Source organism: Stegodyphus dumicola, chromosome 7, assembly GCF_044657685.1.
Source record: "Stegodyphus dumicola isolate Sdum_Otavi_A_Nest chromosome 7, ASM4465768v1".
NCBI lineage: Eukaryota > Metazoa > Arthropoda > Arachnida > Araneae > Eresidae > Stegodyphus > Stegodyphus dumicola.
The window spans coordinates 185,913,942-187,059,395 of NC_140774.1; the positions used below are offsets into that span (position 1 = coordinate 185,913,942).

Sequence of the window (1,145,454 nt, forward strand, 5' to 3'; positions counted from 1 at the left end):
TAGCCGTGGGTCTATCAGCGCAAGCGCGAATAAAATACACAGACACACACATAGGTAGACTCTTTTTTTTATTATATGTAGAGATAAACTGATATAATTTTTGTGAAAGATCATTTTAAGTTGGCAACAAGCTCAATGATGAGATAATTTTTGTGAAAGAACATTTTAAATTGGCAACGAGCTGAATGATAAACTCTGAAACGTTTAACCTTCGAAAACCTTGAAGTACGTTTAATTTTGGAAGTTGCTTTTTGTAAAAATGAATTTGTATGAAAATAATGTGTTTTGACTAAGAGTGATTATTTCAAAAACCGTATTGACTTTCCTGTAATTCTACGGAAAAGTTTTGCATAGTCACAGAAATGGTTCAAGGTCAACAGAATGGTGAGTGAATATTTTCCATATTTTGGTAATTAAAAATTTTTTAATTCTGGGGGGGGGTACATTGGGAAGATGCATTTACATCTATCATTTGATTATATTTGAATAACTCAGAATACAAGTACACGTTAAAGCTTATGTTATTATGTTTAAGTTATTATGTGAAGAAAATAGCACTACCTTATTAAAGCAGCCATAGCAGATGTCTTTGGCAAACAAACTAACAAAAAATTCAGAACAATAATTTACTGTAAACTGCCTACCAGTGTCAGAGTTGTAAAATCCCTGAACCCTGATTTAGCGTCCAGGTTAAAATTCCACAAATGGTTTTCTGTATGGATAAGATGAGCATTTTATTTTTTCCCTTTAAAAAGCACATTTGTTTAAACAGGTATATCTCATATGCTTTGACATAATCTAAATAATCCAGTCAAATACAGTCCTTATTACAAATCTGGCGATTAACCAAGAAGACTGCTTTAATAGGGAAACAGTGAGAGAATTTTGGGTACTATTCGGTTTCGAGGGTCGTCAAAAATCGCCAAACTATTGTTGATGCCAATGCTGCCAAAAATAATTGCGGCAACCCTAATAATTGCGGCAAGAAAGGAAGTATTTAAGAAGTAAATAACTATTTAAGATTGATGCTTTAATTTAGATAAAAGGTTAATTTCATATAATACTTTTTTATTATTATAATTTATATGAAAAAGGCTAAACATGACTGAATGGAAGCATAAGAGTAAATAACTATTTCAGATCATTATTATAATTTATATAAAAATATAATAATGACATAACTAATATAATAAACTATAACTAAATTTAATAAACATAACTGAATGGATGCCTACATCGCTATTTCGCTACCGACTTATCGCTAAAGCGTAATTTTATCTCGTTGGTTGTTCAAACGTAATTTTCTATAATGAATGATGCCTTTTCTTTGAAAATAAAGTATCTCGGTAAAGTGCAGAATTGCTCACTTATTTGTTTACCGTTTTTTTTTACAAGGGTAAAAACAATTGGATTTTTATCAATTTTCTTCTACTTTTTAAGTGAAAATAGGTCGATGTACATAGATAAAATCAAGGGTGTGCGCAGTGCCATTTTTGTACAATTCTAGAATTTTTTTTTTTTTTTTAATGAAAATAGGTCGATGTGCACATGGATACCGAGTATGTGCAATTCTTAAAACCGCGTCAAGCAGTGGGGGATTCTGCACTTTACCCAAAATTCTATTGCCGACTTTTCGTCATGGGCAATTCCCAAATTGTTAAATCCATAGGATATCAAGAAAGGATTTAAAATCAAAAAAGGATTTAAAAATTAAACTAGTATTTCAATGACGTCTTAAGAAATATATAACTATATAAACTTACGCAATCTGAAATCAGCGCGTACGCTAGATTTGGCGCGCTGTTAAGTGGGCGCGTTTGCTAGATTTGGCGCTTTTGCGCATACACTTTCGCTGCAATTTTTTAACGGCCCTCGAAACAGAATAGTATCGAATTTTGTAATATTTTTCTTCATAAATTTATTTATAGAATAGAAACATGGGTACTTTTCCATTTTGCCGGCGCAAACGATAAAGTCGCCAATTATGGTACAACTTATGCCAAAAGGAATGTCTTCGCTGGTAACCATTTACGCTTCATTTTCAAAACAAGTCGCAGCCATTTCTTATCAGATTGTTTCTTTCAATACTGGCATATAATTACATAGAAATTTTACAAAAGATGGTTAAATTTTATACCCTAAGATCATTTGCGATAATTAAGCCAATTAGGATGCAATCAGACCGCTCGCCCAAAGACGAAAATATAGGAAAGGCAAAATTAAGAGTTCATCAATTTAATGAGAATGCACTAGCGAAGTAAAGCACTGGGGTTTTGCATAATTTCTGAGTAACCTATTCGTACGAATTGAAATAATTCTTGCATTTAAACTTGTACTCCAAATAAAGATTTAACTTGAAATTAATGCAGATAATTACCGAGAGAATTATATTTTGTAGCGTAATTTACGTGAGATGAGATCACTTTGGGTCACGTGATACGAACCGGCGAATCAGGATGTTGAACCATGAAAGCATAGTAAATTCTTAAATTTGTCTTTACAAATTTATTGCCTTTTTACAAAATTTTAAGTCGTATTAATATGTTTATGCCTTCAAAATAAAAAATTTTAGTTCTAAGAATATTTTATGTGTATACTGTATGCTGTAAGTCTGCTTGGCGAGATTTGCGCCGGCGAAACGGAAAAGTACCGAAACATGTTTTTGAAGCTTTCTTGATTAACTAATTATTTACATGTATGTTTAGTTAATTAAAAATGTTTATTTTTGTTTATAGTTCATAAGTTATCCTCATCAAATAAGTTATATTGAGAATGAATCTAAACTTACATATTTACTAGAATTATATTTATAGAATAAAATCTCTTTCACTTCCTTTCCCGCCAATTTACCACCGAAAACTGCCCCATCTTTTCATGAAAACAATCAGACAAATTTAGACCACAGTTTGTTTGAACTTCGAAGAGCTGCTTTTTGTAAACTGGCTTCATGGAGTAATCCTGCCTGGATCGGGTCCTCTGAAGAAAATTCTCTGCATTTGACAGCTGCCTCAGAATGGGTTTTTCATCATCGCACGTGGATGGCTGAAGGTACTACGACAATATCTCAAATCATTGGCGGAGTTACAGGAGTCATTCCGTCTAGCAAGTTAGCCAAGTATGGTGATTACAAGTGAGTTTTCTAATTAATATTTTATCCACCATGTCTATAATACTTAACAGAATCAGTAAAATTTCAACTCAAAAGACATCTTTCTCTGGTCCCGTTGAATCTAATTTTTTCCAGACTACTGATCAACATTTAAATGTATGAATTCATTCATATGATTTAAATAATGAATACAGTAGAAGTCCGATAATCCGGCACGTTCGGGACCTGCTCGGTGCCGGACTACCGAAAATTCCGGTCTATCGGGCGGTAATTATAAGAACAAATAGGTTAATAATTAAACTAAAAATACAGTATGCAAATACATACAACAAAGTTTATTTGTATTTTTCTGCAGAGTTTTGGTTTGCTGAAAGGGTTTCTCCAGTTACATCAAGTCTTCGAATTCCATGCCGAAACTTAAAGTTTCTGAGCCAACCATCAGAATAATTACATTCACTTTCAGCAACTCCTAAATCTTGGCCGAATTTCTTTGCCTTTTCAACAATCATTGGCCCTGTTACCGGCTTTCCTTCAGAACGTACTGCACTAAACCATTTGAACAATACACTATCTAGCTGTTCCAGTTTTGGTTTTTTTAATGTTTGTCTAGAAGCCAATTTTTCAGTTGTTACCGATTGAGAAGCAAATTTCATTAGTTCATCTTTTTGTTTTTTAATGTCATAAATAGTTGATGAGCCAGTATTAAACTCATTCATTAAAACATTTCTATTCTCGCCTTTTTCTAGCCGTTTGATGATTTCTAGTTTCTGATTGAGAGTCAGTGTTACGTGTTTTCGTTTCTCTCCTTTTGAACTCGAAGGCTTAGGTTTTGAAAACATGGTCACTGTACAGTTAGAACGAAAATCACTTTTTTTATAAACAGTTTCAAAAGTTACGTTTACTGCGATGTGAAAGGACACAAAACAACAACGCACAAAAAAATGGCGAAGACGCTTTGTGATTGATTAACGGAGCTACACTGCACCTGAATTTGTTGTGACAGCTGAGACTAGCAGGCCGCTAATTGTTTCCGAACAATACCGAGCGCTTCCGGATGATCTCGAACTACCCCGAAAACTTCCGAATAGCTCTCGAGCGGTTTTATTTGCTTTAAAGACACACTTTTGGAGAAAACCAAAATTTTTACAATTTTCCGGAGCGATGCCGGACTATCGGGCATTCCGGACTGTTGGATGCCGGACTAATGGACTTCTACTGTACTTCAATTAAATGTATAATATTAGAAAACCGTTACAATAGCGCGGCTTTGTTCTACGCTGTTCCTACAGTTTTAATCGAGCCTGGTAAACTTTTGAAGCTTGAACCAAAATTACAAGGAAAAACACTGCCTACTTGAGATAAGTTTCGAAAAACTACCCACATTCCCCTAAATCAGGGCTGTCCAACTGGCGGCCCGCCAAATTATTTTTACGGCCCGCGATTACATTTTACCATGAATAAATTTATGTTACTAAATTATTATTATTAATATTAAAATTATTTTACTATGTGAAAATTTAAATCTAATTTGAATTTAAAGTAGGTACTATTTAGTTTGTGTAACTTCACCCAACCTGGCTGAATACAGCAGCAATCTGTTTAACGTCTGATGATGGTTGGTTCAACGTTGGCGCCACGTATTATATTTGTGGTTGGTTGTTGTTTATCTATGGTTGGCGCACGTGATGCGCACACTACCCTGCGCTATTTGGTTGATCATGCAATTGTGCGAGTGCAGTCTTGTCTAGAATTTGTTGAGGGGTGACTGCGTTATAATATTATTTACTTAATTTCATATTTATTTATTAATTAAAATAATTATTGAATATGAGTGCTGCTAATAAAAGAAAAATAGACCTCGAAAATCGAGAATTTCAAGATTGCTGGGAGACAGATTTTTTATTTATTGTGAACAAGAATGGTAAACGACAGTGTTTGGAATGTTTACAAATCATAGCTGTGTGTAAAGAATATAACTTGAAGCGCCATTATCTTTCAATGCATGAAAAAATGTATCGTTCGTACACGCGAGACATGAAAATGCAACTACTGAAAAAAATGAAAAAGAAGCTGGATCATCAAACGATTTATTTAAATCAAGAACCAAAATTTCAAGAAGCATCTGTAGCTGCATCGTTTGAAGTTTGTTTAGAAACAGTAAAGGCAAAGAAGGCATTTTTGAATGGAGAATTCATTAAAAAGTAGTGATGGGCAACTTCGGTACATTCTTGTACCCGGTACGAGAGTAACGGGTACAGACAAGTACCCGGTACAAAATACCCGTTACTCAAGCAACCGTTACTTTGAAAAGTACCGAAAACCGATTTCAAGTACCGAGTACCCAAGTAACGATTTGGAGTACCGAAGTAACGAAATACCGGAGTAACGGTTTGCTGTACCGTAGTACCCTAGTAACGGTTTGCTGTACCGGAGTATCCTAGTAGCGGTCTGCTGAATCGGAGTACCCTAGTAACGATTTGGAGTACCGAAGTACCCTAGTAATGATTTGGAGTGCCAAAGTACCCTAGTAACGATTTGGAGTACCGAAGTGCCCTAGTAACGATTTGGAGTACCGAAATACGCAGCTAACGATTTTGCGCACTGAAGGAACTCTGCCACGTCACTACGTGTTTGATTTTATCTGTACGGAGTAAGATTTTGAATATCAGAAAACATGTCAACTACGGAAGTGTCTGAGGAGCAGACCATTCATGGACACAAGGAGCGCATATCGCCATTTCGCAAATACAACCAGATACTACTGTCCTCGTACCAAAACCGAAGTGAGCTGAACCCTCATCGATCCTCCAGTAACGATTACCGAGAAGAGACGCATATTTTCGTTACAAAGAAACGAATACCGAAAAGTGCCTGTTTCGGTACAGAAGTAACGAATACCGAAAAGTACCCGTTTCGGTACAGAGTAACGAATACCGAAAAGTACCGATTTCGGTACTGAAGTAACGAGTACTTGGATGTACCGATTTTTAGTACCCGTTACAACTAAGTACCCGTTACAAAATACCCGGTTCGGTAGTACCGACTCATCACTATTAAAAAGTGTGCCATAAAAATGGCTCAAGCATTTAACGACAACGAAATGGTAAGAAAATTTCAAACAGTATCACTTTCTTACCAGACTGTAAGCCGACGTGTAAACGAGATTAGGATGCATGTCACTAATAAATTAGAAAACCTAATCGATAGTTGCTGCTATTTTTCGGTAGTATTGGATGAAAGCACAGACATTTCCGATACAAGTTAAATGCTTATCTTTATAAGAACTGTAAATGAAAATTATAATTATTCAGAAGAACTTTTAAAATTACAATCATTACACGGAACAGCAAAAACATGATTTAGAATTACAAATTATTTAAATATTTTGAATAAATCCTTGCAAGGATAAGATCAAAATGTGTGTTCCCTTTATAAATATGTTACTCGATTTAGAAACAAATTTAAATTGTTAAGGTTTAATTTGGAGCAAAATAATTTATTTCATTTTGAATCTTGCAAAGAGATCTATGAAGAAATGAAGGAATGTGATATAGAAGCTAATTTTAAAACATTTCTACCAAAACTGGATGTGCTAATTACAGATTTCAATGAAAGATTTTCTCAATTTGATGATATTAATCCGTCTATTGATTTATTTTGTGATCCAATTAATATTGATATCAACTCCGTTGATCTTAAATATCAAATAGAATTATGCGACCTGCAGGCTGACCCATTTTTTATATCTCGTGGAGTAACTGGAATAGAAATATTCAAATTTTTAGATAAAGAGAAATATCCAAAATTGAGAGATTTTGGACTTCAAATTTTATCAATGTTCGGAAGTACATATATCTGCGAGCGTGCATTATATGAAATATATAAAGTCAAAATATAGAAACAGTTTGAAAGATTCCAGTCTTGAAGATATTAATTAGACTTGCCACAGTAAATATTGATGTGGACATAAAAGATATTGTTGCTAAACAATTATGGCCACAATGTTCTCATTAATATGTTACGAATATTTTAAAGTTTTCTTTATAGTATTATGATGTTGCGTGGCCCCAACTAGTCAGCAACAGTAGTAGTGACTGCTATAAACTGCAAATTATACAAACTCGTAAGAAGGGTTTAAATCCCTTTTTATTTCACTTTAGAAATCACAGTTGCGTTCACTTGACGCTCACAAACTACGCCGACCCGGCGGTGTAACAAAATAGAAAAATTCAACTAAAAATAAATGACAGAATGAATAAATAACGAAAATCACTATCTACGAGGCTCTATAATCGTAACTAACTTAACCGCGTTCTGAGATACAGCTGAGATTCAGCAAACTTTCTGATTAAGAAGTTGAAAGATTCAACGAATTGCCGAAATAGGCATGTAAGGATCCTAAGTTTTACTAACGTTTATTTTATTTTAAATCTTTACTATCACTTCTTATTTTCTACTTCCGGCCAGAATTAAAAAGCTTTAACTTATTTATGCAAATTTGTCTTGCTAACGCCAAGTACTTAAGTTGTGGCTTTTTGCCAAGCAAGAGAGAGGAAGGAGTTATTAGAAGCAGGCCGCTTGCCATAGTAGTTTTACTCGGTTGCTGGTTGCCTTCAAGGCCAGAGGTTTAGTCCTCTTGATAATTTCAAACGTATCGTAGTTTTAGCAGCTCTCTGTACTACATACGGATTTTGTTAAATAACGGCCAATCTTAAAGTTAGGCACTTGTATATTAATCCAAAGTTTAGTTAAAGTTTTAGTTAGTAGTTTTATATTCTTACGTTCAGATCACAAGTGGTTGGTCTCTGTATTCCGAAGTTCCGGAAATCTCTATAAAGATAGAAAAATAAAGGGTTTCGTATACCCTTCCTGTGTGTATTGTCTACTTCACAATTTATTGAACATAGCTTGAGTAAGCTCCCTGTTCCGAGTCAGGACAGTTCATGTTTCCAAAGCAAGTAAAGAGGAACACAAGTCCTGATAGGCACACAGGCCGAAACGCGTAGTTCTTAAATTTCTACCCAACAACCTTCACGCTCGGGATTCAAGAAGCACACTTTATCAGGTTCAGTGTTTCTCCTTACTTGCTTGGGGAGCATTCAATGACCTGACTCGGAACAGGGAGCTTACTAAAGCTATGTTCAATAAATGTGGGAAGTAGACAAGATGCACAGGAAGGGTATACGAAACCCTTTATTTTTCTCTCTTTACAAAGATTTCCGGACTTCGGAATACAGAGACCAACCACTTGTGGTCTGAACGTAAGAATATAAAAATATTAACTAAATTCTAACTAAACTAACTTTGGATTAATAAACAAGTGGCTACTTGAAGATTGGCCGTATATTAACAGAAAGGCCGTATGTAGTACAGAGAACTGTTAACACTACGATACGTTTAAAATTATCAAGAGGATTAAACCTCTGGCCTTGAAGGCAACCAGCAACCGAGTAAAACTGCTAAGGGAAGCGGCCTGCTTCTACTAACTCCTTCCTCTCTCTCTTGCTTGGCAAAAAGCCACAACTTAAGTACTTGGCGTTCGCAAGACAAATTTGCATAAATAATTTAAAGCTTTTAATTCTGGCCGGAAGTAGAAAATAAGAAGTGATAGTAAAGATTTAAAATAAAATAAATGTTAGTAAAACTTAAGATCCTTACAACTTATAATCTCGTTTCCCTTCTATTTAAACTCAATTTACTTCTGCTAAAATTTGAATACTCTGCTTGTTCTACTACGATTTACATACTCTGGCATTGGCAATTCTAGAGGAAAGTAAAGGCTTGACAGGAAAAATAGCTTAAACTTAAAATAAAAGTTAGTTAAAATAAATGTAAACCCTACAGCATAAATAAATTATTTTTAATTAACATAAAACTGACTTTTTATTTATCAACCTTCTTGGCCCCCGAAATATTTAGTGAAGAAAATGTGGCCCGCGGGCTATGATAAGTTGGACAGCGCTGCCCTAAATAATGCCTCTTCTTTCTGCGTAAAGCCTTGGGAATGCCGGGTACTTCAGTTGGTTATTTATTATTTGGTAACCTTTCATAGGTGCCAAAATATAGTTAAGTCCTAGGTGCCAAAATACTCGCACTATTTCCTAGGTGACAAAATATTTCATAGTTGCCAAATTGTAATATAACTAATATTACCTACAGCGGATTTGTGATCGCCGAATTGTGATTTCGTTTTTCTTTTCCTAACATTAGAAACGTCCTTTCTACTGAACGTCTTTTCTGCTTTATACAAGCGACATTAGGCATTTTTTTCCTCTTCGTTAATGAACTAAAGGAACATGATTGTTATTAAAAGCAGGCATGATGACTAAGTAGTCTTTCTTTCACTGACTGTCGCAAGTTCAAGGAAATGAAAGTTCCCTCAGACAAATAGCAGTTGATCACCAGAAACCTGCTGAGATGAGTCATAAGGTCAAGGATATATTAAGGAAAAAAATTTGGAATTTGCTTCATTTATCTTGATAGTAGCTTGGGATAATAAGAATGGGAGAAATTGGAAACTTACATTGGAAAATGTCAGCAAAGTAATGAAAACGTCATTTGAAAGGAAAAACGGAAATCTGAAGGAAAAGCTTCGAATTATGAGGAAGCATAAAACTTGTAATATAATCTATTCTTTAGTTCAAGCAATTAGTTACTAAATAAAGATATTATTTCCGCAACACTTGTGGGAAATTGCGTTACCAGTACAAGATGTGTGTAATATAAGAACATCCTCGCTCGTTTGTAAAAATTAAAATTAATTTTTTTTAATTTTAAAAAAGTAAAATCTGAGAGCTTTCTGATTTTATATTACTCCCAAACGGACGTTTGCTTCATTTACAGACACGTAAAATTTTCGAGAGCGTTAGGGCCAGCGCCACATTGGGCTAAAAATATTTAGAAACAACATATTTTTACTTCTTTGTACAAAGTAAAAAGGAAGTATTGTAATCGCGAAAAGTTTCAGGCAGCATATTTCAACGAAAATATCCATTTTAACCGCTATCGAATGAAATTAAACGATGTTTTTGCGTCATATCTGTACGTAAGGACAGAATAAAAGACTCGTTTCCTTCAAAAAAAAAATTGTAAAACTGCTTTATAATTAATTCTGAAGAGAATTTTTCGTGGCGTCTGTACGAACGTATGTACGTATCTCGCATAACTCAAAAACGAGTAGCCTCAGGACGTTGAAATTTTGTATATAGGACTGCTATAAAATGTAGATGTGCAGCTCGTATTTTGGTTGCAATCGGCCGCACCAAACGTATATAAATATATTTATATATATATACACTCTATTACCCGGCTCAGTAATCTCAGTTTCTTTACTCTTATATGTTTGTAAATTGTACATTTTTTGCCTCAAAAATGATTGAATTATGTTGTTTTTATCTTCGATCAAGGATTTTATGCCTTTAATAAATCTGTGTGCAATATTTTTAGAATTATCAGCAATTTTAAAGTTGTTTAATTGCCGCTAAGCCTGTTTTTAATGGCGGCCATTGATGTTTCCATTTGAAACAGATACTAGTGGATTTGTTGCCAATCTAGAGAAACTTAGCTTCGCAACAACAAAGATAACGCATTCATTTATCATTGCCAATTAAATCATGCTTAATTCTTTCTGGAATTTTTTCGAGGAAATAAGCGTTTGAGATTTACTTCGTTATTTTTAATATAGATATTTTGAGTTTTTATGTATTTTTGCCTTCTCGCGAAGTGAGAACTGAATTAATTAAATGAGAAATACTCAATCGTCTGTGAGAAACTGTTTCTGTTTTGTTTTGTTTGCTTAATTTCTTTTATACATAGTTCTAGCTTTATTATAGTATTTGAATAGAACACGTGGCAACGATTAGATAATTCTTTAAATGATATACATTTTGTGCATTCTGAGTTATAATATGAACGAAATATAATACTGTTAAGTAAACCTAGCGCCAGAGTGTCGCTATGGTAAACAAAGTGAATTTTAAAGAATGCATTTATTCTATTGTGGTTTATGCGCTGTCGGCGAAGTAGGTTTAATTCAATCTAATAAGTTTAAATAAAATGCAAGAAAAAACGCGTATAATTTAATATTCCGTAGAAGGAAGTCATGTGGTGTACACATCAGATTTTTTTAATTAAAAAATTCCTTAGTTTCAAATTTTGATGACTTTAGGTACAGATGTCTTTTCACAATGTGAGAAACGTACATACAATCATGCAGATTCTTCATTATTTAGTTTCTTCAATTACAAGACAGAGCGGTAATAGTATTTGGTGGCAACAATCTGAAAAGTGTGTAGAGATATTAGGTTTTTTTGGGAAGCAGGAAAGATAAAAAATGAGCAAAGCCCTCGCCGGGACTCGAACCACGGATCTCTCGCATACACGTCGAGCGTGCTGAGCACCACACCACGAAGGCATGCCAAGAAGGCGAGAGAAATACCTTATAAGTGATACAGCCGTTTATAGCTATTCGACGCAAAATGCTGTTTCGAGACTAATAGCCACTCTGGGCTATAACGACCATTTGATCTAATAAAAATGAAAGAAAGAAAAAAAAAATCAATCAACCAAAAGCAAACGGTAATAGATCTGATAGATCTGACCTTACTGTATAGTTTTTCTCGTGAATAATTCCATTTTATTCTGAAATTTTACAGACAAAGAATTTTTCACTCTCCAGATTTGAAATCATTGAATAACTTAAGAAATTGATTTATGCTAAACAAAAGACTGAGAAAAAAAGGGTAATCATCTTAATAGACAAAAACGAGATTCAAAAGTTGCGGGTTTCATTTAAAAAATCTAAACTCCTATCTATGGAAGAGTGGTCAGCGTATAAAATCCGCAGTTTGAAGACAAGGGAATGTAGAATTTTTCTTATTTTGCATAACAAATTTATTTTAAGTTTGATAGCTTTACTGAACTTCTCAACTTCCCCTCACATTTTCTCGCCAGGTTGTAAATTTAAAGTTAAGTGAAGTGCGTATTTAAATGGGTGAATCTCTGAGTGTATTCAGGGCGTGTTTTCGCTAGGCATATTTTAAAGTGTTAATCCAGCACTGCTTTATTTTAGATTTTGACTGAATTATTCTACGTTTTAATTTTACTGCAAGTTGACGGTGCCATTGTAAAGCACAAAGATCGTTTTTTTCTGTTTATGATGTCGCGTGGCCCCAACTGGTCAGCAACAGTAGTAGTGACTGCTATAAACTGCAAATTATACAAACTCGTAAGAAGGGTTTAATTCCTTTTTTATTTCACTTTAGAAATCACAGTTGCGTTCACTTGACGCTCACAAACTACGCCGACACGGCGGTGTAACAAAATAGAAAAATGCAACTAAAAATAAATGACAGGATGAATAAATAACGAGGTCACTACCTACGAGGCTCTATAATCGTAACTAACTTAACCGCGTTCTGAGCAGATACAGCTGAGATTCAGCAAACTTACTGATTAAGAAGTTGAAATATTCAACGAACTGCCGAAATAGGCACACAGGCCGAAACGCGCGGTTCTTAAATTTCTACCTAGCAACCTTCACGCTCGTGATTCAAGAAGCACACTTACAATCTCGTTTCCCTTCTATTTAACTCAATTTACTTCTGCTGAAATTTGAATACTCTGCGCGTTCTACTACGATTTACATACTCCGGCATTGGCAATTCTATGGGAAAGTTAAAGGCTTGACAGGAAAGATAGCTTAAACTTAAAATAAATGTTAGTTAAAATAAATATAAACCCTACATGTTAATTATTTGAATTAATTAAAGAGTTACTTTTCACCCTTCTTTTTGTGCTGGTAATTTATTCACGCATATACGAGAATTCGCCAAGTTCATTGCAGGATCTAATTTAGTTTATGTGGAATAGCAGAGAACGATCTTACAGGTTTAATTGCTTACAGCATATTATTTTCCACTCCTAAATTCCTCTTGTTCTTTACAATAATTAGTCTATCAGAAGTGAATTCACTAAGACCGGTTAATAGTAATAATTCGACCGCGGTTCACATCCCAGCGAACGGATTGGCTGAATGGCGTTTTTGAAACTTTCGCTACTGTATAACGTAAATATGAGCCATTTTTCGTCCCAAACTCTTCCACGAAGGCACCTCTTTCAGTAGGCAGATCATCTTTCCGTGCTTTGACTAAATCAATTAACCAACGGATAACTACAGTTGTACATGGTATAAAAATGGTGGATCACCTCTTTTCCCTCATATAACGGGATTTATTCATTGACAGCAAGAGATAGCACCCTCTGCATGGACTGAAGTGGGGATTGCAAATTTTATTATCACTTTTCTCACTTGTCTGACAATAACATCAGAACTATCCCACGATTGTTATTGTGACGGAGAGGGCAGAATTGCGTCTGTTGTTGTCATACACCCTCGGCACTTAATAGGAGATAGTACGCCAAGAACTATCTACAGGACATGTCTGAGAATCTCTTTTGCCTCTTCCTCTATCATTGAATCACCCGTGGGAACTTTCTGCTCGCCATGTGTTTTAAGTGCCCTTATTCCGCAAAGACACTATACACGTACAGACATCAAATCATTGGCTGGATTCGAACTTGGACACAAAAATACAACAATCAGCAATGCTAATCGCCGTACCGATCAGGGCGAATACAGATTTTGATGCATTCTAAAATCTACAAGGGCAATTTTCCTATGTCATTACCCACGATTCTGAATTTATAGAAATTCTTGTAAATTCAACCAAATAAATATTCATCGTAAGTTTAAATTGGCAGCAATTACAAAATAAAAAAATCTGATGTGTGCACCACATGACTTCCTTGTACAGAATATTAAATTATACCCATTTTTTCTTGCATTTCATTTAAACTTATTGGATTGAATTAAATCTACTTCGTCGATAGAGCATAAACCACAATAGAATAAATGCACTCTTTAAAATTCACTGTATTTGTTTACCATAGCGACACTCTGGCCCTAGGTTCACTTAACAGCGTCACATTTCATTCATTTTTTAACTCAGAATGCACGAAATTTATATCATTTAAAGAATTATCTAATCGTTGCCACATGTTCTATTTAATACTATAATAAATATAAAGCGATATATAAAAGAAATTAAGAAAACAAACCAAAAAAGAAATAGTTTTTCACAGACGATTCAGTATTTCTCATTAAATTAATTCAGTTCTCACTTCGCGACAAGGAAAAAATACATTCAAACTCAAGATGTCTGTACTGAAAATTATAAAGTAAATCTTAAACACTTATTTCCTCGAATAAATTCCGGAATGGATTAAGCATGATTTAATTCGCAATAATAAAAGAAGGCGCTATCTTTGTTATTGCGAAGCTTACTTTCTCTAGATTGGCAACAAATCTACTATTCTGCTGTTTTAAATGTAAACACGCAACGGCCGCCATGGAAAAAATTATTAGGCTTAGCGGCACTTAAACAACTTTTAAATTGTTGATAATTCTAAAAATATTGCGTGCAGATTCAATAAAGGCCAAAAAACCTTAAGCGGAAGATAAGAAAAACATAATTCAATCATTTTTAAATAAAAAAATGCACAATTTACAAACATATAAAAATAAAGAAACTGAGATCACTGAGCCGAGTAACAGAGTGGTTATATATATACATATATTTATATACTTTCGGTGCGGCCGATTGCAACCAAAATGCGAGGTGCACATCTACCTGTTATAGCAGTCCTATATGCAAAATTTCAACGTTCTGAGGCTAGTTGTTTTTGAGTTATGCGAAATACGTACGTACAGACGCCAGGAAAAATTATCTTTAGAATTCATTTTCAATTAGTTTTACAATTTTTTGTGGGGAGAAGAGCCCTTTATTCTGTTCTTACGTACAGATGTCATGCAAAAACATCGTTAAATTGCATTCGATAGCGGTGAAAATGGATATTTGCGTTGCAATACGATGCCTGAAACTTTTCGCGATTATAATACTTCCTTTTTACTTACTTTTTACAAAGAAGTAAAAATAACAGTAAATTTTAATAAGCAATCAGTGGAAGGAAAAAGCACATACATACTCCCGTTACATTGTAAGGTTTATGTTAATTTTTATAACAGTTAATTTTTAGCTAAAAGTTACTTTCCTATCTTCCTGAATTTCAGCTTACAACTGCCGGACAGAGCGTATTTTTAGAATCGCGTTTGAATGCCAATGAGGAAAAGTATTTAACTGTGAAGTTCTACTGACTTCGTTAGAGAGCTAGAGATTCTGACTAGCGCGCGTTCACCTTTGCAGGCTACTCTCTCTCTCTCTTAAGCTATCATTACGCTCGGCCGTACTTTAGGCCCTTGATAGCTTAGCTTCGTCGTTAATTAGCGTTAAGCGGCCAGCTCTGTTAGAATCTTGATAGCTTCGGCTATATCTTTTTAGTTAGATTAGTTTAATTTCTTAGTTTCCTGAGTTCAAGCCCTTATTGTAAAACTCCAAGAAGGAGTATTCTGTGAACTTTATTTGGAATAATAAAGGGTATTTAACTCTTTTCACGTTTTGCTCTCTGTCTCACGAACTCAAGCGATTATTTGCTTATCAGTTCTTAAAGTTCCTCAACTTTAACTTAAAGGTACCCAGGTTGGAATCTTACAACATAATTAGGGAAAGAGTATTCTTTACGTAGATGATGATATTTTGAACTCTGTCGAACTGTAAACATTATGGGTATCCCCTCACCAGTGTTCACAAGAAATTCATTTGACTTATCTCGGAGTTAGCTGACCGTAAAATTCAAAATTTACCTCTCCACTCCTATGAAATATTCCAATGAATTTTGATTATGAAATTATAGAGGTGAACATGAGCTTAGAGATTTTTTTTTTAAATTTTCTCAGAAGATCATCTTTTTTTTTTCAGAAGAAGGTGAATATTTTGGGTTTAGAAAATTACAAAAATTTTATCTAATGTAATTTTAAAAGATACCTTTTATTTTGGAAATTTAGTACTGAATCTTTTTTTAAAAAATCTGATGTGTACACCACATGACATCCTTGTACGGAATATTAAATTATAAGCATTTTTTCTTGCATTTCATTTAAACTTATTGGATTGATTTAAATCTACTTCGCCGACAGCGCATAAACCACAATAGAATAAATGCAGTCTTTAAAATTCACTCTAGTATTTGTTTACCATAGCTACAGTCTGGCGCTAGATTCACTTAACAGTATTAATAATTATATAACAGTTAACTTATATATTTCGTTCATATTATAATTCATAATGCACAAAATTTATATCATTTAAAGAATAGAATTATCTGATCGTTGCGACATGTTCTATTCAAATACTATAATAAAGCTACAATGATGTATAAAAGAAATTAAGCAAACAAAATAAAAAAGAAACAGTTTTTCACAGACGATTGAGTATTTCTCATTTAATTAATTCAGTTCTCACTTCGCGAGAAGTCAAAAATACATAAAAACTCAAAATATCTCTATTAAAAATTACAAAGTAAATCTTAAACACTTATTTCCTCGAAAAAATTCCAGAAAGAATTAATCATGATTTAATTGGTAATAATAAATGAATGCGTTATCTTTGTTGTTGCGAAGCTAAGTTTCTCTAGATTGGCAACAAATCCACTAGTCTCCTGTTTCAAATGTAAACATCAATGGCCGCCATCAAGAGAAGTATTAGGCTTAGCGACACTTAAGCAACTTTAAAACTGTTGATAATTCTAAAAATATTGCATAGAGATTTACTAAAGGCATAAAAACCTTAACCGGAAGATAAGAACAACATAATTCAATCATTTTTAAAGCACAGAATGTACAATTTACAAACATATAAGATTTAAGAAACTGAGATCACTGAGCCGGGTAACAGAGTGGATATATATATAAATATATTTATATACGTTTGGTGCGGCCGATTGCAACCAAAATACGAGGTACACATCTACATGTTATAGTAGTCCTATATACAAAATTTCAACGTTCTGAGGCTACTCGTTCTTGAGTTATGCGAGATTACGCACGTATGTACATACGTTCGTACAGACGCCACGAAAAATTCTCTTCAGAATTAATTTTAAAGCAGTTTTATAATTTTTTTGAAGGAAAAGAGTATTTTATTCTGTCCTTACGTACAGATATCACACAAAACCATCGTTAAATTGCATTCGATAGCGGTCAAAATGGATATTTTCGTTGAAATATGCTGCCTGAAACTTTTCGCGATTACAATACTTCCTTTTTACTTCGTACAAGGAAGTAAAAATCAGATACAGTATTTAAATAATGCAAGTATTTTTCATATTGTCTACAACTACAATTAAGATAGACGCGCTAGATATGTGTGTCTTATTATTTAGTTTCATTGTTAAGGTCGAACATTTCTAGCACCAAAGTGAAGCGTGGAATATCTTTCTTAAGTTAAAGATAATTTATGTAAGAAACTAAATGACTGTTATATAGTTTATAGCAATTAGTATTTAAAACAAACTCTGCTTTTTGAAATTTATTTAATGTTTAAATTACTGAATATAGTCACTTTTATGGTAAAATGTAAACGTATAACCATTCAAATGAAATTTACATCGCATAACGGAATGCTGCATTTCTATTTTTGTGTTCTTTATAGGTACGATTTAGATGTGGAATCAATGTATTCAATTCTTGACAACCAAAACTTGGATGAATACGGACCGGTCATATGTAGCGTAATAAATAGCCAACAATCCTGCAATACCTTTCATTCTCCTTCAGAATCAAACACTGGCAACTCGAAAATACTCAACAAAATTTCCTTCATGTCTATGAATAATACAAATGAGCGAAACGAAGCTGGGATTCATAAGCAGCAAATTGAAAGTGACAGGTCAGATCATCTTCTTATTACCAGAGTAATAAAAGTCAAATACTATCAATGGTTATATGATGATGTACTGGCAAGGATACTATCAAAAATGAAAGATCAAAATCTTCCAAATATTGCATTTTTCTAACACAAGCAGATAAAGCTTTAGGAATAGATGAATGTGAAAATGAAATATAGATATCAGTAGCTTTAATCAATTTTATTTTCTATTGACTAACACGGCTTTAGGATTTGCTGCTGTATGGTGTAACGTATTTGCGTTGCTACGCTACCAACATAATTCCATTAAGAAATGTAAATTACCGCAGATGATTTAATATGATTTAAAAGAATATCCGCAGACGATGCGCGCGCTTAAAAATGTTTTCCCAGTTATTCTGTATGTTTTGACTAATAAAGTTTGCTGTTCGTTCAAAAATGGCGAAAGTTCTTTAAAACTTCATTACAATGACTATTAGGAATCATTTGGGTCGAAGGAAAAAGGAAAAGTAACTGCAAGGCAATCATTACTGAAACAAAATTAAAAATACTGTTCTGAAAGCTTTCAGATTTTATATTACGCCCAATCTGGCGTTTGTTAACGTTTTGTGTGTTACCATTATTTATTGAATACATGTTCTTCGCACTTAAACCATGAAATTCAATTCAACAGCCATACCACAAAATAATTTAAAAAGAGCATATTTTTAGAATTTCCGATGCACAGTCTCACGCGCTGAAGATAAAAATGTCATTTTTTCCTTACAGTACTGCCACTGCTCGTTTGAAATCTTTAAGTTTCTTAATCAAAAATTTGTTAAAATTTTACAAAGTATGAAATAAATGATAAAACAAATTCCAAATTCGGGCTTCCAGATGCTCATATACGTGTGGAGGACTACGTTATTCAAAATTTGATGTCTCTAGGTTGTTTTTTCACAGTACAAGAAACATACATACATACATGCAGATTCTTTATCATTTACTTTCTTTAAATGCAAGGTGTGTTCGAAAAGTTCGGTGAATTTTACCATAAAAAAAAAAAAAAAAAAAAAAAAGGAAACAAGAGAAACAAGCAAAATAGCTTTACTGGCCTTTAAAGTATTCGCCATTCGCAATAATACACTTTTGACAATCGGGTGTACAATTGTTGGAAACTGTCTGCAAACGCTTCTTTCGGTATGGCTCGAAGCACCGTTGTCACATGTTGTTGGATCTCAGTAATGTCGGAAAAGTGTTGGCCTTTCAGAACTCCTTTGAGGAAACAGGAACAGGAGAACAGGGGAAATAGGAAAAAGTTTGCGGGAGCCAGATCTGGAGAATATGGAGGGTCATCCAAAACTGGAACCTGGTTTCCGTCTGTAAAACGTTTAAACAACTCATAAACACACTTTTTACTCACTGCTTTCTGACCGTAAACTTTCACTAACATGTCATGTGTCTCCTTCGCCGTTTTGTCTAACTTGAAGCAAAACTTTATGTTTATGCGTTGCTATATGTCACACTGACTGTGTTAAACTGCCCATAGCGTGCGCTTCCTCTTATCTGTCGTAAAATGGCCGGTAGATGGCTCTAGATGACATTTCTCTCACTGCGTCTGCGTGAGTGCAAGCTCCTAACCGGCGCGGTTTTTTAATTATGAGACCAATCACCGAACTTTTCGAACACACCTTGTATAACACAGGGCGATAATATTTGATGGAAACAATTTGAAAAGTGATACGCCGTTTATAATGATTCAACGCAAAATGCCAAAACGAAATTAATAGACCTTCTGGGCAAACTGCCCCTTTGAGCTAAAAACAAACAGTTGTATATAAAATGGATAAGTCGAAGAATAAATATATGCTTTCTGTCTGTAAAACCAATGAAAAAAGACAAAATGATACATGTGCTCGAAATCAATGTAAATTAGATTTCCAGAAGTCTCGTCGGTTTTAAATCGTAGTTTTACTAACACTTGTTTAATTCACTGTTTCCTCTTTGACGTAAATTTTGCTCAACGATCCACTGAAGTATATTTAGTTTCCCTTATTTAGTAGCAAGTGAAAATGTCGCGGAGAAAACATTGCAAGGGGAGAAAACTACTTTGGGATTTTCGGTTGAATCGTCGTCATGCAAAACATCGCAGGAGAAAAGAAAGCAAGGAGACTTGGAGTTATTCTCACAAATTCCCTCATGGTCTCCATGCACATATATGCTATTTTTCAGAAGTTTCGAGTACGTAGAGCTGAATTCTACCTCTTAACTGTTCGAAACAGCATTCTGTCTTTAACAAATTACTCATTTATAAATCCAGTCTGCGTCCCATGCTATGTTATGCCTGTCCAGTCTGTGTTTACTCTTGTCGAACAAGCAGAAAACAGTTACAAATTGCACAGAAATCTGTTTTGCGTCTAATTACCAACGCACCCTGGTACGTGCGAAAAAATTTTATGCATGAAGAACTGAATATTGTACAACTCCGCACTTTCTAATTAACTGTTGGCCAGAAAATTCTATGTTCCAATGAGGAGTATCTCAAACTCTGAAATTAGAATCTACAACTACAGAGGCTGTTCACACATTTTTTAGACGAGGTATATTGTATTCACGAAACTAAATTACATAAAATTCTTGTGTTTTAAATGTTCTATTTGACATCCCTTATTCTGAACTATCTTTCGACACCGCAATTTCCAGGATAATAATGCCTTTTGAAGTGGTAGAAGAGATACTCTATCCCATTCCCCGCGAACAGCTTTCCAGAGTCCTGTTAGGGTTTTGGGACAACGTTTGGATAATGCAGTTTTGAAAAGTCCGAAAGCACAAAAATCCATAAGTGACACATCAGGAGATTTAGTAGGGATATCAGTGAAGGGTCTTGATACCAGTTTTTTGTTCCATTTCTTTAGGAAATTTACAGTGGATTTTGATGTGTGACTGCTAGCTTTGTCCTGATGGAGTCTCACAGATGGATGGCACTGTGGGTAAAGCGACGGTATTTTATTCAGAAACATTGGCGATAAAATATGTTCCTGATAGTATTTGGAGTTAATCTTGACATTTTTTTGCACTCTCTTTATTTTTAACTTGCCATTATAAGAAAAACCAGCAACAATCATGAATCCCTTAGAAAAACTTTCTTTCGATTCTTTGAACCATGTACTTAAATTTTGTCTTGCCTTTTATGATAATAAATGGCTCTTTTTTTTTTGTTACAATCATTTAATACACCCATGCTTCATCTATTGTGACAATTGTTTTCCATTTTCCTTTGGATAAGTGTTTCTCATATAGAATTCTGCAGCGTGTCCTGCGTTCAGCGATATGCTTTGGAAGAAGACGATGCACATTGCGTTTTTTCGCTTTCTTAAGATTTAAATCAACGTTTATCATTTTGTTTACAGTGCACACCGAGCACTTTAGTGATTTTGCAACTGTCCTTTAACTAGGGGGATTTTCTTTTAAGATTAAACAACGTACCTTTGCAATAATCGAAGATGTCCGTTTTTTCCTTGGATACTTGTTTGGAATTTTTGTCCCACTTGAGGCTCCAATTTGACGTTTTTTTCCTTTCTTACTGATTTTACTTTCTTATTGATTAACTATCGACGCTTTAGATATCACAAAACCATGACTCTCGCATCGTTTTTGGATAACGGAGTATGCCTATTTCTCTTCGGAAAGAGCGTAAATGTAGCCTTCGAATCACTGCTTTGTTAAATTCGGCATTTTGAATAAAAACAAAACTTTTAAGCCTCAGACGATAACTTTGACTTTTAAAAACATAGTACAATTGCAATTACTTCTTTTGCAACAAACAATTTTTTATTACCTTTTACCAAAATCGTCTAAAAAATGTGCGAACAGCCTCTCTATAATTATAATAGTATGAACAACAGGAAAATACGAATGGCAATTTTAAACCCCAGCATTGTCATGGAAAAGTAATGTATTATGTGTTGCCCCTGAATGTATTATAAATTTTGTGTTGTATTTACATTAATGTAGCATTTGTATTTGTATTTATTAATCTTTTGTGTAAATATGTTACTACTTACTGGTGCTGGATGATTAGCACTTATGAATTATGCATCAGCTCAGCAGTTTTCGTTTTACCCTACTCTCATTTTTAGTATACAAAATTCAATTAAAAATTATTAATATTTAATCATTATTTAAAATAATTGATATAGTAAGTTATTGACAGAATTTTATTCGTAACTTCCAGTTTAATTCGATTAGAGGTAGGGTCTCGCACCCAGGGTGTTGACACCGTCAAATCGAGAAAAAAAACCTTGCAACTTTAAAACATAACGGTAGAAAATATAGCGGGGCTAAACTTTAAAATATCGTAATAAAAATTAAAGCAACTACAAATCATCGCATGATGAAAACATCGCAGATAATGCGTTTCCTGACTTAAAAAAATTTAGGTGAATTTTTTGAAAAATTAGTGAGGGCAACAAGAGGCTCGGTGGCGCAGTGGCTAGCGCGTCGCGCAGCAGCACACAGTTTCGGAGTGCGTAATGGCAAACCGCACATTGAGTTGATCATTGCTAACGAATTTCTCTTACTGCGCATGCTCAATGGTCTACCGTTGGCGTGGGAGGAAATACTGGCGACAAAGGCTACCTGTTCGTCATGTAGGTCTTATCGACCGTTTACAGCTATAATTCTACGGAAATTTGTTTGTGGTTAATGTATTTGCGTCTGTTTTATTTCATTTTGGCTTATTTTGTTCATAAAAATTACATTTATTACCAGTTATTTATAATAATTTCTTTGACTTCAATTGAACTGGATTTATTTCTTAATTTCTTAAAGTATATACGAACTTTTTTTTAGTCAAAAGGGATTTGAATCCCGAAGGACTATTAGTTTCGTTTTGGCATTTTGCGTCGGACTCATAAATGTCGGTTCACTTTTCAAACTGTTGCCACAAAATGTTAGAGTCCTGCATTATATTTGAAGAAATTAAATAATGAAAAATCTGCATAAATGTATGTATATTTCTCGTATTGTGATAAAACAACGGTACATAGAGTCATCGAATTTTGAATAACGTAATCCTCCAACGAATATGAGCATGTGGAAGACCAAATTTGAAATTTGAAATTTGTTTTATGATCGATTTCCTATTTTTTAAAACTTTGACGAATTTTTGATTAACAAACTCAAGCGAGCAATGGCAACGTTGTGCAGAAAAAACATTTTTATCTCCAGCGCGTGAGTCTCTGTATCGGAAATTCTAAAGATATGCTCGTTTTAAAACTATTTTGCGATATTGCTGTTGCACTGGATCTTATGGTTTAAGTGCGAGGAACATGATATTTAATAAAGAAAGGTAACACACAAAATGTTAAAAAACGCCCCTTTGGACGTAATTTAAAATCTGAAACATTTCAGATTTTTTTTTTTTTTTTTTTTTTTTTTTTTTGATTGTATGGTAAATACTCTTCCTTTTATTCCTCAGAAGTATAATCAACAAACATTCAGCTAATATATCTTATAATGTTTGTAATCCTTCTTAAACAAAAATTTGCGTAGTTTACAATCGATATTTACACTCTAATTAATGAAGCAACTTACAACCTAACAAAGGTTTAACCTAAGTTTTAAACCCCCAAACTGTTTACGCCCAGATAACAGAATATCAACCACATACCGTAGCTATCTTCTTTTAAAACTGCGTCAAAGTCGTTAATTGAGCCAAATTCTCTTTTGGGCATGCGCAGTATGCGAAATTGGTTTAACATTGATCAACTGAATGTGCGGTCTGCCATTACGCGTCCGGAGTTCTAACTCAGGGCTCGGCAAAGTCGACTCAACCTTTCATCCCTCGATTTCCATTTCTTGGGTCGATAAAATGAGTACCAAGTTCGCTTGGGGACTAAACACTGGGGGTCCTGCGACCAAGCTGACCACTTGTTCAGGGCATATGCTTACGCACCCCGGGGCCCACGGTCAAGAAAGCAGATTTCAGGGCACTACAGGCCTTGGCCCATTAGGGCTGTTTACGCCACTGAGTTTAGTTTTTAGTTTTAGTGAGTGCAACAATAATTAAGGAATGCTTTTATATAGTTACATATTTCATAGTTTTGCATTAAATAATAGATGTTTTTGATAAAGCAAGGAGGAAACTTAAGCATTCAAATTCTGGAAATTAGTAAAAATTAATGCTACGTATAAATGTTTATATTATTTTGAATGTATATCTCTTCCTCTTTCTAATCATTTTTGTAATAATATTTTTTCATGAAAAACTAACAATACATCCTCATAGAAGGGGTTAATTAAATAATCAGTTTTAATAATCAGCAACGTAAGTTTAAAATTATTTTAACCTATACACGCAGTATTAATTTTTACTAATTTCCTTGTCAGTAAACCTTTATTAGTTAATTCGAAAATATCAAATGTAAATAAAAAAATATTCCTTATTTTTTCTTGTATTCAAAATCGTTACATGAAAACTGATTAAAATTTTTTATAGTCAGAAAATGCATGTCTGCGATGTTACCATCATGCAATGAATTGCAGGTGCTTTATGTTTTTTTAACAACGATATTTCGTACTATGATATTTTTAAACTGCGATGTATTTGTATTACTTTATTTCCTAACAAAATTTTTTGCACCGCTTTATTCTTTACCAAGATACTTTAGAATTGGTATGTTTTCTCCTTTTCTTTTTTTTTTTTTTTCTTTTTTTTCTACGATGTTTTGTATGACGACGATTCAGGCGAACAGTGTTTGCCTAGGGAGCTCTAGAACACTTTTTAGAATACCCAGGACATTCTTTGCAAAAATTCACGAAGAGAAAGACATGGCTTTGGCAATTAAGTTTGGAAAACGTTCTTCCACAAACCCAAAACATCTCTGTTTCGAAACTCAGTGGAAGCAAAAGAGCTAAGAATGCATAATGAATAACAATAATTTTTAAGAGAAATTATAAAAATGATTTACAAATGAGATATATTATAATATACAGAATGATAAGATAGATACAATGCAAAGAATTTTAAATAACAGTTGTCAGCTAGGGCCTGATTGCCACCTAAGCCCATCTAACCCAGGCCTAAGGCATCCAATCCCTCTGGGATTTTTCATAATCTTACTTTTTCTTCATAAAAAAAAGGAGAGAAGACTAAGTATTTTCCATGTTAGTACGATTAAAATGAAGTTTCAAAGAGAGCTGGACTAAATTTCTAGACTGTCTAAATCAGGGCATGTCATTGGTTATAATACTAGAGCTAAGCATATGTCAAATAAATTTCTTATGAAAAAAAGTTATAACACACAAATGCTTAAATTTAATTTTATGGTTTTTCAGCATGGATCAATGGCTAGAGAAGATGAATGATATGCTGTGGAACCTGAGATCTACTGTTAAGCAGCAGGTGGTATTGGATGCTTGGACTGACGTTCTTCTGAAAACTTGCTTGAGCTTCTTATCTGCAATCAGAACAAACCACTCCTTAAGACAGCTGATGGAAACGCCAATGTCGTTCATCATTGATTATGAGCAAGTAAGCAGATTCTAAAGTTATATTACGTTTGAGAATTCAGCGATACCTTCATCTGTTATTCAAAGATAATTTTTAAAACTGATTTTTATTTACGAAGCATAGCTTAACACTATTCAGGTGTTTCCCAGGACAAGCTTTCCAAGTAGAAAAGGCTTATTACATAGGAAAAACTTATTACAAGCTATTTAAAGAAGTAGAGTAGTCAGTAAAAACTTAAAAGCTGCTGAAGAGACAGCTCACAGGTTATTACAAAGGTCGATTATAAGCTTATTAGTTGCGCCTGCGTTTTCGGAATTGTAAGAATTAATTCACTGTAGAAAAAAAAAAAAAAAAAAAAAAAAAAAAAAAAAAAAAAAAAAAAACTTCTTCCCATAGTGCATAGCATTTCGTGCGCTTTGCGAACATAAACTAACGAGGGAAGAGTTATCTTCAAGTCTGAAGTACGACAAAGTCCAGAGACGGATGTAAAGAACCTTCTATTAACTCAGTATAAATTTCACATACAGCACGGTGCCGTGCTTACAGAAGCCAACATTTTGGGCTTAACTTAAAAAGTAACAAGTAAGATAAATAAAATAGAATAAAATTAGCCTGACGACCTTTCACATGTTATTTAACGCGAAGGCAGACTCTGATTCATAAAAAGTCGGCGTAAACAAGTCTAATGGCTAGAAGCACTCAACGCCGCAGAAATCTAATCGCTAGTACATCAAAGATAACAATGTGACATTCAGGAAGGCATGAAACGCTCTAAAGTCACCTTCCAAAACCTTCCTTTAAATATTACTTCTTTCTACCGCATACACGTGCGCTAACTGTTTAACATTCTAGCAAGAATGCTTACATTGGAAACGAGAATTTCAGCATGGATCAATGGCTAGAGAAGTTGTTTTAAAATAAAATGTTGCTTCAAAATAAAATTAACTGTTAGATAAATTAAATGAATCCCCACAACTGGATACAACTTACGTCAATTACAGTAGTTTTTTTTAGAGGTGTAAAATTCAGCATATCGCAAATGTGTGTAAATTACAGTTCAAAGTGACACGTACGTAAATATAAATACTTAAATTGCATATTTACTTATTATTTATATGCTTATTAATTTTATCGTCTTATTAGCTGATTTAACCAACATATGGCATAGGAGAGAATTTATCGGCTACGTTACTGCATGAATTCTTGGTAAGTTTGTTGTGGCCATAGCCAAAGACTATTTTGCAGTTTAGCTTGTATCAGTAGCTTGGCATCTGGATGGAGAAGGCGAAGTTTAAAGAATTTTACATCTTAGAAAGAAATAAGATTTTATACGCATATTTTTTAAATACTATACCAGGGATTGTCAACCTGGTCCATATTGCCCACTAGTGGACGATTTCATGGTTAGCGGTAAAGGTTTTTGTCTCATGATGAAGATCGAAATACACGTTTCGGTAGTTTTTCAAAGCCTTCGGCCCAGAAATATGGTGGCTGCAAATCCAAATACAGATCAACCTCATTTTGGACGTCCTCTGCAGAATAGAAGACAGCACCAGCAAGATGTAGCTGCAGGTGCGAAGAAAGGTAGAATTCCGAAGGAGCGATTTAGGGGCTATATGGTTGAATGTGGCAAAAAGAGTCCATACGGAATCCACCCGCTGAATGCAGACGCATGTGGTCTTGCATTATCTTGATCAAACATTACTTTTATGCGCCGGAACTCAATTCGATGTTTTTCCTTGATAGGAACGTCAACACGGACTAGCATCTCGCTGTACACCTTAATATATCACACATAGCTACAGTCTCTGCTAGACGGGACTTTTCTGAGAAACGAGATTCTGGTAGCACTGGTTTAAACGGGAGGATTCCTAGAAAAAAGAGCCCCGAGCGAAATCCCGCCTAACCACGGAAATAATGTTGCGGCTACGTGGAATTTTTTCAAACCTAACCGAAAATATCTTACGAACCCGTATGCACGCAACAGTATGATCTTTCTGTTAGTCAAACTGCGCTTTCTGACGCTGATGACGGGCTCACCGGACGCAGATGAACCCCCTTTTCGGCTAGTGTTGTTGAAGTAAATCCATTTTTCTTCACAAGGACAATCCAAAATTCCAGAATTTTGTTCTTGCATTGATATTTGAGTAGATTGTGCAAGCCCGAACACGTGTGTCCTTTATCTGCTTGAATCAGCTCATCGGTAAAATATTGCCACAGAAACCTCTTTACGCAAAGTTTATTATGTGGAGGGGGCAACACCCTGCATAAAAGTGTTAGACGCAAGGCCTTGTCGCTTCTGAAGTTGAGGTAAGTAGAAACTGTTGAGCATGTAAGGATATATGAGGGTCATTCCAGAGCATGTTACAGTGCCATTATTGTAATTTTCTTCGAAGAAGAATGGCCCAAGGATAAATTGGGAAGTGAACCCACATCAGGCAAGTTGGCACATTAGGCGAGTGTAGTGAAACTGTGTGGAAGGCGCATGGACTTTCTATGGCCCTAATGCGACAGCACTTGGTGTTCACGTTTCCACCGAGATAAAAATGTGCCTCATCTCTCCAGAGGATATTCCACGGCTGAGAGTCATGGACTTCCTTTCGGGCAAGAAATGTCTGCGCAAAAGATTCAATGTTGGTAACAAGCAGATGGTCGATCTCGGAAATGTTAAAATAGACCACGGTTGTTTATTGCATGGTCTTTTAACGCATCTTGTCTGTAATGCGCCTGTAATGAGGTGGCATAAAGGTTCTTTGTCTGGGATTAGTTTTCAGAGTGCAATAGTTTTCATATTCCAGTTGAAATCCTGTGCCTTTGTTAACGATTCCGGTTGCAGCCTCGAAGGTCATTCCAGTGAACAAAGAGGTAAAAGAAGTCTTTTCATCAGGGCCAGGAGATGGACACTTCGTTATGTATGAGTGAAAGAATCATTCCCTCCCCCCTGGGAGTTCAGCGCAAGTAAACACAGAGAGATATATAAGGTGGTTTCCTGAGAAGAGAATTTTTCCTGTTTAGAGCTATGGGCATGTTGGCCTGCTGAGAACGATCATTCCTCGTGTATAATGCGTTAGAGCAATTTTCCTGTAACAAAATTGTGAAATCACAGGACTAACTATATACAAGACCCATACTATCAAGATAAGCAACTGCTAATGTTTTCATCTTATTAAAATTCATGTTATCGTTAAAACTTGAGTTAGAAGTTCATTTAAACCCTGTGTCACAACCCAGGGTTTGCGTAGTGTTTTCGGCCACTACACCACACGCCTCTAGAGGAAATTTTTTTAACTTCCCCCCTCCCCGGAATCTTTCAGTGTATTCTTTGAATTGTCTCTTTGCGAATTTTAAAATCAATCACATTCTAGTTACAGAGTGCTCAGAATAGCCCAAGTTTAATTACGATCACCCTGCCTACATAATATTGGTACTGCCGATTGCAATAAACTAGGGAGGGGCACAACTAGATGTATAAGGTATTTCTCCCGCCTTCTTAGCGAGCCTTCGTGGTGTAATGGTCTGCACGCTCAGCACGAATTGAGAGGTCTGTGGTTCGATTCCCAGCGAAGGCGTTGCATATTTTTCATCTTTCCTGCTTCCAAAATACCTAATGTCTCTGCAGATGTTATAGTAGTCCCATATATAAAATTTAAACGTTCTAAAAGGCTAACATACATACGTACAGACGTAAAAACGACGCAAAGAATCAATTTTATAACCTGTTTTGGAATAATGAGACCTTTATTCTGTCGTCACGTACAGACGTCAAGCAAAAAACTAGTCAAAATGGATTCTAGAATGATCAAATTGATATTTTCGTTGAAATCTGATATCCAAAATTTTTATGCAATTACTATACTTCCTTTAATCCGTATACAGAAATTATAATAAAAAAATTGGTTTCATATTGTTTAATAAATCTATTCTTTTCAGTCTACAAGAATCTCGCTTTTCAACACTTTCCCGGTGTTGAGATGAAATCTTAAAGAATGAGACAGCGAATTCTTCTTCCCATCCTCTCCCCTCCCTCTTAACGTCCACGAGTAGTATTCTATTGCCTTCTGCTATTTCATCTAGCATCCTATAAATATAAATGAAATACTTATTTAAAAAAGAGTGAAAGTGCAAGCTTTCACTTCTTCATTCACCCTTCTTTCACTTCACCCTTCTTTCATTTGAAAACTGCTTGTGACGTCAGAGCTTTGAGTGCACAACAAAGATTTCTTTATAAAACGGAAGAACGATAAATTCTTGAAACGCAAGAGTGATAAGACGGCGCGTGGTATGCGCTCTTTACTCGACAATGCTTAAAAGAATTCGATAACACTTGTACCTGAAGAGAAAAGTAAAATAGCCTTTCGCATAACGTAAATTATCTGAATTATTTACGGAGTTCGCGAAAAAGGATGAGTATCGCATTGCGTCGAATAGTTGCTCACAAGCTGTGAGTACGATATGAACGCATATTTAAATGCAGTAAAGAATCATTTTCAGATTTTTCTGTTGAGTTGTTTCATATCGCTTGAGCAATAATCGTCTACTGATATGATAACACATTCGCGACCGGAAAAGAGAAGGTCAGCAATGTATTAAACACTTCCGTACTGTAACGCTAGTTACTAGTACATGTCCGCCTCTATGGACGCAGGATAAATCTTTCATAATGTTGATTTAAATCATTTATATCAACATAATGCCGAATTTCTCATGTTTCCTCTACTAACTCGGGACTTTTTGTATATTTAGTATATGTGATACTATAGTATACCCATTCTGTATAGCAATTTTGATATATAGTACTTGTAGGATAAAAAAGATTGTAATATATGCCTTAAAATGTAATTGAAAACTTTGAAGTTAAATGTAGGCTTTAAGGGGGCTCATACACCTTAAACCCCTTATGATCTTCGAATATGTGACTGTTGCAAGAATTTGGATATTTTATTTATTTTAAAAGCAATTACTTCCACATTTTTACAGCTGACTACATAATATAGCTGCTTTAGAAACTAGTAACTAGATCGTTTGTGTTGCCACAAACATTTTTGTAATTTAATCCGCTTTGTGACAAAATATTTCGTCACGCTTCCACCTTGCGCGCATGATATTTTAAAAATGGCTAATGGTACGTACTTGAAATTTCATGGAATTCTTTAGATAGGCACTATTTTCTAAGTGAACCAAAAATTTGATGAATATTTTAGTATTAAAAAAATTTATGCACGAAAACATTACAGATTTTTTAATAAAATACATTTTATAAACTCAACTCCACATAAAATAAAAATTTAACACGACATTCTTAGAATTTTAGGTTCACAGTATTTTCCAAATGTTATAAAAGCTATATATTAAATATGGAATTAAATTATGCTACAGAATGTTTTAAATTGTGCGCGCAAGGTGGAAACTTGACGAAAAATGTTGTCACAAAGCAGATTAGATTACAAAAATATTTGTGGCAACACAAACTTTCTGATTACTATTTCAGAAAGCAGCTATATATTATGTAGTCAGCTGTAAAAAGTTGGAAGTAATATCTTTTAAAATAAATAAGTTATCCCGATTCTTGCAACAGTCACATATTCGAAGAACTTAGGAATTTTAAGGTGTATGAGTCCCCTTAAATGATTTGAACATATGCTTTATAAATGAGTGTTAACATTATTATATTTACATTTAACTGCATTTTTATCTAGACGCCCGAGGTTAGAATACCGCGAACGGGCTGGCTGCATGGGCGTTTTCGTGGTTTTCCCCATGTGTAACGTGTATACGAGATAGTTTCGCTTAGAAAGTCCTCCACGAAGGCTTCCCTTCCCTTAGGCAGATGGCCCTCGAGACTTTGCCGTAATTAAATAACCTAACCTAACCTTATCTAGACGCATATCTTTGTCTACAATTGTGTGTCTCCACCTTATGTAATACAATGACTAATTGTAAAACAACACCACACTGATGTTTCTACCTTCAAGAGCCTTCTATGCTCATGTTATTTCACTATTGGTTTGTAGAGTCCAATAGGTGTACTTCTGTATGAAAGACTGGAGTAGTAGGAACTACGCAAGCGAAGGGTTAAAGTACCCTTGATTAGTTTTTTAAAATTTACAATGCGTCAACTCGACGCTAACAAACTTCGGTACTTACGTATTATCGCAACCAGGTCAAAATTCGCATAAATTGCGAAATTTGGCAACCCTACTTACGGCAACCCTACGTGTTATACATAGTTTTGTAAAAAGAGCATGTGGAGATTCACAAAATTTTCCTGCATTTTCGTGCAAATTTTTGTAATTTATGAGAAAATAGCAGTGTACATGGATAAAGTGAAGAGTGTGCCCAATGCCATTTTTGTGCAAGTCTGGGATGTTTTTTTAAGTAAAAATAAATCGACGTGTACATGGTTATGGCGAATACGGTTTTTAATCAGAGCTAAAAGCAATAGCCAAAAGATTTCCGCCGAAAAAATAATTCTGCAACTTATTGAAATTCGAAACGGGAAGGGTTTAATTGCTATTTTATATTTTAAAAGAAAATAATATAAAAAACTGTATTAAAATTATCTGTAATTAATAAATGTACATTTTCTTTCTATTCATACTTTTTTACTCAAACTTACAAATAGTGTCAAAACTTACGAATAGCGTCAACCTGGTTGAGATAATACGTAAGTACCCAAACTTCACCTCTGCTTGGGCGGTAACTGAAAAATCAGATAATGAAAATAAAAGTTGAAGATATTGTTATGAAATGTACAGGCGCGGTAAGACGGCTTCTCCGCAAAGCAGTTTTAGGGTTGCCATAAAATGGCAAGGGAAGGCAGGGTTGCCACATTTGGCTACAAAATTGGCGATATACCATGGACGGATGGAGAACCTTCTGGAACGAATTCTTACCGGTTTAGCCCAGAATATCCTCGAACACAAGCCGAAAGCTATATAAACCCTGCTGGTCCGCAGTCAGTTCGTGTGGGTGCCTCGTCTAGCGAGCTGATAGTCACTCATTGAGCGAGTGTCTCGAAGTCTAGCGCCGAGGTGGTCGTCGAGTGCATCGACAGAGTCTTTTAGTGCATCGTCGAGTTTTGTCTTTTTAAAAAATTTGTGCTGAGTCGAGAGCTATACTCTTGTGCATCGCGTGGAGAGTCTCGAGAGTACGTGGAGTTCCGAGAACGACAAAGCAGAGTCGGAAGCTGTATTCTGGTGCTTTGCAGTGAAGCTTGTCTCCACCGTTATTACCTGACAGTGTGAAGGCTGTGTCATTGTAAAAATGTTTTGGAGCTGTCCTGATTAATATTGGTAAATAATGTGTGTTTCGATACTTCATCAAGTAGTATTGTCATTATTCACTTCAAATCCTCACGAACACCGTACAAACGTGAAGGAAGAAAATAACGTAACAGCTGGTGTCAGAGAAGAAAAACGTAGCAGTATTAACAAGTGATTGAAGTAACCTACAGGGCTCAGCGAGGTCCCGTAACTTAAACCCCCTTCGAAACTAGTGGCAGCAAGAAAATGCAATGAAGACACGTGAACCATCAATAAGCAAACGTATCTACGGAGGAGGTGGCGGTTATATAGCCTAACTCTTTTTTCTCCTACCGAAACTCGGCTTTGAAATACTTTCTTCAAAGTAGAAATTTGCATTCTTTCACGCGCGCTACAAAATTTAACTATCCTGGCACTGACAATTAGAGGAATGAAGGGCTTATAGGAAAGTTTGAACTTAACTTTAATAATGTAGGGTTTATATTTATTTTAACTAACATTTATTTTAAGCTATCTTTCCTGTCAAGCCTTTACTTTCCCCTGGAATTGCCAATGCCAGAGTATGTAAATTTTAGTAGAACGCGCAAAGTATTCAAATTGTCAGCGGAAGTAATTTGAGTTAAATAGAAGGGAAACGAGTTTGTAGGTGTGCTTTCTTGATTCACGAGTGTGAAGGTTGCTAGGTAGAAATTTATGAACCGCGCGTTTCGGCCTGTGAGTCTACTTCGGCAATTAGTTGAATCTTTCAACTTCTTATTAAGAAAGCTTGCTGAAATCTCAGCTGTATCTTATAGAACGCGGTTAAGTTAGTCACGTTTATAGAGCCTCGTAGGTAGTGACTTGTTATTTATTCATTTTTAGTTGTACTTTCTTATTTTTATTTAACCGCCGGGTCGGCGTAGTTTGTGAGCGTCAAGTGAACGCATCTGTAACTTCTAAAGTGGAATAAAAAGGGAGTTAAACCCTTCTCAAGAGTTTGTGTAATTCCAGTTCATAGCAGTCACTACTATTGTTGCGGGCAAGTTGGGGCCACGCAACATCACAACTTGTTAGTTAAAATAAATATAAATCCCTACCAGATTTCTCCAGAATTACTCTGTTTATTAGTAGAACAACTCCGTAAGTGTCCCTTCGCGGAAAACTGTCCCTTCTTCAAAAGCCTTGTTTGCCCATGTTATTATTATAATTATTATTATTGTCTTTAAAAACACAATAATGCTGTCTTTACTCTCATCCCAGCTATTGGCTGAGGTTTGGCTGGAAGTAGTTCAACTCCGATGAAAGGTAGGTGAAAATCCTGTGTGGTACCCTGGTCGGGATGCAAATTTCACAAGTGCACATCTGTGTAGCCACCGAGGGTGTGGCTTCTAGGATGGACCAATGGGCATCCAGTAATATTTCTGTCATGTCACATGACCTTTCGCTTAAGCAAAATGGTTTAAAATATTTTGCCACGCAATAAAGTATCGTCGATTTCTTCTGAAAATTTTTATTGCGAGGTTAGATCAAATATAAGCAAATGTGAAGATTTCAATACCTGGTTGAAAGAATTTAAAATAAATACAAACACATTTTGGATACTCCACAAAAATATCGATGTGAAATATTACTTAATAAGTGGTAAATAAGATGAAGAAAGAAATATGTGATAAACATCTGAGCCCAAATGCTATCTTTATATAAAACTATGCATATGAGAAAAATATTGACATGTAATAGAAGTAAATAGAAGTCAGCACTTTTTATTGCAGTCTATATGAAAAATTATTTAAAGAAAAACTATACACTTCCTTAATCCACAGGTGTTAAGTAAATGCATAATATTCGAAGCTAATTATAGCTTGAGTCATTTTCTCGATGTAAAGAGTGATAATATGTCGTGAACATGAATCCAAATATTAATGCGTGATAAAATCGCGAAAGTGAAATGTCAGCGATTAATTAAACTCATGAAACAAATGCACTACGAAATTTTCTTCTACTACTCCATACATTTTTTACCGCGAAACAAATGCAAATTAAAACGTAAACGACATACGCTCCCATGCATGAAGATTTAGCGTCACAAGAGCAATAGAAGCTCATTGGTCCATTTTCGAAACCCCTCTCTCAGTGGCTACCATAGAGGTAGAAAGTAAGATGGAGTCGCCCTAAACAAGTTTCTCCGTACCCTGCTCTGAAGCACCGGCGATCCCTACGTGGTGACCAAAACATTGGGTCATTTACCATTGAGTTCTGTGGGATTTGACGCGTTCGGGTGTAAATATTTTGTAATTACGTCGCAAATATACATATAAATGTATATATTTTCTTTTTCTACAACACTTCAGAGTCCTAAGTATGTGAAAACAACATATTTTTAAACAACATTTCATTCTGAACGGAATTAAATGCTATACTTTTCACAGGACAGTTTTCTCAGAATGGTTTAATTTGAATGAAATATTTTCACAAGTTTTCGTTAATTACATTAGAAAAAAAAATTAAGGTAATTCGATTTTATTCGGTTAAGGTACAAAAATTAAGATCAAAGTTTATTGTATTATTAATATTAAAATTATGCATTATTTCTTTTCTATTTATAGAGCTTCTTCCTAAAATACTTTCTTAAATATGACATGATTTTTTGGCTTCTTTTAAATCGAAAAATGTAAGTCAATTTATAATTAATGCTCTATTCGGTTCAATTTAAATTAGAGAATTATTAGGAATTAGCGAAATACTTTAAATAAGTATTTCGCTAATTCCTAATAATTAAATAGGTATTAAATAGTATTTGACTTTCTCTGAACATTTCTGAAAGGGAATAAAATAAGTTTTTTTTTTTTTTAAGAATTATTTAAAACTTGTAACTGAGTTATTATAAAATGTAAAGGGAATAATTCTTTTAATTATACTTATCAGATTTTTTTTTTTTTTTTTTTTTTTTTTACCCTTCATTTCAACAATACATATTCCAAAACTCTTTATTACGTTCTTAAGTGCGCATCTCATATCATTTGCTTTACAATACCTTTTAACAGATTGCTTTCCAATACGAACAATTCTTGCTTAAATAGTTTTATAACGTATTTGTCAACAGGATTTCAATTTATGTTTACAATTTAATATTAAGGTTATTATATATTTAGATATCATTTATAATCATTATAAATTAGATACATTTAATCATTAGATTTCTTCACAGTACTTTCACAGTTGTTTATAAGTGAATAAATTCTTCATTTCAAATACATTTATAAATAATTTAATGAATATTTAAGTATTTTTTCAAAGGCAGATACATGCTTTTTGCAAGCACATGCATAAATACCCATACATATTTCCTATTTATCATTTCCGGCATGTGCAAATCTTTAATTTCTGTGCATTCACTATATTTTTCGTGTAAAGTAATTTACACTAATTTAGCATACACCCGAAAGTTTTACATAAAAATATATATGAATATAATTTGAATGAAAATTATAAGTATTATTTTTAATACCTACTCAAAGGTCAGTTTTTCTTCAAAATTCTTCCACGATGGCATCTCTCTCTTTGGGCAGATAGCCCTTGCATGCGTTACTCTATTTAATAAAAACTTAATCTGACCTATGTGCCTAATTACAAATATTTTAACATACATAATTTTATATTTACATTTAGCCATCAAGTTTCAAACTTTTCAAATCTTCTAGAAAATAAATTTTGGCAGATCTCTTTTAGCAATTTTCTTAAAATCTATATTTTTGTAGTGCAACAGCTTAGAATTTTATAAAACAAATTCATAATCAAAATCGCTGTTGTTAGTTATCGAAAAATAACCAAGATGTGATTTTTGCGTAAATGTCAGTAAACTATACAAATTGCTATTATCCATCACACTATGAATGTTTCTTTCATGCGAGAGTGTCCCTTTTTCGATTTGTATGGAACTGTCGTGTGTCGAAATACTATCAGAATCTTGTCAAGCGAGCTTCTGAATGTAAACAAACAACACCCCGTCTGGTGACCCAAGCTTCAAAGCAGTGCTTCACTTCTAGCGCGGAATGGCCCCTCCTCCCTTTCCTACCTCCATGGTGGCTACGCTGATGGGCACTTGTGAAATATGCGGTCGAGAGCCTCCCTCAGCGGCGAGTAGTAGTAGTAGTGGGGAACATGTATTGCTCATTATCATTTCAGCCTTATTAAGACACAATCAAAAACTCTCTAAAAGTTGATACTAAATTTTAATTCATTTTAATATAAAAATAATTAAAAAAGAATTAGCTCCGGATATTACGATTGTGTTGTTTAAAATAGCAGATAATAAACGTTACATGGAATACTCGTGTAGTGAAACACTGGTTCTTTGAGATCAAAAGTCTATGAAAAACGTGGATTCTAAAAAACTTGCTTAGCCAAGACCTTGAAAGTTATGTTGAGGGGCCATATATCGCCGTGTATATACCAGCTACTCGCCGTCAAATTAGAAAACTTTTATTACACAAATGAACTGAACCAGACTGAGAAAACATAACTGAATTTTTTCACTCCACCTATTTATCGATCTAAGCATGATGGAAAATAAAAAGAGATCCGCTTAACTGGGTTAAAGAACTGCAAATTTGTTAACACTAACATTTTTACTAATTCTATCTGTTTATACAAGGTGTTTATAAAGTCCCGGTCCCATTTTGATGTTTAATAACTAATAAAATAATTGAAGATATAAACAACTTACGGCATTTATTGATGAAATTACTTATATATTTTCCTTTCCAGGTTTGAATATCTTTACTTTTGTAAATATCGTCTGCGCGTGTGTTTAATTTCAGATAATTTCATTTTCCAGTCTAAATATCTGTACTTTTCTAAATATCGTCTGCTTATTAATTGCATTTTTCTCTTTTTTGTTTTTGGCATCTTTCCGGCATTGTTAATCCCCATAATGTGCGCATATGGGAATCTGAAAACCCCCCATGAACACCGTGAGGCACAAAGGCCTTTTCCAAAGGTTAATGTGTGGTGTGGGCTCAGCACGGCCGAGCCACTGGGCCTTTCTTTTTTACAGAAAAGACGGTCTCATCAGTCGTATGCTTACACATGTTGGAAAACTTTGTATTTCCACAACTAGAATAGTTTCAGCTACATGTCTTTTTGTACAAGATGGTGCACCACCTTCATTGGGGTACCATCGTTCGTAGTTCTTTGAATGACCATTTTACAGGAAGATGGATTGGGCGAGGAGGTCCAATTCCTTGGCCACCCAGATCACCTGATATAACGCCGCTTTGTAAGAGACAACGTTTACAGGAGGACAGTGTCGAACATGGATGACCTAAAAGCCAGAATTAAAACTTCAATAGCCTCTGTGGATGCCGACATGCTTGCCGGTACCTGGCGTGAAATTGAATATCGACTTGATATTCTCCGTGCGACGAAGGGGGCACACGTGGAAGTTCATTGACAAGGGTCACGAAACTTTTTGAGTCTATCTAACCATTTATGTTATTAATTTTAATCTATCTTTATTATTTTATGAGTTATTAAACATCAAAATGGGTCCGGGACTTTTTAAACACCCTGTATTTATTTTTTAATAGAGAGTTAAAGTTAAGGATGTATATGAACTCCAGGCATTAATATCATACATAAAATCTTAAGGACTAAGTTACTAGTTTCGCTTATTAATTTATTCAAATCACGCTTAATTTCCAAAATATTTTCTTACATATTTAATCAACAAAAAAAAAAAAAAAAAAAAAAAAAAAAAAAAAAAAAAGGTCTCTAAAACGCAGCTGTGCTTTATAAATCCCTGCAGTTCAAAGTTCCACTATATTTTAAATTAAAAGAGTTAGATATATTGTCAGTTTCTTTCAAAATATTACTAAAAATAAAACAGAGATATTATGAAAACGTGTATATTACTTTAAACCATTTCCTTTGTTAAATAATGCATGATTTTAAATGTAGAATGTATGATAAATGTATAATGCTCCATAGAACGACAATAATGGCAGAAATAGCAGTTTGTCGGGCTGCATGGGTGGAATGCCAATTAATGTCAGGTTACGGGGATAATATACACCATGGTAACGTAACATAACGAATGTAAGTAACAGAATACAAAGAATGATAAATCGAAATTACAAAAGTTTCTCGAAACAGAATAATAATTAAATAATTAAGTCTAATGGTAAAAAAATATTGAGGAGCACCGTTAAATTATAAAACTTGTGGAACATAGCCATTAAATCCAAGATGCTTATATCTTTTATTAACGATTTTACAATTTTATGTTTACCAAAGTAAAATGATTTTCAAATTTATTAAAGTAAGGATATTAACTTATTTCTAAAGTTTATCTTCTCTTTCCAGTTACGCAAAGAGCCTTTCTCCAAAGTGGAATTGCTATCCATTCCTCAGCCGTATTTAGATGAAGACTGCGACCTGGATCCCAAACAGACAGACAGACTTTGGCTGAATCTGTCTTCTCCAAATATTTGCAAGCTTTGGATGGACAACGACGAACTTAAAGGCCCGCGAAATCTTTCGGATAAAGGCTGTGAATCCTTGCGATCTCTATCTGATTCTGTTGTAAGAACCAATTACCTCAGAAGACAGAGGCAGCAAAAGGGGTAAAAATAATACATGTTTGGTTGTCGCCATTCTTTTCCTTGTATTCGGGCTAGTCGGAAGAGGTGGTTTCATGTAATTTAGAAACATATTCTTTGCTTAGAAAATGATAGAAGGCTGCTAACTAAATATTGCTAACCCCATGAATAAATACATTACAACTCAGTTTTAATAACCAGTTCACAAAATTAAAAATCTGATCTGTACACTACATGACTTCCTTGTACGATATATAAAATTATACGCATTTTTTCTTGCATTTCGTTTAAACTTATTGGATCGAACTAAATCTACTTCGCCGACAGCGCATAAACCACAATAGAATAAATGCACTCTTTAAAATTCACTATATTTGTTTACCATAGCGACACTCTGGCGCTAGGTTCACTTAACAGCGTTATATTTCGTTCATATTATAACTCAGAATGCACAAAATGTATATAATTTTAAGAATTATCAAATCGTTGCCACATGTTCTATTCAAATACTATAATAAATCTAGAACGATGTATAAAATAAATTAAGCAAACAAAACAAACAAAAAAAAACAGTTTTTCACAGACGATTGAGTATTTCTCATTCAATTAATTCAGTTCTCACTTCGCGACAAGGCAAAAATACATAAAAACTCAAAATATCTGTATTAAAAATTACGAAGTAAATCTTAAACATTTATTTCCTCAAAAAAAAAAAAAAAAAAAAAAAAAAATCCAGAAACGATTAAGCATGATTTAATTTGCAATAATAAATGAAGGCATTATCTTTGTTGTTGCAAAGCTTAGTACTCTAGATTGGCAACAGGGGCCCGACAGCGGTCGAGCGGTAAAGTCGCTGAACACTGGCAGTTCGGTCCGAGGTTCGAATCCCGCGAACGGGCTAGCTGCATGGGTGTTTTCGTGGTTTTCCCCATGTGTAACGTGTATACGAGCCAGTTTCCCTTAGAAAGTCCTCCACGAAGGCATCCTTTCCCTTAGGCAGATAGCCTTCTAGGCTTTGCCGTAATTAAATAACCTAACCTAACCTAACCTAACCTAACCTAGATTGGCAACAAATATACTATTCTGCTGTTACACATGTAAACAAATATGTCCGCCATGCTATTTAAAACTTAAGGCTTAACCGCACTTAAACAGCTTTTAAATTGTTATTAATTGTACAAATATTGCTTGCGGATTTACTAAAGGCATAAAAACCTTAACCGGAAGATAAAAACAAAATAATTCAATCATTTTTAAGGCAAAAAATGCGCAATTTAATAACATATAAGAGTAAAGAAACTGAGATCACTGAGCCGGGTAACAGAGTGGTTATATATATAAATATATTTATACACGTTTGGTACGGCCGATTGCAACCAAAATACGAGGTGCACATCTGCATATTATAGAGTCCTATATACAAAATTTCAACGTTCTGAGGCTACTCGTTTTTGAGTTATGCGAGATACGTTCGTACATGCGTTCGTACAGACGCCACGAAGAATTCTCTTCAGAATTAATTTTAAAGCAGTTTTATAATTTTTTTGGAGGAAACGAGTCTTTTATTCTGTTCTTACGTACAGATATCACGCAAAAACATCGTTAAATTGCATTCGATAGCAGTCAAAATGGATATTTTCGTTGAAATAGGCTGCCTGAAACTTTTCGCGATTACAATACTTCCTTTTTACTTCGTACAAGGAAGTAAAAAAGTATTTTGAACAAGTAACGAAATTTAACTTTAAGGCTGTGTTTGGTTCCTATATTTATATTTGATCAAGATTTATACTCGTTATGAAAAAAAAAAAAAAAAAAAAAAAAAAAAAAAATACAACACGTTTAACTGCCAGACGACAAAAATTGACAAGATATCTATTTAATTTCAAAATTTGCAATTTTTGATGTCATATCAATTTGCTTAATAGAATAATTCGAGGAAATAAGTTTAAATGAAGTGCAGTAAAAAGTGTGCATAATTTAACAAGCCGTACAAGGAAGTTATGTGGTGTCCATGTAAGATTTTTTTTAATGTTAAAAGCCTGCTGCCAATAATGAAAAAAAAAAAAAAAAATCTTAACATGAGCGTTTCGTACATCAATAATTTTTCGTACATCAGAACTGCTTGATAAACATTATTAAACTTCTCAAAGAAAAACTCTCTGAAGCGTTGTGTCGCCAATGAATATACGCTGTTGCCAACCGCGATGCGTAAGGTTTTTTATTTATCACTAATATTATAACAGTGCATAGTTCACTACAGAGTAAGCTGATAGTTTAAGTAATTTTACCTGGATTTTTTAATAATATTTTATTACAAATATTATTTTATATCGTGTCATAAATAAAATTAATTTCTAAAGCTTTGTAAAATCTTTAATTTACTTCTTGTGTCCGCTGTCTTCTACGAATGGAATAGTTTTGATAGAATTTTGTAGTAACAAACAGATTGGAAGCTTTTCTTATAAATAATTCTACTTTTAACTTTGTTCGAAAGGTAATAAATAATCTTTTTTTTTTTTTTAAATATTTTTTGTCAATGTCATTGTGCATTCAAAAAAGTACAAAAAAAATACACACAGCTTTCAAAATTGAAATTCTTTTTGCAATGGGTTTTGATGTTACTCAACAGTTTTATGAGCTGGCAAAATATCTGAATAATTTTCCACATGTTTTCTGTTCTTTATAGTTTTAAACGTTTGAAGGCTGTGTTAAACTCTTCTTTGAAATATTAGATTGTAAGCTGAAGTTTTCAAAATGCAATACATTTTTTTAATTTACCTTTAATTTATATAATTAGATAAATGTATTACATACTTGTTAGACAAAAATATCATTTAAGAATTCTGTTCAGTTATTAAAAACAGTTTGGATAATGTTGCTATATAACTATAAATATTTTAATGAGAACATGTATGTTCAAATGATAACAGTAAAAAATTTTAAGAAGTTGTACTTAATTTTAATTCTAATGTATTCATAAACTTGCTTTCCATAACAACATGAATACAAACATTAGTTTTGCAGTATAAATATTTATATTATATTTTATCCGCAGACATAAACTTTCACATGAAAATGTTCAGATACCCTATTTTAAGGCCAAGGAACTTTTAGGATCGCTGCTCAACGTTATTGATGGATTTTCTGCTAGATATGGTAAGATATTATAATGTAAATTTAAAATAATGTTGGACCTTTTTTAATTAAAAATGACAAATTCAAAATTAAAAGTGTTAAAACAATTTGTCAATTGACAGTCTCTGCCTGACAATTTTTAAGTTCATTTTTGTGCATAGTGTTATTTTAGCACATTGGCCATAATTTAACCTAACCGTTGTGGTTAATAGAGAAGCCATAAAAATGTTAAAACCCATTAAGTAACAAAAAAGCAAAAGAAATAAACATGGCTCAAATTATCATAAAATCTTTCTTTTGTAAGGTTTTAAGCTATTTCTGCGGTATTCTATGCTGTGATTATTGAATTAACCGAATTAGGAAGAGATAATATGTGAATTTTGTTTAAATTCTAGAAATTCTAAGACTAAATACTCCGAAAAAAATCTTTATTTTTATTTTAAATTTATTATAACTAATATGGACAACGGAGAATATTTACTTGTTATGCATTTTTTACATAATAAAATCGCAAAGAATTTAACAGTAGCCGCAAAGGTTTAAAAAAAGAAAAAGAAACAAACAAAATTAGCTGATTAAATCATATAATTTAGTGAAATAAATATTAAAATATACATGCTGCTTTATTACAAAATAAAAGACATTTTTTCTTTAAACGAAGGAAAGCTGTTATTTTATTTCAAAAAAGAAGCAAAAAACGTCCAAATCTATCTATCTTTCCTAATATTGCTTAAAGCGAAAATTTTTCTAAAATGTAAAAAAATAAGAATTATATACTTCCGATATGTTTATTGATTGTCAGAAACATAATTTTGTAATTTAAACTAGCTTTGCTCATTCTTGTTAATGGAACCAGTAATAGTCAATTTTTGTTTTCTATAGTACTTTGATTTTATTCTATCTGACAAATTTACTTTCGCCGTTTTTGGGTTTCGATTTTGGATTCTACAAGTTCTCAAGTACAGTTTAGGCGAACGTTTTCTCGCAACTTTTGACTTGTGACAAAATAATTCAACGTGTAATTTTACGAGTTATAATTTAATGCGTAAGAGGAATCGGATACTATAACAGCTTGCAGTCTTAGATGGCTTAGTGGAAAGACGAAAAGATGGCGCTAACAACAATGAATTTTGAAGAAGTCCCAATCTTTATTTTCACGCATATAAAACCATCTTAGTAGATATTTATCCAATCATAATGAAATGCGCGCGAATACATGCAGTCTCGAACACAAGTAATAAGGCACCATTAGCTCAGGAAATTCTCCGCTATTTTTCCAAGGCCAACCTTTCTTTATAATTTGGATTAAAGCCCATGTTAGTTAAAAGGGAAATGAGACGTTGACTTATTTGCCAGGCGGTAGAAAAGGGAAAAAGCACCGTGAAAATAAGCATTATCTGGCTAGCTTCGCACCTGAAGTTAAAGCTGCAAAATACACTCATGTCCCTAAATTAAGAATAATGCAAAATCAGGCAAAGGAAGAGTTGGAAGCAAAACAAATTTGACTTATTTGTAAAGCTTATTTATTAAACAAAAGGTAAAGAGCAAAAAACGATGCTATATGTTTCATATTATTAAAAAAATTAACGATTTTTTCTCCCTGGAGCAAATTACAAAAAAAACCTATTTACAAAAAACCAATATTGCATGGTTGGTATGATTCTTAATACATTGTATGTCTCCCAGACGATGCAATACAGTCCGTACAACGCCTAGGCATGCTGAGTATCAAATTATCGATCTGATCTTGGGGGATATTAATACCACTCAAAAGGCAATGCTCTCCGAAGTTCCGGTAGATATGGAGAAGGAGGTTGACGGGCTGCAACTCGTCGGCCAACCATGTCCCACACGTGCTCTACTGGATTCAAGTCCGGTGAGAATGCTGGCCAGTCCATACGGGTGGTATCCTCCGATTGAAGGCATTCGCTTACGATGTTTGCACGGTGGGGATGGGCATTGTCATCCATAAACACAAATTGTGCGCCCATGGCGCCCCGAAACAAACATACATGTTGTTCCAGAATGACGTCCCGATAGATTTGGCTTGTCATGGGTCCAATTTAAACATGAAGGTCAGTTTGGAACCCAGAATAATTCCACCCCAAACGAGCACTCCTGCACCACCGTAACGGTGTCGTTCAATGATGTTTTCTTGGTAGTAACGGGACCTGGAGCTCTCCATGTGAAAGTCCGGCGAGAATCAGACTGCAAGATAAACCTGGACTCGTCGGAAAACATCACACAAGCCCACTGTTGCGGTGTCCATAATGCATGCTCTCTGCTCCAGGCTAACCGCAGGCGACAGTGAGTTGCTGTAAGTGGAACGCATCTGACAGGTCTACGAGCATATAGACCAATCTGCCCTAAGCGTCTGTACACGGTCTGCCTTGAAATTGTCGTACCAGTGGCTGAAGAGAGCTAACGAGACAGGTCTGAGACTGTGCTCTGCCTGTTTCTTTTGGCAGTAACTGCCAAATACCGGTCCTCAATCGGCATTGTAACTCTGGGGCGACCTGTGCTGTAACGTCTACTCACATCACCATCATCTTGGAATCGTCGCCAAAGCCTGGAAATGACACTCTGGGCAATTCCAAGCTCGTCTGATTCTTCCAGTTGGGTACGCCCACATTCCAGACGGCCGATAATTCTACCACGTAAAAAATCATCCAAATGCGTCCTTTGTGTCATAACTATTCGGTTATTGCACTGAAATGCTTATAAAGCGGCTGCGAACAATTTTACTTCTTTGCCTGTATTCCTTATATATCACTCTCTTACACTATCGTCATTGTGACGTACCATCAGTGTCATCTGGTTACTTCCTGAAATCTGCATATGATTCTTGAAGATGTGTGTAGTGATTTTACAGGTCATATATTTATTTTAGAGTTCGATTTCCGCGTTACTCCGAATTATCGTTAATTTATGGACATGATTGTACAACAAAATAATCTTGGCAGAAATGATGGGACGCTGCTGAAACTGAGAGAAGAGTTTACAATCTCTTTCCCCAAAGTAGACTCTTCTCCGATTCATGTTAGCAGACAGATCGCTTGGTTTATCACAGAGTACGACCCCTCTCCCACAGCGCAAAGTGCATATAGAGAAAGGGATCACCTTGAACATTATCTATTTTCATTCCCGTTAACAGAATCATTTCATCTAAAGAAGTCGAATTCAGAAGGGAATCTATTCCCATTCCTAAGATATGCAGTCAAGAATAAGCACTTAAAGTACAAATTTGAGAAGATAATTGACTTCATGAAAGTCAAGAGCTTTGCAGTGAAAATTAGTTGCAAAGAAATGCTTGAGCAAAACAGTGAAAATTAGTCGCAAAGAAATGTTTGAAATGCTGTTGCTGAAGCAAGGAAATGCTTCAGCAACAACAGCGAAGCAAAGCAATTAAATGCAAATTCAATGTATGCGTGTGCAATTATTGTGTAAAGCAGTAAGCACCGCTAACAATATGAAACAGGACAAAGAATACTCATAAGTAATGTCAGGGACTAATATGCACTTACTTAGAGTAAGCAATAAGGTGGCTCCTATACTTATGCATAACATAACTATATCTGCTCAATGACTTAGAGAACATACCAAGATAATAATAATTTGTGCCAATAATTTTCTCCTGTATTTAACCAGTAAAAGTAAATCGTAATTTACTAAAAAGGAAGTTGTTGGTGAAGTGAATGACAAAAGCAAGTCGAGTATTAAACACGACGTGTTCGTTGGGATCAGACGCATTAACACACCAAAACGGAAAATTATTGAGACAACTAGTATGGAAGTAGCAACAGCATTTAGTACATGTTTTACAATGAACTACTACGCCAGTATCCGAAAATCAAATTTACTATTGCACTAATTTTAACACATGTCAGTATATTGTTACGTTATTTTCTTCCTTCACGTTCGTACTGGGTTCGTAGATTTGGAGTGAATAACGACGACACTTGATGAAGTATCGAAACACAGTTTATTAGTCAGTATTGTCAGGACAGCTCCAAAACACGTTTCACAGTCGTCTATGAAATACTATAAACACGCTGGAACAATCAGCGACACAGCCTTCACACTGTCAGGCAATAACGGTGGAGACAAGCTTCCTGCAAAGCACCCGACTCTGTTTTCCGGAGTACAGCTCTCGACTCTGCTTGGTCGTTCTCGGAACTCCAGTACTCTCGAGACTCTCCACGCTACAACTCGCGATGCACTCGACGACACACGAGCACAGCTCCCGACTCTCGGTTCAGTTGTTTCCGGAGCTCAACACGCTCTCTCGACGATGCACTAACCGCGATGCTCTACAAGACTCTTTCGGTGCACTCGATGACCCACTCGGCACTCGCTTGGCCGGCTGTCAACGCGATCGCTTCCGCAGAGATTGACTCGCTGGACGAGACACACTCACTCGATGAGAGACGCACACTGAATGAGTGCGGACCAGCAGGGTTTATATAGCTTTCGGCTTGTTTTCGAGAACATTCTGGGTTAAACCGGTAAGAATTCGTTCCAGAAGGTTCTCCCTCCGTCCATGGCATATCGCCAAATTTTCTGACACCAGTTGTTGCGTTATTTCTTCTGACACCAGTTCGTACGGGTTTCGTGTGGATTTGGAGTCCACGCTACAACTCGCGATGCAGTCGACGACACACAGAGCACGGCTCCTGACTCTTCAGTTCAGTCGTTCCCGGAGCTCAACACGCTCTCTCGACAATGCACTAACAGACTCCCTCGATGCACTCGACGACCCACTTGGCACTCGTTGCCTGGCTGTCAACTCGATCGACTCTGCAGGGATTGACTTGCTAGACGAGACACACTCACTCTCGATGAGAGATACATTATCTCGCACTCTAAGACGAGGCTCTCTCGACGAGGCACACTCACCCGATGATACTCACCCGATGAGAGACACACACACTAACTGACTGCGAACCAGCAGGATTTATATAGCTTTCGGCTTGTGTTCGGAAACATTCTGGGCTAAACCGGTAAGAACTCGTTCCAGAAGGTTCTCCAACCGTCCATGCTCTAGGGTCAATTTTGTCACCGAATGGGCGATTTCTCGCAAAATGTGGCAACCCTGCCTTCCCTTGCCATTTTATGGTAACCCTAAAACTGCTTTGCAGTTAAGTCATCTTATTGCGCCTGTACATTTTGTAACAATATAATTTTTAACATCTACAATCATGCATTTCATACCTAGAAAAATTTCAATGCCTTATGATTTGCTAATTGTTTCTGGTATAAACACTTTTTATATTATTTGTTAAAAAGTCATGCTTAAAGATATAGTTTCGATATACAGCATTTTAATATAAAACTGACACAGGTGAAGGACTTTCCGAAAATGGAATGGTGAATTGCGAGAAGTACTTTCCTGAAGCACACGGAGAATGGACAAAAAGATTATTTCCTTATCACACGAATCTTGATCAAGGAGTCCTAAGTGCACAAATTCCCCAGAAATCTATTGAAGAGGGACAGCAGCGACTCCGAGCGAATGGCTATCCATTTCCATATCTATACCCGCCTATAATCACGGAGCCGCCGCCTACATTTCGACCCATTAGGCCCTTTCAGATACTTTATCCACCACCACAGGTTCCGTACATTAGACATGGTCATCATCAAATGCGATTCCAGTATGGTTCAGTTTACTCTCAGGGTCTTGGAGCAGCTTACCATCCTAGCAGCTCTATTGGACAATCAATACAGGTCGCAAACTGTCAAGCAACGCAACAAGTGAGTGTTTTTTTTTTATTGTCCAATAAATTTAATTTTGCCGTTAGAAAAGTGTATAGTTCCCAGGCTTTGGATCCGTGACTTCAAATAACATTATACTACCGGGCATTTATCATCAGTTCAACCTAATAATTTCACGAAATGTGAACTTTTGTCTTCCATTCGCCTTAGCAAATCTCGAGTACTGCTATTCAAGCTAAGATTTTTCACTCATAACTGTAATTGCTTAACATATTGATTGATTTAGAAACAATAAATGTATTCCTTAATAAATTATATCTTTATTTTTGAATGTCATATGTAATTGATATTATTTATAATAGATTTGATTGCTGTAATTTATAATATATCTCACAAATAATTCTTAATGACTATTTGTACTATTACTGTAATTCATAAAAGCTGTTTCTAACACCACATATTACACTTTTCAATGCAAAATAATCATTTGTGCGCCACTTAACCATTTTTTATCGTTTGTAACATCAAGTAAGCTAAATTCAAATTCTAATAATATTATTTTCCCTCAACATATTGTAGCGTGCGTACGAGCTCTTAATAGATGCAAGTTGGATAAAAAGTTAATAAAATTTATTCTTATGACAAGAAATATAACAAAATGCTGGAATTTTCCTCAGAGGTATTCATACAGGTGTTCACACGGTGGTGTGGCTGCAGCGGACGTGGTCAGAGCGAACACAAACGATTTCGTGGTCAGAACGGACACTACGAAACTCATCGTGGTTAGAGAGGACACATTTTTTTCCCCCAAGAACAGATAAAGGGTGCAGATAAATATGTAAATAAATATTTTTAAAAATCTTAAATATAATTTAAACAGTATTTTAAGTGGCAAATCTCTTTCAAGTGGGATAACTTTTTTTTTTTTAACCGAAGTTTTCTGTTTTCGTATTCGATTATCGAATTACAAGGCACTGGAATTACTCTTGGCACTGTAGTATGTCGGTATTTTAGTGACGAAATCATAACCTTTCTGATATAATTCTGAAAGTTCTTGAAATATCTTGGGAACGGGAACTGACGTTTCTTCTCGTACTCTTTTTCTGCAAGTCTCTAACTTCCTTTTAACTTCCATCTCAGTAATGTTGGGCACGCAGGAATGTTCAGTTTTCTTCAGTACTTCGTTCTGAAAATTTGTCTTTACATTTCCTTTACAACAAGGATGTCAAACTCGCGGCCCACAACAAATATTTTTGCGGCCCGGCCAATATATCGGCAAATAATAATATATAATAATAAAATAACATATCGATGAAGAAAAAAATGAAATGTTTACTGCTAAGTAATTAACGATAATTTATTCAGTGTTGTTAGATTACTCACAGCGAGCTGACACACACACTACTTAAATTACAAATGCGTGTGAGTAGCTTGCGTTCAGCTACCTTCGGCTTTTGGGGGGACACGTGCACTCAGAACTTGTACGCATCCCCCGATAGCCGAATGTGGCCGAACTCATGGTCTCAGTTTTCCAATCATAGTTTTGTACGATATATTGGTGCATGCACTTTGCTTTATTATTAATTATTACTTAAGTCATATTGTTACGGATTTCATAGTTAAAATCCAGATATTTATAGATGTTTCCAGTATATTCGAGAAATTAATTATAAAGCTTATAAAAGCCGAAAACAAACAACTCATCTCAGTAGTAGCTGTAGTTCTAGCGAACTGTTTCTTTACTTAATGCTGTGATTGATATGTAGCGATTTCGCTGTGAGATAGAATTAGTTTCTCTGTTTTGAATTGATTTTTGCTAAACGTTTGACATTTTGTGATATTGTCAGAATATTTTTGAAGAAATATTTCAGCATTTTGATTTATCTCTTGTGGAAAGAATAAATTTTTGTTAGCTTTTTAACGTTAACCGTGTTTATTCCAGCACTTTGTATTCAGTATGTCTATATCAAAACCAAGTGGTAGTAAAATTAAACGAAAACTCGCTGACGAACATAGAATATTCCAAGTAAAATGGGAATTAGAATATTTTTGCTGTGAAATAAAAGATAAAATAATCTGCTTGATATGTAATAATACTATTAATGTACTATTAATAATACTATTAATTCTTCGATTTTCTCCATAAGTATTCAGTACCCAGCCATATGCAAATGGAGGTGATCGATATTCAATGCAACTCAAATTTGAAAGCAAAATTCATTGAAGTGGGCGTGCCTGAATTTTACAAATATTTACCAGCCAGGTTTGAAAATACTCGAAAATTCGCATATGAAATTATTTCCATGTTTGATAGCACTTATCGGTGCGAGCAGTTATTTTCAGTCATGAAAGGTGATAAGTCTCCTATTAGAAACCGTATTAATGATGCTCACCTTGGGTCAGCGTTGAAAGTTATCACTGCAAACAAAATTTCTCCCGAAATAGGAAAGATAATAGCAGAGAAGAGATGTCAAGTATCAGGACGTAAACATTAAATTTTTCTTGTTCTTTTCTATATAAATATATATATATAAGTTTATTATTGTATTATTCGAAATAAATCTACGTTTCTATGAATATTGATTTTTTTGGGGGGCCCGGCCTAAAGTTAAACCTTGTTTGTTTGGCCCAAGTGTACCTATGAGTTTGACATCCCTGCTTTACAACGATCTGTCTTACATACCCAGCTCATTCCTAATTTATATTTTCGGTGTAAACGGCATGGCTAATCATCTACAACTAAATATCCTTTTCCTTTATTTGTAGAGAGTAATTTTGTTGAAATGGCTATAGGTTCCATCACAGACTTTTTCGAGGCTATAAAACAACATACACACTTCATAAGGATAAAACATCCACTGAAAAACCTTTACTCTTAAAATATCGGCTTATCTCTACAGCAGGTGCAAAGCTCGAAAGTACATAATAGGTGACATGTGACTAATTAGGTAAACAATAAAATAGGTGCAAAAATGTCCGCTCTAACCCACCCAGTTACCCTCACGTGTCCGCTGTAGCCACTGTCCGCTCCAACCACGTCCGCTCTGACCACGTAACCGTTCACACTATCGGGCAGTAATAATCAGTAGTTATCCTTCAAACCCCTAAAACTTTAAATAGACAGCAATCCACAGCAGAGAAAGCTAATCCGATCAAGAATAACAACAGCAGCTACCTAAACAACTAAGCTGAGACTTCTCTCTCCGGCTTTTTAAAGCTTTCAGTCGGTCGCAAGAGAGTTCTAGTAATTTCTTTGCTTCTCGAGATTTCTGGAAACCCACTAGAGGATGGAATTACGGTTACAGCTAACACAGTAGTCAATTACAATTATTAAATTTCAATACAGATAATCAATGAGATACATTCCGATGACTTCATTGATCACGTGACTTATTTTTACCTTTTGTAAACAAACAATGCAGATGACCTCAGATATCACGTGACTTATGTACAGCTAATGCAAACAAGCAAGATCATTCTTCCTCTTTTTCTCTTGCGGAATGTATCTCATTATTCAAATTCAATACAAATAAAAGACATATCCATTTATTCAATACTAAATGCACGTGTTCTTATATTTTTACTTTCTTGTCGTAGCTTTCTCTTAATATCTATCACGCGCTGCACTTCACGGGGAAATAAAACAATTTTAAATATAATTCTACTAAAATTAGCTATCTAAATACAAAATTCGTGAAAATATGATTTTGAGGTTAAAAAAACCTCATTCTACTAGGCCGATTGACGAAATTCAGCTTGCGATTTTCATGTCTCTAAAGCGTAACTTAGGATACGTATTAGATTTATATATACATCGTTGTTCTAATATTTCATTATTTTCATTAATTTGTTTATGTTAGTTATGCAAAATATGCACCTAATACAAATCCGAAGTCCTTTATCTGATGTTAAACCTGCAGTCTATGTTCAAATACATAATAATAATTATGGGCATCCAAGTACATTATACGAGGGTAAGTTGAAAAATAAGTTCCCCTGTCGACTGTGGTCAGAGTTGTGTATGAAAGTCAAAAAATAGAATGAGACATTAAAGATATGACATATGATATGACCTTTATTTTATTATTCTCGTACGAGTACGTTGAGACATTTGTCACATAGCTTGATAAGCTTCAAAAAGTCCTCCAAGAAATATTCACGCTTTGCATATGGAAGAAGCGTTGAACGACTATGGGCGAAAGGCGACACAGCAGGAAAACGCGCAAGTCACCGATACAATATTGGGTAGAGGTCGCTGCAAATCAAGCAGATGGCGCTGTTGCAGTGCCTGCGCAAAGCGGAGACCAGCCTCTCATTTGAGCCCCGGTAGGTATGGAGAGAAGGTGCGTGAAGTGAGAGCGGTTATCCGCTATGAATGGGCACGTGGAGTATCAGGAACAGAAATTCATAACCGCCTCGTGGAAGTCTATGGGCCAGGTGTGATGTCGAAGCAAATGGTGCGGAGATGGTGTCGCACATTCAGTGATGGACGTCAGCAAGTGGAGGACATACCGAGAGCTGGACGGACGCGCACGGCCACTACAGATGCAAATGTCAGGAAGGTGGATGACATGATTAGAGCGAACCGGCGTATCACCATCGATGAAGTAGCCGAAGAACTTGGAATCTCACATCAGCGAGCTCAAAACATCATCCACGACATTCTTCGATACAGAAAAGTGTCAGCACGATGGGTGCTCCGACAATTGACCTCGACACACAAGGAACAACGCATGGGGGTCAGCCTGGAACACCTCGTGCGTTACCATGAAAATGGCAATGACTTCCTGTTTCGGATTGTGACGGGGGATGAAACGTGGGTCCACCATTTCACGCCAGAATCGAAGGCCGCATCTATGGACTATCTAGTGGAAACATCCGTCATCGCCTGTCCGAAAGAAGTTCAAGACAACTCCCTCTGCAGGTAAAGTGCTCCTCACAGTTTTCTGGGACGCCCAAGGAGTTTTGTTGCTGGACTTTTTGGAGGTTGGAACCATCAATGCTACGCGCTACTGTGACACCCTGTCGAAACTGAAAGAGGCGATTCGGAAAAAGCGGCCTGGCCTTCTCACATCTGGCGTTCCGCTGTTGGATGACAATGCCAGACCACATTCGGCGACGGCAACGCAACCATATTGCAACTCTTGGTTGGGAGCGCCTACACCATCCGCCATACAGTCCTGATCTCGCACCAAGCGACTTCCATCTGTTTCCGGCTTTGAAGAAAAATCTCGGGGGAAGGCGCTTTGGAAGCAATACTGAAGTGAAACAAGCCGTTCAACGCTTCTTCCATATGCAAAGCCCTGATTTTTTCCTGGAGGGCTTTTTGAAGCTTATCAAGCGATATGACAAATGTCTCAATGTACTTGGTACCTATGTGGAAAAATAAAGGTATGCCATATCTTTAATGTCTCATTCTATTTTTTGACTTTCATACACAACTCTAACCACAGTCGACAGGGGAAATTTATTTTTCAACTTACCCTCGTAATTATTGCATCTGGAAGTTATGTCATTGGAGTATCTTTTCTTTCATAAAAGAACAAAAAGAATTATGCACGAATGAAGTTTATTTTAATTAAAATGACTCTATTCACAGCCATTTACAATACGTTCTATGCGAAATTAATCAATTAAATTTCTTACACATACTATTCAGATTACAGAGGGAACAGTGGGAAAGGTTTCTGCTGATAGTGAAACTTTTTCTCACTTGATGGATTTTTCCACATGACTGTTTTGTAAATTGTAAAGTAGTAAACTTATATAATCAAATGCCAAGAATAAACGGTGAAAGACCCTTCATAGTACCATCTTGCAAGAACTCGTGATACCAAAAAAGACTGCAGAGTTTTAATAAGAGAAGGTCTTCGTAAAAGTATGGTGTTTTGAGTTAATTTATAAATAAATGTTACCTTTTCTACTCGATCATCCGGTTAATTGCAAATCATTTAAACTGACGCACTTTTAAAATAAAGATTGCGAACACTTCTTCAAATGCAACATCCATTAAGTTCGAAGAGACCAAAGTCTCTGTTTCGAAGATTTTTCGCTTCTTAGGATTACTTCATTACTACAAACTATCAATTCACTAGAGTAACTCTAAGAGACTTTCAGACGACTCATCGTCCTCCCGTCAGCCTTTTAACTGCAAATATCACAACCAAATCATTTATAAATTCGTGGAACTGATGGTTACACAAACTAAAAGAAACTAAACAGAACTAACAGATACTAAAACTACGCTTTCTTGCAGTTAATCAAAGTATACGCTAAATTTAAATCTAATACAGAGAATCCAATGCACACACCTAAACTAAAACTTGGCTCATGCCTAACTAAATGGTAGCAAAGCAATCGCACAAACTCATGTCAGCAAGTTAACTTACAAACAGGGATGAAACTAAAGCAGAGTGACAAACGGCCAAGGTATGTTGAAAATAGTTCTATGAAAAACTCAGAACCTAGTAGTTATGGTTACTAAATTGAATTCTGGTGGAAACTGACGGAAGTCAAAACTAATATAGCAATATACAGTGGATGGACAAAAATATGGAAACACCTTGTGAAATGCATGTTTGAAAAGAAAGATTGATTTTAATGAAATATGTAGGTGGCGCTGGCATTTTTGACTACTGACGCCACCTATACAACTTCGTAAATGTGTTAAACAGTTCAGTTGTTGTCGGAGTACTGTTATGTGAGGTTGTCATTGCATTATGTCAGAGTTAAAAGACTTCGAACGTGGGCAAATTGTTGGAGCACGTATGGTAGGTGCTTCCGTAAGCAAGGTAGCCGAGGTGTTTAGTGTTTCAAGAGGTACTGTATCGAAGATTTATTCCGCATATTTGAAAAGCGGAAAAACATCATCTGCTAAATCACAGCGCGGACGAAAGTGTGTCCCGAGTGATCGTGACAGACGATCATTAAGGGCAATTGTGACGAAAAATAAGAAGACCACAGCTGCAAAAGTTACTGTTGAAATGAATGTTGTGTTACCGAACCCTGTGAGTACCAAAACAATTAGAAGGGAGCTTCATAAACAGGGAATTGCTGGCCGTGCTGCAATGGAGAAGCCACTCATCAGTGATGCTAATGCCCGTAACAGGAAAAGGTGGTGTTTAAGTCATAAAGCCTGGACTATAGAGCAGTGGAAGCGAGTAATAGGGTCTGACGAGTCTTCTTTCACATTGTTTCCCACTTCTGGCCGAGTTTACGTCTGGAGAACGCCATCTCAAGCCTATAATACAGACTGCTTGTTGCCAAGAGTGAAACATGGCGGGGGTTCTGTTATGGTTTGGGCAGCCATATCGTGGTTCTCTGCTAGCCCCATGATAACTGTATCAGGGCACATGACTGCCAAGACTTATGTGAACATTTTGGCCGATCAAGTTCATCCCATGGTACAAACTTTGTTCCCCGATGGTGATGGTGTCTTCCAAGACGACAAAGCCCCTGTTCACACAGCTCACATTGTCCAGGACTCGTTTTCTGAGCACGAGGATGAGTTGTCCCATCTCCCCTGGCCACCACAGTCACCAGACCTGAATATTATCGAACCTCTGTGGTCTACATTGGAACGGAAACTGCGTTCTCGTTATCCACCGCCAACATCGTTATCTGAACTTGCCACCATTTTGCAGGAAGAATGGTATAATATTCCCTTGGCAAACATACAGGAACTGTATTTATTCATTCCGAGAAGACTGCAAGCCGTTTTGGATGCTAACGGGTTTCCTACACCATATTAAGCAAAGAAACATGTTTTTTTTAAAGGTGTTTCCATATTTTTGTCCAACCCCTGTAGCTGGGTTAATTAAAATAAAATCTAGTATCTTTAATCACTGTCTGATTTAAGAACCGGGCCTGTCTTTCTTGAATCATTCAGCCATCTTGCTATCTCTACAGAACGTGTTTACACGTTTTTAGAACGATTTAGCGACTGTTTAATTAATATTTAAAATGTAAAGACTATTTTTTCAAAGATTCGATCTGGTAACCTTGACAGAAGAGCTCTTCGGAAGATTTCAAGGGGTATTGGTTTCCACTACTTTCCCCAGTCCATCAATCGTGGTATGTTTCAGCTTAGAAAGAGTTCTTTTCAAGAGACCAAAGGCGCAATAATCCATCAGGTACGATAATCCATCAAGGGAGTTCGCAGAAATACGTTGAAAAGGTACATAAGTGTTATATATATATATAATACATTGAAAAGGTATGTATATAATACCTATATCAGTCTTCCTTTTTTCAAGGAATGTAGTGGTACTTCTCGAAGTATGATTGTTGTTTGTCGTGACGAAGTTTCACGCTTTGAAAGTCATTGGGACAAAGAAATGGAATTTGTTGTGCAAATATTGAACTTAAAAACTTTCTCTTAATAGTACGTTGAGGTGATTTAAACATACTGTTATGAAATGTACAGGTGCGGTGAGATAGCTTACCCGCAAAACAGTTTTAGAGTTGCCACAAAATGGAAAAGACGGCTGGGTTGCCACATTTGGCGAAAAATCGCCCATTTGGTGACAAGATTGGCGATATACCATTGACGGTGGGAGAACCTTCTGGAGCGAGTTCTTACGGGTTTATTCCAGAATGCTCTCGAACACAAGCCGAAAGCTATATAAACCCTGCTGGTCCGGTGTGTGTGCCTCGTCGAGAGGGCGAGCCAGTGTGTCTCATCTAGTTAGTCCGTGCAGAGATGATCGAGCTGACAGCTGGCCAGCGAGTACCGAGTGGGTCGTCGAGTGCATCGAAGAATCTCTTAGTGTATCACGGTTAGTGCATTGTCGAGGGAGTGTGTTAAGCTCCGGGAACGACTGAATCGAAGAGTCGGGAGCTGTGCTCTGTGTGTCGTCGAGTGCATCGCGAGTTGTAGGGTGGAGAGTCTCGAGAACACGTGGAGATCCGAGAAGGACGGAGCAGAGTCGGGAGCTATACCCTGGTGCTTTGCAGTGAAGCTCTCTTCACCGTTATTGCCTGACAGTATGAAGGCTGTGTCATTGATGGTTTCAGCGTGTTTATAGTAGATCTTCGACGACTGTAAAAAGTGTTATTAGAGCTGTCCTGATTAATATTGGCTAAATAAAGTGTGTTTCGATACTTCATCAAGTGTCGTCATTATTCACTTCAAATACACACGAACCCTGTATGAAGTGAAGCAAGAAAACAACTGGTGTCGGAAAAAAAAACATAACAATACTTTTCCACTCTTCTTCTCCTTTCTTCTTTTTTAAATTTCCCATTCTAAGAGAATCCTGTGATAATCATAAACACCTTACAAAAACCATCTTTGAAATTGAGGAAACGAGGTTTCTACATTGTTATCTTTTTGTTTTCGATAATACACAGATCTTTTTTTATTGCAGGCAAAGTCATGCTTCATAAAAAATCACAACATATTTCCATTTATCTCCTGCTAAACAGTTTTCTACAAATTGTACTGCGTTAAAACATGTCTCGGCGAAAGCTGGCGAACATTACGTTTTTTAGCATTACGTTTTTTAAGTTGTAAATCTTGGTTTATTACTTTACTTATTGTGTCTACAAATGTATTAAAAGACTTTACAACTGATTTCTGCGTCGGCGAATTTTTCTCTTGTTATCAAGGGCCTAACTTTAGAAATATCAGAAATAATACGTATCAATTTCGGGTATTCATTTGGAGGCTTCTTTCCATGCAGAAGTAAATGACTGACGGTTTCTCCCCCCTCCCTTTTCTATTAACAATGTCGCTTATTTTGCACTGTAGAACTTTTAATACGATGCATTTTACAATGCTTTCGAGCTATGAAATTGGAATATTTCTCTTCGGGAAGCGCAAAACATATCATTCAATCGACAGCTTGTTTACATGCCACATTTTGGAAGAATAAATTTAACAGATGATATTTCTCATAGGATTTTGAGCTGATTTCGAGGTCATAAAAATTGCATTTTGAACAGATAGATGCTGCCATCAAAACCTAAATTAAAGTTAGCAAATCGCTTACTAGATATTTGAACAGCGTAATATCGTATTTGTATTTCAGAAGCAGTTTATCAGTTTGGAATGAATACTCATAATAAGGTATGTTTCTTTTTCATTTCGTGAGAGAATAAATGTCATTATTTGTAAGAATGAAGCAAATTGTTTTTCCGGGAGGAACTAAATTTGAAAAAAAATAATTCTTCTAGAGAAACACTTCACGAGAATTATCTTTTACAAGATTTAGATAGTTTTTCAGCTTTTGAATATCATGAAAGTTTACTTCTTACATTATAAAATCAGCTCAAATATCGTATTGTATTTCTTCAAGATTTTATAACATGTAATTTGCATTTCTTTTTAAACGTGGGTCATTTTTAGTAAGATTCTGTCTTTTAATACTAGAAGCCTTTTGTTTATTCTTGCTTGTTTCATTATGTGCATAACTAAACATAATAAAATTTTAAACGCATGAATTTTTATGTTTAAAATTGTATTATGAAGTATTATGTGGTTTTTAAAGCCTTCTTTGTTTTCAGCTCATTATTCGAGTTCCACCTCCTCCTCTTCCCCAAATGATGCCACATGTTAACTGTTATATGCCTATTGCATCTACTGTCAAGAATTACATTCCACAAAGTCTAATGGTACCGGTTTGTCCTTCGAATTTTTCACCAGAATTACCAGCAGGATCAAATATAGCAAATAGCTACCATGCTATAGAGCACACAGCACATGAATTCACTACTGCGAAGAACAACCGTGTATTGAAGTCATTTCAAACCCTAAGTCAAAACAAAATTTATACATGGAAGAACGATCGCTGTTGTCCAGAAAGTTCCAATTGGGAAAGTTTAAAAAACACCGGATACTGTGACGTAAATGCATGCAGTTGCAGAATCGAAAGTCTGCAAGAAACTTATGTCAGAACACCTTGGTTCCCAAACGTAAATTCACACGCAAGTTTTGTAACAAATATAGAAAACTGCAATTCTGAAGCTATGATCCTCCAACCTGAGCCAGATATGCAAACTGAAACGTTTCAAAATAATCATACACAAAGATTCGAAAGCGGAAAATCATATTCTGTTACTACGCCTACTCTTATGAATATAAAACTCCAGAGTCAAAGTTTAACTTATGATACAGTGTCAAGGATTACGAACAATACTACACCTAATTCAAAAATTACGAAAAATAATTTAGCATACAATAAAAGGAATTCTGTTCCAGAATTAAATATTACATATAATAACAACCTCGCAAATCAAAATTACTACGGACACCGTGGAGCGACTACTGTAAAATTGGTTCATCAGAGCAGTGGAATCAAAAATTATTCGTCAACGAATCTAATATCCGAGTGTAACGAATCCAATATTCGAAAAGGTAATTACCATCACTGCCCTAATAATTCACAATATTTTACATTTCCATTGACTCGCGGAGTTAAGGAAGAATTAAAACTTACAACAAATAAAAACCTTACGAACTCATTTGTTCCCAGTTTAACTTCATTGGATAGTATCAAAAAATTGCAAAATCAAAGTTATAATTTATGTGAAGCAGAAAACTCGTTTCATCTTCGCTTGGAAAAAACAGAGCAGTTAAATAATATATATTCTACACCAGCCTTCTCAGCAGGATATGATAAAAGCAAAGATAATGAGAAAAAAGCTGAAGACTGCTGTAAAACAAACGAAGCTCTCCCGAGAACTCAGACTGCAGTCAGTAATGCATTACTAAAAGACAAGCATGTCGTTCGTTATGAAATATCACCATCCTCCGTAAATAACAAAACATTTCGAACGCTGCTTCTAAAATGGAAAAAACGGAAATTCAGTAAAGGAAAACTGAAACTTTTAGTTTATTACATTACCGAAAAAAGTTCCGACAGTCATAACAAAGACATAATAGCAAAGAAGAAAATTAATAAATCTTACTTAAAAGTTAAATCCAGATCAATAACACTGAAATTTAATCATGGCAAATGGGTTAGGAAAAAAGTAACAGCGAAACGAAAGATTTCTCATTCTCTCAAATCGAGGAATAGAAATTTGGAGACATCGCCGTTTCCTATAAATATATCGTTTTATAAACACGTGCAAAGGACTGTTGACAAACCTGTCTTTCCTCTATACGACAACAGAAAATTTACTAAGTTTTCTTCTCAATTTTCTTCGACTGACGATTTCAAATCAAATCCAACGAAACGACTCAAAAGTTGCGGTAACATATTATCACCTGATTGTAAAAGATGTCCTCAGAAAATTAACGTTGAAATACCCACAGCTAAAAATTTCGAAGTCGTAGATGACAGTTTCTTCGACTGCGATGATATACAAAAACTTCTTAATGAAGATTTCCTAATCAAACCATGGTGTCCTCTAAATGAGAAAATAAATGGCTGGCTTCATTTTAAAATTGCACTGCAAACAGTTTTGAAGAACTGCTGTCGTCTTTTGCAGGAAGTATCCCTAAATGAAAATCGTGAAATTCTTTACAAATTTTAATGCAAGCGTAACGGTTTAATGATAAGGTGATAATATTGAACCTAACTTTAATCTTAGTATCTGAGAGATTAACTTGGATATTCCTCTTTTTCTTCTACAGAAAAAAACGTTGTTTTTAACCAAATTTGCCATATTTTTTATTTTAAAATGGTTAATAAAATAAATTCACAGTTCTAAAACTAACTATATGAAAATTGAAAGTTTTACTTCAATTAATTCAAGTAATTTCACACTTCGTGGTTAAATACCAGATAAATATTTACCTCACTAAATATTTGAATTTTTTACACATTTTAATTTCAGGATAAATAATGGTTTTAAGCAAATATAATAACGTTGTTTATATAGTTCAATAAACGTTGTTTTTAACCAAATTGCCATAACTTTTATTTTAAAATGGCTTATAAAATAAATTGAATCTCTCAATTCTAAAACTATATGAAAAGTGGAAGTTTTACTTCAATTAATTCAAGTAATTTCACATTGCATGGTTAAACACTGATTTATAGATGAAAATTTATCTCATTAAATATTTACTTTATTAATACATATTTGTCAAAGAAGATAACTTAAACTTTTCGGTGGAGTAGTGTTTACATTCGGGATAAATAAAATAATCATTTTAGGTAAATATAATTTAATACTTCAGAAAACAAAGATTTATTATAGGGCTGAAATTTTAGCTCAGATAGCTTTTTTTTTCTTCCTTCAACTCATATTAACTTTTTCTTGATGTATGGGAGTTAACAGATAATACAGCAAAACACTGTGGTATATATTTTGATGACTGATCGAAAGTGACATATGAAGCGGTGTTAGAATAAAATTGACTTTTGAGACTTTTTCTATTAATTTCAAAACTTATTTAATAATTAATTATAATATATCCAAAACAGCATGAAAAAAAATTAATTATTTTTAGTTTTTACTTTATTCAAATAACTGTCGATTTGAGTTTAATTTTGAGAATTATTTTTAGAATTTTAAACAACTGAAAAGTTTCCGACTGTTCCAAGTTTTAACCGGCCCACCAGCAGCCGAGCGGTAAAGAGCGCTTTCCTGATTTTTTCCCCATATTTAACATGTATGAGTCCATTTCCCTTATACAGTCCTCCACGAAGGCATCCCTCCTCTTGATCATATAACACCCGAGTGCTTTGTAATAATCAAATAAGCCAAACCAAACCAGGTTTAAACCATCGAACTGATGATCTTTCTTCGATTGATGAATTCTCTTTCCATTTCGCATTGAAATTTAAAGATTACTATATAACAGTAATCTTAACCAGTGATTTTTCAATGCATGAAAAAAAACCTAACATCAGTTGTCTCGAAATAGCATTAATAATAAATAGCAATATAAAAGTTAAATTTAGAATGTAAAGATCTTGTAAGCCTGCTGGATGTTAATCCAACTTTCACTATACTTATTTTATGAGAGTCACATTGAAATTTTTGAGATAAATACAGGTTTTTAAAGTTATACTTACGAGATTTTAGGAGTGTTCAAAGTAGTCTCCTCCAGCATCATTACACTTCTGTAGGAGAATTTCCCAAAGATGCAATGCATCAAGCCATTCATTTCTTTTAATGGATGAAAAAAGTGCATTTATAGCCTCATTAATCTCATCTTCGGAATGAAAATGACGTCCACTTAAGTTCTTGTTTAGATTATAATGAATACGATGGATGTTGTATCACTCTGACATGTTTTTATTCAAGAAACTCAACTGTCAATCTTGCTGAACGAGAAGATGCATTGTCATTGTGCAGCATGAGTCCTCTAACACTCACTTCTTGAAGAAATTCTAGAAGACACTTAGTGGTGTACCAGTTAGTTGTGACCGTCTCCTGTCCTTCCGGCTTGATAGCTTTGAGCAGTCCTGTACTTCTAAAAAAAACGGCATACATTACTTTTACACAGCGCATTGTCTTTTCACCATTGTGGGCATGAGATCATCTTCAAAGACCCATACTTTACTTTCTCGAAGTATTAGAACGTAAAAATGGTATGTACGTTTCATCACTAGTTACGATTTTAGAAATAATCCATCTTTAAGGAATTTAAGTGTTTCTTTGCTGATTCTGGCATGCTTATGTTTTTGATGCTCATTTAAATTATGGAGAACACAACAGCAAACTAGTTTTTTCATATGCAATTCTGCATGAATAATTTTATGCATGGGGGAGGATCCAATGCTAAGTTCCTTCTTTATCATTTGGTAGGTGCAGCGATTATCATCGATTACTACTGAAAACGACCTTCCTGGATATTCTTCATTCTGAAGAGAGTTGCGAAGTCTGTGAAATTCTATAAACCATCTGAATACAGTAGCATGAGATGAACCTTCATTTCCAAATGCTAAGTGTAGATGTTGAACGCATTCTTTTTTTATTTAATCCCACTTTAAAATCATAGCGCGGTAATGTTCTGGCGTCAACTCCATTTTTCCTTCTGCCTAAATTTTATTCTATGCTAAACTACTTGCAATTGGCCAATAAAAAATCGTCTGCTACGCTAAAATAGCTCACAGTTTCAAGTATAAGCGTTAATTTTTTTTCTGCCACCTATCGTCTGCGCGTATCTCAATTTCAGAGTGACCTCCGTATTTTCGAGTAATATGTTACCAACAAAGAAAGAAAATTCGGTTTATCTTTGGATTATGGTAACTTAACGATTTTTTGGCGAAAATTTGGCGACCAACCCTGCTACAGCAACCTGCTAGTTTTTGTTTGGACGCCATTTTGTTTTCACGAAGTAAAAGGCTTTTTTTTTTTTTTTTTTTTTTAACTCAACATTTTTTTTCCAACAATCTGCTAGCCGAATGACGCTTATGCTAGAACTTTTATGGAACAAAAGTGCTTAATCATGACAAAGATTAGGTGCGAAATTGGGAGAAAGTGCATAATCGCAAACTGCTTGCCGCGTTTTTAAGAATTGCACATACACGGTATCATCCATGTACACGTCGATCTATTTTCACTTTAAAAAAATCCCAGAATTGCACAAAAAATAGCATTGCGCACACTTTTGACTTTATCCATGTACACTGCTAAAGTCCTAGCTAGTAACCTTTATCGCCTTACCAAAATGTCGCCAAACTACCTGTTACCATATTCCAAAGATTAGCCGAATATTCATGTTGTTTATGAATACAGAAAATGCGCTTTTCGGTCGAAGTACACCAGCCCCTTTCCGTTACCATACATATCACACAGGCTTCTTCTGCTTCAATTTTCATACTCAAGAACTTGTGCGTATTTCTTGTCCATCCCCAGATACCTGTTTTAAGTTTCAGACTTAATTTCTCCAACCCAAAAGCATAGTATTAACATAACATCATGCATCCGGACATACTAGAGTTTGGTAGTAGGAGAAGAGGGTAGGGAAGCTGTAGGCATCTGCGCTGTAGATTAGTGAGCTTTCCGTGAGAACCTCATATTCTCCATTATCACAATTCAACAAGCCACTTCAGCACCTTCGCTCTATCTCTCAAAATAATTCCCTCCTTAATTACGACATGAGGAGCTTCTTGGTTTGAATTCTTTACATCTGAACTTTGACTCCTTTATATAATAATAAAAAATACATAAATAAAATAAACCTGTCCATTAGGTACTTGCTCACGTATCAAAACTCAGCGAGTTTGTAGGTTGACTGACTTGTTACTAGCAATAAAGAGCTATGCATTCTAAAAATGCATCTAATTTTTGGTGCTATCTTAATATTGCCTAATATCTTAATATTACGACCATTGCTTACAAGAAATCCGTGCTTTAATTGCAGTTTTATACAGAATAAATTACAGTGAGTAATATTAACAGTGTTCTAAAATAAATGGAACCAAAAAATTAATAACAAATTATATTTCTATTTATTTGATTTCTAAATAGTAAAAACATAGAAAAGTAACACACAAGGGAATAAAATTATCTAAAAATATATGGAAAAATTATCTAATAACCATAAAATAGCCAGTGAATTTAAAACATATCCATTAAAAATCTTTTAATAATAATTAAAGAAATAAAATCATTTCACGTATATTCAACATTAAATAAAGTTTCTGAAACAATAAATAAATTCATTAATAATTCAAATTTAATAAAATGCTACCACATGAATAAAGTATCAAATTCTTAAATATAATAGAGTTGTACATAGTAACATTCTCATGAGATCAAATCATTAAAAAAAAAAAAAAAAAAAACTGATAAATTACTGTTATCAAGAATGAAATACATGATGAATAATAAATGTCAAACTTTAAATAAAACATTTACAAAAACCTAAAAACAACATGTCACTTTTATATTTTACTACATATATATATACCTTGCATAGATATTTATTCAAAACATATTTTTAGATATAATAAAAAAATTCACACGATTTGAAATGTTAAATAGGCAGTTTACTCAGTAAACTAATGTTCAGAAAATTCAAAGTCTACTGGCCTAAATTCTGATAATAATAAATAAATTTAAAAAAAAAAAAAAAAATTTTTCTTCAATTTTGCATTATGGTTACAAAGCATTTTTAATTAAAATTAACTTTTATGAGCTTAATGTATTCTAAACACAAATGTCTTTTGCATTAATAAAGTTACATTTTCAAAATGCCTCTGAATCAATTTATGGAGCTGCATATTTCAAGAACGAAAATTTATGCCAGAATATTAGAAAGCCTCGTAGTTTGAAGTAGAATGTTTTGAAAATTGTCAATAGAGCAGAATATACTAAAAATTATAGCATTATTAATAATTATACTTACATTGGAGAAAACTTAACCTATCATTTTATGGATTGCATTCAGAGAATTATGAACCTTCAACAAAATTTCTAATTTAGATAATATTCTTCAAGATTATTAACTTTAAAACCTCATTCTATGCACACAATAGGATTCAATGAACTTTTCGTTGCTGACAAATTTTTGCATATGAAGGCCATATCCTACTGACCTGAGAAGTTTTACTTATTATGACATAACATTTTAACACGGACATATTAAAAGTAATTTTTCTCCTATTTGCAGCAAAAAAATTCCTTTAATTCCCCTTTGTACTAATCTGGCATTAAATATCAGTTTCTCAGTAACTAAATTAAAAAAAAAAAAAAAAAAAAAAAAAAAAAAAAAAAAGGTAACACCAAGTTGCTACAAAACTAATGATATTATTGTAGCAACTTGGTGTTAAACTTTTGATGCCATTCAATAGAAATCTGATAGCATTTCAACATCTTGTAGCAATTTGGTATAGCATGCAACATTAGATGTAGTAACATAACAATAATGCTCCATTAAAGGAACTCAATCAAGTATTTCCATCAGGATTGAAAACAAAATTTTAAATTTCAAAGAAGTATGCTCTCAGTTTTTAAAAGCACATACTTATTGCACCTGATAAAGCTGTATAAATGACAGCATTCTTAAAAGCTATTTTAAAGTAAAAAATTTTTTAATTTTTTTTTTTTTTTTTTTTTCAAAATTAAATAGTTTGTAATGGTGCTTTCCTAATTTACTTTAAAAAGAATTTTGCCTATCTAAAAACTAAATTCAAAGCATTCAGATATCAGGTCTTAAGCACTTTTACATTTTCTTCTAACAAAATAATAAATAAATAAATAAAATAAAAAATAACATTACCGGTATTGTGTGACCATAGGTACTATTCTCAAACACAAATATTCTTAATTCCAGAAATGCAGGTACAATACATTAAAATTCATAATGTATTAATGCAATTTCTTGTTTCATTTGACTAGATTTTTTCAGTATTTCTTTTGGTTTTTCAGGATACAAATAAAGTGTATTTAGGCTCCATTCAAACTGATTTACAGTATGATATTATACAAAGCTTCATATAAACAATCATTCATTCAGTAGTCTTCATGAAAAAACTAAGGTAGATGCAGAGTATGAAAAAAGGAAAAGTAAAATGCACACTGAAACAAATTTTACATGAAAATAAGGCACTAATGAAAGAACATTTCCTGTGGCCATATGAAAAGCCTAATAATATACGAGTGCCCCATTGAAACCAATATGGATCTTGCTGCCATTGTTGCTGGTGATATTCGGGAAATGCCTCCTGTCAAACACGAGAGATCCGGTGGTGGCCAAACTATGGGAACACCTTGATCAATCCATCGGCCTGAAAATTCAGTGGTTTGTATAACCAGCAATCCTCTCGGCAATCCACAATAGAAAATGGCACTGGCTGCGAGGACTGACCCTTTTTATACAATTTGCTTACAATGCCATCTAAAGGCTTGCCGCTTGCTTTCCGACCATACATTCTATGATGAATATTGCTCGTATAACTGCCTTCTATGCTTCTATGACCCACTGAAGGTTTGCCCTCTTGTTCAGATTCACCCTGTATAGTAACCATATAACACAAGCATAGCAGATGAGTTTGTATATCTTCAAATTCAAGAGTCATTTTTTTTTTCTCTTGTAAGGAAATAAAATGGGGCTGCAGAGTTTGTCAGCTGATGAGAAAGAAACCATTGCATTTCTTCAGAAATATGGCATATTGCCCAACAGTAAAAAATTCACATTTCATGAAGTTTTACTTCTTAAACAAGTGAATTTTATGGATCAAAATTCGTGCAATTCTCTGATATTTTTTTAAGCAAAAACTGATCTCTGTGTACAAGAGGGGCATAATGGGGGGGGGGAATACAGAAAGTTTTCCTGAAAAAGATAAGTGTTTTCTAACAGATGTTTCAAGCTTTTTACATTTTATTGATTCATTGTTGTTTCATGGAAATTTTAGAGCATGGTCATTTTCAAAATGGCTGTTTCTTTCATATATTAGCATGGTGAAAAAATTCGGTGTCAACTCACTGCCAATATTTGAGGAAAGGGTGCAGATAATCCATCATACCATTCATTTTCGTACCGCTTAGTGCTGCATTTATATTTTTCTGTTTTGTTTGTTGTTTTCATAATTTACTGTCTGAGAAACTTATAATAATTACTGAAGTTAATTTTTAAAAGCGTATATATATATATATATATGTATGTGATAAAAAATTTTTGACTAAGTTGCAATGGATTGATGATGGTTTTCTGCATTATAACTTGGAGAGACTTTACTACATTATTAGAAAGATGACACTCGAGAGACCTGTAGACAGATGTAGCCAAACTGAACATAATCTTTATTGCTGGACATTAACTAATTATCGAAAATATATATTTTATTATATATGATCATGAGTGCAATATGCACACAACTTTACAAGTATATACAGTATCACATTTTTAATAATGATATAGTTAGTAGTACGACAATTCACAGCAAAATGAAACAGCTTCCAACCAACTACAGGATCTGCAAGCTAACGGTGCATTTATCCAATATGGCAGTCTGTTAAGAGACAGGTTTCAGTTCTCAGAGTTTAGGTTCCGACAAATAACTACATCATCAGCATTATGAAACCTTTGTGGCATAGATTAATCTAGAAAAGACACTGTCCAGAGGAGTTATTACGATTTTTAGAATAGAGAGGGAGAATTAGGGGGTTGCCACTAATTTAAATTACAATTTTGATCTATATATTTTTTATCTTACACACACACACGTTTATATATATTGTTGCGTTTTTCTTTTCTGACACCAGTTGTTACGTTATTTTCCTCCATCACGTTCGTACGGTTCTACGTGGATTTGGAGTAAATAACGACGACACTTGATGAAGTATCGAAACACACTTTATTGACCGGTATTAATTAGGACAGCTCCAAAATCTCATTTACAGTCGTTGAACTGTTATGATCAGTGACACAGCTTTCAGGTTATCAAACTATCATGGTGGAGACAGCTTCACTGCAAAGCATCAGAGTACATCTACAGACTCTGCTTGGTCGTTCTGGGAACTCCACGTACTCTCAAAGCTACAACTCGCGATGCACTCAACGACACACAGAGCACAGCTCCCGACTCTTCGGTTCAGTCATTCCCAGAGTTTAACACACTCTCTCGACGATGCACTAACCGCGATACACTAAGAGACTCTTCGATGCACTCGACAACCCACTCAGCACTCATGGGCCGGCTGTCAACTCGATCGTCTCAGCACGAACTATCTAAATGAAACACACTAACTCGCACTCTAGACGAGGCACACTCTGATTGCGGACCAGCAGGGTTTATATAGCTTTCGGCTTGTGTTCGAGAACATTCTGGGCTAAACCGGTAAGAATTCGTTCCAGAAGGTTCTCCATCCATCCATGGTATATTGCCAATTTTGTCACCAAATGGGCAATTTCTCACCAAATGTGGCAGCCCTGCCTTCCCTTGCTATTTTATGGCAACCTAAACCTGCTTTGCGAGAAAACTATCTTACCGTGCCTGTACATTTCGTAAAAATATAATGTGCATGTGTGAGATGATAAAAGAGTTTGTTGCAGATAATTTTATATTAAATGACAGTTTCATTAAGAAATGCACCAAATTACTTTTTAGTCATGGCCAAGAAAATTGTTGCATAATTGGCTGTAATTTGTAGCGTAGTGAATGACCTGATGGAATTCTGGAAGAAGCACAACCAGCTTGGAATTAAACATCATGTATTTTTGGATGACAAATTTCTTAGCACATACTTTTGTAATTTGCAGAACAATAGGGTAATGCATGCGCCAGAATTTTAGATATGCAATTATGGGCAGTCTATATTTTAGGGTACCACTTGGATTATCGCCAAGTTGTTGTTTCATTTACGGTAACCTGAGTCGTTTAAGTTGAATATTATGGAAACCCTATTATGACAGGATTGGTAGTAATGCGTGGTTGCGGTAATTTTGACTGTTGGGAAAATATTTGTCAGGACTTATTCATGCATTGGATACTGGTTATGAAGAACATTGCTTATTTTATACTTTACATACTGTAAACTGCCTGCTGGTGGTACGATTAACCTGAAATTTCCGTAAGCTTTGGAACAAATGGAAAAGAAAACACTGATTAACTGTGTGTAAATAAAGATTTAAATGGCCTCAATCCCCTCTCAGTAAGTTACGCAATGAGATTTAAAGGTTTGGAAACTGGAGCTAATGTCAATACTATGGAAGGTATGTGGGATGTAATAAAAAGGGATTTTCGAAAGAAATGCTACAGGCAGTCTCGCAGTATGGAGGATATTTTTGATTTTTACTTTTGTGAATTTATGTGGCGACAGCAGTATACAGATTCTATTTCAGATAATATTAAACGGATTTGGATGCTGTTAAGGAATTCTGTTTGTCACACACCGAAGACACAGAAATTTCTAAATACGATAAGTTGATATTTCCTTTTTGTACTGTGCAGATTAGATAGCATGTATTTCTATCTTTATGTTATTTCCCTGTTTTATTTTGGTTTAAAATGCAGTTTATTGGGATTATGTTTTTTTTTAATGTTTTTATTATGTTTTGGACGCTGCTATTTTACTTGGGAGGGGGTTGCACGTAAAAAAGAATGGCACCAAAAAATTGCGATCATCGCCAAGGGTTACCCTGAAATATATTTTTCTCAAATAACAGATAACAGATAGCAGAGGCTAATCGATACGTTGCTAGTAGGAAGGTAAAGTGATGAAAGAGAATGCATAGTTGATAGGAGTACTTTTATAAGTGTTGTGAAATGAACTCAAGTAATAACTGGCACGAGGCGCTGCTGTTCATGACGTCAGCCTGCGTGCTGAGTGTTTTGAATGTTTTGCTTGTAGACAGAACGAAAGCTGATCTCGGAAGCATAAGACTGTAATGATTAAAATAAAGAAGTGTTGGCTTATTAAGTTTTTTTGTCTTTATTCATAACGCACCCAGCCTCGGGTAGGGGCAACCCGTAATTGAATGAACTGTTTTGAATATATTTTAATTATATATTTTCTGTGTTCTCCGTAACAATAAGCTTGCAGAGTCTTTGTTTTAGTTCTGAATAGTGACTAGGTAAAAGTTTACACCAATGCAGATACTGCATAGAAAATGCAGATGCCTTGAACGGGTTGTACTTTAATTAAAAATTAGCGACTTAAAGATCTATTGTCGATTTGTTCCAATTAAGTTATTTAGCCCCTTAAGTCCTCGTTTTTAATTTAGGTATTTCTCCTCTCTATTCTAAAAATAGTAACTTATTTCTGAACTGCATCATTTCTGGATCAATCCAATGCATGCTGCTGGTGGCATAACTAACTTGGAATCTGAACTCAAAATTTCGAGAACTGAAAGCTTTCTCTTCGTGAGCTTCTGTATTGGATAACTGCACACTTTTGCTTCCATCTCTGTTCTCGCAAAGACATTGCCTTACTCCTCTCTTCCTATTGCAACAGTATCAAAAATGTAAATATTCTGGAATAGGCACGATTAAAGTGCCAAATGAACTCTGGCCACAAATGTCAACTGAAATAAAGATGAATATTTAGTCTGTCTCAGCTGCCCAGTTTGCTTTGTGATGCTATGCCATTACTGCTTCTTATTTTATTTTATATACAGTCAAAAGTCGTTAATTCGGACTCCCATAATCCGGAATGATCTATAATCTGGACCTCAAAGCTACAAACTTTCTGCGCATGCGTTGCTTTGACGCACGCGCATAGGCATTTACGCGGGCGCGTAAGACCTTTACGGCTGCAAATATGTGTGTGCACACGTGCGTTTAATATATAACGGATGGTATAAGCTAAGCTAAAATTATCTAATTCAGTTAATGTTGCAGATTCCGTTGTTCCTTAATCTTCGAATTGGATCCGGCTTATTATTTTTTGCAGACTGTTGGAGCAACTTTATAAAAGTAAGCTTGAACTTTCGATTATGTCAAATAGAATTTCCGATATATATTTACTAATATGTATAGGATTTACAAAGCGAAAGTATGTTTCGAAATCCGAAATCTGTTTATCAATTTCATGCTGCTCTGCGGCGGGAGGGAAACGCCGTGGCGCGTAATGAATTGGAAGTTGATCTGTCAGCACTATCCTTATCTTCACTGCAGATGTTTTTATTTTATTTGGCTTATAATTCCTTACTAAATGTAGTATTTCATATCGTACTCCGTCTTTGATATGATTTAAAGCAATTATAGGACTTGAATAGCGGAACTTTGTAACTAAACAAGAAATTATGTCTGTTTAATAGAATTAAAGGGAAAGTATTATCACATGAAACGAAGCAACTTAAACAACTTACATTGAAAGAAATGTTTAATAAAGTAAACAAATAAATATTAAGCTTTTTTTTGTAAATTTTGATACCCTTTAGATCATAATTGTTCTTTATTTCATAAATTACAGTTTCATATTTTTAATTTTGTAATTTCTGCATGTCATCTTACAAGATTTAAACTGATGATCTATAATCCGGAAAAATCCATAATCCAGAATCGCCGAAGTCCCGACGAGTCCGAATTAACAACTTTTGACTGTATATATGTGTGTGTGTATGTGTGCATAATAAATATGTGTCATCATATATTTAAAATTAATTGACACTCTTTCTTATTCGCTCCACGACAGAAATGCTTTCGTTCTGTGATTTTTATTTCAAGAAAAATTTTTCATCCATGCTTCATTTTCATCAGAATTAAATTCAAGTTACTCTCTAAGAGAAAGGTTCCAATGTGGCATTTCACCCTTTACTAGATCTAAAATAGCTCTTGTCTTAAATCCAAGACATGACACTGCTCTTAAAGTGGCTTTTGTTAGATTTTTTTCGAAGTCTTCCAGGACACTCGGAGGAAAACCTGACTATTTCTCAAAATTTGCATAGCAGGATTAGTAAGAGAGAATCTTTTGAATCATCAAAACTTACACACATCTTTCAGAAAAAGTTAACATTTTTATAGTTTAACATTGCATAGAAACTTTGAGAAAAATATTTGTGGCAAATAAATGAGATAAATATTTTTATATGTTCACTGCATATCATTTTTTTAACTCAAAAGAAAATAATTCTATGCAAGATTTTGAAATTCACAAAAATATAGAATTTTTACACTATTTTCATTTCATATTTTTCTGACTTTGCATAGCATTTCCATACTACTCACCTCATTTATTTTAAATAAGACTTCATAATGAAGATGAAGATAACACAAGAAGGAAAAAGATTTCAATATATCACAAGAGAACAATACAAAAGTTATATATATTGAAAAAGGTGTTGGTAGTTTTTAACACATGGAGTGATCCTCAGATTTGATAAATAAAATGGCAACAATTTTTTTTTTAAATTAAATATAATCCAGTTTTTCATAAATTTCAGTCTAAATTAAACAAAATAAATAAATAAATAAAATTCATAACAAATAATTCTTCACTATATTTCTGAAACGTCATCCATGAGCTGGCTATACCTGTCAAATCAAGAAGTTTTTACATATTAGCAGTTTAAAATGCTTAAGTACCACACTTAAAAGTTGATTTTATGAGAGGAAGTTTTGAAACCAATTTTATATGGGATAAAGAAACTACAGGTATTCCTACCTGCAAACTACTGTCATTTCCACAACTCTTTTCATCAAACACTGGAATAATTCCTACAACACCATTCATATCAGATTTCATAAGTTTTTTTACATCAACCAAAGGTAAACAGAAGCCATCTGATAATCCTTTTATATTATCTGCAGAGTTGACACAATTTTGTTGATGATAATCCCGTAATTTCCTGTAGTTAAATGAACGGAAACATTTGCAACAAATAAACTTTTTCAGATGATTGGATCGTGTGTGTGCAAGTAAACTCAGCTTACTAGAACAGCTCTTCCTGCAGCATTCACATCTAAAACCTCTAGCATTTAAATGCATTTGTCTGTGATATTCGAGTGCAAGTTTTTTCCTAAATATTTTGTTGCAAAGTTTACACACAAGTAATTTTTTATGAACACTAGATGATGAAATCCCTTTATACCTTACAATGAGTTTTGTACTATTAAGATTTTTATGCAAAACATTCTGAGTCTCTTTTACAGCACAAGATGCTGCATAATACTTATTCCTAGATGCTGGAAATTTTCTCATTATAGAAGCAGAATCTGCAGCATTTACTTTTTTATCACAGCTCGTTACAGCATTTAAATTTGTTTTCTCTTTACTGCTGTTATTAATTAGAAATTTATTAATTACCTCTTTACCAACAGGAGAAATTTCTCTGCAGATTTTAGATTTTATTTCCTTGTGTGTTCCATGCATTCTTGCATGCACTAATAAAATATTTTCATCTTTACAAACATCTCCACAAAAAGGACAGAGTAATTTAAAATTTGAATTTGAAGCCTCTGTGCTGATAACAGAGGCTGAAGATGAGCATAAATCTGGTCTGTCACTAACCGAAGACTTCTGTTCACCATTTACATCACTTAACTCGGATATGTGCGAATTATCAGAATTTAAATCTGGCAACATATTAGATGTCTTTTCTGTAGCAGATTTAGCATATGAACAATTGTTAGATTTTGTAAAATCCTGATGCAAGTCACTCTGCACAGAAATTTGTAGATTTTTATTTGCGAGTGCAGAGCATGTACGATTAAAATTCAAGTTACATGTATTAGATTCATCCAAATCTGAATTCCTATCACCAAGCAGAACACTCTGTACATGTGTTCTGACATGACATTCAAATTCTTCTTCATTTGAGAAACTTTGCTGGCATGGTATGCAGAGGTTTACATTTTCTTTGGCATTCATATCATCTGTGCTTGATACTTTAGTAGGACTTGTGCAAGATGCAGAATTTTCTAAACATTCAGTAGCTAAAGCACCTGAAGTAGATTCTTTTGAAGCATGAAAATTATTTGTGGAAGAAGCACTACTTTCTGCATCATTTACAGATGAATAAATAGTAGGCTTCCTGTCTATAAGCATATCAATATTATAATGTTCCTCTTCAATATGATGATTATATTTCGTATAATCTGAAAAAACATTTAAGCACAATCCACACTCATACCTAAATGCTGGAATTGCATTTTTTTTGACACTGAAATTAGCATTATCTTTAACACCTGAAGGTAAACAAGTACTCTTTACAATATCAGAAGAATCTGCAGCCACTGAATTACAGTGAGAATCTTTCTGTGTGTAGTCTACAGAATCTTGTGACACACAACTTATTGTTTTAAAAGAAGAATCATACATAGGATTATTAAATGATTCAAAAAGCATAGCATCTAAATGTTTCTCCGAAGATGCAATTGCAGTTGAATCTGCAAATACAAAAGAAGGTAAAGTGTCCATAATACTTTGATAATCGTTTAATTCAAAGCGATACTTTCTGCGATCCAAAGTTTCAGTGGAAACATTATGCCGATGCCTCAAATGATGAAGAAAGACGTTTTTCTGTCGGAAACCACGATTGCATAGACTGCAGTGGAAAAGATTACTAGCACTGTGCAGAGCCTAAAAGAAAAGATGCAAATAAACAAGAATACAGCACACACAGAAAACAAATTTTATTTAGATAGTAATAAAAAAAAGAACATGGCACTTCATCGCTTTAAGTCTTTTAATAAATTATTATGTAATCAATTATATTAGATCCCATTATCTGATGAAATATAATATCCATTCCGAAAGAACTTAAAATTAATTTAAAGAAAGCTGATAGAATCAAGCATCTGAAATTTTCTCACACTATGAATAGAATCACAATTAAAGCTTGTTTGACATAGTCCCTTTCTCATTTTTTAAAAAGCTCCTTTTCATTAAATATTGCTTTTCTCCCTCTCTTTTTTTAAAACATAGAATAGTTTGCTCTATAAGTGGAATTTACTAAATCTAAAATGTGCTAATGGTATAAAGTTTATTGAAAGGAAATATTATTTGGATAAGCCTGGCTAGCTTAACTGTATACATAATTCAAAGGTTTATTTTGTTCAGAAAAATGTAAGAATGAAATAAACATGGTTTAATGCATGGAATTTGTTAATGTGTTTACAGCTTGTCAAATTTCTACTTCAGGCAGGAGATACATATTGTTACGAAATGTACAGGTGTGGTAAGATGGCTTCCCCGCAAAGCAGTTTTAGAGTTGCCATAAAATGGCAAAGGAAGGCAGGGTTGCCACATTTGGTGAGAAATCGCCCATTTGGCGACAAAATTGGCACTAGAGCATGGACGGTTGGAGAACCTTCTGGAACGAGTTCTTACCGGTTTAGCCCAGAATGATTCCGAACACAAGCAGAAAGCTATATAAATCCTGCTGGTTTCCAGTCAGTTAGTGTGTGTGTCTCTCATCGGGTGAGTGTGCCTCGTCGAGAGGGCGAGTCGAGAGAGCCTCGTCTAGAGTGCGAGATAGTGTGTCTCTCATCGAGAGTGAGTGTGTCTCATCTAGCAAGTCAATCCCTGCAGAGTCGATCGAGTTGACAGCCAGGCAGCGAGTGCCCCAAAGGAGTCAGTTAGTGCATCGTCGAGAGAGCATATTGAGCTCCGGGAACAACTGAACTGAAGAGTCGGGAGCCGTGCTCTGTGTGTCGTCGAGTGCATTGCGAGTCGTAGCGTGGACTCCAAATCCACACGAACCCCATATGAACTGATGTCAGAAGAAATAACACAACAATTGGCGTCAGAAAAGAAAGAAAAAAAAACGTAACAACTGGTGTCAGAAGTGGGATTTGCGAGTGAATGCCAGTGACCCGTCTGCAGAGGAAAGCCATGATTAAAGAAAAGAAAACTTTGATGGACTTCTTAGCCGAGATCATAGCCGGACAGAAGGAGTTGAATGCCGGATATGCTGAGATAATGGCCGGATATGCTGAGTTAAAAGCTGGATGTGCTGAGATAAAAACCGGATATGATGAGATGAAAGCTGGATATGAAGAAATGACAGCTGATATGAAAGCTGGATGAGAAGAGATAAAAGCCGGCCGAGAACAGGTGCGAAAGCAACTCCCACAGATGAAAGTGGAGCTTGCGGAAGAAACTGGAGCCATAAAAGAAAATGCGGAAATGACAGAAGTGGTGTCTGAAGAATCAAAGGATGAAGAAATGAAAGAAGTAGCTAATGAATTGCCTGAGAAAGATCCAGAAATGATGGAGGAAATATTTAACAGGATTAAAGGAAAAGAACGAAAACATGAAAAAATAAAAAACGGGAAAGAGGATATTGAATCTCATGTGACTGAAGTAGAGATAGAACAAAGTGAAAACGCGACTGTCAAGATCGTCGAAAGTGATAGTAAAATGATGAAGTTGCAAGCAGCAAGTGTTGAATCATCTGAAAGTGCATGTGATGCAGAGATGGGAGAAGCTGACAGCTTAAGCAGTGCGCTCCAGTATGGCAAGAAGATTCACCCACTTTGCAAACTATGTGTGTGCCTCATAGTGCAGATTTTGCAGACAAAAGCTTGATTCCAAACCCAGATACTTCTGCTTGTAAAGGATCGAATTCTATTCATGACCCTGGTGCAAACATCAGAACTGGTTTTCAGGAAATAGAGGTAAATAAACATGTACCATCTGCTAATAATACCGAGATGAATTATACGCATGCTGCGAATGATCTACAGAGTGGTGTACATATTGTTTTAGATTTTCCTGTGGATGAAAAGCCTGAAGGAACTGAATCTCCACACTGTGATATGCAAAACAGAAATGCATCTGAGAACTGCAGTGGAAAAGTATTTGACCCGGGTATATTTTAATGAAAAGACAGAGACTGAAATTCATTCAGAACTTTAATTTTTATTATTTGAAATCGTCATGTGTTTAATTTGTGTATATAATTTGTCCATAGTGTAACTGTTTGTTTCTTTAGTTATGTTATTTGTTTGTTTTATTACATTTTGTTTCTACCGAATTAGGCTTCTGACAAAGGGTTGTACTGCTTGGGACATGCAGTCCTTAGGAGGGGGCAGTGTTACGAAATGTACAGGTGCGGTAAGATGGCTTCCCTGCAAAGCAGTTTTAGGGTTGCCATAAAATGGCAAAGGAGGGCAGGGTTGCCACATTTGGCGAGAAATTGCCCATTTGGTGACAAAATTGACGATATACCATGGACGGTTGAAGAACCTTCTGGAACGAATTCTTACCGGTTTAGCCCATAATGTTCCCGAACACAAGCCGAAAGCTATATAAATCCTGTTGGTCTGCAATCAGTCAGTGTGTGCATCTCTCATCAGGTGAGTGTGTCTCGTCGAGAGAGCCTCGTCTAGAGTGCGAGATAGTGTGTTTTTCATTGAGAGTGAGTGTGTCTCATCTAACAAGTCAATCCCTGCGGAGTCGATCCAGTGACAGCTGGGCAGCGAGTGCACCGAAGTAGTCTGTTAGTGTATCGTGGTTAGTGTGTCGTCGAGAGAGCGTGTTGAGCTCCAGGAAAGACTGAACCGAAGAGTCGGGAGCTGTGCTCGTGTGTCGTCGAGTGCATAGCGAGTTGTACCGTGGAGAGTCTCGAGAGTACGTGGAGTTCCAAGAACGACCAAGCAGAGTCGGGGAGCTGTACTCCGGAAAGCAGAGCCAGGTGCTTTGCAGGAAGCTGTCTTCACCGTGATAGCCTGAAAACCTGAAGGCTGTGTCGCTGATCGTGTCAGTGTGTTTATAGTAGTTCATTAACGACTGTGAAACATGTTTTGGAGCTGTCCTGACAATACTGGCCAATAAAGTGTGTTTCGATACTTCATCAAGTGTCGTTATTCGCTCCAAATCCACATGAACCCCGTACGAACTGATGTCAGAAGAAATAACGCAACAACTGGTGTCAGAAAAGAAAAAAAAAAAAAAGTTACAATATTGACAATTGCTGGGATATACTGGGTGTTCAGCACATTAAATTACGGCAAGTAGAAATGTGTATAATTTAATTTCAGATAATGAAGAAGAATCGTGTAGTGGTTTAGAAATGGATTCTATGAACACAATGAAATTCTGAAAAACTTACTGGCTGACAGAGAATTCGATCTCATCGATCCCATCAATGTGGTTCATTTACTAATGAGCTCACTGAATTTTGGTGAAAAACTTCATACTATTTGTGAAATATTTCTTATTGCTAACCCTGGAGTGGACTGCATTTCACATCGAATGTACACAGAAGGACAGATAAAAGAGATGGGAGGCCAAGTTCAATAACCTCAAAGGTAAGTGCGAAAATCATATTTCAGTATTTCTAATATCAATATTTCTAATGTTGGATCTGTTGCTGTGAAGTAAGGAAAGCTCTGTACTAATTAAAATACCTGCTGATAATATTAAAGAATCTGATAATGAATCAAACTATGCTAAAAACCCAAGTTCTTCTAAAGATAGTCTTTTTTCTGTAGTTAAAATGGTGCAGAATTAGGTAACCCTACTTCTAACAAAATTAAGAGTAAAAAAAAAAAAAAAAAGAAAAAAAAAGAAAAAGAAAATGTGCACGGGGGGGGGGGAACACATGATCAGATGAATTAACTTCCCTTTGGAAGATCACCTGGTCATGTAAAATCCTTAAAGCCATCTACATGAATCGACATATCTCTGAGAAAGTCTCAATCGCAGACATGTCAGCTGACACAAATTCATCTACATACGGAGATTTTGTACCTAAGTTCCTCTGAGCAACTAAGCCAATCGGAACAATCAAAGCAGATGACATGATTTATATCTAATAGGAAACCTCTACTGATCTCACAATAAACAATAATTTACGGAGTTTTCAATGCCTTTATTTCTCAGAGCTTATTTTTTAAATAGTTGTAATAGTAATAATATACAGGAGGCTTAATAGCAGACAGAAAGTAACAGTGATTACAAATGCCAGTAAAAAATTCAAAAAGCAAAAAATAAATAATAATTGTACATTAAAAAAAAAAAAAAAAAAAAAAAAAAAAAATTACTTAATGAAGCAAGGAAATAAATTAATGGCGAAATGTAATACAGTCAAAAGTTGTTAATTCGGACACCCATAATCCGGACCTCAAAGCCACAAACTTTCTTCACATGCGTCGTGTTGATGTAAGACTTTTACGGCTGCAAATAGGCGTGTGCGCATGTGCATAATACGTTTACGCATGCGCGTTTAATGTATAATGGACAGTATAAGCTAAGCTAAAATTATCTAATTCAGTTAATGTTGCAGATTGCGTTGTTGCTTAATCTTCGAATTGGATCCGGCTTATTATTTTTTGCAGACTGTTAGAGCAATTTTATAAAAGTAAGCGTGAACTTTCGATTATGTCAAATAGAATTTCCGATACATACTTACTAATATGTAAAGGATCTACAAAGCGAAAGTATGTTTCGAAGTCCATTAAACAAAAAGTTGAATTGCTGCAAAAAATGGATAAAGGCATATCCTTTGTTTCTCAACCCATTCCGAAATCTGTTCATCAATTTCACGATGCTCTGCGGTGGGGAGGGGGGGACGCCGCGGCGCGCAATGAATTGGAAGTTGATCTGTCAGCACTATCCTTATCTTCAGGGCAGATTTTTTTTTTTATTTGGCTTATAATTTCTTACTAAATGTAGTATTTCATCTTGATGTACTCCGTCTTTGATATGATTTAAATCAAATTCCTCGTCATTATAATTCGCTTCCGATAGTGAAGAAAGTGACACAGAGGTTATTGAAAACGAAAAAATTTCGATTGACAAATTAGTCGGTACTTTTGACACAGCAATTATAGGACTTGAACAGTGGAACTTTGTAACTGAACAAGAAATTATGTCTGTTTATAGAATTAAAGAGAAAGTATTATCACATAAAACGAAGCAACTTAAACAACTTACATTGAAAGAAATGTTTAATAAAGTAAACAAAAAAATATTAAGCTTTGTTTTTGTAAATGTTGATACCCTTTAGATCATAATTGTTCTTTATTTCATACATTACGGTTTCATATTTTTAATTTTATAATTTCTGCATGCCATCTTACCAGATTTAAACTGATGATCTATAATCTGGAAAAATCGATAATCCGGAATCGCTGAAGTCCCGAAGAGTCCGGATTCACGACTTTTGACTGTATATATGCATATACATAAAGAGAGAAACAGGGATAAGAAATTTAAATCCAAATCCACAAAGACATGAAAGAAATGAAATTCAAAGCCAGTAAAAAATGTTTGATACTGTAACATAATACAGATGGAGGACAAAATAATACAAACACCTATGAAAAAGTATGATGTATTTCACACCTGCAGTACAGCCGCGCCACCTGCAACAGAAGTCTGCCACCTAGTGAGCGTGAAGAGGAAGGTATCGTCTCTCAACAGGAGTCACCTGCGTTGCATGCTTCGATCGAACTGTCTGTGACAAGTTGAAATGTCAGACCTGTCAGAGTTCCAAAGAGGAATGATACTTGGAAGCGTGTTTAAGTGAAGCATCGGTTACGGAAACAGCAAACCTTGTGGGGTGTGCAAGGAGTAGGGTATCAGCCGTTATGACAGCGTACATGAAAGGGGATAAAACGACGTCTTCAAGGCACAGCAGTGGCCAAAAATCAAAGCTGGCTGATAGGGATAGACGGGCCTTGAAGTGTATAGTAGCCCGAAAGCACAAGCAATCGTTATCTGAGATAACATCCAAAATGAACAGCCATCTCTAGGACCCCGTTTCAACAAAAACTGTCAAAAGGGAACTTCATGCTGCGAACATTTATGACAGAGTGGCAATTCATAAACCCTTGGTGACAGCAACTAATGCTTTCAAGCAATGTCAGTGGTGCAGAGATCAAAGGCTGGCCCCCACAGCAGTGGTAACAGGTAATATGGTCAGATGAATCGTCATTCCCTCCATTTCAAATGACCGGACGCATTTAAGTCTGGAGAATGGCCGAAGAAGCCTTTCATCCTGACTGCCTCTTGCCGACTGTGAAGCATGGGGGTGGCGCCATTATGGTATGAGGTGCGATATCTTGGGCCACTTGTTATTCTGCATGGGAGGATCACATCCAATCACTATCTAAGCATTCCAGGGAATCATGTCCATCCTTTTGTCCAGACTGTATTCCCTGGAGCGCGACCACTTTTTCAAGACGACGCCGCCCCTATCCACACTGCTAAGTGTATTCAAGAATGGTTCGAAGATCATGACGATGCAATTGAACATATCGCTTGGCTCCCTCAGTCTCCAGACTTGAATATTATTGAACATTTATGGGCATATTTGGAATCCAAACTTTGTTCCCGATTTCCAATTCCATCTGGACTTTCGGAATTAGAGACCACGCTGCAGGAGAAATGGTTTTGAATATTGTCCATAACCTTTATGCATAAAGTACAGACTGAATCTGACTAAAAGATGATTGAGATTCAATCTGACTGAAGTACAGATTGAATTCCATGTCGCATTCAATTTGTACTTCAGTCAAAGGGTGGTCCAACCACCTATTAATAAAGATTTCCCATTATTTTACAGGTGTTCCTATTATTTTGTCCTCCATCTGTATATATTACCTGTATCCCATGGCCATATTTCGTGATGCATGCCTGTGAACTTAAAGGTATCATGACAACCATTTTTAAACACATATATATGGTTTGGCTGTTTGCAGGGTTAATAAGGAAACAAATGATACTCTCATTTTAAAACTTAAAATGCATGCTAATGTAGCTTTCAATTCTCGGTCAGAAAATAATGCTGAATGAAAATAAGACTTGTTTGATTTGTTACTTGTTCCTAATGTGTTACTTCACTCTGAATTTTACAGATCTGTGGGGTTTGTCTTATAAGATTGCAGTCACAGGGAATCTTATAAATACCCCATGAATGAATGTTCAGTATGTCATTTTTTATAAATGAGAACTTAATTTTTCATGGTTAGTTTGAAGTAAATTGCAAAACCATACAGTTTAAAGCATCAAAAAAGGAAAGGGCAAAATTTAGGAATGAACAACAGAGATGAAATCAAAATGTCCTTAGTATGAAAACTTTGAAGCAAAATTGAAAACTCAAATCAAGGCTACAAATTTGCATTTTTTTAAAACTGCATTAAAAACTCTTATTAAAACTCATTAAAAAAATTACATTGCACTTCTATATTAAAGCCCTAAATGCTGTTTCCACTGACAATTTTCTGGACTACTTGTTAATGTTTTACTTTAAGAAAATAAAAGGAGCATATTCTACAAAGTAACTATAACAGAATTATTGAGCTGAAAATCTAATTCTATTCTTCCAAGTATTTTTAAATTTTTTCCTTATTCAAGCAAGTTTTTCTTGAAATAATGAATCTGTGCATTCATGTTTTTGGCACACAACAGATCAAGGCCATATTAAAAGAGATCTGGACCTCTTGCAAATCTGTCCATGTAGGCAATCTATAAGGGCGAGTCAAATGAAAGTGAGCCAACTCCTCCTCAGCAAGAATGGTTCGGTCCATCATCTGCGGCGCATGCGCGTAGCACAGAGACAGCCTTCATTTACGAAAGTGGCACGAAAGTGTGAGGTTAAAGTTCTTTAAGGCGCTCTTACACTGGGTTGAAGACGGTAGCGTGACATAATGGACGCTCCAAAAGAGGAACAGCGTGGTGTGGTCAGGTTTTTGACAGCTGAAGGTGTTTCCCAACATGAAATTAGTCGCCGTATGACTGCTGTGTACGGTGAACATTGCATCGCATTGGCCACTGTGAAGCGTTGGAGCAAACGGTTCAGAGAAGGACGTGAAAGTTGCAAAGACGATCCAAGACCGGGCCAAAGCCACCTTGCAATCACCCCCGACACAATTGCACAGGTTGACGAGCTGATTAGACAAGAACGGAGGATAAGCATCGATGAACTGGCAGAGCGTGTGAACATCAGTCACGGTTCGGTTCACACCATAATTCATGATCATCTCGGTTATCGGCTTTTGTGTGCTCAATGGATGCCCAAGATTTTGAATGACTGCCAGAAGATGGAGAGGTTCGGCGCTGCTTTGACTCATCTCATCCGGTATCACAATGAGGGTGACGACTTCTTGTCTGCAATTGTGACCTGAGACGAATCATGGTGCCACCACTACGAACCTGAAACACGCCGGCCAAGCTTACAGTGGAAACATTTGAATTCACCACCCTTGAAGAAAGCAAAGGCTGTCATTTCCTCGGGAAAAGTGCTATTGACTTTTTTTTCGATCGTCAGGGGCCATTACTGATTGAATTTGCTAAACGTGGAGAGACTATCAATAGTTCGCGATATTGTGCAACGCTGGATCGGCTGCGTGTCGCAATCAAGAACAAACGACCTGGAAGATTGACGAATGGTGTGATCTTGCTACACGACAATGCTCGTCCCCACGTCGCTGATGTGGTTAAGACACAACTGGCAAAGTTCAAGTGGGACACGCTGCAACATCCTCCATACAGCCCAGATTTGTCACCATGTGACTTTCACATTTTCGGGAAACTGAAAAAACATCTCAAGGGTACCAGATTCGTGTTGGACGCCGCCGTGAAGGAGTCGGTTACAGACTTTTTGAATCGACAGCCCAAGGAGTTTTATGAGACGGGGATCACGCGGCTCATTTGTCAATGGGATAAATGTCTCAATGTTCATGGAGACTACCTTTAAATAAAGTACTCTGTTTGTCGTATATTCGCATTGACTCACTTTCATTTGACTTGCCTACATGGATTAATCTTTAAAATTCTATTCATGAGACTGGTTTTAAATTTTTTTTAAGCTTCTTGTTCAGAATAATTCATAATTGAAAACTACCACAGTCACAGTCTTTCAAAAATAAAAGCCACTAATAATTTTGCATATAGAAAATATTTTGTATATTAAACAATTTTTTTAAATGACCATCTTTCCTTAATTAGATAAATTACTAAACTGCAATACAGCAATCAAAATTAAAAGTACATAATATTTTCAATAAAATAAACATAAAAAGTTTAGCAAACTTTCATTTAATTCAAAATTACAGCACATTTACTAGTTTTAGTGAACACGGTTTTAAAAGATACTAAACATAAGTATAACTCCAATTTACATAAGCATAATGCCAATTAATATAATGCTCATAACATTAATCAACTAAACCCCAGCTTATTACATATATAGCATAGTTTTACTTCTAATCCTTTCTCGATTACATGTTACTACATTGCAAACCTTATTTAGGAATATGTCTGATTTCTTTTTAATATACTTTCGATCAGTTTACATAAAATTTGCCTCATGCCTTCACAATGTGTTACACAAAATCAACTGCATAAAAGGGTGCACAATCTTCCCTTTTCTTTCCAGAGTTCCCTTTTTTTGAACAACTTCCCTCCCCATTTAACTGTTCACTTATTATTTCTAGCTGTCTTTTTCCACTCTACTATATTTTACAAAACACATTATTAAACCTGAAATATAATGCTGTGAGACTCTGTTTTGAGAATTTATCATTTGGTTATCCATGTACATTGACTGTCGAATTGGAATTTTAATTATGCAAAATTTTAAAAGTTTAAAGCAAAGAAAAATTGTTGCAGTAGGAAATTTCAACTGTTCTTATAACATTAATGTAAGATGGGGCCCATGCAACTAAATAGGTTCTGGCCTTGTACTACAATATTTTTATCCCTAGTTAACATAAGGTTCTGAAAATTTGTTAAATATTCACATGATTTTCCCTTCGTCAAGGCATTCAGAAAATGTGGATTCATCCATATAGTGATTATTTTCATCTAACTAATTGATTTTCTCGCAAATTTTGGGTGCATGGGCCTTGAGTAATGAAGCAATAATAAAGAGCTTCAAGAAAACGGGGATACATCATCTTGTTGATGGTTCTGAAGATCATTGCACGTGAGAACACAGACTGAATGGTGATAAAAACTTTGACAAATATTGGCAATGTCAATGAGTTACAAGCGATAGTAAATGGCACAGACAACAGATCCAGCACCACTAAATAATTTCAGGCCTAAAAAGGAGCAGTGGTCAAGAGATTCAAGATATATTAAAGTACAAATGAATACATTTTATTAGATATTGTAATATTAATATGTATTCTTATTACAATATTTTCAATAAATAATGTGATAGTTACCAGCCGTTTATACACAAATACTTTTAATTTATTTCGTTCTTTTAGTAACAACATCCTTTGAAAATTACATTATTCACATAATTTTCTCTGCTTGATTTTCATGCAATAAAATTCGAAAAAGGGGAGAGAATAAATGAGTAAATATAGCATTCAATCATCTGCAGGATTCTCTACCTGTAGAAAATACCACCTGGTACAATCACAAATAACAACAATGTTTTTCAACATTATTCTGTCATATTTATGCATTCAAAAACATACAGTTCAAAATTCCATTATATATTACTTGCAGAAATTACAGACCTCTTTCAGATAACCACTTATAGGTTCAGATGATTTTGCTCAACCCCACCAAAAGGGTAAAAAATATATTAATTCCCTGAGTGGCACGATTGCCTTAATCCAGACATGAAGTTTTGCATTACTTGGTATATATTAGTTTACAATTTAAAATATATTACTTTCTTACTTTCTTGGCTAAAGTGCAGAATCGCCCACTTATTTGGCGTGTTGTGTTTGGCGCTTTTTACGAGATTGATAAGTGTGCCAAATGTGGTATACAAATAAATTTTGCCATTCTGGAAGGCGAATTTTAGACCATTTTTTTCGCATGCGTAGTATGTATTTTAAATTGAGAATTTCTTTTGAGAGCGAAATTCAGAGCATTTTCGCGCATGCTCAGTATGCATTTTAAAATTTAGAATTTCTGATTGGTGTAAACGATAATAGATGGTAGAGGTGCAGTTATTTTAAACAATAATTCGAGAACATTCTGAGAATTCGTTACTTTTCGTTCATCGGCTGAGCGGAGTGGATTACCCACGCCCTTTTGGGCGTAATATAAAATCTGAAACCTTTCAGTTTTCATTTTTTCTTTCTTTTCTTCTTCTTGTTATTTTAGCAAAAACCGATTCCTGTGTACACAGAGAAAACAATAGGGAAAAAAAAAAAGTACTCCAGGATTTTGAAAAATTTACATGATTCATTTTTAATGGATATAAAAAGAATAGGCAGCATTGTATGCATCACTGAAATAGATAAAAAGATACCCAAATAAGCATTTCTCTGCAAAATCTTTCAGTGGGGGTTTGTTGGAGTTGCTCAGAGAATTGTGCAGTCAGTATCACTGTTTAATTATGTTTTATCACAAATACAGGTCACTTTCAGTGGTGGCCGCTTTAGAATGTTATGATGAATTTTGTTGTACTTTTTTGAAAAAAAATTTCATTTTAGAATTTGAGCCAAAGAATGGGTGATTTTCTACGATTTTAAGCTCAAAACTGCTTCTTTTATTTTTGTCAGCATATAAATGTAATGTATTTAAAAATACATATTGCATTTACTAAAAAATAAGAGACTTTTTTAGCAATATTTTTGCTCTACAATTTAGTGCAAAGTGAATATTTTGATAACTGAAATTGCAAAATCAGAGGAAAGAGTTTAAATATTACATTGCAAAACCAAAAACAGCATTAATCTTCCCTCATTCTGAGACAGAACTCTCAGGAGAGACTTTGGATCTTCCCCCCACTAAGGTACGAATTTGGACTGTAAGGCAGTTGCGTAGTTATCTTCATAGGCACCACAGTGTAACATTATATAATCCTAACAGAGCTGTAAATTTTACGTTGTTAATTCTTTTTATGTTATGTTTAAAAAGAAAATATTTTAAACAGCATTCTGTGGAGTGTTTGATTATTTATTTATTTATTTGAAGTAAGGAAATGCACGTTCCTATTGTAAATTGGCAGCCCAACGAAATGGCCAAAAAACTGATTTATGTGGTAGTAAATATGTGGCTAAAAATGTCCATATGGATTACCAAAACCAAAAGTGATGATGACGAACAGCCCATGGATAGGCTGAGGATAAGTAAACCTTAATGTTTGATGATTTCTAGTTAAGTAAATTTGGAACTAAAGGAAGAGTTAACAATTCTGGTCAACTTGAACGAATTTTGTTTTCACTCATTATCAAGATCAAGTAAATATAAGAATTTTAGTCACAATACCTACTTTCCTGAATCAGTTAAATGTTCTGTTTAATTTTAATTCTTTTATATTACCCTGATCATATTTGTACGAGTTTTGCTGCTTACCAGTTACACTGCTGACCACCCAAATTGCAACACCAAAAAAGACAAGAGATATCACAACAAAATTTATTTAGTAGATAACATGTTGACCAAGTATCAAATGATTAAATTTATAGACTTCTGTGAAGTGTGGTTCCTTTCAGAATCAGTAGTCAGAGCAGCCGCCATTGTTGGAGATCACCGCTGCCACATGCCTCGGCATTGATTCAAAGAGACTTTGGATGTGTTCTTGGGGTACAGCAGACCAAGCAGCTTCGCATCTTGCCAAAGTTGATCTGGTGTGGCAGCTTGGGATGTAATCTGGGACAATCATTCAGCAAACCATGGACCACATGTTTTCTATCGGTGAAAGATCCCGACAGCGAGCCGCCCAGGGAAGCAATTCAATCTGGCGATTGACGAAGAACCCTTGGATGATGCATGCCACGTGTGGTCGCACATTATCTTGTTAAAATATGACTGTGGGCAAGCCCTGAAGGTAAGGAAGGACAAATGGCTCCAACCCCTCGGAGATGTAGCGCTGGCTGTTTAAAATATCGGCAATGCGTATTAGAGGAGTGCGATAGTGATATCCAATACCACCCCATACCATAATACCCGGTGCAGGACCAGTGTGGCGGTGTATAACGTAGCTGTTCAGCATCCTCTCTCCACGTTATCTCCAGACTCGAAACCGAACATCGTGGTGTTGCAGACAGAAGCGTGCCTCGTCAGTAAAGACAATTTCGTTCCATTCTGCCGTCCACATCCTTTTTTCATCGCACCATTGGCGGCAGAGACATCTGTGGTTCTGCGTCAAAGGTAGACGAAGCAATGGACGTCTTGCTGACAGACCACTCTGCCGTAAACAACGTTGAATGGTATGCACAGACACTGGATGATGCGTTACAGACTGAATGCACTGCGCTATGATTCACGATGTGACTAAGCAATCCGTCACTGCCATGCGCACAATGTTCTTGTCATCACGTGAAGTGGTGCACTGAGGTGGATGCGATCGAACACGTCGGTCCATCGTACCCTCCTGCATCCAACGGTCACATATCCGCATTACAGTTGTTGGTTTTATCCAAACCAACTACCAATTTCCCTGAAAGATAATCCACACTCTCGGTAGGCCACTATCCTTCCTTTGTCAAACTCAGATACTTGATCAAATGATGATCGCTGTTTACTGCGAGGCATAATTCATCCTTTTTTTGAAGAAAAACCACAAGAAAAACACAAATTGTTGGCTTTAGTTTTCCACATGCAAATTTTGATTGGAGGTCGATCGGCGGTAAGCTAACGTGGTTGCCGCTGATTGGCCGATGACGTCAAGATCGGTGGGTTGGCCGAGTATAATATATATGTACGCCGGTATCGGCGAATCTTGGAGTTTCTTGTTCTCTTGTGTCATTATGAGTTAGCATAATGCTAGTTTGCTTTCACTAAATGATTTTAAATGTAAAGGCTACAGTGTTAGCTCTTTTATTTTATTTACGGAATAAAGCAAGAATTTTATTTAGTTTAGTCTTAGCTTTATTTAAGGGAAGCAAAACATGCTTTGCCTTTATCACCACTGCCAACAGGGTTATGGGCCCAGCGCCAACAGCTAATCAGTCATCCAATTCAACTCAGCTTTGAAGGAATGTAGGTGAAGAGGGTTGTTATCCACGAAAAGAAGCTGACCTGCCTTAGAAGTTTGTTCAAGTCGTTGTGCTCACACTTAATTGAAAATGTCATTACTACCTGAAGGTTTTGAGTTGTTAAACCATGACAACTGGGATCGATGGAAAGTTGACATGAAAATGCTGTTACTGGATAGAAATTGTTGGAACTTCATAGAAGACAAAGAAGAAGAATTAGATAAAAGTGCAACAAGGCGTGAAAAGTAGGAGTTCACACTGAGGGAAAGCAGAGCCTTCACTACATCATATTACGGAATTAAAGCTGAGTTCAAGCCGCTGATACAAGAATATTCAAGTGGTAAAGTAGCGTGGGAAGTTCTACAGAAGCAATTCGAACCTAAAACAAGAGCAAGGATAATTCAGTTACTGGATGAATTTTTTAGTATTAGATATACGCCAAATGAAGAAATAGGATTATTCATCGCAAGAATAAGAATGACTGCAAATAAGTTGGCTGAAGCTGGTCACAACTTGGCAGATCTTTTTAAAGGATTCCAGGCAATAAGGAGATTACCCCAGGAATACTCCGGCATTGTACAATTGATCTATAGGTGGAAGGACGAAGATTTTACGCTGGAAAGAATTGCTGAAGAGCTGATAAGGGAAGAAAGCCGACTTCGTCAGGTAATTGCCGATTTAGAAGACAGCAAGGTAAGCATGTTTAAATGCAGGGAAAGATAAAGTTGAAAATAAAACTAAATCTAAGAAAAAAATGGGGAATATGAGAATAGGACCTTGTTTCAGATGTCATAAATTTGGGCACTTAATTGCTCAATGTAAAGAAAATGTAAGTAAAAATCAGAAGTTTAAAATAGACGATGAAAATGGACAGTTTAAAGATAAAGAATTAATGTTAGTAGAAAATTATGTAACTACAGATAAAGGAGGTAACGCAGATAAATTTAATTGGGTCGTAGATACTGCAGCTACAACTCATTTCTGTAATAATAGAAATTTAATGACAAATTTCAAAGAAATAAACAATATACGTATGTCTTTAGATGTAGGAAATTGTGAAAGTAAAGTACTAGGAAAGGGTACTGTCAAATTTGCAGTAAAAGTAGGCAATCGAATAAATTGGATTGAGTTAGATAATGTGTTATATAATCCAAATCTAAGAAGAAATTTATTATCGGGAGGAAGGTTAGAAAAGGCTGGTGCTCATTTTGTGATTTCAAAAGCGCTGATGTGGATATACTTTAATAATTGGGATAGATTATGCTACGCTAAACGATATGATGGACTTTATCACGTAAAACCATTTAGATATGCAACAACTAAAAGGGAAGCTGGTTACGGTACAGAAATTGGAAAGTTAAATAAAGTAGACGATGCAATGCCATGGCATCGGAGATTTAGCCACGTAAATTTTGATTATATTAAGAAAACTAATAAGAATCAAAGCGTGAAAGGGTTACCAGAAATTGAAAAACGAATAGAGAGGTGTAAATCATGTATTATTGCTAAATCTAGTAGAATAACTTTTAAATCTGTTCCGAAGAAATCGGACAAACCATTGCAGTTGGTTTATTTAGACGTTTGTGGCCCACTACCAGTTCCATCTAAGGGTGGGAGTAAATATTTTCTTGCTATTGTAAATGACTATAGTAGATTAGTAACAGTGTATTGTATGAAAAATAAAAACGAATTGTTCTACAACTTTAAGAATTATCATAGGCAAATGGAAAGACTGACGAATAGAAAATTAATAAGTATATGCACCGATAATGGTGGGGAATTCTGTAACAGGCAATTCGAAGGGTACTTACCCGAAAATGGAATTAGTGTTGAACGCACGAACGCATACACCCCAGAAGAGAACGGTGTGTGTGAACGTTTTAACCGAACGGCATTAGACACAGTTAAAGCTATGCTTAATGACGGTAAAATGGAAAAAGAATGGTGGGCAGAAGCTCTTGGCTGTTTCGTACATACGTGGAACACAGTATGTCATAAAAGCAACCGAACCCCTTATGAAATGTTCCTAAATAGAAAACCCAGTGTTGTTTATTTTAAAGTATTTGGTTGTAAAGCCTATGTTGGCGTGCTAAAACAGATTAGGAATAAATTAGAAATGAGGTGCAAAGAAGGAATCATGGTAGGATATGCGAAGGAAACTAGGGGTTATAGGATATGGCTGCCAGAAGAACGCAAATTAATAGAAACCTGTAATGTGAAGTTCGATGAAAAACTGTATGCAGCAAATGGCATCCTGGAACAGAAATCAAAACCTAAATTTAAAAGACTAGAGGAATCTGAGCAATTAGCAGAATCAGATGAAGAACAGGAAATTTCTAGAGAAGAAATAAAGTTGTCAGATGACAAATCTACTCCGAAAGAAGTATCAGACTTAAACTGGCAAAGAAAAGCAGTTAAAAGGCCAGATGGAACACGTACAGACATATATTATTATGTAGAGGGAACAGACACCCGTTTTAGATCCTATAATGATATTGAAAAGTATTGTGAGGCAAGAAATATTAAATATGAAAAAGATAAGTTCAATTTTAGTGGAAAAAACGAATACTCGGGGAAAGTTAATTTCGTAGAACAGGACACTAGCTCTGTGTCTGAAGAGGCAAATTCCGTAGAAATAGTTATCCCACAAAATTTTAAAGAAGCACGAAAATTAGTAAATGCCGAAGAATGGGATAAGGCAATGAAAGAAGAAATCGACACAATAAAGAAAAGAAAGGTTTGGGAATTAGTCGAAAAGCCAGAAAATAAAACTATAATAGGAAACAAATGGGTCTATACGCTAAAAAGAAATGAAAAGAATCAAGTGGTTAGATACAAAGCACGCTTAGTAGCACAGGGATTCAGGCAGAAAAGAGGTGAAGATTTTGATGACGTTTACAGTCCTGTAGTAAATTTTTCAATCATAAGAATATTTTTCACTATACTGGTATGTTTATATGGATGGACTAATTGTCAGTTAGATGTAAAGAACGCATATTTATATGCAAACCTAAATGAGAAAATATATATGACCCAACCAGAGAGATTTATCGAAGAGAAAAATAAAGTGTGTTTATTACACAAGGCCATTTACGGTCTACATCAAAGCGGCCGTGAATGGTTTTGTGAATTTGAAAGTACTTTAGAAAATCTACATTTTAAGAAAATACAATGGCATAATTGTGTTTATAAGGGTTCAAATGTAATTCTCTTGTTATATGTAGATGATATTGTGATTTTTAGTAAAGATCAATATAGTATAGATAAAGTAATTTCACAGCTGAGTAAGTTTTTTGATCTTAAAGTATTAGGCAAAACTAAAATGTTACTTGGAATTGAATTCTTAGAGAATGAGAATGGGGTTTTTATACATCAGCAAAAATATATCGAAGGAATTTTTGAAAAATTTAAACATTTCCAGATACCAATAACTTCACTTCCCATAGCTAAGGGCACTATTCTTACAAAATTAGATTGTCCATCTACAAGTGCAGAAGTTGCGAAAATGCATACATTACCCTTTAGAAATCTGTTAGGATGTTTAGTTTTTGTAGCTAACAGGACAAGGCCTGATATTACATATGCAGTGAATATCTTATCACAATTTCAGGAGAATCCTGGAATTAGGCATTGGGAAGCATTGTTGAAATTGCTTGGTTATCTCAATAGTACTAAATTATATAAGTTAAACTTATCGAAGATTAAACATCTAAATTTATATTGTTATTCAGATGCTGATTATGCAAGTAAAAGAGATGACCGCGTGTCCATGGGAGGATTTATATTATATTTAGATGAAGTACCGGTAATCTGGAAAACTGTTAAACAAAAATGTGTAAGTTTATCAACCATGGAAGCGGAGTATATCGCTTTATCTGAAGCAGCGAAGGAATTAATGTGGACGAAAAATGTCTTACAAGATGAAATTTTAAAGTTTAATTTAAGACAGTGTAAACTATTTTGTGATAACAAGTCTGCCATTGATTTTTCCAGATCGCCAATAGAAAATCGCCGAACTAAGCACATAGACGTAAAATATTACTTTGTTAGAAGACTAGTACATGATGGAGTGTTTGACCTTGAATTTATCACCAGTAAATTAAATACTGCCGACTTATTTACAAAAGCAGCGACTGCTGTTAATTTAAGAAAGTTTTGTTTAGATGTTTTCAGTGTTTAAAGAACAATAAGTGTTTTCGTATAATAGAATTGAACTATGAACTTCTGTGAAAGTTTTGTTTTTGTCTTTGCATGGGGAAAAGAGGGCCGTTTGTTGGCTTTAGTTTTCCACATGCAAATTTTGATCGGAGGTCGAACGGCGGTAAGCTAACGTGGTTGCCGCTGATTGGCCGATGACGTCAAGATCGGCGGGTTGGCCGAGTATAATATATATGTACGCCGGTATCGGCGAATCTTGGAGTTTCTTGTTCTCTTGTGTCATTATGAGTTAGCATAATGTTAGTTTGCTTTCACTAAATGATTTTAAATGTAAAGGCTACAGTGTTAACTCTTTTATTTTATTTACGGAATAAAGCAAGAATTTTATTTAGTTTAGTCTTAGCTTTATTTAAGGGAAGCAAAACATGCTTTGCCTTTATCACCACTGCCAACAGAAATTGTCAAAAACTTCAAGCCTTAAATAACGCTTTGAAGTGGCGCCACAGGCGGGCGTGATGTGCGTCTGTGCCGAAATTCTAATCATTTGCATATCTCACCTCCACTAATGCATGTTGTAAATTTCATTTATTTGCATGCTTCCTTCAGGTGCATGCTTCCTACAGTGGCCAGCAATGTACTTTAATACCAAAAGATAAGTTTTAAAGTATTGCTGAAATTTAAATGAGGAATTTTATGGCAGCATCTGCTATTTCAGAAGTTTAAAAAAATGTTTGAATGAAAATTTTGTATAAAATTTAAGCATTTTGTTCTACGCAAGTATCAATATGAAGCAATGAAAATGAATGTCAAATATAATAAATACATAATAAAACTCAAAAACATAAAATCTGAAAGCTTTCAGATTTTACATTATGCCCAAAGGGGCACTTTATCAACCTTTATTTATTAAATATCATGTTCTTCGCACATAAACCATAAAATTCAATTCAACAGCAATATCGCAAAATAATTTAATATTTAGCATACATGTAGAATTTTCGATACACAGTCTCGCGCACTGGAGATAAAAACGTTTTTTTTTCCATACAGTGTTGCCATTCTTTTGCTTTGAAATTTTTGAGTTTGTTAATCAAAAATTCATTAGAAGTGTTACAAAATTTGAAATCGATGATAAAACAAATTCCAAATTAGGGCTTCCAGATGCCCATATTCGATGGAGGATTACGTTATTCAAAAGCTGATAGCTCTAGGTACTGTTGTTTCATCACAATGAAAGAAATATACATACATGAGAGAATTTGAGAATTCAGATTCTTTATTATTTAATTTCTTTATATAACACAAGCCAATAATATTTGGTGGCAACAAATTTAAAAGTGAAGTGGACATTTAAAGTTTTGGAAGCAAAATGCCAAAATGAAATTAATAGCTCTTCTGGGCTAATGCCCTTTGGGCTAAAAAAAAAAAAAAAAAAAAACTGAGTTTTGCTTTGAATCTGACAAAACAGAACAACAGAAAAGGTATAGAAATATATAGTCTCAAACTGCTATATTTTGCATTAATGCAAATTACTGAAAGTATTCTGTAACAGCTTATATTCTGAGAACAACACTTTATATTTTATATGGTATTTCAAGAAAATCAATAGCAATTGGTGTAAAATGAGTTATTATTTTGTCTTATGTTTTTGTTTTTGAATATGTACATTTGATGGGTACTAAATCCATATAAAAATATTTTAAACCCTATATATATTGGCATATTAAAAGTTTTAGGTGTTCATTTTGAGGCACATGGCTTAATTAGCAAAAGGGAAGAAACAAGATTTAGTTGAATTAGTGAAAATACTAGGTGTAGTGAAAGAGGAAAATTTTAGAATTATAATCACCAGTAATGTATGATACAGAGTTAATGAAAGAATGCTTGAACCACATCATGAATGATGGGAAAGAAATGGAAATAGGACAGCATCCTGAAAGAGAGAAAGAAAATTAATAGTTGTTTGAATTGGAGAAAGTTACAATCTATTATTATTGCTAGTAGGAGTCCATAACAGTGTCTTCTTCTGCAGGTGCAGAAATACCTAAGTTAGAATTGAACAAGTTAAAATTCATAAATTTGATCCTAAAAGAGCTAGTATGAGTTTATTTTTGGACTTGTTTGAGGAGCAATTAACCCTTCTGAAGGTATCAATTTTAAAATGGGTAATCTACCTTATTGGTCTTTTACCAACTGATGGTGCAAAACTAATTTGAAAAGAATCTTCAGATGATGCTCAGGATTATCAGAAAGTTAAACAAATTCTTATTTCGTCTATTACTTATTTAAAATTTTAACATTGTTCTATGTCTTAAAATTAGAAATTAAAACTTAGAAATTAAAGTTAATGACCTAAAACTGCAATAGTATATTACAGTACAAGTGAAAAAATTGGCAGTTTCACTCACGTGTGTGTCGGATTTGCGCAATGCTATGGGGTACCACAATTTTTTTGTAAATATTATGTGGTCCTGCGGGTCATGAAAAAATCTCAGTGATAAAAAGGAGGTTGCGACCGAAAAAAGTTTAAGAAACCCTGGCTTAAAGAATCAAAAGTCACAACATTTAAGCAGTTAAAGAATTGGCAGATCAAATTACGAAGAAAGCCCCTCCAGATTATAAAGAACTGATTTGGGTAACTGGAGTAAGTGGAATAATCCACTTCAGCTTGTGGACAAATTAGATTTGTATGAAGAAGTCAGACACATAGAAAATAGAAATTTTAGCAAGGTATTGTCCCAAAAAATGCAACATACTAAAAACCCCTCATCACAAGATAATGCAAAAAATGAAGATCAACCAGCTGTTATCTGGTGGTGTTGTGAAGTCTAAATGCTTTATTAAGGCTTAATGCCCTATCTGCTCCCATCCTCTCAAGAAAGCAGAAGTTGATTTCACCTTCAAGCATTCTCTGTCGAGGAACCCCAGGCTATTACTTTGAAAGTAAAAATAAACGGGATAACCAGAACTGTATGTGCCGACACTAAAGCCAGCTACACTAAAGCGGAAGAGATGATATCACCTTTTGAGAGAAAGAATATAATTTTAAAAAAACAGTATGAATGTTACCCTCAAAATGGTCTCCAGAAGGAAATAGAAGTTTATATGACCTCAGTAGATAATGAAATTGAAGAATGATTGTTCCGAATTAACTTTATTTGCATTACCTAAAGCAAAAGACAGCAGAGCACTTTTAGGAACTGATTTTCTTTTATGCAGTGCTGGAATTGTAGTAGAACTTAAAAAAAAAAAGATGGTATTTCCATGAGGATCCTAAACAGAAATTTAGCTTTAGTGATGACGTTTTCAAATCATCTGAGCATCCAGAAAACAATGCAGACTTTAAAACATTTCAATTGCAAAAAAATGATGGAAGACATATAACTGAAAACCAAAGAGAAAACACAATGCTCTGTTAACAAAATAAGAGTTTGTTTTCCAACCAGGGGGAGAAGCAACTCCCTATATTGAATACTGAAAATAATCCTCCAGTTTCAGTACCCCCATACCACATGTCTCCAGCCAGGAAGAATATCTTAAAGAAGAAGAAGTTTGATGAGCTGCTGGAAAAGAAAATAAGAGAAGAATGCGAGTCTCCATATGCTGCAATTGTGATTCTTGCACCCACACTAAATGGAAAATTTCAACTTTGCAACGATTATCGAGGACTGAATGCTGTTACGATGTCACATTCATATCCATTACCTAAGATGGATGACTTACCACATGGTGCTAAACATAGATCATATATGACAACCACTGATTTGCAGTCTGGGTACCATCAAATACATGTTTGCCTACAGAGAGAGACAAAACAGCATTTGTTTGCTTTTCAGAACTTTCCATTTCGTTTGAATTCCTTTCAGATTGAAACCTGCTCCGGTCACTTTTCAGAGATTAATTGATAAATTCTGAAGTGACCTGAAAGATATGGTTGTTCTCCCTCACTTATATGATATCATAATACTATCAGGTACTTTTGAGAAACATCAGAGGCTTTGAAAAACATATAGCTGATCTAGAAGCAGTTTTTGAGACTGTTGCGATTTAAATTTAATGCAAATCGCAAGAACAGTTTTGCCCACAGTAAAGTGAAGCATCTTGCTCACTGGATTACTGCTGAAGGAGTAGAGGTTGATCCAGAGAAACCTCTGCTATACAAAAGATGCCTGCTTCAAGAAATGTGAAAAAAGTGCAGTCTTTATTGTAAATCCGATCCTGACACATATCGAAATTTTCAGAGACAGTTAGACTTCTAAGTAATGTAACTAAGAAGAACATATGCAGGACATGGGGGTCAGATGAAGAAAACTCTTCCTAGACATTAAAATACTTCTCATTAGCTTTACCTTCTTAAAGCTTTAAGACAGGAGCAACTAATGAGTTGATACAAGAAAGCCTTGCAGGTACTTACGTATTAACGCAACCAGGCCAAAATTCGCATAAATCGCCAAATTTTGCGACCCTACTTACGGCAACCCTACGTGTTATACGTAGTTTTTCGTAAAGAAATTATTATAAATAACACTGGGCACGTACTACCACAGCAATGGGTTTTCGGCGGAATTTGCCGAGAAAAGAAAGACTTTTTTTGGTTACTGTACCTAACAGAAGCGCTGTTACCCTCATGTAAAAAATTTGCGAAAACATGAAGGAAGGAAGCATCATTTATTCGGATTGCTGGAAAAGATACAATACAAGTGAGTTCGAAAATACTGGATTTCTGCATGGAACTGTTATTCACAAATATAAATTTGTGGATCCCAACACGGGCGTTCACACACAACATGTAGAGCGCATGTGGGGCTCAGCCAAATGGCGCAACAAAAAACAGAGAGGAACAGCCCATCATCATCTTGATTCATACCTTATCAAATTTATATGGCGCCAAGCTCAAGCTGTTAATGGCGAAGACGGTTTTCAGTCAGTGCTAAAAGCAATAGCCAAAAGATTTCCGCCGAAAAAATAATTCTGCAACTTATTCAAATTCGAAGCCGAAAGAGTTTAATTGCTATTTTATATTTTAAAACAAAATAATATAAAAAAACTGTATTAAAAATTATCTGTAATTAATAAATGTACATTTTCTTTCTATTCATACTTTTTTACTCAAACTTACAAATCGCGCCAACCTGGTTGCGATAATATGTAAGTACCGCCTTGCATTATTTGAACAGATGCTAAACAAGTAATTTGATGCAACAAAGCCCTAAATTATTTGAACAGATGCCAGTCACTATGTCTTGGGTGCTGTGCTGTTACAAGAAAAAGGTTCAAAGGAACATCCAATAGAATATGCTAGCCATTTGTTGTCAGCAGCGCAAAGAAATCACTCTACAACAGAACGAGCCCATGTTGTTGCCCTTGCTGCTTGAATTATTCTGTGGCTATATTGTTGGTCAAGAGATTACTGCAGCATCTAATCACCAACTGTTGAAATGGATTTTAAGGATAGATTTGCCAGGTGAACTATGGAATTAGTCTTATTATTTATAGATGGAAAACATCCCTGGAAGAGCAAATTTTATAGCTGGTATGTTGTTATGACCTGTGTTCAACCATGAAAGAGAATCATGTGAAGACACTGATTATGTATGATAGCCATTGAAATGCCAACCACAAGTGCAGCAGAAACAGATCATAAAATTTTTCAAAAGTGACATAAAAATTGAAATTTTTTTTTTAACTGGACCAGACAAGGACCATCAAGGAATCAAGTATTGGTATTCTCCAGACTTTGACTCAGAAGAAGCTCAACTAGTAGTACCAACACATGAACGACAAAGAATTCTTAAGCAATATCATAATGCTCTTGTTGCAAGACATTATGGTCCTGAAAGGACATATAGAATTTCTCAAAGGTATTATTTCACAGGAATGCACAAGTATATCACAGATTACATGAAAAACTCTGATGAGTGCAACTATTACAAACTTGATGTCCCAGAAAACCTAATGCTGATTTCTCCTCGGGGTGACATTGGAACCAAAGGGAGAGGCTGTAACAAATCAAAAATTGTATTAACTTTTCTCCCTTCATTCCGAGGTTGAACTCTCAGGAAGGCCTTTTTTCTCCTCTCCCCTTGAATTTGGACTGTGCCATCATTCGCAGACAGCGAAAAGACAACTATGTAGTTATCTTTCAAGGGCCACGGTATAGCATTATGTGATTAAACTGTAAACATTAAACTTGTAATTCTTTTAATGTTATGTTTAAAATAAAATATTTTTAACATCATTCTTTTGAGTTTTCATTTCATTTAATTTTTGTTTCTAAATCAAGTAAATGTACATTACTGTTATAATACTATACAGAATTACAGTGTTGAAATAAATAGTGCAAGTAACTACTGCATATATAAACTGCATAACAGCCACCAATTACAATAACTACATCTAGCACAGAAATTTAAATTTTGGCTTGCATCCACTACACAAGTCACTGACATGTTTGGCATAGAAACAACTAGATAACATGTCACTAATTTTTCCTTATTTACTTTTTACTTTATAACAGAATCTGGTATTCAGTTAGTAGATTAGTTTTGATTTTAATCAGAATCAAATGCATTCTAATCAAACACATGCTTTCATTAAATATTAGACAATTATGTCACAAAATTCAGCTTAAAATTAAAGGAGAGTACTATATTTGGGGAGACCTTATTTTAAAAGGAAATAAAAACCTAAAACTTTACCAAGTCTCAAAAACCTCCTGGCTCTTTTTTTTTTTTTTTTTTTTTTTTGCACATTAGATAACAGCTAAACATGTATTAAAATTTTAACACTCATCACTCATGCACCTATTACTATTTAAAAAATTCTACAATGTATCATAATGGCATGAGATTTTTGCTATTAAAAATTCAGCTGAAAAAATGTAAATTAATGCACAAAAAATAAATTCATCGTATGCACTTATATAAATAGAATTTATATGTACATAATGTCAACATGTATATACCTGTAAATATTTATATTGTGTATAAAATTATTATCAGGGAAGCATTTTTACAAATGTTTGAAGCAATGACAAAATGTTTAAAATGTACCATGAAATTCAATGAAAGTGGAATTTCATAAAAACATAAATACTAAAACTATTTACAATAACAAAAAAAAAAAAAAGTCTAGAATATATGAGTAAACTGTCAGATTAAATTTAAATAGTGCATATACACAGAGAGACTCTTACTTTATGACGCATCAAAGTTCCTTTCTGACGAAATCTTTTACCACAAAATGGGCAAGGATGAGGTTTCACTCCTTTATGTATAAGAAGATGCACACCTAATGTGAATTTTCGACTGAAATATTTGAAACAAACAGGGCACTGGAATTCTTTCGAATGCAGATTTTCTGAAAACATAGCCTGGTCTTCCATCTTCTCATTACTAATCAGCTATATAAGAGGATAAATGATTTTAAAGGTAGCATGCTAAACTACATGCAAATAAATATATATTTATTAATTGTAGAACTGGTAAAAACATATGAAAGAAAAGTACCAAACTTCTCAGTCTGCAAAAGCCAACATTTTAACGTTTTACCTGAACATAATTAAATTGCCAGTTCAAAAGATCCAAACAGCATTTATAGCGGCAAAACATTAAATCTTATTATCATATGAATTCTTATTATCTAAATTATTTATTCTTATTATATAAATTCTTATTATCATATGAATTTTTGGAGCTTTAAGATGATCACTTAAGCCTTAGCTGTATTCACTGTTTATCTTTTTCTTTAAATTAACATTGTTAAAGACAATTATCATCTATAAAAGTAAGGATCAATTGTTTAATTTTTAAAAATAACCCCCTTCTTACATCCCGATTCAATTCAAAGAAGAAACTGTTACATTAACTAGATTAAATAATATTCAAATTACCTAAATTTTCTTAAAGTACCAACTCAGTACAGCGATAATAATAACAAAAGGCGTTACAAGGAATTATTTCACACAAAAATCCACAATATGCGGTTTTTTTATCATTGGAATTTAAAAAAAGAAATAAACTAAGTTTAATAAGACAGAATAATATCATTGATGCTTACAAATAAAAATGTTTTCTGACTTTTTCGACAAATTATTTGACATATATATATATGATACAACAGGGAACTGCCAACGAGATAATATACCTGTTATAAGAAGTCGTTGGGAACTGCCCCTTTAAAATATCAACATTATCACAGTTCAGTCTTACAAAAAAAATGGAAATAATTTATTTCGGTAAGATAGTCTGAACTCCAGAATATACAAAAAATTATCAGTAATTAAAAAAAAAAGCAGAAAATACATCGAAGGAAAACAATAGGTATAAAAAAAGTCGGTCACCACGCATAGTTTAGAATCAAAACAATGTTGTACACAAAGCGTTGAGATACTACTTTTCTGCTTCATTCATAACCGTAAAGGTGTTTTTTATGCAAAATTAGGAATACAATTATTATTTCATGACAGAAGAAATTTCTCATTTACCTTGATAAGGATCTTTTTTTATGTGGAATACGCATTTTACTCTGCAAAACGTTGGAACAAATGAAATAAATATGCTTTTAAATTATAAAATGTAAATAATAGTGTTCGATTTCAGATGCCGGGTAGTTTGTATTTTATACGTATCACTTTCATTTTATTTAATGTACTTTATGCTTTTACGTAACGTTATTATCAGTTTTGTTTTTTGTAAGTGTCCCATCCCAGAACAAAAAATCTTTTAGAATGAATTAAAACGTACATATTTTTAATTATTAAAAACATCTGTTATTTAGAAGAGAGATGTATGTATGATCCAAACCTACTTTCAAACATAAGTGGCACTTTAAGGCCCGTTTACACTAGCGGAACTTTGGTCCCAAGAAGCGTACGTTAACGTCCTAAGAAACGTAGCCTAAGTCGAGCGGTTAATCTTCAAAGGGAATTGATGTAAACCCAAGAGATGGAAAATTTTAACTCCGAACCTATGAGATGAAAGCTTTGGCCAATTACAGACTTACAAACTATCACGAGGGTTTTGTTGTTTTTTGACGAGGGTTTGATGAGGCGAAAAACATGGCGGAAGATTTGACTACGTCTGACTGCAAATTAATTGCAGAAGTGCAACAACATCCGATTTTATGGGGTAATAGAAAAAAAGAATATCGAATGAAAAGAGGACAAGACGTTGCTTGGCTACTGGTTGCCGAAAGACTGAACCGAGATGGTATGTATCCATTTATTTATTTTTTTGCTCCTTTCGGATTGCAATGTGCTCTCTTTTATCCTAGTTCTCTTTCGACTAACGCAATTGTTCAAGTACAAAATAGGTTTAATAACTATTACACGATAAAAATTTGTTGACATATATTAAATTATAGCATTTTAGAACATTTCTGAAAATCTGAGTTTTATAAAATTTCAAAAAGCTCAGTAGATGGATTTTTTAAAATTAAAGTTTATTAACTGCTTTAAACTGTATTTAAATGTACACTGTTCTATGAAAATTACATGCAGCAACCTTCAATTATATATATTTAAAATTTTTCCAAAATTATAGCAATTCAGATGATTACATAATTTTAGCTATTGTCTTTACATTAGTTTGCTCTTCTTTTTTGCAACATGTTACTAAAGGCTTATGAGAAGAAGAAAGTAAAAGTAGTAAGTGTGAAGATCAACAGTAGTAAAAATTTGATTAAAGTTTTCCTCCTCAATTTTCAGAAATACATTTTCTTCATTTCTCATGCAAATGTTTATTCCGAAATACATAAAAAATCCCTAAATATATAAATATCCATACATAAAAATATATAAGATCCATATTTCATTTTCGTATGGATACATTTTGAATCTCATATAATGAGTATAATTATGCCAGTGCCAGTGCGGTTTAATTTACATTGGCCAAACTAAGAGAGCCTTAAAATTTCGCGTCAAAGAACATGAGGCATATGTTAGAAAAAAGGAAACACAGAAGTCTTCTGTTGCTCAACATTGTTGGTCCGAAAATCACACTTTCAATTTTTCTGCTGCCAAAATTATTCAAAAAACATCTTCCATTGGAGAACTGGATTTTCTAGAGGCATTTCACATTCATAAAAATCTTTCTGTTCTAGTTAACGATCCTAATTCCAATCCAAATTTGCCTTCGGCTTTTAGAGAAATTATGTTTTAGTTCTGGTTTCGCCAACAGATGGCGCCACTTGCTTATTCTTGTCCAGGCATTCTTATCTTATCTAAACATTATTTCCTATCTTGTTCATTTGCGGTTTTGCAGCTGAAGATGATGGTTCGGTAAAACCATCGAAACTAGTCCTGTGAAAATTTTGTAAATTAACGCTGATTTTTGTTGTTTGACTTCTGAATTAGTAATTAGTATAATTGTTTGCATAAAATATTAATAATTAAACAGTAATTAATTACAGTGGTTGAATTAAAATTTCGGCTATATTTTTTTAAATTTCACAGTTGAAGAGGTTACTTACCGGTGGCAGAATCTGCGTAAGCAATATAGCCGAAGAAAAACAAAATGCAAAAGTGGAGCTAGTGCAGAGTCTGCAGAGCAGCAATGGCATCTGATGCCCCAAATGTCATTTTTGGATCCATGTATCCGCCATCGAAGGTAAATATTCAGAACCAAATTATTTAGTTATGTTAAATATAAAATGATAAATTTTCATATTAACAAAATACAATCTTACTTGTTAGTAGTCTATAATATTATAAAGCATAAATGGATTATTTAGAGTTATCCTAGGTTGACTAGCAATCAAAAATTGTAACTTATATAAATATTTAAGATATAAATTTATTAAATATGTTAGATAGTCACATATGTGGATATAAACCAATTTACTTAAGAAATTCCTCCCCCTAGGCAGATAGACCTTATATGCTTTGCCATAACTCAAATTCTATCCAAATATTTACGCTGTGGAAAACAAAAACTTCTCCTACACAATTTTTTTTTAACATTTATTGCCTCATCACTCGTTATGAATGGTTTAACACCTTGTAAATGTGTTATAATAAAACTGTATTACACATTATAGTTTTTTTCTAACGTGTTTGGGCCAACTGAAGTTCTTACCCTTAAAAAATGTTGTAGAAACTTTGCTGTTCTGTACTTTTTTAATCTTCCCAATTAAAAATAGGCCAATATTTTTGCAATGTAAACTTATTAACAAAGTACAGCATATGCATAATATAAACAAAGCAATTACTCTTTCCTTTGAAAGCTGAGTTTCTAAATATTTTGATGAAGACTCGTCTGTATATATATTTTTTTCTTTTTGTGGCCAATTTCTTTTTATAGTTTATCCCTCTATAGTTGATGCCCATATTTCTGTACTCACACAGCTCAAAACTGATGTGTTACTGACCATTTTGATGTTCAGAAGTTAGTGTTTGAGATTATGCATACCTGCTTTAATTTTATGAAGTTACTTTGCACTTAACACATAAAGCCTGGGATTAATTATGATAATATATACCATCAGATCAAGGAGTTGTGTTTAAATTATTACATTAATTCATAATGAAAATAAATACAAAAATATATATGAAACTGAATTAAAAAATGAAGTTGTAATACTTTATTACTGAATTAACTGTTCAAATCTTTCATGGCATGAAATTTTTCAAAACAGTCCCCAAAGTATAGTGATCTTTTTTTATTTATAGAATGTGAAATGTGTAAGCCAAGATTAGATAAAATTTGTCTTAAACTGTAAGATACAAAAAATTTGATAAAATTCTCGGTTGATCTTTACATTATGGTTGTTTTTGGCGAAAATTTGGCGACCAACTCTCCTACAGCAACCCTCTATTTTTTTTTCCCGCCGCCATTTTGTCTTCACGAAGTAAAGACATGTTTCTTTTCTTTTTATCTACTGAACGCTTCTTCCAACAATCTACTAGCCGAATTACACTTATGCTAGAAATTTTATCTAACAAAACTGCTTAATCATGACAAATATTCACTGCAAAATTGGGAAAAAGTGCACAATACCATACTCCTTACGCGTTTTTCAAAATAACACATACACATAAACCATGTACACGCCGACTTATTTTTACTTAAAAAAACATCCCAGAATTGCACAAAAATGGCATTGCGCACACTCTTCACTATATCCATGTACACTGCTTTTTTCTCATAAATTAGAAAAATTTCACGAAAATACATGACAATTTTCTCAATCTTTAAACCCGGTAAAAAAAAAACATATATGAAATTACCTGATCGCGAAAAAGTATTTACCCTTTCCAAATATGAACATTTCCACATATAAAATAAATAAAATATCCAAAAACTTTTACCTCTAAATCATCTATTATATTATAAACGTCACCAACGAATTCATACCGCAACCATTACAAATACTTAGTGTCAGATATTTAAATTATTTCCATGCACGTTTACTTCAACTAAAACGTATACCAAATTCCTACAAACATAAAATATAAAATTCACAAAATAACTATCATTTAATTAAAATATAATTAAATTCAAAAACACTACTTAAAATATAAATGAGCACATACATTAAATTAATAAAAATTACCTTACAATCCTAATTACTTTAAACTAAATCATTGCTAATAACAATTTTCCCAATAATACCAAATTCCCTTACTTCCACCTTACATTTAGAACAATGCATAAAAATAATATCCTCAAATAATTAAAAATACTAACTTACCTAATCTTCTTCAGAATCTTGATTACGTGTCCGATAAACTTTTCTTCTTTCTGTTTCAGGATCTTTAAAATCATACTTATATTTCACAGCAAGTTACCAGGTAAAATAAATAACTTAATAAAACATCTTTATTTCTATCTCGCACAACCTTAAAGAAACATTTATTACTACCCTTTTCAATACCATTAAATACCCATTTCGAATTCACTTTAGTTACGGCCATGGGATCCAAAAATTCACGAACACTGTTTCACACAACACAGGATAAAGCCAAATACAAAATTTCCAGATTTTTTCCCGATTTCCCCCCTTTTCCGATTAAAGAACCGTAATTCGTCCATTAATATCACATGACATATCCCATGATCTCTCATTTCCCTCACACAAAATAATGCGTAATCGGAACTGAGTACTGCTCACATTATTACCAAAGTCCCAGGTAGTAACCTTTATCGCCTCCAAAATGTCGCCAAACTACCAGTTACCATATTGTAAAGATCAACCAAATTCTCTTGTGATTGTGTTTCTATAAAAAGAAATAAGAGTTATTAGTGGCTCAATATTTTCATTTATTACGTAAGGGCTTTGTATGCATATTCAAAATTTCTTCAATGAAGGCAAGAGATTCTTCTTTTTCATCTAAAATATTGATTTCTTTATAATTACTATATATACTATAAATACTACTGTCATCACAACTGTTAAATTGCAGCCTCCAATAGTAATATTTACATCCATGTTATTTAACTCATAATCCCGCTGATCTTCACTACTATAAATTTGATTTTCTATGGCATTAATATAAATAAAGGTTATATTATAAATAACATTTATTTGGATTAATGAGAAGGATGAAACTGTTTGTGCTGAGTTGACAGATTGTCATAATTTTGTTCCCTGGTTGTTAATTTTAATCTGAGATGCGATTCCATGTCCAATAATCTGTTCCATTTTTTCGTCTTAATGTCTACAAATACAGTCAAATACCGAAAATCTGCCAACTCCTGAAATCCGCGTTGCCTCTCAGAATATAAGCATTCAGTTTATATTCTGAGTTTCTTGGTTTCGGAAACCGCAACATTGAGTACGAAATATCGAAGAAAAAATACTTACCGAATAATGACGTCATAATAACTGAATAATAATGAGTCATAATGGAAATACCAAATTATTGACATAAAAAGTTTAAGAAAAAAGATAAGTTTTTTTTCCTTCTAATCTGCATCGAGGTAAAAAAGCAGACGATTCACTCTTTGTTCAAGTTCAATAGACGATTCACTCTTTGTTCAAGTTCATGATTCACGTTGTTGTATTTTCTGAGCTTTGTTATTTCACGAGAATGTTTAGTGCTACCTTTTTTTTTTATCCGGATATTTTGTGGATAAATTAAGAATATTTTAAATTTCAGCCCTTGTTAATACAATGACAGATTTAATGCATATAATAAATTATTGCAGTAATGTATGTAATTTAATTAAATGTATCTAATACACCTTATTTATTTTGCACCATACTTCGGAAAATAAATTATTCATGTCATTTTGCCTTCTCTATATTTGTACGATAAAATTATTAGTGAGTAAATATGACAATTTGGTTGTATATTGCAGTACAAAAGATTCAAAGAGTGATGATAATTTCACCCTCTCCCCATTTGATAAAATATTATTTTAATTAAAAACAAAATGTGATCCAGTACTGCTCCAAGAACGTAATGACTAGGAATTACCCCATACAACTTGATGTAACAAACTGTATTTTTTTTAGAAATTATTCTTGCAAATATTAATAAACACAAAAGATTATGTAAGAAAAGTATCCAGTGGGATGTTATAATTCAAATTAACAAAAAAAAAAAAAAAAAGCTTTAGTTTTAGGTAATCACACTGAAGCAAGAAGACTCTTGGTTTACATTATTTTTCATGCTAAATTTTAAGATCTATTTAAATTGTCTGCAGTTCATAAGTAATAAAAATTAAAAAATAAGCTATTTAATGCAGTAACAAATAAGATTCTAAATTTGCTTATTTATCTACCTAATTACTTTGTATCACAAAATAATCATTAATGTATTAAAAATATTTTTCATATGCATTTGATTTTTTTCCCTTGTTTTCTTTCTAAACAGGACACAGACAAACTTTCAAAGAAACAAAGAATTCGAGGAGCTTAATTTCACAGTAGAATCTGTTGTCTCCAAGTCTTCAGATAATATTGAATATCCGACAGAACCTGAATATGTGGAGCCATCTGTTATTCACGTTATGCCCTCATGTGAATCACCTTTATCACCTGCATCAAGCTCCAGACAAATCTTAGATAACACTAATTCAAATAATAATGATGAAAATACTCCTAGAGGGAAGAAAAGAAAAAAGAAAGAAACAATTGAAAGTTCATTGCTTTCTGTTATTGATGAAACAAATAAATAATTAAAAAACCACCATCGATGTGAAAATGATGATGACAATGATGATAAACTATTTTTATTGAGTCTCCATAGTGATTTGAAAAAAATGACTGATGAAAAAAATTGGAAACGAAAATACAATTTTTACAAATTATGGCAAGAAATAAATGAAATTATTTCTACATAACACTAATCAGTTGTTTTATTGTTTTATTTACATATTTCATAAATATTTTCAAAAAATAAATTTACACAAGAAATGCTTTCCTTTCTTGCCATGGTACTGCTCCTTCTGCAGAAAAATATTCACAAAAATTATCTCGAACTGCAGATGCAGCATGGGATGAATTATTGGCCCCTAGACGGCCAAGAGGTTGCCATGTAAATTCTTCTGTTCTCCACATACCTTCTTTAATGGTGGCATTTGAAAGAAGAGAATCAGCAAAGTTCACTGGACAGTATTTCTTAGCTGCCTTTCCCAACTCATTTTTCATTAAGTAATTATGAAGGCAACAGCATGCCAAAACTACTTTATTAGCATGCTCTGGGTTCAGGGCAATTTTAGTACGAAGTACTCTCCACCTAGACGCCAATATGCCGAAAGCATTTTCAACGCACCTCCTTGCTCGAGAAAGTCTGTAATTAAAAATTTTTCTTTCACTCGACAGAAATTTGCCAGGATAAGGGCGTAAAATATTTTTCCTGAGTGGAAAAGCCTAATCTCCAACAAATACAAAAGGCAAAACTCGATCACTATTTAATAATGGTTTTGGATTTGGCAATGAAAACAAAGTTTCACTAACTAAAGCTTTACCTAGTGAACAGTTACTTAAAATTCCACCATCACTGATGCGTCCAGATGGTTAGCTGCCTGAATCAACATAAAGGAAAGTGTAACTAGCATCTGCCACTGCCATTAGGACTATGCTGTTATAGCCCTTATAATTATAATATGTTGATCCAGCTGACAGTGGAGCTTGTATTCTGATATGCTTACCTACAAGAAAAAAAAAGCAACAATTATTAATTGCCTAAAGAAAAATAATATACACTTTAATGATAAAAATTAATATAAATACTTTTTCCAATAATAAATTCAGTTCTTAAAAAAGTTCTTAAATTAGAAACTTGCAAAAAAATTCCTTTTTATATTAAAATTTGTTTTTCATTTCACACTTTCATTTATTTATTATGAAACAATTCCAGTCTTTTGATATTTTAAGACAGCTCATATATCAAGTTAGATGATTCTGCAATATTTTATATTTATCTTTGAAAAGAATCTTCATTTGCCTAATTTTAATATAATGCAATTTTTGTATTTCAAAAGTACTCACTGACAAATAAATATGGAATGCAAGGCATAATACATACCATCGATTGCACCAACACAGTTGGGAAAATTCCATTTATATTCAAAACCTTCTGCTATTACAGCACATTCATCTGATGATGCTGGTATAGCCATAACCAGTGGCTGTAAGACTTGCCATATGACATCACAGGTCTCTCGAATAATATGTGAAACTGAAGATTTAGAAACACAGAAAGTGTATGCCAGGTCTGTATAATTAGTTCCAGATGCTAGAAATCTATAAAAACATTCTGAATCAATAATTAAATTTTTGCAGTTTTAAAAACATGTTGTATAAAAATGAACAAAGGGCAATCTGTAGCAGTATGCAAGTTTTAAAAAAGGTTCTTTTTTTGGGGGGGGGTCAGTTTCAAAGAGATTGCAATTTTCTTTCTTATTATTAAACCACAGAAAATAAATACTTTATTTATGTAACTTATTTTGATAAAATTATGTTCCTATTTATAATTTTTTAAATGCATTACAAATTTTAAAAAAATATGAATTTTAAAAAGTTCAATTAGACAGAAGTATAAAATGTTCTGACAAGAACATTAATTTTCAATTATATATACTACACAAAACTGGAATTAGATGTAATAAAGACTTTCAAATAGAGCTGGTGCCAGAGCATATGCAACCAGGGTGACCACACCAGATGGCTAAATTATTAGAATTTAGGAAGGAATCAGGTGGCAGAATTTCGGATTTGTGGAGTTTGGACCAGGTGGTAAATTGTCTAGTGTCCACACTGCTTTCAAAACAAATGTATATATTTATATTTACCTTAAACAGATGGCAAGTCTCTCAGACACTGAAACTGATTTTCTAAAATGTGTTTCTTACTTCTGTAGTTTATCTTGCAGTAAATGTAAAAGATGATCATATTGTTTTCCCTACATGTAAATTCAATAATATTATACTTATGAGTAAATTGAATATCAGAACTATATTTATTATCTAATTAATATAAAAACGAATACAAAATAGTTTATGTTGTGCTAAAATGATTAGCCAAAGTAAGAGAAAATAATTTTGTTGTTTTGAAAAATTGCTTGAAGTATAATCTTACTATTTCTAACAATTAACACTTTTAGCGATTAATCGCGTGTTATTAACAAAAATAACATAAACTCCATAATTAGAAATGATTTTAGCCTTCTGTGAAGGTGATCACCTTCAACATGATTATTTGATTATGCACCACACACTGGGGTTACCTGCCTAAAGGTAACCCTACTAACCTAAATAATGTCATCAGGAAGATTTTTTAAGGTAAACTAATTTACATTCATATCTTGATCAGATATGCACAAAATGCCTATGTTCTAAACCCTTTCATCGGGTATTGAACAATTAATGTTCAGTGTTTTTATTTATTTAGCCACCGACGAGATATGATAGCAACCTTCAGAGAATATGGTTATCTGTGATTGTCATTACCAATGTTTGTTTATATTCTCAGGAATACTTTTGACTATTGAAGGTGCTCAACATGAGGGGCATCACTATATACTATATTGCCGAAATATATACTGTGTTGCTGCAACTATGATCAGTGAAAAATATTCAGTTATTTATCTTACAAATTTGAAAAAATAAAATATGATAATTCTGATTAAAAGGAAAATTACTCTCCATTTCAGTTTCACTCTTATACTCTAATAATTGCTTAATTTTTCAGGTAGTAGAATTTCATTAAATAATCTATTTTGATACAATTATTCTTACATTCTTTTGGAGGTAAAGTGTTTTTCATCATATTACTACAATATTCTCAAAAAATGATTTTTTAAAATATTGACATGATTTAATTTTATTGCTCATTTGTCAAATATAAAACACAGGTGGAACAGGAATGCAGAAAATCTTTTAAAAGCAAGTCTTTTTATGGATCTCACAAATTCTCTAGAATATATTATTTAAAAGCCTAATTATTTTATATTTCTGGTTCTACAAAAGTATTTTCATGACAAAGTGAAGCAATACTAATAAAATTCATGACAGTAATAATTAAAAAATCTACGGATACAGAATGCTGGGTATTTTCTAACAGAGGAACATATCCTAATACATGATAGTGCTAATTCAGAAGTCAAACAACAAAAATCAGCGTTATACCTACAAAATTTTCACAGGACTAGTTTCGATGGTTTTACAGAACCATCATCTTCAGCTGCAAAACCGCAAATGAACAAGATAGGAAATAATGATTAGATAAGATAAGAAAGGCTGGACAAGAATAAGCAAGTGGCGCCATCTGTTGGCGAAACCAGAACTAAAACATAATTTCTCTAAAAGCCGAAGGCAAATTTGGATTGGAATTAGGATCGTTAACTAGAACAGAAAGATTTCTATGAATGTGAAATGCCTCTAGAAAATCCAGTTCTCCAATGGAAGATGTTTTTTGAATAATTTTGGCAGCAGAAAAATTGAAAGTGTGATTTTCGGACCAACAATGTTGAGCAACAGAAGACTTCTGTGTTTCCTTTTTTCTAACATATGCCTCATGTTCTTTGACGCGAAATTTTAAGGCTCTCTTAGTTTGGCCAATGTAAATTAAACCACACTGGCAAGGAATCCTATAAATACCCCAGGAATTCATATCCGGAATGGGGTCCTTGAGTATAGAAGTTGGAATTTTATTGATGGGAGAATAAACAACCCGAAAGTTAAATTTCTGCAAAATATGTGCAACTTTATAGCTAATTGATGGAAAGAAGGGAATGACAACAGAATTTTTATAATCTCCTAAAATAAGAGTGTGGCTTTTAGTGTGTTGAGATGAGAATTTTTTAACTGCTTGATTAATAATGTTGGGTGAAAAGCCCCTGTCAATAGCTATTGCTTTTAAATAATTTAGTTCTTCATCAAGGGCGAATTTGGAGGAGCAAACTTGAAGAGCACGGAAAACATAGGAATAAAATGAAGCTAACAAAATGTGTATGGAAAACAAAATGTATTTTGGAAAACAAAACAAAAAAAAACACATTTTGTTTTCCAAAATAAATATTACAAACAAACTGAGGGATTAGCCATGGGAAGCCCCCTCAGTCCCATCCTGGCTGATATCTACATGCATTATTATGAATCAAAATTGTTTGAAACTTTAAACTTTCCGGCATGGTTCCGCTACGTAGACGATACTTTTACCCTGTTTGAAGGTAATAAAGATGATTTAAATAAAGTTCTTTCAACAATGAATTCTATTGATCCTGCTATTCAGTTCACTTTTGAACTTGAGACTTGCAATTCTCTTCCGTTTCTCGACATTCTGGTCACACGTAACACATCCAACTTCAGTACTACAGTTTACCGTAAACCTTCATCGGTTTGCCTTCCATCACACTTTAAATCATGTCATCCGACTAAACAAAAGTTAGCTTCATTTTATTCCTATGTTTTCCGTGCTCTTCAAGTTTGCTCCTCCAAATTCGCCCTTGATGAAGAACTAAATTATTTAAAAGCAATAGCTATTGACAGGGGCTTTTCACCCAACATTATTAATCAAGCAGTTAAAAAATTCTCATCTCAACACACTAAAAGCCACACTCTTATTTTAGGAGATTATAAAAATTCTGTTGTCATTCCCTTCTTTCCATCAATTAGCTATAAAGTTGCACATATTTTGCAGAAATTTAACTTTCGGGTTGTTTATTCTCCCATCAATAAAATTCCAACTTCTATACTCAAGGACCCCATTCCGGATATGAATTCCTGGGGTATTTATAGGATTCCTTGCCAGTGTGGTTTAATTTACATTGGCCAAACTAAGAGAGCCTTAAAATTTCGCGTCAAAGAACATGAGGCATATGTTAGAAAAAAGGAAACACAGAAGTCTTCTGTTGCTCAACATTGTTGGTCCGAAAATCACACTTTCAATTTTTCTGCTGCCAAAATTATTCAAAAAACATCTTCCATTGGAGAACTGGATTTTCTAGAGGCATTTCACATTCATAGAAATCTTTCTGTTCTAGTTAACGATCCTAATTCCAATCCAAATTTGCCTTCGGCTTTTAGAGAAATTATGTTTTAGTTCTGGTTTCGCCAACAGATGGCGCCACTTGCTTATTCTTGTCCAGCCTTTCTTATCTTATCTAATCATTATTTCCTATCTTGTTCATTTGCGGTTTTGCAGCTGAAGATGATGGTTCTGTAAAACCATCGAAACTAGTCCTGTGAAAATTTTGTAGGTATAACGCTGATTTTTGTTGTTTGACTTCTGAATTAGTATTTATTCGGCGTGTTATTGTGTCTTAACATGATAGTGCATTAAAATGTTGACTGTCCAACATCTGGCACATCTAGTAATTTTACATTATACTCCATCTGATATGTTTCATTAAGGTAATCGAATTATAAACAACCTTCATTAATAATGCGCTTAATAAACCAATTAAACTAATTAGTTATAACTAATGCTAGTCCATAATTATATAAAAAATAAAGGCTAATCTTTGGAATATGGTAACAGGTAGTTTGGCGACATTTTGGTAAGGCGATAAAGGTTACTAGCTAGGACTTTAGCAGTGTACATGGATAAAGTCAAGAGTGTGCGCAATGCCATTTTTGTGCAATTCTGGGATGTTTTTTTAAGTGAAAATAGGTCGACGTGTACATGGATGATACCGTGTATGTGCAATTCTTAAAAACACGGCAAGCAGTGGGCGATTCTGCACTTTCTCCCAATTTTGCACCTAATCTTCGTCATGATTAAGCACTTTTGTTCCATAAAAATATAAAAATTCTAGCATAAGCGTAATTCGGCTAGCAGATAGTTGGAATAAAATGTTGAGCAAAAAAAAAAAAAAAAAAAAAAAAAAAAAAAAAAAAAAAAAAACATGTCTTTACTTCGTGAAAACAAAATGGCGTAAAAAAAAAAAAAAAAAAAAAAAAAAGCAGGTTGCTGTAGCAGGGTTGGTCGCCAAATTTTCGGCAAAGAATCGACAAGTTACCATAATCCAAAGATTAACCAAAATGAACATTGAAATTATTCATTTTGTCGGTAATTAAATCGCAATGTAATCATTAATCCTATTTCCTTAGTTTAAATTACTGAGGGAAAAAATTACTAATTTACTGATATATAAAAAGAAATATTTGACAGTCTTTCCTTCAATTTTTACTTTCAGGTTTTGCTAAAAAGTAAAAATAACTTACTTTCATTCGATTATAATTGAAAAATAATTCTGGGTACTTCTGCCTCAGTGACGGAAACAATGCTGCATGAGCGGAATACGTATCTCGCTCTTGAAAAATTGACCGAACCCATTCCCGCCTTGGAACGCAAACGCTTTTGTACAGCAAATACATACATATTAAATTACTTCTCAAATGCATAACGCGCTTTCTTTATCAACTTTTTTAACTTTAGACATTCTACCGCAAACTTTCGACATTGTACCCCAAAATAGGAAATATTGCCCATGCGCAAATCAAAGCGACTTGATTGGTTGGGGGTAGTAATTCTTAGGCTTTGAGACTTACAAGTGTAAACGGGTGGGATCCTTGGGAGTAACAACTTAACGTTAGCGTATGTTTCTTGGGACTAAAGTTCCACTAGTGTAAACGGGCCTTTAGAATGTATTTATTGGTCTCTAGACCAGGTGATAGCCGCAGTCCACATCCGGAACTTCTCCGATTTTGAGATAAATCATAATTTTAGTAGGTGCGAGCAGGAGCCCTAAATAAGAGCTCCGGCACTTCTGTTTTGTAAGTAAACCACGATTTTAGCAAAAAAAAAAAAAAAAAAAAAAAAAAAAAAAATTTTAATAATAAATATGCCTTAAAAATCGATTCTAACTTCTGAACGTAGACCTATCTTTCCCTCGGACACAAACCTTGGACAGAGGATGAGACTTTTAAGGAAATAATGCCCCCACCCATATGCAAAGGCTTATTTCCTAGGAGATGCAATGAATTTATGAGAATGGGTTAATTTTTCGTTCCTGAAAGCCATCAATCTAGTCATGACGTTCCAGTCATTCCCTATTGCACAGCTCCTGTACCTTTTTTGAACGGTATAACCAAACGCAGGAAACCACTACTGTCACATATATAGAGGATTCATACGTTGTTATCGGAATGTATGAGGGAAAAGGCATAGCGATCAGAAAATATTGGACTCTTTTCTCATCAAATTTCCTTCCATATCCTGATACTGTTTCCAGAATTCTCACTATTATCCTTTGTGATACCTTAATCCTTTTATCATTTTTCATCGGTGTGCTGAAAAAAAGAATGATTTTTGTACATATCATATCTTAAAATAGTATATTATATGTATAATCAGGGTTTTAATTCAAACGGATATCGGCCTTGGTACTTCTTAGCTTCTGAGTGGATTTGTAATTCCACTAGCAGCCGATGGTTAATGATAAGGACCGATAATTTATTTTTTATTAAACTATTGATAAATAGTTTAATAATTTACGAAATCTCTATCTCTTTACATTAGTTTTAAATTTAATTTAATCAAGAGTCGTAGCTAGGGTTTTCAGCGCCCAGGGACAACTGAAGATTTCGCGCCCCCTAATGCTTGCCAAGGATGGAAAACATTTAATTCTAAAATGTCGTAACATCAGTTTGGCGCCCCTTGGATTCTGCGCCCGGGGACAGATGCCCCCTTCTAGCTACGCCCCTGAATTTAATCATATGTTTCTTGCCTTAGGACTCCGGCACTTCTAATTTTAAAAATTAAGCCCTGGTATCCTACCATTTTAGTTTGAGGCGGAAGAGGAAAAAATAAAATTTTTTTACCAGAGATAGTAGATTTTACAGTAATAATTTCCCTTTGAGCACAAATATTTATTAGACTTTTTTTTATCTGTGCGTAAAATCTGTAACAATTAGTATGTATGCTTTTTTCATAATTTTAAGTGATAATTATTCTGATACTGGTTAACCTATTATCTCTTAGCGAACAAAAAGACACACTTTGGTGCTTTGATCATTCTTAGAGACTGAATATTGATTTTTATTTAAATAATGCTTTTATTTCCTGCACTGAAGCTTGGAATTTCAGATGGCTGAATCCAAAAAGATTTTGAATGAAAAATACTGCTGGTTTATGAACAACAAAACTTCTCTTGATTGGAAATTTCTGCTATAGTTGCTAAAGTGAACTGTAGACTCTATAACAGAACACAAAAAATACATTAGAGTTTACTTTAAGCTAAAATTGTTGCAATCATTAACAGGTGGCTGCTATCAGGGCCCCATTTAGCCTAACTGAGGCTCGGGCCAAAAAACTTTTTTACCCCCTCCCTCTGCTTCACTACTTCAGCAATGAAAAAGCTAACTTTTTGGAGATATTTAAATTTTTATAATAATAAACTTTCTATTCGATTTGGGGGCCCTTCTGTGAAGTCGAGGCACCAACGTACAGTGGCGTAGGTAGGATTCCAGCGCCCAGAGACAACTGAAGAATTTGTGCCCCTTTCTGTGTGCCAAGAATGGAAAACATTTTATTAAAACATTTCGTAGCATCAATTTGGCGCCTCCGGGATGCTGATGCTGTGCCGGGGGACATATGTCCCCCTAGCTACGCCACACTGCCAACGTAGAAGACTGTGAGGAAGTGAGGAATGAAATTTTACGATTATACATCCACCGGCATTTGATTTACCGATCTTCGGGAAAAAAAATAATGAAGCAAGTAGTAGGACATATCCTGATCCTGAGGAGGAACAACAACATATAACATTCACGAATACTTTCTCTCATCTGAAGACGAACAAATTTTCAGGCGAAGCATGTTTCCAAAAATTTCACGAAACTTCATAGCTTTACAGACTATATAAGCTTTGTATTTCACTGCATTTTGCATGCCCGTTTTGGTTACCTCTTAATTTAGCAAATGTTATCACTGTGGACTCTTACTAAGTCCTTTCTCCCCTTTTCGGAATACCTTATAACCACATTAATGAAGAAAACTAAGGAGAATGGTCAATTCCTACGATTTGCTAAAATTCCCTTACACCTTCTGCACAGTTTCAGGTGTTCTTCATGTTTCAGGTGATTCATTTAACTCCAGTTCATCTGTAATTATAGAAATATAACATGCAAACGATTTTATGAAGAAATAAGGCTGAATACCTAACTGCTGTCAGATATTCAAGAAACATAGATTTGAGCAAAAAATTAACTTTCCTTCAATTTAATGTTGATACTATGTTTTCTTCTCAATTCAGAACTTTTAATTAAGTGAAAACTGTTTTTCCCCCTAACACTGTTGCATAATTATTTATACAGCAGTTAAAAAGGATATAAAAACTCTGCTTATTCAAAATTAATTACATTTGAATCTGCTATTGGCAAAGTTTTCTTTTCACATTTTAAAAGTTCTGGCAACCACAACTGTATTGTCTATAATTTGTTCAATTATTATAGATACAGGTATAAGTTAGGACAGTTCCTCTATAGTACCAAGGGTGAAGGTACTGTTATGCTTAGCTAAGTGTTAAGGTTCCGCCCAATTCGGAATTCTTAGAGATTTCGGAGGTCTCCCACACCCCTCAAAAGAATTTTGTCTCGCTGTGCATTTTGAGTGCCCTCTTGCACACATACTCTATCCCTTCTGGGATTCGAATGAAGCAGTTAGCATCATAAATCACTATATCATATGGGCGACATTTTTGTCATTGCAACAAAACATTTAGTAACACATATTTAATAATAGGATTGGTTAGCATCCATTTGATTATTCTTACCATTAAAATATTCAAAACTGATGAAATAGTTATCATTCACTTTCTTGTAGTGAAGTCAATGCTTCAAATTAGTAAAACCTTGATGTTTGCAAATATGTGACTATAATTAAACCTCTTATTATAATTTCCTTTAAAGTTTCTTGTATGTTCATTCTTACTGTGTACTCCAACTGGAACTTGAATTTCTTCCTTCTCTGGCAGCAAATATGTTGACTATTAAGAGAATTTCGGATACTGCTTAATTTACATGGATAAAAGCAGTATTTCTCAATTGAAAATTTGCTTTCTGTGTTAAACAATGAACGATTTTTTAAATTTACAAATTATACAATTTGTGGCCGAACTTTAGTGTCTACATTCTGTATATGAAGAGATAAATATTCAAAAAATAAAAGTAGCAAAAAATTTTCAAAAAGCAATTTAAAATAATGCTAATAAAATAAGACTTTTCCTTTTCTTTTTAATAAATAGATGGGGGAAAATCAAAAAAGAGATTAAAAAAAAAAAAAAACACTCCTTTTTGTACTAAGTTATGTTTAATTTGCATTTCATTGTAAAATGGTGATCATAATTTAAATAACAAATACAACAAACGAAATATTTATTTCACTATTTTTATTTCTAACATTTTTTTCTCAATAACAGAAGCACATTACAAAAACACTGCGACACACAAATCCATGGAACATACGAAATGCAATGAGCAATTGCTAATTATCATGGCAGTATACAGGGCAAATATTAAAACTGTATAACTTTGTACACAGCTACACAGAACAGAAAATTTAAGATTCCTGTTGCTAAAAATGAAACTGTAGGATACGACACAATAATGATAATTGTACACCACAATGGAGATCTAAATTTGAATAGATTGCACTAAAGGTAATCAAGAATGTATTACACAAAACAATATAATTCTGACCCGAAAATTACATGGCTGACTGGAAATGAAATGCAGGTACTAAAGAACAGTCATGATTAAATCAGACAAGAAACAAGGATGATGATAAATGTTTAACAATCATTAAATTGTTAAATAAAGTTTCCTGGGATAAGTTTAACCCTTTAAATATATGACACTTATAATCTAAAAAATATGAAATCATTTTTAATTAACTAGTTCATTCTTACCATTCATATTCAAAAAATATTTTTCCTCCATAAAAATTTGTCATATACATCAGCTGTAAAACTTCTGTGACAGAATTTTGTAACAACAACATTGAAAAAAATTTTGAGCCACCTGCCAGATATCTGCTTTATTTAAAATATTTACAGTTAAGAAACTCAACATTTATTTCCCCAAGAAAATAACAATCCTATTCCTGCAACACATACACAAATACTAAAAACTGTTTGATGTTGAGACAATGATTCAAGACTAAACAGCAACATGGACTAATAGCAACCTAAAGAGCAAAATGATTTGGGATTGTTGGTGGAGGAGAGTGGCTTCCATACTATAACTTCCCCAAACCCATATATTCATAAGTTATTTATCTTAAATTATTTCATACTCATTGTTCCCAAACCATTAAATCCTTCTTTTGGGAGAAGGGACAACTATGAGACTATTCTTAATGCAAACTTCTGTTCCCTCTTATGAACTAATGATTACTAAAGTAAATAATGAATAATAGAAATAACTTTATAGAATTTCATACACATATCAGAAAAAACAAAAAGAATCATAAAAAAATTTTTAAAACTGTTTTGCTTTTCTTCTTTTTTTTAATTCTACATTTTAATTAATTTTGTACAAACTAAATTTGCTTTTAATATTATCCACAAGAAAATGGGGGGGGGGCATTATGCTTAATTTTAGGAGGAATTATATTTCATTTTACCTAATAATAAATATAAAATTCATCTTAAATAGTTTGTGCTAAAAAAAAAAAAAAAAAAAAAAAAAAAAAAAAACTTTAAGTTTCTGGATGATTATGGAAACACTCCCAACCTTGCATTCAGTAAAATAAAATTACTTTGAAACTTCTGTTTCCTCCTAAAAGTATTTTCAGTTTTTAAGATGCCTTGAGATATTTTTATTCACTCATTAAGCAAACTTTCACAACTTCATTGCAAAACATTCTTTAACATATAAACTAATAAAAATGCATGAAACACAGCCAATAAAATGTTTAAATAGGAAATAAGCGACATACAATAATTTAAATACACAATTAAATTTCAATACAGTGTTACAAATACAATAAAAATAAAAAAATGCATAGTTAGAATATTTGCAGCTAATTACAACAAAAAAGCCAGAGATAATTATATCAGCACAATTAAACACTAAACTCAATGGTTAAGCTAATACCAAATGATACCCTCTGGTAAATAACACACTGCAAATATTTAATGCTGCAATTTTTTTTTTTATATTGGTAAAGAATCCAAATCATCATATAAATATGAGATAATCATTATATCTGTGGTTACATTAATAATGCTATACATTAATAATCTGTGGTTGATATATGATTTCAGATATTATTTACTAATATAAAATATACATATACCACATATAATTAACTTAAAGGCTTATTTAAACAGCATTCAATTTTAAATTCACAAAGGATGTTTAATCAGGTCATGTTAGGACCAACTTTAAAACTTCACACATTTTAAAATTTATATGCAAGTCTAAACACAAAGAATTAATTACTGATGACCATTACAAATGACTGAAAACTTTACAGGAATGTTAATATAAAATTCGCAACATCGCTACAGCGAACAGCGCTCTTTGTACTGCAAATGGAAACATGATCACTTTAACTACTACAGTTTTATTATTTGCAAGTATTCATGCAGTTAGAATTGTTAACAAACAAAAGTACCAGCCCTAAACAGGGAAACCTAAAAACTAATATTTTGAAGCCTTAGTAGCATCTTAAAGATTTCTGAAGCATGAATCATCAGTAAGTAATTCTTGGTGCTTGGACTAGTGAAATTTCCACAATAATTCCTTAACACTCCTTTCATCAAGAACTTTCTAATAAACAGACTTACCGCAGATTTTTTTTTTTTTACTGTTATGTGTTAATAATAACATAGATAATATACATTGTATAATCAACAATAGAGAGATTCAGTTGAAGGTGAGCAACTTTTTATTTTAGTTAGTAGTCAAAAATCAATTGAATAAACTTTGGGGATAGGGGCTCCCAAGAAATCTTTTGCAATTTTCCTTTTAAAATTAAAATTAAGTATGATGCAGCTTTTAAGAAACTTAATTCTTGGATTAATATCAGCAGAAAGAGCTGACACTGCTAACTAAATTTTCAAATATGAAGAGTAAAACCACCACTCCATTAAAATGATTTTCTCTCTCCATCAGTTAAGTTTAAAATACAAAAATTAAAAGTAAAATACTCAAGCCAAACTGTAAAGTTATAAAATGTACGTTGTTTCAACGATCTCTTAACAGTTATGAAAGGCAATAAATATACTAGAAAGATATTGGGCTATTTCTATCAAACCGTTCTAAAATTTATTCAGGGCATTTGTATGCTTATTAATACTTCATTTTTTTCTGGGAGAGAAACAGAAAAATTAATTTGCTAAAATAAATATTTAGTAGTATGGCCTCTGAATGAGCTGCACTCAATATTAGAAATTTTAGTTCAAGAAATCAGCTTTATAATTTAATTTAGTAACAGCCTGTTAATTCCTCGATTTAAATTTGATTATTTTCTCTTTATTCTAAAAAAAAATAAAAAAAAAAAAAAAAAAAAGTAATAATATTTCTGGACTGCATCATTTGTAGAATAATCTATGCCACAGAGGTTGCATAGAGCTGATGATGTACCTTATTCAAAACTTTGAACTCGAAATTTTGACAACTGAAACTTTTCTAACCTAAACAAAAACCTTCCTTGTTGGATAAATACTAGCCTCTCTGTCTGCTGCTTGAATGCAATTTCGCTGCGCTTTCTCCCTATTGCAACAGTATAAAAAATGTACATGTTCTGGAAATAGTAATGATTAGAGTGCCAAGTGAATTGTGGCAATTTAAATAAAGATGGAATTTAATCCACCTTGATTGACAAGTTCCTTAGATATTATAAACTCAACACATTAGCATACTATGAAATCAGAATTCTTCCTTTTTAATATGCCATCTATGTGCTTCGCCATCAGAATTTCTGCATTTCTACGTCTCAGTGTTCCTACATCAATATTTCTAATTTTGCCTTTATTGCAATTAGCCAGTTGGACTGGAATTACATTCCTGATGCTGATTAGTTTGCATTCTATAAGTGAAAATGTTGACAGCTGTATTTGTGAACTATATTTTCATTACCTTCAAATAACCATATGAATGTCTCAATTTACTATACATATTTTTATGCTGTTTTTTAAATTTTAAATATTACTTTTGTTTTATTTAATTATTACCTTTGCCTAATTTTTGCCTAATTAAGCCATATTTCTAAATTTTACTAATATTACCTAACTTTTTTATCTTTATTATTATTATATAATTTAAAAAATAGTAATAATTGTCACTTTTATCCATAGATTTAAACATATATATTTCTGTAAAACAGATTTCATATCAGAAATCAAGTTTAGCATTCAATTTTATAACATTTCATTTTCAGGATTCTCCATTGGAAATTAGAAACTGATATGCAATTTACCATTGCAGAAATAGTATATTTTCCAGAGGGAATAATACATCATTGCACTTTCGTCAATAGACAGAAACAAATGCAAAGAAACATTAGTTTTCTATTTTTAAGCACAAATGATGCCTAATAAATAACTATGTATAATATACAGTAAGAAATAAAAGATAACAATTATCAATTACCAACATTAAAAACAATCATGCATTGCTCATAAAAAACTTTAAATATGCAACAAACCTAAGATACCTGATAAATTAAGCATCACACATCACAGTTTTAATTAAAAATTCTTGTATTATACATAAAATATACCACACAGTGAGGATAAGACACAACTACACGATACAAGATACATAACTATAGATTTTTATTGATTAAGAATATTCTCAAATGCAAACAAATAATTTGAATACTAGTAAGAATTATATTTCATTTTTAATACTTTGAATGTGACAAAATCTTAAAAGGTGCATAACAACTATGAGGACAATGAATAATAAACTCAAAGCAGTATAAATCTATTTAAAATCATAACAATTATTCAGAAAATATGAGGTAATAAGAGGACAAATATGCACGCATTTCAGCATCTACTATTCAATATTAGTTCTTGACTATTCACTGCAATGAACAGACATGATACATGTCTAATCTACAAGTTTAAACATACTTAAACCAATTTTTAAATGTAAATTCAGGATGACCTACTCAGTTATAAAATGAAAGGGAGGGGACCACATCATTTAATGATAAGAGATATGTTCCAATGTAACTGTACCTTTAAAATTTTTATAAAAAAGACAAATAAAATCATAATTCCCTCTATTTTACGAAGGCCAGAATTGCTAAACAAACATAACTGGAGATGTTAGATATATGTGCTAAGCTTCAGCTATCAAATTTCCTCTCACTTTTCCAGTAATGTCTGCTCATTTCTTACTACTATTTTGCAAGAGAATGGATTGGAAGAGGCGTAGCATTCCTTTTACTGTGTCCTAGATCGAAAATCAAATTTTATCTGATATTTTTCAAGCAACATTTTGTTAAGTATCATGTATATGCTATGTTGGTGTATAAATGGAAGACTAATGCTACAGAATTTATGCAGCGATCAAGATGATTTCACAAAAGCTTCACAACAAATGGTCTATAGTAAAATATTACTAAGATATCTGCTGCTTCCCCATGAAAGTTCAAGCTGGACAGCAATTTAGGAGGAGGGGAACAAGAAGGGAGGGGAAAGATAATTTACCCAGAACATACATTATTCTTAAACTTCAGAAAATTAAGATGTAAAATTCCTTTTTTTAAATGCCTAAAAAATTACCCTATAGATTCTTTAATTATTCAGAGTACTGATAATTATTAAGGAAATTAAAAATATTTTGATATGTTTTCAATAATTAGATTTAAATACCTCAATATTTTAACATCTTAAAAATGTTACTATATGTACATTTCAGGAAATTCGAAAAGTTTTACACCTGAATTTTAAATGGGGTGGGGAGCCCTTTAAATATAAAATTCTTTTTCAAGTGCACATTTATTACATGAATTTGGGAAGTCTCCAGTAATATATTTTTATTTAAGTGATAAATGCAATGTTAAAAATTAAAAATAACTTGGATACGCATTATAAATATCTTAACTCATATCGCAGAATAATTTAACAAAAAATGTTTTTCATAAAGGTGCTTCACAAACTAATATAGAATAACTCTTTAATTTTTCTTCCCTCATACAAAATTAGAAAAGAACATCATATATTAAAATAAATGTTGGATGTGTAGAACAAAATGAAGGAAAAACATTTAAGTTCCAGATTAATTATGGTAAAAATCCAGTAAAAGAAATGAAATACAGTATTATTGAGTCACGAAATATTTGGACCGGATATTTATGATTGTCAAAAGCTAGCATATAATAATAATTTTTAAGACACTTTGTGAGTGCACATAATTTGATTTTGATGTATTTTATAGTGAAATTCAAAACTGATCACATAAAAAAGTAAGAGATCATTACAAACATACAAATCATACATTAAGCAAACCTTGTCTATAAATGCTTTTAAAGAATTTAATGGATTCAGGAATAGCAACAAAAGCAACTGTCATTGATTCCCCAAAGTTATAAACCAGAAAAAAACACAACATTATTACAACTAACTGAAAAACTCCTTAGCATAATTTAGGTTAATAAATTAAGAAATAAAAGCACATGTGATATGGAATGCACTTACTTGTATATTATATATATATATATCATATGTAGTTTGACTAACAGGACAACAATAAATAACTTTAAGATTTAAAAAACTATCACAATAAAGTTTTTTAAATCTCTTAAAAAAACTTGATTCCATACATGTGAAACATATGTTTCCTCCTGATATTCCAAAAACAGGAATGTAAAACACAATATTCCTTTTCATCATATATTTGCTAAATTGTCATTTATTATTTTACACGCATTTTTTTATTCACTATTGAACATACCATGGTTCCACTAAAAGCATTTAATAATTTTGATTTCCTTTAATGATGTATTGGAATGACACATTATTTTTAAGTTAAAAACTTATTATTAAAATACTTAGTGTAAAATTATCATTCATAAAATCAAGACTCAGAAACATCTTTCAGACGCAAATAAAAAAAAATTGAGAAAAAGCATTGCATACATAGTCTACCATACATAAAAATAACAAAGAACAAAATCATGCACCCTAACAAAATAAGTAAACCAAGATGAACAGATACATTAAAATACACGACATAACAAATTATAGTTTTTTAAAAACAAACCTTTGCCATTAACCGCAAAATACAACATAACAACCTGAAAATCAGGTAAAGGTGGGAGGAATTCATAAGAGGAAAGGCCTTAACTGCTAGAGTATACAAAAAAAAAAAAAAAAAAAAAAAAAAAAAAAAAAAAAAGTCATTAAAATTTTGTACAATTCATTTTCATGATAAAGATGCACTGCTTTAAGATATAATTACCATGATATAAAATTTTTATGAAATACTATTAATAACCAGCAGTTTTCTTATGAAAAAATAAATAAGCATAAATTAGCTTCAATAAATATGTTGTATTGTTATGCGCAAGAATACTGTACTGTTATTTTGGATTATAAAGATCTGGATCAAATTTTATTTCTTTACATTAATACCAAGCTATATTATGTTTGCAATCAGTTTTACAATGAGTTAAACCAAATTTTACAGTACAGTAAAAACCTGGCCATCTCAACTAATCAGTATTAATGAAATTATTCAATCCACATATAAACTTAATTATACATTATTTGCAATTAACTTTTTGCTTAGAATTGAAAGATTGGCTATTTTAAAACAATAAAACAAAAATAATTTTTAATCAGATGCTAACTATTTTTTCTTTTGATGAAAAAACTTATAATAAAATAGTTCAAAAATACAAATAAAAATCAGCTTTGTAAACAGAAATTTCAAATTTTGCTCCACCTTAATAATTCATAGGTTGTCTCAATTGGGGGGGGGACTGTTGTTTAAAAACTCAGCATAACAGTTAAATATCTAAGTGATTCCATTTTTTTAATATGAAAAATCAGAATGAATTTAAATTTAAAAATAGGTTATAATTAATGATAAGTTAAAACAACTTTTTGAAAATTACATATAATTATTCTATTTTTGGGTAATGTTATAAGGACTAAAAACCAGCCTCTGTGAAAAGAGGGAATTTTGCTTAATTTTTGTATTAAACATATTAGTTTACTACTCATTATCAAACAGTTTTGTATACAAGCAGGATCATATTCCCCATCACTTTATAGCTGTTTGACAAAATATCAATGCAAAAAGTGTTATTTTAATTTTAAGATAATCTGTAGCATAACATAAATACCTTAAGCAGCCAAATTTTGAACTTATTCTAAAACCAAATAATTTAAAATTAAATTGCAATACCAATATCAGATAAAAACATTAAGAAAAAGAGGAAATGATGTAGATAAGATAAAATTTTCGATCTAGAGTGTTACACCGCTTTAAAATAAAAACTCGGTCTGATAATTTTATAATGTATTTAAGTTAGACTATCAATGACAGAAATTTGTATCTTGCATATTTAATATCATTTAAGTTTGGTGATCCTGACAAAAATCTTATGTTCTAATTCATTTAATATTATTCATATATAAAGCACTGAAGCACCCTTTCCCAAAGTCCAATGGGTTCTTAAAATATAATTACTAGTATTTATACAACATGAAATGGATATCTTGGAAGGGATTAAACCAAGCAAGTTTAAAGAGTAACTGAAAATAACTTTTCGTATAACAGAATGGATCATGGATCAGAATAGCTGACAATAAAATCTGCCATATGAAAAAGAAAATTAAAATTATTTCAACAATGCTAGATATATAAAAATAAAATATGGTGGAAAGTAAATTTATGACACATACGAACAAACCTATCCTCAAAGAGTGAAATTTATTTAGAGTCGAAAAGAAAATTCGAAATGTCACAAAGGAAAAAAAGTGCACAATGAAGTGTTACCATTTTATTTACAAAGAAGGAAAAAGAAGACCTGTTCAGAGAAGTTTAGACATGTATTTTCTTAAGAAAGAACACATTTTGAAAATCTGCTTTACTGAATCATCTATTCTGGTTATCAGAAATGCCCTCTTTACTTGTCGATGAGTCTTCTCATCGTCATCCACATAAAGATTCGCTGGCCTCATCCTCCCCCCCATTCACACATAACACAAAAAATAGCAATTCAAGGTATATAGTACATAATACAGTAATCCTTTAGTTTTTTTAATAACGTATTGTATTTATCTGATAATATTTATAGCTCTTATCACATGAACATTGTAAGATTTGCATAGTGATCCTAGTAAGATTTTACAAACAAATTCATGCTACAAATGGTTGTTCAGAACGCAGTTCGTTCATAAGGTAGGCAATATTCATATTTAAAAAGTAGAATTAAAAAAAAAGAGTGCATAGTTTACAAATTAAACAACACAGTAATAACGAAGAAATTCTGTGTTCAATAAAATTTGTTGATTTTATTTTAAGAGGAAATATACAGTTCAATTTTTGCAATTTCAGATAGAAAATGAAAAACATTTGTAGTAAGCAGAAAGAAAATTTTTTCATATTCAACTTCAAAATAAATAATTGAAGAATCACATAACTGGGCCCTCCCCAAAATATTATGTTGATTACATGCTGAAAATCAAATATGCATACATATATAATTTTCAGCACATAAAATTTACTGAAGACACATTTCATAATTTCCAAAATGGGGGAGGGAGACAAGTATTTTACATGAGATTGGAGCAGAACTTGAAACTGGTCTAGTTTAATGCAGCTGAAGCAAGTATGGAATTGTTCAAGAAGTTTTTAATCCATATTATTTAACTTCACAGAAATTTAAATAAAAATTAGATATCCATTTTGGAAACAATATATTTTACTAGGTGGCATCTATGAATTGAGATATCAGTTGTAACTAAAAGTCTGACATGGCATCTATGAATTGAGATATCAGTTGTAACTAAAAGTCTGACATGTTCTTAAATAAATATTATAATATAAAAAAATAATAAGGGGGAAAATCAACAATATATTTTTGCCATTAAGTTTTATTCTGAATAGTTTAAGTTCTCCATTAAGTTTTCGGCACAGAAAACAAACAATACATTTTTTACCCCTTAAGTTTTATTCTAAATTGATATAAAAGCACATTTTGGACTAAAAATATAGCAATGCTATTGAATCTATGATAAAAAGATTTAAAGAGTAATTCATATTAGAAATATGAATATAATGATCATTTGCAAACAATGTTTATGATCTTTATTAAAATCACAAAAGCCAAAGTAAACTATTTTGATTATCAGTTATTTCAAATCCTATTACAAAGCTGAAATTTATTCAGTGTTATTTGAATTACATATTATATTATTATACATTGTTAATCAACTAACAGGTGATGGATTTAAAATGAAAGAGTAAATAATTTGCATTACAGACAGAAGCTCTTTTCATCTCTCTTTACAGTCAGGAATTAAAAACATTTATGAAACCTTGGTTTTACAAATTATAGCTTGATATCTTTCATAACTAAGATTTCAAGCTGAGAGCTTTTCATAAAGATGACTAGCAATGAAATCATATTAAGTAATAACAGAAAAAATGTATTACACGTATTTCACACTTTAATAAATAAATCTGAAAACTATTAAAATAAAATGTGAGAAAAATGAAAACAAGAGGCAGACTCATTTACTGAAATATTTTTACACTAAAGGATGAAAGGACTATGTAAGTATAAGTGTGAATATATGCATACATAATATTTCATTTTTGAGAAATTTTTACTATTTAAGAGCTAAAAAAAATGACACATTTATTTCCTTGCTAACTAGTAATCATGATAAAAACAACACATAGTTTATTACCTACATGCTAGTAATGGCAGTTATGAAAAGAAAATGATCACAGAAATTGTTTGGGCTACCTTTTAACAGCACACAATTTTATCCACTGCATTGCAAACCCAAAAAACAAAAAGGAAATTAGGGTTTTATTTTAATATTTATTCTATCAGGACACCTTAAAGATTAGAAAAAGACTGATGTTCTGATGCTTAAGTTCCTAAAAACCTTCTTTGTGACCAGACTAGTCTAGGAACTACTAAAATATTATTAATCCCAGCTTCCATCACTGTCTGGTAAATCATGTAAGTCACTTATATTTTCTTGATCAGACAGATCTTCAAAATCTTCATCAAAGTCTTCAATTTTTACTCTCGTATATGGATCTCGTATAGCATATGGTATTGATAGTTTATTTTTTGAAGGCGGTTTCTGTGTCTTGAATTCATACACCAACGGATAGATATGTTCAACAGCTAGTCTCACATTATCCACACTGGGAGCTAGGTAATAGAAAATGACAGAGAATTAATAAAATGAAGCAGAATTAAAATTCATTTTTTATATAACCCTGGATTTTAAATGTTGCAAAAAATTAAAGCATTTACTTTTGTAAAAAAACACTAAAACAGGATTATGAAATTTGCTGTTGGAAATAAGAAGTTTAATTTAGAAAGGGGAACACAGAATATAACAGAGAAGAACAAAAAGGTTACTAGTATATAACATAATTCCACTGATAACCACACACATACTGAAACAGAATCAAGCTAACACAAGATTTTAACAATACAATAAGAAAATATATGAAAATCACCACAAGTTTATTTAAGTAATAGTACTGTTAATAATGTTATTATTATACTACGTGTTTTTTATTATCAAAATAAAGTGTAGTCTCAATTATCTGGGTGCGGATAATCTGTTTGTGATATCATGCAAGCACACTCAATATTATATGAGATAGATTTAAAAAAAAAAAAAAAAAAAAATGCAAATTAGAATATGCTTGAAAATCTGCTGAATTATATCTTTAGGTTTAATTTCAATGATTACATCGTACAATTTGTTCTGCATATATCATTTTTTAAGAAACAAACATAAACAATATACATAAAAATTGACAGTTTAGATTATATGTTTTTCAATTATCCATAACCTGCTTCATCAGCAATCGCCCGGATAATCGAGAGTATACGTAGAATATAACAGAGAAGAACAAAAAGGTTACTAGTATATAACATAATTCCACTGATGACCACACACATATTGAAACAGAATCAAGCTAACACAAGATGTATATGTTAGATAATGCTCTCAAAATGAACACAAAGTATCAGCTGATAAACTTTCGTGCAGCATGATAATTGCTTCCCATTAAACAGGTCATTCTATCTGCAAGATTTTTGGCAAAATAAATACCACATGCAACAAAAAGCGATATATTAATTAAATGGAAATGTTAAAACTTTAACCCCGACCTGGGAAGCAAGAAAAATTGGCAGATTAAAACCGCTGATACCTCCCAAGAGTGTAATTAAACTAGTAGGTCTAGTTAGAAATATTGTAACTACATAGATTCATACAGCTTTAGGAAGCTATGCCAGACTCTTCTGCCATTCATATGACAATATGACAGATATTTGCATTTGGTTTCTGTTGGCAAAGTACAATATATAAACAATGATCAGTGAATGAAATGCTGCTTGGCTATCAACAGTTGTGAAAAAATTATGGCAGAGTATATCAGAACGATGGGAAGAACATCTTGTGGATCGACAAATCATGCTATATATAAGGAGAGGACAAATTTCAGATTTGGGAAATTTTATGAAAAATTGTTTTTAAAAGTAATGAAATAGATTTTGATGAAAAGAACTGTTGAAATAAAAAAAAGAGAGAATTTCATGTTTTTTACATGATTATTGTGGTTACACAAAAATATAATTAAGAACTTCTATTTCTCCTATTCAGGAATGTTTTTTCTTGCGACGTATGGATTTGAAACTATCATAAGATACAACTGAACATCCTTTTTGCAGACCCCCTTTCAATTACTGGCTTTAGCAGAGCTAAACTGAAATTATAAGATGGAATCATAGTAGTTTTTGCCAGTACAATATAGTAAAAACCTTTCATGTATTTGAAGAAATCAAATAATCTTGTTTAACTTATACATACTACTTTGTTTGGTTTATTTAATTATGGCAAAACCTAGAGGGCTACCTGCCTAAGGGGAGGGATGCCTTCGTGAAAGAAAGTGGGTTTATACACGTTACCACATGGAGGCAAACCATGCAGCCAGCTCTTTCACGAGATTCGAACCTCAGATTGAACTACCAGTGTTCAGCGACTACTTGGTCCATACTATTCTGGAAAGTATAAAATAAGTGAAATGGGACAGTACGCACTATGAAGAAATAGTTGTTTGGAGAAAGGTTTGTTTAGTGTAGCCAAAAGTTCTTTCTAGGAAGAAAAAAAAAAAAAAAAAAAAAAAAAATTAGAGATGAATTGAAGCAATGCTTGTGAACCAGATCACATTACCGTAAAAACCAACTATTCACTCAGTACAGGAGTAATGATGCAAAATACCTATAGATATTTTAAGAAAAAGAAGAAAATTTAAGTCAATGGATTGTATGTAATGCATTAACAATTGTTAAAAATGATAAACATTCTGGAAGAACAGTTAGCTTCATATGGCACAAATAATTTTTTAGAAATTTAACTATGTTATTGCTGGGAACAAAAGAAAAAATGGACAAACATAATTACAAGTATGCAAAAAAAGTTTCAGTAAGGGGTTTATAATTGTTGCAGAATTCTCTTACAATGGAAAATTAAAAATAGGAAGAGTGAGAAAAAATTCTTAAAATCAACATATATTCTCACACGAAAATTTTACTCCAGATATTTATAGAATAAATTCCATTCTTTATACCTATGACTTTCAAAGTGAACTTCATCAAGACAAAGAAATAAGTCATACTTCGAGAAGTATCACTGCATTCCTTGAAAAAAAATGGACATTGCTATAGTATTGCATTTATACTTTTTCAATGCATTCTCGCAAAGTCTCCTAACATCACGGTAATCACAATGTAGACTCCAGTAAGTCCAGGATAAAAAAAAAAAAAAAAAAAAACTATGACAGTGAACATTTAAAAAAATATTCTTTGGATTTTAAACATTAAATAAACCGCTCCAAATGGTTCTAAAAATGTGTAAACACTGTAACCTGTAAATGTGTAACCTCTGTGATTATCATCAATACTGGATGCTAAACATTACACTTTGTTTTATTTTTTGAACATTTGGTAGATACATAATGCTTGAAACCAATGAAAAAGAGAAGGACATGGTCTTGAATTTTCCACCCTATACTTTAAATATCTTGTGACAAAATATAAAAAACTTTAATACATTTTTTAGATTATGTCAAGTAATAACAATCCTACATGTAATCCTTCCTTATGCTTTCAAAGCATGACAGCTTTTGAGTTTCATTCAGAATGAAAGGAGATTAGACTCACTGAAATGTTAATAAAATCAATTTTATTTAAAAGAGGTAAAGATGAAGAATGTCAACAGGACATGGAAAATCTTTCTTACTCTTTTATTGAAAAATTATATGTAGAAGTGATTCTGTGTTAGAAAATAACAATATACTTTACCTGTTATGGTTATGCTACCAGTGGTAAATAATTTTAGGGTTGCTTTAAGCTCTTTAATTTTGTATGTAGCGCCAGGATGTAATTCAGGTTCATAGCTGCAGATCACAGAAAAAGAATCAGTATGGCATTTTAATGCAAACACACACATGTAACTTTATACATTTGCTTTACATGAACAAAATAAATTTGCTTGAGAAAAAATAATTAATGCTACCGCAGATAAATAAATGGGAAATATTACTCACGCTTTCTGTACATATATACATGTGTATGTGTGTGTAAGATAAAAATGGGTAAATCAAAATTATAACTTAAAATAGCCACTTTTTTCTTTCTGTTCTAAAAATATCAACTGATTATAATAAACCTTTTTTGAACTGCGTCATTTCTAGATAATCTATATCATATGACTTTTACATAATGATGACAATATAGGTAATTGGGAACTGAAAATTTCGAGAGCTGAAACCTTTCTCTTAAAAAGCTATCATAACTGATAATTATGCAATTTGCTTCTTTCTTGCTGCTAAGATGCTGCCATGCCGATGCCATTAAGATGCTCTTCATATCACAACAATATCAAAAATGTAAACTTTCTGGAAACTGGCATGATAAAAGTGCCATATTATTTGTGGCTGCCTATGTAAATTGAAATAAAAATGAATATTTAATCTGTCTCAGCTGCCAATATTGCTAATCACAATGAATTAATATCTATATGCCATTAATATTTATACATCATTACATATATGTATTATAAAATTTACAGCATGAAATAAAATTAACTAAAAATGGAATTAAAATCAGTTTTCTACAAAATAATAAACTTAATTCTTTAATTCTTGTAACAAATATTGTTTTCCCTGAGTAAACATCTGTGAAAATTATGTTAAACAAATAATTGTTTTTCTTGAGTAAACATCTATGAAAATTAAGTTATCTTAGAATCAATGGTGTCACTGATTCAAAGAAAAGAAGTCAGTACAGTACAAAATCTGGGTGTCCAATATTCAAAATGATCCAATATCTGGACTTCTGGACCAACAGAACTTTATTTAAAATTTTCCCCTCTTTATAAAGTCTACGAATGGAGAATATAATATTCAGGGAAAAGGTGTGAAAAAATGATTTGTTTCCCAACAAACCGAGATTTCAGATGTCACTTCCAAATGCCTACTGGATATAGAATCACAAATAAAAAGCATTGGATGGCAGAAACATTAATGAATGTTCATTAATTAATCATTCCATATGCGTGGCTTGGCAGGATTTGAAACTGATTGATTTAGAGGATGATGCTAAATTTGTCCTGATTACAGACAAGTGTTGAATTATTTTACCTGTTCATTATTTTCTAATATAATTTCCAAGTATTCTACTAACAGAACTTTCACATTTATAATGTACAGGCATAGTTTTTGAAACTACTAAAACTTTGCCTTTTTTATTATTTATTCTAATTAAGGAACAAACTTCACATCTATATCATAGTTGAAATACTTTTGGAACGGATAAGACTGAAACCACTCCTTTAGGCATGGCTGGATGAGATGATAGAGATTCATTTGAACAATCTTAGACCGGTTCCACCTATCTGTATCTCACAGCCAACAGGACTGAGACCAAAAACTGTCACTATTCTTTCTAGCATATGAAAGAGCCATTCATGAGAGCAGGTATTTTCTCCATCACAAATAATTTTTGGTTAAGATCTTAGTCTGCCGTGCAACTTGATCTTCTGACTGTCAGATATACCTTCTTTACCTGGGCAGTACCTGGAAGATCTGAAAGGCACATTTAGAACACATTCATCAGTTTGCCAAGAGAGGGATCAACACAGACACCAAGGGGATAAAGATGAGATTAGAGATTATTATGCCAAGTTGACAGAGAAGGAATTCAAAAAGGGTCCTACTATGTGATAAAAAAACCGGACTATGTAGTAGTGTATATACAAAGAGCTCCTTTTTGTACACCTAAGGTGTTGGCATTATGATAGACTTGCACCATATTATCGTAATGAGAGATTGTTGTTCCTGGTCTTGTTATAATAAAAATATAAAAAGTTTGAGTTGCATATAACAAAAACTGGCTGGGACATTCAAAATCAAAATTTGCTATTTTTGATACTTATGTTTGGGAAAGTTTTATATTTGTTATGAAAAATAAAAATATAAAAAGTTTGAGTTGCATATAACAAAAATTGACTGGGACATCCAAAATCAAAATTTGTAATTTTTGATATCATATTCAATGGCCTTGAGGGATCAGTAATTCAAGTTAAATAAGTTTAAATGAAGTGCAACAAAAAACATGTACAATTTAATAGGCCATTAGCAATTTCTCAACTTGGTGACTTTTTGGAAGATTTGCGAAAACACATTTTTGAAACCCTACAGCACTTTTTCCAGAACTCATGCTACAGGATATAAATATGACTTAGACAGCTAGCACAATGCAGCTGCACAATCAGTTGCAAGATTCAGCAACTAGCTGAATTACAAGTTAGGATTACATCCGAGAATGATTTGAGGAACTTTAAGATATATTTTATGTGCTAATGCAGATTTCTTCACATCTGCATTCTCCTTTAGTTATTACCAGCTATTGTTATGCTGTGTACTACTTATTTTGCTTACTTTCATTTCTTCCTGCTTATCTGAACTCATTATTATTATTTAAAGGGTCCTGTGTAGCTTTCAACAACATCGTCTTCGTCTCTATTTGCCTTTTGTAAATTAAACATATCAGTCTTAATTTTCGTGGGAAACAAAAATCAGTTATTCTAGATAAGTACAGTGAAACTTTTAACTATCCGACTTTGAATATTCTAGTAAAAACAAACACACTGCTCATAAGTGTTACATATAACAGATCCATTTTCTTGAGATATTTAGCAACATCACAGTAAATGTGTTAAATAAATAAACTTTCAAAAAAAGGGACAGGAATGATTTCTGAAAAATATTTCTGCAAAATTTAAAATGACTTTTGGATATAATTTCTAGAAAATGTTAAGGAAAGTTATAAACTTGATACAATAACAAAAAACAAAAGACAGTATAAAAAAACAACTCAGTAAATAATTAAAAGGGAAATTACCTAGCTAAGCGTCTATGCTTTTCAGCAAATTTATTCAAATTAATACCAAAATCCATTGTGCATGTACCTAACACATTGACAACTCTGTAATTGGTAAACTTGACTCTAAATCCTAATTGCTGGAGTATCCTTGCAAATTTTCTAGAAGCTCTTTTTGCATCTTCATCGCTAGAATAAAGTAAAAAAGAAAAATATAAAGATATGCTTTTCCATACACTAGAAATAAATTTCTTGGCGGTATAAGTCTTCAAATCACAGTCTAAAAACGGAAACTTCACATGATTTCTAAACATAATGTCCTCTGCTAAGCATATGATTTACTGAGAAGGGCTTGAGATTAAATTCAGTCTACATAAAATGGAAATATCATACAGAAAGAAAAACAAGACACACTTATTTCTTTTACAGTCCCAAAGTGAGCATCTTAATTATATTTTTATGTTTAATTTTTCATACAACCAAAATTATGTCGGTGAAGAGAATTTTCAAGTGTGCATATAATTACAATAGATAACATATATATGTAAAATATAAAAAATGTGATGGCTTTGCTCTATGCGAACAAGCAACCTCTAATTAACTTTCCGCAATTTCAGGATCTTCCCCCTAGACCAGTACTTTCGACAACATTCCAGTATATTGCATATCTGCTTCTATAAATGAAGAATTCGGGCCATTTTGTGTCAGAGACCGCTTTCTCCCTCTACTGCTGTTAAGACCCATGTTGCTGCTCTTCTCATCTACCTCCCCTTTGTTCGAATACTGTGACGCAGTGAATTTAATCTTATTTAGTAAAGAATAATGATCTGACTTTTTGAATTGAATAAAGATATGGAGCTATAAATTTAAATCCTTCTGTGTCGTCATTGGATGCCGCCTTACACTCAGCCACAACAATGTTCAGATTGCCAAGCTTCACTCATGTGCCTGACTTTTAAAATATTACATAAAAATATATGTATGTATATAAAAATATTTTAAACAGTTTTATATACATAAATATATTTGTACGATAAAAAATACCAAGAGTGCCAAGTAAATCAGCAATAAAGATTACAGTGCCAAGTAAATCAGTTTTATAATTTAATTTAGTAATAGTTTCTTAATTCCTCAATTTTAATTTCGGTATTTCCTCTCTCTGTTCTCAAAGCAGTAATAACTTTCCCGACTATGCCATTTCTAAATTAATCTATGCCACACAGCTTGCGTAAAGCTGATGACATAGCTTATTCGAAACTCAAAATTTTGAGAATTGAAACTTTTCTAACCTAAACCAAAACATTCCTCTTGGTGAGCTTCTATACTGGATAAATATGCATTTTTAGCTCCCCCCTCTGTGCTGTTTGGATGTAATTTCGCTGTGCTCTCTTCCTATCACAATAGCATCAAAAATGTAAATATTCTGGAAATAGGCCCGAAGAACTGAAATAGACAGCCATCAGTAGGCTTGAGGCAGGCTACTTTCAAGTGCAAGTTGATTGATGGTTACTTGGCATCTCAAAATACCAGTATTCAGGTCATGATGCTAATTCCAAACTATATGTTCATAATATATAAAATATCTATCTTTCAAATAATAAATTAATAGCCCTTTAACTTCTGTCTCCATTCCAAAAATAGCAGAGCAATAAATTTTCTAACTAAAAAAGTTCTGTCGTCTATCTCGTATTGCGCACTTATCTATAAAGGCTGAACCCAACATCTGTACATAAAACTGTCATGTGATCCAAAATGGAATTCGTATAAAAGCTTAATTACATCGCAACTCCCTCTTCTCTTTGCTTGTCTCTTCAGCTGCTTTCTGCTGTGTCACTAGCCACGCAAAGTTTACTTTTCTAAATTTGTGCATTGTTTAAGATGTAAGTCATATAAAATTAGGGGGTGCATAGCACATCCACAGAGATGATGTGCATTATCCAAAAAATAAAATTATGTGTGTTCTTCGAATGTCATCTTGCTAACTACGCAATCCTCTCCAATGCCAATCTGTTGCAACTTTCATCACCAAGTCACCTTATTTCAATAACAACACAGTTTTATTAGGCTCAGTCATGACCACCAAGAGCTATACACCATCAAGAGGATTAATACATAGCATTAAATATACGACATCACACAGAAATGAGAGATTCTATCTGGAGAGGACTTCACTGCTGGTTCTCTAACTTCCTGGCAAACTGTTGACAGATGCCCAGCAGAACAGGCTTTTTATGCCCTTTGACAAGAATTGGGAAAAAAAAAAAAAAAAAAAAAAAAAAAAAAAGGCCCGTCTGTCGAGGAGCCATGTGCCCCATTCTTGGGTGCAGAGGCTATATCCTTTCAGTAATGAGTTTAGATTTAACAGACAGAGCAATTCTCAACAAATCTTCATCTGGAGAGAGGATGGGGCCCTCCAGCATATGGGAAATCGACCACTTAGATGGAGGTAGAATCGTCATCTGTATCGGAGAAGCATCATCTGTATGGCCATACACTGCTGCATATGTTCAATGCAAACACTGTGGCTGAATAGCTTTATAGGAATGAATTCTTGGAAGTTATATGAGGATTTTCCAGGAAGCAGCTGGAGAGGATTTTATAAATGATAAAGTGAGGGCACACAGAGCTCAACCGATGATTGATTTTTTTTATCCTTGAAGAAGTGTGAAAATTCTCGAAAGACCACAAATTGAGTTTTAATCCAACTAAATCTATTGTTAGTTTTTTTTTTTACCACCAATAAGAAGATTTATAATTATCATCCAAAGGTTTTTATGAATAATTTGCCTCTTATATATGACAAACATCTCAAATATTTGGGCTTCGTTCTCGATCCAGAGATCACTAGAAACAAACATGTGGATGCGCTGGTTTTTAAAGGCAGAAAACGCCTAAACATTCTGAAGTATATCTCGGGACGTGATTGGGGAGCCGATGCTTGCACTTTGAGAGCTACTTACTCAGCTATCATACGACCTATTTTGGAATATGGTTTCCCCGTTTACTGTTGTGCCTCTTCCACCAATCTCCATAAATTGGAAAGAGTCCAACTCAGAGCTTCTTGCATTATAACTGGCTTGCGCAACAGTTGCCCGAATAAAATTGCGTTGTATGAAACAGACCTTCAACCAAACTCTCTAAGAAGAAATGTGGGCCTTGTAAAATATAATAAGCTTCTCAGTTACGGCTCCCAGAATAGAACTTCAGAATTTCTGCAGCACTGAAGTAATAACCAAAGACTTGAGAAAAATAGTCCACTTAGTCAAATTGAGTATGCTGGACACCAATGCATTACTCGATTCTTTATGCATTGCATGTAGCCACCCTTACTCCATTCTGCCATTGTGTATCATATACAATGATTTGCAGCCAAGCATATTTTCAATATTGAATAAATCATTACAGCATAGTTTTCTTTTGTTACACTTCTGACATTCAAATCAATTTGAGTGTTACTTGGGCACTGTTCTATTATTGGCACCGGATTCAAAAATGTATGTATGTATGCACGTGTGTATTGCATGTATGTGCATATATGTGTATACATATACACACACATTTGTACGTACACATATACATGCATTTCTGAATCCGGTCCTAAAAACCGAACTGTACCGTTACTTGTTCTAAATTAATTTATATTCTTTTCAAGATGTTTAAAGCAAACTATTGTTTACATAAAAATGCAAGTAATTTAAGACAAGATTTTTTACACCATGGATAATAGATCTTGATCTTCATCAAGCACTCTTTTGAAGACAGCAGTCCATTTCAGTCAAGCTTGAAATTTTACAATGATAAATGACTTCAAGGACGTGCAAAACTATCCAATATTTAAAATAATAATAATAAATAAACTCTTATTTAGTATTACACAGCAGATACACGTCTACTCTTGAATCTGACAAAATTGATTCTATGATGAAAAGCAAGATTTTTAGGAATCATATACTGAAAAAAATCAAATTGAAATATTTCACACATTACACAACTTCTGATCTGAAAATAAGTTTCAACTTACAAACAAATAATAAAGAACAGAATATTACATTTCAAAGGATTCAATTGTTTTCTAAACAAAATGAGGTGAACAAAAGGACTTCAACTTCTCTTAATGAAGATTTCTTTAAAACAGCCTTAAAATTATCATTCCATAAGAAAGAAAAACTTACTGATTTCTGCTTATTCATTGCAATTTATTAATTTTATAGTATTAAAATATTACAGTCATAAGACATGTAATGGAATACTAGAAGGGAAGACAAGAAAGTCATGCGTTTTGAAAGAGGAGATTAGAGATACTTGAAAACCATGAAGTCTTAGTAAGGAATTTTGTAAAAAGGAAAAAGGCTGCATCACTGGTGTACAGGAACTGCGCAGTTGAAAACTGTGTATTTGACTACAGCTGAAAATTGAATAAATAAGCTCAATAATGAATAAAAGAGGAAGGCTTTGCTAAGCAATTTATTCAAATTTTTATGAGCATGGAATGGCTGTTTATTAACTATTTTATGCATTTAGGAATTTTAATGAATTTTACTGAAATTATGTTTCAAGTACTAACATTTCAATGTTTATGTATAAAGAAGATCATGGTAACTGCCTAATAATGAGAGCTATTGTCCATTATAACTTTCTACCAGCTGGTTACCAGCTGGCTGATATGACTGCAGTCATCCATTTGGAAAATGACACCATGAAAGAAAAACTTGCTAAATTCTAGTCATCATTAGTGATAAAGGAAAAAAAAAAAAAAAAAAAGAATTATCTTTCACAGCAATGCTCTGTCACAAAGTTGGAGATCTAAGCCCAATGCATTATTGTCTTTTCCAGATGTTGCAGGAAATTTTTTAATTTAGCAGGAAAATGCTTTGTCACTCAAAACTCCCACAAAGATAATTTCAGATATTTCATTTCTTTCAGACTCAAGGACTCAAGGACCTGTGAAATTATCACGAAACATGTTGCTCAATGGAAAAAGTGAATACTTTACACAATAATACTTTTCATTAAAAATTTTGCTACGCTGCTATAATACACCTTTTTATTTCACACCTCAACAACCAGCATTTTATATTACACAATGCAGTATTTTCCCAACAGAGTGGAACATCTATCTTTAGTGCCCATATTTTAACCTACTTAGTTTTATAATTACAAACATTTTTAAAATCATAATATTCAATTCCTTCTGTTTATATTCCTTTAAATAATTAAACAGTATCTGTATTACAATGTTTCCGACAAAGATAGTAATTTAGCATGCTTATCACTAAAATTAAAAGCTGTAGAAACAAAGTATCTTATTTCAGAACCATATTTTATACATTTTTTACTCACAGTTTACTTACAGCACATATATAGATTCATAAAATGATTATATCTATTAGATAGAAAGTAGGGAGATCTCATCCCGCTCCCGAATATTAAGCTACTACATTACTTACACCGGAGTTATAAATTACGCTGTTTTTAATGCCTGCAGACTTTTTTTCAGAATTTCTCAATGAAACATTCTATTTCAATTTCTCCTTTCTTTGAACAAACCTTACACTATATCAGTGGTTCCTAACTTTTTGGATTTGAATTTACTGGATTATGGCAGAGCACATTTGGGAAATACGCCCAAGACGGAAGCTTTTGCAGAGGACTATCTGAAGAAAAACTAAGGAAATATCATATTCACATTATGCCTGGGGTCTGAAACTGGCTCAAATTATCAGTATTCAACAGTATTATCCATTTTAACACTAATGGTTCTCTGGAAGGGATACAACTTTAGGAAAATGGCAAGCAAACTACATAGCATGTTCAAAAATAAGAATACACTATCTGCCAACCTCAAGGAAGTGCTGTTTTGAATAAAATGATAATACTGTCAGAGACCTTGAATTTGTTATTTCACTGTCATGTTTACTGGCCAATGAACAAAAAAGGACTTGCATAAAATCTTCCTTCAAACCTCGAATCCATGATTCATAAAGCCACAGTTGAAGAACTGTGATATATGTAACTGTGTGTGCAATGAATGCGTAAAATATTAATGGAAAAGTGCAAAATTAAATTCAACACTATGCATTTAAGGCAGAAAATATTAGGATTTCTTTATAAAACCGTTGGAATACAACATATGAAAATGGCGACATTGCTTGACTGAAGGATTGTTATGAGCAAGGTTGCCATGTTATTCACATGATTCCCAGAGTTTTGCACATTATGAAAATCTGGCGACTTCTAAGGCGATTGCATAGGGGCCTTTATTGGTGTACATAGGTATACCAATAAAGATTATTGAAACTCTAATACCCTTGAATTACGAAAAATGAACATAAATTCCCCTCTAATAACTTAAATACCTAGCGACAAAATATGACTAAATGAATATTTATTAAATTTATTCTGAGGGGACAAGAATGAGGTAGTCTGCAAAACATTCTAGTATATAAAAGTGGCACCCAATTGAAAAATATTGATATAGATTATTACATGTTCCTAAATAAAATGTACAAGCATTTACATCAACAACACTGCAAGCAACAAGCATTTAAAGAATGTGTTTATATATTCTTAGAGCAACTTTAATAAAGAATTTTAAAAAAGCAAATGTTTTTCAGTAACAATTTCTGGCAACAGCTTATTATTTGAAATAAGAAACATCGTCTGCTATTTTTAAAATTTTTCTTTCGAAATATGTTTTTTTTTTTTTTTTTTGCTTTCCAAACAGAAATATTCCTATTCCATAGTTAAAAAATGTTCTGAAATGCATGGTATTAAAATTTCTAAGTGTAAAATATACTGCATTATTAATAGGAAAGGAAAAATTCAATCATTACTTCTATGTAGAAAGAAAACTCCAAATGAATACTCGAAAAAGATATGTACTATTTCTAAAGTTAAATTGTTGGTAAGATAAGAAAATCTGCCAATGCACCTATTGTAAAGTCTTTAAATACATTTGTAGCAACAATACATAAAATTATAAATCAAGATTTACAACTTAAAAAGGGTAAAATACATAATGCTTACCAGCTTTTGCCAAGGCACGTGGCTCAATGCAGAACAATCTATATAACCTGCTTTATTTCTACAGCTTTTAATTTTAGTGATTTGCTAAATTGCACAGTTCTTAAAAATCTTTTACTTGAATAGCATGATGTAACTTTTACTGTCTTTTTCAAAAACTGTTGTATTTAATTGTAAGATATATCCTAATTTTATAACAGTTATTTTAAATTAAAGCACATTTCCTCTCTCTTCTAGCTTCAGCTTACAGTTCCTTACCAGAATGAGATTTTAGAATTGTGTTAAATGCAAATGAGAAGCAGAGTAGTACTTTAAGTCAAAATTCCACTGACTTGCTTGACTGAAGGATTGTTATGAGCAAGGTTGCCATGTTATTCACGATTCCCAGAGTTTTGCACATTATGAAAATCTGGCGACTTCTAAGGCGATTGCTTAGGGGCCTTTATTGGTGTACATAGGTACCAATAAAGATTATTGAAACTCTAATACCCTTGAATAAAAGAAATAATACCCTTGAATAAAGAAAGCTGAATAGCGCCGGTTGGCCTTTTGGCTAAGTCCTTCTAACTGTTATAACGCTCGGTTGTATTCTGTGCTTTTTAATAGCTTTGCTAGCTAATTTAATATTACAGACCAACTAGATTAGAATATGTGTTAGCTTCGGCTAAATCTCTTTAATTAGTCATTAATTAGTTCTTATTTCTTACATTTTAAGTTAAGCCCAAGTGGAGGATTTGTTGTACGCCCTGAGAAAGGGACCGTCTGTGAATCTTTATTTAGAGCAATAAAGGGTAATTAACCCTTCTGAAGTTTATGTTTCTGTTCTTGCACTTAAGCGATTCTTCGCGTAGTAGTTCACTAGGTTCCTCAACACTTAGTTAATAGATAAAAGTGAGGAACATTACAATTCATTACAAAACAATCTACAATTTCTTATAGTAGTGTAAAATAGACTCTAGACATTTATAAACATAGAAAAGCAACAAAATACTATACAATAACAAAATAAATTATGATGAAAAATGGTCAAGTCCTCTCCAAGCGAATCAGATGGCTATGGGATGCTTAAATAAAATAGCAAGTTGTAAAGTATGCTAATTAACTAGTTATTTTATGATTTAGACTTCACTTTTCTCACAGCAGAATGAAAATTAGCTTAGTATTTAAGATGAGGTTTTTAGATGGTAAGTTTGTGCTCAGCCCTCGATGCCACATTAGTAGGTTGCTAGCTAAAATAAGTTTTGCAGCCCTCGGCCTGGCATAATCGCCAATATTGAAATCTCCTCACTGATTATATTGTGAGCCGACTTCACGTGAAACTGACTTGTGCAGCCTACGCTTATTAGTTTATTTAATTACAATTTTATGTTTGACTAACTCTTACTCTGAGTTATATCACTACAAGTGGTTGGCTGATCTGTAAGCAACAGATGTGCTTTCTGTTCTTCTTAGTATTAAATAAAAGGGTCTTTTGCATACTTCTCAAGTTTCAGTTGTTATTTTGGACTTTGAGATAATTCTCTTAACATCTACCATGAGTTTGGGCATTATTTAGATGATTTCAAAACATACAAATTTCACAGTGATGCCTGAACAAAGTAAGTACAGTGAAAAGTCGTTAATCCGGACACCCATAATATAGACCTCAAAGCTACAAACTTTCTGCACATGCGTCGACGCATAACGAATTGACGCATGCGCATAATACATTTACGCATGCGCATTTAATGTATAACGGACAGTATAAGCTAAGCTAAAATTATCTATATCAGTTAATGTTGCAGATTGCGTTGTTCCTTAATCTTCGAATTGGAACCGGCTTATTATTTTTTGCAGACTGTTAGAGCAGTTTTAAAAAGTAAGTTGGAACTTTCGATTATGTCAAATAGAATTTCCGATACTTGATCTACAAAGGGAAAGCATGTTTTGATGTCCATCAAACAAAAAGTGGATAAAGGCTCCTTTGTTTCTCTAACCATTCCAAAATCTGTTTATCAATTTCACGCTGCTCTGCGTAGGGGGGGGGATGTCGTGGCACGAAATGAACTGGAAGTTGATCTGTCAGCATTATCCTTATCTTCAGGGCAGATGTTTTTATTTTATTCGGCTTATAATGTAGTATTTCATCATGATGGTACATTTTAGGGTGCCCCTTGGATTATCGCAAAGTTGTTGTTTCATTCATGGTAACCTGAGTAGTTGAATGTTATGGAAACCCTATTATGACTTGATTGATTGCGTGAATTTGACTGATGGGAAAATATTTGTAAGGGCTTATTTCTGCGTTGGATGTCAGTTAGGGAGTACGTTGCATATTTTGTGCTTTGCATCGTAAAATGGCTGCAGGTGGTAAACTGGGTGTTTGGTGGTATAGAACGAGAGAGCGGAAGGTGTTTTTTTTTAAGTGGTTGAGGACAGAAGAAAAGAAACTTTGTTGGATGTAATTCAATGGAATATTTTACCTGGAACAAGGATCATATCCAACTGCTGGAAGTCCTATGATTGTCTTTATGATAATGGCTTCATTCACTTCTCAGTAAACCATACAGTGACATTTAAGGAGTTAAGGATTTTTGTGCGCCACAGAAATTTCTAAATATGATAAGTTAATATTTCCTTTTTGTAGCACATTTATGCGCTAATGTGTATTTTCATTTTTATGTTATTTCCTTGTACGATTAAAAATGTAGTTAATTGAGCTTCAATTGGGTACAAATTTTGTTCAATTCTAATGATAAGTAACTTTGTTTTATCATTATATGATGCCATTATTCTCCCATTTTTTTTTAAAGTGAAAATATTTCGATTAAATTATCAAAATAAAAATTATCAAGGGAGCGTGCAAGTTTGTGCAATTCTCTGATGTTTTTCTCAAGTGAAAATAGTTTGATGTGTACATGGACACTGAGTCTGTGTAATTCTTTGACTTGTTATTTTGGTTCTGTGTAGCAACCATCTTGAAATAGTGTCTTGCTGGCCAATCGCCAAGGGGCCCCCTGAACTATATTTTTACCCAGCTGGTAAGTTCGTTTTGGTAAATTATTTGATGATGCTCCTTGTCTGACACAAATTGTACACCTTAGACAAAGAAAGGACTACTTCTAAATTAAAGTTAGTACAGTACAAAGTCTTTAATCCGGACTCGTCGGGACTTCGGCGGTGGATTAGGGGTTTTTCTGGATAGATCATCAATTTAAATCTGGTAAGATGACATGCAGAAATTATAAAATTAAAAATATGAAACTGTAAGCTTAATATTTATTTGTTTACTTTATTAAACATTTCTTTCAATGTAAGTTGCTTCATTTTATGTGCACTTTTTATGTTTACTTTCTCTTTAATTCTATAAACAGACATAATTTCTTGTTCAGTTACAAAGTTCCGCTGTTCAAGTCCTGCAACTGCTGTGCCAAGAATACCGACTAACTTGTCAATCGAAATTTTTTCATTTTCACTAAGCTCTCTGTCACTTTCTTCATGCCTTTATCAATTTTTTAGCAGCAATTCCACATTTTGCTTGATGGACATCGAAACATGCTTTCGCTTTGTAGATCCTTTAGCAGCTTACTTTTTATAAAATTGCTCTAAAAGTCTGCAAAAAATAATAAGCTGGATCCAATTAAAAGATTAAGGAACAATACAATCTGCAACATTAACTGAAATAGATAATTGGATAATTTTAGCCTAGCTTGTACCATCCATTATACATAAACGCGCAAGCGTAAGCGTATTATGCGCATGCGTAAACGCTACAGATGTGCAGAAAGTCTGTAGCTTTGAAATCCAGATTATAGATCATTCCAGATTATGGATGTCTGGATTAAAGACTTCCACTGTAGTTATCTTTCATATTTTATATCTCACATGTATTACATACGTATGTACATTTATGTCTAAAACAAATAAATCAACAAATAGTGGTAAAAATGTATTTATGGGTGCCCCTTGGTGAAAATTGGTGGTACATGGACATTGTGTGCAAGTCTTGTTATTTTGGCTTTGTGTATCGTCAATTTTCAGAGCAAAAATCACCGCTACACAAAGCCAAAATAACAAGTCAAAGAATTGTACTAACTCAGCATACATGTACACATCATCCTATTTTCACTTAAAAAAACATCAGAGAATTGCACAAAATAGGCATTGCGAACTCCCTTGACTTTGTCCATGCACACATCAATCTATTTCCACTTAAAAAGTCAAAGAAGCAGCCAACAAAAATATATATTCTTAATAAAATGCATTTTAAATCACACAATGAAATAAGATAAAAAAAGGAAATTCATCTTAGCACTACACAAAGGAAATATCCACTTACCTTATTTAGAAATTTCAGTATCTTCAGTCAAACAAAATTCCTTAAAAGCAACCAAAAACTTCCCAAAATTATCTGAACTAGAATCGAGATACTGGCATCGCCACATAAATTCACAAAAATAAGAGTAGAAAATATCCTCCAAAGTTCGACCATATGCATTTTCTTTGTACAAACAGGACACTTATAATGGCTTCTAAGTAAACCTTTCATTTACACACCAGTCAATTAATGCTTTTCTTCCTTTTCGTTCCAAATCGTACAGAAACTTCATACTAATCTTACCACATTCAGCCATTTTACCGTGTAAACCACAAAATAACCAATGTACTTCCTAATAAACACCCAACACACAAAGAACCATTTACAAATCTTTTCTCATTATACACAATCACGCAATCAATTACGCCGTAATAGGGTTTCCATAACATCCAACTACTCAGGTTACCATAAATGAAACGTGGAGAGTGCAGAATCGCCCACTGCTTCGCGCATTTCGCAAAATCGCGAACTTGAAAATAACAAGTCAAAGAATTGGTCAAACTCAGTACCCATGTACACATCGACCTATTTTCACTTAAAAAAAAAAAAAAAAATTAGAGAATTGCACAAACTTGCCATTGGATTGGTAGGAGATTGCCAAACTCATTACTGATTTTAACTAAATGTCACTCTTAAAATGATTGTAATTTGTATTTGGGCTTATAAGCACGGTATTAGATCATCTGTCCTTTCATATAAAAATTAATACAGTCAAAAGTCGTTAATCGGGACACCTCGGGACTTCGGCGATTCTGGATTATCGATTTTTTCGGGTTATAGATCATCAGTTTAAATCTGGTAAGATGGCATGCAGAAATTATAAAATTAAAAATATGAAACCCTAATTTATGAAATAGAGAACAATTATGAACTAAAGGGTATCAAAATTAAAAAAAAAAAAAAAAAAAGAAAAGAAAAAGAAAAAGAGCTTAAGATTTATTTGTTTAGATTATTAAACCTTTCTTTCAATGTAAGTTGTTCAAGTTTCTTAGTTTTATGCGATAATACTTTCTCTTTAATTCTATAAACAGACATAATTTCTTCTTCAGTTACAAAGTTCCACTATTCAAGTCCTATAATTGCTGTGTTGAGAATACCGACTAATTTGTCAATCGGAATTTTTTCGTTTTCAATAGCCTCTGTGTCACTTTCTTCACTATCGGAAGCGAATTATAATGACGAGGAATTTGATTTATATCATATCAAAGACTGAGTACATCGAGATGAAATACTACATTTAGTAAGGAATTATAAGCCAAATAAAATAAAAACATCTGCCCTGAAGATAAGGATAGTGCTGACAGATCAACTCCCAATTCATCGTCGCGGCGTTTCCTCCCACCCGCCGCAGAGCAGCGTGAAATTGATAAACAGATTTCGGAATGGTTAGAGAAAAAAAGGATATGCCTTTAACCATTTTTTTGCAGCAATTCCACTTTTTGTTTGATGGACATCGAAACATATTTTCGCTTTATAGATCCTTTGGGAGCTCCATCATCGGAAATTCTATTTGACATAATCGAAAGTTCAAGTTTACTTTTATAAAATTGCTCTATCAGTCTGCAAAAAATAATAAGCCAGATCCAATTCGAAGATTAAGGAACTGAAATAGATAATTAGATAATTTTAGCTTGTACCATCCGTAAACGCGCATGCGTAAACGTATTATGCGCATGCGCACACGCATATGCGCAGCCGTAAAGGTCTTACGCATGCGTCACGCTTTGAGGAGAAGCACTTCAAATATAATTTTTAATTTAACTAACTAAATTTTTAAAACTATTTAATTCAATAGTGTGGTTCCCTTGAGATAGAAGCAATTATTCCAAGAAAAAAATTAATTCAAATATTTAAATACGAGTTCTAAATCCATCAAGGAGTTTTTTTTTTATAAAAAAGCCGTCAAGCCAAGTGTCAATCAGCTCAGAATCATCAGCTAATAAATCAAAGATTGATGAACAGTCAGAAGAAACTACTTCTAAACATGATAAGTTTTTAAGTACGTGGCTTAAAGAATTTCCTTCGATCCTCTTCAATAAAGAGGAAAATAAAATGTTTTGTAAAACATGTCAATCTGCCAATATGAAGAATGGCATGGGTGTAATGGGTTCATCATGTTTCCAAAGAAGCACTCTGTTTCGCCACGAAAAAACTACAGAACACAGGCTTTCTTTAAATGCCAAGAAAGATGCTAAACCTCTTGAAAATATCGTCAAAAAGGAAAAATCTACAGCAACAGATGGCGATTTGGTAGTGTTTAAAACTGTTTACACTATTTCAAAAGAACTTCCTTTAACGAAATGTTAGCCTTTAATGATGCTTATGAAATCCTGTGGAAATGAGACTGTGAAAGAGACTCACTTGAATTTACCTCAAAATTCAGTTACAGACATAACTAAAGCTATTTCGGAAGTATTAGAATCAAATTTGGACGAGGATGCTTCACGAAGCCCCTATATTTCTTTAATGATAGCTGAGTCAACAGATATTTCAGTTGAATATAAATTAATTATATATGTGAAATATTTGAAAAAACAAGAAAGTCAGAACTGTCTTTTGGCAAATTTAAAACTTTCGGGTGAATGCAATACAGATGCACTGAAAGAAATAATAATTAAGTTTCTCAACGAAAAAAGTACTGTTATTAAAAGTTGTTGGCCTTTCACAACAGATGGTGCTGCTGTTATGATGGTAAAAAATAATGGACTTGGCAAAAAATTTCAAGATATGATACCTGGTTTATTAACAATGTAAAACCTTAGTTTAGATACCATCTCTTTCTAGCTCATTTGAATACGCGCGAACTAAGATTGGCATTCTGGCAGGAAAACGTAAAGGAAGAATAACAGTAAAGATACTCAACATAAAATAGCTGGTTATATAAAATAAATAAATACCTTACAAGCTTTAAAATTTCACTATAATTATAGTCAGGATGTGGCATTTAAGTATATAATAAAAATAACAGTTTAATAAACCCAAGTTTTATTTTTGTTTGTTAATTGGTGCCAATGATAATTTCGCAATTAAAGTATGTAGCATTTATGCAAGGTAACCGCCATTTTGGACAGTCAGAAAGAAAAAGTCATAAAACAAATAATAATCACCATTAATCCTCAAAGTAATCACCATCGGCATTCAGTGCCTTTTGCCAACGAGTGGCTAGCTGTGTGATGCCATCGCGGTAAAACCTGTTTTGAGTCTTAGACGTAAAACAGGGCCTTTTCAAGTTCTGGCTGGTTGTTGAAGGATTTCACACAAAGATGATTGCCCAGAGAATAGAAAATGTGGTAGTATGTTGACACGAGGTCTGGGGAGTATGGTGGATGGGGTAGTGTCTCCTAGCACAGTCGTTGGATGGTGTCCCTGGCCTTCCGAGCCACATGCGGGGTCGCATTGTTATGGAGGAAGAGTACACCCTTACGATTGACCAATGCTGCCTCTTTATGCATCAGTGCCTGATGCACACGTTCCAACTGCTTCGAGTACAGGCCTGCCGTGATAGTTAGGTCCACTGGCAGGAGCTCATAGTGCAGCACTTTGCGATTAGTTCACCAGATACAGAGCACTGTCACTGCATAGCTCACTGTTTAGCTTTAGCTGTTTCTCAAGCTGCTGATTGAATATCCCTGTTTCAAAGCTGCCAGAGAATTTTAAGTTCATTGTATGCTTATTTTCACACGTCCAATATTGGGATTGAAAAGATGAAATTGATGCAGGATGTGTTAAATGAGCCAAACATAACTCTCAAAGACATAAATGCTGTTCGGTGGTTGTCACTTGGGAATGCAATTGATGAATGTCATATCAGTTTTGCCCTGATAGACATAATTTAAACAAGCAATCCTATGGACAAGGGCTCAGGACTACTTAAACAATGTTCACAATTTTCATTTGCAGCCACCTTGTCATTTTTGAGAGATGTGTTACTGATTATGAAAAAAGTCAGTAGAATTTTTTGGAGCAATGATGTGGACTTCTCCATGTTGGTTAACAGTCTAGAATCAACTATTAACCCTCTGACTGCTCAATTTGTAGACAAAAATCACTTCCAAAATTGCATTTTTTTTTTTTTTTTTTTTTTTTTTTTTTGTATATTTTAAATCTATATATATAGGAGAATTTAAAAATGCACTTCTTCTTCCTAAAAATATTTTTTATATAGATTTTTATCATGAAAAACTAAGTAGCCAGAAAAACCAATTTCAGATGTTATCACAAATAAATAAATAAATAAATAAATAAATAAATTTCAGTCAAATTACAGTTAATTTCTATTTATTGCATAATATAAAAAAATAAAATGTATAAAATTTAAGAAAATATAACGCACTGAGGGAAAAATACCTTAAAAATGCACTTTAGTATGACAGAGTTCAAACTTCACAGTCTTTGCACCAGATTTAATAAATCTAATTAATAATCAATCTAATAAATAATTCAATAATTGAATTAAAAAATCAAGATAATCGCTGAACGTCTTCTAGCAGCCATTTCTGCAAGAAAAAAGTGGCAAAAAGTGCCAAATACCGCAATTTAGTGGACAACTAACAATATCTGTTGGCCAAAATGTAAACTAAACAGTATTATAATTTATTTCAATGGTTAAACGGGGAAAAAACGAGATGCACTCCTCAATAAAGGAAGAGAAACATATGCCCGTGGAAATCACGGTATGAGCAAATTTTGCTACATTTGAGTTGCCCATGGAAATCGCGGGATGATCAGCCAGAGGATTAATCACATGCAGGAAATGAAAAAGGAGGAAGGTCATGGCACTCATCTAAAGGAATTTTTAGAGTCTGCTCTTAATAATGGGCATTACCGAGTTCCAGATATTAAATTATCTGTTTCTACTAAATCATTGAATGATTTCATGAGTGCTAAAAATGCTTTTTTGAGTGCACTGATAGAGAATCTGCAAGAAAGATTTTGCAGCTGATGCATCTTTTGCAGGATTTTGATGTTTTGTTGAATCCCTCTTGTGTTCAACAGAATCACCAAGACTGGAGTCCCTAGATAATGTTATTAAACATTATCATAGGCCAGATTCCACTTCAGTTTTGGGTGTATCAGCAGAAGAGTTAAAGCAAGAACCCCTTGAAGTAGAGTCTTTTTATGCACGTTATAGAAAATTCAAATTTAAACGGTTTGCCAATTTGTTGTTCTCATCAAGTTGAGTTGGTGAACTCTTATATCTAGGATTTACAGCCCTGGCACAAATAGCTATGACTATACCTTTGTCAACGGTTGTTTGTGAAAGAGAATTTTCTACACAAAATAGGACCACATCAAACAGGAGAAATAGATTGGGGGAAAAACAACTGGAAATTCTAACGAGAAGCCCAGATTTCAAAGAACAAAGGGGAAATGTTTTTTGTGATTTTAATTTTGAAAGAGCAGTAACCTTGTAGAAAAAGGAGATTAGAATTGTAATGTAACCAAGGAAAATTGTTTTTTTGTGACTTTAATTTTGAGAGGGAAAAGAGATTAAAACTGTAATGTAACCAAGAATAAGTGTTTTTTGTAACTTTAATTTTGAAAGAGTTTTGATATTGTAATCAGCTGTAACATTGTGGAAAAATCAGAGGAAAAGGATATTAAATTTGTAATATTATACAAATATTTCACTTAGAACGTTTAATGTAAAATAAGTTCTTTTATTTATAATGCTTAATATTTTCTACTAATACTTAACATATGCTGTAATTGACAAAAACCAAAATAGCATCCTCATTTTTTTCTATTTCATTTTGTCCATTAAAAAAGTGTTTTTTTATAGAAAATTTGTCTCTGTATATGTAGTTTATGCTATTTCCGTATTTCACTCCTCCTAAAAAGGTCAAGGAGTATTTTTATTCTTCTAAAAAAATCCTAGGTATAACACTGGTTGCGCAAATATATAAAGTTAAGTTTAACTGTTAGTAACAATAACTATCACAAAGAATGCTTCCAGTAAATAATAAAGAAAAACATCAGTGTTTACATGGAAGGAATATCCTGGAAACATTATTTTCTTTCTGCAAATCAAAACTTCCTGGCATGCTTTCTACAAGAGCTCTATCAATTGCTGAGTGAATAATACTACATGCTTATTTTTTTCTCTCCCCCCCAAAAAAAAAACTCATTTCAAAACAGGTTTTTTGCTTTCACCGAAAATTTACTATAATTTTGAAAATATATCACATCACTGAAATAAAATCAAGATACAAAGCAGCAGGCATGAAAATATAAAAATTAACACACAAAAGGTAATTAATGAAAAATCATGTTACATACGCATATTAATTTTCAATCAAGATTGATATGTAGCAGATCAAATTTAAAGTACTATTTTGAAACAGAACATCAGAATTACCTAGTTGCTCCAGTGCAAGTAATCTTTCCAGAAGACCAAATGCTTGCTGTAGTGTAAGGTTTTCTAATCTTCATAGTAACCATCTGTAAATATATTATTACTATTATTAGTTTATAAATTATATGCATTTACTAATTTTTGAAAACATCTTTTAAAATTTCAAGACATATGATTTATAATATGCAGTTTGACCACCATTAAAATCTAAACTTTACATAAATAAATAAACAATCAAAAGAAATAGGGGAAAAAACAGTTACTCCTTATATTAATTTGCCAGCATGACAAGATTTATTAGTGAAAACATCAATGCAAATGTCACCAAAAATCTATTGAGCATGTACACTACAACCATATATTTAGGTACTGGTTTTTACTACTACAGTACAAAGTTTGCGATCTGGACGTCAGCGATTCTGGATTTAGGATTTTTCTGGGTATTAGATCATCAGTTTAAATCTAGTACGACGAAATAATAAAATTAAAATCATGAAAACGTGATCTATACAATAATGAAGCATTTATCATCTAAAGGGTATCAAAATTTAGGAAAAAAACAGCTTAGTATTTATTTGTTTACTTTATTAAACATTTCCTTGACTGTAAATTGTTTAAGTTGCTTCCTTTTTTGTGCTAATACTTTCTCATCAATTCTATGGACAGACATAATCTCTTGTTCAGATACAAAGTTCCACTGCTCAAGTCCTTAGTTGCTGTGTCGAGAATTCCGACGAACTCGTCAATCAAAATCTCTTCATTTTCAATATTGAAGCATTGTGATCGCAATGAAAAACTTTACTATATCCTCTTCATTTATTACTGCTTCAATGCATTTCTTTACAAAATCCATTAGATAGAAAATTTCACCTGTGTTTTGCAATATCCAAAAGCCTTCAAATTCGCGGCTGTCACCTTCTTCAACCTCACCATGAAATATGGGGGTAGCTGGCCATAAATTATGCCTGCACATTCTTCCACGATCTTACAATGCTCTACACAGCAGATTTTATGCTAACGTATTTAAAAAATTCTTCACACGTCTTGCCAATATTCAAGAAATCTAACATGGATTTTAAAAATGTGACTTGTGATGTGTGAATATATTTGCACTTCACGCACACTGTTCCAATATATATAGGCTGAATGAAGGACTTGGAAGAAAGAATAACATGGATACATTATCTTTCATTGAAACTTTAAGTGAAATATGAGCCCAACAGTTATCTACAATCAGGACAATTTTTTTGTCATCAGGTAAGTCATCATCAAACTTCAAATTTTGCCGAGTCTCGGTATGAAATGATTTTCAAACATATCATACATGTCATCCGTGCTTTTTTGTTTGCATGATATATAACAGGAAAATCTTCACTCCTTTAAATGTCGCATATTTTTTCCGATTACGAAAAGTTAATATTTGTGCGTTCTTTCAGCATTTGCACCTGCTAAAATCGTTAGTCTAGCTTTCGAAGACACCAGTTGGAGCCTTTTCTGTAGAGGTTGCCATGGTATTTTGCTGCACATATTACCAGAAAAAACCAGTTTCATCAATGCTGTAAATTTGTCCTGGAGATAACGTTTCCAAACAAATGTTAACAAAAAATTCATCTGCATACAATTCAGCAACTTCAACTGAAACATTTTGAACTGTAATTTTTAATTGCATTACACCACAGATATTTTAAAATTTGGTTAATCAGTCTATTAAGTATGTGCACTCAGTTTTTAAGTTCAATTCTTCATGAAATATTTTGGCTTGGGCCATTAGCATTGGACCCATCAATGGCATGCCCTCGTTGCATCTCTGTCTCACCATTCCATCTTCACTTTGTCATGAACGTCACTTTTAGCATAGCGAATAATTTTTATGTTATTCATTTCGAATGGGGTGTTGGAATCCACAAAAATTCATAAAGTTCCTTTTTCTGTTATGTCATATACAGTTGACTTTCCAATGCCATACTCCTCGCATAATTTTGACCTATTAATACCTATATCCAATTTTTTCAGCAATCACTTTTTGTTTAATGGACATCGAAACATGCTTTCGCTTTGTAGATCTTGTTGCAGCTCCAGAATTAGAAACTCTTTTCGACATAATTGAAAGTTCAAACTTTAGTTTTCATACAATTGCTGTAATTATAACAGCCTACAAAAAATAATAAGCTGGATCAAATCAGAAAGTTAAGGAATGGCACAATCTGCTATACAGTTAATACTGAAATTCTTTAGAATCAGGTAAGTATCCCTTAAGCCTAGCTTAACAGCACCCGCTAATACATAACTGCCTTTACAGCATGGCAACGAAATGTTCCTACTTACGTCTAATTCTTGCACATGCTTACGGCTTATCTGTGTCTTGAATAAATGAATTCCTACATATACTTAAGCTTACTGACGGCTGGCGCTAGATATTTAATGCAGTCTCTGCGAGTGCTAAATTCTACTACCAAGTGCCTCCGAAAGTTCTAAATTTTTGCCGTCCCTTAATTTTGGGTTCCTAAATTCTAAAAATTTTATCACCCCTTAAATTTGTTACTTGGTGCTTCTCTAAAGTTTGTCTTACCTAAATTTTGGCCCCTGAGTGTGGCCAAACGAGCTCTGGCACCGATTCTGCGTTTATGTGAATACAAAATAAGTCACTCTTAAATAGCACTAAATTTAATCTTTTGGCCTATGAGTATCATTAACAAAATTAATTTTTAACACATGGAAAGAAATTTTTGTTAAATTCTTCCTCGGCAACACATTTAGCAGTGCATTTACCTTAAATCTGTAATCATCGTCAAGCATAATATTAACATAAAATGTTTCCATACTCTTTCTTATTCAATTACTACTTAAAAAAAAAAAAAAAAATTGTTTAGGGATCGCCACATGAGTCATTACTCAAAATGTCATATGTTGATAAACATACAGTGATGAAAGCAAAATATATTAAATAATGATTTGCCAGGTTGGCATCAGGGATATAAAATATTAGATAATATATTTGAGATGTATGCCAAGCAGATATGCAGATACTGAGCTAAATTACTGATTACACAAATTTTCGCTAATATGATTGTTTCTTTAATAACGAGGTGTTTTATTTAGTGCCAAAGTGAAATTAGGAATCAATCTACACGTTTTTTTTTTACAGGGGGAGGGGGGATCAAATCCGCATGCCTAAAGCATGAAAAGAAATTCCTAAAAATTTTTTTGTTGGCGGCTTTAAGGTCTGGACTTCAGATCATTCTGGATATTGGACGTCTGGATCTCGGACTTTGTACTGTACAGAGTTTTCATGAAGTGAAGAAAAATAAAAAGATCACCATAAAAATATTTGCCAAAATCTGATCAAACCACTAACACTGTTAAGCTTAAAATGACATAATTATAATTAACATTTCACTTATCACCTATTCATCATCACAATTCATACACAGTATCTGGTAAAAAATTAACTGGCTATAGAAGCCACCACAATATACAATTTAATAAGCAATGTGATAATTCCTTATTGAAAGAAAAATGGCTTAACAGAATTCTTACCCTTAAAAATTAAATATGCTTTTAAGCTCATGCTTGTTTACATTACTGCAGGCAATAATCTGTTGTTTAATCCCTTGCCTTTGGAGTCCCCCCCCCCCAACAACAGACTCTCAGCTGACTTCGGCTTGGCCACTACTAAGACCAGAAGTGGTGACCACTTTATTATGGAGGCACCTAATAAGTCCGCCACCTTTGCCTCCTATGAAGGGACAGACACTTACAACCACATCTTCTCAAGGATTCGAACTTGTGCCCTGTGATATTGCAACTGGCTTCCCTAACCGTTACACCGTCTGGCTTTTGGAGCAGAAATTGCTTAAAGTACTCCCACAAATGCTCAGTTTCAACTTTGTTTAAAAAATCAAGGTTGCAAATTAATGTGCAGAAGGATCTTTACAAAGTATAGTTTAAAGAATTAACCTTTTTATAAATGAAAACTATCATCCTGTGATATGAATAATACACTTACTGAATCTACATAAAGGGCAGAGATATGTAATTTTTACTTGCATACTGTGTCCCCTCATCCACTTTTTCTGTACATGATTTAGAAATATCTGATAGCATTTTGCAACGTAAAAATGGATAGCAAAGTAATGCTTAAACAAAAAGAATATTATTGAAAGCTATAACAGTCGGGTCCGTGATGCTTAACCGACAGGACATTTAGCAGACACGGACAGTTAGCCGACAAGGGCAGTAAGCCGACAGGACATTTGGCAGACACAGAGAGTTAGCCATCAGAACATTTAGCTACGGGACACTTAACTGTCAAGACATTTAGTCAACAGGATACTAAGCCGACAGTGACATTTAACTGACACGTACCCAATAATTATTTAAACTTATTGTCAATTACAAAATTTCTTGACTTCTCCACAAATTCAATATTTAAGTTATTTTTTCACCTATCAGTAAAATTCATTTTTTGATTCTTATAGATCTCATATGTGCTTTTAATTATTGTGTTAATTTAGCATTGTTTGATATGTATCGTGCTGTTTGGTATATATTGGCCAAACTGAAAAAGCGCTGAAATTTCTCGTCGGGGAATATGAATTAAATTTTGAAAGGAAAAAAGAATTTTTTTAGCTAAGTACGGCGGTCACTTAATTACATTTGGGATCTTCAAAAATTATCTGTAAAGCTTCTTCATTAAATCAACTGGATTCTTTTGAACACTTTCACATCATTAATAATTTTTCTTGTTTACTTAACGATATTAATTTTCCAATCTCGCTCTTTCAAATTTCTAATACCTTTATATTTCATTACTATTTTACTCAATACATCATGTTACATTCTTTTCTTTACAAAATCAATTCGCTCCTCCCACAAATAAAATTTCTTTTCCCTGTTATGAAAAATCTAAATAATGCAATAAAAATTGTTATTCTTGAATTATGCTTTTTATAGAAACATATGGTGGTGAAGGGTTTAGTTTCGAAATATATATTGTTTTGTTATTAGAAACAATTAAAAAAACGTGCATCAGACAAACAAAGGTATAAATTATTGACCTCTATAATGGGCTGTTCATGCCACCATACTTGAGATAAAAATTCTGCAACATTTTATTGACCATGCCTCTTTCTTAAAATACTTAGGTTAATGTTTATAGCACTAAACTGGTGCATTATGTTTAATTTAGAAGTAAAATATTCTTTACGGTTTTATTTCATTCATAACTGAATTCTATTCTTAAAAACTACATTTTTCACTCTTCATATATTGAAAACGTTGCCGATATGAAATTCCAGACGTTGGAAAATCTCCGAAGAGAAATCAGTGGAATCTGCAGAAGGAGGAGCACCAAGCAGGGCGGAGCAAAGCGAGACATCCTGAAAAGTCACCGTAATGTGGTGCCATCTATCAAAGCTAGATTTAACTAGATCAGTCATGTAACTAGATAATATTATGCACTTTTGAAAGTCGCGATATGTAATTTTCAATATAATATGTTAATACGAGTATGTTATATTGTGTCATGTTTTTCTCATAAAATGTAACTTTCTCAATATCTGTTAAAAATGTATAAATTTTCATTTCACTTTTCATTAACTTTTTTTTTTTTCTCTTTCATACCTTCTCTTTCTCATTTCTGTTGTAACTACATGGTAATAGGGAAATTTTTGGTGTCCATTTTCCTGAATGCATTTATAAAGTTCTAGCCTAAAAAGGCAATTTTATTGGAAGAGACTGGTTACATATTACGTAAAACGGTGACTTTATTTCTGTTGGGCCCAACAGCGGCCGAGCGGTAAAGTCACTGAACACTAGCAGTTTGGTCCGAATTTCGAATCCCGCGAACGGACAGGCTTCATGGGTGTTTTCCCCATGCGTAACATGTATACGAGCCAGTTTTCCTTAGAAAGTCCTTCATGAAGGTATCCTTCCCATTAGGCAGATAGCCATCTGGCTTTGCCGTAATTACATAAACCAAACCTACTTCTGGCCGCAGGCCATGAGGTACGAATTCCCGTGCCGGAGTAATCCCATATTAATAAATATGCGATGCCTACCCTGTAATTGTATAGGGTGTAAATAGCATTTTAGATAAAAAAATAGTTCCAGTGTGGCAAATCATTCTACTTCGTGACAGGGAAAGGAAATTTCATTAGTGGGAGGAGCGAAACGACTTTATATGGGAAAGAATGTAATTTGATGTGTTGAGCAAAGTAGTAATGAAATGTGAAAGTATTAGAAATTTAAAACCATTGGAAAGAGCGAGACTCATTGTCGGCTAAGTGTCCGTGTCAATTAAATGTCCTGTCGGCTAATTGGTGTCGGTTAAGTGTCCGCGACCGATAACAGTCAGTGATTTCTTTGAAGTACACAACAAACAATACATTTATTCTTAAGTACTCTTTAATTTGTTATGTTCTTTAAATCTGTTAAGATTTTACTATTACGCAGTGATACTGTTTCTCCTTGGAAACCATATCATTGTATATTTCTCTTCCAAAAATTTTTTTTTAAAAAAAGAGAGAGTTGTGCAATTAAATATGATCTTCACTTTTGTGTTTTCAAGTACTGAGATATCAGTCGGCATATACAGGCATTTTATGTCTACATAAAGAAATTCTACTTGAAAGACATGCAGAATTTTCAGAATATTACTGGGACAGCAGTAATTACATAGGACTCTCCAAAGTAAACAATACTTGAAATTGTTTATATACAAAATCTGGACTTAAAACTGGTAGTGACATTAGCCTTAGATCGGTCATCACATTCCAGAATGCCCAATCCAAACTCCATGGATATATGTGTGTGCATATGCATACATATGCCCAATTGAATATTTCAAATAAAACATTTTAGATTATACTATGATATTTGGTACTTTTCCATATTGTCGGCGCAACCGATAAAGTCGCCAATAATGCTACAATTGATGCCAAACGAAATATCCTCGCTGGTAACCTTTTACGCCTCATTCTCAAAACAAGTCACAGCCATTTCTTATCAGATTGATTGTTTCTTTCAATACTGGCATACAATTACATAGAATTTTTATCAGATAGTACAATTTTATGCTCCTAGGACATTTGCGGTAATTAAGTCAATTAGAATGCAATCACACCGCTCACCTGAAAATATAGAAAAGGCAAAGTCAAGGGTTAAATTCATCAATTCTAATGAGAATACACTAGCGAAGTAAAGCACTGTGGTTTTACATAATTTCTGAGTTCATACGAATTGAAATAATTCTTGCATTTAAACTTGTATTCTAAATTAAGATTTAACTTGAAATTAATGTAGATAATTACTGAGAGAATTAGATTTTTGTAGCGTAGTTTACGTGAAATGAGATCATTTGGGGGCTGATCTTTGGAATATGGTAACAGGTAGTTTGGCGACATTTTGGAGGCGATAAAGGTTACTACCTAGGACTTTGGGAATAATGTGAGAAGTACTAAGTTCCGATTACGCATTATTTTGTGTGAGGGAAATGAGAGATCATGAGATATGTCATGTGACATTAATGGACGAATCACTGTTCTTTAATCAGAAAAGGGTGTAAATTTTTAAAAATATCTGCTGTACAGCATTAGTTTCATTCTATGTTCTGTGAAACAGTGTTGTTTAATATTTGTATCCCATGGCCCTATATAAAGTAAATCCAAAATTTTTATTCCGTTTATGTGTAATTGAAAAGAATTGCAGGATAAGTATGAATGTCCAACATGTGGGTATGAAATGAGATTGTGTGAAAGGAAGGATATTACAGATAGTTTGAATGGTGTTAGATAAGTTTGAATGGCAGTGCAAGAAATCTGGTGAAAATGGACATTTTGTGATCCGCCATGCACTCAAGATTCTGTAGAAGATTAGGTAAGTTAGTATTTTTAATTATTTGAGGATATTATTTTTATGCTTTGTTCTAAATGTAAGGAGCAAATAAATTAATTTGGTATTATTGGAAAATTGTTATTAGCAATGATTTAGTTTAAAGTAATTAGGATTGTAAGCTAATTTTTATTAATTTAATGTATGTGCTTGTTTATATTTTAAGTAGTGTTTTTTAATTTAATTATATTTTAATTTAATGATTGTCATTTTGAGAGTTATATGTTTGTAGTATTTTGGAATATGTTTGAGTAGAAGTAAATGTGCATGGAAAAAATTTAAGTATTTGACACTAAGTATTTGGAACCATTTTTAATGTTTGCGTTAGAAATTGGTAGGTGAGGTTTATAATAGATAATTTAGAGGGAAAAGTTTTTTGATATTTTATTTATTTTATACGTGCAAATGTTCATCCTTGGAAAGGGTATATACTTTTTCGTAATCAGGTAATTTCATATATGTCCATTTTACCGAATTTAAAAATTCACAAAATTTTCATGCATTTTCGTGAAATTTTTCAAATTTATGAGAAAAAAGCAGTGTACATGGATATAGTGAAGAGTGTGTGCAATGCCATTTTTGTGCAATTCTGGGATGTTTTTTTAAGTAAAAATAAGTCGACGTGTACATGGTTTAATTATATTTTAATTAAATGATAGTTATTTTGTGAATTATATGTTTGTAGCAATTTGGTAAATGTGTCAGTGGAAGTAAACATGCATGGAAATAATTTAAATACTTGAGACTAAGTATTTGTAACCATTTTTAATGTTTTGTTATAGATTCAATGGTGACGTTTATAATAGATAATTTAGAGGTAAAAGTTTTTGGATATTTTATTTATATTATACGTGGAAATGTTCGTCCTTGGATAGGGTATGTAATTTTTCGCAATCAGGTAATTTCATATATGTCCTTTTTACCAAGTTTAAAGATTCACAAAATTTTCGTGCAAATTTTTGTAATTTATGAGAAAATAGCAGTTTAGATTGATAAAGTCAAGAGTGTGCACAATGCCATTTTTGTGCAATTCTGGGATGTTTTTTTAAGTAAAAATAAGTCGACGTGTACATGGTTACCGTGTATGTGCGATTTTGAAAAATGCGGCAAGGAGTTTGCGATTCTGCACTTTTTCCCAATTTTGCAGTTAATATTTGTCATGATTAAGCAGTTTTGTTCCATAAAATTTCTAGCATAAGTGTAATTCGGCTAGTAGATTGTTGGAAAAAGTGTTGAGTAAATAAAAAGAAAAGAAACATGTCTTTACTTCGTGAAGATAAAATGGCGGCGGAAAAAAAAAACAAAAAAACACAGAGGGTTGCTGTAGCAGAGTTGGTCGCCAAATTTTCACCAAAAAATTCTCAAGTTACCATAATCCAAAGATCAACCCATTTGGGATCATGTGATATGAACCAGAGAATCAGCTGTTGAACCATGAAAGCATAGTAAATTCTTAAATTAATGTCTTTTTATAAATTTATTGGCTTTTTACAAAATTTTAAATGATATTAAAATGTTTATGCCTTCCAAATAAAAAATTCTTAGAACTAACATTTGTTAACATTTTTTATGCATATACTGTATGTTGTCGCCAATAAAGTCTGCTTGGCGAGATTTGCCCCAGTGAAACAGAAAAAGTGTCTGATATTTTATCATACAGCTAAGAATGAAATTACTTCTCCAACTAATTCTAGGAAACTATATTAACAAATCAGTCCAATAGAAAATGTTAATACAGTCAAAAGTCGTTAATTTGGACACCCATAATCAGGAATGATCTATAATCCGGACCTCAAAGCTACAAACTTTCTGCGCATGCGCATAGGCATTTACGCATGCACGTAAGACCTTTACGGCTGCAAATATCAGTGTGCGCAGGCGCATAATACATTTACGCATGCGCGTTTAATGTATAACGGACAGTATAAGCTAAGCTAAAATTATCTAATTCAGTTAATGTTGCAGATTGCGTGTTCTTTAATCTTCGAATTGGATCCGCCTTATTATCTTTTGCAGACTGTTACAGCAATTTTATAAAAGTAAGCTTGAACTTTCGATTATGTCAAATAGAATTTCCGATATATATTTATTAATGTGCAAAGGATCTACAAAGTGAAAGTATGCTTCGAAGTCCATTAAACAGAAAGTGGAATTGCTGCAAAAAATGGATAAAGGCATATCCTTTGATTATCTAATCATTCCGAATGCTGTTAATGGGAAAATACCATCAACAGCATTCATTTATTTTATAAATGTATGAAGTAAATCGATCACAATGAATGAAATTAAAAATGCTTTAAAAAACTCAATAGTACAAAATTCTTAAATAGCACATAAATTTAAATGTTTATAAATATTAATGTAAAAATGCCCAACCCCAAAGCAAGATCATAATAATTTCTTCATATAAACAAGCTATAGCATCTTTAATGATTCGTACTTCACCTTAATAAATATTTTTGCTTAAGGAATTATTTCATTATTTTATAAATATGCGCATGCACATTACAAAAATGCAAGATATAATATCACTACATCAGTGACTAATGAATAAAAATAATGACTATTTATATCTTTTTAAATTATATTCATTTAGATATATAACAAATGAAACAATCAGCACGTGGTAGTAAATAATAAACTTACTCCACTTTCTCTTCTATATTCTACATTAGCTCCAGTTAATGCTATCTGACGGAGATTCAAATGACATCGCACATTAAAGCTACACACCACATTACTAATTGATATGTTCACAACTGGCGTATCCTCATTAGAATCGTCTTGTACATCAATTTGTTCAATAGCATTGTCTTCATCGCATTTTAAAACAGTCGAATTGGTTACATTGACGACATTAAGAGTTTGTGGATCAGTACACATATCTAGGTAATGATTGCTATAAGCAATGTTTTTACCCCCTTCGTAGGTGGTCATTCTGTGATTTGAGAACTCAAAGAGGAATCAAGAGTTTAATTGAAAGTACTATTAAGTGAGAGTTGCGTAAGTAACAATAGATCACATCAGCATTTCACCCAAGCCCTTCTGAGAATATAAAGTTCAAAACTAACGGAATTAAATTAAACAGAATCGGATGGTCATTTTAAAATAACCCATAAGACGAAAATTATACTTTATAAAGAGGTAGATCGGTAACAGCGCACATTTGCTTCCTTCACAGCTATCAAAACTAGAAGAACATCTACAGTCGCTTCGGAACGTTGCCTCGGCTCTGGCAAGGGTTGCAAGGCGAGTTGAAGACAGGAAGCAATGAACAGCAAAGTTTCAAATGCGCAAGCGCAACGGTAATAAATTAAAAAAATAATAATAATAAAAAATAAATAAATAAATAAATAAATAAATAAATTATAAATTATAAAATTTCGGTGTTTTAAAGAATATAAATTCAATTCGAGAATAATAAAATGTCGACAACTTTCATCATAAGTTTTTATTTCTCAGCTTCATCTACGAACATGGGAAAAAAAGACTTCCTCTGTACTACGCTAGACCGAATTATGTCCGAGTAATATATTAAATAATACATTAAACTATCCTGCGGTTTATGTAAAATATACGATTCCCAAGATTGTTTTTCTGCTGCTCTAATTTCGAATGCTAAAAAAATGATAAGTTCCCTAAAATGCTTAACAATTTTTTAAGAAAATTTATCATTTGACATTTCTAGTTTGTTCAAAATTAAAGAGAAAAAATTCTTATTTCTTGCTTAAATTTAAAAAAAATGTAAGAGCAATCACGATCTTCTCATCGTCATAGAAATCGCCTGATTCTATTTAAGATGTAAAAAGCACAAATTTAATTCGAAATTGTCCACCTCATTTAAACTAAGGCTCCTAGGAGCCTTAATTTAAACATATTTATTTATATTGCATTTGTTCTCCAATTATGAAATAATTCAAATAATTAAAAAATTTTTAGTGTATTATACGCAGTTTTGTGTGGGGAATTTAATGTGAGGATTTAATTTCACAATAGCTGTAATTTAATGAGAAAAAGTCTGCATTTTTTGTAATGCGAAAATCGTAAATCAAGACCTCCTTTAAGATTTGCAAATATTTGTATTTATCCTAAAATTTACGATTCATACTAACCATGTTTCTTTCTCTTTAAGGAAATTAATTAATATTAAAAAGCAAATTTATTGTTTTTATATTTTTTTATTTACGATAATTTACTTCTACTGGATGTTTCCATTGTGTTTGACCTGCTTGATCGACTGGCGCAATGTACACAAAAGCAACGGTAACCAGAACGAAGCGGAAAGGTACACAGGCATTTAAATTTCTAGGAAATTCGGTGAAGGAAGAATTTCATTGAAAATGTGGTTTCATTTGAAAGTTAAGTATAAGATGGAATTCTGTAAGCATTCCAAATAAATTATGGGATATGTGTTGATTAATCTTAAGTGTCGTCGCCCTCAACTCAGCGCAGATGTGTTTTAAGAGGTAATGTTTAATCACCATTTAGAGAAATTTGTAAATTCTCTTTATTATGAGTTTTAAAGTTTTATTACAACGTATACATTTGATGTAGCATTCTAATAGTTTTCGTTTAAATACATACAGAAAGAATTGTGATAACAACTATCAAAATGTTCCGGTCGACTAACATGTGTGTTACTGGATCGTAGGTCACAAGATGTGAAAAACAAGCATGTTTTGCATTAGCTTGCTTGTCTTGAATTAAAATGTTACTTGATCTGTAGTGTTTAAAAAGTAATGGATGTAATATATTGATGTCTGCGATTTTTTTGACAGAATCGGCGTAATATAAAACTTAAAAAATTTTATTTTATTGCCAAGCTTGCTTCCAGAAATTTTAGTAAATTACGGGTAATGAACGGAACTTTAGTTTGGGAAAAATATGAAAATATAAACGAAATCAAGTTTTTATAAAAGAGTAAGTAATATTAACTATTTAAGACATCTGAATGTTAAAATTGGGAAATTTAGGGATGGTACCTTGATAAATTATTTCATTATTCTGGTTCCTTATAATATATTTTTACATTTCAGTTAAAAACATAGGAATTACATTAAGGCAATTTTAATAAAAAATAATTCTTAAACAACCTCCTTTAAAAAAATCACATCCCCGGATTTTGTTTTCAAAAGAATGTTTTATGTATTTAAAGTAAACAATATGGTGTTTGGAAATGTATTTATGAATTCAATTTAAGTGAAATGTTATTTCTGTCCATTTGACCTCTAAATTTATTTATAATATAGCATTAAAGTATATTTAGTAGAAATTAAATATCTGTATTAGAAGTTGTTTACTGATATGTTTTTGTCTTTGCTAAGCAAAATGTACATTCAAATATTGTTAGAAGATGATTTAAACAATAAATATTCAATAAAAATATAGTATGAATTTATGAGCAACCATGTAGGCTGTTCTTTTAGAGCTTCATTAAGTACAATTTATAATTTTGTATAATAAATTACTATAATTACTTTACTCTTATTTATAAAGAATAAGCTACTAAGCAAATATTTAAATTAGCAATGAAACAATGTAGTGTATAAAGTATGTTGTGTAAAGCTGTGTATAATAATTTAACATAGGTGTATGAAAAGTTAATTAAAAATTTCAAGGTTACATTTGCAATTTTAATCATAAGTAATTAAGTTACATATGTTATGTATTTGTGACAAATTGTTTTGAAAATTGATTTATTTCATGTTGAGAAGTAACTGTATTGTTTTCATTTTTTTCAATGCAAATAAATGCACTTCTTGTTTAAAGATGAAATTGTAAAATGTATATTTGAAAATTTCTTTTGTTTCCCTATATGATATTGTTGCATAAGCATAAAGGAACAGGAACTTATATAGAATTGAAAAATATTGAAAAAATAAAACAAATTCTTGTTTTGTAGCATTCTAAATAAAGAGTAAATATTAAATAAAAAATATTAAAATTAAGGTACAACTCTGATATACGCCCTAATTTCACCAAATGTGGCGATATGTGTTCTGCGCTGGTTTTTGGCGCGACTGCGTGTTGTATGGCAACCCTGTTGACGTTGAAAAATCTTTCGCTGGAGTTCATTGGTTCCCATGATGCTTTGTGTCTGAGAAGCTGGGGGGAAAGATTTAATGGTGAAAATTGTTGAATTGAAGTTTGGCATAAGGAAATATCGTCGTGGCCATCCTGTTGAGGGGCAATGGGTATTTGGAGGTGTAGAAAGAAGGTATGGGAGATTATTTTTAGTGGCTGTGCGTGATAGAAGTAGGGATTTGTGATTATTTGTTATTTTATTTATTTGTGAACCATAATATGAATTTTCTGGATAGTGTGTCTGGCTGTCATATAAATACGATAGTGATTACGTGGCGGTATGAAATTGGTATTTCTGTTGTTCGAAAAAGCATTAATGGTAAGTGCATTTTATTTTTTTCTTGTTCTTATTTGGTAGAATTTTATGTTCATTGTTTTTTTAGTATGAATTTCTGTAGTTATTGTTGTTTTTTTTAATTGTTTGAAATTTATTTTAGTTATTTTGTTGATTAGTGCGTACCGTCTAAATTATGCAATTCGTAGATGTTTTTTAAAGTTGAAACAGAACGCTGTGTGCATGGTATTCTTTGAAATTTATTGTTGTTATGTTAATTTATTAAAGCGAGGTGTGCGTAGTTCGTAAATTCGTTCGTTGCCTAGATGGTGCCATTCTTAGATGTTTTTTTAAGTTAAAACATATCGCTGTGTACATAGACTCTTGTCAAATAATTTTGGTTAGAAACTTCACGGTTTTGCTATCTAAATTTTTTGTTTTTGTTTTGGATTTTTAGCTTAAATTGTGTGTTCAAAACGTGGTTTTTGCATTCGGGAAAACCGTGTTTTTGGAGACATTTTAGGCTTAAAGTTCGAAATGTAGACAAAAAATTTAGATAGCAATATGGCAGCGTGGAGTTTCTCACCAAAATATCGGAGTAGTTCCAAAATTAATGAGAATTATTAACATGCAAAAATGTAGAATGATCCTAAAGACTTTCCTGTGAATTATTCCCATCATTTTAATACAGGAATCGTTATTAACCATTTGAGCCATTTTAAAAGGCCAGATGGTATATTCTCTCATTATACAAGCAACAATTTCTCATGCCCTCACTTTAATTTTTCAAATGTTATTACTTAGCAGAAATATCAGGGCATATAAGTAGCCCTTAATTTGCATGTCTTGGATGAAACTATTTCTTCATTTGGAGAGTTATATTGATTCTTTAACTCCTGGTGAAAGCTACTTATTGGGCGATCTTGATGACATTTAAAAAATATTGCCAAACTTTTGATATTTATCATAAGTTGGCAGACGTTATCAACATATCAAAAGGAAACACATATCAGTAATTTAAAATGCAAATTTTTGTTATTGAATATAGATTGTACAATACATTAAAACATTAAATACTTACCTTTTCCAGGAAGTTCTGCAATTGTTTTGCACTTTTCTCCCCTTATATTCAGCAATTTGTCTGTACTTAAAGACTCGGAGGATTGTATAGACTTGGCATATAGACACAACCTTTGCACTGCTCACACCACTCACAATCATAATTACCAAAAAAAAAAAAACAGTTGAAACTTCAACATACACTATAATGAAAATAAAAGAGTCATTCTATTTTCACCATGTCAAAATAATAATTTACAATGAAAAACAAAGAATATGTGGTCGAAAATGAAATATCCCACAATCCCATCGATTCAAGCTATCAAAAAAAAAAAAAAAAAAAAAAAAAAAAAACATAGGTTTGCAGAATAATATTGTTATCCAACAATGGTGGTAAGGTTGCCAAAATAAAATCATGTAACAATGACATTGCCAAATTTGGCATACACCCTATTCTTCACTTTAGTAAACCTTCTATAGGATGATATTTTGTTACGGGAAATAATTGTTGTTTGGTGAGAAGCCACAACTCCTTTCTTTCTTAATATTTTCGCTGACATAGAATGATGGCACTGTTTCTTGCTTGAGGTAGCCTTGTGTAAACAAGAATTATTTTCGAACCTGAAATGTTGTTATTAAGTACTGCATTAAGTCATTAACTTGCTGTTAATGAAATATTTGAGTATTAATATTCTCTGACAACTTATTAAAATTTGGCATATATTTTGATACACAGCATGCCAACACCATGTTGTTTTTCGCATGCTAAATGCCAAGAAAGCAAGCCATGCCGATGCATCCAAATTTTGTTGTCTTTGGATATTAGAAATGTATCTGACAGCTTTTCAACAAATCTTGTTAAAACGTTTCTTTGACTCTGCACCTTACTTTTGAGACTGAGCTTTTTAGCAGCCAGATTTTCTTGGTGAATGGCACAATGGTAGGAATTAAATTTAGAAAATTTGTCGTCCTTCTTGCAGAGTTAATAAATCCAGTATTATTCTCAATTATAGGTGGTTCATCCTCGGCTGTGAATGCAATGAGTTTTTTTTTTTTTTTTGTTGATACATTCTCTTCAGTAATATATTTTTTTAATTGCGTGATATATGCTTTGCCTTCGAGCATATTTTGCCAAAGACAAAAGTCAACAGTGCTTGTGTGGCAGAGAAATCAGGAAACGCCATTCTTGTGAACATCAGAAGTTGTGATGAGTCAGTAATATCAGTGGATTCATTAAACTGAAGGGAAAATATGCACATTTTTCCTAATCAGGTTTTATTTATATATTGATTTCGTTCACCATATCTTTTACTTATCGTGTCTCATTGTGTTACATAATAGAGGCTGAGATAGAGGATAATTTATCGCTGAGATTATTTAATTTTTGTTTTTAAATTAACGAAATAAAGACTCCAACATTGCCAGCGTCGTTTCCTTCACAATGGCCTCGTTTGAGTATGCCTTTTTTATGTGATGCAAGAATGTAACTTACTTTAAAGAATGCTTTTGTGTGATTCGTTGCTTCATTTTTGGTGGTAAAAAGACTTCTTTGTTGAGCTTTTAGAGAAGATTTCATTTATTGAATGCAAGTTGGTGAAAACCAATGCAACATCCCTATATGTGGTCTGATGTGTAATTGTACCTTTTTTATGATTTACTAGATCAGAGAAATTTTGTTAGTTTGAGACTAAAGTTTTTGTCTTGTCTCAAGGCAATATTGTGATTGTGCTGGTGGGTGCCTAAAGATAGAAGTGCAGGCTATCAGGTGCCTACCAGCCTCTAGTTGAATTCCACTGCTCTAAGCTATGTCTTCCTTTTTTTTTTTTCTTTTAAACTATCTAGAGTAGAGTCCCACAAACTCGACATAATGTGTACTGAGAGACTGTCGAGTTTCCGAAAAGTCGAGTTATGTAGAATAAGGGGTTGCTTTTCAGAATTCTTAATATTTAACCTTTTGATGCACGCAATGTTATTTTTATAATGTTTTTATGTAATGTCTAGAAATCAAATATTATGATCCTAAAGACAAATAATATATGCATTTTAAAAAATCTACTCTTGCCCATTGATCTGAGATATTTTGCCAAAATCTGGCTGCATGTTCTTATACCTCACTATGTCATCATATATTAGCACCAGCTGTGTGTTCTCGTACCTCGCCACGTAATCATATACCAGCACCGCGTTGCATTTTTGCTCTTGCCACGTTTTCTTATATTATTAATTTTTTATGAGGGTTTTGAATTCACATTGTTTATTTAAAAATATAGTCATTCCTTTCTTTCCCCCTCTTTTTCTTTTTTTCTTTTCTTTTCTTTTTTTTTTTTTTTTGTAACTATGGCATTAATAATCTTTAATTTACCAAGTAATGAGGTAGATGATGTATCGTTTATTGCTTTAATGCACGATTCTCAACTTATATCTAAAACATTTTGGTTATAGTAGAGAGAAGGGTACTTCTTGTATTATCGTGAAGTTGTTTCATTTATCACCAAGAGTGCGCAATGCCTAGTTTGTGCAATTCTCTGATTTTTTCCTTAAGTGAAAATAGATTGATGTGTACATGGATACCGAGTTTGTACAATTCTTTGTCTTGTTTTTTTGGCTTTGTGTAGCGGTGATTTTTGTGCCAAAAAATCGCCATTACACAAGCCAAAATAACAAAAAATTGCACAAACTCGGTATCCATATACCACCACCTATACCATCTTAAACTTAGTTTTAAAATATAAACTTGTGAAATTTGCCAGCATTCTAAGAAACTTCAGTAAAATTTCTGCAGGAATACAGAATTTTGCTGAAAATTTTCTAAAGGGAACAATGAGGAAATACGTTTCCTAGATAGATGCTGCTGCCGAAGATTGCCTGAAGCTGAATCTCTGCAATTCTCTAATGTTTTTTTAAGTGAAAACAAATCATTGTGTGCTTTAGAAGAAAAATAGTGCAAAAAAGGTACAGAAAGATTTGAAGAAGAATGTAAGTGTTTTATTTTTTTAATGTATCATGTAATTCTTATTTAATAATTTAAATTTGTATTTTAAATTGCTAACATGTGTTTTCTTACTTAAGATATGATAACACACCAAACAAATATTAATTTAGAAGTCAAACGGCAAAAATCAGCGTTATATTTTCAGATTTTCACAGGACTAGTTTCGATGGTTTCAACGAACCATCATCCTGAGCTGAAAAAGCGCAAGTGAACGAGATAAGATAAAAAAGTCTTTCTTGATGATGGTTTGGTAAAACCATCGAAAGTAGTCCTGTGAAAATTTGAAAATATAACGCTGATTTTTGTTGTTTGACTTCTAAATTGTGTTTTCTTTTCATATGCTGATAATGTCTACCAACTTATGATAAATGCTGATAATTTGAGAATCTTCCTAATAAAAAAAAAATGTGAAAACTACTAATTTGCATCTGATAAGCTGATAAGTAACTTTTATCTTTTCATCTGTAAAAAATCACCAGATTGTGCCAAGATGGTTGCATTAATATGCATTTTTCAATGTAAAAGTCGGAGAACTACTTTTTGTAACCTGTTGATCCAGGAGGAAGGGGAGCATAGAGTTGCTTCACTGTATCAAAAACTCGAAATCAAATTGTATTTGACATTCAGCCTATTATTTATTACTAAAATCAATGAATGTAACAAGCACTGCTTACAAAATGCACTTGGATTTGTATTCAGTGTGTATTTTATATTTAACTTAGGAATCATGTAAATTCATGACAGAATTGCATAGCTTTGTAATTGTTTGTACTTCTACCATCGTTTATTATATTTAAAAAAAAAAAAAAAAAAAAAAAAAAAAGAATTATTCATTTATCTCTGCAAAGCTTTTAGTGCCAAAAAAGGAACATAGTATGTGTTTTATAGCTAGGTTTATAACATTTTGAACTCTCCAAACAAAGTTCCCACTCTGTCCCCCTTGTCGGGCACTTAACTGACTTAGGCTTCTTTATTGTGGAAGTTACCTTGTAGGGTATATATATTTATTTTGACTAACAAGTTAAAGTTTAATTTTAAACTTTTCTATAAGCCTCCATTCCCCTAATTGTCAATGTCAGAATATTTAAATTTGGTAGCACATGTGAAGGAATGCAAATTCTACCTTGTGAAGAAAGAGTTTAAAAACCGATGGTTTAGTAGGAAAGTTAGAAAGAGGCTATTGCTATTCACCTCTGTTGCATGAGCTTGTACTCTGTTGCATGAGTTATTGTTGGTTTACATGGCTTAACTGCATTCACTTCCTGCCACTAGCTTCGACGCAGGCTTAAGAAACAGGAATTATCTGAACCCCGTGTCTTAGTTCTACTACTTGAGCATATTTTCAAATTTTTAGTTTAGTTCGATGATTTCAGCTACCACCCAAGGGAGGCATAGTGTGTTAGTGTCAAGTTGACGCATTGTAAATTTTAAAGAGTTAATAAAGGGTATTTTTAACCCTTCTTTTGTGTAGTTTCTACCAGAACTTACTGCATGTGCGATTCTCACTTAGAAGTTAAACAAGTGAACCCTACAACCTAAGAAGTAGGCCATTATTACCACCTATGAAGGGACAGACAATTACAAACATGCCTTCTCTGGGATTCGAATCTGGGCCCTTTGTTATTGCCCTATGCAGTGACAGAGCTCGGGCTTTAACAGGAAAACATTCTGGTGTTATTTCTCAAATGAAGAAAGTCACACCTGACACTAAATTTGCTCACTGCTCCATTCATCGTAAAGCTTAAGTAGCCAAAAAAATCCCAGAAAGCCTGAAAATCGTTTTATATCAAGATGTGAAACTTGTTAATTTTATTAAAAGTCGAGTTTTAAATTCAAGAATATTTATGATTTTCCAAGAGATGGGCAGTGAACGTGAAACGCTTTTTTTGAATTCTGAAGTAAGATGGTTATCCAGAGGCAAAGTTTTAAATCATCTTTTTGAACTTCGATCAGAAATTCAAATTTTCCTCTGTGATTCAAAATTTGAATTGCAAAAATGTTTATTTAGTGAGTTATAGCTTACGCATTTAGCATATTTAGCAGATATTTTTGGAAAGTTAAATGAATAAAATTTGGAGAAAATAAATACAAGGACAAGGGGTTAATTTGTTTACCATTACAGATAAAATAAATGCAGTGATAAAAAAACCTGAGCTAATAATCAAAGAATTAGATAATAATATTTCATGTCATAAATTGTAGCCCATGAATTCAGACTTCTTCTGCAGTCCAAAGAAAGTCTCAGATCCGGAATCATTAGGACTTTGGCGATTCTGGATTTCAAATTATTTTATTAATTAGCCACAATTTTTAGTACTGAGCAGCCGAATTTAGGGATTGCAAAATTTTTAGAATTTAGGAGAGACACTAGGTTGTAGAATTTACGGGTGGCAAAGTTTTTAGAACTCGGTAAGGTAATGGGCAGTAAGGTAAAGGATCTGCAAAGACTGCACCCAGGGGCAAAATGCATCGCTTTCCCCCCACAACCATTCGTGGCTGAAAGTGGTTGGTGATTCTGGCCAATAAATACAATGTTAACCAGCGTAAATAAGTCTTACCTTGCCATCAGGTGATTTTACATGTTAGAAACTCAGTTGGGAGAAAAATCACATTTCAACACACTTTTTTGTTTGTTGAATATTATATTCTTTTCTCCTAGATTTTTTGGTAAGGGAGGAAGTTTTTTTTTTATAATTATTATTTTATTAATTTTTTTCGTTGGTGGTCTGAATATTGGATTTTTCCAGATATCGGACGTCTGGATTTTAGATTGTGTGCACTAAATACTTCTAGTATATACTTCTAGTTTGAGTGAATATTTGTGATGTAAATAAAGACAGGATACTATTTATGCTGTTGCTTTATTTTTGAGTGAATATTTGTGATATAAATACAGACAGAATAATATGTAAAATGAATTCAAGTTTGTGTTAAGCATTATCTTTGGAAGTGAAATGTCACATATGTGCATAATTAGTTATATCTTGTATGGGAATTTCCTTCCTCTCTGTGGAATACAGACTTATGTTGTGTTTTTAGCGATTAAATAAAAATATTGTCCAACATTATTAGAAATAATTTGTGTTTTGAATTCCAGGTAGTGAAACACATATCTTTACGAAGTTTCTCTGATTTCTGTAGGAATATGCGATGCAAAATAATGGAAATTTTTTTACGCTAGTGATAAAGAAGTCTTTCACATCCATTTATTTTATTTTAGAATTAATGGTCCCATACTATACATGTTAGGCTATCTTTCTTGTAGAATTTCAGTGCTTGCTCTTTCAGTTTGTTTTGAAAAATATTTTTGCTGACTGGATGACTTTCATAAGCCTCCAGAGTTCTATTAAGCCTGTTGCTTTTTAATATTTTTGGAAGTTGTATTCATTTTTATAATTTGGAGGGAGGAATGTAAAATTTCTTTTCGCTGAAAATTGTTGCTGTGGCATTTAATATTTAATTCAGATTATTTATTATTGTTTTAGGTTTTTCCTGTCTGTAAAGTGTTGGGTAAAAATGTATTTACGGGTGTGCCTTGGCGAAAATTGGCGATTTTTGGCGGCACATGGATACTGAGGTTATGCAGTTCTTTGAGTTGTTATTTTGGTTTTGCGCCAAAAATCGCCACTGCACAAAGACAAAATAACAAGTCGAAGAATTGCACAAACTGGGTATCCATGTACACATCGACCTATTTTCACTTAAAAACATCAGAGAATTGCACAAACTTGGCATTGTGCACTCCCGTGATTTTATCCATGTGCACATTGACCTATTTTCACTTAAAAAAAATCAGAGATTGCACAAACTTGGCATTGTGCACTCCCTTTATCCATGTACACATCGATCTATATTCACTTAAGTCAAAGGAGCAACGAACAAAAAATATATAATCTCACTATACTACATTTTAAATCAAGCTATCAGATAACGTAAAAAAACGAAATTTATCTTAGCACTACACAAAGGAAATATTCACGGACCTTATTTAAAAATTTCTCTTTTTTCAGTCAAACAAAATTCCTTAACAGCATCTACAAACTTTAAAATTATATGAACTAGAATCTGTATACTGGCGATGCCACATAAATTCACAAAAATATCCTCTGTAGTGCCAGTAACCTCCGACGTTCGACCATGTGCATTCATTTCCTTCTTACACACAGGATACTTATAATGGCTTTTAAGTAAACCTTCATTTACACACCACTTAATTAACGCTCTTTTCCCCTTTTGTTCCAAATCGTACAGAAACTTCAAATTAATCTTACCACATTCAGCCATTCTGCCGTCTAAACCACAAAGCAAACAATGTACTTCCTAACTAACACACACCACAAGCCCTTACAGATCTTTTCCCATAATTCAAAATTTACCACAATTGTTCAACCGATTAACAACAACTTCACGATAATATAAGGGGCACCCTTCAATCTACTCTAACCAAGTGTTGAATTACAGATAGTTTGTTGTTGTCTTTAATCCTCCTGATCTTAGGTCAGGTCTACGAACTTTTATCTTGGTCAAGAAAGAGAGGATAGTGGCAGTCATCAGCTAACCCATGGGGCACCTTGTAGGTTGTAAAAAAACTTTATCCAACTTTCTCTCAGTTTAGAAGAAGTATATTCTGATGAATGATGAGAGATGGAATCCAAGGGTCTTCTACCCCTCTTTCCCTACCACAACCCTCTCAAGAACAATTTGGCTTGATGGTATTTTAAATACCCCCTGCTACATAGATACTAAATATTTGCAAACATCCATACCTTCTCCAGGATTTGAACCCATGCCCAATTGTGTAACAGTCGGAACTACTAATCACCGTGTCCTTTAAGGGCAGCACCATAGGCAATAACAGCAATAGTAAAATTACACTTGCTTTTTTCATAACTCCCTAGAGCCTTGATATCAGTTCTCGGTTTTCAAGAAATAAAAATAAAAATTTCCTTAAGCTTATGATAACACTTTTGAATTCAGAAATACTGCTAGTAAATTTTAACAAAATATTGATAATCGTATCTCTGTGCATCTAAAGAATTTAAAATTTGCATTCTGATTACTTAATATCAAATTTAAATACATATGTAGCAATGTAACATTTTAAAGCCAGTCTGTGAATAATTTTTTGTGATACCAGGATTCAAATTATTCAAATATTTCTCCAGTTCTTTAAAAAAAATTAATATTGAAAAATTGATACTTTTTTGTTATTGAAACTGGATGCAGAAATGTATGAATGTGGGTTTAAATGTATGTGCATATATATATGTGTATATGTATGCACACAGATGCTTTCATACTCACATATATATATGCATACACACATTTCTCAAACTGGTACCGATAACAGAACAGTACCGAAAATCATTAGTTTTAAAGATAATCTGTTTTGCTTGCTTTATATTTATGTTTGGATAATTTTTTTAAAGCTTGTGTATTAGTATAGGCTATATATAACTTACTTCTGAAATTTTTTATATTAGGTTGCATTGTTTAAATTGATGTGCTGTTAGCTTTTGTATTCTTTTGAATACAAAAATGGCTACTTCCGTTCAAGCTTGCCTTCCTAATAGCTGCAAAAATCAACATCAAGTGAAGCCTGTTGCCAAAAGTCCAAATATTCTCCGACGTTCTAGCACTAAGCAAAATGCTGGTATGTATACATTTTGTGCTTGTGTTAATAACTACTCATGCAAGATGAGGGGGGGAGGGAGTAGATATCTTCTACAAAGTTTAAAGGCAATTTTTTTGCAATTAACTTTTGACCTTTTTACTTCCTTGTACGAAGTAAAAAGGAAGTATCGTAATTGCAAAAAGTTTCAGGCAGCATATTTAAATGAAAATATCCATTTTGACCAATCGCGAATGCAATTAACGATGTTTTTATGTGACATCTGTACGTAAAGACAGAATAAAAGACTCTTTTTCTCCCAAAAAATTATAAAACTGCTTTCAACTGAATTCTGAAAAGAATTTTTCGGGGTGTCTGTACGTATGTAAGTACGTGTGTATCTCGCATAACTCAAAAATGAGTAGCCTCAGAATGTTGAAATTTTGTATATAGGGCTGCTGTAACATGCAGATGTGCACCTCCCATTTTGGTTGCAATCTGCCGCACCAAAAGTATATAAATATATGTATATATATATACTAAAATACTAAGTCATCTGTGAAAATTTTTCCTTTTTGTTTTGTTTGCTTAATTTCTTTTATACATTGTTCTAGATTTATTATAGTATTTGAATAGAACATATGGCAACAATTAGATAATTCTTCAAATGATATAAATTTTGTGCATTCTGAGTTATAATATGAACGAAATATAACGCTGTAGAGTGTCGCTATGGTAAACAAATATAGTGAATTTTAAAGAGTGGATTTATTTTATTGTGGTTTATGCACTATCGACAAAGTAGATTTAATTCAATTAAGTATAAATGAAATGCAAGAAAAAACGCGTATAATTTAATATTCCGTACACGGAAGTCATGTGATGTACACATCAGATTTTTTTTTATTTATAAAAGGTTTGAAATGTTTAATCAGTCACCAAATTTTTAATTAAATGATGTATATATCTGAATTTTTTTTTGTTTTTTTTGTTTTTGTTTTTGGCCAAAGCGCATTCAATGAACGAATGACTGAATCTTTTTCAGAACTAAATTATGGGGTATTTAGTTGCTGAAACTGCGTCTAAAATAAATCCAGTGCTAAGTAACATTGTTTTAAATGTTGCTTTTCTTTTAAATATAATTATTTGTTCAATATAAAAGAAAAACGTGTTAATAATCAAATTATTCATAATTGTATATGAATCAGGATAGACTCACCTTATTAGCATTTTTAGAGTTTTAATCAGCTTTTGAAATCTGTTTTTTATATGAAATGACTGTATTTTAAAATTACATTGATATTTGTTGAAAAAAGTATTGTTTTGAGGGAAACTGACAAATGCTCCTTTTCTTTAGAAAGCAAAAGTTTTCTGTGTAGTTTTTTATGTTTGATGCTGATATATGCTAAGAATAATTATGAAGTGGTAAGCAACAATTTTAACAAAGAAGCCTCTTTTAAGCCAATAATGAAACCACTAATAACCAGAACAGGCATTTCCCGCCTTTAAATTTGCTTTTAAGGCTCTTAAAATGCAGTTCTTAAAAGTCTTAAATAGCAGTTGCAGATAGGTGTAAAAAGACGAAAGTCATTATGTAAAACATACAAAGCCATTATTTAGGTCTAAAATTTTTATGCGTATAAAGTTGAGGCACTTTTTAATTGATTACAGCATAATGATTGTTTTGCTACTTAAAAATTTTTACTTTACAAGAATCATTTATTTATTTTTTATAAATCCTTTCTCATTTATAGTTTGTCATTTATTTCTTATTTTTGTACTTTCTGATAATCCACACTTCTGCTGAAAAGTCAAATTTGTTGCCAACTTTGCAGTACATTCTAAAACTCATTGGCAATTTTTAAAAGCATTCTTGAACTCGGCAGAAGGTAATTTTTTGCCAAGTCAATGCGTAAACAGCAGTAGTACTTTTCAAAATAACAGTGTACTATATTCAATCAATAAAATTAGAAAAGCAAAAAGTATTGGTATTAAAACACTTATCTTATTCAAGAATTTTTTTTTTTTTTTTTTTTTTTTTATTTTTTTATTTATTTTTATTCCCCTGCATACGTGTGTGTTTTTCTTTTTTTCATCTACCCAGAGATCACAACTGTCATAAAAAAAAAAAAAAAAAAAAAAAAAAAAAAAAAAAAGAAAGAGAGAGAGAGAGAGAATTGCTGAAACTCATCATCTGTACAGTTCAGTACTACTTCGCACTGTCCAAAACAGACATGTGCTACATGCATACTTGGGTTTCTACATAAATATTTTTGCCGATATCATAGGTTGGTACAAAACTATTTTAGTGATATTCTGCTTTGCCTCATTAACATTTTCCTGACATTTTAGCAGGGTGTATGGCTAATCAGAAAGTAGTCATAATTTTTTATTATCTTCTTTCATAAAATTACTTTAAGACACTTTACAATTGGAATTATATATCAGAAATACATTAAGAATATGAATTCTATCCACCTTTTCAAGCAACCTGCATGAACTATCCTCCAGAACCCATAAAATATATATCGCACTAATTTTTCTCTTCATAGAAAAGTTTTTCTGTATCATCAGACTTGTTTCATGTAGTTAATCAAATAAAGGGGGAAATTATATATATATATATATATATAAATATAGTTTTAATGGGAGCAATAGATCGATTTGTTGTACCGAAATAATCTACAGTTTTATATCACAAATAATAAAAGCATAGGGCACCCTTTATAAATTTATGAAGATGATTTACATTTTTGACAGTGCAATTCAGTGAATAGATGTCGTTATTTAGGTACCTAGGCTAACCCTCTGAGCATTATGACCTTCTTTATCTGGTCATCAGAAGTTTTGCTACTTGGCATATATTAGCTTATAATTTAAGATGGTACTTACGTATTAATGCAACCAGGCCAAAATTCGCATAAATCGCCAAATTTGGCAACCCTACGTGTTTAGACGAAAGTTTATTTGTAAAAAGAAAAAATAACACTGGCCGTGTACTACCTCAGCAATGGGTTTTCGGCGGAATTTGCCGAGAAAAGAAAAAGACTTTTTTGGTTAGTGTACCTAACAGAAGTGCCGTTACCCTCATGTAAAAAAAATTGCGAAAATATGAAGGAAGGAAGCATCATTTATTCGAATTGCTGGAAAGGATACAATACAAGTGAGTTCGAAAATGCTGGATTTCTGCATGGAACTGTTAATCACAAATATAACTTTGTGGATCCCAACACGGGCGTTCACACACAACATGTAGAGCGCACGTGGGGCTCAGCCAAATGGCGCAACAAAAAACAGAGAGGAACAGCCCGTCATCATCTTGACTCATACCTTATCGAATTTATATGGCGCCAAGCTCAAGCTGTTAATGGCGAAGACGGTTTTCAATCAGTGCTAAAAGCAATAGCCAAAAGATTTCCACCGAAAAAATAATTCTGCAACTTATTCAAATTCGAAACCTGAAGGGTTTAATTGCTATTTTATATTTTAAAACAAAATAATATAAAAAACTGTATTAAAAATTATCTGTAATTAATAAATGTACATTTTCTTTCTATTCATACTTTTTTACTCAAACTTACAAATCGTGCCAACCTGGTTGCGATAATACGTAAGTACCTTTAAGATATTTTGCTTTCTTACTTTCTTTAATAATGTGAATATCATCTTCATGAATGTGCATTTATGAAAATACAGACTAAAATAAGTAATTTGCAAACTCAATTAATAAATGCTGTTTAAGTACCGGTCTTCATGACAGATCTAAAATCCTGCGCCACTCAGAGGGCCAAAGAGATCTAAAGAGTTTTCCGAATTTTATATGAATAATAATAATATAATAATAAAAGCCTGGGTTTTTAGTAAAATTTTGTCTTGAGCCTGGGTACCTAAATAATAACGTGAGAATCATTTAATCTATTGTTCCAATTAAACTATATGGTAAATTATTTTTTTCTTTTAATTCATTAATTATTTTATAAGTTTTAAATAAAAGCTAATTTTTTTAGAAACTTTTTCTTTTTTAAATCTTCTTTCAACAATGAACTCACTCTTTTACTTCGAATAGTTTTGTTACAGTTTTCAAGTCCCATAAAAGAATATACTATTATGTACCATAATAAAATTTAGAAAATAAACTTTTAACATGAAATGCTGGGAAAAAATGATTAATTATTTGAATTTATGAAATGGAAAAATTATAAATGCCACTTCAGATTTCATTGCAAATAATTTTAAACACTAACAATCCTTAAATTAAAAAAAAATATAAATTGAATTTTGAAAAACAAATGACTACACCATATTGTATTGTCATCTACAATGAATATGAGCGCAAAATTTTAGCTGGATAGCTTATCAGGAAATAGTTTGAAAAATTAGTTATAAAGTTTTGCTTGTACTGTAGCAACAAACACCATTTAAAAAAAGTTTAGTTTAAAAAAATTCTAAAAGGATTATTATTCATTCTTGTTTTAAAAGAAGATGAAGAGTTTAATTTATAATGCTTGAAATTTTGAAGTCTTTATAACTGATACATTTTTTGGTGTTAAAGAATTTTGAAATCCCATAAAACAATACAATATAACATATCAAAATAATTTTTAAAAAATCCACTTTTAAACTAAAATGCTGTGAACATGTATGTATTAAATTATGAAATGGAAAAAGAAAAATGACAGGTTAGGAACACTAAACAATCCCTAAACTGTGTCATTTTTGAAATAATATATGCAAAGACTCATGTGATATAATAACATAAATGTAGAAAATTGCCTGATTAATATTTTTTAAAATAATTTTTGTTTTTGAAGAGTGTTTATTGTATAATCTAAATAAAGTTTGTTCTATGAAGAATGTTTGTTGAAAATTTCAAATCAGTATACCTGATACGTTTTTAGATGTTAAAATTTTAAAATCATGGATATAAAATAATTAAAAAAAGTATTTTAAAAATTTACTAAAAATTAAGAAAATAAAAAAGTTTAATTTAAAGGATCCCCCCCCCTTGCTCCATTCAGTGGTAGTAGTAAAATTCTGATACTTTTAGTTTATTCTTTAAATGAAGATATATGCAAAAAATCATTTAAGCATTAAATAAGAAAAGTCTAAAACAAATTTAAAAAAATTGCCTCACTGCAATGTATTACCCGCAAACAGTATGTGTACAAAATTTGAACTCTATAGCTTATCAGGAAGTAGGTTAAAAATCTGTGACAAAATTTTCAAACATTATGAGTGAACTAAATAAAAGCTTATTAAAAAGACAGCCCACTGAACGTGAGAAGGCACAGAACTTATGCCTTAATCTTAGGCAGGATTGGCCAAATTTCATGTTAGTAAGAGGCGCACGTTTGATTTCAGGAATGTTCGAGAGCCGCATCTATATTTTCTAAAAGCCACAAGTTCATATTTACATCATTGTAGAAGTAGTACAAGAGGTTTTAAATAGAAAGAAATCCCTGATAACTTTTTAAAAAGTCTAAACTAATTAATTACTTCTTTTTGGACACTGAATAGTTTTAGTTTACCATATTTCATACATATATTAAGCACAAGCTACACAAATTGCCTGTGAGAGCCATATCAGGCTCACGAGCCACAGTTTGGTCACCCCTGATCTTAGGTTTCATTGTTTTATGTGTACTTTACTTTAAAATAGGATTTCCTATTCAAATTCATAAACTTTTTTAGATATCAAATAATGCTAAATATGGAACATGCATATAAATATTTTAGTACGATTACTGAAAGTCTTTTTTTAGAAGACATATGTTATTTTTATGTTGTAACAACTAGTAGTCAGTTGAAAGTTCACTAGCAACTTATTAACTGAGCTATGAAAAGAAGCTATGATAGCTATCTTGAGTATGGGGTGCAGTATGTGTATGTGCAGGATTTATTCTGGTTATTATACCTCATGAGTACACATTGGTAAATTGCTTAATCAATGGAAATATATCTGCCTCTCAGGAAAAATTGATAAGATTTGTACAATCTTTGGTAAAGAAGCAAAACTGTGAAAATGAGCAATGTTAGTTCATGTAGTAAAATCTTATGGTGAAGTATTTATCATGTTAGTTAACATCTGATATACTTTAAAAATTTAATAAATAGGTACTTTGCAAATGTATAGGAACTATTTATAATGATAACACTATAGTACTATATATGTTTTAAACGAGTGTGACACACACACACACACAAAAAAAAAAAAAAAAAAAAAGAGACTGGTCCAATTAATTATTGTACTTACAAAATCAGTTCTCTGTAACATTATTATCTTCAAAATAGTCCCATTCAGCATTCACGCACTTCTGCATTTGGTGCTGCCATTGCTGGTAACAGTTCTCGAATGAGGTTTTCGGAAGTCCCTTCAGGAGATTCTCTGTTTTTGCCTGAACTTAACTGAGGTAAAATGGCTTCCCTTTAAGGAAGATTTAACTTTAGGAAATAAAAAAAAAAAGGTGAACTGAGGATGTTCCATCACGGTAATTTTTTTGCTGATCAGAAACTGCTTGACAGATAGGGCCGTGTGAGCGGGTGCATTGTCCTGGTCCAACAGCCATCTATCTTCCCTAACTGTGGCTTTTTTTTCCCTAATTTTTTCACAAAGTCTTTTTAGTACTTCAGTGTAGTAGTGTTGACCACTGGGAACCCACTCAATCATTGCAATTCCATTTATGTTGAATTTATTTAATATTTATTTAAGGCAATTAACGTTGCCTTGAATTTTCATGTCTTGACATTCATCATCTACCACACTGTCCCTTCCCCCTAAAAACCCCTTATCCTATTTAAACACACGTGCATGGGAAAAAGCCATAAGCCTCGGTTTCACAATAAACTTGTTGTTGATTCGCTGTTCGTTTTTTACATTAGACATTTTCCCGGCAGAATGCAGTTGCACGTTTTCACTCGGTGACGCAGTACTCCCAACCAGCGTGATCGGTTAAGTCGAAACTGGCCACATGGATAGAGGAGGTGTGTGGCATGACCTCACCAAAACAGTTGTTGCTAACTGGTTACAGCCGAAAACATCGCGGAGAAAACAATGTAAGGTGAAAACGTCGTGGTAGAAAACATCGCAGTTCTAAAACATCGTGGTACAAAACATCGTCGTCGAAAATAAAGTGGTTCAAAAACTTCGCAGTTTAAAAACATCGCCGTCGAAAATATCGTGGTAAAAAATAAAGTATCTACAAATCATCGCATGACGATAACATCGCAGGCATGCTTTTTTCAGGCTTTAATAACTGTAAATGGATATTCCCATAGTGATTTGTTAGCGTAAGTGATGTAAGGAAGGATAATTTTTACTTTCACATTTTTTTATTAACTAATAAATTTTTGCTGAAAAAATAAGAAGGAAACTTAAGCATAGAAAATTAAATGCAACTTAATAGATTATACTTTTTATGAAAAATTACCTGTAAAAACTTTATAAAAATGATTTATTAATGGTCTTTGTTAGTTAACTATGTCGGTTTAAAATTCTATTAAGTGCTATAAGTTGCATTAATTTTCTATGCTTAAGTTTCCTTCTTATTTTCTCAGCAAAAATTTAATATTTAATAAAAAATATGAAAGTAAAAATTATCCTTCTTTACATCTTGCGCTCACAAATCATTATGGGAATATCCATTTACAGTTATTAAAGCCTGAAAAAAGCATGTCTGCGATGTTATCGTCTGCAATGATTTGTAGATACTTTATTTTTTACCACGATATTTTTGACGGCGATGTTTTTAAACTGCGAAGTTTTTGAACCGCTTTATTTTCGACGACGATGTTTTGTACCACGATGTTTTAGAACTGCGATGTTTTCTCCCACGATGTTTTGTAGCACGACGTTTTCGCCTTGCGTTGTTTTCTCCGCGATGTTATCGGTGGACACCTTGCTAACTCCACTCTTTTTCCAAGCTACACGCTGAGATTTTTTTTTTTTTTTTTTTTTTTTTTTTTTGTGTGTGTGTTTGTGTGTGTAACAAGATAGTGTAGTAAAGTCATAGTTGACCAGTGCATGTGTGCATGTATATATATGTATGTAATATTTTAATTGCGTAGTAGAAGGAATCCAATACTTTTATCAGCTTGTGGCTGTGGACAGAGCTGAGTGGAAAGGCATGATGATGCTGTAGTGGCCCAGTTATTGCATGAGAAATAATAATTTTTTATTTCATATATTTGTTCATGTGTTTAATTATTTTATAAAATTAACTTTAATATTTTGTTAATATTCATATTTATATTTCTTTTATGCTGAATGCCAATAAGTAGTTCATATTTATATTTAAATTTCTTTATGCTGAATGGCAACTAGTTCTAGTTCTGATTCATGATTGCTAGGTTTTGGTTTCAAAACGTTGCTCGTAGCGTCACATTTCGATAGCTGGAAAATAAAGTGCAATAACTTAGCTATTTGTTTATAATTCATGCTGTTACTAGTCATAAATTAATTTTAAACATTAGTAGCCAAGGCTACATCGTGGTGACCCTGATTAATTTTCGAAATGACAACAAATGACTCTTCTGAAACTGCTATGAAAGATACGATGCAGTCACCGGAGCTTCATAAGGTGAGTGTAAAAATACCTCCTTTTTGGATTGATAAACTGGAAATATGGTTTTTTCAAGTTGAAGCTCAGTTCAAAATTAGTAATATCGTTTCAGAAGAAACGAAATTTAATTATTTAGTTTCACAGCTTGATCCTAAGTTCGTCGAAAATATTTGGGACATTGTAACGAACGATAGTGCCACAAAATATTCGGATGTTAAAATTAGGTTATTACATTTATTCAAAGAAAGTGAAAATGTGCGGATTAAACGTTTGATTACTGGTATCGAACTTGGAGACATAAAACCAAGCCAACTTTTGCAGAAGTTGAGATCAGTTGCTACTACAGATGTTTCTGAAAATCTAATCAAAACTTTATGGCTGGAGAAGCTACCTGACTCCATAAAAAATATATTATTAGTTAGTGATGAAGATGTAACCAAGTTAGCGTCTATGGCAGATAAAATTAGTGATATGAATCGGAAACCAGAAGTATTTAGTACTAATGCTCCTTCCGTTCCCGCAAATGATTTGTTGCAAAGAATTACCTTTCTTGAACAAAAAATTGATCAAATAACCATTCGCTCAAGACGCAGGGACTCAGATTTACGTAATTCACGTTCACGATCTCGAAGCCGATCTCGTAAACGATATGACCCTACTGGCAAATTTTGTTTTTATCACTTTCGTTTTGGAGCAAAATGCATTCCAGAGAAATGCAAGCCTCTGTGTGCTTGGGTAAAAAACGATTTCAAAAACCAGGAAAACTCGAATCTGCAGTAGGTTCAGCGGCAAACGCTGCTGCAGAAAATATGAAGGATTGTCGCAAATTTCGTTTATTCGTTTGTGACCGAAGATCAAATTTGCACTTTCTTATTGATAGCAGAGCTGACGTAAGCATAATTCCTGCTACTTCACAGAATAAATGTAAAACTGAATATAAACTGTATGCAGCTAATGGCACAGATATTTCCACTTATGGCATAAAAACGCTAACTCTTGATTTGGGATTACGTCGTGATTTTCAGTTTCCATTCATAATTGCTGATGTCACAAAAGGTATTTTAGGAGCTGACTTTCTTCATAAATATAAATTGCTTATCGATATAAATAAGAAAAAATTAATTGATGGCGTAACACAGCTTTGTGTCCAGTGGGATGTCGCTGCTATTTCCAGTGATTACTCAGTAACCACATTAAATAAATCCATAAAAATTTTCGATTTACTGTCGAAATATCCCGAAATTTCTAAACCTAACCTTTTTCCTACACAAATTAAACATGGTGTTACACATTTTATTACAACTGATGGTCAACCCGTTTATTCAAAGGCACGACAGCTCGATCCAAAACGCTTAGCTATAGCTAAAGAGGAATTTAAATTTATGCTTGACAATGGAATAATTCGTCCATCAAACTCCCAGTGGTCAAGCCCCTTGCACCTTGTTACGAAAAAGGATGGTTCATATCGTCCTTGCGGAGACTACCGACGATTGAATGCGCAGACGATACCTGATCGATACCTAATTCCTCGCATTGAAGATTTTCAACATATTTTAAGAGGTACAAATATTTTACTATTAGCATAAAAGGAAAACATATTAATGTATCCCTGGATCGCTTGAAACCAGCATATATTTTAGCTGAGGAAAATTCTCATTTGATACAACCTGACTACACTAATTTGCAGAGACCGGACTCAAATTCGGATGTGAATCAAAAACATTCTCGCACAGGCAGAACTATACGTTTACCTGTTAGATTCAAGGACTGACTAAATTATTTTGATAGTGGTTAACACTGCAATACTAGTTACTACCTATTTCTCCATCTTCGTAACGTAACTTAGTTACTGGTGGGGGAGTAGTGTAGTGGCCCAGTTATTGCATGAGAAATAATTATTTTTTATTTCATATATTTGTTCATGTGTTTAATTATTTTATAAAATTAACTTTAATATTTTGTTAATATTCATATTTATATTTCTTTTATGCTGAATGCCAATAAGTAGTTCATATTTATATTTAAATTTCTTTATGCTGAATGGCAACTAGTTCTAGTTCTGATTCATGATTGCTAGGTTTTGGTTTCAAAACGTTGCTCGTAGCGTCACATTTCGATAGCTGGAAAATAAAGTGCAACAACTTAGATATTTGTTTATAATTCATGCTGTTACTAGTCATAAATTAATTTTAAACATTAGTAGCCAAGGCTACAATGCATTTAATACAATAGAGCTTTTAATCATAACTGAATACAGTAATGTCCATGTATACGAGTTTTAACCTATGACATCATTTTAGAGTAAGCATAGCAACAAAGCATCTTGTCAGGAGGAAAGCTTAATAAGCAAAAGTGGAAGCCGCAATTGAAAGGAAGAAGGGAGGGAGCCAAAGGTTTGGTTTACAATTATTTTGATTGGACTAGAGGTATTTGCATTAAGTGTTACATAACATGGAACGATCTCGAATTTGGGAGAACAGTTGACGTTATGGGGAGAGCATAGAATCGTTAATTTTAAGGTTGCCAATTATTTTTAAAGCTGCTATCTCATTGTATGTCTTACGTGTATCTCTCTCTCTCTATATATATATATATATCACTATTTCTAGCACTTTAACATCTATTTTGACCCTGCTTTCTTCACATAACCCATTTTGAAGCCACACAACTCTTTAGAATTAGTGTTTAGCTTTCTCAAATTAAAAATTGTACCTTCCAAAATAGATACTGCTCTTAATGAAAGATGATTCAATACTTTCCACTCCATAACACAAACTGTCTGCATACAGTGAACTCTTTAACATCTCAACATATTCTTTATTTGTTTCTGAATATTTCTTTAAATGATATTTGATCATTGCACTCAACAAAGATGCTCAACAGTTGCATCCAAATAATAATCTTTTCATTTGCATAATTTTAAAGTCCTCAATGTCATCATCAGGATACCACAAAAATTTTAAATACTGCCTATCCTTCTTTCCTACTGTAATGTCAAAAATGCCTTTTCTGTGTTGCTGCAAAATACAGTTTTAATTTTTTGAAAAGCAAGAATAATGTCCAAGATATTCAGATTTAAGTCTGAACTTTTTTCTAAGCAGTTGTTTTAACAATAGCTTCCCTTTTGCAACTTCTGCAATTAAATACCATTCAAGATTGAGTCCTTTTTTTAATCTTTAGGGATTGCTGTTTGAAGTAGCATGAAATATCCCTTTTCTATATCCTCACATTGTTGAATTATGTTATTTTGTATTTGATATTTAATTATCTCCATAAACTGTTCTGTCACAAAGTTGTAATTCTTTTAACTCTTGCTGCACCCTTTCAAACTGACTTTTTGTGAAACCAAAATTATTTTTAAAATTCTCTGGACGTCTTTTCCACAACACACGTGTTTCATACTTGCCATCTATATATTGAACCAAATTACTTCCTTACAACACTAAATATTCTATCAAATGATGTGTTTTCCTTGTTAAAATACAGTTTAAATAATCATTCCAAATTAAAAGCTGCATCTCTGTTATGTCACTCACTACTGTGAGATAAGTCAAATTCTTCCTTACCTAAGGCTCACCAGCGGCCGAGCGGTAAAGTCGCTGGACACTCGAATCCCGCTAACGGGCTAGTTGCATGGGCGTTTTTGTGGTTTTCCCCATGTGTAACATTTATACGAGCTAGTTTCTCTTAGAAAGTCCTCCGCGAAGGCATTCCTACCCTTAAGCAGATAGCCCTTGAGGCTTTACCATAATCACACACACACACACTTCCTTACCTAACTTATTTATGATCTCTGTAGTTGGCCTTGGTATCATATTGGAACAAAATGCTTTGAGTACATCGATGAGTAAATTCACTTTTATTTTTTATTGCAGGTCTTTTACCATTAAACTTTTTCCTTGGCAGATTTGAAGATGCAAAAGTGTAAATTATTAATCTTTCCATGTCAACAGTTCACAATTCTGCTTTTTTAGAAATAGACTGCCACACATAAGATATAATTTGGATGCAGAATCACACAATAGTCTAATACCAAATGTAGAATTATTTCTGATGAGTTGGGCTCTGAAATATAATAAATCAAATCACTAGGTGCAGTCAAAAGTCTTTAATCCGTACTCGTCAAGACTTCGGCAATTCCGGATTATCGGTTTTTCCGGATTATAGATCATCAGTTTAAATCTGGTAAGATGGCATGCAGAAATTATAAAATTAAAAATATGAAACCGTAATTTATGAAATAAAGAGCTATTATGATCTAAAGGGTATCAAAATTTACAAAAAAAAAAAAAAAAAAAAAAAAAGCTTAATTTTTATTTGTTTACTTTATTAAACATTTCTTTCAACGCACACATGCGTAAAGCATACATCACGCATGGTCGAAATTAGAAAATTGCAAGCAGAAAACTATTTGATGTGTATTCATGATATTTATATTGACGAGGAATTTGATTTAAATCATATGAAAGACAGAGTACATCGAGATGAAATACTACATTTAGTAAGGAATTATAAGCTGAATAAAATAAAAACATCTGCCCTGAAGATAAGGATAGTGCTGACAGATCAACTTCCAGTTCATTGCGCACAGCGACGTCTCCCCGCTGCAGAGCAGTGTGAAATTGATAAACATATTTTAGGAATTGTTAGAGAATCAAAGGATATGCCTTTATCCATTTTTTGCAGCAATTCCACTTTTTGTTTGATGGACATCGAAACATGCTTTCGCTTTGTAGATCTCTTTGGTAGCTCCTGAATCGGAAATTCTTTTTGACATAATCGAAAGTTCAAGCTTACTTTTATAAAATTGCTGTAACAGTCTGCAAAAAATAATAAGCCAGGATCCAATTAGAAGATTAAAGAACAAAGCAATCTGCAACATTAACTGAAATAGATAATTAGATAATTTTAGCTTAGCTTATACCATCCGTTATACATTAAATGTGCATGCGTAAACGTATTATGTGCATGCGTAGATGCATATGCGCATGCGTTAACGCATGCGCAGAAAGTTTGTAGCTTTGAGGTCTGGATTATAGATCATTCTGTATTATGTACCTCAGGATTAAAGACTTTTGACTGTATTTGTGTGTGCAGTTTTGAGGAACAGTTAACTAACATTAATTTCTTTCACTGTGTTGTGTTTGTGGTCGATGCATTTTTAAAAAAATTTTCTTGCACATTTGATGAGTCGCACAGGTTGTTAAAATGTGATCAAGAATTGCAAATCTTGCATTTAACCCATTTTGCCTTACACAATGTTTCTTTCTGACCTTTTTATAAACAGCACTTGCCACTTGAATTGGTTGTATAACGCTTTATGTTTCTGTGTATAACTTAAGTCACAGTCTTTTGAGGGATGAGATTTAGCACAACAATCATACATATAACTTTCAGCTGATGTATTAAGTGTCAATACTGAAGCCATTTTCTTTTTAACTGGAACAAAATTTTTATGATATTTGATGGTATTTCTTTCGTTGTTTCTCGTGAATTATTATTGGTTAAGAGCTGAATTTATAGACTTTTGACATGCTGCTACTTCTTTCTTTAGAAATGACAGTAAACCTGACAATGTTGTCTCTTTGCCAGAATTTTGTTCTCTACTAAACTGTTATATTAAATCTTTAGTACACACTTATATGAAATGGGTAATAGTAGATTACCATAAGAATCAAAATTAATATATAGTGTTTTTAAGCTTCTAGTTTTAACCATTATTAAGTCTTATAAGTTCTTTAAACTGGATAGGTCACTCGAATGAAATACAAGCTCCAAAGGTAGAAGGTTCGTGTGTACACTAAACTAATATTTCTTTCTTTCCAAATTGGTCAATTAACATTTTGATGGCTTTTTTCTCCTGTTAATGGTAATCCACGTATGACTTTTGGAGTTGAACCGGTGAGTGGTGATCTTAAATTGTTAAATTTTGCAACATCTTGAAGGATATTGTTTTTGTGAATGGTGGCTTTATACTGAGCCCAAAATCTGTTAAATTTACATAATCACCATAGAAGGTTTCTAAAGTAATACAAGGTAATTTACTCTTGTAATTAATTTTGATTTCAGAAACTTGTGATAATTTCGTTGTATTCTAAGAAATGTTTTACTTCCATTTCTCAGTGCTTTGGGCACTGATAACTTTATCATATTTTAATAAACTAGCTTCTCTCTGTATTAATCCTGTAAGTGATTCTTGCAACAGTTCAATATTTGGATTTTCATTCCTGTTTAGTTCATCTGTCCCTTCAAGACTTATTTTAATTGATAAAGCTAAATAGCATGCAAAGAGAAATTATATCACTCACCTTGTTTCAAGTTTACTTTAATATAAAATTAATCCATGGTATCTTACCCAAATAACAATTGATGCTTTTCTGAACAGCTAAACTCGTAGACTTTCCTTTTTGGCAAGATGGCACCAAAACAACATATGAGAGTAATTTGATTTACATCGGTGGTCCTTGATGTCATGGTGAAGTCAAATAAATAGTACATTTAATTTTTTTCTAATGCTTTACGAATGAAAATCTGTTTACAAATGGTTATATAAACACATTAATGCCCCATTTAATTCTCTTTCGGTCACCCCTCTTCATGACCACATCTCTCCACTCTGTCTCAAGAGCTGAAATATTTTATTAACTCTTTGTTGCATCATGTCTACTGTAGTAGACAAAAGTTTAAATTTATTTATTCTTCTGTAAATACCTTAAGAGATTCCATTCCTGTGTTTATTCATTCTGTATTATTAGAACTTTCAACTGTCGATCATAGATGGCTGTATAGCATCACTAAATAAAGCATTGCTATTTGGAAAATGGCTGCTGCTTCTGTTTAGAAGTTAATACAATTTCTCATAGTAAACATTAGATAATATTGATTGTATTTTCGTATACTGCCATTTTTTATTCATAATTAGTAATTTTAGATATTTTATTTTAAATGTCAGGTCGAGAAAATTGTTTAGTGGGTAGATAAAAATCTACCAAAAAGAGTGAATTGAAACCTAAATGTACTGCTTATCAAGCCCAAACACCACTGGAAATGTTTATGTTTGGCAAGGAATTTCTGGAACATTTGAATCCAATAGGTATTGGTTACAAAATCGTAGCAAAATGAATTCAATCACAATCGACAAAATGAAGGTATTTTGGGGGATCTGTATGTTCTGCCGCTGGTGGGTCTCATTCATTTTGAAGAAAATTAAATCCTTCTCTGATTGCGCCAGAACTTCGGGATGCTAACAGAAAAGAAGTGCTTTCTAAAGTAACTGATATTTGACAAAAGTCTCTGAAATTTTACTTTCAGCCAAGATAAGGATCCCTAACACAAAGTTCGAACTGTGAAGGAGTTACTGCTGTACAATACACTATATAATTTTAAACTCCAGTTCGATCCCCAAACTTTATCCAATCGAGCATATTTAGATATAAACGAAAAAGAAACTTTAAATTATTCAGTGTCAAAAGCATCATTTAGCCCTTTGTTGCATCATAAATTCCACTCCTATGTTTATTCATTCTATATTATTAGAACTTTCAACTGTCGATCATAGATGGCTGCATAGCATCACTAAGTAAAGAATTGCTATTTGAAAAATGGCTGCTACTTCTGTTTCCAAGTTAGTACAATTTATCATAGTAAACATTATATAATATTGCTTACATTCTCTTATACTGCCATTTTTTATTCATACGAGGGCTATCCAGAAAGTAGATTACGTTTTGGAATAAAAAAATAAACAAAGTATAGGAAACAAATTTTATTATATACAGATGAAAGCCACACTCAAATACTACTTTTCTACATAGTCACCATACAAATTAAGGCATTTATCGTAGCGATGTACGAGCTTGGAAATTCCTTCGTCGAAAAATTCAGCCGCCTGCGCCTTCAACCACTTCGTTACCTCTTCTTGCCTTCCATCTTGCACAAAACTTGTGGTAACCAAGCTTTTCGCTGATGATTTCGTGCAACAAACTTCGCGAAATTTGTGGAAAACTCAAAGAAAGTTCCGTTATTGTGAAATTTCGATTTTCACGGACTTTAGCATCGACTTTTTCGAGAAGTTCGGCGGCCATTTTGAAATCTTATGACCCACTGACGCACTCCACCTTCAGTGATAATGTTGTCCCCATACACTTCACGAAGCTGCCGATAGATTTCTATCGGTTTACAGTTTTTTGCAGTCAGAAACCTTATTACTGAGCGCACCTCGCAGCTCGCGGGATTTTCAATTAACGCAGACATTTCAAACCGTCACAGTATCTGAACGGAGCACAGCACGAACCTCTCACTAGCACGGCTAGATGCAGACTGAGCTGCGCAACGCTCTGACCCCAAGATGGCCGCGCTAGCCCCGCCCCTAGCGGACACAGACGGAAACGTAATCTACTTCCTGGATGGCCCTCGTAATTAGTCATTTTAGATATTTTATTTTAAATGTCAGTTTGAGAAAATTGTGGAGTGGGTAGATAAAGATCTACCGAAAAGAGTGAATTGAAACCCAAATGTACTGCTTATCAAGCCAAAGCACCACTGGAAATGCTTATGTTTGGCAAGGAATTTCTAGAACATTTGACATTTGAATCCAACAGGTACAGGTTACAAAATCGTAGCAAAATGAATTCAATCACAATCGACGGAATGAAGGTATTTTGGAGGATCTGTATGTACATGTCAGTTGTAGATTTACCATTTAGAAGATAGTAATGATCACTGCAAGCAAGGCAGGAAATGATTTCAAATGCAATGACTGTAAATTGTTGGGAAGATATTTGTATGCATGTACATATATCCATACTTTCCACTGTAGTGAACAAATTGTAGCAATTATTTAAAACGAAATTTGAATAAAATTATTTTTTTTTATTATTACTAAGGTTATTTTAAGTAGAAAAAATACAAACATTTTCGTTTAACTTCTCTAGATTATTTGTATGCAACAAAGGGTTAATTATATGTGTTTGGTGGAGCGTTGTCTAAAACTTTTTGCACACATATTTATAGATGGAATTTTAAGCTCTTTTAACAAATACTTTTAAACACTGAAAACATTTTATGGGGACCATGTGAATATACAATGGCTAAAGGTATTTAACTACCTAATTTAATTATTTATAACTGAATTGTTCATCTGTAGAAGGTCTCTCTATGTGTTAAACCAAGTTAGCACCTTTCCTGAATCCTTATTATAGATGCAAGGTACAACACAAAAATGTAAACAATTAACATAAAACTGTATTACTTACAGTTAATGACACTTAAAATAATACGAAACAATTTATTACTTTTGGTGCTAGTTTGGTTTATATGGTTATGAAAGCACTTGAGGGCTATCTACTTAAGTGGAGGGATGGCTTCCTGGAGAGCTTTCTAAGAGTAACTGTCTTATATGCACATTAATGAGGAAAGCCATGTAAACACCCTTGCAGCCAGCCCTTTCGTGGAATTCGAACCTTGGACCAAAACTACCTTTGTTCAATGATTTTACCTCTCGGGCACTGGTAGGGCCACCTCTGGTGCTTCAGTGACTAGTAGAAACTTTACAGTGTATTAACCTTCTGAAGAACATGACCGGCTTTATCTGGTCATGAGATTTTTGTCACTTGGAACATATTAAATTATAATTTAAAATATTTTTGTTTTTTTACTTTCTTTAATAATGTAAATGTCATCTTAAAGAATGCAAGTTTCTGAAAGTAGAGACTAAAATAAGAAATACACAAATTTAGTAAATATATACTGTTTAGGTACAGGTTTTCATAACAGATCCAAAATCCAATACTGCTCAGATGGTTAACTGGGTTGCAATTCCAGCAAAGCTATGACCCTAACTGGATCAGACAGACAAAGGGCTATTAACTATCAGCACATAGCTTCTTTGGTAACTTCCAGTACTCATGTCTGTTCTGATCAATAGCCCTGTTTCTGTAATCAAGCAACAGAAATGATAACAGCTTCTGTTATGTTTAAGCTGATTATGATTTTACCTAAGCCACTGGAGATAAAATGTGTATAAACGTTTGGACTGTATTTGTCAAAACAAGACTTAAAAGAATTGGCATGAAGCTGACTGTTAGTAAAACTTGAATAAAATGTCACTAATCATCTTTAAAATACATATGACTATTTTCATTGTAAAATATACATATTTCAAGAAATTGTGTAGTTAAATGCTAGTTGCTTGATAAATTTTATGAAGTTGATTTTATTTTCAAATTGTTGTATAATTATTTTAAATGTTAGATTGTGTTTAATAATAATGCATCCTTTTTGGAGATCTGTTTTATTCTTAGAATGGGATTGAAGTTTGGGCATAAATAATTAATTACTATATACAGTCAAAAGTCTTTAATCCGGACTCTTCAGGACTTCGGCGATTCCGGATTATCGGTTTTTCCGGATTATAGATCATCAGTTTAAATCTGGTAAGATGGCATGCAGAAATTTTAAAATTAAAAATATGAAACCGTAATTTATGAAATAAAGAGCAATTATGATCTAAAGGGTATCAAAATTTACAAAAAAAAAAAAAGCTTAATTTTTATTTGTTTACTTTATTAAACATTTCTTTCAACGCGCGCATGCATAAAGCATACATTACGCATGGTCGAAATTAGAAAATTGCAACCAGAAAACTATTTGATTTGTATTCGTGATATTTATAATGACGAGGAATTTGATTTGAATCACATCAAAGACGGAGTACATCGAGATGAAATACTACATTATAAGCCGAATAAAATAAAAATATCTGCCCTGAAGATAAGGATAGTGCTGACAGATCAACTTCCAGTTCATTTCACTCTGCGACGTCCCCCCCCCTTGCAGAGCAGCGTAACTTCAATATTTGGGTTATTTTTTTTTTACGAAAGCCGAAAAACCATTAATATGACCCAGCATAGCTGGAGCTCCATCCAAAGATACAGAAATACAGTTTTCCCATTTTAAACTTTGCGCATTTACTTTATTGTAGACATCAATTCCACGAGATCTCAACTCGAGAGGAGAACAAAACAGCAATTCTTCTTCAAAATTATCTGCACCTTTGTAGCGAACATATACCATTAGCTGTGAATTGTTACTAAAATCAGTTGTCTCGTCAAACTGAATAGCAAAATATTTAGCCTGCTTTAATGCGAAAATAACCTGTTCCTTCACATTTTCTGCTAATATAGAAATTTGTTCTTTCACAATTCTCGCAGACAAGGGCACTGAATTCAGTTTCTTCACTTCTTTTTGACCACACATAATCTCTGCCATTTTTACAGCAGCTGGTTTAACCAAATCTTCACCAATAGAGCAATCAACCAGGCTACTTCAAAGCTAGCCCTTGACTGACGCTGATCAAATGTACCAAACAAGTTGCTATTCAATCTTTGTCTTTTAACAGATATTTCTAAATTTGCAAAGTATTCTCGCGGTTTGGAAGACAGGTGTGAATGCAAATTATCTAAATGTTTCTTCAATTGACTTTTTTTGAACGATTCTGAAGTCAGTACCTTCATACGTACAACACACTGTGGTTTCATTGTACCATTGTCTTCTGTTTGTGGAAAACTGTAATTAAGGAATTCGTCTTGGTATGTTCTTTTCTATTTGCTGCCATCTGAAGGGAGACAGAAAATAATAGTTGTAATATACTTGAATTAAATTTTCAAATTGTTTAAGTTGAAAAAAATACTAACAGGTTTATAAAATAGCAAATTAAAAATATATACTTTTTACTAACAAAAGTTTCATTTTTACCCCCCAAAATTTCATTTTTACCCCATTTGGGGTAATTTACCCCGGTTCCCCGACCGCTGGTCTATTGGTTCTTGCTCTCAGGAAAGGAGGGAACTTTGGCCTCAATTTTCCTGCTTATTTTTTAAAAATGCTAGGTTTCTCTCTTCACACTTATATTTGCTTTAAAGTCTGTGGTAATTATGCACAACGTGGGCAAAGTCGTTGAGACCTAGATCGTGCATTCACCGTGTTAAACAGAAAGATGTATTCGAAGAGGAAGCCTATTAAAAGCAAAAAGTTAGTGAACAGCTTCACGCACCTGCTAAAAACTGTTAAAAAAGAGGATTTATAATTTTCTTGCAGTGATCTAATAAATTTATGAAGTAAAAACCTAATTTTTGGTTTGGTAGAACTGACTCGTTACAAAAGGAAGATAAGTAATGCAATATATAAAGATAATGGCAGCTATTTTTAAAGTCAAATTTTGCAATAAAAGAAAAACAAAATTTTTCAAAAATTACTTATTTTCTGAATCTACATACACTTTTCTGTTTTTCTGCATAGTTTTTTTTTTGTTTTGTTTTGCTAGTTTAAATGCTTATTGTAATGAGCAGCAAGCCATAACAATGAATGTTTGGAAGTTATTCATCATCATGTTCACTTTTACATCAGTGTGTAAATACTTGCTGCCTATGGAGATCTTCAGATGGCAGATAAGACTCATAAGATGACAGTGAAGTGTCAGCATACACTTCACACATTTCATGATGAATATCTGTAGATTTCATGTTTCTTACTGTTAAGAACCAGATGACTGGCTGTATATCTTCAACAGAACTCTTGATTTTCCTAAACATTTTAACCTTATGTTATGAAGCATAGAAACTGATACTGTGAATGCAAGTAGTGTCGGATTCTGCATAGAGATTGCTGGCAGCTTACACATGCATTCATTCTCACACCTGCACAAAATTTCAAATGGCATTCATAAGTGAACTTTACCGTAAATCTAATGTACATATATTAAAAGCAAGTACATAGTTTTATAGTATTACTCCAATTCCTGAAGTTAAGATTAAATGTCAACAAATATATACATATTACAGTTCAGCTGTACGTATATATATATTCTGCTTATATGCACATTACTAACTATATCAGCTGAAAACTGCATGAAATCTTTTGAAATTTAAGCTAGTGGAAATTTCTACTACTTGAAACTGTTTGCATTGTGTCTTGATAATCAGACAGTAGATTTGTCAGTCAGTTAAAATGTATTTCATCTTTAAAAGAAATAGAATTTTCAGACAAAATCCTTATACATGCGTCTTTAAAGAAATTGTTAAATTAATAAGTTTCATAAATTTTTTTTTATGGCATGGAATTTGTTTTAATGAAGTAAACAGACATTTTAAGGTGGGTAAACATAATAAGTGGAAGCTTCATCTGTAGAAAAAATATTATGCTTACCTTTTGAGTTTTGTGTCTAAACATTAAAAATCCAATTTTTAGATGGGGAACATCTAGTATTGAGAACTTTGATTTAGCAAATCCACATTTTATCACATGATCCAACCATAAAATTTGTTAAATTGAGAGATGTTAAAATAGACATTAAAAACATTACTAATATATGCACATAGATGTAATGAATATGTAACGAAACACAAAAATTATGCAAAATATATATACTGACATCTGTTTATCTAGACTGCTGTTCATCTTGCATTGAGAAAAAATTTGAAACATGTGTTCCATAATTTCATGATTCTCTTTCCTTTTTATGCACTCTGCAGTCAGTAGAGAATGACTTATAAGTATAGCAAAATCAAAAAGCTAGATGAAAAAAAATGTTGCATCGATAAAGTCCAACTTAACCAATTTATTTAAATCCAACTTATTGAGCATATGCTTAAATGAGGGCATAGGAACTACATTTATTTGATGTCAGGTATATTTTCTTCTATCTGCTAACTATGCATAAATATTGCTGTATTTTTAAGTTGTAGCTATGCTGCTGTTTGGATATTCACTGGATGTTTCAGTAACATTATGTTTGGGGTTTTAGTATATATTTTTCTTTTCCGTAATTTGTTCCGATACTAATATGTGATGGATGCTGGCAAAGGTATTATGGAGAAGCAAAAGTATACGCATTTTTACTGTTAGTGTGGTAGTGTTATATCATTTTAATTAGTGTAATACCATTTAGATTATTCATAATGTGCTCAGTACAATTAATCAGATCATTAGCTACCTTAAAAACTCACAGTGCAACATAGTCTTTTGCTAAATGAAAAAGACATGTTTTTCTGGAATTTTTTTGAACAACTAATATACTTAAATTCATTTAGGACTATTAATTGACATATTTGTCATCATATTTCCTGATGTCTAAATCTTGTTTTCAAAATAATTAGTTTTAGTTGCAAAAAATAAAAAATTTTATATTTTTGTTTTACTTCATTATGCTTAGAGCAGCAATGTTGTTTTCTAGCTAATTTAATTATCAAATGTTCATATTGAAGAAAGAACTGATTTTCTTCTTTGATTTGTTGATTTGGTACCAGGATTGCCTATCTTTGCAGCAATTTTTCCTTTTATTTTATTACCATTATGATTTATTACCTTTATGTTAAATAGCTGTGAATAATTTTAACCATGTGGAATGATTTTGCCATCTTTCAGTTCATATAATTTAAGTATGTTAGAAAATTCAGAAGTTAATAAAAATTTAGATTTAGATCTCATTAAAAATTTTAATGTAGATTGCAACTGTGTAAAACCATAAGTAATCTTATCATTTAAAAAAAAAAAAAAAAAAAAAAAAAAAAACTATTTACCATTGGTTGATCATAAAACGAACAATTTTCTATGACTATTGTAATTGCTAAGTGTGTGATGTGTTTGAATTTCATTATTAATAAGGACTTTTTTTAGGTATTTGTATGCATTCTATTTAAATGTTAATGTCTTACCTTTTTTATTTTATTGTTTTTAGCAAACAGGAAAAGTGCTGTCGAAAGGTTAGAAGAAAGTAAAGCTAATTATGTGAAATCAGAAAGAGTTTTAGACACTAAACAGGAATTTAAAAATAGTTCCCATCTTCGTGTGAGTACTGGTCCACAGTTAGATATATTTTTTAAGACACCTGCCAAACATCCTCCTGACAGCCCTAAAACTACAAGTTCATCTGAAGAAGTTAAACTTTCATTCTTGCGAATCCATCATCAGCCTGCTTCGCAAATAACTAATTCTCCACCAAAAGTGCGAGCTAGAGCCAAATCGCATTCCGAGTATCGTGAAGCACCAATTGTACGGAAACACTCTTTCGCTAGCCAGTGCAGTCGGCATAGAATTGAAGTTTTAATTGATATTGAATCACAGCTGAAACAGCTTATAACTTCTGGCTCTAGAGAAAATATTGCTGTGGCTCAAGAAACTATAGTTTCAGGCACTGCTCACACCGAAGCTCAACTTGTGTCTAAAACTATGAAATCATCTGAAATACCTAAGGTACGGAGAGGTTATTCTGATCCAGTTAGAAAAAGTTGTTGGATACCGTCAGACGTATCTCCAGAAGCAGACGTTTGCATTCATAAGAGTATGCCAGATCTTTCACCTTCTCCTTGTAGTGCTCAAGTTCCATCTTCCAGTTTGTCTTCTGGTGATTCTAGTGACCTTCTAATTACTGAACATACAGAAAATGCTAGATATTTTATACCTGAGCACAAATTAAGTGGTAAAAATATTGCTGTTATAAAAAAGACTGAGAAAGAGGATGATGTCTTTGATTCATATAAAGAACCTAGACGATTTTCTAATGGAACAGGAATGTTGCATCTTACACCATACTATTCAGCATCAAATCAACTTCAAAGGAGGCCAGTTAGCAGGTCAAAATCAGACGTTTCTCATCGTTATTCGAAGAGATGCTCTGAGTATTTTCCTAAACGGACTAATAACTATACCAGTGCTGAAATTGAAAGATTCTTTGATACTATGGGGCTTGATACAAATGCTTGGCGTCATATTACTTCTCCATCTCTAGTCTCCAGTCCTCCTTGCTTCTTTGAAAGTGTTAGCTCAGTTGATTCAAATGAAGCTAGGTCAAGTGTTTGCAGTGATGATTCCGCACCTGAAATCCAACGGGAAGGATTAAGGAATCAGGATCTGAGAGGTCATGGGCATTTAGAAACTTCTATTGTAGAAAAAAATGCTAGGGTCATCAAATGGTTATACAATTGTCGCAAAGCAACGTGTGAAACATGACTTTTAACAAAATAGTATTTTTGGCCCATCCTGTTGGTGAGTATTTAAAATTTAATTAATTTATTTTTATTTAATTTTTCCTTTAAGGAAGTACATATAAGTATTGAGAAGTCTTCTTAAAATATTTCATAAAATATGTAATATAGTATATTGTAATATTAAATGTATTAAGTTTTTCTATACATAATAATAATAGATAATTTTATATGATGATTAAAAACAGCAGTACTTTCCTGTTATTCTGTCGATCATGAAAGTTGGCTACCATCGAATTATGAAAGTTGATGGAGATTCCTTCAAGGTTATAGCAGTAATTCCCGTGGTGTTCTTAAGCAACTAATGGCTATTAATTTAGTAAACAATCATTATTCAACCCACTTTGTTTTTGTGCTTTGTAAAAACTTGTTAATTTTTACTATTTTATTATAGGTCTGATTTTATTGGGAGCTTTGTTTAGAAAGATATTAATGTTAACTTTCCACAGGTACTTGTTCCATTTTATTACTGTTTTGTCAGCCATATGCTCAGATCATACCCACGTCCTTTCATACACACTTTTTTTAATGTTAGGATCCTGTAAGTTTGAAAATAATCCACTGCATGCTGTTCTGTAGAAGAAAGTTCCCAAATTTTAATCTTTTCAAAATCCAAGAAAAATATTCAGCAGTAACAGTTAATTTGTATTCTTGTCCAGAAAGACAAAATGTGGCTTTATCCAGAACTTGTCTTGGGTTATATCGAACAAAAGAGCAAGTGTTATGAGTGTGTTGTTACTTTGCACTTATCAATAACTGTCACTCACTAAATTGCACTGCTTGAAGACTTCACAGTTGATAAAATAATATGCAAGTGCCAAAATTGCTGTCAAAAACTGAATTTTTATATATCGCATTATGATAAATTCATGAAAATATATAGGATTTAAGCCGCGTTTAGAAAACGAAAAAAACAATTTAGAAAGAAATTTGCTCATTGTGCAGCTAAATTTAATTATTCAAGAGCACAAAATTTAAAATGAAAAAGAAAAATGCCACTAAATATTTGAAGGTCGACCTATTATATTCATGAAACAAGTAAATTTGTGAAACACAAATTAAAGAGACATACCAAATGAATATACATTAAAACTGGGAAAAAATACAATTAAAACCAAAACAAGATAAATTTTTGTTAATCTTTTCTGTTTAATATTTCAAATAAAACTTGCCAAGGGAAAAGCATTTTGAAGCCTTAAACCAAGTTGATTAATGAGGGCAACAGACATGTTTTGTTTGAATGAATTCATTGAGACGTTAAACCGTTTTAAAGCAATCTCATATTATTGAAAAATTAATCTAATCAAAAAGTCTCATTGAATTCACTTCTTTTTCCGACATGCCTTCATCTTGTGTGGGCAAAATTAACATAAATGCAAATCCATAATAAAAAAATTACCAAAATACAGTACAAAGTCCGAAATCCGGACTGATCTAAAATCTGGACCTAAAAATAATCAACGTTTTCATGTACGCGTTACGCATGCACATCCGATTCCCCCCCCCCTCCGTGCATAATAAAACATTTGGAGAGTCCCGATTCTTAATTTCACTTCGACCCTAAACAAAATACCTTGTTATTGAAAAAACAATCATTTTATCATAAATTTGTATGATCAGTTCAGTAATTTGGCTCCGTTGCTGCGTATCTGCTTGGCATATATCTCAAATCAAACATTCCACACAGATACATCGTTGATCTGACACCAACCTGGCAAATAATTATCTATTATACTTGCCTTTCATCACCGCATGTTTATCAAAACATGACAAATTGAGTAATGGCTCGTGTAGCGATGCCTAAACATTTTTTTTTTATGTCAGTAATTGAGTAAAGGAGTGGGATAACCTTTTATGTTGACATTACGCTTGGTGATGATTACAGATTTAAGTTAAATGCCCTACAAATGTTGACCAGGAAAAATTTATTTAAATTGATACTCATAGACCCAAAGATTACATTTAGGGCTATTTGAATTAAGAATAACTGATTTTTTATTCACATAAACCCAGAACCAGGGCCAGGGCTCGTATGGCCACATCGAATCGCAGAATTTAGGACCCACAGAGACTGCATCAGGTGGTAAGATATCTAGCACCGGCCCTCAATAAGGCTTAAGTATATGGTGAGAATTTATTTATTCAGCTAGGGCTTAAGCATGTGCAAGAAATAGATATTAATAAATAACTAAACTAATGCAATTCAGGCTTAATTGTTTCAGTGCGTGATAGAAGCAAGATAAACTTTAATGGAACAACCTCTTGTTAGTCGGCAAGTTCATGATACAAAGCCAAATATGTATAGTGAAGAATAGCTAAATTTGATGAATATAGTCGCTAATTTTAAAGGTTTTCGGATATCGCAAAACAAAAGTGAAATTTTCCAATTAACGGATTTTGTAAAGAACTGTGGAGAAGCGGTGATAAATGTAGATGATATAAAAGAAGTTTTTCATTGGGATGACAATGCTTCTCAATCGTCAATCAATTAATGAATGGCAAAATCTGTAGTAGGGTTTTAGATCCAGAAAATGCCGCTACCGATAGTGAAGAAAGGGACAGAGAAGTTACTGAAAACGAGAAAATTTCGATTGACAAGTTAGTCGAAATTCTCGAAATAGCAGCTACAGGACTTCAACAATGTAACTAAACAAGAGATTATGTTCTAGAATTAAAGAGAAAGTTTTAGTACAAAAAACGAAACAACTTACAGAACTTACGTTGAAAGAAATGTTTAATAAGGTAAACAAATAAATATTAAGCTTTTTTTTTTTTGTAAATTTTGATGTCCTTTAGATCATAAATACTTCATTATTTCATAAATCACGATTTCATATTTTTAATTTTATAATTTCTACATGCCGTCTTACTAGATTTAAACTGATGATCTAATATCCGGAAAAATCTCAAATCTGGAATCGCCAAAGTCCCGATGAGTCGGGATTTTGGACTTTTTACTGTATCATTAAAATATCATGTGTTCATATACTTCAAATAACCAAGACTGCTCTTGTTTTTGGTTTTTATATAGGACTTTCAATGTAATTTTCATTTCTGAAAATTTATTGAATATTTAATTTGTAACGTGTTCTTTATTTTTGTAAAGGAAGTTTCAGTTTTTGTCTTTTTCATGATATTTTAATAATTTTTGGATTACTTTCTTTTTGCATTTATGTAAGTTATGTACATAGAGTACAAAGGAATGTCGAGAAAAGAAGTGAATTTAATGAGAATTTATAATGAGATTAATTTTGTAATAATACGAGATTACATTTAAAACGGTTTAATGTCCGAGTGAATTCATTTGAACGAAACATGCCTGTCACCCTCATTAGTTAACTTGATTTAAGGCTTCAAAATGCTTTTCCCTTGACAAGTTCTGTTTGAAGAGGAGATTAACAAAAATTTATTTTGTTTCGGTTTTAATTGTATTTTTTCCCAATTTTTTATAGTTTTAATGTATATTTTATTTGGTATGTTTCTTTAATTTGTGTTTCACTTATTTATTTGTTTCACGAATATAATAGGTTGACCTTTAAATATTTTAGCAGCATTTTCTGTTCCATTTTAAGTTTTGCATTCTTGAATAAATATGATAATCTTGAATAATATTATTAATTGTTCAAATGATACTTGTACAAGTGAAATAACCAGCCAGCGCTATGAGTAATCACTTTATCTCCAGTGTTTTTTTTTTTTAAACGACTAATAATTGTACTTAAAATAATACTTCTTCATTTAACCCTTTGAAGAGCGGTATATAAAATAATTTAAATTGTGGTAAAATTTTTGCATGAACTATAACTTATGGACCCTAAGGACACAAAATTGAGACTTAAAAAAAATCTAGAGTGAAATCCTAACTTTTAGAGCCGGTATATATTTTATACTGGCGCCCCTCTGAGATATTTTTTTTCTAGGTAGCTGCCATTTGTTAATTTTTGTTTTTTAAATTAATTTTGTGTACTTCTAATGTGCATCTGTAGAGATGTGTGCTCAAATATAGTTATGTAAGTCTAAAGGCAAAAACTTTTACAATTTCAGTAGAAATTTAAATTTTAAAAATTAAATTTATGTTTTTATGCCCTTTGAAGATGCAACCCGGCTGAACATACTTATGTAAAATATGGATAAAAAGCTTTTGAACTTGATTTAAATTTGATATTATTATTTTATAAAAAAAATTAGTAAATATGACACTGCATGTGTAAATCATATCCTGCTGCAACTGAACTAGTATAATATTACAAGGAGGTATAACAGCCGAAATATAAAAATAAAAATTAAAAAATGAAACACTAGGACTCAGATAAGAAAGTATGAAGTCATATTTTATGCTTTAGATAATGTGTAAAAAAAACCATGGTTCATGCTATGATACCAAGAATAGCCCCCTCCCCCCCACGCACACACACTTTAGATTATAGAGGACCGTAAGGACCCCTTTTTTTTTAATTTTTTGTAAATATAGGTTGTAATATATCTTTTTGTTCAGGAAGAAACACTGTTAAACAACTTCATTATTTTATACACCTCAAAGCTTTTATTTCGATTTTCAACTCCTTTGGCCTCCTAGGGTCTTCTTTTCAGCTTTCGGATAAATTCTAGTTTGCATCTAAAATGGGCCTTAGAAATATTTTCCCTCATTTCACCAACTGTGAAATTTATTTCAAAAACAACCTATTTGTAACCTAGCCCTAAATTTCTCTTCATTCCTTAGTCTTTCATCTGAAATTAACAAAGACGATAAGAATAAAAGCATGCTTCCAAATCAGCAGTTTTTGTGATTACAGTAAGAGATGGACCTTAAGTGCACTTCCATTTCCTGTATTTTTAACTGAGCTTTCTCTTTGTGTGATCTTATCACACCACACAAAGGGAAGAAGGCATGACTCCCGAAAGACAAATCAGTTGTCAATAACCTCCTTTCATTTTCGTTGGATTCTAGGATTTTGGAAAATGCGAAGCAACGGGTGTCTTTTGGGGGGCTAACATGCCACATTTAACCCCTACAATTGTGTAAAGTTTTGACCCCCAGATGGCAATTTTGAAATTGATGAGTCTTTCTCTTGGGAAAGGGTGAAGTACGGAAGTTAAAATTTTAGCTAAATAGAGACGAATGAAACTTGAGCAGAGTAAAAAAAGAATAAAAAGAAACAAATATACTTGTATTCAGTCCTAGTGCAGGGTCAGTAAACTCCCCATCCCTTCATGGACGTAATACTGAATCCTATATACCTTGTAAGTTAATTATAAACAATTTATTACATCATAAACTATTATAATGCGAAGAAATGCCATCATCTCACACAGTAGTGAAGGAGAAGCCTGGTGCTGCCATCTATTGGCAAGATACCCTCAGTAGGGGCACCGTTATTAAAAAGATATACATAATCTTCTTTTAATTATCAGTTTTGATTGAAATGCAATATATATAAAAGGTTCAGCATGTGTACGTCATATATTTACAGATTTTGAATTTTTTTCTTTCCCTCCAATAGAATTTATCAATCTTCGAACATGATACCTTGGAATGAGGTATATTAATTTCATAACTGCAAAATATTAAGCATTCAGAGGGTGGTGCTGCCATTTAGAATCGAAAGAAAATACTAGAAACTTACGATTATAGCTTTTGGTGTAGAGAAATTAGCATTTTTTCCAAGGTTAAAAAATTATACCGGTGCCCTTCAAAGAGTTAATGCTGTTTGCCATTTGGTTACCCCCCTTTACTATCATCATGGTTATGGTTACCAAGTATTGACATTCAAATGATGTATTGTAAAAATTAACCTCTGTGTGTAATTTAATTTTAATATAAAAGATATGAAAATTTGCTTTTGAATATGCATTTTACCCAAGCTAATCTTGGTATCTATATTTTCATATTTTTTAAATTATAAGTTTAAAGAAACACTATTGTTCAGTAATGCTACTGAACTGTATATTTGCTCGTCTTTATCATTTTCTTCTAAAAAATTATGATTTCCATTTAATAATTATTGAGTGTTTTCACTGAACACATTTGAAGTCCTGCCCCCCTTTTTTTTGTACAAGAAAAATGTAAAGTATATCAAATTGCTTGTCTCAAAACTCATAGTAATAAAAAAGGGGGCACTGAAATGCCGTGTATAAGCAAATGAAATTATGCAAAAATATAATGATATTTTGGCAAATTGATTGCTATTTTACGTTTTTCAGAATTTAAAAATTCTATTTACCAAATCTTCAGAAAGTGATTAGTCCTTTAAACAAAAATATGCAATTTTAAACAGATAATATGAGAATATTAATTTGAAGCATTTATAAATACTCAAGAACTCCAGTTGTTTAAAATGACACCAAGATTAATGCCAATTTCATATTTACTTCGTACATACTGTTTGCAGCAACCATATTTCTGCACTTGCTTTTAACATAGTTTCAAAAGCATTTCCTCATCTTAAGGACTTTTACCAGCCGTAAAGGTCTTACGCGCATGCGTCAAAGCGACGCATGCGCAGGAAGTTTGTAATTTTGAGGTCCAGATTATAGTTCATTCTGGATTATGGGTGTCCGAATTAACGACTTTTGACTGTACCCGGTCATTCAAGGGTTACTAACACTTTTTTCCGGGGGGGGGGGGGAATTAGTGTATTACTGGATTTTGCCAAGATTTGCCATGTGAATTGAGTGACCTCCATAACTGCTATATCCATGGTTGCAGCATTATGTGATAAGACACTATCTGCCAGTACTGTGAGCAGTAGGCTTCATAATTTATCATAGTATATTTAATTGCTAGAAGCCAGTTATAATCTTACTTCATGGCCATTTTCATGTATTTGAATGTGAAAGAAAATGCTTTTGCCTTTGAAGCAGCTTCCTCAGATGGTTATGAATAAAAAATTACCAACATATTTTTGAAAAAAAAAAAATATATTAAGATGGACCACCTATTCACAGTATGTGAATATAATTATGTAATGTAAGTGATTGTGAATTGTTAACATTTTTGGAAAAAAAAAATGGTAACATATGCCTGCTTAGATTTCTTCTGATGAGAGAAATATGAGTGATGTTGCTAGAACTGGCAGATGGTTTGGGAAATTTGACATATGTTTTGAGTTTATATGGGGATAATAATTAGGGAGCTCTCTCATATTTGTTTTCAGTTGGTGTTTGTTCACTTTCTTACTAAAATTGAGGCAAGAATATTCTTGGTTGTTTATAATAATCATCAAAGGTTATGATATTTTTATTGGGCTCTACAACATATTTTTTGTTCCACTGCATGTTTCAGCAAAAGCTGATGAACATTCTTTTTTGCTTAAGTTGGAAATCTTTGTTTATTGTTGTTGATGATGTATTTAAAGACTTTAAAATCGATTTCTGTATTAAGAGTTTTTCTATTGTTGTTAGGGGCTTCATTTTATAGGCATTAGAAAAAGTATGTACATTTTTTTAAAAAATTCATTTAGAGCTTTCTTTACTTGTAAAAGTAATGATTGACAGTTTTTGCTCTTTGATTAATAATGTTGCTTATTTCGTACTTAGTGGTTTTAATACCAAGTAAGAGATTTTTGAATTGAGAAATAAAAATATTTCTCTTTGTAAAAGGGAAAACATATCCTTCAATCCACAGCTTGTTTACTTGTGATATACTGAAAGAAGAATAAATGTTAAGGTAGCAGATGATATTTTTCATTTCAATTTACAATGCTGATGCCAGAAATTTTTATTTCGCAACATTTATATTTTTTAATCCTGTATCAAAATTACTCCAAAATTGTGTTAACACTCACTGTAGTATGTGTGACACATTCTTTTGATCTGAATTGCACAAAATGTTCTAGCAAAATTTCTTTCCACATTTGTCACATACTGTAAAAATGAGTAGGAGTGTTCTTCAGAGACATCCTTTAGTCACTTGATTTTGCATTTTGGAGATATATATATATGCTTGTTTTGACTTATTTAACAAGCCAGACATTTTCTGTGAGAGTATATCAAGGTATAATAGGGTATATCAGGTAGCATATCATGCCTTCTAATACCTGACTTCTGTAACCAGGAGTGTCACAGTATCTGTCTCGTTAACTGTCAAATTCTTCAACTTGAACTATCTGTGTTGCAAATTATTCAGTAAAACTTGCATTCATGCTTGCAAGATTGCATAGTTGTAATGCAGTCTTGCAAGCGTGAATGTACTGAAAGTGTTGCCTTCTTGAAGGTGGCTTGCAATTGTGCAAGTCTCCTTTTTATGTAACATCTAAGGTATGAATATGTTTTAATAAATTGCAGTATTTCAATTTCTAATAGTGCATTGTTGTGGAAACTACTTTTCTGGTGTAATTTTTAAGATGTGGATGTCTGAATAAAATTTCAATAAAGTATTTTCTTAATGTAGTATGCCTATATTCCATTTTGTATTGTCATATCATCATGCTGTACCTTATATTATAAGGCTTAATTTTTTGAAGCATACCAACATTTTAAAATCTGGTATAAAATGCATGATTTTGATGCATATTTGCTTTATTAAACATACATCAACAAAAGATGGAAACACAGTAAATCAAATATAAGCTTTAAAGAAATTAAATATTATCTGTCAACTATTATTAAGGAAAACATCCTCCGCCTTAAACATTCTTCAACAAAAGAAATAAGAAGCCAGATGTAAATAAATGTAGAAGTAAAAAATTACCTGTCATATACTGAACTAGAAAGGCAAATATTTTCATTTCTATGAATGATTTAGAAAAATATAGTAAAAATATGCTTATATGCAATACATGCATTTGAAGTTAATAGTAGCATAAATAAAATGTGCTTTCATTTCACTCTGAATGATATATGCAGTTTCTTTTACAGGTAGAAAATGGTGCTTAAGTCATACGAAATTGGAAAGGATGCTGGCGCCTTAATCATTTGAAATGATTTCAATATTTAGATATTTAAATCTGCCTGGTGCAGATTAAAGAAAAATGAAAACTTTTTGCTCATTCCTTGTGATAACTGTGTCATTGACACTTACTTGTATTTGTCTTTTGTAAAGACCTTGTAATATTAATGGTGGGATGATAGTGTTGTATTTATGCTTTCCTTATTTTTATATTGTGTTTCTAAAATGCTATTATGCTGGGATTAAATTTGCTAATCAATTTTCAGCATTGCTTATCTGGATTTAAATAAGGTCTGTCGAGTGATTTCATTTTTATTTGGTTATTGAATATATGTTGACATTTTACACAATAATTTATTTGGTTATATCTGCTCTCAGATTTATTTATAATCTTTAAAAAGGAATTTTGTAAATGAGATTTTTGTTTGCTGCTCTTCATCTGACACATAGATATATTAAATGTATAAAAAACTGGATTCTTTAGATAATACATATTTAAATGTGTTGGAATATCTGCAGTCTTATTGGTTGCATATAGTTTAAAATAGTACTAGTAATTGAAGATTTTTTATTTTGTCTAATAATTAAAAAAGTTTAGCTTTTATATATGTTTTTTATGTGTTACATATAAACATAGTTATTTAGATGTAACATTGCATTTTATTATTGCTTTTGACATATTTGTTTGCATTTAAAAATTTATGCTTACTTAACCCTTAACCAGTAATGTAGTGTCTGTCAGACTTTAGCACACGCACACAAAAAACATCCCCTAAACGAATTCAGTGGTTATGCTATTTCACCTAAGTTTTGATATATTCGGACAAACTGGTAATCAAAACTGATTTGGTTTATTTAGTACTCGAGGGCTATCTGCCTAAGGGGAGGGATGCCTTTGTGGATTACTTTCAAAGGGAAACTGGCTCATATACATAATACACATGGGGAAAATCATGAAAATGCCCATAGAGCCAACCCATTTGCTAGGATTTGAATCCCGAACTGAACTACCAGTGTTTAGAGACTTTACCACTTAGCCATTCTCAAGGTGAAAGACTGAGAATAAATACTCTTTAAAGACAACCACATCTCTGTTTGTATTTGTAAATCATCTTCATAAGTAGCTTTTGAGATGCCATGTTTTCATTCATGTTGAGTGAAAATTTATCATTTAAATTATAAAAGCCTATAAAAATGTAAAATATGCCATATTTTTCAAGTGATAAATTATTTATGCTTGCACTGTGAACAGTGCACAAAATCAGTGTGCAATAAATGCTTTGCAAAATGATTCTTGCTGGATCCCAATCTCTTTGTTGGATTTTTCATCATTTTTAGTTTATCAGTTTATCAGACTTTTATGAAACATGTAGCAAAAAATATACAAGGATAGTTTTTATTTATATTTCATACTGTAAAACTGAAAATGAACATTTATTTACACATATTTTCAGTTAATGGTTTGCTGCATTTCCTCCCCCACCTTTTTATATGCCTGTTTATTCTCTTTTAATATTTAACATATATTTACTTTATTTGGTTCTTATAAAATTTTGAGTTTATGTTTGGTTTTATATATTTATTTTTTCATTAAGAAATGTAGCTTCTCAGATACACATTTTAGATTGCATAACAGGTAATGAAGGTTATTGGTTAAGGGTTAATAATGTGATAATATTATGTTACTTATTGAGATAAATTCAGCAAAGTTATTACTATGATGCTATGGATGGATTATTACTATGATGCTTGATTTATGGTAATGCTGTGCATTAATTTTTTCATTAGTTATAAAAAATGACTGACATCCAAATTAATTTGATGTTAAGGTGTGTTTTTCATGTACTGAAACATTCAGTTGCAAAAAGCATTAGCATTTACATATATAAGACATTCCATTACTATTTTTTAGCTTTATGTTACTATGCAAATCAGTATTAAGTATGTTAGTACTATTACATCACATGCATGTTTATGTCCCTTCTTTTTATTTTCATTCAGGTTTCACAATCACGCTTATATTTCTTAAACCTGTGTATGTATATTAGTGTTTTCTGTTAATTTTTGTTTTTTTAGCAATATGTAATTAAATTTATGATATATGGCTTTCATACATTATGCATATTTTGATTTGATCAAAGATTACATTTTGGTTCCCATTACTTTTAATGTATCATTGAAAAAGCATTGAAATTTATAGAAAAGTATCTTTAAATTAGGGTTGCATAACATTGATGTAAGGTCAAAGTATTTGCTTGAAGTAACAGCAAAAATTAATGTAATTTAAAAATAAATTTGAATTTTTAAAAAATTGAAATTACTATGAATGAACAAAATTTCAAAATTATCTTAAAAATATCTATAGAGAATAATTGATAGTTAGGTAAAATGAAACGGTTCCTCTTTTGAAGGTGTGGGATATTTGATGTAGATTAATTTTCAGAGACAAGAAGGCTTGGAAATAAATATCTTCCATACTAGTCCATACATCTTCAATACTGTAAGATTCATTGGCATGTGAATTTTATCATTTACATGACATGCATGTACTTAAAAATTTGTTTTTTCTCGAAAATGAGTTATAGTCAAATTTGTTTGCTGAAAAGAAACTGGGTATTTTTATTAGCACAGAAAAATAAAATGCTTTTTTTCTGAAGTGAAATGCTTTGCAACACGGTAAAGATCTCTAGAAATAGCAATAGGAGGAAAAGATTTAATGTAAAATAATAACAGGTGAATGTTCAAGTGTTTACAGCATGAAAATAAATCACTTTATAATAATTATTTTGTGAAATGGTATGGTGCTTTGTCTGAGGCGAAAAATTACTCTCACTTGCTTTTATTGCGTGCTTGCATTCTTTTTTTTTTTTTTTTAAATATCAAATTAATTGAAGTTTTCAGGTATGTTTTTGAAGAAAATTGAGTCTAAGCTGATATCTTATTCATAATAATGCTTTTAAATAAGTTGATACAGAGCTGGTGATGAATCAGTTGAAGAATGCTAGAAAATGATTGAAAAAATCAGTTGATGCATGCTAGAAAATAATTGATAAAATAATAAAGCAAATAAAAAATATATGCTACTATTATAAGTACAATGTAAAAATGTATATAAATTTACAGTTCCTTGTAAATGAAAATTAAAGTGACAGTAGCTGTTAAATTTGCTATCTCTATTGCATGGGTGTGGTAGAGTTTGTCATATTTTTTGTTACAGGTGTGCTAGATAATAAAATCCTAGTTTTATTCTTTGTGTGAAAATATAGACCAAATCTTCTGAATCTGTTTTAGATTCTTTATAGTATTTGGCTAAGTTCTGAAAAATTTGCATGTTTTGAAAGGACTTATGCTTTGCTTTAACCTAGAAACATATATAAGTAGTGTATACTAAATGGCTTTTCTTTTGCTTTTTTAAGCATTATTTACTAATGTGTACATTGGTTTCTCCGTTTATGAAGATAGAGAAATATTCCAGTGAAAATTTTTGCAAGCTGAAATGGTATAATTTAAAAAATAATTGTTAGTCATAAATTTTATATTGGGAAGTGTTTAAGTATTGCCCAGTCTCCTGAGGATGGATTAGAACTATCATATCATATCGTATATCAAATAATGATTAAAATACATATAACATTTCACGTAACTCTTAAAAGAAAGCATGATATAATACATACACAGACCACATAAATAGAATTAACATATATATATTGCAGTTTCACTCTCCAGAATTAAAGAAGTAGCAAATGTATTAGAAGTGTCAAAAGATGGTGCTAATGACAGTGTTAGGCTGAGTTTTGAAAATTTGGTAGAGGGAAATAAGTGGACTCGAATTTTGGAGAAATACTATGATCTCTTTTATCTTATCATCATTTGTATTCATCAGGTCACTTAATTAACTGTTAGATTTACTATCTGTGTTGTATGAACTTTTATGTTTCTCTGTGACAGAAGTATTGAAGTATCAAGGTTTGTCCCGTGTACTGGCTGATGTGAAAGGTTTAAAATATGAGACTATGTTTGTTTATTTATTTAGGCAGGTATACTTATATATTTCCTGTCATATAATTCTTATAAGCATTCAAAACATTCTGCAAAACTTTCCTAAGCCAGCATGTTCTTTCACGAATAAAGCCATACTTTTATGCAGTTATTGCATAAAACCAACACAGAATGCAGTGTGTCTTTTTATAAAACCACATTAGTAGTTGTATTCATTTTCACCATTCTGTGAGAAATCCTTATTAATTCTTAAATTATAAAATGAGAAGTAAATATGGTTTATAATAATATTAATTATTATTATTTATTTTTAAATATTGTGTTTCCAATTACAGTCAAAAGTCGTTAATTCGGACACCCATAATCCGGAATGATCTATAATCGGGACCTCAAAGCTAAAAACTTTCTGCGCATGCACCACGTTGACACATGCGCATAGGCGTTTACGCGTGCGCGTAAGACCTTTTACGTCTGCGCATATGCGTGCGCGTTTTATGTATAACGGATGGAATAAGCTAAAATTATCTAATTCAGTTAATGTTGATGATTGTGTTGTTCCTTAATTTTCGAATTGGATCCGGCTTATTATTTTTTGCAGACTGTAAGAGCAATACTATAAAAGTAAACTTGAACTTTCGATTATATCAAATAGAATTTTCGATGCTGGAGCTCCCAAACGATCTACAAAACGAAAGTATGTTTCGATGTCCATCAAACAAAAAGTGGAATTGCTGCAAAAAATGGATAAAGACATGAAGAAGGTGACAGAGAGGTTAGTGAAAACGAAAAAATTTCGATTGACAAGTTAGTCGGTATTCTCGGCACGGCAATTACGGGACTTGAACAGCGGAACTTCGTAACTGAAAAAGAAATTATGTCTGTTTATAGAATTAAAGAGAAAGTATTATCACAAAATCTAAGCAACTTAAACAACTTACATTGAAAGAAATGTTTAATAAAGTAAACAAATAAATAGTAAGCTTTTTTTTTTGTAAATTTTGATACCCTTTAGATCATAATTGTTCTTTATTTCATAAATTACGGTTTCATATTTTTAATTTTAGAATTTCTGCATGCCATCTTACGAGATTTAAACTGATGATCTATAATCCGGAATCGCCGAAGTCCCGGATTAACGAGTCCGGATTAACGACTTTTGACTGTAGTTATTTTTGAGGGGAAGCAAGACACATGTCACAAGAAACTTAGTCTTTTAGTCCCAAATAAATTTTCTGTATTGAGAAAAATCAAAAAAATATCTAAAAAAAGTTTTGTATTATTTTTATTCTAGACATTTTTGCAGAAATAATTTTAATGAAAGTATAAGTGATATATTTTAATTAAAAATAATAGTAATAATATTCAAGACTAGTCTTTTTTAACATTAAATTCATTAACTCTTTAATCTTATTTTATAAATAATGCATTGAAAATATTTCTCCTAATTTCACAGACCTTTTTATAAAATGACAGGTCACTAATTAATTCAACAATTTTTAAAAATTAGGCTTGAAATTTGAATTAAGTTTTCCATCTGCACAGGTCACATTTTACCTAAAAAGACTTTATTTATTATTTGTAAGTGATTATTCTTTGTATTTTGAGTTTATTTATTTTTATATGGTCCTTAGTTGTATCTGGTTAAATGGATATCATCCATGAAAACAAAATGTAGTCATGTAGATTAAAAACTAATATGTATGCTGAAATTATTGTTCTCTTGGATACTCTCAATTTATTTGCTTGTAATTTTTTAATCAATTTGCGTAAATTATTTTTCATAAGTTCTTGTTTAGCTGATCTAGATGTTTAGATATACAAGTAATTGTCTGAAATGTTGTATGAAAATTTGTATGGAATCTTTTTGAAAATTAAAATTGTTACGATTATAATGGGAACTTCATTTTCAGTTTGCAAATGAAGTTAGGCATAAACAGTGAAGTTTATGGCTCAACTTCATTGTTTATAATATATATTTATATTTATTAATTATTTGTAATTCTTCATGTGTCTGCAGTTACAGGAGGCAGTAATTTTGATGTTTTTTTTTTTTTTTTTTTTTTTTTTTTTTTTTTTGTTTTGCTTCATTTTGTGAAACTGACTTTTATTAATCTTTTTTTTTTTTGAAAAGGAAAATAAAATAAACTATAAAATTATGCAGCAAAAGAGAAATTTTGTCTTTTTCACATAATTAATCTTTTACTAAAAATGTTAACCAGTATAAATTTTTTTAATATTAGTTTAAAAAAAATTGGACAACAGTTTTCATGTACTAAAACAATATTATATGTTTAATGTTTTTACTTGATGAATATATCAGTTTTATTGAGAGAAACCATTCTTAAATCAAATTTCATTTATTGTTTATTATTTATTTAAAAAGAATTTTAAAATAGAAAAGTACTGAAATTTGTTTCATATGATTTAAGAATGGAGTGTCTAGAGATAGTGATAATGGCAGATTTGATACTATAAATGTACATATCTTTCTGCTAACTGTTGGAAGTTGTAAGCACATACAAAATGTTGTATAGATTTTAGCTTTTTTAGAACTCAACTGATATATTCGGATCAGCTTATGTCAGAACCTGATAACTTGTGTAGTAGCATGTTACAATTAAGGTGTATATATATTTTTAAAAGAAATCATTGCTACTTTACTTTTTGGGAACAAAGAAATGTTTGTGACTAATGCTCAAGCATTTTATTGTATATCATATTCTAGTACAGGATTATACTATTTTTAGGAAGATGTGTAAATGTATGTGCACTTCTGGTGCTATGTTAAGCTTCAATTATGCTACTTGTGATTTAATATTATTTTGAAGTAATAGAAATGAATTATGGTTTGTCTAAAAGTTGGTAGTTATCAGAAACCCATTTATAGTTTGAGAATATTATGTGTTCTTGAATGTTATGTCAATGTCATTTTAAAACTATTTCCAAATATGAGTTCAATTCTTATCTTATATTTTTTATATGTATTTGGATCAACAGTAAAATGTGGCTATATGGAAAATCATCAGTTTTTCTGAAATGAAACTGTAGAGAGTGCAGCTAATAGTATTTGCATATTATAATATTATTCACTATATGACTAAAGTATTTGGATTTTTCTGAGAACAAACATCTTTTTAATCTTATGAATGAAATTCAGTAATTTGAAGTTGCATCAGTATGAAATTATTATGCTAGTCAATATCGAGCAAAATTTTCATACAGAATAATTCATTATGTGATAAAATTATTGGATATCTATTAGTGCTGAATTTTTTTTTATAAAATACATTAATATGAAGGTGTACTAAAATGAGATTACTATGTGAATAAATAGGGAAGCAAAACATTAATAATTTCTCTCTGTATTTTCCTCAAAAGGGCTATTCTTTAAATTATGTAGTGCTGTCGCAATTGCCTGTCATTCTCTCATGTAAGCTCATCAGTCTCTTGTTTTCTGAAGAGGGATGTTACCTTGTCACAGCTGCCAATTTCTTGGTTTTACTGTGAGACTCCCAAGTTTTTCATCACATCTCCTGGAAAAAAGCCTTGTTTTTTTTTTTTTTTTTTTTTTTTTTAAGTTAATAATTGTATTTAATTTTGTGTACATCAATATATAGTACATTACTAAGTTTTTTTGTACCATGATTTGTAGGTTAACTATTAATTTTGTTTTTATTATATTTAAAAGTACATTTATAAATAAAAGTTTTCCTTCCCCCTTTAGGATCTTCTCAGTTTATAAGCGTAAGGAAGTTGCAAAATGAAATTAGAAGAATCAACATGATGCTGAAACACAAGGTTTGCACATACTAAATTTCTCTCATTGTACAATACATTTACAGTACAGTACCTCATAGTATAACATTTTCTTTAGAATAAAGTAAAATCATGGTCAACCATAGCAGATATATATGAAGTAAAATTTGTAGTGGTAAAATGTTTGTATAAATATATAATTAAATATTAAATTTTGCATCAGAATGATTTATAAATAGTTCAGTAATCTGAATCATTCATTATAAAGTGAGTTTAAGTCAATTTGGAGTTCTTTTAAAATGGTGTCACATCCACACACACACACACACACACACACACACACAAAAAAAAAAAAAAAAAAACCCTTATTTTTCATATTTTGGAGTGAGTTGGCAACTATGCTTTGTTAACAGAAGAAAAGCTACAATGCTAGTATATAATATAAAAATAAAGTACTATTAGTATATTAATAAGTAATTACTCATAGTATATAGCTGTAGTATAAAATTATAGAGCTTGGAATTACTTGGCCGTCGGTGTAAGGTGACTAGTGGCAGAAACTGAAAGAGCAACCATGAAATACAATTCATACCTTCTCTATTAAGCTTTTATGTAGCATAAACATCTAAGAAAGTGGTACTTTCCTGACATTCCTTAAACCTAGATTTTGCTGAACCAGTGGTTGAGTAGTTTAAGACCACTGAATACTGACAATTCGACCTAGTTTGGGTTTGATCCCAGGTAAATGGGATGTTTTTCATGGTTTTACTTATCTGTTACATGAATGTGGGCCAGTTTCTTCGACAAAGGCACCCCTCATCTTAGGGACATAGCCCTCAGAGCTTTGCTGTATTGGAATAATCTAAAATTGGATAGATTCCCCCCCCCCTCCAGACTGTTTGGTAATGAACTTTGAAAATTTTTTTCTTTTGCTTATGCATCTTAGTACAAAAATTTTACCACTACAAATTTTACTTCGTATATATCTGCTATGGTTGATTATGATTTTACTTTATTCTAAAGAAAATGTTATACTATGAGGTATTGTACTGTAAATGTATTGCTCAATGAGAGAAATTTAGTATGTGCAAACCTTGTGTTTCAGCATCATGTTGATTCTTCTGATTGTACTTGGCTTATCAGTTTGTAGTACTGTTTTGTCTTTTGGTATTTTCACTTCAGTGTTACTGTCAGAATTGGCTATGGCAACTGAAACAAGATTTAAATCTCCCTGACTGATTTTGTTGCAGCTTAGTATTTTATCACTTTATTCATTTCTTTGTGATCCATCTAAATTATGACTTTGAAAGCCGTGAAGACTGTGTGATTGTTTTCAGAGTGGTTTGAGTTGAGCTTCTGATAAATATAGGCAGATAACTAATGTGAAGGCATATGTGTATTTTTATCATACAAAATATTAATTTCAGCAAATAAAAATATTTATGTCCTAAAACTGTTATCATTATTAATATTTCCTTGTTATTTTTCCTTTATTGAAATTTATAAACAAATCTAGAAGTAAACTTTATTTTCTGAGGCAGTGTGGTCCAACCTTTACCCGAGGGCCAGTCGAGCTTTAGTTTAGGAATGTGAGGGCCAGAGACAGTTATTTTACAGTAGAGAAATCAATGTGATGATTCGCACTGCTTTCCTGATATGAGTTTATCAGTGTCCACTGTAGCATCAATAAGTCTTAATTCCATTGCAGCACTTTTAATTTGTTTGAGAGCAGAAAAAGAACTTTTCACTCACAATGTACTGCCAAAAAGCGATAACATTTGTAGAAAGAATTTCAGCAATTTGGGGAAATGTTTTTTAGAAAACAGTTTCCAGAAATGTTCAAGGACATCACACTTTTTAGTCTGGTAGAATGGGTCTGCCTGAAGATCACAGATTTCCAATTGAAGGTTGCAGGGCACCTCACTTGCTTCAGTTTCTGTGGTATTATTTAACAATGCAAGTTTTAGTTTTGAGGAGTGAAAATCCTGGAATCTGTCCTGGAATTCTTTCTTGATGTTGTTTAACTCAGCTGTGTTATTTCCCTTAGAGGAATTTGCATTACATCAAGTTTTTGCAGAAGCCATCGATATGTCCATAAAGCTGGGATATATTCTGTTTTCTTCCTTAAAGTTTCAGGTTTAAAATATCTAAATGGAATGTTAAATCTGTCAGGAAAGCAAGATTATTTAAAGACTGGATTTCTTCCAGTTTTTTTTAATACTCATGTCGAATGTTTTCTTTGTTGAGAAATGCAGGAATTTCATCCCTCAACCCCAAAAAAACTGTTGCAAGCAATTTCCAGCACTTAGCCAGCACATCTCATAGTACAGTGAAAGGTCATCATTTGGAAGCTGCCATACTCAGCTTTCAGACTTTCCTGGAATGCAATAAATGCTGTGTGTCTCTGGGTTTTTATTGTCTCCCCTTATTAAATTTACAGCATTTAACAACAGTTTTCACTGATTGACTTATAATTTTTCACAAAATTCTTTCTGGTTATTAACCCAGTTCTATGACCAATTATAGCTTTAGCTCCATCTGTTGCAGTGCCAGAGCATTTCCCCAAATCTCTATATTTAGAAATAACGTTATCCAGTGTGTTGAATATGTCATTACCTTTGGTGTTGGTTTCTAACAATTTAAATTATTCATGAATTTCAATTTCTTCCTTTATTGTTTTACAAAGGTAAGTAGATAGTTGATGTCAGCTATATCTGTACTCTCATCTAGAGCTAGAGTATAAGATCCAAATTTTTCCAAAATGCCTTTGTGAGTACCTAAAACTTCTCTACCCATTTCATTAATTCTCCTTTTTGTCTCATCAGACAAGGACACTGTTTCAAAATTTTTATCTAACCTGTAATCTCCGAATGAAGATGCCATTATTGCAGCATTACTTTTAATGAACTCACCATCCCTAAAAGACTTTTTATTTTTAGTTAGCTCTAAACATACTTCATAAGATGCCTTCAAACCAGCACTGAAACATATTTATCTACTAGTTAGTTTTATCTTCAAATCATTAAATATACAACTGCTGGCACTTTCCAGGTGTCGGTTGTATTTTGATTAATGCAAACTGTTATAGTGTCTACTTACATTATACTCCTTTGAAACACTTAAGATTTGAGAATGGCTAACACACTGTGGTTTTTCTTTAGCTTTAAAAAAAAAAAAAAAAAAAAACTTTTCTGCTACTTGAACTGAAATTGTCATTTCTCATCTTCAAGTTAGTTCTGCCATTTTAGATAGTATTGGATGAAAGTGAAAATCAAAGCATGCATGCTATGGATTATAATGGTTGTAGAGTGAAGCTTTTTATCAAGGTTGCCGTTATAGGAGAAAAAGATTGTAAGATGCTGCCATCTCTGGGAATGGAAGAAACTGCCATCTGATTGGCAGCATTGCCATTGTCAGTGGTTCCTGCAAAATCTGCTTTTTTGTATGCCCTGCAAAGCAGCAGGAAGAAAATTATGTTTAGTATTGATCATTTTGTCTTGAATTGCTGTTGTTAACACTGCTGATTGCATTTCTTTGGATTTTATTGAAATTACCAGCTAATTTGCATCCTAGCAACTGTCTGACATGGCCTATTTTTCACAAATACAATTTATTGTGTTTATTGTTATTTAAAGCAGTAAGAAGGGTATACAAAGTTTTTCAAATGTTTAATAAATATTTTTCATCTGGCAAGAAGGGCGAGTCCCTAACCAAATTAATAAGAAGGCCATGGAGTGGAACACACGGTTCTAAGGTATGGTGAGTTGTATAATAATATTTTTTGAGGAGGGCAGAGTTAGAATTTTGAAATGTTCAAAAAGTTGATTTTATTCAAAAGGCCTCATAAAAATTTTAAGTGTTTCATACATGATTTTCAGAGATTTATGGAAATATAGTTACAAAGTAAGGGATGTTAAGTGCTTAAAAATGTTTAATTTCATAAAATGCATCATTTGTGAAACTGTACCATTAATGGAATAAAAGAATGTAATGTAATTATTAGTGTATATATAAGTTCTCTTGGGTAGGGGAATTCATTATCGCTCCTTTATTTATCATTCTCGCTTTCCTTTCTTGAAAAATTCAAATTTTGCTTATTAGTCCAAAGAAAATGAATTACAAATAGACTTTTTTTTACTTTTAGCAATTTGAAGTGACAAGAAATAAATATGTATGTTGTTATAAAATTCTTTCAGAAGTGATGCATAATTTTTGAAATATGCATTTAATTCATACTTCCTTAACCATTCTATGATTGCATGTTCAGTCTCATTTATATGCAGTCATTTTCAAAAAAGACTCAATAAATATTGTGTCTTATTCTCATTTTTTGTATAGAGGTTAAGGAAGAAAAGTCCAAACATTTAACTGAGGAGGGGGAGGTTCTAGAAACTGAATTGATAAAAATATACTTAAAGCAAATAAAAATTGGGTACAAGTTTAGTTAAATATAAACTATGGTTAGTCGCACATCTTTGTACATAGATTTTTAGCATATTATTTATTTCTAGATTTCATAACAATATACAGAATATATTCTGTAATTATAAGGAATTCATTTCATGTAAATAATCTTGTAGATATATAGTATATATATTAATTTATTGATCTAAAAATTTTAAAGAATAAATATCTAATAACTTTCTTTCATCTACCCTTTAGATGATTATATTACATTATACTTTTATATTGCTATCAGTTTCAGAAGACATAATTATTAGTTTATTAACATTTAAAAAGTCTATAATTCAGTTTTTATCTTGTGTCAAATATGTTATTCTGCCATAGCATTTATCTCCTACTAAGCAATTGCAAATGCTAATTCTCTAGCTACTGCCCAGTCTTTTAAGAGAAGATATTTATTTATCTTTCAAATTATAAAAGTTCAGTTTCATTGTAAAGAATAAAAGGGACAAATTTGAAATTAATGCATGTACTTTTTAATATTTTTAAAATTTTATTTCTTAATGATATATAAAAGCATATACATTATTGTTAAGTTTGATATAATATATATCTGCTTGATATTATAAGTATTTACACTATTAGTGTAATTAATAAAAGATGATTTAGTGCCAAATATTATATATATATATATATATATATATTTCTTTCCATTTTAAAAATCTTTAAATTTCAGTACTATATTTCTGCATACATATAAAAAGATTTTTACATAAAAGTAGTTGCTGGTTTTCAAATAATTTTTTTCCACTGAGGTAGAAAATGAAAAGAACATATTAATGAGCATTACAATATACAGTATGGGCAAAAAAATACATAAGGGGGGGGGAGTAGCTATATCAAAAGATTTTTTTAAGTTTTTTGCAAGAAATTATGTATATTGTGTCTGGCTAATATTTGTAGCCATAAAACTTTGATGTAACATGTTTTGCTTATCACATAAGTCCTGGTACTATTAATATGCAAATACTTATTTAGCTGCTAATTTCTAAGAGAAATTGGGCTTCCGTGATGAAATTGATTATGCCTGATTAAATTCATGTGGATGGCCTTAAAATGAACATATCTTTTTGTATTAGATTATGTATTAGAATTAAATGTCCATTTGTGTCTTACAGTAAAAGTGTACTTGCAATTTTTTAAATCTTTAGTATGAATGTTTTGTATTAAAAATAGAATAGATGTTATTTGGAATGTTTGTGCAATTTATTTATACGCATGCTTTATGTGGTTCAAATGTAGATTCGGTAATTTATTTTATGGATTTCAGTATTATTTCGAGTGCTTTGAAATAATTGGGTAATACTAAAAGCTCAAGGTATAAAATACTCTTTATAATTGACTATTTTAATCACTTAGGATTTTAATTTAAATGAAGTTTTTATTTTTGGAAATATATGTCATTAGTTTGAATATTTTTAAGTACTGCAAATATTGTTTATCGCTGTGAATTGATCTCTCTAATCACACTTAATTTTGTATTCATTTTTATAGGTTAATTTTTATTGAAACATCATCCCCCTTTAGTTCACTTTTTTTTTTTTTTTTTTTGGTTATTTTTATAATTTGAACATTCTGTCACATTCCAATTTTGTTACATTTCATTTATTTTATAAAGGATTTTGTAGTTCACTGGGTGCAAATTTTGAATTTCATAAACTGACAAAGCCTATTTTCACTTTATGCAAGTTCGTTATTATTATTTTGTAACACATTTACGTTTCCTGTTGTCATAAATAATAATCTTAAAAATATGAAGCTTGTAATATGGTTTTCTGAATTACAATATGATCTCTTCAATTGGGGTATCTTAGCATTTTAATATTTAAGCATATTTTTGAGTTTAAAACTCATAGTTGTTCTCATATTAAATTTGCTGTATTACTTTCATGTACTCTTATACTGCATTTCTACTACTTGAACAGAGCTTAAACTTCTGTGGCATTTGTTATCATATTTTGAAATAATTTATTTTACATTTTTGATTTGGGAAGTTATTTAGCAGAAATGAGGAGTATTTTATATTAAAACCTGATAATGTTGTATGCTTTAATTGTACTGGTACTTTTAATCACTACATAATGTTGTACTTAATGTGCTGTGTTGTTATATTTCCCTTTTTGTAACCTAGTCTATCAGATTGTTAGAAGATAATTGAAGAATGAGTATTTTATTTATCAGGGTTGTGGATTTGATCTTTTTTATGTTTTGTAAATATTGATATGGAAATATGTGAAATATTGGTTCTGAAAATATTTATACTGACACCAAATCTTGCACAATGCGTTTTATTATGCAAGCATTTTCGACTACACAACCAAAAGAAATCTGTGAATGCATTATAAACTCATGTGATCTAAAGACTAATTTTGCTTCTTAGAAACTATGAAGCTTTTACATATTTCTGAAGAAGCAATCAGTTTCGAAATTTATACTGTGAAATGATTGTAATTTTAACTGTGGTGTTGATTTGACCACATTAAGGACCAGTTGTAATTTGTATGCAGCTTGTGTTCTTAGAATAAATCTTTAAAATATCTTAATATCTTTACTGTTGTTTATTTTAAATTATCATTCGTTTTCCTCTAGAGTAAAAGATGTTAAACGTTCTAATCTCTGTTTTAAGAAATCTTAATTAAATATCAGTTCCTTTTGTTATTAATATTTCACCTGTTACATTTAAATAAGTTTTTTCATAAACTTTATATACTTAATGACTGAAATAATTTAATATGCACTGTAATTAAACAATTTTATATAATATATGGCAGAATCTTAATACATTTCTTCGATTCTAAGTCACAGTTTTTCACATATTGATTTTTTCTCCCCCTAAAAATGGAGTGAATCTTAAAATCAGTGGTGCCACAGAATTGCAAATTTTTTTTTAAAGTACTTAATTTTCTTAGAATGATTTTCATTTATAATCCTGAAATTAACGGGTATGCTTTGCAATCAATTGCATTTTTTAACTGTTATTTTATTTTTTAAAAAATTCATCCATTTTTATATAGAATTTGATCACAATTCTTTGAGGGAAAAAATCACTTTTTAAGAAAAATGAGTAAATTTTGGCAATGCATGAGCATTTATGGAAGTAAATGTTATATTTTTTTATAGTATAATGCTTTCGTTAATGATCCTGAAATATCAAAACTACAAGTATCTTATTTGAGTATTAAAAAATAAAACCCTCTGAAATTACATTTTAATATTTACTAATGTAACAGACATACAATAATCAGCTTTCCAAATTTATGATCCCTTAATATTTTTATGTATGAAATGTTTATCCAGAGGAAAAAAAAGAGATTACTAATTACTTGAATTTAGTTAATTGGGTGTATTAAAATTTATATGTTAATTAAACAAAATTGCAGTTTATACAATATATAGATGTTCTGTGCAATTAAATATGTTTTTAAAATAACAGAGTTACAATACATTTTAGAAGCAACTTAATTATTCATTGACTTAACATCTAAATATGATTAAAAGGGATTAAAGACTGTTGTCATTTGTAAAAGTTATATAATTGAAATAAATGCAGAATACTGATAGTTAGTACACAGAACACTAGTTTATTCTATTTGTTTAAAATTTTACTTTTTTTAGTATTGTATTTCTGCTTCCAAATGGGTTTAGATGCATTAAAAATTTACATTCAGTTCTTAGTGTTATCAATGTTAGCATGATAAATATGTGTAATTTTTTATAGTCCTCCAGAGCCTTAAAATATTGAAAAGAAATTAGAATGTGCATCTTATGTAACTGCAGAAACAAAGCATAAGTTTCCAATATATGTATTGATAGATATATTATAAACACTCACTTGTGCACAGAAATATCTACTGGATTTATTCAAATATAAATAACTTATTAATGATATGTTAAGTATTAATCTTTGAAAATAAACTTAAGATATGAGATTTTTAAACTAACAAATTTATTTACTACTTTGTAAGCAGTTTTAATGTATTTTGATAAAAATGGTAAAAGTCATGCTTAAGAAAAATATCCAAAAGTTCTATTCCACATTTCAAATGTCTAGAAAAAATGCTAACTTATAACAATAATTTTGTATTTGTTAAAATACTTGAAATATAACACAAGTGAAATTAATTGCATTAAATGAAAAGTATTTCTCTTAATTTATTTTATCATTAACTAGTCATATTCATTAATTAATAGAAATTACTGCTGCTTATTAGACATCAGAATATTTACCAACTAGCATGAGAGAGATGCAAAACTGAATTAAGAATTATGTTTATACAAAACTAATTTAGAGAATAGAGCAGTGTAAAAGAGGTAATCAAACTATTGCTGATAGCTTAAGATTTTCTAATATGTTAATATGCTGTACAGAAAAAGGTAACACATGAATATTTCAGTTTCATTCACATAGAAAATAACTTATTCGTTAAATATTGATTAACTAAATAATATTGCTTAAATCATTTGCTTCTTGAGAATTGTAAGTTATATTTTGATTTTATGAATTAGAATCACAGATAGTATTCTAATTTATTTTTAATTTCTCTTCCAATTAAATATACTCTGCAGTATTTTTCATCACACATAAATTATATAATTTTTATGATTCATTCATCATTAATCCGATATTACAAAAAATGATTTTCAAGCAGAAAATGCATATAGAAGTTTTGAATTGTTCATTGAATGTAATACGTTCATTTTTCGTAATTAGTTAAGTACATACTTATTTCTAAATATTTCATAACGATGTTTCACCTTCATCCCATAAATCTCGTTTTTGCTCTAAAGCTTCTTGAAGCAAAGAGTAGATCTCCGGATGCCAACGGCGTACGAAATCTTCCTCTGCCATGTCCAAAGCCGTCAGCAAGCCCTTTTCGCAGTCAGCATCACAACAAGCGTCTACTAATAATTCCACTGATTTGGTAAATCCACTCTCCACTGCATTGAGAAGTGGCGTTGATCCGCGTATATTTTGTATATTTACGTCAGTCTCGGGATGCGAGACGAGAACCTGAACCATGTCCGCCAATCCTTTGCTGGATGCGATATGGAGAGCAGTATCTCCGTTAAGATCTGTCGCATTTACATCGCACTGAGCGTTCAACAACAATGTGACCATTCGCAACAGATTCTTTTGCGCACAATGATGCAAAGCCGTTTGAAAATGCCTATCCTTAATATTGACACACGCTCCTTTCTTGATCAACATTTCAGCCATATTGCAGTGACCTTTATCTATTGCGCACATGAGACTAGTTTCCCCTCGATCGTTTTGAGCATTTAGTTCAAAATCATGTTCAATTAATATCTGCAAAGGTTCGCACCAATCAACACTTCCAGTTACAAGTTTATGCATTGGTGTTTCCTGACGTGCACTTCGGAGTTTTACATCTGCATTTTTGCACAACATTTGAAGTGTATCTAAGAGGTCTCGTTTTAATGTTTTGCTCACTTTCGACGAAATTAATTTAGCAGCAACATGCACAACTGTATAACCATTTAATTTCTCCTTTAAATTTACATCGCCACCGTGCTCCAGCAACAAGGTAACTAGTTCTTTAGAATATGTTTTAGGATGAAAAGCATTATGTAAAGCAGTTTCTCCAAGCATATTCTGGGCATTAGGATCAGCATTAGCTTCCAGTAAAACCTTCACGATATTTACATGTCCGTAGTAAGTTGCTTCTAGAATAGCAGGTCTTCCGTTGTTATTCCAGTTTGGTTCATTTGGATCTATTCCTTTATGTAATAATTTCTGAACTTTTTCCACATCATTGTCTTTAACTGCTCGGTGAAAATCTTGTATATCATTCTCCATGGCGATGAAACTGATTATAAGAAACAGCCACGCTTCTAAAGCAATGAAATCTTGCAAGAAAAATTACTGCATTGGGGGAAACCCGTAAGCACAACCTCACTTAGCGCGACTCAAGTTCTTACTGAGACGATTCTTTTTCGCGTTTTCCCCTTCTTCTCAGATTCTTCCCTCCGTTTCTTTTATCTTCCCTGTAACAAGCGCGTAGGGAAAAGAAAAAAAGGATGCTTATCCTTTTCGATCTTTCTTAGTTTCAGCTTTAAATGTTTTCAAATCGGAAGTGCATTTTGCGGAAGTTTGCGTCATTGTTTTAAGCTTAAATTAACGCAGACTTTTTTGTTTCTGCTGAGTATAATTATTTCCTACCTTCACTTTACGGTTTTACATTTTTTATGATGTCAGCTGCAGCTGTATGTTTTGAAAATTTAGACGTTTTAAAATTGGATATTTTATTTTTTTAGCAGTCGGTAATTTAATTTTTCACAAGTAAAATAAGCTAATATATATGGTACTTATAGATAAAGCCTCCAGTTTCTTATTTAAAGATAGGAAGCTAGAGTAAAGATTTTACAAGTACATTCAATAAATTCCTTTTCTCAACTGGTTTAACTTACTTTGTAGCATATGCTGCGGAAATTTTATGGCCTTTGAATTTAAAGTAAAAATTCCTGAAGATGTCAAATAAATCGAAGAAAGATTTTTCTATCGAAACATACTGTTTTCAAAATCAAAATACTAAAAGATTGTTACTGTTTGAATAAAATTAAAAATGAAATATATAAACTATTGTCTAAATGTTGCTACTAAATTTCACTGTAGCCTCTAATGCGAGCAACAACATATACAAGCAGAGGGTTTAGAAATTTAGCAATTGTCCCATTTTAAAGCGTTAAAAACCTATTTCATTTATGAGACTTATGATAAAAAATTAAACGTGATTAAAAATATTGAAATGATTTAACTTACTGTATTGAGCAACGTAGTACTTTGGAATATTGAAGTAAATTAACAAATCTTAAGATCTGCTATTTTACTATAATATTTTAATTTACTATTAAGCTACTAATAATCGACTGGAAACATCTTTTTATGTATCGTGGACTTGATTTAATCACAATCTGAAAGCGAGAAACACTTTAGAAAGATTTTTCTTCAAGGTATTTTAAAAAAGGAAGTCGAAATTTGCTTCATAAATTGATTTTTAAAATAAATTGAAGGATAAGGAAGGACTTAAGTTATGGAGGTGTAGTAGTTAAATACCCCTCTGCAGCTGTATTTTTATATGCCTATAGTAGAAGCTATATTTCTTTCATCAATTCTTTAATTTGAACGGCCAGTCAATGGGTGGGTGGATAAGTTGTAGGAGCTTTGGTAGTTCGCCTAGATTTCTCGTTCCAGCGACTGAGAAAACCGGCTATGAAACGTTTTCGAGGTTTTTGCAAAGTGGTAATATAAATACAACTCTCTTTAGACGTCCGCTATGGAAGCATCCTATGTAAGGCAGATGGCATCCTATCTAACTCTTTTAGCTTTAAAAAATAACCTAACTTTTTGATAATTATGTTCATTTGCTAATAGTTAATTTTTAGTTCTTGCACTTTTCGGTTACGCAAATTTTGTCCATTCTGAACTGCAACTTTTTGATTACTGTGGATTGCTTATGGTCTGAATAATTTGCTCGTTAGTAAAAAATTACCTGGCTGCGCTGTTACTGACGGCGGTTTTTTTCTTGGGGGGGGGGGAGGTTTTGGTGAGATTTGAATTTCTTTTACAGTACTTGTTTTCTAGTTGTCTGGTAGGTCTGAAAACTTAACTTTATTAGCTACTTTAGTAAAGCTCTTTATGTGTTGTAATTTATTTCAAATTTGTTAAATTTTTAGTAGTGGTAACTATATTTTAGTTATTTTTACTAAGTTTTTGCTCAAGTTATTGTTAATTTGGTGAGTTTTTTGACAAGTTTCAAATGACAGTGTAAGCTAGGTCGTTACGTGCTAGATAATTCGGCTGAAAGTGTGTTTAGTTAAAGTTATATCTTAATCTCTGGTGTGGAAAAATCACTTTGTTTGTCCTGAGAAGCGATATCGATCTACCAGTATTTCGAACATTTACCTTATTTTCTTTTCTTGAGGCGAAATATCAATTTACACCCTACCAGTATGTCGCAAAATTTTTCAGAATCATCTCTATATGAAATATATACTATAGTAGTAACTTCATTCGGATTTGTTGTGCATGTTCATAAAGTTATGCAGATTAATCCAAAAAAATCAGAAAACATATAAAAACTTGTATTTTAGTGTGATATCAATGTATAATAAACCAATTAATCAAAAAAAATGCTGTTTTTTCTAAAAGAAGTTTTATTGTGTAAAATCTTAGTAGCAGTTTTACTTAGCAGACGATATATCATTTGCAGTAGAACAAAAAGTATCTACAGTTAAAGTTCAATGAAAAAGCCATCAAGTTAATGCTGTATCGATTGGCTTATGTAAAATGGACAGAAAATAGCGGTCAAGATTTTAATTGAGTAAGTAGACTTTCATATCATAAATATGTTAATCTTCATAAAATTATTTCTCTTACTGCAATACTTTGTCCAGAACGTTCTCTTTTTAAAATTTTATTTGATTCATCTGCAGTTAGAAACAATTATCTGCAACTTATAATGAATGCACTTATAATTGAGTTTTGTATGTCTTGAAGAGACTAAACGGAGCGATCAGCAAAAGAATATTTTAGACTTTTCAAAGCGTTTCATAAAGACAAAAATACACATTTATCATAAGAAATTAAAATAATGTTAAATTTCTTTTTTTATTTCATTTTTTAACTGAAAGGTGTTCTTGTTGTTCAGAACCTTATGATATAAACGCACTTCTTTTGGAAACCATATCATAATGAGCCATTTTAATTTTGCCCTCAAATATAGCGAGAAATAAACTGGATATTAAAATTTAGGGAATTACTTTCATATTATTGTCACTATGAACTTAAAACGCATTTTATCATAACAAATCATTTGTTCTGTATTAACCAGATTATGTTGATATTCTGTTTCTCATTCAATTTTTTATAGTTTAGCCTAAATATGAGTTTTAAATCATTTTAAGTAACTAAAAAGAAAATATTAAGCCTTTACTATGTAGTAATTGTTCAAATTAAGCTTCTTAGTTTATTCCATGAAATAATAAATGATTCGCCTACTAAACTAAAATGAATTCCATGAATGCATGTGCTCTATGATCAGTAAAATTTTGTCAAATGAGAATAGTGAAGTAATTTCGTGTGGAGAAAAGAATTATCCGTAAATATTTTACGAAATTCATTAAAAAAAATTGTACTGATGTTCTCGCAAGTTTCTTTTCACATTATCGTAGCATTATGCTAAAGGTCATGTTTGTTATAGATTCCCCAAGGATTGTTTTTGTTAGTTCCTAATCTCGGCAAAACTGCTCTTGAATTCGAGATTTTTATCTCTACTTTCTTCATATGAAAAGATCATTTTAAAAACTGCAAATATTTATTTATTTATTTTTTCAAATTGACTGTTAGTTTACGAATTCTAGAACTACAGAAGCATTTATAAGCAAAATTGCGGCATAAAGTTTTTCATTATTTTAGTTTACTTGAAATCTTATATCATTTACATTTTATGTTTTAATAATTCTTGCTATGATTCTATTTTAACTGTTTGTGATATTTCGAAATGTTTTTATGCCTTATTTTATTCTTCTCTATGAGTGATTCTGTCCTCGTGCCAGTTTTTCTCCGTATATATTTTAAATTTTGTTTTTGTTTTTGTTTTTGTGGCAACAGATGTAAAAAACCAAACGACCCAAGGATTCAGTATTTTCATGAAAATGTCAGCACGTAAAAAAATTCTACTAATGCATATAAATTTTAAATCTTGCTTATTCTATGTCGTTATTTATTTGCATCAAAGTGTTTTTAAATTTAGGCAGCTATAAATCTATAATTCGGTGTATAGCTTTTAGGTAATTATAAATCTATAATTCAGTGTATAGTTTTTAGGTAACTATAAATCTATAATTCAAAGTATATTCAAGGTAAGCCTTTTAATAATTATTAATCATTGAACTTACCATCAAATACTGTTTGTGTTTAAAAATTGTCAATCTCAACTGGGACAATAATCTTCTATTATTATGTATATATATGTATAAGGTATTTCTCCCGCTTTACTAGATTGCCTTCGTGGTGTAGTGGTTCTGCACACTGGGCCGGTATTCCAGAGGTCCGTGGTTAGATTCCCGGCGAAGGCGTTGCTAATTTTTCATCTTGCCTGCTTCCAATTAACCTAATGTCTCTAAAGTGGCGGCTGAACTAAAAAAGGGTGTTGGATGAGGATTCTCTACACCCAGGATTTGGCGATTACGTTCTCTAAGAACCCAGTCGCCCTTTAAAAAGCGGAGTATATAAGGTATTTCTCCCGCTTTCCTAGCGTGCCTTCGTGGTGTAGTGGTTCTGAACGCTGGGCCGGTATTCCAGAGGTCCGTGGTTCGATTCCCGGCGAAGGCGGTTGCTAATTTTTCATCTCTCCGGCCTCCAAAAAAATCCTAATGTCTCTCTCTACATACATAATATAAAAATCATGTAATTCAAAAGTCTAACTTTAATTTGCAACACTGTCTTAACTCTTTATTTTAATTTAGTTATTTCCTCTTCCTGTCCTGAAAATAGCAATTGCTTATAACAAATCTTTCTAAACTGCGTCATTTCAAAATGAATCCATGTTATATGATTCCTGCATAACATTAGAGACTGTTACTTTAAAATAGGTAATTCAAGGACATGTCTTCTCCAAAAACACGGTAACAACTGTTGCGGAAAAAAGGTAGAGCTCTAATTTGCTAAAATTCTCTTATTCCCTCCGTGTTGCGATAATGACGCACGTTACGAGAATAAAAAGGGGGAAGATCGCTATAACCTTGAAGAGCGTATTTTAAAGTAACATATTATAATGATGTAGGCACTTATATAAACGCTTCAGCAAATACTGTTTCAGTTAGGGAACAAAAACCTTTTGACAGCCAATGCCGAAACGTTTTAACAGCCAATGGGAAAACTGCGAACTGAAGCTAATTAATCGTTTTTTTAGCCCAAAGGGCGTTAGCCCAGAAGGGCTATTATTTTCGTTTTGACATTTTGGCGGGTGTTTCGCTTTTCAAATTGTTGCCACCAAATATTAGAGCCCTGCATTATATTTAAAGAAGTTAAATAATGAAGAATCGCATGAATGTATGTATGTTTCTCGCACTGTGAAAAAACAACGGTACGAAGAGACATCAAATTTTGAATAACGTAGTCCTCTATTTGAATATGAGCATCTGGAAGTACGGCCCAAATTTTGAATCTGTTTTATTATCTATTTCATATTCTGTAGAACTTAAAGGAATTTTGATTAACAAACTCAAAGATTTTAAAGCGACAAATGGCAACACTGTACGAAAATAAAAATTTTTATCTCCAGCGCGCGAGACTGTGTATCGGAAATTTTCTTTTAAAATTATTTTGTAATACTGTAAGGATCTTAAGTTTTACTAACGTTTATTTTATTTTAAAACTTTACTGTCATCTCTTATTTTCCACTTCCGGCCGGAATTAAATGCATTAACTTGTGTGTGCGAACTGTACTTGCTAACACCCAAAGTTTTCTTACCAGAAAACTCGAGAAATTAAAAGAAGCTTCTCGTGCATTTAAAAAGCTTATAAAAGCTCGAGGAAAAAATCTTAATTCAGTTGTTTACTTATTGCTGTTAATGATTGTATCGGATTAGCTTTCCCTGTTTCGAATTAAGTTCTGTTGAACGTTTTAGTAGTTTGAAAGATAACTACTGTGAGATTTTGCGATATTGTACAAATATCTCTAAGAAAATTTAACCATTTTGTTTTATTTGTTGTGATAAGAATAAATTTTATTCACTTTTCATCGGACTTATGCATTCAATTTATTACGAATGCGTACTCCGCAAACGAGCATTCAATTTATTACGATATTACGAATTCGCAACAATATTGTGGAGATAAAAATTATGGACTTGCTTTTCAAATGTGAGTTATATGTGAGTTAGCTGCAAGAAGCTACTATGTGTGAGCTAGTTGTAAGTGCTAAAAAACGGGAAGTTAATTGATTAAGAAGAATCAGACGAGAGAAAATACTGGATTAATTAAATCATATCAAAGCGACATAGCTATTTGAGGGTAGGTATACCGTCTGCCTGTGGGTAGGGATACCTTTGTGGAAGACCTTCTAAGGGAAAATATCTCGTATCTCATATTCACGATACTTAACCATCAAACACTCCCATGTAGCCATTCCGTTCGCCAGGATTTGAATTCGGTCGAACTACCAGTGTTCATCGCTTTCACCGCCCTGCAGCTGGTGGAAGCTACGAAATTGGATGCCGTCGTTAAATACTTTGTAAACGAAATTGTTCGTATTCACGCTTGTGAAAAACCAGGGAAACCTTACTTCCCAAATAGTAGCAGGCTGAAAAATACTACAAAAATTTCTCTTTTGTCTTAGTGGTTATATTTTTCTTTCAGCTAAATGAAAATGGAATGAAAAATATTAAAAAAAAAATTATAAATAAATAAGTAAATAAATTCTAGTTGAATTAGAAATTAGGAGTTTAACTATTATTATAAATAGCAGTTAATAAAAATGAACATAGATTAAATTACTACACCAATGCACTTTATTCTTTCGTTTTGCTATCAAAAAAATTTTTCAAAACATTTTACATATTTTTTAAACTTAATGGAAATATAATAATTTTCTTAATTTTAAATGGCTATCAGATGGAAAATCTAAGTCATTACGAACTACTTAATGAATTGATTACATCATCAATTTTCTCTCTACTGAATAAGTTCATCATATATAGTTCTAAAAATATCCTATATAGTTCTAAAAAGTGATATTTGTGGTTAAACTTCAATATTTTTTATTTTTAATCCAGAATAAATTTGTGACAAGCGATATTAATTATTTAAACGAAACAATTTTAAAGCAAGGACTGCTTTTTTGGTATTATTTAAGCAAATTCATCAAAACCAATTAATTACTTAAGATGTTTTAATAAAAGACTAAATACAGAAATTTTGGAACTGCAGTTAAAACCATTTATGAAGTTTTTATCATTACAATTTGAAGTCGCTAGTTATTATTTAGTTATTTTTTTGTCCTAATTAAGACAAATAAATTATTGAATTTATTATACTTTTAGTTCTTCTAAGTTAATTGATCAAATATGTGTTTTATAGAAATCAATAATTCTGAAAAGGGAAAAAACAGTGTCCCGTTTTGAGTCTCATCCGTATCCATTAGTTTCCCCCTTTGTCGTCAAAACCGGCAAGAAAAATCCCTCAGCGTCAGAGAGTTTCTGATTGCCGAGAGTATTTTGATAGGAAGTGATGCAAGTCTAACAACGTCATGGAATGATTCACTTCTTATTCTGAGATCTAAGTGGATAGCGGAAAATGAGGCTGAGGTAGAGAAATAAGAGACGACACCATTTTTGACCACATCGGGCTCTTCGACTTGTTTCCCAAAGTGGAACTTCTTCCTGCCTTGGGGAATCCAAAGGAAGCATTAATTATGTCTGTCTCCAATCTAGTTCCCGTTTATGTCCATAGGGTCGTAGCAATTAACCCAAAAAGTATACCTTCTGGGTGACAAACGAACATCGTTTGATATTCATTTTGGCAAAGGTTAGGGCGCTTTATAGCCTAAAGAAATTATCTGAGACACTGGATTTTCAGATTGAGATATTTTTAGAATGCATATATACCAGATATTTAATTAAAATATAACTAGTGTGTACGTATTGATAATGTAACTACACAATTCATAAATTAAAGAAACTGAGGGCTGTTCCCTCTGAAAACAATACTTTTGTCATCCGATGCCTATTTAAATCAAAGCAATTAATAATCGTTGGTTTTACACAAACTAGAATGATCAGTTTTCATGAGTATATATATATATATAAAAACTGTCTGCAAATATGTACCGTATTTCACCATAATTGGTCACAGACATATACTAATTAGGAAAAAAATTTAAATCAGATAACTATTCATGTTTTGTCATCTTTAAATTGAAAAAAATCAGTTTTGTAAAAATTATGAAAGCTAACATTTTATATGTTACCCCGGTCCCTATATTTATTATGATGTTATTTAGAAAAATATTATGCTCCTGATAAAAAATAAAATACGAAACATTTGATTTACGTACGACAAAAATTAATCTTTTATTTTAAGGTTTCAGATAGCTTTTCGTGAAAAATCTGTGGTCGTATACAAATTGCAGAAAGCAATATTTTAATTTGTATGTAACTAAAAAAAAAAAAGTATCAGCCAAGGAAAAGATCTCTGATGTTAATGGATTATGTGAGGAGCATTAACACACAGACAGTGCTGAAAAGTTTTAATTAATGCAAATTTTTTAAAGAAATCTTAATTTTGAATCTTAATTTTGGAAAATGATTCTCTAAATGAACTGATCATTCTGTGTATTCTCCTTGATAGGTAGAAAAATTAAAGATATTCCATCTTTAATCATTTTGATTGATGTTTTTCTTTAATAATCAAAACACCGTATTCCAGAAACGTATGGGGGGGGGAACCACCTCTCTTAGCTACTGTAAAATCAGATATTAAAAACATTAGCAACGACAGCAACAAAAATTCAACTTGCATTATTACAAAATATTCTACGTTTGATAATACATAATAACGAAAGCAGAAAATAAACAAATCAATAAAAAATTTGAAAGGTTTCAGATTTTAAATTACGTCCAAAGGGGTTTTTTAACGCTTTGTGTATTACCTTTATTTATTAAATATCATGTTCTATGCACTCAAACCATAAAATTCAGTTCAACAGCATAAAATGAGCATATCTTTAGAATTTCCGATACACAGTCTCACGCGCTGGAGATAATTTTTTTTTTTTTTTTCTTCCGTACAGTGTTCTCATTGCTCGCTTTGAAATCGTTAAGTTTGTTAATAAAAAAATTGTAAAGTGTTACAAAAAATGAGATCGGTAATAAAACAAATTCCAAATTAGGGGCTTCCACATGCCCATATTTTGTGGAAGATTACCGTTATTTAAATTTTAATGACTCTTAAGTGCCGTTGTTTTATCACAATGCGAGAAACATACACACTTTCATGCAGATTCTTCATTATTTAATTGCTTTAAATATAATACAGGGCGATAATATTTGGTGGCAAGAATTTGAAAAGTGAAACAACGGTTATCGTGAATTGACGCAAAATGCCGAAACGCTCCAACTCATGATGCAGACGCCGATACTATCGATAGCCTCAACGATGCCCACTCTCGATGCACCAACTCGTGATATATTCGACGACCAACTCGGCTACGAAACAATCTCGATAGACTATGAGACATTCGATAGACTCGCGATCTACTAGACTGTAGTTTGTGTACAAGCAGGGTTTATATAGCTTTTGGCATGCGTTCGAGAACATTCTGACCCAAACCGGTAAGAATTTATTCTAGAAGGTTCTCCATCCATCTATGGCATATCGCCGCTTTTGTCGCTAAATGGGCTTATTTCTCGCCAAATATGGCAACCGTGCCTTCTCTTTTTATTTACTGGCAACCCTAAACCCGCCCTGCGGAAAAGCTATCTTACCGCAGCTGGACGTTTCGAAACAAGATATATGTTACCGGCAAATTTTGAAATCCGGTATTCTATAGAATGTCAGCGTTTCATACATTGCCGGTAATATATATATGGTATTGCAGATTCCAATAAAAAAAAGAGGTGCACTACTAGATGTTATAGCTGTCCCATGTGCAAAATATCAACGTTTTACGACTAATCATGTTTGAGTTACGGTGTATATGTGTGTATATATATATATATATGTAATATAAACAAAGTCGGAAGTAACCGAAGAGCAAGAATTTTCGGTGGTGTTGATCCAATAATGAACTAAGAAATTTGGAGGCGAATGCAGATTAAATCTTCAGGTTTATTTTCAGCAACATGTTGCGGTTACACACAAGTCGGCACATTAAATGTGCCTGTTCCAAAAGGCTTACATTTCTGATAATTTTGTAGCAAGAAAGCAGGAAAACTTAAGTCACACTGAGTTAGTTTTGGTTCTCAAAGCATTCTGATTGGATGGTTAATATTGCTCTAAAATTATTATTGGCTGTTAAGAGTTTTAGTTCCGTTTACATAATCATATTTACGTAAGAGTCATATGACATAGATCTTTCTCAAAATGACGCAATGCAGAGAGGAGTTACTATTTTTAGAATAGAGAAGGGAAATTTACGTTATTAATTTAATCTTTTAGATATTCTTTTCTTACATATATACTTATACGTATGAACTGACGTCATAAAAAAGTCTCTTTTTTGCCCGGCGAAGTGCAGCAACTCGAAGTGGCATGGACTCAACAAGTCGTTGGAAGTCCCCTGCAGGAATATTGAGCCATGCTGTCTCTATAGATGTCCATAATTGTGAAAGTGTTGACGGTGCAGGGTTTTGGGCACGAACTGACCTCTCGATGATGTCCCATAAATGTTCGATGGGATTTATGTCGGGCGATCTAGGTGGCCAGATCATTCGCTGGAATTGTCCACAATGTTCTTCTAACCAATCGCGAATAATTGTGGCCCGGTGACGTGGCGCATTGTCATCCATAAAAATCCCATCGTTGTTTGAGTACGTGAAGTCCATGAATGGCTGTAAGTGATCTCCACGTAGCTGAAGGTATCCATTTCCAGTCAATGATCGGTTCATTTGCACCAGAGGACCGAGTCCATGCCATGTAAAAAGAGTCCAGACTATTATGGAACTACCACCAACTTGAACAGTGCCTTGTTGACAACTTGGGTCCATGGCTTCGTGGGGTCTGCGCCACACTCGAACCCTACCATCAGCTCTTACCAACTGAAATCGCGACTCATCTGACCAAGCCACGGTTTTCCATAAGTAAGTAAGCCAAGTAAGGACTTCTTTTGACACTGTGTATACTTATACACTGACTACCAATAAGTATTTGGACACCTATGCAAATGACGATATCTGCGGTTCTAAGGTATTTCACGGACTCCGTCGGTATATATCGTGTAGGAAACAGCATCGGCTTTAGTCACATGCAAGATGCTTGCAGTTCGGAGCTCTCTGATTTCGAGAAAGGTATAATTATAGGGTATCACAAATGTGGCCGATCCTTAAGGGATATATCTAGCGATCTGAAGTACCCAAAATCGACAGTGGCCTATGTGATTAAGAAGTGGAAGGTGACCGGTGATTGTCGGAATGTGCCCCGAGTCGGCAGACCAACGAAACTGGGAGATAGAGATCGACGAGTGCTGTCCAGAGAAATTCGGAAGAACCGCACCCAACCGATGGCCCTCATCCACGAGGAGTTTCAACAGGCATCCGTGAGTATTGTTTCAATGAATACCACCGTAAGGAAACATATCTGCTTGGTTTTCATGGTCGTGCTGCTGCCCATAATCCTTTGATCACAAAGTCCAACCGCACTGCTCGGTTAATGTGTGATGCAAAGCACATCGAAATTGGACCATAGATCAGTGGAAACGGGTTCTATGGAGTGACGAATCAAGGTTCACCCTTTACCGTTCGGATGCCAGGGTCTGGGTCTGGCGTCTACCTGGAGAACGTCTCCTGCCAGAATGCATTGTGCCAACAGTCAAGTTCGGCGGAGGTGGAATTATGGTCTGAGGGTGTTTCTCCTGGTATGGGCTGGGACCCTTGGTCCCCATTCATGGTAAGCTCAACTCCGATGCCTACTGCATTATTTTGGATGACAATGTGTTTCCTACGTTGTGGCAGTTTTACGGGTTGGACTCATGTTACTTTCAGGACGACAATGCCAGTTGTCATGTTTCGACGTTAACCAAGGCTTGGTATGGTGCTAATGGAATTCATCGAATGGACTGGCCTGCCCAGAGTCTAGACCTGAACCCTATCGAGAACCTCTGGGACGAGTTGCATCGCCGAATTCAGGAGTGCACTACACGTGCAAAATCGGTGAAGGAACTTCTATGTCTTCTCCAAGCCGAGTGGAAGAAAATACTAATAGCTGTCATACAAAGACTTGTGGAAAGTATGGCCCAAAGGGTCCACGCTGTAATTACCTCTCGTGGAGGCTCTACCAACTACTGATTTTGAATAAAGTTAGTTTTTCTTTTTCATCACTGGTGTCCAGATACTTATTCGTAGTCAGTGTACACATTGCTTGCCATTAAAACGCAATAACTAGAATAATGCACCTATTTGACATGAAACTTACATAATGCGGTATATCAAAAAGGATAGGGGGCTCATATAAATGACTAACAGAGCACCGCATATTGAAATCATATACGCCAAGAAACTCTTCTTCCCAAAGCAATGTACTGAAGGAGGAACAAAGAGCTGTTAATAAGTTTTGGAACTTTGCTTATTCCCCTGTGGTGTCTGCCCATAGCTATGCATTAATTAGACTGGACAATAGGGAGATCAATGTATCTACAATACACAGAAAGAAACAGTAACCAATGTCGTTCAGAACCCAAACTCGCAAAGTTGATGATTTCTCTGTATGCGTGTCTTTCTAGCTTGGTTGTTTTTTGACATTTCCTCGCATTTGCATGGACTGGCATTTTCTTAACACGAATTTTAAAGATTTTATAGCTGTTCTCCAGTAAAAGATATGTCTTCCTCTAGCAAATAACGAAATTTGAAATAATAAAAATTGACAGTTTGATAGATTGAGGCTGTTGCGTTATTGTTTAATGCTTAGTTATTATATTATACTTCATTTAAATGAAAAAAATTCTATTTCAGTGAACGGAAATCCTTTTTTATTAAGGATTATACTTAGTTTCTTAAAAGTGTCCTTCAAAGAATGTTTAGCAAAAAGGTCTTTTATTTCCACACATGGTTGATTGTGTTAAAAAGGATTTAGCTTTTTATGCATTTTTTGGTTTTAAGCAGCGAGTATTTTCATCAACAGATTCTTCTCTGGACTTTTTTACACCTTTGAAAATGATGTATAATCCTTTCTTAAACTTTCCTCAATCTACTTTTTAGATTTAGAGGATGAATTCTCTTCTTCTGTTTCATACGCCAGATATTGTAACATTCCGACATGTTTTGCGGTCAAGGCTACATAATCCATTTTAGTTCTTGTTTTAAATACATCGAAATTGAGGTCACCAACCTTTTTAATAAATATTATTTTCCAAAACATTTTTCTAAATCGTGAATTTTTATTTGCTGACAACCTTAACTAATGCGTACCTCTGATAATTTCAATTACCGTATATACCCGCATATAAGTCGAGATATTTTGGACAAAAAAAAAGACTTCAAAGTGGGGGGGGGGGGGGGGTCGACTTATACGCGGGGCCATAAAAAATTAAAAGAATCGGAAGTTCAAAAATTTCTTTATATAATGCAGTTGTTTTCTTCCCGCACTCAAATTGGACAACTTATCAAATAAGTCACTTACTTGAAGTAATTTCATGACTTAAATTATGTGACGAACTAATCACAGAGTTTCATACTTTAACTAGAGTAAGTTTCGATAAAACGTACGTATAAGTCTTTATAATAGTTATTGTTCATTCATGAAATATTTTTGTTAACAGGCGTACACGTCAAAATTAAAAAAAAAATAGCCCACGCCATAACTGAACAGTTTTGAATATTTCTTTTAACCTTTAAAAAGGGGAAAGGCAGATAGATTTTACGTACGCGAATCTTTTCCGGAACAAATTCTAGAATTTTAATTCTAGAATTCTAGAATTTCCGGAACAAATTCTAGAAGAAGGATTTTGATTTTGTTTATTTACCAAGGTATTTTTTTTATCGTATATTTACTTTTTTTTTTCCTCAGATGATTTTGAATAAATGTAGTACTTAAAAAAAAATTTTTCGAAGTTTCTGGATCGATTTCGGAAGTGGGGGGTCGACTTATACGCGGGTTTCTTATTTTCTACGAATTTTTTATGTCGAAGGGGGGAGTCGACTTATACGCGGTATCGACTTATACGCGGGTATATACGATAGTTATATTATTTGCTGTTAGTAACTCTTGCACAGGGAATAGTTCCAGAATTGCGCCACTATCATTTTCCTCCATAGTGCATATCTGATATCTGTTTTACGATTGAAGGCTTGTTTAACATACCATAGTTTACAATCCTTATCTAACGGTCATAATGTTTAAATCCTATAAACTTCTAATACGCTTACGAATAATAAATTGCCTTTATTTTTAATTACATGATACAAGACAAAAATCTTTTATAAAATGCAATAATATGTGCCAGTTTAATACTAAGTTTAATAAATGCTTAGTATAACTCAAATGAATATTTATTTTAGGTATATATTTTAGTAAAAATAGTCTTATAAATATTAATATCGATGTATTTTTATAAATTAATAAAATTATCTTTAAAATGATAAACTATTTGATTTTTATTAGCTAAATAACTATTTTGCACAAGCAACTATGCGTTACCTTCTTCCATATTTTTTTCTTCTTTTTACAAATTGTAAATTGTGGTCGAAAATGGTTCTCTGAATGCTTGCTTGCCTCACCACAGTAAACTGAAAGGATGGATTGATAAATGGCCATTAAGGATTGCGTTCTGGGCCGCATCATTTTTTGCTCAGGATGTGGCTGACTTGGTTTTGACATTCTTTATTTTTCTCAGAGAACGATTTAAGAACTTTTCTTCATAATAACATAGCTTCGGGGGCTGTTTTTTTTTTCTTCGAAAAGTTACGTGAACTAGCGTGACAAAATACTTCCAACATTCCATGCAATCGAGCCCATTTCCTTAGAATCTTAGTTTCAATCGTTTCACATCAAAAAACCAGAATGCCTCAAATAAAAGGAAAAGTGATTGAAGAAAAAAGAAATTGAAGAAAGTAAGGAACTTTTGAAAGAACATATGAATTTTCATTGCATATTTATAAGTCCTACATTTTAGTAACATATTCTGATTACTGCTGTATCGGGAATTTGATGTATATGTGATTTTTAATTTTTCAGTTTAGGGCTATCTAAAATGAAGGTCATTTTATCGAAATGGTATTTGCCGGCGTATAAGATGCACTTTTTTCTTTAAAAATAGGTATGAAAAACGGGGGGCGTCTTATACGTCGTTTGTGAATGTGTCCAAGCTTCATGGAATGCTGTGAAAACAGAGACAGTGGTTAAATTATTTAAGAAGTGTGGCATGAGTATTGTATTAGAGAGCACAGAGGACAATTTGTTGTATGAGGATTCAGATGCTGATTTAGAAGAGGTTTCAAGTGACTCTTGATTTAGCTCTGGAGATGCGAGTGTCTGTGTTTTGACGAAGGAGATTAAAAGATGTTCTTTCCCAGATAGATCGGGTATTTACAGAAAGTATTTGTATTACTTTATATTTAAAATACTGTAAATTTATTTATAATGATCAGTAGTAAAGTTTTATCCTTCAAAAGTATGTATAAAGAAGGGGTTGCGTCTTATAGCCCGGTGCGTCTTATGCGTCGGCAAATACGGTAAAATGCTGAAAAACTTTCAGAATTTTTTCCGTCCCTTAGTAGGTATCGATATATGCTCCGTTTGTTATACAACAATGAACGAAACTAATTGCGTAATCTCTTGCGAAATATGTCGAATAACATCTGGAATTATTGCTGCGGTTCTCAGCCACAGATACTGGAGATCTCGAGTTTTCACCACAACAGCGTTCTTGACTTGCATTCACAAAAAAGAAATCCACTGGATAAGAATGGATCTTTTAGCTAGAATATTGATCCAATCCTTCCGGTCCAGAAGTTAGGAAACTTCTTATTCAGGTTTCGCACACAAGCGGTCGGTTGTCTTGGTCAGCATGAAAAATGACCGTGTTCCAATTCTTTGCACAAAATTTTAAACTTAAAAACCTGGGATATGTATAAAAGCATAGTCATGGAAATACTTTCAGTAATATTATTTCCCGAAAAGGTTGGAGAGAAATTGTGCCAAAATTGTTACCCCATATCCATTATAAGTGCCGCCCAGATGGTATAGTGGTTAGGGGGGAGGCAAAGGGCCCAGGCTTGAATCCCGGAGAAGGCATAGTTGTAACTGTCCGTCCTTTCATAGGAGGCAAAGGTGGCTCGCCTGTTATGTGCATCCATAATAAAGTTGTCAGGACTAAATGTTGTATATGCATACTCTTGGCAAACATAATGGTGACAGTATCAAGACCCTGATCTCGAACAGTGAGCTGAATGCAGCTATGTTCTTGTGAATGCTAGAAGAACTACATCGTCAGAAGGGTATAAAAGGCCCTTTTATTTAAATCACTATTTACAGCAACTCCCAGCTCGGGAGAAAAATAATGACCCCGCTTGGGTCTAAACTGAACAATCAAACAATTTAAAGTAAAGCTTAAGTAGAAATTCAAATAGTCGCAGTTCTCAGAGCTTGAACGCGAGATTGGCCCATCTATGGTACGTAGCAAGCCTTAGCTAAATACTAACGCACTTAAATCACTTCAATAGGTATTATAGTAATAGAGCTAAGGCGTAATAATTTAAATAATAATTAGTCTGGCAAACGTCCACCGAACTGAAGTGGTCTGAGACTAAAAGCTCTCTCACACTTGAGAAGTTTCTCACTAACCTTTAAATACAAAACTTGGCTCCAAACACAAATTAGCATAAAGCTGAACCGCGCGCTCATTCTGAAGGGAAGTTGAAATAAGAGTTTACAAGAAAGGGTAACTTAAAAAGAAATTTGGTTAGTTTAAATTAAAACCTTACAAAGTGACCATCAATTCTGGCCTTAGTAGTGACCAAGCCGAAATTGGCTGAGAGTCTGCCATTGGTTAAAAAAAATCCATTATAAGTTAACATTCTTTGGCTACAATATAACACTTTCAGATCCTTTCAATGTGTTTAACATGCGTCAATCTAATACTAGTTCAAAGGTTCGAGTAAGAGATGCATGCATGTTAACTGTCAAATTTATGACGATTCCTCGCATTTTTACTTTTATTTTTTCAAGAAAGTATAGAAACAATTCTGAAAATAATAAAAAATCCGTTTTGTTAAACTATTAGGATATATGTGTAAGCCAAAATATATGACGAATTTGAAACAAAATGCGTATAGGAAATCTGAAGAGAAATTTGGAAGTTATAGCATAAGAAATTAGTATATTTAAATGTAACTAGATTGCAGAAATAAGATATCATCGGACAATGAGGGATAAGTGACATAAATTTATTGTTTATAATTAACTTTTTATTTCATGACCATCAGTGATCAGTAAAAACTTAATTTTGATGACTTATATTAAAAACATGCCGATATTCATCAAATGGGACTTCAAGTTGGCTGATGAGTTAAATGTTACCCTGAAGAATTATTACTTTCATGAGAAAAGTTTTTCATGATTATTATAATTTTTTTATGATCTGAAATATTAGAATTTTAGTGGCGGCTGAATATCTGAAGTGGATCTTTAGGTAGTGAAATCGCGGTTAAATGAATCATTCTTCAGCGGAAAATACGTGCTTCTATAGCATGATAGCTTTGTCAGAGGAAGTGTTTTCTCATCTCCTAACCACCTACTACTACAATGCCGTATTTATTCGTCACCAAACAGCTGTTTATTGTTTCGAAATTGGCATCTGTTTGCCAAACTTGGACGAGATAAAATCTATTTCTCATCAAAATTGGATGTTCTATTCATTTGGGGAATTTATTTAAAATTGAGAAATCTATAACGAAAATTGCAAAGCTTTGTGAACTTGGATTGTCATAAAACGTATAAACTTGTTGTGCAACATACTGTTGCGTGCGTATAGTTTCATAATAAATTGAATGCACAATTCGATAACAAGATAAAATTTATTCTTATCCCAAGGAAAAAAAAATGCTGAAATTTCCACAGTAATATTCGTACAATATCACAATATCTCACAGTAGTTATATGTTAAACTACTAAAACGTTAAAAAGAACACAATTCAAAGCAGAGAAAGCTAATCCGATCTCACCGCGAATTCGCTACAATCAACAGCAAGAACTAAGTAATCAACTGAACTGAGATGTTTTAATCCGGCTTTTATAAGCTTCTTAATCATGGACGAGAACATTCTGGTAATTTCTCTTTTCCCGATTTTTCTGGATAGCAAAAGAGTAAAATTACGAGATATCTATTTATTAAATTTTAAATGCGCGTGTTCCTGTATTTTTTTACTTTTTCGGCATAGCTTTCTCTTAAAACTCGTCGCGCGCAGCATTGTGCGGGGAAATGAAACAATTTAATTACCATTCCACTAAAAATAGGAAACTAAATACAAAAACCGTAACAATACTCTAAAGCTAAGAGTTACATAGGTATCTGCTATACAAGTTAAGCAAAAAGGCTTTCCATGATTCAATATTTATTGCCTGAAAAGTATTTTAACGAATTGTATGTGGTTTTCTTGAAAATTATAACTGCGGTAACTCATATATATATATGTAATAATAAAATTCCATAGTCAAGAATACAATTAAAATTTTAACTGTTTGTTCTTTTCATTTTTAATGGCGACGTTCTCTTATTTGAAAGTACGTGGAATTAAATCCACAGCCCCGTAGTCAAGTTGTTTTTCCCGCCTTTTCTACACGTACAGTTTTAGAATGTTCTGGAAATATTTCAAGCGAACTGGATTGGCTGACGAGGCTGACGTCATTTCATGGAAGCTCCGCCTTTCCAGAGGCTATAAAAAGACTCGCAAAAGGAATATCGGGGCTTTTTCTTAAATGTCACGATGCAGTAAACTTCATACAAAATGACTGACTGGCAGGTTATTGCCGGCAATGCAGTCCTGTGAACTGCGTATCCGGCTCTATCAAACTAGCTCCAATGGCGACATCACGATAAGTCAATCGTCACGTACATACAGTAAATAGGAGGTGGCAAAGGAAGGACCGGCATCATTCGGTCAGGAGAGCCAAGCATTATGGACAGAGGTGGAGATGTTGTCATATAATACAAACAAGCTATTTTCAAATATATACAAATTTATCAAGTGGGAAAGTTTGAGTTAAAGACGTGGGCCGCGAATGGACGTAGGTCTTTATCCTCCATTAATATGACATAGTTGAAAGTCAGAAAAATATTCATGTGATCACACTTAAGTGCCTTATCATAAAAGTGCTCCTACATACAAAATGTTATTAGTAGTTCTTTTTTATTTACTCCGAAGATCAGATTTTTGTAATTGCTATTTTCTCCTGAAATAAATGGATCCTGTTTTTTAAAACTATCGTCTGATAATTTAAGCTACGACTACATTGATGATTTTTCAACAATCTATTTATTCCTGACAAAAGCTGGAACATCACACACACATATATATATATATGCTACTTTAGAAGAAAAATGCTACTTTAGTAAATTTAAGGGTTTGTCCCTTTTGTAGCTTGGAGAATGTCAAGTCGTTATTCCATTTCTTCCACATATTCTTCAACATTTATTTTATATCACTTGATACAGAGTCTTTTATTCTGGCCTCCAAAGTATCAATATCATAAACTGGTGTGACGAAGACTCGGCCCTTGATGTAGTATATATATAGTTTACATTTCATACCAATTTTTTAAACGCGTAACAATTAGAATATTGTCATACGTTCATATGAAGTTCTAAACTGTCGCTTATGGAGGATTTTGTTTCATGATATCGCAAAATACACTTAGTTCCTTTTTCTCGCATCCACGCCATTTCTTGCTAACCATATTTCTTGCCGCCATCAAATTATTTATTATTTGTGCAAATTTTTTCTAATCAGGGAAGAAATTTTTGCTCACCCTGTATTTTACGAATATATTACCCGTTGAAAAATCAGCGGCAATCATTTCTTATAACTTCAAAAACGATAATTTCTTACAGTGTGTAATGATTTTCAACGGTTTTTCTAGACTTCAAAGACTGGGAATTATATGTACAGGGAACCGCCAAATTCAATGTAAACTTATTATATAGCAAAATACTCAATACCTGTGTTTATGAAGAGTCAAGTACAAAGCTTTAAATACCTACATCTTGCGGTTCCAAGATTTTTAATTTTATAGCCCTTATACTAAGTTCATCCGATGGTATTTTCGATGGCCTGCATATTTTTACACTTATTAATAATTTATTTTCACACATATCTTCTGGCAGGACATTGGAACCAATAATTACCTGTATGACGTTATTACAAAAAGTTGGAGAGGTATTAGTTTAAGGTCAACTACGTCCTAATCGTCAATTTTGATGAAAATATTCATTAAAAAATTTATTACTTTATTTTAAAATTTATACATTAAGCTTCTCAAAACTACTTTTATTTTGTCTCTTCGGTCGTCAAAAGCAGAATTATGGTTATTCTTATTCTACCATAGTGAACCGGAAGTTTCTGTTTAAGAAACCGGAAGCTGATGTTTAAAGATACACAGCTTACTCTAACTAACGTTAAAATGAGAATTTTTCATTTGAATACTTGTTATTAAGCACAATTAGCTTTTCAATTTAGTTTTCATATCTGGACATATTTTCTTTTCATTTTGTTTATCTTTGCATCACATTAAACCTTTTCTTTTTTGTGAAAAACTTGCTTTTTTTCATGTTTTCTGTTACGAAAAACAACTTAAAATATTACTATAGTAATTTTACGTAACTTTCCACAAATGTACTATGAAATATTGTGAATTAAATGGACTAAATTTAATATATTTTTAACCCAAGATGTAAGAAAAAATCATAAATTATATTTTGATAATATGCTTATCTTTCGTTTTTATCATTTTAACTAGTATTTTGCTAAATAACACCTCTAATAGATTTATTCGTGCTATTTTCCAAAATTTGTTGTCTAACGTATTCGGATACCTTAAAAAACCACAATTCTCATCGTATGGAGACGGATTTATACAGCTTTTGGAATGTTCACTTTTATCCCAAACTTCAAGTCAAAACGAATAATAAGAAGAGGAAGATATAATCTTTTATTTCCCTGAATCGCTGAAGCATTAAATTAGGAAAAAAGTATTTTACGACTGTCATGCTGTGTCCTGTAAAGACAGCATGAATGAATGGGTAATGAAAGCCGGCTCATGAACTGAAGCTTAACGTGAGCATCAAAAGCAAAATTTTAATGATACATAAATTTTGATATTGGATGAGAGCTTCCCAAAATAAAAATGACTTGATCTGTACATATGATGTATGAAAAAAAATTAATCCTTTTTTATTCCTTTGATTATCAAATCTTTTAAGTACTAATAACTGTTTCAGAAGTCAAACAACAAAAATCAGCGTTATATTTTCAAATTTTCACGAGACTAGTTTCGATGGTTTTACCGAACCACCATCCTCAGCTGGAACAGCGCAAATGCTCGGCGTGTTATTGTGTCTTAATTACTAATAACTGTCCTTTTGTAATGATTGAATTTCAAGCCCCCCCCCCCGCTCTCCGGATTTATCCTTTCTCGTTAAACGAGGTTTTCTGTAAATTTACAACTCAGGTGTATAAAATTCCATTTCTTAATTTAAGTTGTATAAAAAATCATAAAGTAATTCGAATTTACATAAAAATATAAAGGCTTAAAAATGTCCAAAGGAACTTGTGAAATACGTTTAGATAAAATTATGTTATTTTTCAGTAATACATTTATGTTTATAAATCTGACTAAAATAAGAAAAGGAATCCCCTGGGGGTGTTTATTAATTAAATAAGGATATTTATCAGTATTTACGAGAAACTTTCGCCTATTCTAGTGCTGGAAAAAAAAAAAAAAAAAGGTAAAAGGAATAAGCTAATAATGAAATCGAATTAATTCTCTTACACGAATTTTCTGACACCATCTATTTTATAAAATTATCCATTTTTTTGCAAAATATATATTATTATATATTTTTCAAAATTATATAATAATATATATTTAATAGATAATGAACAGAAGTTTAATATACTCATTAATATATTAAACTTCTGTTCAGTCATAGAACCATGAATAAGGTAAAATAGGAGTAAGGTCTTCTCAATTCTTCAATTGCTGCTCATTTTTCTCGCAATGCTCATTTTCACGTCTTCTGTTTCTCTTTTCTTCCTTCATGCCTTCGCGGTATAACGGCAGCACACTCGGCGCATATTCGAGGGGTCCAGAGTTCGAGTTCTGGAGAGTTCATGCCTTCTGCTTCAAAATAACCTAATGACTCTACACTGGCGCCCGAACTAAAAGGTGGTGGATAATGATTTTTCACCACCAGGATTTGGCGATTGGATCCCCTAATCCCCAGTTGCCCTTTACAAAGGGGGTATATAAGGTTTGCTTTACCCTTCTTTCTGCATGCTTTCATGGTATAATGGTAGTACACTCGGGGCGTATGCGAGAGGTCCAGGGTTCGAGACCCGACGAGGGCACTGCTCATTTTTCACGTCTTCTGCTTCAAAATAACCTAATTTTACAAGTTTGGGGGGAAATTTTCTCAGGTTTGAAAAGACACTTTAAAGGTCTTATTTACATACTGTTTCAAGTGCCCCAGACACACCTTTTTCTTATTTTTATGAGGAAAAACCTGATTTACAAGTCACTGTAGAACACATTTGGGAATCGGATAATAAAGTTCCAAGCGGTAAACAGGCCTTGTGATTTTATCCATGTGCGCAAACATACAAACATGCTGCTTCGTTTTCTAAGTTTCTTCAATATTTCCGAAGTTTTTAGACTTTTTTTTTTTTTTTTTTTACCCTTCTGAAGGTTAATTAGAAGCAAACTTGAAGTAATCTGAGAAGCGTTAAAATTGAAACTGTCTTTATTTTGTTCTCAAACAATATGGTTTGACTTCTTTTATTTTGATCGGTCGAAAATAGAACTACAGCTTTCATCAGTTTCCGAAGAAACAAGACGGGGGGATGTCAAGGAATTCCACTAATGTAAACACTTCTTATCTGTAAAATGTTTATGACAATACCTGCGGGCGTTTATTACTTCCGGCATCCAAAACAGGGATTTCCATAGGAGAAACATGTGGAGCTTATTAAATTAGCTGAGTAGTCATTACTACCGGAAGTCGGCGTCATTTTCCTGTAGATAAGTATTTCCCAAGTTTTGATAATGTACACATATGCATGAAAATATCAGTAATCGAAGATAATCATTTGTTTGACCAATATAATTTTTAGTGCTCTCTTTAGATGTTTTAATTCAGATGTAATGCATAGATTTCAGAGATTAGATACGAAACAAAGGAATAAAGGTTTAATGTTATTGTTAATTATGTCAAATTATGCGCGATTATTATTAAACATAGCAGAATTATTAATTATCACAAATTATGACAAATAATTTTTAATGATTATTCGCGAATTCTTGTGTTAAAACTGAGAGCTCCTTGATGTTGATACAGAAATTATGAAATTCAGTTATTAAGTTCTTGTATAAAACTGGTGCATTATGAAAAAGGATTTAATTTTAGTTTTATAAATCGAATTATTTGTGAGTTTTTTGTCAAAGCAGTTTCATATTTTTAAATATGAAATTTTGTCAGGGAGTGCAATAGTTTATTGATCTTTTTTTTAACTTCACTTACACACATTTTTTACATAATAATACATATGACAGATTTTTCTGTATTCTGCATGGACCTTATAAGAAATGGACTAACCCAGTGGGCGGGGCGTGCGTCACCGACATGTCGGCAAGAAAGAGTAGGGACGATCTGGTTTACTTTAACATTGAAACCTATGGCGTTTGTATCACATAACTCTTTTTAATTATTAAATGTGATACGTTGTATAGTGATGAGATTATGAAAGCCACAGTTTTTTCCAAATGGGATTTAATATATCTCATTAAAGCACTTTTTACTGCATTTCGCGCACTTTTTTCACGCGTAATTCTTGTACAAACATCTTTACTTTGGTAAAACGGTAAAAACTCTAAGCACAAAATTTATGAACTTAATTTTGCGTAAAAATAAAGTAAAATTAAATAAGACTGATAGTACGTGATGCTTTGAAATAAATAAGGTAAAATTAAACAAGATCTGATAATTTAAAAAAAAAAAATTAATGAAAATTTTCAGACAGTGATTTTCCAAACAATAATACATTACAAAACGAACATATTTATTTGATTATAGGATCATTAAATTATTAACATTAAAGTGGATTATTTATTTTAATAATTCATAAAATTCGGAGCATAAACTTTTCTGAACGTAATGAAGGGAAAAAAAAGATAAAATAAAATCTAGAAGCACTCAAATTTTATATTACGCCCAAAAGGAACCCTTTTTTTAAAGTTTTGTGTGTTACCTATATTTATTGAATATCATGTTCTTCGCCCGTAAACCAAATACATTTGAAAACAGCATATCTTTAGGATTTCCGCACTGGACATAAAGCTGTTATTTTCCGTACAGTGTTTGCTCTGAACTCGTTGAGTTTATTAATCAAAAATTCGTTAAAATTTTACAAAATATGAAATAGATTAAAATAAGTTCGAAATTCGGCCGTCCAGATGCCCATGTTCGATTGGAGAATTAAGAATTACATTATTCAAAATTTGATGGCTGTAGATACTGTCGTTTTTGTCACAGTGCAAGAAAAATACGTGTATTCATGCAGATTTCTTCATTATTTAATTTTTTTACATATAATACAAGGCGATAATATTTGGTAACAACAATTTGCAAGGAGACACGGACACTTATAATAAAACAGCGCAAAATGCAGCTTCGAAACTAACAGCCTTTCTAGGCGACCGCCGCTTTGGGTTAATAAATTAAATTAACAGTAAATAAAAAAAAATCTTATGCAGAACTAAAAATAAATTAAAAAAAAATAGTCACTATAAAATACAAGCAAAATTAATTATTACGGTTAAATACAATTTTAATATTAGAATTAAATGTATAAAAATTTTTAAGGCATCAAAAGTGTTTATCACTATGATGTATTATGAAAGATAATTGAAATAAAATTCCTTTATAGAAATTGTGCTATAATACTCATCTATAATTTAAAAAAAAGCAGCACAATTTAGAATTTTAAGCAAAACTTTCAAAAATTCGTTTTTAAATATTTTAGTATTTTTTACTTATTTACACCAATAAAAGGCATAAAAGTTGCAAGAGAAAATTGCTTGTTTGAAATTTTCTATTAGTTCAGATTTAAAATATTATTTTCTAAAAGAAGTAATTACAAATTTCCTTACAGCGTAGGAAAAGCTAAAAAAATATCCAGCCCTGAAAGCATGCAATAGCTTTAAAAATTATTTGAAACGTTAATTATGCTTGATAAATATGCTAAAGTTTTAAAAATCAATCTCAATTTCAAAAATAAAAATATATAGAAATTCTAATTTGTGAAATGAGGCGCTACATAAAGCTTTTTCTTGATAATTATACGCGCTGCTATAGGCAACCAATGTTAAATTTCTGCAAGTCGTCCCTACTCCTCCGGATGTGATCAAGGTGACAGCCGACAACGCCTCAGACGAAGGAGAAAACCCGTTTGGGTTAGTCTATTTCTTATACGGTCCATGGTATTCTGACATTAAAAATACAGCTGATGTTATAAATTTATAGATTTTAACTGTTAATATTAAATTTTTTAGTATAAATTGCGCGTGAAATTCTTGGGACATCCTGATATCTTAAAGCAGTAATCATCTCACGATTTCTATTTTTATATATTATCGGATAGCTCGAAAATTAATCTTTTAAAGGAAGTTTATTTTGAATTTTTAACGTAAATGACCGATTTTTCATAACTGATCGTTTGTTCGTGCATCGTAAATCTACTGCTTCTAATTTTCAACATCGAAAAATCTGCAGTTTGTAACGTCATGAAATTTTCACAGTAGACAAACTTAAAAATTTTACTTTCTAAGAGATCACTACTAAGTTATTTTCGAAAAGAATGATTTATTATTGTACAGAGTTAAATATTTACTCAATATGTATTACATTAATTTGTAAAATTTTATAAACTTAAAGAACCAGTTACTTTTGCAATGATCACAATAAATAAACTTATATATGTTATTCAAGGTGCTATTCAAGCTTATATATGTTATAACCAAAATATGTTATTCAAGGTGATCATGATCAGATTTATTGCTTTCTTCTTGAAGTCTATATTTATATTTATTATAAGGCTTTGCAGCATTAATTCCACATTCTTTCAGGAGAAGAGTTTGTAGCCATAAATAATTATTTATTAGTAATTGAATCTAATACTGGATCTTACGCTGATGAAGCGAAGAACATTTTTTAATAGGCTAAAAAAAAAAAAAAAAGACTAGAAGAAATTTTTAGATTATATATTTTTATGAAATATAATAGGCAGATATGATAAATTTGAATTATATTGTTGTTGTTCAGTTGTTATAGTCGTTATTTTGCTTTTGCACACAGATTTCTTTTTATAAGCATAGTAGTAAATTTAATGTTTGTTTATTGTAACTCATCTCAATAAACCACGGTATATGATAGTACACGAGTGTTGCTTAAAACGAGACGTAACTCAGGCGGTATACCAATTAGTCTGTCTTAAATTCATAGTTTTTTAAGTATCAACATTTTTTTCTATGAATGGCAGGATCTTAAAATGACTCAGTTGCCAAAATTTAAAAATTTAAAAAAGAATCTCATTTTGCACGTAATACAAAATGAAATATTTTATAAGTGGGTTATAAGGGTTATAAGAGTCATTAGAATTAGTCATTTAAATTAGCTCCTAAATAATGATTTGGAACACTTATGGTTTAGGTGCTTTTAAAAACAATTTTGAAAACATGAAAAATGAATTACTATTGCAAAGATTTATTTGATTTATAACATATGACGAATAATTTTGCAGCCAATGCGTTTCTGTGGTTATCGTTTATCTGTTTACAAAACTGAATTTCCGGGAAATGAGAAAGCAGTTATCAGGTAATATCGCTAAATAGCCCAATAAACTTTTTTTTCTTATACCAATATTCAGCTTTTTTATTGGAGAAAAATCTACCGTATAACGCCGCCCCGATTTAATTTTATTTACCTCTTTAATGCATTTAACTTAATCTTAAGCGGTGTAAAGTAGAAAGGCATTTTTTGTACATTTTATTTTAAATATAAATAGTTAAGTGTAGAAAAAAGGGTCAAATACTACCTTTTTCTGTTAGATGAGCATTAATTAGAATGATTGCAAATTTTTTATTCTGCTATTTAACAAAAGTATTCAAGTTTTGTTTAAGTTTGTTTTCAAACTAGTACAATTATATTTTAATGAGGCTTTGTTATATACATTCAGCGCAGACTATCAAAACAGTGTGTGGTGTAATTTGGAAATAAAATAATTTTAGAGGCAATACAATAACTCAGAAAGTTTTGAACATATTTTATTTAAAAAGCTTAATTAACAGTGAGGTATTTAAAGAAGAAATTTCAGTACTTTTAACTGTAACAGTTTTTATACTTTCGTTTAAAGCATTTGATTTGCTTGGAAAATTGATAACGATGAGTTCATTATACTCAGATATGCATGTTATAAAATATTATGACTTTCATGGCATGCCATATAATATATGAAAATACTGGTTAATAAGCAATTTCTTCTTTCTTCTTAAAATATCAGAAGGTAGAAATAGGAATGTTATAAATATCTGCTCAGAAAAAATATTTCAAACAACACTTCACATAATTTTATAAATATAATAAATACACTTCATATAATTTTATAAATCTCATTTCCAATGTAATAGGCACTGAGCTTTAATTTTGTTTCAGGAGTAACTGCATACGCATATTGTAGGGTTTATTTTTATTTTAATTAACATTTATTTTAAGTTTAAACTATCTTTCCTGTCAAGCCTTACTTTCCCCTGGAATTGCCAATGCCAGAGTATGTAAATTTTAGTAGAACGCGCAAGGATTCAAATTGTCAGCGGAAGTAATCTGAGTTAAATAGAAGGGAAACGAGTTCGAAAGTGTGCTTTCTTGCTTCACGAGCGTGGAGGTGGCTAGTTAGAAAGTGAAGAACCACGCGTTTCGGCCTGTGTGCTTGCCTCAGTAGTTTGTTAAATCTTTCAACGTAATATTCAGAAGTTTGCTGAATTATCAGCGGTATCTTAGAACGCGGTTAGGTTAGTTACGTTTAGACAGCCTCGTAGTTAGTCACTTGTTATTATCCCTTTTTAGTTTCTTATTTTTATTTTACCGCCGGGCGGCGTAGTTTGTGAGCGTCAAGAGCACGCATCTGTAATTTCTAAAGTTGAATAAAAAGGGATTTAAACCCTTCTCAAGACTTTGTATACTTTCCAGTTCATAGCAGTCACCACTATTGTTGCGTGCATGTTGGAAGCGCGCAACATTACAATATAATACGCAATAATTAAGTTAAATAGCATTTAAACTTTCTCATGAAGAAGTTTTTAAAACCTCGCGAGACCCGTAAGTTGATCAGATAACATATAACATGTAATGTAATATACATATATACAAAATATACATGATAAAAACTGGTGTAAATTTCTCTTTCCAAATTACTCATTCTGGTGTTCACGACTGATTCCAAATTCTTATTGTAGAATAACAAACTACAAGAGTTTTCAGCTGTCTAAAACCTTTCAACATTCAGCTTTTACATTTTAAACACGTACTACTGAAAGCATATGAAAGTTGTAATCCAGATACACCAATTTGTTCTTGGAGATAAAATTATTGGATATGGCCTTGAAACAAACACTTATTTAAACACTATTTTGGTTTTCGTCACTTTTTAAACTTGAAAAATAAGCTTGAGATCAAGATGACAGGTACAATCCAGGCTATAGCCACTAAATAACCATCCCATATGCCATTGTCAGAGATGCTCCATCCACGGGATAACACACATCTCATTGTATTGGCTATAAGTGTAAGAGGTAGGCAGTAACTGAGCTGTCGTAAGTAGTAGGGCATAGCCTCCACAGGCCATATGATTCCTGAAAATATATAAAATATGCATAAGAGCAATGAAAGTTTTAATATTTTATAATTCAACTAGCAGCCTTGCTGCCAGCCTTCGTCTGGCTTTTAAATGTACCGGAAAAATGGATGAAGGGAACACAAAACGTTAAATTTAAAAACTGCATAGAATTTTACTCTGCAGAACAACTTCATAAAAAAAGTTATTACGTATAACAAAATCACAATGAAGCAATATCCCTTAATACAAATATTAATTATCCTAATAAATAAATTAACCATAATAGATAGTTCATAATAAAATCATTTTTAAAACAAATGCAAAATTATATTTTAATATTTAGCAGCCATAAATAATGTTTAAAACATTAGATTAAATTTATAGATATTAATAAAACCAATTACGTTTTAAGTAAGGTGACGCCATTGATTACATCATCCACAACATAAAATTATATAAAATATTATAAACAACAAAATTTTTATTTCAAATAAAAATGCAAAATGAAGTTGATTTTTAATATTTAGAAGCGATAAATAATATTTAAAACACAGAATTTATGCATAATAAAACGCATTATTTTTTAAATAAAATGACAACAAAGTATCGGTTACCATAAATAACTTATCCAGCAATGGGTTTACCATAAGTCGTATTACTCGCCAAAAGAAAAATTGCCAAAATCCGTGCAACCGTCTACCAAAGTAGCACCAAAAATTACAATGAAATAAGCTATATCCTTTAATACAACTATTATCCTAATAAAAAAATAACCAACTTTCCGTTGAAGAACAAAAATCATGCAAAACTTTTCAATATCTTACAAACAGTGAAGTAAGCAAAAAATATTTTATAATTCAATATTATTTAAACAACATTGTCAGCTCAATCTTTAAAAATTAATTTTTCTTTAATAGGCAGCCGAATCTTCTTAATTACTCATAAAAACTATATTCACGTAGTATAATTACTTCACGCTTATTTCTACACCCTTCTATTCATTAGGATCATAACTAAAATGTTAAGAAAATAACAGAGCAAAATGTTTTAAATATCGAAGTGATATACTGTGCAAATAGATGCACAGTGACAATAAATAAAAGTGATCGAGGTATTTGACCAGAATGTTTTCTATTACACATTAATTCTGCTTAGTAAAAAATCTGATATGAACACCACGTGACTTCTTGTACGGCCTATTCTGCATTTCATTTAAACTTATTACCTCGAATTTCATTACAGATATATTCCTCATTCAATTAAATCAGTTCCCACTTCGCCAAAAATACCTAAAAACTTAAAACATCTAAATTAAAAATCGTGAAATACAGGAAAACCTAAAATACTAAATACAGATAAAAACAGTTAAGAAAAAATATTTACAATTAAAATTAGGATTTTTACTCAGAAACAAGCAATTCGGCCAGCAGGCAGGAAGAGAGATTTTTCAGTGTACAAAATTTGTAAAGTTACTTTTGGTCCCACTCGGCAAAAAGACACTGAAGTTGGTGCAGAAACTGAATTCACTATTTTACTAAGAGTTCCAAATGTGAACAAATGGAGGCTTCGTTAGGCTTAGTAGCACTTAAACAACTTTTAAATTGTTGATAATTCTACAACTGTTGCATGCAGATTAACTAAAAGCATAAAAAACTTAACTGGAACATAAGAACAACGTAATTCCATCACTTTTAAAGCAAAAAATGCACATTTTAGCAATATATAAGAATAAAAAAGCATAGCTCACCACGCTGGGTAAGAAGATGGTTATACACGTTTGGTTGAGCCGATTGCGATAAAAAAGGCAGCTGCACCACTAGATGTTACAGTAATCTGATATTCAAAACTTGAATGTTCTAGGGATAATCGTATATGTCTCGCATACGTACAGACGTCAAGAAAAAAAATTCCCTTCTGAACCCATTTTAAATCCATTTGAGAATCCGTTTTGGAAGAAACAGTGCTTTATTCCAAGGTTTCTTAAACTGTGGGTCACGACCCCCAAGGGTGTCGCGGGACCTGCAGCAGAATTTTTCGCGGCTACAAAACTTCCTTTACTTCGTACAAGGAAGTGAAAAGAGAAACTTAAAAAATAGTGGAGAAAAGTGGTAAGAAAACTATTATAGTTTGGCACATGAAAACTAGTTTACTTCGCAGAGTGCAGAGGCGTAGCTAAGGTCTTCAGCGCCCGGGGACACCTAAAGATTTTGTGCCCCTTTCTGTGTTCCAAGAACGGAAAACATTTCATTCTAAAATGTGTATCATCTATTTGATGACCCCTGGATGCTGCGCCCGGGGACAGACCATGGAGGTAGGAACGGGAGGAGGGGCCATTCCGCGCTAGAAGTGAAGCACTGCTTTGAAGCTTGGGTCACCAGACGGGGTGTTGTTTGTTTACATTCAGAAGCTCGCTTGACAAGATTCTGATAGTATTTCGACACACGACAGTTCCATAGAAATCGAAAAAGGGACACTCTCGCATGAAAGAAACATTCATAGTGGGATGGATAATAGCAATTTGTATAGTTTACTGACATTTACGCAAAAATCACATCTTGGTTATTTTTCGATAACTAACAACAGCGATTTTGATTATGAATTTGTTTTATAAAATTCTAAGCTGTTGCACTACAAAAATATAGATTTTAAGAAAATTGCTAAAAGAGATCTGCCAAAATTTATTTTCTAGAAGATTTGAAAAGTTTGAAACTTGATGGCTAAATATAAATATAAAATTACGTATGTTAAAATATTTTTAATTAGGCACATAGGTCAGATTAAGTTTTTATTAAATAGAGTAACGCATGCAAGGGCTATCTGCCTAAAGAGAGAGATGCCGTCGTGGAGGAATTTTGAAGAAAAACTGACCTTTGAGTGGGTATTAAAAATAATACTTATAATTTTCATTCAAATTATATTCATATATATTTTTTATGTAAAACTTTCGGGTGTATGCTAAATTAGTGTAAATTACTTTACACGAAAAATATAGTGAATGCACAGAAATTAAAGATTTGCACATGCCGGAAATGATAAATAGGAAATATGTATGGGTATTTATGTATGTGCTTGCAAAAAGCATGTATCTGCCTTTGACAAAATACTTAAATATTCATTAAATGATTTATAAATGTATTTGAAATGAAGAATTTATCCACTTATAAACAACTGTGAAAGTACTGTGAAGAAATCTAATGATTAAATGTATCTAATTTATAATGATTATAAATGTTATCTAAATATATAATAACCTTCATATTGAATTGTAAACATAAATTGAAATCCTGTTGACAAATACGTTATAAAACTATTTAAGCAAGAATTGTTCGTATTGGAAAGCAATCCGTTAAAAGGTATTGTAAAGCAAATGCTATGAGATGCGCACTTAAGAACGTAATAAAGAGTTTTGGAATATGTATTGTTGAAATGAAGGGTAAAAAAAAAAAAAAAAAATTTGATAAGTATAATTAAAAGAATTATTCCCTTTACATTTTATAATAACTCAGTTACAAGTTTTAAATAATACTTAAAAAAAAAAAAAAAAACTTATTTTATTCCCTTTCAGAAATGTTCAGAGAAAGTCAAATACTATTTAATACCTATTTAATTATTAGGAATTAGCGAAATACTTATTTAAAGTATTTTGCTAATTCCTAATAATTCTCTAATTTAAAATGAACCGAATAGAGCATTAATTATAAATTGACTTACATTTTTCGATTTAAAAGAAGCCAAAAAAATCATGTCATATTTAAGAAAGTATTTTAGGAAGAAGCTCTATAAATAGAAAAGAAATAATGCATAATTTTAATATTAATAATACAATAAACTTTGATCTTAATTTTTGTACCTTAATCGAATAAAATCGAATTACCTTATTTTTTTTTCTAATGTAATTAACGAAAACTTGTGAAAATATTTCATTCAAATTAAACCATTCTGAGAAAACTGTCCTGTGAAAAGTATAGCATTTAATTCCGTTCAGAATGAAATGTTGTTTAAAAATATGTTGTTTTCATATACTTAGGACTCTGAAGTGTTGTAGAAAAAGAAAATATATACATTTATATGTATATTTGCGACGTAATTACAAAATATTTACACCCGAACGCGTCAAATCCCATAGAACTCAATGGTAAATGACCCAATGTTTTGGTCACCACGTAGGGATCGCCGGTGCTTCAGAGCAGGGTACGGAAAAACTTGTTTAGGGCGACTCCTTCTTACTTCCTACCTCCATGTGCCCCACCCAGGGTGGGGCGTAGCTAGAGGGGGGCATCTGTCTCCGGGCGCAGAATCCAAGGGGCGCCAAACTGATGTTACGACACTTTAGAATTAAATGTTTTCCATCATTGGCAAGCAGTAGGGGGCGCGAAATCTTCAGTTGTCCCTGGGCGCTGAAAACCCTAGCTACGACTCTGCCCACCCTAGCTACGCCACTGGCAGAGTGTATAAGCGGGTAGTATGTTCGGATGACATGAAATTAATTGAAAGAAGAGACGATTTCTGCTTTTATATAAATGAGTAAAACTATACGCTCTTAAATAAAGATGAATAAGTACATGAACATTTCATAATTCTCCCGAGAGAGAAATTTTACATTCTTACCACTAGGATATTTACAATAATCTTTGGTTATTAATTTCTTAAGTGACATAAAAGAATCCCTGAAATATTCCATTTTTTATAATTTGAATAGTTTGTGCTGAATAGTTTAAAATCGAGCAGTACAAATTTTATAATGCATTCTATGCAACTGGTTGTACTGTTGTTTCATTTTGACATTCTTGTCAATTGATGTAAAAATTATGGACTTAAATATTCAGAATCATAGTTATAGACTACGTCAAGTAAGCATTCCGCAGATTTGTTTCCATGAAATTTTAACTTATTTTCTTGTTAAAGGTTAAAAAAAAAGCTAATTTAGCATAAACTAGACATAAATAATTTCAATGATTTACTACAGGGAACGTTCATTATATTAATGATTTCTTATATTCGGAAAACATTTTAGAATGAAACTGAAAATTTTGAAAGAGAACTAGTATTCTCTTGCTCCCATGAAACTATATAAAATTTATAAAAAGAGCTTTGCAAGGTGTTCTTTTATTTGAAGTAATAGTTAAAAAAATGTATTTTTAGTCCAAAGGGATTTGAATCCCGAAGGACTATTAGTTTCGTTTTGGCATTTTGCGTCGGACTCATAAATGTCGGTTCACTTTTCAAACTGTTGCCACAAAATGTTAGAGTCCTGCATTATATTTGAAGAAATTAAATAATGAAAAATCTGCATAAATGTCTGTATATTTCTCGTATTGTGATAAAACAACGGTACATAGAGTCATCGAATTTTGAATAACGTAATCCTCCAACGAATATGAGCATGTGGAAGACCAAATTTGAAATTTGAAATTTGCTTTATGATCGATTTCCTATTTTTTAAAACTTTGACGAATTTTTGATTAACAAACTCAAGGATTTCAAAGCGAGCAATGGCAACGTTGTGCAGAAAAAACATTTTTATCTCCAGCGCGTGAGTCTCTGTATCGGAAATTCTAAAGATATGCTCGTTTTAAAACTATTTTGCGATATTGCTGTTGCACTGGATCTTATGGTTTAAGTGCGAGGAACATGATATTTAATAAAGAAAGGTAACACACAAAATGTTAAAAAACGCCCCTTTGGACGTAATTTAAAATCTGAAACATTTCAGATTTTAGTTTTTTTTTTGTTTTTTGTTTTTTGTCATTCAATAACAACAGTTTTTTCCCATTTAAACTTTGCTGAGTTAAAAAGAAACTGCGCGAGTGATATAGTATAATCTAATAGTTAACCCGGTTGCTGCATTGAATACAATGAATAAAATCAACACAAAATTTAAGTGCTTCTAAGTTCTATTCTTCCACAACCTTGGATCAAACGTACTGTTCACGTTTTATACAACGTCCTTCTCCTTTGTCTCTACCTTTCTCCATTTCCCAGATTTTACAGCAACAGGAATTTTGTTACAGGTAGTCTTTACATATCACCAATGCCCATATCCATTCAGATCAATAACGCATCGTGTCCTATAACAGTCATTATAGACTATTAAAACGACATTATACGCCGAATTTGTGATTAATCTATATCTGATGAATGGGGCCTAGAATGCACATATTGAAGGATTGTAATCAATGAATGAGAAACTTAAACAGTAATTGATATGCATAATGTATCCCTGTAAGGTGAGAATTAAATTTTTCATTAAATTTTGAAACAACAATCCAGTTGTTTTCAAAAGTATGACTGATTTTCCTTAACTGTATTGAATGTACAGTAAGACCCCGCTTAACGCGGGGCATACGTTCCATCAAAGTAGAGCGTAATGCGAAACAGCGTTAAACGAGGCTATCTTTACATGTAAATATTGGGGTTAGGGGAAGATGGCTAGGAAATTGGTTAGGTATTAAATTTAAAAAATATGTTTTTTAATAAAAATAAAACCAAACATTTATTTCTTAAAGCCCAAATTAATACCACATTATTATTTCTTGCAAAAATAAAAACAAAATATAAATAACAAAACGAATATTCTTAAAAAAAAATAAAAATAAAATTCTCAGTCATATTTAGTTAGCCTTCCGCGTTTTCAGTGTTCTGCCTTTTTGTGACAAAAGCATCTAATGTTGTTTGCCTTTTCCTTTTGCGTTGTTCTCTTAAAAGTTCTTCATAAACGGATAGAGCATCTCTAACACCACGCCTTACTTTTGAGCTCCTGTCAAAATTCGGATCATTTTCAATGAATTGATCCATTATTTCAGTTATGGTAGACAAACTCCTTTTTACAAACGCCATCGAAAGTTCTTTTTGCTCTTCTTCTGAATCACTGCTGTCAACATTTTTGTTTTCTTCTTGTTCAGTTAATTCCTTGAGCTCATCATTAGAAAGACTAGCCGCTGCTTCTTGAATTATTTCTTCGACATCTTCCACAGTTACCCCTTCAAAATATGTCTGTACAATACCGCACCAAACAAGAAATACAAGTACACTCTTTCGGATATGTATTTGAAACCTATCGCTGCATAATATTCCGGGGAATCCCCGTATGCTGCGAGCGATTTCATGGAATCCCCGGGTTGAAATAAAAGAGCGCTAAACCGAAACAGCGCTAAACGAAACAGCGTTAAGCGGGGTCTTACTGTACTTAATAAAAAAACGAACTGAGGAAATCCGCTTGAAAAAATTTTAAAATTGCTTTGAATACCATTTCAAAGTTAAATCAATCACACAACCATCACAATTACTGTGAAATTACTTGTTTTACAAATCTAGTACATACTGAGTGACTGTTTCATGGGGCACATTCATCTGAATCCAAGTTGTTTCCTTTTAGTTCTTACTGTGAAGGATTGTGCTTGAAGAGCTATTTAGACTTGATATTTGAAAAGACTTAAATTCGGTATCAGCGACCATTCAAGTATGTCAAATATGTTGTCACAATTTCCTGGAACTATTCTGTATGACATACCTCGTATTTACGATATTAATCTCAAAATAAAATCTACTAACATTCAAAACTTTTCAGAATAATGTTTGCAGCAGGGAATATGCAAAACGTCAAAATTCATGTATTCTGTCGTTGTTGATGTAAAAGTTATGATATAAACCAGCAACTGTAAAATATAAAAAAATATGTAAACCCTTATATAAGGTCAGAATGAAAAAAAATTAGTTCTACAGAGAACTTTCTAACAGCAGTCATTTGATGAGCATATTCTATCACAATAAAGCATTTCAGATTTCATAATCTTCTATTATGCCTCTTCTCAGATCATATGACGAAGACATGGAGAATGAGATTTATGAACATCATTGAATTTAATGTATTCTTAGCGGTTGAGATCCCTCATAGAGGGCACTGCAGTAGCTCCGACTACAAAGAAAATTATGTAAAAGCTTGAATCAGCAAATTATTGCCAAAATACTTTGAGTGAGATGTAATAGATGTTACTATGTATTATAGCTTGTGCAAAGTAGTTAACTAAAAGGTTGTAGAGTACAGGTGGGTTAACTTCTATCTGTATATTGGCTGGTTTATAGGTTTATTAGATTACGGCAAAGCACTTGAGGGCTATCTGCCTTAAGGGAGGGATGCCTTAGTGGAGGACTTTTTAAAGGAAACTGGCTCGTATACACGTTACACATGAGGAAAACCACAAAAACACCCATGCATCCAGCCCGTTCACGGGATTCGAACCTCGGACCGAGCTACCAGTGTTCAGCGACGTTACCGCTCGGCCGCTGGTGAGCCTTCTATCTGTATACTGGAGTAGCAGGAAACTACACAGGAAAAGGATTCACGTACCCTTTATTGACTCCTTAAAATTTACAATGCGTCAACTCGACGCTAACAAACTTCGCCTCTACTTGGACGGTAACTGAAAGTCAGATAATTGAAATTAAAAGTTGAAATGTTTAACAAGCGATACAACTAGCCTACAGGGCTCAGCGAGGTCCCGAACTTCAACCCCCTTCTAAGCTAGTAGCAGCAAAGCAATGCAATTAAGCCACTTGAACCAGCAATGAGCAAACGTACCTACGGCAGAGACGGTAGCTAGAGCCTAACTCTCTCTTTTCTCCTACCGAAACTCGGCTTTTAACTACTTCATTCAAAAATAGAAAATTTGCATTCGTTCACGCGCGCTACAACATTGAACTATTCTGGCACTGACAATTAGGGAAATGAAGGCTTATAGGAAAGTATCAAATAAAATTTTATATTATTACTTAAAATAAATATAAATCCCTACAAGGTTACTGTTACTTATCTTTTCTCTGTTAGGAACCAATGAAACCAGTGTTCTGTGAAAACATATACTTTGATTAAGCATATGTGTGTGCACTGATTAAGCATATAATCTCGAAACCACACGCCTTCACTCTGGCTTTTTTAAACCACGACTTTATTTTTCTACTAATATGTCGCCGATAGGAAAGGAGTTTCATTCATCGTGAAACGTTTCAAAGTTGCTACTCATCGAAATGCTGATAATCGAAATGATTACTGCGCGCAACTTCCTCTGCGTGTCTGAGTTTAATTTATAAACAAGAGAGATTTAAAAAAAAAAAGATTTTAATTTCTTACCACTTAGTAAGAGGTTTGGATAGAAGGATCCCATCGCTATCATGACAGCAATGTTTTCATCATTACAGATCGCTGATATAAAGAGACCTTGAAAGAAAAGAAAGAGAAAACAACTTAAAATAACTTTATTTGGTGTATCTGATTAGTCATACGAACTTTGTATCCAGCATTAAATTCTTAGTCATTGATGATAAAAAGCATGAATGCTGTTTCTTATCATTTCTAAGATAAATTGGATTAGCAACGTGTTAATTTATTACATGCTATTGTAGTCTTTAAAAATCTGAACAAGAGAAATTTAGAGCTATTCGGAGTCCCTGAAAAATATGGCACATGCAGTACTTACCTGACTTTTGATATTAGACATACAAATGCGTCCACAAATTTCCAGGACTAAGGTCGTATAAATTGAAAATTGAAGAAAACAGTATTCTTACTTCATAGACTTCGATATATAATTATGGTCATTCTATATTTGGATAATTTCTATATCATCATTATTACTATTATCATCATCATCATCTGGAATGAGATTTAGGAATCTGGGTTACCGTTTTCCTGAATCTCTTTCTTCACTGGCTGTTAAAATAATGTCTTTTGAAGCGAGACTTCACTATAAGGTTCAAATGCAGGGCGTCTGAGCCGCCCAAACGGTACAGGGGTCAGGGGAGCCTATTACGGCTACGAAGGGTCCGGGTTCACAGAAAATGCATGGATGTTTGTAAATGTATAATGTCTTTGCGGCATTGGAGCATTCTAAATATATAGCGAACCGAAAGTCCTCTCGTGCAGACTTGAGACCTCTTCCCTACCACCTCTTCTTACAGGAAAAGGAGAGGACTTCTTCCCTACCAATTTTTCGCGATTGCAATACAGTCAAAAGTCGTTAATTCGGACACCCATAATCCGGAATAATCTATAATCCGGACTTCAAAGCTAAAAACTTTCTGCGCATGCGCCGCGTTAAAACATGCGCATAGGTGTTTACGCGTGCGCGTAAGACCTCTTACGACTGCCCATTTGCGTGTGCGCAAGCGCAGAATATGTTTTCGCGTGCACGTTTCATGTATAACGAACGGTATAAGCTAAAATTATCTAATTATCTATTTCAGTTAATGTTGATGATTGCGTTGTTCCTTAATTTTCGAATTGGATCTGGCTTTTTTGGCAGACTGTAAGAGCAATACTATAAAAGTAAACTTGAACTTTCAATTATGTCAAATATAATTTCCGAATCTGGAGCTCCCAAAGGATCGTACAAAACGAAAGTATGTTTCGATGTCCATCAAACAAAAAGTGGAATTGCAGCAAAAAATGGATAAAGACATGAAGAAAGTGACAGAGAGGTTAGTGAAAACGAAAAAATTTCGATTGACACGTTAGTCGGTATTCTCGGCACAGCAATTAACGGGACTTGAACAGCGAAACTTTGTAACTGAACAAAAAATTATGTCTGTTTATAGAATTAAAGAGAAAGATTATCACATAAAACGAAGCAACTTAAACAACTTACATTGAAGGAAATGTTTAATAAAGTAAACAAATAAATATTAAGCTTTTTCTTTTTGTAAATTTTGATACCCTTTAGATCATAATTGTTCTTTATTTCATAAATTACGGTTTCATATTTTTAATTTTAGAATTTCTGCATGCCATCTTACGCGATTTAAATTGATGATCTATAATCGGGAAAAATCGATAATCCGGAATCGCCGAAGTCCCGACGAGTCCGGACTAACGACTTTTGACTGTACTTCATATAAAGAAGTAAAAAGAGTTTCAGAGCTAGACGGAGGACGTTTCCGAAACATAAATTTTCCTTTTCTTGGAGAGCATAAACTTCGACTAGTAGAATATTAATTAAGTCTTATGAATTAAACTCATAATACTTTATTTCAATATACTTAATGCACAAAATTCATGAAAGCAGTCATTAATAGTTTCACACAGAAACAATAAAGAATGGTACTTTTACTCAGTTCAGAGCCGTGAATTGTCAAAAGTAACTTTTTTTTTTTTTTCCCCCTAAAACCAGATCAGCTAAATAGTTAAAAGGATTAATTTAGAAGTCAAACAGCAAAAATCAGCGTTATATTTTCAAATTTTTACAGGACTAGTTTCAATGGTTATACCGAACCATCATCATGAGCTGCAAAAGCAGGGGGGGGGACCAAAAAATTGTTCGTTCGGTAAAACCATCGAAACTAGTCTTGTGAAAATTTGAAAATATAACGTTGATTTTTGTTTCTTGACTGCTAAATTAATATTTGTTCGTCGTGTTATTGTACCTTAATTTAAAAGGATGTTATGAAAATGCTCTTGCTTTTAACCATACGTGTTGTGCAGTTAGGTAGATGATTGAAACTGAATTTATCAAACGTTATCATACGTTTTATTCATAAGTTGCCTTGTCTGTATTAAATCTGATCTGATACACTGTTTAATGTTACCATAAAATGTTAAACACAACTCACAGCAGGGCACATAGTAAAAATAAACAAACGGATCTCTAAGGATAACAAACACAACTGAATAAAAGACCGAAATGTAGGCAAGTTCTTTTTCAGTTAACAAAAATTGCGCAAATTTTGCCCCAGAAATACAGGATCGTTAGTTTCGGAAAATAACATATGCATTCAACAGTGTCAGGACGTCATAAAAGAACTTTCACATAAGATATCTTTTCAATGGGTACCTTCACACTGCGGTATTTATGGGAATGAGATGATTGCTATGGTTGCGAAAAAAGGGGCTACGTTTCTGAAAAAGCCGCAAACGAGCACAAGCCTTCATTCTATTAAGCTGCTGACATCGTAAACATATCAAAAGAATTTAGAGATTTTGCCACTCGGACTTGTAAGGACGAGCCTTGGAATGTTTTCTCAACAAACTCAGCTTTTGTTTCTGACCACCCGCGAACAGTTGCGGCTGCATCTTTTAGACTATTAAAGGAACATGACTGTCTACAGAATCATTTATTTCGCATCTGACTAGCTGATTCGCCGTTGTGTGTTTTATGTAATAGTGGACAGCAAATGACGGCGGAACATTTGGAAGAGTGTGAAGCACTGACAAATTTTTCTTGTAGATTTCAGCGCTATTGGCAAGGAAGAAGTTTAATGGCCTAACTGCCAATGTAACTGGCATTTGACCAAAATATAAAATAAAGTAATAAAAGTTTCTGAAAATTATCAATATCCAATTTTTAAAAAGGCAGAGAAAACTTAATTACAAACACTTTCATAAAGTAATTCGTTTTGAAGTTACTATTGAACTCTGAAGTGAAGCGACTCAAAGTTCTGACAGGCAAGGACAGGTTTTGGTTGCTGCGCAGAAGATTCAAATTGCCAAATATCAAATATGAAAATATCGTGTAAAGTCAAAATTAACTCACCATAAGACATGCCTTCCAAACCAACCAGAAGAACACCAATGACTACCCAGACAAGAGAGCCGTGTGATGGGATGTTAAAGGCAAGGAAAGTAAAAAGAAGCACAAGTGCCACTTGGAACAACATCACGATAAACAATGTAAACAGTATAGAAAACATCACTTCCCATGACTTGACGCCTGAAAATAAATACTATATGAATACATTGTTTTAAAACATAAATTATGGAGTTTTTATATTTACTTGATTAACATGCAAGGATTTTCAAACCATTGTACGATTAAGTATTTCTGATCAAAAGGTGGATCGCGAATTTACGTTTATAATTTAAGTAATGAATCATTTAAGATATGCCCTCAGAATACTGCTTGATATTTAAAATGAAATTCAAATTTTTATACACGTTCTTTATTACGAATATTTTGATTGACCTCTTTTTTATATTCATACTGTAGTATGTAAAAATTGGCTCTGAAAAATTCGTCGAAGTTATGCAGCTGATTGACCTCTTTTTTATATTCATACTGTAGTATGTAAAAATTGGCCCTGAAAAATTCGTCGAAGTTATGCAGCGTGTGACTTCAATTACTTTTACCTAATATAGGAAAAAGGTGAAAATGTCAGCTCAGTTGTTTTATTAAAAATGAATTTAATCAGCTACAAAAATTGAAATTTAGCATTTCTATAAGTGAATATTTGAAGTCCGTATAGTCTGGAGTCTAAATAAATAAGAAATTAAATAAAAAAACACACACACGCTACAGCTATTTAATTCATTGCCTTGAAATAAATTTTTGCTGCTTATTCTAGTGATCGACACTCTTCCTTTTATGTTTATTGTAACTGCAGAAAACAACTTCTGCTATTAAATGAACTTATAAAGAAGCCACTAGTTTGGATTAGATTATTCGAATATCGCAAAGCCTACAAGATTTATCTGCCTAAAAGCAAGGATACCTTCGTGGAGGGCTTTCTAAGGGAAAAAGGGCTTGTTTTCATGTTACACACGAATAAAAAAACGAAACTAACATTGCAGCCAGCCTGCTCTTCTGCGATCTAATCCGGTTGAATTTCCAGTGTTCAGCAGTTTTAACCACTGGTAAAAAAGCGAATAGTTTTGGAATAGTGAAGATCGAGTATTATTTAATCAAAGATTCAGCGCTGAGTGATGAATTCACAGCTGAAAGTTAAATTACGCTTATCATGTAAAATTTAGAGCTTAGATTTTAACTCTGTTATGCAAGTAGAATTTGTAGTGAATGAAGTTGTTTTGTTTCATAACTTATGTGCTTGCTTAAAAGCATTTGACTAACTCCATAACTTGTGTTGAAGGCAGTTGCAAAGGAAGTACAACACAATAACAAGATCCATAAATATGTATGATATTTCTAGTTCTCATGTTGAAGATAATTTCATATTATTAATATTAAAACATTCATGATGTAAAAGGTAAACCTGATATCCGCATTAGTGTTTCATATTGATAAAAATGGAGTCAATTCATACCGAGGCGTAAAGTTTTGCGTCTGAAAAGACTTATTATAGAAGCATTAAAGAGTCCAGTCGGGAAATAAGCATTTAATATTATAAAATAAATGCAAGCAGGTAGTTTAGTTTTACAGATATTTTCTTTGTTATTTAACTCATCTATCCATTAGCGAAGCAAAATAATATTGTAAGCCTGTTCGGAATCGTTTTGTGTGGGATCGTAAATGAGTCCTTTATCCCGTAACAATAATTTATTACGAGTACAAGGACTAAGTTGCACACGGACATAACATATAATTTTAAGTTTTACAGAGCATTTTATAGAGCATTAAATTACACTAAGTTTTACAGCTCTTAGATACAACCAACTTAAGAGGTTCATTACCTGGCCTTTACTGATGGTTTTCCTGGCTACTCACCAGAGGGCACCCTACTCTCGTTGCTAGGGTGAATCCATCATAGTTAATAAAATCAGGAACGGTTACAAGCCCATTTTTTAGGATTAGGAGAAAGACATAAATTTCTTCGTAGTGATTTAATTTCCCATTGCAGAATTTAAAATTAATTCTGTAAAAAATCTCGAGCCTTTTTTTGTTCTCTCTCTCTACCATAACATCATCCAAGCGATCCTTAAGACATCCTTAAGAAAAAGGGAAATATGTCACAGAAAAGTATGTTATTTCGCCTAAACATTAGGTCTTAGAAATAACCTCCAGATGGTCATTTAGAAACAGATACAGCAAGAAAAAATACCGCTAATTAGAATTTGCATATTAAAAAGATAGGACTCTGAATTATCCGCATTATTTAACGCACATTATACGTACATGTAAAACACAGATAATCCAAAAAATGGACCGGTAAAATTGTATTTATACATGGGTACGTAAAAAAATAATGCCTTGGAGATTTTAAAATATTGATATGCTTAGATTACAGAAGAAGCAAATATTCCAAAAAGGACTCAATAAACCGGCGAGTAATGCAAAGCAAATGTCAAAAGTCAAAACTGAAATGATACTCAGTGTATGTCTTAAAGTAAGGCTTCATTACATTAATAATAAAATTCACATTTGGACATTCCATTTTTTTTGAAAGCCACGGTAATTTCATTGCAGATGAATTGGGCAAAATTATTATGTAGCATTATAGTTGAGTTTTACTGAAAAAAATTAAGTTTAATTTATATCTTTCCTGTAGGTCTCATTTCGTCACGGACTCGGTCATTGTAGAGAATCATAGAGATCTGAGCGGCAAGCAGTTTAGTACAAAGACAGGAAAAACAGTTCATAACCGTATGTGTGTTTGGCTGTACGCTCAACACGCTTGCATATTAGCGTAAAGCCCCTGCTCGAGAAGGAATTAGAATCTCAAGACGCTAGCTTGGTTGGTAAGTTAAGATTTGAGCTATCTGTTAGTTGCCTACTTGTAGCCTGTAACCTTGCTTACAAAATAAACAGGGTGTTTCAGCAAATCGGTTACAAACTTTCAGGAGAGATAGACTACACCTAGACGATGGAAAAACACGTACCAGTGCATGGTCGGTGGCACTTTCCTGGCGTGGTAGTAACGATACAAAACACAAGAAAGGAAGGACACAAATAGGGTGAGAATATACGTTTATTTAGTCTTAGTGCAGCATGAACCAAGAAATAAGAACAATGACAGCCCATTGTCATCAAAGGCCCATCGAAATCACATTCAAAACGTACCTCAACATGGAATCGGCAGGGGTATTCCGGTTCATTGATCAGCAAGATCACCAGACCTTGCTTGTATTGAGTACTTCCTCTGGGAGTACGTTAAGACGTTGGTGTACGAAATACTCGTTAGAAGTGCTCAGGAAGTTGTTGCATGCATCGTGGCAGCTGCAGGGAATGTCTGGGACATGCTCGGTATTTTACAGAACATTAGATCGTCCATGTGCCGGAGACATGAGGCTTGCATCAGGATCCGGGGTCGTAATTTCAAACATCTTCTTTGATGACGATCGTTGCCTATTTATGTTCTAATTTCTTGATTTTTTTATTTCTAATAGTTTTGTAAATACAGAAACCGTTATAGGCCAATTTAATTTCGCTATCTAATTCAGGTGACTGGTAATTTTGTTTAGTAACAATTTAATTTATCCCTCGCAAATGGTGAAGTAGAATAAACTAAAGTTAGCTAGTTGTGTTTGCCTGCTCTCACCATTTACTTAAGCTATCAGTGATAAATCACATCATTGATATTAAATAACATATGAGAGGTGAGAGATTTAAAATAGTAAGTAAGTAGAAATAGCTTCAAACAAATGTTACAATGATATCATTGAATTTGAACTCTGTTTATTAACCCATATAATCTAGGGCTGTTTCATATTTCTCTTCTGTCTCTTTTGCTGCCTCTTCCTGCATGTTTTGCTTTAAAACAATTCTATAGCTTTCATAATTTTTTGTTTTCTCCAAAACCTTTGATTATCAGAAATTATTTCAACAAGGCAATTAGTCCTGTTCATCGGTAGATCTTTCATACTTTAGAGTATCTGGAATAACTGTTTTTCTTCTACCGATTCTAACAGAAGAATGCTGTTAGGGTGGCTAGAAGCTAGCTGCTAGCTTCTAACTATTAAGGTTCTAGCTAGCTATTAAGGTTGAGAATGCTGTTCGAAACTAGCTGCTAGCTTCCAACAGAATTCTGAACCTTAATAATGAGACTTCAATGCATCAAAAATATCCCGAGTTTCTTCCAAAAAAAGCAACAAAATTTTCATCATCTTCTAAGTATCACTTCAAAAAAATAAGGTAATGTATTGATGATTCACAAATAATGCGCTCTCAGATAACTGGAAGTTAAATGTATACAAATTGAGATATAACTAAGCTAAGAAAGTGAAAAATAGAATATCCTAAATTAAAAAGAATTAAAGTATTTTCAAAGCTAAATTCAGATTTTACATGACATATATATAAGCAAATCAATATGTACGTAAATCCCAATAAAGCAACGCCAGTAGTTTGCGAACAAGAAAAAGAAATACGAGTTATTTTTCAAACTTATCTCTTTTCTGTATATAATAACTTACCAGCAATCCAAGATCTATCCAGTAAACCTTCCTTCTTCTCTATGATAATAGACATAGCGCTTAGACCGACAGCCATGATGTATGTAATTCTGTAAAGTAAAGAAATAATACTTTAAAGCTAAAAAATTCAATAGCAACTGCGAAAATAAAACAGTCACATTTATTTGAATGTATATAATTTTATCTGAGATTAGAATAAATATCTCTAACGTTGAAATATAATAAAATTGCATATTCGAATTATTTGCTTACGATATTAAAAGTTGTAATGATCAAAAATTGAAGAAAAATAGGAAAAAAAAAAAAAGTAAACGTTAAAAAATGCATCTTACCCTAATATCATTCCTGGAGCCATGAATTCAGTAAAATTGGGTTTTAACTTTCCATATATAGGTTCTTTTATCTGAAATGTTCATTATAATTTTATTCAAGGCATGCAGGTAATGATATAAGTAAATATAAGCAAAAGGTGTATGTTAACCTGAAAAAAAAAATAGAAAAATAAATTCTTTTACTTCATTTTCAAACAGAGTTTTTAAATGCACTTTCGGCAGCTACAAAGTAAAATTATACTTTCTTCAGAAGCAAATTATTCTGCATTAAGCTGTCCCGTTTGACAAAAAAATTAAATTTTAAAAATTATTTAAAATGCTGGTATTTATTCCTAGTTGATTAGGATTTTGTAGCTAGATTTTGAAGTTTATGAGGTTACATTTGTTCTAATACTGCTACTTTAGTCCTACAACCCTAACAGACATGTGGCAAGTTATTTCTATATCTGAGGTAGAAAGAAAAAATATCTTACGAAAGTTCTAAAACAATTTATTTATTTTAACAAAGCACGACTTTATGCTGCAGTAACCACAGCTCCCGGCAATGTCAATAAATAAGAATAGTTAATAAATTTAAACGTTAATCAGTAGTCAAATATTATACAATTAAATACCAAGCTCTAAAGCTGGCTCAATAAATTACCGGCCCACCAGCGGCCGAGCGGTAAAGTCGCTGAACACTGGTAGTTCGGTCCGAGGTTCGAATCCCGCGAACGGGCTGGCTGCATGGGTGTTTTCGTGGTTTTCCCCATGTGTAACGTGTATACGAGCCAGTTTCCCTTAGAAAGTCCTCCACGAAAGGCATCCCTCCTCTTAGGCAGATAGCCCTAGTGTGCTTTGCCATAATTAAATACACCAATAAATTACCGGCTCCGAGAGGATGCGAAGCTAAGATAGTTACATTTAACTAGAGCTGGCAGAATCTAACCACGTAGCGAGCATGCCACAAACACTCTATCTCTCAGGATCCAACAGCCGCAGCTTAAATACACATTCAAACTAATGTATTTTGGTGAGGAATACAGAAAAAAGAACAGACGATCCAAATCCTAATAACTGGTTAGTTAAAAATAAGAACCTTACAAATTTTGTTTATTCTTTGAAAACGTTTTAGTCTAATATTTAGTGGTAGCTAAGCCCACATGAAATTCATAGATTTTAAAATCACGAATACTACTCTGAGCAATTAATTACAAATTTATGTTATTCCTAAAAGTACTGAAAACACAAAACGCCTTCACCTCATTAATTATAAAAATATCTACTATTACACAAAGCAAACTTTTAGTTAAATTAAGCATCAAACAATGGTATATATACGAATTTAAAAACAGTTTTACAATTAGAAATATGCACTATATTTGATTCATTACTAAAGTACTACAAAAACTTAACCTCTTGCTTGGCCAATATCCTTCGTTTTATTTGAGAGATTAACCATGCGCCATCCAAACCTTAAACCAACCCCGGATGATTTCTACGTACGATGAGAATCGATGAATACATCTCAGGCAACGCAAGTACATCCGTTAATGTCATTCAGTTACGCGATCAAGTTTAGCCCGTAGTCACACAGGCGTCACGTAGTAACACACATAGATAACACACATAACATGTGTCACGTAGTAACACAGATATATACAACGAAGAGCCAAAACATTATGACCACTTACTCAATAACGTTTTGCGCGACCTTTGGCCTACAAAACAGCTGCATCTCGACTTCTTGGTAGATGAATGGAGACAGGTTGTACCCAATGTCTAAGCAGCGGTCACGCAAAGTCGAGATATTTCGACATGGTGGTATTTGAGCTCTGAGCTGCCTCTCCATGACATCCCAAATGTGCTCTATCGGGTTAAGATCCGACGAGATAGGTGGCCAGGACATTATTTGGAATTCATTTTTATGTTCCTCGAACTACTTCAACATAATTCTAGTTCTGTGACATGGGCCGTTGCCCTGCTGAAAGATTCCATTTTCAGTTGGGAAGAAAGATGCCATGTAAAATGCAACTGATCCGCAGTTATGTTCAGATAGTCCAGCTTTCATGGTCTGTTCTACACCAAGTAAGGGTCCCAGAGCCGGCCGTGAGAACGTCCCCCAAAGCATAATATCGCCACCACCAGTATATTTGCATACCCTGCTGTACAGTGGGAGAGATAGAAAAAAAATTGTTTGCGACTATCGACGTAATGAATGGAAAATCGTGATTCATTCGCACAGGCAACTTTCTTCCACTTAACCATGATCCAGTCTCGATGTTCCCGGAACCACTATAGGCGTAGTTGACAATGACGCTTATTCAACAGAGGCACACGAGTGAGACGTTTGCTGCGCAGTTCCGTATTCAACAGTGCCCTCTAAACTATATGTGCTGAAACACTTGCAGTTGGACGTGCATTGTATTGAGCTGTCAGCTGAGCCACTGTTTGGGGCCGATTTTGCTGTAGCAAGCGAGAGAGTCTCCAACGTGCTTTTTCTTTGATGAAGCGTAGACATCCAGCACTTTGGTGTCTACGGCTTGTTTCGGTGTCATTTATACACTTTGCATATATGCTAACAACGGCAGATCGTGAACAATCCACCACCCATGCAGTTTGCGAGATACTTGTTCCGAATCTTCCGGCCATTGCAGTCTGCCCTCTATCAAATTAGCTTAGATTAGCAGCCTTTTCCATCACTCGCAAAAGTAAGTGGAAGAATGCTTCTTTATCTTCTCCAGCAGCAGTTAAATATCATTCCCACATAATCACACGCTCTCTATGTCATCCAGATGAGTTCATCGAAAAATGTGAGGATGGTCATAATGTTTTGGCTCGTTAGTGTATATTCAGATACTTACTATAAACAGGGTCAAGTCCATGTAACTCCTGTTATTTAGGTGTTTGCTGAAAACATAAGGGCAAAATTATCTCGGACAAAAATGTTTTCGAGGAAATATCATCGTACAAGACATAGTGCTAAAGAAAAAATAAACAAGAAGAAAATTTCTGAAACATCGCAATATGAAACATAGTGGTAGAAAATAAAACGACAAAATTACGGACTTTGACAGCCTCGTCATCCAATCCAACGTGGTAAAATATGACCAGTTGCAAAATATCCAGTGACAAAATCATGGCAGAAATATGAATTTTAGGAATTGTTAATGGTTCATAATTTTGTGAAACATGATTCTACAAAAACAATATTTTGCGGATAGTAAACACTTTCTAAGACGGCTCTAACAATTCCACATGACTTTTGTAATTTTCAGAGATCGTCTCATCATTCGAGGATAATCACTCCGAGAGGGTTCGTTGGGTTAGAAAGTGATTATTTGTACTTTTTAGCACATTTATTTTAAAAATGTTTGGCATATTTCTAAATAATAAAGCTGGATTTTAGATTTTGTCTACCAATTAAAACGCATACTTCTTGTAAGCTCCCACCTCAAGATGACACGACCATCTCTGACGACAATCAGTACTTCTGAGAACATAAATTAACATCATGTAAGACGATTACCTCTACAGGAGACCAAAATCATCTGGAAGCGTTGGAAAGAGGTCGCTGTACTCAAAATATTGCAGTCCCGAAAACTTGTTTCATGGAATTCTGAATGTCTTAGACACGTGAAATCTATATATCTGCGATGTTTTTGCCATTTAATGCTTTGGAGCTCTCTCCCCAACAGCCGAGACGTTTTGTACGGTGACATTTCCCTTTACCTTGTTTTATTCGCAACGTTTTCGTCAGCAACATTCTCACCAGTAGCCATTATTTAAGAATGAGAACCTCAGTATGGTGACTGGCGAAGATGGCTCTCGTATCGATGGGCCTGTGTTGGAATCCTGGAGAAGGTACTGATGTTTGTAAGCGTACAGTGTCTGAGCGGCATGGGGGCGCTCAAACTACTGACAAGCTGAAAGTCCTGTGGAATAATTTATGGTAAGGAAAGAGAGGTGAAAGACCCTCTGACCGTGTTCCAGTGTGATGGCCATCAGAATTTGCTTTCCTTTGAGAACATACAGACTCCCCGTGCACCACATATGTACAACACGGGGCTTAGAGAAGTAAGTTAACTAAAACATTAAAAATTACATGCATAAATAAACATTAAAAGTTACATGCATAAATAAAGCGAACAAAAGCAGAGAACAGCAGTCTAGACTTCACGAAAACAGATAAGTTCACTCGCCAAGTCACTCCGAACATTTTCAAATCGTTCTGCAAGCATAATCGAGGGCCATCAATTGTAAGGCATGAGAAAATTAAATGTTCCACATCCTGAGGAACTCTTTTTGAATATTCACATAAATTGTTTGATCGTAGATTAAAACGAAACAGGTAACTTGCAAATTTACTGTGACGAGATAAAAACTGAGACACTTTAAAATTTAACGAAGGAAAGACTCGGAATTCAGTCTATGGTAAACAGAAGGAAGGAACTTTTTGGTGACTTCAGCATTACAAGATGAAATGTATTCCTCATTCCACATAGCTAAAAGCTTTTTATAATGAAAGGACTTCCAATAACTCTTTGGAATGCTAATGTTGATATCAATGGGTAAATTTAAGGCATCTTTAGCTAAGAAATCACCTCTTTCATTTCCGTAGAAACCATGATGAGCACGCACATAAGCAAAGCAGATATCAATACCTCTAATTCTAAGTGAACTAACAGTTACTAGTATTTAGATAACTAATTTATCGCAGCTGATAATACTGTTCACAAGTTGAAAAGAAGAAAGAGAATCAGAACAAATAAGGTACTTTGAGGATGTTGTCTCATTATCCTGGATCCATTTGACGGCAATATAAATGCACAGAAGTTCTGCTTGAAAAACTGTGCATTCATTCCGTATACGGAGTCTAAAAAACAAACCTCGGAATGGCCTCCAAAAAGAACAAATGCAAGGCCAACCTTGTTATTCATCTTGCTGCCATCTGTAAAGAAAATCATATGAAAACTTATTTCAGCAGTCTCTTTATAGTCGCAGAAATTTATGGGTTCTAAAGTAGCGGGATGAGGAAGATCAATGAAGGGGACAATTCCATTAATACAGAGCCATCAGAATTGGGGCGGAGCTGTACTGTGAGTGCGCTGGGACTATACTATCAATAGTGAAATTTTGGTGTCCCGCCCACTTGTGTAATTTAAGTCTTTTTCTAATAAAGTGGTCATGTCCGACTGTGGAGAAAAATTATTACACTGTTTTTTAAAGAAAATTTTGGATGTTTTTACGTCTAATCCTATAGTATGACATTATCTGCGTAAGTACTGTGAATCCAGAATAGCACGCCTAAAAATTGCTAGTTATATGCCATCGGATACAGATCGATTATGAAATGTGTTGCTGTGACAAAAGCGTATGCTCGTTCAAAATTTCCATTGCACAGTGAAATCTTAATCCACAGGTATTATTCTTCCTTTTTCTGCTTACGCTTGGAGTATATCTCGAGATAAGAGTCTCTTGAGTCATACTAATGCTGGCAAATCAAGGGCATGATTGTATTCGTCTGTTTGAAGCAACGACCTTTGCGGGAAATGATTCCTCAAGATGGACACAAAGCAGAAAAAAAAAAAAAAAAATCACTGTTAACATCATCTAACATTTCGATTACACTTGCCGGAGAGTATTCACGTGTCACCACTGCCAGACTGCTAATACCGCCCTCGATTTCGTAGGTTTATTCGAGTTATTCGAGTCACTGCGGCGATTCTGTTTTGAATAACCTTTTACCATTCCAAGCACGCCGGCTGTGAACGAAGCAAGCGTGCTAAATTTTGAACCAACGCGGTTTCCGTCCCATCCGAAAAAAATATATATAATCACATAGATAACAATTCGTTTATAAAACTGGTTAGATGGAATGCATTTTGTAGTCGATTTATATCCATTGGTGTGTTTAATTATGGCAAAGCACACGAGGGCTATCTGCCTAAAGGGAGGGATGCCTTTCGTGGAGGACTTTCTAAGGGAAACTGGCTCGTATACACGTTACACATGGGGAAAACCACGAAAACGCCCATGCAGCCAGCCCGTTCGCGGGATTCGAACCTCAGACCGAACTACCAGTGTTCAGCGTCTTTACCGCTCGGCCGCTGGTGGGCCCGATTTTTATATCCATTGACGTGTAACTAATAACTATTATGCATAAGTGCATTTCCAGATGTTCTATTCACAGTAGTTACCCAATGCTACACAATATGCAATTGATGTTTCTTTCTTTTCCGCTTTGTTGCACTGTAAGTTCTTATTTCTCCCATAAATTTTGCAATAGAATTCATTGCAAACACTTTGAATCGTTACATACACGTTAAAAGTTGTAAACAGTTGCATATGGATTTTCCTTTGAAACTTGTACTCATACTCACATACAGAATTATCTTTTTACTTCTTTGTACGAAGTAAAAAGGAAGCATTGTAATCGCGAAAAGCTTCAGGCAGCATATTTCAACGAAAATATCCACTTTGACCGTTTTCGAATGCAATTTAACGATATTTTTGCGTGATACCTGTACGTAAGGGCAGAATAAAAGACTCTTTTCCTCCAAAAAAACTAAAAAACTGCTTTAAAATGAATTCTCAAGAGAATTTTTCGTGGCGTCTGTACGAACGTATGTACGTACATACGTACGTACATATCTCGCATAACTCAAAAACAAGTAGCCTCAGAACGTTGAAATTTTGTATATAAGACTACTATAACATGTAGATGTGCACCTCGTATTTTGGTTGCAATCGGCCGCACCAAACGTATATAAATATTTATTTACATATATATATCCACTCTGTTACCCGGCTCAGTGATCTCAGTTTCTTTACTCTTATATGTTTGTAAATTGTACATTTTTTGCTTTAAAAATGATTGTATTATGTTGTTTTTATCTTCCGGTTAAGAATTTTATGCATTTAGTAAATATGTATGCAATATTTTTAGAATTATCAACAATTTTAAAGTTTTCTAAGTGCCGCTAAGCCTTGTTTTAATGTCGGCCATTGATGTTTACATTTGAAACAGCTGAGTAGCGGATTTGTTGCCAATCTAGAGAAACTTAGCTTAGCAACAACAAAGATAACGCCTTCATTTATTATTTAAATCATGCTTAATCCTTTCTGGAATTTTTTCGAGGAAATAAGTGTTTAAGATTTACTTCGTATAATACAGATATTTTGAGTTTAATTGTATTTTTGCCTTGTCGCGAAGTGAAAACTGAATTAATTGAATGCGAAATACTTACATAAAATAGAACATGTGGCAACGATTAGATAATTCTTTAAATGATATAAATTTTGTGCATTATGAGTTATAATATGAACGAAATATAATACTGTTAAGTAAACCTAGCGCCAGAGTGTCGCTATGGTAGACAAACAAAGTGAATTTTAAAGAGTGCATTTATTCTATTGTGGTTTATGCGCTGTCGGTGAAGTAGGTTTAATTCAATCTAATAAGTTTAAATGAAATGCAAGAAAAAATGCGTATAATTTAATATTCCGTACAAGGAAGTCATGTGGTGTACACATCAGATGTTTTATTTCTAGTTGTACGAAATAATGTATATGGAGCACAAGGAAAGCGAAAGTAGACAGCATCAATTCTAGTACCTTATTTTTTATTTAACGGAAATAATCATATTTCAGAAGAGTACACGAAACTACATAGGAAAAGTGCTTTTTGGATTAAAGTCATTAATATTATCATTGACTAATCATGTCATTTAGTCGAAATAGCAGGCAACTTTAAAAAAAAAAAAAAAATTCTGATGTAACAAACACTTCCTAAACTGGGAGAATTGGAATGGCTACTAGGTACTACAGTTTCACCAATGTATAATCTAATCTTTGAAAAATTATCTAATAATTTTTAAGATAAAAGTGCAGAATTCAAAATCCTCTCCTTGTTAGAAATAATTGAGTTGCTCGATTACGTTTGGCGAGTAAAAAGAAGAATTGGTTAAGTTATAATAAAATAAATCAGGCAAAACTTTAGCCTTAAATAAGCGTTGGTTTCTTGTAAATGTTTGGCTTATGGGATTACGGCAAAGCCTCGAGGGATATCTGCCAAACGGGAGAGATGCCTGCGAGGAGGAAAGACTAAGGAAAATTGGCTTGTATACACGTTACAATGGGAAAACCACGAAAACGCACATGCAACCGGCCCGTTCGTGCGATTCGAATCTCGGAACGAACTACCAGTGTTCAGCGACTTTACTACTCGGTCGCTGGCGGGCGATCTATTAAAAAATCCTATCGCTTTTGAAAAAATGCGGAAAAAAAAGTCTGCGTTCTTCAGGGAGGAAAAAATAATAAAAACAGCAAAATATTCAAACACGAAACTTAATTTTAGGATTATGGTTATATCAACTCTTGGATAATGTTGTAAAACTCTCTTTAAGAGAACGTTTTAAGAAAAAGAAGAATTCTCTTCAAGAAAAATGGTTTTCTATTACATTTTCATAATATATTGATCAGAAAGTAAATAACACCATTAATGCTTTTGCATTTTAAAATCTACCAGAATGCAATGCGTTGTGCCATTGTATACATCGTGTCCACAAAAGTATTTACACGACTCCTATTTTCAGAACCGGTGGTTGTAGACATATACTTCCAGTCACAAAATGGATTGGATTATTCATTTACGGCAAAGCACACGAGCGCTATCTGCCTAAAGGAAGGGATGCCTTCGTGGAGGACTTTCTAAGGGAAATTGGCTTGTATACACGTTACACAGCTAGCCCGTTCGCGGGATTCGAACCTCGGACCGAACTACCAGTGTTCAGCGTCTTTACCGCTTGGCCGCTGGTGGGCTCCAGTCACAAAAATGCTTTAGACTATGCAAATATGCTTGTTTTAGCATTTAAAAATTTTTAAAAATAAATTTTGTAAAAATTGCGAAATCTAACTGTTCCAAGTTACTCCGGTTCTTATGTACACTTTGGAAAGTTTCATATTCATTATAAAAATGATATAAAAAATTGTGATTTCCACACCACAAAAACTGATCAAAGTATTTAGTTTTAAAGCTGGAAATCATATTCAGGAGCCGTACACATAGAATGAAATGTTTGTCTTCGTGCGTAATTAATAATAAAACATCAGTTTTTAAAAATATTTTTGATGTTAATAAATTTAGTGACGAGCATTTTGTACGCAGATTATCCGGAAAAGTATTGATAAATATAATATTTTTCTAAAAGAAAAGTTTATTCACAGAATTTTATAATATTTCTATTTCAAAATATACTCAAAAATTACTCAAGGACCAGAAGTAAACTTTCAGTTTTGTGCGCCGAAAAATAGGTCTTCGTCCCCGCTGGTCGAATTGCTTGTTCGTGATTACAAACTGTAATTTTAACTGTAAATTTAAAAAAAAAATTATTTGGCGTTTTATTGTTCTGTATTTTACGGTTTTTAGGGAAGATGTTTTGAGTTTTTATGTATTTTTGCCTTGTTCGCGAAGCGACAACTGAATTAATTGAATGAGAAATTTATCTTTAATGAAATTCGAGGAAATAAGTTTAAATGGAATGTAGCAAAAAGTTTGTATAATTTAATATGCCGTTTCAAGAAGTCGTATGGTGTCCACATCAGATTTTTTAGATTTATTAGAATACAATGCGCAAAAATGCAAATATTAAACGACTGAAGTTTGAGAAGGGCAAATATAATCCTTGGTTAATTAATGTCGCATTATAATTAGCAAATTTACTTTAATTCTTTACCTTTATTTTTCTTGGACATAAATCACGTATTTGTTCTCGTCAGCCAAATCAATCCTGACTTTCCTTTTAAATTCTCGGCTCACCAGCGGCCGAGCGGTAAAGTCGCTGAACACTGGTAGTTCGGTCCGAGATTCGAATCCCGCGAACGGGCTGGCTGCATGGGCGTTTTCGTGGTTTTCCCCATGTGTAACGTGTATACGAGCCAGTTTCCCTTAGAAAGTCCTCCACGAAAGGCATCCCTCCCCTTAGGCAAATAGCCCTAGTGTGCTTTGCCATAATTAAATAACCACCTTTTAAATTCTCATTTCTCAGTAAACAGTGCTATTTACGGAAACCTTTAACACCTCCTCAAAAGAAAGTACTTTATTTCTAGGATGTGGCAAGGCATTCATAGACATTTACTTAATGAAATAACCGACATAAAACAGTAGTCATTGAAACTACGCTTTTTAATCCTTAAGAGCAAATGACTGTAAAATAACTCACTTCATTTAGATAAAAAGAGCAAATAAACTAAGCATTAATACTTTGCATGACATTTACAATAAGAGTTGGAGCTTTGAGGAAGTTAAGATTTAAATTAAACAATAAGCTCATTTTGGATGATTGTATTATATGTATAATTTATTATGCACATATTTTAAAATGCATAAGGATATTTTCGTTGTATCAAGAAAACTACCCTTTGTGTTAAAGGAAAATGAATAAGGTAATGTAAGTATAGCATTACTTCAGAAATATTTGACATAAATTATAAGATTTCGCAATATTGTCATTGTTAATTACTGCTTATTGCTGAAACAAATACAGATGGTATAGTGTATTATTATATAAAGAATAAATTTGGTTTGACTGAAACTGCAACTGCGTAAAAATATCAATAAGGAAAATTTTCCCAATTTCGAAATTCATCTACCCAAATAAAGGTCTTTATTAATTTCCTGTTCGCTTATGGCAAAAATTCTTCGCTACACGAAATAATATTTTTCACGTCAACTTATTCCTTGAAGGAACACCATAAAATAGATAATAAAGCGTTCTAAGTAAATATGCTTCAAAGAATGGATGAGTCATTCACAGAAGTTATACATTACTTGGATTCCCAATTATGCATGCTAAAAACACGTAAATAAGCATGGAAGACTAAAATGCATTAATATCCTTCCCGACAAGGCTGTGTTATACAGCAAGGAAAAGAATATTTTAGAAGTTTTAGAAGAAATAAAGACTATAATACCTAAGCAGAATTAAGTAAAATGATAATAAAAATTACGTAAGATTTTATATTCCCCCTCCCGGAGAAAAAATAATCTGTTGCAATTTTTACTTCCTTGTACGAAGTAAAAAGGAAGTATTGTAATCGCGAAAAGTTTCAGGCAGCATATTTCAACGAAAATATCCATTTTGACCGCTATCGAATGCAATTTAACGATGTTTTTGCGTGATATCTGTACGTAAGGACAGAATAAAATACTCTTTTCCTTCAAAAAATTATAAAACTGCTTTAAAATTAATTCTGAAGAGAATTTTTCGTGGCGTCTGTACGAACGTATGTACGTACGTGCGTGCGTACGTACGTATCTCGCATAACTCAAAAACGAGTAGCCTCAGAACGTTGAAATCTTGTATATAGGACTGCTATAACATGTAGATGTGCACCTCGTATTTTGGTTGCAATCGGCGGCACCAAACGTATATAAATATATTTATATATATATCCACTCTATTACCCGGCTCAGTGATCTCAGTTTCTTTACGCTTATATGTTTATAAATTGTACATTTTTTGCTTTAAAAATGATTGAATTATGTTGTTCTTATCTTCCGGTTAAGAATTTTATGCCTTTAGTAAATCTATGTGCAATATTTTTAGAATTATCAGCCATTTTAAAGTTGTTTAATGGCCGCTAAGCCTGTTTTTAATGGCGGCCATTGATATTTACATTTGAAACAGGAGACTAGACTAGGGGATTTGTTGCCAATCTAGAGAAACTTAGCTTCGCAACAACAAAGATAACGCATTCATTTATTATTGCCAATTAAATCATGCTTAATTCTTTCTGGAATTTTTTCGAGGAAATAAGCGTTTGAGATTTACTTCGTAATTTTTAATATAGATATTTTGAGTTTTTATGTATTTTTGCTTTCTCGCGAAGTGAGAACTGAATTAATTAAATGAGAAATACTCAATCGTCTGTGAAAAACTGTTTCTTTTTTGTTTTGTTTGCTTAATTTCTTTTATACATCGTTCTAGCTTTATTACAGTATTTGAATAGAACATGTGGCAACGATTAGATAATTCTTTAAATGATATACATTTTGTGCATTCTGAGTTATAATATGAAAGAAATATAACACTGTTAAGTAAACCTAGCGCCAGAGTATCGCTATGGGAAACAAAGTGAATTTTAAAGAATGCATTTATTCTATTGTGGTTTATGCGCTGTCGGCGAAGTAGGTTTAATTCAATCTAATAAGTTTAAATAAAATGCAAGAAAAATACATATAATTTAATATTCCGTACAAGGAAGTCATGTGGTGTATACATCAGATTTTTCAATGTGGGAACTAAGTTAAAGTTTCTGCAGATAGTTTAGCAAAGAGCGCACAGAGCAAAAACCTAATCCATCTGGAACTCAATTTAAATTAACCAACCATATTGTTAACAATTAAAAGTGCTCATCGTGGCTCACCTTATCTATTTTATTTTCATCTTCACTATCTTCTCGATCTCATATTGATATCTTTTGCATTACAGCACTTAGAATAGTGCACCCAGAATGTCTTGCAATTTGACAGATAAAATTTTATAATCTAAATCTTGCTTTATATTTTTCCACACAACGTTCCATGTTTTCATAACCTACATTTTTAAATCCTTGAACTCCAAAATGATTTCAAGATGATGATTATGGCATTACTCATTCAAGATGATGATTATGGCATCATTAGATTTTCTTGCATATACCATACCAGAATTACGTTTTATGCTGCATGACAGAGCGTTAAGCTCTAAACCTTTTAGGAGAGATTCATCGCATCAAAAATCTTTAGTTTCTTTAAAATTCTCCGAAAAGAGTGTCACTGCTAATATCAGTTAGAAGGTTTTGACGTGTATTGCTTATGGTACTTTGCCAGTTTTAGCAGTTGTATTTTTTCCTGGAATAAATATGCACAAAAATCCACAAAATGGATAACTGATACCTCAATCAATATAAAGAGCGCACGCACACACACGCACGCGGGGGGAAAAAAAAGTCTAGTTTTAACTTAAACCAGACTTTTTTTTCATTTTTTTTTTTAAACTTTGTCTGTAACACAGACAGTTAGCCTAAATATTCTTAGTGAAATTTACACTCATGGGGTTATTTCCCCACCTTTTAAAGCCCCGTTTTCCTTCTAACAAGTTACAATTTTCACTTAATTTGAGTTCACTATCAATGTCTCTTCTTAATTTACATTCTTTCATTCTAGAGCTACAGCAAAATTTGTAAATTTCTTTATTTTACTCCGCTGACAAGACAACTGATCCTCTTCGGAATTATACTTAGCGGTTTAAGTTCTGTCAGTGATTCTAAATACATCCCTGTGTCCCCTAGGAGATGTATATGAGTGTGTGTGTGTATTATGGCAAAGCCTCGAGGGCTATCTGCCTAAGGGGAGGAATGCCTTCGTGGAGGACTTTCTAAGGGAAACTGGCTCGTATACACGTTACACATGGGTGAAAACCACGAAAACTCCCATGCAGCCAGCCCGTTCGCGGGATTTGAACCTCGGACTGAACTGTTATGTAGAGAAATTATCTGATAGCGTTATAAAAAAATTAGGTGAATGATTTTATGATTTATGGAAATTTAAATTTTATTTTGATTCTGAATTATTTAATTTAAGGCTTTAATTTTTGGGGAAAGACAGATGCTTCTGGGAATATTATTTAGTTTAAAAGAGTATTATTTATTTTCCTCTATTTGTAAATCTTGTACAAACTTTTATTCATTGTGAAAGAAGCAGGGAAAGGGAGGCAATTTTCGCCAAGTCATGATTTCGCGCGCTTTAGAATGTTCGAGAAAGAATTTTCATTGTTAGTTGACCTTAAGAGAGGAAAGTACGTGACGGAAAGGTCAAAGGTTGCTACTTGTCTTTCAATGTAAGTCATTCAGGTTTTGGCGATTGAGGGTCCGGTTGTTGGCTAAGTGAAGAAGGGCGCGCATGCGCGATCACCCTTATTTCCGCATTCTGGAGTTGAAAACGAAGATTTTGCCATAATTAAGGGGGCGATAAGTGAAGCCATAGTGGGAGCCCGTTTGGTGAAGGACAAGAAGGAAATTTGAGTTGGACACACTTACTTTTGGCTGACTCTCGGACTGACTCGCTGATTTTTGGGCTTGCTGGACAAAATGTAAGTGACTCCGAGAGGTGTTTTCCGGCGGGGAGCGGCAAATATGCTCCCCGGCCGCGTTTGGTTTAGAGGCGAGACACACTTACTCTTGACCGGAGAAAGGAAAAGATTTAGTCGGCATCGAGCAGTGCAATTATGCTCCCCGGCCGCGGGTTTTCTCAAAAATGCGAAGAAAAAAAAACTGTTGAGAGAATAACAAAAAAAATTAACAGAGACTTGGGTCTCTATCTGTATCGGCAAAAGTCAGGACGATGTCCTCTGAACTCCGACTTGAAAACAGAAGGAATTATGTCACCTTAGTCAACTGGAAGCCTGCGTTAGCCGTTCTCTAAAATGCCTAGCTTCATTGTCTACGTTTTCCTTGGTGGAGCTGAGAGTCTGGGCAGACAGCCGTGCGGTGTAAGCTGTTCTCTTGCTTCCAGTGGGAATAATTTTCTTCTATGGAAAACAGTAGCAGGCGTAAGATTTGACGGTATAGCTGATGTAATTTATTGTCGTGCCGTTCGAGTCTCTGTCTTGCGGATTTGCCAAGTGACGTAAGGATAGAGCTAAGATATGAGCTCTCCTCCACTTCAAGATGTCCACTCAAGATAAGTATTATTTTTTTTGGTGTGTTGGAACTTTAGGCAAGTTTTTTCAAAAACGTCCTTAGCAGTAAAAACAACGTCGAATCTAAAATTTAACTCTCAGGCCATAAATTGTTTCCCTTTCCTTTCTTTTAAATCACCAGACAAACCTTAAGTTTTTTTATGAATTTAAATGAACAGACTCTCAGATGAGGTTAAGATTTTTCTTATTGTGTTGTAATTGAATAAACTGATATTTAATCTGGAACCTCTTACAGTATGTTTTCTTTATATATTTAATATGAATTTTTCCTTTATATCTTGTATATGTTTTATGTTTTCGATCCTCTCACGGCGCGGTCCCGGGATGCATTTTTTTTCACAACGCAAAAATGCTGTACACGTTTCACTATACGATTACTGCCTTTTACGGCAAGTAGTTTCATATTTAACATTTTTATATGAATTTAAGATATAACATTGGTCAAGATGCCTACACCAGATAAGTGTATATTTTTTTTGTGTTTATACGATCCTCTCACGAAATTTTCTTCATAACAGAACTACCAGTGTTCATCGACTTTACCGCTCGGCCGCTGGTGGGCCGGAGATTTATATGAAGGAAAGGACAATAGCAGTGAGGTTAGCCATGTGGCTAAAGCGTTCTAATGTGAGTGTTCAGCTGTTAGGTTGAAAGAGGCAAAAAGAGGACGACGCATGCGCCATTTTTTTTTTTTTTTAAATTAAAACTGAACTGTTTTTTTTTTAGGTTCCGGTACTTTCACAAGAGCAGCGCACCAATTAAGATTTATATGTACATCTTTAAGATACTGTTTATAATACTGTAAGATTACAAATACTTTTACAAACACACTGATGTAATCATATGAAAATAATTGATATAAATTATATATTGACACACACATAAAAACATTATTGATAGCTAAGACAAATATAATTACATATACTACAGTATGATACAATACATCAAACAACCCCCCCCCAATGTTATAAATATTTGGACGCCTATACAATGCCATCACGTTGGCACATAGGTACAAGTATACACACATACATAAATATTGAATACTTAGACCTGCTCATAATTAAACACAACAAAATTAAATTATGTGACAAAAGGAGGACATTCCAGTTTGAAACTATTAAACTAATTAATTGGAACTTTAATATCTCTAAAAAGTAATAGGTAACACTTGTTTTAACCAAATAATTAAAATTAAAAATATATGTACTGAAATAGAAGATTTAAAGGAAGAAATAATAAAACCAATTAATGTTCAAGTTAATACCCAGGTCCCAACACAATTTATTAATTTTTATATTTAAAAGGCGGGTATTAACTTTTCTTTTTAATTTTTTAACTCTTTATGGTATGATAATATTGTTTTAAACCTTAACTGGAGGGTAATGGAGGATTTTAAAGGATTACTTGTAAATATTAATTAATTATTTGTAAAAATGTATATTTTATCAATACTGGATTCTTTCCTTTTACTAATGAAGCGCCAGCTCTTTTCAAAAGTTTCAATTATAAAACGAATTGACTGAAGATTTTTATCTAATTTTCTCATTTTCCTTACCTTTGACCAGTATTTAGTTTTGATTTAACTTGTAGAACTTCAGTTTTAAATAATGCAGTCTAGCACAAAAAATTTCTTTAAAAAAATGTCTTACAAAAAAAAATTCTTAAAAAAAATTTACTTAGAAAATTTCTTACAAAAATTCTCTATTACTTCAATTTGTGTTTTTAAAAAAAATTAAAAAATTAAAATTTTCTACTCCAAATTCAAATTAAATTAATTTAATTAAAATGATTTTTCGAACTTTTAATTTTACTAAAAATTTTTTTTCAAAAACATTTTTTCAAATTTTTACATCTTTAGTAGTTTGCAACATCTATTTCACAACAGTAGCAGTTCACAATTTTTACTTTTTTACACATTTTAACAATGCCTCAAAATTAGCAACATTTTTGAACACAAAACAAGCATTTTACATTAAAGTTTACAGCATAGGTTTCTACAATAGCTCTCACAGGTAGCAGATTAACACTCAACTTTATATTGTATTAGCACCCTCTATTTTTACAGTTAGCAGTAACAAACTTCTCAACTTCATTTAGTTTAGCAAATACTTGTCCACACTCAGGAATTCAAATATGTAGTTAGTTCTAGGTTAAGTTAAATTAAAACTTGCTATTTACTGGCTTTATTATTATTTTTATATTTTGATGATTGTATATAGCTTATTTTAGGTTTACATGTTTATTCGTATAGAGGAAGTTTTCAATAGGCAAAAGTTTCTAAATTACTTTGATTTTCTAAAAGCAATTTGATTTTCTATTCTTAATTGACATTTAATTAGTATTTTGCTTGCTAAATTTCTCAAAATTCCTACTAGTTTAAATTTCTTTTTTGTAATTCACAACATTTAGTTTTACTTTTGGTTTTGAATTTTACTTTTATCCTTGCGTATGAAATGATGAAACACGAATTGAGTAATTGAAGAGTTAGGTTTGGAGGCAACTTCCCCTTGATAAGTTTGTCTCGTGCCTGCTCAACAATTATTCACTTATACAATTTAATTCGGCCTTAGAAATTCCTTAAAAATTTTTTTGAGATTAATTTTTGGAATATTATGTATTTTTTCATGGTTTTAGATACGTGCACTTAATTTACATATGCTCTTAGAATTTAAATGATATTGTAAATTAGTTCGCAGAAATAATTAATTTTATTTTTATTTTTTATTTTTGCAATTAAAATTTCTTAATTAAATTTTAAATTTATGTTAGTTTTATACGAATAGAGAGTATAATTGTTAAATTCAAACTATATATATATACGAGGCGTATTCGAAAACTAAGTACCGTTTTGGAAAAAAAAAAAAAAAAAGTAAAACAATTTTTTTGAATCCAATTTTATTTTTACATGAAAATACACGTCTTAAACTATTTTTCAACATAGTTTCCGCCAATGATCAAACACTTGTCATAGCGGGTGACCAGTTTTTGTATACCATCGTCAAAGAAACTTCCCGCCAGTTTCGATAACCACGACTCCACAGCATTTTTCGTGTCATCGTCAGATCCAAAGCGCTTGCCACCAAGCTCGCGCTTCATGTGCAGGAACAAGTGATAGTCGGACGGCGCCAAGTCCGGGCTGTACGGCGGGTGATCGAACTGCTCCCAATGAAACTGTCGAATTAACGATTAACGAGTGACACCAGCAGTATGGGGCCGAGCATTGTCATGGAGCAACACAATTCCTTTACTGAGCATTCCTCTTCGTTTGTTTTGAATGGCACGCCTTAGTTTTGTTGAAGTCTCACAATATCGTGCCGCATTAATGGTTTCACCTCTGGGAAGAAATTCAGTAAGCAAAACGCCTTTCCTATCCAGAAGACAGTGCACATGATTTTTTGTGATGACATTGTCACTTTGAACTTTTGTTTCTTCGGAGAATGAGTGTGTCTCCACTTCATCGATTGTTGTTTCGATTCTGGTGTGAAATGACACACCCAAGTTTCATCACCTGTCACAATTTGGTTTAAAAAGTTTTCTCCCTCATCACTGTACCGCGTGAGAAATGTCAGGGCACTACCAAGTCGCTTTGTTTTGTGAACATCAGTGAGCATTTTTGGAACCCATCGGGAACACAGTTTGCGATAATTCAAGCGGTCAGACACAATTTCGAACAAAACAGTACGTGAAATTTGTGTAAATGCCTCTGAAAGAGTTGTCATTGTGAAGCGTCTGTTCTCATGAATTGCTTCATCAACTTTCCTTACCAAATCATCGGTGACAACAGAAGGCCGACCACTCCGAGCCTCGGCGTGGACATTTGTTCGACCTGCATTAAACATTCTTACCCACTTTCTCACCATTCCATCACTTATCGCGTATTCACCGTAAACTTCTGTCACTTGACGATAAATTTCGGCCGGTTTAACATTCCTCGCGTTCAAAAATTTAATCACGGCACGAATCTCACAGTTAGCGGGAGAACTAATTGTCTTAAACATTTTGAATGTGCACAGCAAACTGAAAACACAACATAGAGCAACCAAAATGGCGACAATTGAAAGTCAGTGAACAAGAAAGACTAGTGCGCATGCGCGGGACGCCTACCACAGCGCTGCGACGGCGCTAGAATGAAACGGTACTTAGTTTCCGAATACTACGTATATACAAAGTAAGAAATTTAGAACTAATGTTTCACAAAGCCCAGAAATTGAAATTCATAATTAATCACTTTGAAATAATCATAGAAATGCAACAATAAATTCAAAAATGTTAAAAACCAAAACATTTCAAACAAGCACAACCCTCTTCAAAAATTATGAAATTTAAAGAAAAATGAACAAAAACATTATGTCTTTAATAAAACTTTGTCTTTAATGATAATTTTTCTGCAGCTTAATGCGCGAAAATAACTAGCCATGTTTGTGCTTTGTTTTCAAAAGAAGAAGTGATATGTAGTTATATATATATGCTCTTGCGATACTAATGCACTAGTATTATAGTATTGTTTAAATAATATTAATACTATTATATAATATTTATAGCAGAGATACAAATTAGTACATTATTTGCTTAGAGATAAAAAATCAGTGTCGTATTTGTAAAGATGGCTGTGCAATTATATAATTATCTCGAAAACCATGTATATTTCAAAGTGGTAGGAGTAAAAATGATGTTATGCAGGTCACATCACAGAAAATGCATAAGCATGTATATATGTTATAATAGCAGTTGCAAGCACCAAAGTTGTTTTCGAATGAATTTGTAACCTATTAAAAGTTGATAGATCTTTGCTAAAGTTTGACTTGTTTGGCATAACGTGAGCAGTGATTTAACTATGCTGAGGAATAGACCATGACTTAGCCATTACCAATTTTCCAGCATGATCTGCTACTTCTGTATGAAGGAAACTTAAGGGGACTCATACACCTTAACATCCATAAGATGTTCGAATAGGTGACTGTTGCAAGAATTGGGATAACTTATTTATTTTAAAAGCAATTACTACCAACGCTTTACAGCTAACTACATAATATAGCTGCTTTCTGAAATAGTCACCAGAAAGATTGTGTTGCCACAAATATTTTTATAATTTAATCCGCTTTGTGACAACATTTTTCGTCATGTTTCCAACTTGCGCGCACAGTTTAAAACATTCTGTTTCATAATTTTTTTCCATATTTAATACATAACTTTTATAACATTTTTAAACTGCTGAGAACCTAAAATTCTAAAAATTTCATGTTAAATTTTTATTTTATTTTGAGTTTATAAAATGTATTTTATTAAAAAAATTTTTAATGTTTTCGCTCATAAAATTTTTCAATATTAAAATATTCATCAGATTGTTGGTTTAGTTAGAAAATAGTACCCATAAAAAGAATTCCATCAAATTTCAAGTATGTACCATGAGCCATTTTTAAAATATCAAGCGCGCAAGGTGGAAACACAGCGAAATATTTTGTCACAAAGAGGATTAAATTGCAAAAATATTTGTGGCAACACAAACTTTCTGGCTACTATTTTCCAAAGCAGCTATATTATGTAGTCAGCTGGAAAAAGTTGGAAGTAATTGCTTTTAAAATAAATAAAATATCCCAATTCTTGCAACAGTCACTTATTCGAAGATCATGAGGGGTTTAAGGTGTATGAGTCCCCTTAATGTAACCGAGGCGAATGGTTTCAGACTTACGAGCAAGAAAATTAAAATCGTTTTAGTAATAAGTCGGTTTCAAAACGAGCAGCTTAAATTAAAAAAAAAAAAAAAAAAAAAAAATAGTAATTACTGTGAATGTAATTACGTGCTACTTCTCCAGGAGTTTATATTATTTTTTATTATAAGAAAATCTATGTTTAAATTTGTATTTTTGATAAACGGCAAACTGTAGCATTTCTTTGAATTTAGAATTGAAAATGCAAGAGAAGAATATAATAAATTAATTTGTTCTCATGGTTTACTTATTAAATTACTATTTACTTTGGTAAAAGTTTACAATCGGGTGCTTCTTGTTTCTTGGCGATTCTTTTTTGATGCCAAGATCGGCGCAGGAAAGCACAATTTCAAGATAGCCTCTACACAAAACCAAAATAAGAAGTTAAGCGATAAGCGACGGAGGACGTGGGCACTGTCCATTTACCATTTGGCTTAATCAGTACAGCACCACGTCCACCTTTATCTTACATTTCATATTACATTATATATTACGATACATGATTTACACATTGCATTATATATTACATATCAAATTAATACCTTACCCTAACATTAAATTAACTTCACATAAACTTATTACATTAAAATTCTTTCCTAATAAACCTTCAGATCGATGTTTACAAAAAAAAAAAAAAAAAAAAAAAAAGTAAAACAATTTTTTCGAATCCAATTTTATTTTTACATGAAAATACATGTCTTAAACTATTTTTCAACATAGTTTCCGCCAATGATCAAACACTAGTCATAGCGCTAGACCAGTTTTTGTATACCATCGTCAAAGAAACTTCCCGCCAGTTTCGATATTCACGACTCCACAGCATTTTTGAAACGCATCGGGAACACAGTTTGCGATAATTCAAGCGGTCAGACACAATTTCGAACAAAACAGTACGTGAAATTTGTGGAAATGCCTCTGAAAGAGTTGTCATTGTGAAGCGTCTGTTCTCATGAATTGCTTCATCAACTTTCCTTACCAAATCATCGGTGACAACAGAAGGCCGACCACTCCGAGCCTCGGCGTGGACATTTGTTCGACCTGCATTAAACATTCTTACCCACTTTCTCACCATTCCATCACTTATCGCGTATTCACCGTAAACTTCTGTCACTTGACGATAAATTTCGGCCGGTTTAACATTCCTCGCGTTCAAAAATTTAATCACGGCACGAATCTCACAGTTAGCGGGAGAACTAATTGTCTTAAACATTTTGAATGTGCACAGCAAACTGAAAACACAGCATAGAGCAACCAAAATGGCGACAACTGAAAGTCAGTGAACAAGAAAGACTAGTGCGCATGCGCGGGACGCCTACCACAGCGCTGCGATGGCGCTAGAATGAAACGGTACTTAGTTTCCGAATACGCTACGTATATTGTTACATTATAAATAAGAAGTTAAAGAGTTGCATAAACTCTGTGTCCATGTACACATCGATCTGTTTTCACTTAAAACAACATCCTAGAATTGCACAAACTAGGCATTGCGCACTGCCTTTAATTTGTCCATGTACACATCAATCTATTTTCATTTAAATAAAATCAGGAAGCTAAAACGAAGTTAAAACTATCATGGTAACCAGAAGTGAGGTTTCATCGCCAAAATTTAAAAAAAAAAAAAAAAAAAAAAAAAAAAAAAAAATGTCGTTAATCGAAGGGGCACCCAATTCTACACTAGAGTCTTTATTTTACTTTGCGTCTGAAAATAATTCTATTCAGTAAAGTGTTAACAAATTAGAAGTATTTAGTAGTGATAAATAAAGAAGATTTTCAGCTTAAAAAACTGTATCAGGTAATCATAATAATTACAATACTCGTTTTAGTATTTTTTTCTCAAATAAATTCAAGAAAAAAAACTCACTAACCACTATAGGAGGATCTGCTATGAGAGGATTTCTGTGGAACAATCTCAACATTTCCTTGGCGAAATCATCGAAACTGTCCATAATCTTTGAAAAGATAGTTGCAGCAATTTGTTGATCTAATAAATTGATAACGAAAGTATTAATTATTATATGCCTACAAATGTACGCTTTAATAATTAAGCTCTGAAAAATAATCTTTGATTTTTTACATTTTGATCACATATCATTTAACAAGAAATGGAAGCATATTTCAGTATATATATAAACATATATATATAGAGAGAGTAAACTTATATATATATAGATTAATTTGCTGTCAGAAGAAATGTCTTGAAAATTTGCTTCTTCTCTGTTCCTTATCAATAGGAATAAAGCAGGTAGTAAGGCAGGAAACATTTAACTCAAACTTAGATGACACATAACATTATTGATGCATGAAAACAGAATGCCTTTTCTGGGAAGATATCTGCGGTATCTTAGAATCCTTTGCTTCCATAATTAATTACTTCGGACAAGAATAATGTTTTGTGCACAATAATGTAAACCTGAATATAGAGAAATTAAATTAATATAGCCTTGAGTTCAAGTCTGGACCTGAATTACTACAACTTTGAATTAAAACAGAGCCTTAACAAATCATTATAAGGCCCTAGGCATACTGTTCTTTCAGGGACCAAAATGGCCTAATCTCCCTTTTTTTACTTCCTTGTACGAAGTAAAAAAGAAGTATTGTAATCGCGAAAAGTTTCAGGCAGCATATTTCAACGAAAATATCCACTTTAACCGCTATCGAATGCAATTTAACGATGGTTTTGCGTGATATCTGTACGTAAGGACAAAATAAAATACTCTTTTCCTTCAAAAAAATTATAAAACTGCTTTAAAATGAATTCTGAAGAGAATTTTTCGTGGCGTCTGTACGAATGTATGTACGTACGTGCGTACGTACGTATCTCGCATAACTGAAAAGCGAGTAGCCTCAGAACGTTGAAATTTTGTATATAAGACTACTATAACATGTAGATGTGCACGTCGTATTTTGGTTTCAATCGGCCGCACCAAACGTATATAAATATATTCATATATATATCCACTCTGTTACCCGGCTCAGTGATCTCAGTTTCTTTACTCTTATATGTTTGTAAATTGTACATTTTTTGCTTTAAAAATGATTGAATTATGTTGTTTTTATCTTCCGGTTAAGGATTTTTTGCCTTTAGTAAACCTGTATGCAATATTTTTAGAATTATTAACAATTTTAAAATTGTTTAAGTGCTGCTAAGCATAATTTGATGGCGGCCATTGCTCTTGTTTACATTTGAAACAACTGAGTAGCGGATTTGTTACAAATCTAGAGAAACTTAGCTTCGCAACAACAAAGATAACGCCTTATTTATTATTTAAATCATGCTTAATCCTTTCTGGAATTTTTTCGAGGAAATAAGCGTTAAGATTTACTTCGTAATTTTTAATGCAGATATTTTGAGTTTTTATGTATTTTTGCCTTGTCGCGAAGTGAAAACTGAATTAATTGAATGGGAAATACTCAATCGTCTGTGAAAAACTGTTTCTTTTTTGTTTTGTTTGCTTAATTTCTTTTATACATAGTTCTAGCTTTATTACAGTATTTGAATAGAACATGTGGCAACGATTAGATAGAGTTATAATATGAAAGAAATATAATACTGTTAAGTAAACCTAGCGCCAGAGTGTCGCTATGGTAAACAAAGTGAATTTTAAAGAATGCATTTATTCTATTGTGGTTTATGCGCTGTCGGCGAAGTAGGTTTAATTCAATTTAATAAGTTTAAATAAAATGCAAGAATAAATGCGTATAATTTAATGTTCCGTACAAGGAAGTCATGTGGTGTACACATCAGATTTTTTTAAGGAAAAGATTATGAGGTAAGGTTAGATGATTTTAATGCCTTAGAAAAATCTGAGTTTCTAAGACTTCTGAACCTGTGTGGTAATCAGTCTCTCAAGAAAAAAAGCAATTTTGGTTCAGTTAAAAGAGCATTCTGAGGGGGTATAAACTCAGGTTTCATAATTTCATATATAACAAAATTAATGCAAAATTTTATTCAGAACTGCTTTCAAAATTCATATGGTGTATGAGACACAATAATGGTTCCGTATCCTAGTTAATACCCTCCAAAAATAAGGAGCTGCCCAACTCGTGTAGTGGTTAGCAACGATGACTGCCGTACCAAAGAACCCAGGTTTGAATGCCGAAGAAGGCTTGGATATTTTTAAATGTATAGTGTCTGTGCGGCATGGGGCACTTTAAATATGCGGAGAGCCGAACGTACCCTAGACAGGTTGTGGTAGGGAAAGAGGTGTGGGAGACTGTCAGACAAGTTGATAAGTCACAACAAAACCCCAATAAGGGCTGGTAACTCCGAATGCTATGCGTAACGCAATATTCGTGAAGCATATATAAATACCAGTAAATTCAACTCATAAACTATTAACTATAAAAGATTATAAACCGAGAGCTAATAAAGCTTGCTTTAGGGTGCTCTTCTTTACTGTCTTTATCTTTGTCTTCCACATAAGTGTACACTTTTCAGACATTTCAGCTTCATCATCCAGGCAAAGGGGAAATATATATATATATATATATATATATATATTTATATTTATACTGTACAGTGTAGTTTCAAGAGATGGCAGAGTATTGAAATCTCGAATTTCACAAAACATAGAATAAATAATAAAACTTTGTCTGGATTATCTTCTACATTTCACAGAACAAAGGCGGAAAGATAGTGCTGGCAATATTTCAGCTATTGTAGTATTTCACCGTATCAAAAACGATGGGTACTGACTACAACTGCAATTGAAAAACATTTTGCTAAAAAGTACACCTTACCTACACAAGTCAAATACACGAAATTTTCAACGAAACTGGCAAAGTAATTTGCATCGTTTATGCCAGACTTTGTGCTTACTTTCAGATGTGATTTATATGCATATTTGACAATTATGAATAAGTGTACCCATAATGCATTTAGAATAACCAAAAATTGATGCTAAAAATTTGGTAGAAATATAATTGGATAATACATGCAATGGAAGAAGGCATCTACATAATTTTGTTTTAAATTAGTCCTTCTTCCAAAGGTAGATCCCATTTATCGATATACTCTTAAACATAAATAATAATATCAAAGAATTGATTTTTACTTGTCATATCCAGATATACTTTTATGGTACTGTTTTGAATTGTTTCGTTGTCGACATCAATACCCTGTAAATACCTGAAAAAAGAAGAAATATTTAGTAAAAAAATTTAAATATACTAATTAATGATGATAACAAGATTTCAGAATGGAACTTTTCCGAACTGTTATGAAGAAAGATGGCATTTTTAGAATGAAGTCTTTTGAGAATACTAATGAAGTCTTTTGAGAAACGAGTAAGTAAAGTCAAGTATTATATTAAACTTTTTTTAAAAAATTAAATTAAAAAAAAAATAATTTTTTATAAAAAATAATTTATATTTTTCTTATCATATTGAGTTAAATATTTAGTTAGCCAAAGTAAAAAAAATACTGTACTGATTCACTTCTGGATGCTGAAGATATTTTATAATCATATAATCAAAACATTCAGCCCTTTTTCTTTTACGTATTTTAAGCTCTAATGCTTATTTTTTTGAGCTGCACTATAAAATGAAATAATCTCGATTGGCGAAGTTTTGATGCTTTTCCCTTATAAGGTATTTCTCCCACTTTCCTAGCATGCCTTCGTGGTGTGGTGGTTCTGCACGCTGGGCTGGTATTCCAGAGGTCCGTGGCTCGATTCCCGGCGAAGGCGATTGCTTATTTTTCATCTTGTCTGCTTACAAAACCTATCTAATGTCTCTACAGTGGCGCCCGAACTAAAAGGGTGTTGGATGAGGTTTCTCCACACCCAGGATTTGGCGATTGGGTCCCCTGAAAACCCCAGTCGCTCTTTAAAAAAGGGGAGTATATAAGGTATTTCTCCCACTGTCCTAGCGTGCCTTCGTGGTGTGGTGGTTCTACACGTTGGGTCGGCATTCCAGAGGTCCGTGGTTCGATTCCCGGTGAAATCGATTGCTTATTTTTCATTTTGCCTGCTTCCAAAAAATACCTAATGTCTCTACACCCTAACCACCATTAGATAAATACTCTGTTTCGTAAATTAAAGAAAAATCATTAAATAAGAAACTGAGCAAAGAAGAATGCCGTATTCAATAAAATCTGAAACATACATGGTGTCTCATTATTAGGGTAAACTCGTAGAAGACGTAAAGCTCACACAGACGACTCAAAATCACATAGCATGTACGGTTGGAAATACATGTGCATGCGGTAGTGTGCACAATGGTACGAAGGGACACTGCATGAATGAATGTGCGTTTTAATAATACATGTACATTAAAAAATGTAACAGAGATCTAAGAAGGTGGTTGAAGTGTCCTCCACGAGCTGTGATGCGGGTCTCACATCTCTGGTACATAAAAGTTCGAATGTCTGGATAATTCTGAACATGTTTTGGGTTTTCCCAGCAGTTGCTGTGCGTACGACCAGTTCCTGGAAGTTGTCAACGGAAGGCTAGATCACCCACCAGTTCACCAGAAGAAGTAAAAAAGGCATGCTAGGTCCGGCCAGGGCCGTATTAAGTATTGTATTATTATTTCAATCTTAGAGACCCTAAGTACTTAAAAGATTTATGTGCCCCCACATACATTTTACGCCAGTTCTTTTTTTTTTTTTTTCTTGTTTTTTTTTTTTTTTTTTTTTTTTTTTCGTTTGTTGTTGTCATTCCTTCTATCTCGGATTCGGTTTAGCTGCACCGTACATTCCATGGTAAAATGAGAACGGGAAATATTTGTTGTTCCCCCTTTCCTTGATGCTTTAAGCAATAAGCATGTGCTAGAGCTTAAAAGTTAATGGTAGCTATGGATACAACGATGGAGCAGGCTAGTGCATCGGACCATAACGCCTGATATATTCTTGGCCAAATGTAACGTTTTAAATGGCACATACTTACTCCACTTACTCGTAAGTCCGCTTTCGTTCAATAACATCCGTACAATATGCCTGTACCAATGCTGTGTGCTGCGTGAAAAAAGCATTTTTGACCTTGATGGATTAATAAGCGATCTCGAGTCGTCTGCGTTCGCCCTACCCCTCGTACTGGTTTGTAATCCTACTACAGAAACACCATATATCTTAAAATTTATTTTTTTCTTATATGTATATTAATTTATCAAAATTCGTTTAAAATAAATACACATATTTTCGACTATTAGTAAGTAGTCTTCAGTTCTCGACCGTGATTTAGTAAATTTTATCAGTCCATTAGGCATCTGTGCATATGCGAATGTATCATACATCAATAAATTATGTAATTACGCATATCTGTACCCTATATACGTTTCCTTTCTTAATTTGTTTTGTAAAATTGATCAATTTTAAATTTATATAAAATACCATTTATTTTCGGTTTTGCTGTATATTGAGCATTGAACAAATTAAAATTTGATTTAAATGCGTATTTAACAGATTATTCAGAGATATTTTACAAAAGTAAAGGTAGTTCCAAAAATGAAAACTGCTAATTCTTCGGTTAAATAATTTTTTCGTTGATCATCTTACAAAAAATTTTCTTCTTTCTCATCGTGTGTTTTTTTGGGTGTAATTTCAAGCACATTCGGCGGGTAGCAATTGGATTTACCCGGAGTTCGGCGATTTTCCGGAGCAATTGGAAATACCCGGATTTCGGCGAGGGCATCGGCTGATTTTTCGTGCTTCCTGCTTCAGACTGGAAGCATTCTACAATACGTATACTTTCCACTTTCTCCAATATCAGGAATCAAATTGAAGAATGTTTTATTAATAAATAAATTAATGTTCTTAATAATTGTAGAATGTATTTATACTAGTTTCGCTTGTAAAAATTATATTAATTTTATTAACAGTTAAAGTTCCTTTCCTGTCAAATTCTTAAGTACAAATTACTACTTCCGGCCAGAACGTAGTTTTAGAATCACTTCTGTATATATAATGAGGAAGAGCTGTATTTAACCGCGAAGTTCTTAGCGAGAGAGAATCCGTCCGAGTTTCTGATTTACGCGCGTCTGCCTTTTGCCCACTCTCTCTCTCAAAGCTGTTATTACGCTCGGCCGTACTCAGGCCCTTGATAGCTTCGCAGTTATCGGGTGTTTAAGGGGCCAACTGCATTAGAAACTTGATGGCTTCGGCTATATTTCTTTAGTTAATCTCAGTTTTAGTTTAATTCTTAGTCTCTTAAGTTCAAGCCCAATTGTCGGCTTTGATTGTACACTCCAAGACGGAGTTTTGTTAATTCTTATTGGAATAATAAAGGGTTAGTTACCCTTCCATCTTGTTGTTTCTTGTCACACGAACTTAAGCGATTATTCGCTATCTAGTTCTTAAGATTCATCACTTTCTACAGTAACTGAGATTTACACAGTGAAAATCTTACACTCTTAATAATGGAGCTACTATTTATTATGTAACAGATGAAGACTTTGTCAGTTAGTTCAGCTTTCATAACTTTTGAGAATTTTTATATAAAAATTTCAGTATTTCCTTCTAATTAAAATCCAGCAACATTCAACCTAAGATTAGAGAAATGGAGCATAATTTAAACCAAATCTCACCCAACAGCCCTTTCTTTAAGGAAGCAGTTACTTTGCGTCATCAAATCAAGTTTAAGCGCAAAAAATAAGCAAAGAAAAAAGAAAAGCACAGCAATTTCACGCGCTATGTCTTGAACAAAGTAAAATAAAACCCATAAAAGTTAAACACACTTATGGAAATTTTAGGATTTATTTAGAGGTTGGACAATTCTTGAATTTCCTTGAATGCGAATTTTAATCCTATCGTAAAGAATACTTGAATCTTTTGAATTTCGAAATTCTCAAATCTGTCATACAATAAGAAGAAAGAAAAAAATTGTTGCTTATTATTAAAAATTTTTTAATTAGACCATAATTTGAAGTCTACAAGTAATTTTAAAAATACACTTAAGAATTCAGCCTTTAAGAGTAGCCTTTTGAATGTTAAGATGATATAAATGAAATTTACTAGACAAAGTACATCGTAGAAACATTAGGTTATTTTGAAGCGTGAGATGTGAAAAATGAGTAGTGATGAGTCGGTACTACGGAACCGGGTATTTTGTAACGGGTACTGAAAATCGGTACATCCAAGTACCCGTTACTTCAGTACCGAAATCGGTACTTTTCGGTATTCGTTACTTCTGTACCGAAACGGGCACTTTTCGGTATTCGTTACTTCTGTACCGAAACGGGTACTTTTCGGTATTCATTACTTCTGTACCGAAACGGGTACTTTTCGGTATTCGTTACTTCTGTACCGAAACGAGTGCTTTTCGGTATTCACTACTTTGTAACGAAAATATGCGTCTCTTCTCGGTATTCGTTACTGGAGGATCGATGAGGGTTCAGCTCACTTCGGTTTTGGTACGAGGACAGTAGTATCTGGTTGTATTTTCGAAATGGTGATATGCGCTTCTTGTGTCCATGAATGGTCTGCTCCTCAGACACTTCCGTAGTTGACATGTTTTCTGATATTCAAAATCTACTCCGTACAGATAAAATCAAACACGTGGTGACGAGGCAGAATTCCTTCAGTGCGCAAAATCGTTAGCTGCGTATTTCGGTACTCCAAATCGTTACTAGGGCACTTCGGTACTCCAAATCGTTACTAGGGTAATTTGGTACTCCAAATCGTTACTAGGGTACTTTGGTACTCCAAATCGTTACTAGGGTACTCCGGTACAGAAAACCGTTACTCCAGTATTTCGTTACTTCGGTACTCCAAATCGTTACTTGGGTATTCGGTACTTGAAATCGGTTTTCGGTACTTTTCAAAGTAACGGTTACTTGAGTAACGGGTATTTTGTACCGGGTACTTGTCTGTACCCGTTACTCTCGTATCGGGTACAAGAAAGTACAGAAGTTGCCCATCACTAAAAATGAGTAATGCCCTCGCAGGCAGTCGAACCTCCACCTCTCGAATACGTGCCGAATGTGCTGCCGTTACACCTAGAACACATGTAGAAAAGGACGGAGAAAGTACCTTATGTACTCTCCCTTCTAAAGGGCGACTGGGCGATAGGGAACCCAATCACCAAATCCTGGTGGTGAAGAATCGTCATTTACCAGCAGTTTGGGCGCCAGTGTGTAGATTCGTTAGGTTATTTTGATGCTGCAGACGTGAACAATGAGCAATGCCCTCACCGGTGCTCGAACTTGGACCTCTCGAGTATGCGCCGAGTGTGCTAACCATTACACCACGAAGGCGTGCAGAAAGGAGGGAGAAAATACCTTATAACATACCTAAATTCCAATTATCATAAGATTTATTTTCTCAGTTTAATTTCGCAAAAAAGTACAGTTAAGATTTCTTTCATTTCCTAGAATTTTAATAAATCAAAGCAAGTATAGAAACTATTATTTCGAAACGTAACGTAGATCAACAGTAAAGATAGAATGCTAAATAAATTATCTTCAGAACATGAAGAGTGTGGCTGTCAGGTAGCTGTATGTCAACAGTTGAGCTCATTTTGTTTCATTAATTCTTGTGCTGAATGTAATAAAAACTAATCTTTCTACAATATTGAGACTTAGTTATCTTTTAGATTAGGATTCGAAAGATCTAAAAATTGGGGATAAAACGCGAAGGTTAGAGTTTTCGGATCTCGAATCTTTGTTAAGATTCGTGGGGTTCAAAAATTCTGATATTCCATAAAATACTTTTTTATTTCTTTTTTTCCCTCAATATAAGTTTTAAATTTAATTTGAATGATATACGTTAAACTGTCCCGTAAATGAATATTGTATAGTTGGTAGGTTTCTAGAACATTATTCATTCAGATGTAATACTGATTCAATGTAATTAATTTAAAATTTTAAATAATAGCTAGCTTACCGATCTATCAAACTATCCGTGAAGGATGGTCCGATGTATACAACTCCCCAGTTTTCACCCCTTCTAACAGATTCAAAAGCGAGACTCAAATTCGTAAAATTATTCTAAAAATAAAAAAAGAGACATTTTTGAAATTAATAGAGAATCCCACTAAATTTAATTTGTGTTTAATGATCACAGGCCTTTGATGTTACTGTTGGCTACATACCTGATGAAACGTATGAGGACTCAAATGTTTCAGGAACATGTCGCCCTTTCCTGCTGGATCGAACTCCAAATTAACAATGGCAACCGGGAGATCGAAAGGCTCTCCTCCAACGCATAAGCAGAATACTATAACTTGAAAAGCAGGCACGAATACTTGGAAGAATACGAGCCTGTAAAGAGAACAAACATTCAAATAGAAGAATTAAAAGGGCCTAAAAAAAATCCTAAGCGAATCTACCAGTGCCAGAGGCAAAAATAATCTAGATATGTAGATATGGCTATAAAGATTCAGCATCACTTAGTCGATAGTTGCAATAAGTATACTATGTCTCCAAACTTGAAGTATTTGTGTGCGCAAGATCGTCTTATTGAGAAATACACTATAAGCAAACAGCAGTGAAAGTTCCCACTTTTGGAAATATGCTTGAAGAAAAGGTTAGTTATTGGTTTGGAAGCACTTCCGCAGAGAACCCGGTAAATGTAAACATCGCCAACTTTGGCGATAATAGTTCAAACCTGGTAACCTATCGGATTCATCGTATTCGCTTGTTTGAAGTTTGCAACCATTCCTCTTGCGTTCATTTTGTTGAATTATCACTGTCGTTGTTCGCATTTGAAGATTTATATTCTTCTCTTATTTATTATTATTTTTTCTGATTTTCCACGTTATTTTTCTGAATTTTTTAACAACGAATGGATAGAAATATTTTCGTTATAATTAAAGAAGTTTTCGTCGATAGATGCCGGTTCACGGCTCCAATTATGGCGTAAAATTTTAACAAGATACTATATTGTTAATGCTTTTCTAACAATAACCTTTCCGAGGATAGCAGGTGTGACATAAATAGCTGATTAAATTGAAATAAAAAATATCATTGATTATCTAAGATGACAGAGTAGTGTGATGCATCCCCATGGTCATCAAATTTAGCAAACCACTGCTGGTGTAAGGAATACAGTTCAAATTAGTCTTGAAAAATAATAAAATGTATAAAGTTCTAGTTTTGTTAACAATGCTACTGAAGAAAATTAGATTACTGTTGAAGGTTATTTGTATTATGAAAAATACAGCTTTATTTTCGTATATCACGTTTAACCGGTTAGTTTTACATCTACATGCTTATTATCTGTGAATTTTTACTATCATATGCTTAATATTTTGTTTTGTCTGCTAATTTGAATTTACATGCACTATAAATCACGTTTACGGCTCGGCTCATCTCTTGGCGAGTAAAAATTGCAACGGCGCCAACGGGTTCTTTACCGAAGCGCCAACGGGTTCTCTGCGGATGAAAACCCATTGGTTTAATGTAAATAGCGCAAGGGTTAGCTGCCTAAGCAAGAAAATGCTTTCGTGGAGACTTTTCTGTGGAACAGGAATACTTTATACATGAAGAAAACAACGAAACTTCTGGCCAGCCAGTCCGTTTGCTGGGATTTAAATGTGTAAGAGATATTTGAACGTGGCCTTTGGAGGGGGGTATGAAGAAAAGGCGTGAATAATTTATCCAGTATGTGGTTATCAAGGCATTGCTTTTCCTTCTCAGAAATACAAGAAACAAGAGAAGCCTGGAGAAATACTGTTGCGTTGTGCAGGTTCGTGGATTTGTAATAATTGACGATAACACTTGATGAAGAATCAAGAGCACAATTTATTCGTCAGTACTGCACAGAGCAGTTCCAAAAATGCGTTACAGCAGTCGAAAAACTACGGCAAACACGCTGAAACTGTCAGGCTATAACGGTGAAGACAGCTTAACGGCAAAGCACTAAAGTTCAGCTCCCGACTCGGTTCGGTCGCTGTCAAGCTAATCTCTGAACTCAAAACACTACTACTGAACTCGACGTACTCTCGATACTCCCCTGCTCTGCGTACAGGCGGGATATATATAGCTTTTGACATGCCTTCGAGAACATTCTCGGTAAAACCGGTAAGAATTTGTTCTAGAATATTCTCTCTCCATCTACGGCATATCGCCAAGGGGGCGATTTCGGACCAAATCTGATAAATCTGCATTTCCTTGCCACTTTATAGCAACCTTATCCTAGCTTTTCGGAGAAGCTATCTTAAAGCACCTGGGCATTTCATAACAATATGCATAAATAGCTAATAGTAAGATAGTGTTTAAAAACAGTCTGGGTTACTAATAAGAAACATAAAATCAGAGAAACAAAAATGTGATTAAAAAATAAAATAAAAAACTAAAGTCCATTTTTTGAAGTCTATATGTTGATAACTTAGGTGTAAATATCAGTGATTTTAATCTAACCATTGGCAATCAGCCAATTCCTTTGCTGTAGAGTTAGTCAGCATACCTGATTAACACTATAGCAAAGCATCCCTACCCGAAAAATGGAAAGCCTAGATTTTATATATTTGTATTCATATTTATAAAGTCAATATAACAAAAATACTGTATGAAGACGAACGTTATTTATGGAAAATTACAAAAAATAACCATCTAAAGAGAATTTATGTAACGATATAATTAAAAAAATCTGATGTGTACACCACATGACTTCCTTGAACGGAATATTAAATTATACGCATTTTTTCTTGCATTTGATTTAAACTTATTGGATTGAATTAAATCTACTTTGCCGACAGCGCATAAACCACAATAGAATAAATGCATTTTTTAAAATTCACTCTAGTATTTGCTTACCATAGCGATACTCTGGCGCTAGATTCACCTAACAGTACTAATAATTATAGAACAGTTAACTTATATAATAATTATATAACGGAAACTAAGTTAATTATATAATCCAATAATTATATAACAGTTAACGTATATATTTCGTTCATATTATAACTCATAATGCACAAAATTTATATCATTTAAAGAATAGAATTATCTAATCGTTGCCACATATTCTATTCAAATACTATAATAAAGCTAGAACGATGTATAAAAGAAATTAAGCAAACAAAACAAAAAAGAAACAGTTTTTCACAGACGATTGAGTATTTCTCATTCAATTAATTCAGTTCTCACTTCGCGAGCAGGCAAAAATACATAAAAACTCAAAATTTCTATATTAAAAATTACGAAGTAAATCTCAAACACTTATTTCCTCGAAAAAATTCCAGAAAGGATTAAGCATGATTTAATTGGCAGTAATAAATGAATGCGTTATATTTGTTGTTGCGAAGCTAAGTTTCTCTAGATTGGCAACAAATCCACTAGTCTCCTGTTTGAAATGTAAACATCAATGGCCGCCATTAAAAACAGGCTTAGCGGCAATTAAACAACTTTAAAATTGTTTATAATTCTAAAAATATTGCACACAGATTTACTAAAGGCATAAAAACCTTAACCGGAAGATAAGAACAACATAATTCAATCATTTTTAAAGCAGAAAATGTACAATTTACAAACATATAAGAGTAAAGAAACTGAGATTACTGAGCCGGGTAACAGAGTGGATATATATATTTATATACGTTTGGTGCGGCCGATTGCAACCAAAATACGAGGTGCACATCTACATGTTATAGCAGTCCTATATACAAAATTTCCACGTTCTGAGGCTACTCGTTTTTGAGTTATGCGAGATACGTACGTACATACGTTCGTACAGACGCCACGAAAAATTCTTTTCAGAATTAATTTTAAAGCAGTTTTATAATTTTTTTGAAGGAAAAGAGTATTTTATTCTGTCCTTACGTACAGATATCACGCGAAAACATCATTAAATTGCAATCGATAGCAGTCAAAACGGATATTTTCTTTGAAATATGCTGCCTGAAACTTTTCGCGATTCCAATACTTCCTTTTTACTTCGTACAAGGAAGTAAAAAAATAAAAATTTTTCCAACACAAATCAACTGGATTATTTCATTTAAGGTACTGTCATTTCGTTTATAACTTCATCCACTCTCGAACTCATACTAAACTTTAAAAAGGAGTTTTTATGCTGTCTTAGTTTAAATAATCATACTTGAGTGATTGAAAGACGTCATTCTCTACTCAAACGAGTTTGAGTTCAGAGTTTTTCTATATGTGCTAAAAATATGACTGAAAGCTAGAAACGCTTACATTAAGATTAAAAATGAAACTGAAGTTCCTAGATGTAATAGCAGTTTGTATAAAAATATGCTATTTGAATCAAAAATTAATTATAGGAGTGATTGGAAATGAATCACAGAAGTAAATATTGGTGAATTTATGGAAGATACTCACGGTATGTTTCTTTTCAGACGTACGAAATTCTTATTAATCAAAGCTGCCATTCGTTCACCGGTGCTTCGAATATTGCCAAGGCAACTCTCATCCGTTTTCAGGTCAATATCCGCATCACCTACATTGTTGAGAAGTGCCGCTTTATGATGATCTTGTCCACTGGAGGAAAATGATACATCGCCCTCATAATTGACGTGAGTCTACAGAAATATACACAAACAGCGAATTTTACTCATATAAAAGACAGCAAAACTTGTTACAATAAATAGAAATGGAAAAGAACCGTTTGAACTACCACAATAATATGTCAAGCAACACAAAGGCTTCTTCGAATTTTGTGGAAACTATTTTCTATATAAATTTTCGCGTTAGCATTTTTAGATAAAGGTTTGGCATTTTCATTATAACCGTATGCTAATATTTTGTTTTGACTGGAATGTAGATTAGATTTATTTTGGAAACGGCTCCAAAAATTGATAGATGACTCAAAGTTTACGAAAATGCACTTTTCGAGGAAAAATATTCGTATCGCCAAATTGTAAAGTGATGCAAAAAGCAAGGTTATTGCATTTCAACGAAAGATAGTTTTAATCTATTAAATTTAAAAAGGAAGCAGCAACTGAAATTTAAAAGGAAAAAATGGCCCAAAACCGCATCCTAAGACTTTTTGTTCAAATGCAGATAAATGTAAAAAGTGTACAGTTTTGGATACTGAAAGAAAATCCACCGACTCAATGATTCATTGCATCAGAACTGAGATATTCTCTGGCTGTGTAAGTAAAATCGTTCATAATGATTTGAAGTTAAATAAATGCTTAAACCTTAAGTTCATCTGCTTTTGCCAAAGCATATTGCGGAAAGAAAACAATTTGTAGAATCAAGGTCGGATTAAGACTAAGGCCGAAGTGCTTGAAAGATTTTGGTGCCTCCACATACAAATGCACCATATTTCCCTCCTCTTTCGGTTTTGCTTTAGTTGTGCAATATATTCCAGATTGAAACTTCTAATGAGAAATTTTCGTAATGCCCCCTTTCCTAAGTCTCTAAGTACCTTTTTGTGGTAACCCCCTTTCTTGATGCCCTAAGAATGCGTTTAATTTGCTTAATGTTAATCCAGCTCTGTGTAGAATATTATATGAGAAACAACTAGCTGTTGATAAATGGAAATTTGTGGTAATACTCGATTAGACATGTGTATATTTAAGTGAGTTTAATTAAAAAAAAAAAAAATAGTTTTCTCTGGTTCAACTGACCGAAATGTCTTCGTGAATGTACAGAAAAATGTTAATGTTACTGGATTTATCATAGTTGCAGAATTTTGTTACAACGATAAATTAAAGTTATGAAAAGTCTCAAATAAGGCTAAAATTAATTTATTGTACTTTCAGCAGAATATATTAGAACCAATTTTTGAAGAAGAAATTCAAATCTTATACAAAAATGCGTGTGTGATTATGGCAAAGCCTCGAGGGCTATCTGCCTAAGGGGAGGGATGCCTTTGTGGAGGGCTTTCTGAGGGAAACTGGCTCGTATACACGTTATACATGCGGAAAATCACGAAAACGGCCTTGCAGCCAGCCCGTTCGCGGTATTTGAACCTCGAATCGAACTATCAGTGTTCAGCGACTTTACCGCTCGGCCGCTGGTGGGCTATACGAAAATGATATCAATAAAATTGAGCTTCATATGAACAAAGCCTCTAGTCACACATTTAAATATATTAGAACTAATTTCTGAATAAGAAATTCCAGTCTTATACGTAAAAGGACATCGATAAAGTTGAGCTCATATGAATAAAGCCTCTAGTCACATAATTAAGTCAATTACCGCTTGTCCTAAAGACTTTTGTGCTTTAGGTTTATTACAATGAGCCTTAGGAAAATGGCATCTAAGAACAATGAACAGATTTTGGAAAACGACTCAAGAGAAGTGAGATAAAATTGACTTGAGGGTGCTAAGAAAATTTTACTTTGATGAAAATTCAAGCTAGAACTATAGCCAAGAATCAAGGTTATCAGATAAAAGCAAATCGCCACAAGACGTACAGTGAATGGACAAAAATATGGAAACACCTTGTGAAATGCATGTTTGAAAAGAAAGATTGATTTTAATGAAATATGTACGTGGCGCTGGCGTTTTTGACTACTGACGCCACCTATACAACATCGTAAATGTGCTAAACAGTTCAGTTGTTGTCGGAGTACTGTTATGTGAGGTTGCCATTGCATTATCTCAGAGTTAACAGACTTCGAACGTGGGCAAATTGTTGGAGCACGTATGGTAGGTGCTTCCGTAAGCAAGGTAGCCGAGGTGTTTAGTGTTTCAAGAGGTACTGTATCGAAGATTTATTCCGCATATTTGAAAAGCGGAAAAACATCATCTGCTAAATCACAGCGCGGACGAAAAAGTGTCCCGAGTGATCGTGACAGACGATCATTAAGGGCAATTGTGACGAAAAATAAGAAGACCACAGCTGCAAAAGTTACTGCTGAAATGAATGTTGTGTTACCGAACCCTGTGAGTACCAAAACAATTAGAAGGGAGCTTCATAAACAGCGAATTGCTGGCCGTGCTGCAATTGAGAAGCCACTCATCAGTGATGCTAATGCCCGTAACAGGAAAAGGTGGTATTCAAGTCATAAAGCCTGGACTATAGAGCAGTGGAAGCGAGTAATATGGTCTGACGAGTCTTCTTTCACATTGTTTCCCACTTCTGGCCGAGTTTACGTCTGGAGAACACCATCTCAAGCCTATAATACAAACTGCTTGTTGCCAAGAGTGAAACATAGCGGGGGTTCTGTTATGGTTTGGGCAGCCATATCGTGGTTCTCTGCTAGCCCCATGATAACTGTGTCAGGGCACATGACTGCCAAGACTTACGTGAACATTTTAACCGATCAAGTTCATCCCATGGTACAAACTTTGTTCCCCGATGGTGATGGTGTCTTCCAAGACGACAAAGCCCCGGTTCACACAGCTCACATTGTCCAGGACTGGTTTTCTGAGCACGAGGATGAGTTGTCCCGTCTCCCCTGGCCAACACAGTCACCAGACCTGAATATTATCGAACCTTTGTGGTCTACATTGGAACGGAAAGTGCGTTCTCGTTATCCACCGCCAACATCGTTATCTGAACTTGCCACCGTTTTGCAGGAAGAATGGTATAGTATTCCCTTGGCAAACATACAGGAACTGTATTTATCCATTCCGAGAAGACTGCAAGCTGTTTTGCATGCCAACGGGTTTCCTACACCATATTAAGCAAAGAAACATGTTTTTTAAAGGTGTTTCCATATTTTTGTCCAACCCCTGTACGTCACTTACGCATAAAAATTAACAATCAAAATCGTTTCCATAAAGTGAAAATGACCTTCTGTACTATGCAATGCGAGCAGAAAGACTGTTTACACAGTAACTATAACTTTCAAATAATATTATATTTTTATGAATGACTGATGTTGCACAACTGGTTTTTGTTCAAAAAACTAAGACGTGGAATAGTTTAAAAAAATTTAGGTAGATAAGACAAAGTCAACATTGATCCGCAAAGGCCTATATAAGATATGTAATTGCTTTGTCATAACCGTTTAAGACTACAATTGAAAACATGACTACATACTGTACTGAAAACATTGCAGTCCAGTTTGGATATCGTACACCTTACCCCCCCCAAAGGACAGTTCTATATTTCCTGTTCTACTGGGCCGATTGACGAAATTTAACTTGTATTTTTCATGTCTCGAAAGCGCGATCTATACGTTATATTCATAAATAGTATTGTTCTAACATAGGTATTCTGACACAAAATCGGACGTTTTCTGAAATGGCATGGAGTTTTTTCCATATTTCGATTCCATGTCATAAATTATGCCAAATTTAGGTAGATAAGAATATAACGTATAGATCGTATATAACGTATAGGTAAAAAAATTTAGGTAGATAAGACAAAGTCAACATTGATCCGCAAAGGCCTATATAAGATATGTAATTGCTTTGTCATAACCGTTTAAGACTACAATTGAAAACATGACTACATACTGTACTGAAAACATTGCAGTCCAGTTTGGATATCGTACACCTTACCCCCCCCCCCAAAGGACAGTTCTATATTTCCTGTTCTACTGGGCCGATTGACGAAATTTAACTTGTATTTTTCATGTCTCGAAAGCGCGATCTATACGTTATATTCATAAATAGTATTGTTCTAACATAGGTATTCTGACACAAAATCGGACGTTTTCTGAAATGGCATGGAGTTTTTTCCATATTTCGATTCCATGTCATAAATTATGCCAAAGTGCTAAGTTCTGGAAAAATTTCACGAGTAGTTTTTGAAACATTAGCTCTCAGTATTTTTAGCTCCTCAGTATTAATTGAATTTTGTATATATTTATTAATATTTCTTGTTTTTTATATTAAACTTACTTGATTCCTTTTCTCACAATTCGAAATCGAAATAAAATTCGCAGGTATTTTTTTGATTTTTTTTAAAAAAATTAGGAACTGTTATAAATTTTTCGAAAAATTTTTTAATTACAATCAATCATAAAAAAGAATTCATATGTTGGCATGTTTTGAAATTTGGCATATTTGTTATAATCGATAATAACGCCAAATGTGCTTTACGCACTTTGTTAAAAATTATTTGAAAGTAGGAATGAGATAACTTTTTTTTTTTTTAGCTCGTGCACAATGAAAAAAGGGAAAGGAAAATTGCTATAAATTAAGAATTTCGCCAAGTGAATTATTTTTGGCGCAAATAGAAAAAAGTGCTCCAAGATAAATTTTTAAATTTCGGTACGTTTCTCACCAATTTTACAAAATTTAACATTTGGACATAATTTGAGTCGTAGAATCGAAGTCTGGAAAAAAAAATCGGCATGCCACTTCAGAAAAAAACCCGATTTTGTGTCAAAATACCTACGTTAGAGCAATGCTATATAAAAATCTAATTTATATCCTAAATCGTTCTTTCCTGACATGAAAAAAGCACGTTAAATTTCGTCAATCGGTCCAGTAGAACTGGAAATATAGAACTACCCCCCTTTTTCTTCTTCTTCTTCTTTTTTTTTTTTTTCTTTTTTTTTTCTTTTTTTCAAGGTGTACATCTGAACAAATTTAGTAATATGTTTAAGAAGACAGGATTATATTGCTTTTTACACTTATTTAAATCAATAAAAATAAATAAAAAATAATAAATAATACTTTTTAAAAAATAAACACAATCCATAATATGTTATATTATTTTTATATCATAATTATACTTTATGTTAAATAAATTACTTTATGTTAAAATTAATATTTTTATATTAAAGTAATCGAAAATAAATAAATAAAAATTTGTAAATAACAAACAGCTCGGCTTAAAAATGAAAAACAATATCCTCATAATTGGAGTTCCAGATACCTCAGTTAATAATTGGGATAACTGGAGTACTGCTGGTTACAAAAAGCGCAAACTTACATATAGCAATTAGGCAGGACGCAAGTTAATATTTGTGAATGTTACCAGTGAACTCGTGCATGTTGTTAGTGTCCTAATTTAATTTGCTGAAATGTTGAGTATTAGTGATTTATAAAAAAGCACGATTGCTGGAACTTATCTACAAAAGACTCAATTATTAAATTTCTAGAAATCTGAAGTCGATAAATTTACTAAACTCATCAAATCATGCAGCAGACGATGAGTTTGGAAACTGTTTAAAAGTCCAGTGAGGTACTGACAAAACTTAGAATATACTTTCGCTTCAATTTTTATTCAAAAAGCTTGGAATGACAACCAAATAAGGTAAAAAATCTTAAATTTATTCAGTACAGATGATAGTTGCGTTGCTGAGGTATACTAATCGAGTGACAAATGTTGATAACGTCGCAATCACGGAAGGAATCCACAACTGGTGATAACAGAAGAAATACACAAGGAATAAGAACAGAGACTGATAAAAAATATTGATTAAAATGATATAGTAAGCAAATAAAAATTTTAAAAATTTAGATTTGTTAGATAATAATCAAACACTTTCACAAGGGTAGCAAAACGTTGGATATTTTAGAAAATTTAAAATTTTCAACATCAAACAAGCTGGTTATAGTTTATTATTATGTTGTTGCTAATGCTTACTTTGTCTGACCTATTGGCAAGGAGCCCAAATTTACGCCTGTGTGTCCTTGGCAAAAGCCATCAGCGCCTGACAGATAAAAGTGCGATTTAGCTCAGTTCCCTCCCCAATTTTGATGAACAGCACCCCGGGGGGGACGGGTCCGAGGGTTTCTCTTCCCCTACCACCAACCTCTCGAGAAGACGTTCGGCTCGCCGCATATTTAGAGTGCCCCATGCCGCACGGATACTATATATTTACAAACATCCATGCCTTCTCCGGGATTCGAACCCGGCAATCAGCGACGCTAACAACTATACCGGTTGGGCGGCCTTATTATATTACTAAACAGTTTAAAACAAATAATAATATTCTCGATCCATTATTTTGAAAATAGTGATAGCTAACTCCTTTATGTTCCTCACCAGAAAGTATTATGTTCCAAATTTTAACATTCATATAAATCTTCAAAATTTACATATAGCCTTTGTGCTTATTTAAATGTAATTGTAAAATGCCTGCATATAACTGAGCGTCTAAAATTACGGACAGGTTATGTATGTACCAGGTACTGGTTTCAGGAGTTGAAGAGGCTGGCTGTTTTGAGGTTACATACTTTTCCCATCTTAAACGTAAACACGAACCAGTTTATCTTTTTAAGTCCCTGAAGGGGCCTACTCCCTGAAGTCATAATGTCTTATAAGTTGCTAGCCCTAAGCACTTTGCCTTCATTACCCAAAGCAAGAGAACTGCAACAAGCTGAAACAAATGTTTACATTAATAATCATATGCTTATCTATTTTATTGATATTTGTTGAAAAGAAAGTTATATTTGAGCAAGTGTCATCTTGTTAGTTATTTATGATGATTTTCGTCGCGAGTTATAAAAAATACCTGTTATGATGTTATCCCATGCAAGGTCAACATAACCACAAAACAGATTCTTATTCCATCCCTTATTTTCTTGTTTTTCCCGCTTAGAAATTTGCATAAAAAAATATGGGATGTTCCTGAATATATATATATATATATATAAGACATTACGGGTAAAAGTAAACAGATTCTTGCGAAATTTCATTCAGAACATTGAAATATACGATTTTATATACACTCATGTCCATAAATTAAGGATAATGCAAAATCAGGCAAAGGAAGAGTTAGAAGCAAAACAAATTTGACTTATTTGTAAAGCTTATTTATTAAACAAAAGGTAAAGAGCAAAAAAAGATGTTATATGTTTGATATTAGTAAAAAAATTAGCGATTTTTCCTCCCTGGAGCAAATTACGAGTACAAAAAAAACCTATTTAAAAAAAACAATACTACATGGTTGGTATGATTGTTAATACATTGTATGTCTCCCAGACGATGAAATACAGCCCGTACAACGCCTAGGCATGCTGAATATCAAATTATCGATCTGATCTTGGGGGCTATTACACCACTCAAAAAGCAATGCTCTCCGAAGTTCCGGTAGACATGTAGGAGGAGGTTGACGGCTGTAACTCGTCGGCCAAGCATGTCCCACACGTGTTGTTCTGGATTCAAGTCCGGTGAGAATGCTGGCCAGTCCATATGGGTGATATCCTCCGATTGAAGGCATTCGCTTACGATGTTTGCACGGTGAGCACGGGCGTTGTCATCCATAAACACAAATGGCGCCCCGAAACAAACGTACATGTTGTTCCAGAATGACGTCTCGATAGATTTGGCTTGTCATGGTTCCAATTTGAACATGCAGGTCAGTTTTGGAACCCAGAATAATTCCACCCCAAACGAGCACTCCTGCACCACCGTAACGGTGTCGTTCAATGATGTTTTCTTGGGGTAACGGGTACCCGGAGCTCTCCATATGAAAGTCCGGCGAAAATCAGACTGCAAGCTAACCTGGACTCGTCGGGAAACATCACACAAGCCCACCGTTGCCGTGTCCACAATGCATGCTCTCTACTCCAGGATAACCGCAGGCGACAGTGAGTTGCAGTAAGTGGAACGCATCTGACAGGTCTACGGGCATATAGACTAATCTGCCCTAAGCGTCTGTACACGGTCTGCCTTGAAATTGTCGTACCAGTGGCTGAAGAGAGCTGACGAGAGGTCTGAGGCTGTGCTCCGCCGGTTTCTTTTGGCAGTAACTGCCAAATACCGGTCCTCATTCGGCGTTGTAACTCTGGGGCGACCTGTGCTGTAACGTCTACTCACGTCTACTCACATTACCATCATCTTGGAATCATTGCCAAAGCCTGGAGATGACACTCTGGGAAATTCCAAGTTCGTTTGACACTTGCAGTTGGGTACGCCCACATTCCAGACGGCCGATAATTCTACCACGTAAAAAATCATCCAGATGCGTCCTTTGTGTCATAACTATTCGGGTATTGCACTGAAATGCTTATAAAGCGCCTGTGAACAATTTTACTTCTTTGCCTGTCTTCCTTATATATCACTCTCTTACACTCTCGTCATTGTGACGTACCATCGGTGTCATCCGGTTACTTACAGAAATTTGCATATGATTCTTGAAAATGTGTGTAGTGATTTTACAGGTGATATATTTATTTTAGAGTTCGATTTCCACGTGACTCCGAATTATCCTTAATTTTTGGACATGAGTGTAAATCCGAATATTACGCGATCTATTATTCGAATTTCACGTGAGGAAAGCTGCAGGAGTCTAGTTACTTCTTGTATGAAATAAAGCAAATTTTGTAATCGCTAAAAAATTCAGGTATCATATTTCAACGAAAATATTCATTTGAGCAATGTTTTTGCATGATATCTGTACGTACGCACAGAATAAAAGACTATTGTTCCCAAATGACGTCTTTGTACGTACGTACACACGCATGTATACATTTCCCATAATTAAAAAAAAAAAAAAAAAAAAAAAAAAAAAAAAAAAAAAAAAAAAAAAAACGTGTAATCTCAGAACATTGAAGTTTTGTACAACTATAACATGTAGTTGTTGTGCAACTCCCTTTTTGGTTGCAACTGGCCGTACCAGACATTATATATATATATATATTGTATTATATATATATATATATATATGTACCCACCCTATTATTCTACTCGGTGACCACAGTTTTTTATTCTTATATGTTGGTAAATTGCGCATTTTTTGCTTTAAAAGGGATTGAATTATGTTGTTCTTATATTCCGGTTAAGTCTTTATGCTTTTAGTTAATCTGCATGCAGTAGCTGTAGAATTATCAGCAATAGAAAAAGTTCTTTCAATGATTTAAACCGCCATTTCTTTACATTTGAAAAGCAGTAGAATAATGAATGCAGTCAGTCTGCGCACCAACTTCAACGTCTTCTTGCCGAGTGGGGCAAAATCTGTTTTCCTGCCCGCTTGCCGAATTACTTGCTTTAGCGTATAAACCCTAATTTAATTGTTAAAATTGTTTTATAACTGTATTTGGTATTTTATGTTTTTTCGTATTTTACAATTTTTAATGAAGATGTTTTATGTACGTATTTTTGCCTTGCCGCGAAGCGAGGACTGAATTAATTAAATGAGAAATATATCTCTAACGAAATAAGTTCAAATGAAATGCAATAAAAAATGTGTATTATTTAATAGGCCGTACAAGTCATGTGACGTCCACATCAAATTTTTTTAAAAATCATTTTCTTGCTATGATGTAATGCCAGAAGTTTTCAAATAATGCGTCGTGAGATCCTGAACCAGTCATTGTACATCATGGATTGTTGTGTTTATTATGTAATGTTTGCTACCTGCTATACTATTGTAAATATTTAAATATTGTATTATTATGCATCATTACGATCATTTCTCTGAATGGTAAAACAATAATATTAGCAAAGGTGTTAATATTAGTTAAAACAATAATATTTTACAATAATATTAGTAAAGGAGACATTAGATTATTTCGAAGCAGGAGACATGAAAAATAAGCAATGCCCTCCTTCGGGACTCGAACCACGGACCTCTCGAATACGCGCCGAGTGTGCTGACCATTACACGACGAAGGCACGCTAAGAAGGCGGGAGAAATAACTTATTTACTCCCCCGTTTTAAAGGGTGACTGGGGAATAGGGGACCCAATCGTCAAATCCTGGTAGTGGCGAATCATTATCCACTACCTTTTTTAGTTCGGGCGCCACTGTAGAAACATTAGATTATTTCGAAGCAGGAGATGTGAGAAAATGAGCAATGTCCTCGCCGGGACTCGAACCACGGATCTCTCGAATACGCGCCAAGTGTGCTGACCGCTACGCCACGCATGCTAAGAAGGCAGGACAAATACCTTATAAAGGAGAGGAGGAAAAAATGTGTGTCCATAGACGCAGTCTCATCTGATCAGTGTTGACGCCACTGAGTATTAAGTGTTACCATACTTTTTTTAATATTCTCTATACTTTTTATATTTGGGATGTAATGAAAGTATCCGTATGATGAAGATGTCAGGATTTGCTTCGGATATCTTCTTTTGAGTTGTAAAAGAGGTTAAAAAAAGTTTGATTAATTTTTTTACATTTCTGGCATGTTTAATGACAAAGTTTAAACGAACTGTTAGCACACAAAACCACTAACTCAGTACTTGAAAACACTGGAGAATACCAAAATGTTTGATTTAATTATTCTTTGTTTTGCTATGGATGGCAACGATTGTAAAGCAATTAAACATGAAATCCTAAGTTTTAAAACTTTAGTTTTGGAAAACAGTTAAGATGCTATATTTATATATTTAAAATTGTGACTTTTAAAATTCCAATATTACAATCAATAGAATGTTATTAAGTCTTATTATTATGATCTAATTTTATGACTTCTATTTTGGGAATCGTTTACATCTTAGTTTTAAGATATTATGAAATGAATGAGCTTTAAGGCATGAGTTAACGTTCACTTCAGTTATTATATTCAGTATTAGCAGTGACATCAGCATCCTGATTGTTATGATTCAGTCAGGCGAAGGTAAAAAAAGTGTGCGTGGTGTGGATGCACTTAACTAATCAGTGTTTACAACTAATGTTTTAAGTATTATCTGCTGATACTTTAGTTATTATTTCCAGCGCTAGCAGTGACATCAGCAACTTGGTTAATATGATTCAGAAAGGCGAAGAGAAAAAAATGGCGAATTCAAAAAAAGGACCGTGAGAAAAAATTGTGTGTCGGTGGACGCACACAGCTTAACAATGTTTACTTTTGCAAGTAATGTTTTGGAAAATGGAAGTTACCAAAACCAATTTGAGAGAGATCATTGAGCAGTCTAACAATGTTAGCTCCCTCCGTGCGCTCGACGAGTTAACCGAGTTTCGGTTGTGTGATGGTTGAGTTAACATCAATATTAACACATGAAAAAAAATTATTTGAGGCAGATCACTGGGGATTGAAAACAAGGGTTGAACGTTGGAACTACGTTGACTTATCATATTACTTAAAGCATTATTCGATTTGTTAGAGAATTAGAAGCTTATTGTAGTAATGTGCGCCGAGAAATTTAAGCCTAAAAATAAAATGTTCCAGAAAATGAGAGGAGTTTTCTGTGATAAAAGAGAGAGACAATATCAGAAATATTGCGAACTAAAAACATAATTTCAAAAAGAAAATTAGGTTTGCAATTGAGTTATTTCCTTAGATTTCTGGTGTCTCTGTTCTTTCCCGTATCGATTTCCGCTCTTCTTTTTGACCACCGATGCCGACTGTGCCACACTTCCATAATTAAGCGGATGTTAATGCGAAAGAAGTGATTAGCATTTAGAAGACGATTCTGAGAAATAATCACGTTTCGGAGAAGAGGTGAAACTGATACGAGGAATACAGAAAACGATTTAAAAGTGAATGTGAGTGAAACTTTGTTTTTCATATGATCTGTTGTTTAAAGTAACGCGAATTTTTTGGTTAATATTATTTAAAATACTGTTTATAATGTTAAGAATATCATTTTAAGATTATTATTAAAGTAAAAAATAAGAAGCTTTAAATCTTCCCCTCCCTCCACCCACAGTCTGAAAAAGTTGTGGGGGAATGAAAAGTGTCTGGCATTCAAACGTTTTCATAATTCCTTTCAAGTAAGTAAAAATTCAAGTAGTAAAAATTGTAGGTATTAAAATTTCTAATGATTGATATTAATTCGAAAGTTTTTCTGTACTAGTGCAACACTTTTGGAACATTCTAAATAAAAATGATAGCTGTTAGGTCAATTTCATACAGCATAGAAAAATGTTTCTCTCTGAAAAGAAATGAAAGTAATTAGAGAAATGAAAGTAAAGACCTATAAGCATACAGTTCCCTCCTTCGCATTTTATGTTTTCATTCTTCTCCTGAAGGTTCGAATTCCGTGAACGGGCTGCCTGCATGGGCGTTTTCGTGGTTTTCCCCATGTGTAACGTGTATATGAGCCAGTTTCCCTTAGAAAGTCCTTCCCGGAGGCATCCCTCCTTTTAGGCAGATAGCCCTGTGATGCTTCTTTGGCGAAATGAAGCAACTCCAATGATGGAACACAGCAATAACTTTTATTTAACACTCAAAAAAATGGCGACATACAAACAAAAAGAGAAAAACACATTCTATCATTTAAAAATAAATTACATTCTTCGTGCGAGAGTCGCACGAGGCACTCGAGTCTGGTTTCAAATATTGCCATTCACAAATACCTTAATGTTCATCTATTTAAATTATTTAATCTACAAGATTTTAATAATATTTAAAGCTGTTACAACCTCTCCCCCAACGGAGAGACTTTTGCCTAAGGGAAAAAGTTCTGTAAAATTCGTAAGTTTATAAGCTCGGCTTGCTCAATTGCTTAAAGAGAAAAGATAACTTCTCTCATAAGTTTCCAAATTTTCAGGCCGAAAATTTTAAGTTTTAAACAAGTATTTTTACACCACATTTAAATAGGAAGAAAATGGACCAGTGTTCAAATTAGTCTTCATTTTTTTTCTTGACGGCGCCTAGATCTCTTCCATGGTGGACCAGTTCCTCGGCTATAATTCACAGCAAGGCCTTTCCTCAGTTCATCTGTGCCTTTCGGATAATATTCATTTGTCATTTGCTTTCGACAATTGTTTTCTTCGTCTATTAGTAGCGGCTTTGATATTAAATCAAAAGCCGAAAGATGATAACGCTGCATTGCAAAATGATTCTCAATATTAATTTCTTTATCGTTTTTTAAATTTTCGTGAACATCTTCCTCTTTTAATTCTAGTGATTTAACTTCTTCAAATACATCTCTGGATGCTTTATTTTCTTCCTTCATCGGTTCCAAGATCTGCTCTTCAGCTATTTTTCTTTTCCTTTGAGCTCTAGTAGAAATGGCATTAAAATGGTATCATTAAGTTTACGTTCAAGTGATAAACTAATAAAATAAGGCAGTTCAGTGTTAACAGGAAGTAATAACCTGATATCACTAATATTATGTTCAGTGATGAACTAATAAAATAAGACAATTCAATATCAACAGGAAGTTACGTTCAGTGATGAACTAATAAAATAAGGCAATTCAATATCAACAGGAAGTTATAATCTGGTATCGCTAATATTGCGTTCAGTGATGAACTAATAACAAAGCAATTCAAAATTAACAGGAAGTAATAATCTGGTATCACTAATATTGCGTTCAATGATGAACTAATAAAATAAAGCAATTCAATATTAACAGGAGGTAATAATCTGGTATCACTAATATTATGTTCAATGATGAACTAATAAAATAAAAATACGCACGATTATTCGATCTCGGTCGGTGCCTCCAAAATAATTAAGACTGTGATGCTTCTTTGGCGAAATGAAACAACTCCAATGATGGAACACAGCAATAACTTTTATTTAACACTCAAAAAAATGGCGACATACAAACAAAAAGAGAAAAACACATTCTATCATTTAAAAATAAATTACATTCTTCGTGCGAGAGTCGCACGAGGCAATCGAGTCTGGTTTCAAATATTGCCATTCACAAATACCTTAATGTTCATCTATTTAAATTATTTAATCTACAAGATTTTAATATTCTTTAAAGCTGTTACAGCCCTAGTGTGCTTTGCCATAATTAAATAAACGAAACCAAACCGTTCTCTACTGAAATATTTCTCAGTTCTATAGACGGTGTTTCAGGCTCATATAAAAATTTCCTATGGTATCCTCTCAATGCATTCAGTGATTGTTTCATTCATGTTCATTGGGGCATTCAATCATTTATGATGGTGGCGGGCTTGCTGTAAATCCTAAACTTATTATTATATATAATCTGGATCGAGCTTCTGGATTGAGCTGTAACCACCATTCTCACCTGATGAGGTTAACTAAACTATCCGTAAATTAGAGTGCAGGCATTTTTGTGGCTACGAAGGGTGGGGTGCTTGAGTCATATGTGCAAAATATAGATAAACCTCCTACAACGCGGTAGATATGTTCCTTGAAAATATCGCGTTATGGGAAATCGCGTTATAGACTAACTTAAGATCGAGTTATAGACACCAACTTAGGACAAAAACCGGGATTCTGTTCTAAAAAGAGAAAAACTGTCTTTTATGGTGTAACATTTTCATCATTTTTAAAATTCATGTACATAAAACATTTCATAAAAAGCTTAATAAAATTCAACATCACATTGTAGGGTTTATATTTGTTTTAACTAACATTTATTTTAAGCTAACTTTCCTGTCAAGCCTTTACTTCCCCCCCCCCTAGAATTGCCAATGCCAGAGTATGTAAATCATAGTAGAACGCGCAGAGTATTCAAATTTTAAGCAGAAGTAATTTGAGTTAAATAGAAGGGAAACGAAATTTGTAGGTGTGCTTTCTTCAATCACGAGCGTGAAGGTTGCTTGGTAGAAAGTTTAAGAACCGCGCGTTTCGGCCTGTGTGCCTACTTCGACAGTTAGTTGAATCTTTCAACTTCTTAATCAGACACTTTGCTGAATCTCAGCTGTATCTTAGAAAGCGATTAAGATAGTTACGATTATAGAGCATCGTAGATAGTGACTTCGTTAGTTATTCATTCTGTCATTTATTTTTAGTTGTATTTTTCTATTTTTGTTTAACCGCCGGGTCGGCGTAGTTTGTGAGCGTCAAGTGAACGCAACTGTGATTTCTAAAGTGAAATAAAAAGGGAGTTAAACCCTTCTTAAGAGTCTGTGTACTTTCCAGTTCATAGCAGTCACTACTACTATTGCTGACAAGTTGGGGCCTCCCAACATCACAACATAAAAATCAAAAAGATTATGATTTCAAGTCAAAATCAAAAAGAAACATAACGTTGTGCTCAGAAATTTATTTCTCATCGTCACGTTTGTTGGACGTTATTTCAAGATCTGAGCTTTCTCATCGACGAGTTCCAATGCACTGCTGGTAGGTTTAGGTTTTAAAAAAAATCTGTCATTAGAGATGGTTTGCTCTTGATTTGCAAATCTTTATAAGTTTCTTGATAGGAAGACAGGCAGTTTTGAATATTTCTTTTAAATATTTCCGCTCTCTCCGGCAGAGGATCGTTCTCCAGAAAATAAGATTCCATCTGTTTCGCTATGTCCACACACTTTTTTATACCTTTCAGAGTGAAGTTTTTGGTTTCTTCATTGAAAAGATCTTCAGAATTATCTTCAGTCGGTAATGTTACGGATATAACTGTCACCAAATCTGTTTTGTTTATTTCATTTTCCGTAACTAATTCTACAATATCATCAACAGTTATTTCAGCGAATTCGTCGCCTCCTATTTCGCGTGCATAGCTTACTATGTTATTACATGCACGCTGAATTTACTCAACAACATTTTCCCGACTGACCATTTCCGGTAATAAAGCTTTCTAGGAAGCATTTAGAGTCGTTATTTTCCTAAACCGCGTTGTAAGAAAATTTCCGTATTTTTCCAACCGCGTTGAAGCGAAAATGCGTTGTAAAGGTACTGCATTGTAGGAGCCTAACTATACACGCATTTTTCAACTACAAACTGGTGCAAAGTGATAGAAATGTGGAGTATGTAAAATGTAAATTAATCTTTACTAGAATTTTAATACGTATGAACTCAAATTAAATTTAAGTATTGAAACGATATCAAATATCTCAGTATTCAAACTGTTCATTTTATGACGATTAATATTTGAAAACACTGATAATTGAGAAAACATATTGGATGATAAAAAAAGTATATTAAAAGATTTTCAGTGTGTATAAAATATTAAATAATTATTATTAACATTTTAATATGCATTAATTATAATTTGAATAACAAAATGATTATCAATCAGATTTTAATACCTTAACTGCTCATTAAATATTTGAAAAACTGATACTCGAAGAAATTATAACTGAGCAAAATGCCTATAGAAGTGGCATGGATTGCAAAGCGAAAATTACGAATTTGCTGTATAAACTGGTTTTAAAGATCTACATATTGATAAGAGATACCACCATCTGGATCTGCATATTTTCTTGAGACAAGTTTCAAGTTATTGACTAAAAGCCAGTATTAAGATTCAATTGGATTGGATTGCTTAATTTAAGCAAAATAAACGAGGATTAATTACCTAAGTTCTGTATTAGTTTTGATTAATAGCACTCAGAAGGATGTCATTCGAAATATGTCATTTAATCTGTTTAAAGCTTTTTAAATTATTGCATCATTCTTTTTTTCAAATGTATTTCAACTTTTAGGCATTCCCCTTTACAATTTATATTTTATAGAATTTGTAGCCCAATTCTTGATCACCAGCATTTATTTATATTAGGAGTTACATTTTATTTGCAATAATTCCATCTTAATTTGTATATACTTAGTACTTTTTAAAAAAATATTATATACATATATATATTATATATTGAGTATTTTCAGGCCCCCAGATGGTATATCGGTTAAGGAAGCCTACAGCGGTATCGAAGCACCCGGGTTCGAGAAGGCATGGATGTTTGTAAATGTATAGTATCTTTGCGGCATGGGGGCACTCTAAATATATGGCGAGCCGAAAGTTCTCTCGAGAGGTTGTTGGTAGGGGAAGAGAGGTGGAAGACCTTCCGGCGTATCCCATCAAAATTGGAGGTGGAAGGCTCTTGCCAATGACAGGTGCAATCTTGCTGTCCTTGCCATGAAGAATTTCGTGGACTTGTTCTGATGTTATTGTCAGACAAGTGAGATAAGTTACAACACAAAAACAACACGAGTATACACATGCACATATATATTTAGGTTTACCAAATATTTTTTTTTTTTTTTTTTTTTTTTACTATTAAGATTATACTATCCTGGTATCCTTTATCATCTATCCTATATACTATACTATTATATGTATTATACCATAATATGCTTTCTCTCTATATATATATACTCTCTCTCTCTCTATATATATATATATATGAGAGATGTAAATATAAGGATTTATTACGCGTAACAATGTTCACGAAAACCTGTTATAAAGTTTCTAAGAAAACTTTGAAATGAAATAAAAATATAACATTATGCTTGTCGATAACAATTTCAGTTTTGTTCACTGAACTAAATCGAGCATTCACTTTCACTGCAATGTTGTAGCTCGTCACCTTTCGCAGCGAAACCGAATAATACTCAGCTTAATCCGATAACGCTTGTAGGGCACAGGTGGTCAACTGACGGCCAACGGCAATATTAACAAAATTTATTACCAGCATTATTGTCTGCGAAATTTTTGATATTTACAGTCCCTCCCTAATAAAATACACAGAGCAAAGTAAATCCTAAATGGCGAGTCAAATTATAGTTAACTCATTCAATCTTATATGAATATACTCCATGTACCGTGAAAGACCGAAATTGGAGAATGTCGACTTTCACCGGAGAATGTCAACATTCATCAAATACGTCGGTGAAAGACCGAATACTTCACTACATTCTTGTATATTCGGACCCTCACCGGTGTATGTCGACAATCACAGATATGCTCTGGTGAAAGTCGAAAAGAGAGGTCATAATAGTGCCATAATAGTTTAAGTTGTTGCAATAAATAAGATTTCAATCACATAATTTAGTAAGTTTTTATTACTGTTATTTTATTTTCTCATTTAGAATGTACTGTATAATTAAGTAAGTTGTTAACTTCTATTATTTTCCTTTCTCATTTTGAATGTATTGTGTGTTTTAGTTTTTCATATTCTTATTTCAAGTCTCAAATGCGTGTATTCGCGACTGAATTACGGAGAAGAAAATATAATACTGTTATATGTTTAACATTCACCATTAGTACATGGTGAATATCGACATTGACCGCGGTGTAAGTCAGAAATAAGAGTATTTGGAAAATATTTCGGACATACACCAAGAGACTATGTGAATGTTGACATTCACCGGTGAAAGTCGACATTCTCCAGATTTCGGTGTTTCACCGTAATATATACATGTAATAAAAACAAAGTGAAGACCAGCAGAATTTTTGATTGCGTAGAAGTGTTGATGCATAATGAATAGGAAATTGGAGACGAAGGCAGATTAAATTTTCTTCCTTTATTTCAGCAGCATGTTGCGGCCACAAATTGGCACATTAAATATGCCTATCGCAAAAAGTTTACATTTTAGGGAACCTTGCAGTAAGAAAGAAGGCGCAGACAGGCTGCACTCCAGCTAAGCTAAAGTGTAGGAAGCAAGTGCGCTATGTTCAGGGTAAAATCTGAATTCAGAGTGAGGAATTCAGCCAGCGGCCAGGAAGACAGATGTTTCGATGTACAGAACTGAAAGTTTACTTTTGGTCCCACTCATCAAAAAGACACTGAAGTTGAAGTTGGCGCACAAAATGTTAATTCACTAATTCTACTAAGAGTTGCAAATATAAACAAATAGCGGCCTTATTAACCTTAGTACCATTTAAACAACTTTTAAATTGGTGATTATTGTACAACTATTGCATACTGTTTAACATAAAAACCTTAACCGAAACATAAGAACCACATAATTAAATTAATTTTAAAATAAAAAAATTCAAAAAATGTATTGGTCTGCTTCCTTGGAAAACACTACAGAAAATATACATAAAATTTTATTTGGTTTTATATATGTGAATTAATGTAATGAAGATATTTTCTGATTATCTGCACCACGGTTTCAACATTCAGTAGAATTGTTATGTTGTTCCGCATTTCGAGTACACATGCGACAGCAGCTAACACAAACACGCGCGTAACATACACGTGTGTGCAACGTACGCATAACATAAATGCACGCAACTTACATGCACGAGTAATATCTATGTGTGTGGCATAAATGTCGATTCACTCGTATTTTATGCAGCTGTCTTCTCTGAATAGCGTCCTTCAGCTTTCAAAACACAATACCGGCTGTATAATTTTGTTTTCTCTAATTTTTTGTTACTTGTACATTTATTTCTGAACAGAACAAAGCCTATGAGGTATAAGGTTAGCCAAACAAACATTTTCGCCAGTTCATAACGTCGTCAGCATTCATTGGCGAATTTGTATCTAGGAGCGGATAATCAGAAAGTACTAAAGAGTCTTGTTTGGAAGAATAGGCATTCATAATGTTGCGTTTGATATATTTTAGCATAAACTTTTAGAAGCATAAAATCTTCAATTTATTAATTATAATTTTGTAAGAATATGCTGTTTTTTGTTATATTCATATATGATAAACTCGTAAGACCTTCGATTAATCAAGAAGATAAAAGTTTTGGACAAAAGCTTAATTTTATCATTATGACATTTTATAGAATAGTCATTTTTAAAGATTGAGTTACATCAGAGCAATATTAGACCGAGGTGCAGACGCTGATAATGTGCCTTATAATGATAACTATAATCGGCGAAGCGCCACTTTTCTCTCTTCAGACGCTTGAAATTAAAGCAAGAGTAAAAAAAATATATAAACATTAAAAAATTACATTTTGCTGGTGCTGCCATCTGTCGGCATTTAAAGCAACTATTACGAGCAATAATATACTCTTAAGTACATAATTAATAATGCATCTTCTTTCATCCTTGCTTTAAATTAAAAAAATCTGATGTGTACACCACATGACTTCCTTGTACGGAATATTAAATTATACGCATTTTTTTCTTGCATTTCTTTTAAACTTATTGGATTGAATTAAATCTACTTCGCCGACAACGCATAAACTACAATAGAATAAATGCATTCTTTAAAATTCACTCTATTTGTTTATAGCGACACTCTGGCGCTAGGTTCATTTAACAGTATTATATTTCGTTCATATTATAACTCAGAATGCACAAAATTTATATCATTTAAAGAATTATCTAATCGTTGGCACATGTTCTGTTCAATAACTTTATTCTGCTAATTATAATAAAGCTAGAACGATGTATAAAAGAAATTAAGCAAACAAAACAAAAAATAAACAGTTTTTCACAGACGATTGAGTATTGCTCATTCAATGAATTCAGTTCTCACTTCGCGACTAGGCAAAAATACATAAAACCTCAAAATATCTGTATTAAAAATTACGAAGTAAATCTTAAACACTTATTTCGTCGAAAAAATTCCAGAAAGGATTATCCCCATGTGTAACGTGTATACGAGCCAGTTTCCCTTAAAAAGTCCTCCATGAAGGCATCGATCTCTTAAGGCAGATAGCCCTCGAGTGCTTTGCCGTAATAATAAAACCAGAAAGGATTAAGCATGATTTAATTCGCAACAATAAATAAAGGCGTTATCTTTGTTGTTGCGAAGCTACGTTTCTCTAGATTGGCAACAAATCCAGTACTCTGCTGTTTCAAATGTAAACAAGCAATGGCCGCCATCAAAAACCTTATTAGGCTTAGCGGCACTTGAACAACTTTAAAATTGTTGATAATTCTAAAAATATTGCATACAGATTTACTAAAGGCATAAAAACCTTAACCGGAAGATAAGAACAACAGAATTCAATCCTTTTCAAAGTAAAAAATGTACAATTTACAAACATATAAGAGTAAAGAAACTGTGATTACTGAGCCGGGTAACAGAGTGGATATATATATAAATATGTTTATATACGTTTGGCACGGCCGATTGCAACCAAAATACGAGGTGCACATCTACATGTTATAGTAGTCTTATATACAAAATTTCTGAGGCTACTCGTTTTTGAGTTATGCGAGATACCTAAGTACGTACGTACATACGTTCGTACAGACGCCACGCAAAATTCTCTTCAGAATTCATTTTAAAGCAGTTTTAGAATTTTTTTGGAAGAAAAGAGTCTTTTATTCTGTCCCTACGTACAGATACCACGCAAAAACATCGTTAAATTGCATTCGATAGCGGTCAAAATGAATATTTTCGTTGAAATATGCTACCTGAAACTTTTCGCGATTACAGTACTTCCTTTTTACTTCGTACAAGGAAGTAAAAAGGGTTGCAAGAAAATAAAAGAGGGTATGTTTTACGTATATGCCCTTTTGTGAAATAAATTGATGATTCACGGACAAAAAATGAAAGCAAATCAGATTCTAGAATTTATACAGCTAAGAGTTTTCATTTTCATACTTAATATCATTTCTGAAGATCTGAGAAATTATTAAATATAATAAAAAAATTTATACCTTTTACATAAATAAATACCTTTTACATATCTTACAGCAATATTATTATTTCTCTAACCTGCATACTAATACTTTTTTAGACTGATGAAGGCATGCGAGATACGACTCGACAGAAAGTTTTCTATAGACATGCAGAAGGTCATTCACACTTTACCGAATGGTTTTCTATTTAAATTTTCTTGCTAGAAGTTTCAGATAACGATTTGGCATTTTCACTATTACTCCTCTGCTACTATTTTGTTTTGAATGGAATACAGAATAAGAGATTTATTTCGGAAATGATTCCTAAAAATTGATAGATGGCACGAACTTTACATAAATGCTCTTTCTGTGAAAAAATATTCTTATTAACAAACAGTAAAGCGTTGCAAAAATGGAGGTTATTGCATTTCGAAGATATGTATTTTTAATATATTAATTTTGAAAGGGGAAAAAGCGTCTAATTGAAAGGTGTTGGTGTATTTAATTATGGCAAAGCACACGAGGGCTATCTGCCTAAGGGGAGGGATGCCTTCGTGGAGGACTTTCTGAGGGAAACTGGCTCGTATACACGTTACACATGGGGAAAACCACGAAAGCGCCCATGCAGCCAGCCCGTTCGCGGGGTTAAACCTCGGACCGAACTACCAGTGTTCAGCGCCTTTACCGCTCGGCCGCTGGTGGGCCCGTCTAATTGAAAGTAAAATGAAGAATGGTCGCGAAACCGCATCCTAAGACTGTCCAAACTCAGGCAAATAATAGGAAATTGAAGTCTCGGCTCCTGAAGGAAAATCCACGGACTTAAAGATCCATTGCATCGGAACTAGGATTATCTTCTGACAATCTAAGTAAAGACATTCATAAAGATTTGAAGTTAAAAAAAATGTTTAAAATTGATCTGATTTTGCCAAATCATATTGTGGAAAGAAAAGCAAATTGTAGAAAATAATATGAAAGATATCTGCCTGCAGATAAATGTAAATTTTCGAAAACACTTGATGAGACTTGCTTACGAGGTGTGACACAAAAGAAGCGAGACCAAGTGTGTAGCTTGAAACTGTTTCGGTGACGTCATGCCACACACCTCCTCTATGCGTGCGGCCAGTTTCGACTTAACCGATCACACCAGATGGAAGTACTTGAGTGAACATGTGCAACTGCATTCTGGGGGGAATAAATGTCTAAGGTAAAAACCGAACAGCGAATTAACATCAAATTTCTTGTGAAACTTAAGAAGTCAGCCACGGAAACATCTCAAATGTTAACTGAGGCGGTACTATTCGGTTTCGAGGGCCGTAAAAAAATTGCAACGAAAATGTATGCGCAAAAGCGCCAAATCTAGCAAACGCGCCCATTTAACAGCACGCCAAATCTAGCGTACCCGCTGATTTCAGATTGCGTAAGTTTATATAGTTCTGTATTTCTTAAGACGCCATTGAAATACTAGTTTAATTTTTAAATCATTTTTTGATTTTAAATCCTTTTTGGGAATTGCCATGACGAAAAGTCGGCAATAGAATTTTGGGTAAAGTGCAGAATCGCCCGCTGCTTGACGCGTTTTTAAGAATTGCACATACTCGGTATCCATGTGCACATCGACCTATTTTCACTTTAAAAAAAATTCCCAGAATTGCACAAAAATGGCACTGCGCACACCCTTGACTTTATCTATGTACACATCGACCTATGTTCACTTAAAAAGTAAAAGAAAATTGACAAAAAATCCAATTGCTTTTTACCCTTGTAAAAAGCGGTAAACAAGTAAGTGAGCGATTCTGCACTTTACCGAGAATATTTTCAAAGGAAAGGCATCATTCATTATAGAAAATTACGTTTGAACAACCAACGAGATGAAATTATGCTTTAGCGATAAGTCGGTAGCGAAATAGCGATGCAGGCATCCATTCATTATGTTTAGCAATTTTTATATAAATTATAATAATGATCTGAAATAGTTATTTACTCATATGCTTTCATTCATTCCTGTTTAGCCTTTTTCATATAAATTATAATAATAAATTAAGTATTATATGAAATTAACCTTTCATCTAAATTAAAACATCAATCTTAAATAGTTATTTACTATAATACTTCCTTTCTTGACGCCATTATTAGGGTTGCCGCAATTATTTTTGGCAGCATTGGCATTAACAATAGTTTGGCGATTTTTTACGGCCCTCGAAACCGAATAGTACCACTGAGGCTTATGCAGATGAAACTTCGTCTCGTGCACGTGTGTTTCAATGGCATAAGCGGTTTTAAAAGGAAGGGACAGAGCACGCATGTCAAAATCAAAATTCAAGTCAATGTTAATTGTCTTTTTCGACATTAATCGAATTGCAATGATTGAATGGGTTCCCAGTGGTCAGACTGTTAATCAACGCTACTACCTTGAAGTACTAAAAACACTTCGTGAAAAAAAATTAGATAGAAAAAGCCATAGTTGTGGAGTTATGGATGGTTGTTGCACCAGGACAATACACCCACTCCCACGGCCCTATCTGTCAAGCAGTTTCTGACCAGCAAAAACATTACTGCCATGGGGCATCCTCCCTATTCATCTGATTTAGCTCCATGCGACTTTTTTTTATTTCCTAAAGTTAAATCTTGTTTAAAGGGAAGCCATTTTACCTCAATTGAAGAGGGTCAGGCAAAAACGGAGAATCTCTTGGAGGGCCTTCCAAAACCTTCGTTCCAGAACTGTTACCAGCAATGGCAGGCAACACCGAATGTAGAAATGTGTGAATGCTGAAGGGGACTACTTTAAAGGTGGTAATTAGACCAGTCTTTTTTTTTTTTTTTTTTTTTTTCCTATCACACCTTAGACATTAAAGTGACTTAGTAAAAGAAGATCAGTTTTTCTCTGGTTTAATTGACAAAAATGATCGTACGAAATGGCTCTGTTAATGTACAGAAAAGTTACCAGAGGGAATCGTGATCGTTGCAAGATTTTGTTACAACGGTAAATTAAAACTGGAGAACGTTTCAAATAAGGCTACAATTTATTTACTGTACTTTCAGCAGATTATTTTAGAACCGATTTTTAAAGAAGAAATTCGAGCCTTATACGGAAAGGACATCAATAAATTTGAGCTTCATATGGACAAAACCTCTAGTCATACGTTTAAATCGCTTATTTAGCAAAGAAAGAATCAAAAAAGGGAATAAAATACATGCTGTTTAATCAAATACATGTAAATTCACCTGATGCTTTTCCTACATAATTTTGGACTTTCAGTTTGTTAAAATGAACCTTAGAAAAAAGGATGTCCACCGATAACATCGCGGCATGCTTTTTTCAGGCTTTAATAACTGTAAATGGATATTCCCATAATGATTTGTGAGCGCAAGATGTAAAGAAGGATAATTTTTACTTTCATATTTTTTATTAAATATTAAATTTTTGCTGAGAAAATAAGAAGAAAACTTAAGCATAGAAAATTAATGCAACTTATAGCACTTAATAGAATTTTAAATCGACAGTTAACTAACAAAGACCATTAATAAATAATTTTTTATAAAGATTTTACAGATAATTTTTCATAAAAAGTATAATCTATTAAGTTGCATTTAATTTTCTATGCTTAAGTTTCCTTCTTACTTTTTCAGCAAAAATTTATTAGTTAATAAAAAAATGTGAAAGTAAAAATTATCCTTCCTTACATCACTTGCGCTCACAAATCATTATGGGAATATCCATTTACAGTTATTAAAGCCTGAAAAAAGCATGTCTGCGATGTTATCGTCATGCGATGATTTGTAGATACTTTATTTTTTACCACGATATTTTCGACGGCGATGTTTTTAAACTGCGAAGTTTTTGAACCGCTTTATTTTCGACGACGATGTTTTGTACCACGATGTTTTAGAACTGCGATGTTTTCTCCCACGATGTTTTGTACCACGATGTTTTAGAACTGCGATGTTTTCTCTTTGCGATGTTTTCTCCCACGATGTTTTGTAGCACGACGTTTTCGCCTTGCGTTGTTTTCTCCGCGACGATTTCGTCCGCAATGTTTTTGCCGCGATGTTTTCGGATGTAACCGAAAAAAGGTACTTAAGAACACTAAACAAACTTTGGAAAACGACCCGAGAATAGTGCAATAAAACTGACATGACGATGCCAAGAAAAAATTTACTTTTCATGGAAAATTCGAACTGAAACCAAGTATGAAGGCTATTAGATATAGAAGCAAATCGATGCAAGAAATACGTTCTATAGGCAGAAAAATTAATTATAAAATTTATTTCCGTAAGTGCGAATGATCTTCTGCAGTATTCAAATAGGGAACACTTCAAAGAAATGCAACCAAATTAGCTGAAAGTTTTTAAACATAAACGGAATTAAAATTTATGAAAACTGCATGTAATATAAATATCATTAATAGTCCAGAATGTAGTAATTTACATTACAGCTACAGAATTAAATGATATTGTTCAATAAGAGACTGTTTAAAGATTTCTCAAGCACAAGCGGTTTTATAGGGTTTCGTCAGTCTCAGTTGCAGCATGTCTTTCTTAAATCATTAATTAATTTCCAAAAAACAGTAAACATACACTGTATTTCAAGAAGAGAGACGAGTAGAGAAATTCAGGTGTATGTATGCATACGTATGTATATTAAAATCACAGCATGTACTATATTTTTTGAGATATATACCGAGTATATACGCAATATGTACTTGTATATATAACAGATTCAAAAAAGAAAAAAGGAAAAAATTATAGAAATTTTAGCTTTTGTTTGGCGTTTACGTTTTTCTGCACAATTTTGTTTTTCATAGATTTTTCATGGTCTTTGAGGAAAACTATTCATGATCCCATGGAGTGGCACTAATTAAATTCATGTTAACTATATTTACAGTATCTGAATTATTTGCGAAACATTTACATTATTATCTGGTGGGAGACATTTTCCGGGACATATCTAAAACTAGGACTTACTCTGTTACTTAGGGATCCTGTATTAACTACCGCCAAATGTGTTAAATGAATGAAACTGGTTGTGTATTGGTGGCCTTTGTTGTGACCTCAAAATTCAAGTTTATAAAGCTATTTCATAAAACTGAACATATCTAAATGCTACTATTAAATTTATTCATTGCTTTCATCTGTTAATAGTTCTTGAAATTATTACTGGTAACTGAAGTTTTTCTGCTAAAATTTCTAAAAGTAATATATCACCAGGCAGAGTTGACCTTTCACCTACCTTGGATTTTCAAATTAGGTTTGCTCTGAATACAATTATTCAGTCTTATGTCTAAAGAGAATTACAGTATGCTGTGACTAAGATATTCAGTCTTACGTTTACAGAAAATTACAGTATGCAATGACTGCACAATTAGTCTCACGTCTAATCGAACATTACAGTGTGCTGTGACTACGATATTCAGTTTCACGTTTAAAAAATTACATTATGCAGTAATTGTGCAATTAGTCTCATGTCTAAAGAAAATTACAGTATGCTGTGATTATAACATTAGTTTAAGGTTAAAAAAAAACTGCAGAATGCTGTGACTAAGACTTTCACGTCTAAAGAAAATTATAGTATGCTGTGACTAAGATATTCAGTCTCACGTCTAAAGAAAATTACAGATTGCTGTGAAAAAGATATTTAGTCTCACGTCTAAAGGAAATTACAGTATGCTGTGACTAAGATAGTCAGTGTCACGTGTAAAGAAAATTATAGTATGTGGTGACTGTGTTATTAGTCTCACGTCTAACGAACATTAATATATACTGTGACTAAGATATTCAGTTTCCCGTCTAAAGAAAATTACAGTATGCTATGACTAAGGCATTCACTCTGACTTCTAAAGCAAATTACAGAATGCTGTGAATAAGGTACTTAGTCTCACGTCTAAAAAAAAAAAAAACTACAGTATGCTGTGATTAAGATATTCATTCTCACGTGTAAAGAAAAATTACAGTATTCTCTGACTAAAATATTCAGTCTAAAAAAAAAAAAAAAAAAAAAAAAAAAAAAAATTCTAAAGGGAGTTATACTATGCTGGAATTAAGATTATTTAGATGACAGTAAAGCACTCGAGGGCTATTGCTTAAGGGAAGCTTACCTTCGCCGAGAGCTCTTTAAGGGAAACTGGTTTGCTTTCAAGTTACACATGAGACATTAGGGTATATTACATACCTAGCTGATTTTGTGCGTAAGCGAAATTCAGTTTTGCTATAATGCTTACAATTTCTTCCAAATTATTTAGCAGACAGAGCACTTCTTCAAAGACCAATTAGACAATCAGCCAATCAGACATTTAGCCAATCAGACCAAATAAATATTCATAAAAATGACAAGAATAATTGTCAAAGTAACTTCCTTAAAAATGAAGGAAAACAAACAAAAATAAATAAAACAACAAAAATAAATAAAAGCTATTTTTTGCAACATTTAAATTTGTAAAATAAATCCCGGGATGTATTTTTTAAATTTAACTTATAACATTGTTTATAAAATCATGTTTAGTGTTCTGCAAATAATTTTGATATCAAACTACCTCTTATCATAGACTATTAAAAACTCAAACACGAATTTTGACATACTCTGCGAGGCATCCACACTTGTTGTCCAGTAGAACCATTGCCATATTCATTCGGTTCCTGCAGTTGATGTTCGATGGTGCCTTCAGAAACCTCTGTGGCTTCACTATCTTTCATACATAACTTGAGAAACACATCCTCCAAGGTATAAGCTCCATAATTTTGTATTAAAATCTCGGGATTCTTTTCCGCTAATAGACGACCATCTCTCATTAAACCTACCTAAAGGAAACATGAAATTGGAACTACTTCATTGATACTGTACAGTATGCAAATACTATGTGAATTTCCAAGCATGTAAATTTAAAATGCGGTGGTAATTGCACTGAACCACATTAGATTTGTAGCGTCATTAGAATTTTTGAAGTAGAAAACACGAAAAATGAGCAATGCGCTCACCGGGGCTCGATCCTGGTTCTCTCGAATACGCGCTGAGTGTGCTACTGTTACACTGAGAAGGCATACAGAAAGGAGCGAGGAAATACCTTATAGATTACTGGGTAAAAGTATAGTTTAGGGTATCCCTTGGCGAAACTTGGCGGTACATGGATACCGATTTTGTGCAATTTTTTGATTCGTTATTTTGGCTTGCGAAGCGAAAAAATCGCCGCTACACAAAGCCCAAATAACAAGACAAACAATTACACAAACTCGGTATCCATGTACACATCGACTTATTTTCACTTAAAAAAAAAAAAAAAAACCCGAATTGCACAAAAATGGCATTGCGCACTCCTTTGACTTTATCCAAGTACACGTCGACCTATTTTCACTTAAAAAATAATCCCCCTCCCCGAATTGCACAAAAACTGCATTGCGCACTCTTTTAACTTTATCCATGTACACGTGGACCTATTATCAGTTAAAAAAAATCCCAGAATTGCACAAACGTGCATTGCGCACTCCTTTTACTTTGTCCATGTACAGATCGATATATTTTCACTTAAAAAGTCAAAGGAGCACCAAATTCTACAATATAGGCAAACAAAAAATACATAATGTCAATAAAATACATTTTAAACCAAACAATAAAATAACATAAAAAAGGAAAAACATGTTATACATTTGAGCATTACCAAAAGCAAATATTCACTTACCATGATTTTCGAATTCGCTTCGTACACCCAGAGCCCCGTCAAAATCAAAATGTCAATCCTACTCAAAATGACTTTTTTTCGAACCAGGTACTCTTTCTGATCGAACGCTTCACATAGTGACCATCTGAACCTTTCTTCCTACAAACCCATTCAAATCCATCTAAACGGTTTTAACACACAAACCACAAAAACGCTTTCAAAACATCCCATGATTCAAAATTTCCCAGAATCATGCACCCGATTACGTCACAATAGAGTTTCCATAACATTCAACTACTCAGGCTACCATAAATGAAACAACTTGGCGATAAATCAAACAACAACTTCGCCATAATACAAAGGGTACCACAAAGTCTACTCTACCCGATTACTGTTATTTATGAAAAGAGTTTTTTGAAACAGAAGGTAAAAATAAAAAATATGCCGACTAGCTAGGCTAGATATGTAAAAAAATATCAGCTATCTTGGAATTTTTTTAATATATTAAAATATTTTCTTTGTTATTGCGCAGATTAAACTGCTAAATTTTTACGAAGATAAGTAGTATAATAGAGCACCTGAGAAACATTAGAATTGTATTTTAAAGCTTTTTCAAATTTTGTGGCTTTATTGGACGCAACTCTTAAATAACAAAATTAATTTAAACAGCCCCACTATCAAACATTTCTCTGGTCCATAAGGTTTAAAACAAAGCATGATTCTAAAAACTCCATGGAATTATACCAGGAGATCTAGATGCCACCAGGACATGAACTTTTCTTCCGTCCCAATGTTCTAGAGAAATAACTGCAAGAAAATTGTATAAAGTTATTTTCTCCCTCCTTTCCGAATTCCTTGATAGTGAAATTGGACATGTGTTAGAGAGGTCCAGGGTTCGAGTCCCAGCGAGGGCACTGCATATTTTTCACGTCTCCTGCTTTAAAATCATCATCATCATCATCATCATCATCATAATCATAATAATAATTGGTTGATCTTTACAATATGGTAACTGGTAGTTTGGCGACATTTTGGAGGCGATAAAGGTTACTACCTGGTACTTTGGTAATAATGTGAGCAGTACTCAGTTCCGATTACGCATTATTTTGTGTGAGGGAAATGAGAGATTATGGGATATGTCATGTGATATTAATGGACGAATTACGGTTCTTTAATCGGAAAAGGGGGGAAATCGGGAAAAAATCTGGAAATTCTGTATTTGGTTTATTCTGTGTTGTGTGAAACAGTGTTCGTGAATTTTTGGATCCCATGGCCGTAACTAAAGAAAAGTTTATCGGACACGTAATCAAGATTCTGAAGAAGATTAGGTAAGTTAGTATTTTTAATTATTTGAGGATATTATTTTTATGCATTGTTCTAAATGTAAGGTGCAATTAAAGGAATTTGGTATTATTGGGAAAATTGTTATTAGCAATGATTTAGTTTAAAGTAATTAGGATTGTAAGGTAATTTTTATTAATTTAATGTATGTGCTCATTTATATTTTAAGTACTGTTTTTGAATTTAATTATATTTTAATGAAATGATAGTTATTTTGTGAATTTTATGTTTGTAGGAATTTGGTATACGTTTCAGTTGAAGTAAACGTGCATGGAAATAATTTAAATATCTGACACTAAGTATTTGTAATGGTTGCGGTATGAATTCGTTGGTGACGTGTATAATATAATAGATGATTTAGAGGTAAAAGTTTTTGGATATTTTATTTATTTTATATATGGAAATGTTCATATTTGGAAAGGGTAAATACTTTTTCGCGATCAGGTAATTTCATATATGTTCTTTTTACCGGGTTTAAAGATTGAGAAAATTGTCATGTATTTTCGTGAAATTTTTCTAATTTATGAGAAAAAAGCAGTGTACATGGATATAGTGAAGAGTGTGCGCAATGCCATTTTTGTGCAATTCTGGGATGTTTTTTTAAGTAAAAATAAGTCGGCGTGTACATGGTTTACGTGTATGTGTTATTTTGAAAAACGCGTAAGGAGTATGGTATTGTGCACTTTTTCCCAATTTTGCAGTGAATATTTGTCATGATTAAGCAGTTTTGTTAGATAAAATTTCTAGCATAAGTGTAATTCGGCTAGTAGATTGTTGGAAGAAGTGTTCAGTAGATAAAAAGAAAAGAAACATGTCTTTACTTCGTGAAGACAAAATGGCGGCGGGAAAAAAAATAGAGGGTTGCTGTAGGAGAGTTGGTCGCCAAAGTTTCGCCAAAAAACGCCAAGTTACCATAATGTAAAGATCAACCTAATCATCATCATCATCATAATAATAATAATAATAATAATAATAATAATAATAATAATAATAATAATAATAATGATGATGATGATGATGATGATGATGACTCTACAACAATAATTATTTTATGTCCTGTTAGCAGTTCAGTTCGGACCAATCAAGTTCGGATAAGGAAAATTTTGAGTAATTGAACTGACATACTGATATTTATTATTCCATACTGGGTGCTAGTTCTTATTTGGTATTAGTAAATTTATTTGAATGCAAAGTCATTAAGGATGATAATTAACAACATTGATCTTCCTGCTGTATAAATATGGTTTTTATAAAAATAGAAGATTAGTTACGTTTTTTTTTTTTTTTTTTAGTCCAAAGGGATTTCAGTCCCGAAGGACTATTGCTTTCGTTTTGCGATTTTGCGTCGGACTCATAAACGTCGGTTCACTTTTCAAACTGTTGCCACAAAATGTTAGAGTCCTGCATTATATTTGAAGAAATTAAATAATGAAAAATCTGCATAAATGATTGTCAATTTCTTGCATTGTGATAAAACAATGGTACATAGAGCCATCGAATTTTGAATGACGAAATCCTACTGCGAATATGGGCATCTGAAATCCCAAATTTGGAATTTGTTTTATTATAGATTTTATATTTTGTAAAACTTTAACGAATTTTTTATTGACAAACTCAATGCTTTAAAAGCGAGAAATGGCAACGTTATATAGAAAAAAAAAAAACTTTTATCTCCAGCTCGCGAGACTGTGTATATCGGAAATTCTAAAGATATGCTTAATTTAACATTATTTTGCGATATTGCTCTTGAACTGAATTTTATGGTTTAAGTGCAAAGAACATGATATTTAATAAATAAAGGTAACACTCAAAACGTTAAAAAAACGCCCCTTTGAACGTAATTTAAAATCTGAAAAATTTCAGATTTTTTAAAAAAAAATTTTTTTTATTATGAAATAGAAGCTTGGCATGTTTTGTCTTTCAAAGAAAAAATTTTTTACATTTCATATCGTGAATTCTTTTTAGTAACTTGTAGAGACATTAGGATTTTTAGGAAGCAGGCAAGATGAAAAATTAACAACGCCTTCGCCGGAAATCGAACTGGACCTCTGGAATACCGTCCCAGCGTGCAGAACCACTACACCTCGAAGGCACTCTAGGATCTTATAAACAGAAGTCAAACTAGATCAGCATCTTTCTCTTGCTCTAACAACTTTATAGCTGTTAAAGGCTTCTTTCTATATTTGAAAAGCCTGGGTCATAATCGTAGCAATACCTTAGTGTGTGTGGCCTCTTCATCACTTAAAATTTGTTCTTTGAATCATTTGCAATGACATTTAATAATTCGGTATTTTCGATATTCCCTACAAATTAAATTTTTCTAACCTTCTATGTATAATCTTTCATCTGCATTCTGATAATTATTATAACGTACTTTTTTTTATCGCTTATTGCCGTGTAACAATGCGCTAAAGGAAAAAAAAAATAGACTTTCTTTCTAAAGTATTCTAATTTCTTTTATTCAATTTTGAAACTAGAGTTTTTAGATAATTGAATAGCTGGAGTTTGGGTAGTCGGCGTTCTACGTAAATAATACATAAGTGATGACTCAGGTGTTATATACTTTAATATTAGGCTTTGACATGGGATAATTGAACATAAAATTAATGCATCATGTTAACAGACGACATTCGAAGGGCTTTTTTCGAAATGTTTGTTATATTTCTGAATTTATAATGTTTTTCATTGGATTGTTACCACGCTTATATGTAATCACTACAAAAAGTGATAAAAGTTTATTATTATGTGAAATTTATGCAAAAAAAAAACACAAAATTTTATAGCGAAATTAGCAAAAACATCTACCATAACTGACAAGAAAATCATGATGACAAATACATATTTTTGACTTTAGATCATGTATGTTAACCATAAGCATATAATTAAGTAGAATAATTGGAAAGTATTGATTCGTTAGTAATATAGGGCCAAATATATTAGTCAACACTCAAAAAATTTTAAAAAAATATGTACACTACTGAAAACAATTATGTAATTTAAATTTATTTATTTTTTTTACTCTTTCTCTACATCATGCATAATAAAGTATAAACTCTATGTGCAAAATTTCAAGTGATTCTATATGGAACTTTTAGAGTTATCATGCTTGATGTGAACATACACTATTAAAAAAAATCTGATGTGTACACCACATGGCTTCCTTGCACGGAATATTAAACTATACACATTTTTCCATGAATTTCATTTAAATTGATTGGATTGAATTAAATTTACTTCGTTGACAGCGCATAAACCACAATAGAATAAATGCACTCTTTAAAATTCACTATATTTGTTTACTATAACGACACTCTGAATTCACAAACTTTATATCATTTGAAGAATTATCGTTGCCACATGTTCTATTCAAATACTATAATAAAGCTAAAACGATGTATGAAAGAAATTAAGCAAACAAAACAGAAAAGGAACAGTTTTTCATAGACGATTTAGTATTTCTCATTTAATTAATTCAACTAATTCTCACTTCGGGACAAGGCAAAAATACATAAAAACTCAAAATACCTGCATTAAAAATTACGAAGTAAATCTTAAACACTTATTTCCTCGAAAAAATTCCAGAAAGGATTAAGCATGATTTAATTCGCAATAATAAATGAAGGCGTTATTTTTGTGTTGTGAAGTTTAGTCTCTCTAGATTGGCAACAAATCTACAATTCTGCTGTTTCAAATGTAAACAAATATGTCCGCCATGTTATTTAAAATTTAACCGCATTTAAACAGCTTTTAAATTGTTCATAATTGTACAAATATTGCTTCCAGAATTACGAAAGGCATAAAAACCTAAACCGGAAGATAAAAACAACATAATTCAATCATTTTTAAAGCAAAAAATGTACAATTTACCAACATATAGGAGTAAAGAAACTGAGATCACTGAGCCGGGTAACAGAGTGGATATATATATAAATATATTTTTATACGTTTAGTGCGGCCGATTGCAACCAAAATACGAGGTGCACATCTACATGTTATAACAGTCCTATATACAAAATTTCAACGTTCTGAGGCTACTCGTTTTTGAGTTATGCGAGATACGTACGTACGTACCTACGTTCGTACAGACGCTACGAAAAATTCTCTTCAGAATTAATTTTAAAGCAGTTTTATAATTTTTTTGGAGGAAAGGTGTCTTTTATTCTGTCCTTACGCACAGATATCAAGCAAAAACATCATTAAATTGCATTCGATAGCGGTCAAAATGGATATTTTCGTTGAAATATGTTGCCTGAAACTTTTCGCGATTACAATACTTCCTTTTTACTTCGTACAAGGAAGTAAAAGATATCAAAAATCGCACTAAAGTTTTCAGATTAGCCTTACATGATTTATTTACACAACTTTTCTCGCTGCCACACGAAAATGAGAAAATACGCATTAAAAATATTTTACCAGGCTCTTGCAGACATGTGGAAATGTTTATTAGTTAAAAAAAAGCATAAAATATCTGAAAACTTTCAGATTTTATTATTACTCCCAAAAGGGCGTCTTTTTAACGTTTTGTGTGCTACCTTTCTTTATTAAATTAATTCGCACTTAAACCATAAAATTCAATTCAACAGAAATATCACAAAATAATTTAAAAAGAGCTACCTTTAGAAATTCTGATACACAGTCTCGCGCGCTGGTGATGAAAACGTTTTCCCCTCCCACCCTGTTGAGTGTTGCCATTGCTCGATTTGAAATCGTTGAGTTTGTTAATCAAAAGTTCGTTAAAGGTTTACAAAATATGAAATAGATAATAAAACAAATTCCAAATTCGGGCTTCCAGATGCTCATACTTGGGTGGAGACCTATGTTATTCAAAATTTGATGTCTCTAGGTACTATTTTTTTTTTAAATGCGAGAAACATACTTGCATTCATGCAGATTCTTCATTATTTAATTTCTTTAACTATAATGCAAAGCCCTAATATTTGGTGGCAACAATCTGAAAAATGAACCGACTTTTATAAAGAACCGACGCAAAATGCCAAAACGAAATTGGGAAAATTGCACCTGTGGTCTAAAACGGGTGAAAATAACATCTTTAATTTGCTCTTTAAACTTTGACTTCCGGTGTGGCAAACAATAATTTCCGGTTTGTCATCTCTCAGAAAAAGTCGTACATCTAAAGAAATGAAAAATTGTTTTTGATACCTAAGAATGCGATGTTTAAAATTATATTTAAAAAATTGAGAATTTTAGCCCAAATCGATCTTTTGAACGAGGTCCCATGTCTATAACTTTTAAATATTTTTCATACAAATTCAAAATAACCCGATTAACGCTGTCACTTTTTCCCTAAAAATACATCTATTCTTCTTTCCACTATGCCAATGCATCCAACAACGCTTCCATAATTTAACAGGGTTTATGTTTTATACTGCACACTGCATTTCAAGTTAGGAATTAAGGCATTTAACTTGTGTGCTGTTGCGGTGTTACTGATAGCACATTTAGCCAGCAATTCAAAGGGTTTTTGCTATATCTTTCTAATACCTTGCTCTGAGATTTTGCTTACAGTCTAAGCGATTAATTGTTTCGCTGATATCTAAACACGATTACATCGGCTTATTTTATATAGTGTGCCATTTTTATCTTCGAAATTTACGCAAACAATGCTGTGAAAAAAAAATTTCTTGTTCCTCGTTTATCTTTTGCTTTGTATTAACTTCTACAATACTTCCCAAGGTCATAGCAATCATTTCCAATTGCTGCTATTATAAGTACAATTACCTTTGTTTCTCATCATTTCCTCAAAGCATAATGCTGATGTTAAGTGGTCCATTATGTAACTAATTACCATGACTGAGTTGTTCTTCTAAAGCATCCAATCTTTTATTCAGTATCTGCTGTTTTGCTGTTGTCGTGACTTATCTCACTTGTCTGAGAGTAACATCAGATCAAATCGAGAAATTTTATTGTGGTTAATAGGCATGCACTGCATAGCTCGTACCTATCGCTAGCCGCCCTATTGGCCGCGACGATACATATTTATCTAGCTTTATCCCTCCCCCCCTGAGGATAGGTCCGAGGATGTTTCACTACCATCAAGTTCTCGACTGTATTTGAAGTGCTCCATGCCTTCTATGGGATTCGTATTCAGGGATAAACCGGAGAAGCTATGGTAGCCGGCTTGGCTGTGACAAGTCAAAATTTATTTTTACTACTTTCATATGGCAAATTATATTATGAGTTCTGTCTATTCGGTTCAGTACCAGCAGGGTTTATATAGCTTTCGACTGGGCACATTCTGGGCTAAACCGGTAAGAATTCGTTTCAGAAAGCTCTCTATCTGTCCATGGCATATCGCCAATTTTGAAGCCAAGTGCGGCAAATGGGCGATTTCTCACCAAATTTGGCAATCCTGCCTTCCTTGCTATTTTATGGCAACCCTAAAACTGATTACCGCCCCTGTACATTTTGTAACAATAATCTACTTAAGCTGGCTCAAGATAACTACGGCGCGTATTTTAAACGTCGGAATTTAAAACATATATAAACTAGACATAGCTAGCGATAATACATAACAGAAAGACGAGGCTGCGAGTTCCAAACTTTCAAAACTTCACCTTAAATACACAAAAATAATTTGCCTGCTGGTGAAGACTACGGATAGAAGTTATAGTAAAGGCTTAAATCATAATAATTAGTTAATTACCATAAAATGCCTAAAAAGTAAAATAATAATTGTATTTACTTATGCTGCACTGCACATTTAAAATGCATTTCTCTATCTCTCATATATTTGGTAGTAAATATTTCTACCGTATTTGGTTAAACCTCAAGAGATTATACAAAAACAAACGATGCCGTACAAATGTGCCGTACGATGTAGTATCCAATACAGTCTCAAAAGCCACACTTTTCGTAAGCCATAAATCTTTGGTTCGAATCAATCTTGTATAATTGGGCTAATGATCTTGATGGCTATAAAAACATAACTGGGTTTATTTGGGTTTCTGTACCTTATCGATCTGAGACTCTTTATTGCTTGCAGGACGTTTTTATTTACGGAGATTTTTCTTTCTTAAATTATCAAAACATTGACCAGAAACCCTATAAGGCACGGATCTACGGGTTTTGAATTAGCGGACACAAAGGCAGGGCTTTATATTTTTCATGGCACAAAACTGAAGAACAGCAAATAGAGAAGAAGATCGGACGCATTCATTTAAACGGTGGAAAACTTTGAATTTTTACATCTTATTGATCCAGTCTAATATTACCCTTGAAAAAGTCGTAATAACTTACTACGTGAGCTTGTCTGGCTTCCTCCACGTAGTGCGTCGTGATTATGATAGTGGTAAAATCCATTACTGCAAGTTTCACCAAGTGGCTCCAGATACTATTACAGAAAGGAATAAAGAAATACCATTTGTTCTTGCAAATTCTCTTTTCAGCATGTGTGACATGTATGCGCATAACAACATAAGCAATACAATATCAAAATGTTAGATTTACCTTCTTCTCAAAAGGGGATCCACACCGACTGTTGGTTCGTCTAATATAACAAGAGGCGGCTTGTGTATAAGAGCAGCAGCGAATGATACCCGTCTTTGCTGGCCACCACTGGAAAGAAGGTTGAATATTTAGAAACGAAAAGCTGCATACATATATTTTACATAAATCATAAATCATAAAGAGGACAGCGCAAAATGTTTACACTGTCTAAAATGAAATTTACTAGTACTTTTTACTTCCTTGTACGAAGTAAAAAGGAAGTATTGTAATCGCGAAAATCTTCAGCTAGCATATTTCAACGAAAATATCCACTTTGACCGCTTTCGAATGCAATTTAACGATGTTTTTGCGTGATATCTGTACGTAAGGACAGAATAAAAGACTCTTTTCCTCCAAAAAAACTAAAAAATTGCTTTAAAATGAAATCTGATACGTTCGTACGTACGTATCTCGCATAACTCAAAAACGAGTAACCTCAGAATGTTGAAATTTTGTATATAAGACTACTATAACATGTAGATGTGCACCTCGTATTTTGGTTTCAATCGACCGCGCCAAACGTATATAAATATATTTATAAATATATCCACTCTGTTACCCGGCTCAGTGATCTCAGTTTCTTTACTCTTATATGTTTGTAAATTGTACATTTTTTGCTTTAAAAATGATTGAATTATGTTGTTTTTATCTTTCGGTTAAGGGTTTTATGCCTTTAGTAAATCTGTATGCAATATTTTTAGAATTATCAACAATTTTAAAATTGTTTATGTGCCGCTAAGCCTAATTTGATGGCTGCCATTGCTCTTGTTTACATTTGAAACAGCTGAGTAGCGGATTTGTTGCCAATCTAAAACTTAGCTTCGCAACAACAAAGATAACTCCTTCATTTATTATTTAAATCATGCTTAATCTTTTCTGGAATTTTTTCGATTAAATAAGCGTTTAAGATTTACTTCGTAATTTTTAATACAGATATTTTGAATTTTTATGTATTTTTGCCTTGTCGCGAAGTGAAAACTGAATTAGTTGAATAAGAAGTACTCAATTGTCTGTGAAAAATTGTTTCTTTTTTGTTTTGTTTGCTTAATTTCTTTTATACATAGTTCTAGCTTTATTATAGTATTTGAATAGAACATGTGGCAACGATTAGATAATTCTTTAAATGATATAAATTTTGTGCATTCTGAGTTATAATATGAACGAAATATAATACTGTTAAGTAAACCTAGCGCCAGAGTGTCGCTATGGTAAACAAAGTGAATTTTAAAGAATGCATTTATTCTATCGTGGTTTATGCGCTGTCGGCGAAGTAAATTTAATTCAATCTAATATGTTTAAATAAAATGCAAGAAAAAATGCGTATAATTTAATATTCCGTACATTATTTTTAATTTTACGTTAATCTGATGTGTACACCACAAGGAAGTCATGTGGTATACACATCAGATTTTTTTATATTCCACATTCAATATTATATTCCACTTTGCTCCGTCGCTTCTAATATTCAAACTGATACTACGCTGCGATCCTGATAATTATTTTAAAACTGAAAGTTCGTGCGTTGTTTCCATAGAAGATAGCATTTCATCTTATTTGTTTGTTTCATTTCCATAGATACACCCCAATGTTTTCTTGTAGTCATACTGCACATATAATTTCACTTACTGAAGAATACCTGGAAAATGCGTCTTTTTTTATCTCTTACATCACGCGCCCTGACTCCTTGCGTTTTGCGTACACTGAAGTACCCTCTGATGTCATGGTACTGATTTGCATATGCATTACCTTTCTAGAGTTGGCGTTTCATAGCATTGGCCGCAAAAAAGTCCTTTTCAACAACTTCATGGTTGTTAAAAAAGTTGAAAAATGAATTTGTTTTAGATATTATAAATTGTAATTAAAATGATTTGTGCAAAGGTGTCTGCTAATTCAAACTGAATTATCCAGCGCAGGCGTCGAGGACGCCCCTTTGCTTACTGCCCCACGCGGTTTCCCCCTTCTACTTGCTTAATTGCTCTTAAAGTAGAGTGCAATGAATTAAACCACCGGCGGTACATTTCTTAAGAGCCACAGCTAGCTCAATAAATGAAGGTGATTTAAATAATAAAATGTTAATTCACATGTCAAAGATCTCTTTGTACACAACATTTCTCTTTGTACACAACATTGTGTAGATCTTTCCATCAATTTTAAGCTCGCCTTGCAGAGTACCATCCATTATTTTTAATTTTACGTCCGTTCTTTCACAAACTCTTGAACAAGCAACATAAAGTTGACCGTGTCCAAATGCAGCCTCAGGTAAAAAAATGCCAACACGCTTAAGCGTTTGGGCCTGAGTATAGTCATGGCAAAGGCAAGTTTTACAGGAAATTGTCTATGCCTCAATGGAAACAGCAACCCTGTGCCTTGGTAACTTCAGCCCTTTGGCTAGTACAGTTACGCAAGCAACCAATAAACTATCGGTGACAAACAGACACGTAAGCCGCATATAATAAAGATATTTATTTATTTCAATTTATTTGATTTTTCATCGTTGCCGGTTTTTACCGCTTGCATATTTCCGAATTCTATTATATATATATATTAAATTGATTTATTAATTATTAAATGCACGTGCTCTTGTATTTTTAATTTTTCCGGCTTAGCTTTCTCCTAACATTCGTCATTCGCTGCACGGGGAATAAAACAATTTACAGTTACGCAAGCAATCAATAAACTATCGGCGAAAAGCACTTAAGCCGCATATATATAAGATATATTAAATTTATAGCGCCTCTTCGTTGATATTTTATGTGATTTGTTGTTTAAAATTATTTAAAAAAAGCAACAATAACATTTATAGTTGTTGATGATAAGGTTATATAAGATTTAAAATTAAGCAAAATTCAAGTCAGAACACAAGATGTAAGAACTAAGAAGCAGCGCAGCGATGTAAGTAGCGAGAAAAAGCATAAAGAGAATACGACGTGTCCAAAATTAAAGTTGGGTTCTGAGTGATTTGAGTTTCAGTTCACAATTTTCCATTAGCTGATAAAAGTTTTGATTTTCGAATCTCAAATCTTTTGAAACCACTATTGACTGAAGCCTTTATGTAAAAGTCTGCGTTATCGGGCTTATATAAGAATCACATCATATGGATTACATTTGAAATGACGCTATTAGAAAGATTTATTAAAAGCAGTTACTATTTCTAGGATAGTTAAGGGAAATACCAAAATTAAAATGGAGAGTTTAGGGACTATTCAAATCAAAATTTGAATTTTGCCCTTACATATTATTTTTCTTACACATTTTTCTTTTTTCTGTCTGTCTCTTTCTTTCTATACGTATGTACAATAACATACAAACATAAATATATTTATCTTCTTTAAGGATGTCTATTGCCCATCAATGTACTTTTGATCTATATGGTTGAACAATATGCGCCAAGTTTTGGCATTTGTTGTAGATTTTGGATGAACAAAATTATATGGATTGATTACTTTGATTACAGCAAACTATCTGCTTAAGGAAATTGCTGCACTCGTGGATGACTTTCTGAGGGAAACTTAACGTTAAACAACGATGAAAATGAGTAATGTTTCTATGCAGCAGGATTTGATCTCAAAAGTTGAACTACCAATGTTTAGAGGTTTTACGCTTCAGCCGCTGATGTGTGTGTTTGGGGGGGGGGGTAAGCTTTAAACCTAAAAATGTATAAACATAGAAAAAATTCTAAATGCTTATAAAGCGAAACAAGCAATGCGTTACTATCTAAGCAGTGCATCGCAGGCCATCCTGTAAAGTTACCACATTTTCAATATAATATTACAACTTACTTTTTAAGACATGGAATAATTTTTAATTACTTGTTTCATGATGTTACTTGCTTACAGATGTAAAAACTGTTTTGAAAGCTATTGGAATTAAATAAATATCTTGAGGAACGAAAATTGTAACATAAGCTATCCGATTTTTTTAATCACGTTTTTCCATTTTCTATTTACATAATGCTCTTATCTTAGATGCTAAGGTTTGAGAAAATTGATAACACTTTTGAAGAACTGAGTAGCTGATACCGATTTAAATAAAAATAAAAAGAAATTAAGATCGGGATTATGCGTGAGCTCCATAAAAAGAACTTTGGGTTAATCTTTGGATTATGGTTACTTGGTGATTTTTGGGCGAAAATTTGGCGACTAACACTGCTACAGCAACCTGCTAGTTTTTGTATGGACGCCATTTTGTTTTCACGAAGTAAAGGCATTTTTTTTTTTTCTTCAACATTTTTTCCCAACAATCTGCTAGCCGAATTACGCTAATGCTAGAACTTTTACGGAACAAAAGTGCTTAATCATGACGAAGATTAGGTGCGAAATTGGGAGAAAGTACAGAATCGCAAACTGCTTGCCGCGTTTTTAAGAATTTCACATACACGGTATCCACGTCGGCCTATTTTCACTTAAAAAAACATCCCAGAATTGCACAAAAATGGCACTGCGCACACTCGTCTTTATCCATGTACACTGCTAAATTCCTAGCTAGTAACCTTTATCGCCTTACCAAAATGTCGCCAAACTACCTGTTACCATATTCCAAAGATGAGCCGAACTTTGATCTCCATGTAATGCACGAAAGAGGGATCTTCTATATTATTTTAAAGTTGATTATTTAATATATGTAGCCTTAGTATGGGTAACAGTGCGAAAAATTTATATATCGATATCATTCATTAATTGCTTAAAACAAAATCCTGCAGAAATTGGCAGTTTAATAAACCTCCGAGGTTTATTCTATTAGCATTAAAAATACAATAAGAGCTCGACATTGACATCTTTCCTGTTGAAGAATCTCACATAATTTCCTTACTGATATGGATAGCTCAGAATACGATGAAATTTTCTTAAAGTAATCTGCCGCGATTACAGAAGAGTTTTAGTCTTTTATGGAGAAGTTACTATACAGAGAATATGACTATTAGTGGTGTTCAATACTGTTATTTATTTATATTCTCAGAATTACTAATCAATTTCATAGGCGGTCTTGTACAATAAGGTGTTCCCCCCCCATGAGAGATTTCATTATATTTCATAATCTTAGTTTTTAGTTGCTGTTAAAATTTTTCAAAGACGTGATTCACTTTTATAATACTGCGTCAAGATCCTGGCTATAGAAGGCTTTTTTTCAATAAGACGGTGCTTCAACAACCGAGCATTAAAGTTGCTGAATACTGGTAATTTGGTCCCAGGTTCGAATCTCACGAATGGGCTGGCTGCATGAGCGTTTTCGTGGTTTCCCCCCCCCCCCAATGTGTAACGTGTATACGACAGCTGGCGGACTTCTTACACCGGCCGCAGATTCAGCTACTGTAATGTTCACTGTGAGTGGAGTAAGGGTTTAAACATCGATAGGAAAATGGAAGTTGTAATCAGTAAAATAAGATTGCAAATGGTGGGCACGACTCAACTGTTGCACAGGTATCGCAGTGCAAATTCGCCATTTTGTGACTCATGTTATACGATTGACAGTAATGAACATGCAGTTATTCACTGCACAAAGTACGATAGCGCCAGAAACATTATGCTCAAGAAGATGAAAATCAGCAATATTGACCTCTTAGCTGATTTTTTAAATCATTGTAATAAGAAACCTTGGAGATATTATTTTTTAGGAAAATTTGTCATCAAATACATCTTAAAGAATTCTTAAGCACTTTTACGTTTGGTTTTCGGACCGACGTTCCCCCCTGAACTGGAGGGAATGCGTCCTTGTGGTTTAACTTTAAATAACTTTATTTTGAGTTGGAGCATAAGGCGCCAAAGGGAAGCCAAGCTTCAAGAAGAAGAAGGAGAACGTGTATACGAGCTAGTTTCTCTTAGTAAGACCCCCACGAAGGCATCCCGCTCCTTCGGCAGATAGTTCTCGAGTGCTTTGGCGTAATCAAATAAACCAAACCTTCAATAAAACAGCCAACAGATATTATTTCCATCTACCACTAAGAAGTTTTATTTAACATATACCGAGCTGATGCTTTTGTATTTTATTCGGTACGTATTTTGTATTTTTATCTACGAAATTAATAACTGTGATATAAATGAGAGGCCTGGTCTCCACTTCAGGAGGCAGTCCTGGAGATGTAGGCTATGTCCATCCACTGCTTGGCATTGAATATTTCCCTTTTTGACTTCTTAATCCATACATCTTTCTTAACAATAATTTATCTATTTCCAATGAATTGTCAGTAGCTTTAGCTTTTCATAATTTGCTTTAGTCAGTTAGTGTTTGGGAGCTATATCTGTCGATCTTAAATGAAGTTTCTGGTGCTCAAAACACATTAACCTGTACCTGTTAAAAGTGAGAATTCTGATACAAATGAAAGATGAATAAATTAAAAGTATACAGTAGAACCCATTAATGAAGTAAGCATGTGCCCAGATCATCAAGGCGCATCGCAAAATGGTGTCTATAGAAGCTAAAGAAAGGACACCACAGAAGTTTCCCATTGGCGGTTTTGCCATGGAAATAGTCCCACCAGCGGCCGAGCGGTAAAATTGCTGAACACTGATCCCGGGGAATAGGCTGACTGCATGGCCTTTTGTAGTGTTTTCCACGTGTACGTGCATACGAGCCAGTTTCCTTTAGAGAGCCATCCACGAAGGTAGCCCTTCCTTTAAGCAGGTAGCTCTCAGGTGCTTTGCCATAATTGAAGAAACAAAACCACGAAATGTAAAATGCAGCTGAATCATCCGGCCCCGAATATAATGATGTTCTGTCATAATACTGAGTTTCATTCCGTCAAGATAGCCACATCTACACTACTTTTTAAAATTTAAACACGCACTGCAAATTCTGAGTTTCAAAACGCGTGCTTCAATTGCAAAAGAGAATATGCGCTGTCAATGTGATGAGACAAATCAGTATTTTACTCTTCGCAAATAAACAAATGAAGTCTACTTGAAGACGACCCCTTTAAGCAGATGAATTTAACTGTTGAGAAAACATTTCTAAAAGAAGATTCTGTTCACTTTGAAATTAGGTAAGAATCATCTGGAGCTCAAAACGACCGTATACTTCTTAACTCTGAATCTTAGTCGGTTGGCTTAAAATCTGGAGAAAGCGGCCGACAAGTTATCGCTAATTTTATTAGCTTTGACTATATTGTAATTTCTTGCATTCTGAAACAATTCCAAACAAGCGTGTTAGTTATCTAAAGACATGATTTATATCGTTCAAAAGCTACGTCATACTACAGTGGCAAATACTATATGACCTTATTAGTTAAAGGCGAATGACGAGTGTTCAACAGCAGTTTTATCTTATGGACAATACTGCGCATCTACATACAATAAACTTGCTAAATAAATACCTGAAGAAGGAAGATATTGCTTCATTGAAGTGACTACCATATTCGCCTCAAACCTGTAGAAAATCTTTGAAAGGGTTTTAAAGGGCAGTTTCGTGTCTTATACACCTTCAAACTCCTTGAAAAATACTCCTAGCTGGAAATTGCTTTAAGAAATGACAATTATTGCCCTCTGGTGCTCCTGACCACTTAATTGAAGGTATGGAACATCGCTGTAGAGTTTGCTCAGAAGGCCAAAAGTGATCCATCTCTTATTGTGGCAAGTTTTATTTTTTTCGCATAGCTTACAATTGTTCTTGAAAATGAAAAATGTGACTCATATGTATGAATGATTACAAATACATCTAAATATTTTTTTATAGCTGTAATGTTTGAGTCATGAATAACCCGAATTTTTTATCTTCATGTGAAATTGAGTCAGTAAAGGCATGAATTTTCCTGTTATGTCGATTTTATTGTCGTCTGCTTAACTGTTAGGTAGATGAGTATCAACTAATTAAAAAAAAAGAAATAATTTTTTAAATGTTATGAGTTAAATGAGTTAAGTTAAAAAATGTAATAAAAATTCTCAGTTAAAAATATTATAATGAAAGTATTCTTTATATAAATAGTAAGTAATCTAAAGATGAATGACAAGAGAGAAAAAAACAGCAAAGATAAAGGAAGGTATAAAATATAAACGAACATCCAAAATTTGGGGATTGAATTTTGGATGTTCCTTTTATATTCTTGAATTTTGGATGTTTCGTTTTGGATGTTTCTCCGAATTTTGGATGTTACTATACTTACATTATGTGTCAAAACTTTATGCGTTTTTAATATTTAAATATATATTAGGCTTTCATCCCTAAAATTCCATTTTTTAATTTGGCCTTATGTTAATATTGATCTCTTACGAATGTGAAAAAACAATTAGGATATTTCAAAAATACATCAAATCTCATGGAAAATCTCTTTTATTTTTTTTTAAAGTAAACCCATATTATAGTTATTGTTGCAGCAAAATTTAGTACAATTTACATCTTTGTGAAATGAAAGTAAAAGTGTCTTGGTACTATTCCGTTTTGAGGGCCGTAAAAAAATTGCAGCGAAAATGTAGGCGCAAAAGCGCCAAATCTAGCAAACGCGCCCATTTAATAGTGCGTCAAATCTAGCGTACGCGCTGATTTCAGATTGCGTTAAGTTTATATAGTTCTATATTTCTTAAGACGCCATTGAAATACAAGTTTAATTTTTAAATTCTTCTTTGATTTTAAATCCTTTTTTTGATATGCTATGGATTTAACAATTTGGGAATTGCCCATGACGAAAAGTCGGCAATAGAATTTTGGGTAAAGTGCAAAATCACCCACTGCTTGACGCGTTTTTAAGAATTGCACATACTCGGTATCCATGTGCACATCGACCTATTTTCACTTAAAAAAAAAAAAAAAAAAAATCCTAGAATTGCACAAAAATGGCACTGCGCACACCCTTGTCTTTATCTATGTACATATCGACCTATTTTCACTTAAAAAGTAAAGAAAATTAACAAAGTCCTCTTTATCGAAATGTGACTTAAAAAAACATAGAATTAAATCCTTTAGAGAAAATATCTGCTGTACGTAAACGCAATTAGAATACTGATGCTGAATAACTTGAATGCTGCACATGAATGCTGGTCCTTTAAATAAGCAGGCGGTTAAAACAGAAGGCGAAGGTCAGTTGCTAACGAGAAATATGAGGCTTTTCATGGTGCAACGATCAGGATGACGTGACTGACCTGTACTGCCCATTGATAAGTGAAGCAGGTGGAATAATAAATAAATAAATAAATATTGTTGTAAAGTACCTAGAAATTAGATTACCAAAAAATCAATAACTAAATGAAAAATTTATATTTTTGTTCATATTTTCAATCTCTTTCCAACTCAAGGACACAGAGCTCTTTACTTTTACTGGGATCCTTCAGTTCTTTTTTATGCCTTTTCCTAGATTTCCCTAATTAATTAATTTACTCATACTTTTATGATGCAAGCAGTTTATGCACACACTTTTGATTTATATAAACTAGAGCAATTAGATTTTGATGCTATTCTCTCACTTAGTGACAATAATATTTTAATTTTTAACATAAAGGAAAAAACAAAATTTCACTTTCTTCAGCTCTATGCCTAAAGAGACAGAGATGTATTTATGGACGATTTTCCAAAGGAAACTGACTAGCACTGAAGTCAAACACGGGAAAAAACCCAGAATTACCCACATAGGTCAGTCGCAAGTTCAGGAGATGAAACCCGGAAATATAAAATTGAGACTTATTAAGTTACGTAAGATGATTCTAGAGACGAGATATTCGTCTCTAGAATCATCTTAGCCAGGCATTTAGGAAAATCATTCCAGGTTCGAATCTTTATGCTTTTTTTTTTTTTTTTTGCCTCATTCAGATCTTTTGATTTCTATTTTAAAAGGCCGTGAAACATTGTAATTAAAAACTTCGGAAAGTTAAATTTTATAGAGATCTAATACAAAACGTTTTAAAAAAAGACAGCGCGTTTTGTTATTTCAATGGCCTTGGATTGTCAATACAGTACAAAGTCCCTAATTCGGACTCGTCGGAACTTCGGTGATTCCGGATTAGGGGTTTTCTGGATTATATATCATCAATTTAAATCTGGTAAGATGGCATGCGGAAATTTTACAATTAAAAATATGAAATCGTAATTTATGAAATAAAGAGCAATTATGATCTAAACGGTATAAAAATTTACAAAAAAAAGCTTAATATTTATTTATTTACCTTATTAAATATTTCTTTCAATGTAAGTTAAGTTGCTTCGTTTTTTGTGCTAATACTTTCTCTTTAATTCTATAAACAGACATAATTTCTTGTTCAGTTACAAAGTTCCACTGTTCAAGTCCAGTAATTGCTGTGTCGAGAATACCGACTAACTTGTCAGTCGAAATTTTTTCGTTTTCATTAACCTCTTACCTTTACCTTCACTCGCATTTGGTACCAACTATTGTGAGTTATCACCAATAGATTAAGTATGCTTTAGGCCTTTCACGTTCGTATCAAAAAGACGATGCACTATTGGTACATCTATCACCCAGAGGAGTAGAATGTATTCAAAAACTCCAAGGTTTGGAGTAATCTGGTCGCGGGGAAGCAAAAGTTATAAAGCAGTCTTTTACAAATGGTCGCATTCAGTCTCTGCTAGATATTAATTCGGAGTTATTTAAGGCATTCTGAATTGAGAGCCAATAACCTCTCTGTCACTTTTTATCGGAAGCGTGCATGGGTAAACGATTTACCCGCATGGGTAGCGGACGCGCGCATTAAACACGCATAAACGTGCATAAACGCGCATTAAACGCTTTGAGGTCCGGATTATAGATCATTCCGGATAATGGACGTCCGGATTACGGACTTTGTACTGTATTACCTCGTGGCACACTGAATATCACGCACATAAATTCTTGGGAAAGAATAAAGTTTATGTTTAGTGTTTATATGTATTAATTCTAAGAATAATCTACAACACTAAATTTGATTTAGAAAGATTTCAGGAAATTTTAAAACTTTCAGTCTGTTATTCAAATATTTTAAATTTAATTTATTAAGAAAATGAACGTTAAATATGAACTTAATTCACTAAATTTAATTTGTATTTTTTAATAAACATAAAGGCACACTGCGCAAAAAAAGATAGGGGACAGTTCTACATCTCCCGTTCCTACTGGGCAGATTGAAGAAATACAACTTATGTTTTTCATGTCTCGAAAGCGCGACTTTGGATATCTATTAGAATTATGTATATAGCAAAATTGTTCTAACGTAGGTATTTTGACACAAAATCGCACTTTTTTTAAAATGACATGTTTTTTCTATATTTCGATTCTACGACTCAAATTATGCCAAACTGCGAAGTTTAATAAAAATCGCAGGAGCGATTTTTTTAAAAAAAAGCTCTAATTTTAGCTCCTCAATGCTAATTGAATTTTGATATATATATTTTTTAATATTCCTTTTTTTATTGAACTTACTTGATTCCTTCTTCCAGAATTCAGGTTTATTCCAAATAAAATTCACCCATTTTTTTCTTATGATTTATTTTCAAAATTTGTATTTTTGAATATTTTTTATAAATTTTTCGAAAAAAATTTGAATTATAAACTTTAAAAGTTTTACCATCATCTTAAAGTAGATGCATTTCTAAGTATACCTGCAAAAAAATAGGAGTTTGTTATTCGAAATTTCCTAGGATATACGTGAATTTACATATTGGCGCGTTTTGAAATTTGTTTGTTAATAACGCCAAATGTGGTTTACGCACTTTGTTAAACTTATTTGAAATAATGAATTTCACACCAAATTTCACAAAACTTAATTTTTAGTTATAATTTGAGTCGTAGAATCGAAATATGGAAAAAAAATTGGGTAAAATCCTAGTATACGGTGCAGCCTTGGCGCGATTTTGAAAATTATCGCCAACACCAAAAATGACCCAAAGAACGTCTATGTATATACTATACATTATATACTATCACTATATACACAGTATATAATATGTATAACTATATATATTCTTTGAATGACCCATAACCATATATATTCTTTGAATGACCCATTTACTACTCATCGTATATGTCCCGTTTTTACTGCTCATCATAAAAGTCGCCAAATCCCATGTGCACCGGATACTAGGATTAAACCAAAAATTGGTATGTTATTTCAGAAAATGTCCGATTTTGTGTCAAAATTCTTATGTTAGATTAATTCCGTATGTAAATCTAATGTATATTCTAAATCGCGCTTTCGAGACATGACGAACGCAATAGGAATTTCCTCAATCGGCCTAGTAAAACGGGAGATTAAGAACTGTCCTATATCCTTTTTGCGCAGTGTATTTTTAAGGATCTTAAATTTGTTGTTAGTTAAACACAGACTGCATACTTTCCTTTAGTCAAAAGCTTTGAATATTAAGTAAAACTTTTTTTTTCGAGAGTTTTTGATAGGCGAAGGATTTGTGAGATTTGAAAAATTGTTAGATTCGCATTTGGATTCCAGGAAATGTAAGATTCCTTTCTTGGCTGATCTTTGGAATATGGTAACTGGTAGTTTGGCGACATTTTGGAGGCGATAAAGGTTACTACCTAGGACTTTGGTAAAAATGTGAGAAGTACTCAGTTCCGATTACGCCTTATTTTGTGTGAGGGAAATGAGAGATAATGAGATATGTCATGTGACATTAATGGACGAATTACAGTTCTTTAATCGGAAAAAGGGGGGTATATTGTAAAAATATTTGCTGTGCTTTATAGGAGTAGTTTCATTCTATGTTCTGTGAAACAGTGTTGTTTAATATTTGGATCCCATGGCCGTATATGAAGTAAATCCGAAATTTTTATTACGTTTATGTGTAATTGAAAAGAATTGCTTAATTGCGGATAAGTATGAATGTCCAATATGTGAGAATGAAATGAGATTGTGTGAAAAGGATATTACAGATAGTTTGAATGGCGGTGCAAGAAACCTGGTGAAAATGGACATTTTGTGATCCGCCATGCACTCAAGATTCTGTAGAAGATTAGGTAAGTTAGTATTTTTAATTATTTGAGGAAAAGGGGGGGGGAATTTGGAAAACTGTAGTACTATACTATTTTGTATTAAGCTTCATTGTGTGTTGTGTGAAATAGTGGAAGTGTGCGTGCCACGTAATGAAGATTCTGAAGATTAGGTAAGTTAGTATTAATCAATTGAGGATATTATTTTTATGCATGTAAGGAGTAAATAAATTAATATGATATTATTGGAAAATTGTTATTAGCAATGATTTAGTTGAAAGTAATTAGGATTGTAATCGAATTTTTATTAATTTAATGTATGTGCTTATTTATATTTTAAGTAGTGTTTTTTAATTTAATTATATTTTAATTTAATGATCGTGATTTTGTGAGTTCTATGTTTGTAGTATTTTGGAATACGTTTGAGTAGAATACGTTGAGTATTTTCATGCATTTTCGTGAAATTTTTCTAATTTATGAGAAAAAAGCAGTGTACATGGATATAGTGAAGAGTGTGCGCAATGCCATTTTTGTGCAATTCTGGGATTTTTTTTTAAGTAAAAATAAGTCGACATGTACATGGTTTAGTGATATATTAATTAAATGATAGTTATTTTGTGAATTTTATGTTTGTAGGAATTTGGTATACGTTTCAGGTGAAGTAAACGTGTATGGAAATAATTTAAATATTTGACACTAAGTATTTGTAACCATTTGTAATGTTTGCGGTATGAATTCGTTGGTGACGTTTATAATATAATAGATAATTTAGAGGTAAAAGTTTTTGGATATTTTATTTATTTTATACGTGGAAATGTTCATCCTTGGAAAGGGTATATACATTTTCGCGATCGGGTAATTTCATATACAGTGAGTCCCAAAATTGAGGGTACACTTAATGCTAACTTAATTTGTAGGCTATTGAGAATAGAAATTATTATGCAAGTTTTCCTAGTTTTTGTCTCATTAAAAAATATACATTTTTCTTCTTAACTACACAAAAAATAAGTTATAAAACTCCGTTTAAAAACATATTATATTACTTAAACGAAAATCTTCAACTTTTGAAAGTCACAAAATTGAGAGTACACTTCTTAAATGACTGTGTAAAACTACCAGTAAAATTTTAAAAATAATTTGTACCTAAGATTTATACAAAAATACAACCTTTTAGTATCCAAATATTACAAATTTGAGCTTACTATCTTTCTGTGTGACAAATATGGAGAATAGGAAAGAAACGGCGATTGAGGAAAGAAAACTGGCCGTTAATTTGTCTAATCAAGGAAAATCTTTGAGAAAAATAGGAGAAATACTTAGAAGAAGTGTAAATTGTATTAGAAGAATCATTCAAAAATTTAGAAAGGATGGTACGCTGGAAAACCAAGCAGAGAGAGGCAGGAAGAAAATTCTCAGTTCAGCAGCAGAGAGGAGAATTGTACACCAGGTAAGGATTGATCCTACAATAAGTGCTCCAAAAATTGCTGCAAGTACTTCGGAAACTGTGGGTAAATCTGTTTCTGCAGAAACAGTGCGCAGAATCCTCAGAAGGGCTGGTTATAATGGCAGAAAAGCTCCCAAAAAAGCCCTTCATTAGTAAAATAAATAGAGCTAAGAGATTAAAATTTGCTAAAGAGCACATTCTAAAGCCTAAAGAGTTCTGGAATGAAGTTTTTTTTCAGCGATGAGAGTAAATTTAATGTTTTTGGCAGTGACGGTCATCGTATGGTGTGGTGCAAGAAAAATTCAGCTTTAGATCCAAGAAACACAATTCCAACTGTGAAGCATGGAGGTGGGTTAGTAATGGTTTGGGGCTGTACGGCATCATCGGGAGTTGGAAAGCTAGTGTTTATTGATGGAATAATGGATAAAATGGGTTATCTTATTATATTGAAAAATAATTTGAAGGACAGTGCTACTTAATTGGGACTAGGATCAAAATTCACATTTCAACAGGATAATGATCCAAAGCATACAGCAAATACTGTCAAAGAATGGCTGCTGTATCACTGCCGAAATCAGCTGAACACCCCCCCCCCTCAACCTCCTGATTTGAACGTGATCGAAAATTTGTGGTCCCACCTTGAAAAAGAGGTCCGAAAACATCAGATCACAAGTAAAGAACATTTGAAGCATGTACTAAAAGTGAAGTGGGAAAACATTTCAACGGAAATTACGAAAAATCTTGTTGATTCGATGTCCCGGCGGTTGGAAGCTGTCATCAAAGCCACTGGGTATGCTACAAAATAGTAATGTGTTGTTTTTTTATAATTTATGTAATAAAACAATTACACGTACCCTCAATTTTGTGAGCTCAGATTTTTGACGATTTCGGTTGTACATTTTGTTTCTGTATTTCATGCATTTTTTTATGTCTATTTATGAATAAATATTAAGATTAGATATCTTTCTACATCCTCGTCTAAAGGTTTTGGTGACTGTCTTTATCTTACAGTTTTTGTTTTCATTCTAAACATGAATTCTTTTGTAGAATGGAGTGTACCTTCAATTTTGGGACTCACTGTATGTGCTTTTACCGAGTTTAAAGATTCACAGAATTTTTTTGCATTTTCGTGCAAATTTTTGTAATTTATGAGAAAATAGCAGTGTAAATGGATAAAGTTAAGAGTGTGTGCAATGCCATTTTTGTGCAATTCTGGGACGTTTTTTTAAGTAAAAATAAGTCGACGTGTAAATGGTTTATGTGTATGTGCTATTCTGAAAAACGCGCAAGGAGTTTGCGATTGTGCACTTTTTCCCAATTTTGCAGTTAATATTTGTCATGATTAAGCAGTTTTGTTAGATAAAATTTCTAGCATAAGTGTAATTCGGCTAGTAGATTGTTGGAAAAAAGTGTTCAGTAAATAAAAAGAAAAGAAACATGTCTTTACTTCGTGAAGACAAAATGTCGGCGGGAAAAAAAAAATAGAGGGTTGCTGTAGGAGAGTTGGTTGCCAAATTTTCGCCAAAGAATCGCCAAGTTACCATAATGTAAAGATCAACCCATTTCTTCTTTAAGTGATCACATATCAGATTTTAGAAATGGACTTGGAATTCCAGACAAATTATATTCCCGCTCTTATGTTCCTTTCCTTGTTGTTTAAATTTTTAACTTTTTGGTTTTGTTCTCATGTTCATTTATTCTGATTCTTTGTATATGTTTGTTCTTTTTTATTATTTATCACTGTTCTTGTGTGATACTTGAGCTGTTATATATGTTTGGATTGATCTTTCCAATAAAGCCATATGGGTACTTTTCCGTTTTGCCGGCGCAAACGATAAAGTCGCCAATAATGGTACAACGCCAATAATGTATCTTCGCTGGTAACCTTTTACGCCTCATTTTCAAAACAAGTCGCTACCATTTCTTATCAGATTGATTGTTTCTTTCAATACTGGCATACAATTACATAGAATTTTTACAAGATAGTTAAATTTTATGCCCTAAAACAATACGCGGTAATTAATTAGAATGCAATCACACCGCTCACCTGAAAGCGAAAATATAGAAAAAGGCAAAATCAAGAGTTAAATTCATCTATTCTAATGAGAACGCATTAATGAAATAAAGCACTGCGGTTTTACATAATTTATGAGTAAGCTTTTCGTACGAATTGAAATAATTCTTGCATTCAAACTTGTATTCCAAATTAAGCTTTAACTTGAAATTAATGTAGGTAATTACTGAGAGAATCAGATTTTTGTAGCGTAGTTTACGTGAAATGAGATCACTTGGGGTCACGGGATACGAACTGGCGAATCAAGATGTTGTACCATGATAGCATAGTAAATTCTTAAATTAATGTCTTTTTACAAAATTTTAAACCATATTAAAATGTTTATGGCTTGAAAATAAAAAATTCTTAGAACTAACATTCGTTAACATTTTTTATGTGCATACTGTATGTTGTCGCCAACAAAGTCTGCTTGGCGAACTTTGCGCCGGCGAAACGGAAAAGTACCGCCATATGTAACAACAACATGTTCACACTGCAATGGATATTTAAAATTTTAAATTAAATAAATAAGAGTTTTGAATACCTGAGATATTTGATTTGTTTTTTCTTGTCGGGAATATCCAAAAACTCAGCCAGAAATGAGATTCTTTCTTTGATTTGTTTGTTTTTCATTTGGTAAAGTCTTCCGAAATAGGTAAGAGTCTCTTCTGTTGTGATTTCTGGATAGAGAGCCAATTCCTGCAGAAAAGAATTATTAACTGAGATGTTATTTTCTAACAGTGAAAATAATAAAGCAGTGAAAAAAAAAAAAAAAAAAGGGGGGGGGATAGAAAAATAGGTACATACGTATTAACGCAACCAGGCCAAAATTCGCATAAATTGCGAAATTTGGCGACCCTACTTACGGCAACCCTACGTGTTATACGTAGTTTTGTAAAAAGAGCATTTGGAGATTGACAAAATTTTCCTGCATTTTCGTGCAAATTTTTGTAATTTATGAGAAAATAGCAGTGTACATGGATAAAGTCAAGAGTGTGCGCAATGCCATTTTTGTGCAATTCTGGGATGTTTTTTTAAGTAAAAATAAGTCGACGTGTACATGGTTTAGTGATATTTTAATTAAATGATAGTTATTTTGTGAATTTTATGTTTGTAGGAATTTGGTATACGTTTAAGTTGAAGTAAATGTGCATGGAAATAATTTAAATATTTGACACTAAGTATTTGTAATGCTTGCGGTATGAATTCGTTGGTGACGTGTATAATGTAATAGATGATTAAGAGGTAAAAGGTTTTGGATATTTTATTTATTTTATACGTGGAAATGTTCATATTTGGAAAGGGTATATACTTTTTCGCGATCAGGTAATTTCATATATGTTCTTTTTACCGGGTTTAAAGATTCAGAAAATTGTCATGTATTTTCGTGAAATTTTTTTAATTTATGAGAAAAAAGCAGTGTACATGGATATAGTGAAGAGTCTGCGCAATGCCATTTTTGTGTAATTCTGGGATGTGTTTTTTAACTAAAAATAAGTCGACGTGTACATGGTTTTCAATCAGTGCTAAAAGCAATAGCCAAACGATTTCCAACAAAAAATAATTTTGCAACTTATTCAAATTCGAAACCGGAAGGGTTTAATTGCTATTTTATATTTTAAAACAAAATAATATAAAAAACTGCATTAAAATTATCTGTAATTAATAAATGTACATTTTCTGTACTTTATAATAATATAATTAATAAATGTACTTTTTTACTCAAACTTACAAATAGCGCCAACCTGGTTGCGATAACACGTAAGTACCGAAAAATACATCACCATGTTTTTATTTGAAATTTTTTGTTACATGAAACTTATTCTTAATAACAACTCAAATTCTTAATTAAGCAATGATAGCGATAGCATTTTATTCAAGCAGAAATGTGAATGATATAGAAATATAGCATAAATAATAATAATAATAATAATAAAACCTAATACAGAAGGTTGTTCGCATTTTGGAGAAATAAATTTTCCTAATGAATTTTGATGCACAAAAGTTTTATTTCTTACGGAGATTTTTCTCCTATCTGATAACCTTGATTCTTGGCTATAAGCTGTAGCTCAAATTTCATATGAAAGGTAAAACACCACTGTGCCAATTTGGTCCCACTCTTCTTGGTTTTTTTTCCAAAATCCATTCAGTGTTTCTAAATACGTTTCCCCCCCCCAAGACTCGTTTTCACTAACCGAAAACGCGGAAGTCCATAAGAGAAGCATTAGATGATTTTAATTAATTTATTAATTAAACTATTAATTATAATTAAATTATTATTTCATTCCTGCTTTTGATTCCTTTTTTTGGTAAAATCCTAGTATACGGTGCACCTTGGCGCAATTTTGAAAATTATCGCCAATACCAAAAGGACCCGTTTAACTACTCATTGTATATGTTCCGTTTACTGCTCATCATAAAGTCGCCAAAAGTAGCCAAATCCCTTGTGCACCGGATATTAGGATTAAGACCTTTTTTTTTTTTTTGCAAAATAAGCGGTTGTTGACTTAGATCTGTGGTTAGAAGATTTGCCCCATACGAAGTTCAACATTGCTGTTATCCTTTCCATATTAGACCCCCACCAGGGGCTGAACGATTAAAACCGGTAAATAGTGGTGATTTGACTTGCATTGGATTCAAACCCAGGCGAACGGGATGGCTGCGTGGCGAATGTGGCACTGGAATACGAGCCTAGTCTTCTATGAAAGCCTACCTCTACTTAGACGAATAACCTTCCTAGCTTTGCCATATTCAGATAATCTAACCACATAAGGCTGGAATTTCGTCTTCAAAAAATGGTTCTAAAATATTCTGCTGATAGTACAGTGGATTAATTCAACTTTGCTTGAGATCTTTTTTGAGTTTTAATTTACCGTTGTAACAATTTACTGTTGTAACAAAATTCTGCAAATCGTTTTTTTATTGCGGGCATTTCTGTACAACCATATAACTATCTCTGATAAGGAACTTAAGAAGCTTTAAGAGGTGCAAAGCAGATATCTTCGCATTATTACAAATGCCCACTTCTACGTACGTCACGAATGTTTTCACGACGACCTTAAGATCGAACCTTTGGCGACGTTTCTCAGAAAACTCAATGAACGCTTCGGTAAAATCCTAGTATACGGTGCAGCCTTGGCGCGACTTTGAAAATTATCGCCAACACCAAAAATGATTCAAAGAACGTCTATATATATATACTATACACTATATACTATGTGTGTATATACATAGCATATCTACTATATACATAGTATATACTATGTTTAAGTATATATTTTCTTTGAATGACCCGTTAACTACTCATCGCAATGTCCGGTTTTTACTGCTCATCATAAAGTCGCCAAAAGTAGCCAAATCCCGTGTGCACCGGATACTAGGATTAAACCAACGCTTCTATCAGGAAGCACAAGAATGTAATATAATGAACCAATTTGAACTTTTCAGATACGAGATTCTTCATAAGGACCGCCATCTTCGCCCTTTTGCGGCTTTCATGCTCAGCGATAACCACAACTTTCCTACATAAAGCTTTATTGTGCTTTCACATCTGTGCTCTGTCCAAAATCTCTGCTGACTATGTGTTTATAGCATGATTTTGACTTCATCCTCATCACTCATTTAATGAAAAGCAAATGGTTGTAAATATTGTGTATATAGTCTTCCAGTTCATGAGAAAGATTTCCATTTTATGTATTTTATCTTGTCTCCAGGACTCACTCAGGCATTTCTGTCCTTGTATCGCTACGTGAAGCAGCCAAATGAAGATAGCCGGTATACAGCTTACAGCTTTGCAAGCTAGATGCGGCGGCAACGGCAAACGGAACGGATATAACCATATCTCATGGAAGTTATTGAAAATTTCCAGGTAGGTGTTTATCATATACTTTCTACGATTCGTTTTTCTTTCTGCAATATGCTTCAGCCAGTCACTTAGTATAGTGAAACCTTGAGATACCAGCACTGAGCCAAGTTGTTGGTATGCGTGGCGCCATTTCCCGATCCGGCTCCACTCGGGAATTTCCTCATCAGATCAACTCGGCGTTCTTTGATCTACGTGTTTGTGGGCTTGTGAATCAATTGTTATTACATTTAACGTGAAAATAATTATTTTACGATGCCTCCCAAGAAGATTATTGCCTCAGATAGTGCTGCAAAGAAAAATAAGGAAGCCATGACCGTTGAAATTACGAAAGACATCATAGATAAACAAGCGTGGTGTAACAGTGACGGAATTGGCGAAGACTTTCGACATCGACGATTTACACTATTCTGAAGAAGCAGAAAGAAATTAAGAATCTTGATTTAGTCAAAGGAGTTGGCCGTTACTTCCAAGCACTGTTCAAAACTCCTAATAAGACGTCGAGAAGCTGTTGCTGCTGTGGATTGCATTTAGAAGGTCGGTGTCGGAAACTATCCTAAAGGTCAACTACGGTTATATTATTTACCTGTGTTATTTATTAGAAAAACGGATTTTTATGTTGATATTTTTGGGAGTGCGAAACAGATTAACTAGATTTCCATTATTTTCAATTGGGAAGTTTGTTTCTAGATACGAGAATTCGCTACATGAGCTCAATGCTGGAACGAATTAAACTCGAATCTCGAGGTTCCACTGTATATCCACACCTTATTTAGTGTCCATTAGTGCCTTTTCCTTTATCAGTAGCATGCTACTGATAAAGGGAAGGCTCTAATGACGTAGCAAAGACGTTGCAAACTGGTCCGAGAGGTTGCAAAGTGGTCGTGGTAACTTTTACGACGTCATAATAAGCCTCTTATTTAAAAAGAACTTAGGACATAAAGGCATGCTAGCAAAATCAGTTACAGCTCACGGTGACGTAATTAAACAATTACTTCGGCAAAAGTCTAATTTAAACTAAAAATGTGGACTAACGGTCAAAGATTATACAATTTAATTAAAATTTAATCTGCTTAGTAACTCTATCATATGAGGAAACAGAAATGGGAAATTATAGTAAAGGCTGAAATCAATTAATGAAATCATTGAACAATTGGATAATTTACATAATAATAACTGCACATATCTTTGAAGAATAATTTTCGGTACTTTTCCGTTTCGCCGGCGCAAATCTCGCCATGCAGACTTTATTGGCGACAACACACATACGCTTAACACATGTTAGTTCTAAGATATTTTTATTTTGAAGGTATGAACATTTTAATATGGTTTAAAATTTTGTAAAAAGACATTAATTTAAGAATTTTCTACGCTTTCATGGTACAACGCCCTGATTAGCAGTTTCTTATCACGTGACTCTAAGGGATCTCATCTCACGTAAACTCCACTACAAAAAATCTAATTCTCTCAGTAATTATCTACCTTCATTTCAAGTTATATCTTAATTTGGAATACAAGTTTAAATTGAAGAATTATTTCAATTCGTACGAATAGCTTACTCCGAAATTATGTAACACCGCAGTGCTTTACTTCGCTAGTGCAATCTCATTAGAATGGATGAATTTAACCCTTAACTTTGCCTTTTCTATATTGTCGCCTTCGGGTGAGTGGTGCTTGCGCCGGCAAAATGGAAAAGTACCCAATTTTCTTTATGTATTTAGTTTCTTTCTTCAACATGTTTTCTTTTCGTTTTAGAATTTTTGGATTTAATTAAAGATCTCTGTTATTCTAAAAAACACTAAATGCATTTAGAATGTATAGAAAAAGTGGCTAATTTTATTTTTTTAGTAATATGAACATTCAAAAGAAATATTAAATATATATGTTAAAGGCCGGTTACAGAGCTGGTGTGGCAGAATTTTTAGAATTTAGTAACACACCGAACAACAAAATCTAGAAATGACAAAACTTTTAGAATCTAGAAATGGCAAAACTTTTAGGCATTAGAAGCAGAATTTAGAAAAGTACTAGGCAGCAGAATTTAGGATTCATAGAGATTACATCAGGTGGGAAAATGCTTAGTGCCAGCTCTGTGTATTATGCATTAAGACTTATTAGGTGAATCTTTTAAATTATAAATTTTAAACCCTTTCCATAATGCCTGCCCATGTAATAAGATTAGAAGCATTTTTGATAATTTCTATGCTTGTGTCTAGTAAAAATAGAGAAAATAAAGGGAAGATAAACATGTTAAGAAAAAGATTCTAGTATCAGAAGTAAAACATTCAAATATTATGTTTTCATTGTTCTTTCAGACGTTCTCCAAAAAGTAAGAAATTCATCTCAAACTTTCTGTAAAATACATCCATTACGTATTGATACCACGGAGATATTTTTTATTCTTTCACATATTTCTCTAATCTTCTAGAATCGTGGGTTTATAAATCTTGCCTTCAAATACTTCTAAACTTTCCAAGCTGCAATGTCTAAAATCCTAAAGAAAAATTATCCCTACCAATTTGTAACAGCAAAAAGCCAGAAATATTTTGGAACAAAAAAAAGGAGAGAAAAAGTGTAAAATTAATTTTATAGAGAAAACTGATGCATATTCTGAGAATTTTGAATATCCTGAGACAATTACATGGGAAAAAGTTTTACTATGAAAAAATTAAAAAGAAGACATTTTTAACTAATTACATAGCTAATTTTGCTTTTGTTAAGAGGTGTTTCGTAAATCGTGCTTTATAGCATTATATCTTGCTTAGTTTTCAGATTCAAAATATTGTATAATAAGTTGCCAAAATGAAACTTTATAATATGACAGCGAAAAATAAAAATGCTTTATTTTAATTTTATTTTTTAAATATAATTTCAATATATTACCATTATTTTAATGAAATTTATCAATGTTACGATGTTTTAAAAGAACTCGTCAAAAAATTCTGAGATCTCCGAATTAAAAATTTCCTATAGAAACTGATTTTAAAATCGCCAAAATGTTGATAAGTCGCCAAACTTAGAACTATTTAATAAAACAACTCACAACCTCAAAAGCGAAAAGTTGTTCAAGAGCTTTTTATTAGAAAAAATGTATTTCGAAATGTTTATGTTTCACTTCTTGCTTAGAAAGTCGAGTATCCCATCATTTATATTAGAAACAAATTATAACCCATTTGAAAGATAACCATGTATGTCAATTTATCGCCAAAATATTTTCCTCTAAAATGCTAATTCACACTAAAAATGGCAGTCGTAATAACAAACAGTAATTTCAGATGGTTAAAATTAAGAACCTTCTGCTGATTTTGGTCAAAATTAAGGACTTTTAAGGACCAAAAATTGATTCCAAAAAATCTAAGGACTTTGAAGGGACCGTACGAACCCTGTTACACACTAGGTCTCGCATTTACCTTGTACTTGTTTGGCATAGCTGCTCGCACTGGCTCAATGGGCTTCTTCAGTTCTTTCCGGATCGCATTTTCATTTTTTAATGATTCTTGTATGCTCTAATTGTTATAAATAATTACCTTAATCTTATTTACTATTTTCATTAACTATAATTAAAAAAGGTTAAGTCTAGTAATTTGTACATATTTATATATTTCTGTTTTTGTAATTCGAAGTAGCCCATTTTCTATTAGAGGTAGGGTCTACGACCCAGGCAGCCTGGTGCTACACCATCACTCATTGCGTTCAAATTTTATTATAAAATCCATGCATCTGAAGCTGCAATATAATTTTTTTGTTTCCGTTCTGTAATTTATTATACACTTGCCTTTATATCCTTCTATTATTAGTTCTTATATTTCCTAATTTTTAAACTCTTACAATACTATTATGAAATTCTTCTGCAAGATAATTGATCTTTTGATGAAAATAAAAATTTATGCTTTTGATTTGTGTTTTGTTAATTTATGAAATTTTTTAACTCTATGAAAGGAATATTTCTGTGCGTGTTATGCAAAGCTCATTTAAGAACATCTTTTTCCGAATAATGTTTTAATTAATTTTTAAATATTTAATTCTTTGAAAATATAAATTTATAGGCGATGAAAGCATACATGAAGGAGTGCATGATATTTAATTAAATACAGTATGTAAGAGAAACATAAAAGTCGATAAACATGTATTGACACTAGTTGATCAATTATTTTTTGCGATCTAAATTATAATTTTTTTAAAAAATTTTCTCGCACTATTCTGTTTTGAGGGCCGTAAGAAAATTGCAGCGAAAATGTATGCGCAAAAGCGCCAAATCTAGCAAACGCGTTCATTTAACAGCGCGCCAAATCTAACAAACGCGTTGATTTCAGATTGCGTAAGTTTATATAGTTCTATATTTCTTAAGACGCCATTGAAATACTAGTTTAATTTTTAAATCTTTTTTTGATATCCTATGGATTTAACAATTTGGGAATTGCCCATGACGAAAAGTCGGCAATAGAATTTTGGGTAAATTGCAGAATCACCCACTGCTTGACGCGTTTTTAAGAATTGCACATACTCGGTATCCATGTGCACATCGACCTATTTTCACTTAAAAAAAATCCTAGAATTTGACAAAAATAGCACCGCGCACACCCTTGACTTTATCTATGTACACATCGACCCATTTTCACTTAAAAAGTAAAAGAAAATTGACAAAAATCCAATTGTTTTTACCCTTGTAAAAAGCGGCAAACAAATAAGTGAGCGATTCTGCACTTTACCGAGAATATTTTCAAAGAAAAGGCATCATTCATTATAGAAAATTACGTTTGAACAACCAACGAGATGAAATTACGCTTTAGCGATAAGTCGGTAGCGAAATAGCGATGCAGGCATCCATTCAGTTATGTTTAGCAATTTTTATATAAATTATAATGATGATCTGAAACAGTTATTTACTCTTATGCTTCCATTCCGTCATGTTTAGCCTTTTTCATATAAATTATAATAATAAAAAAGTATTATATGAAATTAACCTTTCATCTAAATTAAAACATCAATTTTAGATAGTTATTTACTATTATACTTCCTATCTTGCCGCAATTATTAGTGTTGCCGCAATTCTTTTTGGCAGCATTGGCATCAACGTGAATTTGGCGATTTTTTACGGCCCTCGAAACAGAATAGTATCAATTTTCTAAATTAAGCATAAATAATATGATTGCCAAGATAAAATAACTGCATGCATACTAGGTAAATAAGACAGTTCAAGTGTGATGTAAGAAAACATATTTTATTATGTTTCGCGACGATGGAAGTTCGATCATCGGGTTGAAAGCGTCGAGCTCAGACGAAGGTTGTGAAGTCACGCCAGAGCTTCCGTGGTCGTTCCTGTAGTTGGCCATGACAGATCGTCAGACAAAATAGGGATTGGATTGGATTATTCAATTATGGCAAAGCACATGAGGGCTATCTGCCTAAAGGAAGGGATGCTTCCATGGAGGACTTTCTAAGGAAAACTGGCTCGTATACACGTTACACATGGGGAAAACCACGAAAAAGCCCATACAGCCAGCCCGTTCGCGGAATTCGAACGTCGAACCGAACTACCAGTGTTCAGCGTCTTTACCCCTCGGCCGCTGGTGGGCTCAGACAAAGTAGAGAGACATGTTTATAGGAGCTGTCATCCCTAGGTACAGTTACAGGTAAATTAAACAACAGCGATAGATATGGCTTTAATTTTAAATAATATTTATTCTCCTAATGCCACTTGCATTTAGCAAAATTATGATGAGTTAAGTTTGCTAACTGTGTGCATTATTCATAAAACCAGCGCGATGTTTTGTAAGATCCAGTTTATTGCCCTTGCGTGTTAGCAGAGGTCAGTATCTTTTGCAACTAAAAAAAATTATTTTTTCAAATAGTTTTTTTTACTTGAAATGTTATTATGATAACTTAAGTTGTTTTCTTTACTCTGTAAGCTTTATGCTGATTGTGATATCTTGCTAATGATGAGTGATTAATGTTGGAAGCGAAATGCCGTCAACGAACTTCTAATGGCTATAGAATAGTCTTTTTTCCTGAAGTTATAGTAATACTAAATGTTATAATAATTTTTAATATAGATTAAGAAGAAAAATTACTTGCCGAATTAATTAGATAAAAAGAAAATCAAGTTAAAATTTTTTTTTTTACTAAGCAATGGTATTGGTAAATTATATGTATTTAAAGTTCTATAATTAAGTTATCAAAATGTAAATAAAAATAAAATGCTTTTGCCATAATTACTAATTGTTGAATTTAGTTAAATAAGCAAGTGAAATTAAAATACAAAAATATTAAATTAATACTGTCATGAACATTTCAGGTGACTGAAATTAAAATAGGAAACATTCTTATTTTAATTTTCTGAAACTTAAATATTTCACAATGAAATGCTCTATTAAATAATTTGTTGTCAAAAGTTTCATTGATAAATTTTATTCTTTAAAACATTGCTCTAACTTTGTGCATTTACACAATTGTTCAACCAGCATAAATAAATTTTTATAATGGATAAACTTAACGTGTTAGTTGTAAATAATTGAGCATCTAGTGCTACATTGTTAAGGGTTTACAGTTACATAGTCTTCGATTATTATTACACTTTTCAAAAGGAACGTTTTCAGTTTGGTTAGATTATGTTATGTTATTAAATTACGGCAAAGCCTCGAGGTCTATCTGCCTAAGGAGAGGGATGCCTTCGTGGAGGACTTTCTAAGGGAAACTGGCTCGTATACAAGTTACACATAGGGGAAACCACGAAAACATCCATGCAGCCAGCCCATTCGCGGGATTCGAACCTCGGACCGAACTACCAGTGTTCAGCGACTTTACCGCTCGGCCGCTCGTGGGCCCCGTTTTCAGTTAGAGTTTATAAATTTAATGAATTGCTACAATTAAACAAACACTAACCATATTTTTGGTGCATAATTAGCCATTTTATGTTGTATTGTTAAAGTTTTATTACTTTATCTATTTTGATTGATATCGTTATTTTTGAAATTAAAAGAAAAAAAAGTTTACTTATGTTCCTAATATGTGGTAAAGAAGCTTTTATAGTAATAATTTAATATCTTTGAAATGATATGGCTATTTTGCAAAGCTATCTCTGAGATTTAACAAAAGAATGTGATAATGCTGTTATAATCAAAAACGCTCTTTTTTTAACCCCACATGTATAGCTTTACTTTTATTTATGTCTGATTGAGTTTTATTTACTTACTACTATTATTTTTATATATTTATAATAACCAGTTTCATAATTACTCTCACTTACATACCAAAGGATTAAGAAAAGAAATGATGAAATATTAAATAATCGAAACTTAGACTCGGAAGTTATTTAAAAAATATAGTTTAAAGTACTGAAAATAATTAAGGCTATTATTAATTATGCATACTTATTCTAAAGAGAAAAAATTGTATTATCTTCTGGTTTTCTGGAAATGATAAAATATTTAAACTTTAGAGAAATACAAAATTTTAAAAAAGGAAGAAAAATACATTAATTATTAAGCTTATTTATCTGCATAAATCAGTACGTAACACAAAGACATAATAACGACGTTTTCACAACTGTTGGAAAAAAATTCGAATTCTGAGAACATTTAGGCGTGTTTAAGACGTCGTGATGCATAAACCTCATCTGCAAAGACGTAATAAAGACGTCTTTGCAACGGTTGCAAAACGGTGGAGTTTCGCGGACATCTGGGCGTCTTTAAGACGACATATTACAACGTTTTTGCAACATGAGCCGCAACCAGTTTGCAACGTCGTGCTGTGCTAATTGGAAGGGGGATTTTCATATAATTTTCTACAATTTGGTTTTCTTTTTGAAATATGCTTTAGGATAAGCAGACGAATTTTAGGTTAGGAGACATCTTTTTTTTACTTCAAATCTTTAGGAATGATTTTACTTTTTTTAATCTAATGGCGGGCACTTGCCTGTTCGACACCGAGTACTCCAAAGGTCAGAAGTGGTGGCCATTTTATTGTGGAGGCACATAACAGGCGGCCACCGTTGCACCCCATGAAGGGGGATGGACAGTTACTACCATGCCTTCTCCGGGATTCGAATCCGGGCTCTACCGGTATAGCAGTCGGCTTTCATAATCACTGCACCGTCTGGGCGGCTGAATAATTTTACATACAGTGCCAAAATACATTCCAAGTTCTTTTGCAGTGGATCTACGAGTTGGTGGACTTTCTTTCATCAGAGGTTTCTCTTAATATCTACCCTCCCCCAGGTTCGAATAGTTTTAGGATACGGTTTATGCCTTCATCCTTTCGTTTTTACTGTCTGCTAGAAAGTTTCAGCCTTTCATATTTACCGCAGAGCCCGGAAAGATAAGTATTTTTCTTTTCCAAGAAAAGTAATAGAATAACGCCGATTATTACACCGCTTTATTGCTATGAATATTTTTCCTCGAAAAATGCATTACGTAACCTTCAAGCCATCGATCAATATTAGAAGCCATTACCAAAATAAATCCCTTATTCTGTATTCCAGTCAAAACAAAAGAGTAGCAGACGATTAAATGAAAAATGCCAGTTTATTATGACAAAATGCTAAAGAGGAAATTTAAATAAAATATTGTTTCCGTGAAAAGCGAATGGACTTCAGTAGTCTTACGCATAGGTAAGGATATCAACAACGTTTTTATTCACAAGAAAAATACAATTGACATATAAAGCATCACATGAATACCAACGAAATAAAATAACTAGTAAATCGCAAAAAAAATCGGGTTTCAATAACTAAAATAGCCTTTAAAGGGTAATAATCAATCATTAAATCAAAACTAGTAAATAAACATGAGACACAAGAGAAATCTTCAAGAAACAATTATTACAATAAAATCACTTCGATTAACAGAAAATAAATGCAGATAAAAATTCATATCATGCAGTGAGGGGGGGGAAAGGGATCCATACACCATTGAGTAAATTTTTAAGCTTGGTTGACATAATGCTGATTAGTAAATAGCTTGCTTAGAATATGTGTTTCAAAATAACTTGAAAATTCATATGCTTAAAAATAAAGATATTTTGTATAAATATAAAAATTAATTTTGCAATATGTGTTAAAATATCAAAAATACTTCATATGGTAAAGGGGAAATAATCATACAATAAGAAGTTTCAATAATCTCGCATGCAAATTTTTTTGTTACAATAAAAAAGCTAATTATACAATTCTCAGCTTAATTCTGTTGGTGGTTTGTTAATATTTATGAAATAAGCATAAAAACAAGTGAAATGCCAGTTAATATCAAAAATATCATTAAACAAATTGCTCAAAAAGGGCAAATACCAAGGGGAAATAGGCGGTGGTATTTTGCAGAGACGTTTGAAAGCAAATGGAACTGCAAAGAAAATAAGAATCATTGTGGGAAACCATCGAACTGAACAACAAAAATTAATGATTGGTTTTGGTTTATTTGATTATCGAAAAATACCCGAGGGCAATCTGCCTAAAGAAAGGCAGACTGCCTTCGTGGAAGACTTTCTAAGGGAAACTGGTTGGTATACACGTTACACGTGGGGAAAATTACGAAAACGCCGATGTAGCCAGCCCTTTCGGAGGGTTTCGATTCTCGTACCAAACTATTAGTGTTCAGCGACTTTACCGTTCTGCCGCTGGTGGGTCTCATTCATTTTGAAGAAAATTAAATCCTTCTCCGATTGCGCCAGAACTTCGGGATGCTAACAGAAAAGAAGTGCTTTCTAAAGTAACTGATATTTGACAAAAGTCTCTGAAATTTTACTTTCAGCCAAGATAACGATCCCTAACACAAAGTTCGAACTGTGAAGGAGTTACTGCTGTACAATACACTATATAATTTTAAACTCCAGTTCGATCCCCAAACTTTATCCAATCGAGCATATTTAGATATAAACGAAAAAGAAACTTTAAATTATTCAGTGTCAAAAGCATCATTTAGCCCTTTGTTGCATCATAAATTCCACTCCTATGTTTATTCATTCTATATTATTAGAACTTTCAACTGTCGATCATAGATGGCTGCATAGCATCACTAAGTAAAGCATTGCTATTTGAAAAATGGCTGCTACTTCTGTTTCCAAGTTAGTACAATTTCTCACAGTAAACATTATATAATATTGCTTACATTCTCTTATACTGCCATTTTTTATTCATAATTAGTCATTTTAGACATTTTATTTTAAATGTCAGTTTGAGAAAATTGTGGAGTGGGTAGATAAAGATCTACCGAAAAGAGTGAATTGAAACCCAAATGTACTGCTTATCAAGCCAAAGCACCACTGGAAATGCTTATGTTTGGCAAGGAATTTCTAGAACATTTGAATCCAACAGGTACAGGTTACAAAATCGCAGCAAAATGAATTCAATCACAATCGACGAAATGAAGGTATTTTGGGGGATCTGTATGTACATGTCAGTTGCAGATTTAACCATTTAGAAGATGGTAATGATCACTGCAAACAAGGCAGGAAAGGATTTCAAATGCAATGACCGTAAGTCGTTGGGAAGACATTTGTATGCATGTACGTATATGCATGCTGTCCACTGTAGTGAACAATCTGTAGCAATTATTTAAAACGAAATTTGAATAAAATTAATTTTTTTATTACTAGTAAGGTTGTTTTAAGTAGGAAAAATACAAACATTTTTGTTTAACTTATCTAGATTTATTTGTATGCAACAAAGGGTTAGTATAAAAACAGAACGAAATTAAAAAAGAAGTATATTTGAATTTGGTAAATTCAATGCTTAAACGTTTTCAAAACTTTATTAATGCAAATGGATATAGCCCTAAGTATTCTAATGCATTTCTTTGTTTTAATATTTGCATATTATATAAATAGATATTTTCCCCATTGACTTATTATGTGCAAAATTAATTTATTGTTTTATTATATGTCTGTGTTTATTGGGTTAAGTGAAAATTTCATTCATTTAAAATGAATCATAATATTTAAATAAAAAATTCTTTAAAATTCTAAATTATTTTTTCAAATATAAAAAGTCATGAATACTTTTTCACTGACTGTATGTTCATCATTCACAATGAGTTGCGAGTTAGCTCTCCCATCATATTCTCTTTTTTTTTTTATTTATTAAAATGAAAACCCCTCATGACATAAAAACTTAACATATTCTACTTTATTAACTCCCTTTTGTTTCACTATCTTTCTCTCTGCACCAACATTCTCATTCGCTCTCCGCCCCCTCCCTAATAGTTGTAAGGTTCCTCAACGAATAATCGCTAGAGTTCGAAGACAGGAAACAACAAGAGAGAAGGGTAAATAACCCTTTATTATTTCGATAAGATTTCACAAAACTCCGCCTGGGAGTGAACAAATAAAGTCCGCACTTTGGACTTGAACTTAAAAGACTAAGAATTAAACTAAAATTAAGATTAACTAACTAAGTACAGTAAGACTCCGCTTAATGCTGTTTCGGTTTAGCGCTCTTTTATTTCAACCCGGGGATTCCACGAAATCGCTCGCAGCATACGGGGATTCCCCGAAATATTATGCAGCGATAGGTTTCAAATACATATCCGAAAGAGTGTACTTGTATTTCTTGTTTGGTGCGGTATTGTACAGACATGTTTTGAAGGGGTAAATGTGGAAGATGTCGAAGAAATAATTCAAGAAGCAGCGGCTAGTCTTTCTAATGATGAGCTCAAGGAATTAACTGAACAAGAAGAAAACAAAAATGTTGACAGCAGTGATTCAGAAGAAGAGCAAAAAGAACTTTCGATGCCGTTTGTAAAAAGGAGGTTTTTTTAAATTTTTTATTTATTTATTTATTTATTTATTTATTTTAATTGAAAATTTTAAATCCTTGTGCACCACATAGTATTACACAAGGAGTTTGTCTACCATAACTGAAATAATGGATGAATTCATTGAAAATGTTCCGAATTTTGACAGGAGCTCAAAAGTAAGGCGTGTTAGAGATGCTCTATCCGTTTATGAAGAACTTTTAAGAGAACAACGCAAAAGAAAAAGGCAAACAACATTAGATGCTTTTGTCACAAAAAGGCAGAACACTGAAAACGCGGAAGGCTAACTAAATATGACTGAGAATTTTATTTGTTTTTTTAAAAAATATTCGTTTTGTTATTTATATTTTGTTTTTATTTTTGCAAGAAATAATAATGTGGTATTAATTTGGGCTTTAAGAAATAAATGTTTGGTTTTATTTTTATTAAAAAAAAAACATACTTTTTAAATTTAATACCTAACCAATTTCCTAGCCATCTTCCCCTAACCCCAATATTTACATGTAAAGATAGCCTCGTTTAGCGCTGTTTCGCATTACGCTCTACTTTGATGGAACGTATCCCCCGCGTTAAGCGGGGTCTTACTGTATAGCCAAAGCTATCAAGGCACAATGAGAGTTGGCCCCTTAACCTATTTTACTACGAAGCTTAGCAAGGGCCTGAGTACGGCCGAGCATATAACAGCTTTGAGAGAGAGAGCGGCCAAAAAGGCAGACGCTCGTAATTCAGAAACTCTGTTTCTCTCTCTGTCTCGGTAAGTAACTTCGTGGTTTAAATACCGCTCCTTCTCATTAAATATTCAGCAAATTCCAAAACTACGTTCTGGCCGGAAGTAGTAAGTTGAAGTTAAGAATTTGACAGGAAAGGAACTTTAACTTAAAATTTAACTGTTAATAAAATTAACATAATCCTTACATAGTTACTCTTTTAAAGTGGGGCCGCACAGACACAACTTGTACTAACCCTCTGTTCTATACATACCCTATGCTACCTTTTTAAAAACAATACATTTGAATAATAAATAGGCTAAATCCTAGGGACAAATCAAGACGTTGTGTACTTGTTTCAAACTCGGACACGCCTTTTTATGACGTAATAATTAGCTACGCTTCCTTCTATAATTAGGTGACAGTTATGCTTTAACTTATTCAACATGGAATGTTTTATATGGTTATTGCTTGAAATATATAGCTTCATATTTGAAAGAACTTTAAGTTATATTTTATGAGTTGAAATACTAGGTTTATAATGTTATTACATGAGAATTATACTTATTTAAATGTACTTTTCTGTGTGTTGTGTGTTATTGTTACCGTTTAATACAGCGAATTAATACTCGAAAGAGCATTGTTATTATTTACCAAACAATTGAAATGTTGAATGAATGATTTAAAATTTATAACCTTAACTGCTCAAAATAAAGCAAAGAATTCTTTGGCTCGAAGAACATTATAATGACTAATTAGTATCTCTAATGTTGGTACTTTTTGCAGAATAAAATGAAAATTTGAATTAAGAGTTTTTTCTACCACTTGGAACCAAAGGAATGGACTGAACGTAAGTCTCATTTATTACTATTTCCGAAAGTGAAGCATCAAGTGCATTTTAAATTTGGAAATTTTTTGTCGGTTTTTTTCGGTAATTTTTTCGGAAATTGGATTTAATGGAATTGCGAGACATTTGTCTCTTGTTTACTTGTTTTGTGTTTCCGATTACTGTTTGTTATTTTTAAAGCGGCTTAGTTATAAGTGGTGAAAACAGAATCCCTTTTTACTTCCTTGTAAAAAGTAAAAAAGGAAGCACTGTAATCGCGAAAATTTTCGGGCATCATATTTCAAAGAAAATATCCATTTTGACCGCTATCGAATGCAATTTAACGATGCCTTTGCGTGACATCAGTGCGTAAGGACAGAATAAAAGACTCTTTTACACCAAAAAAATTATAAAACTGATTTAAAATGAATTATAAAGAGAATTTTTAGGGGCGTCTAAACGTACGTATCTCGTATAACTCAAAAACGAGTAACCTCAGAACGTTGAAATTTTGTATATAGGACTGCTATAACATGTAGATGTGCACCTTGTATTTTGGTTGCAATCGACCGCAACAAAAAGTTTATATATATATATGAAATGTAATTTCTCATACATTATTTGTTTTATGCAGCCGGGGCAACAGGAATGAGACAAATTTTGGAATATAAAGTGGTAGGTTTATTTTAGCATCCATCTCACAAGCGTTTCTTATCGTACCTTGAGCAGAAGCCTTATTTATACATATGTGTGCGTCATGAGGCTCATGCAATCAGCGATATTAATTGAAATCACGAGGTGACGCTATCTTCTCATCAGGAGTGTTCTAAAGGACTTTATGTAATATGACAGATTTATGAGTTTGGCGATTTGGCGGGCGCCAACAAGTTAATATATTTTATACTAAAGAAAGAATTTCGCCAAAATTTAGGAACAGGGATGCAATTTAGGTAGAGAATCGCCAACACATTATTAAGCAATATTATTAGAATTTAATTTAATCAATTGATTTAAAAATATCATTACATATATATCCACTATGTTACCTATGTTACTCGACTCAGTAATCTCATTTTCTTAATTTTTATATGTTTGTAAATTGTGCATTTTCCCCTTTAAAAATGATTGAATTATGTTATTCTTATCTTCCGGTTAAGGTTTTTATGCCTCTGGTAAATCTGCATGCAATATTTGTGGAGTTATCAACAATTTAAAAGTTGTTTAAGTGCAGCTAAGCGTAATTAATTTTGCGATAGCGGACTTGCTTGTTTATATTTCAAACTTGACAAAATAGCGGATTTGTTGCCAAGCTAGAGAAACTAAGCTTTGGAACAACAAAGATAACGCTTTATTTTATTATTACGAATTAAATCATGTTTAATTCATTTTGCAATTTATTGGAGGAAATAAAAGTTTAAGATTTACTTGGTAATTTTTTAATATAGATATTTTGAGTTTTTATATATTTTTGCCTTGTCGCGAAGTGAGAACTGAATTAATTGAATGAGAAATACTGAATCGTCTGTGAATAACTGTTCCTTTTTTGTTTTGTTTGCTTAATTTCTTTTATACATCGTTTTAGATTTATTATAGTATTTTAATAGAACATGTGGCAACGATTAGATAATTCTTCAAATGATGCAAATTTATATGCATTCTGAATTATAATATAAACGAAATATAACGCTATTAAGTGAACTTAGCGCCAGAGTGTTACTATGGTAAACAAGTATAGTGAATTTTAAAGAGTGCATTTATTCTATTGTAGTTTATGTGCTATCGAAGAAGTAGATTTAATTCAGTCCAATAAGTTTAAATGAAATGCAAGAAAAAATGCGTATGATTTAATATTCCGTGCAAGGAAGTCACGTGGTGTACACATCAGATTTTTACTTCCTTGTACGAAGTAAAAAGGAAGTATTGTAATCGCGAAAAGTTTCAGGCAGCATTTTTCAACGAAAATAATCCATTTTGACCTCTTTCAAATGCAATTTAACGATGTATTTCTGTGATATCTGTATGTAAAGAGAGAAAAAAACACTCTTTTTTCTCCAAAAAAATTATAAAACTGCTTTAAAATGAATTCTGAAGAGAATTTTTCATGGCGTCTGTACGAACGTATGTACGTACGTACGTATCTCGCATAACTCAAAAACGAGTAGCCTCAGAACGTTGAAATTTTGTATATAGGACTGCTATAACATGTAGATGTGCACCTCGTATTTTAGTTGCAATCGGCCGCATCAAACGTATATAAATACTCGTATATTTATACCCGGCTCAGTGATCTCAGTTTCTTTACTGTTATATGTTTGTAAATTGTACATTTGTTGCTTTAAAAATGATTGAATTATGTTGTTCTTATCTTCCAGTTAAGGTTTTTATGCCTTTAGTAAATCTGTATGCAATATTTTTAGAATTATCAACAATTTTAAAATTGTTTAAGTGCCGCTAAGCCTAATTTGATTGCGGCCATTGCTCTTGTTTACATTTGAAACAGCAGGATAGCGGATTTCTTGCCAAACTAGAGAAACTTAGCTTCGCAACAGCAAAGATTACGCCTTCATTTATTATTTAAATCATGCTTAATCCTTTCTGGAATTTTTTCGAGGAAATAAGCGTTTAAGATTTACTTCGTAATTTTTAATACAGATATTTTGAGTTTTTATGTATTTTTGCCTTGTCGCGAAGTGAAAACTGAATTATTTGAATGAGAAATACTCAATCGTCTGTAAAAAACTGTTTCTTTTTTGTTTTGTTTGCTTAATTTCTTTTATACATAGTTCTAGCTTTATTATTGTATTTGAATAGAACATGTGGCAACGATTAGATAATTCTTTAAATGATATAAATTTTGTGCAGTCTGAATTATAATATGAACGAAATATAATACTGTTAAGTAAACCTAGCGCCAGAGTGTCGTTATGGTAAACAAAGTGAATTTTAAAGAATGCATTTATTCTATTGTGGTTTATGCGCTGTCGGCGAAGTAGGTTTAATTCAATCTAATAAGTTTAAATGAAATGCAAGAAAAAATGCGTATAATTTAATATTCCGTACAAGGAAGTCATGTGGTGTACACATCAGATTTTTTATTTTCATTAAGTTGATGTGTGCATTGAAGTTTCAGTTGTTTCGCATTGTACATTGAAGTTTCAATTGTTCAACTGAAGTCTAATTGAGAAAAACAATAACCTATTGTATATTATGTGCAATGTTTTATATATTATGTATTGTTAATAATTTATTTTCTATTTTTAATCAGCACTGTATCTGAAATTCTGTTTTCAATTGTTTTTTCCCCTAATATGTTGGTAATACTTTTCGACTTAGTTTTGATAATTTGACGATATTTTTTAAAAAGAGTAGCAAAACTGCAAACTTACAACCCGATGAATAACTTTTACACTATTATTTTAAACACGTGGCGATTGTTGCTGCAATTATTAACTTGTTGCAATCGTTTGCGAGATTGAGACCTTGCCAACCAAAGAACTGTATGTGAGTGTTTGACATCAAATTCTGAGTTCGAATTAAAACTCGAACGCCAAGTTTTCGGTTTTATCCGTTTTGTGCACTCTCTGTGAGTTTGTCACTAAACTGATTGTGCAACATTCGGTCTCGTCCATTCGCTCCCCCAACGCTGTTGTGAGTTCAGATTGAAATTCTAATATTCTTCTTTTCTGGCTCTTAGAGTGGAATGTCATCCTATGTTCTATGGTAATTATTGCTCATCTGGATGAGTACTGATGAGTACTATCACCTTTCTTAATCTGTAAAAGTAATTAAAAATCATCCTGTATATAAGGCTCGGAGGCTCCATAGAATGTAAACAAGGCTTGTAGATTCTTTATTACAGTTCTATATCTTCCGTTCTACTGGGCTGATTGACGAAATTCAACTTTAGTTTTGCATGTCTCGAAAGCGTGATTTAGGATATGTATTGGATTTATACATAGCAAATAAATCTTTATCTCAAAATATTTATATTGTTTTAATATAGGTATTTTGAGATAAAATCGGACCTTTTCTGAAATGACATGCCGAGTTTTTCTATATCTCGATTCTACGACTCAAATTATGCCCAACTTCCAAGTTTTGTAAAAATTATACGAGTAGTTGTTAAAATATTAGCTCTCAAAATTTTAGCTCCCCAATGTTAATTGAATTTGATATATATTTATTAATATATCTTTTTTCATATAAAACGTACGTGATTCCTTCTTCGAGAATTCGAAATTTAGGCTTAATCCAAATATAATTCGCAAATTTGTTATAATTTATTTTTTAAATTTGTATTTCTAAATATGTTTTATAAATTTTTCGAAAAAAAATTACTATAACCTATAAAATTTTTAACATCATATTAAAATAGATGTATTTATAGGCATACCTGCAACAATTTAGAGGTTTCATTCAAAATTTTCGAAGGTATACCTGAATTTACAGATTGGCACGTTTTGAAATTTGGGATTTTTGTTATACGGGACAATAATGCCAAATGTGTTTCTTCACTTTCTTAAAATTATTTGAAAGAATGAATGATGACGTTTTTCCTGTTCGTCTACAGTTTTAAAAGTAAAAGGAAAATAAGTTGTTATAAATTAGGAAGTTCGCCAAGTAAATTATTTTTGGCGCAAATTGATAAAAATGCGCGAAGATGAATTCTTGAGTTCCTCCGTAAATTTCGCACCATATTTTACAAAATTTAATACTTAGGCATAATATGAGTCGTAGAATCGAAATATGGAGAAAGAAATAGTATGTCGTTTCAGAAAAAGTCTGCTTTTATGCCAAAATACCTATATTAGAACAATGCTTTATATAAATCTAATATATATCCTAATTTGCGCTTTCGATACATGAAAAATTTTGTCAATCAGCCCAGTAGAACGGGAGATATAGAACTGTCTCATATTTTTTTTTTCGTAGTGTACATGTGTGAATACTTTTGACGAAATTGGTATGCAATGTGAAGTTTCGAAACTTATGAATCACCTTATATATGCCTATTTGAAAACTGATCTACAAGATAAAAAGCAAAAATTAGGAAAGAGAATTGTTTAACATTATAAGTTTTTATTCGTCTCGTAAATTATGAAGTATTTAAAGTAAATTTAAAATACCCTATTAAAGTTTTCAGAATTACGGAAAGATATAATCAATTTTATTTGAAGAAACCATTTTTTAAAGTGATAAAAATATGAAAAGTGTTACAAATAATAATTTTGATTCCAAACAGCAGTTGACACCTTTTAGCTAAGAAGCAAGATTTAATCAGTTTATTTTTAAACAAAGTATATTATACAACTCAAAATGTGCAATGCCCTGGCCGGGATTCGAACTTCAAACCGCTCAAGTACGCGTCAAGTGTCTTCCAATTTCACCTCGAAGGCATTCGGAAAGAAGAAATAAATAACTTATATATTTCTTCTTTTTAAAGAGAGACTGGGAATGAAAGAACTTAATCACCAAATCTTGTATGGTGACGAATTATCGTCCGCCAGTTCAGACGCCACTTGTACAGTCAATTGGGTTCTGTTTTCATGCTGGAGACGTGACAATGTGCAGTGCCCATTGCAGACGTGAAAATGTGCAGTGCCCAAATGTGCAACTCTAGACCTCGCAAATACGAGGCGAGCGGCTTCCAGTTACAACACGAAGGCACGCAGAAAGGAAGGAGGGAGGAAGACTTTATAATTTCAGAATGATAAAACTGAATTCGTTATCTTGATACAAAATGCAAAATTACCGCAACAAAATAAACGTTTGAACTCCTCTTTGACCACTTGAAACTAAGAACAATTTTCTGAAATGAGCACTGTTTTTCCTCTGTGCTTTGATAAATAAGGAAAATATAGCATGCGGTAATGAAAAGAATCATTATGCCGTGTGGCGTAAGTAATTACCTGTTGAGCAAAGCTATTCTAACTTAAAAAAAGTCTTTTTTTTTTTTTTTTTTTTTTTTTTTTTTTTTAATGATCATGCTCAACCGACCCTAACTCAGTTTCAAAAGAGAATGGTTTTATACAACTTTGATAACGTTGTTGCTAGTAGAAAGCAGTTTTGAAAATAATAAGCGATCTTATCAGACAATACACTATAAATTTGAATTATGGACTTCTATTTTTTAAAGGAAGTGGCAAGTAAAGTTATAGGTCTTATTATTTATAAAGAAATAATACAAAGTACATTATGCATATTACTCATTCAAGAAGGAAAATAAATGGAAAGTTTTTTAAAAGCTAAAACAATTGCTTAGTTGCTATATACTTTTCCCTCTACAAACACATAAAATAAAATAAATAAAAATGATGAGTTTTAACTTTTATGTACTTTTCCCTTTAAAAACTCTTCAGCTAACTTGCTAAATAAAAGTGTTATGCATAGTAGGACAAAGGCTTAATCCTTGACGCAAAATTCTAAATTCTGATTTTTTTTCCCCGCAAATTTGAACTCAGTGACATTGCTCAAGTTCTGTTAAGTATTGCTCTTTAATTTATTCATTTATAATTTAATTTTTGTCGGCCTGTCGGGAAAATGGTTAGCGACGCTGACGGCTGGATCGAAGGGCCCCGGTTCGAATCCCGGAGAACGTATGATGTTTGTAAATGTATAATGTCGGTGCGGCGTAGGGGCACTCAAAATATGCGGCGAGCCGAAAGTGCTTCCGAGTGGATCTGGTAGGGAAAGAGGGGTGGGAGACCCTCAGACCTCCTTTCCCTCCGGGGTGCTCTACTTCAAAATTTTGGGTGGAATCGAGCATTCTGTCACTTGTCTGGTGCTCAAGGCTCTTGTCAACGGCAAGCACTATCCTTGCACTCTTTGCCATGATGAATTTCGTGAGTTTGTTCTCATATTACTTTCAGATATGTGAGATAAACCACAACAACAAACAGTAACGAGGTGGTCAGCGATAGCTGCCAAACTGTTTCTCCTGAGCTCCTGAAAAGGCAATGCCAATTTTACAAAGGCAATGCCTGAGATTGGCTTATATAACTTTTGACTGTGCAGATTTATTTGGTTTGACTGATTGATTTGATTTATTTGATTACTGCAAAGCACGCAAGGGTTATCTGCATAAAGGGAAGGATGCCTTCGTGGAGACTTTCTAAAAGAAACTGCCTCGTATCCACGTTGCATATGGGGGAAAACCAGGAAAACGTCCATTCAGTCAATTCGTTCGCCTGGAATTAAGCTCAGATATACCAGCGTGCGAGAACTAACAGCGTTCAGTGACTTTACCGCTCGGCCAGTGGTGGCCTGGTTGGTTCGAAAATGCTATATATTTATATCGATATTTTCTTCAATTAAGCATTATTATTAAGGTATTAAACCCATATTTATTTTAAAAAAAGGTGATAAAATGTAGCTACTTTTATTCTGTAGCATTTCTTTTCTGTGGTTAACATACTATATTAATGTAATTGAAAAGCAACTAATATCTATAAATCTTTATAGCGTATTTTAAGTGTGGCAGAACATTAACATACACTCTTTTGCAAAAAAATGTAAGCACGTGAAGGATGTGGTTGTTTTTGATGAAATTGAATATGTGTATAGCTCATATACAGATAAAAAACGGATTAAAAAATCAAAGTCATAGTACCTGTTCACGGTTCACAGTCACCCATTCAGTGTTCAAATTAGTAATTGGTGGAACCGTCCCTGGCGGCAATGCATGCTTGAATTCGTCGAGGTAAAGAGTGATAGAGGTTCCTAATGTCATCCTGCGACACATTCTGCCAGGCATTCATCAGTTGTCGCTCCAGATCCGCGATATTTTGTGGTGCCCGAATCTAGCGGCCTACCATGCTCCAGATATGCTCGATTGGTGGAAGGTATGGTGACCTTGCTGGCCAAGGAAGAGTATCAACCGCACGGAGACAGTCTAGAGATATGCGAGCGGTATGTGGCCGGGCATTATCTTATTGAAAAATAGCCCCAGAGTGACGTGCCATGAAGAGTAATGCAACCGGCCGCAGGATGGTATCAACATATCGTTTAGCTGTTAAAGATGTACGGAGGATGACTAAAGATGACTTGGTGTCATAAGAAATAGCGCCCCACACAATCACACGAGGAGTTATGGCTGTATGCCTTTGTGAAACAAAGGCTGATTGGGACCGCTGGCCCCGTCCTTTCCAGACACGAACACTGCGGTCATCTGCTTCAAGAGTGAAGCTGGTTTCATCGCTGAACACTATACGATGCTAGTGTGATGACAGCCATGTTGTTCAGCTCCAAAACCACTCCAGATGACTCCACCGATGTTGTGGGGTCAAAGGCAAACATCTTAAAGGCCTCTGTGAGCTTAACCCCGCCTCAGACAAGCGCCGTGATATGGTGGACGGTACCACGGGAGGTATAGACGTGGCTGTCGTGCGTTGAATAGTCGACAATGATACCGGTGGGGCAATTCGGGCCCTGGCGAATCTTATCTTGCGTAGCATTTGTGATCCTTGGCCTTCCAGAGCCTTCATTTTGTCGGCAATTGTCTTGTAGCAACCATTGCTGCCCACATCTTTGCACAGCAGTATCTGTACGCTGCAGGTGACGGCCTATTGCTGGATATGACCACTCAGCTTCGCGCAACCCTACAATGCCACCACGTTCGAAGTCATTTAGTTGTCTGTAAGGTCTTCGATATCGTCGTAATGGCATCTTTAGTTGCTTCTTTACGAAATTATAATGTCAGCAACAAAAAGAGATACATTTTCCGCCTCTGTTACTGGTTTTTTGCTTTGCGAATTGCGCACTAGAAATGCGCGCTACTATCGCAATTCCTGTTCATTTGCCTTGAAACTTTGATCATTTGCATGTTCGATCACGATGTTTTTGCATACCAAATTTCGTCACCATTGCTAAAGTCCTTCTTGGTGTTTCGATTTTTTTTTTTTTTGCAAAAGATGTATTTCTATCCAAATATATCGCTGGCCACACAAATCAAAATATAGCACCTGACTATTTAATTACACTCATTATCCAAATGCATTAAATATTTTTTAATTAATTCTGCAAAATTGCATTTTTTTTTTTTTTTTTTTTTTTTTTTTTTTTGTAGTTCGTTTGACTAAGATGCTATTTGTGTCTCAAGTTTCAATAATGACTGCTCTGCTATCATTATAAATTCATCAATATTCAGAATTATCACACAATATTTCCTACATCATGATTAACTTCACATATTATAAACGTTATTCTTATAGGCCTTATATAAGTATGTACTTATTCTTTATTCTACAAAGTATTCAAATTTCTGTGTAGCCTGCCGCATATAAATGAACTGCAATAAATTCCCACATAATCCAGCAGAATAAACATTCGTTTAAAATAATGACCGTAATTTCGAATTCATCTTGCAGAAGCTTATGCAGATTTTAATATCGTCGCCCACAGACAAGTCTAGACAGGGACAGGTTTGAGAGCTATCCCAGCCAGAAACGTGTTTTCTGATTCCTAATATCCCCTCCGGGAAGAAAAACCAAGCTTGGAACCGCTTTTATGATTTCTGTAATTTATTTCATATCGTACAGAAGAATAGTATTTAAACATTTTCGATAATCAAAACACACAATGTCTATATTTACCACCATTCAGTGACTTCCCTGAATGCAAGACCCACAGGGAAATGCAGTTTAAGTTATTAAAGCTATTTCGGTTGAGATTAAATGATAAATGAGGTAAAGGAATTTAATTAAGTCTTAACCATAATGCATTACAGCGTTATTTATGTAAACAGTCTATTATTTAACGATAACTAGCAGATACTGCTTAATATATCTATAATTTTGGAATATGCATACTAATGACACTGTAACTGCAACAGTCCTGAGGGAGGATTAATCATTTTTACTGCAAAACACAGCTATGTTTACGCTATTTAAAATACAGCATAGCTACCATTCTCTAAACTGTATGGGATAGAACTGATTGGGGTAATAGATTGAGACAATGGATTTTATTATTAAAAATAACTAGTAAATATGTTAACCATTTATTCACGAACATTATTTATATTACCTGAATTAAAATTTATTCTCCATTCTTAAGGATTTTATTTTGATATTAAACTATATTTTTTTTATTAAAATGAAGAGGAAAATGAGCAGTTACATTTTGAAACCTTGAAAAATATTAGAGCTTTCACTCATTTTCTTTTCCTTAAGCCCACAAGCGGCCGAGCGGTAAAGTCGCTGAATACTGGTAGTTCGGTCCAGTGATCAAATTCCGGTGAATGGGCTGGCTAGATGAGAGTTTTCGTGGTTTTTCCCACGTGTATAACGTGTATACCAACCAGTTTCCTTTAGAAAGTATCCAAGATGGCGTTCCTTCCCTTAGCACAAAGCCCTCGAGCGCTTTGCCATATTTAAAATAAACCAGACCTATTCTTTAAACAAGTCTTTTTATTCGTAGCGAGGCGTTGAAGGCTCTTGCGTCTTATTAGCTGTTTATTTCTGACTTCTTCTCGTGCCTTGGTTCAGGTAATTACAGTTTTAAGGGTTTAAGTTTTCTTGGCTGTAGGAATATGCGAATCTTCCGTATTATTTCTTATTTCCTTAACGTTTTTCATCAATTGCATTTTTGTCTTAATTCTGAAAACCTACAATGATTTTTAAGTGATAATGAGGAATTGATGATCTCGAGATAACCCGCAAGATAGCGGTTATTGTACATAACAATCTGAGTTATCTAATCCTGTCAGAATGCACATAGTAAGATTAGACTAAGAATTAATCAATTCGTACACTATGAACTGGTGGATGGGTGTAGTTTCATATTGCGGAGGTGGAAGCCTTTATCAATCAAGCGGTATCACAGACGATCGGGGATGTTGCCTCGGAAGAATGATAATCCGACAGATTTATGGGGAAAACTGTTGATGGATACAATTTAGTTGCGATAGGATGATGTGACAGAAGCCCAAACATGGCTGTATTCTAAAATTTAAACAAATTTAAATTTAATTTTTAACAAACACGTATAAAAGTAAAAAAGTAAAAAAAAAAAATAATAATAAAAAAGCAAATTTAAATCTTAAAAAAGAAAAACAGCCGAAATAATTTTTAAAAAATTTTAAAAAAATGTGCAAACATATAAAAGATTTAATTCTCGAACTAATCTATAATATCATTTAAATTCAGAAGCATAAGCAAATCAAGTGCAAAATCAATTCATGAAAACAAGTTCACTAATTTAGTAAATTAAAATTAAACTAAACAATTTTTTTTTAAAAAATGCATAAGTGAATCACCGTTGAGTAGGCAGGAGACAGACTTATCAAGGGGAAATTGCCTCCAAACCTAACTCTCCAATCATTCAATTCGTGTTTCGTCATTCATGCAGGCAAGGGTAAAAGTCAAAACCAAAAGTAATATCAATAAAGTGGTACCCTTAGAAATTAACATTTAAGAATTAAATTTAAGAATAAAGTTCTAAAAGGAAAATACTAATGAAGTCTTTTGATAAACAAGCAAGTAAAATCAAGAATTAAATTTAAAAAAAAAATTAAATTTTTTAAAAAATTAATATTTTAATTTTAAAACAATTAAGTTTTTCTTAATTACTTTAATTATTTGCAATTTTCACACAAAAAATTTTTTCACTTAATGTATTTTACAATTTTTACACAATTTTTCAACAGAACACACATTTCACATTACAAACAGTTTACATTTTTTATTCACAATACCACTTAATTTTATTTTCCTTCAAGCAAACTTACATCTCTTGATTGGCTCAGTTACTTAACTCCCTAAGTAATTGATAATTACTACCTTTAGGATTTTTAATTTTTAATTTAATTTTTAATATTAATGTTTACAAAAAGATTTTTTACTATAACAAAGATAGCAGCTTGACACTCAACTTTACCTACATAAGCGCCATCTATATAATTTGAAGAACACACTTCTCTTTAACAACACTTTTGCAGACCCCAACACTCATATAGTAGGTAAGTTAGAATTAAAACTTACTATTTACTTGCTTTAAGTATTTTTTAAAATTTTTTATGTAGTATTTAAGTATTTTCTAAATATGAAATTATATTTTTAAATATATATTTGTTTTTTAAAAATTGTGAATTAGTTCTTTTTGTTTCTTATTGGTTTATATGGATTATGTATAGTTCTTTTTTAGTTTCTTTTTATTAATATGCATATTCGTGTCGGGGAGGTTCTGTAGACAAGGGTTTCTAAAATACATTGGTTTCTCAATTATTTTTTTATTAAAAATTAATTTAAAAAAATTTAATTTAAAAAAAAATTTAATTCTTGACTTTACTTGGTTTCTCAAAAGACTTCATTAGTATTTTCCTTTTAGAACTTTATTCTTAAATTTAATTCTTAAATATTGATTCTTAAATGTTAATTTCTAAGGGTACCACTTTATTGGTATTACTTTTGGTTTTGACTTTTACCCTTGCCTGCATGAATGACGAAACACGAATTGAATGATTGGAGAGTTAGGTATGGAGGCAACTTCCCCTTGATAATCCCTGTCTCCTGCCTACTCAACGGTCATTTTTAAAAAAATTGTTTAGTTTAATTTTAATTTACTAAATTAGTGAATTTATTTTCATGAATTGATTTTGCACTTGATTTGCTTATGCTTCTGAATTTAAATGATATTATAGATTAGTTCGAGAATTAAATCTTTTATATGTTTGCACATTTTTTTAAAATTTTTTAAAAATTATTTTGGCTTTTTTTCTTTTTTAGAATTTAAATTTGCTTTTTTTTATTTTTTTTTTACTTTTTACTTTTATACGTGTTTGTTAAAAATTAAATTTAAATTTGTTTATATTTAAATTTCATTCCTTGCAGCAATGGCGCAAAGAATATTTAATTAAATTTGTATTTAAATTAATTTTTTAAAATTAAATTAAATTTATTCTTATGAAACAAGCTGTATTCTATAAGATATTTTCATAATTGGTAATTTGATTTGGCTATCCTGCTTCCCAGATTTAGCAAGCCAAGACTATTTACACCGGATTTTAAACTGAAGGGGACAGTCTTTGCGCATCGTTTGCGGGCTATCGAGGGATTGATGACTGCCATTATTCAAGAAAAACGTGTTACAAACGTGCTTGTATTTCTTTAAACATACTAAGGTGCGTCATGAAAGCTTTAGCGAAACAGCTCGATTAATACTATAATTGAAAAGAAGAAGGGAATATTTAGAGGACATTAATTACCCTAATCGTTGAAGTCTGTATTGTCCATATTGTTACGTTTTTCTCCTCACGTTAAGGGTTTATGGATCTAGAGCGAATAACAAGGACACTTGATGAAGTATAAAAACACAATTTATTAACCAGTATTATTCAAGACAGCACCAATAACCTGTTTATAGTCGTCGAAGAACCACTCTAAACACGTTGAAACAATCAGCAACACAGCCTTCAGACTATCAGGCTATAACGGTGAAGACAGCTTCACGGCAAAGCACCAAAGTACAGCTCCCGATTCTGCTGCTCCGTCGTTTTCGGAGCTCAACACACTCTCAGATAAAACTCGACGATGCACTGACTCGCGATACACTAAGAGATACTCTCGATGTACTAGATTACAAAACACTCGCTCACTGACTCTTAGCTGATTCGACTGGGCACTCTCTGACTGACTATCAATTCGATGGACTCGACGCTGACTGACTGTCCGCATACCAGCAGGTTTTATATAACTTTTTGCTTGTGATCGAGAACATTCTGGGCTAAACCAGTAAGAATTCGTTTCAGAATTCCTAGAAGGTTCTACATCCGTCATACGTACAGGATGTAGAGTGTTCTACATCCGTCTATAGCATTTCGCCAATTTTGCCGTCTAATGCCTCCCAAATGGGCAATTTCTCACAAAATATGGCAACCCTTCTTTCCAATGCCGATTTCTGGCAACCTTAAACCTGCTTTGTGGGAGAGCTATCTTACCACGGCTGGACATTTTGCAACAATAGTATGGACTGCATTAGATGCATATATATATGTATATATATGTAATAATAGAATTCCGTATTCAAAAATACACTTAAAATTCTAACTGTATGTTCTTTTCATTTTTAATGGCGACGGTCTCTTATTTGAAAGTACGTGGAATTAAATCCACAGCCCCGTAGTCAAGTTGTTTTTCCCGCCTTTTCTACACGTACAGTTATAGAATGTTCTGGAAATATTTAAAGCTAACTGGATTGGCTGACGAGGCTGACGTCATTTCTTGGAAGCTCCGCATTTCCAAAGGCTATGAAAGGACTCGCAAAGGAATATCGGCGTCTTTTTTTTAATGTAACGATGCAGTAAACTTCATACAAAAAGTTATTAGTAGTTCTTTTTTGTTTACTCCGGATATCTGATTTTGTAACTGTTATTTCTCCTGACCAATAATAAATGGATCCTGTTTTTTAAACTTATCGTCTGATAATTTAAGCTACGACTACATCTATGATTCTTCACCAATCTATTTATTCCGGACGAAAGCTGGTACATCACATATGTATTGTTATATGTATTGTTAATTTACAACCACATAAAGTTATTATAAGTAATCTCCGTGTGTCCTTTATTATTTAAATCTGGTATAATAAGCTCTCAAAACCAGGATCGGTGCTGCTCTAAATCATCTGCGTTGGAAGTCTGGGCAGTTGAACAGCGTTAAGTTCTATCCTCTGTTTTTAAATATCGATCAGGCGTCCGGACTATGGACCACGTCACTGTGGTTGAACGGCTATGCCTCATTTTAGACTTTCGCACTTAAAGGCTTTTTTTAAAATTCTTCCGTTTCAGCCTCCCGTGATGGGATGGGTAGGAACAATTCCCACATCGGCGTATTTCGTTCAGGGTCAACGCAAAATCTGAAAGCGTGATAAGAGGTTACGTGACTGCGGAGCATGTATAAAGTGATATTACGACTATTCGCCCTTTAAAATTTAGACACTACTTAAATAAACATTGATGACACTGATGACATCTAATACAGAGTACAAGATATTTCTAAGATTTAATTACGATTCAATATCGCTACTTTCTTGAAAGAAAATTCTAAATCTTGAAAACTGAAATATCGAAAATAAAAATCTCACTGAAATAAAAAACGAAAGGTTTTTGAGGATTTAGTTTGCGTTGAATCTTTATAAAAAATATAATGTTTTAAAGATTCATGAAAATCATGAGTAGTACTAGTATCATAAATTTTTAATTACCTAGATTTATTATTTTACAAGCTTTTAAAAATGCGACTTTGTTCATGGAAAAGAATGTTACCCCATATGCAGGGAAAGCTATTTTTAGACCGCAAGGTATTCAAACAAGCGATATGCCTTCCTTTCTGGCTCAAATAAATGTTCTTATGCACCTTAAGATGCTTCCGTTTTTGATTTTCTTGTCTCCCACATAATTTATTTCGAAACAATCTAAAATGCATGAACTTTTATCTTACAGTTATAGCATCCTTACATGCATTCATTTATTTGTTGCCAACATAGAAACTTAGATATCGTATTATAAGGTATTTTCTATCTCCCTTCGCAGTGTAACGGTAGCACATTCGGTGCGTATTCGAGAGGTCCAGGTTCGAGTCCCAGCGAGAGTGTTGTTCATTTTTCACGTATTCAGCATCAAAGTAACCAAACGACTCTACTGTGACGCCCGAACTAAAAGGTGGTGGATGATGATTCTTCACCACCACGATTTGGCGATTGGATTCCCTAATTTCCATTCTCCCGTTATAAGGGGTTGTATATAAGGTACTTTTTCCTCTCTTTTTAGCATGCCTTTGTTGTGTAAGGGTAGCACACTCGGCGCGTATTCGAGACGCCCAGGGTTCGAGTCCCGGCGAGGCCACTGTTCATTTTTCCTGCCTCGTGCTTCTGAATAACCTAATGACTGTACAACATTCTAAACTGACTATTAGACCTTTCATATTATCATAATGCACGCATTTCATTTTACTGAATAAAATTTCTATATAATAATTCAAGCTATTTTCTTCTGATTCAAGCTATTTTCTTCTGATTCAAGCTATTTTCTTCTGATTCAAGCTATTTTCTTCTGATTTTATTCTATCATTACATAATGTATTAAAAATGTAGAGTAATTCGAAACTGAAAGTAAAGAAAAACATTTCATTGATAATAATTTGAGCTTAGAGAAATTAAATGATTTTCGGAACATTGAGTGACCTTTCTTGTGCTGTAAAGACGTATAAATATTATAAAGTTCCAACCTAGAATTTACAGCTAAATGTGTGGAACCTTGAGAACTAGTAAGCGAATAATCGCTTTAGCTCAGAGAGCGGAAAAGTAAATTCACGAAGGGTTAATTACCATTTATTGCTCAAAATAAAGTTTACAGAAAGTTCTTTCTCAGGGCTTCATTGACTCTAGCCTGTTTCTTTCTTTCAGTGTCTTCCTAGCTATTTTTAGACCTTTCAAGCTATTTTTAGACCGCAAGGTATTCAAACAAGCGATATGCCTTCCTTTCTCGCTCAAATAAATTTTCAGCCTATAAATAAATGTTCTTATGCACCTTAAGATGCTTCCGTTTTTGATTTTCTTGTCTCCCACATAATTTATTTCGAAACAATCTAAAATGCATGAATTAATTAAGCGTATTTCCATCATCAGCGTATTTCGTTCCATCAGCGTATTTCAGCGTATTTCATCAGCGTACTTTGATGCTGAATACGTGAAAATGAACAACACCCTCGTTGGGACTCGAACCTGTACCTCTCGAATACGCACCGAATGTGCTATCGTTACACTGCGAAGGGAGATAGAAAATACCTTATAATACGATATCTAAGTTTCTATGTTGGCAACAAATAAATGAATACATGTAAGGATGCTATAACTGTAAGATAAAAGTTCATGCATTTTAGATTGTTTCGAAATAAATTATGTGGGAGACAAGAAAATCAAAAACGGAAGCATCTTAAGGTGCATAAGAACATTTATTTGAGCCAGAAAGGAAGGCATATCGCTTGTTTGAATACCTTGCGGTCTAAAAATAGCTTTCCCTGCATATGGGGTAACATTCTTTTCCATGAACAAAGTCGCATTTTTAAAAGCTTGTAAAATAATAAATCTAGGTAATTAAAAATTTATGATACTAGTACTACTCATGATTTTCATGAATCTTTAAAACATTATATTTTTTATAAAGATTCAACGCAAACTAAATCCTCAAAAACCTTTCGTTTTTTATTTCAGTGAGATTTTTATTTTCGATATTTCAGTTTTCAAGATTTAGAATTTTCTTTCAAGAAAGTAGCGATATTGAATCGTAATTAAATCTTAGAAATATCTTGTACTCTGTATTAGATGTCATCAGTGTCATCAATGTTTATTTAAGTACTGTCTAAATTTTAAAGAGAGAATAGTCGTAATATCACTTTATACATGCTCCGCAGTCACGTAACCTCTTATCACGCTTTCGGATTTTGCGTTGACCCTGAACGAAATACGCTGATGGTTCGTTAAGGTTAATTAGGTTAAAAACAGAAAGACTGAAATGCCACGATTTTTTGTTGCCGACCGTAGAAAGCCTGTATAGGATAGGAAACTGGCCTGATGTGGAAATAATACGCATCACCCTACAGAGATGCAAAAACAAGGTTATTCAGCATTAGTGGAGACATGGCTGCAAGATTTTGACGAATTGTTCTTATCACATTATCTTATTTTGAGATGCTTTAGTGTAATAGGAATATGAGCCAATATATCTTAGAAAATCTTCCACGAAAGCTACATGCAGAATTCTTTAACCAGGTAGCCTTACGAAATAATAATTTACCATAATAAATTATATAGAAATCCATACCTTTCTCAATATCTAAACAATATCTAAACCGAACAGATGATTTCTGGACAACTGAAACTATACTGTTACTTATACGTATTATACGGGTCTAAAATTTTCCCATTATTTTATGTATTTCATTTAACGCTAAATCAAGCAATAAGTGCAGTTTTGTAATTTATAGCATATCGTTTCCAGTATTTAAGTAAAGGGTTTGTTAAATCTTTTTTCCCCCTTCAAATAGAGGCTTATTTCGTATGTGATCTGTGGAGCAGTTTTAATCAAGTAATATGTTTAAGAAACAGTAACGTATAAAATCTATTTTAAGAACTAAAATGTCGGTTACTATGAGGTGTAAAATCTATTTTAAGAACTAAAATGTCGATTACAATGCCACGTGCTTTGAAAAATAAAATTTAATTCAAGGTCCGAAAATAGATTGCATTTCAGGATCTGTTATGTAATCATTTTCAGCCTTTGATTAATTGTTTTTTTAAACAGGAGATTTAGAAGATGATAAGAAATACTATAAAAGCAGTTTTAAAAATATTTACAGAGTGTTATATTTTCTATAAACTAGAACATGACAAACATATTGAGAAATTATCTTACATCTGAGAAGAGTTTTATGACTTAACAAATAAAACATCAAATATTTATAAAATCTTTTCTGTACAAACAGTAGCCATCACAAAATGTTCTTCTATACACACATTTTTGATAACTGTGAGTCATAACAAATTTTCAGTCTTTCAATATACCGGGTGATCAAAAAGTCAGTATAAATTTGAAAACTTAATAAATCACGGAATAATTTAGATAGAGAGGTAAAAATTGATATTTCATTGTATTTCATTTAACGCTAAATCAAGCAATAAGTGCAGTTTTGTAATTTATAGCATATCGTTTCCAGTATTTAAGTAAAGGGTTTGTTAAATCTTTTTTCCCCCTTCAAATAGAGGCTTATTTCGTATGTGATCTGTGGAGCAGTTTTAATCAAGTAATATGTTTAAGAAACAGTAACGTATAAAATCTATTTTAAGAACTAAAATGTCGGTTACTATGAGGTGTAAAATCTATTTTAAGAACTAAAATGTCGATTACAATGCCACGTGCTTTGAAAAATACAAATTTAATTCAAGGTCCGAAAATAGATTGCATTTCAGGATCTGTTATGTAATCATTTTCAGCCTTTGATTAATTGTTTTTTTTAAACAGGAGATTTAGAAGATGATAAGAAATACTATAAAAGCAGCTTTAAAAATATTTACAGAGAGTTATATTCTCTATAAACTAGAACATGACAAACATATTGAGAAATTATCTTACTTCTGAGAAGAGTTTTATGACTTGACAAATAAAACATCAGGTATTTATAAAATCTTTTCTGTACAAACAGTAGCCATCACAAAATGTTCTGCTATACACACATTTTTGATAACTGTGAGTCATAACAAATTTTCAGTTTTTCAATATACCGGGTGATCAAAAAGTCAGTATAAATTTGAAAACTTAATAAATCACGGAATAATGTAGATAGAGAGGTAAAAATTGACACACATACTTAGAATGACATGGGGTTTTATTAGAAAAGCAATAATCTGATCAGAAAAGCAATAATTAGCATAACAAATTAAGACAAATCAAAGATGAATTGATTGAATGAAAAGTTCTTTACAGGAAATGCTCAATATGTTCACCATCATTCCTCAACAATAGCTGTAGTCGAGGAATAATGTTGTGAACAGCACTGTAAAACATGGACACTGTTGAGGCATTGGCGTCGGATGTTGTCTTTCAGCATTCCTAGAGATGTCGGTCGATCACGATACACTTGCGACTTCAGGTAACCCCAAATCGCACGGACTGAGGTATGGGGACCTGGGAGGCCAAGCATGACGAAAGTGGCGGCTGAGCACACGATCATCACCAAACGACGCGCGCAAGTGATCTTTCACGCGTCTAGCAATATGGGGTGGAGCGCCATCCTGCATAAAAATGTACGTTCCAGCAGGTGTTTATCAGCCAGGCTGGGGACGATGCGATTCTGTAACATATCGGCGTACCTCTCACTCGTCACGGTAGCAGTTACAAAACCAGAATCACGCATTTCCTCGAAGAAAAAGTGCCGATAACAGTAATCTGTCGGACATTTTTTTAACTTTTTTTTTGGATTATAATAAAACCCCATGTCATTCTAACTATGTGTGTCAATTTTTACCTCTCTATCTACATTATTCCGTGATTTATTAAGATTTCAAATTTATACTGACTTTTTGATCACCCTGTAGATTGTTTAGAGTTGAGAAATTCTAAAAATTAACTTAAAGCATCAGCTTTCTTTATAAGCTCCACTAGTTACATTTAATATAATAAAATCAATTGAAAAGTTACAAACCTTTTTTACTCTGTTCACGAAATAGTTTTTTTAGGCTTAAACCACTAAAATTAATAAAAATCATAATTAAAATTAAAATTTAGTTTTTGAAGATAATTTTAATCAACAAAGATATTGTCAAAGAATAAGATTAATTTCTCCCATTTGTGCACTTGGAGCTTTCCTGTCTTTGAGTGAAATCACCTGTTCATATCAAATGACAACACAGCAAGTGAATATACAATAACACTTTTGAAGCAAATTTCAAAACTACACTCTCTCTATCATTAATTTTCTTAGGGCAAGTGCTTTATTACCCCCAGAGGTTAGTCTCTTACTAATGCTACTCTGTATTTTGAATTTAGCAATAAAAACATAGCGAGATTCCTATGTATCGTACATTTTCATTCATTTTGTAGCGTTGCGCGCCTCCAACTTGCACGCAACCAAGAGGTGACTGTTGAAACTGGATAAATGACAGAGTCTTGTTAAGGGTTTAAGTCCCTTTTTATTCAACGTAATAAATTACAAGTGCATGCTCTTGACGCTCATAAACTACGCCAACTCGGCGGTAAAATAAAAATAATAACCTGAAAAGAAACTAAAGACAAGACTCTAACTACGAGGCTCTCTAAAAGTAACTAACCTCACCGCGTTTTACAATACCGCTGCTAATTCAGCAAACTTGAAGATCACGTTGAACGATTAACAATACTTCCAGGCAAGCACACCGGCCGAAACGCGGGGTTCTTCAATTTCTCGCTAACTACCTCCGTGCTCGTGAAGTAAGAACAGCACACCTCGAACTCGTTTCCTTTCTATTTTACTCAGAATACTTCCGCTGATAATTTGAATCCTTGCGCGTTCTACTAAAATTTACATACTCTGGCATTGGCAGTTCCAGGGGAAAGTAAGGCTTGACAGGAAAGATAGTTTAAACTTAAAATAAATGTTAGTTAAAATAAATATAAACCCTACAATTTCATAAAAATTAATAATTCGTTACACAGTGTAAGTATTATAATTTAGGTCGCCTTAAAAGTACTTTCAAATAAACTGCCTACACATTCATTTTTAAAGGTCATGCTACCTAGACGCGTAGAGAAAGCTTGCTAAGATTATTCGAGAGTTTTTAATTTTCAATTTTAGTGTTATAATCATTTTTCTCATATTACGTTTATTCAGCATTTTAATCTGATGATTATACTGATTAAGTATTATCTCTTAGAACTTTCTTATTCAGTTTACTTCTGCACACGTTTCTATAAGAATTTTATTTTTTTATTGAACGTAACTTGTTAAGAGTTAACAGGATCAAGCATGATGTGTATATTGATAGAGAAAGTGCAGAAAATGCTAATCATTATTTGAATCCATTTTAAGAAAGGTCTAAGAGAAATGAATAAGAAGAGACTATGAAACGTTTAAGAGAAAATGTTTAATTATACTGACTAAGTATTATCTGTTAGACCTTTCTTATTCAGTTTTCTTCTGCACACTTTTCTATAAGAATTTTATTTTTTTTTATTGAACGTAAGTGTTTAAGAGTTAACAGGGTCAAGAATGATGTGTATATTGACAGAGAAAGTGAAGAAAAAGCTAATCATTATTTGAATCCATTTTTGTGGATTAAAGACGCAAAACAAAGATGGAAACTTAAAAAAATGACCTCATTTTAAAATGTTAAAATTAGTTTATTGGGGAAAAATGAAGTACAGTAAGACCCCGCTTAACGCGGGGAATAAGTTCCATCAAAGTAGAGCGTAATACGAAACAGCGCTAAACGAGGCTATCTTAACATGTAAATAATGGGGTTAGGGGAAGATGGATAGAAAATTGGTTAGGTATTAAATTTAATAACGTTTTTTAATAAAAATAAAACCAAATATTTATTTCTTACAAAAATAAAAACAATATAAACGAATATACTTATAAAAAACAAATAAAATTTTCAGTCAGTCAGATCATTCAGTCTATTCTGTGTTTCCAATTTTCTGCTTTTTTGTCAAGAAGGCATCTAATGTTGAATCTAATGAAGTTGTCAAATTCAACGCAGCACTGATTTGAGATTGACGTTCACCAGAATCTAATCTTCTAATCACATGCATTTTAATTTCCAGTGAAATGCTTTTTCTGGTTGCTTTCTTTTCTTATTTTTTATTATCACCCATGATAAAAACTAAAGATCATAATATTTGTCACTGTATTAATCGTTATAGTATTATATAAATTTATACTTACAATAATGTCAACAAATGTTTCAAATGATAAAAATGCGTCCGGACAGCACCGCACCAAACAAGAAACACAACTACACTGTTTCGGATATGTTATTTGGAAACCTAGCGCTGTGCACAATTTCAGGGAATCCCCATAGTGCTGCGAGCAATTTCGGGGAATCCCCGAGTTGAAATAAAAGAGCGCTAAACCGAAACAGCGTTAAGCGGGGTCTTACTGTAATAATCTAAGCATTCAATGTGAAACTTTAAATCAGTATGTCTCAAATTAATGCGAGCTCATAGAACTATTTCGAAAGGTTTGAGAGTTTCTTACACTACGGGATATTTTATTTAAACAATACAGCATTTTCATCGAAATTTGGGACGTGGTTTTACTATATAAGGTTACCAATGATTATTTTCCTAAAACCTTTTGAAATTGTAATCTGCTTCTTTAAATATAAGGCATAATCAGAATGATTTCATTTGAAGACAGCACTGTTTGATAATTTCTTTATATTAAGAAGAAATCACCAGCTAACATTTATGGAGTCATTAAGATTTTCCAGAAACTCGAAAAGCCAGCTATTGGTGTTGCTATTGTTACCAATTTTCCCTGTGTGACTAAGGTCAGAATAAGTCCAAGTCCAGGACATTTATCGTGACAAGAAGTCACATGTGCCTGTCATTGGCAACAGCCTTAAGCATCATACAGGTGACAGCCCGATTTCAACTCAGTTCTGCCCCTCAATTTTGAGGGAAAGCACCCCGATGAGGCAAGGCCATCTTGACAGGAGATCTCTCCTATCAAGATGACCTTGGATGAGGGAAGGGTCCGAGGTTCCCACCTCTCTTTCCCACCACAACCTCTCGAGAGGACTTTCGACTCACCGCATATTTAAGAATGCCCCCTGCCATACAGACACTATACAAATATCCATTTCTTCTTTCTCCGGGTTTACCGCCATGGAGGTAGGAAAGGAAGGAGGGGCCAGTCCGCACTAGAAGTGAAGCACTACTTTGAAGCTTGGGTCACCAGATGGGGTGTTCTTTGTTTACATTCAGAAGCTCGCTTGACACGGTTCTGATAGTATTTCGACACACGACAGTTCCATACGAATCGAAAAAGGGACACTTTCGCATGAAAGAAACATTCATAGTGTGATGGATAATAGCAATTTGTATAGTTTAGTGACATTTACGCAAAAATCACATCTTGGTTATATTTCGATAACTAACAACAGCCCGATTTTGATTATGAATTTGTTTTATAAAATTCTAAGCTGTTGAACTACAAAAATATAGATTTTAAGAAAAATGTTATGCTTAAAAGAATGAAAAATACCTTACGGTACATTTAAAATTGTAAACGTCTTTCGATACCCTTGATAGAGTATTCGCTACTTTTATTTTATTTTCCAAACGCCGAAATGTTTTAAATAAAACAAATTTTTTTCACATCCATATATTATTGTTGCATATTATTGCAAAAAGCATGTATCTGCCTTTGACAGAATACATAAATATTCATTAAATTATTTATAAATGTATTTGAAATGAAGAATTTATTCACTTATAAACAACTGTGAAAGTACTGTGAAGAAATCTAATGATTAAATGTATCTAATTTATAATGATTATAAATGTTATCTAAATATATAATAACCTTAATATTGAATTGTAAACATAAATTGAAATCCTGTTGACAAATACGTTATAAAACTATTTAAGCAAGAATTGTTCGTATTGGAAAGCAATCTGTTAAAAGGTATTGTAAAGCAAATACTATGAGATGCGCACTTAAGAACGTAATAAAGAGTTTTGGAATATGTATTGTTGAAATGAAGGGTAAAAAAAATCTGATAAGTATAATTAAAAGAATTATTCCCCTTACATTTAATAATAACTCAGTTACAAGTTTTAAATAATACTTAAAAAAAAAAAAAAAAAAAAACTTATTTTATTCCCTTTCAGAAATGTTCAGAGAAAGTCAAGTACTATTTAAAGTATTTCGCTAATTCCTAATAATTCTCTAATTTAAAATGAACTGAATAGAGCATTCATTATAAATTGACTTGCATTTTTCGATTTAAAAGATGCCTCAGAAGCCAAAAAATCATGTCATATTTAAGAAAGTATTTTAGGAAGAAGCTCTATATATAGAAAAGAAATAATGCATAATTTTAATATTAACAATACAATAAACTTTGATCTTAATTTTTTTTTGTACCTTAACCGAATAAAATCGAATTACCTTAATTTTTTTTCTAATGTAATTAACGAAAACTTGTGAAAATATTTCATTCAAATTAAACCATTCTGAGAAAACTGTCCTGTGAAAAGTATAGCATTTAATTCCGTTCAGAATGGAATGTTGTTTAAAAATAGGTTGTTTTCATATACTTAGGACTCTGAAGTGTTGTAGAAAAAGAAAATATATACATTTATATGTATATTTACGACGTAATTACAAAATATTTACATCCGAACGCATCAAATCCCATTGAACTCAATGGTAAATGACCCAATGTTTTGGTCACCACGTAGGGATCGCCGGTGCTTCAGAGCAGGGTACGGGAGAACTTGTTTAGGGCAACTCCATCTTACTTCCTACCTCATGGAGGTAGGAAAGAGAGGAGGGGCCATTCCGCGCTAGAAGTGAAGCACTGCTTTGAAGCTTGGGTCACCAGACGGGGTGTTCTTTGTTTACATTCAGAAGCTCGCTTGACAAGATTCTGATAGTATTTCGACACACGACAGTTCCATAGACATCGAAAAAGGGACACTCTCGCATGAAAGAAACATTCATAGTGTGATGGATAATAGCAATTTGTACAGTTTACTGACATTTACGCAAAAATCACATCTTGGTTATTTTTCGATAACTAACAACAGCGATTTTGATTATGAATTTGTTTTATAAAATTCTAAGCTGTTGCACTACAAAAAATATAGATTTTAAGAAAATTGCTAAAAGAGATCTGCCAAAATTTATTTTCTAGAAGATTTGAAAAGTTTGAAACTTGATGGCTAAATATAAATATAAAATTACGTATGTTAAAATATTTGTAATTAGGCACATAGGTCAGATTAAGTTTTTATTAAATAGAGTAACGCATGCAAGGGCTATCTGCCTAAAGAGAGAGATGCAATCGTGGAGGAATTTTGAAGAAAAACTGACCTTTGATTGGGCATTAAAAATAATACTTATAATTTTCATTCAAATTATATTCATATATATTTTTTATGTAAAACTTTCGGATGTATGCTAAATTAGTGTAAATTACTTTACACGAAAAGTATAGTGAATGCACAGAAATTAAAGATTTGCACATGCCGGAAATGATAAATAGGAAATATGTATGGGTATTTATGCATGTGCTTGCAAAAAGCATGTATCTGCCTTTGACAAAATACTTAAATATTCATTAAATTATTTATAAATGTATTTGAAATGAAGAATTTATTCACTTATAAACAACTGTGAAAGTACTGTGACTTTCACAGATTCCTAATAATTCTCCAATTTAAAATGAACCGAATAGAGCATTAATTATAAATTGACTTACATTTTTCGATTTAAAAGAAGCCAAAAAATCATGTCATATTTAAGAAAGTATTTTAGGAAGAAGCTCTATAAATAGAAAAGAAATAATGCATAATTTTAATATTAATAATACAATAAACTTTGATCTTAATTTTTGTACCTTAACCGAATAAAATCGAATTACCTTAATTTTTTTTCTAATGTAATTAACGAAAACTTGTGAAAATATTTCATTCAAATTAAACCATTCTGAGAAAACTGTCCTGTGAAAAGTATAGCATTTAATTCCGTTCAGAATGAAATGTTGTTTAAAAATATGTTGTTTTCACATACTTAGGACTCTGAAGTGTTGTAGAAAAAGAAAATATATACATTTATATGTATATTTACGACGTAATTACAAAATATTTACACCCGAACGCGTCAAATCCCATAGAACTCAATGGTAAATGACCCAATGTTTTGGTCACCACGTAGGGATCGCCGGTGCTTCAGAGCAGGGTACGGGAGAAACTTGTTTAGGGCGACTCCTTCTTACTTCCTACCTCCATGGAGGCAAGACCATCTTGATATGAGATCTCTCCCATCAAGATGGCCTTGGATGAGGGAAGGGTCCGAGTTTCCCACCTCTCTTTCCCACAAGAACCTCTCGAGAGGACTTTCGACTCACCGCATATTTAAGAATGCCCCCTGCCATATAGACACTATACAGTTACAAACATCCATTTCTTTCTCCGGTTTTACCGCATATTTAAGAATGCCCCCCTGCCGCACAGACACTATACAGTTACAAACAAACATTTCTTTCTCCGGGTTCGAAAGCCGAGAGTAAGCGAGGCACCCAGCCTCGCTAACTACTATCCCGGTTGAGCGGCAAGTCAGTTGTGCTTTAGACGATATCTGAACTTTAGATCTTCCATTCCATTCCATTCCATTCCATTATCGTCACCACATTTTTAGTTCAGATACTTGAGAGATATTAGATTATTTTTCAGATCAACAAGCACTGAAAACCAGCTGTCTTTCTCCGGGATGCGTAATGGCAGACCGCATATTGAATTGGTAGTGTTAAGCGAATTTCGCTTACTGCGCATGCTTGATGGTGTACATTTGACGCGGGGAGAAATATTGGCGAGTAAGCAACCCCACATTAGCTTATTCGTGATGTCCGTTGCTGTCCAGTCTGGTTCAGTAATGTTTACAATTGCAATATTATGAAACTTTGTTTACTCGTTATTTTAACGTCCTTACTGAGTAAATTTGCTTTTTTTTATTAATATATGTTTCATTTTAATTTAGGCTAATTTTCTGATAACGGTGCATTTAATATTTGTTAACATATGTTCGTAATAATTCGTTATTTAGATTTAATTTGTTTACATGTTATAATTCAGTAATGTAAACTGGATTTTCTCTCCTAGTTTGGTAATGTATGTTGGCGGGTTTTTTTTTTTTTTTTTTTCCTTATTTCAAAGAATTAAGTAAACAGCATTAAGTAACTGTAAAATTCTTCAGTGTTATTTACAAACACTTGCTATATTCCTCTGAAGGAAACAAATCATTCCTTAAAACTTTTTTCTTAATGTTACAATATATAGAAATTTAGGAAATGTAAAAAACATACATACTGTGACATAGTACATAAACATACTTGTATTTATAACATACCAAATTTACTGAAATGGGAAAATACATACCTGAAAGCAATCTTGCAATAGCAATTGGTTTGGAGCGCTATCCACTGGGGCACTTGTATTTACGCTGATTTCCTTTACCCATTTTTTGCACTCTTCAATCGAATTCATACTTGATCGTATCATTCAACTTTCCAGTTGTTCGAGCAGTACAGGAAAAAATCGTATTTTAACACAGTAATTACTTTACATTTACATTATACTCTACGAAGATTTAAACGCTAGATTTGTTTACAATCAGATGGCGGTACATTTACCGTATACGGTATTTATCTTCTTTTCAAAACGCGCCAACATAATAATTACGCCAACTTTTTTTCTGGGCATGCGCAGTATGCGACATTCGTTTAACACTGTTCAACTCAATGTGCGGTCTGCCATTACGCCTCCGGAATTGGGACTGCGGATCTTCTCATTGCTAATAGAATGCGTTACCACTTATACCATAGGAGAACATACGATGAATGCAATAACTATTAAGCAATGTTAAGAAATCTTGCTATTGATGAGTTAAATATATACCGGTACATAGACGATAGATACATGGAAGAAACACATTGTTTATTTCATACATACAACTCGAACGCCACGTTATGCCAGCTCACCTCAGTCACGGTACATACTATCATACAATCGACCTGATCACCATACAGCTCACCCGAAAATTTTAGATTTCACAATGCACTAAAAATAACCCAAATCATTTTTAAAACCTGGAATAACCTGGAAAACCCAAATTATTTTTAAAACAGCTTTAAATTTTCGTTAATTGCATCGAAGGCCAATAGTCACAACTTGCGTTTAATACTGAAAGGATGGATATCTAAGAAACACGAATCTCTTAAACATTAAAATATATATCTTAGAATTTATCACGGTTAGTTAGCATTTTTCTTTCATTCACAAGTTTCTTTTAATTGCTTTTCAGATTATTTTCTGTTTAAACTTTCCATTTTCCAGTTGGACAACTCATTTTGAATGCATGCACTGGTCTTACTTGGCTATACTCCAAGCTTTAAATTAGAACGCTGATTATCTGCTATTCAGTGGTAATTGATTAGATTAATCTTGCATCCTTTGCTGAGGTCTTACATAGTACTTACTTCGTAGTTTCGTATCGAGAGTTTCTTCACAAATGAGGTTAAAAGTATTTCAAATTAGAAAAATTAATTTTTCAGATCCGCGCTGATCATAAAAAAATTCTACAGGTTTCGAAGGTTGATCTGACGATACTTTTATTTTTTTCAAGAATTAGCAGTTTCCTCTTGAATAACTTTAAAACAGGAGAATATGAACATGCTATGGCTTAACTGTACATTTTGCAAATCGAATTTTACAATTTATTATTGTCATTCATTAGAAAGCAAAGGCAATCTAAAATTTGAATTTAATTTTAAAGTTTAAATAAACATACTTATCATATATTTATTACAAAAATGATCAGGTATTTGGGCATAATTTAATATGGAGTATATATTCATTCCGTGACTTTAGAACCAAGTGACTTTTACTAAACATATTATTCAAAAGACTTCATTTAAGAGATAAGATGAAAATTTAACAATCTAAGCATTCAGATTCCATATTAATTTCAGAAAACACCCAAACACAGATATTACTGAAATCTTAAATGTCCCGCAAGTCTATAACAGAATAAAAACGAATTTTCACAACACTTCCTTTACTTCCTTGCACGAAGAAAAGTAAGTGTTGGTTGTGATCGCGAAAAATTTCGGGTATTATAGTTCAACGAAAATACCCATTTTGACCGCTCTTGAATCCAAGTCAACGACGAACAGAATGCGGACAAATAAAGGACATTTTTTCAAAAACGGATTGTAAAATGGATATAGAAGATATTTTTTTTCGTTACGTCTGAACGTACGTATGTACGTATCTCGCATAACTCAAAAACGAATAGCTTCAAAACGTTCAAAATTTTGTGTATAGGACTACTATAGTATGTAACTATGCATATCCCTTTTTTGTTGCAATCGGCCGCACCAAACTATATGACTACCGTATTTGACGGCATATAAGACGCACTGGCATATAAGACGCACCCTTATTTAGAAGGCCACACACAAGTAAAAAAAGTTTCAATAGTCCAATAACTTAAAATGTGGTTTCTTTTAGTTCTCATGTTTCGTAAAAGCCAAATAAACAATCATTGTAACCGAACATATTTTTATTAAGAAAAATTAACAAACGGCAAGCTATTTTGAACATGATATGTAAATTTCAACAATGAAAAAATGAATGAACGGCAAGAAATCAAACATAATACAAAATAAAGCAGAAACAACAGAAAACACAGATTCAAAGAAAACGTTGCCTATCATGAAATTAGACTTTAATCACCATCAAAACCATAAAAATCCTTTTCAGTATCATCATCATCGAAAACGAGAATATCGTCATCATTACTGTTTCCGTCATCGCTAGTATCACCTTCTTCGAATAATGCGTCGTCTTCTGTTCCGTCAAGAGTATTACTGATTCCGCACTTCTTAAAGGACTTAACAATTACTTCAGCCTTTTACGTCCTCCCAAGATCTTTTTACTCACTCGCACGCTTGTGAAATAGAGGGCCGCTTCATTCTGCCTGAGGGCGTGATGTGGCTCTTCTATCCACTTGTTCCATCGTTCTCGCACTTTTTCCTTAAATGGTTTATTCACCGATACATCTAACGGCTGCAATTGGCTAGTCAGTTCACCAGGAATGACAACTATCTGGGTTTTTAATTCTCTCGCTTTATTCTTTATGGTTTCAGTTCTATGGAAGCTAAACTGATCCAAAACCACAAGAGAGGGTTTTCTTAAGAGTCCACCAGGTCGCCTCGTCCATACGTTCTGTACCCACAGTTTCATTCCAGCTTCGTCCATCCAGCCTTTCGGATGAACATGAAACTTCCAACACCCGTTGGAAGTTTTTCTTTCGGATGAGTTTTTCTTTTGAATATGAAGAACGGCGGTAGTTTTGTGCCATCAGCACAACATGTTAGAACTACCGTATATCGGTTTTTTTTCATGATTTATGGTTCTTATGGTTATTGATTTAGACCCTTTAATAATCACAGTCTTGTTGGATGCTACATCAAATGTGAGTGGAATTTCATCCATATTTCCTATTTGACCGAGCTCAAAAGTTTTCTTGTGTGCATTTATAACAAACCTATGAAATGCTAGTATTTTTTCTTCATAATCTGCTGGCATTTTCTGTACAATAGTTGTTTTTGTGCGCATTGATAAGCCTTGCCTTTTCATGAACCTGTAGCACCAGCCCTCAGACCCTGAAAAGTTCTGATTCCCATGTTTTTCTGCAAATTCTTTGGCCTCATTAATTATCATTTTAGTTGAAACACTTATCCCAGATTTCCTCTTATCTATCACCCACATTTTTACGGCATTTTCAAGTTAAAGCCAAGATGAAGCTGGGCGTCGAAGGTTATGTTTTTGTTTTTTAGCAGTCTTCTTGGTAGTTCGGTCCGAGGTTCGAATCCCGCGAACGTGCTGGCTGCATGGGTGTTTTCGTGGTTTTCCGCATGTGTGACGTCTATACGAGCCAGTTTTCCTTAGAAAGTCCTCCACGAAGGCATCCCTCCCCTTAGGCAGATAGCCCTAGTGTGCTTTGCCATAATTAAATACACCACACCACACCACACCACTTAGCAGTCTTCAGTTGATCTTTCTGCAGTCGCCAAGTACGTATCATTTTTTCGGTAGGTGGTGGACCGAAATGCCTTGTTGCTGTTCTGTTTCCATGCACTTTGGCGTAGTTTAACACTCCTAGTTTATACTGAATTGTATAGCTTAATCTCTTGTTTCCTGTAGTCATATTTTCCAGGGTATTTTTTTAAAACTAATAGTTTTAAGCACCGATACCGACACGTTTATACAGAGTGGCACCGATATCGACACGTGTGTCGGCTGAGTCAAAGAAAGTCTATGCAAAGAAGGAAAGGTTCCATAGACGTAATGTGAACGTCGAAACTGTTGGAACTTCGACATCAGCTTCGAGCTTTGGCGCTTTTTGGCGACAGATATTTCACGCATGCGCAACATAATTATGGCAGATGTAGAAAACGTTAAGTGTGTCTAGACCTTTATCCTGGCTAAAAAAAGCATTCAGTGTTGAAAGTTAACCCGTGTCCTTCACGTATAAGACGCAGGTAACTTTTTTGAGACCAAATTTAGGAAAAAAAGTGCGTCTTATATGCCTTCAAATGCGGTATATATATATCTATCTATACATCTATATATATCTATAGCTATATGTTAGGTGATAATATAATGAATATTTCTTTAGTATATTTACTAAAGTAATATTGATTAAATTATGTCCTAATATAAAGTTAGTAGAATGTATCTAAATGAAGTAACCCAGAAGTATGAAGTTTAATCCCGAAAATAATAGAAATTTAAATTTTTAAAAAGAATATTAATAAGCAAGTAATAATCGTCATTGATCGGAAATTGGTTGACTTTTCAAAGGGAACAAACCAACTCCCGTTCAATTAACAATAATTAATAAATGCGAAGGTATTTAGTCTTTTATTTAAGTGTTTAGAACTGTTTAAGTGGAACTAAGCCTAACAAAGCCTCCATTTGTTTACATTGAAACTCTCAGCAGAATAGTGAATTAAGTCAGTTTGTGCACCAAATTCAGTGTCTTTTTGCTGAGTGGGAGCAAACATTAACTTTCAGTTTTGTGAGCCAAAAAATTTATCTTTCTGCCCACATGTCCGAATTGCTTGTTTCTGCGTAGAAACTCTAATTTTAATTAAAATTTTTTTAACTGTATTTTTTTAATGAGGATGTTTTGCGCTTTTATTCATTTTTGCCTTGCCGAAGTGTAATCTGAATTAATTGAATGGGGAACATATATCGAGAAAATAAGTTTAAATGAATGTGTATAAATTAATAAGTTGTACAAGGAAGTCATGAGTGTCGACATCTGACTTTTTGTATAGTAAGAATTATACATTTTTTTTAAATACGCATATATACGTAAACAAATATAAAGAAAAAGTGGTTCTTATAATCTTTATAATAACAAACAATCTATTTTACGATATATCAACTAAACAAGAATAATAAAGATTCAAAATTTTAGGAACCGAAATTTCTGTAAATGAAAATAGAAGGAAAGTCCTCCAAACTTTAATTGCACTTTTTAAATAAAAATAATACTCACTCTTGCCGTCTAAGAAAGCCGAAATATATGCTGTTCAATTAAACTTTAGAAAGTAAATTATACGTTGGAAATTTTTAAAAATTTTTTTATGCATATGATAATGTGCGTGCAGGAGAATTAAAAAGAAATTCTATAGCCTGCATAATAACATATACCTTAAGTGTCTGTTATTTATTATAATAATTTGAGATTTTGTTAATAAAATAAATAGCCTTTCAAAATGTCAAACATACTGTTTTTTTACTGAAAATTAAATCCTAGCATGGAAATGATTTTCTTTCTTTCCTCCAAGTGATTTTCTCTTTTGGCTTGAGTGAGTGATTCAAGTACTACTTACGTGATCCAAGTGATTCAAGTACTACTTACGTAGTTACAGTGACGACGATGATTTTAGGATTCCATTCAGGTATAGTTTGAAAACACGGTTTTTCCACTGGGAATCCGACGCTGAAAGTATCTCTTTCGCAAGTGCATTGACGTGAAGGAGAATTAAGTAGAAAGCGAAGAAAATAGCATTGTTCATTGAAAACAACAATTACCCTGTAGGGTTTATATTTATTTTAACTAACATTTATTTTAAGCTATCTTTCCTGTCAAGCCTTTATTTTCCCCTGGAATTGCCAATGCCAGAGTATGTAAATTTTAGTAGAACGCGTACAGTATTCAAATCTTTAGCAGAAGTAATTTGAGTTAAATAGAGGGGAAACGAGTTTGTAGGTGTGCTTTCTTGATTCACGAGCGTGAAGGTTGCTAGGTAGAACGCTCAGAGGATTCACGAAGTGTCTCGAAAAAGCGAAGTTCCGCTGGGAACATAAGATTACAAAGACAAGTCTATTTAACATTGAGGTAAATGGCTATCTAACCAAATTGATGACATAGCGCCAAACTGACGATGATTTTGGTAACTAACTTTTGTCGCCAAATTTGGCGAGAAATCACCAGATATTACTAGATTTGGCCGACCATTCAGCGACATTTTCATCTGGTACTGATATCTGCAATTGGTATTGTAATTGAATAACTGTAACTGATCCCTATACGTAACTGTAACCCTACTTGGCTCTTATATGCAACTTTAACCGTCTCGACGACTGAGGGAATACTGTATAAGACCGGAAAGAGCATCAATTCTCAGAGTTGAGTTCAGAGTTCAGAGCTCATAGTTCAGAGTTGAGTTGGAAGTATTGAAAAATCTCCGTGCGATCTTCGCTCTTTAGAATGCGTTGTATTTAGCATTCTTAGTAGTTTGAAGTAGTAATTACTCACTGTGCTTTCATACTGAAAAGAGATGTATGAGTACTTTTGTGAAAGGTTCCAGAACTGTAAAGAGTTTCTTTTGGAAAAATAAATTTTATAAAGCCATGTATTCAATCCATTTCTAATCAATATGAACATAGCAATATATTCTTCATACAATTATAAAACAAATTCTTCATACCTGAGGCATGAACCCTACTCCAGGGCCAGGGACACAAAATCCTTTCTGCCCAGGAACTTTGCCATAGATTTTGATAATCCCACTGCTCGGCTTGTATCGTCCAACGATGCATCGTAAAAGAGTAGTTTTGCCGCAACCACTGGGTCCTAAAAGACCGTATCTGAGAAGAAAAAAAAAAAAGTATTATTTAATTTCTATTATTACGATGAATTAATTTAACTACATAGAATTACGAAAAAATTTTGTTTTTAAAAGTAGCATAATACACATATATAAACTATGGTTTTCCTTTTTCCTATGCCAAGAAAAAGAAAAAAGTTAAAAATCAGTACAAGAAAATTCTGTTGGTCCTAATCTAGAATATATTAAATGGCGCAAAGATTCATGTCCTGGCATTTTTAAATTTAAATAAATCGAATTTACAAAATTTACGAAATCTAAATTTTTATACGTTACTGTAGTCCTATATTTATATTTGGAAGACGTGTCATACTTCTCACAAAATATAAAACACCAAAACTTTGATTCACGGGTGAGAACTATTGACAAAGATGTTTATTCAAAATTTGAGAATTTTTTACTTCATTCTTCAATTTAATTTGGAGGGAGAAATCGGCTAACAAATAAATTCGAATAATTCGAGGTTGATTTTTTCCACTTAAATACTACCCAAGGATACTCTTTCGTGATTTATTATGTGCTTAATTTATAATTTTGTTACATTTCGTATGCCGAAAGAATTTTCGCACAAATAGTTTAAAAGTTTTCTATTATACTCGAAGTCTAAAAGTTTGTTATTCATATTTTTATTATGTTTTATAACTTTAAAACCATAATCTGGTAATTATAGAAAAAAATCATTAAGCTACAAATATTTGTCATTTTTAATTAATGCGATTAATCTTACCAGTTGGATACGTGCCAGCACTGAAGTCTGTCAGTGTTTTCTAGAAAAAAGATTTTTTGAATAGCATTTGCACTTTGAAAAAAAAAATACATTGATCAACGTTTTTTAGAATAATCCCCATAGAAATGTCCAGCATTTAATTTCTTAAATTCAGAATCCTTTCCTAAATTTATTTTATCTTCTCTTTCATACAAATGCAAACATTTCATTTTCAGTTTGAGTACGGTTCTGAAATATAACCTCCAAATTTAGAATGAAATATCTCGGTAAGTTTTTATCATATGCGAGTAAAACATTTTGTGTTTTATCTTTTATAATGAATAAAAAATTTTTCTAAGGATGAGTATAGGGACCGGAGCAATGTATAAAATATTAGATTTCGTAATTTAAAATATAAAATTAATATTCTTAATGGACAACATGAATCTTACATATTTTTGTCACTGGAAGAACACTCGTGTCCAAAATTAAGAGCATTTGCCTATTATGTCGGATTTCTGAAAAACTAATGGACTGATTTTAATGAAATTTCGTATGAATATATATTTATAAGAAAGAATTGTTACTACCTTTAGGATTTTTAATTTAATTTAATTTAATTTTTAATATTAATGTTTACAAAAATTTTTTTTTACTATAACAAAGATAGCAGCTTGACACTCAACTTTACCTACATAAGCGCCATCTATATAATTTGAAGAACACACTTACTTCTCTTTCACAACACTTTTGCAGACCCCAACACTCATATAGTAGGTAAGTTAGAATTAAAACTTACTATTTACTTGCTTTAAGTATTTTTCAAAAAATTTTTTATGTAGTATCTAAGTATTTTCTAAATATGAAATTATATTTTTAAATATATATTTGTTTTTTAAAAATTGTGAATTAGTTCTTTTTGTTTCTTATTGGTTTATATGGATTATGTATAGTTCTTTAATAGTTTCTTTTTATTGATATGCATATTCGTGTAGGGGAAGTTTCTGTAGACAAGGATTTCTAAAATACATTGGTTTCTAGATTTTTTTATTGTTTTTTAAAAAATTAATTTTTTAAAAATTTAATTTTTTAAGAAAAAGTTTAATTCTTGACTTTACTTGCTTGTTACTCAAAAGACTTTCCTTTTTGAACTTTAATTCTTAAAAGTTAATACTTAAATGTTAATTTCTAAGGGTACCACTTTATTGGAATTACTTTTGGTTTTGACTTTTACCCTTGCCTGCATGAATGACGAAACACGAATTGAATGATTGGAGAGTTAGGTTTGGAGGCAACTTCCCCTTGATAAGTCTGTCTCCTGCCTACTCTATGGTCATTCACATATGCATTTTAAAAAAAAAATTGTTTAATTTAATTTTAATTTATTAAATTAGTAGATTTAATCTCATGGATAGATTTGCTTATGCTTCTGAATTTAAATGATATTGTAGATTAGTTCGAGAATTAAATCTTTTTACATGTTTGCACATTTTTTTTTAACTATTTTAAATTATTTTGGCTTTTTTCCTTTTTTTAGAATTAAATTTTTTTACTTTTATACGTATTTGTTAAGAATTTAAATTTGTTTAAATTTATATTTATAAGAAAGAGATGTTCCATTAAAAAATCATTTCATGTGCCTTATGATTACCAAAAAAGCTCATAGTGCAGAGATGTCCAAAATCCACGTTATGATATCGAGCTGAAAATGAGTCTACTATGGGGTACGGACAAATCAGGCAACGTAACGGCATACTGGACAGGATGGAGTTGAGCAGGCCTTGTGACAGTCCATCCTACTCCTGCGAGAAGGTAGTTTTCAACTCTGGGATGGTTCTTAGAGGGGGATGGTGAAATAAAATTGCCCTTTCAAGAGCGTCCACACATGCTACACATGGTCACACTTGGTCCACACATGGTCAGGAGATCTCGCTGGCTAGTTCATGCGGGGAATATCCTCACTTACCAGTTAATCCTCGACCAGCTGAGCCCTATGTGGATGAGCGTAGTCTTGCATTAACAGGAATCCAGGATCAATTGCGCCGCTGAAAAACTGAACATAGAGCTCTGAGATCCCTCTACACCTCATAGAAGTGCAGGAGATTTTGTCAGACATACGCAGGGATTGTGTGGCCGTCCAAAATATTGCCTGCCAAAGCAATTACACTTCCACCATCATAATGATCTTTTTTACTGATGACAGAAGGATGATATCGTGTTCCAGGCTGCTTCCTCCAGATAATGGTACGCTGAGAGAATTAAGATCCTAGATGAATCTCGACTCATTTGTAAAAAACAGGATTGTCGACTGCAGCCTTATCCGAGCATGTTGAATGCGTTTTCTTGTATGCCACAGTTACCAGGATGCAAAGGAGCAGTATCTTCTAGCATACAACTCTATCTGGCGATGCCTTCGGGCAACTGTAGGCCATAAAACTCGTATTTCAGCGGCAGCATACTGCTCTCGAGAGAGCTGTAGAGCTATGGAAGTCCTGTATAGCTGCGCTGAGAGTGCCAAATATAGATCTTCATTCGTCATTGGGGGCCCACCAGCGGCCGAGCGGTAAAGTCGCTGAACACTGGTAGTTCGGTTCGAGGTTGGAATCCCGCGAACGGGTTGGCTACATGGGCGTTTTCGTGGTTTTCCCCATGTGTAACGTGTATACGAGCCAGTTTCCCTTAGAAAGTCCTCCACGAACGCATCCTTCCTCTTAGGCAGATAGCCCTCGTGTGCTTTGTCATAATTAAATACACACACACACATTCGTCATTGTAGATCTTGTTAGATTTGGAAGATATTTCCCATCACGTTAATTTTTTATGGGTTTGTATTAATCAATAAAAAATCCTTACTCTAACTAATCATTCAGAATTTCTAAAAGACAGAGCAATTCTTTTGATTTTGAGAAATTTAGCTGCTTGTCCTCAGAAAACTTTAATAACTGATGACAGCAAATGATGCGGAAAAAGAAGAATGCATTTTTGTCATTTTCAAGGAAAACGTAATTTTCGAGGAAACAAACATCCTTTTGACAGATGAGGAATATCCAAGAATAATAATGAATGGGGAAAACGTGCTTAAACGCAGACAACTTTAAAAAGTTTTATTTATTGATAACTTCTCGTTAAAAAAGAAATATTAAGTAGTCATAGAAATAATTTCATGGTAACTGAAGTGTTGAATGTGGTGGTAGAGAAATAATGATATTGTTCTTTCGGAAAAGGAAAGAAATTTTAAAAGCGTAAAAGTGGCCAGTATCTTTTGTAATAATTAATTTAAACCTTGCTTTAATGAAGCAATAATGCTACAGTCCTGAGTAAAGATGTAATGAAATTGCACAATACTTAATAAGTAAAATAGCATAAAGTTCAATATAAAATTCAATCTAAAGCATGTGTACATACAGCATTTTGAAAGAAGAATAAATTTAAATTAGCAGATAATATTTCTCATTTCAAATAATAAGTTAGTTTTAAAAAGCTCATTTTAAATAATAAGTTCATATAATTTAATGCCAGAAGTTTTCATTCCAAAACTTTGCTTTTTTTCAATTCTTTATTTAAATTTTCTAAACGTGTGTAAACAACGTCTGCATTTTTTTAGTAGCTTCAGTTATTTCAATTAATATTTTTAATTTGGGAGGCATGATAAGATAGATGACGGCTTAAGTATAATCTGCACACACACACACACACACAAAAAGAGATAACAAAAAAGTTTGAAAGCTTTCACATTTTACATTACGCCCAAAGGAACTTTTTTAACCTTTTGTATGTTACCTTTATTTATTAAATGTTCTTCGCACTTAAACCATAAAATTCAATTTAACTGCAATATGGCAAAATAATTTTAAAATGAGCATATCTGTAGAAATTCCGATACATAGTCTCGTGCGCTGGAGATAATTTTTTTTTTTCGTACAGTTTTGCCATTGCTCCTTTTTAGATCGTTGAGTTTGTTAATCAAAAATTCATTGAAGTGTTACAAAATATAAATATATAATGTAATCGTAATATTGTCATATGTACCATAATATATAATGTAATATGTAATGTAGTCGTAATAGTGTCATATGTATCATAATATATAACGTAATATGTAATGTAGTCGTAATAGTGTTATATGTATCATAATATATAATGTAATATGTAATGTAATCGTAATAGTGTCATATGTATCATAATATGTAATGTAATATCTAATGTAGTCGTAATAGTGTTATATGTATCATAATATATAATGTAATATGTAATGTAATCGTAATAGTGTCATATGTATCATAATATGTAATGTAATATGTAATGAAGTCGTAATAGTGTTATATGTATCATAATATATAATGTAATATGTAATGTAATCGTAATAGTGTCATATGTATCATAATATGTAATGTAATATGTAATGAAGTCGTAATAGTGTTATATGTATCATAATATATACTGTAATATGTAATGTAATCGTAATAGTGTCATATGTATCATAATATGTAATGTAATATGTAATGTAGTCGTAATAGTGTTATATGTATCATAATATATAATGTAATATGTAATGTAATCGTAATAGTGTCATATGTATCATAATATGTAATGTAATATGTAATGTAGTATGTACTGATTAATGAGCAACATTACAAACAATGCAAAGCCCAACTGAAACAATGTGAATGCAAACTTTATAATAGTATTATGCATAACGATGTAGGCAGTGTATCGAGTAACGGGTACAATTGGCATGGTTCAGATGACAATTCAATATGCATCCAGTGTATAAAGCCTATCATGTAAATAATTTATCCTGTATAATGCAATACCTGTGTATAACTAATTTCCTGTGAATAATCTAACCCGTATCGTGCTAATAACCCCCTATTGCGTATAATGTTCCTATGTATCATTAATTTTCCCGTATATAATGTAATGTGTACCCAGTGTATAAATGATACGTCAAAATAATGCGTATCCTGTGTCTAATGCAAATCCTGTGCAAAATAACCCTTTTATAATGTACCAATATAGGGTTCATTAGAAAAGAATTTTAATGTAATAAGTTGATGTGAAGTTAATGTAATGTTAGGGTAAGGTATTAATTTGATATGTAGAGTATAATGCAATGTGTAAATCATGTATCGTTATATATAATGTAATACGAAATGTAAGATAAAGGTGGACGTGGTGCTGTACTGATTAACCCAAATGGTAAAGGGACAGTGCCCACGTCCTCCGTCGCTTATAGCTTACAAAATATAAAATCAATAATAAAACAAATTTCAAATTCCAAATTAGGGCTTTTATATGCCCATATTCGGTAAAAAATTACGTTATTCAAAATTGGATGGCTCTAGGTACCGTTGTTTTATCAAAGTGCGAGAAACATACACACATGCAGATTTTTCATTAAATATAACACAGGGCAATAATATTTGGTGGCAAGAATTTGAAAAGTGAACCGCAATTTAAAGTTTTCAAGGCAAAATGCCAAAACGAAATTTACAGCCCTTTTGGGCTAACACCCTTTCGGCTAAAAAAAGGGGGGCGGACACTTTTTATCTCCCGTTCTAATGGGTCGATTGATAAGATTTAACTTGCGTTATTCCCGTCTCAAAAGCGCAACTTAGGATATATATATATTACATTTACAAACAGCATTGTTCAAGCGTAGGTATTTTGACAGAAAATCGGTCGGTACTTACGTATTAACGCAACCAGGCCAAAATTCGCATAAATCGCCAAATTTGGCGACGCTACTTACGGCAACCCTACGTGTTATACGTAGATTTTTGTAAAGAAATTATTTTTCTTACTGGTTAGATTAGATTGAATGCCCTGAAATACTTTAACTATGGGTATTTGGGATCTGCCTGCGAGTGAAAAAGATGCTGTTGAATTGTTGCGGGAATATGGAATTATACCGAACGAACGAACTTTTAAAAATCATCTTGACTTATACCGTCATCATCTTGACTCGTACCTTATCGAATTTATATGGCGCCAAGCTCAAGCTGTTAATGGCGAAGACGGTTTTCAATCAGTGCTAAAAGCAATAGCCAAAAGATTTCCGCTGAAAAAAAAATTCTGCAACTTATTCAAATTCGAAACTGGAAGGGTTTAATTGCTATTTTATATTTTAAAACAAAATAATATAAAAAAAACTGCATTAAAAATTATCTCTAATGTATAAATGTACATTTTCTTTCTATTCATACTTTTTTACTCAAACTTACAAATCGCGCCAACCTGGTTGCGATAATAAGTAAGTACCAATCCGTCCTTTTCTGAAATGACATATCTGCATTTTTCCATATTTCTAATCTATGACTCAAATTATGCTAAACTGCCAAGTTTCGTAAAAATTGCATGAATAGTTTTTAAAATATTAGTTCTTAGAATTTGACCATTTCAGTGTTTATCGAATTTAGTATATGCAAGTATTATAATATCTCTTCTTTTATTAAACTTACTTGATTTATTCTTTCACAGTTCGAAACTTAGGTTCAATCCAAATTCACAGATATTTCCTGATTTATTTTTAAAATCGTATTTTGTAGTAATTTTCATAATTTTTTCGAAAAACTGTTTTTTAATTGTAACTTATACAATTCTTACCATCACCTTAAAGTAGATGTATTTTTAGGCATGCCTGCAAAAAATTAGAGATTTTCGTACAAAATTTCTCTCCCTGTATATGTGAATTTACATATTCGCGTATTTTAAAATTTGGCATAGTTGCATAAGCGACAATAACACCAAACGTGGTGTACGCACCTCGTTAAAAATTATTTGAAAGAATGAACGACGCGCCTTTTCTTCTGCTTGTGCACAATGAAAGGGAAAGGGAAATAGGTTACTAAAAATTAAGAATACCGCCAGGTGAATTAATTGTTCATGGCGCAAACTGAAAAAAGGGCGGTTAGATAAATTTTTAAATATCGATAAATTTCTCATCAGATTTTATAAATTTAATATTTTGGCATAATTTGTGTCATAGAATCGAAATACGGAATAAATCGTTTTGTCATTGCAGAAAAAGTTCGATTTTGTGTCGAAATATCTGTTAAAACAATATAATAAATATACTGTATATACTAAGTCGCGCTTTCGAGCCATGAAAAACGCAAATTAAATACCGTCATGAGGTCCAATAGAACGGAAGATATACTAGAAGTCTGTCCCTCCTTTTTTTGAGCACAGTATATCAAAATCCAGGCATTTATAAATACATAAATAATAAGAAATGTTTAAAATTTTTTTCGAATGATTTATAAATTAATTTTAAACTGGTATACAAGTCGACCCTCAAACTTCAGTAACAAAAAATTGGTAAAACGTTTTAGCTAATACACGAAGTCAATTTGATATCTAGTTGTTTAACGCTTCAGTGAGTACTTGACGTTACAAAAATTTTTTAAATAAAGTTTTATATTATTTAAAAAATAAGCAAATTTTCTGTTCAGCCCAGAGGATGAGGGTTTTTGACTTCAACTTGTGTCAAGGAAAATTTATTGCGAAATTACAATACAATAAAACGGTATTTATCCGAATTAATTGGGGCGGAACCATTTCCATTAACACTTTTTATCGGATAACCCACAATCAAGCTTGTTTTTGCGATAAGAGTTTTTATTCATCATGTGTATAAAATATTCAATTTTATACACATGGTTTTCGATAATAATTTTATTCTCGAACATATGTTGCATAAATAAAACTTAAAATTTTCTTGTAATTTTTTTATGATCGCTTAAAATCTCACAAGAAAAATAATATGCATTAAAAATAAAAAAATTACTAATTTTAAAATTAAATTTTTTTAAAACTGTTAATTATGCTATGCAGTTTAAGGTTGAAAAAAATTCATGATAAAAATTAATAACAATACAATTTAAATGCAGTGGTATTAAAAATTGTCATCTAAAAATCACAGTTTGATACCTCGAACAGTTTACCATTGAAGTTTCAAATCCAATTTCCTATTCAATTTTTTTTTTATACTTCAGAAATGAAAAAGACATAAGAATCATAGGATTTGAATGAAAATACAATCTAATCTTGGTATGCAGACTTTAAATCAATTTTTCAAACAATTTTAACTAACTGTTGTGACTGGCTTATTAGTTTAAGAGTTATCTAACGCAAACTGAACGTAAACGTATAAAAGGGAAAATTTCATATTTGAAAAGCTGTTAGAAACGACAAAGCCAAATGGTAGAGCAAAACTAATAACAATAATTCATTATAATTAACTTTCATTATAAGTGTTATTATGCACTTATTTAATAAATAAAGGATTTCAAGACGTTGCTAGATAGTTTATACACGAGGCTAGCAAAAATGGTTTAAGCGACAGCACATTCCATTTTGTCAGGATTCCCAGTCCCTGAACTCAAAAACATTTAAAAAAAAAAAAAAAAAAAAAAAAAAAAAAAACTGTAATTTGGAAATTTTTAGTCTAGTCTAACACTTTTAAAACGCTGTTAAAATTAAAAAAAAAAAAAAAAAAAAAAAAAAAAAAAAAAAAAAAAAAAATGCAAAAAATTAAAAAATATGCAAAACCATTAAAATATTTCTCTTCTTTTTTTTGATAAAAATAGTATCTATTTGCTGTTAAGTCATAAAACTAAATTTTAACAGTTGAGTAAAACTTAACTTAAAACATATTTCAATTTTAAAAGCCTTGTTTCTTCATTTCTTCTTTTAAACGTAAAATTTTATAAACCGAGAAATACCGAAAAGTTTATAAACCGAAAAGTACTAAAATAAATTAATATTTTAACAAAATTTAAAAATAGACTGTATGGAGAGGCTTGCGATTCATTTACTACTGCAAAATTTCATCATATCCGTTAGATATCGTCCACTGTAACACTTGCTGCAAAGTATTGAAGAAGTTAAGGTAAAATGACTTCTTAAATGATTGAAGTACTCTGTACTAAGCAGGGTGCGTTTATAATACTGAAGATAAATGAAAGATCTTATGCATTTGTGACTGGCAGTTATGTCTGTTTATTCCTGAAATGGTTTCATCTTGAAGTTGTATAAAAATTGTTTTCCTTCCTTACCTGCATATGTTCCTCGCATTGTGATAAAACAACGGTACCTAACGCCATCAAATTTTGAAAACGTACGTTTCCACCCGAATGCGGGCCATCTGGAATCCCAAATTTGGAATTTGTTTTTATTATCTATTTCATATGTCGTAAACGCCCACCAGCGGCCGAGCGGTAGAGTCGCTGAACACTGGTAGTTCGGTCCGAGGTTCGAATCCCGCGAACGGGCTGGCTGCATGGGCGTTTTCGTGGTTTTCCCCATGTGTAACGCGTATACGAGCCAGTTTCCCTTAGAAAGTCCTCCACGAAGGCATCCCTCCCCTTAGACAGATAGCCCTCGAGGCTTTGCCATAATTACACACACACATATGTCGTAAACCTTTAACGAATTTTTGATTAACAGACTCAACGATTTTAAGGCGAGCAATGGGAATACTGTACGGGGGGGGATTATCCTCAGCGCCCGAGATTGTGTAACGGAAATTCTTAAAGATATGCTCTTTGAAATATTTAGTTGAACTGAATTTTATGATTTAAGTACGAAGAACATGATATTTAATAAATAAAGATAACCCACAAAACGCCAAAGTAAAGCCCCTTTGGGAGTAATGTAAAATCTGAAAGATTTCATTTTTTTTTTAAAGTATATTCTTTTCTTTTAAATCGAGATATCTGACCCTGAAAGGCTCTATTATGGTTTTTAACTAAGCTCTTTTTTTAAATTCTTACTCCTGTTTCAGCACAACTCTCTCCAAAATTATACAGACACAACGCATATTTAAGAAATTAGCGCTTGTTGATATTTCCTTCCACATCGGGTGTCGCTGTGTTATGTACTAAAAAACAAATGACATAGCAAGGTTTTTCCCGCTGCAAGGTTTTTCCTGCAGTTCCTGAAATAAGTTCTGACCTTGCCCCTTGCCTTCAATGAGACCAATGCGTAGTCAAGGATTTAATACTGTATCTAAGTGAAATGTTATTTCAGACTTACTTGCTGAAAAGTAATTTCATGAGAATTTTTAATTACCTGTCTCTGTACTAATTAAAAAAAAGCATTAAATATATTGAGTTTCTAGTACACATATTAAAAAATGGGGTTTAGTCTACGCAAACTACCGTAAACTTTCTGTTGTTAACACAATTTTCTAGGCCTTGCAAATCATAGAATAATAATACGCATTTCTTTTAATTGTAAAAAACTCGCTCTTTCTTGAGCGCCTTCTTTTTATGTAAGTGATCAGCATGTTGAGCTAGCAAATGGAAGTCCTTGAATGCTTAGACGGCACAGCTCATTTTTTCACGATTTATGCTCCAAAACATCTGTTGATATCTAAACTGATATCCAAAATAAAAATGTGGAGGGCGATAAAATCGTCACCATTTAGATTTAATTGACTGTCGACGATGACCTTTTTATCTTTCCCCAAGAGTTATTTAAGTGAGAAAGAATGTAAAGATTTTTCACATTCCAACGTATGCTGTATTGTGATGTAACTGGCCAGCTTAAAAAACTCAGAAGTGGAAGATCTATAATTCGAACGCGGGAGAGCGCAACTGATTTTTCATCTTTTTTGTTACGAAATATTTCAATGATATTCTTTCTGAAACTTGATCAGTTTTGGTCTTATTTTTATCAACAGATTCTCATATGGGTGATAAACCACCTAGTGCAGCAATATCCAACCATAATATCAATGGATTGAGATATTGACTTAAATCTACGCTAAATTCAAGGTTGCTGTGTTACTACTAGAGTCTTTTTCTTCTGCTTTCAGGATATCTTGACTTAAATCTACGTTAAACTCAATGTTGTTGCGTTACTAATTTTATAAATATCCAATCTATTAAATTTAGGGATCAGTAAATTAAAGCAGTTAAGTCAAGGCTATGACCTTTAAAATTTTACCTTGTTAAATGGGTTTTAACTCCTTGAAGGAAATCAGCTGGTAATGAAGGAAATGTAACTTTGAATTGAAAATGCATTATCTGCGTCAAACACTTATTGACTTACTAGGAAACAGGAAAGATTGTCTGTAATTCGTTTCTTACATCTTGCTTTTGAAATTTGTCTGCCTGCATAACTATTTTTAGTCCAAAGGGATTTGTCCCTGAAGGACTATTATTTTCGTTTTGCGATTTTGCGTCGGACTCATAAACGTCGGTTCACTTTTCAAACTGTTGCCACAAAATGTTAGAGTCCTGCATTATATTTGAAGAAATTAAATAATGAAAAATCTGCATAAATGTATGTATATTTCTCGTATTGTGATAAAACAACGGTACATAGAGTCATCGAATTTTGAATAACGTAATCCTCCAACGAATATGAGCATGTGGAAGACCAAATTTGAAATTTGTTTTATGATCGATTTCCTATTCTTTAAAACTTTGACGAATTTTTGATTAACAAACTCAAGGATTTCAAAGCGAGCAATGGCAACGTTGTGCAGAAAAAAAATTTTTATCTCCAGCGCGTGAGTCTCTGTATCGGAAATTCTAAAGATATGCTCGTTTTAAAACTATTTTGCGATATTGCTGTTGCACTGGATCTTATGGTTTAAGTGCGAGGAACATGATATTTAATAAAGAAAGGTAACACACAAAATGTTAAAAAAAGCCCCTTTGGACGTAATTTGAAATCTGAAACATTTCAGATTTTAATTTTTTTTGATTTTTTTTTCTTTTCCTTTCCTATTCGTAATCATATATTTAAATATCAGCAGTAATCCATAGGGGAATATTTATTTAATGTTAAATATCATTTAGAAATGAAAGCATAAAATCTTAGTTTTTAAGATAACGGAAAAAAATTAAAAATATTGATTGGGATTAGGTATACCATGTTATGAAACTGACATGAGTTAGAGAACAGAAAATAATGTTCCATGTTAGGTTTCCTGCAAATTTTATGTACAAATGTAATTCATTTTAATTGTCAAACAAATGTGTTGATTTTCTTCTTTCTTCTATTGATTTCTCACAACATTGTTCATTTAACGTATTATAACAGTGAATTGAAGCTTCCTTCCACATGAAACTACGCTTATAAATGTTACTTCATTTGCCGAAACTTTCTGCATAATAACATTTTCAACATCTTTCCTAGTAAAACAGGTCCAGATGAGTGGAATCTTAAGGAGAAGGTTTGAGCTGTAAAGAGATAAATTCCATTGAAAAGTTTGCAAAAACAAACAAAAACAAAGGTTTCTAGGCACAGCATTCTTTTAGGGGCTACCAACGCTTATTTTTCTCATTTTCGTGAAAGGAAATGAGAAGTATTAGGAGTTACAGGATAAATTTGGGCACCCGAAAACATGGGCTGCTGCACAAGCTCTCATCTTGTGGGCGTTAGCAGTAATCTGCTACTGTATGCTGTATGCCATCTTACGTTGCCATAGAAGGAATTTAAACCTATACACTGACTACCAATAAGTATTTGGACACCTGTGATAGAAAAGAAAAACTAACTTTATTCAAAATCAACAGTTGGTAGAGCCTCCACGAGAGATAATTACAGCGTGGACCCTCCGGGGCATACTTTCCACAAGTCTTTGCATGACAGCTAGTGGTATTTTCTTCCACTCGGCTTGGAGAAGACATAGAAGTTCCTTCACCGATTTTGCACGGGTAATGCACCCCTGAATTCGGCGATGCAACTCGTCCCAGAGGTTCTCGATAAGGTTCAGGTCTGGACTCTGGGCAGGCCAGTCCATTCGATGAACTCCATTGGTTAACGTCGAAACATGACAACTGGCATTGTCGTCCTGAAAGTAACACGAGTCCAACCCGTAAAACTGCCACAACGTAGGAAGCACATTGTCGTCCAAAATAATGCAGTAGGCATCGGAGTTGAGCTTACCATGAATGGGGACCAAGGATCCCAGCCCATACCAGGAGAAACACCCCCAGACCATAATTCCACCTCCGCCGAACTTGCCTGTTGGCACAATGCGTTCTGGCAGGAGACGTTCTCCAGGTAGACGCCAGACCCAGACCCTGCCATCCGAGCGGTAAAGGGTGAACCTTGATTCGTCACTCCAAAGAACCCGTTTCCACTGATCTACGGTCCAATTTCGATGTGCTTTGCACCACAATAACCGAGCAGCGCGGTTGGACTTTGTGATCAAAGGCTTATGGGCAGCAGCATGACCATGAAAACGTAGCAGATGTGTTTCCAGACCCAGACCCTGCCATCCGAGCGGTAAAGGGTGAACCTTGATTCGTCACTCCAAAGAACCCGTTTCCACTGATCTACGGTCCAATTTCGATGTGCTTTGCACCACAATAACCGAGCAGCGCGGTTGGACTTTGTGATCAAAGGCTTATGGGTAGCAGCATGACCATGAAAACGTAGCAGATGTGTTTCCATACGGATGGTATTCATTGAAACAATACTTGGGATGCCTGTTGAAACTCCTCGCGGATGAGGGCTATCGGTTGGGTGCGGTTTTTCCGAATTTCTCTGGACAGCACTCGTCGATCTCTATCTCCCAGTTTCGTTGGTCTGCCGACTCGGGGCACATTCCGACAATCACCGCTCACCTTCCACTTCTTAATCACATAGGCCACCGTCGATTTTGGGTACTTCAGATCGCTAGATATGTCCCTTAAGAATCGGCCACATTTGTGATACCCGATAATTATACCTTTCTCGAAATCAGAGAGCTCCGAACTGCGAGGCATCTTGCATGAGACTAAAGCAGATGCTGTTTCCTACACGATATATATCGGCGGAGTCCATGAAATACCTTAGGACCGCAGATATCGTCATTTGCATAGGTGTCCAAATACGTATCGGTTGTCAGTGTAGTTAGAAAATAAGTTCGGGGAAATCTCCATCATTTTCCCAAAAATTATACTGTAAGTGTTTGCATAGATAACTGCCTAAATGCCTAACAATAATCATCAGAATTTCTCTGGAAGCACAAAATCTAATCGTAACTAAATAAGGAAGATATCTAGATCTTTTGAAAGTCTTCGTACATTAGAGAGCACTTAATGCGATAACATTTATCTACGTCTAGGTAACATTTATCCGATAGAAAAATAAAAATGATGGAATTTAATTAATTTAATATAAATATAAGTATAAAAGTCAAAAGAGCTATTTTCAAAGAATTTTGATTATGAAAAATACATTAAGTTCATATACGAACTATTCATAATGTTTTTGGAAGTTATCTGACCGATGCTATACGCCTAATCTGAACACTCGGAGGACATCCCTCGTTGAAAGATAACTTGCCAGTGTAAAATTTAAAATTAATCATAAAAGTAAACTAATGAAAATTTTAATTTCAGAGGAAAAAAATTCTGACGATTTCTTTCTTTTATTTTTTTATACCTCTGAAGAAGAGGGACTTGTGTCTGATCGTTCTCACATTTAATAGAGTTATTGCAAATCTATGCCAAACTATATTTTTTTCTGTGGGGAATACTAATTTAAAATGATTGCCTAAAATCGAAACCAAGCTTTTTGGAGCTTTAATCCCATGGATATTTTTAATATCAGTTTTGAACTTATTTGGTCCTTTAATTTTAGTCTAAAAATTTATTCTATAATCTTTTGATCATATTAACCGATGATCAGAACAAGTGACACATTTTCTATGCAGTTTGATAAAAATATCCGAACATGAGCAACGGTGATCACATTACGCAGCGTCTGCTTTCGACACAATGATGGATACTTTTCGCAAGTCATTCTCACTCTATGATTCCACTTGAGCATCCTGTGGAGTGAATAATTATTTCATTTGTAGAAATAACCAACGAACTTGTCCTCGCTCGATAATTGAAATGAAGAGCATATTTCTCGACTTCTTCAGAAACAGCTTTATCACATAAGTAGTCATTACTCATAAGTCCCAACGCACATAAGTAGAAGGGTAATTATTTACGTAATTAAATATTCTAATCGGGCAATATTGCATTATGCTTTTTATTGCCTGGAGATTATTTTTTTCTATTATTCTCATAGTATTAATTACTTACTTAAAATTATGCAAAGAAAATTTTGATTGTTGCTGAAATTGTACTAGGTACAGAAATTTCACTAAGACAGCTAACTTAAAATGTCATTAGCTATGTATAAGGTAAGATTTATTGGATTGTAAAAGGATTGCTCTTATTTGTGTTGTTGTTGTAACTTATCTTACTTGCCTCCAAAATAACTCCCAAATAACCTCAATACAAGCCCTTGAAATTCATCGCGGCAAGGGGTACAAGATAAGATTGCTCCTGTCGTTAGCAACAGCCTAAAGCATCATACAGGTGTCAGCACGACTTTGCTCAGTTTCGCCCCCCAATCTTGACGGACAGCACCCGTAGGCGGGTCCGAGGGTATTCTACTTCTCTTCCCGTACTCAAAACCTCTCGAGAGGACTTTTGGCTCGCCGCACACTTAGAGTGCCCCCTTGCCGCACAGACACCATACATTTACAAACATTTAAGCTGTCTCCGGGATTCGAACCCCGGCCCTTCGGTACGGGAGTCACTATCCGCTATTGCGATTGGACGGCCTGCTCTGATTTTGTTAAGTTCAATTGTGAAAGGAAAAAGAGAGGAATAAAAATAATAAATTTCCAAATGTGCCCAAAATTACTGTTTTTTTTAATTGCCAAAAAAAAAAAAAAATACTAGTATAACGAGATGATTCTTAACTTCGGGACTTCTTATTCATATTCATGTACTACTACTCTGTTAAATACTTTATAAAAGTTTTTAATATAATAAAAGCCTATTGTTTTATATTACCGAAGTGGTTCAGAACGAACTTAATTTATTGTTGCATTTTTATTCACAAACAAATAGGTAAAATTATACTCAGTTTGTGTGCTTAATGCTTTATTCTTAAGAATTAAGTATTTGGTTTTATTTTTGAATTATCCATTATTAATTTTTTGTCAACAATAGATTATCAATTACATTGTTACTAAGAATACACTATATCTATTATTACTATGCTAAATACAGGATAATTCAAAAATATCTGGCAAAAATATTTAACTAGATAGAAGGCATAGAAATAAGCAGATTATTTAACAGAAATGTTGCGTATGGAACTGATGCGTTGAGGTGGCACATGTTGCTATTGAATAATAGGTGAAAAAGTTTCTGCTAGCGTAAATCGTCGTTCCCCGTGTGATTTTCTAGTGTTATACATCACTTTAGGAGCTTGGGGATATACATTTCATCTATAGGGTTAGGAAGCTGAGCAGCTGTTCAAGGCAGGTACTGGGAATCGTTCTCTGTTCCATTTTAGCCGCTGTATCATAGATAAAATACAATGTTCGTGTAGTAATGCATACTGCTTCATCACAAGTGCAGAAGTGCACATCCTGTGTAGCCACCGAGGGAGTGGCTTCTAGGATGAACCGATGGGAATCCAGTAATATTTCTGTCATGTCACATGACCTTTCGTGTGCTTTAAGATTCAAGCAAGATGGTTGAAAACATTTTGTCACGCGATTTTCTGTAGAAAAGCATCGTCAATTTCTTCTGAAAATTTTCATTGCAAAGTTAGATCAAATATAAGCAATTGTGAAGATTTCACTACCTGGTTGAAAGAATCTGAAATAAATACAAACATGTTGGATACTCCGTAAAGGTATCCATGTGAAATATTATTTAATAAGATGGAAATAAAATGAAGAAAGAAATATGTAATAAACATCTGAGCCCAAATGCTATCTTTACATAAAAGTATGCATGTGAGAAAAATATTTAAACCAATTATATATGTAAAAAGAAATCAGCACTTTTTATTGCAGTCTATATGAAAAGGTGTCCGCCGTAAACATCGCGGACGAAAACGTCGTGGAGAAAACAACGCAAGGCGAAAACGTCGTGCTACAAAACATCGTGGGAGAAAACATCACAAAGAGAAAACATCGCAGTTCTAAAACATCGCGGTACAAAATATCGTCGTCGAAAATACAGCGGTTCAAAAACTTCGCAGTTTAAAAACATCGTCGTCGAAAATATCGTGGTAAAAAATAAAGTATCTACAAATCATCGCATGACGATAACATCGCAGACATGCTTTTTTCAGGTTTTAATATTTGTAAATGGATATTCCCATAATGATTTGTGAACGCAAGATGGAAAGAAGGATAATCTTTACTTTCACATTTTTTTATTAACTAATAAATTTTTGCTGAAAAAGCAAGAAGGAAAAATAAGCATAGAAAATTAAATGCAACTTATAGATTATACTTCTCATGAAAAATTATCAGTAAAAACTTTATAAAAAATGATTTATTAATGGCCTTTGTTAGTTAAATAGTATGTCGGTTTAAAATTCTATTAAGTGCTATAAGTTGCCTTAATTTCCTATGCTTAAGTTTCCTTTATATTTTCTCAGCAAAAATTTATTGATTAATAAAAAATATGAAAGTAAAAATTATCCTTCTTTCCCTCTTGCGCTCACAAATAATTACGAGAATATCCATTTATAGTTATTAAAGCCTGAAAAAAGCATGTGTGCGATGTTATCGTCATGCGATGACTTGCATGATTCTCGATGATTTGACTTTACTTTTTTACCACGATATTTTCGACGACGATGTTTTTAAACTGCGAAGTTTTTGAACAGATTTATTTTCGAAGACGATGTTTTGTGCCACGATGTTTTAGAACTGCGATGTTTTCTCCCACGATGTTTTGTAGCACGACGTTTTCGCCTTGCGTTGTTTTCTCCGCGACGTTTTCGTCTGCGATGTTTTCGGCTGTAACCATATGAAAAAGATGTTCTATAATAATAGCCAATGCAGAATTTTATTCAAAGTGTGTAAGGATCTTAAGTTTTACTAACGTTTATTTTATTTTAAATCTTTACTATCACTTCTTATTTTCTACTTTCGACCAGAATTAAAAGCTTTAACTTATTTATGCAAATTTGTCTTGCGAACGCCAAGTACTTAAGTTGTGGCTTTTTGCCAAGCAAGAGAGAGGAAGGAGTTAGTAGAAGCAGGCCGCTTGCCTTAGAAGTTTTTACTCGGTTGCTGGTTGCCTTCAAGGCCAGAGGTTTAATCCTCCTGATAATTTTAAACGTATTGTAGTGTTAACAGTTCTCTGTACTACATACGGCTCCCTGTTAATATACGGCCAATCTTCTCGGAGGCCCTTGTTTGTTACTCCAAAGTTATAGTTTAGTTAATATTTTTATATTCTTACGTTCAGACCACAAGTGGTTGGTCTCTGTATTCCGAAGTACGGAAATCATTGTAAAGAGTGAAAAATAAAGGGTTTCGTATACCCTTCCTGTGTATCTTGTCTACTTCCCACATTTATTGAACATAGCTTTAGTAAGCTCCCTGTTCCGAGTCAGGTTCTTGAATGTTCCCAGAGCAAGTAAGGAGAAACACTGAACCTGATAAGTGAACTTTACTAATTTGCATTTGTATTTATTTAGCGTATTAAATTTCACATTTAATAGCTGTTCACTCTTAAATGTACTGTTTACACAAGAAATACTCATCAAACAGAATGAATTTATCTTATTCACAACGAATATATTCAATTTATTCACTTTTAACTTTTAATCTTAACAATGGGTATAATCAGATCAAACACAATATGTATTCTGAAGCTTACACTTTAAAAACCAAAAGAATGCAAGCACTGAAATAAGAAAACACTAGATTCATTGTAACACTTCCATTCCTTCTCAGCTCAATTAAATATATATATATACGCTTGAATTCTTTTAATCCACAGGTGTTAGTAAATGCATAACATTCGAGGCTAATTGTAGCTTGAGTCATGTTTTTCGATGTAAAGAGCGATGCTATGCCGTAAACTTCAATCCAAATATTAATGCGTGATAAAAATCGCAAAAGTGAAATGTCCAGCGATTAATTAAACTCATAAAAACGAAAGAACTACGAGATTTTCTACTATTACGCCATGCATTTTACAACTGCGAAACAGATACAAATTAAAGCGTAAACTTACGCTCACATGCATGAAGATTTAGCGTCACGAGAGCGATAGAAGCTCATTGGTCTATTTTCGAAACCCCTCCCTCAGTGGCTACGTTGATGTGCACTTGTGAAGTATGCGAACGGGAATGACAGTTTACGATAGCGGAGTACTTTCGCCTACCACATCAACGCGACATTTCCGAGCACACATTCCACTAAAAAGCTTGATTATTTCGGTCCCATTTACTTGCCTTTACATTTTTGCCACATATTTTTGAATCAACGTCTATGTTATAATTCCGTTTAAAATCGTTTTATATCCCCGTACATTTTAAGACATAAAAAGCAGTCAGAAACTATCTGTGATTTCAGCCATTTAAATTACCGAGAACTTGGTGTCTGATTTGCAAATTATAACATTCTGAAAAAAAAAATATTAAAGGAAGTAACATATTAAAAATTTAAAAAGAAAGTATGTTCTAAGTAAAGAAGTAAATTTTGAAGTAAAACTTCCAAGAAATAACAATCATATTAACTTTATTGAGTCATTACATTAATGTTGAAGATCTCTTAACAAGATACGACAAGCTTCATTCATATTCATTTTTATTAATCAAAGTGATTCGGTTGGAAAACAAATAGTACATAAGCAGTTGAACCAGAACAAAATTTTACTGGTTAAAAAAAAAAAAAAAATCTGAAATGTTCCAGATTTTAAATTACGTCCAAAGGGGCGTTTTTTAACATTTTGTGTGTTACCTTTCTTTATTAAATATCATGTTCCTCGCACTTAAACCATAAGATCCAGTGCAACAGCAATATCGCAAAATAGTTTTAAAACGAGCATATCTTTAGAATTTCCGATACAGAGACTCACGCGCTGGAGATAAAAATGTTTTTTCTGCACAACGTTGCCATTGCTCGCTTTGAAATCCTTGAGTTTGTTAATCAAAAATTCGTCAAAGTTTTAAAAAATAGGAAATCGATCATAAAACAAATTTCAAATTTCAAATTGGGTCTTCCACATGCTCATATTCGTTGGAGGATTACGTCATTCAAAATTCGATGACTCTATGTACCGTTATTTTATGACAATGTGAGAAATATACATACATTTACGCAGATTTTCATTATTTAATTTCTTCAAATATAATGCAGGACTCTAACATTTTGTGGCAACAGTTTGAAAAGTGAACCGACATTTATGAGTCCGACGCAAAATGCCAAAACGAAAGCAATAGTCCTTCGGGACTCAAGTCCCTTTGGACTAATAATGTTAGGGACCGAAATTAAACTTGTCACAAAATTTTAAAAGCTGAGCTTAGGGTACAATTCAGAAAAGGAAAATTTCGCAAATAACAAGACACTTAGAATTGCTAAACTCTTAAGAGGAATCAACACATTGTCAATAAAACCATAATTAAACTTCTTATGAGTCACCTCCACGAGGAAAATATTTTCTTGGTTAACTTGCAAGATAACAAAATAATAGATTTTATCATTATAGATAGTAAGTAGTTTTACCCAAACCTTTCCTGCTTAACTCGCAAGCTACTGGATATAGTGGATTAAGATGATTGTTGTTAAAATGAACAACTCTAAAATATGCAGGATTCTCACATAGCAATTTTTGCTTCTGTCAAGAGGCTCTCTACTGAAACACTATTTACTTTATTGTAAATATTCCTTTTGAACAGCAGAGTTTAATTTGTGAGGCTTAATACTTAAATTAAGCCATTATCTTATTCTTTTGCCTATACTACCCATTCTACTTTCTTTGGCTTCTACCAGAATGCAAATTAGTTAATGTATTTAAGAATGGAGCTGCTAATGAGAGCTCTTGGTAGCAACCGCTAAACGTTTAACTACTATCTTCGGCAAGCTTCTAAATTTGAATCGGCTTTTAGCATTTGTTAGCCGTGCGTGAATGCGTAATTCGAGGGTAATAAGCCCAACTTATAAACGCAATTTGTCTTGCGAATTTCACATTTTAAAATACTTAAATTTAACACCGTAATAATAGAAGGATCCACCGTTAAACTCGCAAATAGCACAGCCTTCTGTAATTACACAAGTTGTGTAAAGTTGTTAAGCTGAAGACCTAATTAAAAAAGTTTGTTTAAACCTACTCCCGAAGTGGTGTTAATTTACTGTCAGATGTAGGACAAAGCAATAAGTCGCCTGATTGTTCTTTATGGAATTGTTCCTTTAATTTAGGATAGTTAAGCTCCGACGAAGGAAACTGTTAGGTACTAACTACAAACAGTATTTTATTTTTACTTACATAATGAAAATGCCCAACCTGAATACATAGGTAAGGGAAGTAATGCTTTTGATCCGAAAATTCGATACGGAATTTTCGATGAATAAGTGCGAATTAGGGTCCTCATAGCACGTTTTTACTATTTTTACAAAAACTTATGTGTGTACGTGTATGCATGTGTCTGTGTGTACGTGCGTGACGATTTTTTTCTTTCATGATAACTTTGATATCAAACTTCCAAAAATTCCTGTTTTCCGTACTTAAACTTCCTGCGTTAATTTAAAGTATTGATTATGATTAGAACTTGGGTAAAACTCAATGTCAGGAAGTGGTGCTTTGCTTGAAGCCCGTAAAGCTTCTTAACGGACAGTCAGAAGTGGTAGCATATACCACTCATAACAGTTTTGCATCAAACACCTTAACATATTGTTGCATGTACACTTGTGCATAAAATTAAGAAAATTCCCAAATTATGTCTACTTTTACGAAAAGTATTGAACCAAAGGTACAAATAATGCCACCAAAGAATTATGCAAATTAGTTTAGTACTTAAGCGTACACATACCTGTCTGCGGAGTTGTGATTGTAAAGGACAGAGGGATGTTCGGCGATTTGCGTGCTCGTACTTCTTCACGATATTCCCAAGAGTTGGGTAAAATTTATAAGGTGCCATGTAAAATGAACAGCCCCGAACGAATGGATGACGGAATGACACAGAGGCATGGCGGGAGACAGGAGGTAGGCCAAGTACAACGTCTAGTGTCGTCCGTAGTTTGTGGAAAAAGTTTTAGGACACTGGATCCTAGAAGACGTAAACAAGGTAGACCAAGATCCTTAACAACGAATGAAGATCGTTATTTGGCACTTTTAGAGCAGTGATACGGAGCTGTTACAGCTTGACAGTTCCCATGTGAGCTGTATGCTGTCATTGAAACCTGTTTCAAGGTCTACAGTCACCTGAAGGCTTTTTGAGATAGAGCTGCATGCCAGAAAACCCGATTTTGAGTCCCTCTCACAAGACAGTGCGTTTAACATGCTGCAGACAACATGCGCTTTGTACCAGACATCAGTGGAGCATCGTGCCTTTTACAAATGCGTCCAGATTCAGCCTGGATACTGATTCTCGGAGTGCCTGTATGTGGAGAGAGCTTGGAACACGACACCATCGGGCCTTCATTAGGAAAAGAGATCATTACAGTTGAAGAGGGGCAAGGGTTTGGGCAGGCATTATATTAGATAACTGCACACCCCTCCATGCGTTTGACAAAGGCTTCCTTACTGCTAAGGTATACAGAAGAAATCTTATTATGTTCGACTTCTCAGGGACACAGTTGGTCCTAGTTTCCTGTTCGACGTTTGTCTACATAAGGCTTAGCTGGTTAACAGCTATCTGGAAAGAGAAAGTATGCATCCACATGGATTGGCTAACCAGATGACGTAAATTTAGCACTACAGAGCATTTCTGGGATGCTCTTGTTAAGACAATCCTCCTCCGCAAGTAATTTCGGAGTTGAAAACTGCCTTGCTGCAGGAGTGGGATCGATTGCTACAGGATATCCTCAATTGGCTCCTATTCAACATGCCCTCATCTTGCGAGACTTGTCTGGCTGCGAAAAGTAATTGTACTCCATATTATACTCATTTTTAGTTTGGAATATGCCAACGTGGATTTTGGATTTTTGACATACTGCACTGTGAGTTTTAAAGATAAGCATGCGTACAAAACATGACTTTTGAATGGCACGTGTCTTTCTCTGTTATAAATGCAAATTTATACCAAATTTCATTAAAATCTGTCAGTTAATCCTTCAGAAATTCGTCATAATGTTCGAATTATTTAATTTTTCGCAACAGTTTATAAAGCATAACGTATTGTTTCAGATAACGACTGCATTGTTTACTAATACCTACCTATCCGTAGGGGATATATCCGTAGATCAAAATAAATTTAGGTTCGTTAATGCTTTAAAAATAACTTAATAATGAAAATTAAATAACGGTACTGGTTTCAAGGTATTTCTTCTGAATATATTATAAACCCTTAATTTTCTTTAATTAAAAACGAAGAAATTATATATTATTCAACTGCAAAGTAAGACATAATTTTTAATAAAAAAATATTTTCTCCCTCATTCTAGCATGCCTTCGCATGCATCGGTGTAACGATAGCACTCTCGGTGCGTATTCGAGAGGTCCACGTTCAAGTCCCGGCGGGGCCCACCAGCGGCCGAGCGGTTAAGTCGCTGAACACTGGTAGTTCGGTTCGAGGTTCGAATCCCGCGAACGGGCTGGCTGCATGGGTGTTTTCGTGGTTTTCCCCATGTGTAACGTGTATACGAGCCAGTTTCCCTTAGAAAGTCCTCCACGAAGGCATCCCTCCTCTTAGGCAGATAGCCCTCGAGGCTTTGCCATAAGCACACACACACTCAAGTCCCGGCGAGGGCCTTGCACATTGTTCACATCTCCTGCTTCAAAATAACCGAATGACTGTACAAATGGCTCCCGAACTGATAGTTGGTGGACAATAATTTGCCACCACCAAGTTTTGGCGATTGGGTCCTCTAATCCCCAGTCGCCCTTTAAAAGGAGGAGGAGATAAAGTACCAGAAGTGGGTGCAGCCCGACCCCTAACCAGACAGGTTGGTCTTATGGTCATAACAGGCCACGCCCAATTCAAAAAAGGAAAATATGTAAAACATAAAATAACTAAATGAAAGTAATCATGTGTTAATAATAATTAGAAACATAAAAGTGTAGGAAAAGAATAAATACAAAAGAAAACAAAGGAGTATTTTCTTTCTCCTTCCAGCATACCTTCGTGGTGTAACGATATTACACTCAGCGCGTATTCTAGCGGTCCACATTCGAGTTCTGGCGAGAGCATTGCACATTTTCACATCTTCTACTTCAAAATAACCTAATGACTTTACGAAATAAAGGGGCAAACATTTGATTATGTTGGTATAAATTTACAGCAGGACGAAGAATTTGCGCTCAATTCCTAACCAAACCCACGGATTTGCAATCAAATTATTTTACTAACAGCGTATTTAATAAAAGCAGAAAAAAATTGTATCAAAGAGCTTAACAGTAAATTTAATGTATTTTAACTCAAGTGCTACTGATAACTCAAAAGCGGAAAACAATTGCATAATAGAAATGGCATCATAACAATTTTGTCTAAGATACATAGAATGGTAACAAAAAAGAAAACGTTCAAAATAAATAAGTTGATCTCATAATAGAATAATTTCTATTTTGTTCATAGATTATGGTATATCCGACATAAAATTAGATGACAGTATTTAGAGATAAAAGGAGCTTTTATTTTTCATAAAAATCAAGGAAAAACAAGCCACTATTCAAGGAAGTTATGATAAACGATTGATGAATATGATATTTTGTGAGAATGAAAATAGGTATTCATGAAGAATGAACTAAGTATTCATTCTTATTATAGAATTTAATTAAACAAGTAAATAATTTCTGAAGATATAAATACTTCTAAAAATCAAAAACAATAGCGCAAGTTTGAATCAGAAATACGCAAAGTTAACTATGCCATCGCTAAGATCCGAGCCACGAATATTCCCTTATGTTAGCTTGTAGAGATATTAGGTATTTTTGGAAGCAGGCAGGAGGAAAAATTAACAACGCCTTCCCTGGGAATCGAACCCTCTCAATTACGCGCTGAGCGTGCAGACCACTACACCACGAAGGCTCGCTAAGAAGGCAGGAGAAATATCTTATAAAATGTGCATCCCTAACGTGCAACCACTTGCATCAGAACAGGCACGTGGTGATGCAAAAATTTTTTATATCTTCTTCCAGCTTTAAAGTGCGACTGGGGAGAGCCTCAAGCCCCAATCAGCCAAATACAGGTGGTGAAGAGTACCGTTCTTACACCGTCTGCTGTAGGGACTATTAGACATTTTTCGAACCAGAAATGCGAAAATCAGCTACATCCTCTCCGGAATTCGAATCGCAGAATTTGTCTGCTACCTGGACCTCTAACCATTTACAATAAGATAATAGGCACGGGAGAAGCGATGATTTCTTTGATTCTTCCGCACTGAAATGGCTGCTGGAGAAAGACACAAACTCATTCTTCGAAATGCAGTGGTGACGAGTTATTTTCCACTTCTATTTAATTCGAGCGCTACTTTCAGTAAAAGATTATATACTTAGGACAAGGAACATGAAAAATCAATTCTGCTGTCCTCGGAATTCGAACTATAAATCTTCCGCTAGTTAACTGAGCATACTAACCACTTACGCTACTTCATCACTCACGGGGAAATGCAATAATTCCTCAAAACTTGAGAATAACATATTATCATTCAGAAATAGTTAAACACTTCTACGAAATCACTTTCTGAATCTCAAGGGAATTAAGCATATCTATTTTAAGTTTCTGAAAAAGTTATAGAACTTGGGAATTTTTCCGCTATTATTTATTGTAATAGTTAAGGTATTTGTATTTATTATGAAGTAACCGTAATAAATGGGTATGGGATGGCATTTAGCATTGAGAAAATACAATATATGCAGAAATCAAATATATTTTAAATAAAAAATTAGACTTAAAACTCGAAAAGTTTTAAAAATTACGACTATTTTCTATGTTTAACACGATTTTGGCCCGTAGGATGAAAATTATACAGTGACATACATGTAAGAAAATGCACATTTTTAATAAAACGGATATTGCATATTTTATTTTTACTAACTTCACACCATGAAATAACTTAAATAAATTCATTTTACACCGTTATTATTACCCCAAATGGGCGTTAGCTCAGAAGGGCTATTAATTTCATGTTGGCATTTTGCGTTGGTTCATTATAAAAGTATAAATCACTTTTCAAATTGTTGCCACCAAATGTTAGAGCCCAGCATTATATTTAAAGAAATTAAATAATGAAGAATCATCTGCACGAGTGCATGTATGTTTCTCGCAATGTGAAAAAACAACAGTACCTAGAAACACCAAATTTTGAATAACATAGTCCTCGACTCGAATATAGGCATTTGGAAGCCAACATTTGGAATTTGTTTTATTATCTATTTCATATTTTGTCAAACTTAAATGAATTTTTGATTAACAAACTCAGCGATTTCAAAGCGTTCCATTAATTTTAACATCACGTGCCATATTCAAGCACGGGTACTTTATTCGCGGGGGTTTCTTTACATTTCTCACTGGTATTATGTACCAACGCAAAGACTAACAGTGTTTTACGTCGAATGATTTTGAATGTCTATATCACTTTTCAAATCCAGTTTTGAATCCGCCCCCGTCGAAAAAACGCCTCTTTGAGCTTAATATAAAATATGAAAGCTTTCAGATTTCTTTTTATTATTTAGCTTTGATTTTGCAATTACAGATAAAATAAATGTACAAACGTTTACCCAGACAGCTCAGTTGCAATTAAAAGATATACTAATTTTTTATCGTCTAGACTTCATTATCTCTAGTTAGAGGTACAATTGCCACGAGAGACCAAATTCTATGTAATCCCTCGCTTTTATTTTTAAACAATCTTACACTTGTTTCATATGGACCGTTTCAAGAATGAACTCGATTGCATTTTGTCTCCATAAATCTAATCCCACAAATGTTATTAAATAATATTTTTTTTAAATTTACAATTTAAATATTTTTTATTTCTGTAATATATGTGCGTCAAAAAATTTAAAAGAAATCAGAAATGCTAATAAAATATCCGTTTAAAGTACAAGAACAAAAAGAACAACAACAACAATAATAATAATAATAATAATGGCATTCTTTGTTATTTTAGAAAATTATTTTTCCAAATTATTTTAAAAAATTCTATTTCCAAATTATTTTATATTTAAATTATATATATTTCCAAATTATTTTAATTCCAAATTATTTTAGAAATCAGTCCCGTTTTAAGTACTGATCAAAAGTGATTTATTGTATAAATTTGGGAAAACAATCAGTCTTTAAGCAGCTTTTTTAAGTGTTGCTACAAGAAAACCCTCGCAGGAAGATTGTTACTCAGTTACCTTTGGACCTAGAAAATCTACAGATAATGATTATTCTGATAAAAATTAAGCATTAAAGTTAACTCAGTTCATTCTGAGCAGATAAAAACTTATTACAGATAACGTGAAACGTGATAGAATATGTGAAACATGATAAAAATATTCTTTTAGCATAACCGGCTGTAAAATTTGCAGTTGGTGACAATCAAATTTACTGCAAATTTAGAAAGTTACTAAACGAGGTTCGTGTAATTTATTATTAAAAATAAAAATAATATTTTTGACCGTCTGTTTAGATTTTAATGACCAGAATTAGAGGCAAAGTTGTTTAAACAAGTATTTAAACAAAATAGGCAGAATAGAATTGTTACGAATTTGGTATTTAAAAAGCTAAGGTTAGTTCAGTTATAAATTAAATGGTTTTATTTCTCGCGCAGTGCAGCGCGTGACGAATATTAAAAGAAAGCTAGGCCGGAAAATTGAAAATACAAGAGCGCGTGCATTTAATAAATAAATATCTCTTTTTGATTTCGAGAAAGTACTGGAAAATTCTAGCGCGTGATTTTAAAATCTTATAAAAGGAGGAAAACATCTCAGTTCGTAGTTAGTTGCTTAGTTTGTTGTTGTTTAGAAAACTGCTCTTGTTGATTGTAGCGAATTCGCGGATTAGCGTTCTTTAGCTGTTTTGAATTACGTTCTATTGGACATTTGAGTAGTTGAAAGATAACTACTGTGAGATATTGTAATACTGCATGATAATTTGAGAAAATTTAAGCATTTTGTTGTGATAATAATAAATTTTTGTTTATTTTTCATTGGACTTGTGCATTCATTTCATAACGAACCCGTACGCACGCAACAATTTTGCTGTCAGAAGTGGGATTTGACTGCCAATAACAAGAGCGATGAAAGAGCAGTTAAGGCAATTGATAACAGCCTTTGCCTCGTTTAAAGAAGAAATGAAAGAAGAGATGAAATATAGCCAAGGAAAGATAAAAGGGGGCGTGAACTCCGTTAAGGAAGAAATGAAATTTAGCCAGGAATCCGTTAAGGACGAAATGAAAACCGTTCAAGCTGGTCAAGAAGAAATGAAAAGAGAGATTACCTGCATAATAGAAAATAAATTTGAAGCTATGGAAGGCAGAATTGACACAGTTGAAAATAAAGTAGGACAAATTGAAGAAAAAGTTTCTTTCGTAAAAGATCAAATTGAAGAAAGAGTTTCTTCGGTGAAAGAAGAAATAGAAGAAAGAGTTTCTTCTGTAAAAGAACATATAGAAGGGAGAGTTTCTGCTGTGGAGGAACGAATTGAAGGAAGAGTTTGTGCCGTCCAACACCAAATCGAACAACAAATTGATGAGAGAGTTTCTGCAGTTGCCAAAGAAATGGAAACTTTCGTAGCAAGGCAGGGAGCAAGAGTGATGATTTTAAATTCTTACCGATGCCTGCTCGTCCATCTCTGAAGCTATCCACATATGATGGGAAGACATCCTGGCAAGTGTATAAGACACAATTTTCTATCGTGGCAGATGCGAATGGATGGGATTCCCAAGCTAAGGCCTGTCATCTCGCCGCTTCGTTAAGAGCCGACGCAGCGGATATCCTTCAGACTCTTCCCGAAAACAAAAGGTTAGATTTCGATGCTCTGTCCGGCGCCTTGGAGCTGCGCTTTGGGGAGAAGTGTTTAAAAGACTACAGCAGGCTCCAATTAAAATCTCGTCAACAGAAGCCTACCGAAACACTTCAGGAGCTCGCCACGGGTGTTGAAAGGCTGTCCCATCTCGCCTTTTCGGAATGCCCGACAGAAACAAGGGAAATCCTGTCCTTGCAATACTTTATCGACGGCATCCGGGATACTGAAATACAGAAAGCTCTACGAATGGCGGATGTAAAAGATTTAAAAAGCGCTCTAGTGTACGCCATGAAATTCGAGGCAGCCCAGCAAGCCACTCGTCGAGACCGCCACCCAGTCAGAGCTGCTCAAGTCCAGGAGCCAGGGGATCAAGTCACCGCTCGTATAGACGATTTAACTAAACAACTGAACGCCTTGAGATGGAATATTGGTGAGAAGAAACCGACCGTTAAGTGCTGGAACTGCGGTGCTGAAGGACACATACGACGAAACTGCAGAATACCCCAGGGTACGGATGTTAAGACCGCTTCTAACAAGCAGCAGGGAAACTAATTAGTGGCCATCTCGCGGGGCGGAGGTTGCCAGATAATGAAAAGCCCCAGTTTAAAGCGCTTCAGATTTCTGCAGTGAGAGGCGGCAGTAATGGACTTTTCATAATAGGACATATTAATGGAGTTCCCTGCAATATGACGATAGCTACAGGAGCCAACGTTACCATCATCCGAAAAGATTTGGCTCAACAACTGCGAAGCAAACTTATCTGGACGCCGCTCTGCGTTACCCTACAGACTGTGTCCGGTGAGAAGATCGACATCGATGGAAAAGTAAATGTTAACATCACGTTTGGAAGTGCCGCTTACCATCACACGGCATATGTAGCAGAGATCACTGATTCTTGCATACTCTGATTAGACTTTCTAAGGAAATACAATTAAAAATAACGAATTGCATTCTACATCTGAGGACATAGCCCTATTCGGAATTAATGGAGTGCAATCTATCCACAAAATTATAGCTCAAGATGATATCACAATACCCGCAAGAACCGAGTTTTTACTTCCTGGATCCATAGCCGAAGATAGAAATTTCCGCTACGGCATCATAGAATATCTCAATAACTGTAATAGCCCAGAAGGAGTACTAGTAGCCTCAACACTCGTCGACCTATCCAGAACGGTTATCCCGGTGAGAGTCGCCAATGTAACTGAGAAGGCGAGAGTTATTAAGAAAGGTGAAGTGGTTGCAGCATGTACTCCAGTAACCACCATTGAAAGAAAGAGTAACATCCAAGAGTCCATGTCTTCAGAAAGCATTACATCAGAGTTACTTCAGAATGCGCAATTAAACGATGAAGAGAAGAATGCTGCCGATCGCGTCATTAAAGATCTTCAAGTTGTTTTCTCCCGCTCGTCTTCTGACGTGCGTCGAACCAGTTTAACACAACATAGAATCGATACCGGCGATCATCCCCCGATCAGGCAACAGCCAAGACGTCTACAGTTTGCTAAACAGGAAGAAGTACGAACACTTTTAAAGGATATGGAAGAAGGCGATGTCATCGAGCCTTCAGCAAGTCCATGGGCATCTCCCATCGTCCTAGTCAGAAAGAAAGACGGCTCAACAAGATTTTGCGTCTACTATCGCCGGTTGAATGAGGTTACGAAGAAAGACAGTTACCCTCTTCCTAGAATTGACGACATTCTAGACACTCTTTCTGGAAGTAAGTGGTTTTCAACACTTGATTTAAAGAGTTGTTATTGGCAGGTAGAAATACACCCTGAAGACCGAGAAAAGACGGCATTTACAACGGGTCAAGGGCTTCGGCAATTCAAGGTGATGCCGTTTGGACTGTGTAATGCGCCGGCAACATTCGAACGCCTTATGGAGACTGTTTTGAAAGGTGTTTCCTACGAAGCCTGTCTGATATACCTAGACGATATCATCATCGTCGGAAAGAGTTTTGAAGAGCATCTAGAAAATCTTAGAAAGGTTCTTCAGAAACTGAAAGACGCCAATCTGAAGTTCAGTCCCGCTAAATGCAAATTGTTCCGAAAGGAAGTGATTTACCTGGGACATGTCATCTCTGCAGAAGGTGTGTGCACGGATCCTGAAAAGGTGTCAGCCGTTAAATCCTGGAAACGTCCCGAAAACGTCCATCAGTTGAGAAGCTTCCTAGGGCTTTGCACATACTATAGGAGATTCGTGAAGGACTTTTCTTCCATCGCAAGACCTCTTCACAAGCTGACAGAGAGCAAGCAACGATTCTTGTGGACAAAGGAATGCGAGGATGCATTTAACAATTTAAAGGAAGCTTTAACATCTGCTCCAATCCTGACGGATCCTAAGCTCGACAGACCATTTATTCTCGACACGGACGCAAGCAATGAAAGTGTCGGTGCTGTTTTCTCCCAAGAAATAGACGGCCAAGGACGTGTAGTAGCTTACTGGAACAAGTGCCTGTCTAAACCGGAGAGGAATTACTGTTTTACTAGGAAAGAGTTGCTCGCCATAGTCAAAGCTGTAGAACATTTCCATCATTATCTATACGGGAGAAAATTCCTCCTCCGCACGGACCATGCCTCATTGGCTTGGCTTTTAAATTTCAAGAATCCTGAGGGTCAAATAGCTAGGTGGATACAGAGACTCCAAGAATATGACATCACTATCCGTCATCGTAAGGGATCATCACACGGGAACGCCGACGCCCTGTCTAGACGACCTTGCCTGGAAAGCTGCCGATATTGTTCCAGGGTCGAAGCGAAATACGAGCTGCTGACTCCCGTCGCAAGACAAATTACAACATCAACATCGGCTGATCGAGAACCGTGGAGTGATGATGAAGTCAGGAAAGACCAGCTGGAAGACCGCGACATTAAACCCATAATTGATTTAATGGAGTCATCAAACCGAAAACCTACCTGGCAGGACATTTCTATCTGTAGTCCTACAACCAAACAATATTGGGCACTCTGGAATTCACTTCACATTCGAAACGACGTCTTATACCGGAAATTCGAATTGGATGATGGGAAGACGTTCCGATAGCAACTGATACTTCCAAGATCCCGGATTCCTGATGTCCTTAAAGAACTACATAACAGCCCTACAGGAGGTCACTTTGGAATTATGAAGACCTTACAGAGAGTTCGTGAGCGCTTTTACTGGAATAATGCAAAGGATGACGTGCAAAAGTGGTGCCGATCTTGCGATGCCTGTGCAGGTCGGAAAGGACCGAGGAAACGCAGCCGAGGCAAGCTGCAACATTACAACGTAGGTGCGCCGTTTGAACGTATCGCTTTTGATATCCTGGGACCTCTGCCACGAACTGCTGATGGCAACAAGTACATACTCGTTGTCATTGATTACTTCACCAAGTGGCCTGAAGCTTATCCTATTCCTGATCAAGAGGCTGTCACAGTAGCTGAGGTAATGATACAGCACTGGATTTCCAGGTTTGGAGTGCCTCTTCAGTTACATTCCGATCAGGGAAGGAATTTCGCCTCGGCAGAATCAAAGAACTATGCAAAGTACTCGGCATTGACAACACTCAAACGACGCCATTGCATCCCCAGTCGGACGACATGGTAGAGAGGTTCAATCGAACCATCCTTAATAACCTCTCATTAGTGGTTTCCAGAAACCAACAGGACTGGGACAAGAAATTACCACTCTTTTTACTGGCTTACCGCAGTGCTGTCCACGAGACTACCGGCTATTCTCCATCACAGATGCTCTTCGGTCGTGATCTTCGTCTGCCTTGTGATCTACTGTTTGGCCGCCCTCCGGATGCTCCTTCTTCGTCTGAGGAATATATTCAAGATCTCCAGGCCCGGTTTGTAGTGATGCACAACTTTGCACGAGAGCGAGTCAACATGGCGACGGAGAAGATGAAGACCCGATCCAACACAAAAGCTACTGAACATCAATTCTACGAAGGAGACAAGGTGTGGTTGTGGAATCCGACTCGACGGAAGGGACTCTGTCCGAAATTACAGTCACCTTGGGATGACCCGTACACAGTCCTAAACAGGCTGAATGACGTCATGGTTCGGATCCGTAAGTCTTCGAAAGCTAAACCTAAAGTTCATTACGACAGGTTAGCTCATTACTATGGCCATAGTACGTAATGTAAATAATTGTAAATAGTATAAGACCATGGTCCTTTTTGTTTTTAAATGTGTATTTGATTTGATTTGTATTTTGTATTTGATAGCATTTGATTTGTTTTATTTATTTCATTTATTGTTCATGTTCTTTATTATTGTAATGTAATGCTTATTAATGCATTTATGCCACAGTTGTAAGTTTAGCTTCTTTTCCAGGGATTGTACTGCCCGGGACGTGCAGTCCTTGGGAAGGGGGCAGTGTTACGAATTTGGTATTTAAAAAGCTAATGTTAGTTCAGTTATAAATTAAATGGTTTTATTTCTCGCGTAGTGCAGCGCGTGACGAATATTAAAAGAAAGCTAGGCCGGAAAATTGAAAATACAAGAGCGCGTGCATTAAATAAATAAATATCTCTTTTTGATTTCGTGAAAGTACTGGAAAATTCTAGCGCGTGATTTTAAAATCTTATAAAAGGAGGAAAACATCTCAGTTCGTAGTTAGTTGCTTATTTTGTTGTTGTTTAGAAAACTGCTCTTGTTGATTGTAGCGAATTCGCGGATTAGCGTTCTTTAGCTGTTTTGAATTACGTTCTATTGGACATTTGAGTAGTTGAAAGATAACTACTGTGAGATATTGTAATACTGCATGATAATTTGAGAAAATGTAAGCATTTTTGTTGTGATAATAATAAATTTTTGTTTATTTTTCATCGGACTTATGCACTCATTTCATAACGAACCCGTACGCACGCAACAGAATATAAAATAAGGTTTGAAAGCATATACATACAACTGACGCTTCGACATTTCACGAACCCTGCAATAATTGAATTTGCTATTAGAGAACAATATCTTGGGTCATCCTTTGAGACACTGTAGGCTGTAAGGTAGCCCAAACGAAATACAGCATTTATCAACAACGCTGTACAATATCTAATTTTGAACAAAGGACATTAGAGCAAAGAAGCTTGTGATTCTTAAACAAATCTGTTTTTTAAAACCACTTTATTTTCAAAATCTCTCTTCCTCGAGTCTCGTTATTAGCCCAAAACGGACGTTAGTCCGGAATGGGATACTAGTCTCGAAACGGTATTTTGCGTCGTTTCACTATAAACGTCCGTTTCATTTTTCAAGTTGTTGTCACCAAATATTATCGTTCTGTATTCTATTTAAAGAAATGAAATAAAGAAGAATCTGCATGAATGCATGTATGTTTCTCATATTGTGAAAAAACAACGGAACCTAGAACCAGAAAATTTTGAATAACGTAGTCTTCTACCCGAACATGTGCACCTGGAAGCCCGAATTTTGAATTTCAAATTTGTTTTACTATCTCCTTTATATTTTGTAAAACTTTAAAGAATTTTATTAACAAAATGAACGAATTGAAAACAAGCAGTGGTAACAACGGAACCAAAAGTTATCAAATTTTGAATAACGTAGTCCTCCATCCGAACATGCGCACCTGGAAGTTCGAATTTTGAATTTCAAATTTGTTTTACACTTTTCACATTTTGTAAACTTTTAAATAAATTTATTAACAAAATCAACGATTTGAAAGCAAGCAGTGGCAACAGGCAATAATTAATAATTGAACGCACAAATACTTGAATAACTTCAATAATTTAATGCATGTAAAAAGGATATTTTTATTTGCAGCGCGTGAGACTGTCTATCGAGAATTCTAAAGATATGCAGTTTTTAAATATTTTGTGATTTTGCTGTTGAATGGAATTTTATGTGGTGTAGAAGCCAAAATCGTGATATTTAATAAATAAAGTAAATATAAAAAACTTTAATAATAAAAAGACAAAAAAAATTATCGGGAATTCTAAACGTATTCTACTATGTTACTTTTAAATTTTTTGTAATTTTGCTGTTCAGTTGTAAACGGCGTAAGTGGGAAGAAATTATTGTTTAAATAATAAATCTAAAAAGACGAAAAAAACGGATTAGTAGGAGTGAATGTAACTGTAGACTGGTAAACTGCGAGCTCGGCCAGAGCGTAAAAAACTTAACAAACCCGTTCGGGCGACCGTTAAAATCAGAAATCTTTCAGATTTTTTTCTTCTTATGAAGATGGTTCTGTGGGGTTAACCATTTCAGACAAATCAAGCTACCCAAAACAAGGGAACACCCAGCTTATGCCTCTGACGAAAGAAATTTACTTCCAGTATTTCAAGGAATGGCAGGGGGAACTGGAGCAATGTCTGTTCTGTTGGATGTTACTTCAAATTTAACTAAGTAATAATAATATTTTTACAATTCAGACAGAATGGCCTTACAAACCTTTACCTCGAGGACATAGTATAGAGCATTTTCTGTGAAATTAATCTTTTCTTGACGGATAAATTTGAAATTTATTCAGACAGTGATTATTTTCTTCGGCTATAGCTTACACAAGCTGCTAGGTACTTTGTTTTGGGATCATGTACTTGATACCGAGAAGCTGGAGCTGCATTATTTTACGTGCAGTTATTGACAATAGATGTTTAATAACCGAAGCTTCTACATATCTAAGAGTATTCATTATAACATGAAATTTCTCCGCTGAAAATTATAATACAGAATATACTCCCTTTCCATGGTCAAGATTATATCTATCTCTTTGTAATATTATAAAAAAAATGGCAGTAAGAAAGAACAGCACAGTTGCACCTTTAATTATATGCTAAAAGTTGATTTAATTATCAAAAATAACAGGATAAGGTTCCTTCGCAACGTTTTACTTGTAAACATGAATTAACCAATATAGACCATTATGTCCACGGGGACACAGGATTTCCATATCGCTATGTAATGGAATGTCGCTTAAAGAATAGATTATTAAATGTCCTGAAACTAATGTTATTTCTTTCAAAAGATTCTTTATTAAGAAAATAGATGTTATTCTTAAAATCTGTAAAATTATGAATCCCCTTTCTGTATTGGGATAAAATATCTGACAGTTAATTTAATAATATGAATATAATAGTTGAAAATTTTTCTCTTTTAAAATTTCATTATCTTATTTATAGCTCCACACATAGTAATTTTTAATGAGCTTTATAAGGATATAATGAGTTTTTGTATGATGTTCGATTTTATGACTATTTGATCGAAATTTAAGGACTCAATGAACTTTATTTTTAATGCACTTGCATTTTATTTTAGGTTTTTATTCCCCTTTCATGTATACCCATTTCAAAATTTAACTCATCTGACTGGAAGATTTGCCGGGAAGAGATATATCTCGCCAACAAATCGCTTTATTTTGGGATCTCGATCACGATCCTCTTAATTTTAATTTTACTTTATTAATAATAATTAAATAAATACAAAGAGAAATGAAATAATATGTACAATATATACAAATATACATGAGTCGAAGTCCGTTGACAAACAGAGACTTCGAAGACCTGTAGCTTGAGCATAGAGTGAATCCTAGGACTGTTACATGAGTCGTACGATAGCTACAAAAACTCTATGAATTCGAGATACGTGTCTTGATCGGTGACCTTTCTTATAATTTCTTTGATCCCTTTAACTCCTATTGGGAATCTTTCCAGATGTGCTGTCTCTAATGAGGAGAGGGAGGGCGGGAACAGACGTGATCTGTCTGGCGCTGTTATTTATTGTAATATGAAACATCTAAACGTTTGGTAATTATTATTTAAAAAAAAACTATCTAGTTAATTATTGGATGTGGGACAATACTTGTTTACGTTTGGCAAAGACCAGATGTCTCTATTCATCGTCAACTGAACCGGACTACCAAGTACCTTTCTGAACGAGGTCAACATATTTGTCAGCAATAACTCTTGTGAAAAAAATCTTTTGTAATAATACGGTAATATGTATGTACTAAGGTAATATGTATGGGGTGCCATACATATTACCGTACATATTCTTCAAAATAATAACTGTCTTAGAAAGAAAAGATTACATGGAAAATCTCTAAGATGCTTCACTGGAGCAGTAGCATCACGGGACAGTGCCTGTATAATCAATCACGTAAATGAATCCTGCTTTCCTGTAAGCTCATTCATGTTCTGTCCATTATTACTATACCTAAAATTTTATTTATATATAAGATATATATAATAATATAGAAAGTAGAAAGATAACACGAACAAGAGAGACCTATGTGGTCAAGTTTACATGGTGTAACTATTTTACTCAGGAACTACAGTATCAAATGTACTTTTAAGCAATCACTTTTGAACTTTTCTCTTCTTTGCAAATAATAATATAGATATAGATTTATATATATAATATATATAAATCATATTTAAGTGGTAGCAGGAACAAAGGCATAAGTACCATTACAGCGCCGTAAGCAAAATTGGTTGAGCTTTAGCACACTGGCTATCTAGAGCAACTCACATTCACAGGGATCCGCAATCATAGGGAGTTAATTAAAACTAAAACAAAAGAAAAGACATTGTAAAAGTAAGGCATAACTTCCACGTGACTCTGGCTCCTCTGACCCATGCGAACCAGTGTTTCTCCGATGGGTGCTCGAACAGCATGAGCAGATGTCAACATTTGAAAGAATACCAGCAACCGGACTAAAGAAAGCAGGGTGGTCAAATAGCGGGGTGGTTTGACATTTGTCGGAGCGCTGCTACCATTCGACGATGTCGGCAAGAATGGGAGAACAATGACCGTACAGAGCGTCAAGAAGTTAGCGGTCGCCAGAGATCAACGACAGAAAGCGAGGACAGTGTGATCATCCAATCGGCGCTCACAGCCCCTGATGCTTCCTTATCAGAGATCCGACGTGTAACTGGGATACCAGCGATTATAGTGACTACTAATTGACGACTCAGGAAACGGGGAAGTCACAGAGGCCATTGCGGCACTACAATTCACCATTGCTCACCAGCAGGTAAGTTAGTAGCGGTGCCGAGCACATTCGACGTAGAAGCTCTCAGAGGAGTAGAATTGTTTTCAGTGATGAGTTTCTCTTCGAATTGAGCCTCGATGATTAGCGAAGACGGAGATATCCAGGAGAGCGGTTGGACAGTAACCTGATTGTCATCCGCCACACAGCTTGACAACCAGGAGTTATGGTATGGGGTGTCATTTCATTTAATAACCGAAACCCTTTGGTTGTCATAAATGACATCATTACAGCACGGCGGTACATCGATGATATTCTACGCATCATAGTGTTGCCCTTCACTAACCCCTGCGCTGACTTTCAATATGATTATTCCTAGCCGAGCACGGCGCATCGTTATGTCTTCGTTATTCTCCAACACTTCTCTAGCAAAATCGCAAGAAGACATACACCAATACTACGAGTCAATGCCCAACCGGATAACAGCTTGGATGAGGGCCAGAGGTGGGACAACTAATTATTGCTTTTTTTTTTGGTGTTTGTTTGTTCTTGCAGTTATGATTTCTGAATAAAGCATTCATTTAATATGACACTGCTAGCGTTTCATTTTCATCACATCTACCGATTTTCGTGCATTCGAATAATTCCTTATTGGAGCGTCGCTTTTTATGTTAAAGAGTTTATATACAGACACTCATGTGTAAAATTAAGAGAATTTGCACTTTGCGCCCAATTTCTGAAAACCTAATTGACAGATTTTAATGAAATTTAGTATGAATATACATTTATAACAGAAAAAGTGATGTAACCATTCAAAGGTTCTTTACTTTACGCCTCATTAGTAAAGCTCGTAGTGCAGGAATGTCCAAAATCCGTGTTGTGGTATCGAACTGAAAATTAGTTTAATATGGTGTGTTCTCTTTCAGAACCACACGGGTCTTGCAGCTTGACGACATACTGGAAAGGAGGCAGTTGAGGAGTTCCCTTGGCAGTCGATCCACTTTTGCAGCAAGGCAGTTTTTAAAATCGGGATGATTTTCGAAGGGGAATGGCGACACAAAATTGCCCTTCCAAGATCAGATATCCTCGCTAGGTTTTGTCAGGAGATTTGGCAGGCCAATCTATGCTGCGAATATCCACACTTTCCAGGTAATCATCGACCAGCTGAGTCGTACGTTGAATATCGTTGTCGTCCATTAACAGGAACATGGGACCAACTGCAGAAAATTCGAACATAAGGCTATAAAATCTCCTCTCTGAACTTCATAGCAGTCAAGGATCTTCTGTTAAACACATGCAAGGGTGTGCGGCCGTCCAACATAATTTCTACCCAAACTATTCCCCGTACCCACTTTAATGATCGTTTTCCTTGATTACGGAGGGATGATATCGTGCTCCAAGGGTCTCTCCAGACACAGGTACGTCGAGAATCAGTGTCCATGTCGAATCCAGACTCATCGGTAAAAAGCATGGTGAAGGCATGGTCTGAGGCGCATGTTATTTGCACCATGCTGAACGTGTTCTCTTGAACGCGATGAGCAGGATGCAAAAAGCGAGTGCCCTGGCATACAGCTCTATCTCATAAAGGATTCATGCAAGTGTAGACCATAAAACTCGGGTTCCAGTGGCAGCATACATCTCACATAAGAGCTGTCAACAGTGCAGGATTTACGTATAAGCTATTCAAGCTATAGCTTAGGGCTTCAGCTTCTTGTCCCCCAAAGGAAAAACTCTCTAGGTATCCGAAAATCATATTTGGCACTGCCCTATAATATCTGGACTTATAAAAAGGCTTAATATCTCAAACAGCTTAGGACTTTACCAAGTCTAAATCCGGCCCTGCTGTGAAGCTACAGCAAGTCCTGTGTCGCCACAATGAAAGTGCCAAATAACGATCTTCATTCGTTGTTGTGATTCTGGTCGTCCATGTCCAGGTCTTCTCGATAGGGGTCTTCTCTACATAGTTCAGGTGTTCTCGATATAGATACTGAAAGTGTTTCCACAAATTGCAGGTGATATTACGCGTTACATTTTGTACTGCAGTCATGTCTTGCCTCCAGTCCACGGACAATTCTTCATCTCATTCCGTTATCCATACTCTCGTTGTTCTAATTTTATCTGACACCTTACAAATTCACTTAACTCTTGCGAGGCACACTGCGAATGTCGGGAAGGAGTAGGAGCACACAAATCACCGAATACTCTTCGTTCGCTTATATTCCCTCCACAAATACAACTCCGCAGACACACATGTGTACGGACGGTTACGTACTCGACACCTGGATTGATTATATGCATTATTCTTCGGTGGTATAATTAGTACTTCTGGTTCAATATTTTTCGTAAATATAGACATAATTTGCTAATTCTCTTCATTTTGCACACGAATGTGTGTGTGTATGAGTACGTGTAAAGAAAAGAAATTATCAAGTAAAGTACTTCGTAAAAAAATCGGTAACTAAACCACGCGCTGAAAGCTACTGTAATTTAGTTGAAATGCAAAAAGTTTTCGAAGCAGTAAAAAATTTAAATAATATTCGTCCAAAAATAATAACATAAGATTAAAATATGAAGTGAATATACCATTCCAGAAAACTAAGTAAATCCAAAACAAGATTATTAACGAAGGGGCTCACCAGCGGCCGAGCGGTAAAGTCGCTGAACACTGGTAGTTCGGTCCGAGGTTCCAATCCCGCGAACGGGCTGGTTGCATGGGCATTTTCGTGGTTTTCCCCGTGTGTAACGTGTATACGAGCCAGTTTTCCTTAGAAAGTCCTCTACAAAGGCATCCCTCCCTTTAGGCAGATAGCCCTCGCGTGCTTTCCCATAATTGAGTAACCCTAACCCTATTGATGAAGGATTCGTAAATCAGAAGAGACTTGTATATTATGAAGTCATTTGACCCTGTTAAATTGTTCATTTGTCAGCTCAGAAACACGTTATAATTTGAAATCTGTCTGGCTCCAACTTATGATGAAGATGTAAAAGAAATATTAAAAAACTCTTTGAATTTATTTATATGGGTTTATTTACTTCTACTTATTTTGCTATTCTGGTGGAATATGATTAAAATTTTCAGTCAAGAGTCATTACCATTTTTTTATTTCTTTTTTTGGTGAAAAACGGAAGAATAGCAACAATTTGTTTCTTAATATTCTCTAAACTTACCAGCAGAATTCGGGAAAATGATCCCCAGAATTAATAAATAAACATATTTATCAAAGCATAATAAAAATTGAGTAAAAATTCTCATCTATACACACCAGCACATATGAGATTCTTTTACTACATTCTTAGTTTGGATAATCGTGTTAAAAAAAATGTATACACTGAGTCATCTCAATTCTATACAGCAATTAACTGATAAGGGCGACGGATTTTACATATGGTAAAATTTAGTAATTTACTTTTAATAATATTAAATTCACTTGTGATAAAAATCACATACGAATATAACGATGGAAAGTTCAATTCTAGTAATTAATCTACATGCTATACTGCAGATGTGAAAAAAAAACCCTCCTAAGTAAATGATTTCGTACAATAATTACAGTAACTAGCACGCCCAATTCCGGAATGAATTAGCATCAACACCTCAGCACCAATAGCAAAAGACAAAAAAAAAAAAAAAAAAAAAAAAAAAAAAAAAAAAAAAAAAAAGAGACTCCCCCCCTTGGTAATTATATAATACTCGAGAAACGGAGAATATAACAATGCCAGAAAAAGCAGGCATGCCGTGAAAGCGATTTTTGCTCTACTCAGTGAGATTCTTGTCATTTTCAAGCACGTGCTGGCTAGAGAATCACATCGTAATCGATATCAATCAAACTATCAATATTATATTTTTAATAAATATTAACGTCTCTCAATTTTGCTCTTTTCTAGAAATTATACATCTGACAACTAGCTCATGGATATCAGAGTTTTGTTCATACTAAAATGCAAATATAAAGTAGTTTTTTTAAAAGAACAGCAGTAAATCACTCAAACATTCTGTAAAATATTTCTATATGTAATTTCGACGGATGAGGCATTGAAAGATTACGGGAAGCGCTTCTGCAGATAATTGAAAAACTGCTTGAATATATTATATAGCCAGTTAACAAATTTCATGTTGATGATTAGAGTTGCGAATATGGAGATTTTCGAATATTACAGGAAAAAATTAAATTTCCTGATTGATAGAATATGAGAAGAAATGCTAAGTGAAAATAATATAGCTGGAGTTTTACATTGCGATGACTATGAATGAATTAACGAAACGGTAAATGTTTGCAAGTAAGGTTTTATATCCAGAAAATATCACAGTTTCGGCTTTAATTTCACGTAGTTCCCGTAGAAAATATTTTTTAGTCTATAATTTCTACACATCTTACTAGATTTAAACTGATGCTTTAAATCTGGAATAGCCAAAATCCTGACGATTAAGGATCTCGGACTTTATTCTGCATTATCACTGAAAGCGTCCTTAATTACATCGCATATATGCACCTGCGATATTTTGGTTGTTTGAAAGACGTTATAACAGAGTTGAGTTGAGATGTAAAATATATAAGTACTTACATTATTCCTCTCTCCACAGATATATTTAGCCCATTCAGTATACATTCACTGTTCGAACGACGTCCGAAACGAAAACACAATCCTTCACCTTCCACAGCCAAAGAAGAATTTTTAGGTTTTTGGGCTTCTTCCATAACTGGAACTTGAGGCAGAACGTCTAAGTTCAAAGCCCCCTGAAGTGACTCTGATCGCGGAAGCCGCATGATTTCAGATAGCCTCGAGGAAACAAACGTGTTGAACTGATCTGGCAACGAGCTAAGCTGACCGGTTACTGAAATACTTTCTCCCTTAACCCTCGCCACTGACTTTCTCCCGCTCAGCCATGTAACTGTAAACACCACCACTTTTATCGAAGAATCAACGAAGCTTCTTCGATTTTCCCTCCCAAACGATCTTTTTTTGCGGAAGCTGTTATATTTGATGTTATCTGTTAGATAATGTCTCGCGCACAAAAGCTTCAATCAAGCGAAGATAGAAAACATGTGTTGTAATCCAATGATATTCAGTTTCAACTGTAATCTTTTGCGTAAAAAATAACTCTTTTTTTTTTTTTTTTTTTTTGTTGTTGTTCATCGGAATATAAAATTCTGGAATTGTCATACTTAATAAGAAGCTTAAACTTTAGTTACATAATAATAACCACATTTTAACCATAACCGTTATATATATATTGTTACGAATTTGGTATTTAAAAAGCTAATGTTAGTTGAATTATAAATTAAATGGTTTTATTTCTCGCGCAGTGCAGCGCGTGACGAATATTAAAAGAAAGCTAAGCCGGAAAATTGAAAATACAAGAGCGCGTGCATTAAATAAATAAAATATCTCTTTTTGATTTCGAGAAAGTACTGGAAAATTCTAGCGCGTGATTTTAAAATCTTATAAAAGGAGGAAAACATCTCAGTTTGTAGTTAGTAGTTGCTTATTTTGTTGTTGTTTAGAAAACTGCTCTTGTTGATTGTAGCGAATTCGCGGATTAGCGTTCTTTAGCTGTTTTGAATTACGTTCTATTGGACATTTGAGTAGTTGAAAGATAACTACTGTGAGATATTGTAATACTGCATGATAATTTGAGAAAATGTAAGCATTTTTGTTGTGATAATAATAAATTTTTGTTTATTTTTCATCGGACTTGTGCATTCATTTCGTAACGAACCCGTACGCACGCAACAATATATTTTATTTTTCGGATACTTATCAAGCAGTAGCAAATTTTATGCTTTCAAAAAGGATAAATAATATTACGATTGTACATATCTGGAACTAGATCCTGGAGCTTAATCATATTTAAAATTCATTTAAAAATATTTTTGCTATTTGAATGAAGTTATGGTTATAATTATGCTAATTTGTTTACATTTTCTGTTCTGTTTTTGTCTGGTTAAAGGTGTTGGTGTTGGAGTATTTAATTATGGCAAAGCACACTAAGGCTATCTGCCTAAGGGGAGGGATGCCTTCGTGGAGGACATTCTAAGGAAAACTGGCTCGTATACACGTTACACATGGGGAAAATCACGAAAACACCCATGCAGCCATCCTGTTCTCGAGATTCGAACCTCGGACTGAACTACCAGTGTTCAGCGACTTTACCGGTCGGCCGCTGGTGGGCTGTCTGGTTAAAGGAAAAGTATAATTATTACGATAGAAAAAAAATTTAGCGAGCTCTTTGATGTACACTAACATCGAGCTCGCACTAGAATTCATCAGTAATAAAAGCTTGCAAATGTAATGTCTAGAATAGCACTAAGTTATAAGGTATTTCTCTCGCTTTCTTAGCATGTCTTCGTGGTGACGTGGTCAGCACGCCCGAAGCGAAGTCGAGAGGTCAGTGGTTCTAGTCCCGGCGAAGGCATTGTTCTTTTTTCATCTTTCCTGCTTCCAAATAAACTAATGTCTCTACAGTGGCGCCCGAACTAAAAAGGTGGTGAATGATGATTCTTCACCACCAGGATTTGGCAATTAGGTCCCATAAACACTCCATTCGCTCTTTAAAAGAGGGAGTATGTAAGGCATTTCTCCCGCCTTCTTAGCATGCCTTCGTGGTGTAATGGTCTGCACGCTCGGCGCGGATTCGAGAGGTCCGTGGTTCGAGTCTCAGGGAGGGCATTGCTCATTTTTTCATGTCTCCTGCTTCGAAATAACCTAATGTGTCTACAAGGTTATTATTTTGAAGCAGTGATTTTTGTGAGTTCCTTAGCGAGAAGTGAAAGAGAAATTCAAAAACGTGAGTTTGCTTATATGATATATAAATTTTTTATTTAAACAAATTGCTTTATAAATCTGTATCCCTTTACATGTATTTGAAACAAACACGTTAATTCTTTAAATACACATAACTATTAATTTCTATATTACCATGATTATTAATTAGAATTAAGTTATTAAGAATAATAAATTTTATGAATACTACATCGAATTGCGAACATTGCAGTTACCTATTAAATATTCACGATAGCTAATAAAGAATACAGTTCAGTTTCTTATCTTTAAAAATTAGTCTGTTTTAAAGTAATTTTTCTTTTTCAGTCTTTAAAAAGTTGCCATTCTTAATTTATAGTTCCATTTAAGTCATCGTGCTTTAGAAATAATGAATTAATTAAACTTTTATTGTAGGAATAATGATGAATTAGCAGCATCTACCTGCAAAAACTCGAAGCGAAATATAAGTAAAATAATGTATTAGGATTGTTTCTTACAGTTGTTTTGAAAGATTTATATGTTTCAGTTGGGTACAAAACAAACAGATGCAGTCTTTCTTTTAGATTTCGGTTTAACATATGAAGGGTGTGTTTTAATTCATAATAAATAAGCAACTGTTATCTTTCTTACAGATTTCAGTTTTAGCTCATGAAGTTGTACAGCCATTAGATTATTTCGAAGCAAGAGACGTGAATAAATGAGCAATGCCGTTGCCGGGACTTTAACATCGGTCCTCTCGAATACGCGCCAAGCGTGCTGACCATTACACCACGAAGGCATGCTAAAAAGGCAGGAAAAATAACCTATGTATATATCCCCTTTTTCCCCAATCTCCAAATTCTGGTGGTAGAGAATAATAATCCACCACCTTTTTTAGTTGGGACGCCACTGTAGAGACATTAGGTTTTCTTTCTAAGTCATGAAAAATGAGCAATGCTCTCGTCAGATTCGAACCTCGGACTTCTGGAAGACGCGCCGAGAGTACTGATCATTACACCATGAAGGCATGCTAATAAGGCGTTAGAAATATATATATATATCCCCCTTTAAAGCGCGACTGGGGATTAAGGGACCGAAATCTCCAAATTCTGGTGTTAGAGAATCATCATCCACCATGGTTTTTAGTTCGGGCGCCACTGTAGAGACATTAGGGTTTTTTTGTTTGTTTTTAAAAGTAGGAGTCATTGGAAAAAAAAGGAGCAATGCTCTCGCTGGGACTCGAATTTCTCGAATACGTGCCGAGCGTGCTGACTATTACACCACGAAAACATGTTAAGAAGGTGAGAGAAATACTTTATAAAGTTTATCAAAAACGAGTATCCTTGTAGTATAAAACATAAAGATCTAATAAAAATTGAAACCAGTAACATTTTTAGGATAAAAAGATTTACTCATGCGAGCATGTTTTGAAAATTAAATATTCCGAATCCTACGAACTTAATTTTTTTCAGAATACAAACTGGTAGGAATATTAATAAATATTTGTGCTTTTTATAAAGAAAATAAATTATGCCGACTGCTGTAAAATTAAAATTCATTTTTTACGGTTTAAACTAACAAACTAAATTTTCTTGTGTTTCGTTTTTCATGTGATTATGTTTAATTTTAACTGCGGTACATAATAATATGCGTGAAGAAAAAAGGTTTTTTTTTTCCTTTGATCGCGTATAGCAAAGGAAAATTGTTCTTGGAACTTGATGAAAATATTAAAGAGGCTCGTACTTGAGTTAACATGCCGAATAAGAATTTTAAGCAAAATTAAAGAGCATTAAGCAAAAATAAACACAACACAATTCTAAGCCTTATTTGAATATAATTTCTTAGTCTGATTGGTTGTTTAATATTAGTATAGCATTTCCTTAGATAACAGCTCTAAATGATTTAATCTTTTGAATTAGTTTGAATAACTTATTATCGTCATCGATAAAATTTATTGCAAAAATGTCTCCCGACTTAGCGTATGTTGTACAACTGATCGTAAACCATGGTTTAGTGGGTTGTTTAAAATTTTTGCATATAAAACAACTTAATAAAAACTTTGGTATTGCAGTACCGTCTAGTAAAAACAAGCAAAACTGAAAAATTATGTCGAAAAAAGAATTTCAAGAAAAGAAACATTTGTTCTCAGCCATATTTAATGAACTGAGTTAAATCCTTTCAATATGTGATCCAAATTTTTTGAGATATTATTTAAAGTTATCGGTTGTGAAACTTTTATGCTAGAAACAGCAGCGTATGTAATTTTTAAACTTTTAATGTGGAAAACACTTTTTGTTAGGAAAATCTGCTAGATTCCCTGATTCCGTTTACATTTTCTGACTGAACTGTTAGAATTCAAGGCTGATGCTGTGAGGAAAATTTTCAAATGTTCGCCATGAGAAAGAGAAAGCAATGAATCCTTTTATGCGTTTAGGCTATAACACTTGATTCTTCTTTTATAAAATGAAAATTTTCTATCCTTATCGATAGTTTGAGTAACAGTATCCAAGTTCTGTCTTCCAAATGAGAGGGGGGAGTTCTGCATTTTTTAGGTCTTTTGCAAGACAAATTCTTTATAAAAGTTATCGCGTCTTTGCTTTGCAACAATATACAGTGGATGGACAAAAATATGGAAACACCTTGTGAAATGCATGTTTGAAAAGAAAGATTAATTTTAATGAAATATGTAGGTGGCGCTGGCGTTTTTGACTACTGACGCCACCTATACAACTTCGTAAATGTGCTAAACAGTTCAGTTGTTCTCGGAGTACTGTTATGTGAGGTTGTCATTGCATTATGTCAGAGTTAACAGACTTCGAACGTGGGCAAATTGTTGGAGCACGTATGGTAGGTGCTTCCGTAAGCAAGGTAGCCGAGCTGTTTAGTGTTTCAAGAGGTACTGTATCGAAGATTTATTCCGCATATTTGAAGAGCGGAAAAACATCATCTGCTAAATCACAGCGCGGACGAAAGTGTGTCCTGAGTGATCATGACAGACGATCATTAAGGGCAATTGTGACGAAAAATAAGAAGACCACAACTGCAAAAGTTACTGCTGAAATGAATGTTGTGTTACCGAACCCTGTGAGTACCAAAACAATTAGAAGGGAGCTTCATAAACAGGGAATTGCTGGCCGTGCTGCAATCGAGAAGCCACTCATCAGTGATGCTAATGCCCGTAACAGGAAAAGGTGGTGTTTAAGTCATAAAGCCTGGACTATAGAGCAGTGGAAGCGAGTAATATGGTCTGACGAGTCTTCTTTCACATTGTTTCCCACTTCTGGCCGAGTTTACGTTTGGAGAACGCCATCTCAAGCCTATAATACAGACTGCTTGTTGCTAAGAGTGAAACATGGCGGGGGTTCTGTTATGGTTTAGGCAGCCATATCGTGGTTCTCTGCTAGCCCCATGATAACTGTGTCAGGGCACATGACTGCCAAGACTTATGTGAACATTTTGGCCGATCAAGTTCATCCTTCATCCCATGGTAAAAACTTTGTTCCCCGATGGTGATGGTGTCTTCCAAGACGACAAAGCCCCTGTTCACACAGCTCACATTGTCCAGGACTGGTTTTCTGAGCACGAGGATGAGTTGTCCCATCTTCCGTGGCCACCACAGTCACCAGACCTGAATATTATCGAACCTTTGTGGTCTACATTGGAACGGAAAGTGCGGTCTCGTTGTCCACCGCCAACATCGTTATCTGAACTTGCCACCGTTTTGCAGGAAGAATGGTATAATATTCCCTTGGCAAACATACAGGAACTGTATTTATCCATTCCCAGAAGACTGCAAGCTGTTTTGGATGCCAACGGGTTTCCTACACCATATTAAGCAAAGAAACATGTTTTTTAAAAGGTGTTTCCATATTTTTGTCCAACCCCTGTATATCTTAAGGTAATAGAAACAGTTAAAGGAAATTCGTCAATACTTTTTGTTATTTGTCTAATAACTTGTCTAATTTGTTTAATATTTGTCTGCATAGAAGTATAAAATCATTGTTTTTGTATTTTTATGATTAAAATAATTATTCATAATTAAAAATGTGTAATTCGGGAAATCGTAATATTTATGTTATAATGTATTTTATTGTGTTGTAATATCCTAGCTAAACTAGATTTCCTTGTAAGGATTATGCTCATTTTATTAACAGTTACATTTTGAGTTAAACTTCTTTCCTGTCAAATTCTTAACTTCAACTTACTACTTCCGGCCACAAGTAGTAATTTGAAGTTTTAGAATCACGTCTGAATACATAATGAAGAGGAGTGGTATTTAAACCGCGAAATTCTTTGGTCTTAGCGAGAGAGAATCAGAGTTTTTGATTAGCGCGCGTCCGCCTTTTTGGCTACTCTCTCTGAAAGCTGTTATTAAGCTCGGGCCCTAGAACTAGCGTTCAGGGGCCAACTCGGTTAGAATCTTGATAGCTTCGGCTATATCTCTTTAGTTTAGATTAGTTTTAGTTTACTTCTTAGCCTCTTAAGTTCAAGCCTAAGTGTCGGCTTTTATTGTACACTCTAAGACGGAGTTCTGTTAAATCTTATCTGAATAATAAAGGATTATTTACCCTTCCATCTTGTTGTTTCTTGTCACAGGAACTCAAGCGATTATTCGCTTATCAGTTCTTAAGATTCTTCACGTTCAACAGTAACTTAGCCTTTACAAAGGGGAGAACTCTACAAGCTAGAATACTGAAGAACTCTGTAGCGACTATTGGCTGAGTTCTTGTAAGTAACAAATCCAAAGAAGGATTAAATTGCCTTTTATTCCAATTTAAAATAGATGAACAGACGGTCCCTTTCGGACTGCTCAATTCAATAAGCCTCCACTTGAGCTTTAACTCAATATAGAATGTATAAAACTAATCTAATGCTAAATAAATTAACCAGCCGAAGCTCCACAGAATCAACTAACGGAGTTAGCCCTTATTGAAAGATCACCGGCATTTACTAGTAAGCACGTAGAAGTAAGGCAGTGGAATAGTAAGCTTAGACTTATTGCAACAGCGTGGCCGAAAAGCAGAACAAGCTCCCTTATGCTTTCTTATTGAAGTGACCCAAATTAAAGCTTAAATATTCGTTTCCACCTCATTTGCATAAATCGTATTACTGAAAACGGTACTTTTCCGTTTTGCCGGCGCAAGCGATAAAGTCGCCAATAATGGTACAACCGATGCCAAACGGAATATTCTCGCTGGTAACCTTTTACGCCTCATTTTGAAAACAAGTCGCAGCTTTTTCTTATCAGATTGATTTTTTCTTTCAATACTGGCATATAATTACATAGAATTTTTATCAGATAGTTCAGTTTTATGTCTAAGGCCATTTTCGGTAAGGATGCAATCACAGCGCTTACCCGAAGCTGAAAATATAGAAAAGGTAAAGTCAAGGGTTAAATTCATCAATTCTAATGAGAATGCATTAGCGAAGTAAAGCACTGTAGTTTTACATAATTTCTGAGTAAGCTATTCGTACGAATTGAAATATTTCTTGCATTTAAACTTGTGTTCCAAATTAAGATTTAACTTGAAATTAATGTAGATAATTACTGAGAGCATTAGATTTTTGTAGAGTAGTTTACGTGAGATGAGATCGCTTGGGGTCACGTGATAGGAACCGGCGAATCAGGATGCTGAACCATGAAAACATAGTAAGTTCTTAAATTGATGTCTTTTTACAAGTTTATTGTCTTTATTTATTGGCTTTTTATAAAATTTTAAGCGATATTAAAATGTTTATGCCTTCAAAAAAAAAAAAAAAAAAAACTTAGAACTAAAATTTTTAAAATATTTTTTATGTGTATACTGTATGTTGTCGCCAATAAATTCTGCTTGGCGAGATTTGCGCCGGCGAAACGGAAAAGTACCCTGAAAATTCATTCTGACAATGAAATGTAGTTGAACGTTTAGAATGCGTAGGAAAGGATTGTTCCAAAATAAAAGTAACTATTTATAAATTAAAGTAAACCCTGCAGTGTAAAATTATAAACTTATACCATACTGTTTAAGTAATAATCGCAATTAAAACTTAATACGAATTTTTTTTAAACTTCCATTTATTATACACGTTTTTTTTTTTTTTTTTTTTTTTTTTTACACAGAGGTGAAGATGGTAATCACTTCTTTTTTTCAATTGCTCATTTAATCTTTACACTGTGAGACAATCTATTTTTGTTATCGAACGAGGTATAGCGAATGAAACTCCCCGTCCCTTAAAGTTCATTATAGTGGAGTTCGACTATAGTATTGTAATACTAATGCTCTTTCAGTTGCTCATCTAAACTTTACATTGTAAGACACTTTATTGTTGTTATCGAATCGGATATAGCTAACGAAACTTCTGGCCCCTCGAAGTTCATTGTAGTGGAGTTCGACTGTATTATTCTAATACTAATGCTACGTATATATTCAGTTATATTTTCGTACACCAATGAAATACGGAAATATACTGATATCGAGAAATTAATTCAATTTGTAGTAAAATCTGCCGAGCGTGTGATGAGGAAATTATAAGCGCAATATGAATGATATCTGTTTTATTTGCATTTCAAAAGCACATCTACAAAACGTTAGATAATTTTCTTGGCGCTATAATAAGTCAAAAATAGAATACGCTTTCTGTTCAGTTCTTTATTATATCTTTCAACAGCAAAATGAGTAAACATTCTGAAGTTCCTTGTTCCGAAAACACCATTACTCTACCATAATATTCCAATGAGAAAAGGGAGTACATGTAAACTCTGAACAGCAGGATATATTGCAGAAACTTGGGTTATCTTAATGATTTTGTCAAAGTTTATATAAACCAAAATTTTTTAAATTTGTTGGATTAATAAAACATTGAAATGGGAAAAACAATGCAAGAGGAGCAGATATTTAAGAGTAAATAACTAACTGGAAGTAGAAAGTGAAATTTACTTTCACTTTGTTAGCTCGCATTTTCTACTGTGAATAGTTTTATTTTCAATTTTATTTTTCTTTCCTTATCCCCCCCGAATTTAAGGTACTTATTTTCTTTATTCTATTACAAATCAGAGCAATTAATTTTACTTTTTATATTGTATAATATGTATTTGCTTTGTTTTTTGTAACTTTAGCTTGCTTGTATTTCTTTCGAATTTTCTAAATTTCTAAATTTTTTGTAAGTGTTTTATATTTATGGGTGTGATTAAATCATATTATGCTTGTTGTAAAATTTTGTTTACGCAACGGAACTTTCAGACAGCTCCAGTAGAAGAAACGAAACCGCCTTTTGAATTTTATGGGCATAGCAGCAAATAATGAAGTTTTTCAAAGCATTGTGGGGATTTACTCAGTTACGTAACAGTTATTTTATGTTTAATCAGCTTTCCCATCGCTCTTTCTTTCAACTCACACTTTCTTGCCGGAATGCAAATTGACTAGTGCGTACGTATTCATACGAGGTAGAAGGAAGTTAGTATTTAAGGGAAGATTTTGGAAGGTGACGTTAGAGCGTTTTCTACCTTCTTGAAGGCCACGTTGCTAACTTTTGATTCTCTAGCGATTAGAATTATGTGGCGTTGAACTGTTCTTGCTATTAGGCTTGTTTACGCCACTTTCGTGTTAGAGGCAGCGCCGACTGTGAACTTTATTGATTTAATAAAAGGTTCTTTACACCTTTCTCCTGACTTTGCAGTACCTTAACTTAAGGACTTAGTGATAATACATCAAGCAGCCTTCAAAGTCGAATACATTTTATGATAGCCAAGCACAAAAAACGATATAACAACTTCTACTCTTGTGACCGATTTCGTAAAGCTAAAAATATCACCTCCTGAAACTTGTTAAACCTAATGATAAATATGCAAAAATGTAAATTTTTGGAACAATCTATATACTTTAGATTTAGAAGGTTTAAAATTAATTACAAACGAATTAAAAAGAAAACGAAAATCCTTATGGCTTCTGATTTTTCTAAGATGTTTAGTCTTGGTTGATAATCTGAATGTAACAAAGCTCGCAAAGGTTATTTGCCAAGGAAAAGGCGCTTTCGAGAAGCAGTTTCTAAGGGACACTGGCTTATATTGGTGTTCGCCGAAAACATCGTGGACGAAAACGTCGCGGAGAAAACAACGCAAGGCGAAAACGTCGTGGCACAAAACATCGTGGGAGAAAAAATAAAGCAAAGCGAAAACATCGCAGTTCTCTAAACATCGTGGTACAAAATATCGTCGTCGAAAGTAAAGCGGTTCAAAAACTTCACAGTTTGAAAACATCGTGGTAAAAAATAAAGTACGTACAAATCATCGCATGAACATAACATCGCAAACATGCGTTTTTTAGGCTTTAATAATTGTGAAAAGATACTCGCATAATGATTTGTTAGCGCAAGATGGAAAGAAGGACAATTTTTACTTTCATATTTTATTATTAACTCATAAATATTTGCTGAAAATGTAAAGTGGAAACTTAAGCATAGAAAATTGATGCAACTTATAAGCACTAGATAGAATTTTAAACTGACATAGTTAACTAACAAAGGTCATTAATAAATTATTTTTGTAAAGTTTTACTGATAATGTTTCATGAAAAGTATAATCTAAAAAAGATTAGAAGAAGGAAGATAAGTAACTGCATACTTTTACCTATAAAAAAATTGCTAAGTTAATTATGAGATTATTTTCTTTTGTTAATCTGGTACTCTTATAGTAAAAATTATTTCTTTTTGGTTTAAATTTCTTGTATTTTTATAAATTTATTAGTTAATAAAAAATAAGTAAAAATTCTTCTTCTTTCCATCTTGCTCTCACACATCATTATACAAATATCTATTTACAGTTATTAAAGTCTAAAAAACGCATGTCTGCGATGTTATCGTCATGCGATGATTTTTTTTTTTGTACATATTACTTTATTTTTTACCACGATAATTTCGACGACGATGTTTTTAAACTGAGAAGTTTTTGAACCGCTTTTTTCTGCAATGTTTTCGGCTGTAACCCTCATATTCACGTTCCCAAGAGGAGAGGAACATCACGAAAACCATTCATGCAGCCAGGCGTAGGATCGAACTCCTAGAATTCAGGGGCCCACCAGCTGCTGAGCGGTAAAGTCGCTGAACACTGGTAGTTCGGTCCGAGGTTCGAATCCCGCGAACGGGCTGGCTGCATGGGTGTTTTCGTGGTTTTCCCCATGTGTAACGTGTATACGAGCCAGTTTTCCTTAGAAAGTCCTCCACGAAGGCATCCCTCCCCTTAGGCAGATAGCCCAAGTGTGCTTTGCCTTAATTAAATACACACACCCAGTATTCAAGGCCTTTAACCACTCGTGAGGTCTCTCCTAGTAAAATGTCCATAAATAGAAAGTCAGGGTTAATTTGGAGAGTCAGTTCTATGACAGGAATAACTCTGTGCGATTTTAAAGTCGAGATTTTATGGTTTGAACGTGAAATTTCCAATAATCATGCTTATTTTGCGTTTTGCAACTAAATTTACAGAATTTGTTCCCACTTATTGAAGTATTTTTCGCGGTATCTTCAATATTACTAGAATTATATTTTATTTATTTGTATGGGAAGAATTTGGTGTAGTTGAGTTCAAATAAAGTTCGAGCATTTTTTATACCTGTTTGCATATTTGGGAAACGGTTAACAGGCAACAAAGAATAGGAAGTTGCTTTCTTACGACTCTCATTTTAAAATTATGCGTAGATTGCTGCATTTTTATTGAAAAAATATGCTAATACATTGTAGGCTATTATTATGATGCTATAACCTTGAAAATAATTTGGATCTACTCTTATATGCGCCCTAAGGTTGCCAAATGCGGCGATATGTGTTGTGCGCTGGTTTTTGGCGCGATTGCCTGTTCGATGGTTTTGTGGGCAATGTTGGTTTCTATGGCAACCCTTTTTACGTGGAAACTTGGATTTGCTAGTTGGTTCGTGTGGTAATTAAGTGATTTATGACTTGTTGGCAAAATTTTAGTCGAGTGCCTGGTACAACTATTTTTTCGGGTGGTTGGAAATTCTACAAGTATTTAGGAGAAGAAGGTTTTGAACAGTTATTTGTGAAAAATAGTATCAATTTTGTGGATAGTGAGTCTGGCTGTCATATAAATACGATAGAGATTACGTGACGGCGTGCTACGTTGCTAAATTGTCGATTTATAATCGGAAATGCGATTTTTGAGTTTTATTTGGTGGTTTATATATTTTTCCATCGTTGTTCTGAAACGGGAGAAGATGCTTTTAACAAATTTGTGGTGAAATTGTTTTGGTGAAGGTTGAATTAGTATTTCTGCTGTTCGAAGAAGCATTCATCCATGGTAAGTGCATTTTGTTTTACACTGAAATGACAAAATGTCATGGGATAGCAATATGCAAATATACAGATGGCAGTAGTATCGCGTAGAAAATGTGTAAATGCGAAGTGCTTTGTCAGGGCTTTCATTTGTGTTCAAGTTATTCACGTGAAGAGGCTTTGACGTGATTATGGCCGCACGACGAGAATTAACAGACTTTGAACGCGGAATGGTAGTTGGAGCTAGACGCATGGGTCATTCCATTACGGATATCATTGGGGAATTCAACATTCCGAGATCCACAGTGTCAAGAGTGTGCCGAGAGTATCTAATTTCAGGCATAACATCCCACCATGGACAGTGCAGTGGCCGACCACCTGCACTTAACGACCGAGACCAGCGACGTCTGCGTAGAGTTGTCAATGTTCACAGACAAGCAATACTGCGTCAAATAGCCGCAGAAATCAATGTGAGACGTACGAGGGACGTGTCCGATAGGACAGTGCGGCGAAATTTGTCTTCCTTGGGCTATGCCAGCAGAAGACCGACTCGAGTGCCTTTACTGACAGCACGACATAGCATGCAGCGACTCTCGTGGGCTCGTGAGCATATCGGTTGGTCCCTAAACGAATGGAAAATCGTGGCGTGGTCAGATGAGTCACGATTTCAGTTGGTAAGAGCTGATGGTAGGTTTCGAGTGTGGCGCAGACCCCACGAAGCCATAGACCCAAGTTGTCAACAAGGCACTGTTCAAGCTGGTGGTGGTCTGGCATAATGGTCTGGGCTGTTTTTACATCGCATGGACTCGGACCGCTGGTGCTACTGAACCGATCATTAACTGGAAATGGATACCTTCAGCTAGTTGGAGATCACTTACAACCATTCATGGACTTCACGTACTCAAACAACGATGGGAGTTTTATGGATGACAATGCGCCATGTCACCGGGCCACAATTGTTCGCGATTGGTTAGAAGAACATTCTGGACAATTCCAGCGAATGATCTGGCCACCTAGATCGCCCGACATGAATCCCATCGAACATTTATGGGACATCATCGAGAGGTCAGTTCGTGCCCAAAACCTGCACCGTCAACACCTTCACAATTATGGACGTTTATAGAGGCAGGATGGCTCAATATTCCTGCAGGGGACTTCCAACGACTTGTTGAGTGTATGCCACGTCGAGCTGCTGCACTTCGCCGGGCAAAAGGAGGACCGACAAAATATTAGGAGGTATCCCATGACTTTTGTCAGTTCAGTGTATTCTTGTTCTTATTTAGTAGAATGTTATGTTCGTTGTATTTTTAGTATGAATTTCTGTCGTTATTTTTTTAAACTTTGTTTGAAATTTATTTTAGTTATTTTGTTGATTAGTGCGCAATGCCTAGATTGTGCAATTCGTAGATGTTTTTTAAAGTTTAGACAGAACGCTGTATACACGGTATTCTTGAAATTTATTGTTGTTATGTTAATTTATTAAAGCGAGGTGTGCGTAGTTCGTAGAATACTTCGCTGCCTAGATTGTGCAATTAGTAGATTTATTTTTTTTTTAAGTTTAAACAGAAAGCTATGTACATGGTACTCTTTGAAATTTATTGTTATGTTAATTTATTTAAGTTAGGTGTGTGTAGTTCCTAGATTCCTTCGCTGCCTAGATTGTGCAATTCTGTGATTTTTTTAAGTTAAAACTATCACTGTGTAGTACATGGATTCTTGTCGAATATTTTTAGTTAGAAACTTTACGTTTTTGCTACCTAAATTTTTTGTTTTTGTTTCGGATTTTTAGCTTAAATTGTATGTTCAAAACGTGATTTTTGCACGTGCGAAAATCGTATTTTTTGCAGGCATTTTAGGCTAAAAGTTCGAAATGTAGGCAAAAAATTTACGTACTAATGTGGCGGCGTGCAGTTTCTCGCTAAAAATGTTTGGCGAGAAATATGTCGCCGCATTTGGCGACCTGAAGGCGCATATAAGAGTAGCAAGAGTAGTTCCAATTATTTGTAAGTGAAATTCCTCGTACTAAATATTTTTCGCAATGTGAAACTGTTCAAGCGTTTAAAAGTTTATGCGTTATATTTATGTTTTCTTCAGTTTGTGTGTTTTCACATCATACTTAACCTGAAATTAAAATCAAGCTGCATTGCTTAATAGAGCTGAAAATTGTTATGCGCAAATAAGACTATAAACACAAAAGTAAGATTTGCAGAGTGGGTAAGACCGCGAATCACTAGTAGTTTGATTCGGATTTAAATCCAGGTGTTGTGTCTGGCTTGATCTAGCTGCTTCATTGTTTTCTCAACGCATAAATTGGATTTTCCCTTTAAACTGTAACAAAAGCATCTCTTCCTTTAGATGAGCCCACCAGCGGCCGAACGGTAAAGTCGCTGAACACTGGTAGTTCGGTCCGAGGTTCGAATCCGGCGAACGGGCTGGCTGCATGGGTGTTTTCGTGGTTTTCCCCATGTGTAACGTGTATACGAGTCAGTTTCCCTTAGAAAGTCCTCCACGAAGGCGTCCCTCCCCTTAGGCAGATAGCCCTAGTGTGCTTTGCCATAATTAAATACACCACACCACCACTTCCTTTAGATGAGAAGGACTTTCGTGCTTTGATGGAACTAATTAAATAAACAAACCGAATTTTCGGATAAAAACTGCAAATTGTTATCAGAAAATAGGTTTCAAGATTCTTTATGTTTTTTTCTGATTGAACTGAAAAAGTATGAAATCGACAAAAATTATTTTTAATTTCCATTTTACGCACATCAGATAATTTATTTACTTAATTAAAAGAAAACTGAGTGTAAAATGGTTGATAATTTTTGTTTTGGATCTCTTATATTTTAAAGCTATGTATAGGCTAAATTGAGAGTATAAATTAAAAAATCCTCAGTTACATCAAACTGCTTTTCACGTTTAGTTGAATACTTAAATATTAATGGAAAAGTAAATAAAATTAATTCTGGGTAAGCGTATATGTATCGTTTATTTTGAGCTCTTAAGAAGACATTACCGATTTAAATATGGAATTGCTGAATAAAGGTAAGTGCTTTTTGTTTCACATGATTACGTGAGTGGATTGTAAGCGAATGCATGCGATATTACATATATTTTCAGATTCTGTATCACGAAATAATATTGCACAGATTTATGCTTAAAACACCATTGCCAACAACGGAAAGGAGTGCTGAAATGCGTACGGTACACAGATTGTGAAAGCCTTTACAAAAGGGCATTGATCTATTTAGCTACCTTAGATTCTATTTACGTTAGATAACACAGAGATTAACGAAGTTTTATTGCGCATGCATATATATGAGTCAATATCTGTTAAAGGTACTTTGATATGTATGTCAAGTAAGCGGTATATTCAGCCTGAATGGTAATATAACAAAAAAGAAATGCAGCTTAATTAAATAAATAATGCGTGCTTTTTAATTAATTGCCATTTTTGAATAAAAAGTATAACGTTTTGAGAAGCTCCTAAAGAAAAATAGGCTAATCTTTAGAATATGGTAACAGGTAGTTTGGCGACATTTTGGTAAGGCGATTAAGGTTACTAGCTAGGACTTTAGCAATAATCTGAGAAGTACACAGTTCGAATCACAGATTATTTTGTCTCAGAGAAATGACAGATCATGAGACATGTCGTGACATTTTCCGGAAAATTCCGATCGTGATTTTAGCTAATAAGCACTTACAAACAATTTCGCTGCTAAAGTGCAGAATCGCCCACTTATTTGTTTGGCGCTTTTTACAAGAGTAAGAAGAATTGGATTTTTGTCAATTTTCTTTGACTTTTTAAGTGAAAATAGGTCGATGTGTACATAGATAAAGTCAAGCGTGTTCGCAATGCCATTTTTGTGCAATTCTGGGATTTTTTTTAAGTGAAAATAGGTCGACGTGTACATGGATACCGTGTATGTGCAATTCTTAAAATCGCGGCAAGCAGTTTGCGATTCTGCACTTTCTCCCAGTTTCGCACCTAATCTTCGTCATGATTAAGCATTTTTGTTCCATAAAAGTTCTAGAATAAGCGTAATTCAGCTAGCAGATTGTTGGAAAAAATGTTGAGTAAAAAAAAAAAAAAAAAAAAAAAATGCCTTTACTTCGTGAAAACAAAATGGCATCCAAAACAAAACTAGTAGGTTGCTGTAGCAGGGTTTGTCGCCAAAAAATCGCCAAGTTACCATAATCTAAAGATTCACCGAAAAATATAACCTTCCCAGCGGTTTGGCCCTGAAATGTCAAAGTTCTTCAGAATGTCGTGAGTAAATGGTATTTTCATGATTATACTTCCATATCGACAGTCTCAGTTTGAACCTTGATTCCTTTTCTTCCAATATCTATCCAATTTTAAATCAGATACATTAGAAGCTGGAAGAAATTTTCATGCGTAATGAATTAGAAAGCCACTCTTCTGTATGGAATTTTGGGCTGATCTTTGGAATATGGTAATACCTAGGACTTTGGTAATAATGTGAGAAGTACTCAGATCCGATTACGCATTATTTTGTGTGAGGGAAATGAGAGATCATGAGATATGTCATGTGACATTAATGGACGAATTACAGTTGTTTAATCGGAAAAGGGGGGAAATCTGGAAATTTCGTATTTAGCTATATTTTGTGTTGTGTGAAACGTGACATTAATGGACGAATTACAGTTCTTTAATCGGAAAAGGGGGTTAATTTGGAAAAGCTTCATTGTGTGTTGTGTGAAATAGTGTTGATTAATTTTCGGATTGCATGGCGCTATGTAAAGTGAATTCTAAATTTTTAATGCGTTTATCTGATAATAATAATAAGTTGAGATTGTGTAAAAGGAAGGATATTACAAGTTTAAATGGCGGTGCAAGAAATATGGTGAAAATGGACATTTTGTGAAAAGGAGTGTAAGGAAAGGTACGTGGTTTGCTGAAAGTAGTTTGAGTATAGGTGGAATTTTATTGATTTCTTATTACTTGGTGAATAGACTTCCAGTTGACCACTGGATTTAGGATTTAGAAATTAGCAGTAGTACTGCAGCGACGTAATGAAGATTCTGAAGAAGATTAGGTAAGTTAGTATTTTTAATCATTTGAGGATATTACTTTTATGCATTGTTCTAAATGTAAGGAGTAAATAAATTAAAATGGTATTATTTGAAAATTGTTATTAGCAATGATTTAGTTTAAAGTAATTAGGATTGTAATCTAATTTTTATTAATTTAATGTATGTGCTTATTTATATTTGAAGTAGTGTTTTTTAATTTAATTATATTTTAATTTAATGATCGTGATTTTGTGAGTTGAGTTATATGTTTGTAGTATTTTGGAATATGTTTGAGTAGTATACGTTGAGTATTTTCATGCATTTTCGTGAAATTTTTCTAATTTATGAGAAAAAAGCAGTGTACATGGATATAGTGAAGAGTGTGTGCAATGCCATTTTTGTGCAATTCTGGGATGTTTTTTTAAGTAAAAATAAGTCGACGTGTACATGGTTTGGTGATATTTTAATTAAATGATAGTTATTTTGTGAATTTTATGTTTGTAGGAATTTGGTATACGTTTAAGTTGAAGTAAACGTGCATGGAAATAATTTAAATATTTGACACTAAGTATTTGTAATGCTTGCGGTATGAATTCGTTGGTAACGTGTATAATATAATAGATGATTTAGAGGTAAAAGTTTTTGGATATTTTATTTATTTTATATGTGGAAATGTTCATATTTGGAAAGGGTATAAACTTTTTCGCGATCAGGTAATTTCATATATGTTCTTTTTACCGGGTTTAAAGATTCAGAAAATTGTCATGTATTTTCGTGAAATTTTTGTAATTTATGAGAAAAAAACAGTGTACATGGATATAGTGAAGAGTGTGCGTAATGCCATTTTTGTGTAATTCTGGGATTTTTTTTAGGTAAAAATAAGTCAGCTTGTACATGGTTTATGTGTATGTGTTATTTTGAAAAACGCGTAAGGAGTATGGTATTGTGCACTTTTCCCAATTTTGCAGTGAATATTTGTCATGATTAAGCAGTTTTGTTAGATAAAATTTCTAGCATAAGTGTAATTCGGCTAGTAGATTGTTGGAAGAAGTGTTCAGTAGATAAAAAGAAAAGAAACATGTCTTTACTTCGTGAAGACAAAATGGCGGCGGGGGAAAAAAAAAATAGAGGGTTGCTTTAGGAGAGTTGGTCGGCAAATTTTCGCCAAAAAAGCGCCAAGTTACCATAATGTAAAGATCAACCAAATTGCCTTTACTTCAGGAAAACAAAATGGCATCCAAAACAAAACTAGTAGGTTGCTGTAGCAGGGTTGGTCGCCAAAAATCGCCAAGTTACCATAATCTAAAGATTCACCGAAAAATATAACCTTCCGAGCGGTTTGGCCCTGAAATGTCTTCTGAAAGTTCTTCAGAATGTCGTGAGTAAATGGTATTTTCATGATTATACTTCCATATCGACAGTCTCAGTTTGAACCTTGATTCCTTTTCTTCCAATATCTATCCAATTTTAAATCAGGTACATTAGAAGCTGGAAGAAATTTTCATGTGTAATGAATTAGAAAGCCACCCTTCTGTATGAAATTTTGCGTCTATAACCCCGAGAGGGTTTTAATGGAAAAATCAGAATAAAATGGCTGATGAAGAAACGTAGGCAAATGCATTTCACTAAAGAGACAGAAATAACTGCAGCTTATGTAAATTTCTGACGAAAAGACAACTGTAAGCATGCTTGATACTACTGAGACCATGATTGAGCTTTAAAACGTTTAAATTCTTGAAAACTAAAAAGGGTTTTCAAGAAACTATTATTAAGCGTTTTAAAGAATAATTCCAGCAAACAGACCATTGATTAGTAATTAAAAGAAAGAGAAACGCGCTAAAGAAAAATTTTAAATTATGTCAAAAAGCAAGCTTATTTTAGCGTAGGTTTTGAAAAAATGAAAGCTCCATGCTGCTCAATTACTAAAGGTATTTCCATTGCTAACATTTTAGACGTTAAAATAGCTATTAGGCTCTAGCATATTGTCCTGGCTTTTCAACTACTGGCTGTCTAGAAGTTAAAATAGCTATTAGGTCTTCTCATATTGTTTAGCAACATGCACTTAACTCACACAACTGGTATCTAGTTTTGCTCTATTACTTTCTAACAGTATTTTCACTGTAAAATAATTCTTTAAAAAATCGTCGACAAACTTAAGGATATTTCTCCCTGGAGCTCATTAATGGTTTCTTTGGATGTCAAATCACTGTTTAATAATTGATGAGACATTAAAATATAATGAAACCATACTTCGGGAATTGCATTCACACATATTGAAATTCAAGAGGAATTTCTTTCACAAAGTTTCTTTGTATCAGACCCGGTTCGATTTCCAAATAATAACTATCGCTAAACTGAAGACTAGTTATGGGCAGTCCATTCGGTCCAGTACTTGCTAACACTTACATACAGTACTTTGAAGTCACGTTATTTTAGAAACCTATCTTGACAGGCATTTGCCTGTTCAGCATTGGCCACACTTAAAGCCAGAACTGATGGCCATTTTTATTAAGAAAGCACTTAATAAAATGCTGCTTCTTATCACCGCTGCTTCTTATGAAGAGACGGACACATAAACCATACCTTTTTTGGGATTTGAACCCAGTCCCTTCAGTACCGCAGTAGGCTGCCCTAACGAGTATACCGTGTTGGCGGCCCATTATACCGCCTGCGGAACCACTATACCACCTACGCTGATGACTCAGTCACGCGTTTTGACGGTAATAAGGTATATTTAACCAAGATTTTATCTTTTACGAATTCAGTTGATCCAGCCATCTGGTTCACTTCCGAAGTTCAATCTGACAATTTTCTTCCTTTTACATTCCAATTATTTGTGATGAAATTGATTTCAGTAGTACTATTTATTATAAAACCATTTTCTAGTTGCTTGCCTCCCCATGCTAAATCATGTGATGCTGATGAACAAAAATTCCCTTCCTTTGAATTTATTATATATCGTGCTTTCAAAGTTTGCTCTTCAGAATCTTTTTCTCTGCCATAAACTGAGTTATTTGAAATCAGCTGCTTTTAACAGAGGATCTTCTCTCACAATCACTAATAAAGGCCTTTAAACATTTTTCATCTTTCCATAAAAAAGACACACTGCTATAAGAACATAACTGTAATAACCTTGTCGTTATTCCATTTCATCCTTCTACAAGCTACAAAATTGATCGAATTGTTCTAAAATTCAATTTTCAGATCATTTCCTCTTCTAATAGGGAAATTCACTGCTAAATTCCATCACTGATTTTTAATTCTTGGAGAATTTATAACATATACGAGTATTATCGATATGGTTTGTCATACAGCGGCCAAATTAAAGGAGCGTTAAAATTTCTTGTCAAGGAATGAAAATCTTTTATTCGAAATGGAGGAATAAACAAATTTTGTCATCAAGAGCTAATCCCAGTGGACCCTTGATCACAATTTTGCATTTGGCTTTAGTTAACGACAGGTACAGGTACAGGTAGAAGCTAGGCCAGCACCTCCGTAGTAACACAGGTAATTGAGGTATTGCTGAACCTAGCTAACGGTTAAACTTTCCACCCCAATTTTGAGGGAGAACACCCCGCGGGTGGTCCGAGGTTCTCCCGCTCCTCTTTTATTACCATCAACCACTTGAGAGGACTTTCTGAGATAAATGAGTTCTGGTATTAATAGTGTACACAAATCATATTGAGAAAAGACTGTCCTTAAAAAGTTAAACAACTGATGCTTCCAAAAGCAGAAATGTAAGAATAAACGTCTTTTCTAAGTCGGAAGGTGTAATAAGCAAGTCTTTGAAGCTCCCGTCCATCAGCATTGCGTAGATAAATGAAACTGTTGGAACATTAAAATGAAATTAAAACTAAAATAAAAATAATAAATAATAAAAAATGAAAAATAAAAAATAAAAAATATATAAATAAAATAAAAAAATAAAAAGACAAATATGGTACAGTAACATATGGAGATGAATAAGCATTAGATATGACAAATATCCAGTCCGAGTCTTTGGATATGTATAAGAACGTCTCTGATTTTGGCCCTAAGGTGTCTGTTCTTTATTGCATATTTCTTAAATGGTATTAAATTGTTGTTAGACTCGATCAGATGTTTGCCATCTGTTAGATTACAGTCAAAAATGTAATGATCAGGGTCACCCCTTTCGCCACATATGCAGAGATCCGTGGGGCACATGCCTCTGTCATGGAAGTAGGTGGGGAAAGGAACGTGCTTTGTGATATACTGATTCAGAACATGGTCATAGTGTAGGGCCTCTTTGTCAGTTTTTGAGAAAAAATTGTGAACTCTTCTGCCTTGTAATGCAGAATCCCACTCTTCTTGCCACTTTGAGTCGACAATTACATTCAGTGTGAATTTTAAATGGGACTTGGGCCACGGGACATGAATTACCTCCAAGTCCTTCATAACGCTTTCAGAATTCTGATATCCCAGTTTCCCTCGTTTCATTAATGTTTTCTCGATAGATGGCGCTGCGATAATCTTTGCTTTTCTCCTTTCATTGCTTTCGGTATAAAAACGCCCATCATCCCTTCCATTATACAATTTCTGCTCAAGGTTTTGGGTGCTATCACCACTATCAGAGAGAGCGCTATCATTTCGACCAAACCAGCCGAATCTTTCTAACGATCCAAGCCAAGAATATCGTACTTTATTTTATTTTATTGGTTGTACAGACACATCTATATCAAGGTGCCATTATGTGAATAATGCAGATAACACTGTACTGCTTTCCAAACATTCGAATTTTCAAAATGCCATAATAAATTTACATATTTTTGTTGGCATTATTTGTCACTTGTGTTCTGTTTGGAAAATCAAATTAAAAGCAACAAAATGTACTTTCTTAGTTTTGGAAGATATTATTAAAACCGATTGTTTGATCCAAGAACACTCATGGAACAGTTTTTATAAACGTTCAGTTATATAAATATTTAGATGTTATATTTGACAAAAAACTTACATTTAAAGACTAATTCATTTATGCTGTCAATTAAGTTAATGCAGCTTTTATGGCTACTTACTGTAGTATAGGAAGAAAATGTAAACCGCATCTTCGTGTCAAGTTACGACTTTACTTAATTTTGATCCAGCCAATCCTTACTAATGTAATTCCTGCATGGACAATTATACGAAAAACTTGTAAAAAAAAAAAAGTAGAAATTCTACAGAATAAAATCCTTTGCACCTTGGTCAGTGATCCGTAGTTTATTAGAAATTCTATTATTCATCTGACATCGACTTACCAAACATTCGTGATCACATTTTAAGGGGACTTAATAATTTAAGTCATCAGAAAGTTTGTGTTGCCACAAATATTTTTATAATTTAATCCGCTTTGTGACAACATTTTCGTCATGTTTCCAACTTGCGCGCACAGTTTAAAACATTCTGTTTCATAATTTAATTCCATATTTAATATATAGCTTTTATAACATCTGGAAACTACTGTGAACCTAAAATTCTAAGAATTTCATGTTCAATTTTTATTTTATTTTGAGTTGAGTTATAAAATGTATTTTATTAACAAAATTTTTAATGTTTTCATCCATAAATTTTTTCAATATTAAAATAATCATCAGATTATTGGTTCAGTTAGAAAATAGTGCCCATATAAAGAATTTCATCCAATTTCAAGTATGTACCATTAGCCATTTTTAAAATATCATGCGCGCAAGGTGGAAACATCGCGAAATATTTTGTCACAAATCGGATTAAATTACAAAAATATTTGTGGCAACACAAACTTTCTGGTGACTAGTTTTCAAAGCAGCTATATCATGAAATCAGCTGTAAAAAGTTGGAAGTAATTGTTTTTAAAATAAATAAAATATTCCAATTCTTGCAACAGTCACATATTCGAGGATCAGCAGGGGTTTGAGGTGTATGAGTCCCCTTAATATAGTCTCATGTTGCTGTTGTTGTATTGTCCATATTATATGGAACAATGGTTGCCACAGTCTATTCCAAAGAGAGGTTAGACTTCTATTTTCCACTCCCAATTTTGAGAGCGAGCACCCCGGGGGGGATCCGGGGGTCTCCAATCCCTCTCCCCTTCCAACAAAGCACACGAAAGAACTTTCGGCTCGCCGCATATTTAGAGTGCCGCCATGTTGCACCGACACTATACATTTACAAACATCTATGTCTTCTCCGAGATTCGAACTCGGGCCTTCCGTACCGTAGGCGTAATGGCAGACCGCACATTGAGTTGAACAGTGTTAAACGAATGTCGCGTACTGCGCATGCTCAGAAAACAATTTGGCGTAATTAGTATGTTGGCGCGATTTGAAAAGAAGATAAATACGGTATATGGTAGATGTACCGCCATCTAATTGTAAACAAATCTGGCGTTTAAATCTTCGCAGAGTATAATGTAAATGTAAATTAATTACTGTGTTAAAATACTATTTCTTGCTGTGCTCAAACAACTAGAAAGCAGAAATTAGTGCAAAGTAATGTGAAGCAGTGTTTACATTCAATATGTAAAATATAATACTTATGAAATTCTGCACATTCCTTTGGAACTGTACAAATTTTCGTTCAGAAAAAGACTGAAATTTAGGATATATTAGTTGAAAATTTATTCATTATACTTTTAAGCAATAAAAACAATTCAGGATTTACCATACGTTCCATTCGTACATACATAAAGAAACACTGAGGAATATAACAAGTGCTTGCAAATAACACTGAAGAAATTTTACAATTTTTTAATGCTAGTTATTAAATTCTTTGAAATGAGAAAATAAAAGCGCGAATATACGCTAACAAACTAAGCGAGATACTCCAGTTTACAATTACTGAATTATAACATGTAAACAAACTGCATTTAAATAACGAATTATTACGAACATATGTTAACAAATATTAAATGCACTGTTATTAATAAATTAAAATGAAACGTATATTAGAAAAATAAGCAAGTGCAATCGGCATGGACGTTAGAATAACTAATAAGCAAAGTTCCACAACATTGCAGTTTTAAACATCACTCGAACACACTCGACAGCCATGGAGATCACGAATAAGCTAACGTAGGGTTGCTTAGTCGCCAATATTTCTCCCCGCGCCAAAGGTACACCATGAAGCATGCGCAGTAAGCGAAATTCGTTTAACACTGTTCAACACAATGTGCGGTCTGCCATTACGCGTACCGTAGTAGGCTTCCCTAACTGCTATACCGTATGGGCAACAATAATAATCTCATCACCTTCTTTTATAGTATATCCAGCTAATTCTCTCTGCTCTGAAATATCTGCGGTTACTAATTATGATCTTAACAGCTGAATGCATTTTCAAGAGGACAAGTATGATGCATTAGAAGGCCAAACTATGGTTCTCATATTGACACCTGACTGTTTTTCATACTCTCACTTTATTTATTTTTTTATTTGAAAAGATCAAACTTTGTTTCCTTTATTTTTGACACTGTTTATAAGTTTCATTCAGTGAATATCTACCACTCACTCAGCATTTAGCTTTCTACTCCCTGCCTACGGGCGGCGCATCTTGCGTTTCACTTTTAACATTACCAGTGGCCTCAAACTAAATGTATGAGTTCCAAATATATGAGAAAAACGCTTAGTGCATTATATATTCATTGTACCAGCAAGAATCAAGACCTTATTTTGAGGGTTATTAGTCTCGAAACGGCATTTCGAAATAGAAACGACATTTTAGTTTAAAAGTGATTCTTTCAGTTCCGCGTCAAATCATTAAAATTGTTGAATCACTTTTCAAACTGTTGCCACAAAGTATTATCCATCTATATTATATTTAAAGAAATTAAATAATGAAGAATCTGCATGAATGTATGTATGTTTCTCGCATTGTGAAGAAACAATGGTACTTAGAGCCATCAAGGGATGGGAGACTGAAAGCCCGAATTTTTAATTTCAAATTTATTTTGTTATTTTTCCATATTTTGTAAAACTTTAACGAATTTTTGAATAACAAACTCAACGATATCAAAGCTTTGCATAAACTTTAACATCGCTTGCATCTTCAAGAACGGATATTTTATCCGCGGGGCTTCTTTACATTTCTTACTAATAGCGTTAGTAGCATAGCAACTCAAAGACATTACAATGTCTAACGGCATTTTACATCCAAGGACTTTGAATGTCTATCATCTTTCAAATTCCGTTTTTAGTTCCCCCGTAAAGAAAACGCCCCTTTGCGCTTATTTATAAAATTTGAAAGCTTTCAGATTTTTTTATTTAGCTTCTGATTTTGTAATCACAGATAAAGTAAATTTGCAAAGATTTACCCAGACAGCTCAGTTGCAATTAAAATATATACTGATTTTTTATCGTCTAGACTTCATTATCTCTAGTTAGAAGGAAAGTATAATCGCCTCCAGAGACAAAATTGTATGTAATTCCTCGCTTTTACTTTTAAACAGCCTGACTCTTGTCTTATATGGACCCTTTAAAAAATGAATTCGATTGCATTTTATCTCCATAAACCTAATCTCTCAAATGTGATTAAATGATAATAATATTTTTTGAATTTAGAATTTAAATATTTTTTTCCAGTAATATGTGTATCAAGAAATTTAAAAGAAATCAAAAATGGTAATAAAACTTCCGTTTATAGTATGACAATAATAATAATAGTAAATTGTAATATAATAATAATAATAATAATAATAATAAATTGTAATAATATAACAATAATGATAAATAATAATAATAATAATAATAATAACATTCTTTGATTAAATCAAATAGTGATTTGTTGTATAAATTCTTAAAAACAATTAATTTCTAAATAGTTTTCTAATAGTTAATTTCTAAACAGCAGAACAAAATGATTACATATAACGTGAAACTCAATAAAATCTGTGAAACACGAGTTTGGAACACTGTACAGAATAAAACATTTTAATCTCCAGCGCGCAAGACTGTGTACCAGAAATTTTACAGATACGCTGTTTTTAAATATTTATAGCCCACAGAGACCAAAATTCTCTCTAAACTGATGTCGAAATGTGTTTGTACGTATAAACGAAAAAAAAGCCTCTTTGGACATGGTGGTTCATGAGCCACAATTTCTAAGCTGCTTCGTTTTCAGGAGTCAGGTTGGGAAAGCATTAGAATTGGCAATCAAAACTTCAAGATTTCACAGAACATAGAAATAACATTTATTAAGGACAAACTTAATGATGTAGTATATTACTTCCGCCTATAGCGGCCATTAAACATAATAAAGCATTAAAAAAGGTATGGCATGCATCATTCTTCACGTTCAAGCGTCAAGTGGAATATTTTTCATCGGCGCGCAGCAAGAGCGCCACCTATCTACCGAAAAGACGGAACAGGACGTAATATAAAATCTGAAAGCTTTCAGATTTGATTTTATTTATTTACTTTTTTTCTCGCTTGAAAGAGAGGGACGGGTTGCTGAATGCTTTTCCAACCGATAAAATTTTATTAAAAATTTGTGCCAAAATAAGGTTGCTTTTGTGCTAAATTTTAAAAGACTCTTCGTAGTTAAGAGGCAGCATTAAATCAGGAAGCTGTGGCTATAATATGATCCAAAAGGCATCCTCTTTTCTTAAATAATCCACCTGATTTAAGCGGGGTTTTATTGAATTAGATCCATATCAAGTAGAACGGGAAAATTATCACAGTATTAACGCCTATTATTCAACTATTCCTCATCATCGTGTAGAGATAATTTTGGAAGCAGGAGAAATGAAAAATAAGCAACGCCTTCGCCGGGAATCGAACCACAGACCTCTGGAATACGCGCAGCGTGTGGAATGCCACACCACGAAGGCATGTCAAGAAGGTGAGAGAAATACGTTATATACTCCCCCTTTTAAAGGGCGACTGAGGTTTTCAGGAGAGCAATCGCCAAACCCTGGCTGTGGAAAATCAGTATCGACCACCCTTTTTTAGTTCGGGCGCCACTGTAGAGACATTCGGATTTTTTTGGAAGCAAGAGAAGTGAAAAAGGAACAACGCCTTCGCCGGGAATCGAACCGCGGACCTCTGGAATACGCGTCCAGCCTGCAGACCACCGCACCACGAAGGAATGCCAAGAAGGAGAGAGAAATACCTTATAATCGTATATATAATTATCGATGTCCTGTTAAAAATATCTCGTAACTCAGAAGATTTAGGAGCTTGAAACTTTGCATTGTCCACGGGGGCGGGGGAGAAATATATTAGCAATATGAAATTCCGTCATACTTGTGTAAAACGAAAATTTGAAAATATTCAGAAGCCTATACCTAAAAATTTGAATGCTGCATATTAATTACGATTGTCTCGATGCCTCGTACTTCGATAGGAAAAGATCATGTATATAGATTTTGAATAAATACTCTTGCATTTTAATTAATCATTTTTATCAGTTTCGCATTGTAGAATTTTCAGTGCAACTTTTAAATTTTTGATAATCCACTTCCTAATCACAATTGTTCCCATGTTCATGTTTTGGAGTTCAAAATGCGCTCAGTGCGCCCATATGGGCGTTACAAATATTGTATTGAAGCAGTATTATTTACTATTAATACTCACGCAAGAAAATAATTTTTTCTTCAAAATACGAGGGCATTTCGAATAGTAAAGATATACCGTACGCCAGAGGAAAAGAAAAGTTTTGGTGAGCAAGTTGAAAACACAGGTGTTAACCTTGAACCGTTAGCTTTCTCCTGGCGGTCGTTCGGCATTTCAACGTTGAATCAGGTTGGAGTAGCTCGTGTTTAAAATGGCTGCGCCGATTCAGAATCCCGCCAAATGCGAAGTGTGCTCCGTCATACGTTTTCTTCGTGCAAAAGGTCAGCAACCAGCGGATATTCACAAAGAAATGGTGTCTGTTTATAGGAACATTATGAATCGACAAAATGTAACGAAAAGGTGTCGTCATTTCTCTGAAGGTACTACCGATGTTCATGACGAACAAAGAACAGGTCGGCCATCTGTGATCTCTGATACCCTTCTTCAGAGAACAGAGGAAGCAATTCGTGCAAATAAACGTCTCAAATTGAAAGAATTGCATCAGATCATACCGGAAGTGTCAATAACAACTCTGTATTAAGTTGTGACTGTCAAGTTAGGGTACAGGAAATTGTGTGCGCGCTGTGTTCCAACAGGCGGCAACCTTCTATGACTGTAGGATACAAAAACGCGTGCACCAACTTAACAAATGTTTTCGATAATGGGGATGATTATGGCGAAAAATAATAAATAATACAGTTAATAAGATGCAACTGACGTTTTCTAAATAAATGTTTTTTTTTTTAAGGAATGCGAGCCATTGTATCTTTACTTTTTTGACTCAAACTGCACATTATTTCCTGTGCTAGAGGCCTTGATACGACTAAATGGCCTATATGGATCATTCGCGCAATTTGTTTGTCATTTCAGGCAAGGACGTGAAGGTCATTAACGAGTCTACATGTCATTCAATTCAGGCTTCTTGAACACAGTGAGTGCACTTTTTTGCATGGCGGTGGTACGTTATCATTCTCCCGTGATCAAAGTCGGTAATACTTTGCCGTACCATACTGTCTTCTTACACAATGCGTATGCTTCATTTTTAGCCAAACAAGCAAGAAAGTACCCCATTTCTGGCATGGAAAAATCCTCTCGCTTTCTCTTTTACACTGATTCTAGCTGCTCGTTATTTGCATATATTACTATTTACATAATGTGAATAGAATATATATGTACAGAAATCCAAAAGTGTAAGTTGAAACTTTATTGCTCTAAAGATCTCAAATTTGTAAGATAACGCTATACATTAAATTTTTTTACACAGTCAATGTGTACAGACATTAGGATTTTTGGAAGCAGAAGAGATGAAAAATGAGCAAACGCCTTCTCCGGGAATCGAGCCACGGACCTCCAATACCTGCCCAGCGTGCAGAACCACTACACCACGAAGGCACGCCAAGAAGGTGGGAGAAATACCTTATATACTCCCCCTTTAAATTGCGACTGGGGTTTTTAGGGGATCCAATCGCCAAATCCTCTGTGTGGAGAAACCTCATCCAACATCCTTTTAGTTCGGGTGCCACTGTAGAGACATTAGATATTAATTGGAAGCAAGAGAGATTGAAAACTTAGCAACGCCTTCATCGGGAATCGAACCACGGACCTCTGAAATACCGGCGCAGTGTGAAGGCGGGAGAAATACCTTACAAATGTATGAGTTGCTGAATTCCTTTTATATGGGTTATATGGTTTGTAAACATATATCCAACTCGAAAATGTTGATATAACTAGTCCACTGGATTGCTTAACGCATCAGTGTAGCTTTTATTGCAGTAAAGTCATTCATAAAATCACACCTGATTGTAATCTTTGCGTGAAGGATATTTAATGCAGCGAATATTCTATTTAACGGATTTTCTCTACGTATAACGTGTTCCTTAAAAAGTTCGTTATGAAGATGTAATAATCAAATAGTCTTTGCGTTCTCTTACATAATCCTCGCGTGTTTTACTGTATTCAATAATACAAAAAATAACCTGAATATTTTAAGTCTAACATTGAAAAATGTTGAGTTTAAAAATATGTCGCATTTTTTTACAGTTCTTTACAAATAATAAACCATGAAAATAATTTTGAACCAATTTTGTACTATTTCAAAATCAGAGATAATTCATAAAGTTGGTAAATGAATAGCAGCGTTAAAAGTTATGCAACGTGGGAATATCTAAAACTACTCCTGAGATAAAGTATTGAACTTGAAAATATTTCGGCAAAATTCATGACACTTTATGTCTGAATTTCACTTAATTTCATGAAAATAATTTTGAACCAATTTTGTACTATTTCAAAATCAGAGATAATTCATAAAGTTGGTAAATGAATAGTAGCGTTAAAAGTTATGCAACGTGTGAATATCTAAAACTACTCCCGAGATAAAGTATTGAACTTGAAAATATTTCGGGAAAATTCATGACACTTTTTATGTCTGAATTTCACTTATTTATCTTGGAATGACATTAAAAGTACAACTTCTATTCGCGACTGGAAAAATTACTCTTGGGAATTTTACAATTAGAAAATATTGCCAATAAGGAGGTAACAACATTATATTTTGCTGAACTAATATCTTATATCTAAGATTTTAAAAAGGAATATGAAGTAAATGGGAAACTGTGCGAGTGAAGATAGGAAGAATGAAGGCTACTGAATTTGATTAGACCATTTTGTGATTCTGAATCCTTTGCTCCATGCACCCCTTCACCATTGCTAGATAGTCAATTCTTCCCCCTCCCTTTTTTCGAAGCTCGGAAAAGTCGTACATGTTCATTTAAATTTATATTTTTTGCTTTTTAGAAGAAGAAAAATGGTAAGAAAATTGATAAATACCAAAACTTGAATAAAAATAGTTTTACTTATCTTACTTTAGATTTTTGACAGTTAATACCACTCGTTCATTGTCCTTGATATTGGTATGGTTTAAATGCTGAGAGTTAGATCCAAGTTCGAATCTTCTAGACGAGCTGGCTATATAGTGGTCTTAGTATTCTCCATGTATGGCGTGAACACTCGACTTTTTTATCCTCCAAGAAGGTATCCCATGGCTTAGTCAGAGGGTCCTTGTGCGCTTTGTTATACTCAAATAACTAAATATTTTCTTTGTCTTAAGCTAGGACTTAAGAAAAACTGTCCCTCTTTCATATTGTGCATGGGAAATGAAGCGAAGCCGAACACCCAGCTTTCTTAACCGAGTGGATTCGAATCCGATCGAATTTTGAGTGTTCGGATTTCTTAACCCCTTCACGCCGACTGTCACGTATACGTGCCAGCAACGAACGCACTTACCTACCGGCCGACACGCAGGCGTGCCAGAGGTTTGTTCCATTCTCTACCGTCTGTCACGTATTTGTGCCAGTACTTTGGAACGTTTTTCAAACTATAATTTCTGCCACAAGATGGCACTGTATGTCCATATGGTTTCAGATACATGTAAATTAGACCTTCTACTCGAAATGAGAGAAGCATGACTCACATACACATGTTTTTGATTATATAAACAAACGGGGAAATAAATGTTTCCGAATGGCGTGATTTATGACGTCTCTTTAAATCGCACTTTATTCGCACGTGGTAGTTGTTTACTGTAAGTAGAGAAGTTTTATTTGCTCTAAAGCGTTGAGTATTTCGGTTTGCAGTTCAGTTTTTAGAAAATAATTAGATCTTGTTAGACGTGAATTCTTTGTTTTTACCGTTGCAATGTCGAAGCGTCGAAAATGTTTAACAGAGCATGAAATAGCAGAAATGATGCAAAATATTTCAGGTATGGATTCTGAAATTCTGATATTCTGATATTGATTCTGAAAGATTAACTGAAAGACATTTTCCAAAACTTTGTTCAGAAGAGACTGATAAGAAAATGAGACGACGATGCTTCGTTTGTTCACATTCCCGGAAAAATCCTCCAAAACGGCAAATGAGTTATTACGAGTGCAAGGAATGTAACGTAGGACTGTGTGTAGATCCCTGTTTTCAAATTTTTCATACGAAAAGAGAATTTTAAGTAATATATTTAGTTTTCAGATGTATAATGTTAAAATTCATAAAATGGTGAGTAATTAAAATAAAATGTCTAAAATATGCATTTAAACAAGAAATAAGGTAATTAAAGTATATATATAAAAATATTTATAAAGCATAAGCCGTTTAAATACTCTATAGAGCATTATTAAACAATGCGTTGATACTTCGGAAATTTCATGGATTTAGGCTTAGCAGCAAAAAAGCCCCCGGCCCTGGAGAGACGCTCGCGTAAGACACTGCCGGCCTCAGCGATAAGCGCGCGTTTTCGCTACCCGGCTCGAAGGGGTTCACTATCGGTCATTTTCGGTGAAGATCAGCCCAAAAGAGAAATAAAATAGCAAATATGAGTCAGAAAGCAGTGCCACATTGTATAAAAAAAAAATCTTATGTAGACTATTCTAATTTAGTTAACTAACTAACGTATTATACGTGCCTAGTCAAGTTGAAAATGATATCCCAAACACAAAATTTGAAATTAAATATCTCGGCCAAATTTACCATACCGGAGTCTAACTTCTTATAAATTAATGTTTTCATAAGGCGTATAAAGCGTTTCGAAATGTATATATAGGAACCAGGAAACCGTATTAATAGTTATATTTCGCTATTTGTTGAAAATAAAATTTTTTCTTTTAATTTGATATTGATTTGATTGATAAGTCGATTTGGAGCATTAAAATAAGGATAATTAAATTATTAAAAGACATAATTCTGAATTTTCTGAATTTCACTTCTAAAAATTCTTTAAAATGTTCAGATAATAATTTATTAAATTTTTAAAATATTTTAAAACCATTCTTTACAATATTCATACTATTTTGTTTTAAATTTATGGATACTTTCATTCAATTTGTGGTATTTATCCCGGAGAGTATAAACTGTTGCTTCTATTTTATAAACTTTATGTTTATGATATACATCTTTCTATATACATGAAAGTAGCAAGACAACATGAATTAGAGAGACCTTAGTGGTCAAGAATTTTGCTCATTGAGCTGCAAATTTTTAAAAAAAATTTATAAGAGGAATGTTTAAAGCTAATGCTAAAAAATACATTTGACACTATAGTTCCTTAGCAAAAATGTAAAATCATGTAACAATTGGAAACAATATTTAAGTAGTATAACTTATCCCGTAAGAACTAAATGTAAAAATTACAAATCGAGATGACTTCAAAATGAAAAGGAGTGAGAAAAAAGTAAGAAATTTTAACGCTCAAATTATTTAAAAAAGAACTCTTGTAAAAAATTAAATACATTTCAAATACACAGTAAATATGTACAAAAAATTGCAATAAATGGTAAATAGGTCAACTCGAGGTTTGAGCTGGATTTATCAAGGGAAAAGCAGCTCAAAACTCGAACCAAGTTAATACCTATAGCGCGTTTCGTCAAATGATAATAATTGAGACTATAAATACACTGGTGCGCAAAAATTAAGGACGAAGTCGAAAAATTAGCATATTAGCTGAACGAAGAGGCAGAGCGGACAGAAAGACCAATCAGGAGATTAAGTAAGGTGATGTACGGTAGCACATGCGCAGATATGCAGGTAGACGTAATGGGGGAGTGTTTGAATAGTATAAAGTATGTTGTCGGTGTAAAATCAGTATTTCTGGCAAAGAGATTGCACGCCGTATAGCAGTTAAAATCCCACCGAGTTGCTGCCTCAGCGAGAAATGGCGAATAATCAATCTGTTAGACGACATCTGGATGCTTTTACCCGAGGTCGAATCATTGGGAAGTTGGAGGAAGGCCGCAGTGTGACAAGTGTGGCTGCAGAGTTCGGAATTGCTCACAGCATCGTTTCACGACTTTGGAGACAATTTCAAACTACAGGAACAGCTATCCGGGGGCTTAGTAGTGATCGTCCACGAGGAACCACACCCGCAGATGACCGGTATTTCTCTGATGCCAAGGCCAGAAGAAACAGGCGGCAGACAGCGGGAGAAATCTCTAGACACACGACACAGGCGACTGGACGACCGATATCGCGTTTTACTGTGATCAGAAAACTGCACGGTGGTGGTCTGTTTGCACGACGCCCTGTACGGTGTGTACCTCTAACGCCTGCCCATCGGAGAAGGCGTTCTCTGTGGTGCCGGGAACACCAGAATTGGAGAGACAATGAATGGGGACGAGTACTCTTTACAGATGAGAGCAGATTCAGTCTGAGTAGCGATTCTCATCACATACTCATCTGGAGAGAGCGGGGAAGCCGCAATCATCCCTCGAACATCATTGAAAGGGACAGGTATGGAGGTGGCGGTGTTCTGGTTTGGGGAGGCATCATGCTTCACATCTTCACATCACATCACATCATCACATCAGACCTTCACATCTTCGACGCAGGTTCAGTCAACGGGACCCGTTATTGTAACGAGACTCTTCTTCCATATGTGCGTCTTTTTAGAGCCGCTATGGGTCCGCAGTTCCTTTTCATGGACGACAATGCACCATGTCATCGCACAGTAGCTGCCGAACAGCTCTTAGAGAGTGAGGATATTGAACGTATGGATTGGCCGGCACGATCTCCGGATCTCAATCCCATCGAGCATGTATGGAATTTTCTAGGCAGACGCTTGGCAGCTCGTACCTTACCACCAGTAACGATTCCGGAGCTTCGATTGGCGCTGCAAGACGAATGGGCAGGAATGCCTCAACAACTCATTGACACCCTCATTCTCAGCATGGGCAGACGCTGTGAAACCTGCCTAGCAGTCAGGGGAGATCATATCCCCTATTAAAGACCGGATGTTTCTTGCTGGACACCCATCACAGGGATGTTTCGGCCTTCAGTCGCATTGCGCTCCATGCTACTTTTTCAATAAAGCTTCTTTTTATCCCTCTGATTTCTCTTTTAGTAAGTGTTGCTTACATTACTCATGTCCTTACGTGTTGGGGATCTTACGGTATTAAATGTGTTGATTTGGAAATCTTTTGTACAAAGTTATATTGAAAAAACCATCTCGTCCTTAATTTTTGCACACCAGTGTATATAATTTTTCTATGTATGTATATATATATATAGAACATGCCTACATGTTTGGTACTGCTGATTGCAGTAAAGAAGAGAAGTGCACAAGAGAGATGTTTCAACAGTCCCATATACAAAATTCAAAAGTTCTACGTCTAATCGCTTTTGAATTATGAGAGATGCATACATACATACATACATACGTATGTACGTCAAAAAAATCCCATCGATCCATTTAACAATTTTAAAATCCATTTTGCAATCATTAAATGAGTCCTATATTCTGTCCGTACGTACAGATGTCACGCAAAAAAATCTTCTAGAATGATTCGAAGCAGTCAGAACAGATATTTTCGTTGAAATATGAAACCCGAAATTTTTTGCGATTACAATACCTTTAAATAAAAAGGGTGAACAACGTAGATTAAAGTTTAAATAAGATTGCAACTTTGTTCGAAATTCCTCATATCTTTTGAAAGGATGCCAATATGACTAAAAGCAATATAATAGACGTTTTCAGAAGAAAAACTGAAAACTTCTACAGCTATCATTAATTTAGTTACACATTAGAGTTCATATCGTACATCGATCATTAAAAACTTGTGAGACATTTATTTCTGCAGCATGCAGGGTCATTTCGCAGTTAATGTTTTTCGTGCATTTTCAAGCGATATTTATTAGGCATAATTGAGAATTTTTTATAAATGCTAATTTTTGGAGATTAGAAGAAAAAACAAATCCTTGAAATACCTATCATGAAAAATGGAAGAGAAATACGCTAGCATAAAATTAAAAAATAAGTAAAAACGTCAACTATAGTTTGATTCAAATCTATTCTAAACTAAATTGCTTTCTTTTCCTTAATTTTAACTATTCACAGTGCTCCACGATTTCGCTTGGCAGCGACTGGTGTCGAAAGGATCTTATCATGTCATCTTTAAATTATTTTATTAAACCTAGATCGGTGACACCGAGTAAATAATAATATCTGGCCTTTGACAAAGGAAAGATTTCCGCTCGAAATAAACATTGTACAGATTATGACAATTAATCTCTTCTTTATGTAAGCAAACAATCATTTAAAAATACAATCGATTATCTTTGAGATAAATATATCAGCAACGGAATTTTTTTCTGATATGAAAAACTGCAGAGCTCATGTCTGAAAAATCAATTGATTGTATCAGTGCCAGGTTTCCTTATTGGTTTTGAAACATTAACTTGGTTTTAAAACTATTTGGGTCAGTTTATATTAAATAAAATGTATGAAATTTTAATTAATTATCATTTTGAATAATTGGGGGACTAGAAATATTTGGCATATTTTAATTTTTACATTTTGTAGCTTAAAAAATATTAGTAAGGTACTGACAAGCGCTCATGAGTTGCTTCATAATACTTGATTTACTTTGTATCAAATATTACACTGGTGTGCAGAACTTATGTATTCTTTCTGCCATAACTCCACCAAGAATCATTTGAGAGACATGAAATTCAGAAATGAGAAACAGCATTTTCTATTTAAACGATGACGAAAGCGTAGTTGCGCAAAAATGAATACAATGCATATAGTATGGAATTAAACAAAAAAGGCTTTATTGAACTCATAGTATCGTTACACATGATTCTCTGTACAAGACGAAAATCAACAAGCAGATGTTCCTTAGTATGAGATATGCCCCTTTCTTACTGCAATAGTAAGGGCATATCGGCTTCGCACCGTCTCTCCATACTCAGCACCAGATTGTCCAACAGATCTTCAGGATTCCTCAATCAAGCATCTGTTTCAGTTGTTGGGTGTTCAGCGGAGGATGAAATCGTGCCGCAAGTCGTCTCCTCAAAGCATCCCACACATGTTCTATGGGACTTAAATCAAGGGAGTACGCTGGCCAATCCATTCGAGTGATATCTTCACTTTCTAGTAGCTTCTGAACAGCAGTAGTCCGGTGTGGCCGTGCCTTGTCATCCATAAAAACGAAGTCTGTTCCAATGGCTCCTCGGAACTGACGCACATGGGGAAGGATCACCTCCTGACAATAGTGATCTTCAGTTACAGAACCTCTGTCGAAAACGTGGAGCTCTGTTCTCCCGTTCAGCATAATGCCTCCCCCAGATGAGAACTCCAGGACTACCATAACGGTCCGGGATGTTACTGGGATGAAACCGTGTCCCGGCCTCTCTGCAAATCAACTGACGTTGAGAATTGCTTACGGCGCTAAAACGACTCTCATCCGTAAAAAGCACACGACTTCATTAATGAGATGTCCAGTTTTTGTGCTCCTTGCACTACTCTAAACGGTGGCACCGATGGCCAACTTTCAAAGGGATGCAACGTTCAAGACAGCGGGCGAATTGTCACCTTTGTGAAAGCGTCTGTACACAGTAAACCGCAACACTGGTTGCCCTGTTGCTGTACACAATTGCTGAGGTATGAAGCAAGCTGACTGGTTTCGGGCTCTCTTCGCCTGCAAGACGATATATCGGTCATCCGCTGCAGTTGATACCTGGGGCGGCCACCATCAACCATTCTAACAGCTGCACCTATGGTTTGGAAGGCTTTCCAATCGCGAGAAACGACACTTTTTTTGATTCCGATCTCTTCAGCTACACTGGTCGCAATATCCCCCTCCTTCAGCTTTCCGATCATTCTTCCACGTGTGAAGTCATGCAGGTGATTTCTTCTAGCCATATTCCATGAAAAAACCTTACTTGCAGCAAATGTCTTTAATTGCGTCTCCGTCCTTTCTTTCATAGTAGTCTTGATTTGAGAGCACTGGCCGCACGCGTTTTGCGTACGCTTAAGTCGCGCGTGACTTTTTTTGGTCCTGACATTTGCCTACTTATGACCTTTCTACTGAATTACGTGTTCATTGTACTGATCGCAAGAACCCTCTTCTGCAATTTCATGGCTATCCAATTAGTACACCAGTGTACTTGATTTGTATCAGTGTACTTGTAGTGTTTTAGTGTGGATCATAGCATATATTTTTATTTTAATATTTTATTTTCTTTCGTTTTTTTTTTAAAAAAATTAACAATATAATTTAAAATTAAGAATTTCTGTGAGAGGCGGATGTTTTAAATAAATAATAGCTTGTAGGATTATTTTAAGTTTCTAAGAGTTATTTTAATTTTTAAACATGCTTACATGAATTTAAACATGAATTCACTTAGCGAACTTCTTAATTTATAGCAACCTATTTTCCTTTCCTTTTTTTTTTTAACTTCCTTGTACGAAGTAAAAAGGAAGTATTGTAATCGCGAAAGGTTTCAGGCAGCATATTTCAACGAAAATATCCATTTTGACCGCTTTCGAATGCAATTTAACGATATTTTTGCGTGATATCTGTACGTAAGGATGGAATAAAAGACTCTTTTCCTCAAAAAAAAATTAAAAACTGCTTTAAAAGGAATTCTGAAGAGAATTTTTCGTGGCGTCTGTACAAACGTATGTACGTACGTACGTACGCATCTCGCATAACTCAAAAACGAGTAGCCTCAAAACGTTGAAATTTTGTATATAAGACTCCTATAACATGTAGATGTGCACCTCGTATTTTGGTTTCAATCGGCCGCGCCAAACGTATATAAATATATTTATAAATATATCCACTCTGTTACCCGGCTCAGTGATCTCAGTTTCTTTACTCTTATATGTTTGTAAATTGTAAATTTTTTGCTTTAAAAATGATTGAATTATATTGTTTTTATATTCCGGTTAAGGGTTTTATGCCTTTAGTAAATCTGTGTGCAATATTTTTAGAATTATCAACAATTTTAAAATTGTTTAAGTGCCGCTAAGCCTAATTTGATGGCGGCCATTGATGTTTACATTTGAAACAGGAGACTAGTGGATTTGTTGCCAATCTAGAGAAACTTAGCTTCGCAACAACAAAGATAACGCATTCATTTGTTATTGCCAATTAAATCATGCTTAATCCTTTCTTGAATTTTTTTCGAGGAAATAAGCGTTTAAGATTTACTTCGTAATTTTTATTACAGATATTTTGAGTTTTTATGTATTTTTGCCTTGTCGCGAAGTGAGAACTGAATTAATTGAATGAGAAATACTCAATCGTCTGTGAAAAACTGTTTCTTTTTTGTTTTATTTGCTTAATTTCTTTTATACATAGTACTAGCTTTATTATAGTATTTGAATAGAACATGTGGCAACGATTAGATAATTCTTTAAATGATATAAATTTTGTGCATTCTCAGTTATAATATGAACGAAATATAATACTGTTAAGTAAACCTAGCGCCAGAGTGTCGCTATGGTAAACAAAGTGAATTTTAAAGAATGCATTTATTCTATTGTTGTTTATGCGCTGTCGGCGAAGTAGGTTTAATTCAATCTAATAAGTTTAAATAAAATGCAAGAAAAAATGCGTATAATTTAATATTCCGTACAAGGAAGTCATGTGGTGTACACATCAGATTTTTTTTTTCATTGCAGGCGTGCGGAGAACATCGATTGTACATACTTTCAAATAATTTTAACAAAGTGCGCAAATCTCATTTGGCTTTATTATCGCTTAAGATGATTTAAAAAATTTTATAGGTTATAATTAAATTATAACCTATAAAATGTTTAGGTTATATTATAACCTATAAAAATTTTATAGTTTATATATATTATTTTTTACGTTTAATTAAACCTGTTTCATGGGTTTAATTATAAATTTTATAGGTTCAACATTCTTCCTAACAATTTATAAAAACATTTAAAAATACAAATTTTAAAAATAAATCATAACAAATGGGTGAATTTTATTTGGAATGAACCTAAACTTTCAAATGGGAAAGAAAGAATAAAATAAGTTTAATAAATAAAAAGAGATATTAACAAATATATATCAAATTCAATTAACATTGAGGAGCTAAAATTTTGAGAGCTGATTTTATAAAAACTATTCGCGCGATTTTTACAAAACTTGGCAGTTTAGCATAATTTGAGTCGTAAAATCGAAAAAGTCCGCCATTGTGTTAAAATATCCGTATTAAAAAATTTTATATATAAATATAATAGATATAAGTCGCGCTTTCGAGATATGAAAAACGCAATTTGAATTTCGTCAATGGGATCGGTAGAACGGGGGATAAGAACTGTCTTTTTTTTTCTGTAGTGTCTGCATTGTGGAAAAATGAGGCCACCTGAAAAATAAGACTATATTATACGCCCGTTATGCCTGTTAACATAGATTGCTTTCTATGTCATAGTTACATCTGTTGTATTTTAATGTTATTTTAAGCCTTATGTACTATTTCGTACTCTTTGATGTCTACGGTTTTCGGTCAAAGAAGATTACATCATTCTGTCTTGTACAGCAAGAGTCAATGCTTCTTCTCTTTACTTTGCTTCAGTTTGCGGAAAGTTTCTAAGGAACTTCGGGTAACATGAGAAATTAACTGTTCGAAATATCTACGATTGTGATGGCACATTGAAGGCTCTCAAAAGTGTTGACTAGACAATGTGAAATGTTAAATCAGTATTTTACCTAACATCTTTTGAATATGTTACTTTATAAGATTCTAGGTATGCAAAATTAGCTCAAAGTTCTTCAGAAAGATGACAAACGAGTTATTACACAGTTTGAAGTATTATGATGGTGTATTTAATTTAATTATGGCAAAGCACACCACACTATGGCTATCTGCCTAAGGGGAGGAATGCCTTCGTGGAGGACTTTCTAAGGGAAAATTGGCTCGTATACACGTTACACATGGGGAAAACCACAAAAACACCCATGCAGCCAGCCCGTTCGCGGGATTTGAACCTCGGACCGAACTACCAGTGTTCAGCGACTTTACCGCTCGGCATGTGGTGGGCTGAAGTATCATGAAAAGCCTTAAGAAGATTTTAAATAACTTTTTTATCAAATCATTAAATGAATAGAAATTTTGTGCGTACAAATAAACTCTACCGTTTACGCTTATTTAAACTAACTAAATTGAAGGTTGAGATATATAAGAATATACTGTAACATTTGCAGAGATATTTAAGCATCACTGCTATCGATAATTCTTTGTACTTTTACACTACTGAAAAAAATAAAATAATAATAATAATAATAATAATAAAAAAACTGGAGTTGTGCAAAATATTTACTTTTAGTGCCTAAAATATCAGATTTAATTTAAACAGCAAACTGCATAAAATTGGTCCAAATTGTACATTTTGCGTCTAAAGTAGCATTTCAAACGTACTAAAATTTTGCAGTATCTATTTTACTTCTCATGAAAGTCTTCTTTTTTCCTTGTCTCTTTTTCGATTTCTTTCAACATCTGAAAGCGATAATGAGTTCATTTTAACGTTAAAATCTTTTATTGGCAAACTTTGAACTTTCTTTTATCTTCAAAATTATAACAACATATCTTTTATCGGTTAACAAAATGAATCGTTTAAAAACAGCATACATTATTGAAATTTTGTTATCGGGCAACGCTGAGCTGGATTCTGACCTCGACCTGGAACCGAGCGGAATATGTGTTGCTGTTCCGGTGGAGTTTATCTACTGCTTATCAATGCAAAGCCAAATTTCGGGATAACAAAGCTGAAAATAGTTTAATATCTACAACTGCATACTTTCGTTTATTCGGTGATCGAAAGCTTCGTTCGAATATCCAATGACTCGCTATATTCATCCTACTGGAAAAATATCTGATATAGCCAGCGAATATCCCATCAATTTCATGTTTTAAAAGAGCAACGATCTTTAAGTAAAGTATCACTTGCGGTTGATCATTTGTGAACAAAGTCTTATTTGCTGTTCCAATTAACAGTAAGATCTGTAATACGAAATTTCGGATTATGTTTTTTAGGTATAATTCTCCATATGCAAAAGCTGGTTTTCCTAAATTTAAGTCAATAGCTATGTTTCGCCTTTTCTTTATTTTTGTTAAGAATTGTATTGTATTTGGAAGTTGAATAACTTATAATCACGGCTAGTGGCTATGTCGGTAACCAAGACGACAAACATCACGAATACGCAAAACGTGAGGGGACATTTCTTGGCTTCTACCGGCGGGTTTACGTAGCATTAAAATTTCCACCTCTTCATCACTGCGCAGTCGCAAGAGAGAATTCAAATTCCTCAGCAGCTTAGATATAAGCAGTTATTTCTAAAAAACTGAACTACGTTTACTTCATGAATTAATCTCACGCATCAGTTTTGGATTATAAATTTAATTACGTTATTCAGATTTTATGGGTGATTCTGAGAGCATTATAACGGTAAAATTTGTGCTTGTAGGATTACCCTGTAATAAAAAAAAAAAAAAAAAAAACAGCGGTGAATGTTCTGCAGGAATACATTATTTTGAGGAAAGCTCGCTAAAGGAACAATGCTTCAAATTCTTTCTCAAAGCGATTCCTGAGAAATTACCACCATAACAAAACTAAAAGTCCGTTTGTATCTGTGTTTATTAATAGTTTTCTGGAATAAATATATAATTAAAACATAGAATATATATTTAATAATATATGTAATATATAATTATGTAACGTAGAATATATATATAGGATGAATATATATATATATATATATATGATTGTACGTATTATGTATATACGTACGTAGTATGTAATATTTTACAATAGAAATAATTTTCTTTATCTTCCATAAAATTCGCCAAGCTATCCCAATTCATTGCGATTATTATTTTTTTTTAACATTTATACTATCAGCAAAATTAAAAAGCAGATCACGTAAACCATTTATAACGACAACTATTAGTTTTTTGCATTAACTTGGCTTCTGAACTTCTCGTAAAGGCATACTATGACCAGAGCTTAATATCTAAAATTAGAAGTGCCGGAACCCTTTGGAAGACTGCCAGGAAAGAAGCACAAAAATAAATAAATAAAATGGCTAGTAAAGTAATTAATAATAACAGTTAAATAATTAATGACTAGAATAATTAAACAATTAATATTAAAATTTATTAAAATGTAGAGAGATTAATAAAAATACAGAGGCTGTTCGCACATTTTTTAGACGACTTTGGTAAGCGGTAATAAAAAATCGTTTGCTGCAAAAGAAGTAATTGCAATTGTACTATGTTTTTAATGTAAAAATTATCGTCTGTGGCTTAAAAGTTTTGTTTTTATTCAAAATGGCGAATTTAACAAAGCAGTGGTTCGAAGGCTATATTTACGCTCTTTCCGAAGAGAAATATGCATACTCCGTTATCCAAAAACGATGTCAGAGTCATGGTTTTGTGATATCTAAAGCGTCGATAGGTAATATCATCAACAAGAAAGGAAAAAAATCAAATTGGAGCCTCAATGGGGACAAAAATTCCAAACAAGTATCCAAGGAAAACACGGACATCTTCGATTATTGCAAAGGAACGTTGTTTAATGTTAAAAGAAAATCTACCTAGTCGAAGGACAGTTGCAAAATCATTAAATGTTCGTTGTCCACTGTAAACAAAATGATAAAAGTTGATTTAAATCTTAAGAAAGCGAAAAAACGCAATGTGCATCGTCTTCTGCCAAAGCATATCGCTCAATGCAGGACACGCTGCAGAATTCTATATGAGAAACACTTATCCAAAGAAAACTGGAAAACAATTGTCACACTAGATGAAGCATAGGTGTATTTAAATGATTGTAACAAAAAAAGAGCCATTTATTATCATAAAAGGGGAGAAAAAAATTTAAGTACGTGGTTCAAAGAATCCAAAGAAAGTTTTCTAAGGGATTCATGATTGTTGCTGGTTTTCCTTATAATGGCATGTTAAAAATAAAGAGAGTGAAAAAAAAAATGTCAAGAATAATTCCAAATACTATCAGGAACATATTTCATCGCCAATTTTTCTGAATGAAATACCATCGCTTTACCCACAGTGCCATCCATCTGTGAGACTCCATCAGGACAAAGCTAACAGTCACACATCAAAATCCACTGTCAATTTCCTAAAAGAAATGGAGCAAAAAACTGGTATCAAGGCCATACCCTTCACTGATATCCCTACTAAATCTCCCGATGAGTCAACTATGGATTTTTGTGCTTTCGGACTTTTAAAAACTGCATTATCCAAACGTTGTCCCAAAACCCTAACAGGACTCTGGAAAGCTGTTCGGGAGGAATGAGATAGAATATCTCTTCTGCCACTTCAAAAGGCATTATTATCCTGGAAACTGCGGTGTCGAAAGATAGTTCAGAATAAGGGATGTCAAATAGAACATTTAAAACACAAGAATTTTATGTAATTTAGTTTTGTGAATACAATATACATCGTCTAAAAAATGTGTGAACAGCCTCTGTATAATAAGTTATTAAATAAAAGGTAAATAATCTATATATATATATAAAAGAAGGTCCTTTTTGTGGGGCAACTGTCTTGCACTCTGGGGATAAAAATCTGCTTTATTTCGTGAAGTGTTGGTACTGCTCGCTTCAAATCATACAGTCTGTTAATCAAAAATTTGTAAGATTTACGAATTCTATATATAAAGAGAAGAATGTGTACTTGCTTGTTCACGATATTAATTTCTGATCAATTATGATTAATTTTTTGCCACATTTAATCGACTAAAATTGAATATATGTGAAATATTGGAAGGAACTTGAGCTTTTACGACCATTTGATTAGAAAGATGAAAATCATTAAAAAGTGTGTGCTATTGTTGCTGATATAATGAGAGAGAATAAGTTTATTTTTCTATCGAAATTTTTTATGTGGGTTCCGTATCGCATGATTCTGAAAAATGTATGACTGTGAATTGCATTTTTTGCATCGTTATTAGAGAAGGATTACAGCGGTATCATTCTTTCTGATGTTAGATACATTGCTCTCATACTAACTTAACTGGCGCTGGGTACTTCCGCTAGTTAAATATTAAAACAAAATATTGAACCTTGACTTATTTTTGGGTTTCGGCTGGAATTATAATTTCAGACAAAATATAAGAAATATCTCAGCCGATCTCCGGTTTAATTTAAGCTCTAAGTATAATGTACTAATTCAAGGGATGATAGAAATAAAGACCTTTCTTTTTACAGCACGCCAATAAAAATGTTAAAATGGTTAAAGCGCAACTAATGAAAATATAAAGAATACTATAAACAGTAAGAGAATAAGGAAAAATTTAACGGACAACCTCTAGGTAGGAAAACAAAAAGAGAAAAGTACAAAATTTTCTAACCACTATCTCCCCGCAGTATAATTCTACCTGCCAAGCAGAATATGACAGAGAAACAAATTTTCACCGAATCCGAGGATAAGCTGAAAAAATGCATCAAGTGACAATTTTAATCCCCCCCCCCGCCTTTGGTACATCGTTTCGTAAAGTCTGCAGGTACTCTTTTCCGCGGGAAGACACTAACGTTGGAACGGAAAATTTACCCCCTGTCATAAATTCCTTTTATTTTCTGGAGAATAAAACTTTGACATATAGGTGGGCTGTTCTCTTTCCTTAAAAGTCTCGACCTCCATTAAAGGGTTTGTTTCTCAAGGAAAGAGAAGCATGCATTCAGAAGTTGGAATCGATTGTTGATATAATTTTATTATTAAAAATAAAATTTTCGAGATTATATTTCTGCTGAAATTGTTGCTCAGTTATATTAAAGAAGTGCGGCAGCTTTCTTATTTAGGGCTTCGGTGCGCTCCGGCTAGAATTATTATTTATCGCAAAAGCTAAGAAGCATAGGAACCGGTCTGCGGCAGTACCTCCTACATACATGTATACGTAGGAGGTACTGTCTGCGGTGGGCTCAGGCGCAATTTAAGCTCTGACTATGACGTATATGTCTATCAAAAATAAAATATTGTCGTAATAAAATACCATAATAATGAATTATAATCACCTTTCAGACGTTTTCCTCCCCCTCTCAATTCAAAGTCAATTTTTAGAAACTTTGAGTTCATGCTTGAAGGGAATTTATCTGCCATTATTAATTAAAATTAGGCACAAAAGCAACCGTAGCCTGGATTGAATTTGAATAAAACTCTTTCTACTTCAAGGACCATCAGGCACAGTTGACATCAGACAAAAATTATTCAACAGTATGCCATACTAAGATTGCTTTTTGTCTATTTAAAGAATTTACAGGCATCTCTTTCGGTTTTTATTATTCAACAGAAAAATTTTCCGCTCTAGTAGGTGCTGTCCTCTATGAGACAGAAATTGTATCTTTCTTTATTGATAAAAGGAATTTCGGAAGTTTTCATTTACAATAATAAATATTGAGAAAAATTTTCATGCTTTTCACAGCTAATCTTTCAGTTACCTTGTATCGAAGCAGAAAAGAATATGCATTAATTATGCATTTTATTTTATTACAAATATAAATTTATACTATAATTCATAATTAAGGGCATTTAATCAAAATACGAATATTAACTACAAAATTAATTAACTTTAATCCTTACGTTTACACTTTTTATTATTCTGGGCTTGAAAGATTACTAGCTAAATCTACCGAAACTGTATATCGTAGCTAAATCACAAGTATCCTCTCCTCTCCTGGGTGACATTACTTGATGCACATTTCTTAGCTAAGTCATAAACAAAACATTATCAGAAAAGTACTTGGCTTTTAAAATCGTTGCACTTTCTTCAAATTGAACCTGAAATAATGCTGATTTGATTTGTCCCCTTTCACGCATTTCAGAATATTTTTCAATAAATGTACCAAAGAATATTTTTTTGCTATTGCCACAATGTGAAAAAATATTTTCAGACAAATCATGTTAAATAAAAATATAGTAAATTCTATTAAAAGGGGAAGTAGCTATAAACTGGATTAATCATTACGATAAATAAGATATACAGTAAGACTCCGCTTAACGCGGGGGATACGTTCCATCAAAGTAGAGCGTAATGCGAAACAGCGCTAAACGAGGCTATCTTTACATGTAAATATTGGGGTTAGGGGAAGATGGCTAGGAAATTGGTTAGGTATTAAATTTAAAAAGTATGTTTTTTTAATAAAAATAAAACCAAACATTTATTTCTTAAAGCCCAAATTAATCCACATTATTATTCCTTGCAAAAATAAAAACAAAATATAAATAACAAAACGAATATTCTTAAAAAAAAAAAACAAAATTCTCAGTCATATTTAGTTAGCCTTCCGCGTTTTCAGTGTTCTGCCTTTTTGTGACAAAAGCATCTAATGTTGTTTGCCTTTTTCTTTTGCGTTGTTCTCTTAAAAGTTCTTCATAAACGGATAGAGCATCTCTAACACCACGCCTTACTTTTGAGCTCCTGTCAAAATTCGGATCATTTTCAATGAATTGATCCATTATTTCAGTTATGGTAGACAAACTCCTTTTTACAAACGCCATCGACAGTTCTTTTTGCTCTTCTTCTGAATCACTGCTGTCAACATTTTTGTTTTCTTCTTGTTCGGTTAATTCCTTGAGCTCATCATTAGATAGACTAGCCGCTGCTTCTTGAATTATTTCTTCGACATCTTCCACATTTACCCCTTCAAAATATGTCTGTACAATACCGCACCAAACAAGAAATACAAGTACACTCTTTCGGATATGTATTTGAAATCTATCGCTGCATAATATTTCAGGGAATCCCCGTATGCTGCAAGCGATTTCGTGGAATCCCCGGGTTGAAATAAAAGAGCGCTAAACCGAAACAGCGCTAAACGAAACAGCGTTAAGCGGGGTCTTACTGCACTTAGAACATCACAAAAAGAGATACTCAGACATTCAGGAGAAAGGAGGCACCACACAAATTTCTCATTACCAGCCTTATTATGGATTGTTTGGTGTCCCTGAACAAGTCCGAAAATAAAGGAATGGGAGGGGGGGGAAATCTGGTATAATTGGTATGTGAGGCACCGAAATCTTTTAAGTGTTTGGGGCTTCTAAAATTCTTATTCTTACGGTTCTGGTTATAAGTGCTCAAAATGTATGTGGGCATTTTACCCTCTAATGCAGTAAAATGAAAATTTTATAGGTTAATAATTAAAATTTGCAGCAGCGCTCGCATCTGAATACTTATTGGAGTTGATGGTTGATTTAACGGGCGCGGTAAGTTGAAAAAGGTGCTGACCTCTGTAAGGATTACGTTAATTTTATTAACAGTTAAATTTTAAGTTCCTTTCCTGTCAAATTCTTAACTTCAACTTACTACTTCCGGCCAGAACGTAGTTTTGTAACCACTCTAGTCTAGTCTAACCACTCTGAATACTTAATGAGGAGGAGCGGTATCTAAACCGCGAAGTTCTACTTGCTGAGTTAGAGAGAATCAGAGTTTAAGATTTGCGCGCGTCTGCCTTTTGGCTACTCTCTCTCAAAGCTGTTATTACGCTCGGCCGTACTCAGGCCCCTGATAAGCTACGTAGTCAAATAGAGTTAAGGGGCCAACTCGATTAGAATCTTGATAGCTTCGGCTATATCTCTTTAGTTAATCTTAGTTTTAGTTTATTTCTTAATCTCTTAATTTCAAGCCCAAGTGTCGGCTTTTATTGTATACTCCAAGACGGAGTTCTGTTAAATCTTATTGGAATAATAAAGGGTTAGTTACCCTTCCATCTTGCTGTTTCTTGTCACACGAACTTAGACGATTATTCGCTAACTAGTTCTAAAGGTGACTTTCGACTGCAATTACACAGTGTTAAACCTCACACATCTTTTCACGCTGCCCATTGTTCACCTACGTGGAAAGGTTGTCGGCACAATTATCAAGTTCAATTTAGAGAGAAAAGCAACTCTGAAGGCTGCCGAGACGTCCATGCGAAGGTCTTAATGTTGGCGAATTGTCGCCAACATTAAGACCTTCGCCTAAGGCGAATTGTCGCCAACTTGCGCAAATCTGCCAGTACCTTTTTTCGAGCTGACTATTCCTCAACAAAATAAAAAGGTCCAGGAGATAAAAATTACTGACAGGTCAAATTGTTAAGAACTTTAAACTTCTTAGAATAGCAATTAAAAATTAGACGCAGACTTAATTGACTGAGTTTCTGGTCCAAATTTAAGAAGAAACATGAGGCTGAAAATATACACGATACTATCAAGTTACAGTATCTCGTACAATATATGCAGTTAGGTACGAGTGAAAGAGATTTACTGAAAGTTATCCACACACATCAGAAAATTGTAAAACTACAGTTTCTGCATTAGGAGAAATAGGAACACGTTAGTCGATTGGATTCGTGAAACGAACTTTTCATCTGTTTCTGCAGCTTGACTTGTGAAAATACATTTTAAATGTTTTTAAAATATCTATCGTTGTGCATTTTCGACAATACCTATATCTGTCTTGTACATCTAGCTATAAAAACATATAATGTGTGTATTTAATTATGGCAAAGCACACTAGGGCTATCTGCTTAAGGGGAGGGATGCCTTTGTGGAGGACTTTCTAAGGCAAACTGGCTCGTATACACGTTACACATGGGGAAAACCACAAAAACACCCGTGCAGCCAGCCCGTTCGCGGGATTCGAACCTCGGACCGAACTACCAGTGTTCAGCGACTTTACCGCTCGGCCGCTGGTGGGCCAAAGACATATAATGAGAAAAATAAAATGCGTTTATATGTAGCATAATTTTGTATGTTTCTTTCTTCATATGCTACGGATTTGGTGTTTAATTAGTTAATGTTAGTAGAATTATAAATAAAATTGTTTTATTCCCCTTACAGTGCAGCGCGTGACGAATATTAAAAGAAAGCTAAGCCGGAAAATTAAAAATACAAGAGCACGTGCATTTAATAAATAAATATCTCTTTTGGATTTCGACAAAATACCAGAAAATTCTCGCGCATTTAAAAAGCTTATATAAGCGGCATGAAAAACCTCTCAATTCGTTAGTGGATTCAACTCCCTTGATCCTCAAGATTTACAAATGTCAAGAATAATATATTGGTAAATCCCGCAATAGGCCGATTGCCTCTTACCCGAAGTTAAGACATAAGACATCGGTGGCCGCCGATAACATCGCGGCAAAAACATCGCGGACGAAAACGTCGCGGAGAAAACAAGGCAAGGCGAAAACGTCGTGCTACAAAACATCGCAAAGAGAAAACATCGCAGTTCTAAAACATCGTGGTACAAAACATCGTCGTCGAAAATAAAGCGGTTCAAAAACTTCGCAGTTTAAAAACATCGCCGTCGAAAATATCGCGGTAAAAAATAAAGTATCTACAAATCATCGCATGACGATAACATCGCAGACATGCTTTTTTCAGGCTTTAATAACTGTAAATGGATATTCCCATAATGATTCGTGAGCGCAAGATGTAAAGAAGGATAATTTTTACTTTCATATTTTTTATTAAATATTAAATTTTTGCTGAGAAAATAAGAAGGAAACTTAAGCATAGAAAATTAATGCAACTTATAGCACTTAATAGAATTTTAAACCGACATAGTTAACTAACAAAGACCATTAATAAATCATTTTTTATAAAGTTTTTACTGGTAATTTTTCATGAAAAGTATAATCTATTAAGTTGCATTTAATTTTCTATGCTTAAGTTTCCTTCTTATTTTTTTCAGCAAAAATTTATTAGTTAATAAAAAAATGTGAAAGTAAAAATTATCCTTCCTTACATCACTTGCGCTCACAAATCATTATGGGAATATCCATTTACAGTTATTAAAGCCTGAAAAAAGCATGTCTGCGATGTTATCGTCATGCGATGATTTGTAGATACTTTATTTTTTACCGCGATATTTTCGACGGCGATGTTTTTTATCGTTGACGTTTATGATGACGTTTAAACTGCGAAGTTTTTGAACCGCTTTATTTTCGACGACGATGTTTTGTACCACGATGTTTTAGAACTGCGATGTTTTCTCTTTGCGATGTTTTCTCCCACGATGTTTTGTAGCACGACGTTTTCGCCTTGCGTTGTTTTCTCCGCGACGTTTTCGTCCGCGATATTTTTGGCTGTTACCAAGACATCTCAATTCGTTAGTCAGTTAGTTGTTGTTTTAAGAGTTTGTTTAGAAAACTGCTCTTGTTCACTGTAGCGAATTCGCGGATTAGCTTTCTCTAGCTGTTTTGAATTAAGTTCTGTTGAACGTTTGAATAGTTAAAAGACTACTGTGAGATATTGTAATACTGTACGAATACCTGATGGAATTTCAGCATTTTGTTTTATTTGTTGTAATAATAATAAATTTTGTTCATTTTTCACTGGACTTGTGCATTCAATTCATAACGAACCCGTACGCACGCAACAATATGTAACTTATGAAGTCATTACAGCACTAAATAAATGTCTATAATCACAGTCAATGCAACCAGGAAAAGTATGAAATCGGTTATATGTAACGTGAAATATTCTCATGTGCAATAGGTTGCATTTTTAAGAATAATTTGTCTTTTCATAACTGCGTTAAAAGAAATGGAACTGTTTCTTTAAAGTTTATTGATTAGTTGAGTGATATATCACAAATTGTGTTAATATTTCATGTTTCCAGCATTAAGAATTTAGAAAATTATTACAAAACTTCAAATTATTTTAAAATTATCATCTGTAGATATTTTAAATCACGGACTGTTAACTTAAGAAAATGCTGTAGAATGTTGAGAAACACCAGATTTCATTTCGAATTTGTTTAAGTAATATTTGATATCTTTAAGGTAATGTTTCATTATTGTTTATAGTGCTATCATTCTCTCCACAAATACAAATACTGTTGTTGTGCTGTTTTGTAAAAAATTTGAAATAAAGCAAGTAATTAATTCACACTTACAAAGAATATTAAATTTCAAAATAAATTTTATTACAGGCATGATATAATATTAATCACGAAAAGATGTGACACCACTTTTCATTTATTTATTATTATTAACAAAGAGAAAACATCGCCCATTTTTGGTGTTACTTTAATTGAAAATAGAAATCAAACAGAACTGAGATGTGAGAGGTGATACAGATAAAACTCAGTTTAAGCATTAACTTAAGAATGAAGACACAGTAGCTTCGATTTTTTTTCTCGTTCCTATATTACCGTCTTCGTCACATCGCTCTATTAAAAAACGAGATGCTTTTCTCAGTAAGGAATTTTCGTAATCTTCAGGAGTAGCACACGTTCCTTGTAATACCACATTTATGTGGAATGTACTGTTGATCCATCTGATATCACAGTCACAGTGAATTGGATTTTCTGTGGTTAAAAAAATACGTAAGTACTTTTATTTCATTACTTATAAACGACAGATATTATTTATTGAATGTTTCCAAATTTCATTCTTCTGAAAAGTAAAAAATAAACTGTTCGGTAGTCTATAGATAAGGTAATTATAATTCAAAGAAATAAGGTCTAGATAATTGTGTATATTTCACATATTAACATTACATAGTTAACAAATTATTCTTTAGCACACTTTAGTTCATTTCTTAATATTTGCATGGCATTTGAATAAAATAACTTTAAAAAAATAACTTTTAAATAACTTAATTTAATTAAATAACTTTAAAATAAACATTTCTTTACTGCTTGAAAGTAAATATTTTTGTTTTTTGATTTCTCTTTAAGATATTATTAATGATGATATAACTTGGTTCGCCTGTAGTCAGCAGACTGGCTCTAACTTGACCATATTGAATTTCAAAATATCTCTATGAGAATTTGCAGCTGGACGTTACTCATGCTTTTAGGTTTGTCAAAGTTTTTCCGCCACAGTTCATTGAGATATCAGTATTTTATTACAGTTAAAGAAATGTTGAAGTACTTGAAAAGTTAAATTTTTGATATCTTTATTAATTAGATTCGTTATAGTTGACATAAATTGACTATTAATGGCTCTTTTGTTTTTTTTATCAGACGTTCTATCTCGGTTCAGAAATGGATTGAGTTCATCATCATGACTGGCTGAAGAGACTAAATGGTGTCACCAACACAAGTGGCTGAAGGGACTAAATGGTGTCACCAACAACTCTGTGAGATCTGTGCATGATGGATTTAAATCACAACGGTATTTATGATTTCATTTACCCATTCATACAGGTAACAGACTCATCACTGTTGTCGTGACTTATCTCCCTTGTCTGGCAGTAATTCCAGATCAAATTCATGAATTTTGTCGTAGACAGGAGGTAATGGGGTGTTTGTGGTTAGCTCAGGCTTTGGGCACCTTGTATGAGACAATATGAAATTGCCCAACTCTGTTCCAGTTCTGAAGGAGAATGACACAAGGGAAAAAGAATACTACGTGAGAACACAGGTATACTACGCAGGTACCATAGCGAACTGAAAATGTCTGGCGGTATCATCACTTACCGTTTGCGTAAGTTGTACCGTATTAATATTGGTTCGTAGTAACTTCTTGATATCCACGTAATCTTATTTTGTTCCTGGGCCATCAGTGCTATGCTCATTCACTTAATTTAAGGAACTAATAGGCTATTAGCAATTCATTTACGTCAAATTAATTACCTTCTTAATGAATTAAAAAAAAAGCGCTTAAAATGTCCGAAATGGTTCATATTCTAACGATCACCCAAAATGTCTCTTTTAAAGTTTAATGTGGTTTATCAATAGAGATTATCGATAGAGATCGCCCAGGTGGAACAGCAATGCCTTTTATAGCATAGAGAAATATGCACTTAGACTAACATGGAAACGTTATACATCTTCTTTAGGTTTAATCCTAGTATCCGGTGCACACGGGATTTGGCTACTTTTGGCGAATTAATGATGAGCAGTAAAAACGGGACATATACGATGAGTAGTAAACAGAAATTTTCTTTGAATATAACTATACACTATAGTGTATACTATGTATATAGTGTATAGTATTTATATAGACGTTCTTTGGATCATGTTTGGTGTTGGCGATAATTTTCAAAATCGCGCCAAGGCTGCACCGTATACTAGGATTTTACCCTTCTTTATATTTAAAAATGAAAAAAAAAAAAAAAAAAAAAAAACGTAATGTTATTCTATCAAAATATTTCATGTTTTGGTACTTTTCCGTTTCGCCGGCGCAAAGTTCGCCAAGCAGACTTTGTTGGCGACAACATACAGTATACACATAAAAAATGTTAACGAATGTTAGTTCTAAGAATTTTTTATTTTCAAGCCATAAACATTTTAATATGGTTTAAAATTTTGTAAAAAGACATTAATTTAAGAATTTACTATGCTATCATGGTACAACATCTTGATTCGCCAGTTCGTATCCCGTGACCCCAAGTGATCTCATTTCACGTAAACTACGCTACAAAAATCTGATTCTCTCAGTAATTACCTACATTAATTTCAAGTTAAAGCTTAATTTGGAATACAAGTTTGAATGCAAGAATTATTTCAATTCGTACGAAAAGCTTACTCAGAAATTATGTAAAACCGCAGTGCTTTATTTCATTAATGCGTTCTCATTAGAATAGATGAATTTAACTCTTGATTTTGCCTTTTTCTATATTTTCGCTTTCAGGTGAGCGGTGTGATTGCATTCTAATTAATTACCGCGACTTGTTTTAGGGCATAAAATTTAACTATCTTGTAAAAATTCTATGTAATTGTATGCCAGTATTGAAAGAAACAATCAATCTGATAAGAAATGGTAGCGACTTGTTTTGAAAATGAGGCGTAAAAGGTTACCAGCGAAGATACATTATTGGCGTTGTACCATTATTGGCGACTTTATCGTTTGCGCCGGCAAAACGGAAAAGTACCCATGTTTTTAATTAGATACATCAATAATTAAATGCATTTTTATCTACATCGAACAGATAAATAATTAAAAAAATATTCTTAAGAACTGCATTAATTGCTTTTAAATAAGTTAGTTTATTAATTAATAACAGACAGATTGAATAAGAAAGAACAATATCTTAAGTTTTTTTGAATAGCAACAGACTCCAATGTAAAGTGAAACAACTCAAAATCGTGTTTTCGGACTAATAGCCATTTTGAGCTAAAAACTAACTACTCCATTGTGTTTTTGAGAACATTCGTACTTAAATTCATGCAGTACATGTATTCTTTCCCATTCTTACAATGATTTACAAATTCAAAGATGTTTTAAGGCTTTTTGAATCACTTTTTTGTATTTTCAGATACTAAGCACATTTTGATCTGAGCACTAAGCACATTTTGATCATTTCAGATACATTTTGATCTCGACAAGTAATTAAAGTTTTCTGCAAGCCGAGCAAAAATTTCTAATTACTGAAGATGTTAATTTTTCTGTATTATAGAATCCACAGCTAACATACTTGCCATTCGTGATTTTACAGCTGACATTTTAAAAATTATGTTTGGGAGTTGCGTTTGTGTCTTGATTCCAGACGTTTCCTGAAATTATCGCCCCGCGTCTATCATAGTAATGTATGGTACAACTCTGATATACGCCCTAATTTCACTAAATGTGGGGATATGTGTTTTGCGCTGGTTTTTGGCGCGATTGCATGTTGTATGGCAACCCTGTTGATGTTGAAAAATCTTTCGCTGGAGCTCGTTGGTTCGCGTCATGCTCCGTGTCTGAGAAGATAGGGGGGAAAGATAAAATGTTGGAAGTTGTTGAATTGAAGTTCGGCAAAAGGAAATATCATCGTGGTCATCCTGTTGAGGGGCTGTGGGTATTTGGAGGTGTGGAAAGAGGGTCTGAGAGATTATTTTTAGTGGCTGTGCATGATAGAAGTAGGGATTTGTGATTATTTGTTATTTTATTTATTTGTGAACCATAGTATGAATTTTCTGGATAGTGTGTCTGGCTGTCATATAAATACGATAGTGATTACGTGGCGCATGTTAAAGGCGGTATGAAATTGGTATTTCTGCTGTTCGAAAAAGCATTAATTCATTGTAAGTGCATTTTATTCTTGTTCTTATTTTGTAGAATGTTATGTTCATTGTTTTTTTAGTATGAATTTCTGTCGTTATTGTTGTTTTTAAAAATTATTTGAAATTTATTTTAGTTTAATTTGTTGATTAGTGCGTAGCGTATAGATTGCAAAGTTGAAACAGAACGCTGTGTACATGGTATTCTTTGAAATTTATTGTTGTTATGTTAATTTATTAAAGCGAGGTGTCTGTAGATTCGTTTGTTGCCTAGAGTTAGCAATTCATAGATGTTTTTTGAAGTTAAAACATATTGCTGTGTACATGGTATTCTTTGTATTGAAGCGAGGTGTGCGTAGTTCGTAGATTCGTTCGTTGCCTAGATTGTGCCATTCGTAGATGTTTTTTGAAGTTAAAATATATCGCTGTGTACATGGAGTCTTGTCAAATATTTTTGGTTAGAAACTTTACGTTTTTGCTATCTAAATTTTTTGTTTTTGTTTCGGATTTGTAGCTTAAATTGTGTGTTGAAAACGTGGTTTTTGCATGTGCGAAAACGGCGTTTTTGGAGACATTTTAGGCTTAAAGTTCGAAATGTAGACAAAAAAATTAGATAGTAATATGGTAGCGTGGAGTTTCTCGCCAAAAATGTTTGGCGAGAAACTCCACGCTACAAATCAAAATGTTTGGCGAGAAATTTGGCGATTTGAGCGCGTATATCAGAATAGTTCCTAATTTTTAAAGATTTCTGGAGATCAAAAATTCTGCGATGGATAAAAAATTGTTAATTATGAAACAAGAGACAAATAATTACCTCTGAGATCTATAAATTTTAGAGCCGGTTTTACATCCTTCCAGTCGGCCTCTTTCAGTTCAACAATGTCATTGGCTTCTGCAATTAATGTCTTCAATTGTGGTAGGTTTTTGAAAAACTGCTGTCCTATCGTTTTAATCACATTCCAGCTGTGATTTTAAAATAAAGACATGAAAATGTTAAGTTGCAGTGCTAGTACTGTTACATGTAAAGCAAATAATTAAGATACTTAATAAAGATACATGTAATAGGCATCGAGATTAACGTATTTTTGAAGTTTGACAATATTTTGGATTAATAATTTTTGGCACAATTTTTTTTTCCTTTCTTCAACTCTACAGTTTACAGAAATTTTAAAATCTTCGAAAACACATATTTTTTTTTATTTTTTATTTTTGACGGTTATATTTTTGCATTTAATAGATTAAATGATTTCAAGTACTAAGTACAAAATCTTAGAATGCTGAGAACAACAAAAAAATTACAAAATTCCTTTGAAACAATTTTTTAAAAGTTTTGCAGATAATTGAGTTTTAATTTAAATCCTATCAGAAAGTTGTGGAAATTTAAAAACAGCACATATTTTAAAAAGAGGAGTTTAATATCAACTGTAGTCTTTATTGGAACATTCGCCGCATTATCGCTGCCTTTCTGAACATAAGTTCCAGTTGCATTGATTGAATGCCAAACCAGGTTTACTTTACTAAAAGATTTGCTCTTGTATGACGTCACTGACCTCTAGTCTGCTCAAAAGCAACTTCTCCATTAGTCCTTCTGTGTCTTTGTTTCTTCCAACTGCAAATTAGTCACGTCAGCCTTGGGAAGAGCCTAACCTTGCCAAAGATCTGGGCGGCCTGTTTAAGTGATTTGCAGGTTTAACTGTAGTGTAGCCGACCTTATGTTTAGTTTCGGGTTAGAATATTATTTTGCAAATATGTGAAAATTTTACTGCAGAAAAGAGTCTCATCTTTTAGGATGTCAAGTTATCGTTTTAGTTGGAGTCCTAGGCCACTAAGAGTGATTTAATAAACTTTTATATTGGGCTTTAATTTTCTATTTATTTTGTGTTTGCAGTTAAGTAGTTTGGGCGATAAATCACAACAGGATAAGATAATTCTATTATTACATTAATACATCTACTTTAAGATGATTTTAAAAATTTTATAGGTTGTAATTGAAAAGTTTCTTCAAAAAAATTATAAAAATTATTTAAAAATGTAAATTTTAAAAATAAAGATTCATTTCAAATAAAAAATTTTGAAATGTGAAAGAAAGAATAAAAAAAGGTTAATATTAAAAGAGATATTAATAAATACAGTCAAAAGTCGTCAATTCGGACACCCATAATCGGGAATGATCTATAATCCGGACCTCAAAGCTACAAACTTTCTGCGCATGCGTCGCGTTGACGCATGCGCGTAAGACCTTTACGGCTGCGAATACGCGTGTGCGCGTGCGCAAAATACGTTTACGAATGCGCGTTTAATGTATAACGGACGGTATAAGCTAAGTTAAAATTATCTAATTCAGTTAATGTTGCAGATTGCGTTGTTCCTTAATCTTCGAATAGGATTCAGCTTATTATTTTTTGCAGACTGTTAGAGCAATTTTATAAAAGTAAGCTTGAACTTTCGATTATGTCAAATAGAATTTCTGATATATATTTACTAATATGTAAAGGATCTACAAAGCGAAAGTATGTTTCGAAGTCCATTAAACAAAAAGTGGAATTGTTGCAAAAAATGGATAAAGGTATATCCTTTGTTTATCTAAACTTAGAATATAAATAATTCTAAGTTTAATAAAACTTAGAATCTAAAAGTTAGATATAGAACTATCTAACATTTGTTTATCTAAACTTTGTTTATCTTTAACGCCGCGGCGCGCAATGAATTGGAAGTTGATCTGTCAGCACTATCCTTATCTTCAGGGCAGATGTTTTTATTTTATTTGGCTTATAATTCCTTACTAAATATAGTATTTCATCTCGATGTACTCCGTCTTTGATATGATTTAAATCAAATTCCTTGTCATAATTCGCTTCCGATAGCGAATAAAGTGACAGAGGTTATTGAAAACGAAAAAATTTCGATTGACAAATTAGTCGGTATTCTCGACACAGCAATTATAGGACTTAACAGCGAAACTTTGTAACTGAACAAGAAATTATGTCTGTTTATAGAATTAAAGAGAATGTATTATCACATAAAAAACGAAGCAACTTAAACAACTTACATTGAAAGAAATGTTTAATAAAGTAAACAAATAAATATTAAGCTTTTTTTTTGTGTAAATTTTGATACCCTTTAGATCATAATTGTTCTTTATTTCATAAATTACGGTTTCATATTTTTAATTTTATAATTTCTGCATGCCATCTTACCAGATTTAAACTGATGATCTATAATTCGGAAAAATCGATAATCCAGAATCGCCGAAGTCCTGACGAGTCCGGATTAACGACTTTTGACTGTATATACATAATTGAATTAACATGGAGGAGCTAAAATTTTGAGAGCGAATTTTTAAAAAACTAATCGTGCGAGTTTCACAAAATTTGGCAGTCTGGCATGATTTGAGTTTTAGAATCGAAATATGGAAAAACATTTGCATGTCATTTCAGAAAAAGTGCGATTTTGTGTCAAAATACCTATATTAGAACAATGCTATATATAAATCTAATACATATCCTAAGTCGCGCTTTCGAGACTTTAGAAACGCAAGCTGAATTTCATCAATCGGCCCGATAGAACGGGAGATATAAACCTGTTCCCTTTTTTTTTTTTGCAGTGTACATAGTAAGCATTTTATTAACATCTGAAAATTTGTATCATTTATTAACATTTTTAAAAGACGGAGAGCTTGTAAAAAGAATCTTACCTCACATCGAGAAATTCTAAATTCATTTCGAATGCAAACAGAGCATCCAGTTTATCGATCTGATTATGAGACAGATCAAGTGACTTGAGTTTTTTAAGATTCTTAAAGACTGTTGAATCCACTTTTGTTATAGCATTTCTTGATACGTTCAAAACAACAAGATCCCTCATAGGCATTGGAAAGAGATCGAGACCGATTTGAGTTATCTGACTGTTAATGAAGTGAAAGCTCTGCAACTTCTTCATGCAACCAGTCCATGAATATTTATTTCCTTTTCCTGTTTCGCATAGTGTACATATTTTTTCTCCCTCTGTGCTGTTTGACACGGTGAATCTAGAACGAAACGTATTTAAAAACATTATACTTGTAATAAAGACATTTTAGTCAATTATAGAATTCAAAAATATTCACAGTTATTTTCTTCTTTTCTATATTACAGAAAGCAGAGTGATAAAACAATAGAGGCAAGGTAAAGAAGTTGCAAAGGCGCAATAGTGCTGCCTTAAAGGCGGGTAACGAGTATATTTATCTCATGCAAGTGGACACATAAAGCCAATCATTGAAAATATAGCAGAAAAAAGCTAGTTCGAGAAAAATACCTGATCTGGACACCACATGACTTCCTTGAACGGTCTATTAAATTATGCCTATTTTTTGTTGCACTTCATTTTCCTCGGATTTCATTAGACATATATTTCTAATTCAACAATTCAATTCTAACTACGCGGCAAGGCAAAAATAAAATACATGAAAACTCAAAGCATTTTCATTCAAAATTACCAAATACAGAAAAACCTAAAACACCAAATAGTTTTAAAAAATTTTGGAATAGAAATTAGAGCTTCTGCGCAAAGAAAAGCAATTCGGTCGGTGGGCAGGAAGAAAAAGTTGTCGCTGCACAAAACTAGAAGTCAACTGCTTATTTACAAAGCCTACAGATTGTTTCTACTGCTGTTTGCTCCGATTGGTTGAAACAGGAAACGTAGGGTTACAGAACCTAGTGCTTGGCGACTTTTGGTTCATCGCCTTTAGAATTTGTATTTAAGCGTGGTGTACCAAAATTTGAGTATAGCTGACCGGCGAAAACGCACCTCAACGGTAACGAGCGCGGAAAAAGTTCTCAGACTTCTAGATCGCCGGTTCTATGCCCGTTCGTAGCTTTCATAAACTCTGCTCTACACGGTTTTTTTTAAATTTTTTATGTTAACTTTATTGAATGACTTCGTCATTATTTGTTTGGGTACGGTGTTAAAAATTAAACGTCTTTATTAGTCCAAAGGGATTTGAATCCCGAAGGACTATTAGTTTCGTTTTGGCATTTTGCGTCGGACGGATAAATGTCGGTTCACTTTTCAAACTGTTGCCATAAAATGTTATAGTCCTGCATTATATTTGAAGAAATTAAATAATGAAAATCTGCGTAAATGTATGTATATTTCTCACATTGTCATAAAATAACGGTACATAGAGTCATCGAATTTTGAATAACGTAATCCTCCAACGAATATGAGCATGTGGAAGACCCAATTTGAAATTTGAAATTTGTTTTATGATCGATTTCCTATTTTTTAAAACTTTGACGAATTTTTGATTAACAAACTCAAGGATTTCAAAGCGAGCAATGGCAACGTTGTGCAGAAAAAACATTTTTATCTCCAGCGCGTGAGTCTCTGTATCGGAAATTCTAAAGATATGCTCGTTTTAAAACTATTTTGCGATATTGCTGTTGCACTGGATCTTATGGTTTAAGTGCGAGGAACATGATATTTAATAAAGAAAGGTAACACACAAAATGTTAAAAAACGCCCCTTTGGACGTAATTTAAAATCTGAAACATTTCAGTTTTTTTTTCCTCTATTTTTGTTAATTTTTCTTATTTTTATTTACTGGTTTGTACTCTTTGTAGTAGGTACCAGTAGCAAAATTATGATCCAAGGTCCCGAAAAGCGTTTCAATAGAAATAGCGCATAATGGGATAAAATATTATTTTAGTTATACTTACTTTTCATAATTTAGGTAAAAGATAGGTATCCGACGCCCTTAAATGTTTACTGAATGTTTTCATTTGGTTTATTTTTTAATATTCCTTTATTTGTATAAATTAATGCGCTATGGAAATTTACACAACAGGCTCTTTCTAACAGAAATGACGAAAAAGTACACGTGCCATTTCCATGTAAAAACCTTTACTTGCAAAACAATTATCGTACTTTAAATAGTTTAAATTCAAATTCAAATAAACTATTAATAAGATTAGTAGGTTATTTAAAATATATTCCACACAATTCCTCTTAGCTTTCATTCATAAAATAAAAAAATTATCGAATGAAATGAACGCTGTTTCCATTTGTTTGGCGTTAATTACCACGCCTACAGGGCGATAACTCGCCATTCCAAATATGACCGCCAAGTAGATGTTTCATCCAATGAGAGCAGACCTTAGAGAAATGGTCTGTAGGCTTTGTGAATATGCAAGTCAACTTACTATTCCACTGGACAAAAAGACATCGAAGTTGGTGCACCAAATGACTTAATTCCCTATTCTACTAATAGTTTTAAATGTACAAAAATGGCGGCCTTGCTTGGCTTAACTCGCCACTTAAACTTTTAAGTTGTTGATAATTCTATAACTGCATGCGGATTGACTAAAGGCATGAAAACCTTTACCGGAACATAAGAACAACCTAATTCAATCACTTTAAAGTAAAAGATGCCCAATTTTCCAACTTATAAGAATAGAAAAACTCAGCTGACCGAGTCAGGTAACAAAGTCAGAATATGTATATACGTTTGATGAGGCCGATTATAACAAACACGGGAGCTGTACAAAATGCAGGTTGTAACACATTCATATACAAGATTTCAACGTTCTACAGCTGCTCGTTTTTGAGCTATGCGAGATACATATATATGTACCTACGTACAGACGTCACAAAAAAAACCTTTTTACTTCCTTGTACGAAGTGAAAAGGAAGTATTGTAATCGCGAAAAGTTTCAGGCAGCATATTTCAACGGAAATATCCATTTTGACCGCTATCGATTGCAATTTAACGATGTTTTTCCATGACATATGTACGTAAGGACAGAATAAAAGACTCTTTTACTGCAAAAAAATCGTAAAACTGCTTTAAAATGAATTCCGAAGAGAATTTTTCGCGGTGTCTGTACATACGTACGTACGTATCTCGCATAACTCAAAAACGAGTAGCCTCAAAACGTTTAAATTTTGTATATAGGACTACTATAACATGTAGATGTGCACCTTGTACTTTGGTTGCAAACGGCCGCGCCAAAAGTATATAAATATATTTATATATATATATCCACTCTGTTACCCGGCTCAGTGAGCTCAGTTTCTTTACTCTTAAATGTTTGTAAATTGTACATTTTTTTCTTTAAAAATGATTGAATTATATTGTTTTTAACTTCCGGTTAAGGATTTTATGCCTTTAGTAAATCTGTCTGCAATATTTTTAGAATTATCAGCAATTTTAAAATTGTTTAATTGCCGCTAAGCCTGTTTTTAATGGCGGCCATTGATGTTTACATTTGTAACAGGAGACTAGTGGATTTGTTGCCAATCTAGAGAGACTAACTAAGCTTTGCAACAACAAAGATAACGCCTTCATTTAGTATTGCGAATTAAACCATGCTTAATCCTTTCTGGAATTTTTTCGAGGAAATAATTGTTTAAGATTTACTTCATAATTTTTAATATAGATATTTTGAGTCTTTATGCATTTTTGCCTTGTCGCGAAGTGAGAAGTGAATTAATTGAATGAGAAATACTGAATCGTCTCTGAAAAACTGTTTCTTTTTGTTTTGTTTGCTTAATTTCTTTCGTGCATCATTCTAGATTTATTATAGCATTTGAATAGAACATGTGGCAACGATTAGATAATTCTTCAAATGATATAAATTTTGTACATTCTGCGTTATAATATGAACGAAATATAACGCCGTTAAGTGAACCTAGCGCCAGAGTGTCGCTATAGTAAACAAATAGAGCGAATTTTAAAGAGTGCATTTATTCTATTGTGGTTTATGTGCTATCGACGAAGTAGATATAATTCAGTCCAATAAGTGTAAACAAAATGCAAAAAAAAAAAAAAAAAAAAAAAAAAAAAAAATGCGTATAATTTTATATTCCGCACAAGGAATTCATGTGATGTACACATCAGATTTCTTAAATTTTGCTTTATTAAATTTGCTTGTTTAAATTTTTGGAAATTTTTTACTTTTCAACTCGTCCGCCCTTATAAGTATACTAATATTGTTAACGATCAAAACATCTAACAGCTTGTTTTAATGTTGCATAGGCGTAAAAAATGTACCACATCGGACTTTAGCCTTTAAGGTAAATATTGCATTGTAAGAATATGATTAATTTTGAGAGCTAATTTATGAACACATATATGCATTTACATCTCTGCAGCAAGCAAATATTTTAATATGTTGCTTCATATTAAAGGACGAAAGTGTTGACATTAAAAATATGATATTTATGAAGTATTAAAATACATTAACATATAAAACTTTCAATTCAGTTTAATTATTTGCCTTACCTGGTTGTAACACTATTGCTACACGTAAGCATCGGACTGCAAGCAAAGCAAGCTGCTAAAGTACTATCGACGATATCAATCTCCTTTATCTTGAGCGTAGTCAGCCAATTTTTTGGAAGAACCTTGTTGTGCTCCTCTCCCAACATATGAGCATCCCAAAAGGAATCGAACAAATAAAACTGATCGATTTTAAGTGATTTCAAAAAGAGAAAAATCGGTGCAAAGGATTCCGTGCTTCGCAGTCTATGGCAGGATACTATGGTATGATATAAATTCTTTCCTACACGAGTATTAAAACAAGTACAAGGATAAATATTCTCTCTTGGAGGACATAAGGAACCACCGAGAACTCCTGAGGTGAGTGCAGCGAAGACCACAAAAAGGCAGATCATATTGACTGTAAATATAAAAAAGCTAATTAGACATATCGGTGAGAACATTTCTGTCTGATAACATGGATTCATATATTATGAAGATAATTCTGACAATTGGAAAAATAGGAATATAAAGAGTCAGATGTTGTTTTGATAATATTGTAGGGTTTATATTTATTTTAACTAACATTTATTTTAAGCTATCTTTCCTGTCAAGCCTTTACTTTCCCCTAGAATTGCCAATGCCAGAGTATGTAAATCGTAGTAGAACGCGCAGTCTATTCAACTTTTAGCAGAAGTAAGTTGAGTTTAAATAGAAGGGAAACGAGTTTGTATGTGTGCTTCTTGAATCGCGAGCGTGAAGGTTGCTAGGTAGAAATTTATGAACCGCGCGTTTTGGCCTGTGTGCCTATTTCGGCAGTTCGTTGAATCTTCAACTGCTTAATCAGTAAGCTTGCTGAATCTCAGCTGTATCTTAGAACGCGGTTAAGTTAGTTACGATTTTAGAGCCTCGTAGGTAGTGATCTCATTATTTATTCATCCTGTCATTTATTTTTAGTTTCACATTTCTGTTTTGTTAAACCGCCGGGTCGGCGTAGTTTGTGAGCGTCAAGTGAACGCAGCTGTTATTTCTAAAGTGGAATAAAAAGGGGATTTAAACCCTTCTTACGAGTTTGTGTAATTTACAGTTCATAGCAGTCACTACCACTGTCGCTGATAATACTTATGATAAAATAAAGTGAGATAATAGAAATTAAAATCTATTAAAAATAGTTATGCAATCTACAACCAGTATAATTCAAAACTGATGAGCAATTGAATGAGAGCATGAATATTGCAAAGCTACAGGGGTTGGACAAAAATATGGAAAGACCATTAAAAAAACATGTTTCTTTACTTAATATGGTGTAGGAAACCCGTTGGCATCCAAAACAGCTTGCAGTCTTCTCGGAATGGATAAATACAGTTCCTGTATGTTTGCCAAGGGAATATTATACCATTCTTCCTGCAAAACGGTGGCAAGTTCAGATGACGTTGTTGGCGGTGGATAACGAGAACGCACTTTCCGTTCCAATATAGACCACAAAGGTTCGATAATATTCAGGTCTGGTGACTGTGGTGGCCAGGGGAGATGGGACAACTCATCCTCGTGCTCAGAAAACCAGTCCTGGACAATGTGAGCTGTGTGAACAGGGGCTTTGTCGTCTTGGAAGACACCATCACCATCGGGGAACAAAGTTTGTACCATGGGATGAACATGATCGGCCAAAATGTTCACATAAGTCATGGCAGTCATGTGCCCTGACACAGTTATCATGGGGCTAGCAGAGAACCACGATATGGCTGCCCAAACCACAACAGAAGCCCCGCCATGTTTCACTCTTGGCAACAAGCAGTCTGTATTATAGGCTTGAGATGGCGTTCTCCAGACGTAAACTCGGCCAGAAGTGGGAAACAATGTGAAAGAAGACTCGTCAGACCATATTACTCGCTTCCACTGCTCTATAGTCCAGGCTTTATGACTTGAATACCACCTTTTCCTGTTACGGGCATTAGCATCACTGATGAGTGGCTTCTCAATTGCAGCACGGCCAGCAATTCCCTGTTTATGAAGCTCCCTTCTAATTGTTTTGGTACTCACAGGGTTCGGTAACACAACATTCATTTCAGCAGTAACTTTTGCAGCTGTGGTCTTCTTATTTTTCGTCACAATTGCCCTTAATGATCGTCTATCACAATCACTCAGGACACACTTTCGTCCGCGCTGTGATTTAGCAGATGATGTTTTTCCGCTTTTCAAATATGCGGAATAAATCTTCGATACAGTACCTCTTGAAACACCTCGGCTACCTTGCTTACGGAAGCACCTACCATACGTGCTTCAACAATTTGCCCACGTTCGGAGTCTGTTAACTCTGACATAATGCAATGACAACCTCACATAACAGTACTCCGACAACAACTGCACTGTTTAGCACATTTACGAAGTTGTATAGGTGGCGTCAGTAGTCAAAAACGCCAGCGCCAACTACATATTTCATTAAAATCAATCTTTCTTTTCAAACATGCATTTCACAAGGTGTTTCCATATTTTTGTCCATCCACTGTACGTGATGTTCATACGGTATAATCAGGCTTCTCTATCAGTTCTATCATTGCAAAATGATTTAAATAATGATAAGTTAAAAGCGGAGAGATTTATAATCGCCTTTAACTAATATTATGAAATGAAAATCAGTTTAGTTATATTAGGACTGAATGTTTCCCAAACAGCTCACACACACATAGAGATCTGAGTTTCGAATGAATGCGTGCTCATGTTTTTTAATGCTCAACAAAAGGAAAACTATATATTACTCTAAAATATTTATACATTATCAGTTTTAATAGTTAGCCTGTTATTAACCAATTGAACTCCCGGAATCGAAATATTCTAAACATAAATCAAACTCATATACATTTAGAACAAGTAGAGAATGTAGTTAGCTTGAGTGAACATGTCATCTGAAACAGAACAAAGGAATAATAAAAGAATTATTAATTTTTTTTATTCTAATGAAATTATTCGAACCTCATCCATTTAATTTCAATTAATATTTTCTGTTTGAATTATTACCTTTTATTATTTTTGTTTTACTGTTGTTATTTTAACTCATTAGTAAACAGTTAAGCCTTTAATGTAAATCTACATTTTTATACATTCCTCTGGTTTATAAATTTTAATACTTTCATTACGCGATAACAGTATTACAACTTCTGAACAAAGTTTCGTCGTTGCATTCGCAATCTTTGCTCTATTTACAACAACACATATAAAGTGCACGTATTGTTTAATCTTAGAGATTTACAGTTTTAATATTTTAACATTTATACAGTGGAGATTTATTCAATTTACCTAACAGTTAATTTTATTTTGGAGCAACCTTTTTTATGGCTGTTCTTGATTTGAAGTCATACTTTCTTGCCAAAATGTAAATGATCTAGCGCGCCTTAATTCAAATGAGGTAGAATGAAGTTAGTATTTAAGGGAAAGGTTTGAAGGGTGAATTTATAGCATGTTCTGCCTGCTGGAAGGCCACGTTACGATCACTGATTTACTAGCGATTAGACATCTGTGGCGTCGAACGCTTCTTGCCATTAGACTTTCTTACGTAAGTGGACTTTTGTGAATTTAGAACCCACCTGCGTCTTAATTTACCTCTGAGCTGTTAGGCTAAATTTAATCCATTTAATTTTAAGGGGGATGTATACCTCAGAAACCGAGATTTTGGTCATAAAACTCCTTTTTTTTTTCTTACGTTCGATAAAAGTCTTATTTCTCATGTTTCCAAAATTGTTTGAATTTTGTTCCTACGTTCATTTAACCGGAGTTATGATACTTTATTTGACACCTTGTCCTCGAAAGGCATACCAGAATTGTACAAGGCGTAAATATTTAAAAGGCCGAATTGGTTGTATAAGAGTTCTTTACTTTTATTTTTGGGGCTTTAAATTTTATTTAATTGCATTTTAAAGACCAAAACTATTTTTATGATGGCAACGAAACAAAGTTCTAGCAAATTTTCAAGCTGTGTGTTATGAATTCACTAACGCATTTTCCATCGTGTTTTGATTCTGTGTTTACATTGCTGATAAGTGTTTTTATTATTTATTACTGAGTAATATTCATTAATTTTTATAGGTATAGATAGATATTGTTATAGATATTGGTTACTACACTGGAAACAAGTATGAAAGGTTTGATGTTAACCGTATCGACAATGCAAAACGACATTCCCTGATTTCGCTTTAAAAAGCAGAGAAAATTTTTAAGAGCTGCGAGAAAGAAAAAAAAAATGTAAATTCTGAGAAACAAGAGGGCATTAGTTATAAAATCAGAGGAATTTTAAGTTTACAAACTGATTAAAAGTAGCCTATAATACTTTTGCAGAAGTTCATATAATGATGTATAATTCTTATTCTTTAAATGTACTTACTAGATATGATATGATAAAACATTAATGGGTAACACGATGAACTAAACAAAAATCAAGAAAATTAAATTTTTGTAACTGAGTCCAGAATGTAGGACATTTTGAAAAATCTTATTGTTTTGAAGAGTCATCATGCTACAATTATTGTCACACTGTGCTGTAACGTCAGTACATCCGTGTCGGGTGAAAGAAAGACAGGTTGTCTTTTAAATTATTTATTTGATAAACTAAAATAGATTTCTTGATTAAAACATAAAAATAAACTGATCATTTCAGTTCTAAATCATACAATATCCGCTAACGCAGATTGGACGCAAAAAAGCGTCCTTTTTACTGTAGCTACAGCATAAAAAAAAAAAAAAAAAAAAACTATTGTTCTACATAAACCACTGAACGTTTATGTTATGTTCTAAACGTGGTTTAGAACGTAAAAGATGCGTAATGTCACCTCAGAATCACATGAAGAACTCTTACACAAAGATTTCACTCGTTTTGTTATTTGCGAAGAGAAACATAATTATTTTCTTGTGTCCGGAAACTCCCAGGGGGTTTTATCTGTAGTCCTGCTTTTTGCAGGTATCGTCCATTTCCTCCGCGAACAAACAGGAAGTTATAATTCAGCACCTGTGCCCGCGGGGTGCTAGTAGTTGTATCGTCACAGTGCAAACAATGCATTTTTCATATTATATTCAGTCGACCAAGTATGGATTGAAGGCACATTATACATTATACGAGTGTGGCACATTACACATTATGAATGTGAAGGCACATTACACGTTATACGAGTGCTTGAATTCTTTTAATGCGTTATCTCGTTTTTTCTTTTTCGTGTTTTAATGCTAACAAGAAACACAATATCTTTCAAAATTATGATTGAAATCTTATGCAATTTGGTATACATATTTAGAACACTTCATGTAAGGAGACTGACTATTTACTAATTGATAATTGGTAAATGCATTTTTTATAACGTTTTATATGTTAAACATGAATTTTAATGAGAAAATATACATTTTCTTTGTTATATTACACACTCTAGCTTAAAAAATTTTTTAAATAACTTCCTAACTTTAAAATAATAGTCTACCTTCTTGAGAATTTCATTGTGTTGGGTTTGCGTTTTACAAAATATGACAATATATTATACTTTTTTAACACAGTGTTTCTAATTTATTGTAAATATTGCTGTGTTTTTGTTTGTTTTCTTACTCTACTCCAAAAATACAACATTAATGGTCATTAAATAACTAAATAATAATATAAAGTAACTTTAAATATCGGTTCACTTTTCAAATTGTTGCCACCAAATATTATCGCCCTGTGCAATATTTAAAAAAATGGACAATGAGGAATCTGCATAAATGTATATATGTTTCTCGCATTGTGATAAAACAACGGTACCTAGAGCCACCCAGTTCTGAATAACGTAGTCCTCCATCGAATATGGGCATCTGGAAGCTCTAATTTGGAATTTTTTTTTATAATCGATTTCATATTTTCTAAAACTTTAAAGAATTTTTGATTAACAAATTCAACGATTTTAAAGCGAGCAATCACAAAACTGAACGGAAAAAAACATTGTTATCTCCATTATTATCCCGCTATACGAAGTCTTTAATTTCTAATGGACAGTAAATAAAACACTCCACAAAAATATCCTTGAAAAATTATACTTGTATATGCTGGTACCTTGATTGTTTTTTTTAAGTAAATTTAATACCTAAAATAAAATGCGAGAACTTTTTTTTTATCGAAAAGGCTTTTTTTTTTCCGTCCCTCGTAATTAATCTTTATGTTTAATCTTTTGCCTTTTCTGTAATTCATATTTTACTGGATATTGACTCCTTCTAAATTGAGAAGAGAAGTACCTGTTATTATTTTAAAACTGGCAAATCTTACCTACCAAGTTATAAAATCTTACGTACCTTTAGCTGTAGGCACAAAGAAAGCTGATGACTTGCTTCGCATGTTCGATAAAATGGGATAGTCATATACCGTATTTATAAGCTTTATTATCTGTACAAACAAACGTGTTTAGGTAGCACCCCTACTCAAGGACTATTGTTTCTGCTTATCGCAATAAAATTTTGTTATTTTATTATGGAAATAAGAAACAGAAGAAAAAAGTTACTAATCACAATCGAGATCTGCTCGAGAGAGGTACTTGATAGTACGAATTGCATAGTTACTGATTGATAAATCAGATGCAATATTATGATTGATAGTTCAGATACAATGATTTACAAATAACTAATTGATATGTAAGATGCAATGCTCTGTGCAATAACTGAAAGGTAGGTGAGATGCGATGCTCCTATTTTCGAATGGACAAGATTCCTCATGCTTTGATCATTCGTTGAAGAAAATTCTTATAATAATGTTTTCAGTAGGATCTAAAAATTCACGAACTGAGTTGTAAGTCTAGATTATAATACGAAATTTATCCTTCTTGCGAGTAAGACCCTTTCATAAAAATACATTTCTTAGCGCTTGAAAAAAACCTATAAGGTATATCACCCACTTTCTTGGCATTGGTGTGGTGGTCTGCACGCTCAACGCGTAATTGAGAGGTCTGTGGTTCGATTCCCAGCGAAGGCGTTTGCTCAATTTTCATCTTTCCTGCATACAAAAATTACCTAGTGTCTCTATAATGGCGCCCGAACTAAAAGAGTGTTGGATGATGATTCTCCTCACCTAGGATTTGGCGACTGGGTCCACTAAGAAAACCCAGTCGCCCTTTAAAAGGGGGAGTATGTAACGTATTTCTCCCCTAAACGTGTGATATGTTTAAGTCGTACTCTCTTTTGGCATACCTTCGTGGTGTAGTTGCCTGTACGCTCAGCGCGTAATTTAGAGGTCCGTGGTTCGAAGGTGTTTGCTCATTTTTCATCTTTCCTGCTTCCAAAAATTACCTAATGTCTCTACAAGCCTTTGGAGTATTTCTGAAATTTCTCCTTTAAAATAAGCTTCGGTCCAATGATTAGATGTCGTTATATCTAATACACATGCATCTTTATTACAAACATCGCAAACTGGTGCCATAAATGTATTTTGTTTTTAAATTGTCAAATATTAGAATATTGATGTCCCATCCACCAGCTCAGGAAACGACTAAGATTCATTTCAAGTAGAGTGAGCTCAGGTGAATGCGATAGCGTCAAAGAGCAAAAAATAATGTTGTCGTGAGATATTTCAAAATCATGTGTTTACAAACTCGATGCATATTCAGATCCTGTGACAGTATGCGGATGACTTGTGATTAAGCAACAGACATTGTTTTCTGAATCGTTTGTGTTCTGTTGACTCGTATAATCTCAGTAACGTGTGAAATGTTTAAGGGGACTCATACACCTTAAAACCCATAAGATGTTCGAATAGACGACTGTTGCAAGAATTGGGATAACTTATTTATTTTAAAAGCAATTACTACCAATTTTTTACAGCTGACTACATAATATAGCTGCTTTCTGAAATAGTCATCCGAAAGTTTGTGTTGCCACAAATATTTTAATAATTAAATTCGCTTTGTGACAACATTTTTCGTCATGTTTCCAACTTGCGCGCACAGTTTAAAACCTTCTGTTGCATAATTTAATTCCATATTTAATATATAGCTTTTATAACATTTGGAAACTACTGTGAACCTAAAATTCTAAAAATTTCATGTCAAATTTTTATTTTATTTTGAGTTCAGTTTATAAAATGTATTTTATTAACAAAATTTTTAATGTTTTCGTCCATAAAATTTTTCAATATTAAAATATTCATCAGATTTTTGGTTTAATTAGAAAATAGTGCCCATATAAAGATTTCCGTCAAATTTCAAGTATGTACCATCAGCCATTTTTAAAATATCATGCGCGCAAGGTGGAAACATGGCGAAATATTTTGTCACAAAGAGGATTAAATTACAAAAGTATTTGTGGCAACACAAACTTTCTGTTTACTATTTCCCAAAGCAGCTATATTATGTAGTCAGCTGTAAAAAGTTGGAAGTAATTGCTTTTAAAATAAATAAAATATTACAATTCTTGCAACAGTCACATATTCGAAAAACATGAGAGGTTTAAGGTGTATGAGTCCCCTTAAGTCGTACTCTCACGGTGCTCAAGGCTCATGCCAACGACAGGAGCGATCTGGCACTCCTTGCCACGGTGAATTTCGTGGACTTGTTTTGATGTTGCTGTCAGACAAGTGAGATAAATCACAACAACTAACTTGCAAAATGTTTAGGTCTTTCCATTTCATGAGACCCACCGCAGCATTCCTTCCTTTTGCATTTCCTGCAGAGCAACCAAAAACACAGATGCCGTTCGAAAAATTTCCGAAAAGCTTCTTTTCAACGCTGTTCAAAAACGCTTCTTAATTCCGTATTCTGTTGAGTTTTAGACCTGGAACATGTAGATCCTATTACTTACTGCGTGATTCCTTTCATCTAAAAGGCATGTACAATTGTTAACAAAAACAACAGAGAAATAAATTCAGAAATACTGGAGATTTAACTTTCTCTTATTTTTTATTTTAATAACTTACTGAATAAAACTCTTTTTACTTCCTTGTACGAAGTAAAAAGGAAGTATTGTAATCGTGAAAAGTTTCAGGCAGCATATTTCATCGAAAATATCCATTTTGACCGCTATCGAATGCAATTAACGATGCTTTTGCGTGATATCTGTGCGTAAGGACAGAATAAAAGACACCTTTCCTCCAAAAAAATTATAAAACTGCTTTAAAATGAATTCTGAAGAGAATCTTTCGTGGCGTCTGTATGAACGTATCTCGCATAACTCAAAAACGAGTAACCTCAAAACGTTGAAATTTTGTATATAAGACTGTTATATAGAAACGTTTTCGAGACCATGGTTAAATAGTTTTTACTTCTAGGTACCATGTTATATCTGAAATTCCTATATTGTTAAATGTTAAATATGAAACTACTTGCCGTTAAAGGGAGTGATCGTATAGTGAAACGTGTACAGCATTTTTGCGTTGTGAAAAAAAATGCATTCCGGGACCGCGCCGTGAGAGGATCGAAAACATAAAACATATACAAGATATAAAGGAAAAGTTCATATTAAATAAATAAAAAAACATACTGTAAGAGGTTCCCGATTAAATATCAGTTTATTCAATTACAACACAATAAGAAAAATCTTAACCTCATCTGAGAGTCTGTTCATTTAAATTCATAAAAAAAACTTAAGGTTTGTCTGGTGATTTAAAAGAACGGAAAGGGAAACAATTTAAGGCCTGAGAGTTAAATTTTAGATTCGACGTTGTTTTTTACTGCTAAGGACGTTTTTGAAAAAACTTGCCTAGGGTTCAAACACACCAAAAAAATACAACTTAGCTTGAGGGGACATCTTGAAGCGGAGGACTCTTATCTTATCAAGAGTTGATGTCGGCCGGGCTCATCTTGACACAGGTTCTAAAAATGTAGACTCCACTTCACTACTGTAGAACAGAAACAGGAGCACTGCTGCCCAGGGCGGCTATCCGCTTGGTCCTGAAAGTCCTATGTCCACACGCAGGTAACTCGTTCAAATTTCGCCTCTTTACCAGCACGCCGCAAGGAAGAGGGTTTTCAGGCTCAGGTCAGAAACGTTTTTTTTTCTAGGCCATTTCAGCTCGCCTGTTCTTACTCATCCCAAGAGCAAGCTTCACGAGTAACGACCCAAGTAAATTCCACCCACCAGTCAGTAAGGGAGAGAATCCAACTCCAATTTTCTTCAAGCCAGTTTTCAAGAGTAACGTCCACAAGACCAGCAAACCCGAAAGTCAGCGAATCCAAGCGTGAGTGCCTAAGCGAGTCCAAGAGTAAGTGTGTATCCAACTCGAATTTCCTTCGCCTCCTTCCCAAAACGGGCTCCAACTATGGCTTCACTTATCGCCCCCTTAATTATGGCAAAATCTTCGTTTTCAACTCCAGAATGCGGAAATAAGGGTGATCGCGCATGCGCGCCCTTCTTCACTTAGCCAACAACCGGACCCTCAATCGCCAAAAACCTCAATGACTTACATTGAAAGACAAGTAGCAACCTTTGACCTTTCCGTCACGTACTTTCCTCTCTTAAGGTCAACTAACAATGAAAATTCTTTCTCGAACATTCTAAAGCGCGCGAAATCATGACTTGGCGAAAATTGCCTCCCTTTCCCTGCTTCTTTCACAATGAATAAAAGTTTGTACAAGATTTGCCAATAAAAGAAAATAAATAATATTCATTTAAACTAAATAATATTTCCAGAAGCATCTGTTTTTCCCCAAAATTAAAGCCTTAAAATAAATAATTCAGAATCAAAATAAAATTTAAATTTCCATAAATCATAAAATCATTTACCTAATTTTTTTTTTTTTTATATAACACTATCAGATAATTTCTCTACATAACAAGACTGCTATAACATGTAGATGTGCACCTCGTATTTTGGTTGCAATCGGCCGCACCAAACGTATATAAATATATTTATATATATATCCACTCTGTTACCCGGCTCAGTAATCTCAGTATCTTTACTCTTATATGTTTGTAAATTGTACAGTTTTTGCTTTAAAAATGATTGAATTATGTTGTTTTTATCTTCTGGTTCAGGTTTTTATGCCTTTCGTAATCCTGGAAGCAATATTTGTACAATTATCAACAATTTAAAAGCTGTTTAAGTGCGGTTAAGTTTTAAATAACATGGCGGACATATTTGTTTACATTTGAAACAACAGAATTGTAGATTTGTTGCCAATCTAGAGAGACTAAGCTTCGCAACACAAAAATAACGCCTTCATTTATTATTGCGAATTAAATCATGCTTAATCCTTTTCTGGAATTTTTTAGAGGAAATAAGTGTTTAAGATTTACTTCGTAATTTTTAATGCAGATATTTTGAGTTTTTATGTATTTTTGCCTTGTCGCGAAGTGAGAGCGGAATTAATTGAATGAGAAATACTGAATCGTCTGTGAAAAACTGTTTCTTTTCCGTTTTGTTTGCTTAATTTCTTTCATACATCGTTTTAGCTGTATTATACTATTAGAATAGAACATGTGGCAACGATAATTCTTCAAATGATAATACATTTTGTGCATTCAGAGTGTCGTTATAGTAAACAAATATAGTGAATTTTACGGAGTGCATTTATTCTATTGTGGTTTATGCGCTGTCGACGAAGTAGATTTAATTCACCAATCAATTTAAATGAAATTCAAGAAAACATGCGTATAATTTAATATTCCGTTCCAGGAAGTCATGTGGTGTACACATCAGATTTTTTTATTTTATAAATCAAAGTCAAAAACATGTAATTCATTTTTATATTTTTACTGGGAATTCTTTCCTTGTCATTAAACTCTAGGAATAATGTTTTATGAGTAATATTATAAAGTATTTCTCCCGCCTTCCCAGTGTTCCTTTGTGGTGTAGTGGTTAGTACACTGAGCTGGTATTTCAGAGGTCCGTGTTTCGATTCCCGCCGAAGGAGTCTGCTATTTTTCACCTATCCTGTTCCAAAAATCCTAATGTCTCTACAATATATACACTGGTGTGCAAAAATTAAGGGCCAGACGGTTTTTTCAATATAACTTTGTACAAAAGCTTTCCAAATCAACACATTTAATACCGTAAGATCCCCAATACGTAAGGACATGAGTAATGTAAGCAACACTTACTAAAAGAGAAATCAGAGGGATAAAAAGAAGCTTTATTGAAAAAGTAGCATGGAACGCAATGCGACTGAAGGCCGAAACATCCATGTGATGGGTGTCCAGCAAGAAACATCCGGTCTTTAATAGGGGATATGATCTCCCCTGACTGCTAGGCAGCTTTCACAGCGTCTGCCGATGCTGAGAATGAGGGGGTGTCAATGAGTTGTTGAGGCATTGCTGCCCATTCGTCTTGCAGCGCCAATCGAAGCTCCGGAATCGTTACTGGTGGTAAGGTACGAGCTGCCAAGCGTCTGCCTAGAAAATCCCATGCATGCTCGATGGGATTGAGATCCGGAGATCGTGCCGGCCAATCCATACGTTCAATATCCTCACTCTCTAAGAGCTGTTCGGCAGCTACTGTGCGATGACATGGTGCATTGTCGTCCATGAAAAGGAACTGCGGACCCATAGCGCCTCTAAAAAGACGCACATATGAAGAAGAATCTCGTTACAATAACGGGTCCCGTTGACTGAACCTGCGTCGAAGATGTGAAGGTCTGTACGACTACCAAGCATGATGCCTCCCCAAACGAGAACACCGCCACCTCCATACCTGTCCCTTTCAATGATGTTCGAGGGATGATTGCGGCTTCCCCGCTCTCTCCAGATGTGTATGCGATGAGAATCGCTACTCAGACTGAATCTGCTCTCATCTGTAAAGAGTAGTCGTCCCCATTCACTGTCTCTCCAATTCCGGTGTTCCCGGCACCACAGAGAACGCCTTCTCCGATGGGCAGGCGTTAGAGGTACACACCGTACAGGGCGTCGTGCAAACAGACCACCACCGTGCAGTCTTCTGGCCACGGTAAAACGCGATATCGGTCGTGCAGTCGCCTGTGTCGTGTGTCTAGCGATTTCTCCCGCTGTCTGCCGCCTGTTTCTTCTGGCCTGTAAGGCAATATACCGGTCATCTGCGGGTGTGGTTCCTCGTGGACTCCCCCGAATAGCTGTTCTGTAGGTTGAAATTGTCTCCAAAGTCGTGAAACGATGCTGTGAGCAATTCCGAACTCTGCAGCCACACTTGTCACACTGCGGCCTTCCTCCAACTTCCCAATGATTCGACCTCGGGTAAAAGCATCCAGATGTCGTCTAACAGATTGATTATTCGCCATTTCTCGCTGAGGCAGCAACTCGGTGGGATTTTAACTGCTATACGGCGTGCAATCTCTTTGCCAGAAATACTGATCTTACACCGACAACATGCTTTATACTACTCAGACACTCCCCCATTACGTCTACCTGCATATCTGCGCATGTGCTATTGTACATCACCTTACTTAATCTCCTGATTAGTCTTTCTGTCCGCTCTGCCTCTTCGTTCAGCTGATATGCTAATTTTTCGACTTCGTCCTTAATTTTTGCACACCAGTGTATATATATGTACTTACTTTAATTATAATTTACACGAATTATTATTATACTTTTACACATTATGTCATCTTATAATATAATTCGAATAATAGCAGAGAACTGTTGAATACCATCTTTACTTTGAGAAATTTTGGTAATTCAGAATGAAATAAAAACTCTAAAACTGCGAAGTCAATCATTACGAAAACATTTTACTTTTTTGAGGTAAAACTGCATATTACATAGCTTTTTTGCTCCTCTTTTCTTTCACACTTAGTTTTTAAATATGAATTCTAAATTGTTATTTCTTTGATGATGGATATCATTCCAATTAGACTTTACATATTCAGAATCATTGGCGTAATTGACAGTTCCCTGTGGAAATTTATACTGAAAAATGTTTGGTGCCTAGGGTTATCCAGTCCACTACTGTCACTAAGTTTCGTATATGTCCGACAAAGCGGTAATAGAATGTAGCCAATTACCTGCGAGAAGTTTGTACTGATAGCTTTCTAAACAGTGCTTCTGATAAAATTAGAGGATTTAATAAACTAGTAGAAATGGATGAAAGTCCTTTTACGAATTTTAAAAACGAAGCGGGCCCAAAACCAATGTTTTATGAAATAAAGAGGCCTGCTTTCAGAGTTCTACAGGAAAGAATAGCACAACTTTCACGGAGTTCTCCGCTAACTTTCCCAGCTCTATGGTAGCCAGTTTCAAGATCGACAGGATAATACGTAAGTACAGGTATTTTCCTTCTGGTGCTAGAATTCGTGTTTCAGAGATACCTCTGCGTAAAATTCCGGTTACGTTACTATTGGTAATGCAAATCTTCTATACAGAGAGACCTGGCAGCTATGTATAAGTATTCTTTCAATACAGCTATTGCAGTTATGTCCAAGATAATTGCTTATACTTATTGCGATTTTACTGGTTATTGTTTGGACTGGTCAAATTACAGAAATACTGCAAGCTTGGGTACAATCCAGTTAATTGTTATAAACTATAAAGCCTTTTCTATCTCTAACCACAACAAGGTACCCACTACACATTGAGGTTCGTCATGAGGGTATACAGGTAAAGCGATACTTTTATAAATTTTGTGATATAATCTAGCCCTAACTATTTTCAAATAAACCACAATAATTCTAGCTTAACTGGCAATAATCTCTAACCGCTATCTTGGAAAGGAAATGACGTGAGCAAACTTCCGGTATTATGTGTTCGGAATGAGACTTTAGGGAGGAAAAGAAGAGGAAAATACAAGAGAAAGAAAAGGATGTTTAGTGTAAATTTAATCTGAGGGAACTTTATTACACGCATGGTTTGGAACATCCCACATATTCATTCGTCAAAATATAGTTTTATTTCACCAGAATGTAGTCTCTTAACGTTATATTTCAACGCCAAGCTGTACAACGGGGGAAAAACATTCCTGAACTGAATGGTACCGCAAAGTGGTGCAAGATCAGACCTTTCAGAGCTTCTGACCCGCATGCCTGAACAAAGATTTGCCAACAACTGCACTATTCGACAAAAATAGGCAAAGGTCGCATTCAAGATTTGTGGGATCTAGTTCTCTTCGCTAACATAAAACGTAACTAGATCTACCTAAGCTTTGCGAAACCTTGCGAATTCTCGCACAGGCAAATATTGTGAATCCTGCGAATACACTGTACAGGATTGAAGATGAACTCAACTAGGGCAAGAGTGTAAAAGTCCCTTTTAATGAGCACATTGTAGTTTACAGACAGAACGGACTTAAAATCTCCGACCACTTGAGGTGTGTAACTTAAAAAATAATGTAACATTTACAGAGTAGTGCAATACTACACAATTCAATTTAATTTAACAGGTTAACTAAGAACCTACACCGTCAAGATAATAATTTGGCGGCAAGAGTGCGTAGCCATGGAAGAAATAGCAAGCAATATGAGGTGACAATTGCTCTGACTAAACCTTTCGCTACATCAGTTTAAATGCACTCGTTCACTCCTAGCTAATTTATATCTTGGCTAGGAGCGCGAGGGGAATAAGAGAGACAGAAAAGGCATACAAATTAAAATAAATATTAGTAAAAATAAATGAAGCCGTATAGTTTAACCTTTAATACTATTACATCTGATGAAGTTAAATTTATCATTTAATTCAAGGGTCTTTTTAACCCGCGGGAAGGCGCATGGGGTGTATCATACCCCAACCCTACATAAAAGTGGAGTATTCCTAACTTGTGAAACTGAAATTCTGTGCTGCTTTCAGTTGCTGAGTTTCTAGTTGTGGTTGACTTTCAGAACCGCTTTTTCTTTGCCTGTGTGTTTCAGAAAAAGATTTATCGGTATTTTGTTGGAAATGGGGTACGACACACCCCACGCGCCTGTCCGTGTAATTTTTTTTTCTGACTGAATATTTAGTTCAGAAATTTATTTCTACAGTGTAACAGTAAATATTTTTACTCGCAAGTGATTTTAAAGAACTTGACATTAAATTCTTAAAAATTTCTAACTGCATTATGGTAAAAAGAATGAGTCCCTATGAACTGGAGATGCAACGCATGCGAGATTTATTAGAAATATTTGAAAGCGATGAAGATTGCATTTCGGAAACTGAAGATGAAACTAAGAGTATTTTCTACAATGTTTTGGTTTCGAAAAAGATAAAACATTAATTCCTGATGTTCCTAAAAAAGGAAAAACTGTTCTTATGCTTTATATAACGATCGTTATAACATTATAACGTTATATAACGATCATACTATAGATGATACTATTGGAGAAAATAAAACGTTAGGAATTATATGTTTTAATAATATGACTAAAGGAGCAGTGGATATGGAGGGTGAAATGTCAGCCAATTATTCAATTGCCAGAATAACGAGAAGGTGGCCAATGGTAATTTTCTTTCCTGCACTGAATGTTGCTGTAATAAATGCTTGAATTATATTACATTCAACCGCTAATCCACCAGCAAGAAACAGAAGTCTGTTTTTGAAAGACTTAGCATTACAATTAATGAAAAAAGGTATTGAACAAAGATCAGAGATTAATACTTTTCCAAGAAATTGACGTACTGCATGCAAAACAAAAGCAGAAGTTTCGATGAAGAATTAAAACGAATACATGAAATTAGAAACAACTAAGTATGAAAGATGTGTTAATTGTTTTGCCCTCGCGCCAAGGACAGAAGAACGTGAATGCAATTTTTAAAATGTGAAAACATTCTGTGCCGAGAACACATGAATGTATTTCGTTCAAAGTGTGAAGAAATAAAAAAAAAAGCATGGTGTATTAGAGATGCAATGAAACTTAGAGGCATGATGTTTATTATTTTCATTTATCTTAATTTTCACTCTAAGATTATTTCGGAAATTAATTTTTTGAAACCCAATTATTATTCACTTATTTCTAATACACAAGAACAAAAAAACAAAACAACAACAACAAAAAAAGTTTTAAAACTAAATATTACTATTTTTATTGTATTTTAAATATTGGGGTATGTGATACCCCACGCGCCCGTTCTAGTAACTTTTCTTGGTGCGCCTTCCGCCGGGTTACTGAAAAATATCAATGTAAAATTCAATATCGTGCATCATTTTCTAATACCAGTGCATCATGTACCTATTTGATGGAAGTGGTAGTGATCGTGTGAATGATATTTTATTTTCATGTGCTTTAGGTCCACGAAAAAGTATGGCACAGAGGTATTCGCAAAACAAACAGGAAGTATTCATGAATGGCTGAAATATTTTTAGGTAAGTACATTTTACAAAAGCCTCCTTAACTGATTGCAATTCTCTACTTTTCGCTTAAGTTCGCTTGAAACTTTGACATCAATTGCAACCGAAGCAGCAAATCTAGCGAAATGCAACCGGCAATTTTCTGAAATGTTCAAAACTATTCTTATCTCACCAGTTACCCAGTGGTTAAGACAGGTAACTTAATATTGAGAATTCCATCCAAGTGATCAGGCCAGCTGCGTGGTTGGAGCTCCCATGTGCATTGCCATATTCGAATAACCATAACTAATCATCGAACCAAATTATTTTCAACGTTTTTGAAATATATAAATCGGTAGTGCATATGTTTCACTGTTTTAAATGAGCTTTTCCAGGCTGAATAAAGCTGTTGGATTTAATGTGAGGCCTTCGCAATAACAATCGTACTTCAGTTGTTTTGGCTCTTTAAAATACCATCTATTAAGTGCTTTTAAACTTTAAGACTCGTAATATTCAAATGATTTAAGTAAACATTTATAACTGTAAACATTTAGATATCATCCAGCTGTGATTTTCAAATTTAACTTCTCATCTGCTCACCAGCTCAACAGAGCCAGAGCAATAAAGTTGTTGAACGCTGGTTGTTAAACCTGGTTTCAAACCCCGCTGAAGGACTAGCTACATAGGTGGGATTAGAGTAGATAGAAAGGTACCCCTTGTGCTATCGCGAAGTTGTTGTTTCATTTATCGCCAAGGTGTTGTTTCATTTATGGTAGCCTGAGTAGTTCGTAATCGGTTGCATGATTGCCGTAAATTCGTAAAGGTTTGTGATGTGTGTCAGGAAGTACAGTTAGTCAATAAAGTCTGCGTACATCAAGAAAAGTAATATCAAATCCAAATTTTAAAGTCCGAGAAGGGTAGTTTCTTAAAGTTTTATTTTTTAAATATTTAGTTTCAATAAGGGGCTTTGAAATTATTTAACTGCAATATTTTCATATGTTATAAGTTATGCACACTAATTTTTAAAAGATAAGTGGCCAGAAATCAAAGCCAATAAAGTTTGCGTACAACGCGAAGGAGGCGGAGGATTTCTTATCTAACTTTTAAACTTCAAACTTGAGAATGCAAAGAAGGTTACACTTTCAAGGTCATTCACTTCCGAAGCAAATTTCACGTTGATTGGAAGTTGTTATTTCTATTTTCTTTGACGAAAATGACAACCAATTAAGAAATTCCTTTAGTTACGAGACAACTAATTATCAAATTGAGAGATAAAGGGAAAACCCTTCGTTATATCGGTAAAACCATTGGAAAACCATTTTCTAGTGTGCAAAGAGTTATTCAAAACTATCGTGACACTGGTAGTCTTGCTGTAAAACCAAGATGTGGGAGACCGAAGAAGCTAACGCAGAGAGAAGAAAGAAAAATTCTTTTACGAATTAAACAAAATCTTAAACTTTTTTTTAACTAGCAACAAGGAAATTTCTCCTGAAACTGTACGAAAAGTGCTGCGAAAGGCCGATTATCATGGACGCAAACCTAGGTCTAAGCTATACATTTCCGAGACAAATAGAAAAAAAAGAATTGCTTTTGCCAAAACATATTTACACTCTTCGCAGGACTTCTGGAACAATGTAATTTGGTCAGATGAAAGTAAATTTACAATATTTAAAGTTAATGGCCACCCTATTGTATGGAGAAAACCAGGAACAGAACTGAATCTCAGAAATTTAAATCCAATTGTCAAACATGGAGCTGGCGGTGTGATGGTATGGGGGTGCATGTCGTCGAAAGGAGTTGGAAATTTTCACATTATTGATAAAGTCATGGATAAGTATGTTTATCTAGATATTCTGAAGAAAAATCTACGAGACAGTGCCCGAAATTTAAACCTTTCTAACACCTTTATTTTCCAACAAGACAACGACCCGAAACCTACGGCTGAAACTGTGAAGGAATATCTCCTCTATAACACTCTAAGACAGTTGCGTACTCCTCCACAGTCACCAGACCTCAATCCAATCGAACATTTGTGGGCAAAATTGGAGAAACGAATTCGAAAACACAATATTACGTCGCTAAATGAGCTAATTAGTAAATTTCAAAAAGAATGGGCGAAATTTACGTTGGATGACACTGAAAAACTAGTTCAGTCAATGCCCAGACATCTGCAAGCTGTTTTGAAGAATAAAGGATATCCTACAAAGTATTGAAGTAATGTAAAAAACTTATATTTTGCTTTGCTTTTTTTTGAAAGCGTACGCAGACTTATTGGAGGGAATTTCTGAGTTTTTTTGACAAAATTTATTTTTGAAAAAATGTAAAAATTATTACGCTGATATTGATTACTTTTTATTTAAGCTTACAATTTTACCTAATAGAAGAAAAAAATGCAATGATTAAAATACATTTTTCTATGCTTTAAGAGTTTTTTTTAATTTGAAATTTAGTCTGTACGCAGAATTTTGTGGCTAACTGTATATTGCTTGTTTTGTGGTTTAGACGGTAAAATGGCTGATTGTGGTAAAATTAATTTGAAGGTTTGTAGGAAGGAAATGTGTATGATCGAACGTCGAACGATAACGACACTACGGAGGATATTATGGAATCTTATTTTGTGAATTTATGTGGGGTCGTCATTATACAGATTCTAGTTCAGATAATTTTAGGAAGTTTTTGGATGCTTTTAAGGAATTTTGTTTGACTAAAGAACGAGGTAAGTGGATATTTCCTTTGTGTAGTGCAAAGATGAATTTCCTTTTTTTTTATGTTATTTCATTGTTTGATTTAAAATGTAGTCTATTGAGATTATATATTTTTTTGTTGGCTGCTCCTTTGACTTTTTAAGAGAATATAGTTCGATGTGTACATGGATAAAGGGAGTGCGCAGTGTCTAGTTTGTGCAATTCTCTGATATTTTTTAAGGGAAAAATAGGTCGACGTGTACATGGATACCGAGTTTGTGCAATTCTTTGTCTTGTTATTTAGGCTTGTGTAGCCAAAATAACAAAATAAAGAATTGCACAAACTCGGTATCCATGTACCGCCAAATATTGCTAATTTTTGCTAAGGGGCACCCGTAAATATACTTTTACCCATAGGTGGTTTCGTAGTTTTCCGGATGTGTAATTTGAATACGATCCTCTTTTCCCTTAAGAAATCCTTCATGAAGGCAACTCTTCCCTTAGGCAGAGAGCCCTTGTGGTCTTTACCATAATCAAATAAGCCAAACTAAAATAACTCCCTCCATGAAGGCAACCCTCTCCTTAAGTAGATAGCCCTCGTGTTCTGTACCATACTCAACCAAACTAAGCTAATTTATATTCATATCCTTCCTCTCACTTTTCGATGACACAGCAGTAATCTCATCGACATCTTCTGCAGGCTACGGACTGGGTACAGATGGACTAGACAATGAATCTCAGAAGATGGAGATAACCATATTTTAAATTCCTTCCAATACCCAGACTTAATGAAACCACAGTTCATTCGGATACTGAGAAAATCTAGACAATTAGTTTTTTACTCTTTTGCAACCTTTTGCGGATGTTGCGGAATAGAGCTAAGGAGATTTTATGGATTTCATATAACTATTTTATTTCAGCTAATATTACGGAGTTAAAAAAGTAAATTACTTTTAAAACAAAAAATCTTTGCAGGAGAATTGATTTGACATCACATCATCAAATTTGCTTAGTTGGTTTTAAAAAAGGAGCATTTATTATGTGGTTCACAGAGTAAGCAAAAAACAATGTACCTAGAACGTATGCTATTGCCTTCGCATTAATGCCTACAGATTAAAATTAATTAGCCCAAAAGGTACGTTAGTTCTGAATGGAATATTAGTCACGAAACGGCATTTTGAATGGAATCGCTATAAACGGCCTATCACTTTACAAATTGTTGTCACCAGATATTATTATGCCACCTGTGTTATATTTAAAAAAATTAATAACAAACAATCTGCATGAATGTACCGGGTGGCCATAATTAAACTGACAGTGCTCACAGTGTTCTGTAGCGCGATCTATTTGCGAGAATGGCGCCACATTTTGTAGGAAGATTAAACAAGGCGGGGGACAAAGGATTCCTCGAAAAAAAAAGTTCCAAAAGTCACCGCTAGGGGAATATTTGGCGCTGTGTAATAGAATATAGACTGTTAACAAATGCAAATTAATACGGAATAAAATTACCTTTTATTATGGATATGCCTTATGGAATATGGATATGCCTTACAGTACGGTATGAAAAATCTTATGAAAGATTATCAACTTCTATCCGTACAAGATCAGCCGTGTACAGGAGTACCCCGACCGTGATAAGCGATTGACTTTTGCTCTCACCTTTCTTGCCAGAATGGAGGTGGATGATGCTTGGCCGTGGAAAGTCTTATGGGGAGACGAGGCCCATTTTTACCTGAATGGAACTGTGAATACACATAACTGCCGAATTTAGGATGACAAATCACCACATGCAGTCACAGCAATTCCCTGACATTCACCGAAGGTAACTGTTTGGTGTGGGTTCACAGTGGAATTTATCGTAGGTCCATTCTTCTATGAAAACCTTACCCCGACAGGACCGGAAACCTGTTCTGTTACCGTAGAGAAATATCGCCACATGTTCAACAGCTTTGTCATTCTGGCACTTCAGCAAAGCCAATGCCTGGGGAAAATCATTTTTATGCAAGATGGAGCCCCTCCACACGTTGCTGTACGGGTGCAACGGATGCTACGACAGAAATTCACAACAGAAGGAGTCATTATCCGCTACTTTCCAACTGCATGGCCACCTTGGTCGCCCGATCTTACCCCATGCGACTTCAACTCTGACCTTAAGTCCAAGGTCTGTCAAGAAATGGTCTAGGACCTGACTACGTTGAAGCATAACATATCACGGACTGTACGGGAGATTCCTGCAGACATGTTACCTTCTGCTGTTGTGCATACTGTGCACAGAATGCAATATGTGGTCCACAACAACGGCAGCCCCCATTGAACCTCATCTGAATGCAAAATAAAAGGTAATTTCCGTATTGATTTGCATTTGTTAACACTCTATTTTCTATTACACAGCGCCAAATATTCCCCTAGCGGTGACTTTTGGAACTATTTTTTTTTCGCGGAATCCTTTGTCCCGCGTCTTGTTTAATCTTCCTACAAAATGTGGCGTAATTCTCGCAAATAGATCGCGCTACAGAACACTGTGAGCACTGTCAGTTTAATTATGGCCACCCGTTATTTAGGTTTCTTGGATTGTGAAAAAACAACAGTAACTACAGCCATCACATTTTCAATAACGCTGTCTTCCACCCGAACATGGGCGACTGGAAGCCCGAATTTTGAATTTGTTTTATTTCTATTTCATATTCTATAAACCTTTAACGAATTTTTGATTAACAAACTCAGGGATTTCAATGCGAAATTCAAAGTGAGCAGTAGCGAAACCGTTAGTAAAAAAACTGAACATTGAGATGAGGAAAGATTAAAAAAAAAAAAAAAAAAAAAAAAAAAAGAGAAGAAAGAGAAAATTTTGCGGGTGGGAAAAACAGAAAAATGTATGCCAACACTTAACGCTGCACCGGGAAATTTAAACGTGTAGACTTATGACGCTTTTAAAGTTTCTATAGTTTTGCTGCTGAATTGTATATGGCATAAGTGCAAAGAAAATGATGCTTAACAATAAAGCGTATAGCCTGCCCCCCCCCAAAAAAAATAATAGTAAGAGTTGACTGATAGACTGAGAGCTCAGCGAGAGCGGAAAAGACTTTAAGAAATCCTATAAGGTATTTCTCCTGCCTTCGTGGTGTGGTGGTCTGCACGCTGGGCGCGTATTCCAGACGTCCTTGGTTAGATTCCCGGCGAAGGCGTTGCTCATTTTTCACTTCTTCTCCTCCCTCCCCCGCCGAATAAAAATCCCAATGTCTGTACAATCCTTTTGGGCGACTGCTAAAATCTAAAACCTTGTAGTGCATTGTCTGTTGATACTATTTTACTGAGTTTAAAATTAAAAAAATACGTAAAGAAATGAAGAGCGTAATTTTGCGTGGACTGAAACAGCAAGATCTCTGAATAATTAGAGTCCTAATGCAGCATACTTGAATAATAATATATTTTTCAGTTATTTTGCTTACATAAGTTCTAGCATAATAAAGCTAGATAACAATGTATAATTATTTATTATATTTTTTGTTCTGCACGAACTTTCCAGTCTAGTGCCGGATCATTCATTTATGCTTCCTTACCTTAATAGATTCTATGTCTTTAGTTACTTAAATGTTTGTGTAGATTAACTATCTTTCATGTACTTATTTAAATTAATTTGAGAAAATTAGTTTCTTTAATTTAACCGTGTTTCAGATAACGGATCTTTCATCTTTTGTGTTAACTCTTGAAAAATAGCCTATTTTCGATTTATTGCCATGAAACAAAGGTTTATTTTCATACCAGATTTTACAGCAGATATAACTGGCAACGCGATTATAAGTGCTTAGCTTCGAAAGAATAATCAGGTATCGATTTCGTTTGTATTTTGATACGCGAAGAATTATCTTTCGTTTTTTAGAAATTACGAAATCACTGAAGGTATTTTTTTGCTCTGTATAATTAGGGAAATTCCCGACTGATTTGTAATATTGACAAAACACGTGCATTCTTATACCTAAAAATGGTCGGGACTCAGTTAATGTTCTGGAAGCGTTATTAGAGTGTTCAATGTGCAGTTGAACGTTTCTGAAAATTCCTTAAGAGATCTAAAATCGCACATATTGCAGGCAATACAAGATTAGAAAACCAATTCCTTCAGCTTTAGTTAGCACATGACTTAACTATACTTCTCTATTTCGCTGGTTGTTTATATCGTAACTTTTCTTCTTCTTTTTGTTTTATGTACTGTTATTGCGCTTCTTTTTACATTGTTTTTACATTTATTGTTGTTCTTCTTTCTCTTGGCCTCGAATCACAATGCTAGCAATATGTATGTTATGCCTACTACGAATTTATCACGTGTCGGTAGCATTAAAAATAGTGCAAAAACATTAATGCTACCGACTGTAAATGCCTGTGGTATTTTGTTTTTGTTCTTTTACACTACAACCAATATGTAACGTACTTCTGGGTAATTGTTGTTTTCGTAAGTATTTTATTGTAAACATGTGTTACGGTGAAACACCGAAATCTGGAGAATGTCGACTTTCACCGGTGAATGTCAACATTCACATAGTCGCTTGGTGTATGTCCGAAATATTTTCCAAATACTCTTATTTCTGACTTATACCGGTAAATGTCGACATTCACCATGTACTAATGGTGAATGTTGAACATATAACAATATTATATTTTCTTCTCCGTCATTCAGTCGCGAATAAACGCACTTGAGACTTGAAATAAGAACTTGAGAACATAAGAATCTAAAACAGACAATACATTCAAAATGAGAAAGGAAAATAATAGAAGTTAAAAACTTACTTAATTATACAGTACGTTCTAAATGAGAAAATAAAATAACAGTAGTAAAAAACTTATTAAATTATGTGATTCAAATCTTATTTATTGCAACAAGTTCATGACCTCTCTTTTCGACTTTCACCAGAGCATATCTGTGATTGTCGACATACACCGGTGAGGGTCCGAATGTACAAGAATGTAGTGCAATATTCGATCTTTCACCGACGTATTTGGTGAATGTTGATGTCTCCGGTGAAAGTCGGCATTCTCCAATTTCGGTCTTTCACGGTAACATATGCATTACTACATTGTGTGTATATGCATTATTACATTTCATTATACTTTATTACAACTTGTAATCGTTGTTTTATCACCTGATGTTACACCGGTACGTCTTTTTTTCGTACATCAAAATTTCTGCACTATTTTTAATGCTACCGACTGTAAGTTTAGGCTAACTGCAAATAATGTCTGATATTCTGCAGATTAATTACTTCTTCTGCCAACTAATGCTTTTTTGCCCATACGCATATTATTTATTGTACACATGATACATATATTGTTGTACATACATTTCATTTAACTGCACATCAGCACAGTGTTGCATTCCCTTTCTTACGCGTACACTATAAGGTGTTTTATCCCTTATTTCTGCATGGCTTCGTGGTGTAACGGCTAACACACTCGGCGCGTATTCAAGACGTCCAGGTTTGAGTTCCGGCGAGAGCATTGCACATTTTTCACATCTCTTGCTTAAAATAATCTAATGTCTCTACAGTGGCGCCCGAACTATAAAAGGTGGCGAATGATGATTTTTCACCACCAGTATTTGGTATTGTTTTTAATGTTTCCTGCCTCTTAAAAACCTGACTATTCTGTGGTGGCTTCCAACTTGAAAAGTTGTCGACGATACTCGTCTCATTAGGATTTTACAATCCTCGCAACACTTGATGTGCTTCTTTCGAAAGTAAAAATAATGGCATTCATAGTATGTACCTTTACCTTCCGGACATTGATCTATGAAATCAAACGTTTCACAGATTTCTGAAATTACGTTTCAATATTTTTAAGCGTTATCAAATTGTAGGAGTCTGATATGTATATATAAGCTTGTTTCAATGCCCTGCAAACCCTATTTGACTCGGAATTGAGTTATCGCTTTAGTCTGAAGCAAATGACCAAGATGTGAGAAGTTTACAATAACGTTTTTACTTAACTTTAACTCTCAAGTGAACAGAAGACATTATGTGTTCTATAGACGAACCTCCGCTAATTGCGAGTATTTAAAAACTAATTGAATTGTAGATAACGTAGTCTGAAACTGTATACATAATAGATTGTTTAAGATGGCTCAAGATAATTGACGGCGTGTATTTGAAATGTCCGCTAGCAAGATGCTAAAGCCGGAGTATGCTGGCGATAGTAGTAACTGCAACGCTAGGTTGCCAGAAGCTCTAACCTTAACGCATTCAAACTCTCGGTTTATACACTGACTACCAATAAGTATTTGGACACCTATGCAAGTGACGATATCTGCGGTCCTAAGGTATGTCACGGACTCCACCGGTATATATCGTGTAGGAAACAGCATCTGCTTTAGTCTCATGCAATATGCCTCGCAGTTCGGAGTTCTCTGATTTCGAAAAAGGTATAATTATCGGGTATCACAAGTGGGATATGTCTTCTCCAAGCCGAGTGGAAGAAAATACCACTAGCTGTCAGACAAGGACTTATGGAAAGTATGCCTCGGAGGGTCCACGCTATAATTACCTCTCGTGGAGGCTCTATCAACTATTGATTTTGAATAAAGTTAGTTTTTCTTTTCTATCACAGGTGTCCAAATACTTATTGGTAGTCAGTGTATAAAACCAGAATAACTAATTTGCATTTTGGTGAGGACTACGGAAAGAAAAAGTTAAAGTTCAGATCATAATAACTGGTTAATTATCATAAAATCGTACAAAACTCTATAAAACGTTTTTTTCATGAAAGTCATTTTAACACCCATAATAACATTCAAAGTTAAATTATTCAGAGCATTGTCTTTTTTAAAATTTTAAAGAGTTTTCAAGAGAAACGTTAAAATGTATTTCGATAATGTCCGCTATAAACTCTAGTTATGAAAGAAAACACACCAAAAGTCCTGCTTAAACGAAAATTTATTTTGAGGTTTCACAGTTATTAAGAAAATTCACTGTGAAAGTGCTAGATAAACACTTTTATATGATCAGACTTTAGTAGAATAGAGTATTTTCCAGTTTGTTTCATCGTCTGGTGTGGAAAAAAGTATTTGGAGGAGTCTCTCTTGAGATCCTTCTGGAAGAGGAGTGAAAACTTCATACGTCCTCTGTTTTCTTTTTGTACAACTGCAAAAATAGAAAAAAATGTATAAATTAAAAGCTTAGACAAATTCTTAGTTTAAAGAACGTAAAACGTTTTTATTATACAGCTTTAATAATATAAGACCATACTTTTATGTTAATATATTTGTTTCTGAAAGGAATCCAAAAGCTTCATTTGTTTTTCACACGTAAGATGAGAGCTCATACACAGATTGAATTGAGATTCTAACTGAGATTAAGCTTTTTGAATACAACCGTCATATGGAAACCATACATGCCAAATATTGATGTCTTAAACCATCATATGTGAACCACTTTTAAACATAAATTAAATTTTAATGAATTAGCTCTAGTAGTAAATTAGTGATACTAGTCATTTTGATTTTTAAAAATGGCCTTAAAAATAAAATGAAAAATACATTTTACATTTACAAAATCTTTTTTTACCAAATACATTTTAATGTAGTATTGTTATACCAAGATGGAAGAAAGGCACCCTAAAATAAATTAAAAATTAGGCAAAAGAGCAACATTGTATTTGGGTAGATTTTAATTAAAACTTTGTGGATTTCAAAGGCGAATAGTAAATTAATTAAAATACGGCAAACGCTTGCTAGTTTGCTAATTTTAACTATTATACTACTTTTCCGGTATTGTACCATTATGCACCTATCATCGTTTTTTGGTCCGTGTGAAAGAGAAGTCAAATACATGTCAAGACCCAAAGATAGCACCATCTCATGACTATGTGTGCATGTGTATGTATATCTAAACGTAAAGATTTAAGGGGACTCGTACACCTTAAAACCCATAAGATTTTCGAATATGTGACTGTTGCAAGAATTGGGATAACTTATTTATTTTAAAGGTAATTACTTCCAACTTTTTACAGTTGACTACATAATATGGCTGCTTTCTGAAATAGTCATCAGAACGTTTGTGTTGCCACAAATATTTTTATAATTGAATCCGCTTTATGACAATAGTTTTCGTCGTGTTTCCACCTTGCGCGCACAATTTAAAACATTCTGTTGCATACTTTAATTCCATATTTAATATATAACTTTCATAACATTTGGAAACTACTGTGAACCAAAACTTCTATGAATTTCATGTTAAATTTTTATTTTATCTGGAGTGGAGTTTATAAAATGTATTTTATTAAAAAAACCTGTAATATTTTCGTGCCTAAAATTTCTCAATATTAAAATATTCATCAGATTTTTGGTTCAGTTAGAAAATAGTGCCCATATAAAGAATTTTATCAAATTTCAAGTATGTACCATTAGCCATTTTTAAAATATCATGCGCGCAAAGTGGAAACATGATGAAATATTTTGTCACAAAGCGGATTAAATTACAAAAATATTTTTGGCAACACAAACTTTCTGGTTACTAGTTTCCAAAGCAGCTATATTATGTAGTCAGCTGTAAAAAGTTGGGAGTAATTGCTTTAAAAATAAATAAAATATTCCAATTCTTGCAACAGTCACATATTCGAAGAGCATAGGGGGTTTAAGGTATATGAGCCCCCTCAAACACGCATACATATTATTATCGTAGAACTGCCAAAATGTGTGGCAGGAACGGAAAAGTATCACTTTTCCTTAACAATGATGCAAGTCATTATTATTTTGATCCTTCAGAGTTTGTTAACTATAACAGATAGAAGTCTGTTGGCGATTTCTAATTCAAAATTAATATGGCGTACGCTAAGTGCCTAACTTTAAACAACCCCTTTGCAGAGACATTATGTTATTTCGATGCTGGGAGACGTGAAAAATGAGCAATGCCCTTGCCGGGACTCGAACCACGGACCTCTAGAAAACGCGTCGAGCGCGCTGACCACTACACCAGGAAGACATGCTAAGAAGGCGGGAGAAATACCTTACAATTTAATGAATGAAATATTATCTCCTCTTTATCCCCTCGTATCAATGATATACATATTACTTGTATATTATTAATATGAGACAGTTTCCAATGATGAAATTCGATGGTATGCAATTTTCCAGCATAACTTATGGAAAACCGCGTAACAGAGTACCTGGCTTAAAAACAACTGAATTTCTTTTTCTTAAAATTGTGAGATTTATATATTCTTGTGGTGAAAAATTAATTTACTAAAGTAGGGCAAAGAACAGTGCTGAGTTCAGTGAAACAAATTATTTTCAGATTCTCGGATATCATAATGCGCAACAGATTTTAAAACCACTGGAGTTGAGCATGTAAATTGTAAAAGTTCATTATAAATGCAAATTCACAGGTACAGAAACTGGCGTAGACATACGAAATATCGAACGATTGTGAGAAAACGTAAAATTATGGAATAAAAGTTTCTTTGGTGACAGCAAAAATAATATTCTTTTGATGATATCTTGAAGGAATTTTAACTTTTTAACTTCCTACAACTAAGTAAGTATTGTTAAGTTATGAATAAAATTAGTACAATTAATAGCATAGTCTAAACACCAGAATTAGAAGCTGCTGAGAGTTTGCGATTTGATCGATCCACAAATCATGACTCATGAATTATTGCCCCTGACAATGGCGCCATGCTGGTAATTTATTATATTCTCTTCTCCTAAACATCACGAAAATAAATAAATAAATAAGCTTTCAGATTTTATATTACGCCCAAACGGACGTTCTTTTCATTTATAGACACATATACGTTTCGAGAGCATTTGGGCTAAAGCCACTTTAGGCTAAAAATGGTTAAAATTCCATAATCGGGTGAGCGCGCCAAACTTGGCGAGAGTTTTTTATTTGGCGCGATTTTAATTTGGTTGTGGTTTCCGACTGTATGTTTTCTTGTGTGGCAAACCTAGAGCTTTATTTCGGTAACTGTAAGAGCGCGAATTTAGTGTAGCCAGATTTTTTTTAAAATCTAATTTTGAAATATGTGTTTGTTTTTAAAAGTTTTACTGTTTAATATTATTGTTATATATATGTTTAATATTATATTTATATAAATATTTGCAGAAGGTTAAGCTGTTGTTGGTGGAAGAATGTTGAATTTCATATGACATGAAACTTATAATTCATGAATATTTTCATTTAATTTTATTTAGTTAATTTTTTTTTTTTTTAGTTTTGTTTCTTGCATGTGGCAATCGAAAGATGTGGAATATTTGAAAGCTTTGAACGAAAGTTGTTTAGTGTGTTGAATTCCACGACAATAGTAACTTGAATATTTTTAGTTAGTTTATGATGCTGAATACGCATAATTTGCTATTCTGTTTACGTTTAAAACGGACTTCGCAGTGCTCTGATCTGATAAGTGTATACATTTATTTACTTAATAATTATTTACAAGAATTGTTTATTCTACTATTTTGTGATGAATTGCATATATATAGAACTATGCTTTTACTTTGCAAAGCTGTTGGACTTTGTTTGACTCATCTAGTAATTTATCATCTCATTTTGCTATTCTGTTTACGTAAAATAACGGCATTTCACTACTGCAAAACTTAAAAGTTGCTATTCTGTTGACGTTTAAAAATCACATTTTAGTGCTTTCATTTAGTGCGTCTAAAAAATTCGCCAAATTTTGAAAGCCAAAATAGTTTGGCGCCAACTTTCCCCGCTTATGGAATTTTAGCCCAAAAATATTAAAAAAACAATATATCTTTAGAATTTCCAACAGACGGTCTCGCGCGTTGGAGATGAAAATGTTTTATTCCCTACAGTGTTGCCACTACTCGCTTTGAAATCATTCAGTTTTTTCAATCAAAAATTCGTTTAAGTTTTACGAAGTATGAAATAGAGAATAAAGGGAATTCCAGATTCCAAATTCGGGCTTCCAGTTGCCCATGTTCGGATGGAAGACTATGTTATTGAAAATTTGTTAACTCTAAGTACTGTTGTTTTTCACAGTATGCGAAACATACATGCAGATTCTTCCTTATTTAGTTTCTTTAACTATAATACAGAGTGATAATATTTGGTGGCAACAATCTGAAGAATGATATACTGCATTTAAGTGATTCAACGCAAAATGGCGTTTCGAGACTAACAACCCTTCTGGGTTAACGCTCCACTGGGCTAAAAAATTACACCAAGCTTATAAACAAGAGCCGTAAAATTATTAATAATTGAATTTTATAACAATTACCTGTAGTAGTTGTTCTCATAAGTACGCTTACCTGCAATGTTTTATGCGATATTTTCCCTGATTTCCTAATCACCAGAAAACACACTGTATGGTACTCTATGACTTAATCTTCAGAATTTAATTTCATTAATGAACTTCAGAACTTAGTTTATATTGATATTTAATCGTTAATTTTTTATGTAAAATACAGTTGATTTATCTTTTTATAAAACGAGCTAAAAGTTATTCAGAAAATGAGAAGAAAAATAAAACTGAAGTAAAATTTTTTCCTACTTACAATTTTGATCTGAGCCAATCTGTTAAACAAGGTGCCATACTAATATTTTAGGAAAAATGAAAAGAAACAGAGAACATTAATATAATACGAGATAGCACATTCGCAATTTTTCTGTAGACTTCAAAAAGATTCAATCCACTTAGAAAATATTTAATACATTTAAAATATTTTTCTTCCACTTTAGTCAGAAATACAACTTAAACTCTTATCTTGTTGTATCAAATTCAGTTTAAAATATTTTATAATGTAGTTGTTCGGTCACGTGAACTGCAGTTTAAATTAGTAAAAATAAGCCAGAAAACGAGCAAGTATTAAGAGCAATTAATTGCAGAATTTTTATGTGATTACTAAATAGCTTATTTTCTATAACATAAAGAAGTTGCACTTTTAACCTTTCAAACTATTTATTAATAAGTAAAGAATATTATATCTTACAGAGAACTGCAGTATCAGCATAATTCTATTTTTATATGTATCCAAAAATGTTGCCATTCAGAGGTTACTAAATACTAAATGTTAAATGTTGCCATTTACAAATTACTAAATATTAAATATTACTATTTCCAGGAATTATATTATAAATATATCCGATTTACAGCTTAAAAATTTTATTTACACCAATCATTACTCTGACTCGTTCTTGGATACTTAATTTCAGAAAAAATGAAGGACAAAATTTTGAAAATCTTCTCTGAAAATGCATTACTATATAATTACCGATAACTTCATTTCACCTTTAAATTGGAGAATATTCATGAAATAAGTACGCTTAGTAATTATCATTAGGAATATATATTTAAGCAGTTTTCTTTGAAAGTGGTGTAAATCCATTTTATATTATATGGATATATTTAAGGGTTTATATTTGAAGAGTTTGAAAAATATCGGTATATGTTAACATGTTCATTTTATGTTTTTTAACTATTAAATTGATTTAAATTTATAAGTGTTAGTTAAAGGGAATTTATATTTTCGATGACCTCAAATGGACTTGCACCAAAATCAACAAAATGTGAAAAATAATACATTTATGAAATATTAAATACGAGATTTCAATTGAAAAAAATCTGAAAGGTTTCAGATTTTAAATTATGTCCAAAAGGGTTTTTTTAAGCAGTTTGTGTGTTACCTTTATTTATTAAATATCATGTTCTTAGCACTTAAACCATAAAATTCAGTTCAATAGCAATGTCGCAAAATAATTTCAAATTGAGCATATCTTTAGAATTTCCGATACAGAATCTCACGCGCTGAAGATAAAAATGTTTTTCTGTACAACGTTGCCATTGCTCGCTTTGAAATCCTTGAGTTTGTTAATCAAAAATTTAAAGTTTTACAAAGTAGGAAATTGATTATAAAACAAATTCCAAATTTCAAATTTAGGTTTCCAGATACCCATATTCGCAGTCAGATTACGTCATTCAAAACTGGATGGCTCTAAAACTGGATAGTACCGTTGTTTTATCACAATGCGAGAAACATACGTACATTTATGCAGATTCTTCGTTATTTAATTTCTTCAAATGTAATACGGGGCGATAATATTTGATGGTAACAGTTTGAAAAGTTAAACGGACATTCAGAGTGATTCGATGGAAAATCGCAAAACGAAAACAATAGTCCCTCAGGGACAAAGCCCCTTTAGACTAAAAAAATAAAATAAAATAAAAATAAATAAATAAATAAAAAGGCTTTATTCCAATATTTCTTCCATTCAATTTATTTTAATTACAACGTTATATTATATGTGTCATTATAAATTTTTATTATCATGAGAAAGTTTTTGAAAATAGTCATAATGTGTAGGAATAATATGAAGGTAATAAATCCATCATGTAGTACACTTTTTAAATTTCTGTAGTATAATTTTTGAACTAAATATTGTATCTTTGTGGAAAGTAGACTTAACCACTTTCAAAGTAATTAGATTTGTAATTCCATTAACTGCATAACTTTATATTAACAAAATGATGAAAATTTAGGAGGTTTTTTTGAAGAATTGTTTATTGATAAAACGCTCATAACATATTGCATTCATTGTTATCATTACCTAATTTTTTGTCAAAACTGGACTTGTACAACTTTCAGAGATAACCAGTAGCTAACACAAAAGTTGATAACAAAGAGGGCTATTTTTAACCTTACGTTATCAAGTCGATAATCGTTCTTTTGCACGAAAATATATCTTCCTACCGGTCAATAACCACTTCGAAGAACAGCTCTTTTCTGAAAATAAGTATGTGTACGCCTTAGTTGCGCCACCTGGTCCCTGATTGTGTTTGCTTCCTCCATACTAAAGGCAAGTTTTTTCTGATATGGGAGAGATAAAATGAAACGACATTCTACGCTCAAAGCCGTGCCAAAAACAGACATTTGTAAGCCCTTCTCTTCCATTATCTGTCATATTTGAAGTCAGACAGAAAATTCCCTTTATATAAACTCTGCAATGTTTCTGTTTCCTTAATATACTGTTTACTTAATTGCTATACTGTAAATATACACTAAAACTTCGATTTTCTGAATTTCACTCAGTCAAAAGTTTTGACAAAAAGGTTGTCAGAATTAGAAATTCAAAAGTAAGTGAATACTAGAAATTCACAGTAAATTTGCAAGTTATCTGTTTCGTTTTAATCTACGATCAAACAATTTATGTGAATGTTCAAAAAGAGTTCCTCAGGATGTGGAACATTTGATTTTCTTGTGCCCTACATTTGATGGCCCTAGATTATGCTTACAGAACGATTTGAAAATGTTCGGAGTGACTTGGCCAGTGAACTTATCTGTTTTCGTGAAGTCCAGACTGCTGTTCTCTGCTTTTGTTCGCTTTATTTATGCATGTAATTTTTAATGTTTATTTATACATGTAACCTTTAATGCTCTAGTTAACTTACTTCTGTAAGCCCCGTGTTGTACATATGTGGTGCACGGGGACTCTGTATGTTCTCAAAGGAAAAAAAAAAAAAAAAAAAAAAATACTAGAAATTAAAAAGTAAGTCAAAATGAATCTCGAAACGTACTGTTCGAAAGTGATACTGATTCAAAGTAGAATTTTTAATATATATTTTTAAGAAGGCATCTTTTTTCAATTTTCGCTTATTGAAACTTGACTATGTTTGAATTTATTCTTCGCTTTTTTTCATAACAGCTAAAATTTCATGCCCGATATACCTATATTGTAATGCGTAAATTCAAACTAAGTATTTAACAATATAAACTAAGTTCAAGATTTTGATAGTTTTTATTATATCACAGTAAACATATGAGAAGCCATTATAGCTTAATAGCTGTTCAGGTCTCAGAGATTCTAAAGTAATATCAGTGTCTAGATTTATGTTTACCATAATTGAAAGAAGACTACCGCTAATATTTTCTGAAATGTCGGATGCCCAAATCATCACCTGTTCATGTACACCCATTCAAAGGAAAAAAAAAAAAAATCTGAAAGCTTTTAGATTTTCTATTACGCCCAAAGAGGTGTATTTTTAACGTTTGGTATGTTACATTTATTTATTAAATATCATGTTCTTCTCACTTCAACCATAAAATTCAATTCAACGGCAATATCACAAAATGTTGAAAAAAAAAACAGCTTTAGAATATCCGATACAGTCTCGCGCGCTGGAGATAAAAATATTGTTTTTTCCCCGTACAGTGTTGCCATTGCTCGCTTTGAAATCATGGAGTTTCTTAATCATAAACTCATAAATGCTTTACAAAATATGAAATAGAAAATAAAACAAATTCCAAATTTGGGCTTCCAGGTACGCATATTCGGGTGCAAATAATCTAAGTGCTATTATTTTAACAATTTCTAAGATAAAAAATTTTCATACTAAAGAGACTGTATGGTTTCTCTTATGTTACTATTAGTAAAAATATATAAAATATAAATTCTTTACTTTAATTCTCTTATAAAAAATATTTTAAGCAGCTAGTTTTCTTTTATGCTATTACAGATTAGGGAAACAATATTTTCTTTAGTATGAAAATTTTTGATCGTAAAAATTGTTAAAATAATATGACTTAGATTATTTGCACCCGAATATGTGTATCTGAAAGCCCGAATTTGGAATTTGTTTTATTATCTATTTCATATTTTGTAAAGCATTTATGAGTTTGTGATTAAGAAACTCCATGATTTCAAAGCGAGCAATGGCAACACTGTACGGGAAAAAAAACAGCATTTTTATCTCCTGCGCGCGAGACTATGTATCGGATATTCTAAAGCTGTTTTTTTTTTTTTTTTTTTTTTTAACATTTTGTGATATTGCTGTTGAATTGAATTTTATGGTTGAAGTGAGAAGAATATGATATTTAATAAATAAAGGTAACACATCAAGTATTAAAAATACGCCCCTTCGGGCGTAACAGAAAATCTAAAAGCTTTCAGATTTTATTTTATTTTTTATTTATTTATTTATTTATTTATTTATTTTTTTTTTTTTTTTGAGTGGGTGTACATGAACAGTCGATGACTTGGACATCCTACATTTCGGAAAATATTGGCGGTTATGTTGAATTATGTTAAAAACTAAGAAAATTATATATAAAAATAAAATAAATTAAGATGCATACAATTATTTTACTATGAACTAGAAGCATGAGAAAAGCGACCGCTAAGAGAAGCATAATAAAAACGCAACTGTGAGTGTTTTTTCAGTGTGCTCTGTGTCTCTGTAAAAAATAAGAAATGTTTTCCCTCTCTCAAAAGCTCCATAAATCCTCATCTTTGAAGCCACTCAAATGAAGATATGGTGCAGCTGTTTACAGCAGTGATCCGAAAGCCATAAACACAACTGCAAAAAATCTCGCAACTGCGTCATCTGATCCTTTCTTCGATGTCTCAGAGGGGCGGTGGTTTCATACTGAAACCGCAATGAAAACATTCAAAATTAAAAGGGTTCCATTACTTTTTTTGTGAACTAAGGACATTTCATTACTCATTGATGCCTGCTTATAAAATATATTGTGGAAAAATGAAAAATTTTTGGGTTTTTTGTTTTTAAAATGGGTCAAAAAGAATAGTGTGTAAAAGAAGCTATTTTTGAATGATTCGTATCAATTAATGGATGCCCAGAAAGGTTTGGTGCTGCCATCTGTTATCAGCTTTAAGAAGTAGTATAATTTTAGCAGCGGTTTTGAGGAAAAAAAAACCAAATTTTCTAAATTAAAAAAAAATGTTGAAAATGCGGTTTCAAGGCGAAACCACCGCCCCTGAAAGGGACGCAGTTCACACCTGAATAACAGGGTTAAAGCCGTAGCCAGTCAGGAAAATGTAAAGTTGGGCATGCGCGAATGAGCATTTGACTTCGTTCGTTGACGTCGAAATCGTTGACGTTCGTGTTATCTTCTCTGCAACTGGTCAGTTCTGTTACCGGGCTGGCATAAAGTTGAACTGTTAGAACATGTAGACAAAAATCTTTGTATCTGTGACGTAGAATTTCTATGATGTTTTAATTTAACGTCGCAAGGTATGGTTGCCTAGCAACGAAGTTAAGCTGATGGCACTTGTGACTGCAAAGCCTTCAATTGAACGCTCCGTTATGGCTCATCGGAGCAGTAACACACAGATTTTCTTCAGTGCCCACGGGAAGGATGATAATGCGTATACTGGAAAGCTATGGTTTAGCCAACGTTAAAATCTTCAGTCCAAAAGTTCACTCATGTTCCCGAAGCAAATGGGAAACCTGCTTTTTATCCTTAGCATTCTATTACAAACTGAAAACTAATAAAGTAGATTCAGGCCTGGCTTCAGAATTTTCAGAGACCTAGACGGTCAGTGCGTCCTCCATTAGCTAAATATACTAGTAATAATTTGAAGCGAAATATACTTTTATTCAGTTATCACTCGTTAAAAAACTTAACTCTGCTCTAAGAGAAACAATTTAAAATTGCAGCTTACGCTTAAATTTGAGCACACGATTATCGGTGGCTGTTTTTTCATTATGCCATCACTGTAGCTTTTTGAAAGTTTATCTTTCCAAACATGATATTCCATCGAATAAATTCATTGACGAATCTAATTCCGAGGCTTTTTCCGGGGCAAGTATCTATGCTGGACGCAGAGCTGCAATCTGGGATTGCGCCGGAAAATCTGGAACGAATGGCCAGTCTAAAAAACCCAAAAAAGGCCCGAAAATCTTTTGGATAAATTCCTTTAAGATTTCTAAAAAAATTAATTTTAGTGCGTGCTGCCATCTAGTGCTTCGATTATGAAGTTTAAACGAAGCACTATTTTTTTTAATGTTTATTATTTGAGAGAAACGCTCCAGATATAATCCAGCTTTTACGGAAAATCTATATAATCCTAAATTCCTCTTGTCATTCAAGCTGCACTCGGAGTTCAGCTATTAGAGACAGATGAGTTGATCTGACCGACACGGCAAATTAGTTCAAGAGTACTTGTAATTTAAATATCATAATAACGAAAATATATATATATATATATTTACAAAAATATTTAACCGAATATGTATTTATTTTGTTATAATGTTGAAGTGCAGAGAGCAATTTCAGCTCTATTATGAAAAAATGGGGAAAATTGTTTAATTTAGAAACAAAAAATGTGTAATCACGAAATAGCATTATTGCAAAAGGAAAAAGAAAACATTTAAAAATATACCAAATAAAATAAAAAAACTAAAAATAATAAATAAAATGAAAAATGTACAACTTTAAATTCACGATACGTAGTTTATTTCATTTAAAGAAGAACAAAGTTGAAATAATACGTCACTTCCGATGACATAAATTTTTGATTCATATTAAAAAAAAAAAGTTTTAAATACAGGCGAGCATATTGCTGTCTTATTCAATACTTTAAAACCATTAAAATATCATTAAAATGTACTACATTACGTAAGAGCACATAAAATAAAATCTGTTGTGGGCAATTTTATTTATTGCTCCAAAAATAAAAAGATCTGTAGCATGAAATTTTAGATTACGATTTAGTAGGTATAATTGGGCACGCGTAAAAGCTGTTTTTTTTTAAAATTTATATCAACATGATTAATATTTGTTCCTATATTTCTTTTTATTAAAAACTGCATTTTATTCCGCACGCGCGGTGAAACGTCAGGGGTCCCACTTTTTTTATCAAATTTTATTTCCAAGATCAAAAAGCTGCAAAATTCTGTTTAAAATATATCTTTCAGTTTCTTAAATAATCAACAGATGGCAACCTTATTGTTAATTCATTGAAACATTCTTTAAAGGTCTAATTTTTAAGTGATTAATTGCGTTTTTTTTTCCATTTCTTATGAAATTTAAATCTTTTGAGCAATAGCTTTTAGTATAAGAATGAATATTTTTATCTTAAAGTTTCCTTTTGAGATAAAGTTTTCTTTTGATTATTTGGATTCACGTATTTTAAATTTAAAATGAAATTGAAAGATGGTATAAATGTGTCCCACCACGCATGTAGCAAATGCTGCTACTAGATGGCAAAACAACCGTTAAAAATTTTTTTCTGTAATTTGTTCCATTGTAATTTTCATACTTTCGGTTTAATTTTTTAAGTTTTCTTTTAAGATTTACTCAGAGCTTAAATTGCGCCGGAGCCCTAAATAAGAAGGCTGTGGTACTTCTTTTATGGAATTGAACAATTTCAGTAGAAATTTGATCTCGAAAGAAAAAAAAATGTTTAGCAATAAAATTATATTAAAAATTACTTATTAGATTTATTAAAATTAGAGATAAATTAAAAAAAAAAGACAAAAAAGAAAATCTGGAAGGTTTCAAATTTTGAATTACGTCCAAAGGAGCGGTTTTTTTTTTCATTTTGTGGTTATCGTTACTTATTAAATATTCTGTTCTTTGCACTTACACCATAAAATTCAGTTCAAGATCAATATCGCAAAATAATTTTAAATGGAGCATATCTTTAGTATTTCTGATAAACAGTCTCGCGCGCTGGACACAAAAATGTTTTTTCTGTACAACTTTGCCATTGCTCGCTTTAAAATCGTAGAGTTTGTTAATCAAAAATTCGTTAAAGTTTTACAAAATATGAAATCGATAATGAAAAAAATTTCAAATTTGGGCTTTCAGATGCCCAAATTCGCAGTAGGATTACGTCATTCAAAATTGGATGGCTCTAGGTACCGTTGTTTTATTACAATGCGAAAAACGTACATACATTTATACAGATTCTTCATTATTTAATTTCTTAAAATATAATGCAGGACTCTAACTTTTGGTGGCAATAGTTTGAAAAGTGAAACGTACATTTATAATGATTCGACGCAAAATCGCAAAAAGAAAGCAATAGTCCCTCAGGCACAAAACCCCTTTGGACTAATAATCTAATATATAATATATTTAATCTAATAATTTTATTAGTTTAAATTATATTTAAAATCACTAAAGAAATAAATTTTAATATATTTCTTTAATTATTAATCACTTTATTATTTATTTATTTATTTCTTCTTGTTCCTCTTTCCTGAGGATCTACGGTAGGGCTCCGGCTCTTCTAATTTTAGAAATTAAGCCCTGATTTACTTTTCGTTATTTTAGGTATATTATTCTTTAGTTTTGTAAGATTGTGTCAAGAAAAAGATTACTGTTTCAGAAGCTTTAGAACTTTTTGAAACCATACCTTCAGACGGAGAACTGAGAGCTTCTTATTCTCATGATACATGATATTGAAGAATGATGTAGTCTTTGCTGAACTGCAAATGCAATAATTGCCTAAAATTTCTTTTAAGCGTTTTCACTTAGTCAGTACCCATAGTTCTAATATATTAAAGTTATAAAGGTCAAAGTGAAAAACACAAAAGGGGAATGAAATGGGCGGTTAACCCAAAAAAAGGCTGAGAAACTAAGTATTAAGCCAGTGGTCTTCAAACTGTGTTCCACGGAAAGCGTGGTTCCGCGAATCAATCCCCACGATTCCGCGAGTCAAAATAAAAATTCGAAAAGAAAGTTATAAAGCACATACACTAATCAACAAGTGAGTTTCTAAAAAAAACCTTGTAATTCTAAGGGTTCTGTAAGTCAACAAAGTTTGAAGACTACTGGGTAAAGTGAATAAAAAATCCCGGGTTATCTCTGCCGATGAATTAAACGTTTCAGATTTCCCTCAACAGATGACGCCACCAGCAGCGTTAGCTGGCTTAACTTCTCATTATAATATACTACTAAATTAATGTTATTGCACTCCGAAATCGTCACATCACAATTTAGCATTTCGAAAGTTTACAATAAAAGTTAAAAAAAACAGTGAAGGTATTTAAAGATAATTATAAATGTATAAAAGATTAAAGAGAATATGTAATCTGATCTTGGTTCGTAGATGTAAATTTTAAACTTGTCATAATTTTTAGGTGAACAGTTACGATAGAACAATTAGCTTAAAAGTTAATGCCCAAGAAATTAAAGACATAGAACATAAAATGTCATGTTTGACATGAGAGGTTCTTAGTGGCAAAGCCAAATGGTTTGTATGATACAGAAAATATTGGCTAGGATATTATTTCATTGCAAATTAATGTCGTGTGGCGGTTTGCACACTTATAGTACAGAAAAGATGCACAGTCATTTAATTTCTAGATTAATCGAGTGAGAGGACTGCAATAAATATTTCTCTCAAGTGGCAATACTTTCAATTTTGGCAGAAAGCGAGATCCCGGAAAAGAGAAAGTAACACTTCAGAAACGATTCTTTTAAGGTATTAAAAACAGTTGTTCGAGATTCAAAAAAAGAAACAATATATGAAATGAATTCGAGATCTAAACACCTAAGAACATATCTTTTCTTTTTCTTTTTCCTTTTTTTTTTTTTTTTTTTTAACAAATAAAAATATTTAAATTTCGTTTCAACGGTCTGATTTTTTCGATTAATACGATTGCCATTGTAATAATTGTAATATTTATATATTAAAGTGCTCTCTAAATATTCGGCTAGCTGAAAGGCGTAATCTGGCATTTCTCACCATGTTGAATTTAGTGGACTTATTCTGGTATTACTGTTAAACAAGTGAGATAAAAAAATCTTTCTGTTCTAATTAACGACCCTAATTCCAATCCATCTTTGCCTTCAGCCTTTAAAGAAATTATGTTTTAGTTCTGGTTTCATCAACAGATGGCACCAGTAGTTCATCTCCTGCCCAGGCTTTCTTATCTTATCTCATCTAATCATTATATCTTATCTCGTTATTTGCGCTTTTGCAGCTGAGGATGATGTTTCGGTAAAACCAACGAAACTAATCCTGCGAAAATTTGAAAAATATTACGTTGATTTTTGTTGTTTGACTTCTAAATTAATAAGTGAGATAAGTTACAACATTAACTGGTTGTGTAAACAATAGGGAAGGATATTTTTATATAGTTTAGAATTTCTCTTAAAAATTAGTCAAAATATTTACCTTGCTTTTAATTATATTTTACATTAAAATTAACTTTCCATTATGGATAACTGCCCACTTTTAACTGTATCCTCTTTATGCGCTTCAAGTCATTATACGGACACAAAATACGGACAGCTCCACCAACGGCCATGTGGTTAAGATCCCTGAATGCTGGTAGTTCGAGCCCAGGCAATTGTTTTTTTGAAAGATTTATTTCGGTTTGCTTTGTTTATTTCATTACGGCAAAGCGCACGAGAGCTATCTGCCTAGAGGTAAGGATGCCTTCGTGGAAGCTTTTCTAAGGGAAACTGGCTCGTATACATGTTACACATGGGGACAAAGCTCGAAAAAGCTCATGCAGCTAGCCCGTTCTGCGGGATTCAGAGCTTAGGCCGAACTACCAGTGTTCAACAATTATGCCGCTCGGCAGCTGGCGGCTCGTAGATTGCTTTTAGGTACTCTCCCATAATCAAATAATCAAATCTACTCTTTTTTAAGAGATTATCATTTAGATTTAAGATCTACCATTTCTTTCTCATCCTCGTTTCCACTTAGTTAAAATAACAATAATAAAAAAAAAAAAAAAAAAAAAAAAATCTGAAATGTTTCAGATTTTAAATTACGTCCAAAGGGGCGTTTTTGGCGTTTTTTTAACATTTTGTGTGTTACCTTTCTTTATTAAATATCATGTTCCTCGCACTTAAACCATAAGATCCAGTGCAACAGCAATATCGCAAAATAGTTTTAAAACGAGCATATCTTTAGAATTTCCGATACAGAGACTCACGCGCTGGAGATAAAAATGTTTTTTCTGCACAACGTTGCCATTGCTCGCTTTGAAATCCTTGAGTTTGTTAATCAAAAATTCGTCAAAGTTTTAAAAAATAGGAAATCGATCATAAAACAAATTTCAAATTTGGTCTTCCACATGCTCATATTCGTTGGAGGATTACGTTATTCAAAATTCGATGACTCTATGTACCGTTGTTTTATCACAATACGAGAAATATACATACATTTATGCAGATTTTTCATTATTTAATTTCTTCAAATATAATGCAGGACTCTAACATTTTGTGGCAACAGTTTGAAAAGTGAACCGACATTTATGAGTCCGACGCAAAATGCCAAAACGAAACTAATAGTCCTTCGGGATTCAAATCCCTTTGGACTAAAAAAATTATTTAATTCTTTAACGTAATTTGACGTTGGGCCTTTTGATTTCTGGATCGCTTTATTTGCATGCTGTTTTCGTAATACCTATGTAATATCCGTAATGGAAGTATATCAAGCACATTTCTAATCATTCTGTTGCATACGCTTTTTTTTTTTTTGCACACGAGAATACAAAAATAATAATAAAAAAGTGTAAAACAGAAATCCAGGCTAATTAAAAAAAAAAAAAAAATTCTGCTATTACATCGAAATTTGAGGAAATGTGTAAAACCGTTTTTAGCAGAATCTTAAAAAGAAACAGAGCATCGTATACAATAAGAGTAATACTTATAGCATTTTGAAACATTAAAAAAGTTAAAAAAATATTTAAGTGAAAATAGACGAAAAACTTATTTGCTGAAATAGTATTTGAATACAAATAAGTTAGCTGAATAGAAATGATACAGTATCGGTTATTCCACAGATAATATAGTAAATAGTTACACCATGAAGGTTCTGCGCGCTTGAAGATCAATGGAACGAAACGAGTTTTTGCTCAAAATTTTAAAGGTTTTGCCAACAAACCTGTTATACTTCCTCTGAAGATTTATCATTACGTGTTTATGCAACGCATTCTATTTTCTTTGTGGCTACGATTTTATTATCTTAAACTTTCCTTGTTCGTCTTCTGTGTACTGAAAGTAAAACTTTTTTTTAGGGCAGTAACTATGTTGTTTATTTTCGTTTATTAAAACTCTTAAAAATATCGTTTAAGCTCTTAAATAAACTTGTGAGATATTTAATTCATTTTTTGCATAAGTCTAGTAGGTTTTTGTTCTGAGGCAGATGCCATACTTTAATAAAAGATAATTAAATAAAAAAAAATATATGAAAGGTTTCAGATTTGAACTGTCACACAAAAGGGTTTGTTAAGGCTCTTTACGCTCACGCTGAGTTCGCAACCTGTTGTTGCATTCACACCTACTTAACCCTTTTTGTCTTTTTAGCTTTGTTGTTAACCCTTTGACTATTACGGGACATATATATTCCACTCAAAGTTTCAAAATTACTGCTAGATTAGAAAATACTTAGAATCGCCTGAATGCTGGGAATCCTCTTCCAATTGTTGGAAAATCAAGACGACGTTGTGCTTGTTGTACACAAATGAACGTAGAGAAAGAACAAATATAAGTTGTCCAATGAGTAATGTTGATTTATGTCAAGAATCCTTTCTCCTGTACCATACGATGTAAAATCTATTTCATATAATAAATTTTCCAGAATAATAGTTCCAGAATAAGTCGATCGCTACTTGTGGGATGCATATGTTACCGTGAAAGACTGAAATTGGAGAATGTCGACTTTCACCGGAGAATGTCAACATTCACCAAATACGTCGGTGAAAGATCGAATATTTCTTTACATTCTTGTACATTCGGACCCTCACCGGTGTATGTCGACAATCACAGATATGCTCTGGTGTAGGTCGAAAAGAGAGGAGTATATGTACACGATTGTCAGTGCAAAAGGAACTGTTCCACAAATAAATGCAGTTGTAAAAGCAAGGGCCTCTTGTGTAATTCAAAGTGTCATAATAGTTGAAGTTGTTGCAATAAATAAGATTTGAATCACATAATTTGGTAAGTTTATAACTTCTATTATTTTCCTTTCTCATTATGAATGTAGCCCTCAGGGGGCTCACTTTTGTGAGTACGGGTGTGGCAATCCCGAGGTACCCTAGCCCTTCAGGGGATCATCTTCTTGGTGAGACGGGTGTCACGATCCTGGAGCCCCAGTGATCTATCCTCTTTTCCGTCTCCTCTCCTCTTGGCTGGAACTTTTTCCCTTCCCTTCTCCCTCGTGGTTTCTCTCTACGGAGTTTGGGGCTCGTCACGAGAGACTGGAGCAGTCCTTGCATCTAGTTTTCGAGTGGCGAGAAAACTGCCCACGTGTTTGCCGTGCGTGGAGACCCGTGTTGCTGGAAAGGAGGGTCCTGGTAGTTGAGGGGCGAGGTACTGTCCCCAACACACTGCTTTGGCCTCTGCTTCAGCTAAACGGGAGGCACCTTAGTCGTCCTCACGGGTGTCAATCGGCTGGTCACTAGTCCTTGTGTCAGTGGCTTGGGGTCAAGCTCTCGGGAGTACCTGCTTTCGGGAAAGCCGATTGTGGGGCTTCAGTTTGCGTATAGGTCCGGCTAGTCCTAACACAGGAATCTGTGTTCCCTTGTTGGGCTCCGTGGTGGGCGGGGCCGTCGGACCCGAATTTTATATCTTTCAATCATGGCTTCTCTCTTTATCCTTAAAAAACCCGAGTCGAATGAAACCAATAAAGATACATATAAACTTAACAGGTCGTGGATATGAAGTCTTGTACTGCTGGGATGTGGGAATAAAAGGGAATGAGCTGGCAGATATCACAGCGAAATGTGGTGTTGAAGTGTCCAGTCGTCTCATCCCTTTTGGAGACATCTGTTGTGTTGTGAAAAACAAGATGCGAAAAAAATGGCAGCAACTTTGGGATGTTCAGCTTCAAAATAAATTAAGAAATGTAAAGCCTAAAATTGAGCATTGGGAATTAATCAAAAATCGTAAGGAGGAAGTTCTTTTGACTCGCCTCAGAATTGGCCACACTAGAGTTACACATAACTACCTTTTAAAAGCTGAGAATGAGCCTGTTTGTTCAAATTGTAATGTTTGTCTATCTGTCCGTCATATTTTAATTGAGTGCCTAAGTTTTAATAGTCTTCGTCAGAAATATTTTAATAGCTGTGACTTACCTCTCGACCGTTTAATCGGAAGAGAGGTCAATATTAATTTATTTTATTATTTAAAAGAGACTGGCTTTTATTACCTAATGTAATTTGTTTTGAAGACTGTGTCTTGAATTTTAATATGTGCTTTTAACTTGTTTTTATATGACTTCATCCTCTGGATTTGGTACATTTGTATACTTGTTTTTTAATTATTGTATTTTAATTTCATCATTTGTAATCATCCCATCTCGTGTTTGGCGCGCTATAATCATCTTTGGTTTTGCGCCATAATTTCTCACTCACTCACTCACTCATTTTGAATGTACTGTGTGTTTTAAGTTCTTATGTTCTTATTCTGAGTCTCAAGTGCGTTTTTTTGCGAATGAATTATGGAAGGAAATATAATATTCTTATATATTCAACATTCACCATTAGTACATGGTGAATGTCGACATTCACCCGTGCAAGTCAGAAATAAGAGTATTTGGAAAATATTTCGGACATACACCAAGCGACTATGTGAATGTTGACATTCACCGGTGAAAGTCGACATTCTCCAGATTTCGGTGTTTCACCGTAACATATATATTCCACCATCAACTACGGCTGGACATGTCCCAGCCTTTGGCTAGAAAACTGTTTGTCAAAAAAATCCCAAATGCTAAATTTACTTTAATTATGACATATTTTGTTCGCTTGGATAGAAAAATGAGGTAATTTTTTTAAATTCGTGGTCAAAGGGTTAAGCATAATTTTTCGCACTTAACGCCGCATGCATACGAAGAGAAAAATTTCAAAAATTTTAACAGCAGCATAGCAGCATATTTAGAATTTCCGATGCAGCGTTAAATGTTGGTATACATTTTCCTGTTGTTTTTAGTATTTTCTCTGTTCATTATATCAATGTACAGTTTTCTCAGTATGATGATCTTTCCAAACATTTTTTTTGTCTTTAAATGATTAACGTTTTGTGTGTTTTCTTTATTTATTAAATATTACGGTCAAGGCGCTTACGTCACATAAAATTCAATTCAAAAGCCTAAATTACAAAATATTTAAAAACAGCATACCTTTAGAATTTCCGATAGACAGTTTCGCTCGCTGGAGATAAAAATGATTTATTCCGTACACTCTTGCCGCTGCTCGCTTTGGAGTCGTCCAGTTTGTTAATCAAAAGTTCGTTAAAGTTTTTTGAAATATAAAATAGATAATAAAACTAATCTGAAATTCAAAATTTGAATTTCGACAATGATAATTCAAATTTGGCGACTTCACTAATATCCCTTGGGCTAATAATTTGTTTACATTTCAGCCTTTTACACAACTATGGAAAGACTGAACTAGGATAAGATCACGCAATTTAAACAACTAATTCTTAAATTAATTTAACAACTACTAGTCTTTGCTAATAAAATAAAAATTTAATGTGTTTTAATTTATGAAATTTATAAATAAATTGTAAGCTTTAAATGTTTCCTATAGGACACAAGTATTAAAAAAAAAAAGGTTCTTTCCCAGAACTATGATATACAGAAGAATATTCCTAAAAATTATTATATCTTTCTCGGGTACTATAATAAATGGTTCGCATCACATAGCTACTTTGAAGGAGCTTTTAGTTAAATTATATTTATTTTCTACTTTGAATGACCTAGTGAAGCTAAAATTACTTTAATTAGCCATTAAGTCATCTCAGGCCCATGCAACACAATAAGATTATTTGTACAATCAGATTGTGAAATTACACATCTTACACAGACATACAGGGGTTGGACAAAAATATGGAAACACCTTTAAAAAACATGTTTCTTTGCTTAATATGGTGTAGGAAACTCGTTGGCATCCAAAACAGCTTGCAGTCTACTCGGAATGGATAAATACAGTTCCTGTATGTTTGCCAAGGGAATATTATACCATTCTTCCTGCAAAACGGTGGCAAGTTCAGATAACGTTGTTGGCGGTGGATAACGAGAACGCACTTTCCGTTCCAATATAGACCACAAAGGTTCGATAATATTCAGGTCTGGTGACTGTGGTGGCCACGGGAGATGGGACAACTCATCCTCGTGCTCAGAAAACCAGTCCTGGACAATGTGAGCTGTGTGAACAGGGGCTTTGTCGTCTTGGAAGACACCATCACCATCGGGGAACAAAGTTTTTACCATGGGATGAAGGATGAACTTGATCGGCCAAAATGTTCACATAAGTCTTGGCAGTCATGTGCCCTGACACAGTTATCATGGGGCTAGCAGAGAACCACGATATGGCTGCACAAACCATAACAGAACCCCCGCCATGTATCACTCTTGGCAACAAGCAGTCTGTATTATAGGCTTGAGATGGCGTTCTCCAGACGTAAACTCGGCGAGAAGTGGGAAACAATGTGAAAGAAAACTCGTCAGACCATATTACTCGCTTCCACTGCTCTATAATCCAGGCCTTTATGACTTAAACACCACTTTTTCCTGTTACGAGCATTAGCATCACTGATGAGTGGCTTCTCAATTGCAGCACGGCCAGCAATTCCCTGTTTATGAAGCTCCCTTCTAATTGTTTTGGTACTCACAGGGTTCGGTAACACAACATTCATTTCACCAGTAACTTTTGCAGCTGTGGTCTTCTTATTTTTCGTCACAATTGCCCTTAATGATCGTCTGTCACGTTCACTCGGGACACACTTTCGTCCGCGCTGTGATTTAGCAGATGATGTTTTTCCGCTTTCCAAATATGCGGAATAAATCTTCGATACAGTACCTCTTGAAACACTAAACACCTCGGCTACCTTGCTTATGGAAGCACCCACCATACGTGCTCCAACAATTTGCCCATGTTAGAAGTCTGTTAACTCTGACATAATGCAATGATAACCTCACATAACAGTACTCCGACAACAACTGAACTGTTTAGCACATTTACGAAGTTGTATAGGTGGCGTCAGTAGTCAAAAACGCCAGCGCCACCTACATATTTCATTAAAATCAATCTTTCTTTTCAAACGTACATTTCACAAGGTGTTTCCATATTTTTGTCCATACATGAACAGTAACAGATCATAAACCGATCTGCATGAAAACATGATTTAACAATGATAAACTTCAGTTCACTGTATAAGGTTATGAGACTGACGCGCTGCCTACTGCGCTACCGAGGCTTCTCACTATATAAGGTATTTATCCCGCCTTCTTAGCATGCCTTCTTGGCGTAACTGGTCAGCACGCTAGGCGCGTATTCGAGAGGTACGATGTTCGAGTCCTGGAGAGGGCACTGCTAATTTTTCATGACTCCTGCTTCAAAAAGAGAAAAAAAATCCTAATAATTCTACAGTGTCGCCCGAACTAAAAAACGTGGTGGATGATGATTCTTCACCACTAGGATTTGGCCCGAGTCCCTTAATCTCCAGTCTATCTTTAAAATGGGGGAGTATATAAGGTATTTCTCCCGACTTCTTAGTATGCCTTAGTGGTGTAATGGTCAGCACACTTGGCGCGTATTCGAGAGGTCCGAGGTTTGAGTTCCTGCGAGGGCATTGCTCATTTTTCACGTCTGACACATAAAAATATCCTAATGATCCTACAACTGAATGACAGTCACATGAGTCATAGCGTAGGCGAAAACACCCCGCGATAAATTCGGGAGCTACAACAGAAAAGACTATTTTCACAACTTTTGCAATTCTTGTTCCCGTCTGATGCCTCCCCTCTTCCCCCCGATGATATGCCGTATAATACGGAATGTCAAATAAGCAGTGGTCTGATAAGCGAGACTTTAATGTAATGTTCAAATAATTACGGCATTTGCATAACTATATTTAAAACATGCATTTTAAGGGGACTCCTACACCTTAAAACCCATAAGATGTTCGAATAGGTGACTGTTGCAAGAATTGAGATAAATTATTTATTTTAAAAGCAATTACTACCAACTTTTTACAGCTGACTACATAATATAGCTTCTTTCTGAAATAGTAATCAGAAAGTTTGTGTTGCCACAAATATTTTTATAATTTAATCCGCTTTGTGACAACATTTTTCGTCATGTTTCCAACTTGCGCGCACAGTTTAAAACATTCCGTTTCATAATTTAATTCCATATTTAATATATAGCTTTTGTAACATCTGGAAACTACTGTGAACCTAAAATTCTAAAAATTTCATGTTAAATTTTTATTTTATTTTGAGTTGAGTTTATAAAATGTATTTTATTAACAAAATTTTTAATGTTTTCATTCATAAAGTTTTTCAGTATTAAAATATTCATCAGATTGTTGGTTCAGTTAGAAAATAGTACCCATATAAAGAATTTCATCCAATTTCAAGTATGTACCGTTAGCCATTTTTAAAATATCATGCGCGCAAGGTGGAAACATGGCGAAATATTTTGTCACAAAGAGGATTAAATTACAAAATTATTTGTGGCAACACAAAATTTCTGGTTACTAGTTTCCAAAGCAGCTATATTATGTAGTCAACTGTAAAAAGTTGGAAGTAATTGCTTTTAAAATAAATAAAATATCCCAATTCTTGCAACAGTCACATATTCGAAGATCATGAGGGGTTTAAGGTGTATGAGTCCCCTTAAATTATTCAGTGATTTGTTTGCTTCTGGCATTCCTTAGGAACTCGGTGCAAAATTAGAAAATTATACATATATTACCGCCAAAGTATGGAATTCGGCATCGTGTGGAATGCCTAGGCATTTTATAAAATGCCAACAAATGGCCGGCAATATATGAAACGATTAAACATTTCACACATTGCCTAGGCATTTTATAGAATGTCAAATGAGAATGAAAGTATGAAATAAATCTGCTGTTATTTTCGAATAACCAAAATTACTTACCAGAAGTTAATGAATGATGTAAAAAAAGCCAAAATGCTCCTAAGAAGGAACCATGGGACTGTTGGTTGCTGAATCGCTAGGATGTGATTGGTTTGTAAAAACCAAAAGTAAATTCTTATTAAGGAAGGCCGACAGTTATTTCACGTACTTCATGAAATTCATTTGGCTGTTGGGCACGGAAGACGTGACAGAATGTTGAAGGAACTTTAAACCAAATACCGTGGAATGATATTGAACTGTACATCCACCTTTGTGAACTCTGCCAGAAAAAACAAAAAGGTATTAAAAAGAGCATGATTGTGAAACCTATGATTTTTATGACTTTAATTCCTGTTGTCAAGTGTACCTTATTTCCAGCCAGGAAATACAATTTATCACGGTGTACCAAGATCATGTCACTAATCTATTTTTTTGCTTATTTAGAATAAACGTTTTTTAATGGAAGACTTTGACTTGATTTTTTTTTATTTGATTTAATGATTTTGAAAAAATGATGATCATTATTTTTTCAAAATTCATTATTTCCATTATTTTTGCCATTCTATAGAATAAATAGGTAATATAGACAATATATAAGAATTATTGTAACACCTAAGTATATATAAGAAATCTCATACTTCATACCTTACCTAAAAACGCCATGCATTCTATAAAATGCTTAGATATTCTACAGAATGTTGGCTTTTCATACAGTGTCAGTAACATATATATAATTAGCTTTTAATCTAACTGAAAGCTGAAAGATTGAAGTATGTACTGAAATATATTTTCAATCTTATGGATTTTAATGATCTACCACTTTCAGTTGTAGATTCATTAGGCTTAATTGAAAGCAGAAAAGATGAAAATTATGCAACCGTCTTCGCCGGAAATCGAACCACGGACCTCTTTAATCCCGGCCCAGTGTGCTGAACACTACACCACGAAGGCACGCTAGGGAAGTGGGAGAAATACCTTATATAGTCCCCTTTTTAAAGGGCGAGTAGGGTTTTAGAGGTCCTAGTCGCCAAATCCTATGTGCGGAGATTCATCATCCACAACCCTTTTATTTCGGGCGCCACTTGTAGAGTCATTAGGTTAATTGTAAGCAGGAAAGATGAAAAATATGCAATCGCCTTCGCCGGGAATAGAACCACGGACCTCTGGAATACCGGCCCGGTGTGTTGATCACTACAACACGAAGGCACACTAGGGAAGTGGGAGAAATACCTTATACAGTCACAAAAATTATAAAGAAATCGAAGCGCATTTGAATTTCGCTTTTGTCGTATTAACTTCATCAACATAGTCATAGCATATCTGCAGAGGTGGCGGAGGGTAACATAAATAATACAGATATCAAATTGTAAGGATTATGTTAATTTTATTAACAGTTAAATTTTGACTTAAACTTCTTTTCCTATCGCTTCTTAATTTCAACTTACCACTTCGGGCCAGAACATAGTTTTAGAATCACGTTTGAATATAAATTGAGGAAGAGTAATATTTAACCGCGAAGTTCTACTGTCTTAGTGAGAGAGAACCAGAGATTCTGGCTAGCACGCGTCCACCTTTTTAGGCTACTCTCTCTTAAGCTATTATCACGCTCGGCCGTGCTTACGGCCTTAATAGCTTCGCAGCCAATTAGTGTTAAGGAGTCAACTCCGTTAGAATCTTGATAGCTTCCGCTATATCTCTTTAGTTAAGATTAGTTTAGTTTAATTCTTAGCTTCTTAAGTTCAAGCCCCAGTGTCGGCTTTATTGTACACCTCCAAGACGGAGTTCTGTTAAATCTTGTTTTGAATAATCTAATAAAGGGTCTCTTAACCCTTTCCAAGTTTATTCCCTGTCTCATGAACTCAAGCGATTATTTACTTCCTAGTTCTTAAAATTCTTCACTTATAACTGTGACTTAGAATTACACATTGGGGAATCCTACAAATTCTTAAGAAGCGTTTTTGTGGCTTCTAAATCGTTCAGAATGTTTAGTGATTACAATGGCTCTTTCTAAGGCGACCACCAAAGGCTCTAGACGATTCTGGGCTCCTCTGGATGTCATAGAAAAGTAAACATGGCGAGAGGTTCATTACAACAGAGAGAAATCGAGGTTTTTCGACAGAAGATCTACCTAAGCTCCAGTTAACCAATTCAGTATTCTGTCATCATTCAAAAAGTTATAGGATAAATTCCACAGGAAATTTAGATGTGAATTTGAAGTCATGGATAGAATTTGTATTTCAAGCTTCATTCAAACGAAAGAATTTTTTTTTTTTTTTCCTTATCGGACAGTTACTGATAATGAAAAAGAAATCCTTTTCAGGAACATACATCTCAGAAGACAGTTCTATAAAAACAAAGGCTCCACCAGTGGTCGAATGCTTGAGAATGCATATATCAGTAATTGGTAGTTCCATGTAATTCTGTATCAGTAATTGGCGCATCTGGCTGTTCGATGGGGTTGGAGCCTGTTGGCTGCATGATTGGGTTGCTTAGCTTTTCCTGTATGTAACGTGAATACGAGTCAATTTTCCTGAGTTCTCCACGAAGGTTTCCTTCGTTTTAAGCTGGTAATCCTCATGAACTTTGCCGTACTCAAATAACCATGAAGGCAAAAACTATCTGCAACATCGAAATGAGGGCTTTATCCAAACAAAATGCTGCTGCCTAGTACGTCGGATACGAAAAGATTGGATTGGATTATTTAATTATGGCAAAGCACACGAGGGCTATCTGCCTAAAGAGAGGGATGCCTTCGTGGAGGACTTTCTAAGAGAAACTGGCCCGCACACACGTTACACATGGGGAAAACCACGAAAACGCCCATGCAGCCAGCCCGTTCGCGGGATTCGAACCTCGGACAGAACTACCAGTGTTCAACGTCTTTACCGCTCGGCCGCTGGTGGGCCGGATACGGAAGGAATTATATCTATCATGAGGCTGATTCCTGAAAATCATATACTCACCAGCGACCGAGCGGTAAAGTCGGTGAACACGGGTAGTTCTGACCTGCGTTCGTTCGATGTCGGGCGAATGGCCTGGCTGCGTAGGCGTTTTCGTAATTTTCACCATGCGAAACGTGTATACGATTTGTTTCCTTTAGAAAGTCCTCTACGCAGGTATCCATCCCCTTAAGCAGATAGCTCTTGCGTCCTTTGTCATACTTAAACTAAATAAATAAATAAAATAAATAAAACTGAAAAATATATTACCACGAAAGAGTTCTAATTGTGAACAACTAATATGGATTCTACCATATATGATTTACAAACTAAGGACGGAAAGGTATCTGCTGTAAGGATAAGGATAAGGAACGGGGGACGTGGGCACTATGCCTCTACCATATGGTTAATTAGTATAGCACCACGTCCACCATGATCTAGAGAACCCTTAAGACAACACTAATTCAAATACGTGAGTACATTATTGAAAATGAATGATTGATTACAAACAATTGTGGTATACCTTGGCAGTAAAATTGTTGCATTTGTGTAAATAACAAGTTACGATAAAAACAAAGATGCAGTGATAGTCTGTAAAGTGCTAACGATTGGTATTCCAGTTGTTGCCATTAAAAGAGGATATTTCCTGCTGTAATGGTGACTCCAGGGTCATACTAGCTAACAGAGTTAGCTAACAGAACATAAGCTTACGGGAAAGGCTGAAAAAAATGAAGACAACTTGAATGGCCAATTTGTAATTAATCTACAATGTTAATTTGATCCAGAGCCTTGGACTGCAGAGACTACCAGGCATTTTGAAACCAAGAAACAAACGAAATTAACTGTGCCTCACCGGGATTCAAGATATAGACCTTTATTTGCTAGACGGACGTGTTAACCACCAACACCACGATATTTTGCACGGATAAATGAGATTATTCCTACTTAAGTTTGTTGCCTTTTACTCTAGCCTTCAGAAAATGTTAGGGTTCAGATAAATAAAGATGCTTAAACTTTTTGGTTGTGGTCATTGCTTTTTCACCTCCTTTTTGCTACGAAACTCGATTTATTGTCTGAACTAAAGTCAGAAACTTCTGCCATCAGTGTATTGAAATTCTGAAATTAAGATAAATTTGCAAATAATGCTGTTGTGATTTATCTCGCTTTTCTGACAGTAACATCAGAAAATGCCTACCAAATTCATAATGGAAAGGACAGCAAGATTGCAAGAGCCTTGATCACCATTCAGCTGACAGTACGGCTTGGCTCAGTTCCGATCCCCACTTTTGAAGAAAAGTACCGTGGACGAGTCTCACAGTCTCTCACCTCTGGCTCAAAGAGACTCTTTCTTAGGACGGATCCTACGATTACGATTGAATGGGGATTTATGGAACCAACATCACCTAGTAAATGATTATGAACTACGGGTTCCATCTAATCTTGGCCATCCTGCCTCTTTAAAACTCAAATCTGCAGTCAATTTATACTATACGGCTCCAGTAGCCAATGACATTGCTCTATTTACAGATGGTTCTAAAACTGAACGTGGAACAGGTTGTGCATTTTGTGTATTTAACAATACTCAAAAGGTATATACATGGACTCGAAGGCTTGATAACAGAAATACTGTTTTTCAGGCAGAACTTTTAGCGATAAACGCTGCTCTCACTTATGTTAAAAGAAATCTATTGGGCAAGACTAAGATCTTCAGTGATTCATTATCTAGTCTGCAGGCTATCTCAGACATTACGAATAGAAATCCGATTGTACAAGTTATTCAAGAGAAATTGCTAAGATTTAATTCATCTGAAAGACCACTTCTTACCTGGGTGCCAGCTCATGTTGGCATACTGGGCAACGAAGAAGCAGATACTTTAGCTAAATGGGCTGCTAATGATATCAACGGAATTGAAAATCCAACGAAATTGCCTTTTTCACACTTGAAGAGCGAGACTTTAAATACACTGCTTGTGAAATGGCAGGAAAGATGGACTAATGACTCCACAGGAAGACGAGTCTTCTCTTTCTTTCCAAAAGTTTCACTCAGTCAAAGAAGCACATCGAATTTTTATACTCAATTTTTCACTGGTCATGGACCTTTTAATACATATCTCTTTCGATTTGGACTACGTACGACTGAGCTTTGTTCTTGCGGGGAGTTGGGAGACCCTGAACACTTTATCTTTCACTGTCCATTTACTAAAAACCTTCACTTGAATAAACCTTTAGATCAACACAGGCCAAAATGGGCTGAATTGATATTAAAAAACTCTAGTGAGAGTAAGAAATGTAAGGAAATTATGCTTTTCTGTCAGGAATTAAATTTTTCTGTAAATAATTCTCTCAGATCATCTCTATTGGGAGTGAGTAATTGACTTTCAGCGACTGTTAGATTTTTACTGTATAATGGTAATTGTTTAACTTTGTGTGTTTGATGCTTATTATTGTTCAGTTTTGTTGTTTCCACTACTTATGTTACTGATTTAAAATTAGAAGTGGTTTTACGTAGAACAGACGTATCTGACATTGAATGCATCTATGCTCTTATAAATTGTAACAGTTAATTGTAGCTTATTAGTTTTGTAATTGTTAATTAAATTTAACTGAAAATTTTTGTGACAATTTTATTATTTTGCATATTTTAATGCGTTTTTTTGTAATTGAATTGATTCACTTTGGTGAATTTGATAGGCATTAATTGTGCATTCTATTATAAAAATTTGCATTCATGATAGTTATTTTATATTAATTTTCTTTACTTTAATCTTGAATGCATTTTGTTTTTGATTTTGAAATTCTGTAAAATTTTGTGTCGGCATTTTTCTAGTATTGCATTTGTCTTAGCGATGCCAGCAAACCTAATCTAGAATAATTATTTTATATACCTTTTTGCACTTTTCTGAATTGAATAGTTGACCTGTTTTTGTGAATTTTATTGGTTTTACTTGAGTTCTCTATTGTAAAATGTGCATTTAAGGCAGTATTTTATAATAATTTTCTTTGACTTATTTTTGAATGTATGTGGTTTTTGGAATCGGAATTTTTCATATATTTATGTTGGCATTATTCTTGTACTGTATTTCTACCGCGTCGCCAGCAAACCTGATGTAGAGTTTTTATATTACTTGGAGTGGTTTTGTTTTTAAACCAAATTTATGTTTTGCATTGTAATAATATCTCAGGTTCAGTGTATTTTATGATAATATTGTTCAGGTATTAGTTATTGGTTCTTAATTCTGAATTCATATGAAAAAAAATTTATTTGGCAGTTTATTATTGTCTTAGTTTATCTTTATGCATTTTTTTTCCTAAATTGAATGGTTCTTCTTGAATTTGTGAATCTAATTGATATTAATTGTGTATAATGCAGTAATGGATGTATTATATTTTGTTTGTACTATAGTTTTTATTTAAATTAGTTGGACTCAGTTTTGAAAGTATTTCGTATTTTCAGTACAAATTATGAAAGTATACTCGGTTTATTGTTTGAATGCTATAGGTACTACTTGTAACATGCTTTCTTTAGGGTCTTTTATGACTATGTTACTTATGTTCTTGTGTTCTTGAAGGCCTTGTATGCCACTGTAAACTAATTCTGCTTAGTCATAATAAATAGCTTCTGGAGGCAGGGGCTTTAATCCGTGTAAGGCAGACATCATGTCAGCTAGGTAATGGAGCCCCTGTTCTCTGGTTAACAGTCTCTCACCTCTCTTCCCTTACCAGCAATTATATTCAGAGTACTCCCTAAGCCGCACAGACACTATACATTTACAAACATCCATGCCTTCTTCGAGATTCGAATCCGGGCTCTTCGATACAGCAATCAGCATAGCTAACCACTATCGCGGCTGGGCGGCACAAATAATGCTAGTAAATGTATCCTAGATTAAAGATGAATGTGCGTCTCTTGCGTTATTTCAAAAAGTATTCATTAAAATAAAAAGAGGATGATGATGATGATGTTTACTTAAGATCAGGTCCTAGTCAATTTTCAGGGGAAAAAAGATCATATCTAGAACCTAAATTCTTTTGAAGCTGTGAAATCATGTTGTAAAACCTTTTACTTCCTGGTACGAAGTAAAAAGGAAGTATTGTAATCGGTAAAAGTTTCAGGCAGCATATTTCAACGAAAATATCCATTTTGACCGCTATCCAATGCAATTTAATGATTCTTTTGCGTGATATCTGCACGTAAGGAGAGATTAAAACACTCTTTTCCTTCAAAAAAAATATAAAACTGCTTTAAAATGAATTCTGAAGAGAATTTTTAGTGGTGTCTGTACGTACGTACGTACGTATGTATCTCGAATAACTCAAAAACGAGTAGCCTCAGAACGTTGCAATTTTGTATATAGGATTGCTATAACATGTAGATGTGAACCTCGTATTTTGGTTGCAATCGGTCGCACCAAACGTATATAAATATATTTATATATATATCCACTCTGTTACCCGGTTCAGTGATCTCAGTTTCTTTACTCTTATATGTTTGTAAATTGTATATTTTTTGTTTTAAAAATGATTGAATTATGTTGTTTTTATCTTCCGGTTAAGGATTTTATGCCTTTATTAAATCTATGTGCAATATTTTTAGAATTATCAGCAATTTTAAAGTTGTTTAATTGCCGCTAAGCCTGTTTTTAATGGCGGCCATTGATGTTTACATTTGAAACAGACTAGTGGATTTGTTGCCAATCTAGAGAAACTTGGCTACGCAACAACAAAGATAACGCATTCATTTATTATTGCCGATTAAATCATGCTTAATTCTTTCTGGAATTTTTTCGAGGAAATAAGTGTTTGAGATTTACTTCGTAATTTTTAAAGAGATATTTTGAGTTTTTATGTATTTTTGCCTTCTCGGGAAGTGAGAATTGAATTAATTAAATGAGAAATACTCAATCGTCTGTGAAAAACTGTTTCTTTTTTGTTTGCTTAATTTTTTTATACATAGTTCTAGCTTTATTATAGTATTTGAATAGAACATGTGGCAACGATTAGATAATTCTTTAAATGATATACATTTTGTGCATTCTGAGTTATAATATGAACGAAATATAATACTGTTAACTCAACCTAGCGCCAGAGTGTCACTATGGTTAACAAAGTGAATTTTAAAGAATGCATTTATTCTATTGTGGTTTATGCGCTGTCGGCGAAGTAGGTTTAATTCAATCTAATAAATTTAAATAAAATGCAAGAAAAAATGGGTATAATTTAATATTCCGTACAAGGAAGTCATGTGGTGTACACATCATATTTTTTTTTATGGGAGGGGGGGGGGAAAAAGGCTTTGGAGAACCCGAACGACCAGTATGGTTAAGCATCTAAGCTAAACATAAATCAAGACTGAGAGATGTTAAATAGAAACAACAGCCAAGTTTAACGTATTTTCCATTTTTTAGCAAATACCGATTCACAGTTGCAATGAATAAATAATTCTAGACGACTAAATTTTGAATTTTTTAAAATTCTTTTGCCTTTCCTAATGTACACTGTATTTTAATTATTTAACATCGAAGCTGAACCTTTTCAGAATTTTATTCTACAGAAGAGCTAATTCACTGAAGTCATCGATTTATCTAAAGGTAATTTTATCTCTTAAGTTGAGCTTCCATTTCGAGTGCAGTTATATCGCCAATGGAGAAATAATAAGGTGAGCAGGAAAAATCGATGACCTATTTCGCCATACTTTCGTCGGCTATTGTAACAAAAATTGAGTGAGTTACATTTTTCAGCAGTCAAAAATCGGTTCAAGGTCTTTGTCTTACTCAACCATTTATAAATGGCATATCGAGCTCGCCTTGTGTTTGTATTTTGCTGTGGTATGTTTAAAGGATTCTCAAACGAGTGAAAAAATGATGAATTCGAGCTAAGGTTTTTATAAATACAACGGGAATGTCTCACCCTTTTAACTAACTATTCATGATGAAAGTGTTTATAACTGAAACAGTAATATAGTTTTATTCTCATAGGCAGAAAAATCAAGACTTATTTTGGAAACAAATTTTGGTATTTCCACTCTTAATATCACATGCACACAGATGAAAGAGACGACAGTGGCAATATGAGTAAAAAAGGAATTCTCAAAGATTACGAGGAAAAAAATAGGTATTCATTTTTTTACATCATAATAAAGCCAAATGTATTCAGAATCGCATACAATTGCACTTCTTATGTTTTGGTCTGCTCTGTCCTATATATATATTCCTGGTGACATAACACTGTATATCAGTGTTGTTATTATTATTTCCCCCTCCCCCAAAAAAGAAAGAAAACGAATACGTTAAATTACAATATGAAAACATTAGTTTACTATCTAACATTTAAAAAAATGTATCACTAAAATTTCAAAATTTAAGAAAAAAGTCTTAAAAAAACAAACAAACAAAAAACAAAGGATTTAGATTTTAACGTCGCACCAAAGTAGGTTTGTTAAGGCTTCTTATGCTCTCGTTAAGCTCGCGATTTTTTTTTTGGGGGGGGGGGCTCATTCCTGGCTCAAAAACGATTTTTATCTTTTTAACTTTATTATCAGATTAAAAAATCTGATGTGTACACAACATGACTTCCTTGTACGGAATATTAAATTATACGCATTTTTTCTTGCATTTCGTTTAAACTTATTAGATTGAATTAAACCTACCTCGCCGACAGCGCATAAACCACAATAGAATAAATGCATTCTTTAAAATTCACTTTTTACCATAGCGACACTCTGACGCTAAGTTCACTTAACAGTATTATATTTCGTTCATGTTATAACTCAGAATGCACAAAATTTATATCATTTAAAGGATTATCTAATCGTTGCCACATGTTCCATTCAAATACTATAATAAAGCTAGAACAATGTATAAAAGAAATTAAGCAAACAAAACAAAAAAGAAACAGTTTTTCACAGACAATTGAGTATTTCTCATTTAATTAATTCAGTTCTCACTTCGCGACAAGGCAAAAATACATAAAAACTCAAAATATATGTATTAAAAATTAAGAAGTAAATCTTAACACTTATTTCCTCAAAAAATTCCAGAAAGGATTAAGCATGATTTAAATAATAAATGAAGGCGTTATCTTTGTTGTTGCGGAGCTAAGTTTCTCTAGATTGGCAACAAATCCGCTATCTTGCTGTTTCAAATGTAAACAAGAGCAATGGCCGCCATCGAAAACATTATTAGGCTTAGCGGCTTAAACTATTTTAAATTGTTGATAATTCTAAAAATATTGCATACAGATTTACGAAAGGCATAAAAACCTTAACTGGAAGATAAGAACAACATAATTCAATCATTTCTAAAGCAAAAAATGTACAATTTACAAACATATAAGTGTAAAGAAACTGAGATGACTGAGCCGGGTAAGAGAGTGGATATATATATAAATATATTTATATACGTTTGGTGCAGCCGATTGCAACCAAAATACGACATGCACATCTACATGTTATAGCAGTCCTATATACAAAATTTCAACGTTCTGAGGCTACTCGTTTTTGAGTTATGCGAGATATGTACGTACGTGCGTACAGACGCCACAAAAAATTATCTTCAAAATGAATTTTAAAGCAGTTTTATAAGTTTTTTTTTAGGAAACGAGTCTTTTATTCTGTCCTCACGTACAGATATCACGGAAATACATTGTTAAATTGCATTTGAAAGAGGTGTAAATGGGATATTTTCGTTGAAATATGCTGCCTGAAACTTTTCGCGATTACAATACTTCCTTTTTACTTTGTACAAGGAAAGATCGAGTTACACTACATGAGAGTGAAGAAAACAAGATCCTACAAAGTAATTAATAATTTAAAGAAAACGAGTAAGAAGTCGGTAAAAAGATCTTTGTTTCCCATCGAAAACATCTTAAGCTGTTATTCGATAGCAGGTTACCGAGAACAGTATAAATGATAGTAAAAGTATAAGACTTAAAACATCGATCCTAGACATACAACAGAGGAAAATGTAAACAAAGAAAGGTTTCTCATTCCCTGCAATGGAAAGTATGCACGCACCTTGACACGTGACGAAGACGAAAATAGTTCAAGATTTAATAGTGATCAACAATATGTGAAGAAAATTCAAATAAGGCTGCTTCTGACATCAAACGTATCCCTTTAATACAAAGATAGACATTTGATGAATATCTATTAGATCTTGTTTTGTAAGTTTTTTTTCCTTCCCTCCAAGGTTTAATCCCACTATCTGCTTCCGGAATAGTCTAATTTTATAGTGACGTCGTACTCATGAACTAATCATTGTTAAGTGTTGGGAGTTATGTATCTTCTCGTTCGGCAATGCCTTCATAATGCTATTCAAATGTAACTTGAAAGATATATTTCAGATATTGATTTGTGTAGGCAATATCAAGCATTAGTGGTGCAACTTAGATTTCCTGGGATTGAACAATATCATTACCATAACACATAACTGATAAATATAAAGAAAGCCTCTCGACTATTTTGGCCCGATTAATTAATAAGCCATCTTAAATGCTTGGGTACTTGAATGTATGCAACAGACAGAACAACACGTCTTTCATTTAATCAGTCTCACTTTGCTTTTTCAGTATTCTGGCAACTGAATAAAATTTCTCTTACATATACAAGCGGATTATGAACAAGTAATTTTGTAGAAACATTAGGTTATTTTGGAGCAGAAGACGTGAAAAACTAGCAATGCCCTCGCCGGGACTCGAACCTCTCGAATACGCGCCGAGCGTGCTGACCACTGCACTACGAAGGCATGCTAAGAAGGCGGGAGAAATACCTTATAATTTGACCTAATTTATGAAAGGCGATTTTTTTTCAGTTTTAAAACATGAAGCTACTGCCATTCGAAACACAAAAATTTGCTATTTTCATGGGGAAGACAATAATAATTATTATTTGATATTTAAAACCCTCTGAGCGGCCAGGATTTCGCTAAAAAAGCACAAATTTCCCAAAACTACTATGAGAACAAATTATTTTTTTGATTTTAATGTAAAAACTCTACTGGTATTTCATACCTGGATTTGTTTTCTTTTGATATATTGCCTTGATTTCATTGACATATTTTAATATGCACGTATATATACGTTCTTACAGGTATCACAATAAATATTCTTGCCGCTTTTAAAAGAGAAGAGTGAGATTTCGCTGTCGGTGTCTAACAGAAGATTTCCAAAAGAGATTAACGTGTTTGCGTTGAATGTAATTTGACTTTTTATTTTAGTAAGATAGGATAAATTAAAATTTTCTAAATCACAGTTTCCCATGCATTTATGAACCCACCAGCGGCCGAGCGGTAAAATCACTGAACACTGGTAGTTCCGACTTCGGTTCGAATGCAGGCAAACGGGCTGGTTGCACGGGGCTTTTTCGTGATTTCTTCCATGTGTAACGTGTATACAAGCTAATTTTTCTAAGAACGTCCTTCAAGAAGGATACCCCGTAGTGTGCTTTGCCATAATAAACCAAACCAACCAATCCAAGCATTTTTGGCTCACCCGAACCCTTCTTTAGAAGTTGTTCTGTTGGAAACCGCTTTCAAGCTTGTTCCGCTCGACTCCTATCATTGTAATGCTGATTATTAGATGCCCTATGGAGGTGATGTATAAGTATATATGTTACCGTGAAAGACCGATATTGGAGAATGTCGACTTTCACCGGAGAATATCAACATTCACCAAATACGTCGGTGAAAGACCGAATATTTCATTACATTCTTGTATATTCGGATCCTCACCGGTGTATGTCGACAATCACAGATATGCTCTGGTGAAAGTCGAAAAGAGAGGTCATTCTCATGTTCTTAAGTTCTTATTTTAAGTTTCAAGTGCGTTTATTCGCGACTGAATTACGGAGAAGAAAATATAATATTGTTATATGTTCAACGTTCACCACTAGTACATGGTGAATGTCGACATTGACCGGTGTAAGTCAGAAATAAGAGTATTTGGAAAATATTTCGGACATACACCAAGAGACTATGCGAATGTTAACATTCACCGGTGTAAGTCGACATTCTCCAGATTTCGGTGTTTTACCGTAACATATGTACTGAACACGCATTTAAACTTTTAGGTATATATTTGCTGCATTTGTACTGCATTGAAATATTACTCACAGATTCAAATACGTGTGCTGAACTGTAAGAAAGTCTTAAAAAGGAAAAGAAGTCTACCTAAGTATACAGAGCTATTAATACTTTTGCAAATGTAAGGTTTAACTTTGTTTTTAGAAATTTAGTCAGTAGGTTTCAATTGGTGCTGTACATTTGTTGGAATAAAAAAAAAACTTTTGTAGGGTCGACTAATATGACTGAAATGATTTCAATAAAATATATATGATCGTGTTATTTATATTATCAGGTAACTCTTGATGTATTTGTTCAAAAGTTTAGATTTTTATAGCACATTTGTTCCTCAGTGTCTCTTTACAATCCCTAGAACGAAATGTTCACCAAGGTTTCTTCAGTGACCCCGAGAGTCGTAAATCTCCACGTTGGAAAGCTATTACCTAAATCTTTATTTTTTCGCTAAAAGCGGTATCCGAATTTTGTTAAAAGTCACCATCTGTAATTGTATTACTCAATTCTTTGAGACTTTAAAATTTAAATACGAAGATTTCTTAGAATTAAAAGCGGCTGGACGCTTCTAAGTAACGTTTACATTCGTGAATGACAAGCAGGAATATACGTAATTCACAAGCTTTCTTAATTTTGAAGTAATTATGTAAAGAAAAGTAAAAGAACAGAATTAATTATAACTGCAGAAAGTAGAAAAATTCAAATTAACTGCTACTGACTCTGCTACTGCTTGTATCTGACTCTACAGAATATATAATGTTATACATTCGGAAGAGACCATGTAATGTAAAAAGTGAACATCTTATTAAAAATTAAATCAGTTTTCAAAGGAAAGATTTATATCTTTGTCTCTAAGAAGAGAAAAAAACTAAATACAGTAAGACCCCGCTTAACGCGGGGGATACGTTCCATCAAAGTAGAGCGTAATGCGAAACAGCGCTAAACGAGGCTATCTTTACATGTAAATATTGGGGTTAGGGGAAGATGGCTAGGAAATTGGTTAGGTATTAAATTTAAAAAGTATGTTTTTTTTTTAATAAAAATAAAACCAAACATTTATTTCTTAAAGCCCAAATTAATACCACATTATTATTTCTTGCAAAAATAAAAACAAAATATAAATAACAAAACGAATATTTTTTAAAAAAACAAATAAAATTCTCAGTCATATTTAGTTAGCCTTCCGCGTTTTCAGTGTTCTGCCTTTTTGTGGCAAAAGCATCTAATGTTGTTTGCCTTTTTCTTTTGCGTTGTTCTCTTAAAAGTTCTTCATAAACGGATAGAGCATCTCTAACACCACGCCTTACTTTTGAGCTCCTGTCAAAATTCGGATCATTTTCAATGAATTGATCCATTATTTCAGTTATGGTAGACAAACTCCTTTTTACAAACGCCATCGAAAGTTCTTTTTGCTCTTCTTCTGAATCACTGCTGTCAACATTTTTGTTTTCTTCTTGTTCAGTTAATTCTTTGAGCTCATCATTAGAAAGACTAGCCGCTGCTTCTTGAATTATTTCTTCGACATCTTCCACATTTACCCCTTCAAAATATGTCTGTACAATAGCGCACCAAACAAGAAATACAAGTACACTCTTTCGGATATGTATTTGAAACCTATCGCTGCATAATATTTCGGGGAATCCCCGTATGCTGCGAGCGATTTTGTGGAATCCCCGGGTTGAAATAAAAGAGCGCTAAACCGAAACAGCGTTAAGCGGGGTCTTACTGTATTAAAAACAAAAAAATCTGAAAGCTTTTAGATTTTATATTACGCTCAAAGGGGTATTTTTTCATTTACACACATACACATTATGAGAGCATTTGCATTAATGTACCTTTGTGTTAAAGATGTTTGAAAACAACAGTAGTTTTCAAGTGGTGCTGTACATTTGTTGGAATAAAAAAAACTTTTGAAGGATCGACTAATATGACTGAAATGTGATTTCAATAAAATATATCTGATCGTGTTATTTATATTATCAGGTAAATGTTGATGTATTTGTTCAAAAGTTTAGATTTTTATAGCACACTTGTTCCTCAGTGCCTCTTTACAATCCCTGGAACGAGATGTTCACCAAGGTATTTCTTCAGTGACCTTGAGAGTCGTAAATCTCCACGTTGGAAAGTTATTACCTAAATCTTTATTTTTTCGCTAAAAGCGGTATCCGAATTTTGTTAAAAGTCACCATCTGTAATTCTATTACTCAATTCTTTGAGACTTTAAAATTTAAATACGAAGATTTCTTAGATTTAAAAGCGGCTGGACGCTTCTAAGTAACGTTTACATTTGTGAATGACAAGCAGGAATATACGCAATTCACAAGCTTCCTTAATTCTGAAGTAATTATGTAAAGAAAAGTAAAAGAACAGAATTAATGATAACTGCAGAAAGTATAAAAATTCAAATTATTTGCTACTGACTCTGCTACTGCTTGTATCTGACTCTACAGAATATATAATGTTATACATTCAGAAGAGACCATGTAATGTAAAAAGTGAACATCTTATTAAAAATTAAATCAGTTTTCAAAGGAAAGATTTATATCATTGTCTCTAACAAGAGAAAACAACTCAATATTAAAAACAAAAAAATCTGAAAGCTTTTAGATTTTATATTACGCCCAAAGGGGTATTTTTTCATTTACACACATACACATTTTGAGAGCATTTGCACTAATGTACCTTTGGGTTAAAGATGTTTAAAAACAACATATCTTTAGAATTTCGGATAGACAGTCTCGCGCGCTGAAAATAAAAATGCTTTCTTCCGTACAATGTTGCCATTGCTCGCCTTGAAATTGTTGAGTTTGTAAATCAAAAATAATAGCGATAATAAAACAAATTTAAAATTCGAGCTTCCAGGTGACTATAGCCCACCAGCGGCCGAGCGGTAAAGACGCTGAACACTTGTAGTTCGGTCTGAGGTTCGAATCCCGCGAACGGACTGGCTGCATGGGCGTTTTCGTGGTTTTCCTCATGTGTAACGTGTATACGAGCCAGTTTCCCTAAGAAAGTCCTCCACGAAGGCATCCCTCCCTTTAGGCAGATAGCCCTCGTGTGCTTTGCCATAATTAAATAATCCAATCCAATCCAGGTGACTATATTTGGGCAGAGGACTATGTTATTCAAAATTTGATTGCTTTAGGTACCGTTGTAAATTGAAAAATATGCAGTAGATATCTCAGTGACAAATGACATAACACTTTGATACGCAGCTATAACTTCTTCTTTGTACTATTGTACTATAATATTCTCGATGCATGAAGCAAAATGCTTTTGATTGTACTTGCAGCCCTCCATTCTTGCAGGAAGTAACACTGCGAAATCTGCGTTCTCTCGTAGCTTCCTTAAAATAGTAGTAAATTTGCACAGTATCTGAAGGAGGCGAAGGATGGGTCAAGAACAGGTTGGGATAGGTTCTTCTCAACGTTGACGTCATTTACTTCCACAAGTGACTTAAAAAGAAAGCACAAGAAAAAGTAGCTTTTGGGCTTAAGATTAGGAGACTAGGACTAATCATATAAAAGCAAACTTCAAGTGTAATTCACCTTGGTATGGGGTACATTGGAAAGATGCTGTAAGGTCTTTTGTTGAACTTTCTTCACACGATCACCAGAAAAGCGTCAGTTGTCACTTTTCAGGAATTAGAATTTGTGGACCTTATATTTTATCTCTTACGGCTGTTTTCACATGCTGTGCGCTTTTTGATTCCTTATGTTCGTATTGAGAGAATGCGAATGATACCGAAATCAAAGAAGTGATGAATCGCTCACTACATCTATGACCAAAGTACTATTTTTTTTTATTGTAACAAAAGAGCTTACGAAACGGTGGAGGATGCATATTGGGAAAGCGCATACTTGAGCAGAAAATCAGTATATCTTTTACAGTTATTATTTGAAACTAAACAGTCATTAATGATTTTAACCTTTACTGTAACTTCTCTTTTGCGTTTCCTCACCAGAATGCAAATCAGTTAGATAGTATTTAAGCTGAGGTTTTTGGATTGTAAGGCAGTGCGTACCTATCGCGGCACCGTTAGTTCCTGCTAGCTCTCATAACGGCTTACACGTTATTGCTGCAGACATTTGAATTTGATATGCAAGTTAGAGTTCTGAGCCAGCTTGAATTTAATTTTAATTGTGTGGTCTTTGAGTGCTATTCTACATCTGGTTTTAAACTGGAGTTTAACTGTTACTTTATTTTCATCGCCACGAGTTGTGGTTGACTTTTTTAACACAAGAACGTGCACGTTGGCAACAGCCTTGAGCACCTTGAAGGTGACAGGGTGGTTTAGATTAGTTCCGCCCCCAATTTTGATGGAGAGCACCCCGGGGACATGGCTTCTAGGGTCTCCCACTCCTCTTACCCTACCAACAAACTCTCGACAGGACTTTCGGCTCGCCGCATATTTAGAAAGCCCCCATGCCGCACGGAAACTATACATTCACAAACATCAGTCCCTTCTCCGGGATTCAAACCCGGGCTCTTCGACACAGCAGCCAGCTACACTAACCACTTTATCGTTTGGGCGGCACATGCTTTATGTTCATGTGTAAATTAAAAATTTTATTTTAAACCATTCTAAGTCTTTGTAGTTACTTTCAGTAACTACATAGCGATAATTCGCTTCACGTGTTTTAGAGTTTGGGGACTAATTTAACATTTACGAGATCAAGTAAAACCCTATAATTTCTGTAACTGTCCTTGAACAATCTATACCACTTTTTTTATTTTGTTATTACTTTGTAAACAGCATTGTAAATTACCGATTATAGTTATTTAGAGTTACTTTCATTTGACCCATTTGCCATTGACGTCAAAATTTCAAAATACTTGAAACAAATGACGTTTTCTTCGTTGGAAGGCATTAAAAATCAAGTAAATATGCACATTCAACGCACACTGAGCTCGAAATACGCCTGCAATTTCCTTTTTCTTTTCATTTAATATTAGCAATTTTATATCATGATCTTGACATTGAGTGTATGTCGGTGATTTTTGAAACGATCGAACTAAATGTATTGTTTCACTATTTTTTGAAAGAACTTTTTAAGTACAATGAACAAAGAAATTAACAAAACTGTCCTTGAATAATCTATACCACTTTTTTTATTTTGTTATTACTTTGTAAACAGCATTGTAAATTACCGATTATAGTTATTTAGAGTTACTTTCCTTTGACCCATTTGCCATTGACGTCAAAATTTCAAAATACTTGAAACAAATGACGTTTTCTTCGTTGGAAGGCGTTAAAAATCAAGTAAATATGCACATTCAACGCACACTGAGCTCGAAATAGGCCTGCAATTTCCTTTTTCTTTTCATTTAATATTAGCAATTTTATATCATGATCTTGACATTGAGTGTATGTCGGTGATTTTTGAAACGATCGAACTAAATGTATTGTTTCACTATTTTTTGAAAGAACTTTTTAAGTACAATGAACAAAGAAATTAACAAAACTGTCCTTGAATAATCTATACCACTTTTTTTTTATTTTGTTATTACTTTGTAAACAGCATTGTAAATTACCGATTATAGTTATTTAGAGTTACTTTCCTTTGACCCATTTGCCATTGACGTCAAAATTTCAAAATACTTGAAACAAATGACGTTTTCTTCGTTGGAAGGCATTAAAAATCAAGTAAATATGCACATTCAACGCACACTGAGCTCGAAATAGGCCTGCAATTTCCTTTTTCTTTTCATTTAATATTAGCAATTTTATATCATGATCTTGACATTGAGTGTATGTCGGTGATTTTTGAAACGATCGAACTAAATGTATTGTTTCACTATTTTTTGAAAGAACTTTTTAAGTACAATGAACAAAGAAATTAACAAAACACTTAAAAAGTGAAGTTGATTTAAAGTGCAATAGCATTTATACTCAGACTAAGAAAAGATCATTGTCATTGATAAAGATCCAATCAGTCATAATCTTTATGTTATAAAGCACGCTTTCAGGACTCAAAATAATCTCAATACGCGGTTAAAAGTTGTTTGGAAATAATGCTACAGCGCGGCATGTGATTGTTGATATTTAACACTTTCTTCGTGACGAGGAAATGCTAGAAATCTACAGACACAGATATGAAATCTTACACTTACACAGAGCGTTTTGCAAAATTTTAGAACCATGTTGGTATAAAGTAGAAAGCTGAAGAGAACTCTATTCTGATTGCATAGCCTTCAATATTCGAAAAATTCATGTTTTGACAATTTAGAAAAATCCATGTTATAAAACTTCTTTTTAATACGATTCTTTGGTACTTGTACTAAGACAGAGTCTGTGTGTATGTCTTTCGTTCGTGTTGCGCATAAGCTAATAAATCCATGGCTACGAAATTTGGTACATAGGTGCATCTAGACAAGAGCCAGTGCACCTCGAAGCGATTTGCTCGAAATTCGAATTCGAATTTTTTTTATTTTATGTTTTGTGACGAAATCCCGTCATTTTGAGACATAATGGGCTATAGGAAAGCGAGATTTTACCCTACATACTCCATTTTCACATTGTCATGAAACGTAGGCACTTAGCTATTTTACGAACTTAAAATAAATTTCGTGTTCCAATAAATCGTTTAAATACGAATTTATTTAACAAAGGGAGCTTAACACCTTATCAACGGTATTTTTTCTAAAAAAGTTTATTTTTAAAAATGTACAGTTTATTTTTCTTTGATTTTTGGACACGTTAAACTTTTATCCTTGCGACTGCTTTTACAAAAAGAATATTGGAAAAATGATAATATTTTGTATTTTTTAAAAAATTTTTAAATGAAGCTTCCGAGTACACTTCTCACGTCTCACATCTTTAAAAATGTGATTTTGGCAACAATTTTACTTTCTTATTGTTGTTGATAGATTTTTGATGAAATCGCATCATTTTGAACAGTTTCATTCTTTCAGAAATATGGGTTTGGCAACAATTTTTCATCGTATTTCTTATGTCACTGTTTTTAAGAGATTGGCATATTTCATTGTCATTTTTTTATATATATAATACATTTTTATTTATTTTTTTTTTTTGATAAAAATGTTCTGCAGGGTAAAATTCTGCGCGGAATATTTTGTTTTTTGAGTTTCTTTCATGCTATTTGTTGCTTGTCTCACTGTTTGTAAGAATTTGAAAAGTTTTGCATGATTGTTTTTTCTTCAACGGAAATTTGGTTAATTTTTTTATGTGTAATATATATATTTTTTAAATTTGTGTTTTTTTTTTTTTTTTTTTTTTTTTTTTCGGAAGTTCTGCAGCGTAAAATTCTGCGCAATTTTTAAATTTAACGTTTGGTGTTCCCTTCAGGCATTTTTACGGTACCTTTAAAAGCCAGACGAAGGCTGGCAGCGTAGCTGCTAGTAAAATATAAAACACAAAGTATTTGACACCCGTAAGACAAAATTTGATCAAGATATTTAATTACAAACCTTGAGATACCTGACGTCTCTGATGAAATTCGAAGAAATGAGTTTAAATGAAATGCAGCAAAAAATGTGTTTTAATTTAATAGGCCATATAAGGAAGTCATGTTGTTTCCACATCAGATATTTGATCAGATATAAATTTACCACATCATTGAACCAAGGTTTGGTCCCAGAGAATGCAGGATTCAAGCTTTTAAATTCTTTTGTACTTAATTTTATATGATTCATTGTGATCAAACTATGCACATTTGTTCATATTTGTGGATACAATGTTTTTTATCTTATTTAAATTCATGAAATATCTCTTATATAAATTATGTGGCTTCTTAATAGTATAAATTAATAATCTTGAATAAAAATATGTATCTATCTTTGATTATTAAGCTGATAAAACTGAGCTGAGGAAAAATTCTAGAAATTTATTCCTCTGCGAGTACACCGTATGATAATTAGAGATTTCGTTGAAGAGGAATCATTTCGAAAATTTTATCTTATGAAAAAAATTGAAATTTTAATTGATCATTTGATATCAATCTTTGATTATTTCAAATATGGTTTCATCTCGCAAATTGTGAAACTATTTAAAAAACGAAATCATGGTATTTGTGTTCCTTCCAGGAAGCTTTTGGCATTTCATTAAGGTTGTTTACAGAGTTTTCCTTTTTCATAGGTAAAAATTCAATAATCATGAAAAGAAGAGAAAAAAAAAAAAAAAAAAAAAAAAAAAAAACTCGTTCTTTTTTTCGAATTCCATTTTGTGCAATCGTTTCGGAGTTTTCATCGAAGTTTTCGGTATTATCAGATAGACTGTTGATTCATTAAGCCTGAAAACGAAAACAAGCTGTTTCTTCGAAAGCAATATCATTCATTGTGGTACTTCTTTCTATGTCTACTGAGATTCCACATTAATGTATGCGTTTTGTAAACTTTTTAATTTTAGAAATTACTCTGTGTAGTTGACTTAATTAAATACATTTTATAATATTTATTAATGTTGAATCCTTCGAGGTACGTTTCGTGTAATAATTGATTGCAATGACAAAAAAAAAAAAAAAAAAAAAAACCCTCCGAAAAGTGAAGAATAATGACTGAATTCCTATACTTAGCAATTCTGACAAATATTTTAATACATTTCATAATTTAACTCATCGTCTCCAAAATACTTTCGGCCCACCAGCGGCCGAGCGGTAAAGTCGCTGAACACTGGCAGTTCGGTCCGAGGTTCGAATCCCGCGAACGGGCTGGCTGCATGGGCGTTTTCGTTGTTTTCCCCATGTGTAACGTGTATACGTGTTAGTTTTCTTTATAAAGTCCTCCACGAAGGCATCCCTCCCCTTAGGCAGATAGCCCTCGTGTGCTTTGCCGTAATTAATTAAATACACACCAAAACACCTTCTTCAGAGGAAAACGTCGTTTGCTTGCAAGCAGAATTTGGAATTTTATATTTATGTTAAAAATTGCACAAATTAAGCAATTAAATTTGAAATCGTAATGATTATTTAATGAAATTGGTTTAACTCATCATTTCTCCCGCCTTTCTAGTGTGTCTTTGGGGTTTAGTGGCTCCACACGCTGGGCCTGTATTCCAGAGGTCCGAGGTTCGATTCCTTGCGAAGGCTTTGTTAATTTTTCATCTTTCCTGCTTCAAAAAAATACCTAATGTCTTTAAAACCATATGTTGTTATAGTTTAGAAACCGAATATATTATCTATTCTGTGATAGAAAATTAATTAAGAAATAACACTGAATTTAAGACGACACTTGAAGTTAAGAAATACTTCTAAAATGAACTATAAGCAAACGAAAATGAACTAATTTTTACTGCAGAAGTGATATAAAAGGATCAAACTAGCAGAAGTCTTTAAGATGAAAGGAAAATATATTTCTCTATAATAGTGATAATATATAACTCTATAATAATCTAGACTGGAGAAAGAAAACTGTAGGAATAACAAACCCTAAGTCCAAATAAAGAAGCCACATTCATGCAAGAGAATAAATTAGAGTACAAGAAAGCTAAATGAGCATTTTAATCAAAGAAACTGTTTCATTTTTTCTAAAATGCCCACCAGCGGCCGAGCGGTAAAGTTGCTGAACGCTGGTAGTTCGGTCCGAGGTTCAAATCCCGCGAATGGGCTGGCTGCATGGGTGTTTTCGTGGTTTTCCCCATGTGTGACGTGTATACGAGCCAGTTTTCCTTAGAAAGTCCTCCACGAAGGCATCCCACCCCTTAGGCAGATAGCCCTAGTGTGCTTTGCCATAATTAAATACACACACACACTTTCTAAAATATGTTTCAATACAATACTGACGTATGCACCGAAGGGCTATTATGTTATTAACACCTTGCTAATAACATGTAGGACCACCTGCAGCCCTCAAAACTGCCAGCACCTGGCTTGGCATTGGACTCCATAAGGTGCTGATAGGTAGTCTGAGGTATCTGGTACCAAGCGCTCAACAGCAGGTCCCGCAATTCCCGCACATTGCGAGGGGGTAGCGTGGTAGCAGGAATTTGGTTTTCCATGTGGGACCACACGCTATTGGATTAATGTCACGTGAATTTGGAGGCCAAGACGTGACTTTGAAAGACAATGGAATGTTCCTGAAACCACTCCCTGACTATTCGACCCTTATGACATGGTACATTATCTTGTTGATAAACATCATTCCCCCCGCCCTAAATACTGTTGTCATGAATGGGCGAAACTGGTCTCACACGTCCATCGATGTGATGGACCAGAAAACGTGATTCGTCATATCATGCAACTTTCTTCTACTCTTCTAATGTCTAATTCCGATGTTTCTTGGCACATTGCAGACGCAGCTGGCGTTGATGTGCCGTCAGTGCAAGGACGTGCTTCGGCCTTCGGCTGCGTAGGCTTATACGCAGCAATGTAAGATGCGCAGTGTGTTGAGAAACACTGTTTGATGGTAATGTGTACTTGTATGTGTATGTATATTCTGTAGTGTTTAACAGTGTCTAACAAACCAAGATGTAACAAATCATCCGCCTATCGATCAAAACTAATGTATTCCTAAGACGCCTCTGTATGGCCATGTACAATTACGTAAAATTCTTCAATAAACTCCCGAGGTGGCCTCATGAGCCTCCTGGGAGTTACTGCCACTAGATAGGGGAGGGCGCGGGACATATGCCTGTTTACCTCTGTTAAACATCAGGCGTCCCCGTCACCTGCCACCTGTCACCTGTTTGATGGTAATTTCGGCTGTTGTAGCTCTACGTCACGGCGAACAAAGCATAGCAATCCCCGCTCTACTCTGGAATCAATGTCCCATCGACGACACAGTGTTGGCCGGCCGACTTGTTGTTTCACCATCCATAAACCACTTTCGGTATGTGCTCACAACAATTGCACGTGAACAGCTCACTAAACGCGCCGTTTCTGATATTGATATTGATATTAGTCGCCGAGTCATAAAGAACTTCAGCGAAGTCTGATAAATCGGCTGCTTTTCCCATTATGCCGGTCTGGCATAATGATTATTAAAAATATCTTTATCTTTTTCAAGGTAGAGTTGTAGATTAATTAAAAATATCTTTATCTTTTTCAAGGTAGAGTTGTAGATTAATTAAAAATATCTTTACCTTTTTCAAGGTAGAGTTGTAGATTAATTAAAAATATCTTTATCTTTTTCAAGGTAGAGTTGTAGATTAATTAAAAATATCTTTATCTTTTTCAAGGTAGAGTTGTAGATTAATTAAAAATATCTTTATCTTTTTCAAGGTAGAGTTGTAGATTAATTAAAAATATCTTTATCTTTTTCAAGGTAGAGTTGTAGATTAATTAAAAATATCGTTATCTTTTTCAAGGTAGAGTTGTAGATTAATTAAAAATATCTTTATCTTTTTCAAGGTAGAGTTGTAGATTAATTAAAAATATCTTTATCTTTTTCAAGGTAGAGTTGTAGATTAATTAAAATATACTGAAAATCCTTTTTAACCAAATTTCGCTTAAGAATTCTTTTTAACACAGAATTTGGAGGAAAATAACAACGGCTGTTTGCGAGTTGTAAACTAGTCATGCATGTTTTAAATCAGCTTCGATTCTGTTTCATTCTTCACCCATAAATACACATTTTAGAAAGGAAACAAGTGATCACAGTACATAGCGTGCGAAATAATAATGTGAAACCATTGTCCCCATACTTACTTTTTCAATCATCTGTAGTCACTGATGTAATTACATGAATAAAAATTTGAGTGTTACATAAGGAGTTCCTTACAAGTGAATAAACTGCCCCAAACCGGAAACATCAGAGATTCCAGTAAATTACTAAGAAATTCTATAGTACGTTTCAAGTGAAATTCAAGAGAAATTTCTTTGTGACAGGGTGCGATTTGTCAGTTGAATTCACTAATGTTGGAAACCTTTCTGAAGATTACTTGCTCTGAAAAGTTATAATTATTTATGATTTATTACGAACAAAATTGTTTCTTTTTATTATTTGCATTTTATTGTTAATATTCATTTATTTAAGATGCCCGGTGGCGCAGTGGCTAGCGTACAGCAGCATCACAGATTTGGGGTTCGATCTCCGGGCTGGACAAGGTTGACTCAGCCTTTCTTTCCTTGAGTGGGTCGATAAAAAATAAATATCAAGTTCGCTTAGCGACTAAACACATGCGGCATGCGACGGAGGACGTGGGCACCACCCCTTTACCATATGGTTAATTGGTGTAGCGCCACGTCCACCAGTGTCAATATAAATATCAAGGACTCGGACGCCTAGGTGCATTAGATTTCACTTATTGCGCCTGACTGGCGTAAGGTAAAATGTTCTACTGTACAAGGTTATATGCATGCAGGGGTAGGATATGGAAACAGTAAGATGATAATGCATAAAACAATTATATGTGGAGATATGCTGAAATATAACATACCAACACAGATAGCATAGATACATTAAACATATGTTACATAAAAATCAATAACTAACATACTATTATACCTACATTAGTCAAACATTACCTAAATATCAAGGTAGCGACTAAACACAGGGGGCTCGTGCGAGAAGCTGACCATTTGTTCAGGGCATACGCTCACACATCCCCGGGCCCACGGTCAGGAAAGTAGATCTCGGAGCGCTGCAGGCTATGGCTCATTAGGTTGTTTCACCATATAGTTTAGTTTGATTTATTTTGTAAGATTTTCACTGTGTAATTCTCAGTTACTGTACAAAGTGACGAATCTTAAGAACTAGTTAGAGAATAATCGCTTAAGTTCGTGTGACAAGAAACAACAAGATGGGATGGTAACTAACCCTTTATTATTCCAATAAGATTTAACAAAACTCCGTCTTGGAGTGTACAATAAAAGCCGACACTTGGGCTTGAACGTAAGAGACTAAAAATTAAACTAAAACTAAGATTAACTAAAGAAATATAGTCGAAGCTATCAAGATTCTACTCGAGTTGGCCCCTTAACTTCATTTGACTACGAAACTTATCAAGGGCCTGAGTACGGCCGAGCGTAATAACAGCTTTGAGAGAGAGTAGCCAAAAGGTAGATGCGCGTAAATCAAAAACTCTGATTCTCTCTAACTCTGCAAGTAACTTCGCGGTTTAAATACCGTTCCTCCTCATTAAGTATTCAGAAAAATTCCAAAACTACGTTCTAGCCGTAAGTAGTAAGTTGAAGTTAAGAATTTGACAGGAAAGGAACTTAAAATTTAACTGTTAATAAAATTAACATAATTCTTACAATTTAAACTACGGAACTGTTAATTCGCCTAATATGCTTCCCCGAAATCAACGAAGGAACGTTGGTTTAACAATTTAAAGCTGTAGCTACAATAAAAATAAAGAAAAACAGAAATTATTTTGTAATTATAGACAGATGTTAATTTTTTTTAGATGATTTAAATTTTAAGATATTGAAAGGGAATTTTATAATAGCTAAAACAATATTCGACAATGAGTGAAAATGAGTATCCAAAACAGTAAAACGATATTCGAAAATGAATGAAAGTGAGTATCAAAAACAATATTCGAAAATGAGTATCCAAAATTATTCGAGTGAAAATGAGTATCCAAAACAGTATTCGAAAATGAGTGAAAATAAATACCTAAAGCAATATTTGAAAATGAGTGACAGTGAACATCTAAAACAATATTCGAAAATGAGTATTGAAAACGATATTCGAAAATGAGTATCCAGAACAATATTCCAAAATTATTGAAAATGAGTATCCTAAACAATATTCCAAAGTGAGTAGTTTCGAAAATGAGTGAAATACATTATTTTGGACGTTTTGGACAAGGACATTATTTTGTCCCTATTTATCCATTTTCTGATACAAATTTTAGTACATTTTGTATTATTAGGGTAAAAAACAAGAAATATTTGGACAAATGTCAATGCATAATTTTATTTTAATCAATCTTAAGTTAGGTGAGATATTATTTCGAAGCTTTGAATTTTTCCATTCGGGGTAGTGTTCGCCCAGGTTACCCGGGTGTCTTAAACACCGTTTCATTAGAGTCTTCCACGAAGGTTTTCCTTCCCTTAGGCAGTTAGCGTTAGTGTATTTTGTCATATAGTGCAAAATCCAGTCTTATCTCTGTATTCACAATAAATCTCATGTGTTGGATTTGCAGTTTCTTGCATGAGAAAAAAACTAAAATTTCTTGCAATACTCCCGTAGCAAAAAGATGGTTCAAAACTGCCGTGTTCAATGATTCTGTTTGTTAGCGACAACTAGCGAGCATTTACGACAGCGAGCAAGTAACAAGAAGACACATTTTTTTTCCTTTTACTTTTTTAAAATTGTAAAAGGAAATAGAAAATGTAAAGATGAAATTCGCCATTTATTACAAGAATGTAAATGCCAATTAATCACACATTAATATTAAAATATGCCTTAAAATAAATAGAGCGCTTTGTAAAATTGTTCTCTTTGGTTTATAATAAGTAATTTTTAAATCAGACTTCCTACTATAATAAATAAACACACCAAGTTGAACTATTTTTTCAATGCCTGACTCTTTAACGACGGGTTTTGATTTTAACACTGGGAGAGGGGGAAAAATAAGTCTAGTATTTCTGGTTTACCACTTACGTAAAATCGGGTTTTTCTCAATTGCCAGCGCAAAGACCTCGCAGGCACCCAGGATTAGAACATTCTCGGATGTAGCATTAAACTGGAAGAGTAGCATTTGTTAGTCTATGACCTTGCAAATAGCATTCCAGTATAATCCACAAGATAATATGCATCATAGAATATGTTATCTGGAAAGCTTTTACTAACACAGTAATTGTTGTCTTACATAATAAGGTTTAAGGAACTTGGAAAAAAAAATGAAGTTTGTAGATTACTAAAAGCAACTATTAGCAACAACTGCATGTATTTTCTCAGATATTTTCCTTTAAGGCGGAAGTAGAAACTGACAAAATATGGAAATTTTAAGCTCGTTTCTACATAACGCTGTTTCAGATATTACGCAACTGCTGCTTAAAATTGTATGTTAATAATGCTGCCAAGGAATATATGCTTAGCAACAGAGCTCTGTTTTTTTAACTCTTGAGTCACTGTTTTGCCAATCTAGTTAATTATCGGAATATCATTGATTACTGAACGATTACTCTTAAACGTATGAAGTTTTCGGCGGTCAGAAGTTTTAATGTAAAGTAACATATATATGCGATATTGTTTTGGCGCAAGATGAAACCGTCAAGTCATTCTTTAGTCATGACCTAAGACTGTTGCGTAGATGACGACTGGTGCGAAAATTACACCTGCCTAATGGTTAAGGGGACTCATACACCTTAAAACCCATAAGATGTTCGAATAGGTGACTGTTGCAAGAATTGAGATAACTTATTTATTTTAAGAGCAATTACTACCACCTTTTTACAGCTGACTACATAATATAGATGCTTTCTGAAATAGAAATCAGAAAGTTTGTGTTGCCACAAATATTTTTATACTTTAATCCGCTTTGTGACAACATTTATCGTCATGTTTCCAACTTGCGCGCACAGTTTAAAACATTCTGTTTCATTATTTAATTCCATATTTAATACAGTAAGACCCCGCTTAACGCTGTTTCGTTTAGCGCTATTTCGGTTTAGCCCTCTTTTATTTCAACCCGGGGATTCCATGAAATCGCTCGCAGCATACGGGGATTCTCCGAAATATTATGCAGCGATTGGTTTCAAATACATATCCGAAAGAGTGTACTTGTATTTCTTGTTTGGTGCGGTATTGTACAGACATATTTTGAAGGGGTAAATGTGGAAGATGTCGAAGAAATAATTCAAGAAGCAGCGGCTAGTCTTTCTAATGATGAGCTCAAGGAATTAACTGAACAAGAAGAAAACAAAAATGTTGACTGCAGTGATTCAGAAGAAGAGCAAAAAGAACTTTCGATGGCGTTTGTAAAAAGGAGTTTGTCTACCATAACTGAAATAATGGATCAATTCATTGAAAATGATCCGGATTTTGACAGGAGCTCAAAAGTAAGGCGTGGTGTTAGAGATGCTCTATCCGTTTATGAAGAACTTTTAAGAGAACAACGCAAAAGAAAAAGGCAAACAACATTAGATGCTTTTGTCACAAAAAGGCAGAACACTGAAAACGCGGAAGGCTAACTAAATATGACTGACTTAGAATTTTATTTGTTTTTTTTTAAGAATATTCGTTTTGTTATTTATATTTTGTTTTTATTTTTGCAAGAAATAATAATGTGGTATTAATTTGGGCTTTAAGAAATAAATGTTTGGTTTTATTTTTATTAAAAAAACATACTTTTTAAATTTAATACCTAACCAATTTCCTAGCCATCTTCCCCTAACCCCAATATTTACATGTAACGATAGCCTCGTTTAGCGCTGTTTCGCATTACGCTCTACTTTGATGGAACGTATCCCCCGCGTTAAGCGGGGTCTTACTGTATATAGCTTTTATAACATTTGGAAACTACTGTGAACCTAAAATTCTAAAAATTTCATGTTAAATTTGATTTTATTTTGTGTTGAATTTATAAAATGTATTTTATTAAAAAAATTTGTAATGTTTTTGTCCATAAAATTTTTCAATATTGAAATACTCATCAGATTGTTGGTTCCGTTAGAAAATAGTTCCCATATAAAGAATTCCATCCAATTTCAAGTATGTAGCATGAGCCATTTTTAAAATATCATGCGCGCAAGGTGGAAACACGGCGAAATATTTTGTGACAAAGAGGATTAAATTACAAAAATATTTGTGGCAACACAAACTTTCTGGCTACTAGTTTCCAAAGCAGCTATATTATGTAGTCAACTGTAAAAAGTTGGAAGTAATTGCTTTTAAAATAAATAAAATATTCCAATTCTTTCAACAGTCACATATTCGAAGTTCATGAGAGGTTTAAGGTGTATGACTCTCCTTAAATCATATATGATTTTTATTTTGAAAGAGAACAATTATTGAGAAGTACATTTTTGCTTAAAACACTAGGAGTGCTAAACGAGCTTCACAATTTCTATAGACGAAGTTTATATTTCAAATAATAAAGAAAGAAGGCGAAGCGAGAGACGTGGTTTATTTAAGCAATGCGTACTAGCTTCGGTAATATTTATAGCCGGAAAGTCTTTGTGTTAATCCTGAGCAGCGACTGGGATAAAGAAGTCGCAGTGCAGAGGAATTGCAGAGAAAGAGTGAAGTAACATGCTTCAATGACGGAAAAGGATGGTGCAAGACCTATCCCTGAAAAGGGGATCATTTTATTTATTTGAAAGTAATTGTAATTTGCTTCCCATTAAGTTTGATAATTTTGTTTCATATTTTCTATTTTACACACATACATACATATACACATATACATAAATCAAATGACAGCTGAAAATTTCAGAAATATTTTTGAGCATATAATCTTATGAAAGTTGCATACTTAGATTGCCTGCGTCTTAAATTATTAAAAAAATTCAAGAATAAATGCGATTCGATTTTTTATTAGTCCAAAGGGGCTTTCTCCCTGAAGGACTATTGTTTTCGTTTTGCGATTTTGCATTGAATCACTATAAATGCCCGTTTCACTTTTCAAACTGTTGCCCACCAATGAGTCCTGCATTATATTTGACTTTTCTTCTTGAGATTCAACGACAAAAATATTTTTTTGTAAAATATATTAAAAAAGATACTGAATAATAATACCTTACATGAATAATCAAATATTTGATTTCATTCTTTTATCTGTAAAACTGAGGGGAGTCGTCCACAGCACACCCAAGCCATAAATTTGCCTTTGTCGCCATAACTTCTGGCTCTTGTTCAGGTTTTATAAATTTGATAGTTTTAATATGAAAGCTTTCAGATTTTATATTAAACTCCAAAGGGACGTTTTGTGTGTTACCTAAATATATTTAAACATTATGTTCTTCGCACTTCAACCATAAAATTCAATTCCACAGCAATATCATAAAATATTTAAAAAGAGCATATATTTAGAATTTCCAATACACAGTCTCGCTCGCTGGAGATAAAAATGTTTCTTTCCCCCTTCCGTACAGAGTTCCCTTTTCTCGCTTTGAAATTGTTGAGTTTGTTAATCAAAAACATTCATTAAAGTTTTACAAAATTTGAAACAGATAATAAAACAAATTCCAACTTCGGGCTTCCAGATGTCAATATTTGAGTGGAGGACTATGTTATTCAAAATTTGATGTCTCTAGGTACCTTGTTTTTTCACTGTGCGAGAAATATACATACAATTATGCAGATTCTTCATTGTTTAATTTCTTTAAATATAATGCAGGGCTGGTGGCAACAATCTGAAAAGTGAAACGCCGTTTTACAGTTGTAGGGTTTATATTTATTTTAACTAACATTTATTTTAAGATATCTTTTCTGTCAAACCTTACTTTCCTCTGGAATTGCCAATGCCAGAGTATCTAAATTTTAGTAGAACGCGCAAAGTATTCAAAATTGTCAGCGGAAGTATTCTGAGTTAAATAGAAGGGAAACGAGTTCGAAAGTGTGCTTTCTTGCTTCACGAGCGTGGAGGTGGCTAGTTAGAAATTGAAGAACCACGCGTTTTGGCCTGTGTGCTTGCCTCTGTAGATAGTTAAATCTTTCAACGTAATATTCAGAAGTTTGCTGAATTGTCAGCGGTATCTTAGAACGCGGTTAGGTTAGTTACGTTTTAGAGAGCCTCGTGGGTAGTCACTTGTTATTATTCCTTTTTAGTTTCTTATTTTTATTTTACCGCCGGGTCGGCGTAGTTTGTGAGCGTCAAGAGCACGCATCTGTAATTCCTAAGTTCAATAAAAAGGGATTTAAACCCTTCTCAAGACTTTGTATACTTTCCAGTTCATAGCAGTCACCACTACTGTTGCGTGCAGGTTGGAAGCGCGCAACATTACACAGTGAACGACACAAAATGCCAAAACGAAATTAATAACCCTTCTGGTGTATTATTTCAAGACTTATGTTTGTTTTCTGAGATATATGTTATCTATTCCGTTCTTATCACCTGCCCGGTAGCTGTATAATGTATATTTAAAAAACTTTAGTGATTTGCAAGCAAAATATCTTTCTCACACGTTCCTTAATTGAAATAAACAATTTATTGCATAGAAAATTTTTTAATATAAGTAATGGAAAATAATCACGTGGAAAAATACCCATAACGAAGTTTGGTTTGATTTTGTTTATTTAACTACGACAAAGTGCGCAATGGTTGTCTGACTAAGAGGAGGCATGCTATCCGGGAGGACGTTTTAAGGGAAATAGCTCGTGTACACGTTAGACATGGGGAACACCGGCCGTTCGGGAGCGCCCCTTAACGAAGTAAAATGTCAAAAATTTGTTTCTAAAGTCTTTTATTTTGTTTGTTCACCTTTTTTAGTCTAAAGGGGCTTTGTCCCTATAAGACGTTTCATGTATGCATTATGAACTATGAACACCCAGGTCAACCATTAACATAAGAATCTGTACAGAACCAATGTCAAACTGGAATAGCCCCTGTATGGCCATGTAAACTTTTTAACTCAGTAACTTGTTACTGAGTTAAAAAGTTGTAAACTCCCTTGTGGGACACAAGGGAGTTCTTGTATCTATATAGGGGAGGGCGTGGGACATATGCCTGTTTACCTCCGTTAAACACCAGGCGTCCCCGTCCTCCGTCACCTGTCACCTGTCACCTGTCCCTATAGGACTATTGTTTTCGTTTTGCGATCTTGCCTTGAATCGCTATAAATGTCGGTTCATTTTTCAAACTGTTGCCGCCAAATGTTAGAGTCCTGTATTATATTTGAAGAAATTAAATAATGAAAAATCTGCATAAATGTATGTATATTTCTCGCATTGTGATAAAACAGTGGTACATAGAGCCATCGAATTTTGAATGACGTCATCATCCTACGAATATGGGCGTGTGGAAGACCAAATTTAATATTTGGAATTAGTTTTATGATCGATATCATATTTTTGTAAAACTTTAACAAATTTTTGAGTAACAAACTTAATGATTTATAAGCGAGCAATGAACACACTCTACGGCGGGGGGGGGGGGGGGTGCAAATCTTTTTATCTCCAGCTGGCGGAACTGTGTATCGGAAATTCTAAAGATAGGCTCAGTTTAAAATTATTTTGCGACATTGCTATTGAACTGAATTTTATGGTTTAAGTGCAAACATGATACTTAATAAATAAAGGTAACACACAAAACATTAAAAAAACGCCCCTTTGGACTTCATTTAAAATCTGAAACCTTTCACATTTTTTCGTATATGTTCCTAATGTCTCTACAGTATAACTGAAATATAACTAAATAAACAGATAAATTTAAAATCAAAGCGTACAAACAAACCAGTGAAATACTTCATTTTTCTAAAGTTGCTGTACACATCTTGCTATCGGAGATCATGGAAGGATATCTGCACTTGTAAACAATGCAGTTTAAATGGTGAAACTAACAAAGAGGGCACCTTCAGTGGTTAAAACCTCTTCTTTTGAAGACACATGTTTTAAACAGAATCTCTTTTGATATTTTTTAAACAACTCTGGACAGTATGGTCATCAACAGAGGCTGACTCTAACCCAAAACCTAGGCTGAGGGCTCGACTTTCGTGTAAGATGTTGCTGTATTCAAGTTACATTTCCCTTTTCTTGCAAGTGTAATTCAGGGACCATTGTGGTGCTATCTGGGCAAAATTCTCGATCAGAATGCGGCAAAATGGCAGATAGGTTTTTCGATATTTCCCGACGAGTGTTTAATCAGCAAGCATTCGGTTATGAGAAGACAAAAATTATAATTCCCTTAGCCACTTGAAAGTAAAAAATATACTTTTGTAAGGTATATTTTTATTTTGTAACCGTTATTTTATATTAAATTTCCTTTCCTATTAAACCTCATTTCATTTCCCTACCAGAGTGCAACTTTCCAGTGCGCGCGATATTCATATTAGGTAGGAAGTACTTAAAGGAAGGTTTTGAGAGGTGAAATCAGAGCGTGTTCTGCCTGATTGAAGGCCACGTTGCTAACTTTGATTCTTTGAGAATTCTACTGCTGAGTTATTCTTGCCATTAGGATGGTTTACGCCGACTTCGATCAGAGCTAGCTTGCGAGCTAGTTATACGTGAAGCCGTTGGGCAGTACTGAAACAACTTCATTTATTTTACGCTTATACATTACCTATGATTTAAGCCCAAAGTGATGGCTTCTGTAAGCACAAGTCCGCGCCATCTGTTATATTTTGTTTGGATTAATCATATTGTTCTTTAGACACTTCTTCTGATTTTGTTGTAATTTCAGATACAGCCATAAATCGTCTACGTCTGTAGAGATTATTTTGGAGCAGGAGAGAAGAAAAAAGAGCAATGCCCTCGCCAGGACTGGAACGACGGACCTCTCGAATAGGCGTCGAGCGTGCTGACCATTACACCACGAAGGCGTGCTAAGAAGGCGGGAGAAATATCTTACATACTCCCCCTTTTAAACGGCGACCGGGGATTAGGGGACACAGTCTCCAAATCCTCGTGGTAGAGAATCATCATCCACCACATTTTGTTTTAGTTTGGGCGCCAATGTAGAGTCGTTAGGTTATTTTAAAGAGAAGACATGAAAAATGAGCAATGCCTACGCCGGGAATCGAACCACGGACCTCTCGAATACGCGTCGAGCGTGCTGACCATTATCCGACGAAGACATGCTAAGAAGACCTTATACGTCTTAAAGTTTTTAAATCATATACTATTGCTCTATAATAAAGTTTATTAATGAAAATAGGGCGCTTGTAAGAATCCTATGTTAAAATTGAATTCTGCATTTATATGGGTCTTAGATAACTGTGGTGTTTTATGTTATGAATTTGTGTTTATGTTTTTTGTTTGTTTGTTTGTTGGCTTGTAATTTTATGTTAAATGTGCTTACTTATTTTTAATTTAGTATTTTTGTTTTTTGTTTGGGGGTGGTTGGGTTACTGGCTGGACTCGTCTGTGGAGATAAGGGGCCCCTGACACTCGTTTCCAGGTGGGCTGAAGGGAGCCTCGAATTCTTACAATTCTTCTTACCTTATATGTCTTCCATGTGTTTTGGCCACAAATTACAATAGTGAAAGGATTAAAACCCGATAGTTTCATAAAACCTGATGTAGTTGTTTAGTACTGAAAGTTTAATTTTTGTAATGTTTGAAACTAAATTTTAGGAGAACAAAAAAACAAAAAAAAAAAAAAAAAAGCTATTTAGATAAAATAGGCATCCGTATGTTGCAAGCATACAATATTTAATGCGTATGTTTATTCCAAATATACGCATTAAATATGTATGGGATGTACGTACTTGTTTATTCATATAACCAAATGCTTTTCATTTACCCATTGCGCAGTATCTATTTTGCCCGTTGCTTCCTTAATACATAGTTCTTTAATTGATTTGCATAACAATTGTTTTTATAATTCGTCACTAGCCGCATATGCTTCCTTTTCTTTAACAGCAATTTTCTTTAATAAAATAGTTTTCTTTAATAATATGATATTGTTTATGAACAAGGAAGTACAGCACTTTCCATTTAGAGGGTTAACCGATAAACTTTAGAATCTATTAAACAGTTAAACTGATAAATGATCACCGACTTCCGATTCAACGTTATCAGAAACATTGAGGATACAGTAAAGAACAAATTCATAATTTATTCATTCCGAATCGAAAAAATTAAATTCATCCTGCATTCATTCTGGAAATAAAAGAATACTAAATTCGTAATATATTTACTCAGAACCTAAATAAATAAATTCGTAAACGAATTCCATCTCAAGTGAAATGAATACAGGGCACTTAACAAAGAAATGGCCACAAGAGTAATTTAGGATTAGGCAAAGGTGTTAATGCTAAAAGGTATCTAATTAGTTACCATTAAACAGTTTTAGAAAACCTGATGATCCTATGCTAATAATCAAACTAGATCGAGAACAATGGCAACGCGTTTCAACGTCTGGCAAAGTCCTCACTCGTAAACTTCATGCAGTGAGTTCAATTAAGCAAAGAGATACGTAACTACGTAAGAGAAAGAATGGCAAAGGGAAAAACTCTCGATTAACGGCAGATCATAAACTTCCTCAGGTCGGTCAAAGCGCCCTACATTATCTAATCTCGTGCCGAAGACACGTGCCATGGATGGAGCAGAAACGTGCTTTTTTCGGTTTCAAACTGCCACACACTGTGAGAGAAACGGAACAGTAGCCCCAATAACGGAAAGGATTATTTTCCAACAGGCATTTCATGTTGACTCTGTGAACGGCTTTCTCCAAACATATAAAAGTAAATTGTTTGCGAAGTAAATTGCTGCATAATGGCAGTAAAGAAGTTGGAATTCACGTCTTAGGATTGCTTAAGACGATACTCGTTTTTTTTTTTTTTTCATGATTTTTCTAAATCCAGCTGTTCCTATGGTTAAATTACTATAACTGCAGTTATTGATCTACAATTTAACTGATTTATCATTTACACTCATGTCCATAAATTAAGGATAATGCAAAATCAGGCAAAGGAAGAGTTAGAAGCAAAACAAATTTGACTTATTTGTAAAGCTTATTTATTAAACAAAAGGCAAAGAGCAAAAAAAGATGCTATATGTTTGATATTATTAAAAAATTTAGCGATTTTTCCCCTTGGAGCAAATTACAAAAAAAAAAAAAAAAAAAATCTAAAATTTTTCAGATTTTAAATTACATCTAAAGGGTCGTTTTTTTAACGTTTTGAGTGTTACCTTTATTTATTAAATATCATGTTCTTTGCACTTAAATTATAAAATTCAGTTCAAGAGCAATATCGCAAAATAATGTTAAATTAAGCATATCTTTAGAATTTCCGATATACACAGTCTCGCGAGCTGGAGATAAAAGTTTTTTTTTTTTTTTTTTTTTTATATATAACGTTGCCATTTCTCGCTTTTAAAGCATTGAGTTTGTAAATCAAAAATTCGTTAAAGTTTTACAAAATATAAAATCTATAATAAAACAAATTCCAAATTTGGGATTTCAGATGCCCATATTCGCAGTAGGATTTCGTCATTCAAAATTCGATGGCTCTATGTACCATTGTTTTATCACAATGCGAGAAATAGACAATCATTTATGCAGATTTTTCATTATTTAATTTCTTCAAATATAATGCAGGACTCTAACATTTTGTGGCAACAGTTTGAAAAGTGAACTGACGTTTATGAGTCTGACGCAAAATGCCAAAACGAAAGCAATAGTCCTTCGGGACTGAAATCCCTTTGGACTAAAAAAAAAAAAAAAAAAAAAAAAAAAAAAAAACCTATTTACAAAAAACCAATATTACATGGTTGGTATGAGTGTTAATACATTGTATGTCTCCCAGACGATGCAATACAGTTCGTACAACGCCTAGGCATGCTGAGTATCAAATTATCGATCTGATCTTGGGGGATATTACACCACTCAAAAAGCAATGCTCTCCGAAGTTCCGGTAGACATGTAGGAGGAGGTTGACGGGCTGCAACTCGTCGGCCAAGCATGTCCCACACGTGCTCTACTTGATTCAAGTCCGGTGAGAATTCTGGCCAGTCCATACGGGTGATATCCTCCGATTGAAGGTATTCGCTTACGGTGTTTGCACGGTGAGGACGGGCGTTGTCATCCATAAACACAAATTGTGCGCCCATGCAGCACCGAAACAAACGTACACGTTGTTCCAGAAAGACATCCCGATAGATTTGGCTTGTCATGGTTCCAATTTGAGCATGCAGGTCAGCTCTGGAACCCAGAATAATTCCACCCCAAATCTGCACCACCGTAACGGTGTCCTTCAATGATGTTTTCTTGGTGGTAACGGGTACCTCGAGTTCTCCATATGAAAGTCCGTCGAGAATCAGACTGCAAGCTAAACCTGGACTCGTCGGAAAACATCACACAAGCCCAGTGTTGCGGTGTCCACTATGCATGCTCTCTACTCCAGGCTAACCGCAGGCGACAGTGAGTTGCAGTAAGTGGAACGCATCTGACAGGTCTACGAGCATATAGACCAATCTGCCCTAAGCGTCTGTACACGGTCTGCCTCGAAATTGTCCTACCAGTGGCTGAAAAGAGCTGACGAGACAGGTCTGAGGCTGTGCTCCTCCTATTTTTTTTGCAGTAACATCCAAATACCGGTCCTCATTCGACGTTGTAACTCTGGGGCGACCTGTGCTGTAACGTCTACTCACATTACCATCATCTTGGAATCGTTACCAAAGCCTGGAGATGACACTCTGGGTAACTCCAAGTTCGTCTGATATTTCCAGTTGGGGTACGCCCACATTCCAGACGGCCGATAATTCTACCACGTAAAAAATCATCCAAATGCGTCCTTTGTGTCATAACTATTCGGTTATTGCACCGAAATGCTTATAAAGCGCCTGCGAACAATTTTACTTCTTTGCCTGTATTCCTTATATATCACTCTCTTACACTCTCGTCATTGTGAAGTACCATTGGTGTCATCTGGTTACTTTCTGAAATTTGCATATGATTCTTGAAGATGTGTGTAATGATTTTACAGGTGATACATTTATTTTAGAGTTCGATTTCCGCGTGAATTCGAATTATCCTTAATTTATGGACATGAGTGTATTTGCATGTAGTATACCTACAGTTGTTTGTTCTGTTCTTACTCACTTATTTTTTTGTGTAGCGCTTCCTTGTTACGATACGGGAATTAAGCTGGAATAAAACCTGCTTTGAATTTTAATGGAAATAATAATTTTGCCACTGGGGGAGGGGAGAACTGAATATATACAGAGTGTAACAATTGATAAAACTGAATTTTTACGTAGTGTTTTATGTGCATACATGTATTTAAAATTAAACAGTAAACTTAAAATGAAAACGCTCCAAAAAGCATTATTTTTAACACCCCTGTGAAGTATATATAATTTTTTAAAACTATATACTATAATAACTTAATGACTCTACAGTGGAGCCCAAACTGAAAGGTGGTAGACCATAATTCGTCACCACCAGAATTCGGACATTCGGTCCCCTAATCCCCAGTCACCCTTTAAAAGGTGGAGAATATATGGTATTTTCTCCCTCCTTTCAACTTGCCTTCGTGGTGTAAGGGTAGCACACTCGGCGCGTATTCGAGTCTCGGCGAGGGCACTGCACATTTTTCAGATCTCTTGCTTCAAAATAACCAAATGTCTCTACTTTGTATACGGTGTGTGTTGGTGTATTTAATTATGGCAAAGCACACTAGAGCTACCTGCCTAAGGGAAGGGATGCCTTCGTGGAGGAATTTCTAAGGGAAACTGTCTCGTATACACGTTACACATGGGGAAAACCACGAAAACACCCATGCAGCCAGCCTGTTCGCGGGTTTCGAACCTCGGACCGAACAACCAGTGTTCAGCGACTTTACCGCTCGTGGGCCTACTTTGTATACGTCCGCTTCAAATTCATTGGGTAACAAATGCGCGTACTACATTTGTTCCTAACTTTGCTGCAACTGCCCGTGAGCATCAGTGTGTCTGTTGCTACTATTCAGTAAACAATCCAAGCTCTAATGGGCAAAAAAATATTTTTTTTTTCGGTACAAGGTTGTCGTTGTTCGCTTTGAAATCGTTGAGTTTCTTAATCAAATTCGTTAAAATTCTACAAAATATGAAATAGATAATAAAACAAATTCCAAATTCCAAATTTGGGCTTCCAGATTCCCATATCCGAGTGGAGAATTACGTTATTCAAAATCTGATGTCTCTAGGTACCGTTGTCTCGTGCAATGCTTTATTCCCTACAGTGTTGCCACCGGTCGCTTTGAAATTAGAGTTTTCCAGTCAGAAATTCGTTAAAGGTTTAAAAATATAAAATAGACAGTAAAATATATCCCAAATTCGGGCTTCCAGGTGCCCATGTTCGGGTGGAGGACTACGTTATTCAGAATTTGATGACTCTAGATTAAGTTGTTTTTTACAGTACGAGAAATATACATATATCCATGCAGATTCCTCATAATTTAATTTCTTTAAATATAATGCAGGGCTCTAATATTTGGTGGCAACAATTTGAAAAGTGAAGCGCCGTTTATAGTGAGACCAATGTAAAATGCCAAAACGAAATTAATAGCCCTTCTGGGCAAATTGCCCCCTTGGGCCAACAATGATTTGGTTTCATAAGTTCGAAAAAAGGAATTTCATTTATTTAAGAAGGAAAAAATATGTGTATATGATTTTTAAACTTCAAAACTTTTTACAGTTTTAATTTTTTTTTTAAAAATTTTTCAGTAAATAGATGACACATCGATCAAACAACTCTAATGAGATGTTAAATTGCAATCTCTCGTATTCAGGTTGCAAATTCTTTGTTAGTATATTTTTTCCTCGAGAATTTCGGTACCTACTGCCTGCCAAAACCATTCAGAAATTAAAAATGTCTCGACAATTTTGACCACATCTAGCGTGTTTGTTAAAAATACAAATTCTAAGAAGCTTTTCCTGTAAATGTTAACTCAAAATAAAATAAATTTATTAAAATTCTTTTAGAAATAAATAATGTATATTGGGTTAGAATAAGAAAATTCATTTAAAAGCAGACAATTTTTTTTTTTTTTTTTTTTTCTTAATCAAAATTGTGAAAACTATTCCTAGCAATACGTAGAATTCTGCGGATAGTAACGCATACAGCAACACTGCAGAATTGTGTCTGATTTCTCTTTTACACCAGAGAAGTTCAATAATTGCATAGTTAACGTTCTTTCCTGAATGCTGCTCTCAAGATTACGTGCAGTTGAAGAAATATGTCTGTTTTACAAACAAGATGTATCCGACTCCAACAACAGGTTGCAAAAGCGAAAACATCGATCAAGCAAACCTTCTGTAAAATAGTGGAAAGTTGCCAAAACAAGTATCCTCGCCAGGAATACAGTTTCTTTAGTTCTTCGGTCATGGTTGCGCTTATAACATCGTAATTAATCTATTAGGCCTTCAAGTTATGACTAAAGGTTACACGGTTTTGCTTCTAAAAATGACCTTCTTTCATTTTCACTTTGAATTATTAAATATTTTCGGCCTAGACCTAGCTTAGCTTTGAGAATTTGGAATTAAATTTTTCGCAATACTTTTGACAAGCATGAAGTCTGCATTAAAATGGAAGGGTTTGTTATAAAAAAGCAAATGTTTTCCCCAATCATTGAGCATTTGTTCTTCTATTTATACCTTATTCCAAAAACAAGTCTGATATAAAAGATAGATGTCGTGATAAATATTTGACAAAAAGTAAAAAAAAAAAAAAAAATGAAAATGAAAATGCCCAGTTGTCTCCACAACGAGTTTGTACTTTATTGATTTAAATCAGTGCTCCGCAACCGGTGTGCCGCGGCACACTGGTGTGCCATGAGTAGGATATAGGTGTGCCGCAATCAAATACATGTGTTTGACATTTTGAAATTTTTTATCATGTATTTAATACACAATGACAATTTTTTTCCTTAATAATGTCTATTTTAAATGTTTTTATATATTTCACTGTTATGTGGTTGTGTGTGTGATTGTAAGTGTGTCAGCATTTGAATATAAAACTTTCGTGTTAATTGAAGCAAGCGCAGGTATCACATTGATAATTATTATGATTGCATATAAATAAATATGTTATGGTTTTATAATTGTATATTTTTCAAATTAAAAATAAAAATTTATTGTAAATTTTGTGTATAAATCTATACATATATACATTAGCTTTTGGTGTGCCACAAAATTCCAGAAAGATTTTTTTGTGCGTCGCAGGTGAGAAAAGGTTGCGGAGCACTGATTTAAATCACAAATCTGATTGGTTCAATCTGCCTAGTTATAGAATTTCTTTGCGAGATGATATTTTGTTACTTAGTTACTTAGTATACACGTTACACATGCGGAAACACCGACCGTTTCTCAGCCCCCCCCCTGCTTAACGAAGTATAATGTCAACAGTTTGTTTTTAAAGTCTTCTATTTTGTTTGTTCACCTTTTTTTTTCTGCTGGGTTTGATGTTTTAAATTTTTAAAGGCCGAATTCTCGATATGTTATTCTTTTGGCGACAGAGAATTAATTTTTTATACTCACATAATAAAATAATATTTGGTTAATTAAAACTGGAAGGGGAAAAACCAAGTAAACGCCCATGCAGCCAGCCAGTTTGCTTGGGTTCGAAGCCAGGTCGGAACTACCAGTGCTCAGTAACTTTACCGCTCGGCCGCTGGTGGAAAATATAACTTAAATTTAAGTTCTATTTTCGATACATCGATATGATTTAAGTCATATTTCAATTAAGCAGATGTATCAAAACTTTTCTTCCAAATTTAAAATTCTTTATTATGCATCGATTTTAAACAAAAATGAGTTACGTATTGCTAATTTTTATTCGTTTTACTAAAGCAAAATTACATTTCTTGTTTGTATTTTTAGTCCAACGAAGGAGCTTTGTCCCTGAAGTTCCTTTCTTTTCGTTTTGCGATCTTGCGTTGGTTCACCATAAATGTCCGTTTCACTTTCCAAACTGTTGCCACCAAATGTTAGAGTCCTGCATTATATATGAAGAAATTAAATAATGAAAAATCTGCATAAATGTATGTTTATTTCTCGCATTTTAATAAAACAACGGTACCTAGAGCCATCAAATTTTGAATGACGTAATCCTACAGCGAATATGGGCATGTGGAAGCCCAAATTTGAAATTTGGAATTTGTTTTATGAACGATTTCATATTTTGTAAAAATTTAACGAATTTTTGGTTAACAAATTCAAGGATTTCAAAGCGAACAATGGCAACGTTCATGAGACTCTGTATCGGAAATTCTAAAGGTATGTTCAATTTAAAACTATTTTGCGATATTGCTCTTGAAGTGAATTTTATGGTTTAAGTGCGAAGAACGTGGTATTTAACAAATAACGGTAACAGACAAAATGTTAAAAAAACGACCTTTTGGACGTAATTTAAAATCTGAAATCTTTTAATTTTTTTTTCTTTTCTAAAAATTAAAATAGCAAAATATTTGGCATGTCGAGTGACAATACACTAAGAAATGGCCATTTACCAAGACACTGGAAATAAATCAAATGATTTACTCTTTTTGCAATGGCAACATTTGTCAGAGTGCTTGCACTTGACCATGTGAATAATATATGCTCTTTCGAAGATATAACACTGAACCTTCACCGGAACGATGCCGTTGTATAATTTGTTAATATAAAAAAAAAATCTTATGTTGACAATACATGACTTTCTTGTACGGCCTATTTTAAGTACATATATTCTTTTCTACACTCATTTTAACTTATTTCCTCGAATTTTATTAGAGATATATTTCTCATTCAACACACTAACCATTCATGACTTTAATTTACTCTTATGTGCTGAATGTTTCTCTATAAATTACCAATATATGTCTACTCATACGTGCAAGAGTATTTGAACAAAGCACAAATAATAATAAAAAAAAATAAATAAACTCATGCACATGTGCATGTTAAACGTCACAGCCTTTTTGCGATAGCTATTAAGTTCTGAATTAAAAATCAGTAACTAAAAGGATTTATTTTTAGTCACACCACAATTTTTAATAAAATTTCAGGTTTTATAGCGAAATTTAAACATTGTAGCTCCATTCGCAAACGCTTAGTAAACACGGTTACAGGCTCAGCGTAAACTGACATGAGTAAGGCAAAAAGTTGAAAAATTATCCCTGACTGAAGTTTTAATCTATCTTTAAGGAAGAGTTGCTCATATTACGCGAAATTAATTTCTTCATTCTTATGCTGTAACACGGTGTCACTCACAACTGAAAAAAAACTGAATTTCATTTTCCATTTACTTTTTTTATGTAAGGTTAATATTATTGGTTCCATCCTGCGATTATCAAAAAGGCGTTGACCACTCGCTGCATTTCATTTGGATTCCGAATTATGTGGGTAGAAGAAGTTCTTAAAATAACAGTCTTGTTTTTATATCTTTAAAATTTTTTGTACAAGCTTATTATGTCAACAAAATGGTCAAAGAGAGGAGTAAATTAAAAAAAATAAAAGAAGAAGAAGAAGAAGAAGAAAGATAAAAATCTGAAGGTTTTAGATTTTAAATTACGTCCAAAAGGCGCGTTTCTTTAACATTTTGTCTGTTACCTTTATTTATTAAATATCACGTGTTTCGCACTTAAACCATAAAATTCAGTCCAAGAGCAGTATCGCAAAATAGTTTTAAATTGAGCATATCCCTTTAGAATTTCCGATACAGAGTCTTGCGTACTGGAGATAAAAATGCTTTTTCTGTACAACGTTGCCACTGCTCGCTTTGAAATCTTTGAGTTCGTTAATCAAAAATTCGTTAAAGTTTTACAAAATATGAAATCGATCATAAAACTAATTCTAAATTTCAAATTTGAGCTTCCACATGCCCATATTCGCAGTAGGATTACGTCATTCAAAATTTGATGGCTCTATGCACCATTGTTTTATCACAGTGCGAGAAATAGACATACATTTATGAAGATTTTTCATTATTTAATTTCTTCAAATATAATGCAGGACTTTAACATTGGCTGGCAACAGTTTGAAAAGTGAAACGGACATTTATAGTGAACCAACGCAAAAACGCAAAACGAAAATAATAGTCCTTCAGGGACAAAGCCCTTTTGGACTAAAAATACTATATCCAATTGTATAAAATATAAAATACGTATTTAATTGACAAAATTTATAATATATCCAACTGATTATTCTTAAGAACGTTTGCACCTTATTTGTAATAATAGACAAAAATGTGTCTCATGTCGTGTCCTAATTACAGAATAAATGCTTAATTTTTTTTTAAATGCTTGAATTTTATAAGAAGTTTTCTTCATTTTCATGTAACACTTACTTAACTATATTTATTGCAATACATGAATTTGTTGATTTTTTTTTATCTGTAGTTTTTTTTTTCATACAAAATAACTGCGGTTTTTTATCCTCGTTTCCCTCCGTTCTAGGAACCGTTGGTTGACTTTGTTTCAGATAATGAGGTTTTGAATATTACAGCACGTACACACTCGCTGAGGAGACCAGACATATGGTAGAAATCATTAAAGCGAGATCAAATTTGATACGTGATATGCACACGAATGGGAAAAGATATGACTGCAATCCCATAACAATGGCTCCATTTCGTTGCACAAATTGCTTCCAAAATGATAGAACTCAGTATGTTGTAGTCCTTTTTGACTTGAATATCTATTCCTCGTCATCTTATTATATGAGCATGCACAGTCGATTGTCGATTAATCTGGGAAATGCCGCTGAAGATATCCACGGTTAATTCCAAAACACTGTTAATTAGACAGCAGTAAAAATATCTAATGTGTACACCACATGACTACTTTGTGCGGAATATTAAATCATATTCATTTAAACTTATTTACTAGAAATTCACTAGAGATATATTTCTCATTCAATTAATTCAGTTCTCACAGGCAAGGCAAAAATACATAAAACCTCAAAATACCTTCATTAAAAATTTGAAAAATATAGAAAAATACAAAACATCAAATACGGTTAAAACAACTAAAAAAATTACAATTAAAAGTACAGCTTCTAGGCAAAAACAATCAATGCGGCCATAAGGTAAGAGGGCATATTTTTTGGTGCACAAAACTGAAAGTTTACTTTGGGTCCTATTCGGCAAAAAGACACTAAATGTGCAGAAACTGACTTTATTCGCTATTCTATGACTTAAAAACTTAGGCTTAGTCGCACTTAAATAATTATTAAATTGTTGATAATTCCACAACTATTGTATGAAGATTAACTAAAGGCATAAAAACCTTAACCGAAAGATAAGAACAACATAATTCAACAACTTTTAAAGCAAAAAATGCACAATTTACCTATATATAAAGATAAAAGAAACAGAGTTCACAGAGCCGAGCAAGTTTTAACTCTTTAAGCTAGTAGGTCCTCCCTAAAAATCTTGTATTATTGACCAATAGCAATTCGCTATTTATTTTGTTCGTTACATTTGCCTAACCAGGCTACTCTGTATAGTTTTTTCTTAGACTATTAATGTGTTTCTCATTTACTTTTAACCAGCGGACGCGTCGGGAAATGAAGCAGAGGTATTGAGACTTAAGTTTTAATAGGTTATTTTCTAGATTTAACAGTCAAAAGTTATTTCGTGTTCAGTCTCAATTCTTCTGTTTTGACGAAACGCGATATGGAATTAGCTGGATTCTAAGATCATTGTGCATTTTCCCTGAAGAGTCCGTAATGAGATTCGAATTAGGCTAATTTACCATTTACCGCTTCTCTGTATTTTTGCTTGAGTCTTGAATAACTTTTGTGTTTATGTTTAGATGTTTTGGGATTGTTTAAACTTTAATCAACATTTTTTAACATTTAAATGTGATCTGAGTTTTACATTTACTTTTTATTTGTCAGTTTTCTTGTTATAATTTCATTTATCTTGTATTTTAACATTTAATTGCAATTTATTTTAACTTAGTGTTAAAAATTATTCACGGGAAACACTGTATCACATTCGCTTTAAAGCAATAGCATGAAGAATTTTCTTTTTTATCTTGTTTTCTAATTTTACAGCTCAATGCGCATAATTCTTGACCACACAGGACTTTTTTAGTTTTTATCCTTTCTTAAATTATACATATATATATATATTTATATACTTTTGATGCGGCCAAGTTGCAACCAAAGAAAGAGGCCTACAACTACATGTAATAGCAATCCTTTATACGAAATTTCAATGTTCTGTAGCTACTCGTTTTTGAGTTATGCGAGATATATACATACCTACGTACAGGCGTCATGAAATATCTCTTCGGAATCCATTTTAAATCAATTTTATAATCCGTTTATGAGAAAAAAAGGCCTTTATTTTGTCCTTGCGTGTAGATATCACGCAAAAAAACATCGTTAAATTGCATTCTATATTGTCAAAATGGCTATTTTCTTTAAAATATAATACTTGAAATTTTTACAATACTTCCTTTACTTCTTAAAAGGAAGTAAAAAGGGGGGGGGAGAGAACAATAACTTTTACTACAATTAACAGAAAATTGTAATTTAATTATCATTAATAAAATAATTATTATTTATCGATTATTATTATTAGAAAAATATTATTAACTGTTTGTAGAATATGTTAGGTGTTTATTTCAGAGAAAGAAGTGAAAACGTCTTCAAACGCTGACTGTGACTCCAATCCGGATCTTTTGACTGCCAGCCGGCTATCCATTTAATAACATCACGAAAGCGCGCGGCAAGGAGAACATTATTTACACATTAATTTGTACTTTTAAACAGTTTGACTTCGAGAATAAATTCGTTTGTAAATACATATGTGTGTAAAAACGAAAAAGATGCCAAGATGCCCCTTATGGTAGTAATATAAAATCTGAAAGCTTTCAGATTTTTTTCTTCTTTATCCCATAATTTTTTGATAATTTATTGCTTGCGTTTTAATAAAGAATAAAAATTTCACGATGATAACGCTTAATTAAAATTAAAAAACAGAAAATAAAAAGCAATTAAAACTGTGATATGGATACCACATGATTGTTATTAGATTACAGTCATTTTTTGCTGCATTTCATTTAAATTTACTTATTTTTATTTATTACTTTTTAATCATGAAATGGCAGAAGCCCTTCCATTTCAAGTTAAATCAGTAATTGGAGCAAGAACACACTTCCGAAAGGAAAATATTTTTGTTTTTATTATACTTGTATATGGATAGGAGTAAATACGGAAAAGAAAATTAATGGCTGTGGGCTATGTGTATTTTTATGATTTAAGAATTTATTTTTAACGGATGGTTTCGTAGCATTTTTGTATGCTAGATTAAAGGCAATAAAATTATGTATTATTGTCAATAGGAACAGTTACTAAATATTATGAATTAATAACAATTCTATGCTAGGATATGTACACTGCGACAAATAAAAAAATCTGATGTGTACACCACATGACTTCCTTGTACGGAATATTAAATTATACGAATTTTTTCTTGCATTTCATTTAAACTTCTTAGATTGAATTAAACCTACTTCGCCGACAGCGCATAAACAGCAATAGAATAAATGCATTCTTTAAAATTCACTTTGTTTACCATAGCGACACTCTGGCGCTAGGTTTACTTAACAGTATTATATTTCGTTCATATTGTTACGAATTTAGTATTTAAAAAGCTAATGTTAGTTCAATTATAAATTAAATGGTTTTATTTCTCGCGCAGTGCAGCGCGTGACGAATATTAAAAGAAAGCTAAGCCGGAAAATTGAAAATACAAGAGCGCGTGCATTAAATAAATAAATATCTCTTTCTGATTTCGAGAAAGTACTGGAAAATTCTAGCGCGTGATTTTAAAATCTTATAAAAGGAGGAAAACATCTCAGTTTGTAGTAGTTGCTTAGTTTGTTGTTGCTTAGAAAACTGCTCTTGTTGATTGTAGCGAATTCGTGGATTAGCGTTCTTTAGCTGTTTTGAATTACGTTCTATTGGACATTTGAGTAGTTAAAAGATAACTACTGTGAGATATTGTAATACTGCATGATAATTTGAGAAAATTTAAGCATTTTTGTTGTGATAATAATAAATTTTTGTTCATTTTTCATCGGACTTGTGCATTCATTTCATAACGAACCCGTACGCACGCAACAATATTATAACTCAGAATTCACAAAATGTATATCATTTAAAGAATTATCTAATCGTTGCCACATGTTCTATTCAAATACTTTAATAAAGTATAAAACGATGTATAAAGGAATTAAGCAAACAAAACAAAAAAAGAAACAGTTTTTCACAGACGATTGAGTGTTTCTCATTCAATTAATTCAGTTTTCACTTCGCGACAAGGCAAAAATACATAAAAACTCAAAATATCTGCATTAAAAATTACGAAGTAAATCTTAAACGCTTATTTCCTCGAAAAAATTCCAGAAAGGATTAGGCATGATTTAAATAATAAATGAAGGCGTTATCTTTGTTGTTGCGAAGCTAAGTTTCTCTAGATTAGCAACAAATCCGCTATCCTGCTGTTTCAAATGTAAACAAGAGCAATGGCCGCCATCAAAAACATTATTAGGTTTAGCGACACTTAAACAATTTTAAAATTGTTGATAATTCTAAACATATTGCATACAGATTTACTAAAGGCATAAAAACCTTAACCGGAAGATAAGAACAACATAATTCAATCATTTTTAAAGCAAAAAATGTACAATTTACAAACATATAAGAGTAAAGAACTGAGATCATTGAGCCGGGTAACAGAATGGATATATATATAAATATATTTATATACGTTTGGTGCGGCCGATTGCAACCAAAATACGAGGTGCACATCTACATGTTATAGCAGTCGTATATACAAAATTTCAACGTTCTGAGGCTACTCGTTTTCGAGTTATGCGAGATACGTACGTACGTACATACGTTCGTACAGACGCCACGAAAAATTCTCTTCAGAATTCATTTTAAAGCAGTTTTATAATTTTTTTGGAGGAAAAGAGTTTTATTCTGTCCTTCCGTACATATATGACGGAAATACATTGTTAAATTGCATTTGAAAGAGGTCAAAATGGGATATTTTCGTTGAAATATGCTGCCTGAAACTTTTCGCGATTACAATACTTCCTTTTTACTTCGTACAAGGAAGTAAAAAGGGGGCGGGCAGTTTTATATGTCCCGTTCTACTGGGCCAATTGACGAAATTCAAATTGTGTTTTCCATACCTCAAAAATGTAATTTAAGATATGTATTAGTTTTATATATACCATTGTTCTAACACAGGTATTTTGAAACAAAATCTGACCTTTTTCTGAAATGACGTGCCAATGTTTTTCCATATTTCGATTTTACGATTCAAATTATGCATAAATATTAAATTTTGTAAAATATGGTGTGAAATTTATGGAAAATTCAAAAATTTATCTTGGCGCATTTTGTTCAGTTTGCGCCAAGTATAATACACTTGGCGAACTTCTTAATATATGGCAACCTATTTTCCTTTCCTTTTTTACAATGTGCATGAGCAGTAAAACTTCACATCGTTCCTATTTTCAGCTAATTTTAACAAAGTGCCTAAACCACATTTGATGCTATTATCGCTTTCAAGAAATATGCCAAATTTCCAAACGCGCCAATGTATAACTTCACGTATATCTTCGGAAATTTTGAATAAAAATTATAATTTTTTGCAGGTATGCTTAGAAATACATCTACTTTAAGATGATGGTAAAAGTTTTATAGATTATTACACAAAAGTTTTTCGAAACATTTATAAAATTATTTTAAAATACAAATTAAAAAAATAAATCATAAAAAATGGGTGAAATTTTTTTTTTTTTTGTAATGAGCTTAATTTCGAAATTTAAAAGGAAGAACCAATTAAGTTTAATAAAAAAGAGGGATTAATAAATATATACCAAACTTAACATTGAGAAGCTAATATTTTGAGAGCTAATTTTTTAAGAAACTACTCGTGGGATTTTTACAAAACTTGGCTGTCTACCATAATTTGAGGAGTTTTCCCCCCTCGCAGTGTACAGTTAAATGATTAATAATGCATAATAATGCAGCAAAATTTATTATCATAATAATACAGCAATATTTTTATATTAGTTGAATTGCTATTTATATAATTTCAATGCTATATGCCATTTATCAAAAAGGAAATTTTTAATGATTTTCCTTTCAAAATTATAATTTATTATACTAACTATTTTATGAATGCAAAAAGCTAAGATTAAATATTATTGTAATAATTTTGAAACTATGATTTGAATTAGTTATCTTTATCTCTAATAAATACAAAAGTGTACAAACACAGTTAACTTTCATTGTATATGTGTTGTATCTTCAGATAATGTACTTCTTCTTCCTTTTTTAATATTCAACCTAAATATTAGAGACTTTCACCAAGAAGGGCTATTAGAGTTGAAATGGCATTTTGTGTCCAATCACTGAATGGGTTTTATTGCTTTTTCAAATTGTTGCCACCAAATATTGTCGCCCTGAATTGTATTTAAAGAAATTATATAATGAAAAATCTGCATGCATGTATGCATGTATTGTGAAAAACAAGAGGACCTAGAGCCATCAAATTTTGAATTACGTAGGCACTAGCGGACTGCAGCCAGAGCAAAATTTAAGTTCTATATAAGCCCGAAAAGAAAATGTATAAAAACATTCCAATATGAATGAAATCAGTTCATTCTTTCCAAGCAACAACTAATTCGTAAATTAATTTTTTTGTTGCCAAATCAGGAAGCAAAATTAGTCCTATCAGGTTTGGCACATCAGGTTAATACGTATACGTTCAGGATTTAAATTTAATGTAATATAATAACTTTTATCAACACCAATGAAAGAAGTAACGTGGCAATGACATATTCTGTCAATTATCTTATCCTAACCTGAAGCAAAAACGTTGCCAACTATTTATTTGAAGTACTGATATTAACGAAACATTTTCGATATACAATGACTCACATGAAATCGCATATTTTCCTCAACGTCATAATATGATCTTATATAATAATAATATGTTTAATGTTTAACAACGCTATTTTTTATTTCATGCTTTGTAAAATTTACAGATTTTTTTATAAACAAACTCTACGATTTGACAGCGAGCAGTGGCAACGATTTTCGAAATAAAACAGATTTCTGTCTCCAGCGTTCGAAACTCTTGCCACTCGAAAAAATGTGTGCGAAAATTAGCGTTTTCAGAGTTGTTAATTAATATCCCTGCTATTTGTGAAGATAAGATTCTTGGAATGACTTCCCACGAGTTTTTGGAATCTAGGAATATGAAAATCAACCTTTCGCCTTTCCGGCGCAGATGATATACCAAACAAACAAACAGACTGACAGACGCACACAGAGATTGTAGTTTCTTAATTTTTAGTCCAAAGGATTTGAATCCCGAAGGATTATTAGTTTCGTTCTGGCATTTTGCATCGGACGGATAAATGTCGGTTCGCTTTTCAAACTGTTGCCATAAAATGTTGCATTATATTTATTATATTTGAAGAAATTAAATAATGAAAATCTGCGTAAATGTATGTATATTTCTCACATTGTCATAAAATAACGGTACACAGAGTCATCGAATTTTGAATAACGTAATCCTCCAACGAATATGAGCATGTGGAAGACGAAATTTGAAATTTGTTTTATGATCGATTTCCTATTTTTTAAAACTTTGATGAATTTTTGATTAACAAACTCAAGGATTTCAAAGCGAGCAATGGCAACGTTGTGCAGAAAAAACATTTTTATCTCCAGCGCGTGAGTCTCTGTATCGGAAATTCTAAACATATGCTCGTTTTAAAACTATTTTGCGATATTGCTGTTGCACTGGATCTTATGGTTTAAGTGCGAGGAACATGATATTTAATAAAGAAAGGTAACACACAAAATGTTAAAAAACGCCCCTTTGGACGTAATTTAAAATCTGAAACATTTCAGATTTTTTTTTTTTTTTTGTGTATTAATTATTGCATTTCTCTACAATAAGAACACGTGATTTTGTTTTATAATAACGTAAACAAGTACTAATTTTACTAGAATTTCATAGGTATATGATTGAAATATTTGATTTTACAATGAATATAACACTTAGTTTTTGGAAAAGATTTTCAGACCATTATAAAATTTATTATGTGATCTTCAAACTATACTTTAGAGACATTAGGATTTTTTGGAAGGCGAAGAGATGAAAAATTAGCAACCGCCTTCGTCGGGAATAGAACCACGGACCTCTGGAATACCGGCCCAGAGTGCAGAACCACTACACCACGAAGGCACGCTAGGAGAGTGGGAGAAATACCTTATATACTCCCCTTTTTAAAGGGCGACTGGGGCTTTTAGGGGACCCAATCGCCAAATCCTGGATGTGGAGAATTCTTATCCAACACCCTTTAATTCGAGAACCACTGTAGAGACATTAGGATTTTTTATTCGCCGGGAATCGAACCACGGACCTATGGAATACCGCCCTAGCGTGCAGAACCACTACACCACGAAGGCACGCTAGGAAAGTGGGAGAAATACCTTATAATACGTCTTCGAGAACTTTAAAAATAGACTCTAAATTTAATTTGTAGATTATTTCATGTATTGTTCTAATATTTCTAAATTGTGTTTGAAGAAATTCATAGGTTTTTCTCATTGGTATTGCATATATTGCATTAAATATGTCTTCCTTTGCTACTGATCTTAAGTGTTACGAATTTGGTATTTAAAAAGCTAATGTTAGTTCAATTATAAATTAAATGGTTTTATTTCTCGCGCAGTGCAGCGCGTGACGAATATTAAAAGAAAGCTAAGCCGGAAAATTGAAAATACAAGAGCGCGTGCATTAAATAAATAAATATCTCTTTTTGATTTCGAGAAAGTACTGGAAAATTCTAGCGCGTGATTTTAAAATCTTATAAAAGGAGGAAAACATCTCAGTTTGTAGTAGTTGTTTAGTTTGTTGTTGTTTAGAAAACTACTGTTGTTGATTGTAGCGAATTCGCGGATTAGCGTTCTTTAGCTGTTTTGAATTACGTTCTATTGGACATTTGAGTAGTTAAAAGATAACTACTGTGAGATATTGTAATACTGCATGATAATTTGAGAAAATGTAAGCATTTTTGTTGTGATAATAATAAATTTTTGTTCATTTTTCATCGGACTTGTGCATTCATTTCATAACGAACCCGTACGCACGCAACAATTTTTGGTGTCAGAAGTGGGATTTGAATGCCAATAACAAGAGCGATGGAAGAACAATTCAGGCAAATGATGACTGCATTTGCTGCTTTCCAAGAAAAGATGGAAGGAGCCGTCAACTCCGTTAAGGAAGATATAAAAGCTGTACAAGAGAAAATGGATGCTGGTCAAATATCCGTTAAGGAAGAAATGAAATTGGGCCAGAAATGCGTTAAGGAAGAGATGAAATCCCTTAAAGACGAGATGAAAGCAGGTCAGGACGAAATGAAAAGAGAAATTACCTGCGTAATAGAAAATAAATTTGAGGCTATGGAAGGCAGAATAGACGCGGTTGAAACTAAAGTTGGACAAATAGAAGAAAGAGTTTCTTCGGTAAAAGAACAAGTAGAAGAAAGAATTTCTTCTGTAAAAGAACATATAGAAGAGAGAGTTTCTGCCGTCGAACAACAAATTCATGATAGGTTTCTGCTGCCGTCGCCAAAGAAGTTGACAGCCTAAAGAAGTGCATAGCGTCGGTAGGAAACAATTCTGAAGGTTTTAAATTTTTATCGATGCCTGCTCGTTCCGTTCTGAAACTATCTACATATGATGGGAAGACATCCTGGCAAGTGTATAAGACCCAGTTTTCTATCGTTGCGGATGCGAATGGATGGGATTCCCAAGCTAAGGCCTGTCATCTCGCCGCTTCTCTGAGAGCCGACGCAGCGGATATCCTTCAGACTCTTCCCGAAAACAAAAGGTTAGATTTCGAAGCTCTGTCCGGCGCCTTGGAGCTGCGCTTTGGGTAGAAGTGTTTAAAAGACTACAGCAGGCTCCAATTAAAATCTCGTCAACAGAAGCCTACCGAAACACTTCAGGAGCTCGCCACGGATGTTGAAAGGCTGTCCCACCTCGCCTTTTCGGAGTGCCCGACAGAAACAAGAGAAATCCTGTCGCTGAAATATTTCATCGACGGCATCCGGGATCCTGAAATACAGAAAGCTCTTCGAATGGCAGATGTAAAGGACATAAAAAGCGCTCTGTTGTACGCCATGAAGTTCGAGGCAGCCCAGCAAGCAACTAATAGAGATCGCTACCCAGTTAGAGCTGTGCGAGTCCATGAGCCAGTGGATCAACTGATGGCTCGTTTAGATGATTTAGCCAGACAAGTCGACGCTTTGATACGGAGTAGGAGGGAGAAGAAAGTGGCTCTAAGGTGTTGGAGATGTGGTAGTGAAGGTCACCTAAGACGGAATTGCAGAACACCCCAAGGTACGGAATATAAAGCAGATGATTTTACCAGACAAGTCAGTGGCTTGAGACGGAACATAAGTGAAAAGAAACTAATTCTAAAATGCTGGAACTGCGGAGTTGAAGGCCACATACGAAGAAATTGCAGAACATCCCGAGGTACGGAAAATAAGACCATTTCCCAGCAACGACGCAGTAAACAAATTAGTGACCATATCGAGGAACGGAGGTTGCCAGATAATGAAAAACCCTGTTTTAAAGCGCTTAAGATCTCTATAGTGAGTGGCAACAATAACGGACTGTCCATTAATGGGAATATCGATGGAGTTCCTTGCGATATGATCATTGACACAGGAGCTAATGTTACCATCATTAGGAAAGATTTAGCTGAACAGTTTAAAGATAAACTTATTTGGACGCCATCCTGTGTTACCCTTCAGACTGCGTCTGGTGATAAGATCGACATAGCTGGGAAGTTAAACGTGAACATCACGTTTGGAAGTGTCGCCTACCATCACACGGCTTATGTGGCGGATATCACAGATCCATACATACTCGGATTGGACTTTTTAAGGAAATACAATTTTTCCCTAGACTTGAAAAACAACAAACTGCTTTCAGCATCTGATGGCATGACTATCCATCCTCAAAAGGGATCCTCACCTAGAAATGCCGACGCCTTGTCCGAAAGACCCAGCTCAGGAAGCTGCCGAAATCGTACTAGGGCCAAAAAGAAACGCAAGACTACCAGCTATTCTCCATTCCAGATGCTCTTCGGTCGAGACCTTCGTCTGCCTTGTGACCCGTACGGATGCTCCTTCATCGCCTGAGGAACACATCCAAGATGTCCAGGCCCGTTTTGAAGTTATGCACCGTTCCGCACGAAAGCGAGTGAACTTGGCGACGGAGAAGGTGAAGACCACATACGACACGAGAGCTACTGGACATAAATTCAAACAAGGAGACAAGATGTGGTTGTGGAACCCGATTCAACGAAGAGAACTCAGTTCTAAATTACAGTCACCTTCGGATGGTCCATATACAGTCCTGAAGAGACTGAATGACGTCATGATTCGTAAGTCTTCGAACTCTAAACCTAAAGTCGTTCATTACGACAGGTTAGCTCATTATTATGGCCATACTACATAATGTAAATAATTGTAAATAGTATCAGACCATGGTCCTTTTTGTTTATAAATGTGAGGTTAGTATTTGATTTGTATTTAGTATTTGATTTGCATTTAAAATTTGATTTGTATTTAGTATTTGTTTTGTATTTAGTATTTGATAGCATTTGATTTATTTAAGTTAGTTATTGCATTTATTGTTTATATTGTTTGATATTGTAATGTAACGTTTATGCCTCAGTTGCATTTATGCCACAGTTGTAAGTTTAGCTTCCTGTCCAGGGATTGTACTGCCCGGGACGTGCAGTCCTTGGGAAGGGGGCAGTGTTACGAATTTGGTATTTAAAAAGCTAATGTTAGTTCAATTATAAATTAAATGGTTTTATTTCTCGCGCAGTGCAGCGCGTGACGAATATTAAAAGAAAGCTAAGCCGGAAAATTGAAAATACAAGAGCGCGTGCATTAAATAAATAAATATCTCTTTTTGATTTCGAGAAAGTACTGGAAAATTCTAGCGCGTGATTTTAAAATCTTATAAAAGGAGGAAAACATCTCAGTTTGTAGTAGTTGTTTAGTTTGTTGTTGTTTAGAAAACTACTGTTGTTGATTGTAGCGAATTCGCGGATTAGCGTTCTTTAGCTGTTTTGAATTACGTTCTATTGGACATTTGAGTAGTTAAAAGATAACTACTGTGAGATATTGTAATACTGCATGATAATTTGAGAAAATGTAAGCATTTTTGTTGTGATAATAATAAATTTTTGTTCATTTTTCATCGGACTTGTGCATTCATTTCATAACGAACCCGTACGCACGCAACAATAGACTCTAAATTTAATTTGTAGATTATTTCATGTATTGTTCTAATATTTCTAAATTGTGTTTTTCTCATTGGTATTGCATATATTGCATTAAATATGTCTTCCTTTGCTACTGATCTTAAGCCTTTTTTCTCAAAACACTTTTCTATCGCCAAGCCTTTTTCTCCTTGAAAGGGAGAGGAATATGTAAGGTAAAAAATATGTAACTCTGAATTATACTTCAATTAGCAATAACCTCTTAATTCCTCTTTTTAATTTAGGCACTTTGGCTTCTCTATTCTAAAAATAATAACAACATTTTCTAAACTACGTCATATCTAATTCCATATTATGTCATTTTAACCTTCTGCATTGCGAATAGTTCTCAGCCATCCAGATTAACGAACGTTTTACTACAATCCACCTACGCAGTATCTTTCGCTGCCTAAACATGCTTGCTAAATAAGATCTCTCGGCTTAACCGCATTCTTCCATTGTTCTAAATGTAGCTGCGTATACAAAATTGTGGGGGAAGCTTTAGCACCCGCAGCGTTGTACCAATTAAGAAAAAAATGCGTTCCTGAAGAATTGTTTCTGTTCAAAAATAAAAATGATGTTTATTCACTAATATCCGCTTTATGCTTAGTTTTAATTTGGCACTTCCCCTCTCTGTTCTAAAAATAGTAATATTTTCCTGCGATGCGTCATTTCGAGACTAATCCATGTTGTATGATTGTTACGTAACGCTGGTGCAGTAAACAGAACTTAAGCAGCCAATAATCATTTTACAGCGGTATTAAATTTCCAAGCAAACAAACTGAGAACCGAAATTAACTCATTCTGAACTAAGATTTCATCTTGAACGCGACTTACTTGCTTTCTGTACTTCGGCCTAGGTAAAGCGTTGCTTGCTTCTCTCTTCTTTCAAAAATGTACACATTTTGAAATCGGCATGAGTAGTTTACCAAGTTGTTTGTGGCCGTAACATGTTTACGGAAATAAAAATTGATATTTAATCTGCCTCGGTTGCCAAGTTGCTCTTCATTATGGATCAACATTCTACGCCAACAATATTTCACCAACATCATTACAGCTATGTTTGCTTGCTTCATTTTATATCACCACAGTGTGTTTGAATGTCCTCTGGTTCGATTTTAAAATTTCAACCCCCCCCCGTTTTTCCCCTTCTGTGGATTAGCTATTTCAAAACTTTTAAAGAAATCTGGCAACAAGATCAGACTATGACGTTTTATTATAATAATAATATGATTAATATCTTGCAATGTTATTTTTCTTTCATATTTTGTAAAACTTATAAATTTTTGATTAACGAACTCTACAATTTGAAAGCGAGCAGTGGCAACACTTCTCGGAATAAAGCATTTTTATCTTCAGCGTTCGCGACTGTTGCCACTCGGAAAAATGTGAACGAAAATGAGCATTTTATGAGTTTTTAATTAATATCTCGTCTAATTAAAGTCGTACGAAGATACGAATGGTCAAAATGGCTTCTCACGACGTTTGGAATCTGGGAATACCCCTTTCAAGACTCAACTCCCCGCCGTTAGGATTAGATGATGTTACAAACAAACAAACAAGACGCTCACAGATTTTAATTGCAGAGATTTTAAGTATATTTTGATTTATTTCTATTATGATACCTCCGTTAGCTTCAGAATTTTTTCTTAGCCAGAATAGTATTACACAGTTAACGATACGTAAATATTTGAATATTTTATTGGTTTTACTTCCGTTTCATTATAAACAGGTTGACCTAGGACTTTAGGTATGAGTACAATTTGAATCCATTTACTCTGTAAGTAGAAAGCACCCTTTAAAACAAGAATTTATTTTTATTTTGCGCAGATAAAAACTAAAATTTACTATGATTCTAATTACTTAAGAGAAGAGAGTACATGAATAATGAAGTTCGAGCAATATTTTACGCAAAAATATTTCCCTACTTGAAATAACTTATTCTTCTGATTAAAAATCTTTAACCGGGTTTGACAATCAGTTCCTTAGTTCCGATTTCGTTTTCGTCGCAGGTGCTAACACTCATGAGAAGTTCTTTAAAGCTTTTTGTTTCTTTGACCCTGAGAAGTGTTTTTGCTGCCCTATTTACGAAACCACAGCATGTTTCTAGAAAATGCGTCTTTTGAAATTATCTTTGTGTGCGGCTTATATAGCCTGTTTTAGCCACTTTTATTGCCACTGGTTTTTTCAGATTACGAAAATTCCGAAATGGGACTTTTCTAAAGGTTTTGGTATAAGTTGCAGAGAAAATTAAACGTTTTACGAAAGCATGTACCGTAATTTCCGGAAGAAATGCCGCATCAGCGTAAACGCCGCGCTCGAGAAAAATGGCGGGAAAAAATTTAAAATTACACAGAAACGCCGCATCAGCGTAAACGCCGCAAGAGATTAAATTGCGCGTGACATCGTCGTGAGCCGTATAGATGCAAAAACTCAACCTAAGTCATGATATATGACATACCAGTTAAGAAAAATGCATGAAATGAAACCATAACTCAAAAATAAATTAAAAGTAAGAAATGTATAGCTTCTGTGCCGTTTAGAGACATTTTCAAAAATTTTCCGCTCCCTAAATTAAAAACTATCCAACAAGTACTTGTACCCAAACTGATGGGATCTGTATTTGGCAGAATGCCAAGAAAAATCCATTCATGCTGAAGGGGAAATACGTCAGAGTTCGTTATTGCGAGGCAGGTGGAGTCGTGTCCGCCTTTGAAAAAAATTGCAGAAAAGGCAGGGGTGGTGAGAGGATGGGTCTTGGAAGATTCATGGAATGGCAGAGGAGAGAGACTATTCAAACTGATAAGAATGTTGATTTGAAAGGGGGAAGAATGTTATTGTTCTGTTTATTGGAAGAATGTTATTGTTCTCGTTTAGGGTGAATAAGGCATGTAGGTTCGTTCAAGGGAAAGAATGTAAGCAAAATAACGTTCGCAAAAAGTAACTGAGTGGTCTTTTGTGTGGGAACAGCACCAGTCTATGCACAATGACAAGACCATCCAAACAATGTACAATGACCATCATAGGAAATATTTTATTTTTAGTGCACCTAAACGCTGCATGGGTAGAAACGCCGCACCCGCTGAAAATTTAAGTTTTAAACACGTAAACGCCGCGGCGTTTCTTCCGGAAATTACGGTAATATTTGTGTAATATTTTTAAATTTAGGATTCAGAATAGGTAATAAAACACGAAATCTTTCACTGAACAAAGAAACACTATAAAAATCTGTACGCGTCTGTTTGTTTGTTTGTTTGCCTGTTTGTGGCATTATCTCCTCCGGAACGGCGGAAAGTTCGGTTTCGAGAGAGGTATCTCTGGATTCCAACAATTCGTGGGAAGCCATTTCGACGATTCTCGTCTTTCAACGACATTAATCAGCCGAGATATTAATTTAAACCTCTGAAAACGCTAATTTTCTCCCTCGTTTTCCCGAGTGGCAACAGTCTGCAGATAAAAATCTGCTTTCTTCCGAAAAGTGTTGCCACTGCTAGCTTATAAATTGTAGAATTTGTTAATAAAAAATTTGTAAGTTTTACAAAATACGAAATAAAAGTTGCGGTGCCGAACATTAAATATACAGTAAGACCCCGCTTAACGCGGGGGATACGTTCCATCAAAGTAGAGCGTAATGCGAAACAGCGCTAAACGAGGCTATCTTTACATGTAAATATTGGGGTTAGGGGAAGATGGCTAGGAAATTGGTTAGGTATTAAATTTAAAAAGTATGTTTTTTTAATAAAAATAAAACCAAACATTTAATTCTTAAAGCCCAAATTAATACCACATTATTATTTCTTGCAAAAATAAAAACAAAATATAAATAACAAAACGAATATTCTTAAAAAAAAATAAATAAATAAAATTCTAAGTCAGTCATATTTAGTTAGCCTTCCGCGTTTTCAGTGTTCTGCCTTTTTGTGACAAAAGCATCTAATGTTGTTTGCCTTTTTCTTTTGCGTTGTTCTCTTAAAAGTTCTTCATAAACGGATAGAGCATCTCTAACAACACGCCTTACTTTTGAGCTCCTGTCAAAATTCGGATCATTTTCAATGAATTGATCCATTATTTCAGTTATGGTAGACAAACTCCTTTTTACAAACGCCATCGAAAGTTCTTTTTGCTCTTCTTCTGAATCACTGCTGTCAACATTTTTGTTTTCTTCTTGTTCAGTTAATTCCTTGAGCTCATCATTAGAAAGACTAGCCGCTGCTTCTTGAATTATTTCTTCGACATCTTCCACATTTACCCCTTCAAAATATGTCTGTACAATACCGCACCAAACAAGAAATACAAGTACACTCTTTCGGATATGTATTTGAAACCTATCGCTGCATAATATTTCGGGGAATCCCCGTATGCTGCGAGCGATTTCGTGGAATCCCCGGGTTGAAATAAAAGAGCGTTAAACCGAAACAGCGCTAAACGAAACAGCGTTAAGCGGGGTCTTACTGTATTATTATTATGTAAGGTCATGTTTTGACTTTGAAGAAAGCACACGATTTCATGTGACGTCAATGTATGTCGAAAAGTTTTCTAAATGTCAGCATTTAAATAAACAGCTGCTGTTGGCACCTTTTTTTTTGTTTTTTTTTGTTCCATATTGAGGTAATTACCACAGTACATTAATGCTACAGGAATTCTTTTATTATATTGATAAAAAGTTGTTATATTACATTAAATTGACACCATGGAGTCTTACGTATTAACCTGAAGTGCCAAAGGCTTACACTCTTTTGCAAAAATAATCGAAGCACCATGAAGGAAGTGGTTGTTTTGATGACATTGAATATGCGTGTAGCTCATACAGATACACAAATAATGAAATGATTAAAACATTAAGGTCATAGTAGATAAGGTTCACGGCTCAAAATCACCCATTGAGTGTTCAAATTAGTAGTTGGTCGAACCGACCCTGGCGGCAATGCATGCTTGAATTTGTAGAGGGAAGGAGTGGTAGAGGTCATAATAGTCATAATACAGGAAAGACCCAATCCTCCTAGTCCCACTGAACCATATGATTATAAAGGGTCGACCCCCTCAAGACCACAAAAGGAAAGAAGAGAGAAAAAGAAGCTAATTAACTAAAATAATTGGAGGTCAATTAACGAACTAAAAATAAGGAAGAGACATACAAACAACGAAGCACAATACCAAACATTCAAAATTCAAAAACAATTAAAGGAGTGGTAGAGGTTCCTAATGTCATCCCGCGACACATTCTGCCAGGCAGTCATCAGTTGTCGCTCCAGATCTGCGATATTTTCTGGTTCCCGAATCTGGCAGCCTACCATGTCCCAGACATGTTCGATAAGGTCTGGTGACTTACTGGCCAAGGAAGAGTATCAACCGCACGGAGATAGTCCAGAGATATGTGAGCGGTATGTGGCCTGGCATTATCTTGTTGGAAAATGGCGCCAGGATGAAGTGCCATGAAGGATAATGCAGCCGGCCATAGGATGGTATCAGCATTTCGTTGAGCTGTTAAAGATGTACGGAGGATGACTAAAGATGACCTGTCATAAGAAATAGCGCCCCAGACCATCACGCCAGAGGTTGTCTCACGCCAGAGGACCATCACGCCAATGTTGGGGCCGCTGGCCCCGTCTTCTCCAGACACGAACACGGCAGTCATCTGCTTCAAGAGTGAAGCGGGATTCATCGATGAACACTATACGATGACACTCTGATATAAGCCATGATGATCGGTTGCGACAGCACCCTAGACAACTCCTCCGATGTTGTGAAGTCAAAGGCAAACGTTTTTGTAAGCGTAACCCCGCCTCAGACAAGCGCCGTGAGATGGTGGATGGTACCACTGAGGAGGGGGAGAATAGACGTGGCTGTAGTGCGTTGAATAGTCGACAATGATATCTTTGGGACAGTTCGGGCGCATGGCAAAGAATCATCTTATCTTGCCTCTCGACAACGATACCTTTGGGGCAGTTCGCGCGCCTGGCGAAGAATCATCCTATCTTGCCTCGCATTTGTACTCCTTGGCTTTCATTTCGTCGGCAATTTCCTTGTAGCAACCATTGCTGCCAACATCTTTGCACAGCAGTGTCTGTACGCTGCAGGTGGCGGCCTAGTGCTCGGTAGGACCACCCAGGTTCACGCAACCCTACCATGGGACCACGTTCGAAGTCGTTTAGTTGTCTGTAAGTCTTCGATATCGTCGTAATGGCATCTTTAGTTGTTTCTTTACGGAATTAAAATGACAGCAACAAAAAAAGATAAATTTTCCACCTCTGTTACTGATTTTATACTTGAAATTGTATCGAATTGCGCACTTGAAATGCGAGATATGATCGCAATTCCTGTTCATTTGATCATTTGCATGTTCGATCAAGATGTTTTTGCATACCAAATTTCGTCAGGATCACAAAAGTCTTTCTTGGTGCTCCCATGTTTTTGCAAAAGAGTGTATATATATATATATATATATATATATATATAATTAGATGACGTATTTAATTTATTATTTGGTCTTTTTACTTCCAGGTTTTTTTGGTTCTTGTTTGAAATTCGATCGTTCCGTCACAGCTTTTATGAGATGTTTAACATGTTATGTTTTATAATTTAAAAATTGTTGCATGTATCCGGATTAACTGGAACTCCAATGCATCCTCATATTCAATAAAATGTGTTCGCGTGTTAAGTAAAAAGAAACCTTTTCCTCTAAATAAAATTTTCTGCCTGAATAATCAGTTCTGTTAACAATTAGATATTATATACAGTGTCTCACAAAAGTGTTCGCCCTCTTTAAGAATTTGCAGAAAAAGCGCTGTAGCCTGAAACTGAATTCGAATATAAAGCCCGATATTTTTTCATATTCCCTGAACAAGTGACTTTGAATAAAACCAAACTTTTTAATTTTTAATACTTACTTATTTTCTTTTTCTGAAATTGAAAATGTAAGGAGGCGTAAATAAAACACGCCATAAAAGTGATCGTACACCAAAACACTTTAATAAAATTTCATAAATAAAATTATCGTCTACCCCTTTTTCTAATTTTTGCATTTTGATGACATTTTCAAAAATTGTTTGCATTTATTTTTGCTTGCTTACTTTGTTAGATTTTATTTGATATTTAAAAACGGCTTTCAGGCGTAAGGAAACAGCAAACTGCATATGAAAATCGATCATTTTTCATTCATCATAAGGATGGAAATTCAATTCGGGATATCGCTAGATTAGAAAATTTATCCCATTCTATGGTGCAGTGTGGGATAAAATGCTTTAAAGAAGAAAATCAGATCCAAAATAAAGAAAGGTGAGATTGTCCGGTGAAGAGGACTCGACGTGACTCAACGTGATCAGAGATTACGGTTAGAAAATGTTTGAGAGTTTTAAAGATTTCTGAAATATTTTCTACTTCAATTTCCCTTAAAACTGTTCGATGTGTACTCAGATCAGCTGCATTACATAGGCTCTCTGCAGAAATTTTTTTGGAAATGCAAAAACTAGAAATCTTAGGTTTTTCTCCTCAAAATGAACAGTAAATAAGCCCGAAGTATATTAGAATCATGCCTTATTTACAGATAAAAGCAAATTTAACATTATCCATTCCGACGAGCGTATAATTGAACGGAGAAAAGAAAATAGGAGCTTAATTCCAAGGTTTAGTTGGTACAGTAAAGCATGACGGTGGAGGTGTTTTTGTGTGAAGGTTGCATGTCAGCAACTGGATTAAATAATTCAGTAAATATTGATGGCACAATGAACCATGCTCTTCATCTAAATATTTTAAAAGATATTTTAAAATTATGTGCCCAAAATTTACTTCCATGAACTGAAAAACATTTTTCAGTTCATTCCATTACTGAAAAACATTTTTATTTCTTATCAGGTCAACGATTCTAAGAACACCGCTCTCAACGTTTGCCTTTTGGGTGTCTATAATTGAAAACGCAACCTCAGTCACTAGATTTAAACACAACAGAACACATCTGAAGAGATATAAAGGTTAAAGTACGAAGACACAACATTAAAACAAAAACCGACCTGAAAACAGTAATGATGGAAGAATGGAGGAACATTTATGCAGGTAATTACAACAACAAAACAGGTGAACTTTATGTCCAGACGTCTTAAAACTGCCATAAATACTGCAGTATATACTACAAAATACCAACTGACAGAAATACTACAATATATACTGATACATGCAGATTTCTTTAAAGCGTAAGAAGACTTTTGTGAGGTAACTTTTCGGTTACTTTTTACTTCCTTGTACGAAGTAAAAAGGAAGTATCGTAATCGCGAAAAGTTTCAGGCAGCATATTTCAACGAAAATATCCATTTTGACCGCTACTGAATGCAATTTAACGATGTTTTTGCGTGATATCTGTACGTAAGGACAGAATAAAAGACTCTTTTCCTTCAAAAAAATTATAAAACTGTTTTAAAATTAATTTTGAAGAGAATTTTTCGTGGCGTCTGTACGAACGTATGTACGTACGACCGTATCTCGCATAACTCAGAAACGAGTAGCCTCAGAACGTTGAAATTTTGTATATGGAACTGCTATAACATGTAGATGTGCACCTCGTATTTTGGTTGCAATCGGCCGCACCAAACGTATATACAGTGGTGGCCAAAATTGTGGACGCTTTCGGAAATTTTTATGTTTTTGAACTTTGTATGCTTATAGGAAACGTTACGTTTCACAAAATGCAAGCTTGTATATATCATTTTAAAGAGAATTTATTACTGAATTCAGTACAAAACACAAAATTCAATTATTTGCAATACAAAAAAGTTAAACGATAATAGTTATCGATATACATTAGATAGTGATGATTGCGAAGAGTTATCGATACTTAGTAGGATACCCTTTATTTTTGATTACAGCTTCACTTCGACGTTTCATTGAGATGACAAGAGTTTTAAGCTCTTCTTTAGTTATTACATGATGCCAGGGAACAATTATAGCCTCAATTAGTTCCCTTTTATTTGATGGGCGCCTCATTCGGACAAGAGTTTTCAAACGGTGCCACAAATTTTCGATAGGATTGAGGTCAGGACTGTTTCCTGGCCATGAAAACAATTTAATGCTCTTTGTACGAAACCACTCTTTCGATATTTTGGCCGTGTGGCAAGGAGCAGAATCCTGCTGAAAAATAAACGAACCTCTACCTTTCTACAAGCATTGTTGGAAAAGAGATCTCTGATGGAAGATAGAGGTTTTGGTTCTAGAATAATGTCAATGTATTTTCTGGCATTCAGTGTCCCATCGATGACATGAAGGCGACCCATACCATCTGCTGACATGCATGACCAAATCATAACACTAACTGGGTTCTTCACAGTTGCTTGAATGCAGTCAGGATGTAGTTCTTCTCCTATTCTACGTCTTACATATTTCCGCCCATCACTACCGAATAACGATATCTTAGTTTCATCACTCCATATAACTTGTGACCACTGATCATCTGTCCAATTAATGTGTTCCTTTGCCCACTGTAGTCTTTTTTTCGTTGCTGCAAATTAAGATAAGGCTTTTTTTTTCGTGGAATTCTACTTCTCAGTCCAACATCTGTTAATCTTCTCCTGATTGTTCTTGAACTGACAGAAACACCAGCATCATTCTGATCACTTCTGATGGCCGCCGATGACATTTTTCTATCATGGAGACATAGTCTTTTCATTCTTCTGTCATCAATAGATGTGATGCACCTTTTTCGGCCTTTTCCTTCTTTGCTTTTTATTGAATTTGTCTCCTGATATCGTAAACAAAACTTTCGTACTCCAGATGTAGTCACTGAACCACCCACCTGTCTTGCAATTTCAGCATAGGAAGGACCACTTTATCGTAACATAATAATATTACATCTCTTTCTAGGTGTCCAATCTACTCTTTTATTTGATGTCACTTCTCCTTGACTAAATATTAAAAATTTTACAAAAATTCCTACTTGTAATTGCAGTGTATAAGAAACAGTTCCTCCTTCCACAGAACAAAGCAAAATAATGAATTTTTTCAAGTGTAAACATGATGTCAGCTTCTATTGGCAGTTACTAACATTTGATTGGTTCTCAGAACAAGAACAGTGATTGGCCAGGAAAGCTAGACATTACAAACCACTTCATAACTGTGTTTTTTATTTATATTAAAGTACATATAACGTTTTTGTATTGCAAATAATTGAATTTTGTGTTTTGTATTGAAGTCAGTAATAAATTCTCATTAAAATGATATATACAAGTTTGTATTTTGCGAAACGTAACATTTTCTACAAGCATACATAAAAACATAAAAATTTCCAAAAGTGCCCACAATTTCGGCCACCACTGTAAATATATTTATATATATATCCACTCTGTTACCCGGCTCAGTGATCTCAGTTTCTTTACTCTTATATGTTGGTAAATTGTACATTTTTTGCTTTAAAAATGATGGAATTATGTTGTTTTTATCTTTCGGTTAAGGATTTTATGCTTTTAGTAAATCTGTGTGCAATATTTTTAGAATTATCAGCAATTTTAAAGTTGTTTAATTGCCGCTAAGCCTTTTTTAATGGCGGCCATTTATGTTTACATTTGAAACAGGAGACTAGTGGATTAGTTGCCTATCTAGAGAAACTTAGCTTCGCAACAACAAAGATAACGTATTTTGAGTATTTATGTGTATTTTGCCTTGTCGCGAAGGGAGAACTGAATTAATTGAATGAGAAATACTCAATCGTCTGTGAAAAACTGTTTCTTTTTTGTTTTGTTTGCTTAATTTCTTTTATACATCGTTCTTAGCTTTATTATAGTATTTGAATAGTGCATGTGGCAACGAGTAGATAATTCTTTAAATGATATAAATGTTGTGCATTCTGAGTTATAATATGAACGAAATATAATACTGTTAAGTAAACCTAGCGCCAGAGTGTCGCTATGGTAAACATAGTGAATTTTAAAGAATGAATTTGTTCTATTGTGGTTTATGCTCTGTCGGCGAAGTAGGTTTAATTCAATCTAATAACTTTAGATGAAATACAAGAAAAAATGCGTATAATTTAATATTCCGTACAAGGAAGTCATGTGGTGTACACATCAGATTTTTTATTATTGATTTTCCAAAAAAACGTTTTAATATTTTCATAAAATAATTAATGCAGTTTTGATAAGAGAAATTTATTGATATTATTAAACATTTTTTATTATAAAATAATAATTTTTATTAATAAATAAAGCAACTTCTTCACTGAAACTCGTAAGTGTCCGAACACTATAGCCGTTGCCAAAAATTAGTTTCCTGATCCTTCATGTCTACAGAAAGGTAGCATACCATTCTCAGTATTTTTAAAATGTATTTACTTGAGATTCTAAGTAATCTAAAATTACTTTTCTCGGTATGCTGCTCATTCGTGCGTCTATCCAGTTTGATAGCTGAGAAGAGTTACACGGATGGGAGAAAGAAAATGAAGTAAAAGAAGAAAAGAAAGAAAAAAAAAATGAACATCTGGAACTAGTACTGCTTATCAAATTTTGTTACAAACCTTGTTGATAAAACGAAAGACTGTGCAAGTTAAAGAAAGGGTAAAAAAAAAATCAAAATATTGGATAAATATATAATAAAAAGGAAATGTAACTGAGATACTTTTTTAGTGGAAAACTTGAAAAGTATTATTCAAAAAGAATCCAAGAAGAAAGAATGCAAGATTTTTCGAAAGAAAAGTTAGAAATATTATTTTCAAAACGAATTATTAAGGTCTTTTGTATTTCTCTTCCGTTACTGAGGAGCTGCATTGGTTGTTGCTAGCAACTAGGATAATTCTTTATCCAAAAAATATAAAATACACGCTCCCCGATTTCTATTGATTAAACAATTTTTAGAGTTTTGGTTTTTCACTGAATTCTTAAAGCAGTGCAATAAATTAAATTTCCTATACGTAAAGTTCTGCTTTTATTTTAAAACCAGGTGAGGTGCTTGGAAAAGTTAGCTAATATATTTTTATAAACTTTTAATTTAAATTAAATCTCCTAAAAGAAATTCAGCAGTACAAAAGTTATTTACGAATAAATTTTGAAAATTTAAATTTTGTAGCAAATGTATTGTACAAGCCTCTAGATTAAGACACAATAACACGCCGAATAAATACTGATTCAGAAGTCAAACAACAAAAATCAGCGTTAATTCACAAAATTTTCACAGGACTAGTTTCGATGGTTTTACCGAACCATCATCTTCAGCTGCAAAACTGCAAATGAACAAGATAGGAAATAATGTTTAGATAAGATAAGAAAGCCTGGACAAGAATAAGCAAGTGGCGCCATCTGTTGGCGAAACCAGAACTAAAACATAATTTCTCTAAAAGCCGAAGGCAAATTTGGATTGGAATTAGGATCGTTAACTAGAACAGAAAGATTTTTATGAATGTGAAATGCCTCTAGAAAATCCAGTTCTCCAATGGAAGATGTTTTTTGAATAATTTTGGCGGCAGAAAAATTGAAAGTGTCACTTTCGGACCAACAATGTTGAGCAACAGAAGACTTCTGTGTTTCCTTTTTTCTAACATATGCCTCATGTTCTTTGACGCGAAATTTTAAGGCTCTCTTAGTTTGGCCAATGTAAATTAAACCGCACTGGCAAGGAATCCTATAAATACCCCAGGAATTCATATCCGGAATGGGGTCCTTGAGTATAGATGTTGGAATTTTATTGATGGGAGAGTAAACAACCCGAAAGTTAAATTTCTGCAAAATATGTGCAACTTTATAGCTAATTGATGGAAAGAAGGGAATGACAACAGAATTTTTATAATCTCCTAAAATAAGAGTGTGGCTTTTAGTGTGTTGAGATGAGAATTTTTTAACTGCTTGATTAATAATGTTGGGTGAAAAGCCCCTGTCAATAGCTATTGCTTTTAAATAATTTAGTTCTTCATCAAGGGCTAGTTTGGAGGAGCAAACTTGAAGAGCACGGAAAACATAGGAATAAAATGAAGCTAACTTTTGTTTAGTCGGATGACATGATTTAAAGTGTGGTGGAAGGCAAACCGATGAAGGTTTACGGTAAACTGTAGTACTGAAGTTGGATGTGTTACGTGTGACCAGAATGTCGAGAAACGGAAGAGAATTGCAAGTCTCAAGTTCAAAAGTGAACTGAATAGCAGGATCAATAGAATTCATTGTTGAAAGAACTCTATTTAAATCATCTTTATTACCTTCAAACAGGGTAAAAGTATCGTCTACGTAGCGGAACCATGCCGGGAAGTTTAAAGTTTCAAACAATTTTGATTCATAATAATGCATGTAGATATCAGCCAGGATGGGACTGAGGGGGCTTCCCATGGCTAATCCCTCAGTTTGCTTGTAATATTTATTTTGGAAAACAAAATGTGTTTGTTTCAAACAGAGTTGAGTGAGAGAAATTAGCTCATCAATTTCGATGCAAGAGAAATGAAATTCGCGAAGTCTGGTTTCTAGACATCTTAATGCACCCTCCACTGGGACATTGGTGAATAATGATTTTACATCAAATGAAACCATGAGTAAATTACGAGGAGAAATGTTTTTAACCTTTTTTACAAACTCTATTGAATTTTTTATGGTGTAAATGTTATTGTCTAATAGAGTGGAAAATCTAGAAACTAAATATTTAGCTAATGGATACGAGGCAGTACCTAAATTTGATACAATAGGGCGGAAAGGAATACCATTTTTATGAATTTTGGGAAGAGCATATAATCTGGCACAATTCGCAACAGATGGGATAAGCGAATGTTTTAAGTTGCTTGAAATGATTTGCGAAGATTTGATCGCAGTTTTTATTTTGGATAAGTCCGAAGGTGAAGGATCTTTAGGGATCGGATTATATGGTCCTTCGTTTAAGAGTTTAGTGACACCATCGATGTAAGTGTTCTTATCCATGACGACTATCTGGCCACCTTTGTCGGCCTTTGAAATGACAATATCCGGGTTAGAATGAATCTCGCGCATTGTAGCTCTTTCTCTCGCAGTTAGATTTATTCTTGTCCAGGCTTTCTTATCTTATCTAAACATTATTTCCTATCTTGTTCATTTGCGGTTTTGCAGCTGAAGATGTTGGTTCGGTAAAACCATCGAAACTAGTCCTGTGAAAATTTTGTGAATTAACGCTGATTTTTGTTGTTTGACTTCTGAATCAGTATTTATTCGGCGTGTTATTGTGTCTTAATTATAGAAGCCCCAAACAGGCTTACATTTTGCTTTCTTTTTTGCACGTGGTGTGGCCGCCATTTTGTGATTGTAGGAGTTTCGGTGAGTACATTTTTGCAATTTTCAAGTTATGTTTATGTTTTGTACATTTGGATATTGTGCTTTGCTTGTCTAATTTCATGCATTTTGCTTACAAACATTTTGTTTTCTATTCATTTCAGTGAGGGATTTTTCTGCTATTTTGTGTGTACTTTATTATTGCTCAGTTAATTTAGTTTGATTTTCTGCATTGTTTATCATGCCTTCATCCGTTAATCGTTTCACTAAATTACGCCTGAAACGGCAAACATTCCTGAATATTCTTGACTTTTTACTTAAATGTAAATGTAAAAAATTGATCCCCAATTTTATTCAAATCAAATCTAATCAAAAACCTTCGAGTCGCGTTTCAAGAATTCTGTTAAATTGCAAACTTGCCTTACTTCGGTCCGTGATAAGGGATACACGTCAACAATTGTCCAAAATTGAACATGAACTCTATAAGCTTAATCTGGAACTCGCTAAAACATATCCAAAATTCACTGCCCTTGAACAAAAGTCTTGGTCTAGAACGGAGAATGCAGTTAACCGTCATAAAAACACCCTTGCAGTTAAATTCGAAAAACTTCTTTTACAGTCTTCCAGTTCAAGTAGTTCAAAAAATCTTCCCATTGTAAACATCAAACCAGTAGTTAATATTTCTAATGTTAGTCTTTCAGAAGAACAAGAGAGAATTCTAAAATATAATTTTAACTTCTCACAAACCTGTAAACCCTCGATTCCAAAGATTTTGGCTCCTGTCGAAAAAGCTTTCAAGTTCAGTAAAGTTTCAGATTCACAGAAAGAAATGATTAGGCATCTTATCGCTCATAATGTGAAATTCAATAATAAACCTTTGAAACCAAATCTAACTGCGAGAGAAAGAGCTACAATGCGCGAGATTCATTCTAACCCGGATATTGTCATTTCAAAGGCCGACAAAGGTGGCCAGATAGTCGTCATGGATAAGAACACTTACATCGATGGTGTCACTAAACTCTTAAACGAAGGACCATATAATCCGATCCCTAAAGATCCTTCACCTTCGGACTTATCCAAAATAAAAACTGCGATCAAATCTTCGCAAATCATTTCAAGCAACTTAAAACATTCGCTTATCCCATCTGTTGCGAATTGTGCCAGATTATATGCTCTTCCCAAAATTCATAAACGTGGTATTCCTTTCCGCCCTATTGTATCAAATTTAGGTACTGCCTCGTATCCATTAGCTAAATATTTAGTTTCTAGATTTTCCACTCTATTAGACAATAACATTTACACCATAAAAAATTCAATAGAGTTTGTAAAAAAGGTTAAAAACATTTCTCCTCGTAATTTACTCATGGTTTCATTTGATGTAAAATCATTATTCACCAATGTCCCAGTGGAGGGTGCATTAAGATGTCTAGAAACCAGACTTCGCAAATTTCATTTCTCTTGCATCGAAATTAATGAGCTAATTTCTCTCACTCAACTCTGTTTGTAACAAACACATTTTGTTTTCCAAAATAAATATTACAAGCAAACTGAGGGATTAGCCATGGGAAGCCCCCTCAGTCCCATCCTGGCTGATATCTACATGCATTATTATGAATCAAAATTGTTTGAAACATTAAACTTCCCGGCATGGTTCCGCTACGTACACGATACTTTTACCCTGTTTGAAGGTAATAAAGATGATTTAAATAGAGTTCTTTCAACAATGAATTCTATTGATCCTGCTATTCAGTTCACTTTTGAACTTGAGACTTGCAATTCTCTTCCGTTTCTCGACATTCTGGTCACACGTAACACATCCAACTTCAGTACTACAGTTTACCGTAAACCTTCATCGGTTTGCCTTCCACCACACTTTAAATCATGTCATCCGACTAAACAAAAGTTAGCTTCATTTTATTCCTATGTTTTCCGTGCTCTTCAAGTTTGCTCCTCCAAACTAGCCCTTGATGAAGAACTAAATTATTTAAAAGCAATAGCTATTGACAGGGGCTTTTCACCCAACATTATTAATCAAGCAGTTAAAAAATTCTCATCTCAACATACTAAAAGCCACACTCTTATTTTAGGAGATTATAAAAATTCTGTTGTCATTCCCTTCTTTCCATCAATTAGCTATAAAGTTGCACATATTTTGCAGAAATTTAACTTTCGGGTTGTTTACTTTCCCATCAATAAAATTCCAACATCTATACTCAAGGACCCCATTCCGGATATGAATTCCTGGGGTATTTATAGGATTCCTTGCCAGTGCGGTTTAATTTACATTGGCCAAACTAAGAGAGCCTTAAAATTTCGCGTCAAAGAACATGAGGCATATGTTAGAAAAAAGGAAACACAGAAGTCTTCTGTTGCTCAACATTGTTGGTCCGAAAGTGACACTTTCAATTTTTCTGCCGCCAAAATTATTCAAAAAACATCTTCCATTGGAGAACTGTATTTTCTAGAGGCATTTCACATTCATAAAAATCTTTCTGTTCTAGTTAACGATCCTAATTCCAATCCAAATTTGCCTTCGGCTTTTAGAGAAATTATGTTTTAGTTCTGGTTTCGCCAACAGATGGCGCCACTTGCTTATTCTTGTCCAGGCTTTCTTATCTTATCTAAACATTATTTCCTATCTTGTTCATTTGCGGTTTTGCAGCTGAAGATGATGGTTCGGTAAAACCATCGAAACTAGTCCTGTGAAAATTTTGTGAATTAACGCTGATTTTTGTTGTTTGACTTCTGAATCAGTAAGCCTCTAGATATCGTTAAGTGTTTCAGTGTATATCTATTCATAAAAATAATATTATCACATATTTAAAAGACTATATATGTAAATAATAACATACACATAAATCAGATAATAAAGAAACATATTGTGCTTATACAATATGTTCGTATGATTCATAAGATAAATTACACTATAATATTTATAAAGAAAATAAAGTGGCAACATTCCTTGTTCGTAACACTTCCGTGGTCTTTTATTAAGTGTTCTTCCATGTAGCTTCTAACTTGATAAAAAGTAAAACATTTTAACTTTCATATTTGTATTCAGTTACCTGAAAGTGGTAAAGAAAGGTGGTTGTTTATTCTTTTCGATATCATTAGGATTTTGCTTAGTACTATTTAGTCCATCAGTTAGATAGTAGGCATTGCTTAAGGGTTTTGTGTTTATGTGTAGCTGTTTGCATAATATTATTAGCCCAATAAGAAATTTAAAAGATGGGCAAAAATGTGCCTGAAAATTGTCAGTCTACTTAAGTAATTCAAATAAATATATTCCAAACATATAACACATATTTCCAGAGAATTTCTTTGGAAATAAAAGATAAAAAAAATTTTGGGGGCATTATCTTCATTGTCTATGCAAAATATATTTTACAAAGTGATCATGTTCATAGTATATCTGGAAAATGTCTTAACCTCTTTCATCATATCCCTAATCCTTATAATCTGAATACCTCGCTCATTTTAGCCTGAGTAAGGAATAACTCAGTTTCATCATTATCTGAATTATTATTACTATGAAGAATAATACTTCAGATAAAGATGAAATAATGAAGCATAATAATTCAGATAATGATTATCTGAATTAGCACTATTATGAATTATATCATTATTATTATGAAGATAATGATGAAACTGAATTATCAGTTTCATCATTATCTTTATAACTGAATTATCAGTTTCATCATTATCTTCAAAATGTTTCTCATTTGTTGTGCCTAGTTTTACCTTTTGTTATTTCTCATTTACTGTTCTTTGAGACTATCTTTAACATCATACTGCAGTTTAATTCTAGAAATTCTTTGATTGCCTGATTGAATTATGGACATTCTGTTCGTTGAAAATTATACAATTTTTTTTTTTTTTTGTATTTTTTACGAAAACATTCACGTTGTGAGCTGTATAATTGTCAATCAGTTGTATGCTGTGCTTTGTGCGATTGTCATTCGGTTGTATGTTGTGCTTTGTGCAACTGTCCATCAGTTCTTCGCTTTGCTTTGTGCAATTATCAATCAAACCAATCATACCTTTCTTTAGATCTTTATCCCATTTCAAAATCCATTCAATAAAAGTTGCAAAGACGTCATTAACGCGTATGAAATATAATTTTTTGTTACTTCATTTCCTTTTCTTCGTGTTCTGATTGCAAAATGTATTCTATAAATTTTCATCATATTAAAGGGTTTGCTAACAATAAATGTTCAATTTCTTATGCTTTTATATAGAGAGACTTCAGAAATTCAGTAATAATACTCGGATGAAGATATTAATTGCTATCTATCACATTAAGTGGTGACTACTATATTTTCACTACGCAAGCGTTTTCTACAGCTGAAAATATAGCTTACGCATATTCAAGGGACCTTTTCTTAGATAAAAATCTTCAAACACATAGAATTACATATATTTCAGAACAGGTTTGAAAAACATTCATGTTGTTAATTATAATTAAATTCAAACGAATAAAACTCATCTTACACAAAAGACCCACCAGCGGCCGAGCTGTAAAATCGCTGAACACTGGTAGTTCGAATCCCGCAAACGGGCTGGCTGCATGGGCGTTTTCGTGGTTTTCCCTATGTGTACCGTGTATACGAGCCAGTTTCCCTTAGAAAGTCCTCCACGAAGGCATCCCTCCCCTTAGGCAGATAGCCCTCGTGTGCTTTGCCATAATTAAATACACACACACACACACATCTTACACAAAGAAAAAAAAAGAGGAGACAGACAGTTCTTCCTTTCTGTTGGGCTGATTGACGAAATTTAACTTGCATATTTTATGTCTCAAGAGCTGGACTTAGAATATATATTTAGATTTCTATATAGCATTTTTCTAACATAGATATTTTAATACGAAATTGGACTTTCTCTGAAATGACATACCGATGTTTTCCCGTATTGCTATTCTACGACTCCAATTACGCCAAATATTAAATTCTGTAAAATTCAGTGAGAAACTTATCAAGAAATTTAAACATTTATCTTGGCCACCTTTTTTATGTTAGCGCCAAGAATAATTCACTTGGCAAAATTCTTAATTCATGGCAACCTATTTTCTTTTCTCTTTGATTGTTCACGAGCTGAAAAAAAACCGCATTATTCATTCTTTCGAATAATTTTAACAAAGTGCGTCAACCACATTTGACGTTATTATACTAGCTTATAACAAACTAGAAAGTACGGCAGTCGGCTGTTCTAGATATTGTAAATTGTAATTAAAATGATTTGTGCAAAGGTGTCTGCTAATTCAAACTGAATTACCCAGAGCAGGCGGCGAGGACGCCCCTTTGCTTACTGCCCCCACGGGGTTTCCCCCTTCTACTTGCTTAATTGCTTAAAGTAGAGTGCAATGAAGGAAACCACGAGTGGTACATTTCTTAAGGGCCATCGCTAGCTCAATAAATAAAGGTGATTTAAATCATAAAATGTTCATTCACATGTTAAAGATCTCTCTGTACACAACATTTCTTGTGTAGATCTTTCCATCATTTTAAGCTCGCCTTGCAGAGTACCATCCATTATTTTTAATTTTACGTCCGTTCTTTCACGAACGCTTGAACAGGCAACATAAAGTTGACCATGTCCAAATGTAGGCTCAGGAAAAAGGATGCCACATGCTTAAGCGTTTGGTCCTGAGACTTATGGATGGTCATAGCAAAGGCAAGTTTTTCAGGAAATTGCCTTCGTCTCAACTGAAGCGGTAACCCTGTGCCGTGGCAACTTCACCTCATTGGCTAGTACACCTACGTAAGCAACGAATAAACTATCGGCGACAAACAGACACTTAAGCCGCATATAATAAAGATATTTCATTTTACTTGTTTCTTTATCGTTGCCTGCTAAGCCTAACGAACCGCCATTTGTTTACATATGAAACTCAGTACAATAGTGAATTAAGTCAGTTTCTGCAACTTGAATGTCTTTTTGCTGAGTGGGACCAAAAATAAACTTTCGGTCTTGTGCACCGAAAAATCTACTTTCTTGTTTTCTGGACGAATTGCTTGTTTTTGCATAGAAACTCTAATTTTAATCGTAAAAAAATTTTTTATTTGACTGTTTTTAACTGAATTGAACGTTTTTCTCCGTTTCCCAAATTTTAATGAAGGTTTTTTGAGTTTTATAAATTTCTGCTTTCCCCGAAGTGAGAACTTATGAGAAATATATCTCTAATTAAATTAGAAGAAATAGATTTGAATGAAATGCAGCAAAAAATGTGTATAATTTAATAGACCCTACAAGGAAGTCATGTGGTATCTGCATAAGATTTTTTCACAATGCGAGAAACATACATACTTTCATGCAGAATCCTTCATTATTTAATTTCTTTAAATATAATACAGTGCGGTAACATTTGGTAGAAGCAAAATGCCGTTTCGAGACTTATAGCCCTTCTGGTTTAACGCCCTTTTGGGCTAAATATTTAATTTTATTCAGGGGAAAATAAAAATGCACTTGAAATCTAATACCAAATTCCATTCTAATAACAGAAAAACATCTGAAAGCTTTCAGATTTTACATTACGCCCAAAACGGCGTATTTTTTTAACATTTTTGTGTGTTACCTTTATTTATTAAATATTATGCTCTTCGTACTTAAACCGTAGAATTCAATACAACAGCAATATCGTAAATAATTTTAAAATGAGGAGCATATTTGTAGGATTTCCGATACTCAGTCTCGCGCGCTGCAGATAATTTTTTCCCCCGTACAATGTTGCTATTGTTCCCTTTGAAATCGTTGAGTTTGTTAATCAAAAATTCGTTAAAGCGTTTAAAAATATGAAATCGATTATAAAACAAATTCCAAATTAGGGCTTCCAGATGCTCATATTCATTGGAGGATTACGTCATTCAAAATTTGACGGCTCTAGGTACCTTTGTTTCATCACAATGCGAGAAACATACATACATTCATGCAGCTTCTTCATTATTTAATTTCTTTAAATATAACACAGGGCGATAATATTTGGTGGCAACAATTTGGAAAGTGAAACGGATGTTTAAAGGTTTAGACGCAAAATGCCAAAACGAAATTAATAGCCCTTTGGGCTAATAATTAATTTGATATTCAGATCAAGTTCTCTTTTTAATGGAAACAAAATTCTTTATGCAAAAGAAACGGTCTACATAGTTCGAATCATTACACCGACTTGCATTTAAGAATTTCAACATCATCATTCACTTTTTAATTTATTGACTCTTAATTTCTTTAATAAATAAACAAATAAGAAAAAGGGTAATTAAGTTGTTGCTATTATGATGTGTTCCATATTTACGAACAAACGTGGCATTGTTTTGAATATTTAAATTTTTTACTGCGTTTGCCGCTACCTTATTTACTCCAGTATATCGACTTGTGAAAGGAAACTTTAATAATTTAGTAACTATCTAAATTGTTGAGATATACAACATGACTATCATTCTACGCGGATTGGAGAGAAATGAGATGCGCAAATATAACTACGCAAAGAAACAACTCGTAAAACATATTTTTGTACCCGAAAATGCACTTAGGAAAATTGCTCTTTGGACTGATCGATCAATATCCAGGGAATATATATTCTGTGTTATTATTCCATCATTTCAGAGTGACCTAAAATCGAATCTAGTAAACATTCTTTGTCGTCTTGGTTTGTGTACTCTAAATTATTCACTCACCTTGTATCTTCAGCTTATATATTTGCGTGCTGCTGGGAGTTGGTTTGGGGGATTGGTTTGGTGATTCGAATTTGTTTCACTTTTACCATGGTTACCTAGGACAGTCTACATTTAATGGACGTCGAGCGGTTTGGATCCAGTTGTCGGTAGGGCTAAAGTTTTAATGTCGAAATGGGCCTCCATTACTGGAAGTGTTGAAAACAGAAAGTGGTATTTTTGAAATTCACTACGTGGTGTAAAATGGAGCTAAAAATATACTCAATTTTGTAAATGCTTAGTTTAAGTCTTTTGTTTTTGTAATGCTCAATTATCTTTAGTTTACTGTTAAAAAGTTTCATGAGATATTTATTCAACGAATCCAGTTAAAATTTTTCTATTTATTTATCTTAACTTACTTTTTATACTTTCTAAATTTTACCACATCTTCTACTTTTCAGTTTTTTGATGCATTACTTACTCAAGCACATATAATCTAAAACAATTAATTAAAAAAAGTCTGAAAGATTTCAGATTTTACATTACACCCAAAGGGGCGCTTTTTCTGTTCATTGCCTTTATTTATTAAAAATCATGCTCTTCTCACTTAAACTATAAAATTCAATTCAACAGTAATATCGCAAAATAACTTAAAAAGAACATATCTTTAGAATTTCCGATACACAGTCTCGCGCGCTGGAGGTTTTTTTTTTTTTTTTTTGTACAGTGCTGCTCGCTTTGAAATCGTTGAGTTTCTTAATAAAAAATTCGTTAAAGTGTTACAAAATATGAAATCGATAATAAAGCAAATTCCAAATTCCAAATTAGGGCTTTCAGATGCCCATATTCGGTGGAGGATTACGTTATTCAAAATTGGATGGCTCTAGGTACCGTTTTCTCTATCACAATGCAATAAACGTACATACATTTATGCAGAGTCTTCATTATTTAATTTCTTTACTTATAATACAGGGCTCTAATATTTGGTGGGAACAATTAAAAAAGTGATTCACCGTTTACAAATAAAATCGATCCAAAATGCCAAATCGAAATTAATAGTCCTTCTGGGCAAATTGCTGCTTTGGACTAATGATGAAAAGGAAAAAATGTATATATAGTTTTTTAGAATCCGCAAATTTCACACAGCCTAACAAGCCTTACACATATTCATTTACTAAGGGATTAACTTGGGTCTCAAAGTTTTACTATTGATACCTCTTGAATATCTTCAAGTAAATGCCGTGTTACCATGAAAGGTTGAAATAATAATTTTTGTATGGTTTCTATACGAAGAAATTTAAAAGAATTCTCAGGTTCTTAAAATATTTAGTTACAAAATTTAATAAACAAAAATATTTTAAATGCCAGCTCCATTCAAATGATCATTAAAATAATAAGTTATTGCTAAATATTTTAATAAAAGATTAATTAAAATAATTTTATAAATGTTCAGGATTGAAAAACTTTGATAGATAAACAAATTTATTGCTTCATTATAAAGGTGTTTAAAAGTTTGCATGATTTTAAATAATTTTAAAACTGTTAATATGATATAAAATATTTTTGCCAGTAGATTGCCATTTCAAGCAGCACAAAATCTTTAATTTGTCTTCATAATTAAACATAGTGCGTTTCTTAATAAAATGATAAATTTGAATGCAATTCATATAATTTTTTATATTAATTTACATTTTTATTTTATTCCGTCCAGTGAAAATAAATCTATTATAATTTCGGCGAGTATAGTGTAAGTTAATATATACCTAGGGATCGTATTAAGCTCATAAAAGTGCTCGTGTTGCTAATCAGTATTTAGATTAGAATTAGTATTAATTTAGGCAAAGCAATCGAAGTCATCTGCCTAAGTTCCATCAAAGATGATCAGACAGACCTAAAAGATGGAGTCTTCTCTCTTACCCTATTAATATCGTCTCATACGTAATTCCAGATCTACATATTGCAAGTGCTCCCATTGTGCTAAAGTATTAACTCATAAATGTCCATATCTTGTCAAAAAATTGGTCCAAGCCATGTACATTCAGCCTCCTCTAATCGTCACATAGTCCAATACGTGGCTCATATTCTATAAAATAAGAAAATGGCTTCAGAACAGCAGTTTTCGTTTTAAATTATAAAGAAATTAGGTTATTCTTAAAGCAGGAAAGATGAAAAATGAGCAATGCAATAGCCAGGACTCGAACAACATATACTCCTCCTTTTAAAGGGCGACTGAGGATTAGGAGACAAATCCTGGTGGTGGAGAATCATCATCCACCACCATTTTTAGTTCAGGCGCCACTGTAAAGGCATTATGTTATTTCGAAGCAGGAGATAAGCGACGGAGGACGTGGGCACTGTTCCTTTACTATTAGGTTAATCAGTACAACACCACGCCCACCCTTATCTAGAGTTGGCCAGTTGGTGTGGCCACAGTAGAACCTCGCACAAGACGCCCAGATCCAGCGCCTAGAGCCTCCGGTGGGTTTCGAAGCAGGAGAGATGCCTTCGCCGGGGACTATTGTGTACCAAAATATAAGCGTATATACGCTTTTGTCTATATGTAATTGTGTATGTCTTTGTTTATATGTAATTGTACCCATGTATCTACTAGTGTTATCACATATCTTGGCACTGTATAGTTAATATACATCTATTACGCACGGATAATCATGTACCTAATGTGTCTGTATATATGTATATGAATTTATGTTCTGTATATATGATAATGTAACTATGCATCTGCACATTTTATCCTGTAACACGGCACCGTATCGCAAAGAACTAACTAGAGCCCCACTCTAAAATTAATTGCACTAAAGACACTGTACTACACAGTACTAATCTAGGGTCTAACTTTTAATTCACTGTACTAATTACTTATTCCAGCATAACATTGCGCACCTAATATTTCAGTATGTACATGTCTTCTGTAATCTAATGATAATGCTTCAAAGGGTCATAGTGTACTCAACATATGAGTACACACGTTATGTATATATGCTATCGTATCCATGCTTTTGCATACACGTTGTAACATGGCAATGTATTATCCAGTGTCTAACATTAATTAGCTTTAACGCCACTGTATGAAGTACCAAATTTGTATGTATGTTTATATATTAGTATATTAGCACAATGAACACGTATGGTTATCTAGATAAAGGTGGACGTGGCGCTATACCGATTAACCGTATTGGTAGAGGGGTGGTGCCCACGTCCTCCGTCGCATGTCGCATGCCTTCGCCGGGACTCGAATCACGGACCTCTCGAACGCGCCGAGTGTTCTGATCACCACACCACGAAGGTTTGCTAAGAAGTCGGGAGAAATATCTTATATAATGTTAATTTAAATTCGAACCTGATTTTTCTAAGAAGTAACTAAGCAAGGGAAGGTTCCAAATCGCAAAATCTGAACTGAAATCAAAATGTGAAAACTTCGAAATCATTTTATAAATCCTGTATCAAATGGAATATCACGGAAGAATCATTCAGAAAGTAAAATAAAAAGAATATTGAAAAAAAAATAATACTTATATTCGTGCTAATACATCTGATAATGAGCTACTATGCCTTTACATTTTCTTTTATACATATTTTGCAAAATGCAGTTAATATTTTTTCTGTTAATAATTTTATACAACATTTCTATGGATTGCTTCCCATTTTAGCTGTAGATAGTCACTTTTGCGGCCCGCATGATAAAGTCTTAAAAAAATAGTTTTACACTAACCACACAATAGTAAAAATTAAAAATAAAGATATGAAATTATATGTTTGGCAGACTGCACAACATCTGAAAACTGGACAGGTTTTTCTTACACATTTTAAGTTTTGAAAAGTCCTGTCATGTATTTTCCTCAATCCAACCTCTAGAAAACAAAAGCTTAGGTCCACGAATTTCAAAACGCGGGTTCTTGTCGTCGAATGAGGAAAACTCGTTGCAAACGCTATCTCATAAACGCAACGTGGCAGCTCAATCGATTTCCAAAATGCCCGACGGTTGAAGCTGCTTAAATATAATTTCCATCAAGTTTGTCTCACGCGAAGGACATTTTCTAACTCGTTATGGCAAATATTTTGCGTGAGACAGATTGACACCTGTCTATTTTATTTCCAAAAAGGGTCAAGGCCATTCGCAAAAAGATTGCACAATTTCAATCTTCGTCCAAGGCTCGTAGCGCATCATGGACATCACTCAAAATTTTATCAAAGGTGTCAGTTGATTAAGAAATGATTCAGTTAACATGCAAAGCCAGAACACTTGTTCATCGTAGATTTCTTGACATTCTGAAGAAATGAAAATTGTTAAGATGAAGAAGTTCGCAAAAAAAATTTATTTTGCAATATGTTTTGCCGGTGGTATTTGTAATGATGGAGTAAAGGGCATGAGTTTTTATACATTGAGCATCTGCATGATTTATCATTCCGAAATTGCGTTGTTAGTTATAAATCATCAAACACACGAGGCAACTGACAAGTTGCTCGTCTTATAAGTTCCTAGCTGAAAAAACAAGCAACGTATAAATCATAACTCTCCCAGCGCAAAATATTTCATTGTTCCCTTTTTGACGAAATATTTTTAACTACACCATATTTTACAATATATCCTTATCCCCTTGGGTACGGATTTATTTGAGAAACGTTTTGCATCTGGAACGGATATAATTTTTGGTTGCGATTCATCAATAGCTACTTCACTTTAGGAGTATAAATGTAACAAAATTTAGTATTTAGGTAATCCACTATATTTCTAATCTTCCTTATTCTGTCATCTTGATTTTCCTCTTCAGTATCCGTAAAATGTAGAAAGTTTGAAATATCAAAAGCCTATCGCGTGCCAAAGTGCTGGCAAAAATTGGAGTACTTATTGCATATCGTTTTGACCAATACATGTGCATTTTTGGCTTCTTCATGTGCGACATCAAGATGCATAATGCAATATAAGCTTTCATTTCATCAGAACTTACAGGAAACTATTTTTTTTTTACACAACCTTCATTTTCTATCCCTTGTCTGGTATATCTATTCGTCTCTTCTACTATAGTGTCCCAAAAATCTTCATTCAAGACTTCTTTCAAAACATTTAAAGGCGTAGGATTACTACCTAGTCTACGCAAGCTCAAAGGATTAATTCCAGATATTTCAGAAAAACTTTTTATATCGGCTACATTTTCTTCTTCTTCCCAAATCCATTCCTCTGATACTGGTTCACGAGAAGATTCACTATCACTGCTCGATAGACGTCTTGTGACTCTTCGAAACCTTGATATTATATTACAATTGTCATCATTTTCTAGTTCAATATCGTCTTCATCACCTTCGCTTTGTATTTCATTGTAATTGTCAATTTCAGGATCACTAAACAATTCTTCTTTAGATTTCTCAAAGTCACTTTCGCTATCACTATCATAAAATATATTCCTTGTTTTTGACATAATGGGGCAGTGTATAGCAAATAATGTTCACCGAAATACTGTAATTGCCTCTTCTATTATGACTGATACAAGCTACAATGAAATGAACAGAATTGTGCATAACCTCAAATAATGTTTTAGACATGTCATCCGCTCCTAGGGAAAACAAGTGAATGTCGTCTCTCAGACGTCAAATGTACCCAAGAGTTTAATTTTTGGTTTGACGTCAACCGCTCCTAGGGGAAAAAAGGGAATGACGTGTCTCAGACGTCAAATGTACCCAAGGAATTAAACAAGGGCATATTATACAATCTGTTTTTAAGTTGATGTGAAACACGTGATCGCAAGAATTAGCCATATTCTTGTCCTGTATATTTTTAAGAATGTTTACCCATTTGACTGAAGTAACACGTTGCGAACTTTTGAGCAATTTATGCTGAGAGCCTAAAGCAGAGAATATGTCTGCAAGGTTTTTATTCGTAGAAATTCGAACGTTGAAGATAACAATATTTTTACTTCTTAGTATTCTTAATACAATCCTTGTATGTACACACAACACTTATTGCGTTCATGCAACTATTTGATTCCTTCGGAAAAATCATCTTTTGGAATATTGCTCAAGTCTCTGGTTATAGCTTTCTAAATTCGTTAATAATATTAAAATACCGATCTCTGAGGGAGGTTTATGGGAGGACTTAGAATACTTTACTTTTACTAGTTACTTTTCGGCCAGAACTTTTTGATGATAATAGAATTCTATGACACCGCTTTGTAGTTCAGCAGAAACACAATTTCGATTGAGCTTTTGCAATCTTAACCTGATGAGTTCGCTTTCGAAGTCCCGTCTATTAAGTCTATACAAAATATTTTTTTTTTCGAATGGCGGGCACTATTTTTTTTTCCGACATTGGCCACGCCTTAGATCGGAAATGGTGTCCATTTTATTCTGGAGGCACCTAACAGGCGACCACCGTCCCCCCTATGAAGGGACGGACAGTTATAGCCATGCCTTCTCCGGAATTCCAACCCAGGCCTTCGATGGCTGCCCTAATTATACCACTATGCCATCAGGGCGGCTCTATACAAAATATGGAATTTACTGATTGTGTTTTAGACATAAATTTCTTATGAATTACCTTTTTCACAGTCAAGAAATGTCACTAAGATGGTCTTTATTCGGGAGTTCTGAAACCGAAACTACTGTGGCCATGGTAAACCTTCTTCACTTCAAAACGATAATTTGAGTTTTGACTCGGGAATGTAACCATTGCTCCAAGTTTTGAGTCCAGTCAAAATTTGTTTGGAAAAGGTCAAGATTAATATCCATCATTTGGATTGAATCTTCAGATGCAGAAATCCCATCATTCTTCCATACTGCTGTCATATTAAGAGGGAAAAACTAGAGCAAAGTTTTCTTTTTTTCAAGATCCACGTTGATTTTGTGAGCAATGTATTTACTGATGTTAAACTTATCAGATACCGTTCACAGAGACAGGTGATAAATTTTCAGCAACCACAATCGAATGTTTTCGAAATTCCCATCAGTCTGAGTCTGTGAAAATTATCATTCTCAAGTTCATCATAAAAATGTCCACGTCCGTCACAAAATCCTCCGTACCAATAAAAAACATTGGATTGTATTATGGCTTGATTCGCATTCTCTCCTTCCAGCATTCTTTCGTGGTGTAACGATAACACACATGGCACGTTTTCGAGAGGTCCAGATTCGAGCCCCGGAGACGGCAATGGACATCTTTCACGTCTCCAGTTAAAAAAAAAAAAACCTAATGACTTTACAGTGGCGAGCTAAGTAAAAAGGTGGTGGACCCTGCGTCACCACCAGGATCAGGTGACTAAGCCCCTTAACCCCCCAGTCACTTTTTGAAAGGGGGAGTATATAAGGGTTTTTCTCCATCCTTCTAGCATGCCTTCGTGATGTAATGGTAGCACACTCGACGCGTAATCGAGAGCTCCAGGTTCGAGGCTGGGGCATTGTTCATTTTTAATATCGCCTGCTGCAAAGTAACATAATGGATTGGATTGGATTATTCAAGTATGGCAAAGCACACGAGAGCAATCTGCCTAAAGGGAAGGATGCCTTCGTGGAGGATTTTCTAAGGGAATCTGGCTCGTATACACGTTACAAATGGGAAACACGAAAACACCCATGCAGCCAGCCCGTTCGCAGGATTCGGTTTGGTTTAGGTTTATTAGATTACGGCAAAGCACTCGAGGGCTATCTGCCTTAAGGGATGGATGCCTTCGTGGAGGACTTTTTAAGGGAAACTGGCTCGTATACACGTGGGGAAAACCACGAAAACACCCATGCAGCCAGCCCGTTCGCGGGATTCGAACCTCGGACCGAACTACCAGTGTTCAGCGACTTTACCGCTCGGCCGCTGGTGGGCGTTCGCAGGATTCGAATCTCGGACCAAACTACCAGTGTTCAACGTCTTTACCGCTCGGCCGCTGGTGTGCCAAAGTAACATAATGACTCTAAAAGTTTGCTCATAATTTCAAACACTTCGAATGCTTTTTTCTGTGCGTTTTAGAAAAAATGTAATATCGTTGGTTCATTGCTCAGCTTTTAAATCCATAAAACAGATAATCACTGGATCAAAGCTTAATGATTAACTGAATAGAAAATTCAGTCTGTAAACAGATGATATTTTAGGAAAAGTAAGTTGAGATGTCACAATAATACAAATACTATCAAATATCATTTGGCAAATTTGCTGGAATTTCTAAATTAATTAATTCTAAAATGTACTAGATGCACTGTGTAGGCCGCTTGCTTATGAAATTTCATGACTTTCAATTTTTTTACATAAAATTAACCAGTTTTAGTTAGAAAATTATGTAACATTTTCAGCACGGATAGATCTCGGAAGCTTTGCCTTAATTAATATATTTTTTTCAACAATGTAAAAATTCATTCTTTTATGGATGATAGAAACATCTTGACCCATAAATACATAGCTTATGAAACTTTTCTTAAAATCACATTTTTAAAGATATAACTCTAATTTTCACTTCCACAGCTTAAATTCATCATTTTATCTAAACATTTTTATCTAAACATTTTAAAATTTTATTCACAGACATAAAATACAGTATGCATTAAAAAAAAAGGTTGATCACTCTGGAAACCTACTGATTATTATTCAAAACATATACCAAACAAAGTTTGCTTTTTAGTCTAATTTAAAACTTTATGCTTATAATTATAAATCCATATTTGAACTTCATGTCACTGTATCAACATAGCTACAACTCCAAATGCCCAGTATTTGTATGGTAAATTTTATTTTTCTGTAGACATTCGCTTTTTCCTTTAGCATCGTGCTTCGCGTTGTCACACTGTAGAATTCTGATAACAATACTTTTATTTTTATAAATTACTTTATATTCGATATTCCGAGACAGCGTTATTTACAAGGGTTTTTTAAACATCAGCTTTATATTCGAAAGAAGCTTTTTACTGAGCAGCATAATGACCAAGGAGCTACTATACAGTCGAATTCGAATACATCCTTTTAAAAAAAATAGTAAAAAATGTCTCTCACAGGGCATGGAACCATTTTTGTTGCCATACAATATTTAAATAGATAATTGTCACTAATTAAACGTTTTCATAGATTTGAAAGATACTTTTGAAGATTTTATTTTCAAAAGTTTTAACCATATTTTTTACAATACATTGCGTCTGCTCTGTCATTTCTAATGAAGAAAATTGCTAATAGTTCTCGTGAGACGAAGAGAATGAAATATATTTTCGCTAATTTTTAAAAACATTGTTGTGCGGAGCGAATGGCGTGCTATTAAAAGTGTTCCCTACAGCAATCGTGTTTCTTTTTTCCTATCGAACGTTTTGGTGGTCCATCCTCAAGGCCTTATAACGCATCTTCTTTGAGAGTTCCTTGACCAGGAACTTTCTCTTTGTTGTTTGGTCAAGGTGACTTCATAAACAAGAAAATGTTTAATACAGAAGGTCGTTCAAGCAAGTTCAATTCTTGTTTATTTTTAACAGTTCTTAAACTATCCTTTGACATATAAACTGTGGTAGAAATATATATATATATATATTGACTTATAAACTGTCCTAGAATAATATATATTATTGCATTTGAAATGATTCACTAAAATAATGTTACAACATGTATTCAAAATAGAAAATAACAGGCATCAGACAAAAACCGAAACACAGGAGTTACTTTAGAAATTTTGTGCAAACATTATCTGTAAGAATAATGAAGCAGATTTGTTTTCTCACCAGATGAAACGTTGAAATATGATTACTTAAATATGCCATTTATAAGACTGCATTTCAATTGGACCACAGTTACATTGTTTGAATCCGATTAAGAATAGAAAAAGATATGTCTTTTTTAATAGGGAACGTTATTGTATCAGGACAGGACAGGAACAAGTACAGGGGACACCACGCCATCGCAATTGACAAAAATGGTATAGCCCCCATGCACTTACCTCTCTAGCGTACCACCCCTTCCATAGGGGACCTGATTACGGTAAGCATAGGACATAGTACTAACAACATATAAGACATACGTTCGCCATTAAATTTCTGAGCTCATAAAATACTCTTGTACATTAGGATTTTTTGGAAGCAACAGAGGTTGAAAAATTAGCAACCGCCTTGGCCGGGAATTGAACCATGGACCTCTGAAATACTGGTTCAGTGTACTGACCACTACATCACGAAAGCTCGCTAGGAAGGCGGGAGAAATACCTTATATTCTGACGAAAAAATTAAATGAATAATTATATAAAACTCAGATAGCTAGAAAAATATTGAAGTGTGACTTACATAAGATCTTCGTATGACTGGCATCGTCATTCATGATTGGCATAGCTATAAAACACAGAATTGCCTATTTCTGCAAAAAACAATAAATAAATAAAAATTAAAAAAATTAAATAAGAACATAAGAATACACGATACAAAATAAGCAAGAATTAATGTTACAGCTTTTTATAAATGCACAGAGAAAACATTAATTAACTGTGCCAATACTCCTCACTGAAATGGAAGCTTTACAGTAATTTTCAATGCTATGTATTATATCGTCCAGGATTTCCTGAGTTTATGCTCCCGGTAAGTGCTAATTGGAGGCTGCAGGAATGCGGTCGGCGTCTTGGTACATCCCATGCATATTTTATCAAATTTAAATCTAGAGATGTCAGGAACACTCCATCTACTGGATCCCTTCGCCCTCCCTCTAACTGGTCTGCAATGCAGAGCAATGTGATGGGCATTATCGTCCAGTAGAATAAAGTTATAACCCGTCTCACTGCTTAACAACTTGGTATAAGGTATAAGGATGAATAACCCCATCTCTATATACACTGAAGTAACAAAAGTCATGGGATAGCAATATGCAAATATACAGATGGCAGTAGTATCACGTAGAAAATGTATAAATGCGAAGTGCTTTGGCAGGGCTTTCATTTGTGTTCAAGTTATTTCATGTGAAGAGGCTTTGACGTGATTATGGCCGCACGACGAGAATTAACAGACTTTGAACGCGGAATGGTAGTTGGAACTAGACGCATGGGTCGTTCCATTTCGGATATCGTTAGGGAATTCAACATTCCGAGATCCATAGTGTCAAGAATGTGCCGACGAGACCAGCGACGTCTGAGTAGAGTTGTCAATGTTCACAGACAAGCAACACTGCGTCAAATAACCGCAGAAATCAATGTGGGACGTACGAGGGACGTGTCCGATAGGACAGTGCGGCGAAATTTGTCTTCCTTGGGCTATGCCAGCAGAAGACCGACTTGAGTGCCTTTACTGACAGGTGACAGGTGACTGCAAGCCCTGGACACCCGCACGACTTTGCCAAAGGCTACTCGGGTGTAGTCCAGGACCCGCAACTATCTAGAAAAACACCCCTCAGGGCCGCCCGAGCCTCCCGCGCCTGGCGCCGAAACCCAAAGCCTAATTCACTGCATTTGCAGTTGTGCATGCCAATGTGGGAAAAGAGCATCCCTCCTGGTGCACAGTCCTCCAGCCGCCCAGGCCCCAGTATTTATTTAGATTTAAATCCTAATAATACATGGTCATACAAGGGCATTAGGCTCGTTGGGGCCCTCTGACAATTTGTTGTTTAATACATGGCCATACAAGGGCTTCGCTGCTTCTTGATTATACATATTTGTATACATGATGGTTGGAAGTACATGCTAAATAATGATAAATACAATGCTATACACTACATTATACTTTTCATACATTACAATTATATACTCTATGCTCACACCCTTATGCTGTACATTTCATAATCAATTCGGAAACATGCTATGTTACTATGATGCTCACGATTTTATACTATACAATTAAAAAAAAAAACAATTTAAATACAATTCAATACCAATCAATACACAAAATTTAAATACAATTCGATATACAGAACTGTTCAAGACATTCAAATTATATCCAGTACTTTTTGTTGACAGTGCCATTTAATTCACTAAACATTTTCTTGCATTAAATTTTAAATACAATGTAAATACAATTCAATGTAAGCCTTTACTGACAGGACGACATCGCTTGCAGCGACTCTCGTGAGCATATCGGTTGGTCCCTAAACGAATGGAAAACCGTGGCGTGGTCAGATGAGTCGCGATTTCAGTTGATAAGAGCTGATGGTAGGGTTCGAGTGTGGCGCAGACCCCACGAAGCCATGGGCCCAAGTTGTCAACAAGGCACTGTTCAAGCTGGTGGTGGTTCCATAATGGTCTGGGCTGTTTTTACATTGCATGGACTCGGTCCTCTTGTGCAACTGAACCGATCATTGACTGGAAATGGATACCTTCAGCTACTTGGAGATCACTTACAGCCATGCATGGACTTCACGTACTCAAACAACGATGGGATTTTTATGGATGACAATGCGCCATGTCACCGGGCCACAATTGTTCGCGATTGGTTAGAAGAACATTCTGGACAATTCCAGCGAATGATCTGGCCACCTAGATCGCCCGACATGAATCCCATCGAACATTTATGGGACATCATCGAGAGGTCAGTTCGTGCCCAAAACCCTGTACCGTCAACATTTTCACAATTATGGACGTCTATAGAGGCAGCATGGCTCAATATTCCTGCAGGGGACTTCCAACGACTTTTTGAGTCCATGCCACGTCGAGTTGCTGCACTTCGCCGGGCAAAAGGAGGACCGACAAAATATTGGGAGGCATCCCATGACTTTTGTCACTTTAGTGTATTTCAGAATTTATAGTTATAGTGCTCCTGCAATTTTTGAAATTAGAATTTAAAGCATCTCAGTGCGTAACATGAATACAAGCCAGTTTCCCAAGTCCTCTACGATGATGTCACTCCCTTTAGGCAGACAGCCTTCATGTGCTTTCCCATATTTAAATAATCTAACATAATCTGCCAATTAACTACTTTTCCACTGGACTTAGCTTAATAGAATTAAAGCAGCTTTTTGTATTTGTTCATTTAATTTGTTTTCTTTAGTGTGTTTGATAACATCTGAAATTTCCGTTAAAATAATACGCCGAATAATGAATATTACGTTAAACAACAAGAATCAATGTAACGTAACGTAATGTATCGTTACATTGATTTAATCAGCGTAACGTAATGTACATCCCATTACGCTGATTCTTCTTGTTTAACTTCTTCAATAACATCTGAAATATTTAAGGGTTGCATACAAAATTGTTTGTAGTGCAATAGATGACAAATTCTAGTTCAGTATATTTGGTGCAGTACATCCTCCAAATTTAGATTATTCAACTGCAATTTCTGCAGGTAAATCTTTATACAATGGTTATACTATAAGGATGTAGGGATTTATATTTATTTTAACAAATATTTTCAATTTCAAGTCCAGACTTTTCTATAAGCCTTCATTCCCCTAATCGTCAGTGCCAGAATAGTTAAATGTTGTAGCGAGCGTGAATGCACGCAAGTTTTATATGTTGAAGGAAGTGGTTCAAAGCCGAGTTTCGATATTAGAAAGGGAGAGTTCAGTACAATATACAAATATTTATCTCAGATGTAACAGGACTGCAGATGATCTCCAGAACATCTCAAAGGGAAGCATGTATGATACTAATAGAGCAGAAGTGTTGGCCTTTTTAGGAATTTTATTCTTATTAGGGTGCAAAAAAATGTCAAAACTCAATTTGGAGGAAGCATGGGCAAAAGACGGTACTGGTCAGAAACCTGTGTGCTGCTATTAGATTCGACGATAAAGGCACAAGGTATGTGCGAAGAAAAACTGATAATCTTTCAATCAGAACTGTCAAAACTTTTATACACCAGGTGACGAACTCACAATCGACGAGAAGTTGGAAGCCTTTCGCAGGAGATGCTCTTTTATCCAATTCATCCCCAACAAGCCCGCAAAGTACGGTATGAAACTTTTTGCAGTTGTTGAATCACAAACGTTTTATACATTGAAGCTTGAAATTTACTGTGGCAATCATCCCCCAGGACCTTACGAGGCTTCTAATTCAAGTAATGACATTGTCAAAAGGCTAATTTTTGCGTACGAAGGTTCCAACCGTAACCTAATGACTGATAATTGGTATACAAGCTACCCGCTAGCTCAATATCTTCTTACCAAGGGTATAACACTTGTGGGCACGCTGAAAAAAAATAAAAAGGAAATTCCAAATGAATTCCAGCCATCAAAAACAAAAGAAGTCGGCAGTTCACTGTTTGGTTTTCAAAAGGATATGACAAATGTTTCATATGCAACGAAAAAAAATAAGTGTGTAGTACTCCTCAGTACTTTACACGATGATGACAAAATTGACCAGGAAACAAATAAACCTCAAATAATCCTGGATTGTAACAAATGTAAAGGCGGAGTTGACACCATAGAACCAACTTTGTAGTAATTTCACTGTCGCCCGAAAAACCAAGAGGTAGACAATGGCAATATTTTTTGCACTGCCAAACGTAGCGGGCATAAATTCGCAAGTGCTCTTGAACTTCGCCAAACCTGAAGCAACTATCAAGTTTAGAAGATATTTTTTGGAAAATCTAACTGCATCTTCGATGAAATTACATCTTCCGAATTGTCTGAAAAGGTGTCCCCCGATAACATCGCGACAAAAACATCGCGGACGAAAACGTCGTGGAGAAAACAACGCAAGGCGAAAACATCGTGCTACAAAACATCGTGGGAGAAAACATCGCAAAGAGAAAACATCGCAGTCCTAAAACATCGTGGTACAAAACATCGTCGTCGAAAACAAAGCGGTTCAAAAACTTCGCAATTTAAAAACGTCGTCGTCGAAAATATCGTGGTAAAAAATAAAGTATCTACAAATCATCGCATGACGATAACATCGCAGACATGCTTTTTCCACACATGCTTTAATAACTGTAAATGAATATTCCCATAAAGATTTGTGAGCGCAAAATGTAAAGAAGGATAATTTTTACTTTCACATTTTTTATTAACTAATAAATTTTTTCTGAAAAAGTAAGAAGGAAACTTAAGCATAGAAAATTAAATGCAACTTATAGATTATACTTTTCATGAAAAATTACCAGTAAAAACTTTATAAGAAATGATTTATTAATGGCCTTTGTTAGTTAACTATGTCGGTTTAAACTTCTATTAATTGCTATAAGTTGCATTAATTTGCTATGCTTAAGTTTCCTTCTTACGTTTTCAGAAAAAATTTATTAGTTAATAAAAAAATGTGAAAGTAAAAATTATCCTTCTTTCCATTTTGCGCTCACAAATCATTATGCGAATATCCATTTACAGTTATTAACGCATGTTTGCGAAAAGCATGTATGTAAAAAGCATGTCTGCGATGTTATCGTCATGCGATGATTTGTAGGTACTTTATTTTTTACCACGATATTTTCGACGACGATGTTTTTAAATTGCGAAGTTTTTGAACCGCTTTATTTTCGACGACGATGTTTTAGGATTGCGATATTTTCTCTTTGCGATGTTTTCTCCCACGATGTTTTGTAGCACGACGTTTTCGCCTTGCGTTGTTTTCTCCGCGACGTTTTCGTCCGCGATGTTTTTGCCGCGATGTTTTCGGCTGTAACCGTCTGAAAATGCCATTTTTCCTGTCGCATTCCAAAGCTATTATTAGAAGGCTGGTAACAACAAAAACTGACAAGACGGCAGAAAGGGACGAGGAACTACCTGCAAAAAAGATCAAAGGACGCTGCGCTGAGTGCGGTAGAATGAAGAATAATTACACTACCAAAAAATGTTCTGAGTGTTCTAAGTTTACCTGCAGAAATTATCTGCGCAAGACAGTAAAACTTTGCAAACCCTGCTGCAGTGAACAGGGACAATCTGAGGAGGATTAAAATAGCAAAAGGTTTTTAATTTTTTCATTTGTGAAATTTATTGCTTACCGAACCTTTCTTTACGGAATATTTATAATTTGTAAATTTGATTTATGATCTTATAATTTTCATACAGAAAATACTATAGAATACTATTTAATTTTAAATTACATTTCCAGTGCATTCCTCTTTCTGAATTAATTAAAAATTCGTAATTTCCATCTTTACTGCTTTTTTTCTGTTATTCTTTTTCTTATATCAGTTTTACTATGACGAATCACCTTATTAATGCCATGTATAAGATTAAATAGTTTCAGACACGAAGCAGAGACTCGAAAAACGACCTGGCGTACTTCATACGCCGCACCTCTAAAATTATACCGTACGCCAGCCCCTCCAGCTGAGGGTTAAACTGAAAAGTTAGCCAGAGCGTGTTTTGCAGTCGAGTACGCACGTTATTGTTTCTACCAGCTGTTTGAATCCTGAATCTCGGCTTCGCATTCTTGCCGCCGAAGTTTAATATCACGCCGGTGTAGGTTTCTAAGTCAAAGCTAAGTTGAATTAATTTGTATAGTTTTGAATTACTTACTAGCTTATTTCTTAAATTTAGTTTGTTGGCATTATCTTCCTTCTCCACACAAGTGGATGGTGAAATTGTAAGTACCGTCTGTAAATAATTAAGTTCAATAAAATAGGCTGTTACACCATTTCTGCAAGTCGCTACACAAGCTATCAAACAGGTCTAATGGCAGATTATGCAAGCAGAGAAGGCTAGATCTTACAAACTGCATCTTGAGTTTTAAATTTTTTTCCCTCTATTATGCACGTGTATTCACGATGGACTAGTACTATATTAAGTTTTTATCCTACTGCATTTATATTAATTATGTATTGAATTTTTCGGAAAAGATGGGTAGGAAATCATGAAAAGTCAAATATGCATGTACTGATAATTGTAGTAAAACGTTGAACTGCTGGATATATAAGATCTTATATTGATCTCTAATATACAGTGGGGAAATGTTTTAAATTCCGTAAAAGTTTTTCAGCACTCTGCACTTCATTCTGAACGCACTTTCTCTTCAACCTGAAAAAAAAATCTGATGTGTACACCACACGACTTCCTTGTACGGAATATTAAATTATACGCATTTTTTCTTGCATTTCATTTAAACTTATTGGATTGAATTAAACCTACTTTGCCGACACCGCATAAACCACAATAGAATAAATGCATTCTTCAAAATTCACTTTGTTTACCATAGCGACACTCTGGCGCTAGGTTCACTTAACAGTATTATATTTCGTTCATATTATAACTCAGAATGCACAAAATTCATATCATTTAAAGAATTATCTAATCGTTGCCACATGTTCTATTCAAATACTATAATAAAGATAGAACGATGTATAAAAGAAATTAAGCAAGCAAAACAAAAAAGAAACAGTTTTTCACAGACGATTGAGTATTTCTCATTCAATTAATTCAGTTTTCACTTCGCGACAAGGCAAAAATACATAAAAACTCAAAATATCTGTATTAAAAATTACGAAGTAAATCTGAAACGCTTGTTTCCTCGAAAAAATTCCAGAAAGGATTAAGCATGATTTAAATAATAAATGAAGGCGTTATCTTTGCTGTTGCGAAGCTAAGTTTCTCTAGATTGGCAACAAATCCGCTATCCTGCTGTTTCAAATGTAAACATACAGGGGTTGGACAAAAATATGGAAACACCTTTAAAAAAACATGTTTCTTTGCTTAATGTGGTGTAGGAAACCCGTTGGCATCCAAAACAGCTTCCAGTCTTCTCGGAATGGATAAATACAGTTCCTGTATGTTTGCCAAGGGAATATTATACCGTTCTTCCTGCAAAACGGTGGCACGTTCAGATAATGATGTTGGCGGTGGATAACGAGAACGCACTTTCCGTTACAATGTAGACCACAAAGGTTCGATAATATTCAGGTCTGGTGACTGTGGTGGCCAGGGGAGATGGGACAACTCATCCTCGTGCTCAGAAAACCAGTCCTGGACAATGTGAGCTGTGTGAACAGGGGCTTTGTCGTCTTCGAAGACCATCACCATCGGGGAACAAAGTTTGTACCATGGAATGAACTTGATCGGCCAAAATGTTCACATAAGTCTTGGCAGTCATGTGCCCTGACACAGTTATCATGGGGCTAGCAGAGAACCACGATATGGCTGCCCAAACCATAACAGAACCCCCGCCATGTTTCACTCTTGGCAACAAGTAGTCTGTATTATAGTCTTGAGATGGCGTTCTCCAGACGTAAACTCGGCCAGAAGTGGGAAACAATGTGAAAGAAGACTCGTCAGACCCTATTACTCGCTTCCACTGCTCTATAGTCCAGGCTATATGACTTAAACACTACCTTTACCTGTTACGGGCATTAGCATCACAGATGAGTGGCTTCTCAATTGCAGCACGGCCAGCAATTCCCTGTTTATGAAGCTCCCTTCTAATTGCTTTGGTACTCACAGGGTTCGGTAACACAACATTCATTTCAGCAGTAACTTTTGCAGCTGTGGTCTTCGTATTTTTCGTCACAATTGCCCTTAATGATCGTCTGTCATGATCACTCAGGACACACTTTCGTCCGCGCTGTGATTTAGCAGATGATGTTTTTCCGCTTTTCAAATATGCGGAATAAATCTTCGATACGGTACCTCTTGAAACACTAAACAGCTCGGCTACCTTGCTTACGGAAGCACCTACCATATGTGCTCCAACAATTTGCCCACGTTCGAAGTCTGTTAACTCCTACATAATGCAATGACAACTTCACATAACTGTATTCCGACAACTGAACTGTTTAGCACATTTACGAAGTTGTATAGGTGGCGTCAGTAGTCAAAAACGCCAGCGCCACCTACATATTTCATTAAAATCAATCTTTCTTTTCAAACATGCATTTCACAAGGTGTTTCCATATTTTTGTCCATCCACTGTATAAGAGTACAATTTACAAACATATAAGAGTAAAGAAACTGAGATTACTGAGCCGTGTAACAGAGTGGATATATATATAAATATATTTATATACGTTTGGTGCGGTCGATTGCAACCAAAATACGAGGTGAACATCTACATGTTATAGCAGTCCTATATACAAAATTTCAACGTTCTGAGGCTACTCGTTTTTGAGTTATGCAAGATACGTACGTACGTAGTCACGTATGTACATACGATCGTACAGACGCCACGAAAAATTCTCTTCAGAATTCATTTTAAAGCAGTTTTATAATTTTTGTGGAGGAAAAGGGTGTTTTATTCTGTCCTTACGAACATATATCACGGAAATACATCGTTAAATTGCATTTGAAAGAGGTCAAAATGGGATATTTTCTTTGAAATATGCTGCCTGAAACTTTTGGCGATTGCAATACTTCTTTTTACTTCGTACAAGGAAGTAAAAATAAGTACGATGATGCACCTTTACGTAGTTTTCAAATAACCATATTTAATCTGATTTACCAATACACTTCCTTTGAAATTTCATAACAAACTCCCTGAAGAGAAATCTTTTAACTACTGCGCACACCTGCATTTCCAAAACTGTCTATCAAACTACACTTACTGAATTTGACAGCTATTCACTGCAGAGCGTTGAATCTTTTGTGAGAAGAAAGCTGCGTGTATTTTCAACGTACCTGTTTCTTTCTCTATCAAATGAGGTTTAATTTAACGTCTATAAATTATTAAAAAAGAATTCATATAGGAAGAAATGGATAGATGTCACTCAAATTCTCTCTTTGTGAGATATTTTAAAACCTATATTTCGTCTCTAAGAGGCAGACAAAAGATACAGATCTGAAAGAATTCCAAATGACGTCAAAGTTTAGTCTACATATCACGAATAGTTGGTGACCTTGCAATAGTAGAAGCGAAAAAGGATGTACAATAAAATAATTTTAAAGCACCTGTCACGAACTTGACATGCATGAAAGATTTTTCTTAACGGCATTCGTACAGATGGGGTAAATTACATTTTTGATTTTCCTTAGTGAAAGCATTGAAAAGTGCTGAAACTATTATTTCGACGCGTAGCATAGACAATGCATGACATTTAATTTATACCTTTGAGGAATAGTTTTGCCCAAGAAAATTGCTTTGAGACAATACAGTGTCGATAACACTTAATACGTATTGAGAAATTCAGAAAATTATTTGAACTTGGACAGTTCTAGAATAATTAAAAAAAAAACCGCGAAAGCATACTGACGATCTTGTTAAAATATATACCTGATTTTCGACCTTTCTGTTCTGGGCAAGACAGGAAATTTCAGCTGAAATATTTCCCTTCATTTTTCTTTCTAGCACTAAATCTGACAGTTACTATTTCCTGTTTAGACGTTTACAAAGAGTCTAATAATTATGCAAAAAATTTTCAATTTTTTGTACTATTGTAATTATATAGAATGACGTCATTATTTATATGTCCTTCGCTGAGTTTCCTGTTTGAATAAATTATTGCAAGGTTGTAATTATTTTCATTTTGATGTCACTGAAATTTTACTGCCTAATATTTTCATTTGAATAGGTGTATATTTATTGCTATGTATGCATGCCACTAAGAAATATCGTTACAGGAAATTTCTTATAAATTATTTTATTAATTTTACGTAGCTATTGAATTTTGGTCTCAGTTCTTTTGTATTGTGACTTATCTTACTTGTCTGACAGTAACATCATATCAAGTCCATGAATTTTATTGCGGCGAGGTTCGCGAAATTCCATCTGTCGCTGGAATGGGACTGGGCCACCTTATACATGTCAGCACGAGTTTCCCTATTCCAATTTTGGGGAAGAATCATCAGAGGACTGCTAAACCTCTCCACTAAACACTCGAGGGGATATCTGGCTGTATTTTAAGTTCCCTCATGTATCATAGACGGTGTCCGCCGATAACATCGCGGACGAAAACGTCGCGGAGAAAACAACGCAATGCGAAAACGTCGTGCTACAAAACATCGTGGGAGAAAACATCGCAAAGAGAAAACATCGCAGTTCTAAAACATCGCGGTACAAAATATCGTCGTCGAAAATAAAGCAGTTCAAAAACTTCGCAGTTTAAAAACATCGTCGTCGAAAATATCGTGGTAAAAAATAAAGTATGTACAAATCATCGCATGACGATAACATCGCAGATATGCTTTTTTCAGGTTTTAATAATTGTAAATGGATATTCCCATAATGATTTGTGAGCGCAAGATGTAAAGAAGGATAATTTTTACTTTCACATTTTTTTATTAACTAATAAATTTTTCCTGAAAATGTTAGAAGGAAACTTAAGAATAGAAAATTAAATGCAACTTATAGATTATACTTTTCATGAAAAATTACCAGTGAAAACTTTACAAAAAATGATTTATTAATGGCCTTTGTTAGTTAACTATGTCGGTTTAAAATTCTACTCAATGCTATAAGTTGCATTAATTTTCTATGCTTAAGTTTCTTTTTTATTTTCTCAGCAAAAATTTATTGATTAATAAAAAATATGAAAGTAAAAATTATCCTTCTTTCCATCTTGTGCTCACAAATCATTACGGGAATATCCATGTATAGTTATTAAAGCCTGAAAAAAGCATGTTTGCGATGTTATCGTCATGCGATAATTTGTAGATACTTTATTTTTTACCACGATATTTTCGACGACGATGTTTTTAAACTGCGAAGTTTTTGAAGAGCTTTATTTTCGACGACGATGTTTTGTACCACGATGTTTTAGATCTGCGATGTTTTCTCTTTGCGATGTTTTCTCCCACGATGTTTTGTAGCTCGACGTTTTCGCCTTGCGTTGTTTTCTCCGCGACGTTTTCGTCTGCGATGTTTTTGCCGCGATGTTTTCGGCTGTAACCATCATAGACAATACATTTACGAACTTCCAGAGCTTCTGAAGGATTCAAGACCGGGCCTCTGAGTCAGAAAACCTAACCACTATGCCAGTCGGCATTCCCAGTTTTTGTGCTAGCAACTTTAAATTTTAAAATAAAATTCAGTAAATTTTGGAACAGTTAATGGATTGCTAGAATTTTTTCAAATGGAATCAACCGCCGCGATCAGTATAGAGATTAGTGACCTTGACTATCTGCCGCAGTTTTGTTTTAAATAAATTTTTATGAGAAGATACGAAGTTGTTTTCGGTTATTAAGACCTATTATTTTATCTTCATGAACTTGAAACCTTTTATTATGCGCACAGCATGAGGTCCACATAAGATTAGGGTTGAGAATAGCCCCAACACACGTAGTACGCTTAGATATCAAGATAATGGTCCCGAAGATGAATGAATTAACTCAGCATTGCGCAGTGACTCTGCACATCCATTGCAATAGATAAGCTTGCAGTTGGCATGGCCTAATCAAGCTTTATAGTTTATAAGGTATTTCTCCCGCCTTCTTAGCATGACTTCGTGGTGTAATAGTCAGTACACTCGGCCCGTATTCGAGAGGTACGAGTTTCGATTCCCGGCGAGAGCATTGCTCATTTTTCATCTCTCTCCTGCTTCTAAACGCCTTAATGTCTGCAACGATGCACGAACTAAAAAAAGGTGTTGGGTGATATTTCTCCCCCACCAGAATTTGGCGATAGGGTCCACTAATCCCAGTCGCCCTTTAAAAGGGGTATATAAGGTATTTCTCCCGCCTTCTTAGCATGCTTTCGTGGTGTAACGGTCAGTACACTCGGCGCGTATTCGAGAGGTACAAGTCCCGGCGATAGCATTGCTCATTTTTCACGTCTTTCGCCTTAAAAATAACCTACAAGTGTTTTTAAGTTTTAAGTATAAAAGCTTTTATTGATGAAACAAGTGTTCTTTCCTTTTAAATAATGTATTATTATATTTTTATGCCCAAATATTGTCCTTTTAAAAACTGCGATATAGAAAGCATAGAACCTTTCCAGAACCTTTTCATATAGAAAGTACAAAACTGGTTTTGTAAGCACTGGTACCTCATTTAGTGAATCCGACTTCATTGCTTTTTCATTTCGTGAACCAGGCTTTACATGGCATGCCTACTGTGAGTTGTGTTGTGACTTCTCTTACTTCTTTGACAGTAACAACAGAACAAGCCCGCGAAATTCATGGTGGCAAGGAGTACAAGATTCAGCATGTCGTTTGCAAGAGCCTTGGGCACCGTGAAATTACGACTTTGATCAGTTCCGCTCCCAATTCTGATGTGGACACCTCGGGAGTGGACGCGTCAGATGGTCTCCCACCTCTCTTGCCCTACCACCAACCTTTCGAGAGGACCTTTCGGATAGCCGCTTTTTCAGAGTACCCCCGTACCGCACAGAAGTTATACATTTACAAACACCCATTCCTTCTCCGGAATTCAAACTTGGGCCTCTCGGTACGGCAGATAGCGTCGCCAACTACTAACCTGGTTGGGCGGTTGGACGCATGCTGAAAATGTTTATATTACTTGGCTAAGACAAGCATTTTATATCTAGATTTTTTATCTGTTTGTCGATCTGCTGTTATTTCTTCTATTTATATCTAGATAAAGGTATAAGATTATTCTCTACCTAAGAATAAGTGTTCAAAACTGTCGATCTGCTGTTATTTCTTCTATTTATATCTAGATAAAGGTATAAGATTATTCTTTACATAAGAACAAGTGTTCAAAACTTTGTCGATCTGCTGTTATTTCTTCTATTTATATCTAGATAAAGGTATAAGATTATTCTTTACATAAGAACAAGTGTTCAAAACTTTGTCGATCTGCTGTTATTTCTTCTATTTATATTTAGATAAAGGTATAAGATTATTCTCTACCATATGGAACACCATATGGAAGTCCGGCGAGAAACAGACTGCAAGCAAAACCTGGACTTGTTGGAAAACATCACACAAGCCCACTGTTGCGGTGTCCACAATGCATGCTCTCTACTCTAGGCTAACCGCAGACGACAGTGAGTTGCAGTAAGTGGAACGCATCTGACAGGTCGACGAGCATATAGACCAATCTGCCCTAAGCGTCTGTACACGGTCTGCCTTGAAATTGTCGTACCAGTGGCTGAAGAGAGCTGACGAGACAGGTTTGAGGCTGTGCTCCGCCTGTTTCTTTTGGCAGTAACTGCCAAATACCGGTCCTCATTCGGCGTTGTAACTCTGGGGCGACCTGTGCTGTAACGTCTACTCACATTACCATCATGTTGGAATCGTTGCGAAAGCCTGGAGATGACACTCTGGGCAATTCCAAATTCGTATGATCCTTCCAGTTGGGTACGACCACATTCCAGACGTCCGATAATTCTAAAACGTAAAAAATCAACCAAATGCGCCCTTTTTGTTATAACTATTCGGTTATCGCACTGAAATGCTTATAAAGCGCCTGCGAACAATTTTACTTCTTTGCCTGTATTCCTTATATATCACTCTCTTACACTCTCGTCATTGCGACGTACCATCGGTGTCATCTGGTTACTTCCTGAAATTTGCATATGATTCTTGAAGATGTGTGTAGTGATTTTACAGGTGATATAATTATTTTAGAGTTCGATTTCCGTGTGACTCCGAATTATCCTTAATTTATGGACATAAGTGTATATCTAGATAAAGGTATAAGATTATTCTCTACCTAAGAATAAATGTTCAAAACTTTGTCGATCTGCTGTTATTTCTTTTATTTATATCTAGATAAAGGTATAAGATTATTCTCTACCTAAGAATAAGCGTTCGAAACTTTGTCGATCTGCTGTTATTTCTTCTATTTATATCTAGATAAAGGTATAAGATTATTCTCTACCTAAGAATAAGTGTTCACAACTTTGTGGATCTGCTGTTATTTTTTCTATTTATATCTATATAAAGGTATAAGATTATTCTCTACCTAAGAATAAGTGTTCAAAACTTTGTCGATCTGCTGTTATTTCTTCTATTTATATCTAGATAAAGGTATAAGATTATTCTCTACCTAAGAATAAGTGTTTAAAACTTTGTCGATCTGCTGTTATTTCTTCTATTTACATCTTGATAAAGGTATAAGATTATTCTCTACCTAAGAATAAGTGTTCAAAACTTTGTCGATCTGCTGTTATTTCTTCTATTTAATAAGATAGATGAATTGCACAGGTGAACATGATAATAATTTTCAGGACTTTAAATGGTTTTAAGTCTAAAAACAAGTTTACGAGTTTGATCTAGCCTTTGGTTTTCCTTTGGAAACAATATCTTTTTCTTCATATAATGCATTTTGAAATATCAGCATAAAAGAACATTACAAATATTCCATTTTCTAGCTTCCGTGTGTGTGCTAAGTGCCACATTTATATCAATATTGTGCTTGAAAGTAGCTTACTTTTATTGTTTTCTATACAAATAATATTTAAACGAACTGTCATTACTTTTCAGTGTCCAATTAAAAAATCATTTATATCACCTTGAATGGAATATTAAAATGCCGCATTATCTCAAAATGAATATCTCTGCCGAGGAAAAGAATTATTTCTCTCTATTTGAAGCAAATATACTTTCCACGAGCAAAATAATAATACATTGCGCTGCTTTAGGACTTTCTGAACCTTGAAACTCTTTGCTGATACTTTTCGTGTATATGCACTATTATACATTTATCCTACATCACGTAATTTGTTCCGTTAACATCAAAGTAGTCGCATTTACTTTTAACCTTGAGACCGAAATATATATTTTTTTAAATGGGAATACCCTACTCTTAGAAAGGAACCAAGCATGTTGTTTTTGATTGCTGTACCTCCTTTTTTGTGAAAAAAAGTACGCATGATCGCGTTTCTCTGCTTCAGCTCAGCTGAAAATTCCCAGCCGTGACCATAGCTGCAAATCTTCAACAAGGTGTTGATTTTGCATTTTTTTTTTTTTTTTTTTTTTTTTGAACAAAATGTTGATTTCACTGAAATCTATTTCATTCGGTTTCTCTTTTTGTTCTACATCCACTTTAAACCAGGTAACCAAATTTCTCTTAACGAAAAACAGATTCGTCTCTGATTTTTCTCGACTATTTTGGCTAAACCGAAATTATGGAGAAAAAATCATTATTCCATTAAAGGAAATTCTGAAAAATTAATTTCGATGAAGCAAAAAGACGGGGAAAATTAGGTTCTGTTAACTGAATCGGAGGTTTCGGAAATCAAACAATGGAAAATTAATTTCGGTTGATCTAAATGGTGGAGACCATGGAGGTAGGAAAGGGAGGAGGGGCCATTCCTCGCTAGAAGTGAAGCACTGCTTTGAAGCTTGGGTCACCAGACGGGGTGTTCTTTGTTTACATTCAGAAGCTCCCTTGACAAGATTCTGATTGTATTTCGACACACGACAGTTCCATAGAAATCAAAAAAGGGACACTCTCGCATGAAAGAAACATTCATAGTGTAATGGATAATAGCAATTTGTATACTTTACTGGCATTTACGCAAAAATCACATCTTGGTTATTTTTCGATAACTAACAACAGCGATTTCGATTATGAATTTGTTTTATAAAATTCTAAGCTGTTGCACTACAAAAATATAGATTTTAAGAAAATTGCTAAAAGAGATCTGCCAAAATTTATTTTCTAGGAGATTTGAAAAGTTTGAAACTTGATGGCTAAATGTAAATACAAAATTATGTATGTTAAAATATTTGTAATTAGGCACATAAGTCAGATTAAGTTTTTATTAAATAGAGTAACGTATGCAAGGGCTATCTGCCTAAAGAGAGAGATGCCATCGTGGAGGAATTTTGAAGAAAAACTGACCTTTGAGTGGGTATTAAAAATAATACTTATAATTTTCATTCAAATTATATTCATATATATTTTCTATGTAAAACTTTCGGATGTATGCTAAATTAGTGGAAATTACTTTACACGAAAAATATAGTGAATGCACAGAAATTAAAGATTTGCACATGCCGGAAATGATAAATAGGAAATATGTATGGGTATTTATGCATGTGCTTGCAAAAGGCATGTATCTGCCTTTGACAAAATACTTAAATATTCATTAAATTATTAATAAATGTATTTGAAATGAAGAATTTATTCACTTATAAACAACTGTGAAAGTACTGTGAAGAAATCTAATGATTAAATGTATCTAATTTATAATGATTATAAATGTTATCTAAATATATAATAACCTTAATATTGAATTGTAAACATAAATTGAAATCCTGTTGACAAATACGTTATAAAACTATTTAAGCAAGAATTGTTCGTATTGGAAAGCAATCTGTTAAAAGGTATTGTAAAGCAAATGCTATGAGATGCGCACTTAAGAACGTAATAAAAAGTTTTGGAATATGTATTGTTGAAATGAAGGGTAAAAAAAAATCTGATAAGTATAATTAAAAGAATTATTCTCTTTTCATTTTATAATAACTCAGTTACAAGTTTTAAATAATACTTAAAAAAAAAACTTATTTTATTCCCTTTCAGAAATGTTCAGAGAAAGTCAAATACTATTTAATACCTATTTAATTATTAGGAATTAGCGAAATACTTTAAGAACCGAATAGAGCATTAATTATAAATTGACTTACATTTTTCTATTTAAAAGAAGTCAAAAAATCATGTCATATTTAAGAAAGTATTTTAGGAAGAAGCTCTATAAATAGAAAAGAAATAATGCATAATTTTAATATCAATAATACAATAAACTTTGATCTTAATTTTTGTACCTCAACCGAATAAAATCGAATTACCTTAATTTTTTTTTCTAATGTAATTAACGAAAACTTGTGAAAATATTTCATTTAAATTAAACCATTCTGAAAAAACTGTCCTGTGAAAAGTATAGCATTTAATTCCGTTCAGAATGAAATGTTGTTTAAAACTATGTTGTTTTCACATACTTAGGATTCTGAAGTGTTGTAGAAAAAGAAAATACATACATTTATATGTATATTTGCGACGTAATTACAAAATATTTACACCCGAACGCGTCAAATCCCATAGAACTCAATGGTAAATGACCCAACGTTTTGGTCACCACGTAGGGATCGCCGGTGCTTCAGAGCAGGGTACGGAGAAACTTGTTTAGGGCGACTCCATCTTACTTCCTACCTCCATGGTGGAGACTATATACCCAACGCTCATACATCTCCACACATTTTCAAAGCCAACATTGTTAATTTTCTCATTATTCAGCAATACCTCAGATAACCTGACTACGTCGCAGTCCGGTTTGAAAAATTCAAAATAAACTTAGTTGGGAAAAAATAAGTAAACTAAAAAAGTAACATGCATTCGATGGATTTAATTATATAGAAAGCCAAGTCTGAAAGGGTTCAGATTTTAATGGTCGCCCAAAAGGGTTTGTTAAGGTTTTTTTACGCTGTCTCAGAGCTTGAACACTGTTGTTACCCTCACTCCAACTCCCGCTAATCCACTTCGTTTTCCTTTTTAGCTTTATTATTAGGCATCATTTTCTTCATACTTATGCCAAATGCAATTCAACAACAAAATTGCAAAAATTTTAACAGCAGCATATGTTTAAAATTCCCGATGCAGTATTAAGTGCTGGCATAAATTGTTATAATTTTTCAGTCTTTTCCCAGTTCATCATATCAGTATTCAGTTTTTTTAGTAAGATAGGCTTGAAAATCTTTTTTTATTATTATTAACGTTTTGTGCGCTAAATTTATTAATTAACTATCATGTTCTTCGCAGTTATCTCACATGCAATTCACTTCAACAGCAAAATATTAGAAACCAACGAATCTTTAGAATTTGTTTTAGACAGTCTCGTGAGATAAAATTGTTTTATATCGCATAGTGTTGCCACTTGTCTCTTTCAAATCCTTGAGATTGTTAACCAAAAATTCATTAAATATTTACAAAATATAAAATAAGAATTTCGAAATTTAAAATCGGGCTTCCAGGTAGCCGATTTTAAATTCGGGTGGAGGACTGCGTAATTAAAAATTATATGACCCTAGGTGCACTACCCGACATTGAAAATGCAACACCAAGAAGGAGTGGCCTGAAAATTCTGCAAATTTCAGGATAGATGTACGTCGTCGTGTTATGCGAAAGATGTGAAATTCGCAGTTGTCCTGCACACGTTGAAGAAGCTATAAGGATAGAAACCTGCAGAATGTTCAGTTTTCGTGGCGTTACTTCTGCTAGGGAAATCATTTTAGAAATGTTTTTCTTGTCTCAGAGGACGCGTGTCATAGCAGAGAATACTTGGCCATCATCAACGAAGGCAGTTCCAGCATACAGATGATTTTACGAGGGGTATGGTGATCAGACTGATAAAAATAGGTTGGTTCATACGGCAAATCTCAGCTGAAACACACCCGGATGTGTCCACAGTGCACCGTCTGCGGCGACAATTGTTGGAACAAGGAAACGTGGCAAGTTCAAAATATGCCGGTGCAACCAGAGTGACGTCAGCACGCGTGGATCGACGCATTTCCTGACAAAATGTGTAAATGCGTCGATCCACGCGTGCTGAAATCTTTTGCTGTCAATTATCAAGCTGATATCATATTTCTTCAGGAGCCGTTTACTAGATATGGAATAATAGTTGGTGTGCCATTGCAAATGGAGTATCTTCCAAAAAGCCGAAATAGAGCAACCTCCGCGTGCTGCCATAATTATTTGTAACTCTGACTGGACCCCTTCAATCTTGATGATAGAAAGAGATCATATAGCGGTTTTCCTAGAAATAACTGGGCTTTCAATTGCTCTAATTTCAATCTACTCACCATCTACTGCTTCACTTGATGGAGATATACAGTTTTTAGGTTCCATCTTACGTTCTCAAACTTCAACTCACCAGCTTATTGTCGGTGATTTCAATGCCCACAATACCATTTGGGGTTACAATACAACACATACTAAAAGCCGCCAATTAGAACACTATATCGCCTCAAAAAACCTTATAATTCACAATAGCACAGACGCTCCTCCTTCTTTTGACCGTATTTTTGCAATAGGATAGCCTGACTTAACAATATCGAATCAATCCTTAGCACCATATATTCAAGAATGAACAGTCTCTGATGAATATAGTCTTTCAGATCATAAATATATAACCTTCCAAATCGCACAAGTTTCATCTATCGTAATAATCAAAAGATATGTTGCCTGGCAAGAAAATTCAAATACAATTTACAGAGAGTATACGAGGACATCTCTCTAGTATGGTACCTGGGATCACGTAGTAGTGAAACGGCGTTAAACGAATTAACAAAATGGTAAAGGTATGGTGCCCGTCTTCCCCGTTCCTAATCCTAATCTATTGAGCCGAGGTTGTTCTCGCTCTGTATTATTCGTATAATTTTAAAATAAAGATCATTTATGGCTCGTTGCGGTCTCTGTCTACCGAGTTTCATCACTTTCTGGACACTCCTTGGTGTTGCATTTTCAATGTCAGGTAGTGTACGTACATGCATACTTCAGTATTTAATGTCATTAAAAATAATACAGGGCAATAACATTTGGTAGCAACAGTTTAAAACGTTATTCGCCGTTTATAGTGAACGACTCAAAACCCGTTTTGAGATTTATAACGTTGCGCGCCTCCAACTTGCACGCAACCAAGAGGTGACTGTGAAAACTTGTATAAAAGATAGAGCCTTGTGAAGGGTTTAAGTCCCTTTTTATTCAACGTAATAAATTACAATTGCGTGCTCTTGACGCTCACAGACTGTGCCAACTTGGCAGTCAAATAAAAATAATAACCTGAAAAGAAAGTAAAGACAAGATTCTAACTACGAGGCTCTCTAAAATAACTAATTCACCGCGTTTTACAATACCGCTGCTAATTCAGCAGACTTGAAGCTCACTGGAACGATTACCACTACTTCCCGCCAAGCACATAGGCCGCAACGCGGGGTTCTTCAATTCTCGCTAACTACCTCCGCGCTCGTGCAGTAAGAATATCGCACCGAACTCGTTTCCTTCTATTTTAAATCATAATACTTCCGCTGATAATTTGAATCCTTGCGCGTTCTACTAAAATTTACATATTCTGGCATTGGCAGTTCCAGGGGAAAGTAAGGCTTGACAGGAAAGATAGTTTAAACTTAAAATAAATGTTAGTTAAAATAAATATAAACCCTACAGATTAATAGCCCATTCGGGTTAACCCCCTTTTAGGGCTAAAAGCTGGTTCACAAACCTATTTTTTGGTGTACAAATGATAATTTTTTTTATCTCTTTCATACAGCTATGTCCCTTTTTATGGGGTTTGCTTTTATACAGTTTTAAAGGTATAAGATATGATATATATTTCAGTTTTTTTAGGAACACCATTGTGCATGTGTATGCACCTGTGCTCAATTCGTACTTTCATGAACTTTGATAGTTATCACTGGAGGAGAAAATTCACCTCTTTAACGAATTTTGAAACAGTTACAACATAAGAAACGTTATCGAAAATATAGGCGAAGCATAAGTTGAATAAATAAGGAGGAATGTAAAGGCACTAAAATAGTCCAAAGGGGCTTTGTCCCTGAAGGACTCTTGCTTTCGTTTTGCGATTTTCCGTCGAATCACTATAAATGTCCGTTTCACTTTTCAAACTGTTGCCATCAAATGTTAGAGTCCTGCATTATATTTGAAGAAATTAAATAATGAAAAGTCTGCATAAATGTATGTCTATTTCTCGCATTGTGATAAAACAACGGTACATAGAGCCATCGAATTTTGAATGACGTAATCCTCCTACGAATATGGGCATGTGGAAGACTAAATTTGAAATTTGGAATTTGTTTTATTATCGATTTCATATTTTGTAAAACTTTAACGAATTTTTGAGTAACAAACTCAACGATTTCAAAGCGAGCAATGGCAACACGACGGGACAAAAAAACTTTTTATCTCCTGCGGGCGTGGAACTGTGTATCGGAAATTCTAAAGATAGGCTCATTTTAAAATTATTTGCGACTTTGCTACTGAACTGAATTTTATGGTTTAAGTGCAAAGAACATGATATTTAATAAATAACACACGAAACGTTAAAAAAACGCCTCTTTGGACGTAATTTAAAATCTGAAACATTTCAGATTTTTTTTGGGGGGAACCCTTTTTATTATTATTATTTATTATTATTATTGAAATGATTTCGTTAGGTTCGAAATTCATTTTGCTGCGTAAATCACTCATAGCGTGCTGAAAGTTGGATAGCAAATTGGTTTTTATGAGATAGATCCCGTCAATGCAACTGAATGCACCAAACTGAACACTAGTCAACTAGATAAGGAAGCACTTATTCACCTAGCTGAACAACGAACTTATGAAGAACAGGCGAACAACTTACGCCCAAAGTCACGCCCAAATTTTTTTGACAATATCCTTTAGCTACTGGACGAGCTTTATATCTGATAGCATCTCCTGAAGCGTCGGATTTTATTTTCAATGTCCATTTATCTCCATTTGCTTTCTTTTCTTCTGGAAGATTAACTGGTTCCCAATTTGTATTTCTCTCTTGTGATTCAATTTCTTCTTTCGTGGATTTCAACTTCAGTCCCTTTTCTTTGATGAGAAAAATTTTCAATTCTTGCTATTATTTAGGACTTCTTCGTTCTTTTCCATGCACGAGAATCCATTTGGTGGGATTCCCTTAGTCGTTCTTTGGGATTTCCTCGATAATAAGGGAATTTCTTCATATTCGATTCTTCCTCCTGTTGTAGCATCTAGACATGATTATCCCGATTAATTTTCTTTAAAAGGTCTTTGCATTTCCACATTCTGGTCATTTAATTCACACGGTATTGCTTCCTTTTTGCTTCCATCGAATATTACATTTCTTTTGATGACAACTTTGTTTGCATACGGCATACAAATTATATGTCCTCTGTTTACGATCATTCTATCCAAACAGAATTCTTTTTTCTGAGCTTTCATTTAGTTAAGTTATAATTATAGTTATTCTGGATTATAATTATTCTCTTCTGTTTTGGAACTAGGCAATAAGCTATTTTGCCGAAAATTCTAATATAGCTTGATTTCGGCCTTTTATTTTTCGACAGCTCAGCTCGTACGGCATTTTATCGTCTGATTTTGATGGCAATCTGTTTTGTAGATAAGTGGCTCTCATTACAGCTTCGCCTCAAATTCCATTTTGAGTCTTCAGTCGAGTAATAGGAATCTTGTCATTTCCATTAAGTTCCATTTTTCTTTCCATTAGAATTATCTAAATTGTTAAGTTGTAAGGATCCTAAGTTTTACTAAGGTTTATTTTATTTTAAATCTTTACTATCACTTCTTATTTTCTACTTCCGGCCAGAATTAAAAGCTTTAACTTATTTATGCAAATTTGTCTTGCTAACGCCAAGTACTTAAGTTGTGGCTTTTTGCCAAGCAAGAGAGAGGAAGAAGTTATTGGAAGCAAGCCGCTTGCCATTTTAGTGTTACGAGTTTTACTCGGTTGCTGGTTGCCTTCAAGGCCAGAGGTTTAGTCCTCTTGATAATTTCAAACGTATCGTAGTTTTAGCAGCTCTCTGTACTACATACGGACTTTTGTTAAATAACGGCCAATCTTAACGCTAGGCACTTGTATACTAATTCAAAGTTAGTTTTAGTTATAGTTAGTAGTTTTATATTTTTACGTTCAGACCACAAGTGGTTGGTCTCTGTATTCCGAAGTTCCGGAAATCTCTGTGAAGATAGAAAAATAAAGGGTTTCGCATACCCTTCCTGTGTGTATTGTCTACTTCACAATTTATTGAACATAGCTTGAGTAAGCTCCCTGTTCCGAGTCAGGACAGTTCATGTTTTCAAAGCAAGTCAAGAGGAACACAAGTCCTGATAAAGTTACCACAAATGGCAGCATTAAATATTCCAATAAATTATAAACACTTTTACTCCTAATCCAAGCAGACTTTTGCCATTCTATATTGAAGTCTATTATTGAATAGCCACTCTTATGACAATATTCCAGAAGAGGAGCTTAGAACTGGAAATGTGAGAAGATTTAAAGGGAATTCTTCCTTTTTTATGTCATGGTATTAAAGGTTTCATTTTATTTAATACTCATGCCTTGATGAACATCAGCAGTACCTTATAATTGACACTTATCATGCGTTTTTCAATTGCGCTCATGAAAGTTTGGTTTTCAACATTGAGGTAAATTTGTAAGGGAAAAAAGAAATTTGTTTTAGTTACCGAGCTAAATTACTTTCCGTCTGTAACACAAAGGAAAATAAAAAGCTTAAAAGTAAAAAAAGGGAATTTTGAAGTTTTTTCCTGTTTAATGAAAGATATATTTAAAAGCTAGCTTACGACAGGGAAACATTTTTGTTGAAAACTTAGTAGGATATTATTATTAAAAATTATATTACACAGGTGAGTGTATGAAAATTTAACAATTATTTAATTTTTTATATGAATGAGCCAAAACGACAGATCAGAACATAATTATTATTATGCAACGATCAGCAGCCGAATTAGAAGTAAAAGCCTCAAAAGGGCAATCTTGACATGCCTTTTTTGTTTAACAATAGGATAATTATTTATTTCTGCTATTAACTTGAGAAAATAATTGTCGTTGAGTCTTCGGAAAAAAAAAAAAAATCTGATGTGTACACCACATGACTTCCTTGTACGGAATATTAAATTATACGCATTTTTTCTTGCATTTCATTTAAACTTAGTGGATTGAATTAAATCTACTTCGCCGACAGCGCATAAAACACAATAGAATAAATGCATTCTTTAAAATTCACTCTAGTATTTGTTTACCATAGCGACACTCTGGCGCTAGATTCACTTAACAGCATTAATAATTATATCACGGAAACTAAGTTAACTGTTATATAATCCAATAATTATATAACAGTTAACTTATATATTTCTTTCATATTATAACTAATACTGCATAAAATTTATATCATTTAAAGAATAGGATTATCTAATCGTTGACACATGTTCTATTCAAATACTGTAATAAAGCTAGAATGATGTATAAAAGAAATTAAGCAAACAAAACAAAAAAGAAACAGTTTTTCACAGACGATTGAGTATTTCTCATTTAATTAATTCAGTTCTCACTTCGCGAGAAGGCAAAAATACATAAAAACTCAAAATATCTATATTAAAAATTACGAAGTAAATCTGAAACGCTTATTTCCTCGAAAAAATTCCAGAAAGGATTAAGCATGACTTAAATAATAAATGAAGGCGTTATCTTTGTTGTTGCGAAGCTATGTTTCTCTAGATTGGCAACAAATCCACTAGTCTCCTGTTCCAAATGTAAACATCAATGGCCGCCATAAAAAAAAAAAGCTTAGCTGCACTTAGACAACTTTAAAATTGTTGATAGTTCTAAACATATTGCGTACAGATTTACTAAAGGCATAAAAACCTTAACCGGAAGATAAAAACAACATAGTACAATCATTTTTAAAGCAAAAAATGTACAATTTACAAACATATATGAGTAAAGAAACTGAGATCACTGAGCCGGGTAACAGAGTGGATATATATATAAATATATTTATATACGTTTGGTGCGGCCGATTGCAACCAAAATACGAGGTGCACATCTACGTGTTATAGCAGTCCTATATACAAAATTTCAACGTTCTGAGGCTACTCGTTTTTGAGTTATGCGAGATACGTACGTACGCACGTACGTACATACGTTCGTACAGACGTAACGAAAAATTCTCTTCAGAATTAATTTTAAAGCAGTTTTATAATTTTTTGAAGGAAAAGAGTATTTTATTCTGTCCTTACGTACAGATATCACGCAAAAACATCGTTAAATTGCATTCGATAGCGGTCAAAATGGATATTTTCGTTGAAATGTGCTGCCTGAAACTTTTCGCAATTACAATACTTCCTTTTTACTTCGTACAAGGAAGTAAAAAAAAGGATTATGCAGAACGGCTGGTTTCTTTTTTTCTTACTTTTTTTTAAAAAATATTATCAACAGATCCAAGATAAGGGACAACCTCGAATTATTATGTGATATATGAAGATACTAATTCTTTAATGCTAACTCCTCCTCATGCACCAAACTCAATAATTTATAAAACCAGGAACTCTTAACTAGACAAAATGTTGGTGTATTTACGCATGTTTTGAATAATTTCTCAATGGATAGCCAAGTGTCTTACAAAATTTTTAATCCTCCGAATTCTTAAATCTGTGTACATTTACCTCTGGATTGATCGAACTTCTTTTACACAGCTTCTCCTTCATAAAATACTTACATTAGTTTTTGTTTGCAAATTAAAGAAAATTAAATGCGTATTAACATTTATTTCAGTTAACAGAAAAACGCTCGATTTCTGATTTTTAACGAAAAACGCTTTAAGAGAAAGACAAAAAATGGGAACAGATAATAAGACATTTCTCCCGCTTTCTTAGCATGCCTTGGTGGTGTAGTGGTCAGCACACTCGGCGCGTATTCGAGAGGTCCGTGGTTCGAGTCCCGGCGAGGGCATTGCTCATTTTTCACGTCTCCAACTTCACGAAAACCTAATGACTGTACAATGCGCAGGAGTTTAGCTTAACCTGCGTATTCTATAGCTTCCTCTAAACCTGTACAAATAGAACTTCAACCACTTAATTACGATACTAGACTGATGCCTAATTTCAAATGAGAATAATCTTTAAGGTATCTAGCTTCAGCTTGTGAAGCTTCAACATTTTCTAATTTTATAACCTAAATCAGAGGTTCCCAACCTTTTGACTAACGCGTACCATATAAACAAAAATTGAACACCTTTAGTCTCACCAAAGTATTACTACCACCACCACTCTTGAACAAAACTCAGATCGCGTAAATTTACGAGTGCTAGAGAAAAACTCAATCAGGATGTTGGGGTTTTAATTTTTGAAATTCAATTGTTAAAATACTTTGCTTTTGCGTACCACCTATTTTTCTCTTGCGTACCACCGGTTGAGAACCCCTACTCTAAACCATCTCTTTGAAGGCATCAACAAAGGGAAGAATACGCGAAAAAAATCTGTAATTAATTATGAATTTTATTAAAGTATTTACTATCTCATGCAGAAATTCCAAACACATCAATAAACTTTACACACGTGTTGGGGAACGTAAGACACTTCAGTGGAAAATCGCATTCCAACGTGTTTCGAAACCTAAGATAACATAGAATTACTTCTGTAGCCCAAAACGAGTTGCAATAGCAACTCACCAGCTGCTCTTAGTTTCTGTTTCACCGCAAATGGATTGCCTGGTCTTACCCATCTTAGGGGGAAAACCAGCCTTGCTCGCTTTCTCTTTCGGTTGAGCGTTGCGTACTCCCATTGATAAAAATGCGCTAGGTTAAAAAAAGAATCAAGAATCAGGTGGAAAATGTTGTCCCCCTCCCGACTTGCAATCTTCTAGAATATGGCTGGCTGCTAAGATTCACGTTTCTGAAAGTCGCCAAAAAGAAAACCCCCGCTCTGGAGGTCAAATTATTCATTTTTGTTATCATTTATCTATGATTTTCTCGATGAGTATAGGTATGATTTGAGCAGAAATAAAAACCTGCAGATGTTTATGTGATTTGAGTTTCTTTCTTGAATAATCTAAAAGCATATATTAAAAGCATTCTCATATCTCAGAACATATTCGAAGTGATTCTAGAAGATGAAAAGCAGCGTTTTCGGTCCTAAAATTGTTGCCATTACGAGCTGAAACACATTAAACAAAGTTGTGTATTTTCTCCAAATGCTATATGGTCTTTGCTTTATGATTTTGTGTATATGATAAAAATAATCATTAAAAGTTTACTGAGAGACTTAGAGACATTTTAAATTAACTATATTATTAAAAATGTTTATAAAAGTTGTTTTATTATATTATAAGTAAATTAATTAGGAAAATCTAGCAGATTTGTTGCTAGGCGGTGCCCTCGTAAGCGATTATATATATTATGTATAGAAATAGCGTTAGAGACGTTTTAAATTAACTGTTTTAGTAAAAATGTTTATAAAAGTTGTTTTATTATAAGTCAATTAATTAGGAAAACTTAGCAAATAGTTGATAAATTAAGGGGACTCGTACACCTTAAACCCCTCATGATCTTCGAATATGTGACTGTTGCAAGAATTGGGATATTTTATTTATCTTAAAAGCAATGACTTCCAACTTTTTACAGCTGATTACATAATATAGCGGCTTTGGAAACTAGAAACCAGAAAGTTTGTGTTGCCACAAATATTTTTGTAATTTAATCTTCTTTGTGACAAAATATTTCGCCATGTTTCCACCTTGCGTGCATGATATTTTAAAAATGGCTCATGGTACATACTTGAAATTGGATGGAATTCTTTATATGGGCACTATTTTCTAACTGAACCAACTATCTGATGAATATTTTAATACTGAAAAATTTTATGGATGAAAACATTACAAATTTTGTTAATAAAATACATTTTATAAACTCAACTCCAAATAAATGAAAAATTTCTTAGAATTTTTGGTTCACAGTAGTTTCCAAATGTTATAAAAGCTCTATATTAAATATGGAATTAAATTATGAAACAGAATGTTTTAAACTGTGCGCGCAAGTTGGAAACACGACGAAAAATGTTGTCACAAAGCGGATTAAATTATAAAAATATTTGTGGCAACACAAACTTTCTGATTATTATTTAAGAAAGCAGCTATATTATGTAGTCAGCTGTAAAAAGTTGGAAATAATTGCTTTTAAAATAAATAAGTTATTCCAATTCTTGCAACAGTCACTGATTCGAACATCTTATGGGTTTTAAGGTGTATGAGTCCCCTTAAATTAAAACTTACTATTTACTTCCCTTTTAAGTATTAATTAAGTATAATTTATGTATTATTTTTTATAGAAAATTCGTATAGGGGAAGTTTCTGTATGCAAGAGTTCCTAAATTGCTTTCGTTTTCTACTCTATTTATTAATTTCTTAATTTTAATTCTAGTCTTTTAATCTTAAAATTCCACTTGTTTATATGTCTTTTTAGTAATTCACCACATTTGGTATTACTTTTGGTTTTGACTTTTACACTTCCTACATGGATGACGAAACACGAATTGAATGATTGAAGAGTTAGGGTTTGGAAGCATCCCCTTGATAAATCTGTCTCCTGCCTGCTCAATAATCGTTCGCTTTTGCATTTTTATAAATAAAATTTTTTAGGATTAAATAATTTTTGGAATTTTTTAATTTTATATTTATGCATGGATTTCTTTATTTGCACTTGATTTACATATACTCTCAATTTAAATGGTACTGTAAATTAGTTCGCAATAATTAATCACTTATTTGTTTGCATGAAATTTCATTTAAATTTTTTAACTTTAAATTTGCTTTTTACGAATAGAGAATGTTTGTTAACTTCAAATTTCATTCCTTGCAGCAATGGCGCAAGAGAATTATTTAAAATTAAATTTAACTTTACTTTATTCTTTTGAAGCATTTATGTATACATATTATGTAATATTATGCAATGCAGCAAATTATGCGCAGAATAGAAAATTATTTTATTAGTTGAACTGATCATGTAAATACTTAAAAAAATGTCCGATTATTCGAAATTTTCCATAAATTATATCTAATTGTTAAAACAATGAAAGAAAGTCAAAAATTCATTAAAAATATACGTTTGTTAGAAGCTCTGGTTTTCTTGCGCTGACGAACAATACATTGTAGAGATTTCAAAAATAATTTTAAAATCTTCAAAGTTTAGGAAGAATTTTTATCGTTATTATATAAAAAGTACGATTTAAAAAAAATTCCGTGATGGATCCAGTGTTTCGTAGTGACACTGTATTTGGCAGCTAAAGCATTCAAAAGAATATTTTTAAAATTCATTTAGCGTTAAAACTTTCTGTCTCATTAACTTTTTTTTTTTTTCAGAGCATAGCTGTATTTCTGTAAATTTCAATACTTAATACACAGGCTGTTAATTCTTCCAATATATATGAAAGCTAGGACTATTGGAGGCATACTTCTTCTATACACATAACCTTCATGTGTTTTGCCATACACGATTATGAAAACCAAGACAGAGATTTGAGCGAAAATAAAGAGACGCGTGTTTCCTATTTGAAATTAAAAGCTGGAAATAATTAATCTGAAAGAGAAACAGATATCGAGGTGCATAGAAAAACAGATCCTTTACTTCAAAGGGCCCACCAGCGGCCGAGCGGTACACTCGCTGAACACTGGTAGTTCGGTCCGAGGTTCGAATCCCGCGAACGGGCTGGCTGCATGGGCGTTTTCGTGGTTTTCCCCATGTGTAACGTGTATACGAGCCAGTTTCCCTTAGAAAGTCCTCCACGAAGGCATCCCTTCCCTTAGGCAGATAGCCCTCGAGGCTTTGCCATAATCACACACACACACCCTCTACTTCAAAGGGTTAGGCGAGCTGTGCATTCTAAGAACACAGAGGGAGTCACTAGGTTTCTTTGAAGCAGCAGACGTGAAAATGTGCAGTGCATTCGCCGGGAGTCCAACCTGCGATTTCTCGAATACGTGTCTCGATTACACCACGAAAATTACACCACGAAAGCATGTGGAAAAGAGGAGAAAATAACTTATAGTTCTAAAATGTTATTTCAGCAAGTACACAGTTAAAAAGGCGAAATTCCTTTAATGTTTTATAGATAATTTATGTGCACTATTACTATGACGTTCATATGCATTGGAGAAAAAAATAATTTCAGTGATTTTATTCACTTTTTAACGCTGAAGTGGAATATTTTAAGGTTTGCTTATGCAATAATTTCTCTCATCATCTAATCCTAAAGACTTGTTTATTTGCACATTTCAAGCTTGTATAAAATATTATTATATGTTTTGTGCTGATTCCGTTAACGAAGTAAACTTTGCCAAAGCTTTAACTACAGTGTATTGATAATCACTTAATACTGATTGTCCAATACACATGACTTTAATCTGTAGATCTGTGGATTTTTCGTTTTTGAACTGTTTAAATACGGAGCTTAAAATTATCAAATTTATCAAAACGAAGGGAAAAAATTATAAACACCCACTCTTATTTAATTATATTATAAATGTTCACACTATTTTGTTTTAAATATATGCAAAACTCAGTTCAAAATCGTTATGCATTTCGTAAAAAATGAACATGGAAGCTCAAAAATAGAGCCATTTTCGAAAACATACGACAGTAAAATATATATATATATATATATTTGTAATAATAAAATTCAATAGTCAAGAATACAATTAAAATTCTAACTGTATGTCTTTCAATTTTTAATGGCGACGTTCTCTTATTTGCAAGTACGTGGAATTAAATCTACAGCCCCGTAGTCAAGTTGTTTTTCCCGCCTTTTCTACACGTACAGTTATAGAATGTTCTCGAGATATTTAAAGCTAACTGGATTGGCTGACGTCATTTCTTGGAAGCTCCGTCTTTTCAGAGGCTATAAAAAGACTCGCAAAAGGAATATCGGGGCTTTTTCTTTAATGTAACAATGCAGTAAACTTCATACAAAAAGTTATTAGTAATTCTTTTTTATTTACTCCGGAGACTTGAATTTTGTAACTGCTATTTCTCCTGAATAATAATATATGGATCCTGTTTTTTAAACTTATCGTCTGATTATTTAAGCTACGACTAAAGCTGATACATCACATATATATATCGGTAATCTAAACAGTAATTTTGGCATCATTGTTTATTTAATTTTATTTTGAATATAAAAGTAATAAGATTTATTTGTAAAAACACAGATATGAATATTTTCTTTCGTTAACGATAAGGAATCTATGTAATTCTTCCTAGAAATGCAGAAAACTTTCCTTTAAAAGCAGCATTAATGTAAGTTTGGATTTGGGGTAAATATTATATATCATATCAGCATATTTTATTTCGCTTCATCTTTGACTGCATAGTTACCATTTTATTTGTAGTACATGGATCGCCTCTCTCGGCTAATAATTACTTATTTTTACCGCAGAAATTTAGTGAGTTATCTCTACTCTATCGGTTTATTAGATTACTGCAAAGCACTCGAGGGCTATCTGCTTTATCTCTACTCTATTAATTGTGTCATTCTGTCCTTCCGTATTTCGCAAGCGAATTACATCTAAATCATATATTTATAATATATCTAATCAATGATTTTTATAAACATTTCCGACACTATTATAATTAGTAATAAAAGGTATTTATAATGTAAATGAAGGTAATGTAACGTATTTATAATGTAAATGAAGGTAATGTAACGTATTTATAATGTAAATGTTCATTATTAATCATGATGGAAAAATTTCTTAATGTCACTTATCATATGCCATTCTAATTGCCAGAATGCACTAAGTAGCAACTGAGTTCCATTCAAGTTCCACAGGTTTAAGAACTTGTTGCTTGGCTATGCTCAGAATGGCTAAGACAAGAAGACATCAAGTGACAAGACTTTAAGCAAGAAATGATATCAAGAATTACTTTACTTTCATAGTTTTCTTTTTTTTTTTAATCTTTGAATCATTAAATCTGCCTTTACAAAAGTGAAAGCATTTCCAAATGCTTTTTTATTCGATACTGATAAATGTTTTGTAACAATTCTGGAAGCTCTAACTTTGCATTCGGAGAGCCCTTAAATTTTAAATTGCTTAGACCTAATATTTATACTGAAAATAATGCGACTGTTTTAATTTGTATTAAAAAGCATATAATGTTTCATTACAATTTTCTGCTTTTATCATTTTTATTCAATACTAACTGAGAATCGGTGTGCCATGTTGGTCTGCCAACTCGTCAAACCGAATGCATGCCACACCTACAGTTGATGACGCAAGTGGTTAGTAAAAAATGTTTTTAAAGTAATGTCTTCCCTATTAAAATAAAATTTATTAGGTAATAAAGATTTTATTCATTAAAAAATGCCCAACAAACTGCTCTTAAAACTAATTGTTTGTTGGAGTTTGGAGACAGAAATACAACAAAAGAATAACAATATGAGTTAGGAAATAGTACATACATTAATTTCATGAATCTTTTTTTAAGTAAAATTTGGATAAAATAAAAAAAAAATCTGAAAGCTTTCAGATTTTACATTATGCATAAAAGGGGCGTTTACTTAAGGTTTTGTGTTTTACCTTTATTTATTAAATATTATGTTCTTCTAATTTAAACCATAAAATTCAGTAAAATGAGCCTATCTTTAGAATTTCCGATACACAGTTCCGCGCGCTGGAGATAAAAGAGGTTTTTTTCCCTCGTAGAGTGTTGCCATTTTCGCTTTGAATCCTTGAGTTTGTTAATCAAAAATTCGTTAAGGTATTACAAAATATGAAATCGATAATAAAACAAATTCAAAATTTCAAATTTGGGCTTTCACATGCCCATATTCGCAGTAGAATTATGTCGTTCAAAATTCGATGGCTCTAGGTACAGTTGTTTTATCACAATGCAAGAAATATACATACATTTAAGCTCATTTTCAACCACTACTGTGTTAGAAATCATCTCATTTATTATACGAGTGTGCACTCAATGCCAGTGCTCCATACTTAATCAGACGGGAAAAAAATCACGAATCTACACAACCGTGGTCAGTAATAATAATAAGATTGGTTAACCTTGGCGCGGGCCTTTTATCTCCAGTCTGCGTTTCTTGTAAACATTCATTTGACTCATTTTTCCTAATTGTTAACGTTATTTCCATCGCTGTTTATTTCCGCTAAAGAGGATTTCTATGAAATAATCAAGCAGTTAATAGTTAATTCATGCAAAAGTGTTCTTTTTTTACTGTGAAATTATTGGATTTCATCACTGGGTAAACCTTTGTCTGTGGTATAACTTTACAGATAATACAGAGCGAATTAGATTTTGTTGTCCGTGTTGTAATGCATGCATGTTTATATTCTATAGTTTATCTAGTTAAAATTCAAATTCCTGCCTAAATGCAGGGTGTTTAGAAAACGTTGCACAGCTGTATATCTTTTGAACGGTTAGCAGCATATTCTTTACATGTATATTCTTTCTATTAAAGAAATGAACATATATATCATATATGTATATTCTTATATGTATATTCATATATCATATATGTATATTCATATATGTATATTCTTTCTATTAAAGAAATGAACAAATAAGCCAGGCTCAATTATTTTGGTCGCGCGAGTCATTTTAGCAAATAATGTTTAAGATTTTTAGCCCAAAGCAGGGGTAATCCAGAAGGGATATTAGTCATCAAACCGCATTTGTTGGCTTTTCACTATAAACAGCGAATCACTTTTTAAATTGTTGCCACCAAATATTATCGCTCTGTACTATATTTAAAGAAATTAAATAATAAAGAATCTGCACGAATGTACGTACGTTTCTCGCATTGAGAAAAAAAAAAAAAAAAAAAAAAAGTACCTAGAGCCATCCAATTCTGAATAACATGGTCCTCCACCCGAATATGGGCATCTGGAAGTCCAAATTTGGAATTTGTTTTATTATCTGTTTCATATTTTGCAACCCTTTAACGAATGTTTGATTAACAAACTCAAGGATAATAATAATAATAATAATAAAAAAAAAAAAAAAAAAAAAAAAAAAAAAAAAAAAACTTTTTTATTTTCAGCGGACGAAACTGTTTAGCAGAAATTCTAAAGATATGCTGTTTTTAAATATTTTGTAGTATTGCTGTTGAATTTTATGTGTTTTAACTTCGAAGAATATAACGAAATATAAAATTTGAAAGCTTCCAGATTTTTTTCAGCTTTCTATAAAATATAATTTACCTGCATTTCTGGAGAAAATTATCGATGCCCTGTACACAGCAAAATTGAATTATATTTTCCTGTATTTAAAATACTTGAAAAGGCAAATATGAGTATCTTACTTTTTATTGCAAAGTGGAAGAGCAAATGAACAGAAAAAAAAATATTAAAAGTACTGTAAAGAATTATATAAGCTAAATTAAAATTTAATGTTTATTAAATTTACCAATTCTTATCTTTTCCATTTTAGAGTTTCGCATTTATAACAGCTTTATAAGGTCTGTCCTTCGCAGGTAGCATAAAATTAGACCACTACTCTAAAAGACAACTGGTGAGTTTTCACTATGTCTTGTAAGTACCACAAAGACATGAAAAGAGCATAAAGGACCCTTTATTTAACTTAAATAAAGTTTAGCAGTCAAAAATAAACGATCTGTTTTGCTTACAGATGTCAACAGGTTTGGCCAACAGGTTATGTCAACAGGTTAAATCGAAGATAATGGATGGACTAGAACTAAAGAAATTAAGTATGGCCTAACAACTTCAGAGTATAACTAACGCGTAAGTTGGCTGTGACCGAAATCGGCGTGAACAAGGCCTAATGGCAAAGACAACTTGACGACACAGAATGCTAATCGCTAGAGAATCAATTTAGTAACGTTGCCTTCAAGCAGGCAAATCACGATCTGGTTTTACCTTGGATCTTCACTCTATAAATAATCTACGACCTTTTCGGCCTTTACCATTATATAGTTATCGTATCCATAGGGCATCTTATGCTGAGACTTCATAAGATCCATGAAATCCATGAAATAAATTCAATGAAATAAAATCAATGAAATGAGTAAAAAATCCATGAAAATGAAATGCATACTCGTAAGAAGATATCTTTGTGAAGTTGAAAGCAATTTCAAGAAGTTATGGCATTTTAAAAGCAATTAGGCATAAAACACAGTGAAAAATAACAAAAGTAAAATAAACGAAAAATATTTACAAGTCCCGGTGTTGTTTAGTGTTCGCCTGGATGCGAACTACGCAGCAGAATCTGATTGGCTCTGAGCCAATCGCAGATAAGCAATGGGAAGTCCTAAAATTAAAGTTCTTAACATAAAATTAAAGTTCTTACATAAATAAATTATGTAAATTCAATAGCTTTCCCATAAATACATGTTTCGTATTTTTATGTTACAATTAATTAATTAAAATTTGCTGGAGTTGTGGAACCTTTTTTGAAAATGTCGTTCGGCAGCGAACGTGTTAAATTCTAAAACTGGAGCCACAGGTCCTTGATCAATCTTTCAAAATATATTTGGACGTGCCATCCGTTTAGAATACCTTTCACATTCAACATAGAAAGGATCGTCTACATAATCTTCGTTGTGGAACTTCAATGATATTTTTCAGTGTTTGTTGACTGTTATCTTTTACGTGGATTTAAATCTTGATCTTTAACTCGCCACTGACCTTGCGAGTATTGCGTTGGGCATACATGTAAGCACCTAAAATGTTCGTGGGGAAAGTATTTCGAATGGACTCTGTCCTTTATCTCAATTAAAAAAAAAAAAAAAAAAACCGCTACTTTCTAGAATGTTTGGAGATAAGAACTTCATTACCATTTAACTGATTTACTTCTTATTAAAGGGGCCAAAAGCATTCTTATCTTCATGCTTAAATGTACTACCTAATTATATTAAAATCACTAAACAGGTTTTTTTCCATAATTAATGATTTGAATACTGATTAGTTATGTTATGCCATGGACCAGAAAAATGTTTTCATTGAACTTATAAAGTGGTTGTCTATTGTCACAGATACAAACACTCTAAAAAAATAAAAAGACTTGATTGAAACTGCAACCACGAAAGTCTCAGACAAATCGTAGAAGCAAAGAAAATTGATATTTTAATTTTAACTCAGATTCAAATAATTAACTTTTGTATGAGTAACACTCATAATCATAGGAACTGCGCTTTAGAAAACGTCCAGTAAAGATAGTGTTACTGAATTTTGCGAGAGACTGAAGCTGCTCACGAAAACATAATTTATTATCTAAATTTGAATAACTGCTCATTTTTGTCTCAGTTTTCATAAACTTCTATTCATTAAGATGATATTTACATTACTAATTAATGAAAGTGAGAAATCAAAATGTTAAAGTATCTTCTTTATATATATATAAGCGGCTTAAGTGTGTGTCGCCGATAGTTTATTGTTGCCACTCGGAAAAATGAGCGCGGAAATTAACGTTTCCATAGTTTTTAATTAATATCTCGGCCGATTAAACTCGTACGAAGATGAGAACGGTATCGATGGATACGGAGCATTTTTTGGAATCCAAGGATACGTGTCTCGAATTTCAACTCGACGTCGTTCCATAGATATTCCAGAAAAAAGAATTCGTCACTTAGCGAAATCCCTCTAATAGGGAAAACCCAAGAAAGAAAGTGGAAAAAGTAGCGAAAAATTAGTTTTTAATTAATATCTCGGCTAAGTAAAGTCCCACAAAGACGCGAATGGTCCAAAAGGCGTGCCACGGACCTGCGGAATCCGACGGTGTACTTCGCTAAGCCCGGAAGTCAGCCGTTTCGGAGGATATGATGTTACTTCACCCCATATATGTATGCGGCTGAAGTGTCTGTTTGTCACCGATAATTTATTGGTTGCTTGCGTAACTGTACTAGCCAATGGGGTGAAATTGCCACGGCACAGGGTTGCCGTTTCAATTGAGACGTAGACAATTTTCTGTAAAACGTGCCTTTGCTATGATCATCCATAAGTCTCAGAGCCAAACGCTTAAACGTGTTGGCATTTTTTTACCTGAGCCTGCATTTGGACACGGTCAACTTTATGTTGCCTGTTCAAGCGTTCGTGAAAGAACGGACGTAAAATTAAAAATAATGGATGGTACTCTGCAAGGCGAGCTTAAAAATGATGGAAAAATTTACACAAGAAATGTTGTGTACATAGAGATCTTTGACATATGAATTAACATTTTATTATTTAAATCATATATATTTATTGAGCATAGCGGTGGCTCTTAAGAAATGTTCCGCCAGTGGTTTCCTTCATTGCACTCTACTTTAAGCAAGTAGAAGGGGGAAACCCCGTGGGGCAGTAAGCAAAGGGACATCCTCGCTGCCTGCCCTGGGTAGTACAGTTTGAATTAGCAGACACCTTTGCAGAAATCATTTTAATTACAATTTATAATATCTAGAACAGCGGTCATTTCGTGTGACAGCCGGGCTTTCTAGTAATATAATATGTATCGAATTGGCCAACAATCTCATGACTAAGCAATTTCATGATAGGGTCAGGAGATATTTTCTCCCTCCTGTCTTGGTGTAATGGCAGCACACTTGAAGCGTATTCGAGAGGTCCAGGTTCGCGTCCCGGCGAGGGCACTGCACATTTTCCACGTCTCCTGCATAAAACAAAACCTAATGACTGCACAGCGGCATTCGAACTATTAGGTTGTGTACAATAATTCGTCACCACGAGGATTTGGCGATTGGGTCCCCTAATCCCCATTCGCCCTATAATGGGGAGAGTATATAAGGTATTTTCTCCCTTCTTCCAGCATGCTTTCGTGGTGTAACGGTAGCATACTCGGAGCATATTCGAGTTGTTTAGGTTCGAGTCCTGTCGAGGGTATTGCACATTTTTCATGACTTCTGCTTCAAATTATCCTAGTGACTCTACAGGGAAAGACGGTCATTCCATTTTAATGCAACAAATAATTTTTCCCAAGGTAATCGCAATGTATTCATGAAGGTGAGACAAAAATACGCAAGAGCTTTTTCTCAATTAATCCGAAGATGATTTTGATTTATAAAAAAAATTTAATTTTTTTTATAAATTAATCCGAATTCCTTTGATTAATCCGAAGTTCTTCAAGTTCCCCTCATTAAGGTCTTTTCTTTTTCGTTTTTTAAAATCTCTTACGCTTTACACTTGACATTGTCCTGTTAAGTTCATGGTATTCCAGTTTGAATAGCTCTAAAGTTTTCCTAATTTTACGGCAAAATGCATACTCAATTTATTATTTTTTCCGGCAATTAAATGAAATTTGTATCTGTAAGCTTTAATTTTAAACATATATAAGTTCGGGCACATTCAAACACTCAAAATCACATTATTTTGGTACAGCTACATCCAGAGTGACACTGCTGTACCATTCCGGAGATTAAATTACCATATTTTGTGGCCAGAACATGTAACCGTAACAAATAGTGTTAAACAGAATTTGTTTAAATTCAGAGTAAAAATGAGTAAATTCAGAACTAACATGAATAGTAAAACTAACATAGTAAAAATTAGAACTAACATGAAGTTGGAGCTCATTCCAACCTTACTTAAGCATTTCTTTCAGTATTCAATCTCATTTAAGTATTTTGTTTTAGAAGAAGTATCTCATTTAAGTATTTTGTTTTAGATTTTATTTGTTAGAAGTTATAATGTTTCAAGCGAAAGTTTGGAATACTTTGATGTGACACGATGAACAAGCTTTTATTTCCGCCTTCGAAAGGAATTGGAATAGAAGGTATCTTATTAACAAGAGTGCTAGACAGGAAATTTTCGGAAGCTTCGGGAAATTTCAAATATACAAGCGAATTAAAGAAACTAACGAAACATATTGCTTGAAGCATTTAGGACGAATACATGAATTTAAGGACGAATAGCAATTAAATGGAAGGACTTAAAATTAGGTCTTGAAAATGTCTTGTATGGGTTTGGATGATGCTATAAAAATAACTTAAAAAAAAAAAAAAAAAAAAAAAAAAAAGACAACGCTTTTCAAAATATTAATTACTTTCTCAAAATGAACGGACTGAGGCATAAAAAAATTCATAGTAAACAAAATTATAAAAAGGTTAATTATAGTATTTATACGGATAAGCAAAAGCGTAGACTCAAAAAACTGAAAAATACTCCAGATTTCGCCCGCAAATTAAATAGTTATAAAAATTCGGCACTCGAACTATTTATTGCTTGTTTAGGTACAGGCTAGTTTTTACACTGAACATCTTCATTTGTTTGCTATTTGACAGCATTAAAAACATTTTCTTGAAGGAGTACTGGAAAATCTATTTTCTTCACATATATGTTTCGCGATGAATTTGTACAGCACAGATTTAAACATTTATAAACACAATGCGAATATCAAAAAGAGGAAATTCTATTTCGAAGTCGTACTTAGAAGCAAATCCATTAATATTATTATTACCTTTATTTCACTGGCGCTGTTCGTGTTAATTTTCATATTTAAATTCACATCCTTTTTGAAAGTTTTGCTTGGTATGTTATCGCATCATCATAACAGTATACTGAAATCTCGGTTCACAGATTTAATTACTTCTCATCATCCAAAACATTCGTGAACCTAAATTATTTTTCCTATAGGAACTGATGCAAAACATTTCGTTCCTGGATCACAGATAATTTGTTACTTAAAATTTGCAATAGTATTTGCGTTCAAATTCGTAATAAAAGTATGCAACTTAAATTAGTAACTCTAGACCCCCCCAAAAATAAATAAAAGCAATGTTAAATAATTAAAATAGACGAAAATGTAATTTAATTTTACCGTACTCGTGCGAAGAAGAGTAGATGATATATATGGAAAGTGATGAAGATGAGAAGAGGAATGGTTGTTATCGTTTGGATGAAGGGGTCCCATTCCATTAGAAAACAGGTCACTATCTTTCTAGGGGAACTTTTATCATTTCTTTGCCTTATAAGGGTTTATTTTAAGTTTCTAACAGTTTTTTAATTTTTTAAACATGCTTTGCTGTCTAGTTTCGTTTCCCGCCTACTATCCCCTGCCAGAATAAGGTTTTAGTATCACGTTGCATGTAAATGAGGGAGAAAGAGTATTTAAAGGAAAGTTTCGCTTACTTCAAGAGAACAGCTTAGGAGTCCTTAATGGCTCGTGTTTGCCGTCAGGCTGTTTCGTTTTCGAGAGAGCTAACTACTCTCGACTGTATTGTACGTGTCTGCTAATATCCACCGGCCAATTTAATTAAGGGACGTTGGGTAATTTTACACAGCTTCGGATAAGTTCAGTTTACTTTAGCATTAGAATTTTATACAGCTTCGGATAAGTTCAGTTTACTTTAGCATTAGAATTTTGTACAGCTTCGGATAAGTTCAGTTTACTTTAGAATTAGAATTTTATACAGCTTCGGATAAGTTCAGTTTACTTTAGCATTAGAATTTTGTACAGCTTCGGATAAGTTCAGTTTACTTTAGCATTAGAATTTTGTACAGCTTCGAATAAGTTCAGTTTACTTTAGCATTAGAATTTTATACAGCTTCGGATAAGTTCAGTTTACTTTAACATTAGAATTTTGTACAGCTTCGGATAAGTTCAGTTTACTTTAGCATTAGAATTTTGTACAACTTCGGATAAGTTCAGTTTACTTTAGCATTAGAATTTTGTACAGCTTCGGATAAGTTCAGTTTACTTTAGCATTAGAATTTTATACAGCTTCGGATAAGTTCAGTTTACTTTAGCATTAGAATTTTGTACAGCTTCGGATAAGTTCAGTTTACTTTAGCATTAGAATTTTGAACAACTTCGGATAAGTTCAGTTTACTTTAGCATTAGAATTTTATACAGCTTCGGATAAGTTCAGTTTACTTTAGCATTAGAATTTTGTACAGCTTCGGATAAGTTCAGTTTACTTTAGCATTAGAATTTTGTACAGCTTTGGATAAGTTCAGTTTACTTTAGCATTAGAATTTTATACAGCTTCGGATAAGTTCAGTTTACTTTAGCATTAGAATTTTGAACAACTTCGGATAAGTTCAGTTTACTTTAGCATTAGAATTTTGTATAGCTTCGGATAAGTTCAGTTTACTTTAGCATTAGAATTTTGTACAGCTTCGGATAAGTTCAGTTTACTTTAGCATTAGATTAGTTTCTTATTTCTTATCTTGATTTGGAGACCAAGCGGAAGCTTTTCTGTAAGACCGAGAAAAGGGTCATCTGTATTCTTACTTTGGGGTAATAAAAGATGAGTTTAACCCTTCTCTGGACTTTATCATTTCCACAGTTGTACTCAGTGATAAATCGTTATATAGTTTAACTAGGTTTCTACAAAATCAATCATAGATAAAGCAGTTAAAAGCATTTCAGCCTCTTCGCGCCACACGAATCTGCTGGGACTCACTGGACCTCAGTTTGGTTAAAAATTTATCCAATTGATTTGTGGTTGTTTAAGCTTTACAATCTTTCTTAAAAGAGATATGATATTGGCTAGTGAAAATATTTATGCTGTAACCTGCTAATGCTTTATCAGTATGACATCATTACATGGCATTTTGCACAGTTTCACGGTTCAAAGAATTGGGTTCACCTTCTCTTGCTCACATTTCCTTCGCAAAAACGTCTCCAGCAGTCGCCTTTTGTTGCTGCTTGTGATGCATTTCCAGTTCCTTCTCGTTGAATTTATTTTTAAAGTCAGCTAATAATTATTACATGTCTTCATCGTCATCGTCCAAGTTCATGATTTGTTCTTACTTATGCTCACTTGCCTGACTGTAACATCAGCCCAAGTTCACGAAATTCCTCGTGGCAAGGAACGTGCAAGTCGTTGGCAACAGCCTTGAGCACTATACAGATGATCGTGCGATTTGGCTCTGTTCCGCTCCCAATTTCGAAGGAGAGCACCCCGAGGGGAGACGGGTCCGAGGGCCCCCCAACCCTCTCCCCTTTCACCAAGCCAAACGAGAAGACTTTTGGTTCTTCGCATATTTGGAGGGCCGCCCTGTCGCACACACTCTATACATTTACAAACGTCCATACCTTCTCCGGGATTCGAACCCGGGTCCTTCTGGCACGGCAGTCAGAGACGTTAACCACTACACCAGTTGGGCGGCCAGTGCATTATTTTGCAGAGAGAAACAATACCATCGACAGCAAAACAAAATCTCTTGATCAAAGTACTCAAAAGTGGCTAGCTCGCCGCGCAGCTGCACCACAGGTCCGTGGTTCGATTCCTGGGCAGGGCAAGGTTTACTCGGCCTTTCTTCCCTTGAATAAGCCGATAAAATGAGTATCAAGTTCAACACCGGAGGTCCTGCGACTAGCCGACCACTTACCCAGGGCATATGCTGATGCACTCCGGGGCCCAAGGTCAAGAATGCAGATTTCAGGGCACTGCAGGACGTGGCCCACTAGGACTGTTGCGCCACTGAGTTTAGTTTTAAAGTATTGATAATCTCTGCCTTCAGAACCAATCTTTTCATAATTTCTTGCAGGTTGGTTGTAAATTCTCAATAAATACTAGAGGGCCAGGGAGTTAGGTGAGAGTGCATTTTGGTCTACTTGACTGCCCACCGGATGGTCCCAGGCGTTAGGAATGGGCGTCCCGTGCGAGACCCTCACGTGGCCCCTCTGGCCAAAATCTGGATGGGGGGGAATTGGTGCTATACCGATTAACCATAATGGTAAAGGGATGGTGCTCACGTCCCCTGCCACTTGTCACTTTATAAGATATTTCTCCCACTTCCCTAGCGTGCCTTCGTGGTGTAACGGTAGCACGCTGGGCCGGTATTCCAGAGGTCCGTGGTTCGATTCCCGGCGAAGGCAGTTACATATTTTTCATCTTTCCTGCTTCCAATGAACCTAATGACTCTCCAAGTGACGCCCAAACTAAAAGGGTTGTGAATGATGATTCTCCACACCCAGGATTTGGCGACTAGGTCCCCTAAAACCCTAGTCGCCCTTTAAAAAGGGGAGTACATAAGGTATTTCTTCCACTTCCCTAGCGTGCCTTCCACTTCCCTAGCGTGCCTTCGTGGTGTAACGGTAGCACGCTGGGCCGGTATTCCAGCGGTCCGTGATTTGATTCCCGTCGAAGGCGGTTGCATATTTTTCACCTTTTCTGCTTCCAATTAACCTAATGACTCTACAACTTGTAAGTTACTTCCTGCGAATAGTTTTGTTATTCAGATTTAAACAACGAAAAATATTAAAATGATATTTCTTAAACTCCCTGAATGTTTATTGTATGGCAGAGGCTGTCTTGAAACATCATTGAAAATCATTCGCTACCAACTTGGGTATTCATAACACGATACACCGTCCATTATCTGAAATATTGTATTTTCAGTTAACTTGTTCGTGAACCGATCTATTCGCGATTATAGGAGATCAGAATTTATAACTCGACGTTCTATTGTACTGTTATACGTCAAAAACTCTCGACAGCAAGAGTGAGGCTTTGAAAAACGACATTCTATTGCTACCATAAAAATTTTATATTACGATAATTTTAGTTCTTAGAATTTAAATACGAGGGTTGATAAAAAAAAAAGGGAACGTTATTTTTCCTACATCAACAATTGCGTTGTTCTGAGCTCTGTTAGTGTTCTGTTCTACGCCGCTGATTTCACCGTCATTCAGTTTTATGACTATAAAGCAATTTAAATGCAGTAGCTGTTATTAAAATGCAATTTATCTTTACTCGAGAATTAATTTATAATATGAGAAGATATTCCTAAGAGAATATAAGGATGAATGAAAAGTTTATTATTATACAAAAAATTCCTCTTGCTGTTAACTTCTAAACTAGGTTCTTGCCTTCAGATATTACTAACAAAATATTCCTAGAATACTCTTGTAAATATTTACAAAATCTGGATCACAAGATGAAACTTTGAAAACAACGTAAATGGAGACAATAATTGCGATTATCTAGACTATCATACACCAAATTCAGTTCATAGATAGTAATAAAATGGATTAAATTAAGCTTTAAAAATTACACAATTGTGTACATTAATAAGTTCATAAGGCATTTTCTCCCTCATTTCTGCATGCCTTTGTGGTGTAGTGGTAGCACACTCGGCGCGTATTCAGTCCAGGTTTGAGTCCTGGCGAGGGCATAGCTCATTTTTCATGTGTCCTGTTTTAGAAAAATATCTTAAAGATTCTACAGTGGCGCCCGAACTAAAGGGGTTGATGATAATTCTTCATCACCAAGACTGGTGATTGTGTCCCCTAATCCCCAGTCGCTCTTTAAAAGGTGATATTTTCTTTCTCCTTCCGTGATGTAACAGTTAACACACACGAGAGGTCCAGGTTCGAATCCCGGCGAGGGTATTTCTCAATTTTCCCTTCTTCTGTTTCAAAAGTAACATAATAACTGTATAAACTTAAACACATAGTGTAATAACCTATACAGGATTATTTCATATATAGGTAATTAGACATCATTCTTTAGAACTTACAATAAAAACACAATTCATAAACTGAACCAGGAAATTTTGCAACTTTTTTAAGAATATAACGAGGTGAACGGAATCGGAATCACGTTTATCGCTCTGTTTACGTAAGATATATAATTCCATTCAAAAAAACACATATAGCAGAGTTGAATGGTTAGAAGGAAATAGTTTAAGACAGATATCGGCTTCAGTTAGTGAAACTTCCGCAATACAAAAGGTTAAGATCTGCCACTTCACGACGCATAGGTGCGGCCAAGGAAGACTCCTGAAACTGTAATACGTCCTGATTTCAAGTGAATATATTATAACAGATAGAGATCCTGTCACGTTTCACTCTCGCTGAAAAATAAAAACTAGATCGGGCTGCCAGATTTAATTTTGATTGGAAACCAAACTACCGCAGAGAAGTCAGAAATAAGCCAAAAAAAAGTTAACACATTTTTCTTATTTTACCTTTAAATTGCAGATTTTCTTATCTTACCTTAAACTACAGATCTAACCAATCAACGTCATCTCACTAAATGAAATGGAATTTGTGGCAATAAAGTTTGCTGTTGTTAAATATTTCTTATTTTTGAACGAATGGATAAAAACCTTACAGAATTTTCTATCGAACTGTAATTCTGCCCTAATTCTAAAAACTCTTAATTACGTTCTACCATTTAATTCTGTTTAACTTAGGTTTAAGGTGGAATACCTCATTTACAATGTCCTTAGTGAAAGGTGGTGTGATGGTGTATTTAATTATGGCAAAGCACACTAGGGCTATCTGCCTAAGGGGAGGGATGCCTTCGTGGAGGACTTTCTAAGGGAAACTGGCTCGTATACACGTTACACATGGGGAAAACCACGAAAACAGCCATGCAGCCAACCCGTTCGCGGGATTCGAACCTCGGACCGAACTACCAGTGTTCAGCGACTTTACCGCTCGGCCGCTGGTGGGTCTCCTTAGTAAAAGGAATTATTAAACAAGTAAAGGAAACGTTTATAGAGACATTAGATTATTTGTGATGCTGAGAGATGTGAAAAATGAGCAATGTCCTCGCTGGGACTCGAACCACCGATCTTTCGAATACGCACCGAGCGTACTGACCATTACACTACGAAGGCATGCTAAGAAGGCGGGAGAAATATCCCACAGGATGAGAAAATGCATTTCGAAGTCGGTAATTAAAAAACAAATTGAAATCTAAATTTTGATTTTCTTTAGAAACGCGAAAGATTTGGAAATTATGATGATTTATGATCTTCTATGATCTTCAAATGCAAAATAAAAAGAGCTACATTTTGAACAAAGTTTCTTGTCATCTAAAGAAGACATTTTTTGAGAGAAGAATTAGAGAAGCAAACGTGATATTTTTTAAATAAATTATTTTCAATCGCCTAATCCGGGTGGTGACGAATTATTGTCCACCAACACCACCACCTTTTACTACAGTTAGGACGCCTTTTAGAGTCATTTGGCTCCTGACTGATAATACCTCTGAAGAAGTAATTTTCGAAGATCTGCAAAGAAGAAAATTCCCCATACTAAAAGTAAAACAATTCAGAAGATCACGAAAAAATAAATATGAAAAAATTCCTATTTGGCTTTTAGAACTAAAAAGAAACATCGAAGGTTATGCAATTCATAAACTTAATAATATGTTCAGCATAAGTAGTTATAGAAAAATAGAACCCAAAAAAGAGACCTACGCAGTGTTTTACACTCATGTCCATAAATTAAGGATAATTCGGAGTCACGCGGAAATCGAACTCAAATAAATATATCACCTGTAAAATCACTACATACATCTACAAGAATAATATGCAAATTTCAGGAAGTAACCAGATGACACCGATGGTACGTCACAATGACGAGAGTGTAAGAGAGTGATATATAAGGAATACAGGCAAAGAAGTAAAATTGTTCGCAGGCTCTTTATAAGCATTTCGGTGCAATAACCGAATATTTATGACACAGAGGACGCATTTGGCTGATTTTTTACGTGGTAGAATTATCGGCCGTCTGGAATGTGGGCGTATCCAACTGGAAGTATCAGACGAACTTGGAATTGCCCAGAGTGTCATCTTCAGGCTTTGGCAACGTTTCCAAGATGATGGTAATGCGAGTAGACGTTACAGCATAGGTCGCCCCAGAGTTACAACGCGGAATGAGGACCGGCATTTGGCAGTTACTACCAAAAGAAACAGGCGGAGTACAGCCTCAGACCTGTCTCGTCAGCTATATTCGGTCACTGGTACGACAATTTCAAGGCAGACCGTGTACACACGCTTAGGGCAGATTGGTCTATATGCTCGTAGACCTGTCAGATGCGTTCCACTTACTGCAACTCACTGTCGCCTGCGGTTAGCCTGGCGAAGAGAGCATGCATTGTGGACACCGCAACAGTGGGCTTGTGTGATGTTTTCCGACGAGTCCAGGTTTAGCTTGCAGTCTGAGTCTCGTCATATGGAAAGCTCCAGATACCCGTTACCACCAAGAAAACATCATTGAACGACACCGTTACGGGGGTGCAGGAGTGCTCGTTTGGAGTGGAATTATTCTGGGTTCCACAACTGACCTGCATGTTCAAATTGGAACCATGGCAAGCCAAATATATCGGAACGTCATTCTGGAACAACATGTACGTTTGTTTAGGGACGCCATGGGCGCAGAATTTGTGTTTATGGATGACAACGCCCGTCCTCACCGTGCAAACATCGTAAGCGAATGCCTTCAAACGGAGGATATCACCCGTATGGACTGGCCAGCATTCTCACCGGACTTGAATTCAGTAGAGCACGTGTGGGACATGCTTGGCAGACTAGTTGCAGCCCGTCACCCTTCTCCTACATGTCTACCGGAACTTCGGAGAGCATTGCTTTTTGAGTGGTGTAATATCCCCCAAGATCAGATCGATAATTTGATACTCCGCATTCCTAGGCGTTGTACGGACTGTATTGCATCGTCTGGGAGACATACAATGTATTAACAATCATACCAAACATATAATATTGGTTTTTGTAAATAGTTTTTTTTTTTTATTTTTTATTTATTTATTTATTTATTTATTTATTTTTTTTTGTAATTTGCTTCTGGGAGAAAAATTCGCTAATTTTTTCAATAATATCAAACATATAGCATCGTTTTTTGTTCTTTACCTTTTGTTTAATAAATAAGCTTTACAAATAAGTCAAATCTGTTTTGCTTCTAACTCTTCCTTTGCCTGATTTTGCATTATCCTTAATTTATGGACATGAGTGTAGATGTCAGGAGTGGGGACACTTCCAGCATCTATGCCGGAAAAATATTGCAAATGCGGAGGCCCGCACAGAAGTAATACATGCAACCTAAAAAAATGATGAAAAACCAACCTGCATTTTTTGCAAGCTACCCCATGTATGCAGTTATCGTGGATGCCCGGAATATAAACGAAAATTTGAAAAATTGTAAAAGAAACACTGCTCCTAAACCCAAAATGTATTTTCCAAGTAACGATGAATTTCCGCAGCTCAGTACTTCAGAAAAACCAAAAGAAAAATCTAAAGAAAAGCCTACCGGAACTCTCAAAAGTGAAAAATTACTATCAAAGAAAAGCACAGTCCCTGATGATTTCAACGAAGCAGTCTCATGACTCCGCGACGCAAAAGTACAAAAATTCTTAGGAACCATCATTCAGCATGTAGACAAAATTAAAAGAGCGAAATCAACCTTCGAAAAATTAACAGCCGGATTCCAAGCTGCCATGTACCTGGTACAGATTGCAGAAGATCAAGATTAGACGTTTATTGCCCCAAATTATGCAGAATTTATGCAGGACTTTATCTAATTTTCAAAAATTTCATTCTCTCTTCGCTTTAACCTTTTGAAGCCGGGGCTTTGGTAGCAGTAAAAGTTACCAAAGGACGGGGAATCTTGAACCGAATGCTTTCCCCCTTTAAGAAATTACCTCCTATTTGGAACAAAGATTCTTATGTGTAGTTTAATGGATTCTCAGAGGGGTGCATCTATGTCGCAAAACGAAGACCTTTGAAAGAGATAAGTGGTTAAAACCCTAGGGACGTCAAATTTGACATTTCACCCCCCTTTCCAGCCTGGAAAAGGGGGGAAAAAGACATGGCCACTAAAGTGGACAACCCCGTCTTTTCAAAGAGAGAACTGGATGGCCACTATAATGGCCATCCCGTCCTCAGAAGGTTAAACATTTCCTGCTTCAAGCTGCTCATCGCAGGGTCAGTACTTGGAAGAGTGACCTCTCACGTGACTGGCCCTGTCCTATCTCCTTCGACTGTTTACAGAGACGACTTCTCCCACTACAGAGAGGACTTATTTAATTTACAGTAAAGGATTGCTCGACTTCATGGTTTCGCCACCTCGACTTTTTTTTTTTTTTTTTTTTTTGCCTTCGGGTGAGGTGCTTACGCACCGTTGATTTATTTAATTAAAAGTGAATGCCCTAGTCGCAACAATTATAGGTAAAGACCCTCGGTGGTTAACGCCTAAAGCGAGAACGACGATTTGATTTGATTTATGCAGGAGACGTGAAAACGTGGAATGCCCTCGCTGGGAAGCGAACTTGGACCTCTCGAACACGCACGAGTGTGCTAACCATCACACCACGAAGGCATGCACAAAGGATGGAGCAAGTCCTTTGCATACTTGCCCTTTTAAAAGGCGACTGGAGATTAGGAGATCCACCCGCCAAATCCTGGTGGTGAAGAATCATCATCCACCACCTTTTTTGTTCGTACGCCACTGTAGAGGTATTCGATTTTTTTGAAGCAGAAGGCGGGAAAAATGAACAATGCCCTCGCCCGGGACTCGAACATGGACCTTTCGAATACGCGCCGTATATGCTACTGTTACACCACCAAGGCATGCAGAGAGGAGACGAAAACACTTTATATACTCCCCCTTTTAATGGGACTCATACAGCTTAAAACCCTTAAGATCTTCAAATATGATAGTTTTGCAAGAATTGGGGTAATTTATTTATTTCCAAAGCAATTACTTCCAACGTTTTACAGCTGAATACATAATGTAGCTGCTTTCTAAAATGGTAATTAGAAAGTTTGTGTTGCCACAAATATTTTTATAATTTAATCCGCTTTGTGACAAACTTTTTCGCCATGTTTCCACCTTGCGCGCACAGTTTAAAACATTCTGTTGCATAATTTAATTCCACATTTAATATATAGCTTTCCTACAATTTGGAAACTACCGTGAACCAAAAATTCTAAGAAATTCATGTTAAAATTTTCATTTATTTGGAGTTGAGTTTATAAAATGTATTTCATTAAAAAAATATGTAATGTTTTCGTGCATAAAATTGTTTAATATCAAAATATTCATCAGATTTTGGGTTCAGGTAGAAAATAGCGCCCATATAAAGAATTCCATTAAATTTCAAGTATGTACTATTGACCATTTTTAAAATATCATACGCAAGGTGGAAACATGACGACATTCCGACGAAACATTGTGTCACAAAGCGGATTAAATTACAAAAACATTTGTGGCAACGCAAACTTTCTGGTTACTAGTTTCCAAAGCAGCTATATTATGTAGTCAGCTGTAAAAAGTTGGAAGTAATTGCTTTTAAAATAAATAAAATATCCCAATTCTTGCAACAGTCACATATTCGAAGATCATAAGGGGTTTAAGGTGTATGAAGTCTTTTAAAGGACGACTGGGGATTGGAGGTCCCAGTCGCCAATTCTTGGTGGTGAAGAATTATCATGCACCACTTTTTAATTCGGGCGTTACTGTACAGTCATTAGGTTGTTTTGATACGGAGACGTGTAAAATGAGTAATGCCTTCGCCGGGACTCGAACCCTGACCTCTTGAGTACGCACCGAGTGTGCTAACCATTACACAACCAAGGCATGCGGGAAGGAGAGAGAAAATACCTCAAATACTGAAATGGGTGTTTGTTGAGGGATAAGCGACAAATTTTGAAACAGACAGTCATTGGCATTTTTATCAAAGACCTTGTAAAATTATTGAGTGAAATAACTGAATTATTGTTTTCATTTTCTACAAATCGTCAGAAAGGGGCAAATAGAATGTAAAATCGTCACTGTAGTATCCCAGAGCTCAACTACCGTTGATAATAACACATTCATGTCAAGGACAAGGATTCTTTACTGGATATCGATCTCACTTGGAATAGTATGTATGAATACAACAATGTTTGTATGAATACAAACAATAGTATGTACACTGCGAAAAAAAGGGTAATTATATATCTCCAGTTCTACTGGGCCGATTGACGAAATTCAAATTGCGTTTTTCACATCTCGAAAGCGGGACTTAGGATATGTATTAGAGTTATATATAGCATTGTTCTAACATAGGTATTTTGACACAAAATCGGACTTTTTCTGAAACGACATGCCAATTTTGTTTCAATATTTCGATTCTACTACTCAAATTACGCCAAACTAACAAGTTTTGTAAAAACTGGAGTAGTTTTTAAAAAAATTGGCTCTCAAAATTCTAGCTCCTCCCTGTTAATTGAATTTGGTGTATATTTACTAATATCTCTTTTTTTTACTAAACTTATTTCATTCTTCCTTTCGCATTTCGAAATTTAGGTTCATTCCAAATAAATTTCGCCCAATTTTATTATTTGCTTTTAAAATCTGTATTTTTAAATAATTTTTATAAATTTCTTGAAAAGATTTTGAATTAACCTATGAAACTTTTAACATTTTTTTAATTTAAAGTAAATGTACGTCTGAGCATACCTGCAAAAAAAATAGAGTTTTGTATTCAAAATGTCCTTAGATATACGTGAATTTACATATTGGCGCGTTTTGAAATTTGACATATTTGTTATAAGCGATAATAACGCCAAATGTGGTTGACGCACTTTGTTAAAATTATTTGAATGTATGAACGATGACTTTTTACGCCGGTGATCAACGAAAAAAATTAAAGGAAAATAGGTTGCTATAAATTAAGAAGTTTGGCAAGTAAATAACTCTTGGCGCAAATAGGAAAAGATGCGCCAAGGTAAATTTTTAAATTTAATGAATTTCTCTTCCAAAATTACAAAATTTAATATCTAGGCATAAATTTAGTAGTAGAATCAAAATATGGAAAACAGTTGGTATGTTATTTCAGAAAAAGTCCGATTTTGTGTCAAAATACCTATGTTAGAATAACTGCTATATATAATATTTATCTTTAAGTGGCGCTTTCGAGACATGAAAAACGCAATTTGAATTTCGTCAATTGGCCTAGTAGAACGGGAGATATAGAACTGTTACTTTTTAGTCCAAAGGGGCTTTGTCCCTGATGGACTATTGTTTTCGTTTTGCGATTTTGCGTTGAATCACTATAAATGTCCGTTTCACTTTTCAAACTGTTGCCACCGAATGTTAGAGTCTTGCATTATATTTGAAGGAAAGTCTTGCATTATATTTGCATTATATTTCCTCGCATTGTGATAAAACAACGGTACGTAGAGCCATCGAATTTTGAATGACGTAATCCTCCTACGAATATGGGCACGTGGAAGACCAAATTTGAAACTTGGAATTTGTTTTAGGATCGATTTCATATTTTGTAAACATTTAACGAATTTTTGAGTAACAAACTCAACGATTTCAAAGCGATCAATGGCAACATTCTACGGCGGTGGAAAAAAAAAAAAAAAAAAAAAAAAAAAAAAAAAAAAAACCTTTTTATCTCCAGCGGGCGCGGAACTGTGTATCGGAAATTTTAAAGCTATGCTCATTTTAAAATTACTTTGCAACATTGCTACTGAACTCAATTTTATGGTTTAAGATGATATTTAACCTTTTGAAGACAGGATGGGCATTATAATGGCCATAGAGTCCTCTCTTTGAAAAGACGGAGTTGTCCACTTTAGTGGCCATGTCTTTTTCCCCCATTTTCCAGGCTGAAAAGTGGAGTGAAATGTCAAATTTGACGTCCCTAAGGTTTTAACCAGTTATCTCTTTTACTGCGAAGGTATACCACAATTGTTTGTAATCAATCATTCATTTTTAATAATGTACTCACGTATTTGAATTAGTGTTGTCTCTAGATCATGGTGGACGTGGTGCTATACTAATTAACCGTATGGTAGAGGCATAGTGCCCACGTCCCCCGTTCCTTATCCTTATCCTTCAAAGGTCTTCCTTTGCGACATAGATGCACCCCTCTTGGAATTTATTAAACTACACTCAAGAATCTTTGTTGCAAATAGGAGGTGATTTCTTAAAGGGGGGAAAGCATTCCGTTCAAGATTCCCCGTCCTTTGGTAGCTTTTACTGCTACCAAAGCCCCGGCCTCAAGAGGTTAATAAATAAAGGTAACACATAAAACTTTAAAAAAACGCCCCTTTGGACGTAATTTATAATCTGAAACCTTTCAGATTTTTATTGATGTGCCCAAGAACTTTTATGAATTTTTAATGTTTGGCAATGGTATTTTTATTTTTTTTTCACAGTGTGTCGTTTTTAAAGCTTTGTATCTATGTTCACACTCCTTTCAGGGCCCCCTTGAACAGAAAATATTTTAACCAAGGTTTTTTCTGCAAATGGTAAAATTCACAGCTACTTACCCCCGCCATTATATGAAAATGAAAAAAAAAATTACACTTATTACTTAAATATACTGTGATGCCATGAAATCTCTCTCTATCCATAGACTGATTTATGTGTTATTATACTTCTGTGCTTGTTGGTGTCTGAGATTAAAGAAGCTTTGGAAATACCAACCTTAATTATTGGTTTTAAGGCAAAGACTAGCGGCGCAGACATTACTTTCACTTCCACCTCCCTGACACGGTTCAGTGTCCTGTTGAGCAACACAAAAATGACAGTGAAAGAGATAAAATGAACTATTTTCTCTCGCAGAAGACTGAGGCGACTGGGGATCGGATTCTTGGTTGAGCAGGCAGATGTTGCAGACATTGAAGTCGTGAATTTGTATCCTTAGGGAAGAAAACGATCATGCTTATGGATGAATAAAGGTCATCAGTCTCTTTGATGGCGAAACTCCTGAAGTGACCTTCAAGAAATAGTATTTTTTCTATACATTCTTATTTTATCTTGTGTGTGTGAAAAAGGAAGCGAATTGACTTTCACCCTGAGCAAAGGATTTCATTCTAGAAAGGATAAATGGCGTACCTCTGTTTTGAAATATTATTATAAATTTGATTTTAATTTTTATGAAAATATTGTGACAGCTTCATTTATTGATGTTACATTAAAAATATGACTACACTAAAATTTGAAATAAAATACTGGATTCAGTTTTTAGAGTCATTAGGTTGTTTTGAAGCTTGAGAAGTGAAAAATGAGCAATGTCCTCGCTAGGACTCGAACCTGGACCTCTCGAACACGGCCCGAGTGTGCTACCGTTACACCACGAAGGAATGCAGAAAGGAGGAAGAAAATATCTTATATATGTTACGGTGAAACAGCGAAATCTGGAGAATGTCAACATTCACATAGTCTTTTGGTGTATGTCCGAAATATTTTCCAAATACTCTTATTTCTGACTTATACCGGTCAATGTCGACATTCACCATGTACTAATGGTGAATGTTCAACATATAACAATATTACATTTTCTTCTCCGTAATTCAGTCGCGAATAAACGCACTTGAGACTTGAAATAAGAACTTAAGAACATGAGAACCTAAAACACACAATACATTCAAAATGAAAAAGGAAAATAATAGAAGTTAAAAACTTACTTAACCTTTTGAAGACGAGATGGCCATTATAATTACCAAAGAGTCCTCTCTTTGAAAAGACGGGGTACTCCACTTTAGTGGCCATGTCTTTTTCCCCTATTTTTCAGGCTGAAAAATGGGGTGAAATGTCAAATTTGACGTCCCTAGGGTTTTAACCCCTTATCTCTTTCAAAGGTCTTTCTTTTGCGACATAGATGCACCCCTCTGAGAATCTATTAAACTACACACAAGAATCTTTGTTGCAAATAGGAGGTGATTTCTTAAAGGGGGAAAGCATTCGGTTCAAGATTCCCCGTCCTTTGGTAGCTTTTACTGCTTCCAAAGCCCCGGCCTCAAATTGTTAATTATACAGTACATTCTAAATGAGAAAATAAAATAACAGTCATAAAAAACGTACTAAATTATGTGATTCAAATCTTATTTATTGCAACAACTGAAACTATTATGGCACTTTATGACCTCTCTTTTCGACTTTCACCAGAGCATATCTGTGATTGTCGACATACACCGGTGAAGGTCCGAATATACAAGAATGTAGTGCAATATTCGGTCTTTCACCGACGTATTTGGTGAATGTTGATATTCTCCGGTGAAAGTCGACATTCTCCAATTTCGGTCTTTCACGGTAACATATACAGCCCTTTTAAAGAGCGACTGGGGATTAGGGATTACAATCGCCAAATAATAGTGGTGAAGAATCATCAACTACCAGATTTTAGTTCAGGCGCCACGGTAGATGTCTTAGATTATTTTTAAAGCGTGAGACATGAAAAATGAGCAATGTCCTCCCCCGGATTCGAACCTGGATGATACATGCGGCATGTTGCAAAAACACATCTACTATTATAATAAAAGTTTGGCAGGGATTTGTGTAATAGCCATTACTTTTACACTACTTATCTGATTACACAAATTATCTGAATTAAATTTAGTTAGATAGTATATATCCTGGAATAGATAGGTGTTATCTACTCCAAATAATATACACTTCAAAGAGAAACTACAAGCTTGATTTGAATTCTTAACCCTTCACTTTGCGTTTTGATGATAATTTCCATTTCCTGTAACCTGATATCACCCAAACACTGATTTCTGTAATTTTGCCCACTAGTTTTAACCTCGCACATGCACAGCACAGCAAAACATGGAATAGTCAAGAGATTATAATACGCAAAATTATACACATTACCAGTTCTTAACCCCTTCGTGCCGACTGTCACGTATACGTGCCAGCAACGAACACACTTATCTACCGGCCGACACGCAGGCGTGCCAGAGCATTGTTGCGTTTTCTACCGACTGTCACGTATTTGTGCCTGTACCTTAGAACGTTTTTCAAACTATAATTTCTGCCACAAGATGGCCCTGTATGCCCATACGGTTTCAGATACATGTACATTAGACCTTCTACTCGAAATGAGAGAAGCATGACTCACATACACGTGTTTTTGATTATATAAACAAACGGGGAACTAAATGTTTCCGAATGGCGTGATTTATGACGTCTCTTTAAATCGCACTTTATTCGCACGTGGTAGTTGTTTATTGTAAGTAGAAGTTTTATATGCGCTAAAGCGTTGAGTATTTCGGTTTACCGTTCAGTTTTTAGAAAATAATTAGATCTTGTTAGACGTGAATTCTTTCTGTTTTTACCGTTTCAATGTCGAAGCGTCGAAAATGTTTAACAGAGCATGAAGTAGCAGAAATGATGCAAAATATTTCAGATATTGATTCCGAAAGATTAACTGAAAGACATTTTCCAAAACTTTGTTCAGAAGAGACTGATAAGAAAATGAGACGACGATGCTTCGTTTGTTCACATTCCCGGAAAAATCCTCCAAAACGGCAAACGAGTTATTACGAGTTCAAGGAATGTAACGTAGAACTGTGTGTAGATCCCCGTTTTAAAATTTTTCATACGAAAAGAGAATTTTAAGTAATATATTTAGTTTTCAGATGTATAATGTTAAAAGTCATAAAATGGTGAGTAATGAAAATAAAATGTGTAAAATATGCATTTAAACAAGAAATAAGGTAATTAAAGTATATATAAAAAATATCTATAAAGCATAAGCCGTTTAAATACTCTATAGAGCATTATTAAACAATGCGTTCGGAAATTTCATGGATTTAGGCTTAGGAGCAAAAAAGCCCTGGCCCTGGAGAGACGCTCGCGGAAGACACTGCCGGCCTCCGCGATAAGCGCGCGTTTTCGGTACCCGCCTCGAAGGGGTTTTAAAGTAGAGCCATTATGAAAAATATAAAATCTCTAATTTATCTTCCGAACTGATTAAACTGTAATCGCTTAGCAAAGTGATCTATGTAAAAGAAAAAAAAATGCATAGCTCTTTAATGCCTTCTTCGGGATTCGATCCCGTGCCCAGAGGTAGGACAATCAAATTAACTAACCACATTCTCGCTAGGGCGGCACATTTCTTGATAGTTTAAGTTTTTATTTTTTTATAAACTATCAAATTGAATTACATTAAAAATTCACCGTTGTAATTATATAAAAGATGTTTCTAACGGCACATATTATTTATCTAGAACATTGGGCTTTCTCATATACAGTGAAACCTCGAGATTCGAGTTTAATTCATTCCAGCATTGAGTTCGTATAGCAAATTTCTCATGTCTAAAAACAAACTTCCCCATTGAAAATAACGGAAATCCAGTTAATCCGTTCCTCACCCCCAAAAATCTTATTACCATCTCATCTTCAGTCGACATACCTGGTGTTTTTCGGAGAAGGTTCAAGTACAGATTCTTAGCTTAGCGCAAATGATAGCTTCCGACACCGAGTCGCCTTTTAGCTGCTTCTCGTTAATCCAGACCAAGAACAGCTTCGCATCATCTTCTAGGGGATTTAAACGGTGCCTGGAAGTAACGGTAACTTCTTTGGCCACATTAAGTTTCTTAATTTCTTCCTTCTTCTTCAGAATAGTGCAGATCGTCGATGTCGAACGGCTTGCGGCCGTTCCACATATCTGATAGCCATTTTTTTCGATTATAAGTTTGCATCAGGATTTCTATGGCTTTTCATAAAATTTCCTAGTGTTATGCTTTCTAGAGTCTATACATCAAGGTGGGTTTACACTTAAAAAAAGCATTTTTGAGACCAAAGACACATACAAAGGTCTCAAAAAGCATTTTTGAGACCAAAGACATTTTTGAGACCAAAGACACCAGAGTCTATACATCAAGGTGGGTTTACACTTATAAAAAGCATTTTTGAGACCAAAGGTAAAATAGTCTATAGCTGAGCAACTATTTTAAACAGAGACAGAAGTTTCGATTTAAGTTTAAATTTTTTGGTGGTTCCTAAAATAACAGAATACACGCCCTATAGGCCTTTTGAAATCAATGGTTCATCTTTAGATAACATCAATTTAGCAGATGACAAATTTTTTGAGCCAGGCCCAATTGAATTTCTGATAGGTGCAGAACATTTCTATGAACTTTTAAAACCAGGTCAAATTTCCCTTCAGGATTCAAATTTAAGATTACAAAATACTGTTATCGGCTATGTTAATATAAAGTGGGACTCTTCCTGCTAAAGGGGAAAGTAAATTATATTGTGGGCTTATTACAGATAATTTGGAGTTAGAAAGAGCAGTTTTGGAAATCGAAAACGTAGAAAGAGAATCTGTCTCCTTAAATGTAAAAAACATTTAACTCACAAGCCAAGTCAGTTAATCTTACACCTCGTTAATCAGTCTTCAGTCCGTTAATCAGTCTTCGCCAATTCTGTTAATCTTACACCACGCTTACGTTTATCTCTGATTTCTTTCTTAATTTCAACGGCCATGGCTTCCTTCTTTTTCTTTGCGGCAGTATCTGAGGCAAGATTCTTGGAAAGCATCGTGAAATAATTATTTTCTCCTTAAATGTAAAACATATTTATTTAACTCACAAGCGCATAAACACGTAGATCAAAGAACACTGAGTGATCTGACGAGGGTATTCCCCGAGTCGAGCCGGATCGGGAAACGTGCCATGCATACCAACAGTCTGGCTCGTTACTCGAGTCAATGCTCGTATTTAGAGACGAATTTTTTGCTCATACTTTCTTCGTATCTCGAATGTTTCGTATATAGAGGTGCTCGTATCTTGAGTTTCCAATGTATGTTTTTTAAACTTTCATGCATAAAGAAAGAACGTCTTACATCATCCATGGAGGATGATATGAGAAAGTCTTTGTATGCTGCCGTTACCAATCTCACTTGCCGTTACCAATCTCACAGCACAATCCCACGATAGTCATCGTGGCAAGGAATCAAATGCTCCTGGAAAATCGCTGGTAAGAGCCTCGAGCACCATAAAGATGGCAGGACTTTAGCTCAGTTCCATCCCCAATTTTGGGAGACAGTACCCCAAAGGGAACGAGTTACATGGCCTTCCACTTTTCTTCTCAAAGCGCCAACCTCTTGAGAGGATTTTAGGCTTCCCGCTTAGAATGCTCTAATGTTGCACAGACACTATACGTTGCAAACACCCATGTTTGCTCCGGGATTCGAACCCGGGCTTATACATCCCGCCGAATAAGAAAGCGTTAGCTATTTGTACAGATGGCTCAAAGACGTCCCTGTGCCTTTCTCCGTCTTTCTCCTGTGGACTACTGCGCCTACTGTGTACTACAAGAAGCAGAAATGGTTAAAACTTGTGGAAAGACAACTGGCAGACAAAAATACCGTCTTTTAGGCAGAGCTTCTTGCATTAAAAGCAGCCAGAAATTTGGCAAAATATCAATTAGGAATAAAGGTCAACATATATAGCGACTCTGCCTCAAGTTTGGAGTTCATCCGAGGGCACAAGACAAGGAATCCTTTGGTGCAAGATATTCAGAAAATTCTTCTAAGTATCCCACCCGATGACAGACCTATCCTGATCTGGGTTCCAGCTCATGTGGGTATTACTGGCAACGAAGCGGGGAACATGCTTGCGAAATCTGCAGCCAATGACTCCAGTAGACTGGAAAACGCAGGAGGTAATCAGGCTATGCTCAGCAAGGTACTAAGATATTCTTCCCCTCCCTTGAGAATTGTATCTTCTCGACATAATTTTAATAGCAATTCAACATACTACAACTGAAAATCAACACTAAAAAATAGCTCACCCCGTAGAATAGTAACAGGACTGTAAGAGCAAAACTATTACTATCCAGTTTGTATGTACTTGATAAAAAATAATATTGTAAAGCAGTTTAAATGATATTGAAAATTCAGTCAATGTGTAAATGAATTACAAGTTTACTCTCATTATCTCAGTAAAAGCATTGTAAATATGAATTCAGATAATGTTTAAATGTACACATAGCTGTCATGATTTTATGTAACTATCATATGTAACTTGTACAAGATAATGTTTGTAATCAACATATCTATGCTTATACACGGGCCTTGTATGCCCATGTAATATTTATATTTATATTTTTACATGGAGGAAATATTCCCTTCTGCCAGGATGACTATTAACACTGTAAGACTTTTACAACAAAGTCAGGTCAGTGGTTATCTCAGGCGGCCCTCAGTCAGAGTCCCCAATCACTATCCCGGTTGGGTGGCAATTCTTGGTATAAAACACTGTATAATATTTATCAGGGATTAGTTTCGAATAACTGATTAATTGAAATTTAATCAAACATTATATTATACATACAGTTCTACGTGTTTGTTTAGTTGCCAGACACTTTTTTACTTTAAACTCTAAGTGATGTTCATCTTTCCTTAGGAGATCATTTAAAATACAGTCAAAAATAATAATGCGATTACATTATTGTAAACCGTTCTTAGAAGTTTCCTTTTGAAAGAAAGCACAAAAAAGGCTATTTTTGTTATCTTTTTATAGTAATGATTATCTACATTCCAAGCTTTCAGTTCGATGAAAAAATAACGTTTTGCAAAATGCGATTATCTCTTTCAGAAATTCACAAGATAAAATCTTCGGCAGTAAAAGACATCTTTGTTTTCTTCATTGGAAATCTCCCCGTGACATAATTATATAAATATGCACACCTTCCACATTTATCAAGGCGTTTTTAAAAGCTGAAACAGCAATAATAATACTTCGTTATAAGAAGTACCGCAAACAATATACACTGGAGTGCAAAAATTAAGGACGAAGTCGAAAAATTAGCATATCAGCTGAACGAAGAGGCAGAGCGGACAGAAAGACCAATCAGGAGATTAAGTAAGGTGATGTACGGTAGCACATGCGCAGATATGCAGGTAGACGTAATGGGGAAGTGTCTGAGTAGTATAAAGCATGTTGTCGGTGTAAGATCAGTATTTCTGGCAAAGAGATTGCACGCCGTATAGCAGTTAAAATCACACCGAGTTGCTGCCTCAGCGAGAAATGGCGAATAATCAATCTGTTAGACGACATCTGGATGCTTTTACCCGAGGTCGAATCATTGGGAAGTTGGAGGAAGCCCGCAATGGCCAGAAGACTGCACGGTGGTGGTCTGTTTGCATGACTCCCTGTACGGTGTGTACCTCTAACGCCTGCCCATCGGAGAAGACGTTCTCTGTGGTGCCGGGAACACCGGAATTGGAAAGAGAATGAATGGGGACGAGTACTCTTTATAGATGAGAGCAGATTCAGTCTGAGTAGCGATTCTCACCGCATACTCATCTGGAGAGAGCGGGGAAGCCGCAATCATCCCTAGAACATCATTGAAAGGGACAGGTATGGAGGTGGCGGTGTTCTCGTTTGGGGAGGCATCATGCTTGGTAGTCGTACAGACCTTCACATCTTCGACGCAGGTTCAGTCAACGGGACCCGTTATTGTAACGAGATTCTTCTTCCATATGTGCGTCTTTTTAGAGGCGCTATGGGTCCGCAGTTCCTTTTCATGGACGACAATGCACCATGTCATCGCACAGTAGCTGTCGAACAGCTCTTAGAGAGTGAGGATATTGAACGTATGGATTGGCCGGCACGATCTCCGGATCTCAATTCCATCGAGCATGTATGGGATTTTCTAGGCAGACGCTTGGCAACTCGTACCATACCATCAGTAACGATTCCGGAGCTTCGATTGGCGCTGCAAGACGAATGGGCAGCAGTGCCTCAACAACTCATTGACACCCTCATTCTCAGCATGGGCAGACGCTGTGAAACCTGCCTAGCAGTCAGGGAAGATAATATCCCCTATTAAAGACCGGATGTTTCTTGCTGGATACCCATCACATGGATGTTTCGGCCTTCGGTCGCATTGCGCTCCATGCTACTTTTTCAATAAAGCTTCTTTTTATCCCTCTGATTTCTCTTTTAGTAAGTGTTGCTTACATTACTCATGTCCTTACGTATTGGGGATCTTACGGTATTAAATGTGTTGATTTGGAAAGCTTTTGTACAAAGTTATATTGAAAAAACCATCTCGTCCTTAATTTTTTTCACACCAGTGTAGTGTGCTCTAAGTTATCCTTAGGATATAATGTTTTGTTTCCTTTTTCCGCCTTTTTTTTGGAGAAAAAGAAGTCTGGATAGAGAAGAATAAAATTTTCTTCTTAGCTATTAAAGTACGCCAAGTCTAAGGCATGATGAAGAATGAGTAACAAATTAAATATAATCCCTAAAGCAATTTCCTGTTTGCATATTATTTTAAATTTGAATATTTTATTTCATTACGTTTCAAAAGTTTTTTATCTTATTATTATCCTTTCTGTATTCAGTGTTATTTTACCCTGTAAGCCGAGATAACAATCTCCCTTTTTCCACTTTTAACCTTTTAGGTCGTGAGTAATTGTTAAGAGGTCACCGATATTTATATTTTTTAATTTCTGTAGTAGACAGCAGAAAAAAGAGAGAGAGAGAGGAAGAGAAAGGAAAAAAAATTAGAAAATATCTGAAAGCTTTCAGATTTTATATTACAGGGGCGTTTTTTTAACGTTTTGTGTATCATCTTTCTTTATTCAATTTCATGTTCCTCTCACTTAAACCATAAAATTCAATTCAACGGCAATATCACAAAATATTTAAAAGAGCATATCTTTAGAATTTCCGATACACAGTCTCGCGCGGGAGATAAAAAAAAAAAAAAAAAAAAAAAAAAAAAAAAAAAAAACTTTTTAAGTACAGTGTCGCCATTGCTCGCTTTGAAATCGATGCGTTTCTTAATCAAAAACCCATAAATGCTTTACAAAAATGTGAAATAGGTAATAAAACAAATTGTAAAATTTGTGCTTCCACACTGACTACCAATAAGTATTTGAACACCTGTGATAAAAAAGAAAAATTAACTTTATTCAAAATCAATAGTTGGTAGATCCTCCACGAGAGGTAATTACAGCGTGAACCCTCCGGGGCATACTTTCCACCAGTCTTTGTATGACAGCTAGTGGTATTTTCTTCTACTCGGCTTGGAGAAGTCATAGAAGTTCCTTCACCGATTTTGCACGGGTAGTGCACCCCTGAATTCGGCGATGCAACTCGTCCCAGAGGTTCTCGATAGGGTTCAGGTCTGGACTCTGGGCAGGCCATTCCATTCGATGAACTCCATTGGCACCACACCAAGCCTCGGTTAACGTCGAAACATGACAACTGGCATTGTCGTCCTGAAAGTAACAGGGGTCCAACCCGTAAAACTGCCACAACGTAGGAAGCAGATTGTCGTCCAAAATAGTGCAGTAGGCATCGGAGTTGAGCTTACCATGAATGGGGACCAAGGGTCCCAGTCCATACCAGGAGAAACACCCCCAGACCATAATTCCACCTCCGCCGAACTTGACTGTTGGCACAATGCATTCTGGCAGGAGACGTTCTCCAGGTAGACGCCAGACCCAGACCCTGGCATCCGAGCGGTAAAGGGTGAACCTTGATTCGTCACTCCAAAGAACCCGTTTTCACTGATCTACGGTCCAATTTCGATGTGCTTTGCAACACATTAACCGAGCAGCGCGGTTGGACTTTGTGATCAAAGGCTTATGGGCAGCAGCACGACCATGAAAACCAAGCAGATGTGCTTCCTTACGAATGGTATTCATTGAAACAATACTCCCGGATGCCTGTTGAAACTCCTCGCGGATGAGGGCCATCGGTTGGGTGCGGTTCTTCCGAATTTCTCTGGACAGCACTCGTCGGTCTCTATCTCCCAGTTTCGTTGGTCTGCCGACTCGGGACACACTCCGACAATCACCGTTCACCTTCCACTTCTTAATCATATAAGCCACTGTCGATTTTAGGTACTTCAGATCACTAGATATGTCCCTTAAGAATCGGCCACATTTATGACACCCGATAATTATACCTTTCTCGAAATCAGAGAGCTCTGAACTGCGAGGTATCTGGCATGCGAATAAAGCCGATGCTGTTTCCTACACGATAAATACCGGCGGAGTCCGTGACGTACCTTAGGACCGCAGATATCGTCATTTGCATAGGTGTCCAAATACTTATTGGTAGTTAAAGCAGATGCCCGTATTCGAGTGGAAGACTACGTTATTTAAAATTGGATGTCTATAGGTACCGTTGTTTTATCCTAATGCGAGAATTATACATACATTTATGCAGATACTTCATTATTTAATTGCTTTAAATATAATACAGGGCTCTAATATTTGGTGGCAGCAATTTGAAAAGTGATTCGCCGTTTACAGTTAATAAACGCAAAATTAATAGCCCTTCTGGGTTAACGTCCTTTCGGCTAGAAAAAAAAAGAGAGAGAGAGACTGAGAAGAGAAATGTTTACATAGAATGTAATGTTATGTTTGCTAAGACAGAAGAACACCATCAGAAAAATCTCTCCTTCGATTGTCGTTTATTGCCTTTGTTATTTTCGCAAATCCATCATAAAACAACATTAATAATGCCGTCTCAATTTTTATTCCGAAAATAAATTTTCAGGACGGTTTCACATATTTCAATGAAAAGCTTAAACTGTATAAAAATATTAGTTTTTTAAATTTTCTTCCTCTGATGTTGTCCGGAATTTATACAGCCATTTTTTGTAAAAGGCCTTTATTTTGCAATTTTATTTTGATTTATAAAGCGTTATCTCTAACAAATAATACCTAAAAAAAATCATACCTTTTTTTTGGTGATTTGATTGCATAGCTTCTTTTCTAAGTTTAATCCTGATTTTATTTAACCTGATAATATTAATGATACAGTAAACCACAAGATTTAGAAGAATTGTATTGAAATAAACTGGCAGATCCTGGCATTTTCAGGTATTATTCTTTCACATTACATTATTTTTAATAATTCAAAACTGAATAGACATAAAAGACACAGTAAAGATGCTGGTCATTATTTAACGCTTTTTGTGGTGTGGTGTGTGGTGTATTTAATTATGGCAAAGAACACTAGGGCTATCTGCCTAAGGGGAGGGATGCCTTTTGTGGAGGATTTTCTAAGGGAAACTGGCTCGTATACACGTTACACATGGGGAAAACCACGAAAACGCCCATGCAGCCAGCCCGTTCGCGGGATTGGAACCTCGGACCGAACTACCAGTGTTCAGCGTCTTTACCGCTCGGCCGCTGGTGGGCCTAACGTTTTTTGATATCAAATAGTAATGTTTTCTTGCCGAATGAGTGACTTGCTTTTAAGTATCTGGCAGATTTTATCTTTTTAGTTAAACTGTGTAATATAATGCAATGAAATACACGAGTGTGTTGCAATCTTCCTGGCAGATAATAATCTCTCTCATGGTTAACGCAGCACACCCAACACAGATTAAAACAAAAATACAGTTAAAAACATCAAACTGAAATTATCAATATTGTTTTATTACCATTTATAAGGTTCATCAAATCCTTTGCTAACCTAAACTCTTTCCTGCGGCAATAGAATTCTTTTATGTTACCATGTTTTTCCCTAATATGTCGCAAAAATACGCAGTCTTCGACGAAACGTCGTGCATTCACCAGCACTAATCCACCAGCGGCCGAGCGGTAAAGCCGCTGAACACTGGTAGTTCGGTCTGAAGTTTGAATCCCGCGAACGGGCTGACTGCATGGGCGTTTTCGTGGTTTTCCCCATGTGTAACGTGTATACAAAGGCATCCCTCAGGCAGATAGCCCTAGTATGCTTTAAAATAATCAAATACTCTAAACATCTTTAGCCTACTGTTAAAAAGCCTACTGTTATTACAAAGCCTACTAAAATTACAAAACCTACTGTTAGTCCAAAGGAACAATTTGTCCAGAAGGACTATTAATTTCGTTTTGGCATTTTGCCTCGATTCACTACAAGCGTTGTTCTACTTTTCAAATTGTTGCCACCAAATATTATCGCCCCGTATTATATTTAAAGAAATTAATGAAGAATCTGCATAAATGTATGTAATAATAAAATTCCATAGTCAAGAATACACTTAAAATTCTAACTGTATGTTCTTTTCATTTTTAATGGCGACGTTCTCTTATTTGAAAGTACGTGGAATTAAATCCACAGCCCCGTAGTCAAGTTGTTTTTCCCGCCTTTTCTACACGTACAGTTTTAGAATGTTCTGGAAATACTTCAAGCGAACTGGATTGGCTGACGAGGCTGACGTCATTTCATGGAAGCTCCGCCTTTCCAGAGGCTATAAAATGACTCGCAAAAGGAATATTGGGCTTTTTCTTAAATGTCACGATGCAGTAAACTTCATACAAAAAGTTATTAGTAGTTCTTTTTTATTTACTCCGGAGATCAGATTTTTGTAATTGCTATTTTCTCCTGAAATTTAATAAATGGATCCTGTTTTTTAAAACTATCGTCTGATAATTTAAGCTACGAGTACATTGATGATTCTTCAACAATCTATTTATTCCTGACAAAAGCTGGTACATCACATGTATGTATGTTCCTCGCATTGTGATGAAATGACGGTACTTAGAGCCATCCAGTTTTGAATAACGTAATCCTTTTGCGAATATGGGCATCTGGGTGTCTTAATTTGAAATTTGGAATTTGTTTTATTATCGATTTCATATTTTGTAAAACGTTAACGAATTTTTGATTAACAAACTCAAGGATTTCAAAGCGAGCAATGGCAACGTTGTACATAAAAAGCATTTTTATCTCCAGCGCGCGCGAGACTGTGTATCGGAAATTCTGAAGATATGCTCATTTTAAAGTTATTTTGCGATATTGCTGTTGGACTGAATTTTATCGTTTAGGTGCGAAGACACATGATATTTAATAAAAAAAAGATAACACACAAAATGTTGAAAAAAAAGGCCGCTTTGAACGTAATTTAAAATCTGAAATCTTTTAATTTTTTTTTACAAATTTAATAATATCAGGTACCTCAAGAAGCGCATCTGTCCAGTAATTATTTGACTGTAATCAAAATCACATATCATTCTCATATTTTTAGAAACTTCAAAGTTCAACAAATAATTTTTCTTTTTTCCCGAAAATGTTCCCATTTCTCTTTCAAGCGATTATAAGCAAGCAGTTTAGTACAAAGTTAGGAAAAGAGTTCGTAACCGTATGTGTTTTTGGATCAAAGTTTGTCTATACCCTCAACACGTTTGCGCATTAGCGTAAAGCCTCTGCTCGAGAAGGAGTTAGAATGTCAAGCTGTTAGCTTGGTAAGTTAAGATCTGAGCCAGCTTTTAGTTGCCTACCTGTAGCCTTGCTCTAAAAATATACAGGGTGTTCAGGCAAATCGGTTACAAATTTCCTGGAGAGGTAGATTACACCTAGACGATAGAAAACCACACAGCAATGCATTGTCGCAAATGCTTTCCTTGCGTGGCAGTGACGACACAAAACACAAAATAGGAAGGACACGTACAGGATGAGAATATATGTTTATTAAGCGTAGTGTAGCGGAAACCTAGAAATAAAAACAAAAACAGATGATCCTCATCAAAGAAGGTATTCGAAATTACGTTCGCATCCTCGATATGGGATCGACAGGGGTGGTGCGGTGCATTGGCCAGCAAAATCACCAGACCTCTCTCGGCATACAACAAGACATTAATGTATAAAACACCAGCTACAAGCGCTTAGGAACTTGTTGCACGCATTGTCGCAGCTGCTGGGGAAGTCCAGGACATACCCGGTATTTTCTAGAACATCCGATTTTCCATGTGCCGGAGATGTGAGGCTTGCATCCGGGTCCGGAGTCGTAATTTCGAACACCTTCGACGATCGTTATCTATATTGTATCTCTTGATTTTCTGTTGTACTAAGCGTACTATACGTTTCGTATGCTGTTCATGTCCTTCCTTTCTTGTGCTGTTACCACCGCTAAGCCTATGCATTGCTATGTGATTTTCCATCGTCTGGGTGTGCACTCTCTCTCCTGGAAGTTTGTAAGCGATTTGCTGAATCACCCTGTAAAGATCAAGATAAAATAACACGCCAAGCAAACATTAATTTAGAAATCAAACAACAAAAATCAGCGTAATATTTGCAAATTTCCACAAGACTAGTTTCGATGGTTTTTACCGAACCATCATCCTCAGCTGCCAAAGCGCAAATGCACGAGATAAGATATAGTGATTGGATAAGATAAGAATGGCTGGACAGAAGTTAAGCTACTGCCGCCATCTATTGATCAAACGAGAACTAAAACACAATTTCCTTATAGGTTGAAGGCAAAGATGGATTGGAATTAGGGTCGTTAACTAGAACAGAAAGATTTTTTTTAAATGGGAAACGCCTCTAGAAAATCTAATTCACCAATGAAAGTTTTTTTTTTTTTTCTTTTTTTAATAATTTTGGCTGCAGAAAAATTGAAAGTGTGGTTTTCGGACCAACAATACCGTAAACCCTGTAAAGATCTCTAAATTCACAGTAAATTGCATTTTGAGAAAATGTAAAAGTACTTTTCTGTAGTAAATAAAATGTCGTTCTTGTTTGGTCAGATATCGTTATATAATCCTCTGTTTTTAATTCGTTCCAAATATTTCTAGCCGTCGGTACAAATTAAATTGAATTTCGTTTTCTCTTTTTAAGCAACTTTATCACATTGGGATTCCATGTCATGTGATTTTTGGCCCACATAAGTCATTCTCTTTATAATATTAAATCAAAAGATAGTTACATTATTTTAGCTAAAATAATATTTTTATATTCTTTCAAATGGCAATACACATTAGATTCAGGGATGTTTAAAGACTGATCGGAACCGTTTTTCTGGGGTAAATTCATTCTGGTTGGACTTTAAATCAATATTGAAACGTGACCAGTACATTTGTTGTTTAACATGTGATTCATTCAATTGTAAAGAACAAACAGCATAATGTTACTTGTTTGTTCAATCCATTATGACAAAGCATACGAAGGCTATCTGCTTAACCCCTTCGAGCCGGGTAGCAAAAATGCGCGCTTATCGCGGAGGCCGGCAGTGTCTTCCGCGAGCGTCTCTCCAGGGCCGGGGGCTTTTTTGCTACTAAGCCTAAATCCATCAAATTTCCGAAGTATCAACGCATTGTTTAATAATGCTCTATAGAGTATTTAAACGGCTTATGCTTTACAGATATTTCTATATATATACTTTAATTACCTTATTTCTTGTCTAAATGCATATTTTACACATTTTATTTTAATTACTCACCATTTTATGACTTTTAACATTATACATCTGAAAACTAAATATATTACTTAAAATTCTCTTTTCGTACGAAAAATTTTAAAACAGGGATCTACACACAGTTCTACGTTACATTCCTTGAACTCGTAATAACTCATTTGCCGTTTTGGAGGATTTTTCCGGGAATGTGAACAAACGAAGCATCGTCGTCTCATTTTCTTATCAGTCTCTTCTGAACAAAGTTTTGGAAAATGTCTTTCAGTTAATCTTTCAGAATCAATATCAGAATATCAGAATTTCAGAATCAATATCAGAATATCAGAATTTCAGAATCAATATCTGAAATATTTTGCATCATTTCTGCTATTTCATGCTCTGTTAAACATTTTCGACGCTTCGACATTGAAACGGTAAAAACAGAAAGAATTCACGTCTAACAAGATCTAATTATTTTCCAAAAACTGAACTGTAAACCGAAATACTCAACGCTTTAGCGCATATAAAACTTCTACTTACAATAAACAACTACCACGTGCGAATAAAGTGCGATTTAAAGAGACGTCATAAATCACGCCATTTGGAAACATTTAGTTCCCCGTTTGTTTATATAATCAAAAACACGTGTATGTGAGTCATGCTTCTCTCATTTCGAGTAGAAGCTCTAATGTACATGTATCTAAAACCATATGGGCATACAGTGCCATCTTGTGGCAGAAATTATAGTTTGAAAAACGTTCCAAGGTACTGGCACAAATACGTGACATTCGGTGGAAAACGCAACATTGCTCTGGCACGCCTGCGTGTCGGCCGGAAGATAAGTGCGTTCGTTGCTGGCACGTATACGTGACAGTCGGCGCGAAGGGGTTAAGGAAAGGGATGATCTTGGAGAGAACTTTCTAAAGGAGGTTTCCTTACGAAAATGTCTTACAAAACTTTACTAAAAAAAATTCAGTGTTACGTTTCTTTACAATCCTCTAGATTTATGACCCAGATTGCTATAAACTATGAGACCCACTGGCATCCGAGCGGTAAAGTCGCTGAACACTGGTAGTTCCAACCTGGGTTCTATTCCAGGCGAACGCCTTGACTGCATGGGCGTTTTCGTACTTTTCGCTATGTGTAATGTACATACGAGCCAGTTTTCCCTTAGAAAGTACACCACGAAGGCATCCCCTTCTTAGGCAGATAGCCCTCGAGCACTTTGCTATAGTCAAATAAACCAAACCAAATCTATAAACTAGGACAGGTACCTTTTATTGAATTCTGTAAAATTTTTACACAGTTATATATATACAATTAGATTTAATACAGTTATTATGATACCGTATATCATTATGACTCTATAGAATTCTTTAATTGTACAGATTACAATACTAGATAATTTTGTATTGTCATTCTATAGAGCTATATGTAAATATTCTATAGAGAGTTGGGCAGAAATTCTATAAAAATTTCTAAAAGTACTACAACTACAGAATTTGGTAAGAGATATATAGAACCAACTAAGGAATTTCTACTGAAACCAGAAAATCCAGTTTTTAGAAAACTAAGCCGTAATTGTAGAGAATTTTAAACAAGTTTAATTGCTTCAATTTTCTAGAAAAGATCCCACAAAAACTTTTGTATGTTTAAAAGAGTTATAAAATTAACAAAATTTTCCTTTGGGATTAAAAAAGAATTAAACTTTCCTTTTTTGAATAAAATTTTTAATTTTGTTTCAACTTTAAAATGTCCTTTGGCGTCGTTTTATTTTGATTACAGAAATATTCAAATAAAAAGCACTACATTTTAAATGCTAGTCAAGTTTGGTTAAAATAAAAAAACGATTTCTTTGTCAGGGTTTCATATACAATAAATTCAAGCATTCATTTGAAGAATTAAAACTTTACAATTAACGGCATAAATTTAATCTTTTTATTTCCTTTATGATTTAAATTAATTTTACGCTTTTAGAAGAAGGTTTAATTTTTATATTATGTAAGCAATATTGTTACATAAACGCAAAAGTTAAACATATTTTAACTAGAGGGAGAATGACAGAATTTTCATTCAGTAATGATTGAAGATTTAGGCATAAAAAGCGTTTATATTTGCTATTCTGTGTCTAGTGTGGTACACTAAAAACTGAATATTTTCTTCCATTAAAATTTTAAATCTTTGAGGATTTCTCTAGAATATCATTCTACAAAGGCTTTAAAAATTCTTATATGATTTTGCAAAGTAAAATCACTACAGAACTCTGTTCTGTGAACGTTTACAAAATTTCTTTAGGATTTTAGAGAGAGAAACATTTTTATCGAGTTCCTATATTTCCTCCTTCCTTTCTGCATGCCTTAGTGGTGTAACGGTAGGACACTCGGCGCGTATTCGAGAGGTCCAGGTTCGATTCCCGGCGAGGGCATTCCTCATTTTTCACGTTTCTTACTTTAAATATAATCTAATGACTCTACAAGGGTAACTATAAAGTTCCTTAGAGCTCTCTTAGCTTCTATTAAAATTTTTCTTAACAGTTGGTTTGTATTCACGATCCTCAGGAGGAAAAACACAAAAATGCATATAAAACCAGCCATTTCGCTAGCAGTCAAAAATCAGGTCGAATGATGAAACACTGATTTTCGAAAGTGAATATTGAAAACAACTAATGAAATGCCTCGATTTGACAGTTTATTCTACCCGTACGGTGTCCGCCGATAACATCGCGGCAAAAACATCGCGGACGAAAACGTCGCGGAGAAAACAACGCAAGGCGAAAACGTCGTGCTACAAAACATCGTGGGCGAAAACATCGCAAAGAGAAAACATCGCAGTTCTAAAACATCGCGGTACAAAATATCGCCGTCGAAAATAAAGTGGTTCAAAAACTTCGCAGTTTAAAAATATCGTCGTCGAAAATATCGTGGTAAAAATTAAAGTATCTACAAATCATCGCATGACGATAACACCGCAGACATACTTTTTTCAGGTTTTAATAATTGTAAATGGATATTCCCATAATGATTTGTGAGCGCAAGATGTTAAGAAGGAGAATTTTTACTTTCACATTTTTTTATTAACTTATAAATTTTTGCTGAAAAAGTAAGAAGGAAACTTAAGCATAGAAAATTAAATGCAACTTATAGATTATAGTTTTCATGAAAAATTACCAGTAAAAACTTTATAAAAAAACGATTTATTAATGGCCTTTGTTAGTTAACTATGTCGGTTTTAAATTCTATTAAGTGCTATAAGTTGCATTAATTTTCTATGCTTAAGTTTCCTTTTTATTTTCTCAGCAAAAAATTTATTGATTAATAAAAAATATGAAAGTAAAAATTATCCTTCTTTCCATCTTGCGCTCACAAATCATTACGGGAATATCCATTTACAATTATTAAAACCTGAAAAAAGTATGTCTGCGATGTTATCGTCACGCGATGATTTGTAGATACTTTATTTTTTATCACGATATTTTCGACGACGATGTTTTTAAACTGCGAAGTTTTTGAACCGCTTTATTTTCGACGACGATGTTTTGTACCACGATGTTTTCTCTTTGCTATGTTTTCTCCCACGATGTTTTGTAGCACGACGTTTTCTCCTTGCGTTGTTTTCTCCGCGACGTTTTCGTCTGCGATGTTTTTGGCTGTAACCTACCGTATTTTGTCAAAATATCGTTGTTTCTGGGTGAATGATTTTTTTTCACAACTTATTTCCAATCAAATTTGAATTCAAGCTTCGGGAAAAAAAAAAAAAAAAAAGGAGTTTGCGATCAGATTGTAACAGTAAGCCAAACGCACACCACTTCCTGCTTGTGAGTGAAAAACTCTTTGACGAAAAATAACAAAATGGCACATTCCATAGTACGAGAATTTTATTAAAGTAGTCCTATAATTTCGAGACAGTAGTTCAGTTAAAGAAGAACCAAAAATAATACCAGTTGGATGTATCGTAATTTGAAATTCATTTAAAATTATATCTATTATATTTACTATTAAAATGAATTTTAAGTTGTGACGAATATACCAAACAAAAATTCAATACAAACTCAAACATCAAAGCCCGTTATGCACAAATGGGGTTAACAAACATTACGTTTCAAACTAAATTTAAAAAAGAGAATCTATACGAGCTGTTTATAATGTTTTTATAAATCACAATAAAAAAAAAATCTGAAAGCTTTCAACTTTTATATTACGTTAAACGGAGAATTTTTTTCAAATGCATACACGTTTTGAAAGTATTTGGGCTAACGGCACTTTGGGCTAAGCATATTTAAAAACAGCATATCTTTAGATTTTTCGATAGACAGTCTCGCGCGCTGGAGATCAAAATGTTTATCCACTACAGTGTTGCAACTGCTCGCTTTGAAACTGTTGAGTTTTTTAATCAGAAATTCGTTTTAAAGTTTTACAAAATATTAAATAGACAATTAAAAAAAATTCCGAACTCCAAATTTGAACTTCTAGGTGCCATGTTAGAGTGGAGGACTGTGTTATTCAAAATTTGATGCCTTTAGGTTACGTTGTTTTTTTTTTCACAGAAACATACATACATTCACACAGATTCTTCATAATTTAGTTTCTTTAAATATAATACAGGGCGATAATATTTGGTGACAACAATTTGAAAAGTGGTGGTGGTGTATTGAGAATACGACAAAGCACACTAGGGCTATCTGCCTAAGGGGAGGGATGCCTTCGTGGAGGACGTTTTAAGGGATACTGGCTCGTATACACGTTACACATGGGAAAAACCACAAAAACGCCCATGCAACCAGTCCGTTCGCGGGATTCGATCCTCGGACCGAACTACCAGTGTTCAGCAATTTTACCGCTCGGCCGCTGGTGGGCCCCAATTTGAAAAGTGATACAGCCTTTTATAGTGTGATGCGACGCAAAGTGCCGTTTCGAAACTAATAGCCCTTCTGGGCTAACGTCCCTTTTGGCTAATAATTCCCCAATAGTTCATTACATATACTAAATAACAAAGATTTAAATTAAAAAGAAATGGATTAATTGCTTATTAATGCAAACAGCATATAGAAATTAAATAAAAAATTTTTAGAAAGATTCCATGAAATGCGTCTGTAACGTGAAATCATATTGATAACATATGCTTGTCTAAAAAATTCTACCTCTTCCCTTTTTTTTTACCTGCCTCAAATACCTCCCTTCCGCTATTCTGAAAGCGGCTATATTACCATTGTTGACTGTGACTGCACTATGCTAGGATTCTGCTCTAGTGTGATGCATATATCAAATGAATGATTGTAGGCCTATGCTTAAACCTTTAATAAACCTGTCATTTGAACGAAAACGCAAGGGATAACTTCTCAAAGCCATTTTCATCCCTTCAACGGCCAAAGCCGTTATCTCGATGCAAAACAGAGCGTAAAAGATATAACAATATGTAAAAGATTGAGAAAGGTCTCAGATTAAACTTTTCACTTTCATCACAAGTAACTTCATTGACCGGAAAGAACAAAAAAATTACATAAGTTGTTACTCTAAACGTATCCTGAAATTTGCATAGTGTTGCCTAAGATAACAATAAAACGTGATCACAATAAGATCACAATAAAAGGTGATCACAAATAAAAGTGGGACTGCATTTTCTCTTTAAAGTAGTATAGTGTACGCATAAACTCCAAAAATTGCCATTTCATGTATGTTTCCGTTTATCATTATGCAAAAGCTCTGTTAATCTCAAAGTTCTATTAGTCATATTATACACGAAAAAGGGAAGACTTCAGGATTTTTTTATCCTATCAATAGCTGAAATGTGATATTTTATGAATTTTACAGCTGCCATTTTTATTAAGCAATCACCACTTGAACACGGCTGATATTTTAATGAGAGAGAATTTTGAAATGTACCAAAAAACATCAATTTGGATTGACGCATTTTGATAGAATATTTCTCGAGTGCTATTTTTGCTTACGTAAAATTAAATTTTTAATTCTACTAACGACCTACTAAAAGGTGAGCAGTCAAAGTTAAAAAAAAAAGTGACAGTTATTGTTGTGTTTATATTACAACGGTTTTGATTTTACTAATGACCTACTAAAAGGCAAGCAGTCAAAGTTAAAAAAGTAACAGTTATTGTTGTGTTTATATTATAACGGTTTTGATTTTACTAATGACCTACTAAAAGGCAAGCAGTCAAAGTTAAAAAAGTAACAGTTATTGTACTGGTTATATATTATAATAGTTTTGATTCTACTTATGATCTACTAAAAAGCGAGCAGTCAAAGTTAAACGAAAGTAGCAGTTATTATACTGGCTATATTATAATGGTTTTGATTCTACTAATTCTACTAAAAACCATTAACAGTTATTATACTGGTTCTATTATAATGGTTTTGATTCTTCTAATTATACTAAAAACCATTAAAAGTTATTATACTGGTTCTATTATAATGGTTTTGCTTCCGCTAATTATACTAAAAACCATTAACCATTATAATAGAACCAGTATAATAACATTATACTGGTTCTATTATAATGGTTTTGATTCTGCTAATTATACTAAAAACCATTAATAGTTATTATACTGGTTCTATTATAATGGTTTTGATTCTGCTAATTATACTAAAAACCATTAATAGTTATTATACTGGTTCTATTATAATGGTTTTGATTCTACTAATTATACTAAAAACCATTAACAGTTATTATACTGGTTCTATTATAATGGTTTTGATTCTACTAATTATACTAAAAACCATTAATAGTTAGTGTTTAACTGGTTCTATTATAATGGTTTTGATTCTACTAATTATACTAAAAACCATTAAAAACCATTAACAGTTAGTATTATACTAGTTCTATTATAATGGTTTTGATTTCGCTAATTATACTAAAAACCATTAACAGTTATTATACTGGTTCTATTATAATGGTTTTGATTCTACTAATTATACTAAAAACCATTAACAGTTATTATGCTGGTTCTATTATAATGGTTTTGATTCTACTAATTATACTAGAAACTAATAACAGTTAGTATTACACTGGTTCTATTATAATGGTTTTGATTCCGCTAATTATACTAAAAACCATTAACAGTTATTATACTGGTTCTATTATAATGGTTTTAATTCTGCTAATGTCCCACTAAAAGTTGAAAGAAAGTCACAGAGTTATTATGTAGAGACATTAGGCATTTTCGAAACAGGAGACCTAAAAAATGAGCAAACGCCTTCCCCGGGAATCAAACTGCAGACCTCTAGAATACGCGCCCAGCGTACCGACCACCACACCACGAAGGCATGCCAAGAAGGCGGGAGAAATACCTTATATACTCCCCCTTTTAAACGGGGACTGGGGTTTTAGAGGACCCAATCGCCAATCCTGGGTGGGGCGAATCATCATCCCTCACCCTTTTAGTTCGGGCGACCTGAAAAAGGAGCTGAAAAATGAGCAAATGCCGTCGCCGGGAATCGAACCGCGGACTTCTGGAATACGCGCCCAACTTGCAAACCACCACATCACCACGAAAGCATGCTAGGAAGGCGGGAGAAATACCTTATAATCATACTCGTTTTCTGCAACAGAACAATTTGTTTATTATACTCGTATTCCTCTTTCCAAGAATTCCATGTTAGAAGAATTCTTCTCGAATATATAACTTACTTGAATTTGAATTCATTTTGACAATGACATGAAAATATTCCATTATAGCTAAACACACACAATTGTCGTCTTCCTATATTATGCTATATCTTATGAAGTATACCTTGTATGTATTGGCTATAACTTATGAAGAAGCATTTCTGTACTAAGTTTTCTTTTAAGAGAGAAGAAAAAGGGAATACTCTGGAAGCACGTATTTCCTGAGTAAGGGGCTATTGTTTTAATCATTCAGTTTTCCTTTGATAAATAATTAAATTTTTGGAAGCTAATTATTTCTTCTTGTGCTAACTTCGGACATCATATAAAAACCGATATGTTCTTTTTAACGAAATGAATTAAATGATTATAACACCAATATACATTCTGTGAGCTAGATTGTTTGGCATTTTTACCTTTTCGGTTTGGCTTTTGCAGTTCCTTGGTCCTTCTAGACATATTAATTCACATTTATATGGCATCGTCAGCCATACGATTTCTTCCAGTTTCATCTTTTTATTTTAATTCTCATTCCTCTCTTAAAAATAGTCTGTAATTGAATAGTTTATGAATTTCCTTTTGTAGTTCTGGAAATCTTGTTTTTGTTCATTTCTATGGCTATTTTAGGTTTTAGTCACATATGTCCCGTATAATTTTTGACTAAGAAAAAGGATTTTTTAATGCTTATTTCTTTCGATAATATGTATATTAATCGCAAAAAACTAACTCTGCAGTTCTTGCTGTCTGCAAGGGCTCCGGGATATATTATTAAAGACTGCTTTTAAGATTTTCTGGAACATGCAGACTTTAAGCTTCTGTTTCTTTACTTTTCATTTCAAGCAGCATTCTTAAATACTGATTATTCAACTTGTCTTCCTCGTCCGTGAATAGCATATATTATTATGAACAGAAATAAATAAATAAGTAAAAACATAATAATAATAAAAGTTAAAAAAAACTCCACAATTTCAAAGCGAGCAATGGCAACACTGTATGGAATAAAGCATTTTTATCTTCAGCGCGTGAGACAGTATCGTGCGCTGGAGATGCAAATGTTTTTGACCCATACAGTGTTGCTATTGCTTGGCTTGAAAATCGTTGAGTTTATAAATAAAAAATTCGTCTTACAAAATATGTAATTAAAGTTTTGCAAAATATGAAATAGATAATAAAACAAATTCCGTATTCCAAATGCCCATATTCGAGTAAAGGACTACCTTATTCAAAATTTGATATCTCTATGTACCGTTGTTTTTCATAATGCGAGAAACATACATACAATCATATAAATTCTTCATTATTTAATTTCTTTAAATATAATACAGGGATCTAATATTTAGTGGCAACAATCTGAAAAATGAAACGCCGTTTTATAGTGGACCATGCAAAATGCCAAAACGAAGTTAATAGCTCTTCTGGGCAAATTGCGGCTTGGGCTAAAAAAAAATAATAATAAAACAACATAAAGAATGCCTTTTTTTTGTCAGTTAAATTTTCAAAAGAACATGACTTATGGGAACATTAACCACTGCCTTCAATATTCTTCAAAACATGTTTGATAGATGATGAGATCAGAGTAAAATACATAATGCCTCACTTGATAATATTTTATTCACATAATTTCTAATCCGTTCTGATTTTCTTAGCGTTAAACAAGACGTGAATAACATTAAAATAATTCCTCATTTTTTTTCCGCACTGCGTTTCATGTTTTCATCAACAATGCATTCGTAAAAAGCGATGTTACCTTGACATTAAAAATCCTTCTCATCAATTTTCTTCCAATAAATGCAAAAGGACTGATACTCCAAGGAACAATAGAAACGAGAGGAGAGTTTATAGATTTTTATATTCTAATAATGCTTTAACAACGTTCAACTGGAGCTCTTCCTCTGAAGTATTATTTCCTTTCTTAATTTTTATGTGGAGGCTTATGAGGATTATGTAAAGTTATAGCATTGATATGGAAGTCACATTCAAAGTGCAAATACTTTATTAACAGCTTTGTTGGGTTACGAAGAATATTGGCTGTCCCTGTTGCACTAGAATAGTCAAATTTTAAAATCATTGGGGCCTGGAAATGATTCATCGGTTTATGGTAATAAAATAATTTGATTCTTGTATGACGAAAATACATTCGTGGGGAATTTAAATTCCTCATGAATTTTTTAATGATGTTTACCCCGGGAGCACGCGCGCTCATATGAATTACACGAGCGCTCGCACTGGGTCCAAAAGTTCCGGTTCATCTTTTTTGAAGAAAAAATGTAAATCTTCAGAAAAAGTGTTCTATCTATAAATTTTATGATCAAACTTAAAAAACTGTTGGTGTTACATATGGCTTTATTGGAAAGATCAACCCAAACATATAAAACAGCTCAAGTATCACACAAGAAACAATGATAACTAACAAAAAAAGAACAAACATTTATGTGGTAACAGTTAAATCTGCACAGCAACCAGAGGGCATTATCTATGCGCCTGCAGCGAGAGGAAAGAGGAGGATGTCACTCAATATAGATAGATGTCGCTTCCAAGCCGAAGGTGGTAAGATGAGGATTCTAATATGTCGATCCCACGCGTAGGTGGTAAGATGTTGATTCCCACGCGAAGGTGGTAATTCAAGAGCTGTATATAATAGTGAACGCGAGTAGGCGCCAAGAAGCTATTTAAAATATGTAAAAATGATGCAGACTTGTGTTTGTATCCAACAAGCGCAAGAAGGCGAAACGGCACTGTTCCATTCAATCTGTACCTTTTCTGTTATTTTCATTAAATGTCTGTGGTGTGGAAGACATGTGAAATTGTTATTTACACTAGGATAGCATCTTCAACTCCCCAACCACATTTATAAAGTAAGAATCAGAATAAATTAACATGAGAACAAACGTAAAAATGTTAAACAACAAGGAAAGGAACATAAGATGCGCAGTCTTTACAAGGAGTTCATGAAAGCTCTGGCATTCTAATATAGTTTACTTATCTCACCCCGTTTCTGAGACTCTTTATCTACACTCATGTCCATAAATTAAGGATAATGCAAAACCAGCCAAAAGAAGAGTTAGAAGCAAAACAAATTTCACTTATTTGTAAAGCTTATTTATTAAACAAAAGGTAAAGAGCAAAAAAATATGCTATATGTTTGATATTATTAAAAAAATTAGCGATTTTTTCTTCCTGGAGCAAATTACAAAAACGCCTATTTGCAAGAAATCAATATTACATGGTTGGTATGATTATTAATACATTGCATGTCTCCCAGACGATGCAATACAGTCCGTAAAACGCCTAAGCAGAGTATCAAATTATCAATCTGATCTTGGGGGATATTACACCACTCAAAAAACAATGCTCTCCGAAGTTCCGGTAGACATGTAGGAGGAGGTTGTCGGGCTGCAACTCGTCGACCAAGCATGTCCCTCACGTGCTCTACTGGATTCAAGTCCGGTGAGAATGCTGGCCAGTTCATACGGGTGATATCCTCCGATTGAAGGCATTCGCTTACGATGTTTCCACGGTGAAGGACGGGCGTTGTCATCCATAAACACAAATTGTGCGCCCATGGCGCCCCGAAACAAACGTACATGTTGTTCCAGAATGACGTACCGATAGATTTGACATGTCATGGTTCCAATTTGAACATGCAGGTCAGTTTTGGAACCCAGAATAATTCCACCCTAAACGAGCACTCCTGCACCACCGTAACGGTGTCGTTCAATGATGATTTCATGGTGGTTACGGGTACCTGGAGCTCTCCATATGAACGTCCGGTGAGAATCAGACTGCAAGCTAAACCTGGACTTGTCGGAAAACATCACACAAGCCCACTGTTGCGGTGTCCACAATGCATGCTCTCTACTCCAGGCTAACCGCAGGCGACAGTGAGTTACAATAAGTGGAACGCATCTAACAGGTCGACGAGCATATAGAACAATCTGTCCTAAGCGTCTGTACACGGTCTGCCTTGAAATTGTCGTACCAGTGGCTGAAGAGAGCTAACGAGACAGGTCTGAGGCTGTGCTCCGCCTGTTTCTTTTGGCAGTAACTGCCAAATACCGGTCCTCATTCGGCGTTGTAACTCTGGGGCGACCTGTGCTGTAACGTCTACTCACATTACCATCATCTTGGAATCGTTGCCAAAGTCTGGAGATGACACTGGGCAATTCCAAGTTCGTCTGATACTTCCAGTTGGGTACGCCCACATTCCAGACGGCCGATAATTCTACCACGTAAAAAAATCATCCAAATGCGTCCTTTGTGTCATAACTATTCGGTTATTGCACTGAATGCTTATAAAGCGCCTGCGAACAATTTTACTTCTTTGCCTGTATTCCTTATATACCACTCTCTCACACTCTCGTCATTGTGATATACCATCGGTGTCATCTGGTTACTTTCTGAAATTTGCATATGATTCTTGAAGATGTGTGTAGTGATTTTACAGGTGATATATTTATTTTAAAGTTCGATTTCCGCGTGACTCCGAATTATCCTTAATTTATGGACATGAGTGTAATTCTGAGCATATAAGAACATGCTCTGCACTCATGATGCCCGAATTGCAAATTTGGCATATACTAGATGGAAGAATGCCAATTTTATTAAGATGGTGTGCCATGCAATCGTGATTTGTTTGCAGTCTGAAGTTTTCCACAGCCTCTTAACGGGTTTTTTGAATTAAACACTTAAAAAATATAGACAATAAAATTTATAATTTCTCCAAATGCTTTCATGGAATAAAATTTCTTAAAGGAATAGAAAATTGTATTTTATATTAGCATAAGAAAAAATAGTACACGTTTGCTCTGTATAGATTCTTTATTAGCAATACAGAACAGAGAAAAAAATGTAACAACAAATTTTAGCAGCACATTAAACAAAGTGCTGTCGTTATATTCCCAAATATAAATAGTTTTCATATTCGACACAGCGCTTTCTCGTTTTTCTGTGCTTTTTCGCTATTAAACATTGCATCTTTTTTTCCTTGTTTCTGGTATTTTTATTCCCAATAAAGTGTTATACTCACTCTCGTTTTCAGAATCTATATTAGTTTCTGAATCGGTATCATTGTAAACTAATAATTGTTGATCACTTCCATCCTCATTTTCTTCAATACATTCTTCGCCAGTTGATACATCTAATAACTATTGCAACATTTCTTTGTTGTAAGGTAAATTACGGCATATCTTTGCCGCTTCTTATACCATCACAAATAAATTCTGTAATAGTAATACTAATAAGCGCGCTGAGTCTAAAAGACCCGATCCGATCAAAGTCAAGGTTTAGAATTGGAAGCCCCAGCGAAAAAACTTCGGAAACATAAAGAGGTCGACCTCAGACACGACTACACTAGCTCTCAACTAATTGCGCAAAATGGTTGAGCTTTGAGAGAAAGGTTTGCTTAATAGCGCGGGGATCCACCAGACCCAGTGCACGCGCTCGCGGGTTAACATCTTAAATTAATTTAAGCTAGGTATTTTATTATGAAGTTTTACATTAATAAATTTGTTTCGTAACTTAAATTGAAATAAAATTTAACTGTTTTGTTATAATTAAACAGATTTAAAATGTTTATTCGTACTGAATTTTGCTAAATTGTACAAAATGTGCACTAAAAATATGTTTATTTCTGTGACTGAATAATTTGTATAATAGATATAAACAGCCGTAACTTAAATTGAAATAAAATTTAACTGTTTTGTTATAATTAAACAGATTTAAAATGTTTATTCGTACTGAATTTTGCTAAATTGTACAAAATGTGCACTAAAAATATGTTTATTTCTGTGACTGAATAATTTGTATAATAGATATAAACAGCCGATTGCTGTTTATATTATGAAGCCGTTAGGCTAGACTTAGATTTAATCAATTTGAAGTTATTCATTACCTTTTTGAGTTGAGCCTAACATGTTGGCTTTTGTAAGCACGAATTGGTGCCAACTGTTTAACTTTATTTGAGTTAATAAAGAGTTCTTTACACCCTTCTGCTGACTTTGTTGTACTTTAGAGGAGTTGGTGATAATTCACCTACAGTCTTCAATATCGAGTACAATTTATGATAGCTAAGCAAACACTGCAAGTTAAAAAAAATATATATATATATATATATGAGTTTTCATATTTAATATTACATCCAAAGAGACTGATACTTTTCCGTTTTGCCGGCGCAGGCGATAAAGTTGCCAGTAATGGTACAATTGATGCCAAACAGAATATCCTCGCTGGTAACCTTTTACGCCTCACTTTCAAAATAACTCGCAGCCATTTCTTATCAGATTGATTGTTTCTTTCAATATTGACATACAATTACGTAGAAGTTTAACCAGATAGTTCAGTTTTATGCCCTAAGGCCATTTGCGGTAATTAAGTCAATTAGGATGCAATCACACTGCTCACCCGAAGGCGAAAATATAGAAAAGGCAAAGTCAACAGTTAAATTCATCCATTCTAATGAGAATGCACTAGCAAAGTAAAGCACTGCGGTTTTACATCATTTCTCAGTAAGCTATTCGTACGAATTGAAATAATTCTTGCATTTAAACTTATATTCTAAATTAATATTTAACTTGAAATTAATGTACTATATAATTACCGAGAGAATTAGATTTTTGTAACGTAGTTTCCATCATCGACCTTATAAGAGATAAACTAACCCAGTGGGCGGGGCGCGCGTCACCGACATGTCGGCAAGAAAGAATAGGGACGATCTGGTTTACTTTAACACTGAAACCTATGGCGTTTGTATCACATAACTCTTTTTAATTATTAAATTGTTGTATAGTGATGAGATTATGAAAGCCACAATTTTTTCCAAATAGGATTTAATATATCACATTAAAGCACTTTTTACTGCATTTCGCGCATTCTTTTCACGCGTAATTCTTGTACAAATGTCTTTACTTAGTAAAATGGTAAAAACACTGAGCACAAAATTTATGAACTTAATTTTGCGTAAAAAATAAAGTAAAATTAAATAAGATTGATGCTTTGAAATAAATAAGATAAAATTAAACAAGATCTGATAATTTTTTTTTTAATTTAATGAACATTTTCAGGCAGTGATTTTCCAACCTATAATAACATTACAAAACGATCATATTTATTTGATTATATGATCATTAAATAGTTAACATTAAAGTGGATTAGTTATTTTAATAATTCCTAAAATTCGGAGCATACAATTTTCTGAACGTAATGAAGGGGAAAAAAAAGATAAAATAAAATCTAAAAGCACTCAGATTTTATATTATGCCCGAAAGGAACCTTTTTTTAAAGTTTTGTGTGTTACCTATATTTATCGAATATCATGTTCTTCGCCCGTAAACCACATACATTTGAAAACAGCATATCTTTAGAATTTCTGCACTGGAGATAAAACTGTTATTTTCTATACAGTGCTTGCCCTGAATTCGTTGAGTTTGTTAATCAAAAATTCGTTAAAATTTTACAAAATATGAAATAGATTAAAACAAATTCGAAATTCGGCCGTCCAGAAGCCCATGTTCAGGTGGAGGATTACATTATTCAAAATCTGATGGCTCTACATACTGTCGTTTTTGTCACAGTGCGAGAAACATACATGTATTCATGCAGGTTCTTCATTATTTAATTTCTTTACATATAGTACAGGGCGATAATATTTGGTAACAACAATTTGCAAGGAGACACGGACATTTATAGTAAAACAGCGCAAAATGCCGCTTCGAAACTAACAGCCTTTCTAGGTTACCGCCCCTTTGGGCTAATAAATTAAATTAACAGTTAATTAAAAAAATCTTATGCAGACCTAAAAATAAATTTTAAAAAATCACTATAAAATACAAGCAAAATTAATTTTTACGGTTAAATACAGTTTTAATATTAGAATTAAATGTATAAAAAGTTTTAAGGAGTCAAAAGAGTTTATCACTATGATGTATTATGAAATATAATTGAAATAAAATTCCTTTATAGAAATTGTGCTATAATACTCATCTATAATTTTAAAAAAGCAACACAATTTAGAATTTTAAACAAAACTTTCAAACATTCGTTTTTAAATATTTTAGTATTTTTTACTTATTTACACCAATAAAAAGCATAAAAATTGCAAGAGAAAATTGCTTGTTTGAAATTTTCTATTAGTTCAAATTTAAAATATTATTTTCTAAAAGAAGTAGTTACAAATTTCCTTACATAGGAAAAGCTAAAAAAATATCCAGTCCTGAAAGCATGCAATATCTTTATAATTATTTGGAACGTTAATTATGCTTGATAAATATGCTAAATTTTTAAAAATCAGTCTCAATTTCAAAATTAATAATATGTAGAAATTCTAATTTGTGAAATGAGGTGCTACAGACAGCTTTTTCTTGACAATTATACACGCTGCAATGGGCAACCAATGTTAAATTTCTGCATGCCGTCCCTACTCCTCCGGATGTGATCAACATGACAGCCTCAGACGAGGGAGAAAACCCGTTTGGGTTAATCTATTTCTTATAAGGTCCATGGTTTCCGTGAGATGAGATCACTTGGTGTCACGTGATACGAATAGGCGAATCAGGATGTTGAACCATGAAAGCATAGTAAATTCTTAAATTAACTTCTTTTTACAAATTTATTGTCTTTATTTATTGGCTCTTTAGAAAATTTTAAACGATATTAAAATGTTTATGCCTTCAAAATAAAAAATTCTTAGAACTAACATTCGTTAACATTTTTTATTTGCGTAAATTGTATGTTGTCGCCAATACAGTCTGCTTGGCGAGATTTGCACCGGCGAAATGGAAAAGTATCGAGACTTTTTTTAACGCTTTGTGTGCTACCTTTATTTATTAAATATCATATTCTTCGCACTTAAACCATAAAATTCAATTCAACAGCAATCTCACAAAATATTTAAAAACAGCATATATTTAGAATTTCCGATACACAGTCTCGCGTGCTGAAGATAATTTTTTTTTCGTACAGTGTTGCCATTGCTTGCTTTGAAATCGTTGATTCTGTTAATCAAAACATTCGTTGAAGTTTCATAAACTATGAAACACGTAATAAAACAAATTCCAAATCCTGGGCTTCCAGATGCCTACCTTATTCAAAGTTTTATGTCTCTGTGCCATTGTTTTTTCCACGATGCGAGAAATTCACATACATTCATTCAGATTGTTCGTTACTTAATATCTTTACATATAATTCAGGGCTCTAATATTTGGTGGCAACAACTTGAAAAGTGAAATGCCATTTATAGTGAACCAACGCAAAATGCTAAAATGAAATTAATACTGCTTCTGGGATAATAAAAAATCAGAAAAAATTAATTAAATTGGTTTTCTTGAAATGAATCCAAAAAAGGAACAGTAATATGATTATACAGCCTGAGTAAAAACTTTAAGGTCAGTACAAAGTTTTGAGAAAATGTAAAATGAAATAAAAGGGATTCAAATAATATTAATTATTAAAGTTCATTGATAAGAAATAAATGCTATAAACATAATTTGTAAATACATAATTATGAGAAACGTGGTTATTTACAAAGTTAGTATGTCTGTCTGAGTAATAACTTTAAAACCACCAGTCATTTTTTAAAAATAAATATAATATAATCGTGTAATTACCATTGCAACTACTAGCTTGTGACAACGCTGCAATTTTCATACGTTTCTTTGAAGTATTGGTGATCTTTGTGAAGATGGCGAAGGGTAAGAAGTTAACTGATTATGAAAGAGGAGAGATCGAAGCTTTGTCTTCAACAGGAATGAGTAGTCGTGCTATTGCGATAAAGATAGGAAGATCAAAGACTGTAGTCAAGAATTTTTTTAAAATTGAAAGACAATTATGGTAAAAAGAATACTGGGGGAAGACCTAAAGCTTCGTCCTCGCATGATGAAAGAAAGTTTGCCAACTTGTATCTACTGGAAAGTACTCAATCAGGAAACTGATTCCGACGACAGGTTTAAAAGTTTGTCAAAAAACGATTTATAACACAATTAGAAGGTCTGGAAGGTTCACTTACAGCAAAATTGACTAACCCTCAGTTACTGCAGAGACACAAAATAGAGCGTTTGAACTTTGGCCAGAAAGTCATGACCTGGGACAACCAATGGATAGAAATTATTTTTTCTGACGAAAAAAAAATGGAATTTGGATGGAACAGATGGCTGGAATTTCTACTGGCATGATATAAGAAATGAAAAAGAAACATTCTCCAAGCGCCAATTAGGTGGAGGGTCTGTCATGACTTGGGGCTGTTTTGCTTACAATGGTGTGGGTTCAATTGCATTCGTTTCAGGTAGAATGAATTCACAAGGATAACAAAATGTCCTAACAAATCATCTTTTGCCAAATGCTGAATGTCTTGCTGGAGAAAATTGGAAATATCAGCAAGACAATGCATCGATCCATTAGAGTAACAGCACAAAAAATTGGTTCCAAGTCAACAATGTTGAAACTGTGAAATGGCCAGCTAGATCACCTGACCTCAACCCAATCGAGAACCTTTGGGGTGACTTAGCAAGAAGAGTATATGCAAATGGGAGACATTTTACATCAACAACAGAGCTGAAATCTACTATCGAAGATGAATGGTATAAAACCGACCCCACCTTTAGTCAAAATCTCGTTTCATCTATGAAAACAAGAATATTTAAAGTAATTCGAAGAAATGGATCCTACACAACCTTCTAAGAATTTGTAATTTTTTTCTTATATGCTATTTTCTGTGTTGGCCTTAAAGTTTTTACTCAGGCTCAAATATTCATCTGTGTGTTCTGTAATATTTCCTAATAATAAAATATTTGCAAATTAATTTTTTTACTTTTATTTAAGCTCAATAATTATGAATCAAATGGTATTTTAATTCTTCAGTTTAAATGTTTCCGTTTTCTCAAAACTGTTTACTGTCCTTAATGTTTTTACTCAGGCTTTAAAAGTGTTTATGGGCCCACCAGCGGCCGAGCGGTAAAATCGCTGAACACTGGTAGTTCGGTCCGAGGTTCGAATCCCGCGAACGGGCTGGCTGCATAGGCGTTTTCGTGGTTTTCCCCATGTGTAACGTGTATACGAGCCAGTTTCCCTTAGAAAGTCCTCCACGAGGGCATCCCTTCTCTTAGGCAGATAGCCCTCGAGGCTTTGCCATAATCACACACACACACACACTAAAAGTGTTTATGCAAGTCCTAAATTGGATTCACTTGCCATTTACTCAAAAATCTATTACTGATTTTATACGTAAATCGTTTCGCGAGTTTATATAACTGATATTAATTGTGATGTAATTAATATTAATATGGTTAGAAATATATTCAATTATCGGCAGTTCCCACATTTTAGAATGAATTAAGAAATAGTTTAATCTTGCTGCATTGATAAACATCGAAACGAATGGTAAAAATTATGCAAAGTTGAGTTTACATGAATAGTAATTCCAAGAAAGATAATACGTATACAGAGACTTGAGGGCTATTAATTAATTCTCAGTAATGACAAACTTATATGCAATTGGCCTTTTTCTAAAAGCCTTGAAATGGGAAGTTGTTAGTTATTCACGCTTTTAAGATATTGGTCATGCCTCAAATACTAGCGATTTCATCCAGGAAGTTTAGTTTCAAAACCGCCCTCAATTGGTGCAAGCAATGCATCATTCGAGAGGATTTTTTAAAAATCAATCACATGCTAGCGCACGTGAAATTACATTTTGTTGAGCTCCTTGGGAATTCATTTGTATCTATTGATCAACGGAGTTGAAGAAATCGTAAATAGGAAGTTGTGAACTTGACATGTTTCATTCAAAAAGCGGAAGATTTAGAGACAGAATTTAGCTTCCGGAGGTTGATGAGAAATAATGCCCATAAATTGTTATAGACAGAGGAAAGTAAAAAAACCTATTTATTAATAAATCTTAAAATGTTAAGTAAAGAAATACTATGAAAGTGAGAACTGAGAAGAGAGTGGAAATGTAAATATTCAAAAGCTAAGAAAGGTATATATTAATGCAATTTCCAAAACTTTAAATTTTTAGCTATTTTGCTGAGATGATAGATTTTTAAAAATGTATATACATAGATTTCATGGAAGTATTCTGATAGTAAACATAAATTGTTAAATTTTTCCCTGAAATATTTTGTTTTAAAATTATGTACAACAGGGGTAATTTGGAGTTTAAATGAGCAAAAATGATTGCAGTGTGTTATTCCTTTTATTAAAGACAAATAAATAGAGTTAAGAATATCTTAAGAAGAATGGGAAAACTCTGCCAAGACAATGATAATATACTAATTTTTTAAACATATGTAATAAATATCTTCTATAAAGATTATAAGGTATTTCTCCCGCCTTCTTAGCTTTCCTTCGTGGTGTAGTGGCCTGCATGCAAGCACGTATTCGAGAGGTCCGTGGTTCGATTCCCGGCGAAGGCATTGCTCATTTTTCAAGTCGCCTGCTTCCAAAAAATCCTAATGTCTCTAGAAGGTCACATTGTAGATCCATTAGGCTTTACAAGGAAGGAAAAACAAAAAAAATAGTTATACTCTCTCTGAGATTAGAAAGTTTTCAGCTGCATGTAGTAATAACCATTTACACACTACTCTGAGGGTAGGACTGACATACGTAAATTTATTCGTTTTCATTGAAGAGTTCGAATGGATGGATGGATTATTTAGTTATGGAAAAGCACACGTTGGTGTTGGTGTTGGTGTTGGTGTGTTGAGTTATGGCAAAGCACACGAGGGCTATCTGGCTATGGAGAGGGATGCCTTCGTGGAGGACTTTCTAATGGAACTGCCTCGTATACACGTTACACATGGGGAAAACCACGAAAACGCCCATGCAGCCAGCCCGTTCGTGGGATTTGAACCTCGGACCGAACTACCAGTGTTCAGCGTCTTTACCGCTCGGCCGCTGGTGGGCCTAAGAGTTTCATGGACAGGGTAGGTTATTGTTGCTTATTCACCTTGCATAGGAATGCTACGATTATTCGTGTGGGGGGGGATTACTTTAGACAATAATATGCCTTCGTGTTTGAATCACTAAATGAGTCCGTAGTCAAAGCAGAAGCGGAGAGTCCAAAGTTCTGGGAAAAGTACCATCGTGCCTTTGTGGATACTTCCGTGGAATTATTCCTGAGAATAATGCACAATGATCAGACGTTACTAAACCGTTACGCTATTATACATAACCAATATTTGCATTTTGTATCTTGTAATCTTTTATCATTTTGTATGCCATAAGTAAGTGTAATTGTAAGACTTATTTTTAAAAATAGGTAATACGCCAAACACATGTAGCCCATAATCTGTACAAATTGTTAATACTCTTAACAGGAGTTTACATGTGTATGTGTTTGTGTACATGTAATGGTAAGTTAAGTATTTGTAATGTATCCTTGCAGCATCATGTATGATTTGAATACATAATGCATAAGCGTGCTTGTAGGATTTGAATTTCAAACGTACAAATGTACGAATTTGAATTTCAAATATGCACAAAGTGAATAGCCCTTAATTTGCAGAATAATGTATTAATTGTTATAACTCATATTCAATGTCTGCATATTTGTATTTTGTAATCAATTTCTAAACAACATGGCATATATAAGTGCAATTGTAAGATTTATACTTAAAAGGTAATTTGTCAAATAGGAGTAGCCTATAATCCGCACTACTCTTAACCAAATTTTGCATATGTATATTATCGTAATAGACCTACTGTTTGGCGGATAATTCCAGGTATTTATAATGTCATAATTCTATAATCTTATTGTGATCAACTATGTAATTGTATGTTAACCTATGTAAAGATTCTGCCCTTGTTTGGCACTGTACTTTTTACTCCTGGAAACAAATTAAGGCTGGACCCGGCATTTTGGCTTGGAGTATTCCTCGGGGGCACTTTGGTCGGCTGGACTGCTACCCGGATGAATAGGGTGCTGGGTCTGGGCGTCTGGTGCGAGTCTCACGTATGGCCTCTTCTGGCCTTGCTCTGGATGTTGGAGGACGTTGCGCTAAACCATAACGGTAAAGGGATGGTGCCCACGTCCCCCGTTCCTAATCCTAATCATATCACAACATGGTTATTGCACATAGATTATACATATTAAGCGCACACACGGGAGAATGTAATAATTCCTTACATTCTTTCCCATTTAATATTTTACACTTATAATAGGGCAGCTCTCCATGGGGTTGATTTAGCATCCCAGCCAAGAAATCCCGTTTTCACAACTATTTTAGAAACTTTACCTGCGTGATTTGTTGCCTTGGTCTAGACTTTAGCAACAATAAAAATGAAAAGGCTACTGAGCCATTCAACCGATTAAAAAAGGAAGATCGTTTACTGACTAAAATTCGTAACTTATTCCTGCTAGGTGCGGAGACGAGGATGCACGCATTTTCATGAGGCATGAAAGACTAGTTCTGGTGCTAAAATGAGATCATTAGTAGCGAGTGTTTGTCGTCTGGTTACTTCGTTCTTAAATCTACTGCGCTAGGCCGTATTGTACGTGCCTGTTAATATTCGCCGGCTAGGCTAAATTAAAGGCCAACTACGTTACGTATTTGTGTCTAGCTTCGGTTAAGTCTGTTTAGTTTAATATTAGATTAATTTCTTATTTGCTTATCCTGGTTTAAAAGCCCAAGTGAGGGTTTTCCTGTTAGCCCGAGAAGGGGCCATCTGATATTATTCTATCTATCCCATTCCTCCCGAACAGCTTTTCAGAGTCCTGTTAGGGTTTTGGGACAACATTTGGATAATGTAGTTTTTAAAAGTTCGAAAGCGCAAAAATCCATAGGTGGCACGTAGGGATATCAGTGAAGCCTTGATACCAGTTTTTTGCTCCATTTCTTTTAGGAAATTTACAGTGGATTTTGATGTGTGACTGCTAGCTTTGTCCTGATGGAGTATCACAGATGAATGGCACTGTCAGTAAAGCGATGGTATTTCATTCAGAAAAATTGGAGATAAAATATGTTCTTGATAGTATTTGGAGTTAATCTTGACATTTTTTTGCACTCTCTTTATTTTTAACTTGTCATTATAAGAAAAACCAGCAACAATCATGAATCCCTTAGAAAAACTTTCTTTCGATTCTTTGAACCATGTATTTAAATTTATTCCTCCCCTTTTATGATAATAAATGGCTCTTTTTTTGTTACAATCACTTAAATACACCTTTGCTTCATCTATTGTGACAATTGTTTTCCATTTTTCTTTGGATGAGTCTTTTTCATATAGAATTCTGCAGCGTGTCCTGCGTTGAGCGATATGCTTTCGAAGAAGACGATGCACATTACGTTCTTTCGCTTTCTTAAGATTTAAATCAACGTTTATCATTTTGTTTACAGTGGACACCTATCATTTTAATGATTTTGCAACTGCCCTTTGACTAGGGGGATTTTCTTTTAACATTAAACAACGTACCTTTGCAATAGTCGAAGATGTCCGTTTTTTCTTGGATACTTGTTTGGAATTTTTGTCCCACTTGAGGCTCCAATTTGACGTTTTTTTTCCATTATTGTTGATGATATTACCTATCGACACTTTAGATATCCCAAAACCATGACTCTCACATCCTTTGTGGATAACGGAGTATGCATATTTCTCTTCGGAAAGAGCGTAAATGTAGCCTTTGAACCACTGCTTTGTTAAATTCGCCATTTTGAATAAAAACAAAACTTTCAAGCCACAGACGATAATTTTGACTTTTAAAAACATAGTACAATCGCAATTACTTCTTTTGAAGGAAACGATTTTTTATTACCGCTTACCAAAATCGTCTAAAAATGTGCGAGCAGCCTCTGTAAAAAGGATATTTTAACTCTTCTCTGCTTCAGACGCCGTCCTCAAATACTCAGCGATAAGTGACTACTTAGTTCGCTATGTTCCTCTATATTTAACATAGACAAAGCACAGAGGAACATTATATGGTCTAAAATACTATAAAATAGTCATAACTCAACTTGCATCCTTCCTCGCTTGCGCAGTTTAGCCCAAGCAATAAATAAACTGTTTTTATGTAACTTACGCATATTCGAAGGAAATGTTCACTCGTTTTCTGACAAAGGATTCTTTTTTATCCAGCTCTTTTCCTGGAAGCTAAGGATTATTTTAATTTTTTAAGACTTACTTTTGGAGGCAATGTTGATCTCAATAAATGTTCTTGGCTTCGTACTTGGACGCATTACTTTTTTTTTCTTTGCTTATTTAGGGAAAGGGGCGTTGATTATCACCAAATTGTTTCCATCAAAGAAACATCAAGACGTTGAAAGTCTCTTGCGTCAGATCTTCACCAGTTTCACTTTGATCACTTTGACTGAAGCCATGAAAGACAACATGGAACTGACAGTTAAGAATTTTTAAAAGAGCTTCCGTATAGTGTCATAATTATGAAGGATTTGTGATTGTACAGTAAACAAAGAAAAGAATGAAACGTGTTTGGAAAAAAATTTACTCTTTTTCCTCGGTACAGAGATAAAGAGTACTGTAGCTAATCTGAAAACCTTTTACCTGAAAGCCTTACATTTTTCTTTCAGTATATGATGTACTATTTATGGGACGAACATTTAATCTCCGTGGAGAACGTGTTTTTGAGTTCTAATGGCAGGCTGTGTCCGTTTATAGGCACTGGCCACTACTAAAGTCGAAAGCGGTAGTCATTTTATGCGGGGCACCTAATAGGTGGGCCCTTATTGCCTCCTATGATTGGTTTATGTGATTGCGTCAAAGCTTCAAAGGCTATCTGCCTAATAAGAGGAATGCCTTCGCGGAGGACTCTCTAAGGGAAACTGGCTCGTATACACGTTACACATGAAGAAAATCACCAAAATACCCATGCAGACAGCCCGTTGGCGGGATTCGAACCTCGGAACGAACTACCAGTGTTCAGCGACTTAACCGCTCAGTTGCTGGTAGGTTGCCTCCTATGAAGGGACAGACAAATTACATTCATAGCTTCTGCGGGATTCGAACCTGGACAGTTCGGTACGGCAGTCAAAGTTACTAATCACTTTCCCATCTGGACGTCTGTGATCTGGAGAACTTGTGATTCAAATCTTGTGAATAACTTAAATAGGTGGTGTGGTGTATTTAATTATGGCAAAGCATACTAGGGTTATCTGCCTAAGGGGAGGGATGCCTTTCGTGGAGGACTTTCTAAGGGAAACTGGCTCGTATACACGTTACACATGGGGAAAACCACGAAAACGCCCATGCAGCCAGCCCGTTTGCGGGATTCGAACCTTGGACCGAACTACCAGTGTTCAGCGAATTTACCGTTCCGCCGCTGGTGGGCTAACTTAAATAGGAACTTATGCTGGACGGTGTACTTCACTTTCAGAGTATTCTTGACGGCACTGAAGAATTTAACTCTAAACTAGGATGAGAAATAATTATTACTGTCGTAAAATTACAAAGGCTTCATTTTTACTGGAACTCGGATGAAGATCTCTGAGAACATTGATTCAAATAAGCAAAGAATTCTGCAGGAAAGAAAAAGAATGAAATGTATTCACAACTGCAATGAGAGAGTTTCTAAATTGTGCGGGGTAGACAAACGGGGAAGTGAATTAATGGGATATTACGAGGGTAAGTTGAAAAATAAGTTTCCCCTGTCGACTGTGGTCAGAGTTGTGTATGAAAGTCAAGAAATAGAATGAGACATTAAAGATATGACATACCTTTATTTTTCCACATAGGTACCAAGTACATTGAGACATTTGTCATATCGCTTGATAAGCTTCAAAAGGACCTCCAGAAAAAAATCAGGGCTTTGCATATGGAAGAAGCGTTGAACGGCTTGTTTCACTTCAGTATTGCTTCCAAAGCGCCTTCCCCCAAGATTTTTCTTCAAAGCCGGAAAGAGATGGAAGTCGCTTGGTGCGAGATCAGGACTGTATGGCGGATGGTGTAGGCGCTCCCAACCAAGAGTTGCAATATGGTTCTGCGTTGCCGTCGCCGAATGTGGTCTGGCATTGTCATTCAACAGCGGAACGCCAGATGTGAGAAGGCCAGACCGCTTTTTCCGAATCGCCTCTTTCAGTTTCGACAGGGTGTCACAGTAGCGCGTAGCATTGATGGTTCCAACCTCCAAAAAGTCCAGCAACAAAACTCAGAAAACTGTGAGGAGCACTTTACCTGCAGAGGGAATTGTCTTGAACTTCTTTCGGACAGGTGATGACGGATGTTTCCACTCCATAGATGCGGCCTTCGATTCTGGCGTGAAATGGTGGACCCACGTTTCATCCCCCTTCACAATCCGAAACAGAAAGTCATTGCCACCTTCATGGTAACGCACGAGATGTTCCAGGCTGACCCCCATGCATTGTTGCTTGTGTTTTCATTAAACATAACCGTATAGGCATTTTATTAGTCCAAAGGGATTTGAATCCCGGAGGACTATTAGTTTCGTTTTGGCATTTTGCGTCGGACGGATAAATGTCGGTTCACTTTTCAAACTGTTGCCATAAAATGTTAGAGTCCTGCATTATATTTGAAGAAATTAAATAATGAAAATCTGCGTAAATGTATGTATATTTCTCACATTTTCATAAAATAACGGTACATAGAGTCATCGAATTTTGAATAACGTAATCCTCCAACGAATATGAGCATGTGGAAGACCAAATTTGAAATTTGAAATTTGTTTTATGATCGATTTCCTATTTTTTAAAACTTTGACGAATTTTTGATTAACAAACTCAAGGATTTCAAAGCGAGCAATGGCAACGTTGTGCAGAAAAAACATTTTTATCTCCAGCGCGTGAGTCTCTGTATCGGAAATTCTAAAGATATGCTCGTTTTAAAACTATTTTGCGATATTGCTGTTGCACTGGATCTTATGGTTTAAGTGCGAGGATCATGATATTTAATAAAGAAAGGTAACACACAAAATGTTAAAAAAACGCCCCTTTGGACGTAATTTAAAATCTGAAACATTTCAGATTTTTTTTTTAATTTATTTATTTACTGGTTATAAGTAATTGCTTGTATGACCCTCTTTTTAAAATTTTATATCTGTATAAAAATTTGCTTCCATTTTTGTAGCTTCAAATTTCGTGGTAAAGTTCTTTAAGGTGCCGCCCAGTCGGTATAGTGGTCAGGGAAGCTGACTGCGTTGCCGAAGGGCCTGTGTTCGAATCCCGGAGAAGGCATGGTTGTAACTGTCCGTTCCCCTTCATAGGAAAGGCGATGGTGGCCTACCTTTTGGGTGCCTCCATAATAAAGAGACCACCACATCTGGCCTTGTATAGATTAGTGGACTGAGTTATATTTGTAGTTGTTCACAATCACATTTGTAATTGTCCATTGGAAACAAAAATGTTAAGGCACTGTTCTATGTAAAATACTTATCTTAGTTACTCGGAAATGACCGAAGAACTTTCATATGCGGAAGACCTTGATCTATCGATTATACTTTTAATTTTGTTTTACAATTAGAGACTTTCTATTCTTCATTGTACTGAGAAGATTATTTTCGAATTATGAAGTCCAAATTCCTTTTAGCATAAGTCTAGAATCCAGAAAACTATACACCGTGCAAATAAGAATAGTCTAAAATTTCTTGAAAATTTCAGATGCAGACCTAATCATCATTGCCTAGTGTAAAGATCGTGAATTGTAAAGATCATGACTTGTAAAGATCGTGACTTGTAAAGATCATGACTTGTAAAGATCGTGACTTGTAAAGATCGTGATTTGTAAAGATCGTGACTTGTAAAGATCATGACTTGTAAAGATCGTGATTTGTAAAGATCATGACTTGTAAAGATCATGACTTGTGAACAATTACAAATGTAACCCAGTCCACTAACCTATAGTGACTTGTAAAGATCATGACTTGTAAAGATCGTGACTTAAAGAGAACGTGAAATATAAATAATAGGACAAGAACTTGCATTTTACGGTGTGGCAACAATTTTTTTTTTTTTTTTTTTTTTTTTTTTTTTTTTTTTTGGTTCTGTTCTAAAATTCAAATAAAAGTATTTTGTTCATTCTGAAAATTTAGCTTTGTTCTTCTTACAAGGTTCGATATCCGTTATATTGAAATAAAGAAAGGATTTTTACTGGCGCAGCCGACAGGATCGGAGTTTCCCCGCATATAATTACGAACCAAAATAACTCAGGTGAGAGCTCAATTTACCTTGTAAACGTAAAATAATTAATTAAGATTATGAAAAAGTTAATTATTGTTTCCGTCATGGAATCTTAGTTTATTTACTTTCCAAAGTAATGAATACGCCAGTGTTCTAATATAATTTCGTTTGACTCGCCAGAGTAGGTCAACAACACATTAAGTATTGAATCCACTGATTGATTTTCGAGCCGAATAAAATTCAATTCATTGTGAATTATATTTAAATAGAAAAAGAAAAAAAATGCTTTTTATGAAACTAAGAGTCTATTGACTGAATAAAATCAGAAATCAGTACTTGGCGTCAGCCAGTTGCTACAGCGTTACACACATAGAAACGATTTTTTTTTTTTTTTTTTGTTTGTTTTGTTTTGTTTCCCCAACGAAAGAGAAATCGGAAGATTTTTTTTTATATAGTTGTAAGAGTTTTAACTGTAGTAGTGACGAGTTTAAAATTGTAATAGTTAAGAGCTGCAGCATTTTTTTTTTTTTGGTTCTGTTCTAAAATTCAAATAAAAGTATTTTGTTCATTCTGAAAATTTAGCTTTGTTCTTTATTTTCTTACAAGGTTTAATATCCGTTATATTGAAATAAGGAAAGGATTTTTACTCCTAGTTAGCGTAGAATACTTCCGAAATATTTAAAATTCTGTTTCATATTTAACACATGTGAGTCATAAATTACATTTCGACAATGCAATGAAGAAACGGTACTGTAAAAATCCATAGTAGATCCTGCCCTTATAAGATCAGCTTCCTAAAGCCAAATTAACTGCAAGAAAACAGATTTTCTGAAAGATATACAGTGGAACTTCGCATCACGAATGCCTTATTTCATGAATAAATTATCTGACCGAAAAACGCCTCGAATAATGAGTGGTAATTAGAATTAGGAATACTTAAGCGGGCATATATGATTTTAAGAGGTGTTTTGAGGTAACCAGTACCACACAATTAGCCCACAGGAACTTCGGGAAACATCATTTTAATATTTTCTAATAGTGTGTAGAGTTTGAACTTCTTTACAAGCATAAACTGGTATCAAACTTCTAATAGACTTGGAGTAACAACAGAATCTTGAAAAGATCTAAAAAATAAACCTTTTTATTAAAACATGAAAATAAACGCACTACTTGGGTTTGACAATATGAATCACCACTTGTTATGATGTTACTTAAAAAAAACAATAAAATTCAAATTTAAAGTAATCCCAGTAATCAAAGACTACGTAACTGATTTTGAACTCTAAGTTGGCTTAGGACTACCAGAGCTGACGAAACCTAATAACGTGGCCTCTAGAGGTGGAAACACGCTCTGCTTTACAATCCAAAACTGGACTTGAAAACTGTCTGTTCATTTACATTTCTGGTTAGGAAACGGAAAGGAGAAATTGTAGTAATGGCCTAAACTGTTTAATTAAAATAATAATATTTCTACAAGTTAACTTTCATTAACAAAATTGGCAGGAAATGATTTACAGTATCAAGAATTTGGTTTGGAGGATCAGTCATATTAGGTTACAGGCGGTGGTTTTGAATGCCTTATCACACTAATATTTGGCTTGTTACAGCAAAGCACGCGAATACAGCCAGCCCGTTCGCCAGGATTCTAGCACCGGATCGAATTACCAGTGTTCAGCGACTTTACCGCTCGGCCGCTAGTGTATCATACTAAGGACTTTTTATTATTTATGATAGTGTGTCTCTAGTCAAAAATCATGAGCTACGGATTTAACATTGAAGACGTGGATAAGTTACTAGAAGACGAAAGGAACGAGTTCAACAAGAAAGGACTTAAGCAACATCAAAAGGCTATTGTGAAAGAAGAAAGGGAAGAAAGAAGTTGTCTTTAATTAAATGATCCGCAAAATTCATGCAAAATGGGGTACGATGCAAAGTTTTCACGTAACGATATTACCCTGCCAAAGCAGTAGAAAGCTAAAGCATAAACATTTTCAATGACAATGCATGTCTAATTTTAGAACCATTTTAATACATAGGCAACGACAAATAACATTGGATAAATTCTGACTGCAGCAGAGGCTCGGTAAATCTGAAGCAGAGTTGAATGGCGCTTACAGACAAAGAAAAGGCAAAAGAGGATGCCTCATAAAGACAGTTAGCTGATGATTTATGAAAGGGGATTTTGCATACGAATAATACCATATACCTGATTATTTTATGATTCTGCTATCTATTCCGCTTCATACAGGAGCAGTAAAATTTAACTAGTTTATTTTATTAATTTATTACCTTTGTCGTCTAACATTTAATGGTTTCCATTTTTTGTTTTGAACACTTTTGGTTATGTCAGTTTAAATTTGTTTATTCTGGCTTATGAATTTGTGCAATTAAATACCGTAACAAAATTTAAATAATGTATCCTCTATAAACGAGTTAATCCATTTTACATTAATTCCTACTGGGAAATTTTGGTTTGAGAATATTTTGATTTTTAAGTGGCTTTTACATACGAATTAAATACGTGAACCGAAGTTTTATTAGAATTGCCACTGTATTTATCCCATGAGAATTTAAATACCAGCTTCAGTTTTATTACGTTCATTTCGCCTCTATATAAATTATTTATAAAAGATAATTTCAAACTCACATTCTTTTAGGAGGACTGGAGAGGGGGGGGGTAAGTTACACTGACTCATCAAAGTTTATGTTGCTAACGAAAAGTAATAATAGCATCTCGAATTATGTTCTAGCGAGATGATATGCTGTTAACTACAAAATTTCTAGAAATGATAAATATCACTTGAAGTTCGAAGACGGCTGATATAATTTTTGAAAAATTAAAAATGCTTCAGATGAATAGAATAAGACTAAAATAATATGAATAGAATAAGAGTAGAGTAATATGAATAGAATAAGAGTAGAGTAATATGAATAGAATAAGAGTAAAGTAATATGAATAGAATAAGAGTAGAGTAATATGAATAAAATAAGACTAGAGTAATGTGAATAGAATAAGAGTAGAGTAATATGAAAAGAATAAGAGTAGAGCAATATGAATAGAATAAGAGTAGAGTAATATGAATAGAATAAGAGTAAAGTAATATGAATAGAATAAGAGTAGAGTAATATGAATAAAATAAGAGTAGAGTAATGTGAATAGAATAAGAGTAGAGTAATATGAATAGAATAAGAGTAGAGTAATATGAATAGAATAAGAGTAGAGTAATATGAATAGAATAAGAGTAATATGAATAGAATAAGAGTAGAGTAATATGAATAGAATAAGAATAGAGTAATATGAATAGAATAAGAGTAGAGTAATATGAATAGAATAAGAGTAGAGTAATATGAATAGAATAAGAGTAGAGTAATATGAATAGAATAAGAGTAGAGTAATATGAATAGAATAAGAGTAGAGTAATATGAATAGAATAGAGTAATATGAATAGAATAAGAGTAGAGTAATATGAATAGAATAAGAGTAGACTAATGTGAATAGAATAAGAGTAGAGTAATATGAATAGAATAAGAGTAGAGTAATATGAATAGAATAAGAGTAGAGTAATATGAATAGAATAGAGTAATATGAATAGAATAAGAGTAGAGTAATATGAATAGAATAAGAGTAGAGTAATGTGAATAGAATAAGAGTAGAGTAATATGAATAGAATAAGAGTAGAGTAATATGAATAGAATAATAGTAGAGTAATATTAATAGAATAAGAGTAATATGAATAGAATAAGAGTAGAGTAATATGAATAGATTAAGAGTAGAGTAATATGAATAGAATAAGAGTAGAGTAATATGAATAGAATAATAGTAGAGTAATATTAATAGAATAAGAGTAATATGAATAGAATAAGAGTAGAGTAATATGAATAGAATAAGAGTAGAGTAATATGAATAGAATAATAGTAGAGTAATATTAATAGAATAAGAGTAATATGAATAGAATAAGAGTAGAGTAATATGAATAGAATAAGAGTAGAGTAATATGAATAGAATAGAGTAATATGAATAGAATAGAGTAATATGAATAGAATAAGAGTAGAGTAATATGAATAGAATAAGAGTAGAGTAATATGAATAAAATAAGAGTAGAGTAATATGAATAGAATAAGAGTAGAGTAATGTGAATAGAATAAGAGTAGAGTAATATGAATAGAATAAGAGTAGAGTAATATGAATAGAATAGAGTAATATGAATAGAATAAGAGTAGAGTAATATGAATAGAATAAGAGTAGAGTAATATGAATAGAATAGAGTAATATGAATAGAATAGAGTAATATGAATAGAATAAGAGTAGAGTAATATGAATAGAATAGAGTAATATGAATAGAATAAGAGTAGAGTAATATGAATAGAATAAGAGTAGAGCAATATGAATAGAATAAGAGTAGAGTAATATGAATAGAATAAGAGTAGAGTAATATGAATAGAATAAGAGTAGAGCAATATGAATAGAATAAGAGTAGAGTAATATGAATAGAATAAGAGTAGAGTAATATGAATAGAATAAGAGTAGAGCAATATGAATAGAATAAGAGTAGAGTAATATGAATAGAATAAGAATAGAGTACGGATAAAATACGAAATAGAGTACATATTCCACGGTATTATTCTAGAAGAATGAAACATTTTTAGATTACGCGAAGATCATTTCGTATCATGGTGCCCTTGGTTGTTGAATAATCAGCTAGCATTGTAGAGATAAGCTTTCTTTATGATGTTGTTTGAGATGCGATTAAAAGCTTTTGTTTTATTTTTATATTTTATTTAGGAGCGTCACGGTAGATTTTGATTTATATTATTACTATTCAAGATTGCATTAAAATTATAATAATTAGGAAGCAGAGTTAAACTGCAAGAGTAGTTATCGTAGAGTTATTAGGTTTCCTTTTTAGGTGGAGATGTAAAACATGTGCAATGCCCTCGGAACTCAAGACCTCCCGAATACGCGTCGAATACACTTCCATTACACCACGAAGGGGAAGAAGAAAATATCTTACATGCTCTCCCTTTGAAATGTCGATTGAGGTTGAGAGGACCCAACCGCTTGATGCTGAATACGTGAAAAACATGTCCTCGTGGGAATTCCAACTCCGGACCTCTCGAATATGCCTGGAGTTACACCAAGATATGTGGAAAGGAAGAATATAACTCCTTATATTATAATAAAAAGAAATTCATTTTAAATCACGTTATTATTTTAACTGTATACGAGAGATATTTCTTATTGATCGAATATTTTCCTGTTTCTTGAAATGCAACTTGTAGAGTCAATTAACTTATTTTTGGTGCAGAAGTATATGCAAAATGTGCAATGACCTCGCCAGGACTAAAACCTGGACCTCTCGAATACGCGCCGAGTGTGCTACCATTATACCCCGAAGGCATGCAGAAAGGAGAGAGAAAATACCTTATATAATAATGATCTGATTATCGGTATTAAAGACCTTTACCAAAAATTATCCTTATCCTTTAATATTAAGTTTGGTTGGGTTAAGGGGACTCATACACGTTAAACCCCTCATGATCTTCGAATATGGGACTGTTGCAAGAATTGGGATATTTTATTGATTTTAAAAGCAATTACTTCCAATTGTTTACAGCTGTCTACAAAATATACCTGCTTTGGAAAATAGTAACCAGAAACTTTGTGTTGCCACAAATATTTTTGTAATTTAATCCTCTTCGTGACAAAATATTTCGCCATGTTTCCACCTTGCGCGCATGATATTTTAAAAATGGCTAATGGTACATACTTGAAATTGGATGGAATTCTTTATATGGGCACTATTTTCTAACTGAACCAAATAATGTGATGAATATTTTAATATTGAAAAATTTTATGGACGAAAACATTACAAATTTTTTAATAAAATACATTTTATAAACTCAACTCAAAATAAAATAAAAATTAACCATGAAATTTTTAGAATTTTAGGTTCACAGTAGTTTCCAAATGTTATAAAAGATACATATTAAATATGGAATTAAATTATGAAACATAATGTTTTAAACCGTGCGCGCAAGTTGGAAACATGACGATTAAATTATAAAAATATTTGTGACAACACAAACTTTCTGATAACTATTTCAGAAAGCAGCTATATTATGTACACAGCTGTAAAGAGTTGGTAGTAATTGCTTTTAAAATAAATAAGTTATCCCAATTCTTGCAACAGTCACCTATTCGAACATCTTATGGGTTTTAAGGTGTATGAGTCCCCTTAAAGCCCATATCGGAATATACAGTAATGAGAGAGCGGATGTGCTCGCAATAGAGGCTGCCTTAGGGAGTGTTTCGAGGACGCCCTATTTTCAGGGTTAACAAAAATAGCAACCAAAGTTTTAAATAGCAACAATTAAATAGCAACTGTTGGTAGCAAATAGCAACCAACCAGTTCGTAGTATTTTAAGCAATGCCAGTTACAATGGAATATTTCTGAAAGGAAAAGTCGTTATTTGAAACACTTAGAACTGACTAAGAAAAAGAATATTATCTCCAATGACTTTGAAGTTGTGGTCTGTTTGGTGATGCTAAGCATCTCCTCGAGGTCTGTCTCTATTTTAACAGCTTAAGGCTCGATAAAAATATTGATTTTGAAAATCCCTTTTTATGCTATAAAGATTTCGCACAATTATGTAAATCTGGGATGAAAATTATTAACTGTGGACGCCGGGCAGTGGGAATCAGTGTATGATATTTGCATTTTATTGCCATCACTAGTTGGTCATTTTACTAATTTGTTGTTACTATTGCTTGTGTTTGTTGTTCACGGTTTTTTTTTGTTTTGTTTTTATCTTTTGTGTCTGCTCTTGTCTCAGGGCCCAACAGCGGCCGAGCGGTAAAGACGCTGAACACTGGTAGTTCGGTCTGAGGTTCGAATCCCGCGGACGGGCTGGCTACATGGGCGTTTTCGTGGTTTTCCCCATGTGTAACGTGTATACGAGCCAGTTTCCCTTAGAAAGTCCTCCACGAAAGCCATCCCTCCCTTTAGGCAGATAGCCCTCGTGTGCTTTGCCATAATTAAATACACCACACCACCACTGCTCTTGTCTAAATGTTTGTATTTGTTCTTTTTCTTCACTTTTATGTTTATAATTATTACCAACACATGATTATTCTCATTTAGATATTTTATGTTTCATTTTTTCCTTTGTTGAAGTTGGCGTGGCCTGTCATGACCATAAGTCCAACTTCTTTGGTTAGGCGGCTCGGGCTGTGCCCACGACATGATACCTTATATACTCCCCCTTTTAAATGGCGATTGGAGATTAGCGGACACATTCGCCAGATCCTGGTGGTGAAGAATCTAGGATATTTTGAAGCAGGGGACGTGAAAAATGCGCGATGGCCTTGCCGAGACTCGAACCTGAATCTCTTAAATACGCCCCAAATGTACTACTGTGTGCTACCACCACGAAGGCATGCAGAAAGTAGCGAGAAAATACCTCATGAGCTGATATCATACTCCTGGATTTGCAGCAACCCTTACGCTACCATGGTGTAAGTCTGCTGATCTTCCTAGAGAATTAATTAATTATAATTTTGTACATTTTTGTTGAATCTATTGTGTATCTCAGATGCTTTTATTATTATTTATTCGACCGACAGAACAGTTTATAGTGACAGTTTTAATTAAGATTTTTCAAAATTATCTTTACCGGATAGCAAATAAGTGCAGCTGAAATGGCATGGTAAATGCTTTAGCAAATTACATATCCCAGAAATGGTAATACGCATTAGCATCATATTTAAGAAATGGTAATGCGCATTAGCATCATATTTAAATAGGCCCTAAATTTAATAAAAATAACTCTCAGCCAATTTTTTGCAGTATTTTTCTCGTCGGTTATCTTAAGGGGACTCATACACCTTAAAACCCATAAGATGTTCGAATAGGTGACTGTTGCAAGAATTGGGATAACTTATTTATTTTAAAAGCAATTACTACCAACTTTTTACAGCTGACTACATAATATAGCTGCTTTCCGAAATAGTCATTAGAAAGTTTGTGTTGCCACAAATATTTTTATAATTTAATCCGCTTTGTGACAACATTTTTCGTCATGTTTCCAAATTGCACGCAGCGTTTAAAACATTCTGTTTCATAATTTAATTCCATAATTAATATATAGCATTTGGAAACTACTTTGAACCTAAAATTATAAAAATTTCATGTTCAATTTTTATTTTATTTTGAGTTAAGTTTATAAAATGTATTTTATTAACAAAATTTTTAATGTTTTCGTCCATAAAATTTTTCAATATTAAAATATTCATCAGATTGTTGGTTCAGTTGGAAAGTAGTGCCCATATAAAGAATTCCATCCAATTTCAAGTATGTACCATGAGCCATTTTTAAAATATCATGCGCGCAAGGTGGAAACATGGCGAAATATTTTGTCACAAAGAGGATTAAATTACAAAAATATTTGTGGCAACACAAACTTTCTGGTTACTATTTTCCAAAGCAGCTATATTATGTAGTCAGCTGTAAAAAGTTGGAAGTAATTGCTTTTAAAATAAATAAAATATCCCAATTCTTGCAACAGTCACATATTCGAAGATCATAAGGGGTTTAAGGTGTATGAGTCCCCTTAAAAGCAACATTAGCAATTTGTTTTGGGGATAATAATGTCTTTATCATTTTTGACAGCAGCCACCCTTTACAAAGACATATAATGGATGTTCTTTTACTCTTTAAATCCAATTTGGATTAAAACTTAAATGAAAAATACCGCAGTTTTTCTTTCAACAATGCAACTCTGAAAAACGTAAACAAATCAGTTTTTTTATTTAGGTCGCTATCCACATCCTTCATCGCCGGAAGAAGAAGGTGTATTCTCAAAACCGGAAGTTAATGAGAAAAGACAAGTCCAAAGCGAATGTCTTGCAACTTTCCTTTTCCTTGGTTATCTGCAATAAAGCGAACCTTCTTGAAGGGGGATTTGTTTGACTAGTTGCGGCTCTGCGCAAGTTGAGTAGTCACCAAAGAAGACCGGAAAGAAGAGAAAAAAAGAAGCTTAACCTAGTTGCGTCTATCCTAGAGAGCTGGTCCGATCTGCTAAAGGAATGACTCGGAAAACGAGGTTAAACACATGCTTCGACAAGCTTCCTGGAGCAGTAGATTCCTATGCCCTGGAATTAGTATCAAATGATAGGACTACGCGATATAATGACAATTTTGTTTTTTTTTATTTTGTAAATAGGAGTATCACAGGAATCACGTGATGCAGCATTTCATCAGAACATTGCCTTTTCTCTATATATACGTGAGCTATAAAAAGTGAAAATTGTATAAATGATTTGTTATTTGAAATAAATACCTTTGTGGAGTAGCTATAAATATTTTAAATATGATATATTACTAAATGTAAAGTATCTTTATAAAGTATTTTCTCCCTTCTTCATTTTTGTTGTCTTCATTTTTGTCAGCCTTCCCCGTAAGCTTATGTTCTGTTAGCTAGTTTCGTTAGCTAACTCTGTTAGCTAGTATGACCCTGGAGTCACCATTACAGCAGGAAATATCCTCTTTTAATGGCAACAACTGGAATACCAATCGTTAGCACTTTACAGACTATCACTACATCTTTGTCTTTATCGTAACTTGTTATTTACACAAATGTAACAATTTTACTGCCAAGGTATACCACAATTGTTTGTAATCAATCATTCATTTTCAATAATGTACTCACGTATTTAATTTTGTGTTGTCTTAAGGGTTTTCTAGATCATGGTGGACGTGGTGCTATACTAATTAACCATACGGTAGAGGCATAGTGCCCACGTCCCCCGTTCCTTATCCTTATCCTTACAGCAGATACCTTTCCGTCCTTAGTTTGTAACTCATATTAGTATATGGTAGAATCCATATTAGTTGTTCACAATTACAGCTCTTTCGTGGTAATATATTTTTCAGTTTTATTTATTTTATTTATTTATTTAGTTTAAGTATGACAAAGGACGCAAGAGCTATCTGCTTAAGGGGATGGATACTTGCGTAGAGGACTTTCTAAGGGAAACAAATCGTATACACGTTTCGCATGGTGAAAATTACGAAAACGCCTACGCAGCCAGGCCATTCGCCCGACATCGAACGAACGCAGGTCAGAACTACCCGTGTTCACCGACTTTACCGCTCGGTCGCTGGTGAGTATATGATTTTCAGGAATCAGCCTCATGATAGATATAATTCCTTCCGTATCCGGCCCACCAGCGGCCGAGCGGTAAAGACGTTGAACACTGGTAGTTCTGTCCGAGGTTCGAATCCCGCGAACGGGCTGGCTGCATGGGCGTTTTCGTGGTTTTCCCCATGTGTAACGTGTGTGCGGGCCAGTTTCTCTTAGAAAGTCCTCCACGAAGGCATCCCTCTCTTTAGGCAGATAGCCCTCGTGTGCTTTGCCATAATTAAATAATCCAATCCAATCTTTTCGTATCCGACGTACTAGGCAGCAGCATTTTGTTTGGATAAAGCCCTCATTTCGATGTTGCAGATAGTTTTTGCCTTCATGGTTATTTGAGTACGGCAAAGTTCATGAGGATTACCAGCTTAAAACGAAGGAAACCTTCGTGGAGAACTCAGGAAAATTGACTCGTATTCACGTTACATACAGGAAAAGCTAAGCAACCCAATCATGCAGCCAACAGGCTCCAACCCCATCGAACAGCCAGATGCGCCAATTACTGATACAGAATTACATGGAACTACCAATTACTGATATATGCATTCTCAAGCATTCGACCACTGGTGGAGCCTTTGTTTTTATAGAACTGTCTTCTGAGATGTATGTTCCTGAAAAGGATTTCTTTTTCATTATCAGTAACTGTCCGATAAGGAATAAAAAAAAAAATTCCTTCGTTTGAATGAAGCTTGAAATACAAATTCTATCCATGACTTCAAATTCACATCTAAATTTCCTGTGGAATTTATCCTATAACTTTTTGAATGATGACAGAATACTGAATTGGTTAACTGGAGCTTAGGTAGATCTTCTGTCGAAAAACCTCGATTTCTCTCTGTTGTAATGAACCTCTCGCCATGTTTACTTTTCTATGACATCCAGAGGAGCCCAGAATCGTCTAGAGCCTTTGGTGGTCGCCTTAGAAAGAGCCATTGTAATCACTAAACATTCTGAACGATTTAGAAGCCACAAAAACGCTTCTTAAGAATTTGTAGGATTCCCCAATGTGTAATTCTAAGTCACAGTTATAAGTGAAGAATTTTAAGAACTAGGAAGTAAATAATCGCTTGAGTTCATGAGACAGGGAATAAACTTGGAAAGGGTTAAGAGACCCTTTATTAGATTATTCAAAACAAGATTTAACAGAACTCCGTCTTGGAGGTGTACAATAAAGCCGACACTGGGGCTTGAACTTAAGAAGCTAAGAATTAAACTAAACTAATCTTAACTAAAGAGATATAGCGGAAGCTATCAAGATTCTAACGGAGTTGACTCCTTAACACTAATTGGCTGCGAAGCTATTAAGGCCGTAAGCACGGCCGAGCGTGATAATAGCTTAAGAGAGAGTAGCCTAAAAAGGTGGACGCGTGCTAGCCAGAATCTCTGGTTCTCTCTCACTAAGACAGTAGAACTTCGCGGTTAAATATTACTCTTCCTCAATTTATATTCAAACGTGATTCTAAAACTATGTTCTGGCCCGAAGTGGTAAGTTGAAATTAAGAAGCGATAGGAAAAGAAGTTTAAGTCAAAATTTAACTGTTAATAAAATTAACATAATCCTTACAATTTGATATCTGTATTATTTATGTTACCCTCCGCCACCTCTGCAGATATGCTATGACTATGTTGATGAAGTTAATACGACAAAAGCGAAATTCAAATGCGCTTCGATTTCTTTATAATTTTTGTGACTGTATAAGGTATTTCTCCCACTTCCCTAGTGTGCCTTCGTGTTGTAGTGATCAACACACCGGGCCGGTATTCCAGAGGTCCGTGGTTCTATTCCCGGCGAAGGCGATTGCATATTTTTCATCTTTCCTGCTTACAATTAACCTAATGACTCTACAAGTGGCGCCCGAAATAAAAGGGTTGTGGATGATGAATCTCCGCACATAGGATTTGGCGACTAGGACCTCTAAAACCCTACTCGCCCTTTAAAAAGGGGACTATATAAGGTATTTCTCCCACTTCCCTAGCGTGCCTTCGTGGTGTAGTGTTCAGCACACTGGGCCGGGATTAAAGAGGTCCGTGGTTCGATTTCCGGCGAAGACGGTTGCATAATTTTCATCTTTTCTGCTTTCAATTAAGCCTAATGAATCTACAACTGAAAGTGGTAGATCATTAAAATCCATAAGATTGAAAATATATTTCAGTACATACTTGGTGAAAACTACGAAAACGCCTGCGCAGCCAGGCCATTCGCCCGACATCGAACGAACGCAGGTCAGAACTACCCGTGTTCACAGACTTTACCGCTCGGTCGCTGGTGAGTATATGATTTTCAGGAATCAGCCTCATGATGGATATAATTCCTTCCGTATCTGGCCCACCAGCGGCCGAGCGGTAAAGACGCTGAACACTGGTAGTTCGGTCCGAGGTTCGAATCCCGCGAACGGGCTGGCTGCATGGGCGTTTTCGTGGCTTTCCCCATGTGTAACGTGTATACGAGCCAGTTTTCCTTAGAAAGTCCTCCACGAAGGCAACCCTCCCTTTAGGCAAATAGCCCTCGTGTGCTTTATAAATGAATAATCCTAATATTAATCCCTCCTTTCCTCATGCCTTCGTGATGTAACTGGAAGCACACTCGATGTGTATGCGAGAGGTCCAGGGTCTGAGTTCCGGCGAGGGTATTGGACATTTTTCTCATCTCCTGTTTAAAAAAACTGTAATGACTCTACACTTTTGCCTAATGTTCTTCGCTTATACGCACTAATGTAATGTCCTGTGCTATTTTATAATTTTCTTTTACAATGCAGAATTTAATTCTGTTAATTCCACGATATAAACGCAAATCTACACTTATTTACGAATCATAACAAAGTAATTTGCAAAATCTGTGTCATAATTGCTTGGTATGTAACATACAGCAAACTCGATTATGTTCGTATGGATTAACCGTGCCTTATCTAAATATAACGTTAAGTTTTTTATTGCTGAAAAATGGGAAAACTGCAGTCACAAACTTCTAGACTAAGGCAAATGTTCACGAGATATGCAGAAAGAAGAAAATGAGTGGAATAAGAACAGCGATGGAAAATGACGTCACGGTATTTAGGAACTTTTTTTGTGCGCAACAGCACATAACTTAATTTTACATAATTTGGTATACATAAGAAGTGATAAATTATGTATTAAAAGTGAATCATGATTAATCTTCCATTTCCATCAACTCCTATAAAAATACAAATGTAATATAAAAAATTGCTCTTTCTGCTTTGAATGTATTATTCTTGTTCTAAATGCTTATTTTATTTAGAAAATTAATAAAAGCTTATCCCAAATTATACTGTTTGAAAAAAAAAAAGACAAATTGCTATTAGCATTTTTCTGTAAGTTATAATACAGGTTATTCCACATTTTTGCATTTTTTTAACTCTTATTCGGATTAACTGTGATTTCAGGTTAACCGTGGACATCGTCTCAGTATTACTAGTTAGACATCTGTAGTTTTCCAATTTTTCTTGGATTACCTCCTCTTTTTCGTGTTTCGTTCCCTGTCTCTGCGTCTTCTTCAAATTTTTAGCTCCCTCTGCTGTTGCAATGATGATTCAGGTACTCTTAAAATGGTTATTCAGGTACTTTGAATATGATGAAAAGGTACTGACTGAATACACATAAAAATGTGCAGATATTTGTTGCAACCCCACTGAACTGCACCAAAACTTTAAGCTCATTAGTAATACTGGAAGCGACCGGCAATGATTAAATTACTTTTTAAAGCGTTTACGATTATGAACGGGACAAAATACACGTGACACAACACACGCTCTGGCACGATCATTGGTATATACTGAAACAAATTGTTTTATTTGCATGCATTGGATATCACTGCGCAGTTATGGGTATATCTGTAGAATTCTAGACTGATAATTTACATTGAAAGGAAAAGAAATGAACCTATATATAACTTAGACCAACACGTATGAAATGCCTAAAAACGTGACTTGGTATGACTTTTATAAAAATCTGATGTGTACGCCACATGACTTCCTTGTACCGAATATTAAATTATACGCATTTTTTCTTGCATTTCATTTAAAATTAATGGATTGAATTAAATCTACTTCGTCGAAATCGCATAAACCACGACAGAATAAATGCACTCTTTAAAATTCACTATATGTGTTCACCATAGCGACACTTTGGTGCTAGATTCATTTAACAGAGTTATATTTCGTTCATATTATAACTCAGAATGCACAAAATTTATGTCATTTGAAGAATTATGTAATCGTTGCCACATGTTCTATTCAAATACTATAATAAATCTAAAACGAGGTATAAAAGAAATTAAGCAAACAAAACGAAAAAGGAACAATTTTTCAACAGACGATTCAGTATTTCTTATTCAATTAATTCAGTTCTCACTTCGCGACACGGCAAAAATACATAAAACTCAAAATATCTATATTAAAAATTACGAAGTAAATCTTAAATACTTATTTCCTCGCAAAAATTCTAGAGAGGATTAAGCAGGATTTAATTCGCAATAATAAATGAATGCGTTATATTTGTTGTTGCGAAGCTTAGTCTCTCTAGATTGGCAACAAATCTACTATTCTGCAGTTTCCAATGTAAACAAACATGTCCGCCATGTTATTTAAAAATTAGGCTTAACCGCACTTAAACAGCTTTTAAATTGTTGCTAATTTTACAAACATTGCTTGCAGATTTCCTAAAGGCACACAAACATAAGGTCACATTACCTGATAAGTGAACACATATAATAAATAACCAGCATTGAATTGGTAAAGTATCAACAATGTAATGTATCATAGTATGTAATTCATGTAAACTAATTATTGTAAAAACACACATAATTGCATACAATGAACTGATAAAAATAAGTTAGCTATGTATCAGCATATGTAGGTAGATAAATCTAAAAGTACTCAGAAGCATAAGTATGCAGATGAAGCTATTTTTGTTCTTTTGTTTTCAGACTTATTTATTAATGTCTTTTTTATTATTTTATATTCTTTTCTATTTTTGACAGCTGTTTGTAAAAAAAATTATGTAAACAAGTCATGATTGTAGGCATGATCTATATACTAGAAATACGTTGCTTCTAGCCATCTCAGTTTATAATGTCATGATCAATTTTTACATGCAAATAACAATGTACTGCCAGACAATAATGTGATTTCTGAAAATCAATTTACACAAACATGCGTTACAGCACATAATGAATCGTCAAAATTGAGCTGTTAAAGTTTCAGCACAACTTTACAACAGCACTTAAATGTAAGCTTTGTAAACAATTTTATAGTTCCTAATTAATTCTGATAGTATACAGATCATGTTTACAAAAATGATTTGTAACGTGGGAACATCACGCCTGTTTCTAATGCAATATATAATGTCCTCCTGAAACATGTTGCCTGTATACACTACAACAGATAACTACAATAAAATACGCACCTACACAACTATGTATTTCGCAGTGTGTATCATGTAATTCAACCCCTTTTACTTGAGTTAATTTAACGCTGAAAGGTAGGAGTATCGTTGATGCCGCCGCCGGTGGCAGTATTTGCAGTGCTCACTAGAGTCACAATTTCCATCACGACTCGAGAAATGATGCCAGAATGTTGCTAGTTTTCTAGTTAGTGTGTGGGGCTAATACCTGCTTACTTACGGGACTTCAGTTTAGTAGGAAAATAACATGATTCAAACATTTTTAAAGCACTGAATGCACAATTTACAAACATATAAGAGTAAAGAAACTGAGATCACTAAGCCAGATAACAAACGTATATAAATATATATATTTACATACGTTTGGTGCGGCCGATTGCAACCAAAATACGAGGTGCACATCTACATGTTATAGCAGTCTTATATAAAAAATTTCAACGTTCTGAGGCTACTCGTTTTTGAGTTATACGAGATACGTACGTACAGTCACACGAAACATTCTCTTCAGAATTCATTTTAAAGCAGTTTTATAATTTTTTGGAAGGAAAGAGTCTTTTATTCTGTCTTTACGTACAGATATCACGCAAAAACATAGTTAAATTGCATTCGATAGCGGTCAAGTGGATATTTTCGTTCACAATATACTGCCTGAAACTTTTCGCGATTACAATACTTCCTTTTTACTTCGTACAAGGAAGAAAAAAATGGACAACTGAAATATTTGTTTTATCAAGTAAATGAATGTTTAAATATGTTCTTTAAATATGCTAATAAATTGATAATGTGAAACATAATGGCTGATAAAATTTTTATTAGTCCAAAGGGGCTTTGTCTCAGAAGGACTATTGTTTTCGTTTTGCGATTTTGCGTTGAATCACTATAACTATTATTTTCACTTTCCATTCTGTTGCCACCCAATGTTACAGTCCTTTATTATATTTGAAGAAATTAAATAATGAAAAATCTGCATAAATGTATGTCTATTTCTCGCATTGTGATAAAACAGCGGTACACAGAGCCATTGAAGTTTGAATTATGTAATCCTCCTACGAATATGGGCATGTGGAAGACCAAATTTGAAATTTGAAATTTGTTTTATGATCGATTTCATAATTAGTAAAACTTTTACGAGTTTTTGAGTAACAAACTCAACTGCAGCGCGCGGAACTGTGTATCAGAAATTCTAAAGATAGGCTCATTTTAAAATTTTTTTGTGACATTGCTATTTAACTGAATTTTATGGTTTAAGTGCAAAGAACATGATATTTAATAAGTAAAGGTAACACACAAAATATTACAATGCATAGAAAAACACATTGAAGCTGGCAGATGTGCAAATAATTTGCATAGAAATTCCTTAAAATTTTCATAATACACTGCTTTTGACTTGTTTGATGAACTATGAGATTTCGGTATGCATTTGCTTCCATGGTTTTTCCGTTACACAATTTTTCCAACTTTCTATGACGAGAGTTAAAGCAACTTATTTTGTAAACATAGATATGAATTATGCCGTTCCTTTTTCTTCGAATTTTTGAATAAAAAGAGGTGGAAATACGTAGTGCTGGGATTCGAATCAAATTCTGTTCTGCCATTATGGACTATAAAATTAAGTGACATACTTAAAACAATGTTATAAGATATTTCTGCCGCCTTCCTAGTATGCCTTCGTGGTATAGTGGTCAGCACACTCGACGCGAATTCGAGAGGTCCGTGGTTCGAGTCCCAGCGAGGGCATTGCTCATTTTTCATCTCTCCTGCTTAGAAATAACCTAATGTCTCTATAATGTAAATAAATTACTAGAAATAAGATATATATGTGTGTGTGATTATGGCAAAGCCTCGAGGGCTATCTGCCTAAGAGGAGGGATGCTTTCGTGGAGGACTTTTTAAGGAAAATGGCTCGTATACACGTTACACATGGGGAAAACCACGAAAACGCCCATGCAGCCAGCCCGTTAGCGGGATTCGAACGTAGGACCGAACTACCAGTGTTCAGCGACTTTACCGCTCGGCCGCTGGTAGGCAGAAATAAAATATAAATGTCCTATTTATTTCAATCCTTAATTATTAAACAATAAGAAATTGTCCTACATTGCAAGTTAAACTAACGTGAATAAAATAATTATAAGTAGTATCTTAGTTTTATTTGATGCCTCACAAAACTAATATCTTGAACAGTTTTGCTTTTTTGAATGAACTCAATACGCACAATGTCCAGAAAAAATCCTTACTCGATCTTTAGTTTCGCAACCATTGGTCGTAGATGTATACTTCCAGTTACAAAAATGTTTCAAATCACGCAAATATTCTTATTTTGGCATTTTTAAATTTAAAGAAATCAGTTTTTAAAAAATTACGAAATCTAACTTACGTTCTTCTTGTCCTTCAATACGCCCACTTTATACCTTCCTCTAGGTCCTATAATTATATTTTAAGGAAATGTTACACGCTTTATAAAAAATAAAACATAAAAAATTGATTAAGATATTAAAATTTCAAAATTAGTCATTTCTGACGTCATTTTCACTTTACACTAAAGGATTTGTTAATAAACAACTTCGAATAATTCGAGGTTGCTTTTATCGTCATAAAATGCCCTACTCTGATATTCTTTGGGGATTTACTAATGTTGGAAGGAAGAGAATAGATTGATTGCTGAAGTCCAGGAAAGGTTGCTGTAAGAAGAGAGGGTAAAATAAGTATCTACAGAAATTTATTCTAACTTTTGTGAGAAAACAGTTTTTTATGTAAACGAGGCTCTTAAATTTTAGTTCAGAATTATGGAAACTCTTCAACAGGTCGTTTCTAGGACCTGCGCTTCCAAGTTTACCAAATTCTGGCAGCGGCAAATGTAGGGTTTATATTTATTTTAACTAACATTTATTTTAAGTTTAAACTATCTTTCTTGTCAAGCCTTACTTTTCTCTGGAATTGCCAATGCCAGAGTATGTAAATTTTAGTAGAACGCGCAAAGTATTCAAATTGTCAGCGGAAGTATTTTGAGTTAAAAAGAAGGGAAACGAGTTCGATAGTGTGCTTTCTTGCTTCACGAGTGTGAAGATTGCTAGGTAGAAAGTTGAAGAACCACGCGTTTCGGCCTGTGTGCTTGCCTCGGCAGATAGTTGAATCTTTCAACTTAATATTCAGAAGTTTGCTGAAATATCAGCGGTATCTTAGAACGCGGTTAGGTTAGTTACGTTTAGAGAGCCTCGTAAGTAGTAACTTGTTATTATTCATTTTTAGTTTCTTATTTTTATTTTACCGCCGGGTCGGCGTAGTTAGTTTGTGAGCGTCAAGAGCACGCATCTGTAATTTCTAAAGTTGAATAAAAAGGGATTTAAACCCTTCTCAAGACTTTGTGTACTTTCCAGTTCATAGCAGTCACCGCTATTGTTGCGTGCAGGTTGGAGCCGCGCAACATTACAATGTCTTTAATTTAAAATTTTGTTACATTAGATATGCCTAAAGAATTTTCACACAAGTAATTTACAAGTTTTTAAAGACTAAAAATACGTTATAAGCATTCTCATGAAGTTTCATTACTTTCGAATAATAATCTGGTAATAGTACAAAAAACGTTAAAACTACAAATATCTTTCATTATACAAACTACAAATACTTTTCATTACATTAAAACCACGAATATTCACAAATATTTTAATTAATGCAGATAACATTACAGGCTAGCAACATTACTAGTACAAAAAGCTCCTGCCATTGTTTTCTAGAATACGAATTCCATAACATTCGGTGACTAAGATCTCTATTTTGAAAACATCTACATTTATTATGACTCTTCACAATAATCCGCATAGAAATATTTGTCACTTAGTCTCTTAAAATCACAACTAAACACCTTCTTAAAATTTTATTTTTGATAACCTGCAGATGCAAGCATTTCGTTCTTCAGTTTATGTTCTGCCCTTAGTATGTCTATCCCTAAATGTGAGATTCGATTTTAATACTACATATTTTGGTCAATTTTGAACTTAAGAGTGTGAAACTTTTAGTCCAAAGGGGCAATTCGCCCTGAAGGACTATTAATTTCGTTTTGGCATTTTTCGTTGAAAACTATAAACGGCGAACCCCTTTTCAAATTGTTGCCGCCAGATATTAGAGCCCTGTATTATATTTAAAGAAATTAAATAATGAAGAATCTACATCAATGTATGTGTATTTCTCGCATTACTATAAAACGACGGTACCTAGAGCCATTAAAATTTGAATAACGAAATCTTCCGTAGAATATGGGCATGTGGAAGCCGTTATTTGAAATTTGTTTTATTATCGATTTCATACTTTGTAACACTTCAACGAATTTTTGTTTAACAAGCTCAACGATTTCAAAGCAAGCAATGGCAACACTGTACGGAAAAAAAAATTTTTATCTCCTACTCGCGAGACTCTGTATCGGAAAGTCTAAAGATATGCTAATTTTAAAACTATTTTGCGATGTTGCTGTTGAACTGAATTTTATAGTTTGAATACGTAGAACATGATATTTAACTCCTTGTTCTATATTAGGTTTAAATTTTTGCGCATTTTTTTTATCGTACACCATAAGTAAGCACATATACAAACAGACATATACATATATATATATAATACTTAATAAGAAATTGGTACGAAGAGATAATTTAATAGAACCATTCATTAATAACCATGGCTGGAGTGGCGAGGACGGTGGAAGTAGATAGCGTGATTCTGTGGCATAGTAGGTAACTGGAACTCTTTTGAAGAATCACAAAATCACATGATTATCCGAATATGCATTTATTACTAATCGATTCTTGCTAACATATGTTATTGCATAACATATCTCATTACACTGCACAGCACAAGGGGGGCAGTTTGCACGCAGCTACATTTTTTAAACAATATAGCTTAGCAAAGAGACGCGATTCAGCAAAACAGTGCAATACAAAGATGAAAACAGAGTGCGTAAAATTCCGCTGAAGTATTTATACTCTGAAATTCTTTGTTCCAGTTCTAAGTGATAATTTAATAAAAACTCACAGCAGCTCTTATTTCTGCAGGGAAAGAAATACTACGTTCAGTGCATATGTGAAGGGTATTGGATTTAGATTTAGGTCAAAAATTTTAAAGTCTATTGCCAATTAAATGTCTTTGATATTTATATTTTACATGTAACCCTCTCTATCTCTATTTCTATATTATACACACACACATATATATATATAAGTTGAATATGGAAATTAAGATTGTAAAAGTCGAGCAATATACTGTGAAGTTAATTATATACTTCGAATCAAGATATAATAATTAATTAAATGAAGACACTGGCACTTATTGAAGTATTTCATAATTAACGGTCTTAAATGTTGTTCGTCTAGTTTCCTTAAGTCTTGATTTTAAGAATTTGATTACTGTTCATTGGTAACAGTTTTTGGTAATTTTGAAAACTATTAATCGCTCTAATTTGACCAATTGTTTATTTATTTATTTTCGAAAATTCATATTTTATGTTATTTAAGTTTTTTTTAGTACTTTTGTTTTGGGTCACGTAAGAGCAGATTAAATTTTCGTCATTTATTTAAAAGACTAAGTAATTGTTTTAAAAATGTGTATACTTTATTTTATCGTATTCTTATTTGTGTTAATTAAAAAATTCAATGCTTTCGTATTATTTTAATTTGGTTTATTGGATACTTAGTTTTGATTTTTAATCATTCACATATAAAAATGTGTATACTTTATTTTATTGTATTCTTATTTGTGTTAATTAAAAAATTCAATGCCTTCATATTATTTTAATTTGGCTTATTTGATACTTAGTTTTGATTTTTACTCATTTACATAAGAACCGTAGGTCTGTTGAAAAATTTTACCTGCTCCTTGAAAGACCAAAGAAATTTCAGGATTTTTTCTATTATTTTTTTATAAATTCAATTTGTTATGTTATTATTTAACTTTTTAATTTAATAATTTTATTAATAAATTTGTGTAATAACATAAGAAAAATTTGTGTAACACTATTTATATAATAATAATAAATATATATAATAATTTAATAACTTTAAATAAAATTAATAATTAGTATTTTTTAATAATTTTGTTTAATTTTTTGTACTAATCTGGTGTATTTTCTTCCTGTTAGACTGTTAACCACCAAAAATTTTATTTAATTACATCATTATTATATCTTGGTATGTTATTGTTGTTTTTGCTTCCCGCAACATATAAAAGCTGCGTTTACACTGCATACAGGAGAAATAGTTTAATTCGATTAACTATATTAGCCATCTAAAATCTATTACGTGGTATCATGCGAAATTAACTTAAAACAATAGGGAAAATTATAACTCATCCATTTGTTAACATAAATTTGAGAAACCAAATTATATTCAAAAGTAAAATCCGTAAAATGAACAATATTCAGTTGCAGAATCGTTAGGGTTTTTTTTTTTTTTTTTTTTTTTTTTTTGACGCAGGAGACTTGAAAAATGTGCAATGCACTCACCGGGACTCGAACCATCGTTATTAGACAATTTGTTAATAAATGGCCTTTCAATTCAAACGGAAAATAATGTTCAAATGTATAATCAAATGTTCTGTGTTTTCCTTTTCATCATGAGTACAAAAGTTTCCTAAATATAAGTATAGAGATGGAGAAATATAAAAATTATGTTTCGTAATTTTTTTATATACCTGATTTCTTTGAATTTAAAAAATTCTAAAACATGAATATTTATTTTAGCTAAAATATTTTTGTAATTGGAAGTATATATCTGCGACCAAAAGGTTTGAAAATAACGGCCAGGTAAAGACTTTTGGAAACGGTCTATATTAAAGTTATTTTTTTTTCAATATTTCCTCCTTATAACTGGAAAAAAAAAGCAGGAAGTAAATGAAACAGATCTATTTTGCATTCAAGAGTACTCCACTGCGATCTGGTAATTAATGTTTCCGCTGGGATCCTGTTACAGATTGATAGGCATAGTACATCTATTGCATCCTAATTATTTTTATCGAGTATCCTATATTTATTAAAATAAAATAGCAAAGAGCTAGTAATAGGTAGAGACTTCTACTAAAAAAGCAGTATAATGAAGGTTGCATGGTTACACATCAGGTGAAATTCAGTGCCTCAGGTAATGGCGTTAGCGGTGAAAGTGCTCCGTGAGATGTTTTGAAATCCTTCTCATAATGTGACACATTTTTCTCTTCCGAAGAAAAAAAAAAAAAAACCACTCTCATTTTTACTTCCTCATTTCTGCAATCGCACCTCATAGAAGACGAGTCGTATTTACGAAAGGTTCTAACCTCAGTTTTAGTTTTTGTATCACTTGAATTCTCTACGAAGATCCTGTTCCTAGGTTAGTGTCATTGCGAAACGGGTAAACCCTCCCGTTTTCTTCAAAGGAATTCCCAACTGTCTTTTTATTATATTTTATTACAATTAAAAGCAAGGTTTTATCTGCGCAATAAAGGTATCATTTACTTTGCTTTATTACAGTTAGTAGTTATTACCTCGCTAACTAACTCTTCAATTCACTAATGCATTTTCGCTCGGAACAATTTTTGATTCTCTCGCATCCGTTCTTTTTTTTTTTTTTTTAGTCCAAAGGGATTTGAATCCCGAAGGACTATTAGTTTCGTTTTGGCATTTTGCGTCGGACTCATAAATGTCGGTTCACTTTTCAAACTGTTGCCACAAAATGTTAGAGTCCTGCATTATATTTGAAGAAATTAAATAATGAAAAATCTGCATAAATGTATGTATATTTCTCGTATTGTGATAAAACAACGGTACATAGAGTCATCGAATTTTGAATAACGTAATCCTCCAACGAATATGAGCATGTGGAAGACCAAATTTGAAATTTGAAATTTGTTTTAGGATCAATTTCCTATTTTTTAAAACTTTGACGAATTTTTGATTAACAAACTCAAGGATTTCAAAGCAAGCAATGGCAACGTTGTGCAGAAAAAACATTTTTATCTCCAGCGCGTGTGTCTCTGTATCGGAAATTCTAAAGATAGGCTCGTTTTAAAACTATTTTGCGATATTGCTGTTGCACTGGATCTTATGGTTTAAGTGCGAGGAACATGATATTTAATAAAGAAAGGTAACACACAAAATGTTAAAAAAAGGCCCTTTGGACGTAATTTAAAATCTGAAACATTTCAGATTTTTTTTTTCATAATAACTGTAACTTATATTTCATAACAAAGCATCTTTTGCTGAACAATGCATTACAGGCCTGTACGCAAGTTAATAAAGCTTAGCTTTTCTTACTCTGCGAGTCTATTTTGCTGGCAATTGCTAATAATGGATATTTATATCTGAGAATAGATTACAAAAATTATCATTGTTTAATTAGCATTTAAAATACAATTTCAGTCGAGATATATTTTTCATAATAAAGTATTAAACGTAAAGTTCCTGGAAAATCATCTTTTGATCTTTAGAAAATGAATGCAAATTTTCCCTTTACGCTGCCTTGATTGGTTAACGACGCTGGCTGACCAGTCGATAGACCCGGATTCGAATCCTCGAGAAGGCGTCAATGTTAATAAGTGTAACTACAGTGTCTCCCGAACGTCCTCACGAGAGGTTTAGTGGTAAAGAAAAATGACTGGAAATTCTTCGAATACGTCGCCTAGAAAGTTTCCCGCCAAAACTGAGCAGAAGCATCGTCTTTCTCTCGGGTGCGATTCCCACCGCCCATATATAGAGAACTTTGCTCCCGTTGAGGAGATGGTTAAATATCTGATGGCTATCGACCGGACATTTCCGTATCAATGCCTTAAGCAGCAAGTGTCCGATAATTTGGAACAACAACAATAAAAATAATTTTCTTTGTTTCGCGTCTGTTAGGGATCTTTCAGACTTTTTTTGTCAGAATTTTAATCTCTTAGATCCCTTTAAGGGGACGTTTTGCAGTAAAACTGGACTGTTTAATGTACTGCATTTTTCATTCAGAAGTGTACAGATCATGTTGCTTATAAAAATTAACTTGCAAAATTCAGTACCGGAGTGAATTCAGGATTATTACGGAATTTCACAGCGAAACTAAGCTGTACAAAAATTCTTGACATGAAAAACAAAAAATATTTTAACTAAATCTTGCAGGTTTTGTTAAGCGTATGCATCTTGCATGTTCTGCACCTTGGAGTAAATACTCCAAATTGTATACAAAATGTGCTATAATTAACAGTAACTTTTCCAAAGACCTATACCAGTTGGAAGTAAATATTCAGGGAAAAAAAGATACTAATGTTGTTAAATATAATCTTTTCATTCGTTTCGGAAAAAGGAAAAATAACAAAAGTTTCGCAACAGTTATTTCTGTAGTGAAATCTATGCTAGCTATATTATTTTAAACTACTGTTAGTTCTATTACATCGGTTATCTTTAAGGGGACTCATACACCTTAAAACCCATAAGATGTTCGAATAGGTGACTGTTGCAAGAATTGAGATGACTTATTTATTTTAAAAGCAATCACTACCAACCTTTTACAGCTGACTACATAACATAGCTGCTTTCTGAAATAGTAATCAGAAAGTTTGTGTTGCCACAAATATTTTTATAATTTAATCCGTTTTGTGACAACATTTTTCGTCATGTTTCCAACTTGCGCGCACAGTTTAAAACATTCTGTTTCATAATTTAATTCCATATTTAATATATAGCTTTTATAACATGTGGAAACTACTGTGAACCTAAAATTCTAAAATTTTCACGCTAAATTTTTATTTTATTTTGAGTTGAGTTTATAAAATGTATTTTATTAAAAAAAATTTTAATTTTTTCGTCCATAAAATTTTTTAATATTAAAATATTCACCAGATTGTTGCTTCAGTTAGAAAATAGTGCCCTATAAAGAATTCCATCGAATCTCAAGTATGTACCATTAGCCATTTTTAAAATATCATGCGCGCAAGGTGGAAACATGGCGAAATATTTTGTCACAAAGAGGATTAAATTATAAAAATATTTGTGGCAACACAAACGTTCTGGTTACTAGTTTCCAAAGCAGCTATATTATTTAGTCAGCTGTAAAAAATTGGAAGTAATTACTTTTAAAATAAATAAAATATTCGAATTCTCGCAACTGTCACATGTTCGAAGATCATGAGGGGTTTAAGGTGTACGAGTCCCCTTAAATCATTTTATGATAATTTCTTTTAATCTTTCTCTAGAAAGTCTCAGTTGTGGAGACATTAGGATTTTTTTTGGAAGTAAGAGACATTGAAAAATGAGCAACGCCTTCGCCGGGAATCGAACCGCGAACCTCTGAAACACGCACCCAGCGTGCAGATCACCACACCATGAAGGCATGCCAAGAAGGCGGAAGAAATACCTTATCTACTCCCCCTTTTAAAGGGCGACTGGGGTTTTAGGGGAAACAATCTCCAAATCCTGGGTGTGCAGAATCATCATCCAACACCCTTTTTAGTTCGGGCGCCAGTGTAGAGACATTAGGTATTTTTGGAAGCAGGTAAGATAAAAAATTAGCAACGCCTTCGCCGAGAATCAAACCGCGGACCTCTCGCGCCCAGCGTGCAGACCACCACACCACGAAGACATGCCAAGGAGGCAGGAGAAATACCTTATACAGTTAGCTTTTGTAGGATTTCTGTAAGATAATGTGCTGATCCTCATTTTTAGTTTAAAGAGGCTAGGACTAAAAAAGAAGCCAGGACTTCGTTTTGCGATTTTGCGTTGTAGCAATCTGTTGCATCTTGCTTATCTTCTTGCTTTTAAGCAAGAAGAAAGGAGATGAGGACTTTGGCGAACGCCGTTTCCTCCAGTCCGTGAGCACTTTGCGTTGAATCACTATAAATGTCCGTTTCATTTTTCAAACTGTTGCCACCCAATGTTAGAGTTCTGCATTATATTTAAAGAAATTAAATAATGAAAAATCTGCACAAATGTATGTCTATTTCTCGTATTGTGATAAAGCAACAGTACCTAGAGCAGTAGAATTTTGAATTACCTAATCCTCCTACAAATATAGGCATGTGGAAGAACCAAATTTGAAATTTAGAATTTGTTTTATGATCGATTTCATATTTGTAAAACTTTAACGAATTTTTGAATAACAAACTGAACGATTTAAAAGCGAGCAATGGTAACAGCGGAAAAAAAAAAAAGCCCTTTTTATCTCCAGCGCGCGGAATTGTGTATCGGAAATTCTAAAGATATGCTCATTTTAAAATTATTATGCGACATTGCTATTGAACTGAATTTTATGGTTTAAGTGCGAAGAACGTGATATTTAATAAATAAAGGTAACGCACAAAACGTTAAAAAAAACGCCCTTTTGAACGTAATTTAAAATCTGAAGCATTTCAGATGTTTTTGGTCAAGTTTTCTACTTCTCAGATTATTACTTTATAAGTTTGAATTACACCTTCTGCGCTGCTTTAATACAGCTTGATGGTTTCTTTTCCAATTAATGTAATTCAACTACTTTTTTCTGCACTACATATATCTAAATGTCAACATTTATTTTCAGAGGCAGACAAAAGACAGTGTCCGAAAAGCAGGATATCTTCGTTCACATCATAGATGTCCAGAAGTACGGAAGTTCTCGGAAGTACCACTTTTTGCACAACTTTCGTTTTTCATTATGTATTTTAAATAAAAGTTTTTAATGATATTCTTTCATTATTTTTTAAAAATAACATTTGTATTTTCGAAGAATGCACATCTTTTAAATAATAGCCTTATGATGATCGTTTTTCATACTTTCTTAAATAGCATTTATTATTCAACAGAATACCCAGATGTCAAATACAATACTGTAACAGCTTTAAATATTATTAAAATCTTGTAGTTTAAATAATTTAAATAGATGAACATTAAGGTATTTGTGAATGGCAATATTTGAAACCAGACTCGAGTGCCACGTGCGACTGTCGCACGAAGAATGTAATTTATTTTTAAATGTTAGAATTCTTTCTTCTTCTTGTTTGGTATGTCGCCATTTGAGTGCTAAATAAAGTTTTTTCTGTGTTCCATCATTGGAGTTGCTTCATATTGCCAAAGAAGTATCACAATGCTTGGGAAAGTATATAATAATTCTCATATTTCATACTTTGGCTATAAACACCTTTTCATACATTTTTGGTAACATATACAAGGGAGAAGTCTAGAAGGAATTTCTCCCGCCTTCTTAGCATGCCTTCGTGGTGTAATGGCCAGCACACTCGGCGCGTATTCGAGAAGTCTGAGGTTCGAGTCCCGGTGAGGGCACTGCTTATTTTTTCATGTCTCCTGCTTCGAAACAACCTAATGTCTCTACAAATCGATGTAACAATTTTGAACTACTGTTCTTCGAAAAAGGATTTACTTAATAATTCTACAAAATGATGATTATCCACAAAGGATAATCTTAATTCCGCGATTTGTTAAAGTATATTTCAAGAAAAGGAATATGAATTTAAGCTTTATTATATTCTATTCACTTTTAAATAAGAGTCACATATAATTTTTAAAAAAGCTTTTGTCATTACAAGAACAATTATAAATGCAAAAGTGTTTAAGTGATTTTTATTTCATTTTCTAAAATATCTTCTATCATTTTCTATAATTAAAGTTATATTAACTATTTGTTTTATTTTCAGGAGCTTACTCATAGTTAAGATAATAAATAATTTTATGTGTACCTTAGGACTGCTGGTATTAATTTTATACTGATTTACGAGTTGTTATTCATAACTCACAGGAGAAATAATTACAAAGCACACATATTCTCATGGCAATGGATTTTACTCTATAGACATATTTGAGATCATCTTTCAACATTTTTGAATTTTACTTTGTTGTGTTTTCTAGACATCTCATTTCAAACAATAATTCATAAAACGAATTTTATAATATTCATATACAATTATCACAATACAATTAATAATCGTAAGTAAAACTATTTGCAAATTGTTCAAATGTCAATTCCTTAAAGAATAAAGCACACCAGAAATATACAGCGTGTTTATAAAGTCCTGGACCCATTTTGATGTTTAATAACTCATAAAATAATAAAGATGAATTAAAATTAATAACATAAATGGTTAGATAGACTCAAAAAGTTTCATGACCCTTGTCAATGAATTTCCACGTGTGCCCCCTTCGTCGGACGGAGAACATCAAGTCGATATTCAATTTCACGCCAGGTACCGGCAAGCATGTCGGCATCCACAGAGGCTATTGCGGTTGTAATTCTGGCTTTTAGGTCATCCATGTTCGATACTCTCCTACTTTAAACGTTGTCCTTTACAAATCCCCAAAGGAAAAAGTCCAGCGGCGTTATATCAGGTGATCTGAGTGGCCAAGGAATTGGACCTCCTCGCCCAATCCATCTTCCTGTAAAATGGTCATTCAAAGAACTACGAACGATGGTACCCCAATGAGATGGTGCACCATCTTGTTGCAAAAAGACATGTGGCTGAAGCTCTTCTAGTTGTGGAAATACGAAGTTTTCCAATATGTCTAAGTATACTACTGATGAGACCGTCTTTTCTCTAAAAAAAAAAAATAAAGGCTCAATGGCTCGGTCGTGCATTAGTCCACACCACACATGAACCTTTGGGGAAGCCCTTTGTGCCTCACGGTATTCATGGGGGTTTTCAGATCTCCATATGCGCACATTATGGCGATTAACAATGCCAGAATGATGCCAAAAACAAAAGAGAGAAAAGTGCAATTAATAAGCAGACGATATTTAGAAAAGTACAGATATTTAGACTGGAAAATGAAATTATCTGAAATTAACCAGACGCGCAGACGATATTTACAAAAGTAAAGATATTCAAACCTGAAAAGGAAAATATATAAGTTATTCCATCAATAAATGGCATAAGTTTGTTTAAATCTTCATTATTTTATGAGTTATTAAACATCAAAATAGGTCCGGGACTTTATAAACAACCTGTAAACAATAAACATCCATTATATTGAAAGAAAAACAGTAAAGGTGAGGAATAAATTTCTAATTAAGGAAAAGCAAATTTAAGAATCAAAGTTTGTTGTATTTAGATAAAAGTTACGTCGATAAGATTGGCATAAAATGAATTATGTATGAACAAGAATTAGTAAGTCTACCTGTAGAGTCATTAGAGTTATTTCGATGCAGTAGACGTGAATGAATGAGCAATGCCCTCGCCGGAGCTCGAACCACGGACATCTCGAATACGAGCCGAGTGTGCTGGCCAATACACCACTAAGCCATACGAAGAAGGCGGGAGAAATACCTTATATAACAAATAATAATTTAATTGTTAGCAGAAAATTAACCTGAATATTCGATTAAAATTATAAGAAAACAAGAATTCTTCAGTGAATAATAATTTTTTCCCTTTAATTTTAAACATAATTATTATTTATTAATTTTATGTTTTCTAGAGGCTTTTCGGGTTTAAAGAAATAATCACATTTTATAATTCAAGTAAAACCTATTTTATTTAGAAAAATACTTTAAACTCAGTTAAGGAATATCTCAGTAGCTTTTCTGTGGAGGGAATTGATACCAGATTCTTCGTGAAGTCATTTAAATCAGTAGTATTTACCTAATTGAAGTTTAATTAATTAATAAAAAACTCATTGATTTATTTATAATGTGTAACTCTCCTTTTTCTTAAGTAACTCTTGTGAGTCAAACAGTATTCTATTCTTTAGACGACGAACTTCCGTTATTTCAAGTATTTTCATGCAACCCGCATCAGTTTGAGGTCGTTGCCATATAACTAGCTTTAATGAGTTTAGCGCAGTCATAACGACATCATAATATTGCGACTTCATTTTTTAGTGGTCTGCATTTAATGTCTGAATCTCTTCAGCATTCAATCGCATTTATTTAGCTGTCATATATAAGGAAATTCAGTTTGGTTATATCCTTTTAGATAGATAGAATTCAAAATATAGTTAGTTAAACTGTGATAAAAGAGCCTATTAAAAGTTAAACTGTGATAAAAGGGTGTATAGGTACAGAATTTTAGCAATAATTAAAACTTTTACCAGAATTCAAATATTATTTACACTCAACTAAATAAGACGTATATATCTAGATACATAATTCCGAAACAAATTCCGTTGATAATTTGCCCGGCTGTTTGGTTTTGAGACAAAGATTAACAAATAACTTTGATTTGTAGAGTCATCAGGTTTTTTTGATGAGAGAGATGTGAAAAATGAACAATGCCCCCACCGGGACTCAAACTTGGACCTCTGGAATACGCGCCGAGTGTGCTACCGTTACACCATGAAGGCATGCCGGAAACAGGAATAAAATACCTTACAGTGGAGGCCAAAATTGTGGACACTTTTGGAAATTTTTATGTTTTTGAACTTTGTATGCTTATAGAAAATGTTACGTTTTGCAAAATGCAAACTTGTATATATCATTTTAAAGAGAATTTATTACTGAATTCAATACAAAACACAAAATTCAATTATTTGCAATAAAAAAAAAGTTATATGTACTTTAATATAAATAAAAAACACAGTTATGAAGTGGTTTGTAATGTTTAGCTTTCCTGGGCAATCACTGTTCTTGTTCTGAAAACCAATCAAATGTTAGTAACTGCCAGTAGAAGCTGACATCATGTTTACACTTGAAACAATTCTTTATTTTGCTTTGTTCTGTAGAAGGAGAACCTTTTTCTTACACAGTGCAATTACAAGTAGGAATTTTTGTAAACATTTTTAATATTTAGTCAAGAAGCAATGACATCAAATAAAAGAGTAGCTTGGACACCTAGAAAGAGATGTAATATTATTGTGTTACGAGAAAGTGGTCTTTCCTATGCTGAAATTGCAAGACAGGTGGATGGTTCAGTGACTACACATCTGGAGTCCGAAAGTTTTGTTTACGATATCAGGAGACAAATTCAATAAAAAACAAAGAAGGAAAAGGCCGAAAAAGGTGCACCACATCTATTGATGACAGAAGAATAAAACGACTGTGTCTCCAAGATAGAAAAATGTCATCAGCGGCCATCAGAAGTGATCTGAGTGATGCTGGTGTTTCTGTCAGTTCAAGAACAATCAGGAGAAGATTAACAGATGTTGGACTGTTGAGGTAGAATTCCACGAAAAAGGCCTTATCTTAATTTTCAGCAACGAAAAAAAAAAAAAGACTACAGTGGGCAAAGGAACACATTAATTGGACAGATGATCAGTGGTCACAAGCTATATAAAGTGATGAAACTAAGATATCGTTATTCGGTAGTGATGGGCGAAAATATGTAAGACGGAGGGAGAAGAGCTACATCCTGACTACATTCAAGCAACTGTGAAGAACCCAGTTAGTGTTATGATTTGGTCATGCATGTCAGCAGATGGTATTGGTCGCCTTCATGTCATCGATGGGACACTGAATGCCAGAAAATACATTGACACTATTCTAGAACCAAAACTTCTACCTTCCATCAGAGATCTCTTTTCCAACAATGCTTCGTTTATTTTTCAGCAGGATTGTGCTCCTTGCCACACGGCCAAAATATCGAAAGAGTGGTTTCGTACAAAGAGCATTAACTTGTTGTCATGGCAAGGAAACAGTCCTGTTTGGTCAGGTGGGTAGGGCTGCGCCCTCTTCTGCTACTTATTATATATTTTATATACTCTTTTATTTTATATACTCCCCCTTTTATAGTACTTTTTCCTACTATACGGTTCTCAAAGAACAACTGTTCGTACTGCCGCTGGCTACATCTCAGAGGCATCCAAGTCGACAAATCCATTTGAATAGTCCTACGACACGAGCAATCATGCTTTTTGAACTCTCCCAGTTGCTCATCTCATATGCGCATAGCTCTTTACCCTTGTCTCATTGGCGTCGAAATTTAAATCATTCGCATATCTCTTACCAGACTACATTCCTACCGAGTTTCGTGCTTGTGGCTCGATTTCTTCTGGATGCATATATTTTTCTGTGCCAGAGTGTATATATTGCAGAGACATTAGGTTAATTCGAAGAACGAGACGTGAAAAACGAGCAGTACTCTTGCCGGGACTCCAACCTCGAACCTCCTGATACGCGCCGAGTGTGCTGACCATTGCACCAGGAAGGCACGCTAAGAAGGAAGAAATACCTCATACACCCCCCTTTTAAAGGGCGACTGGGGATTAGGGGACCCAGTCGCCAAATTCTGGTGGTGGAGAATCATCATCCACCATGCTTTTAGTTCGGGCGCCACTTGTAGAGCCATTAATTATTTTTGAAGTAGGAAACTGAAGAAATGAGCAATGCCTTCGCCGAAACTCGAACTTCGGACCTCTCGAATACGCGCCGAGTGTGCTGATCACTACACCACGAAGGCATGCTAAGAAGGCGGGAGAATACCTTATAATATGTTTGTATGCATATACACACCGTATAGATTTCACAGACACACCGTATTCACTTAAGTCCTTACCTGGTCTTTCGTTCGGAACTGTTGCTCGTATACATATGCTTCCGTTTACAAAAATGTTTTGAAATTCAGAATATTTTAAAAGTTTTTAATTAAAATCACATTTTAAATTTATGAAATCCAACTTTTACATTTTCCTCCAATGCTTATTTTTAAGGAGATTTTGTATTCATTATGAAATATAAAATGCAAAAGGTGTTTTATATTTAAAACACATATATTAATAACAGGTTTTATATTTAAATTCGTATAACAATGTTCTACGGATCATTAAGACAGAAATTCAAAATCTTGTTTAGTCTTCTGTTAAACGTTATTAGTATTTATTTCAAAGACAAAATTTATGCCTTTAGTGTTGGCAACATGCAACAGCCTTGATAGCAAGAAATAATCCTGAACACAGCACTGAGTAAAGGAAGAACACTGAGCAGAAGCCCATGTCATGAACCTCTGATATTAAGTATAAAAAATCTGATATGTACACCACATGACTTCCTTGTACGGAATATTAAATTACACGCATTTTTTTCTTTTATTTCATTTAAACTTATTGGATTGAATTAAATCTACTTCGCCGACAGCGCATAAACCACAATAGAATAAATGCATTCTTTAAAATTCACTCAGTATTTGTTTACCATAGCGACATTCTGGCGCTAGATTCACTTAACAGTATTGTATTTCGTTCATATTATAACTCATAATGCACAAAATTTATGTCATTTAAAGAATAGAATTATCTAATCGTTGCCACATGTTCTATTCAAATAGTATAATAAAGCTATAATGATGTATAAAAGAAATTAAGCAAACAAAGCAAAAAAGGAACAGTTTTCCACAGACGATTGAGTATTTCTCATTCAATTAATTCAGTTCTCACTTCGCGAGAAGGCAAAAATACATAAAAACTCAAAATATCTATATTAAAAATTACGAAGTAAATTTTAATATAGATATCTATAAATTTTAATATAGATATTCCAGAAAGGATTAAGCATGATTTAATTGACAGTAATAAATGAAGGCGTTATCTTTGTTGTTGTGAAACTAAGTTACTCTAGATTAGCAACAAATCCACTAGTCTGCTGTTTCAAATGTAAACAATCAATGGCCGCCGTCAAAAGAAAACGCTTAACGGCACTTAAACAACTTTAAAATTGTTGATAATTCTAAAAATATTGCACACAGATTCACTAAAGGCATAAAAACCTTAACCGGAAGATAAAAACAACATAATTCAATCATTTTTAAAGCAAAAAATGTACAATTTGCAAACATATAAGAGTAAGGAAACTGAGATCACTGAGCCGGGTAACAGAGTGGATATATATATAAATATATTTATATACGTTTGGTGCGGCCGATTGCAACCAAAATACGCGGTGCACATCTACATGTTATAGCAGTCCTATATACAAAATTTCAACGTTCTGAGGCTTCTCGTTTTGGAGTTATGCGAGATACATACGTTCGTACAGACACCACGAAAAATTCTCTTCAGAATTCATTTTAAAGCAGTTTTATAATTTTTTGGGAGGAAACGAGTCTTTTATTCTGTCCTTACGTACAGATATCACGCAAAAACATCGTTCAATTGCATTCGATAGCGGTCAAAATGGATATTTTCGTTGAAATATACTGCCTGAAACTTTTCGCGATTACAATACTTCCTTTTTACTTCGTACAAGGAAGTTAAAATGGGGCATGTTATTTTGGTTATAGGCGGAAACATCACGACAAAAACATCGCAGTCGAAAACATCGCGGAGAAAAATAAGCAAGACGAAAACATCTTCGTACAAAAAATATCGTGGGAGAAAAAGCAAGGAGAAAACGTTGTGGCTATAAAATATCGTGGTATAACACATCTTCATCGAAAATAAAGCGATTCAAAAACATCCCAGTTTTAAAAAATCGTCGTAGAAAATATCGCGGTAAAAAATAAAGCATCAACAAATCATGGTATGATGACAACATCGCAAATATATTCTTTTCAGGTTTTAAAAAATTTGTAAGTGTTGTTGGGGTAATGATTTATAAGCGCAAGAAGGAAGGAGGGATATTTTTACCTCTATATTTCATATTTTTGGATTAATTTATAATCAAAATGCAAGATGGAAACTCTAAGGACTCAATACCTGACAAGGAGCAGAAAATTAAAGCTGTCTATAGAAGTTAATTTTAAATTTATGTACTTAACTATTAATAGTCATTATTTAATTAATATTTGCTAAATCTGTATTGGCAGTTTTGCATGAAAAACATTATCTAAAAATTTAGAAAGGGGGAGTTATTGTCATGATTTGTAGGTGCTTTATTTTTTACTACGATATTTCCAACGAGGATGTTTTAAAACTGAGGTGTTTTTGAGCCGCTTCATTTTAGAGTGCTTTATAACAGGATGTTTTAGAACCGCAAAGTTTTCTTTTTGCTTTCTACGATGTTTTCTCCTTGTGTTGATTTCTCCGAGACGTTTTCGTCCGCGATGTTTTTGTCGCGATAATTTCGGCGACATGGGTGTTACAGTAGGCCCTCGTCTCGATATTGGGTTACATGAATCACATACTACGTAATTAAAATATTAAGAACTGGCTATATAAAATCCTTGTCCCGATACAAAATATTTAGTGAGGGTGAAACATAATGTTACATTCAGCAAAGGATTTTACAGTTTTAATTATCAATTAGGACACTTATTTTTGTTATAAAATATCATTAAGTAATCATTATATCAACGAAAATCTACACAGTTTTCAAGCATCAAAATATTTTAAGCTATGCATGCAAGTTATGAAGAAACTAATATCAATGGAAACAGGCAATACCATCTCCAAATAAATATAATAATTGAATATTAATTGCAATGTAAACCTTGCACAAAAAAATGAGACTTCCGTTCTACTGGATCAATTGCAGAAACTTTTCCATGTCTTGAAAGCGCAACTTAAGATATGTATTAGATTTATATATAGCATTGTTCTAACATGTGTATTTTGACACAAAATCGGAATTTTTCTAAAATAACATACCACTTTTTCCCATACTTAGATTCTAAGACTCAAACTATGTCGAAGTGTCAAGTTTTGTAAAGTCGCACGAGCAGTTTTTAAAAACATTAGCTCTCAAAATTTTAGCTCTTCAATGTTAATTGAATTTAGCATATATTTATTAATATCTCTATTTTTATTAAACTTATTTGATTCTTCCTTTCCATTTCGAAATTTAGGCTCATTCCAAACAAAAGTCTCCCATTTTTTATAAATTATTTTTTAAATTTGTAATTTGAAATAATTTTTTTATAATTTTTCGAAAAACGTTTTGAATTATAACCTAAATTAAACTGAATTATAACCTATAAAATTTTTACCACCATCTTAAAGTAGATGCATTTTTAAGCATACCTGCAAAAAATTAAATTTTTTTTATTCAAAATTTCTTAAGGCAGTGTCTGCCTACGTTCGGAGCACTTTTTTTTAAAACATAGAATTCTGATGAAATATATATTTATTTAGTCAAAATATGATATCAAATCATGAAAATAGGTAAATTTTTAGGAATATTTTCATAAATTTTTGAAATATATGCAATTTTATGCACATTTTTAGGAGAATTTAACACTTACGTTAAATGTCGTATATTTTTTTCCACAGCATATATTTCAATTTTATTTATACTGTATACTACTGCAACACTCATCTGTGTTATGAACTAAAATGTTTATGATATTTCTAAAATTTATTAAAATATGTGTAATTACATGAAAAAACACAGTTTCTTGTAAAATATTTCTTATCGTTTTATATAGAAACACTTATAAAACAATCAAATTAATAAATATAACTTAGATTGTAGCTTAAAACCTAGTAAATAATATAGAAAACACTATAGTGAAATTTAATAGAGATACCTTTAGAACATTTTGAGTAATTACATTTCTTGTATGTAAAAACACTAGAAAAATTATTTTTCCAGAAAACGCATTTAAAGATTTCACATTAACAGAAAAACTGTTCTGTTGTATTTATACACTTAAAATTCTCCACATTTGTACATCACACCCTCCATATCTTTATGCTTAAGTAATTTTGATTTATTATTTGATTTTAATTTTTTTCTGGCTATTTTCGAAATGAGCGACGAATGACATTTCGAGTTCTTTATTCTTTCGTTATCAATTCCAAAGTAATTTTTAATCATTTCTTGTTCAATTGATATGCCTAAATGTTCAAACACAGGAAGTAATCCAAGATACCCTGAATTAAAAATTAAAACTGCTATATATGCACCCAACAACATAGTCTTTATACCTAATCGCAATGTTGCCAGACCCAGTTCAAAAAACCGCAATGTTGCCAGTCCCAGTTCAAAACATTAAGCCAAATAATTATTGCCAGAAACAAACAAAAAAAAAAAAAAAAAAAAAAAAAAACAGAATTAAAATGAAATGTTTTAGCACAATTTTTTACACACAAGCAGGTAAAAAGAAAACCACGGATAACAACATTGTTTACCTTTAAGTTGAGCCTTTTAAATGCACTTTCGGTCTTTCTGCTTTCACTTCCAAGGTAGTTAATTGGCTATATCTTCTCTTCTAATTATCACAAACGTAAAAATGAACCATTTTCGGAATCCTACAAAACTGACCTTTCAAATTGGGCAATTAAAAAAAATCGAATTTTTTCTCCGAAATCGTTTTTTTAACGTAGGCAGATACCTTATACGCGCATTTACATATTGGCGAGTTTTGAAATTTGGCATATTTGTTGTAAGCGATAATAACGCCAAATTTAATTTACGCGCTTTTTAAAATTATTTGAAAGTATGAACGATGATCTTTTTTCCCGCTCGTGTACAACGAAAAAAGGAAAGGAAAGTAGGTTGCTATAAATTAAGAAGTTCGCCAAAGATGCGCCAAGATAAATTTTAAAATTTCTTCATAAATTGCTCACCAAAATTACAAAATTTAATATCTATGCACAGTTTAAGTCATAGAATATACATAGCATATATAAAAATATATATAATATGGAAAAACATTGGTATGTTATTTTATAAAAAGTCCGATTTTGTGTAAAAATGCCCGTGTTAGAACAGTGCTACATATAAATGTAATATATATATCCTAAATTGCGCTTTGGAGACATAGAAAGCGCAAGTTAAATTTCGACAATCGGTCCAGTAGAACGGAAGCTATTGAACACTCCTCCGCTTTTTTTGTTTGTTTGTTTGTTTGTTTGTGAAAGGTGTACATATAATTACGTTAAGCAGCTAATTACCATCATTAAAAGTCTGAAAAAATTATATTTAATAGTTTGTAAAATGATAGTGTAAGAAGAACTATCATTTTACAATTAGAATTACCAGAGTGCATCTGGGAGCTAACTCTGTTGAAGCCTGAGTAATGTTCAAGGCAACGTTCTGTCTGAAAATCCTCGTTTCCAATTCGGTAGCAAGAAAATTTTCCTTGAAATACAAAGCTGGGAAATATGACCTCCGTTTGCGTAATGGACGACATGCCTGTGAGCAAAACGAACACTTTTAAAACACTTATTTCAAGCAACTAACACTGAGATACATTTTCTTTTTCTGTTATTAACAGGTTTTAGTCTTCTTTGTGTAATATTTGAAGTGCACGTTCTCAACTCGTCATGTTTGAGAATTTCCTTTTTTTTTTTTTTTTTTTTTTCTTTTTTAGATTTGGTTAACTGAACTGTTTTAACATCCACTTATAAAAATCTAATATTTCAAGTAATAACCAGTTTTAAGTGCTTTGACAGATTATACTGAGAACAAAGGAAATAAAAGCTATCTTTCGATGTTTAACGTTCTTGTATTAACTTCTTGTCCATATTTAGTACTTTTTATCATTTGAGATATAATTTACCTTGAATACAAAAATACAAAATTAAGAGCTAAACGAAAGAACAAGTATTCTACTTCTTACACAAAGCTGTTAAATATTTTACGGCGTAAGACGGGATCTGTTAAATTTTATCTGTTAAATAAAGACCTAGTACCACTGGTAGACGGGATCTGTTAAATAGACTAGTAGACGGGATCTGTTAAATAGACTAGTAGACGGGATCTGTTAAATAAAAACCTAGTACCACTGATGTGCAGCAGAATTCTGTCTATAAAAAATACGTGGATATTATGTAAAGACAATATTTGTTCCAAAAAAGGCTTAAAAATATTGCATTCAGGAACAGACATTTAATGCTTTTATGGCAAAACAATATTTTAAGCATAGAAACTGCTATTATTAAATAGTAAATACTTTTACCGTAAACAAATTATGAATTTACAAAAACAATCATTCATAGAAACAGTTACACGTATATAAAATAAACAGTTAATAAAAATAAAATTCAGACATGTATTAAACATGAAAGGACGATGATTGAGCAGTCCTGGAAATGATCTGCGATCACCCTTAGTGAAATATCTGTGCTGAAGATGGGATGTAACCACTAACACTACTAAAGGCAAATTTCAAAAGACTACTACACTACTAAAGTCCTATAAAGCATTCCTGTTTTTATGCGAATGGAATTTTCTGTTCATGCGAATGGCATCGAATTCATGCGAATGAAATATTGTTTTCATGCGAATGGAATACTGTTTTCATGCGAATGGAATTTTCTGTTCATACGAACGGCAATGAATTCAGGCGAATGGAATACTGTTTTCATGCAAATGGAATATTGTTTTCATGCGAATGGAATTTTCTGTTCATGCGAATGGCATTTTCTGTTGATGCGAATGGCAACGAATTCATGCGAATGGAATACTGTTTTCATGGGAATGGAATTTTCTGTTCATGCGAATGGCAACGAATTCATGCGAATGGAATATTGTTTTCATGCGAATGGAATACTGTTTTCATGCGAATGGCAACGAATTCATGCGAATGGAATACTGTTTTCATGCGAATGGAATACTGTTTTCTTGGGAATGGAATTTTCTGTTCATGCGAATGGCAACGAATTCATGCGAATGGAATACTGTTTTCATGCGAATGGAATACTGTTTTCATGGGAATGGAATTTTCTGTTCATGCGAATGGCAACGAATTCATGCGAATGGAATACTGTTTTCATGCGAATGGAATACTGTTTTTATGGGAATGGAATTTTCTGTTCATGCGAATGGCAACGAATTCATGCGAATGGAATACTGTTTTCATAGGAATGGAATTTTCTGTTCATGCGAATGGCAACGAATTCATGCGAATGGAATACTGTTTTCATGCGAATGGAATACTGTTTTCATGGGAATGGAATTTTCTGTTCATGCGAATGGCAACGAATTCATGCGAATGGAATACTGTTTTCATGCGAATGGAATACTGTTTTTATGGGAATGGAATTTTCTGTTCATGCGAATGGCAACGAATTCATGCGAATGGAATACTGTTTTCATAGGAATGGAATTTTCTGTTCATGCGAATGGCAACGAATTCATGCGAATAGAATACTGTTTTCATGCGAATGGAATTTTCTGTTCATGCGAATGGCAACGAATTTATGCGAATGGAATACTGTTTTCATGGGAATGGAATTTTCTGTTCATGCGAATGGCAATTAATTTGCATGCCAATGAAAAACACATTGATATTTACTTATACTTTGTCGTCGCCCTGATCTATCAGGATACCTGATTTATATAGGGTATAGATAGCAACGTCCTGATCTAGCGTTGCTAACTATCGCATCACTGGGCCCGGGCTCTAATCCTAGAGAAAAATAGTCCCTTTAACAGCACAGAGTCGTTTAAAGTAAGTACACAGCGAGCCAAAGTCAAAGAGGTAAGAGATTCTAGGATCTACTGCCGAAGGTTGTTCTTCAGCAAAATTAAGTAGAAGTTCAAATTTCTAAAAGTCAGCCTGTCAGGACTTGTATTCCTTTTGATTTATTTCGGGAACATGACGTGTCCTGAAGAGGAACAGGAAGGTTACTCAAGCTATGTTCAAATATGTGTGGAATGGACGACACAAGCGGGAAGGGTTAATCTTACCCTTTATTGTCCACGATATTACAGGTGCTCCCGCACTTCGGGATACAGAGACGAACCACTTGTGGTCTCAACTTAAAAATATAAAAACTACTAACTAAAAGTAAGAGTTAACTGCGAGTGCTTTACACAGTTGACTAACCCTAAGACTGGCCTTTTAAATTATTACGTAGGTAGTACGCAAACTGCCAAAACTACAATACGTTTTAAATATCAAGAGGACTAAACCTCTGGCCTTAAAGGCGGACAGCAGCTGATTGAAAACTCGCGCGGAATGCAGTGGCAAGGCGGCTCACTTTCTCTCTCTAACTCTTGGCAAACAGCCATAACTTAAATACTTGGGCGTTAGCAAGTACAATTTTCATAAACAAGTTAATGCAATTAATTCTGGCTGGCAGTGGAAAATAAGAGAAGAGAGTACAGTTTTAAAATAAAATCAACGTTGGTAAAACTTAAGATCCTTACAAGCGTAGTTTACTTAGGCAACATTCTCAGTGAGGAGATAGCTAAATGGCCCATGGATATTGGCTAAAATACAAGTGTCTAAAGAATCGTAAACTTTAGTCGTTTTCTCAATTTCAGACTTATATTAATTTAATTTTCTATGATTGCATGTTAATCATGTCAAGATTATGTACAATGTAATTTGAAAGTCAGTACATATTCAAAAATTTACCCTTATTCAATAATAAGCAAAGAAATGCAAAAAATCAGTCTTTTAAAGAAAATATATCACGTAAATACACTGCTGGCCTTTAAAATTGCAACACCATGATGGAAAACAAATACAAAAAAAAAAAAAAAAAAAAAAAAAAAAAAAAAAAGATATTTATTGCACTTAAACAGCATAACATTAAGACAAAATGATTAAATTTATAAGTATTTTGGAGGTTTACAGGGGTGAGCCAGTCTCTCAGCAACCCATGCCCAGATGTTTTCAATGGCTGACAGATGTGTAGACCGTGAGGGCCAGGGGCAGCAATCGAATACCCTGTGTATCGAGGAAGGTCAGAACACGGCGTGCAATAGGTGGTTTTCCATTATCTTGTTTTGGGGGGCTTCGAAGATAGGGCACAACCACTGCACGTTAGATTTCAGAAATTTACCTATCTGCGTTTAAATTACCGTCGATCCGAACTAGAGATGTGCGTATTGTGTACCCAATGGCTACCCAAATCATCACACCAGGTGCAGGGTCCTATACTGAATGCAAGCAGGCGACGTGCTGTCTCCTTCGACACTCCAGACACGTATACAGCCATCAGAATACTGCATGTAGAAGCGTGAGTCGTCTGTAAAGGCGACATTGGCCACTCCTCTATCTAGCTTTGCCGTTTGGAACATCGCAGTCGCCGTCTCTCTCTATGCTGCATGGTCAAGGAAAGCCGAAGTAATGGTCACCCCGCTGATAGTCCACGCTGCTGCAAACGTCGACGCACCTTATGATCTTATACTGGGCGTTCTGAAAGCAGGCCCATTTCCTGACTAATTGTCCGTGATGTAGTCGTAAGGTTTTTTAGGGCTGACCTCACAATATGTCTGTCATCTCTGGCGTTGAGATACTGAGTTCAGTATGACCCTCAGCAATCCATTGTTTCCATATTCGCATGACAATGATTGGATATCATGGAACGATAATCAACACTCTCGATAGGCGACGATCCTACCTCTATCGAATACCGAAACCTGCTGGTAAGCATTTCCTCTTCTTATTCGAAGCATTACAAGATGTTCTGAGCAAACTCCAACCTTACAAAGCACTTTCCGAATGAGAAATCCACTACACAATGTTTCTTTTATGCAGTGCTTCAGATGTCATTTCTCCCTCGTGCGTCATCTAAATCCGCTGAAGTACTAATCATCTCCTTTCCTTTCAGGTGATTTTGACGTTTGGTAGATCATTCTTTCCTGGTGTTGTAATTTTAATGGCCAGCAGTGTATTTTACAGATATTATATTCACAGACAGATATTTCATGTGTTAGAATCTTAAATATGTAGCTTCGTTTTGAAATATCACTCCCAACAATTATCAGATTGCTGATCTTTCACGAAAGAAAGTCATTTCTAATCTTACGAAAGGTATGCTTTGGATTTTGGGGCATTTATGCAAATAGGAGCATCACTTCATACTGCTTTTCTCTTTGTCCTAGTTTTTAGTCAAAAAAGAATAATATGTTGTGGCTTTCAGTAGAAATGTCATGATAATCTCTGAGCATCAAATCTTTTGGCTTTTGAAAATGAAGCTATCTGAAGTCACAGATATAGAGAAATCGCCAATCCCGAATGTGTTAATCGATTGCATTGCTTGTGACTATTATGACTATTATGTCACCTAAGTGTATCAATATTGGCTTAACAATGATATGCTTAAAGATTATATCCATAGTCTTTAGAAATGCAGCAGGAGCATTGCATAGGCCAAACGGCATTCTAAGGAAGCTATAAACTCCTGATTTAGTAATAAATTAGGAGTAATTTGGAATGTCTTCCGGTTCCACATATACCTGAAAATATACAGACGTGAGATCTATTGTGGTCATATATTTTGCAGATTTAATTTTTCTATTTATCTGGTAACAGATTTTTATTTATTACAGGTATTTACTATTAATACAGATTAATAACAGACTTTTATTTATTACAGGTGTTTCCTACTTTAATTTTATTACAGGTATTTCCTTTTTTATCTACAATTACCGGTAACAGGTAAACCGGTTGTTTCGTTATACTGTTTAATTTTCTGTAATCAATAGGAATCGCCAACCCTTAAAATCGGAGGGGAGATTATTCTTGCTTCAGCGTATACTACAGTGTTAGCGTAAAGCCTACTTGATGAATTATAATTTTTCTTCAGTGTGTCCGCAACATACCTTTCTATGATATCCTCTTTATCGTAGCGGTAGGGCTTTGTTCTGCATGTAAGGTTACTTCCTGTTCCAATCTAATGAATCACCATATGTGTTAACCCTGAACAGTCATCAAATAAATCTGAAAAATTTCTTACCAACTGCTTTCCCCCAGGGGGTCGACGTAGAGTACTCTGCGAAGTACTGGCTAGTATCTGTACCTAGGCAGTCTCGGCCACGAGGTTATAAAATTTATGAACTTGGCAGTTCCCGGTAGTCCATGGGGTGGATCTTATATTCACTCTTCATGGACCGGGAGGTTTAAGTCCTCATCTACCAGGGTATTGGTAGCCAAATAGCAAACTGGACCATTGAGAGTCTGGTCACTGCTGTCCTTGGTATTCCATGTAAAGCCTAAGGAGGGGAGCATCCCGTGTAGTGCTGGCAGGTAGCCAAAATCAACAGCCAGTCATCGCTCCAAGTTCTCATGCCTTATCCACCGTGGTCTCAGTCTGGCCGGGACGGAGGTTCTTACTGGTCCATGCGTAGCGGTGGGAAAGAGGGAGCCTAAAAATTGTTGGTGTCTCGGGGTTGTGGATCCCTAGGACAAGCAGAAGTCTAAAATCGTCATCTTAGGGTGACATTGACTGATGTTGTGTATCAGTCCCCAAAGTATGGTTAAGTTCACGGGTTGGATATAGAGTTTAGTTAGTTAGTTACTAACTGCTTCAACTTTTCTCTTCTGGATGCAATTCCTTCAGGTCCAAGACAGGTAGCTGTACACTTCTTTCTCACTCAGCTTCCTCAACATATTTAACAGTATGGTTATAAGATTTAGCTCGTTTGGCTATCATAAAATGTGACTACATCCACTTAAGTGTTTATCCTTGTGAGTTCTCGCACAGGCTTGAAGTTGAACACAACCAAGGGAAGGGTGTAAAAGACTTTTTTTATTGAACACAAATGTAATTAACAGACTATACGGACTTACATGCTTACAAACACCGGTTGGTAACTTAAAACATAATATAACATTAAAATTTAAAGGCGAAGATGTGAGCACTGCTATTCCTTCTAATTGCGTTAGGAAACATCTAGTAATCCTGAAAGGGAACAGGGAGCTTACTCAAACTATGTTCATGTGTGCGTGGAAGAGACAAAACAAATGAGAAGGATTAACTTTACCCTTTAAAATTTCTCATAGCGTACAGGCGCTCCTGCAATCCGGCATACAGAGACCAACACATTTGGTCTCAGACGTAGACAATCAGGCGTAGACAATAAGAAATATTCAAAAATAATTAACTTAAGGGATGTTAGAACCCAAAAATCTTCAAAAAATGGTGATTTTAGATTTTTGCATTTTCAAATTCTCTACACTTTTATCTTTCTAAAAATACCATTTTCTAATCTCGGTGAAAAATAGAACTGTAAAAAATCTAGTTTTAACTTGCCAATGAATGCTTTGATAAATGAGTATTTTTACATTAAAAACGCGTTTTTCTTCAAATGTAATTTCTTTAATACTCGATGTACCTTTTCTCAGGAACTACTACTCACAGGTATCTAAATTTTTATGGCTTCCTAATATTTACTGAAATGAGCTTTTTGCGATAAACTAAGGGAAAAAAATTTTTTTTTTTTTAATTTTGTGAGAAAAGTGCTAAATTATACTATTCTTAAGAAAATATTCTGTAAATTACTCTAAAATTCAAAATGTTTCAAAAAGCTCATTTCAGTATAATCAGATAGGTATACTTCGGTACAGGTCAGTTCGACGCCAACATTTCGACGCCAACGGTTCAACGCCAACGGTTCGACGCCAGCGTTTCGACGAGTGGTCAATTCGACACGATGCCGTTTCGACGCGGGGTCAGTTCGACGCCATGCTTTTTTTGCTTTTGTTTGACGCCATACTTTTAGTATTTTTAGTTATTTTTAGAATAAGTTTGCATCATCATTCAAATAAAATAGGTGTCATCATCATTTGGTGTTTCACACCCCACATTATGGGAATTCATAGATGGTCTCAGGCGTGTTCAAAAATAAATTGATCAATGTTATGAACAATTTGTACGTGGAAGTGAACCACCGCACAAGCGGAGTAGGTATCTGCGAGCTGATATGAGAATTAAAGTAATAGTTGAAGATTTTGAAAATAGAGAAATAATGGAATACCTGAAAGGAGTGGCGCATAATTTTGCAATGGATTAGTATAACTGTTCTGTGATGTAATCTTATTTATCTCTAATCTTATTTACGTGTAATCTTATTTATCTGTAATTTATTTATCTGTAATCTTATTTATCTGTAATTATGTTTGTCTGCAATATAATATAACTACTTTGTAACCATATGTTTATTTAACATTTGTGTATTTTGCCTTTTTGATGCTGTTTTGTGAAATATATAAATAAAAATCTGATGTGTACACCACATGACTTCCTTGTACAGAATATTAAACTATACGCATTTTTTTTTTTTTTTTTTTGCATTTCATTTAAACTTATTAGATTGAATTAAACCTACTTCGCCGACAGCGCATAAACCACGATAGAATAAATGCATTCTTTAAAATTCACTTTGTTTACCATAGCGACACTTTGGCACTAGGTTTACTTAACAGTATTTATATTTCGTTCATATTATAACTCAGAATGCACAAAATTTATATCACTTAAAGAATTATCTAATCGTTGCCACATGTTTTATTCAAATACTATAATAAAGCTAGAACGATGTATAAAAGAAATTAAGCAAACAAAACAAAAAAGAAACAGTTTTCCACAGACGATTGAGTATTTCTCATTCAATTAATTCAGTTTTCACTTCGCGAAAAGGCAATACATAAAAACTCAAAATATCTGTATTAAAAATTACGAAGTAAATCTTAAACGCTTATTTCCTCGAAAAAATTCCAGAAAGGATTAAGCATGATTTAAATAATAAATGAAAGCATTATCTTTGTTGTTGCGAGGCTAAGTTTCTCTAGATAGGCAACAAATCCGCTATCCTGCTGAGAGCAGTGGCCGCCATCAAAAACATTATTAGGCTTAGCGGCACTTATGCAATTTTAAAATTATTGATAATTCTAAAAATATTGCATACAGATTTACTAAAGGCATAAAACCCTTAACCGGAAGATAAAAACAACATAATTCAATCATTTTTAAAGCAAAAAATGCACAATTTACAAACATATAAGAGTAAAGAAACTGAGATCACTGAGCCGGGTAACAGAGTGGATATATATATAAATATATTTATATACGTTTGGTGCGGCCGATTGCAACCAAAATACGAGGTGCACATCTACATGTTAAAGCAGTCCTACATACAAAATTTCAACGTTCTGAGGCTACTCGTTTTTGAGTTATGCGAGATACGTACGTACGCACATACGTACATACGTTCGTACAGACGCCACGAAAAATTCTCTTCAGAATTCATTTTAAAGCAGTTTTTTAGTTTTTTTTTTTTTTTTTTTTTTTGGAGGAAAACAGTTTTTTATTTTGTCCTTACGAACAAATATCACGCAAGAACATCGTTAAATTGCATTCGCAAGCGGCCAATGTGGATATTTTCGTTGAAATATGCTGCCTGAAGCTTTTCGCGATTACAACACTTCCTTTTTACTTCGTACATGGAAGTAAAAATACCCTCCCTCATGTCCCGGGATCTTAATATTGGCGAGGGGGCTTCTCACTAATCTGGGACACAAACAAAAATCTAGAACACTTTCACACATATACACACCATGCAAACAATCGCTAATTCAATAAATAAAAATCAGTCATATTACTTTTTTATATATCACTTCATATTTATTCTAAAAATAAATAAAAATACGAAAAAAATATGGCGTCGAAATGCCACTGCGTCGAAACGTACGGCGTCGAACTGCCCCGGCGCCGCACCGTTGGCGTCGAACCGCCGGCGTCGAAACGACCTGCTTCGGGTATACTTTAATTACACAAAAAATTTCAACCGTGTATCTACAGCAGATTTTGAGAAAAGGTACGTCGAAAATGGCCAATTTAACATTGTCGGTACAGGAGTTTCTGACAATCCTTAACTATATAAGAATTAAACTTAAGTTCTGTACGAACACTATTAACGCTAAGATTGGCTTTTTGACACTACGTATGTAGTGAGCGAAATGCAAAATACTGCAGTAACTCTTAGTATATCAGCAGGAACTAAGTTCTAGCCTTAAAGGTAGATATGAACTGACTGAAAATTACGCGCGTTAGCAGGGCAGTAGGAAGGCTCTCTTCTTCCCTTGGCTAGAAGCCACTTCTTAAATACCTACACAGTTTGAAAACTCATTAACATAAAAAATCGTACTCGCACTTATTCTGGCCGGAAATGGAAAATAAGAGAGGATACAAAAGTTTTAAAATAAAATAAACATTAGTAAAACTTAAAATCTTTATAAAGAGTAGTGCGAGACAACACATTTCAATTTAAGCTAACAAGTTGACTCAGAAACCTATACCGACAGAATAACTCTCGAGCAAGAATGTGTAACCGATATTAAGCTGGAACAACGTGAGCAACGTGAGCTCACAATAGTGAAATAACGCTCTATCTAAACCTTTCGCTCTAATCTAACAGTTTAAATACTCTTGTTCACCCTAACTCATTTACATCCTGGAGAAGAAACGCGGGGAGAATGTGTATGTGATTATGGCAAAGCCGCGAGGGCTATCTGCCTAAGGGGAGGGATGCCTTCGTGGAGGACTTTCTAAGGGAAACTGGCTCGGATACACGTTACACATGGGGAAAACCACGAAAACGCCCATGCAGCCAGCCCGTTCTCTGGATTCGTACCTCGGACCGAACTACCAGTGTTCAGCGACTTTACTGCTCGTCCGCTGGTGGGCCGAGGAGAATGAGAGAAAACAGAAAAGGCTCATAAATTAAAATAACTGTTATTAAAAATAAATGATACCCTACATTCGAAATCATTCGAAAATTAATTTGCGCCCTCGAAGATTTTAAGAAATCCAATCACAATATTACGTTTGTTTGTAACTTTTTTACCACACACACACAACAAACAAAACATTTTTTTTTTTTTTTTTTTTTTTTTTTTTACTCTCTTGCTCATTTTTAACTTGAAAATATAAAGGTCTGTCTGCTTACGCATTCACAATGTTTTTCCTGTGATGTTATCACTTTAGATCAGTCTACACTTTCTAAAAAACGTTTCGAAAGGTTTTTCCGCCTTGCGCCCCTGTAAAGCATCTGAAGGAATGCCATTTAAAACAACTTAAATAACTGGCAGCGACAGATTTTCAATTAGCACCGTGTGTAATTGGACGTGGGAGGCTTTTCGTTTCATTTAGGGGCCCAAATAATGGCCGAGCGGGTCAAGTCGCTGAGCACTGGTATTTTGACCCGTGTTCGAATCCCAGCGAACCGGTTGGTTTTCATGGTTTCCCCCCCACACACATGTGGAACGTGGATACGAGCTAGTTTTCTTTAAAAAGCTCTTCACGAAAGCATCCGTTCCTGTAGACAGGTCACCGCCGTGTTGCTTTGCCACAATTAATTAACCTAATTTAATCTTTCATCTGAGATGACCTCTCTGATTCACAGCATCCTTACCTAGTTTAAAGTTTTCTACTTATCATATACGGCTTTCCTTTTTTGAGATTTATCTTGACGATCGATATTAGAGGATTGGATTTTACCGAATATCAAACAAGTTCTGCAGTCAAATTTACGACTTACTTCAGCTGCTTCTGAAAATTTTCGCTAATGCCTTCCACGTGTTTCCACTTAAGCTTAGTTACTATCACATGTCCGCTTTCACTTTCACCACTAACTCGAAAAGCTGGTCTAGCGTATCAGGGGTTTTTTAACCGAAGAAAACCTTGAACATACGGCAACAATCTGAGTAATATTAATTGAGTAACTTCTACATCGTTTTTTTTTTTTTTTTTTTTTTTTTTTTTTTTGCATTTAAAAATTTTATCATCTGGACGCGTCTTAAAATAAAATCCGTTACCTTAAATCTACTTATCTACCTTAAATCTAGTACAGAGGCTGTTCACACATTTTTAGAATATGTATAAATTCACAAAACTAAATTACATAAAATTCTTGTGTTTAAAATATTCCATTTGGCATCCCTTATTCTGAACTATCTTTCGACACCGCAATTTCCGGGATAATAATGCCATTTGAAGTGGCAGAAGAGATATTCTATCTCATTCCTCCCGAACAGCTTTCCAGAGTCCTGTTAGGGTTTTGGGACACCGTTTGGATAATACAGTTTTTAAAAGTCCGAAAGCACAAAAATCCATAGTTGACACATCGGGAGATTTAGTAGGGATATCAGTGAAGAGTATGGCCTTGATACCAGTTTTTTGTTCCATTTCTTTTAGGAAATTTACAGTGGATTTTGATGTGTGACTGCTACCTTTGTCCTGATGGAGTCTCACACACTGTGGGTAAAGCAATGGTATTTCATTCAGAAAAATTGGCGATAAAATATGTTCCTGATAGTATTTGAAGTTAAGCTTGACATTTTTTTGCACTCTCTTTATTTTTAACTTGCCATTATAAGAAAAACCAGCAACAATCATGAACCCCTTAAAAAACTTTCTTTCGATTCTTTGAACCATATACTTAAATTTTTTCCTCCCCTTTTATGATAATAAATGGCTCTTTTTTTGTTACAATCATTTAAATGCACCCATGCTTCATCTATTGCGACAATTGTTTTCCATTTTTCTTTGGATAAGTGTTTTTCATATAGAATTCTGCAGCGTGTCCTGCGTTGAGCGATATACTTTGGAAGAAAACGATGCGCACTGCGTTTTTTCGCTTTCTTAAGATTTAAATCAACGTTTATCATTTTGTTTACAGTGGACACCGTGCATTTTAATGATTTTGCAATTGTCCTTTGACTAAGGGGATTTTCTTTTAACATTAAACAACGTACCTTTGCAATAGTCGAAGATGTCCGCTCTTTCCTTGGAAATTTGTTTGGAATTTTTGTCCCACTTGAGGCTCCAATTTGACGTTTTTTCCTTTCTTGTTGATGATATTACCTATCGACGCTTTAGATATCCCAAAACCATGACTCTCACATCGTTTTTCGATAACGAAGTATGCATATTTCTCTTCGGAAAGAGCGTAAATGTAGCCTTCGAACCACTGCTTTGTTAAATTCGCCATTTTAAATAAAAACAAAACTTTCAAGTCACAGACGATAATTTTGACTTTTAAAAACATAGTACAATTGCAATTACTTCTTTTGCAGGAAACGATTTTTTATTACCGCTTACCAAAATCGTCTAAAAAATGTGCGAACAGCCTCTGTACTTATCATTAAGGTGAGATTCTAATTTTGCCCTATATTTAAGGGAACTCGGTATCTTTTGAATGATTTTTTTTTATTTAAGAACTTTCATCTACTTTTTATGAATAATATTAAGTGGTTTTATGAGAAAATATGATTTTAAGCTGAAAAAAAAATTTTTTTTGCTAGTAATTTTTTTAAATAAAAAATTCAACAATTAAAAATTCTTTCTTCTTCCACAGTTTTCAATATTTTTGCTTCCAATTTTTTCATTGTATTTATAATAGTGTTCTTAATAACTTTACGGATCTATTTTGAAATTAATGAATTAGTTTCTGAGAAAAAAATAAAAAGCACATTTTTATATAAAATCTCAAAAAAAAAAAAAAAAAAAATATGATTTCAATAACATTTTTACTTCCAATAATTTTTCTTTCCCCTATTTTTCAAAACTCATCCTTGATTCTATTAAGTATATAATTTTAAATAAGCAGTAAAATTATTAAATAATTTGGTCCATATCTGTACAAGTTTTTGGACTTTAATTAAAAGGATATATTGAAAAATTGCAAATTGGGAAAACGCAGTTAACTTGTGCAATTTGCTGACGGGTTTGAATTAGATTCCCGGATAAGGTACGGACCATTATATATCTCTGTCTACGATGTCGGCATTGGTCAATCCTTAAGCAATCCTTAACGGCCGTTCAGACTGGGGTTTATCTGAGCTAACGGAGTCAGTTCCACGTGTCAACTAGATCCGCTGTGCCTTCAGTTCAGATTTTTCAACTTATTGCGCAATGTGGAAAAACTGTTTTTGGAGATGGGTCGGTTTAGGCAGTTGTCTCCGTTAGCTCAGATAAACCCCAGTCTGAACGCCCCTTTAGGTGCCTTAGACAATGTTTGTTATGCTAAGAGAGTGAAATGACCAATGGATTCTGCAATTCCGGTGAAAGAGGCTAGTTGTTCTTTTAAGAAATGGTGTCTTTGCAATCGAGAACTCATCATATCAGATTTGCAGATCTATTGTCAACCTCGAGAACAGGAGCACGCGATATTATAAATGAAGCAAGTGGTTAGAATGTTGTCGGAACATGTAACAGAAGTCCATTAATTTTTAAACTTAACATTAGATAAATGTTTAGAGGAAACAGACTCCTAGATGGGCTATGAAAGCCACTTCCTAAATAAGAAACTCTGTAACTTATAAATTATTTCCTCCCTCCTTTCTGCATGCTTTCGTGGTGTAACGGTAGCACACTCGGCGCGTATTCGAGAGGCTAGAGTCCCGGCAAGGGTATAGCGGATTTCTTCGATTGCCTTGTTTCGAATGATTCCCCTGGGGCGCCCGAACTAAAAGGTGGTGGATGATGATTCTTCACCACCAGGATTTGGCGATGGGTCTCCTAATCTCCAGTTGTCCTTTAAAAGGGGGAGTATATAAGGTATTTTCTCTCTTCTTTATGCATGCCTCCGTCGTGTAAAGGTAGCACACTTGGCGCGTATTCGAGAGGTCTAGGTTCGAGTCCCAGCTAGCTTATTACTAATTTTTCACGTCTCTTGCTTCAAAATAACCTAATAGCTCTACAAACTGAGAAACGTTTTATTTATAATACCTGTTAACTGGACTGAACGACGAAAGTGTTTTAACCCTTTGCGTACTATGTAGAGAACATTAGGTATTTTTTGTAAGCCAGAGAGATGAAAAATTAGCAACGCCTTCGCCGGGAATCGAACCGCGGAACTCTGGAATACCTCCCCAGTGTGCAGATCCACTACACTACGAAGGCACGCTAGGAAAGTGAGAGTACCTTATAACTAACAGGACATTTATGTCAAACTAAAAGTTTAAAAAGTACTTAGAGTCTCCGGAATGTTGAGGATCATCTTCCAATAGTTGGAAAATCAAGACGCCGCCGTGCTCATTGTACACAAATGCACATAGAGAAAAGAACAAATATGAGTTGCCCAATGTGTAATGTTGGGTTACGCAAAGAATGATTTACCCTGTACCATACGATGCAAACATATTTCATATAAAAATGTTTCCCAGAATAATAGCTGTGCTTATAGTAAGTTGATCGCTACGTGTGGGACGTACGTATCTCAACATTAACTGTGGATGGGACATATGTGCCCCAGCTTTTGGCTTGAAACCCTTTGGTCAAAAAAATCCCAAATGCTAACTTTACATTATTTATGACATATTTCCTTCACTTGGATATAAAACGGGGTAAAATTCTTTTTTTACTTCCTTGTACGAAGTAAAAAGGAAGTATTGTAATCGCGAAAAGTTTCAGGCAGCATATTTCAACGAAAATATCCATTTTGATATTTAGCGAATGCAATTTAACGATGTTTTTGCGTGATAACTGTACGTAAGGACAGAATAAAAGACTCGTTTCCTCCCAAAAAATTATAAAACTGCTTTAAAATGAATTCTGAAGAGAATTTTTCGTGGCGTCTGTACGAACGTATGTACGTACGTGCGTACGTACGTATCTCGCATAACTCGAAAACGAGTAGCCTCAGAACGTTGAAATTTTGTATACAAGTCTGCTATAACATGTAGATGTGCACCTCGTATTTTGGTTGCAATCGGCCGCACCAAACGTATATAAATATATTTATATATATATCCACTCTGTTACCCCGCTCAGTTACCTCAGTTTCTTTACTCTTATATGTTTGTAAATTGTACATTTTTTGCTAAATTGTACATTGCTACGATGAAAAAATGATTGAATTATGTTGTTTTTATGTTCCAGTTAAGGTTTTTATGCCTGTAGTAAATCTGTGTGCAACATTTTTAGAATTATCAACAATTTTAAAGTTGTTTAAGTGCCGCTAAGCCTTTTCTTTTGACGGCGGGCATTAATAGTTTACATTTGAAACAGCAGACTAGTGGATTTGTTGCCAATCTAGAGAGACTTGGCTCCGCAACAACAAAGATAACGCATTCATTTATTATTGCCAATTAAATCATGCTTAATCCTTTCTAGAATATCTATATTAAAATTTATAAATATCTATATCGTAATTTTTAATATAGATATTTTGAATTTTTATGTCTTTTTCCTTATCGTGAAGTGAGAACTGAATTAATTGAATGAGAAATACTCAATTGTCTGTGAAAACCTGTTTCTTTTTTGTTTTGTTTGCTTAATTTCTTTTATAGATCATTCTAGCTTTACTATAGTATTTGAATAGAACATGTGGCAACGATTAGATAACTCTATTCTTTAAATGATATAAATTTTGTGCATTCTGAATTATATAATGAACGAAATATAATACTGTTAAGTGAACCTAGCGCCAGAGTGTCGGTATGGTAAACAAATAGTAGAGTGAATTTTAAAGGATGCATTTATTGTATTGTGGTTTATGCGCTGTCGGCGAAGTAGATTTAATTCAATTCAATAAGTTTAAATGAAATGCAAGAAAAAATGCGTATAATTTTAATATTCCGTACAAGGAAGTCATGTGGTGTACACATCCGATTTTTTAAATTCGTAGTCAAAGAGTTAACAAAATTTTGAAAACATTTACTGAGAAGCAATCTATTAAAACAAGTCTGTACATGAATTATCAGTTGACATTTAAATTGCATAATGCGATGAGCTTATTGCTGCATTTGTGAGACCAGTTTCCTATCCTTGTAAACCAAGCATGAAGGTTATAACAGTAATTCTTCAGGTCCATTAGCATTTTATTTTTTATAATTTTAATTCGTATTCCCATTGACATAAAATAATTTAAAAAACAGTACAATAACCTAGCATAGAAGAACCACTTAAAAGTAGTATGAAAAGAAGACTTATAACAAAATTTACCGATGCAAGAAATTTTAGAAATACCCTAATGTCGAGCATGATTTGAATTTAATTTAAAGAAGATGAATAACGTCTAGACTGGACGTGACGAAAGTTTTCTAACGTTAAATTTAAATTTCCCGAGATTCTGTTCTTTCATTACTGCATTTACTCAAAATTCCTCGCAATATCATGATGTTTATTTTCATATTATTGTCGGATTTGTTGTTAAGAGATAAAGAGATTGTGATAAATATCTATTAAAATTTAAATGAAAAGATATATCAATATTTTTATCACAGTTATGTAATGTATTTCTATTTTAAATGAATCCATACGTACAGATGAATTTTGTGTTAAATAATTACACGTGACGGAAGTGCCTTTTACTTCAATACAATGTTGTAAGCATTACAACATATTTCTTACGGAGCGACCGCGAATTATTAAAATAGTGGTGACTGTTTTTCCTGCAAGTGACTATTTCTTCAAGCGTATAGAATTCTAAATCTGATCTTTTGTAAATGGTTTGATATCTATCACAGTAGGAAATCCATGATGATCTGTTTCGTCTCTAACTAATTAACAGAAAATTAGTCACAGATGTTTTATGATTTGGGGATTTTGATTTCTTTTCGTGATCCTTCTCCACCAATGTTCAATGCGCAACTGCGAAAAAAACAAAGGACAGTTCTATATCTCCCCTTCTATTGGGCGGATTCACGAAATTCAAATTACGATTTTCATGTCTCGAAAGCGCAACTTAGCATATGTGTTATATTTATATATAACGTTGTTCTAATATAGGTATTTTGACACAAAATGGAACTTTTTCTGAAATGACATGCCAAATTTTTTTTTCCATATTTCGATTCTACGACTCAAATTATGCCAAACTGGCAAGTTTTGTAAAAATCGCACGAATAGTTTTAAAGCATTAGCTCACACGAATATAGCACATCAATGTTAATTGAATTTGATAAATATCTATTAATATCTCTTTTTTACTTCCTTGTACGAAGTAAAAAGGAAGTATTGTAATCGCGAAAAGTTTCAGGCAGTATTATTTCAACGAAAATATCCATTTTGACCGCTATCGAATGCAATTTAACGATGATTTTGCGAGATATCTGTACGTAAGGACAGAATAAAAGACTCTTTTCCTTCAAAAAAAAAAAAATAATAAAACTGCTTTAAAATGAATTCTGAAGAGAATTTTTCGTCGCGTCTGTACGAACGTATGTACGTACGTACGTAAATATCTCGCAGAACTCAAAAACAAATAGCCTCAGAACGTTGAAATTTTGCATATAGGACTGCTATAACATGTAGATGTGCACCTCCTATTTTCGTTGCAATCGGCCGCACCATACGCATATAAATATATTTATATGTATATCCCCTCTGTTACCCGTCTCAGTGATCTCAATTTTTTACTCTTATATGTTTGTAAATTGTACATTTTTTGCTTTAAAATGATTGAATTATGTTGTTTTTATCTTCCGGTTAAGGTTTTTATGCCTTTAGTAAATCTGTCTGCAATATTTTTAGAATTATCAACAATTTTAAAGTTGTTTAAGTGCCGCTAAGCTTTTTTTTATGGCGGCCATTGGTTGTTTACATTTGAAACAGCAGACTAGTGGATTTGTTGCCAATCTAGAGAAACTTAGCTTCGCAACAACAAAGATAACGCCTTCATTTATTATTTAAATCATGCTTAATCCTTTCTGGAATTTTTTCGAAGAAAGAAGTGTTTAAGATTTACTTCGTAATTTTTAATACAGATATTTTGACTTTTTATGTATTTTTGCCTTGTCGCGAAGTGAAAACTGAATTAATTCAATGAGAAATACTCAATCGTCTGTGAAAAACTGTTTCTTTTTTGTTTTGTTTGCTTAATTTTATTTATACATCGTTCTAGCTTTATTATAGTATTTGAATAGAACATGTGGCAACGATTAGATAATTCTTTAAATGATGTAAATTTTGTGCCTTCTGAATTATAATATGAACGAAATATAATACTGTTAAGTGAACCTAGCGCCAGAATGTCGCTATGGTAAACAAATAGAGTGAATTTTAAAGAATACATTTATTCAATTGTGGTTTATGCTCTGTCGGCGGAGTAGATTTAATTCAATCATACGTTTAAATAAAATGCAAGAAAAATGCATATAATTTAATATTCCGTACAAGGAAGTCATGTGGTGTACACATCAGATATTTTTTTATTAAACTTACTTGATTCCTTCTTCCGGAATTGGAAATCCAATCGCATATTTTTATGATTTATTTTTTAAATTTGTATTTTTAAAGACTTTTTTGAAATTTTTCAAACACATTCTTTTATTATAACCTATAAAAATTTAGCATCGTTTTAAAGCAGACGTATTTCTAGGCACACCTGCAAAGAATTATTGTTTTTTATTCAAAATTTTCTAAGATATACGTGAATTTACATATTGGAGCGTTTTGAAATTTGGCATCTTTTTTTTTTTTTTTTTTTTTTTTTTTTTTTTTTTTTGTTTTGTGCAATAATGACTAAATGTTGTTTACACACTTTGTTAAAACTATTTGAAAGTACGATGGATGACTTTTTTTCGGCTCGTCTACGATGAAAAAAAGAAAAGGGAAATATGCTGCTCTATTAAGCAGTCCCATAAGTAAATTATTCTTGGCGAAAACTGAAAAAAATACGCTAAGATAAAGTTTTTAATTTCTCCATAAATTGCGCACCAAATTTTCCAAAATTTAATATTTAGGCGTAATGTAAGTCATAAAATCGAAATATGGAAAACATTGGCATACCATTTTAGAAAAAGCTCGATTTTGTGTCAAATTACCTATATTGGAACAACGTTATATATAAATCTAATTTATATGGTAAGTAGCGATATCGAGACATGAAAAACGCAATTTGAATTTCGTCAACTGGGCCCAGTACGACCGGAGATATAGAACTGTCCATTTTATTCTTTTCTTTTTGGCGCAGTGTACCATTGCATGCCCGCATTTTATTTTTCTGTATGCGAGTTCAAATAGTTTTATATCCACAGCCACTGTGATTTTTCAACATCAGTTTCGTAGCAAAATGTCCTGAATGCTTTGAGAAATGTAAACCATTCTTTTCTTTTTAATATGGTAAAGAGCTGAACTACACGGAAAATCCCCCCCCCTTTTTTTTTCAAACTTTGTCCAATGCTAATGTCGAACTTTGTACAATTTGTTTTCAAACTTTGTACAATGCTAATAACTGATGTTGAAAAATCACAGTGGCTGTGGATATAAAAGTTACATGGAAATATCGACTCGTTAAGACTTAAATTAAGCAGCAAATGAGAATAATCAATAACAGACTCTATATAAAATTAAAATTCTATATAAACCCTGTATAAATCAATAAGTAATGATCGAGTAAACGGTACAAAGCGATAGATTAACTGATAAAATGCCGACTAGAGTTAAAGAAAATAAATTCATTTGAATCGGGAAAACTCAAAACATATAAAAGCGGCTGTTTACTTAAAAAATCAAACTATGTTATTCGAATTATTATTTATATAAAACAGTGCAATTAATAAGCTTAGTTATTTACGTCACCCACGCTTTTATTATTCGCTATATAAAATTGTAGATGAATTCTGCAAATAGAATTATTTAAGCCGTTATTTCCATTGAACTATAGGACAAATAATTTTTCTCCTTTAATGTATTGTTGCGTGCGTACGGGTTCGTTACGAAATGAATACACAAGTCCGATGAAAAATGAACAAAATTTATTACTATCACAACAAAAAAAAAAATATGCTTAAATCTCCTCAGATATTCGTGCAGTATTACAATATCTAGTACTATTCGGTTTCGAGGGCCGTAAAAATTCGCCAAACTATTGTTGATGCCAATGCTGCCAAAAATAATTGCGGCAACCCTAATAATTGCGGCAACAAAGGAAGTATAATAGTAAATAACTATCTAAGATTGATGTTTTAATTTAGATGAAAGGTTAATTTCATGTAATACATTTTTATTATTATAATTTTTATGAAAAGGCTAAACATGACTGAATGGAAGCATAAGAGTAAATAATTATTTCAGATCATTATTATAATTTATATAAAAATTGCTAAACATAACTGAATGGATGCCTACATCTCTATTTCGCTACCGACGTATCACTAAAGCATAATTTCATCTCGTTGGTTGTTCAAACGTAATTTTCTATAATGAATGATGGCTTTTCTTTGAAAATGTTCTCCGTAAAGTGCAGAATCGCTCACGTATTTCTTTGCCACTTTTTACGAGGGTAAAACAATTGAATTTTTGTCAATTTTCTTTTACTTTTTAAGTGAAAATAGGTCGATGTGTACATAGATAAAGTCAAGGGTGTGCGCAGTGCCATTTTTGTGGATACCGAGTATGTGCAATTCTTAAAAGCGCGTCAAGCAGTGGGTGATTCTGGACATTATCCAAAATTCTATTGCCGACTTTTCGTCATGGGCAATTCCCAAATTGTTAAATCCCTAGGATATCAAAAAAGGATTTAAAATCTAAAACGGATTTAAAAATTAAAAAAGTATGTCAATGGCGTCTTAAGAAATATAGAATTATATAAACTTACGCAATCTGAAATCATCGCGTACGCTAGATTTGGCGCGCTATTAAATGGGCGCGTTTGCTAGATTTGGCGCTTTTGCGCATACATTTTCGCTGCAATTTTTTTACGGCCTTCGAAACCGAATAGTACCCAATATCTCACAGTAGTTATCTTTTAACTACTGAAACATTCAAGAGAACTTAATTCAAAACAGCTAAAGAAAGCTAATCCGCGAATTCGCTACAGTCAACAAGAGCAGTTTTCTTAACAAACTCTCAAAACAACAACACACTAACTAAAATCACAACGAACTGAGAGGTTTTCCTACTTTTATTAGATTTTAAATCGCGAACGAAAATTTTCTGGAACTTTCTCGAAATCAAAAAGATATATTTATTTATTAAATGTTAAATGCACGTGCTCTTGTATTTTTAATTTTCCGGCTTAGCTTTCCTTTAATATTCATCACGCGCTACACTGCACGGGGAAGAAAAAAATTTAATTTATAATTCAATAATAAATAACATTAGCTATTTAAATACCAAACCGTAACAGCATTAATAATCATATCCACTTTAAATAAAAGCTCATTGTTTAAAATCTATTTTAATTGTATTTTATTCTTTTGTTTTGAGTCTCAGTTAGATGTTATCAATGATGAAATTTTTAGTCATTATTAAACCACAAACAATAAATTATAAGAAAACTGTGAAAAGAAGAAAAGTAACTGAACATCATTCAGAAATTAAGAAATGCTTTGAATATTCAGTTTCGGAAATTGAAAGTAATAGCTATGTTATTTGAAACTAAAAGGCGGAAACGAATGTCATCAATTCTTCATTAAAGGCGCCAAGATGCCACACATTGTCGTTAAGCGCGCCAACATGGCAAACTCAAACGCACTTCTTCCGCAAGAAACTTTTCTTTTCTCTCATTTACTTCAGACTGCAATACATTTTTTAATCGAGAAAATCGCCCAATTAATATCTTTTTATAATTTTTATTTTAAACAAAGAATAAAACATAAAACCTAAAAAACTAAAAATTCATCGGATATAAATCTTATATATTCATCGGATATATTTTAAATAATTATTTTTAGATGTTGCAATTTTAATATAAACATCAAATAGTCTAAAAAATCGAGTGATTTTTCAAAAATTCGTGAAACATTCAGAAACGAAGTTGCAATTTTCACACAACTTTCACTTAAAATATTTTTTCCAACTCGAAATATTATTTTATAGTGGAAATAGTGTGTGTGTGTGTATGTGTATTTATTTATGGCCAAGTACACGAGGGCTATCTGCCTAAGGGGAGGGATGCCTTCGTGGAGGACTTTCTAAGGGAAACTGGCTCGTATACACGTTACACATGGGGAAAACCACGAAAACACCCATGCAGCCAGGCCGTTCGCGGGATTCGAACCTCGAACCGAACTACCAGTGTTCAGCGACTTTACCGCTCGGCCGTTGGTGGGCCCTTAGTGGCAATAGAGATATATTAGATTAACATACATAGTCATATGTTTGTGCATGTGGAATTAATAAAGTGTTTGACACATCTAATGCTACGAGCAATTAAATTCGATAAAAATTAATTACATTTCAGAGATTAAAAGACTGAGACATTTTTTGAGACTGAAACACTGAGTATGAAATATATGATTTGAATACATTTTAAAGGTTTATGCGAAATGCTGTAATGTTCCATTAATAATTTATACATGTTCCATTAATGGAACGATCAGAAACGTTATTTTGAAACACACTTCTGGATAACTGAAATTTTGACTCCTGTTATTTATGTTAACAAAATCGGTTACTTTTCGTTCTAGCTCTTTATACAAAATTTGTAAGACCAGCTCACATTGAAAGTAAAACAAAAACGACCAAAGATTTCGATGTTAGATTATTTAGCAACGGAAGTTCTGTATGCCAGTCCATCGTTGTTAAACAGGAATTACACAGTTTTGATTTCCATACTGCGTTATTCGCTAAAACCTCGGAATATAAATAACTTTCATTCGCATTCATTTCGTAGCCTATTTCTTGAAACTTTTCACGTAATCATGAAGAAAAATTACTTCTGATTAGAATGTTGTAGTTGAAGGATATTTTCACAAAGCAGATAGCCCTTGAATGGTGTCTCGTGTAGTTTCGTATTATAAACTGATTATATAACCGCTAAAAGCATTTACGTCTACTTAACACTTTGACTTGAATGTAAGAGTATTTTTTAGCCTAGAAAGGTTATTAGTCTCGAAATGGCATTTTGTGTGGAATCACTAAAAGCGTTATAGCATTTTTCAAAATTGTTGCCACCAAAGATTATCACACTCTATTATATTTAAAAAAAATTAAATAATAAAGATCCGCATGAATGTATGTATATTTCTCCCATTGTCAAAAAACGACGATACCTACAGCTATCAAATTTTGAATAACGTATTCCTCCACCCGAACATGAGCAACTGGAAGCCCGAATTTGGAATTTGTTTTATTGTCTATTTCATATTATAAGGAGGTATTTCTCCCGTCTTCTTGGCATGCCTTCGTGTTCTGGTGGTCTGCACGTTGGGCGCGTATTCCAGAAGTCCGCGATTCGATTCCCGACGAAGACGTTTGCTCATTTTTTATCTTTCCTGACTCCAAAAATACCTAATCTCTCTACATTGGCCCCCCGAACTAAAAGGGTTTTAGATAACGATGCTCCACACCCAGGATTTGGCGATTGGTTTCCCTAAAACCCCAATTACCCCTTTAAAAGGTTCCCCTAAAACCCCTTTAAAAGAGGGAGTATATAAGGTATTTCTCCCGCCTTCTTGGCATGCCTTCGTGGTGTGGTGGTCTGAAGGCTGGGCGCGTATTCCAGAGGTCCGCGGTTCGATTCCCGACGAAGGCGGTTGCTCATTTTTCATCTCTTCTGCTTCCAAATTACGTAATGTCTCTACAATATTTTGTAAAACTTTAACGCGTTTTTCATTAACAAACTCAACTATTTCAAAGCCAGCAATGGTAACAGTGAACAGAATAAAACATTTTTATCTCCAGCGCGAGAGACTGTCTAACGGAAATTTTTAAGATATGCTGCTTTAAAATATTAATTCGAAGGGAAATTAGACGAAATGCTCTCGAAAGGTTGTAGAGACATTAGGTTAATTGGAAAAGCCGGAGAGAGGAAAAATTAGCAACGACTTCCCTGGGAATCGAACCACGGACTTCTGGAATACCGGCCCAGTGTACAGAACCACTACACCACGAAGGCACGCTAGGAAAGTGGGAGAAATACCTTATAAGGTGTGTATGTGTGTGTGTATGAAATAAACGCCCCTTTGAAAATATGAAACCTTTCAGATTGTATTATTATCTATTTCATATTTTGTAAAACTTTGAAGAATTCCCTCATTCTTTTGGAGCAATAGACATGAAAACGCAATCGTTACACCACCGCAATTCGAATCAAATATCTTTCATTTTCTAGCTAAATATACTAACCATTTACATCACAACAGCAGACAAGAAAGAATGGGATAATTTCTAATGTTCTATGCATCTTAGCGGGAGAATAAGAAGCGGCACAATTTCCCCTCGACCAAATACGGATGGGGACAAATTATCGTCCACCATATTATTAAATTCAGTGTCACTACTTTTCTAAATTCAGAAAACATTATCAGGACTTGTGTTTCTCTTGATTTGAGTTGGAAACATGAATGGTCCTGAATAGGAACAGGGAGCTTACTCAAGCTATGTTTAAGAAGGTGTGAAGTAGACAACACAAGCAGGAAGGGTATACGAAACCCTTTATTTTCAATACTTTACAGATATTCCCGAACTTCGGGATACAGAGACCAACCACTCGTGGTATGAACGTAAGAATATAAAACTACTAACTAAAACTCTAACTAAAATCTAACTTTGAATTAGTATACAAATGTCTAGCATTAAGACTGGCCTTTATTTAAAGAAAGGTACGTATGTAGTACGCCGAGCTGTTGAAACTACGATACGTTATGCAACTATCAAGAGGGCTAAACCTCTGGTCTTAAAGGCAACCAGCAACCGAGTGAAAACTCGTAAAACTACAGTGGCAAGCGGCTTGCTTCCTAAAAACTCCTTCTCTCTCTCGCTTGGCAAAAAGCCACAACTTAAGTACTTGGGCGTTAGCAAGACAATTTGCATAAACAAGTTAAAGAGTTTAATTCTGGCCGGAAGTAGAAAATAAGAAGTGATAGTACAGTTTTAAAATAAAATAAACGTTAGTAAAACTTAGGATCCTTACAACATTATAAGGTATTTCCTCCCTCCTTTATGCATGCGTTCTTGAGGTAACGGTAACACACTCGGCGCGTATTCGAGACATTCAGGTTCGAGCCCCAGCGAGGGCATTCCTCATTTTTCACTTCTTCCTGCTTTCTACAACGTTAGAAATGAACTTTCATTTCTGATGGATTTTCTGACTGCTATCTGGAAGTGCTAACCACTTACAACACGAGAAAATGCACGAGGTAATGAGATAATATTTAAAAACAGGGGGTGAATTAAAGCAGGGGACAAACCACTGGTGAATAATTACCAACCAAAGGGTCACCTTCTTCCAAACTTTTGCAGAATTGTATTTTTATCAATGCAATACGACGAGCTAATATACTTCTTAATAGTTCTGATACTTTTTGATGACAATGAGATAGTCATTAATAGTCATTAATAATGACAAGAAACAGTCGAAGTAGTTGATGTTGTCATTTCAACTGTTAAGACGCAACCACCCTGTTCAGAAAGATAGTTAATGTTTCTAGCTGACATATCGTTGGGCCCGGGCCCGAATTACGGAGGGAACTTTTCTGAAAATTGGTCAGAGGCCCTTGTATTTGCCCCCCGGGAAATTCTCCATCAAAACTAGAGAGGAACGAGACAAAGACGTACTGTCACCTGTAAGCTGCATAATGCCTATGTTACCGTGAAAGACCGAAATTGGAGAATGTCGACTTTCACCAGGGAATATCAACATTCACCAAATACGTCGGTGAAAGACCGAATATTTCACTACATTCTTGTATATTCGGACCCTCGCCGGTGTATGTCGACAATCACAGATATGCTCTGATGAAAGTCGAAAAGAGAGGTCATAAAGTACCATAATAGTTTAAGTTGTTGCAATAAATAAGATTTGAATCACATAATTTAGTAAGTTTTTTATTACTGTTATTTTATTTTCTTATTTAGAACGTACTGTAAGTAAGTTTTTAACTTCTATTATTTTCCTTTCTCATTTTGAATGTATTGTGTGTTTTAGGTTCTCATGTTCTAAAGGGGACTCGTACACTTTAAACCCCTCATGATCTTCGAATATGTTACTGTTGCGAGATTGGGATATTTTATTTATTTTAAAAGCAATTACTTCCAACCTTTTACAGCTGACTACATAATATAGCTACTTTGGAAACTAGTAACCAGAAAGTTTGTGTTGCCACAAATATTTTTGTAATTCAATCCTCTTTGTGACAAAATATTTCGCCATGTTTCCACCTTGCGCGCATGATATTTTAAAAATGGCCAATGGTACATACTTGAGATTTGATGGAATTCTTTATATGGGCACTATTTTCTAACTGAACCAATAATCTGATGAATATTTTAATATTTAAAAATTTTATGGACGAATACATTAAAAATTTTTTTAATAAAGTACATTTTATAAACTCAACTCAAAATAAAATAAAAATTTAGCGTGAAATTTTTAGAATTTTAGGTTCACAGTAGTTTCCAGATGTTATAAAAGCTATATATTAAATATGGAATTAAATTATGAAACAATGTTTTAAACTGTGCTCGCAAGTTGGAAACAGGACGAAAAATGTTGTCACAAAACGGATTAAATTATAAAAATATTTGTGGCAACACAAACTTTCTGATTGCTATTTCAGAAAGCAGCTATATTATGTAGTCAGCTCAGCTGTAAAAAGTTGGTAGTGATTGCTTTTAAAATAAATAAGTTATCCCAATTCTTGCAACAGTCAACAGTCGAACATCTTATGGGTTTTAAGGTGTATGAGTCCCCTTAAGTTCTTATTTCAAGTCTCAAGTACGTTTATTCGCGACTGAATGACGGAGAAGAAAATATAATATTGTTATATGTTTAACATTCACCATTAGTACATGGTGAATGTCGACATTGACCGGTGTAAGTCAAAAATAAGAGTACTTGGATAATATTTCGGACATATACCAAGAGACTATGTGAATGTTGACATTCACAGGTGAAAGTCGACATTCTCCAGATTTCGGTGTTTCACCGTAACACCTATACTAGCGATAGAGTATTTCTGCGATCCTAGCCATGAGAAATATCATGGGCTTGCTCTGATGTCGAAGTCAAACAAATGAAAGAAGTCAAAGCAACTTTTTCTTCGTATGAAACTAGGCTTCGTCAAAAGTTTAGATTAAGCTATTCATACAGAAGAAAATGAGTTCTTTAATTTAAAAGCTAAAGGAGACTAAATTTAAAATAATTGAATTGGAAAATTGTTCAATACTTTTAAGATCTGAACTATCTGAACTTTGAAGGTATGGTAAATGGGAACGGTGGGAAGAATATGTTATTCTTTTAAAGGAGTTTGCAGCAGACTCTGAGAAAGAAGAAGTTCGGAGCCAAAGGTTTCTGAGTGATAAGAAAATTGAAACCAACTAAGAAACTTGAAGGGCCCGGATTCGAATCCCGGAGAAGGCATGGATGTAAAACGTGTGTCTCTTCATATCAGGTAACGGTGGCTGTTAGGTGCCTCCACAATAAAATGGCCACCACTTCTGGCCTTAGAAGTGGCCAATGTCGTAATAGGCAAGTGCACGCCACTGGAGAAAAAAAATTACGATTTTATGTATATTTACTTTGACGAAAATATATTATCATGCATTAAATATATCTCTCTCGATTACGCATTATGCCTAGAATGATTTGACGCAATTTTGCATGAGATGAATAGGTAAATGTGACATTCATGAAGATTGCCTTCAGCATATTTAGATATAACCTTGCATCAAGTGAATGAATGTATAAATGTCTTTTATGGTTCGTTGATGGAGCTTTTTTATTCAAAGAAAACTTATTTCATCTTCCACTCTCTTTAATTAAGAGTTATTTCCTAAAATCAGTATGCATCTGATGTTCAAAGAAGCAGTTATATAAAAATTAGGAAGAAAAAAATAAACTGAACAGGCTTGAACCGGATCAAATATTTGGAGATATATTCTTTTTAGTACGCGTTCTTTCTAGAACGTATTAAAACTAGAAACTAAGCGAATGCACTCAAGGTGACTTTGTTAGTATATTATCACGTGATCAGGTTTGTTTTTTTATGTATAGTAATTTTTTATTATAATCTTATTGAAGGCTTTCTTCTTCTACCGAAGAATATTCAACGGAGATTTCTCGAAGTATCTAAATTTGATGAGTCCACCTAAGCAAGTGTAACAAATGCGGTTTACTTGAAGGTCGAACACTTGCGGGGGTAAAATATTTGTTTGATTTTCTAGAATATACAAAAGTTAGAAAGCAAGTGAAAAGCCGAAGGCGGATTTAGCAAACATAATACGTGATCGAGTTGTGTTTATGCTAAAAAAATTAAGATATCTGTTTAAATTAGTTTTTTTGTTTCTTTCGAGTATACTGACACGAGTTAGAAAAACCACGAGCTCTGGAAATTTCCGAGACCGGGAGCGCGGGTATGAGCTTGAAGGTCAGCCATCTGCAAAATACGCCCATGCAATTACCTATTTCTTCTAGAAACGTTCAAGTTGCGTGTTTTGAACATGAAGTAAAATGTAACTTTTCTGTTTTGAATTTAAACTTAAAATATACAGCACGATTTGTTTACCGTATATTCCAGTGTGTAACACGTACTTTTAATACAAAAAATAAGATCGAAATTTATGAGGGCGCATTTTACGCCAGGTATAAAAATGATAGATTAAAAATAAGGAAGAAATCAGCAAACATAAATTAGATTTTTTACATGTATCTAAATGTTGTTTATTTAAAAGAACTGACATATCTTATGAACTTAAAAGTTTTTGTTATAGGATAACGTGAAAGGTTCGTCATGTACGTCTTCCGTTATATCTTCAGGTACATGATCGAATTCTGTTTCATCTTTGCTATCATTCTTATTTTGATTCACAAATAAATAATCATCACCCGTTCCATCTTTCACCAACACCAAATATCCTTGCAGCAGCAAGAGTTTTCATTCTCATTCGCAAACGGAATGGCTTTGCATTTCAAACTAGCGCTGTGGCGCCTCATTTGTCAGGAGGCATATTTACTACTAAAAAGAAATACTAAATCAAATGCACTTCAACTAAAGGAAATGCGGTTTACAAAATCCTTCGATCTTCATTTCACGGCTTCAAATGACTACAAGGAAGGGAAAATATCTGACTCCTAATTCCACTAATTGAACATTCGGCTAATCTTTGGAATATGGTAACATTTAGTTTGGCGATATGTTGGTAAGGCGATAAAGGTTACTAGGTAGGACTTTAGCAATACTCTGAGAAGTACACAGTTCGAATCACAGATTATTTTGTCTCAGAGAAATGAGAGATCATGAGACATGCCAGGTGATATTTTCCTGAAAATTCAGATCGTAATTTTAGCTATAAGCACTTAGAAACAATTTCGCTGCTAAAGTACAGAATCGCCCACTTGTTTGTTTGGCGCTTTTTACAAGAGTAAGAAGAATTGGATTTTTGTCAATTTTCTTTGACTTTTTAAGTGAAAATAAATCGATGTGTAGATGGATAAAGTCAAGAGTGTGTGCAATGCCATTTTTGCGCAATTCTGGGATTTTTTTTTAAGTGAAAATAGGTCGACGTGTACATGGATACCGCGTATGTGCAATTCTTAAAAATGCGCGAAGCAGTGGGCGATTCTGCACTTTCTCCCAATTTCGCACCTAATCTTCGTCATGATTAAGCACTTTTGTTCCATAAAAGTTCTAGCATAAATTCGGCTAGCAGATTGTTGGAAAAAATATTGAGTTAAAAAAAAAAAAATGCCTTTACTTCGTGGAAACAAAATGGCGTCCAAAAAAGAAACTAGCAGGTTGCTGTAGCAGGGTTGGTCGCCACATTTTCGCCAAAAATTCGCCAAGTTACCATAATCCAAAGATTCACCGAACATTCTTATCTCCAAATACTAGCCCCCCCCCTTTTCTTAAAACCCTAGAAAAACATTCTTTTGCACAGTTTCATTGAATACAACGCATCCTCTACACAGAATTATTTACTACTTCCTCTAGCATTTCCCTTCACGCACGTATTATTCCCCTTATAGCTTGCCAATACAATATTACCATTCTTCGAACGCACGGGAAAAAGTTTCGAATGAATGACTTCAAAAGCTAAGGGCATCGCACATATATCTTTCAGGTTTCTTCATTAAAGAAAGGTTGCCAGTTATATGGCGAATATACCTAAAAATTAATAAATGTAATTAAAATTATAGATTAAATTATAGCTGCTCTTTATACCTCGGAATATACGGTAAATATACGGCATGATTTAAAAAAAAAAAAAAAAAAAAAAAAGTGGAAATAATAGAACGCATTAGTAAATAGCATTTACTTTAAAAGATTTTTGAATTGACAGTATGAGACATTTTCTGAGATTTTAAAGATTCTTCTTTAAGTGCATAAAAGATCCACCGCACATGGGGGAAACCACGAAAGCACCTCTGCAGCCACCCCGTTCGCTGGATTCGAATCTCGGACCAAGCTACCAGTGTTCAAAGACTTTACCGCTCGGCCACTGGTGTGCCAAGGAAGTGTGGTTAAAATACGGAAAGCAGTAGCACTTGATACATTATCACGTCGACCGCTTGTGTGCCGTACCCAATTTTTATTACATAAACTAACAGACTAGCAGACTGGCACTAACAGACTAGCTAGAGTATTCTCCAACGATCTGGCGTACGTAGTTTATCTTTCCTAGTTAGAGATAGGCGAGAACTTATTACTTATAAGATCCTTTTCCTTTATTGTACGTTTTGACACTTTTGCTGTCAAAATAAGTATTAAACGATCTTTTATCTATAAAGATGTTTGTTTTACTTTCAAGCAGCAGAAGGTTTTCGTTGCAATTATTTTGTGCTATTTAATATTAAATGCTTCAGTAATTATTTATTAGAACAAAGGGCGTTAGTCCAGAAGGGCTATTAATTTCGTTTTGGCATTTTGCGTTGGAAAGTTCAAATGTCCGTTTCACTTTTCAAATTGTTGTCCCCAATTATTATCGTCCTGTGTTATATTTACAGAAATTAAATAATGAAGAATCTGCATAAATGTTTTCACGTTGCTCGCATTATAAAAAAAATGGTACCTAGAGCCATGACATTTTGAATAGCGTTATCCTCTTCCGAATATGGGCATCTGGAAGCCGTAATTTGGAATTAGCAATTTTTTTTATTGTCTATTTCATATTTTGTAACACTTTAAGGAATTTTTGATTAACAGACTCAACGATTTCAAAGCGAGCAATGACAACATCGTACGAGGAAAAAAAATTATCTCCAGCGCGCGAGACTGTGTATCCGAAATTATAAAGATATGCTCAATTTAAAATTATTTTACGATGATGCTGTTGAATTGAATTTTATGATTTAAGTGCGAAGAATATAATATTTAATAAATAAAGTATTTCTCCCGCCTTCTTAGCGTGCCTTCGTGGTGTAGTGGTCTGCACGCTGGGCGCGTTCCAGAGGTCCGTGGTTCGATTCCCGGCGAAGGCGTTGCTAATTTTTCATCTTGTCTGCTTCCTAAAATACCTAATGTTTCTACAAAAGGTAACCAAAAAAAAAAAATGTTTAAAAAACGCTCCTTTGGGTGTAATGTAAAATATGAAAGCTTTCAGATAACTTTTTTATTTATTTAAGCTTGCTTTTATTTAGCAAATTTAGGCTAATTTCTGTAACATCAATAATAATGTATATATGTAAATGTAGTAGCAGAGTTTAAAAATTAGAATTTCAAAGCTAGACGTCCAATTAGATTTCGTATCTCATTCATTATGCGTATGTGCGATTTTTAAATTCTTTTGTTTCACAAACTGTTGTGTAATATTACGTAAATTCCGTAAATATATCTTTTTTTTTATGTATTATGCTTTTATGTACGATAATTGCTTCCATTCACTTAACTGTAGTAATATCGCTTGTGACTTCAATTTATTGATAGCAATGGCTAATGATCTTTTTTATGGCATCATATCTTAGGTCATTAAAATTTGGATGGGGAGTTCAAAAAAACTGGGATTCTTTTCCGGAAATAATCATTGCTGTTAAGATTATTATTACCTGCATTAGCGAAACATTATTAATTCAAGTTTTGGTTTTTATCTTTCTTTCAATGAATAATCTACGATGAGATAGAAAAAGGCTGTAATTATTAGACACGAAAACGCAATTATTTAAATGAACTGAACTGCTATGAAAAATCAGTTCACTCAGGTAAATGATCTGCCATTGACGTGAAAAAGTTTCTCAAATGCAAATCATCTATCGACCTATAGCAGTCGACTGAAGCAAAGGATAACTGCGTGATGCATTTGAAACATCATTTTTCCTCAAGCCTTGTAATTATGTAAGAACAAACATTTTTCTCTCAAAACAAAAAACAAACAAAAAAAAAATAAATAAATAAATAATAAAAAAAAAATCTGAAATGTTTCAGATTTTAAATTACGTCCAAAGGGGCGTTTTTTAACATTTTGTGTGTTACCTTTCTTTATTAAATATCATGTTCCTCGCATTTAAACCATAAGATCCAGTGCAACAGCAATATCGCAAGATAGTTTTAAAACGAGCATATCTTTAGAATTTCCGATACAGAGACTCACGCGCTGGAGATAAAAATGTTTTTTCTGCACAACGTTGCCATTGCTCGCTTTGAAATCCTTGAGTTTGTTAATCAAAAATTCGTCAAAGTTTTAAAAAATAGGAAATCGATCATAAAACAAATTTCAAATTTCAAATTTGGTCTTCCACATGCTCATATTCGTTGGAGGATTACGTTATTCAAAATTCGATGACTCTATGTACCGTTGTTTTATCACAATACGAGAAATATACATACATTTATGCAGATTTTTCATTATTTAATTTCTTCAAATATAATGCAGGACTCTAACATTTTGTGGCAACAGTTTGAAAAGTGAACCGACATTTATGAGTCCGACGCAAAATGCCAAAACAAAACTAATAGTCCTTCGGGATTCAAATCCCTTTGGACTAAAAAAAAGAAAATTTTAAAATATCGTAATTTCTAATAACTGTACATAGATTTTTATTTATTGACATTTCTGTAGAAATTTTATAAAGTTATATATTAAGTAAGCCAGTTATCCCACTGGCTGTCTTTTACTTCCACTTCTACTTTCGTTGATTCCCACATCCCCATTATAATGCAACTTAGCTAAAATATCTTGAGTTTGAAAGACAGTTTTGTCACCCTTGCTGATCTGTTACTCTGTTTACATCTCCGTGCTACTTTAATTGGTATTATCGAATTTAGCTTCAGCAAGCCGCATTGTTTGCCAATATTTAAGGCCTGAGTCAAAGCTTATTTAGGCGCGTGATAGTTGTATTTCGCATTCTAATTTGACGATAAGCAAAAAACCATAAGCAAGTTATTCGTTGAGCAGCAACAAACGTTGGACACTCTGCTAATAGCAAAAATATGTAGGAACCAGAGCAACGGTTAGATAATATGAGAAATAGATGAGTCATCATCAATGATCTGGTGCGGAAGCAGTTGACGGAAGGTGGACATGCCATCATTCTACCTCGAAGCTAAGTGGTATTGTCTCACGTCTCCGCATATTTAGTATTATCAGATGCATTGGATGATGATGCAAGATATTGTTAGCTTTGTGAATGAGTACATAATTACATAATTATTACATAATTTCAGATAATCAAATTACTTCAGCAGAACATATACTTTACAATAGCACAAATTACAAATGCACTTTACAAAGAGCACATTACAAACTTTATAGAATTTTGTGAACCAGTCGGTATATCCAGTCGGTAGTAAAACAGAAGGTTAAATAAAGAGTGCGTATTAAATTCCGACTGTAGACCTTGTTTCTATCAAAAAGCGAGGCACAGGTCTATATAGCGAGGCACAGGTCGGCTCGATTTTTACAAGCTCGTCGACCATCTGGTCTATCCTTGTCGCTAGATAATGTTGTTTTGCCATAAACTTGCAATAGGCTTGTGTATTGCTCCTGGAATTTTAAGATGGTGTTCTCTGGTAAATGAGCAGATATTAAGGTAATGAATGGTCTGAGGTACTAGTTTTCCTGCAGACACTGTGGGACTGTCCGACTTAGATACAGACTTGTGTCAGCCATAGAACAACCCAGCATGTAAAAACAACTTAAGCATTTTAAAAAGGACATGTATTGTATTGTAGGAAAACTGTCATTCAAGTGAATTGTAAGAAACTATAATGTAGACTAGAAACTCACAGTATAAAGACTGCCTGTATTCATACCTGGAAAGTCAGTTGCATTTAACAATGTGCATGTACTGTGTAAATAAATTTCGGCAAATTATACCGTAAGACCATATATAATGAACCGATATATAATGTAGGCATAACGAATGTATGAAAGTGCATATATCTGTAAGCAAAGTAATGTAAGGGAGTGTAATATATGTAAATATTTTTGTGTATCAGTAAGCTATGTATAAGTAAGTTATGCAATTTAAAGTAATGCAATATAAATGCAGAAATGTCTAATAAAAATGCATGTTTAACATATATATAACATGTAATGTAAGTAACCTGTAAGACTATTATGTTTGTAAATATTTGTATCTAAAAAATTAATCAGAATGTATCTGCATGTATCTATATGCAACTGCAAGTATATATAACCTAAGGTTAAGCAGTGTAGGTAAAATTAAGTAATATGTGAAGTAGGAGTGCCTGACTATGTATGTATATAAAAATAATGTAACGCAAGGCACATGTAATACTGGCATATGTAACTGTACATGCAAACTGTATTTATATGCAATCTACAAGTAATGTAGGTATATTTATTGAAATGTACAGCTAAAAACTGTAACTGTACACAAAAGTAATCCAACGCAATGTAAGATTAATGTAATTCAGGTAATGCATATGCATTGTATGCCGAAAATGAGAGACAAAGTCAGTATGTAACTCTGTAAATCACGTTATCCATAGAATATGTTAACCAGCAAACAAGAATGTAATACTAAATATTAACAGCCCTTGTATGGCCATGTAATTGCTCTTTTGAAAGACTCAAGGTTCAACTCTAGATATTGGTGAACGTGGCGCTACACCAATTAACCGACGGTAAAGGGGTGGTGCCTACGTCTCCCGTCGCATGCAGACACTGTGGCTGGTGTTGCTGACGCCAGGCGGAAAAGGGAGTTTGTCCTGTAATAAATTTGCAATTTAATTTGGGACTTGCATTTTAACTATATCTTCAATAATGAGTTTGACCAGATTGTGGATTGGTTGTGGATAATAAATACTTCCTGATGTTGCCTCCTTAGCTAATCTGGCAGCAGCAACATTGCCACTCACCCCAGCATGCGCAATCACCGAGAAGAACGTGATGTTATGATGCTGATGCCCTTGTAGATATCTCTGAATTTGTGTAACTATAGAGGATGTATGGTGATGCTGAGTATGAACAGTACTGTTGCTGTCTGTGATGGTGGTGATATACTGGATAGCTCTGGAAACTTTCTTTTCCGCGGGTGAGCTATCTGTGTATATAATCGGAGTGCTGTTGCTAAGTATGTTATAATGGGTCAGATGCATGTTCACAGCTTCCCTTTTGAACTCTGGGTGAGCATGTAGCGTCGTCGCTGGAATTTCATATTTGTTTGGATAATGCCAGTCATCGAAGAAGTTGAAGTGCAAAGATCAAATACTGATTGGATTACAGTTTCGGGCTCTGCACAAACATGCACTGATGTTATACTTGCCAGTACATTAACCGATGCAATGGTTGTTCTGCGAAATGTACTTTTGACGTTTAGAGTGAATAGGCGCTTGACGCGGACCAGATATTTTACTTTGCTCCGCTGCATCGGCTGGGCCGAGACAGGAGTAGTTTTGTAACCATGTTTTCTATGACAGTTGAGTAAAGAGTCTTTTGCATATGCAAACCTAGTCCAAAATTGTTTCCTTGGAACTGTAGCAGCTTTTGTGCAATGGGACTTACGTTGTTTGAATTCCTTAATGTGGGGAATTCAAGTCAGTCTTTGATCCAACGTAAGGCCCAGGTATTTTAGTTTTTTCACGCTTTTAATAATATTATTGTTGATGGTGGTTCCTGGACTCATCTTGCTCTTGACTCATTTAAATCATTCCAGGAGGGATATCGTAGATCTTCTGAGATGATCAATTTCAAGGACTGCAGAGAGCATAGAACTGCTGAGAGGTTTGATTTCTATGTATTTTTAGCTCGTTCCTGGATTGCTTCCGGACTGTGAAGGCAACACCATCTGCTTATGTATGCTCAGACCAGGTAATCAGGTATCCTTAATACGCCATTGTAGGTGAGACTCCATATGATTCGATTGGCGCATGATCCTTGAGGACATCCTCGTGCCTGTTTGTATTGATGATGATGATGCCACTGTTATTCATGACGATCTGAGCTCGATTCGAGAGGTAACTGGTGAAGGCTTGATGTACGTTTCCTGGGCATCTTACTTGTTTCAGCTCATATTTAAATGTTGGCCACCATAAGGCATCTAAGGCACTTTTAAGATCTAGGTTAAAGAAGAGCGTGTGATAGCTATTGTATCGGTTTTTCAGGATATAATTTATTACAGTCATGGGTGCATTTGCTCTAGATTTTTCCTTTTCTAAAGCTGGGCTCTGCTTACTGAGTTTACCGTGTTGGCTTTGCGTAGATAATGCTTAAGGCGGCTACTAGAATTTTTTCATTTACTTTTTCTAGGGCTGAAAGTAGACACATTAGTCGACAGGGTTCCAGACTACTAGAGTCTTATTTAAGAATGATTTTGATTTGTCTGACTTTAAAATCAGTAGGGAAGAGTTCGACGTGCAGAAGCTTATTGAAAAAATTAAGGAAAATGCTGAAAAATTTGTGTAAATAATTTTGATTATTGGGTAGTTTATATTTTTCGAGTCAGCTGCGTTCTTCAAAGGAATGAATGCTCTTGAAGATCTGTTATATTTCTTCTTTTGTGAATTCTTTGTCATCTGCAGTGCCGACTCATGTCGTCTGCTTAACTATTCTGTCAGCATGGATCTTTAAAGATGGAATTGTGTAGGCTTGTAGACCTTGTTGTTAACAATCCTGAGGAAATTCTACATTCCTTAGATACCTTGTCTTTAGCTTTAGTATCTGAGTCTCTCTAGCTTTGTATTTCGTCATATCTTTGTTAGCTGATCATTCTTTTATAGACTGCTCTTTCCTTTCTAAATGACTCTAAAGTAGTAACTATAATATTCAAAAATCTCACTGCTTCCATAATATGTTATGTTCTCTGTGTTTCTGTTTTGTTTTGTTTCCGATATACTTGTAGAATTTCTCTGAAAATTATACGATGAAGTTAGTGATGAAGAGAATATTGAGTTTGCGGATTGCAGTATTCCTGATGTACCAGGGGCATATGATAGACTGCCTGATAATTTTCTTGAGCGGCTGTTAGATTTTCAGCAAATTAGAATTACTGAACTAACACAAGACATTGCAGGCATAGGTAATTATGAAATGCATGAATTTTGCATTTGGAAATTCATGTTGACAATGTTGTCACTTATCAATCACAACAGTATAATATAATCATTATGTATGATATATCTTCTTTATGTATTGAATTGTAAACTTTATATGTAACTTGCTAAAATTACTCGCTAGGGTATTGAATTGTAATCTTATGTGTAACTTGCTAAAGTTATGTTCATAACTCATAAGTACTGTGTTCACATAGATGTAACCATTCTTAATATCTATGTTTTGTAACACTAATCAATGTGCCCTATGAGTGGATCTCGTGTAGCCCTAATATGAGTCAGCTTTAGATAAGGGTGGACCTGGCGCTAAATCAATTAACCATAATGGTAAGTGCCCACGTCCTCCGTCACTAAACTAAACTACATGAATACTTTATTATTAGTGGTTAAAACGCTATTACGAGCGATTAATGGGGTAAGTGTAGCTTTATTATCCAGAAATTTAGGGAAAACAAGTTTTATGTAGAATTTAAACGCAAGACGACTGTCAAAGATGATATCGAGAAACTTAACTTGCTTTATCCAGGGGTTAGTTGAGTTATTCATTGTGATGCAGCTGTAGATGTTCCTCATGTAAGTAAACAGGATTATTTTTGACTTGCCCACAACTCAAATTTTTCCAACCTTTTTTCAACAAAAACATTTTATCAAGGATTGTAATCAACATCCTACTAAGAAATAATTCAGGCGACCATTTTACCAGTGGTATCGCGTTTATCGGGTATTAATCCGTAGGCTAGTATTTGCAGAGCATTTACACAATGTTGCTGTTTACTCGCCCTGAAATATTTGGCTGTGGTCAATAAGGTATTTAAAATGCTTGATGTCAAGATCCGTACGCATTTCCTCAAACTTCGACTTACGAATACGCACCATGTCTGCGATCAGTGTTTAAAAACGAATCTACAATAATTTTTGCAGGTGCCCTTCTGGGAAGAATTATTTTTACCCTCTTCGAGAAATTATCGACAATCACAAGGTAGTGCTTGTTTTTATTTATTTCACTAGATGGATAAGGGAGTAACAGATCATCCTAGGATTACTTTAAGGAATATGGCTTTTATGCTATTTAGATACTCGGTGGAGCTATTATTAATATCGTTAATTAATTAGCAAGTGCTACAAGACTCGACATATTCAGTTACAGAGCTTTTTAGCTGTGGAAAATAAACCGCTTCCTTTACTCTTTCAACTGTTTTTCTTATTCCGAGATGACTTGCCAATGACGCATCATGCAGTTCATGTAAAATACTTGATCTTAAACTTCCTGGGGTAACCGGTCGTAATTTATTGTTCTTCATTTGTTCCTTTCGAATAGAGCAGAAGATTATGAATAATTTCTTAGTTGGCAAACTTGTTCCTAATTCATGTTCATAACGATGTTCATAGTGATGCAGATCCTTCAAATAAGCATAGACAGTTTTAAATCTTGCTTCTTTTTGTAGTTCTAAAGTAATTACTTCGTGTGAATCTAAAATTATTGATGTTGAAAAAGAAACAATTCTTTGATATAGCAGGCTCGAAGTACTGATTTACATATGTAGAAATTATGTTTGGTTTTGAAATATATGACAAACAGCTCGGGAAACTTTCCTTGTCTGCTGTATCAAAGATATATGCACTGGTAGTGTTCTTGTAGGATTTATGGATTAAACATTGCTTATGTAGTGTTCTTGTAGGATTTAAGAGTTGATTTCACTAAAAGCAAGATCTACCACGATATCAATAAATTTTTATTTTAGAAATTATAACATGAAAAAAAAAATTTGAAAGCTTTCAAATTTTGGGCGAAGCTTTCAGAAAGGGGCGTTTTGTTTTCATTTACACACATACGAAATTCGACAGCATTTTGGTTAATATGTCCTTTTTAGCTAAACATATTTAAAAACAGCATATATTTAGAATTTCAGATAGACAGTATCGCGCGCTGCAGATAATTTTTTTCCGTACAGTGTCACTCGCTTTGAAATTTTATAAATCAAAAAAAAAAGTTGAAAAATCTGAAAGGTTCCAAATCTTAAATTACGTCGAAAGGTCGAAAGGGGCATTTTTTTTTAACGTTTTGTGTGTTACCTTTATTTATTAAATATCATGGTCTTTACACTTAAGCCATAAAATTCAGTTCAATAGCAATGTCGCAAAATAATTTTAAAATGAGCCTATCTTTAGAATTTCCGATACACAGTTCCACGCGTTGGAGATAAAAAGGTTTTATTTTCCCCCGTAGAGTGTTGCCAATGCTCGCTTTGAAATCCTTGAGTTTCTCAATCAAAAATTTGTTAACGTTTTACAAAATATGAAATAGATAATAAAACAAATTTCAAATTTGGGCTTCCACATGCCCATATTCGCCGGAGGATTACGTCATTAAAAATTCGATAGCTCTATGTAACGTTGTTTTATCACAATGCGAGAAATAGACATACATTGATGCATATTTTTCATTATTTAATTTCCTCAAATATAATGTAGGACTCTAACATTGGGTGGCAACAGTTTGAAAAGTGAAACGGACATTTATAGTGATTCAACGCAAAATCGCAAAACAAAAACAATATTCCTTCAGGGACAAAGCTTCTTTGGACTAAAAATCCTTCAAAGTTTCCCATAATATGAAGTAGACCATAAAACACATTCCAAATTTGGGATTCCAGGTGCCCATAGTCGGGTGCTGGACAACGTTATTCAAAATTTGATGGCTCTAAGTACCGATGTTTTTCACAGTGAGAGAAACATCCATGCATTCATGCAAGTTCTTCATTATTTCATTTGTTTATATATAATACAGGGCGATAGCATTTGGCACAACAATCTGAAAAGTGAAACGGACATTTATAGTGAACCGACGCAGAATGCAGTTTCGAGAATAATATCCCAGATAGGCTAACTCACCTTTTGGCTAAAAACTGTAGAACGATTGTTTACTAATGCATCTCACTAAGAGGTATCACGCAGTGGTACAGGTACTTGCATGCGTAAATATGATTTCATGTCTCGAAGGCTTCATAATGATCTGAAGTAAAAGCTGCCATCTTTTATATAGAAGGAGCTTAATTTAAGATGTTTATTGGCACAAAGATAGAACCATGTGTATTGTTTATTCAATACTTACGAATATCAAAATCGTAAAAACAACCTTGTATTTAGCGTAGGTATAATGAAACACTTAATCGACACTGTAAAAAATTCTGTTGAAGTCATTGATAAACTTAAAAATATTTCCCCACTTCGTTCCATTATGGTTTCATTTGATGTCAAATCATTGTTTACTAATGTTCCGGTCGAAGGAGCACTAAATTGTCTTGAAACTAGGCTTCGGGAATTTCACTTCACACATACTGAAATTAATGAGTTGGTTTCGCTTACTAAAGTTTCTCTAAGTCAAACCCACTTTGTTTTCCAAAATGCATATTTTCGTCAAGTTGAAGGATTGACTATGGGTAATCCTCTCAGTCCGGTACTTGCTGGCATATATATGCACTATTTTGAGATAAAATTATTTGATAAAGTATCTTTTCGTCTTTGGATTCGGTATGTTGACGACACTTTCGTACTTTTCGACGGTTGTAAAGAGGATTTATCTGAGATTCTATCATGAATTCAACTGATCCAGCCATCCAATTCACTCTTGAAATTGAATCCAACAATTCGCTCCCCTTCCTCGATATTCTTATAATCAGCAATGAAACTGATTTTAGCACCACTGTGTACCGTAAACCCTTTGCAGTTTATTTACCACCCCATGCCAAGTCATGCCACCCTGTTAAGCAAAAAATAGCTTCTTTTTACTATTATGTATTCCGCGCGCTTAAAGTTTGTTCCTCTGAATCTTTGCAATGAACTTAATTATTTGAGAGCAGTTGCGATTGACCGTGGATTTTCTCCCGTGATTATTGATAAAGCCGTTAAAAAATTTTCAGATTCCCATCAAAGAAGACATTCCACTGTTAGAAATAATATTAATGACCTTGTCGTGCTTCCATTTTATCCTTCTGTTAGCTATAAAATTGCACGGATCCTCCAGAAATTCAATTTTCAAATCGGTTTCTCCCCTATTAATAAAATTCACCCTTCGATTCTAAAAGATTGCGTTTCTGTCTTGAATTCTTGGGGAATTTATAGTATATCGTGTCAGTGTGGTTTAAGATATATGGGCCAAACGAAAAGAGCGTTGAAATTTCGTATCAAGGAACATGAATCTTATGTCAGAAAAGGCGGAATTAACAAGTCTTCAATAGCGTATCATAGTTGGACTTTTAACCATAATTTTGATTTTGGATCTGCAAAAATTATCCAAAAGGCTTCTTCCATAGGTGAATTGGATTTTTTTGAGGCTTTTCACATTCACAAAGATTTAGCAGGTTTAGTTAATGATTTGAAGTCCAATCCAGTCCTTCCTAATGCCTTTAAAATTCTACTATCTTAATTCAGTTATTTTTGCCGATAGATGGCGTCACCTCCTCGCGTTTGGTACTACCAGAGGGTATAAAAATCCGTTCAGTGGTTGTTTGAAGTTCAGATTTTGAGCGTAAGGTGCATTTGCCCCTCGCTCCCTATTTTAACTTCGCTAATTTTTTTTTCATGCTCGATCAGATAGCCTGGCTCAGTAAAAGTAGGCGGCCAGTGCAACTCTGATTGAAAATCTAGTTATAACCACGTGCAGTGCTGATAAGGACCACGTGTTTCTGTGACTCCTTCTTCTTTATTTTCTTCTTTCTAGGTATTTCTTTCTCCTAATGAGGAGGGACCTTTAGCTGCCCTCGAAATCGATTGAATGTTTCATCACTCAATCGATTATACCTACGCTAAATACAAGGTTGTTTTTACGATTTTGATTGTCACATTAGCGTGTTTCTCTTCTAGTCTACTTACGAATATATCTTAAAATAATAAATGTAGGATTCTTTTAATGAAGAATTAGTTTTATTTTTTTTAAATTGTAGTTGTGGATACTTTTAATCGAAGTGTAACAGCGATACCAAACGTAAGATTACACACGAAAAAAACTCAATCAAGAATATGGTACTTACGTATTATCGCAACCACTTAGTCGTCAAGTTCAGACTCAGATGGGAATTAAACTTAAACCTTAAGCTTTACTGAGGCAGACAGATAAAAAGCTAAATATACATATATTCAGAATGAATCTATTTTTATAGTTCCTTCGACAATTCACTTTATTTACAAATCAACCTAATTTATCATGTTCATATAAACATAAATGTTTTAACATGGCTTTACCCGGAATATTTTAGATACCTTAAGATTATCTTAACAGATTGTAAGGTTTATCCTAAGTTTTTAACAGTTTTTATTTTTAGCTCCTTTCCTATCCGTCCTAATTTTAGCTTACAGTTTTCTACCATAATGTGTTTTTATAATCGCGTTTAATGCAAACGAGTAGAAGTAGTATTCAAGTCAAATTCTCACTGGGTAATTCTAAGTTGCTGTCGAAAGTGACGAATCTTAAGAACTAGTAAGCGAATAATGGCTTACGTTCGTGTGACAGGAAACAACAAGATGGGAGGGCAAAATAACCCTTTATTATTCAAAATAAGATTTGACAGAACTCCATCTTGGAGTTGTACAATAAAGCTGACACTCGGGCTTGAACTTAAGAGACTAAGAATTAAACTAAATTAATCTAAACTAAAGAGATATAGTCGAAACTATCAAAATTCTAACAGAGTTGGATCCTTAACGGTGATTGACTGCGAAGCTATCCAGGGCCCAGAGTACGGCAGAGCGTGATAATAGCTTACGAGAGAGTAGCCTAAGGAGGCGAACGCGTGCAGCCAGAATACCTGGTATCTCTCTCACCAAGACCGAAGAACTTCGCTGTTAAATACCGCTCTTCTTCATTATGTATTCAGACGTGATTCTAAAACTACGTTCTGGCCGGAAGTGGTAAGTTGAAATTAAGAAGCGATAGGAAAGGAAGTTTAACTCAAAATTTGACTGTTAATAAAATTAACATAATCCTTACAAATTGATATCTTTATTAGTTATGTTACCCACCGTCACCTCTGCAGATATGCTATGACTATATGTTGATGAAGTTAATACAACAAAAGCGAAATTCAAATGCGCTTCGATTTCTTTATAATTTTTGTGACTGAAAGTGGTAGATCATTAAAATCCATAAGATTGAAAACGTACTTTCTTTCAGCTTTCAGTTAGATTAAAAGCTAATAATATATATGTTACTGACACTGTATGAAAAGCCGACATTCTATAGAATATCTAGGCATTTTATAGAATGCATGGCGTTTTTAGGCAAGGTATGAAATATGAGATTTCTTATATGTTTTACATAGGCATTGGCTATATTACCTATATATTTTATAGAATGGCAAATGCGCTTTATTTAAAGTATGAAAAAAGATCATAATAAGCTATTGTCTAAAAGACGTTCATTCCTGAAAAATACAAATGTTATTTTGAAAAAATAATGAAAGTCTGCCATTAAAAAACGTTTACTCTAAATAAGCAAAAAATAAATTCGTGACATGATCTTGGTACACCGTGATAAATTTGTATTTCCTGACTGGAAATCAATAAGATATACTTGACAACAGAAACTAAAGTCATAAAAATCATAGGTTTCATAAAAAATCATGCTCTTTTTAATACTTTTTTGTTTTTTCTGGCAGAGCTCACAAAGGTGGATGTACAGTTCAATATCATTCCGCGGTATTTGCCTAGGCATATACCGCGGAATATTTGGTTTAAAGTTCCTTCAACATTCTGTCACGTCCAACGTACCCAACAGCCAAATGAATTTCATGAAGTACGTGAAATAACTGACGGCCTTCTTTAATAAGAGTTTACTTTTGTTTTTCACAAGCATCGCATCCTAGCGATTCAGCAACCAATAGTCCCATGGTTCCCTCCTAGGAGCATTTTGGCTTTTTTTACATCATTCATTAACTTCTGGTAAGCAGTTTTGGTTATTCGAAAAAAATATGAGATGTATTTCATATTTTGCAGTCTTCTCATTTGGATTACTATAAAATGCCTAGGCAATGTTTTATCGTTTCATATATTGCCAGCCATTTTTTGGCATTCCAGACAATGCCGGATTCCATACTTTGCCCGATAATATATATAATTTCATGTTACATACTGTATACATGCGTAACTCAAATGTATTTCCAACTAATGAATTAGTTTTTTAGCGTATAAATTAGCAAATGTCTATAATTAAAACTCTATAGGATACCCCAATGTGTGATTCTAAGTTACGGTTGGATGTGAAGAATCTTAAGAACTAGTAAGCGAATAATCGCTTGAGTTCGTGAGACAGTAAATAAACTTGGAAATGTTTAAAGGACCCTTTATTATTCAAATAAGGTTTAACAACACTCTGTCCTTGAGTTGTACAATAAAGCCGACACTCGGGCTTGAACTTAAGAAACTAAAAATTAAACTAAAAAACTAAATCTTAACTAAAGAGATATAGCCGAAGCTATCAAGATTCTAACGGCGTTGAATCCTTAACGCTAATTGACTACGAAGCTATCAAGAGCCTAAAGTACGGCCGAGCGTGATAATAGCTTACGATAGAGTAGCCTAAAAAGGCGAACGCGTGCAGCCAGAATACCTGGTATCTCTCTCGCCAAAACCGAAGAACTTCGCGGTTAAATACCGCTCTTCCTCATTAAGTGTTCAGACATGATTCTAAAACTACGTTCTGGCCGGAAGTGGTAAATTGAAGTTAAGAATCCATAGGAAAGGAAATTTAACTAAATTTAACTGTTAATAAAAATCCTTACACACTGACTTCGAGAGAGAGTAGCAGAGTTTCTGACTAGCCCGCGTTTGCCTTTTGACCACATCTCTCTAAGCTGTTGCTAAGCTCGGCCGTATTAGGGGGGCCTTGTTAGCTTCGGTAGCTTATTCGATATTTAGGAGGCCAAAAATTTAGAATTTTGATAGCTTCGGCTATATCTCTTTAGTTAACTCTTTGCGGCACAGTGTGTCCGACACATCTAAAAGTATCCTCCTGTACGCACAGAAAAATTGAATGAAAAAGGATTTATAGGTTAATATAGGTTACTCTCAACCTTCTTTATTTATAGTAGATGGCAGCTCAACACAAACCAGTCCATGTATTTTAGCCATGTTTAATTTTTTAAGACCCTCATTTTTCAAAGAAATCTTCCAGATTTTTTTTTTTTTTTTGAGGTATAAAAGGAATTGTTTGAAAAGAAATTTCTATGTTACTTTTTTTGGCTGTATGCTAATCTCCTTATTCTATATTAGTTTTAAATTTTTACCTTGAAATCTTGCCTAAAATCAAACGGCGAACCCTAGGTGTGCCCAGACCAGGCTCACAGATAATCTAGGATAACTGTATTCTTTGTTTCTCCGCATCTCATCGATCAGTTCATTGACAGCAATGCTCGTTTCAGCACTCTTTTCAAAGGTCTATTCAATCAGTGTGCCCACTTTGGGCACACTTACAGAATTAAAAGGTAAGTGCTATCTTCGCAAAATTTCACTTGCGTACCCCTCTAGGCCTAATTAGACTGCCCACCTTTTTTTTTTATCAAACCTCCAACTTTAAGAGGTAGCGGGTTGGAAAGGGTTAAGCATTAGTCAAGTCTTAGTTCTTTTTACTTTTAGTTCGAGCCCAAGTGGAGGTTTTGTTGTACGTCCTCAGAAAGAAGTCGACTGTTCATCTTTATTTTGAGCAATAAAGAGTAGGTAACCCTTCTTGAGCTTTACATTTCTGTTACTGAACTTAAGCGATTACTTGCTTAGCTGTTCACTATGGTCCTCTACACTTAAGTTGTACACTGAAGTGACAAAAGTCATGGGATAGCAATATGCAAATATACAGATGGCAGTAGTATCGCGTAGAAAATGTATAAATGCGAAGTGCTTTGGCAGGGCTTTCATTTGTGTTCAAGTTATTCATGTGAAAAGGCTTTGACGTGATTATGGCCGCACGACGAGAATTAACAGACTTTGAACGCAGAATGGTAGTTGGAGCTAGACGCATGGGTCATTCCATTTCGGATATTGTTAGGGAATTCAACATTCCGAGATCCACAGTGTCAAGAGTGTGCCGAGAGTATCTAATTTCAGGCATAACATCCCACCATGGACAGCGCAGTGGCTGACCACCTGCACTTAACGACCGAGACCAGCGACGTCTGCGTAGAGTTGTCAATGTTCACAGACAAGCAACACTGCATCAAATAACCGCAGAAATCAATATGAGACGTACGAGGGACGTGTCCAATAGGACAGTGCGGCGAAATTTGTCTTCTTTAGGCTATACCAGCAGAAGACCGACTCGAGTGCCTTTACTGACAGCACGACATCGCCTGCAGCGACTCTCGTGGGCTCGTGAGCATATCGGTTGGTCCCTAAACGAATGGAAAACCGTGGCTTGGTCAGATGAGTCACTATTTCAGTTGGTAAGAGCTGATGGTAGGGTTCGAGTGTGGCGCAGACCCCACGAAGCCATGGACCCAAGTTGTCAACAAGGCACTGTTCAAGCTGGTGGTGGTTCCATAATGGTTTGGGCTGTTTTTACATGGCATGGACTCGGTCCTCTGGTGCAACTGAACCGATCATTGACTGGAAATGGATACCTTCAGCTACTTGGAGATCACTTACAGCCATTCATGGACTTCACGTACTCAAACAACGATGGGATTTTTATGGATGACAATGCGCCATGTCACCGGGCCACAATTGTTCGCGATTGGTTAGAAGAACATTCTGGACAATTCCAGCGAATGATCTGGCCACCTAGATCGCCCGACATGAATCCTATCGAACATTTATGCGTCATCATCGAGAGGTTAGTTCGTGCCCAAAACCGTGCACCGTCAACACTTTGACAATTATGGACGTCTATAGAGGCAGCATGGCTCAATATTTATGCAGGGAACTTCCAACGACTTATTGAGTCCATGCCACGTCGAGTTGCTTCACTTCGCCGGGCAAAAGGAGGGCCGACAAAATATTAGGAGGTATCCCATGACTTTTGTCACTTCAGTGTAAGTTAAGGGAGGAAGGCTACAAGATAATAGCTTTCAACTAATAACAAATTCATCATTTGGGTTATATTTAAGCACAAACACATTTGAAAATGAAAGCACATGTAAAAATGTTAACCAAAAGGAAGTACTATTTATGCATAAAATTTACAAATTTTAGATTTCAGAGGCTTACTTGAGTCGTATTCAAACATTACAGCAAGAATTCTCATGTTGAGGGTTCTTTAATAATCCTGAGCAGCAGTCGGAAAATAGATCAATCACATGAAGCAGCGGATTCCAATATCCTCGAGCTCTGTTGTAAGGAAACTTTCGAAACACAGAACCATTGAAGCTGGAATTAAAAGAAAATAACCTGATGAAACTCGTCTTGTTTTTAAGAACGGTAAACAGGATCATTACTGCAGAAACCAAAATTAACAGATCAGAAATATAAACGGATAATAAAGGTTAACATATCGGGGATATAATCGGATAATAAGTCATGTTATCGGCGGGTACCTAGTTGCTCGAAAATTTGAATCAAGATCAAAGAACCATATGAAACGCAGTCTCATCTTAAGTTGAAAAGAATTGGATCCGTCAATCGCACACTATGGTTAACAGTCCAAAAAGGTAGTAGGATAATAGTTTTTATATTCGCCAAAGCAATTTGCGCCAAGTGCGCCAAGAGTCAGTCAGTTATTTCCTTCCCTTTCGACTTCGGGCCCACCAGCGGCCGAGCGGTAAAATCGCTGAACACTGGTAGTTCGGTCCGAGGTTCGAATCCCGCGAACGGGCTGGCTGCATGGCTGTTTTCGTGGTTTTCCCCATGTGTAACGTGTATACGAGCCAGTTTCCCTTAGAAAGTCCTCCACGAAGGCATCCCTTCCCTTAGGCAGATAGCCCTAGTGTGCTTTGCCATAATTAAATACACCACACCCTTTCGACTTCGCTTCATTTCTCTTTGTCGTTCTGTTTATCCAAGGAAATATCAAGACAAGGGGGTTTCTGCTTTGAAACGAAAAATAAGTTAGTCAGCCTTACTTACAGATTTTCTCTCACCCTCGTTTTCTTTTTTCTTTTTTCATCCTCTCTCCTTTGAATACTTTTTTTCCAAATTTTATCCGATTTTTATTTATTAATCAATGGGTACTTAATGCAACCTCGCTTTACATCATATTTCATTGATAGATGGATAGCTTAGAACACCATCCTGAACGCGATCAGGAACATTCAACCATTTCGCAGGAAAAGAAAAGTGATACAACTACGATTACCACCTAAGGCTTAATAGATAAACCTAATTTCCCTCTACACCTCCCGGCATGCGAAGGGACACAAAGGACAATTTTCAGAAAAATAAATCTTACAAATATGGACCATGTAAACAGTTTATTTATTACTCTACTTTTAAGTAAAAAATAGGAATTTTCCCAATAGCTGGATCTTAAACAACACAAAGTAAATTTTTTACAGAGCCATTGCCTTTACATCAGCGCACGAAAAGAATTTTTCATCTATTTTATTCTTTTTCCCAGATCCGTTTATAACGTATTTCTCCCGCCTTCTTAGCATGCTTCGTGGTGCAACGCTCAGCACACCGGGCGCGTATTCGAGCGATCCGTGGTTCGAGTCCCGGCGAGGGCATTGCTCATTTTTCATGTCTCCTGCTTTGAAATAATCTAACGTCTCTTCGCTTTGGCTATTTCCACACTAAGAGCCTAATCTCTGAAAAGGAACATACTTCTGGTTCATTCAAGTGCACCGTTCTTCAAAGAGCTATATGATGATATGATTAATTACGAATCCAAGAAGGAAAGCAGTTTTCCTAACCTATGCGATGGGAAGATCTATAAGAAGAATGAAATAATCTAACGTCTCTACGCGTTGGCTATTTCCACACTGAGAGCCTAATCTCTGAAAAGGAACATACTTTTGGTTCATTCAAGTGCACCGTTCATCAAAGAGCTATATGATGATATGATTAATTACGAATCCAAGAAGGAAAGCAGTTTTCCTAACCTATGCGATGGGAAGATCTATAAGAAGAATGAAATAATCTAACGTCTCTACGCGTTGGCTATTTCCACACTGAGAGCCTAATCTCTGAAAAGGAACATACTTTTGGTTCATTCAAGTGCACCGTTCATCAAAGAGCTATATGATGATATGATTAATTACGAATCCAAGAAGGAAAGCAGTTTTCCTAACCTATGCGATGGGAAGATCTATAAGAAGAATGAAATAATCTAACGTCTCTACGCGTTGGCTATTTCCACACTGAGAGCCTAATCTCTGAAAAGGAACATACTTTTGGTTCATTCAAGTGCACCGTTCATCAAAGAGCTATATGATGATATGATTAATTACGAATCCAAGAAGGAAAGCAGTTTTCCTAACCTATGCGATGGGAAGATCTATAAGAAGAATGAAATAATCTAACGTCTCTACGCGTTGGCTATTTCCACACTGAGAGCCTAATCTCTGAAAAGGAACATACTTTTGGTTCATTCAAGTGCACCGTTCATCAAAGAGCTATATGATGATATGATTAATTACGAATCCAAGAAGGAAAGCAGTTTTCCTAACCTATGCGATGGGAAGATCTATAAGAAGAATGAAATAATCTAACGTCTCTACGCGTTGGCTATTTCCACACTGAGAGCCTAATCTCTGAAAAGGAACATACTTTTGGTTCATTCAAGTGCACCGTTCATCAAAGAGCTATATGATGATATGATTAATTACGAATCCAAGAAGGAAAGCAGTTTTCCTAACCTATGCGATGGGAAGATCTATAAGAAGAATGAAATAATCTAACGTCTCTACGCGTTGGCTATTTCCACACTGAGAGCCTAATCTCTGAAAAGGAACATACTTTTGGTTCATTCAAGTGCACCGTTCATCAAAGAGCTATATGATGATATGATTAATTACGAATCCAAGAAGGAAAGCAGTTTTCCTAACCTATGCGATGGGAAGATCTATAAGAAGAATGAAATAATCTAACGTCTCTACGCGTTGGCTATTTCCACACTGAGAGCCTAATCTCTGAAAAGGAACATACTTTTGGTTCATTCAAGTGCACCGTTCATCAAAGAGCTATATGATGATATGATTAATTACGAATCCAAGAAGGAAAGCAGTTTTCCTAACCTATGCGATGGGAAGATCTATAAGAAGAATGAAATAATCTAACGTCTCTACGCGTTGGCTATTTCCACACTGAGAGCCTAATCTCTGAAAAGGAACATACTTTTGGTTCATTCAAGTGCACCGTTCATCAAAGAGCTATATGATGATATGATTAATTACGAATCCAAGAAGGAAAGCAGTTTTCCTAACCTATGCGATGGGAAGATCTATAAGAAGAATGAAATAATCTAACGTCTCTACGCGTTGGCTATTTCCACACTGAGAGCCTAATCTCTGAAAAGGAACATACTTTTGGTTCATTCAAGTGCACCGTTCATCAAAGAGCTATATGATGATATGATTAATTACGAATCCAAGAAGGAAAGCAGTTTTCCTAACCTATGCGATGGGAAGATCTATAAGAAGAATGAAATAATCTAACGTCTCTACGCGTTGGCTATTTCCACACTGAGAGCCTAATCTCTGAAAAGGAACATACTTTTGGTTCATTCAAGTGCACCGTTCATCAAAGAGCTATATGATGATATGATTAATTACGAATCCAAGAAGGAAAGCAGTTTTCCTAACCTATGCGATGGGAAGATCTATAAGAAGAATGAAATAATCTAACGTCTCTACGCGTTGGCTATTTCCACACTGAGAGCCTAATCTCTGAAAAGGAACATACTTTTGGTTCATTCAAGTGCACCGTTCATCAAAGAGCTATATGATGATATGATTAATTACGAATCCAAGAAGGAAAGCAGTTTTCCTAACCTATGCGATGGGAAGATCTATAAGAAGAATGAAATAATCTAACGTCTCTACGCGTTGGCTATTTCCACACTGAGAGCCTAATCTCTGAAAAGGAACATACTTTTGGTTCATTCAAGTGCACCGTTCATCAAAGAGCTATATGATGATATGATTAATTACGAATCCAAGAAGGAAAGCAGTTTTCCTAACCTATGCGATGGGAAGATCTATAAGAAGAATGAAATAATCTAACGTCTCTACGCGTTGGCTATTTCCACACTGAGAGCCTAATCTCTGAAAAGGAACATACTTTTGGTTCATTCAAGTGCACCGTTCATCAAAGAGCTATATGATGATATGATTAATTACGAATCCAAGAAGGAAAGCAGTTTTCCTAACCTATGCGATGGGAAGATCTATAAGAAGAATGAAATAATCTAACGTCTCTACGCGTTGGCTATTTCCACACTGAGAGCCTAATCTCTGAAAAGGAACATACTTTTGGTTCATTCAAGTGCACCGTTTATCAAAGAGCTATATGATGATATGATTAATTACGAATCCAAGAAGGAAAGCAGTTTTCCTAACCTATGCGATGGGAAGATCTATAAGAAGAATGAAATAATCTAACGTCTCTACGCTTTGGCTATTTCCACACTGAGAGCCTAATCTCTGAAAAGGAACATACTTCTGGTTCATTCAAGTGCACCGTTCTTCAAAGAGCTATATGATGATATGATTAATTACGAATCCAAGAAGGAAAGCAGTTTTCCTAACCTATGCGATGGGAAGATCTATAAGAAGAATGAAATAATCTAACGTCTCTACGCGTTGGCTATTTCCACACTGAGAGCCTAATCTCTGAAAAGGAACATACTTTTGGTTCATTCAAGTGCACCGTTCATCAAAGAGCTATATGATGATATGATTAATTACGAATCCAAGAAGGAAAGCAGTTTTCCTAACCTATGCGATGGGAAGATCTATAAGAAGAATGAAATAATCTAACGTCTCTACGCGTTGGCTATTTCCACACTGAGAGCCTAATCTCTGAAAAGGAACATACTTTTGGTTCATTCAAGTGCACCGTTCATCAAAGAGCTATATGATGATATGATTAATTACGAATCCAAGAAGGAAAGCAGTTTTCCTAACCTATGCGATGGGAAGATCTATAAGAAGAATGAAATAATCTAACGTCTCTACGCGTTGGCTATTTCCACACTGAGAGCCTAATCTCTGAAAAGGAACATACTTCTGGTTCATTCAAGTGCACCGTTCATCAAAGAGCTATATGATGATATGATTAATTACGAATCCAAGAAGGAAAGCAGTTTTCCTAACCTATGCGATGGGAAGATCTATAAGAAGAATGAAATAATCTAACGTCTCTACGCGTTGGCTATTTCCACACTGAGAGCCTAATCTCTGAAAAGGAACATACTTTTGGTTCATTCAAGTGCACCGTTCATCAAAGAGCTATATGATGATATGATTAATTACGAATCCAAGAAGGAAAGCAGTTTTCCTAACCTATGCGATGGGAAGATCTATAAGAAGAATGAAATAATCTAACGTCTCTACGCGTTGGCTATTTCCACACTGAGAGCCTAATCTCTGAAAAGGAACATACTTTTGGTTCATTCAAGTGCACCGTTCATCAAAGAGCTATATGATGATATGATTAATTACGAATCCAAGAAGGAAAGCAGTTTTCCTAACCTATGCGATGGGAAGATCTATAAGAAGAATGAAATAATCTAACGTCTCTACGCGTTGGCTATTTCCACACTGAGAGCCTAATCTCTGAAAAGGAACATACTTTTGGTTCATTCAAGTGCACCGTTCATCAAAGAGCTATATGATGATATGATTAATTACGAATCCAAGAAGGAAAGCAGTTTTCCTAACCTATGCGATGGGAAGATCTATAAGAAGAATGAAATAATCTAACGTCTCTACGCGTTGGCTATTTCCACACTGAGAGCCTAATCTCTGAAAAGGAACATACTTTTGGTTATTCAAGTGCACCGTTCATCAAAGAGCTATATGATGATATGATTAATTACGAATCCAAGAAGGAAAGCAGTTTTCCTAACCTATGCGATGGGAAGATCTATAAGAAGAATGAAATAATCTAACGTCTCTACGCGTTGGCTATTTCCACACTGAGAGCCTAATCTCTGAAAAGGAACATACTTTTGGTTCATTCAAGTGCACCGTTCATCAAAGAGCTATATGATGATATGATTAATTACGAATCCAAGAAGGAAAGCAGTTTTCCTAACCTATGCGATGGGAAGATCTATAAGAAGAATGAAATAATCTAACGTCTCTACGCGTTGGCTATTTCCACACTGAGAGCCTAATCTCTGAAAAGGAACATACTTTTGGTTCATTCAAGTGCACCGTTCATCAAAGAGCTATATGATGATATGATTAATTACGAATCCAAGAAGGAAAGCAGTTTTCCTAACCTATGCGATGGGAAGATCTATAAGAAGAATGAAATAATCTAACGTCTCTACGCGTTGGCTATTTCCACACTGAGAGCCTAATCTCTGAAAAGGAACATACTTTTGGTTCATTCAAGTGCACTGTTCCTCAAAGAGCTATATGATGATATAATTAATTACGAATTGAAGAAGGAAAGCAGTTTTCCTAACCTTTACGATGGGAAGATCTATAAGAAAAATGTCACTGTACTTTTTCAAAGCTGCGTTGTTCTGGACATTTTTTTTCGGCGTCCCACAACCTGTCTTCAAACGGACAAAACAATTACCCCAACTTTTATCTCAAACGAATGAATAACTTCTCTCGAAACAGAAGAGTTATGCTATAGGAATCTTGAGCCTCTCTCAAATCAAGTTAGTGTATTCTAGGATAGTAAAGCGTACCATAGAAGTTAATAAGAACATAATGAGTCTTCATTTAAGGTATGTGCCTACCCTAAATTCGTCGTTTTGGTGAAAATTTTCGGAAATATTTTTATTTATTCATTTTATAGGCCATATATTTAGGTTTCCAAAAATGCTTTATTGTTGTGTTTACGATAAATAGAAGCAAAGTTATAGTACAAAAAGTAAACCGGAAGTGAATTTTTGGATGCCGGAAGTTGGCAGTTAAATGGTCGTAAAAATGTAAACAATAAGTTTAAATAACTATTTTCTAACTATTAAACAATATAAAAGCTGTAAAAGCAACACATCTTTCACTGTGTGACACTTTGCTGATAAAACGCCTACATGGGAAGACTCAAAACAATAATGAGTATTTTAATAACCTTTTGAGGTATATTTTACCTAAAGGAACTTTTGTCCAACTGAAAACATTGCTTTTAGGTGCAGATATTGCTGTATTATTATTTAATTCAAAATATTTAGGACTTTTACCTATTTTCAAGTATATAGAAATAGAAATTGATCCCATTATGCTTGAAAGCTACATGGGAATAGACAAACAGCAAATTCAGAAATTTAAACGCCAATCTCTACAAGCAGCAAACTTAACCAGTAAAATGCTAAAAGAAAGTCAAAATTAGTTAAGAATGAAGTAAAAGAGGGCCTAATATACAAATACGGCGAGTGTTAAAGGTCTAAAATGACTACAAAATTTTTTGTGCTGTATTAAAATCTTTAAATGCATTTTCTGAGAAATTGTGTTTTTCGTTACTTTTGATTGCGATTACGTTAATTTCTCAAAATGTATTTAGAATATTGAAATGAAATTTTGCCAAAATGTTTGATTCATCTTTATCTGTGTTCTGTAGCAAAATATGACCTCTTTGTATTTATTTATTGATTTTATTGACAGTATTTAAAAGAAAAGAGGATTTTTTTTGTTTAAATTTTGAGTTTTTGCACGAAGTTTTGAATATTTCAAAAAATTTTAGAAGCACTGCAAATCTTTTGCTACAGAACACAGGTAAGTATGTTAATTATATACTGTGTAAAGATTAATGAAGTATATTCATTAGAATTTATTTTAAAAGATATGGCGTAAATGAAAATTTTCTCTAAAAGCTTACTAAATATTGCCTATATTTGCCTATATTAAAATTTAATGAAACGTTCTATAAAATTCCATTTAAATTCATAGTTTTATATCCCATCTTACTCAAAAACATGTGTGTTTAATTAAAATTTTATGTATTTAAAAAAAAGGGGCTCTTTATGTAGGCACATACCTTAAAAGCATTAAGTTAAACGAAATCATTTGTCTAAGTGCTGATGTTTAGTAGCCAGGGGCCGGGAAGATGGTTATCAGTCAGTCGGTTTCGTTACGAATACTCACTGCCTTCATATATTTTTTTCCAAATATGGATGCTCAGTTTGGGGTAATTTTCTCATAACATCTGCTTCCAAAACTTAGTGCAATGTGATAATGAGCAATAGCAAATTTTATTATTATTTACAGATTTCCTACCTAAGGGAAATTCGTAACTGTTTAGTTCAAAATGACTGTCTTAGAATTAATTGATATATAATATATTAACTAGAAAAGTTTTGTAGCTCTAAGTGAGTGTTCAAGGATATCGCTAAGAAAAATAAGATTAGGTACAAAATGTCTAAAACCTCACTCTACAAAGTTATGTGAATAAAATTCTTGGAAATTTTAGCTACCTATATGATCCAATTTTTGTTCCTCTAATTTAAACGCGAGCATTGTTTTCAGGAGAATATCACCTGCAATACATTGTTAGTCCAAAGGGGCTTTGTCCCTGAAGGACAGTTGTTTCCGTTTTGCGATTATGCGTTGGTTCATTATAAATGTCCGTTTCACTTTTCAAACTGTTGCCACCAAATGCTACAGTCCTACATTATATTTGAAGAAATTAAGTAATGAAAAATCTGCGTAAATGTATGTATATTTCTCGCATTGTGATAAAACAATCGTACATAGAGCCATCGAATTTTGAATAACGTAATCTACTGGGAATATGGGAATGTGGAAGCCCAAATTTGAAATTTGTTTTATTATCGATTTCTTGCTTTGTAAAACTTTAACGAGTTTTTGATTAACAAAACTCAAGGATTTCAAAGCGAGCCATGGCAACGTTGTACATAAAAAAAAAAAAAAAAAAAAAAAAAAAAAAAAAAAAAACATTTTTATCTCCAAAGCGCGAGACTCTGTATCGGAAATTCTAAAGCTATGTTCAATGTAAAACTATTTTGGGATATTGCTCTTAAGCTGAATTTTATGGTTTAAGTGCGAAGAACGTGATATTTAATAAATAAAGGTAACAGAAAAAATGTTAAAAAAACGCCCTTTTGGACGTAATTTAAAATCTGAAACGTTTCAGATTTTTATTTTTTTTATATTGTTATTAATGTTATTAATAAAAAATCACATTAAAAATATAACTTTAGTTGAAATTTTATTTGATGAAACGACATGAAGCAAATAAAATCCATTGACCTACGGTACTGAGTTGTGCACATGTAGAAGGAAAAACCAAAATTAAATTCGCCTTTTTGTGATTTTTGTGTTGATATAACTGCCCTAGGACTATTCCCAAATATTATTTTAAATTGGAGAAATTTATACTGTATAACCATAAATCAACTTGAGGAAGTCAGAATATACCAAAAGAAAAAGATATTCTATGAAACATGAAAATGCTGTTTAAATCAATCTTTTCGTGAACACTTTACGCATAAGTCACGAGAAAAGGAGAAATGGAATTGAAGTATAAGCTGTTAGGGTACCTGGTGGTAAATAATTGAACAAAATTACTCTGCAAATTAATTTTCGAATAAATAATTAGAAATACAAATAATTGCATAAAATTACTCTGCAAGTAATTATTAGAAGTACAAATAATTGAATTAAATTACTCTGCAAGTAATCTTTAGAAGTACAAATAATTGCATTAAATTACTCTGAAAATAAAATTTCGAATAAATAATTAGAAATACAAATAATTGCATAAAATTACTCTGCAAGTAATCTTTAGAAGTAGAAAAATTGCATAAAATTACTCTGCAAGTAATCTTTAGAAGTAGAAATAATTGCATAAAATTACTCTGCAAGTAATCTTTAGAAGTACAAATAATTGCATTAAATTACTCTGAAAATAAAATTTCGTATAAATAATTAGAAATACAAATAATTACATAAAATTACTCCGGAAATAATCTTTAGAAATACAAATAATTTCATTAAATTACTCTGAAAATAAAATTTCGAATAAGTAATTAGAAATACAAATAATTGCATATAATTACTCTGGAAATAAATTCTAGTAATACGAAGAATTGCATCAAATGTATAAGCTATTTACTCCTTCCTATCTGCATGCCTTCGTCATATTCTTCGATTATATACCTTACTAAACAATGAAATTTGAGTTAAAAGCCTCGTATTATTATGAACATAAGTCATAATATAACCTGAATAGTCATGAAATTTCTACATATTCTGAATGCTCCATTTATGGAAAGTCAGTACAGAAATAAGCATAGCAATTGCAAGAAACGAAACATAAAGTACTGTAACGAATTTATCCGAAACATTCAATCACTATGATGATGAAGCAATAGCAAATTTCATTTATAATAATGACTATTATAGTTATGATAATGAAACAATAATAAATTTTATTTGTAACGCAATAGCTTGAATTCTTCCATAATATAGTATAATTATTAAAGTTTCAATACAAATCTTGGAAATCTCAATAATACAAATATTACTTATTACCCTTTAATATTTTAGCACATGGTTCTGAAACTTTTTTAAGTATTCACTTAATTTCCTCTCTATTTAAAATGTTCAGAAAGCGGGTTCCCCTAAATCTTAAAATGGATTTGTCCACATAATGAATACTTTCGTCTTACTAATCTTACTACTTTTGTCTTGCTAGTTACACTTCCAGAAGCAATTAATTAGCAATGGTTTACCAGTGCGCAACAACAAGAGCGGGCGAGGTTCAAGATACAAAGAAGTAGAAATGAAGATGTATTATTAGACATTGTAATGTTAACTTTACTATGTATTCGTTTTGGAATGTAGGTTTCTTTTAAATAAATAATTATTGTGACAGTTACCGATAGTTTACTCAGGAATACTTTTTATTTATTTTGTGCTTACTGTAACTGCGTCCTTCGGAAATTAACTTATTGAGATAATTCACCTACTTCGCCGACAGCGCATAAACCACAATAGAATAAATGCATTCTTTAAAATTCACTTTGTTTACCATAGCGACACTTGGCGCTAGGTTTACTTAACAGTATTATATTTCGTTCATATTATAACTCAGAATTCACAAAATTTATATCATTTAAAGAATTATCTAATCGTTGCCACATGTTCTATTCAAATACTATAATAAAGCTAGAACTATGTATAAAAGAAATTAAGCAAACAAATCAAAAAAGAAACAGTTTTTCACAGACGATTGAGTATTTCTCATTTAATTAATTCAGTTCTCACTTCGAGAAGGCAAAAATACGTAAAAACTCAAAATATCTATATTAAAAATTACGAAGTAAATCTCAAACACTTATTTACTCGAAAAAAATTCCAGAAAGAATTAAGCATGATTTAATTGGCAATACTAAATGAATGCGCTATCTTTGTTGTTGCGAAGTTAAGTTTCTCTAGATTGGCAACAAATCCACTAGTCTCCTGTTTCAAATGTAAACATCAATGGCCGCCATAAAAAAAATGCTTAGCGGCACTTAGACAACTTTACAATTGTTGATAATTCTAAAAATATTGCATACAGATTTACTAAATGCATAAAAACCTTAACCGGAAGATAAAAACAATATAATACAATCATTTTTAAAGCCAAAAATGTACAATTTACAAACATATAAGAGTAATGAAACTGAGATCACTGAGCAGGGTAACAGAGTGGATACATATACCATATATATGGTGCGGCCGATTGCAACCAAAATACGAGGTGCACATCTACATGTTATAGCAGTCGTATGTACAAAATTTAAACGTTCTGAGGCTACTCGTTTTTGAGTTATGCGAGATACGTACGTACATACGTTCGTACAGACGCCACAAAAAATTCTCTTCGGAATTAATTTTAAAGAAGTTTTATAATTTTTTGAAGGAAAAGAGTCTTTTATTCTGTCCTTACGTATATTACATATATATAGATATCACGCAAAATTATCGTTAAATTGCATTCGATAGCAGTAAAAATAGATATTTTCGTTGAAATATGCTGCCTGAAACTTCCTTTTTACTTCGTACAAAGAAGTAAAAAGAGGGAAAATACGCTATTTCTTACAGCAATTTAAAATGATAAAAAGTCCCTGAATGTTGGCAGACGTTTTCCTTAATTATTTTGATAATGCATCTGCGTTACAGACTATCAGTGCTTACATTAAATATGCATTTTTCCTGTTTTATATAACTAGCCACTAGATCTGGCAGCCTTCTTTCTGGAATGCATTTAGTTTGAAAAGTTACGCATGTCAGAGCAAAGACAAAACACACACATGACAAGTTTAAAATAAATTCTAGAGAACTAACTAATTAATATTAGGTTAACATCATTACTTTAAAAGAGAATAAGAGAATTTGTTTTTATAAGATGTAAAAATTTCAAAACTTTATAACAGATCCATTTTAGATATTCGAATTTTAAAGTTATTTCAAAAATATAATGTTGTGTACCATAATGAGTTAGAAAATTAGCTTTTAAAATGTACGTACACTGTCTCACAAAAGTGATGGGACACTTATGCTTTACAAAAGGAAACTGTAGTAAAATAAATTTAAAAAAACATGTAAAAATTTTTTGTATTGTGTAAAAATACTTAAATTTAGTAACAATTATTACATAACATACATTTTCTCAAAATATTAAAATATCAATTTAATAAAAATACAATTGTTTAAAACGGAGCAAAAAATGACTCACATAAGTAATGGGACACTTACTTTTCCATCAAATATTTATCCAAAAATTTTACTTTATAAAAGGTTTTAATATTTTGTTGGATTTCCTTTTACTTTTAAAACATGATTTAATCTTCTTGGGATGGATTCGACTAATTTTTGTGATTTCTGGAGTGATTTTACCCCATTCTTCTTGAAGCACCGATTTTAATTGTTGTTTTGAAGAAATGGTGTATTTGCGAAATTCTTCCCTGGTTTTTCTCCACACCAAAATTCTACCGTCAGAATCAAATATATTAAATTTATTCTCATCAGAAAATATAACTTCATTCCAGTAATCAGAATTGTTATTTATGTTGGATGTTGCGAAAGCCAGTCTGAGTTTTCTATTCTTTTCACTCACGAAGAATTTTTTCCTGGCTGCTCTACCGTGATATCCAGCAGATCGAATTACTCTTCCAATAGTCTCAGGATTAACACTTACTCCATATAATGCTTGTAAATCAGCAGCAACTTTAGGAGCACTCATTTTTGGATTTTTTTTTTAATATTTCGAACGATAATTCCCTTTATTCCATTGGATAGCTTTGATGGTCGGCCATGTCTTCTTTCATCCTGAATCATATGATTCTTTTTATATTTTTTAATGATATTGAAAACTGTTGAATGACTCAGGTTAACTGTTTCAGCAGTTTCTCTAATAGAATTTCCACGTTCAATATGCAAATTAATAACTAATTTTAGAATTTCAGGCAAAGTTTCTTTTCGTTTAGCATTCATGGCTGCACAGAGATAAAAAACACAAAAATTCCAAAACAAACTGGAGAGAAATATTGCAAACAATTTTATAAATTATTGCCAATTGCTTTTGAGTAAAAATAAAAAACCCAAAAAATATTTTTATTGCTTACTTCAGACGATATTTGTTGCATAGTACGTAGTAGTATCTAATGGTGTCCCATCATTTATGTGAACCATTTTTTGCTCCGTTCTAAACAATTGTATTTTTATTAAATTAATATTTTGAGAAAATGTATGTTATGTAATAATTGTTACTAAACTTAAGTATTAAACACACCCACAAAAAATTTTTACATGTTTTTTTTTAATTTGTTTTATTACAGTTTCCTTTTGTAAAGCGGCCCACCAGCGGCCGAGCGGTAAAGTCGCTGAACACTGGTAGTTCGGTCAGAGGTTCGAATCCCGCGAACGGGCTGGCTGCATGGGTGTTTTCGTGGTTTTCCCCATGTGTAACGTGTATACGAGCCAGTTTCCCTTAGAAAGTCCTCCACGAAAGGCATCCCTCCTCTTAGGCAGATAGCCCTAGTGTGCTTTGCCATAATTAAATACACCACCTTTTGTAAAGCACAAGTGTCCCATCACTTTTGTGAGACACTGTATGCAGAAGTTCCTCACTGTATGAACATTGTCAAATTCAAACAAACCTGTTCTCAAAGAGTGATATTTGTGCAAACTCGAAATAAACTCGGAAATACAGTACAAAATGTCAGCATCTTAGTTAGAATCGATGATTATCTGAAGCAAAATATCAAAAGCCTACCAAGCAATTATTTTTAGATCTCGAAGCTGAAACTGCAAACAAATGTAATGATGATAGTAGTTATTTCTTTAATTAAATTATTTCTTTCTAAGTTTATATTAGAAAGTGTTACATCTAAATTGATGCACATACGTAATATAAAAGAGATTTGTGTAACATTTATTTACATGGCAAATCCTCTTTAAACTTAAATTTCTTTTCTTAAAGAATAATAATCAAAATCAGAGAATGAAAAACACGAATGATTTCATTTCTCAAAATTCCAGTTTTTTTCATCTTAGTTAAAGGGAATCCAGAATAGATTTATTAAATACATGCAAGGAGAATTTCGAAATGCATGATCCTATGGCTTGTTTGCAATGATACAGATTCAATAACATTTTTACATACCTTATGGTATTAAAGTCGATGAATTATATTCATTTGAAGCTTTTTACATTCACAGAGATTTATCTTGTTTAGTTTATAACTTTAACTCCAGTCCAGTTCTTCCTCACGCTTTTCAAATTCTATAAAATTAATTTTTCAATTTTCTTTACTATTTCTTCTGATAGTAACAACTTTTCATGAGTGCTCATACTTTTGAACAATAAATTCTCAAATTTAATCTCTCTATTAGTTAACATCTTCAACATATTGTAAAATGAAACATAGACTTAACTTCGTACTCTTGGGAGATGTTATACACTGTGAGGATACACAGAATTTGTTCGCTTCATCGCATTTATTGACACATGCACCAATAGGCTGCTTTCTACTTTTCTCTTCCTCTATTAATTTAAAGTAGACCCTTTAAATTTTTTAAGTAATTTATTTTTAATTTCTTTCTCCCTATATAACGAATTTAATATGCGCCTTTTATTACTCATTTTTTGTTGGTCCCATCTTTGTTATTTGGCCTTTCAAATTCGAATAAAAATATATGAAACTTCTTCCTTTGAAACGGAAATTGCCCTCTGTCTGTATATATTTTCCTGCGCTTGATTTTTTTCGCCTTGCAGGCAGAAAGCTGTATTGGGTGCGAAACAAGACATCTGTCTACTTTGTCTGCCTGTCACTTTTTGTCCCCGCGCCAGGAAGAAAGAAGTATTTATGGCCAACTTCCATTATTAGGATTATTCATGTTCTTCTTGTCTCTTCTAACAAAGATCTATTGGTTTCGTCCATCACTTCTTCAGTAATGCTTATGAACACAGAAAATGAAGATCTCAGTATAGGCTCCGATTCAGTGCCCGCGTTTTCTGCTTAGAAGAAGCAGACAACAGGGAAAATCCGTCGGACGTCCTCGTTTGGGATCTTCACAGAATGCGTTGCACTTATCGAATACGTTGTTTCTAAGACCACAAATGACATGCAAGCCTATACAAACGCCTTTGCTTAATTCCACGGTATAAAAAAAAATTCGCTCTAAAGAAACATGAAAATATTTGCCTCTTGACTGAAAAGCGCGAGTAACCTCAGAGGAAAACATATTGTTACAAATTTGGTATTTAAAAAGCTAATGTTAGTTCACTTATAAATTAAATGGTTTTATTTCTCGCGCAGTGCAGCGCGTGGAATATTAAAAGAACGCGCGTGACGAATATTAAAAGAAAGCTAAGCCGGAAAAATTGAAAATACAAGAGCGCGTGCATTAAATAAATAAATATCTCTTTTTGATTTCGAGAAAGTACTGGAAAATTCTAGCGCGTGATTTTAAAATCTTATAAAAGGAGGAAAACATCTCAGTTAGTAGTAGTTGCTTAGTTTGTTGTTGTTTAAAAAACTGCCGTTGTTGATTATAGCGAATTCGCGGATTAGCGTTCTTTAGCTGTTTTGAATTACGTTCTATTGTACATTTGAGTAGTTAAAATACAACTACTGTGAGATATTGTCATACTGCATGATAATTTGAGACAATTTAAGCATTTGTGTTGTGATAATAATAAATTTTTGTTCATTTTTCATCGGACTTGTGCATTCATTTCATAACGAACCCGTACGCACGCACAAATTTTTGGTGTCAGGAGTGGGGTTTGAATGCCAATCACAAGAGCGATGGAAGAGCAGTTAAGACAGCTGATATCAGCCTTTGCTGCATTTAAGGAAGAAATGAAATTGGGCCAGGAATCCGTTAAGAAAGAGATGAAATCCCTTAAAGATGAGATGAAAGCAGGTCAAGACGAAATGAAAAGAGGAATTACCTGCGTAATAGAAAATAAATTTGAGGCTATGGAAGGCAGAATAGACGCGGTTGAAACTAAAGTTGGACAAATAGAAGAAAGAGTTTCTTCGGTAAAAGAACAAGTAGAAGAAAGAATTTCTTCTGTAAAAGAACATATAGAAGAGAGAGTTTCTGCCGTCGAACAACAAATTCATGATAGGTTTCTGCTGCCGTCGCCAAAGAAGTTGACAGCCTAAAGAAGTGCATAGCGACGGTAGGAAACAATTCTGAAGGTTTTAAATTTTTATCGATGCCTGCTCGTTCCGTTCTGAAACTATCTACATATGATGGGAAGACATCCTGGCAAGTGTATAAGACCCAGTTTTCTATCGTTGCGGATGCGAATGGATGGGATTCCCAAGCTAAGGCCTGTCATCTCGCCGCTTCTCTGAGAGCCGACGCAGCGGATATCCTTCAGACTCTTCCCGAAAACAAAAGGTTAGATTTCGAAGCTCTGTCCGGCGCCTTGGAGCTGCGCTTTGGGTAGAAGTGTTTAAAAGACTACAGCAGGCTCCAATTAAAATCTCGTCAACAGAAACCTACCGAAACACTTCAGGAGCTCGCCACGGATGTTGAAAGGCTGTCCCACCTCGCCTTTTCGGAGTGCCCGACAGAAACAAGAGAAATCCTGTCGCTGAAATATTTCATCGACGGCATCCGGGATCCTGAAATACAGAAAGCTCTTCGAATGGCAGATGTAAAGGACATAAAAAGCGCTCTGTTGTACGCCATGAAGTTCGAGGCAGCCCAGCAAGCAACTAGTAGAGATCGCTACCCAGTTAGAGCTGTGCGAGTCCATGAGCCAGTGAATCAACTGATGGCTCGTTTAGATGATTTAGCCAGACAAGTCGACGCTTTGATACGAAATAGGAACCAGAAGAAAGTGACTCTAAGGTGTTGGAGATGTGGTAGTGAAGGTCACCTACGACGGCATTGCAGAACACCCCAGGGCACGGATCATAAAACGAATGAGTTGACAAGCCCAGTTAATGCTTTAAGACGGAATAGTGGAGAAAAGAAACCGACGCTAAAGTGCTGGAATTGCGGTGTTGAAGGCCACCTACGAAGGAACTGCAGAACACGCCAGGGCACGGAAACTAAGGCATACGATTTAAGAAGACAATTAAATGCCACGAGAAAGAAAAGGACTGACAAGAAACCAAAGTGCTGGAACTGTGGAGCTGAAGGCCACGTACGAAAGAACTGCAGAATACCCCAGGGTACGAACATTGAGACCATTTCTCAGCAACAACGCAGGAAACAAATGAATGGCCATATCGAGGAACGGAGGTTGCCAGATAATGGAAAACCTTGTTTTAATGCACTCAAGATTTCTATAGTGAGTGGCAACAGTAACGGACTGTCCATCAATGGGCACATCGATGGAGTTCCTTGCAATATGATCATTGACACAGGAGCTAATGTTACCATCATTAGGAAAGATTTAGCTGAACAGTTTAAAGATAAACTTATTTGGACGCCATCCTGTGTTACCCTTCAGACTGCGTCTAGTGACAAGATCGACATAACTGGGAAGTTAAACGTAAACATCACGTTTGGAAGTGCCGCCTACCATCACACGGCATATGTGGCGGATATTACAGATCCATGCATACTCGGATTGGACTTTTTAAAGAAATACAATTTTTCCTTAGATTTCAAAACAATAAGCTGCTTTCAGCATCTGATGGCATGACTATCCGTCCTCAAAAGGGATCCTCGCCTGGAAATGTCGACGCCTTGTCCGAAAGATCGAGCTCGGGAAGCTGCCGAAATCATACCAGGGTCGAAAAGAAACGCAAGACTACCAGCTATTCTCCATCTCAGAAGCTCTTCGGTCGAGACCTTCGTCTGCCTTGTGACCGCCTGTTTAGTCGCCCTACGGATGCGCCTTCATCGCCTGAGGAACATCCAAGATGTCCAGGCCCGGTTTGAGGGGATGCACCGTTCTGCACGAAAGCGAGTCAACTTGGCGACGGAGAAAGTGAAGACCCGATACGACATAAGAGCTACTGAACATCAATTCCACGAAGGAGCAAGGTGTGGTTGTGGAATCCGACTCGACGGAAAGGACTTTGTCCGAAATTACAGTCACCTTGGGATGGTCCGTACACTGTCCTAAACAGGCTGAATGACGTCGTGGTTCGGATCCGTAAGTCTTCGAACTCTAAACTTAAAGTCTTTCATTACGACAGGTTAGCTCACTACTATGGCCATAGTACGTAATGTAAATAATTGTAAATAGTATAAGACCATGGTCCTTTTTGATTTTAAATGTGTATTTGATTTGCATTTTGTATTTGATTTGTACTTAGTATTTGATTTGCATTTTGTATTTGATTTGTATTTGATAGTATTTGATTTGTTTTATTTATTGCATTTATTGTTCATGTTGTTTATTATTGTAATGTAATGCTTATTAATGCATTTATGTCACAATTGTAAGTTTAGCTTCCTTGGGAAGGGGGCAGTGTTACGAATTTGGTATTTAAAAAGCTAATGTTAGTTCACTTATAAATTAAATGGTTTTATTTCTCGCGCAGTGCAGCGCGTGACGAATATTAAAAGAAAGCTAAGCCGGAAAAATTAAAAATACAAGAGCGCGTGCGTTAAATAAATAAATATCTCTTTTTGATTTCGAGAAAGTACTGGAAAATTCTAGCGCGTGATTTTAAAATCTTATAAAAGGAGGAAAACATCTCAGTTAGTAGTAGTTGCTTAGTTTGTTGTTGTTTAGAAAACTGCCGTTGTTGATTATAGCGAATTCGCGGATTAGCGTTCTTTAGCTGTTTTGAATTACGTTCTATTGTACATTTGAGTAGTTAAAATATAACTACTGTGATATATTGTAATACTGCGTGATAATTTGAGAAAATTTAAGCATTTTTGTTGTGATAATAATAAATTTTTGTTCATTTTTCATCGGACTTGTGAATTCATTACATAACGAACGCGTACGCACGCAACAATATGAACCGAAAACGCGAAATATCTACAGCGACGGCGGATGGATGGATGGACCAACCGAAATAGTAGTTAGTGATGCTAACTGCTGTACTGAAGGGCCCTGGTTCAAATTCAGAAAGCATGGATGGTTATAAATGTATAGTGTCTGTGCAGCATGGGGGGCACTCTAAATGCGTGGCTAACTGAAAGTCCTCTCGACAGGTTGATGCATGGACATTGATCCATGGGTTAATGGAAGGGGAAGATAGTTGGAGACCCTTGGACCCTCCCCCGGATGCTCTCCTGCTTGAGGTTGGAAATTACCAAAGTTGTACTCTCACCTGTATTGCACCCAAAGCTGTTGCCAACGACAGGCGCAATTTTGGTTCCTTGCCAAGATGACTTTTCTTTGCTTGATCTGATTCAGACAAGCGAAATTATTAACAAAATCATATATATATATGTGTGTGTTATCGTGAAAGACCGAAATTGGAGAATGTCGACTTTCACCGGTGAATGTCAACATTCACCAAATACGTCGGTGAAAGATCGAATATTGCATTACATTCTTGTACATTCGGACCCTCACCGGTGTATGTCGACAATCACAGATATGCTCTGGTGCAGGTGGAAAAGAGAGGAGTATATGTACACGCTGCCCTTCCAAAAGGAAGTGCTCCACAAATAAATGCAGTTGTAAAAGCAAGGGCCTCTAGTGCAATTCAAAGTGTCATAATAGTTAAAGTTGTTGCAATAAATAAGATTTGAATCACGTAATTTAGTAAGTTTTTAACTTCTATTATTTTCCTTTCTCATTTTGAATGTACAGTGTGTTCTTATGTTCTTAAGTTCTTATTTCAAGTCTCAAGTGCGTTTTTTCGCAACCGAATTACGGAGAAGAAAATGTAATATTCTTATGTGTTCAACATTCACCATTAGTACATGGTGAATGTCGACATTGACCGGTGTACGTCAGAAATAAGAGTATTTGGAAAATATTTCGGACATACACCAAGCGACTATGTGAATGTTGAGATTCACCGGTGAAAGTCGACATTCTCCAGATTTCGGTGTTTCACCGTAACATATATATATATAATACAAATTTCATTAAATAATGGTTGGAAGTTTATTACGAAAATTTTGTATAATTTTATAATAATGTTTTCTTTATAATTAGAGCTACACAAACTAAAATTCATTTTTCTCAAAATTATCTCGATGAACATAAATTAGTTTACCCTCCGGATCTTCAAATAATAAATAAAAAATTATTTTATATTAGCCTGGCTATTGGAATTACTTTCTTTATGTTAATGTATGTTTCTGTAATAATATTTCTGTAAATGAATTATCTGTACATAACATTCTCTATTAATGCATAATTCATAAAATGAAATTAATGGCTAAATATTTTATAGCATTATACAACCTAAATGAAAAAAAAAATATCTGACGAGAACTTTAAACGTGACTATACACATAAGCATGGATAAAGTGAAGAAATTTTTGCCATATCCGTAAACAAACTGCTTTCAAAATTGTTTTCAAATGAATTCAACTATTCAAAGCTGGGTATAATTGAAACGAACTTCCCCAAGAAAACAAATTAGATACAAAGATAACAAAGACAAAAGGAAATTTTGAAATTTTATTTAAAGTTATCTTATACAGAAAGTACTTAACAGGGGCTATCATTTTGATTGAGAACTTTTCTTTTAAGTGATCCTTTAATTCGAAATGCAATAAGGAAATCTATTGAATTTTCCTAAGCCTCTTTGGTAGGCAAATTATTATAAACGGTTCATCTGCTATAAAAAGAAATTTCATTCAAATGTAATTCATAACGCCATTAAATCTTATATGCTTAACCATATATGATAGGCAAATTACTAAAAGCATTTTTAGAGGTAAATTTATTCCCATTTCACTCCAAGTTACTGGAACTTACTCAATGAAATTCAATGAAACAATGACTATAATACTACTATTTTCTTTTATCCGCTGTTTGTCTCAGAATACCATTATTTTTCATTGACTCAAGTACTTGTCCACTAACCGAATCTTTTGTTGTGAAGAATATATACCGGAATCTTCTTTTGTTTAATTTTCTTAAAGGCGTAAAATTGGTACAAGGAAACATATCCCGATTTAGTATTATATTCTTAAAGCGAATTCACTTTGAAAATTTATTTTTCCGAAATTAGACATCTGCCGTGCCTACAAAATTCCTGGCATCAGCTTTTATTTCCTTATTGCTCTAATAGCGAATCACATACTTCAGTTAATGTACTGTGATTATCTCTGTATACTGTGGTTCACTTACTGTACTGTGGTACTGTATTTATTGTGGTAGCAGATAATACATTGTTTTTACCATGAGTTTTGTAAAGTTTGAATATCGCAAGGTAAATGGGCATACATTGGAAAACAAATACAGCTGTAATTAACAAAATACAGCTGTAATTAAACAAATACAGCTGGCCGCCATTTCATTGGAAGTCCAAATTTAATTTAAGCCCTCAAGTAACAGTGAATAAACTATTGCATTCATTTGTTTTCTGTTTAACTGCCCAAATTATTTCTCTTGAGTATTTTAACTATTAGAAAATTTTTAGCCCGAAAGGCATTAGCCCAGATGGGCTATTAATTTCGTTTTGGCATTTTGCGTCGAATGATTATAAACAGCGTATCACTTTTCAAATTGTTGCCAATAAATGTTAGAACCCTGTTTTATATTTAAAGAAATTAAACAATGAAGAATCTACATAAATGAATACATGTTTCTCTCATTGTGATAAAACAACGGTACCTAGAGCACTCCAATTTTGAATAACGTAGGCCCCCAACAGAATATATCGGAACTTGGAAGCCCGAATTTCGACTTTCGAATTTGTTTTACTAGCTATTTCAAATTTTGTAAAACTTAACGAATTTTTCTGATTAACAAACTCAACAATTTAAAAGCGAGCAATGGCAACACTCTACGGGAGAAAAAAACCTTTTTATCTCCAGCGCGCGGAACTGTGTATCGGAAATTCTAAAGCTACGCTCATTTTAGAATTATTTTGTGACATTGCTACTGAACTGAATTTTATGGTTTAACTGCAAAGAACATGATATTTAATAAATTAAGGTAACACACAAAACGTTAAAAAAAACGCCCTTATGGACGTAATTTAAAATCTGAAACCTTTCAGATTTTAGCATTATTATTATTATTATCATAGCAATTATTGTAAATATTACTATAATAATTGCTATAATATTAATGAGAACAATGGCAACACTGCACGAAAAATAAAGCATTTTTATCTCCAGCGCGTGAAACTGTGTATCGGAAATTCTAAAGATATGCTGTTTTTAAATAATTTTGTGATACTGTTTGTTGAATTGTATTTTATGGTTTAAGTATGAAGAATATGATATTTAATAAATAAAGGCACATACGAAAAATACAAGGTAGCATAAAAATTTTAAAAAAGGCCACCTTGGGCATAATGCATTATCTGAACATACAAAATTTCATATTTTTTATATTTTACTTTTTTTTTGGGGGGGAGAAGTCTTCAAAACTAATTACAATTATTATAAATATAAGGAAATCTTCACATAAAAATATCACTGTATTTTCTGGAAAGTTTCACAATACAAACATTTAAGGAAATTGAAGCTCCATTTAGGATAATCTCACATAAACGATTATGGTATTTTGTCGATGTTCCACAGCGAGTATAATGAATAAGTCTGAAAAAGACAAGTAAAATAAACAACAGCATTTTCTTGTAACAAAGAAATTAAAAGAAAATATGACTTAATATACTTTTCTATTGTTATAAAGCTGAGGATTATATGAATTAGTTTTTCAATGGCATTTTAAGGTAGCACACACTTATTTTTTACTTCCTTGTACGAAGTAAAAAGGAAGTATTGTAATCGCGAAATATTTCAGGCAGTATATTTCAACGAAAATATCCATTTTGACCGCTATCGAATGCAATTTAACGATGATTTTGCGTGATATCTGAACGTAAGGACAGAATAAAAGACTCGCTTCCTCCAAAAAAATTATAAAACTGCTTTAAAACTAATTCTAAAGAGAATTTTTCGTGGCGTGAAAGTATGTACGTCCGTACGTACGTATCTCGCATAACTCAAAAACGAGTAGCCTCAGAACGTTGAAATTTTGTATATAGGACTGCTATAACATGTAGATGTGCACATCATATTTTGGTTACAATCGGCCGCACCAAACGTATATAAATATATTTATATATATATCCACTCTGTTACCCGGGTCAGTGATCTCCGTTTCTTTACACTTATATGTTTGTAAATTGTAATTTTTTTTGCTTTAAAAATGATTGTATTATGTTGTTTTTATTTTTCGGTTAAGGTTTTTATGCCTTTAGTAAATCTGTATGCAATATTTTTAGAATTATCAACAATTTTAAAGTTGTTTAAGTGCCGCTAAGCCTTTTTTTAATGGCGGCCACTGATTGTTTACCTTTGAATAAGCATATTAGTGGATTTGTTGCCAATCTAGAGAAACTTAGCTTCGCAACAACAAAGATAACGCCTTCATTTATTATTGCCAATTAAATCATGCTTAATCCTTTCTGGAATTTTTTGAGGAAATAATTGTTTAAGATAATTTTTAATATAGATATTTTGAGTTTTTATGTATTTTTACCTTCTCGCGAAGTGAGAACTGAATTAATTGAATGAGAAATACTCAATCGTCTGTGAAAAACTGTTTTTTTTTTGTTTTATTTGCTTAATTTCTTTTATACATCATTCTAGCTTTATTATAGTATTTGAATAGAACATGTGGCAACGATTAGATAATTCTATTCTTTAAATGATATAAATTTTGTGCATTCTGAGTTATAATATGAACGAAATATAATACTGTTAAGTGAAGCTAACGCCAGAGTGTCGTTATGGTAAACAAATACTAGAGTGAATTTTAAAGAATGCATTTATTCTACTGTGGTTTATGTGCTGTCGGCGAAGTAGATTTAATTCAATCCAATAAGTTTAAACGAAATGCAAGAAAATATGCGTGTAATTTAATATTCCATATAAGGAAGTCATGTGGTGTACAGATCAGATTTTTTTAATTGTACATGCTGCCTAGGAAGAGTTTACTTTTAGGGAATTTACACAGAGGTCTTCAATGAGTTTTAGTAAAAGGTAGTGCAGTTAGCAGGCAATTCTTTCTTTAAAGGCATTTAAATTTGTTGTTTATTTTAAAGAATATTCGCCCGAAAACCTTTCGCCCAAAAACCAACAACAAAAAATACTTCATAAAAAAAGTTAAGTGTCAAAGAGCACTTCATAACGAATCAGTGGTGCAATGCTGTTAGTTACGCTAGGCGACTTCTATATACTGTGATTTCATTTATGTCCATTTTCCAAAAACCACAAGATTTGAAGTTTAGAAATCTTGATGGGATTTCTAGTAAAAAAGACAGCTTATAGCAGACGTAAAGGCGAAGACAATATTCCGCTTTCCGCATAGACACTACAATTACCGCATAGACACTACAATTATAGTAGACAATATTCGACCTGCTAAAAATACTAAAAATTATGATGAAACGAAAAACATTGTGAGGTGATGTTCCCACCTCATATATGTTACGAAATCCAATTCATACCTTTTTTGAGGTTAGGAATAATATTGTTTCGTAACAAATCAGATTAATGATGATTTATGTAGAGGTAGTTCAAATCACAGCTACGGATTTAGGATTTTTAAATAGTACCTCTCCGTCTGTGCATATAAATATAAATAAAATATTTAGATGATAAATTGCCTTTGAAATGTTGGCGATTTCATGCATTTCTTTGCTGTTTGCATAATCATCATTTTGATTTAAATAGGTGTTCTTTAAATCTTTACATGCTCTTGGATAGCCATGCATATTCTTTACACTGTAGAGTGCCTCACTTTGTAAGTGCTAAATTACAGTAGAACGTGAAGAATCTTAAGAACCGCTAAGCGAATAACTGCTTAAGTTCGTGTGACAAGAAACAACAAGATGGATGGGTAACTAACCCTTTATTATTCAGATAAGATTTAACAGAACTCCGTCTTGGAGTGTACAATAAAAGCCGACACTTGGGCTTGAACTTAAGAGGCTAAGAAATAAACTAAAACTAATCTAAACTGAAGAGATATAGCCGAAGCTATCAAGATTCTAACCGAGTTGGCCCCTTAAAGCTAATTGACGGCGAAGCTATCAAGGGCCTGAGTACGACCGGGCGTCATAACAGCTTTGAGAGAGAGTAGCCAAAAAGGCAGACGCGAGCACATCAGAAACTCTGATTCTCTAACTCAGCAAGTAGAACTTTGCGGTTAAATACCACTCCTCCTCATTATGTATTCAGATTCTAAAACAACGTTCTGGCCGGAAGTAGTAAGTTGAAGTTAAGAATTTGGCAGAAAAGGAACTTTAACTTAAAATTTAACTGCTAATAAAATTAACATAATCCTTACAACATGATTAAAATATACTTATTGATGAGTAAAAGAAATGTTAAAACTCGTCTAAAGTTACTGTTTAAAAACAGCCGGACTCTTGCAAATGAATGCAGCAGTCGGGAATGGCCAGTACCTATTGGTCTTTTAGCCATCTCACAACCGAGGTCATTGTTGAGGTTACAAAATGGAGTGGCTAAAATGTTGCAACTCTGAGAAATGAGAAATTCTGTTCTAAATTTCATACAGAACACCCTGCGGGACTGATCCGAGAGTCTCTCATCTGTCTTCCCTTGCCACAGTACCTATCGGGGAACTGTTTAACCTCGCTATTATTTTAATCCTTCGGCGGTCACGAGATTAAGCAATTCTGTCTTCCCAAATACACATGATACCTGTCAATATTAAATTTCTAATGTGAATTGGTTCGTTTGTGCCCACTGCAGTGCTTGACTGGAATGCGAGCTGAGTTCGTTCATGTCCATCAAAAGATGTGGCCATCAAAAGGTGTGTCTATCAAAAGGTGTGTCTATCAAAAGGTGTTGCCGTGATATGTCAGTAGTAAATTTGTAATGGGAATCAGTTCGTTTGCGCCCACTGCGGTGCTTCACTGGAATGCGAGCTGAGTTCGTTCATGTCTATCAAAAGATGTGGCCATCAAAAAGTGTGTGACTGGAATGCGAGCTGAGTTTGTTCATGTCCATCAAAAGGTGTGTCCATAAAAAGGTGTGGCCGTGATATCTGTCAGTAGTAAATTTGTAATGTGAACCAGTTCGTTTGCGTCCACTGCGGTGCTTGACTGGAATGCGAGCTGAGTTCATTCATGTCCATCAAAAGGTGTGGCCATGAAAATGTGTGGACCAGTGGTAAAGTCACTGAACAATGGTAGTTCCGACCTGGGTTCGATTCTAGGTGAACAGTCTGGCTGCATGGGTATTTTCGTGATTTTAAGCATGTATAACCTGTATGCGAACCAGTTTCCTTCAGGAAGTCTTCCATGAAGGTATCCTTCCCCTTAGGCAACTAGCCCTTGCATTCTTTTGCGATAATCAAATATACCAAAACCAAACCATCAAAAGGGTAAGGGCATTCCATACCGCATAGACACTATGAGCAATAGGAAAATAAAATTTCAGTAAACGATCTTTAAAAAAATGCTTCCTTTCCTCAGTTAAAGTTTCAAATTTTAAAATTTGGGTAGGAAATTGAATTTAGATAGGAAATTGGAATTTTCTATTGGTGGCGACAGGAAAATAAACTTCCAGTAAAAGATCTCTAAAAAGGGGATTTCTTTTTTCAGCTAAAAATTCAATTTTTTAAGTTTTTAAATTTCAGTAAATTATTCAAATGTGAAACATCCCTTAAATAAAACAAAATTTAGAAGATTCCACATTTCTGTTCTCCGTCTGGAACTTGCAGCCCTTATATAAAGCAAGTATGCGTTTTTCTTGGAAATGATAAGCACGAAACCATGAATCATGTAACTAATTTATAAAATCTTCAAAGCAAAATAGGAAAGTCGTTAAAATCCAAAAGAATAAACTTCAGCTTTTTAGACCCAAAATTTTAAATGATTCTAATTCACTTTTCTTTCTTATACAGCTAGCTTTGGGTTGCTTTGCTTATTACGTCATAACACCCCCCTTCTTTTCATCCAAAGAAGATAAGCGCGAGACAATAAGAATCAAAAGATAAACCGATATAAAGCTTTTAATTATTAAATTCAGTACATGAAGCTTTAGAGAACTGAAACTTTAGCTTATGATTTGCCTAACACTAACGGCTTAAAATATTAGTTCAGAACTTCCAATTTGCATTCTTCGCATTTGTAATATGCCTCAAACCACAGTTTCAAGGCCGGTGAACATTCTCTTTGCGGGTCTGAAGGTCATGGTTAAGTGCATGTAACTTTCTTTCATTTATTTTGTGCTTTCCCAGTTATTTACCATCTACAAAACCCTTTCAAATCGCCAAGTAACGAAATCATTGCTCTCGCATAATGCTATTAAGGTTTAAAATCTGTAGTGGCTTTTCATTACGCAGTAGTTTAAGACAATGCACCTCGCTTTCTGTGTTTCAAAGCTCGCGTGCCACCTTATTGAGAGGAAAATAGCAACTAATGGGACCACAGAGTTGGGATATTTTCCAGTGTAAAATAACAATGAGTTCTCATTTCCTTTATATTCATAATGATGAAAAACGTGATAAAAATTTCATGCATTTTAGTTAATGTTTTTTCCGTTGTAATTATGTCCATTCTTTTGAAAGTTAAGCTCACGAGGGTAATTAGTACAAGCAAATACAATACTTGTCCGCTTTCTCCTTCTTTCCGGTTAGTAACTAGTATATAGTTAGAAAGCACTTTTTCTTAAACCTCTGACGACTCGGAGTTTTGCTAAGAAATCACAAATTTTCAAAGATTACCAAGAGAAAGAATTATTTCTTGATTTTAATATCAATATGCCCTTGGTAATTTAATGGTAACCTGCATTTTATGGAAACCCTTGGTAATTATATGGTAACTTGGATTTATGTACTTTTAAAATATTGCTTTAATTTCTTGGACATACTTTAATATGCACGTGTATATACGTTCTTACAGACATCACAAAATACAAAATACAGGGTGTTTCAAAGATCATGGGACAAACTTGGAGGGGTGGTGGAGCGTACTAAAACATGCGTTTTTTTATAGGAATGTAGGGTCTAAAGTAACAGGTTAAGGCAGGAGCGCAAAAAACGACACGAGAGTAAAATGTGTTTATGTACAAAATCAACGCAAAGTGCATCTTTGCAGCAATACAATATTCACAATAAATGTTCAAAATTGCGACCACCAGCAGTAATGCATGCTTGGTAACGTCGCAGAAGGGATTATATATATCAAATATCAAATATTTACAGTTAAAAGTATAGTTTCTACGCAAAAACAACCAACTCGGCCAGCGAGCAGGAAAATGATTTTTCGGTGCACAAAAAAAAATGATTTTTCGGTTCAAAGTTTACTTATAGTCCCCCTCCGCAAAAAGACACTTAAGTTGGTGCACAAACTGACTTAATTTACTATTTTACTAAGCTTCAAATGTTAACAAATGGCGGCGTCGTTAAGCCTAGCAAGACTTAAATAACTTTCAAATTGTTGATAATTCTACAACTACTGCATGCAGATTAACTAAAGGCTTAAAAACCTTAACCGGATCATAAGAAAAACATATTTTAACCACCCTTAATGCAAAAAATACACAATTTAACAATGTATAAGAATAAAACTTCTGAGCTCATTGAAACGAGTAACAGAGTGGGTATACATATACATAGTATATTATAGCAGTACTATCTATTCTGAATCAATTTTAAATCAATTATATAATTGGTTTGGGAGAAAAGAGTCCTTTATTTTTATCTGTCCTTACGTACAGATGTCACGCAAAAACATCGTTAAATTACATTTGATAGCGGTCCAAATGGATATTTCCGTTGAAATATGATACCAGAGTTTTTTCGCGATTACAACACTTTCTTTATACTTTGTATAAGGAAGTAAAAAACGGATGTTCGGGTTCCTTTAAGATTCGAAATCCTGTTATTCAAACAATGCTTCCATTTCCTTCAATTCGTGTGCTGCTCAAAAGAAAATGTCACTGTGCTATCTTTGGTTAAACGACATTGGTTATTCCTTAAGCGTTCTTTTTTGCCATTCGTTGGACAACATTTCTGAGTATCATGTGATCATTTGCGAATACGAACAATTCATTTCATCCTCTCTTTAGACTTACACACCAGACCTGATCTATTCTTAACTTATGGAGTTAGTGAAGAGTGGCACGATTCAAAAATATTAATAATTATTCAATCTTATGATTAAGCAACATAGACAGAGTGATATACTCGGAAAGACTGGTTCGATCCATTAATTTCAAAACAACTGAAAAGAGGCAATATTCGCTCTTAAATTGTTTTAAAAACTATCATGAAATTTAATTGAAAAATGAAACGCGAGTAAAAAAAAGTGTCGCTTATTTAAATGAAAGCGAAACTCATCCGCAAAGCTTAAAATTCTACAAGTACTTCTGATTCTAATTCAGTCCTTCAACTGATATTAAAATTTCTCACCGAGGTGAAAAATAAGATGAATATAAAATTTTGTAAATTGTAAACAAACTGACGAAAGGAACCTGAATTGTCTAAAAACACAGTAGCAAAGTACGTATTACTAACTTTTTCTTTTGGCAATAAAATTATAAATAGAAAACTTAAATATACATTATTATTTGAATACACTTTGCGGAGACATTAAGTTATTTCGAAGCAGGAGAGATGAAATATGAGCAATGCCTTCGCCGGGACTCGAACCACGGACCTCTCGAACACGCGCCGAGCATGCTGACCACTACACCACTAAGGCACGCTACGAAAGCGGGAGAATTAACTTATATACTTCTTCTAAAAAGCTACTGGGGAATAGGGGACACAGTCGCTAAAACCTAGTAGTGGAGAATCATCATCCACCACCTTTTTTAGTTCGGGCGCCACTGTACACTCATTGGGTTATTTCCAAGCAGGAGACATGAAAAGTGAGCAATGCGCTCACCGGGATTCGAACCTCGGGACTCTCGATATGCGCCGAGTGTGCTGATTACTACACCACGAAGGCATGCTAAGAAGGCAAGAAAGGGACTTGTCTGGCTTATTCTAAAATTAAAGATGGAATATATCATAAATATAGCATCATATTTAGCAAGAGATATGCAGGCTAAGGAAACAATCGAGCTTTATGGCAATTAATGAATGTGCCACTTCGTAACCGGGAAATATACAATAAAAATTCCACGAATAAACATATCTTATTATGTACTGATAATTTAAAAAATATCGCGGTTGGCCATAAAAAATCCATTGTTGTTTCGAATGATATCGCCAGCTCTCATCAAGCTAAACGCAACGGAAGAAAGTTTATTCCTGTAACAAAAGCAACGATCTTTTGTTTCAGAAATGTATTTCCATTAAGAGATCATTTTGATTTTTGGAAAATGAATGTAAATAATGATATTGAATCCCGTAAGAATGAAGGAAAGTTTGCTAAATCCTCAAATCTCGAATAAATGCAGGAAACATATTAAAAAAAAATCATTTAGAATCATGCAGCTATAACGCAAGGTATATTTCACCAATAACATTGAATCCATTACAATTGTTTGGGAAAGAGTTGTTGAAAAAGTAAATGCAAGCAAATAATTTTCAGTTACGCTGTTGAAGCTACAGATCCTTCTTCACAATAGCAAGTATCTATTTGTGTGAAATACGAGTATGTAAAACTTGAGAGAAAATTTATTTTAAAAGAAAAGTTTTACAATTCCCTCCTATAGTATAGAGCGGTAGAAAAGATTTGGCTAAAGCCATTATAGCTAATTTAATATCAGTAAGCTTAGATTTGAAAATTTGAAATACATGGACTATGATGATGCCGTAAGCATGCCAGATATATCCAAGTGCGTATAAACTAACGTAAAAAAAATAAATAAAATAAGGATTTATTTATTTGCTTCTCATTACAGCATATCCACTGTGCTTCTCATTCCTTCCATTTGGCAATTTCTAATGCATGTCACATTAAAGCTATTCGTATTGCATGGCAGTGATAAGAAATTGTTTTCTGCAAAACGTTTATAAGAAAGTATATCATGATTGTGCCCATCTTCAAGGCTTAAAACGTTTATTATTATTCTATACTGCTACTTTATATAGCCTGAGAAACCAGACGTTGTAATTATATTTCTCCTACGTCTTCTGCGTTTTAGAAACGAGTTCCGTTTATTTCAGAATGAGTTACATTTAGTGAAACTGTTTTTTTTTTTTTTTTTTTTTTTCAGAAACAAACTGTCATGATTAAAGAAGTTGAAATAGAATATTGAAACAAAATTGCCACAGTTAACGAACTAAAGGTCTTTTAAATACATAAGCTATTTTCGGTTAATCTTTGGATTATGGTAACTCGGCGATTTTTTGGCGAAAATTTGGCGACCAGCCCTGCTGCAGCAACCTGCTAGTTTTTTTGGGGGGGACGCCATTTTGTTTTCACGAAGTAAAGGCTTTTTTTTTTTTTTTTTTTACTCAACATTTTTTTTTTTTCAACAATTGCACATACACGGCATCATCCATGTACATGTCGACCTATTTTCACATAAAAAAATCCCAGAATTGCACAAAAATCGCATTGCGCACACTCTTGACTTTATCCATGTACACTGCTAAAGTCCTAGCTAGTAACCTTTATCGCCTTACCAAAATGTCGCCAAACTACCTGTTACCATATTCCAAAGATTAGCCCTATTTTCTACCTCCTTTGTGCATGCCTACCTCGTGTAACTGGAAGCAAGCTCGGCGCGTATTCGGGAGATCCGGAAATAAAATTCCGGCGATGGTATTGCATATTTTTTACATACTTGCATAGATATAAATAATGACTCTACAAGAGGCTCTCAAAGTAAAAGGTGGTGAACGATAATTCATCACCACTAGGATTTGGCGATTGGGGTCTCTTAATCGCTAGTCGTCCTTTAAAAAAGGGAGTGAGTGTATAAGGTATTTTTTCCCTCCTTTCCGCATGCCTTTGTGGTGTAACTGAAAGCTTGCTTGACGCGTATTCGAGAAGCCAGGAATTCAAATCCCGGAGGGGGCATTGTGGATTACTTCGATTTTCTTGCTTCGAAAAAATTTTAAAAGACTCTATAATTTATATTTCTTATCATCTTGAAATGTATAATCAAATTTAATAATTAAATATTAAATATGTATTTTTTCACGAAGTTTATTATAGAAATAATGAAGCAAAAAATTCGATTGGGAATGAAAAGTTCGTTGTCAGTCTTATTTTTTTTTAAAATCATAACTATCCCATAACCAGATATTGACATTTTTGTGATACGAATCTGCATGTTTGGGAAAAAAATATTGTGATTTACTAAATGTAGACACTATCCTTTCAGTGAGAATTTAATGCAAGAATTATTGGTTCTATTCGGTTTCGAGGGCCGTAAAAAATCGCCCAACTATTGTTGATGCCAATGCTGCCAAAAATAATTGCGGCTACCCTAATAATTGCGGCAAGAAAGGAAGTATAATACAAGTATTTAAGATTGATGTTTTAAATTAGATAAAAGGTTAATTTCATATAATACTTTTTTATTATTATAATTTATATGAAAATGGCTAAACATGTCTGAATGGAAGCATAAGAGTAAATAACTATTTCAGATCATTATTATAATTTATATAAAAATTACTAAACATAACTGAATGGATGCCTGCATCGCTATTTCGCTACCGACTTATCGCTAAAGCATAATTTCATCTCGTTGGTTGTTCAAACGTAAGTTTCTATAATTAATGATGCCTTTTCTTTGAAAATATTCTCTGTAAAGTGCAGAATCGCTCACTTATTTGTTTACCGCTTTTTACAAGGGTAAAAACAATTGGATTTTTGTCAATTTTCTTTTACTTTTTAAGTGAAAATAGGTCGATATGTACATAGATAAAGTCAAGGGTGTGCGCAGTGCCATTTTTGTGCAATTCTAGGATTTTTTTTTTAAGTGAAAATTGGTCGATGTGCACATGGATACCGAGTATGTGCAATTCTTAAAAACGCGTCAAGCAGTGGGTGATTCTGCACTTTACCCAAAATTTTATTGCCGACTTTTCGTCTTGGGCAATTCCCAAATTGTTAAATCCATAGGATATCAAAAAAGGATTTAAAAATTAAACTAGTATGTCAATGGCGTCTTAAGAAATATAGAACTATCTAAACTTACGCAATCTGAAATCGGCGCGTACGCTAAATTTGGCGCGCTGTTAAATGGGCACGTTTGTTAGATTTGGCGCTTTTGCGCATACATTTTCGCTGCAACTTTTTACGGTCCTCAAAACGGAATATTACAGAATTATTATAAGAAAAAAAATCTGAAAAGTTTCACATTTTAAGTTACGTCCAAAGGGGCGTTTTGTTAACGTTTTGTAATTATTAAATATCATGTTCTTTGCACTTAAACCACAAAATTCAGTTCAATAGCAATGTCGCAAAATATTTTTAAAATGAGCCTGTCTTCAGAATTTCCGATACACAGTTCCGCGCCCGCTGGAGATAAAAAGGTTCCCCCTCCCGTAGAGTGTTACCATTGCTCATTTTGAAATCGTTGAGTTTTTTTAATCAAAAATTCGTTACAAAATATAAAATCAATCAGTTTTACAAAATATAAAATCAATCAGTTTTACAAAATATAAAATCAATCAGTTTTACAAAATATAAAATCGAGGTACATTTCCATTTCGCTGGCGCAAACCTCGCCAAGTAGACTTTATTGGCGAAAACACAGAGTATACACATAAAAAGTGTTGACAAACGTAAGTTTTAAGAATTTTTTATTTTGAAGGTATAAATATTTTAATATAGTTTAAAATTTTGTAAAAAAGCCAATTAATAAAGACAATAAATTGGTAAAAAGACATTAATTTAAGAATTTACTACACTTTCATCGTACAACATCCTGATTCGCCGGTTCGTATCACGTGACCCCAAGTGATCTCATCTCACGTAAACTACGCACAAAAATCTAATTCTCTCAGTAATTATCTACATTAATTTCAAGTTAAATCAAGTTAATTAAAACCGCAGTGCTTTACTTCGCTAGTGCATTCTCATTAGAATTAATGACCCTTGGCTTTGCCTTTTCTATATTTTCGCCTTCGGGTAAGGAGTGTGATTGCATCCTAATCAACTTAATTACCGCGAATGGCGTTAGGGCATCAACTGAACTATCTGGTAAAAATTCTACGTAATTGTATGCTAGCATTGAAAGAAACAATCAATCTGATAAGAAATAGCTGGGACTTGTTTTGAAAATAAGGCCTAAAAGGTTGCCACTGAGGATATTACGTTTGGCATGAGTTGTACCATTATTGGCGACTTTATCACCTGCGCCGGCAAAACGGAAAAGTACCGAAATCGATTATAAAGCAAATTCCAAATTTCAAATTTGGTCTTCCACATGCCCATATTCGTAGAAGGTCAAAATTCGATGGCTCTGTGTACCGTTATTTTATCACGATGCGAGAAATAGACATACATTTATGCAAATTTTTCATGATTTAATTTCTTCAAATATAATGCAGGACTCTAACATTTGGTGGCAACAGTTTGAAATGTGAAACGTGCATTTATATTGATTCAACGCAAAATCGCGAAACAAAAGCAATAGTCCTTCAGGGATAAAGCACCTTTGGACTAATTTTTTTTTTTTTTTTTTATTTTTTTTTTTTTAATTTGCAATACAAAAAGGTTACACTTCGTTATATATCGAGATAAATAATACAGAAATATCCAGATTAATATAAAACACTGGAAGTAAATATTGCAGACCATTGATTTTTAAGACAGGCTGATTTTAAATCTGACTTCTTAATTTCAAACAAACCGCTGGAGGAAAAATTTAGAAACTGATTCTAGCAAAATAAGACATTAAGATGTTTCGAATAAATATTTTTATTTCATCAGACAAAGTTCTTAAATATCCTAATAAAATCTTATAGTATCTTAAAATTTCTATTTAAAACAAAAATGGTTTAATCCTAGTATCCGGTGCACACGTGATTTGGCTACTTTTGGCGACTTTATGATGAGCAGTAAAAACGCGACATATACGATGAGTAGTAAACAGGTCAGTCAAAGAATATATATAGTTATACATAGTATATACTATATATATAGTGTATATACTATGTATATACACACATAGTATATAGTGTATAGTATATATATATATATATAGACGTTCTTTGGATCATTTTTGGTGTTGGCGATAACTTTCAAAATCGCGCCAAGGCTGCACCGTATACTAGGATTTTACCACAAAAACTTTTAAAAGGCGCGATTTTTCTTTACGAAAATCAGTTTCGATTTCTTTTATTTAAACCAGACACTAGACAATTATCCACACTGAATAAAGCATGAACAGTTTTCTGACAAAATATATCGATTTTTTTTTCTCTACTGTTAATCCCCTTTCATTTACCACGCACGAATGAACATAAGAATGATTCATATGTTGTTGGCGTCCGCAGCAATGGTTGTCAGCTTCGAGTAACTAAGACAGGTGACAGCAATAAATGCCGCTTCTGGTTCCGTTATAGTGCTTTATTTAACAATATCTCAATTCTACAGCATTTGCCAGTTCGTCATATACCACTGTTGCTCGTTCAGCTCTAGAATTTTCTTTCTCTTAACAGCTTGACTGCCATGTATATCACCGATGATTCACAGCGGCTTTACCTTTCAGAGTCGTGTGCATCGAATGTGATTCACAGGTTTTGTATTATTTGAAGCTATGTGAGTTACCGGTGCTTCACTAAACACAGAATTATACGTTTAAAGTCATTTCAGAGGTCTCAGAAAAATTGGTCTGTATTCTTGGTTCTCCGCTTTTGGAAATTTTTTCCATATGATTATTATTATATTATATTATTATATGATTTTAATACATATTTTGCTGCAGTAACTTTTAAGTAATTATTGCTTATGTGGAAATAAAACTAGGTATTGAAATGTTTTTTGGATGAATGAGACAAGAAAACACTAGAATTAAAAAATGACCCGCCAGAGTATTTGCTGTTGTAGCCAACGTGTTAAATATTTAATATTATATTTAAGTTTAAACTAGCCAATATCTAGAAAGTTTACAGTACATGTTTCCCCGATTGGTATATTCTATGACACTGCTATTCTTCGGCTAGAAGAATGTAACACATAAAAATGCCATAATGTAATGTAACACATAAAATGTCGTTGTGTAAAGAAGACGAAGTGAAAAAGAAAATGGCTCAATATGATTAATTACTATTATAATATTCGTTAATGAAATTTCGGAATGAGATGAACCTGAAAGCACCTTCACGTGGATTTTGACTGGTTTCCAAACCAAAGCAAATGTATTTTCATTTAGTTTTATTAAACACTGTAGCGTCAAATAAACTAGAACAAAGATTATTTATCTATTTCTATACTAAATACTTTTAAAATAGTATAAAGTAAACAATTACCGTCATTTAAATTCCATAAAGAACTGTTTATCTTCAATCACGGAACATGATCGATAACTATGAGAACTTGAAAACACTTAAATTTTGAATGGTTTCCAAGCCAAAGCAAACGTATTTTGATTTATTATAATTAAACATTGTAGCATCAAACAAAATAGAGCAAAGATCCATTCATCTACTTCTATATTAAATACTTTTAAAATAGTATAAAATAAACAATTATCGTCGTATTCCATAAAGAATTGTTTATCATTAATGACTGAACAAGATCAATAACTATGTGAATATAAAAAAACACCTTCACTCGAATTTTTAATGGTTTCCAAGCCAACGCAAACATATTTGATTTATTTCTTAATTAAACATTGCAGCGTCAAGCTAGTGCAAAGATTCATTTATCTGCTTCAATATTCAATACTTCTAAAAAAGTCCAAAATAAACAATTATCATCATTTAAAATTCCATAAGGAATTGTTTATCTTCAATCACGGAACAAGAACTATGGGAATTTGAAACACGTTCACTTGGATTTTTAATGGTTTGCCAAGCCAACAAAGCAAACATAATTTGATTTAATTTAATTAACTATTGCAACGTCAAACAAAATAGAGCAAATATCCATTTATCTGCTTCAATATTAAATACTTCTGAAAAAGTCTACGATAAGCAATTATCGTCATTTAAATTTCGTAAAGAATTGTTTATCACCAATCACGGAAGAAGATCAATAATTATGTGAACTTTGAACCAACTTGACTTGAATTTTTAGTGGTTTCCAAGCCAAAGCAAGCATAATTTGATTTAAGTTTTAGTTAAACATTATAGCGTTAAACTAGTGCTAAGTTCCATTTATCTGCTTCAATATTAAATACCTCTGAAAAAGTCGGTAAAATCCTAGAACACCAAAAATGATCCAAAGAACGTCTATATATATATATATATATATATATATATATATATACTATGTTTAACTGTATATTTTCTTTGAATGATCCGTTAACTACTCATCGCATATGTCCCGTTTTTACTGCTCATCATAAAGTCGCCAAATCCCGTGTGCACCGGATACTAGGATTAAACCTAGACGTACTTTGGATCATTTTTGATGTTGGCGATAATTTTCAAAGTCGCGCCAAGGCTGCACCGTATACTAGGATTTTACCAACGTCTATGTATATAGACTATACACTATATACATAGTATATACTATGTACAACTATATATATTCTTTGAATGACCCGTTTACTACTCATCGTATGTGTCCCGTTTTTACTGCTCATCATAAAGTCGCCAAATCCCGTGTGCACCGGATTCTAGGATTAAACCAAAAAGTCTAAAATAAACTATTATCGTCATTTAAATTCCATAACGAATTGTTTATTTTCAATCACGGAACAAGATCAATGATTATGTGAACTTGAAAACACCTTCACTTGGATTTCCAATGGTTATTTTGGCTTGCGAAGCGGCGATTTTTGCGCCAAAAATCGCCGCTACAGAAAGGCAAAATAACAAAACGAACAATTGCACAAAACTCGGTACCATGTACACATAGACTTATTTTCACATAAAAAAATCGCCGAATTGCACAAAAATAGCATTGCGCACTCTTTTAACTTTATCCATGTACACGTCGATCTATTTTCACTTAAAAAAATCCCAGAATAGCACAAACTTGCATTGCGCACTCCCTTTACTTTGTCCATGTACACATCGATATATTTTCACTTAAAAGTCAAAGGAGCACCAAATTCTACAATATAGGCAAACAAAAAAAAAAAAAAAAAAAATACATAATCTCAATAAAATACATTTTAAGCCAAACTATAAAGTGACATAAATAAAGGAAAAACATGTTATACATTTTAGCACTACCAAAAGCAAATATTCACTTACCATGATTTTCGAGTTCGCTTCGTACACCCAGAGCCACGTAAAAATCAAAATCTCAATCATACTCAAATGGCTTTTTTCAAACCAGGTACTCTTTCTGATCTAACGCTTCACATAGTGACCATCTAAACCTTTCTTCCTACAAACCCATTCAAATCTATCTAAACGGTTTTAACACACATCGCAAAAACGCTTACAAAACATCCCATGATTCAAAATTTCCCAGAATCATGCACCCGATTACGTCACAGTAGGGTTTCCATAACATTCAACTACTCAGGCTATCATAAATGAAACAACAACTTGGCGATAAATCGAACAACAACTTCGCCATAATACAAGGGATACCTTAAAGTCTACTCTACCGACTAGTGGCGTAGCAGAATATTAGCAGCACGCCACTTTTTACCAGCAAAAAATAAATACGGAATCAGAAGCTTACGCTACCCAGAGGTACAATACTTACCCACTCTCTCTAACTTTCTCGTCTAGAGCAGCGGTCGTCAACCCTTAGAACTTCACCAACCACTAATTTTTTTAAAAAAAAAAACCTTAAATCAGACCTTAAAAACAACATATTAATACGCAAAAACAATATTCAACTTTCCAATACATGTTAATTCTTACTTTCCTTTGTTAATATAATTTTCGAAACATTTGGTTTTTAGCAGCATGCCCGTATGGAAATTCAGGCTACACCCCTGATTATTGAGTAATAATTAAAACACTATTAATATCTCACTCATACACATATTTCGTTCACATTGAAAAATTATATGAAAATTATAAAAATCTTACCTTTTTCTACAAAAAGCTTCACATTTCCATATCACTGAAAAGGAACTTCATGAAAAGCAAGAAGCCGGCAAATGCAAAGCAATATCAATAAACTGAAAGTGTTATGCCGCCAGTTTTTAATTACTGTAAATCATCGCTTACTCAGCAATGGAGCCATCGATCAACACTTGGACAAAACAAAAATAGAAACTTCCAGTGATGCAATTATAAACATGAATGCAGATGGTTCTCATAAAAATCCATCAAGTTGCCTATTGACAAGGAGAATACGCCTACAATAGCATATGTTTGTAATTCAAAAGGAAAGAGAATTCCAGTTCGCGCTATTATCGATAACAGCAGCATATCCATGGATGCCAACTCTCAATTTCAAATGTCGCTAGCTACACCTGCAAAAGTAGTTAAAAAGTCGCTAAATTCAGAAGGAAATTCGCTAAAAGTAGTAGCTAATTTTTGAGGATTATCAAAACGTTTCCAGAGACCACCCGGTTGGCGACCACTGTTTTTTGAGCTCAGAATTTAAACCATTTCTCTCCTACTGGTAGAAATTTCATTCCTTCACGCGCGCTACCAAATTTACATATTTTTGCGTTGACAATCAGGGGAATGGTTAGGTTATTTAATTACGGCAAAGCTTCGAGGGCTATCTGCCTAAGGGGAGGGATGTCTTCGTGGAGGACTTATAACGGAAACTGGCTCGTATACACTTTACACATGGGGAAAACCACGAAAGCACCCATGCAGCCAGCCCGTTCGTGGGATTCGAACCTCGGACCGAACTACCAGTATTCAGAGACTTTACCGCTCGGCTGCTGGTGGGCCCAGTCAAAAGAATGAAAGCTTATAGGTAAGAAAGCATAAACTTAAACTTAACTGGTTATTCAAAATAAATATAAATCCCTACATCCTTAACTGATTCTTTATTAAAGATACTACTTACAGCATTGTATCTGATCTAATGCACAATACTGGAAAAGTTACTGAGAAAGACTTTATTTACAAAACGAAATATTTTTGTCATAAAATAAAAATTATTTTATCTAAAGACTTTTTTTCTCACCACAGCTTGATACTTAATGACGTTTGGCTTCAATTCTGCCAAAGTTTGTAGCCTCGGGGAAAAAATTGCTATAAATTATCTTCATAGTGGATTATAGATTCTCAGAGGTCAATCAGGCTTTAATTAACTTCAAAATGTGAAAAAAAAAGAAATACTTTTCATATATAAATGCATTCCCAAACAAAAGCAATTATTCTTATTGCAAAAATTCGTAACTGAACATGTATATCTTTTGACATTACACTGCGAAAAAAAAATGAGGCAGTTCTATATCTCCCGTTCTGCTGGGCCGATTGACGAAATTCAACTTGCTTTTTTCATGTCTCGAAAGCGCGACTTAGGATATGTATTAGATTTATATATAGCGTTGTTATAATATAGATATTTTGATACAAAAATAGGGCATTTTCTGGAATGACATGCCTGGCTTTTTACATATTTCGATTCTACGACTCAAATTATGCCAAACTACCAAGTTTTGTTAAAACCGCACGAGTAGTTTTTTGAAAATTAGCTCCCAAAATTCTAGCCCCTCAGCGTTAATTGAATTTGATATATATTTAATAATCTCTCTTACTTGATTAATTCTCCCAGAATTAAAAATTTAGGCTTAATCCAAAAATACTTCGTATATTTTTATGATTTATTTTTTAAATGTGTATTTTTCAATATTTTTTATAAATTTTTCGAAAACATTTTTGCATCATAAACCTATAAAATTTTTAACATCGTCTTAACTGCAAAAAATTAGAATTTTTTATTCAAAATTTTCTAAGATGTACGTGAACTTACATATTGCAGCGTTTTCAAATTTTGCATCTTTTTCTTGAGCGATAATAACGCCAAATGTGGTTAAAATGCGTAAACCACATTTGGCACATTTGATTTACGCATTTGTTTGTTAAAATTATTTGAAAGTATGAACGACGACTTTTTTCCCGTCGTCTACAATGAAAAAAAGAAAAGGAAAATAGGTTTCTATAGATTAAGAAGTTAGCCAAGTAAATTATTCTTGTCGAAAACTGAAAAATGCGCCAAGATAAATTTTTGAAATTCTGCATAAATTTCGCACCAAATTTTCCAAAATTTAATATTTAGGCATAATTTGAGTCACAAAATCGAAATATGGAAAACATTGGCATGCCATTTCAGAAAAAGTCCGATTTTGTGTCAAAATACCTATATTAGAACAACGCTATTTATAAATCTAATCTATATCCTAAGTCGCGCTTTCGAGACATGAAAAACGCAAGTTGCATTTCGTCAACTGGCCCAGTAAAACGGGAGATTTAGAACGGTCCCTTTTTTTCACAGTGTACATGTAAAAGATTATCAAATCTGTGTCTTCATATATTTGAATAAGGTTTATATTACATAATAAACTAATTAGCACTTTTTATAGGCTTCCTGAGGCGTTATTCAAGTTCATTTTTAATGGCAATAAAAATAATAGTAATTCGGCCTTAAGTAATACAAATCTTAAAATAGTCAGTATTTTTGAAAATCTTGAATCCTTGCAGTACCGATTATTCAACAAAAACATAATTGAAATGCATTCGTGGGCCACATAAAAAACTTCGGGTACTCCGTATGGGCCGCCAGTTTCAGAAAAATGCCGTAATTAACTAACATTTATTTATCAATTTATTTTGTGTACTAGCAAGTAATTCGAATACACGATTTGAAAAAAAAATAAATAAATAAAAGCAAGCATTTGTTTTTACACCTGAGATGCAACAGAATTATGACTGGCTTATAAAGTGGTTACTTATTAGTTTTCGCAATTTCCTCAATGCATGACGCAAATGCAAAATTAGGTTTTTCCTTCTCAAAGTGGATAAAACTGGAATAAAATTTGGCTGCTATCCAGGATGTACTTATCTTAATCCAAGTCTTGAATGAATATCAGTTTATTATTAAGAGAGAGAGAGAGTAGTAATATCTTAAATTATAGTAGCTTATACCATTCGGTTAACTTTCAGTTTGCAAATTAAAAGGATACAAAAAGTTTAAAAAAAGTTTTCAGTGTATAAGTATGCGTTAAAGAAATGAAAACATCAACAAAACTAATTTAAATTCCCCCCCCTTTTTTGGTTGTATTGACAACGAAGTTTTATCATAAAAACTATGACTGACACAGAATGCTCCTAAATTCTTTAACCCTTTCCGGCACGCTACCTTTTAAAGTCGGAGTTTTGATTAAAGAAAAAAGGTAGGCTGTCTAATTAAGACTAAAAAATAAAATTTTGTGAAGATAGCACTACTTATCGTTTTAATTCTGTGGGTGTGCCCAAAGTGGCACACTGATTGAATAGAGCTTCGTAAAGAGTGCTGAAAAGAGTATTGTTGTCAATGAATTGACCGATGAGATGCGGAGAAACAAAGAATACAGACTCTCAGTTGTCTTAGATTATCGGTGAGCCCGGTCTGGGGACACCTAGAGTTCACCGTATGATTTTAAGCAAGATTTCAAGGTAAAAATTTAAAACTAATATAGAATAAGGAGATTATCATACAGCCAAAAAAATAACATAGAATTTTTTTTTCAAACAATTCCTTTTATACCATAAAAAGAGTCTGGAAGATTTCTTTGAAAAATGAGGGTCTTAAAAAACTAAACATGGCTAAAATATATGGACTGGTTTGTGTTGAGCTGCCATCTACTATAAATAAAGAAGGTTCAGAATAACCAATAGTAACCTATAAATCTTTTTCATTCAATTTTCCTGTGCGTACAGAAGGAAATTTTTAGGTGTGTCCAGATCGGACACACTGTGCCGCAAAGGGTTAAAACGTCTTCAGATTTTTTTGACGCTTTCCTTTTAGGTGTCTTTGTGTAGATAAAGAGTAAAAAAAGGAGCAAAAAACAAGCCGCTTCCGTTTTGTAATAAGACAAATTATTATCAGACAATACATATTTTGGTGGAGAAATGTTACGTAATCCCTTAATTTCGTTTTATTATAATTCTAAGGAATAATTAGCTCCCTTGTTTGTTACATTATTCCTCAAATCTTTCAATTAAATTTGGAATTTTTATTTCAAATGTTTGTTATTTTATCTAACATTAAAGAAGAGAGAAGTGCAAGAATCTTAGGTACTTTTAAGAACGAATGTGAAATAAAACCGTAGAGACATCAAGTGTTTTTGAAGCAGGAGACGTCAAATATCTGCAATGTTCTCGCCGGGACTCGAACCTCAGACTTCTCGAATACGCGCCGAGTGTGCTGTCCGTTACACTACGAAGGTATGCTATCAATCATCATCCACCACCTTTTTTAGTTCAGGCGCCACTGTAGAGACATTAGGATTATTTTCCAATCAGGAGACGTAAAATATGTGCAATACTCTTGCCTGAGCTTGAACCTCAGACCTCTCAAATACGCGCCGAGTGTGCTGGCCATTACACCACGAAGGCATGCTAAGAAGGCGGTAGAAATACCTTATAAAACATCTGCTTACTTTCAACTTCGACAACAGACAAATAAGGATTTTCTAGTTCATCATGATAAAGTATTTCATATTTTTAATTTTAAAATGTTCTTATTTTAAGAAATCTCACATGTCTCTTAATATATATATATATATATTATGAAGCAAACTTGAAGTAATGATGTTGTAAAAATATTCATTGCAAGGAATGTTGATCCATAACAAAGAGCAAAATTGGCAGTCGAGGCACATTAAATATCAATTTTTATTTCGGTAAACATGTTGCTGCCACAAATAACTTGACAATCTAATTTGTGCCCACTTAAAAATGTTTACATTTTTAATAGCTTTGAAATAAAAAGAAAGCAGAAGCAATAGTCTATCTACACCAAATGCAGAAAGCAAGAGACTTTTGTTCAGGATGAACTCTTTAATTCATAATGTCGGTTCTCAATGCATTTGATAAGATAATTAATATTGCTGTAAAATTATTATTAGCTGGTTGAGTTTAAGTTCTATTTACATCACCGGCGTTTCGTAAGTGTCACATGACATGGGTTAGTCTCAAAATGACGTACCACAGAAAAGATTAAGATTTTTAGAAAAGAGAGGGGAAATGCTAAAATAAAATTAAGCATTCAGAGATGAATGCTAATTTAAATTATAATTTATATTTACATCTTTTTATCACTCTCTCTCAGACACACACACACACGCATGTATATATTATTACGAATTTTGTATAGCTTATATTAGTGGAATTATTATTAAAATTGATTTTATTCCCCCGTGCAATGAAGCGCGAGACGAGTTTTAAAAGAAAGGTATGCCGGAAAAGTAAAAATACGGAAGTACGTGCATTTAATATTGAAAAAACGTATATCACGGTAATTTATATTAAATTTGAATAAATGTAACTACTACTATGTTAGCTGTAACCGTAATTCTACATTTTTTGCTTTCCAGAAATCTCGAGAAGCAGAAATTTACTAGAAATTTCTCACGACCGATTACAAGCTATAAAAAGCCAGAGTGAGAACTTTTAAACTGAGTATTTTAGTTAGCTGTTGTTGCTATATTTTTGCAAGTTCAGCGTGAGAATCACATTAGCTTTCTCTTTGCACTGCGTTGTATTATAACGTTTTTAGTAGTTTGGAGTATAAATACTGGTTATATTGCGTGATAATGTCTACTTGTACGAAAATCTCTGAAGAAACTTCCAGTGTTCTGTTATATTTCTTTTGTTAAGAATAAATTTTATTAACATTTTATCGGACTTGTGAATTCAATCTATTCACGCAACAATATATATATATATACAGTGGTGGCCAAAATTGTGGACACTTTTGGAAATTTTTATGTTTTTGAACTTTGTATGCTTATAGAAAAAGTTACGTTTCGCAAAATGTAAACTTGTATATATCATTTTAAAGCGAATTTATCACTGAATTCAATACAACACAAAATTCAATTATTTGCAACATAAAAAATGTTATATGTACTTTAATATAAATAAAAAACACAGTTATGAAGTGGTTTGTAATGTTTAGCTTTCCTGGGCAATCACTGTTCTTGTTCTGAAAACCAATCAAATGTTAGTAACTGCCAGTAGAAGCTGACATCATGTTTACACTTGAAACAATTCTTTATTTTGCTTTGTTCTGTAGAAGGAGAACCTTTTTCTTACACAGTGCAATTACAAGTAGGAGTTTTTGTAAAAATTTTTAATATTTAGTCAAGAAGCAATGACATCAAATAAAAGAGTAGATTGGACACCCAGAAAGAGATGTAATATTATTGTGTTACGAGAAAGTGGTCTTTCCTATGCTGAAATTGCAAGACAGGTGGGTGGTTCAGTTACTTCATCAGGAGTCCGAAAGTTTTGTTTACGATATCAGGAGACAAATTCAATAAAAAACAAAGAAGGAAAAAGGTGCACCACGTCTATTGATGACAGAAGAAAAAAAAGACTATGTTTCCAAGATAGAAAAATGTCATCAGCGGCCGATGCTGGTGTTTCTGTCAGTTCAAGAACAATCAGGAGAAGATTAACAGATGTTGGACTGAGAGGTAGAATTCCACGAAAACTGCCTTATCTTAATTTTCAGCAACGAAAAAAACACTACAGTGGGCAAAGGAACACATTAATTGGACAGATGATCAGTGGTCACAAGTTATATGGAGTAATGAAACTAAGATATCGTTATTCGGTAGTGATGGGCGAAAATATGTAAGACGTAGAATAGGAGAAGAGCTACATCCTGACTGCATTCAAGCAACTGTGAAGAACCCAGTTAGTGTTATGATTTGGTCATGCATGTCAGCAGATGGTATTGGTGGCCTTCTTGTCATCGATGGGACACTGAATGCCAGAAAATACACTAACTCTATTCTAGAACCAAAACTTCTACCTTCCATCAGATATTTTCCAACAATGCTTCGTTTATTTTTCAGCAGGATTCTGCTCCTTGCCGCACGGCCAAAATATCAAAAGAGTGGTTTCGTACAAAGAGCATTAAATTGTTGTCATGGCCAGGAAACAGTTCTGACCTCAATCCTATCGAAAATTTGTGGCACCGTTTGAAAACTCTTGTCCGAATGAGGCGCCCATCAAATAAAAGGGAACTAACTGAGGCTATAAATGTTTCCTGGCATCATGTAATAACGAAAGAAGAGCTTAAAACTCTTGTCAGCTCAATGAAACGTCGATGTGAAGCTGTAATAAAAAATAAAGGTTACCCTACTAAATACTGATGACTCACTGCAATCATCACTATCTAAAGTATATCGATAACTATTATCGTTTAACTTTTTTTGTATTGCAAATATTTGAATTTTGTGTTTTGTATTAAATTCAGTAATAAATTCTCTTTAAAATGATATATACAAGTTTGCATTTTGTGAAACGTAACGTTTCCTATAAGCATACAAAGTTCAAAAACATAAAAATTTCCAAAAGTGTCTACAATTTTGGCCGCAACTGTATACATATGCGTGGGTGTGTGTTCGAATTTTTGATATGATTACACCCTGATGAGTCCATCTCAAACATTAAATTATGAATAATTAAACTAGTTTGTAAATATTCTAAAAAAAATTTAGCTCTTTTTTTTCATTTTTATAAATTTGTTAGAAATAACTCCATTTTTTACTTTGATTAATCTTTATTATTTATGCAATATGTTTACTAGCTACAACGCTTCTTTACCCTCGTTTCAATTTCCAGGATAGAATAATCTTCATTTTAAAATTAAAAATATTTTCTTTAAATCTCAGCTTCGGAAGCGCTAAGTTTCCACATCAAAAGTCCTTAAATTTACTCACTTTATTAAATTGATGTGTAAATTATACATAATATACCTGTATATATGTACGCAAAGAGACAGTTAAATTTTATCATTTTTTTCAGAATTTTCGGCGCAAGATTTCGTATTATTTCACCTGCTTTGTTTCCAGCTTAATATTTGAAGATTTTCCTCCAAATCCGTAAATTTATAGTAAAATTTTTGTCTTCATAATACACTTTAATATATTTTTATTTTTTTATTTCTAACGAAGTTTCACACAATATTTTAAAAAATTAATCGAATTAGACATTTACGCAAAACATATTTGCTAAGAAAAAACGAGACTTAAGGCCTCTAAGATAAAATATTACATCATTTATAACATTAAAAATGTATCATGCTGTTTATGCTTGCCAGATGTATTACTAGTTCTATGCTTTTTTATTTACTTTTAGATATTCCTAAGTATTGCGAAATTTGAAAAAAAAATTAATAAGTAATATTTTGAAGAAACAGGTGTTATTAGTTATGGTTCTTTAAAATTTCAAGGATTATTAAAGAAAAATAGAAATATATGTGGATAGTTAAAAAACGACGTATTAAATGCTGTATTATAAAATGTAAGATGTTATATTAGGTATAAATACTTTGGTTTAATAAAATTAAAGTATTATGCATAGTTAAGGTTACCAGAATTTTAAATCATACTTTCAGCCGATGAACTTTAAAGAAACTAAATTAGGAACTTATGGCAGTAAAGAAATTTTCATGATTTATTTTTAATCTCAGCACGTGAGAAAGACATTTTATAATAAATTCATGTCAAATGTTTTCGTCTGTACTTTGCACTTAGAATTCCGGTATAAAAATGAAATAGGATTTCTTGCAAGGCATAATTTTTAATGTAATTAACAAAATAATAAATATATTTAACTTTAAAATGCTTACTTGCTGATTTGTGTAAATATAAAACACAAACTAAAATTAAAATAACAAACCGTTAAAAACATATTTTTTTCTAAATGTAAGGACATCACTCTTCACATTTTTCAATTCTGAGATGAATAAAATTATGTTGTTGCGTAATATATTATTTATAAATGGCAACAATTAATTCAATTTATTTTCTGTTCTGAAGATAAAATTACTTTCATTTCAAGAATATTTCATTTAGGTTACCTCGCACTGCATTGTTTAAAAAAACTGAAATAATTATTATTCTGAAAACTGATGTAAGTAATCCTAAACTATTATAGCCTTCCAGTTGATTATTTAAATAAGAATTTTTTGAATGAATGCTTTCAATAGAAACATTCCGTTGCTCAGTATAATTTGGATGATAGAAATAACCTAATTGCGAAAGTATACTGCCTACATTTAATTTTTAACTACTGTAGATAAAATCATCCTAAGTTTAAATTAAATTTTAAAGAGATTTAGAGAATGTTTTCATGAAACTGTTGGTAGTAATTTGTTACATTTAAGCAGTTTAATCATTTACACTTATATTATAAATAATACATAATCAGCTAAAGAAGAAAAATAGCGTCTATAGATTTTTAAGCAAAAGAGTTATATTGTACCATATGCCGGTGTTTACTTATTCCACTTAATAATATTTGGTTAGAATCATACATTTACTAACTACATCTAGATCATTATTTTCCTCTAAACAATCTTTGGTCTGCAAATTAAATAACAAATAAATTTTATTTATATCTATCGTAACGTTATTTTTAATTCTATCTGTAAACTTCCAATGCCAAATGGCTGGCTGTAATATTTATTGTTTTCAAAGATGTGAAATAAAGTATTTGGAATAATAAGTACATTGAAAATCATATGCGTTTATAATAGCACTTATATGCAATAAATGTAAAAACTTGGATTGGATTGGATTATTCAATTATGGCAAAGCACACGAGGGCTATCTGCCTAAAGGGAGGGATGCCTTCGTGGAGGACTTTCTATGGGAAACTCGCTCGTATACACATTACACATGAGGAAAACCACGGAAACGCCCATGCAGCCAGCCCGTTCGCGGGATTCGAAACTCGAATCCCGCGAAACCGAACTACCAGTGTTACCGTTCGGCCGCTGGTAGGCCCTTAAAATCTTGAGACTAATGTAAAGAATAAAAATTATAGGAGATTTATGCAGTAAAAATGTATATTGAATTAAACAAATTTCAAAATCACGGATTTAAATGCTTTTTTAAGAAAGCACACCAGAGAAGATTATATTTTTTTATCAAATATTTTCTTGTTTAAAACATAATACAATTAATGATTTTGTAGAGTCATTAGATTATTTTGAAGTAAGAAACATGAAAAATGAGCAATTCCCTCCCTGGAACTCGTACCTGGACCTCTCGAACACGCGCCGAGTGTGCTACCGTTACACCTAGAAGGCATGCAGAAAGGAGGGAGAAAATACCTTATAATCTAATAAATCTTTTAAAAATGGAATTATCGCTCACTGATTCTTTTTAGACTTCCAATTTCTTTTAGAAATGCATATAATTCTTTCACCAAAATAAGTATTAATTTGCAGCTAAATGAGCTTTTAACGCTAGTTAAAGAACTCAGATTCGCATATTTTATAATTTTCTGGCCCTCAGCTTTTAAATTATACAGAAATATCCGAAGGTTTCAGGCCTAACATAACTTAAAAATGTCTGATGTGAGCCCACATGACCTTCCTCGTACGTCCTATGAAATTATACACAATTTTTACAGCCCTTCATTTAAATTTACTTTCTCAAATTTTAATAGAGGTATATTTCTCATTCCGCGGCAAGGTTAGAAATTATAATAACATTATAATAATGTACATATACATAAAAACTCCAAACATCTTCATTAAAAATTAAAAATACCAAAAAAAAACTAAAACACCGAATACGGTTAAGAAGTGTTTAAAAAATGTGTTTGAAATTAAAATTAGTGTTTCTGCGCCAAAACAAGCAAATCTGCCAATGGAAGGAAAGCTAAAATTTTCGGTGCATTAAAACTGAAAGTTAACAGGCACTCGGCAAAAAGACAATGAAGTTGCTGCACTTACTTGCTTAATTCACTATTCTGCGAAGAGCTCCAAACATAAACAAATCCGTGCAACGATAGGCTTAGCGTTCCTTACATTTTAAATGTTTTTGTAATTTTACAACTATTGCATGCAGATTAACTAAAGGCATAAAAACCTTAACCAGTACAACGTAATCCAATCACTTTTAAATCAAAATGTGCGCAGTTTACAAAAAATAAAGAATTAGAGCTCATCGAGCAGAATGAGAAGGTGGGTATATACATATATATACGTGCGGCCGATTGCAATATAAGACTAGTTGTACAAATAAACATTATAGCAGTCCCAAATAGATATTTCAACAATTTTAATCATTTTTAAATTATGCTAGATACATAGACACGTACGTACCTACGTACGTACAGAAGTCCTGAAAAATTAATTATAATTGAGGCCTAGAAATGTAATATGTTGTTATCAATTACATACATGTTTTAAAATAATATGTTAAATATCAAATTTGAGAGCTTTTTGCATATCTCATAATTTCACGCAAATCTGTACAGATCTTCAAATAAGGTACCACTTCCAGCTTATCAGTTTAAAATAAAATCTAATATCTTGCTCCCATCGATATAAAAGTCTTAAATATCAAAACTGGAGAGTGATGGGTTCTATTTTAACATAGTGTTTCGTTGAAAAGTATTATGGGCAAAGTACGCTTTCAGTTATGCATTAAGAACTGGGTTTCATGCAAAATACCACTTCTGGTTATTCAGTTTTATATAAAATTGAATCATCTCTTAATATGAACGCAAAAAGCTTACAGAAAGAAAATGGAAATTTTTGGAAATTTGATAATTATCGTGGACAAAAAAAATCGTAATATACAGAAGACAGACAACTTTCTAAAAGTAGAAAAAACATGTTTTGGGGACTCCTGTGTACCCAAAACTCATTATCGAATTTTTGAACAGAAAGCTTTATCTTCCTTATCTATATACACTGGTTGTCGGGAGGTAGATGAAATAGAGAAAATGTTAATGTTTATTTTTTCAGTATGGTATTCCTTTGTAGCTTAGTACACTTCTCACATTATATAAGGAGGAATTCTACCCTCCTAAAAAGGTAATATAAAGGTTTATTCTCAAAAATATTCTATAAGTGCTCTTTTGACGCCATCATCATTATTAAAAATCTTTCCACTAAAGTCAAATTTTAGCTTTAGCTTGGAGAATAGATAATTATCTCTTACAGCTAAATTTGCGTTATAAGGGGAGTTGTTAAGTTGCTTAAACACATAGTTTTGTACTATTTCTGTAGCAACGACAGCTGAATGCAATAGAGTCTAACCGTGGAAGTGATAAATACCACTTCTCAGCATTCCATGCATTTTTCTCTTTAATTTCCTTTCTTAATTTATGAAAAAGACTTGCATAGTATTTCTTTCTTTAAAATGTGTGTTTCTTTTTCTAAAGTTTCTTAGAGGATACTTAATAAACTTCTAAAAAATGGTGGCATAACATTTTTTGTTCATTGTCGCAAGTTTGCTTTTCTTAAGGTTTTTCTGCATTTTATCGATTCTCAGAAGATCGTAGCATAATACTTCATAACCAGATAAGATCGAATATAAAACACGTTTCTAATTTGGCCTGTAAAGGAGTAACAACTACTCACAGCAAACGACCACTTCAGTTTTCGAACTCGGGCCCACCAGCGGCCGAGCGGTAAAGACGCTGAACACTGGTAGTTCGGTCTGAGGTTCGAATCCCGCGAACGGGCTGGCTGCATGGGCGTTTTCGTGGTTTTCCCCATGTGTAACGTGTATACGAGCCAGTTTCCCTTAGAAAGTCCTCCACGAAAGGCATCCCTCCCTTTAGGCAGATAGCCCTCGTGTGCTTTGCCCTCGTGTGTAATTAAATACACCAAACACCAGTTTTCGAACTCATGAAGAAAATCGAGGTAATCATCTTGCGGAAAGTATAGAATATGCAGAACAGTTTAGACAGATTCAGTCTTGTTGCTATCTCCTTGAATTTTGATCTCCTATCACTTTATTTTTAATAGGAACAACAAAGGCGTCTGGAGATATTTTTTGACGTTAGTTCCTCCAGTGTTCAACCTTTGTGATAATCATCTTAAACAGATTCTCTACCCATGCGAAATTGTTTTACTAATTTTGTTTTTTCATTCTAGAAGAGAAAAGAGGCGAACCAGCATACACATTAGCTTTCTTTCATTTTAGGGGTTTTAAGACTTAATTTAATTAAACGTTTTGTCACAGAATAAAACTCAGTTTTAAACATAAAATTACGATTTTACACAGGGAGCCTTCTGTTTCAATTTTAGACATTTCAGAAACTAGCACTTCATTTCATGCAATAAAGAGTGGAAAAGAAAAGAAAAATACGATATCTTTACTGAAACTTTCAGATTTATTAATTCAGTATTGTCATTACAGGTCTATAAGAGGAATTTATTGCCAAACAAATTTTTATTACACATGAATCTCTCAGTCTCATACATTCATACAACATGCTAATCTTCTTTCTCTCTTTTTTTAAATTTTAAAAAATTCAATAATGAAAATTAATTTAAATATTTGTTTTAATTCAGCCTTGAATTTTAGTTTGCTTTGTTGGAATGGTTACGATCGTTCTTTACTTTTATAGATTAAATATTTATTTGTAAATGAAATATTTTGAATTCGGTATTCATTTATTGCATAATTGGAATACAAATAAATCCTGAAATTTTATTTTAAAATGTTAAGAAATAAACTGTCTCTTATTTCAATTAAGTTTAGTGATTTTCTAGAGTAAAAATCTTATTTCTGAATTATAAATACAGTTAAATTTAGTGATTTGCTACAGTAAAAATCTTATCGTTGAATAATAACTAAGACTTACCCTTTATAATCAATCCTTCCACAAAATAAATAAATAATACAAAAAGAACCAATATGGAATGTAATTTTGACCATGACATTGAAATTATCACCATCAAAAAATAAACGCGTTGTTTTTCCGTTTAGAGACAGAACTGTATATTTCTTATTTTATCCCGGAGAAAAAAAAAAGGTAGAGCTATAGCTATGATTTCCATTTGAATTCTAAGAATGCATTTATCAAATTTATTTAATTTTGTTAAAATTATTACGCATTCATTTCGGTAAAACAGCATATGTCTTGTCAATACCGCACTTAATGTTAAACCGCGACTACACTACAGTTCTTCAATGATTATTGTTGTTATTGAAATGACAAAAATATCTTAGTATTGAAATATTCTGGAATGGCTAGTAAAGAAGAATTTGAAAAAAATTGTTAATAACATTACAGCAAAAGAAATATGTAAGGAAGCAAGTGCTAAAAATAATTTAAATATCATTCGCGCTAGACCATAATCACGAATTTTCAAAACCGCTCTTTTGAGAAGTACTTGTATTTAACCTCTTCGCTCCCGACGTCGAGAAATTGAAATTCCCCGTGCGCCCGTGACCTTAGAGCGCTGAACCTCGCTGTGTACACGACTTTGTTTGAAGTGAAGCCTGACGTGCAAAAATAATTCCGATAAAATCTGATTTTATCGAAGCATTTCAGTTCTTGCGTATCTTATTTAAATGTTATGTCTTGTAATATAAACAAACTTCCTTATGCTTAACAACGGAAATAAAAATTAAATATAAGTTCGATCAATATTAATACTGATTGTATAGTTAAATAAGTTCTGTACAATAACCAAGTAAAAAATTAAGAATTCAAAACAGTGTTTATTATAGCCTATTGCAGGGTCTCTTAAACTTAAAACCCCTTCGGTCGCGACCCCGAAGGGGGTCGCCAAAAATTTTAGCAGTTTTGATATTTCTTTAACTTATTATAATAATTTTACAATTACCAAATATTTTTACACAATGTATCTGAAAATACATAAAGATAAGACAATACAGACAAAGAAAAATACGAAAACGTTTTGAAGCATTTTTTTTTTATAATATAAACATTCATTTTCTTTGCTTTGCACGTGACGTTGTCATTTCGTCTGTTACTTATTTAAAATTTCCACATTGTTCTATGTCTTAAAATTAGAAATTAAAATCAATGATCTAAAACTGCAATAGTATATTACAGTACAAGTGAAAAAAATTGACAGTTTCACTCAGGCGTGTGTCGGATTTGCGCAATACGTATAGGGTCCCACAAAAGTTTTGTAAATATTATGGGGTTCTGGGGGTCGCGAAAAATTCTCAGTGATAAAAGGGGGTCGCGACTGAAAAATGTTTAAGAAACCCTGGCCTATTGCAATATGTACATACAAAGTTTTATGTCGCTTGTACTGGGTGAAACTATAAGGTATTTCTCCCGCCTTCTTCGCATGCCTTCGTAGTGTAATGGTCAGCACGCTCGGCGCGTATTCGAGAGGTCCGAGTTTCAAGTCCCGGCGAGCGCATTGCTCATTTTTTTCGTGTCTCCCGCTTCGAAATAACCTAATGTCCCTACAAGGTGGTGGATGATGATTCTCCACCACCAGGATTTGGCGATTGGGTCCCCTAATCCTCAGTCGCCCTTTAAAAGGGGGAGTATATAAGGTATTTCTCCCGCCTTCTTAGCATGTCTTCGTGGTGTAATCGCCAACACGCTCGGCGTGTATTCGAGAGGTCCGAGGTTCGAGTCCCAGCAAGGGCAATGCTCATTTTTCACGTCGTGTGGTTTTAAAATAACCTAATGTTGTAGAGACATTAGGTATATTTTAGAAAGAGGCAAGATGAAAAATTAACAACGCCTTCGCCGGGAATCGAACCGTGGACACTGTGCAGAACCACTACACCACGAAGGACGCTTGGAAAGTGGGAGAAATACCTTATATACTACCTTTTTAAAGGGCGACTAGGGTTTTAGGGCACCTAGTCGCCAAATCCTGGGCGTGGAGAATCATCATCCACAACCCTTTTAGTTCGGGCGCCACTGTAGAGACATTAGGTATTTTTTAGAAAGAGGCAAGATGAAAAATTAACAACGCCTTCGCTGGGAATCGAACCGCTGACCTCTGGAATACCGGCCCAGTGTGCAGAACCACTACACCACGAAGGACGCTTGGAAAGTGGGAGAAATACTTTCCAAGCGTCCTTATAATGTCTCTACAAAACGTCTCTAAATTCTGAACTCGCGTCTTGTACGTTTTATATTCCTAGAATAAAACAGTAAATAATATTCACAATAATAAGAACGGCTCAGAATATTCCATTTAATAAGGTTTTAATAAGGGTTCCATTTAATAAGGTTTCAATAAGGGTTCCATTTAATAAGGTTTCAATAAGGGTTCCATTTAATAAGGTCAGTATTCTCACATAACTTTGGCTCAGTCAAGGTTTGAAATACCGTTTCAGCGTATAAAATACGATACATTGAGCCACTAATGACACCTCTTCCGTATCACATTCGATAGAGTTCACGGAGGAAAACAGAAATGTATCATGTACGATACCCTGGGAGCGAAGATATTAAGAGTTTGTTGTGCGCTTGGTTTTGATGTAAATAGAGTTGTAACTTCTACACAATAATTCTGCTTCGTCTGGCAGAATTTCTTCTTTCCTCCTTCCCTTCAATGGCGCCCACCAGCGGCCGAGCGGTAAAGTCGCTGAACACTGGTAGTTCGGTCCGAGGTTCGAATCCCGCGAACGGGCTGGCTGCATGGGTGTTTTCGTGGTTTTTCCTATGTGTAACGTGTATACGAGCCAGTTTCCCTTAGAAAGTCCTCCACGAAGATATCCCTCCCCTTAGGCAGATAGCCCTAGTGTGCTTTGCCATAATTAAATACACTACCTTCCCTTCAATGTGTGAAATGTAAAAGCATTCCTAAAAAGTGCACATAAAGAATTAAAAAGTGTATATTCGTGGTTTTAATGTAGCCCCAACGATGCATAATTTCTATATGAAAAAGAAATTAAAACAATTTATTATTTTCAAAGTATTTTTGTTGTTTATGATCGGAGATATATTTTACATGCAACGTCAGAAATTTACTCAATATTATACAAAATGCTAGAAAAGAATGTTTTCCAAATAATTTTTAATTTCGGAGATTTATATTTTCCACTTATATTATGGCATTTACACATTGATCATTACAATTTCAGATATGTGAACCTTATAACACTGAAATATTTACACTCAACAAATAAATATATGTATATGAATATATCAATATTTAGCTTTTGCTTGAATGAAAGTGTATTAAACCTGCTCACGCGCGCATTCACGTGGATGCATTTTCCTCGAATAGCTATGATTGGCATATGTATGAAGAAATTGATGATTGCTGCAGTTTGTTTTTTAAGTTTCCTCAACTTTGTCAGAAACTTTGAATGGAAACTTCAATATATTTTTCTTTCTTATTTCTAAGAAATTTTTAGCAAGCTGATCTCACACATTAAAAAATAACACATCTGCTTCTAAGTTAATGCCAAGAGTTGTCAAATACAGGAAGCAAATTATTTTGTGAATGTCTAATTAATGTCAGTTCCTATACGAACAATTCAGAGCATTGAAATATCTTGATGAATGTCTGCTTTCAGTGGAAGGAAACATACTTTTAAAAATAAAAAGAAATATTTTAGTTTATTTATTGGTATCTAAGCATTTAGAAAGCAGATTTTCTTTGCTATTATTTACGACAAAAGGCCAAAATTTCATTTTCAACATATATTTGGTTGCTAGTTTTAATACTTTTCTTAATATATGCACTTAATAAACTCATATAAAAGAGAAAAATTTTGCTGGATTTTTATATAAAATAAAGAACATTTTCAGAAAATGACAAAATAAAATGTAATGATAAAAATTAATTATAATAATTAAACTGTAATATAGGTAATAATTACAATAGGTATAGTAATGATAATGAGTATAGTAATTATAAAAAATATAATAATTATTAATTTTTAAAAATGGTTACAAATTATCAAAAGAGAACTATGTTCTAGATATTAAACAAATCTAACAAAGATAAATCTACTTTGAAATAATAAACAAATTTTTTCTTCCGTAATAAAATTAAATTTGAAGCGTAGTTATAAAAGGAAAATTTCGGTTGATTAAGAGCCTAGGCAATAAATTAAGAGTCTAGGCATTCGGTTGATTAAGAGTCTAGGCAAATACAATTATATATTCCAAATATTTTCCAAATATTCCAAATAAATATTTTCATGACATAATATTCCAATAATTGCAATATTCCAAATAAATATTTTCATGACATAAGATCCAATTCTTAAAGTCTAATGTTTTTTCTAATGTAATTCTTAAAGTCTAATGAGTCGCGTAGTTAAAAAATCTATCTATCGTATTAAAGTATTTAAGAACAAACGACTTTTTTTATTAAATTTTGTTTGGAAAAATCTCATTCTTTCACATAACGAGAGCTGCATGAGGCAGTGGAACCTGCATAAAAGAATACTGTGTATCGACACGAGTGCAAAGCGGTGGTTATTATGTTCTTTCGTAACCTGGACACTATTCCGCGGAAAGATTTTTAAAACGCTGACAACGCCTACTGAAAAAATATTTTTTCAGCTTTCTACCACTGTATTAAACATTAAAATTTCATGGGTTTATCAAAAACAGTTTTAAAGTCCTAAAGATGACTTTCTACATGCTAAAATAATGTAAACGTCCTACCGAATCAGAGAAAATTCAGATTTATAAATTTTTATATCTCTATTGGAAGAAAGAAAACAGAAACTAAAAGTAAAAAATAATAATAATTTTAAAGCCAAGAACTTGAGCTTTTAACAAATTCAATTTAAGATTTGTTTAAATTTGGAAGTTCGTAGCATCACGAAAAAAGGGTAAAACGAAATTCTAGCGAATAAAATTTCTAGAATACAAAATAGAAAATATCTTAGAATTTGAATTATAATGTGTTTTAGAAAGTTTGTATGACTAAATATATCTTGAAAAACAGTTCTCTTGAAGCTTTTGATGTTAAACCCAGGCTTTCAATTTACGTTTAATCAAATATAGCAAACGACAAGAAAGCGAAACTTTGATCATGCGACACTTTTTTGTGAAAATATAGCAACCTTAAACTTTTGCATGAATTTCCTAGTAAAGCATTCTCAAGGACAGAAGTATTTACTTGGATAAATCAGTAAAAGAAGAAAGAAAATAAAACATTATTTCCTCATGTTGCTAATGATTACATTAATTAAAATTTCTCAGACCGTATACAAATCTTACTAAGTATAACTGCTGAAATAAACTTCGACTAGAAATTTTTAAAAGATTTCTGAATAGGAAAAAAAGATGACTGATGGCATATGTTTGTTTAAAACTTCCGTTGCTAGAAATACTAAAATTTGAATTTTTAAATCAGTTTTAAAGTGTTCTTCATTGATTTGAGAAAATAACCATTCCTTTCCATTAGAGATACATAAGGAACAACCGATTACTCTGAAATCATTTGTAAAGGATCGGTATCAAACTTTCATATAATTTTTTTCAAGAATGTGCTACGAGACCAAAACTATATACAGTCTTAAAGCCTGGGGCCAACAGCGGCCGAGCGGTAAAGTCGCTGAACACTGGTAGTTCGGTCCGAGGTTCGAATCCCGCGAACGGGCTGGCTGCACGGGTGTTTTCGTGGTTTTCCCCATGTGTAACGTGTATACGAGCCAGTTTCCCTTAGAAAGTCCTCCACGAAGGCATCCCTCCTCTTAGGCAGATAGCCCTCGAGGCTTTGCCATAATCACACACACACCTAAAGTCTGCCTCCTTTTTTTTTTCTCTCTCATTTTAAATGGAAACTTGAGCCAAACTAGCCTTCAAAAAGCTATTTTATTGCATAATCCTTTTGAAACACTATGTATATAATAAAATAAAATAATTAACATGAAGTTCAAAGTAAAAATTAGCGCAATAAAGGTAAAATAACACTGATTGCAGTTTCGAAGTTCAGCACTGTCAAAGCGTTACTGTTATGATAAACGGAGTAGAATTTAAAATGCTTAGCTCAAGTTGAAATGTTAAATCGAAAGAAAAGACGTGAGGCTGGGAATAGGTTTTTCTTTGTTAGGTTAGAATTCCCCTTGCCGACTTTCAAAGTGGCATAAATTCAGTACAGCAATTAGTCTCCTTGTGTTGATCTACCACATAGAAAAATCTGATGTGTACACCACATGACTTCCTTGTATGGAATATTAAATATACTAATTTTTTCTTGCATTTCATTTAAACTTATTGGATTGAATTAAATCTACTTCGCCGACAGCGCCTAAACCACAATAGAATAAATGCATTCTTTAAAATTCACTTTACCATAAGGACACTCTGGCGCTAGATTCAGTTAACACTATTAATAATTATATAACAGTTAACTTATATAATAATTATATAACGGAAAGTAAGTTAACTGTTATATAATATAATAATTATATAACAGTTAACTTATATATTTCGTTCATATTATAACTCATAATGCACAAAATTTATATCATTTAAAGAATAGAATTATCTAATCGTTGCCACATGTTCTATTCAAATACTACAATAAAGCTAGAACGATGTATAAAAGAAATTAAGCAAACAAAACAAAAAAGAAACAGTTTTTCACAGACGATTGAGAATGCAAAAATACATAAAAACTCAAAATATCTATATTAAAAATTACGAAGTAAATCTCAAATGCTTATTTCCTCGAAAAAATTCCAGAAAGAATTAAGCATGATTTAATTGGTAATAATAAATGAATGCGTTATCTATGTGTTGCGAAGCTAAGTTTCTCTAGATTGGCAACAAATCCACTAGTCTCTTGTTTCAAATGTAAACATCCATGGCCGCCATTAAAAACAGGCTTAGCGGCAATTAAACAACTTTAAAATTGCTGATAATTCTAAAAATATTGCACACAGATTAACTAAAGGCATAAAATCCTTAACCGGAAGATAAAAACAACATAATTCAATCATTTTTAAAGCAAAAAATGTACAATTTACAAACATATAAGAGTAAAGAAACTGAGATCACTGAGCCGGCTAATAGAGTGGATATATATATAAATATATTTATATACGTTTGGTGCGGCCGATTGCAACCAAAATACGAGGTGCACATCTACATGTTATAGCAGTCCTATATACAAAATTTCTACGTTCTGAGGCTACTCGTTTTTGAGTTATGCGAGATACGTACGTACGCACATACGTGCATACGTTCGTAGAGAAGCCAGGAAAAATTGTCTTCATAATTAATTTTAAAGCAGTTTTATAATTTTTTTGAAGGAAAAGAGTATTTTATTCTGTCCTTACGTACAGATATCACGCATAAACATCGTTAAATTGCTTTCGATAGCGGTCAAAATGGATATTTTCGTTGCAATATGCTGCCTGAAACTTTTCGCGATTACAATACTTCCTTTTTACTTCGTACAAGGAAGTAAAAAGAGTGTGCATCAGTTTTTTAAACTTATGACTGAAATGGTCACTATGCTTCGATAATAAATACTTCGAACACAATGCTATGAGTAAATCACAAGTGTGCGAGTTGTTTTCCAACTTAAGAAATGCGACATAGAAATTTGGAATGTTAAATAAAGACTCTACGATTTAATCATCCATTGAAGAATTGTCAAGAAAAAAATGTTTTGAAAATGTTACAGATTACAAAGAAGACCATTCACCAAATGTCTGACGATCCACTCACCATCTGACAGCTCTTTGGAGCATAAATATGTTTCTTTCTGCTCACGCATGCTACTCACCAAATTTTCCTCTTGCTCAGTGTGACTACTTTAATGAATAAACAAAGCTCTCAAAATTGGTTCATCAAATAAAAAAGGGAATTCATTTACGTGGATGAAGTGCAAGAATATACGTAGTTTCCTCGAATAATATTCCTTTACAAGAGATTTAGAAGTGTTTCTATGTTTGCAACAATGTGAAAAACGTTGGTAAACGTGTATCGAAGCTGGTGGAAAATACTTTGAAGGGGAATAAAATATATCCTGAAAGTATAATTTAATTGCTTAAATTTACTTCAGTTATTTTTTGGTATCCCGTCGAGTGTCCCAACAACGAATCTGTACTATGATCACATACGTTACACAGCGTAAACTTAGTATAAGAATATTGGTATTAAAATTTAATTTTAGTAAACTTTCCTAACTTCAGCATACTTCATGGTGGTAAAACCAGTGATAGTAGTAATTGTGAAAAACTATTAAATCTACGAGTATATAATTATTTAAAACATAATTTCAATACTTGCAGGATTTAAATAAATATGCATCGCTCTTACTTATAAATGCTTCATATTTTTTTTATTTCTGAAAAGACTTTTAGAAAGTTAAGATTAATTTTTAAAGGTTTTTTTTAATTTTGTTTCTTAATATATCGTTTGATGGTTTCATATGGTATTTTCCTATATGATGAAAGGACGTTTATATTAGGAACTGTACAGATGATAGTGGGAACTATTATATATAACTGAAGCAATAAAATGTTTCTAAGTTTATTTTAATAATATCTAATGTATGAATATAAATATATTAATAATGCATTGAACATAAATATATTACAAAATCATTCAATTTTAAGTTTCACAATTTCGGAATAAATTACTACAAACATGCCTGAACTTTCTTTTACTATAGGTTCCAATAAAAATACAATGTTTGAACAATGTAACTGTTTTGCTTTCCATTTTGTCTCAAGCAAGAATTAAGAGGATTCACCTAAAAACATAACTACATCAGTATATTAACTTGGTGATGGAAACTTGCAGGTGGAAAACACTGAGTTATATCTCTCAACAAAATTGTTGTAAAATAATGACTTTTTACAAACGAACGTTATCTGCCTCCGCATCAGGGCGTCAATAATTGAAAAAATATGCCTTTTGTTTAATCAATTAAGCTTCCGTGAAGTATAATTTGGTGGATTTGTTCTTATAAAATTCCGTGGATTTTACTGAAATATTTTTATGTCATTCATCATGTATAAATGCATATAGAAGATGATTATAATTAAAGTTACCTTATTGATACTTACGCAGAGCCCGTTTTGGTTGATCTGTTTTGTTGAAACTTAGTCTATTACATGGATTATGAAGAAGCGAAATCTGCAATAATAATTAACAGTTCAAATTTTAAGCGGCAGATGACGCTTATCTGCCCATGCTATGTAGAAAAGGCGTTATGGAAATTTGCAGTGTTTTAAGAAACCAGTGGTCAGTGCCGTAAAATCATTTTTAACCACGCTTTTAGAGAAGAAAAATCTACATTTACTGATCAAGTTGTTTTATCAGAAAGATAGTACTGTGAGAATATCGACACTTGAAAGTCCTACGATAAAGACTTAATGTTGAGGCAGGGTTTAAAAAAAATATTACTAAATTTGACGAGGCTGGAGGGTTATGTGTCCTATAAAGAAGAAGACAGAAATGGATTTCAATAAAACTACGGAAGAAGTCGCTCTTGCAGTGGTAGAAAAGCATCAGGTTTCCAATATTCTTAGACAAGTTCTTCAGCTATGTCACGGGATTTGTCTCTTTAGTCGACTATACGAATGGTTTTGCAGTCAAGTTTTCCAAGAGTTGCGTCCTGCAGAGCTCCAGAACTGCAGAAACGCACACTGATTTTGCTAGCCTTCCTTTGGCTGTTGACAATGAACCCCATCATCCTGTTTAAGTTTCTTCTCTAAAGCTCGTAAATTTATGCAACCTGAACTTTGTTCAAGGTGAATATGTGAAACGACTTACAACAATCTGCGGTCTGAAGAGATGCATTTTACCCGAGACGGAGTAGTTAATACTCAAAAGTGTCGTATATTGGGTACTGCAAGTGTTAATGTTATAAGTGAACGGTCTCTGCACCCTGAATACCTTGCCTTATAATGTGGCTTTATTGCTGATTTCTTTCTTGGTCCTTTTATCTTTAACAGGAGTCTTCCACAAGGCCGACAATAGTGTTCCATCACGAACGGCCGTTAATGCAAAATTTCTTCAGCAGAAAATCATTCCTACCCTTACAAGAATGAGAAATTTTAGAGACTACTGTCTTTATGCATTGCCGGACCACTGACCCCTCTGGAGATGATCGGGTAATTTCGAGAAGTTTTCCAACTACCTGGCTTCCTAGTTCTCTGGACTTTAATCCTGAGACTTCTACGTGGGTATTCCTTAAAAGATCGTATATGTGGAGGAGGTATGTGGAATATGCCTGAATTGAGAACAAGAATAATACACCATGTCGCTGCAATTGCACCTAGCATTATTTGTTTGAACTTCGATAATTTCCTCTTAAAGTATTCTTCATATTTATCCTTTAAAGTGACATGCTTAGATAAAGGACTGCTTCACACTTTGCCTGGACAATAGTTCATCGCAAACAATACCTTTATATTGAGAGTCCATTTCAGCTCCATCCCAAGCAAAAATAACGTTAATTTTATTTTTTATAAACAATTTTTCTTTTCTTTTCAGTATTCTTAGTTCAAGTAGATTGTTCTGGATCCATCACCTGTGAATCATCACTTTTCCACTTAATCACTTCTAACCATTTTTCCAGTCTAAAAATCTAGGTTTGCTATATTATTTTTTACAAATATTCAAACGCACAACATATTACGAGTTCTTCAAAAACAAACAACGATATTCTCAAATCGCGTAGAAAAGTAAGCAACAAGAAGACATATACCTAGTGTTAGAGACAGAAAATCGACGTAACAAAATTATTCCAACTGAAAATAGAGCAATATGATCCCGGAAATGGAAGTATTTGTCATATTTCATAGACATATTATTTGTCATAAATATAATTATAGAGAAAAAGAACTAAGACAAATGAAAATCTGAAATATATGTGCTATTGCTGCTTACTTTTATTGAATTTGTTTTGAATTGAAGTCAAGAAGGTTAATTTACTCACACAAGTATTTTAAGCATATTTTAAGATACAAATCCGAAAGCTTTCGAATTTTATATTACACTAAAAGCGGTGTTTTTGTAACGTTTTGTGAGTTACCTTTATGAAATAGATATCATGTTCTATGGACTTAAACCATATAAAATTCAATTCAACAGCAATATCGCAAAATATTTAAAAACAGCATTTCTTTAAAATTTCGAATAGGCAGTCTCCCACCCTGGATTTTTTTTTTCTTTGTACAGTTTAGCCGTTGCTCGCTTTGAAATATCTAAGATTTTTAATAAAAAGTTCGTTAAAGTTTTAGAAAATATGAAAGGGATAGTAAAACGAATTTGAAACTCAAAATTCGTTTATTTTTCAGTGAAAGAAACATACATATATTCATGCAGATTCTTTATTATTTATATTCTTTAAGTATAATACAGGGCGATAATATCTGGTGACAACAATTTAAAAAGTGATTCGCCGTTTATAGTGAAATGCCATAAAATGCCATTTTGAGACTAAATAACCCTTCTGGGCTACCGCCCCTTTGAGCTAGAAAGAACATCATGTTAGCAATTTTTGCATCTTAAATGACAATTAACGAATTACCAGTTCATAACGGATTTCTTATAGCATATTTGCCTTAATTTAAGTAGCAGTTGTGCACAAATGCATTCTGTTACTTAATCCTCAATTTAAAATTTCGAAAGTATATACACTTATTTACAAAAATAGCATTGTTAATGAATATGCGCAGTATAGATTTAAAGGTTTGATTGGATGAGAAACTTATTTTTTCCACTTTCAGGGTTTCAACATGTTATGCGGTACATTGTTTAAAATAGATATTCATTTTAAATGCTTTTACTTATTTGTTTTTAATATGTATCTCAGATACTGCCTGAGGCATCAAGTTATGGACAAACAAGTGGCACATGAATCTTTGGGGCATTTAATTGCTTTAAATGGAATACATAAACAAGCCAATAGTAAGCATTACGTATTTTATTTTATTATTCTAAAGATAAATAGTTTTTTTTTTACTTGATGGGTTTTTAGACAGCATTTTAACAAAACCTCACACCATCTTAAATAATTTTTCATAAAATTGAAAAGTAAATTCTGCATCCTTCGAAGTGAACTTATTGAAACAGAAGAAAGTAAATGGTATATAAACTTTTTGAAAAACTTTTTCTGCAGTAAAGAACAATATCATAAACTAAACTTCTAAAACATATTCAACGGTCATTAATGCATGGAGGAGAAATGTACCAAAACTTTGATTTGTAAACCATTCTCCTCTGTGCACTGTAATTTTAAACATAATAATGAAGGAAACAAATCAGAAGCTCTTGTATTAGGTAAATTTACGTTATTTTGTACTGTGCTTTTCTGTATAATAACTTCATTTTTAACAAATTAAGTTATATATTTTGTTGACAATTATTTAAGCATATTTATTAATATAATCGCGAAAGCATCATTCATTGAAATAATTTCTGTTTAATTCTATGGAATACTGAGCAACTTTCTAAAGAAAACAATGAAAAGGCTCAAACGCTTATTTCCTCGAAAAAATTCCTGAAAGAATTAAGCATGATTTACTTGGCAATAATAAATAAATGTACAGGCTTAGCGACAATTAAACAACTTTAAAATTGCTGATAATTCTAAAACTATTGCACACAGATTTACTAAAGGCATAAAATCCTTAACCGGAAGATAAAAACAACATAATTCAATCATTTTTAAAGCAAAAAGTGTACAATTTACAAACATATAAGAGTAAAGAAACTGAGATCACGAGCCGGGTAACATAGTGGATATATATAAATATATTTATATACGTTTGGTGCGGCCGATTGCAACCAATATACGAGGTGCACATCTACATGTTATAGCAGTCCTCTATACAAAATTTCAACGTTCTGAGGCTACTTGTTTTTGAGTTATGCGGTGGTGTATTTAATTATGGCAAAGCACACTAGGGCTATCTGCCTAAGGGGAGAGATGCCTTCGTGGAGGAATTTCTAAGGGAAACTGGCTCGTATACACGTTACACATGAGGAAAACCACGAAAACACCCATGCAGCCAGCCCGTTCGCGGGATTCGAACCTCGGATCGAACTACCAGTGTTCAGCGACTTTACCGCTCGGCCGCTGTGGGCTTTTGAGTTATGCGAGATACGTACGTACATACCTTCGTACAGACGCCACGAAAAATTCTCTTCAGAATTAATTTTAAAGCAGTTTTATAATTTTTTTGAAGGAAAAGAGTATTTTATTCTGGCCTTACGTACAGATATCACGCATAAACATCGTTAAATTGCTTTCGATAGCGGTCAAAATGGATATTTTCGTTGAAATATGCTGCCTGAAACTTTTCGCGATTACAATACTTCCTTTTTACTTCGTACAAGGAAGTAAAAACGTATAAAGTCGCTGAATCGGTATTTTGTCTTCTTAAAAAGGGGTGGGGTGAAAAGTTTGTTTTATAAATTGTGAATATTTGGAAATTTCACATCTGATACATTTTTGGTTATTTCACTTTTAAAATCATAAATATCAATAGTATTAAAAAATTTAGCGATTTTAAAAAACGTAATTAAATCATTTTTATATGCGTTTCATTAAAAAGATTTTTTTCACTATTCGTTGGAGGAAATAGTAAATTTTTGAGACGTATAAAGTTAGCTCGTTAAAGAAAGATAGGTGCGAAAAGTGATTTAAACCTTAAAGGAAAGAAACATTTAAATCGATTTAAGAAAAGAATTGTTTCATAAGCATTGTCATTGCTTTGTCAGTGACAAATAATTTGTGCATATATTTTGAACTCGTTAGCTCATCAGGAAGTAGTTTCAAAATCGATGACAAAATTCTTCTTAAAGTGAAACACCATACGTAAACTAAACAAAAGGTTACAAAAATATAATGCATTTCTGCGCAGGTTAAATAAATACTAGTGCTTAAGTTTCAAGCAGAAATATTTTAAGTCTGAATGTAATGACACTAAATTACATTCTAGTTCACATACATACAAACAGATATATCGCATGATAAAATTATTTTGGCCAATGAAAATGTTTTGTTTACAAAACAAATACAAAATTTTAAAAAATTTTGAAGCATAATGTTTTTATGTATGAATGAACTTTAAAGCTAATTCATATTTCAGTGAAAAAAGGCCTCTTTTTAAATAGCACGCTTTCGGCCGCACTCGCACACAAAGTCATTCCAAATCATGGTGTGTTTCACCTTGATAAATTATGAATGAAATATATTCAGAATGTGTATTTGCTTAAAACTATATTCGTAACTATTACATAAGGGTGACCCCTTACTAGCCATTATTTAAATATTTAGAAGAAATGATAAAATATTTACTAATGCATCATCAACGTATTTGATGTGGCAGAGAATTGCTTTTCTTCTGCCACCTCTCAGCCACCTTCAACTCGACCTCAGATTTGGCAGAACTACCACCACAACTTTCTTGGGCAGCCTTCACTTGTCCTTGCTTCTGTTTAGATCTAGTAGCAGGCCCTTGACCTGACAAGTGAATGAATAACTGCTTAAGTAGAACGCGCGTAAAATGGATAATTTGATGACGAATAATAAAAAGTTGTGTTCAAATTACATCACAATCTCTCATTCATATTCCTTTAAGAGTTATTTTTCAACGTAAAATCATCATTTAAACAACACATTCGGCTATTAACCGATGTGTTTGCAAACTTCTTCAATTAGAAGTAGCAATTTTACGATGGCATTAAAAAACGTAACTGCCTACGAAGGATGAAATTCTATCATTTATTATCTTTTCATGTGAGAGACTCCACATATTTCGTATTTAACTTCTTACTAATGTAAATATCAATTACAAAGCGCATTGTATTTTTACTTCCTTGTACGAAGTAAAAAGGAAGTATTGTAATCGCGAAAAGTTTCAGGCAGCATATTTCAACGAAAACATCCATTTTGACCGCTATCGAATGCAATTTAACGATGTTTTTGCGTGACATATGTACGTAAGGACAGAATAAAAGACTCGTTTCCTAAAAAAAAACTTATAAAACTGCTTTAAAATTCATTTTGAAGATAATTTTTTGTGGCGTCTGTACGCACGTACGTACATATCTCGCATAACTCAAAAACGAGTAGCCTCAGAACGTTGAAATTTTGTATATAGGACTGCTATAACATGTAGATGTGCATGTCGTATTTTGGTTGCAATCGGCTGCACCAAACGTATATAAATATATTTATATATATATTCACTCTGTTACCCGGCTCGGTGATCTCAGTTTCTTTACTCTTATATGTTTGTAAATTGTACATATTTTGCTTTAAAAATGATTGAATTATGTTGTTTTTATCTTCCGGTTAAGGTTTTTATGCCTTTAGTAAATCTGTTTGCAACATTTTTAGAATTATCACCAATTTTAAAGTTGTTTAAGTGCTGCTAAGTCTCTTTTTTTTTTTATGGCGGCCATTGATTGCTTACATTTGAAACAGCAGACTAGTGGATTTGTTGCCAATCTAGAGAAACTTAGCTTCGCAACAACAAAGATAACGCCTTCATTTATTATTGCGAATTAAATCATGCTTAATCCTTTCTGGAATTTTTTCGAGGAAATAAGTGTTTAAGATTTACTTCGTAATTTTTAATATAGATATTTTGAGTTTTTATGTATTTTTGCCTTCTCGCGAAGTGAGACCTGAATTAATTGAATGAGAAATACTGAATCGTCTGTGAAAAACTGTTTCTTTTTTTGTTTTGTTTGCTTAATTTCTTTTATACATTATTCTAGCTTTATTATAGTATTTGAATAGAACATGTGGCAACGATTAGATAATTCTATTCTTTAAATGATATAAATTTTGTGCATTATGAGTTATAATATGAACGAAATATAAATATTGTTAAGTGAATCTATCGCCAGAGTGTCGTTATGATAAACAAATAGTAGAGTGAATTTTAAAGAATGTATTTATTCTATTGTGGTTTATGCGCTGTCGGCGAAATAGATTTAATACAATCCAATAAGTTTAAATGAAATGCAAGAAAAAATGCGTATAATTTAATATTCCGTACAAGGAAGTCATGTGGTGTACACATCAGATATTTTATTAAAAACAAAAGAGAAAGAATAACCCAGCATAAAAACGCATAAATCTCATAAATGGGAAGGGTAGAGAATATATCATCAAAAGAAGTCAGAATATTTCTGAGAATTTTAAGTGTATTCGAAGTTTCTTTTCAGTTCTTAATATGATGTAATAGTGAGTGACAATGGTTGCCATGATATAATAATGATTTCATATAACTCGGAAACTGTGATATTTAAAAATTCTTGCCAGAATTATTTTTTATGCACATTGTTAAACAATATAGAGAGAGAAACGGAGAATATTAAAATTCGGAAATTTTACTTGGAAAAAGCCCATAATAAGATGTTAATTTTCGCATACACATGTACATAAATACATTATAATGCATACTTTTGCTTCAAATTATTAATGCTGTACGTTTCTATCTTTGATTACCGAAAATATTTGCAGTGATGTAACAGGAAAATCAAAACAGTTATTCAAAATGTCTTCTCCCACATTAGTTCCGGTAACCGGAATTCACTGCACTCTTGCCAATATTAAGTGCAAGCAAACTTTCCAACTTATCTTCTACAATGTTGAGGATGACACTTGTCACTGCACAAGTGTTATCATTTTATATGAATTCTTGACCCGTGTGAAATTGTTTTATCTCTTTCAATGTGCAATAGGAAGGAGAAGAATCATCCTACAGAGGCTGTTCCCGCATTTTTTAGACGAGTTTGGTAAGCGGTAATAAAAACTCGTTTGCTGCAAAAGAAGTAATTGCAATTGTACTATGTTTTTTAAAGTCCAAATTATCGTCTGTGGCTTGAAACTTTTGTTTTTATTCAAAATGGCGAATTTAACAAAGCAGTGGTTCAAAGGCTACATTTACGCTCTTTCCGAAGAGAAATATGCATACTCAGTTATTCAAAAACGATGCGAGAGTCATGGTTTTGGGATATCTAAAGTGTCGATAGGTAATATAATCAACAAGAAAGGAAACAAACGTCAAATTGGAGCCTCGAGTGGGACAAAAATTCCAAACAAGCACACAAGGAAAAAACGGACATCTTCGACTATTGCAAAGGTACGTTGTTTAATGTTAAAAGAAAATCCCCCTAGTCAAAGGACATTTGCAAAATCATTACAATGCTCGGTGTCCACTGTAAACAAAATGATAAACGTTGATTTAAATCTTAAAGAAAGAGAAAAAACGCAATGTGCATCGTCTTCTTCCAAAGCATATCGCTCAACGCAGGACACGCTGGAGAATTCTATATGAGAAACACTTATCCAAAGGAAAATGGAAAACAATTGTCACAATAGATGAAGCATGGGTGTATTTAAATGATTGTAACAAAAAAAAAGAGCCATTTATTATCAGAAAAAGGCAGAAACAAATTTAAGTACATGGATCAAAGAATCGAAAGAAAGTTTTTCTAAGGGATTCAAAATTGTTGCTGGTTTTTCTTATAATGGCAAGTTAAAAATAAAGAGTGCAAAAAAATGTCAAGATTAACTCCAAATACTATCAGGAATATATTTTTATCGCCAATTTTTCTGAATCAAATACCGTCGCTTTACCCGCAGTGCCATCCATTCGTGAGACTCCATCAGGACAAAGCTAGCAGTCACACATCAAAATCCACTGTAAATTTCCTAAAAGAAATGGAACAAAAAACTGGTATCAAGGCCATACCCCTCACCGATATCCCTACTAAATCTCCCGATGTGTCACCTATAGATTTTTGTGCTTTCGTACTTTTAAAAACCGCATTATCCAAACGCAGTCCCAAAACCCTAACAGGACTCTGGAAAGCTGTTCGGAAGAAATGGGATAGAATACCTCTTCTGCCACTTCAAAAGGCATTATTATACTGGAAATTGCGGTGTCGAAAGATAGTTCAGAATAAGGGATGTCAAACAGAACAGTTAAAACACAAGAATTTTATGTAATTTAGTTTTGTGAATACAATATACATCGTCTAAAAAATGTGTGAACAGCCTCTGTATTAATGATTCAACCGTTGTTTTTCAGAGATTAAGATCTTATTTAGTGAATAATGCAACTGCAGAACGATACTCATTTTTAATCATTTCAGGTATAATCAGCGCATAACTTATTCAGAAGACAACTTTCAAGTTTACATATTTAGTACATTTGCGCAAAAAACTTTATTACCAAACAATTTTAGATGCCGGGCCCGAAACTTCTGGATCAACCTAAATATATTATGATAAAAATATTTAATCTGGTAATAACTATTCTTCTTTGAGTTTAATAAATTTATTTCATATACATTTCGAATAAATCACATTTATTAGTGGCGCGCTCGCTATTTCACTATAGTAACTATTGCAAACTATACTTAAATAATGAAATCTTACGACCATTATGCAGAATTGCAAATCGAGAATGAAATTTGATAAATAATCCATTCTTGATTCAGAAGTCAAACAACAAAAATCAGCGTTAATTCACAAAATTTTCACAGGACTAGTTTCGATGGTTTTACCGAACCATCATCTTCAGCTGCAAAACCGCAAATGAACAAGATAGGAAATAATGTTTAGATAAGATAAGAAAGCCTGGACAAGAATAAGCAAGTGGCGCCATCTGTTGGCGAAACCAGAACTAAAACATAATTTCTCTAAAAGCCGAAGGCAAATTTGAATTGGAATTAGGATCGTTAACTAGAACAGAAAGATTTTTATGAATGTGAAATGCCTCTAGAAAATCCAGTTCTCCAATGGAAGATGTTTTTTGAATAATTTTGGCAGCAGAAAAATTGAAAGTGTGATTTTCGGACCAACAATGTTGAGCAACAGAAGACTTCTGTGTTTCCTTTTTTCTAACATATGCCTCATGTTCTTTGACGCGAAATTTTAAGGCTCTCTTAGTTTGGCCAATGTAAATTAAACCGCATTGGCAAGGAATCCTATAAATACCCCAGGAATTCATATCCGGAATGGGGTCCTTGAGTATAGAAGTTGGAATTTTATTGATGGGAGAGTAAACAACCCGAAAGTTAAATTTCTGCAAAATATGTGCAACTTTATAGCTAATTGATGGAAAGAAGGGAATGACAACAGAATTTTTATAATCTCCTAAAATAAGAATGTGGCTTTTAGTGTGTTGAGATGAGAATTTTTTAACTGCTTGATTAATAATGTTGGGTGAAAAGCCCCTGTCAATAGCTATTGCTTTTAAATAATTTAGTTCTTCATCAAGGGCTAGTTTGGAGGAGCAAACTTGAAGAGCACGGAAAACATAGGAATAAAATGAAGCTAACTTTTGTTTAGTCGGATGACATGATTTAAAGTGTGGTGGAAGGCAAACCGATGAAGGTTTACGGTAAACTGTAGTACTGAAGTTGGATGTGTTACGTGTGACCAGAATGTCGAGAAACGGAAGAGAATTGCAAGTCTCAAGTTCAAAAGTGAACTGAATAGCAGGATCAATAGAATTCATTGTTGAAAGAACTCTATTTAAATCATCTTTATTACCTTCAAACAGGGTAAAAGTATCGTCTACGTAGCGGAACCATGCCGGGAAGTTTAAAGTTTCAAACAATTTTGATTCATAATAATGCATGTAGATATCAGCCAGGATGGGACTGAGGGGGCTTCCCATGGCTAATCCCTCAGTTTGCTTGTAATATTTATTTTGGAAAACAAAATGTGTTTGTTTCAAACAGAGTTGAGTGAGAGAAATTAGCTCATCAATTTCGATGCAAGAGAAATGAAATTCGCGAAGTCTGGTTTCTAGACATCTTAATGCACCCTCCACTGGGACATTGGTGAATAATGATTTTACATCAAATGAAACCATGAGTAAATTACGAGGAGAAATGTTTTTAACCTTTTTTACAAACTCTATTGAATTTTTTATGGTGTAAATGTTATTGTCTAATAGAGTGGAAAATCTAGAAACTAAATATTTAGCTAATGGATACGAGGCAGTACCTAAATTTGATACAATAGGGCGGAAAGGAATACCATTTTTATGAATTTTGGGAAGAGCATATAATCTGGCACAATTCGCAACAGATGGGATAAGCGAATGTTTTAAGTTGCTTGAAATGATTTGCGAAGATTTGATCGCAGTTTTTATTTTGGATAAGTCCGAAGGTGAAGGATCTTTAGGGATCGGATTATATGGTCCTTCGTTTAAGAGTTTAGTGACACCATCGATGTAAGTGTTCTTATCCATGACGACTATCTGGCCACCTTTGTCGGCCTTTGAAATGACAATATCCGGGTTAGAATGAATCTCGCGCATTGTAGCTCTTTCTCTCGCAGTTAGATTTATTCTTGTCCAGGCTTTCTTATCTTATCTAAACATTATTTCCTATCTTGTTCATTTGCGGTTTTGCAGCTGAAGATGATGGTTCGGTAAAACCATCGAAACTAGTCCTGTGAAAATTTTGTGAATTAACGCTGATTTTTGTTGTTTGACTTCTGAATCAGTATTTATTCGGCGTGTTATTGTGTCTTAATTATAGAAGCCCCAAACAGGCTTACATTTTGCTTTCTTTTTTGCACGTGGTGTGGCCGCCATTTTGTGATTGTAGGAGTTTCGGTGAGTACATTTTTGCAATTTTCAAGTTATGTTTATGTTTTGTACATTTGGATATTGTGCTTTGCTTGTCTAATTTCATGCATTTTGCTTACAAACATTTTGTTTTCTATTCATTTCAGTGAGGGATTTTTCTGCTATTTTGTGTGTACTTTATTATTGCTCAGTTAATTTAGTTTGATTTTCTGCATTGTTTATCATGCCTTCATCCGTTAATCGTTTCACTAAATTACGCCTGAAACGGCAAAAATTCCTGAATATTCTTGACTTTTTACTTAAATGTAAATGTAAAAAATTGATCCCCAATTTTATTCAAATCAAATCTAATCAAAAACCTTCGAGTCGCGTTTCAAGAATTCTGTTAAATTGCAAACTTGCCTTACTTCGGTCCGTGATAAGGGATACACGTCAACAATTGTCCAAAATTGAACATGAACTCTATAAGCTTAATCTGGAACTCGCTAAAACATATCCAAAATTCACTGCCCTTGAACAAAAGTCTTGGTCTAGAACGGAGAATGCAGTTAACCGTCATAAAAACACCCTTGCAGTTAAATTCGAAAAACTTCTTTTACAGTCTTCCAGTTCAAGTAGTTCAAAAAATCTTCCCATTGTAAACATCAAACCAGTAGTTAATATTTCTAATGTTAGTCTTTCAGAAGAACAAGAGAGAATTCTAAAATATAATTTTAACTTCTCACAAACCTGTAAACCCTCGATTCCAAAGATTTTGGCTCCTGTCGAAAAAGCTTTCAAGTTCAGTAAAGTTTCAGATTCACAGAAAGAAATGATTAGGCATCTTATCGCTCATAATGTGAAATTCAATAATAAACCTTTGAAACCAAATCTAACTGCGAGAGAAAGAGCTACAATGCGCGAGATTCATTCTAACCCGGATATTGTCATTTCAAAGGCCGACAAAGGTGGCCAGATAGTCGTCATGGATAAGAACACTTACATCGATGGTGTCACTAAACTCTTAAACGAAGGACCATATAATCCGATCCCTAAAGATCCTTCACCTTCGGACTTATCCAAAATAAAAACTGCGATCAAATCTTCGCAAATCAAGCAACTTAAAACATTCGCTTATCCCATCTGTTGCGAATTGTGCCAGATTATATGCTCTTCCCAAAATTCATAAACGTGGTATTCCTTTCCGCCCTATTGTATCAAATTTAGGTACTGCCTCGTATCCATTAGCTAAATATTTAGTTTCTAGATTTTCCACTCTATTAGACAATAACATTTACACCATAAAAAATTCAATAAAGTTTGTAAAAAAGGTTAAAAACATTTCTCCTCGTAATTTACTCATGGTTTCTTTTGATGTAAAATCATTATTCACCAATGTCCCAGTGGAGGGTGCATTAAGATGTCTAGAAACCAGACTTCGCGAATTTCATTTCTCTTGCATCGAAATTAATGAGCTAATTTCTCTCACTCAACTCTGTTTGAAACAAACACATTTTGTTTTCCAAAATAAATATTACAAGCAAACTGAGGGATTAGCCATGGGAAGCCCCCTCAGTCCCATCCTGGCTGATATCTACATGCATTATTATGAATCAAAATTGTTTGAAACTTTAAACTTCCCGGCATGGTTCCGCTACGTAGACGATACTTTTACCCTGTTTGAAGGTAATAAAGATGATTTAAATAGAGTTCTTTCAACAATGAATTCTATTGATCCTGCTATTCAGTTCACTTTTGAACTTGAGACTTGCAATTCTCTTCCGTTTCTCGACATTCTGGTCACACGTAACACATCCAACTTCAGTACTACAGTTTACCGTAAACCTTCATCGGTTTGCCTTCCACCACACTTTAAATCATGTCATCCGACTAAACAAAAGTTAGCTTCATTTTATTCCTATGTTTTCCGTGCTCTTCAAGTTTGCTCCTCCAAACTAGCCCTTGATGAAGAACTAAATTATTTAAAAGCAATAGCTATTGACAGGGGCTTTTCACCCAACATTATTAATCAAGCAGTTAAAAAATTCTCATCTCAACACACTAAAAGCCACACTCTTATTTTAGGAGATTATAAAAATTCTGTTGTCATTCCCTTCTTTCCATCAATTAGCTATAAAGTTGCACATATTTTGCAGAAATTTAACTTTCGGGTTGTTTACTTTCCCATCAATAAAATTCCAACATCTATACTCAAGGACTCCATTCCGGATATGAATTCCTGGGGTATTTATAGGATTCCTTGCCAGTGCGGTTTAATTTACATTGGCCAAACTAAGAGAGCCTTAAAATTTCGCGTCAAAGAACATGAGGCATATGTTAGAAAAAAGGAAACACAGAAGTCTTCTGTTGCTCAACATTGTTGGTCCGAAAGTGACACTTTCAATTTTTCTGCCGCCAAAATTATTCAAAAAACATCTTCCATTGGAGAACTGGATTTTCTAGAGGCATTTCACATTCATAAAAATCTTTCTGTTCTAGTTAACGATCCTAATTCCAATCCAAATTTGCCTTCGGCTTTTAGAGAAATTATGTTTTAGTTCTGGTTTCACCAACAGATGGCGCCACTTGCTTATTCTTGTCCAGGCTTTCTTATCTTATCTAAACATTATTTCCTATCTTGTTCATTTGCGGTTTTGCAGCTGAAGATGATGGTTCGGTAAAACCATTGAAACTAGTCCTGTGAAAATTTTGTGAATTAACGCTGATTTTTGTTGTTTGACTTCTGAATCAGTATTTATTCGGCGTGTTATTGTGTCTTAATCCATTCTTGTTAATTAATATTTATTTAATACACTCTTCGACAGAAAACATGTCAAGATGGAAGATTTTATCATGTTTATCGAATTTATGAACTACATTTTAAAAATTATCGAAAAATCGTTCAAAACTACACACATCTTTTGAGAATTATACATAATCGCCGACAGAAGTGAGAAATTATGTCATACAATTTATCCCTTTCTTTGGTAATTACATCAAACAGCCGACGTAGCAAGAAATACAGTGAAACTTATCAAACTCACCAATGATGATGTGTGTAGTAATTTTGCATTAATTCATAATATTGTTTTTATTTTGTTATTTATTTTATTCACAATTTATTTTAGTTTATTATTTATTTTATTCCCAATTTATTTTATTCCGTATTTAATTCGTAATCATCGGATTATTCATGATCATCAGATTAATCTTTTTTACTAGAATACAAGCAACAATTGTATATGTGTAACGTAAATAAATGGTAAGATGAATTTCTAATTTGCAAGAATTCCTGAAGTTATTTATTTAATTTAGTTATTTCCTTTTAAAGGGTAGCCACGAAATCTTTCATGCAGCCAACCCATTCTTCAGAGGTTAACCCCTCTATTAAGCGTAAAAAGTTTTGTTTGCAGGTGCTGAAGAATATAGCACGCTTTTTATTGTTTGAATGTGCGGTACTTAAGGATTATCGCAACCAGGTTGGCGCTATTTGTAAGTTTGAGTAAAAAAGTATGAATAGAAAGAAAATGTACATTTATTAATTACAGATAATTTTTAAAACAGTTTTTTATATTATTTTGTTTTAAAATATAAAATAGCAATTAAACCCTTCCGGTTTCGAATTTGAATAAGTTGCAGAATTATTTTTTCGGTGGAAATCTTTTGGCTATTGCTTTTAACACTGATTGAAAACCGTATTCGCCATAACCATGTACACGTCGACTTATTTTTACTTAAAAAAAAAATTCCAGAATTGCACAAAAATGGCATTGCGCACACTCTTGACTTTATCCATGTACACTGCTATTTTCTCATAAATTACAAAAATTTGCACGAAAATACAGGAAAATTTTGTGAATCTCCAAATGCTCTTTTTACAGTGCTCTTTTTTTTAGTGCTACTTCAAATCGATGTTCCTCGATACGTTTCAGTACTGAAAGTTAATAATCATAATTTATTTTTTAAATGCATTTCTAAACTTTCGCAGCAAAGTTGGCGCCTTTCTTAACCATTCACCTGAGAAAAGTACCTCATTCGCCTCACCCTTGCCCGGCTTTGTGGAGCATTTGTCGGCTCTGGTTCTGTTTATTGTTAACGTTAAGTTAACAATAAACAGAACTAAAGACGGTGTTTGTTGTAGAGTTAACCTTATTCCATATTGCAGTACTTTGCTCACTACATATTCTCACTTTTGTTTTAGAAACTTCTGATTTTTTCTGTGAGTTAATTTTTGACAAGGAAACGTTTCTAGTCAAAGAATTATTTCTACTTTTACAAGTCCGTACGTGATTTTAAAGGTATGAGATTGTCAAGAAAGAAAACCTTTAAAATTAAAACAATTTATCACACTTTTTGGAGGCCTTCGTCAGAACACTTTACTCCCACTGCCATACGCTAAAATCATTTAAGATAATCAGAGCATTGATATTGCCTGATACATTTTAGAAGTTTGCACTTCTAAAAGAAATCAGGTACTTCTAAAACCATCAGTGCTTTATCTGGTGATGAATTTTCTGTCAGCTTATCTCTCAACCTCATCAAAGGAGCAGAGCATGGGGTGCGCTTTTTTCCACTATCTACTACCTTGTATTGCAAAACTTTCGAATTTCTTTCAGTTATGGGCGCCAGGGCGTTGTTATGATGCAAATGCAATCCGCAAAGACCAGTTTATAAGTCCCATTTCGAAACTTTGTCTAAGTACTATGGTAAGAAGCTCTTGTATACTATTCCGCTGAGAAGATACTTTGAGGCTTAAGCTTCGCAATTAAATGCTCGTTGCTTTTTGTACAAAAAGATGCTAATTTTCTTCGTTTATGCCTTTTTTTTTTTAGTCCAAAGGGGCTTTGTCCCTGAAGGACTATTGTTTTCGTTTTGCGATTTTGCGTCGGACTCATAAACGTCGGTTCACTTTTCAAACTGTTGCCACAAAATGTTAGAGTCCTGCATTATATTTGAAGAAATTAAATAATGAAAAATCTGCATAAATGATTGTCTATTTCTCGCATTGTGATAAAACAATGGCACATAGAGCCATCGAATTTTGAATGACGAAATCCTACTGCGAATATGGGCATCTGAAATCCCAAATTTGGAATTTGTTTTATTATAGATTTTATATTTTGTAAAACTTTAACGAATTTTTGATTTACAAACTCGATGCTTTAAAAGCGAGAAATGGCAACGTTATATAGAAAAAAAAATACTTTTATCTCCAGCTCGCGAGACTGTGTATATCGGAAATTCTAAAGATATGCTTAATTTAACATTATTTTGCGATATTACTCTTGAACTGAATTTTATGGTTTAAGTGCAAAGAACATGATATTTAATAAATAAAGGTAACACTCAAAACGTTAAAAAAACGCCCCATTGGACGTAATTTAAAATCTGAAACATTTCAGATTTTTTTTTTTTTTTTTTTTTTTTAGTCCAAAGGGATTTGAATCCCGAAGGACTATTAGTTTCGTTTTGGCATTTTGCGTCGGACTCATAAACGTCGGCTCACTTTTCAAACTGTTGCCACAAAATGTTAGAGTCCTGCATTATATTTGAAGAAATTAAATAATGAAAAATCTGCCTAAATGTATGTATATTTCTCGTATTGTGATAAAATAACGGTACATAGAGTCATCGAATTTTGAATAACGTAATCCTCCAACGAATATGAGCATGTGGAAGACCAAATTTGAAATTTGAAATTTGTTTTATGATCGATTTCCTATTTTTTAAAACTTTGACGAATTTTTGATTAACAACCTCAAGGATTTCAAAGCGAGCAATGGCAACGTTGTGCAGAAAAAACATTTTTATCTCCAGCGCGTGAGTCTCTGCATCGGAAATTCTAAAGATATGCTCGTTTTAAAACTATTTTGCGATATTGCTGTTGCACTGGATCTTATGGTTTAAGTGCGAAGAAAGGTAACACACAAAATGTTAAAAAACGCCCCTTTGGACGTAATTTAAAATCTGAAACATTTCAGATTTTTTTTTTTTTTTTTATTTTATTTAAAGAAAAAGAAATCCTCGTGCACCACAAAGTATCACACGAGACTTACAAATCGTAAGTGAAAAAGGCAGAATAGTAAGTAATATCATCAGTTTTCAACAATACAATGAAATCATAACAATGAAAAAAAAACACAAGTAAATACAAAAGTATAAAAATGCATAAAGAAATCATTAACAGTGTTTAAAATAAAAGTCAACAAAATCATTGAAAGCTCGGTAGGCCGAAATCGAGGATACAAAATCATTACATGCCTTGCTGATTGTTTTTCTCATTTCTATAGGTGACGTTTTAGTAACAAAACATTTAATTGTCGATTATTTTTCCGTGAACGTTGACAACGTTTTATCATTTTGTCAAATTTAATGATTTCTGACTTACTACGACATTTTGTCATTAATATAATATTTTATTAAAGTCTGCACCAGTCCACAACTCTATTTATGCTCACCAGTGAAAAATGGAGAATTTCTTGCCGAAACCAAAGCAATCATGAAGAATAAAAAAAAAAAATTGCCTATCCTTTATCAGCATATGTGTGATAGGGCGATTTTTATTCACGAACGATTTCACAGCAGGAATTTCCTGCCAGTAGTATTTGACTCATCTCCTTCATATTTAATTTACTTTTAAAACATAAAAATTCGATGTCTGAACAACGTTCCTACTCAATGGCATGGTTACCTCGAGATAACTATTGCCTTTAACATACATCGCCAGTATCAGGTTAAAAACGATTTTCAGCATGGAAGTTGCGACATATAGTTTACACTTAAAATGTAAATCAAAAGGATACCTAGATTAAGTATTCAAATCTCACAAACTCTGAAAAATCTCAAAACTTTCGTTGTACGCTATGTAAATGTTCTTTCCGAGCTTGCTGAAAATATTTCAGGCAATTTTCGTTTCTTTACAAAGACTTTTCAGTGTCTATTGATGTATGCAAACAAGAATATTAACTTAAAATTATCCCAACTATTTTACCATTATACTCGGTTTCTTATTCAGTGATGCATTGTATCAATTTGAAAGATACGTTATCAATTTTTAATGCTGTGGAATGATAACGTCTACTAGGATTGATAATTTGTCCTGATGCGTTATTGATTAACCAACTGAACAGCGATCTAATAGACTTACGTAAATGAATTATTCTTTCCTCTTTAATTTCCGTAACTCACTGCATTTTTAAACATTTCCTGCCAAATAGATATTTTTTTAGCAAAAAAAGAGGCGATTAGTCTCCAAACGGGATTTTGCGGAGTATCATTACAAATGCGGGTTCATTTTAAATGGCTGATTCACTTTTTTATTTGCTGCCACCAAAGGTTATCATCCTGTATTATTTTCAAAAAAGTCAAATAATGAAGAATCTGCATGATTGTTTATATGTTCCTTGCATTTTGAAAAGAAGACTGTACCTAGAGCCATCAAATATTGAATAGCATAGTCCTCCGTCCGAACAGGTGCACCTGGATACCGAATTTGAATTGCGAACTTGTTCTATTATTTATTTCATATTTTGTAAAAATTTATTGAATTTTTGATTAACAAACTCAACAGTCTTAAAGGGAGCAGTTGCAGCACTTGTCTGAAATAAAACATTTTATACTCAGCGCGCCAGAGTTTTGCTTTCCGGGAAAATTACCTTATTTATCATTTAATTTAATTAACAAAGCCTACGATACTCTCCAATTTAGTCTGCAAGACTACTGAGTAATAAACTAAGTGATTTAAAACCAATAAACACAGTTCTTAACATTTTTTTCTACTTTTTAATGTGATTGATTTAAATAAAGATCTATTAAAGTCATGATGTGTCTAACTAGAAATATTCAGTGTTTTTATGAAATTACATTATTTTGGATTCCCTAAAATCGTTATATACTTCTTTTCTTTTTTATAATAACTATTTCAGGGCAAGCTGCACAAGCGGCTAGTTTTTAAAGAAATAATAGGTAAAACTATAGTTTAGGGTACCCCTTGGCGAAACTTGGCGATTTTTGGCGGCACATGGATACCGAATTTGTGCAATTCTTTGACTCGCTTTGGCTTGCGAAGCGGCGATTTTTGCGCCCGCCGCTACACAAAGCCAAAATAACAAGACAAACAATTGCACAAACTTGGTATCCATGTACACATCGACTTATTTTCACTTAAAAAAAATCCCCGAATTGCACAAAAATGGCATTGCGCACTCCTTTTACTTTATCCATGTAAAAGTCACTTAAAAAAAAAAGTCACTATTTTCACTTAAAAAAAAATCCTCGAATTGCACAAACTTACATTGCGCCCTCCCTTTACTTTGTCCATGTACACATCGATATATTTTCACTTAAAAAGTCAAAGAAGCACCAAATTCTACAATATAGGCAAACAAAAAATACATAACCTCAATAAAATACATTTTAAACCAAACAATAAAATAACATAAAAAAAGAAAAACATGTTATACATTTAAGCACTACCAAAAGCAAATATTCACTTACCATGATTTTCGAGTAAAGAATCAAACCAACACACACCACAAAAAACGCTTACAAAACTCCGTCCCATGATTCAAACTTTCCCAGAATCATGCACCCGATTACGTCACAATAGGGTTTCCATGACATTCAACTACTCAGGCTACCATAAATGAAACAACAACTTGGCGATAAATCAAACAACTTCGCCACAATACAAGGGGTACCTTAAAGTCTACTCTACCCAAATAATATAGCGAACATAAAAATATGTACGGTAACCTCTAAAACTCTAAGATATGCCATTTATAATTCTAAAGATTCTAAAGCTTTGCCGTAACACACTAATTCTAAAGATATGCCGTTTTTATATGTTTTCTGATCTTGCTGCTCATTTGAATTTTATGCAAGTGTGAAGAACGTGATATTTAATAAATAAAGTTAACAACAAGAAGTTAGTAATAATAATAAGACAAAAAAAGGTACTTACGTATTATCGCAACCAGGTTGGCGCGATTTGTAAGTTTGAGTAAAAAAGTATGAATAGAAAGAAAATGTACTTTTATTAATTACAGATAATTTTTAATACAGTTTTTTAATTATTTTGTTTACCCTACTTACGGCAACTTTATGTTAATTTATTAAAGCGAGGTGTGCGTAGTTCGTAGATTCGTTCGTTGCCTACATTGTGCCATTCGTAGATGTTTTTTTAAGTTAAAACATGTCGCTGTGTACATGGATTCTTGTCAAATATTTTTGGTTAGAAACTTTACGTTTTTGCTATCTAAATTTTTTGTTTTTGTTTCGGATTTTTAGCTTAAATCGTGTGTTCAAAACGTAGTTTTTGGAGACATTTTAAGAATAAAGTTCGAAATATAGACAAGAATCCATGTACACAGCGACATGTTTTAACTTAAAAAAACATCTACGAATGGCACAATGTAGGCAACGAACGAATCTACGAACTACGCACACCTCGCTTTAATAAATTAACATAAGGTTGCCGTAAGTAGGATCGCCAAATTTGGCGATTTATGCGAATTTTGGCCTGGTTGCGTTAATACGTAAGTACCAAAAAAAATTGTAAGCCATCTTACTAAGAAAACTTAACACTAATATGATGAACTGAGAAAAGATAGAAAAATACATGCCAACCCTTAACACTGCATCGGAAATTTTAAACATATGCTGCTATGCTGCTTTTTTACGATTTTTCTGTTTAATTGTATGTGACGTAAGTGGGAAGAAAGGGATGCTTAATAATAAATAAATACATAATATATAATAATAATAAAGGTTAGTGATAAAAATAAATAAATAAAAGTTTAGATAAAAATTTTTCCGCCTTCTTTGTTGTATTCTCATTGGTCTTTTACAATGCTCTTCTTTGCAAATGTTTTAGACAGCAATTTCTATCATACGTACGTATATCGTTCCTACGCCATTTATGGTTTTCCTGTGCATTGATTAATTTGCGCAGGAAATAACTGAGTGTTGCCATTCGAAAATTTTCGATATTTTTTTGCTGTAACCGTAACTATAAGAGCTCTATTGTTTTAAATCATCACAATTTCGAGCGCATACCTTCAGTTAACGACATCTGAAATTTCATTTAGATTGTTTGTATGGATATAGCGTTAGGGGTTCATAGAGCGGTGAAGTTTTTTATGACCACTTTCTATATACCTAATATAACTTCCTTATTACTGTAGCTAAATCTAACGGTGGTTGTCACATTTCAGTCAAAGAAGCTATTTTAAGTCTTAATAAAAAATGCATAACAATTTACAAAAATTTATCCTTTTCATTAGGTAAAATGTACGTGAAGATTTATAAAATATTCATGACGATTTCATCCATAATCTGTTTTACCTTGGTTGTACACTCATGCTAAAATTTTTATAAGTATAAAAAAAAAAAAATACTAATGATTACTTGCTAATTTTATCTTTCAAGTAGCAGCATTTGTTTCCGCCTAATAATTATAATATTCTCATCACCTGCAGTTTATTCATTCGCATTCTTACGCGTAGAAATAAGAGACGAGGCGTAACATAATATTCCGCATAATCTAGAAGTGCAGTAGCTCTTCCTCTTAAAATATTCGAGAAATAAAACATTCTAGAACTGTAGGTGAAATAATATCTTACTTTGCATTACAAGTTCATAGGACTCTGAAGGCCATTTGAAAGATTTAGAAAGAAATAATGCATCCCACGAGGCCTTGATCTGAATTAATGTAATAAATGAGATTTTAGTTTCTTTTCTTTTAGAAACGGCTAGTATTTTCACCGGAAATATTTTACGAGAGCCTGTGAAACTGCTTGTTTACAGTTTATATTTTGTTTACGCTGTAATAATTTTAATTGATTGCTTGGAAGTTTCATTAATATTATGCAAAAGCAAAATATAATTTTAACACATTAAACATTAGTTTTTAGAAGACTTAACTGTAGGATTCTAATTAAAATATGCTTTTGTTTCCCGTATGCTCTGTCTTTATGATTTTTCTTACCTTCGATATGTAGTACCAAAACTCTCTGGCAATTAATAGGTAATTTGGAAAATGGTAAATGCGAATATTTTATATATAATAAATGCTCATTCTAATATAAAATAGCTCTATTGTTCATTCTAATAATTCATATATATATATATATATATATATTAATAGTAAAATGAACATTATTATTGTATGAGAAAAATATACAAATTTTACTATTTTGGAAGCTATTACACAACTGGGGAATCTGACATCTTCGAAAAAATTTTTATGTCATTTCCCGTTTCTTTGAAATTTGGTCTATGGACATTAAGATTCTCCTACGCTGACGCAATATAGGTTAGGCTACTCAAATATAACAACGCCACTAGGGCTATTTTCCTAAGAGGAGGGGCTCACCAGCGGCCGAGCGGTAAAGTTGCTGAACACTGCTAGTTCGGTCCGAGGTTCAAATCCCGCGAACGGGCTGGCTGCACAGGCGTTTTCGTGGCCTTCCCCATATGTAACGTGTATACGAGCCAGTTTCCCTTAGAAAGTCCTCCATGAAGGCATCCCTCCCCTTAGGCAAAAAGCCTTAGTGTGCTTTCCTGTAATTAAGTAAACCAAACCTAAGAGGAGGGATGCCTTCATGGAGGACTTTCTGAACAAAACGTATGGAGGACAATCACGAAAACCAATAATGCAGCCAGTCCGGTGAACTCAAACTGAGTCAAACTACCAGTATTTAGCTGTATCAACCACTCGGCCACTGGTAGGGCCGTTGCAGCAAGAAAATATTTACTCTCATTTAATTTTTTTCTCGTTTACTAATAAACAAGCACATTTTTTGAATTTTATGCTAAATTTAAAATAAGTTACTTCTAAGCATTTATGCGGAATTTTGTTTCTAACTTTAGCAAAATATAGTGACATAGTTTTTAAGTTTTCGGAAAATTTTCATTGATTTTCCTTTGGTTGAAAATTTAGAAATATTATGCAGATATAAATTACGTCAATGGACGGACGGTGGTAGTAAGATAACTAAATAAAAAGTGTATATCTCAAAATTCTAACATTCAGCATAGCAGATGAAGGTCAGGCCACATATTGCACGTACTTGCAATCTTTTTCAGAATCCTATTTCATTCATAGCATTGACAAGAATATATATATACAAAATTTATTACTGCAGTTTGTCCAACCACTTTGGGAATATCGCGACATGAACTCAATGTGTTAATTTCAAATCAGCAATAAACATTTGATTATACTGAATGAAACATTTTTTATTTTTGTTCTTACACGAATCAGAATATGTGAATGTAACACTATTTCTCTTGTTGACTTTAAATATTTAATTAGAGTTTTTTTATCACACAAAGAATTTTATGACACATAGTTAAAATTTATACAAGTAAATATAACATCAGAGCATTAAAAGAAAGACCACTAACGATGCTTAACGATCCCAAAAAGACTTCTGGAATTAAACATTAAGAAACAAGTGTGTCTATGTGTAGAACCAAGAACGTAAATGACCTAAAAGATGACAGTAGGACAGTAGACAAACTTTTGTAGCACATGGCCTATGAGTATTTCTGTTGACAGCCAGTAGAACTTAGAAAGCATGTTTTGTCTCCAATATTTTGTATATCTTTCCTTATATAATTTTTCTAAGAAATCATCACTTTCATCGCTTACAATTTTTGATAAGCAAGGAAAAAAGTGTGAAATTGAAGTGAAATATAAAAACAAGTAATCTCTCGCGTTTTCGTATCATTAACTATAAAACATCACTATTATTATTATTGGGGGATTAATTCTCTTTCTACAGGACTCGAGAAATTTCTGTAAACATATTTCCTTATTTAGGCCGCCCAGTCAGTATGGTAGTCAGGGAAGCTGACTGCGATGCCGAAGGGCCTGGGTTCGAATCCAGGAGAAGGCACGGTTGTAACTGTCCGTCCCTTCATAGGAGAGGTGATGGTGGCCCACCTATTAGGTGCGTCCATAATAAAGAAACCACCACATTTTGTATAGATTAATGGACTGGGTTACATTTGTAATTGTTCACAATCTGCCAATGGAAAAAAAAAATTCCTTATTTAGAAATAAGTTTCTGACTTTTTACGCTTTCCCAAATGCAAAATGCTTCTTTTATTTCGTGACTTCAGATAACTTTATAGTAGTTTCAGATTTCAGCCTTTACAATAAATACCCTGATTAACACGTTGATCCCGTTCAAGGCCACGCGCGCCACTTAAAAGCGCTAGTATTGTAGAGCCAGTGATTCTTATCGCAGCAGAAAATAGTTTACGTTCGGGAACGGATTCCTACAGGCATTCATTCAACACGTTACGCGCCAAGTCTGTTTTGTAAATAGTTACATTCTATACAAAGATATTACGAAGCAGAAAATTAGCATTACTGAATTCCGGAAAGATATAGCGCTATCCCTTACAAGTTGTGAAAAAGAAAACATTCCATCGAACAGAAATGCAAGAATATCTAAAAAACCACAACATAAACTCTAAAGGAAACCGGGAAAACACCTCTGAAGTACGGAAATACTGTAAATTATGTTATGATAATGCAACAGAAGCTGGTAGAGTAATGGGCAGAAAAAAAGACTAAGAGAGCTGTCACATTTTGTAATAGCGAACCGTTTTTATGTTTACCGTGTTTCAATGAAATCCATTAGTCCTGTAATGAATCAAAATTAAGTAAATTTTAAATAAATTTTCTGTACTTCCATAAAATAGAGTAAATTTTATAGTTATATATCATGTTACACGCTGTCAGCCAGTGGCGGTCGACGTGGCCTAAACGGAAAGTGTAGTGTCAGCCACAGATGGCGGACGTGGCGCTCAACGTGTTAACAAATTAGTCTTTAATATAGATAATTAACTAGTTTAAGGGGGAAAGTTATGTAGAATCGAATTCGTTGACACTTTTTTAATTACTTATAAAATTCACTGAGCATAAAAAGAATGCATTTTTAATATTGCAAACTCGATTTGAGCCTTAGAATTCCTCACAGATTCAATAAAATGACATACTCCGAGTGACATCGATGGCAGGTATACGAAGCGCGGCCGGAAACACTTTTGCCTTTCAAGCAGGGCAGGAAAGCATATATGTGTGTCCTTGGCATTGCAAGATTAAGCTCAGGTACAGTAAGACCCCGCTTAACGCTGTTTCGGTTTAGCGCTCTTTTATTTCAACCCGGGGATTCTCCGAAATTGTGCGCAGCGCTAGGTTTCCAAATAACATATCCGAAACAGTGTAGTTGTGTTTCTTGCTTTTTATCATTTGAAACAACATTTGTTGACATTATTGTAAGTTTAAATTTGATATATAATACTATAACGATTAATAATACAGTGACAAATATTATGATCTTTAGTTTTTATCATGGGTGATAATAAAAAACAAGGAAAGAAAGCAACCAGAAAAAGCATTTCACTGGAAACTCAAATGCAAGTGATTAGACGATTAGATTCTGGTGAACGTCAATCTCAAATTAGCGCTGCATTGATTTTGGCAACTTCAACAATAAGGACAATTCTTAAGAATAAAGAAAAAATACTGTCATCGGCAACTGCAACTACGTCAAGCTCTGCAACTAGAATTACCCGTTCTAGAAATAACATTATAGAGGAAATGGGAAAACGACTGTCTATATGGATTGACGACGAAATTGAAAGCAATATGCCATTAAGCCAATCTATCATAATGCCTTCTTGACAAAAAGGCAGAAAATTGGAAACCCAGAATAGACTGAATGATCTGACTGAGAATTTTATTTGTTTTTAAAAGTATATGCGTTTATATTGTTTTTATTTTTGTAAGAAATAAATGTTTGATTTTATTTTTATTAAAAAAAACATTATTAAATTTAATGCCTAACCATTTTTTATCCGTCTTCCCCTAACCCCATTATTTACATGTTAAGATAGCCTCGCTTAGCGCTGTTTCGCATTACGCTCTACTTCGCTGGAACGTATCCCCCGCGTTAAGCGGGGTCTTACTGTAGTAGTATATGTTCTTAATCATTACTTGTCTATTAGTTTTCGTATCGAAAGCTTAAAACGTGTTTTTCTGAAGACACATTTTTTTCGCGTGTGGTGCAACCTAGCTCAAATTTAATTGACTGATCGACTGTAAATTTCATACAGATAGCCTTCAACTTATTGACCACATCTTGAACATAAATTCAATTAAAAATCAACAATAAAAATTATTTATGACAATATTTTGTCAAAATATAAATTAATTGTTTAAAATGTCCCGAATTTATAATTTTCTATTCTTACCCCTCAGATGGCCAAGATCATACAAGATCATATTTTGATCCAAACAAGATCATATTTACAAGATCATAAACAAGATCAAACAAGATGACCAAAACAAGATCATATTTTGATAAAAAAAAACTTTTCGATATTTGACTTCATATAATTACTGTAAAACTGCACCATGTGGTGGGGAACTCTTAGCATTTTTTATCAGTAATGCGATACTTTTATAAATATTTAATAAACCTTTTCGTTTTTATAAATAAATTCCTAAAAATATCCTATTTACATGACCCCCCTTTCCTTAAGGTTTCACAAAAATAGCGGTAATTTATTTTGATACATTTAATTTGATAATGGCTTAATTTTGGTTGTTCTTTGAAACATCATTTTATTCATATAAACAGAAATACATCACAGGCCATGTGCTGCAAACGTTTGTGTACTGTCATCTTTTAGGTCATTTGCTTTCTTGGTTGATACACATAGACACACTTGTTTCTTGCTGTTTAAATCCTTTATCTTGTTCTTTTGTCCCTAAGTCTTTTTGGGATCGTTAAGCATAATTTTAGTGGTCTCTCTTTTAAGGCTGTGATGTTATATTTACTTGTGTAAATTTTAACTACGTGTCATAAAATTCTTTGTGTGATAAGAAAATTCTAATTAAATATTTAAAGTCAGCAAGAGAAATAGTGTTACATTCACATATTCTGATTCGTGTAAGAACAAAAATAAAAATGTTTCATTCAGTATAATCAAATAATTATTGCCGATTTGAAATTAACACATTGAGTTCATGTCGCGATATTCCCAAAGTGGTTGGACAAACTGTAGTAATAAATTTTGTATATATATATATATATATACACACAAGATAAAAAATATAAAAGCAAACTTCTAAATTTAATTCACTATAACCTCTTATTTTTTTCTATTTCATTTGGGAACTTCATCTTATCTGTCCTAAAAATAGCGCTGTAAGTCTAAATTTAAAGTTTTTTTTTTTTTTTTTTTTAGAAATTATTGTATATAACTCTAATTAGAGAAATGTCCCATCCATTTGCTTTGAAAAAATGTAACTTTTCTTAACATATATTTAAGTTCGTTAATGTAATAAAACATGCAACAGCCCTTAGTTAACGAGAACACAAACTAATTTTTTTAAGTTTATAAAGCATCTTTTCTCCTTCTTTACAGCGTTCTTTCGTGGAAGCACGTCCGCCTAGCAATCGATTCGAATTCTGGCGAGGGTATTGCATATTTATCACTTTTCCTGCCTCGATCAGTACGTAATCACTTGACATTAAGATCGATTTTTGTAAAGTAGTTGTTCAAGTTTTGAATTCCACATAGCAGGAGAACATGAAATCATGTTACTCTATTTAAAATTTAATTAGTTAGCCACATATTTACGGTACACAGTAAAAGCAAAATAGAAAGATTTCAGAAACTGACAAATATGTTAAATATTATAAAATGCATCATGTGGCAGGTTATTACACAAAAAAGATTATTTTGTATTCTTAGGAAGTTTGTACTGAACTTTGTGCATTAAATGAAAGTGCTTCAAAATTACTGCTGTTATAAGTTACAAGACTTTAGTATGTATATAAAAAATGCAATAGGCATAATTAGAATTTTTAAGAGCTTTGGGAGTTAAATTTAAAAATTCTGATCAACTGTTCAGTTAACTATGACTTGACTAGCGAGTTAACTTGAAAAAATTTAACAGTAGTAAAGTAAAGTTTAAATATTTTTAAGTTTCTAAAAATAGGGATAGATAGCAAATAGTTCAAAATATTACAGCTTAGGACTTCAGTAAGCTGACATATCGAATGGCAATGCTTTTTAAGCTTTCCGTTCCCCGCAACCATAAATTTGTGAAAAATAGGCTTTATAAGATCAAAAATATTAAAACCCAAACAAAACCTGAAGAGAATTTGTCAAATTTCCTCAAAAATTCTTTTGAAAAGTTGCTAACAACGTAAACTAAAAAAAACTTAACTTCATTACGCATTTTTTTTTCACCATTAGATCTACATGATAAAACAATAGAAGGAAGCTATTTATTTTAAAGCAATTTATTTTCAATCAGGAACAAAACTTCAATTTACTGATGACAGCTTTACATTGATGTGAATTGCGACTGACGTAAAAACATCATTTTTATTCTGTGACAACAAGATTTGTATAAAAGTCCGTCGTAATTAGACTAAACCGTCATTCCTTGATGCATATTTGAATACAAATCAAAACAATAAGAAAAAAAAAAAAAAAAAAAAAAAAGATCAGATGCCTTTTTAAATTCTTCGAGATTTTCTTCGAACGAAAGTCATTTAACGTAACAATGACGTCACAGATCTTGACATCCCGTCACTTTTGATGCAATTACTGTTCCTAAGTTTGCTCTTGAGGGTAAATAAAAGAGTAAAAAAAGCTTGGATAAAAATTTCCCCTACTGTTTTTAATGCCAATTCCACCCCTTTACATCTTTGGGTTTCCCCTGCCTTCGGTAAAGAAAAACTTGTTCTTGAGTGAGAATAAAATAGAAAATACAAATGCAAGTAACAAGTACGTCACTCACTGCTGGGAAAAAAATGAGAAAGGAAAAAATTCCATGGAATATTCTTTTTTTCCTATTTAAATTTGCATCATTATTATTCTCTTTGCACTTTTACTTTTTACCTTCCCTCCTTTAAATCGAATAGAGCTATACAAATAAAAGAAATCTTCATTCTCTCTTATACAAAAGTACGCGTTTAAACTGCGAGCGCTTTTACTTTTGGCACGGTTGCAATATTTGGCTGGAAATCCCTCTTTTTTCTTCTTTCGGAAGAAGCAATTTTTTTAATGAAAATCGAAGGTTTGTTAAAATGTTAGCATGAAATGTTGATATATCTAGAATAAAAAGAATTGGTAAGATAAGGATAAGAATTAGTAAGATGGTAAACAATATGGATTGGAACTTCGGTAAATCAAATTTTTAATAGATCGGAGGAAAATTTTCTCTCGTTGAAATAATTGTATATTACGTTAATGTATGCTTTTCTTTGTAAGTTTGATCCTTCAGCTCGAAATTATTCCATCCTATCCGAATTTCTTTGAGATTGCTATTAAGATTTGATAAAATGAAAGACTTTGAAATTTTTATGAAATTTCGACTGTAATTTCAGTCTCTCAGTAACAAATAATAAAAGGAGCAGAAGAAAGTTTCAGGCTCTTTGGTCTTGAGCAGCATTTGCTTTAATTTGTTTTTAGTCCCCCTTTAATATGCTTAAGTATCTTATAATTTAAGTCATGCTTTCTAGCTCCTGTGTGGCCTACCAACGGTTTAGTAGCTGAACACTAGTAGTTCCGACCTGGGTTCGTCTCTAGGTTAGGTTAGGTTAGGTTAGGTTATTTAATTACGGCAAAGCCTCGAGGGCTATCTGCTTAAGGGGAAGGATGCCTTCGTGGAGGACTTTCTAAGGGAAACTGCCTCGTATACACGTTACACATGGGGAAAATCATGAAAATACCCATGCAGCCAGCCAGTTCGCGGGATTCGAACCTCCGACCGAACTACCAGTGTTCAGCGACTTTACCGCTCGGCCGCTGGTGGGTTCGGTTCAACTCTAGAGGAACAAGCTGGCAGCATGGGCATTTTCGTGTTTTTCTCCATGTGTAACGTTATACGAGCTAGTGTTTCCCCTTAGAAAGTCCTCCGCGAAGGCATCTCTCCCCTGAGGCAGATAGCCCTGGCGTGCTTTGTCGTAAAAAAATCAATCAATCAATCAAATCAATAGTTCTTGCACAGCCTATTACATGATAACAAAAGATATTACAACTGTTTTTTTCGTAGGAAAATCAGTTTTGGTAAGCTCCTGAAGGTTACATGACGATCCGTACTTTACGGTGAAGGGGGAACAGTTGTTTAAGAACTGTAGAAGTGGAAATATAGCACATTCTATGTTTACACTTTAGTTGAAATTGAAAACATAATTTTCGTGGTAATAAACACGATGAATGATGATGATGCGCTTTTGTAGATCATGGTTGGTTACAGCTAATCACCTCCCTGAAAATATACTTTATTAAGATGTATAATACGGCAATAAATGTCTTCTTGGTATATATAATAATATATGCATAATGACTTTCATAACAGTAGAAGTATCTAGAATAATACTAGCGATTAGGTTATTTGATTAGGGAAAAGCACAACAGGATCATCTAACGGAAGGCGTGCTTTCGTTGAGGATTTTGTAAGGGAAACTGGCTCGTATTCAAGTTGCATTTGGGGAATTGAGTTGGAATTGTCAACATTAAATTGTCTTATAATAACCTTTTGGTCACTGGTTGTGAGTAAGAATGTCTCAAACGTTTGTATTTATTTTCTAAATTAAAGTAATTTGGTTTAAGATATGAAAACATATTTATTTAAAAATAGGAACGCCAAAAGTTAGGGTTTCAAAAAATGTCCAGATTTCGTGCATTGAATTAAGGCTATTTATTTGTCAGCAAGGAAACCGACTGTGTCTCTAGAAATGAAAGCGATATATTGTTTTTCCTCAATAATTATCAACATTCGAGGCGCTCTTTTCTGAGGTTGTGCTTCTAACATTACTTAAATGTATTTCGATTACATCACTAATTCTTTTTTAGCTAGTGCACAATTTAATGAAATGAATTATTGTTCTGTCTATTGTTGTGTTTTTCATTACATACAGGAAATGTATCTAAGAAGAAAACCATGTAAAATTACTCCAGTAGCATAGAAGTAATTTTGCAAATGACAAATATTTATCTGCATTACCCTTATTACGCAATAGATATTCTTCAAAAGCAGGTTTAATGTCATGAAAATTAGATAATCATTCTTCCTACTCCTTGGGCCCACCAGCGGCCGAGCGGTAAAGTCGCTGAACACTGGTAGTTCGGTCCGAGGTTCGAGTCCCGCGAACGGGCTGGCTGCATGGGTGTTTTCGTGGTTTTCCCCATGTGTAACGTGTATACGAGTCAGTTTCCCTTAGAAAGTCCTCCACGAAGGCACCCCTCCCTTTAGGCAGATAGCCCTAGTGTGCTTTGCCATAATTAAATACACCACACCAGACCACACTTCCTACTCCTTGTATAGGAGTGCCACTTGAAAAAAATATTCTTACATAATATTCTTGCGGCCTTTAGATGGTTATGGCTTTGAGATACAAGCTCCACCTGGAGGATCTTTTAACGTTGTTGGTACAGTTACAATCATGCCTTCTCCGGGATTCCAACCCGGTCCATCTGTACCGCAATCAAGTACCGCAATCAGGTTACTATACCGGTTGGGAGGCCAAAATAGTGGATTATCAGATGCATAACAGCTCTTGCAACTTCAAAACTATCCATAGTACCCCAATTACTGATTTGTTAAGAGCAAGCTAAGAGATACTATTTCCAAACAACTTAGAAAATGCTTAGGATATACAAATTACTTCTGAATGCTAAGTAGGCCACAACTGTAGTAGTACTCCACTTACATTGCAAAATATCTGCTTCATTCATACCGTTTTACAGATTTCAGTAGAGGATTGCTTTCTCGCCTAAATTATGTCATGTGTTCATTTCGCAAACTTCATTACGAGACAAAGTTGTGCATGTTTGATAAGTGTTTACCTTTGGAAGTTGATCACGTGTATTTGTAGAATGGCTATGTTATCGCGCAAGGGCCATGAAACCATTTCGTTGAACAATAGGACTAATTAATCTGCGAAGTAATTTATATGCATATCTGATAGGAAGAATTATATTAATAATTAGGGCAAGAAAGGAAGTGTTATATACAGCCATTTAAGACAACGTGATGCGTAAAGACCTTTGTCATCTATATTCCTAGGAAGGAAACATTTTAATCAGTCGGATGAAAATTCGTTACATATGAATTACAAATGAAGTGTGAATATCCTTCTAATATAGACGATATACAAAAATTTTTAAAAATCATATAATGAAACGGGAAAGAATATATAGTAATTAATATCACGTAATTTCCTTATCAGCGTTGGAAACTAAAAGATATACTCTCGAATGAATTCCAGTTGGAAGTTCACGCTGTGTAAAAAATTTTGATTTGAAATGCCTGAAAATTATTTTTTTAAAAAGGTAACTTCAAAATTCAGTTTTTTTTTTTTATGATGAATAATGAAATTATTTTTTAAAAATTTAAACATTTTCGTGATATACGAATGTGCATCTTTATTCAGTAAAATTTTATGCTTAATATGTAGTTTGAAGAATGTGTACCTATTCAGATTACATAGCTGAATTTACTCAAGTCATGTTGTGAAGATTGAATTAACTAAGTCTTATCATTTTTCGAAGTTGATTGCCAACTACGAAGAGATCAGTGGAAAACAGCAATCTGGTTGAGATTGGTTAAATCCAAACCAAAACTTACTTTTCGACAAGAACTCTCAACTAAAGAAAACCCTTAGGAATTGGGGATGGAGTGGTTGCGCACTTTTAAGTTAAAAGCATTAACTCATTCAGGGTCCTTTTCAAGGTCAAAACTTTGAGTTTCTACCTTAGCAGAAGATACTGGATGTCGATTATCGTCTCCGAATAGCCCAGGGCTGTCTGCCTACCAGACTACCTCCCGTCAAAATGTCTACAGTCGTAGGAACCAGGCTTAACCAATTTTTCTTAGAAATGGCTTGAAAAAAATGCAATTTATTTCGCCAACCTGTTGCATTTAATGGAGAACAGACGATATACGCTTTTTTTTTATTTTTGTTTGAGTGAAACAAAGCATTTGTCGCTTCAACACTCAATAATCACCAAAAAGAAAAGAATAAATCATTTACTTGACTCAGCACTACTTTAAACGTCCAAGATCTGTTTACCGCCTCCATTTAGACATTATGGCGAAAGGAGTTCTTGCGACAGACAGTGCGTAAAGAGTCTGAGTAACCGGAAATAGAAAGGTTCAGATCGATTCCTAGTGTAGACCTTTGTTAGTGTAAACAACAATAATTCTATAGCTTTTCTTTCAAAAATTAAATTGAGATTTAAAAAATACATTAAATGCGTTTCATTAAGTATTAACGGTTTGGTTTATTTTATATGGCAAAGCACTTGACGGCTAGCTGTCTAAGGAGGGGGTTGCCTTCGTGGCCGAATTTTTAACGGAAACTGGATCGTATTCACATCATACATGGGAAAAACAACGAAAATATCCATGCATATAGCCCGTTTGCTTAGAATCCAGGTCAAACTATCACCGCTCGGTAGTTGGTGGATCCAAAAGCATTAACGGAATAAACTAATACTGAAAACGCGACGTAAAACTTTACTTGAGTTTCATATATTTCTTTATAATACGGCTGTAGCTAAATTTTATTTGTTTTTATTCCAATAAATCATCGTTAAATCACTTTGAAATTAAAAGATATGTCACAATATTAGATTATTTAGAAGTTCACTTGGAAATAAAAAAAATACATTACGAGTGCTAACCTTTACATATAAAATATAGATAAAAGTATGGAGCTATCTATAGAGAAATAATGTTACCAGAATCTGCAGTAAAATGCTTTTGTTTCTAAATTATAAAGGAGAATGTTATTATATTTTTAAATTCTGAAGGTTATATAATACGTAAATAATTAATATGAAATTCAAACAAATTATAAAAATTCACTGCAATGTATAATTTATAAAAATTTAAATGTCGTTAAAAGCTAATTTAAATTTAAACAATATCTTATATATTCCACACTTAAGTATTCTTCAGCGTAGAGTAGTCGGTAAAATTTGCACACGTATTTAGACTAATTAAGAAAATCTTAGAAATATCTACAAGCAATCACATGAAACTATCTTCATGTCGTATTTGTTGCTTGACCTGTCTTCCTTTCGTGGGTCTATAATTAGAGTTCAAAAGATGCGTCTCGGCCTGACGCGCTTAAAAATATAACGAACGGAAGAACCGGCTGTTAGGTTCAAAATTTCAAGTAGGGATATATATAAACTTGCCAGCACACCTTGATTTTTAAGGCAGCTTCTTCTCTTCTAAAGAATGAATTTTTCTTCGTTTGCTTTAAAATTGTTACAAAACATTAATAACCCAAAACGGTTTAATCCTAGTATCCGGTGCACACAGGATTTGGCGACTTTATGATGAGCAATAAAAACGGGACATATACGATGAGTAGTAAACGGGTCATTCAAAGAATATATATATAGTTATACATAGTATATAGTGAATAGTATATACATAGACGTTGTTTGGGAATGTATATAGTGTATAGTACATAGACGTTGTTTCGGTCATTTTTGGTGTTGGCGATAATTTTCCAAAATCGCGCCAAGGCTGCACCGTATACTAGGATTTTACCCCCAAAACTATTATAGATATCGCTAATTAAAAATTTATGAGATTGTAAATAAAAATAAATGGCATCTAACATATGAAAATGTAAACAAAAGGAAAATTAATTTGACTGTTTAAATGAACGCAGGTTTAAATTCTGGATTTCGAGATTTTTCTCTTTCATTAATATCGTAACAGTTTTGGAAATTTGCATCAGCCTGAAAAATGAAAAATTTGTAGACTAGAAATATTGAAAATAATTAATGATCATTGGATAGTCATAGATGATCATAGGTGTATAAGCATTATATAGATTTCAGTCTAGTTTATCATTGACTACCACAAAATGTGTACAAATCTTTCTAAGAACTTCTTACTTTTTATGTGTAATGTAAGTAATATATATATATATATAATTTATTTACTAAAGAAATATTGATTATATTATCTCCTAATATTAATATATACATTGATTTGTAACATGTAAGACTATATTCATGTAGCTAACGATAAACAGACAATTACGTTTTTCAAAGAGAAAGCAAAGGTTTTGATAAAAATACGTTATAATACTTCCATTACAATACTTTTAACAGTACTTATTCTTCTTTATGATTCCTTATTAACTTTTTCTGTAACTTATTTTAACGTAACAATACACTTTTGATATGCTATCAATAAGTTGGTGTGTTGGTGTATTTAATTATGGCAAAGCACACTAGGGCTATCTGCCTAAGAGGACGGATGCCTTCTTGGAGGACTTTCTAAGGGAAACTGGCTCGTATACACGTTACACACGGGGAAAACGCCCATGCAGCCAGCCCGTTCGCGGGATTCGAACCTCAGACCGAACTACCAGTGTTCAGCGACTTTACTGCTCGGCCGCTGGTGGGCCTTGCTATAAATAAGAATGAATTATGTTTGCATTATTGTCACAGCTTCTGGTCAACAGCAGGCTTTTGGTAATTTGAAGGAATCTTCAGAAATATAATCTTCGGAAAGCCAAACATTATATGCATATTTTTCAACAAATGATGGAAGAATAACATCCATTACTCGAGAGTTATTCAAGGATCGGCTATATTACTTTAACAAGAGATTGTAAATTTATGTAAAACGAAAAGTAATAAAACATTTCTAAAAGGCTTTGTAGTGGCAACTTCAGAAACGTATACTATTTTTGTTTCTAATTTTAAGCTTTTAAAATTCCGTGAAACATTTCGTGCGCTTCCGTTATGATCGAATAATCTAACAATTTCGTTAAAATGATGAACATACATAGATATGTATGATACTTTTTAAATAAAAAGTATACATCAAGATTAAAACCAATACTAAGGTCTCTGAACCAGTAATGATGCTGATTAAAGGTTAAATCCTTGAATGTATAAGAGATAAAAACTATGATACAGTGTAGAGTCATTAGGTTTTTCGGTACTTTTCCGTTTTGCCGACGTAAACGATAAAGTCGCCAATAATGGTACAACTGATGCCAAACGGAATATCTTGGCTGGTAACCTTTTACGCCTCATTTTCAAAACAAGTCGCAGCCATTTCTTACCAGATTGATTGTTTCTTTCAATACTGGCATACGATTATATAGAATATTCACAAAGATAATTAAATTTTATGCCCTAAGTCCATTCGCGGTAATTACATCAATTAGGATGCAATTACACCACTCGCCCAAAGACGAAAATATACAAAAGGCAAAGTCAAGGGTTAAATTCATCCATTCTAATGAAAGTGCACTAGCTAAGTAAAGCACTACGGTTTTACATAATTTCTGAGTAAGCTATTCGTATGAATTTAAATAATTCTTGCATTTAAACTTGTATTCCAAATTAAGATATAACTTGAAATTAATGTAGATAATTACGGAGAGAATTAGATTTTTGTAGCGTAGTTTACGTGAGATGAGATTACTTAGGGTCACGTGATGCGAACCAGGATGTTGAACCATAGTAGCATAGTAAATTATTAAATTAATGTCTTTTTACAAATTTATTCTCTTTATTTATTGGCTTTTTACAAAATTATAAACCATATTAAAATTTTTATGCCTTCAAAATAAAAACATTCTTAGAACTAAAATTTGTTATGTATATACAGTATGTTGTCGCCAACAAAGTCTGCTTGGCGAGATTTGCGCCGGCAAAACGGAAAAGTACCGGTTTGTTTTATGAAAGATGTGAAAGATATAAAAATTGCGTGAAACCAGATGTAAAAATGTGCTATGCACTTTCCGGTACTCGAACCTGGACTTCTCGTATACGCACCAAATGTGCTACTGTTACACCACGAAGGCATGCAGAAAGAAGGCAGAAATAACTTACAGCAGTTATGAGTACACATTTGAAGGTTATTTGGCTTAAAAAACATGGCTTCATAAAAGATTTTGGGAGGAAAACAGTTTACAGTTAAAAAAAAAAAACTGAGAATATACCAGAACTGTCCTGGATAAAAGCAGCTTTTGAAGTCCATAGTGAATTCCTGTTAGTTATTGTTAATTCGTAGACTTAATAATTACAGTAAGACCCCGCTTAACGCTGTTTCGTTTAGCGCTGTTTCGGTTTAGCGCTCTTTTATTTCAACCCGGGGATTCCACGAAATCGCTCGCAGCATACGGGGATTCCCCGAAATATTATGCAGCGATAGGTTTCAAATAAATATCCGAAAGAGTGTACTTGTATTTCTTGTTTGGTGCGCTATTGTACAGACATATTTTGAAGGGGTAAATGTGGAAGATGTCGAAGAAATAATTCAAGAAGCAGCGGCTAGTCTTTCTAATGATGAGCTCAAGGAATTAACTGAACAAGAAGAAAACAAAAATGTTGACAGCAGTGATTCAGAAGAAGAGCAAAAAGAACTTTCGATGGCGTTTGTAAAAAGGAGTTTGTCTACCATAACTGAAATAATGGATCAATTCATTGAAAATGATCCGAATTTTGACAGGAGCTCAAAAGTAAGGCGTGGTGTTAGAGATGCTCTATCCGTTTATGAAGAACTTTTAAGAGAACAACGCAAAAGAAAAAGGCAAACAACATTAGATGCTTTTGTCACAAAAAGGCAGAACACTGAAAACGCGGAAGGCTAACTAAATATGACTGACTTAGAATTTTATTTATTTATTTTTTTTTAAGAATATTCGTTTTGTTATTTATATTTTGTTTTTATTTTTGCAAGAAATAATAATGTGGTATTAATTTGGGCTTTAAGAATTAAATGTTTGGTTTTATTTTTATTAAAAAAACATACTTTTTAAATTTAATACCTAACCAATTTCCTAGCCATCTTCCCCTAACCCCAATATTTACATGTAAAGATAGCCTCGTTTAGCGCTGTTTCGCATTACGCTCTACTTTGATGGAACGTATCCCCCGCGTTAAGCGGGGTCTTACTGTAATTGCATTCCTGACAGCTGCACCTTAAAGTTGAAATTAGGAGCTTCCTACCGAAAATAAACTAAATATTTTTAATAAACAATGTTATATTTGCAATTCAAAAAGGATAAAATACTTCATCCTGTTCCTTCTAGCCTAAGCATTTAGTTGCCTTATAAATTACCCTTTTAATTGCTTGTTAGAGCTATTGATGACACTGCCATCATTACCTGTACGAGAAGGCAGAATCACGCTCTTGAAAGGATCTATTTCGGAGATAGAAAAATGGTATCAGAAATGGAAGATAAAAAATCAATCCAGAAAAATCCCAAATCTTACCTGTCAGAAACTGTTAAGTTCAAGATAAACTGAACCGTAAAATAACTCTCTTCGGAAAGCAAGTCCCGTTTGTACATTCGGCCAAATACTTAGGAGTTTGGTTTAACAGATCATTCACGTGGTCAACGCATATTAACACTGTACGTGAAAAGTCATACTGTGTCGTTAGTAAACTTCTCGCACTACTCTCAAATGACTCAGGACTCAATCCTGCCTGTAAGTTACATCTTTATAGAGCTATCATCCGCCCGATCTTCATTTTCACGTCAACAATGTGGGAAAGAAACAGAACTGAAGAAGTTGGCAAGTCCTGCAAAACAAGTTGTTACGGATTATTACTGGTGTACGTTACTTCATACGAAAAGAAAATTTGCACCATGATTTGAAAATTGGCATGATAAAGGAATATCTAAGCAAGTTTAAGGCGAAATTTTACAAGAAGACAGCAGCCAGTATTACTGGAAACTTTGCTACACTTAAATTATGAAATCGTGATGGACGATTTTTTTCATTTGCCCATATGCTGCGACGGTTAGAATAATTTGTCACCTGGCATGCGGTTTCACCTTCACCAACACTTAACCGAACTGCTTGTTACGCTTCATGATGTAAATTCTTAAATACTGTATATTTTCTTTTCTCGTGTGTTTACCTGGAAGTCGACGCTACTTTCACAGTTGGGGGCACATTCATCTTCCCCGCTGCCTACCTGAATTTTCTCCTAGTGCTATAGAAGGCACCAAGCACGTGACGACTTTAGTTGCTCATTGCAGCTCCTACGGGGAACCCATTTCACCTACCGCTCATATTAAGGCTCAGTGAGGAAATCTGTAATTGCTCAGGAAAGTACTGTTTTGGGAGGAAAGCTGCAAAATAACACAGTATCGCAGTCAGAGCTAAAATATTGACTCTGGCACTTGCAATAGCTTCCATCTTGGCAAAGTTAGTGTCCCTGAGCATTCTTGAGTCATATTTGAAGATAGTTTAGTCCAAGCAGTGTTTGAAATGGTGGTTCCTTCTGACTACCCGCACTCCTAGTTACAATACTCTGTAGAATCATGTTTCCATATTTTCGTGTATACACGTGTCAATAGTCGACCCACGCATGCGCATACCTTGCACATGCTTGAGTACACATGAATTAACATGATTAATATTCAATCGCTTTTTTTCTGCGATAAATTTCTTCGCTCAAGAGCATTTTTGGGGTTCATATTTAATTATAACGGGACTGCTGAGATTGAAAAATGTTTCTTTTTAGCATTATTTATGAATAGAACAATAGCTTTCAGTGAAAAAACAGCTTTCAGCAATTAATAAGATGTTAATGAGTTGGCAAGTTTTCATGGAGGTGCGGGTAATCGGAAATGATCTCTATTCATTACTTCGTTATTGTATGTTTTTGCACACCTGCTTGGAGTATAGACTAAAGCTTCCAGTAATACTGATTGGAGGCTTAGAAAATAATGTGTAGTTCTTTTTTTTACAATGGTAAAATATCCGCTTTTTATATTATGTGTCGTTATCATGTTGGAATATGAAATTCCCACCTGAAGCCTGTTTGATAAAAAAAATTCTATGAGTTTCCTCCTCAGTATATCTAAATACATTTTACGATTAATAATAAAGTCAATGAATATAAAATCTTCTACTTGACTTGTAGTTATATATTGCTCTATTATGTCGAATCATTCTGATGGAATTAGGTGATTTATATTGAGAACTTTATTAGGTTTTCTTCAAGTAGTGCAACGAACGTCAATACCAATTTTTATAAGATTTCAGGAGTTTTTCAACAAGAATCAAAATATGTAATTAAGACTAATCAGATGTTTTCTTTTGCCTTCCCATGCCATAACTGTACTCAAGAAACCTTTTTTTCTCTTTTGCATATTTACCCTTAATTAATTAATTTTTTTACACGTTTGATCGTTTCTAAACATAAAAAGTGGTTTTTATTCTATAATGTTAGCATTTTATTGAAGATCTCATTCTGATGGGTTTAATTTATGGTTTAAGCAACAGTTTACATATATAGTCTTTTTCAGATCTTTAGAAAAATGTATGTTATCTGATTTTTAAAGTTATAAAGATATTTTCTGGTGTATATTAATTTAAAATATTTTTATATCCATTTTAAGCTGTTCAGATCAAAAAAGATTTTTAAATATTTTATCTTAAAGCTCCTTAATAATGACGTATAAATTAATAATTATTTACTTGGTACTTGCGAAGCATCTGGAAGTCAGATTTACTGTATATGCCACAAAAAGCGATAACTTACGAATAAATGTCTGTCACCAATTGTAGGCATTGTTAAACTTTGCGTAGCTCGAGAATAAAAGTTGATTACTGCTCTTAAATCTCGACAACGAAGTACCATGTAAAATACCGAAGTTACATTATAAAAATGATAAGATCCGAACGCTCAGCAGAAGATAAATACTGAATTGTTCAATTAACTCCATTTGTTCCAGTTTCATATTTACGTTGTATTAGATAGCTACTCCGTATTTATCAAAGATATTAAAACGAAGACAACCAGTTCATCGACAGTCAGTCAGCCTTTATAGTAACCCAAGTCTCTGAAACTGCGTTTGCCGCCGAAATTGGTATATTGGCACTTACATAGTTCCAATTCTCTGGTTCCAGGTACCGGATAACCTCCAAATAACATTTATTTTTATATCTTGATAATAAAATGTCTGGATATTTACACATAATTATCAAACTTCATATATAAGGTAGACAAAGAAACTATAAATACAGAGCTCATAGTCAGATAATCTTTTAATTTATTAAATCTAAGATTAAATTTAATAAAGAGCAGGATCTCAATTTTCGGTACTTACGTATTAACGCAACCAGGCCAAAATTCGCATAAATCGCCAAATTTGACAACCCTACTTACGGCAACCCTACGTGTTATACGTAGTTTTTCGTAAAGAAATTATTTTTCTTACTGGTTATGGAATTATACCGAACGAAAGTACTTGTAAAAATTCTCATAAAATGAAACTGTATTTTGGAAAGCAAATCTTCTGGAAATGTAACGTCGAAGAGTGCAATCAACATTTGGGTGTGAGAACCGGAAATTGGTTTGAAGGTAGCCGAATTTCATTTGTGATAGCGGTTTCAATCAGTGCTAAAAGCAATAGCCAAAAGATTTCCGCCGAAAAAATAATTCTGCAACTTATTCAAATTCGAAACCGGAAGGGTTTAATTGCTATTTTATATTTTAAAACAAAATAATATAAAAAACTGTATTAAAAATTATCTGTAATTAATAAATGTACATTTTCTTTCTATTCATACTTTACATACATATACAAGTTCATTCATATATTCATACATATACAAATCGCGCCAACCTGGTTGCGATAATACGTAAGTATCCAATTTTCGAAGTCATTTTATAGCAAGAAAAGGACAATTTTTTTAATATAGTACTAACTGATAAGTATTAAATTTTCTTAAATTTAATTTCGTTATTCTTCTAAGCAAGAAATACTTTATTGTACAAAATATTTCATATTAATTGATTTTAAAGTTTAAAGAACTCATTTTATTTTTAGAATCAATTTAATGGCTTTAAAGTATTAAAACTATATTAATTCTAAAATTTCGTATGTGTAACGTGAATATGAAACAATTTCTTTAGTAAGTCATGTACGATGCTATTCCTCATCTTAAGCAGATAGTTCTAGCATACGTTGCTGTACTCAAATAAACCAATCCAATCCCAAAATGTTTCTCGAATTGCGGCTCAGCCACTGGCCCGGCCAGCCCAGTTGAACAGTGCCCGAGCGCGGGCCCTAACCCAAATCGAACGAAATTCGAAGTTTCTAAATAGATTTCCGGGAATACTGGTCCAATAAATGTCTCTTGGAATATGCTTCTCTGTAGTTAAATACGCTATATAACAACAATATTAAAACTATTTGTAATGAAAGATTTGATGTAGTTCTCAACTCATATACTGTAACGTAAGAACTTATGCCATTTTTAGTTCACATTGTTTCTAATGAAACAAAATATATATTAAATCAAGCCCCGCCAATTTAATCAAGCCCCGCCAGTTGACAAATATCTAAGGCCTCTGAATACTAGAAATGCGACCTGGGTTCAATACCAAGTGAAAGGGCTGGCTGCGTGTTTGGTTTCGTAAATTTCTCCGTATTTAATATGAATAAAAGCCAGTTTCCCTTAGAAAGTGCTCCACGAAGGTATCCATCTTAAGCATATAACCCTCGTGTGTTTTGATCTTATTCAAATAACCTAACATTCTTAATGAAATTTATGCTTTTTATTCTTTTTTAAATTTAGCAGAAAAGCATTTTAAATTTTTAATTAAAAAATTTAATTTTTTTAAATTAAGTTGTTTTGAATTATGCCATTTTTAGCGGTTAATATTTGGAAAAGTTATAGCTGGAGGTTTTATTTGCTTAAAGAATATTAAGTATACTTTCAAAATCATTTATTTCCATTTCATTTTCGTTTCACTACTGATTGTTTTCGCTGTCTTAGGCCACACCAACTCATGTACTGTTTCAAAATACATTTTAGTCAAAATTGTTCACATTAAAGCAACTTTACATTTGATTCTTAAAAAAAGTAATTTTTTAAATCTAAGCAATCTACCAAACGTGTTACTTATACTGAAATTTTTTTATGAAAGAATGATTTGGAATTATCCCCTTTATACCTTACAAAACAATTCTTCTTAATATTAAGCCAAAAGACTAAACACTGATTAATCTTAGTCAAACTGACTCGCAAACCTCCATCTGGCCAGCTATTTCGCCGAGATTTGAACACGAGTTGTTCAAGGATTCAGGTGTTCAGGGATTTAGCGCTCTGCCTCTGATGAGACCTGAAAGACACAGAATTCTCGTTTTATTACCTTTATTTACAGGTGTTTATTTCCTGATTTTTTGTTGTAAAATGATTGATATGTATTTTAAAACTGTGTACAGTGTAATTTAGTATCCTTCTCAAAGAAGAAAAGATATTGGTTTTATTAAACAAAATAGAAATACAGTCTCGCAGATACTGGGAAAAACTTTTGCATAGTTGGTTTTAATGTCTTTACTTGATTATGCAAAGCGTGCGAGGACTGTCAACCTTAGGGAAAGGACAGCCTTCGTGGGCGACTCTCTCATAGAAACAGGTTCGTATCCAGGTTACATATGGGGAAAACCACGCAACGCACTTGCAGGCAACCTGTTCGCCTGGAATCGAACCTATGCCGAACTGTCGGTGTCCAGTCACCTTATCTCTCGGCCGCTGGTGGGTTTACATAATTGGAGATGAAAGTAATGCAAGTAACATGACTCAGAACTAAAAATTTGCGCATAAGAGAAAATTAAACCTAGAAAAATAGAATTTACCAGTTCATAAAACCATTTTCATCATCATCAGGTTAAGTTCTTCAACACAAGGTTTCCATGTAGAATTGTTTAAGGTTCTCATGAAAATGTGCCTTTGGTGTACAGGCCCACCAGCGCCAAGTGGTGAAGTCGCTGAGCACTGCTAGTTTCGACCGAGGCTCGAAACCCAGAAAACGGGTGAGCTGCATAGGCGATTTCGTGGTTTTCCCCACGTGTAACGTGTATGACAGCCAGTTTCATTCTAATGTACTAAGTTAACAGTTGGTAATTTATTGTAGAATTTGCTCCAATTTAGTAACAAGTGCAAGGTGCTTTTTTTTCATACTTTTAATATTCTGGGGTTAAGGCTGGCTGCTTTCTGCATTTTGAAATGACAGTATTAATAGAAAGATAGTGTTTAGTTTGGTTTATTTTATTATGGCAAAGCACTCGAGGGCTATCTGCCTGAGGGGCAGGATACCATCGTGGAGGACGTTCTAAAGGAAACTGGCTTGTATACACGTTACGCATGGGGAAAACCACAAAAACAGGCATGCAGTCAGCCCTTTCGCGGGATTTGGAGCGCGGACCAAACTATCACAATTCAGCGACTGTATTGCTGAGCCGCCAGTGAACAGTAAGATACTGTAGTTTACAGGAGTACATTTTCCTCTGTGAAAATTAAAATACTTCTGCAGTAGCATAAATAATAGCTAATATTAAAATAGTTCTAAAAGATTTCTTGTAGCTAAGATTTCACATGAATGGGCGCATTTATATATTGATTAAATTAGTTTTAATTACTTAGGAGGAAGTAAGTAATTAAAAATTAAATTATGTGTTAAAAAACTATCAGTTAGTTAAACTATTAGTTTATTTATCATATATAATTTAAAATATTAGAGAATGTCATTCGCGTACTTGAAAAAATATGGGTAGAATATTTGACAACTAAACCTAGCATAATTACCGATTTGTATTGAAAAATGCTTTGCTAATTTAAATGAGTATTATATTTTTAGTGTTGTTAATGTGATAAACCAGAAGATGTTCACTTTTGCAGTCACCGACATGTTATCTCTTGAGTTAGAGTTACGCTACCTGCTTTTAAGAATCTTTATCTCTATGACCAGGCTTACTGTTATCATTTTCTGAGATAACATTCCATTTGGCAATATTCTGCAAAAAATTCTGCTTTCTTCGCATTAAATAGCTATAGTATCTGTTAACTAACTTCTTTGATGAAGTCGCGAAATGCTACTAGAAATTTATCACATAAATCTGGGTTTTTACCTGCAATCTTTATGTTATGCCGATATGAATGACCATTGATTGATCGAAAGCAGTAACCGCCCGTTCTTAAAAGTGACTCTAATTGCTTTTTCATCATTTTTCTTTCTTTCTAATATCACAGAATTTCTTAGCGTTTATCTCTTATATTTTGTTAAATGGGAAACTACGTTTTTGCTGTATCTCAAGATACAACATTGTTATCAACTATTTGTTTGTTTACTTTGCAGGCCCCTTATTCAAAGAATGAATTTTAAATTTGTACCAGGAAGAATTTGACAATAATATGCATGGTGCGATTTTAAAAGCTCATAAGCAGTATCGTATATTTGTTAATTAATTTTCAGTTGTGTGTTATTAATAGAAATAATTAGTGGTAATATTATTTTAAAGTAAAATGAGCTCCAGAGTTTGGTTTAATCCTAGTATCCGGTGCACACGGGATTGGCGACTTTTATGATGAGCAGTAAAAACAGGACATATACGATGAGTAGTAAACGGGTCATTCAAAGAATATATATAGTTATACATATTATATACTATGTATATAGTGATAGTATATATAGTATATACATAGACGTTCTTTGGGTCATTTTTAGTGTTGGCGATAATTTTCAAAATCGCGCCAAGGCTGCACCGTATACTAGGATTTTACCCAGATGTTCAACAAAAATAATGAATTCGAGAGACGAAAGCTTATTTGTCAATATTTATAAAAATAATAATTACTACTAAATGAAAATGATTATTAATGTTAAATCTAATTTTAAATAATGACTACTAAATATTAGAGGCGAAATACACGACCCCAGTTTGCTTAAGGAGAAAAATACTTTCATGAAAATCTTTCTAAGACAAACTGGCTGGTATTTAACATTGCACAAGAGAATGATCTCGAAACCTCATATAAATAAACAGTTTGCCGCAATTCGAACCCATGTCAAACTATCAGTGTTCAGAGGTTTGATCTAGTTAATCTAGTCAGCCACTCCAGAGCTAACCTTCAGGAAAAAAGTACTCGAATCCTTGGAATCCGTATCATACTAGTTATATTTAGCAAACTGTATGCAGCTTTTCTTGCTTTAAAAATGCGCAATGACTATTTAATTTGGCTCAAATTTTCGGTATTTTTTTATTTGCTTCTATGTCTTAATGTCTTAATTTTGATATAGTTCCCTATTTCTTAACATATTTCCATGTGGTGCCATACGGTTTTACGGGATCTGTCTTAACATTCCTTCGCCATCGCTTACAAAACGTGCAATTTTGAGATTACACATAAGAAATAAGAAATATTTAATTTCTGTGTTTAAAAATTTGTTAAACTATCAGTAAATAACTATAAAAAAATTCATTTTGTTTTGAAATGACTTAATTTTAAGAAAGGAAGATGGTGAGAGCATTAAAATGCGTGAATGTAGGTAGCATAAGGATTATGTTTAAAGGACAGTTCTGAGAAATTATCAGATAAAAATCAAAATAAAATTAGATTTCAATTGCAGGTTGGCTAGTTTTACACATTTTACTACTATCGAACGAATCATGATCGTGCAAATCATCATTGTAAAAATTTAAAACATCTCATTTTTTGTACGTAATTTGTAAAGCAATGGAAATACAACATGAATGTATAAGCTGATTGTTCTGAAACGGGTATTTAAAGACCGTTAACATAAAAAATTGCTAATCTTGCTATTTTCCTGATAATTACTTAAAACTCTAGTTAGAACAAATCACGCAGAATGAACGACTCTATAAGCTAAGTATAATAAATATTTAAAATGAGGAATTAGTTAAGCAGAATAATCATGCAAATAAGTATCGAAAAATTTTAATTTAATCAAATTTTATACTAAATTCAGTTATAAAAAGGAAAAAAGCTGATAGTTGTAGAAATGTTTCTTTTTTAATGTAAAATGCGAAAATCTTATAATTAATAAGAAATATGAGAGAAAAAATATTACCCTTGGCAAATGATACTAGAAAATAATCGTACGTAAAATAAATAAAATTTACTTTTTACTTTCTTTACGAAGTTGGCGACGATTATTTGGCGCTAAAATATATCTTTTAAACTGGCAACCCATCTGAGGCGCCACAGTCGCCTTGACGTCAGCCACGCAAGAGTGCCTTGTATTTAAACGTAAAGATCGGCCCTTGTTCTCGTGGCAGTTGCACTTCGGATACGTTCGTTGTCAGGGCAGTGTTTGCCTACTTTCGCGGAGTATATTTTTAGATAGTTTTTAATTTTTTTCTCATTGTTTGTTTTCAGTCACCATGGCTTTTGTGTGGTCTCCAGTAGAATGGTATAAAAATCTCATGGCTTCAGGAGGTAAGTTTCTCATGTTTTAATATTGATATTTTGAATTTTAATTTTTGATTATTTTATCGATAATACAGCTTTTCCGTGATTTTACATTTAATTATTTCAAAAAATTTTCTTTCATTATGAAATTTCATGAATATTCTAATTCCGTATTCGGAAATCTCAAAATGGCCTTAACTGGCAAATCGTATGGGAGATTTTAATTTAAAGCATATTTTTTAACCTGTAATGTGTTAACACCCCCTTTCGAAGGAAAAAATTATGGCATATTAATTTACATACATACATTTCTGTTACAGATAATGGAGGAACTAATTAATTACGAAGTAATAAATAAATATTAATATATGGTGCTTAAAATTTTGTATTAATCAAATCTCTTATGTTTACGAGTTTATTAGTTTTGTTCAGTGTTCAACAGACTCTCATTCTGGCGAATTTTCTTTAAAGAATTGTAAAGAAAAGTAACCAGATGATTAATGTTCCAGGTTTATAAATTTTTCATTTTAACTCGTTTTATTTAATAGTATTGTGTAAAATAAAATTTAAAAATCATAACTTGCCTAAAACTGATCAATTACAGCTTAAGTTATTGACGACAATATTGGTAAATTTCATTCTTCCATGCTTCCCATATTTTTATTCCATTTCTTATGCCTGGGCTTCCCCGCCAAATTGCTGTCAGCGATGGGAAAACTGCCTTCTCTTCAGGTTTAGTTTGGTATTTGAGCGATCTTTGCTGTCATCATAACTGTTTTGCTATTTGCTACTCTTAATAGTAAATGATGTCTAAATAAATTCAAATCTATAAACTTATATTAACTTAGTATTGCATTTAACTCGCTAACGACTAAATTTTGCTGTATCGTACATAAATGTTTTAAAGCCTAAACTTTCCCTAACCTTAATCAATTAAATTTATTCAGTTTTTAGTTGTTAAAAAGAAATTGGTACTTTTAAATACATTACACAAGAATGAACGGCTCCTTAAATTAACCAGGTTATCTAAAGTACTTTGAGAATGTTCTTCTTCAAGGAAATTCTTAAATTTTATTAACGATCTCAAAACTGCTGTCGCGTTTAGGCGTAAAACTGCTGTCGCGTTTGCAAATAGCAGTCTTTTTCTCAAATTTATTATAAATATTTGTCAATAGTTACGCTTTCGTAGATTTCCCAATTTTTCCAGCATTTGTTTGCAACAGTACGTGGAGAAAGTATCTTAATGTGAGAGGTTTCTTGTGTCGCATAAAATTCTAAACCGCCTTAAGGCAGTTCTGCACTAGTAATTAATGTTGCATAACAGAAAACCGAACTGTTTAGCAATAATGTCCCAAGTAAACTACGTCACTAAAGGTGAATCTGCTTCCCTTAGAAAATTACTACTGACATATTTCAGTACATTGTGTTTATTGTAAGCTATTGCAATATTAGCCACATTTAGTTATATTCATGCTGTTGAAAGCTTAGCTTTGGAGTAAGATGTTAGTTTCTAGGCCTTAAAATGGTGGTTTCAAGATCACTAGAAAATTAAACTAGTTTTCATTTATAAAATAAGTTCGGTTTAGTCCTAGCACAATTTCTTCATCCGAGTTTGAGAAAGAATAGTGCACCGTGTCCATTATAGTTAAAAGTAACATTTAAATAATATCCCATAGTAGTCTACTCTTGCGGAGCGCATTTGTGTAACGGTACACTTCTCCGAGCTGGCATTGGTAAAATGAAAAAACAAAACTGGCTTCCTGTTTCTTACGATATGCTTGAAGAAGTTCTGCAGCACCCTGCGACCTACAGCACGTCGGGAATCATATTGGTAGAAACTTTAAGGACGATGGCCTTTTTACCAGACACCTACGGGCATGGCGACGGCAGAGATATATTGGCGCTGCAGTTCTTGGAGTATTGGCGATATTTCCTCATTGTCAGAAGTGGCAATAATATGAAATATAACCCTCTGCGATTCAAAAATGTTTAGTCGACATTTTCTAAGTTAGACGCAAAAAATGATGTGGCTATTCAGTTGGCAGTTGAGAGCACAATCTGGACACCCGTACGGCTTGCTTTCAGAAAAAATTAAGATTAATAAAATGAACAGAAGGTCTAGGGGACAGCCAGTGGATGAGACCCATGTTTGATTCCCGTTGGCGGTTTATGCGCTGTGGTTCCAAGGGAACTCCGCATTTTCTGAAAAGCAGGGCATATTCGAGCAATTTGCCGGATTAAATTGTTACCTTATCAGTTTAATTTGATTATAGAAAATAAGTTTTGGGGGAAGAGCAAGTAGCCTGGATAGTTCAGAAAATTGGCTTTAGAAGTTTATTTAGGTAATCTAAAATTACCATTTGTTTTTGGAAGCATTCGAAGTCGCTAATTGCGTAGTAACATAACTGGAAAAAGTACAAGATGGCAACTTTTATGAAATAACTTTCACTTTCGTCAATATACATTAATCAAAGCTGATTGCAAATCGTCGGATGAGTACTTCTACCGAAGGATATTTTTAAATAGAACACTAAAAACAAATTTGTAAGAACTTTAATCTTCGCGTGTTCTCGATTAACTTCAAAATTCACAAAGAAGCCTTTGAAGGTTAAAGTTGCAGAACCGCTTTGAAATTATTTTTGAGAACTGTTTTTGAGGGGACATGTTACTTAAAGACAAAAAGGGTATTTTGGTAATTATTTCTTCAGGTAGAAAATTGGGCGCATACTTGGGGAACACTCGATTTTGAGAATTTGAACAGTTTATTTGCCATTATAAAAAATTTCTATTAGGCCGTGGTGAAAGCTTAATATCTAATAAAACGTATCTTAATTCCATTTTTTGAGTTTTATGAAAAATTTTGCTCTAAAATATTAAATTTGTTCTATATAACAAGCAGAATTATAGGTAGCCCTGTTCTAGTCCAAAGTAATTTTATTGAGAGGCAGGGTTTCTGGTATTCTGAAATGTTTTTTTTAAAAAAAGCATCATACTGATAATTTAATTCCAATGAAGCTTAAAATTGTCTATTGAAATTGCTGATTTGAAGAGCAGTCTAATTTCGTACTTTTATTCTGAGAAATCTTGTTTTTATGCTGACAAAGACTGATAACTAAGATTGTAGCTTAAATTGACTTAATGTTTCTTATAAAAAAGTTAATTGAAAAGTAAATAATGATTATAAGCAACCAATTTGGACCTTGCTGTACTGCAAGACGAAATTCTCAAGCTTCTTAAAAATTCTATTTAAATAGAGTAATGTTTCATCTGCAATTAACTCGATACGGTTCTTATTGCAAGGAAGGAATTTAAGATTATTCACCGAAAAACGGTAATGAATCTACACCAGCTGGTTTATCAATAATATAAATACGAAGCGGAGTAAAAATTCATAAATATTTAAGAAACTAAAGTTACTCGTTATTTCAAACGGTATATGCGAGTGTCATTAAATATACTTCTCCATAAGGAGGTTGTGAATTCGTGTATTTTTAATTGTCGAATATATCACCTCACCCCATACTTGGGCTGTTAGGAATAGCTCCGCCCCCTTTGTCTAGAAAAATGGCATCGCATGGTGCTTCATTTTCAAGTACTTAAATTATTTTCAATACCTTTTCCTTTAATATATTTTAGAAACATTTACTACTGCTAACATTTATTAAAGTTTTTTTTACCATTTTACTTTATTTTGCGGTTGACCAATGGCCGAATGTTTGAATTCTTGAAACGACGGTAGCTCGTCCCCGGGTTTAGTATTTTAGGCAGTTCAACGGACATTAAAGGTTTCTGTAATTTTCTTCATGCTTGTGAATACAGGTAATTTTTCCCATGGAACGTCCTCTCAAAAGTTTTTCCCCAGGGGATAGACAGCCCCAGTGGTGCTTTACTAAAATCAAATCCATTTCGGTTTGCTTAGTCAATTAAGCATTCCCTGTTGTGGTTTTGTTTCCTTTTCATTATAGTAAGACTAGGTTGTGCCATGCGTTTGGCGTGTTGTAACCTATCTTAAGATTGTATGCCATTAATTCCACCTCTAGACCTTTGCATTGTATAAGATAAATGAATATCTATAGCACAGGCTTGGTTCAAATGTTTGTCTTTACTTGTTGTTTAACCCCTTGGGTACATTTGACGTCCGAGATACGTCACTTTTTCCCCTAGGAGCGGTTGACGTGTCTAAGACGTCAAACCAAAAATTCTTGGGTACATTTGACGTCTGAGAGACGACATTCACTTGTTTTCCCTAGGAGCGGATGACATGTCTAAAACATTATTTGAGGTTATGCACAATTCTGTTCATTTCATTGTAGCTTGTATCAGTCATAATAGAAGAGGCAATTACAGTATTGACATTGAACATTATTTGCTATACACTGCCCCATTATGTCAAAAACAAGGAATATATTTTATGATAGTGATAGCGAAAGTGACTTTGAGAAATCTAAAGAAGAATTGTTTAGTGATCCTGAAATTGACAATTACAATGAAATACAAAGCGAAGGTGATGAAGACGATATTGAACTAGAAAATGATGACAATTGTAATATAATATCAAGGTTTCGAAGAGTCACAAGACGTCTATCGAGCAGTGATAGTGAATCTTCTCGTGAACCAGTATCAGAGGAATGGATTTGGGAAGAAGAAGAAAATGTAGCCGATATAAAAAGTTTTTCTGAAATATCTGGAATTAATCCTTTGAGCTTGCGTAGACTAGGTAGTAATCCTACGCCTTTAAATGTTTTGAAAGAAGTCTTGAATGAAGATTTTTGGGACACTATAGTAGAAGAGACGAATAGATATACCAGACAAGGGATAGAAAATGAAGGTTCTGTAAAAAAAAAAGTTTCCTGTAAGTTCTGATGAAATGAAAGCTTATATTGCATTATGCATCTTGATGTCGCACATGAAGAAGCCAAAAATGCACATGTATTGGTCAAAACGATATGCAATAAGTACTCCAATTTTTGCCAGCACTTTGGCACGCGATAGGCTTTTGATATTTCAAACTTTCTACATTTTACGGATACTGAAGAGGAAAATCAAGATGACAGAATAAGGAAGATAAGAAATATAGTGGATTACCTAAATACTAAATTTTGTTACATTTATACTCCTAAAGTGATGTAGTAGCTATTGATGAATCGCAACCAAAAATTATATCCGTTCCACATGCAAAAATTTTCTCAAATAAATCCGTACCCAAGGGGTTAATCATAATTACTTCATAAAAAGCGATATCTTAGAAGATTTACCAGCTTGGAAAATTTTATACCTCCCTTACTGTAAAAATCATACCCAAAACATATTCCCATATTTAACTGCATTTTAAGATGTAGTTTCTCATTTTGATAACCTGCGTAGACTTTTTTGCAATTGCTCAATTAAGGAATGAGAATTTTCAATTAAGTGCTTATGTAAACCGGAATAATCAAACATAAAATTGCTCAATGAGAATCGTTAGTGATAATTCTTTGGAACGTATGAGTTAATGCACGAAGACTTGCACTCTAGCTCTGTTATGTCCAATTAGCGCTGTCGCAAGCACAAAGTTGCGACGCCTTTAGAAAACGCTGTCTCCTTCATTCCTTCGCATACAGTCAGTGGCTTTTGGGGTTAAGCACGCGTTTCAACTTCCCTGTAGCTTATTCTGTTCTAGATACCAAGCCACCACTCAACAGGAACCATTGATATTCGCAGTTTTTTCTGCACAATCTGAGAAATTTTATCTTTGTAATGAGAACTCTGCTTAGGCTCTAGATCTAATCCCGCATGGAGTACAAGTTTCAAAACTACCATGCGCTTCTCTGACCTGTTTCCGAGTTTATTACAAATGATTCTCAAGGCAATCGTCTAATTATCTCAAGATCTGTCTTCATTTCATGTGAATATTCTCTCAAAATTTCTCTTAATGCTTATTTTTTACAGATTTGCTATCTGACCTCTAAACACTTTCCTCGTATTCTTTTAACACCTTTTTTGCTAGTTTCTGATCAAAACACTTACTTTACAGAACAATGAAACTTTTCAGTATCCAAATGTTAATAACCTCTTTGTATGTTTTCCCAACATCTTGAATCTTAAAATGCTCGAGTAAACTTAATTTATACTCAGCAGTAAGGTATATTTTTAAGTCTTATAATTCCGAGTCCAAAGAGTTAAATACGTTCTACAACTACGATGAGAATTTGAAAACAAATATCTTAGGTACTATTCTATTATAGAAACTGATTCAAAAATGTATTTGTGTTTACGCACGTGCATATGCATTCTTGCATAACTCGTACTTCCATACTTGCATTTCTAAATCAGGTCCCGATAGCAGAAGAGTACCATTTTATTATAAATCTGAACAAGTATTCAATCTGATAAAGTACTGAATCACATACGTTACATCGGGGTGTAAATGTTTCGCCTCAAATCTATATTCGCTTTTGCGGTAAAAATTTTGAATGTCTAACCTTAGGCTTTCTAACTTGACGCAGACGCTTATTATCCAAGATATGCGAGATGAGTTTCTGGACGTATGGTGAAGAGGAACGAGGTGTATAAGATGAAGCCTCAAAGGCTGACAAGAAGGATTTCAAGAGGAGCCGAATGTTAACAATTTTCTGCGGGTGCTGAAGAAAGCATCTGGCAGTTAATTTTCACCACTTGTTAACTGAAACTTACTATTAGCTTACTAGCAGATCAGAGATGTGTATGGGAAAAGATTATCTAACCAAGCGTAAAATGAGACCCTTTCAATGTAAAGTATGAAGGAAATTCTATAACCGCCAAAAACACTTGAATGGTTGATCCGTAACTGATCTTTGACGCAATGAATATACATCAGTTTCATAGAATCAACGAGTTCATAAAATAAATCTTAAGCTTCAATGCGTAAAAATAAGACTTGGTTAAAACAATTCTACGGTAGGTACTTGCGGATCCGAAAGTGTTTTGAGAAACGATAAATTATTGATAGTTTTGTCAGTCTCGAACAGTCGAACATTTCTCGACCACAATATCTTGTTAATTTTTAACAAGATGCTGCGGATGAAAATAATTAAATATAAAAATTTTCTACATTTTTTACAATAGATTTAGTTCTCAAGCCCACTAACGTTTTTTTCCTTCTCAATGTTTATTTCCAAAATTTTTCCTTTTAATCCGTTAAGCACTACTTCGGTCATTAATGACCGATAGTGAAACTTCCTTTCACACTGCGTCTGTTACCGACGAGCTTTTTGTATCTGTCGCCGATGACAGAGCATGCAAAGTTAAACAATTTTACATAAATTGAGGTTTAAAATAAAATTTCTTTCGAATTTTCGTCTAGATTTTTCCACGTTTTCTTCAGAATTTTACAGCATTTTTAAATTTCTGATACTTTGCCATCTTTTTCTTAGTTAGTGACGGTATCGTCCATACCGTGTCAAGTGAAAACGTTGCTTACATTCGAAAGTAACTGTTAAGGTATTGCACATATTGGACTGCTTAAGTGCTTGAAGCTTATTACAAATCCATCATTGACGGTAAAATTAAAACAATTCATTTATGCGTTGTTAATAAAGTTACAACATAGTTCTTAACTTTTCAGATGCATTGTAACAATAATGGAAATTTTTCGAATGTCCAGTACATGTTAAACATGTTAAAAGCAAACGTTTCTTCAGTTAATGCTATCTTACTTCGTCAACAAGGGAAGAAAGGAGAATATAGTATAAAATTTACGATACAACATAAAAAAGTTTGTGAAATTTGAGCACATTGATTTACGTATTTGAAACTTAATTTGTGCTCTAATCATTGCTTGTTTACAAATCAATTAATAAGTTAAATGATTTTTATTGGCGGATTCAAAACCGATTACGGTTCTGCAGCCTTGTCACTGCTGCCTAAAATAGATTTTAAAGCATCTAGTGCCAAGGGTATCAACTTTGATGGTGAATGTTTCTGCATTTTACGTCCCTGTCTTGACAATTTTTTCATTAATCCTAAAAAAGGGGTCACGAGGACCAAGGTCATTGACCTTCATCTGACGTTCTTTTCTAACTGACCTTGCCCCAAAAGGCAAAATACAGGTTTTCGTCTTCAGAAATGGGGTTAATTTTTACCCGCCAGTTACGCATTCATATTACATATCCGAGATATATACGAAGCCATGTTAAAATCGTATTTCAGAAGCCGAGCCTTAATTTTGTGTGGTCTTGCAGATGTTAAGGTCATACGTCTCGGACCTTTCATACAGCTATTTTTAAGTGTATCCATTACATTTTTAATTTCATTGTCACTTTATGTAGTTTTTCTTTATATATCAGCTTAAAAACGGTTCTTAATTTTTATAATACTGTAAACTAATACTTGCCAATAATCAAAAGTATGTAAATTTGTAAGTTACACGAGAATGATATAAAATATTTACCAAAACTATTTATCCATCTGTGTTCCATGGACTTGCTTAATATTTGGCTCTTGCATCAGAGTACAGGAAACGTTTATACGTACTTAATTATTCTTGAAGTCATAAAGCGGTGAAATTGTATAAAACGAACTGCGAAATGGAATTAACCTGAAATTTTAAATCTACGCCCCCTTCTCTAAATACGTCTGAATATTCGAATGTTTCAGTCCGATTATTTGTGGAACATGTAAATATTTAACGAATGCATATATTAAACTTGTTTGCTTCCTTTAACGGTTGTATTTCTGCGAATTCCCTAAGCTGCTTGTGTCTATTTGGGAAGATATTAATCCTATCATTGGAAGAGTACACTTTAGCAGATAATTTAAGTTTTTTCTGGATCATTTCTATAGCACCACATTTTAACTGTTTGAAGCCTTTTTATCTGCTGCTATATTTCTTTTTTGTTTCATTTTCAAGATAAAAATGGTCAGTTTGCTTAGTATTCAAAATTAATTTTCAATCTAATTATAAATACCAACCGATGTACATTTCATCAGTTTTACTGTATTGGCGAAACCTGTGATTACTTAACCATCTTGGCTAATCTTTGGAATATGGTAACAGGTAGTTTGGCGACATTTTGGTAAGGCGATAAAGGTTACTAGCTAGGACTTTAGCAGTGTACATGGATGAAGTCAAGAGTGTTCGCAATGCCATTTTTGTGCAATTCTGGGATGTTTTTTTAAGTGAAAACAAGTCTACGTGTACATGGATACCGTGCGTGTGCAATTTTTAAAAACGCGGCAAGCAGTTTGCGATTCTGCACTTTCTCCCAATTTCGCACCTAATCTTCGTCATGATTAAGCACTTTTGTTCCATAAAAGTTCTAGCATAAGCGTAATTCGGTTAGCAGATTGTTGGAAAAAAATGTTGAGTTAAAAAAAAAAGCGCCTTTACTTCGTGAAAACAAAATGGCCTCCAAACAAAAACTAGCAGGTTGCTGTAGCATGGTTGGTCGCCAAATTTTCGCCAAAAAATTGCGAAGTTACCATAATCTAAAGATTAACTAAAATCTTATTTTGCTTAATTCACTTAAAATCTTGTCAATTTAGTACTTGAATTTTTGACAATCTTAGTCATTAAATGATGTATACTGTTGAACTAGAATACTAGATAATAATGTTGAACTAGAATACTAGATATGTATACTATTTGAACTAGAAATAAATGCAAAACTTAACATAATAGGAAATCAAAACACAGCGAAAAAAATATATCACGCTTTATAATCGCTCTGTGGTAAATAAGACGAATGGAATTTTCAAATTTGCTAGAATAAATCAAATTATAGAAGCTCCAGTAGATCTATCATATGTGAAGTTGCAATACATTTTACTTTTTCTGTTCAAAATAGAATTATGGCTTCAATTTAAGCCCTGCCTGGAGGATTATATGAACAACCTTGGTATATATTTAAAGTATAGATAATAGAACAGTTGCGAAAATGAAATTCAGACACCTGAAAAAGCAGGCTAGATTCTAGTACTGTTCATGAGCTTAGTCTAATACTTGAGGGGACAAGGCGTATCAGATAAGAGATTAAATCGTTCACTCCGGGAAAGCGAGAAAATCTTTAAAAAAATGCATACAATATACAGGACAGAAAAAATTAATTTGTTTAAGCAATGATGTTTCATCTGAAGTTAAATGGTTGACGCTGTTTAATCTAGCGAGGCATTTAAATTTTTCTTAGTTGCCGTAATAATGTAAAATGCTTTTAACTTAATCTTTGAAACCTTGTTCATATTTTGAGGTCCTGAAGACATGGGAATTTGTAGATTTATCGAAACTTCATAGCATTTCCTTCTCTTCGGACGACTGAAATTTGTTCTGAATATATAATTTCCTATGCATTCTTGTTTTCTAATTAATCTTCAAATCTTCGAAATTAAAATCACTTTGAACTAGAAATTTTAAATTTTTCATGTAAAATGGAACAGTTAAATTTTATAATTTTTTAGTTTATGCATGTATGACTAGGTCGACCAATCTGGGACGTTAAAAATAATTGAAAGTGAGACTTATTATACACACTTCATTTGCGATGCTCCATTTCACGTACCTTACCGCATCCTTGAATGTTCTAAATTTATGCAAAAAAAGTAGTTTCCTATTTTAAATCCTTTCAAATTTAATTAGAAATTGTTACTTATATAACATTAGACTCTGCATAATTTTTTATCATCTGCTGTAAATTAAAAACAAAGGTAACGCGCCTCTATTTTTAAAGAAAATGTAAATTTTTAATTAAACATATATGCTGGATGATCTTTTCCGTATAAGTACACAACTAAAAAAAATGTATAATTTTTTTAAATGGAAATTAAAACTGTTGCCTAAAATTAGTCTATCCTATACATAAATGAAAGTTATGAAATCCGAATTCGTATAGTAATATTTGTAGAATAAATTGTCAGTCCAAAAATCAGGTCATGGGTCTTTCAAATTTAGTATTTCATGTGCTTAAGTAGGGCAGTTTAAAACTTTGAATGCCGATATCTATTATCAACCCCACCAGCGGTCGAGCGGTAAAGTCGCTGAACACTGGTAGTTCGGTCAGAGGTTCGAATCCCGCGAACGGGCTGGCTGCATGGGCGTTGTCGTGTTTAACGGTGTATACGATCCAATTTCCCTTAGAAAGTCCTCCCCGAAGGCATCCTACCCCTTAGGCAGATAGCCCTAGTGTGCTTTGCCTTGATCTCAAACCAAATCTGTTATCGAAACAAACTTAGTTAATTCATTAAATCATTTTCAGTGACGGACAATGTGCTTCAGTTTAACGTTTTGGGAGTTCACTGTAGCAGTTTGCCTCGTTCTATTTCCTAGCACCAGCAGCCGAATAGTTAAATCCACGATGCACTAATTTAGCCTAGCTTCTATTCCCAACATTTCAGCGGGCTAGCTGCGTGAAATTTTAATGAGTTTCCACACATGTACCGTAACTATGTGCCAATTTTTCTTTAGAAAGTCCTTCCACGAAGGCGTCTTTCCGTATAAAATGTAGACTCGATTAAGGAATTATGGCAAAAGTCTAGTTCGTCTTGCTCAAATCGATCATCCAATAACTCATCAAGTTGCACTTTTTATTTTATAGGTCTCACCACAGTCTGAGAGAAAAAAAAAATTCTTTAGATTTGCTAGAAAAGACTGGAAACCAGACTCTGAAACAAAATGGAATAGTCACTACAGATGGAACTTTCTATCGAAAAGTTCTTTAAACTTTTGCTTACGCTTATAAAATCTCGAGTTCAGAAACGAAACCAAATCTCTTGCATACGTATGTTGGTTTCAGTTGTGTTTCTGAATGGAATGAGCAAGTGCACATTCTGGTAGTCATTACGGGCATTCATTCTTAAATGACCTATTAAATGTAACATTTTAACTCCACATCCTAATGTAGCTTTTTTAAAAGCTCTAGCATCTGGTTTGTTTCCCCAATTCTTAAAACTCAATTTGCATAACATAAATAGCTTTTGTTGATTAAAATAGGAAGCTTCAACTTTAATATGTTAAATCCATTACACACGAGTAATAACTGTTCCTATATAACTTACACTGGGAGTAAGAACACTGAAAATTTGAAAGATATTTATGTTAACTACGGCCCATCAGCGGCCGAGCGGTAAAGTTGCTGAACACTGGCCGAGCGGTAAGTTCGGTCCGAGGTTCGAATCTCGCGAACGGGCTGGCTGCATGGGCGTTTTCGTGGTTTTTCTCATGTGTAAACGAGCCAGTTTCCCTTAGAACGTCCTCCACGAAGGCATCCCTCCCCTTAGGCATCCCTCCTCTTAGGCAGATAGCCCTCGTGTGCTTTGCCATAAATACACACACACATCTATATGTTAACTACTTTAACGAAGTCATTAGTTTAAGCAATCTAAATGCTTGGGGAGAGTTTTTACCGTTTTCCTGCTATTATTGTATAGATCAGATTTCCTCCGAAATACATCCTATTGTAAAATATATGAAATTAAACATCTAGGATAAATTGTGATTAAACAAATGTACGTTTTTAATTATACATTTTTTTTCCATGAAGTCTGTATTTTTTACCTTTTGGGGACATTTTAAGTTTATGCATAGGTATCAAGTTGGTCGAAATCTTCGCTGAACGAACAGTAATACATTACATGGGAGATTATGAAGCTTGTCGACTTCATGCAAGATCGGTATGGTTCTTAACCCGTTGAGCGCGGCGCCGGCAGTGACCTTTCCGTGTGGCCGGCGTCGGTCCCTGGGGAACGGCACTGGAATTTTCGTTTGGAGACCGACAGTATTGCACAAGTGATCTTGGTCTACCAGAGGCCGAGAGGTAAAACCGCTGAAGATTGGTAATTCGACCCGGGTTCAAGGTTACAAGCGAATGTGCTGGTTGCATGGATTTTCTCCGTGCGTAACGTGAATAAGCTCCAGTTTCCTTTAAGTAAAATACGAAGATTTGTTAAAAAATAGTCTCAATGAAATGTGATCAAATTTAGTTTTAATGAAATGTATTGAAACATTCTGAACAAAAATACGGCTTAGCTCGCTGCCGGCTGAACGGAAAGGACAGCAAATTCGGCGCCGCGCTCAACGTGTTAACTGTGGTGGCTGACAACACAATAAGGATGACCTCGGGTTATATTCTTTTTAAAGGAGTTTTAAAATTTAAATATGTTTCGTTATTAAAAAGTTGCATTTGAACGTTTCTAAAAGGTAAAGTTACCAAAACTGTTAATTCTAGTTACCGAAAGAATTAATTTGAACCGAATTATGCGAATTTGCTTCAGCCCTTCGCACTCGAGATCGTTTTTGTTCAGGCGAAGCGGCAACTCGAAACGGTTTTGCGCTTATTTAAAGAATTTCTTACACCTAACTTAAAATGATTTTCAGAAACCTAATGGTTCCTTTATGTCTGAAAATACTTGCGATCCTGCGTAACTTTCGCCGGATACCAGTGGCATTTGCTTGTTATCCATTCTGAATTTTTCTACGGAATCGCTGTGGCTTTCACATTCACTATCTTGATTTTTAGCCTTCTTGCACCTTTATCGTTGTCTTCATCACTGCTTTCTCTCTCTGTCAAGTAGTCTATGTGCACAGGTACAATTGCTCTTTTTTAACGAAGTATGGAACTCATTTTCACTTGATTCCTTCATTGTATTCCATGCTTACTGTGTTCCGTAACTTTGAAAATAATAGCCCTATTGTCCCGACTGTCGATTTCGAACTAACATCGAAGATGCATATATAAAAATAAATTTTAAAATGTTAAGGTTAAAGATTTGTAATTTTTATACGCATGTATTGAATGCACTCGTGAAGCGATATTTCCCAAATGGAACCTAAATAAACATCGCTGCTTCTCGAATAATCGCTTGTAACCGAGTGTGTGATCAAGAGTTGCCTCGAGTTGCAGCATCAAATAAAGTGGTGACCAAGAATCACCTCTCCAGTGTTAATTCTGACGATCTTGGTCTACCAGAGGCCGAGAGGTAATTCGAGCCGGGTTCAAGGTTACAAGCGAATGGGCTGGTAGCATGGATTTTCTCCGTGCGTAACGTGAATAAGCTCCAGTTTCCTTTAAGTAAAGTCTTCCACTAAGGCATCCCTTTACTTAGACTAATAGCCTTCTTTAAGCTTATACACGACGAATAAATCAATTTATAATTTTCAGTTTTTGTGTTTTCTGAGAATGACGGTGCTTGGTCGTAGGTCTTGCACTTTCATACATTTTCATCAGTACATCCTTTGCTGGAGGTAAAGAATTGGATTAAATGCAAAATATTATTGTAACAATTAACGGGACTTGTTAAATCTGAAGAATGCTGAATAACAAATATGGCTAGATTTAAGTGTCTTATCTTTAAATGTGTACTTTTCTGAATAGCATTTAAATCAAACATTTGTAAATTTAATCGGATTGTATCTGAATATGGCGCAACAGTAACAATATTGCCTGCAGCAAATGTGCGTGTGCAGAGTCCTTAACATCCTAAAACTGGAAAATGGCTTGAATAATTCAAGGTTTCTCCGCTTGAGTAAGTCTCTCATGTGCCACTATGTAAATTAGCAATTTACCTAGACAGCAAAGAATGTCTAGGAGTAAGTTTTCAATTTATGAATACTGTTAAGATTCGAAATCAGGCTGATCGGTTAAATATCATATTCCAGCTGTTAATTGACGATTACACGAAGCTGGATGCATATCCTTTAATTCAGAAGTCATCTTTCCTTGAAGGATTTTAAAACTCTTTCAAAAGCGTAGCAAAATTTTAGTATTTGTCTTATTTCTGCAATGTTCATTATTATCGCTTCGGAATGAAAGTATTGTCTCACTCTAGCTGCAGTAGCTGAGTAGATATGCTAGTTGATAGTCCATCCTAAGTCCAGTTTCCCTTGGAAGATCCTGTATAATTGCTCTTTCTTTAGACAAATAATTTTAGTGTACTTGCTGTACAATTACTTTACCTTCCTGAATCATCACCTCTTTTCCTGAACAAAAGTGCTCGAAATATAATTTTCTGAAAACAGTTTCACTTTCTGAAGCGTATCCAGCTGCTGACTTAATTTCAGAATGTGTTTTATAATTTAATTTTTTATAATTTTTATAATTAAATTTATAATTAGGTCTTTCGTATACTGCATACGTTATTTTTAAAGTTTAAATTTTTTTTCACCAAAGTCAAGGCTAAAATCCTTCTTGAGATCGTAAGTTTGTTCAGTTTTAGCACCAAGAGGAGCCAAAGGAGTGCTATCCGTTAGTGCAGAATTCTGCTGCTAATTTTTATTTTCTTAATTAGCTAAAGCATAACTGACTTGACAATGAAAATCTGATGCTAAATATGCAATATTTCTTAATTTCTGTAGCTTTTTTGGTTGAATGAACTAAAATGACATTGAGACGCCATCAAATCGAATTACGTTTATAGGCGAAAACGAAGAACGTATTGCATTGCTCGGTAAAAGCCAAATACCCTTCAATGACACACTATCGCGATTACGTTCACATGAATAGATTTCTCCTAAAACGGCTGTAAATATACACTGCCATCCTAAAAATCAACGGAAAGAGGTAAATCTTACAATATGTATAATTGCGAAAGTCTGCTTGGATGTTTCTTTTAAATAGGAACGGTAGTAAATAATTATCAAGTCTAATGTTTCTTACAGTATTTGTTATGTAATAAAACTTCAACTTAAATCTGATGTGTAACTTCCGATTGCAATTTCTATGATCAGTGCAGTCCAACTTAAACCGGCAAAGGCTCGACAATGACTGAAGCGAAACAAATTTCCTTAATACCCATGACTTGAACATTTTGTCACGCAAGTATTGGCAAAGAGCACGAAATTCGAGTGCTAATTTCATGCAACTTGTTTTATATCTTTAATTTGAATGTAGTGTTATGAAATATGAATGCGTAATTGAAACTTAAATAGCGTTCTTTTGTGTTGTGAGAAAATTTCAGTGCGACACGTACTTGCATTATACTGATTAACTGATCTGCTGTGAATTTCAAACTGAATACAAAGATTTTCTGAAGCGTCTAAAACAAAATGAAAGAACATTTGAAGCACCTTTATGGCACATTAGTTTCAAAAGTCGGTTGCTTATCGAAACAATGCCCTTCTTTATGTATTGCTTACCGGGAATGATTATCTTCTTGATAAGGTCAAAATAGTCCATCTTGATTACTAAATCACGAATAGTTCTGTTATTCATGCCATCTATAAAAATTTATCTTTCCCAACTAAATCGTAAATTTCTGGGCCCAATAGCGTCCAAAAGTAAAAATCGTTTAAGGAGACTCACACCTTAAACCCCTCATGATCTTCGAATATGTGACTGTTGCAAGAATTGGGATATTTTATTTATTTTAAAAGCAATTACTTCCAACTTTTTACACCTGACTACATAATATAGCTGCTTTGGAAACTAGTAACCAGAAATTTTGTGTTGCCACAAATATTTTTGTAATTGAATCCTCTTTGTGACAAAATACTTCGCCATGCTTCCACCTTGCGCGCATGGTATTTTAAAAATGGCTAATGGTACATACTTGAAATTGGATGGAATTCTTTATATGGGCACTATTTTGTAACTGAACCAACAGTCTGATGAATATTTTAATATTAAAATATTTTATGGACGAAAACATTACAAATTTTGTTAATAAAATACGTTTTATGAACTCAACTCAATAAAATAAAAATTTAAGACAAAATTTTTAGAATTTTAGGTTCACGGTAGTTTCTAAATGTTATAAAAGCTATATATTAAATATGGAATTAAATTATGAAACAATGTTTTAAACTGTGCGCGCAGGTTGGAGACATGACGAAAAATGTTGTCACAAAACGGATTAAATTATAAAAATATTTGTGGCAACACAAACTTTCTGATGACTATTTCAGAAAGCAGCTATATTATGTAGTCAGCTGTAAAATGTTGGTAGTAATTGCTTTTAAAATAAGTTATCCCAATTCTTGCAACAGTCACCTATTCGAACATCTTATGGGTTTTAAGGTGTACGAGTCCCCTTAATACTGGTAGTTTGTTTCGGGCTCGAATAGCGGCGAACGAGCTGGCTGCATGGGCGTTTTCGTGGTTTCCCTCGTAGTTAGCGTATATACGAGCCAATTTCCCTTGGTCCTTCACGAAGGCTTCCCTTCCTTTGACTAAAGCCTTCAATTCATTTGACGTAATAAAACCAAACCAAACGTAATCTACTGTATATTGTAAGTGGAAAAGTCTTCAGATTGATAATATAATGCAATGAATATGAAATCGCTCGGGCAATTTAAACAGAGTAGTAGTTAAGTTACAATATGCTCGTATTTAAAACTTGCTTGTAAATCTTTTCCCGTGTTTCTCACTCTACATTTTTATCCAATATGATAAACGGAACCTCACGTTGGAAGATTAAAAGCTATTGATATTAATTTTCATTACATTGCTTCCTTCTAAATCGGTATTCAGTTTTAAACTTTTTCCAAACTTGCTCGTCGCCGTTTTGTGCAGTAACTGAACATGAACAACATTGATAACTATTCGTATTTCATCTTGAATAGATTCTAGCTTTGATCCAGTTTATTTTCAATTTATTAATTTGAAGAACTTCAGAATTCAGATGTTATGTCGCCACTCTTGGCGCATAACTAATTTTTTCTAATACTTTAAAGATTTGATGTAATTTTTTATGTATAAACCAAAATAAGCCAGTTCCAGCTTTTCTGTTTTACTTCCTAAAATGCGGGGAACTTAAATCTCTTTGTGAAAGTAAGATTGCGTAACTATTTTCTTCCACACTAGGTACTAATCTAAGAGATATTGGAAAACTTTCTACGAAGACTTGATGAATACTTAGTAGCAGTTACGTGAACAGTTGCACGCAATAAAATACCTATGGGTACTAAAGAGGTTTGCCTCTGCATAGTGAATCAGCTTAAAGACCTAGATTTCATATCGGCTGATTGGAAGAAATATCTAAAATCTGATGATTTTCTAAGAGCTTTTAAAATGTAAAACGTTAATCAGGCCTAATAATATTCTTTTGGCATCGTATGTTAATTTAAAAGGAAATTAATCTTCTGCTACATATTTAACGTATTGGCTCTATTTCACCGCTGTTTGATAAGACAGGTATACTAGTTCGCTGTATAACAAGTTTAATATCTCCGAAGTAATCCAAAAGTTGAAACTTTTTCAATGCGCTATTGAAGGATTTTAGGTGTTAATTTAAATTGAGATCTATTTAAATATTGTTACTAACTTATGAGTGGCGCTCTTTGTTGAGCCATGTGCTTCTGGAGGATTATGAACTAAAGCATTGATCCCTCCGGTGCCAAATGCGTTGAAAGAGAACCAATTTAGTGAACAAATTGACTGAATATGCTTGTTACACGTTGTTAAGCTGTTTAAGCATTAATTAATGTTGAGTTATAAAGCCAAAACTCAAATCGCCAGTGATTTTTGCTGTAATGCACAGTTTTATTTTTCGAAGTATCGGTAAACTTTTTGAATTTTGTTCCAAATTCTCATAGGAAATGAAATTTCAGAAATTCCATTTCAGTAACCTGGTAATTCAGGGGCTTTCAAATGATGTTTCTTTGAAACAGATGCATGGATATGCAAATTTCACAAGGCAATGGACACCATTTTGAGCTTTGTGACAAATTAATCTTGCAAGAATATTTTTACGTCCTTACCCGAAGTATGATTTTTCTCGTCAAATTAATAATCCTGATAAATATGATCCTGGCGTTTCTTAAATTTTACAAAGCTTCAAGTCAAAGAAGGCTTGCAGTAAAAATTACTATAAAGATTTGAATCTCAAAGCTCAAATTGGGCATTTACAAAATCCTTGAAAACCTAAGGCGAGATGAAGTTTGCTAGGATATTCAAAATGCAAGTTTAATGAGAGCAAATGTTAATTTGGACCAACATGTACAATCTTGTAATAGAATAGCGATAAAGTAATTAATTATAATTACGCTCTTGTACTTAAACATATCGTTTCGTGCGTTCTAATAGATTGAATGCGCACAGAATTTGTTGATGGCTTGATAAAATATATATTTTACCAAAGCTTCAGTTCTGCAACTTTCCATAGAAGTACTCTTAGTTATTTAAAATATCGCAGTGTAATCCCACTTCAAACTACTAAGACCGTTAACAATGCAATGGAAAACTCATCTGAAAGGCGTAACTCTCACGGATATCTCAATTACTCCGTAGTTGCTTCTGAACTAACAATCGGCTACAACTAAACTCGTCATCTCTCCGATCTTGATAATTTTATCCATCTGCTGCCGAGAAATCTCTCTAGTAGTTCTCGAAATTACTGGAAGCAAATGAGGGCCGAATATGGGTACGGGTATTAGTTGCATATATAGATTAGTTATTCAGTTGCAATACAAATTCTAATTTTGCGGAGTAATCGTGCTCAGCAGTCTTTGACGAAGTTCCTAAGTGGATACCTGAAATCGGGGGGGGGAATAGGATCTACGTCATCTGCAGGAAATGTAACGCTAATCATTTCACTCCGGAACATCATCTCACCTGTTTAGGACTTGTAAAGGAGGACCTACCTTCGTTTTGGACTTTTGTCGGTTCTTGGACTCGTGGATCTGGTCTAGCTAAATGGCTAATCAGTTAGGATAAGCAACAACAGTTATACATCCATTTCATAAGATTAGTGGAAGTCTAACCAAGATCTGACCCTTTTATCTCGGATAACGAGCATTCAGATTTATCTGTCTTAAAACGTGAAAAACGGTATTATAAATATCAGTTTCTGAGTACAATCCCGATATTTGTTTTATTCGTTGGCGAAAGAAATAAGACCTTTTAGTTGCTGATAGCTTTGCTAACAGGATCAGAAAGTTGCAACTTGTTCCAAGTACGACTTAAGGTTTCAAGATGTTGTTTTGTAAATTTTCAGGTATCGGCTTTTATTCAGTGACTTTGAGCAAGAATAATGACAAAGTAATTTCATTAAGGTAGCATTTAACATTAAATTTATCATAAAAGTGGGTTCTTAAATGAATTCTCGAGATGTGCACAAAAATATAAATAAACTAGATCTGATGAACTAGGTTTTGATCATTAAAATTTAACCCGGATGTTCAGTGGTTAAAATCGTTGAATAATAGTAGTTCTATACAGTATTTATTTCGCAAAACAGGTTTTTTTGTGTGGTTCCTTTAAATGTAATTTGAAAAAGGGCTAGTGTTTTAAAAATGCTCACCGAAAATATTCCTTTCCTTTAGGTAGATTATTTTTCTTATCGCAAAATTTTCAATATTTCATACATATATAGTATATAGCATATAAATTTACATATATATGCAAATAAATGTATGTTTAAACATTTTATACCAGAGAAATTTAAATTTGTATTTATGGTAGTTTTAATCAGTATTGTTTAAGCTCTCAAAGATGCGAATTTTTCTTTCTCCAAGGCTTCAAATTCATTTAGCAAATACCAAGGAAAAGGTATTTTTCTTAAGCCGTGAATTTATTTCTAAATGTGCTTTGATAGTTCTTACTTAAATTTGATTCTCCTAGAGTTTACTACACACTTTCATACTAAACAAATATGCAACTGTTGATAAATGCTGAAACTTGTGCCAATATCATACAAATGTGAATCTTAAGAGTACGGCATTCTCCAGGAGACTGTTTTGGAGTTCATCTACCACTTCCCTTGCTTCAGTTCAGTCATTCTCAGTAATATCCCTTCAAGTTTAAACTTCGTACATCGAAATGTTAAGAGATGACTGAATGCCCAAATATGATAAATGGAACCTAACATTGAAGGTCATCTACTCTTCAGGTGGAGGCAGATGTTGACCCACAAATGTCTTAGTTTGATCGCACTCAACCATTCGAAAATTGCAAATGCCTTGTCTTGAGTGTGCTATGGAAAAGTGTTAAAATTTTCATTAAAATTTACATCTCATTTACATGTAACATGATTTTCTAATTTAAAAATGTAACATGATCCAAAAGCAATGCAGCTTTGAAACTAGTTGTGGGTTTTAATGAAACGCTAGATGATATCAGTTTCTACGTATTATAAATACTTATATAATCTAAAGCTGATTACCAACGTATATAAACTAAAGCCTTTTTGATCAAAATGGCTGTATACTTGATATTTATATTCAACTTGCATTTAAACTTTCTTACAAATACTGAACCGTTCTATAATTTTAATATATCAAAGGGTGATAAATCGGCTATTAATCCAACAAATCTATTTTAATTCACTATCACATTTTCAAAATAAAATCTCAATCTTTTGGACTCAACAGCGGCTGAGCGATAAAGTTGCTGAACACTGACAGTTCGGTCCCGGATTCAAATCCCAGGGGAAGGACTGTGGCTGTTTTCGTTGTTTCTCCATTTGTGACATGTATACGAGCCGATTTCCCTTAAAGTCCTGCACGAAGGCATCCCTCTCTTTAGGCAGATAGCACTCGAGTGCTTTCTCATCTATCTATTGCATATAATAAAATAAAGTCTGTATGTGTGTGTGTCTTTCGTTCGCGCTGCGCGTAAGCTGATAGACCCACGGCTACGAAATTTGGTACATGGGTACATCTAGACAAGAGCCAGTGTACCTCGAAGCGATTTTTTCGAAATTCGAATTCGAATTTTTTTATTTTATGTTTTGTGACATAATGGGCTATATGAAAGCGAGATCTTACTCTACAGACTCCATTTTCACATCGTCATGAAACGTAGGCGCTTAGCTATTTTACAAACTTAAAGTAAATGATTTAATTTTACTTTAACCGGTTGCCGCCCAGAGGATATAGTGGTTAAGGGAGTTGGCTGCGAATACCAAAAGGGCCATGGTTCGAATCCAACAGAAAGCATTGGTTATATTTGTCCGTCCCCTCATAGGAGGCCACCTATTTTGTGCCTGCCGCATCTGGCTTTAGCAATGGCCAACATCTGTGGACGGTTTGGGCCCCGCCATTGGAAAGAAAAAAAAAATTAACTGATTTTGGATTCAGGAACTCTAGCTTCATTAGGCAAGAACCTAATGATTTTCCAATTTTATCCCAAGAATATTCCTATCTTGGTACTTCCATTACGTTCAGAGAATACTCGTATATACAATGTATTTTATGTTAAAATAATTAAATGTATATCTTAATTAAATATTTGACTTTCCCTATCTTATTTTATAAGTCCTTAGGGCTTTAACCATTTACGCATAATTTCTTCTCCTTAACAGTTTAAATGTATGAGTATTTAAGATGCGGAGTGATAAGAATTTACGTTAACATATAATTATGTAAAGCAACGACCTTGGGTTTCCCGTAGATTTTAGTAAGACTATTGATTTTGAGGGCAAATTAAGATTTATGTTCCTTGATGCGAAACTTTGTCCGAAAAGGAGAAATTAATTTCGATAGCTAATCATGTTTAAATTTTAGGTCTGTAAAAATTATTCGAAAAGCTTCTACCATTGATGAATTGACTTCTTGAATCTTTTAACCTTCAGTTTTTTTTTTTTTTTTTTTTTTTTTTTTTTTTGTTAATAACTTTTAATTTCAATCCAGTCCTTAATGCTCTTAAAATTCTATTGTTTTTCAATTTCGTTACTACTGCTGACGGATGAAGCTACATATTCGTTTGCTTTACTGCTTTTGGGTATAAATACAAAGTGTTTTTATTCGCTGCATATTTTTTTGGTTTCTAATGAAGAGGTACCTGTTTGCCTTCGAAATCGATAGACCTTGACTAAAAATCGAAGCCAAACACAGGTTGTTACTTTGCTTGTCTTATCGCTTCCTTTACGTTAACTATTTTTAAATGTGGGAGATTTATTTTTAATATAAACGTCTTCACAGTAATCTTGTATCTGATATCTACCGCTTCAAAATGCTTGTAAATTAGCATTCTTTCGGTACAAAATGGCATATTCGCAAACCTCGAGCTCTGTCATTTCGTGTTGAAAGCCGGGGAATTATCTATCGCCTGGAGGTAGGTAAGAAAAACTGATCACAACAAACTCAAGGTGAAATTTTGGTATGACTTTCCTGTAATTCTCGCCGAATTTGACATGATTTCAGCAACGGTTGCTTTGACCACTTTCCTCTTCGAGGAAGTAATCACAAAGACAAATTTTTGACTTGCTCTTTTTTCGTGAAGTCGGCGATTGTGTCACGATCTTTCGGTGCTTCTTGGACCCACCTTCTTGGGGGATTTTGCTGGAAGCAAATATTTTCACTCAATACCAAAGGCGATTAAGTAAATAGGTCGCCACCACTTCTCCAGAGTAAACAAGGAAGTCAGTTACCGCGCTGCACCTCTTTCTCTTCCCGTTCCCTGCCGGAAGGGTCCCGGTTCCGATTTTTAGTTTTGGACGCATGTTTTTTACACGTGTTTGTCTTGAGAAAGTTAATGTCAGTGCTACGCTCTCGATGACCTCATAAACATTATATAAAATTTAAACCTGCGCTTTATTTTAAGTTACGAAATTTTTATAGTTACAAGCCATTTTTAGCCCATTCAGAAATCAAGATGTTTACTTAGATAGCATTTTCAATAAAAGCTGCCAGTTTCATTTGTTATAAAGTTTAACCCATCCGGTTTATCCAAACACTTTAAGTAAAAATTAGTATGTTTTATAACGTTGCGCGCCTCTAACTAGCACGCAACCAAGAGGTGACTGTGAAAGCTTGTATAAACCACAGAGTCTTATAAAGGGTTTAAGTCCCTTTTTATTCAACGTACTAATTTACAATTGCGTCCTCTTGACGCTTACAAACGGTGCCAACTCGGCAGTCAAAATAAAAATAAGAACCTGAAAAGAAAGTAAAGACAATATTCTAACTACGAGGCTCTCTAAAATAACTAACTCACCGCGTTTTACAAAAGCCGCAGCTAATTCAGCGGACTTGAAGCTCACTGGAACAATTGCAACTACTTCCCGCCAAGCACATAGGCCGCAACGCGGGGTTCTTTAATTCTCTAACTACCTCCGCGCTCGCTAAGTAAGAATAACTCTCTCTCACCGAACTTGTTTCCTTCTATTTAAATCATACTACTTCCGCTGATAATTTGAATGCTTGCGCGTTCTACTCAAATTTACATACTCTGGCATTGGCAATTCCAGGGGAAAGTAAAGGCTTGACAGGAAAGATAGTTTAAACTTAAAATAAATGTTAGTTAAAATAAATATAAACCCTACAGTTTTAATAACGAAACATCCTCACTTTTATTCAATATGTTGTCTTTGTGCCTTTTTAACATTTACAGCGGGAAAATTCCAAAATTCTAGACATTATTTTCGATGTATTTCTTCAGATTCCTTTTCAAGATTTTCCTTTTAAACTACAGCGAATAATTTGCACAGAAATAAATTTTAAAAGGCATATTACATTTTATTTCTTATTTTAGCAGTTTATTTCCATGCTGTTCTAAAATTCCCGGTGAGCTTCTGTTCATTGATTTTTTTTCCCTCTAGTTTCGAAATGGGGGGGGGGAAGAATATAATGTACATTGTAAATGACTTTGATTAGCTAAGCAAATAACCCTTGAACCAGTAACTCACAAGTAGCCTAATTCTTGCGTAAATGATTTCGTGACGTTCATAAAATGATTGCGTTCTTTTCGATCTTAAATTATACTACTTTATGCAAAAAAATGTTAAAGATCTTCCACAGATTTCATTGAATGTGTCCTTGAAAAACCTTTCTTTCCCGGTATTTACGTTATTGAGTCATACTCGTGCTATGGTTCTAAACCGGCGCTGTTGACTTTTAAATTGTATAACTATAATTAGTGATTAAATTTCTTCTGCTTGTTGCACTTAAGTAGGACGGGAATATTTAGAATCTATCTCATAGTATTATAATTCTGCAATCTTCCATACTTTTTTGATAAATTCCAAAAGCTGCCTTATAGATCATATATTTATAAAATGGTAGTTAACTGTTATATATAACGAGAGCTATTAAATTGATCTGCTTATCACCGTAATTTGCTTTAGTCATGACTTCGTTTAAAATCATCCCTACTATTATGTACTCTATTTAAGTAGAATTAGTTTTATAGAACACTTCAAGTCGTAAATTAGAAAATAATTCTTTAGCTTAAATCGTCGGTTTTCAACATACCAAAGGCTGGTACGTTTACCTTGAGGGTAGCTAAGTTTAAATAAATGTTGACAAAGTGAGAAATATTTGGAAAATTTAAATTTGTCATTAAATAGAAGAAATGTAACTGAGGATATCTGATATCACCGTTACTGACGCGAAAATTTGTGCGAAGGGAAAGAAACTAGCTCCGCCCTCCCGTGTCACCTGTCGTATTGCTCGATTTCTTGTGCATCGCATGAAGCCATTCATTTCCCATCGCGTGTCGTGCAAAATCATATCTTTAGTAATGGACGTGTTTTTTCAGTGTGGCATTGGTGTGCCCCACGTGAGTAGCATTGGTGTGCCCCTTCCGCATTCGTATCTGAAAACTACTCTTAAATGTGAACTAAATGAAGCAGTGGCAAAACTACTGGGAGACGAGCACCACAGGCAGAAGACTGTATGATTTCCAACCAAAAGTTAACCACAATTTAAGTAGTTCTTCGCACCTCGCACAGTATCTGACAGGGCATGTCCCATATATGTCGTATCTTCACAGATTTCGCCAAAGAGACGGTGACCGATGTATTTGTGGCAGTACTGGTGATCCAGATCACTATCTGTTTGACTGCTCGCACACGGGGAATTCACATTTGAAAAGACAAACTGTAATCAATATGCCAGCATGGTTCAAGAACACAATTAAGAATAAATATGCGATCAGCCGCATTAGAGACTGCACTACCATTGCTAAAAGCATTGCTGACAACCTGGAGTGACTTCTTTCCTTGGATACCATGCCGTCAGTAGCCTGCTCTGTACATATTAATTTACTTAATGTCTTGTGTTTTTTTGTTTGTTTTGCTGTTTTAACTATATTTAATATTATGACTAATCCAGAACTCGGTTAATGTATTCCACAATTTGTAATGTATTTGGTCATCTTTACATCTGTACCTGACTTTATAGCACATCCTTAATATAACTGTATGCCTAACATGTACGATAATAGTGGAAAGTGTTCCGCTTAGTCTCAGCAGTCCCCACCATGCACCTTCTTTCCATGTTCTGGTTCTTATTTCAATGTTCCTCGTTTCGTGGCCAATCCCCGGAGGAAACAGTACTAAGCTCTTTAATTATATTTATTCATGTATTTTTTTTTTCTCATTCCACCGACGGGATCCAACAGGCTGAAAAGCACCTAACCCAGTGGGCCAGCTGTTCCGTCGATGGTGAAAAGAAAAGAAAGCGTGGCAGTCAACAATATTTTCCGTCTTGAGTTTATCATTAATCAGTTATGAAGGTCTTCCTATACAACTGCGACATTCAAATGCGTTTGAATATCGAGTTTGGTTTTAGATTAGCTTTTATTATTTTAAAGTTAAGTGTATTGTTTATGTGAAGTATGGATGAATGGTTATAAAGTAGATTTTCGCACAGAACAAACTACCCTGGATTACAGATTTAGCGTTAATGCAGTGATAAAAGGCCTCAAATTCACGCTTTCTCTATCTGATATATTTTCAAATATAAGCTTGATTTAGATTTGTAGAACAGTTCCATAATTGCTTTCAAAGTATTAGACGAAACATACTGGAATCAAGTACTGAAACAATTCTGAAGCAAAGTATTTGAAACCCCACAACTTTTATCATAAAATGTGGCTTCAAATTGCGAAATCCGAAGAAAATAATTACGCAAAAAAGAAATGGATTGAGTCCTTTCAATGACTATTTCTTTAAAGCACCGTCAAGTGTCATTGTGCGGAGGGAAAAAAATACTAATCTGATTTACTTATTCAGTGTAGAGCAGCGGTTCTCAGCCTTTTGACTAAATCTTTAAGTACCACCACTACATTTTACAATGATTATTTTTCAATTTATGAATAGAAATATTAAAAAATATATTTTACCATTTGCATTGCACAACCTGTTGGCATATTTACATTAAATATGCACACATAAAAATATTAGATTAAAAATTGGTTACCATTTTAGTTATCAAAATTTAAGTTACAACATTTAATTCTAAAATTTATTCGGAAATCTGGGCCTGTTTAAGAGATCATTTTATGTCTGGTCATATTTCACTTAGCTCTAACCATAAATTAAGATCCACTTTTAATTTTGTTCTGATTTTTTTTTCAAATATTACATGGAAGAGAATCCTTGTTCACACAAATAGGTTGGGCAAAAAGGCAATAAAAATTTAGTGGCTTTATTTGAAATGCCTTTAAATTATTTTTTTTTCAGTTCAGCCAAAAGTTAACAAGCGTGTTATTTTTTAAATATTCAGTTAGAGTTCAATCACAGAAAATTTCTATCGGTTCTTTTTCTTCCCGAGATTTTTTAATTTGTTACAAATATTTTGTTTCTTTGCGTACCACCGGTTGCGAATCGCTGGTGTAGAGTATTAACTACTGTAGTAATACAGTACTACTATTACTAGTTAAGTGTATTACACTTAACTTTACATTATTACTACTGTAGTAATACAGTAGTGGTACAATGGATACAGTGTGGAAATACTAAAGAGTCATGGTTATAAAGGAAGAGGTAACGAGTACTCTATAATTACATTTTATTAAGGAGTGCACAAAAGAAAGGTGGGGGAACCAGAGGCTTATAAATACTTGAATTTTTCAATATATAGTAAATATCTTAAAGTTCAATAATGTAAAAATGCGAATCTGTTACAACTTCGTAAAATAATATTTTTACTTATAAAAACAAATGAGACCATGTGCATTATAATTGCATAAGATTATTAACACGTTGAGCGCGGCGCCGAATTTGCTGTCCTTTCCGTTCAGCCGGCAGCGAGCTAAGCCGTATTTTTGTTTAGAATGTTTCAATACATTTCATTAAAACTAAATTTGATCACATTTTATTGAGACTATATTTATTTTTTAACTTTAATAATGTCGGCCACACGGAAAGTTCACTGCCGCTCACATGGGAAGTTAACTACCAGTCCCCAGGGACCGACGCCGCGTTCAACGTGTTTATCTTTGTTATATTGGTTATATTTCTTGCTGATGGCACTAATCAACATTTTAACTCTACCTGTTGGTATAATTAATACAGTCTTGACTACGAATTTCATGGGCATTCATGTAAATATTTCTTGCTGTTTTCTAAACATATTTTGCTAGAAACTGTTGGAAATGTTGCCCTTGCTTGACCTGAAGAATCGGAGAGGTTATTTCGCCTTGAGTCGATAGTTACAAGGTTTTTACTCAGCTGGAGTCCTCTCTGCAGTATGTTTTTCCTCCCTACTCTCGGAGCAAACTGTTTGATTTGGATCACTAAATAAGATTTCATCTAGCTGAAATGAGTTTTATATTATACATTATCTGCTTTTTTTTTCTGTTCTTATAGGCTTATGTTTCGCATATTTTGGCAATAATTTGATGAAATAAATCTGCCTGTGCTTTAATATCTTAAATTTCCTCAGACTTTTCCGTATCCGGAAGTAGACTTTTCTCACGTTCAGGAAAAACGTGTCTGCAAACGTGCCAGGTAGAAGGAAAAATCATTTAACACATCGAGGCTGACCCAAAAAGTACCTCATTCAACAAATGAAACTAACCACTCATCTTCCAGACATATTAAAAAAACTTATTTGTAGATTGGCAAAGTTGTTTTCTAGGCCAACACTTGTATAGCTGCCACAGGAAACTTCTGAATTGCATTGTATAATTACCAAATATTTTCCTTTTGGTCCCGTGAACTGTAATGAAGATTTTTAAATCGGTATACAAGAACTGTGAACGGAAAATGCCATTATTAATTTGTAACCCCCCCCATGACTGCGTGCATTTGCATTCTAGATTAGAGGGAATTCTTTGCATGTTAAGTAAGGCATAAGCAGCTTATTTTTTGAACTATTACGTAATTTTTCTTATATCTGATACATCTATATTAAAATGTTATTACTACTGACTGGACTCTGTAGTTTAGTTTTTAAGCTTTCTTAAACTGGCACGTATGTGTCAACTAAAATTTATAAATTAGCATTTTCTATTATTTTTGCTTCTTAACTGTTTTATTTTTCCAAACTCGCTATTTGAAATTGCTAATGGGTAAATATTAAGTTAAATTTAACTCGTGCGTATGAAATCGATTTCTTAATTTTGGCTTTCCTCAAATAATTTTTAACCTTTTAGCTTATGCATTGAAACCTTCATACATAACTGAGAACTGCGAGCTGGTAGATAAACTGGACTTTTTAAAAGTAATATATAATTTGACTGATACACAGGCAAATAATACTTAACTGTTTTAACTTGCATTAAAACTCTTTTATGTTTCAAACCTCTTAATTCCTGGTAGTTAAACCCAGGCGATGAACTGGTTGCATGGGTGTTTCCTTGCGTAACGTAAAAACGAATTTCCCTTCGAACGTCGTCCATAAGCCCGGCTGACAGCTTTAATGTATCTTGGAATGTTCAACCTAACTCAAAAGTAGAAAATTCTAAGAAATATGTGAAAATGTTTGTCAGATTTCTCAGAAGTAAATTTCTTAACTTAAGCTTTCATGTTGTCAAATAAAATAGTCTCCTGCAGTGTTATTTCGTTGATGTAGTGAAAAATCTGTGCATAACTGATGTGGTCGAGAGCTACGAGTTGATAAACTGTCCTTTTTCGAGCAGTTATATCTGTATAAATATAATTTATGTTTGTAGAAATCGTATTATTCAAAATAATATATTCGTTAGTTTTTACTGATTTATTAAAATAAAATTTCATGTATAACGGATGTGTGCAATGCCTTTCACAAACAGGAGAAATCGTTTGATTAGAAAGCATTCCCAAGGCCGTATTATGTCGTATAAATATTTCACACTGTTATTGATTGCACTTCATTAGAACGCTATAATTAAATTTCGTAAGCTATGAATGCACTAAAGGACTTTAGCTTGAATGTAATTTACGTAATGGCTGCTAAAATATCACATATGAAAGGCGATCTGTATAGTCATTAATATTTGCTATTTAAATTTCAAATCTTTAAATATCGGATTATACAAGAGCTTTGTCACATATGTACTGCATAAAGGTAATTCAGTTAAGTCCTATTTGCATTTTCTGTGAACTCTAAGGCTCTTACGCCATACATTTTGAAATGAAAGCTTGGCCTGGTATGTGCAGGCGCAAAATGAAAATAGCCTACATTACTCAAGTTGCAGTGCATACTCATAAATCACTGTACCAGATTGGATTTTCAGTGGAAGATACTTCATGAAAACTATTAGGTTTCTGGAAATCGGGAACCATGAAAAACTGCGCCTTGACCAGAATCTTGAACCATCATCATGTTAATCACTTGCACCACGGGCGTCACATAGCACGTATAGGGAAATTAGATAATTCTTTAAAATTCGAACGCCTAAGTGCGAATATCTTCATGGCTTAGAGTGACAGTGTCTGAAAAAGTGAAAGCTGAAAACTTGTTCTGTTCTCGGATAGTATCCTCGTGTGCGAAGTCCGCCACAAACAAATCCCTTTACAAACGTCTCCATGCAAAATAAACTGATTTTCTGCAAACTAGAATTAATCATTTAGATGGTAAATTCTTTGAAAAATATTTCCTTTCCGAGGCATTTTTTACCGATAAATTAGAAATGCTGAAGTTTAAATCTGCTTCTAAAATTTCTGAATATTTTTTTCGAAATGTGCTGCACGAAAATAACTGCTTGTTTCATATTCAGTTCGAGTGTTTTTCACCTTGTCCCGAATGCAGCTTTGGCATTCAGCAAAGAACTTATTAATATACAAGGAGGGATATGTGGCATCCCATTCACATTTCTGTTTGATCCCCTACACTGAGCCTCTCGAGTAGCAGCTGTTACGTAGCGGGCGTTCTTCCGCATAGCGAGGAAACTGCTCAGATCAGACAACTTCACTTCCTCTTTATCCCGTTTTGCTTTGGCATCCGTAAGACTCTTAACCTCCTTTCACCTTTCCTCGGGTTGTGTTTTGTTTAACATGCAAGTCGGGTGGAAGGGGGAGAAGAAACGGAGTCGTGTCAGGCATGGTTGAATTTTGTCCTTGTTAGTTTGTTCAAACAAAGTATATCCATAAAAATTTCAAGCGCGGCAGGTAGAATGTTTTTTTGAAGACTGCGTGCTGAAAGTTGTCTTAAATATCTTTTTAATGTTGGTATCAATAGGTAAACGCACTTGTTGCTTTTTAGTTTTAGCACTGACATCTATTGTTATCTATCTGGGTTAACTTTGTCGAAAAATCCGAAACTATCTTAAATGATGTTCTGTTAGTAGTACTGTTAATTCGGACTACACAATAATGGCTGCACAGAAAACTCAACTCAATTCAATTTAAGGATAAACTAATGCTTGTCATTAACGCCTAATAATTACGCAGCGTACTTATTTTAAGAATATTGATCTTGCGTTGACGTCAAATATCCTGTTACAATGCCGTAAAGCGGGTTTAAAATAAGAAGCCCCAAAACTGCTTAATTTCATATAGATAAAAACGTTGAATTGATGAGGCAAAAGCAGTCCTTTTTTTCAGTATTGAAATACTTTTCTGAAGTTTTATTTCTCTAAGTGTAGACCCGAGAGTGAAAGTTGACATTTCAATAGTTTCTGTTAATTATTCAAGTTTGTTAGACTAGAGCAAAGTATCTTAAACTGTGGGTTGCGGGACCTGCAGCAGGGGGTCGCCAACAATGTTAGCAGTTCTGATATTTCTTTAACTTATTATAATTATATAATTACCAAACATTTTACACAATTTATCTGAAAATAAAGATAAGACAAAGAAAAAAACGAAAACGTTTCGACGCATTTTTATAATAAAGCGTTCATTTTATTTGCTTTGCACATGACGCTGTCATTTCGGGTGTTTTTTCATTTTTCTATGTTTTAAAATCAGAAAATTAAAACTGGAAGACTATATTACAGTAAAAGTGAAAAAATTGTCGGATTCGCATAATGCTTACGGGGGGGGGGATTTTGCGCAATGCTCCACAAAATTTTCGTAAATATTATGTTGTCCTGGGGTTTCAAAAAAAATCTCAATGATAAAAAGGGATCGCAATTTAAAAAGTTTTAAGAAGCCCTGAAGTAGAAGATATTAATTAGCATAGAAATACTTCATTTAACTTTTTAATTGTATTGCTAGTATATTGTAATCATTAAATTTTTAATAATATATGCAAGTTAGAAAAGCACATTGTCATGAAACATGTTTCATCCGGTTTTCTTTTAATACTTAAAATGCATTTAAATCAGCATGTTTCACAATGTATATGCCACAGCTTTTAATCGCCACCTCTCGTAAACAGGAATTTTTGACAGCGATCGCTGCTGCTTAAAATTATGTACCAATAGAAACGAAACATCGTTAATGGGCGTTACTTACCATGAAGCTTAAAATCACCTGGAACCAGTCGTAGCCTTAGCTTTTAGAGCAGATGAAAGAAATTGGAGTTTTCTTTATATAAAACGCTAAGTGCCGTCATCGAATATTATTCGATTTTCATTCTACATTAAATTGAAAACTAATATAAAATGCTCACTCTCATAAGAGCAACATTCATTTGGTATAGGCGATTTTAAGTATAACAAAATAATTCATGTAATTCTAAAGTCAGCTTTCGAACTTCTACAGTATCTAAATAAATGACAGAGTTGCTTCTTGTGTGAAGAACATTGGGTATTCTTAGACGGCATAGTTGAAACTATATTATTCTATGGTAATATTATGTAAAGATATTAAAAATAATTTGTTATAAGAATACAAATATAATCATGATATATTTATTCATAGAATTAAATTTATTAAAAAAGAGCAAAAGTACATCTAAATTGCATACATATGTTGAACACAAAAGCAACCCACTGAGAAGAGTCAATCTAAGCCACGTGAATAATTTACATTGAATGGCAAACGGTCATTCGACAGATGGGTGAGAAAGCGCAGTGTTCGGATTATTTTCATGTTTCATTTTCAGTGCGTTTAGTTACAAAACAATAAGAAACGCTGTGCTATTTATATCCACTATGCATTAGTAATCTGTCTTTCTATAGTCTGTTAATTCAGAATAGGCATATCAAGGCTATTCCATTAGTAATCTGTCTTTCTATAGTCTGTTAATTCAGAATAGGCATATCAAGGCTATTCCATTAGTAATCTGTCTTTCTATAGTCTGTTAATTCAGAATAGGCATATCAAGGCTATTCCATTAGTAATCTGTCTTTCTATAGTCTGTTAATTCAGAATAGGCATATCAAGGCTATTCCATTAGTAATCTGTCTTTCTATAGTCTGTTAATTCAGAATAGGCATATCAAGGCTATTCCATTAGTAACCTGTCTCTTTCTATAGTGTGTTAATTCAGAATAGGCATATCAAGGCTATTTCTGCCCCCCCCCCCCAGTTAATGACTTTACATCAAGTTATAAACTTAACCATTTTGATAAGAAAGACTAATGCAACTTAAAGTGGATGTTAGTTTAAAAACTGCAAGATAATTTTATTAAAGCAACATTTAAAACTTCTTGAAGATGTATCTTCATATCGAGTTCGGTTTATAGATGAAACTCGAAGGGAAAAAGTTATTGAAATCCTCGTCCGCGTAAGTCTTTTTCGCAATGGATTTCCATTCTTTCATACACAAAGGTTAGTAATCTAGACCCGAATTAAAACGTTAATATTGTTCCGCTCTAATTATGTTTGTTTTTCACAGCAGTTAATCTTTAAAGTAATCTCTTCAAAAATACTTCTCTAAGCGGAAAAGAATATTGTCAGATTTCACGTGGTTTATAAATGAATTTCATATAATTTCAAATAATTTATTTCCTAAATAACTCTTACGTTTAAGTATTTGTATTCCAGTTTTTCTCATCGCGTACCTAACAATAGAAGGTACCGTCTTCATAATTATCATTTGATCGAAACCCTTCCTGCCATTGATGCGCTGAGGTTAGGTCATTAGATGTATTCTGAATTAAGATGTCATTCTATCCAGAACATGGTATCTCGCGTACTCTAGCGATCGAGTAGACTAAAGCCATTAAGTAACGATTTTTCGTCTTGCTTCGGTTAGCAGTGGATTGAGTCAGCTGAAAAAGATAATTGCTTATTGACTTAAGTCTAAATAGCAGGTTTGTGTTACAAAAGCAGTTGCCTTTTACAGAGGCTGAACTGACCGGCGCGGCCGACTTTCTCAAATGTGCGAGGTGACACTGTTTGCCAAGATACAAAGGGTGCCGGCGCCATTATGAACTTTACTTTTGCACCCTGAAAATTGAAACATTTATCAATATTTCAGGTTGCATCGCTAGTTGAATAGTCGCAGACTTGCATAAATATGCCGACATCGCTAGGTATTCATTGAGGCAGCGGGACATAAAAATTCTTCGCTTTTATGCTATGAAGTAAAATATTTCATACACCAGTTAGGAGTCTACGTCAAGATATCGACGGGAGAAAAGTATGAATGTAAGAAATTTTAATAATTGAATAAGTTTATCTTTCGGTTTTATTTAAATTTGTTTTCCGTCACTAGCCAGATCCTTTTTCCTCTGAATTTGCTGCACGAATCATGCGTGATGGGAAAATGATAAAGCATTAATTGTAATTATTAATAGTATTGACAAATATTAATCGCAATGATTAATGTGTCATCTGTTTTTAAACCATCAAGAGGCGAAACCACCGGCCGCCTCGAGAAATTTCCCCAATCCCCCATAGCCCCGTTTGCTTCTGGTTTTCCAAGCGGTAGTTTTCCTAACTTGCTATTCACTTTCTTTGTCATATGTATGGAGGTACAATTAATGTTAAGTACAGGCCGACAAAGATGTACAAGTATTTTGTCAGAAATTCATAGTATATTTGATTGGAGGTCACCACACAGTTTCCTTTTTGCTACTTTTCACTTACGAAAGCCTTAGCACAAGCCAGTTCAGAAGCATTCAATTAATATTTATAGTGCTTTATATACTAACATTAATCCTTAGATTTAATGCTATGCACAAAATCCTCATCAGCATAAGTTAGTCCTCTGCAACTGGGATTTCCAGTCCTTTTTTTTTCTCTTGCATTGACCCCTTTTAATGCAATGCTTTTCTTCATCGAACCCCTTACATTTTTCTACATAATGTAATGGGAAACAATATGGGTTAATCTCTATAGTAATTAGTGTCCTAATACAAAGAATTTGCATAATTAACTTTAAGCCAATAATTAAAGTGATAGTGTCAAAAGTTGTGAAAAGGCTTGTTAGGTTTATGCTTTTTTTTTTTTCTTTGTATCATAATTCTTAATTTTACAAATATAAAAGAGTTTTCACACGTATTCTAATTAGCACAAGTTTGATTTTAGTTAATGTGATATATTAATTCGGATTTTAAATATTTGGCACATTTATTTTAAATTTCTAATGGCAGATTACGAAGACAGCTGTAAATGGAAGCACTATATTTGGAACAATACTAATTACTTAATTCTTAAATCATTTAGTTAAATAATATAAACTTTTTCTCGTTTTCTGTAGAAAATGATTGACTTAACAGAAGCCAGGTTCTATTAGGTAAGAAGAGGGAAAATGTTTTTTCGGTAACAAATTTTATTTTGGGATATACCTTTTTAGACTGAATCTTAGCATGCTATGCATCTTGAATAAGATTTGGTTTTGGACGACTTCCTTCAATGTAATCAACTGTCCTTGAATCAGGAACAAATGTAGAGCAGTTCAACAATTTTATAAGCTATGCTGGCGCATTCAAACTTGCAGTCTGTTCGCGCTGACATTATAATTTCCAAGTGGCGTGTATATAAATTTATTTGTATTACCATACGCTTTTCAACTTTAAAGAAATTACATCACCTTACTAAAAATATCTATAAAATACTACAGTTATCTTTGGAGAACCCTGTAGGCTTCCGTGTGAAGCAAAATTTGTCATTCCAAACTTTATTAAACCACCAACTACCGTCAAAGCTAAACAGCTTTAAAACGCTATGAAATTCTTCCTGAATATTTTTTTAAATAAATGTTACTTGTAAAAAAAAAAGTTGAACAGCTCAAATGTTATCATTTTATTTTTGATATGCTAAAAAACTATTTTAACCATCGCGGTGTTCCCTCCCTTTTTGTATCATTTAGCTTTACATCAATAACTTTAAATTTTATTTTCTGTAATTAATGAATCTTAATTTTGCCAATCAACTTTCATTGCATAAGAAGCTCTCGAACTCAATCGACCTATTGATCATCTCGGATCCACCTACAAAATTTGATCAACCCCCCACCCGGAGGATTAGTACCGAATCCGTTGGGAACCCCTTCTCTAAAATATGTGTTAATGTGAGGGCGCGAGACTTCAAAGAACATTGTTGAAATTAGACATAAAATACGTGCTTTAAAATGTTCTATCAATTTACATTTAAGTTCGAAGTAAATGTATTTCAAGAAATTCTGCTTGAAGTGATAAAAAATTCTAATTCGTCATAACGAAAAGTGTTAGGATACAATGAAGTTATCAAGTTAAAAAGAGTGATTCTTCCAAAATTTATCCCAATGGTTACGTAATGACCAGTTCTAATGCTATAAAAGGAATATTCATTTAATAAGGATTTATTACTTAAAAGCATTTAGACAAGGTTTGTCCAGTAACTGTAAATCGGAAACTAAGTCAGCTCCATAAACATTCCCGCTTCCGCCGTATGTAATCCTTTCTTTACAGCATTATTGAGTGGTTTCACCGATCAATATTTCTTACCTTGTGATGCGTCATAAGGTCATTTCCTAAATTATTTTTGATGTATAGATTTCTCTCTGCAAATGTTTTATTCTTATTCCTATCATGTGACTGAAATTTATTACACAGTATCGATTTTACATTACATCGATTTTAATTAAACATTCATTTCGCATTATTTTCCTCTAAAATTGCTAAGGTTATTTGTGGTTAAAATATTCACAGTATTTTCTTTAATTTTAGTATTAATGCCAGTCAGTGATCTTTTAAGGCTTTTGAAAGCAACATTTCTATATGCAGTGTCAATTTTACATAGTCGCAACTAACCGAGGTGATACCAGAGAATATCTTGACTAAATCAGTTGATCTGATCTTGATTGAATCACGGTTGATTTGAGCGCAGTTTAAAAAAAGTGGAAGAGAAATAACCCAAAGAAATACATTAACTTATCTGCATTTTTAAGCAATTTAATTTGGAGAACAAGTGCATTTGGTTACGTAACTTAATATTCAGAAATAAGGTAAACAAGGTATAAAAATTGAAGAATAAGCGTCATTGGAAATGAAGAAATTAAGTTGTCATAACAATTCTTTAATATTATTCATAAGAACTTTAACCATGTCACTTAAGTTCATGCACGCAATAAAAATCAAGCAGAAATTTGCTTAGATATTTCGGATTATCTTCCGTTGCGGGTAAATTAGAAATCCCAAATACTATCGCTGTTCTTCCATGTATTTTCCTTTTCGATTTTATATTTTGTTGGCCACTGGCTAAGCGGTAAAGCAGCTGAAAAGTGATAATTCGATCAGGGTTTAGATTCATACAAACGGGCTGGCTGCATGAGTATCCTGATGTGTAACATAAATGCAAATCACGTTTTTTAAATGTCCTCTACGAGGGCTCTGTTCCCTTAAGCAGATATAAAGTTTTTACTAGACAAGCAGCAGTTGCAAAAACCATAACGGCACCCCATTCTATCAGCACCAAATGCCACTCTCAATAGAAAACGACTTTAATGTGCACAATATCGTATGCAGTTATGCAGCAACTAATACCTTAAGACTTAAAGATGATTATTGCTCACTCAACTACACATTCATTATGCGATTAATGCCTCATAAATTTTAACACGTATAATAACAAAGGGTGGCCGGATTTGACCATTTCTACTAGTGATGCGTCATCCTTGCTTAAAACTTTGAAGTATCTGCCACCGAAATCTCCAACAATCTCAAATGTATTTACTTCGATATCATAGTTAGCATTTCATTTGCAATATTGAGACATTATAAACACAGTGATAACAAAATTCGCCAGTTAACACCACTGATGAAAAATATCTTCATTATTAAGGAAGCGCGCTTTCACATAAGCACCATTCAAAGAGATCTGGAGTACCTCTTAGACGACTGCATTAAACAAATGCAACACTGCTGTAACCAAACTTCCAGCACGAACTATTAGAAAACTACCAGGCATCAGATGGTGGATGGAGGAGCTCCGTTAGCAGCGGCAAAAATTTAGAGCTCTAAGCAGGAGACTTGGCAAAGCCACACGCGACTACCTAATAACTTATAGAAAAGATTGGGGTAATTTTAAATGCAACATCGTAACGGCGAAAACAACCAGCTGGAAGAACTTTTGTCATTTCAAACGAGAATCCCAGTGAAAGCCACCATAAAATGCCTACAAATAGTTTTCAATCCCAAACAGCTCATGTTCTTAAGTCCTTCCAGCAGATGATCCAGCCAGAGACGCTCCCCTGCAGAGAACTGTCAGAAGACACCTCTTCTCCTAAACCCGCTAATGGCATCTTTTTCTAGTCCCTCAACAAAAGTCCTCCAAAAAACCTTGTAAAAAGCTGGAAGGAAAACTCTTAAGTATGGCGTAGGACTACAGTCTAACCTGGGTCTCGCATATCAAACTCTCCGACTGAAGACTACTGCAGTAACATTGAGGGCCTCCTAATTTAAAGGTACTATGTAGGGGCAAAGACTCGACATATAGATTCCTTACACGATAGTCGTGTATAATTCTCTATGCTGCACAATCTGGTCCTTCCCTATGAGGAGTAAGAAGCACTTATTAAGGATTGAACAACACTTTGCACTTAACCTGTGTAAAGAGTATAAAGCAACCGCCACCAGCACTGCATCCGCCCTCATAGTTTGTTCCCACTGCACCTGAGGTCAGAATACGAAGCAACCTATGCACTGGTCATGCAGCTTCGAAAGGATACCTACTACATCATATGCAGCCTTGCTCAATACGATTGTTAAATTAATGTCCACCCAGGACGTAAAGGCATAGGAGTGCGAATCAACTATCGAATCTAAGGCCCTTTGGTTCGGCAGTCAGCCTCACTAATCACTATTCCTTCTGAGCATTTATCAATCATTTTCCTTCTGAGAAATATGTCCTGACAGCATGTTATCACTTCTGATTATCAGTGATCACAGGCACATCTCATTCTTCATAATTGAAATACAAATGTTCCTTAACAACCACTGAGATAAAATTATGAAATTAGAGCGGGTGAAAGCACACGGAAGCCTCGAAGGCAGGAAGCAGCAGATAGAATCGCCAAAGAAGCGGCGAACAACATCAACGCCGGACTGGAAACAATTCCAACGCCCTCCGCACATCTGAAACGTTTCCTCTAGCATGAAGCCCAACAGCAATGGCAACAAGAATAAAATAACAATGACGCAAGAGGACTCGGATTCCTTCGTCCCAAGTTTTAACTAAGGAGCATATCGCTGTACCGCAGCTCACTCGCCGCTTCGCTGATCATGGCTATTTCGCTCGTCGCAGAACAGAATCGGAACACACGTCAAGAGGCACAATATTTCAAACACAAGATGGCAGCTCCGACAATTATGCCTTCAACAGCCTCTGAATGGAATCAACGCATTTGTATTTCCACCAAGTAACATGAAATCATATCAGCACTTAAAGATAATAAATAAATAAATAAATATAAAGAGATAATAAACGAAATTATAAAATAAAGCATTAATTGTAAATATAGTATAAAAAGATAATAAACGAAATTTTCAAAGTCTTGGACGTCGTCGCAGCAATGGGCCAAGTTTAACCACACGTGCCAGCGTCATTAACTCACACTCTGTGCTAGGCTCACTAGTGATTGAACATAAACTTGCATGTGCAGACTATGTGCAGCAAATCATATTGGTACACTTGCATGAATGTCTGAAAGTAACTGTTTTATGTGTAAGTTTATGCATAAATAATGCATGTTAATTAATGTTATGTAAAGTATGTATAGTTTTATGTAACCTGTAGAACCTGTATATCAGTTGTATATACCAAAAGCACCTTTACAGCCCTCCTTTAGCAGCGTAAATGTAATTGCAGTTTCGCAATAAACTCCAAATGGGGCGTCTTTTAAGGGTCTTACGGGAGGCATTCTCTTTATAGTGGAAAACGAGGGACATATACCTGCGTACCATTGATGCCCACCAAGTGTCATTGGTATCCACGAAGTGTTCCCGCTCCCCGTCACTTATCTAGATGGATAGTTAGCTCGTATGCTTTGCCATAATCCAAATAGTTTGCATTTTCGATGAATAGGTTAGTTTTACGTTGATATTCTATGATAGTTTTTCCTTAATTTCACAAAAATTTTTTATGACTTGGTTAAGCGAAAGTGCACTTACAGGATTTTCCGTTTATTCATTTACCTTATTACCTTCGTAACATCTGTAAAAGTAAATTTTCAAGATTCTACTAAGTGGCTCATTTCAGTTACTGTTGGACCGTAAATGATTTTCAAAATTTGTTTCAGGAGAAATATTTTTAATACTGGTTTTATCTTTCATCTGTATATATTCAAAATTTCACCATTCGTCTAGCGCATTATAATCTTAGTTATGTGCCATGAAACTCGCAAACTCAGGAGAAATATAAATACGTAAATATGAGCAAATCTTGTCTCTTTAAATTTCTCGACACACTGAGACTAGAAATTGTTCTTAACTTCAGTTGTTTAGTTAAATGACATTTTTAGAGATTAGAATTTATTTGCAGTGTAAAATGTGTCTATTAAGGGAGGTGTCTAAATTCGGTATAGAGTTTTCTAAATATCGGGTATCTAAATTTCGCACATTCCCTAACCATATATAAAATTTTAAAAATATGTACCCAAAAAATTACGAATTTGAATTACTTCATTTTCTGTCGGATTTGCAAAGGAAACTAATCACTGATGGCTATAAACGAAATCTGCTGACTTGTCGTGTAATATATATTGGCTATGAAATCGCATTTTTAATTAAAAGAACAGGTTATACGGTATAAGGTGTAATGACCGTCTAAAACGTAAAATGGTGCGCTATATGCCTTCCACCTTTTTTCCTCTTCCATCAGCCATCTGAACCAGAACAACTATGAGTCTGCTTTTTCTCTCCCGGAGCTAGCAATTCATCGGAAGTGAGTTTTCTTGTGAACATGACCCACATAGAACAGGATAACCTGCTTTTTCGCCTTTAAATTTCGCCGCTGGATTCAAACTCAGTATTCGTCACGTACGGAACAGAATACAAGTTTCTCTTTACTATGTCGGTCAATATATAAAGACCATTAATGTAATTTGAAAACAGTTTCTATCACCTTCAGTTCTTCCATCTTCTGAATTCAGATTCTTTGACGTCGCTCGAAGATCCGTTTCGAGTTTTTAAGTTTCTCATTCTTTGTCCTCAATCTCCGCGCATTTTGATTTTCCTTCTATTGAGAGGAATTCACTGAAATAATTGTTGTGCTCTAATTGTAAATCTTTTAAAACTTATATCGTTAATCTTGGACATGTTTCGTTTTTAATGATGCATGAAATTTTTAATTATCGGGTTGTTATCTTGTGGTGATTATAGAGCATAATAAGCTTTACTTCTTAAATGAATTCAATAACTTTGGTAGGAGAAAGTTATTTTTAAACATGGAAACCACAATTAGATGCACTTCAATGCTTTGTGACCAACTTGTCCAAACACGTCATTAGGTAAAATTAGTGCAGTGGTATTAATCTAAGTTTTGACATTTTCTACATTTCCGTGCTAGAAAAGAGAATTTTAAAATAAGATGTTCATTTAGTGTACGATATGGATTTGACAAAATGTTATCAAAAGCATTATTTCAAACTTTTATCATATATTTGTTTCTCATTCAAATGCCGCGGTAAAATTTGACTATTAACTCGTAACCCATTCTTTAGTAGTCGAGACAGAAAAAAAACAATTTCGGGTAAAATTTCCTCACTTGGGGAAACTTGCTCGTATAAACCCGACTCACTTTTTCTCAGAAAATTGACGAATACAGTCCTTCCAAAGCAAGCAATGATCATATACTTCACCGTAGTTGCAAGTCTTTTCGAACATGATGTCGAAACCTTAAGTAAATATATCTCCAAAAATAACCTATTTGTTCAATAGTGAGCATTAAATTTTGTTTCACGCCATAGTGAAAGTATATCATTTCTTTACTTAATCTGTTCATAAAAGGAAATGTAGTTGTTCGGTTTCCTATGCTAAATAATTTCCCAATGGCTTTCAATCTTTGTTAGTTTCATGCATGCCTTTAGCTTGGTATGACTTTAAATTTATAACTGGCAGATGTCTGAACATATTTCAAAGTGAAATCATGCCTATGAATACCTGGGTTGAAACGTATTAGTCTTGCTCATCAGAACATTTGCTCCAGTCATTTCAGTCAGTCCTCCTGGAGACTTAAACTACAGTGTGAAAGATTTCCAGAAATAAGTTAATAAACTGAAAACTTTAAAAGCCTACATTTTAGACCTTAACTACCAGACACGAACTTCCCGAGAGCTTAAATGCCCACTAATGTCTGCGAGTAAGCCACACAAGTAGTTCGACCCCGGTTTGAATCACAGTGAAGGGGCTAACTGCTTGAGGATTTTCGAGCTTTTCTGCATTGTTCAGTTTCTCTTAGAAACCTCCAAATTGTCCTTTCCTTTTGCCAGGTAATCCTTGCAAGCTTACCATAACTGGTTAAATAAAGAGTTGTGAAATGTCGTCTAATAATGCTTCAACAGTTTGTTTTTGAATGTTAATTTTGTGCAGTTATGTTATACAAGGTATGAGTTGGTAATAATGGAGGTTAAAGGGACAGACTTAAAACTCCAGTACAGTAAGCCAGCTCCAGTATCCAGCCCCAATACAGTAAGCCAGAGCCAGTGTACAGCTCCAATACAGCAGAGCTTTAAAACTCCAATACAGTAAGCCATTTCACGGAGACCACTTCCTGTAGATAACTTTTAAAAATGACAATTCTTTTTTAGAACATAAGTATCTGTAATGAATATAATTTTGTGCTGTTATGTTATACAAGGTATGAGTTGGTAATAATGGAGGTTAAAGGGACAGACTTAAAACTCTAATACAGTAAGCCAGCTCCAGTATCCAGCCCCAATACAGTAAGCCAGAGCCAGTATACAGCTCCAATACAGTGGAGCTTTAAAACTCCAATACAATAAGCCATTTCATGAGGACCACTTCCTGTAGATAACTTTTAAAAATGACCATTCTTTTATAGAGCATAAGTATCTGTAATGAATATATTTTTAAGATAGTCATTTTAAAGACTTACCTGGAAAAGTTACCTGGAAAAGCAATTGATAGTCTTAGTAGAAAGTTCACTGTATTTTGAGATTTTCACTAAAATATAAATGTTCCTCCAAAGCCTTTGCTTGTGATTGGTTTTTTGATAAATTGTACGACAAAACTATGTTAACGGAATAGTTCGTATATCGATGCTTAAATGTTTGGCCTCATGAACCATGATGTAAGATTTAAGCTTACTCTTATGAAATGAATTTAAACCAGAAATAATTGTAAGGCGAGGGTAGTTAAAAATGAAATGTTGTGACCTGAAACTTAACTTTCATTATTTAATCTAGCATGGATGCCTCAAGGAGTGGTTTCAAGCGTGAAACTGAGCTGATAATTGTTTTATTTCGCCATGACAAGTTAATTCATAACTTCCGCCGAGGTTTACGTTTTAAATTTTTTTTTCTGTTAAAAGAAATTCAAAAATAGTGTGCCATATTCCCCATTACTCTCTCGTATTCACCAATATTGAAGACTTGCGCTGAAAGACGAACCCATGGAATCTCGCGCAAACGTCATATTAAGACGTTCATGTTAAATGAGGCCAAGTTCGGATACGGAGGAACTCAATTCTTGAGGGAGAAGTGCGGCGGGAGTTTATGCATGTGTTAAGGAAAGGCGCCGTCAGGTGTATGTAGCGGTTGAGAGACGAGATAGCTCTCGGGCATGGATGACTTCTTTGCTCAAGGATGCAGAGCGCGCGGCACGAACGAAAGGATTATAGAAACTCGCCGAAATTTGCAGGTTTTTGGTGCTGTCTAGAACAAAGCTTTTCCATACATGAAAGAAATAGAATATTTTCCTTAAATTCTACATCTCGTATTCCCGATTAATACCGAAACCAAAACTTTCTCCAGAATACTAGAAATTCTGCTTTCCTGTTTAAGCACTAATAAATCTGGAATATAATTTGAAACCAATGTCACGATACCCGTTGTACCAAACTCCAAAGAATAACTGATGAATTTATTAAACAGAGGGAACTACGCGCTAGTGCTCAATCTAGCAATTTGTATAAAAATTACTTCTTTTATTGTAAATACCCACTTAAGACCTTGAAGTGAATTTCCATCGATATTTCTCGAATGCCTTAATAAACTTAAAATCTCGAAGTAGGAATATCTTGTAATCCTGACATATCGTGCTTATGGTTATTTTTGAAAATTATTTGCTGATAAGATAGTTTACTAAAATATATCATAATTAATCTAAGTATCTTCTTGGTGTTTTCATTCTTGTGTTGAAGAATTTGTATTTTGAGAATTCAACTGACAATACTTTTTTCCAGATTCCCGAGTACAAAACTGGATGTTCATGGGAGGGCCTGCTCCAACGTTAACAATATGCTTGTCGTATGTCTTATTCGTGAAGTGGATTGGCCCTTACCTAATGCGAAACAGACCACCTCTAAACATTAGGTGGCTCATGATTCTCTACAATTTTGCCATGGTCATCATCAGCACTTACATATTCCTCGAGGTTAGCTTTTTTCGCTCTTCCTATTTAATCATTTATTTCTTCATTAATGCAAGCCTACCATCCTTTCACTAAAATTATGTTCATTCAAGGAACTGTTTAAAATATTTTTATACGTATTCCTAAATTTCATAATGTCATTAAAAAAATTTACTTAACTTAAAATGAGTACTTTGTTTAAAATAGAGTACGTCATCGTCCAATTAAACAGTTAAAAAATCGAAAACATTCTGCTATTAATGAACATAGTTTTATTAATGTTCTCAGCATTTTGTCAAGACATGCTCCATAACATTTTTATATTGCCTTTGTACTTAATTCTGAGTTTTAAATTCACCATTTTATGTTTCATGTCCTTCGTTGTATATTTTGTAAAACAGTCTTATATTTTTGAAATAAACTAAAATGGTTCAAAGAAATTTCCAATAAATTCTCAACAGTATTGTATATATCAAAATTGTATCTCTAATCTAAACTCTACATCTTAAATTTTCAAATAAGATTTCAAAACTGTTTCTGAAATGCAATTTTTGAAACTCCCGCTTCTACCCATATGGAATTCGTGATGTAGCCTAAAATAGTATTTAAAACGCATTCAAAATTAAATTTGGGCAGAACTTTGAAATTGTATCCTTTTCCTGTGTAAGAGTGGCGTCGGTGGAGCAATTAACTCTAAGCATTATTTGCTGTTAATGCATATCAATTTATTATAATATCATACATTTAATTTAAAGTGTAGGTAATAACATAATTAAGTAAACGAAGTATGGTGCTACATATGATTGTGGAGATATAAATATTTGAAAAATAAACTTGGAGAAAGGTGTTCAAAGATTGAGAGTTTGACATAACACTTTAAATAACCGAATATTTTTAAATAAGCTTTAAAATTTCCTAAAATCATCTTCATATGTATTTCTTTAGTCTGTCCGTTTTTCTTACATAAAGTTCGACCGTAGTCTTTTCAGAATAAACGTATTTTAAGAATATTGTAGAAGTGAATTTTTAGGCTCTGTTAATTTGATAGAAACGAAAGCTTAAAACTTGTCAAATCTTTTCCTTGCTTCCTTTATAGTTTAATTCTGCTATCTATTAAGGTAATTTCTTATTTTCAGTTGGGATTCATAGGATGGTTCTCCAAATACAACTGGAAATGTCAACCTGTGGATTATTCAGATAGCCCAGATGCAACAGCTGTAAGTTGATTTTTCTTATAAAACGGTGCTTTTTATTGCTTTGGTTTAAACTCTTTGGCTTAAAAGTAAGCTGAGAAAATTTTCAACCATTCCAGTATTTATGAACTCGGAAAATTCATAAAATCTGGTTTCATGTCGCGTGCAGTGAATTATAAAGATAGAACATTTGTATTGAAATATAATTAACTAGAAATGCACAGCTTACTTGAAACTTATTGTTTCAAAAACCTCTGAATCATATCTCTGAGTCTGGTTAATCTGAAAATGTTTTTGAGGTTTAGGATATGTTATCATTTTGATTGTGAAATATTGTGGTTTACCTTTGAAGTTCTCTAGTTCCGTTGTACTGTTTTAATTTTTTGGCAGCACTAATAATTTTTTGTCACATCTTGCATTTTCCTGGTAATAGATAATGGACAACCCACAGTAGTTAATGTGCAGATTATTAGACTGCACCAAAAGATGTATAAAGCTTTCAATATATACTTGAAAGTCCATTTTGAAGGAAATAAGTAGTTCTGCTTGAAGGTTAATGTTACTAACTACCGCCGTACAGAATTTAGTTCAGTTTTCAGCCGAAATCCAAAGCAAGTACTATTTGTTGTATAAAACGTATTCTGAAGAAAGAATGCGTTAATGTCTTTAAGTAAATATGTGAAAAATGAAACTCCACATTTAAGTTTTGTTTTTAAGCTAAGGACTGTAAATATCTCTAATTACTGTTTGACTTTCGAAGGACTGAATATTTATGCATCAAAGTATACATGTAACTCGCAAAATTAAATTTTCGATGCTATATTTTTACTGGTATAATATTGGTAACTGGTATAATATTACTGGTATAATATTGGTAATTATTGCCCGGGTATAATTTAGGATATTATCGGGCCCATGACGTTACTTATCTGGGAAAGTTTATTAATACACACACAGCTTAAAATCTTTATTGCCGTAGGAGTTTAATAGTTGTAAACTGCTTCTAATTTTTGTTGCTTTAACCTCATTAACAAAGAAATCAACTCCAAGCCAATATAATGTAAAATTAAATAATTAATAATAATGCATATGTTTAACCTGCAATTTGGTCAGTTAGCTTGTAAATAACACTGCTAAAAGTTATGCTTTTTTTCAATGTCTGTTTCAAATGCGTATGTTTGAATGTTTTGCCCGAAGAATGGATTATATAAGCATATGTATCCTGAATAAAAGGACTGCCAACAAATGTTTTCTTATCCAAATTTATTATTCTTACGACTTTTGCTTAGTAACTTGAAAAGAAAAGGCTATTTTATTTTTATAATTTTCATGCTTCAAATGCACACTTTGCTTATGATATGCATATTATTTCTAATTCATTACGTCTAAAAATATACTATGCAAAAAAAGAATCTAATATTATACATTGTATGTTCAGAATATAAAACATTACCAAGACATGAGAGTGCTTCTCAGTGTAGGATTATGACTTTTTTGACCACATTTTACTAGAATGTCTCCCGATTTTATTTATTTTTCTCTCATTCTTACTCTCCTTTTATTTGACTGAAAAGGAATCCCAAAATAATCGTTTTTAATGTTTGACATATTTTGAGCTTTTGATAATGGTACAACATATGTAGCTAGGTGCATGAAAGTTTCTTATTTTTGAGTGCACGATGTTTATATTTTTAAATGAAATAGTATATGTATTTTAGTTTCCCCTCTTTCTTTCCGTTAATAACGCATATTGGTCATACTTATCTTTATACGTAGCATTTTATGATCCATTTTCTGTTTTGAAAATGGAACATTATTTGAAAGAAAGTAAATTAACACTAGAGGTCCTGTTTGTCTCTAAACTCTTATCCATATCACTTTTGTGCCAGAATCTTTTTTCAATTTGTCACCACCAGTCACGATGTATATTTTAAATGTTCCTCGTGTTGTGTAAAAATAATCTCACCTAGAGCCACCAACTTTTAAATGCACTCTGATCTCCACCCAAGCATTGGAATCTCGCAGCCCGAATTTAGAATTTGATATATTTCATAATTTCTATAAATTTAACGGATTTTAATTTAAAAAATTCAACCACTTTAAAGCAGGAAATGGCAACTCTATTAGAAATAAAAAAAATTTTAACCCCAGCTCCTCAGACTGGCTATCGGAATTTTAAATATTTTTGGCCGAAAAGGGGCATCCTTCACCATGTTGCCATTCAGTAAAGTCCAAGATATTTAACTTTCAAATATAATCTTTGTGTTGCTGAGAAGCAAATGTTATTGAGTGCGTTTATAGCTTTTCAGTCACTTTGATCGAAAATCGATAAGTGCAGTTCTTGCAAAAATCTTTCTACTTAATATTTTACTTTCTGATTTAAATAAAAATGTACGTATTTAAATCATGACATGCTTAATTAGAAATATTGGATATTTTTATGAAGTTGCATAGCTGGCTCATTAAAATAATTTTTGGCGGCTAGTTTTTTAAAATAAAAAGGCGGAATATAAAAGTGTGATAATCCCCAACACTTTAGCTAGAATTTTTTGGTATTTTTAATATTTCGTGATTTTGCTCTTAAACTGTATGTGGCGTGTTTGCAAAGAAAGCGATGCTAAATAATAAAGCTAAAATCGTGTTAAGAGTAGCGAGTCCAGGAGCAGATTGGTAACCTGCAATTCTCGGCGAAATCATAAACAAACCTTAACAAATCCTCCGGTGGCACGTTAATTTCTAATCCTTGCAGATATTAAATCTGCGCTTGGCATAGGTGATTTTGATTGTTTTGTGCCAGAATCTTACTAAACAGTTTATAATTGAATTTGTAATGTGCGATAATCTGTATTTAACTTCCAATTCATCCTTCAGATCCTGTACTGGAGCAGTTCTATGTTCTGAATTGCTAAACTTTTAAATAATAAATTTTAGCCTCTTCCCTTTTTGATTATAATCAAGGGCATTCTACAAAAACTCTTTGTTTATTTAATACTGCAGGGTAAATGTGTTTTGCATGGAGTTAGATCCGTATTTAACCTTTTTCCCCATCTGGCATCACTTTTGAAGCATATGCTTTCTTAACCGTGACGGTTTTCAGATTTCCCAAAAGTAGGAATGCCTATTTATGTAGAAAATCGGTTAATATTTTGAATTTAAAACTGCATGTTCGGTATTAATGGAAATCATTTAACGTATTACTCGTGATGCATATGTTCAAATCTTTTCCATTCCATTAATTTCGATGTTAATTTTGCTGGAAAAGATAGGCAGCATATTCTAAAATTCAGAGCTGTTATTTTTATATGTAAAAAAAATCGTTTTGTATCTGAAGCCTTTCCTATCCCCTGAGAATCTTAAATTTGAACTATATGAATTTATCATTGCTGAATTTTTAAAGCATTTAAGTGTTGGAACTAAAGCACAGCATTGATTGATATAAAAACTATTTTTAACAGGATAGCTTTCAGCGATTAAACACTATCGGCCCCTGCATTTGCAAAGGAACAAGCATGAAATTTGGCACATATTTGGAAACAGCAAAGCGCAAAAATTGCGCCTTGCTTTTTCCAGATATTTCCATAAGCTACCCCTCTTCAAGTCCTCATGAAGCCTTCCCTCGCTTTAAAAAGATTATCCTCCTTTTATTTACTATATTAGAGTGCGGAAGCATATGCAGACGGTCAAGCATTTTTAGTGAATAAAAGCTTTTCACAATGTATTCATAGTCTATTTCTTGTCGGATTTTGCGGGTGTTATTGTAAACTTGTATTTAAATTTAATATTTATATGCACTACATTGAATTTAAGATGCTTTTAATTCATATACAAATCATGCTTAATGTAACTTTGTGAATTTTTTCGCCCAAACACCCGTCACGCCATTTTAAAATGCGAATTTTAAACCGAATTGAGAAATTTAAATCAGCTTCAAATACGAGTTTAGAGTGAGCATTTTCTTATCTTAAAGCGAATGCAAAATGCGCTCGTTCTAAATTCCTTTATTGGCAAAATCATTATACCAAAGATCCTTTTACCCTCGCTGATACAGTCATGGAATTACGCATACATCGCTCATCCGAGATGAACTCAAAATCTTTAACCGTAAACTTGAAATTTTATAATTCATGAAGATTTCGAGACCGAAATGTTTTCGTCACGTAACTCGTACGATACTTAACGATCAAGACGTTTCCTGTGTTTGCACGTTTGTTCCCTCAATTATGATCCAAATTTTTGCTTGGCAAATATTTGTCGTAATTCAGCAATGTATTAAAACCAAGCGGTGAATACTCTGGTACTTTTAATCGCAGCAGAAAAATAGAGGGATGAATGAAATGAGAAACTGCTGAGCTGTTTTTGTATTTTAGAATTTTGAAGGAATTTATGAAGACGATTCTTTTAAATGCATAGATTTGAAATCGAGTTTTAAAGTACTAAACAAGAGTTGGTTTTATTTCGTTGTAGGGCAATTCTCACGAATAGTTTTTCCTAGAAATATATGCTTCAGCTTAATACATCCCGTAAGAAAACATACTTCTAAACATTAGCTCATTTCGACTTAACTTTTTTGAAGATATAGTTTGGTTTGTTTTATGTGATCACAGCAAAGCCTCGAGAGGTATCTGCCTAAGGGTAGAGATGCCTTCGTGGAGGACTTTCTAAGGCAAACTGGCTCGCATACACGCTACATATGGGGAAAACCACGAAAACTCCCATGCAGCCAGCTCGTTCACGAGAATTGAAACTTCGAACCGAACTACCAGTATTTAGAGACTTTACCGTTCGGCCGTTGGTGGGCACCTTTTGAAGGTGTAAAAGAGCTTTTAGGCTAGCTATTTCAATTAGCAAGAGCGAAATATGGCAACATAAAATTTTAATGGGCAATACTTTGGAAACGGAATACTATTTTGAGCGATAGAACTCCCATTTACTTGTGACCGATTAATCTTAATCGTATATCTTGATGTAGAATGTTTTGTGCGTGCTGTCCTACAATGGAGAAAATCCATTGAATTCATAAAGCTGCACGAATAATTTTTTGATAAGTACTCATGAAGAGCATGGACTAAAATCGAACAGTGTAATCTGGTTTTCAGCTGATGTTCAGTTATTTTTTCTTAGCCTGATCATTCTCCCACCTATGGGTGCCGAAGATATATCGGGAACTTTTAGTGGTCTGTGGGATAATAATGGGACTTTGAGAAAGAAATTATCGAAATCACGCTAGAAAAATGTCTACATTTTTTACGCTTTAAACATTTACTTGATTGCAGAAATATTTCTCATTCATCTTTAAGAATCTTACAAAATCGTGTCAATTAACTTTTCGCATGCGTTTCTCCAACTTTTGGATTCCCTGGAGACTGGAAACTATGAAATAACTTCAAAATCATGACAATATGTTCGTACTTGAAATGATACCAAGTACTCTTTCAATATACATCATTGCTCGAGCTGTTGCAGATTTTGTCATGCCCGTATGCTTTGGGAATTCAATTATTAACATTCATTTCTATAATTAAGACACAATAACACGCCGAATAAATACTAATTCAGAAGTCAAACAAGTTCAAACTGCAAAACCGCAAGTGACTTGCGGTTTTGCAGCTAAAGATGGTGGTTCAGTAAAACCATCCAAACTAGCCCTGTGAAAATTTTGAAAATATAACGCTGATTTTTATTGTTTGACTTCTGAATTAGTATTCATTTCCATATTGCGTGATGAGTTCCGATTTGATGTCGTAAGTTGTGTCTCCATGCATATTCGCTCAGCTCATAAAGAACACATTAGGTAGATAGCCCCCGTGTGCTTTGTTATATTCAAATAACGTAACATAAAACCCATGGTAGAAGATATCTAATATATCAATGTAACAGTAAAAGGGAGCTGTCACAGAAAACTAAGACTTTGGACCTCCTCCCACGCTCACATGCGCAAATTCGGTGTTGAGCGGAAAAACGTTCGTTAATTTGTTCTAGATCGGGTATTCTCAGGCGGTGGTACGCAGGAGAAAAGTAGGGTACACACAAAAAAGCAAAGTATTTTTAACTATTAAATTCAAAAATTAAAACCTAAACATCTTGATATTTTTCCTCCAGCACTCGTAAATTTATGCAATCCGAGCTTTTGTTGAAGAGTGGTGGTAGTAGTACTTTGTAGTCGTGGTACTAAAGGTTTTAAATTTTTGTCTAGGTGGTACGCGTTAGTCAAAAGGTTGAGAACCGCTGTTCTAGACGATCGCGTTAGTCCTCTCATTTATCGTTACATATCGGTAGTCTCAAAGCATAGATTCTGTTAAGCAATTAATGAATTGACTCGTAGTTGGATAAGTAAGGTTACGGTGAGGGAGAGAGGTTGGGTGAAAAAGCATTTTAAAGATTTTTCTCATGTGTATAGCGAGTTTCCTTGGAAATCATTCTTAAGGCTTAAGAGACTCTTGATGGTTTTGCAAGCAAAGCTTAGCAATAAAGGTATGTTCCCGCCTATTTCAGGAAACATTAAGGTCTAAAAATCGTGTTCATAACTGTCTAGTCCTAGATGGGGACTGTTGAGTATCTTATTTGAGATACTTACATAAGTAGAGATTTAGATGACGCTTTAAGAAATATTAAAGTGAAACTATACTTTGATAACAATTTTGTGAAATATTTCAAGTTATATACATTTTTATAATACTCAAGTAGACTTTTCTGGGGTATTAAGTTTATTCTAAGCTTCACAACTACTAATCTTTGTTCAGTATTCTTATAATTTAGTTTTAAATCGGCATAATTTCTTTAGTGCATATTCTTACCATTATATTTTTCTGCGTAAAAAGTCGTGGAATTTAGACGATGAGTTTCTGTGCACACCGAATGAGTATTTTTCTAATTTTATTTTTTCAAAATTTTCAGTTCTGTTTTACATTTATTTTGTTATTGCGATAACTTTTTATAAACTTCGTAGGGTACTTTGTGGAAAACGAGGAGCTGAAAGATTAGAGTTAACAAAGAAAAATATTCATGCACTTAGGTTTACATTTCTACTGTTTAATAAGTCTTATTTTTCATTTCTTTTTCTACGAAGAAACCTCGTTTCGAAAGAGCTTACACTCAAAAACTTTGAAATTTTTTGCATAATCCTTTTCGTTTACTTTCATGTCAGTATCATCGGATGTAATTTTTGGAAATGTCATAAATTAAATTTTTTTATAGATGGCTCATCTGGCTTGGTGGTATTATTTATCAAAGTTCTTGGAGTTTACAGATACCGTAAGTATTTCTTCCCTTTGTCACTTTCGTTATTGCCCAATGAGAGAGAACTGAAATTTTCAAATGTTTGTTTTTTTTTGTTTGTCAGACATAAATCTTAAATTTAACTGATCGTGTTTATTCTGTCTGATGTCGAAAGTCTGTAGATTTTATTTCTGTTTTTAAATATCCTTACGATTATTTTACTTCTTCCTTAATGAGTATTCAGTTCTTAATTTTGCTTCATTTGCGCGTACCATGTTAACTAAATTGTTAAATCTTTTATGATAACTCATTCAAATCTACGTAATTATATGTGCATTTTAACTGCCCATTTATTCAGATGAATCTGAATATCTTAAGCTTGCAAGGTTATTGAATTATTGCTTGAACATAATGTGAATAGAATTCATAGATATTAGAATTCATAGTGTTGAATTAAATGTTTTTGATTTCGTAAACTGTCATTTTAGTGCATTTATCAAAATAGAAAATTTATACCCTGGATTTGATTTGCAGATATTTTTCGTACTGAGGAAAAAGTTTACTCACATCTCCACTCTTCATGTGATACATCATGGAATAATGCCAATGAGTGTTTGGTGGGGAGTAAAATTCACGCCAGGTAGGTTTTTTTAATTTAATATTTTATCTCTAAAAGTGAATGTAATACACTGAAGTGACAAAAGCCATGGGATAGCAATATGAAAATATACAGATGGCAGTAGTATCGGGTAGAAAATGTATAAATGCGAAGTGCTTTGGCAAGGCTTTCATTTGTGTTCAAGTTATTCATGTGAAGAGGCTTTGACGTGATTATGGCCGCACGACGAGAATTAAGACTTTGAACGCGGAATGGTTGTTGGAGCTAGACGCATGTGTCGTTCCATTTCGGATATCGTTAGGGAATTCAAAATTCCGAGATCCACAATGTGAAGATTGTGCCGAGAGTATCTAATTTCAGGCATAACATCCCACCATGGACAGCGCAGTGGCCGACCACCTGCACTTAACGACCGAGACCAGCGACGTCTTCGTAGAGTTGTCAATGTTCACAGACCAGCAACACTGCGTCAAATAACCGCAGAAATCAATGTGGGACGTACGAGGGACGTGTCCGATAGGACAGTGCGGCGAAATTTGTCTTCCTTGGGCTATGCCAGCAGAAGACGGACTCGAGTGCCTTTACTGACAGCATGGCATCGCCTGCAGCGACTCTCGGAGGCTCGTGAGCATATCGGTTGGTCCCTAAACAAATGGGAAACCGTGGCTTGGTCAAATGAGTCACGATTTCAGTTGGTAAGAGCTGATGATAGGGTTCGAGTGTGGCGCAGACCCCACGAAGCCATGGACCCAAGTTGTCAACAAGGCACTGTTCAAGCTGGTGGTGGTTCTATAATGGCCTGGGCTGTTTTTACATGGCATGGACTCGGTCCTCTGTGCAATTGAACCGATCATTGACTGGAAATGGATACCGTCAGCTACTTGGAGATCACTTACAGCCATTCATGGACTTCACGTACTCAAACAACGATGGGATTTTTGGATGACAATGCGCCATGTCACCGGGCCACAAATGTTCGCGATTGGTTAGAAGAACATTCTGGACAATTCCAGCGAATGATCTGGCCACCTAGATCGCCCGACATGAATCCCATCGAACATTTATGGGACATCATCGAGAGGTCAGTTCGTGCCTAAAACCCTGCACCGTCAACACTTTCACAATTATGGACGTCTATAGAGGCAGCATGGCTCAATATTCCTGCAGGGAACTTCCAACGACTTGTTGAGTTCAGGCCACATCGAGTTGCTACACTTCGCCGGGCAAAAGGAGGACCGACAAAATATTAGGAGGTATCCCATGACTTTTGTCACTTCAGTGTAAATACATCATGGTGATCTACTCTCATGCTTTCATATGCATATTCAACAAATTACTGTAATGATGCTTCATAAGATAAACCTCATGTACTGAATTTTAACTTGATTAAATGAAAAAATGCTTATTTATTAGCGCTACTGTATTAGTACTTGCTTATGTATTAGTACTTGCTACTGTATATGCAGTACCACTAAGATACTTGACTAATCCAAAATTATGAAATTCTACTTTATGTTGCTTTATTTTTTAATTAGTATTTTAATACATGAACAGACAATAGATTTTAATTTTTGACATCTTTATAAATGCTTTCTTACATTGTCTTTTATAAAACAATTTCATTCTTTTCAAAAATGTTTTTAATTTCTCAGGTGGCCATAGTACCTTCTTTGCCTTTATCAATAGCTTGGTTCACATCGTGATGTATTTTTACTATGCCTTGGCAGCTATTGGGCCAAGCATGAACAAATACTTGTGGTGGAAAAAGTATATGACTGCTTTCCAAATGGTAAAGTTTCCTTCTGCTTGTGGTATTTTAATCCTATATAGTGAGTTCAAAATGTTAAAATTTTCGTTAATTATTAGGTAAGCTGATTTGAAGCTTAGATTCTTAAATGAGTTTTATTTGACAATGAAATTTTAATAAGTAAAATGAAAAGCTTTTATCCAGTTAATTGTGGCACTCTCGTTTAAGAGTGCGCACCGTTTTGTGTCTCCAGAATCGACCCATGACTAGTATATTCGTCAATCACAGAGTAAGTTGCGCTGGTAAGATAAGATATTGGTTGAAAAAGATGGGTTTATTTTATAAAATTGAAAATTTTATTACAAATATTTACTTATTTGGTTAACATAAGCATATATTGCATACATATTAAACTAAAAACGCAATAAATTAAATATTAAACAAAATGTGCTGACTTATAAACCTTGACAACATTGCATGACTCGGAAAAAATTCTTTTTGGGATAGTTTACCGTTTTGAAAAGTTTAAACACAAGTCAATAATGTACTAAAAATAAGCAACAGCATGGATCTCTTTTGACAATTTTGAAAATTTACTGTCACAAAATATTTAGAATGTGAAACATTTTGTCATTTTTGCAATTTTAACAATTCCTCCGTTAAAATACGTTTCATTCAGTTTTGGAGATGACTGCTTTTTAAGTAAATGAAATTAGGAATTGATATGACCATTTTGTCTCTCCGCAGTAATATTTACATACACGGTGTGTACAAAAGTCCTAATCCAGCCTTACCAAATGTAACAAAATTTAAAGACGCTAATATGCAGTGCGTGGCATTTTGGGAAAATCAACCTCAAACGATTTATTGAAATTATTTATTAAGCAAACCCTCAATGCAAATTCAAAATGACTATCAAATATCGCCATTTTAGATAGTTGAATTTTTCTCGTATGAGAGTCGCGTTTTTGTGCTTTTTTAGAGTTCAAAATGCTCCTAAATATAAGTATAGGGATCACAGGAAAGTGTGGAAAATTAAATTTCGTATTCTGTGTAATTTTTTAACTTTAAAATGTGAGACCATGGATCTATGATTAATTTAAAAACATATTTTTTGAATTGGAAGTATGTCTGTAACCAAGGATTTCAGAAATAAAATTCAGGTCAGGACTTTTATGGTCACGGTGTAGACTAAAAAACTACTTATCTAAAACTCCTTTCAGAAATAACTATCATCAATGGCATAATTTAGCCTCAATATACATCTTGATAAACAGGAAAGTAATGAAAACAAATCTCTGAAGCAATTTATTTTTCTCATAATTTATCAAGGTTGAGTGACTGAAGGTGCGCAATACCAATAGACTCCCATTGTAGATATTAATGAGCTGGCTGTGTGAATTTTCTGGGTATACCGTGTGTGACGTAAATATGAAATAATTCTCTTAAAGAAAATTCTGTCGCTCATTTTCTTTGATTACTTCATTTAACTTCTTAAACTTGTATTGTCTTTTAAATGAGTTCGCAATTCGTGATATCATACAGTACAGCAAACTTCGAGTTTTAAAAAATATGAAAAAGGCATTTTTGTCCGAGAATAATTGTTAAATATATTTTAAACAAGTGTCATCATTTCTATGCAAATTATTTCACTAACGATGATGTCATTACAGGTCCAATTCATTGCCATCTTCGTGCATTCTTTCCAACTCCTCTTCAGAGAATGCAATTATCCTCGTGGATTCATGTGGTGGATCGGATTTCATGCCGTCCTGTTTTGGTTCCTCTTCGCAGATTTCTACAAGAACACCTACGGCAGGAAAAAGATAGCAGCTGCAAAAGCAAAATTAGAACTCAATGGTTCTGCTACATGCATGAATGGAAGTGCTAAAGCCAACGGAGTAGCAACAAATGGCTACTGCAATGGTACTCAAAAACTGAATGGAGTGTGCAAGCAGAATGGTGTCAATGGAGTAGTGATAATAAATGGAACTTCCAAGTTAAATGGCTACCATAAGCCTACCGAAAATGGATTCCAGAATGGAACTCTCTCTAATGGACATTCTAATAGAGTTATTGTGCACAGGACAGCAGCTAAAAGTGATAATGATGACTAAAACTAAAAACTGTAGAAATTGTTCGCCATGGACTAGTGTGTCAAGTCCAAGCTGTCGCCAAAAGGTTTAGCATGAAATCGCTCAGTTACAGTGCCTTAATACCGAACTATGTTATCCATTGTTATCTATGTCATTAGACTTTGGCATGTTTTGCCAAATTCGAGATATTTAATCTTCAGTTGTACACGTACCGTGAAACAGACTCATTTACCGCGCTGTTTGCTAAACCTGAGCCGATACGATGCTACAGATTCCTCCATAAGTTAAAATTTTAGGCAGGTGTTAACTTGCATTCGACGTGTGACAAACTTTTGCTACCGTTGATGGGAGTTTTTTCTAGAGTGAACTTAAGAGAGCTTAGTGCCTTAGAAGGTAATTTTTGAGCAGTCCAGTCAGAAATGCAACTGCTACGTTTTACTTTTTATCTCTATTGGTCAAACTAGAGATTTTCGAGCCATCATTTATCAAAGCAACTGCTGCTGATTTCGTCAGTTAACTTGTGTTTTTAAAGCTTAAAAAGGCTGTCCTAGGTGTCATTGTAGAGGTGTTTGCGAATCTGTTCCTGCAGATTTGTTCTCGCCCGTTTGTACAACTACTGGACACTTTTTTCTGCTAGTCCTTCATTATACTGTCAATGTCGTTAACTTATTTGTACAATTTTTTACATTAATAGTAGTAGTAGCAGGGGCTAGATTTTTTAATAATTTTACATGTTCTAAATATACATCAGTTGTTTTTACGAAATCCGTCCTTTTTAACTCACCATAGTAAATCCAGGTTCCATTTTCTCTTCCGGGAAACTACAGGTATCGAAGATGTATTTGTGAACACTTAAGGGACCACCTGAAGCATCGAATGAATTTTGTACAGTATTCTTTCTATAACCCCAGAGACTTTTATTTTGTTGCATTTGTACTTAATTGCTTGTATTAGCCTACGGGGTCAAAAAATAAAAAAAAAATGTTTATACTTTGCATTCTGCTTCTTTTTATTTCATCTAAAACATTAAAGAAATGAACTAATTTTATACTGAGCTTCAAAACCAAGATATTGTTCCTAATAAGAATATTCACTTGCGAATGCTATCTACAGTTCAACATAAGTGTGATAAAATTGTGATATGTTCATCTGATAAATTTTACATTGCTCATATATCAACCCTTATTTTACTGTTTGTCTCATTTTATATCGGTGTTAAATATTGAAGTAATAAAATTGTTAATTATATTAAATACGTATCGACTTTAAAACAGGTTCCCTAAATAAAATGTTCCGAAACTAGAAACATTTGGATGAATTTTTTGTAATTTTTATTACGTAAAGGATTTTTTATGCATTTTCATATTTTTGTTTACTGTGAATTTGAAAAATGGGAGAGTCGTGCTCAGCGCAGGCCAAATGAAGTGCTTATCCAAGATAAATAGATGCAGGTTACGAAAAATTATTTATTACATGTGGAACTTGTAAAAAAAACTTTTTGAACTTTTTGACAACTCAAATCTTGCATTTGCTTTTTGGACGTTCTACCTAGCCATCTTTTCATAACTGTCTCTATTCATTTCTGAATTATGTAAAACTTTGAGTATTCCTAATTGTGGAAAGTGTGTAAACCTGCACAATTTGAATAAATTTTAAGATTGTTCTGAAGGTTTTGGTCTTTTGCGAAGCTGATTAGAACTATGGATATGTTTCAATACTGATGTTTAATATCCTGAAACTCGAGTCGCTTTCATAGGTGGTTATCCAAGGCAGGAAATGGTCATGATGGTTCGTATATTTCTGAACGTTGAGTAAATAGTGCAGATTAAAATATATTGCAAATTCAGGATTGCTGGATATTTTCAAATACCTGCATTGTGATTGACGAAAGGAATATTTTACTTAAGTTTTTGTTTATTACATACGCGCCAGCAGTTCTTTATCTTGTTCAAAGGTGCATCTGTAACATGTGTATATTTTTACTTTCATTACTCTTTAGGACTCCATATAAAAAATCATCGCATATCTTTTTGTCTATTCCAAGCACCAGGTGACCGCATAAAAGAAATGCATCTATATCATAAACTTAACGTGTTTCCTGTTTTAATACCTTCGTCTATAAATTTAGCGAGACAGGAACCTGTTGTATGAACTAACAAAGGCGACTACAAGTTTTGCTCATCTCGATTATCGTGTGACGTCATTGACTAATATTCTGCTCCAAAACAACTAAATCTGTACTTTTGTCCGGTTCTCTCATAAGGCAAGTGACGTTACAGAACTCTACCGTTGGGAAGACCATAATTTTGTTTATTTTAATCTTTTAATTAACTATCTCGTTACAAGTTCTTACGAAATATTACGTTAAATACAGCATATTAGAAGCTGAATATCCCAGACAATTGGAAAGCTCTAGTTCTTGTGCAAAACTCCAAGTTTATTCTGATACCTTAAGAATGCTATTGACCTAATCTGATGCCTCAACTGTCAATATTTTTCAAATGACATTTAGCAACGGTCACATTTTTGTCGGTATTTTAAAGGCGTAATTTTCCTATATCGATATATGCGAAATCGGTATTTGCGTGCAATTTTGTTTCCACTTAATTTATCGCTGCATTGAATGCAGAGCATCCAAGTGCTCTGCATTCATGAAATAGTAGTTAGGTGAGGTTAGTAATTTTTAATCGCTACTTTCCTGAAGCTGAAAACTTAAGTTTTTAGTTAAAACTGTAACCTATAAGCGGCCGAGCGGTAAAGTTCGCTGAACACTGGACAGTTAGAACGGGCTGGTTGCCTGAATGACGTTTTCGTCATGTGTGAGGCGTCTCCGTCCTCCGTCACCTGTATACGAGCCAATATCCCTTGGAAAGGTCCAACACGAAGGCATCCCTCCTCTTAAGCAGATAGCCCTTGTCTCCCTAGCCGTAATTAAATAATACAAACCATCCTCTAAAGTTTTAAAGCTCAAATGGCCTAATCCAGGCTGACAGGTGACGGAGGTCGGGGACGCCTGGTGTTCAACAGAGGTAAACAGGCATATGTCCCGCGCCCTCCCCTATCTACCGGGTGTTTATTTAGATCTTAAAATAATTATTACATTATCATACAGGGGCAGATGAGATATATTGGCTATTTATATTGTATTATAGATTTTAGGTTTGCAAGGTATACATTGCATAACGTACTGGTTACACATAAAAAAGTTAACATAACATACATGACACATAAACACTATTAATAAAGGAGGTACATGCGCTTAGCAGAAGGAAGATACACATAACTAGCACATTAAGCACACACATTTGTGTGTAGTTTATTACTTATGCTGGGGATCAATTTTGAATATGCATTCGATATACAGAATACGTAATGCGAAATACACTTAATGTATGTTACTCATAATACTGAATACACTGATAATACTGCTTACGACTACTACATGCAGAATAAACTTCGGTTTACTATATACAGGATACATAATGCCAAGTACACTTAATGTAGATATGTTACTCATGATACTGAATGCATTGATAATACTACTTACACCCGCTGCAGATACCAATCCAGGCTGACAAGGTAATTATTTAAATGATTATCAATAAAAACAGGCATATAGCCCTCGAGTGCTCTGCAGAGTTAAACTAATTAAATCTCTGTAAGCGGTACCTTTTTACGTACAGAAATTGTGATGTCAGTAAAATCTCCAAAACTAAATTTTTAAAGTGTAGTCTAATTCTTTGCATGAAAAGTGAACAGTAGCAATGCTTGCCAATTTTAAGATGCTAAGCACCAATTCCTTAAGAGTCCTCACTCCGAAGATTTACGGTAGTGTGTTCATGCAAATATTAGTACTATAGCAACGAATGCAAATAATTTTATTGTTGCAAATATTTTACTACTCCTTCTCTTAACATTTTTCATAAACTCGTGTAAGGTTTTGTGCCAGAAACTGAAATCAATCTCTTAAACTTTTATCACCTTGTTCAGTACATAATTATTCAGTTTTCTTAAGTCTAATTAAATGAAGAACTTCTGAACTAATTTGGTAATATGTAATGATATAGTGATGAAATCTGAAGTCAAAATTAAGACTCCAATATTTTTAACTGATTCTGAACTGAGAAACACCGCTGATTTTTTAACTTCCTGTTTCTTTTCATAATTGCCCTAAATTTCATAAAATGTGTTTAACTTGAAAGCAAATCTATAAATGAAATTTTGTTGTTCAGTATTATCTGGGGAAAGTCTTTAATACGAATATTTGAAATTTTAATTAAAATTACGAAAAACATCCTTAATGAAGAATGCTTCTTCAGTTTTCCAAGAACTTTCCGAAATTATGTCAACCTGTATTCCCACAATCTCAGTATGCCGTTTTAGAAAAGACGACCCAGTTCTAGTGGAATTTGCAAACAAACTGTTTAATCATTAATTTTGTTTTTCTTGGATTTCTTCAGTCGAGGCTTTTCATCCGTTTGAATGTACGAAAATCCGAAAGAATTGAATCCGAAAAGAATTGAATGTACCAATCTTTAATCAATATCGCTCTATATTATAACTTAATTTGTGCTGCTATTTCGGGGCATTTTCTGTGTCGCAACTTCCCATTTTTGTCCTATATTTGTCGCTTTATTAAATGTTTGCACAAATTACTCAGGTGCATTTTTAAAACGAACGTAAGAAATAATTCGCAGAATTTAATGCTAAACTTCTCTATCCAAACAATTTTCCTCTAAGTTTATAAAATTCCTAATAAACACAAATTTATATTTCCAAATGAGACCTTGTTTATTTTCTAATGTAAGCACTAAACAAAAAATTCGAACGTTAATATGATAAACTTCAGTATAAGTACTCTCGTAATAAAAATTTATTAAAGTCAACTTATTTAGCCGTTGTCCTGAAAAACGTTTCGCAATTTTTTTGCATTTTCATACTAATGCCCACGAATAGTAATTTCTTTAATATAATACTTTCATAGAACTCTGGACACTCTAAGTATATAATGTAATTAATTTCAAGTATATAGTGCGATTCTTTGAGAAGATTGAACACAATTAACTTTTTCTTGGTTTTCCGAACGTACAGAATGTACCGTAAATGTTGCGACAAACTTCTAGGGGAGGTGGTGCACATCATAAGGATTAAGAATTGCATAGGAACCCATGCCCGGAAATGTCAGCGGGGTAAGTGGCAGCAGAGGTAGAAGATTGGGGAGGGGAAACAAGATTGATTAATTTGAAACATTTATTGGATATGAATACAAATGGTGTACGACAGCTTTGTTACAACAGATGCTTGAAGTTTGCACCATCAGACGCCAAATATTCTCTACACCGACGAACCATTTATTGCCGAACATATTCAAACACACAATGCGTTTCTTTGATTGTAGGAGCTGCGCAGGCGAGGTTTACCACGGGATCCATTTCAGACACAACAGGATCGTGACACGCGACACTTTTGATGGCTTGCCACAAAAAGAAATCAAGGCTTGATAAATCTGGTGAGCGTGGGGACCAGAAAACTGGTCCACCACGCCCAATCTATTGATTGCGGGAATGATCTGTTCAAAATGCGCAGGGTCCCATCATGTTGGAATCGCATGTTGCGCCTCGCATTTGGTGGAAGGTCGTTAAGCAAATCGGGAAGAACCTGCTCCAGAAAGATTAAATAACTCGCGGCATTGAAATGATCCATCGGTGTCGGGCATGTTTGGCGTCTGATGGTGCACACTTCGTGCATTTGTTGTAACATTAAAGCTGTCGAAACACCATCTGTATTCATGACCAATAAATGTTGAAAATTAATCACTTCTTTTCCCCATCTACTACCTCTTACCCCTTGCATTTTTGGGTGTAGGTTCCTATGCAATTGTTAATTCTTATGGTGTGCCCTACCTTCCCTAGAAGTTTGTCGCAACATTTGCGGTACACTCTGTATAACACGAATATGAGTCAGTTTTCCTCAATATTCCAAAATGAAATCTTTCGAGAGGTGAGAGAGACTTCAAAATAGTAATCCTAAGTCATCATGCTGAGTATCATGTTTAATACTCATTCTCAAGTGATGGGAGCGTATCATACTTCCTTTACTTTGCTTTAACCCGTTGACTGTCATGAGAGGGTCACCGGTGGCCGCCACTTGACTTTGCTACAACTCTGGGGGTGACAGGTGACGCGACAAACAGTAAAAATACATAAGTAGAGTAAATATCGATATTGATATTTTTTAAATACCACTGTTACTATAATAATTTGAAAAAATAAATCGCAAAACGGATCTACAGCGCCTTGAAGGTCACCGGTAACCCCACCACCACGTAAATGCGTTAAACATTGTTGTATAACTGGCCTTATCTTCTGTAATATTTCAACATCATACATCGCATAGTAAAAACCTTCATGCGGGCGTTACGGGAAAACGACGTAAAATGCGCCCAGCTGTGAACGTGTTAATGAAATATCCGCTTAAAACTCTGACAGTTAAACGTGCTGTACGTGGAACATCACAGCTACACTACTATACGCAACATTATAATCGTAAATTTCGCATTTTTTTCTCAGTAGCTTGTTCGTTAAACTTGCAATTATCTAAAAAAACTAAAAAAACTGTAATGAAACGATTAATATCTATATTGCATTCTGTAGAGAATTAAATTATTGAAGAAATTTCTCAGTCTAGCTTACAAATAAGGTACAAAATTCTAATAAAATTTGCAGTTTAAGCTAAATTCAATACAGAATGCCCACGACATTTTTTAAGTATAAGTTTTGACACTAAGAAGTTTTATGGAGAGCATGCTTAAAATTCTAGTTATTTTTTAAAAAGACCTGAAATTTTATAATCGCCGACTTCCTAAGGTCTTTCAGATGAAAATCATGGAAATGTGCCCAAAGTTTAAGCAGGTGTGATCTCAAGCAACAACATTTATTTTGTTGCTGGCTCCAATTTTTAAGGGCCTACCAGTAGACAAATGGTAAAACTACTAAACACCCAGATTCATATCTAGGAAAACGGCCTGGCTGCATAGGTGTTTCCATAATTTCCCTCAAGTGTAACACGAATAGGACACACCTTCCATAAGAAAGTCCCTCATGAATGTAGACCTTCCCTTTGAGAAACAGTTTTAGTACAAATTCGAGTCGAAAATTCGTTATTAAATAAAGGCCTGGTCTGTAATTGAAATTGTCAAACATCATAAAAAGACGCGTCGAAAAGCAAGAGAAAAAGCTTCTTTGTGCGAAATTCATTTTATCTTAGATACCATTTCAAAGGCCGACAAACGAGGCCAAGTACCCATCATAGGCGAAAGCAGTTAACTGATTGTGTGGCTCAACTCTTAATTGAAGGTCCATGTAATTTGATCCTTAAAGTTTATTTGATTACCGCAAGGCACTTCAGGGCTATCTGCCTAAGAAGAGGAGGAGAGATGCCTTCGTGGAGGACTTTCTAAGGGAAACTGCTCATATACACGTTACGCGTGGGGAAAACCACGAAAACGCCCATGCAGGCAGCTCGTTCTTTGGGATTCGAACCCCAAACCTACTAGTGTTCAGCGAATTTACAGCACGGCCACTGGTGAGATTTGAGTTTTAAAGATCTTTCACCTTCAGACTTTTAGAAAATAAAAACTGCGGTTAAATCCTCAACAATGCTTCCGATTTGCTCACAATAATCACTTATCCCTTCTTGCGAACTGTCAGATTATATACTCTACCCCAAAATTCATTAAAGTGGTATTCCATTCCTCCCCATTGTATATTCAGACACTTACCCTTACATTTCTTTCGATATTTTCGATTCTATAAATCAATAACGTTTACACTAAAAATTAAATACAATTTATAAATAAATTTAATAGCTCTTCTAGAAATTTCATTTCCTGTAAAAGCATTATTAACCAATGTTCCGAAGAAAGGTGAGCATAAATGACTAGGAACTAGGTTTTTTACTTATTACGTGCTCAGCCCTAGACTGAAAGGGAGGGATACGCCGTGGAGGTATTTTTAAGGGAAACTGGCATATTTCCATCGGACCGAACTACCAGTGTTCAGCGGCTTCGCTCGGCCGTTGGTTGGATAGGAACTAGGTTTCAAAATGTTTTTTCTCGTGTATCGAAACTGGTGAGTTAATTTACTTAGTTTTTTCTTAAACAAACGCATAGTAGGATTTTAGAATGCTCTGTAACTCTCACCCCATGTATCAAAGCAGTTGTCTTAATGGACAATATCCATGAAATCTGAAAACCCTGCTGTCGAATGCAACTAAAATTCTTTATATATTAATAGAAGGTTTAGTACCGCATTTGTGTCATTAAAATACGGTAGAGTACCGCATTTATACACTGACTACCAATAAGTATTTGGACACCTGTGATAGAAAAGAAAAACTAACTTTATTCAGAATCAATAGTTGGTAGATCCTCCACGAGAGGTAATTACAGCGTGGACCCTCCAGGGCATACTTTCCACGAGTCTTTGTATGACAGCTAGTATTTTCTTCCACTCGGCTTGGAGAAGACATAGAAGTTCCTTCACCAATTTTGCACGGGTAGTGCACCCCTGAATTCGACGATGCAACTCGTCCCAGAGGTTCTCGATAGGGTTCAGGTCTGGACTCTGGGCAGGCCAGTCCATTCGATGAACTCCATTGGCACCATACCAAGCCTTGGTTAACGTCGAAAGATGACAACTGGCATTGTCGTCCTGAAAGTAACAGGGGTCCAACCCGTAATACTGCCACAACGTAGGAAGCATATTGTCATCCAAAATAGTGCAGTAGGCGTCGGAGTTGAGCTTACTATGAATGGGGACCAAGGGTCATAGCCTATACCAGGAGAAGCACCCACAGACCATAATTTCACCTCCGCCGAACTTGACTGCTGGCACAATGCATTCTGGCAGGAGACGTTCTCCAGGTAGACGCCAGAACCAGACCCTGCCATCCGAACTGTAAAAGGTGAACCTTGATTCGTCACTCCAAAGAATACGTTTCCACTGATGTACGGTCCAATTTCGATGTGCTTTGCACCACATTAACCGAGCAGCGCGGTTGGACTTTGTGATCAAAGGCTTATGGGCAGCAGCACGACCATGAAAACCAAGCAGATGTGCTTCCTTACGGATAGTATTCATTGAAACAATACTCCCGGATGCCTGTTGAAACTCCTCGCGGATGAGGGCCATCGGTTGTGTGCGGTTCTTCCGAATTTCTCTGGACAGCACTCGTCGGTCTCTATCTCCCAATTTCGTTGGTCTGCCGACTCGGGGCACATTCCGACAGTCATCGCTCACCTTCCACTTCTTAATCACATAGGCCACTGTCGATATTGGGCACTTCAGATCGCTAGATATGTCCCTTAAGGATCGGCCACATTTGTGATACCCGATAATTATACCTTTCTCGAAATCAGAGAGCTCCGAACTGCGAGGCATCTTGCATGCGATTAAAGACAATGCTGTTTCCTACACGATATATACCGGCGGAGTGCGTAACGTACCTTAGGACCGCAGATATCGTCATTTGCATAGGTGTCCAAGTACTTAATTGTAGTCAGTGTATGAACAGACAAATCTTTACCTATGTGCATCGCATTAATTTTAATTTCAAAGCAATATATGTAACGGGTTTTCATATGAATGAGCAATGTCTCCATCATTAGCTGAAGTTCTGGCATATTAATCCTAATTCAAGCAAAACTAGTTATTTAACATCGATTCTGTTCGGAAGTAGTAAATGCAGAGAGACCGAAATACCTTTTACTGTCAGCGTAGATTGCTATTAAACGTCAATTTCCGCGAATAGCTCTTTCTTCCTTCATTGTTTAATATGCACTACCAACATATCTTTGTCTGAAAAATATAATGCAAGTTGCTAAAATTATTTTTGAAATTTATTAAGTGACGGATTATTTAAAAGTAATTGATTTTACTAAAGTTTTCTAATTCTTCCCGCGATAAGAGAACTCAATGAACTTCGAATTGTTTTTGACTTTAATAGGAAATTTTGTATTTGAAGTACTGTTAATAAGTAATAGCTAAATTAGTTTCAAAACGTTCAGTTTCGGAGGTAAATTTTTAGTGTGGCTTGACGGCCGAGTGGTTGAAGCCGTGAAACACCGGACAGTTCACTGCAAGTTTCGTTGCGGTAGCGGGTGGCTGCATGAATTAGTCATTGTTTTCCTTGCATGTAACAGCTAAATGTGGGCCATATTCCCTTGAAAATTCTTTCAAAAACATTAATATAGTGGGTAGCCTTAACAGCGTTTACTGTAATTCAAAACCCAAAGCCTTGAGCGTGAATTTTCTTCGGAATAACATGTTATACATGTTTATCGTTCTGAAATATTAATGTGATTTACCTACATTAATTAATCCAGTTTATTCCTTTAACGCAACATACTTGAACACCAGAAATTTGTCAAATTGAGACTTGTGTCGAGGTACAGGCTAAAATTATAGTAATGTAACATTAATTAATATTTTCTTCGTAAATTTGCAGTTGTACAAAGCATAATAACAGGTTAATATTTACTAATTCAGGAAGAATCATGCATACTTTTGCAAATTAAAATCATTCAGATAGTAATAGAAAAGAAAATGAGATGAATTACGTTTTTATGTACATGAAAATCATAACATAGCAAGTTAATATAGCTCCTGGTTCCTTTCTTTCTCAATCTGTAGAATATCGGTGGGTTGGTTGTTTGGGGGAAAACCATATAGTTGGATCATTCTCCAAGAGCAGGAGAATGATTTAGCTAAACTTTATCTAAGAATTTAATATTAAAGCTTGGGATTATATTACTTTTAATAAATGATTTGATAAGAACAGAAGGAACAGACATTTCTCCCATTGCTAGAGTAGAGCAAGAGATAGCACAAGATCCAGTAGAGCAAAGATTCCAACAGGAAAGATGTAAGGATTTAGACATTTCCCCCCTTTTTACTTCCTTGTATGAAGTAAAAAGGAATTATTGTAATCGCGAAAAGTTTCAGGCAGCATATTTCAACGAAAATATCCATTTTGACCGCTATCGAATGCAATTTAACGATGTTTTTGCGTGATATCTGTACGTAAGGACAGAATAAAATACTCTTTTCCTTCAAAAAAATTATAAAACTGCTTTAAAATGAATTCTGAAGAGAATTTTTCGTGGCGTCTGTACGAACATATGTACGTACGTGCGTACGTATCTCGTATAACTCAAAAACGAGTAGCCTTAGAACGTTAAAATTTTGTATATAGGACTGCTATAACATGTAGATGTGCACCTCGTTTTTTGGTTACAATCGGCCGCACCAAACATATATAAATATATTTATATATATATCCACTCTTTTACCCGGCTCAGTAATCTCAGTTTCTTTACTCTTATATGTTTGAAAATTGTACATTTGTTGCTTTAAAAATGATTGAATTGTGTTGCTTTTATCTTCCGATTAAGGTTTTTATGCCTTTCGTAATTCTGGAAGCAATATTTGTACAATTATCAACAATTTAAAAGCTGTTTAAGTGCGGTTGAGTTTTAAATAACGTGGCGGACATATTTGTTTACATTTGAAACAGGAGACTAGTGGATTTGTTGCCTATCTAGAGTAACGTAGCCTCTCAACAACAAAGATAACGCCTTCATTTATTATTGCGAATTAAATCCTGCTTAATCCTTTCTGGAATTTTTTCGAGGAAATAAGTGTTTAAGATTGACTTCGTAATTTTTAATACAGATATTTTATGTATATTTGCCTTTTCGAAGTGAGAACTGAATTAATTGAATGAGAAATACTCAACCGTCTGTGAAAAACTGTTTCTTTTTTGTTTTGTTAGCTTAATTTCTTTTATACATCATTCTAGCTTTATTATAGTGGTTGAATAGAACATGTGGCAACGATTAGATAATTCTATTCTTTAAATGATATAAATTTTGTGCATTATGAGTTATAATCTGAACGAAATATATAAGTAAACTGTTATATAATTATTGGATCTTAAGTGAATCTAGTGCCAGAGTGCCGCTATGGTAAACAAATACTAGAGTTAATTTTAAAGAATGCATTTATTCTATTGTAGTTTATGCGCTGTCGGCGAAGTAGATTTAATTCAATCCAATAAGTTTAAATGAAATTCAAGAAAAAATGCGTATAATTTAATATTCCGTACAAGAAAGTCATGTGGTGTTCACATCAGATTTTTTTCTGTTGTGCAACAAATGGCATATTGTGCCAACACACTGTTCTCTGCGATACCGTTGCATGTGGTTTTCACATACTTCTTGCTCCTGAATTCTTCTTGGTCTCTACAAAATAAGATTTTTCAATTTCCGTTTCTTAAACAGCTGTTCAGTTTAACATCAAATCATACTTGAACTTCAAATTCCATCTTGAAAGCTATAATTTACACGTCAAAAAATCTGATGCCGTAGGGCTACAGTAATGGTGAGAAATAAAGCGATGATGTCAAGCAGCGAAACTGCTTACTGACTGGAGTTGTGTAATGCAGTGTGTGGCCTCTTGAATCACTTTTCGAACACAGGAGCATTGAGCCGAGTGAAGTTTCCTGAAAAGTAAATTTTGCTTCTGGCAGTTAGCCTTTTCATATTCTACTGTAATTAAATCCAGCAACGAATAATTTATGGATAATGAAAAAACGTAAAAAGAGCTCGAAAGGCATATTATTTTGCTTTTAACTGTTTCGATTTTAAAAATATTATGAATACAAAAATTGCTAACAAAGCAGAAATCATAAACGATGAGAGTCTTATCTCTTAACGTGTTGACGGGTGGAATACAAAAACATATCCAGCAGCATACAGCAAGTTTCAAGTTTAAATTAAGCTTTGATTTCCATCATCAAATATGTCGTAAATAGTACGTTTACTTAGTATATACGAGCATATAATAAATACTGTGTTCATTACAGTTTCATATAACTGAGTTTCTGTATTTGTTTGTTTTATTTATTTCTTAGAACCTGATGCTTAGAAAACCTTCTACCAACCCTGCTTTCTTAAAATTTCTCACACATACCTATTAGCACGGAAATAGAATCTTCCACGGCAAAATTGGTCAAAATTTGTTATCAGCTTTTGTTTTTTCAGCGTTGAATTTTTTTCCACATAGCCTTGTTCAACGGTAAAATTAATCAGTGCAGAATTTCAACTTTTACACCATCAGATGATGAATAATTTACCTAATTTTGATGACTTTTGAAAACTTATTCAAATATTTTATTTCTCGTAATGTTAACAACCAAGATTTTTTTTTAATCCAGAATTTAAATATTTCATTATTAATAGCCTCATAATTTAAATTTATAATCAAAGTTGATTTACAAATCAAACAAATTTAAAGGATTATAAACATGAACGCGATGAACATGCACGCGATATTAATAGAACTCTTTGAAATCGTTGAATTTGTTAATTAAAAATATTCGTTAAATTTTTACAAAATATGAAATAGACAATAAAACAAATTCCAAATTTGGGCTTTTAGATGCCCATATTCGAGTGGAGGACTACGTTATTCAAAATTTGATGTCTCTAAGTACCGTTAGTTTTCCCGCAATGCCAGATACATACATACATTTAAGCGGATGCTTCATTATTTAATTTCTTTAAATATAATGCATTGCTCTAATATTTGGTGGCAATAATTTGAAGTGACTCAGACTTTTATAGTGAACCAAAGGAAAATGCCAAAAACGAAATAAATAGCCCTTCTGAGGTTAATGGCGTTTGAGCTAAAACTGTCGTCTAGCTCAAATATTGAACACATTAAAAGGAATAATTTTCGTATGTTCAGAGATGGCGAATTTCTTTTATTATTTTTTCACATTCTGTAGTTTAAAAAATATATAATTCAATATAGTAGCTTATATTCAATATATTCTTATATTCAATGAAGATATATATACGTAATGTATATATATGAAGCAATATATATATAATTGCTTCATAAGAGCAAATAGTAAGGTTACATAATTCTCTTGCGCCATTGCTGCAAGGAAAGAAATTTGATTTTAACAAATTCAAATAATTCACTTTATGCTTAACAATTATTCACTTTATGCAAATTAATGTAGTCTTAAAATTTTTTTTAATTTTTAGGGTTAATTTTTTGGATCGTTAAATATTTTTTCATGGTTTTAGATACTTGTCCTTAATTTATATATGCTCTCTGAATTTAAATGATATTGCAAATAATTAATCTTTTATTTGTATACAATTAAATTTTCATAATTTAATATTTAGATTTAAATTAGCTTTTATACGAAGGAAAGAATATTTTTTAAATTCAAATATATATATATATATATATATATATATATTTGCGTCAGATGTTAAATAAACATAATTAGTATAGAAAAATTTCTTAGTATGAGTGAAACTTACATTAAAACACATAAAGAATGTGCAAAGAATTAACATCTTAACAGTTTTTCATAATGTTTAATCATCTTAATAACTACGCTACGTATTATATTCAAATTCTTTCCTTACCTAGAAGGCTAAAAACGTCTATCTAGATCTTCTTATCACTTTACACCTGTATAAAATAAATTATGTGACATTTTTGTACCAAATTATGTTACAGTTTGTAACAAATTACGTAATGTATTAAGCATTACACTGGCTTTCAGAAGTTAAACATGTAGTGCAAATTAGAAGTTTTCAAAAAAGTAGTTGAATCTGAGGGGCTGAAAATCTCTGTCTATATAGATGGCATTATGCAAATACCGTATGTTACTGACAGCCACGATTTACTGTCCGATCATATGCCAAATTGGGCAGTCATTAAAGACTTTGGTATCCTAAAGGGTTTGAGCAGGTTCATTTAAATGCTGATACGAAGAGTACATAACTTTCGTCAGATAACTGTTGATGGTATTCGTATTTCTATGGTTGAAAGAAGATGATAGTAGCGGATAGTGACGGTTAATATGCATTTAAACACGACAGTCGATCAAACATGTCGCTCTTTTCTTTTCTTTGGTGTTGAATATTAAGTAATTTTTTTATCCAGAAAACAATTCCAAATACAAAAAGTTGTCCGAAGACTGTGCCTTGTTAACTGAAAATTACTACCCCTTCTAAAGATCAGTATATTGCTGTAGCAGCTAAGCGCAATCGACGAGCAACCTCCACACCTGTTATATCCATGGGTGCAGCGTCACTTTAGTAAGATAATATCTATCAGGAATTATGCTTCGAAGTTTCACGTAAAGGAACTGTACACCCGAATTCCAAGTTTTTGCGTTTCATTAACCTCCCAGTTTAGAGTGTTGATGGTGACGTAAACATCTCAAATGGAACCTCTCAAATTTGCTCAACGTCCATATTTGCTTTGAAATCAGATGACAAGCGTGAAAGCAGAATAAGGCATAGGGAATCAGGCCCAGAAAATCATCGGCCATCAGGCATTCAAAGGTGGCAGCATCATGGTGTGGCCACGAATTTCAGTGATATATAACGCCCTGCTGCACATCCTAAAAGATAGTTCTGTGACGGCTGCGCGGAATCGTGATGAAGTACTAGACCGCATTACAGCACTCTACGATTCAGCCGTTCGAAAATTTTCCGCCGTTCGAATTTCTAAAGTAATTTAACAAGTCTCGGTCCTTTTTCGGAATTTATACTTTAAAGTAAAATAAAATAAAATATAGTTGCTATTAATAATGAATCATTTTTACTTTAAGTGATTCTGTGAAAGAATTTCTAAATCGAATAAACTTAAATAAATTTAATGTGAATTCAAGTCATCTAAAAATCAAAAGTCCGTAAAAAAAAAATAATAAATAAAGAGAGAGAAATAATGTCCTTTGCTGCGCAGATTAGAAGCAATAATTTTCGCTTCAGTGGCTGTAATTTTCCTTGTTTACTATATTTTCGAAAACACTTTTTTAATTATACTATTTCATTTAATTGCACTAAAAAATAAACCTTTTCAGACATAAATATTCTTAGCCGTATGTAACAAAAAGCAAATCGTGGGAAGTCTTATCAGTGTTGTTTTAAGATAGTAATAGAATTCATCAGAACAGTAGAAGCAATGAACTAATAGTGTAGAAATGGCATTTATAAGAATCGAATTCGATTAAATTTCTCTTTAATAATTTCGAATTTATATTTGCTTTTATTATTAGTTCTATGACTTTATTTTTAGTCACGTATGACCAACAACAATGTGAAAGCTTAAAATTACCTTTTTAGTGCATTTATTTAAAACCCTGAAACTTAAAAAAACAGTTTATATATTTTATTTATTTCTTTAATCTGCCATTGCAAAATACGTGAGGGATATTCGTCTAAGGGAAAACTGTCTTCTTGAAATATTTTCTAATAAAATTAAATTGCATTGGAGTAACCCAAGGGCAAATTCACGAAATGCTAATGAGACAAGCCGTTTGCTCAGATTCGAACACATGCCAAACTATCAGTGCTCAGCAGTCTTATCCATTCCGCCACTGGATGGCATATTTTGTGTCGTTACGAAGAACCTGAATCTGATGCTGAGAATTGTTTCTAAATATTTTGAGGAGCTGCTAGTAATTTTTACCTTGTAGAGACATTAGGTTATTTCGAAGCAGGAAACATGAAAAATAAGCAATGCCCTTGCCGGGACTCGAACCAGGGACTTCTCGAATACGCAACGAGTTTGCTGACCATACACCACGAAGGCATGCTAAGAAGGCGGGAGAAATATTTATAGACTCCCCCTTTTGATGGGAGACTGGGGATTAGGGGACCCATTTGCCAAATCCCTGGTGGTGGAAAATCATCATCCACCACCTTTTGCCACTGTAGAGGCATTAAGTTATTTCGGAGACTTGAAAAATGAACAATGCGCTCGCCGAGACTCGAACCACGAATTTCCCGAATACGCGCCGAGTGTGCTGACCATTGCACCACGAAGGCATGCAAAAAAGGCTGGGAAAATACCTTATAACCTTAACTTAAAACTAGTTTAATTTTAATATAATTTCTTCTTAATCACTTCCTTGAAATAATTTTTATATCTTAGGATTTGAATTAATCGCTGATGATATTAAATGCTATATATTCCTTCACGGCACAAAGGCCGAACTGCTCGCAGATGTGCTGAAGAAGTCTTTAAATTACTCTCGATACTTATATGTTCGACCACGGACATGAGGTCTTAGAAATGCTAATGCAGTTTAGTCTTGGCCGCAAAAGAACTTCTCGATGAGAAGGCGAAAACACGTCCAGGACAATCCAAGTCAACAGCGGTAGCCATCATATATCAGCTTCTAACTTACAGAATATCTCTGCCTTCTAACGTGATGCTGCAAAGGAACGTTGGCTGCATGCAATTCTTCAAAAACCACAACATGAGAGAAAACGAATGCATCCTTTTCAAAGAATTTTGGCCTGAGAGAATCAGTCAAGTCTGTTCTGGAATTGGAGTAAGAGCTAAATCTTCCATTTTACCTGCAATCGAACCTTTGAGCAGCTTTCACGACCAAAGAGGATCGTCATCGAACAGCAGAAAAATTAATGTAAAGGCTCATTTATACTAGCGAAACATTTGGGCTCAAGAAATGCTAGGGGCCCACCAGCGGCCGAGCGGTAAAGTCGCTGAACACTGGTAGTTCGGTCCGAGGTTCGAATCCCGCGAACGGGCTGGCTGCATGGGTGTTTTCGTGGTTTTCCCCATGTGTAACGTGTATACGAGCCAGTTTCCCTTAGAAAGTCCTCCACGGAAGGCATCCCTCCTCTTAGGCAGATAGCCCTAGTGTGCTTTGCCATAATTAAATACACCAACACCAACACCAAGAAATGCTAGCGAACTTCATGGTACCACTAAAGGGAGGGAAGTAAACTTCATACCGCCGTCCGTTCAATCAAGAACACTCGGGGATGAGCGTCACCTTACGATGATAATTACACACCTGCTGGGCCCGAGGTCCCACATCCTCGAGACACCAACAATTTTATAGGCTCTCTCTGCTGAACGCTCAACGTTCAGCCGACCCACCGCTAAACACGGACCAGTCAAGACCACCGTCTCGGCTGGACCGAGACCACGGTGGGGTGGGCGATGACAACTTGGAGCGATGACTGGCCGTTGATTGAGGCTACCTGTTAGCACTACACGGGATGCCCCTCTCCTTAGGCTTTAAATGGAATACCAAGGACAGCAGTGACCAGACTCACAATGGTCCAGTTTGCTATTTGGCTACTAATACCCTGGTGGAGGGGACTAACACCTCCCGGCCCATGAAGAGTAAGTATAGACTTACCCCATGGACCATCGGGAACCGCCAAGTTCATAAATTTTATACCCCCGTGGCCGAGACTGCCTAGGTACAAATACTAGCCAGTACTTCGCAGAGTACTCTACGTTGACCCCGTGGGGAAACTAAAGGGAGGGAAGGCAATCCGTCTCTTGGAGATAAAAATTGAGTATCTATGCAATTTATTGCATGAAACTAATAAAAGCCCTAGACAATAATGTCATGCAAAATTTCAAGAGTGAATTATTTCTTAGCGCATGAAATTAATTCCATTATAAAGGCAGTCAAACGGAGCTCCAAGTTCCGCTACTCTAAACGGAGCTTTAACAAGCCAAGTATCTTTACGTAGCAAAAACTCAAAATCGAAGCGGTGCTCGGACTAGAATCGAATCCGTGAAGGTACGAGAAACTATCACTGCTATCTATTCAGTTTCGAAACAAACCGCTGTTTAAACAAAGAATAAACGCCTGGTGATAGACAGACGCGTGCCACATGAATTCCGGATTAAACAGCTTTAAAAGTCTGAAAATAATTAATATTGGCTTGAATCAGTTTTAACACGTACGTACTTTCCTAAATATAATGCAGATATAAATTTCTACTGCGTGCGATGATTACATTTTAAAATTTCTATGTTTTTGTGTACTCAGTCATTGTGCGAGTGAGCATCAAACAACCAGATCTTCCTAAATCTAGAAATTACACAGTACTACTTTTAATTCAATACCTTCAGATCTATTCATGTTACCTCTTTGTTTTTCGTATTACCACTTTCTTTATGCACAGAATATGAGACTTTTATTCTTTTTCAGTATACTTAAAATTGCGTCTTTGGTCTTCATAATTTCAAGTCTTTGTGACTTTATAAAAACAATCATATAAGGTAATAAGGTCACAATAAGATCAATAAAATACAAATTTTATAAAAACAAGGAAATCCTTCAGGACTTTATGATTTTATTTAGTGATTCTGAAAATAAGAACTCGACCGTCTGATGGGAGACACTTCGCGTAGGCAGCCATGCCTGCACTGGCCTGGTTCAGAGTTCTTCATGTTGTGTATTACAATTAAAGATTTCAATTCTCTTACTTTTTAAGTGCAAAGCACGTTATAGTATTTGCTATTCCTTTATTCATTTATACTCTGATTTTAATAAACGTTGTAATTACTGTTACTATTCCTGTCTTTTTATAAATTAAACTGCGCTTACATCGATATATATATATATATATATATATATTGTGTATATATATATTTATTGTTTTTGCTTTTTTTTCCTAACTCTCCTTTAGTCTTTAATTCCTTACTTACAAATTCCGTATTTTATTATGTCCTTTATTTCGCGTCTCTTTTATCGGGCAGTTGCCAAGTGATTTAATTAAGTTCCTAAAATTGTATAGCTCTTTCCTTTATAAATAACTTGATTTTTTAATTGACTTAACTTATTTTTAAACTATGCTCACCGCACTTAACTGTAGATTACATATATGAGTTTTAAACCGCTTTTTTCAAGAACTATTCCAGTTTAATTAAACTTTAATTAATTAAAACCTAAGCTTAGAAATTTCTAATAATATTATTAGCTCATTTTCATCAACATATTAAGTGTCTGTTTGTCTAAATCCAATTCTGGTTTCCTCTAAATCCAGTTTTGGTCTTACTTTCCATTTCTTTTAAGGAGATATACTCATTTTAATTTCTTATTGATTAAATCAACATCCTCAAATAGTTAAAATCTCATTAAATAACAGTATTTATTCGTTATAGCATTTTAGTTTGTTTTCCTCAAGAGCCTTGTTCATATTCAGTTACTTTTTTTGACAGTACACGTTTTTATCCTCACGTAATAAGTCCCTCCTTCCCTATTAACTAAGCCCCTAATTTCTAGCTTAGCCTCATTTCCCATGTTTTAGATCTTAAGCATTTCGTAGATTTGCCAAATATTTCCCAGTTCGATAGTAAAACGGACTTACACTGGTGTGCAAAAATTAAGGACGAGACGGGTTTTTCAATATAACTTTGTACAAAAGCTTTCCAAATCAACACATTTAATACCGTAAGATCTCCAATACGTAAGGACATGAGCAATGTAAGCAACACTTACTAAAAGAGAAATCAGAGGGATAAAAAGAAGCTTTACTGAAAAAGTAGCATGGAGCGCAATGCGACTGAAGGCCGAAACATCCCTGTGATGGGTGTCCAGCAAGAAACATCCGGTCTTTAATAGGGGATATGATCTCCCCTGACTGCTAGGCAGGTTTCATTCACAGCGTCTGCCCATGCTGAGAATGAGGGTGTCAATGAGTTGTTGAGGCATTGCTGCCCATTCGTCTTGCAGCGTTAATCGAAGCTCCGGAATCGTTACTGGTGGTAAGGTACGAGCTGCCAAGCGTCTGCCTAGAAAATCCCATACATGCTCGATGGGATTGAGATCCGGAGATCGTGCCGGCCAATCCATACGTTCAATATCCTCACTCTCTAAGAGCTGTTCGGCAGCTACTGTGCGATGACATGATACATTGTCGTCCATGAAAAGGAATTGCGGACCCATAGCGCCTCTAAAAAGACGCACATATGGAAAAAGAATCTCGTTACAATAACGGGTCTCGTTGACTGAACCTGCGTCGAAGATGTAAAGGTCTGTACGACTACCAAGCATTATGCCTCCCCAAACGAGAACAGCGTCACCTCCATATCTGTCCCTTTCAATGATGTTCGAGGGATGATTGCGGCTTCCCCGCTCTCTCCAGATGAGTATGCGATGAGAATCGCTACTCAGACTGAATCTGCTCTCATCTGTAAAGAGTACTCGTCCCCATTCATTGTCTCTCCAATTCCGGTGTTCCCGGCACCACAGAGAACGCCTTCTCCGATGGGCAGGAGTTAGAGGTACACACCGTACAGGGCGTCGTGCAAACAGACCACCATCGTGCAGTCTTCTGGCCACGGTAAAACGCGATATCGGTCGTCCAGTCGCCTGTGTCGTGCGTCTAGCGATTTCTCCCGCTGTCTGCCGCCTGTTTCTTCTGGCCTGTAATGCAATATACCGGTCATCTGCGGGTGCGGTTCCTCGTGGACGACCACTACTAAACCCCCGGATAGCTGTTCCTGTAGTTTGAAATTCTCTCCAAAGTCATGAAACGATGCTGTGAGCAATTCCGAACTCTGCAGCCACACTTGTCACACTGCGGCCTTCCTCCAACTTCCCAATGATTCGACCTCGGTAAAAGCATCCAGATGTCGTCTAATAGATTGATTATTCGCCATTTCTCGCTGAGGCAGCAACTCGGTGTGATTTTAACTGCTATACGGCGTGCAATCTCTTTGCCAGAAATACTGATCTTACACCGACAACATGCTTTATACTACTCAGACACTCCCGCATTACGTCTATCTACATATCTGCGCTTGTGCTACCGTACATCACCTTACTTAATCTCCTGATTGGTCTTTCTGTCCGCTCTGCCTCTTCGTTCAGCTGATATGCTAATTTTTCGACTTCGTCCTTAATTTCTGCACACCAGTGTAGTTCATCTTTTAGCTGAATTGACCTTGTAAGGTATTTCTCCCGCCTTCCTGGTAGTAGTTCTGCACGCTGGGCCGGTATTCCAGAGGTCCGTGATTCGATTCCCGGTGAAGGCGGTTGCTCATCTTTCATCTTGCCTATTTCCAAATATATCCTAATGTCTCTACAACCTTTTTAATTAAACTATCCATCATTTTGAGATTTAGTTCCCCCTTCCCTATTGGCTATCTTGCCCAAATCCCTATAAATTCACCCTTTCATGATTTCATGAGAACCTGATTTGTTTTCAGTCAAGTTCAGATTATTTTAATCCAGCTTAAACCTCCCTCGCCATTTTTTTGTTGCTCAATGAAATCACCGTGCACATAATGGATTTTCATACTTTCTATGTTTACTAGCGCCATTTGGGGATATTCTCTTCATCATTCTCTTCTCGTTATTTTTGGATATAATTTAGGACAGTTTCTGTTCAAACTTCATGTTGGCTTACTTTTATGAATACTAAACTGTAATCAGCATTTCTTCGTACAGTTTAAGAATATTCCTAACTCGCTTCCCTCAGCACATAGACAAGTCATTTCTTACATTTATGGCCTTGGTGGAAGAACTCCCTAACTTGCTCCTCTATCTGCACAATTGTCTCATTAGCGCTAAGTCCAGCGATACCAGCTCCCCATAGCAACGGGAGCCTTAAGATGTAACTAACTATATAATTAATTTTGATACTCTCGCTCTACTCTGTAAAGAACACTATGGAGCGATTTAAATATCGGTATCTCTTGGTAAAAAATTTTCGAAATAAACTTACAAGCTGTACGATGGTACCAAGCAATCCGCTAAGTATAAAGTTAATCTTTTAAGGCCTATTAAGTACATACTGCCTACCGCTTATAGAAGTCACTTCCGATCAAAACGTTTGAGTTTATGAAGGGACTGAGTTTAACTAATGGAGATTTATACATTGCAGACAATGAATATCAGTTTTGAAATTTTCAAGTAAAATAATAACCAACAATTAATGCTTTAATAAATCATAAAATAATAGTTAAAAATTAATACTAAAATTAAACTATTTATGAAATTTTTAATTCATTTTTTGTATAAATGTTTTTATAAATGAAATTGATGAAATTTTTTTCTCTTACAAACAACTCTTCTATCTGTGTTTGTTTCATGTCGTTAACACAGTTTTTTTCAGTTGCAATTTCAATTTCATAAAACTGCTGACGGCGTTTTGATCTGCACCTTTCAGTTCAAGTATTTTTCTCAAACTTTGCAGTGCTTTTCTAGATTCGATTTGTGATGGCATTTAATTCCATTTTCTGTATCACTTTCGCAACTTCTGCAGATCTTTAACACTTTCATCATCAGGTACATTGTCTCAATATTGTTGTGAATTGACACATATTGTCAAATTGAATCTTCATAGCATTCCTCAATGATACTTGAAGCATTAGCTATAGTTTGCAAGTTTTTAAGGCTTCTTCTACGTAACAGCCACATTTTCGAAAAGAGTTTTTGATTGATTTTCTATGCCTAAAACTAAGCCTAAAGACTATGAAAGTTATTTTTTTTCTTCCAGCGTTCTGGTTCGAGAAATACAAAGAATTCTTCTAAACTTCCCATTCCTATGCGACGTTCTGATCGACTCAGTTGCTGAAGGAAATGAGAAGACGTATGAATTACAAAAATTTGTAGCTTATTATCTCAGTGCTCCGAGAATTCGGATTTCCCTCTGAAAAGAATTTAGAATTCAATACTCACAACAGAAATCAGAAGTATGTTACTAATAGGCAGATGATCATATAAGGTCTAATCTTCTTGGCCAGCACACTGTAGAAATTTATATTTATTTTAACTAATAATTTAAAGTTTTATTTGAAACTTTTCTATAAGCCTTCAATCCGCTAATTGTCAGTGCCAGAATAGTTAAATGTTGTAGCGCGCGTGAACGAATGCAAATTTTCTATTTTGAAGGAAGTAGTTAAAAGCCGAGTTTTGGTAGGAGAAAAGGGAGAGTTAGGCTGTAGCTGCCGTCTCTGCCGTAGGTACGTTTGCTTATTGCTGGTTCAAGTGGCTTAATTGCATTGCTTTGCTGCCACTAGTTTAGAGGGGGGTTGTAGTTCGGGATCTCGCTGAGCCCTGTAGGCTAGTTTTATCCCTTGTTAATATTTCAGTTTTTAGTTTCAATTATCTGACTTTCAATTACCGCCTAAGTAGAGGCGAAGTTTGTTAGCGTCGAGTTGACGCATTGTAAATTTTAAAGAGTTAATAAAGGGTACGAGAACCCTTCTCCTGTGTAGTTTCCTGCTACTCCAGTATACAGATAGAAGTTAACCCACCTGAACTCTACAATACTATATACAATACTAGATCTACTTTGGTGTCAAAGCTTTACGAATTCTCGCACTATGTGGAGATGAACACAACACATAAAGAGTGTAAAAGACCCTTTTATTAATCCCAACTCTATAACAGAAAGGCTCGGATTTACTTGCGTACAACAGTCCCGAATACTTGCGATGAGAACTTGCGATAATTTAACAATAAATTTAAAGATAAGAGTAGTGCTCATCTACACAATTCAAGTTTTAAAATAGCAGGCTGATTCAGAAACCTAAACTCGCTATATCTTAACTAGACAGCGAGAATGTCGCTACAAAGATTAAAAGCTTGATAACAAAATAATAAACGTGCCCTTCGCTAGCAAAATCATGCTCTGTCTAAGCTTCTCATTTCAGCCGTTTAAATACTCTCGTTCACCTACTTAATTTATATACTGGCGATGAAATGATGAAATGCGAGGGAAAATAAGAGAATTCAAAAAGGCTGAAAATTAAAATAACTATGAGTACAACTAAGCAGAACCCTATAAACGTACTCTGCTTTTTTTTTTTTTTTTTTTTTTTTTTTTTTAGTCCAAAGGGCTTTGTCCCTGAAGGACTATTGTTTTCGTTTTGAGATTTTGCGTCGGACTCATAAACGCCGGTTCACTTTTCAAACTGTTGCCACAAAATGTTAGAGTCCTGCATTATATTTGAAGAAATTAAATAATGAAAAATCTGCATAAATGATTGTCTATTTCTCGCATTGTGATAAAACAATGGTACATAGAGCCATCGAATTTTGAATGACGAAATCCTACTGCGAATATGGGCATCTGAAATCCCAAATTTGGAATTTGTTTTATTATAGATTTTATATTTTGTAAAACTTTAACGAATTTTTGATTTACAAACTCAATGCTTTAAAAGCGAGAAATGGCAACGTTATATATAAAAAAAAATACTTTTATCTCCAGCTCGCGAGACTGTGTATATCGGAAATTCTAAAGATATGCTTAATTTAACATTATTTTGCGATATTGCTCTTGAACTGAATTTTATGGTTTAAGTGCAAAGAACATGATATTTAATAAATAAAGGTAACACTCAAAACGTTAAAAAAACGCCCCTTTGGACGTAATTTAAAATCTGAAACATTTCAGATTTTTTTAACTTTTTTTTTTTTTTTTTTTTTTTTTTCAGAAATCAGTCTCACACTTATAAGCACACACGCAATTTATGCAATTTTTGACGGGGCGTTTGGGATTTACTTCTTTCGCATAGACTGGAAGACGATAACCTGTGCTATGTGATTCGCAGATCCAAATCACTACTTCTTTGACTATAAGCTAACTGCATACTCTCAAAAATCAACTCTTGGTAATCAGAAAGCTTGAACAATTAATGCCATCAAAAGCACGTATAAATTTTAGATCTTTGATCCCATTGTACAAAGATTGGTTATGGATGTTCGACTAGCTTACATTCAGTGAAGCGTAACAGTTAAAGTCTAAAGCCTTCTCGTTGGTTTAAAAAAAATGAAATCGTTGTATCGTTGCTAGGCAACGCGCGAATGAGCTGTTATCAATAGACGCAACTAACGTTTTTTACGCTGATTCATGCAGCCGTTTCACATAAACCGGAATTTATTCTTTTAAATCTGCAAATGTTAAAAAAACGCAAACCATCTCACGGTTCTTATCTAGAAAGCTTTCATGGCAGTAAATAGAACTGGAAACTGCAGCAATTTTCAGATTAAAAAAAATGGGGAAAGTTCACATTTTTTTAATATGAGGCAGCTGAGACATCTTCTTTCAGTTCATAGCCATCAAAAGAGCGAATCACAAAATTTAAGCAGACAGTTAAGAGGCACGGTAGCCATTCTTAATTTTAGCACTTTTAATGTGCTGAGTAACATATTTTTCCTTTTGCGTTAACATCGCGCCAGCACGTTAATCCCAAAAAAATGTTTTGTTACTTATCTGCAGTGATTACGTTCTTCTTTACTGTTTGTAAGAGAAATTGCGACTCATAAATTTAGTAATGCATAACGGAGTATTTATTTTGTAATTATTTAAATAATAATTGCTTGAAATTAATCCAAAAATAGAAGATAATATATAACTAGTAATATTATCAGAAATATTTCACGTCTTCAGACGTTATTTTTTCCCATTGCTATTTATTATTTAGTGATATAATGTTTAAATAATTTTCATTTGCTGTAGTTTTAAATACGCTAGGTAAAATATGCACTCATTTACATTGTAAATTACAGATATTTTCATAAGCGAATGAAAACAAGAGCCAGTCGGTTAAATTTTAATTAATTTCTTATTTCTTATTTGGAAAACATCCTTTTGAAAAATTATCCATAGCTCATATTAAACTTATGAAAGCAAATTTAAAATATATATTAATTTTACGATAATATGCAAACAATTATACAATAAACATTATTTATAAATGCAAACAGCGTGTTCGCTAAAAAAAAAAAAAAATCTGATGTGTACACCACATGACTTCCTTGTACGGAATATTAAATTATACACATTTTTTCTTGCATTTTGTTTAAATTTATTGGATTTAATTATATCTACTTTGCCGACAGCGCATAAACCACAATAGAATAAGTGCATTCTTTAAAATTCACTCTATTTGTTTACCATAGCGACACTCTGGCGCTAGGTTCACTTAACAGTATTATATTTCGTTCATATTATAACTCAGAATGCATAAAATTTGTATCATTTAAAGAATTATCTAATCGTTGCCACATGTTCTATTCAAGACTATAAATAAAGCTAGAACGATGTATAAAAGAAATTAAGCAAACAAAACAAAAGTGTTTCACAGACGATTGAATATTTCTCATTCAATTAATTCAGTTCTCACTTCGCGACAAGGCAAAAATACATAAAAACTCAAAATATCTCTACTAAAAATTACTAATTATTAAAAATTAAATTGTTAAAAATTAAGTAAATCTTAAACACTTATTTCCTCGACAAAATTCCAGAAAGGATTAAGGATGATTTAAATCGCAATAATCAATGAAGGCGTTTATCTTTGTTGTTGCGAAGCTACGTTTCTCCAGATTGGCAACAAATTCACTACTCAGCTATTTCAAATGTAAACAAGCAATGGCCGCTATCAAAATAGGCTTAGCGGCACTTAAACAACTTTTAAATTGTTGATAATTCTAAAAATATTGCATACAGATTTACTAAAGGCATAAAATCCTTAACCGGAAGACAAAAACAACGTAATTCAATCATTTTTAAAGAAAACAATGTACAATTTACAAACATATAAGAGTAAAGAAACTGAGATCACTCAGCCGGGTAACAGAGTGGATATATTTATAAATATATTTATATACGTTTGGCGCGGCCGATTGAAACCCAAATACGAGGTGCACATCTACATGTTATAGTAGTCCTATATACAAAATTTCAACGTTCTGAGGCTACTGGTTTTTGAGCTATGCAAGATACGCACGTACGTACGTACGTTCGTACGCACGTACGTACATACGTTCGTACAGACGCCACGAAAAATTCTCTTCAGAATTCATTTTAAAGCAGTTTTTTAGTTTTCTTGGAGGAAAAGAGTCTTTTATTCTGTCCTTACGTACAGATATCACGCAAAAATATCGTTAAATTGCATTCGAAAGCGGTCAAAGTGGATATTTTTGTTGAAATATGCTGCCTGAAGCTTTTTGCGATTACAATACTTCCTTTTTACTTCGTACAAGGAAGTAAAAACAAAGAAAAAGAAAAGAAATCTCCCAAAAGGCGTCAAAATTGACAACTTGAATGACAAAAGTCGTCAAAAATAGCGACGATTTGGTCTGGCATTACTGTACTAAGTATTGTAATTAAATAACTGTAACTGATCACTATATGAGCTGCAAACGTACTGGAGCCTCATATACCTTCCAGGAATTTACAGAAGCAAAAAGTACTGGAAATATCTCATCGGCCGGATATAAACTATACAAGACCGGAGGCAGCATCAGTTCTCAGTTACCTTTGTGAGTTGTAAATTCAGAGCTACTTCGGGGTATTCAGATATCCGTGAAAGCTTTTGGATGCGCTCTGCATTGAGTTGTGTTTAACGTTCTTAGTAATCTGAAGTGTGACTACTGATTGTATTTTGTGATACCGTGAACACCTGTACGAGTATTTCTGTGGAAAGTTCCAGAATCAGTCTTTCATCGGACCTTTGTTTATTTAATCTATTACGAACCCGTACGCACCCAACAATATTTATGTTAAGAAAAGTGATTAAGAATTTAAAATAGTAACATTTAGACCATATTTTAAATATTAAGATATAATTATGTTTATACCAAATAATACTAACCTGACCACGTCTTTCATTTGTTCTTTAAGCTTAATGTAACATTTGGCTGTGTGGTTGCCTTAGGAAAAAAGAATTGTGAAGAAAATTTGGATATAATGTAAGATATGGTTTACATCATGCTGGTCTTCAAAGTTTGATGAACGAAACAGCTCAAATTATTTTTTAAAATAATAACTGAAAGCCAACTACTTGAATGAAATACACTTAAGAGCCAAAACATTATAACCAGCCCTACATTTTGCGATGAACGCGCCTGGATGACGTGGAAGGCATGTGATCAGGCGGAAGTGGTATTTAACTGCGCTGTAGAGTCTGAAGAATCAATATAAAATTCCACCTATTACCATTAAAGTGACTAACAAGGTCTGGAATAATATCCGGAAAACCTTTCAAGAGCGTAATATTGAAGTTGATAGCCGTCAAACTCCTAAAGGCATTAGAATTATGACTAAAGATGACGAAGACTACAGGGTGATAGTTAAGCTGCTTCAAGTCGCAAAAATTGAACATCACTCATTTATCTTGCCACAAGATAAAGATATTAAAGTAGTCATTAGGGGACTACTTCAAGACACAGAAATCAAGGAAATTAATGAGGAATTAAAATTTAAAAATTTAGTCGTTAGTTCTATCAAACAAATGACTAGCAGGAGAAATGGCGAGGTTATTAAATTGCCTCTATTCCTTGTTTCACTACCCAGAAAGGATAAATCGAAGGAAATACATAACATCACTAACCTATGCGGGCTTAGAGTAAGAATTGAAGATTATAAAGGTAGAGCTGGGCCCCTACAATGTTACCGTTGTCAGGGGTTCCACCACACCCAAGCAGGATGTTACTTTACGCCCAAATGTGTTCGGTGCGCTGAAGAACATTTATCATATCTTTGCCCCAATAAAAATAAAGAAAAACCACCGAAATGTGCAAATTGCCTTCAAGAACATACATCGAATTTTCGAGGATGTGACAAATTCCCTAAGAAAAAACAAGAGAAAGTCAAAGCCTACACAAGCAGAGTAGTGGAAAGCAAAAGTTACGCACAAGCTCTTTCTACTGGAATATATTCTGACACGATTAGTGAAGCGAAAAAGGTGTTCGCCGACTTGGCTGAACTTGTTAATGTAATTAAAAGCTCAGGCTTTTTGCTTTCACAGCAAATTCAACAGACCAAAGCAGTAACTCAAGAAACTCATCAATCCGGAGACCATAATGGCCAATCACAACATTAATAAGGCCCCCATTCGAGAAGTTTTTTGGAATGCTCACAGTATTCTTAATAAAATCACGGAACTACACAATTTCCTCACTACTCATGAGATTGACATCGCTTTAATTTCTGAGACTTACACCACTCCGTGTAAGAACATAAATATTAATAATTATCGCACATATAGATGTGATCGTTTGAGTCAAAGAGGTGGAGGAGTCGCAATTTATGTACGAAACTCCCTGCAATCTTGTTTTATTTCCGATAAAAGAAACTCCACAAATGAAATGGTCACAGTTTCAATATTACTACCTTACATAGGGACTGTTTATTTTAGTGCTTTTTACAACCCACCCTATGTTGAGCTTAATGAAGATATACTGAAAAGTATTTTCCCTGACAATCATCAGTTTATCGTTGCTGGAGACTTTAATTCAAAAAATAAAGAATGGGGATGCGGACAGACAAACAAAAATGGAAAAATTTTACATGATTTTATTACGAATCACCCCATTGCATTAGAGGCGCCGGCTGAATACACTTACCGGCCAAATGATCCTCGCAGAGCAGAGATTTTAGATCTCCTTCTTACTAATACTTCCTTTACCATGACTATTGAAGTTCTCTACGAACTCACTTCTGATCATTTGCCAGTGGTTGTCACCCTAGGAATTGCAAGGGATAAAAACGCAAATAAAATTAAACTCACTGACTGGAATCTCTATAGAGATATTCTTCAGATAAATCCCCCGAATATCGGTCCACTCAAAACTAGAAAAGATATTGATGTTGCTATTGAAAACTTGACTAATGGAGTCAAATCTGCCATTAATAATGCCTCAAAAGAAATCAGCAGAGAGCAATTCGCCAATTTTCTCCCCCGCAGTATCAGAGATCTTATTTCTGAACGAAATAAATTACGCAAAAGATGGCATTTGACCTGGAGTCCCCATGTTAAAAGAGAATGGAATAAATTAAACAGAGATATTAAAAAGAAAATTGCTGAATACCGTAACGAAGTTTGGGAAGAGAAACTTCTCAATCTCAATCCTGCTGACGGCTCTATTTGGAAATTTGCTAAAAATTTAAAACGTAAGCCTTGCAGCAACAGACCCATTTATTCGGACAACTACGTTGCCACCACCAATAGTGAAAAAGCACAGATCTTTGCTAATCATTTTGAACAACAATTTATGCCGAACAGAGAACCCAGAAACATCAATTTTACTTATGAAGTTTCCTATTTCATTAGAGACTGGCTTAATGCACCGACCGCTAGGAATCTTACCAAGTTCACTTCGCCTACTGAAGTTAAAGAAGTTATTAAAAGACTTAAAGCTAAGAAAGCACCAGGATATGATACAATTAGCAACAACGCTATCAAAAACCTACCTGATAACTGTGTCACTAAATATACAAGCATCCTCAACGCATGTTTGAATATGAGCTATTTTCCCACCGCATGGAAACATGCAAAGATGATTTTAATTCCAAAGCCCGGAAAAGATATCACAAAACCGGATGGTTACCGGCCCATTAGTCTGCTCGCTGGTTTTGCAAAAATATTTGAACGCATTATACTTATCAGATTAAAACCCTACTTATCTGTACTTCCACCTGAGCAGTTCGGGTTTCGCAGCCAACTTTCCACCACCAAGCAACTGATTAGATTAGTCGAGTTTTGCGGTGACGCACTGCACAAAAATCAAAATGTGGCTCTCCTCATGCTGGACGTGGCGAAAGCTTTCGACCGCGTCTGGCATGAAGGACTTATCTACAAATTAATTCATCACAATCTTGACAGAGAGATCATCTTGCTCATCGTCTCTTTCATCTCCAACAGGACTTTTTCAGTTTCCATAGGAGATGACTCTTCTTGTGTCAAACCAATAAATGCTGGAGTCCCCCAAGGATCAATTTTGGGACCCATTTTATATCTCCTATACGTCGCAGATTTCCCTAATGTTGACAATGATCCTAATTATTTTCTTGGTTGCTACGCGGATGACACGGCTTTAGCCGTTAAGTCCGCTAGCGCCAAACATGCTATTTTCAAGCTACAACAACGCATGCCTGACATTGAAGAATGGTGCCAAAGATGGCGTATCTCTATTAATGCACAAAAATCGAACCTTTTAATGATTAGGAAGAAACGCAGACTTATACAATTAAATGAAAATATTACACTGTTTGGGGAAACAGTCCCGCATGTTGAAGAAGCCACTTACTTAGGAGTCGTATTTAACAGACAACTCACCTGGAAGAATCATATTAAAAACCTTAAGAGAAAAGCTTAGAGCATTATTAACTGCCTCAGGCCTTTACTTGGCAAATACTCCAGCCTTGATCTTCGCAGGAAAAGACTTCTATATATTACCATGATCAGGCCTATTTTAACTTATGCGTCGCCTGCATGGGCCACTGTAAAAGATAATGAAATTAACCAGTTACAGATTATACAGAATAAAATGCTCAGACAAATGACTAATGCGCACATGTACGTTAGTAACGTCACATTGCATCATGACTTTCAACTCCATTCAATTAAAGAACACCTGCACAAGCTGAATTCACAATTTTTTAATAAAGCACTAAACTGTGACCATCTTGCTATATTTGATACTTTTAATTATATTATCCTCTCTGACGACGAAAAACTGAGACCTCTCGCGGCTCACCTCACTCACGACTCTAATTTTCCAACATAATCAAGAATTGTAAATATTTGTAAAGCATCTTGTATTTTATATATTTTACTTTATGATTGTATCTTTATTATAAAAGTTTTTGTATTTATGTATGTATTTATGTATTTTGTTATTTCACACTGACTTTCACACTACCCGTCTGTCCATGATCGTCTCCTTGCTTGGTCTGCGATGTTGGCCCCCCCTTATTACCACCTACCTCTCTAAACTGATGATTGTACTACTGCGATGTGCCTTCATGGCAATTTATGGAGCCGGACAAGCGGCCATGTGCTGCATTCTGTCAATATACCAACAGACAGTCAGTCTGAAGAATCATTCTTTCACTTACTTCTGTGTGTGATGGGAAAGGCTGCGGATCTAAGCGACTTTGATAGCCGGCAGATGGTAATGGCTCGAAGGCTCGGAACAAGTATTTCCGAAACTGCCCCACTCGAGGGTTGTTCGCGATCTTAAGTTGTTAGTACGTACGAAAAGTGGATGAATGACGGTGAAACCAGCAGTAGACGATATGGTGTTGGACGTCCACACGCTATCAAAGAAAGAGGTCGTCGGAGACTGTCTCGCATGGTGAAGCGAAACCGGAATCAGTCAGTAACTCAGCTGACAGCCGAATACAATGCAGGGCCAAGTAGAAAAGTATCGGAGCATACTTTTCAGCGGGCACTGTTAGATATGGGGCTACGCAGCAAACGTCCCACTCGTGTGCCTTTGCTGACCAAGCGTCATCGCCAACTGCGCCTGCGCTGGGCACGGGAACATCGCGACTGGTCCATGGATCAGTGGGAGAGAGTTGCCTGGTCAGATCAATCACGTTTTGTCATTCATCACGCCGATGGCCGTGCCAGGATACGCCGTCTTCCAGGCGAACAGTTGCCCCCTCAATGCACGGTAGGTCATACACAGGCCGGTGGTGGCGGTATTATGCTCTGGGGGACGTTCTCTTGGGCGTCTCTGGACAAGTGGTTGTGGTAGAGCAGACCATGAATGTTACAGGGTATCTGAACATCATTGCGGACCATTTGCACCCTTAACATGGCCTCTGTTTTTCCAGCTGGAAATGGAACGTTCCAACAGGACAACGCCCCGTGTCACAAGGCTACAATTGTGTTGGAGTCGTTCCAGGAACATGATGCTGATTTCCAGTTAATGTCCTGGCCGCCTAACTCACCGGATCTCAATCCGATAGAACACATTTGGGATGTCATGGGACGGCAGCTCAGAGGTCAAAGACCACCAATTCGCAATATCTCGGATTTGCGTGACCGTTGCTGCAACGTCTGGTACAATCTGTCTCCGGCCATCTATCAAGGACTTGTGGCATTCATGCCAAGGCGGGTTGAAGCTGTGTTGCGCGCCAAAGGTGGCCCAACTCGTTATTGACAGGTGGTCATAATGTTTTGGCTCTTGAGTGTATATCACAATGAATAAAAAGAATCGTGGACGATAAAATAAAACATATAACTCACAATAACTGAGAATATAATAGCTAGAAAAATAAAAATAAAGCAATAAAATCAGTAGTATTTTTTGAATTTTTTGTGAAACTAATAAAATAGTTTTTTAAAAAATAAATTGTTTATTTGAATTCATAAATTATAAATTTGAAGAACGTTTTTGAATATTTGGGGGGGGGGGATTTTTCTAGGTTTTCTTTTTACGAGTGTTTTTGTATAATTTTTGCATTTCAATTAAGATTGTCTTTTATATCGCTTTTCAAATATTTGTATTTTACTAAGAACCGAAGACACGTCGATGTAGTTTCATGTCACTTGGAGATATAAAAAAGATATTATTTAAAATTTTTCAATTTCAATATATAATTATTTAGCAGCGGTAAGAATCTCACTGTTGCGGAAAGTGTGTGTGTGTGTGCGTGATTATGGCAAAGCCTCGAGGGCTATCTGCCTAAGAGGAGGGATGCCTTCGTGGAGGACTTTCTACGGGAAACTGGCTCGTATACACGTTACACATGGGGAAAACCACGAAAACGCCCATGCAGCCAGCCCGTTCGCGGGATTCGAACCTCGGACCGAACTACCAGTGTTCAGCGACTTTACCGCTCGACCGCTGGTGGGCCACTGTTGCGGAAAGAACGAAGCGTGTATTTGGCACTCATAAATTATTCAGATTTAACCTTTTTAAATACGTTGATTTTACCGCTTGAGAATTAGTTTTGATTATTGAAAACATTAACCCCTTTGAAAAGCTCTGTTTGAAACATTAAGCAGAGGATGATTAATAGTTTTTTATTTGTTTCTCCTATTATTTTATTTGGCACTTTAATTACTTCGTCTCATTTCCCATTTGGAATCAAATTTTTGAAAACATTTTTCAAGTTTTATTAATAATATAAAATAATACGCATACTCACTCCCTTTGCCTGGCAGTATTTACAATTTTCTATGCAATGTCTTCCGAGGACAAGATAACTTTTATAAAAAAAATAATTGTTAAAAATAGTTCATAATTAATTTCACAGTGTCTTAGTCAAAATAAAAAAAAGTTTCAACTATCCTAACATTTTTTATCCTGTATAATTCCAAACAAAAATATGTGACTCCAAAACGAGAATTGTAACACCATATTAATAGAATTTCCCAGACCTACAGAAGTGACAATTTAGAAATGACATTTGTAAGAATGATTAAATTTCCGCTGTCTTTTTTTTTTTTTTTACAATTTTTATTAAAGATAAAATTAATAGCAAAAGTTTTAATCCCATATGACTAAAAATATTATGAGAACTAAGAAAATCTACCTTTCAGCTCATTTTAATCGAAATTATGTGCTTAAAAATTTTTGTTTTCGTGTATTTGTTTTCATATACTTCGGTTTCCTTATTGAACGAGGAAAAGTAATAAAAAAAGAAAATTGCTATTTGTTAAAATTAAAAAACAAAGAAAATTTAAAGGAAAAGTGTCCGTTGTCAAAGGAGAAATGAAATACACATGACATCATTTTAAAAAAAAATGTCGACGATATAAGATGACATTGAATTTATTTAAATTTCTGTTTGATTAAAAATCCAATCCTATCGTCACTTAAAATACGGAATCCTATTTTAGCATGAAACTGCAAACAGTGAAAATTAGATTAGGTTATTTAAACATGGCAAAGCCGCGAAGTCTATCTGCGAAGAGGAGGGATGTCTTCGTGGAAGACTTTCTGAGGGAAACTCGCTTGCACTCACATTACACATGGGAAAACTATCAAAACCAACCACACAACCAGTCCGTTCGCCTGGAATTGAATACAAACCATGTCGAACTACCAGTATTCAAGAGTCGTAACCACTCCGCGTCTGGTGGGGCGCAAACAATGAAGGATTAGATCTTTTATATTGCTACAAACCTCAAGATAGCCGAACGAATTTCGGAAAATTGTCGATATTTGACACGTTAGTAATTCCTAAAATATTTCATTTAAAAGATAAATTTTTATTACTTATCCTAAGGTGCAGCTGTTAAAATTTTGCGAGTGGCAGGTTCATCTTAAAAAAAATATTTGTAAAATATTAGTAACAAATAAAAAAATTAATATCAATTTTTTTATGTGAACATTGTATTGTCATCGTAAATAAATGCAAGTGAAATATATCAAGAAAATCGTCTCCATATAAGGTACTCCAAATTTAATTTCAGTAGTTAACTCAAACAAGCAAGCATGCATAGAAACCAAGCTAAATATAATGATATAAAAGTAAAGTTTTAGGAATAAGGTGCGTTGTTCAAATATCACACATTATAGAACTAAAACTAGATAACACATTTCCAAGCTTTTCGTCTTATATGTATAATTATATCCGGTCTTTTGTGCGTAGTTGTTTAATACAGAATGTTTAATACCATATCCAGTAGATAACGGCAGTTAGATATGGTGTGGTTCTTTAAATGCTGTAATTTGAAGCCTTTTGTAGAAATTTGTATTAGAATCACTCGTACACGAAATCCATTATCTCTTAACTCTTTTAACAATATATGTCCGTCATTCATAAAATTGGATTCATATAAGAATGAGAAATCCTTTTATGAAATGACTATGTCATTCTCATGGATATAACATGACACGCAACATATGGGTATACAGACATCTTCAAAACGGTTTTGAAAGTATGAGTTCTACCTGAATGTTCCTAAAATAATCAATAAAAGTTCGTGTTTCTAGTTCCCCCCCCCTCTAAACAAAAATTCCATAAGTTCTTGCATTCATATAGTTCTTTTGTCAGTTAGCGGAAATTTATAAATCAAAAATATAACATACGTTTGAGAATAAAGCCATCAATAATCAAAATCATTTTCCTAGATTTTTTATTTAAAGTTTAAAAATTTATTGCATTGTTAAAAATTAAGTAATAAAATAAATTGTAGAGAGAACATTTTTTTTTTCAACTAAGGCAATGCTATTTATGAAATGAGAGGAAAAATGGCGAAAATTTGTTTTCTATAAGATTCTTGAGATTATGAATCAAAGACAAATCGGATTCTTAATTTGGATTTTTTTTTTTTTTTTTTTTTTTTTTTTTTTTTTTTTTTTTTTTAATATTGCTGCTTGTGAACGGGGCTTGTAATCGATTAAATGCACACAGAACCGATGAGAGCTTTGCAAAATTTATTTTCACCAAGAGAAAACACTTTACGAATCTGGAACTTTCCCCAAACATACTCATACGGCTGTTCTCAGTACCACAGAATACAGTCAGTAACACTTGAAACTATTAAAAGCGTTAAATAGAGCGCAATACAAATAGCATTTAAAATGGCCAAACTCCCTACGGATATCTCTTAGTACTCCGATCTCATACTAAATTAAACAACTAAAAAACTGACGTTCTTTTCCGTCTTATACAGTTTTCGCCGCCGCAGAGAAATCTCTAGTAACTTCCACTTTTCGAAATTACTGAAAATCATATGAAGGACGGACACGGTTACAGTTACATAAAGGGATCAATTACATTTATTCAATCGCAATACCAATTACAGTTATTCAAAGGCCGGATTGAAATGTCGCCAAATGGTAGCCAAGTTTGGCGATTTACAAAAATTAGTCGCTAAAACCACCACCAGCTTAGTGATATTTCTCCAGTTTGGCGAGATGTAATGGTAAATGGCTACATTTACCTCAATGTTAAATAGACTCACTCTTATAATCTTATTTTTCCTCTTATAATCTTATTACTCTTATAATCTTATCACTCTTATAATCTTATTTTTCCGACAGCGCTTCGTCTGTTTTAAGCATCTCATGTTAAACTTTACAAAAATTTATCTAATTTCACGTATGATTTCACTAACATATTTACATATATACAAAATTCGTAACAATATGAATCAAAAATTAGAGACAAAAAGAGTTATAAAGTTGCAAGCGTTACGTTTGGAAAAGGAAGGTATTTTTACTTCCTTGTACGAAGTAAAAAAGAGGTATTGTAATCCCGAAAAATTTCAGGCAGCATATTTCAACGAAAATATCCATTTTGACCGCTATCGAATGCAATTTAACGATGTTTTTGCGTGATATCTGTACGTAAGGACAGAATAAAATACTCTTTTCCTTCAAAAAAAGTATGAAACTGCTTTAAAATTAATTCTGAAGAGAATTTTTCGTGGCGTCTGTACGAACGTATGTACGTACGTGCGTACGTACGTATCTCGCATAACTCAAAAACGAGTAGCCTCAGAACATTGAAATTTTGTATATAGGACTGATATAACATGTAGATGTGCACCTCGTATTTTGGTTGCAATCGGCAGCACCAAATATATATCCACTCTATTACCCGGCTCAGTGATCTCAGTTTCTTTACTCTTATATGTTTGTAAATTGTACATTTTTTTCTTTAAAAATGATTGAATTATATTGTCTTTATCTTCCGGTTAAGGATTTTATGCCTTTAGTAAATCTGTGTGTAATATTTTTAGAATTATCAGCAATTTTAAAGAATTTAATTGCCGCTAAGCCTGTTTTAATGGCGGCCATTGATGTTTACATTTGAAACAGGAGACTAGTGGATTTGTTGCCAATCTAGAGAAACTTAAGCTTCGCAACAACAAAGATAACGCATTCATTTATTATTGCGAATTAAATCATGCTTAATTCTTTCTGGAATTTTTTCGAGGAAATAAGCGTTTAAAATTTACATCGTAATTTTTAATATAGATATTTTGAGTTTTTATGTATTTTTGCCTTCTCGCGAAGTGAGAACTGAATTAATTAAATGAGAAATACTCAACCGTCTGTGAAAAACTGTTTCTGTTTTGTTTTGTTTGCTTAATTTCTTTTATACATAGTTCTAGCTTTGTTATAGTATTTGAATAGAACATGTGGCAACGATTAGATAATTCTTTAAATGATATACATTTTGTGCATTCTGAGTTATAGTATGAATGAAATATAATACTGTTAAGTAAAGCTAGCACCAGAGTGTCGCTATGGTAAACAAAGTGAATTTTAAAGAATGCATTTATTGTATTGTGGTTTATGCGCTGTCGGCGAAGTAGGTTTAATTCAATCTAATAAGTTTAAATAAAATGCAAGAAAAAATGCGTATAATTTAATATTCCGTACAAGGAAGTCATGTGGTGTACACATCAGATTTTTTTTTAATATTGCTGCTTGTGAACGGGCTTGTAAACGATTAAATGCACACAGAACCGATGAGAGCTTTGAAAAATTTATTTTCACCAAAAGAAAACACTTTACGAATCTGGAACTTTCCCCAAACATACTCGTACGGCTGTTCTCAGTACCACAGAATACAGTCAGTAACACTTGAAACTATTAAAAGCGTTAAATAGAGCGCAATACAAATAGCATTTAAAATGGCCAAACTCCCTACGGATATCTCTTAGTGCTCCGATCTCATACTAAATTAAACAACTAAAAAACTGTTAACTGTCTTAATACAGTTTTCGCCGCCGCAGAGAAATCTTTAGTAACTTCCACTTTTCGAAATTACTGAAAAGCATATGAAGGCCGAACACGGTTACAGTTACATATAGGGATCAATTACATTTATTCAATCACAATACCAATTACAGTTATTCAAAGACCGGATTGAAATGTCGCCAAATGGTAGCCAAGTTTGGCGATTTACAAAAATTAGTAGCTAAAATCATCACCAGCTTAGTAATATTTCTCCAGTTTGACGAGATAGCCATTACCTCAATGTCAAATAGACTTCACCCTTGTAATCTTATTTTTCCGACAGCACTTCGTCTGTTTTAAGCATTTCATGTTAAACTTGGAAGGAAATCAGACAAAACATTCTCTAATTTCACTAACATATTTACACCGAAATCTGGAGAATGTCGACTTTCACCGGTGAATGTCAACATTCACATAGTCGCTTGGTGTATGTCCGAAATATTTTCCAAATACTCTTATTTCTGACTGACTTACACCGGTGAATGTCGACATTCACCATGTACTAATGGTGAATGTTTAACATATAACAATATTATATTTCCTTCTTCGTAATTCATTCACGAAAAAACGCACTTGAGACTAAGAACGTAAGAACTTAAACCACACAGAATGAGAATGGAAATGAGAAAGGAAAATAATAGAAGTTATAAGCTTACCAAATTATGTGATTCAAATCTTATTTATTGCAACAACTTAAACTATTATGACACTTTGAATTGCACAAGAGGCCCTTGCTTTTACAACTGCATTTATTTGTGGAACACTTCCTTTTGGAATGGCAGCGTGTACATAGACTCCTCTCTTTTCGACCTGCACCAGAGCATATCTGTGGTTGTCGACATACACCGGTGAGGGTGCGAATGTACAAGAATGTAAAGAAATATTCGATCTTTCACCGACGTATTTGGTGAATGCTGACATTCTCCGGTGAAAGTCGACATTCTCCAATTTCGGTCTTCCACGATAACATATATACAAAATTCATAACAACATGAATCAAAAATTAGAGATGAAAAAGAGTTATAAAGTTGCAAGCGTTACGTTTGGAAAAGGAAGGTATTTTTTACATATACAAACGCCCATAAAACTGTTTTTGAATAAAGAATATAAAAACTTTCCTTGAAATATCTTTCTAAATAACTTGATGATTATTTGCGTAATTTGGTCAAACAGGAACATGAAAATAAAATGCTGAAACTTTCACATCTACTCGTATGTCTCAAAATGTTCATGCACAACCTGAGTTTTTCAATAACCCACAGACGGAAAACAGTATTTTAAAAATTTTTACATTGAACCTTAAATTGCATTAATTCATTTTTTATACTTGATTAATTTCACAACTTCGATATTCAAATGTTTTGTCAAAACTTACTGATGTAAACATAAAAAAATCCAAACCTATTAATATTTTTATTCTTAGAAATCATCTTTGTAATATAAAAGCTTCTCACAAGGGCATCAAGCAATTTCTGGTTTTTCTTCTAAACACCATTAACATCAACATATCCCAAGGGCAAACTTTATGTAACTGTGGAATTATACTATTCAGAACTACCTTTTATGCGCACCACTCGTTTTATATCTAATTTTCCAAACGCACTCTTCCAAGAAGGCCAAATAATACAAGAAAGACTCTTTTTCATACAATTGATTAATGCATTAATTAATGAGCTCTAAGCGAAATAGCGTTAAGCGAATACATTGTATATATTAATCATTATTATTGTAACTATTAATTCTTCTAACAGTTACAGGAAATAACTGAAAATAAATAGGAGTTATGTTACAAGATATAATCTTTAAAGTTATATAAAAAAGTATTATTTCCTTATTTTTATATAGTACCTGTTCTCAAAAGTCATTATAAATTCTTATTCTCGCAACCGCGGATCGTAGGCATATACTGCCAAATATAAAAGTGTTATAAATGATGCAAATACCACTATTTGGGCAATTTTTTAATTTAAAAAGTAGATTTCGTAACAATTACTAAATCTTACTTTTAATGCTAACTTTCCTTTATAAGATTTCGTTATAATTTTCGAACCAGTTATTTTAATTTAAATTACTTTCTTATCAATCCTCGTTTCATTTTTCTGTCAGAATGTAAATTCCAAGCGCTATCAGTATTCAAATTAGGAAGAATACCTGAAATGAATACCTGAAAGAACCCTAAAGACATTGAAAATGTTTATTAACAGCTATTTATTCTGAATAAGTATAATCCTTTTCTCTTTTTTGATTGGGCAATATCATTTGATATTTTAAGAAGGTACTTCTCAAAAATATTCTGCTGGCATAGTCTTAAGGTGTAAATTCAATATATCAATCCGGTAACCGCCTAAAGGCCCGACTTCATATAAAAGCTCTACGGTAATCATCTGAAGGCCCAATTTTTGAGAAACGTCGTTGGTAAATACACTCATACGCGTGAAATGACGGATTTTTCAGAAACTTTTAACTATATTTTTACAAACTTGTGTGATATGATACATAACATCATAAATTGTAAATACAAAGGAAAAAAATTCAAGAGCACTGCCTATGATGTAAAACGGTAAAATGAAACAATAGAAATATTAATAATATATTACAATTAGAGTTAAGAAAAAACAGAAAAAAAAAGGATATTTAAGGGGAAAAAATATTCACAGAAAAAAATTAAGGCTTGTGAATTTAATATGGAATTTGATCTCGGCTGACTTATACGGATACATCTTAACGTGTTTACATGCTGGCAATAACGTTGTTAATGATAGTTTGGGAAATTAAGTTCCATTTCTCCATCAAAGGGGTCTTCAGGACATTTGAATCTCTAGGAGAAGGATGCTTCCAGGCAACTATTTTTCCAAGGTAGTCCCATTAAGTTCGCCATCTGGTTAAGGTCAGGAGATTTTGCTGGCCACGGTATCCGCTCAGTATCTTGCTTTCAAAGATTTCGTCAACAAGGTTTGCTCGTTGTGGACAAAACGTTTTGTCCATAAGTTAAAGATCAATCCCATATACACTTCTGAAAAGTTTTACATAAGATTCTAAGACCTCATTTCGATATCTCTAGCCTGTCCCAGATCCGCTGATTAAAATGTGTAGGGTGCCAGTAGGCGTCCACTGATTAGTAGAATCAGTAGGCGTCCACTGATCATTCCCCACCATCACGCTACATTACCGAAATAGTCACGTTCGGTGCTATTCGAAAGCAGAATTCACGTTGACTCTCTCCAGATATAAATACGTTTAGAATCAATTTTTCAACTAAATCTCCACTCATCAGTAAAGAGAATATGGGACCACAGACGTTCACTCCAGTTCTGAATTCTTTGCACCAATTAAAGCGATCCCTCTTTCGTTGTGAAGGCGGTGAAATACATACCCTTGGTTTCCTAGCATAAAGGCGCTTTTTAATGAGTCTTCTGCAAACATTTTGCAGTGATATAACAGTTCTAGTGGTTTGGCGGCTGCTAGCTCTGAACTTTACTGCCGAGCAGTAGACTTCTTGTGACTATGGCGATGTATTGCTGGACATCGATCTTGAGAAGCAAATATTATTCGTTTACGACCCTATTCAGGCCTCCTTACAAGAGTTCCAGAATTCTGAAATTGTTTCCACAATATAGGGTCTATCTGTCGTGAAACATTCACACATCTTACTACTTCGATAATTGTTTGGCCTGCTTCTAAACGTCCAATGATTTACAACTGGACAGATCGTTCCAAACGATTCTTTGAAATCGTTTGGAACCAGTTTGAGTACTTACGTACTGAAATTAAACGCTGTGTTGCAGAAATTCACTTAGGTATTCACTTTGCTCAAAGCGTTTAATTTACTATAAGATGATGTAACGCATTGATTTGCATGCCAGAAACCTTTTGATCACTTTTAATTGGATAATGCTTTTGCTAATTCCCTGAAAAAATGACTTACATTAATTGCATATTTTCACGGAATATCATTATTTTTGGGGGTGTAATGAAAATCCGAATGTGTTTCGATATGTCCTTCTACCAAAAAAAACGTTTCTAATATCTCTGCCCTCTTAATCGAATTCGCAAGAGTTGTATTATTTATATAGCAAATGGACTGAGATAAAAGAAAAGAATCCTTTTAAATAGGAAAGATAAAAATTGTAATAGGTAGGCATAGAAACTATAATGCAGTGATATGAGAATGAGAGAAACAAGTGGTGGATTATCCGATGACAAATGGTGATCAGTAGCGCAGCGATTCCTTCTCCAGTATATCTGCCATCACGATTCGATGAAGATTGATCTTTGCTTTTCTCCTTCGAAGACTCGTCGCCTGCTAATTACCTCACATTGAAAGGTTTTAGTAAGAATGAAGGAAGTTCTTCTAAACAACATGACATGCTATTATTCACTGACGAGTCCAGTTTTAATTTGGAGGTCAATGACATTAAATTAACATCGAGATATGAGAATACAGGGCAGCCCTACGGGAAGCATATTTCACAAGTGCACATCAGCATAGCCACTGAGGGAGGGGTTTCGAAAATGGACCAATGAGCTTTTATTGCTCTTGTGACGCTAAATCTTCATGCATGTGAGCGTATGTCCTTTACGTTTTGATTTGCATTTGTTTCGCGGTAAAAAGTGTATGGCGTAGTAGAAAAAAATTTCTTAGAGCATTCGTTTCATGAGTTTAATAAATCGCTGGCATTTCACTTTCGCGATTTTTATTACGCATTAATATTTGGATTGATGTTCACGGCATATTATCGCTCTTTACATCGAGAAAATGACTCTATAAGCTATAATTAGCCTCGAATATTATGCATTTACTTAACACCTGTGCATTAAGAAAATTCGAGTGTATAGTTTTTTTAAAAATAATTTTTCATATAGACTGCAATAAAAAGTGCTGACTTCTATTTACATGTATAATTGGTGTAAATATTTTTCTCATATGCATAGTTTTATGTAAAGATAGCATTTGGGCTCAGATGTTTATCACATATTTCTTTCTTCATCTTATTTACCACTTATTAAGTAATACTTCGCATGGATATTTTTGCGGAGTATCCAAATTCTGTTTCCATTTATTTTAAATTCTTTCAACCAGATAGTGAAATCTTCACATTTGCTTATATTTGATCTAACTTCACAATGAAAATTTTCGGAAGAAATCGACGATGCTTTCATTATTTTGTACGAAAAATTGCGTAGCAAAATATTCTCAACCATTTTGCTTAAATCTTAAAGCACGCGAAAGGTCATGTGACCTGACAGAAATATTCCTGAATGCCCATTGGTCCATCCTAGAAGCCACACCCTCGGTGGCTACACAGATGTGCATTTGTGAAATATGCCTACGGGAACATGGACGTCTTTATGAGAACGCTGGCTCAACCAAATCAAACCCAAATAAACTATTCATTCTCCTATCGAACAATGTTGGGAAAAATAGCTTGTCAAATTTTAAATTAAATAATTTATTTCAATATCAAAATTTCCAATTTATTAGCCCAGAAACGCTACTAATCCAGAAACGGCATTTTGCGTCGAATCGTTAGAAGTGTTGAACCCCTTTTCAAACTGTTGTCATCAAATATTATCGCCCTGCTTTATATTTAAAGAAATTAAATAATAAAGACTCTGCATGCATGTATGTATTTTTCTCACATAGTGAAAAACCAACGATGCCTAGAACCATCAAATTTTGAATAACGTAGTCCTTCGACCGAATATGGGTACCTAGAAGCCCGAATTTTGAATTTTGAATTTCGAATTTGTTTTATTATACTGTATATTTGTAAAACTTTAACGAATTTTTGATTAACAAACTCAGCGATTTCAGAGCGAGCAATGGCAACACAGCATGGAAAAAAATTTGTTTACCTGTCTATCGGAAATTCAAAAGATATGCTCCTTTGAAATATACTGCGATTTTGCTGTGGAATCGAATTTTATATGGCGTAAGCACCAAGAAAGTTATATTTAATAAATAAAGTAAACGCACAAAACATTAATAATGAAAAGATAAAAAATGTTTTGTAAAGCCTTCTTAGTAAGAAAAGTGAACATCAGGGCCAGATTTAGATTTGATAAGGCCCTAAGCTATTTGAGATATGGAGCCTTTTATAAGCCTAGATATTACAGAGGCTGTTCACACATTTTTTAGACGATGTATATTGTATTCACAAAACTAAATTACATAAAATTCTTGTGTTTTAAATGTTCTATTTGACATCCCTTATTCTGAGCTATCTTTCGATACCGCAATTTCCAGGATAATAATGCATTTTGAAGTGGCAGAAGAGGTATTCTATCCCATTCCTCCCGAACAGCTTTCCAGAGTCCTGTTAGGATTTTGGGACAACGTTTGGATAATGCAGTTTTTAAAAGTCCGAAAGCACAAAAATCCATAGGTAACCCATCGGGAGTTGAGTAGGGATATCAGTGAAGGGTATGGCCTTGATACCAGTTTTTTGTTTTATTTCTTTTCGGAAATTTACAGTGGATTTTGATGTGTGACTGCTAGCTTTGTCCTGATGGAGTTTCACAGATGGATGGCACTGTGGGTAAAGCGATGGCATTTCATTCAGAAAAATTGGCGATAAAATATGTTCCTGATAGTATTTGGAGTTAATCTTGACATTTTTAGCACTCTCTTTATTTTTAACTTGCCATTATAAGAAAAACCAAGAACAATCATGAATCCCTTAGAAAAACTTTCTTTCGATTCTTTGAACCATTAATTAAATTTTTTCCTCCCCTTTATGATAATAATAAAGGGCTCTTTTTTGTTACAATGATTTAAATACACCCATGCTTCATCTATTGTGACAATTGTTTTCCATTTTTCTTTGGATAAGTGTTTCTCATATAGAATTCTGCAGCGTGTCCTGCGTTGAGAGATGTACTTTGGAAGAAGACGATGCACATTGCATTTTTTCGCTTTCTTAAGATTTAAATCAACGTTTATCATTTTGTTTACGGTGGACACCGAGCATTTTAATGATTTTGCAACTGCCCTTTGACTAGGGGGATTTTCTTTTAAGATTAAACAACGTACCTTTGCAAGAGTCGAAGATGTCCGTTTTTTCCTTGGATACTTGTTTGGAATTTTTGTCCCACTTGAGGCTCCAATTTTACTTTTTTTTCCTTTCTTGTTGATGATATTGCCTATCGACGCTTTAGATATCACAAAACAATGACTCTCGCATCGTTTTTGGATAACGGAGTATGCATGTTTCTCTTCGGAAAGAGCGTAAATGTAGCCTTCGAACCACTGCTTTGCTAAATTCGCTATTTTGAATAAAAACAAAACTTTCAAGCCACAGACGATAATTTTGACTTTTAAAAACATAGTACAATTGCAATTACTTCTTTTGCGGCTAACGAATGTTTATTACCGCTTACCAAGGTCGTCTAAAAAAATGTGCGAACAGCCTCTGTACATGTCACTGCCAAATATGATTTTCTGGTATCTAGAAGATTCTTTTGGGGGCCCCAAAAAAACGGGGGCCTTAAGCTATAGCTTGTGTAGCTTATGCGTGAATCCTACATTTGTGAACATTGGTATAATGAACTGAGAAAAGACAAAAAAAAATGTCTGCCAACACTTGGAAGCTGCATCGGGAATTCTAAATCGTATCCTGCTATGCTGGTTTTAAATGTTTTGTAATTTTCCTGTTGAATTGTATATGGCGTAAGTGGATTGAAAATGATACTTTAAAGCAGAAAAGACAAAAAAAAATCATAGTAGGAGTGAGTATAACAGCACATTGGTAGGCTGCGAGCTCAGCAAGCGCGTAAAAAACCTTAATAAAACCTTAAGGGTAACCGTTAAATTCTGAAACCTTTCAGTTTATTATTATTTAAATATTACCGATCATACCGATGACTTGTTCTTTGTGAGATAGTTTATTATTGCTTTCAAAAGTTTAGAATTCCTTTTAAACGGCAAATGCATCATTTGCGTTTGCCTGAAAAAGCTAAACATTATCAAACGCATTAATGCCGTTATGCTTCATGTGCATAAGATTATTTGTACGCAGTTCCATATAACTTATGTTCATAAGGTATATGCTGTGTTATATATTTATTTTATCTTGTATAAATACACTGGTTATCATAAATTAAGGAAAAATGACGATTTCTGTAGAATTTTATGAAACTTACCCACAATATACAACACATAGTAAGGTATCAAATAACATAAAAATAAATTACCAGACAATTATGGTAGTATAGAAATTAGCACATGTATAAAATGAACAAATCGAAGGTGTCAGTTTGCTATAGGAAAAGTACCTTCAACATGGAATATGGTCGCCTCTAGAAGCAATACAGCACATACAGCGATGTGTGATGCTTTCAATTATGCGGTCTATCAGTTCCATAGGAAGCGAGAGCCATTGCTCTTGCAAATGGCTCTCGCAGTTGCAAGTGCGACAAGGGTCTGAGGGGGTGGATTGAGAGCAGCTAGACGTCTCTCTAAAGTATCCCAAACGTGCTCGATAGGATTCAAGTCCGGGGTTCGAGCTGGCCACTTCATGCGCATAATTGTTTCCTGTTGAAGATAATCATCTACGATGCGAGCCCTGTGTGGTATTGCGTTATCGTCCTGTAACAGGAAAGCATCACCTATTGCCCCGGCACATGGGCGCACATAAGCATCAAAGATGTCATCTCTATAAAACAGAGCTATCACGGTTTCCGTTGGAAAGACATGGAGGTCTGTGCGTCCACCCAAAGAGATGCCACCCCAAACACAGACACTGCCTCTTCCGCATGCATCTCTCTAACGGATGCTTGACAGATGACTACGGGTTCCAGGTTCCCTCTACATCAAATAACGTCTACTATCGCTTTCTAGACTAAACCTGGACTCATCCGTAAAGAGAACAGCCCTCCATTGATCAAGCGTCCAGTGGACATGTAGTCGTGCCTACTGCAAGCGGTCCCTCCTATGGCGTGACGTACGCGGCACGCAAATGGCTGGTTGTCTCGCATACAGACCACCTACAGGAAGGCTTCTACACACAATTGACGTTGATACCAACCTTCCGGTGGCTGCAGCAAGGGAGGATCTAAGAAGAGTCGGAGTATCGGTTCTATTCTTGCGTGCACACCGGTCATCGACGCTCGTCGTAGCAGTTCGCCATCGTTGGCTGAACCTCCTTAGATGCCAAATCTATGGTTTGAAATCGCCTCCAAAGTCTATGAACCACAGAAGGACTCACATTTAGCCATCTGGCCACTTCTGTTTGATTTTATCCTGCCTCTAGTCTTCCGATGGCTCTCCATCGCAGTTCTGCAGGCAAATGATGCCTGGAGGTCATTGTTACGAATTGGCTATCTCAGATTTCTGATGTCAATATCACAGTGAAATATGTGGGCTTGCTCTCAAACATGGACTTTTATTCTCCTCGCAGATGACTTATTCCGAGTGCAGCGCCACTACTTTGCATATTGCAGTTTTTCTCAGCTACTCTTACTTGGCAATATATTCAAATTTTGCACAGTTTGGCTTATTTTTGAGAGAGTTATCGCTATTTTTGTGATTTTTCCTTAATTTATGATAACCAGTGTTTTCATAACAAATCATGACAACTACAAAGCGTGTTATTTGTTTAATCACCGAGTCCTAACAAACACCGAAGTCTCCCGACTTCGTTAGACGCTGAACATTAATAGCTTGTGAGTTTTATAAACACAAAAACATTTTGCAAATATTAATTTAACATTTAAACGCAGTCCTCGTAGAGCAAATATACCAGTTAGCAAAATGTTCCTTATGCTTTCGTGATGCGAAATTCGGGAAGATGTTATAAGGTATTTCTCTCGCCTTCTTAACGTGCCTTCGTACTGCAGTGCTCTGCACCCTGGGAGGGAATTCCAGAGGTTCGTGGTTCGATTCCCGGCGAGGGCGTTGCTCATTTTTCATGACTCCTGCTTCCAAAAAATCTGGTGTGTACACATGACTTCCTTGTACTGAATATTAAATTATAAGCATTTTTTCTTGCATTTCATTTAAACTTATTGGATTGAATTAAATCTACTTCGTCGATAGCGCATAAACCACAATAGAATAAATGCACTCTTTAAAATTCACTATAGTGACACTCAGGCACTAAGTTCACTTAAAAGCGCTATATTTTGTTCATACTATAACTCAGAATGCAGAAAATTTATATCATTTATCTTCAAAATGATATAAATTTGTTCTATTCAAATATTGTAATAAATCTAGAACGATGTATAAAATAAATTAAACAAACAAAACAAAAAAAAATTTTTTTTCACAGACGATTCAGTATTTCTCATTCAATTAATTCAGTTCTCACTTCGTGACAAGGCAAAAATACATAAAAACTCAAAATATCTATATTAAAAATTACGAAGTAAATCTTATTTCCTCGAATAAATTCCAGAATGGATTAAACATGATTAAATTCGCAATAATAAAAGAAGGCGTTATCTTTGTTGTTGCGTAGCTTAGTTTCTCTAGATTGGCAACTAATCCGTTATTCTGTCAATTTTCAAATGTAAATAAACATGGCCGCCATCGCGAAAAATATTAGGCTTAGCCGGAATTACGCAACTTTTAAATTGTTGATAACTCTAAAAATATTGCATGTAGATTTAGTAAACGCATAAAAAACCTTAACCGGCAGATAAAACCAACATAATTTAATCATTTTAAAGCAAAAAATGCACAATTTATAAACATATAAGAGTAAAGAAATTGAGATCTCTGAGCAGGGTAACAGAATGGATATATATAAAAATATAAAAATATTTATATATGTTTAATGCCGCCGGCTGCAGCCAACATACGAGGTGCACATCTACATGTTATAGCAGTCCGATATACAAAATTTCAATGTTCTGAGGTTGCTCGTTTTTGAGTTATGCGAGATACGTACGTACGTACGTTCAAACGCCACGAAATATTCTCTTCAGAATTCATTTTAAAGCAGTTTTATAATTTTTTGGAGGAATGGAGTCTTTTAGTCTGCTCTTACGTACAGATGTCAGGCAAAAACATCGTTAAATTACATTCAGTAGCGGTCAAAATGGATATTTTCGTTGAAATGTGCTGCCTGAAATTTTTCGCGATTACAACACTTACTTCCTTTTTACTTCGTATAGGAAGTAAAAAATACCTAATGCCTTTACACTAGTCCCCAAACTAAAAGGGTAGTGGATGATGATTCTCCACACCCAGGCGATTAAGTCCCCTAAACCCCAGTCGCCCTTTAAAAGGAGTATTATTTCTCCCACCTTTGTAGCGTGCCTTCGTAGTGTAGTGGCCTGCACGCTGGGTGCGTATTCCAGAGGTCCGTGGTTCGATTCCTGGTGAAGGTGTTGCTGATTTTTCATCTCTCCTGCTTCTAATTAACCTAATGTCTCTACGATGTAAGAGTATGAAATGTATTACTTTCAAACACATGTTGCTAAACAGAATGTTAGACTGTTGCTCAGATTTAGGGAAAACTTCAAAGCAAAAAGCTGCACAAGCGAATAGTGGTTAGTGACTCTAACTACCGTATCGAAGAGTAAGGGTTCGAATCTCGGAGAAGGCATGGATATTGTAAATGTCCAGTGTACTTGCGGCATGGGATCATTCTAAATATACGTCGAGCCGAAAGCTCTCTTTTGTGGTAAGGGAAGAAGGGTAAGAGGCCCTTGAATCGAACCCCAGAACGCTTTCCTTCTAAATTGGGGTGAAATTGTACAATATTGTACTGCTAACCATATGGTGACCAAGGCTGCTGCCAAGGACAGATGCAACCTTTTACTCCTTGCTACTATAAAATTCGTGGGCTTGTTTTGATTAGGTCAGGTAAGTGAGATTAGTCACAATAATAGCAACATTTGAAAGCAAACGTTTCTAATTTTGGTGATTAATGACTCCGTATTAGGCAAAAAAAATAGTTATTAATAACCTTTTTTTGTTGAATGCTCGGAAGTACCCAAGGGCTCTCTATTAATTACTATTAGTTAGTAGTGCCATAAAATTACTAGTTACAGATATATCTTCAAAGATTCTACATAACTATAAGGACGTTTTAAACTTAACATATGAGAGCCTAACGAATTTTTTATCAGTTGGACTTTTTGATGCAAAAGGGACATGTAAATGTTGTATTTCTGTATTTTAAAAATCATTCAGTTCCCGTTGTTGAAAATGTTTTTATTTAGGTACCAAATATCTGATTTCGGCTAAGGAACTTGTAGTCATTAGGTTAATTGGAAGCAGAAAAGATGAAAAATATGCAACCGCCTTCGCCGGGAATCTAACCACGGACCTCTGAAATACCGGCTCATTGTGCAGAACCACTACACCACGAAGGGTCACTAGGGAAGTGGGAGAAATACCTTATATACTCCCCATTTTAAATGACGACTAGGGTTTTAGGGGACCTAGTCGCCAAATCCTGGCTGCGGAGAATCATCATCCACAAGCCTTTTAGTTCGGGCGCCACTTGTAGAGTCATTAGGTTAATTGGAAGCAGAAAAGATGAAAAATATGCAACCGCCTTCGCCGGGAATCGAACCACTGACCTCTAAAATACCGACACCACGAAGGGTCGCTAGGGAAGTGGGAGAAACACCTTATAAACTCATTATTTTATTTAATATTTTTAAAAATCATATTCTTAGCTATCAAAAGCAACTTTTCTTTTCCTTATTGATAAGAAATAGAGATATACCAGTTTTCCTGAGAGACGATAAACGGAAGTAACTATCTGCCACGCCGGAAGTCTAAGTTTAAAGGGCAAACTGAAGCTCTAAATTTAACCTTTTTCTATGTTAGTTTTGAACTAAATAAATTTAAGCATTTTGATCTGTTTAAAGAATTCGGCGAAATATTTTCGTCATGTATTTTATTTGTGTTTTGCCAACAATATATCAAATTTATTGTTTTGTTTGCATTCAGTTATCTTTTAGTTTTATGTGCTGTTTTATCAGTAAAGAACTAGGTAGAAAATAAACGAGGCGTTGGGGCGGTTTGCCGTTGCCTGAATGAACGGGCGTTACGGGCGACTTCGATGCGAAAGAGTTAACATATATGACGATATATTACTAGCGAATCAATATTTTTCAGTTGTTTCAATTTACTGTTTGGGCATGGCTAGCACATATAACAGAAAGTTTAAAAAAATTATTAATATTTTCTTTTAACAGTAATAGAACAGTAACAGTTTTTGTAACAATAACACTTTCTTAACAGTAACAATTTTTGTTGAACCTAAAATGTTATGTTTGTTGTTTAAAAAATAATGAACAATCAAAATAATGAATTTTTGCTCTCTTTATAAACGATTATATTTAAGTTTGAGTGCAATTTATCAGAAAGTAACGTAAATTAAGAAATATAAATAACATTGTGAAAACCATCTTCAAATTAGATGAGTTACTTTAAGTTCCCCCGTTTTGAGAAATTTTGTAATTATAACCACATATTCAAGATTAATTTTAAAAAACTAAAGCCTGTATAGCCATCTTCTTTCTAAGAGCTCGTATATTTTATTACGTAAATTTTGCGTTTTCATTGCAATTTAAACATTCGTCGTAACATACGTTTTCCTGAGAAACACGATATATTTTTATACACACAAATGCTTTAGCTTTTCTTACTGTACCTTAAAATTCAAATATTTCCATTTACCATAATATAAAAAGTTATCTAACTCGAATGAAAACTGTTAAAATTTTTGGATACATTTTTTAATTACTTAAGGAAGCAGAAAGATCTTTAGTTTTGTCTGGAAGCTAGAAAAAAGATAAAAAAAAAAGCTAAAATAAGCTTCCAGCTGGTAAAATAAGCTGAATTCTTAAAACTAAGAGACAGATGATTTGAAAACTCGTTATAAGGTTAATATTATTATTTTACATTGCCATTTATTTTATGATTTAGATATTTACTGACACTTCTCCTTTCCGTTTCCCTGCCAGAATGCAAATAATTTGAATAGCATTTATGCTGAGCTTTTCGGATTTTAACAGCGTCTTTCAGCCTCTCGAGGCCACGTTGCTAAGTTTCTGTAGCTCAGATAAGATTATGTTCTTCAGATTTGCATTATTGTGGCTGATAATTAAATTGTTATGCCAGTGAGAAGTTTGCGCCAACTTCGCGTTAAGTCAATTGTGTAGTCCTAAAGGTTACTTTAAATAGTCTTACTTTTAAATCTGTAATTTGATAGTAATTTTAAGATTCATCACCACAAGTTATGGTGCCTTATGTGAGCATGATAAGTGCCTTTATGTTCAAATTCTGATTTAATAAAAAGGTTCTTTTATACCTTATCAAAACTCTGTAGTTCTTTTCAGCTTGGGTAATAATTCGCTTAATGTTTTTCAGGAATTTCGGTGTTACTTTATACTGCCAAACGAAACCAAATTCTATACTATAGGTACTATTTCGAATTGTTATATGTCAGAAAGAAGCATTGCAGTGGTGTAGCTAATCTTCGGAAACTTATTCTTTGTTTTAATTAAAATGAGACTGTTTTTATTAAACTCATTTTTGCATAAATACATCCGTTACCTTGAAAATATATCGTACATGTTTGAAACTGTTTTTGATTTATAAAAAATGTAAATATATTTATTTATGGCAACGTAGGATTTTCAATGATATTTTCAACATGAAAGAGGAGGTATACATTTGTTGAATGTATCAGAATGTAATTTAAGTTTTAAATTCAAAACAAAAAACGAACGCTTTTCTTAACAATTCAAATATCACGTAGACAATAATTCATTATGTTTTGTGCTGCCATCTATTGATAAGATATTAAATTAAAAGTGTCAGAAATATCTCCGAATTCAAGTGCTGCCATCTAGCCTTCCATCGTCTAAGATCATAATAACTAGAATTATTTTTTTAAAATCATGTGAAAAGAAACTGACATTTAAAATAATTTCTTTTATCTAGCTGCCTATAAATAAACTTAAAAATATACTTTAGATGAATTCGTTTGTTAAACCTGTCGTGAACAGGAAGCCAGAATCCCTGTCAAGATTAGCTAAGAATTAAGTACGACAAATTATCTACAAACATATGGAAATTAGTTGGAGTAATCACATCAAATCTGTTAAAATTCGTGGAAGTAAATATTTAATTCTTACGTTAAAATTTCTAGAAATTAATTTTTAAATATATTTTTTAATTTAACATTAAAACAATACATTGAAGTGAGTTTAAAAATATTAAATCCAAAGAATATTATAACTATACACTTTACAACATTTCTGTAAACTTTTAACACACTTTTGTAAAGTAAGACAAAAATTATTTTAAACAACTTCTGTGAAAATATGAAAATGAATCATTTTAATTTTAATTTGAAAACATCAGCAAGCCATGTCAGATAATTCTGAGAATTTTTAAGTTGGCACAAACTAGACTTTTATTTTATTTTATTTTATTTTTTCCTTTCTGATTGAAATGAGTTATCTGTACTTTAAATTATTTCTGTCATAAGATACAAATCATACTTTAGAAAATATTTTAATTATTTCTAATTACTTTACTTCGTTATATGTAAAGTAATCAATCATTACTTCCTTTTTTTGTTTGGTGTCGCAAGGATTGGCTCAAATGGAAAATTTCGTTTTCGCATTTGATTTCTTGACTTCAGAAGCGTTAGAAAATATATGAGCAAAGGTCTAAAAGGAGTAAAATAGCAAGAAGTGACCGACAGAAAGCAGCAAAAACCAGAATCTTTCACAGATTGGCTCAAACGATTATTTTAAATAAAATATAAGAAGATTAAAGATATTAAAAGTCTTATAGCCAATTTTAAAATGGGCATGAAACTCATTTGAATATTTTGCAAGCAGTTTTTAAGCCACTTCAGCATATAAATGCAAAATGGGTAATGAACAGCTCTACCTATTTAACCTTATTTAATGCAAATGGCAATTAAAGGCCACATTGATATTATTTCACTAGTAAAAGAAACACATCGCAAGTTGAGTAATCGGCTTGTAATCAACAACTACAGTGTTTGCCATACTGGTAGTATCCATAACAGTGGAGACAATAGCACAATACTTATTAAATACTTATATTACTTCAATTAATACTTATTTCAATTAATTCTCTATATATTTATAGACGTATGGATAATTAAATGAAGTAATCACATCAAAGTTGTTAAAATTCGTGGAAGATTACACTGAATTCTCGCATTGAAGTTTCTAAAAAATTATTTTAAAACTTAAACGAGTTTATTTTTAAAATAATTATTTTTTAAATAAACTCTTTCAAGTTTCTAAAAAGTTATTTTAAAACTTAAACGAGTTTATTTTTAAAATAATTAAACGAGTTTATTTTTAAAATAATTATTTTTAAAATAAACTCATTCAAGTTTCTAAAAAATTATTTTAAAACTTAAACGAGTTTATTTTTTAAATAATTATTTTTTAAATAAACTCGATAGGAATCTTGATATAATGGGAAACATTAATGTGTAAAAACGTCGGCTTTCTGGCAACATCAGCAAAACTTTCATTAATAGTCTATATACAAAGGACATAAAACTATTAAAACTTCGGTAAAAAGCTGCCTTACGGAACAGTGTCACTGAATCTCAGTGTCACTGGATCTCCAGTGTTTACAGCCCAAATAATTTTCTTCTTAGTCACATAAAACGTAAAATATGAGTAAAAATCCTTTCCTTATTTCAATATAATGAATATTGAATCTTGTAGGAAGAATAAAGCTAATTTTTCAGAATAAACAAAATACTTTTATTTAAATTTTAAAACAGAACCAAAAAAAATAAATACAGCAGCTCTAAACTATCAAAATTTTAAACTCTTAACTACTGCAGTTAAAAACTCTTACAACTATTAAAAATATTCCAAACATTAAACTCTCTAAACAAAAATATATCTAAAAATCTTTCGAATCCTCTTCTTGTTGCCACACCGTAAAATGCAAGTTCTTGTCCTATTATTTATATTTCACGTTCTCTTTAAGTCACGATCTTCACAAGTCATGATCTTTACAAGTCACGATCTTTACAATATGCTACAACAAATATCGTTATTATTTGTGTAGTATTTAATTATGGCAAAGCACACTAGGGCTATCTGCCTAAGAGGAGGGATGCCTTTCGTGGAGGACTTTCTAAGGGAAACTGGCTCGTACACATGGGGAAAACCACGAAAACACCCATGCAGCCAGCCCGTTCGCGGGATTCGAACCTCGGACCGAACTACCAGTGTTCAGCGACTTTACCGCTCGGCCGCTGGTGGGCCAAATATCGTTATTAAAACTTCATTGTCTGAGTAATCAGACTTTATTGCCTGAGTAATTATAATCCTCGCTTGGATGTAGCGATACCTAGTGAATTAGCTTCACTTCCATCATTTTCACCAGCTTAAACAACTGTATGAGTATCATCAATATTAAACTTCATGCAGAACTTAATTTCTAATATTAGAAGTGCTGAAACCACGTGGAACCCATCAGGAATGAGAAACCAAAATAGTCAAATAATTTATAATTAAAATTATAAATTAATTTTTCATTGAAATGTAAAGAGGTAAATAAAAATTTAACCAATAATTAAATTAATGGAAAATACTCAAGTAATAAAATAAAATAAAGGACTTCGTTGGAATTACAGTTCTGCTAAAAAACTTAGAATGCAATTCTGCTCAAAAATTTAGAAATAGTTCAACCGGACTCGGACTGATTTTCAGCCCTAAATATATAGTATTTAATGAGATAGTAGATAGTACTATTTAATGAGATAGTAGAAACTAACACCATTTTTTTCAGTACATCAATGAAAAAGGTAGAACGGTCAAAGCATTGTCGAGACATTAAGTTAATTGGAAAATTAGATTCATTTAAGCCGGAGAGATGAAAAATTAACAACCGCCTTCGACGGGAATCGAACCGTGGACCTCTGGAATACCGGCCCAGCGTGCAGAGCTACTACACCACGGAGGCACCCAAGAAGGTGGGAGACATACCTTATGTACTCCCCCTTTTAAAGGGCGAATGGGGTTTTTTAGGGGACCCAATCGACAAATCCTGGGTGTGGAGAATCCTCATCAAACACCCTTTTAGTTCGGGCGCTACTGTAAAGACATTAGGTATTTTGGAAAAGCCGGAGAGATGAAAAATTAGCAACGCCTTCGCCGGGAATCGAACCACGGATCTCTGAAATACCGGCTCAGTGTGCTGACCACTACACCACGAAGGCACCCAAGAAGGTGCGAGATATACTTTATAGCGTCACTAACTAAAATGGAAAAAATGCTATAAACACTAACACAGTATGCAGGCAACATAACGGAGAGCGTGAATGTAAGAAAATGAAGAGAAAAGCGTCCAGCACGTCCTGACCACGATTTTTTGCCGACATAATTGCAGTTCTCAAGCAGAGTATAACATGAGGAAGAAATTTCTCCAAATCCGAGTTTTAGCTGAGAAAAAACGTAAGGTTCTGTACAAGTGACATATTCTGCTTTGTAGAAAATTCATTTAATTAATTAATTACTGCTTATCAAAATTTAATTATTCTGTTCTCTAGTGTCTTTTCTTTAAAAAGGCACAGAGCATCTGGTGCCATAAAAAAGTCACAGAACATTTCGTTCCCCAAATAAAAATTCCAAAACTTTTGTAGGGACTGTTTTTCGCGGGAAGTCACATTGGTCCTTTATACTCTCGCATCAATTTACTGTACATAATGAAGAATCAAAGGAATTTTCTGATTCGGTTGTGGTTCAGTTACTTAAAAGAAGTGTCGTAACCCTCTTATTTAGGACTACAGCGCATTCCGTCTAAAATTACTATTTGTCTCAAAAATTAAGAAATATCAGAGCTGGGCTCTTAAGCTCTGGCTCCATGGCTTACAATGATTTAACCTTAAACATTTCCTTATTAAAATCATAGAAAGAATGAGTTAAGAAAACAATGTCAGTTTTCCTGCAAGCAAAAGGTAAAAACACAAATTCTACGAAAATCGGAGAAGTTAAAACCGTAATTGTGAAGAGCTCTTACGACTTTTTTTCGATTATGAAAACGTTGAAAAATCAGCAATAACTTCACCGGGATTTACTCCGGATCATCCGATTGAAAGCCAAATATACTACTAATTATATCAAAAGAGAGCACTGTACAAAGGTAATAATTTCTTACAATTTCCTACATTTAAATTGTGATTAGAGATGTGATACTCTAAACCCAGTTTTCCAGATTCAAAAGGGGACAATTGTCGTCCATCACAATTTTCGTCCCTTTTACTCGGGCGTCACTGTAGAATTACTAGACGTTAATTTGGAGTATAAATGAGAAATTAACTATTCTCTCGCATCCACAATCATAGTTTTCACTGATAAAGAAGAGAAACAGAGAGGCACGCTTCAACTCCTGATCCTTCAACTGCTATCCGGGAGTACTACTAATTGCACCCCAGTAGCTCATACCGAAGAAGACCGAAATTCCTTATAAATCGGAAGCATAAAGAGGGAACATAGAGCTTTTTCCTGAAGAATTTGAATAACTATAGTAAATCAATATAAAAATGCGAACAAAAACTTCTATTTCCAAGGATAAAACTTCCGTTTCTTATGACCTCTGAAATATAAAAAAGAAGAGAATACTGCATAAGTAACATATGTTCTTGCAAAAGATTTTACTCTTTGATTTCTGTCGTAAAGATGTAGAATCTTTTTTCAATGAGCCGATCTTAAATGTGCATCAAAAAATTACCCCTAATGAAACTGAAATAACACAAGAATAAAGTGTAGCATCTAAGGTCTAAGACGGCAAAAGATCCTAAATAAGTTTCAAATCTTTCACTTAAAGTTTTATACAGCAAAAGCAAAACTCTAACCCATAAATTCCTAAATGTTTCCGCATGCTGAATTTTTTTTTCTCGCAGTACTTGAAGATAGTAAAATTTCATAAATCAGAGGAAGATAAGAAGGATCCTCAAAATCATCGATAAATTTCTTTACTACTCTGAATCAGTAAAGATCAGAAATTCAAATTCGGTGTTATTAATGATAAGCTCTCTAAATCCAAGCTTAGTTCTAACTGACTTCAGACAAAATTAGGATATGGAGAACTGGTGATTAATAGCACTCATTTTGTGTTCCATCATTGTCATAGAACAGTGCAGAAAGAATTCCACATTGTAAAAAACATTGGTTTAAGAAATTTAAATTTTTGCAACATGCTTCTTCAATACAGAGAAGTCATTTGAAAAGCTATGGCACATCGATGTCCTTTACAAGTTTATTAAATGTGGTTGCCTTTCTTTGATATGTGCCGTCAAAGATTATTCCATCAATAGATACCTCAGAGGTAAAATAGAAAAATCTCTTTCAAGCGTGAAAACGTAAAAGCGAAAAAGTTATTAAGATTCTATACCAGGACTTGTCCTCTTTAATTTACACATCAATAAACTTCCAGAACCACAGGAAGCATCATCGTTAAATATGTAATTGACTCTCAGGTTGCACCTAAACCTCCAAATGTCTGCTTGAGTATTATACACAAGCAGAGCTGAATTAACCATTAAGCAAAATAAGCACGTGTTTAAGACATCAAGTAAAGGAGGCACCACGTAAAAGTCCTTAAGGACTAAGAAAAGGGAGCACCTCAGAAATTTAGTATTGCTGGATTTATTATGAAACGTATGCTGCAACTAATCCAAGGTCGAAAGAAAAAGAACAGGGAAAAGCAGGCTAGTTGTATAAAGGAACACTAAAATAGTTTAAGTACACTCATGTCCATATATTAAGGATAATTCGGAGTCACGCGGAAATCGAACTCTAAAATAAATATATCACCTGTAAAATCACTGCACGCATCTTCAAGAATCATATGCAAATTTCAGGAAGTAACCAGATGACACCGATGGTACGTCACAATGACGAGAGTGTAAGAGAGTGATATATAAGGAATACAGGCAAAGAAGTAAAATTGTTCGCAGGCGCTTTATAAGCAGTTCAGTGCAATAACCGAATAGTTATGACACAAAGGACGCATTTGGATGATTTTTTACGTGGTAGAATTATCGGCCGTCTGGAATGTGGGCGTACCCAACTGGAAATATCAGACGAACTTGGAATTGCCCAGAGTGTCATCTCCAGGCTTTGGCAACGATTCCAAGATGATGGTAATGTGAGTAGACGTTACAGCACAGGTCGCCCCAGAGTTATAACTCCGAATGAGGACCGGTATTTGGCAGATACTCCCAAAAGAAACAGGCAGAGCACAGCCTCAGACCTCTCTCGTCAGCTCTTTTCAGCCACTGGTACGACAATTTCAAGGCAGACCGTGCACAGACGCTTAGGGCAGATTGGTCTATATGCTCGTAGACCTGTCAGATGCGTTCCACTTACTGCAACTCACTGTCGCCTGCGGTTAGCCTGGAGTAGAGAGCATGCATTGTGGCCACCGCAACAGTGGGCTTGTGTGATGTTTTCCGAAGAGTCCAGGTTTAGTTTGCGGTCTGATTCTTTGCCAGACTTTCATATGGAGAGCTCCAGGTACCCGTTACCACCAAGAAAACATCATTGAACGACATCGTTACGGTGGTGCAGAAGTGCTCGTTTGGGATGGAATTATTCTGGGTTCCAGAACTGACCTGCATGTTCAAATTGGAACCATGACAAGCCAAATCTATCGGGTCGTCATTCTGGAACAACATGTACGTTTGTTTCGGGGCGACATGGTCGCACAATTTGTGTTTATGGGTGACAACGCCCGTCCTCACCGTGCAAACATCGTAAGCGAATGCCTTCAATCGGAGGATATCACCCGTATGGACTGGCCAGCATTCTCGCCGGACTTGAATCCAGTAGAGCACGTGTGGGACATGCTTGGCCGACGAGTTGCAGCCCGTCAACCTCCTCCTACATGTCTACCGGAACTTCGGACAGCATTGCTTTTTGAGTGGTGTAATATCCCCCAAGATCAGATCGATAATTTGATACTCAGCATGCCTAGGCGTTGTATGAACTGTATTGCATCGTCTGGGAGACATACAATGTATTAACAATCATACCAACCATGTAATATTGGTTTTTTGTAAATAGGTTTTTCTTGTAATTTGCTCCAGGGATAAAAAATCCCTAATTTTTTTAGTAACATCAAACATATAGCATCTTTTTTTGCTCTTAACCTTTTTTTTAATAAATAAGCTTTACAAATAAGTCAAATTTGTTTTGCTTCTAACTCTTCCTTTGCCTGATTTTGCATTATCCTTAATTTATGGACATGAGTGTACTTAGGGCATTTAACGGTGTTAATCTGTCCCTGTATGCAAGGCACTAACTCGAACATCAATTGAACACTATGTAATTCATTACTAATGGAGAACGAAAATTCGGACAAATAATATGAGTCATTTTAGACTCAAAAATGACGTTCAAAGACTATTTCTTTAAAGGACAAATAAGGGTAATAAATTTTATGTAAGTGCATATGCCACCAATTAAGGGTGCTCAATGTCAGAAATGTCCCCCCAATGGCAGATTGTGAACAATTACAAATGTAACCCAGTTCTTTAATCTATACAAGGCCGGATGTGGTGGTCTCTTTATTATGGAGGCACCTAATATGTGGGCCACTATCGCCTTTCCTATGAAGGGACGGACACTTACAACAATGCCTTCTCCGGTATTCGAACCCAGGCCCTTCGGCATCGCAGTCAGCTTCCCTGACCATTATACCTACTGGGCAGCCAGAAATGTTTATTGAGATCAAAATAATCTTTCATCTGCCATGATACCTGCATTTAGACCTAGTCTTAGAAAGCATAGCAGAAACGAAAAGCTAATCCTCTTCAAACAATACAGAACAAAATACGTGGAGCAATTCACTGCGCGCAGATTTGGCAGACTGCATAATTCTTAAAATTCACAGCGATTACACAGTTATGCTATAAATACTTCTAAAAAACTGATAAAACTTTAAAAAAGGAAGAATTAAATTATGGAACCTGCACTGATGAAATATTTAAAGCATGAAATATCTGCCATGATGTCAAATCGGGTTACAGTCGAAAACATCGCGGCAAAAACATCGTGGACGAAAACGTCGCGGAGAAAACAACGCAAGGCGAAAACATCGTGGGAGAAAACATCGCAAAGAGAAAACATCGCAATCCTAAAACATCGTGGTACAAAACATCGTCGTCGAAAATAAAGCGATTCAAAAACTTCGCAATTTAAAAACGTCGTCGTCGAAAATATCGTGGTAAAAAATAAAGTATCTACAAATCATCGCATGACGATAACATCGCAGACATGCGTTAATAACTGTAAATGGATATCCCCATAATGATTTGTGAGTGCAAGATATAAAGAAGGATAATTTTTGTTTTCACATTTTTTTATTAACTAATAAATTTTTCTGAAAAAGTTAGAAGGAAACTTAAACTTAGCAAATTAATGCAACTTATAGCAATTAATAGAATTTTAAACCGACATAGTTAACTAACAAAAGCCATTAATAAATCATTTTTTATAAAGTTTTTACTGGTAATTTTTCATGAAACGTATAAGTTGCATTTAATTTTCTACGCTTAAGTTTCCTGCTTACTTTTTCAGCAAAAATTTATTAGTTAATAAAAAATGTGAAAGTAAAAAATTATCCTTCTTTACATTTTGCGCTCACAAATCATTATGGGAATATTCATTTACAGTTATTAAAGCATGTTTTGAAAAAGCATGTCTGCGATGTTATCGTCATGCGATGATTTATTTTTTACCACGATATTTTCGACGACGATGTTTTTTACCACGATGTTTTAGGACTGCGATGTTTTCTCCCACGATGTTTTGTAGCACGACGTTTTCGCCTTGCGTTGTTTTCTCCGCGATGTTTTCGTCCGCGATGTTTTTGCCGCGATGTTATCGGCGGACACCGTCAAATCGTAATTTAGCAGCTTATCCTGTCATAATGCGATCATGCGAATTTTATTTCTGAACCACATCCGTCTTAAGAGACGTAAGCACACAGAAGAAGCGAATTCAACTCTTTTTCCTTCTGAACTGATATTCAAAACCCGAAGCAAATTCCAATTCCAGGACAGATTCTTTAATTGTAAACTTTAGATTCTGATATTACCAATTGCCATTAGCATAGTTAGTAAAAATCCATGGTACAGCAATTTCAGTTTTAAGAGAATTTATATAACGGACAAAAATGCATTATGAACAATTTTTTTATAATAGATTTATGTCTTTTTATTTATTTAACCATTTTAAATTAACTTCCACAGCACAAACGCCATTTGATTCCCCTGTATAACTTATTACATATTGAAAATTTCACTTTTGAATTTCTACTGTATTAATTATTTTAATAACATTTCTAAATTTCTAAATGAAGGGTATGATTAAAAATAAAATTCCTGTTTTCATTACTTTTATTTTATTATTCCTTCAAGCAGAACGACCATGGAATCTTCGGAGCTGTTAAAATTTTGCGCTCTGTCTGAGGATGATTTCATCGAATGCTTTCATAACTACTCATAGCACAATTAATAAGCACTTTGATTTTGTTAAGTTTAAAATATACTGTTACGAATTTTCTATACATGATTTATGAATTAACTATATTACATGAATTTATTATATTAATTAAGTTAAAATTGATTATATTGCATGAATCTATTTCGATATGATTAAATGGATTACACAAGAGATTATACAGCTATGATTTTGCGATAGATATGATTTTATGTTACATTATATATAAGAGATACTAAAATTTAAATATAAAAATTGTAGTACGTCTTGTATAATGTAACGTGAAATACCTCAAAACGCGAAGTGTTGCGTTCTACGGGTTCGTGGATTTGAAGTAATTGATGACAACACTTGGTGAAGAATCAAAACGCAATTTATTCGCCAGTATCACAAAGGAGAGGTCCAAATATACATTTACAGTCGCCGATAAACTGCGATAAACACGCTGAAACAATCAGCAACACAGCCTTCAGGCTATAACAAAAGCTTCACGACAGAGCCCTAAAATACAGCTCATGACTCGGTCGATCGCTGTCAAGCTAATCTTTGAGCTCAAGACACTACTAAACTCAAGATACTCTACTCCACTACCCTCACTAGCGTCTACATCCCAAAACGGCAGCCAATGAGAGAGGCGATTCTATTATTTTCATCGGGGAGTAGGGGAGTTAGAATGGTTTTCTGAGGAATGCAACGGCAGTGGACTATATGTTCGCTTACATTTGGAAGTTCAAAAAATTGTTAAGGTGGATTGCCTTAGTTTCTACGGTTACTTACAGGGAAATATTAGGCAGCTTTTTCGGTTTGCAGGTAAATAGACAATTTACCTTTATAATCCGCGTTTATCTATTTAAACTTCAGAAGATTTAAGATGAAGCGAATATATTTAACCCAATGGAACACAATCTTAAGACTTGTAAATCTTTTAAAAGACAACAGCAAATTTTTAAACATTACTGTAAAAAATATCTTCTCTTCTAATTATAATAAATAATGAGATAACGCATGAATGAATTGTTAATTATATGATAACTATGCATTTATAAAATGTTTTTAATAAGGAACTATAAATAATATTTTTAATTATCGATGTATTGTTTTTAAGATTTACAAGTCTTAAGCTTGCGTTCTGTTGAGTTAAATATATTCACTTCATAGTAAATCTTCTGAAGTTTAAACAGATAAACGTTGATTTATAAAGGTAAATTATCTATTTGCCCTCTATCAGCAAACCAAAAAAAAACTACCTAATATTTTCCTGAAAGTAACCGCAGAAACTAAGGCAATCCACCTTTGCAATTTTCTGAACTTCCTAATGTAAGCAAACATCGTGCACTGCCGTTGGCGTTCCTCAGAAAACCATTCTAACTTCCCTAGTCCCCGATGAAAATAATAGAATCGCCTCTCTCATAGGCTGCCGTTTTGGGATGTAGACGCTAGTCACTACCCTCTCCACGTACAGGCAGGGTATATATAGAAAAGAATCTCTAAAGAGAAGAATGAAAGCTTCCATAGACGCAATGTAAACCTGTTTCGCCGCTGTACCGAAGAGCCACGGCTATGCAGTGAAACACCAGCGCAGGGTGAAATTTAAACAGCGCAGTTCGAGGAGATAGTAAATTTTTTACTTTGAAATAACTCAAGTTTTATTTTCATACATTTCTGGAGTTTTATGAGCAAAAGGATGTTAGTTGGAATTTTGGGCGAATTATACAAATCCTGTCCAATTTTTAATTTGAATTTAAACAGCGAGCCATACGAAGACAAAATTTAAATGAAATAAATTTCTTAATTCTTTCCTTCTGTAAACTTAAAAAGGGGGAAAAACACATGCTATACAAAACGTAATAAATTTTTATGAATCCATAGTTAAAATTTTACAGTGAAATTTTAAAAGCAAAATTTGCAATAACTAACTGAAACAGAAAAAATAATTAAAGACAATTAAAGGCACCCCTAAGTAAATTGAAAACACTGAAATACATTATAATTATCCGACAACAACTTTAAAAACAAATTACCATGAAAGCTTTTAGATAATTATTTGGAATGACTATTGTGAAAACCAAGAGCAAAGTTTTCACCCAATACCCAAAACCATTTTGCATTACATTTAAAAAGTCTTTAAAAGAATTTCACATAACTAACACCAAGTATCTCTGACTACAACAACAAACAACCTTTTCGAACAACGTGGTAAAAGATTGCTAATATGGCTGACGGCATGCTGCTTTGTTGCCTCCTGATGTTATTTCGCACATGCGCAGTGAGGTACGGAGGGTGGATAGCTTTGGGATGTTTTGCTTCTTTAAAGTAAGCTTCAGGGATATACATAATGTGTCTCTTCGGTCTGACGGAGCCACATTTGCCTCGGGGAACCTTTACTTCTTCTCCTTAGAGATTCTTTGTATATAGCTTTAACCTACCTTCGAGAACTTTCCTCAGGAAAACCTCTAAAAATGTGTTCTAGAATGTTCTCGTTCCGTCTATGGCACATCGCTAATATTGTGGCCAAATGAGCGATTTCGCGCCAAATCTGGCAACCCTGCAGCCAATTTCTGGGAAGCTATCTCACCGCAGCTCGGCATTTCACAACTGAAGTAAAGTCGGAAAAGTAAGGCTACAGGAGTACGTCAATTTAACAATGAGGTGGTAAATGGCTATCTTACCAAACTGGCGAAAAAGCGCCAAACTGGCTATCGTTTTACTACTAGTTTTATCGTCAAAAGTCACCAAGCTTGGCGATCATTTGCGGTATTTTGGTTTGACCCCTGTGTAATTGTAACTGGTCCCCTTCCTGCGTAACTGTTATTGCATCCGGCCTAATGTAATTGTAACTGTGTATGCCTTCCAGGAATTTCGAGAAATCGAAGGTACTAGAAATTTCTCGGAGAAAGAAAGAAAACTATTTAAGACTGGTGAGTTTAACTTTCAGTTTAACTCAAGGTATTGAGAGCTCAGAGTACTGAGAAATCCCCGTGCGAGTTTTTTATTTTTGATATGTTTTGCATTCTCTTGTATTCAACATTCTTAGCAATTTCAGTTTGAAGTGATAACTACTGAGTGTGCTCTGCTATGCTGAGGAAAACTGTACGAGTACTTTTGTGCGAAAAGTTCCGGAACTGTGAAGTTTTCATTTATTTATTTATTTAATTTTGTAAAATAAATTACATCAAGTTTTCATTGGTTTTGTGTGCATTCAGTTAATTACAAACCCATACTCACGTAAAAATATGTTTGGTAAACTTAATGCAAAATTTATAAAAATATCAAATGTGGCATGAAAATGTTAAATCATAAATCGGTCAAATCTTGAAAACGACATATTTTTCTAAGAATAATATACTATCTTAATTTTTCAGCTTAGCAATAAATGTTTAAAAGAAAATAAGGAAAGTGTACACAATGGTTGCCATTTCTATTCAAGATTACCTTTCATAAGGTATAATTTTCATATGTTAGATTACCCATCATAAGTGATTTTCTTTCAATACAAAGCAAGGAAAAGTAAAATCCGCACAGCTTTCTGTGCGTTTTTTTCAAAACTCAAGACTTGATAGAAATATACTCTATGATATTATATATTGTTTTTTTTTTTTTTTTTTTTTTTTTTTTTTTTTTTTTTTTTCTATTCATGCAATCAAAAGTCAATTAAAGGGGGGTTCTGTGCTTCCTTTTCGCTCGAAAGACAAAAGGAAATTCAACTAATAGATCTTTTTTTTTTTTAATTCGAATGTAAGATTTCTTCGTTTTCAGTGTGAGACATAAACCTGTTCTTAATCCCACCTTGCTGAAGATGATTTAGAGGAAAATATACATGTAAAAGCAGTGATATCTGAGAAGGTGCTCGTTGACAGCTGTGATAACCAGATTCAAGCCATTATTTTCAGCATGTGAAATTCTGTGAAACATAAAATGATTCAAAATGCCTCTTCTTTATATTTTAAAAACATCTTTCAAATTCCCATTTCATCACCTTTATGAGAGCAGCGACTTATAAACTTTAATTGTAAGTCACTTAGGTGATGAATAATTAACTTAAACCAACAAATCTATAGATGTCTATCGAGTCTGTAAATTCGTGAAATTTATAATCTGAAAATTTCAATAAAATATCTTCACTAAAAAAATGATGATTTTATCAAACGTAGATAATTGCTTTCAGTAAAAATTCATCAGTTCATCATTTATTCAAAGTAATTATTTCTATATGTTGCATTCACATTTAAGAATCTGACATAATTCCATGCTCATTTCTTTTTATTTACTTTGTATCAGCGATTTCCAATCTTCTCTCTTTTACGCGATAATTCGCTGTCTAAATCTAAAGTTTGGTTACCATTTATGATAGTTAAAGCGACTAAACTTTATAATTTAATTTCGTTTTATCTTATCGCCAAGTCTCAATATGTATTTACAACTTTAAAGTTAAATCTATTCTCGATTTTTTAATTCTCTCATGCACTTTCATGCAATTTATACCGTAGCGAGTTTCACGCGTTCGTTTATTCGATTCGTTTGAGTATCGGCCGGGGGGGGAGTTACTACTGTACCTAATAAAACATAATGAACTTTCAGTTTATTGGAACAGCAAATTAGATTTTATAGACTATCAACCTGAAGTAATAGTTTACAGAAAGTTCGCTGCTGGCCACATTCTTTCTTTCGCCGGAAATGCTTCTGTTAAAGGATAAAATTAATGATCTTCATGATTATGAACATTATTATAAAACGATAATTTATTATCATCCTATTAGGAATTCCACCGTCTACTAGAGACTCTGAGTTTAAAACTGCACTCTGCATAACGACATGAGTTGTTGTTTGTGTCAGTTCGAGTTTCTTACTTTTTGCGCAAGCAATGATTTTAAATGACATGAAATTGCTTGTTGAGTCACTCCTAATATACAGGGGTTGGACAAAAATATGGAAACACCTTTAAAAAAACATGTTTCTTTGCTTAATATGGTGTAGGAAACCCGTTGGCATCCAAAACAGCTTGCAGTCTTCTCGGAATGGATAAATACAGTTCCTGTATGTTTGCCAAGGGAATATTATACCATTCTTCCTGCAAAACGGTGGCAAGTTCAGATAACGATGTTGGCGGTGGATAACGAGAACGCACTTTCCGTTCCAATGTAGACCACAAAGGTTCGATAATATTCAGATCTGCTGAATGTGGTGGCCAGGGGAGATGGGACAACTCATCCTCGTGCTCAGAAAACCAGTCCTGGACAATGTGAGCTGTGTGAACAGGGGCTTTGTCGTCTTGGAAGACACCATCACCATCGGGGAACAAAGTTTGTACCATGGGATGAATTTGATCGGCCAAAATGTTCACATAAGTCTTGGCAGTCATGTGCCCTGACACAGTTATCATGGGGCTAGCAGAGAACCACGATATGGCTGCCCAAACCATAACAGAACCCCCGCCATGTTTCACTCTTGGCAACAAGCAGTCTGTATTATAGGCTTGAGATGACGTTCTCCAGACGTAAACTCGGCCAGAAGTGGGAAACAATGTGAAAGAAGACTCGTCAAACCATATTACTCGCTTCCACTGCTCTATAGTCCAGGCTTTATGACTTAAACACCACCTTTTCCTGTTACGGGCATTAGCATCACTGATGAGTATCTTCTCAATCGCAGCACGGCCAGCAATTCCCTGTTTATGAAGCTCCTTCTAATTGTTTTGGTACTCACAGGGTTCGGTAACTCAACATTCATTTCAGCAGTAACTTTTGCAGCTGTGGTCTTCTTATTTTTCGTCACAATTGCCCTTAATGATCGTTTGTCACGATCACTCAGGACACACTTTCGTCCGCGCTGTGATTTAGCAGATGATGTTTTTCCGCTTTTCAAATATGCGGAATAAATCTTCGATACAGTACCTCTTGAAACACTAAACACCTCGGCTACCTTGCTTACGGAAGCACCTACCATACGTGCTCCAACAATTTGCCCACGTTCGAAGTCTGTTAACTCTGACATAATGCAATGACAGCCTCACATAACAGTACTCCGACAACAACTGAACTGTTTAGCACATTTACGAAATTGTATAGGGGGCGTCAGTAGTCAAAAACGCCAGCGCCACCTACATATTTCATTAAAATCAATCTTTCTTTTCAAACATGCATTTCACAAGGTGTTTCCATATTTTTGTCCATCCACTGTAAGTTCTACTTGTGTTTGGCATGAATCTTCATCCAGTAATGTTTTCAATTTCGCGTCTTCGTACACTTTCGGCCTTACGCTACGTTCTATGTCTTCAACGTCAAATTCGCCGTTCTTAAACTTTTGAAATCACTCAGACAACTTCTCTTACTAAAGAAAACCTCACCGTATGCTTCTACAAACAATCGATGCGCTTCAGAAACAGATTTCTTCAAATTAAAGAAGTAAATCGAAAGTCCCAGCAAATGACATCTATTTGGTTCAAAACCGGACATTTTCACACAAAAAAAAAATCTGATGTGTACACCACATGACTTCCTTGTACGGAATATTAAATTATACGCATTTTTTCTTGCATTTCATTTAAACTTATTGGATTGAATTAATTCTACTTCGCCGACAGCGCATAAACCACAATAGAGTAAATGCATTCTTTAAAATTCACTCTAGTATTTGTTTACCATAGCGACACTCTTGCACTAGATTTAATTAACAGTATTATATTTCGTTCATATTATAACTCATAATGCACAAAATTTGTATCATTTAAAGAATAGAATTATCCAATCGTTTGCCACATGTTCTATTCAAATACTATAATAAAGATAGAATGATGTATAAAAGAAATTAAGCAAACAAAACAAAAAAGAAACAGTTTTTCACATACGATTCAGTATTTCTCATTCAATTAATTCGGTTCTCACTTCGCGAGAAGGTAAAAATACATTAAAACTCAAAATATCTATATTAAAAATTACGAAGTAAATCTGAAACGCTTATTTCCTCGAAAAAATTCCAGAAAGGATTAAGCATGACTTAAATAATAAATGAAGGCGTTATCTTTGTTGTTGCGAAGCTATGTTTCTCTAGATTGGCAACAAATCCACTAGTCTCCTGTTCCAAATGTAAACATCAATGGCCGCCATAAAAAAAAAAAGCTTAGCTGCACTTAGACAACTTTAAAATTGTTGATAGTTCTAAACATATTGCGTACAGATTTACTAAAGGCATAAAAACCTTAACCGGAAGATAAAAACAACATAGTACAATCATTTTTAAAGCAAAAAATGTACAATTTACAAACATATATGAGTAAAGAAACTGAGATCACTGAGCCGGGTAACAGAGTGGATATATATATAAATATATTTATATACGTTTGGTGCGGCCGATTGCAACCAAAATACGAGGTGCACATCTACGTGTTATAGCAGTCCTATATACAAAATTTCAACGTTCTGAGGCTCCTCGTTTTTGAGTTATGTGAGATACGTATGTACGCACGTACGTACGTACATACGTTCGTACAGACGCCACAAAAAAATTCTCTTCAGAATTAATTTTAAAGCAGTTTTATAAATTTTTGGAGGAAACGAGTCTTTTATTCTGTCCTTACGTACAGATATCACGCAAAAACATCGTTAAATTGCATTCGATATCGGTCAAAATGAATATTTTCGTTGAAATATGCTGCCTGAAACTTTTCGCGATTACAATACTTCCTTTTTACTTCGTACAAGGAACTAAAAAAGAAAAAAAAAATTATCTGATGCTCACACAAAATCAGTGATATTTCGAGGTTATGTTGTTAGCAGATGTCCAACCTTAGGATATGACGTTTTACATCAGACAATAACAATAACTTAGTGGTAGCGACATTTTTTGTCAAACGGCGGAGACTTAATTGTACAGCAGATATTTTCTAATTATTTTAATGTCACAATTTCCGATTTATTAGTTTATAAACGCTTTCATTTGGAAGGTTACAAATTCAGTCTATGGAAAATTTGTGAAATATTATTATCAGTTTTAAGGATTATAGGATCTTATTAAATCCTCTTGTTAATAAATTTATTCGAGTTTCAAGAAAAATATATGCAAAACGGATCTTAAGCATTAATAGTCAGAGAACATTTTGTGATTCTGACTGAGAGTTGCAGCCATATGCCAAATTAAATATACAAAAATATAATATGCATTATTAAAACATATCACAGAGATTTTTAGTTTCGTCAAATAATTCGTCCTTGTGTAGAATAGTGTATACGAGATTTGTGTAGGAAAAGCAATACTTAAAGTACGCAAGAAGTACAGAGATAAAATGTTTTAAACAATGTTTTCTCAGTTTAGTGAAATCTTCAGTCTTTTAGCAATTATGGTATTGGTATAGCCTCTTTTGATAACAGCTAACATAGTATAAACCAGTAATCTCAAACTAAAATTGCTTGCGAGCCTAATGCATAATCTGAAATTAGTGAACGGGCAGGGCAAGAATTTTATATTTTTAACAAAATGAAAATTTTTTATCTACAAAATAAAAATAACTTATGAATGAAATTATAAATATAATGTAATTTAAAATTTTTCTTTCCAAATATTTATGAAACATATATAAGCATTAGCAATGATAAGGCAAAGTCAAAAAATACAAATTTACATTAAATTCTATCTGAAAAATAAAGTTAGCTACGAGCAAAACATTCTTCTTAGCTACATTTTACAATTAAAATATAATGACGGTTAAATATTAAATATTCAGACTGACATTTATTTTAATTAATTTAAATACGTTTTATAAATCGTTAAATAAATTACTTAAAATAGTCATTAAATAAATGAAAATTAAAATAAACTAATTATGAAATCTTTCTAAGTTTTCAGTAGACATTTCCATATGGAATAAAGTTTTAGTATAAATAATGAAAATCTAGTCTTTTCACTTATTTATCAATTTTTCCTTCTACACATAAATAAATATACATATACTTTTAAGTTAATAAAAATAAACTTTATTTCTTATTACAGCTTGATAGTTGATGACGTTTCGAGCCTGATAAAGTTTGCAGACTTGGAGAAAAATTACTAGAAATGATCTTCATCACGGATTGTAGTTGTTCGTTGGTCATTCAGGCTCTTTTCTTATTAATTTTCAATTGTGAAAAAACGCTGTTCGCATAGAAATGTATTTCCAAGCCAAGTGATTTTTTTAGTGAAAAAATTTGTAACTGACCGCATTTATTTTTAATAAAATCAATTCTGTATCTTTAAATCTTTGAGTAAGATTTACAGCACACTGTAAATTGATTATCTGCACTTATAGATTTTATGGCTCATTATTTAGATTCGTTATTATTCATAATGATAATGATATAAACTCTTTCAAATATACGAAATCTCGAAATCTTTGCAAACCCGTATTTTCAGCAAATATATAACTGAAATGTATTCATGGTTCACAAAATTGCTTCGGAATGCCAGTTTAAGACCACTGGCATAAAGAACTCTGCTTCAAATCTATTCAATATCGTAGATGAATTTGAAGATATCGTAGATGTCATATATCGATCATTGCAATAGCCACCGTTTTGAACGAAACAGTACTTTTTATCTCCCAACGATTATCCTATTGTTTTGATAAAAAATGGCATCTTTGTTCCTTAAAATAAAAGTTATAAAAATGATTTTACTGTGTGATCAAAAATTACGGTTAAAGCTCAGCTCAAAATGAAAAAGAAAAAAAAAAAAGTGCGAAGACTGAGACATGGACCTTATAAGAAATAGACTAACCCAATTGCGTTTTCTCCCTTGTCTGGCGCGTTCCCGGCTGTCACCTTGATCACATCCGGAGGAGTAGGGACGACTTCCAGAAATTACCAATGGTTGGCTATTGCAGCGCTTACAATTGTCACGAAAAAGCTGGTGGTAGTGCCTCATTTCACAAGTAAGAATTTTTAAATATTTTTATTTTTGACACTGAGATTGCTTTTTAAATACTTAGCATGTTTTTCAAGCATAATTAACGTTCTAAATAATTATAAAGCTGTTGCATGCTTTCAGGCTTGTATATATTTTTAGCTTTTCCTATGATGTAAGCGAATTTGTAACTTCTTCTTTTAGAAACTAATATTTTAAATCTAAACTAACAGAAAAATTCAACCAAGTAATTTTCTCTTACAATTACTAAAACTATAACTAATTCTAAACTATAGCTAAAATACTAAAATGCCTAAACATGAATTTTTGAAAGTTTTTCTTTAAAATTTATAATTTTTTGCTGCTTTTTTAAATTATAGGTAATTTTTTAATTCCTAGCATTATAACGAATCAAAAATAAGAATATTTAAGAACGAAAAGTATACATCTTATATAGCTGGTTTTGTTGTTAAAAGCTTAGCTTATAAAGTAAAATGTAATATCTGTTTCTCAGCTTTAGTTTCAACAGAACCATATGATGGTTTGCTAGGTTTCAAATATTATAAATCTGGATGTAAAGGTTTGACTTCTCCTTCCAGTGACGTCCGAATGATCTGCAAAAATGCAGAAATAATTTTTAGGCAGACTGAAAAGGAGTTTAAATTGAATAAAAAAAAATATTATAAATTTCATGACTCTAAAAGTCTTAAAAAGCGTAGGAACACATATATTTCCTTCTCTTCCAGACCATATTTATGATGATGAGCCAGATAAAAACCACCTGATTAAATTAATTAAAGCAGTGATATTTCAATATTTAAAAATCAGTATGCATCATGCAGTTGCATGTTACAATGAATCTAAACAGAGAGAAAATATTCGAAGCAGATTTACTAAATTAATTTTATTTAAGCATCAATAAACCATATTATCTGTTTCTCTTCCTCTCTCTCTCTCTAAATATATATATATATAGGTGTGTGTATTTACATTAATATATAAATAGATATAATCTTGTTTTTACAAATATTTGAAATAAAAAGTGAAGTAAGCGAATTTTTCAATGCAACAAATATCCTAAATTGTTTACTTTCATACATATGTATTTATGGATGTATAGTCATTCTGCTTAAAGTATTTACAGGTATATAAAATTACAAGGTTACTTTAGGCGCATTAATAAAAATTTAAGATTGGACATATAATATCTTGTATTTTATAGTAATTATTTTTTTTAATTTATTTCTAGTTCCGCATAAGATTTTTATATTTACTGCGAATTTCTTTTTTTAATTTTTCATTACACTCAAAAGTTGACGCTCCGAATTTTATGAGTTATTAATATTGTCATAAATGATCATCTTTTAATACCATAATAATTTTGAAAACAGAAAAAATAAATAAAACAATCCTTGGTTTCTATAAACATTTGAAATGATAAATATTTGATACTACTGCCTGAAAATGTTAATAAAATTTTAAAAAAATTACCAAATCTTGTTTAATTTTACCTTATTTGTTTCATAGCATCATGTACTATCAATTTTACTTAATTTTACTTTATTTGTAGGCAAAAGTAAATTCATAAATTTTTTGTTTACAGTTTTTACCGTTTTATCAAAGTAATGATGTTTAGACAAGAATTACACTTATGCTCAAAATGCAGTAAAAAGTGGTTTCATGAGATATATAAAATCTTATTAGCAAAAACTGTGATTTTTATTATCTCATCATTTATACAATTTATCACATTTAATAATTAAAAAGAGTTATGTGATACAAACGCCATATGTTTCAATGTTACGATAAACTAAATCGTCTCTACACTCTCTTCCCGACATGTGTGTGACGCACGCCCCGCCCACTGGGTTAGGCTGCAACCGCAAATGAACAAGATTCTTGTTCATTTGCGGTTGCAACTGAGGATGGTGGTTTGGTAAAACCATCGAAAGTAGACAATATTCATTATAATATAAGAAAGATTTAAATGAATGTATTAATGAAAAAAAAATGTTTACATCCTATGAACATCATCTATAGCTTTCGATTCACTAATTCTTAGATTCCTAAATAACATTATATTGCCTTTGCGCATATTTGTATTCCATATGTCAATAACAGACAAACATCTAAATTCTCGCAATAAGGGAAATTAGATATGAAAATAAAAACCACAAATTTATAAGAATACGCAATGTTTCAAGTGGAAAATATAAAATTAAGTGCAATTCAACAGCAAACTGTTTGTAATAATTTTAATATATATTGTTTCCTGTTGGAATTGCACTCGATAATTAAGTAATAATTAATTAATTATTAAAGTAATAATTAATTGCTTTAAAGTAATAATTAATTGCTTATTAAAGTAATAATTAATTGCTTTAAAGTAATAATTAATTGCTTATTAAAGTAATAATGCAAAAGTTACTTAAAGAAAGCAAGTTTGCGATTTTCGCGAAGTGACTTAAAGTCTTATCTCAAGTCTAAAAACATTATCAACACATCCGAAAAATAATGAATAATCTAATTTAAAATACAAAAATGATAATTGAAAGCACAATAGTTAATACAATAGCAGAAGTTAAAAGTTTAAAAAGTACAAAAGGATACGTTTCATATAGTGTACTCTATAATACTGTTGTTCTCTCCATGTACAAAGCAATCTGTTTTCGTTCAAAAAACATTTGAGAAGTGCACAGACTCGGCATAACGCACAACAGCAGCATTGTTCACAGTCTAGACATTGCGTAAAGCCTCGCCACTGAGTACCAGACATGATCACGATCTCGCTAGAACAGCTGCAACTTCAACATACACTCCAATATGAAAATAAAAGAGGCTTCCTATTATTAACATCTTAAAAATAGACCGTTTTAAAAATAACAGATAGCAATCAGAAATAGAGAACAAATGACCGAGAGAGAAATGTTACAAAACTCCACTGATTCGAGTTCTAAAAAAAGTAACGTTTCGCGAAAAATGATCCAAAAACGAAAATAAAACTACCAAAATAATGTCATTAGTCAATGACGAACTCATCAAATTTCGTGTGCATCCAATATTTTACTTTAGACAATAATAATAATAAAACTTACCTTCAATCCTCGAAGCAGCTCAACGCTTTCCAGCGGGCGAAAATCACAAAGAATCCGGGGAAAACATTTGCTTCAATTATTTCTAAAAATGACTCGTTGAAATCAACATTTTCTCCATCCATCTTTTTTTCCTAGTTTGCTCCAATTGGTAAAGAAAAAAATCAAAATTCGGCTTTTCATCTATACTGCAGAAGCACCGATATTGGATATATTCCATCTTCGTTATTTCTTTTCTTCGTTTTCAGCAGTTACGACGATAAATTTTAAATCATTTATTTGTTATCGTTTGCTAATTAATAATGCATTTTTGAGAGCTAACTTATTGCGATAAATGCTAACAACAGCACGCAACACACAATAAAGTAGATTTATAATAAAACAATCTCCTCGGGCAGTAACGTATTAAACCTGACATTTCAACTCAGTTAAAATATTTACTATTAGTTAAATTTTCTTCAAATATGAAGCTGTAGCACAACTACAACTTGTTTCTAGAAAGAGGCGCAGCCAATATTACGTCATAAAAGGCGTGTACAGCACCTTAGTAACCTTCAGTACTTATTTGTTCAGCGTCTTCTAGGATTGAGCCAAAATTACAGCTCATTAGTAACTTTTAAAGTAACAGTAAACTTTTAAAGCATTTGGATACTTGAAATGACTAGAACATTCCCATGTCTAAGAGATTAAATAGATTAACTGTAGGATTTTCCTGAAATGTAAGAAACAAGCATAAATTTTCAAGATTTTTTCGTAATATTGTAGATCTCCTTCTTTCTAATGGACAAGAAAATATAGCACTTGTTAAAAGACTTATACAGACATAGTAAGAAAAGCACCGAAGAATCTTTGCATCTCTTCGAGTAGATAAATTTCTGTACTTACTTAAATTATACTAATGCGTCTTTTGAGAACCTTTGGAATATTATATTCTAATACTCCAAAGGTTCTCAAAAGACGCGTTACAATTGATACTGTATTATACTGGAGGTAATCATTAACTAGAAAAAAATGAATTTGGACAAATAATTTCTGGATTTCTACTGGCAAAAAACAGCTATATGTGTAACTCTGTGATTTTTCATGATAACGAGTCAGTTCGTCCTAAAACTGCCGTCAAATTTTCTTCGCAATAAACTCACTCGAAGTGAAAAGCAGGAGGATAGAGCCTCAACTCAAGAACCTGGATGTCTGTTGCTTTAAAAACAAATACAGCAAAAAAACGCAAAACCGCATGTTTGAAGTTTTACGTGAGGTAGTCGATTTTTACGTGAACACTAAACATTTAAAGCAATTATCGTAAGTTCATTTTATTTTACTATATTAGGCTTCCTTAAATTAAGTGTGAAATTACACTTTCAATAGCATTTGTCACAATGAAAATACGATACCAATTAGTCCAATACCTTTCTTCTCCATGATGCGCGAAGTAAAATTAATTTTCTGCACATAAATCATCCCGCAGTATCTCTGAAGTATATCATAAACTAGTTCTATTTGCTCTTCATTTTCATAGCAATCCAGATAAATTTTGTGATAAGGCAATAGTTGAATCCCTAATAGAATTACGTCGACTTGTAAACATATTTACCAGATTCAAACATCTAATATTATATAGCAAGAAAATCTCAGTTATATCTGTAGATTCCTTAAAGCATGCTTTAATTTGATTTAATAAAAGGAACATTCATACTAAGTAGACTTACTGGATTCTTAGTGATGTCAGTCAAATGTTTTAAAGCAATCTTTTCTCTGGCACATTTCAGGTGATTCCATTAATCAGTTACTCCCATGTATAAATATTCATATTTTTTACGTATTATTCATTATATTAAATCAAATCTGTTACATGGACATCGTTAGCAAAAGTAGACATTCAGATGTAACATAAACTGCAATAGGCAAAATGGGTAGAGTAGACTTTAAGGTACTCCTTGTATTATGGCGAAATTGTTGTTTGATTTATCGCCAAGTTGTTTCATTTATGGTAGCCTGTGTAGTTGAATGTTATGGAAACCCTATTGTGATGGAATCGGGTGCGTGATTTTGGGAAATTTTGAATGATGGGATGTTTTGTAAGCGTTTTTGTGGTGTGTGTTTGTTTGATTCTTTAGACGGTAGAATGGCCAAATGTAGTAAGATTAATTTGAAGTTTCTGTATGATTTGGAGCGAAAGGAGAAAAGAGCTTTAATTGACTGGTATATAAATGAAGGTTTACTTAGTAGCCATTATAAGTGTCCCGTATGTAGGAAGGATATGCGATTAGTCGAATGTAAAAACCGTTTACATGGATTTGAATGGGTTTGTAGGAAGAAAGGTTCAGATGGTCACTATGCGAAGCGTTCGATCAGAAAGTTTACCTGGTTTGAAAAAAGTCATTTGAGTATGATTGATATTTTGATTTTTACGTGGCTCTGGGTGTACAAAGCGAACTTGAAAATCATGGTAAGTGAATATTTGCTTTTGGTAGTGCTTAAATGTATAACATGTTTTTCCTTTTTTATGTTATTTTATTGTTTGGTTTAAAATGTATTTTATTGAGATCATGCATTTTTTTGTTTGCCTATATTGTAGAATTTGGTGCTACTTTGACTTTTTAAGTGAAAATATATCGATGTGTACATGGACAGAGTAAAGGGAGTGCGCAATGCAAGTTTGTGCAATTCTGGAAATTTTAAGTGAAAATAGGTCGACGTGTACATGGATAAAGTTTAAAGAGTGTGCAATACCATTTTTGTGCAATTCAGGGATTTTTTTTTAAGTGAAAATGAGTCGACGTGTACATGGATAAAGTTGAAGGAGTGTGCAATGCCATTTTTGTGCAATTTGAGGATTTTTTTTTAAGTGAAAATAAGTCGATGTGTACGTGGATACCAAGTTTGTGCAATTGTTTGTCTTTTTATTTTGGCTTTGTGTAGCGGCTTTGCAAGCCAAAATAACGAGTCAAAGAATTGCATAAAATCGGTATCCATGTACCGCCAAGTTTCGCCAAGGGGTACCTTAAACTATACTTTTACCGGCAAAATAATAAAAATGTGTATAACTATCTATAGTTTTATTTATATATAGTGTACTCTTGATTATCCGTGTGTGGAGATGCCTATGCATACACAATCAAATGCTAGGAGCATTTGATTTGCTCCCAGCATTTGATTGAGCTCATAGCATTTGATTTGCTCATAGTGTTGATTTTACAGGTGTGTGTAAAATCAACAGATAGTACATTTCCATTTCGCCAGCGCAAATCTTGCCAAGCAGACTTTATTGGCAACAACACATGAAAAATGTTGACAAATGTTAGTTCTAAGAATTTTTTGTTTTGAAGGTATAAACATTTTAATGTTTAAAATTTTGTAAAAAAGCCAATAAATAAAGATGGTTGATCTTTACAATATGGTAACTGGTAGTTTGGCGACATTTTGGAGGCGATAAAGGTTACCTGGGACTTTGGTAATAATGTGAGCAGTACTCAGTTCCGATTACACATTATTTTGTGTGGGAGAAATGAGAGATCATGGGATATGTCATGTGATATTAATGGACGAATTACGCTTCTTTAATCGGAAAAGGGGGGAATTTGGACAAGTATCTGTGGATGTATATTATTTTGTATTAAGCTTCATTGTGTGTTGTGTGAAGTAGGGTTGAATAATTTTGGGATTGTATGGCGCTGTCTAAAGTGAATTGTAGATGTGATAAAGAGAATTTTTTTTTTTTTTTTTATCAAATTCGGAAAAAAAATCGTTCAGTAATTTTATTGAATCCATAATAAAAGTGTATCCACCATGTAAGGAAGATTCGGAAGAAGATTAGGTTAGTTAGACTTTGTTAAGAATGTGAGTAGTATTCAGTTCTGATTACGCATTATTTTGTGTGAGGGAAATGAGAGATCATGGGATATGTTATGTGATATTAATGGACTTGCTGTTCTTTAATCGGGAAAAAATCTGGCAATTTTGTAGTTGGCTTTATTCTGTGTTGTGTGAAATAGTGTTTGTGAATTTTTGGATCCCATGGCCGTAAGTAAAGTGAATTCGAAATGGGTATTTAGTGGTATTGAAAAGGATAGTAATAAATGTTTTTTAAGGTTGTGCGAGAGAGAAATAAAGATGTTTTATTATGTTATTTATTTTACCTGGTATCTTGCTTTGAAAGATAAGTATGATTTTAAAGATTCTGAAACAGAAGTAAGAAAAGTGTATCCGCCACGTAATCAAGATTCTGAAGAAGATTAGGTAAGTTAGTATTTTTAATTATTTGAGGATATTATTTTTATGCATTGTTGTAAATGTAAGGTGGAAAGGAATTTGGTATTATTGGGAAAATTGTTATTAGCAATGATTTAGTTTAAAGTAATTAGAATTGTAAGGTAATTTTTATTAATTTAATGTATGTGCTTATTTATATTTTAAGTAGTGTTTTTGAATTTAATTATATTTTAATGAAATGATAGTTATTTTGTGAATTTTATGTTTGTAGGAATTTGGTATACGTTTTAGTTGAAATAAACGTGCATGGAAATAATTTAAATATTTGATATTAAGTATTTGTAATGCTTGAGGTATGAATTCATTGGTGACGTGTATAATGTAATAGATGATTTAAAGGTAAAAGTTTTTGGATATTTTATTTATTTTATATGTGGAAATGTTCACATTTGTAAAGGGTAAATACTTTTTCGCGATCAGGTAATTTCATATATGTTCTTTTTACCGGGTTTAAAGATTGAGAAAATTGTCATGTATTTTCGTGAAATTTTTGTAATTTATGAGAAAAAAGCAGTGTACATGGATATAGTGAAGAGTGTGCGCAATGCCATTTTTGTGCAATTCTGGGATGTTTTTTTAAGTAAAAATAAGTCGGCGTGTACATGGTTTTTGTGTATGTGTTATTTTGAAAAATGCGTAAGGGGAATGGTATTGTGCAGTTTTTCCTAATTTTGCAGTGAATATTTGTCATAATTAAGCAGTTTTGTTTGATAAAATTTCTAGCATAAGTGTAATTCGGCTAGTAGATTGTTGGAAGAAGTGTTCAGGAGATAAAAAGAAAAGAAACATGTCTTTACTTCGTGAAGACAAAATGGCGGCGGGGAAAAAAAAATAGAGGGTTGCTGTAGGAAAGTTGGTCGCCAAATTTTCGCCAAAAAATCGCCAACTTACCATAATGTATAGATCAACCATAAAGACAATAAATTTGTAAAAAGAAATTAATTTAAGAATTTACTATGTTTTCATAGTACAACATCCTGATTCTCTGGTTCATATCACGTGACCCCAAGTGATCTCATGTAAACTACACTACAAAAATCCAATTTTCGCAGTAATTATCTACATTAACTTGGCAGAAGGCGCGCACCCAACACTGACGATGGAGATTGTGCGGGGCGACTGTGGCACCCCAGTCAGTTTCATTTGGAAAATGCGTTATATATTTTATAGAAACTATTTGATTATAAACAATAATTGCAATATTTCATTTAGAAACTATACTCCTTTACTTAAAAAACTTATTTCAATATTTAAGAAAAAAATCCAAAATAAGTATATACCTAATCAGGAGTCAGAAACTAACATACACTTCTGGAAAAGGTAGGAAGAATGAATTTTACATGAAAAATTATCACATATTTTGCAAGAAATTGCAGTTTTATTGTCTTTGGATTTTGGGCACACAGGACGTTGGCCTTTGTCGAGTTTTGGTTTCTTTCATGGGTGTTCTTCTGATACACTAGAAGTCGCATTATTGATGCCTTCACGAACCACTTTAGGAAGCATTGACATTATTTTTTGTTATCTCTATGTGATGCACTGTATAAGAGATATAGCAAATTTTGTAGGAATTTTCTACTATTTCCATATTGTAAAGGAGGGGTCTTTGTTGAGAACAAAGTAACTCGCGTATTTATTGCAGTGACGTTCAACACAGTTAAAGACGACCATCGGCCATCTGTTGGTTTTTTGAGCTGTCGAATATAATGATAACATCTCATCAGCTTTATCTACTCCACCTTTTGTTGCATTATGAAAGTAAATTATTTCTGGTTTCTTTGTATCGTCACTTTCATCAATGGCATCATCGCAATGCATTGTAGATAACAAAACTACACATTTTGATTTTTTAGGCACATACGATACTATTGTCGCATTCTTTTAGAACCCAAATATAGATAAATAATCGTTCCTAGTTTTTGTTTGGACGAACTTGATCGGAATTTCAGTCTTGTTTCTGTTCAGGGTTCCTACAATAGTTAACTTCTTTGACAAAAGTTCTTTTGCTAGAGGATAACTCGTATACCAATTATCCATTGTTACATTTCTGCCCAAACAAAGGGATGCACAGGTGTTTTGTAATTTCAAATGGTGAATTTTCAAATCTAAAGGGACCTTCCGACTATTGTCCTGCGTATATCCATGTTATAGCTGCAGAAAGTTCTTGAATCTACTAAGGCAAATATTTTGATTTCATACTTCGATGGGTTGCTGGGTATATATTGACAAAAGGAACACCGCCCTCAAAATTTCTGTAATTTTTCTTTGATAGTAATATATTTATCAATAATGTATATCTTTTGGCAATTTTGTCCAATTTTTTCCGAGCTTCACGATTGGTCACGTTATCTAACCGTAGACACCTAAGAAGAAATTTAAATCTTTTATATAACATTCTGTTCCATAAAATTTCAATGCCTGAGCCATCAGTAGCCCACAAATCTTGCGTATTTTTATGTGATGATTTATGCAAGCCGTACAGATGTAACAGCCCAAAAAGTGCTCTAATTTCCACATCATTTGTCATTTTGGCATCCCGATCTCTGGTACAATTTACCGATATTTTTTTAATATAAATATTTGTACACTCTACAATGGATCGTATCATTTTAGCATTGAAAAACAATTCCCAACTTTCTAGAGGCTCCGTTATATTGCGTGCAGTTCCTTTTAATTCTGGTAAATAAGCTATTATAATTTGAGAAGACCTTTTTCACTTTTTGATTTGGTTTTCCTTTCTACGAAACTCTTATTTTTGCTAATAAAAATACTTTTTACTAAATCAGGATTTCTGTCGTCTTCATCATTCTGCTCAAATTCACTTTCGCTGTCATGAGAACTGTATAATCTTCATCGGATTCATTTTCACTATCTTGATCAATTTCTCCTTCAGAAGACTCAACTTCATCTAATAGAGTTCTCAAACGTTCCATCTCTTTTTCATATTCGGTAAATTTATGTTTGTAAACCATTATCTATCAAATAATCCAACAGAACAACAACGGCAACACTCGAGAGCGCGAAGCTAAACCGCCACTAATGAAAAATTTCGAAACAGTAACGTTCGCACGGGTTGACTGAGTCACCCCATTCCCTCATGGATTCTAAGAAATGATTGCTTCTCTCACAGAAAAGAAAAAAAAGCAAAAATAACAATACGCATTCCAAGGAGAATGTCAAACAGGAGGATTCATTAAAATGAAGTATTTCCGGTTAGGATTGTTGATTTTTGATACATGGGGTGACTCTGTGCCCCGCGCGACTTCTCCCGGGTTAATTTCAAGTTAAATCTTAATTTGCAATACGAGTTTAAATGCAAGAATTATTTCAATTCGTACAAATAGCTTACTCAAAAATTATGTAAAACCACAGTGCTTTACTTCGCTAGTTTATTCTCGTTAGAATTGCTGAATTTAACTGTTGACTTTACCTTTTCTATATTTTTGCCATCAAGTGAGCGGTGTGATTGCATCCTAATTGACTTAATTACAGCCCACAAATGGCCTTAGGGTATAAAATTGAACTATCTGGTAAAAATTCTATGTAATTGTATGCCAGTATTGAAAGAAATAATCAACCTGATAAGAAATGGCTGTGACTTGTTTTGAAAATGAGGAGTAAAAGGTTACCAGCGAGGATATTTCGTTTGGCATCAGTTGTACCATTATTGGCGACTTTATCGCCTGCGCCGACAAAACAGAAAAGTACCCAACAGACAATTTAATTATGGCTACATTTTTACCACCAAATGTTATCAGTTTAATTCAGCTAATTGATCAAAGTGTAGTGTCATCAATGAAACAACTATGTGTTTTCTAAACTCCTTCTAAGGAAGGGGATTTGTTGAAGTTCTGGTAAACGTTAATTGCATTGGTTGCCATACACAGAGTAGCAAAAGCTTGGTCGAAAGTAAAAGCAATGACACAGGTTCAATCATGTTATTGAAAAAGTGTTCTTAATATAGGAATTGGAGATTAATCTAATCGGGAGGAAGTCAAAGCAATAACTGAAATTTTATGCCTTAAAATTGAAAATGTGAAATTCTTTGAAAATGTCGACCATGTAAACATCAAAGACTGATTTGAGGGCAATTTAGCTGAGCCAGTCTTTCAATGCTTGAGGGATACAGATATTGTTTCAAGTGTCACAAAAACAGAAGAGGCAGAGAGTGGTACTAAAAATATAAGTGCAGAAGATACTGACAAATACATAAGTTTTGAGACAGCAATGATGTCTGTTGAAATTCTGTTGGATTTTATTGATAAAAGGAGATTTAGATAAAATGATAAAATAGCACTCTGCAAAATGCACTGTGATACTTCTTTGGCAATATGAAGCAACTCCATTGATGGAACATGGAAAAAAACTTTATTTAGCACTAAAAATGGCGACATACAAAACAAGAAAAGAAACAAATTCTAACATTTTAAAATAAACTACATTCTTTGTGCGAGAGTCGCACATGGCACTCAAACCTGTTTCAAACATTGCCATTCACATATACCTTAATGTTCATCTAATTAAATTATTTATTTTAAACTACAAGATATTAATAATATTTAAAGCTTTACAGCATATTGAAAGTCAACAAATATTTGAATGTTCTAGAAAAAATAGTGAAATAACTGATTTTTTTTAAGAAATGAACACATATGGATATGTATGAAAATTGATAATTTAGATTATCTGAACTCTGCTTCCCCAGTGTTAGCCCAAAAAATTGAGATTACATTGTATGCCTATCTATATAACCGTATCTATATATATATAGATAGATAGGTTAATAGTTAATCCAGCTCTATCTATATATGTATATAGACCATGTAAACATCAAGTATGTATATGTATCAGTTCAAGTATGTATATGTATCATCAAGTATGTATATATGTATATAGATAGGGCTGGATTAACTATTAACCCTTTAAATGTCAGAATGCCCAAAACTCCCTTTCATTCAAATGACTTCAACTGCCTGAATTGGCCGAGATTGTGATGTTGTTTTCTGTCCTTTCCCTAAGACATCTAGCAGAAGGTACATTTTCCCAAACTGCATTGTATGAGTTTATTGCGGATAGCTTGTCCTGAAAGATTTATTTGTGGTTTCTTATCTTTAGATTGCACGTGACATTTTAAATCTTCACACATCTTTGTTCCTAAATGGATGGGAAGGGAAGGAAACAGCTGTGAAATCTTGAAAGGCATTTCAGACATTTCGGTATTTTAAACATACAAGTTAGCAAAGGCTTTGGTTTTCTAAGGGTTAAACGATATAAGCACTTGCTTTGGGGCATCAAGGAAAAGGGGCAATACATACAAAAAGATTCTTACTACAAAAACAATCATTACAGTACAGTACAGTCAAAAGTCGTTAATCCGGACTCGTCGGGACTTCGGCGATTCCGGATTATAGATCATCAGTTTAAATCTCGTAAGATGGCATGCAGATATTCTAAAATTAAAAATATGAAACCGTAATTTATGAAATAAAGAACAATTATGATCTAAAGGGTATCAAAATTTGCAAAAAGAAAAAGCTTAATATTTATTTGTTTACTTTATTAAACATTTCTTTCAATGTAAGTTGTTTAAGTTTTGCTTCATTTCATGTGATAATACTTTCTCTTTAATTCAATTAAACAGACATAATTTCTTGTTCAGTTACAAAGTTCCGCCGTTCAAGTCCTATAATTGCTGTGTCAAGAACACCGACTAATTTGTCAATCGAAATTTTTTTGTTTTCAATAACCTCTGTCACTTTTCTTCTACATTACATACATAAAATTGCTCTAACAGTCTGCAAAAAATAATGAGCCGGATCCAATTCAAAGATTAAGGAACAACTTAATCTGCAACATTAACTGAATTAGATAATTTTAGCTTAGCTTATACCGTCCGTTACACATTAAACGCACATGTGCACACGCATATTCGCAGTCGTAAAGGTCTTATGCGCACTCGTAAACGCTTATGTGCATGTGTGAACTCGACGCATGCGCTGAAAGTTTGTAGCTTTGAGGTCCGGATTATAGATCATTATGGATTATGGGTGCCCGAATTAATGGCTTTTGACTGTATAAGTAATCAGTTTAGTATTCTTTTGATAAAGTTTGATTTTCAGATACTTCTCTATTTAAGCCAAAGAAGCATAGGTTAGCAAATATTACTCTATTACAAATTTCTGGAGGCAGAATTCTTCAGTGCAGCAATGATTTTCTGCATTTTCATGGAATTTCACTGAATGACAACAATGCTGCATTAAAATAATTTCTTTCTTGTCTCGCAGCCTTGTGACCATTCAGATATGTGATCGCCCATGCTGCAGCTGTTATTCACCGCTTCATGTGTATTTCCATCTTGAATAATAAAATAAACTGTGCAGGTGATTCTTAAAATTTAAGAAGCGGTTTTAATAAACAATCCACCATTTGCTCTCCTGTAAAAGCTAAATTTAATTCGAATGTATAACTATATTTCTGACTAATTTTGTATTTCTCTTGTCTGTTGAGAATATAATTTTAGCGTAAAAATCATATTTCTCTTATGCAGAATTTTAAAAGCATAAAAATATTAAGGTATTTTAAAATTTCTAGGTTCCATATCAATTTGTGTTCTGACATTTCTTTTAAGTATGGAAGATGAACTTACACATGGATCTGTATTCCAGAGGTATTTATGAACATTATTTGTCTATATTTTATTTTATTTCTTATTTTTCTTTTTTTAATTGGAACAAATATATTAGTTTACTATGTTTACTGTATTCCTACTGTATCATCAATATTTTGATGATTAATGTATTACTTTTAAGACACCTAACATTTCCTATCGGCTTATCATATTATAATGAGTATCACATACCACAACTGAGTTTAAAGCAAATGTCATTAAAAGATATGTAATTTTTTTTAATTAAATGGTGGGCACATACCTGTTCAGCATTGGCCACTCCTAAGGCCAGAAATGGTGACTATTTTATTGTGGAAGCACCGAACAGGCAGTCTTGGTTGCCTCTTGTGAAGGGACAGACAGTTACAACCATGTACTATCTGTTCGCTTGCACAGACTACTATCTGTTCGCTTGCAAAGAGACTGCCAAATATCATCTTAGGCAACCACATCCATGCATGGGCCGAAGCTACTTCAAAAAACCGCAATGCATTGAAACGCATATGCGATTGCATAAACATTGCACGCAAAATCTCAGACAGGCTGGAGTAATTGGCTGGATGTCATAGCAAGTTATTTTCTTCTGGGTAAATAAAAAAAAGTAATATTAATCAGCCATATTTGCATCTTCTTCATTATACATCTACATCTATCTTCAGGTGTCACCCAGATGGTATAGTGGTTAGGGATTTGTTAGTTATCTATTTAAAATTCCTTAAAAGTGGTTTGTCAACTGTCTTAAACAGACATAAAGAGATGTACTTATTCTTTAAATGCTGAAAACAGACTAAACAGTTAATGTATTTTTTGTTTTAAAAATATCTGTTTAAGATTATAATTTAGTAAGTATTTTGTCAATTACTTATGCTTCTGGTTAAATAACATTATTTAATCCTTTTTTCCTCCCCTTAGCATATGTGCTACTTGCGGTGCACCATCAAAATATCGCTGCCCTAAATGCTCAGTTCTTTCATGTTCTTTACAGTGTGTAAAGGCACATAAACAAGAAAAAGATTGTGATGGTGTACGAGAAAAAACAGCTTTTGTGCCTGCAGAAGAATTTAAGGATCGACATCTTCTTAGTGGTAAGTTTATAGCATTGTTTAATTTGTTAAATTATTTACAGCATACAAAGTTATTCAGAATTACTGAGGCCCACCAAAAGCCGAGCAGTAAAGTCACTGAACACTGGTACTGGTCCGAGGTTCTAATTCCGCAATCAGGCTGGCTGCTTAGACATTTTTATGGTTTTCCCCATGTGTAACATGTATACGAGTCAGTTTCCCTTAGAAAGTTCTCCACAAAGGTATTCCTCCCCTTAGGCAGATAACCCTGAAGGCTTTGCCACAATCACATACACCAATCTATTCAGAATTATTGACCCAATTTTAGATGGCTTTATTTTGAAATGTGGAGGAACAGTTCATCTGACAATTATTCCAACTGAATTATTGAATATCATGAATGTCATCAAACTCATATTTAAATTCTTGCTAGAGCTATTTCAACCTATCTTTTATTTAAAATTAGGGAAATAATCATCCTTAGATTGGCATAGATTTTAAATTTAAAGCTGCTGATTTGTCTAATTTTAAATTTTATTTTGATAAGCTTCTGTTTCAAATAGGTATCTTTGTTACTCCCTCTTCAATGACAGTTATGTGGCTTGGAGATCATATATGTTTATGGAAAGTCGCCAGATGGTATAATGGTTAGGGGAGTTGACTGCAATACCAAAGGACCCAGGTTCGAATCCTGGAAAAGGCATAGTTGTAACTGTCTGTCCCTTCATAGGAGCCAAAGGTGGCCTACCTATTACGTGCATCCGTAATAACGTGATCACCACTTCTGGCCTTAGTAGTGGCCAAGCCGAAGTCAGCTGAGGGCCCACCATTTGGGGGGGGTGCTTATGGGAATAGTCAGCTATGTGACTAGTACAATATACCCATTTGCATGGACTAGCAGATTTCTTGGATTAGCAAAACTGATTTGCTCATTTCCTATTAAAATCAGACTTTAGGATGATCTCAGTTAATTTTTTGCTCAGTAAACTTCATTCTGTTCTATATTTAGTGTGTCCTAAAGTTCTACCTTTTTGATTGAAAAAAAAAAAAAGAGGAAAAGTAAAATGTTAATTGCCTTCATTATGTATGACTTTCATCTGTCTGGTCATAGATTTATTCAAGATCAATAAAAGTTTTCTTTTTTGGAGTCAAAAATGCTTTGTGATGTTGTTTCTACATTATCGAAGAAATGAAGAGTGAAGTGGTCTCTAAAGATTTAATGAGATTGAAGCAGAGTTGGGAATGCCATGGGTGAATTAACACTTCCCTTTCAAATTCAAGTAATTTTTGCCTATGGAATAAAGAACATAAGATTTGACATTAATGTGGTAACAGATGAAGCCTTTGTAATTGATGAGTGTTGACTGCTTATATATCATTTGTTCTGTCAATCTATCCAACTGTTGGAAGGTGGAAGGAGATATCGACATTTATTATTTACTTATATCCCATTTGATTATTCTCTTGACATTCCACCACACACTTAACATTCTTTTGGGGATACAGTCTTCTTGTAAAAGTTGATGATACAGTTTCTGCAGTGTGGTGTACTCTCCCTTTGATGTTTAGCACTGTGATAAAATATTCAGAGTTGCCAACTCTTCCGATTTAGGCTCCACCATTCTCCCTCCAACCCGATTTACAACATATTTCTCCCAGTTCTCTCTTATTCTTAACATTTCTCACAATTTTTATGTAGCTTGCTTAATACTTCATTATTTGCATCACCAAAAAAGTGATTTGAGGTGCCTGAAATTACCTGGTTTTTCTCTAGACTGCATAGAAAACCAAAATAGTTTCATCAGTGAGAAATCATAGCGAACTTCTGCTTTGTAAGTGAGAGCATGTGTCTGAAAATGTCATGTTCCGTTTCTCTAATGAGCATCAAGCACCTTTGCATGTTATCTCTCACAGACTACCCAATGACCACAAACAAGATCGAGGTTGTTATTTCGTTCATCCTGTTACTAACCTGTGTGAACGCATGTTCTTTTGAGAAATAGTTTAAGAAATTACAATATTTTGTATTAGTTATGTCTGTGAAAAAGTAAAATACTCATGTACTTTTCAAAAATCATACACAGATGACTTTCCTGCTAATATTTTCTGAAGGAAATATAATGCATTTGTGATGTGTACTGCTTGTCATTTTGATTTTATTTACTTATTTTATTTCTTTTCTTTTATATCACACGATGGAAGGGCAATTGTTCTCTAACATGTCCATACACAAAAACACAGGGACAACATGAGATCTATTGAAAAAAACGAAAAGTTAATTTTTCTCTGTGGAAACAAAGGACCAAAAAGTTATTAATGCAGAATGTTCTGTTTGCATTTAAGAATTAGTAACTGAACTTTCAGATATTTATTAGTAATGATTTGAAGGTAATTCGGTACTTTTCCATTTCGCCGGCGCAAATCTCGCCAAGTACACTGTATTGGCGACACAATACAGTATACACGTAAAAAATGTTAGCATATGTTAGTTCTAAGAATTTTTTATTTAAGGTACTAACATTTTAATATCGTTTAAAGTTTTATAAAAAGCCAATAAATAAAAGACAATAAATTTGCAAAAAGACATTAATTTAAGAATTAACTATGCTTTCATGGTTCAACCTTTTGATTCGCTGGTTCATGTCAGATAACCCCAAGTGATCTCATCTCACGTAAAATGCGCTACAAAAATTTAATTCTCTCAGTAATTATCTGTATTAATTTCAAGTTAAATCTTAATTTGGAATACAAGTTTAAAATGCAAAAATTATTTCACTTCGTATGAATAGCTTACTCAGAGATTATGTAAAACTGCAGTGCTTTACTTTGCTAGTGCATTCTCATTAGATTTGATGAATTTAACCCTTGACTTTGCCTTTTCCATATTTTCGCCTTCGATTGAGCGGTGTGACTACATCCTAATTGACTTAATTACCGCGAATGGCCTTAGGGCATAAATTTGAGCTATCTGGTAAAAATTCTATGTAATTTTATGCCAGTATTGAAAGAAACAATCAAAGAAATGGCTTTGACTTAGTTTGAAAATAAGGCATAAAAGGTTACCAGAGAGGATATTCCGTTTGGCATCAGTTGTACCACCGTTGGTGACTTTATTTCCTGTGTCGGCAAAATGGAAAAGTACCGGTAATTCATTATTAAAAAATATATTTTTATCATTTAAAAATCTTTTTGTTGTTGAAAATAAATCTCCTGATTTTTTAGTGTCGTTGGTTGGCAAGTATGAGTAATTCATTTCTCATCTCCTGTTAGATTTTGTGTTAAAAATGACTTTGTTCTGTTATGAGAAAGCAAAGTATAGATACTGGCTGCATGGAATTGTTGCTTCACAGAAAACTGATGTGGAAGCTAATGATCAAGTCAGATGATAGACCCAGATACCTTCTTCCACCTTTCTAATATTCTGCATACTGACAAAAGTTCTCGTAATTCTGAATCACTGGATGTGATTCACATTTTGCAGCTTTTAGAACTTATCAGACACTATTCGTGGATGTCTAGAATAGGACTGATCTGCTTCAAACCAGAAATTTCTGAAGTCAGTATATACTATTGTCAATTGCATCCTTACTGCCTGATATCTGCTTACTGATCTGTGACAGGGGTCATCCAGTCACAATTTACATCTACAAAATGGCTGAATTTTTTTATACATCTAGTATTTTAATAACCATAATCATTTAAAATAATGTAGGGGTATACTGCATTTATTACTGCAATAGCATGTATCATAAATAAATTACCCTTAAATTGAAGTTAGGGATATTGTATATATATAACAGTGAGGATTACTAGGGGATAATATATACAGTGCCCATCACTTATTAAACTCACTGGTTAGTAAACTCAGCCATTTATTGCATTCAGATTTCCTGGAACCAGAACGACTATATTCAGTCAAAAGTCTTTAATCCAGACGCGTCGGGACTTCGGCGATTCCGGATTATCGGTTTTTCCGGATTAGAGATCATCAGTTCAAATCTGGTAAGATGGCATGCAGAAATTATAAAATTAAAAATATGAAACCGTAATTTATGAAATAAAGAGCAATTGTGATCTAAAGGGTATCAAAATTTACAAAAAAAAAAAGCTTAATATTTATTTGTTTACTTTATTAAACATTTCTTTCAATGAGCGCATGCGTAAAGCATACATTACGCATAGTCAAAATTAGAAAATTGCAACCAGAAAACTATTTGATGTGTATTCGTGATATTTATAATGACGAGGCAATTGATTTAAATTATATTGGAGTACATCGAGATGAAACACTACATTTAGTGAGGAATTATAAGCCGGATAAAATAAAAACATCTGCCCTGAAGGTAAGGATAGTGCGGACAGATCAACTTCAAGCTCATTGCGCGCCGCAACGTTTCTGCCCCTCCCACAGAGCAGTGTGAAATTGATAAACAGATTTCGGAAATGGTTAGAGAAACAAAGGATGTGCCTTATCCATTTTTTGCAGCAATTCCACTTTTTGTTTGCTGGACATCGAAACATGCTTTCGCTTTGTAAATCCTTTGGCAGCTCCAGAATCGGAAATTCTTCTTGACATAATCGAAAGTTCAAGCTTTTGCTCTAACAGTTTGCAAAGAATAATAAGTTGGATCCAGTTCGAAGTTAAGGAATAACGCAATCTGCAACATTAACTGAAATAGATAATTAGATAATTTTAGCTTAGCTTATACCATCCGTTACACATAAAACACGCATGCATAAAGGTATTATGCGTTTATGCATGTGCAGAAATTTTGTAACTTTGAGGTCCGGATTATAGATCATTGGGGATTATGGACGTCCGGATTAAAGACTTTTGACTGTATTAATCAGTAGAAAAACTGCCATTTATTAAATTTATCCTGACGTTTATAAATCTCAAACTGACGAAAGTCTGATTATTCATATCTAAAATAAACTGTTTGTGGCTGATAAAAGCTGTTTGTAATTCATTCATTTAGCTTTCTGTTATGTAGTGTTTCAGTAAAATGAGTTTAGCAGAAATTTCGGCCAGTGTAGTTAGGATCAAGACCCACTGAGATGTTGGGTACACTTCCTTAGTTCCTGTCAGATACTGTTTCCAAATGTCTTTGTGCGGACTAGAGCTGAGTGACAAAGTATTTTTATCTTATGATTAGCAAAAGCAGTCCTCTAGAGGCACTAGTAACAAGTTCTTTGATTATTAATGAATGTTTCCCAGGAAACATGGGTTCTAAAGAATATGTAGGCTTAAGTGAACACTGGTTCCTTTTCTCGAACACCAATGCATAAGGGATGTATGTACATACACTAAGTTTGCAGAGTGTTCTCAAAGAATATCATGAAATGCTTTCTTTGATTATCGTATACTATCAGTCTTCGGGGATTGGTCATTGTAAGTTGAATAAAAAGAAAAGAAACCGTTGATTATGCATGTAATAAAGTGGCAGATCAGCTTGACAGACAAAGGTGCATTCTTTCTGGTGCAAAAAATGGAAATTTTCAATTTGACAAAAATCACTAAAATAAACATTTTTTATCTAGCATGCACCTGACTTGCAACATGTCGAAAGTGCCTAAACGAAATGATTTAAACCTGAAAGGAAAGGATAAATAGCTGAAAGATTATGAAACGTTTGGTAAAACCAGCCAATTAGAAGCAGCTTTTAAAACAGGGATTTCCCAAACAGCATTTGTGGAATTTTTACTCTGTGGAATCTGTGGAATTTTATTTGTGGAATTTAAGCAAAGAAATAAAATGGATAAGGAACTAGTGAAAAAATGCAAATGTCTCGAGAAAGCGCAAAATGAATGGAAAATCGAGAGACATTAAACAGACTTTTCTAGAATGGTTTCAAGCTATGAGACTAAAAATGTTCCAAAGCTATTTTGACGACAAAAGCTGTAGAATTCACTAAAATGTTAGAAAAAAACTGTTTCCCAACTGATGGAAAGAGAGCAATAACATTATTTGTCAGAAACTATATGTTGAGAAGCAAGGGATAGACATCATTCAGCTGAAAAATGGACAAAAGATGTTTTAACTTGGCTTCTAGAAGAATACAAGCCACATGAAATTTATAACATAGATTAAACTGGCCTGTTTTACAGAGTGTTACCAAAGCACACGTTAATATTTAAATGAGAAACAGCAGCTGGTTTTAAGAAATTTAAAAAACATGTTACTGTGTTAGTAATGTGCAGTATGGAAACAGCAATTAAAAAGATGTCAGTGGATATTGGAAAGAGGAGTAAACTTCGATGTTTAAAAGGAGTCAAGAACTTTAAACTATCATAATAACAGGAATTCGTGGATAGGAAGCAGTATTTTCCTTTTGAAGTGGGATGGAAAACTGAAATATAAGAAAATAATTCTACTGCTAGATAACTGTGCTCTGTTGTCATTCTGGAAAACAATTTGAAGAACATAATAATAAAGGTAACACACAGAATGTTAAAAAAACACTCCTTTGGGTGTAATGTAAAATCTGAAAGCTATCAGATTTTTTGTAATAATTATTTTCATTTTGAATTGCTAAATTGTTTTCTTTTTTTAATATAGTTGCGTTCCCCCCCCCTTCTTACATAGGTTAAGAGTTCATAGATTTGGAGTGAATAACGACGACACAAATATGAAGTATCAGAACAAACTTACTTGGCTAGTATTATTCAAGACAGCTCCAATAACATGTTTCCAGTCATTGAAGAACTACTACAATCAAGCTGAAACAATTAGTGACACAGCCTCCAGGTTATAACGGAAGACAGCCTCACAGCAAAGCACCAGAGTACGGCTCCTGCTTCTGCTCGATTGTTTTCGGAACTCTACGTACTCTCGAGACTCTCCATGCCACAATTTGCAATGCATTTGACGATACACTAGAGCAGGGTTTCTTATACATTTTTCAGCCGCGACCCCTTTTTATCACTGAGAATTTTTCGTGACCCTAATAATATTTACAAAGAAAGTGAATGAAACTGTCAATTTTTTCACTTGTACTGTAATATACTATTGCAGTTGTAGGTCATTAACTTTAATTCTAATTTTAAGACATAGAACAATGTGAAAATTTTAAATAAACAACAGACGAAATGACAACATAATATGCAAAACAGGGGAAATGAACGCTTATATTATAAAAAGAATGCATCGAAACGTTTTTGTTTTTTTCTTTGTCTGTATTGTCTTCTCTTTATCTATTTTTAGATGCATTGTGTAAAAATATTTGGTAATTGTAAAATTATTATAGTAAGTTAAAGAAATATCCAAACTGCTAAAATATCGGCGACACTCCTGCTGCAGGTCCCGCGACCCCCTGAGGGGTCATGACGCACAGTTTAAGAAACCCTGCACTAGAATATAGCTCCCTACTCCTCGGGTCAGTTGTTCCCAGAGCTCAACACACTGTAAGATCAAACTCACCGATGCACTAACTCGCAATACTCTAAGAGACTCTTTCAATGAACTCGGTGCTAGACTAGGCATTTACCGACTGTCAACTCAGTGGAGTCCATACCGACTCTCACTCTCCATGTAACAGTGGGGTTTATATAGCTTTTGGCTTGTGTTTGAGAACATTCTGGGCTAAACCAGTAAGAATTCGTTCCAGAAGGTTCTCCATCTGTCTTACCATATTACCAATTTGTTACCAAATGTGGCAACCCTGCCTTCCCTTGCCATTTTCTAGCAACCTTAAACCTGCTTTGCGGGAAAGCTATCTTACCGAGCCTCGATATTTCATAACATATATTGGTAATGTTTGCCAAATTAAATAAATATTGAGAGTTTGGCTATCTTAAGAAAAGTCTCCAAAATCACCAGCTTCCACCTGATAAGTGACTTTTATCAAAATAAATGATGACTTATGTTATCTTACTTTTTCTTCTGTAAAAACTGCCAAATTATGTCATTGTGGTTGTGTTAATAGTACCCTTGTCTATTTGTATCAAGTTTAAACCTTTTCACATTGGCTGTAGAGACTTTTTTATGTATTGAAGTCATTTATTCAACAATTCAATCAACAAGGAACAGAAAAACAAATCTGCAAGGTCTGATAATTGTGCATTAAGTAGAAAATTTTAAATCTTTGTAATAAACTAAATATCATTGCATGAGATGTATATGTCCCAGACCTCAGGCAATATGAAAGCAAATTATTTCTATTGTTGTAAGAAAAGCAGTTGAAAATATTTATAATTTGCTTTTCTGTTATAGGTACTTCATTTATTTATTTTACATTTTATTTCAGACTACCACTTTCTTGAGGAAATTGGTCGTACTGTAGATAATGCAAATAGAGCAAAAAGGTCACATGGATGTTTTCATTATTTACCTCCTGTAAGAATAACTTTTTAATTATTTTTTTATACTTAATTATACTGTTGGTTCATTTATGTAATGCTGTGTACATTATTTCATGTATATGTAGGATTTCAAAAACATGTAAATCACAATTCTGTTTTAAATTTTCAATAGCCCTTAACCTTGTAATTTAATTTTAATAGTTTGCTTCTCTAACCTTTTCATAAGGCTTATAACACAAATAATTTGTAACTGAAAGTTAAAATGCCAAATTAAAATCTTCCTTTCAACTTAGCTTCCATTTTGAAATATGTTACACTTCACTTCTGCTACTCCTGCTAATGTGTGCTGTCTTCAAAAGTATAATAAACTCTGAAATAGGCATGCTTATTGTAACCCATTTATGTACGTTACTGCATTTGAATGTTTGGTCATCAAAAGAAAAGGAATATTTAAATTTACCACATTTACAAGCTGCTGCTTTATGAATCTGCAATATATCAGCAGGACTACAAGAATTTCTATAATGTACTTCAATTTAACCATCAAGAATGACATTTTCTGGTATTACATATATGAATTTTATGTACCTTTATATAAGTTTTAAAGTCTTTTTAGTGTGGATTAATTAGCAAAATATGAGAAATAAAATTTTTAATATTCAGGTTGTTAGTTTTTATAGCATTTTATTCATGTATGTTTTTATCAGTCGGACTTAATTTTTGCTACAGAAAGAGATACAAAAGTGTTTAGGTGTTATTCCAGAAAAAGGTCTGATAAAATGTAAACTGTTGGAAATACTATTTAATAAGCTGGCAAAAAAATTTATTTTAGGAAAATTCTGCCATAAGTTTTAGTTACTTTTTATTGCCATTTGATTGGTTAATTGGTATTCTTTTTGCTTTTAATTTATGGAAAATATCCATCCTTATTAATTATTAATGTTATTTATGAATGGAAATTAATATATTTAAAAGTTTCTTAAATGATCTCTGGGTATTACTTTTTCTAAATAATTCTTATACGCAAGCAACAATTTCATCGAATTGAAAGCAAGTTTTAAATTTAGCTGTTAGGTCATTTAATTTTAGAGCATTTAAGGAAAATAACTTTGCATGTTAAGTTGTAGACAGAAATGAAGTTTGAGAAAGCACTGAATTTTTTCATTTGGAAGAAAAAATTGTGTAGAAATTAAATTCAAATCTGATGTTAGTTATTGAAAATAAGGTTTTGTTACCTTTTCATCCATAACATTTTGGAAATTTAAGTGTGTATGCATTCACACAGAGTTCAGGATATCCAAAAAAATAGTTACCACTTTAAAAAGTAGTAAAGTAGGTAGTCCATGACATGATTTTGACAGATTGCTGAATACAATTTTGTGAAATCAAAGAAGCCATGAGCGTCTGTGATGAATCAATGGTTTGCATTTTCTGTGAAAAATTGAAATTAAAAGAACTTTCTTCAAGATGGGTGACCCATTTTCTCAATAGTAGCAACACTACATTGGAGATCAGGCAGGTATCTGGATATTTTTATGAAGAATCTATCTGGATCAAAAGAGGATTTGTTATGATTGATAAGACTTGGATTTGCCATTATATGCTACAAACAAAATTGTAATAAAAAAAGTATCTTTGACAAACTGAGTTAGTTCCAAAGAAGGCAGAATCAGCTGAAATGGCAAAGGCATCGTTTTTTTTTTTTTTTTTTTTTTTTTTTTAAATGCTGAAGAAATTTGACTTATTGAATAGTTTGAAAAAATAAAAGCTATTACTGGCTAATAACATGCCAACACTTCTATACAACATAAAAGTAGCAACTTAGAAAAGTTCTCTAGAAATGTCAAGAAAAAGATCACTATGATAATGATCCTGCTTATTTATATAAGTGCAACTGCACAATAAAAATTGTGAAATTTGACGATCTGTTTCCTTCCATTTCTTCCTTATTCACCGAATTTGGCTCTTTTAGATTTCCATCTATTCTGAAATCTTGCAGTATTCATGGCTGAAGATATTTTTAAATGAAAGTTACTGTAAATGCATATTTGAAATCCTAATTCATAAAATCACATACTAATCACTATCCATTTCAGCTGGCGAGCTGATATAATGGTAATGCAGGTAACTTTTTTGTGACCAAATTTAGGGAAAAAAGTGTGTCTTATATGCTGTCAAATACGGTATATATATATGTGTGTGATATTTTATACTTTTTTTTTTGGTTTGATAAATAAGTAATATAGAAATGTTTGATGAATTTTGTATGTATTGTGAAACATATTTGCTGTGCAAATACTAATGCACAATTATTAATATTTCTGCAGTAGATCTTAATGCAAATCAAGTTTAACACAAGGCATAAACCCTGTAGTTTTGATATACTCTTAAAGAAAAAAGGGGTCTTGTTTATAAGGTTATCCATTTTTGACTTACCTCACTAGTCTGATAGTAACATCAAAACAATACCGCAAATTTTGTTGTGGCACATGATTTGCATCTGTCACTGTACAGCTTCTGTACCAATTTTGAACGAGAACCCTAAAAGGACAAGTCAAGGGTCTACTTCCCTTCTTTCTCTGCCTCAAAACCTGTCAATATGTCAAACTGTCATATGTGACTTACCTCACTAGTCTGATAATAACATCAAAACAAGACCACAAATTTTGTTATGGCATATGATTTGCATCTGCCATTGGCATAAGTGTGACTGCACAGCTTTTTTCTTCTGTACCAATTTTGAACGAGAACCCCCACAGGGCAAGGTCAAGGGTCTACTTCCCCTCTTTTCCTACCTCTAAGCCTGTCAAAATGACTTTCAGCTTGCTATGTATTTTAAGTACCGTAATTTCCAGAAGAAACACCATGGCGTTTACGTGTTTAAAACTTAAATTTTCTGTGGGAGTGGCGTTTAGGTACGCTAAAAATAAAATATTTCCTATGATGGTCATTGTACATAGTTTGGGTGGCCTTGTCATTTACATAGATTGGTGCTGTACCAAGACAAAAGACCAATCAGTTGCTTTTTGCGAACGTTATTTTGTTTACATTCTTTCCCTTGAACGGACCTACATGCCTTATTCACCCTAAACGGGATTTCAGAACAATAACATTCTTCCCCCTTTCAAATCAACATTCTCCTCTGCCATTCGATGAATCTTCCAGGACCCATCCTCTCCCCACCCCTGCCTTTTCTGCAATTTTTTTCAAAGGTGGACACGACTCCACCTGCCTCGCAATAACGAACTGTGACGTATTTCTCCTTCAGCATGAATCGATTTTTCTTGGCATTCTGCCAGATACAGATCCCATCAGTTTGGGTATAAGTACTTGTTAGATAGTTTTTAAGTAAGAAGGGAGCGGAAAATTTTTAGAAAATGACACCTGAACAGCACAGAAGCTATATACTGCTGGTTTTAAGCTTAATGTAATTTCACGTGCTGAACAAATTGGAAATAGAGCAGCAGCTCGAGAGTTTGAAGTGGACGAGAGATGTATTCGACGTTGGAGGACTGAAAAAGAACTTCTTAAAAATATGCCACAACAGAAATGAGCCAAAAGAAGTGGTACTGTAAGGTGGCCGAAGTGGACGAGAGATGTATTCGACGTTGGAGGACTGGAAAAGAACTTCTTAAAAATATGCCACAACAGAAACGAGCCAAAAGAAATGGTACTGTAAGGTGGCCGAATCTAGAGGATGACCTTGCAAACTGGACAAAGGAGCAACGAGGAAAGGGAATGGCAATTTCGAGTGTAAAATTTATAGCAAAGCAAATGAACATAAATGATTTCAAAGGAGGGCCTTGCTGGTGTAGCAGATTTATGAAAAGAAAAAATATTTCTGTGCATACTAGAACAACAGTCGGGCAACAATTACCAATGGACTGGCAAGATAAAAAGGCATCTTTTCTAAAATATGTGACAGATATTATTGACAAAAAAAAAAACTTCTTCGGTCACAGATAATAAATAATGGATGAAATGCTAATGGATGAAACGCCATTAGCTTTCGACTTTCCTGCAAACAGAACTGTTGATGAAACTGGTGCAAAAACTATATTTGTGCTTACGACAGCGGCATAAAACGTCATTAACGTGTGTTAGCTTGTGCCGTAAACGGTGACAAGCTAAAGCCGATGATCATTTTTAAACGAAAGACTATTCCGAAGGGAGATTTTCCTAATGACGTAATTATTTGTGCAAACGAGAGCGGCTGGATGTGCGATACAATCATGCATGATTGGCTACAAAAGTTTGGCAGTGTCGTAAGGGATCTGTTTTCCAACCAAAAGGTTATTGAGAATGGATTCCATGCGTGTTCATTTACTTGAGTCAGTGAAAACCAGATGTCAAAAATTGTCTACGACCGTAGCAAAAGTTCCTGGTAGTTTAACAAAAATCTTACAACCATTAGATTTGTCAGGTAATAAATCCTTCAAAGCTGAAGTCCGAAAGCGGTGGGAGGAGTGAAGGATTGCATTCGTGTGCCAAAATCGGTAAAATGCATATAGCATCTTATGAAGAAGTTGCAAAGTGGGTAGGAAGTGCGTGGAAAACGGTAAAAACATCGTCAATAATAGCAGGGTTCAAAGAAGCTGAAATTATATCCTTAGATAAAGAAACTGTAAACCAAGAGGATGAATGTGACAATCTAGAAGACTTGGACTTAGATCAGGATTTACTAAATCTTTTTAATTCAGATAGTGAAGAATCAAATTTTGATAGCTTCATATGAAGTACAGTTTGCTGTAATTCCTTTTGTAAGTAAAATTTTAAATTTCCTTTTGCCATACAAATTTAATATTTCGTTGTTGTAACATTTTTTATAATATAGTTTGAGTATTACAAATATGGACTTCTTTAGTGGGTAAATATAAGTATATATGTGAACGTAAATATATTTTCAACATTTCTTACCTTTATTTTTGAGTTATGATTTCATTTCATGCATTTTTCTTAACTGATATGTCATATATCAGGACTTAGGTTGAGATCTTGCATCTATACGACCCACGACGATGTCACACGCAATTTAATTTACTGCAGCGTTTACGCTGATGCGGTGTTTCTGTATAATTTTTATTTTTTTCCCGCCATTTTTCTCGAGTGCGGCGTTTACGCTGATGCGGCCTTTCTTCCAGAAATTACGGTATCCTCATACCACAAAGATACTTATTCCATTTACAAACATCCAAACCAGATACTATGCACTGATAAACATCCAAACCTTCTTCAGGATTTAAACTCAGGTTGAACAATATGGCAGCCAGCAGCTGCCACTTTATTATAATGGTATGATAACAATACTGATCACTTTAATATTTGTATATATAGTCACTTGAAGTTACATATATAATCACTTAAAGATGTGTAGAAGTTATTTTTTTCACTCTTTCAAAAAATATAATTAAATGGCATTATAGTTATGCCATTTAATTATGAAGGTAAAATTAAGTAAGCAAATTTTCTGTAGAGAAAAAGTTAGGAATAAGTGAAATTATTTTAATTATCTGAATATATGTATTTTTAATATACATGACAGGCATTATTTTTTAAAGGACAACATGAGCAAAAACTCTCCATCTCACAAACAAGCTATTATTGCAGTCATTCTAAAAATCTTTGGGAGGGGGCTAATTTAATTTGCAGTAGTGAATGGCATATTTTTTACTTCGTTGTATAAAGTAACTGAACTGAAATCCCGAAAAATTTCGAGTATCATATTTCAACGGAAATATCCATTTAGACTGCTATCGAATGCAATTTAATGATGTTTTTGCATGACTTCTGTATGTAAGGACAGAATAAAGGTCTGTTTTTCTCAAAACAAATTGTGAAATGGATTTAAAATTGATTCAGAAGAGATTTTTTCATGATGTCTGTAGGTGTGTGTGTACGTATGGATGTACGAGGGCCATCCAGGAAGTAGATTACGTTTCCGTCTGTGTCCGCTAGGGGCGGGGCTAGCGCGGCCATCTTGGGGTCAGAGCGTTGCGCAGCTCAGTCTGCATCTAGCCGTGCTAGTGAGAGGTTCGTGCTGTGCTCCGTTCAGATACTGTGACGGTTTGAAATGTCTGCGTTAATTGAAAATCCCGCGAGCTGCGAGGTGCGCTCAGTAATAAGGTTTCTGACTGCAAAAAACTGTAAACCGATAGAAATCTATCGGCAGCTTCGTGAAGTGTATGGGGACAACATTATCACTGAAGGTGGAGTGCGTCAGTGGGTCATAAGATTTCAAAATGGCCGAACCAATGTTCACGACGAAGATCGAAGTGGGAGACCCAGCATAGTGACCGCCGAACTTCTCGAAAAAGGTCGATGCTAAAGTCCGTGAAAATCGAAATTTCACAATAACGGAACTTTCTTTGAGTTTTCCACAAATTTCGCGAAGTTTGTTGCACGAAATCATCAGCGAAAAGCTTGGTTACCACAAGTTTTGTGCAAGATGGGTTCCAAAAATCTTGACAGAGGACCACAAAAATCAGCGAATGGCTGCAGCGTTGAACTTTTTGGACGCTTACCATAAGGATGGTGACTCTTTACTCGATCGCATCGTTACTGGTGACGAAACATGGGTGACCTATTCCCTATTCCCAGCAATGAAGAAGTGGCTGGCTATGCAGCGTTTTGATGACGACGCACAGCTGCAAGAAGAAGTGGTTGAAGGCGCAGGCGGCCGAATTTTTCGACGAAGGAATTTCCAAGCTCGTACATCGCTACGATAAATGCCTTAATTTGTATGGTGACTATGTAGAAAAGTAGTATTTGAGTGTGGCTTTCATCTGTATATAATAAAATTTGTTTCCTATACTTTGTTTATTTTTTTATTCCAAAACGTAATCTACTTTCTGGATAGCCCTCGTATTTTGCATAACTCAAAAATAAGTAGCTTTAAAATGTTGAAATTTTGTATATATGATGGCTATAACATGTAGTTGTGAACCTCCATTTTTGGTTATAATTTAGTCACACCAAAAGTATATATGTATGTATACCCGCTCTATTACTTGGCTCGTTGAACTCATTTTTTTTTTTAATTGTTATATGTTGGTAAATTGTGCATTTTTTCCCTTTAAAAGTTATTGAATTATGAAAAAAAATTTTGTGTTTTATGTTTTTCTATATTTTCTAGTTTTTAATGAAATTGTTTTGAGTTTTTATGTAGTTTTGCCATGCTACGAAGTGAGAACTGAATTAATTGAATGAAAAATATATCTCTAATGAAATTCAAGGAAATAAGTTGAAATGAAATGAAGCAAAATAATGTGTATAATTTAATAGGCCATACAAGGAAGTCATATGTTGTCCACATCAGATTTTTAGTTTTATGTATGAATGCATTTTTTAACGATAATATTTTCCACCTTCAGAACCTTTATAGATTGAAAATGGCTGCCAAAGCAAGAAAAACAGATCTTCAGATTCTTCCTATGGTATTTTCTAAAAGGAAAATTAGTACTACATTTATAAGATACAGGTACTTCTTATTTCTTTCTTACATTTCATTAAGGGAAAAAAATTATTGTAAGTAATATGTAAAAAATTTTGAAATTTCCACATGTCATCTTGCTAAATTTAAATTTGTGATTCATAATCCAATAATTTCTGAAATCCGGAATCACCAAAGTCTTGATAATTTTAAATCTCAGACGTTTTACTATATATATGTAATATTTTAAGTGCATAGTCGTCATGGGAAAAGACACGAAGTTGACATTGACAAAACTAATTTCGGCAAATCATTGTTTTTATTTTTACACATATCAAATCATCCTTTTACAGACAAGATATTTTTTAATCATAATTTAATACAATAACTTCGATGTACATGGGTTTTAAAGTACGACATCATCTTAGGTAAGTAAGCATAGCAGCAGAGGTTTTGCATGGCAGAAGTCAGGAAAAGGGGGGGCTAATTGCTCGTGAAGCAGTATTTATACTATGTAGGTGCATAAGTAAAGCTAAGACATGATTGATTAATTTTAGTTTTAGTTACTTTTCTCAAACAGTGTTATGTAATTTGGGAAAAGGATGAACTTAGGGAGAGAACATCGAATTTAGACTAGTCAATTTAGAGGTTTCCAATTATTTCTTTACGTGGCCATCGTATTTTATTATATTTTTCTCAGAAGATATATATCTTTATATATATGTAAGATATATCAGATATATCTTACACTTATATCTTTCTCAGAAATTGAAATACAGCATCAGGAAGAAAGTGTAGGAAAATTGGGAAAATAACTAGTGAGTTAGATGCATAAATAATCTCAAAATATGTGTTTGATGTTTGAAAGAAAAATTCTTTCTTTCAGTTATGAGTTTAGACATCACTGGAAGCAGTACAGGCATTTATTTCTGATCCTGTTACCATTAATCAAATGATAAAATTTGTTTTTGAGTTTACTGCAAAAAGCAGTATTATATTCAGCTTGCGAAACATCTAGATTAATCTCAGGCAACCCAGATTATAAGTTGTCCAACATAGTCCCATTCATGCTTATATTGATTTCAAGCCAGAAAAGGTGATGGGTTATGGCATGTTTTTATGATTTTCCTTCTGTGTAATCCTGATACAAGCTTTTCCTTAAAGGGCCTATAGCCCTAGTTTGTTATGTTGTATCTGAGTAAAAGCCTGTGAACAACAAATGCCTGTGTGTGTTTTGAACGTATGACAGTACTGCAGGATCTATAGGCAAACTCATATAGCATCATGCAATTAACCGTTTGCCTGATTATCCCGAGTTCGTATATATTCATAGACTCCAACTACTACGGATTCTCCGTAGTTTCTACGGAAATTCATGAAAAACTACGAGCTACGAAAAGTATGGAAAAAACTACGGATTTTACAGAAACAAGAGGAGAACCAGTACGCAAAACGGAACCAACTAATTCATCCGATGATTGGCTGAATACTCGTGTTATCATATATCACGTGTTGAGTGCGTTCCTAGTTTTGAAGAATTAGCCAATCATAGATCAGAAACTCCAACCGTTAACGACTTATCAATAGTTCCACCCAATTGTCTGTCTCCCAGGTTCCTCGCTGATGCGTGTTTAGGCTGCATTCGGCTGCATTGTGTAGTTTACGGCGAGAGCTTAGCGTGTGTCTTGTGAACTGTGAATCAGGTGAAAGATTTTTAATCATAATGCTGCCTCGAACGAAGAAGCCAAAATTATCAAAGCAGAAGTTTAAAGATTCATATTCTTCAGAATTTCCATGCATTAAAGCGTCCGAAATTTCTGTGAATCACGCACACTGCAGTGTATGCAACAAAGACTTCTCAGTTGCTCATGGCGGAAAAGATGACTGTAAACGGCATGTGTTTTCTCAAAAGCATATAGAACTTGGCACCATAAAATCTAAAGAAATAACAAATTTCTTAATAAAAGATGATGAAACAGATCCTATAAAAGCCGAATGCTATTTTGTTCGTTTTTTAATTGAACATAATCTACCGCTTTCTGTTTCGGATCATTCCAAAGAGCTTTTCAAAGCAATGTTTCCGGATTCTGCCATAGCAAAAAAATTTAGCTGCGGTCATACCAAAACTGCTGCTATTGTGAAAACGCTTGTAGAAAATACTGTTGCTGATATTATAAAATCAGTGTGCAGTACATCATTTTCTCTAAGTACTGATGGAAGTAATGATAACAATGATAACAAACTGTACCCATTGGTTATAACATACTACAGTAAAGAAAAGGGAGTGATAATTACTTCATTGATTTCTATTTTAGAATGCACGAATAATACAGGAGAAGGTATTTTTAATTGTATAAATGAAAACTTTAAAAACAAAGGTTTAGAATGGAAAAATTGCTTATCATTTTCTTCAGATAATGCTAGTAATATGATTGGAAAGTTTAAAGGTGTAGCATCATTTATCAAAATGCATCAACCAAGTATAATCACCCGAGGTTGTCCGTGCCACCTCTTGCATACAGCTGCAAAAAAAGCTACTGAAAAATTAATTGGCTCAGAAATTGAAATGTTGATAATAGATATATATTTTTACTTGGAGAAAAGTTCGAAACGGAAGCATAGCTTCAAAGTTGCTCAACAAATTTTGGGACAGAATGCAAAATCTCATAAAATTTTGAAATATTGCAGTACGAGATGGTTGTCTCTTTTAGAATCTATAACAAGGATTTTGGAACAGTGGGATGCTGTGATAAATTTTTTTGGAGATAAACCAGATAACAGTGAGAATGAAGGAAAGAGATTGCAAAACATTAAAAAAATTTTACAGTCACCGACCACCAAATTGTACTTGTTATTTTTGAAAAATACTTTGCCTTTGTTTATAACAGTAAATATTAATTTGCAACAACAAGCTCCTTATATACATAAATTGAGAAGAGAACTTTTTGAACTTTTAATGAATTTATTTGTTAGATTCGTAAAACCATCAGTAATTTCTAAAGAAAATGAAGATGTTACTCTAACGTCTATTCCATTTCAGAAGTATAGTAAACAAAAAGAAAATGAAAATTTAGTGATTGGTGCGGAAACAAGACTATATTTAAAAAATGCCAAGTTGAATGAAAGTGAAGTGAAATCATTTTTCACTTCTGTGCGAGCTTTTTTCATAACTGCATGTTCATATATAATTGATAAATTTCCACTGAGTGATCCATTTCTAAAACATGCTGAAGTTGCTGACATCAACTTGAGAATTGAAGTCTCATTTTCATCTGTTCTTTACTTGATGAATACTTTTCCATCCATTATTGATGAAAAATGTCTTAATCAAGTAGAAATTGAATTTTCCATGTATCAAGTAGATGATTTGAAAGAAATTGTAGATTTGCGTATTGATATAGCATGGGGAGAAATTGCCAAATTAAAAAATATGAATGGGTGTATTAAATACAAAGTATTGCCTTCTGTAATGCTTGCTGTCTTAATAATACCTCATTCAAATGCAGCTTGCGAAAGAATTTTTTCTATTGTTAAAAAAAATCAGACGGAATTTCGACCAAATTTAGGTCTTAAAACTCTTGAAGCAGTTTTGATTGAAAAAATAAATATGCAGGCAAATGAAGAACTGTGTTATAAAAAAACATTCTCAAAATCAGAACTTAAGCTTGCTAAGCATGCTACATATAAATCTTTGCATTCATAAATTATGCGTATTTTGTTTAATACTTATATGTATCATTCTTGGTTATTTAAATTTTATTTCCCTGTAGAAATCATATCCAGAATAAAGATATGATTTATAGCTTCTGATTTTTTCTATGATTAGTAGTGATTTGAAGTACTTTTTATTAGTGAATGCTTGAGGAGTTAAAAGAAAATTTCTAATTAAATGTGCATATAATTTACAAGGTATATTTTTAATTATTCAGTTTTATATGTATATGGATTTTAAATGTAATAAAATTGATTACAATTAATTATTAATTTAAAATTAATGAATGGTTAATTACAACATACGCTACGCGCACATTTTCAAAGTTGTAAAAATGTCGTTCGCGCGTTGACTACTGACAAGGTTTGCTGAAGGTTGGAGTCTATGTATATTGCAGTTAGTTATTATCCCGAGAAAACTCTAGCAAAGCCAAATTTGTTACTCTGATTTGTTTTATCATGGTTTTACTCGCCTGGAGGAAATGAAAGGAAATATTCAGCTTTTATTGGCAGTTTGCCAAGTTTTGTTGGTTGCATGGTTCTTTTGGCGAGACTGGTCATGTGTTTCCCTATTGTATAGTATACGTTAGCTTGTGTACAAAGAAAGTAATGTACAAAGAAAGATACTTGGGTTGAAAAAAAAGTAAAATAATGGTGATATGTAAGATAGTGAAAGTGATGATTTTTCAGATAGTGATTATAAAGAGGTGGGAAAATAATAATTTTTTAAAAAATCAAATCCAGCGAGACAGTGTAATCTGTGCTCCCGTAAAAGAGATTCCAGCGGTAAGCCAGTAAGAAAAGAGATCAATTACCCATGTATAGAATGTCAGGTATCACTTTGTGTTGTCCCTTGTTTCAAAAACTGTCATACAACGACAAATATTTAATTCTTTTTTGTTTCCCCGAGATAACTCGGGAAAGTAAACTAATATTAAAACTTACACCTTCAAAAAATTAAAAATTCAACTTAAAACCTACATATTTTGATTTGTTTCATTTTATTGTATTTAGTAATAAAATAAAAAAAGTGATGATTTTTTGCAATTATTTTCAAAAACATTTTGTAAGGGAAGCAGTTAAACTATCTGAAGTATATACTAGAGATGCTTCTTCATCGTATGAAATGTTTGCCTGGTATGAAGTTTGCCGTTTTAGTGATGTATGAAATGTCATCCTGTGCTTGGTTAGGCTTAATTGATTGTGATTTTTATATTACTGTCTTTGATGCCTATAAACATTTCTTCAGTCATCTTTTTTGAAGGTTAAAGTGGAACTTCTATCCATTCATATGATTGTTTTCATTTACATATGCACCAGTTCAAGCACAGGGGCAAGTGTTATACAGTTTGAAAACAAGTTTTTACTGGTTTGGAGATGAAAAGGCTTTTCATGCAAATGATATCTGATGGTTTAAGTAGGGAAAGTTTTCATTCAATGATTACTAAATAGTAATTGTGGTTCAGCTTGCTAATGCAGCTGACAAACTGCAAATGGATCTAACTACATGCATGAGCAACCTAATGTCATGTAGGAGCTCAGTGATTCTATCCCTTTTCGTATACCTCAAAATTGTTATATTATTTCTGATGCCTCCTGTGAGATGTGACATAGTATCATTTCTTATTAATTTCTGTATCATTTCGTAATTAATTGTGCTTTCTACAAAGCTCTAACCTTTCACAGAACGAGATTAAGCATCAGCAAGTTTTCTTCTTTAATATACTAACATTTATTGATTATTTCTGCTTTGAGTCTGAAATCTGATATATGTATATCATCGTTGTTTCTAAAAATTCTGTGACTTGCATGATTCTGTAGATTTTCCCTTGTGGAATGCAGTTCAGAAAATATTGTGTAATTTTGTTTCATAAAATAGGCTTTTCTTTTTAAATTTGATTTGCACGTTTTAAAAATATAAACACTGCAATATTAATATGTTAAATGTAAACTGTTATTTTAGTGACAGGAAGATATTCTGGAGAATAGAATGGAATTTCCCTTTATGCAGTTTTTCTTGTGCTGATGAAAGGTAATTAATAATTATTAATGTATTCTTTATATTCCACTTGGCTGCTTGAAGTGTAATAATAAATAGTTTGACACTCCAAATAGCCCCCCATGCATATTTATAAACAGCAACAGTGCTTTCAGAATTAGGCAATAAGCACATAATGATGACAACTAGCTATATTATAAAATCACTGAAACAATACACATATGTATATATTTGTCCAATAAAAATTATACTAATAACTTGTTAAAACTAATGACCTATAACATGTTATAATGCAATTTTGGTACTTACGTATCAGTTCAGCCATCTTCGTGCAGTTTGGTTGTTTTTTTATTCAAGAAAATTAATAATTGTAAAAACATTTTTAATGCATATACTAAGCAAATTATATGCATATTAATTAATGTTTAGCCCTCTAATCAATCAATCAGTCTTACAAGCAGTTTTTTGTTTCTTCAGCCTCTTTATCAAGAATGCTTATCTTTTCCTATAATTATTGCAGTCTTGTCTGCCATTTCTTGTCTTCATAAAAGAATGTAATGTTAATTTCTTGCTTCCTTGTAAATAAATTGAACTCCGTAGTGAGGGACAAATGACTGCTTTCAAACTAATAACCACTTTGAATCCTGAAATGTTGAATACAAATTTTTACATTAAAGTTGTAGGAAGGTTGTTATCTGAAATACAACTGCTTCAAGTTTGCAATCAAGTGTTCACAATTTTGTGAAAAAATTGAGAGAAAGCAAAAAATCTTGTAGAAATTTTACAACATTTTCTTCTCCTGTAGGCTAATCCCACAACAGCATGTTTTAAAGTTTTATTTAAGGGTAAAAAATATATATTTTTTATAAAAAAAAAAAACTTTGGAACTTGGAGTACAACAAATAGAATGCTCAGGAAAATTATGACATTGATTATTAAAATTAACAATTATAATGCCCATGGTTACTAGAGTTAGATGCTTGCTGAAGAATTAAACAACTTCCACTAAGATAGTTGCACTTATAAATAATTACTGTTCTTTTCTTTCCCCCTCACAATCTTTGTATCTTGACTAATTAAGTGTTGTTCATCCAGGGGAAAGGATTTGGCTCTCATGTTATGATTTGTTGCTATTGAAGTAACTAATATTTCATCAAAAATCTATCTGTATTCTGTTCATTTCGGGGGAGGGAGAAGGTAATGCATTTGGGTTTCATTTAAAACAAATATTTTTGTGTTGAAAAAGAGAAAGCAAAATGTTTAGTTATCTTTTAATGCATGTGAATAATGGTAGAAATAAGCAAATGAAATACTACAGCTTTTTCAAATGAATGTGTTGAAACTTAAATAGGTTGATATTTGTATAGAAATTCGAGGATCAAACAACAAAACTCATATGGTCATCCTCTTCTTATACGGGTTGTTGCTCGATCAGTGAGAGGAATTCTACACTTGAACATATGTTATAATATGTTTAGAAAAACATTTTGAAATCAATCTAATTGATATTTTAATCAATCCAAATTAAAAGAGAGAGTAAAATTCTAGCTCATGCAAGCTCTTGAATAATGAATTTAATTGTACTGTATATTCATAAAGGAATTTAAAAAAAATCAACAACTTCTAGGAATGTTTATTAACCGTAAATTACCCCTATTCTAAACAAATTATTTTAAAACAAGTTCCACTCAAGTAATAATTGAAATAACTATGTGTGCTAATGATGAATACCCATACACCTGTTAGATTTTTCACCTTCAGTACAAAATTCAATGTATTCGCTGAGATATTTGGTACTTTATTGTAAAATAGGCTTTGAGTTAAACGTTCTTCTTGACTACAGCCTAATGTAAATTACCTGAGCATTGTAGGCATGTATAAGATTAGCGAGATGTCTTTGATTGTTGGTTTTATTGCATATATTTTTAACTTAAACTGAGCATATCAAGTCATAATTTTTGTGTTGACTGAGGAGCACTTATACTGAATTTAGCACATAGCTTTCTAGATAGCTGTTTTTAACCCTTTGACTACTAATGGGACATATAAGTCTCACTTAAACTTTAAAAAGGACAAGAGAATCAAAATTCATACAAGAGAAAAATTCATTCAAAAGAAGAGAAGGGGGGAAAGGAGAATCTCCCGAATGTTGGGGGATCATCTTCTAATAGTTGGAAAATCAAAACACCGCTGTGCTCATTGTACACAGCCAACCAGCGGCCGAGCGGTAAAGTCGCTGAACACTGGTAGTTCGGTCCGAGGTTCGAATCCAGCGAACGGGCTGACTGCATGGGCGTTTTTGTGGTTTTTCCCATGTGTAACGTGTATACGAGCCAGTTTCCCTTAGAAAGTCCTCCACGAAGGCATCCCTCCCCTTAGGCAGATAGCCCTCGAGGTTTTGCCATAATCACACACACACACACACATTGTACACAAATGAACATAGGGAAAAGAACAAATATGTGTTGCCCAATATGTAATGTTGGGTTGTTCAAAGAATGCTTTACCATGTACCAAATAATGTAAATCTATTTCATATAATAAAGTTTTCCAGATTAATAGGTGTGCTTATAGTAAGTCGATTGCTACGTATGAGACGTTTGTATCCCACCAATTAACAACGGCTAAGACATATGTGTCCCCAGCCTTTGGCTTGAAAACCATTTGTCAAAAAAATCCTAAATACTAATTTTATCTCATTTTTGACATATTTTGTTCATTTGTATAGAGAAGAGGGCATTTTTTTAATTTGTAGTCAAAGGGTTAATCTAGAAGATGTATTCTGTGTTAATTTATTAAATGCTCTTTTTTAAGTACTATTTGTTGATCGCTGTATGCTAGTATATCCTTTCTTATGTAATTGCTATTTCATATTCTATTCTGGTTCACCCACCAGCGGCAGAGCGGTAAAATCGCTGAACACTGGTAGTTCCAACTTGGGTTCAGTTTCAGGGGAATGGGCATTTTCATGGTTTTAGCCAAGTGTATTGCTTATACAAGCCAATTTTTCTTAGAAAGGCATCCAAGGCATTCCTTCCGTTAGATAGATAGCACTTATGTCCTTTAGACAGATAGCCTTTATGTACTTGCCATGATTAAAATAAACCAAACTAAATCATATTCTGGTTCATTAATGAAAATTTACTATTAGTCATTTTGCGAGAATGCAACTTATTGAGCTGTTTGTGTTATTAACTGTGGTTGTTCAAACGTAAGATGATTTTTTCTTCTTAAAATGTCTTTCAGAAAGCTATACATTTTTTATATGTGCAACCTAGCATTCAAAATATGCATTAAGATCATTAATTGCTGATACCTGAAACTTTGCATTAAAATTTTTTTTTAAAGTTTACTTTTTTTTTAAGTGCAAAGGATGGTATTTAGACCATTTTTATTATCTTCCTTATAAACCACCTTTGACATGTTTATACAGGGCGAGTATTTTTGATTACCCACTTTGAAAGTAATATACTTATGAGAGAATGAAACTTTAAATATTTTATGTCATCTCTTTCAATACAGTTTTCTATTTGCATAATGCTAAGTAAACTTTACTACTGCACTTTGTATGCACTTGCTACATTATTATCAAACACTATGTCTGCCAAATAACCACCTAGCATAGCAGTGCACTACACAAGATGATCAAGACATTTTGCATGACTTGATCAAGGATATTTGGGGTTATGTGCTCAGTTTCTTCCATGACTTGTTCCATTAACTCTTCACATTTCCCACTCTGGTTGCATGCACCTTATTCTTCAAGTGACTCCAAATAAAGGGGATAGATAGAATAGAGATGACCAAAACACTTAAATCGGGGAATCTGGCTGAAGTCTCCAAAACACAAAAGTCTGTTTGCAGAAGTCTTCTGTCATTGTCCATCTGTGCAATCTACATTTTCAAAAAGTATTCATTTGGCAGATTTGCTGTTTCACAGATAACTGTAACAGATGCATACAAAGTCTCTACATGGCAAGTATGTTTAATCTATAAATGTCACATTAAAAATTATATAAAATATTTGGAGTTTCATTATCTTTAGGGCTTAATATATTATTTTCAAAATGGGTAATGTGAAGTCCTTCTATGCACAAACTTCTTCTTTTCTTGTAAAACATCTTTAAAAATGCATAGGTGTTTCATATATTGTTGTATTCAAACCAATACAGTTAATTTTTGAAAGAATCATTTCTTTAAAAAGTTAATAGAATTTTCAGTCCCTTCCCAATTTAAAATATGAAAAACTGTTATTAAAAGTCTTTTTTTTTTAATATTTTAGAATAGATGAAGAAGAATTATTAGGTAAATGTTTAGATAAATATTTATTGCCTGAGAAAGCGGACGGTATGAGGGATAAACTTCAATATTATCATTCAATGGGTCATAGTGGAGTTGTAGTATTACTTAAGAAAGAAGACACTACAGCCAATGATATCAAGTAAGAATTAATTTTCTTCATAAGCTATGAATTTATTTAAGATTGTTTTTTGTATTTTCATACAATATGTGTATGCTTGCATTATATATCTTCTTTTATTAAATTGCAGCTACTAGTGATTTTTTTCGAATGAGTTTGTATTTCAAACTATCTAAGAATATTTGGTACCTATGTATTAACGCAGTCACCTTGGCACAATCTAGACATTTTTTTTATTATTTAGTACGTAGATACATATTTTACATTTTAATTGGGTATTTATCCTAAAAATCAATCCTTATAACCTATTTACAAGAGGGTTTTTATTTCTTTTCTTGTGGTGGAAAGTTCATGTTAAGAAACAGATTCAAAACAATTGTTCCACATTTTGATAAAAATATTGTATGCTGAAGTTACATGCGAGTCCTCTTAAGGCATATTTTTAGGTTGAGCTCAAGATAAAAAATATCATGATTGTCAATAAAAACATTGAAATTGGAATATGAAAAAAATATTACAAAAATGGAAGCAATGCTTGTTAAAATTAATTAATTTTTATACGTATTGTTGCCAGGACTCGCAGTCTGAACATTTAGTGATTTTTGCTAAGGAGGTTGTGGTAATGTGTAAGTACTGAGTATTCTAATATAAGATATTAATCAGTGTACTCGCTTTAGCAGTAACACCATTCAAAACTTCACAATTGTTCTACAAGGGGTAGAGCCTTTGCCCATGTACCTTGGTGTACCAAAGCACCGTTCCTCTGGAGGCTGATATTAAGCAGTAGCTAGTATATTTTCATGTATTCTAACAAGTTAATTTATATTTTTCAGTTAGTTAATTGATAACTTTTTATGTATAAATTTAGTTGTGCAATTTTTCACCATCAAAAGTGTATAATTTTCAAAAAAAGGGGGATTAAGAATATCACTTTTATTTTAGAAAAATATTTATTATAACATATACACTGAATGTAAGATTTTCATTTCCTATCAAAAATATGATATATATTAACTTTTTCATATTAATTTAATTTAATTATTTTTTCATTTGATTATATTTTCTTTATGAAACTTGGGTTAAAATGTTCGTGAATCTCAAAAATATTTCTCATATTTTTTTGAAAAACTAAATTACACTTTGTTTAGGTATTACTTGATTGAAATAGTTATTTGTAGTGCTGGTTGCTATGTCATTGGGCCCAGGCTTCAGTCTTTAAAAAAACATGAATGTATGTAAGTGCATAGTTTCTGTGTGATATAAGGACTCTTAAAAAACTTGCAAGCCAAAATTCCTCTCTAGAAGTTTAATGGTAGGAAAAAAGGGGCCCTAGGACATTCTGTATCAAAATTGTGATTGAGCATTCTTTTCCTCGTGAGTTTATAATTCAGTCATTTTCTGTAGTGCATCCTAGGCAACATTCTCAGTCATGAGACAGCCATTACCAATGAATTAACTTGCAAGTGTTTTGGCCATTTGGAATAGCAGAAACTACTTAGTTTTGCATTATCTTAAGAAAATTTCATCAAATGTAAAGTATGGAGAAAATGACTAATTCTGAAAATTTTGTATTACCAGTCATTAAAGTTTGGTAAATTCTTGATGTATAATTTTAAATTAAAATTTTCTTTTAATTTAAAAAGGATCTGAAATAATTCCTAATGATTATATATAATCTTTTCCTGTACTTTAATAAAAGAATAAACTTGTTTTAAAATAAATTCAAAATTTTTGAGTGTGTTGCTTTTAAATTTTGTACAGTTAGTCAGTCCTTTTAAGTTAACTTCTTCAAATTCAAATGATGATAGAAGTATTATCACAACTGTTTCTGAGTTTCTTATAAAACATCATATAAATCATATATCCATCATATATCCATTTGGTATATTACTGATTTAAATCATTGCCTTCTTTCTAGTAACAAAGAGTTATTAAAAGTTATTTTTAAGATTGTTTTGGATATCCAATCTTAACTCTATTTAAAGATTTATGTTAAAAGTATTTACTAGTCCAAAAAGGCAATTTCCGCTGAAGGGTTTTTCAAATTGTTGCCACCAAATATTATCACCCTGTATTATATGTAAAGAAATTAAATAATGAAGAATCTGCATAAATGTATGTATGTTTCTCGCATTGTGATAAAACAACGGTACCTAGGGCTATCCAATTTTGAATAATATTTGTTTCCACCTGAATGTGGGCATCTAGAAGCTCAAATTTAGAACTTGTTTTATTATCTATTTCATGTTTTGTAAAATTTTTGATTAACAAACTCAACAATTTAAAACCGAACAATGGCAATGCTCTACGAGGAGAAAAAACCTTTTTATCTCCAGCATGTAGAACTGTGTATTGGAAATTCTAAAGATATGCTCAATTTAAAATTATTTTGCGATATTGCTGTTGAACTGAAGTGCAAAGAATATCATATTTAATAAACAAAGGTAACATAAAATGTTGAAAAGATGCCCCTTCGGACATAATTTATATCTGAAACCTTTCAGATTGTTTTTTATTTTTTGAAGTATTTATTTTACAATTATTTAGGATTAGTTGAAATCATTAAAAATTTTATTTTTTGAAGTTTAAAATAAATTAATATTTGAAATGATATTTTTTTAAAAACGAATATGCTTATAAAGTACAACAGATATAAAAGTTTCGAATGTTTAAACTGAAATAGTCACATGTTGAATTTTTTATATTGAACCCATAATAACCCTGTTATTATTATTAACTTTTTGAGTCCTAAGCACTGTGATCACGCTGTTGAGTTTTTATTTCGAGAAAACCCAGCAAATTTCGAACATCGTTGACAAAATGGGAAACACGCAAGAATACGTCCAATTGCTTTGCAAACTGCAGTGAATATGATGGAGCAATGAGAAAAAGACGAGAATCATGCTACCTAACAAATACAAGAAGCGCTATTGCTCCGATTTCAATTCATCGATACAAAATAAACAAAGCGTTATCGCGCTGCTTGGTATTTCTCTATAAAATGAAATAAGCTGTATCCCCTTTGCTTGGGTCTTTTCGTATTCATTTAGAGAAAGTGCAGTTGCGCTGTTTGGGATTCTTCGACAGTGTATTTTTCAATATTCCTGGGACTGAAATGGTTATTTAATGGTAAAAGTGAACATAAAGTATCTTTCTGATGTTAGAAATGACCACCATATTCTTCAGTACCCTAATTCATTTGATGACATACATTTCTTACCCCTTTGTTCAAAGTCTTGTGGGAGATATCATATATGGTTGTTTTATGATGCTTTCCTCAGATCTTTCTGCATGTAACAGAGCAAATATTTTTGTTACATGAGACATTGGTCTGTACTGTTTATCCTTCTCCCCATTTTCTGATCACTGAATTTAGTATTCTGCCTTGTAATGCACATGAGCACTTCATTGAAGGTGAGATCGATTTACACCAAACAGCATATTCAATACCAATATTAGAATAAATAATATTCACAATTAGAATTTGAGACTTCTGAATCTCACTTTATATATCTATATCTTTGAATTTTTATATTTTTTCCAGAATTCATTTTAGAAAGGCAGACAATTAACTTTTTCATATTTTATTATGTGAAGAATCTGTTATTTTCACAAGTTCTTAGCATTAACTTGTTAGGAAGCTTGACTTCTAGCCTGCCGTGTTTCTTCTAAAGGAGAAAACTTTCTTTATTTTATAGGTATTACATACTGAAGCAAAATAAGAGTTTAAAAAAGAATTTTAGACGGAAAAGAATTGTAGAGTTTCCTACATTACTTATTGTGCCGAAGATTCATCTTTCATATTATCCAACAGTTGAAGAAAGTAAGTTAAAATTAAGTTTCATTCATACTTTTATGAGAATATATCTGCAATTTAATTAGTGCTTCAATATGTATTCTTCCTTCATTTCTGCATTCAGTACATGATTTGGAAGGGGGGTGCAATTACAGTATACATAATATTTTTCCTTTTACCAGTAGACTAAAATCTTAATTTTCATATCTTGCATTTTTTACCCCCGACTAATACTATTTTTTTTTTTTACACTGGAATTTAATTATGTGATTGTTTTAGAAGCAGAGTCACTTTATATAAAATGTTTCTTAAGTTCATCTCAGTGATGTATTAAGTTTTAAAAAAGTGTTCTGCATTTTCAAAACTTTCCTGAGTATTTTGTGAAATTAAATTAGTGAATAGAAGTATTTTATTTATATTTGCAAATTGAAATTTTTTTTTAAATGAAACCATATAAAAAAACAGGCAAGAGCTAATTTTTATCCTCACCCAAAGAATTTTGTTCGTTGCAGAATTAATTCGCATGCTTATATAAGGTTCTCCCTTAAGTATTGCATTATACCAAAATGGCTGATTAGAGATGCTGATGAAAGTGGCATTCCATTGAATCTCTGATGTGGTTTAAATTAAAATTGCCACAGTTACCTCAGAGTGAATACAACAATTTTATTCTTCATAGCAGAGATGACCTTTAAGTTAAATGTAGTTAAACTTGGTATGATTCAATATCAGACAATAGAAGAAAATTTTTATAAAATTATAAAATAAATAAACTAGTTCAAAGGTTGTCTCATGGGTTTTCTAATTGGCTGATTATAAGTCATCCATCATCAACCTTATGTAAATTTAATAATCAACTGTGTCATCTTTATGACTGAAAATTGTAATTTTATTAATCACTGTAATCAGCATGATAAAACTGCTACAGCCAGTTAACATCATAGGGCAGGTCTGTCAAGGTGTCACTAGTCTATTAATGCAATTAGAGGAAGCATTTGGCTCAGCAACCACTGATTATTACTACCAAACAACATTCTTAGGTCAAGAAAGCAGGTTATGTGTTAAAAATGTATTTCATATGCTATGTAATGCTATTAGACAAATCAGGATAAATTATACATTTCATCCTGTTATATATTTGGTGTTTTGTTTGACATCAGAGTTGAAACAAGGTCTGGTGAACATGATAATTATGGGTTAGATGACTGACAGTTAACTAATTGAACATCTAATGGAGTTAGATGATGGATGTTTGAATTGAATAAAAATAATAATAACTTCGCTGGAGATGTATTTGATAGAATAGCTTCACAGATTGTTTCACAGTTCTCTCCCTTTTTTTCTTTTACACATTAAAAAAGATAGCTGCAAAGACTACTTGGTTGCCAGGATTTTCAACTTTCATTCTGTTGATCGCAGTGAACTTTGCCGGGGTAATAGTGTTGAAGTTTTCGTAATATTCTGCTAATGTAAGTTGAGAATTATTTGTATAGATATTTCCTGAAACAGAGAATTTGTACTAACTGTTGAGTAACAGCTACTTCAGTTTGTAAGGTGACTTATGAGTTACTGAATAGTTCTTTAAATCCTGTTACTGGTTGAACATCTGGGATATTTATCTCATGAAAATCATAATTTCTTTATTCCAGATTTTTTATGTCATCTGGCTGCTTCATACATTTTTGTGGTTTTTGTATATGTGAATTGCAGCATGTACTCAGTTGTTTCCCCCCCCTAAGCATTTTACCTGAAGCATGCAGATATAAAATTACTATCCAAAAAAGTTAGCACTTTTACTGAATATCAGTTTCCTTTTGTTTCTTTGTGTGAAATATATGGAAACTTTCTCTCTTTTTCATTCTTTTCTATTATTTGTAGATGTGTTTATTACATATGTGTAGCAGCTGATAGTTTATTTTTGTATTTAACAGATGCTGATGCTCCTGAAGGACTTGGTCAATGAATAACCATGATGTGTACATATTTATTACAAAATGTAAATAAATGCTTTTTTTATTCAAAATGAGAATTTATTTATTTATTTAAAGCAATTTAACCGTATTGATGTTTGTACAAATATATATATATATATTCGAGCTGCATGTTACTTGGTTCTGCCAATGATAGCGTACACTTTGAAAATGCAGTGGAAGCTGGTGTCTTACGATGGTTCCCTCATTTACTCCACAAAATCTTAGTTTGTGCTTTTGGTAGCGACTCAAAACTCAGTATGTCCTCCATAATATCCGTACCAGAAGATGAGTCTTCATGGACATCAAAAGGCTTTACTGCATAGGACACAGCTTCAAAAACCAGTGTTTTATTAGGATTCTGCAGGACACAACAATTTCAAGAAATCGAATCTCTTACAGATGTGCTGAGGAAGTCTTTAATTTATCCTTGCCTTGAGAAGGCCAGCTGGAGCAATAGGGACAAGTAAACTACTGTGCACGGTCCACTGGAGGATAATGCACTGTCTCTAACATGAAAAAATATACAGTGAAACTGGTCAAGGATGACACCTAACCAGGTGCAGGAGCCATATCTCAGCTGCGTAACTTCACAGTACAGGCCAGGTATTCCTGATACAGGCCCTGGATATGGAAAATCAACTGTTGACTTCAAGTTTCTCTTATATGGATTGCAAAAAAATATATGCTAAATTTTTTAACATAAAAAGACATGTAGCAAGTGTTCATCCAACAATATTACATGACTTAAATGACTTACAGGAAAAAATGCAAAACTAAATGTTTTAGTTGTACAGTTCAGCAAACTTTTTTCATTTAAAAGCTGATGAACAGCAGAAACATGGAGCAGCCTCATTACCATGGTGCCATTCCCATAAATGTTCATTATTCGATTCCTATTTTAATAAGCAAAACATCATTTTTAAAATTATCATGAAATAAGAATAGATAAAGAACATTTAGAATTTTCTTCTTTAGACCTGTTTTATAACTGAAAAGAAAGTATTGAGAAAGAAACATATTCAAAGTTTACTGTAGAAAGCACACCTAAAACATCCAGCAGTGTTCCATGATATTCTTTTATTTGCCATAGATCTGGTACATTTAAAAATATAAGGCAACAGTAAGATAAATGGATTTTGTCCAGTAAGCATTATAGTTAAAGATCATAATAGTAAATTTTACAGTATCTTTTGGACATGAAAATGCTATTAGGTGCCAGTCCATTATCAAGTAGTGAAAAGGATTTTATGGCCAGAAAAATTGCTTTAGGCATACCATTTACTAATATTCTAGATGAAATACAGGATTCTGTTTCAGGTTCTTTATTGACAAAAAAAGTTGCAGAACTATACCTGGAATTTTTATAAAATACTTCACCTAGGTCTTTTATACTTTTTGTATAAGCTTTTAAAAATAAAAATTATGTGTAAATTTTATTTTTATTTTCTAAGTAGATATTTTTTACAAAATGGGGATTATAAATTACGTTCATTAGATTATTATTAAAATGCAAATATAAATCTCAACTGTCCAATTTTTCATGAGCTATTTTTTTCTACAGATAAGTGAAAATAATATAAATAAGTAAGCAGAGCATTATGTAACTGATGTAATGCACAATTCATGGACAATCAATTGTGAAGAAGTACGATTATTACATTAAATCAATTAGATAAGCAATATATAATTTTAATTTAAATATAAATTTAAGATATACTAGAATGAATAAATGTCTCTAAGAACGTTATTTGCCAAGCAGCATAGATGATAAACTGAAAATCTCATGGCAAGTGTTGTCATGCCATGAGCTTTAGATAATAAATGCCCTGGCAGCATAATAGAATGTAACAGCTTGAAAGAGTAGAAAGATTACAATATAAATATTTCTGATAATAATATTATTGCCTTTTCTATTCAATAACGTAACACAGAGGCTATTTATTTCTTTGGTCACTTTTAATGCAGCTGTTTAACTCTTATATCTTTCTCAGTTCTTACTTTAGGTACTGCTGTAGCAATATATAAACATACTTTGTGATTTTTCTTTTGATGTATACATGTATTAAAATAACATAAACATATATGTAATGCATATTTCAGTTGACTAATTTGACTGCTTTTATTTTAATTTAAAAATTTTTTAGTGAAAATTGAATATTTAAATGTTCCAAAAATGCAGCAGTGTTCCATATTATTCTTTTATTTGTCATAGCTCTGATATGTTTAAATCTAATAAAATCTCCAAAGAGAAGAGGGAAAATAAATAATTTAAAATCCAGCCAATTATGAATGCTCTTATTAAAAATAACCCCTTTATTTATTTAAAGTCTAAAGGGATTTATCCCTGAAGGACTATTGTTTTTGTTTTGCGTCGATTCACTACAAATGACAAATCACTTTTCAAACTTGTGTTATATTTAACGAAATTAAATAATGAAAAATTTGCATAAATGTATGTATATTTCTCACATTGTGATAAAACAACAGTACATAGAGCCATTGAATTTTAAATGACGTAATCCTCCTACGAATATGGGCATGTGAAAGACCAAATCTGAAATCTGCAATTTGTTTTATTATCGATTTCCTATTTTGTAAAAACTCAAGGATATCAAAGCGAGCAATGGCAATGTTGTACAGAAAAAACATTTTTATCTCCAACGGGTGAGTCTCTGTACCGCAAATTCTAAAGATGTGCTCATTTTAAAACGTTTTTGTGATATTGCTCTTGAACTAAATTTTATGTTTTAAGTGTGAAGAACGGGATATTTAATAACACAAAATGTTTTAAAAATGCCACTTTTGGATGTGATTTAAAATCTGACTTTTTTTTTAATTATAAAAGTGACGGCAGTTTACCCGTGCGTGCATGTACCACACATGTGTTTCAGGAATGAAATAACATGTTTGATATTTAAGAGTCATTTCGCAGAACAGTACCTATGTGCTCAAATGTAAATAACAGCCATATAGGTAATTTTTTTTTTCACATTCAATTTACTGTTTCTTATCTTTTTTTTTTTTTTAGCTAGGTTCACTTTTCAAATTTTTGAATATTAGTGAATATTATATTTAACGAAATTAAATAATGAAGAATCTACATGAATGTATATATGTTTCTCATACTGTGAAAAGACAATCGTACCTAGAGAAATCAAATTTTGAATAATGCAGTCCTCCATTCGAATATGGGCATCTGGAAGCCCAAATAACTCCAGCATGCAAAACTGTGTATCGGAAATTCCAAAGATATACTGTTTTAAATATTTTGTGATATTTCTGTTGAATTGAATTTTATGGTTTAAATGCAAAGAACATGATGCTTAATAAGTAAAGGTTATTAATTTTATATACGAGGGTTGGAACTTTAATAGTGGCAACACAGCTGAACAAACACTACGCAACAAAAGCAAAGAATATCGCGTATACCACACGAAACTACATACCTACCTTACCTCTCAGCAAAAAGACTGGTCCTGCCTACATCACGCGCATGCGGAGTGACGCGAAGAACGGATCCTTGTATTAGTTCGCGGTCTAAAGTAAGTGTTGTCAGGATGTTTTCAAAACAAGAACAAAGATGTTGGATAAAAATTGAATGTGCCAGAGGTCGTACAGCACGACAGTGTCATCAAGGGCTTCAAGAGGCTTGCGGGGAATCTGCATTGCCTTACAGAACTGTAGCAAGATGGACAAATAGGATTAGCACATACGACTGTGCTGCACATTCTGAAGGAACGCCTGTCCATGAGAAAAATTGCTTCACGATGGGTTCCACATCAATTGACGGAAATGCAGAAATGGTTACGATACGATGCTGCCCGAACCCACCTGGAGCGCTATGAGCGCGAAGGAGATGCTTCTTTATGCCGTATCATTACGCTGGATGAGACTTGGGCCGATCTTACCAGCCAGAACTGAAACGCCAATCAAACGAATGACGTCATCACGGGTCACCACAATGTTCGAAATTTCGTCAGAACCCCAGCAATGTGAAAGTTATGGTGATTCTCGTGTACAACTGTGATGGTGTCATCCTAACGCACACCGCTCCCCCACAGCAGACCGTCACTGTGCACTATTACTGCTCATTTTTGGAGCACAATCTCCGACCAGCTTTAAGAAAACACGGCGACACTTTCTGCAGAACGCTCCTCTCATTTTGCATGACAATGCTCGGCCGCATGCAGCGCAAGCTGTGACTGATTTGTTCAAGCGATGGGGCTGGGAAGTGCTTTACCATCCACCATACTCCCCAGATCTAAGCCCTTGCGACTATGACTTAATTCCTAAGATGAAGGAACCACTTCGTGGCACTCTCTTTCAAACTGTTCCTGAGATTCTTGCGGCAGTAGACCGGTCCATTCAAACTATCAACAAAACAGGCGCTGCTACAGGTATTCTGCGACTTCCACATTGTTGGAAACGGGTTGTACGCAATGCTGACGACTATATTGAAGGACTGTAAAACATGGTGACATGAATCACTTTTGTATTCCTTGTAAATAAATAGTTGCCACTATTAAAGTTCCAACACTCGTATATGTGTGTGTGATGCTTTCGAAGCACAGTCGTGATGCCTGAATGGTAGGGCGAGAGGAAGATATTGATATTAAAATAAATTCAGCCAATTATCATCTTTATTTCCAAGCATATAAAATCATCTCCGTAGATATTTATCCAATCATAATGAAATCCATTACATTTCTATGATTCAATCTTAGTGAAACATGATAAATTTCTATGTGCATTTGGTTTTTAACAAGAAATGGTTCAGGCATTTTAGAGAAACGAAGTGAGGAAATATTAGCAAGGTAGAAGCTATCAGAATAATGATGTAATTAGCTCGCCAGGGTATTTATACTAAATCTGAGGCATAAGTAGAGCTAGTCTGTAATTGGTTAGTTTGACGTTGTTACATAACGTAGAAGATTTTCGAATTTGGGAGAACAGAGGAATTTAGAGGGAGATTACCAAATCTAGAATATTAATTTTGAGTTCGCCAATTATTTTTAAAGCAGCTATAACATCTAGCTTTCAAATAATAAATTAATAGCCTTTAACTTCTGTTTCATTCTAAAATTAACAGCAATAAATTTGTCTCCCTACAGTTCTGATGTGCAGTTACCAATGAAATCTCAACCAAAAATCCTGTACATTTAACTGTCATGTGATCTGAAGTGGAATTCGGTGTAAAATGTAAGGTAATTGTGTCGTAACTCTCTCTTCTTCTCTTCACTCATCTCATCTGCTGCCTTCCATTGTATCGGAAGCCATGCAAAGTTCATTTTTCTAAATTCTTTTATTGTTTAAAATGTGAGTGATACAAAATTGAGAGATGCATAGCACACCCACGGTGATAATGTGAATTATCCAAGAATAAAATTATGTGTGGAATTTACCCTTATGTGTGTTCTTCGAGTGTCTTGCTAACTGCGCTGCAAAGTCTTCAAGTTACGATGCAGTCCTCTCCAATGCCAATCTGTTGCAACTCTCACTAAGTCATCTTATTGCGTCTAATAACGCAGTTCTATTACATCTAATGGAGTCGTTTTAACACTACATATATTATCAATACTTAAGAACAGAACATTACCTATGAGCCGTAAAGTTAGTCTTACAATTTTTGCCAATTTACAAAGTTGCCAATTAATTGAATAAGTCAGAGGACAATAAGTATAAGGTAAAGGAAATACATGCTTATATAGCTTTGAAAAAATTTCAATCTCATACAAAGAAGGGTCTTTACATTCATAAATCAAAGCTGCTAATGAAAAGCAAAACTATTTTCCTCCTGCAGAACTTCGATAATGCCCTTATTTAGTCATTGTAGAGATGAGATTTAAATTAATGTAATTAAAAATTAATTAGCCAATATGCAGTCACCTGCTGGCATTTGATTGTCTGCTCCTATCGGGTGACATAAACATATAAAATATTTACATTCAGAGAAACTTTTGCTCAGTTTACAAAAGAAAATTTATCACACAATTAATTTTAGACGATATATTAAATGAAATTAGCAACTTTTTTTTAAAGAAAACTAAGCTAAATAAATATAGTACCACTATCACAAATTCATTAGTATTTCAAGCGATTGTAGTTCCATGCACGCGATCTTCGAGCATTACTTGAACAATATATTCCCCCCCCCCTCTTATTTCGAAACTGGACTAATAATATTAGTGCTCTGCATTATATTTAAAGAAATTAAATAATGAAGAATCTACATGAATGTTTGTATGTTTCTCATACTGTGAAAAAACAATCATACCTAGACAAATCAAATTTTGAATAACATAGTCCTCTCTTATTTAATAACATAGACCTCTCTTATTTGGAAACTGGAACAAATGTGAGGTTTGGGGTCTAGACATTTGTGGCAGACACAGGCTAACTGCATGCTGTTTTCAGTTTTCCACGTGTGTAATGTGTATTCGAGCTAGTTTCCCTTAGAAAGACCTCCACGAAGGCATCCTTTCCCTTAGACAAGTAGTCCTCGAGTGCTTTACCATAATTAAACCAAACTAGCCATAGGCGGACTTCTGTTTGGTTTTGTTTACATTCTACTCAGTGTTGTCTACATGTTAGCTGTTGACCACTGAAAGTTTAGAAGTCTCCCGTTCGAATTTTAATAATTAACATAAATGATTTTCTACTTATTATATAGAAAAACCACAAGGACTGCAAATTTAATAAAAATCTAGATATATGAAAATTTGTCAATGGTAACTATAAGGAAAGTGTATATATGGGTAAAACCTAGAAAACCAGTAAAAGTTTTATTGGTATTTTATGCAAATTATGCTTAAAAACACCTTTCTGAGCCTGCTTACATTGATATTTGCTCTCAAAATCAGTGCAGGTTTGTTTAAAAATATGTTTCACAGTCTTATCTGTACATTACGTGGCGACCATGAAGGTCGTGTTGTCACGTTGCTGACATTTTCATGGCTTCATTTTTGTGACGTTATGCTTCTCCATTTATTCTACCCCCCTTGGTCATAACGCATGATATTGCATTCGCTGCTAAATACTTCTTGTGCCCATAGCTTCATCGCGTACGTTTCTTGGTCGTGATGTATGACAGAAGAACTGGGATTTTGGTCTCTTGCGGCTGTTACGACAGTTAAATATCTAATGTGAATGATATTTTATCCGCGAACAATGTTATCTTAAAAAAAAAAAAGTTTATACAAAACTGCAGCTTCCACTGGTGAAATTTTATTCGTAATGGAAAATATCTTTCAGACAATCCATACATTGGTAAGGTTATGGATTATTATAATTCAATACTCACTACAGTGTGTCTGTGAGTATTTTTGTTTTGGTAGACTGCTGTCATTCCGTACACAAAGGTGGATCTACATCAACAACTAATTTCCCAATCTGTAGTTGACAGCCTCTATGGTTTAGCTTACACACGATGTGTTTTTCAAGTTAGTGTAAAATAATTGTTTCCAGTTTCTCAAATTACCATGAAATGAAAATTAACCCTTTCCGGCACGCTACCTTTTAAAGTCGGAGTTTTGATAAAAAGAAAAAGAAGGTAGGCAGTCTAATTAGGCCTAGAGGAGTACACAGGTAAAATTTTGTGAAGATAGCACTTATCGTTTTAATTCTGTGGGTGTGCCCAAAGTGGCACAGTGATTGAATAGAGCTTCGAAAAGAGTGCTGAAACGAGCAATGTTATCAATGAACTGACCGATGAGATGCAGAGAAACAAAGAATACAGACTCTCAGTTGTACTAGATTATCGGTGAGCCCGCTCTGGGCACACCTAGGGTTCCCCGTTTGATTTTAGGCAAGATTTCAAGGTAAAAATTTAAAACTAATACGGAATAAGGAGATTAGCATACAGACAAAAAAATAACATAGAAATTTCTTTTCAAACAATTCCTTTTACACCCTAAAAAAAATCCGGAAGATTTCTTTGAAAAACTTAAACATGGTCTTAAAAAACTTAAACATGGCTAAAATATATGGACTGGTTTGTGTTGAGCTGCCATCTACTATAAATAAAGAAGGTTCAGAGTAAGCTATAAATCCTTTTTCATTCAATTTTTCTGTGCATACAGAAGGAAATTTTTAGGTGTCCAGACCAGACACACTGTACCGCAAAGGGTTAAAATAGCTTCTGATAGATTATCACATGTGTTATGTATATATATTTTGTTCATACTGTTCTTTGATGTAGTTCCGCAACTTCTTTTACATTTCTAATGGCTGCGCCGAAATGAAATGCATATTTGTTCCAAATAAGTGTATATTCCCAATTCCCACGAGCATATGAATGCTCCAAAACAGATGTTACTTCAAATCAGCAATATAGGCAACTCATGGTCTTTTGGCGCATGGAAATTAAACATATGTAAAACTGATATTCAGTAAACGAAAAATAACAGAAGGTTTATGTAGTATAGCTAATCCAAAGTGTTACCTCACACTTTGGCTATGATTACTGTTTACAGGAGACGGAGACCATCATTCCACCAAGAGGTTAGGTGGTATTGTCTCGCGTCCCCGCATATCTAGCATTAGAAGATACATCAAATAACATTGTAAAATATTGTAGCCGTTCTGGCTCAGCAAATAATTACATTATTTCAGATACTCAAATTACTTTACAGCCAAACATTCACTTACAATATTACGCATTACAAATGCATTTTACAGACTTTATAGAAATTCACAAGCGTATATTGCGCGACATCCAAATACAGTAGTAGTACAGAGAGAATTAAACTTGTAGAAACAAACTGAATGAATATTAAATTCTTTCTCTAGGCACTGTTCCTATTAATCCCCCTCCCCTCCAAAAAAGGTTAAATAAAAATTAAAAGTATATATAGCAAGTCATACGTCAGCTCTGAGTTTTACAGTCTGGGCGATCCCTCTCACCAGATGTTGTTTTACCACAAGCTTGCAGAAGGCTTATGTATTGTTGTTGAGGAATTTTAGGTGGTTTTCTCTGGTAAGTCGGCAGATGGTAAGTTAATGGTCTGGGGTTCCAATTTCTCCACAGACACAGGTGTTGCTGACGACGTGTCTATTAAAATATTCGAAAAAAGGACTATGTCCTGTAATAAATCATGTTAATTGTGGGGAAGTGATGTTCGTTTGTCGTCTACGTATGTGCGGCGGCTTGTTCACATTTCATCTACTCTGTTTACCATTTGGTCTGTGCCTTTGGTTTCAGGTGCCTCTTCAAGTATGAGAGTGGCCAAAGTGCTTTGGGGATAACGAATATGTCCTTGCTTCTGTAATCCTGTCCTGAATCTGTAATCAGTTTCGTTTCCACTCATCCCAGCAGCTTTCACCCAGGAGAGCGGGATGCTATGATACTGATGTCTCCGCAAGTCTGTTTGGATTTTGCGTAACTATAGGGAAAGTGTGATAATAGTTGAGTATTGACGGAAGTACCGACATGCTGTCTGTGTGGACGGTGACGTCCTGAAGGTTTCGCTGAATGCTGTACTAGATAGCTCTGGAAATAGCTTCTTCTTCGTTACTGTCGCTTAGTCGCTGCTTCCATAGATGTAAGGGTTTTTTTTTTTTTTTTTCCCTCCGTGCTGAAGATCTAGTGCGCTGCCAATTTTGTCTTCCATACGTGAGCTATCCGTGTATATAGCCGGAGTGTTGTTGCTGGAGGTATTATGACGAGGTAGATGTGTGTTTGCACCTTGCCCTGTTAGTGCTGGATGAACATGTAGCGTTATCGTTGGCATTTAATAACTGTTTGGATAATGCCACTCATCGAAGAAGCTTGGGAGTGCGAAGATGAAATAGTGATTGAATTACTGCTTCTTGCTCAACATGAATATGCAGTGGTGTTAGATCTGTCAGGACATTAAACGCAGTTGCTGTTGTGCGAAATGCTCTTATGATGTTTAGCGCAAATGAGCGCTTAACGTTGAGAAGACGTTATACTTTCCTCCCTTGCATCGGCTGAGCCCAGACTGGAACGGAATATATAACCATTCTTTCTATGACAAGGCTGTGACCTGTTCAAACATCTGAATTAAGTATTATTTCGAGCCGAATGAAGTGTATTTGAGATTTTCGAATAAGCGTATGTGATAGCGTAAGTTACAGGAGCAGATGTGCAATCCAAGCGCTGTGAACTGCGTGACAGATGTTGAACATTTGTCATTTCACTTGCAATAAGGAAATTTTATTTTTTATTACTTCAGTGATTCTGTGATTCTTTAACCAGCATTGATGATAATTATTACAGCTTCTGATGGAAATTATAGCTGCAAGGATTTCCAATAATCTGTTTGACTAATTTGTGTCACAATGATCTTCACTAAATAAGGGCCACATTTACAGAATCATGGGCTCCCCGGCTATTATACAGTACAAAGTCTGTAATCCGGACCTTAAAGCCACAAACATTTTTTGTATGCTTTACGCATGCGCGTTTAGCACAAAAAAAAGAAGCAACTTAAACAACTTACATTGAAAGAACAAATAAATAT

General features: G+C 33.8%; 9 protein-coding genes and 3 long non-coding RNA genes across 28 annotated transcripts; 6 read left to right on the top strand and 6 right to left on the bottom strand.

Annotated features, from left to right (window-relative positions):
• Positions 1-204: 204 nt before the first annotated feature.
• Positions 205-60,867, top strand: LOC118203263 (uncharacterized). Its single transcript, XM_085819793.1, has 8 exons — positions 205-384; positions 2,889-3,130; positions 17,716-17,952; positions 25,249-25,444; positions 39,028-39,287; positions 42,319-42,419; positions 47,740-48,152; positions 58,620-60,867. Exons 1-8 carry the CDS (start codon positions 382-384, stop codon positions 60,591-60,593), a joined length of 3,426 nt encoding a protein of 1,141 aa, XP_085675919.1. The 5' UTR covers positions 205-381; the 3' UTR covers positions 60,594-60,867.
• A 3,584-nt stretch (positions 60,868-64,451) lies between these two features.
• LOC118203267 (uncharacterized) lies at positions 64,452-101,774 on the bottom strand. Of its 2 annotated transcripts, none has more exons than XM_035375538.2 (3): positions 101,552-101,774; positions 100,602-100,808; positions 64,452-74,984 (listed from the first exon to the last, which is right to left on the bottom strand). In XM_035375538.2, the coding sequence occupies exons 2-3, from the start codon at positions 100,788-100,790 to the stop codon at positions 72,981-72,983; spliced, it is 2,193 nt and encodes a 730-aa protein (XP_035231429.2). In that variant the 5' UTR covers positions 100,791-100,808; positions 101,552-101,774; the 3' UTR covers positions 64,452-72,980. The 2 variants fall into 2 exon arrangements, with proteins under 2 accessions (XP_035231429.2, XP_035231430.2); XM_035375539.2 differs by having other exon boundaries at positions 101,465-101,774.
• Positions 101,775-102,192: 418 nt separating this feature from the next.
• Positions 102,193-109,992, top strand: LOC118203265 (uncharacterized). Its single transcript, XM_035375536.2, has 3 exons — positions 102,193-102,615; positions 103,860-104,013; positions 108,225-109,992. The coding sequence occupies exons 1-3, from the start codon at positions 102,465-102,467 to the stop codon at positions 108,526-108,528; spliced, it is 609 nt and encodes a 202-aa protein (XP_035231427.2). The 5' UTR covers positions 102,193-102,464; the 3' UTR covers positions 108,529-109,992.
• Positions 109,365-110,197, bottom strand: LOC146996587 (uncharacterized). The gene is made up of 2 exons (XR_015042260.1): positions 109,881-110,197; positions 109,365-109,503 (listed from the first exon to the last, which is right to left on the bottom strand). It is a non-coding gene; the product is annotated as an uncharacterized LOC146996587 (long non-coding RNA).
• Positions 110,198-119,169: 8,972 nt separating this feature from the next.
• LOC118204882 (TATA box-binding protein-like 1) lies at positions 119,170-165,277 on the bottom strand. Its single transcript, XM_085821161.1, has 5 exons — positions 164,686-165,277; positions 154,153-154,235; positions 136,436-136,603; positions 133,334-133,428; positions 119,170-130,162 (listed from the first exon to the last, which is right to left on the bottom strand). The coding sequence occupies exons 1-5, from the start codon at positions 164,974-164,976 to the stop codon at positions 129,930-129,932; spliced, it is 870 nt and encodes a 289-aa protein (XP_085677287.1). The 5' UTR covers positions 164,977-165,277; the 3' UTR covers positions 119,170-129,929.
• A 939-nt stretch (positions 165,278-166,216) lies between these two features.
• LOC118204883 (uncharacterized) lies at positions 166,217-226,306 on the top strand. Of its 2 annotated transcripts, XM_035377181.2 has the most exons (5): positions 166,217-166,505; positions 172,239-172,432; positions 177,932-178,101; positions 201,352-202,658; positions 211,514-226,306. In XM_035377181.2, exons 3-4 carry the CDS (start codon positions 177,987-177,989, stop codon positions 202,620-202,622), a joined length of 1,386 nt encoding a protein of 461 aa, XP_035233072.1. In that variant the 5' UTR covers positions 166,217-166,505; positions 172,239-172,432; positions 177,932-177,986; the 3' UTR covers positions 202,623-202,658; positions 211,514-226,306. The 2 variants fall into 2 exon arrangements, with proteins under 2 accessions (XP_035233072.1, XP_085677288.1); XM_085821162.1 differs by lacking the exon at positions 172,239-172,432.
• Positions 226,307-257,010: 30,704 nt separating this feature from the next.
• Positions 257,011-461,072, bottom strand: LOC118200062 (ABC transporter G family member 20-like). 2 transcript variants are annotated; one of them, XM_035371985.2, is made up of 16 exons: positions 460,703-461,071; positions 417,439-417,598; positions 366,578-366,732; positions 349,648-349,755; positions 349,438-349,531; positions 339,767-339,985; positions 311,647-311,846; positions 307,461-307,629; positions 307,253-307,356; positions 301,488-301,561; positions 298,299-298,414; positions 276,000-276,070; positions 275,668-275,756; positions 271,118-271,294; positions 267,724-267,810; positions 257,011-258,612 (listed from the first exon to the last, which is right to left on the bottom strand). In XM_035371985.2, exons 1-16 carry the CDS (start codon positions 460,903-460,905, stop codon positions 258,401-258,403), a joined length of 2,238 nt encoding a protein of 745 aa, XP_035227876.1. In that variant the 5' UTR covers positions 460,906-461,071; the 3' UTR covers positions 257,011-258,400. The 2 variants fall into 2 exon arrangements, with proteins under 2 accessions (XP_035227876.1, XP_035227877.1); XM_035371986.2 differs by lacking the exon at positions 339,767-339,985 and having other exon boundaries at positions 460,703-461,072.
• Positions 369,525-787,670, top strand: LOC118200065 (uncharacterized). 2 transcript variants are annotated; one of them, XR_015042275.1, is made up of 5 exons: positions 369,525-369,901; positions 383,133-383,196; positions 513,440-513,590; positions 541,725-541,800; positions 768,909-769,726. It is a non-coding gene; the product is annotated as an uncharacterized LOC118200065 (long non-coding RNA). The 2 variants fall into 2 exon arrangements; XR_015042274.1 differs by lacking the exons at positions 541,725-541,800; positions 768,909-769,726 and adding an exon at positions 787,200-787,670 and having other exon boundaries at positions 369,534-369,901.
• LOC118200063 (uncharacterized) lies at positions 512,374-531,082 on the bottom strand. Its single transcript, XM_035371987.2, has 5 exons — positions 530,934-531,082; positions 524,661-525,057; positions 520,095-520,427; positions 517,215-517,363; positions 512,374-512,779 (listed from the first exon to the last, which is right to left on the bottom strand). The coding sequence occupies exons 1-5, from the start codon at positions 530,974-530,976 to the stop codon at positions 512,568-512,570; spliced, it is 1,134 nt and encodes a 377-aa protein (XP_035227878.1). The 5' UTR covers positions 530,977-531,082; the 3' UTR covers positions 512,374-512,567.
• On the bottom strand, positions 551,351-948,962 carry LOC118197308 (uncharacterized). Of its 12 annotated transcripts, none has more exons than XR_015042271.1 (5): positions 947,870-948,962; positions 846,682-846,840; positions 663,914-663,983; positions 575,046-575,304; positions 551,351-551,575 (listed from the first exon to the last, which is right to left on the bottom strand). It is a non-coding gene; the product is annotated as an uncharacterized LOC118197308 (long non-coding RNA). The 12 variants fall into 12 exon arrangements; XR_015042265.1 differs by lacking the exon at positions 575,046-575,304 and adding an exon at positions 778,082-778,128 and having other exon boundaries at positions 947,870-948,955; XR_015042266.1 differs by lacking the exons at positions 575,046-575,304; positions 947,870-948,962 and adding exons at positions 778,082-778,128; positions 929,526-929,860.
• Positions 948,963-956,673: 7,711 nt separating this feature from the next.
• Positions 956,674-1,015,569, top strand: LOC118195717 (very long chain fatty acid elongase 7-like). Its single transcript, XM_035367044.2, has 7 exons — positions 956,674-956,860; positions 1,001,536-1,001,726; positions 1,002,839-1,002,919; positions 1,010,090-1,010,146; positions 1,010,645-1,010,750; positions 1,012,382-1,012,518; positions 1,014,150-1,015,569. Exons 1-7 carry the CDS (start codon positions 956,806-956,808, stop codon positions 1,014,591-1,014,593), a joined length of 1,071 nt encoding a protein of 356 aa, XP_035222935.2. The 5' UTR covers positions 956,674-956,805; the 3' UTR covers positions 1,014,594-1,015,569.
• Positions 1,015,570-1,092,497: 76,928 nt separating this feature from the next.
• LOC118195741 (box C/D snoRNA protein 1) lies at positions 1,092,498-1,140,103 on the top strand. 2 transcript variants are annotated; one of them, XM_085821164.1, is made up of 10 exons: positions 1,092,498-1,092,643; positions 1,102,205-1,102,280; positions 1,103,193-1,103,365; positions 1,111,591-1,111,679; positions 1,119,016-1,119,122; positions 1,124,749-1,124,817; positions 1,129,067-1,129,225; positions 1,132,903-1,133,027; positions 1,134,932-1,134,996; positions 1,140,085-1,140,103. In XM_085821164.1, the coding sequence occupies exons 2-9, from the start codon at positions 1,102,243-1,102,245 to the stop codon at positions 1,134,961-1,134,963; spliced, it is 792 nt and encodes a 263-aa protein (XP_085677290.1). In that variant the 5' UTR covers positions 1,092,498-1,092,643; positions 1,102,205-1,102,242; the 3' UTR covers positions 1,134,964-1,134,996; positions 1,140,085-1,140,103. The 2 variants fall into 2 exon arrangements, with proteins under 2 accessions (XP_085677290.1, XP_035222958.1); XM_035367067.2 differs by lacking the exon at positions 1,140,085-1,140,103 and having other exon boundaries at positions 1,134,932-1,135,023.
• Positions 1,140,104-1,145,454: the final 5,351 nt, after the last annotated feature.

Coding starts and splice junctions, on each gene's coding strand:
- LOC118203265 (XM_035375536.2), top strand. CDS start 102,465: ATGGCGGAAGATTTGACTACGTCTGACTGCAAATTAATTGCAGAAGTG. Junction 102,616..103,859: donor CGAAAGACTGAACCGAGATG/GTATGTATCCAT, acceptor TAAATTTCACAG/TTGAAGAGGTTACTTACCGG. Junction 104,014..108,224: donor CCATGTATCCGCCATCGAAG/GTAAATATTCAG, acceptor CTTTCTAAACAG/GACACAGACAAACTTTCAAA.
- LOC118200062 (XM_035371985.2), bottom strand. CDS start 460,905: ATGCGGCTTCCGCGATCAGAGTCACTTCAGGGGGCTTTGAACTTAGAC. Junction 276,071..298,298: donor TAGCAGATCCTCCTATAGTG/GTTAGTGAGTTT, acceptor TGAACATTTCAG/ATAAAAGAACCTATATATGG. Junction 271,295..275,667: donor GGATAGATCTTGGATTGCTG/GTAAGTTATTAT, acceptor ATTTATTTTCAG/GCGTCAAGTCATGGGAAGTG.
- LOC118203263 (XM_085819793.1), top strand. Junction 17,953..25,248: donor CAGCAAATTGAAAGTGACAG/GTCAGATCATCT, acceptor ATGGTTTTTCAG/CATGGATCAATGGCTAGAGA. Junction 25,445..39,027: donor TCATCATTGATTATGAGCAA/GTAAGCAGATTC, acceptor TTCTCTTTCCAG/TTACGCAAAGAGCCTTTCTC.
- LOC118204883 (XM_035377181.2), top strand. CDS start 177,987: ATGGCTACTTCCGTTCAAGCTTGCCTTCCTAATAGCTGCAAAAATCAA. Junction 178,102..201,351: donor TAGCACTAAGCAAAATGCTG/GTATGTATACAT, acceptor TATTGTTTTTAG/CAAACAGGAAAAGTGCTGTC.
- LOC118204882 (XM_085821161.1), bottom strand. CDS start 164,976: ATGACCACCTACGAAGGGGGTAAAAACATTGCTTATAGCAATCATTAC. Junction 136,604..154,152: donor ACTTGCACTGGAGCAACTAG/GTAATTCTGATG, acceptor ACTTTATTCTAG/CGATGAAGATGCAAAAAGAG. Junction 130,163..133,333: donor TGGTAGCATAACCATAACAG/GTAAAGTATATT, acceptor TCTATTACCTAG/CTCCCAGTGTGGATAATGTG.
- LOC118203267 (XM_035375538.2), bottom strand. CDS start 100,790: ATGGAAGACCAGGCTATGTTTTCAGAAAATCTGCATTCGAAAGAATTC. Junction 74,985..100,601: donor GAACTTTGATGCGTCATAAA/GTAAGAGTCTCT, acceptor CTTTTCTTTTAG/GCTCTGCACAGTGCTAGTAA.
- LOC118195717 (XM_035367044.2), top strand. CDS start 956,806: ATGGCTTTTGTGTGGTCTCCAGTAGAATGGTATAAAAATCTCATGGCT. Junction 956,861..1,001,535: donor AAATCTCATGGCTTCAGGAG/GTAAGTTTCTCA, acceptor ACTTTTTTCCAG/ATTCCCGAGTACAAAACTGG. Junction 1,002,920..1,010,089: donor ATAGCCCAGATGCAACAGCT/GTAAGTTGATTT, acceptor ATTTTTTTATAG/ATGGCTCATCTGGCTTGGTG.
- LOC118200063 (XM_035371987.2), bottom strand. CDS start 530,976: ATGCGAAGCAAGTCATCAGCTTTCTTTGTGCCTACAGCTAAAG. Junction 525,058..530,933: donor CTTTGTGCCTACAGCTAAAG/GTACGTAAGATT, acceptor TTATATTTACAG/TCAATATGATCTGCCTTTTT. Junction 517,364..520,094: donor TTAGAATTTCTCGATGTGAG/GTAAGATTCTTT, acceptor TTAAAATCACAG/CTGGAATGTGATTAAAACGA.
- LOC118195741 (XM_085821164.1), top strand. CDS start 1,102,243: ATGGAAGATGAACTTACACATGGATCTGTATTCCAGAG. Junction 1,103,366..1,111,590: donor GGATCGACATCTTCTTAGTG/GTAAGTTTATAG, acceptor ATTTTATTTCAG/ACTACCACTTTCTTGAGGAA. Junction 1,119,123..1,124,748: donor ACTACATTTATAAGATACAG/GTACTTCTTATT, acceptor CTGTTATTTTAG/TGACAGGAAGATATTCTGGA.